We start from the raw sequence: 1153433 nt of genomic DNA, 5'->3' as shown, positions 1-1153433 counted from the left end.
TGTGGTGAAATAGCTATTATAGTGGGCAAGGCGAAGTAGAAGTTTATGAAACTGCCCCTTCCTCTATCCAAGAGAGTGAATCAAAAAGAGTTTTGCATCCTGAGTAGATTGTCAGAGGTTAGTGTTACCCTTAAAGACCTAGAGGGTGGTCACCTTCGCTTCTCCATTGAATTTACCAGTCTGGCCCCTACAAAAAGCAGATGGAGCCCCACTGATGATACTGGACTTCCACTAACTCAACCAAGTATTAGCCCTAACTGTAGATGCTATGTCAGTTGTGGTATTTCTACTCAAACAGATCGACATATCCTCAGGAACATAATTGGGCAGATGACTTCTTTTCCAATCTTATCAAAGAAGGAGGATCAGAAGCAATTCCCATTCATGCAGGAATGACAATATTTAAGATCTTGCCTCAGGGCTCCATCAATTCTCTAACCCTCTGTCATAGTGTGGTATGAAGGGACCAGAACCATCTGGATATTCCACAGAATATCACATTGGTTCACTGTATACATGGCATGTTAACTGGACTTGAAGGCTATTCAAAATACCTTTGTTCCTGAGGGTGGGAGGTAAACTCTATAAAGATTTGAGTTTCCTCTACATCAGTTAAGTTTTTAAGTGTCCAGAGGTCCAGGGCATGATTAGACATTCCTCTAAAGTAAGGGACAGATTGTTGCATCTTGCTTCTTCTGTCACTATGAAGGAAACACAGGTTCTAGAGGCAGCATATTTCACACCTCCAATCCATTTACTAAGTGACACTAAGGCTGAGAGCATTAAGTGGAAAATAAAGTAGCAAATGCAGTCCATGGGATAATCATCCCTGTACCCTGGACCACAAAATCTGGCAGATGCTACGGTACTAGAGGCACTGGTATCAAAAAGAAATATTCTGTGGAGCTTATAGCCAGCCCTTACAGGGAAATCACAATGTAGACCATTACGGTTCTGGAGCAAGGCCCTGCCATCTGAAGTCTAGAACCACATACACCATTCAAAATACAGCTCCTGCTATGCTACCGGGCCCTGGTAAAGACTGAGCTTCTAACCAGACCACGAAGTGACTATGAAGCCACAGCTGTCCATTATAGATAGGTTTTGTTTACCAAGCCATAGATCATGCAGTCTCAAAAGCAATCGTAAGATGGAAATGGTACATCTAGGATCAGAGATGAGCAAGGCCACAGACACAAGTAAGCTGCACAATGAACTGGTCAAGATTGCCACGTCATCAACCACTATTTAACTGGCTTCTTTCTCTCAGCTCACATCTATAACCACATGGGAGTCCTTCAGACCAGCTGAAGGAGGAAGAAAAAGACTGAGATTATTCAGAGATGAGTCAGTTCAAATGTGGGCACACATGAAAATGGACTGTTATTGTAGTACAGTCTTACTCAGGGATGATCCAGGGAAAGGACAGTGAGGAAAAATCCTGCTAGTGGGCAGAGTTTGGGGCAATGCATCTGGTCATCCACTTTGTGTGGAAAGAGAAATGGTTGAGGGAAAAATAGACATGGATACTTGGGCAGTAGTGAATGGTTTCACTGGTGGTTCAGGGGTCGTGAAGGAATAATATTGAAAGATAAAGAAGACAGAGGGCAAAACATGGTGATGGGCACAAAGGGTGAAGACCTTTATTTTGCCTGTCAACATTCCCCAGAGAGCATCCACCCAGGAGAGTGCTTGCCAGGGTTCTAGGCAGAGAATAAGTCCTCAACACAGATGTATTAACTGGGAAATAACAGGTAATGGTAGTTGTTTCCCAGGAGAATGCAATGGATAAAACTAAATGTTTGCATCATATAGAGCAACAAAAACCGAAAAATTCTCGGTTGAGATAGGTTTTTAAATATGCATAACTAGAAGCAAAAATGAGATAACAAAGCAACGTCAAGTGACATTTAAATCTTACATTGTTCTGATGAAGAGGATGTTTTAACTTGGGAGTCAATGAATGGGCCTCAGCATTTCAAGGGAGATTTTTGTGAAGCTGAGTGGATGTTTGTATGTAGGTATATTAAATGAGAAGTATTTCACTACCCTAAACACTGGCTAGTTCAAAGAGCAGTGGTTGAAGAGTCAGGGGACCTGCATTCAAGCCTCCTCTTTTTACAAACAAGCTTTAAGACTTGAATCTTTCTAGACCTTGGTTTCTGCATCTATAAATAAGGGGGGCAGCCTAGATCAGAAGCTTTTTAAATTTTTCCTGCTCTAGCGTGTACGTGTCTTTGTGCAACCCAGGATCGTATGTGATACCTAGACATGTACAGTCAGACTTTGACCATAGGCAGCAGCCCCGATAAACTGACCACTTTAAAATTCCCATGCCTCAACCACTACAAATAGGAGAAATCTTGGTCAATAATGTATTTAAATTACTGTTCAATTATGAAGTTCTATCTTTTCTATATAGCTTCTAGAAATAGAAATTGTTATGTAAGAGGCAAACACTAGGCTTTTTTTTGGGGGGGGTAGTCTCTTTTCTTGAGCTTCTAGAATACTCCAGGACCCACACTTTTTTTTTCAATTGCCAGTCACCTTTCAGTAAGTGCATCTTCATCTTGGCCCAAAAACACAAACAGGAATTAAAAAAAGAAATTTATAATGTTCTAATGCCACTTTTATGCACTCTATGCTTTTCCTGTGAACACATGAAACATTTCCTATGTGACTACAAGTCTACAGAAAAACAAAAAGAGCAAATAAGGAATTTGAAAATATTCATTCCATAGGGAGGGTGTTAAGTAATTAAGAAGATGTCTCAAGTGGCTTAAATACATGATTTAGATTAGAATAAACTGCAAAATATGACCCCATCCCATAAAAGGGCATTTTGGCCCATACAAGTATTTTTCTAAAAAATACTTACTTTTGGATATACTTTAGCAAAATTAAACAGTAATAAAAGATTAGCCATCAGGAAAATGCAAATCAAAATAACAATGTAATACCACTGTATACCTACTGGGATGGCTATAATAAAAAAGATAGATAATAGGTTTTGATGAGGATGTGGAGAAACTGGAAATCTTATACACTGCTGGTGGGATTTTTACATGATATAGCCACTTTGCAAAACAGTGACAGTTCCTTAAAGATTAAACATAGATTTACCCAGACTTAACCATATGCTCCACCAATCCTACTCCTAGGTATATACCCAAGAAAAATGAAAATATATGTTCACACAAAAGCTCGTACATGAATGTTCATAGTAACATTATCCATAATAGGCAAAAAAGTGGAAACAACTCAAATTTCTATCAACCGATGAACGGAAAAATAAAATGTGGCAGATCCATATAATAGGAGATTATATGGCAATAAAAATTATGAAGTATTGATACATGCTACAACATGGATGAACCTTGAAAACATTGTCAAGTGAAAGACACCAGATGCAAAAAGTCACAAAGTGTATGATTCTATTCAAATTAAATATCCAAAATAAGCAAATATAGAGAGACAGAAAATAGATTAGTGGTTACCTAGGGCTGGGGTGGGGGGTGGGTGGGAAGAAATGGGGAATGACTACTAATGGGTATGAAGTTTCTTTTGTGGTGACGAAAATCTTCTAAAATTGATTGTGGTGATGACTGCATAACTATGTGACCATAATAAACATCATTGAATGGGTGAACTGTATGATATGTGAATTATGTATCAATGAAACTGTTGTAAAACATGATAGAAGAAAGACAAACACTCAGAATATAAGATATAGCACAGTGCAATGAAGAAGTGAATGTAAGAAATCCTACTATGACAGCTAGGCAGCTGACTGACAGAAGTTGATACATATTAGAGCAAACAAGGCTACAGGCAGAATATCTTCAATAAGAAAACAAGTGTCATTACACACTTATACAATTTAGAAGTACAATAGAGTAAAAATAAAGTAAAGACATATATGTCTTCTGATAAATAAGAACAAAGAAAGGCAATTAGAAGAAATACACACAAAAAAATCATCACCCAAACACAGCATGATATTTAGCAAATGACGTCCAAGGAAAACTACTGTCTGAAACACTGAGCTACAACCCTGCAGGCTGAGTAATTTAGGAGTGAGGAGATGACCAATGTCACTCAGAATTCATAGGTAATGTACTTGGGCCAATAGCAAAACAGCTAGAATTATTTTCTTGGGATGAATTTGTATTTTTCCTGAAAGTGAGTTGTCACTTTGATAGCATATTTGTTCACAGAACAGTCTTTCCCTTTTAATCATTTATGGAAAATCATTCAAAAATATGTTTGCACCTTAAAATTTTTCTTTTATAAAAATAAAAGGGCTTACATAAAGGATATTTTCAGATTTTTACTTGTGAATATTTTTTAGAAACAACTGACTAAATTTTATCTTCTGGAAAATTTAAACTTATTCCCATATAAGAAACATGTAGCTTAAAAAAATAACCCCAATATCTTAAAGATTTCATAACCTCTTTTTAATTTATAATGAATTTTTAGGAACCAACAGCTCTAGTTTTGCTCTAGCTTTGGAGAACTTTTGGCTGAAGTTTAGCAGCTTTTAAAATTTCAACTCAATTTCTTGTCTTTCTATGTAATTCAAACATAACTATCAGATTATTCCTATTTAAAAAGTGAAATAATTACTTATAGCTTATGTAATTTATAATAATTATAATTTTCTACTTCTTTTGTTTTTTCAAAGTCTTTCTGAAATGGCCATATGTTACTTTTAAAATAAGAAAAGTGTTATTTAAAAATTTAAGCTTGTCTAGTTCTAGTTCTTCCTGGTTCAATCTTGGGAGATTGTACCTTTCTAAGAATTTGTCCATTTCTTCTAGGTTGTCCATTTTATTGGCATATAGTTGCCTGTAGTAGTCTCTTATTATGGTCCTTTGTATTTCTGCGGTGTTGGTTGTAACTTTTTCATTTCTAATTATGTTGATTTGAACCCTCTCCCTTTTATTCTTGATGAGTTTGGCTAAAGGCTTATCAATTTTGTTTATCTTTTCAAAGAACAAGCTTTTAGTTTCATTGATCTTTTCAATTGTTTCCTTAGTCTTTATTTTATTTATTTCTACTCTGATCTTTATGATTTCTTTCCTTCTACTAACTGTGGGTTTTGTTCTTTTTTCTCTAGTTGATTTAGGTGTAATATTACATTGTTTATTTGAGATTTTCCTTGTTTCCTGAGGTAAGCTTGTATCGCTATAAACTTCCCTCTTAGAACTGCTTTTGCTGTTTTGGTTTTGGACTGTTGTGTTTACCTGTTAATTTGTCTCTAGGTATTTTCTGATTTCCTCTTTGATTTCTTCAGTGATCCATTGGTTGATTAGTAGCATACTGTTTAGCCTCCACATGTTTGTGTTTTTTGCAGCTGTTTTCTTGGGTTGATTTCTAATCTCATAGTGTTGTGGTTGGAAAAGATGCTTGATATGATTTCAATTTTCTTTTCTTTTTAAAAAAATTTTATTAAAATTTTTTTAAAGTCTTATTGAATTTGTTACAATATTGCTTCTGTTTTACGTTTTGGTTTTTTGGCTGCAAGGCATGTGGGATCTTAGCTCCCCAACAGGGATCGAACCCACACCCCCCACATTGGAAGGCAAAGTCTTAACCACTGGACCCCCAGGGAAGTCCCGATTTCAATTTTCTTAAATTTACCAAGACTTGCTTTTGGCACTGCATGAGATCTATCCTAGATAGATAGATATTTCATGTGCACTTGAAAAGAATGTGTATTCTGCTGCTTTCAGATGGAATACTCTATAAATAGCAATTAAGTCCATCTGATCTAATGTGTCATTTAAGGCCTGCATTTCCTGATTGATTTTCTGTCTGGATGATCTGTCCATTGATGTAAGTGGAGTGTTAAAGTCCCCCACTATTATTGTGTTACTGTCAATTTCTCCTTTATGTCTGTTAACATTTGCCTTATGTATTGAGGGGCTCCTATGTTGGGTGCATATATATTTACAATTGTTCTATCTTATTCTTGGATTGACTGCTTGATCAGTATATAGTGTCCTTCTTTATCTCTTGTAATAGTCTTTATTTTAAAGTCTATTTTGTCTGATATGAGTATTGCTATTCCAGCTTTCTTTTTATTTCTACATGCATGAAATACCTTGTTGCAGCCCCTTACTTTCAGTCTGTATGTGTCTCTAGATCAGAAGTGGGTCTCTTGTAAACAGCATATATACAGGTCTTGTTTTGGTATCCATTCAGTCAGTCTCTGTATTTTGGTTGGAGCATTTAATCTGTTTACATTTAGGGTAATTATCGATATATATATGTTCTTATTGCCATTTTGTTAATTGTTTTGGATTTGTTTTTGTAGGTCTTTTTTTCCCTTTTTTTTCTTTTGTTCTCTTCTCATGTAATTTGATGACTATTTTTAGTGTTATGTTTAGATTCTTTTTTGTGTGTGTGAATATTTATATAGATATTTGGTTTGCAGTTACCATGACATTTTGATATGGCAGTTTATATAGACAGGTAATTGTTTTAAGTTGATGATCACTTAATTTCAAATACACTTCAAATATTCTTACACTCCTCCTCTTATGATTATTGGTTTAGATGTCATATTTGTGTGTGGATGATTTCTTGCCTTTAAAAAATATGAACAGACTAATTACAAGTACTGAAATTGAATGTGTGATTTAAAAACACCCAACAAACAAAAGTCCAGGACCAGATGGCTTCATAGGTGAATTCTACCAAACATTTAGAGAAGATTTAACACCTATCTTTCTGAAACTATTACAAAAAATTGCAGAGGAAGGAACACTTCCAAATTCATTCTATGAAACCATCATCACCCTGATACCAAAACCGGACAAAGATGCCACAAAAAAGGAAAATTACAGGCCAATATCACTGACAAACATAGATGCAAAAGTCCTCAACAAAATATTAGCAAACCAAATCCAACAATACATTAAAAGGATTATACACCATGATCAAGTGGGATTTATCCCAGGGATAAGGAATTTTCAAATATCCACAAATCAATCAATGTGATACACCACATTAACAAACTGAAGAATAAAAACAATATCATCATCTCAACAGATGCAGGAAAAGCTTTGGATAAAATTCAACATCCATATATGGGAAGAACTCTCTACAAAGTGGGCATATAGGGGACGTACCTCAACATAATAAAGGCCATATATGACAAACCTACAGCTAACATACTCAATGGTGAAAAAAGCTGAAAGCATTTCCTCTAAGATCAGGAACAGGACAAGGATGTCCACTCTTACCACTTTCATACAACATAGTTTTGGAAGTCATAGCCACAGCAATCAGAGAAGAAAAAATAAAAGTTAAAGGGATCCAAATTGGAAAAGAAGAAGTAAAACTGTCACTGTTTGCAGATAACATGATACTATACAAGAAAATCCTAAAGATGCTACCAGAAAACTACTGGAGATCATTAATGAATTTGGTAAAGTTTCAGGATACAAAATTAATACACAGAAATCAGTCGCATTTCTACACACTAACAATGACAGATCAGGAAGAGAAATTAAGGAAGCAATCCCACTTACCATCACATCAAAAAGAATAAAATATCTAGGAGTAAATGTACCTAAGGAGGCAAAAGAACTGTACTCTAAAAACTATAAGAAAGACACTGATGAAAGAAATTAAAGATGATACAAACAGATGGAGAGATATACCATGTTCTTTTATTGGAAGAATCAGTATTGACAAAATGACTATACTACCCAAGGCAATCTGTAGATTCAATGCAATCCCTATCAAACTACCAATGGCATTTTTCACAGTATTAGAACAAAATTTTTAAAAATTTGTATAGAAACACAAAAGACCCTGAATAGCCAAAGCAATCTTGAGAAAGAAAAACAAAGCTGGAGGAGTCATGCTCCCTGACTTCAGACTATATTACAAAGCTACAGTCATCAAAAGAGTACGGTACTGGGCTTCCCTGGTGGCGCAGTGGTTGAGAGTCTGCCTGCTAATGCAGGGGACATGGGTTCAAGCCCTGGTCTGGGAAGATCCCACATGTCGCGGAGCAGCTGGGCCCGTGAGCCACAGCTACTGAGCCTGCGCGTCTGGAGCCTGTGCTCCGCGACAAGAGAGGCCATGACAGTGAGAGGCCCGTGCACCGCGATGAAGAGTGGCCCCCACTTGCCACAACTAGAGAAAGCCCTTGCACAGAAATGAAGACCCAACACAGCCAAAAATAAAAATAAATAAATTAAAAGAAGGCTCAACATTAAAAAAAAAAAAAAGAGTACGGTACTGACACAAAAACAGAAATAAAGATCAATGGAACAGGATAGAAAGCCCAGAAATAAACCCACACTATGGTCAATTAATCTATGACAAAGCAGGCAAGAATATACAATGGAGGAAAAACAGTCTCTTCAATAAGTGGTGCTGGGAAAACTGGACAGCTACATGTAAAAGAGTGAAATTTGAACATTCCCTAACACCACACACAAAAATAAACTCAAAATGTATTAAAGACCTAAATGTAAGACCAGATATCATAAAACTAGAGGAAAACAAAGGCGGAACATTCTTTGACATAAATCGCAGCAATATCTTTTGAGTAATGGAAATAAAAACAAAAATAAACAAATGGGACTTAATTAAGCTTAAAAGCTTTTGCACAGCAAAGGAAACCATAAATCAACATAAAGACAACATACAGAATGGGAGAAAATATTTGCAAATGATGCAACCAACAAGGGATTAATCTCCAAATATATAAACAGCCAATACAGCTCAATATCAAAAAAACAAACAACCCAATCCAAAAATGGGCAGAAGCTCTAAATAGACATATCTCCAAAGAAGACATACAGATGGTCAAAGGCACATAAAAAGATGCTCAACATCGCTAATTATTAGAGAAATGCAAATCAAAACTACAATGAGGTATCACCTCACACCAGTCAGAATGTCCATCATCGAAAAAATCTACAAACAATAAATCCTGGAGAGGGTGTGGAGAAAAAGCGACCCTCTTACACTGCTGGTGGGAATGTAAACTGGTACAGCCACTATAGAGAACAGTATGGAGGTTCCTTAAAAAACTAAAAATAGAGTTACCATATGATCTTGCAATTCTACTGCTAGGCATATATCTGGAGAAAACTATAATTTGAAAAGATACATGCACTCCAATGTTCATTGAAGGATTATTTACAATAGCCAAGACATGGAAACAACCTAAATGTCCATCAACAGATGAATGGTTAAAGATGTGGTATATTTATACAATGGAGTATTAGTTATAAAAAAGAATGAAATAATGTCATTTACAGCAACATGGATGGACCTAGAGATTATCATACTAAGTGAATTAAACTAGTCAGAGAAAGACAAATATCATATGATATTGCTTATATGTGGAACATTTAAAAAAATTAATACAAATGAATTTATATACCACACAAAAATTGACCCACAAACACAGAAAACTTACGGTTACCAAAGGGGAAAGGAGGTGGGTAGAAGGGAAAAATTAGGAGTTGTTTGGGATTAACATAAACACATTACTATATATAAAGTAGATAACCAACAAGAACCTACTATATAGCACAGGGAACTATAATCAATATTTTGTAATAACCTATAAGGGAAAAGAATCTGAAAAATATACATAAGTATGTATAACTGAATCACTTTGCTGTATGCCTGAAACTAACACAACATAGTAAATCGACTACAATTAAAAAAAGAAACAAAAATTAAACTCATCAAAATTATCTTTGAAAATATTAACATGTAATGTTATATTAGTCAATAAATACTATCAGGTTGACTGGCTAATTAAAAAAATAATAATTTTCTCTTCATCATACCATACCTCAAAATATATTAAAGATAGATTAAAAGCATATGTCAAAAAAAACCCTTACAGTACGAAAAAAACAACAACAACAACACTTGTTTATTATATAGTAGTATATACTGGAAGAGGGAAGGTTTTAAAAAGCCTCACATTCAAGGAAAAGCCAAAGAAGGAAAAATAACAGACTGGCCAACATAAAAATTATGTTTGTACATAAAGGCATACCTCAGAGATACTGCAAGCTCAGTTCCAAACCACTGCAGTAAAGCAGATAGGAAAAAGTGAGTCACAGGAATTTTTTGGTTTCATAGTGTATATATAATTTATGTTTACAGTATGCTGTAGTCCATTCTGTGCAATAGCATTCTGTCTTTAAATTGTACATACCTTTATTAAAAAATACTTTCTTTGGGGGCTTCCCTGGTGGCGCAGTGGTTGAGAGTCCACCTGCCGATGCAGGGGACACGGGTTCGTGTCCCGGTCCGGGAAGATCCCATATGCCACGGAGCGGCTAGGCCCGTGAGCCATGGCCACTGAGCCTGCGCATCTGGAGCCTGTGCTCTGCAACGGGAGAGGCCACAGCAGTGAGAGACCCGAGTACCACACACACAAAAAATACTTTCGTGCTAAAACAAATGTTAACCATCATCTGACAACGCAGGGTTGCCACAAACCTTCAATTTGTAAAAAATGCAGTATCTGTGAAGCACGAGAAAGCAAAGTCCAATAAAACAAGGTATGCCTGTACATGCGAAATGACGTTAGGATAAATGAAAGACAAAAAGAAAACAAAAAGGGCATATTTATAACATGTAACATACAATGAAGTTATTTTTTTACTTAAAAAATGAGATGTCGGGCTTCCCTGGTGGCGAAGTGATTAAGAATCCACCTGGCAATGCAGGGGACACGGGTTTGATCCCTGGTCCAGGAAGATCCTACATGTCACGGAACAACTAAGCCCATGCGCCACAACTACTGAGCCTGCACTCTAGAGCCCACGAGCCACAACTACTGAGCCTGCATGCCACAACTACTGAAGCTTGTGCACCTACAGCCTGTGCTCCACAGCAAGAGAAGCCACTGCAGAGAGAAGCCCGCGCACCACAATGAAGAGTAGCCCCCGCTCGCCGTAACTAGAGAAAGCCCGCATGCAGCAACAAAGACCCAATGCAGCCAAAAGAAAAAAAAAAAAAAAGAGATGCCAATAAAAATTAAAGGGCAAAAAAATAAGAAATTCACAAAAGAAGAATTACAAAGGGACAATAAAATATTTACTCTCACTAGTAATCAAGGAATGCAAAGTAAATCACAAACGAGATAATGTTTTTCCTGAGCAAAGGAATGAAGATATTTTATAACAGTAGAAGTTTTATATATAATGTAACAATATATGATATAATGTAAAACTTTGTATATTAGCAGGCTATGAATTTGCTGAAAGAAAAGATTTTTGTATGAAAATAAAGAATGAAAAGTTCTTACCTCTTTTTCTAAATTAAAAATTCTTTTTAGAATATGTTCTGGGGATGTAATGTGCGGCATGATGATTATAGTTAATAATACCATATTACATACTTGAAAGTTGCTAAGAGAATAGATCTTAAATGTTCCCATCACAAAAAAGAAATGATAATTATGTGATGTGATGGTGGTAATCATTTAGCAATATATAAGTGTATCAAATCAACCTGTGTACACCTTAAACTTACACAGTGTTATATATCAATTATAATCTCAATAAAGCTAGAGAATAACTAAACTTTTTAATTAGAGACTTTCTTTCATGAATCATTGAAAAACTATCCATCTTACTGTCACTGAACTTAAAAATCTAACACAGTAGCTGGCAACTAAATAGTTAATATTTATCTGAATGAATTCATAATGATATATCAGTTTAATGAAACAGTTTTCCCAGAGTTATTTTTTCTGCGTGGCTGAGTCTTCACCCACAGAGCCTCATGAGGCTGCTGATCCTGCAGAAGCGGTGGGTGGAGCTCTTTTGACAGCCTACAGGGCCCCAAGGAAATAAGGCTCCATTGTGTCCATTGTGTCCAGTCCAGGAAGAAGCAGCAATTCCATAGGCAGGCAGGTCTCAGCAAGCCCAACCATAGGGGAACCATTCAGGTCAGCTATCTACAGGCTCATCTGTTGAGCATGTCACCCATGAATAATTAAAAAATAATGCTAAAAGATTTTCCATTTTTACATTCTAACAAAAAATAATATTGGAAGCTAAATTTAAGCTCCTATATTATAATTTACTTTTGTCAGTCAGCTTATTTAAAGCCTACAGGTTTCCACTTATTTAGAAATGAGGTTGCATTTGTTTAGGGGCCTGTTCCCCTAAACAGGATTGTCCCAGAGACTGCTACCAAAACATCTAAGAAATTAATATTTAATAAGAGCTAACATTTATTAAGCACATACCAAATTCCAAGTGTCGTTCTAAGTATTCTACATATCTTAATTCATTTAATCCAATGAGAACATTTTACAGTTGAGGAAAATAAGGCTCACACAAAAGATAACTGACTTGCCCAAGGTCACACAACTACAAATGTCAAGGCCAGAATTTAAACTCTGGTGTTAGGGTGCCTGAGACTCTGTTCTTAACGACCAAGATATTTGACAAAGAGAAAAGAGAAAAAAGGACTGACTATGGAAGAATAGTTGGCTATTTTTCTAATTATAAATTGTTCTAGCAAATATAGAGTTGGAAATTTATGATGTGACTAAAGAAACAAAATTACTATCTCAAAATTTAAAGGAGAACAAAAAGGTTTCAAAGGCAGGTAGCGCTGGCTGGGATGGTGGGTTAAACATGGAACTGTGGTTGCCAGTGATTTGCGTCTTTTAACGTGTACCAAGCCAACATATTAAGCCTCATTACCTCAGTCATATTGAATTACATTTTATAGTTTAATAAAATGTGAAGTTAGACCATGAAGTGCAGTCATCAGCTCAAAGTGCTGATGTGTTCTCTGGCAAAGGATCAACTGGACAGACCTGATTCCCAGTCTTCCCCACTGATGCAGGTGATCAGATCATGACACTTCAGCCAAAGCGCCAAATGCTTCTTTTTCTGCATCTTTTCTCAAGGTGGTTATGTTAGAAGTAAAATAGACAAATTATACTTTTATTTTTATCTTTTATCATTATTTCTCTTTTCCTTTTGATAAGAAGGCCATGAGTAGAGAGACTGCTGGAAAAGTGTAGCCCAAGATTGTGAAGACTCTAATACGAGACAGAGCCTTGCTTAGATTGACTCCAATGTCAATAGAGTAGAGACCATTAAGTGTGCTCTTGGGGTTTTTAGAAAGATCCTGGTACTCTGGTAATTAGATCCTATTAGCTGAGCTGCAGGAAGAACTTGCCTCATGCCCAAGTTGTTTTGTTTGTTTTGTTTTTTAATCTTTATTTTTATACAGGAAGAGGAGGGTGTTACAGTGAGGTTTCAGAGCACGTATGTTGAACTGATGCTGTAAAGGTCCCTCAAAGTAAAATAACGATAGAATGTCAGAAGAGAGGAGGAGGTAAGAATGGCTTATGCCCTGGAGTCTCTATTTTCTCTCTAGTCAGTTACTCCATGAATAAACAGAAAGAGTCAGCAGGCTTCTCTTACAGCAGTGGTTCACAGAATGTGGTCCTTGGTCTATCAACATCAGCAACACCTGGAAGTTTGTCAGAACTGCAAATTCTCAGGTCTACTAAATCAGAAACTCTGGGGGTGGGTCTCAGCAATCTGTGGTTCAACAAGCCCTCCAGGTAACTCTGATGCACACGCAAATTTGAGAGCCAGAAGCTCAGGTTACTCCTAAGTGTTTCCCATCTGTTGAAAATTAATAGTCAACAATTAATATTTTGGAAGCAAATAACTGATGTTAACCCAAATGCACAAAAATAGAAGATTTTGTCATTATGAGTTGTCTCCTGATTCATGGAGCTGTGTCAGATCCTCACCTTAAGTCCAATTCAATGACCTAACTCAGGTATCACATCCAGAGTTGGGAGTGATAGGAAATAAAAGCCAATATTTCCTCACCTAAAAAGACCATTTGAAAAATAAATATTCTTACAGATGATATTTGTACCCTTGTCCAATTATTTACTTAAAACACACTCTTAGAAATGGACTTTCTGAGATGAAGACCACAATTATTTACAATTGTAATCTGTTTTGCTAAATCCCCCTTGAGAATATTGTGATAATCTACACCCTCATCTCATGGGTGCAACATCATTGCTTGGTACAATTTGTCCTATTTTTCCCAATTTAATTGGCAAAAAAATAGAGTATTTTAAATTTGTTTCCCTCTGATTATCAGTGAGATTAATTTATCAGATGGATTTACTTGTCACCTGTATTTCTTCTCTGAATAGCTTTTCTTTATTCTTTTTTTGCTTTCTCACTTAGCGTCTTAGAATACACTGATACTGATAGATTTCCTATTGTATCCCAGGGATAAATACCAGCTAGGCATGATACATATGCACACGAACACACACATTCACACACTCACATGCACACACTGGATTCAATTGACTAGTGTTTTTAGTATTTTTTATCTACCTTCATAAGAGTAATGGGACTAGGTATTTTTTTCTTAAATTTGTCTCATCTGATTTTGATAGCAAGATTATACTACCCTTACAAAATAAGTTGGGCATTTTTCCTTTTTTTTATGCTCTTAACAACTTATATAGTATATGGATTATCTATTTACGTTTTGTAAAAGTTGCCTAAAAATTTGTCTGGGTAGGTGGGTGTTTTTTGTGAGAAAACGATTTTTGCTATAATTTCAAACTTTGATAGTTACTGTTCTACTGAGATTGTCTAATTATTCTTGAGTCAATTTTGATAATTCATATTTTCTAGAAGAACATTTTATAAATATAGATGCAAAAACATGAATAAAATCTGATTAACCAATTACAATAGAGAAATTCAAAGGCTACTGAGGTCTCCACAACTTAACAGTCTGATTTTTTAAAAATCTTTTTATTTTGAAATAATTTTAGACTTATAGAATTGTTGCAAAAATAGTACAGAATTCCCATCTTTCTCTAGTGTTAACATCCTATGTAACCATAGTAACATTACAAAAACCAGGAAATTAACATTGCTGTAATACTATTAACTAAACTATAGACTTCATTCAGATTTCACCAGTTTTTTCACTAATCCTGTTCCAGGATCCAATTCAGGATCCTGATCATTATACTTAATTGTCATGTTTCTTCCAGTTTGTGATAGTTCCTTGGTTTCTCCTTGTCTTGTATGAACTTGACACTTTTGCAGAATACTGATCAGGTATCTTGTAGAATATCCTTCAGTTTGGCTTTGTCTGACATTTTCTCAGAATGGATTAAGGTTATGTATTGGGTTGGCCAAAAAGGTCGTTTGGGTTTATCATAAGATGTTACGGAAAAACCCGAATGACCTTTTTGGGCAACCCAACATATTGGGAAGAACACCCGAGAGATTTGCATATAGTAAGTAGTTTAGTCTTACTGCTATATACTATTTTGTTGTGTGAATATAAAACTTATTTATACATTATCCTGTTAATAGGCATTTGAATAGTTTCCAGTCTTGGGCTACTTCTGCTGCCTTTGCATGAACATGTACAGAAGTCTGAAACCTGCATGGTTTTTTCTCCCATTTTAGGTGATCTGTGACTTCTGTCTCAATCCTTTTAGAACTATTTGCCTTTGAATTTCAAAATGTCATAAGAAATTGTTGACAGCATTCCAATAATTTCACCTAGTGGAGTAATTATTTTTACTCTGCACAGTTTCTTTTAATTCAATTACAGTTTTTTCTTTTGTATTTTTAACTTTTTTTTAAGTACTTCATTCACACTCATTATTCATATGCAGGATCTCTGTTTTTGCATTTTATGTCTATTACTTTCTCTTTTATTATTTCCAGCTTTCTGCCCTTCCCTTCTGCATGCTTTAGAATTTCCTCCTATTCATTTTTCAGGCTATGGATTTGCCTTTCTGCATTTTTGATTCTTTTCTCTATATCTGTATCTCTCTTTGACTTACACTACCATTAAAAATTTGAAATAACTTATTTGTTTTTATAACAAAGCTGGTACTTTTAAATTTGCAGTTTTTTATTTCATCTCTTCCCTTTTTTTTCTTAGTTTGTGTTTCTCTCTTTTTTCTATATTTCCTTTAAAATGAAAATATTTATTATCTACTTTTTTTCAGTTTCCCAGAATAAATATTTTCTAAAACGATGTTCTTTCTTGGAATGTAGTATTTATTTTCCTTTTTTATTACAGATTTTTTTCAGAAGTCTCATTTATCCCTTTGCTTGAGTTAAAGAGACAAGGCTATGTATAACTGTCATTTTTAAATAAACAAACAATAAATAGTATAGATGGAGTCTTGTATTTCCTCTCATTGTACTTGGGTGAATTTCCTGTCTCTCCTTTGAATCTAGGCTGAATGCCTGACTGGACAAACTAATGTCATCTGTTCAGCCATTTAAGTCATTCAGAAGTCTTTTGTTGAGCAGATAGTTGGGATTATGAATGCTTACGATTAAAAAAATGTTTAATTATAAGCTTTTCCTACATATGTTTGAAACTAGTTCATCAAGTTCCAGTTCCACTGAGTTGGGAGAATATTCTGTTTTATTCAGTAGGCTCTAGTTACTAGCCATACTGGTTCAAATTCAACATCAAGAAATTCCCACTATGTCCTTTTTGTTTGGTGAAAGGGCATATATTTTTTTCTTCATCACCAGTTTCTTCCCTTCACATACTACCATCCACTTTATATGTACAGCAGAAATAGGTCCAAGTGAGGTGAGTTCCATCTCTTCAATGATCCATATTCTAGACACTACTTCTCCAGATTACCACTGCTAATAAACTTCTGAGTCAAAGAAGCCCCAGGGAAAACATCCCTTGCTTTCCTCAAGGGATCTATGACTTCTAAACACAGCACACAGATGGTTTCCAACTTCAGTGGTTTCTCCCAACTCTTTCAGTCTTTGTCCTTTCAAACTAAGGGATATTTAGAAGAATGTTCCAGGAAGATCTATTCTTATTTGTCAGAATTCATACTCCCCCATCATTCTCTCAGTTGTGTGGTAGCTCACTGAATCATTTTCTGCTACGTTTCAAAGGTCATTTTTTTCTGTGAGAAATTTTAGAGTTCCAGATTGACACTATTACAAAGATTAAATGCTGGTATAATTTTTTCTATTTTCCTCTTTGTAGTCTTTGAGTCGGTTTTGATGATTAGAAGGGAAGCACTGTTAAAATTGCTTTCACTTCCATCTTCTACTAAACCCTTGTATTTTCAGTATTAGATGTTGTATATCTTTTCTGTTTTTCTTAATGAATCCTGTATGGACCTAAGCCTTACAGGGTATAATATCTTGGGACAATTTACCATTTTCTTTATCTGTTTAATAAGTGTGGCTTTTCATAAATTAGGTTTAATACATATGGAGCTTAACTGTGGTTATGGCAACATACTTCCCAATTTGCTCACTTTTTTCTTTCTCTCTTTGATTTTTAATGAGGCAATTATACTCTTTTTCACATATGCAGAATTCTTCTGCTGGGAATAATATTGCGACTTACTTTGCCAATAAAATTTCTGTTGCAGCAATATGGCAGGAAGTAAAGTGTTTTTTCCATAAGAATTCAGTTTTAGTTCATTTCTTGAAGGTTTCCACTGCATAAATCGAATACACTGTAATCTATACATGAATAAGAAAGCTTCTGAAATCCAATCACAAAAGATGATGAGAGATACTTTAACAGCGCTTTCATACAGTCACTTTGTTTTAAAAATTCCTTTGCACTGTAGAGTGGTATGGGGCTAGGGGAAATGCACATATAAAGTAAGTTATTAAAAATAGCATTTGTGATCTCTAAACCTCTTGTTTCCACCCCTTTCACTTTCTTTTAAGATCAGATATGAATTGACGGCTCTCAGTGCTCAACATCATAAAAAAAAGAAAAGAATACAGAAGCAGTGGGGCTGCTCTACAGTATGTCCTTCTGCAAGGGTATCATCTCTTTGAATTATTAGATCTCTTATAAGAGTTTGTGAATATGGTCTGATAAAAGAATCTATGGTGTAGTAAGTCAAGACTGGATTAGGAATCAGGTGATATGGGTCTAGTACTGCCCTTGCCCTAAACCAGTTGTGTGACCTTGGGTGAGTCGCTTTACTTCTCCAAGCATCTGCTTTTCAATCTGTAAAATAACGGGGTAACATTAGAGGTCCCCAAGCTTCCTTCCTGTTCTCAGACTCTGAAACACAAAGAGCCTCAGGTGTGCAATTACAAATGAGGGGTCTGCTGAAGCTCCTGAGCACGAACAAAAGCAGTCAAGCAGGCAGGGAGATAGAAATAGTTTCAGTAGCCCCTAGGGTATGCTTAGATATTGTCCAACTAAATATTGTGGGAAAACACTTTGATCACTATGCAAATCACTAGAAACTCATTTAGTCAAATACGAGAATAGGCTTGACAATTTAAAACCAATTGTGATGCCAGTACTGTTGCCTCAGACACATGGCAGATATCACTCATCATGTCTGAGCGTCGGCACTGAGCCCGTTCCTCCCACTCCCCCTCTCAACAGAGCATTCTAGAAACTGCCCCTGTCAGTGAGGGTCGGCATGTAAGATGTCACTGCTCTGCCATCCTAAACCCTAAAGAGTTACTCAATATCCACAGTAAGTTCCATTTTCAGAAACCTGAGGGAACTTGCAGTGCCCTACACTGCTCACCAATTATTTACTGAGAAATGCCCTGCCATCTTCCTTGAAGAAACTTTGCAACTTCAAATACTTGGAGAAAACTTTGAGAAGAAATTTCTATGAAATATTCTTGGCTTATGGAATTTAGTTTATCTCTACTTTAGTTTTAGTTATAATTGATCCATTGTAAGAACACGATATTAATTCCTTCTTATGCGGATAAAGCTTGAAAAAAGTGAGCAAAGAGCTTTAGAATCTTGCCCTCTGGTAGAAGCCCTGCTAGAAACTTTCTACAGAAGTTTCCTGACCTGGAGCATCTTATTACAGTGAGAATATACAGAATGACCTAATTTCAGGACTCACTAGCATACTCCCAGCAAAAGTACACTACTAGATCCTTGGAGAAAGAGTGCATTCTTAATTGCCATTTTCCACTTATATAACAAACAAATATTCAATGTCAAAAACTAAGAGAGGGAGGGAGGGAGGAAGGGAGGGAGAGAGAGAGAAAGCTAAAGAGAAAGTTAAAATTGCCTATTATCCCACTATTTTTGAAAAACTGCCATTAAAAGTATTGATATGTAGATATTTTTTAAACAAATCAATTATCAGAACATTTACCTGCTAAAAAGGCCCATTTTTTTTTTTTTTTTTTTAGCATTTCTCTGTTCTCAAGCACATTTCATGTGTTGGCTAAAGTTTTTTGACGTAGAGAAGATTCTTCCTCACCTAATTGAATCCCTCAAACCATAAAACTGAGACACGGCTTTTAACATTCAGGTTTGTGTCCTTTGAATTGTCCATTAGAAACAATGATATATTTTTATTGGGAATGGGACCCGGAAACTCGAATTGAACTAAGGAAACGTCCAGATTCATCAGTCTCCAGTTTCCTTTTTAAGCATTGCCATCTGATTCTCTCCCTTCTCCACCCATCGCTTTGTATAGGATGAGCACTGTTTCAGTATTTCTCGGAAGCAGAATGATGCCATTGCCTGGAGCCCAGTGACAGCGACCTGATGTTTAAATCAGCATTGTTATAACAGTGAGCATGGAAGTGGAGGAGAATGAAGAAATAGACTGCACTTTACTACGTTTTCTAGTACTTTTTAGCCTATTGGCCCACCTGCAGGAAGGATGGGACTTGAGGAATTATGCTTGTTTACGTGAAGCAACTGTTCTAACTCATCAGTGGAGGGACATCTGGAAAGGTTCTCCTTTCCTTTGGAATGTTGGCCAGTCCTGCATCCTTCCCTCCACATGGTACGAAATGTGAACTGCTCACTAACTAGGATTTTTAGTATCCATGTGTTTTCTGAGGAGTGGCAATGTTCTTCTTACCTGTCAGGGAACTAAAGCCATGTGACTGATATCCAAAGAGAACCAGAGGAAATTCCTCTTTTAGGAAAACACAACTGTCAGTGAGATAGTTAAAGAAGAAGGAACAGGGTGAATAACGTCCACTAATGGATGACCACAGGCAGCCAGGACACATGTCCCATGTGAATGGGCAGAAGACGGCAGCAAGGTGCTTCTTTTCTCGCTTAAAACCCAATGACAAGGGCTTCCCTGGTGGCGCAGTGGTTGAGAATCTGCCTGCCAATGCAGGGGACACGGGTTCAAGCCCTGGTCTGGGAAGATCCCACATGCCGTGGAGCAACTAGCCCCATGAGCCACAATTACTGAGCCTGCGCGTCTGGAGCCTGTGCTCCACAACAGGAGAGGCCGCGATAGTGAGAGGCCCGCGCACCGCGATGAGGAGTGGCCCCCACTTGCTGCAACTAGAGAAAGCCCTCGCACAGAAACGAAGAGCCAACACAGCCATAAATAAATAAATAAATAAATAATTAAAAAAAAAAAAAAAAACCCAATGACAAGGATGATGGGAGGACAGTTCTGGCAATATTTCTACAAGAGCACGTGAAACCCCGAAACACCAGACCCAAATAAAAGAACTGCCAAACCCTAGAAAAAACCATAAGCACAGGGACTCCTAAAGCTTTCAGCAGGGCCAAAAAAAAAAGACTAAATCCACCAACTTGATTAAATGAGCTATTCATCTTATGGACTGTGGTTCCTAATTGTCATCCTATTACTTGGGAATCAAGGATGGATCCTGGTAGTGACCCAGTTAAAATTGAGGGGATAGAAAATTAAATTGTTGTGTCTGGTTTATCTTTTTTTTAAGTGAACAATGAAACAACTGCAAGGCCTATACTGCATACTTCATGTCTTGGATCAACAAGGGAGCTATGCCAGATGTCAGATTAAATATTCCACAGCTGAAGTGTTTGCATAACTTTTTGGTGGCTACCATTTAAAGAAAGAAAAACAGTGATGGGCCTTTAAGAAAAATATTCCCTTAACTTGACATGCTCACGGTGTCCTGCCAGCAATTGCTCTCAACTTGGAAGGCGAGGCCATGCATATCTTGTCCCTCGAGGGACAGTGCCAGCTGGCAAGTGTGTCCCTGTGTTTCCATTTGCCCCAGGAGCATGAAGCCCCACTGTGCGCCCTGAAGGCCACAGCTGCACTGCTGTACTGTTTAACCATCTATGTTTTGGCTAAGAAGCAAGGCATTTCCAGAAGGAATCTCCTGGTTCCTGAAGTGTCTGTCATGTTTCAACAATGCGTTTGCAATGGCCACGTGCGTTTTCAGTCTGGGCTGGCTCTGTGGACCTGCCCAGGAAAGTGGAGGCAGGTCTCCTATTGAAACAAAATAATAAGTCTGGACAAATCAGCTTTATTGTCATTGGCTCTGGCATGGCCTGGATTAATTTTAGCTTTAAGTTTCTAAAGGATCGCTCAAGAGGTGACACTCTTCAATCTCAGGTTATTTGAGGGAAGAGAGGGAACTGACATATTTTAAGTGCCTACTAAGTGTCAAGGGCTTTGCATGTATGATCTCAATGACCTTTACTAACCATCTAAGGAAGTAGTTGTTCCTCTATTCATTTTACCAATGAGGAAATGGAGGCACTGAGAGGGTCATTCCCTTGGCCAAGGTCACGTAGTTAAGAGCACAGGCTGTGAAGTCCAATTGCTTTGTTTTATCCCAGATCTGCCACTTACTCTCTGTGACCTGGGGCAAGTCACTTCACCTCTATTCTCCAACTTTCTCCTCTGGAAAATGAGAATACTCATAGGAATCCTCCATCGAGGACTAAATAATGTGTGTAAAGTGATCAATACCTAAGCTGGTCAATACATTCAGCCCTTGTTACATGACAGTGCAGAGATTTTAACTCATTGCAGCTCCCTTCCATGCTGGTGCTAATGCCACCTGCTCACCAGTTTTGCTGACCAATGCCACTCTTCTCCATGGGGAAGGCTTAAGTCAACACTGATATTCAAGACCCAAAGCTGAAGGCAGATTTAACGTCCTTGTTTTAAAATTATTTTCTCTATTGAGGCAAACAAGGTCTGCAGCTCTGGCTCAGGCTCTGCAGCTCTGGCTCAGGCTCCTATAAGAGAAGCTCTTTCTGAAAAGGAACCAGAAAGAGAGGAGAAATCGTGGGAAGTATAGAGGCTGGAGGGCTCTATTGTCTCATCATCCAGGCCAGGGGCTTGGATTCAGAACTAAAAGCTGAAAAATTACCATGTGATATGTTTTCTCATGACAGCTGATGTCTAGTGTATTCACTGCAGCCAAAATCAGAGTTAAACTGGTGATGCTAACTGATATCAACCATCACAGGGCCTGTCAGCCTGGTCCTCAAGCCCTGCCTGGGAGCTTCCTGGGTGCCAGGCTCTTTGCTGGGCCTTGGGATGCAAAGATGGGTAAGACATGGTCCCTGTCCTTGCAAAGCTCAGACAAGTGATGAAACGAGCCTAAACAACACAGGGACCTTGCTTTCCAGCAAGGCTGTTTAAAATCTAGATCCTCTGAAATCCATTCAGAAAGAAACACATACTTCATTAGCTGCCTGTAACCAGAAATTTCTTGAGCTTTGTGAAGAGGCTTAGGTAACTTTCTTTAATAATCCTCAATGAGAAATCAAAATCCACAAGTAGGAGGGAGGCCCATAATGCAACCAACTCAGTTAATCACTTGGAAGTTTTTCCAGTCTTGCAAGAATTTCTTGGGCACCAATTGCCCCAATAACTACTCCCAGGGACTTGGAATCAGAAGACCTGAATATAAGTTCCGGTCTCACCACTTACAAGCTGTATGATTTTAGCCAAAATCACTCAACCTATCTGAGTCATATTTTTTTATCTGTAAAATGGGGAAGATAAATAATATTCAGACTACAGGTTTATTATCAGAGAGTAAATAGATTAATGTTTTTGAAAGCCTTCTTATGCAGTAAAAACTTGTAAATACTTGTTCTTGTTACTTCCATTCATACTTTCTCTTGCATTCATCTTGGAATCATTTGTATTGTATGACTTTTAGATTCTAAGTTTCTTGATTTATAGTTTGATGTTTGTGACTATTTCAATAAAGAATGGGTGGGAAAGAATAGCATCAGTGAACAATTTTTCAATACCACCTCCATGAAGGACAATAGGTAAAAAGAGGGCATCTCCCACTATTTTATTTTTAAACAATTATTTGTGAATTATTTACTTTATGTCAGGTATTGTGCTAAATACTGTGTGTGTGTATATGTGTGTAAAATCCCACAACATTCTCATTCTCACAACAAACTCCTCAGGATATCATCATTTCCATTTTACAAATAAAGAAACTATGGTTTCAAAAGCCTAAGCAATATCCTCAAGGTCAGAAATCTAGAACCAATTGAACTGGGATGTGAATTTCTATCTGCCTAACTCCAAAGTATGGGTTCTAAACTATCCTATATCTGAAGTGATGATAATAATAATCTGAAATGGGAAAGGGGTGACTAATAATGATGTCTACTTATTATGTTTATAGGAAACTGAAATGTGATCATTTACGACTAACTTTGTGGGTTGGATAATAATTATAAATATGTACCTGTGGATAGAAATTTATGAGTTATGATCTAAGCAAAAGATGAGTGAAAAATATAAAAGACGATGTAAATATGTGGGGCTTTTATACAAGCCTCTTCTTTAGCAGGACCTCTATTTTCCCTGAACTGATCTTGAGGGTCTTATATCATTATCGACTCTCTTAGCTAGAAATAATCTCATCAACTCTGAATTCCCAGAGCCTGTTAGAAGAATATTTTTTATGACTAACATTCCTGCCTCTGGACATTTGCACTTGCTGTTTTCCCTGCCTGCAACATTATCCTCCAAGAAACCTGTTCAGCTCATCTGCTCACTTCATGGAAGTGTCTGTTCAAATGTCCCTTATCAGACTGACCCTCCAGTCACATGACTTGACTAGGTCTTTTCTCATCACACTGTACAAAATAGCCAAGGCCCCCTCACCACGATTTTTCCATTGCCTTACTTTATTTTTCTTCAAAGCACTTCCTACCACTGAATATATTATTTAATATTTATGTATTTGTTTATTGACTGCTTCCATGACCCACATAGAAGTTCTGTAAGAACAGGGAATTTTTTGTTTGTTTGTTTATTGCTGCCCCAAATCTAGCACTTGGCACATAGTAGATGCTGAATACATGTCTGTTAAACAAATGAATGAATGAATGAAGAATGAATGAATATGGCCCTTTCTCTTTTGTATCATAGTTGGTTATACACGAGTCTTACCTCACCTAGGAAACTGAGCTTTTTGAGGTCAAGGTCTGTACCTGGCTCATTTTTACATCTCTCTAGTTCCTAACACAGTACTCATAATTTGTTTAGTGATTGAAAATTTGCAGAGATTTTACATATGTCTCATTTGTGATCTAAGGACTCTATAATATAGGTTGGTATTTTTATCCCCATCTGTTTTAGTCAGCTTGGCCTGCTATAACAAAATACCACAGACTAGGTGGCTTAAAAAATATACATTTATATCTCACAGTTCTGGAGGCTGGGAAGTCCAAGAATAAGATGGCAGCTGATTTGGTTTCTGCTTAGACCCCTTTTCCTGGCTTGCAGACAGCCACCTTCTCACTGAGTTCTTACATGGTGGGGCGGGGGGAGGGGGAGGGAGAGGGAGAGGGAGAGGGAGAGGGAGAGAGGGAGAGAGGGAGAGAGGAAGAGAGGGAGAGAGGGAGAGAGGGAGAGAGGGAGAGAGGGAGAGAGGGGGGAGAGAGAGAGAGAGAGAGCGCTCTAGTCTCTTCTTCTTATAAGGGCACTAATCCCATTCATGAGGGCTCCACCTTTATCACCTCATCTAAACTTACCTACCAAATCCCCACCTCCAAATATCATCATATTGGGGTTAGAGCTTCAACATACAAATTTTGGGAGGACACCAACATTTGGTCTAAAACACCGTCTTACAGATGAGAAACCATAAGTCAGAGAAATGTAATGATTTTTCCAAGGTCTGAGATAATGGATAAGTCAGATCTCAAGCCCAGTTCTTTTCTCTACAAGTCTAGGACTCTCTCTTTGAAGGGTCACTGCCTCTCCCTGTGTTAGGCTCATAAACAACTACTGAACCAGGAAAGAATAAATGGATACTGAAGCAGTGGTCCCTTAGAGGTACAGAGGAGACAGGAACTGTAAAAACCTTTCATACAGTCAATGTAAATGTAGATTTCTACTTTCAGGTTTTCTTGAATATTATTTTTTAATCAAACATGGTTTCAAATTTTTATTTTGTGATAGGAAATCTATCCTCACACTGTTACCCCCTCTGCCTTCAGGTTGAAGGAATAGAGGCTCTGTGAGGTAGAATAATTTGAATAGGCCACATAGCAACTAAGTTGAGAGAGACAGGATTTGAACTCAAGCCAGGCTGTCTCTTTTTATACCTGCAAGGGAGCTCAGTTCTTAATATGGCCATTGAGAAAATACTGTGTGTCCTATTTGGCTTGCTTGCTCTGGTAGGCATGGTTTAGAATAGAGTTCTCTTCTCCCAGAAGTAGAAAAGACATAAGCCTCTGAAAACTTGAAGCTTTGGTTATTAATTCTTCCCTAAGTGTGTGCGTGTGTGTGTGTGTGTGTGTGTGTGTGTATACACAAACATATATATTTGGGGGGACATCCTTAAAGGACATGCATTTTTTTCCTGGATTTGATGAGCTCTTTAATCTCCAAATACTTGTGTAATCTGTCACTAAGCCCCAGAATTCCTGGAACCCTTATATAAAGTCAACCCAGATTCCAAACTTAATGAGATTTATCCACCACTAATCTCCATATCTATTTTTAACAGAAATATCTTACTTATTTTCAAGACAGAACATGTCTCTATAACATGCCATTGCAGCGAATTCTACATCCTTGTAGATCAGAGTATAAGACAGAGTACAGGGTGAGATCTCAACCCAGAGAATGCTTTATCTTTTATGTTTTAGGTTAGACTACAGATAGAAGGAAGAACTGTGGGGTTTAGACATTAAGCAGACTAATTCAAACTCAAAGCTACATTTAAATTTGTTTGCCTGGGAATGCCTGATTATGTAATTCCATTCTCTGTTCTACCCTACCATGGGCCAAAACAAACCAAAACAAAATCCTGCCTTGTTTGATGCCAATAATAAATTCACATGAAAAGCTGCCTTTCCCCGGTACCCACTATACATAAAAAATTGCATGTACCGAGTGTGACCTAAGCCAAGAATCTTCAGAGGAGCCACTTCAGAAGGTCTTCACCTCTGAAGCCAACAATGTCAATCCTTCTTCGGAACTGTTCATTGGAAGTGGATCCATCTTTAAAGGTTAGCTTGGGAAGAGAAACAGAAATGCTTGGAAGACAAAACAAAGATGCTCATTCTACTTTTTGCACCTACAATATGAAGGATTTTGCCTGATTAAGAGGGTGCTAAGTACCATTAAAGCTCCAATATTCTCTGATGATCTGATTTTCCCCATATAACACGCTGTTTTGCCAATCCCAATCTTATTTTCTTCCTTCACAGAAATCCAAACAACTTGACATGGAGTACGCAGTTTAATATGATTTCCCTGTGAGTAAAATAAAATGAATTTTCTGAGGATGGAAATTGATTCACAGCAAATCAGTGCTGGAACAATCATTTTCTTCTTTGGCCTCTTATTCTGGATTCACAAGCCACACAGCACATGACACAGACAATTAGCTGTTTATCCTACTTCTGGCTGGCTTCAGAAAGTGTCCAAGTCTGTGCTAGAATAATGAAGAGAACACAGGTGTGAAGCATTTCCAGCAAATCCAGAGTTCCTGGGAAATAAATGTTTTCAAACTTTAAAAGGTACTAAAACAGCTTCTTATTTAAAGTGTTGACACGGTAAAGGACACTTTTCTTCAGCAATCACTTTGCCAGCTTTTCTATTTGGCAAGTCTAAATTTTTTTATAAGTTGGATTTATTTAAAGTGAGCACACCTGTGAGTAAACAGAGAGCATTAACCTCAGGAGAGTGACATAATTCCTGGTGGACGGGCTGGAACTGGTGTTTGGAGCCTGTGGCAGCCAGGCCATAAGGGTTCCTCACTGTCATTGCATTTAGAAGCTAAGAATCTTGGACATGACATTTCTTAAAAGCACATATTTATTGCCCCCATCTGTATATGACTACTTCCAGAGTACTTTCATCATGACACCTAAGCAAGGTAAGTAGAAAACATTTTTTAAATGAAGTCTTCGGAAGAGTCATTCTTGAATGTAAGTAAAAATAAAGCGTCAAAATAGCAATTCAAAAAAAGAGGATGGCTGCAAACTGTTAAGATGTAGGCATGTACTCCGAATATTTTCTTTTTTTTCTTTTTTCTTTTTTTATTTTTTAATTTTTATTTATTTATTTATTTATTTATTTTTAATTAGTTTCTGCTTTATAACAAAGTGAATCAGTCATACATATACATCTGTTCCCACATCCCTTCCCTCATGCATCTCCCTCCCTCTCACCCTCCCCATCCCACCCCTCCAGGCGGTCACAAAGCACCGAGCTGATCTCCCTGTGCTCTGCGGCTGCTTCCCACTATCTATCTACCTTACGTTTGGTAGTGTATATATGTCCATGCCTCTCTTTCGCTTTGTCACAGCTTACCCTTCCCCCTCCTCATATCCTCAAGTCCATTCTCAAGTAGGTCTGTGTCTTTATTCCCATTTTGCCCCTAGGTTCTTAATGACATTTTTTTTTTTAAATTCCGTATATATGTGTTAGCATACGGTATTTGTCTTTCTCTTTCTGACTTACTTCACTCTGTATGACAGACTCTAGGTCTATCCACCTCATTACAAATAGCTCAGTTTCGTTTCTTTTTATGGCTGAGTAGTATTCCATTGTATATATGTGCCACATCTTCTTTATCCATTCATCCGATGATGGACACTTAGGTTGTTTCCAGCTCCGGGCTATTGTGAATAGAGCTGCAATGAACATTTTGGTACATGTCTCTTTTGGAATTATGGTTTTCTCAGGGTATATGCCCAGTAGTGGGATTGCTGGGTCATATGGTAGTTCTATTTGTAGTTTTTTAAGGAACCTCCATACTGTTCTCCATAGCGGCTGGACCAATTCACATTCCCACCAGCAGTGCAAGAGTGTTCCCTTTTCTCCACACCCTCTCCAGCATTTATTGTTTCTAGATTTCTTGATGATGGCCATTCTGACTGGTGTGAGATGATATCTCATTGTAGTTTTGATTTGCATTTCTCTAATGATTAATGATGTTGAGCATTCTTTCATGTGTTTGTTGGCAGTCTGTATATCTTCTTTGGAGAAATGCCTATTTAAGTCTTCTGCCCATTTTTGGATTGGGTTGTTTGTTTTTTTGCTATTGAGCTGCATGAGCTGTTTATAAATTTTGGAGATTAATCCTTTGTCAGTTGCTTCATTTGCAAATATTTTCTCCCATTCTGAGGGTTGTCTTTTGGTCTTGTTTATGGTTTCCTTTGCTGTGCAAAAGCTTTGAAGTTTCATTAGGTCCCATTTGTTTATCTTTGTTTTTATTTCCATTTCTCTAGGAGGTGGGTCCAAAAGGATCTTGCTGTGATTTATGTCATAGAGTGTTCTACCTATGTTTTCCTCTAAGAGTTGGATAGTTTCTGGCCTTACATTTAAGTCTTTAATCCATTTTGAGCTTATTTTTGTGTATGGTGCTAGGGAATGATCTAATCTCAAACTTTTACATGTCCCTGTCCAGTTTTCCCAGCACCACTTATTGAAGAGGCTGTCCTTTCTCCACTGCCGAATATTTTCTGAAGTAGACACAGAGACCTTTCTCTCTTCTCCATGTGCCCTCTGTATTTCCAAGCCTTCATTTAACTAAGCAGGGAATGGTTGAAATAAGCGGCTTTGAATATGAAACTAATTTGGGGAGGCTACAAAAGAGTCATTTTATAATAGCACTGGATCTGATAAAAGTTTAACCTCCAAGTTTTCCTGAGGGACACTGTGAGGAAGATTTTTATTAAAATCCCCAGTTTCCAAGGCTTCAAGAGACACCACTGGCAGTGTAGGGCAGTCATCAGCATCACTCTTCACTTGATTTGATGTGCGGGGTGCTTTCTGAGCCTATGCAGAACTATAATGTTAGAGACTGAATGTTTGTCCCCCCAGAATTCACATGTTAGAAAACCTAACCCCCAATTTGACAGTATTAGGAGGTGGAGCCTTCCGGAGGTGATTTCACGAGGGTAGAGCCCTCATGAATGGGACTAGTGCCTTTATGAAAGAGACCCAGAGAGCTCTGTTGTCCCTTCTACCATGTGAGGACACAACGAAAAGACAGCCATCTATGAACCAGGAAGCAGGCTCCAACCAGACAACAAATCTGCTGGAGCCCTGAATTTGGACTTCAGCCTCCAGAACTGTGAGAAATAAATGTCTGTTGTTTAAGCACCGCCCCCCCCACCGTCTATTACAGCATTTTGTTACAGCAGCCTGCACAGAGACACATAGTAAGCCCTGATACTGCCTGACTGCACTGCTAAGAAGCAAACTTTATAAACTTCCCCTTCCTTCTTATAAACTCCAGCATTTTACCCGCAGCACCTTGTAAGCCCATACAAATCCCTGTCACATGTTGCTTAGTTTCTTTAAAGCTATTTATACCTCAGGTTATATCCTGCTTTGACTCCTTTTTTTTTCTCCTCATTTCATAAATTGAGTGTCATGTTTCAACTTGTGAGGCTTGTTTTAATTGTTCCCTCCATCATTCCCCATGTTAGGGATAATTTGCAGTGGTTAGAGAAAAAAATGTATGCATCTGCCTAACATTCAGTGAACATCTACATGCAAAACATTGTGGAGCATCCAAAGTTGAATCAGGGTCAGAACCAACTCTCACATAGTTTCAATTTATAGGAAAGATAAAACATAAAAAAGTATGTTACAAGAAAAGGATGGAAGAAACTGTTAGATGTTAGTAGCAAGTTCCAAGGAAAATGACATTTGGTCTCCCCTGGAGATCAGGAAGAGTCTCATAGAAGTCATTTTTGGACTGAGCCTTGAAATATTCTTTTTAATTTTATATGAAGCAATATATTTAATTTTTCTGACATCACAGCCCCAGCAAGTGGTTTTGTACTGAATTTAATGGAGTTCCGTAGAACACTTTGTGTGTGGGAGCAGGAAGAGAGGGAAGTAACCACAAAATTTCAAAAAACAAAAACAAAATCCTGGATAACTGTTAGCATCTGTTCCATCCCACATTAATAAAATTCACCTGGAAATACCACATAAAAGGAGACCAGAAAACAAGAGTGGAGGCAAAAGAGGGCATATTGGCAAAGAAAAAGTCAGCCGGGAGGAGAAAGCCACAGAGCATTCCAGGGACAGACCTCACTCTCCCTCCCAAAACCAGGAGGATGCTCAGCAGGGATGCTGAGGCTTTACTAGATCTATCTCCCCCAAATAATGCTGAGAACTCAGCACCCAAGGGAAAAGAGGGGAGGGAGGCAGGGCGTGAGCAGGCTGGGGGTGGACATGAGGGAAAGAAGCACATTTAATGAAGGAGATGGTGAAGGGTGAAAGAGGTGGATGTGTATATCGAGAGAGACAGACAGAGATGAGGTGCACTTAAACTGAAAAGCAATGTCCTAAGTTTCATTATTAAACAAAAAATAGATTTCCTTATTATTCCTACCCTACACTGAACTTAGTAACAGTTAGTTTTTTAAAAAATTGTGTGTCTGTGTGTGTGTGTTTCATTAATATTTTGCTCTTGCCTGAGAGAGGCCAGTGATCGTATTGGGTTGAGGCTTGGCATGGTTACACCTGTACCTGGAAGGATGCCCAGAGTTTCCACAAACCCCAGACCTCCCAAGCCAGGCAAAGCTAGTACATTCTGGGGGCTGGTTTGCCCATCATCCCCTGTGCAAAAACCCAGGTCTAGGACCCCAGGGCTGTTTATGGCCTGGGACTTCCCCTCATGGAACCATTTCAGTGTCTGGCTGGGCTTCTCAGGTGGAATGTAGAGGACAGGTCCAACTCAGGTAGGACTTCCTGCAGATCTGGGTCCGAAAAGACTGAAGACAGGCCACTCCCCAGCACAGTGATGGAGTCAGGACCCCTCAGGCCTCCAGGCTTTTAAAGTGCTGAATTCTCAATTGGGTGTTAGAATGGCCAAAGGTGCCTTCTCCTGGGACCCCATGGCGCCAGGAAGTTGCTCTGCCTCCACTGGGGCCATGGCAAGAAAATGATACCTGCTGTGGAAGAGACTCATCTTGGAGGGAACTCCTGCGCAAACCCATCTGTCCTTGAGATGCCATCTCAGGCTCCTGGGACCCAAGACCCACAATAGGTTTGTGTGACATCAAATCAGACCCCACTGAAACACCATGAGGAAGCATGTTGGTTCCCATGGTAACCAAGGAGGGCATCTGGTTATAGTGAGGAGCGGCTGGGTCATTCCCATGGGGTTGAGTGTTGGCATCAGAACCTGAAATTCGAGGATTTTTATGTATTAATGCCCATTCCGGGCAGGTTATTCATTGATGAGAAGTTAAGTGAAGGAGCTGGACGGGAGCTTGTCATCTGAGTCGACTGCCGTCTTGATGGTATGATGGAATAATCAGGTAGAACTGGACATTGCAAACTTGAACATTTAAGACACCACAATGGAGAGCAGGCTTGGGGAAGGATAGGCTCTGGAGGCGAGTTGTACTAGAGAGAAGACATCTGGATATTCACAGAAGCAGATCATCCACAGAGCAGCAGCAAACCCTAAGAAGGCTGTTTAATGAAGGCAGCAGCGTCTGGGCCTGCCATCAGGCCTACCATGTACAATGGAATCTGGAGGCACTTGAGGTTTCCTGAGGGTGAGCCCAGCATTGATGACTGGACAGTACATGGTGGGAGATTGCAGAGGGTTCAGACCAGGAGAATGCACAGGGCTGCTTGCCACAGATTTATTCAAGGGCTTTTGCCCCAGGCCATTTCAAACTGGAGGAGCTGTGTTGAGGCTAATGGGGTTTCTAGAGGGTTGAGATGTATTGGTGGCTATGACAGAGCTGGTCATTAGTCCTTCTGGTGGGTCCGACTGTTTCTCTGAGATTCTGCAAACCACCGTTGCTTCCTGGACCTTGAGACATGGAAAGTGTGGCCTAAAGCCCAGGACATACTCCTGCTGAGGGTGCTCAGCAGATGGCAGGGGAGCCATCTTCTGCTCAGCAGGCAGCATCTCGGAGCCACCTGAGTGCAAGTCATCATCTCCCCAGGGCACACTGAGCCCCTCATCTTTTTTTTTTTTTTTTTTTTTTTTGCAGCACGTGGGCCTCTCACTGTTGTGGCCTCTCCCATTGCAGAGCACAGGCTCCAGACGCGCAGGCTCAGTGGCCATGGCTCATGGGCCCAGCCGCTCGGCGACATGTGGGATCTTCCCGGACCGGGGCACGAACCCGTGTCCCCTGCATCGGCAGGCGGACTCCCAACCACTGAGCCACCAGGGAAGCCCGCCTCTCATCTTTTGAGGTATCATCTGAAAGTTGGATCCCTTGTTGACATTTAAATTGACACTTCCTTTCATGACATTAAGGACCATCCCAAACTCAAATTCCCAACCAGGGCTCATTGGTGGGGAATAGTTTTTGGAAAGTTATCCTGGCAGGACTACAGGAAAATGGGAATGCTCACTGAGAGCCTGGGATCCTGCTAGTCATCTCCATGTTGGACCTTATTCCTGTTATGCTTATCCCAGGGAGACCACCTTGAAATTTCTCTGCAAGCTGCTGTTGAAGCATCTCTGCAGACAATCTTTGGGGATTTTGGAAGCAATCCCATCAATCAAAAAGACCCCCTGGCCAGGAAAGAAGTTTCAATTATTTGGAATTTTTGACATGTTGTCTGGCCAACTGACTCCAGAAAGACATGGTCTGGATGCAGGGTTGGTGACATTTGCCCTTCCATTTCAGATGATCATTCCTGCAAATCCAGGAAGGCATATCTGATCCCTGGTATGTTAGAGTCGAGGGCCATGTCCCTAAGAGCAGAGAACATGGTGTAGTCATACTATCAGAAGATGGTTCTGCTTGCCCAGGTGCCCAGCCTTCACTAGGGGTCATCTGGTGTCTAGGGAGAGGCCCTTAGAGAAATTCTAAGGTCCGTGCAGATAAACCTTTGTAACCTGGAGGGAGCACTAGGGTACAGCCACTTTTCCCTGATACCTCTTCTTCTGTTTATTAAAAACTCCTGGTATAATTTCAGCCAAACTATCTGCTCAGGAGTTATATGATCTGGGTGGTTGGGTCTTAGGGGCCCAGACTGGGAGTTCATGGAAGGTGGAATCACTTCATCTGGACAAAAGGGCACATCTCTGTATCCTGGAAGGACAAGTGGAGCCTCCACAGCTGTCTAGGACCCAGGTGCCTTACCTAAGCTTTGTTATTAAGCCACTCTGGCCTGTATCAACCCTTCTGGTTTCTTTGGAGGTTCATTTAACACTCCAGCATTCTGCATCCCTTGTGCTGCTATGAATGTCTTTTCATCAGGGGAAAGCATGTGTTAGATTTCAGAGTTTGTAAGGAGTGCTCCCGATGCTGCTCATGATGTAGTCTATCTGGGGTTTCTCCCAGGGTGGGGGGATCTCCACTGGACACTAGTGGAGGGAGGTGGGGAAGGAGTACCTCGGGATCTGCCAGAGCCATTGTCCCTGTAGGAGACAGAGGTAACTGCTTGGTTTGGGGGCATCAGGCCTGGCGCAGTACCATGTCGGAGCAGTGCATTAGGGCTGGCAGGGCTGCCTGCAGAAGGAATCAGTTTGTTTTCTACCCCAGGCTTATCGCAGGGGACATATGGGAGCAGCAGGTGTGGGTGCTGGTGCCAGAATGCACAGAGTTGGCTGCGGTGTGGTATTCAGGGAAGAATTCCAACCCTGGTTGGCTGGAACTGGGAGAGGTTTCAGGTCATTCCAAAGGCACATATCTGCCTGTTCACAGAGGTTTGCTTCTCTCTGTCTTGCTTCTAGGGATGTCACGGATGTGAAAAGGGGCAGCAGTTTCAACTTGACACAGTGCAGAATCTGCAGCTTGAAAACATACACACTATTTGGTCTAATGTCTTTGAAGCAGGTGTGGGCTTTGGATAATAGTCTGGCTGTGGAAAGGCCTGGAAGAGCTGTGGGTCGCATAACATGATGGGGTCATCAGTGGGTTGTGCACTGGGAATACTGGGACTTTAGTGCTCAGCAGAATTCCATTCTTCAGTCCCAGGAGCTCTGACCAAAGCAGTGAGGTGGCAGGGGACGGGGAATACCTTGCTCCCTTGGCACCATTTGCAGCCCCCATTCTTCAGGTCCAGGCTCCCACCAGGCCGAAGCAGTGCTTACAGTGTATGGCTCCCACTCTTGGAGTCATTAAGAGGGGGGACTAGGATTGACTGGCCAGCCCCCTTGTTTTCTCTGCCTGGAGAATTTGAAAGGCAGGTGGGGATTCCCAGATGGGGTCATCACTGTAAGGGAAGGCCATCATCTCCTGCTTTGACTTGGACTTTGACTCTTTTTTTTTTTTAACATCTTTATCGGAGTACAATTGCTTCACAATGGTGAGCTAGTTCCTGCTCTATAACAAAGTGAATCAGCTATACATATACATATATCCCCATATCTCATCCCTCTAAAGTCTCCCTCCCACCCTCCCTATCCCACCCCTCTAGGTGGTCACAAAGCACCGAGCTGATCTCTCTGTGCTATGCAGCTGCTTCCCACTAGCTATCTAGTTTACATTTGGTAGTGTATATATATGTCCACGCCACTCTCTCACTTTGTCCCAGCTTACCCTTCCCCCTCCCCATGTCCTCAAGTCCATTCTCTATGTCTGCATCTTTATTCTTGTCCTGCTCCTAGGTTCTCCAGAACCATTTGTTTGTTTGTTTGTTTTAGATTCCATATATATGTGTTAGCATACAGTATTTGTTTTTCTCTTTCTGACTTACTTCACTCTGTATGACAGACTCTAGGTCCATCCACCTCACTACAAGTAACTCATTTTTGTTTCTTCTTATGGCTGAGAATATTCCATTGTATATATGTGCCACATCTTCTTTATCCATTCATCTGTCAATGGACATTTAGGTTGGTTTCATGTCCTGGCTATTGTAAAAAGAGCTGCAATGAAAAGACACTTGATACGATTTCTATTTTCTTAAATTTACCAAGGCTTGATTTGTGAACCAAGATATGATCTATCCTGGAGAATGTTCCATGAGCACTTGAGAAGAAAGCGTATTCTGTTGTTTTTGGATGGAATGTCCTATAAATATCAATTAAGTCCATCTTGTTTAATGTATCATTTAGTTTGTGTTTCCTTATTTATTTTCATTTTGGATGGTTTGTCCATTGGTGAAAATAGGGTGTTAAAGTCCCCTATGATTGTGTTACTGTTGATTTCCCCTTTTATGGTTGTTAGCATTTCCCTTATGTATTCAGGTGCTCCTATGTTGGGTGCATAAATATTTACAGATGTTATATATTCTTCTTGGATCGATCCCTTGATCATTATGTAGTGTCCTTCTTTGTCTCTTGTAATAGTCTTTATTTTAAAGTCTATGTTGTCTGATATGAGAATTGCTACTCCAGCTTTCTTTTGGTTTCCATTTGCATGGAATATCTTTTTCCATCCCCTCACTTTCAGTCTGTATGTGTCCCTAGGTCTGAAGTGGGTCTCTTGTAGACAGCATATATACGGGTCTTATTTTTGTATCCATTTAGCCAGGCTATGTCTTTTCCTTGGAGCATTTAATTCATTTACATTTAAGGTAATTATCAATATGTATGTTCCTATTACCATTTTCTTCATTGTTTTGGGTTTGTTATTGTAGGTCTTTTCCTTCTCTTGTGTTTCCTGCCTAGAGAAGTTCCTTTAGCATTTGTTGTAAAGCTGGTTCGGTGGTGCTGAATTCTCTTAGCTTTTGCTTGCCTGTAAAGGTTTTAATTTCTCCATCGAATCTGAACGAGATCCTTGCCAGGTAGTGTAATCTTGGTTGTAGGTTTTTCTCTTTCATCACTTTAAATATGTACTGCCGCTCCCTTCTGGCTTGTAGAGTTTCTGCTGAAAGATCAGCTGTTAACCTTATGGGGATTCCCTTGTATGTTATTTGTTGTTTTTCCCTTGTTGCTTTTAATATTTTTTCTTTGTATTTAATTTTTGATAGTTTGATTAATATGTGTCTTGGCACGTTTCTCCTTGGATTTATCCTGTATGGGACTCTGAGCTTCCTGGACTTGATTAACTATTTCCTTTCCCATATTAGGGAAGTTTTCAACTATAATCTCTTCAAATATTTTCTCAGTCCCTTTCTTTTTCTCTTTTTCTTCTGGGACCCCTATAATTTGAATGTTGGTGCGTTTAATGTTGTCCCAGAGGTCTCTGAGACTGTCCTCAGTTCTTTTCATTCTTTATTCTTCTCAGTGGTAGTTATTTCCACTATTTTATCTTCCAGGTCACTTATCCGTTCTTCTGCCTCAGTCATTCTGCTATTGATTCTTTCTAGAGAATTTTTAATTTCATTTATTGTTCATCATTGTTTGTTGGACTTTGACTCTTTCGTGGTGGAGTTCCTCCCTTTAGGGTTACTGGACTGCACTGGTTGAACGACTGAGCCTGCAGTCATAGACAGGGACAGGCTCTCTGAGTTCTTCTTGGACCACAGCAGAAACCATTGCTGAGTCAGTGACAGTGGCTTGCTGCTTGCTGGGTGCGTTCCTTCATGTTGGCTGCCAGTATAGCTTGTTCCTCTTTGTTCTTCTGTGCTCTGGAAGTGGGTCTTGCAGCTTCAGCATTCTCAGAGTGTGCTTCCTGCTGCCAGAGGAGAACCTTGCATGTTGAGGGCACACAATACACAAGGGCCACCATGCTGCCATGCTGATCCTGGAGCTCTGGGGGTCTAGGAGCCATGTTCTCAAAGGCAACCCCCACCTTCTGGGAGTTCAATTTGCTCTTTAATTTACATTGGGACACAAAAGAACTTTCCAATGATGATCGCTGCCGCCTAAAGTGAAATGCCTTTCTAGGTGAAAATTGGGCTGACACCGGCTAGTTCCACATTTAGTCCCTGGAGGCAGGGTGGTGGCAGGGAATGGGGAGTGGGCTTGGGTCCAGGTCCCAGCCAACTGTTTAGCTGGGTGGCAGCCTCCCTTCTTCTGTCTCCCCACTGCAGCTCTTAGCGTGTTTTAACCACTGGAAGGACCAGGTCAAGAAAGCATATAATAAATAAGCTTGGAAAGGTTAGTTGGCACAGATTTTAGGAAAGTCTTAAATGCTAGATAATAAATTTGGAGGGCTTCTTTGGTAGGGAGTGGGGAACTACTGAAGATTTCTGGACGTGGGAGCAACATGATCTTGACGTGGCTTTAGAATGATTCACTCTCCCATTACTGTTTAGAGGGAAAAGTATCAAGATACTTCCAGATGCAAGTAAGAGAATACCAAACCAAGATGGTTTGGATGATAGAGATTTATTACCTCATATAATAAGAAGTCCCGTAACTGTAAAGAGAGATGCAGTTGTTTTTCACAGAGCAATGATGATATTTGAAACCAAGAGACTGACTGAGGGTGTCAAGAAAGGTCACAGAAACAACAGCAACAAAAATTGACCAATAACAGAAATCTGTAGAATGTCAAGGAGGAAAACTGGGAAGCAGAAAAACAAAAACATAAATTCCTTATTATCTAATTTTTGCTACTTCTAGTTTAGTATGAGAGCTCACCTCTACCCCCTCAATGATTAGTTTTAAATGAAAATAGTTCAATATGAATACTCATTCTCTCAGGAATATTACATTCTCATTTCAGAAAACCAATTTAGTCAAGCATTAGGATAACTGAAAGGGTCCTTTCTCTATAGACAAGACCTCTGATCCATTTCAAAATAATTTTATTTACCTTCACCAAAAGTAATTAGAGCACTCATCCCTAGTGGCCACTGGTCATCTTATGAGAAGTTTCCACATTCATACAGGGAGCACCCCTGAAATCTGTGAAGAAACTCAGGCACACACAGAGCACTGTTTCCTCCCTGGAAACAGGAGAAGGCAGCTGCTATAGCTGTCAGTAACCAGGCAAGGTGCTCATCAAGAATTTCAGAATGCCCAGGTCAGGGGCACCTCTTCACATGTCTTGGCAGAGTGTCCTCCAAGACCTTACTGTGATCACCATGAGATCCTATTTTGTACAGCAGGATAAAGGGATGTAGATTTGAAACTGAAAAATGAAAACACTATTCTCCATCTTTTACTTTTTTTTTTTTTTGCAGTACGCAGGCCTCTCACTGTTGTGGCCTCTCCCGTTGCGGAGCACAGGCTCTGGACGTGCAGGCTCAGCGGCCATGGCTCACAGGCCCAGCTGCTCCGCGGCATGTGGGATCTTCCCGGACCGGGGCACAAACCCGTGTCCCCTGCATTGGCAGGCGGACTCTCAACCACTGTGCCACCAGGGAAGCCCCATCTTTTACTTTTGACTGAGCATAGTTAACACATCAGCTCTATCATTCTTCTGAGCACTCCGGGTGCGAGTGGCAATACCCAGCCAAGGCAGGTGTCACTCAGTGCTCTGTCCCATAATTGTTTTTTTCGCCAATAGACCAAAATGACACAGTCATAAGAAATGGGCACTAATGATTCTGCGAGGAGACCAAAGGGGATGTTGAACCTTTGTAGATGATGAAGTTGATGCCAGACAACCTGCCCTTGCAGATTGATTCTACTGCCCACACCTAAGGACTCAACTCCTTGCCCTTGGGGTGATGTGCTTTTGCCACAGACAATAATGGTAAGGTCTAAATGGAAACTAACAGTGCTACATTCTGTAAAATTATACCAGAGCTTTTAATTTAAAAAGCTCAATTGTATAATTTTTAGGTTGATCCCTCAGATACCATGTAGTTCTTCAGTGGATTTGAATGAATGAAAAAATAAGTAAATATCTATAGATGTATAGATACAGGTATAGACAGTTAATATTTACTGAGCACTTAGTATGTACCAATATGTTTACATGTATTAAATTATTTAAACCTTATGAGGAAGATACTGTTATCATTATATTCTTTTCATAGATGAGAAACAACAGGAATAGAAAAAGACGTTGATAGATGGGTTGCAATGAGTTCCAAAATGAAAGTAACAAATAGAATGTCAACAATGACATTTGCATATCCCCAATTTATACATACTTATTTTGTCTTTTTTTTTTTTCCCTTTCTCCCAGCTTCATCACACAAAACAGTTTTGAACCTGGATAGGCTGAGCAACCATCTTCAGGACTGTAAGGGAAAGCTGCTGTTAATTAGCAGCTCTTAATTAGCAGCTTTCCAGAAGACAATGTTCCATTCTCCTCTGGAACAATGTGTCCATGGACATTTGCCTCCAAGAGGTAGCTGGTAAAGAGCTCGTGGTGGCTCTTCTAATCCAGTCTTCATATTTTGCAGTTAAAACATGCACTCAATTCAATGCGTTAAGTAATTAGTTCTCAGTTCTCTTGTGAACTGAGGACCTATTTCCAGAATGATTTAGTGCAGTTTCCTCTGAAGTCCCTGATAACAGAGGAAATAATTAGGCTCAGAAGGGTTTTACTTAAAACCTTGTATCTCTACTTTTATAAAATGACTGTGCTAATTAAGCCTCTCATAAATTTCCCTGCCATGCTTCACTCTGAGGACTTGTGTCTTCACCTCAGGTTTTCCCTCAGGGTCTGGCATAGTGCTGGGAACACCCTGAGGTGGAAGCCGCTCAGATTGGAATCCCTAGAGACATGTAATTCACTTTGGGACACAGGCTCTTCTCTTGTACTGCCGGCCGTACATTCAAATGTGTTTTTTGTTTTTTTCTGTAATCATATTTAAGTCAGTCGGCTTGAGGTTAAAAAAAATACTGGTCTAATCAGGGCTATATCAAGTGTGGTCTACAGACCAGCTGATGGTCTGTGGATTGTTACTGGCCATTTCATGGAAATGAAACTAAGTATAAAACATGGGAGCAAGCATGTAGAAACTTCTATAGCAATTTGACAGAATAATTTCTTTTATGTTCATTAAATTTAATAATTTTTAAAAAATGGGTCTTATATTTTTATGTAATTTTTTGTTTCATTTTTATATAATTCATCTTCTAACAGTTGAGTTTTTTCTCTTCGTAAGGATCATATTTCCTGCTTTTTTGCATACCAGGTAATTTTTTTTTTAATTGGATTGGGGACTGTGTACATTTTCACTACTGGGTACTGAATTTTGCTGTATTCCTTTATGTAGCTGTGGTGGTCTTCGTTCTGGCATGCAGTTATGTTACCAGGGCTCAGTTTGATCCTCTCAAGTGTGCTTGTGGGCTGCCTCTAAGCAATAAGCTGAGGTGACAGGTCTCACCTTGTTTGTTTCTTTTCTCTGAAGGGATCACACTCCTAATGTGACTTTTGTTCAATATCTGAAAACCATTGTTTCATATATTATTCTGGTTTCTTAAATGTTTAAGGTAGAAGAGTGAATGAATCCCTTTTACTTCATTATGGCTAGAAACAGATGTACTAGGACTTCATCTTAACAACCTTCATCTTGATATCCAGTAATTCACTGGTGGTAATTTTACTGTATTTTATGAAAGTATCAATCTATAATGGAAGAGAAGTTAAACAACAAAATAAAGCAAAAAAGAACAACAAAAAAGGGCTTCCCTAGTGGCACAGTGGTTGAGAGTCCACCTGCCAATGCAGGGGACACGGGTTCGTGCCCCGGTCTGGGAAGATCCCACATGCCACGGAGCGGCTAGGCCCGTGAGCCATGGCCGCTGAGCCTGTGCATCCGGAGCCTGTGCTCCGCAACGGGAGAGGCCACAACAGTGAGAGGCCCACGTACAGCAAAAAAAAAAAAAAAAAAAAAAGAACAACAAAAAAACCAAACAACTCAATTAAAAAATGAACATACAATTTGAAAAGACATTTCACCAAATAAAATTTACAAATGGCCAATAAGCACATGAAAAGATACTCAAAATCACTAATCATTAGGGAAATGCAAATCAAAACCACAATAAGATACCACATTATACCCATTAGAATGGCTATTTTAAACAACAACAATAAGCTCCAGAAAACAAGTCTTGGTGAGGGAGAAATTGAAACGCTTGTCCATCACTAATGGAAATATAAAATGGTGCAGCCTCTGTAGCAAACAATATGGCAGTTCCTCAGAAGATTAAAAATAGAATTACCCTATGATCTAGCAATTTCACTTCAGGATATACACTCAAAAGAACTGAAAGCAGAGACACAAACAGATATATGTACACCATATTCATAGCAGTCTTATTCACAATAGCCAAAAGGTGAAAGCAACTCAAGTATTTATAGGATGAATAGATTTTTTAAATGTGGTATATCCATACAATAGAATATTATTCAGGCCTAAAAATGAAGGAAATCATGACATATTCTACAACATGAACGAACCTTGAAGACATTGTAAGTGAAATAAGCCAGACAGCAAAGGACAAATACTGTATGATTTCACTTACATGAGGTACCTGGAATAGTCATATTGATAGAGTCAAAAAGTAGAAGAGTGGTTGCCAGGGGCTGGGGAGAGATCGGAATGGGGAGTTATTGTTCAATGGGTACAGAGTTTCAGTCTGGGAAAATGAAAAGTTTTAGAGATGGGCACTGGTGGTTGCACAACAACATGAATGTACTTAATGCCCATGAACTGCATGCTTACAAATGGCAAAATGGTAAACTTTATGTTGTATGTATTTTACCACAGAAAAAGAATACTTAAAACAAACAAGTAACTTCATCTCCCCTCCAGATAGCTTGAGAATCACTGAATTTCAGAGGCTGAAGGTAGGAAAAGGCCTAAGTGAGGGGGAGTTTGATAAACTTTCTACCAGGGTTAAAAGATGACAAACAATACCCTTTCAGGCCACCCAGGCACTTCTGGCCAGGGAACCAGGAAGGCCTGTCGAATCTTACAGAACATGCCACAATGGCTATTTTTGTATTATCTGCTTTCCTACTCAATTACCAGTGAAATCTTTAGCAATGGTCTGTGTGGTGGGCTTCATGGACAGTGAGGAAAGCAGAATCTGGGGTTGTTGTATTGTCTTCCACAGTACGTATTAGGGAGACACCTCAAGAAATTGGTGAGGTGATGGCTGCTCAGAAAAGGAAAAAAAGCAATTAAGTCCCTGTGGCCTGAAGGGAGGAAGAGAGACAATACCATCCCAGGGCATACTGTTTATCATGAAAAAAGAGAATGCTATTAAGTAATATGTATAACATGATGCCATTCCCAAATACTTGGAAAGTAAATATATATTTCTGTGTATTTATGCATAGAAGAAAAGCCCCTGGAAGAATATAAGCCAAAATAACACTATAGTAATATCTTATGCATGCCCATATGTGTGTATATGTTGGCTTATATGTGTATGTATATATATAGAGATATATATGTATAGTCAATTTGTAAATTAAAATATCTCTGGAATACAACAACAACAAACAGATATAACATGGTTATATCTGTGTGGTCAAATCATAGGTGGTTTTTATTTTCTCTTTGTAAGTATTTTTTAATTATCTGTTGTTTTCACAATGGGTAGGTAAAACTTTTATATCAGGGCAAGAAAGCAATTTTTATGTAAAAATTAGGAAAGGATTGTTAGGAGATGTTATGTGGTCCAGGCTTGAAATACCTTTAATTGTTTTTGGAGATTTATGCATAAATTAGTCTATGTTGCATTATCTCTCATTCCGTTTTTGTTTTTAACATTAGAGATCAGACCAGCAGCTTACACATTATGAGGTAACAATGCCTACCATTTTACGTGGAAATGCATTTCATTCATTTAGGTCAGATAAGATTAGAGTAATTAAGGTCACTGGACTTGGCCATTTAACAAATCCTTAAATCCAATTCTAATCTCATTCATTAATGCCACAAACAAAAGGGTTAATTGCTAACATATACAGTTTCAGACCCACCCTGGCACAAATGTTATAATATTAGATGGTATTAATGCCTTGCTGTGTAACTTCAGAGAAGGGCTGATGTATTCAGTATTCAAAGAGTTACAGATTTATTGGTTCTGAAGAGGTTATCCCTAGGGTAACTCATTATCGCTTGTACAATCATGGAATGTTCTGTGACAGGAGAATGTCTAAAATGAAACAAGCCAATTAATCAAGATGGGGCAAGCATGTGGTGACTCTGCAGTACGAGCAGATGCTGTCAGCTCCTGAATTGTCACTATGCAGCCTCGTGGCTGAGGCAAGGCCCCAGCCAGAACAGGTTGGCCGCTGATGTGGGGATCCCAATAGTCTGTTGCCACATCAGACTTAAGCTCAATTGCCTCACTTCAGCTCTGACCCAGCTGGAAAGGACAATCCTGTTGTCTTATGATTCTCCCACACCAAACCTTTCACCACTTCAAAAAGGAGAGAAACTGATTTGAATTTTAATCTCTCTCCTTTCTTCTTTTTCCAATTCTGACAAAGGTATTAAGGGGAAGTGAAAATTCCTAAAGGTGTTCTTGAAAGATCAGTCTCCAACCAAATGTGTTATCTCAATGTCTGGAAGCCTCAGCAGCCATTAAAAATGATGTTGCTAAAGGTTCTTAAAGACATGGGTGGGGGGGGCCAGGGCCTGGGGTCTTGCCCTAAGGCAGCAGGTTTTGTCTTGTTAGCATTTCCCGGCCAAAGCCCGCCTGACAATGAGAGCATCTCTGGAGCTCAAGTTTATGTTGAAAATACTTCAAGTTCTACCTGTCCTCACTTACCTGTGGATTTCTGTGTGACCAGGTATAAGGAAACCTTTCTCTCAAACTAATTATGACTTACAGTAATTTGCTAAATTATACCTTTGTATGCAGAATTGAAACATTTATTTTGGGGGGGGACCTTCAAGATGGTGGAGGAGTAAGATGTGGAGATTACCTTCCTCCCCACAAATACATCAGAAATACATCTACATGTGGAACAACTCCTACAGAACACCTATTGAGCGCTTCCAGAAGACTTCAGACTTCCCCAAAGGCAAGAAACTCCCCACGTACCAGGGTAGGGCAAAAGAAAAAAGAATAAACAGAGACAAAAGGATAGCGATGGGACCTGCTCCTCTGGGAGGGAGCCGTGAAGGAGGAAAGGTTTCCACACACTAGGAAGCCCCTTCACTGGCAGAGATGGAGGGTGGGCAGTGGGGGAAGCTTCTGAGCCACAGAGGAGAGCACAGAAACAGGGGTGCAGAGGGCAAAGCGGACAGATTCCCGCATAGAGGATCGGTGACGACCAGCACTCACCAGCCTGAGCAGCACCAGTCTGCTCACCCGCTGGGACGGGTGGGGGCTGGGAGCTGAGGCTTGGATTTCGGAGGTCAGATCCCAGGGAGAGGACTGGGGTTGGCTGCATGAACACAGCCTGAAGGGGGCTAGTGCACCACAGCTGGCCAAGAGGGAGTCCAGGAAAAACTCTGAAACTGCCTAAGAGGCAGGAGACAGTTGTTTCAGGGTACACGAGGAGAGGGGATGGAGAACACCGCCTAAACGAGCTCCAGAGAAGGGCACAAGCCGCGGCTATCAGCATGGACCCCAGAGACAGGCATGAAACGCTAAGGCTGCAGCTGCAGCCACCAAGAAGCCTGTGTGCAAGCACAGGTCACTACCCACACCTCCCCTCCTGGGAGCCTGTGCAGCCACCATTGCCAGGGTCCCATGATCCAGGGACAACTTCCCCAGGAGAACACACGGCGCACCGCAGGCTGGTGCAATGTCACACCGGCCTCTGCCATTGCAGGCTCGTCCTGCATTCCAATTATAACTACTGTACACCTCCCTCCTCCTGGCCTGAGTGAGCCAGAGTCCCCTAATCAGCCACTGCTTTAAGCTCGTCCTGTCTGGGCGGGAACAGAAGCCTGAAGGCAACATACATACAGAGGCGGGCCCAAATCCAAAGGTCCCAGGAGCTGTGCGAACAAAGAAGAGAAAGGGAAATCTCTCCCAGCAGCCTCAGGAGCAGTGGATTAAATCTCCACAATCAACTTGATGTACCCTGCATCTGTGGAATACCTGAACAGATGATGCATCAACCCAAAATTGAGGCAGCGGATTTTGGGAGCAACTGTAGACTTGGGATTTGCTGTCTGCAACTGACTTGTTTCTGATTTTTATGTTTACCTTAGTATAGTTTTTAGCACTTGTTATCATTGGTGAATTTCTTTATTGGTTTTGTTGCTCTCTTCTTTTTTTATTACATTTTAATTTTTTTATTTTAATAGCTTTAAAAAATTATTTTATTTTATTTATTTAATTTTAATTTTTTTTCTTTCTTTTTTTCCTCCCTTTTATTCTGAGCCGGGTGGCTGACAGGGTATTGGTGCTCCAGCCTGGAATCAGGCCTGAGCCTCTGAGGTGGGAGAGCTGAGTTCAGGACATTGGACCACCAGAAACCTCCCAGCCCCATGTAATATCAATTGGTGAGAGCTCTCCCAGAGAGCGCCATCTCAGTCCTAAGACCCAGCTCCAGCCAGTGGCCAGCAAGCTCCAGTGCTGGATGCCCCATGCCAAATAACTAGTAAGATAGGAACACAACCCCACCCATTAGCAGAGAGGCTGCCTAAAATCATACTAAGTTCACAGACACCCCAAAACACACCACTGATGTAGCCCTGCCCACCAGAAAGAAAAGATCAAGCCTCACCCACCAGAACACAGGCACCAATCCCCTCCACCAGGAAACCTACACAAGCCACTGAACCAACCTTACCCACCGGGAGCAGATGCCAAACACAATGGGAACTACAAACCTGCAGCCTGCAAAAAGGAGACCCCAAACACAGTAAGTAAGCAAAATGAGAAGACAGAAAAACACACAGCAGATAAAGGAGCAAGGTAAAAAGCCACTAGACCAAAAAAATGAAGTGAAAATAGGCAGTCTACCTGAAAAAGAATTCAGAGTAATGATAGTAAAGATGACCCAAAATCTTGGAAATAGAAAGGAGAAAATACAAGAAATATTTAACAAGGACCTAGAAAAAATAAAGAGCAAGCAAATAATGATGAACAGCACAACAAATGAAATTAAAAATTCTCTAGAAGAAATCAACAGCCAAATAACTGAGGCAGAAGAAAGGATAAGTGACCTGGAAGATAAAATAGTGGAAATAACTACCATAGAGCAGAATAAAGAAAAAAGAATTAAAAGAATGGAGGACAGTCTCAGAGACCTCTGGGACAACATTAAACTCACCAATGTTTGAATTATAGGGGTTCCAGAAGAAGAAGACAAAAAGAAAGGGTCTGATAAAATATGTGAAGAGAGTATAGTTGAAAATTTCCCTAACATGGGAAAGGATATAGTCAATTAAGTCCAGGAAGTGCAGAGTCCCATACAGGATAAATCCAAGGAGAAGCATGCCAAGACACATATTAATCAAACTATCAAAAGTTAAATACAAAGAAAAAATATTAAAAGCAGCAAGGGAAAAACAGCAAATAATGTACAAGGGAATCCCCATAAGGTTAACAGCTGATCTTTCAGCAGAAACTCTGTAAGCCAGAAGGGTGTGGCAGGACATATTTAAAGTGATGAAAGGGAAAAACCTACAACCAAGATTACTCTACCCAGCAAGGATCTCATTTAGATTCAACGGAGAAATTAAAATCTTTACAGATAAGCAAAAGCTAAGAGAATTCAGCACCGCAAAACCAGCTTTACAACAAATGCTAAAGGAACTTCTCTAGGCAGGAAACACAAGAGAAGGAAAAGACATACAATAACAAAACTAAACTAATTAAGAAAATGGGAATATGAACATACATACTGATAATTACCTTAAATGAAAATGGATTAAATGCCCCGACTAAAAGACATAAACTGGCTGAATGGATACAAAGACAAGACCCGTATATACACTGTCTACGAGAGACGCACTTCAGACCTAGGGACACATACAGACTGAAAGTGAGGGGATGGAAAAAGATATTGCATGCAAATGGAAACCAAAAGAAAGCTGGAGTAGCAATTCTCATATCAAACAAAATAGGCTTTAAAATAAAGACTATTACAAGAGACAAAGAAGGACGCTACATAATGATCAAGGGATCGATCCAAGAAGAAGATATAACAATTGTAAATATTTATGCACCCAACATAGGAGCACCTCAATATATAAGGGAAATGCTAACAACCATAAAAGGGGAAATCAACAGTAACACAATCATAGGGGACTTTAACACCCCATTTTCACCAATCGACAAACCATCCAAAATGAAAATAAATAAGGAAACACAAACTTTAAATGATACATTAAACGAGATGGACTTAACTGATATTTAGAGGACATTCCATCCAAAAACAACAGAATACGATTTCTTTTCAAGTGCTCATGGAACATTCTCCAGGATAGATCATATCTTGGTTCACAAATCAAGCCTTGGTAAATTTAAGAAAACTGAAATCGTATCAAGTATCTTTTTTCACCACAGTGCTATGAGACTAGATATAAATTACAGGAAAAAATCTGTAAAAAATACAAACACATGCAGGCTAAATAATACACCGCTAAATAACCAAGAATTCACTGAAGAAATCAAAGAGGAAATCAAAAAATACCTAGAAATAAATGACAATGAAAACACAATGACACAAAACCTATGGGATGCAGCAAAAGTAGTTCTGAGAGGGATTTTATAGCAATAAAATCCTACCTCAAGAAACAAGAAACATCTCAAATAAATAACCTAAGCTTACACTAAAGCAATTAGAGAAAGAAGAACAAAACACCCCAAAAAGTTAGCAGAAGGAAAGAAATCATAAAGATCAGATCAAACACAAATGAAAATGAAATGAAGGAAACAATAGCAAAGATCAATAAAACTAAAAGCTGGTTCTTTGAGAAGATAAACAAAATTGATAAACCATTAGCCAGACTCATTAAGAAAAAAAGAGAGAAGACTCAAATCAATAGAATAAGAAATGAAAAAGGAGAAGTAACAACTGACACTACAGAAATACAAAGGACCATGAGAGATTACTACAAGCAATTCTATGCCAGTAAAATTGACAATCTGGAAGAAATGGACAAATTCTTAGAAAAGCACAACCTTCTGAGACTGAACCAGGAAGAAACAGAAAATATAAACAGACCAACCACAAGCCCTGAAATTGATACTGCGATAAAAAATCTTCCAACAAACAAAAGCCCAGGACCAGATGGCTTCACAGGCGAATTCTATCAAACATTTAGAGAAGAGCTAACACCCATCCTTCTCAAACTCTTCCAAGATAAAGCAGAGGGAGGAACACTCCCAAACTCATTCTACGAGGTTACCATCACCCTGATAATGAAACCAGACAAAGATGTCACAAAGAAAGAAAACTACAGGCCAATATCACTGATGAAAATAGATGTAAAAATCCTCAACAAAATACTAGCAAACAGAATCCAACAGCACATTAAAAGGATCATACACCATGATCAAGTGGGGTTTATTCCAGGAATGCAAGGATTCTTCAATATATGCAAATCAATCAATGTGATAAACCATATTAACAAATTGAAGAATAAAAACCATATGATCATCTCAGTAGATGCAGAAAAAGCTTTTGACAAAATTCAACACCCATGTATGATAAAAACCTTCCAGAAAGTAGGCACAGAGGGAACTTACCTCAACATAATAAGGGCCATATATGAGAAACCCACAGCCAACACCGTTCTCAATGGTGTGAAACTGAAACCATTTCCTCTAAGATCAGGAGCAAGACAAGGTTGTCCACTCTCACCACTATTATTCAACATAGTTTTGAAAGTTTTAGCCACAGCAATCAGAGTAGAAAAAGAAATAAAAGGAATCCAAATTGGAAAAGAAGAAGTAAAGCTGTTACTGTTTATAGATGACAGGATACTATACATAGAGAATCCTGAAGATGCTACCAGAAAACTACTAGAGCTAATCAATGAATTTGGTAAAGTAGCAGGATACAAAATTAATGCTCAGAAATCTCTTCCATTCCTAAACACTAATGATGAAAAATCTGAAAGAGAAATTAAGGAAACACCCCCATTTACTACTGCAAAAAAAAAGAATAAAATACCTAGGAATAAACCTACCTAAGGAGACAAAAGACCTATATGCAGAAGACACTGATGAAAGAAATTAAAGATGATCCCAACAGATGGAGAGATATATCATGTTCTTGGATTGGAAGAATCAACATTGTGAAAATGCCTATACTACCCAAAGCAATCTACAGATTCAATGCAATCCCAATCAAACTACTAAAGGCATTTTTTCACAGAACTAGAACAAAAAATTTCATAATTTGTTTGGAAACACAAAAGATCCCGAATAGCCAAAGCAATCTTGAGAAAGAAAAACAGAGCTGGAGGAATCAGGCTCCCGGACTTTCGACTATACTACAAAGCTACAGTAATCAAGACTGTATGGTACTGACACAAAAACAGAAATACAGATCAATGGAACAGGATAGAAAGTTGAGAGATAAACCCACACACATATGGTCACCTTATTTATTTATTTATTTATCTGTGGTACATGGGCCTCTCACTGTTGTGGCCTCTCCCATTGTGGAGCACAGGCTCTAGACGTGCAGGCCCAGCAGCCATGGCTCACGGGCCCAGCTGCTCTGTGGCATGTGGGATCTTCCCGGACTGGGGCACGAACCCGTGTCCCCTGCATCGGCAGGCAGACTCCCAACCACTGCAGCACCAGGGAAGCCCTGGTCACCTTATTTTTGATAAAGGAGGCAATAACACACAACGCAGAAAAGACAGCCTCCTCAATAAGTGGTGTTGGGAAAACTGGACAGCTACATGTAAAAGAATGAAATTAGAATACTCCCTAACACTATACACAAAAATAAACTCAAAATGGATTAAAGACCTAAATGTATTGCTAGACACTATAAAATTCTTAGAGGAAAACATAGGCAGAACACTCTCTGACATAAATCACAGCAAGATCCTTTTTCACACATCTCCTAGAGAAATGGAAATAAAAAGAAAAATAAACAAATGGGACCTAATGAAACTTAAAAGCTTTTGCGCAAGAGAAACCATAAACAAGACGAAAAGACTACTCTCAGAATGGGAGGAAATATTTGCAAACAAAGCAACTGACAGAGGATTAATCTCCAAAGTATAAAAGTGGCTCATGCAGCTCAATATCAAAAAAACAAACAACCAATCTAAAAATGGGCAGAAGATCTAAACACACATTTCTCCAAAGAAAATATACAGATTGCCAACAAACACATGAAAGGATGCTCAACATCACTAATCATTAGAGAAATGCAAATCAAAACTACAATGAGGTATCACCTCACACAAGTCAGAATGTCAATCATTAAAATATCTACAAACAATAAATGCTGGAGAGGGTATGGAGAAAAGGGAACCCTCTTGCACTGTTGGTGGGAATGTAAATTGATACAGCCACTATGGAGAACAGTATGGAGGTTCCTTGAAAAACTAAAAATAGAATTACCATATGATCCAGCAATCCCACTACCAGGCATGTACCCTGAGAAAACCATAATTCAAAAAGAGACATGTACCAAAATGTTCATTGCAGCACTATTTACAACAGCCAGGTCATGGAAGCAACCTAGATGTCCATTGACCGAAGAATGGATAAAGAAGATGTGGCACAGTTATATACAATGGAATATTACTCAGCCATGAAAAGAAACGAAATTGACTTATTTGTAGTGAGGTGGATGGACCTAGAGTCTGTCATACAGAGTGAAGGAAACCAGAAAGAGAAAAACAAATACCGTATGCTAACACATGTATATGGAATCTAAGAAAAAAAAAGAAAAAATGGTTCTGATGAACCTAGGGGCAAGACAGGAATAAAGACGCAGACATAGAGAATGGACTTGAGGCCATGGGGAAGGGGAAGGGTAAGCTGGGACAAAGTGAGAGAGTGGCATGGACATATATACCCTACCAAGTGTAAACTAGATAGCTAGTGGGAAGAAGCTCCATAGCACAGGGAGATCAGCTCAGTGCTTTGTGTTCACTTAAAGGGGTGGGATAGGGAGGGTGGGAAGGAGATGCAAGAGGGAGGGGATTATGGAGATATATATATACATCTAGCTGATTCACTTTGTTATACAGCAGAAACTAACACAACATTGTAAAGCAATTATACTCCAATAAAGATGTTAAAAAAAATAAAGACATGGGAATGTGTTCGCTTCATGCTATTGTTATGAAAAGAGCAGCTTACAAATGTAACCCTATGAATATAGGGTATGATTACAATCTTGCAAACTAAAAAGATATAAAAGATGAGAAGAAGTAAAAGACCTAACGTCAACATTAGAAGGGGAGATTAAAGGTTAGTTGGGTTTTTTGTTTTTCTAAGGTTTTTTTTGTCTATATACTTTCCTACATTTTCCAAATTTTCTTGAATAGAAATATATTACTTCTAAAAAATAAAGACTCCCAATAAATGTTATTTTTAAGGTTATTCTCTAAACCAATGAGAGGGTAGCTTCTATTTCCTAATATCAATTCGATAGCAACAGATACTTTTCTATAAATCTCCTTCATTTTGACATGTTGAGATGAGGCCTAAACAGAAATAGTTCGACCATGCCACACTTTTCTCAAACTAAAATCTTACATGTACCCTCATCTTCTTTATCACAAATTTAGAAAACTTATCCAGAAGGGGGAAAAGACACTGCCTAATCAGCTCTGCTTTTTCTCAAAGGTTCTACAGGAAGCTTTAATAAAGAGGCTGCCTTGGTCCAAGGGGTCACTTCCTTTGAGAATGCTTTTCTCTCTCCTTGCCCTGACACCAGGATGGAAATAAATAACAATTGGCATTCATACTCAGAGCCTTAGAAGTACTTTCGCAAGTAATAAAAAGAATGCAAAGAGAAACTCTCCAAAATAGTCTGATGCCCTGGTGAAAAACACACCCCCTTACCTAAGCACATTCTAACTTGGTTTACAAGTGGCAGCGAAGGGGATCCCAGAGGCACTGAATAGGGGAACTCACCAAGTCATAGAGCTGACTTTAGGCCGGGCACTGTTCTCATCACTTGACGTACAGTATGAAGTCCTTATGACAACACTGGTGAGACTGGAAGGAAGGGGACAGGGCACAACCATTAAAAGAATGACACTACCATTAAGAAGAACATGATACAGTAAGTCCCCTACATACGAACTTTCAAGTTGCAAACTTTCAAAGATGCGAACATGTGTTCTCATGTCCAATCATATAAGTTAGTTCATGTGTCTGGCGTACACTGTCACATGCCTGCATCCTCTACAAGTGGTCTTGCTATTGTGTACTTTACTGTACAATACTGTATAGAGTACGGTAGTACGGTAGCTTTACTTCAAGCCCAGGATGTCTGGAAGCAAGCTTAAAAGCAACGTTGATGTAGCTGGTACTGCTACACTTTTCAAGCTACTGTACTGTAAGATTTAAATGTTTTCTTTATTTTTTGTGTTTGTTTTTTATGTATTATTTGTGTGTAAAGTACTATAAACCTATTACAGTACAGTACTATATAGCCGATTGTGTTAGCTGGGTACCTAGGCTAACTTTGTTGGACTTACAAGCCAACTGGACTTACGAATGTGCTCTCAGAACTCGTTCGTATGTAGGGGGCTTACTGTACAACAAAAACTGATTAGAACCTACTAGGCCCAAGATGGAGGAAGATTCAACTTCCAGTAGACCTTGAGCCTCATTATACGCTCATTGTAATACATCAACTAAGTGACACATCCACAGGTGCCATGACAGTTCCAACGCTGACCACAAAAGGCCAAAAAGTGGGCGGTAGCCCAATTCCTGGAAATCCCTGCCCCTTCTCTAAGACAGAATATTCCTCCCACTCATTAGCCTATGAAATTACCCAGCCCATAAAAACTAACCACCCCTGCACTCCAGGGCCTCTCACCTTCTGAGACAGCCCACGCTCTGTCTACAAAGTGTGTATCTCTCTAAATAAACTTGCTTTCACTTTACTATGGCTCACTCTTGAATTACTTCCTGCACAAAGGCAAGGACCCTCACTTGGAAGCCTGTACCAGGGACTCACCTGAGACCTGGGACATGACTATCCCCTCACGTCCCATCTTTCCTACAACACTGGGAGGAAAGTATTGTTATCCATAACAGGGGTCAGCTAACTATAGTGCATAGGCCAAATCGAGCCTATGGCTTGTTTTTGTAAATGAAATTGTATTGGAACACAGCCACTCCCATTTGTTTTTTGTCTATGACTGTTTTCCTACTATAATTGCAGAATTGAGTATTTACAACAGAGATCATTTTTCCTGCAAAGACTAAAATATTTATTATTTGGTCCTTAACAGAAAATGTTTGCCAACCCCTGATCTACATGATACCTATGAGGAAAATGAGGCTCAAGGAAGTTCAATAATACCTCAGTGTCACTCAGCTAATTACTGCCAGGACCAAGATACAAATACATATCTACCTTACTTTTAGCCCATGTTCTTTTCATTTCTCCAAATCAGAACTCAAAGAGTAAGACCCCAACCTCCAACAAAGTATATCATATGTGTGACACATTACAAGCTGAGAAAGATGAAACATGAAAAGCTATGCTATTATTTTTAAGACACATTATGAGACATAACTATTGGATTCCTTAAACTAAAGAACATTCTACTGTAAGTTACCTTTTTCCCTCAACTTCTAGTTCAACTGTACAGTTAAAATTATGAGACAGACCATTAAAAAAAAACTTGTGGAATTTCACATGCAAAATTGCCATTAGGTTTCACTGTAGAACTTTCACATTAAAACATTCTAAACTATTTGATGTGTGATATGGTACCACCTCTCTGAACTTGCTAGCTTCCTCCATCCTAGAGAGAGGGGAAAGAAAACATCTGCTTAAAATAAAAGCCTAACCTATTCTTCATTTTTAGCATGACTTTTGTTTTAAATGTCAGTTTCTCTTTCAAATTCTCTTTTGCTTAACTCCTTAACCACTTGATCAGCTGAGGCAGGGGGCTTCAAAGGGATGTTTTATAGGTGCCTAATGGAAGAAACTGCTCTGGAAGAAATGCTCTCACTGCCCACACCACGTCACCCATTGGTGACGTGAAGGTATGAGGTGTTAAAGATGAAGACCAGAACAGGGTGGCAGGCTGGCTCAAGCCACATCAGGGGCAGCAAAGGCAGCATCTTCCCAAGACCCCATTCTTTCCTGGACAGAGTCCAGCAGTTTTATGGAGGAAAAGTAAGGGAAAACCTAGAGGATTTGTCCTTGGTATGCTCAGTGGCAAGGAGGATCTGGTTCATTGTTTCTTCCTGTGAATCCCCAAGGAACATGTCTGACTCTGTGGAAAGACAACTGCTCTAATGTTTACAAAAAGGCCTGGAGATTCAACCGTCTTCTGGAAGGAGTCAGCAGAGGCAGAATGAATATAGAGAGCGTTTTAAAGTGATATCCCTACCATGGAAAGAGAAAGGAGGGAGATTAAACCAATGTGGTGGAAGTTAAGAACGGTGAAGTAATTTGAAGCCTGTGAAATCTTAAATAAGAGTTCACAGAGGGGGACTTCCCTGGTGGTGCAGTGGTTAAGAATCCACCGGCCAATGAAGGGGACACGGGTTCGAGCCCTGGTCTGGGAAGATCCCACATGCTGTGGAGCAACTAAGCCCGTGCACCACAACTACTGAGCCTGTGCTCTAGAGCCCGCGAGCCACAACTACTGAGCCCGCATGCCACAACCAGTGAAGCCCACGCACCTAGAGCCCATGCTCCGCAACAAGAGAAGCCACCGTAATGACATGCCTGTGCACAGCAACGAAGACCCAAAGCAGCCATAAATAAATAAATAAATAAATAAATTTTAAAAATTGAAAAGAAAAAACAAAAAAGAGTTCACAGAGGAAGCTACTAACATAAAAGGAAAGTAAGAGCCTCAGTTGCCACTCTAATAATACATTAAGAAGAGTTAGCAAGAGACTGAAAATGGAAAGAAATTTCCCCTTAATGTCATTTATTTTTAAACAGTTTAATTGAAGTATAATTGACATACAATAAACTTTACATATTTAAAGCATACCTTTTGAGAAGTCCTGACATATGTATACATCTTTGAAACCATCACTGCAATCAAGTAATGAATATACCCATCACTGTCAAAAGTTTCTTCATGCCCTTCTATAATTCCCTCCTCCCAATACTACCCCTTCTACCTCCAGGCAACCATTGATCTGTCATATAAATTAGTTTGTGTTTCCTTGAAATTTATATAAATGGAACACAGTTTTTGTCTGCTTTCTTTCCCTCAGCACAATTATTTTGAGATTCATCTATATTATAGCTCATAATGTAGCTTTATGCCTCTTTTTGGCTGAGTAATGTTTCATTGTATGGATATACCACGGTTTGTTTATCCTTTCACCTATTAATGGACATTTCAGTCATATCCAGTTTGGGGTTATGACCATTCATGCTCAAATCTTTGTAGGACATGTGCTTTTATTTCTCTTGGTAAACAACTACGAATCAAGTAGCTGGATCACATGGTGCACGTTTGTTTAAATTTTAAAGAAACCATTAAATTTTTCCAAAGTAGTTGTACCATTTTACATTCCCACCAGTATGGGGATTCCAGTGGCTCTCCACCCTCACCAACATTTGGTATGGTTCATCTTTTTAATTTTACTCATCCAAATAGATGTGTAGTGGTATTTCTTTGTATTTTTAATTACATTTCCTAATGACAAATGATGCTGGATATATTTTCATGTGCTTATTTGCCCTCTGCAAATCTTCTTTGGTCAAGTGTCTGTTCATGTCTTTCACCCATCCTTTAGCTGGGTTGTGTTCATTTTAATGAAATCCAACTTATCAAGTTATTCTTTTGTGGATTGCATTTTGGTATCAAAGCTAACAAATCTTTGGCTAACCCGAAGTCACAAAGGTTTTTACTTATGTTTTCTTTTAGAAGATTTATAGTTAGGTCTATGATCCATTTTCATGATTGTATACAGTGTGAGTTGTGGATTTAATTTTTTTGTTTTCCATATAAATATCCAATTGTTTAAAAGGCTGTTCTTTTTACACTGAATTCCTGTTACACCTTGTCAAAAGTCAGTTGACCATATATATGTGGGTATACTCCCATCCTCTCTGTTCTGGCCCATTGATCTATTTGTCAATCTTATATCAACAGCACAGAGCCTTGATTACTGTAGCTTTATAATGAATCTTGAAATTAGGTTGTGTTAGTTCTCCAACTTGGTTCTTTTTGTGAAAGTTGTTTTGTCTATATTATATCCTTTGCATTTGCATGTAATTTTAGAATTACCTTGCTAACTGCTTAGGTTTTGACTGAGATTGTTAAATCTATAGATCAATCTGGAAAGAACTGAACAATACTAAGTAGTTTACTCATGAATATATCTCTTCATTTACCTGGGTGTTCTTTAATTTCTCCCAGCACAGTATTATAGTTTTCAGTATATAGATCTTTCTCATCTTGCATCAGGTTTGTCCCTAAATATTTAATTTTTTGATGCTATTTGAGATCTTTTTATTTCTACTTCTGGTTGTCCCTTGCTAGTATACAGAAATACAACAGAATGTTTTTATTGATCTTGTATCCTGCAAACTTTCTAAACTTACTTGTTAGTTCTTGTGGGGGTTTTTTTGTGGATTCTGTCAGATTTTCTAAATAGTTGATCATGTTGTCTGTAATAAAGGTTTTACTTATTCCTTTCCAATCTAGATGCTTTCTTTATTCATTCATTCATTTATTTTTATTCTTATTGTACTGTCTAGAAGCTCTGATACAATGTTTAATAGAATGGTGAGAGCAGAATCTTTGATGTCTTCCTGATCTTATTCCTATAGATCATTTTAAAAGTAGATTTTAAAGTAGAAAGAAGAAAAATGCAAGAAGCAGGACAATATCATTCAAGTAAAAAGTTTTAATAAAGGAGGAAAAAGGACTAGGGCAAGGGAAAAACTAGCAGGTAGGGGCAGGATTTAGATCAATTCTGTGGAAAATTCAAGCACTGTTCCAGCATTTGGAGGAAAGTGATGTAGGTAAACAGTATTTGTAATGTCCATAGCTGGGCACCAGTGCAGACGAGCTATAGAAAGATGCCCACAACCTGACCCCTCTAGTGATCATGGATGTGTCTTTCCAACACAATCTTGCATCATAATGGTGGAGACTCCATTTTGACACTCACAGTAATAATTTATTTACCAGCCAGCGAGATTAAAAGTATGCCTCAAATCCTTAGTTGCAATCTCTAGGTTGCTAGGACCTGACCCAACTTTTGGACATTACTGAGAAATAAAAGCACACATGGATAAAGTAACCCAAAATGAAGTGAATATATCCACACCCTAGATCCAGCATGAACTTATTTCTTACCCAGCAGAGCTTGATTATTGATTTTTCCCCCAGTGTTTTATATGATAGTACCCTATGAAAAACAAGTTAAGTTTAAGTTAAAATAATTCTTCTTGGAACTGAATCATCAATCAAAACACAGGCAAATTCTCCTGCTCTTTGCAGGGATTTTGCTGTATGCATCTCTTTGTATTATGACATGTGACATCAAACATCATCAATTCGTGTTCATGTAGGCAAGTCAACCTGGTGCCACAAAAAGAGCTCTCAACCAGGAATCAGAAGATTTGGACTCTAAGTTCATAAGACTCAAAAAAAAGAAAAAACAAAAAAACACAGAAAAAATACAGAGAGGCACACCTGAGCAGTGGTAAAGGACACTGAAATCCCCAGAGTCAGAGGGGGAAGGGAAGGGGGAAGGAGACTGAGAATGATGACAGAAGGGGTCATGAATACTTAGAAGATTCACATAAGTGAGATCTGAGAGGTAGAATGGGTGAGGGACTTGGGCTCTGCGGTGGGAGAGACATGGGTTTCAATTTCTACCACTTCCTGGTCGTGTTAAATTAGGCTTTTTACCTCTCTTGCCTTTGTTTCTCATTCCTTAAATTGGGATGATAATAATGCCTGCCACATAGGGGTTTTGTGTGGCTTAAGTGGTGCCACACAAATGTGCAAATGCCTTACAAATATGTCTGGATTATGAAGGTAAAATCTGATAACATTATAGCAGAGGTGATCTCATTCACTGAATAAATACTTATTGAGCACCTACCATGTGCTAACACTGTTCCAGGCACTTAGGGTACATTAGAGAACAAAAGAGGAAAATCTCTGCCTTCATGGTGCTTACAGTCTATTAGGGGTGATGAACAGGGAGCATAATAAACAAATAAATGCTACAGCATGATAAAAAGTAGTAAGTATTCAGAAGGAAAGAAATGGAGCAAGTAAGGTGTCAAGGGGGATTAAGAGCATCATGGTGGCTCAGTTATCATAATAAATGGGATGGTCAGGGCAGGCTTCATTGAGAAGGTAACATTTAAGAAATGGTGAAGTGAGAAAGGCAGTCAGCTCCATGGGAAGAGCATTCCAGGTAGAGGCAACAGCAGTGCAAGGCACTAAGGCAGCAGAACAACAAGGAGTCCAGTGGAGGGGAGACTTGTAAGGGAAGAGGTTAGAGGCCAGGTCATTAGAGGTCTACGAACCCTGATGATGACCCGGGCTTCGACTCTATGTGAAATGGGGAGCCATTGGAGGGTTTGGCATAGAGAAGCAACTTGATCCAATTTATGTGTGAAAGGCTCCTCTGGCTGAGAATAAACTCTAGAGTTACATGCGTGTCAGTAGTAGTGTGGCTACTGCAGTGATAAGGAGTGGGGCGTGGGGTGGGTAACATCAGCTCAGATCCAGGGTAGTAACAGTGAAGTCATGAAAAGTATTTTGAGGGTAACACTTCTGAGGAATTTTGGGAAGAACTGGATGTAGAATGTAAGAGCAAGTGAAGAATCACGATGACATGGAGGTCTTTGGCCTGAGTAATGGGAAGGCTGGACTTGCCATCAGTGAGACAGGATACAGACTTTAGGAGTTCAATCTGAGGCAGGATAGGCTTGGGATGTCTTTTAGTCATGTCTATTCATTTCCTTGATGCTCAAAGGAACTAAAGTATGTAATCTGGATGAATCCTTAAGCTGTACCTATGTAAGGAGGAAGCAGATGGAGTAGGTTGTGCAGGGAGCATGTGCCTGCAAGGAACCCAGCTGAGGGCAGAAAATGTGAGGTCACTGCTTCAATCCCATTGCCTATCACCTGCTTCCTCTCTTCATGGTCACTGTTTATACTTCAAAGTATTTAAACAGGTATATGAAGTCTCAAGACTTCCAGATTTTCTTTCCAGATTTTCTTTTTCTGTTACATTTCATTTAAAATGTTCATTCCGACCTTATTTCCAAATGTGAAAGGTGCAAGAGTAAGGTTTGGCTGTCCCGTGGCAGACAGTGGGAGTCTTGGACCACTTGACAGCTCACCCCCAAGTCATCACTACAAATACCATAGCATGGTTGCCTTCCACAGGGACTGAAGCAGGCACTGTATAAAAGACCATTTCCTTTCTTTTGCCCGCCCCCCATGCCTGAAGCACCTACATATGCTCTGCTGGGTCTATCATGGGGCAGCATCCCACTTCAGCAATCTTGTGGAGAGGCCCTGCCCTAGGTAATAGTCCAGGGATGTGTAGCACATGCTCCTATCTGCAAGAAGCACATTAGATGAGACAACCCCATATTCTATCAGCCACACAGATTATTTGAGAAGAGGACCAATCATCTGGAGTTTCCTGACTACCACTGAGGTCTTGAAATGTGAGCAAGGGAAACAGTAACAATGGCATTTATGGTGTTTCCCACAGCAGTGCTGATAGCAAGTTACTGCTGAGCCTTGTTCTCCTGAGGGCTGCAGATGTGTACCTTTAGGATTCATAACATCAAGAACCAAGGCAATGCCTTCCTGTCTCTCTATTCTCTTTTAATGTCCTCCTCCTGTAAACCAGGTCTCTGGAGGGCAGATAACAGGCTCTGGGGAACTACCCAGGGAAGCTATGATGCCATTGCTTTATTTCCCCTTCCCTGTGCACTCATTTAAAGACACCTCGTCCCCTGAAAAGCCAATTTCTGACTCATTTTTTTGCATATCCACCAAAAAATGTTTTTAACATTGTTCATAACATATTTACACTCAAGAAAAGTGATAAAAGTCAGAACAAAGTTTGTCCTGAGATTCAAAAGAAATGGGGAAATATAACTTCCAGCTTAAAAACCAAGCTGTTCTTTTGAAATCCATTTGGGCGGGGGGGACATCAATATTCTGCATCAATGCCTTAGTACTTAAAAGGGATATATTGGGCTCTATAATTTAACTGCCAAATCTGACATTCATATCCATCTGGACATTTTTAAAAGGATCCTTGAGCTAGTCAGAATTGGCAGTTGGCTGTGTTATCACACCTGCATATGGCATAGGAGTTTTTTTTTAATGGGCAAGAGTTAGAGCATGAAAGTATTGCATGATATGCCTTTGCTGAGAACCCACACTTAAACATGTTTGCACATGTGAATAATTATATTTTAAAGCTCTCTGTTAACAAGCCTTTGTTCTTTATTTCCTACAAATCAAATTAGTTGGGGATCCAGTTTATTTTGAAATTATTTGGAAAATGTTTTGGTGTTCTCAAATTTCCTTTGCACCAAAGTTTTGCAAAGTTAAAAGGCAAGCCACAAACCTCCACAACCAGTGAAAAGAAAAATGCATAAAACCTACAACAAATTAAATATGATAAACACCCACATAATAGGAGAGTGTAAGTAAATCTTGGGTCTCTAAGTACATGTCAACCTCCATGTGGGATTTGGCTTCCACTCACTGCAGATGAAGAAAATCTTTAATGCTTATATTGATATATCCAGAAAGCGTGACTTCAGAAAGTCCAATTCAGGCTGCCAGGTTTCTCTTTTTACCTTCCCTGAGAGCGCAAGTCTAACTGCACATACCCCAGCACCATCTGGGAGTGAAGCTGTTGTACGATGGGGGATACTCTTTAAGACAATTTTCAGAGAAAGATCAAAGGCAATGAGAAAGGGAGGCTTCTTACTTGGGAGAGCCCAAGAAATTATCTTCAACTACCTATGTTGCTTCCTTTACCGGAGCTCAGTTTGGGAAAGGCAATGAGATAACCTACAAAAAGCACTTGGGATAGTCTTAATAAGGGTGGACCACTGAGTCTGGCCACTCTACTTCTTGAGAATAATGGTCACTGTGTGAAAAGTCTATACAGAATGTCCACTCATCCCTATGCAGGAGATTCCATATAAACAGCTTTTGGGGAATGCTTTAATAACTTCCAACCACCAATGTGCAAGAGGACATCCAAAAACACATGGAAGATTAAAAACTGTATTTAAAATGGAGGGTGGGGGCCTATAGGCAACTTTTAACTCACATGTGCAGGGTATCTGTGGCTATTTTGTTGTGCTGGGAATTTCCTCTTCCTCAGTCTCCCCTTCACCCACCCCTTTTCTGCTTTCCATCTTCCTATTCGTCCCCTGAATGGACCAAACATTTCGGACACCAAAAGCCACTTTCACCCTTTTTTTTTTTTTGCGGTACACGGGCCTCTCACTGTTGTGGCCTCTCCCGTTGCGGAGCACAGGCTCTGGACGCGCAGGCTCAGCAGCCACAGCTCACGGGCCCAGCCGTTCCACGGCATGTGGGATCCTCCTGGACCGGGGCACGAACCCGCGTCCCCTGCATCGGCAGGCGGACTCCCAACCACTGCGCCACCAGGGAAGCCCCACTTTCACCCTTTTTGTGTAGAAAACTCTTGAAAAATCAGAGCTGCCTAATGTAAAAGACTATAGTCATCACAAACATCATTTGAAAATAAAATTGTTTCTTAACTAAATTTGGTTCTTTTGGGTAGATATAAAGCAGATATATGAATTTATAGGATAAAACTCATGCTTGATTCGAACTCCCGAAATAAGTCCAAAAAAATCATTTTACATTTCTTAGCCAGGAGTGAAAACTTGGATGGGACAAGTGGCAGTACAGAAGATTTTATAATCACCACAAATATGACTTGAACTCTCACGTCTGGGAGGGAAGCATCCTGGTGGGAATGGTGGGGATAACATTTAGGAAAAGAGTCATTCTTACCTAGGATCATAAGTTTGGATTGCATAGTTGTTTTCCTATGACTAGTTTTTGTTTCTGGTGACAAAAATCCAATTTTTAAATGGAAAGAAAAGCACTCATATTAACATAACATGGCTCAATTCAGCCACTTTATGAACAATCAATGATTGACATGGACATGAATTTATATCTCACACAAATGATCAGTCAGAATTCAGATAACAAAACCACTTTAGATGTTTTAAGTGGAAGAGGATTTAAAAGGAATTAAATGCTTACAAAATGGATCAAAGGGCTCTAGGCTGATTTCTGCATAAGTGACTCACAGAACAACACTGCAGAACCTGCTCACCAGGGACACTGTTCTCCATCATCATCAGGCACCCAGGAAATCAGGGAGTTTCTGTTCCAACTTCAGGCTCTCGTTCCACTGCACCTCTGCTGAGGTTCAGCTCAGAAAAATGGTTACCTTACCTTTTGACATGCAGGAAACCAGAGATAAACACTGGGGCCCCTGAACTGCTTCTACAGGAAAACCACGACTGTGTACCAACGTATGCCTCCACACATATGCCTCCCAACTAGTGCTCAGATACATTTACTTGGAGGAAGTCAGGTCATTTGAAGACATAGATCAGTAGAAAATAAAATATTTAGTTTCCCCAGTTACTATCATGACATAAGGTGGTGGGTCTCAAACTTTGCTGCTTATAGAACTACCTGGGAAGCTTTGAGAATCCAAATACCCAGGCTACACCTCATAACAAGTCAATTTAAATCTATGGGGCTTCATGTGTTATCTAATAAAAAGCATCACAGTTGATTGCAATGTGTAGCTAGCAGAGACACAAAGCATGGCTTCTCAAACTTCACTGTACACGTGAATAATCTGGGTATTTTGTGAAAATGCAGAATCTGATTCAGTTGGTCTGAGTTGGGGCCCAATATTTTACATTTCTAATAAGCTCTCAGGTGATGCTAAGGCTGAGGCAGATGAGGCTTTTAGTAGTAGAGATGCACTGCAGTGGTTCTCAAATTTTAGTGTGCCTCAGAGTCACCTGGAGGGTTTGCTAAAACACAGATTGCTAAGGCCCACTTCCAGAATTTTTGATTCAGTAGGTCTGCAGTAGGGCCTGAGAATTTGAATCTCCAACACGTTCTTAGGTGATGCTGAAGCTGCCTGTCCTGGAGACCACAGCACCACTGAGGCAAAGCATGCTACAAGGGGGTTGGAATGATGTTGTGCAAGCCAATTGCTCTATCTGCAACAGATGGCCACCATGTGGAGTTTCTAATAAATTCGAAGATTTTATATTCCACTTGGATCTAACAGATAGAGAGGAACTCAGAGGAGCAAGTGAAATGCAATTAGTTGTGCCAAATCCAGTTACCTTTATCTATCTTCCTTCCATACATGGAATTACTGGTGAGTTAGCTGGGGAGACTTACCTCACAGGAACATAGCTAGATGGCAGAAGCAAGGAAAAGGAAAGAGAATATTAGTTTTCTATCTCAGTAAACAGACAGGACTGTTTATCTCCACATTTTACTCTTTGGATAATCAAGGGAAAATATCTGAATGTTAGATGGATGTCAGAGGTAATCTATCTGGGGCCCATTTGGTTCTCATGGGAAGAAATTCCAAGTGACATCCAACTTACTGCTAGTTCATTAGACACACATCAGATGTTGGGTATTTATCTTCACTGCAGTGCACTCTGTGGGGAAATTTTCCTGAATGCATCAACCAATAGCTTTTAGAAAGAGTTTTATCGTAAGCTAGGCAAATAAAATTGGTATAAGGCAGTAAGAGTCTTCAAACAATATGCTTTATTGTAATTTACTATATCAGATAGGGTTTCACTCAAAATTATGGTTTGGGATCATTACTTACAGTTTATTAGGGTACCTCCTACCTCCCCATTTTCACCACTTCTACTTCACATTCACAGGTTACTGGACTCCCAAAATGGAAGTCCAACATTTCACTCATGGTTACAACATAAGCCAAATGAACCTGAGAATACTATGATGATCTGAGGCTCCATGACCTCCATTTAAGCACCTGAACAACAGCCTTCATTAATAGAGGATGAAAGAACCCCATGTGAGAAGAAAGTTTGACTAGTTGCCCCTGATTCTTTTCTTGAGTTTCAACTTGAAATGTCCACAATATTGCCCCCTAACTTGCCCCCAGTGGTTTCAAAGCATTTTCTCTGACACTAGTAGAGGGTCTATCAAAACCACGGAAATGCAGGGCTTGGGAATGCAAAGACATATACGACAGTGAGGTGTTTTTACTCATAACACTTCTGACACCAGACAAGAGGGTGTGTGTGTGTGTGTTTCCCTCATAGCAACCAATTCTAATTCCAGACACCAACTGGGTGTCCAGCAATTCAACTCAGTGCTGACACTAACTGCCCAGAGTTAGCACAGCCCCACAGGTTAAGGGCTCAGTCCCACAAGACCCCTCCCCCACACTTAAGATGCCTGTCTCAAGTCCCAGGACTTCCATCCTTCTGACTGAATGACTCTGCATTGGGATTTCCCAAGACCCCCTCTCCTCAGGTTTGATAATTGCTAGAATGGCTCACAGAACTCAGGAGCACACAACTTACATTGACTGGCTTATTATAAAGGGTACAACTCAGGAACGACAAAATGGAAGAGATTTATAGGCAAGGTGTTGGGTGTGTATGTGGGGGGGGGGGCTTCCATGCTCTCTTCAGGTGTGCTACCCTCCAGCACATGAATGTGTTCACCAGCTGGAAGCTCCCTGATTCTTATCATTTAGGGGGGCTTTTAAGGAGGTTCCCTTACATAGACATAACTGATTAAATTATTGGCCATTGGCGATTAACTTAATCTCCAGCTCCTTTCTCCTCCCTGTAGATTGGGGACTGAGGCTAAATCTTCCAAACTTCAATTGAAAATTAAAGGCTTGGGCTTTCTGGCAACCAACTCCCATACTGAAACTAGGGGTCCGCCAAGAGTCACCTCCTTAGGACAAAACACATTCCCATCACCCTTATCACTTAGAAATTCCAAAAGTTTTAGGAGTTCTGAACCAGGAACTGAGGACAAAGACCAAATACCTATTATACCACATACAGGGTCAACAGCCCTTGAATGTTTTGTAACCAAGTTGTGGAGGCAGGACATGGACATAACAGTATAATGAACAATAAAAAATATGTATCATCATTGAGTACTACTGACTCACTACAGTGTTACAAGCCTTCAGAGAGGAGAGGATTTGATCACCAAGGACTGGGATAACCTGGACCAACCCAACCTCCAAGGTGAGTGTGGAGGTTATTGTACTTTCTCTGTCCCAGGCTGGGCGTAGACACACAAAAAGAAAATCCTTGAAGCTCACTTCTTCTTTTTTTTTTTTTTTTTTTTTTTTTTTTTGCTGTACGCGGGCCTCTCACTGCTGTGGCCTCTCCCGTTGCGGAGCACAGGCTCCGGACACACAGGCTCCGCGGCCATGGCTCGCGGGCCCAGCCGCTGCGCGGCATGTGGGATCTTCCGGGATAGGGGCACGAACCCGTGTCCCCTGCATCGGCAGGCGGACTCTCAACCACTGCGCCACCAGGGAAGCCCAAGCTCACTTCTTCTGATCTGAGGGACAGTAGGGAAAAGGAGAGAGTGAAATCAGGAATGAAACCCCACGCCTGGATTTTATTATCCCCATTCTCAGTCTGTGCTCCAACCTTGGGGGGTGGGGGAGGAGAGAGGTGACAGGAAGACAGGAAGAAAGACACTTTAGAAACATTAGATGAGTGACATTGGGAGGTACTGGCCTGCCTTGCTAGTCACAATGAAGAGTAACCTGTAACCCCCTGGAGGAACCCCAGCCTACAATTTGACGCTAACAGAAATGTAACACAGAAATGTCTGTGTGGGAGAAGGCAGCAAGGAGGAAAGATGTTGCAAGAGCATTTCAGTTCACCACACTTTGCACAGGATGTCAAGGAGCCGAGAAGTCCTTGGGGGGGTTCATGAGGAAATGCAGAGGTTCTGAGAGAACCTGCTGAGTGGCAAAGGCACAGGGAGGGATGGAAGATGTCTCTGTGGGCAGGAAATTCAAGATGGCGGCAAATGAACAGGACCTTGATTGTTGGAAGAATATTCCAAAGAGCCAGACAGGACCAGTCATACTTCAGCAGGAACTCATCAAATGGGCAGACCATTCTGGCCTCTCACTGCAAAGGCCAGCCAAATCCAAAGATCACACACACATGTTTAGTTAGGAAAATAACTTCAAGAAGTTCAGAGAAAAAATAATGGGAGCATTCCATGATTCTAAGAGAAAATGTAGTTGGGTATGTGGATAAGGGGTTCATCCCTATAAAAGTAACAACTGAAGCCATGCTGATGAATGAAATCTCTGAGGGGCAGTGTAACATGTGCCAATCATATGGGAAGAAGGAGTGTGACTCTCAAAGACAGAGGGGTGACCACAGTGAACTTTCACCTCTCCATTTTGTGGTAGAAAGTGAGGATCAAAGGCAGGGACAGAAGTTTGGGATTTATAAAAATGTGATTGAAAGAGATTTCTAACACTACCCAAAACCTGCTGCCAATTCACTATTCACACATCAGATGCTAGAAGCTGTGTTATCGACACCATGTGGCAAAAAAATTCAGCTAAAAAAAAAACTTCTGAATTTTAGCAGTGCTTCATCAGTTAATGATTATTAAACTGAGATAACACAGCAGCTTTGGAGGTAGGTGAATGCACACATAGCAGGCAAGGAAGAAGACAGCTTTATGAAAAAGTGTGTGGTCAACGATGATGCTGAATGTCCAGTGAAGCCTGAAGTCTAAGCTAAGGCTTGTAAGGGTTAGATTAGAAGAAACCAGAATTAGAAAAATGGGGGTGGGGAAGGACAGAGGGAAGAAGACATTTTTACTCGTATATGAGAAATGTTGCAGTAAAAAAGAAAGAGGGTGTATTTCAAATGGTTGAGAGAAGAGTTTTTGAGTCACCAATCATTTAATATCTATTTGGGGGAGGCCTACTAAGTTAGAAAGATCTGGTCTATATTTATAGACCAAGGGGGAAAGAGGAATTACAAGAGGAATAATGATGGATGAAAGAGAAGGAGGGGGATGGGTGATGGAGTAAAGACGCGGAGGAAGAAGAAGGAAGGGTAGGGGGTGGAGGGAACCTCCTGTTCTGAAACAGCAGAAGTGGAGGACAGCACGATGGAATTCCAGACCATGAGCTGTGGACAAGGTGAGGTGCGGCCATTGCTTACAGCATCGTTTCTCAGCCTCAGCACTGTTAACACGTTGGGCTAGATAACTCTTTGTTGTGAGGGGCTACTCTGTGTGTGGTGTTTAGCAGCATCCCTGACCTCGACCCATTGGATGCCAATAGCAAGCCTCCAGGTGTGAGAATCAGAAGGTCTCCAGATACTTCCAAATGTCTCCTGGGGGAGGCAGGGGCAAAAATCACCCTTGGTCGAGAGCCACTGGGTTAGAGAGACTGCTGGGAGGCACCAAGGCAAGAAGGCTGCTCCCATATTAGAGGACCTCGAACCTCCAAGAGGTGAGACCTTCTGGGAGAAAGAGGAATGTGTGTGCAGGACCCTGGCCTAAACCTGAGGTGGGGCTTATAAACAATGGAAAAGGGGCTAAATCCCACTAGAAAAATCTCCCTCCCTCTTCAGTGCTCTCTTAAAGCAGCAAGGTCACATGGCCTGGTTAGAACCATTCACTACCTTTCCCGAAAGGCAGCCATGAATCTTGCAAAATCCTTGTCACTGTTACAGATTCTGCAGTAGCTGAGGTTTATAGCTGACACATCTCTGCCTTTGTAAAATTATGTAACCTATTTCTTAGGTTCAAAATCCTTGTGGGATGTTTACAGCAAATTATTGCAGCCGCTGACTTTCAAAACGGCTTGTGAAGGGGTGGAGGAGGTCACACCCTGCTGCACGGTGGGTCCTCACAGCCTCTTCAAAACCCCAAGGCCACCTGCCATGTGCCGTGGGAGAGGAAGTGTGGTCACGAGGCCAAGTGGGTAAGTGTGGCTAGTCTCCGTGTTCTCAAGGAAGTTCTGAGGGATAGAGATGGGTAGATTAAATAAACTAGAGATTTTAGAACCCCTCGCTTCTGAATCAAACTGGAATGGATAAGCTTACCATCTGTAGGTGTAAGCTTAGGGATACAAACCACTCTGGCAAGGAGGTAGCTCCCTCGAATCTCTCCTAAGCTCTGGTCTATGCTGCCACAGAGTGATCGGTGGCAGTGACAACTAGGCACTCATTTCTTCACATATCGGGCATCTCCAGTAGCAAAGCTACAATACAAGTAGTTCCCCCACTTGAGTATTACATAAAATAAGACTAGGAACCTTTCCCTGGCCCTGGACAAAGCCATACTTGCTGTTGTTTAGTTAGACACACGGTTACACAGTGCTCATCAAGCCAATGGCACAAGATGGGGAACATGTATTGACAAAGTTGAGAAGAAGAACAAAAGCTTCCCTTTCCTCATGATTCTGGTCAAGGGGAGTTTTCCTGTCAACTTGTATGAAGAAAAAGAGCTCCAAGAAAATGAAATAGAATTCCAGAGAAAACAATGGCTCTTGCCTTTCATCAAGCTTAGGAAAAGAATTTATATTTTTGCCACTTAGGAAAAGAATTTATATTTCCAGGATCCTCATTTCATTATCCTTTTCACAACTTGAAAAGAGCAACAGATGGCCATCATCATCTTCTGATGATATGGGGAAGAGTGCTACAGGGGAAACAACACTGGATTCATTCATTTGTTCACTCGTTTGACCTATACTGATTAAGCCCTGGCACTGTATTCAGCTCTGTGGATAAATAACGAATAAAAACTGGAAAGTTCCTGCCCTCCTGGATTGTGAAGGGAAGGTGTAGTGTTACTTATCACTCTGCTTCAAGAAGGTATTCGTCTTTAGGCTTCTTTTATCCATAAAACAAAGGGCAACGACTTCAGTCTCAAAGCCTATTCTATTTTAACATTCACATTTAGTGAGTTGGTCTATAGCAGAGGACCAAAACAATTGGTCTATGCTATGAACTGAATTGTGCCCTCCCCCGCCCCCCAAAGATTCATGTTTAAGTCCTATCCCTCAGTACATCAGAATGCAACAATATTTGGAAATAGGGTTTTACAGAAGTGATTAAGTAAAATGAGGTTATTAGGTTAGACTGTATACCAATAAGACCGGCATCCTCAGAAGAATTTGGAAACACTCAAGTACACAGAGAAGACCATTTAAAGATACAGGGAGAAGGTGGCCATCTGCAAGCCAAGGAGAGAGGCCTCAAAAGGAACCAACCCTGTCCACACCTTGATCTCAAATTTCTAGCATCCAGAACTGTGGGAAAATAAATTTCTATAGTTTAAGCCACCCAGTCTGTAGTATTTTGTTATGGCAGACCTAGCAAATTAATATAGTCTCTATTAAGACTCGCTCAGAAACACTTATTTAAAGATCCACAGGCCTGGTTTTAACCCACCAATGAGAATGTCCAGGTATTAGGGCCCCAACATGTAAAAAATTTGAAAGAGATACATATGATGTCACAAAAACAGAGATCCACTGGTCTACAGAGTTTAGTGACGCATCACTCTACTCACCCTATGGATATCCTTAACCTTTTAGGAGGAGTTACTTACTTTCACTGAGACATTTACTGAACCTTCACTTTATGTCAGATGCTTCGTGAAACACAGAAACAAAGAGGCTAGCTTTCCTGAGACATCCACTATCATGAACTCCGTGCTACCTAGGGATGTTGTGAAATTTAATTACTAAATGCTTGTTAAAGCTCTCCATGAAGCCTTTTGATGAAACAAACTTTCTAACTACAAAGTGTTGTTTAATATGGAGGTCCAGCCTCGAGAAAGTGCAGTCTCCAGCAAGGCCTAGCTGCTTTTTTATGCAAATTAAGCACCATCTCAATCCACCTGGCAAATTACTGGGCCAGCAGAAAGCTTAGGTCAGGGGCTCTATGGGTGTCCTTGCTACTTCCTCCCAATTCCTCTCTACTTTTTCACCTCAATTGTTTCAGTGTGCTCCCCGTCAGAAAATCCCACTAGTATCATTCACATTAATGACCTTCTTGACACCCATGTGTTGTTATTCTGGTGGGGTGATACTGTGTTGACTTAAACATAAGTGTGACAGAACTAACTGGCTTTATGGATGTTGTACTCACTGTCCTCTTCTTGGAGTAGAGCCCTGAGGGAATGAATGTGCACAGAGGGCTGGCTGTGTAGAGTTGAAAGGAGGTAGAGAAAGTTCTCTAGAAGCCACAGGAGAAGACCAGGCAGAGAGAGATGGGTAGTAGGAACTGCTCTGGCAGTTTAGCCAAAGGTCTTCCTTATCACTGAGGTCATTTGCATTTCACATTGATTTCTTACAAGAGAGAATGTAAGCACCAGAGATAGGACTGAATCAGAGCTTTCAGAAGCTCTGATGTGCAGAAAAAAGCTTACAGGTGTGCCGAAATGCCTAGATTAGTGATTCTCTTCAGCCCTTGGAGTAGTCTACTTGCCTGGGAGAACTGGTCCCCAGGCCTGTCCCCTCCAAGAGCTGAAAACTTAAATCAGAGGATTTAAATTCCTTTCAATTTAACCAATATAGAAATATTGGTAGAGAAAAACATCAACCTTTTTCCACATGTTCCATGATGGGAAAAAAATCAGGAATGACAGGATTAATGACCTTCCACAGCATCCTCTACTTTCACTGCTTCCTCTCTCCCCTCTCCAGTTTAACTGCCACACACATCAAGGTGGAGCCTGCTAAAATACCCTGCCTTGGTTCAACTCCTTCCAAAATTGCCCATTGTTCTTAGCCACATTAAGGGATTTATCCTAACAAGGTCCTTCATGATCTGCCTCTATATAGTATATAGTAGGCCACGTATCTCTGTTTCCCACCTCATTCTCTGCTCTGATCAAGCTGCTTTCAGTTCCACCAAGTCATGCAGACTCTTAATTCCAGGTTTTTACACATGATATTTCCTCTGTCTGGAACACCACTGTCCACTTACACACACACACACACACACACACCTGGGCAACTCCTACTTGTTCATGTGGGAAGAAATCATATCTGCTTTGTTCACCATTGGTCCCCAGTGCCTAGTAGACTGTTTCACACATAGTAGTACTTATTGGATGGGTGGATGGATGAATGCATGAGTTTCTTTCATACTGCAGAATCAAGAGTTTTCTTGCTTTTAACTTTTTTGTTTTAGTTTGTTTTGTGTGCTTTTAATTCTGTATCTGCACTGGAAATAAGGTAACTGTCTTCTCATCGAATATCCTCAAAAGGGTTCCACCATCTCTTGACGCATTATAGACATAAACTTTCACAAAATCAGGGCTCTGTTAGCAAAGAAGAAGACCGGGAAATAAATATTGGGTAAGAAACTACTCATGTTTTCTGCAGTGTTCAGGAGAGGAAATAAAGAAGAGGGAGGAAGTAATGAAGAAAGGACTGAAATTCAACAATACTGAGTCCCTCTTATGCCCTGGACATAGTGCTAAGAATTAGGGATAGGATGGTTTACCAGACATAACGTCTCTCCACAGAGATCTTAGCCTCTGGATGGGAATCCATACACTGAAGTAATTTCATTCTGAAGAAGGTATTAAGAAGAGAAGCATAGTTGCCATGGGCAAGTTTAGTGAGACCATTTAATCTAATCTAGTGGCAAAGTTAATGCTTCCTTGAGGAAGGGACATCTTAGCTGAGATTTGAAAGATGACTAGGGAAGATGAACAAGCAAAGTGTGAAGAAAAGGAGTGTTCTAGGCTGTATGCCAAAGGTCTGGCTTCCAGAGATAGAATGATGGGCTCAAAAAGCTGACAGGATATCAGAGTGATGGAAGCATAGACAGTGAGGGGTGTGTTCTGAAGTGAGTGTAGAGAAACAGACGGTTCATGCCACCCGGAACCTTGTGGACCATGTTACAGATTTGAAACTTTACCCCAAGAGCAAGTGAAAAAAAATGCTTTAAGCTGAGGAATGACACGATTGGATTTCTGTTTTATAAGATCACCTTGCACACAGTGTGGAGAATGTTCAAGAAGGACAAGTGGGAATGTAGGACTCCACACAGAAGGTCCCTATGAAACATTTGATGAGGGTGCCTAAGCCAAAGGGGCAGCAGTGGGAGTGAAGAATGGTAGGTAGATTGAAGACAGACTTAGTAAGCAGAAGCAACAGGGCTTGATGATTTAACTAGTGAGGGCAGGAGGAGTGAAAGAAGTGAAGAGGAAGACTTTGAGGCTTCTTACTAGAAAAACTAGGTGAAACATGCTGCCAGTTCCTAAGATGGGGAAATATAGGGAGTGTGGCAGGTATAGGGACTGAGTAATGAGTTCAGTACTGCATACTTGGGCTTGAGGTGAATCAGAAATAACCACATTGAAAAGTCACAATATTAGCCAGAACGGTGGTTCTCAAAGTGTGGTTGCACAGCCAGCAGTTTCAGCATCACCTGGGTCCCTGTTAGAAATACACTCTTTGACATAGATCACAGCAAGATCCTTTTTGACCCACCTCCTAGAGAAATGGAAATAAAAACAAAAATAAACAAATGGGACCTAATGAAACTTCAAAGCTTTTCCACAGCGAAGGAAACCACAAACAAGACCAAAAGACAACCCTCAGAATGGGAGAAAATATTTGCAAACAAAGCAACTGACAGAGGATTAATCTCCAAAATATACAAACAGCTCATGCAGCTCAATATCAAAAAAACAAACAACCCAATCCAAAAATGGGCAGAAGACCTACATAGACATTTCTCCAAAGAAGATATACAGATTGCCAACAAACACATGAAAGGATGCTCAACATCACTAATCATTAGAGAAATGCAAATCAAAACTACAATGAGGTATCACCTCACACCAGTCAGAGTGGCCATTGTCAAAAAATCTACAAACAATAAATGCTGGAGAGGGTGTGGAGAAAAGGGAACCCTCTTGTACTGTTGGTGGGAATGTAAATTGATACAGCCACTATGGAGAACAGTATGGAGGTTCCTTAGAAAACTAACAATAGAACTACCATATGACCCAGCAATCCCACTACTGGGCATATACTCTGAGAAAACCATAATTCAAAAAGAGTCATGTACCACAATGTTTATTGCAGCTCTATTAACAATAGCCAGGACATGGAAGCAACCTAGGTGTCCATCGACAGATGAATGGATAAAGAAAATGTGGCACATATATACGATGGAATATTACTCAGCCATAAAAAGAAACGAAATTGAGTTATTTGTAGTGAGGTGGATGGATCTAGAGTCTGTCATACAGAATGAAGTAAGTCAGAAAGAGAAAAACTAATACACTATGCTTACACATATATATGGAATCAAAAAAAGAAATGCTTCTGATAAACCTAGGAGCAGGACAGGAATAAAGACACAGATGTAGAGAATGGACTTGAGGTCAAGGGGAGGGGGAAGGGTAAGCTGGGATGAAGTGAGAGAGTGGCATGGACATGTATACACTACCAAGTATAAAATAGATAGCTAGTGGGAAGCAGCCACATAGCACAGGGAGATCAGCTCGGTGCTTTGTGACCACATAGAGGTGTGGGATAGGGAGGGTGGGAGGGAGACACAAGAGGGAGGGCATATGGGGATATATGTATACGTATAGCTGATTCACTCTGTTATAAAGCAGAAACTAACACTACATTGTAAAACAATTATACTCCAATAAAGATGTTAGATAAAAAAATATATATATACACATTTTCAGCCCTCTCCCCAGATCTATCTATTAAAGCAAAACCTCTGGGGCCCCTGATCTATAGCTCATTGTTTCTCTACTTAAAATTCACTATTTATCAAGAACTGCTTTTTATGAATATTAGGATGCAGTGACATGTCATGTATATAATAACACTTGGAACCCAGAAATGCAGATTCAAGTCACAAGGCCCACCTTTAACAAGGCTTCCCGGTGATTCTGATGAACTCCCAAATTTGAGACCCACTGGACTATAGCCAATCTATGATGAATAGGAATAAAAAAGCGTTGGAAGAAAGGAAAGAAAGTAGGACAAAGAATATGCAAGATCTGCACTGCTCTGGGTGGGAAATTATTCTACTTTCTCCTACTTTGTCGACCAAAATGGAATGATTTATCAACTCTCGTTGGTCTGTTTTGTATTTCAAAGATGGCTCTTCCTTTCAACAGGTCTCCCTTCTTTCAATTTCTCTTGAGCCAATTTCAGATGGCTGCTAGAGACATCTTAAAATACAGCCCCAGAACTGTCCTCAGGTTTAAAAGCTTCAGAGGCCACAGGGGCCTACTTCACAAATCCCAAGCTCCTTAGCTGGCAGTAAGTCTGTCTGTACTCTAGACCTGGTGTGACAGCTCATCCACCTGCCTTTACCCTCTACTCACACCCCATGCTCAAGCCCAACTGAGCTGGCCATCAATCCCAGAACATGCTTGGCACTTGCCCACTCTTATGATGTGCCTCTTGCTCTTTCTCCTCCATCCATATACTCTATCTTCAACTCTTGATTTCCTACACTGAGCCCAGAAGTCTTCAGTGATACTCTCAAGCAGTAATACACTGGGGCTGGTCTATACATTCCTCTTCCCAACTCCTCATTTAGTGACTTCATGCCTATAGCTTGAAATCAAAGATGGAGGTAGTATTTACACCACAGAAATGGGCAACCATTACAAATCAGGTTCCCCCCTCCCACCCGCAGATACCCAGTTGTTAAATATTTACTAGTACACCACTGCCAAGAAGGAATGAGCCTGTCCCCCTATAGCAAAGACAAACTATGGGACAAATTTGGACTGCTGCATGTTTTTGTATATAAAGTATTATCGGCACATATATTAGATATTACTGGCACACAGTCACACCCATTTGTTGATGTGCTGTCTACAGCTTCTTCAACACTACAATGACAGAGTAGAGTAGTTGCAACAGAGATCCTACAGCCTGCAAAGCCTAAAATACCACCTGGACCTTTCTAAAAATGTTTGCCAACCCCTACTCTTTAACACAATATTGTATATTCACTACCTATCACATACTGCTTTCATGAATACTAGGATGCAGTGAGATGTCCTGGAAATAACACTTGGAACTTAGAAGATATGGTTCAAGATTCTACTTGCTAGCTATGAGTCTTGGTCAATTTACTTAACTTTGCTGAATTTGAATTTTCTCATCTAAAATAGAATGGCCTACCTGAGAGCAATGTTCTGAAATCAAACATCTCTGAAAACGCCTTGTATATTATAAGGCACCCATGAAAATACAATATAATACAATTGCAACTTATGTGCAGATTTTCTTTCCCCACTAGACTCGCCCAGGGCAACTTCCACACCTCCTCCATGTTTGCCTCCATCACAAGTAGCATCTTGCATGCAGGGGGTGTTCATTACATTGCTGTGGAATGGAGGATGAATGGTGGGGATTCTCTTTTTCAAGCCCTAAGAACTAATTAGTTTCCTAGCAATGACAGCAAGATTAGCCTAAACAAAAACACTGTGAGGTGAGCCCACTGCCTTCTTGCTTCCCTGATTGCCCCATTCTCTATTTTACCATTGCTGCTGCAATTCTTCCTATCTGAACCTCCTTCCTTCTGGGAATCACCTGTGCCCATTAAATGCAGGTGTCAACTGAACTGTGTGTGCTGATAAAAGTAGGCAAACTGTTTTTTGAACAGCCAACTCCTTGGGATATAAACATGAGACAACTTTTTTTTCCAAGAAAAAAAACAACTGCCCACAAGATTGGCTTTGTTGAGTCTTTTTCCCCATTGATGGTGGTTCCTTTAAGGATATCTTTCCCAGGTTTTATAATTTTCGTATCATTTTCAGTATTAACCTTGTGTCAGTCTCCTTTGAATCTTTTACTTTGTTCATTAATAATTTTATACAGCTAGAGCAATACCGGCATATAGTAGGTAATCAATAAATATTTGTGGAATGAATGAATGGCTTTCAGTATTTAATATTGAGTCCTCTGCATTTTAAAACTAAAGTGTCAAACTCAATGCAGGTGCATTCTTCCTCTCTGCTGCACTGGCCAGGACTGTCTGGGGGAAGGGGAGCAGGTATGCTGTTTCCACACTTCCTCTTGCTCTTCCCAGCTCTTTCCCTTAGGTGTAGGAGCCGGGAGAAGAAATGGGTAAGGCGATTTTCCCTGGGGGACTGCTATAGTAAGGCTGAAGTCTCCTCCTAGGTTGACTGCTGTGGTGTCTCTCACCAGCACCAGTGTGCTCACATGGCAGTCGTTCACTTTCTGCCTGTCTCCTAAGCCAAACCTACGTGTTCCTCAGGGGGAACAGCTAGGGTCTCCTCAGTGCATGGTTTCTGATGAGAAGATTCAGTTGTGACTTAACCTTTCTCCTCAACCCCTCCTTCAGCTCTCACCTTGGTGGTCCACCACCCACAGGCGATCTCTTCCTGCCACTTAGGCTGCTCCCCTTGGTAGGACACCCGCTGCTAAACTGTCGTTTGGTGGTCCACTCGATCTGAAAACTATTCACACATTCTTGCAGCGCTAAGCGGTAGGAGTTCAGGCTGCCTGGCCTTTACCTCTTCTCATGGCCCCATAGTCACTCTCCAGTTCTTCCTCTACTTCTGCTGGTTACACAGTTACCTATCAGGGTAATGAAATGGCAGCACCTCCAGTTTGACTGGTGAGTCTCTGGAGACTTTCCTGAGTTGGTTTCAGGGGAGCCAAAGCCCCACCTTACTGCTACAATGCGAAAATAAATGAGAGCTTCTCTCCAAAAACACTATGCTTCCTACAAGTGACCAGGCTCTCTCCACCAGTGCACTTGCTATAATCATCAGGTGGGAAGAAGGATGGGTGATTGGATTAATGGAGCTGATTCTGGGGCTCCCTTTTATGCTGAGAGGACAGCTCTACATACTGGCAGCTCTCTTGACTTTGCAAACTGGATTCTTGATAATTTGGGTATCCACTTTTGGCCTTGGCCACAATTCTGGGACTTTTTCAGCTCTTCAAGATGTAAAAGCTAAAGTAATTATTGATGATAGAGGGGAAGGTGGTTGGATCGAGGGTTAGGAGATCCCATGAGAAACAGCCATCTTCACCTTCATAAAAGTGGCCTCTACTGCAACAACACGAAAGAAGAAGATTCTGTCTCTAAAGTTCGAAGGTCATCTCAGACTGTGCTTCCAACCTAGTCTACTGTTGGCCGTGAAGGACTAAACTTACTGTACCAGGGAACTGCAATCCAGGAAGACTGTGGAAGGGGCAATGAATAGGGAGCAGATAAAAGTGAAGCAATGCCAACTAATGTCCAAGATTACTGTGATGGATTTGGAGGAGCAAAACAATGGATTTCTTGGAAAAAGACTAGATGGCGTCTGAATCATGAAACCTAGTAACCCAGTGTCTTAGTAAAATGAAGTCAAGTAATCATTTGAAACTTTTGATGAGTACTGGAAATTCTTTAAATTTGAGAAATTGTCATTTTTTCATTGTCTTTCTTATTTTCCTTCCAATTAAAGACATCTTGAACAATGTGTAATAGCTGTTTTTTGATAGAATATTTCTTTCTCACAAAAAGCCTCTGCCACAGAAATCAGTGAATAATCTGTAAGTGCTCTCAAATGATAAAAGGGATGGAAATGGAAAAGTAATTGTCTTGCACCTGCCTCCTGATATTCATTAGCAGCTTATGGTACTCTGAAATCCTCTTTGAGGATGTTAAAAACAATCACACGATTTTCTCCCTCATCCTGTGTTTTATGATTCCAGCACTTAAGTGGCCCCGACACAGAGGAAGGTTTTAGATACCTAGCCTGTTTTCAGACACAGAATAGATCTCCACATGCCCTTAATGCTGAATTCTCACCACTTCTCAAAGGCACCTGTTTTTGCTTTGTGGCGCCATATCAACTTGAAACTAACAAATAAGTAACACATGAGGCAAAGAGAAGTCTGAAAACTGATTGTACTTTTAAAGTAACTTCACAAGCAGAAATCTTGAATCGGTAGCTTCGGCAGTGCTGTAATTTATTTAGAAGAAGCACTTCATTTCCTTACATAGAAATGCCAAACAAATTGAGAGGTTTAGGTGCACAAATAGGAGAATCTTTCTCCTTTCCGTATCTCACGCAACTGATGTTCCTCAAATAGTGCACTATGGGCACCACCCCCGACGGCATCCATGCCTCCTCTTGCCTTGTACTGTTTTGATAGAGCTTCTGCAGGGTGCCTCATCCAATTTATGCCCCACAGTCATCCTGCAAAGTTTTCATAGCACCATTTTCACCAAAGAGGAATCTCACTTCTCCACTTACTGCCTCCATGTCCTTTTTGTTATAGCTGTTTGTGAATAACTGTCTCTAGAAGAGGAAATGGTAATCGTCACTACCCTTCATTAAGCATCTACTATGTAGTGCTGTGCTACATTATTGATATTTTTTCACACCAGTCCAGAAAAAAATGTGTATTTTTAGCCCATTAGATAGTGGGGAGCTAAGGCTCAGAGAGATTGTGACTAGCCAAAGATCTCCTATCTCTTTCTGTAAGAGGTTTTGTCTCAACAAAAATGGTAAAAAGGCCATAACTTGGGCCCACATATCTGAGGGGTGAGACTAGATTATTATTTCAAGAATTCAAGTAAATCTGATCAATTTATCAGAAGTTAGTTTGAAACCCCAATGTCCCGGGTGCTGAGAGGGACAAAGAGCAAGTGCATGACATCATCCTCCTGCCCTCAGGAATATATCAATACATTTCACCTACTAGCCAAGATTAGCCTGGGAATAAGAGAATCAGATACAACAGGTACAAGACTGTATATTCAGGAAGTGAAAAGTTGAGCTGCAGATAAAACGTGTTAAAGAGGCCAGAGCAATGGCCTCAATTTCAGGAAGAGGGAACTGAGATGGGTCTGCAAAACTCCTTGTTATTTCAACAAAGGGGGAAGAGGGCAAAAGGATTTTCAGACCAAAAGTCAACTGGTTGCTGCTTAATCAAATGCTGGCCTTCCCCCCGACACTCTCCATTTCTGCTCAAAGGAGTAAACATTACCTTGCTTTCACGTAGTGCCCGGAGTACGGGGTCCTTTCCTACAGAGTGTGAACTTGAGAAGCTGACCCAGGCTGCTTTAGCCAGCGTCCAAACCCAAAAAGCCAGCTGAGACTGTGGACTCCCTTGGGCCGCTGCTAATTGAGCTCAGCTCTAATTAATTGACTAGATATTTGGTGCTAAGTTGCTATCAGAACTACCTGGCACGAACTTTATTGACAAGTTTTATTTGCCTTTCTTGATCAAAACAGAAAATAGGCAGATATCAGGCTACTTAACTATTCACAGCCCCTGTACAACCTAGCATCGGTCATCTATGCATCAGGAAAAGGGAACCACACTTTTTTCTCTGGGAGCCACACTTGTCACCATCTCCACACGCAAGAAGTCTCCTTTGAAACAGCTGTTTTGTATGATGCTTTCAAAAGTTCAGTTACAGTACATTTATTAACTATTCTAGAATTTTCTAAACTTGTACATTTCATTAAAGTTCTGCCTTTTTTGCCTTTATTTATTTAGAAATTACAGTATTATTAAAAAATGTTTATCTTACTCCCTAGTATATAGTGGGTACCAAATCACCATTAATCACTCTTCTTCCTCCTGTCTCTTTCTCTTTCTCTCATGATTTGCAGATGAAGAAACAAGTTCATAGAGATGAAGAATCTTACCAAAGTCCCAGTTCTGAATGTATTGGTCCTAGGACTTAGAGCTGTGGGAAGCCTAATTTGCTTTCTCTATTAGAAATACCCTCTATTCCTAATTTGCTGAGAGGTGTTTGTTTGTTGGTTTACCAAGAATGGGTGTTGGATTTTGTCAAATGGTTTTTCTGCATCTATTGACATGATCATATAATTTTTTTCTTTAGCCTATTAATGTGATCGATTACATTAACTGTTTTTTGGACATGAAACAGCCTTGCATATCTGGAATAAATTCCACTTGGTCATGGTGCATAATTATTTTTATACGTTGTTTTGGTTTGCTAATATTTTATTGAGAATTTTGGCATTTATGTTCATGATATCTGTTTGATATCAGATTAATGCTGGTCTCATAGAATGAGTTAGGAACTATTCTCTTTGTTTCTATTTTCTGAGAGATATTGTAGAGAACCGGCATAATTTCTTCCTTAAAATTTTTGATTCTAGTGAACCCATCTGATCTGGCTACTTTCTGTATTGAAAAGTTATTAATTATTGATTCAACTTCTTTAATAGATATAGGTGTACTCAAAGACTAAGGTCTTTCCATAGGTTGAACAATAAAGGTGAAGGCTAAAAATATTCATCCTGACTATGAATTTGGGAAATGGGAGAACCACCAGGTGGATATACGGATTCAGTGGGCTTACTATAAGACAGACCTAGGTAAAGATTGGACTTAGCATCTCCCAATTGCCTCTGCCTCATTGCAGTTACTGGGTCTAGTGGACTACCTCCTATTACCACTGTGTATGTTCATGAAATAGAAGAGATAGTTTTATATTATAAACTCATAATGCTATCATGACTGAAGGTTTAGAGGTCCCAATGTTTTGGTCTTTATAATATATCCTTTGATCCATCAGAGATTAGCAGTTACCACATACACATATTTGATTAGGGTGAATTTTTTTTTTTTTTACTTATCTCCCCTACTAAATTATTGGTTCCTTGACACTGTTCTATGTGCTGTTTGATGTTCCTACAAAGCCTAAATACTAATAATTAGTCAATAAATACTTGCTAAAAGAACCATACCCTTTATAGGTTTTCTATATTTATGACTCTATAAATGACTCACAATAGTTTTACAACAGTAGTAAGTGAAAGTTATTTTAAAATACATGTATGGGATCTGACACTCCATAACTGTAAGATATTAGCCCCCAAATTTGGATATCATGTGATTTGCCCATGTACAATTCAAAACATACTGCTCCCAATGCAAAGTACTGGCTCAGCCTGTCATCACATGTTGGCTCCAATCTCTTACCAGAGCCCATTTTTCAGCAAAGGGCAGGAGACATGGCCATCAACTGCACCCAAATTGTATAGTTTATAACCTCCATGCCCTGACAGGAGCTGACCCATGCTCACTCTCAAGTTGGAGAAATCCTGATGATGTTTCTGGTTTACCAGTTTCAGATAGATGCACTAAGGCAGGTAATTTAACCTCACAAGCCTCAAGGCTCTGAGAGCAGAGGGGTGGATTCATGTCAAAATATGGAAGCTCTTTCTGAACCACTAATTGGAGTATGAAGAAGAGGCCTTTCTAGAAATAGTGACAATCCTGAGATGACTAAAAAACAGGTGTCCATCATCTCCAGTAATAAATGAAAAAAAAAGAGAAGATAATTGTATCCTTTTCTCTTAACAAAAATCAAATAGCTTGAAAATGAAAAGTCAGCACCTTTGGGATACTGTATTATTCTACCTTCACATATTAAAAAATTCATGTTTTCACAAATGGCTTTTAATGAAGAAATTAAAATACTTTCCTTCCTTTTTTGTATTTTTAGGCAACAAAGTCACTGGTTCACTGACAATCCAAGGCAGTTGCCTCTTCATACACTTAGACATTGCAGTAGTTATAGCTTTTTGACAGCAGAATCAGGGTGAGATAAGTTGACTTTAACATTTTTGTTAAAAATAAAACGCCCCACAAACCTGGCCCATCATCTCCAACTGGCAAGAATATAAATAGCTGATGCACTTTACTATGTATAAAGCCAAACAAAGGCCAAAAAGATGTTGTCTAAAGGTGATTAGAATGTGTGTGTTTATGGGATCAAGACATGACCACCCTCTGGCTTAGGGTCCATCTGATTTGGTCTGTTTATAAACAGAATTCCAAAGTGAATGAACCTACTTCCTGTTAGTCTCTCTCAATCTCATATTTTTTCCTCTAAAGTATAAGTTTGATGTCTTGCACTATTTGGAAGGAGAAAATGCTATTTGTCATTTATCAAAATCTAAACAGCTGCAATCAAACGATGTTCATCCAATTTTAATAGTAGGTAAATAAATGTGAGCAATGACTATATTACAGAAACGTGGATCTAGGGTTCTAATTCAATGAATTTTACTTCCAATCCAGTTTCACAAGGTTTCAGATTTTCTTAAGCTCTCTTAAGGTTCTCCAACTTTGCTAGATTAGTATGGACAGCATATTCTGTAGAAATAGTCTCCTAACTCACTCCCAATCCATAGTGCTAAGCCTGTTTAGATTTGAAGATATTTTTTTCTCTTGAAAATTCAAAACAATTTACTTTGAGAGGAAGTGTGAGTGATTTGAAAATATGCTGGCTTGAAAACCATGGAGCAATAAAATGCATCATTATGCTTTCCAGATCAGGTGTAAAATGGACAGGAAAAACATATGCATTTCTCTATAATTCCATCCATGTGACTCGTCCATAGTAATTGTGTACCTAAGACTTGCTTCACTCTTCAGCCAGCCATTTCAATGTACTTGTACTTTGGATCAAACTTTGGGTTATTTCAGAGTTTTATAGAATCAAGGTGATTAAGGCTATCAGTCCACAGCATTTATTATGAACCCACTGTATGCCATTTCTAATTTACATACTTCAAAAAGGAAAGACGGTGTGCCTTTGGACACTTGCAGGGGGTTTGCAGTAAACCAATACATGGTGAGACAGCTTGGATTAAATAATGGTCTTTTAGAACCAAGCCAACATTTAACTCTATTGAAAGGCTAATTTGAAAATTAAAGTTCTGTTTTTCTGTTGAAGCATATGTAAATATAAAACATAATTTGGAGAGACCCCTATGTTAACATAAAATGTGCTCCGGATAAATAAATTCTTTTCCCCCAGCTAAGAGTATTTTAATCAAAGGATTTTCTAAAGTTGACTAAGACAGCTATATAATAACAAGTGGGTCATTATTAACTTCTTATTAATTTCCTAGAACACTCACCATAGCAGCTGGTCTAAACCTTCTTTAGTTTTCTCAAGGCCAAAGTCTCTGATGCTATGCCTCTATTCTCAGGAGATAAGAAGGGAGTAAAACTTTCTCTTTTAGCTTATTCGTTGTTAGACCATGAGAAATTGTATCAAGATATGATAGAGAGAATGGTCTACCACCTAGAGAGAGTGAACTTCAAGCTAGATGCAGTAACTGCATGAGATTTGGGGGGGGGGTCATCACCCCTGGGAGGGGTTTAGTGCATTCCATGAAAAACATAGGTATGGGAGTACTTCTCTTTATGGTCATGTGAACTAACAGGCTTACCTTTCTGCCTTAAATAACTAGAACACTGGATCAGCTTTCTAACATTGGACAACAGGCCTCACAGGACTATGATGCCTAGGAGGAAGGAAACAAAGAAAGTGTGCTCTAGGAGTGCCCCACATCACAATTTTAAGAAAATTTCCAGACTGCAAAACATGGAGGAAGAATCCAATCAGAGCCAGGTTTTCCTGTGTTGAGGAAACAGAATTTGGAATTCAGTAGGTGTCTAGAATATGCAAGGCAAAGTACCAGAGAGGAAAGAGGTGCACAGAGGAAAAAAGAGCCTCAGAGACCTACAGAAGGTAAAGTTCAAGTCTGTGCCTGAATACTGACTTGTGCATGCATGTGAGGAAACTAAGGGGAAGTCACCAGAAAGAAGTAGATGAAATAATCCCCACAGCTGACACAAAGCTGGGACCAGTTTATTTTTCCAACACTCAGAGACTAAGGACCTTCTAACACACAGGACACTGAGCAGGGTCCTAACATAGGTATTACCTCAGAAGTTAGGGATAATCAGTCTTGGAGTAAAGTCTGTTCTGGACCCACCCTAACAAAGCTCAAAACCAAGAATCAAACTGATTCCAAGTAACTTAATTTCATCTCAGAACACAGCGCTTAAATATTTAATAAAACACAAAAATTTTAAAAAGAGAGAAAGATAAAATATAGTACCTCACAATGTAAAATTACAACTATTATAAATATATTTCACATGTCAGTGAAGGCAGAAGAAAGTGTGAGCATGATGAGAAGAGAAATGTTAGAAATAAAAAAGACCCAAATCAAACTTCTAGAGATGGAAGATACACTATCTGAGATAAAAATTCACTGACTGGGATTAACAAGAGATTAGATTTTCTAGAAGAAATATCACTAAATGTGAAGACAGAACAATAGAAACTACCAAAATGTAATACAGAGAGGAAAAACGTTAACAAACATCAATGAGCTGTGGGGTGACATCAAGTGACCTCCCCAGAAGGAGAGGAGAAGGGTGGAGGGGCAGAAAAAGTATTTGAAAATATAATGGTTGCTGATTTTCCAAATGTACTGTAATCTGTACACCACAGATCCAAGAAAAGCAACAAATTCCAAGCAGAAGAAACATTAAGAAAAGCACACCTAGGCATATCATAATCCATTGCTGAAAAACTAATGAAAAGGAAAAAATCTTAAAAGCAACCAAAGGAAAATAAGAAACACTATGGAAGAACAAAAATAAGAATAAAAGCAGACTTCTAATCAGAAACAGGGCAGACCAGAAGATAGTGGAGCAACATCCTTAGAAAGAAGAAGTCTCACAAAGTAAAAGCCTTTTGTCTTGAGCCTTCCTTTCTCTCTTAAGAAAGCATGAGGATGTGATGTCTACAACACAAACTGCCAACCTGACACCACGAGGCAATAGCTTGGGGACCAGAAAAAAAAAAAACAAAAACAGAAAATCACTCCGAGGATGGCAGAGTAGAAAGATACGGCTTGGTCTGATCCATTTTTGAGTTGCCAAATCAATATTGAAACCCCTTCACTCTGGATTATATATTAACTAATTAAGAAACATATTTATGTTTTAAGCCACAGGTCATCAAGTTCCTATTACATGCAGCCAAATGAAGACTATGGTCTTGGGGCTTTCTTCTCCACTAGGAAGATAAAGGTCATTTAGCATAAGTTCCCTCACACAGCCTCCTCTCTGTCATGATGTTCTAGTACATAGCTTTGCCACTAGTCTTAGAGGGAAAATACCTCCTTTTTTTTTTTTTTTAAACTAAGGCAAAGGTGTCCATTTGGGCTCTGTGTCTCTCTTTTCTTTCATTTCCTCCAGGAACTTGTGTCTTCTAGTATTTCCAACAACTGTCTTTCCATTGTTTTTATTACTGTTTCCTCTCTGCTTAATTCAGTTGACTCCTCATTGGGTAGAATTAATCATTTTCTCTTTGGCACCTCAAATTAGTGGTCAGTGCTTGTTGTTCTATATCCCCCCCCCATCAACTTGTTCCTCACCCTGTGGTATTCTATTTCTTCCCCTTATTCTAATTCCTTATAAAACCTCCCAATATTTACTTGCCATATTTGATTTTTTTTCCTCCATGTTCATTCTCTTTGACTCCTACAATATGCAACTTTTCACCCAAAACTCTTCAACATTGACTTTCATGACATATATTATTCTGAATCTTCCCCATGTCTTTAACTGCTTTCCACTGTTGTCAAGAACATAACATTCTCCTCTTCTCTGGCTATGGCTATGACCCAACATTGAATTCCTGGTATTCTAGCTCTTTCTCCTTTCCTATAAAAAACTGATCCCTCATGGTTTTAATCATTATACAAATGCAGGTAATTTCCAGATCTATATCTACAGCCCCCTAATCTCTCATAAATTTTCAGTGTCTTATCTCCAATTGCATTCTAGACAATCATTAGTCTAGTCAACATATCTAGAATCTAACTCATCCTTAGCTCCAATCCAGGTCCCCTTCATTATTTTGCTACACCTATTGATGGTACTACTATTGTACCAGTCACCAAACTTGAAATTTTAAGTTCACCTTCAACTATTCCTTTTCTATCCTTTATTTAAAAGCATTCATAAATTATGATCAAATCTTTTTGTGGACATTATCACCCTACTTTAGATCTTTTTCATCTTCCAGTTATAAAAATTCAGTAGATTTAGCTCTCCAACCTTCAAATCCCTCACCCGCTAATGAATATACAACTATACTCCACTAGAAGCATATGGCTAAAGCATTCTTGTCAACAGATTACATTTAAAATGGCTTCTAATTCCTGCTGGATTTCTGAATCCAAAAGCAGCTTTCAAGGAGTTAAAACCTGGCACAACAGGAAGCTTTTAGAACCCCATTAGAGCAGAGGCCTAAGATTGTAAAGTATTTCATGTACAACACCTTCAGAGACCCAAGAGATAGCAGCAATTAATTACAGTCTAGTGTGACTAGACTGTTAGCCATGAGTAACAAAGGTGAAACTTGATTTTCTGAACTTTATGTAGTTATTTAAAAAAAAAAGGGTTTCTTGATTTCTGGCAAGTATGTTATCAACAGACTTGATCTTAGTAGTAAACATGCAAGTAACCTTCCTTCCTAGGCAGAACCATAACTGCTAAATCAAGCTCTATATATTTGAACGAAATTGATATTTCAAAGCCCACATTCAGGTACAACTTACCTTTCACCACTTTCAGTTCTGTGTTTTGATCCCCTATTTCTTCCTAATGTACAATAATATGTGTAAAATCTAATTTTTCTTCATTTTTCCCTTCAGTTTCCATGATATTATCTCCACAGACCATATAAGCTGTTAAAAATTAGTAAAGAACACTTTTAATTGTGCACATATAAAAAGATTTGGGCTTAATTAACAAAATACTAACCAAAGTCCTTTAGTCCAGTTGCATCAGGTACACTCTAAAATGATGAGAAGTGTGTTAATATGTCTGACATGAACATGTATGCAAGGCATGTCTTTTTCCACTTTGGACTGAGGTTTCAGCCTTTGACTAGACCAGATCAAAGAGACATGCTCCCTATGTTCCACGGTCAAGGATGGAAAGGATTGTTCCAAGATTTTCTAAGTTTGTCATCAAGATAATATTCATGGGCTCTGATCCTGGGGTTCATCCTGATTTTATTAACTTTGTTCATATTTTCCAAACCATTCTTTTGTACTTTATAAATAGTAACAATTTTTTACTAGTAACAATTTAATTTCTAGGGCTGTTTCTAAGATTAGAAGTTATTAATAGCTTGTAGGGGTGGTAACAGATTTATTTCACGGATAGGCAATTTAGAATAATAGGAATAATGGATTAGAAGTTTAGAGTCCGGGGTCTTCCTCAGAGCTCTGTAAGTAATCAGCACTCTGATGTAGACCAATGTTTTTTCAGTATGCACAGAATTACTTGTAATAGGTGATAAAATGCAGCTTATGGGACTCTATTTCTAAAGATTTTTTTTGTTAGTAGCTCTAGATTGGGGACCAGAGATTTGCATATTAAGCAAGTTCCCCAGGAATTGAGACAAGTATTCTTCTAACTACACAGTGAGAATCACTGCCTTAGGCAAGTCAACTCCTCTGGGCTTCAGTTTCCACATCTGTAAAATGACAGAGCTGGATGAGATGACAGTTGGGGATATTGTCAGCTCTTAACATTTTATGACTCAATTAAAGTGTTTCCTATTTCTAGGAATACAATCTTGATCAATTCAACATAGGTGGCATTCAAGTGACTGGACCTCTCTTCTTTCATTAGTGTACTGCCTAAAGGAATATTTTTTTCTCTTTCTATACCTACTGTTATCTTTTTTGTATCCATATTACCTCAAAGGTAGCCTTTCATGACTAATCCCAACAGCTGCCCATCACAGAACTTGACAACTGGAAAAGGCAATAGAGACTATCAAATACGGGTATCATCCCCCAACAAAATCCCAAATAGATGGTCATCCAGCCTGTGCTTATTTACTTCCATTACTAGGAACTCATTATCTTAAAACATGGAAATATCTTCCTTCTCGTAAATGAAAATCTTTCTCATTAGAGGTTCTATCCATATGTCCTGGCTCTGATCTATGGTTCTATATAGAATAAGTATAATTCCTCACCCATGTGACAACTATTTGAATATTACAGTCTTTTGTCCATACTCAGTTTCAACTCTTTTTACACACAGTTTATGTTTAGTTGCCCTTCAGTGGATCTCTCCTAAGGTATGTGCCCAGCTGTTGTCTGTGTAGGACCATGTAAAACTAAGGGACACACTTGAAACTCATATCACAGAAAAAAGGGAATATCTCCCTAATATATTGTTCGAGATTAGTTATACTCTTATGCAGATCCATATAGTTATCCGCTTCCCTCCTGGAAGCCCTAGAAAAAGCTCATATTACTCCTAAGGTCATGTGAGTTTTCACCATCTCTGCAGACCAAAGGGCTCAGTGCAGCTGCTGCTTCAGGTTTCTCTTGCTGCTCATAGGAATTCCCACCACAGCCTTACCCCTGCCCATACCCACAGCTCTTCCTTCCTTCCCAGGGGCTTCCTTCTTGAGACAATTGAGACTGCTGAACCTAATCAGTGGCTTTTTTGCCCCCCAAGAGGAAATAAATGTTGACTGATAAATTTTTCTTATTCCCTTCATCACAATGACCACCCCCACCAGATAGCCAAAAATGAAGAAATATTATCTTCAGGGGAACAAGAAAGATTAGAGCTGTTGTTTTAACATAAACAATGGGAGACAGAAGGCAATGGAATGGCAGTTTTAGGGTGTTGAAAGGGGAAAAAAAACTGTCATACAGGAATTATATATCTAGCAAAAATATTCTTTAATGGCTAAAGAAAGACATTTTCAGATAAGAAAAAATGAGAATAACTGTTGCCAACAGAAATACAAGAAATACTAAATGAATGTCTTCAGGGTAAAAGGAATCCCAGATGGAAGCATGGAATTGCAGAAAGAGACAAACAGAACTAGAAAGAGTAAATGCAAAGGTAAGTATGAAATAAAAAGTTTTACTTTGTAAAAAAGAGTGTTTAAAGCAAAAATAATAATGATTTGTGGAATTTATAGTATATATAAAATTAAACTATATGAGAACAATAGCAAAAAGAGCAGGTGGGGCTGAAAGCTTCTTACATTATTTGTGAAGTGGTAAAATCTTAATTCAAGATTTTATTAAATTAAGGATACATACTGATATATATAGCATAAACACTAAAATGAAATACAAAACTTGTTAAAAAGCCAACAAAACATATAAAATAGAATAATAAACACACTTGAATAATCCAAAAGAAGACATGAAAGAAGTAACAATGCAATCAAACAAGATGAGGAAAATAGAAAACAAAACAGTAGCCTTAAATCCAAACATACCCAGTAATTACATTAAATATCAAACAAGTTTAAATACTCTAATTAAGAGATGGAGGTTATAGGAATGGATATATATTTTTTAAATCCATGATTCGGTATGTGCCATAAAAAGGACACATTCTCATATAAGGATACAGATAGAAGGAAAGTAGAAGGATGGAAAAAGTTATAGCACAAAGGCATGAATACTAAAGAGGGATATTTTACAATGATAACAGGATCTCAGGAAGATGTGACAAGCCTAAATGTATATGCAGCAAATACCATAGCTTAACACATGATGCAAAACTGACAGATCTAAAAGGAAAAATAGACTAATCTACAATCACAATTGGAGATTTTCACACACCTCCCTCAATCAGAGATAAAGAAAGCTATTTAAAATAGCAATATATAATAAGTTGAAAATCTATTAACCAACTTGACATAATTAATATTCATATAATACAACAGCTAACAAATGGAGAATACACATACCTTTCAAATATACATAAAATAATAACAGTGTAAATTGAGTATGTGTCCTTTAGGTAATTCTTGTACATTTCAAATGATTGACTCATTCAGACTGTTTCCTAACCACAGTGAAAATTAACTGGAACTGAGTAACAAAAAGTTAACTAGAAAGTCCTCAACATTTGGAGATTAACAACATAATTTTAAAAAGCTCATGAGTCACAGAAGAAATCACAATGACCATTAGAAAATATTAGGAAGTAAAAATAATGATAATACATAAGACTATACATTAAAAGGGTGAATTCTACTGTACGTAAATTATATCTCAATAAACCTGACTTAAATTTTTTAAAAATGATGAAAATACAACATATCAAATTTTGTGAGATGATGCTAAAGCAGTACTTAAAGGAAAAACATACTGGCTTTAAATGCTCATATTAGAAAAGAATAAAGGCTTATTTGCAGAGATGTGGGTGGACCTAGAGTATCTGGTCTCATACAGTAAGTCAGACTCATACAGTAAGTCAGAAAGAGAAAAACAAATATCATATAATATTGCTTATATGTGGAATCTAGAAAAATGGTACAGATGACCTACTGGCAAAGTAGAAATAGAGTCAGAGATGTAGAGAACAAACTTATGGTTACCAAGGCGGGGAAAGAGGGGTGGGATGAATCGAGAGATTGGGATTCACACACATACACTACTATGTATAAAACAGATAATGAATGAGAACCTACTGTTTAGCACAGGGAACCCTCCTCAATGATCTGCGGTGACCTAAATGGGAAGGAAATCTAAAAAAGAGTGGATACATGTATACGTATAACTGATTCACTTTGCTGTACAGAAGAAACTAACACAACATTGTAAAGCAACTATACTCCAATAAAATTGGCTTGGCCATCTGCAAGCCAATTAAAAAAAAAGAACAAAGTCTTAAAAATAATGATCTAAGTGATTACCTCAACTGTAATAAAAGAAAAAAGTATTATCAAAGAAAGAAGGAAGGAAATTGTGGTGAACCCAGAGGCATGCCACTCAGATCCCCCATCAATATTAATGAAGACAGATTGTCCCAGCTATCAGCAGATAGACTCTGGCTGTCAACTCCTTCACGTTTTACCTCAGTTGCAGAGAACCTCCTCACCCAAGGGCATGCCCTTCTTGGGCAGCCAGATCCAGTGACTGATTGTAGTGGAAGTATATAACATTCAGACATTTCTGACCAAGGCAGGACACCGCTGAAAGCCTAAATACACCTCAAGATCTCCATAGGGTTTGTCTGACATTTTCCAGACACCATCACAGTTAGATTTCTCCCTCTGACCAATGAGGTTTCACTCTCCTCCCTTCCATGGGAGCTAATCTCTAATAAATACCCTGCATGCAAAAATCCATCACAGAGTTTTTCCTCAGAGACAGACTTTCAACAGAATAATCAAAATGAAAGCAGAAATCAATGAAAAAGAAAATAGGCCAAAAAAAAAATAGAGAAAAATCAACAAAACTAAAAATTGGTTCTTTGAAAGATCAAAAACATTAATAAACTCCTAGCAAGACTCATTAAGAAAAAAAGAGCAAAACAAAATAAACACTCAGCAAAAACTGTGTGATATTGGTACAATCAAGATACACACTTCCAACACCACAAGAATCACTCGTGTTGCCCTTTTATAGCCACAAACACCTCCCTCTCCCCACCCTCACCCCAATTCCTAATCCCTGGAAGTCACTAGTCTCCATTCTATGATTTTATCTTTTAAAGAATATTATATACATAAAATCATACGGTATAATTGGTATTGGATTTTTTTTCTCTCAACATAATTCCCTGGAGATTCTTCCACATTGTATGTATGTCAATAATTCATTCCTTTTTATTGCTGAGTCATATTCCATGGTAATGGAAGTACTAGTTTGTTTAACCATTTACCTGTTGAAGGACATCTGGATTGTTTCTAGTTTTTAGCATTAGGAATATACCTACTATGAACATTCATGTACAGATTTTTAAAAACACAGATCTTACTTTTTCTGGGATAAATGGTTGAGTACAATTGCTAGGTTATATAGTAGTTGCATGGTACTATGGACTGACTTGTGTCTTTCCAAAAGTCATATGTTGAAGCCCTAACCCCCACTACCTCAGAATGTGACTTTGGAAATAGGGAATTTAAGGAGGTAATTAAGGTAAAATGAAGTCACATGGATGGGCCTTAATCCATTATGACTGATGTCCTTATAAGAGGAGATTAGTATACAGACAACACACAGACTGAAGAGCGATCATCTGAGGACACATCAAGAAGGTGGCCATCTGTAAGGCAAGGAGACAGGCCTCCAAAGAAGGCCTGCTAACACCTTGATCTTGGATTTCAAATCTCCAGAACTACTAGAAAATAAATTTCTGTTTATTTCTAAGCCACTTAGTCTGTGGTATTTTGTTATGGCAGCCCAAACAAACTAATAAATGTGGCCAGTTTTATAAGAAACTGCCAAACAGTTTTCCAAAGTTGCTGTACCATTCCCACCAGCAATGTATGAGTGAGTGATCAGATTCTCTGAACCCCTTCCAGCATCTGGTGTTGTCTTTACTTTTTATTATAGCCATTCTGACAGATGTGGTGATATCTCACTGCTGTTTTAATTTGCATTTCTTAAATAAGTAATTATGTTACAGCTATTTTCATGCACTTATTTTTCATCTGTATATCCTCTTCATAAAATATCTCTTCATGTGGAAGCCCATTTTCTAATTAGATTTTTTTGTTTGTTTTTCACTGTTAAGCATTGAGAGCTCTTTACATATTCTAGATACTGGTCCTTTGTCAGAGATGTGATCTGCAAATATTGTTTCCTTGTTTGTCGCTTATCTTCTCATTCTCTTAACAGAATCTTCTGCAGAGTAAATTTTTTAAAATTTTGATGAGCTCCAATTTATCCATTTTTCCTTTTATAGATCATGCTTTTGGTGTCAAGTTTATGAACTCTTCATGCAACCCCAGATCCCAAAGACTTTTCTCCCATTTTTTTCTACAAATTTTATAGTTTTATTTTCCTTTTAACCATATGAACCATTTTGAGTTAATTTTTGTACAAAGTATGAGGTTCAGATCAAGATTCATTTATTGAAAAGGCAAGCCTTCCTCTATTGAATTCTATTATCCGATTCTGAATGGAGTATGTGACCCAAAAGGTCTAAGAATAATTGTTTTACATAAAAGAGCCTCCATAAAAATTCCTAGACTTTATTAAGGCAAAGCAAACACACTGTGAGTCTCTGTTTTATGTTCTTGCCTCCAAACAATGTACATGAGCCCTCTTTTATCCTCCTTAGCTGAAGAGATAAAAGAACAAATGAGCATGCTCTGAGATCCAAAGTTTTATTTGGTGATACTTATAGGTTCATGACACTTATTCTGCTCTAATTCATTATTATGTTTGTGAGGGATCAATGCTTATTCTGTCTGAATTCCTGTATTAAATCTCTGGCCTATCTAAACCCAAAGAACCAGCCCAGTGATTTAAGACCAGGCTGCCTCTTTGGAATTCAGTCCACTGAACCATCAGACTCTCTCAAACTGAATTTCAGTCTCCCCTGGCCACTCTGCACTTGGTCCATCTACACTGTTTTGTAAAGTTATGAGTACTTCCATGGTTGGTCTTTCTTTCCCCCGGAAATGGTACCATTAAGTCACTTGGAAGAGGGAAGGAAATTGAGCTGAATTTTTGATCACAGACTACGGCCCGGGAGAGTTGTTAGGTCTGTAGACCAAATACTTCTCTTTCTGGGCGCATGAATTGTGCTACCCTACCCTACTCTTTGAAGTTTAGAAAACCATGTGACTTGCTGTGAACAATAAAATATAAGCTGAAGTAATATGTTCTGTTTCATTGAAGTTTTAAGAACTCACGTGCTTCACCATTGCCTCCTTGTATGGATTAGCAATGTTCAGATGGTAGAGACTCAATCAGCCTGCAGAACTAAGTGAAAAACAATATGAAACCAAGGCCTAGCAACCCAAATGGACATGCAGCATGAATAAGAAATAAACACTTTTGTTTTAAGCCACTAAATTTTTCTTTGATTTTTTGATTTTTGTTTTTTATCACTGCATAATTGCATCCATCCTTATGGATATAGTCCCAGTGGCTTTACATGTATTTATTTAGTTGTGAAAATTCATTAAATGAAAATCAAAATTTGAATTAATCTTGATATCCCTGTAAGTCTATATATAGAAATAAATTTGCTAATTGAAAAAAACTTACAGTCACACCATGTTCCTAAATTAGAGTTTTGAAAACACAGTTTCTACGTGTAGATTAGTAACAGCATTCCATGGGCTAAGACACAAGCAGACTAAAATTTATTACTGGCACTGAGTCAATACTTAATATTTTTTGAATAACTACAATCCACAAGAGGGAGATAAGCAATTAAACAGCAAAATGCTGAGCAGAAATAGCTAAGTAAATATTTCAACTGTTTGACAGTAGCTTAACAACAAATAATTTAACCAAATTTTGGATCCTCTGAGCAAAGTGCTAGATAGATTAAAAACAAAGTAAAAACAAAAAAGAAGCCCCTTGCACTTTAGTTTGTGAGTGAGGCAGATACTAAAAAGATATGACAGCAGAGATGTGCCCCCCGGTTCTATGGGAGCACAAAGAAGGGGTAACGTTATGGTATCCAAGTTTATACATCATGGCAAAAATCCATTTTCAGCTCATACCCACAATGGAAAATTATGTTCTTGATTAACCAGAGCAAAATTTAATCCAGAATGCATGAAGGCAGAACCCAGGAGAACCCAGCCAGAGAACACAGTGTACTCAGAGTACAGAGCCAGAGAAGTGCAGGGTGCCCCAGCAGAGACAAGTCACTCCTCACTGAAAAACAGAGACAGGCAGTTCAGGAGCTCACTGAGAGCAGCAAAATCTCCCCAGCAATGGAACTGATGGTGCCTAAACATGCTTAAAGTAAACTTTGAGAGTTGTATAGGTCCTGTGTGAACCTCACACAATTTTCTCCCTTGAGGTCCTCAGGGCACTCAGACTGGGAATATAACTGAGATCACTTATTTTAAGAGGCACCAGACTGGGGTTTTTCAGCAATTCTTTAGTGAGGATGGAATGTATATTCATAGCAGTCTTTGCTCTGTGTGTGTGTGTCCGTGTGTGTATGTATGTATGTGTGTGTGTGTGTATATATATATATATATATATATATATATTTGTAAATTGCAAACTATCCTGAATAGTTATGCTTAAATTTATAGTCAGGTCTAGAGTTTTCATTAGATTGTGGGTTTATTTATCATCAACTAATCCTACTTCCATCTTCATAAAATTCTGGATTGAAGGACCATTCTAGGAAATGTAGAGGAGGTTTGGGTTGAACTGCCCTGAATATTACCCAGAGTGGTCAAAATGCATTACACAGCATCCTATACAAAGTAGTATCTTGACAAGGCTGTGTCCACATACTGCACTTAAGGGGAAAATGATGCAATAGGGAGATTAAGTTAAAAAAAACAAGGAGAAAGGATTTGGGGGTAAAAATCTACAATAATAAAGCCATAATATTCCTCATCCTCGCCATCATATGCCAAATCATGATTTTCTTTCTGTTTTTCAAAACATGAACTTTAAGCAGGTCTATGTGCTCTGACCCAGAAATCCCACCTCTAGAATCTAACCCTATGAAATGATTTAAGACATACATGGAGATTTATAAGCAAAACATCTTAATTGCAGAATGAATAATATTGAGGTGATATTAATATTTTAAATGATTATAAATATTAATAAGAAATTAAATTATTTTTTTCTAAATTGGAAAGAAAAGAACGCTATATAAATCTGAGTAGTGACTCTACGTGAAGAAACGCAAAATTATGATCAGCTTGGCTCAAATGCCAAGGAAACTTCTGACCTCTGGCTAGTTCTTAGAATGCACAGTGTTGAAACTATTTTAATCCTGGACCTCAAAGTGCAAGCCTGGATTCCCTTAGAGTTCACCTCTTACCTTCTTCCTCCTCCTAAAAATGAACACTTCTCAAGCTGAAAATTTCAGAAGTTGAGTCATTTTCATGTTTTTTTCTCTGTGCCTGTTTCAAAGAATGGGACACAAAATGCACTTTGTGAAGTCAGACTTTGAACCAGAACTTAATTATCATGCTGGCAACGAATCTTAGTGGGTGATTTCCCTGTCATTAACCAAATCATCAATTATCTATTTTATTAAGTCAAGAGTATGGGCTTAACACTATACTGGGCTACAAGGATACAGAAACTGTGTATGTAAGAGCTGGGCTTTGGCCTCAGGGTACTTGCTCTCCAGCTGACAAGTTACCACCCATAAAAAATGAACCAGGAGTAAATGGCACAGGATGAAAGGGAAGAAAGAGCTAAGTCAGCATGTAGAGGCTAGATGCCAGTAACACTAGTAGAAACTCAATAAGGACCACAGTGACCAGGGGGAACTTGATAGGAGAAGTGAACATGCACTAGCCCTTGAAGGATAAATAGGATTTGTGTAAGGAGATGTTAGGGAATTCCAGGAGTTTAGCACAATATGAATGAAAGAATGGTACCAGGGATAACCCGGTTTTAGATTTAAGGGACTTGACATAGAAAGAAGCAATGGAAAATGAAGGTGGGAGAGTGCTTGGGAAGAAAATAGAGTCCCTTTGGAAAAAACAAAAAAGAAAGAAAGAAAGGAAGGAAGGGATGGTTGGAGGGAGGGAGAAAAGAAAGGAAAAAAGGTGTATTTTGGTTTTTGTGTGTATGTATGTATGAGATATTTTTCCTGAAACTTGAAAGGTAAAATTGCTTTAAATGTTAACTACCGTCTTGATAAATCTAGACTTAAATGTGTTTTGTGAATAATTTTATACTTGATTCAATATAACGAGAAGTAACAACAAATAGGATTTTCTCCATCAAAAGAGGGTGATAGCTAGAGCTCAAGTACCCAAGTCATAATTTCTAGATACTTTCTGAATGCTCCTCAGTTATCCCCAAATAATAATGGTGACCAAGCCAACTACCCACACCCTCCGCCAGCCTCAGCATTCAGAATATTCAGCCCAGGTCACATTAAAAAAAAATAATACTAATAAAGTACTTTCACCTTTGCTTATATAGCACCCTATCCACTGCTCAGCTCCTCCAGGGCATCTCTTTCCTTTGTACCAAGAAGATTTATTCTATATGTATTTACTACTACATATCAGTTACCATATTTTGAAATCACCTGAGGTATTCATGGAGAAGGAGAGGACAGATAAATAGAACAGGCAGATGAATATGGATAGACAGAAAGCCAGGTTGATTGTGAACACATGGAAATTCAATCTCTGCCCTCAAGGAGTTTACAATCCATCAGGAACCAGGTATGCAAATCAGTATAATACACAACAGCTTCAATGCAGAGATACACAATGCACATTTACATAGGGCCAAAGGAGCACCCAAGTCTGCCAGGGGAAGATGGGAAAAAGCTTCACAGAAGTATTTGAGATAAACTTAAAAGAATAGGTGGGAATTCTTGGAACAGCCTCAGGGAAGGTGTTCCAGACAGAATGACCACGTATAGAAAGACACAGATGCATTAGAAAGTTTAACATATGTGAGAATCAATCTCTAGAGAATTGAATATTGCTGAGAGAATGGTTAAGGGGAGACAGGTGGGAGATGAAGCCTGATAGGTAAGCAGCAGCCACCTCATGAGTGATCAGGATAAGTCATAACGGTAGGATATGCCATAGAGAAAACTAAAAAGTATTCCGTTCAGTCATAAAGGTAAAGCATGCTTCATTTTTGTTCTTTTTAAAGAGTCTGTTTTATTTATTATTTATATTTATATATTTTTAATTTGGTTTTAATGTGTAGTAAGTAGTGACTATATAACAAGGATATGGAAAACATAGGTAAGGTGTAAATAATAATAGAAATAAGGCCCATTTATCTGCTTTAACCAAAGGAATGTTACTATCATCTCTAAAGCCCCTCCTAGGGCCTTGCCCTGCCTTCGTGCTCAGAAATAACCATTAAAGAGCTAAGCCCAAGCTAGGCCACTTTCCTTTCACTCCCTGCCTCCACATGGATATTTAATTGACTCTTTCCTTCCCATCTTAATCCCACTCCCTGGACATGAAAATAAATGTTTTTGGTTTTTTTTTTTAACAGGAAGGGATGTCCCACGTTTTCTATTCTAACACCTTTATTTTCCACCAGAAAGCTGAAGCACAGGCAAGTAATATCCTCTTGTTAACTAGTGCTAAATTTAGCACTAGCACCTAGAGCTCTAAATGCCAATTCTAGTTTGAGTCAGAAAACCAAGCCTGATTTTGCCTCTAGTTGAGTTACTGTCCCATCTTGCACGAAGCAGTCATCCCTTTATGACACCCTCACTTCCTTGAAACTTCTTTAGTTTGAATCATAGGGAGGCTAAGGATAAAGAGCCAGAAGGAGATAATAGTGAGGACAGCATTGCTATCCTTGTATTTGTGTAACTTTAGGAGAGTTATTATAATAACTTATATCTTCTCCATCTCTGCTTTAATATTTTTTTGAGGGCTTGAGGGTGTATAGTTCCCTCATGTGAAATGGACTAATTATTAATTGCCTCAGCCAAGAGGTGTGTCCAATTAAAGTCTGAGTCACTAGGAGCTTCGATTTAAAATTCAAGAATCCTGTTGGCTATAGATCAAAGATACCATTTCAAGGAATACTAAAATGAGAAAAACTAAAACTTATTTTTTGTCCTTGCTAAAGAACCAAAAAATTACTACAAGAATTAAAGCATCATAGCTGACAGGAGAAGATGGCGGAAAAGTAGGACAGGGAGATCACCTTCCTCCCCACAGATACATCAGAAATACATCTACACGTGGAACAACTCCTACAGAACACCCACTGAACGCTGCCATAATACCTCAGACCTCCCAAAAGGCAAGAAACTCCCCATGTACCTGGGTAGGGCAAAAGAAAAAAGAATAAACAAAGACACAAGAATAGGGACAGGACCTGCACCAGTGGGATGGAGCTGTGAAGGAGGAAAGGTTTCCACACACTAGAAGCCCCTTCGTGGGCGGAGACTGCGGGTGGCGGAAGGGGAAAGCTTCGGGGCCGCGGAGGAGAGCGCAGCAACAGGGGTGCAGAGGGCAAAGCGGAGAGATTTCCGCACAGAGGATCGGTGCTGACCGGCACTCACCAGTCTGAGAGGCTGAGAGGCTTGTCTGCTCACCCGCCAGGGCCAGCGGGGACTGGGAACTGAGGCTCAGGCTTCGGTCGGATCCCAGGGAGAAGACTGGTGTTGGCGGCCCAGGGAGAGGACTGGGGTTGGCGGTGTGAACACAGCCTGCAGGGGGTTAGTGCGCCACAGCTGGCTGGGAGGGAGTCCAGGAAAAAGTCTGGACCTGCCAAAGAGGCAAGAGACTTTTTCTTGCCTCTTTGTTTCCTGCTGCATGAGGAGAGGGGCCGCTTAAAGGAGCTCCAGAGACAGGTGTGAGCCGCGGCTATCAGCGCGGACCCCAGAGATGGGCATCAGACGCTAAGGCTGCTGCTGCCGCCACCAAGAACCCTGTATGCGAGCACAGGTCACTCTCCACACCTCCCCTCCCGGGAGCCTGTGCAGCCCGCCATGGCCAGGGTCCCGTGAGCCAGGGACAGCTTCCCCGGGAGAACGCACGACGCGCCTCAGGTTGGTGCAACGTCACGCTGGACTCTGCCGACGCAGGTTCACCCCGCAACCGTACCCCTCCCTCCCCCCGGCCTGAGTGAGCCAGAGCCCCCGAATCAGCTGCTCCTTTAACCTCGTCCTGTCTGAGTGAAGAACAGACACCCTCAGGCGACATACACGCAGAGGCGGGGCCAAATCCAAAGCTGAACCTCAGGAGCTGTGCGAACAAAGAAGAGAAAGGGAAATCTCTACCAGCAGCCTAAGGAGGAGTGGATTAAATCTCCATAATCAACTTGATGTACCCTGAATCTGTGGAATACCTGAACAGACAACATATAATCCCAAATTAAGCAGGTGGGCTTTGGGAACAATGATATATATATTTGTTTCCCTTTTTCTCTTTTTTGTGAGTGTGTATGTGTATGCTTCTGTGTGTGATTTTGTCTGTATAGCTTTGCTTTTACCATTTGTCTTACGGTTCTGTCCGTCCTTATTTTTTAACTTAAAAATTTGTTTTTCTTAATAATTATTTTTTATTTTAATAACTTTATTTTATTTTATCTTACTTTATTTTATCCTCTTTCTTTCTTTCTATTTTTTCTCCCTTTTATTCTGAACCGTGTGGATGAAAGGCTATTGGTGCTCCAGCCAGGAGTCAGTGCTGTGCCTCTCAGGTGGGAGAGCCAACTTCAGGACACGGGTCCACAAGAGACCTCCCAGATCCATGCAATATCAAACAGTGAAAATCTCCCAGAGATCTCCATCTCGACACCAAGACCCAGCTCCACTCAACGACCAGCAAGTTACAGTGCTGGACACCCTATGCCAAACAACAAGCAAGACAGGAACACAGCCCCATCGATTAGCAGAGAGGCTGCCTAAAATCATAATAAGGCCACAGACACCCCAAAACACACCACCAGACATGGACCTGCCCACCAGAAAGACAAGATCCAGACTCATCCACCAGAACACAGGCACTAGTCCCCTCCACCAGGAAACCTACACAAACCACTGAACCAACCTTCGCCACTGGGGACATACACCAAAAACAATAGGAACTACGAACCTGTAGCCTGTGAAAAGCAGCCCCCAAACACAGTAAGATAAGCAAAATGAAAAGACAGAAAAACACACAGCAGATGAAGGAGCGAGGTAAAAACCCACCAGACCTAACAAATAAAGAGGAAATAGGCAGTCTACCTGAAAAAGAATTCAGACTAATGATAGTAAAGATGATCCAAAATCTTGGAAATAGAATAGACAAAATGCAAGAAACATTTAACAAGGACCTAGAAGAAATAAAGATGAAACAAGCAATTATGAACAACACAATAAATGAAATTAAAAATATTCTAAAAGGGATCAAAAGCAGAATAATTGAGGCAGAAGAATGGATAAGTGACCTGGAAGGTAAAATAGTGGAAATAATAACTGCAGAGCAGAATAAAGAAAAAAGATTGAAAAGAACTGAGGACAGTCTCATAGACCTCTGGGACAACATTAAATGCACCAACATTTGAATTATAGGGGTCCCAGAAGAAGAAGAGAAAAAGAAAGGGACTGAGAAAATATTTGAAGAGATTATAGTTGAAAACTTCCCTAATATGGGAAAGGAAATAGTTAATCAAGTCCAGGAAGCACAGAGAGTCCCATACAGGATAAATCCAAGGAGAAACACGCCAAGACACACATTAATCAAACTTTCAAAAATTAAATACAAAGAAAACATATTAAAAGCAGCAAGGGAAAAACAAAAAATAACATACAAGGGAATCGCCATAAGGTTAATAGCTGATCTTTCAGCAGAAATTCTGCAAGCCAGAAGATAGTGGCAGGACATATTTAAAGTGATGAAGGAGAAAAACCTACAACCAAGATTACTCTACCCAGCAAGGATCTCATTCAGATTTGATGGAGAAATTAAAACGTTTACAGACAAGCAAAAGCTGAGAGAGTTCAGCACCAACAAAACAGCTTTACAACAAATGCTAAAGGAACTTCTCTAGGCAAGAAACACAAGGGAAGGAAAAGACCTACAATAACAAACCCAAAACAATTAATAAAATGGGAATAGGAACATACATATCAATAATTACCCTAAATGTAAATGGATTAAATGCTCCCACCAAAAGACACAGACTGGCTAAATGGATACAAATAAAAGACCCATATATATGCTGTCTACAAGAGACCCACTTCAGACCTAGGGACACATACAGACTGAAAGTGAGGGGATGGAAAAAGATATTCCATGCAAATGGACTTCAGAAGAAAGCTGGAGTAGCAATTCTCATATCAGACAAAATAGACTTTAAAATAAAGACTATTAGAAGAGACAAAGGAGGACACTACATAATGATCAAGGGATCGATCCAAGAAGAAGATATAACAATTGTAAATACTTATGTACCCAACATAGGAGCACCTCAATACATAAGGCAAATACTAACAGCCATAAAAGGGGAAATCGACAGTAACACAATCATAGTAGGGGACTTTAACACCCCACTTTCACCAATGGACAGATCATCCAAAATGAAAATAAATAAGGAAACACAAGCTTTAAATGATACATTAAAAGAGATGGACTTAATTGATATTTATAGGACATTCCATCCAAAAACAAAAGAATACACATTTTTCTCAAGTGCTCATGGAACATTCTCCAGGATAGATCATATCTTGGGTCACAAATCAAGCCTTGGTAAATTTAAGAAAATTGAAATCGTATCAAGTATCTTTTCTCACCACAACGCTATGAGACTAGATATCAATGAAAGGAAAAGATCTGTAAAAAATACAAACACATGAGGCTAAACAATATACTACTTAATAGCCAAGGGATCACCAAAGAAATCAAAGAGGAATTCAAAAAATACCTAGAAACAAATGACAATGGAGACACGACGACCCAAAACCTATGGGATGCAGCAAAAGCAGTTCTAAGAGGGAAGTTTATAGCAATACAATCCTACCTTAAGAAATAGGAAACATCTCAAATAAACAACCTAACCTTGCACCTAAAGCAATTAGAGAAAGAAGAACAAAAAAACCCCAAAGTTAGCAGGAGGAAAGAAATCATAAAGATCAGATCAGAAATAAATGAAAAAGAACTAAAGGAAACTATAGCAAAGATCAATAAAACTAAAAGCTGGTTCTTTGAGAAAATAAACAAACTTCATAAACCATTAGCCAGACTCAACAAGAAAAAAAGGGAGAAGACTCAAATCAATAGAATTAGAAATGAAAAAGGGGAAGTGACAACTGACACTGCAGAAATACAAAGGATCATGAGAGATTACTACAAGCAACTCTATGCCAATAAAATGGACAACCTGGAAGAAATGGACAAATTCTTAGAAATGCACAAGCTGCCGAGACTGAACCAGGAAGAAATAGAAAATATGAACAGACCAATCACAAGCACTTAAATTGAAACTGTGATTAAAAATCTTCCAACAAACAAAAGCCCAGGACCAGACGGCTTCACAGGCGAATTCTATCAAACATTTAGAGAAGAGCTAATACCTATCCTTCTCAAACTCCTCCAAAATATAGCAGAGGGAGGAACACTCCCAAACTCATTCTACAATGCACCCATCACCCTGATACCAAAACCAGACAAGGATGTCACAAAGAAAGAAAACTACAGGCCAATATCACTCATGAACACAGATGCAAATATCCTCAACAAAATACTAGCAAACAGAATCCAACAGCACATTAAAAGGATCATACACCATGATCAAGTGGGGTTTATTGCAGGAATGCAAGGATTCTTCAGTATATGCAAATCAATCAATGTGATACAACATATTAACAAGTTGAAGGAGAAAAACCATATGATCATCTCAACAGACGCAGAGAAAGCTTTCAACAAAATTCAACACCCATTTATGATAAAAACCCTGCAGAAAGTAGGCATAGAGAGAACTTTCCTCAACATAATAAAGGCCATATATGACAAACCCACAGCCAACGTCATCCTCAGTGGTGAAAAAATGAAACCATTCCCACTAAGATCAGGAACAAGACAAGGCTGCCCACTCTCACAACTCCTATTCAACATAGTTTTGTAAGTTTTAGCCACAGCAATCAGAGAAGAAAAAGAAATAAAAGGAATCCAAATCAGAAAAGAATAAGTAAAGCTGTCACTGTTTGCTGATGACATGATACTATACATAGAGAATCCTAAAGATGCTACCAGAAAACTATTAGAGCTAATCAATGAATTTGGTAAAGTAGCAGGATACAACATTAATGCACAGAAATCTCTGGCATTCCTATATACTAATGATGAAAAATCTGAAAGAAAACAAGAAAACACTCCCATTTACCACTGCAACAAAAAGAATAAACTATCTAGGCATAAACCTACCTAAGGAGACAAAAGACCTGTATGCAGAAAATTATAAGACACTGATGAAAGAAATTAAAGATGATACAAATAGATGGAGAGATATATCATGTTCTTGGATTGGAAGAATCAACATTGTGAAAATGACTCTACTACCCAAAGCAATCTACAGATGCAATGCAATCCCTATCAAACTACCAATGGCATTTTTCACAGAACTAGAACCAAAAATTTCACAATTTGTATGGAAACACAAAAGACCCCGAGTAGCCAAAGCAATATTGAGAACAGAAAATGGAGCTGGAGGAATCAGGGTCCCTGACTTCAGACTATACTACAAAGCTACAGTAATCAAGACAGTATGGTACTGGCACAAAAACAGAAATACAGATCAATGGAACAGGATAGAAAGCCCAGAGATAAACCCACACACATATGGTCACCTTATCTTTGATAAAGGAGGTAAGAATATACAGTGTAGAAAAGACAGCCTCTTCAATAAGTGGTGCTGGGAAAACTGGACAGGTACATATAAATGTATGTAATTAGAACACTCCCTAACACCATACACAAAAATAAACTCAAAATGGATTAAAGACCTAAATGTAAGGCCAGACACTATCAAATCTTAGAGGAAAATATAGGCAGAACTTTCTATGACATAAATCACGGCAAGATCCTTTTTGACCCACCTCCTAGAGAAATGGAAATAAAAACAAAAATAAACAAATGGGACCTAATGAAACCTAAAAGCTTTTCCACAGCGAAGGAAACCATAAACAAGACCAACAGAGAACCCTCAGTATGGGAGAAAATATTTGCAAATGAAGCAACTGACAAAGGATCAATCTCCAAAATTTATAAGCAGCTCATGCAGCTCAGTAACAAAAAAACAAACCACCCAATCCAAAAATGGGCAGAAGACCTAAATAGACATTTCTCCAAAGAAGATATAAAGATTGCCAACAAACACATGAAAGAATGCTCAACATCATTAATCATTAGGGAAATGCAAATCAAAACTACAATGAGATATCATCTCATACTGGTCAGAATGGCCATCATCAAAAAATGTAGAAACAATAAATGCTGGAGAGGGTGGGGAGAAAAGGGAACACTGTTGCACTGTTGGTGGGAATGTAAATTGATACAGCCACTGTGGAGAACAGTATGGCGGTTCCTTAGAAAACTACAAATAGAACTACCATAAGACCCAGCAATCCCACTACTGGGCATATACCCTGCAAAAACCATAATTCAAAAAGTGTCATGTACCAAAATGTTCATTGCAGCTCTATTTACAATAGCCAGGACATGGAAGCAACCTAGGTGTCCATCAACAGATGAATGTATAAAGAAGATGTGGCACATATATACTATGGAATATTACTCAGCCATAAAAAGAAATGAAATTGAATTATTTGTGGTGAGGTGGATGGACCTAGAGTCTGTCATACAGAGTGAAGTAAGTCAGAAAGAGAAAAACAAATACCATATCCTAACACATATATATGGAATCTAAGAAAAAAAAAAAAGGTCATGAAGAACTTAGGGGTTAGATGGGAATAAAGACACAGACCTACTAGAGAATGGACTTGAGGATATGGGGAGGGGGAAGGGTAAACTGGGACGAAGTGAGACAGTGTCATGGACATATATACACTACCAAACGTAAAATAGATAGCTAGTGGGAAGCAGCCGCATAGCACAGGACAATCAGTTTGGTGCTTTGTGACCACCTACAGGGGTGGGATAGGGAGGGTGGGAGGGAGACGCAAGAGGGAGGAGATATGGGGATATATGTATATGTATAACTGATTCACTTTGTTATAAAGCATAAACTAACACACCATTGTAAAGCAATTATACTCCAATAAAGATGTTAAAAAAAAAAGAATTAAAGCATCATAAACAAGTACCACAGGGCTCTGCTCTCACATGCTGGACACAAACCTCAGAGGTGTTTGCATGTGGTCTGCAGATGTCTATTTACAGACTCATTAGGGAAGATGGCTTTTGAAAGGTTTTGCCTCCTAGGTACGAAAATCATTATTTAGCAGGTAACTTCCAAGCTTCAAATCATTAGCTATTCTTCCCTCATCTGGGTCTTACCTTTTTGTCCTTTAGACTAAAACAACAATAAGGCTGGAACAGACATCCAAAGGCCATTTAATTGTTGAGTGTTAGAGTAGGAAGGGACGCCAAAGACTGATTAACTAACCCCCTCTGTTTACAAGAAGGAAACTGAGGCCCAGAAAAGTAACAGTATCAGTTGAAAGTCATGGAGAGGTGGGACTCAGAATATAGTTCACTATTCTTTTTACTAAATCAGTCATTTTAGCAGGCAACAATATAGACAGCACTTCTTGTACAAAATGCCTTCCCTTGCCCAGAGACACGGCTGGCGGAGTCTGCCCATGAACAGAGCCATAGCCCTTGACTTTTCTCTTTAACTCCATGCCTTTGCTCAGAAAGAGCCAACAACCTATGTTTCATCCCAGGAAAGCCATCTAGGAGAGTTCCCCGGCAGCCCACAGGGATACATCAAGGCTTCCAAATTAAGCCTGCCTGATCATTAGTCCTGTCAGATCCTAGGGTGTGGAGCAGGCCGGATGGAGATTCTGTCATGAAATACACTAGGGAAAAACTAGCATATTAGCCTATCAGTACTTTACAATAGGCTGCCTGACTTTGTTGAACCTAGGATATCTCCAACTAGTTTGACCACTGTTCCCTCTCTCCTTTATTTTTTCTTTTTATATACCTATTTTTTAAATTTTACTTATTTTTTATACAGTAGGTTCTTATTAGTTATCCATTTTATACATATTAGTGTATACATGTCAATCCCAATCTCCCAACTCATCACACTCCCCCCACTGCCTCCCCCTGCTTTCCCCCCTTGGTGTCCCTACATTTGTTCTCTACCTATTATTAACCCACAGAGTTACATCCTGTGGAATGCACCTCGTGAATCCTGCTCCAGGGAGTGTCTTCTGCCCACCCTGTTGCCTTGATTCAGCTTTCCAAAAAAAGGCTTGTGTTCTACTTAGGCACACAGGGAAGCACAGCTTCATTGCTGGGGGTGTGTCCATTTCATCACTTTGTACAGATCCAGAATATCGGTTACTGTGACCCATGACAAGTCAGTGATGCTTGTCATGGGATGTGCTGTTAAGTGTCTTCCACAGGCTTTGACAGGATAAAAACGTCAGATCCTTATTCCCATCCCTTAAAAAAAATTGCCACAAACTCCGTGCCAACGTTTTTGTTTTTTCAGGCAACAAGTACACATTTTTCACACTGAATCACAATAAACATAATTCAACTGATCCTTACAAATAACAATATTTATAGGTAAATTGAAATCCCTTTTTCACCATCTAACTCCTACCTGAAGGCCAGTTCTTTCATTCATGTAAGCAGAAGTGAGTCGATTTAAAGAAAATATTTAATAAATCGCAGTGCAATAATTTAGATGTTGCAGAAATTGTACAGTTGGAAAACAAGTGACTGGAGTTAGAAAAACATTATCGTTGCTTCACAAAAGTCGATGGCAAACTTCATGACTTCCCTCTTGCTATTAGATTCATGTACCACTAGACAGTGGGTTGCTCAAAAAGCCATAGTTACTGGTGATTTTTATCTCTGTATTATATATGGAAATTCCTGCCTGTGTCTAAATACCTTCCTGATGATAATAGTATCCTGTCAATAAGCAATATGTGATTTCAGTCCTCTTTGAATCTGCCCTAAATCCTTTGAAAATCTTTTTGCTTGTGGGTTTGGAAAAAAACAAGCAGCAATCATGTCACATTGTATCTCCCCAATGACCTGACAATTGTTTCAAGGATTTCTGATGACACTTGTAATTGGAGTGCAAAGAGCCTCCATGGTGACTGGAAGATGTTACTGCGATTTTTCATTTGACTAAATGATTAGAATTGTTATAAAAATCCTGACATCTGTCATTAGTATCCTGGAAGGAGTTGAAAATTTACCTCAAAGCAAGGTTATTTCAACTGGGTCAATTGTGTCAACTGAGCCAGTCACTCTAAGTATCCATCCAGCCCTCCTGTCTCATATTTATAGATGAGACACAAGATGTACTGGTGTTGCAATGGTGTTAAAAATAAAATATCTCCCCATAAGCTTAAACATGATCAAAAGTAACACTCATGTAACACCTGGACCTTTCTATCCACCCAACATGTTCCTCCCTGCCAACCTGACTGCTGATAGTGGGGCTGGATGGCCTGAAAAATATATTTTTAGCACAAATCATCTTGTTATAAATCAGTCAGCATATCAAGAGAACAAACATTTTATTCCTCCTCTGTTCCCTCTCTCTCTCTCCCCCGCCCTATCTCTCCCTCTCTCTTTCTCTCTCTCTCACACACCCTTTGCTTTTTCTAGAATGTGAGTCCACATGTGAATTTATCTTATCCTTCAAAGTTCTTGCATTTTGTATTATCTTAAAACTTTGGGTTATTTCCTTCCAAGAAGCCAGTGAATCCAAACAATCTTTACCCTACTCTTCAGTTTGTTCCTCAAAACACAGAACTTAAAATTCAGTTTTGTGCAATCTTCCCATCCTCTGAAAGTAGCTTCTTACACTTGTTAGTTTTTATTAAAGTCATTTCAACAAAACTCACTTCAGAAATTGGCTTTCTATAGATAATCAATAATGGTACTTTAAATAGTTCTAGATGAAAGCTAGGCAAAATTGGTTGAGTCTATGAACCTTTCTAATACATTCCCAATAAAAACACGCTGGGTTAAATTTCCTATGCAAGCACAATAAATCCATTGAAGGAGTGGGTTATAAACTGATATCTGAGAAGCAGGGAATGAGTTATTCCACGATCACTATATCCTCTGCCTTCTGCCCACAGTGAGGCCAAGCAGAGTACAGAGTGATGCACAACAAGGCCAATGTGGCTGCAAAAACTCATGTTGCTTTTTGCTTCTGAGCACACATAGGCTGGGGTTGGCTTACTTTTAATTTGTGTGTGTGCGTGCTTGCAATTGTAGCTCATTCCCAAGACATAATCCAAACAGAAAAACTATAAGGTCTTCAGACTGGCTCCACATGGAGTGTCTACAAAGGCCTGCAGTGCACGTTGGATGACTTTCAAGTTTTTTCAAAGCCATCTGGAGTCTTTTAAAGTTGTCATTGTTTAAAGAACCTGCAGAGAGGGGAGAGAGCATTTGGATTCTCAGGAGAAAAGGAAGAAATAAGATGTAAGGTAGCCAACAGATGTGGTAGAAAATCAGGTACTGTTTCCTCCACGTGCTTTGGCTATTATCTGCCTTCCTCCTGCTGACTCAGCTATCCTCTCCTAAGGTAGTTCTTCCTCCATAAATACCACCTGCCTCAACACAGGGAGAGTGGCAGTCTGCTTTGCCTGAAAGACCTGGGGTCTTCGCATTCTCTATCATTCTATCTTGTCATTGAAATCTACACAATAGCTGTTTCTCCTTCATTTTTCTCCCACTGTCCTGGGCATACATTGCCAAACCTAGTTCTGAATCTGCAACCAGATAATTTTGATTCTTCCAAGTCTCTTTATCAAATTCTGGCACATCAGTATTTTACTAATGGTAACTTCTCTACTTTTCATTTCTGGTACATTTAGGCTTTTGATCCCTTCCCTATAAGAAGATCTCCCTCTGCTGCCATGCCCTTCCAGTTCCCATCTCTACAAAACTCTTGATTTGAATCTAACCATGACTCTCCTTTCAGCTCACTCTTCTACATCCTCCTGCCATATTCACTATTTTTCACTCCCTGCATCTGATCTGCTTCCATCAGGATGCTGATTTCCACTTTACTAACTTAGGTTTTAATTTCCTGTTTTTCTCTTTTTAGCGTTAACTAACTTTCTCCTCTACCCCACTATTACTACTTGAATAAATATCAAAGATCCATGTGAGCAAAATGAAATTTTTATGACACAAGACTTTATTTTAACTGAATTTCCCTTGAAAAGCAAAAAATAAAAGCACAAATCAAAGTTGACCCAGCTTGACCCAACAATGTTCTTCAGTGAACGCAAATAAAGGTGATTTACTGTCCACACGTCCATTCAAAAACATTCCCCATTGGTATCATAGAAACCCCATAATCACTGTTCGGGAGTAAAAGGTACACTCAGTTCACATTCTTCCTATTTAGATAATGTGGTCTTAATCAGCAGAGGCTAAAAATAGAGATCCCTGGTTCCTGGAAAAGACTGACTCCAATTTCTCTTTCCAAGGAATTGGAAATGAGATGTCGAAGGGTCTTTGCCTCCTGGGAACATCCAAAAAAAAAAAAAAATTCAAAACACATTTCCTCTACCAGTATTTTCCAAATGAAAGAAGGTTGATGAGTATATTTAGGCTTTGAAAAAACTTTTCCTATGCAATGTGTAACCTAGAGGAATACACAGTTCCTGTTACAGAATTGAATATATTTCTGAGCCTTGAACTCTTGCAGACAAAGTCAGTCCTAAGTCTAGGAAATGCAGTCTTTGGAAATGTAAAATTTTACTGCAAAAGGCTGATTTTCTTATCCTTTTTGTCTTGAGAGTTACTAGAAGTAGTGGACATATACATACAGTAGTTATCCCTTATCCACTGGGATACATTCAAACCCCCAATGCATGCCTAAAACCACAGATGGTACCCAACCTTATATACACTATGTTTTTTCCCATACATACATAGCTATGATAAAGTTTAATTTATAAATTAGACATATCAAGAGATTAACAATAACTAATAATAAAATAGCACAATTACAACAATACTCTGTAATAAAAATTATGTGAATGTGGTCTCTCTCTCAAAATATCTTGTACAAATGTAATCCATTTTCCATCTCAGCTAACCACTTATCACACACTATGGTGGTAACTTTTGCAGTTTGAGGCTCTACAGCAAAACTAGCTCAAATTTCTTTTTCTTTCTTCACAATTTCACAGAGAGAAGATTTGTTCTTACTGTAGATCTTAGCAACCTCAGCATCTGATTTTTCTTCTTTCCTTATTAAACTTTAAAACTTGAAAACTTATTAAACTTGAAAACTTTCACCTTTTCACTTAGAGGAAGCACTTTACAGCTTCTCTTTGGCATATCTAAATTGCCAGCATCTCTACTCTTTCACTGGGGCCATTATCAAGTAAAATAAGGGTTACTTGAACACTAGCACTGTGATACCTTGACAGGGGGTCTGATAATTGAGTTGGCTACCAAGTGACTAATAGGTGGGATACACTGGACAAAGGAATGATTCACATCCCGGGTGGGACAGAGGGGCACAGCACAAGATTTCATCACACTACTCAGAATATCACACAATTTAAAACTTAAGAATTGTTTATTTCTAGAATTTTCTGTTTAATATTTTTGAACTTTCATGGAAAGTAAAACCCTGCATAAGGGGGGACTACTGTAGGTATGTATTTATCTACTTATCTATCTATCTATCTACTTATGTATCTGCAGTGGGTTTTTTGGTATTTGGGGGATGGTCAATCTGTCCACTAGATCATAAATTGATGATTTCAAACATGGTCATAGGCATGAGTAGATCAATAGCAAACAACATATAATGTTATGTTCCTTAATCCTGAACTGATTTCAATTATCATGTGTTATTCCTCTCTGTTTGGACTTATAAAGTTAAGAAAATTGAAGTTCTGAATATTCCTGTGTTATGTGGAGAGGTGAGTTCAGGGTAGTGTTAGAAGTCATTTCAGGTAATCTGGCATAGTGATAACTGGAGATGAAGAAAGCTCAGTAAATACTGATTATGCTCATTCCCTCCCATCCCAGGCCTGAATGAATCATCCGGAATGACCACCCACAAGGGCCTGTTTCTACTTAATGATTACTCTGTGCTATTGTGACGATATATACTTTGATTACAGTATTTCAGAACACTCAAGAGTTCTAACTGAGCACAATATTTTTATTCTTCCCTGTTCTATACAATATCCTTATGGAGAAGAATGCATCTTCACTATTATCAAAGCTGAAAAACAAAAAATACCTATGATCACAAGGTTCAACAAATTTCCCTGAGAATGGGGGGAGGTATTTTATATTTTGTTATACTGATATGTCATTGAGTCATTTTTATGCTGAGGGCTAAGTTCCTTCCTGGAAGTAAATTTAGAGCAATGAAAAAATGGATTTAAATCTTCTGGGCTTCCTAGGGCTAGATTATTGTTAAATTACAAGACTCCTCTAGGGAACCAATTTGTCTTTTCTATCAATTAACAGCATTTATTCATAAGCTCAAAATACAAATTGAGTTTTAAATCTATCTAAGAATAAAATTGGGAGAGTAACAAGTGAATTATGTTTACCTGTAAGGGAAAAAAGAGGGATAAAGAAGTTTAAGTTATCTAATATACTATTTAGAAAAGACGAGAGTAAAATAGAACACTGCTGGCACAAAGAATCACATCTTACATCTTCTCTGCTTCTCTGCTAAGTGATAAAAGATCACATGATTTGAACAGGGAAAAGTGAGATGACGCCTTTGGCTGCGTTTTTCAAGGACAAAAGAGGTAATACTGGGTTGTTAAATGTGCAATCACCTTTTTTATAATACTGTTGTGCAAATGTCAACATCTTCATATAAATGGCAGGTCACTAAAAAGCTAATAATTAAGTCCCAAGTTTTTGGCTAAAAATCAAAAAGGTAAAACATATCTAACATATAAAAATCATTGCAATTTAACAATAGGGATGAAAATGGCTACTTCTAGAAATACATCAGTTGCAAACTTCTGTCCTTTGCACACACTATTTCCATACCCAAAAGAGTCTTCTCTCACTATTCACTTGAACTCTGACATCCTTCAGATCTCATGCTAAAAATTTATTTCCTCAGAAAAAAATTCTGATCTCCTTCAGACTAGGTCAGTTTCCCTGGTATATGCTTTTTTTTTTTTAATGAAAAAATTTATTTTACTCTTTTGGCTAGCCAATAATTTTAAAATTTTCTATAACAATTTTCACCAAAGTGGGGCATATTTTTTAAAACCCTTAGATACACGATGCAGTAAAGCAATCGTCAATAATTCATATGATATTTAAACTTAGCCCAAGCACAGCAATACATAGAGTTTTGTAGCATAACTGAAAAAAAGAATGAATTTCATCTCAGTTTGGGGATCAGGGTATCAAATCATAAAATTATGAACTTGCTTTTTATTTGATGAGAAATATAATAGAATTATACCTCAATTTTGGGGGGAATTTTTAAAAAGTCCTTATAAAATTATGTTTTCTTCCACGTAAAGTTATTTTTTTGGAGTCACGAATCTGCATAATTTCAGAAATCCTCTTGTGACCTATGCTTATTGTATTTATCATCCAACAAATGTGTTGGGTACTTAACATTGCCAACAAATATGGTATTCTGTGATTTAAAATTCTTTAGTTATTATCATAATGTTGTTTACCTTGAATTACAGTGGTCTATACCAAATGTTTACTGTTACTTTATGTTTGCCTTATCTCTTCTCTATGTGCTTTTTATTGTGAAATTGAATCAAATTATTTTAGAAACTATTTTAGTCATCTTAAAAAAATTGCAAGTCAAGCATGCCAAAGGTTTCCTTCTGGGCATACTTTTGAATATATAAGTGTGAATTATGTCTAATCTTAAAATTTCTATTAAAAATTGGTTGTTACGAAATTGGCCTAGTGCTGAGGTGATTACTGAAACCATTCCCTTGTGAATGGTTTATAATTTTCATGCTGGTTTCTCATTCTTCCACAACCTTTAAATGTCTGACTTTAAAACATTCCTTTTCTCTCCCTCATTTCTAAGTTTTTGTAGAGTCTCAGACCAGTTTGTTTTCCATGTTTTCTGCATGTAGACAATAAACTTTAAAGCTTATTCATTTTACCATTTTTCACATAAAAAGCAAGTCATCAGTGAATATTATGGTCAGAACTCACTTCTGGTAGCGAATGATTATGACTGGATGCAGGAGACACTTTCTCTAAGACAATGTCCTCCTCAAAAGTATGTGGGGTATGAGGCAGTGATGAGAAAGATAAGTGTTTTTATAGGCACTGTATTAGACAAACCACAGATTATATGATATTAGGAACCATATATACTAGCAGGTGCTTAATACGTGTTTGTTAAATAAGTTAGTTAATTCTCTGCTGTGAGAGACATCATTCAAGATACATCTGATATACAACTTTGTTAATTATTCAGTCCCTCTATCTCTTTTCATTTTGTTTGATTTTTGGCTATGTAATCAAAGACTGAGTTAAAAAATCTTTCACTACAGTTGTGTTCCATTGTGTTTGGCCACTTCTTCTTAATCTCTAGCAATATTCCTGTTCTTGTGAAGCTTACATTCCAGTAAAGCAGTCTGTCAGTAAAACAAGCAAGCAAATTCACAAAAATGTATTTGATAGTGGTAAGTGCTATATTTTCATCATAAATTTTATCCTCAATCAATACAAAAATATAATGCTCTTATTTTTTTTGTAGTAATTTCTACTTAAATTTTATTTTTATATTAGCATGGCAATTCCTAATTCTGATTTATTAGCATTTGCCTAATACAACTCTGTCCTTTTTATTTTTAATGTTTTTATTATATTTTATCTTGAGAGTCTGTGTCTTTTAATAGCAGAGTATTAACATTTATTATTACAAATGATATTTGAACTTATGTCATAAAGTATACAGGATTTGTTATATTACTGATTTATTTGGGGAGAACTAGAACATTTAAGGAATACATAGATGAAAATAGCCTGAAAAGGAGATTACAAATGAAGAAACAGGATATGAAGGAACCAAGGGAAAGAAAGGTATTTGATCAAAAGATGAAAGATGGTCAACAGATTCAAAAAGCTACAGAGAAATCTAGTAAAGTGATAATTGACTTTGACAGCTCATCAGCTACAGCAGCCTTCCATTTTCAGCAAGTTGAGGAAAGAATGGGAGGTAAAATCAAGGGCAAATAATGCAAATTGTCTTCTTTAAGAGGTCTTCTCCTCTCTCTCTCTCTCACTTCATAGTTCTACTCTGTTTCCTTTTTCTTTCTCTCTACCCAAACTTCTCCCTATACACACACAATTACCAACAGTTGCATTAAGAGGAACCCAGTCATACAACCAACATTCATTCGCAATAAGACATCTATGGCTTAACTGATCGTCCAAGCTAATCCTCTAGAACAGCACTTACTAAACACACCACTGTCCTTCAACCAGAAAACATCCATCGCTGAGTTACAGTCCTGTGTAGTTGTGCCACCTACTCTCAGGAGCTGATTTTCCAAACTCAGATGTATTTATTTCAGGTTTTACACGCTGCATCCCAGGACTGTAAAATTTTTTTTTAGAGCCATGGACTCCTCTCTGTTCTTTGTTTGCTTCTTCACTACAGGAACATAGCTTTTGAAGGAAGTTAGAGGGGTGGGATAGGGAGGGTGGGAGGGAGGGAGATGCAAGAGGGAAGAGATATGGGGACATATGTATATGTATAACTGATTCACTTTGTTATAAAGCAGAAACTAACACACCATTGTAAAGCAATTATACTCCAATAAAGATGTTAAAAAAAAAAGGAAGTCTTCTTAAACATACACTTGCTGTGCTTCTTTGACTAGAACCAAAAACTGAACTAAACTTAAATTCCACTGACTGCAAAGTGAAGAAACAGGTCAGTAGTACTTATTTGCTAAGGGGTTTCTCCTTTTAATATTTTTGATCATTTTTGAAGGAACAGAAACATTTACTACTTGGAAATTGCATTCATATCTAATATTTCCTGCCGATTTGCAAACTTGTGGCCAAGCTGAGGTTGTATGGTGAAAGCGACATGGATAAGGATGCAGAGGACTTAAATTCAGTCCAAACTGTGCCTCTTTCTAACTGAGTAAACTCGGGCACATCACTCAGTTCTCTGGATTTTTGTTTCTTAATTCCTCAACTTTAAAGCAGAAATAGCCTCTGCAAGGTTATTATTGAATTAACCAAGATCGTGTGATGTACTTGTTTACTGTAAACAGATAAACAGTATTATATATTATTAGGAGAGGCAGTACAGCATTGTAGAGTGAGAATCAATCAGATCTCTAATCAAATCCCCACTTTACCACTTACCAGCTGTATTAACCTGAGCAAAGTATTTAACCTCTCTGAGCCTCTGTTTCTCAAGTCTATAAAATAGAGAAAATACTAGCTAATCTAATATTTGTTGTGAGGATTCATAACCATGTATGTAAAACATTTAATAATAATATCTAGTATATAGAAGATGATCAATACATATTATATATTATTGATTTAATTATTATTGCACAACTGGGAATATCCAATTTTTTTGAGTGAGAAAAACCATTTGTACAAGAAAAAACTTTTTGTCTACAAACTAGCTGAAGAATGAGAGGAATAAAAATAAAGATGAGATATTTTAGGAACAGAAAGCATCCACATCCAGTCTAATGTCCTGGCTCATTTTCTAGAACATTTCATTTAATTTAGTTTTCCTGAATTTTTCACCAGACTCCTCATAGCTCATTGAAAAGAACAAGGTTATGTAACCAGGACACACATTTTATTAACTCCAAGGAGCCCAAAGACCCTTTTCTCCTCCAGTTTTTGTTTCGTTATATGCAAATCACAGAAGATGTGGGCTTAAAATTTACACTGAGGTCATTTGTTATTTTGCTTTGGAATTTTTCTTATTATAAACCTAGATATAGTGAAATTCCCAAATGAAGCTATTTTATAGTCTTATTATATTCCAAGAGTCATTCTTCTTTACTGATATGTAGCTTGGTATATTCCATCCACCTAGATTGGTTTTAGGAGAGAAAGGCAGAAAGAGTAGATTTTCAAAGTGCTTAGAACAAACTGCACAAATCAACACAGCAGCCATGGAATATGCACTCTCATTCAGTGTGAATAAAACCCATCCTTAATTTTAATCCATCACATCTGCTTGTATCAAAACATCTCAAGTCAAGATCTTCCTCTACGTCCTTTGAAACACCTTATCTCCAAAATCCACAAAAGCGATTGAATCATGTCTCTTTTTAATTCTAAAATTATAATCACATGTTTGATTCTAAATGTTAGTCTGGATCTCTCATTCCAAATTAAATGAACTCTCAGAAGCAAACCTAAATCAGAGATAACCATATGCTCTCATCTCAAACACAGGCGCACAAAGCTATTTCTAGGATGTTATTTAGTTATGCAATCATCAGTCATTTCATTTTTAGGGTTTTCTCTTATATTATACTGTCCACAGGAAAATTAGGTTAGTAAGCATGATATCATATGTAACTCCTGGAAAAATTATATCAGTAACACCTGCAGATCATATATAAAAACACCAGGACAGAAGCCAGAAAATGGCATTGGAGCACAACCAAATGCCAGTCTCAGAGGCCACATCTAGCACTAGTGAAGCAGCACTGAACTGAGTTTGCATGTGATAGATGGGCCCCGGAAGACATTGCCATATCATCAGTCATCATCATTGTTATTTGGAGGTGCCTCCTGGCATCACAACAAGCTACTATAAAGCTATTAGTGTCTCTTCTCATTAAACTAGCTTACTTTCTTCTTTTTTAATGTTAAACCATGCACTACAAATATCACAGCTGCTTCTGTATAGACATGAGGAAATCCTCTATCAAGTAGAGGGAAGAAACACACAGGAGCCCTTTGTGAAAAGGCAAAGTACACATAGACAGCTAACACTGAGAAGCCAAACCATGCAGCCAGGAGGCCAGGCAGTGCTCAGAAAGAGATGTCTTTATTTAAAGAAAAATACGACAGCACTGGAAGTGATTACCTGGCTAGATTCTAATAAGAAATACCATCCTCAGATAGGCCAAAGATTTATCCAGCTCGGCGCTGTCTTACACAGCAGCCCTAAGCACTTTTTTCTGGAAGGGTCTGACTGCTGTCATTATTGGCAACTTTAATGAAAAAAACCCCAAAAAAACCTAGGTGTGTACCTAGACCTCCTATCCTTTTATAACGTGTAGAGTTATCCTAGAAAAGTTTAATGAGTTCCCACAGGGAATTGTAGCTGGTGGGATGGTTCTTTTACTGCCTGTGTTTCATCCCAGTTGAAAGGAACTTATATCCTGGAAAGAAGAGATTCAATGTTTTAGCTGATAGTTGGCCAGAAAATGGAATATGGAGCATATCATTCACAGGAAGAAAAAGAAAGTATTGGATTGGCAAAAAAGTTCGTTTGGGTTTTTCTGTATGATGTTACGAACTTTTTGGCCAACCCAATAGAAGCCCAGAGTGCCTTTCATTTATCATTATTAGAGAATATCAGAAACCCACAGATTAAGATTAGAATAATCTTAAATTTTATCATCATCTCTATGTGTTATTCTGACTTTACTCTGACTCTCAATACAAATCTAAAAGGATACAGGGGAACTTCTTGGCCAATTTTTGGTTGAAAGTCTATAATCAAAGGATAAGGAGAATGCTGAAGTTTCAAATGCTACTTTTGTCTGGAAATCAAGCCTTTGAACTCTGCTTCCAGCTGGGCCAGAGAGATAGAGTTCAGAAGCCCAAGCTCTGTCCAGAGTAGGGATACCTGTAAGAGAACTTCTCTCCATGGAGATGGATCACAAGAACCTATTTCCTCAGGTTTACAGTAAAGACCTAGATATGACTCAATGTCCTATTTAATAGTGAAAAATTGGAAGTTTTTCTTTTGGTACTAGGAATATGACAAGGTATCCTGCTGCCTTGACTTCTATGCAACATTGATCCTACCCAGTGAATCAAGAAATTTTAAGAGAACATAAGAATTTGAAGGAAGAAAAACTGTCACTATTTGCCAATGATAGGATCAAGCATATAGAAAATCCAAAATCATCCTATGTAAATCTTCAAATAATAGGCTAATTTAGCAAGGTAACTGGATACAAAATTCAATATACAAAAGTCAACTGTTTTTTTGTATACCAGCAGCAATTAGAAAACAAAAATTTTTTAAAGAATTAATTTACCCATAGCATCAAAAATGTCAATTGGGAACCAAGGAGTAAATCTTATCAAAGGTGTGTAAGACCTCTAGATAAGAAATTATAAAACTTTACTGGGAAATATTAAGACCTAAATAAACAAGAGACCTATCATGTAAATAATTTGGAAGATTTTGAAAAGATGTCAATTCTCCCCAAATTGACTTATAAATGCATTGCAATCGTAGTAAAAATCCTAGTGCACTTACGTGTGTGTGTGTGTGTATGTGTATGTGCTTGATTTTAACTTGACAACTTCTTAAATTTATTTAGAAATGCATATAATACGAAAACACTAAGAATAACAGTGACACCCTTTAAGAAAAAAGAACAATGTGGAAGAACATGTTTTACGGGATGTCGAAAAATATTATAAAGTTGTAACAATAATTGGCAGAGTAATAGGCAAATAGATGATGGAACAAAATAGAGAGCTCAGAAAAAGACCCATGAAATAAATGTATGCTAGATTTATGAGAGAACTGGCACCAAGAATCAGTGGGGAAAGATGAACTTCATAATAAATAGTTCCAGGACAAATATCTGTTTGAAAAGGTATTTAAATGAACACCTACCTCATACCATATACAAAGATCAATTTCAGCTGGATGAAAAAGCTAAATATGAAAGTCAAATATATAAAACTATTAGAAGAAACTATATGAGAATTGTTTTTCAACCCTGAGTTTTAAAAAGATTCTCTTCTTACATAACAACTTTATTAAGTTATAAATAACATACCCTAAAAATCATTCCTTTAAAGTGTACAAGTCAGTGACTTTTAGTATATTCACAGAGTTGTGCAACCACCACCACTAACCAATTTTAGAATATTTTCAACTCCTAACCCTTAAAATCCCCTTCACCCTTTACCCATTACTCTTCCTCCCAGCCCCTGGTAGCCAATAGTCTACTTTCTGTCTCTGTGAATTTGACTATTCTGAACATCTCATTTAAAAGGAATCATACAATATTTGGTCTTTTGTGACTGTCTTCTTTCACTTAGCATAATGTTTTTAAGGTTCATCCACATTGCAGTCAGCATGTATCAGTAATTAATGCCTTGTTACGAATGAATAATATTCCATTGTTTGGATATACCACATTTTGTTTATTCATTCATCAGGTCATGGAGATTTGGGTTGTTTCCATTTTTTGGCTATAATGAATAATACTTCAATGAACATTCATGTGCAAATTTTTTGTGGACATATTTTCATTTCTCTTGTGTATTCATTACCTAGGAGTGAAATTGTTGTGCTATATGATATTACTATGTTTAACATCTGGAAGAACTGCCCAACTGTTTTCCATGGTGGCTACATCATTTTACATCCCCACCAACAATATATGAGGGTTTCATTTTCTCCACAAATCTGTCAACACTTGATACTGTCTATCTTTTTATTTTAGCCATCTTAGTGATTGTGGAGTGCTTTCCCATTATGGTTTTGATTTGCATTTTTCTAATGACTAATGATGTTGAATATATTTTCATGTGCTTATTGGCTATTTTTATATCTTCTTTGGACAAATGTCTTATTCAAATTCCTTGTCCATATTTTTAATTGGCTTGTCTTTATTATTGACTTGTAAGAGTCTTTTATGCATTCTGGATATAAGTTTTTTGTCAAATATATGATTTTCAAATATTTGCTCCCATTCTGTGGGTTGTCTTCCACTTTCACAATGTCTTCCTCTGAAGCATGAAAGTTTATAATTTAGATGAAGTTTAATTTATACATTTTTTTCTTTTGTCATTTGTGCTCTTGGTGTTGTATCTAAGAACCACTGCCTAACCGAAGGTCATAAAGATGTACTCTAAGGCTTTCTTCTGAGAGTTTTATAGTTTTAGTTCTTTCACTTAGAACTGTGATCTATTTTTAGTTCATTTTTGTGTGTGGTGTGAGATATAGACTCAAATTCATTCTTTTGAATGTGGATATCCAGTTTCCTGGCACCGTTTGTTGAAAAGACTGTTCTTTCCCCAATAACTGGTCTTGACGCCCTTGCTGAAACTCAATTGACCATAAATGTAAGGATCTATTTCTGCACTCAATTCTATTACAGTGATCTATATATCTATTCTTATGACAATACTACACTGTCTCAATCATTATAGCTTTATAGCAAGTGTTGAAATTGAGAAGTGTGATATCTCCAGCTGTGTTCTTCTTTTTCAAGATTGTTTGGAATTTTTGGTTTCTTGTAATTCCATATGAATTTTAGGATAAGTTTGTCAATGACTGCAAAAAATGCAACTTAAATTTTGACAGGGATTACAATGAATGTGTAGATCAGTTTAGAAAGTAATGCTATCTTAACAGTATTAAGTCTTTCAATCCATGAACATGGAATATCTTTCCACTTATTTATCTCTTTTTAATTTCTTTTAATAAAGTTTTGTAGGTGTGCAACTTGTCCTTCTTTTGTTAAATCTATTCTTAAGAACTTTATTTTTATATTTTGGTAGTATTGCTCATAAAATTGTTTTATTAACATAATGTTCAGATTTTTCATTGATAGTGTTAGAAAAAAATTCTTTTACTATATTGATCATATCCTGCAATCTTGCTGAACTCATTTATTAGTTCTGTTAGTTTTCAGAGTATTCTTTAGGATTTTCTATATATAAGATCCTTTGTGAATAGAGACAATTTTACTTCTTTCTTTACAATCTAGATGTTTTCACTTCTTTTTCTTGCCTAATTTCCCTAGTTAGAACCTCCAATGTTGAATAGAAATGGCAAGAAGAGACATCCTTGTCTTATTCCTGGTCTTAAGGAGAAAGCATTCAGTCTTTAAGTATGATGTTAGCTATGGGTTTTTATAGGTGTCCTGTATCAGGTTGAGGAATTATTCTTTTATCTTTAGTTTACTGGGGATCTATGGAAAAAAATTTAAAGTAGACACAAATTTTAGTAGAGTGGAAGATTGATCAATTTGGCCAAGTTAAAATTAAAACTTCTGTTCATTGAAATACATCACAAAAAAAGTGAAAAGAAGAATCATGGAGTTGAAGAACTCTGAAACATATATTAACTAGAACATAGCTATTTTTTTTTAGAATATATAAGGAACACCTATAATTCAATCAGAAAAGTGTAGACAACTCAATAGAAAAATGGTCAAATGACTTAAATAGGCACTTCAATAAAGAAGTCCAAATAGCCAGTAACCCAATGAAAAGGTGCCAAACATTAGGAAAATAAAAATTTAAGTCATGATAAGATACTCCTACTCACCCATTAAATTGGGAAAAAGTAAAAGTCTGACAATACTTAACATGGGCAACCATATAAGCAACAGGAACTATTCTACTGGTAGGAGTGTAAATTATTAAAGCAACATTAGAAAACTGTCATTATCCGGTGAAACTGAATGTATGTAAACACTATGATTTAGCAATTTCACTCATACATTTATACTTTAAAGATATGTTTGCTTATGTATACCAGGATTCACATTATAAAATGCCCACAGAGTACACTGAAAACTCTAAAACATTAATGAAAGAAATTGAAGAAGACACAAATAAATGGAAAGATATTCCATGCTCATGGATTGAAAGAGTTAATATTGTTAAAAATTTCCATACTACCCAAAGAAATCTACAGATTCAATGCAATCCCTATCAAAATTGCAATAATATTTTTCACAGAAATAGAACAAACAATCCTAAAATTTGTATGGAACCCCAAAAGAACACACTAGCCAAAGCAATCTTGAGAAAGTGAAGCTGGAGGCACCTGCTGCCTGATTTTGAACTATATTACAAAGCTATAGTAATCAAAACAGAAAAGTATTGGCATAAAAACAGACACATAAATCAATGAAACAGAATAGAGAGCTCAAAAATAAACCCACCCATATATGGTCAGTTAATCTGACAAAGAAACTTAAGAATATACAATGGGGAAAAAACAGTCTCTTCGATAAATGGTGTTGGAAAAAACTGACAGCCACATGCAAAAGAATGAAACTGGACTACTATCTTACACCATACACAAAAGTTAACTCAAAATGGAGGAAGGACATAAGACCTAAAACCATAAAACTCCTAGAAGAAAACATAGGTGGTAAGCTACTTGACATAGGTCTTGGTGATAATTTTTTTTAATTTGATACCAAAAGCAACAAAAGCAAAAATAAACAAGTGAAACTATATAAAACTAAAAAGATTCTGCAGAGCAAAGGTAACCATTCACAAAATGAAAAGGCAACCTACAGAATGACAGAAAAACATTTGTAAATCATATATATGATAAGGGGTTAATATTCAAAATACAAAGAAATCATACAATTTAATAGCAAAAAAGCCCAACCTGATTTAAAAAATGGGCAGAAAATCAGAATAGACAGTTTTCCAAAGAAGACATACAAATGGCTAACAAGTACATGAAAAGATGCTCAACACCACTAATCATCAGGGAAATGCAAATCCAAACTAAAATGAGCTATCACCTCACAACTGTTAGTATGACTATGATCAAAAAGACAATAAATAACAAGTGTTGGTGAGGATGTGAAGAAAAGGGAACCCTAGTGCACTGTAGGTGAGAATGTAAACTGGTGCAGCCACTATGGAAAACAGTATGGAGTTTCCTTAAGAAATTAAAAATACAGCTACCATATGCTCCAGCACTTCTACTTCTGGGTATTCATTTTATCTGAAGAAAACAAAAACAATAATTTGAAAAGATATATGCCCCCCCCCATCATGTTCACTGCAGCATTAATTACAAGATCAAAGATATGGAAATAACCTAAGTGTCCATCAATGGATAAATGGATAAAGAAAATGTGGTATACATACAATAGAATATTATTCAGACATTAAAAGAAAAATCACAGTTTGGGACAACATGGATAGACTTTGAGGGCATTATGTTAAGTAAAATGGCAGACAGAGAAAGACAAATACTATACACCTTAAAAGTTCCCATCACAAGAAAAAAAAATTTCTGACTGTATTAGGTTGTGGACATTAACTAGACTTAATTGCCATGATCACTTCAAAATGTATACAAATAGTGAATCATTATATTGTACACCTGAAACTAATTAATGATATATGTCAACTATACCTCAATAAAAATATGCTTATAATAATATTGCTTATAATTACCAACTCTCTGACACCATTAGCAGAGTAGATACATAAAACGTTTATGTTCTCACAATGGGATACTACATCAAAACAGATTTGAATACACTACAGATGTGTATAAAAAATTTACAATGTAGGTGTAGGAAAAAGCAAGTCATAAAATAGTAATTACGGTATTATTCTATTCACATATAGTTCAAGAACAGGCAGCACTAATCTAATTTTTAAGGATGTATACACAGGTGGTAAAAAAAATGCAGAGAAAGAAAAAGTACTACAGAGGTCAGGGTCATAGTTACCTTAAGATGCCATAAGGCACCTTATGAGGACAAAGTGAAGTCAGAGTGGTAAAGGATGTAAGGGAAATTTTGTGGTTTCAGCAGTTGACTTGATGAAGTTATATGGTTATTTGTTTTATAGACAAATGTTAAAAAATGTTTTACAGACAAAAGTACCTATAATTTTACACAATCTTCTGCATACCATATTTTATAATAAAGCTGTTTAAGCCAATAAACAAACACACTGCTTTTGCTTGATTAGCTAATCCTGTCTTTTATCAGAGATAGATGTTTGCAAAAACTAAAGTTTATTAAAATGATAATCTTACACTGAAACTCAACATGGAAAACAAATCAAACCTAGCTGTTCTATTTGAAGTGGGGAATGGGAGGCCTGGATCATGGTTCACTCAAATCTCTCCCTTGGACATCTCTTCCCTCAACCCAGTAACTCCTTCATGAAATCCTAGATCTCCAGGGCATGAACAGTTTGGAAACCACTATTAAAGACTCTTGGGGCAGGAAAAAACCTTGGATGTCATCTAACTTAAGCTCCTCATTTTACAGAGAAGGCTTTATGACATGCCCAAGGTCATCCAGCTAGTTAATGGCAGAACTGGCTTAAAACCCAGATTTGATTTTTAGTAGTGTATTTATTTTCACGGCTTAGTTTTTCAATGAAGTTCCATTAAGAATCACTCATCTAGGGGCTTCCCTGGTGGTGCAGTGGTTGAGAATCTGCCTGCTGATGCAGGGGACACGGGTTCGAGCCCTGGTCTGGGAAGATCCCACATGCCGTGGAGCAACTAGGCCCGTGAGCCACAACTACTGAGCCTGTGCGTCTGGAGCCTGTGCGCCACAACAAGAGAGGCCACGATAGTGAGAAGCCCGTGCACCGCGATGAAGAGTGGCCCCCGCTTGCCGCAACTGGAGAAAGCCCTTGCACAGAAACGAAGACCCCACACAGCCAAAAATAAATAAATAATTAAAATGAATATGTGTTTATTAAAAAAAAAAGAATCACTCATCTATAGTTTCTTATACGTCTTTCAGAATTTTTCTTACGACAACTAGTTCTATTAGCAAAGCATTAGCAATAAACCAAAGCACAGGCTACAATTCTATGGGGATGTGTGTGTGTGTGTGTGTGTGTGTGTTATATTAATAAATACAAATCTACACTATATATCGTATATGTACTAATAAATGTATGTTATAATGCATATTTATGTATATATATATTCTAAAAAATAAGGCCACTGTATAAAGTTAAATCAGTTGGGCCACTTTAACTTAAATGAGAAAAGCAAGCAAGGGGAATTATTTGTTACAGGGCAGGTGAAAATCAGCTGTGTTTCTTCTCCACTAAGTCAAGCCAAGATGAAGTGGGTTTAACAGAGCAGGATGAGAGATTTAAAACATTATCACAAGAATTTCCTTGTACTGTGAGTGTTAAATGTGTAAGTAAAATGTATGAATTCTCTTATGGAGAAGATTCTAAAATTCTTTTTTCTGATAGTATATAGAATAGGAGAGCCTTTCTATGGGACTTTCATAGTAACTGGAAAGACTAAACGTTTTCTTCAGTGGCATTTTATGCATAACAATACAAGATTCAGGCTGTCATGAGGATATGGCCACAGGGCCACCAACCGCACCCTATTTCCAGCCTTGTGTGGCAGCCAAGGAAATGCACTGTCCATATCTGCCTTCAAGAAAGAACTTGCCAGTCAGTTGTGATCAGTAACATTGGAGCCAAGACATGCTCTTCCTGGGCAGTCTCTAGCTAATGTCTCAGCACAGCAGAGGTACCAGGGCACCATTTCTGACAATGTGGGATGGCTCCATGGTACTTCTTGTGCCACAGCCCCCAGTGGACTGGCCAGGGCTCCGTAGAGCTGCAGTGCGGTCTGAAGTTCCTCCTGTCTAACTCTCCTTCTCTCCCCTTCTCCTTTTATAGGTAGCAGACCTACACCATGATCTAAAGGTTTTCCTTGTTTAATATTTCTCCTTTCTTTTATCTTTCATGAGCATTACCCCCAATAAATCTCTGTACTTGGAATTCTATCCCAGGGGACTCAGGTGACATAGAGGGGCAGAGAAGCTTTGATTACTTCAGCCTCTACTCTTTTCTTTCCTAAGGACACTGGAACATGTAGGCACAGAAAAGAAGAAAGCTGTTTTGCTTCATCACCATTATATGAGGCTTAGAAAAAAACAAAAATATATTTTTTTCATACCAGTCTAGGAAAAATTATGCCTAGAAAATGGTTCCTTCCCAGAGAGTTTTTAAAAGGGCTCCTTTCCACATCACCCCACCCATACTTTCCCTTTATAAAATTTAGAGAAAAAAGAAGGAAGGAAAGGAGAAAGAGAATTTGGGGAAGAAGAAACAATAGGGTGGGATGGAGTGGAGTGGCTCCTGTGGAAGGGTGTTGAAGACTTCTGGATTTGCTCCTGCTGGCCTCCTGGCCCTGGCACTCCCATTGTATCCAGTTGTCACTACCTGTACAATTCCATCAGCATATTTTTTTCTTCCTGAGATATCCTTTACCCTAGAGAAACAGCAGAGAAGTCCCATTGCAGAGGTAATCAAGACTCATTGATGCTTTTTTTTTTTTTTTCTGAGGGATGGGACCACATTCCTCTTCCTCCTCATGCTGCCTTTGACAATGGTTACATCTTAGTTAGACTCACCTTATGCAGAGCTTCCACCTAACAAGCATGTTTCTGGTTCCTTGTCTGTTTCCTTGCCTCTGCACTATCCCTGGAAATGTGCTTGTCCTTCTGGTCCACTGTTTTGGTAGCTTTAATATGGGCCACACCCCCCTGCCTGTGGGATGATGTTGAGAGGCAGCCTCTAAGGTTAGAATTTGACAAATGAATAGTCATTCACCTCTGTGTGCTTGCCTAGACAATCATCAGGTTAGGATGAGCATTGAAAAATCATCACAATTGACAAGGTCCAATTCAAACCCCACCAATAATCACCCTAAAAATGATTATGTTTCACATAGAAGGCAGAAAACACTATAAGTGACTATTTGTTTGCCAGTTAGTCAAAAGACTATTCATTTGTCAATTATTCCTTCCAATAACTCAATTCTGGCTCCATTGATCCCACTCTGTCTTGAATATGAATAGTCTATTTTGGGCCCCACTCACTTGCCTGTCTCAACTTCCTGACTTGTATTGTTCACTTCTTTGTATAGGAAACCCTTGAGCATTAAGCTTTATGATCCTAGGAGCTGCGGATTTGAATGCTCATGACCTACTTACCCATGGCTACCCTTAGCTCTACTTGCAGATATCTTAACTGAGAATTAGCCCCAGCTGTGGCTTTTTCCCTGGTGCCAAAGGATTGGTAAAAGGGAGCCCATGCAGAAAAACAATACAACAGTTATATCTTATTTTGCTTGCAAAAAATATTTAAAATTTTTCTATTCCTGTGGATCTTTGAAACGCCTCACACTCCTGTCCCCCAGCATATGACACATGCACTCGCACACACACACACACCTCGGGCACTCTACTCTCAAAGCTCCCCATACCCACACCTCTATGAATCATAGTGTTTTTTCTCTTCTGTGTGAAACATAATCACTTTTAGGGTGATCATTCTGGTCTCGTTGTCTTATGCATCATTGTACCCAAGTGCCTATCTTAACAGAAGAATCATAGTAGACATCAAATAATTCAAGGAGAAAGGAAGAGAGGGAGAGACTAAATGAATCTAGGGTGCATTTAAGTTTAAGATATACCTATACAAGTAAACTTGGTCATGTAATTTGTTTCGAAACATCAATTTTCTCAAGTGTAAAAGGGCAATATAATGCATTTAGAATATTTCTTTTCTAGTGCATATAACTCTACATGAAATCTAAATTTAGAATTGCTAAGTCAGTAACCAATTTGTGTTCACCCAAAACAAGCTAACCCTTTCACATTTTTTAAAACTAAATATTAAATATCAATTTGTGTTAAAACCAATTTAGTTTTAAAGGTTCACACTGTGAGATTAATGTTCTACAATGAAATTTCATTTAATTCTCACCCTTACCCTTGAGCTACTTTTTTCAGCTGCACAGTTTTATCTATATATGTTTTCACTTATGTTCACCATGACAGCCTGAGTTTTCTCATCTACTTATTCAGGTTGACTTAAAATACATCCAGATATTTTGTGGGTGAAGCAATTGTATTGACATTATAAAGTAAAATCTTCCAGAAAGAAATTGTTTAGACTTGCATATGTGTGACCTATTTGTTGAATTCTCCCACAAGGCTTTATGCCAGGCAGAATCATTTCTTCTCCCTGTAGATTTAATGGAATATATATTGCCAGCACACAGACACACTAAGCCACCATCCAGTAGATTGACTCACTTGAATTTATAGTTATAATAAAGTCATTTGGAAAAACAAACTCAAGCTGTTAACCAGTGAGAACTAATTCCAGATTCAAAACCTAGTCCATGAATGGGGCTGTGCCACTGTGGCTGTTGAACATTCGGTCATGTAAATGTTCCCCTGAAGGCTCTGCATGACAATGCTGATGAAAAGGAAGGGGGAATATCAGGCCTCCAACATTGCTCACCAAATGTGGTGACTAAATCGAACAAGCAATTCTGTACAGGACCCAGAGTCTTTGGCAGCCCTCAGGGCAGCTTCTGCCTTTGGTGGCAAAACAAAGTTTGGGTGGTTTTTATGCATTGTTTTTGAAGGGGGATGAGTATAATCATTTTTTAGCATTGGCTCCTTTGTGTTACAGTCTGTTAGCACACATTTTCAGATCCACTTCAAAAAGGAAACAAAATAGAAGTGTGGATGCATGTTAATTACCCAAAAACATGGCACACCAGATGGCCACCAAGGTCTGCTTCTATCTAGTAGGTAAATAAGGCTTCCCAATCCCTTTGTCCCCTCTGAAAACCAAATTTTGAATTATTTTCCCTCCAATTACTGTTAACACAGGATGGAACCAAGGGGAACAAGAAAGCCACATTTATGAGTGGACCAGAGGGGTAAAGGCAAACATTTTTTTCACTCTTGCTAAATTCTGCAGAATTCATCGGGTCCAGAAGAAGTCAAGAGAAATTCTTACAATGCCAAAAAGCACGGAGTTGGACTTTCAGTCAAAGCTCAAACACCAGAGAAAATGAGTTTATTTTTCCAAGCTTGCATAATGTTTCAGGCCTTGTGTGCCTCTTTGATATAGGTGTGATGATTTTGACTTCAAGGTTCCCCTCACGGGCTGTGTGATAAGCCCTCTTGTACTACTTATGGAAGATTTTAAAATTCACCAAGTCGGTATATACAGTCATGGTCCATTCTAAGAAAAACAAAACCTGAACTTTTAAAATGTCTTTTTGCTGAGCTGGGTATATGTCATAAATTCTGCATGACACTTCATTTCCTACATATCACCTCAGTGTGCTCTATGGTAGAAAGCATTACCTTCCATAATATGTCTGTAAACTTGAGGGGCAGGCAATAGATTTGTGATACTGACCTTTTGTCCTTCCCTCTCTGGTAGTCCCTTCCTTTTTCCCTCATCAAGTAGGTAATTAGCTTTGCATTCATTGCTACAAATGAGGGATGTGTTAGGTGGAAGAGTGGAAATAATGTGCAAGTCTTTGGTTTTTATAAAATTTTAAAAACTGAAGATCATAGAAGAACTTAGTGGCTCAGGATACAGACCAAATCAATAGGAGAATCTGGGAAGAAAGCACAGCTTCCCTAACTTAGGGAAGGAGTCCTATGTTCTAGCACACATGCAACTAGAGGAGACATCAGATGAGATGGGACCGTGCACATAAGAACCACACCCTCCCAGTGAGACTAGTGATGATGGATGATCAGGACCAGGCCAGAGCATGAACACTGTGACCTCTCCTTGCACATGTAAGGATAAATGCCCCTTCTTCCCAAGCTTTGGCATTATGTATGTTTCACATACTTACACATAATCCCAGGAGAAGGAGAGGGAAAAGGGGGGAGAGAGATCTCAAGTTGATGGAGAGTGTTTTTACCCTTCCTAGCAGAATAAAAATCAGGTTGAGTTTGAGGAACATAAAAAATTTATTTTGTATCACTGAGTTTGCTGATTGGGGATCATACCTGTAACCTTTATAAAGACAACCTTGAAGTTTGGGAGAAGGCAATGAAGGAGAGCAGAAAGACATTTAATAAATGAACTTGGGAAAGATGAAAATAAACAGATTATTAATTCTACTGAGGGAATTCTCATGTTTAAGAATGTTGGTCATGCCACATATAAGAGTTTCCTGTATGCCATGAGCTTTGCCTGTGTTAACTTATCCAGTCTTCCTAACAACCTTATGAGGATAGCAGCACTGTTATCTCCAATTCACAGATTAGGAGAGTGATGTTCATAGAAGGAAATGACTTGCTTGGGATTCAAAACTGCACTAGAAGGAAGTTAAAAGTGCCGAACACAGGATGTTAACCTCAGTGCTCTGCTGCACCCTGAACAAGCAGAACTGATGCAAAGTGGGAGGCGCTATTTAAAGCATCCTCCTCTTAGTCCCTCAACTGCCTTGGCTCAGAATCCAAGCAGAAGTTGGAGCTAGGACTCTTGCCTTCAGAATGCTACCTAAAACCACAAATTTATCGTGACCCATTTATTTCTTCCAGATCCCATTCTCTCTATGGTGTGATTAGGGTTAATTACTTCCCAATAAAACTAGCATTTTTAGTGTCTTAAAGTAAAATGCTATACAATTGAAAAACAGGGCATAGAAGTAAACCTATCCTTCACTTTGGAAATTTTCCACTTATCTGAAATGAAGCGGTATATATATATATATATATATATATATATATATATATATATATATATATATAAAACAATAGTATATGTGTGTGTATATATATACATATATATAAATAGTATAATGTATATATATACATATATATATGTATATGTGTGTATATATATATATATATATATATATATATATATATATATATATATAGTATAATGAAGACTCAGCTCTTTTTTGTAAGGTCAGACAATCATCATTTTTTCCTAAATATAAGGAGGAAATTTTACAAAAAGGAAAATTAGGAAGAGGGATGGCTGTCTATTAAGTTATAAGTCAAGGAAACAAAATAATTTTTGTTGAAAAAAATGAAAGGTTATACATTGGCCAAAACTATGAGGGAACAGAATGAAACTTCCTTTCTTTGTACCTTTTTGCTTTCCTCTCTGACATCAGTGATATTTTTTCATTTTGTATAAATTGACTCAGCTTTAAGTAGCACCTCCCTATAGATGGAGAGTCTCATAAGAAATACAGATTCAACTTCCAGATGACCAACTGGTTGGCCCAGTTTCCAGGACAGAAGCCAAGATTTGATTTAAAATAAAGAAGCAGATAGTTTCTCAACAAAGCTTGTTGCCTGATTATCCAAAAAGTCTGCTCAAGCCTCCAGTTTAATTTATCCAAGGCACACTTTGTAGTTTTCCACTCATTATAGCTTGTAACAACATGCCATATGATTTATGTCTTCCTTCAAAGGTAAGCTCACCTTGCCCACATGGGCAGAATTTTCCTCCTGTTTTGCTAGCTGCTGCCCCTAAGGCTCCTTTGCTGTTCGCTCTCCTCTAAGTACTTGGTCTTTAACAGTGGACTTCCTCAAAGTTTAACCCTTGGTTCTCTTTTACCCAGCATTCTCTCTCCAGATGATTTCATCAACTCTCATGGCTTTTGTTACTGTCAGAATGTCAAGGACTACAAAAGGTACATACACCTCTACACCAGACACCTCCCTCTGAGCTCCAGGTCCCGATGTCTGCAGAAAGCTAACATTTATTGACTGTTCACCAAGTGCTCTGCCAAGTGCCGTAATGCGCGTTTTTAATTTAGTTTCTTATATGTTATCACATTTTATTATTTTCTTCGTTTCTAAGTACACATACATTAATAAGATATACATTCTATAAAAACTAAAATGATAAAAAAGATGAGTCATATCAGCCGACCTACTGTTCCCCTTTCTACACCACCTAATCTCCCACCCACGCTCAAGTATCTACCATTAGTTTGATGTGTGTTCTCATTTAATCTTCACGATAACTCAGTGGAGGTACTGTTATAGTTGTCTCCATTTTACAGATGGGGAAACTGATATATAAGATTATTTCAAAACTTGTCCAAGATCTCATGGATCGTAAGTGGCAGAATAGGTATTACAAATTCAGTTTCGTCTCACTTCAGCACCTCCACTCTTCCATTTTTATTTTGTCCCCTCTCCTGGATGTTTCTCAGAGACACACCAAATTCAACTGTCTGACCTTAAACGTATAATTTTCCTGCACTGTACCCACTCACCAAGCCTGGTCCTTCTCTTGGGTCTTCATGTCAGCAAATGACTCAATCAAATACACATGTGTTCTCTGAGAAAACTTAATACCCTCTTCTTCTTTCATAATTCACACCTAATCATCCACCAAACCTTGCTGACGTGATTCTGAAATCTTTCTTGGACCTGTGAGATTCTTTCTATCATCACTGCCACCACCACCTCTTGACTAAATCTGCTTTCATGCTTGCCACCTTCCAAATCAACCTATGCACAATCGCCAAATGGACCTTTTAAAAATGCTCACATTGGAGTGTCACTCCCCTCCTTAAAACCTTTGGCTTCCCATTGTCTGTAGAATGCAGCGTAAAATCATTAGTGTGGCTTAGGAGGCTCTCTGAGTCCAGTCCCTGCCTACTTCCCTGGCCTCCTGTCAGCCTCTGTCCTCCAGTCACACTGGTCTTCTCTCAGTTCCTCAAACGAGCCAATCCCGTTTCAGCTACAGAGCCTTCAGACACGCTGTTCCCTCTATTTGGAGCTCTTCTGCCCTCTTGCTCAACTTGCGTAACTCTGTTCAGTAAGCAAGCCTTGCGTTGCCCAGGAGAGCCTTTGCTGCCCCCCAGTCTATTTCTAGTTCCACTCTTAGATGCTCTCATATAACCCTTTACTTTGGATTTATTCCATTTATAATCATATAATTAATTCATTAGTCCCAAGTATGTTTTCCTCACTAGACCACAAGCTCCAGGAAGGCAAGAACAGTGTGTGTCTCCTCTCACTCACCCCTGTGCCTGGAACATAGCAGGCTCCTAATATCTTATGAAATGAAATTCAGTCTGACTCTTAGTAAGTAGCTTATTTAGTTGGCTCTCAAGTTTCCATTCCTGGAAAATAGGGATGGCAGCACTAGCTTAGAGTCACATTACCTCTTTCAGGCAAGTTGGATTCACCCCCAGAAGCCCTGGCCTCTGGTAAGGGTATTTAGAGTTTAAACAGTTCAAGGAGTTAAAGATGTTCTCCAATGGACGTCCCTTGGGAAGAGAAATGGGGCACTTCAAATCTTGGCCTTCTCCCTTTCCTCTTCTCTCCAACCCAAGAGTCATCAGAGGAAGTCTAAACATCACAAAGCAAGATTACTGGAAAACCTTTTGCAAACTCACTTCTCTGTATATTTCCAAACAGTACTGCTTTAATTGATTCAAGTTTGCAGGATTGGATTCTAATTTCAAGACAACTCCCCAAACAATTCACCACAGAACAGAACATTAGAATTATGGTAGGTATAATTAAAATGCCACTGCATTCTAATATTGTCTCTTCCTCCATTGCTCCCACCCACAATTGGTTTTCTGTACCAACAAAGAAACAGCTGTATGGTCAGTGGGCATCCATCTGTGTGCTTCCATCTGTGGCTTCTTTTGCACTTGTACCAAGTGGATCTGGAAAAGCAAAATGTGTTCCATTCTTGATTTTACTCTTTTCCATTATTTCACATGTGCAAAAACAAGAGCTGAAAGAGGCTTCAGGGCTCTCCCTAAAATTAGTACTTCCAAGAATTTCAAGGGTAGTTAATAATATTTCTTTGGTCTTCTGATTAATGCCATTGTCAAGAACTCAGAAGCAGTTAAGGAGGGGTGAAGGACAGAAGGACCAATCTTTATCACATTACCTGGGAGTGAACTGTAATGTTCAGGCTAATGGCACTGTTATGACAGTGCCTCATTCAACACAGAAAGAAATAGAATCTGAAAAAATGAAAATGATGAGGCTCCTAGCACTTCAGAAGTTGTCAAACTTCTGCATTCCCAATACTTCCTTCCTTCTCCACCATCAAATTCCCATCATATATTCATGAAGCAGGTTCATTTCAAGCTTGTTGTCTCAGCAGACTTGAAAGCCCGAGGAACGGGGAATGTCCTGGAAGCTAGACTATCATTTTTATCAGCTTTCTAGATGTTTATTCTCTAGAGCAGTTTTTTGGGCCACTGTTGCCATAGGCTCTGTACATTTTTTAACATGCTTGTAAGGAATCAACTGGAAGGCTCTTACTCATCCTTCAATTCTCAGTTCAAGTGTCACCTCTTCAAAAGGTCTTCCCCAATTTCTCCCAGAAGAGTTAAGGGCTTAAGAGGTCATTCTATTTTTCTCTTATTGTTCATATCAATTATACATATGATTACAATGTTATAATTTTTATATATATGTCTAAATCCTTAATTCACCGATTCTAGTGTTTCCTATTTTTCTTGTCTCCAGACTCTAAAATATGGATAAAAAAATGAATGAATGAATAAAATTCATTTCTTGATATTTATTAATTTCTCAATGGTACAGCAAAATGCACCAGACAAGTAAAAACTGTGACGTACAGTAGGACAACCATTGTCCAGAATATTCTCTGTAATCCATGGACAGGAAAAAGTTTCTTTGAAGAAATCAACTATAAACTCAAATTCCCAATTTAGCCCCTCACTTCTATCTTCTCTCCAATCATATTTTTGCCACTTTTAAATATAAAGAATGAGAAACCAGCTCTAATTATGTAACTGTGACAGCTTACTTTATCTTGCCAAAGTTTAATTTCCCAAACTAAGATTTATAGGGTTGGTGTAGGCTAATACACAGTGCACGTAACAGCACAGATTATAGTGTCTGACAGATAGTGAGTGGTGAACAGTACTTAACTCTCATTTTTATGAATATGAGGAACTTAACATCACATTTTTGATTTCCCCCTATTCTCCCTGTAATTGTGCTCTTACAAAGCTGTTAGCCATAAAGAAATGATCAAAAGACAGGAAATGAGAGGGAAAATGTGAAATAAAAATGGCCTAAAACCCAGAAAATCCATCTTTGAAGAGTAACGATATATTTTATTTATATCAGATCCACATGCAATCTAGCCAAAGGAATTTTCGCTACCCACATGTCATGTCTTCTTTGATAACTAATGGTCTGACATATCTTTTGGCTCAAAAACTTAGCACGCTATAGTGCAAGGGATGTGTTTACTGGGGACAGCTGGCACTAAAGCCGCTCTGCAGATGACCTTTATTTAACTAGCTGCTTTCAGACATCAGCAAACTGGCTGATATATATATATATGGAGAGAAAGAGAGAGAGAGAGGCTAAAGCATTGGTCTCATAACTATAGTATTCTAGTTAAAACTAATAGACAAAAGACTATAATATATCAAAGGGTAACCACATTTATATCTGCAAAAGTTCTATCAGTGACTCCAAAGGGTTTTTTTGTTTGTTTGTTTTGCCTTACCAGAAAAAGAATAAACTGAATATCAATTAAAGACTACATTTTGGACATTAAAATATATATATATATATTCCTAAGATTTTCATCATGTGTACCAGGATCTCTCATTTGCCACCCAAGTAGGCTCAAGCACTCAATCATCAATCAACAGACACATACTGAGGTCCTGGGAGATGCCAGGTTCTCTGCTGTTTGTTGAGGATTCTTAGTTAAATAAAACACAGTCCCTGTTTTCAAGAAACTTATGTTCTAATAGATAAGACAGGCTAATAAATTAAAATTGTCCTACTTGGTACAAGTATTATTATAACAATAGAGGCACTTGTGGAGCCCTGAGGGGGGAAAGCATCCTAAAAGAAGTGGCATAAGCTAAATTGTAAAGCATAATCAGGAGATATTGGTCACAGAAAGAGAGGGGTAACCAGAGTGGGGGAACCACATGTGCAAAGGTGTGAAGGCCAACAGTACAATTTGTTCAGTGAGCTGCAAATAGATCACCATGGTGCCAATGGGGTAATCTGGAGGCCACAGACAAGAGTCAAGGCTAGAAAATAGTTTAAGATCTCCAAGGGCCTTGTGTGTAAGGAACTTAATTTTTTCCATGAAACCTATTGAGAGATTTAAAGAATAAGTCAGAAGGTGACATAACCAGATTTGCACGGCAGATCACTCCAGCTGACTTAGAGAGAATGGACCATATACAGAGATACATCAAACTTTGTCACCCAGAGGAACTGCTCTTACATAGCAACCTGATACACTCAAACAGGGAAAGAGAACTAAAGAATAGTTTCATAAAGCAAAATAGAGTTGCACAGCATGTGATGCACTGATATTTTCTATTCGGTTTCATTGTTTAAAATTCTGGTCTCGGCCTATTCAATTGATTTCATAACCTTCTAATGGGATGTGAGCCATGGTTTGAAAAAGCCTTGATAAGGAGAAACAGACTGGAGTCAGGAAGATCAGATAGGAGCTTATTGTGGTAATTCAAGCAATAAGAGATGTGGACCTCAGCTAAGGCAACATAATGAAAAGGATCTGGTAACTTTTGTCTTATTATTAAAGCTCTATTTATTTCAGTTGCTATAACCTAGTTAAGTAAACTTGGCAGCATTAGTGCACTTATGAGATAATCATCATTTGAGTGCCTGCCATGTTTCACACTGTGCAAAGAGCTTTACACATATATTAACTCTAATTCTGACTGCAACACTGCAGGGTAGATATTATCTCCATTTTACTGATAGGAACACCAGAAGTCCAGGGAAATTAAGTAGATTTGCAAAGTCGTATTGATAGAAACTAGCAGATAGCAGCACAGCCAATCTATTTAGTGCTAGTTAATTCATATTAACTACTGAGCAGTAATGTGTTCAATGAATACATTGTAGTACTTTGATGCTTATTTAGCTTATTTCCAGCTTTATGCTACAACACTATCATAGACATTTGGGTGCCTATGTGCCAGAGTTCCTTGAAAGGAAAATTCCTGCATTATAAGGTAGGGTTATCTTTAGATATATTTTATCCTTATTAAGGATGCATCTATGCTCTACTGAGTGCTTTGAACATGTAGTTGCTGGATTTTTCTGTAGGCCTTTTCTGCATCTGTGGAAATGATCATATGATTTTGTAATGTAGTTCTATTGGTGTGATAGATTTTTAATGTTTTTTCTAATATTAAACAGTCTTGCATTACTAGAATGAACCCCACTTGTTCATACTTTTTTTAAAAAATGTACCAATAGATTTTGTTTATTATTGAACACACTAATATTTAAATTTATTTGAGATGTTTATATCAGTATTCATAAGCAAGATTAGTCTATTATTTCTTTTCTGATGCAATCTTGTGTTAGCTTTGGGGATATAATACCTACTTCATAAAAATAAACTTGAATTTTTTTCTTCTTTTTTACATTCCTGGAATAATTTAAGTAGCGTTATAATCATGTCATCATTAAAGGCGTAGTTGAATTCTCCCATGAAACTATTGGGAGATGGTGCTCTTTCATGGGGGTGTCTTTAGCTACTTTTCCTATTTTTTTAAGGTAATTTGTCTGTGTAGACTATCTCTCCTAGGGTCAATTTTGGTAATTTTCATTAAAAAAAATTATCTACTTAGTTTAGGCTTTCAAAGTATTTCCATAGAGTTCCAAAGTATTTCCAAAGAGTCTTAAAATTATTTAAAATTTTCCTCTTTTCATGGTTATTTATTATTTATTTTTTCTAATTGTGTATAATATGCTTTCTCCCCTTCTTGATCAGATCAGTGGCTTTCTATTTTTTTTTTAAATACAGCTGTTGGTTTCACAGTATGTCTGTTTCCTAACTTGTTAATATATGCTTTTTATTAATTCATTTCTTGGCTTATTCTGGTTTATTTTCTGCTTTAATTTTTAACATTTTTAATTGAGTTTTTCAATTCTTTATTTTCCTTTTTTTTTTAGTCTTACAGATGTAGGATTTAATGGCATAAGTTTCCATGTATTACAATGTTTTGTGAGTTTTTTAGGTCATTAATTCCTGGTTTTATTGCATTATGGTAAGAAAATGCTCCTGTAATATATCTAATATTTGGAATTTGTGAATTTTTCTATGGCCTACATTAGGCTCAATTTTTGTGCATGTTCCTCACACACTAGAAAAATATATATGTAATTAGATAGCTATATATAATCTATTTAATTACATAGAAAGATATATTCATATACATATATTTGATGATATTTTTTAGTTTTCTATATCAGAGGCTAGTTAGCAAACTACAGTCTGGCCCAAGCTGCTTTTGTAAATAAAGTTTTCTTGGAAAAGAGCCACACCTATTTATTCATGTATTATCTTTGGCTGCTTCAGCACTACAATGTCAGAGTTGAGTACTTGCAACAGGACACTATGGCCCAAAAATGTAAGATATTTACTAGCTCGCCCTTTCCAGAATATATTTGCTGGCTTTGTCCTATATCATCATTAATTTCCAGTCTAATTCATCTGTTCTGCATTTTAAAAGTGTTAAATTTTTAAAATATTATTAAATTTGGACTATTTCCATTCAATCTCCTGTAGAATGAAAGATGTTTCTGTGAGTATATAAATGTAGGTAACTTTAATATTTTCATTGTGAATTTTAGCCTTTAGCTTTACAAAGTATCTTTATCTCTTTTTAAATTATTTTTGGTTTAAATTCTACCTTGTCAGACATCAATATTTTGACCATTGCTTTATTTGTATGTGCTTGATATATCTCTGACAATTATTTTCTTTTCAACCATTCTGAATCTCTGTGCTTTGGGTGTGTCTCATATATAACATAGCATTAGATGTTATTTGTTTGCCAATCAGAAAAAATTTATGTCTATTAACCTTTCTTATATTTTTTGATATGATCAATATTTTGGCTTCAATTCTGCAATATTATTGTTTTTTAATACAGCAGGTTCTATTAGTTATCTATTTTATACATATATTAGTGTAACTAGGTCAACCCCAATCTCCCAATTCATCCCACCACCACACACCAACCCTGCCACTTTCCCCCCATGGTGTCCATATGTTTGTTCTCTACACCTGTGTCTCTATTTCTGCCCTGAAAACCGGTTTATCTGCACCATTTTTCTAGATTCCACATATATGTGTTAATATACAATATTTGTTTTTCTCTTTCTGACTTACTTCACTCTGTATGACAGTCTTTAAGTCCATTACGTCTCTACAAATAACCCAGTTTCATTCCTTTTTATGGCTGAGTAATATTCCATTGTATATATATACCACACTTCTTTATCCATTCATTTGTCGATGGGCATTTAGGTTGCTTCCAAGATCTGGCTATTGTAAATACTGCTGCAATGAACATTGGGATGCATGTGTCTTTTTGAATTATGGTTTTCTCTGGGTATATACCCAGTAGTGGCATTACTGGGTCATAGGGTTAATTCTATTTTTCATTTTTTAAAGGACCTCCATACTGTTCTCCATAGTGGCTGTATCAATTTACATTCCCACCAACAATGCAGGAGGGTTCCCTTTTCTCCACACCCTCTCCAGCATTTGTTGTTTGTAGATTTTCTGATGATGCCATTCTAACTGGTGTGAGGTGATACCTTACTGTAGTTTTGATTTGCATTTCTCTAATAATTAGTGATGTTGAGCAGCTTTTCATGTGCTCCTTGGCCATCTGTATGTCTTCATTGGAGAAATGTCTGTTTAGGTCTTCTGCCCATTTATTGATTGGGTTGTTTGTTTTTTTAATATTGAGTGGCATGAGCTGATTTTATATTTTGGAGATTAATCCTTTGTCCGTTGATTCGTTTGCAAATATTTTCTCCCATTCTGAGGGTTGTCTTTTCGTCTTGTTTATAGTTTCCTTTGCTGTGCAAAAGCTTTTTTTTTTTAATTTTATTTAGTTTTGTCTGCATTGGGTCTTTATTACTGCGCGGGCATTCTCTAGTTGTGGCGAGCGGGGGCTACTCTTCATTGCAGTGCACGGGCTTCTCATTGTGGTGGCTTCTCTTGTTGTGGAGCATGGGCTCTAGGCACACGGGCTCAGTAGTTGTGGTACACGGGCTTAGTTGCTCCGCAGCATGTGGGATCTTCCCAGACCAGGGCTCGAACCCGTGTCCCTTGCATCGGCAGGAGGATTCTTAACCACAGTGACACGAGGGAAGTCCCTGTGCAAAAGTCTTTAAGTTTCATTAAGTCCCATTTGTTTATTTTTGTTTTTATTTCCATTTCTCTAGGAGGGGGGTCAAAAAAGATCCTCCTGTGATTATGACAAAGAGTGTTCTGCCTATGTTTTTCCTCTAAGAGTTTTACAGTGTCCAGTCTTACATTTAGGTTTTTAATCCATTTTGAGTTTTCCTGTGTATGATGTTAGGGAGTGTTCTAATTTCCTTCTTTTACATGTAGCTGTCTGGTTCTCCTGCACACTTATTGAAGAGACTGTCTTTTCTCCATTGTATATCCTTGCCTCCTTTGTCATAGATTAGTTGACCATAGGTGCGTGGGTTTATCTCTGGGCTTTCTATCCTGTTTCATTGATCTATATTTCTGTTTTTGTGCCAGTACCATATTGTCTGGATTACTGTAGCTTTGTAGTATAGTCTGAAATCAGGGAGTCTGATTCCTCCAGCTCCATTTTTTTCCCCTCAAGACCGCTTTGGCTATTCGGGGTCTTTGGTGTCTCCGTACAAATTTTAAGATTTTCTGTTCTAGTTCTGTAAAAAATGCCATTGGTAATTTGATAGGAATTGCATTGAATCTGTAGATTGATTTGGGTAGTATAGTCATTTTCACAACATTGATTCTTCCAATCCAAGAAGATGGTACATCTCTCTATCTTTTGTGTCATCTTTGATTTCTTTCATCAGTGTCTTATATTTTTCTGAGTACAGGTATTTTACCTCCTTAGGTAGGTCTATTCCTAGGTATTTTATTCTTTTTCTTGTGATGGTGAATGGGATTTTTCCTTAATTTCTCTTTCTGATCTTTTGTTGTTAATGTATAGGAATGCAAGAGATTTCTGTGCATTATATTTGTATCCTGTAACTTTACCATATTCATTGATTAGTTCTAGTAGTTTTCTGGTGGCATCTTTAGGATTCTCTATGTATAGTTTCATGTCTTCTGCCAACGGTGACAGTTTTACTTCTTTTCCAATTTGTATTCCTTTTATTTCTTTTTCTTCTCTGATTGCCGTGACTATACCTTCTAAAACTATGTTGAATAATAATGGCGAGAGTGGACATCCTTGTCTTGTTCCTGATCTTAGAGGAAATGCTTTCAGTTTTTCACCATTGAGAATGATGTTTGCTGTGGGGTTGTCATATATGGCCTTTAACATGTTAAGTTTCCCTCTATGCCACTTTGTGGAGAGTTTTTATCATAAATGGGTGTTGAGTTTTGTCAAAAGCTTTTTCTGCATCTATTTAGGTGATCATATGGTTTTTATTCTTCCATTTGTTAATATGGTGTATCACACTGACTGATTTGCATATATTGATGAATCCTTGCTTCCCTGAGATAAACCCCAATTGATCATGGTTTATGATCCTTTTAATGTGTTGTTGGATTCTGTTTGCTAGTATTTTGTTGAGGATTTTTGCATCTATAATCATCAGTGATACTGATCTGCAATTTTCTTTTCTTGTAGTATCTTTGTTTGGTTTTGGTATCTGGATGATGGTGACTCATAGAATGAGTTTGGGAGTGTTCCTTCCTCTGCAGTTTTATTGGAAGAGTTTTAGAAGGATGGGTGTTACCTCTTCTCTAAATGTTTGATTTAATTCACCTGTGAAGCCATCTGGTCCTGGACTTTTGTTTGTTGGAAGAGTTTTAATCACAGTTTCAATTTCATTACTTGTGATTGGTCTGCTCATATTTTCTATTTCTTCCTGGTTCAGTCTTGGAAGGTTATACCTTTCTAAGAATTTGTCCATTTCTTCCAGGTTGTCTATTTTATTGGCATAGAGTTGCTTGTAGTAATCTCTCATGATGTTTTCTATTTCTGCGGTGTCCATTGTAAATTCTCCTTTTTCATTTCTAATTTTATTGTTTTGAGTCCTCTCCTCATTTTTCTTGATGAGTCTGGCTAAAGGTTTATCAATTTTGTTTATCTTCTCAAAGAACCAGCTTTTAGTTTTATTGATCTCTGCTAATGTTTTCTTTGCTTCTGTTTATTTCTGCTCTGATCTTTATGACTGCTTTCCTTCTACTAAATTTCGGTTTTGTTTGTTCTTGTCTAGTTCCTTTAGGTGTACGGTTAGATTGTTTATTTGAGATTTTTCTAGTTTCTTGATGTAGGATGTATTGCTATAAACTTCCCTCTTAGAACTGCTTTTGCTGTATCCCATAGGTTTTGGATGTTTTCATTGTCATTTGTCGCTAAGTATTTTTTGATTTCCTTTTTGATTTCTTCAGTGATCTCTTGGTTATTTAGTAATGTATTGTTTAGCCTCCATGTGTTTGTTTGTTTTTTTACATTTTTTTCCATGTAATTTATTTCTAATCTCATAGCGTTGTGCTCGGAAAAGATGTTTGATATGATTTTAATTTTCTTAAATTTACTGAGGCTTGATTTGTGACCCAAGATGTGATTTGTCCTGGAAAATGTTCTGTGTGCACTTGTGAAGAAAGTGTAATCTGCTGTTTTCAGATGGAATGTCCTATGAATATCAATTAAATGTATCTGGTCTATTGTGTCATTTAAAGCTTGTGTTTCCTTATTAATTTTCTGTCTTGATGATCTGTCCAAGTGAGGTATTAAAGTCCCCCATTATTACTGTGTTACTGTTGATTTTCTCTTTTATAGCTGTTAGCATTTTCCTGTGTATTGAGGTGTTCCTCTGTTGGGTGCATATATATTTATAATTGTTATATCTTCTTCTTGGATTGATCCCTTGATCATTATGTAGTGTCCTTCCTTGTCTCTTGTAACACTCTTTATTTTAAAGTCTATTTTATCTGATATGAGTATTGCTGCTACAGCTTTCTTTTGATTTCCATTTGCAAGGAATATCTTTTTCCATCCCTTCACTTTGAGTCTGTATGTGTCCCTAGGTCTGCAGTGGGTCTCTTGTAGACAGCATATATATGGGTCTTATTTTTGTATCCATTCAGTGAGCCGCTGTCTTTTGGTTGGAGCATTTAATCCATTCACATTTAAGGTAATTATAAATATGTATGTTCGTATCACCATTTTCTTAATTGCTTTGGGTTTGTTTTTTAGGTCCTTTTCTTCTCTTGTGTTTACTACTTAGAGAAGATTCTTTAGCATTTGTTGTAGGGCTGGTTTGATGGTGCTGAATTTTCTTAGCTTTTCCTTGTTTGTTTAGCTTTCGATTTCTCCATCGAATATGAATGAGATCCTTGCCGGGTAATCTTGGTTGTAGGTTCTTCTCTTTCATCACTTTAAATATGTCATGCCACTCCCTTCTGGCTTGTGGAGCTTCTGCTGAGAAATCAGCTGTTAACCTTATGGGAGTTTCCTTGTATATTACTTGTCATTTTTCCCTTGCTGTGTTTGATAATATTTCTTTGCCTTTAATTTTTGCCAGTTTGATTACTATGTGCCTCGCCATGTTTCTCCTTGGGTTTATCCTGTATGGGACTCTCTGTGCTTCCTGGACTTGGGTAGCTATTTCTTTTCCCATGTTAAGGAAGTTTTTGACCATAATCTCTTCAAATATTTTCTCCGGTCCTTTCTCCCTCTCTTCTCCTCTGGGACCCATTTAATGTCAATGTTGGTGCATTAAATGTTGTCCCAGAGGTCTCTTAGGCTGTTTTCATTTCTTTTCATTCTTTTTTCTTTAAACTGTTCTGCAGCAGTGAATTCCACCATTCTGTTTTCCAGGTCACTTATTCATTCTTCTGCCTCAGTTATTCTGCTATTGATTCCTTCTAGTATATTTTTCATTTCAGTTATTGTACTGTTCATCTCTGTTTGTTTGTTCCTTAATTCTTCTAGGTCTTTGTTAAATATTTCTTGCATCTTCTTGATCTTTGCCTCCATTCTTTTTCCAAGGTCCTGGATCATCTTCACTATCATTATTCTGAATTTTTTTTTGTGGAAGGTTGCCTATCTCCACTTCATTTAGTTGTTTTCTGAGGTTTCACCTTGTTCCTTCATCTGGTACATAGCCCTCTGCCTTTTCATCTTGTCTATCTTTCTGTGCATGTGGTTTTTGTTCCATAGGCTGCAGGACTGTAGTTCTTCTTGTTTCTGCTGTCTGCCCTCTGGTGGATGAGGCTATCTAAGAGGCTTGTGCAAGTTTCCTGATGGGAGGGACTGGTGGTGGGTAGAGCTGCCTGTTGCTCTGGTGGGCAGAGCTCAGTCATACTTTAATCCACTTGTCTGCTGATGGGTGGGGCTGGGTTCCCTCCCTGTTGGTTGCTTGGCCTGAGGTGACCCAACACTGGAGCCTACCTGGCTCTTTGGTGGGGCTAATGGTGGACTCTGTGAGGGCTCACACCAAGGAGTACTTCCCAGAACTTCTGCTGCCAGCGTCCTTGTCCTCATGGTGAGCCACAGCCACCCCCCGCCTGTGCAGGAGACCCTCCAACACTGGCAGGTAGGTCTGGTTCAGTCTCCTATGGGGTCACTGCTCCTTCCCCTGGGTCACGATGCACAAACTATTTCGTGTGTGCCCTCCAAGAGTGGAGTCTCTGTTTTCCCCAGTCGTGTCAAAGTCGTGCAGTCAAATCCCGCTAGACTTCAAAGGCTGATTCTCTGGGAATTCATCTTCCCATTACCAGACCCCCAGGTTGGGAAGACTGATGTGGGGCTCAGAACCTTAACTCCAGTGGGTGGACTTCTGTGGTATAACTATTCAACAGTTTGTGAGTCACCTACCCAGTGGTTATGGGATTTGATTTTATTGTGATTGTGTCCCTCCTACTGTCTCATTCTGGCTTCTCCTTCGTCTTTGGATGCGGGGTATCCTTTTGGTGAGTTCCAGTGTCTTCCTGTCTATGATTGTTCAGCGGTTAGCTGTGATTCCAGGGCTCTTGCAAGAGGGAGTGAGCACACATCCTTCTACTCTGCCATCTTGAACCAATTTCTGCCATATTGTTTTATGTTATGTAATATACTTAACCACCTCCACTTTTTGGTTATTTCTTATTTGATCCCCACTATGAGCAATATTACAAGATAATAACCTCTTTTCTTTTCCTTGCATTTCCCCCAGCATCGGGTTTGAAATAATATTAATTTAGTCCTAATAATAACAATAAAGTAATTAGTAAGCTCTTTATACTTTTCATATATTTTTCTTATTTTCCTTACATTTTGATAGTAATGGCATATCATAATTTTCAGACTATGTAGTGACTGCACACTACACTTTCTCTTATATAACTACCATTTGGTATTAGTTCTACATGTAAATATATATTTAGTATTCATCACCAGCACTTTTGTCAATTTTCTTTCATTCTTTATTGTTGCCTGAAGTGCATTCTCTAGTACATACCTCAGGAAAAAATATATTCCCTAAATTATTGCATATTCATAGCAGTTTGGGTGCAACTTTTGTATCAGAGAGTCATTTTGGCTTCAAGAAAATGATTGGCTCACACTTTCCTTTATTGAGTATCTTTAACATGCTTCTCCATTGTTTTCTGGCATAAAGTACTACTATCAAGCAGTTTGATGACATCAGAATTTCTTTTCCTGATAAATGTATTGGTCTTTTTTCTTACTTTTTCTTTTCTTTTTCTTTATAGTCCAGTAATTTTACTATAATATGACTTGCTGTTCTATGCATATTTTAAATGACATAATCCTATGCCAAATTTCAACCGATATATGGTAAGCTCTTTCAGTGTATTGTACTATCTTATTTTTAATTTCAAAAACATTTTCTTGAGTTATAGCTTTTAATGTTTGCTCTTTTCCATTGTTTTGGTTTTCTTATTCAGGGATTCCTAACTATATACATGATGGACCTTCTTTGCCTATCCTCATCTTTCACTTCTTCTTGAATTCTTTTCTCTTCCTGCATTTCTTTTTCTTTTTGCTTACTCTTAATCTTCAGGTATTAACGGTTTTATTCACTTATTCTCCTGTTTGTTCAAGTTTAGTCTTCAATTCTGAAATAATTTATTTTCATTTTCTTTGATTACAGATTATTTCCTGACTTCTATTATTTCACTTTTCATTCATTTTATTCTATTGATGCTGCTCTTTAATATAGTAATTTGTAGCTTGTTTTGAAATGCTAGATTATCATGTTATATTTTGAATTCATTTTGTGGGCATGTCTTTTTAGCTTCAGTTTTCTGTAGGGACATTGTTATACTCCTTATTATCTTTTTTATAACTATTTTACATTGAATCAAATTCATTTTTCCTTAACTTATAGGAGGGGTGGATGGACCATTATAGCTTTTCTAACATCACTTATCTAGAAGTCTACCTTGTAGTTTTAATGAAGTGTTAAAAGACACAGCCCCTTACTTTGTGACAATCTCTTGACACTGTTCCCCTCCTCCACATTTGAAAAAATTTTTTATACATTTTTAAATATTTATTTATTTATTTATTTATTTATTTATTTATTTTAGGCTGTGTTGGGTCTTCGTTGCTGTGCATGGGCTTTTTCTACTCGTGGAGAGTGAGGGCTAAACTTCATTGTGGTGTGCAGGTTTCTCATTGTGGTGGCTACTCTTGTTGCAGAGCATGGGCTCTAAGCACATGGGCTTCAGTAGTTGTGGCATGTGGGCTCAGTAGTTGTGGCTCATAGGCTCTAGAGTGCAGGCTCAGTAGTTATGGCTCACAGGCTTAGTTGCTCCATGGCATGTGGAATCTTCATGGACAAGGGCTCGAACCCATGTCCCCTGCATTGGCAGGCAGATTCTTAACCACTGTGCCACCAGGGAAGTCTCTTCTCCTCCACTTTTATATAAACCTTTTCTTTCTGATCCTACTATCACTGTTCTGCCTAATTTAGATTATCTTTCTGTCAGTTTCTCAAAGATTTGTGTTTAGTTTTGAAAGTCAATAGGGCTGTTCTGGCCTTTTCAGACCTTACTATATCCCTTGCACTCATCCTCAGATTGGTGTGTATAAAACTTTTAGCCATTTCAGCCACTGTTCTCAAATTGGCCTATGGTAATTTCCAGTAAGAATCTGTTTGATTATTTTGAAATACTCCTGTGTTTGGCTTCTTTATGCTTCCTAGTAACAGATTACACAATGTCATATTTTGTCCTTACCTCTTCTCATCTGTGGTTTAAGAGTACCTTGTCTCAAAACAGAAACATAGATCAATGGAACAGGATAGAAAGCCCAGAGATGAACCCATGCACATACGATCACCTTATTTTTGATAAAGGACACAAGAATACACAATGGAGAAAAGACAGGCCTTCAATAAGTGGTGCTGGGAAAACTAGACAGCTACATGTAAAAGGATGAAATTAGAACACCCCCTAACATCATACACAAAAATAAATTCAAAATGGATTAAAGACCTAAATGTAAGGCCAGACACTATCAAACTCTTAGAGGAAAACATCAGCAGAACACCCTATGACATAAATCACAGCAAGATCCTTTTTAACCCACCTCCTGGAGAAATGAAAATAACAACAAAAATAAACAAATGGGACCTAATGAAACTTAAAAGCTTTTGCACAGCAAAGGAAACCATAAACAAGACAGAAAGACAACCCTCAGAATGGGAAACAATATTTGCAAATGAAGCAACTGACAAAGGATTAGGATTAATCTCCCAAATTTACAAGCAGATCATGCAGCTCAATATCAAAAAAATAAACAACCCAATCCAAAAATGGGCAGAAGACCTAAATAGACATTTATCCAAAGAAGATATATAAATTACAAACAAACACATGAAAGGATGCTCAACATCACTAATCATTAGCGAAATGCAAATCAAAACTACAGTGAGGTATCATCTCACACCAGTCAGAATGACTATCATCAAAAAATCTACAAATAATAAATGATGGAGAGGGTGTGGAAAAGAGGGAACTTTATTGCACTGTTGATGGGAATGGAAATTGATACAGTTACTATGGAGAACATTATGGAGGTTCCTTAAAAAACTAACAACAGAACTACCACATGACCCAACAATCCCACTACTGGGCATATACCTTGAGAAAACCATAATTCAAAAAGAGACATGTACCACAATGTTCACTGCATCTTTATTTACAATAGCCAGGACATGGAAGCAACCTAAGTGTCCATTGACAGAAGAATGGATAAAGAACATGTGGCACACATGTACAATGGAATATTACTCAGCCATAAAAAGAAATGAAATTGAGTTATTTGTAGTGAGGTGGAAGGACCTAGAGACTGTCATACAGAGTGAAGTATGTCAGAAAAAGAAAAATAAATACCATATGCTAACACATATATATGGAATCTAAAAAAAAAAAATTGGTTCTGAAGAACGTAGGGGCAGCACAGGAATAAAGACGCAGACATAGAGAATGGACTTGAGGACACGGGGAGGGGGAAGGGTAAGCTGGGACGAAGTGAGAGAGTGGCATGGGCCTATTTATACTAACAAATGTCAAATAGATGGCTTGTGGGAAGCAGCCACATAGCAAAAGGAGATCAGCTCGGTGCTTGGTGACCACCTAGAGGGGTGGGATAGGGAGTATGGGAGGGAGACGCAAGAGGGAGGAGATATGGGGATATATGTGTATGTATAGCTGATTCACTTTGTTATGAAGCAGAAAATAACACACCATTGTAAAGCAATTATACTCCAATGTTAAAAGATGTTAAAAAAAATAATAATGCCTCTGGAAAAAAGAAGAAAAAAAAAGAATAACTTGTCTCCTAGTTGTATTACATATAGTGTCCCTTGTTTTCCAAAGTGAAATTCTAGTTATTTTCTGAATTTGTAAAGAGATTTGGGGGATTTCCCTGGTGGCCCAGTGGTTAAGAATCTGCCTGTCAATGCAGAGGAGACGAGTTTGATCCCTGGTCCAGGAAGATCCTATATACCATGGAGCAATTAAGCCTGTGTGCCACAACTACTGAGCCTGTGCTCTAGAGGCCCCAAGCCACAACTACTGAAGCCCGCACACACAAGTGCCCATGCGCTCCAACTACTAAGCCCGCGTGCCAAGAGCCAGTGCTCCACAAGAGAGTCCACCACAGTGAGAAGTTCGCACACCACAACAAAGAGTGGCTCCTGCTTGCTGCAACTAGAGAAAGCCCATGTGCAGCAACGAAGACCCAATGAAGCCAAAAAAAAGAAAAAAGAGATTCAGGAAGATTCAAAAAGTATACCACTTCTACCATTTCCCCAAAATCCTTATCTAACTTTATAAAGCTATCTTTTAATGGCTTATGTATAAGGACATACTATATTTGCAATTGTGAGCTTTTATACTCCCATTTCCCCAGAAATTATTGCTAAATCTGTATCACTTTCATTTGCCTCTTTAAAAAAATGGAAACTTCTATCAGGTGACCCTTATAGAACAAGGTTCCAAGGTTACAACTCTTGTTTCTAAATGTGTTTTTAAATTATTATTTCCAACTATTTAGTCCTGTGTCTTGGATGGAAATCCTCCCAAGGTCACCATGTCATCATGTCACATATTTACCATTTTGGCTTTTTAAATTTTTTTTCTTTGTTTTTGACTCCTACATATTTTTTCCCAGATATATATTGAAGTTGTTTTAAAATATACATTTTATCCTAAATTGTTTTCTATCTGTAATGAGTGGGGCTCTAAGAAGCTCAGTCTCTCATGTTGCTGGAACCAGACGAGGAACTTACCCTTTTTAACATATAAAAAGTGTGTATTTAAATAAAATGAAATGCACTAAGTGAGCATTTAGATTGTTTTCAATTAAGGCTATGACTTACAGTGTTTTAACAAAATCCTTGAATACTTCTATGAGTATTTTCATAAAATGTATTTTTTCATTCCTAAACATTGAATTGTTCTGTGCAAACTTCAAATTCTGGCATATATTTTCAAATTGCTTTTCAAAGAGGCTAAAAGAAAGATCTAAATTCTTTCAGACTCAGACAAGCACTGCTACTCTTATCTGAGAATTGGAAAGCCCAAGGAGTATACAGTGCTCCCTGTTGCAGAATGAAAGTGAGTCAAAGGTCAACCCATGAACAGGTCCCACATTTTCCTCAAAAATCAGTTTGAGGGTTGCTCCATTCAAGCATAGACAGACAACCTGTCACTTGAACAATGTGAAACGACAAGCCATGGCTACAATAATTTTAACTTGAAAAAATATTAATGTTAACTCCTTTCAACTTTAACATTCCAGTATACTCTATTTTGTATGTAGGTTTTCTCCATGTTTAGAACCCTGTTTTTGGTTTGCAATTTAGAAACTAAGTCATATTTCTTTTAAGAAAAGGCAGTAAAGATAAAGCAACATATAAAGAAAAGGTAGAGGACTAAGAGAATTAAATCTTAAGATGAAGAAAACTTACAAATAACTAACAGGATAAAACATCTTAGAGAGAAAAATAATATAAGGTACCAAAAACATTATTCAAGATATAGGATAAAAACACAACATATTCAAAAACACAAAACCAGAGAGGAGAAAAGGATTACAAGAGGAGTTAATAAAAGCAAGTAAATTAAAAATAAATTTAGAGCAGAAGCAAGAAGAACTACAATCTTGCAACATGTGGAACAAAAACCACATTTGCAGAAAGACAGACAAGATGAAAAGGCAGAGGGCTATGCACCAGATGAAGGAACAAGATAAAACCCCAGAAAAACAATTAAATGAAGTGGAGATAGGCAACCTTCCAGAAAAAGAATTCAGAATAATGATAGTGAAGATCATCCAGGACCTCGGACAAAGAATTCAGACAAAGATTGAGAAGATGCAAGAAGTGCTTAATAAAGATCTAGAAGAATTAAAGAACAAACAAAGAGAGATGAACAATACAATAACTGAAATGAAAAATGCACTAGAAGGAATCAATAGCAGAATAACTGAGGCAGAAGAACGGATAAGAGACCTGGAAGACAGAATGGTGGAATTCACTGCTGTGGAACAGAGTAAAGAAAAAAGAATGAAAAGAAATGAAGACAGCGCAAGAGACCTCTGGGACAACATTAAACGCAACAACATTCACATCAGAGCAGTCCCAGAAGGAGAAGAGAGAGAAAAAGGACCCAAGAAAATATTTGAAGAGATTATAGTCAAAAACTTCCATAACATGGGAAAGGAAATAGCCACCCAAGTCCAGGAAGCGCAGAGAGTCACAGGCAGGTTAAACCCAAGGAGAAACATGCTGAGACACATAGTAATCAAACTGACAAAAATTAAAGACAAAGAAAAATTACTAAAAGTAACAAGGGAAAAATGACAAACAACATACAAGGGAACTCCCATAAGGCTAAGAGCTGATTTCTCAGCAGAAACTCTACAAACCAGAAGGGAGTGGCATAACATATTCAAAGTGACGAAAGGGAAGAACCAAGATTACTCTACCCAGCAAGGACCTCATTCAGATTCGATGGAGAAATCAAAAGCTAAACAAACAAGCAAAAGCTAAGAGAATTCAGCACCACCAAACCAGCTTTACAACAAATGCTAAAGAAACTTCTCTAAGTACGAAACACAAGAAAAGAAAAGGACCTAAAAAACAAACCCAAAACAATTATGAAAATGGTAATAGGAACATACATATCGATAATTACCTTAAACGTGAATGGATTAAATGCTCCAAACAAAAGACACAGGCTCGCTGAATAGATACAAAAACAAGACCCATATATATGCTGTCTACAAGAGACCCACTTCAGACCTAGAGACACATTCAGACTGAAAGTGAGGGGATGGAAAAAGATATTCCATGCAAATGGAAATCAAAAGAAAGCTGGAGCAGCAATACTCATATCAGATAAAATACACTTTAAAATAAAGAATGTTACAAGAGACAAGGAAGGATACTACATAATGATCAAGGGATCAATCCAAGAAGAAGATATAACAATTATAAATATATATGCACCCAACATAGGAGCACCTCAATACATAAGGCAACTGCTAACAGCTCTAAAAGAAGAAAACAACAGCAACACAATAATAGTGGGGGACTTTAACACCTCACTTACAGCAATGAGCAGATCACCCAAACAGAAAATTAATAAGGAAACAGAAGTTTTAAATGACACAATAGAACAGATACATTTAATTGATACCTATAGGACATTCCATCCAAAAACAGCAGATTACACTTTCTTCTCAAGTGTGCATGGAACATTCTCCAGGAGAGATCACATCCTGGGTCACAAATCAAGCCTCAGGAAATTTAAGAAAACTGAAATCATATCAAGCATCTTTTCTGACCACAACATTATGAGAGCAGAAATCAATTACAGGGAAAAAATGTAAAAAACACAAACACATGGAGGCTAAACAATATGTTACTAAATAACTAAGAGATCACTGAAGAAGTCAAAGAGGAAGTCAAAAACTACCTAGAGACAAATGACAATGAAAACACGATGATCCAAAAACTATGGGATGCAGCAAAAGCAGTTTTAAGAGGGAAGCCTATAGCTATATTAGCCTACCTCAAGAAATAAGAAAAATCTCAAAGAGACAATCTAATGTTACACCTAAAGGAACTAGACAAAGAAGAACAAACAAAACCCAAAGTTAGTAGAAGGAAAGAAATCATAAAGATCAAAGCAGAAATAAATGAAATAGAAACAAAGAAAACAATAGCAAAGATCAATAAATCTAAAAGCTGTTCTTTGAGAAGGTAAACAAAATTGATAAATCATTAGCCAGACTCATCAAGAAAATGAGGGAGGGGACTCAAATCAATAAAATTAGAAATGAAGGAGACGTTATAACAGACACTGCAGAAATACAAAGCATCATAAGAGACTACTACAAGCAACTCTATGCCAATAAAGTGGACAACCTGGAAGAAATGGACAAATACTTCCAAAGGTATATAACCTTCCAAGACTGAACCAGGAAGAAATAGAAAATGTGAACAGACCAATCACAAGTAATGAAATTGAAACTGTGATTAAAACTCTTCCAACAAACAAAAGTCCAGGACCAGATGGCTTCACAGGTGAATTGTATCAAACATTTGGAGAAGAGCTAACATCCATCCTTCTCAAACTCCTCCAAAATATTGCCAAGGAAGGAAAACTCCCAAACTCATTCTATGAGGCCACCATTACCCTGATACCAAAACCAGACAAAGATACTATGAAAAAAGAAAATTACAGACCAATATCACTGATGAATATAGATGAAAAAATCCTCAACAAAATACTAGCAAACAGAATCCAACAACACATTAAAAGCATCATACACCCTGATCAAGTGGGATTTATCCCAGAGATGCAAGGATATATCAGTATAGGCAAATCAATCAATGTGATACACCATATTAACAAATTGAAGAAGAAAAACCATATGATCGTCTCAATAGATGCAGAAAAAGCTTTTGAAAAAATTCAACATCCATTTATGATAAAAACTCTCCACAAAGCGGGCATAGAGGGAATATACTTAAACATAATATAGGCCACATACGACAAACCCACAGCAAACATCATTCTCAATGGTGAAAAACTGAACGCTTTTCCTCTAAGATCAGGAACAAGACAAGGATGTCCACTCTCACCATTATTATTCAACACTTTTGGAAGTCCTAGCCATGGCATTCAGAAAAGAAAAAGAAATAAAAGGAATACATATTGGAAAAGAAGAAGTAAAACTGTCACTGTTTGCAGATGACATGATACTATACATAGAGAATCCTAAACATGCCACCAGAAAACTACTAAAGCTAATCAATGAATTTGGTAAAGTAGCAGGATACAAAATTAATGCACAGAAATCTCTTGCATTCCTATACACTAATGATGAATAATCTGAAAGAGAAATTAAGGAAACACTCCCATTTACCACTGAAACAAAAAGAATAAAATACCTAGGAAGAAACCTACCTAGGGAGACAAAAGATCTGTATGCAGAAAACTATAAGACACTGGTGAAAGAAATTAAAGATGATACCAACAGATGGAGAGACATGCCATGTTCTTGGATTGAAAGAATCAACATTGTGTAAATGACTATACTACCCAAAGCAATCTACAGATTCAATGCAATCCCTATCAAATTACCAATGGCATTTTTTACAGAACTAGAACAAAAAATCTTAAAATTTATATGGAGATAGAAAAGACCCCGAATAGCCAAAGCAGTCCTGAGGGAAAAAAACGGAGCTAGAGGAATCAGACTCCCTGATTTCAGACTATACTACAAAGCTACAGTTATCCAGACAATATGGTAATGGCACAAAAACAGAAATATAGATCAATGGAACAGGATAGAAAGCCCAGAGATAAACCCACGCACCTATGGTCAACTAATCTATGACAAAGGAGGCAAGGATATACAATGGAGAAAAGACAGTCTCTTCAATAAGTAGTGCTGGGAAAACTGGACAGCTACTTGTAAAAGAATGAAATTAGAACACTCCCTAACACCATACACAAAAATAAACTCAAAATTGATTAAAGACCTAAATGTAAGGCCAGACACTATCAAACTCTTAGAGGAAAACATAGGCAGAACACTCTATGACATAAATCACAGCAAGATCCTTTTTGACCCACCTTCTAGAGAAATGGAAATAAAAACAAAAATAAATAAATGGGACCTAATGAAACTTAAAAGCTTTTGCATAGCAAAGGAAACCATATCAAGACCAAAAAATAACCCTCAGAATGGGAGTAAATATTTGCAAACGAATCAACGGACAAAGGATTAATCTCCAAAATATAAAAACAGCTCATGCAGCTTAATATTAAAAAAACAAACAACCCTATCAGTAAATGGGCAGAAGACTTATATAGACATTTCTCCAAAGAAGACATACAGATGGCCAAGACGCATATGAAAAGCTGCTCAATGTCACTAATTATTAGAGAAATGCAAATCAAAAGTACAATGAGGTATCACCTCACACCAGTTAGAATGGGCATCATCAGAAATTCTACAAACAACAAATGCTGGAGAGGGTGTGGAGAAAAAGGAACTCTGTTTCACTGTTGGTGGGAATACAAATTGATAAAGCTACTATGGAGAACAGTATGGAGGTTCCTTAAAGAACTAAAAATAAAATTACCCAGCAATCCCACTAATGGGCATATATACAGAGAAAACCATAATTCAAAAAGAAATATGCACCCCAATGTTCATTGCTGCACTATTTACAATAACCAGGTCATGGAAGCAACCTAAATGCCCACCGACAGATGAATGGATAAAGAAGATGTGGTACATATATACAACGGAATATTAGTCAGCCATAAAAAGGAATGAAATTGGGTCATTTGTAGAGACATGGATGCATCTAGAGACTGTCATACAGCATGCAGTATGTCAGAAAGAGAAAAACAAATATAACATATTAACACGTATATGTGGAACCTAGAAAATGGTGCAGATGAACTGGTTTGCAGAGCAGAAATTGAGACACAGATGCAGAGCACAAACGTATGGGCAGCAAGGGGGGAAAGCGGCAAGGGTGTGTGTGTGTGTAATGAATTGGGAGATTGGGGTTGACATGTATACACTGATGTGTGTGAAATGGATGACTATTAAGAAAATAAATAAATAAACATTAAAAAAAAAAAAGAGCCCATTCTGACTCTGCCATTTGTCAGTTGGGTGACCTTGGACCAATTATTTGATCTCTTTGTTCCACAGTTTCGTCATCTATAAGGTGGGGATAATAACAATAACTGCCTCATGAGTTTCTCATGAAGAGTGAATGAGGTAATAAATGTCAAGTTCTTAGAATAGTACGTGATGTAAGTGCTCCCAAAAGATCTAAAAATATATAAAATAATAAAAATAAATAATTAAATAAATTTAAAAGGGAAAAAAGGAAAATTACATGACAATAGGGCTTTAAGGTAATGAGAATAAAACAATGGATAAAAAGAAACAAAATTAGAGAAGCAATTAAAGTAAGTAGAAATTTTAAGGTATTGCACAGCCTATGTCATGGCAAAGATACATATAATATCTAATACTAGCAAAGTATTACTAGTTTCTGAACAATAAAACAGAAGACAGGCTTAAGACATAAGCAAATAGAGCAAAGAAAGTGAAAGAAAAGAAAAAATTCTGAGACCTCATTGAAGGCAGGCTTTCTGCAGCAGGGGATCTCACAGCAGAACTTGGAGACAGAAAGCCTTTAGGAGCTCTTTTCAACTCTTGCCAGTCTACTGATACTGACTATGCTTTAAAACAGTCATCAAAGAAAATTAGCTTCTTTCTAGAGAAAGAGGAACCCTCCTTCTCTGGCTTCAGCTAAAGATAATTACGTGGTAGAAGTCCCCTGATACTGTGATACTCATCCTCATCTCCCCTGCCCTCCACTATTTTTTTTTTTCAAATATAGTGAGTATAAAATTCAATCCACATGCTGAGGCAAGTGGGAAATTGTAACGTTATTGTCTATAACTCAACTGAATTTCTATTTTGTTCCCATTATGTCAGATGACACAAGCTAATTTCCGTCAGTATGCTGTGCCCTCTTCCCCTATCATTTTTAGCACTAAGTTTTAGAGGGCTGACCAAGTATGAAGGCATGGTAGAGTATGCAACATTCTTCTTATTCTTGGAGCTTTTTGTCTACATGGGTATGTATTGAACTATTCATTATCCTGTTGGGCAGGCAGGTTGATCCCTACAGTACTTTAGGCAGCCCTCTCTGCTGTCTCCTTGGTTTTTTTAGGACTGGGTCTTCTCCACTAATTCCAAAGAATCTCTACTCAGGGAAGGACATGGGGACAATTCTGGTGCTTGTGTGCAGAAGAGGCAATCTAGGATCTTACTAGAATGTACCCGTAATGGATTTCAAGCTCTCCTCTGGTGTCTCCTAGGTCTGCTCTCATTACCTTCATAGGACTGTCCAGGAATCAGGGTCCAGAGCCCTCTGTTCTGGACACAGAGTCTCTCTCCTCCTCAGACCAAGGGAACATTTTCTGCTTTCCAAGAAAAGCACCACTCTCTTCAAATCCACACTACCTGTTTCCCTTAAATCTTGGGGCTTTGGAATTTTCAATCTAAAAAGCATCTAGGAAACAATGAGCCCTGGCCAACTATCAAACTGAAAGATAGGATAGAAAAATGGGAAATATTTGGAGAAAACATAGTAGATAATAAATTCATAAATATGTTTCTATCATGTAGTCCTTTTGCTATGTCTTACTCATCTCAAAAATTTTTCAACTAAATTCAAAAGGTTAGTTTTGCTTTTGCTTTTTTATTTTTAAGGTGTTTAGAAACATGTTTTTCCTTTAATTTACAATAATATTCTCTCTGCTTAAAATATGAACAAGGTCATGAGAAAACCATAATTCAAAAAGAGACATGTACCACAATGTTCATTGCAGCACTATTTACAACAGCTAGGACATGGAAGCAACCTAAGTGTCCATCATCGGATGAATGGATAAAGAAGATGTGGCACATATATACAATGGAATATTACTCGGCCATAAAAAGAAATGAAATTGAGTTATTTGTAGTGAGGTGGATGGACCTAGAGTCTGTCATAGAGAGTGAAGTAAGTCAGAAAGAGAAAAACAAATACTGTATGCTAACACATATATATAGAATCTAAGAAAAAAAAAAGGTCATGAAGAACCTAGGGGTAAGATGAGAATAAAGACACAGACCTACTAGAGAATGGACTTGAGGATATGGGGAGGGGCAGGGGCAAGCTGTGACAAAGTGAGAGAGTGGCGTGGACATATATACACTACCAAACCTAAAATAGCTAGTGGGAAGCAGCTGCATAGCACTGGAAGATCAGCTTGGCAGTTTGTGACCACCTAGAGGGGTGGGATAGGGAGGGTGGGAGGGAGGGAGATGCAAGAAGGAAGAGATATGGGAACATATGTATATGTATACCTGATTCACTTTGTTGTAAAACAGAAAGTAACACACCATTGTAAAGCAATTATACTCCAATAAAAAGTTAAAAAAAAAAGATGTGGCACATATATACAATGGAATATTACTCAGCCATAAAAAGAAACAAAATTGAACTATTTGTAGTGAGGTGGATGGACCTAGACTCTGTCATAGAGAGTGAAGTAAGTCAGAAAGAGAAAAACAAATGCGGTATGCTAACACATATATATGGAATCTAAAGAAAAAAAGAAAAGGTTCTGATGTACCAAGGGGCAGGACAGGAATAAGGACTCAGACATAGAGAATGGACTTGAGGACATGGGGAGAGGAAAGGGTAAGCTGGGACGAAGTGAGAGAGTGGCATGGACATATATATACTACCAAATGTAAAACAGATAGCTAGTGGGAAGCAGCTGCATGGCACAGGGAGATCAGCTCAGTGCTTTGTGACCACCTAGAGGGGTGGGATAGGGAGGATGGGAGGGAGACGCAAGAGGGAGGTGATATGCGGATATATGTATACATATAGCTGATTCGCTTTGTTATACAGCAGAAACTAACACAACATTGTAAAGCAATTATACTCCAATAAACATGTTAAAAAATAAATAAATAAAAATAAAAATTTAATTTTGAAATAAAAAACATGAACAGGGTCAGATCGGCACAACACTTATTAACCCTCCTGGCTATATAAACAATGCCCCTAACCTTTGTGAGCTTCTGTGCTAAAATTTGGGGGTTGGCTTTTTAAGCTTAATTTAAAAAGAAAATATAAGCCTACAGTTTTGATGAAAATGCAGTTTTATTGTGTCCCTTTGATAGTAAAATAATCTTAAATTTTAGAACTTTCTTTTTATCTTGAATTGAAACCAGCTTTAGAAAAATGGAGAAAGGAAGGGGAGGAGAATCTTTTTCCTTAGTATCAAATCTACAGATGTGGAATCAAAGCCGGTGTCTATAAGACAATTACACTGTTGAGTATATGCTTCTCTTGTTTCTCCCGCATCTTACAGTAAAAAACCTAGGAGAAGACCTTAGGAAGAGACCTAGGTGTTACTCACTGATAGCCAGTTAAGAAGCCTTTATGTAAAACTCAGAAGAGCTGAACAAGAGGGTTTGAAATATGTCTTCTGATGTAGTTTCAGAGGGTGGTGGCAACTCTACTTAGAAACTAAAGGTATACAATTTGAAACCTTTGTCCCATACATCATTGTCAACATTTTTCTGTATTAACAATCCAGAACTCTGGTTCATGCAAATCTGATGATTCTAATTGAAACATTAAAAAAATCAGTATAAAGAGATATAGTCTATGATATCCACTTTTGTTCGAGGAAAACTATACATAAAATACGCTAGTAGGAGCAATGTAAATATTCTATATTAATAGGTGATGCAAAAAAGAAAAAAACAAAATAAGCATTTGAACTTTCCTACATCATCTTATTTCTACAAATATCTCCCAGCTTCAAATGAAGGTTCACATACAAAACGACTGCTACTTGCTTCACTAAAATGACTTCATCAAATTTTCCCATGCAATTCCTTTAACACAAAATATATACACTAAATGAAGGATTCTAATTATATAGGATAAAGGGTGTGTCTATAATATTTCATAGAGAATATAATCAAGTTAAGTAAACAAGGAAAAAAATCATAAAGACTGAAGAAACATCAGAATTTTTTTTTAAAAAGAGAGAATATGAAAGAAAAAAATAAATAATGAAGCTAACAAACATCTACAGTGTGGGTCTTCTACTATAGGCTTCCCAAAGTGGGTTAAAATACATCCATTCCCATCAAGAATAGCCAATTATGTAAATCTGTAGTCTTAACATAGAACATTAACTGAGGCCGTGAGAAAGAAGGACAGATGGAGAGACCCTTGGGAGAGCTGGTGTAAATAAAAACTCTTGAGGCAGAAAGGATCCTTTCACTCAAGGGAAAAATCCAATCTTTTCCCTGAAACAGTTTTCGCTTTGTGCACTTAGAGTGCAATACAAATGTGCAACAATGAGTTGGGTCCATCAGGATATTCAACCTTCCAGAACAGTGTCCAGCTCCACAGTTAATAATTTAGTATGGTCCATTTCTTGGAGAAAAGAAGATTCTCCTTTTAGAGGGCCATTTTGTACCAATTACATTCATCTCTGAATTCAGAGCTCAAACTCACTTTATAGCTAGTAGGCCAGAGATCTCAGCCACTTTCTCATGGGCCTTACCAACCACAGCAGGTGGTAGTAACACAATGATGATCTTTTGGACATGATCATGATGGTGGTAATGTATTTCACTGCTACTATTCACACCATCATCCTCTATGGAGTAGGAGGAAGAAAAGGAGTTGGGTGGTATTTTATCTTAACATATAATTTTTTTCATGGACAGCTCTTATCCCGCAGTCCTCATTTTTTTTCCCCACTGCCTTCTCTCTGCCCTTTCCATCTTTATCCTTTACTACCTCTCCAGCGCCTCCTCATCTTGCTTCTCATGAACTAAAATAGACAACCTAGTAGGTATTCTCCCCTACATTTATCCCTGGACATTGAAACTATTGAAGGGAGGACTTGCCTTATCAGACACAAAAATATTCTAGAAAGGTACTGCTAATAAAAGACTATGGTCTTGGAACAGACAGATAAGTTAGTGGAATAAAAAACAGTGAAGAGAAATAATTCCTAATATAAACTGGAGTTTAATATGTAACTAAGGTGATATTTCAATAAGTGGGAAGAGGTAGTTCATTTCATAAATGGAGCTTGAACATAAGTCACCCTTTCAAAGCGTACAATTAAGTAAGCCACTTATTTTATATTTATTTTAAACTTTCATGGAAAACTACCAAAGGAAACCTGGAGTGCAGAAAGACTGTTTACTCAAGCAGAGGATAGAAACACAGAAGCATCAGAAGTTTATCCTTGGAGACCCTGGGAAGATGGCGGAAGAGTAAGACGCGGAGATCACCTTCCTCCCCACAGATACATCAGAAATTCATATACACGTGGAACAACTCCTACAGAACACCTACTGAACGCTGACAGAAGACCTCAGACCCCCCCAAAAGGCAAGAAACTCCCCACATACCTGGATAGGGCAAAAGAAAAAAGAAAAAACAGAGACAAAAGGATAGGGACGGGACCTGCACGAGTGGGAGGGAGCCGTGAAGGAGGAAAGGTTTCCACACACTACAAGCCCCTTCGCGGGCGGAGACTGCAGGTGGCGGAGGGGGAAAGCTTCGGAGTAGCGGAGGAGAGCACAGCAACAGGGGTGTGGAGGGCAAAGCGGAGAGATTCCGGCACAGAGGATCGGTGCCCTCAGGCACACACCAGCCCGAGAGGCTTGTCTGCTCGGCCGCCGGGGCGGGCGGGGCTGGGAGCTGAGGCTCGGGTATCGGCTTACAGTCGGAGCGCAGGGAGAGGACTGGGGCTGGCGGCAGGAAGAGAGCCTGAGGGGGTTAGTGCACCACGGCTAGCCCGGAGGGAGTCCGGGGAAAGGGTCTGGAGCTGCCGAAGAGGCAAGAGGCTTTTTCTTCCCTTTTGTTTCCTGGTGCGCGAGGAGAGGGCATTAAGAGGGCTGCTTTGGGAAGCGCCGGAGACGGGCGCGAGCCGCGGCTAAAGGCGTGGACCCCGGAGACGGGCGTGGGACGCTGGGGCTGCTGCTGCTGCTGCCGCCGCCGTGGGGCCTGTGTGCGAGCGCGGGTCACTGTCCGCCCCGCCTTCCGGGGGGCCTGTGCACCCCGCCACTGCCGGGGTCCCGGAACCCGGGGACGGCTTTCCCGGGAAAGCGCACGGAGCGCCACGGGCTGCTGCAACGTCACGCCGGCCTCTGCCGCCACAGGCCCGCCCCACACTGCGCGCCCCTCCCTCCCCTCTGCCTGAGTGAGCCAGAGCCCCCGCATCAGCGGCTCCTTTAAACCCGTCCTGTCTGAGCGAAGAACGGACGCCCTCCGGCAACCTACGTGCAGAGGCGGGGCCGGTCCAAGGCTGAGACCCGGGAGCTGGAGAGCAGAGAAGAGACAGGGAAATCTCTCTGTGCAGCCTCGGAGGCAGCGGATTAAAGCTCCACGGTCCACTTGATGGGGCCTGCGTCTGTGGAGTGCATGAATAGACAGCGAATCATCCCAAATTGAGGAAGTGGACTTTGAGGACAAGATTTAAGACTTTCGCCCTTTTTCCTCTTTTTACAACGAATTATCCCAAATTAAGGAGGTGGACTTAGCAAGATTTCAGACTTCTCGCCCTTATCCTCTTTTTACAACGAAGTAACCCAAATTGAGGAGGTGGACTTGGAGAGCAAGATTTTTGATTTTTCCCCCTGCTCTCTTTTTGTGAATGTGTATGTGTATTCTTCTGTGTAAGATTCTCTCTGTATAGCTTTGCTTCCACCATATGTCCCAGGGTTCTATCGGTCCGTTTTTTTTTTCAATAATTACTTTTAAATTTTAATAACGCTACTATATTTCATACTTTATTCTATTTTACTTTACCTGCTCTTTCTTTTTTTCCTACCTTCCCTCCCTCCCTCCCTCCCTCCGCCCCTCCTTTCCTTCTTTCTCTCTTTCTTTCCTTCCTCCCTCCCTCCCTCCTGTCTCTCTTTCCTTCCTCCCTCCCTCCCACCCCTCTTCCTTTCACTTTCTTTTTCTTTCCTTCCTCCCTCCCTCCCTGCTTCCTTTCACTTTCTTCTTTCCTTCCTCCCTCCCTCCCTCCTATCTTTCTTTCCTTCCGCCCTCCCTCCCACCCCTCTTCCTTTCACTTTCCTTTTCTTTCCTTCCTCCCTCCCTCCCTCCCTGCTTCCTTTCACTCTTTCTTTTTCTTTCCTTCCTCCCTCCCTCCCTCCCTCCTGTCTTTATTTCCTTCCTCCCTCCCTCCCACCCCTCTTCCTTTCACTTTTTCTTTCCTTCCTCCCTCCCTCCTGTCTTTTTCTTTCTTTCCTTCCTCCCTCCCTCCCTCCCTTCTTCCATTCACTCTTCCTTTTGCTTTCATTCCTCCCTCTCTCCCTTTCTTTCTTTCTTTCCATCCTTCCTCCCTCCCTCCCTCCTTTAGTCCTTTCTTCCTTCCTTCCTTCCTTCCTTTCTTTCCTTCTTCCTTTCTTTCTCTCTCTCTTTCTTTCTTCTACTAATTCTTTCTTTCTACTTTTTCTCCCTTTTATTCTGAGCCGGGTAGATGAAAGGCTCTTGGTGCTGCAGCCAGGAGTCAGTGCTGTGCCTCTGAAGTGGGAGAGCCAACTTCAGGACACGGGTCCACAAGAGACCTCCCAGCTCCACATAATATCAAGCAGCGAAAATCTCCCAGAGATCTCCATCTCAACACCAGCACCCAGCTTCAGTCAACGACCAGCAAACTACAGTGCTGGTCACCCTATGCCAAGCAACTAGCAAGGCAGGAACACAACCCCACCCATTAACAGAGAGGCTGCCTAAAAACATAATAAGGCCACAGGCACCCCAAAACACACCACCAGACGTGGACCTGTCCACCAGAAAGACAAGATCGAGCCTCAACCACCAGAACACAGGCTCTAGTCCCCCCCACCAGGAAGCCTACACAACCTACTGAAACAACCTTGGCCACTGGGGACAGACACCAAAAACAACAGGAACTACGAATCTGCAGCCTGCAAAAAGGAGACACCAAACACAGTAACATAAGCAAAATGAGAAGACAGAAAAACACACAGCAGGTGAAGGAGCAAGATCAAAACCTACCAGACCTAACAAATGAAGAGGTAATAGGCAGTCTACCTGAAAAAGAATTCAGAATAATGATAGTAAAGATGATCCAAGATTCTATTTCCAAGATCCAAAATCTTGGAAATAGAATAGACAAAATGCAAGAAACAGTTAACAAGGACCTAGAAGAACTAAAGATGAATCAAGCATCGATTAAAAACACAATAAATGAAATGAAAAATACTCTAGATGGGATCAATAGCAGAATAACTGAGGCAGAAGAACAGATAAGTGAGGTGGAAGATAAAATAGTGGAAATAACTGATGCAGAGCAAAATAAAGAAAAGAGAATGAAAAGAACAGAGGACAGTCTCAGAGACCTCTGGGACAACATTAAACGCACCAACATTCGAATTATAGGGGTTCCAGAAGAAGAAGAGAAAAAGAAAGGGACTAAGAAAATATTTGAAGAGATTATAGTTGAAAACTTCCCTAATATGGGAAAGGAAATAGTTAATCAAGTCCAGGAGGCACACAGAGTCCCATACAGAATAAATCCAAGGAGAAATACACCAAGACACATATTAATCAAACTGTCAAAAATTAAACACAAAGAAATCATATTAAAAATAGCAAGGGAAAAAAAACAAATAGCACACAAGGGAATCCCCATCAGGTTAACAGTTGATCTCTCAGCAGAAACTCTACAAGCCAGAAGGGAGTGGCAGGACATAATTAAAGTGATGAAGGAGAGAAACCTGCAACCAAGATTACTCTACCCAGCAAGGATCTCATTCAGATTTGATGGAGAAATTAAAACCTTTACAGACAATTAAAAGCTGAGACAGTTCAGCACCACCAAACCAGCTTTACAACAAATGCTAAAGGAACTTCTCTAGGCAAGAAACACAACAGAAGGAATATACCTACAATAACGAACCCAAAGCAATTAAGGAAACGGGAATAGGAACATACATATCAATAATTACCTTAAATGTAAGTGGACTAAATACTCCCACCAAAAGACACAGATTGGCTGAATGGATACAAAAACAAGACCCATATATATGCTGTCTACAAGAGACCCACTTCAGACCTAGAGACACATACAGATTGAAAGTAAGGGGATGGAAAAAGATATTCCATGCAAATGGAAATCAAAAGAAAGCTGGAGTAGCAATTCTTATATCAGACAAAATAGACTTTAAAATAAAGACTATTAGAAGAGACAAAGAAGGACACTACATAATGATCAAGGGATCAATCCAAGAAGAAGATATAACAATTGTAAATATTTATGCACCCAACATAGGAGCACCTCAATACATAAGGCATATACTAACAGCCATAAAAGGGGAAATCGACAGTAACACACTCATAGTAGGGGACTTTAACACCCCACTTTCACCAATGGACAGATCATCCAAAATGAAAATAAATAAGGAAACACAAGCTTTAAATGATACATTAAACAAGATGGACTTAATTGATATTTATAGGACATTCCATCCAAAAACAACAGAATACACATTTTTCTCAAGTGCTCATGGAACATTCTCCAGGATAGATCATATCTTGGGTCACAAATCAAGCCTTGGTAAATTTAAGAAAATTGAAATTGTATCAAGTATCTTTTCCGACCACAATGCTATGAGACTAGACATCAATTACAGGAAAAGATCTGTAAAAAATACAAACACATGGAGGCTAAACAATACACTACTCAATAACGAAGTGATCACTGGAGAAATCAAAGAGGAAATTTAAAAATACCTAGAAACAAATGACAATGGAGACACGACGACCCAAAACCTATGGGATGCAGCAAAAGCAGTTCTAAGGGGGAAGTTTATAGCAATACAATCCCACCTTAAGAAACAGGAAACATCTCGAGCAAACAACCTGACCCTGCACCTAAAGCAATTAGAGAAAGAAGAACAAAAAACCCCCAAAGCTAGCAGAAGGAAAGAAATCATAAAGATCAGATCAGAAATAAATAAAAAAGAAATGAAGGAAACAGTAGCAAAGATCAATAAAACTAAAAGCTGGTTCTTTGAGAAGATAAACAAAATAGACGAACCATTAGCCAGACTCATCAAGAAAAAAAGGGAGAAGACTCAAATCAATAGAATTAGAAACGAAAAAGGAGAAGTAACAACTGACACTGCAGAAATACAAAAGATCATGAGAGATTACTACAAGCAACTCTATGCCAATAAAATGGACAACCTGGAAGAAATGGACAAATTCTTAGAAATGCACAACCTGCCAAGACTGAATCAGGAAGAAATAGAAAATATGAATAGACCAATCACAAGCACTGAAATTGAAACTGTGATTAAAAATCTTCCAACAAACAAAAGCCCAGGACCAGATGGCTTCACAGGCGGAATCTATCAAACATTTAGAGAAGAGCTAACACCCATCCTTCTCAAACTCTTCCAAACAATTTCAGAGGAAGGAACACTCCCAAACTCATTCTATGAGGCCACCATCTCCTTGATACCAAAACCAGGCAAGGATGTCACAAAGAAAGAAAACTACAGGCCAATATCACTGATGAACATAGATGCAAAAATCCTCAACAAAATACTAGCAAACAGAATCCAACAGCACATTAAAAGGATCATACACCATGATCAAGTGGGGTTTATTCCAGGAATGCAAGGATTCTTCAATATACGCAAATCAATCAATGTGATACACCATATTAACAAGTTGAAGGAGAAAAACCATATGATCATCTCAATAGATGCAGAGAAAGCTTTCGACAAAATTCAACACCCATTTATGATAAAAACCCTGCAGAAAGTAGGCATAGAGGGAACTTTCCTCAACATAATAAAGGCCATATATGACAAACCCACAGGCAACATTGTCCTCAATGGTGAAAAACTGAAACCATTTCCACTAAGATCAGGAACAAGACAAGGCTGCCCACTCTCACCACTCTTATTCAACCTAGTTTTGGAAGTTTTAGCCACAGCAATCAGAGAAGAAAAGGAAATAAAAGGAATCCAAATTGGAAAAGAAGAAGTAAAGCTGTCACTGTTTGCAGATGACATGTTACTATACATAGAGTATCCTAAAGATGCTACCGAAAAACTACCAGAGCTAATCAATGAATCTGGTAAAGTAGCAGGATACAAAATTAATGCACAGAAATCTCTGGCATTCCTGTACACTAATGATGAAAAATCTGAAAATGAAATCAAGAAAACACTCCCATTTACCATTGCAACAAAAAGAATAAAATATCTAGGAATAAACCTACCTAAGGAGACAAAAGACCTGTATGCAGAAAATTATAAGACACTGATGAAAGAAATTAAAGATGATACAAATAGATGGAGACATATACCATGCTCCTGGATTGGAAGAATCAGTATTGTGAAAATGACTCTACTACCCAAAGCAATCTACAGATTCAATGCAATCCCTATCAAACTACCACTGGCATTTTTCACAGAACTAGAACAAAAAATTTCAAAATTTGTTTGGAAAAACAAAAGACCCCGAATAGCCAAAGCAATCTTGAGAACGAAAAACGGAGCTGGAGGAATCAGGCTCCCTGACTTCAGACTATACTACAAAGCTACAGTAATCAAGACAGTGTGGTACTGGCACAAAAACAGAAAGATAGATCAATGGAACAGGATAGAAAGCCCAGAGATAAACCCACGCACATATGGCCAACTTATCTTTGATAAAGGAGGCAGGAACGTACAGTGGAGAAAGGACAGCCTCTTCAATAAGTGGTGCTGGGAAAACTGGACAGGGACATGTAAAAGTATGAGTTTAGATCATTCCCTAACACCATACACAAAAATAAGCTCAAAATGGATTAAAGACCTAAATGTAAGGCCAGAAACTATCAAACTCTTAGAGGAAAACATAGGCAGAACACTCTATGACATAAATCACAGCAAGATCCTTTTGGACCCCCCTCCTAGAGAAATGGAAATAAAAACAATGATAAACAAATGGGACCTAATGAAACTTCAAAGCTTTTGCACAGCAAAGGAAACCATAAACAAGACCAAAAGACAACCCTCAGAATGGGAAAAAATATTTGCAAATGAAGCAACGGACAAAGGATTAATCTCCAAAATTTATAAACAGCTCATGCAGCTCAATAGCAAAAAACAAACAACCCAATCCAAAAATGGGCAGAAGACTTAAATAGGCATTTCTCCAAAGAAGATATACAGACTGCCAACAAACACATGAAAGAATGCTCAACATCATTAATCATTAGAGAAATGCAAATCAAAACTACAATGAGATATCATCTCACACCAGTCAGAATGGCCATCATCAAGAAATCTAGAAACAATAAATGCTGGAGAGGGTGTGGAGAAAAGGGAACACTCTTGCACTGCTGGTGGGAATGTGAATTGGTCCAGCCGCTATGGAGAACAGTATGGAGGTTCCTTAAAAAACTAAAAATAGAACTACCATATGATCCAGCAATCCCACTACTAGGCATATACCCTGAGAAAACCATAATTCAAAAAGAGACATGTACCAAAATGTTCATTGCAGCTCTATTCACAATAGCCCGGAGCTGGAAACAACCTAAGTGTCCATCATCGGATGAATGGATAAAGAAGATGTGGCACATATATACAATGGAATATTACTCAGCCATAAAAAGAAACAAAACTGAGCTATTTGTTATGAGGTGGATAGACCTAGAGTCTGTCATACAGAGTGAAGTAAGTCAGAAAGAGAAAGACAAATACCGTATGCTAACACATATATATGGAATTTTAAAAAAAATGTCATGAAGAACCTAGGGGTAAAACGGGAATAAAGACACAGACCTAATTGAGAATGGACCTGCGGATATGGGGAGGGGGAAGGGTAAGCTGTGACAAAGCGAAAGAGAGGCATGGACATATATACACTACCAAACGTAAGGTAGATAGATAGTGGGAAGCAGCCGCAGAGCACAGGGAGATCAGCTCGGTGCTTTGTGACCGCCTGGAGGGGTGGGATGGGGAGGGTGGGAGGGAGGGAGATGCATGAGGGAAGGGATGTGGGAACAGATGTATATGTATGACTGATTCACTTTGTTATAAAGCAGAAACTAATAAAAAAAAAAGAAAAAGAAAACAAAGCTGCAACCAAAAAAAAAAAAAAAGAAGTTTATCCTTAAAGTAAAGGCACAGTTGAAAGATGAAACACTAAACATCTGTGGTTACTGGTGCCATGTAGAAACATTCTTGGTGAATAAGGTCAAACAACAGGATAGTCAAAATATATTTCACCTGGAGCTTCTTGTCATTTAACCTAAATGAAACTCTCCTTTTCCTGATTACTCCCCCATTGCAGGAGCAAACAATATTAGAAGACCATGGCTACGAATTTGATTGACATCTCATTCTAGAAAGATTTTCTACCTCCAGGAATCCTCTCTTTTCAATGGCTCTGAACTAGATGTTCCAGAGACCACCAATCTCATCCCCCTAGAGGTGTGCATTGTGGCAATCCTGGCCACATGAGGTTTAAATACTGAAAATGAAAATCAGCAAATATTAAACTGATGATTTTTACCTTTTCCTTTAATTCATCTTTCACTGCAGTTTTTCATCCTGGAGGTCAAGCTATGAAAACTATTATCCCATAGCAGGAGAGGGTGAAATTTCACTTCTTAGGGAGATTTTAGGCTTAAAAACCAGGTTTTGTGGAAAGAGAAGCTTTGCTAAATTCCTTTGTCTCCTTCTTCAGCATATCGAGAGCAATCCTGGAGGGCCCAGGTAATGGCCTTCTGTAGTATAGAGATGATATCCCCAGTACCCTTGTTTAAGGCTTAGGTAGATTCAAGAGGAAGAAATGGGTAAAGGAAAATCCTATTCCTTCATCTCCTTCCTGAGGAAGACAAAGGGAAACCTAGGTGGAAGAAAGTAGCAATGGAACACGTGTTTCCTGACTGCCCCTCTAGGCTTTGTTCCCAAGGGTGGGAGGCACGTGAGGTAACACAGAAGTCAAGTTGCTCCTCTTAGGCTGCCAGACAGCCACCTGAGCTGGATCCCAAAAGGACAGGGCATCGAGGTGATATAACAGAGAAGCCCTGGGCTTTACTCCTGAGCTGATCTCAGCCTCCAGGTGGCCCACACACTTAGCTGGGAGAGTGGGCTGCCAGGGACCTTATGGGACATGGCTAGGTGACCTTGCAAAGGCAGAGGAGGGTAGGGCAGGAGGGTGATGTTTCACAGCCTGTGAGAGCTATGGGAAGGCCAAGTCAGCAAGAAGAAGGTGGCCCAGGCTCCGTGGGGACATTCTAAGCCAAAAGAAGCCATGCACTTTCCAGCTGCAGATATGAAGCCAGTAAGGAAAGAGTACCCAGGGGGCCAAAGGACAGTGCCAAGGAGCTGGCTGCTACAAGCCGCTGCACAAGTGAGCCAGAGGCCAGGGCCATTTCCTCCCAATGACCCACAAAGCCAGACGCCATTGAAAGGAGAGAAACCTGGGGAGGAAGAGACTTCCCAAAGACTGAGCATTTTTGTTTAAAAGTCTTTGTTCTACCTGAAAAGAGTAAGTAAATGATTGGGACAAAAGTAAAACTTTAAACCGCTTTAGGCCCTCAGTTAATTTTTGTTTTCCTGATAAACAGCCAGTGAGGGCACAGGGAAATGCCAGCTAAATCACAAAGTAGTTAATTTTCACTGCAAAACCACGTCGCAGTGCAGGTTCAACCTCTGCCTGGGCAGCTCAGCTCCCTGGCCTGTTTCTGGATTTTCAGAGAAGCAGCTCCAGGGCTCACTAAGAATCACCTTCAGGGGTTTGAAGAAGAACCCAAAGGAGACAATGCTAACTACCATCAGAATGTATATTCTTCTTAACCCGCTCCCAGAGAAATTCAGGTACAGAAAAAAATACTTCTCAACAATTTTATTATCAACAAGTAACGAGCTGTGCAGCATGAAAGAGCACGTGCACAAACCTCTTCTCCCCACCCCTCTATTTGCTGTTTCCAACCTCTTTCCACTTCTCCTTGGTTAGGCATTGAATCTTGGCTAAAGAAGATATTGATTTTTTTTTTCCTTTTTCTTCTCAAACCACAGTAACACACAGGAGCCAAACCCCTTAACTAAAGAATAATTTATGGCACAGCTGCTAGTGTTTTAAACAAAATCATTTGGGGGATGGGGGATGGGAGCCAGGAGGTCAGAAGTTGATTTCTGAGTAATGTATGCGGGGGCCTCCTCCCCAGGCTGGCCTGCTGGGTTATCACATTACCCCAAGGCCTGTGCCAAGGCTAGGGACAATGCTGCCTGGACCCTATTCGTCCCCTCCACGGACTCAGCAGAGCCCGCAGAGGACACTTGCCCTGCGGAAGGGCTCGTGTTTCAGTGGTGGAAGGGTTACTGAAATGTAAGAGGTCCTGTGACCTCAGTGAAGAGAGGCCATGTTGCTTGGATAAGCGATCCTTAAGCACATCATGTGGATCAGTTGAAGGCAACCGGGTTCCCCAACAAAAGCTCTAAGTGGCGCTTAGCAAGGCAAGGTCCAAGCAGCACAATACAGAAGGATGACTCATGAAAGACTTTGTGCTCACACGCTTGGCCTGTCCTCTCTGCTTATAGATCCCACACATGACACTGAATTCCCCTCCTAGGTTACCTTGTCAGCTAGGCAGGCTCTAGGCCGAGGCATCGAACCCAGGTGTGAATGATTAAGAGCTGGCCTGCCACTGCAGAGAGCGGGACCAAAACAACGCCAGCTAGGAATGGCTTCTGCAGTAGGACTTCCAGATCTATGTGCTGGGTGTCACTGGAGGCAAAGTGGAGCCCAGACTGGCAAAAACCCTGTTTCTCCTTTTCCTGTTACAGAGAAAGTTTCAGATGCTCTATAGAAAATGAGACAGTCAGGAGAATGCCCCCCCAGGAGACTGGCAGTGAGTGTCTGGAACATAGTGTCCGGGTGCTGGCTTGAGGGCAAGTGCTTTAGGTGGAGAGAGCTGCCGCTGTCTCATGGGTTGGAGAACCCATGTCCTAGTGATGGCCCTTCCTCCTCCTGCCTTGCTGGGTGTGTGGACCAGAGCAAGCTGTCCATGTCAGTATGCATGGGGTCAGTGGCTGGTGCTGCCTTGCAAAGAATTGTGCCCACTCCCTCCAGCGTTCTGTGTGTCTGTGGGAAGCCTGGGATCTGTGAGCTGAGGGAGCCTCTGTGGTCTACCCATGGGCCTCCTTGGGGATACACTGCACTGGCAGAGTGAACAGGCTCGTGAAAACTTCTGTGGTGTGGTAAACTGTGGTCGACTTGGCAAGGCTTCTTTGCATATGAATCAACAACATAAGTGTCACTCCACTCAATTCAAAAAATACTTGCAGCAGAATTTCCCAAATGGTTTATAACAGTACATGCTCAATATTTTGCATTTCAAGAGTCAGCTGTCTCTTGGAAGACTATAAGGTATACCAATAACCATACAAAATCCCCCATATCATATATGCTTTTTATTATGGCTCTAACTATACAACATCTAATAACTTTTCTCCTAGATAAAGAAAATTAATTTAATCCACTCATCTTCCATCTACTATCTTTTCAGTTTCAATGGGGAAAGAAAAGCAAAAGTGGAAAACAAATTATTTTTGTTTTAAGAGAATTAATATAGTTAAGAAACTATGCCCTTCTAGACCAGTCATGATACACTGCTGCCTGGCTTCGACAGTGGATACTGTATCAAACATTATAGTACGTTATAGCATTTTGCTGATGAACACGCCCCACTGAATTTCTAAACATTCATTTGCGAAATTGTACTTTTTAAAACTTTACAAGACTTGCTTGGTTACTGAATTATACCCTCTTCTGAATTTCTTCCTTCTGAAAGGTTTTTTTCCTTTCTTAAAGGGATATTATCCTTGCTTTGCACAGCTTTCTTAATAGTCAGATGTTCTCAATATACTTCACAGCTCCATCTATCCCTACTGGTTAATTTTCACATCTGAATGGTATATGGTAAAGGCCAATTTTGCAATCAGAAGGTGTTGCCTTAATAACAATTTACTAGAGAAGGAAAGGGAATCTGATGTCAGAGCAGGTCTGACCGAGGCTCTGCATTTTAGTTGGAGGCTTTTACCCCCTTGGTTTTTCTTAAAAGGGTCAAATGAGATACAAACCCAAGGGCCACCGGTCCATCCTCCTGAGACGTGATTGTTTATGCCCAGCAGACAGAAAGGACTTCATGAAACAATGCTTGTTGCATGCCACTCCTTGTTGGTCTACACAGAAATTTAAATATAGAAACCATCTTCCAGGGCCAGGAAGGGAAATAGGTTTTTGTTGTTGTTGTTGTTGTTTAATATAGAACTATCTGGCCAACATTTAGGGTATATGTCATTTTTATTGTCATATTCCGTATACCCACAAATCCCAAAGTGTGTTCCATACTGAGATTTTGGCTGCTATTAAACCACAACTTTGGAACAGAAAGGCCTGCCTCCTTTCGTAGAAGTAGGAGAGAGAAAGAACAGAGGCCTCAAATGTATCTATTTATACTGATCTTACTAATCATTACCACTGATCTTTAATATTGAGCTTCAATTATTTTTTCACCTATTTCTTATTATGGGAAGTTGTTATGCCATAAACAATCACTTAATTCTCTTTGCTTCTACCTCGGATATTAATTGCTTTTTTTTTTTTTTTGCTAAAAATCAGTAGTTTTCAAAGTTCATGACCCTTCAGTCACATTACCCTCCTAGGATTCTTAACTTGGCGTTTACTTGGATGGGGGAAAAAATTTGTAGCGGTATCAGTGACTTTAACAGTATAAATTACAGATTTTTATGTCATTAAAAACTGTACATACAGAGGAATTATTTATGCTCATTGCTGTGTTCAAATCAGGTAGTTTTTATAAAAACTCACTGGTAGCTATTGTTTTTAGCTCATTTATAAAAGGGCAAATCTATCATCGTATTACAGATTTTTAAAAACTTTGGTAATTGCATGTCACAATAATCCTAAGCATTTTACTTTATGCATTTAATTTTTTTCTGAAAAGTAAAACAAATTAGCATTATTCTGAGAGAGAGAGTCCACAGGCATTGCCAGACTGCTGAAGGAGATGGTGGCACACAGACACACGAAAGCTAAGAAATCACATACCAAGCCTACATGATTGGTGGTGCAGCCCTGGTGATATATGAAGAAGGATGTGAAGGAGCTAGGGAAAGAGGGCCTCCTTAGTTATCAATGTTGGCCATGCATGGGGGAAAAATACAGGGATGTGTGCTATGTATATGCTATTCCCAACTCCAACACCAATGGGCAATATTTACATATTTGTCAGGGGGGGAAATAATGAGCTACATTATGGTTCAATCATCATAAAAAAATGCTAATTTCTTTTAAGTCCACTAACTATTGCCAAACATTCTATAAGCAAAATTCAGGCAGCTAATTCCATTGTAAGCATTTCTACAAAATGCTTCTTTATTTTGAGGCCAATCCAGGAACAACAATGTGAAACAATTTCTCATTTTCCATAGAAATGTTTATCATTAAAAAAAAAAAATCTCATCTAAGGCCTTAAATTGAGACTGCCTTGTTTTTGCATAAACTGCTCCCAATCTTGTCACATATTTTTGTGGCCTTGTGCTGCCAGTGATAGAAGTCTCATAGTCATTTCAACTATAAAACCTTCTCACGAAGTTCGTTTCAAAATCCTTGTAGTGGAGAAGTCACCTATTAAATCACCCCCTCAGCAGATAGGGTGTCGGCCATGTGGTCTGGAATGGAGTACTTAGCAAGGAGTAGCTAACGAGAAGGCAGGTAATTGAAGTAATTAGTGGCACTTGCACATTTGAAAGCATTTTACTACATTTCCTGAGCAAGCAGAGGTTTAAATCTTGCTGATTTAAAAGAAAAAACAAAGTTGGGCATTTGAAAATGTAATACATAGAAAAATGGAAAGGTACAGTTAGGGAGTGTTCGATACTAGAAGAACTGTCGGGAATTGGGACCTGGGGCTTCCAGACACTTGAGGCCCAAAGAAAAATTACTTGTGAAATTTATAGCATTCACTTTCTCCATCTTATTATATCCTTCACTATCCTTTTTCTTTTTTTAACATCTTTATTGGAGTATAATTGCTTTATAATGGTGTGTTAGTTTCTGCTTTATAATAAAGTGAATCAGCTATACATATACATATATCCCCATATCTTCCCCCTCTTGCATCTCCCTCCCACCCTCCCTATCCCACCCCTCTAGGTGGTCACAAAGCACTGAGCTGATCTCCCTGTGCTATGCGGCTGCCTCCCACTAGCTATTTTACATTTGGTAGTGTATATATGTCCATGCCACTCTCTCACTTCGTCCCAGTTTACCCTTCCCCCTCCCCATGTCCTCAAGTCCATTCTCTATGTCTGCGTCTTTATTCTTGTCCTGCCCCTAGGTTCTTCAGAACCTTTTTTTTTTTTAGATTCCATATATATGTGTTAGCATACGGTATTTGTTTTTCTCTTTCTGACTTACTTCACTCTGTATGACAGACTCTAGGTAAATCCACCTCACTATAAATAAATCGGTTTTGTTTCTTTTTATGGCTGAGTAATATTCCACTGTCCTTCACTATTCTTTTCTACCTCCTATTCCTTTCCCTTCTCCTGTCTCCATTATTTTCTCCTCTAAATTTGCAAACCCTCTCTCTCTCTCTTCCATCTTCTCTATTTTTTGTTCTCTCCTCTCCCTCTCTTCCTACAAGAAAATCCCAATTTGGTAAAGGAAGTAGTCAAAAAATCTCTGAGGTTGTAGTGTTTGCATGACATATCATTTCCCATTCTTTTGCTTTCAAACAACCTATGTCTTTATATTTGAAGTGTGTCTCTTGTTAACAGTATATATTTGGGTCATGCATGTGTGAACACAGGTGTGTTTTTTTTTTTTTTTTTTTTTCTTTTTGCGGTATGCGGGCCTCTCACTGTTGTGGCCTCTCCCGTTGCGGAGCACAGGCTCCGGATGCGCAGGCCCAGCGGCCATGGCTCACGGGCCCAGCCGCTCCGCGGCATATGGGATCCTCCCAGACCGGGGCACGAACCCGTATCCCCTGCATCGGCAGGCGGACTCTCAACCACTGCGCCACCAGGGAGGCCCACAGGTGTGTTTTAATCTATTCTAATCATCTCTTTTAATTGGAATGTTTAGACCACTTACAGCAAATGTAATTATTGATAAAGTTGGGATTAGCTCTACAATTTTGTTATCTGTTTTCAAATTATCTAATCTGTCCTTTGGTCTTTTATTCTTCTCTTCCTTACTAAGCAAATATTTTATTATTCATTATATTTCTTCAATTGGCTTTTTAGCTATTTTTTTGTTATTTTTAATGATTACACTGGAGGTTAGAATATGCACACCTAACTGATTATAATTTACCTTGGATATTTTATGATATCACAAATGTTCTTACCACCTGCTCTGCCTTTTGGTGTTGTTGTCATATATATTACTTCTACATGTTATAAACATCATAAAGCATTGTTATTTTGTTGTATATCTTTTTTTTAACTGACTTTTATGTTCACCCACATATGTATCCTTTCTGATACTTTACCTTTCTTGTTAATATAGTTTCAAAATACACAAAGCAAAACCTGATAGATGGCCAAGATAAACAGACAAATCCACAAATGAAATTAGATATTTCAATACCCTCCTTCTCAGTAAATAATACAAGTAGACAGAAAATCAGTAAGAATATAAAAGATTCAACACTATCAACCTGATGAATACTTATAGAACACTCCATTCAACATAAGCAAATATAGTCTTTTCAAGTGTACACAACACATTTAACATTATATACATTATTCTGTGCCACAAAACAACCCTAAATAAATTGAAAAGGATTCAAGATGTACATAATATGTACTTTGGCCACAAAGGAAGTGAATTAGAGATCAATAACAGAAAGCTACCCAGAATACCCAAATATGTACCAACTAAATAACACATTTCTAAATAACCCATGGGTCAAATGAAAAATTAAAAGGGAAGCTAGAAAGTATTTTGAATGGAAAAGAAGGGAGTATATTAAACACAAATAAAGTAGAGAAAATGACATAATATAGATCAGAGCAGAAATCAATGAAATGGAAGAAAAATACTATATCGATTAACTCAAAAGCTGATTCTTTAAAAAAAATCAATAAAATTGCTAACCCTCTAGACTACTAAGCAAGAAAAAAATAAGAGAAAACACATAAACTGCCAATATCAGGAATGAGAAAGTGACATCATTACAAATTCTGCAGATATTAAAAGAATAATAAGGGACAATTATAAAAACTACTTTATGCCAATAAATTTGACAACTATATGAAATGATCAAATTCCCTGAAAGATGCTAAATATCAAGGCACACTCAAAAAGAAATCAAGAATATCAATAGCTATATATCATCTAAAGAAACTTTGTAGGAACTTTCCCACAAAGAAAATTCCTGGCTTATATGGATTCATTAGTGAATTCTACCAAACACTTGAGGAATAAATAACATAAATTTCCATTAACTCTTCCAGAAAAGTGAAGAGAAGTAAATAATTCCAAACTCATTCTATGAAGCCAGAATTACCTGATATCAAAACATGATAGACATTACAAGAAAACAAAACTAGAGATCCGTTCAAGATGGAGGAGTAGAAGGACGTGTGCTCACTCCCTCTTGCGAGAGCCCTGGAATCACAACTAACTGCTAAACAATCATCAACAGGAAGACACTGGAACCCACCAAAAAAGATACCCCACATACAAAGACAAAGGAGAAGCCACAATGAGACGGTAGGAGGGGCGCAATCACAATAAAATCAAATCCCATAACTGCTGGGTGGGTGACTCACAAACTGGAGAACACTTATACCACAGAAGTCCACCCACTGGAGTGAAGGTTCTGAGCCCCAAGTCAGGCTTCTCAACCTGAGGGTCCAGCAATGGGAGGAGAAATTCCTAGAGAATCAGACTTTGAAGGCTAGCGGGATTTGATTGCAGGATTTCAACAGGACTGGGGGAAACAGAGACTCCACTCTTGGAGGGCACACACAAACTAGTGTGTGCATCAGGACCCAGGGGAAGGAGCAGTGACCCCATAGGAGACTGAACCAGACCTACCTGCCAGTGTTGGAGGGTCTCCTGCAGAGGTGGGGGGTGGTTGTGTCTCACGATGAGGACAAGGACACTGGCAGCAAAAGTTCTGGGAAGTACTCTTTGGCATGAGACTTCCCAGAGTCTGCCATTAGCCCCACCAAGGAGCCCCGGTAGGCTCCAGTGCTGGGTTGCCTCAGGCCAAAAAACCAACAGGAAGGGAACCGAGCCCCACCCATCAGCAGACAAGATGATTAAAGTTTGACTGAGCTCTGCCAACCATAGCAACAGGTAGCTCTACCCACCACCAGTCCCTTCCATCAGGAAACATGCACAAGCCTCTTAGATAGCCTCATCCAACAGAGTGGAGACAGCAGAAGAAAGAAGAACTACAATCCTGCAGCCTGTGGAACAAAAACCACATTCACATAAAGATAGACAAGATGAAAAGGCAGAGGGCTATGTACCAGATGAAGGAAAAAGATAAAACCCCAGAAAAACAACTAAATGAAGTGGAGATAGGCAACCTTCCACAAAAAATAATTCAGAATAATGATAGTGAAGATGACCCAGGACCTCAGAAAAAGAATGGAGGCAAAGATCGAGAAGGTGCAAGAAATGTTTAACAAAGACCTAGAAGAATTAAAGAACAAACAAAGAGAGATGAACAATACAATAACTGAAATGAAAAATACACTAGAAGGAATCAATAGCAGAATAACTGAGGCAGAAGAACAGATAATTGACCTGGAAGACAGAATGGTGGAACTCACTACTGGGGAACAGTATAAAGAGAAAAGAATGAAAAGAAATGAAGACAGCCTAAGAGACCTCTGGGACAACATTAAATGCAACAACATTCGCATTACAGGGGTCCCAGAAGGAGAAGAGCAAGAGAAAGGACCAGAGAAAATATTTGAGGAGATTATAGTCAAAAACTTCCTTAAAATGGGAAAGGAATTAGCCACCCAAGTCCAGGAAGTGTCCCATACAGGATAAACCCAAGGAGAAACATGCCAAGACACACAGTAATCAAATTGGCAAAAATTAAGGACAAACAAAAATTATTGAAAGCAGCAAGGGAAAAATGACAAATAACATACAAGGGAACTCCCATAAGGTTAACAGCTGATTTCTCAGCAGAAACTCTACAAGCCAGAAGGGAGTGGCATAACATATTTAAAGTGATGAAAGGGAAGAATGTACAACCAAGATTACTCTACCCAGCAAGGATCTCATTCAGATTCAATGGAGAAATCAAAAGCTTTACAGACAAGCAAAAGCTAAGAGAATTCAGCACCACCAAACCAGCTTTACAACAAATGCTAAAGGAACTTCTCTAAGTGGGAAACACAAGAGAAGTAAAGGACCTACAAAAACAAACCCAAAACAATTAAGAAAATGCTCATACGATCATACATATCAAAAATTTCCTTCAACGTGAATGGATTAAATGCTCCAACCAAGGAAAACAGGCTCGCTGAATGGATACTAAAGCAAGACCCATATATATGCTGTCTACAAGAGACCCACTTCAGACCTAGGGACACACACAGACTGAAAGTGAGGGGATGGAAAAAATATTCCATGCCAATGGAAATCAAAAGAAAGCTGGAGTAGCAATTCTCGTATTAGATAGACTTTAAAATAAGGAGTGTTACAAGTGACAAGGAAGGACACTACATAATGATCAAAGGATCGATCCAAGAAGAAAATATAAAAATTATAAATATATATTCACCTCAATACATAAGGAGCACCTCAATATATAAGGAGCACCTTAATAGATAAGGCAAATGCTAACAGCTATAAAAGCAGAAAATGACAGTAACACACTAATAGTGGGGGACTTTAACACCTCACTTACATCGAAGGACAGATCATCCAAACAGAAAATTAATAAGGCAACACAAGCTTTAAATGACACAATAGGCCAGACAAATTTAATTGATATTTATAGGACATTTCATCCAAAAACAGCAGATTACACTTTCTTCTCAAGTGTGCATGGAACACTCTCCAGTATAGATCACATCTTGGGTCACAAATCAAGCCTCAGTAAATTTAAGAAAATTGAAATCCTATCAAGCATCTTTGCTGACCACAGTGCTATGAGATTAGAAATCAATTACAGGGAAAAAAAAACATAAAAAACACAAACACATGGAGGCAAAACAATATGTTACTAAATAACCAAGAGATCAGTGAAGAAATCAAAGAAGAAATCAAAAAATACCTAGAGAAAAATGACAATGAAAACACGACAATCAGGGCTTCCATGGTGGCGCAGTGGTTGAGAGTCCGCCTGCTGATGCAAGGGACACGGGTTCATGCCCTGGTCTGGGAAGATCCCCAATGCCATGGAGCGCTGGGCCCATGAGCCATGGCCGCTGAGCCTGTGCATCCACAGCCTATGTTCCACAACGGGAGAGGCCACAACAGTGAGAGGCCCGCATACCAAACAAAAAACAAACAAACAAAATAAACCCAAAAAAACCCATGACAATCAAAAATGTATGAAGGCAGCAAAAGCAGTTCTAAGAGGGAAGTTTATAGCAATTCAAGCATACCTCAAGAAACAAGAAACATCTCAAATAAACAATCTAACCTTACACCTAAAGGAACTGGAGAAAGAAGAAAAAACAAAACCCAAAGTTAGTAGAAGGAAAGAAATCATAAAGATCAGAGCAGAAATAAATGAAAGAGAAAAAAAGTAAACAATAGCAAAGATCAATAACACTAAAAGCTGGTTCTTTGAGAAGATAAACAAAATTGATAAACCATTAGCCAGACTCATCAAGAAAATGAGGGAGAAGACTCAAATAAATAAAATTAGAAATGAAAAAGGAGACATTATGACACCACAGAAATACAAAGCATCCTAAGAAACTACTACAAGCAACTCTATGCCAATAAAATGGACAACCTGGAAGAAATGGACAAATTCTTAGAAAGGTATAACCTTCCAAGACTGAACCAGGAAGAAATAGAAAATATGAACAGACCAAACACAAGTAATGAAATTGAAACTGTGATTAAAACTCTTCCAACAAACAAAAGTCCAGGACCAAATGGCTTCACAGGTGAATTCTATCAAACATTTAGAGAGGCTCTAACACCCATCCTTCTCCAACTCTTCCAAAAAATTGCAGAGGAAAGAACACTCCCAAACTCATTCTATGAAGCCACCATCACCCTGATACCAAAACCAGACAAAGACACTACAAAAAAAGAAAATTACAGACCAATATCACTGATGAATATAGATGCAAAAATCCTCAACAAAATACTAGCAAACAGAATCCAACAACACATTAAAAGGATCATACACCATGATCAAGTGGGATTGATTCCAGTGATGCAAGGATTCATCAGTATACATAAATCAATTGACGTGATACACCATATTAACAAATTGAAGAAGAAAAACCATATGATCATCTCAGTAGATGCAGAAAAAGCCTTGACAAAATTCAACACCCATTTATGATAAAAAAACTCTCCACAAAATGGGCATAGAGGGAACCTACCGCAACATAATAAAGGCCATATACAACAAACCCACAGCAAACATCATTTTCAATGGTAAAAAACTGAAGGCGTTTCCTCTAAAATCAGGAACAAGACAAGAATGTCCACTCTCAACATTATTATTCAACACTTTTGGAAGTCTTGGCATGGCATTCAGAAAAGAAAAAGAAATAAAAGGAATACATATTGGAAAAGAAGAAGTAAAACTGTCACTGTTTGCAGATGACATGATACTATACATAGAGAATCCTAAACATGCCACCAGAAAACTACTAAAGCTAATCAATGAATTTGGTAAAGTAGCAGGATACAAAATTAATGCACAGAAATCTCTTGCATTCCTATACACTAATGATGAATAATCTGAAAGAGAAATTAAGGAAACACTCCCATTTACCACTGCAACAAAAAGAACAACAAAAAGAATAAAATACCTAGGAAGAAACCTACCTAGGGAGACAAAAGACCTGTATGCAGAAAACTATAAGACACTGGTGAAAGAAATTAAAGATGATACCAACAGATGGATTGGAAGAATCAATATTGTGAAAATGACTCTACTACCCAAAGCAATCTACAGATTCAATGCAATCCCTATCAAATTACCAATGGCATTTTTCACAGAACTAGAAAAAAATTTTTCAAAATTTGTATGGAGACACAAAAGACCCCGAATAGACAAAGCTGTCTTGAGGGAGAAAATGGAGCTAGAGGAATCAGACTCCCTGACTTCAGACTATACTACAAAGCTACAGTAATCAAGACAATATGGTACTGGCACAAAAACAGAAATATCAATCAATGGAACAGGATAGAAAGTCCAGAGATAAACCCACACACCTATGGTCAACTAATCTATGACAAAGGAGGCAAGGATATACAATGTAGAAAAGACAGTCTCTTCAATGAGTGGTGTTGGGAAAACTGGACAGCTACATATAAAAGAATGAAATTAGAACACTCCGTAACACCATACATAACAATAAACTAAAAATGGATTAGAGACCTAAATGTAAGACTGGGCACTATAAAACTCTTAGAGGAAAACATAGGAAGAACACTCTTTGACATAAATCACAGCAAGATCTTTTTTGATCCACCTCCTAGAGTAATGGAAATAAAAACAAAAAAAAATAAATGGGGCCTAATGAAACTTAAAAGCTTTTGCACAGCAAAGGAAACTCCAAACAAGATGAAAAGACAACCCTCAGAATGGGTGAAAATATTTGCAAATGAATCAACAGACAAAGGTTTAATCTCCAGAATATATAGTATTTATATATTATAAATATAATATGTAAAATATAAATAATATATATTTATATTAAAACATATAAACAGCTCATGAATCTCAATATTAAAAAAACCAACAACCCAATCAATATATGGGCAGAAGACCTAAATAGACATTTCTCCAAAGAAGACATACTGATGGCCAAGAAGCACATGAAAAGCTGCTCAACATCACTAATAATTAGAGAAATGCAAATCAAAACTACAATGAGGTATCATCTCACATCAGTTAGAATGGGCATCATCAGAAAATCTACAAACAACAAATGCTGGTGAGGGTGTGGAGAAAAGGGGACCCTCTTGCACTGTTGGTGGGAATATAAACTGATACAGCCACTATGGAGAACAGTATGGAGGTTCCTTAAAAAACTAAAAATAGAATTACCATATGACCCAGCAATCCCACTACTGGGCATATACGCAGAGAAAACCATAATTCAAAAAGACACATCACCCCAAGTTCATTGCAGCACTATTTAAATAACCAAGACATGGAAGCAACCTAAATGCCCATCAATAGACTAATGGATAAAGAAGATGTGGTACATATATACAATGAAATATTACCCAGCCATATGAAAGAATGAAACAGGGTCATTTGTAGAGATGTGGATGATCTAGAGACTGTCTACAGAGTAAAGTAAGTCAGAAAGAGAAAAACAAATATCGTATAATAACGCATATATGTGGAACCTAGAAAAATGGTACAGATGAACCGGTTTTCAGGGCAGAAATTGAGACACAGATGTAGAGAACAAATGTATGGACACCAAGGGGTAAAAGTGGCATTGGGGAACTGGTGGTGGTGTGATGAATAGGGAGATTGGGATTGATATATATACACTAATATGTATGAAATGGATAACTAATAAGAACCTGCTATATAAAAAAATAAATAAAATTAAATTTTAAAATTAAAACAAGAAAGAAGATAAAACTATAGACCAATATCCCTAATGAGCATAGATGGAAAAATTCTTAAGAAAATTTTAGGTAATTGAATCTAACCATATATAAAAAGGATAATACATAATGACCAAGAAGGGTTGACTCCAGGAATGCAAAGGTAGTTAACATTCAAAAATCAATCAGTTAAACTTCCATTTATAAAATAAGTCATGAAAAGGTAAGGTACAGCAGCGTGACTATAGTTAGTAATACTGTATTGCATGTTTGAAAGTTGCTAAGACAATATATCGTAAATGCCCTCATCACAAGGAAAAAAATTTTTTGTGACTATGTATGGTGACAGATGTTAACTAGACTTGTGGTGATCATTTTGCAATACATACAAGTATCAAATCATTGTTTTATACACCTGAAACTAATGTAATATGTCAATTATACCTCAGTAAAATTTTTTAATCAAGAAAAGTAGTTTATTGTTATAGAAAATCAGAGTCTGGCTATCTTTGTGAGTGAGGAGATGCCTCAGTGGAAGCACAGAGATGATTCTAGGAGAGGCTGATATATGTCTTGACCCAGATGATTATTGAAATACATGAACAAAAGGAAAAAAATGGTTTCATTAATACTATTAATAATAAAAAATATTATTTTTTATTATTGATAGTAGGTATTATTCACTGGTGAGAAACAGTAACAAATATCTTCTGGCTGTTTTCAGAGACCATAAATTTTAAAAAAAGTTTGTATTTGATTTCATAAAAACTTAAACTTCTATATAGAAAAAAATACTCTGAATAATTGAAATGGCAAATGATACACTAGTTTTAAAAATTGCAACATATCTTTAATATATAATGATTTTCCTACAAATAAATACAAAGATGAACATAATAATAGAAAAAATAGACATCAACTATATCTAGACAATTCAGAAAATTAAAAAATACAGTCACTCAACCTATGAAAATTGTTTATTAAAAAAAAGGAAATCATCACAAAACATAACAAGGTGCCATTTTGGCCTATTAAAATGCTAAAGATTTTTAAAATATTTAAGAGTGATAGTATTTAGGAGTGAGAATATAAAATTCTCTTGAGACTCAGATGTCCAAGGCATCTAGATCAGAGCTAGTTTGGTCTTTGAGCTCCCAGGAATAACTGAATTTTTCTACTGCATCATTTATTACTGAAGTATTTGAGACAGAACACTGGCTATCTTATAATGAAACTGGCAAAACTAATCAAATTCTCTGGTTGTGCATTGGTGAGAAAAGCTTGCAATAACTTTCTCATGACACATCCTCAGTTTTAGAACTCATTTGGAACTTGATGACATTCAGATTGAAAGAACCAATTTATTTCTTCTCTAACATTACCCCAATATGTGATGAAATGTGGCTAAGAGAAATGGCTTATCTAACCCATGGATAAATGAAAACAACTTTGTCATGTGATGACTTGAAAGCTGTCTTAAATTTACAGTAGTATTTCAGAGAATAGTGGTTAGAAAAAGATCTACACACACAATAACCCTTTATCTTCTTTCTGTAGATCAGTAGTTTTCAAAATGTGGTCCCTGGAGCAGCAGCACTGTTAGAAATGTAAATTCTTGGGCTGCCCTCTACTACTAAATATGAAACTCTGGGGTTGGAGCACTGAAATCAGTTATTTAACAAACTCTCTAGATGATTCCAATGAATATAAAGTTTGAGAATGACTGTTCCAGGTGGTCTTTGATACAGATCCTTAAAGATCTACTTAAGAGAATAGAATAACACAATAGCTAAAATCTATAGGAAATTTTTTCTTCTATGATGTATTTGTGGAAATTTTACAGCATTTTTTTCATTTATGTCTGAAAGGTAAATATTCCACATTTATCAGAATTCTTGTCATGAATAAACAATATAGTGACATTTCAGAAGAAAAAACCATATGTCAATGTGTTTCTGTTTAACATGGAACATGGGGAAGACAGCAAAATCCTACTAAAAGAACCTTGGTCTTGTTTATCTTCCATTACACATTGTCATGTAATTTTTCTATGTACCCTATGCATGTTCATTAAATTGGACTCATGCTAACACCAAAGCCCTACAATCTTGGCATCCACCAATGCTAATGTAATAAGAATGTTCTGCTATTATTACCATACAGCTCAAAAATTAGAGTTTAATATTACCTCATTTAGCATCTCAGAAATAAGAGGATAGAGGTAAAGAATTTCGGGGTACACATTGCCAAAGATAAAAGAAATCTGCAAATTACCAATTTAGCTCAGTTGAGTCTGCATTCTACAGCAAGGATGTTTTCTAGAAAAGAAAATCACAATATATGCTTTGGTAGAAGGGAGTGAAATTTGACAAGAGCCTCATGCCCATTTCTAACTAGACAGGAAATATATTTCAGCAGGGATGATTAATAAAGCCATTTTTGTTCCATAGTAATCTCTGGGATCTTCAGAAAAATTTTAATACATCCTCTCTCTAATCTTTAAAGCATAATGTTTCAGTTATCTATTGCAGTTATCTATTCTTCTTATAAATCTGCAATGTTTACCAGACCTTGTGGGGATAGCTTGTCTCTGTTCTGCATGGCATCAGCTGGCATGGCTTGAAATCTGGGGGTTGGACTGAGTGAAGTCTCATTTACTCACATGTCTGATGAGTGATCCTAGTTGCTAGTTGAGGATTTTGCCGGGATTGTTAACCAAACACTTACCCATGTCTTCTTTATGTGGACTGGGCTTCTAAGGGTAAGCATTCTGAGAGAGAGCCAGGTGGAAAACCATATTACCTCTTCCAGCCCAGTCTCTAAAGTCAAGGCTGGCAAGACTTCTGCCACACTCGAATAGTCAGAGCGTCCCCCATCCTTCCCAGGATCGAGGGGAAAGAATACAAACCCCACTTCTTGACGAGTAAGTGCCAAGGTCCTGGCATGTAGGACCAGAAATAAAACTATGGCCACTTTTTCAAAATACAATGTAGCCACAGTCCACTGTCCACAACAATTCACATTTCTTCTCTGGACATGAGAGTGAGCAAGCCTGCAGATAATTCCAACCTCTAGCCTTAGCACCAACCCAGCTGATTGTGAGTGGAGGAAAAGAAAGCTATTCCCACTGAGCCCTGCCCAAGTTGCAAACTCATGAGCAAAAAAAATATATTGTTTTGTTTTAAGCCTTTACCTATGGATTGGAATGTTATGTAGCAATAGATAAGCGTAAGACAGATTCTCAACTTTTTTCCCTCATTAAACACAGATAAGAGACACAATGGCACAGGAGGCACTGTTCAACTCAACCGGACTTGAAAAATAAGATAGGCTGGCTCTCAAGCTCTCCCTCATTCTGTTTCTCCAGAAAGCATTTTGGAATATCTAAGGGTTATATCATTATAGTGATAATGCTGAATTCATCTGAATTTATACATAAAAAGTATGTTACAAATTTTGGTGCCTTACCTATCATTTATGATACACCTCTGATTACACTCTGATGTGTTACAACAAGATGCAGGTTGAAAACCACTGTCCTAGATACGCGTGGGGGTAAAAATTTCTTCAAAAAAATTTAACAAATAACTCCAAAATTAACAAATGAATGAAAAACCCTGAGTTCAGTTATGTCTGTCTTTCAGAAAGGTCTGCCTAGGGTAGCTTGTTGCTGGCTAGACAGGAGCATGTACAAATGGAATGAGAAATGAAAAGAATATCAATAAGCAATTTGTTCTGTTCACATTGAGAGATGGTAGAGGAACCATCGGTCACTCTCTCCGTCATTGGGCGAGTTCTTCTTAAGTACAGTGACCACAATTCTCATTGTGCCCTGTAGAGTCTCAACATTCTACCTGATTTTACATTCTCCCCAAATAAAATTCTGAATAATAATTTATGTGGTCATTTTATTCATAAGTCAAGTATTTACAAAAACAACTTGCGGTTTTGTGAGATGTCTTCTGATGTCTCTGGACAAATCTTTGGAACAACTTCTAAGAGAATGGATCTGGATAATGTACTTTACATCCCAATGGATAGTCCCAATCTGGAATCAAGACGTGGGAATCATGTTTGCCATGGATTCATCATGTTACACTCTGTTAGCTGTCCTCCACTTAACAATCTGACTCCCTGGCAGCTATACCACCACATCTGTTGGTTACAACTGAGCAGTAAGTAGAATTTTCACTAAAAGCACTCAACATATTTTTCCAATGGTCTCCATTGGCATTTTAAATTCAGCTTTTAAGTGCTTTGCAAAATTAATTTGCTTGGTCAGGATTTCATACTTCCTTTATCACAGTATGTAAGGAAACTGCGGGAAGAAAGTCTTTGCCCAAGTTTCTGTTGATGGAGGAACTTTGCTTTCTATCCAGCCCAGTCGCCTTGCAAAAGAGCCCTAACCATACCACTTCCATTAAAACACTTTAACTGATTGCCTATTAAGTCATCCCCATAATCAAAGCATTTTGTTGAGTTTTCTAACAGATATTGACACATGGGTTTTGATAATTGTTATCAGACTTGAAGCTCTAAGATCAATCATTAAAATTTTTCTTGGTCTAAAAATAAAGCCCCAAATAGTTTATAATTACTATAAAATGGAAAATCTGAAACATTAAACCAAGTGGCCTAGTACATGCTGTTCTCAAAATGAAGCCAAGGTCTTGGTTTTCACCTGTGAGGAGCACATCATTGCACATATGGGAAAGCACTGGGTCCTCAGTGCTCTGGGCTAGGCTATAAATAAAGGGCTTATCACATGACAGACAGAAGCAGAACCTGATTTCCCTGTCCGTCCTCAAACCCAAAAGATCAGAAGGTCAATTCTTATCTCTGAAGTCCAAAACCATCAATTATGAAAAGTCTTTCACTTAGAGATGACTTTTATTTTCATCAGTCACCATAAACTTGGAAGCACTGAATGTCCAAGTTCATAAGATATACAGTAAGTGCCCTACATACGAACTTTCAGGTTGAGGACTTTCAAAGATGGGAACGTGTGTTCGCATGTCCAATCATGTAAGTTAGTTCACGTGTCTGGCATACATTATCACGTGTGTGCATCCTCTACAAGTGGTTGTGCTTTTGCGTACTTTACTGTACAGTACTGTATAGAGTACAGTAGTACAGTATCTTTATTTCAAGCCCAGGATGTCCAGAAGCAAGTGTAAAGCTATGGAGATACAGCTGGTACTGTTAAGAAGCACCAAGCAATAACGATGGAAGCAAAAGTAAAAATAATTGAAAGAGCGGAGTGAGGTGAAAAGATGCTAGATGTCGCTCGTTCTTATAACATGAATCGTTCAACCATCAGCATTATTCTAAAGAACAAGGACAACTTCATGGAACACATGAAGTCTGCTGTGCCAAGGATGTCGACAATAATATTGAAGAAGTGTGGAAAAGTGATGGAGATGGAGAAACTTCTCAGTGTGTGAATGAAGGATCAGCATCAGCATCAAGTCCTGCTCAGCTTAATGCTGATTCAAGAGAAAGCTAAAAGCCTTTATGAAGACTTGAAAAAGAAACACAGTGAAGAATCAGAAGGTGTGTCTTTTAGTGCCAGCCATGGCTAGTTTTATGCATTCAAGGCTGAGCCAACCTTCACAATGTAAAAGTAAGTGGCGAGGCAGCGAGTGCAGATATGGTAGCAACCCGGAGATTTCCTGAAACACTTCAAGAAATTATTGATGAAAGCATGTATTTACCCGGGCAGGTTTTTAATGTGGATGAGGCAGGACTGTACTGGAAGAGGATGCCAGACCAAAGTTACATCAGTAAAGAGAAAAACTTCATGCCAGGCTATAAAGCAGCAAAGGACAGGCTAATTCTGTTGTCTGGTGGCAATGTTTCCGGCAATATGAAGCTGAAGCCTCTCTTAGTTTATCATTCAGAGAACTCAAGAGCCCTTAAAAACATAGTCAAGGGCTCTCTTCTGGTTGTGTGGAAGAGTAACCCCAAAGCCTGGGTTACACAGGCCATTTTCCAGGACTGTTTTTTTTTTTTCCTAACTACAAATTTTATTTATTTATTTTAACATCTTTATTGGAGTATAATTGCTTTAAAATGGTGTATCAGTTTCTGCCTTATAACAAAGTGAATCAGCTGTACATATACATATATCCCCATATCTCCTCCCTCTTGTGTCTCCCTCCCTCCCTTCCTATCCTATACCTCTAGGTGGTCACAAAGCACCGAACTGATCTCCCTGTGCTATGTGGCTACTTCCCCCAAGCTATCTATTTTACATCTGGTAGTGTAGATATGTCCATGCCACTCTCACACTTCATCCCAGCTTACCCTTCCCCCTCCCCGTATCCTCAAGTCCATTCTCTATGTCTGCGTCTTTATTCCTGTCCTGCCCCTAGGTTCATCCCGGAGGTAGAGAAATATTTCTTGTAGAAGGCCATCCCATTCAACATTCTTTTGCTGCTCGACAGTGCTCCAGGCCACCCCCCATTCATGCACAACTTTCATCCCATTGTCAAAGTAGTGTATCTGCCATCAAATACTACATCGCTCATCCAACTTATGGACCAGGGAATTATAGCAACTTTCAAGAAATATTATTTATGTCACACTTTTTGTCAAGCAGTAAAGGCATGTAACAAATCAGGAATAACCTTGTGACAATTTTGGAAGGGCTATAACATCTATAAGTCCATAAAAAACACTGACTTTGCTTGGCATGAGGTTACAGCCGTCACCATGAATGGGGTTTGCAAGAACCTTTGCCTGCAGTTTGTTCACAATTTTTGTGGATTTGAGAAGGTGAATGAGGAGTCCAAAGAAGTCTTCAGCAATTTAGTGACCCTCAGCAAGAAGCTGGAGCTAGATATGCAAGAGGACGACTTTAGTGAACTCCTTGCTGTGAAACACGAGGAGCTTACTAATGAAGACCTGATGGAATTGGAGGCCCAGAGAAGGGACGAAAAGAGACAAGAGGAAGAAGTAACTGAACCGAAGAGATTCACAATGCAGTAAATAGCAAGGGGATTTCTTTATTTGAGGAGGCATTGTTAGTTTTTTGAGGCACAGGACCTGAATGAAGAACTGTAGATGAAGGTTGCAACAGACGTTCAGAATGCAATCTAGTGCTACTGTGTCATCTATGACGAGAAAAAAAGAACTCCTACCCAGACATCACTGGATCATTTTTTAAAGAGGGTAGATAGAATTGAATCCAGCAAGGGAGCAGAAACTGTGCCATCAACATTAGGCGTGAGTGAAATTTCAGCTTGCCCTCCGTCTCCTATTGCTGACGATCCTTCAGCTCTACCATCTCCCACCTCCTCTCCCTCCTCTAGTCAGTAACTCTTCTTGCCTGTTCACTTGATGCCAGCCCCTGTATGCAAGCTGTTGTACTGTACTACTGTACTTTTCAAGGTACTATACTGTAAGATTAAAAATGCTTTCTTTATTTTTTGTTTTTTATGTATTATTTGTGTGAAAAGTATTATAAACCTATTACAGTACAGTACTATATAGCCGATTGTGATAGTTGGGTACCTAGGCTAACTTTGTTGGACTTACGAACAAATTGGACTTACAAACGCGCCCTTGGAATGGAACTCGTTCGTATGTAGGGGACTTACTGTATGTGTACTGAATATCCAAGTTCGTAAGATATATATCTCTGATTTGCTCACAAATATACAGAGTAGACTAGTATGTGCATTTGTATATGCATAGATATTTGACAATAGCTAATACCACCTCTCAATATTTTGTGAAATAAAAGCAAGCCATCATTTGTATTTATAAAGGAGGCCCTCTCTCTTTTTCACAAAAACAAGGCTTTTAAAATAAAGGTGCAAAATTCTGTGAGGCAGGCCCCTGTTAATCGCCTGCTACATTGGTCATTTTAAGTGTACTTTCAACTGAGGAAGCTGACCGAGTGTTAGTGGGCTAGTCTACAGGCTTCATCATCTATTTGCCCAAATCAAAAGGACTGTAGCTCTGGGGACTGTTGACCATAACTGGTCTCTTCCTCATTACCTAGCATTAATGAAGAGATATAAATTCAGAACATCTAATTTGGTCTAAAAGCCAAAGATGAAAGTTTACAAAAGTTAACTGGGGAAAAGCCTTTTGGGGCTGGGCCACAGGCATCCAGGAAGCTACTATGGCTAGTGTGGCCTGCCTTGTGTACCCCTGACCCCGTGTTCTGTGCTGGGTAGATTCAAACCCGAATAAACTCTCCCTGCCATGTGGGCTGGCCCATGGATTTAACAACAGGTTGCCGGGGATGCTGAGCCTCTTCCCTGGCACCATGACTCTTCCTGGCTCAGCGTGGGGTGTCAACCAGGCAAAGTACATGAGTGTGAGGAAGTTCATAGTGCTGAGGTTCTTCTATGTGTGTCTCTGCAAGAAATCTTGTTCAAGGAGTTCAAGTTCGGGTAGCTTTAAGATGAAATACAAGAATCATAAACTGGCTTTGTTAAGCTGTCAAAAATAGCTATCATGTAGGTGGGCAGGCAGAAAGTAAATGAGACCATATTGAATGGTCCTTTCATGTCTCTTATCAATGAGATATCAACCGCCTGTGTTTAAACATATCTATGTTCTGAGTTTAAACAGTGGCTATTTCTCAAAGGTTTGGAGCTTTGGCAATGAGTCTCCTTTGGGGTCAGAGACTATATTTAATTCACTATTATATCCCTAGAAGTTAGTAGAGTACCTAGCAAAGGTTTTCTGTAAATATTAAGAGAATAAGGCACTATAGGCTCAGTTTAGTGTATATACATGCTTTAAGCCCATTCTAACATTCTAGAGCCTGTTCCTTAAATTTATGTATATGATTCACTAAAGTTCTTTTACATGCTAACTGTTCAACCAATGTTTTTATTGTCATCTGCAGGAAAAAATTACAGTGTGTCAGCACTCCCCTCCCTACTCCTCAATAATCTCTTCTGCTTAGCTTGTACTTAGTACAATAATAAAAACATAGAAAAAAGCTTTTCTCCTGGGATAGCAGGATTAAAATATAAGTTACAGCTCTTGCCTAGCAGCTGTGCAGATTTAGGAAAGATGCTGTTAAAGAGAAAATAGCACAAACACAATGTTAGGTAGATCTGCTGTTCCTAGAGAGAAGTCTTTTTAGAAGCATTTTACAACAGTCCTTCCTCTCTCAAATCACAGTAAGAAATAAATGTCAGTTCCCAGAAGGATCATGAAGACCTTAGAGTCAAGAAAACAGTCCATGAGGTAACATGCAATACAGCATTTCTTCCGCCTTCAATCTCTGCACCTTCTCATGGTACAAATACACACAAGAAATGCTCAGGGACACAGCCATTTCACAGGTTTTCCATTTACACTGCCTTGGAAATTGCATAGTACTGATTTTTGCTCAAGACTCAGGTGCCTTGCTTTGGCCTAAGTTCCTCTCAGGCCCATTTATCCACTTCTATTAGGTTGTGAGCACAACTGGAAGGTAGATCAGGGAATGGCAAAAAAACACTTTCAGTATATTCAAATCAAGTATATTTTATTTAATTAGATCCCTCTATGCATTCCATAAGAATGTTAGGAATACTCTCTAGTCTCAAACACACCTCTTAATCCACTTATTCTCTGAAAGAACTAAATTTACTACCAAAGAATAACTTGAGTCAATGATTCCCAGGGTTTTAAATTTCACAATACTGTAAAAATTAGAAAAAATAATCAGGGAAGCTACATAAATTATTGATTTATTTTTCTAGGTAAGCACATTAAAAATTTTCCAACTATTATCCCCATTTTACTATTTTTCAAAATGATATTTTAAACCCCAAAAAGAATAATATAATTTGAACATTCAAACAAGGAAAAAGTTAATTTAGAATTATCAAAACTTACTACATTTTAATTTACTTAATTTGTTATGTTAGTAAATTTAACTCATGTTGAGACTCACTGGTGTAAACTGAAGTGAGGAGGCTTCCCTCACCAGTAGAGGACAAAAGCACATATCTAGGAAGACACTGGTGTGGGTAAACTATACTATTTCCCTGAAGATTTTGATGAAAAACATATTAGAATGAGAAACAAACATCAACCAGCCTGGACAATTGAGAATCATTACAGAGCTGTGCCTTGTCTTTTCTGCTATTTTGTTTACCAGCATTTACACTGGTCTTTAAAACAAGCACAAACAGAGCGCCTATCTTACCCTGCATGTACTAATTGGACCCAGAAATACTCTCATGAAAGTATGTACACAAGATACTAATATTGGAAAACTAAACCCCTCCCAGATCTGTTTCCATGTTTAAAATGAGACTCTTATTTAGTAAATAAGCTTTTCAGCTCATTAGTAGTTGCCCCAATTTCACATACCCTGTTGCATGTTAGAAGAGAACACTGCATTCTTCACAAGATAGTTTCAGTGAAGCACACACTGAGATGGAGTAATCATGCTGATTTGATTTACTTCTGCAACTCCTGCATCAATCATGCCAAAAGGGTATAATTAGAAGGTAGATGTTCTTAAATGTTAAAAGCATAATCACTGCAAACCAGGTTGAGGAGCAATGACTACCAAGGTTGAACAGCTTCTATCAAGCAGGCATCAGGGTGAATTCCCAAGATGCCAAACCATGAAGCAGACTTTTAGAGAGACCACAACCATTTACTTTCTATACTTCCTGAGAAAAGTACAAAAGGCATAGGTCCCTAAAATGATATCACATTGTCTTCTGAGGTAAGTTACTCCTGGTTATAATAAATTTGTTTTCTCTACTGATACATTTGCTTACTTCAAATAAGCTAATCTGTGTTTGTTTCCAGTTTGTATTAGCCTTGATTTTTGAAAAAAAAAACTTTTTGTGACATGGTTAGCTAGAGTTTTTCCTTTACTTGAGGTCACTGGTTTTCCCCATTTTTATTCAAGAAGAAAATTTACTGGCTACATTCTGTCAGCCACACTTTACAAATCAATCCCCACAAATCTTCAGGAAAGTCCTGGCTCTACTAACCCAGTGCATGAAGATGTAGGGTAAACTCTGTTTAACCATATCACGAGACTGTACAGTGGCCTAGGCTCACAGGGATCAGTAAAATGGAATACCATCACTCTGACCTTTACTTCCAGCTCCTATCTAAAGCCCACAAGAGGACTTCTAGCCAAGATGGGCAGAAAGTCAGTCCCCTGATGCAAACTTTCTGCTCCTAACATATAGCAACAATAGGAGAAATATACAAAGAAAAACCCCCAAGAAAGATATAGGCAGATTAAAATGCCTCTAAATTCTGCTTATAAAAGGCATTCAGAAATGCTGAAAGAAAAGGTATGGAAAAGTTCCATTGGACAAATAGCTGCTGTGGAAAAATAATAGGAGATAAAGTAGAATTTAAGGCAAAACTGATATTCTACCAAAGAGTTCTAACAAGTATGAATGTATTTGCTACAAGTAACAGAATCTCAATATAAATTGAATAAAAACTGATAGAATGATAAGGAGGAATTACTCAATCTACAATATCAGAATAGGATATTTTAACAGTCCTCTATCAGAAAAAAAAAATCCAAAACCTTGAACTACATAAAAATAAGAAGACATATACATATTTATCTTTAGAACAATATACCCAATAAACACAATATTTTTTCCAGTTCATGTGTAAACTTTATAAAAAATGATCACATACTAGGCCACAAAGCAAGTCTCCAAAATGTCAAATAATTTATATAATAAAGACTACACTGCACAATGCAATTTAAATGAAAATCAATAATTAAAAGATAATTTATAAGCATATTTGAAAACCCAAAACACAGTCCTAAATAACTCTTTGGTTAAAGAGGAAACTAAAATGAAAGAGAATGACAATAAACATCTCACTAAAAATGGCAGCTGAAGTAGTATGTAGAAAGAAATTACAGACTTCTTTCTAAGGACAAGGCTTTCATGAGGTAGAATCAATGAAAAAAGAGTTACAAAAATCCACAGATTCTAGGCAATTCTAGTTTTTGTTTTAACCATTTTTAAAAATTGAAGTATAGGTAATTTACAATGTTGTGTTAGTTTCAGGTGTGCAGCAAAGTGATTCAGTTATACATATGTATATGTATAATATATTTATATTCTTTTTCAGATTCTTTTCCATTATAGGTCATTACAATATATTGAATATAGTTCCTTGTGCTATACAGTAGGTCCTTGTTGGTTATCTATTTTATATATAGCAGCTTGTATATGTTAATACCAAACTCCTAATTTATTCCCCCCTCACTATCCCCTTTGGTAACCATAAGTTTGTTTTCTATATCTGTGAGTCTATTTCTGTTTTGTAAATAAGTTCATTTGTATCATTTTTTTTAGATTCCACATATAAGTGATATCACATGATATACATCTTTCTCTATCTGACTTACTTCACTTAATATGATATCTCTAGGTCCATCCATGTTGCTGCAAATGGCCTTATTTCATTCTTTTTTATGGCTGAGTAATATTCTTTATCCGTTCATCAATTGATGAACATTTAGGTTGCTTCCATGTCTTGGCTAGGGTAAATAGTGCTGCTATGCTGCCCATCAATAAAAAGTCTACTAATAATAAATGCTGGAGAGGGTGTGAAGAAAAAGGAACCCTCCTAAACTGCTGGTGGGAATGTAAATTGGTGTAGACATATGGAGAACAGTATGGAAGTTCCTTAAAAAAACTAAAAAATAGAGTTACCATATGATCCTGCAGTCCCACTCCTGAGCATATATCCATCCAGAGAAAACTCTAATTCAAAATGATACATGCACCCCAATGTTTTAGCAACACTATTTACAAAAGGAGACGGTTAATGACAACATCCACTTTGTGGTGTTTCATTAAGCATTTATGTGTTGTACTTTTAGACCATAGCAGGTTTGATGGTTCCAAGGTTTATGCTTAAGGAGTCATTCATGAACACAGAAGTCAGATGGCATGGGGCTAAATTTCTGCTCTTCTAGTTGAATGACTAATGGCAAGATTTTAGCATCTTAAGCCTCAGATTCTTCATCAAACAAAATGTACATAGTAATAATATCTACCATGTAAATTCCTTATGATGTTAAATGATTTAAAACAGCTGAAACATATTATTGGGTTGGCCAAAAGATTTGTTCGGGTTTCTCCACAATATGTTATGGAAAAACCCAAACAAATCTTTTGGCCAACACAATATAACACTGAACAAGTAGTAGCAGTTCAATAACTGTGAACTAGTATTTTGACATGTACAATACACACTTGGTTTCTTGTTCCATCACTCCTACATGATTATATGCTCCTTGAAGAGAGAAATAATGCTTTGTTCATCTTTGACCAATGAAGAGCACATACTAGTGTCAACTACACAGTTGGTTCTAAGTATATTTGTTGTATTAATGAATGAAGTTTAGCTAAACTTATCCAGGCTACTTTGGTGTTAGATATCAAAATTATCTAGCAAAATAAAGCAATAAATATGAAGATATTGCTAGTGATTTGTAATTATGTTTGTCCTATATTTAATTACCACTCCTCATTGAGTATTAACTTGACACTCGAAATAGTTAAATCAGTTTTGCTCCATCAAGTCTGACATTTTCAAATATTCACTAAGAATCAAAACTGTTCAATAGGAAGATATTATTATTGAGTGAGGGTGGAGTTGGAGCCTGGTTTGTTTTTCTAATTTTAGACATATGACGGTGATGGAAAACATCCACTCACAGATGAGACACACAAAGACAAGGGTATAACTGTAAAGGGCACAGAATACATAAAATGTGTTATTAGATAGGAAAAAATACATTTATGTAAAGCAAGGTAAGATCCTTTGTATTCCAGAAGAAAAATTTAAACTCTATAATTTCCAGAATCGACTGTTTCTACAAAATTTGTTAAAATTAAAATGCTAATTTCATCCCAATTGTAGCACATTTCTTTTCTTTTAATCCATTAATTATATCTAGTAATGTTCTGCAAGGCTTGTTTTTTTTTTTAGTCACTTACTTTTTATTAAATTTCATAGTAACTTAATGTGAGATATGGTTGGCTGAGTCCAATAAAAGGCCACAATAGATAACTGGGGGTTAATTTACTTTGCTGCTAGTGCAAACACCTCTGGCATACTTTTCACAAAGCTATTGTTGGGACAGAATGAACATCTCTTTTCTTCTTTTACTAAGTAGATCTTCAAAGACTAGAATGCATCACTCAGGAATGAAAGTTTCTTCTGGAGATTGTTTAAAGGAAAGGAAAGGAAAGGAAAAGGAAAAGGAGAGGGGAGGGGAGGGGAGGGAAGGAGAAGGGGAGGTAGGCAGGAGGGCAATTTCAGCGCAAAAATCAGGTGTCCTGACCTACTGGGAGCTGGGGTAAGAAATTAAATGGAATGACAATGTCTTTCCAGTTCTTGGATTTAATTTTTTTCAGATTGTTGTGGCTTGAATTAAAAGTAAAAATCACGTAAACACTCACACACACACACACACACACACACACACACAGAGATGACCTGAAATGAAAAACTAAATATAGCATTAGTTTCCATGACAGCACATTCCAAGAATGGGGATTCATCACTCACCATGCAATACAAATGTATCCTGGAATCTCATATGCATCAGCTTCAACCCTACCAAGCCTTCTTTCTATCTTCCTGAATCCTGACTTTTTAAATGCAATAGTGTCAGTATGTTTAATTTAGTTCTCAGTGACTGCCTGTTGTGGACCCATTTTCCCCCTTGTAAGTAGTATACGCTTCTTCTTTATTGCTTACTCTTTATGCTACATGAGGTGAAAATAACTCAGTATTTCTTGTTAGAAGTATAGAACATACCCAGTGTTCTATGGAAGCACCTCTTCAACAAGTGAATTAACTAATGAATATTTTGGAAAGGGGGAGGAGCTAGGATACATCTTTAGCTTAGGAGCTACACATGACAACTGGATTTTCAACTCTTCTTAACAATTATGACATCTCTCAGAAAAGCATTTATTTCACTTATAAAATTGCCCCAAGATTTTAATAGTGTGAGCATGTGTGGAAGGGAAAGATTTATATCCACGTCTTCTGAGGAAAATTTTCAAAGACATAAATTCCTCTTTTCTGAAACATCACTACATCCAGATTTATCTATTCAACCCATCTTTATCAAACCTTTGTGTCTCCCAAATGAAAAACATATACTTACATGCTACATATAAAGAGTCTCAGTCACCTAAGTGATCCAACCTGCCTCAATTATCTGCTTTTTGCCCCCCTAAGATCATTTTTTGGTTCCTTATAAATTATTTTCTCATACAAATTAATGCTGTACTCTAGGATACTAAAATAGGTGTAATATTATTAAATTAAATCCTTTTATGGAAAAAAAAGAGAGAATAGAACAGTTAACATATTATAAAGACCTGGGAAAAGAAGCTATGGAAATCTGGAGGGTAAGCTGGGACCACTTGGACTCTTCTTGAGCTAAACTCCCTTTATTAATGGAATGGCGAATTTACTCTAAGAATCAAGTTCAAGCCCATACTTTTGGACAAAGGAAAAGGAAAAACAATTTTACACAGTTCCAATGTTTGCATGTAGAAATGACTATTTTGATAACTAAATGCCATTTAATAGGGAAAAAAAGGAAGGAAAGACATGAAAATTGGGGAAAGAGCATTCACTGCTTAGAAAACCCTCCTATCAGATTTCCAATCTTTGGTTTCTAAAGAACACTCAGTGAGATTTCTCCACTGAGGGCTTGAACTCTTCGGAACAAATTCCCTTTTTGCTTCTTTTCTGGGAACATCCTTCTAGGCTGATTCATGAAATCCCTTTAAAAATCTCTCATGTAGACCAAAAGTAAGTTTACAAGGTTGCAGAATGTGAGGTCAACACACAAAAATCAACTGTATTTCCATATAGAAGTGGTAAAAAATTGGAAACCAAAATTTATATACATTATCATTTGCAATAAAAACAAATATGAAACACAAGTATAAATAATAAAAACATGCACAGGGTCTATATTTAAAACCACAAAATGTTGAGGAAAGAAATCATCAAAGAAGACCTAAGTAAATGGAAAGGCATACCAAGTTTAAGGACTAGAAATCTTAACACAGTAAAACATTGTTTCCAGAATGATCTATCGATTTAATGCAATTCCTACCAAAATCTCAGCAGGATATTATGTAGATATAGACAAGCTGATTCTAAAAAGTGTATGGAAAAGCTAAGAAACAAGAATAATTAAAACAATTTTTAAAAATAAGAACAAAGATGTAGAAATTGCACTATTCAATAGTAAGGCTTATTTTAAAGCAACAATAATCAAGGGAATGTAGTTTTGGTGAAGGAATAGACACATATCAATAGAATAGAATAACAGACAGTCTAGGATTAGATCTACATAAATATGGCCATTTGATTTTGACAAAGGTATAAAACAATTCAATGGAGAAATAATAGTTTTTTCAACAAACGTTAGAACAACTGGTTATCTGTATGCAAAAATTGGACCTAGACCTAAACTTTATACATTATAGACAGATTAACTCAAAATGCACATAAATCTAAGTGTGAAACCATAACACTCATAGACAAAAAATAGGAAAAAAATCTTCCTGACCTGTGATTAGGCAAAGAGTTCTTAAAAGTGACACCCAAAGCACAATCCATAAAAATGGAAGTTGATAAATTGGTCTTCATCACAATTAAAAACTGTTACTCTGCCAAAAATACTGTTGAGAGAATGAAGAGACAAGCTACAGACTGGGATAAAATATTTGCAAATTACATAATTGACAAAGGACTTTTATCCAGAATATAAAGAATTTTCAAAATCCAACATTAAGAAAGCAAACAACCCAATTTAAAAATGGCAAATGACCAAAGAAGACATAAAGATGGCAATTAAGCACACAGAAAAAGATGCAACATCATTGGACATAAGGAGATGCAAATTAAAATTACAAGGTGTCTACATGCTACATATTTATTAGAATGGCTAAAATAAAAGGTACTGATAATACCAAGTGCTAGCAAGGATTCAGGACAACTGGAACTCTCATACATTGCTCATATATATTGGTATACCCACTCTAGAAAAGAGTTTGTCAGTGAAACATACACTTAGTGTATTACATAGCATTCCCACTCCTGGATGTTTACCTAGAAAAATAAAAACTACGTTCACACAAAAACCTGCACGTGATTGTTCATAGCAGCCTTATATGTAAAAGCCCAAACTAAACAACTCAAATGTCCTTGTATAAGAGAATGGATACAAAATGTAGTACATCCGTACAAGAGAATACTACTCACAATTAAAAGGAATGAACTACTGATACATGCAATAAAATGGATGAATCTCCAACACATTATTCTGAGTGAAGAAATCAGTTTCAAAAGATTATATACTGTTTGGTTTTATTTATATAACATTCTAGAAAAAACAAAACTATACTGATGGAAATTAGTGGCTGCCAGAGATCATGGGTGGAGGGAGGTGTGATGACAAAGAAATAGGATTGGGGGCATTCTGGGGAGGTTGATGGAACTATTCTGTATCCTCCTTGTTTTAGTGGTGACAGTGCAAACATACACATGTGTTAAAATTCACAACAATGTACACCAAAAAGGTCAATTTTACTGTATGATAAGTTGAAAAATAAAATTGAAAAGCCCTGCATTTGACATTGAAAACTCAGAAAATGTTTCAGCAATGCCTGGATTTAACAGTGTGCCCTATTATTCAAAATCTAAGTTTTAATCTGTAACTCAGGAGGGAGCCAGCTCCACTATACACCCTCAGAGAATGGGGGGAGTTCTCCAGCACCACGCCCCTGGCAGTTAGCAGTCACTCTAGCTACAGCTACTGTGCAAGATATTTTCTGGTATTGCTTCATTCTCTTCTTGGGCAGTCCCTGGACCAGTAGTCACACTGGCTACACCAGTGATAACAGAAGAGAGGACTGCTACTATTGCCATTATCAAGACTGGAAGAAGAGAGAAGATGCCATTGTATAGACCATGATAACATTGCTTAAGGCAAGAGTTAGGGGAGGGTGTCCATGGTTGTAAAGTATTGGATTGGCCAAAAAGTTTGTTCAGGTTTTCCATGCTATTAGGCCAACCTAATGGTGTAAGTTAAGAGAGAAGGAAGAAACAGGACCTTCTCTAGTTCTCACGTCTTCATAAAACCTTATATACACACAATCCTCGCTGAGTCCTTCTAGTTTTTGTTTCTTATGTTCTTTTCTTTCCTTTTGTATATATTCTGCATTCTACTGCTATAAAAAAAAGAGACAAGTGAATAGCTAATATCAGAGATTAATTTTTAAATAATTGCTAGGGATGTATCCTAGGCTTAGTATAGGCTCAGCACCACTTCCCAGAGCTTCCACATATGTAGTCCTGCATAATAATTTCTGGGTTGATCCTAGCAGTTTTTGTTCCTGTGTTTTAGTTTGGAAATTCCTAAACTAACTACAGATACAAATCAGATTAAATCATTTCGGGATAGTGTTATTACTAAGCGTACTGTATTAAATTCAATTTCATATATCAAAATGCTCGGTTAATCAGAATATTCATTTAACTGAAAGTAAGACCCACTAAAAATAAACAATCTTTTGCAAAATGAGCAAAGTCCACTAGTTCTAAACCATAAAGAATAGGCTATGAAGTCATCATTACCTTGTCAGCACATGATTGAAAAATATTTAATTGGTATTTATGAACCACAAAGGAGTAAGGCTGATAGTTGCAACTCTGAAAGTCCTACACTTAGTTTCATTCCTCAAAGGACATTTTTAAACCTTCTAGGAAAAAAGACTCAAATAGCTAGTGCTCCCAATGACCTAACTACAATTTATCATCCACATTCCCTAGAAGGTCCTACATAATGAATATTCTTTATATTTTATCTTCCCAAATATAACTAACTGTCTTGACCCTTTGGACAGTGACTATGACTTTTTTTAAAATATGATTTATTTTCCAGCATTTTGTGTGTAGAAATTAATTATCAAATAATTGTTGAGTGAATTAATTAATGAAGGAATGAATGCAAGAACAAAGCACTGTGGGGGAAAAAAGAAGGAGTAAAACAATTCTATCCAGTTATGCCAACAAAGATGCTAATCACAGGTAGCATGCCACAGCACTAAGGGTGTGTACGCTGCACCTTTCTTCTGGGATGAATAGATGGGTCTGTGGTCACTAAGCCCTCTCACAGACCCATTATCTTGCACTGTACCCCGTTTCTCTGCCTAATTAAAGTATTCTTTCCAGAAGGCATGACTAAGTCAAAGATGCTTCAAACCAGATGTGTGTGGCATGCGGAAACATTCTGGCCCGAGCAAACTGCAGTCTTCTCATCTGGGTGACATAAGCACTGGCCTGGGCTGTACCCAATTTTGACATCAGAAACTTGTCCATTTGTTCTATGCTGTTTACCCATTATACTCATTCAATTTTCCCACATACCTTGCCCAATTATCTACCAATTTAATCCATTTAGTCTATCTCTACCACAGTAAATATGTTCCCCTTTAGCATTTACTAGCACTTGGGCTGGACTTTCAAGGGCCTCTAACAGGCCTTGTGATTCATTTATTTTTCCTCTTTCTGTTCAATTTTATACTTCTGACTCATCACTAGAGTGGATGCTGCTGCTACAGACAAATGCACCGGCAAGAACCTAACTACACAATGGATCATTTAGTCCTGAAACTAAATGAAACAGAATAGTGGCTGCAAAATTGATCTGGGCCATGGGGCAGAAGCTATGCTTAAACTTCATTCAGCATAGCACCTGCCACACAGCTGATGCAGTGAAAATTGTATCATGATGAGATGCCCTAGGTCTGGGTGCCATTTGCTGTCTTTTCCATTATTGTTGATAATAGCAGTGCTTGCAAATGGAACAACATTCCTCCTGCTGCAGATCAAAAGGATTTAGAAAAATATCCTATCATCTTATTTGAGAGACCAATAAAGTAATCATTCAATTTTCTCGGTTTTGGGCAGCTAATATTCATTATTATCTCTAGCCATTGGGCACCAGTGAAACTAGTACTTATAAATTAAAATAAAGTGCATTTGTCTATTTTTGTTTTGTAGGAGAATTAGCCCATTCTGACTTTTCGAAAGAAAAAAGTTCGGCTCACCTGACACTTGGGTACTTCAAAGCACCCCTAAGTTTCTCCTTCAACACTGACCACTTGGCATAAAGATCTGGAAGGCTAATTTGTCATCAGTTTACCTTTGCATCACCCATAATATCCCACATGCCATCTCTTTATTAAGAAGGCTTCTCTGTCTTCATATGTTTCTTTGCTCTTCATGAAAGCTACTTCTCCTACGTGCCAAGAAAAATACCTCAACATTATGAAAGAAAAGTACACGCACAACCCCAAGAACCATGAGGATGAATCAACAATTTCCCCCACTGGAATTAGAAAAACAGAAAAATATAACCACCTAGTTGGCAGTAGCCACATTACCCTTCACAAGCTTGAGATTACTGAAAAATAGATCATGGCAAGGATGGCTGTTAGACCACCTGGTTTGCATTTTCCCCTTCTTCCTCACCTACAGAATCTGATCTTATTCAAGGAGGTGATATGCCCAGCTGAAAGTTTATATTTCCTAGTCTTTCTACAACTGGTCATGAAGAGTGAAACGTAAGTGGAAGTAATTGGGTGGGGATTCTGGGGAAGCTCTTTAAAGGGAGCAGATTCCCCAGGGGGTGTGCATATATAGCCCTCTCCACCTCTACAAACCACTTCTTTCTGACTGGCACACAAACATGATGGACAGCAGCACTCTAGCAGTCATTTTGGACCATTTTAAAGATGAATATGAGGCACAAAGGGTGATGAAGCAGAAAGAAGAGGAACCTGGGTTCCTGATAACTGTGGCCCTGATCTGCCAGCCCCAGACCTCCTACCTCTTATAGAAGAGAGAAAAGAAAACCTGTGTCATTTTAATGTCGCAGATTCCTGGGTTTTCCATTTAGGGGATTCTGCAAAGCCTAATACTAACTAACAAACTGATCAAGTAATCATCTAAGTTGATGGAGTTCCATGTTCTTAACATTGGGTTAGTGCTTCCATTAATATAGCAGACATTCAAGAGGTTGTACTTGGCCTCTTACTTCAAACTTAAGGAAATTAAACCAACATCGAGCACAATGAAGTGTCAACAACACTTCTGTCAGTAATACACATGAATTCACATAGCACTCTATACTTCTGTTAGGATGCCACTTCCCATATGATTTTTCCTTCTTAATAAGACCAGATTAATCTTGAAAGAGAAGCTGAGTCTAACTCATAAACTGAGTAATCAGTAAGAATAATACAACTATGACACAACAATAATGACAGTATATGAGTTCTCCTGGCCTTCTTCTTACCTCTTACAGGTAGAGATAATGCCAGCTTGGTCTACCCTGTGTCTTGCCCACTCCTTGCATGTAAGAAGCTCCTGCTTAACCATGTAAGTGCTTGGACTTATTTAATTAAACAAGGAGGCCATTAGACTGAGGGGGCTCTACTGCCAATGGCTGCCTGCATAAGCAAATCAAAATCTAAGCCAGTAAATGTCTCAAGATTAAGAGACTGAAACCTAAGGACAACCAATCACAAAGAGCCAACTAGGCTTTAAGCTACAGCGAATCAATAATTTCCTTATTTTTCTTCCACCTTTTCTCTATAAAAGTCTTTCCCCAGCTCCTGTCCCCACAGTACTTCTAACCACATTCGGTTTGGCGCTGCTCAATTTGAATCAGTTTTTGCTCGGATAAAGTCTGAAAATTTTAATTATACCTTACTTTATATTTTAACAGACTTTTGCAACTTAGATTCAGGAAGAAATGGGAGAATAGGGGTTCCTTTAGGCAAGGGACACACAGTGGCAAAGGCTGAAGGAATATTTTCTTCTTAATATTCAATACCTTTTTTTAAAAGTTTAAGATCTACTTCTCTCAGTCATCCGGTAAGTGTATTTTAATCTTTTCAGAAACTGCCAGACTATTTTCCAAAGTGGCTATTCCATTTTATAGAACGAGCAGCGATGAATGAGAACTCCAGTTATTCCATTCTCAGACACACTTGTTACTGTCAGCTTGTTTATTTTAGCCATTCTGATGATATACAGTGGTCTCTCACTGTGGTTTTAATTTACATTTTTCTGATGACTAACCATAGTATCTTTTCATGTCTAATTGGCCATTTGTAGATCTTCCTTTGTGAAATGTCTGTTCAAATTTTTGCTCATTTTTAATTGGTTCGCTTAACTATTAGGGAATTATGAGTTATTTCTATATTCTGGGTGCAAGTGCTTCACTCAAAAGTTCCACACGGTTCTTTTTTATATATCTTCCATTCCTGCGTTATGTTTATGTTTTATTTTAAATTGTGGAATATTTAAAGTTTCTTTTGAAGTCTTTGTCTTCTAATGCCATCACCTCTCTCATTGCTGGGTCTATTTATAATGCCTGAATTTTCTCTTGGTTATTGGTTACATGTTTTTGCTTCCTTTGATCTCTGGCACTTTTTGATTAGATGCTGCATTATGAATGCTATGTTGTTGTTTATCTAAATTGCATTGTCCTCCTTTAAAAAATGTTGCATTTCAATTTGTTAGGCAGTTAAATTGAAAGGATCAATTTGATACTTTTAAGGTTTGTTTCTAGGCTTTGTTAGGCCAGGTTTAATTTGGCCATATTTATGAAGTTTGACCTTTCAGGAGTCTCTATTGAATGCCTTAGGTGTCCACTGAGTCTCTTCATTCTGGCTGATTAAAACTAGAATGTTGTTCTTCCCAATATGACCTTGTCTGGCTTACAGCCCCTTGGTCATTCTTTGTCCTCCTAGAGTTTCACCCTGTATATACAGTTTGGTTTTATTTCAAAAACTCAAGAGCCACCCACCCATGAAGAGCCCTGAAGCTCTTTCTCTGAGAAGCTTCCCCTCTTCTGGTACTTTGCCCCGCCACTTCTAGCTGCCTCTGTTTCCATGAACTCTGGTATCTGTCACCTCAATTTGGTGAAGCCACCAATACTTTCCTTGAGTTTCCTCTCTTCGGGCCAGGGTCCATTGAACATCTACAGGCAGAAATTTGGGTCAGTCTAGGGCTCACCTTGTTTGCTTCTCTTCTCTCATGGGACACAGTCTTGTCTGTCTATATTCTGATGTCTGAAACCTGTTGCTGTGTATTTCTTCCAAATCCCTAGTTGTTTACAGTGGAAGGGAAAGTTCATTGCTAGCTACTCTGGCATGACTGGAAGCACACTTATCCTAGATGAATATTTCTCTGTGTGGATGTGTAATGGAGGGTTATTGAGAAAAGAGATTGGAGTAACTGTGGTGTGTGAGGGCAGTAGATGCAAGAAAACAGAGAATTTGAAGGAGCTGATGAGTATACGCTCCTTTCAAATAAAGGACTTTTATGAACTACACATTTGCCTGTGACATCCCTCTGGAACGGGCCATGTGAATCATGACTTTATAAGCATTATATATATTGGCAATATAAATGTAAGTGTAAAAGTAATGAGATACTGACTACAAATGCTTTAGAAGACCAAAAATGAGAGAAATGAATGGACTGGAAAAAAACAGGGATATCTGTTTAGAGATGGTTAGGCTTGAACTGAACCCTGAAAGAGTAATAGGATTGAGAATAAAAGTGAAAACAGGCTTTTGAAGAAAGCGTCTCAAGTCTTCCAGCTGCTTCCAATAAAGAGAAGAATTACATATCCACCCAGTTTATGGGATATCTGTTAAAGTCCTTTGAAACCAATAGTACAAATAGCTATCAATATCATTATTAATCCATTTATGCGGGATGGAGGTCCAGTAGTATTCCTCCCCAAATACTCAACAGCTGTTATCAGAATAACTCTGCTATGGAATTGAGGAGAATCCAACCTTCAAAGGCAGTGAGTGTCACATGTTTCCAACATAACCTTTACCCAATTATACTTTCCTGACCAGCCCAAGGGTGATGTTCAATGATACCACTTTATACTTAGATCTGCTATTTTAATAATAAGACACCAACAGGCTTAGCAGATGTTGCAATGAAGAAGTAAATACGTTCCAGGCAATAAATCTGCAAATAGACATTCTCAGGATAGCACTAAAAATGTGCTTCATTCTTTCCAATGTAATCACAACAAGTAATATTTTATGACTAATTACAGATGTATACAAATATTCATGATCTATTGAAAGTAGAATCTCCATGTGGTATGATTTGCAAAGACCCTACACATTTCATGCATTATTATATAATTGAGAGAACATTTCAGCATTGTGAATATTCTTTATTTCACATATCAGATGGTTATGTGACTTGGTGAAAAAAATCACTACCTATTCTGGTCACATCTGGGTTACGAATTGAATATCATAGCTTGAGAATATCATTTTATACCTCTCTATGCCTGAGTTTCTCCATTTCTAAATTGAAATAATTAGCTAAACTGCCAAACAACTTGGTGGAATGAAGAAAGGACAGAAAGTTGTTCTGACAAAGAAAACATTCTATTTACATTAAAAAATTATAATATAATATGGAATTATTGCTGCACAAATTTCCCCCTTGGACGCTAGAATGAAAAATTAAGGCTGAAGACAGAAGCAAATATGGCATTAAATTATTTCAATGCTTAAGATAAATAGGAGTCATCAATCATTCTCACTTTTATCCTTTCCTCTAACAAAATAAAATCTTATGGCTTATAAGATAGCAATAAAATTATGTAGAGAAACTGTACTTAGTGAGATAATTGCGTCTAATATTAAAGATCAGGATTATTAAAAAAACACAGCTAAAGAAAGATATTTATTGCAAAATTTTAAAAAAGATTCATTCTTTGGACCCAGAAAAATTTTGGACAAATGTTTTCCACATTTTTAGTTCACCAAATAACTACTATTTGGCTTTATTTCTTCATAGCGGTTAAGCCAATCCATCTAATGAGACTATTTGCCTAATAGTTATAAGGTAAAGCAGTAATTAATTGGATATCAAAGAAAAGTTAACATGTTATATAATACTTTTAGTTTTTATTTTGAGCAATATCATCATTGTTTCCGTAGACCTCCTACGCAGTGGTGGCACATAATAGGTACTCAAGAAATAGTGGATGAATAAATAAATGCACAGTAGTGGGAAATTCTTGTAAGAGTATAGAAAAATAAGAAAATCCAAGAAATTTTTAACCCACATTGGCAAAACATATAACTTGGTAAAAAACTTATTTTCAGGTACTCCAACATAATCACAGTTTTAGCCCTATATAGTAATGTTCTTTGTCCCCAGCTACCAAAAACCAAAAAAGGAAAGTAAGGCTTTCCTTTGTAGGGTTCAATTTAATTCAAAAACTGAGGAAACAATTTATATAATGAGACCAAGGGTTCCAAGATTATTTTTTTTGTGGTCCTATAGGTAGTTACTGTATATACCATCCCGTATTTCACACACTAGCAATGTTAGGCAGAGTTAGTATGTGAAGTAACCTGCTTCTTCTTCTCCATACATTTTCATTACTCCCAGCCCTGAGCACTACTATTCTAAGGTATAGCCAATCTGCTTGAGTATTCAGTTTCACATCTGTCCTTAAAACAATGCCCTAAAACAATCTAGATTAATCTTAAAACGTCTAAATAATCTTTAGCCTATATTGGCAAGGTTATTCTCAGATCATACTGGAAATGTTTTCTCTGATGCCAAGTGGAACCATGAAGCAGCACTGGGCTCATCTACTTATGGGTTGGCATCCATTTAAAGAGAGGTTGGGGCAGTTATTCAGCTGCTTAACTGTGTGCACTATCCTCTTTCATCACCACAAATCAGCCACTTCTCTTGGTGCTGTAGTCTCCATGGCGGCAAGATAGAATCAATAATAATGAGTTCAGCATAAGAATTATTCACAATAAAGAAAAAAATAGTCTACCAAGTGCTTTGAGTTCCTGGGAAACTGCATAAACACAGTTCATCATTTGTCTTCTGAGACCCTGTCCTTGTTGGAATCATGTGACTCCCAGCGCCATGTTCTTGTGCATTCTTTCCACATGGGTTACTTTTTCTGTTTGATGTTTGGACATGCCAGTGCAAGGCTTCACAATTTCCACCCACACCTTTTTTTTTGGTTTAAGAGAAAATTTTCCTATGCCCATAATCATGCATTTATTTTCCTTTTTAAAAAAGTGAGGTTCTTGGTTGTCATTTCAATACTAAGTGTTAATTTGAAAGTCAGGAGACAACTTCCAGACACTGTGTGATTTTTAGATGGCATTTAATCACTGGTCTGGGTTCGGTGTCCATTACCATCAAAATGAAGATGGCAGACTATGCAATCTTGGGGCACATTTCTCCAAATGTAGCCTATGGGCAAGACCATCTGCAACAGAAAACTTAGAGGGCTCAGTGAGAATGAAGTAGATACCATCCCAGGCCTCATTAAATAGAAATATTTAGTTTGAGACATTTTTAATATACACCTTTGCCACAGTTATCCGTGATAAAATTTGAGAGCCACAGCTCCAAGATCAGCAATTGATGACCTCCAGGATTCAGGGACTTCAAAGAAGAGATTCGAGCTTTGTCACTTTTCTTAACTAATAACTCTGAGGGAGACGTCCTTAGTGGGGCCAGCTCTACCTTATATAACACTTTCCCTCTGAATATATTAGGTAGAGCCAGGACAAGCATCCCTCTGCAGTGCAGTGTGGCACAGTGTAGGGAGGCATCCACGATGGCAAGTAGGGTCTCATCTACCAAACTCTAATCCTGAAGAAACAAGGCTTGGGTGTCTTCCTAGTCTATCCTTGTAATGGTTTTCCCCAGGTGCAGACTACAAGAAGCATAACAAGAATGCGTGGTCTCAGATAGACCCAAACCCTATCAACTGGAAGCTAATATACTTAATTATTAGGATACAGTGATTTGTTCTTATATCTTGGGAGTTTAAAGAAGCATTTCTGATGGCAACTCAACACAAAGGTTTTTATTAAATCCCTGCTCTAAAGACCATCTGCTTTTTAACTTTTAAGCTTCAGGTAAAAAACTTCCAAAAATGTCTTTTTCTTTTGTCTTGAAAGAAGAATGCACCTTTAAGACACTTTTCAGTCTATCCAAGATATCAATACACAGTAAGAAGGGTAGAATGTTAGAACATCAATTCCAATTCTATAAACAGGAAAAAGATTGCATGATTTGGTCAAAATCCTCATTCAATAAGGCCAGAAAGAGCAGCTTCCACTAAATTTGACAACGTATCTTTTCATTCCATTACAAACCTATCATTCACATCTGTAAACAGTGGGGCTTTATACCTGTCGAAGAGTTTCTTTGACATTGTTCAAGAACTATATTAGGGATTTGAACCGTATTTTATATACACACACATATATATATGTATATCACCTATGTAATATAATTTTATAGAACATTTCATCTCAATTTTTTACAATATTCATTAAAAACAAAAGAATTCTTATAATTTTCCCCAGAAGAAAAATGTTTCCCATCTAATGAAGAACAATTAAGAAAAAGGGCTGTATGAAACATTCAGTCATATATAAAGTCAATGGAAAGTAACTACAGAGGAGCAGTATGAAGGAGTTCCACCGTAGTGACAGAACAGTTCTGTATCTTGGTTGTGATAGTGGTTACACGAATCTATACACAGGATAAAATTTCTTAGAAGTACACACATACAAAATGCGTACTTGTTAAATACTGGTGAAATTTTGAATAAGATTTGTAGTCTACTTAACTGTATTATGCTAATATAAATGTCCTGATTTTGATAATGGACTAGAGTTATATAAGATGTTACTGTAAGGCGGGTGGCAGGTGGAAGGTAGCTGAGTGAAGAGCACATGAGACCTCTCTGCATTATTTTTTGCAACTTCTTATGCATCTATAACTAGTTTAAAATAAAAAGTTAATGGAAAGGTTGAGAGTTCATCCCATTGTTTATTCCTCTTCAAATATACTGATGGCTGACACTTTACCTACACACACATTATCTGTGCAAAATACAATTTATTTAATTTGAAAAATTCAATAGGGATCAGGGTCAGCTTCACTAATCACTCATCACCCTTTAAAATTCAAGCTAAATTCTACAGAACATAAGCAACCCAAAAGTGAAATTCAAGCAGGTGTTTTAGCTGACTTCTAAACACAGATTTCTCAGACTTTGAAAAACTGTCGAGAGATTTATTGCCCCGACCTCAGCCATTTGGTCACTTGAGGGAGTTGCCTCTCTTTTAACCCTTCTCTATACACACTTGTTCTTTCTTCTCTACATCTTCCTATCTCCTCTCACCTCTTTACTTGCTAAAAACAATCTAATTCTTCTTGGAAGTTCCTGGATTTTTCCCCAGAATTTGGATCTTGGACAGCCTTCATTGAGCACCATGGATGGTCTCATGGATTTGAGACGTAATTTCTTGTAAATCTGCCCTCCTATGCTCGCGGGAGCTTGAGGAGCACGTGCTTGGTCTGTTCCCTCTCTTCTGAAATAACTGCAGAGAAACTGATTTGAGTTTTAATTGCTTAATCACTACTTAAGGATACTCCAGGAACCCCAGCTTTACACTCAGCCTACTACTGCCAGTGAACCCTGAACAAAACCAGAGTTGGTAACATGGAAGTGTTTGGAGGACAGGGAGTAGGCAAGGGATGTGAATGTGTGTTAAAAAGAATAAGGCATCAGTGGGAAAGAAGAAAGCCTGTATATTAAGAAAAGAAGATCTATTTCTCTTGGCCTCAGTGTCTTCATCTATAAAATGGGAGTTTTGACTGGAAAGCCCAATACTATAATATTCTGTTATTTGGACCACTCTAATAAATTAAGCAAATAATCCAAAAAGCAGAGAAAATCACTTCTCCACATGTAGCTCATTTTGTAGATCAAAAATCAACATTTTCTTGTATTTTATCTTAGAGAATTCAAATACAGGGAGCAAGGAGGGATTTCAGAAATAACTTTCTCCCTGGTTCTGTTCATAATTAAACTGTACTCATCAGATCATGTGTGATTCTATTCCTATCCACAGTCTCCAATCTGTTTCCTAGAGCTTGTTCTGAGTGAGAATTGGAATAAAGAGAAATGGTCTGCTGCTCTTGGTCCTTCCTTGTGAACAATCCACACAGGGAATTGAAAAAAAACATTAAAAACCATACTGCAGGCTCCAGAACTGCCTTGTCCATTGAGCTGGGGAAAAAATGTTTTCCTATCTCGGTCTGCCTTTGCCCTGCAGGATTTATTGCCTGTGGAGGCCTCTGGATCACCCCAGCTCATATAAACAGGAAACACAATTCCAAGCAGAGAAGAAAAGGAAGAGAAAGCTGGAGCAAAGTAAGCACTATAAGTACAATGCACAATGAAAAATTAGCATATTGCTAAATTTCCTTCCCTCAAGATTACACGATTCTGGACTTCCAAAGAGCTTGAGATTGTATATAGTTGATGCAAATCAGGTGCCTCAGAGTCTCAGATGGGAAGTTCATAAGTCCAAAGTTAAACATGGTGGAGGTGCCCTGTTGCAGACACTAGAAACAAAATTTCAATCTGCCTGGGTCACATCCTCCCATGATAGGTAGGCCCTGTAAATACTGAAGTGCTGGGGAAATGGAAGTATCATCTGACACCAGCCAAAATGCATTTAGGAAGTGAGAAATGGAACAGAATTTAATGATACGGTAAATTGTGATACTGCTAGAGTTTGTACAGTAATTGTGCAGAAAGTCAAGCTAAGCTTCCATAGAGAAAAATTTCCAAAATAATAAAAACTTGTGGTTAAGTACGACATTATATCTCTCTATATGTACTGTTACATTTTATATTTCTACATATAATGCATAACTAAAATTTTAATTTACATACTTTTAGTATTCTCAAACTTCAATTTACCTGCTGTTGTAAATAGATACATCAAAGGGTCATAAATCATACAGGTATTCTAATAGTGCGTTGGTGGCAAAAGCTACACAGATGTGGCCCTTTCACACTCTGGGGCTTCCTGTGTACATTTATGAATAGTAGCAGTGACACACTATTGTCTTAAAATTGTGGGGTGGGTTTATTTTTCCTTTTTGGGATACAATTTAGGCTGGTCTCTGGAATTGATTTACTGAGTAGAAAATGTTATTTATGAAAACTCTGATAAGTGGGGACAGGAGGTAGGGATGGCACAGCGATAACAAATAAGAGAGAAGTAATTCCTACTTGAGGTGCCACAGTTTTGTAGTGGACAGAGAAATAAGCAGAATCTAAAGATATGTGCTTAAGGTGCTATGGGGCCTGACATGTTAGGCAGAGCTTAGGAAAAGCTGCCTGGAAAGAGTGATCTGAGTCACAGAGTAGGTTGGGCAGAGGAGCAGTTTATACCAGATCATAAAGTAAAGAGCATGGGGCACCCTGAGGGAAACAGCCAGTGCATAATATTGCTATGGTTGAGTGATGATGCTACAAAGTGGGTAGTGGTCACATCAACATGGGCCTTGTGTGCCCTATTAAGAATTTGATCCTGAAAGTTATAGGAGACATGGAAGGATTTTAAGCAAGGGAATAATGTGTTCAAATATTCCTTTTAGAAAAATCATTCTGCCAATTATATGACAGATGAATTTAAGTGCCAGTGAGACCAGTTAGGAACCTGTTGCAGGGAAGTGATGAGAGCCTGAACTAAGACAATGACAAAAGAAATGGAAGAGCGAGCATGAAATTGTCAGATAATGAGGAAGCAGAGTCAACAGAACTTGGAGATGGACTAGATGCAGCGAGGAGAGAGAAAAGAGGGACTTGGGTGTTCCCAGGCTTAAAGAGAAGATGGACAGTGGCATCAAATACAAATAATAAATACGAGAAGGATTTAGAGGGTGATGAGTTAGCTTAAGACATGTTTGATTGGGAGGTATCCATGGATCGTGCAAAAATGAATAATTTGTAGCAATCAGGGACTCCAATAAAGAAGTCTTAATTAGAGACGCAGCCTTGGAATCATCACAATGTCCATGATCAAAGCTATGAGTATAGCTGAGATCACCAAAGGACAGGGTATAGTGTGAGGAAGCAGAGGAAAGACAATTTAACTCTGCGAAACACATTCATTAGAAGAGTGGATAAATGGGGGGAGGTATCCATAAAGGCATCTGAGAAGAAGCAGCAAGACACAGGATCAAAGTGTCATACAACCCAAGGCAGGATAGCATTGAGAAGGAGGGAATCATCAACAGAGAAGATGGAGGCAACGCTATGGAAGAGTTCCCATTAAATTCAACAACTTTGGTATATTGGCAAGAGTAATTTCAAAAGGTAACAAAGAGAGGGAGTTTAGGTTGAAACTATGAAAGCCTTGGAGAAACTTATATACTGAGAGTGAAGATCATTAGAAATGAAATAACTGAAGATCTAAAAGAGAGAAGGGACCACTTATAGAGTTCACAGAATGAGTGTGCATTGGGGGGAGTTGGGGAGGATAGTCAGCAAAGGGGTTGAGAACACAGTTGAAGAGATAGGTCCTGAACAAAGGAATGAAAACCTCTTTCACTGAGTTAGTGATGAAGAAGAGGAGAGTTACAGAAGTTTGAGACATATATCCTTAGGATGGCTTCTATTTTCTCCCATAAAAAAAAAAAAGGCAAGGTTATCAGTTGCCAGTGAGTAGGAAGGAGGTGAGATGAGGAAAAGGAGGCTAGTATGAAGGTTTCATTCATTCAATGAACATTTATTCAATACCAATGTTCCAGTCAGGACCAGATACTGAATTCAAGTTGCTCGCAAGTGAATGGCAGGAGAAAAATCTAGAACAGTCAGCAGAAGCAACCTAAGCAAGAGCTGGCTGGTTACAGACTGAAGGATCACCCCAACCAGACTGGAGACTGTGCAGTGCTAACAGCATCAATGTGAACACTTCAATGGGGTGAGACTTTCTCTAGCAGTGCCAAGAAGTCTAAGTATAGGAGTAAAATGCATATGCTTACATAGATCCAGAGTTGGAGATTGTGAGGAGAGTGTAGCAGAGAGAAAAAGGGAGAGTGTTGGTAGGAGAATTAGAGAGTGAGGTATTGGTAAGATGGGGAGATATTTAAATAGAGGAGGAAACAGCCCCTAAAATGCTAATAGACCTGGATACAACAGAGCAGTCAAAACACTGAAGGTCTCAGTGAGCTTAAAGGGAAGGTTTGGGGAGGCAAAGAGATAAGACTGATGGATAAATATAAGGTTTTTCCAGAGCATATGGCAGCTATGAATTCAAAAGATATATTCTTCTGAAACATGGCCATGGGAGCGAGTTGCTTCGGTTCCTTAGCCTCCAAATTTCTAACCTCCTAATCGTCTCTGCCTCCACTTGAGCAACTCACTCCCATACATTTGGAGTAATAACTATATCCCAGGTTTCATCCTACTTTTACTAACCTTATTAGTTTTCCTCACTTAATTTTTTTCTTGTTAGGCCTATTTTTATAAGACAGCTCTACTCTGTTTAAAATGAGAAGGGGTATAAATACTAGGCATTTTAGTCTGTGATTAATTCAAGCTTTGCACATAGGACATAATTAAATACTCAGCTATTAGACACCTAAGAGAGAACATTTATTACCACAGAACTTTTAAGAACAGTATTGATTCTGCAAGTCACACTTGTTGCTAGGTTTACATCTTGCATATATACACTAATATTGATATTAAGATTTCATAGGCAGAGCTCAGGCTCCTAATTCCCATGAGCCTCACTATTAGAGTGACTGAAAAATTACTGTCCAAACCCAGGCAATTTTGAGAGTCATAAAAAGCACTACTAACAATTCTGCCATTACAATAAGTATATACTGAGACATGAAGATGTGGTATGTATGTGTGTGTGTGTGTGTGTGTGTACGTACACATACACACACAATGGAGTACTACTTAGCCATAGAAAAGAACGAAATTTTGCCATTTACAGCAACGTGGATGGGCTTGGAGGGCATTATGCTAAGTGAAATAAGTCAGAGAAAGATAAATACTGTATGTTATTGCTTATATGTGGAATCTAAAAAATACAATAAACTGGTGAATATAACATAAAAGAAGCTGACTCACAGATATAGAGAACAAATTAGTGGTTACCAGTGGGGGGGGGCACTATAGGAGTGGGGAGTAGAAGGTCCAAACGATTGGGTGTAAGATAGCTCAAGGATGTATTGTACAACACAAGGAATATAACCAATATTTTGTAATAGCTGTAAATGGAAAGGAACCTTTAAAAATTATATAAGAAGAAAAAAATTAAAAATAAAAATAAAATAAAATATGGAGTTATGTTCAAAATTACCCTCATTCTTTAAGAAAAATCCTTAATTTTGTTATATTACTCTAGTCATTTTCTACAAGAAAACAGCTTTGTATATGAGTTTGTTCAGTTCCAGAGATATTTGGAGTGGCCACCGGGCTCTGCTGACTTTTGACAAAGGATTATAGAGCTATCAGTCATGATGGGTAGGAACTTTCCAGCCAGTCAGTCAAACAACTGGTTAGCCCATTATGCTCATGGTGAAAACGTCCAGGAGGATGGAAATGGGGGAGGGTGATGGAATTTAGACAGCAGTTCTGTTACCTTCACTGTACCACTGAAATTTGTTTCATTTGATTACACCTATTCAATGTGAAAATAAGTCCCATGCATTTGAAATGCACAATGAAAAATATCACATGTACCCTGTGGACCAAATATGAATTGAAATCATTTGTGTTGGATCACGGTTCCATGTGAGCTGTCAGACAATGATAATCATGGCCATTTTGGTAGATACGTTTTTAAAAAGTTCTTAAAAGATTTATCCTTTTTTTTTTTTTTTTAACAGTAAACGTTAGTAAACCCATGTCCACATCTCAGATGGCCCTTTGGTCTCAGGCCTGTCTTCTCACTGAAATGTCAGAGAGAAAAATGCAGGGCACAGTTCCAAGCAGATGAGAGTGAGGAAACAGAAGGAAATTTCTGATGGAAATATGGACTGATAATTTCCCATCCTAGAGTGGAACCCCCAAGACCACCCACATGGCAGGGTTTTTCCAACTCTGCAAGAAGGGCCCACCCTGAATCTGAACATTTATGTTAAGTATCTAAAAATAACATGTAGGGGCTGAGTTATTTAACCTTCCTACTCTGATAGCTTCTTTTTCAGATCATTATTAAGCAATGCACCCTTTAGGAGGAGATGGTTCCAGAGACTCTGAATGCTTTAGCTGTTTCTGACCATAATTGTGATCTCCCGTCTCCTGGCAAGGCAGGTACCTCAAGGTTACAGTGGTCCAAGGGGAGAAAACCTCTTACTCCAGCTGCAAGTTTTGAAAACTGAAGGGCATTCAGTCCCAGAGAGGTTCTGAGGGTGAGTCCAGGTCTAGGCCTCCAAGAGTGAAATAAAACCCCAGCTAAAGTCTGGAGCTGAAGCAGAGAGAAAGGCATTGAGAAGTACCACAGCAAAGCAAAGCACACAGGAGCCGGCCTGGAGAGATTCCGAAGAGGCTGGCCCTACTCACAGGTTCTTTTTATCTACTCCCAGCCCTCTTCCTCCTTGGACATTAGTTCACTTTGGCATCCCATTATAACCTGAGAACCTTTTGGATGAGACACTATACCATACCGTACACAGTTCAGATTCCATCAGTTTGGTGTTGCTTCCCTTCATAAAGAATGGTCTAGGGCTTCCCTGGTGGCGCAGTGGTTGAGAGTCCGCCTGCCGATGCAGGGGACACGGGTTCGTGCCCCTATCCCGGAAGATCCCACATGCCGCGCAGCGGCTGGGCCCGCGAGCCATGGCCGCGGAGCCTGTGTGTCCGGAGCCTGTGCTCCGCAACGGGAGAGGCCACAGCAGTGAGAGGCCCGCGTACAGCAAAAAAAAAAAAAAAAAAAAAAAAGAATGGTCTAATTCTCTGTACACAGCTGAAAGTATAACATATCTTAGGCCAATATTTATATAATAAAAATTAAACTTCCAACAGAATGGATCAATGCTGATAAAAGAAGATGTGCTATCTTTATTTTATTCTATTTTATTTATTTATTTTTTATATTTTCTTGGCCACACCATGTGGCATGTGGGATCCTAGTTCCCCGATCTGTGCCCCTGGCATTGGAAGCACAGAGTCTTAACCACTGGACCGTCAGGGAAGTTGCGCTATCTTTTTTTTAAAAAGTACCGGTTCCTACATATGCAACTTGTGTGCATTAGCTTGTAACTTCCACAGCTATCCTGTGAGGGAAATTCTGCTATTCAGTCCATTACACAGATAAGAAAAACTGAAGACAGATAAGTGAAAAAGTAAGTTAAGCAATTTGCTTAAAAACATATGACTTATGACAAAGCTACAATTTAAACCAGGTACTTTTGACTCCAAAATCTTAAACCTTCTAAATTTATTAATGAAATTTCCAAAGGGGATCAATACAAAAACTTCTAATTGTACAGCACATGTAGGCTAGATTAGTGATACAGAGGCGCCCACTGAGTATCTTTCCACCTTATTTACACATTTCCAAAAATGGTCTAATCAACATGTGGTTAGTTTTGAGCACCCAAACCTTTTGCCATGACGTTTACCAGCAAGAAATTTTCAACACTTTGTGCTTATGGTTTGTGGGTACGTTAATGCCCTCTATTCTAGGAGTATTCAGAGAAACAAAATAGATTCCAAATGTTTCTACATGGGAAAAGGATGGCATGGTACATTAAAAGAAGGCAAAGTAACACCATGTTTTTTACATATGGTAGATAATGTGACAAAGCACTGGCTTATTCTCCCATGGTTTTACAAGTCATTTACTGAGCCTGTTCAGAAAATGTGTAAATTACCAGAATTTTTGCAAAGAAAAACTCTTTTCTTTGTTAGTGTGTAAATAATCTCAGTAGATATTTACTAAGGATAGAATGAAATGACATTAGGCAATTAATCAGAAAAACTCTCCTAATGTGGAACTTTTTTGCTATAATCAATCAAATGGATATCTTGCCCCGAACTGAATCAATCTGAAATCATTAGTCAATGTGGCCTCCATAATTCTCTCACCTTCTTTCCCACTTAAAGATCCCATTGTTCTCCTCCAGTGCCACCAGACTCTATCCTAGTAGTCCCGTAAAACTCCATATGAGAATTAAACATGATTTTCAAAATTTTATAGCACAAAAATCTGGCTTTTTAGAGCTATTACATTATAGACTGCAGCTACCCCACTGACAACATAAGCAGAGTGCTCAACCAAAATCTTGGCTTTCCTTAAGCCCCAAGTGTTGAAATAAACAGAATGTTGAAACAGCACTGCTGTTTCACCACTCTACATTTATATCATCACATTTGGTACTCTCAGCTATCTCACACTAACTGCTATCCCAAACTGGAGATTTCTGCCTGTCTTCTACTTTCATCTTAGTGAGGGGGGAAATTTGATTGGGTCTCACTGGGATATAAAGTAAAAACAGTTTAATCATTTAAGAATCTATAATAAAAGAAAGTGGTAAATTCCAGTTTGTTCAAGAAAAAGAAATGTATTTAAGACAGGTTTACAAAGAACACTTCATCCTTCCTGAAAGAGCCGGGCTTAGTTAATGGCTTTGCCAGGAAAGGAAGCAAGGAAGAGAAACCTATGTCCCACAGGTTAAGACGGCACCCACTATGGGAAGCTCTCAGCTTCTTCAAAGGTGAGTTTTCCTCCAGGTGAGCAATATGCTTGAGGGCAGGATCTATAGTCTGAAAGAAATGTACTCAAATTCTGGCTTTATCTAGAGCGTAACTTAAGCAAGTTACCTTATTTCCCTAACCAGAGCCCCAAATATGTAAATGAGGATGATAATAGTAATATCTATTGCACTAAGTTGTCCGCAGAATAAAGTGAGGTAACACAGGTAGGTGTTTAAGATGGTACCAGGCGTGCAGTAAGCATTATTTATAAAGCATTATTACTTTATTATTATTTTCCACACAAAGCCCTAAGGCTAAGAAATGTTTCTAAAGCCTAGTAAATGTGGAATGCTTACAGGTAGAACTAATGGCAAGGCCATCCCAAGGTACTCAGACAAATGTATTTACATTTTATGTAAATACGGGGTTTTATTACTCTCTGTCACATCTTCTCTAGTTCTGCCAACCTTTTTTTTTGTTAATTTTCTTCACTGAAGTAAAATTATACACCCTTCCTATTACATCTGAATGAATATGATGTTCTGTGAAACATATTTGCCAAGGTCTTTGCTTAAATGAGAAATTTCAAATCCTACCGTTTAACTTACATATCATCAGTAAAAAAAACATAATTTCCACTTGTTGAAAAGTGAGCAGAGAAGAAATTCATGAATTTGAATAAAAGATTCCATACCTCATTACAGTCATGAATACTACAGAAGTTCTACAGAGCATGTGATAGAAAACAACATGGGACTGTATCAAACATTTAGGGGATTTTTTTTTTTTTTTTTTTTTTTTTGCGGTACGTGGGCCTCTCACTGTCGTGGCCTCTCCCGTTGCAGAGTACAGGCTCTGGACGCACAGGCTCAGCGGCCATGGCTCACGGGCCCAGCCACTCCACGGCATGTGGGATCCTCCCGGACCGGGGCACGAACCCGTGTCCCCTGCATCGGCAGGCGGACTCTCAACCACTGAGCCACCAGGGAAGCCCTTTAGGGGATTTTTGATAGTTCAGACTGTAGCACTGGTGGGTCAAGAATCACTTAAATTTACCAGAACAGTCATGTCAAAAACACAGTTTCATTCATCACAGCCATATGCTGTATTGACTCTCCATTAATGGTTTGTGCTTACAAAGTTCAAATACTTAGCCATTTTCCATTTATGATGTGCAAGATGTTGAAGGTTATAAACACTCGAGAGGGAGAAATTATTCTAGGTGGTCTTGGTAAGGGGGAAGAGGACATAATTAGGAATAACATAATTAAGGGGAAGAAAGGCTTTAATCCGAGCAAACAACTTTTCTAACTACACCAAAAGCTAAAATGATATTATCCAAAGAAAAGTGAAGGAAACCAATGACACAAAATGATTTGATGAGGTCAAATGAAGAATTTTTATTCCTTAAAAATCATTAATGCAATTTTCAGCAGAAAGCAAAAGCACTGTGAAATAAATAATAGCGTGTTTACTTTACCGTGAATGTGAAAGGAACAGAATAACCAAAAGGGAGCATGTGTATTTGAGATCATGTCTTTCATGGCAGGCTTGGAGACCTCAGTTAACATGACAGCCCACGAGGGAACCAGGGCAAGGGCCTGCAAGAATCTCAAATTTTCTCCTGCCCATTCATTCTCTGGCTTGGGACAGTGAACACCTCAGCCAAATGAGACCGGGAAACCAGGAAGATCTTCTTCTAGAACTAATATTTTGAACGCAGAAATCATGAATCATTCCCAAACTGGCAGCAGAAGTGTGAAGAATTTGGAAAGGCACAAGGAGAGTCGAGAAGTCAGCACAGACACCTCAAAGAGAAGGGAACAGAGAAAGCTGAAGGACGGCCAGAGGACAGCCAGAAACCTATGGGGGATGGGGAAGCCAGAATTGCTCTGAGAGAAAAGCGCAGGGCAAGGCATGATGAGAAAGAGTTCTTCCCAAGCGGTCAAGAGCAGACAGCCTGCCCTTATTTAAAAGAGAAAATTGTTTATTCTAACAAAATGGTAGAACTCTGATATTAGGCTCATCCCTCCCTCCCCATGTCCGCCAACCTCTATCTTCCCCAGATAAAGCTTGCTTGGTGCTGGAAGAAAAGAAGGTAGAATTAGAGTTGCTGATCTTAATTCTCAATGCTTTTGGATGTGCATAATTAAAACTCAGCAAATGAGGAAGAGGAGGGAGGACTTGGGAGATGGGGGCAGGGAGAATGTGAGCAAGAATACTGAATAAGAGAAAGAGATGGTTGGGAGCCTGGAGGAGCTTTAAAGAGAAGGGGCAGATGAGAGTGAACTTCAAGAGTATAAGGGGAATCTCTGCCAGCGAGGACACAGTGAGAAGGTGGCTATCTGCAAGCCAGGAAGAAGGCCTTCACCAAGAACCAAATCACTGTCCCTCTAACCCTGGAATGCCCAGCCTCCAGAACTGGGAGAAATAACGTGTGTTATTTAAGCCACCTAGTCTATGGTACTTTGCTATAGCAGCCTGAGCAGACCAAAAGCCACTGTGGCCAGTGCACCATCCCTTCTCAACCACAGCCTGTCAGCTATAGAAATGCTTTGTTTACAAGGAGTTTCAACTGATCTCTTGTTTAAGTATCTACCTCCCTCTTTACTCACTTTGTATTTGGTAAGATACAAACTTCCTTCTTATCATTTTGTCCTCTTCAAACCCCTCATAAATTCCATCCTTTCCCAAAACCTAATGCTGACCAGAAAGGCTACACTCCCTCTCCATCTTCTGTGGTTCCCTATTGCCTAATGGATGGAACTAAGAGATCATTCTCAACCTGGCTCCCTTCCCCACCCCTATCATGGGAGAATCAGCATGAAGGAGCAATGGACAGCACAGGGTTCCAGACCAGAAGAAGCCATGTCTCCCCAGAACCTAGCAGAGAGCCTGGCACCCAGCTGGTTGGCCATCAATACTATGCATTGAATTAATGAATTAAGGAATCCTTACTCTACCACTCACTTCCTGATTGACCCTGAACTATTTATTGGTCTCTCTTCATTAGAATTTGATCATTTGCAAAAGAGAGTATTAACATCTACTACATAGCTGTTCTAATTGAATGGAATAAAGTATAACCTGTTGTCTGAAAAAAAAAAAAATAGAGTATAAGGGGAAGGGGTCAGGATGACCCGCTGAGCTTGAGGATCTTGGGACATTTCCAGACACAAAACATATGGATGAGGAAATAAACAATACCAATTCCTATGGCTAAAATGAAAAAGAGTTCTCCATTTCCTGTGAAAAATTGGAGTCTGCTCAAAACACTGGGGGTGATTGTGTTTGGTTTTCTTTGCAAATGCTCTACTATCAAATGCTAGTACTAAATAATCTTGAAGTTTTAATTTGTAGGCTCAGTTAAGCTCCAGAACTTCCCCTGTTTTAATTTTCGAATTCTAAATTCTTACAGTTGGGACCATGGAGGTCAACTAGGCCAGCTCTTATCAGCTTCATAGAAACCATGTCTCTCAATGAGCCAACACCTCCCATAGGAATCAGTTAAGCAATGTGGTCTAAGCTCCATGTATTTCCAATGGGGTGATATCTTAAATGATTGGTCAAGGTCTGGGATTGAGAAATGTGGATTTCATATCCCAGCTCTCTTGGCACGTTAATGAACAATCACATGAAATCCTGGAACTCTCTTGACACTAACGATGACCTTTGCATATATATAGCATTTGCAAGTTTGCCAAAAACCATTTTCATCAATGTTCTCATCTTATTCTCACTGTAGACACACGAGGGATTATATTTCCTACTTTTCAGGTTCAAACACTAGCAGGACTCAAAGAATTTATGTGACTTGCCTAAAATCACACAATTAATAAGGTCTTCTAACACCAATTTACTTCTGCAAATGTACAAAAGCACTTACTAATTTTATTTCAAATCATTAAATTATATAGTACTTAAGAAACTTCCAATAAAATGGATAATTAAGAGTATGCTGATTCAAGTATAGTATGGGAAATTAATCTGATCAAATACATTTTGCTTCTCTCAGTTTGTGTTTGTAAGTATTTGAAAATCTGTGAACTTACTGCATCTTATTACTTCACAAAAATTATGTTATTAATAAGCCATTATTTTAGGGAAAAAAAGTTTCTGCAAGAAGTTTCTGCAGAAATCAAGGTATCCTGCATGTGAGAAAGGAATATATGTTCCATAAATCCAAACCAAAACCTTGTATTCCTTAATAGAAAAGACCCTTCCTGTTGAGAGATAGGTTGGTGTGATAGCTAAGCACATAGAATTTGGTATCAGTCTGCCCTAAATTTTTTTTTTTTTTTTTTTTTTTTTTTTTTTTTTTTTTTATTTTGCTGTACGCGGGCCTCTCACTACTGTGGCCTCTCCCGTTGCGGAGCACAGGCTCCGGACACACAGGCTCCGCGGCCATGGCTCGCGGGCCCAGCCGCTGCGCGGCATGTGGGATCTTCCGGGATAGGGGCACGAACCCGTGTCCCCTGCATCGGCAGGCGGACTCTCAACCACTGCGCCACCAGGGAAGCCCCTAGTCTGCCCTAAATTTAAAACTTGGTTCCAACACAGAGTAGATGTCTGATGCTGAGCAAGTTACTTGATCTCCTGTGCCTCTGTTTTCTCATCTGTAAAATGGGAATAACATATTACTGACCCATTGAGATATTGTGAGAATCCAGTGGGTTAATATCTTTAAGGTGTTTAGAACTATGCCTGATATATAGTAAGTCCTGTGTGTATAAGTTATTCCTACTTCTATCTGTCAAGGACTATTATGCTAGGTGCACTGGGGTCTCATCCAATCTACAAAATAACTGTGAGATGGGTATTACTACACTGTCTAGAAGAGGGGGGAAAGAGCCTCAGAGAAGTCCAGGAATTAGCACCATGTCATACAGACCATTTGCCTTTGAAGCCCCGCGGGGCTTGATCTCAGGAACTCCGTAGGACTGGGGAAAATAGAAACTCTCCTCTTGGAGAGTGCACACAAGGTCTCGTGGGCACCAGGACCCAGGGAAAAAGCAGTGACTTCATAGAAGCCTGGACTAGACCTACCTGCTAGTCTTGCAGGGTCTCGGGGGAGGCAGGGAGCAGCTGTGGCTCACTATGGGGATAAGGACGCTGGAGGTAGAGGTATCGGAGAATATTCATGAAGAGACTTTTTTAAAATAAGCTTTCTTCTGTGTGACTAAAAATTGCACTTCTCCACCTATAGCCACTAAAAATGTGGTCATGTTCCACCCTGACTCAAACTGAAAAAGGTGGTAGGAAATGAATGCATATAAAGTGTTTTTCAAGGTCTTCATATAAAAACTTTCAGGAACATCAATGTGGAATTAGGGTGTTTTGATATTTATCTGGCAAAGGGATTGTGCAACCAGCCATGTTTTTCCCTTCTGATCACCCTATTCCAGGAAAAAGATCCAAAGGAGCTTCTCTGAAATTTTACTTTGACAAAATTTCAAAAGTACCCTCTCTAAAATTGCTACTCAGCAGAAAGAAATCCCTAGTTTCAGTCCACTTGGGAGCTATAAACTCAGAAATCAGGAGAAAAAGCTTTGCTTACACTGTTTTGAGTTGGTTGGTGCAATTAAACAATTTCATTGGAATATTTCAGAGCTGCAGTTCTAAGTAGAAGGTGAAAAATAAATAAGATACCATGGTATTTATCACTTCTCTAAGAATTTTAGACCCTCTGTCAGATTTTTATACCCTCTGGGGAACAAATGTCTATTTTGGAGCTCATTCCAATATCTTCTAAGAACAAAGTGTTTCCGGGACTAACTTCAAAGGGAATCATGTAATCAGGGCTTTTAATGCTTTATACCAAAAACATTTCAAATCAGTAGGTATCTTAAATCAGTTATTCCAACCAATATCACTAGCTAGGCAATGAAAGTGAAAATAATCCAGTTTTTTCAGGTCCATTATTCTTCCTTTCACAAACTGGAAAACATTATATTACTAACTGTGACTCTAACTATTGAGATTGGAACCCTCAGAAGTATTCAATAAGATTTAAATTGTGTGTATTTTACATGGGCCAAAATGGGAGCAGTGCGGGGGAAGGGTTCTCTTGAGCTGAGTCCATTCAAGTTACTCACTTTAGCGTTTAATTAATGACCTGGTGACATGTTTTGAAAACAGCAATGCTTCTAAGTCCCTTAGCAATGTTAAGTCCAGGACTTCCTTCTCACTGCAGCCAAGGTTGAGCTTAACCTCCAGCTCCATGGATAATAAGGAAACAAGCTTTCTGTTATGGTGGCTAAAAAATGTATGTCCACCCCAGTGACTATGTCATGAAACAAAGAAACAAAATATAGGAAAGGTGGGATAGGAAGAGGGCTAAGCCTGAATAAGTAGGCAAGCTTATCTCAGCCACAATAAGCAGATTATTTGAAACCATTCTTGCAAGGCTTCTTACATCCCTCATAAGAGGGAATAACTAGACATAAAAGAAGAGGCCCTGCAGAGGTACATTAACAGTGCCATGAAAAATAGAGAATATATATATATATATATTTATATATATATATATATATATATATACACACACAGTACATTCACTTTTGTGTTCTAAGAACACAAGATTTCTAAAGTCATTTTCTCAAAAGCATGCCTAATCCATTTTCAACCTAAAAGAATACACTTTACATCAGAGAAATACAAAGTATTTGTTAAATTACAAACGTTCTTTGGTAGCATGAGCTCCTAGCTGGTTGCAGTTTCCTCCTCCATCCATTATGTTGGTTTGAGTCAATGATGCTACTGTTGACTGACAGAAGGAAATACATCACTCAAAATCTTTTCCTCACAATCATTTTCCCACTTGGAAGACATGTACATACACTGCCAACTGTACGTCTATTCTTTAAACTAATTGCAGCTCAAATGATCTCTATTTACAAAACTAGTATGTATATTCTCTGTAACTCTTTTCCCTCCTCTTTTCTAACTCTTGCCTAATTACTTCAGCAAAATCTCTCATCTTCTCTTGGTTATATATGCAAACAACAAGTTCTTGTTGGTTTGGAGTCTGAGAAGTATAAAAACACAACTACTAGACAACCGTATCAAATAAAAAGAAAGCCTTTAGATATTAAATGAAATTAGATATAATAAATATTTATCTCCAAAACCCTTAAAAGTACTCACATATCTAAAATCATCCCCAAAGTTTCTATCTACTTCCTCATCCTCCTTTCCCTTAAGCACAACTATCTAAGAGTGAAATATAACAACTTTGACCTTCTCTTTTTACTAATATTGTAACAGCGCTGCTCTTTTTATCTTATTTTATTGCAAATGAGCGTATTTAGCTATTCATGGCTTAACTAGATTATAGATTTGTCTGGAAGTTTAACTTCTTATAAAAGTGTTCCTATGGAGAAATATGTTAGTATTCCAGATTCTTCAATTTCAAAATAATTGCCAAACAGAACCCATTCAAAAGATGCAAAATACGGAATTCTGAAGAATCTGACAGATTACACTATGTATTAAGGACTAGCAAAAATAGAAGCCCCCAAATGGGCTTGCTCTTTCATTCATTGTCATCAAAGGCAGGGTGGCATAGTGGTAAATAATGTGGGCTTTGGAGCCAGATGGCCCAGGTCCAAACCTTACCTCTGCCACATACTAGTTGGGAAAACTTAAGCAAGTCATTTAGTCTTAGTGCCTAAGCTTCTTCATCCTTAAAGTAGGGATAATTATAATATCTATGTCATAGAGAAGCTATGAGACTTTAATAAATTAATTCATATAAAGTTCATAGAACAATTCTTGGCAGAGAGTGAAACTTCAATAAATGTTTGGGACGATTATCGCGATTATTATTATGTCAGACACCAGAATCTCCTCCTCTCTTGTATCTTCTTACCAAAACTCACATGGAAACAGACACACATCAGAAGAGATGTGATGACATCCTGCCATCGAAACATGCATTGTGCATGGTAATAGCTAAGTTGTGAGGAGGGGAGGCCTATAGAGTGGCTACTGCTATCACCCAGAGCTAAGGAGGGCTTGAATTAGCCCAGCTGCAGTGGGAATAAAGATGGGTAAATAGGATCTAAAAATCAAAATGGGAATGTTACTATCTTTCTCACACTCATGCAAATACTCCTGGTATAGCACAGAAGCCAATCAATAATAAAAAAAAAACAAGTATTTTTGGGTGACCAACTCTGCTGTGTTCCCAGAACCCTGCCTGCTTTCTAGAACCTTTAGGACTCAGCTTCAAAGGAGTTTGGAGTATAGGATCCCTGAGTTCCCATGCAGTTCTTATGTAACACTACTTTTGACACGGCAAATATCAATATTACTGAACTATTTTCCTTAGCAAACATCAAGATGCCAGAGGCAAGATGGGGGTAGGCACTGACAGTCTCTGTAACATTTTATTTCTTCAAAAATGAGAACGATCTGGAGCTAATAGGGTAAAATATTAACATTTATTAAAGATGGAAGATGGAAATATGGGTGTCAATTCATTTCCTGAATTGTCTGTATGTTTCAAATATTTGATAATTAAATTAATAACTTAAAAATGTAAATACAATCCAGAATGGGCAGACTCAACATACAGTAAAGATGAATAAAAATACACCAATGTTTCTGATAAAATTTCTGTTTTAGTTTCTAGTTATTGACTTTCACTTGAAGGGACTGGATCTAGATAGACAGAAGCAGAAGTAAGGAGGCAGGTCAGGATGGGGTGGAGTGAGGTGAGGGAGGCCGTTGCTGTCACTGTCCATGGAATGGAATCCTGGTCAGACGGGGGCTGATGAGCTGTTCACTGAATGGTTGTAATGTCTTCCAAAATAAACCTCTTTATGTTCAGGCTCTATAATGCACCACTTAGATTTGGGTCCAAATAAGGACCCTACATGTAATGGCTTCTGTCTAAAGGTCACCTGGTCTGAGAAATCTTCTTTCACTCCCCATGCCTAGCTAGCTGCCTCCCCTCTGGGCTCACCATGCTACAACAGCATGACTAACACATGGAAGGTGTTGAGAAGGTTCCAATCATGCAACACTGGGGAGCTATTCAATATACTTTGCTTAAGCATAGGGGTTTAAGAGTAAACCTGCCCTAGATCCTGATTCTTCCATTTTACCCTCCAGGATTAGGCTGTTAAAGAACCTTATTGCCTTATCTAATGAACATAAACATTCAGTGATGATTCACTGTCCTTTTTCCCTAGAATATTTTACTTTCCCCATGCTCTAGTTTAGGGATTACCAAACCTGGGGAGAGTGTCAGAATTCCTTGGGGAAAATTTTTAAATATATAGTTACAAGGTTCCATACCTGACCCACTGGATCAGAATCTCCTCCCTTGTGGCCAGGTATCTGTAGCTGAACTGGAAATCAAACCAAAGTTTCCCTGCTCCCACATGGGCATTCTTTTACAAATTGTTGCTTTACTGGTCATCCCCAAAGTTCGGAGCCATTACACCTGCCTAAAGTTAGACTTGTTTCTAAATCTCTACCCACAGTCCCAGCAAATATTTGATTAGGAGGAAGATGACTCTATGTGGCAGGAAAGCATGGAGATAGCAGGCTGAGACCGCTGGTACGGGGAACAGAAAGTGAGGAACGTACATTATCCAGAAGGCCTGGCTGGCTCTTGACTCATGTCTAGATCCTGCACAGATGGCTGAACATTGACGAGCAGAGAGGCAATAGTCAGCTGGTTATGAGCCAGGGCTTTAGAGTCAGACTTTTCTGAGTTCAAATTCTAACTCTGCCACTTAGCAGTCATGTGACCTTGGGCAAGTTACTCATCCTCTGTTTCCTCCTCAGATGGAGACAACAATGGCACCTTGGCTCATAAGGTTGTTATGAGGATTAAATAAGTTAAAACCTTTAAAATTTTTAGAAAAATGTCTAGAATATAGGAAGTGCTCACTAAGTATCAGCCACTATTATCATCATCATTAACATTATTATTTGTCCTGCTATCTACCCCCTGGACTGGAGTATAAACTGCAGGGAACCATCTTTCTTACAGATACACAAACCAAGTCATTCTGAAATTCCATTCATCCTTTTGCTTCATGGTTTATAATAACTTCTGTACTTTTAATAGGTGAAAATCCATCTATATCAGCAGTGATGAAACCGACTGAACAAATAAAACAAAGAGAGTAAGCCTCAAAAGTCTAAAAGGATTTCATCAAGGTTGTACCAGGATGTTCTTTCAACCATGTTAGGAAAGTCACTATTTGCTTGGATTATGAGTTAAGAACACATCCTCCAGCAACAAGACTCTTCCTGTGTAATCCCAGCCAATGTTACCCTGGAAGCAGCAGTACCACTGTTTCCATTCATGGCCAATCATTTTGTAGGTGGACGAAAAAAGGATTTATTTAAAAACACATTGCTGAACTTTAAAATATCTTTGGTTCTCAGAGTTGGAAAAACAGAAGTAGAGTGGTGTTATATGCAGGGGAAAAAAATACAGTTATACTACAGAGTCACAAATGTCACAAAATCTCACTCTCATGTGTAATGTTGCTTATGTTAAAATTCTTTTTTCTCATGTGCTGCTAGACTCCCTGAGGATACAGTGTCTAAAACCACTGCCACTACATCCTTTTACAGAAGAGAGAGGCAGAGAGACACCAGGGAAGGTACACAGCCAGAAAAGATATTGCAAGAGTATTTTAGAGGCATAAAGTGCCAGACTGCATCGGTTGGCCCAAACTTTTCAGTATCATGGGTAGGCAAACTGAAGCAGAGGGAGGAACCTGTGTCACTCAAGGTCACCTAGATGGCTGGGGGCAAGTGTGGAACTGAGGTTTCAGTTGCCTGACTCTAGTCTAATACTGTGCTCCATGGTGCTTTATACAAAAGAAAGAGTGGTGAAATTACATTTTATACCTAGCATTTTAATTAAATATATATATATTTTTTCAAATTAAAGTAACTAAAAAGCAAGGAATGTTGCTTATAAACTCCCTTTATTTAAATTTATTTATTTATTTTTGGCTGTGTTGGGTCTTCGTTTCTGTGCGAGGGCTCTCTCTAGTTGCGGCGAGCGGGGGCCACTCTTCATCGCGGTGCGTGGGCCTCTCACTATCGCGGCCTCTCTTGTTGCGGAGCACAGGCTCCAGACGCGCAGGCTCAGTAGTTGTGGCTCACGGGCCCAGTTGCTCCGCGGCATGTGGGATCCTCCCAGACCAGGGCTCGAACCCGTGCCCCCTGCATCAGCAGGCAGACTCTCAACCACTGCGCCACCAGGGAAGCCCCTAAACTCCCTTTTTGATCTATATTAGCTTTTTTTTTACAACCCAAGTCCTTAATAAAAAGGAAAAGAAGGAACACCATTTTAGTGAAGTATGTTGTACATATTCTATTCTAAAACTGAAACACATGCATTTGAGCAAAATTAGACGATATCCGGCTAGAAACAACAATATCAAAATAAGCCTTAGACCCACCATCCAAACGCAATCACTCTTAATTGGTTGGTATATTTCCTTCCAGTTTTATTTCTCTGCCATAATTTTTATATATTTGTAGCTAGATTGTATACATAATACTGAATTTTCATTTTCACTTAGTATAACGTAAGCATTTTTTTCTGTTTTAAAAATGCATGCTCTGGGGCTTCCCTGGTGGCGCAGTGGTTGAGAATCTGCCTGCTAATGCAGGGGACACGGGTTCGAGCCCTGGTCTGGGAGGATCCCACATGCCGCGGAGCAACTAGGCCCGTGAGCCACAACTACTGAGCCTGCGCGTCTGGAGCCTGTGCTCCACAACAAGAGAAGCCGCAATAGTGAGAGGCCCGCGCACCGCGAGGAAGAGTGGCCCCCGCTCGCCACAACTAGAGGAAGCCCTCGCAAGAAACGAAGACGCAGCACAGCCAAAAAATAATAATAATAAATTAATTAATTAATTAATTTAAAAAAAATGCATGCTCTGAGGAAAAACTGGAAAATAGAAAAATAAAATTTATTTTCACTAAATTTAACAATTAAAATTAATATTAGTTTAAATAATTAAATACAATTTAATACACCTATATCACACCACTGGTATATGATCTTTCCTATCATTGTTAAGTATAGTTTCCTGTCCCCTCCATTTTCCCTGCAGGAGCACCTACTCTGCTCTGCGTAAGTTCCAGGGACTGGCTTTGGAGCCTCAGAATACATCATGTAAACAGAGGAGAGAAGAGGAATTAGCAAGAGAGGCTGACCCCATGAGCTCTTCATTGTGTCCTGCTCAAGGCCCACCCAGGCCTAAACTCTCTTCATTTAGGACTGTATCATTCTCGTGTTCAGCTAGAGGAGATTCTGAGAGGATAAGGAGGGAACAGAATGATCCAAGGAGGGGCAGACAGTCAAAGGTGAGGCTCTGACCACCAGTGGGTAGTAAGTCTCAAAGAGAAAGCCTCCAAGGACTCTGGGACCAAGCTGGTGAAATCCGAAGTGGGAGATGGAAGAAAGAATAATGGGAAAAAAGAGAGAAAAACTAAGAAATAGAAAAGAAAAAAAAGAGATTGACAGAGAGAAACTGCTATTCCCTTCTTTTCTACCAGCTTTTCTGTAACCTAGACTCATAATAACATGACTGTCCAAAGCACATGGTGGATCTGGTGATAAATTTTCTTCCCCTGATGTTCAGCTTAGCTCTCCATGTTATTTTCCTTTTGATTTATGACTTGACCTCTGCCCAACACCCCTCAAATGGTGGAGAACTGTGATAACTTACTTCTCTTACTCATTCTCCTGCCAGTTGGAACAAAAACTTGAGAGAGCCCATGGTTGAAACAATGGCATATTTATAGATATATGTGAGAGAAGCTTCTGAGGTTTCATATCCCTCAGTTTTTACAACGATGTTTTTACCTTCTTCCATAAAATGGGTTTTGAATTAAGGAAAGATTACCCATCATGTCAACTGATTGGCCATAGTAGAATTTATTCAGTTAGGATTTGCACTATTGTCCTTGATATCTTTCCTATGGTGGAGTACACAATTTGTTTACTCTTCCAATGGGTGTTTGTGGACATAACTATTGAGTTTAGAGTTCTATATTTAAAATATTTCTCTATGCAAGAAAAGATACAAAAAAAGGGGGATTAGTAATTTACAACTATTAAAACAACAGTTCCTCAGTAATGTTTTCTAGTGTGACTTTAATAGATTTATAAGAACTTTTATAATTGGATCATTTATATAAAATAATTGCCCATGTGTTTAGTCTATATATTTCTAATATGATTGCCTTTATTTGTAAGTGAGCTACCCAAGATACCATGAGAAGCAAAGGTAAGCTCATTCGGCTCCCTCATTCCACCTGGCAGCTGGCTACTCCACAGCTTCAAAGAGTAACCCCACCATCCTGAACTAGTATGAAAAGTATAAATTATTCTAAACTGGACAAGTGTCTAGTAACTTCTGCAGAATTCCTAACCTAGGTTTGGGCCAGGTCTCTCACCTTTTCTGAACCCTTACAGGTTCATTCACGGTGCAGTCTGACGCTTGAAGAACAAGTAAACCTCTTCCCTCTAGCTTATCTTTAACCATTTCCTATCCCTCATACAAGCACCTAGGCCAGTATTATACTGATAGAGCACATACACAGTTAAGTATCGATGTTCTGTCTTTGCAATACAACCCTGTGTGTGTACGCACATGTAAATAGATACATACTTCCAGTCAGGAAATAATTGCAACTGTACTGTCACATATCACTGGAAGGGTTCTTTGAAAATGAACAAAGAGAACAGAATCTAGTTGAGGGATCAATCACGGCCAAATATGTCAGGCTACAGACTTCATGACTTGGGTGCTTGTGAAGCACCAGACTGTACTGATGTATTTCCACCTATATAAAATGGGAAAAGAGCATAAAAAATCAGCCAAAAAAAGAGTAGGAATATACTGTTTTTTGAAAATAAGTAAACCTATGTGGGAAAGAATATACACACATTTTCTTACATACAAGTAAACAAACATTAAAAGTCAAAATGTCCCTTTAGCTTTGCTTGCCTCTTGTTCTACTTTGGATCTGTAGTGTTTTCTTATTTCTAAGAAATTATCCCTTTATTGACTCTAGCCTTCAATTCTTACATTTCCAATAGAAACATTAAACAACCCACCATACCCCCATTTTCCTATGTGGAAATGGCTTAAGTAGCAGATCAGACCAAGCAAAGAGGGTATCTACTAAATTTTCACACCAAATCTTCTTTCCAAAGTTGAATGAAAGAAAGAGAAGGCCCATTGAGCCAGGGCCAGAATGCCACAAAAGCATATTTTATATTAAAGCGAGCTTGGCCAAGAATCTATTCTTTCGGAGTTTCCAGGCAGATGCCAGCACACGGCCTAATCATTGGACTAGCAGCTTAGCTGGTCCCTGGGCCCAAGACGCCACCAGTGGAACCTGCCAATGTGCCTGAGATTCCATTAAAAACACATTCCCTCAGGTTAAGACACTGCCTATTCCTAGATAAACTCTTTACAAATTAATCCTCTTTTAAATTAAATTCCTAATGTTAGGAAGGATAATATATTAATATATTATTTATCCACAAGGGCATTTTGTAAATACTGTCCTGGCTCTTTTCTATCCTGACTAGAAAAGCTTACTGGGGTCTGTATTTGTTTCCACCTTTTAGTAGCTGTGTGAGTGTTCACAAATTACTTTATCTTTCTGAGCACTGTTGACTTCATCCATAAAATAAAATATTTACCTTCCCAGATTATTGTACAGTTTCATTCATTCATTTCAAAACATTTATTGAGAGTACCTTTGTGTCAGGTACTCTTCCAGGAACTGGGGACACAGCAGTGCACAAAACAGATAATATCCATGCCCTCTTATCCATGTGTGGGTGTGATGCGGGAGCAGGGTTCAAGTAAATAGATAGACAAACAGTTGCCTGGTGGTAAGTGCTATAGACAGTTCCATTTTTATATAAGATGATTAGCAATTGCCCCCAGCTGGCAATGCAGATATTTGATGGAACAGTCGTTCTGGCAGAGGTCATAGCAGGTGCAAAGGCTTTGATGCAGGAATGTGATGCAGGAACTGTGAAGACACCGGGGTGGCTGGAGCAGAGCCAGTGAGGTAAGGAGTGGCAGGGGATGAGGTCAGAGAAACAGGAGGGCTGAGGATCATGTAGGGCTTTCTGTTATGGATCTTCATCACAAAGGCTGTGTGTGGTGGATGATACACAATGATTCCACTAACTAGAAACTGGCAATGGTCTATGACATAGGCTGGAGGGTTCTGTCAGTTTTACTAAAAACAAACAAAATGAGAAAGCATACTAGAGAGATTCAGAGAAGGAGTTTTTCTTAACAGTCGGTGAAACTATACCAGAGAAGAACAAACCTGACTCCATATTGGATCTACATTTGTGCTCCTTTGCCTGTGCCTTGTCTCCTCAATCAGTAAAATAATGTTGCCTATACCCTGAAATATACATAAAAGCCCTTTCTTAAGGCTCTGGCTCCCACGTTTGACCTTTAAAGGTATAATACTTTTCATTCATATAAAGATAAAAAGTTTCAGAAGAGAATAACACTTGTCTTGTTGGAGGTTTACAGGAACTTGGTGACCAGCCTGACAAGGATTATCACATACCCTCTGGGGTCTGGCTGGCACCAAGAAGTTTGTAACAACCAGTTACACTCCCTTCCCTTTTAGTACAAAAGGAGTCTGAATTCTAACTCGGGTAAGATGGTTCTTTGGGACACTAGCCCACCGTCTTCCTGGTCTGCTGGCTTTCTGAATCAAGTCACTACACCATGCTCCACCACCTCATCTCCCCACTTACTGGGCTGTCATGAGGCAAGCAATACAAGCTTGGACTCAGTAACAACATGAGCAGACACTTACATGACATCTTCTTAGCCCTAAAAAAACAGGTGCATCCTGAATTGCTCCTCAAGTAACATTGTCATTACACCTTGGATATTGTGGGTTAGTCAGAAATGAAAAGTCCTAATGGGGTGGTAGTTTTCAAAGCAAGGTGAGAAGGGCTCCTCTCTGGGACAGCTTCTTGCCTGTCAGCGAGGATTTCTAGGTGGTCTACTGCACGCAGTGGGCTGGACCAAAGGACTCGAGTTATTTTCTGCTCTATCTCTATAGACAGGAAAAATAGCAAAATCCCCTATAACCTAAATGACACATTTTATCAGTTGGGCTTCACAGGTAGTTTCAAGTACAGTGACCTGGAACAGAGATTCTCACCCGTGATATTTTGGAAGTTCAAAGTTCCCAAGTGTTTTCAATACATGTCATGTAACTCTCAAACCAAAATCATTTTTAACTCACTTTAAGTTTTTAATGTCAAAAAATATATGCACCATGCAGTTTTTTTAGGAGGTTGTGCGTCTGCATATGTGTGAATAGACTATGTGTCAATTCACACCCAGGTGTATGAGCATGCATGCACACACACACACACATGCACACACACATACACAGGAGTTGCTGAACATAGTAGTAGGCATTTCATCACCATCTGAGGCAGATTCTATAAGAACCTACTAACATTTAAGCTTCAAGAAGCTTCCCTTGGGCTTCCCTGGTGGCGCAGTGATTGAGAGTCCGCCTGCCGGTGCAGGGGATGTGGTTTCGTGCCCCGGTCCGGGAGGATCCCACATGCCACGGAGCAGCTGGGCCCGTGAGCCATGGCTGCTGAGCCTGTGCGTCTGGAGCCTGTGCTCCGCAACGGGAGAGGCCACAGCAGTGAGAGGCCCGTGTACCGCAAAAAAAAAAAAAAAAAAGAAGAAGCTTCCCTTGTATAGATCCCTTCCAAGGCCTTGAGTTGTCCTAGTAATCTGATCAACTGACCATATGTTTTAATAAAATGTGTAAAAGAAGATGTTTCATTTTTCTACACAAAGAGGTGGTCCAATGTTGTGCAAGCTTTTGGCCTCACAAACCTGGATGTATCACTGAGTAGCATTAATAAGGTCAGTATATGGCTGGAAGGAGAGGAGCCAGGAAGAGGGAATGATACATATAGCATTTATTGAGTGCTTAATATGTCCTAGGCCCAGTGAAAGGTATTTTGTGCAAACTAAAGCTTCAACAGGATTCTAGAGCTTTGATTTCCTGCTTTGGAAACTTCCCTTCACTTCCTGGCTCAGCGTGAAGTCAGTTCCGCTGAATTGTGAGGGCCTACAAAGGCAGTTGGTCCACAGCTACCCCCATAGGGATGAGTGTAATGGGAAAGAGAAGGGGGATGTTTATCCCTGCCTCAAGTCTTCACTGTCTGTCACTTCTCTTCTTTCCTTGTTTGATAACATTGCATTTTATTTATAATCACTCTGGTTTTAAAGTGCTTTTTATCATATTTTATCTGACCCTTCAACCACCCTAGAAGTTAGGCAGGTGTTATTAAAGCCATTTTACAGACCCAAAAAACTAAAATTTAGAGATGTTGGAGAGTTTGGTGAAGGTCATAGGCAAATAACAGAATGATCACCAGTGAGCTCCCACTACTCCATCCCTTGAAGAAGTGTAAGAAGTAAATGGTAAACAGGCCAACCTTCCTCAACAAAATAACAGTTTCTAAATACAAAAAACGCCCCCGGGCCCATCCCAGGCTAAATGAGAGACACACACAGCCACAGGAACTCAGAAGGAGCAAAACCACTAACACAATAATCTTCTCTCATGACTTTCATTGTGAGAGCATCCACAAATGAGCCCATCCATCTAGCCCAAGGCCAACACCAAACACTGAACCCTTGAATCTCTGCCTCTAAAATAAATGCTTTGCCCTCGGCCTCCACCACCACATTCCCCCAATATTAGTCTTCTCAACTGTCTTCCACTAGCTTCCTCCTCTCCATCCCTCCCCACTGTCACTTTGATATTTCAACAAATTTGCCCTTTTAGGAACTCAGATCTCATTTTATTGCATGTGGAAACCATGAAAGTAGTTCTAATGTCAAAACAGAACGACTCATCATTATCCAATGTTATTAAACTAGAGAAAGAAGTTGAATGTGAAGATGGCCAAAGAGGTGACCTTGCCAATTCTGCCCAAATTCTGCAGCTACAGGAAATTCTTTTCCCTTCCTGACTCAAATGAAAAGTTTTTATAACTCAAAATAAGCCAACAGAATGGAAAAGTAAAGGTAACAGACATGAAAACTGATGTCCAGAGAACATGGCCACGTTTCTAGAATGAGCAGGTTATTGTCATTGCTTCCATTTTTTCACCACTTGTATCTTATTACCTCTTTGCAATCAGCTTCCCTCCTTACCATTCTACTGAAATGGCACACTTTGGGGTCTCCCAACAGCCCCTTCATGACAAGTCAAATTCCTTCTTTATTCATTCCTTGTTTTCTGCATTCTCTAGGTGGCCCTTTACTCTGTTAATGAAACCAAGCAGGGCCCTATGGGGCCTTCCCTGTGGGGCACACCCTTCCCTCATATCCTCTGCTTTAGCTCTTCTATGAAGTACCTAGGTAACAGTGTCTGATGCACATCCCCTGAGTTGTTTTACAGTTGCCAAAACCCCCACCAATGGAAGATGTTAACTACTTGATGATCACATGCACATAGTCCTCAATCCTCCTGGAGCCTGAGGATTGATCATGTTAACCCCTGTGACATTGCCCTGTTACCTCACCATCAACCAATCAAAGAAGTGTGCATGAGCTGATAACATACCCTGAGACTCCCCTCCCTCACCTGGTCTTTAAAAATGCTTTCTGGGAGTTTGGGCTTTTTGAGCAGTAGGTGTCCAGAACTCCTTATAGGGTGCCTTACAATAAATGCTGCACTTTCCTTCACTGCAACGAGGTGTCAGTAGATTGGCTTTACTGTGCATGGGCAAGTGACCCAAGGTTGGTTCGGTAACATTAACTTCCCCTTCTTGAAACTCTCCATGCCTTTGGCCATTGGGGCATCCCAGGGTTCAGATTCTTCCCTGTTTCTCCACTTGCTACTTTTCTCTTGTGTTCTCTGGGTCTACCTATAGAACATCCTGCTAATCTCTGTCCCCAGGTCTGTTTTGCTATTTTTCCCATTCCCATTCCCACAATAAAAAGGATTCAAAATCTATGGGTCACCCTCTCAGTCTATCTGATAGCACTGGTTCCTACTTGCAAATATAAAGTGTTTTCAGAGTTTAGCTTAGAAAAGACTATGGAGGAAGGCAAGGGACACTGCATTTTCCTTAGGTTGAGACATTCATAATCTCATGCTGAATGAAGTTATCTAAAGATTCAGAGACCTCTCTGCCAAAGTCTTCCCCAAGCTGGTAGCAAACAGTGAACCTTTTTAGCTCCATCATTATAGGCCAGTTGCCAAGGATTCAAAGTTTATAGCACAAGGGCCACACACTTAATTTGATTCTCTAATAACCAGAATTTTGCTGCTGATCAGTCACAAGCTAAACTGATATATAATTAAAAGGCTCTTTTGCCTGTAAGCACTCCGTGAGAATCAGCACGTTTGTCTAATAAGAAGGCAATGTAATTAAAGAAGTTCTGCATAATGGAATTAGGAACTCACAAAGGGATGCACTTGCCCACAGTGTCTCCTACTTAAACAAGGAATCCTCCAGAGCCTCTACCAGTCACATGCCCAGGGAAAAAAGCACTGGTCACTGACTAAAAGCTTGATTGATCTGATACAAATAGAGGTAAAATTCCTTGCTGTCCCAATAAAATAGTCATTGAATGTTAATATCACTTTAAGTTTTACAGGGCTCCTTGTAATTCAGTAATTCGACTAGTCACCTAATTGACTGCTGGGCATGTGTAGGCACTGTAGGAAATAGTTCCTCTGGACAAGAAATTGACAATCTAGTAGTATGACTAAATATGCATTTAAATAACTACAATATAAGCGGAAAATAAGTGATGTAAGAATTGTCCAGTAAAAATACTACATGTTTAGCTTTTTTAATATCAGGACAGAGAGATTACTTTTAAGTAGTATTTGATCCGTATTGCATATTCCAATTCATTCATTCAACAACTACTTATCACTTGCCCACAAAGTGTAAGGGTGTGGGGGGATACAGAGTGACAAGATACAGTGACCCAATCACTATGTAGCTCAGTCACATAAGGAAAGCATACATTTTATATACATATGTGTATATATATATAATATATATATGTATATATAATTGCAATAACATATATATAATATATATGTATATGTAATTGCATGTATATATAATATATATATTATAGTATAAATATAATATATATATGTATATGTAATTGCAATAACACTGAGAATCACCAAACTAATATGCTGGGTCTTATAACTTGGCAATATCCAGGCAGTCTTGCCTCCTCCTCCCCACCCCCCATAAGATATCCTTGTACTTTCCATTTCCCAGTCAGGAAGCCCTAAAATGTGGTCATGGGGTTGAAAATGTCCACCTATGGTACAAAAGGTCCATTTATGAGTAACAGACAATATTGCTGTTTTATCTCCCAAGAACCCCATTTCTGCTGAGAAATAAAATTAGGGCAGTCAAACATATGTTGGCTATTGAGCTGACCATGAATGTAGCCTGACTAAATACTAGGTAATGTTCCTCAATTAGACATGATAATCTTCACAAAAGCCAGATAAGCATATTATGCGTTTATACCAAATCCCTCAGCTTGTTGGTGAAAATGACCTTATGTTAGGCAGCTGAGACAACTCAGCTGGGACACAGACCCAAGACAGCAAGTGAAAAAAGGTGACTCCTTTTACGCCACATAAGCAAAAGTACTCATATCCATCCTTGGTAATTCATTCACTACAGATATAAAAAACTGATTAATAGATAGTTCTAAATATACTATGGCTCTGTGTAAAATGGAGGTTCCTTTATAAAATGCTCATGGTGTATTTTCTTAAAAAACAAAACAAAACAATTCTTATCTTTTTCTGAAAGCTAAATGAACTTTAAGAAGTTACAAGCTTATTTCATTTATTTACTGATTTATTATTTTACTTGCTCGTGTACTCAGCTCACATTTAGCATGGTGTACTAGACACTACACTTGGAATTAAAGACAAATAAAGTACAGCCCCGGCCCTCAAAGTGCCCACAGTCCAGTTATCAAAGCGCAGAAGAAGGAGCGATCAACACTCAAAGCTTAACCAGGGCTTTAACGGAGGTGGGTCTTAAAAGAATAACACAGCCATTATTCACAAAATGTGGTCATGGGCATGCCAGGCCAAGACAACAGTTGATGGGGAAAAGCCCAGAGGCTTAAGAGAGAGCAGTGAAGAAACTTTTATATTTAGAGCTTGGTTTAATTAAATATTAAGTTAATATTTAAATATAAATTTTTATCCTGAGAGTCTTGGAAGTATCTAAAATTTTTTAAAAACACATTGACTATGGACTTTAAGTGTTTCTCTCTAAATAAAACCCTCCTAGAAGTCCCATTTCAATCTGAGCTTCAAGTTTTATGTAAGTTCTGTTTATTAAAAGCATGTCTTCTCCAGAAGGGAAGATAAACTCTAAGTCCTGAGAACAAATATGGAGTAAAAGTCAGAGTATATTGAGTGCTTTAACAGTTACATAGTTACTTGAGCAAATGCACCCAGAATTGCCAACAAAACAGATATTTACATTAGGGCAAACAATATGAATCAGTTACTTTAACAGCCCAGTTTCACTGAGAGAGAACACTTTCACAGCCATGAAATAAAGACTAGTATTTTCCTCACCAGTTTTTCATTCCTACTTCCTAACGTTCCTGACAAGTATCATCTGATGGAATTTATATTATTCCACGGCTGAAGTCTACAGGGGTTAAGAATTTGACACAAATACATTAACTCAGGATAGCAGAGATGATGCTCGATTTCAGGCCCAGAGCTCAATCTACCATTCTACTTCCAAAATAATTCTGGACAACACTTTCAAAAATGAGCTATAAATCAGAAAGGAAATGAACTCTGAGTCACCTCGTAACTGATCCAAAACACCTCAATTCAGAGCCACCACACCCTCCAACTTAGAGTGACCAAGGGCCAAGAAATCTCATAGATCTTTCATCTTTCATGCTGAAACAGTGAATTTCTGCTTGGAACTGCAGAGTATTTCCCCACCCCTCTCTTCTCATCCCTCAAAATACAGGAAGTGCCCTTTTCTTCTGCTATACTCTCCAGGGAGAGAGTAAACTCTTCTTTTGTGTCCATTACTTTTTTTCTATTACTTGCTCATATTAATTTATTTTTTATTTTAATTGTACAGCTTGATAAATTTTGACAAATGTATAATTTGGTATGACCACTACCCCTGTCAAGATATACAACATTTTCATCACCTAAGAACTTTCCCTAATGCCTTTCCCAGTCAATTCCTGTCTATCCCCAAAAGAGGCAACAACAGCACTGATTTCTATCTCCATAGAATAGTTTTGCCTGTACTAAAATTTCATAAAAATGTTATGTTATGCAATATGAACTTTTTTTGTGTCTGGCTCCTTTCACGCAGCATGTTTTTGAGATTCATACATGTTATTGGGTGTATCAGTACTTTGTTCCTTTTCACTGCTGAGTAGTATTATGTCACATGAACATACCACAATTATTTGTCCATTATCCTATTGATGGACATTTGGATTATTTTCATTAATAGGCTGTTATAATAAATCTGCCATATATATACCTTAAGAAGTCTTTTTGGGAACAGCTGCTTTCATTCTTCTTGGATAAATACTAAAAAGAATCATAGATCAGGTATATGTTTAACTTTGTAAAAAAACAATTTTTGTTAACCTGAAAAACCTTTTTTCTTTGGGGTTTGCAATATTTTACCCTCCCACCAGTAATGGACTGTTGTTCCACAACCTCAGCAAAAGTTGTTGTAATCAGTCTTTTTCATTTTAGCCAATTTAGTAGGTATGTAGTGGTATCTCATTGTGATTTTACTCTGCATTTCTCTAATTGCATTGATCACTTTTTCATATTTATGTAGGCTATTAATAAATTTTCCTTTGTGAAGTGTCTGTTCAAGTCTTTTGTCCAATTTTCAATTGGGATATTTGTCTTTTTTATCAAGTCATAGGAATTCTTTATAGATTCTTAATACAAGAACTTGTCATATTTATGTTTTGTGCCTATTTTCTGCCAGCCTATTTATTTTTTATTGATATCTTCTGTTTATGATGTGAGATAGGAGTTTGGTTTCTCTATTTTTTTCCATAGAGGTATCTAATTGTTCTAGCACCATTTGTTGAGACCTTTCCTTTCTTCACTGAATTGCTTTGGAACATTTGTCAAAAATCAATTGTATACCTCTGAGTCTATTTCTGGACTCTGATTTGTACCATTCGTCCATTTGTCTAACCCTACTTCAGCCCACACTGTCTTATTTACTGTAGCTTTATGGTCCATTTTGAAATCTGGTAATGTAAGTTCTTCAACTTTGTTCTATTCTAGATACTCTACTTTCCCCATAAACATTAGAATTAGCTTGTCAATTTCAACAACAACAACAAAAACCTGCTGGGATTTTTATTGGGATTGCATTGAATCTACACCTCAATTTGAGGAAAGTTGACATTTTTAACAATATGGATGTTTTTATCCTACATTTTTGCTTTCTGTATTGAAGGTTATTTACCTCATTGTGATTATTGGGAATACCGATCAGCCAAAGAAGAAAAGGAAGGAAAGATCATGAAGGGACTAAAATAAATAGTCTGTTAAAGGGATCAGCTTTATCATGGTCTGTGAAAAAATATTCTATCCATATCCTTTTTTAAAAGCTTTGCAGTATAAAGCATTCTCAGCCCTCTTCTGTTTAGTCCCTTGATTCTACTTACCAGTCGTTCCAAACATTTTACAGCTTGGTTTCCATTGATTTCTTTAACTGTGCTCAGAAAATATGACCACAGAATGTTCTCATGCCATTGGGGTATTAAGAAGAAAGTATAAAAATGTTCCTACAAAAATAAAAACTGTGTCCTATAGTCATGGTCAGATAGAAAGCATTTTTAAAAGAGAAATGAACAAACATCTTCTCTAATGTTTCTTCTTGATTAAACGGATGTGAAATAGGTAATATTCTTGGGATGGGTAATCGAAGTAAATGACGATGTATAATTGGCAGATTTCTCACAGTGGCTTGATTGTTCTGATGTCATCCATGCATAAGTGAGCAGGAGATACTTAAATTGGAAAAAAAAAACCTGCTGATGCAGGGAAGCATTTAATACAGCAACATTGATGCACTGCAATGATAAGAAGAGGCAGTCCTCTAAAATTTCCAGAGTTCTGCAGCAGACATTTGTTGGCAGTGCAGATATTAGTGAGCTGCATCTCCTTAAATTCTGTACTATATGGATGCATGAATACTAATCAAAACATAAATCATCATAGCTTTATTAAGACAGATTATGAGGATTCTGAACTTAAAATGTGAACTTTCAGCAATTAAAAAGTGATAAAAAAATTTTCTTCAGTAAGTCTAATAATCATGATATGAGAAGCTTGTTCATTTGATATAAAGCAGATACAAACTGCTTTAGAAGAAGCTTGAGGACTGCTCAGAACCAGGAGATGAAAGAGGAAAGACAATCAAGACTAGGATCAGTACCTGCCTAGGATCAGTACCTGCCTTAGCCCCTTCTAGATAAATTTTCAACTGTACCTTGTTGCAGAGAATTGGTATGAAATACAAATTATCATCACAGGTGATGGCAACGTCATCCTTCTAATTGACTGGGCCAAAAACCATGGAATCATCATTGACTCTTTCATCTTATATCCAATCCACCAGGAAATCCTGTTTGCTCTACCTTCAAATATATGAAGAATCTGAACAATTCTTACTACCACCACTGTTACTATCCTACCCAAGCTACCGCCATTTCTCAACTACATTACTGCAATAGCCTCCTAAGTGATCTTTCTGTTTCCAATCCTCACTTTCCTACAGTCTAGTTTCAAACCAATAGCCAGAGCAATCATTTTACAACGAAGATACACCTTGTCAGTAATTTGCTCAGAACTCTGACATGGCTCCTCATTTCATTGAAAAACAAACAAACATCAATGACCACAAAACACTAAAGGTCTTTATGTGGTCTACACATACTGGTGCAGAACCATCAGCAACAATCAGTCAATAATGCTACCATATGGTCCAGTAACCAGGTCCATATTTATGTACAAGGCAGAATAGACCACTTCCAACATCTCATGATATGACTTTATGGAGCCAGAAAGTCTGCCTCACTTAAAAACCCTCCTCTTGCTGATGAAAATTAGAAATTCAAGCAAGGGGATCTTTATGTCTGATCTTATGACTTTGATCTTTGTTGAATAACAAATATATATTCAAGGGCAAAAATGTATGCGCTTAGAAATTATTTATATTTAAGAGTATATGCATTTCTCATACTCTTCTAGGCAGTAAATTTTGATAAAAAAATAACATGGGTGCTGCAATAGGAGAGACGGAAATGGAATCAAATCTTATAGAATAAGGAGGCAGAAGTTACAGACCACAAACTTTAACTGCATAATAATTTTACCAAGGGTCAAAACTGAAAGTAATTTACTAAAAATGTAATTTCCTTTGAAAAATTCACTATTAAAAATAATAGTACATGCTTGTTGCAGCAATTCAAGTAATATAAAAATACATATAGAAAAGTCTCTACTGCTGTCTCTAATGCTATACCCAACACAATCAAGATACATTATTTTAAGAGTTTAGTATATATCTATATTTAAAGTATACCTCTAATGCTGAGCTTAAATTTTTACAATTAGTTCCATTATAGTTTCCTTGGATTAAGCTTATTTTTCAAAAAATTATCTTAGGTTTCTCTAGAATATTTGAAGGTAATTATTTTATTAAAAAGAAAGAAAAGATTATCCAAATGTAAAAGAACTTTTATTACATCTCTCACTAAGTCTGGCAAACTAGCACATTAAGCAATTTTTTGCTTAAGTTTGAGATCTTTGTCAAAGGTCATGCATTCTTTCAGAAGAAGGAAATGAGATGCTATTTTCCCAGTGGAAAATTTACAGAATTACTGTCCTTGTTTTTTACATTGAAAATACATTTGGATAAATTAATAATTTCTGTGATTGAATCCCTATTCAGTGACAGTCTCTGTTCAGTGAGCACTCTCCATTAATTATCTTAAGTCCTCATAACAAGCAGAGAGGTTTATTCTGGTTTTACAGATCACACAGTTAAGGACTAGAAATTACTCAAGGATTTTCCAAAATCCAGAAACAGAATATGTTCAAACTAGGGTTTCTCTGATTTATAGAGAGGTGTCTATCTAATATTACATTCAATTCTAATTTTTTTTCAGTCTGGTCTTCGAACTTTCAAAAAATATGTTCTAGACTAAAATCTTTCATATTTTTTGCTAAAATAAATGGGAAATACATTTTTCTTTTGATAAAGTATAATAATAACCAAAGTAACAAAGTATTACAATCAACTCAGGATAGTATAACTGTATATCCAAGCCCTAGTAAACCATACCTTTGGCTTCTTGGAACCATTTTAGAATACAGGAAAAGAAACAGAAATCAAGGGAGAATATGTGTAGAACCTGTTCTAAAACAAGTCAGAAGGCAAAGTGCTAGACTGAGATGGGGTGGGAACTAAGCAGACAGATGTAGCTGAACCATATATAGAAATGGAAAAAAATCATCTCTCATTTATCCACCACAAGATGACAAATAACTCTTATCTCATGTGTGAATTTTATCTGATTGATAGTAGCAGCCTGGAGTGAGGGCTGAAAGGGATTCTAAGGCTCTCCTTGGGCTCAGCCAGAACGTAGTAGGAAGATTTTGACATGTCTAATTTGGGCATAAAATAGGGAATGGCAACATATATTCTATGTATCTGCTATCTCTAGGATAGGGGACAAAGAAGAGATGGGGACTCATAGTAACTAAGTACTTGCTTTGCATCAGGTGCTTCACACACATTCTGTAAATTTTCCTGGATCCAATGAGTTTAACATTATAATCTACATTTTACAGATGAGGAAAATCATCCTCTGAGTGAAATTTGAAGAAAGAGGGGGGCTTCCCTGGTGGCGCAGTGGCTGGGAGTCCACCTGCCACGGGTTCGTGCCCTGGTCTGGGAGGATCCCATATGCCGCAGAGCGGCTGGGCCCGTGAGCCATGGCCGCTGGGCCTGAGCGTCCGGAGCCTGTGCTCCGCAGCAGGAGAGGCCGCAGCAGTGAGAGGTCCACATGCTGCAGAAAAAAAAAAAAACAACAAAAGAAAGAGGGAAAAAACCAATCACTTTGTAATAGAGGGAAGGAAAGGCAATGTGCAAATGACCAGTCCTACATAAAAAGTTTATGAGCCAGCTATTGTCATCACAAATAACCTATGTACACTAATGTCTTCCTATTCCATTCCTTCTAGTGTTTCCAATGTTTCTTATATTTAAGTATCACAAATATTCAGCAGTCTAAATTGTCTCATTCGTCAAGATGTGCCATTATGCTAATTATAACCTCTTCATAAATGATGAATAATTTTTCCATTTGGAAATTATTTTAGAGTCTGAAAGAAACTTTATTTGAACTCTCTGATTACTACTCCTAGACCACAAAGAGATTATTTTAGAATGATCAAAAAGAAAACATGCTAGTCCAAGAGTACAGAAATTAATAGCAGTCTCAGCTACAGAGATACTTAGCTACTTACAACTTGGTCTGCATCTGGATTAGTCACTGTCTTCCTCTGGGCCTTAGTTTTCCCATAGGGGGTTGGACCCCTCCCTCTAAGCTTAATGTTGACTCCCACATGCTATGGTTTCTATAAGTTCAAATGCAACTCTTACTAGAAAGAGTCAGAGAGCCTTTACCACGAATAATAAATAATGTTGGCTGGGAATAAAAAAATAAATCTTTTCTTTCTTTCTTTTTTCAAGTCACGTAAGATATTTTTAAAATATATTGAGCATCTACTAGCCCACAGGCCCAGGGACTGGGTACTAACCAGTGGCTATAAGTAAAGCACTGTGTAGATGTGAGAGGAATTTAAAGTTGTATCAAGTATAAATTTGCTTTGAACTTATGAATAATAAAGGTAAGTAACTAAAATATATAGCAGAAAGTTAAAAAGAATTATCAGAGTTACATGGATAAGTTTCTATGGAAGGTAAAAGGGGGGCATATTACCTCCTGTGGGACCATGGACGTGGTAAAAGAAGTCTCACGGATAGAGTCTTCTGAGCAGGCCTTCAAAGATAAGGAAGACTTGGCCACATACGGAAGAGTGTGAAGAGGAAGGTGATCCAGCAGATGGTCCACCATGAGCAAAGGCAAGGTGGTGGGCAAGTGCAAAACATAAACAGAGAAAAGTAAAACTTTCATCATGGCTGGGCTGAAAGGCCCCTACAAGAGAGTAGTGGTAACTAACAGTGGAAAATAGTAGGGAATCTGCAATGCCAAGCAAAGGAGTTAAAGACTTTATTTTCTAAATTAAATCTTTTTGAGCAGGAGAATAAAAATGTTTGCCATCTCTCAGATTAATCTGGTGAATAGAAGCAGAATGTAAGGTGAATTGGACTGAGAAGATCCTGGGGATGAGGTCAATTAAGAACTACTTCAGTGCCCAAACAAGAACCAAAAGTGCCTCGATTAGCATTGTTACAGGAAGAGGAGAGGGAGAGGGTGAGACACATGCAAAAACTAGTAATAATCATAACAGCTCATATCTATTGGGTATTTACTGTGTACCCTGCACTGTTCTGAGAATAAGTAAATAACTCATTTAATCCTCACAACAGGGCTATGAGGTAAGTTCTATTCTTTCACTTTTATAGATGCAGAAACTGAAGCACAGAAAGGTTCAAATTTGCCTATGGTCACTCATTAAGGGATTCAGTTTCTGGTTCCAGAACCCTGTTTCATAACCAATCTGGTACACTGCTTCCCTGAAGAATAAGAATGAAATAACATGGTCATTGATTGATGATGAGAGGCAAGGAAGAAGGAAAACTCAGAGCTGATGGAGAGTTTCCAAGCCTGGTTGCCAGGAAGATGGAGAAGCAACTGTCAAAAGATGGAGGAAGAAAGAGGCAGGGCAGTTTCGGAAGAAAGAGTATGAGTTTAGGGCTTGTTACTTTCAAATGGAAGCCATGAATTAAGGTATTGTTTGTAATAACAAACAAACAGAGGCAAGGAATTTGAGGGAGAGTTGAGGTCAGTGACACTGACTCACAGAGGTGAAAGTCGGTGCCATGACATTCCCCAAGTGGAGAGTGTGATAGTTCAGGTCCTGGTGGAACATTTAAATGGAAAAGAAGAGGAATTGAACAAGAGAATGGGTTAAAAACCAACACTGCCCATAGACAAAGGGAAAAAGCCTGGAGACCACATGCTATGAAATCTAAAGAAAAAGTGGCTCCAGGAAAGAAAAAAGGAAGATGTCAATGGAATTAGGGAGAACAGATCAATGTGTGAAGCCAGCTAGGAAGGCCCTTTCCAGTGAGTTTGATATTTCATAGTGATCCCAAAAGGCAACCTCCTTTCTACAGGGACTTAACCTATGATCAAGGACACGGAGAGAGTCTGATTTGTCACTGAATGTAACTCATTCTAAAAAGCGGAAATGTACAAATTGTTACCTAGATTCTGATTCTTTCAGGAAGCCACTGCTTGTACATATAAAAAAGTAGATAAATAAAATATGTAATAAGTAAAATAAACATTCCCAACTTACCTATAGCATTTGCTCAACTCTTCAAAAATACGTACATTACTGAATGATCAAATCCACCATCAAATGGTAATTCCATGACCTCACTAACTGAAACAGGCTGTGGACCTCTCAGCCCTGCCTGCCACTGCATGCACTCTTGGCTCCCCAGATGAAATATGTGTGAAATTAACTTTTGAATTTAGTAAGGGAAAAGAGTTCCCAACCCCAGCCCCATTGTGTGACAGCTAATTTTGTCATGGGAAGGTGTGTGGCTTTATGCCAGGTGAGCCAAGGGTGTGGACTCAATAACTGACTCTTCCCCAGTTTCCCTGACCAGTTAAGCTGACTCAGCCCTAGTCCTCTCAGCTTTCTGCCGCAAGACCCGACTCAAGCTGAACCAGTGATTAGGAATGATGTATCCTCAGAGAAGGACGCAGGACTGGAGTCTATTTTAAAGGAATGTATAACAATATTTACAACTCCAATTTTCCCTAATTCTCAGCGGTAATCCTAATATTTGCTAGAACAGGCAGTGACACCCCATAACAACCTATCCGCAGTCTGTATTTATGCGGCTACCACACCATTTTTGCTTATTTTATTGCTTTTTGTTTGGGTGTCAATAAAAATGCTTAGGAAGACAATGACATAAGTGACATAAAATCCTGGAAGGAAGGAGAAATGTCAGTGATTAAAAGTCAAAGAGATTCATATTTAGAAGCCGAAACAACTGCCAGTTACATAATTCCAAAGAATGCGCCCTTGCTTTGGAGGCAGCCCACTTCACGTTCAGTGCTTCTATTCCCCTGCAGCCCTCTTGTGTCGGTCTTCTAGCTGGCAGAATTCAGTGCAGGGAAGAGCATAGTTACCATTTGACAAAACATATTTAATTTCCAGTGGGGAAAATTAACAGTCTTTACAACACTGCTCTTGATGTAAATATGTTGTATATTTAATACCAAACCATGTACTAATTTGCTTTAAATTTGCCTAATAATAATTATTGCTTAAACTTACAGCAGTGAAACAGCTTCTGCTTTTTGAAAAGCTAATTTTGACAGCAGGTGCTTTTCATGCCACTGTAATTTTTCCTATAAAGATCATTATCACTTAATTGTAAATGGCAGCTGTTTTGAGGGTATTTCATGGTTTGATTGATGGATGGAACTCCAATTTCACCATGATACCTTCTCTAGTCTGTTGGATTTTCGAAAGGCATCATCAAAATTCTTAATACCAGTTCACACTGGTTCACTCTGTCACAAACTGTCAGCCATGAGGTAATGAGTTTACTTTGTAAAACACAAAGACAATTATCTTTTCCTGGTCAAGAAATTTAAAAAATAAATAAAACACTTGTGTGTGGCTTAAAATAATATGTTTCTTTAGCTTCTAACTCAACTAGATATGCTTTGAAGAAAACTAATTTAGATAAAGTGTTTTGTTTGAAGGACATTATTATATTTAAAGAGGAACAGGAGTTCTCTAGATTTTAAGGAAACACATATGATGAAGGCAATGCCTAAGACTTTTCATGTTTTAAAAATACCTATCTTCTTAGAAACCCAATTTTGTTATTTTCTCCAAACTGTATGATAAACATAAAAGTGAGCCAATGTGGTTACTTATCCTTGAAACTCATGCAAACCTTAGGCGAAGATTCTGTAAATATGTGTCAATCTACATTTGTCTTCCATCAGAGAGAGGGATGTTGAATATGTCAATCTCCGGGACACTCTCTCTTCTTTTGGAGCCTAACCCAACAGAGGAAGAACATATACAATTGCCTCTGTCCCAGTCCTACTTCTTTTCTAATTTCTTAAAGACATGCAGCTGCATGATCTTTGGCAAGTCCCTCAGCATCTCCATGCCATGACTGTCTCATCAGTAAAATGGTGCTGACAATATGATCTGGTTTTGTGCAAACCAAATGATAGAAACTACGTTAAATTCGTAGGAGAGTTACTGTCACGTACGAAGCATTAAAATATTATAGGATATTTTATGTTCATTATTAAAGAGCTGCACATTTTTACTGAGCTCCTTCTCAGGGTCAGGCACTCTTCTGAGTGACAGAATGAAATATAATCTCCCTCCTCTAAGGCTGACGTCAGCAGCCTGCAGCCTGCAGCAGCATGTTTTTGCTTGGCCTCCAACCCAAGAATCAATTTTATATTTTCAAAGGGTTAAAAAGAAAAACAAATAATAATATGCAACAAAGACTTGTAAGGCCCTTGAATTCTAAAATATTTGTTACCTGGCCCTTTAGAGAATAAATTTGCCAAGTGCTGCTCTGGAAGGGCTCTCAGTCTAATGAGGGTGAATACTATTCTAGTGAATACTATGGTAAGAGTCCCACAAGGAATAGAAAGGTGCTGGTGAGGAAACACCAGGGTATTAATCTTGCCAGGGATAATGGAGAGAACAACACAGAAGGCTTTACAGAAGAGATTATATATGAACCAGGACGTATGGACTTGCAGAGTAGGTAAGATCTCATCAGCCTGAGAAGGGAAAGGATTATGCACAAAAACATGATCAAAACACTAGGATTGTGTATTCAGGAATTGTGGCTAATTGAGTGTGGTTAATTATAGGGTGTCTATATGTGTAGAAGGTGGGGTGGGGAAAGGAAGAATTAACAGCAAAAAATGATTGTGGAAAGAGTTATAATATGAAGGGCCTTAGATGCTCTACTAAAGGTTAGAACTTTGATTTGAAGGTAAAAAGTTATCACCAAAGGTTTTTTTTGTTTGTTTTTTTAGCGGTATGCGGGCCTCTCACTGTTGTGGCCTCTCCCATTGTGGAGCACAGGCTCCGGACGTGCAGGCTCAGCGTCCATGGCTCACGGGCCTAGCCGCTCGGCGGCATGTGGGATCTTCCCAGACCAGGGCGCGAACCCGTGTCCCCTGCATCGGCAGGCGGACTCTCAACCACTGCGCCACCAGGGAAGCCCTCACCAAAGGTTTTTAAGCAGGAGAATGACAAAAATTAGACCAGAGATTCAGAACAATAATTCATGCAATAGTTTACAAAATTAATTATAAAGAAACTCTGGCTTTGGGCCCAGATGAAATAACAGGAACCAGATTTAACCTTCTGCCTGAAACAACTGAAAAAACTAGACAAGATATATGAAACAAGGTTTTCAGACATTGGCAACAAGTAGTGCCAGACACTGACTCTTGAGAAGGGGGAGAAATTAACAGCCCTATGATTTCCCAGATTCCTGTGTGGAGAGAGGTTTTTGGCTTCAGCATCGGAGCGGGAAAATATAGTCCATAATGAATAGAAAAAACAATCAACAGAAACAAAGTGAGAAATGACAAAGATTAAAGAATTGGCACACAAGTACATTAAAATTTATAACTATATTCCAAATGTACAAATGTCAAACTAATGTTTGAGCATGTTAAGTAGAGACTTAAAAGATATTTTTAAAACATCAAAATTGAACTCTAGAGACAAAACAAGTCTAAGATGAAAAATAAACTGGATAGGATTAACAGAAGATTAGATACTACGGAAAAAAGTATCAATGAACCTGAAACATAGTAATAGAAACTATCCAAAATAACAGAAAGAAAAAAAAGCACCCCCATGCCCAAACTTAAGTGAGTATTAGTGAGCCGTGGAGAACTCCAAGCTTCCTAATATGCGTGCATTGAGTCCCTGAAGGAAAGAAAAAAGAAGTTGTACAGAAAAAAATTTTTGAAGAAATAATGGACCAAATTTCCCCAAATGGAAATAAACTATAAACCCACAGATTCAAGGAGATAAATGAACCCCAAGAATAAGAAACATGAATGTAATAACACCAAGGCTCACCATAGTCCAGTTGGTTAAAAAACAGTGATAAATAGAAAATCATAAATGAAGTTGGGGTTGAGGGGAGACATTACATACAGAGAAATAAAGATAACAACAAAAGCAGGGTTTTTATTGGAGGTAATGTAAGGCAGAAGTCATTGAGCAACATCTTTAAAACACTAAAAGAGAGTGTTCTAATTTCACACTTTTACATGTACCTGTCCAGTTTTCCCAACACCACTTATTGAAGAGGTTGTCTATTCTCCACTGTATATTCTTGCCTCCTTTATCAAAGATAAGGTGACCATATGTGCGTGGGTTTATCTCTGGGCTTTCTATCCTGTTCCATTGATCTATATTTCTGTTTTTGTGCCAGTACCATACTGTCTTGATTACTGTAGCTTTGTAGTATAGTCTGAAGTCAGGGAGCCTGATTCCTCCAGCTCCATTTTTCGTTCTCAATATTGCTTTGGCTATTCGGGATCTTTTGTGTTTCCATACAAATTGTGAAATGTTTTGTTCTAGTTCTATGAAAAATGCCAGTGGTAGTTTGATAGGGATTGCATTGAATCTGTAGATTGCTTTGGGTAGTAGAGTCATTTTCACAATGTTGATTCTTCCAATCCAAGAACACGGTATATCTCTCCATCTATTTGTATCATCTTTAATTTCTTTCATCAGTGTCTTATAATTTTCTGCATACAGGTCTTTTGTCTCCTTGGGTAGGTTTATTCCTAGACATTTTATTCATTTTTTTGTTGCAATGGTAAATGGGAGTGTTTTCTTAATTTCACTTTCAGATTTTTCATCATTAGTGTTTAGGAATGCCAGAGATTTCTGTGCATTAATTTTGTATCCTGCTACTTTACCAAATTCATTGATTAGCTCTAGTAGTTTTCTGGTAGCATCTTTAGGATTCTCTATGTATAGTATCATGTCATCTGCAAACAGTGACAGCTTTACTTCTTCTTTTCCGATTTGGATTCCTTTTATTTCTTTTTCTTCTCTGATTGCTGTGGCTAAAACTTCCAAAACTATGTTGAATAATAGAAAAGACAAGCTGTCAACTTAGAATTTTATACCCAGATGAAATTTCTTTTCAAAACCAGATTAAATACAGACTTATTTATAACAGAAAAGCTGAAGGATTCATAGACCTGTACTACAAAAAAAAAAAAAAAATTAAAAGAAGGTCCTTTGGGCAGAAGAAAAGTAATACCAGATGGAAATCTGGATCTACCAAAAGAATGAAGAGCACTAGAAATATTTTTTTTTCAATTTTAAAAATGTATTTAGGGACTTCCCTGGTGGTGCAGTGGTTAAAAATCTGCCTGTGTCAGAAAGAGAAAGACAAATATGGTATGCTAACACATATATATGGAATTTAAGAAGAAAAAAATGTCATGAAGAACCTAGGGGTAAGACAGGAATAAAGACACAGACCTACTAGAGAATGGATTTGCGGATATGGGGAGGGGGAAGGGTAAGCTGTGACAAAGCGAAAGAGAGGCATGGACATATATACACGACCAAACGTAAGGTAGAGAGCTAGTGGGAAGTAGCCGCATAGCACAGGGAGATCAGCTCGGTGCTTTGTGACCGCCTGGAGGGGTGGGATAGGGAAGGTGGGAAGGAGACGCAAGAGGGAGGGGATATGGGAACATATGTATATGTATAACTGATTCACTTTGTTATAAATCAGAAACTAACACACCATTGTTAAGCAATTATACTCCAATAAAGATGTAAAAAAAAAATTAAGATCAAAATTTCCCAAATCTTCTTTCACCACATCTGTCTACCTATAGCATCAGTACCACATACTCTGCCTTGACGAACTGTCTATGCTCTAGCTAAGGCCAGCCTCCACTTGTGAACCAGATTACTTCCTCTGGCATTCTCAAGGATAGCAGTTTTTCCCTTCTAGTGAAATGTTCCCCTCAGCATATAACCATGCCATCACTTTCCCATCTTCAAAACTCCCTCTTTTGATCCCATTCCCGGTATTAACATTATTTCTGTGCTAAAAAAAAAAAAAAAGAATCTGCCTGCCAATGCAGGGGACATGGGTTCGAGCCCTGGTCTGGGAAGATCCCACATGCCACGGAGCAACTAAGCCCATGCACCACAACTACTGAGCCTGCACTCTAGAGCCCATGAGCCACAACTACTGAGCCTGCATGCTGCAACTACTGAAGCCCGCGAGCCTAGAGCCCATGTTCCACAACAAGAGAAGCCACCACAGGGAGAAGCCAGCACACCGCAATGAAGAGTAGTCCCAGCTAGCCACAACCAGAGAAAGCCTCTGCGCACCAATGGAGACCCAATGCAGCCAAAAATAAAATAAATAAATTTATTTCAAAAAAAATGTGTTTAAAAGAAAATTGACTAAGGCAAAAGCAATGACAATGTATTGTAGGGTTTACAACATACACAGAAATAAAATGTATGAAAACAATAGCAAATTAGAAATAGAGAATTCTTTGACCTGAATAAAGACAGCTATGCAAAACCTACAGCTAACATTGTATTTTTTTTAACATCTTTATTGGAGTATAATTGCTTTACAATGGTGTGCTAACATTGAATTTAACAATCAAAGACTGGCATCAAGAACAAGGCAAAGATGTCCTTTCTCACCCCTTGTATTCAACACTGTACTGGAACTTCTAGCAAGGGCAATAAAGCAAGATAAAGAAACAAAAGGCCCACTACTGGGCATATACCCAGAGAAAACCATAATTCAAAAAGACACATGCACCCCAATGTTCATTGCAGCAGTATTTATAATAGCCAGGTCATGGAAGCAACCTAAATGCCCATCCACAAACGAATGGATAAAGAAGATGTGGTACATATATACAATGGAATATTACTCAGCCATAAAAAGGAACGAAATTGGGTCATTTGTTGAGACGTGGATGAATCTAGAGACTGTCACACAGAGTGAAGTAAGTCAGAAAGAGAAAAACAAATATCGTATATTAACCCATATATGTGGAACCTAGAAAAATGGTACAGGTGAACCTGTTTGCGGGGCAGAAATAGAGACACAGATGCAGAGAACAAACGTATGGACACCAAGAGGGAAAGTGGCAGGGGGGTGGTGGGATGAATTGGGAGATTCGGATTGACATGTATACACTGATGTGTATAAAATGGATGACTAATAAGAACCTGCTGTATAAAAAAATAAATAAAATAAAATTCAAAATAAAATCTGTGGGGGGAAAAGAAAAGAAACAAAAGGAATCCTAATTAGAACGGAAGAAATAATTATGCTGAGTGAAAGAAGTTAGAAAAAGAGGACATTCCACTTATATCAAACTCTAGGAAATGTAAACATCTATAATAACAGAAAGCAGATCAATGACTTACTGGAAATATATTTATGTGGGGAGGGGAGGGAGGGGTAGATTACAGGGAAACACATGGAATGTTTTGAGGATGAATGTATGTTCATTATCTTTAAGCAGTGGTGGTTTCAAAAGTCCTCAAATTGTATATTTTATTTTATTTATTTATTTATTTGCAGTACGCAGGCCTCTCACTGCTGTGGCCTCTCCCATTGCAGAGCACAGGCTCTGGACGCGCAGGCCCAGCGGCTATGGCTCACGGGCCCAGCCGCTCCGCGGCATGTGGGATCTTCCCAGACTGGGGCACGAACCTGTGTCCCCTGCATCAGCAGGCGGACTCTCAACCACTGCGCCACCAGGGAAGCCCTGTATATTTTAAATATGTGCATATATTGTCTGTCAATAATATCTCAGTAAATCTGAAAAAAAAATAATAATGAGATACAGAGGCAAGGATTTATCTAGGAGATAATGACAATAGACAAGGGGAGAAATGACTAAGCTCAGAGCTAGAGAGGTGACTTTGGGAGGGAAGAGAATAAATGAATATGAGGTATCCTTCTGAGGTTGAATGGACAATTGAGTAACTTGGTGTATGGTGTAACTATAAACAGCATTAAGGAAGACAGAAGGAGCATCTGGTTTAAAGGCAAAGGTAATGATTTGAGTCCTAAACATCTCCTATGGGGGATCGAATTACAAACTGAAGAAACAGTTGCATATATAGTACTTGGTTTCAGGAAAGAGGTCTTGGTTAGAGATATAGATTTGGGAATCATAAGCATATACAGTAGAAAATTGAGGCCATGGGAGTGGGTGAGAATGCCCAAGGAGAGTCCTTAGGTTAAGAAAGAAGTGACAGGGCTTCCCTGGTGGCGCAGTGGTTGGGAGTCTGCCTGCCGATGCAGGGGACACGGGTTCGTGCCCCGGTCCGGGAAGATCCCATATGCCTCGGAGCGGCTGGGCCCGTGAGCCATGGCCGCTGAGCCTGCGCGCCCGGAGCCTGTGCTCCGCAATGGGAGAGGCCACAACAGTGAGAGGCCCGCGTACCGCAAAAAAAAAAAAAAAAAGAAAAGAAAAAAGAAAGAAGTGACAAAGTGGAGCCTTGTGGAATACCAATATTAAGGGAGGAATACAGGCTTTGTTCTCTGAGAGTCTCAGTCCTCTTTGTATTATCTTATACTCTAGAGTGAATTTATTAATCAGGTCAGTTGAAAATAAACCATCATCTTCAGCAATGAGAGATGCATTTCTCTCCAGGAACTAAGATGTTTGCTTACGATTTCAACTCAATCTTAGGTCAAATCAAAAACTGTTTCTTCAGGTTTTCAAGTGCCATACAAAATACATCCCTAACTCTTCTCAGGGTACACATCATACTTATATTTTTCTATGCTTGGTAAGAGACAGTAGAGAACTGGGATATGCAGGAATGAAAAAAAGACGAGAGTCTTAGAAGACAGTCTTCCTCTTCCTGGCAAGTATATTTCTAATTCCCATCTCAGGTACTGAAATAAGATTTCAACAAATATGAAAAAAAATATTATGCTTCATTCTCCTTAAGATAAAGAAAAAGAAAATTCCACTCTAAATTCCTCTGTGATTACCAGGAAGAAAATAAAAGGGGTTGAATTGAAAGGTGCTCTTTATTGACCAAGCAGATAGAGATTATCTCCCTTCCCATAAAATACAAGCTTTGGACTACCACCACTTCCTTCCCCTTCCCATCCCAACCTCAGCTGTTGTACGTGCTTAGGGAAGACAACACTGTTCACATAACCACCACCTCTAATAACAAAAATTCATATTTTGATTTCCAAGAAAAAATTTCAAAGAGCCAAAGCCTCTTTATTCTTTGCTCAGTTCAATTAAAACCATTCAGCCCTGTACACATCAAAAATGAAATGTCCATAGCAGCACTATTTACAACTGCCAAGATATGGAAGCAACCTAAGTGTCCACCAACAGGTGAATGGATAAAGATATGGTACACGTACACACACACACACACACACACACACACACAAAGGAATGCTACTCAGTCATAAAAACGAACAAAATTTTGCCATTTGCCACAATGTAGATGGACTTGGAGGGCATTATGCTAAGTGAAATAAGTCAGAGAAAGACAAATACTGTATGATATCACTTATATGTGGAATCTAAAAAATACAACTAGTGAATATAACAAAAAAAGAGGTAGGGCTTCCCTGGTGGCGCAGTGGTTGCAAGTCTGCCTGCCGATGCAGGGGACACGGGTTCGTGCCCCGGTCCAGGAAGATCCCATATGCCTCGGAGCGGCTGGGCCCGTGAGCCATGGCCGCTGAGCCTGCGCATCCGGAGCCTGTGCTCCGCAACAGGAGAGGCCACAACAGTGAGAGGCCCGCGTACCGCAAAAAAAAAAAAAAAAAAAGGTAGACTTACAGATATAGAGAACAACCTTGTGGTTACCAATGGTGGGGGTGGGAGCAAATAAGCGTGAGGGAGTAGAAGGTATAAACTGCTAGGCATAAGAGAGGTTACAAGGATGTATTGTATGACGTGGAATATAGCCAATATTTTGTAATAACTGTAAATGGAGTATAACCTTTAAAAATTGTAAAAAAAAATTGTTTTTAAGAGTAAATTAGGACACAGAGCCACACGCACAAGAAGAATGAGATGTGAAGATGAAGGCAGAGATCAGGGAACACCAAGGATTGCCAGCAAACTACCAGAAGCTAGGAGAAAGCCCTGGAACAGATCCCTCTTACAGCACTCAGAGGAAACCAGCACCACTGACACCTTGATCTCAGACTCCCAGTCTCCAGGACTGTGAGACAATAAATTTCTGTTATTTAAGCCAACAAACAAACAAAGACAATTGGGGGCTTCCCTGGTGGTGCAGTGGTTGAGAGTCCGCCTGCCGGTGCAGGGGATGCAGGTTCGTGCCCCGGTCTGGGAGGATCCCACATGCCGCGGAGCGGCTGGGCCTGTGAGCCATGGCCGCTGAGCCTGCACGTCCGGAGCCTGTGCTCCTCAACGGGAGAGGCCACAACAGTGAGAGGCCTGCATACCACAAAACAAAACAAAAACAATTGGAACACAACAAAGGAGCTACAGCAGAAGCATTCTTTCTTGAATATCCTTACAAGCTAGGGAGCATTTAGGCAGTGATTTTACTTTGAAAGAGAAAAAAGATTGTAAGCAGAGAAGGCTACCTCTTGCTCTCTGACATTTAACTTGGTGCTCTTTCTTTTTTTCTACCTTCCATATGCAGGCCAAATTCAAACTCATTAAACTCTCAATTCATCAGACTCCTGTGTAGATTTAAGTATGGAGTCAGGTATTGGATAACACTTGAAGTTTTATTTTTGTGTTTGTATTCTTGATTCATACCCTGGACTGCAAATTATCCTTTCTATCAGGTCAACTCAGAAATCTAAGTGTTTCTAGAGTGGATATAAGCAGAGTTGACAAGAAGAAAGCTTCAGATATATAAAATAGAAAAAAAAATCCAAATTTCACTGCATGGGACTCCCACTAGGACTTCCTTCCATCGGAAGATAAGCTAGTGATTCTCAAGGAATTCCTCCTGTGTTTGCTGTGGCTGGTCTTACAGTAACTGTTGACTGTCACAGTTTACAGGTCACAGACAGAAGACATGGCATGGTAAAATCATCATCCTCAGAAAAGGATATGTTACTTGCTAACACAAGCAGATACCAATAGCATTTACTTTGTTTTTAATCATCTGAGATACACTGTATCTGAGAAAAACAACTTAACTGATTATCTTGGTAACAAAGGTAGATGAAAAGAGCAGAACAAGGGCAATTAAAGCCCCGGGTTGAACCCTGAGTGCAGAAGGAATAAGTGAGTTAACCTCAAGTCTCTTAAAGATTTGTTGGTGAAGCTCTTAACTTAATATGTTCATCAGACCTTTCATTCAAGCAGGTTTTTTTGAGTTTTGAAAGTTTTAATAGCTTTTCTTTCACTGTCTCTAGCATCAAGTTTTCTTTCTTATGTGTTGTCTTTCATTACTTCTAGTCTTTTATCTACTTCAAAAGAACTAAAAGTACTTGGATCTCCTACACAATAATCCTCAAACAGATTCTGCACACAGTTTGGTTAAAAATACAATATGAAGGGCGAGAAATGTAATTGTTGAATAACTACTATTTTATATATGTTTATAAAATATTATTTGTATATTTATATATATATATATATATATTTCAACATGTAATCCAAAAAATGGAAATATCTAAAGACACAGTCCCTTGAGGAAATAAATGATAATAACCCATAAAGAGTAAATAGAACATTCCTGGTGTACTCCAAAGTGGCCAGAGAACTTAATTACAAACTTCATAGTTACATTATGAAGATTTACACCAAGGCTAGAAACAAGAGCATCTTAGTCATGTTCCTCTCAGATTACCAATGGTCTCCTCTCTCACAGAAACATTTTTCACCATTTCTGAATAGCATTTACATAAACTTTTTCAAATGCCCTGTAAAGCTCACCAGTCACACGATGGGGAATGGTAAAGATGTCATATTTATATCTTTCCTGAGAAAAGGTGATAGGAGCAGCCACATCCAGAATGGTCAGCAGTCATCACAATACCATTCAAAGTGTACATCCAGCAAAACACACTCTACCTGGTTCCATGAGCAAGGCAGGTAACTTTGAACATAATAACATATAGGAGTCTCCATAAGGCCTCATTTGACCTAGAATAACTAACCTCCTACCAACTTAGAGCTCTGCTTACCTCTGATCAAGCCTAAGACTTGAGTCATTAGAAATAAGAATAGATTAGACAACAAAGACAATGATATTGTTTCCAGAAGGCTTCTTTTGCAGTACAGATACTACTTAGGAGCAGAGATGGGTCTTATCCTATAATCCAAGGTCAAGATTCTGAGGCTGCTTTTGGCCACAAGTAACAAAAAAGCACAGATACAACTGCCTTAATCAACTGGAAAATTTATGGTCTCACATACAAAGAAGTACAAACATAGGGGAGATCTAGACACATATTGTGATATAATAAGAAATATATTTGGTCTTTGTCCCTAGTTCCTGACACAGAGCCCCTAAAACTCTGAGAATTTCCTGACTGATAGGAGTATCTGTTGCTGTTCATAAGAAGCCCCTTTCTATCACACTTGAGTTAATGAGGTGACTGATAGTAGGGCCCCTAGATAAGCTCATGATGGCACTGGTCACCAGAAAGACCAAGTGGCTAGAAGGTTGGAAGTTTCAGCCCTAGCCACCAACCTCCAGAACAGGATGTGGGGCTGGACACCAAGCTCCATAAGAACTCCTGAATGATGAGATTTGATGAACTTCTGAGTTGGTGAATACAGCAAGGGGCTGGAAGGGTAGTATGCCCAGAAGGGGAAGGAAGCTCTGTGAACCTCTCCTACCATACCTTGACCTATGTTTCTCTTCTACTTGTCTGTTCCTGAATTGTACCCTTTATAACCAACCCATAAAAGTAAGTAAATCACTTTCCAGAGTTCTGTTAGCCATTTTAGCAGATTATTGAACCTGAGGAGAGGGTTGTGGGAACCCCGATTTATAGCCATTTGGTCAAGGGCTTGCCCTTGCCACCTAAAGTAGAGGCAGTCCTGTGGTACTGAGCCTTTAACCTGTGCGGGGCGTCTGTGCTAAACCCCAGTAGTTTGTGTCAGAATTGAGCTGAATTGTAAGACGCCCAGCTGGCATCTGGGGCTTTGGAGAATTCTTTGGTTTCAGGAAAGAACCCCCCCACACGTTTGGTATCAGCGGTGTTGTGAGTAGAAACAGATCATGATACACACCAAGCTAGATCCTCCGTCAGGGCTTGGCAACTACAGCCCGAAGGCCAAATCTGGTCTATGGCATTTTTGTTGTTGTTGCTGTTAAATTAAGCTGTATTGGAATATAGCTTTGAGCAATCACGTATGTATTGTCAATAGCTGTTTTTGTTCTGCAACAGTAGAGGTGAGTACTTGCGGCAAAGATCATATGGCCATAAATCCTAAAATATTTATCATCTGGCCCGTTACATAAAAAAGTGTTTCTGATCCTGCTCTACCTTTGTCTTCCTATAACTCTCTAGGTTTTGCTCTCTTCCATGTATTGACTCCATGCTCAGACCCTGACTCTTGGACCTGGGGGTCAAAAGGTAGATATTCCAGGTATCACATCCAAGTCTGACAATATTCTCAGGCAGAAAGAAAGCCATAGTTTTCTTATATCTTTATTATGAACAAGGAAGCTTTTCCTGGAAGTCCATAGAATACGATTATTCATGTGGTATTGCCCTAAAACATATCACAAGCCAATATCTGAATCAATCACTGGTAAGCAGACTAGAACTGCCACCATTGGATTAGACCAATCAGAATCCACTCTCTGGGACTGGGGATGGGTCAGCATATGACTATAGAGAAGAGGGTGAATGTCTAAACTAAATCAGGACTCATTTAGGACAGAGGATGGCAAGGAGAATGACTGTTGGCTACTGCCAAGGGGATGAGTAATAGGCAAAGTAAAGGAACTGAGCTTGATCTGGGTATCCACAGGGGGAAATACTAACAAGAAAGATATAGGAGCACATGAAGAAGATTCCAGAGAGGAACTAGTGAGGGAACACATGCCACCCGTTTTGAGTTTTCTACAACTAGCCCTGCCAATATCCAAAGCAATAAATGCCTTATTGTTCGATGGCTCTACTATTAAAAAAAAAAAGTAAGTTATATATTTTGTTGAAGAAGGAAAGAAGAAAAAAACCAAGAATGCAGTTCTTCTGAGGAACACTCTCTGGAGTAAGTCTGACAATTTGATCTTAATAACTATGTGACACATATTTAATGCAGTCATCAATGCAGATCCAAATGACTTCTGAAGACTATTGTTAGAAAAGGATTCATAAGGTATGCTTCCCAACCACCACTAATCAATAAATAATTGTTACATACAATACATTAAAACATGAAATTATAATAGCACAAACAATTAAGATATGTAGCTCATGCTTTCACTTCCACAGGAAGACTTTTCATCATTTTAATATAGGAAGATAGTTTTTAAACATTTCCTATGTATAGCTCCTCTCTGATACATGAGAGTACATGGCAAGTGGTTTAAGTCAGGGGTCCCCAACATTTTTGGCACCAGGGACTGGTTTCATGCAAGACAATTTTTCCATGGACCAGGAGTGGGGTGAGGGGTTGGTTTCCGGATGACTCAAACGCATTACATTTATTGTGCATTTCTTTCTATTATTGTTACATTGTAATAGATAATGAAAGAATTCTACAACTCACCATAACGCTGACAGGAGGCGGAGCTCAGGCGGTAATGCGAGCGATGCGGAGCAGCTATAAATACAGATGAAGCTTCACTCGCTCGCCCACCACCTACCTCCTGCTGTGCGGCCCGGCTCCTAACAGGCCACGGATCGGTACCCGTCCCTGGCCCAGGGATTGGGGACTCCTGGTTTAAGTAAAGGCAAGTAGGGACAGACTGCAGTATATTCTTTCAGCTGAACAATTTTATGGGTTCTGACTTTCAATAACATGTACATTTCATACGACCCATTAAGCACTCAAACATACATTGTTATATCTTATAAATGGTTTCACTAAATTACAAGTTTCATTACAAAATGTATCGCCTCACCGCCCCTTGCCCAGGATAGCTATTTTATTTCCTCCTGATAAACCTTGCCAATAATCGGTGCTCAGCATAAAGCAGTCTACTTTTTCAGTAATCCACAGTTTTTAAAATATTTGCATTCAAAAATTTCATTTGTAAACTTGAACTTGAAAGTCGAGTCAACTTTTTCCCCTTAAAGAAATGTGAAAAATAGTAGTTAGGTATCTAGAGTAGTCCATGAAAGATTATTTAACAAATAATGCAGCTAATACCATTTAGCTTTACAACGAAAAGCAGTAGAAAACCACACTAATAGAAGGCTGCAATGATTGCTTCAGAAGATCATGATTTCAAATCATAAAGAGTGCCCTTGAAAAGTAAAAGTATTCAGTAGTCATCATGGCAGGGACTACCTCCACAATTAAAAGCATTACAACTAGAAAACATTGACCCCAGCCCAAAATGCCACCCCATTTCACAGTCACTAGCGTCCAAAAACTTCTTTATCTGTTTTTTTTGTGTGTCAGCACATGCTAAAAAATTACACCAACACACCAGCAGTTTTCTAAAAAACAGTGATACAGTAATACCAGTTTAAATAAACAATATTTTCATTCTGTTTGACTCATTTGCCACCAAAAAAAAAAAAACAAACTTCACATGCCAGTTGCATTGGAGAAAGGGAAAGACGGCATGGTGGGGAATGGAGCAAGATTCAGAACATCATACAATTCATCAGTCAGTGAGGACAATATTTTTCAAAGTATTGGTACACCACTTAAAATATTCTAGTATAAATACTTGAGTTTACACTGGTCTTATTTCTAAAATCTTTTGTTAAAAGGAATTTCTCTAAAACTTAGGATCCAGCCCCATAACCATCCAAATAATTTTTCTCTTCTCTTTGCATAGATACCTATTACAGTTACAGAAATGGTTTTAATAGTCCATCCTGTGCCTCTGTTTAGCAACTCAAACCTAATTCTTAGAGTAAAATTCAAGTCATCATGCTTGCTGGCTCCCTACAGCTTGTTTTATAATTAGCGTAATTAGTCAAAGGTAGCTAAGTGGGGAAATCATATCATTTGTTTCCCAGGAACATAACCTGGGATGCCTCACCAATGTTTTTCATTAATGGAGAGAGCAGAGATTGTGCAAATGATAAGCAATGTTTCTTTTGCAGGCCTATCTTTACCAAGTTATTCTCTCAACTGTATAAAAATATTTAATATTTATTAAGTGCCAAACATGCTGCACATACACTACATGTGATGAGAATCTGGCAATTCCAAAGTTATTTGGAAAATAACTAAAATGAGGATAAAATAATATCTACAATGTAATTATTATATTAAGTGAGAAAAATCTTAAAAGAGGAAGCTGACTAACACAAGTGGTCAGTAAAAATTACATGTATGTATACATGTGTGCAGTAGGTTGGTGATAAACGTTTAACAACTAGCTGGGGAGAGGGCCGCCTGATTTGTAACATGTGCTCATTTCCACGGTGTACATACTCTCTCATCACAGCTGATTTCAAGCTACCAACATGATTTCACTAACCAGGGAGCTTGGAAGAGATGGGCACAACCAGAGCACCATTGTGTTTATGTGGACATTAGGAAAAGAGAAAACAAAAACTAGAGTGAGTGAAAGAAAAAATGTCAGGGCTTCAAGTTTCCTAAGAAGTGTGGTATGAGAGAGGTAACCTCTCAAATAAATGTAGGATAAGTCCTATGAGTGAAAAATAAAGGGATTAACAAGAGACTGTAACAGGGAGACCTGGTTAAAGAAAAATTTTGAAGTGGTGACTTTTAGGCTGATTACTAAAGAATTAGTAGGTATTGCCAGGCAAAGTTGGGGAATGGTGCTCCAGGAAATGGAATTCAAGGTCAATGAGATGGGGAAAGCCTGTTTCAAGAACTAGGAAGGGATTTTCCTGTGATATTCACTGTGGGAATCTGGTCGAGATCCCGGAGCCACATGGGTGAATGCTGACAGCCAGAGCCTTTTCAGCTGTCTATGGGCCCTGGATCTGTCCTTGACTCCTGTCACTGGCCTGCCCTGCTGGGCTTAACTGCAGCTAGCTCCTCCAGCTGTGCACCTGCACCTGGCTGGCCTAACTCTCCTCACCAGCCTTCAGTGCTGTGCAAACAACAGTGGTGAGACCTACAGCCACAGAAGTGCACACTGACAACTAGGGCTCCTGCAGCTGCGAGTCCACCTGGAGTTGGCCCCAGCCCTTGCTGCTGGCCCTGGCCCTCGCCACCATATGTATATCTGCAACTGGCCCCTGCCACTACTCAGGCACTGTTTTCCCTCTAAGATCAGGAACAGGAGAAGAGAGCCCAATCTCAACACTCCTTTTCAATACAGTCCTGGAAGTCCTAGCCAGAGCAATCAGAAACAGAAATAAAAGGCTTCCAAATTGGAAAGGAAGAAGTAAAATTGTGTCTGTTTGCTGATGATGTTGCATATAGAAAATTATAAAGATCCACAAAAAATGTTAGAAATAATAAACAAATTCAGTGAAGTTTCAGGATACAAAATTAACATACAAAAATCAGTTGTGTTTCTATACACTAACAATGAACTATCCGAAAAAGAAATTTAAAAACCAATACTATTTACAATAGCATCAAAAACAATAAAATAATTAGGAATAAATTTAACCAAGAAAATTAATGATATATATAACAAATCTATAAGACACTGATGAAAGAAACTAAAGAAGACACAAATAAATGGAAAGATATGCAGTGTTAATGGATAGGAGTTAGTATTGTTAAAATTGCCACACTACCCGAAGTCATCAATGCAGTCTCTATTAAAATTCCATTGACATTTTTTGCAGAAATACAAAAAACAATCCTAAAATTTGTATGGACCACAAAAGACCCCAAATAGTCAAAGCAATCTTGAAAAAGAAGAACAAAACTGGAGGCATCACATTTCCTGATCTCAAACTGTATTATGAAGATATAGTATGGCACTGGCATAAAAACAGACACATAGATCAATGGAACAGAATTGAGAGCCCAGAAATAAACTTATGCATATATGATCAACTAATATTTGACAAGGGAGCCAAGAATACTCAATGGGGAAAAGATAGTCTCTTCAATAAATGGTGCTGAGAAAATGGATATTCAACATGCAAAAGAATGAAAATGAACCACTATCTTACACCATTCACAAAAATAATCTCAAAATGGATTATGGACCTACACATAAGACCTGAAACCATAAAGCTCCTAGAAGAAAACATACAGGGAAAGCTCCCAGACATTGGTATTGACAATGATTTTTTGGTTATGATACCAAAAGCACAAGCAGCAAAACCAAAAATCAACAAATGGGATGAAGAAAACCAGAAAGCTCTGCTCAGCAAAAAAACAATCAACAAAATGAAAAAGCAACTTAGGGAATGGTAGTAAATATCTGAAAACCATATAGCTGATAAGGTGTTAATATCCAAAATATATAAAGAACTCATACAATTCAATAGGAAAAAAAAATCTGATTTAAAAATGGACAAAGGACATTTTTCCAAAGAAGACATACAGATGGTCAACAAGTACATGGAAAGGTACTCAACATCACTAATGATCAGGGAAATGCACAAAACCACAATGATATGTCACCTCACAGCTGTAAGAATGGCCATCCTCAAAAATACAAGAAAAATGACTATTGTCATTATTTGCCATTAAATAAAATTATCTTTTAAATATTCACAAATGCTGGTGAGAATGTGGAGAAAAGGGAAACCTAATGCACTGCTGGTGGGAATGTAAATTTGTACAGCCACTATGGAAAACAGTATGTAGGTTCCTCAGTTAAAAATAGGACTATCATAAAACAGCAAACCCACTTCTGGGTATATAACCAATGGAAATTAAATCATTATCTCAAAAAGATATCTGCTCTCCAGTGTTCATTGCAGCATTATTCACAACAGCCAAGGCAAACTTAAGTATCCATAGACAGAAGAATGGATAAAGAAAATGTGAGAGATATATATCTCACTTTTATGTTTGTATGTATACAATACATATTATTCAGCCATAAAAAAAGGAAATCCTACCATTTGTATCAACATGAATGGACCTTGAAGGCATTATGCTAAGTAAAGTAAGTCAAACAGAGGAAAACAAATACTGCACAATCTCATTTAAATGTGGAATCTTAAAACATTAAATTCATAGAAACAGAAAGTAGATTGAGAGTTACCAGGGACTGGGGGGGTGGGCGGGGAATATGGGGAGATGTTAGTCATAGGGTACAGACTTTCAGTTATAAGATGAATAAGTCCCAGGGATTTATTTAATGTATAGCATGGTGACTATAGTTAACAATACTGTATTGTATACTTCAAAGCTGCTGTGAGGGAAGATCTTAAGTGTTCTAACTATAACAACCAACAAAAAAAAATAATAATTACATGATGTGAAGGATGTGTTAACTAACCTTATTGTGGAAAACATTTCACAATATATATAATTACCAAATCACCACATTGTACAACTTAAATGTACACATTATATGTCAATTATATCTCAAGTAAGCTGGGGGGAAACTTTAACAACAATAACAAAAAAAGAAAAAGAACTTATTCTGAACAAAGAAGAAGCACAACATGAGGCCAGAGAAGTGGGCAGGGGTCAGATCACACACTTCCCTGTGCACCAGTCATGTTGAAGAATTGGTGTTTTATTCTAAGTTTAACAAAAAGTCATTGCAAGCTTCAAACAAGGGAGTAAAATGCAATTTAAAGTGTAAAACGTCAATCTGGATGCAGTATGGAAAAAGGATTGTAAGAGGACAAAAGTATGAAAGTTGAAGAGCTATTAGGAAGATGAAGAAAAATTAGGAAGTTCAACGCAGGAAGCTGTGAATGTACTTTCAGGAGAAATATGACTTTGAGTTGATACAGGATAGGGAAGGCAAAGATGGAGAGTTAGAGATTCAAAACACACTGGAAGAAGAAGTCATCAAGATGTGTGGGTAGTGAAACAGACGCAGAAGTCAAAGATGACTTCTAGTTTCTAGTTCATACTAGTGGGTTGATAGAAGCACCATACACTGAGAGGAGAAAAACTGAGGAAGAACACGTTTGGGAAAAAGACTGTTTGAGATGTCAATGGTATATCAAAGTGAACTGTAGAATATCCTTTCGAATATGGGGTTCTGGTCTTCATGTGAGTTTGAGATTGAAATTTTGGCTTTGTCTGTATATAGCTGGAATTTAAACCCACAGATGAAGATGCCTAGAAGAAGAGGGTAGAGTAAGACCAGGAAAAAGCCCAGGACAATTACTGGCTGGTAAGGGAAAGAGACATCTTCAAAGGAATCTGAGAAAGAGCCATCAGAGGAGAAGGAAAAATTTAAAAGAACATGGTGTCATGAAAACCAAGAGAGAAAATTTTTCAAAGAGAGGGAATAGTTAACCACTAAGAGGTCATATAAGATGAGTAAAATATGAGTCCATTGGATTTAGCAATTTGGGAAGTCATTGGTAATGTTAATGAAAATTATTTCTGGGGAGGGACTGAGGTAAAATCCAGGCATCAGTGGCTCAGGCAGAAAATGATTCTACCACATGATTCCTCTGATTTTGAATGTAAATTTATGCCACTACGATGGCCTGGATTGCTTAAGGATTTACTCAGTTACATGATTCAAAGGCCCGTGTGTGATATCCATTATAAAGACATAGGAATTCACCTTCTTGGAGCAAGCTGAAAAATTCACAAATTCTGCAGAGAAGAAGCAACTAAAAATTTCCACAGAGTGCAAAAGTAAATAATGAATGATTTTTGAAAGCATGTCCTGTAGCCTTCTCAGGGCTCCTTTCACAATGGGCGATACGTGCATGTAAGAGTTCGATGGAGGAAAGAAGTCAGCTAAAAAATAAGACGGAATTGACTTCCCTGTCAAGTGCAGCAGTGCTAGAAAACACTGGATCTAAATTAGTGTAAGAAAGATACAGGGTTTCTTGTTGGCGGGATTGGGGGTGGTGATGATGGGTTTTGATGTTTTGTTATTATTCTCATTATTCGCTATTAAATAAAATGATGTTTGAGACTAAGTCCATCTATAACTGTGGCATAGAAACATGTACTGTTTTCATTTCAAAGCATAAGTGTCAAAGTTCTAGGCAAACATTTTAAAAGAGACATGTGCTATATTCCCAAATTCTTCACTCTGAAAAGAGAAAAGTTAAATAAATCGTGATTCTTTCCTCAGAGTAAATGATTTGAATTCTACCATGAGTAAGAACCACGATTGGTCAACTTCAGGCATTCCTGCTCTGGTTTCTTTAAAAGACCATTTGGCACACTGAATTATTTCTTCTTGAGTTTAAATATTTGCTTAAAATAGATATTTCATAAGTTTATTCTCTTTACAGCTGAATGTACAACTGTAAATTAAAAATCTTTAAGCAACTAGGAAGATAAAAGATTCTCTTATTCAATTTAAATAAACCTTTTTCAAATGAAAAAGTGTATTAGCAGCCCAAATTATACATTTTTTCACATTGTGCAGTACGTGTAGAACCTACTTATACTACCATTATCAGGGAAATTTAGAGTTGAAATTTAGAAGTTGAGAAAAAACTTAAGAGTCCTTCTTAGTCAACTAATAATCACAGAAGATGAACACATCTGCATAACATTTTTAATGAAATCTGCACAATGTTGAATTTCATATTTCTAACCAGACACATATGACAAATATCAGAAATGACCTTTTGTCATTTTGGAAAAAAAACAGAATTTGAATGTTGCATTGTGGAAATTTCTCTTCTGGGAATACAAGAGTTCTAAGGTATAGTCCCATCTTTAATGTACATATTAACCAGATGTGAAAAGAGAATAGGTAAGTGAGTGGGGGCAAAAGGGAAGATCAGTCAAGCAATCTTTGCTACAATCCAGGCATGAGGGGAGTAGGGTTAAGTTCTGGGGTACTGGTGGTGGGAAATAACAAATGAGAAGCGGGGAAGGATGTAGAGTGAAAGAGCCAATGGGATAGTCCCAGGTGACTGCTACATATGTTAGGGATGGGAGGGAAAGGAAGACATAAAGGCAGACTGAAGTTTTCAGCTGCAGTGAGAATAGGGGTGCACTGAAAGAAACATGGAAACCTAGAGTGGGACGTAAGAGAAAGTAGAGCTTTCTCTTAAGCAGAGCTCAGTTTTATAGGTACTGACTGAAGTAAGGGTAGGACCACCACATTATCAGGGAGAGAGAGAAATGGGACTGGAGCTCAGGAGAGAAGTCAGGCACAGAGAAGCAGATTTGTAAGTCATCTACGTAAACGTGATGGTCACATCAGAAATAGGTGAGCAGTGTGAGGGCAGGAATGAAGAGGAAGGAGAGCAAAGGTGTCCTCCCGATGCTCCTGAGGAAACCCTAATTTAATGGGCAGCAAGCGGAAGTCAGTTGGACATATGTACCCCTTGTCAAAGGAGTATAGTTTCACTTATTCTTTTCAATACAGATTAAAATATTTAAATCTCATAACTCTATATTAAAAAGTAGCTACAAGCAGACTCTACTAGTAGAACTTTAAAAATAAAGGAGAAAAAGTGAAAATAAATGAGATAAATTTTATTTAATTGCAAAATAAAATTTGAAAGTAATATCAGTAAATAAAAAAGTAAATTTTATAAAAATTTAAAGTTTTGAAATAAGTGGGGAAAACAGGGATCTTTTTTTAAAGAGTTCTCACTGTCTTTTGATTTCTATTATCCAGAATATAATTTGTTGAATCTGAATATGAGACTCTCTATGCTGACCATTTTCTCTTTCTAGAAATATTAGTTTTCCCATTTAAGAAAACATTTAAGAGATTCTAAAATTAATTCCATATTTTAAAAGGCTTACTAAGCAGTATGGCCTGGGTATGTGTGTGTGCATGTGTGTGTGTGTGTAAAGTACTGTAACCTCTTGAGACTGTTAGGTCAGCCACAGGAAAGACTGAGAATCATTCATGGAGTAATTTCCCATGTGGCTCACAGTGGGAGAAGCAGTAAGGGTAAAAGCCACAGCCTTCCTCCCACCGCTTTCCCTAACCTAAACTAAGTTTACTTTATCCTCAAGACTATCTATAATTAAAAGAACTAAAATTGAATAAATATCTCATTTTCCTTTTGCAAAGTGAAGATAGAAAATTCACCAGTTGTTAGCATTTCTTCTTCTGATTTCAAAAATCAAAAAATGTGATGCAGCAAAACAAAGGTAGAATGTTTACTAAAATGAGGTAGAAAAGAAGCAGAATGAGTAAACTTAAATACAGCTGGCAACCTTGGATTACTTCTTCAAGGAGGTAGGATATATGCTCACAATGCCAGAAAGAGTTTATAGGCTATTTCTCTCCCACCATCTATCTAAATGCAAAATGTTCAAGTGCCCCATCCAAACAGATGTGCCAGGGCCTTCTGGAGCAGGCAAGTCCAACAAGCTGGGAGAAAGGAAACTCAAACTGTTTGGAAGGAAGAAGTGCAGATTAAAAAAAAAGAAAAAGAATTCTTTCTAGGTGGTTGAAATTTTCAGCATTTGCTGGCTGAGCTGTGGCACACTCAATCCCACTCTCTAGCGCTGTCCAGTTCTGGCTGCCTGCCACTGCTGGGAGTTATAGATATGTAACCTCAGGAGGTATTCTGTCATCTCCCCCTTGTTGGTCATTCATCCCAGCTAACTCACATTCACATGGTATTAATATATGGGGAAACAGAGCTGACATTGAGTATTTCAGAGCATCCAAAATACACTGTGGGTGTTGTTTATCTTAACACAGAGCAAAAGCTGTATCTCTAACAACTCACATGATGAGCTTATCAGTGTGCAAATGTCATACCTCAAAGTAGCCCTCTCTGGGACTCCATTTAAAATGTCAATCCTGATTGGTCTACTCTAGCTGTGCTCTCCCCTTCTCCCCTTCTTTCTCTCTCTCCCTCTATCTACCTACCTATCTACACAACACACATATGTATGTATTTACTAGCTTCTGTGTGGGTGTCATGTCAACTAGAATGTGAGTTCTTCCTGTAAGTACAGGTATTTCTGTCCATGTTGTTTACTGCTATACCCCCAAAACCTACAACCGTGCCTGTCACATAGAGGCACTAGTAGATATTTGTTAAATTAATGTATAATTTTAGATAACTAGATGTGTATATTTAGTTGATGGCCATAAATGAATATTCTATGAGCTGAAAGAAACCACGGTCTTCTTTTTTCTTACCAACTAACTGCTTGTTAGTTTGAAGATACATGCTTTCTTGCTAAATAAAAATTTGTCAAACACTTATACAATTGTCAAGATTCAAAATGTATAATGAAACTGTAGGTATTTGGGGGAGGGTTTTGGACAAAGCGATTATAGAAATAAGCTCAGGAGGCATCTGATTCTAAGTTCCCTGCAAAAGAATAAAAGGCATAACTTACATCTTCCAAATATACCCGATGTAGACATAAAGCCTCTCAATCAGTGCTTTACAAATTGCTAACTTTAATAAACACAGCCAGTGACAGACTCTGCTCAGTAAGAAGCAGAGAGTCCCCCGCCTTTAGATGTAGACCTCATCTGAGATAGTGGTGATGACAGTGCTAGGAACTACAAAAATCACACCCATAATTGGCAGCTACTAGCATTTCCCACCCCCCTTCCCAACAATCTATTTCTATGAAGTTGCTCCTATTGGTAATAATTAAATGAAGCAATCTGTGAAAGGGACTTACAGCCATATCTCACACCTAGTAATTGCTCTAAAACTGTTAGATGTTACTTAGATCATCATTTCAAAGATGAGGAAATTCAGTTAAACAGCCATCCCCCAAATCACAGAGATGGTAAGTGGTAGAACTGGGATCTGAATCTAGAAATAAATTCTATCCTCAGAACTGAGCCCTTAGTCTGGACAATTGTGTCTCCCCCTGGCTCTGTGCCTCCAGCCCTAATCTCAGTCCTTTATGTTCCAAAACCTGCACCTGTATATAACTTAAAAGGCTAAGTCTGAATAATATAATCAGTAAATACTGTTGATCAAAATTACTTACTCAAAGAAAATTCAAATACTTCTGAATTCACTGATTTTGTAAGGTGAGCATTAATTTGCAAACGCTCGTATATTGACATTTTTCATACTCACTGTCACTGGTCACAGACCTGACTGGATCGTTGAATGAAACTGTCACCAATTCAACTGGAAGTGAGAAAAATCCATCTCTTCCATATTAGACAACGAGCTATGTTTTGATTGCATATGGTAAAGCGAGTAGTCTCAACCTAATACCATGAACACAACTCTGAAAAACTTTAAACCCAATTTCCATCACAGAAGTTCTTTCTTCTTATTGGATTTTATACAAATTACATTTTGTCTTCTACTGCGAAAAAAAATGGGTTTCTAAACGAAATAATGTCATGTGCAAACAAAACACATGTTGTAAAATCACATGAGGATGATAATATTTATAAAAAGCTACCTATTTCAATTAGAAGGGACAACTAAATAAGTCCATCCTCCAAATAAGTCATGACATGAGTAAACCATGCTGGCAGTGCAGCATCTTAAGATGCAGGCTGTCTGGCCCACTGTCTGCCTAATCTGCTTTGTGCACAGCAGGAATTTGAGTTAAGCAGTATTTCTGTCCTTTTCTATTTCCCTTACGGAATCTTCAAATAATAGCACAAAGATATAATAAATAATTCATTTATTTATACATTTCCTACCAAGTATTTTTCTCCCTAATCTACTTTAATGAACAGCTCTTCTAGAGAAAAGAAAGCTGACCATCTGGCAGACACAACCCAAATACTTATTTTAGTCAGAGTAATTGAATAGGAGGATGTGATGAGGAGAATGAGATTTTGTTGAACAGAGCTGGTCCTAGTCAGCAATTCCTAGCTAATCAGTGGCTAATCCCACTTCGGCTGCATGAAACCTGAAGCTAGGAAAAACTCTAAGCTTCTTTCAAGCACCCAAGAGTCACCTTCTAGAAATAACGACTTCAGCTAAGAGGCAATCTGTGCTCTTTCGCACCTTCCACCCCTTCTGGGTATGTAAGTTTAGTCCAAGTTTGGCTTCCCACCCTGTGACCCCAGCCCTCTTTGCAATGCCCCAGTACTTACCCTGTATTTACCTTCAAGCAGCCTATCTCCCACATTCCTACAAACAACACTACTTTCTAACAGGCACCAATGATTTTTAAGTCTTATTTCTACAACAAGAGCATACGTTCTTTGAGAACATTGGCTGCATTTAATTCTTGTAAATGCTTTCAGAGCAAATGCATGCTTGATTGACTTAAATATACAGTTGACTCTTGAACAACGTGGGAGTTAGGGATGCTGACCCTTTGTACATTTGAAAATCTACATATAACTTACAGTCAGCCCTCCGAATACGCAATTCTTCCGTATCCATGGTTCCAACCAACATCGATCATGTAGTACTGTAGTATTTACTACTGAAAAAAAACTGTGTATATAAGTGGACCCACGCAGTTCAAGCCCATGTCGCTCAAAGGTCAACTGTAATTGTTTATATGGGGTACTTACTCTGAGCTAGCACCGTGCTGCAGAAATCAACTACCTGTTAAGCCATTTCTCTAGTCTGGTTTGAAAAAGTGTTTTAAATTTAATCTAGAATTGAGAAATTACTAGAATCTTCTCTCTTTCTTTTTTAATAGGAAGAACTGATGCAGAACTAAAAAACAATGCTATTTCCTTCTTGTTTTTCATGATGAGGACCAAGTCCTGTTATCTATTTCCAGGCTTAAATCCTTGCTATTGAAAGTGTGTTCCATGGATTGGTCCATGGCACTGACATCACCTTGGACCTTCTAAAAACTGCAGCAACAGAAGCTCCACCCCAGACCTAGTGAATCAAAATGTGCAGTTTAACAAGATCCACAGGTGAATTATATGCACATTAAATCTTAAGCACTGATTTAGTTTATAAATTTTTCTTTATAACACTATATTTTATCTTTTGTTTCATTTGATTGAATTTTTTAAAACTATTATGTACCTGATGTAACAAGTTAAACATAAAATTGTATGTGTAAAAAGTTAATAAATACTCCCATCCTAGCTACCTGTGATAATCAATGTTAAATGTTGACTGTGTATCCTACATCTTAGTCTACGTTCATATATACTCAAACAAAAAATACATGTGCACATATGAGATAAGTTTTTTTTTTTTTTTAACTTTTTGGCTGCATCGCACAGCACGCAGGATCTTAGTTCCCTGACAAGGGATCAAACCCGTGCCCCCTACATTGGAAGAGCGGAGTCTTAGCCACTGGACCACCAGGGAAGTCCCAAGAGATAAGTTCTGAGTGATGGAACAAACTTATTTCCAATTAGCTCCAGAACATAGATGTTAACACAAAGGGGCTGTTAACCCAAATCAACATCAGCTGCCTAAGCCATTTCTCAGATTCCCTAGGTGCTAATGGGCATTTTCACAGTAATCTATTCACAATTGCCAACCTCCAAGTAGTAAAACAAAGATGAATAAAGTGGACAAACAGAATAAATCCTCAGGTTATGAAGGCCTAAGCCTTTGTATATGATATACTTCATATGATGGCATGCACATCATGTCGACAGAAAAAAATGTTTATGTTATCAAGTCAGCACAGTGTGGTATTTTCTTTCTCCATTTACAGTTGGGCAGCAGTGACAGTGATGAAAATTATATGGCTTGATTCAGAGGACAAAAGACATTGGTAAGCACAATTTGCCCCTAAAGTCAAATGGCAATGTTACAAAGCCAGAAAATGGCTCTGTTATATATTCACAAGTTTTTTCTATGAAAACAGCACAGATTACTTAGGCATTTATCAGGTAGACTATATAAGTAAAAAGGAATAACTATTGCCAGATATTGTACATGAAATAAAGTTATAGATTATCCTAGGACAACCGGTAGCTGAAATCATCAAAATAAGATAAAGCTGAAGAAAAATGAAGAATAATGTTAACATTAATGAAAGGCAGGGTATGAATCAAATTATGAACTCACCAACTCTACTGACAGAGTACTTCCTTAGTGTGGGACAAGTCTAACTCTAGAGCCACTATATAGTGTTTGTCCATGCCCTGAAAACTGGTTGTACCTTTTTTTTCTACAGATGGAAGTTTGATGGGTCCATCTAGGGCCCTACCAAGGGGTGGGTCAATGAAGGGTCAAAAGCCCTTCCTGATGGAGCAGCTCTCTCTGACGACACAACCCCTGGCATAGGGCACACAGTCTATCATCAGCAGGGGAGTCAGTCTTTTTAAGTTACCCTTGAGATCTCATTCCATAGCTTAGTTCTCCAAATATCCAAATCCTAATACTACAGGGTTTTCACCTTTGACCCAAGCCTTCTGGTCGGGTCTGCAAAAAAAAGTGGAACAAAAAAATCCTCAAGTTAATGAACAGTGACTAGGTAAGCTCAAATGGTAATATAATACAAGACCATTAACCAAGTCCCAGTGCCCTGCAGTTAGTGGATACTCATCAGGGTCCAACCAGCCTGGATATCAAGAATCAGCTTTATTTCTCTTGTGAAACCTTCCTTGTGTATAATAGAACTCTATTACAGGAGAAGGTTCAGTAAAACATAAGGAGGTTTGAAACATATTCAAAAAGGGTAGTATTTTAAAAAATTATTCCCCATGAGTTACGCTCCCAAGAACATCCAAAGGCCTGACTTAAAACAGGAAACACAATCACACAGCTAGAAATCAGTACTACTGAACAAGAGCCAGCTATGTACCAGGCAACATGCTGAATGTTTTACCTCACGGAATCACTAAAACAACACAGTATGTTGAAAATTATCACCATGTTACAGAGAAGGAAATAGAGACTTAGAGAGATTAAATAGCTTCCAAGGGTCACACAACTATAGTAGCCACAGAGATGCCTTTCGATTGCTGGTTTTTCTGCTGCCAGAGCCCATGGTCTTTTACACTTATCAATAGATAAATACATTAACATATGGGGGGAATAAAGCACTAGATTTGGAGTTACAATATGTAAGTGTAAAAGCTGGTTCTGCCACCTGCTGCAGGCAAGTTACTTAATATCACTGAGTGGTAGGATCCTCATTTTAACATAGGCTGTTTTAAGAATTAAATAGGTTTACAAAGAAAATAGAGTGCCTGGTGTATAGTAAAACTTTACAAATAATAAGTCCCTCAAAGTGATCTTCATCCTTGGCTATTTAGAAGCACTGTAGCTACTTATCCTTGACATATATTTTAAAGCTCTTGCTGCATGTTAGACAAAGAACAAACAAGGGCCATCAAGGTCTAAATGATCTTGTTGAAAGAAAGATGACATCATCCATACTTATATTGAAAAACAGAGTTGGAGAAAATGCCTGTGGTGTTTTACCTTTCCCATTAATGTATGGCTTGAAACATAAATTCACAAAGCTTATTACCCTCCTAATATCAATCCAATTAATTCAAACAGAATTTGAAATTAACATAGATTTCAATTCAGGGGCATTGTTACTTTTTAACTGGTGGTATACATCTAGGCTAATATTTATGAAACAGTACAAATCTTATTTAGCAAAAAGACTGCTTCTAAGCTGGGCAAGTGCAGGGCTCACTAAATCTCATCAACACAAAAGCCAAAAAAGGTTAATCCTGATTTAGCCGCCTAGACATTAAAAGCTGATCATCTGTTTCTGTCCTTTTGTTCTACCCCACCTGCACAAATCCTCAAGGCTTTATCTAACTCTGCTCCAACGTGCTGGGTGTCAGGAGGGCCCCAAGCTGGTGACATAAAGGGAATTTACTGAGAATGTTCCACCACCATCTCCACCCTGCACACACGTGCCACAGCCAAAGGACGCACACATGGTGTTCAGAAACTCAGATGAGAAAATCACGTCTGTCCCAGTTTTGTATCATGTAGGGTCTTACAAGAGTTTATATATTCTCTTTATTTTTGTTTAAAAACAAGAGCGAGAAAGAGAAAACAATCAGATTTTTGCAGTATCAGAGGTTATAGGTTGGGGCTGGTACATCTGCAAACTGAGAATGTCCAGGAGCTGTGGTGCTCTAGGTGCCAACCCAAAAAGGTCCGAGAGTAGACAAGATGAGAAAAACTAAGAGTCAGGAGAATTCTGCACTCAGTAGGTCTTTTGCTATCATCACACAATCAAGAAAATAATAAGAAATAAACAGGAAATCACTGGGTCCAACACATGCTTTTTGCCAATTTAAAAAAAAAAAGTCCAAAAATGGGAAGGAAGGAACTCAAGTCTGTTTGATTAAATAAAAAACAAAAACAAAAAGCAAAGTAGGCCTTCCTTTGACCCAATCTCCTCCTCTAATTATTATCTCCTTGCTCTCTGCCTCATATTGGCTTTGTTCAAATCTTGCTTCTGGCTGCAGGTTCATGACCAAGTTATTTAAATGACCTGTACCTTATTTCCTCATCTGTAACAAGAGGATACTAAGGCTCCATACCTCGTTGAACTGTTGTAAGGATTGACTGAATACCTGGAAAGAGTCCTAAACTTATGAGGATGCTTCGAGACCATGGCAAGTCTGGGTTTGCACGCATCTGCAAGACAGGAGTGACCGCTACACTTGTGAGGATGTCCCTGAGTGACGTGGAGTCACTGAGAAGCAGAGTACTACAGCGGGCACTTCACGTAAGGAGACGAGGTAGCATGTAGTCTTCTGAGGAGCATTTATAGACTTTAACTCAAGGTTTGGGACATAAAAATCTGAGCAGATGGAGCAGGTGGTGGTAGAAAATAAGGAGAAACAAAAGGGCCTTTGTGATGTGTCCACTCCCTGGGGAGGAAACTTAAGGTTGGGAGAATTGACAAAAGTTGTTGGGAGGGAAGGAGGAAGATGAAGGCCAGAAGGTAGCCCTCACCCAGTGTAAGTGACCAGGAACTCGGAGAGAAGGTAAGGATCACCACTGTGTTAGGTCAGGGCTTCTGAGAAGCAGAAACCAAGACATGATTAGATGGGTAGGGATTTATTGGAGGAAATGCCTGGGAAGGGAACAGGGAAGGGAGCCACAGAAGGGTAGGGAGAACCTGGAGACTGTGATGCAGGTCTGAGTTCTGTGAAGGAGAGGGGGAAGAAAGGAGGTTGGGCAGGAAGAGTCCCAAACTGCAGTGCAGTTCCACCAAAGTCTTGGCCAGCCCAGTGGGATGTCCTCAAGCCAAAGTTGTCCATCAGAGACAAGGAAGGACCTGCTTTAGTCCCCCTCTGTGCCCAGTCATTGGCCAAGAGAAGCCTGTGGGAAGTGAGGCTCCAGTGGGAAATGGTGGTGGATCCAGGACAGTAGCTGGGGCCATAGACCAACTATACTCCTGCAGGAGAAGATCTGAGCGTGCACTTCATGGCCACCACACACTACTCGTGCTGCGCACATTTCTTCTGTAAGCAGAGTTAGGGGCAGTTCCCCCACGGCTCCTGGTTGGCCTCTCTTACTGAAGGTGGTTAGTGGGTCTTAGGACCACTGCTTCTTATCCTTTCCCTACTCCACTGTCCATTCCAAATTCCCTCACGCCATGCAATCACCTCCGCAGATCTTGGTGGCTTATCTGGTAGTAGGACCCACACTTCCATTCCTTCTGGGATATCACACCTTTCTGCACCTGAGGTTGCTACACATATTCATTCTCAGCTCCATAGGGGTAGGGAGTGCTGGCAGATGCCAAAGTGGATCAGAAAGTTTCCACACACATTCCTCCACACCCCATTGTGCAAACGTAGCTCTATTGCCCCTGCTAGTTGGGATGAGTTACCCCTGACAGGATGGTAACTTTTCTTCTTGCCTGCTGGGCTCTGGACATGAGTTGTCCAAAGTGCTTTGGCAGTAGGGGTAACTTGGACTTCAACAGGACCTAACTGTGTCCTCTTCAACCCTGTGAGCACAGGATTTCAGGGAGAGGAAAATCTCGAGTAGGTCACTGGGAGTGAAGGTAAATGGAGCCACTCCTGATTCCACCCTTCACTTCCCAGACTTGTAGATTTTTCCTATTGGGAACACTGTGTCATAGAGACGTCTCTGATGTAATGCATATACTGCATCTTGAAGGATGGTACTCCATACTTTCATAAACTTGCCTCTAAGCTAGTGTTTCAGGCTTGCCTTCAGATGGTCATTCCAGGGCTTTCTGAGGTCAGTTCTTTCTGGATGGTGGGCAGCGCAGTATGTGATAAGATCGGTGGATTCATGGTCATGTCCCACTCCCACTCCTCCTGTGCTGCAAAGTCGGATCTCTGGTTGGATGCATGTGTGTGGATCAGGCATTCTGTGAGTCCCTGGATAGTGGTAGTGGCTGAGATTCTGCAGACACAAAAGGCAAGCACATACCCAGAGGAGGTATCTATCTCTGTGAGGATGAACCACTCGACCTTCCGGGACAGGCCCAGTGTAGCCACTTTACCACCAAGTGGGCAGTTGGACTCCTCAAGGAATACACTATATCAGGGGCTCAAATCTGCCTCTCTTGCAGACAGGTAGGGCATTGTGAGGCAGCAGGGAATACATCTGAGTGGCGCACAGTTCATGGCCACCACTCTATCTACACTGCCCAAGGTACTGGGCAACCTTGAGCAAATCGCATGGCCTCTCTGCACCTTAGTTTCCTTTTATGAATAGTAAGGAAGGTTGGACTAAATGTTCCCTGAAATTTCTTCCATGACCAACACTATGAAATACTATGATATGAAGATAAGATATTAATGAACTGGGATGGGGATGTCCCTCTAATCCCTAAATCCATGCATAGTAAGCCCTTCCTTGAATTGCTTGAATTACTACTTTTTTTAAACGTCTTTATTGAAGTATAATTGCTTTACAATGGTGTGTTTGTTTCTGCTTTATAACAAAGTGAATCAGTTATACATATACATATGTTCCCATATCTCTTCCCTCTTGAATCTCCCTCCCTCCCCCCCTCCCTATCCCACCACTCTAGGTGGTCACAAAGCACCGAGCTCATCTCCCTGTGCAATGTGGCTGCTTCCCACTAGCTATCTACCTTACGTTTGGTAGTGTATATATGTCCATGCCACTCTCTCACTCTGTCACAGCTTACCCTTCCCCCTCCCCACATCCTCAAGTCCATTCTCTAGTAGGTCTGTGTCTTTATTCCTATCTTGCCCCTAGGTTCTTCATGACCATTTTTTTCCTTAGATTCCATATATGAATGTTAGCATACAGTATTTGTTTTTCTCTTTCTGACTTACTTCACTCTGTATGACAGACTCTAGGTCCATCCACCTCACTACAAATAACTCAATTTCGTTCCTTTTTATGGCTGAGTAATATTCCATTGTATATATGTGTCACATCTTCTTTATCCATTCATCTGTTGATGGACACTTAGCATTTTTCACAGAACTAGAACAAAAAAATTCACAATTTGTATGGAAACACAAAAGACCCCAAATAGCCAAAGCAATCTTGAGAAAGAAAAATGGACCAGGAGGAATCAGGCTCCCTGACTTCAGACTATACTACAAACCCAGTAATCAAGACAGTATGGTACTGGCACAAAAACAGAAAGATAGATCAATGGAACAGGATAGAAAGCCCAGAGATAAACCCACACACATATGGTCACCTTATCTTTGATAAAGGAGGCAAGAATATACAGTGGAGAAAAGACAGCATCTTCAATAAGTGGTGCTGGGGAAACTGGACAGGTATATGTAAATGTATGAAATTAGAACACTCCCTAACACCATACACAAACATAAACTCAAAATAGATTAAAGACCTAAATGTAAGGCCAGACACTATCAGACTCTTAGAGGAAAACATAGGCAGAACACTCTATGACGTAAATCACAGCAAGATCACTTTTGACCCACCTCCTGGAGAAATGGAAATAAAAACAAAAATAAACAAATGGGACCTAATGAAACTTAAAAGCTTTGGCACAGCAAAGGAAACCATAAACAAGACCAAAAGACAACCCTCAGAATGGGAGAAAATATTTGCAAATGAAGCAACTGACAAAGGATTAGTCTCCAAAATTTACAAGCAGCTCATGCAGCTCAATATCAAAAAAACAAACAACCCAATCCAAAAATGGGCAGAAGACCTACATAGACATTTCTCCAAAGAAGATACACAGATTGCCAACAAACACATGAAAGAATGCTCAACATCATTAATCATTAGAGAAATGCAAATCAAAACTACAATGAGGTATCACCCCACACCAGTTAGAATGGCCATCATCAAAAAATCTAGAAACAATAAATGCTGGAGAGGGTGGGGAGAAAAGGGAACCCTCTTGCACTGTTGGTGGGAATGTAAATTGATACAGCCACTATGGGGAACAGTATGGAGGTTCCTTAAAAAACTAAAAATAGAACTACCATACGACCCAGCAATCCCACTACTGGGCAAATACCCTGAGAAAACCATAATTCAAAAAGAGACATGTACCAAAATGTTCATTGCAGCTCTATTTACAATAGCCAGGACATGGAAGCAACCTCAGTGTCTATCAACAGTTGAATTACTATTTTCTGTAGAGAAATATATTGGCAGAAATTCACAACAATCTGGATTGTAAAATACTTGAGGTTTTGTTACTTTCAAGTACAGTAGGCTAATGCTTAGTAAAGACCTTACCTTAATGAAAACACTACATAGTTTTTATTTTCATTTCACTAATTCGCACGTGAGTGGATTGTTAAAAACAAAAAAAATAGCAAAAAAAAAAAAAAAAAACAACCCTGTCTCCTCCTCATTCCTCAAATTCACTACTCAATCAGGTCTGTAATCACCACCAGCAGGGCCCTTCATTAAAACCACTTAGGATTAGGGTATCACCAGGGTGACAGCTTAAAAATCCAGATGTTTCATTATCAAGACTGAGGTTTCAGGGCTTCAGCCAGTTATCTGTTTTCCTGCCTATTTTGTCCCTGCTTCTTTTCTTCCTGAGAAGTTCCTGGTTACTCTCGTCCAGGCTGACCTTCTACAAGTTACTTAACTTCTCTGTGAGCTTACTCAGTTTCTTCACCCATAAAATGGAGATCATTCCATCTACCTCACAATGCAGTTGTGAAGATTCAATGAGATAATGTACATAAAGTGGTTAGCCAAGATCTGGAGTGTGGTTGCATACATGATCATTTTCATTATTATGACTTGATAATATACTTGCCCCAGTCTGCTCTCACCCCACACTCCCCTTGCCAATTGATAACCTCTGCACTATTTGGTAGGGTTTGGGTCTCCCCTCATCTTTCTCAGTTCTCAGAAGGAAGTTAATTTAAATTTCCACTGTTCCCCTGTCCCAGACACTGTCGTTTCACATGTGTCTCAGCCTTAATAATTTTACAACACCCAGGACCCTGTGTCACCGTGAAACTTCCAAAATGTGGGAGCTTAAAAGGAGTCTGATTTCAATTTTTTTTTTTTTTTTTTTTTTTTTTGCGGTACGCAGGCCTCTCACTGTTGTGGCCTCTCCCGTTGCGGAGCACAGGCTCCGGATGCGCAGGCTCAGCGGCCATGGCTCACGGGCTCAGCTGCTTCACGGCATGTGGGATCCTCCCAGACCGGGGCACGAACCCGTGTCCCCTGCATCGGCAGGCGGACTCTCAACCATTGCGCCACCAGGGAAGCCCTCAAATATTTTAAATAGTTTCCCCTTCCTACACTCAGAAACACAGTCATCTTTTTGTTCATAATAACTGGCACAATCTGGGAAGGAAGATTTCATGTACTCAACAAAGATAAGCTAGAGCTCACACTTGGTCCAAAGTACCAAGGTATGATTTGGGAGCAATGTGCAACATGTGCTCAAAGGAAATAATTTGATGAAATGTGTTGTCCCCCAAACAAAGTTGCCACAAAATAAGTCCATCATTTTCCCTCTCCCAATTTAAAAGCACTCATTTTTCAATGGAAAGAGGCCACAAGTTTTGGATGATTCTGTTTACTAATGTCTAGTTGCAGGTGATGGTTTTCAAACTTTCCCCCCATTTTCTTTTATTTGTGAGGCTGTCAGGTTTAATCATCCCAAAGTCACAGACAAGGGAGCAGGCTCAGAGAAGACATGCCATTTGCCAGGGATCACAGAGATGATGGAATAGCTCTAGATCCTTTCTTACTTAGACTATATTGGAGTCAGCAAACTCTTACTGAAAAGAGAAAGATAGTAAATTTTTCAGGCTTTGTGGGCCACATTTGGCTTATGTTGCATATTCTTCTTTGTTATATTTTTACAGCCCTTTAAGAATGTAAAAATCTTAGTTCACATGCTATATTAAAACAGGTGGTGGGGCTTCCCTGGTGGCGCAGTGGTTGAGAGTCCGCCTGCCGATGCAGGGGACACGCGTTCGTGCCCCGGTCCAGGAAGATCCCACATGCCGCGGAGCGGCTGGGCCCGTGAGCCATGGCTGCTGGGCCTGCGTGTCCAGAGCCTGTGCTCCGCAACGGGAGAGGCCACAACAGTGAGAGGTCTGCATATCGCAAAAAAAAAAAAAAAAAAAACAGGTGGTGGACTGATTTGGCCTACAGGCCATAGTTTGTCAACCTCTGTACTAGAACAATTTTATTGACGTATTATTTGCTTTTTATTTTACACCCTGTCCCATGAACCAGATAAAATTTTAAACACCTTTTACACCAGTTTTTGTTTTTGTTTGGGGGAGACAGTAGTGTGCATTTGTTTGTTCAACAGCAATTGTAGGACCTTTGATTCTTTTTTCATAGTTAATTCTCTTCCCAAAGTTTTTAAAATTAAATTTAGAATTTATAGGTCTCTAAACTAAGTGATTTTTCTGCCAAAAAGAGCTAAATAATTTGACTATATTTCTATGAAGAGTAAAAAAATGTCAGCCTAAACCCTTTGATTTTAAAATATCGTATGTAGCCTAAACTTGCAAGGATTTTGCATGGTGTCTTTTATTTCTAAAAATTCCTGGATATAAAAGGAGGAGAAAATGGGACTTCTGAGCTTGGGCTAAACTTTACTACTTGTCAGCACTTTGAACTTAACCAGAGCATTTCAGAGTCTCTGAAAAATCCATCAACCCATATGAATAGCACACAAAGAAGTCAAAATGAATATAAGGAATTAAGTTCTTTCATCAACATTCACTTGTTTGACTATTTAGTCCTCATAACTTTTTTAGGGGTTAAAGATCATTTGCCATGTTGACTCAGAAAAAGCAACCAGGAAATCAATACCATGTTAATAAATATAAGGGTCACCCCGGGTGAAAATAAGTCATTCTTCAAATGTTATTGGCCTTAATCTGTTATGGGAATTGCTCTTCTTATGACCTAGAGTTATAGGAAATGTGGAGTTTCAGTAAGCCAGATGCTAAGGTGACCCTTTTCATAATCTTTTCCATATGCTAATTGTTTCCCAAGCCCACTCATCTCTACAATCAGGTGGGTCAAAATCTTTTTGGCATAATGTTGACAAAACACATATCCCATATGTTATGCATTACGAGATTGGCATCTACACAATAGAGACAGGGTCCATCCTTCTCCAACTTTCCCCAACCTTCCTTCAGGGAATTAGGGACTGGCTACAGCCAGAAGCTGGATACTGCATGTGCTCTGTCAATTCCTGTGGGAACATTTCTAAACCAAGCCCCAGTCGGTCTCTGCCTGCTCTATATAACCACATGTTTCTTCTTCATGGGCCTCAGTGTCACCTCCCATCCTCTTTTGCATCTACGTACATTTCCTTAGTATTTTCCTCATTTCCCTTTAAATAAAATAATTACACTATGGGGCTTTTTCTGTGATGTTTTAAACTTGAATCTATCATATAATTCCATCCAATGACAATAACTAGATCCTATTTAAAAGAAATATATAACCCATCCATAATTCATATTTAAAAGAAAATGTATAATCCATATAGCATTTATCATCTATCGTTTTCCCCACTGGTGAATCCTTCTTCAGTTGCTAGTTTTGGCCTCAGTTATAATAGTCTCCTCTTCAGCAATTTCACTCTCCAGGAAAAATCAAAAATGAATACCATAGAAATCAGTGGTTCTCAAACTTTTATGTGCAAGAGAATCAGAAGAACTAGTTAAAAATACAGATCACCAAGTCTCACCCACAGAGATTCTGATTCAATATGTCTGAGTTGAAGCCTGGAAATCTGAATTTTAGCAAGCTTCCCAAGTGACTCTGATATAAATGTTTCATTGGACAGGTACATAGTTTAACAGGTTAGGACTCTTTGGGAAATGTTCTGAAAATCATTGGGTAAAAGTTGGTCTGAGTTTGCTTAATGACGCCACAAGAGAAAAGTAATATACTAATAATTCATAAAATTACAGGTCTTACAGGTCAGTATATCCATCAGGGTTCCCCAGAGAAACAGACCATTCATATTTCATATATATATATATATATATATATATATATATATATATATATATATAATATATATATCTATGTGTGTGTGTGTGTATACTCTTGCCTATTTATATATATAAAGAGATTTAATTTAAGGAATTGCCTCATGAGGTTGTGGAAGCTTGTTGTTTCCAAAATCTGTTGGGGGATTCTAGCAGGATGGAGACTCAAGAAAGAGTTGCAGTTCAAGTCCAAAATAGTCTGCTATAGAACCAGGAAGAGCTGATGTTACAGATGAAGTCTAAAGGCAGTCTGCTAGAGAACTCATTCTTGCTCAGGAAAGGTCATCCTTTTGTTCTATTCAACCCTTCAGCTGATTTGATGAGGCCCATCCACATTAGGGAGGGCCATCTGGTTTACTCAAAGTCCACCAATTTAAATGCAAATCTCATCCATAAACATTCTCAGAGAAACATCCAGAATAATGTTTGGCCAAATATCTGGGCACTGAGGTCCAGCCAAGTTAATACAAAATTAAACATCACAGGGAATCCAGTACAAGGGGTTGAGATTTGGGAGTCATGGGTTATAATCCTATAACCCTCTGATTATAAGATTCATCCATTTTCCAGCTTTAGTGTCATCTCTAGGATATAACTTCTAACATAAAAGTCCCACCTTTAATAGGCAAACATACCTATTGACTGTAATGGTTTTGGGGCTGATCATACTCATCCTCCTTCCCTCACCTGCTCTCTCTCACCAAGAGAGTGATAGCAAAGATTACTAAATAATTCTTTGTGTCTAAGAATACTGTCAGTGACTTTGGGAACTTCTTCATTTAGGAATCAAAGGCCTCAACTTTTTTAGTATCAGGCTGTAACCAATTGCATAACCTGATTATAAAAAAAAAGATAGGTTTTCGAAACGGATGTGAGGTTTTCTCATTACTTTAAATGTGTAGGCTGTAAGCTGAGGATTCAGGAGGCAGTTTTACTTTCTCTGATATTTCACCATTTATTCATTCAATCACTTAACCTTTGTTAAGCTACTACCCTGATCTAGGGTTTTGATGTGCTGGGCATGTTAATGTAGGTAAGACAGTCTCTAACCTCAAGTAGGTCAAAATACAATGAGAAACAAACATACATACAGCAAAAATAATCATAACCATTTACTAAGGGTCTACTATATGATAGGAACCATGCTGTATATATATTTTTTAGACCTCACAAACTTGCTCAAGTGTAGTTAATCCCACTTTGAGAAAACTGAGTCTGAGTGGTTAAATAACTTGTCTAATCTCATAGCCAGTTTCTAAGAGACTGAGCTATAAATCCATTACTGCATATTTCTGACTCCATAATCCACAACTTCACTCTGCTATAGAATTACCTCACAACAGAAGCCCAATAATTGTCAATAATTGTGATGCCATAGTCACCATGGCATGAAGAAAGAAACACAAGAATGACTGATTCGGAGAACATGACACTCAAACTGGCCCAAGTGAGCAACATTTTGCCCCACTGAAATGATAAGAAAGGGTAGTCTAAATAAACGCATCACCACACACACACACAAAAATAGCATGGTAAAATAAAAGTGCCTAAATTTAAGTATCAAGGGGTAGCCTGTTATAGCAGAATATAGGGATATAAAAAATAAAAATTCAGAGATAAGGCTCAGGATGTATAAAATCTTAAATACTAACTTTTCCTTGCAGGTATGGGGTGTTTTAAATTCAGAGTTTGCCATCACCATGTGGATGGCTATCCTGTCATAACATCATAATACAAACAGCAGGAATTCAACTGTAGTTAGTATTCAACTGAGCTATTAACCTTTTTTTTTCCATTCAAACAGTATTTACAAGGGAATAGAAAGCTCTTAATTTTAAAAAATATAATAACATTAAAATCAACCTTTTTGTTAGTAACACGGTACTTCTAATTTTAAAAACATCAGGCTATCATAAAATGTCTAAAATAATACCAGTTTCAATGTAGGAAAATCTATCAAAAACAAGAGAAATTTACATTCACAAATTAAAGTGGTTTTTTTTTAAGGGTTCTAATAATGAAAGCAGTTTTATTGTGTAGGTACTTTTTTTTATTGTAAGCTAAAAATAAGTTGGTTGAACAAAGGCAAATCCTTTCTTATTAGCCCTTCAGTCCTCACGCTCAGAGGACTCCTCATCTCCTCTGTCATCTTTGCCCTAAACAATATTGCTGACAATTCCATCACAAACACCAACAAGAAGTAGAAAGGCCAAAGGCCAGCTATTCAAACAAAGCCCTTCAACTTATTCTGTAGAGCTTTGATTTACTTTTGGGGTGCTAATTACAAATTCCAAACATATTCCAAACAACAGTTCACATCATTCAACTTGTGTTCTGTAGTTAATTGACATTATATTTGATTTCAGTTTAATAACTGGCATTATAGAAACTCAAGCTTTAAGAGAAATGCCTGTATAACACATTATAAAATATTTCTAAAGCAAGGTTTAAAATAACTATCTTTATTCAATTCAAAAGCTTACTTGCTTCTCTGTAATCTTTAAGTCTTTAAGGTGAGAAACCATTAGTTCTTTTCCATCATTTACTTAATTGAGATTCAAAACACCCAGACTTCTGGAGGTTAGAGTTCTACAGAACTCATTTATAGGTACACCCTTTGTCTCAACTTCCTTCGTAACTATGATTTTAAAATTCTACCAGATGATTGTTATATGTTTCCTTAATTGATTATCAGAGGAAGCATAGGTCATTGATATTTCCTTTCAAAAGATATTTTCATAAATTAAAACTCTAATTTTTCAAGTCAACGCCAATCAAATTGGGTTCCAAGGACCTCCAAGGGAATATGGGGAATTTTCTTTTGCTTTTAAAACGAACCTATATGGCCTAAACAGAAACGCTGTTTTTTAAAGGTGATACCTAGCAAAATAAATGTCCTTGGTGTTTTGGGGGGCAATAAAGTGGAAAATGCATGCTCTGTACAGATATTCCAAATTTTCCTGGTATTTACATGTACTTTCTAATAATAAAACTTCTGCAAGGATAGAAGGAGGAGGATATCCAAATGCCAACAAAAACAACTCTTATCAAAGCCTACACAGTTTTAGGAAGCATTGCCTACAAAAGAAGTTACTCCACACCAGAGCATTAACAGTCTAAAAACGCTTACAAGACAATTATATTACAAGTCAAAAACCAGAATGACAAGCTCCAAGATGTGGTCCACGTTCTTCATTTGCCCAGGAATTTTGCTGTATCAAACACTGATACACATAATTTAGCCATTACCTAGGGTTGAGAGGTGCATTTATTTGTTTAGCTGGCATCAGACATCATCAGGTATTAGTGAGTAAACTGTATGCATGTGCCGCCACAGATATATACATGGATCTACAGGTTTAGAAACCAGGTGTGACATAAAACAAGTATATAGAGCTCTATTTGGATATGCAAATTGAATCAATAGAAGTTATTCACTCAACGAATTTTTTTTTCATAGAATGTTGCAGGAGCTTGCCACTCTATGAGGTTCCTTCCTGAAAGAATTTAGTTCTGTCCAAATCTTGGTTCTGTGCGTTTCCTCTTCTCTCCAGCATAGAGCAAACTTACCGCAGAATCATCACAAACTTTGGTGGGCCTCTCAAATTTTTGTGTGAGTGTGATTTTGTTCATGTGTACATTTTCTTTCTTCCAAAATGCTACGAGATTCAGTTTGCTCTCTTGAAAGCCTAAATAAATTCTTGGATTAAGTCAGTCAGATCATATTGCCAGTTCCAAGTGTTGGCTACAGCACCAGAACAAACACATTTGTGCTTGTGGAAAGTGTCCTGGGGGTTACTGATTAGACCTGCTTTGGGTGTTGGCTTGGTTCCTCCCATAGCACCTTGAGAAAGGTCCATACTTCTTAGGGAAAAAAAATCCTCTTCAAAACCATCTGTTCTTGAAAAAGTTAGGAGTTTCACTTATATTCTGAAAATGACTGACTGGTTTACCTGTACTAAGGGTACTAAGGGTACAAAGCATAAAGCTAAAGCATTTGTCCATCCAAATCTTCCTTGAGCATCTGTGCTAAGTCATGAGGATAAACAGATGAAATGGATATCTTTTCTCTCCTCTAACTGCTAAGATCTACTGGAAGAGACAGATACATAAACAGATAATTATACTAAGTGCTATAAGGATATGTGAATACAGTAATGCGAAACCCAAAGGAGGGGAGGGTGTGTGCGTGTGTGTGTGTGTGGTTATTTTTCCCCATCACTGGCATCTCTTTCACGAAGCCTCATGAGTCGGCAGCCAAACAAAGACGTTCTGAATATGCATCTGGAAGCATCACACAGGGCTGAGGGCTTCATTGTACTAGGATTGAATAAGGTGCCGATTATATAAGTATCATTACCTGCCTGTGTTGAGCTCTATTTCTGGCACATTGCTAAGAATGAAGGCTTCTCAGTGGCAGTGTCAAGGAAACGGTTGGAGGTTGCCAGTCATTTTAGAGAAATGCCACAGAACACTGCGTGCCAGATGGCTACTGATGAAAGTGATGAAGGTTCATGCTTGGAAATGAAGTCCAACTCCATATTTGGTGCTTCTTTCCTCCTTCTTTTTTTGAATACATAAGAGAGCACAAACTCAGTCTTATTCTACTCTTGCCACACAAAATCCCCATTATCCTTTCTTCTTTTAACAAGGTCCTGGAGAGATGGAGTCAAGTGAAATCCGCTTTATTCCCAAAGCCTCAGAGGCCCCAGAATCCTGTCTCTCCCTCAGCCAGGCCTTTTCTCTTTTACCTCTTCTTATTCATGACTGCCAGAAATGACTGTCAATGGAACCCACTCAGGGTCGGCCTGCCAGGGACTAAAGTTTCTGTGAGGTAGGTTTTTTCCATCTCAACACCTCATGGAAGGGGAAAAAAAGAAATGCCCCACTGGAAATGTTTTCTAATGGTTCTGCTTTGGGGAAGAAGTTCACCTTGTCTCTACTGAGGACATTCCCCACAACCAGAGCCCTGGCCACCTTGTCTTTTTCTGACCAGTGCATAACATTAGGAATAACTGTTTCTTCCTAACTTCCAATGTCTCACATGGAAGGGGCTCCACCAGAATAACAATCCTAGTCTATGTCCCCAACTTTTTTCATTCGACCCCAGGAAAGTGAAGTGGTAAAGGGAAAAATAAACTGAGCCTGCTTCTCCCCAAATCTTCCAAGTTGGGGGCCAAGTCACCACTGTTCCTCCATGCTGGGGCTTAGGTGGGTGAGTCTGCTTGGTTGGGGCTCAGTATCAGTAGGCTGTCTTGCCTTGAGTCATACAACCACTGTCCAAACTAAAGTTTTATCATAGTAAAGGTGACATTTTGGTTCTTTATCTGTTTTTAGGTCCTCCAGGAGACCTCCTGCAGGTGAGAAACAGTGATACGAATTCTAAGAAGACCGACTTCACTCTGAGTAGATTTTTTTTTTTTTTTTTTTTTGCAGTACGCAGTCCTCTCACTGTTGTGGCCTCTCCCGCTGCAGAGCACAGGCTCCGGATGCGCAGGCTCAGCGGCCATGGCTCACAGGCCCAGCCGCTCCGCGGCATGTGGGATCTTCCTGGACCAGGGCACGAACCCGTGTCCCCTGCGTCGGCAGGCGGACTCTCAACCACTGCACCACCACGGAAGCCCTGAGTAGATTTTTAATGGACAAAAGCATTATGCTGCTTTCTGTTCCTCGGCTTGGAGGTAGAGGAGGGCTCACTAGGAGAAAGGGAAATGGCAACAGATTTCTCAGTCCATCTTGAGGGCTATAAGAAAGCCCTGAGATAGGGCAGAACAAGTTAGGAAAACTACTTTTTGATGGCTTTAACTTGATTCTTGTCCTTTAGGGGAGGTAAAAAAAAACATTCTGACATTCACATATTCTGGGCACATAACTGCCTTAGGTCTCTCCCTTCCTCCTACCTACCATGTTCTCATAGCTACATCTACAAAAATGCCTCCTAAAACTTTCTAAGTGTTCTCTAGTCTCTCTCTCTTCTAATTTTCCACTGTGCTTGCTCTAATCACATTTGAATGAATGAAGGGTAATTTTTTTTTAAATGGAATATCCCTTGCTTGTCCATCTGTATAAGAGATGATCTTCTTTAGGGTTACTTTTCCTCTGCCACATTGAAATGTCTTGGGGAGAACAGAAGCTCAAAAGCTCTTCATGCAATAGCTTAATAAAAAGTGTGAAGATCAAAGCAGCTCAGAGATCAGCAACTTGATTTTCATTGCACTGGACTTTGCTTTGCATTGCCTTGGACTTTGGGGTCAGCATGAGGTCTGTAACACTTAGGCTTGAAGTCTTTTCATTTGGGCCAGAGAGCTGGACCGCCCAGCCTGAGACCAGGTCTCCACCAACACGGGATGGTGAGGCAGAGGGCAGCGTTCCAGACAATTTGGAAGAACAGAGACTGAGCTTGGCTAGAAAAGACCTGAGAAAAGCAATTTTGATGCCTGGATAATCGCCCCCGTTGCTTGCAAAGCATGCCAGTGGAAGCCTGTCCCAGGGGTTCCAAGCTTAGAAAGTAAAGTGATTGAAGCTCAATCCAGAATGGGGGTTAGTGAGGCAATTAAGCAGGGGAGCAAGTGGGGCCTTTGCCTGGAGCAACTTCTGTTCCATCAATTGAGAGAATTTACTTGCCCTCAAAGGAAGTTTATTTCAGCACCTGACACCAGAATTCTCAACATATGAGCTATGCAGTCTCCTTTGATCTGCACTTACTAGTTCCTGGATTATCAGGCAGTAACCAAGGGAATAAACATGTTCTCCAGCTGCACTTGGCCTATGGGCTGTGATCAGCTCTGAAGGCTGAAGCTCCCGCATGGTTAGCCTACTTTGTATATAGATTTACTCATCAGGGTTCTTTTCCAAACACCCAGTTGAACAGAATTCAGTCACCTCTAAGGTCAGCTTACATCTATACCTATGCTGTAGGTTACTTTTAGCTTATCACCTTTTCATTTCCTAGCCCTACAATGATGACTCCAGTGATAGGATGCCATCCACAGAGATTCAGGTACTACTTTTTTTTTTGTTTTTTGAGAGAGAGGAACTTGTGTTCACTCAATCCTGCATTCAAATCTCAGTTCTGTGACTCAGAAAAGGAAACACTGACTTCTCAATTTCCTTACCTTAAAAAAATAGCAAGATATAATCTCGTAGATTTGTTATGAGGACCAGATGAAACATTTTATGCCAAGGACCAAAACAGTGACTGGCACACAGTAATTATAAAATAAGTGATCACTCCCTTCCTTAATCCTCTTCCCCAAGCAGGCCCTGGAGAGCTGTTTTAGACCAGCAGTTCCACTCCCATGGTGTGCTCATGAGAGCCGACTGTTACATTTTTAGGAGTTTGGTGAGCCAGTTGATATCATGCCAAGAGCTTGAAATTGGCCATGGTGGGAGTATTCACATCAGAGAGATCAGCAGACACTTTAATCGGGCCTTCCACCCACCAACCCAGAGATCTGATTTATCAGCACACTACCAGTGGTTCTCCAGGTGCCAGTCCTGCAACACCAGCAAGGAGGTCACCTGGAACCTCTTAAAAATGCAAATTAACCAATCACATCCCAGCCCTGATGAATCACAAATTCTGGGGGCGGGGATCAGAAATCCATATTTAATTCTCTTAGTGAGAGTTGTGCCTGGCATGTTCAGTGACTAGCAGGGAAATAAATCAGTGTGGCTGGAGGAAGTGAGCCGGAGGGAGAGTAACAAGAGGATATGGGGGGGGGTGCGGGTGGGAAGCAAGTGGCAGGGAGCATTACAGACCACCATAAGCATTTTGATGTGTGTTGCAAGGGATAAGGAAACCACTGGAGGGGTTTGAGCAGAAGAACATAATGTCCTTAAATCTCATTTAGGAGGATTCCTCTGACTGCTGTGTTAGGAATAAATGGTAGGGAAAAGGGTGGTAAGAGAAGACAGTGGTTTGAACCAGGGGGACAGAGATACATGAGGTAAGAAGTGGCTGGCTTCCAGATATATTTTGGAGATAGAGCCAAGGGCATTTGTTGTTGATGGTTTAGATGTAGAGAGTGAGAGAGAGGAGTCAAGGATGACTCAAAAGTTCTTTAGCCTGATCAACTGGGAAGATGGATTTTCACTAAGATACAGAAAAGTTGGGCTGATGGAAGATAGAAGGCTGAGTTTAGGAAGTCTATTAGACATCAAGAGTAAGTGTCAAGGAGATCATTAGCCATAAACCTGGAGTTTGGGGGAGAGGTTGGGCTGAGGATTTAACTTTGGAAGTCGTCACCTTCCAGGTGCTATTTGATGAGTTGGGATAATATAGTGAACACACTTAGAGAAAAGTAGGACCTGGCCGTGGAAGGTGTAGAGGTCTGGAAGAGGCAAAGGACACAGGGAAGGGGCCATCAATGAATATGAGTGCTACACAAGTTATGGAAGCACTCAGAGAGTTGAAGTAATACATTGCAAGTAGCTATACAACTTTAGCTGGTGTAACATAGTCTTCATCCATGGCCTCCTAACTTAAGACACTAGACTCTGAAGGCAGTGTGAGCTACACATGAAGGGTGACCCTACTAAGCCAGTCTGCTCTTTCTTCACCCCCTACCATTGATGGGGCTGGCTTCACCCTAGGGAGGAGAGGAGTCGTTACCACAAGCTAATCACAGCTGGCAATAGGCTCAGCAAGACCAGTCTGAAACTACATCTGTGTTTGTGAACATTTTTGCTTTATCAAAAGGAACATGTAATTATCTTAAAAATATAATTTTCCATCTTTAACATAAGCTGGAATAGTCAAACCTCCTTAAGCCCAGAGCGCTTTTACAAGGACAGTTTATTCAATTACCTTTTCAAGCTTTTAAAAGTCTCCGACTCATTTGAGCAAGTGGGGGGAAAAGACAAAACATCAGTATCTTGCTGGAAAAATACTGTGGTTATTGGCACTGAAACAAAAATAACGCTATGATAAGGGCATTGTGTTCCCAAATCAAGTGTACACCTCATCTTTTTCTTAAGAAATCTTCCTGCACTGGGGATTTCACGAACCGTAAATGTTTACAACCTACATGATGTACCCTTCGACAAGTTCATCTCTCTGAACATTAGTTCCTTTCTGGGTAAAATGGGGATAGTAGTACCTATACAATAATATATGCATGGGAAGCAACCAGCACAATGCCTGATACTCAGTAACTCCCTTTCCATTGGCCTTAAAACAAACATGACACATGTAGCTGGAACAATCATTCCATATTGAAAGAACTGCTGCTGCTGTCTGTCTATCCCATGCCTACCTCAGAGTCCCTCACCAATCTCTACAGCAATACAAGATGTACTTGGGATCGTTTTGCCAAAGATGGGCACTCTGTCTTTGTTGTTTATTTGTACAGAATATCAGGACACAGCCTCATCAAAACAACTGTGAACAAAATGTGAAATGGCTTTTTAAAAAATTACAGTGATGTGCAAAACAGATATCACTGATCTACTTTGGCCATGGCCTTCGCCTTAACTGAAGCCCATCTTCAAGAGAGAGGTTAGGGATGTCTATTTCCCACATTGAGTCTTTCTGAACTAAAAATTTAGTGCTTATTTTTGTAACCTACTCAAAACGTATGGGTCAAAAGGCATCTTGCTATGGACACATGCTAATATCATTACACATTTACCCAAACCTATAAGATGTATAACACCAAGAGTGAACCCTAACGTAAACCATGAATTTGGGTGATAAACGATGTGTCGGTGTTCATCAACTGTAACAAATGTACCACTCTGGTGGGGGAGGTTGATGATGGGCGAGACTATGCATGTGTGGGGTATATGGGGGACCTCTGTAGCTTCCTCTTAATTGTGTTGAGAACCCAAAACTGCTTGAAAAAATAAAATCTATTTAAAAAATTTTAAAGCAAAACTAAATTATATTTAATAAACAAATTTTTAAAAAGTCATCCTGAAGTAGCACATACCCACCTTTGTGGTCAATAAGAAGGCTCAGTGATATCCAAGGAAATAGTTCTCAAATACTGAGTCGAGTTAATGTAAACAGCCTTGCTCAAGGTAGAAAGCCATGGGATGGCCTCCTCAGGGCTGAGGGTCTGAGTAAGGGCTGGCTGAGCCTCCCGACCACAGGTAGGACTTGGTATGTGAATCACTATAAATGCAGTTTCTCAAAGTAGTTATTTCTCCCATATATTAGACTTCCCCAAGGGAAACCTTTCATCTCACTTCATTCTGGATCCTTCTAGAAACTTTGTTAAAAATGAAAAAATATGATAGCAAGCAACAAGAAATAGGGCAATTACAGTCACTATCTTCTGGGAGAATGTATCCAAGGCGACCTGGATTCTACCAGCACTAAAGAAAATTCAGACAAGTTGTTTCTCAACCCCTCTCTTCCTTGAACCTCTCCTGACTTAATTTCTGTGACTAGTGTTCTCCTGGAGTCCCTCCCGCTTTTCTGACAGGCAAGTGAGTCCCCAGTGAGGTCCTCTGTCTCCACCTACCTCTGAAATGTGGAGACACCTCCACTTTTCCCATGCTTCACATTCTTACTCTCATGTTCCCCCTCCCAGACACAGTCACCTGGGTTTCTCTCGGGTTACTGGGGTTTCAGGAAATGGTGCTGGACCCAAGAAAGGGGAAGACCTGTTGTGGAAATTTGTATTGATAGTAAAGGGTAGTAAAGGCTTGAATGGGGGAGCCTTGCCTGAACTATAAGTGCAGAGAAAATTAAGAGCTAATTCTTTGTGTTGCACTGATTTCAGTTACTATTTATATGCTGAGGAATTCTCCAAATCTATATCTCTAGCATAAGCTTCATAGCCTTATACCTCTACCTGGATATCTCACAGGGAACTCAAACTAAAAATGTCTAAAATCACAATATTCATCTTCTACCTTCATACCTATTTCTCATTCCATTTTCTAGACTTTCTGTGGGACTACCATCCATCTAGTTACCCAAGGCAGAAACCTATTTCCAATCTCTCTCACTCCCATTCCCCAAATCCAATTCCCCAACTCCCATTCCCCAAATCCAGAAATCTTATAAATTCACATTCCAAATGTTTTGTGGCTCCATCACACATCTGCACTGTTAAGTCAAAGCCTCAAGGAGTTCTAGAAGCTGCCCTGATCTGGCCCCAGGCGAGCCCTAGTGATTAAATCCAGAATACATAGGTGTCTTGTAAGGAGCGCTCAAGAGACTCATCACCCTTCTAGCCACATACATTTTCTCCTTCCAGTAATTAGTTTTTACTCCTATAGTAAAGTCCTGGGCATTTTTAATTTTCTTTGGCATTTTATATTCTTCTAACCCTCCCAGTTTCTCTTTTGGCATGTAATCAACTCTTAAGAATTCCAGAATTCAGGTCTTTGCTAGGCAAATAACATCATCATCTGTTAGCTGCAGCCTCATGACTATCATAAGTTGCAATGTAGAGGTTCCCAATGCCAAGACCAGACACAGCCTTGGGCTCTCTGAGCCCTGGGAGGACACCATCACAGACGACATATGCATAAAACTAGGGCAAATGCTGAAAAAAGTTATTAGGCATTTTCTAATTCTACAAAGACTCTAGGAGTCCAGCTCCTACTTGAGAAATAAAAAGATAAACAATTTGGAGATAAGCAGAGGTTGGGAGAAAGGAAGGACACAGCACAGGGGCATCTTCATCCCAATCAACAGAAAGAAAATCAGGAAAGGACTGTCAATTGTCATGAAGTTAAGGCATCATTTCATGGTATTGTCCCTCTGGCTAGGCAATAGGGACAGATAGAGCTGCAAATAAGAAGACCATGACTGTTGTTTCAGCAAGTCTACAGTACAGAGGGAGATGAAAACAAGGAAACAAGCACTTACAAAGCAGTGTTATTAGAACTGTAATGAGTGTGATGGGGATAGTCTCTACTAGCTACATGAAGAAATTTAGACTTTGTCATGTTTTGTGTCTTAGAAATATCACTGTTTGGTGGAGAGAATAGATTACAGTGAGAGAAAACTATAGGAAAGGTTATTTATTAAGAAGCTTATTGCAATAATTTAGATGAGAAATTATGGTGGTTTATACAAGAAGACTAGCAATGGGATGTAAATAAGTGATTGTGTTAAAAAAATATTTAGGAGTTAGAATCAATAAGACTTGATGATTACATGTGAAGGTAGAGGATACAGAAATGACGAACGACTCCAGGTGTCTGACACTGGCAATTTGTTGGGTGGGAACAGCATTCACTATGATCAGAAACTAGAGAGAAGAAGCAGGTTTGGGGAATGGGAACAGAGAAGAAGCATAAGCTGGGTTCCTGATACATTAAATTCCACATTTTTGCAGTGTATTCAAGAGGAAGTATGCAGTAGGCAATTAATTATGGAGGTTAGAAAAGTGGTCTGGACAGGAGGTAAAACTTAGAGTCAAGAGCATATAATAGTGAATGGAAATAGATGGTATCTGCCATGGAGAGGGTGGGAGCTAAGACTCTGAGACTATTGAACAGGACACAGGAACTGGTCCTTGTAGAGGAGACTAGAAGATGCCTACAGAGGGAAGGAGGAGCACTGCTGTGGCCTGGCAAGCAGGATCTTCTCAGAAGGAGGGAGTTTACAACAATGCGCTGCTAACTGAAGATGTTCAAAACACATTACACGAAAAGAGCACGTTGAAGAACAATATGTGTGGCATGACCTCCTTGTATTTTTTTCATATTGAATCTGAATTGAATATTTCCAGAAGGACATACAAGAGACTGTCAAAAAAGGTCCTTAAGAAAGTAAGGCTGGAGAGTCATAGAAAAGAAAAGGGGACTGTAAATTAACACTTAGTGTACCTCCAGTATTGATGGAATATTTTACCTTGAGTGTGTATTACATTTTATATATTTTCAGTTAATTTAAAAAGATGAGACTGATCAACAGTATCAATGGTGCAGAGAAATAAAGTAAAATCAAAATGAAAAATATTCATTAGCTTTGCAACAAGGAGGTCATTAGTAAGTTGATGGAAGGCTTTTCAGGGGAGTGATGGGGCTGCATTTGTGGATGGTTGTTTTGAAATGGGAGATAAATAGGAGAAAATCTGTATAGATAACTCATTCTGGAAGATTGGTTATAAAGAGAAAGGAAAAGATAGGGCAATTACAGGAGGGGGCATAGAGTTCAGGAAGGGGATTTGTTTAATATGTTGAGTTTAGAATACTCTGACATCTTGATAGGACTCACCTCATGATTAAGGGGCGCGGGGACTTGAGATAGTCATCTCAGAGGGCTAGGAAGGGATGGGACTTGGAGAAAAGGTTTAGGAATCAACCTTGGACAAGAAGAGAGATACCCCTCTCACTGCTACAAAAAGAAAAAGTGAGAAGGAAAGAGTAAAGGCAATGCAGATAAGTCTGTAGGGTTGCTAGCAGTAACACTCACCAGTATCTTAGGCTTTTAAAATTTCCCTCAGTGCAATAAAAATATAATCAAATTCCATGCTGCAGGCCTATAGCAGAGTAATTCAGACTTTAAATATTGATATCTATGATAAAAACATATTATCTCTTTAATATCTTCACCATGCAAAGCAAGCACATGTTAATAAAAGATCTTATGTACAATTAGTGGTTTTGAAGGATTATCATTATTTATATCTGAATAAGTTGTGTGAATTATAAGTTGTCTAATCATTCATTATTTACACCCAAGAAGTCACATAATGAACATGGGAACATTAATTTTACGAGTAATGCTGTGAGTTTCTTGAGGGCAGAGTTTATGTCTGCTTTGTCTTTATGTCCTTGTATTTAGCCAGGGCCCAGCACAGAGTCACTGCTCAATTAATGTTTAATGAATAAATAAATGTAATTCTGGGGGAAAAGTTGCTGCTTCATTCTGACTGATATCACCAACAAAAAATTTTAATGTATATATGTACCTATATAAAATTGCCATATAGGGGACTTCCAGGGAAGATGGCGGAAGAGTAAGACACGGAGATCACCTTCCTCCCCACAGATACACCAGAAATACATCTACACGTGGAACAACTCCTACAGAACACCCACTGAATGCTGGCAGAAGACCTCAGACCTCCCAAAAGGCAAGAAACTCCCCACGTACCTGGGTAGGGCAAAGCGGAGAGATTCCCGCACAGAGGATCTGTGCCGACCGGCACTCACCAGCCCGAGAGGCTTGTCTGCTTGCCACCGGGGCGGGCGGGGCTGGGAGCTGAGGCTCGGGCTTCGGGCTTCGGTCGGAGCGCAGGGAGAGGACTGGGGTTGGCGGCATGAACACAGCCTGCAGGGGGTTAGTGTGCCATGGCTAGCCGGGAGGGAGTCCGGGGGAAAGTCTGGAGCTGCCGAAGAGGCAAGAGACTTTCTCTTCCCTCTTTGTTTCCTGGTGCGTGAGGAGAGGGGATTAAGAGCGCTACTTAAAGGAGCTCCAGAGACGGGCGCGAGCCGGGGCTAAAAGCGCGGACCCCAGAGACGGGCGTGGGACGCTGGGGCTGCTGCTGCTGCCGCTGCCAAGAGGCCTGTGTCCGAGAGCAAGGTCACTGTCCACGCCCCGCTTCCGGGGAGCCTGTGCAGCCCGCCACTGCCAGGGTCCGGAGATCCAGGGACGGCTTCCCCGGGAGAACGCACTGCGCGCCTCGGGCTGGTGCAACGTCTCGCCAGACTCTGCCGCGGCAGGCTCACCACGCACTCTGTACCCCTCCCTCCCCCGGGCCTGAGTGAGCCAGAGTCCCCTAAGCAGCTGCTCCTTTAACTCCGTCCTGTCTGAGCGAGGAACAGACGCCCTCCAGCGACCTACACGCAGAGGCGGGGCCAAATCCAAAGCTGAGACCCGGGAGCTGTGAGAACAAAGAAGAGAAAGGGAAATCTATCCCAGCAGCCTCAGAAGCAGCGGATTAAAGCTCCACAATCAACTTGATGTACCCTGCATCTGTGGAATACATGAATAGACAACGAATCATCCCAAATTGAGGAGGGGAACTTGGAGAGCAAGATTTATGATTTTTTCCCCTTTTCCTCTTTTTGTGAGTGTGTATGTGTATACTTCTGTGCGAGATTTTGTCTGTATAGCTTTGCTTCCACCATTGGTCCCAGGGTTCTATCCATCCATTTTTTTGTTTGTTTGTTTTTTCTTAATAATTATTTTTTATTTTAATAACTTTATTATATTTTATCATACTTTATTTTATTTTACTTTATCTTCTTTCTTTTTGTCTTTCCTTACCTCCTTCCTCCCTCCCTCCCTCTTTTCTTTCTTTCTTTCTTTCTACTTCTACTAATTCTTTCCTTCTACTTTTTCTCCCTTTTATTCTGAGCCGTGTGGATGAAAGGCTCTTTGTGCTGCACCCAGGAGTCAGTGCTGTGCCTCTGAAGTGGGAGAGCCAACTTCAGGACACGGGTCCACAAGAGACCTCCCAGCTCCACATAATATCAAACGGTGAAAATCTCCCAGAGATCTCCATCTCAACACCAGCACCCAGCTTCACTCAACGACCAGCAAGCTACAGTGCTGGACACCCTATGCCAAACAACTAGCAAGACAGGCACACAACGCCACCCATTAGCAGAGAGGCTGCCTAAAATCATAATAAGTCCACAGACACCGCAAAACACACCACCAGACGTGGACCTGCCCACCAGAAAGACAAGATCCAGCCTCATCCACCAGAACACAGGCACTAGCCCCCTCCACCAGGAAGCCTACACAACCAACTGAACCAACCTTAGCCACTGGGGACATACACCAAAAACAACGGGAACTACAAACCTGCAGCCTGCAAAAAGGAGACCCCAAAAACAGTAAGATAAGCAAAATGAGAAGACAGAAAAACACACAGCAGATGAGGCAGCAAGATAAAAACCCACCAGACCTAACAAATGAAGAAGAAATAGGCAGTCTACCTGAAAAAGAATTCAGAATAATGATAGTAAAGATGATCCAAAATCTTGGAAATAGAATAGACAAAATGCAAGAAATATTTAACAAGGACCTAGAAGAACTAAAGATGAAACAAGCAATGATGAACAACACAATAAATAAAATAAAAAATACTCTAGATGGGATCAATAGCAGAATAACTGAGGCAGAAGAACGGATAAGTGACGTGGAAGATAAAATAGTGGAAATAACTACTGCAGAGAAGAATAAAGAAAAAGGAATGAAAAGATCTGAGGACAGTCTCAGAGACCTCTGGGACAACATTAAATGCACCAACATTCGAATTATACGGGTTCCAGAAGAAGAGGAGAAAAAGAAAGGGACTGAGAAAATATTTGAAGAGATTATAGTTGAAAACTTCCCTACTGTGGGAAAGGAAATAGTTAATCAAGTCCAGGAGGCACAGAGAGTCCCATATAGAATAAATCCAAGGAGAAATACGCCAAGACACATATTAATCAAACTGTCAAGACTTAAATACAAAGAAAACATATTAAAAGCAGCAAGGCAAAAACAACAAATAACACACAAGGGAATCCCATTAAGGTTAACAGCTGATCTTTCAGCAGAAATGCTGCAAGCCAGAAGGGACTGGCAGGACCTATTTAAAGTGATGAAGGAGAAAATCCTGCAACCAAGATTACTCTACCCAGCAAGGATCTCATTCAGATTTGATGGAGAAATTAAAACGTTTACAGACAAGCAAAAGCTGAGAGAGGTCAGCACCACCAAACCAGCTTTACAACAAATGCTAAAGGAACTTCCCTAGGCAAGAAACACAAGAGAAGGAAAAGACCTACAATAACGAACCCAAAACAATTAAGAAAATGGGAATAGGAACATACATATCGATAATTACCTTAAATGTAAATGGACTAAATGCTCCCACCAAAAGACACAGATTGGCTGAATGGATACAAAAACAAGACCCATATATGTGCTGTCTATAAGAGACCCACTTCAGACCTAGAGACACATACAGACTGAAAGTACGGGATGGAAAAAGATATTCCATGCAAATGGAAACCAAAAGAAAGCAGGAGTAGCAATTCTCATATCAGACCAAATAGACTTTAAAATAAAGACTATTAGAAGAGACAAAGAAGGACACTACATAATGATCAAGGGATCAATCCAAGAAGAAGACAGAACAATTGTAAATATTTATGCAAACAACATAGGAGCATCTCAATACATAATGCAAATGGTAAGAGCCATAAAAGGGGAAATCGACAGTAACACATTCATAGTAGGGGACTTTAACACCCCACTTTCACCAATGGACAGATCATCCAAAATGAAAATAAATAAGGAAACACAAGCTTTAAATGATACATTAAACAAGATGGACTTAAAGGATATTTATAGGACATTCCATCCAAAAACAAAAGAATACACATTTTTCTCAAGTGCTCATGGAACATTCTCCAGGATAGATCATATCTTGGGTCACAAATCAAGCCTTGGTAAATTTAAGAAAACTGAAATTGTATCAAGTATCTTTTCCGACCACAACACTATGAGTCTAGATATCAATTACAGGAAAAGAGCTGTAAAAAATACAAACACATGGAGGCTAAACAATACACTACTTAATAATGAAGTGATCACTGAAGAAATCAAAGAGGAAATAAAAAAAATACCTAGAAACAAATGACAATGGAGACATGACGACCCAAAACCTATGGAATGCAGCAAAAGCAGTTCTAAGAGGGAAGTTTATAGCACTACAATCCCACCTTAAGAAACAGGAAACACCTCGAATAAATAACCTGACCTTGCACCTAAAGCAATTAGAGAAAGAAGAACAAAAAATACCCAAAGTTAGCAGGAGGAAAGAAATCATAAAAATCAGATCAGAAATAAATGAAAAAGAAATGAAGGAAATGATAGCAAAGATCAATAAAACTAAAAGCTGATTCTTTGAGAAGATAAACAAAATTGATAAACCATTAGCAAGACTCATCAAGAAAAAAACGGAGAAGACTCAAATCAATAGAATTAGAAATGAAAAAGGAGAAGTAACAACTGACACTGCAGAAATACAAAAGATCATGAGAGATTACTACAAGCAACTCTATGCCAATAAAATGGACAACCTGGAAGAAATGGACAAATTCTTAGAAGAGCACAACCTTCCAAGACTGAACCAGGAAGAAATAGAAAATATGAACAAACCAATCACAAGCACTGAAATTGAAACTGTGATTTAAAATCTTCCAACAACCAAAAGCCCAGGACCAGATGGCTTCACAGGTGAATTCTATCAAACATTTAGAGAAGAGCTAAGACCTATCCGTCTCAAACTCTTCCAAAATATAGCAGAGGGGGGAACACTCCCAAACTCATTCTACGAGGCCACCATCACCTTGACACCAAAGCCAGACAAGGATGTCACAAAGAAAGAAAACTACAGGCCAATATCACTGATGAACATAGATGCAAAAATCCTCAACAAAATACTAGCAAACAGAATCCAACAGCACATTAAAAGGATCATACACCATGATCAAGTGGGGTTTATTCCAGGAGTGCAAGGATTCTTCAATATACGCAAATCAATCAACGTGATACACCATATTAACAAATTGAAGGAGAAAAACCATATGATCATCTCAATAGATGCAGAGAAAGCTGTCGACAAAATTCAACACCCATTTATGATAAAAACCCTGCAGAAAGTAGGCCTAGAGGGAACTTTCCTCAACATAATAAAGGCCATATATGACAAACCCACAGGCAACATCGTCCTCAATGGTGAAAAACTGAAACCATTTCCACTAAGATCAGGAACAAGACAAGGTTGCCCACTCTCACCACTCTTATTCAACATAGTTTTGGAAGTTTTAGCCACAGCAATCACAGAAGAAAAAGAAATAAAAGGAATCCAAATCAGAAAAGAAGAAGTAAAGCTGTCACTGTTTGCAGATGACATATACTATACATAGAGTATCCTAAAGATGCTACCAGAAAACTACCAGAGCTAATCAATGAATCTGGTAAAGTAGCAGGATACAAAATTAATGCACAGAAATCTCTGGCATTCCTATACAGTAATGATGAAAAATCTGAAAGTGAAATTAAGAAAACACTCCCATTTACCATTGCAACAAAAAAGAATAAAATATCTAGGCATAAACCTACCTAAGGAGACAAAAGACCTGTATGGAGACAAAAGACCTGTATGCAGAAAATTATAAGACTGATGAAAGAAATTAAAGATGATACAAATAGATGGAGCGATATACCATGTTCCTGAATTGGAAGAAACAATATTGTGAAAATGACTCTACTACCCAAATCAATCTACAGATTCAATGCAATCCCTATCAAACTACCACTGGCATTTTTCACAGAACTAGAACAAAAAATTTCAAAATTTGTTTGGAAACACAAAAGACCACGAATAGCCAAAGCAATCTTGAGAACGAAAAACGGAGCTGGAGGAATCAGGCTCCCTGACTTTAGACTATACTACAAAGCTACAGTAATCAAGACAGTGTGGTACTGGCACAAAAACAGAAAGATAGATCAATGGAACAGGATAGAAAGCCCAGAGATAAACCCACGCACATATGGTCAACTTATCTTTGATAAAGGAGGCAGGAATGTACAGTGGAGAAAGGACAGCCTCTTCAATAAGTGGTGCTGGGAAAACTGGACAGGGACATGTAAAAGTATGAGTTTAGATCATTCCCTAACACCATACACAAAAATAACCTCAAAATGGATTAAAGACCTAAATGTAAGGCCAGAAACTATCAAACTCTTAGAGGAAAACATAGGCAGAACACTCTATGACATAAATCACAGCAAGATCCTTTTTGACCCACCTCCTAGAGAAATGGAAATAAAGACAACGATAAACAAGTGGGACCTAATGAAACTTCAAAGATTTTGTACAGCAAAGGAAACCATAAACAAGACCAAAAGACAACCCTCAGAATGGGAGGAAATATTTGCAAATGAAGCAACTGACAAAGGATTAATCTCCTAAATATATAAGCAGCTCATGCAGCTCAATAGCAAAAAAACAAACCACCCAATCCAAAAATGGGCAGAAGACCTAAATAGACATTTCTCCAAAGAAGATATACAGATTGCCAACAAACACATGAAAGGATGCTCCACATCACTAATCATTAGAGAAATGCAAATCAAAACTACCATGAGATATCATCTCACACCGGTCAGAATGGCCATCGTCAAAAAATCTAGAAATAATAAATGCTGCAGAGGGTGTGGAGAAAAGGGAACACTCTTGCACTGTTGATGGGAATGTGAATTTGTACAGCCACTATGCAGAACAGTATGGAGGTTCCTTAAAAAACTAAAAATAGAACTACCATATGACCCAGCAATCCCTCTACTGGGCATATACCCTGAGCAAACCATAATTCAAAAAGAGTCATGTATCAAATTGTTCATTTCAGCTCTATTTACAATATCCCAGAGATGGAAACAACCTAAGTGTCCATCATCGGATGAATGGATAAAGAAGATGTGACACATATATACAATGGAATATTACTCAGCCATAAAAAGAAACGAAACTGAGCTATTTGTAATGAGGTGGATAGACCTAGAGTCTGTCATACAGAGTGAAGTAAGTCAGAAAGAGAAAGACAAATACCGTATGCTAACACATGTATATGGAATTTAAGAAAAAAAAAATGTCATGAAGAACCTAGGGGTAAAACAGGAATAAAGACACAGACCTACTTGAGAATGGAGTTGAGGATATGGGGAGGGGGAAGGGTAAGCTGTGACAAAGCGAAAGAGAAGCATGGACATATATACACTACCAAACGTAAGGTAGATAGCTAGTGGGAAGCAGCCGCATAGCACAGGGAGATCAGATCGGTGCTATGTGACCGCCTGGAGGGGTGGGATAGGGAGGGTGGGAGGGAGGGAGACGCAAGAGGGAAGGGATATGGGAACAGATGTATATGTATAACTGATTCACTTTGTTATAAAGCAGAAACTAATACACCATTGTGAAGCAATTATACTCCAATAAAGTTGTAAAAAAAAAAAGTGCCATATAGATTTTATTCTTACAGCCTAAAAAGGTGTTTTTTGTTTTTTGTTTTTAGCAATTGCAATGGTGCTCTCAGGAATGGAGAGGAGAGAAAGTGTTACAAAAGCTCTTAACAGTGCAGGCTCGCCTGTGTATATTTATTCCATATTGCTCACTCCAGCTTTGGTCATGACTTCAAAATGATAGCGCGAGTTAATGCATTTTCACACCTCAAAGAAAGGTTACACTCTTCATGCCAGCCTGCTGTGCACAATTATAAGAGAGAAATCACAGGGAGTAACCGGCTGCTAACAAGCGTCCTCCAGAACATCCGAGGATTTTCACCAACACATCCTCTCACCCAAACTGCCCAGCACAAATTCAATCAGACCTTTCATTTGGAAATCACGATTCCAATGGCAGACTCTTCTGAAGGACCATTGTTCCAAGGGATTTCAGGGAGTGGAGCTTTGCATTATTTTTTTCTCCTCCTTGGCTACAATTAGAATTCATTACCATCTGAGGGCTATTTACCAGGCTGTATAAAAGGAGTTAAATGTTGAGCTAACAGATTGGAAATATGTCCTCATAACACAATTTGTTCTCCCCACTGGCACTCATAATGGAAGCCTAGAAAAAGGGCCAAGAATGTAAAACACATCACATCTACTTAGCCACATCCCTAGGTGAGTCTTCTCCAATAGGGTTAAGGAAGACTGACCAGAAGGCCATTAGCAATCTGCGCTCTGATTTTACTCAATAGGAAGCCCTTTCAGGAGTACTAAATTTTTTTTTAAGTAAATTGAAAGGCTGGCCTTCCACACAGAGCACTCCCCATACAAACTGTAGAGACTGCTCATCACACACTAAGATGAGCGATGTTTGACTGAGGCTTCCCTTCTGATACCTCACTTCTTTCTGCTCTCATTCTCACTGCATAAGCTAGAACTTTGACAAGCTAACCTCCAGCAAGTTTCTTTCTTCTGCCAGGCTCAAAAGATTTGAGAGGCAAAAAAAAAAAAAAAGGGAGAGAGAGAGAGAGAGAGAAGGAAGAGAGTGGGACAATGATGCAGAATTAAAGGACAAGCAGACAAGATGGAGGTCTCCATGTGGGTGTATGTGACATCTTTCTTCTGAGCAGTTTAAGGCCAAATCACACAAACTCAAGCGAAGACTCCAGAGTATGTTCACGGCGTAAGTATTCATCATCTTATAAAAGCAAAGAAATAACCATCTGATAATCTGTCCCAACCTTTAAGCCTCAACCTCTTCAGCTGCTAAATGGGAATAATGCATATACTCAGGGAAGTCATGAGGATTAAAGAGATTACATAGCAACGTGCTTAGCACTGATTGAGTACTGTGAAAGCACTCAATCCATTATGACCATAATTATGATTAAGCAGAGTAAGAATCTTACCTTTGGATGACAAGATAAACTGCCAAATTATCCCTGTTTCCTTGTTTCTTTCTGAGGTTGTATCTTGTTCTTTTGTTTGGAACATAGTCCTATTTCCTCATTTTGCTTGACCCTCCGTGTTGGTTTCTGTATATTAGATGAAACAATCCGCTCTCCCAGTCTTGAAGGAGAGCTTGTACAGAAGTGAAACTTATTGTTCAGTCCTGCCCTAGCTGTTGGTTGTCTCTCAAACCTTTGTGAGTGTCCAAGCAGCCTATTTCATTTTTAATCTCTCCCAGTGGTTGACGGTGTGCCAAGACCTGTCGCTGGCCCAAGGCAAGGAGGGGGATCTCAGACAGCACCTAGATTCAGGCTGATTGGAAGCCAGACCCTCAGGAAGCAGGGTTTAAAATATGCAAATATGCAAATATATACCATCCTGTGGGAATGCATGCATAAGTCCCTCTGGCCAGATGATCTGGAGGTGTCCCCAGGGTGAAAGGCACAAAACTCAGGGCTCCAGACAAGTGTATGAGCTCCTTTCTGGGTGAAACCAGTGAGTGGGAGCCAGGCAGAGGGAGGGCACAAAGATGGCATCCCCCTGCCTCCACTTCCGAGAGCCCCTCTGTGGGCCCCTAGGGGTGTGCAAGCCCAGAAGCCTGCCTTCCAGCCAAAGCTCCAGAGCAAGCAATAGGCCTCTTTCTTGGAACGACTGTGGGCGTCTCAGTCTGCCATCTGTGCAGTGCCCTGGGGGTGGTATGTTACCATCCCGGGGAACCCAGGAACGTAAGTCCCCTGCCTCCAGAGTCAGATCATCAAGGGGCATCCCCTGGGCAGCAGCTGCAGAAACCAGGCGCGAATGCTCCCCAGTGGGAGCTGCAGCTCTGTGGAGCGTGGCAGTGGGAGAATGTGAAGATGGTGCCCACCAAGTGTGTTAAAAAAAAGTCTAGAATTTTTTTTAAAAATGGAGCCTACCGCTTTAGCGAGCATGAAAATGGCGTCCACCCGAGGCTTTAAGATCAGCAGGTGAAGCTCTTTGACAGAAAGTCCCGGTGATTTTCAAACAGCTGCTTCTACACATGCCCTTGGCCGGTGAAGTCTGAGCACCAGCCCTTCCCCAGTTCATTACAACACTTTGGGTCCAGAGGACACAAGCCCTGTTGGTTTTCAAAGCCAGGTGTTTTGGGGGCTTTCTCCCAGGTGAGGTCTTAAAAGCTGGGGCACCTGATGTGGGGTCCGAGCCCTTAATTCCTTAGGGAGGAGTTCCAGGTTGTGAGTTCCCTCCCAATGTGGGTTGCCATGCCAGGTGTGGGGTTTATGGAAAGACTGTGTCTCAGCCTCTCCTTCCTTCTTCTTCCCGATGGATGTGAAGGGGTTGCTCAGCTAGTTTTCAGATCTTTTTCAGAGGAAATGGTTCCATATGTAGCTGTAGATCCGATGTGTCCACGGGAGAAGGTGACTGCAGGATCCTCCTATGTCACCATCTGGAACCACCTTCTGCCAGATTATATTGACCCATGAAGTACAAGGTCACTCACCACATCAACCTTCATTTTAGGAAAAATAAAAGTCCTTGGGCATTGATTCACAGCAGTTACCAAAGGGATCTTGGTGTTATTAAACATGGCAAATGACTGAATTACCCTCAAATGCACAGAGTGGAAGCATAGCTATAAAATGAGTGTGGGCATCCTCCTCCCGCTTTACAGGCTTCACCCCCAGACCACAGGGGGAAGGTCTGTGCCCTGGGTGAGGCCACCCAGTGTAGCAGAAGCCATCCTGTGCATGCCTCACCTCTATCCCCTCAGCACTAGCCAAACCAATGGCTTCCACCTGCATGCACCTATGGTTCTTTGCTGGGTGGTTTTCTTTGGCCCACTGAGCTGGAAGGGGCAGCAGGCAGAGTACCAGGGAGTTAATATCCCCTGGAGCCAACCTCTACCGATAACTGGTGGAAGCTGGCGGATCACTAGCTCCTCGGGTGGGACAACCTGAGATATTTCTACGCGGTCTCCAGAACTCCCCAGCAGATTGAGTCCCGGTTGCACACAGCAATAACCTGTTCAGTGAGGTCGGTTTCCTTCCCTTCTCTCACTTCTCCACTTTCCTACCAGTGTTTCCTGGACCACCTCCCATTTCCTTCTCTTCAAGGTCTCCTTCTAGAAACATCCAACCTAACACACCCAAAAGAGTCCTTCCTTTAGGCTCCCTGCAGCTCCTCATCACAGAGTTCTCATCCCCACCCCCATTCTATCACGGGCATTATAGCAATTGCCATTTCTGTTTGTGGATTTCTAATTTAGGGACATCCAATACAGTTCCCAAAACAGCTTTTACCCTGTGGGAACCTACACTGCCCAACGTTTCTTGAGAGCTCAACTTGTACCAACAATCATTAAGAATCAATTCTCGTTCACTATCTCTAACCATCACCGTAAAGATGGTATTATTATCCCCGCTTAATAGATGTGGAAATCCAAGTTCAGGGAAGTTAACTCACTTGCCAAAGTCTAACAGCAAGTGAGATGGAGAGCTGGGTTGGAACGCATGTCGGTTTAGCGTAAATGACCATGAAGTTTAATTCCTTTTGCTCCCTGTAAGACCTGCTGAGGGTCAGTTCTGGAGTCTGTATATTTATAGGGCATGATTGGGTGACAAACATATTTGGACTTACTGGTACAGTTTAACACTTTTTCCTTCTTCTTTCCCATTAGCAACTTATAGCCTAGTCGGCTTTACCGTAATCCTCAATCACTTTTCAACATGTAATTTAACAGCATGAGTGATATTGGTCCCCTCGCATCATTCTCCACTTTCTCCATTTGACAATAGAACCCTTTAGTTTTAACTGAACACTTGGCTACCATCTAGAGACTTCCTCCCCCAGTGTGTCTTGCAGCTATGATGCCAAAAGATGTAGCCAAAAGGATGTGAGTGAAAGTGCTGAGAACAAGTTCCAGGACCTACCAGGCGGTGCTGTACTGCCACATCTTCCTTCTCCCTCCATTTGGGAGTGAATGCAGATGTGAGGGTAACAGAGGGTCGACACCGACCAGGAGCACCAGGGCACCACCCCTACAAGGTGGCAGGACAAGCTAGAAGGAGCCTGGGTCCCTCTGATCACTGGCCAGCACATACTGTGGTGGGAGAGACAAACTCTTACTTGTTTGAGCCACTGTTATTTGTTCTGCTCTGAAGCAGCAAACCCAAATCCTAACTAATACAAAGAGAGAAAAGAGAAGGAAAAACGGAGAAGCAAGTCAGCAGGAAAATGGTGTAGGACTGTGGGGATAGGCGTTGAGGGAGGGAAGACCAGGAAGGAGAGCAAGGCTCAGAGGGGGCTGAGCTATATTTTGTTTGTTTGCTTGTTTTACCATTTTCCAAAACATAAAGGAGGAAGAGAAAATCAAAGCCAGAGAAGAAAGGAAAAGCAATGACATTCTCTTTCATCCTGCCTCTCGGAGACTGCGGGTGGCAGGAAAACAGAGGGGGAGAGGAGTCCCCAGCTGTTAGCAGGGCCCATCCGAAGTTCAAACTCAACTCTCTGCTGAGGAGCAGAAGATGTCATCCACTCCGAAGCACAGGGGGTTCTCGGGATTAACTAGGTGTCCACAGGGGCCTTTGCACGGGCAGAGACCTCAAGACACCCTGGGTCTCCCACCCTGTAACAGAGCAAACCTTCTCACGTGAAGGGGTGGGGAGTTCAGGACAGTCACCAGGCTTTTACTTAACTCACAAGTATGCTAATCATGCAATGCAAATGTGTGCAAATTTCCAGTCATCTTCTAAGAGGACACATGCTTTGAAACATTCATTTCCAGAGTCCACCCAATAGGACACTGTCAGTTATTGACACAAAAGCAAACACAGCTACTCTGAATTAAGGGACACTTTAAAAATCACATGCTAATTATTCTCCCATGCAAGCCTTGTCGCAGCCTGCAGTTTTGTGAGTGAACCTCACTGCCAGCCTTTCGGGACTCGGCCAAGCCCCCATCCCACATGGGCCCCACACACAGCGTTGCTCAGAGTGGCTGCCAGGCCTCAGCAGCTCAACCACACTTCGCCAGGGCAGTGGTTGCGATGTGGCACTTTATAAGCAACACGCAGATCAACTGGAGAAGCAAAACTTGCCATGGTCACTAAACAACAATAAGAGAAAAATTGCAACGACAGCAGACAATTTGAATCAGGCTATATCACGAGTCAAAAGCCAGCAACCCTGGACGAATATGAATTAGAATGTGCAATCCAGGCTTCCCATCTCTTTAACTGTCACGAGTCAACGAGTCAGTCTTGCCGTTAACACCCAGTAGCCTGAGAACCCATTCTGCAGAACTTCAAGAAGCCCAGTCTGGGGGAAATTTTCCTTCCTCAACTATTTCTGAACCTTTCTGGAGATACCTGCACATCACACAAGTTTGTCCTTCTTGTCACCCACCACCTCAATCTGCCTCCTGGTTCTCAGCATCTCAACTTATCACTTGCATGGATCATTACTCACCAGCTCACAACTAGCTGTCCGGGCTGTTGTCTTCTTCTCTGAACAAATACTCCCTGAGCTGAGTGTTAATGCCCTCAGGAATGGCTGAGACCAGGATATAATATCTAACAATAGACAGGCTAGGGGATACTCAAGGGAATAACCATGCAGAAAGAAAATCTTAATCAGGCTAGTGGACATCACCCATACAAGGATCCACAGACCAAGGCATTGCTTATGTGGTGGCCAGCTTGCGCCTCAGTGCTCCCAAGCCTGCCAAGATGTTATGGGAGAAGGGAAGGAGATTATACTTTACTCTGACTAGACTTCAAGTAGCTCAGCACCACCGGCATCTCCACTGGAACATATCTTCCTCTTTGCCCTTGGTCATTGGTTGACCTAGAAAGGTCAACATCCCTCAGAGATGCAATTCTGGCTCAAGAAAGGTGGCTTCCATATCATCAGGCAGGGCCTCTTGATTCCTCAGTGTCCTGAACCTGATTTGGGCTTTAGCTTGCATGAACCAAGTTACGGATGTGAGGAATCTACTTAAGCCTCTAACTAAACAGGAACTGCCAACAGCTTAGAAAGAGCAGCTATCACTCCTGCCCCTCACTTTATTCTGATTGAGGTTTCAGAAATATTGGGGTTCCATAAGGGTTGGATTAAACCATTGGAGAGCACTGAGAACATTCTAGTGCCCCCAGCCAGTATGAAATACAAATTGAAACCTACACCATCATATAACGAAAGCCCACCACATTCTCATTTTTCTCATTATGATGATTCTGGTACTTTTTCAAAACATTTTTTTAAATTCAAATACTTCCTCGAGATGCTCTCATTTTCTTTGGAATATTTCCCTGCTGGTGCCCCAAGGCCATTCAGCCTCCTGGGAAGCACAGCACTGGGTCCAGTGTCAGAACCCCCTATTACACATGTAGAGCTTAGTCTCAGAGCACCGCTAACGTCACAAGAGCCCCTGCCGGGAAATCCACCAACCTTCTATAGTAAAAAAACGGTGTTTCCTCTCCATTGTCTTTCTACTGGAGTGTTCCTGAGAACAATGGGCTTTTGTACTCAGCAGATAAGGTTGAGCTGTCCTCTAGATTATTTAGAATCAAAGGTATCCCCTCCCTTTCTTTTTGTCCTCTCTTTCCACTGGGGCTTAAACCTGAAGGTCAAAGGAAACCTCCTATGACTCATTTATTCACTAATGTTTGTTGAGCACCTGTAGAGGGCTGAATAGTGTCCCTCAAAAATTCATGTCTACACAGAACCTCAGAATGTATTTGGAAAGAGGGTCTTTGAGAATGTAATTAGTGAGGATGCAGTCATATTGGAGTATGAGAGACCCTAAATCCAATGACTGATGCCCTTATAAGAAGGGGAGAGGACCCAGAGAGATCCAGCTGGGAAGGAAGGCCACGTGATGATGGAGGTAGGCTTTGGAGTGATGCAGCTACGAGCCAAGGAACTAACTCCAAGGACTGCCAGCAACCACCAGAGGCCAGAAGACAGGCAGGGAACAAGTTGTGCCTTACTTAGAGCCTCCAGAAGGAACCAACACTGCTAACACCTTGATTTCCAACTTCTGGCCTCCTGAACTGGGAGAGAGTAAGTTTTTGCTATTTGAAACCACCCAGGTTGTGGTAACTTAGAGCAGCCACAGGAAACATACAGCTCGTAATAGTTTCTCATCACAGTACCAAGCACTAAGAGCATAGCAATGACTAAGACAAGTAAGATCCCTGTTCTCGGGCTTCCCTGGTGGCACAGTGGTTGAGAGTCCGCCTGCCGATGCAGGGGACGTGGGTTCGTGCCCCAGTCCAGGAAGGTCCCACATGCCGCGGAGCGGCTGGGCCCGTGAGCCATGGCCGCTGAGCCTGCGGGTCCGGAGCCTGTGCTCCGCAACAGGAGAGGCCACAACAGTGAGAGGCCCGTGTACTGCAAAAAAAAAAAAAAAAAAAAAAAAAAAGATCCCTGTTCTCACGTGGCAAAAATCCTACTGGAGAAGACAAATAGGAAGTAACCAAATAAATAAATAGGGTTCTTTCAGAATGGATCAATTTCATGAAAAAACAAACCAGAGTTATGTGATAGAGCAGGACCAGGGTGGAAGGCAGGGCAATATTGCCTTTTAGAGCGGGCTATCTCTGGGACATCCACCCAGGGCGGACTCACTCTCCAGTCCGGCCAGGACACTCCGGGGAGTGTGCTCCCTTCCACTTCTGCATGCTTCTCTCATCCCGTCCACAGATATCTGGCCTCTCCTCTCCTCTCTTCTGAACCCAACGCCTCGGAGTTCCATCAGCAGTTCTGCTTCTGACATAGCCTTCTGTTTTCATTCCACAGAAATTTTTCTTCCTTCACATGCTCCCGAGCTTGAACATGTACATAACTGACAAGAATTGTTTTTGTTCCCCGCATCCAGCCTGTACATGATGGATGTCAGTATATTTCCTCACCATACTAAGAGAGCAGATCCAATTTGACTTAATTACTGCTGGAGCTCTGTAAACAGCCACAAGTTACTGCCGAGCCCTGTGGTTTATGAAGAGAACACCACAAATGACAGGAAGCTGCAGGGAGAAAAATAGTCTGAGCTGACTTTGGCGTGTTCATTTCCGAGTACAGATACTTCCATTCATCAGTGGGGACATTTATGAAATCTGGGCTAAGATGATATTCTAGAAAGGAGCAACAGAGACCCAAAGTGTTGTAATTATGAGGCCATCTCTGAGCAGAAGCCCTGTGACTAGAATGCAAGCTGCTCCACGGGAACCAGAATCAGTCAGACACGGAGAACCTATCCACCTGAGGGTAATTTCAGTGTTACCCGCCCCTGCTCCCCATTCCCACCAAAGCGAGCCTGGCATTCGGGAATCAGCGAAGACCCAAAAGGAAACTCATTTAACCAGAACTTGACTTCTTAAGATTTCCACCCCACAAGAAGCTGCACCACCATCTGACAGACTGAAAAGTACACAATGGGCACAGAGGGGAAGAGCCGGAGAAAGGAAAGCAGACGCCTCCATTCTCCCCAGTGACACATGGGAGCCCTGAGCTGAGGCCTCACGGCTCACAGAGAGGGGGAGACAAAGGCGGTACTCAGAGGGGGCCGTGCTCAAGTGTGCAAGTAGGGATCCTGTTAAAATGCAGGTTCTGGTTCCGTAGGTCTGGAACAAGGGCCTAGAATTCTGCAACCAGAACAAGCTCCCGGTGATTCCAACAGGCTGTCTAGAACCTAGGGAAGCAGCTGCAGCGTGAGGATGGACTGGGAAGGGAGTCCTCTTAGGAGGCTGATGTGATGCCCCAGGAGTCCAGGTAACAAGCAATGCTGCTCTCCTTCTCATCCAAATTTAGGCAAAGACAAACTCTGTTACATAATAGATGGAGTTTATCATCAACAAAAATCATTAATTTAATTGCATATAGTAATTCCATGTGTTGAATTAAGACAATTTCAATAAGTAGTTTTTAAAAGACGATAATTCAGCGTCTTTCAAATCCATCTGCATGTTACAGTCATCTGGGGAGCCAATCATCTGGTTAAAAATACCAGTACCCAGGCCCCAATCCAAGGCAACTGAATCAGGATCTCTTGCCCTAGTGTGTATACAGGCAGATGGGGGGGGAGGGAAGGGAAGAGGTAAAGAGCCCTGAAGGGAGAAAAGAGAAGAATCCAAGACAAGAGGGACTGGAGAGAAATATTAAATCCACACATTTCTTACTTCTATTCCCACTTCTTTCAATTTCACTTCTCCCTCTCCAGCAGTCTTCTAATCAAAGAATGTTCCATGGATCAGCAGTATCAGCGTCACCTGGGAGCTTATTAGAAACAGAATCCTAAGCCCCTCCCCAAACCTACTGAATCAGAATCTGTATTTTAAGAAGATCCCCGGGTAATCAGTGGGCATGGTAAGTCTGAAAGCACCGCTCTACATAGACTTGAGCCCAAGCTTCCTGCGCCGAAGTATGCTACGTACAAAGGCAATCAGTAAGCTGCTCGGGCATTGCAAATGGGGATCAGCTGCTGCTTGTACCCCGCCAGGCGACTGTAGGAGAGGGTGCCTGCGAATGTGTAATTGATTTACAACATCATCTGGCTGTAACCCAGCAAAAGCCAAGTTCTCTCTTTCTCTGTATTGATATAATTACTGACATGAGGGGAAGCAGGTTCTTTCTTCAGATCAAGTAAGCTTGTTATTTATCAGCCTGTGCTAGCTTCGCTTCTGATTAGCAATTTATTCTGGGTGGTTATTGACTGGCCCCACTTGGGTCTCCTTATTCATTCTGTTCCCACCAGCAACAATGATTTAGCTCTCAGGGTGATGGCAACATAGATGCAGGTATATATATTTGCATTTTCTGTACATTTTCCTATTTTCTTGCCTGCTTTAATAGAGAGAATATTACTTAAGGACCATGATTGCTTTTTTAACTCCTCACAATACCTAGCAAAGCAGCACTTATTGAAAAATGTAATGGATGCTGCTGGGTGGTGCCAGGAACCATTCTTAACACTGTTGTTCTCAATTCTCCACCTCATGAGCCAGAAAAGAAACTGTTTTAAAGCCACCTTGGAACACCTGCACTTCGACAAAACTCACCGCCTGCCTCTGTTCACCGACTCTGTGCTGTCAGTCATAAAAAGCAGACGCTGTCACCAGCTCAGAGGCTGCTTCCCCAGAGTTCATTTCAAAGTCATTTATTGGAACTTCGAGTGTATTATTCCCAAACAATTCCTTCAGTTCCCACTGTTGCCAGGCTGGACTTCAAGAGTGGGAAGCCTTACTCTTACAATACTACTAATCAACAGCAACAATGTTAAATTAAGTCCAAATGGGTTTTTATTCAACTTGATGTTGTGTGCTTAAGGAATAGTTTGCATCAGAAGACAATTAAGAGGTAGGAACAGATAATATTACAGATTCTGACTTCTGTGTATTTCTAAGAGCTTTAAAGCTGGATAGCATTAATTCTTCATAATAGTTTATTAAAACTTCTGATTTTCCTTTTTATTACAAAACATGTAGGCGTGCCTTCATTTTTACATTTATTTTCCACATGTATCACCATTCTGTGGCTCACAGGTGAAGTCAGAAGAGGGAGAAAAAAGAAAGGAAAAAATAAAGAAAAATGAAAGTGATCACCAGTTTAGCAAGCCTAGCACACTAGAAGGAATTTAAAAGGCTCAGTATACGAATGTCTGCGTAAAGTAGATATAATTGAATAATTGAATCACTGAACTTTAGAACTGGGAGGGGCCACAGTCAGAATTACCACATTGTCCCTTAGGGCAGTGTTTTATAAAATGGGGGATTTGGGGGTGATTTTCCCCGTGGGGGCGGACATCGGGCAATGTCTGGAGACATTTTTGGTTTTCATACCTGGTGGAGAAGTACTACTGGCATCTAGTGGGTAAGGACCAGGGATGGTGTTTAACATTCTACAATGCACAAGGCAGCCCCTCACGACAGAAACTCAAAATGCGGCCCCCAATGTTGATAGTACTGAGATTGAGAAACTGCCTGGGAGGAAAGGAGCAACAGGTAAGATGGCCGCGGGCTGGTTGACTAGAGAGAAGCATTTCAGGTTGTTCTACAGCAAGGTAATGAGGTGGAGAACTGGAATGGCTGATCTGACAACCCAAGGCTTAATGCAATTGAGAAGATGATACTGTCCATCAAATACTAAGAGTAAGACAAAGCAGAAAAAGAGCCAGTTGTTGGGAGAGTTATGAGTAGGGAAAAGCAAGGGGCAAAGAACGGATCAAGGAGGACAGTTCCAGATTGAGCACCCCTGATACTGTGGAAGTAGACAGGATAGCGTAAAAGAGTTGCCTTGGGCAAGTCGAAAAAGTCCCTCCTGTGGAGTCTGACACCTGGGCTGAGCCTCAGCGTTGGTAGAAGCAGAGACTGGGCCAGCTTCTGTACAACAGTTCACTACTATGAACATGAGATGTCTGTAAGGAAGATCCCTGAAACTTGGAGGGCATCAGTATATAAAATGGTCTCTGACCTCCAGGAACTAACAATCTCATTAAGATAAAATTTACATATATATGCTGATGGCTCCCCAATTTTTATCTCTAGCCAGACCTCCTCCCCTGGACTCCTAAATCAGGTATCAAATGCCAATTCACCTTCTCGCCTTAAATATCCAATAGACATCTCAAATTAGCATGTCTAAAAATAAACTGTTAATAATCCCCCAAACCTGTACCTCTTACAGTTCTCCCCATCTCAGTTGCTCAAATAAAAACATTGGCATCATTCTTCATTCCCTCTTTCTCACACCAAATATACAATTAGTCAGCAAATTCTCTCAATGCTACCTTCAAAATATACCCAGATTGAAAACATTTTGTTAAGTGAAAGAAGCAAGCCATAACAAAGGACTACATATTGTTTGATTCCATTTATATGAAATGTGCAGAACGGGCAAATCTATAGAGATAGAACATGATTGGGGTTGCTTAGGGCTGAGGGGAGATTGAGGAATGATGGCTAAGGGGTGCAGGATTTCTTTTGGGAATGATGAAAATGTTCTAAAACTGATTGTGGTGATGGTGGCACAAATCTGTGACTATACTAAAAGCCACTGAGTTGTACACTTTAAATGGGTGAACTGCATGGTATATCTCAATAAACTGGTTATTAAGAAGTATACATATACACACATATATAATTATATCTCTCTAGAATCCACCCTCTTCTCACCATCTGCATCATGACCTCACTGGCCCGAGTCCCCATCGCCCCTCACCTGATTACTGCAGCATCTTCCTGACCTGACTGGCCGTTGGCTTCTCTTCCTGCTCTACCTGGACCCTTCTGCATAAGCACCATAGTGACCCTTTGAAAGCACAAGTCAGATCTTATCATTCTTCTTCTCAAACCCTTCTGGTAGCTCCCATCTCACTAGAGAGAAAGCCAAAGCAGGCCCCACATGAATTGGCCCCCCTGGCACCCCAGCCTCCTCTTCCCTGACTCCCTCTCACTCACTGCTGTAACCACTAGCTTCCTCCCTGCTTCTCAAACACACCAGGCCTGCTCCCTCAGGGACTTTGAACTTGCTGTTTCCTATGCCTCTTCTCTCAGATCCAAGTGCCTTGTTCCCTCACCTCTAGCAATCTTTGCTCAAATATCACCTTTGCTGTAAGGGCTTTTTGATCATCCTATTTAAACCACAAATCCCCATCCCCTGCTCCAACACTTTGTAACCCTGTGTCCCGTTTTATTTTTCTCTGTAACACTTTTCACTATCTAACAGAGTGTGTATTTCACTTATTTCCTTTTATAGTCTGAGTTCCCCAAAATGGAAGCTTCATGAGAGCAATAATTTTTGTCTGTGTTCACTGCTTTACCCTTAGCACCTAGAACACAGCCTAACATAGTAGATGCTTAATACAGTTTTGTTGAATGAATGAATGAAACAAAGAATAGTGCAAGACAGAATATAGCTAAGTGTTAAACTACATAAAATTGAAAATATATGCTATAGAAGTTTATGATGAAATCATTTCATGTCTCTGTTTTAAAACCTTGATGCCTTTTATGCTATTTTAGGTATATTCTATTATTTTCAAAAGCAATGATTAGTAAACACAGAAGAGGACTATATGGTCTTTAGAGAAGCACAACTGTAAAAAAAAAATTCAGTAAGAATAATATACCTTTAATAATGTACAGTGTCAGGAGCCAAAAAGGAGGACAAGTTCCTTCCAAACTGGACATCATTCTCTGTTTAACCTGTCTTATGTGGATTTTGGCTTCACCCCAACAATGAAAAGGCAGTCCTTTTATAGGTACTTAAAAAAAAAAAAACAGAGATTATAAGAAAGAGGAGAGCTGAGGTGCCACGCATGGTTGGAAAAGAAAAGTAACCATTGAGAGCCAATAAGTCTCTTTGATTAGATTCTAACTACAGGGTCTGGCACCTCCTAGGGTTACTGGAAATCCTAGAGCTTCTCATCTTTCCCCCAAAGGGCTTTTGAATCAAATAAGTTATTGCAGATGAATTACAGAAAATATTCTAATAAACCTAGGAGAAAATCATGATTTGATTAAAGAATCAATAATGATTAGAGAATAACCATCTATTTGTACTTATTCATAAGCATTTCTCTCAGCCCTGCTCTAATATATATCTTATTTAAACAGACTTTAAAATAGAATGTACTTAGCACATTGAGTGTAAAACCATGCTGAGTTCTGTTCACTGTGCGCTGGGTTGATCCTAGAGTTGGGGGCATGCAGACCCCTAGTCCAGGAGCCACTATTTATACCTGGCGGCCTCATGTTACAACTACATTCAAAGTACCCAGAGGAAAAGGGCAGTGACCTGTGGAAACCCACAGCTACAAAGGAGTAACAATATCATATTTCTGAAGAAGGGATTTGTGGAATCAAGGAAAACTTCATGGAAAGAGTAGAATTTCAGATAACAGAGTGTTGGATAGGTGAAGAAGAGTGAGAGTGAGATTTTGGTTGATAAAGGGGATTCTAGGTAGATGAAAGCAAAGACAAGCCCTCTACGATGACAGCAGAGAAGGCCCTCCACTCATGCCTCCTAAGGAATTCAAACTGTGTGTCCCAGGACTTCCCTGGTGGTGCAGTGGTTAAGAATCCACCTGCCAATGCAGGGGTCACGGGCTCGAGCCCTGGTCTGGGAAGATCCCACATGCTGTGCTGTGCATCACAACTACTGAGCCTGTGCTCTAGAGACCGCGAGCCACAGCTACTGAGCCCACGCACCGCAACTACTAAAGCCCACGCACCTAGAGCCTGTGCTCCGCAACAAGAGAAGCCACCGCAATGAGAAGCCCGTGCACCACAATGAAGAGTAGTCCCTGCTCGCTGCAACTAGAGGAATCCCACATGCAGCAATGAAGACCCAACACAGCCAAAAATAAAATAAATAAAAATAAATAATAAAATAATAAATTTTAAAAAACCTGTGTCCCAAGGGAAGTCCCCAGAGGCATAGTACTAGACGTCGTCTGGAGGTCATGGTATTCCAGAGTGCTGGAGTTGGGGAGCAGATTATGGCCAAGAGCCCCGAAATTTTCTCATATGCAACTCTGTGCATAAACAGGTCTGCTTCAAATATTTTCAGAGCCTAGGGCAAGAGTATAAATGGAGGCCCACATACTCAAAATTTGTACTGGAACATGACATCAGAGGATGGCATCTAGGGGAGAACCAACCCCAGCCTCTGACTTGAGGACTGCCCCCTTGTCTTCCCAAACCCAGCTCTATCCTGCACCTCTTTCCACACATATGTGGACACCCAGGTTACATATCCAGACTCCATCCACAGCAGTCATTTGACCATTCTTCAGACCTGGAAGTGTCCACATCAGTGGCCCAGGATGCCTTCTGGAGACAGACCTGGAGAAGAGGACTATGGAGGGCCATTTGAGCCGAAAAGTCCAGGGTCCTGGGTAACAGGGGCATGATCTTAAAGGAGTAGTGTAGGTTCTGGGGGGGTGGGGGGTGGATATGGGGAAAACCTGCTTGGGAAAATGCCAGAGAGGATCTAAAGCATGTGGTCCTATTGTCTGTGTGATGAAGAAATAACTGCCTCGACTTCCGGGTAAGATGGCGGAAGAGTAAGACGCGGAGATCACCTTCCTCCCCACAGATACACCAGAAATACAGCTACACGTGGAACAACTCCTACAGAACACCTACTGAACGCTGGCAGAAGACCCCAGACCTCCCAAAAGGCAAGAAACTCCCCACATACCTGGGTAGGGCAAAGTGGAGAGATCCCCACACAGAGGATCGGTGCCGAGGGGCGCTCGCCGGCCCGAGAGGCTTGTCTGCTCGCCCGCCGGGGCGTGCAGCGCTGGAAGCTGAGGCTCCGGCTTCGGTCGGAGCGCGGGGAGAGGACTGGGGCTGGCGGCGAGAACTCAGCCTGAAGGGGGCTAATGTGCCACAGCTAGCCGGGAGGGAGTCCGGGAGAACTCTGGAGCTGCCGAAGAGGCAAGAGACTTTTTCTTCCCTCTTGGTTTCCTGGTGCGCGAGGAGAGGGGATTAACAGCGCTGCTTGAAGGGGCTCCACAGACGGGCGCGAGTCGCGACTGAAAGCGCGGAGCCCAGTGACGGGCGTGGGACGCTGGGGCTGCTGCTGCCGCCGCCAAGAAGCCTGTGTGCGAGCGCAGGTCACTGCCCACACCGCCCTTCCGGGAGCCTGTGCAGCCCGCCACTGCCGGGGTCCCGGGATCCAGGGGCGGCTTCCCTGGGAGAACGCACGGCGCGCCTCGGGCTGGTGCAACGTCACGCCGACTTCTGCCGCTGCGGGCTCGCCCCGCACTCCGTGCCCCTCCCTCCCGCCCGGCCTGAGTGAGCCAGAGTCCCCGAAGAGGCTGCTCCTTCAACCCTGTCCTGTCTGAGCGAAGAACAGACGCCCTCCGGCGACCTACACGCAGAGGCGGGGCCAAATCCAAAGCTGAGACCCAGGAGCTGTGAGAACAAAGAAGAGAAAGGGAAACCTCTCCCAGCAGCCTCAGAAGCAGCGGATTAAAGCTCCACAATCAACTTGATGTACCCTGCATCTGTGGAATACATGAATAGACAACACATCATCCCAAATTGAGGAGCCAGGAGTCAGTGCTGTGCCTCTGAGGTGGGAGAGCCAACTTCAGGACACTGGTCCACAAGAGACCTCCCAGCTCCACATAATATCAAACGGCGAAAATCTTCCAGAGATCTCCATCTCAACACCAACACCCAGCTTCACTCAACGACCAGCAAGCTACAGTGCTGGACACCCTAAGCCAAACAACTAGCAAGACAGGAACACAACGCCACCCATTAGCAGAGAGGTGGCCTAAAATCATAAAAAGTCCGCAGACACCCCAAAACACACCACCAGACGTGGACCTGCCCACCAGACAGACAAGATCCAGCCTCATCCACCAGAACACAGGCACAGGTCCCCTCCACCAGGAAGCCTACACAACCCACTAAACCAACCTTAGCCACTGGGGACAGACACCAAAAACAACGGGAACTACGAACCTGCAGCCTGCAAAAAGGAGACCCCAAACACAGTAACATAAGCAAAATGAGAAGACAGAAAAACACACAGCAGGAGAAGGAGCAAGATAAAAACCCACCAGATCTAACAAATGAAGAGGTAATAGGCAGTCTACCTGAAAAAGAATTCAGAATAATGATGGTAAAGATGATCCAAGATTCTATTTCCCAGATCCAAAATCTTGGAAATAGAATAGACAAAATGCAAGAAACAGTTAACAAGGACCTAGAAGAACTAAAGATGAATCAAGCATCGATTAAAAACACAATACATGAAATAAAAAATACTCTAGATGGGATCAATAGCAGAATAACTGAGGCAGAAGAACGGATAAGTGAGGTGGAAGATAAAATAGTGGAAATAACTGCTGCAGAGCAAAATAAAGAAAAAAGAATGAAAAGAACAGAGGACAGTCTCAGAGACCTCTGGGACAACATTAAACGCACCAACATTCGAATTATAGGGGTTCCAGAAGAAGAAGAGAAAAAGAAAGGGACTGAGAAAATATTTGAAGAGATTATAGTTGAAAACTTCCCTAATATGGGAAAGGAAATAGTTAATCAAGTCCAGGAGGCACAGAGAGTCCCATACAGAATAAATCCAAGGAGAAATACGCCAAGACACATATTAATCAAACTGTCAAAAATTAAACACAAAGAAATCATATTAAAAGCAGCAAGGCAAAAACAACAAATAACACACAAGGGAATCCCCATCAGGATAACAGCTGATCTCTCAGCAGAAACTCTACAAGCCAGAAGGGAGTGGCAGGACATAATTAAAGTGATGAAGGAGAAAAACCTGCAACCAAGATTACTCTACCCAGCAAGGATCTCATTCAGATTTGATGGAGAAATTAAAACGTTTACAGACAAGCAAAAGCTGAGAGAGTTCAGCACCACCAAACCAGCTTTACAACAAATGCTAAAGGAAACTTCTCTAGGCAAGAAACACAACAGAAGTAAAAGACCTACAATAACGAACCCAAAACAATTAAGAAAATGGGAACAGGAACATACATATCGATAATTACCTTAAATGTAAATGGACTAAATGCTCCCACCAAAAGACACAGATTGGCTGAATGGATACAAAAACAAGACCCATATATATGCTGTCTACAAGAGACCCACTTCAGACCTAGAGACACATACAGACTGAAAGTAAGGGGATGGAAAAAGATATTGCATGCAAATGGAAACCAAAAGAAAGCTGGAGTAGCAATTCTCATATCAGACAAAATAGACTTTAAAATAAAGACTACTAGAAGAGACAAAGAAGGACACTACATAATGATCAAGGGATCCATCCAAGAAGAAGATATAACAATTGTAAATATTTATGCACCCAACATAGGAGCACCTCAATACATAAGGCAAATACTAAAAGCCATAAAAGGAGAAATCGACAGTAACACACTCATAGTAGGGGACTTTAACACCCCACTTTCACCAATGGACAGATCATCCAAAATGAAAATAAATAAGGAAACACAAGCTTTAAATGATACATTAAACAAGATGGACTTAATTGATATTTATAGGACATTCCATCCAAAAACAACAGAATACACATTTTTCTCAAGTGCTCATGGAACATTCTCCAGGATAGATCATATCTTGGGTCACAAATCAAGCCTTGGTAAATTTAAGAAAATTGAAATTGTATCAAGTATCTTTTCCGACCACAATGCTATGAGACTAGATATCAATCACAGGAAAAGAGCTGTTAAAAATACAAACACATGGAGGCTAAACAATACACTACTTAATAACGAAGTGATCACTGAAGAAATCAAAGAGGAAATTAAAAAATACCTAGAAACAAATGACAATGGAGACACGACGACCCAAAACCTATGGGATGCAGCAAAAGCAGTTCTAAGAGGGAAGTTTATAGCAATACAATCCCACCTTAAGAAACAGGAAACATCACGAATAAACAACCTAACCTTGCACCTAAAGCAATTAGAGAAAGAAGAACAAAAACATCCCAAAGTTAGCAGAAGGAAAGAAATCATAAAAATCAGATCAGAAATAAATGAAAAAGAAATGAAGGAAACGATAGCAAAGATCAATAAAACTAAAAGCTGGTTCTTTGAGAAGATAAACAAAATTGATAAACCATTAGCCAGACTCATCAAGAAAAAAAGGGAGAAGACTCAAATCAATAGAATTAGAAATGAAAAAGGAGAAGTAACAACTGACACTGCAGAAATACAAAAGATCATGAGAGATTACTATAAGCAACTCTATGCCAATAAAATGGACAACCTGGAAGAAATGGACAAATTCTTAGAAATGCACAACCTGCCAAGACTGAATCAGGAAGAAATAGAAAATAGGAACAGACCAATCACAAGCACTGAAATTGAAACTGTGATAAAAAATCTTCCAACAAACAAAAGCCCAGGACCAGATGGCTTCACAGGCGAATTCTATCAAGCATTTAGAGAAGAGCTAACACCTATCCTTCTCAAACTCTTCCAAAATATAGCAGAGGGAGGAACACTCCCAAACTCATTCTACGAGGCCACCATCACCTTGATACCAAAACCAGACAAGGATGTCACAAAGAAAGAAAACTACAGGCCAATATCACTGATGAACATAGATGCAAAAATCCTCAACAAAATACTAGCAAACAGAATCCAACAGCACATTAAAAGGATCATACACCATGATCAAGTGGGGTTTATTCCAGGAATGCAAGGATTCTTCAATATACGCAAATCAATCAACGTGATACACCATATTAACAAATTGAAGGAGAAAAACCATATGGTCATCTCAATAGATGCAGAGAAAGCTGTCGACAAAATTCAACACCCATTTATGATAAAAACCCTGCAGAAAGTAGGCCTAGAGGGAACTTTCCTCAACATAATAAAGGCCATATATGACAAACCCACAGGCAACATCGTCCTCAATGGTGAAAAACTGAAACCATTTCCACTAAGATCAGGAACAAGACAAGGCTGCCCACTCTCACCACTCTTATTTAACCTAGTTTTGGAAGTTTTAGCCACAGCAATCAGAGAAGAAAAGGAAATAAAAGGAATCCAAATTGGAAAAGAAGAAGTAAAGCTGTCACTGTTTGCAGATGACAAGATACTATACATAGAGAATCCTAAAGATGCTACCAGAAAACTACTAGAGTTAATCAATGAATTTGGTAAAGTTGCAGGATACAAAATTAATGCACAGAAATCTCTGGCATTCCTATATACTAATGATGAAAAATCTGAAAGTGAAATCAAGGAAACACTCCCATTTACCATTGCAACAAAAAGAATAAAATATCTAGGAATAAGCCTACCTAAGGAGACAAAAGACCTGTATGCAGAAAATTATAAGACACTGATGAAAGAAATTAAAGATGATACAAATAGATGGAGAGATGTACCATGTCCTTGGATTGGAAGAATCAACATTGTGAAAATGACTCTACTACCCAAAGCAATCTACAGATTCAATGCAATCCCTATCAAACTACCACTGGCTTTTTTCACAGAACTAGAACAAAAAATTTCACAATTTGTATGGAAACACAAAAGACCCCGAATAGCCAAAGCAATCTTGAGAACGAAAAATGGAGCTGGAGGAATCAGGCTCCCTGACTTCAGACTATACTACAAAGCTACAGTAATCAAGACAGTGTGGTACTGGCACAAAAACAGAAAGATAGATCAATGGAACAGGATAGAAAGCCCAGAGTTAAACCCACGGACATATGGTCACCTTATCTTTGATAAAGGAGGCAGGAATGTACAGTGGAGAAAGGACAGTCTCTTCAATAAGTGGTGCTGGGAAAACTGGATAGGGACATGTAAAAGTATGAGATTAGATCACTCCCTAACACCATACACAAAAATAAGCTCAAAATGGATTAAAGACCTAAATGTAAGGCCAGACACTATCAAACTCTTAGAGGAAAACATAGACAGAACACTCTATGACATAAATCACAGCAAGATCCTTTTTGACCCACCTCCTAGAGAAATGGAAATAAAGAGAAAAATAAACACATGGGACCTAATGAAACTTCAAAGCTTTTGCACAGCAAAGGAAACCATAAACAAGACCAAAAGACAACCCTCAGAATGGGAGAAAATATTTGCCAATGAAGCAACTGACAAAGGATTAATCTCCAAAATTTATAAGCAGCTCATGCAGCTCAATAACAAAAAAACAAACAACCCAATCCAAAAATGGGCAGAAGACCTAAATAGACATTTCTCCACAGAAGATATACAGACTGCCAACAAACACATGAAAGGATGCTCAACATCTTTACTCATTAGAGAAATGCAAATCAAAACTACAATGAGATATCATCTCACACCAGTCAGAATGGCCATCATCAAAAAATCTAGAAACAATAAATGCTGGAGAGGGTGTGGAGAAAAGGGAACACTCTTGCACTGCTGGTGGGAATGTGAATTGGTACAGCCGCTATGGAGAACGGTATGGAGGTTCCTTAAAAAACTACAAATAGAACTACCATATGACCCAGCAATCCCACTACTGGGCATATACCCTGAGAAAACCATAATTCAAAAAGAGACATGTACCAAAATGTTCATAGCAGCCCTATTTACAATAGCCTGGAGATGGAAACAACCTAAGTGTCCATCATCGGATGAATGGATAAAGAAGATGTGGCACATATATACAATGGAATATTACTCAGCCATAAAAAGAAATGAAATTGAGCTATTTGTAATGAGGTGGATAGACCTAGAGTCTGTCATACAGAGTGAAGTAAGTCAGAAAGAGAAAGACAAATACTGTATGCTAACACATATATATGGAATTTAAGAAAAAAACATGTCATGAAGAACATAGGGGTAAGACAGGAATAAAGACACAGACCTACTAGAGAATGGACTTGAGGATATGGGGAGGGGGAAGGGTAAGCTGTGACAAAGTGAAAGAGCGGCATGGACATATATACACTACCAAACGTAAGGTAGATAGCTAGTGGGAAGCAGCCGCATAGCACAGGGAGATCAGCTCGGTGCTTTGTGACCGCCTGGAGGGGTGGGATAGGGAGGGTGGGAGGGAGACGCAAAAGGGAGGGGATATGGAAACATATGTATATGTATAACTGATTAAATTTGTTATTAAAAAAAAAAAAAAAAGAAATAACTGCCTCAGAAAATTTCTCACGTCTCCAAATGTTCCCAAGGAAACAGGTGGGAAAATCAAAATTTATACTTCTCCCAAACAAACAGCACTAGATTTTTTACTGCTTCAGAAGATTTTCATTACACTGACATCTCAAAAAATCATTCAGGAGAGAGGGGACAGATCTTTATTACAGAAGAATTCCAACAACTATAAGTAGATATCCTCCCTCCAGAAACTGGAGCTTCAACCCCTCCTGCCTTGAGCATGGGCTGGACTTAGTGATTTGCATCTGAAGAATAGAGTTTAGAGTATAGAAAAGGAAAAATAAAAACTTTGCAGTAGAGCAACTTGGCTAACGCTACCTCACCCAAACGATCAGGGTTAACCTCATCAGTGAAAGGTCATGTTGATAACGTGTACCCCCAATAACATGCATGTTGATGATGCATGTTCTCTGTGGTTTTCTTTCCAAAAATCCCATAACCCCAGTCTAACCAATAAGAAAAACATCAGACATGTCCAAAATGAGAGACACTGGTAAAATACCTGGCCAGATCTCTTCAAAAGACTGTCAAGGTCCTAAAAACCAAAGAGAGACTGAGAAGTTCCACAAACCAATAACTAAGGAGACACGAAAACTGAATGCAGTGTGGTGCCCTGGATTGGATCCTGGCACAGAACAAGGACATTAATGTGGAAACTTGTGAAATACAAATAAAATCTGGAGTTTACTTAATAGCACTATAACAATGTTGGTTTGTTAATTTTGACAAATGTACTATGGTAATGTAAGATGTTAACATTAGGAAAAACTGGGTGAGCAGTGTATGGAAACTCTGTATTATCTTGGCAACTTCTCTGTAAACCTAACATTATTCCCAAATAAAAAGTTATTCAAAAAAATGTTCATCCACAGCATCAAAGAATCACAGAATATCCAACATTCTGTCTCACTGTGGCCCACATTCACTTGATGGGGCAATGGGATGGCATTTCCCAGGTCTGGAATGTTGATGTGGAGCCCTTTCTCATGAGATCTCAAAGATGCCAATTCTCACGGTCAAAGACAGTCTGATCCCAGAGGGACACGTAAGTGACAGCTCCTCGGAACATCAAGATGTGTCTGTAAGCATTCCAAAGAAAATAAATAAGGTTTGGAAGAAGAAGAAAAAGGGAAATTACTTGTGGCATGTTTACAATTTGGAACAGCATAAAATAGGAAATGAATGACATATATAAAACTCTGGTAATAAACTTAAGGAGGAATCCTAAAACCGACCACAGAGACAATAACGCTCTGGGATAGAACTTCAAGCTGTAAAACCTCCCTCTAGCAAGCACACAATAGGCGGTCCACAGATTTAACTCAAACGGAAATGAACTGTACACATATGCCGTCACTTGCACCTACTGATTATGGAGGGGACATTGGGAATTTGCATTAAACTCGATAGATCAACTACCTTTAAGCAAAGCATTTGGTTTTCCATGGGCAAACAGCATAGGACCTAGATCTTGCCAGGTCCCATTCACTCAAACGTCCAGAAGAAAACGTGTTGTTTCATATACATAAATGTGTAGGATTTTATAGTGAAAAAAATAGAACTTTGGGCCTCCCTGGTGGCGCAGTGGTTGAGAGTCCGCCTGCCGATGCAGGGGATGCGGGTTCGTGCCCCGGTCTGGGAGGATCCCATATGCCGCGGAGCGGCTGGGCCCGTGAGCCATGGCCGCTGGGCCTGCGCATCCGGAGCCTGTGCTCCGCAATGGGAGAGGCCACAACAGTGAGAGGCCCGCATACCGCAAAAAGAAAAAAAAAAAAAAAAAAAAAAAAAAAAAATAGAACTTCAAGTATCTTCTGTATTTTCTCATCAAAAATAATAATTTCTTTCCTAATTAATTTAGTTATCCTTCAATCAGCCCCACCAAGTTTTAGGGGAGCAAAATCATGTAACTGTACCATAACTGTTCTAATTAAAAAGAGAATGTCAGGAAATTCATCAGTACCTCTTTCAAAAGACACATTTTGCTCTCTTGTTGGGATCCTTATTGTTGAGAAGTTGTTTTCAAAGTGATTAATTAATTATACAAAACTCTAGGCCTTACAAAATTTAGTAGCAACATCATTTACATTATTTACATTAGAAACATCATTTGCATTTATATAGATTTAGTTACTTTTGAATAGATGTTTCAACATCCATCTATGACTTGTTAAGCCTTCCTTTGTCAGATCACCACAGCAAGAGAAAGAGATTTATGTGTACTGAGTACAGACTGTGTGCTATGAATTACATGTGCTATTTCACTCATTCCTCCCCCATCTCTGTGAAGCAGGTATTATACTTCTTTTACACACAAGGTAATCAGGTGTGTGAGGGCTTAAGTCCTAGGTAAGGCCACACTCCTGGAAGTGCTAGAAAATGGATATGAAGTTAGCATTGTTTCCTATCAAAGTGAAAGATGTTGCCATATGCCCACAATGACCCTAGAAATACTTTGGAAGACAGAAGAGATAGAGTTGGGATCAAGATCTGCTGTAGGCAAATTCTGAAGAAAAGCAAGTTTCTCTTTGTCTGGCCATGCTCTGATTGCTTGTCTTCCCTTCTTCCTTTCCTCCACTCATCCAAACTTTCCTGTCTTGGAAATCATCCTTGCAGGTTTATAATCACTTCCGTTGCAATGAACAGAAATTCCAACTCAAAAAGGCTTGAATAGTAGAGGAAAAATTTTAGATCAATTACTAGAAAATCCAGAAACAGGGCAAGTTTCAAATCATCTCTATCCTAGGCTCTCACAGTGGGGCTGGGACCTATTTGGTCTCTCACTTCCTTTTTCCACACCTCAGAATTACCTCCATTCATAGAGTGGCCTTCCCCAATATAGCTCCCAAGAACTGCTTTCTCATTTGCATCCAAAGAGAGACATGTTAGAAATTGAGGTAAGAGAGTGGCATGGCAACACAGAGTAATACAGGAAGGCCCGAATTCCGCCTTGGCTTTAGTAAGCACTGCCCCTCATCTTCCTCACCACTGACCCCATCCCTCACCTCCAGCTCTGTGGTTTCCTGTGGGATGTGTATACATAGGACAAAGGGAACTGGGAAATAAAACCCCACCTTACCACTTGCCAGGTACACATTACCCACAAAGCAGAGTTCCCTGGTAAATTTGACAAGAGTCCTTGATGAAGGCTTTTTAAGACTTCAGGATGGTCTTTCTTTTCCAGTCACCAAGTTCAAAGTAAGGAGAACGCCCCAATACTTAAATGTTTCTTTGCGAAGAGGAGAGAGCCTACCTAGCTGAGAGCATGGTGACGGAAGAGAAAACAAATCCAGGGCCAATTTCTTGTTCTAAACATTATTCAGATGAAGGAAGCAGCACACAGCCATGCCCATGTGTAGGACTTCTCCCACTAGAAAATGTGGCTCCATCAGTGTGTCCTGAAATCTGACCAAGTCATTTCAGTATTACTTCCTCTTAGAAAGGGAAATACATTATTATTAGGGGTTGCCTCCAAGGCTCAGAAGATATTTCTTCCTATAAGGAACTTTCTAGCTTCTTAGGTGGGATGAGTGATGTTTTTCATGATACAGCTAGGACAGGAAAAGTAATCCAAGGACCAGCTGGGCACATTGCTTTGCATCACCATCCTAGGAAAATGTGACCTTAAGCAGCAGTCAACTTTACTTGACTTTTCCAACATGAAGTGACAAACTCCATATGGATTTGTGGTACAGAAATTTGTTGAAAAATGTCTGCAAGATAAGACATTGGTCTTATCTTGGTCTTCACACCCAAGTTTTTCAGCACTTAGTTACCTATTGGGTAACTCTAAGCAAATCACTTTCCTTCCCTCTGCTTTAGTTTCCTCATTTGCACGTTGGGAGAAGGCAGGGGTTGACTAAACCCTCAGATTTCTTCCAGAAGTCTCAAATATTGAAAAAAAAAAGGTATTTATATGTAAATGTGGATTCTAGTGTTGTTTGCTCAGAAGTAACACTTATTTGTATACTATCTTGTTTTACAATAGATGTAAGGCTGTTATCATTTTTTAAGCTCAACAGAGAAGACATTGTGCCTTAAAAATGTATACAGCGCCTCGTGTTCAGAAGATCCTGGGTAAACTTTCAGTAACTGTACCAATGAGGGTGAAGTCACTCTCACTCAAGGGTCCAGTAAAGAAATAAGATCTCGGTCACCAACTCAGGTATGTAAACTATTCCTATACTGGTGTGAAATAATAGGCCCAAATAAAAGTAGGTTATAAAAATTAATGTATTTGAGTCTACAGAAATATTCTAATAATGTTATGCCCAGCTTAGCTTTCAGCTTACTATGTAGGCGAAAATGTTCCTTCTTACTAATTTTCTCTTTCCTCAAAGAGGATATTATTCTACTACTCCTCAGCAAAAGCTAAGTATTGAATATGTCCTTGATTCTAGTGCTTTTTTCTCCATTATTAGTATTTTTTAAAATAAGCCATGTGGTGTAAGTAAAACAAGCATGAGATCAAAAGAACCAAGTTCAGGGTTCAATTCTTCTTCTTCATAAGCAAGTCACCTAAGCAAGTGACTTCTCTAATATAAAATAAAGAGAATGATTACATTTACCTTACAGGATTATTGTGAAAATCATTTTTACTTATTTATACCTTATGCTCTTTCAGAAAAGAGTTAAGACAGTCTCCATGAATATATTGATATAAGAATATAAGATGGCCCCCCAAAATGGGACTAAGACAAGAAAAAACAAGACTTGAGATATAAAATGGAATTGGGGGGCTTCCCTGGTGGCACAGTGGTTGAGAGTCCGCCTGCCGATGCAGGGGATACGGATTCGTGCCCCGGTCCAGGAAGATCCCACATGCCACGGAGCGGCTGGGCCCGTGAGCCATGGCTGCTGAGCCTGCGCGTCCAGAGCCTGTGCTCCGCAACGGGAGAGGCCACAACAGTGAGAGGCCTGCGTACGGCACAAAAAAAAAAAAAAAAAAAAAAATGGAATTGGGAATAAAATTTAAATAGTTCATTACGTAAAGACGTAAATATTTGCTACAGGTAAGCCGTAAATTGGACAGCTGTGGACAGTGAGTGACATCATGGACAGAAGAGGGCCGAGGAAGGTCTCAAGTGCTACGTGATTGTTACTTGTTTTTGTGGGAAAAGTCCAGGCTTTGATATCATGCCAGTCTCAGTGTGACCACTGGCTCTGTGTGCTTCTTTTACAGCCTTTTAGGACCTCAAATTTTCTCATCTATACAATGAGGAGAATAAATCATACTTTGCAGGGTTGTGGAGCTATGAAGTGCCTTGTGTGTGGTGGCAGCCAGCATATGTCAGCTCCCTGCACCTTCTCCCCCCCACCCCACTTCAACCTCTCCTTTCCACTTACTTCAAGTAGTAAACAGTCCTGTGAGAAAGTTTTTGTAGTTCACTAACCCTCTGTTTACCATCATTTTATTTATAAAAATTATTAACAGCAATACAATACCAATATCTGCCTCAGAGGGTTGCATACATCCATATTTGATAGAAAATTGTTTCCTCTCAAGGTGTCGACAACAAGAACAAAACAGCAAAGTACCTTTAAGAACTTGCCCTGCAACACACAGAGCCATTAATGTCACATGCAATATAGCAGATGATTTCTTCACAGAAGGTTAATTAGTTCTCTCCCATAGGATGGCATCACCATAATTAAACCAATAACAACAAGGAAAAAATACACCCCTGGGCAACTGAAGACATTCTGACAGTAATGAGAAATGGCAACGGGCATTGAGTACCAAGGCTATTTTCTAGTTGCTGTTGTTTAATCATCATTGGCACAAAAAGCCAGTCGTCCCATGCAAGATAACATCTGTTCCTGAGAGAGCCTTGTTTAAAAAAGAAGGCAAGTATTTCAGCTTTATATTAGCTTTATACAATCTCTTGGTAAATGTAAGCAGGAGGCTCCAAATGAGGGTAAAACCCTGTACCTGTGGTTACGTGGTGCCATATATCATTTCCCCTGGTAGTGACATGATTTATAGCAGCTGCTCTGCGACCTAATTATAGCCAAATTCATGCATATTCTTGATGGGGAGGGGAGGAGTGGAGGCTACCTGCATAGGCAGGTTTCCCTAAAGGAGGGTCCTAAATAAGACCCCTGCAGAGACTGCTGTTCTGAGGGCTCACTGACACCCGCTGGCAGGGCTAGAGGGCGCATTTTCCTCTCCTCCATTCAGCCGTGCTGGACGTCCACAGTTTCCCTGTGACACCCTTCTCAAACCCTGGAGAGAGTCCAGGGAAGTGGTATTCAGCAGCTTGGACGCACTGGGATGCCCTTCACAAAGGTTTGAGGGGTTCCAAATTCAAAAGAAGAAAAGCAGTACCTTGTGTTCATACATATCCCTACACCCCACCACCTAAAGGTTGGGTATGTTGGGGATAATGCAGCCTCCCACCCCTGTACATTCAAGACTTCAGTGGGCTGAGAGGTGACCATCAGTGTCCAGTCTGACCTTGATTCAAACACACACCACCTTCAAGGCTCAGCTGAGCACCTGGTGGGGGGCTCATGACTCAAAGCAACCAGGAAAAATAGAACCAAACAAAGATGACTGCTAAGAATACATAAAAACTGCTCCAAAAGCCTTCAGTCTGAATCCCAGAGCACTGTCTGTCTTCTAAGCCTTGTCCCTTGGCATGATATTGGAAGATCACGGGCATTAAAAATTCCTAGGACCTTTACTGTGATCCGCCAAGAGAAACTCCAGTGCAGAATATGCAGGATCAAATGAACAGCAGTACTTCTCAATCTAAAATTTGGCTCCATGGGAATTTGGATACCCTGGTTTTCTATCCAGAAGCACTTCTGCATCCTCTCTGTCCATTTTCTGGGCTCAGGGTAGCCCATAAACCAATGTTTGCCAAGCAAATAAAGGAGTCTGCTCCAAGGAAGCAGGTATGCAGGTGTTTATTATTTCCTCAAAGATCTAGGACATTAGCAGACATAATCAATGTGCACTGTAATCAGGTATCCTCGGAATATATTTTCAGTGTCACCGAGAAGTCATAAGTTGATGCTACTTACTCCCAGATGGTTCCTAACACATGACAATCAAAAAAGTTCACCTGCTTGGAAATAATTTATAAGAATCTTTATTGAGATGTGATTCAAGGCAAGGTGTCACAATACTTCTAAAAAGCTGCAAAGTTCTGCAGAAATCAAAACTTTAGCTAATTTTGGATAATTTATGAGAAATTTCAGTCCATATATCAAGACACATGAATTATTAAATTAAAACCTGATGAGGGACCAGAGACCTTCAAGGCGGCAGAGGGGTAAGACATGGAGATCACCTTCCTCCCCACAAATACATCAGAAATACATCTGCATGTGGAACAACTCCTACAGAACACCTACTGAATGCTGGCAAAGACCTCAGACTTCCCAAAAGGCAAAAAACTCCCCACATACCAGGGTAGGGCAAAAGAAAAAAAAAAAAAAAACAGAGACAAAAGAATAGGGATGGGACCTGCACCTCTAGGAGGGAGCCGTGAAGGAGGAAAATTTTCCACACACTAGGAAGCCCCTTCACTGATGCAGACCTGTGGGGTGGGCAGGGGGGAAGCATCAGAGCCACAGAGGAGAGCACAGCAACAGGGGTTCAGAGGGCAAAGCAGAAAGATTCCCAAGCAGAGGATCGGTGCTGACAAGCCCTCACCAGCCCGAGAGGCTTGTCTGCTCACCTGCTGGGACGGGTTGGGGCTGGGAGCTGAGGCTCCAGCTTCGGAGGTCGGATCCCAGGGAGAGGACTGGGGTTGGCTGCGTGAACACAGCCTGAAGGGGGCTAGTGCGCCACAGCTAGCCAGGAGGAAGCCTGGGAAAAAGTCTGGACCTGCCTAACAGGCAAGAGACCATTGTTTCAGGGTGTGCGAGGAGAGGGGATTCAGAGCACCGCCTAAACGAGCTCCAGAGACGGGCATGAGCCGCAGCTATCAGCGCGGACCCCAGAGACGGGCATGAGATGCTAAAGCTGCTGCTGCCGCCACCAAGAAGCCTGTGTGCAAGCACAGGTCACTATCCCCAACTCCCCTCCTGGGAGCCTGTGCAGCCCGCCACTGCCAGGGTCCCGTGATCCAGGGACAACCTCCCCGGGAGAACACACGGAGCGCCTCAGGCTGTTTCAACGTCACACTGGCCTCTGCTGCTGCAGGCTCACCCTGCATTCCGTACCCCTCCCTCCCCCCGGCCTGCGTGAGCCAGAGCCCCCTAATCAGCTGCTCCTTTAACCCCGTCCTGTCCGAGCGAAGAACAGACACCCTCAGGCGACCTACACGCAGAGGCGGGGCCTATCCAAAGCTGAACCCCAAGAGCTGTGAGAACAAAGAAGCGAAAGGGAAATTTCTCCCAGCAGCCTCAGAAGCAGTGGATTAAATCTCCACAATCAACTTGATGTATCTGTGGAATACCTGAATAGACAATGAATCATCCCAAAATTGAGGCAGTGGATTTTGGGAGCAACTGTAGACTTGGGGTTTGCTCTTTGCAACTGACTGGTTTCTGTTTTTATGTTTATCTTAGTTTAGGATTTAGAGTTTATTATCATTGGTACATTTGTTTACTGATGTGGTTGCTCTCTTCCTTCCTTTTTTATATATAGATATATATATTTTTTTCCTTTTTCTCTTTTTGTGAGTGTGTACGTGTATGCTTCTTTGTGTGATTTTGTCCATATAGCTTTGCTTTTACCATTTGTTCTAGGGTTCTGTCTGACCGTTTTGGTTTTTTTTTTTTTTTTTTTAGTATAGTTGTTAGCACTTGTTATCATTGGTGGATTCGTGTTTTGGTTTGGTTGCTCTCTTCTTTCTTTCTTCTTTCTTTTTTTTATTAGTTTAAAATATTTTTATTTTTTATTTTAATAACTTTATTTCTTTTTATTTTTATTTTTTCATTCTTTCTTTCTTTCTCCCTTTTACTCTGAGCCGTGTGCCTGACAGGATCTAGATGCTCCAGCTGGGTGTCAGGCCTGTGCCTCTGAAGTGGTAGAGCCAAGTTCAGGACATTAGTCCACCAGAGACCTCCTGGCTCCATGTAATATCAAAAGGCAAAAGCTCTCCCAGAGATCTCATCTCAATACTAAGACCCAGCTCCACTCAACAACCAGCAAGCTACAGTGCTGGACACACTATGCCAAACAATTAGCAAGACAGGAACACAACCACACCCATTAGCAGAGAGGCTGCCTAAAATCATAATAAGGTCACAGACACCCCAAAACACACCACAAGACATGGTCCTGCCCGCCAGAAAGACAACATCCAACCTCATCCACCAGAACACAGGCACTAGTCCCCTCCACCAGGAAGCCTACACAACTCACTGAACCAACCTTAGCCACTGGAGGCAGACACCAAAAACAACGGGAACTATGAACCTGCAGCCTGCGAAAAGGAGACCCCAAAAACAGTAAGTTAAGCAAAATGAGAAGACAGAGAAACACACAGCAGTTGAAGGAGCAAGGCAAAAACCCACCAGACCAAAAAAATGGACAGGAAATAGGCAGTCTACCTGAAAAAGAATTCAGAGTAATGATAGTAAAGATGATCCAACATCTTGGATATAGAATGGAGAAAATACAAGAAACGTTTAACAAGGACCTAGAAGAATTAAAGAGCAAACAAACAATGATGAACAACACAATAAATGAAATTAAAAATTCTCTAGAAGGAATCAATAGCAGAAAAACCGAGGCAGAAGAATGGATACGCTACCTGGAAGATAAAATAGTGCAAATAACTACTGCAGAGCAGAATAAAGAAAAAAGAATGAAAAGAATTGAGGACAGTCTTAGAGACCTCTGGGACAACATTAAAGGCACCAACATTCGAACTACAGGGGTCCCAGAAGAAGAAGAGAAAAAGAAAGGGACTGAGAAAATATTTGAAGACATTATAGTTGAAAACTTCTCTAATATGGAAAAGGAAATAGTCAATCAGGTCCAGGAAGCAAAGAGCGTCTCATACAGGATAAATCCAAGGAGAAACATGGCAAGACACATAATAATCAAACTATCAAAAATTAAACACAAAGAAAAAATATCAAAAGCAGCAAGGGAAAAACAACAAATAACATACAAGGGAACCCCCATAAGGTTAACAGCTGATCTTTAGCAGAAACTCTGCAAGCCAGAAGGGAGTGGCAGGACATATTTAAAGTGATGAAAGGGAAAAACCTACAACCAAGATTATTCTACCCTGCATGGATCTCATTCAGATTTGAAGAAGAAATTTAAATCTTTACAGACAAGCAAAAGCTAAGAGAATTCAGTACCACCAAACCAGCTTTACAACAAATGCTAAAGGAACTTCTCTAGGCGGGAAACACAAGAGAAGGAAAAGACCTACAATAACAAACGCAAAACAATTAAGAAAATGGTAATAGGAACATGCATATCGATAATTACCTTAAATGTAAATGGATTAAATGCTCCCACCAAAAGACATAGACTGGCTGAATGGATACAAAAACAAGAGGCATATATATGCTGTCTACAAGAGACCCACTTCAGACCTAGGGACACATACAGATTGAAAGTTAGGGGATGGAAAAAAATATTCCATGCAAATGGAAATCAAAAGAAAGCTGGAGTAGCAATTCTCACATCAGACAAAATAGACTTTAAAATAAAGAGTATTACAAGAGACAAAGAAGGACACTACATAATGATCAAGGGATCAATCCAAGAAGAAGACAGAACAATTGTAAATATTTATGCAAACAACATAGGAGCATCTCAATACATAATGCAAATGGTAAGAGCCATAAAAGGGGAAATCGACAGTAACACAGTAGTAGTAGGGGACTTTAACACCCCACTTTCACCAATGGACAGATCATCCAAAATGAAAATAAGTAAGGAAACACAAGCTTTAAATGATACATTAAACAAGATGGACTTAATTGATATTTATAGGACATTCCATCCAAAAACAACAGAATACACATTTTTCTCAAGTGCTCATGGAACATTCTCCAGGATAGATCATATCTGGGTCACAAATTTAGCCTTCGTAATTTAAGAAAACTGAAATTGAATCAAGTATCTTTTCCGACCACAATGCTATGAGACTAGATATCAATTACAGGAAAAAAATCTGTAAAAAATACAAACACATGGAGGCTAAACAATACACGACTAAATAACCAAGAGATCACTGTAGAAATCAAAGAGGAAATCAAAAAATACCTAGAAACTAATGACAATGAAAACACTATGACCCAAAACCCATGGGATGCAGCAAAAGCAGTTCTTTTTTTTAATAATTTTTAATTGACATATAAATCACATAACAATATGTTAGCTTCAGGTGTACAACATAATGCTTATATATTTGTACATATTGGGACATGATCATAATAAGTCTAGTAGTATATCCATCACCACATATAGTTACAATTTTTTTCTTATGATGAGAACTTTTAAGATGTATTTTCTTATCAACATTCAAATATATAATCCAGTATTAACTGTAGTCACCATGCTGCACATTACATCCTCATGACACTCATTTTAGAACTGGAAGTTTGTAACTTTTGACTACCTTCACCCATTTTGCACACACCAACCCACCTCTGGCAACCACAAAACTGTTCTCTGCATCTCTGAACTCGTTTTTTGTATTTAAGATTCCACATATAAATGAGATCGTATGGTATTTTTCTTTGATTTACTTCACTTAGCCTAATGCCCTCAAGGTCCATTCATAGGGTTGCAAATGGCAAGATTTTCTTCTTTTTTTTGTGGCTGGATATATGTATATATCACATTTTCTTCATCCATTCATCCATCAAAGAAGACTTACGGGGCTTCCCTGGTGGCACAGTGGTTGCGAGTCCGCCTGCCGATGCAGGGGACGTGGGTTCTTGCCCCGGTCCAGGAAGATCCCACATGCTGCGGAGTGGCTGGGCCTGTGAGCCATGGCCGCTGAGCCTGCGCATCCAGAGCCTGTGCTCCGCAACGGGAGAGGCCGCAGCAGTGAGAGGCCCGTGTACCGCAAAAAAAAAAAAAAAAAAAAAAAGAAGACTTACGTTGTTCGGCTATTGTAAATAATTCTGCAATGAACACTGGCTCACACAAATGTTTTCAAGTTAGTGTTTTCATTTCCTTCAGATAAATACCCAAAAGTGAAAGTGCTAAATCATACAGCAGTTCTACTTTTAATTTTTGAGGAACTTCAATACTGTTTTCCATAGGAGCTGCACCAACTTAACTTCCCCCTAACTGTGCACAATCTTTCACTTCTATCCACATTCTCACCAACTCTTGTTACTTCTTGTCTTTTTTTTTTTTTTAAGATTTTTTGATGTGGACCATTTTTTAGAGTCTTTGGAATTTGTTACAATATTGCTTCTGTTTTATGTTTTGGTTTTTTGGCCATGAGGCATGCGGGATCTTAGCTCCCCGACTAGGTATTGAATAGCAATACAATCCTACCTCAAGAGAGAAGAAAAATCTCAAATAAACAACCTAACCTTACACCTAAAGCAATTAGAGAAAGAAGAACAAAAAACCCCAAAGTTAGCAGAAGGAAAGAAATCATAAAGGTCACAGCAGAAATAAATGAAAAAGAAATGAAGGAGACAATAGCAAAGATCAATAAAACTAAAAGCTGGTTCTATGAGAAGATAAACAAAATTGATAAATCATTAGCCAGACTCAACAAGAAAAAAAGGGAGAAGACTCAAATCAATAGAATTAGAAATGAAAAAGGAGAAGTAACAACTGACACTGCAGAAATACAAAGGATCATGAGCGATTACTACAAGCAACTATATGCCAATAAAACGGACAACCTGGAAGAAAAGGACAAATTCTTAGAAAAGCACAACTTTCTGAAACTGAACCAGAAAGAAACAGAAAATATAAACAGACCAATCACAAGCACTAAAATTGAGACTGTGATTAAAAATCTTACAACAAACAAAAGCCCAGGACCAGATGGCTTCACAGGTGAATTCTATCAAACGTTTAGAGAAGAGCTACCACCTACCCTTCTCAAACTTTTCCAAAATTTAGCAGAGGGAGGAAAACTCCCAAACTCATTCCACGAGGCCACCATCACCCTGATATCGAAATCAGACAAAGATGTCACAAGAAAAGAAAACTACAGGCCAATATTACTGATGAACATAGATGGAAAAATCCTCAACAAAATACTAGCAAACAGAATCCAGCAGCACATTAAAAGGATCATACACCATGATCAAGTGGGGTTTATCCCAGGAATGCAAGGATTCCTCAATATACGCAAATCAATCAATGTGATAAACCATATTAACAAACTGAAGGACAAAAACCACATGATCATCTCCATAGATGCAGAAAAAGCTTTTGAAAAAATTCAACACCCATTCATGATAAAAACCCTGCAGAAAGTAGGCGTAGAGGGAACTTACCTCAACATAATAAAGCCCATATATGACAAATCCACAACCAAAATCATTCTCAATGGTCAAAAACTGAAACCATTTCCTCTAAGATCAGGAGCAAGACAAGGTTGTCCACTCCCACCACTATTATACAACATAGTTTTGGAAGTTTCAGCCACAGCAATCAGAGAAGAAAAAGAAATAAAAGGAATCCAAATTGGAAAAGAAGAAGTAAAGCTGTCACTGTTTGCAGATGACATGACACTATACATAGAGAATCCTAAAGACTCTACCAGAAAACTACTAGAGCTAATCAATGAATTTGGTAAAGTAGCAGGATACAAAATTAATGCACAGAAATCTCTTGCATTCCTATACACTAATGATGAAAAATCTGAAAGAGAAATTAAGGACACACTCTCATTTACCACTGCAACAAAAAGAATAAAATATGTAGGAATAAACCTACATAGGGAGACAAACAATCTGTATGCAGAAAACTATAAGACACTGATGAAAGAAAAAAAGATGATACAAACAGATGGAGAGATATACCATGTTCTTGGATTGGAAGAATCAACATTGTGAAAATGACTCTACTACCCAAAGCAATCTACAGATTCAGTGCAATCCCTATCAAACTACCAATGGCATTTTTCACAGAATTAGAACAAAGAATCTTAAAATTTGTTTGGAGACACAAAAGACCCCAAATAGCCAAAGCAGTCCTGAGAAAGAAAAATGGACCAGGAGGAATCAGGCTCCTGGACTTCAGACTATACTACAAAGCTACAGTACTCAAGACAGTATGGTACTGGCACAAAAACAGAAATATAGATCAATGGAACAGGATAGAAAGCCCAGAGATAAACCCATGCACATATGGTCACTTTATTTTTGACAAAGGAGGCAAGAATATACAATGGAGAAAAGACAGCCACTTCAATAAGTGGTATTGGGAAAACTGGACAACTACATGTAAAAGAATGAAATTAGAACACTCCCTAATACCATACACAAAAATAAACTCAAAATGGACTGAAGACCTAAATGTAAGGCCAGACACTATCAAACTCTTAGAGGAAAACATAGGCAGAACACTCTATGACATAAATCACAGCAAGATCCTTTTTGACCCAACTCCTAGAGAAATGGAAATAAAAACAAAATAAACAAATGGAACCTAATGAAACTTAAAAGCTTTTGCACAGCAAAGGAAACCATAAACAAGATGAAAAGACAACCCTCAGAATGGGAGAAAATATTTGCAAATGAAGCAACTGACAAAGGATTAATCTCCAAAATTTACAAGCAGCTCATACAGCTCAATATCAAAAAAAAGAACAATCCAAAAATGGGCAGAAGACCTAAATAGACATTTCTCCAAAGAATATATACAGATTGCCAACAAACACATGAAAGGATGCTCAACATCACTAATCATTAGAGAAATGCAAATCAAAACTACAATGAGGTATCACCTCACACCAATCAGAATGGCCATCATCAAAATATCTAGAAACAATAAATGCTGGAGAGGGTGTGAAGAAAAGGGAACCCTCTTGCACTGTTGGTGGGAATGTAAACTGATACAGCCACTATGGAGAACAGTATGGAGGTGCCTTAAAAAACTACAAATAGAACTACCATATGACCCAGCAATCCCACTACTGGGCATATACCCTGAGAAAACCATAATTCAAAAAGAGTCATGTACCAAAATGTTCATTGCAGCTGTATTTACAATAGCCAGGACATGGAAGCAACCTAAGTGTCCATCAACAGATGAATGGATAAAGAAGATGTGGCACATATATACAATGGAATATTACTCAGCCATAAAAAGAAACGAAATTGAGTTATTTGTAGTGAGGTGGATAGACCTAGAGTCTGTCATACAGAGTGAAGTAAGTCAGAAGGAGAAAAACAAATACCGTATGTTAATACATATATATGGAATGTAAGAAAAAAAAAGAAAATGTCATGAAGAACCTAGGGGTAAGACAGGAGTAAAGACACAGACCTACTAGAGCAGGGACTTGAGGATATGGGGAGAGGGAAGTGTAAGCTGGGACAAAGTGAGAGAGTGACATGGACATATACACACTACCAAATGTAAAAGAGATAGCTAGTGGGAAGCAGCAGCAAAGCACAGGGAGATCAGCTCGGTGTTTTGTGACCATCTAGAGGGGTGGGATATGGAGGGTGGGAGGGAGACACAAGAGGGAGGAGATATGGGGATATATGTAAACATATAGCTGAATCACTTTGTTGTAAAGCAGAATCTAACACACCATTGTAAAGTAATTATACTCCAATAGAGATGTTAAAAAATAAATAAGTAAATACCGTATAAGTTATGTGATAGAAATTAAGATATAGCCAGTGAGCACCAGGAGCTTATAACCTAGGTGAAAAAGTGAATGATGTAAAAGAATAGCTTTAAGATGAAGGAGGATGTGAAAAATGTTATTGGATACCAACGAAAAATAGATACTAATCTTGTCCAGGCATAGAAAAACAGGAAATCAAACCAAACCCAGAGACTATTATTCCATCTCCAAATAATGTGAAACTCCTTCTACATACACAAAAACGTAAATTTTTTATCCTTCATTGATTAGGTCCTAATTGATACGCATGTCAAATCAATTATTCATTTTGTGGCCTAACGTTATTACCTTCTCAAGTAGCCACAGCTCTAAATTCACCAAGATGATGAGGCCAGTTAAACAGATTACGAATGAGATGTTCTGGTGGCATCATAAACCCAGAAGGCAAACCAAGTCTTCAAGATGGAAAGCGTTTGATGTATTAGAATTTAATCTTGCTATCTTAAACAGATGGTGCTCCTGGGAGAAACGCCAAACACTCAAAATGGAAAGTTCATTGATTGAATCTAACCTCAAAGTTTAAAAATACATAACATCAAGACAAAACCCCTAGTTTGGGCCTAAACCAAACAGCATTTAAAACTCAATTTAGTACTCAGTAAATATTTATTGGTGATTGACTGAAAGAATACAATTGCCATTCATATCGTATGATATTTTATCATTCAGCTTTTCCACAGCCAATTATTATTTACTCCCCAGAATAGCGGGGCACATATGAACTAAGACATTAAGATGGAAGGGTATGGATCCCAGTGCTCTTGACACAGGTGTATTTCACGTGCTGTTAAAAGCTGAATAATTGGAATGAATGTGTTTCAGTACACATGCTGAGCCCTCCCAACTTAAAACATCCATTTGTACTGACTTAAGCAAAATACTATCAAGGAAGTATTAAATAATAAGTCTCCTTTTCTTTATTCTTCTACCTTCAGCATTCTCTCTTTTTACCTTGACAAAGGAATTCATTCGTAACTAGGAATTTGATCAAGTGGTGTGGATGATTATAGACCTTGCACAGATCCCTTTTCACTAAGTTGGGATGTAAAAATTAGATCACTTATCTTTAAATGCTCTAATTAAATGACTTCTAGCTCCCTTACGTCTTCCCTTGCTGTGATAAGTCCGAGACCCCAAGAATGCTGGTTCAGCAGGGAATCAGCAGGCACTGACTGTTCCGGCTGTTTCCCAGAATGACCAGCTGCTCAACCCAGAAGTGCGGGGTTGGGGGGAGGGTTCTGAGATGCCTCTTCAGAAGGCCTCTTTGAAGGCATCCCACATGACTGAGCAGGAAGCTGCGGTCTGCTCTGTAACACACCCCCTTGTATTTCCTCTCCCTCCCTCCCTGCCTCACATCTTTCCCCTCCCCCCCACCCCCTGCCTTTTGCTTCCCTGGAATGATACCCTCTCCATAAAGCACAGCGAAGCATATAAGCTTTTCCCTGAAGCTATTTGCTAGTAAATCTGGGATAAGACTCTACCTCTGCTGATTAAACTGAAACATCTCAGGTTCCCAGCAAACAGAGAAAATCTGTGTCCATATATGTTACGTGCAGCTCTATTTACTCTACATCATTGTAGCCTGGGCTCCTAATGCTGCTGTAGTTAGAAGCAGTGTACTTTTAGTACACACACATACACACACACACACACACACTCTCTCTCTCTTTCTCTCTCTCTCTCTCTCTCTCTCACTTTATCTCCAAGAAAATATCACACCTCCACCCCAGGGCCAGGGTAGCTAGGACAGAAGGGGCTTCAATCCTTAACTATACTGTGTCCAGGAACCCATTCCCCTCCACCCCCAGCCCCATGACGTTGGTGCCTCCTTTGAGAGTAGACGAGAAAATATCTCCCTCTACTCGTCTTGAGAGCCACCTTATTTCTTGCTTTAAAAGAATGGATTTTTTTTTTCAGAAAAAATTTCAGCTTACTATAAGAGGTTATGAGAACATCATGATCATTCAGAAGGCTGTTTCAGTGAGACCCCTTGTGTGGCTCTCTATTCCCCTGTGGGTTGCAGAAGGACATCACAAGGCTGACCATGACAAGAAGAATCCATTCTCCCCTCATTATTGTTTAGCTAGGACAAGGCCTACAGGCAGACATTTATTCAGCTACCTTCACTGTATAGTTTGAATGGAAAATAAAGGACTTTCTCACCAAAACCAGTTAGTCCCTTCTTCCCTTCCTGACATGTTGTTTTTAATTCCTGGCATTGAATTTCTTTCTTAATAACCCTCTGGATACATGTGAATCTCACCTGGATAAAACCATTAAGGGGCAAGGCAGGGAGGAGAATGGTTTGATATTAGCTAGTCAATATACTTGCATAGATTAAGTGGCAGAGGGTCTGGTCCTAATGCAATTGGAATTCATTCAACAACTTGTAGCCAGTGTACAGAGAGCCCTTACTACATGCCAGGCATTGTGTCAGGTGCTAAGGGAAAAGAGAAGCAAAACTCCCTATCTCCATCCCGAAGAGACACACTGGGAAATGGTTGGGACTTGTTTTGTTTCCTTTGTTATCATCAATTTTATTATAAAACTTCACGTTTTACAATAAATAAATATTGAAAAAAATCCACATCTTCGTCCATCACTCCGAGTGCATTTTGGAGAGTCATACAGACATATAAATGCTTTTTTACACAAAATCATTATTCACAGAATACTTTTCAATAAATATTATGTCACACATATCATATCCCTGCATAAACCTAAATGTTAACATTTCAACAATTGTATATATGACAGTAATTTTATTCTTCTTTCTGTTCCAATATACCTTATAAAGGCGATAACCTCCTACCAGTGACAATGACGTGTTAGAATAGTGGTCAAGGAGACCCCTCACTCCTATCCCCTATTCTGATCCTCATCAATATGTATATAACATTTCATGGTGATGAGGAACCAGAGTTTACTTAAACATTACTCTACTGATCATCATTTGAGTGACTGTTTTCTTTCGTATATATTAATTGGTACATTTCACTGCTCTGGACATTTTTTAATAAATCATTCTTTCTTTCCTTTGGGGGTATATTCTTCAAAGTAAGTGTGTAACTTTTATTATACCATGCCAGGTCACTGCTCAGAAAGGCTAGAACAATAGAGAGCCACTAACAAACAATTAGTGTGCATGTGTGCCCTTAGCCCACTAGGCTGGATCAGTTACAGTTATTTCTTCTAACTCAAGTTGTTGTCATTTTCATTTTCTCAGTTATTTTCAAAGCTATGTATTTTATTCTATGTGATGTTTCACTTACTCTGTTTTCTTCTATGTAAACCGTCTGTTCAAATTCTTTGACACTTAGAAGTGAATTTTTATGTGAAACAGGAGTTTCTAGAGAATTGGGGCAAAGTCGGGCTTATGGGCTTTGACTGCCAGGGGTAGAGTCCTAACCATGGGGCCCAGATCCTGAGAGTTAGGAGATGGCATCAGGGGAATTCGATGCCAGGCCAGCCCTACCTTCTACACAGAAAGCCACAGACCTCCACCCAAGAAAGGGACGTTCCCCCAGTGTCTGTGCCAGTTCCCAAACCATAGATACAGCCAATCATTCTACAGGAGCTGAGATTTTCAAAGGCCTTTCCAACATGCCTCACAGCTTTCGAATTAATCTGACCAACCCCACTTTACAAAGAAAGGAGCTGAGTCACAGAGGGTTTGGCTGACTGACTTGGAGGGCCAGGAGGACCAGGCCCCATTAGTGGGAGAGCTGGAGGCAAGAGGCAAAGCTCCTGAATTCTTGTCCTGGGCTAGGGGAAAGAGGCCACTCTGCCTCTTTATTGTGTCCATCAAGAAACAGACAACCAATTGTGATTATCCCAATGCCCACAAAAGAGCAATTTGCTGCTTTGCCAATAGTGGGACCTGAATAAACTGGCTTTGTGCTGAGAGTCTGCTGAGCCCAGCTCTCTGCCCCAAGCCAAGAACAGCCCCAGCTTGCTCCCCAGCTGTATCATCTGCAGGCCAAATCCCTGGGGTGATGGGAAGACCTCTTGTGCAGATACAGTTCATTTGGGTATGAAAGAGGGAATCATTCCTTCCATTTTCTGGAAGAAGAAAATGAAAAATGCATAATACATAAAAGTCAAATTTTTTCTAAAAAGGTAAATTAATCCTAATTTCTGAGTTAGACATTCAGATTCATTGACTCTCCAGAGGTTTAAAGGCAGTATCAAAACACTGGGTCAATTTAATTGATTCCCCCTGACCCCCCACCACCATGCCAAGTTGCTTAACCAGCTTTTTGCCCAACATCCATGTAGGTTGTAGAACCACACTGCTGGTACCTAATGGACCAGATGTTTGGCAATGAATAAACATTTTCTGAAAAAGTCTGGGACTCCAAATACCAGTTTTTCAACGTTCTGACTTTTATATTTTGTATCACTTGGAAGTGACAGAGGAAGCAGACTTGTCTACTTCTAAATTAGCCCTTTCAGACTTCACTGGCGGCGCAGTGGTTAAGAACCCGCCTGCCAATGTAGGGGACATGGGTTCAAGCCCTGATCCAGGAAGATCCCAAATGCCGTGGAGTAACTAAGCCAGTGCACCACAACTACTGAGCCTGCACGCCACAACTCCTGAGCCCATGTGCCACAACTACTGAAGCCCGTGTGCCCTAGAGCCTGTGCTCTGCAACAAGAGAAGCCACCACAACAAGAAGCCCGCGCACTGTAACTAGAGAAAGCCCGCACACAGCAACGAAGACCAACGCAGCCAAAAAATAATAAATAAATAACTAAATAAGCTCTTTCCACCTCATTGAAAGGCAATTCAGATGCTCCTTAAAGAGCTAGTCTCATCTCCCATATAAAACCACATGAGATTCTGTTGTCAGGGTTTTATTTCACTTTCTGGCTATTACTGAATAGGTATATCTATTTTTTTTTATTGTGGTAAAAGTCACATAAAATAAAACATACTATTTTAACCATGTTTAACTGTAAAGTTCAGTGGCACTAAGTACATTCACATTGTTATGCAACTCTCACCATCGTCCATCTCCTGAATTTTTCACCTTCCTAAACTGAAACTCTGTCCCTTTAAACATTAACTCCCCATTCCCCCTCCCCACCCCCCCACCCCCTGGCCCCTGGCATCTACCAATGTACTTTCTGACTCTATGAATTTGACTATTCTGGGTACCTCGTATAAGCTGAATAGATATTTATTTTTTAAGGGATGATGGATCATGTAAAAGAAAACCAAGGTTTTATAAAACCAGTGTTCATGCACCCCCTTGGAAATTCACTACCAAGTGCATATAGTGGGAGTCTCAAGAATGGAGACATCTCTTTACAAAGCCTTTCTTTCAAAGTGTTGTAATCATTCTAAGCAAATAAATAAAGCAGCACTCACTCCTGGGTTCATTTGCAGCCGGAGACAGAGAACTATCAATACCAAGGCTGCCAGTGATCCTTCGGTCCTAGGCCAGCTCTTCCTGTCTCCTATTTGCTGCCCTGTTCCTCAGAGGCAGACAGACTGCATCGGTTGTGGGCCAATCCCCAGACTTTACCTTGACAGTAATGCATTCCATGAGTTTCACTCTCCAGTTGTAGGGGAAATGCCTCTGTTTTGATTAGGCTCCCAACCAACCAGCTCTTGTGTGCAAACTCTGCCCAGAAGGGCAGGTACATGGGGGCAGCTTGCTTACTGTGAAACCAGGGGCTGCTCACATATGGCTTGGTCCTCTATTCCCTTTTGCTTCCACAGTCCCTAGCATAGGAGGCCATAATTCAACCAGTAGTAACTTAGGACCTCGTGTACGAGGCTGTTTTAGGCTCAGGGGGATACAGGAATGAACGAAAAAGACAAGGTCCTTGCCTCAGAGCAGTTTCCTTTCTAGAAAGGGAAACAGGGAATAAACAATAATTTGTTTGAATATTAATAATAAATAGATGTGACCATTGCAAGCACTGTTAGCATCTTGGTGAAAATGAAATTGGGTGACATGACAGTGACTTGTGTTACTCTGGGTTTCAAGGGAGTCCTCTCTGGGGAGATGACAACTGAGCTCCTTGTGGCTGAGTGACAAAGGCAGAAGGAATAGAACATGCAAAGATCCTGGAGACAGAATGGGCAGAAGCATTTGTGGCCTCAGAAAAAGATCCATGAACTCCAAGCTCATCTCAGGCTGTTAGCCTAACCCGTATAGGTGCCAAGGAGACCAATCTACCACTGAGATACACAGCAGAGAGCCAACTGTGGCCCTGGAGGTCATCTCATCCAACCCCTTACTTTAAAGCTAGAGAATAAAGGCTCAAAAAGACAAAGAGTGATTTGCCGTAAGTCACATGGCTTCAGGTGTTGCAAGCTCAGGGTCAGGGTGGGGGGTATGAGGAGGTGGTGATATTCTAAGGTAGAATAGCCTTTCTAGAACCTCTAAATCACAGCAGACTACTCCACAACAGGGAAAGAAGACCCTGAATTCTCATCGGACCTGCTTAAAAATCGATCAGGATAGGCCAGGTGATGTTGCCATAACAAGTAACTCCAAAATCTTAGTGACTTAAAAGCAACACAAGTTGTTATCATGGGTCAGCAGAAAGGGTCTCTTTATCATAGTCAAGTCAACATCCTGAGCATTCCCCAGAGGGAAGGGAGAGTTCTGGAGGGTGTTACATAGGCAAAGAGATAGTCCAACTCAGAGGTGATGACTGTCACTCTGCTCACAACTCATTTGCCAGGTCTACTCAAATGGTCCCTCCCAACCAACAGGCAGCTAGGATATGCAGCCTACACATGTACCCAGGAGACAGAAGAGCTAGATATATTTGGCAAATTGTACTTATGGCTCTACACCTTGTTCTTCTAAACTCTACAGGCTGCACCAGCAAATAGAAAAATCCTCCACAGGACCAAACAACAGGCCTTTCATTTTCCATCCTAGAAAAGCTGAGGCACTACCAGGAATAAAGTAAGCAGAGAATGTGATGAAGAGAGAAATACCCAACAAGCAATCACTGATTCTTACCGTCAACAGTAGGAGAATGGGGAGAGGATGGTTGGCTGAGGAGGAAGAATGGCATGCTAAAAGCTGACAGTTGGGCTTCCCCAGTGGCACAGTGGTTAAAGAATCCACCTGCTAATGCAGGGGACACGGGTTCAATCCCTGGCTCAGGAAGATCCCACATGCCGCGGAGCAACTAAGCCCATGTGCCACAACTACTGAGCCTGTGCTCTAGAGCCCACGAGCCATAACTACTGAAGTCCACATGCCACAACTACTGAAGCCCATGCACCTAGAGCACATGCTCCACAAGAGAAGTCACCACACCGCAATGAAGAGTAGCACCTGTTCGCCACAACTAGAGAAAGCCCACGCACAGCAACGAAGACCCAACGCAGCCAAAAATAAATAAATGTATTATTAAAAAAAAAAAGGAAGAAAGAAAGAAAGATGACGGTCAGCTCCCTGGGCAATCTGGGCTTTGGACCCTGGATCTAAGAGGTCCTATCCTATCAGGAATAGGAACCCTAAAGTATATCTTAATACCTAGTTAGTAGGAAGTCAATGTTATTTCAGAAGACAGCTTCAATGGTGAACTGGCTCCAGAAAGAGTCTTGGCTCTGACACAGAATCTGCTCATTTCAAACCTTGTAGAGCTGTTCTCTAAGGCCATCTAAACAGGTAAGCTCAGTCCTACATATCCCCTAGGACAGTTAATACCAAAATAAGACCCACCCATATGCTCAGACCAACTAGATCTTGCCTTCGAACTAGGTGTATACAGATTTACTGCCTGCCTGGACCTCAGGCATCTGCAGCCCAACTAAAGTTTTCATCTGTTGCCTCTCCGGGCCTTAGTGAGCTCGTGCATCCTGGTGACTCTTGTACTATTGCTGCAACTGGCGTAAGACACAGAAAACCACCACCAACATACACACACCCCCACATGCTCTCAAGTGAGAGCTCACATTATCCAATCGAAACACAGTGTGAACACTGAGGAACAGACTTATCTTCTGTTCTCTTTTGCCCCAGCATAAACCATGGCAGGGGTTTAGCGCTCTGTTCCCAAAGCCCACAGTGAGAGATGAGTTTGAAAATTCAGTCAAAGGACTCAGCACTTCAAAGAAACCACACAATAGAGCTCTAGTCACATGAACCCCAAGAATGCGTTTGTTATTTTTAAATCTTCAAAATCTGCCTGCTTTTTCCACATACATCACTCTTTTAGAATCCTCTTTACCAAAGCCCCCGTGCCAAAAGGAGAAGCATTCCAAAATCACATAGACTTAATGGCTACAGAATTCTTCACCACTTTTCCATGGAAATTGTGCAAAAAGCTGGCTTTACAGCAGGATGTCAAAATGGCCTCAGCCTGCCGACCTCTCTGTATGAAACACTGGAATCCTTCTTAAGGAAATTCCATCCAATGACCTTTTTCAGCACATAATTAGAGTGTGAGGTTTCCTTAAGCCCTGTGCTAAGATGTTCCTGATATAAATCCACTGGCGATCTGAAATCTCTTGTGATTACTGGAGATTGCTGTGCCACTTCTCAGAGTTCAAAAGCCAAGCAGACAAATACCACTGGGCTTTGGGGACACACAGCACTGATGTGTTTGCCAAACTAAAATGCTTTCTCATTAGAACTACATGAAATCTGCAATTACTGGTCTGCTGAGGCTTTTGAGAGAATTCCTATACATATTCTTCACCTCACAATGAATCTGCAGGAGTTCACAGACCCCCCCACACCCCCCAGCCCCATCTGGCTCAACTTTGTCAAGGCTTGTTTTAATCATATTAAAATGTCACATCTGGGGAATAAACTTTTTCATGGGGCCGCACATATGGCCTTTACGAGGGACTTTTAATGCTGATTCATGAGCTGTCTCCTGTTTGAGTTGAGGTTCTGGTTCGGTTCGTAGCCAATGGTTATCTCTCCCACCACCCCTTTCCTTCTCCCTCCCTCCACCTCGCCTCTTCATCATCATCACCTTCACCATTGGTACTTGGTCTGAACTTTCACCAGTTCCACAGCTGGGGAGGAAATTCTCCCTCATCATCTACTGTGCAGCTCACCTCCTCCACTGAGTCATCCAAGAGCACTGGTTTCACCAGCTGAGAAGTCATTTTTCAGGGGTGGTATGCCCTCCCTCCTGCAGGCAGCCGACCAACACTCTCTCTTTATAAGGTCAACCGCCCCCAAAATATCCCTATTCAGTGTCACCTTCCCAGGTTAGGCTGAGAAATGTGAAAGTGGGCAGCAGTGGGTTACTGGTAACGACTATGAGGACATTATCACCATTGTGGTCACGGCTAACATTTCTGAGGGCTTACTCTATGTCAGGCACTAACCTATTCCTCTTCCTATATCATCTCATTCAATCCTAAAAACAAATGCATGAGGGGGCAACCCATTAGCTCATTTTAGAGCCTCAAGGAAAGTAAATAACTCGCCCAAGGCCCTGTGTCCACTTAGTGATACAGCCAGGATAAATCTTGGACATTCTGACTCTGGAACTCATTCTCTTATCAGGAGTCTTTCTAAGTGATACATAGAAAAACACAAAAGGTTCCCCAGAAAAGGATGCTCTCATCACCTGTGACCTACCAATTTTCTGCTCTCTCCTTCTTTCCTGCTGAGAAACAAAAGAACCCATCCGCCCTGCAGAACCGTAGAGATCTTGGTGAGGGAGAAGGCAGCCCAGCCTCGTGCCCAGCACAGGCCTCACTTCCACTCACAGCCTGGTCATCGGCCAGGCTATGTGAAAAGGAGGCAGACACAGCCCCAGCTTTCACAGTCTTGGGCTCCTCTGGGACCTGCAGGGTCTCCATTTACATCTATGTAATGGATGTAACTGAAGGAAAGACCAGCCAACGGTTCCTGTTAGACCAGGATGAAAACCAAAGTTTCCTCTCCGAGGCCAGCTCCACCTCAATTCCCAGACGGCCACTAAATGGATCCACGACCAAGTCCTCGCTCCAACACTGGCAGAGTGAAGATGTGTGATCTGGTGTTAGTAACCCGACCTCTCTGAGACAGTTCCATTGCAATGGGGCTGCTGTAGGCCTGCAATGAGCCTAGGGGTGTGAAGCATGGAGCCCGCTTCACAGGCCCAGCACATGTTGTTTCTCTCTCTGGAGATCGGTGGTCTGCCCTCCTGTCCGGGCTTTAGTGAGTTACACTTAAGGATCTCCAAATCCCACAAGCTCCTCCACTCCTGACTGATCCTGAGTCTGTGGCCTCTGACTTCCTCTCTGCTCCCAGTTTTGTTTATAACCTCACCCCTGCCTGACCTCTACTTTACCTCTCTCATTCCTGGCACTGTGTCCTCACTCCCTGATTGCCTCCTGCCCTTGGCTCAGCCTTGCCAGCCCCCCACGTGGGTATGGGGCTCCTCTGGAGACAAGGGTGAGGACCACCAAGTATTTGAGAAGCACACACATGGAAGGTCCAAGGCAAAATTACTAAGTAGATGATCTGTTTCAACACACCCACCAAATGTGCCTGGTCTGTTCCACTCCTGGTTTATCTACTGGACAAATCCTGGTGCTGGTTCCTTCACTCTCAGACTCAGATTTTGAGTACTATTTTATGGCCCACATAATTGAGCACAAATTCTTGCTGAGGTAGTCCAAACTCACTGCCATCCTTTCCTTCGGCCTGTTTTTGGCTTTATTCTCATTAGACCTCTCCACAGGACCTGTTCCTGCCAAGCAGAAGCATTGTCAGCCCCTGTACAGCCACTGGCCTTCAGCAAGTTCCTTCATCTCTCAGGACGTCAGGTTCAACTACAAATTTCAGAGGCTCTCTAAATCCCTTTCCCTAAAATACTCAGCTTTCAGACATGAGAAGACGAAGGCTCACTTGACAGCAGCAGGGCCAGGCAGCCACAACATTTTTTTTAAACTTGGCAGGAGTTATTTTTGAGTCCACAGTACCTTAAAAAAAAAAAACTGCCACTTCATTTCATATAGAATCACCTTGACCTGTGCTTCAGGATGACTGTCTATCTCTGGTCCCTGGAGTAGCCCCTGCAGTGTGGAATAACAAGTGTCCTCACATCCCTCCAGACCATGCCAAAGGCTCATCAGGATCCGGAATGATGCAGTGATAAAAACTTGTGAAAGCTAAAGTTGCTACAAGTGAGAGAACATTTATGAATGAGATTTTTCTCACTGTACTAACATCAGGAAGTGAATCATTCAACCTCCCACTCACCAGAAATTCCTCTCTTTAGATCTGCAGGATTCACCATCCAACAGCTTTTACATCCAGTTGGGGAAGAGGAAAGCGGGTCCTCCTATGGTGGGTGTTAAAATAAACAGGCTCTGGCAGCATGAAGAACCTCCTGTTTCTTAAGAAGGATCTGAGACAGAGGAGGAAGTGCATGGACATGACATGCAGGTTTTTATACACTGCCCTAGTGTATAAGTCAAACTCAATTTATAAACGATGACACAAATGCTAATATCCATTTCCATATAAAGCCTCAAACCCCTTTTTTGTTTTTTAAGAGTTTATGCCGCTAATCACTACAGGCAAGAGGACAGGAACTGAGAAAAATAAAACATCATGAGGGGCTTCCCTGGTGGTGCAGTGGTTGAGAATCCACCTGCCAATGCAGGGGACACAAGTTCAAGCCCTGATCCGGGAAGAGCCCACATGCCGCGGAGCAACTAAGCCCATGGGCCACAACTACTGAGCCCATATGCCACAACTACTGAAGCCCACACACCTAGAGCCCATTCTCCACAAGAGAAGCCACCGCAATGAGAAGACCGCACACCACAACGAAGAGTAGCCCCCACTCGCCGCAACTAGAGGAAGTCCGTGCACAGCAATGAAGACCCAACACAGCCAAAAATAAATAAATAAAATAAATTTTTTTAAAAAATCATGAAAGTTACAGATGCTTTAGGAACCTCCCAAGTCCTGTTTGTAAGAGTTACATGTATTCTTTGCTCAAAGGCAAATAGGTCTTGGCCCCCACCTAGCCACTTCCAGGAATTGCTTTCCTTCATGTTTTACTCTTCATTCCTGGCAGTGGACCTCAAAGGACACATGAACCCCCTAAAACAGTATCCACATCCTCGCATTTATGTTTGTACGTGCACTCCTTTAGGAAGGAAACTCGTAAATTTCATTAAACACCAAAGGATTTTGAAACTCAATGAAGGTCAAGGACACAATTTGAATAAGAGGTCCTCAACCATCTTTCAGGGCGAAGAAGTAGATCAAATGGAGCCCACATGGATGTCTCTAGATTCTATGGACTATTTACACCAGGAAGAACTTGAAACAGATGTCTGCAATTTGTATCCTCCATGCTCAATCAGGACCCTAACTATGTTATATTCAAATTATCTGGTTACAACTCAAAAAAAGTATTTATTGGACAACTACTGTGCCATGATTGTTCTAAGCATTAGTGATAGAATTGGCTTGCACCACTACAACCGTGTGGGCAGTTAAACTATTTAAGTTCTTCTGTACTGCCCCAGCCAATGTCCCCTCCATCTGGAAACCCTGGAGTTCTCCCAAATCCCTCAGCTAAAGGGTGAACACCTGGAAGTGCAGAGGGCCTCCAGGACCCTACTCAGCCCTACAGTCAGTGTCCTTATAGATTGGCTGGTCCCAGGGTCATGGCATCTATTAACGTTTTGGATACCACCCCTGGATATAATCATGAGCAAAAATTAGACTGGTCTTTACTCTCTTTTTGCTTACGGTCTGTATTAATCAGAGTAGTTAATAGAAGCTGCTCTGAGAAACAACCTTCAAATCTCAATTACTTAATACAACAAAGTCTAGTTCTCACAGTCACATACAGGCTGGCAGTATACCTGTCAGGACCCAGGCTTTGACATGGATTACGTCACTTCAATGATATTCCAATGGCCAAAACCCAATCACATAGCCAATCTAACTGCAAGGAAAGCTAGGCCCTTTGCCACCTGTTAGAAGGGAAATTTAGTTACCATCTTGTTTCTCCTGAGGGCATTCTGCAAATAAATAGGAAAGAGGATTAAATTCTTTGAGGTCCTTGAAAAGGAGTATTCTATAAATTCAAACCTATGATTATATAAACCTACAGTATCAGTAAGTGAACTAAATAGACTATTTGATGCAAACTTGTTTCTCTAGATGAAAGATTTGTCTCCCAAGAAGGGATTATCTACAAATAATACCCACTGAGAATTGAAGTTGGAGGTTGGGTTTTGTTTTTTTTGGGGTTGCTTGTTTTAACTGATTTATGCCCACATGAGCCTGAACATGAAAGTTTTAACCTGAGATCCAATACCTAAATATTTAGAAAGGTGTTATAGCAAATTGAGGATTAAACATCAATACATCATTTAGGAGAAAGCAGACGTCACTATTTTAACCCAGGGCTGAGTTAGCATAATCTCCTCTCTTTCTCCATACAGCATATCGAGCACCTGGACCACTTAGCACGTGTTCCAACAGCCTCCAGAATCTGGAAATATCCAAAAGCAATGCTGCTGCAGAAAGGAAATTAGGAGAGCTGATGCCATCCATCAGGAAATTGAGTATTTAGGATAATGTGCTTTTCCAACTTAAAGAACTCTGTGAACTACATCTTTCTCACTCTGTTAATGACAGGAAATGAATCATTCCCTGCTTCAGTAAGGCAGCGAAGTTCCATTTTCCAATGTTAGGGAGTTAGCCTGCAGCAGGATTTCTCTCTCCTGAGGGCAGCACTGGAAAGGCCCCCTAACACTCAGAATTTCATAACAGGCCTGGACCAGATAGGGAAGGTTGGTACAACTCAGCACATGAGGAACACATGTCCACTGGGCTGGGAATTCAAAAATGCAGTGTCCCTTCCCTGTCATGCTCCACCGAACAGTAAACCATCAGAGATTTGTGCATGTGTGGTTTTTGTTTGCCCCCTTGCACAGACAGAATGAGCTTAAATATACCAACATCAATAAAGATGCCTAGTAAAATGATAGCTTGCCAGCCTAAACTCCAGCAAACAATATTACAATATTAAAAGTGGATTCTAATGAGTATGCGTCAACACATTTTGTAATCTATCTTTTTCCCTGCGGCACCCCAAAGCACCCCTTTCACCAGGGAAGTCTGAGCAGGTCTTAAATGTTTGGGAAGAAAAATGTTAGGGAGCAATTAAAAGAAGGGAAAGATCATTGGTTAGCACCTAAATATGCCGAAGTCTCTTCTAAGTGCTCCATGGAGTTCATCTCATGTAATCTGAACAAATAAGGCCCAGGGTTGGCCCAGCCCTACACATTCATGATTTCTTTCCTCCCAGTGCCTTCTGCTTCTCAGAAGCAGCCCTCACTTGGTGTCACTGATTTTAAGCAGGGATACTTAATTACAGGCAAAAATGCAAACCCACAAAACAGGAAAGGGCATGGTCACCCCTGTATAGAGAAAGAACCTTGGAGGGCTGACCTGGGAAAACAGGACTTCCTCATCCACAGAGAAAGCCTGTCCCCAAGCCAGTGCTCAGCACACATTTCAGATGGAACACTGCATCCTAAATGGGTAGTGTGGAGAGAAAAACAAGGAGGACAAGATGAAGGGCAGGTCTTCTAGGTGAGGAGAAACTGCACAAAAGCACACAATCATCCAGAACAAATGCAAAGGAACAGCAAACTGATTCTTCAATAGTACTGACTAGGAAAGAACAGTGGGCCAATTACATATAAACAGAGGGAAGGAGGGAGGGAGGGAGAAGAGAGAGGAGAGAAAGGGAACAGAGAGAAAGTGGAAGGGTAAGAAAGACCCCCAGGGCAGCTTCTGCTGTATTTGGAGTGACAGGATCCTTATTCTTCTCTCCAAAGTATAAGCACTTTGATGGCTAAGCCTGAAGTTGAAAGTGGATTTTATTCTTTTCCTTTACACCAACTACCTGCCCCCACCCTCACCCACATACACACACACAGAACAGAAAGTTTGGTAATTTTCAGCCTAAGGGTTTGAAATGCTCAGACTCCCTCGAACCACAGGTTCAAATTCTAGCAGAATACTTACAGCCCTCCTCCTTCAATGGTTGATGATTTGGGGGGGGGGGAGGGGGTTATTGAGTTTCCTCTTCAAGGTCCAAGTCAACAAATTTCCAGTGTGTACCAAGATTCTCTATTATTTATCAGGGTTGGTAGGACAAAGATGGGTGTGTTATCACAAGGGTAAAAGAGGAAAAGATCTAAAGTGCTCAATGGGGAAAACATTTTAGCAAATTAATAACTCAGATCTCTTATTACCCATCTTTGTGAGGAATAATCATCTGTTAACTTAGGCGAGTATTAGATGAACACCTTGATTCCAAGCACCAGGAGAAGAATATGTTGATTAGAAATGAGTCCCAACTTAGAGACACCAGAAGCAGGAAAATCAAACTTATTCATATTTGCTCCTGACCATTCATGATTTTAATCGAAGTGTTATATCTCTGGTAAAACAAATGATTAACTGTGACTGTAAGATGGAAACGGGTCATTGTTAGTGGTTCCAGAGCCCATTAGTGCTCCAGACCATTGGCTCTGGAACAAGACAGCCTGGGTCCTCTTCCTGCTTGATCACTGATTAAATGGTGTGATCTTGGGCAAGTTACTTAACCTCTCTGTGCTTCAGCATTCTTGTCTGTAAATTGGGGAAACAACAGTACCAAGATCATTGAGTTGTTGAAATAATTCAAAGAAATTACTTAATACATGTACGGCAATGAGGAACAAGGCCTGGCACAAAGTATAAACTTGAAACTTATAACTTTCATGATGTCGAACATACCTGTAATGGGATAGAGCAGTGGTTTTTGAGGAACAGAGAGGACAAAGGGGCACCATCATCTACCCCATTGTTTAAGAGTGAGGGTCACTACCCAAAGTAAGAGTCAGGACAAGGGGTATGTGTTGCCTACGGAAATGGTATGAAGGTTTAAAAAAAAAAAAGTTAACTGAAACATAGGCATTGGTTAGTTTAGTATTTAACCACAAATGTTCACCATATGTAGACATATAGCTGAAAGATGTTATTTCATTTTCAACAAAACTTATCTTGCAGGCCCTACTAGCTAAATGAGAGCTGCAAATATAAAGAAAACCATGATCCTCATGGTTTAGGGGTGCACAGCCTAGAAAGAAAAGCTGTATTACAATGTAATGCTACAGTACTGTGTCAAGGCATGTACAAAGTGCTAAAGGGGCACAGAAGACAAAATTATTGATCCTCTCTGGGGAACTCAGGAGGAATATGTGTGCTGAGTTTCGAAAGATATACGTTAGTTCTTTACGGGGTAGAAAGTCCTCTAGGGACAAATTGGTTCAAGACTATGAAAAGCCTTATATGATATTCTGAAGAGAATGGATTTTATCCCGTAGTAAACTCATCAAGAGATTACTCAGTGAAGTGGTGTGACGTGTGTCTGTGTTTCAGAAAGATACCCCCAGTGGCAGTGTGAAGGATCGGTCTGAGGCAGGAGAGAGACAGAGGAAGAAAAGGCAGACTACTGAAACAGCCGAAGCATGAAAGGATGAAAGCCTGAACCAGGACAGAGTCATTAAGGATGGAGAGCTGGAGACAGCTGGACAGGAGAAGTAGAAATAGCAGGACGTGTTATCCTGAGATGTTAGGAGTCAAAAGTCAAAATAATCCCAGGGATTCCATCTTGCACTATTGGCTGGATGGTGGTGTCAGATTCGAAAGACTGTAGAATAGAAACAAATGTCTGTATTTTGGCTTTGGTGGGCATGGGGCAGATACAAAGGTATTGGGACATACTGAGTTTGAGAAGCCTCTAAGTGATTAAATGAAGGTGTCCATAGGTAGTTGAGATCAAGTCCTGGAGTTTAGGCAAAAGACAAAACACAGACCTAAACATCAATGACATTCAGACTATCTTTAAAGGCAGAGTCAAGGAGAGCATGTAAATTGAGGGGAAGGTCAAGGTCAAGGACGGAATCCATGGGCACACAAAGGGAAGGGCAGCTGACGGAGCAGTCAGAGAGATAGGAATGTGGTTGGGGCCCCTGGTCGTGGAAGAACTCAGGTTTTAACTTTGGGACCTCCGGTGAAATTTCGACTCCCCAAGATTCTCTTTCTCACCATATACATCGATTAGGAGGGTGTTTGCCTCTGATCTCACGATGAACAGCTAAGTAAACATCTGTGAAGAATACAGAGCCTGGGAGCTGGCATTGGAAACATCATGGATGTATGATGGGGATACCACTTTCTGTCTCGCTACCCTTTTGACAGCGTGGACTCTGGCACAAGACTACACATGTTCTTTGTACGACCTGTCACTGCTGAAGGATTAGCCTTTTCACCTCTACTGTTTCTCGAGAGGCGCCACCCCACTTCTGGCTCTGTGCCAGATCACGCTGGCTCCACAGAGCATTCTCAGCATTCCACATTGCTAAGTATGAGGCTTCAGTTGCTCCACGAGCTTTTACAATCTCCTAAAAGAATCTTACTTCAAATGCTCCCTCATGGTCTGAGTATTTGCAAAAGATGCAGGACAGCTATATATTTACCTTTTTAGAGATGTGTAATCACTGGAGTCAAATGAACATGGATTATCATTTTATCTCTGCCCCTTGCTAGCCACAGGACATCACACACTTTACTTAAGCTTTAGGCTTACCAGTTTCCTCATCTGAAAAATAGGGATGATCTTTTAATTGGATGCTATTGGGTACCAATCCTATATCTATTCTTCCTTCTTAACAAGACCCCGATTTTGCCAGGTGTCCACCTCTTCTCTTGCAGGCATGAACTTTGGGGCAGCTAATCCCACCCGTAACTCCAGGATTGGACTTGATTGATCTAAGAATAATTATATTCGCTTTTCCAATGACTGATTCAGAAATGCAAAATTCTGAACACTAAAGTGTAATAGAAAATCTGCAGCAGACATGTGGGGACATTGTTCTCACTTTTAAGAGACAGCCAAGTGCAGAGATGATCTCACTCTGGACTTTGCTGTGTTTGGCTGGGATGTGTGAAACTACTGCCACCATCTTGCTTCTAGCTTGAGAGTGAGGCCAATGTAGGGATGGCAGATGACAGAGAAAGAATACGGTTGCACTTGACATTTTCGATCACTGACTCAACCAACTCTGCAGACGGCTCTAATTCTGGACTTCCTGTCGTGAGAGAGAATGCATTTTCTCATCGTTTAAGCTGGCTTGCTTTGGGATTTCAAATACTGTAATGGACAACATAGTGGTATCCACTTCCTAGGACTGTAGTGAAAATTAAATGAAACCTGTGAAGTGCTTGGAATGTAGGAAGTACTCAAGTAGCTATTGCTACTACTGTATTGCTCCATTACTTCCATTTCAACACACCTTCCACATCAGTTACTCTTTGCAGGAAAGTTTCACCTTGTATGGTTCACCCTGGGAAAATGTCACTTGGGTTCTACATATTACTTTGTTCTATAGTCTTGCAGCTGGTGAACCATTATATCCATAAATTGAGGACTCCCCATATCATGAGCAATTGGGCTGAGTGCATTTCCTGAGTTATCTCATTGAATCCTTAGAATAATCCTGGGTCAAGTGCTCACTTTTAATACCCCATTTTGCAGATGATAAAACTATGTCTAGAGAAATGGACCTGAATCTAGGCTTATACCTCCAAGCCTAATATTACACTGCTTTGCTCTTGAATGCTGAAAAGATCTATTTCATAGACACCTGTGAAGGAACAGATGTCTCCTGTAGCTCAGCCATGTCTAAAATCTTTTGCAAACGGGTACATCTGTCTGTGATGTTCCAGGTGGGGCCAGCCGAGGTACAGGGAATTGAAGCTACTTAGATTTAACCAAAGGGTCAAGAAAGCATTCTACAAAAGGGTGAGGAGAAATGCAAATGCTGAGATGTATGTGACTGAGCTGAGCAGATTAAACTGAATTGTGAGCTCACTGGAAAGGAGCATAAGCTCTGAGAACACTGTGAAGATCAGAGAAGGCCAGGGAGTAAGTTCCCCGCGTCAGGCAAAAAACATACTTATTCTAATTTAGCCTAAATAGAGTTATCAATAATGAGCAGACATGTGGTCATTTCTAATCTAAAATATATGTTATACATGAAGCATGTGTGTAGTCATACAAAGACAACTGGAAAGAAACATAGCAATGTTTTGCAGAGATTTCTCTGGAAGGTGAAATTATGGATAATTTTATTTATCTCCTTTGGGTTTTTTCCATATTTTCCAAATTCCCTAACCAAAATTATTATATATGTATTAATTATATAATTAGAAAAATAATTTCATAAATATTTATATGTGTATGTATGCACACTCACACATATACACTTTATATTAACCAGACTTAACCATACTTCTACTGGGTCAGCCCACAGAGCCAGGACGGGAGATGGCACTCTGGGAGCAGCAGAGGAGACAACGTGCTCTCAGACAACAGCTCCCCAGGGGCTCTTCACTCGGTCTGTGAGAGAGCTAGGAAGTGAGCGTGACCAACGAACTACTGCTCAGTGGGAGAAAAAGGAAGGATTCTCTGAAAATTCAATAGCATTGGAAAGGGACAAAATAACGTTCAAGACACACATTGTTCTTGATATTAGAAAATACCTAACCAGTGAATTCAGTCCTTTTCTTATGTTTAGGAACAGGGAAGTAAGGCAGGCATGGAGGAAGGAAGGCAGGCAGGGAGGGAAGGAGAAAAGAAGAAGACCACCACCAACAACAAAAAAGGCTTCTCGTCCTTAAAATCAGTGTCAGAGTGAAAAAAGAAATTACCTTAACAGCCAGCTCCAGAATTCTCTTTAGGAAACTGTTTCATAATGAAAACATCTTAATAAGGTAGAGCATAAGGCTGTGAGAACAGGAATTAGCAGGAGACAAGGCTATAACAGCTATGACATGAACAATGTGGACTTTTAAGAAAAAGCACATCCAATGTTGAACTGAGAATATATGTTTTTCTGAGACGTGAAGACACAAATTCCCCTCTGAATCCCTCAGAGCCCTTGGTAAAACTTACTAAACATACACACAGGGGCCCAGAGAAATAGGGGTAGTTTTATGGAAATCAGAAGGACTAAATTCTACATTGGGGTTGCCGTGGGAGTAGAACCCAGGCAGCCAAGGATGAGACCCTCCATGGACTGAATTTATTTAGCTTAAGTAGGAGCCCAAGTCCAGAAGTAACATCCATGGTAATCATTAGGCCCCGAGTCTTACTGTGTTCTGGCACGGGTGAACTAGTTTAATCATCATCACAACCACCCAGTGAAGTGGGAACCATTCTTATCTCTACGTTCGGCTGAGGAAGGTGAGGCACAGACGTTATGTCCTCCACAGCCCATGCTCCTAATCAAGACGCTGAACTACCCCTCCCAAAAAAAGGATACGTTGTCCCCAAGAACTCACAAGATGCTGTTGGACTTTCCTCACATTTTTGGATGGTGGTGAGTTTCTTGTTTATTCATATCTGAAGTGGCAGGAGGGGCCCAACAGACATTTGGGTCAAAGGGATATAACGTAATAATGCTTCGTAATCAGACACCCCAGTTTTGCTTTCTAATTTCTATCTCTGTGACCTTGGAAAAGTTATTTATCTTCTCCGACCTTCGATTTTCTCTTCAATAAAGTAGTGGGCTGCTAAGAAGACCCACCTCATAAGATCGCCTAAGTAATAAATCAACTAATGAACCTGCAGCACGGAGCACAGGGCCCAGCACGTAAGTGCCCAATAAATGGAGCCTTTTATTTGTTCTCTGCAGTTAAAATATATACTGATGCTGAGAATACGAGCTAACAGCTGGCAACCAGCAAACCTGCTAAGGCTCTATCAGGTGCACCTTCTGTAAATGGAAAACATCTGGTTCACTTCATATACGCCACTAGGGTTTCAGTCAAATAAAATAAATATAGGCCTGAAGAAAATTTAGGGAAAATATGCATTTAAAAGGTCACTTTAATGCATGATTGTGTGAATTGAATATTAAAATGGGAAATAAAATGTTCCTGCCACTGTCTGAATATACTGTGATTAGTTGCAATCTGCAATTGACACGATACTGTTTTTCCAAGGATTAAAGTTTCTCATTGCAAGTTCAACACATATGTTGAAGCTTTGCTTTCTTTCTCCCACCAGGATTTTTATAGAGGAGCCTGAATTAAGATTAAATAAACATATAACAAACCCATATCACATTTTTAGTTGGAAAAAAAAAATGAAAGCCTGAATCAGTCAACCCACCTCTCTCCTTCCAGCTGGGCCATAAATGTCAGTTGTTCTACTTAAACAGAAACAGAGGCCCTGCCTCATGTCTCTATGGGAGCCAAGTAAGATGAGAAACCAGAGAAAAGAGACGATTGTTTCAAAAACTGCAATGCTGGGTGTACTTGGAGTTCTCAAACAGCAATAATTGCTGAACATCAAATTTTGTGCTATCAAAGGGCTCCTGTTCAAGAGTTAAACCTCATCCCATCCCACAACAGGGCTTTGATGACATGTGATTTGAATAGAAAAGTTTCTATACAATTTCTTTCTTAAAATGTTCTAGGGAAAATACCAAAGCTGGTAAAAGAGAATCACTTAGTGAAAGGGGAATGATGAACTGTTCCAGCTTTCAAAAATCATTGAAATGCATCCCGCATAGTGAGCTGAGTTGTGGAGTCACATGCATTCATGCTGATATGCACCTGAAACACTAAGGATAACAAGTGTAAAACTGAATCCATAAATTTATATCCAGAAAATAATTTTCCTTTAAAAAAATTTGTGTATTTAATACGTCTTAAATGAAGAAGAGCTTTTGTTTAAAAAAAGAAGAAAGAAAAGAAATTCCATGATTTTCAGAATTCTTAAATGGCTTAAATTGAAATTTTTATCCTCTGGAAACAAAATCAGAGCACTCATATGAGACATAAGAAGGTCTCACTCATGCTTTCCCAACTTGTCCAGAGCAGATACAAGCTAACCTTTCATAGCAGTGCCCTAGCAACTTCTTTGTCAGCTTACTTCAGCCTGTGCCTTAGAACTGGACAATCTCAGGTGCCACTTCAAGGGAAGAGTTTTCCCACAATTGAAGGAAAACAAAGCTGCTAATGATGTCTGATAAACTCCTCACCCCAACACCCCCATGCCCCCTACTCCTATTAAGAAGCCCATGCCCTGTCTGTGACCGTCCCTTTGTCACGCATCACACTGAGAAGGTCACACTCAGGACAGGAGACACAGTTCTCAGAATATTCCGTAATCCCCTGCTGGGCGAGGCAAAATCCTTGGAACAAGAACTCTAAAGGAACAAAAATCACGTTGAAAGTGTTTTGAAACAGTGAATTTTGTGTATGTCAAACAGAGGATCATTTGATTTCATTTTGTTTTATAAAATGCCTGTGGGCAGAATGGTCTGATGTGCCACTTCTGTGGGTGTTCCCAGCAAGTTCACCCAGTACGAAATTCTACCCCAGGAACTCTTCCCCTTCAAAAAGAACACACTGTCCATCTCTACCTCCTTTTGCATGTGCAGAGGTTAATAATTCAGCAGCAGATGTTCCTTCACCAGAGGGAGAGGGTATCCTGAGGGTATGAAAAGATTCACCTGCCCAAAGATCACTTCCCATCAAGCTTTTCAATTAGAATCAATTGTTTGAAGACAGGGATGGGATGTCAAATGGGTATATCTGGGTGGACGGCTGGGGCCAGGGTGAAAGGGACCCAGCTGCAAAGATGTAGAGCAGAAACCTGCTTGGGCTTCACAATGGGGCTGTCCAAGACCCTCAGGCATGGGATGAAGAGGCACGCTCAGGAACTGGGATGATTAGAGAACCTAAAGACTCATATTTCTTACTTCTGAATTATTTTTCTCCAGAAAGCCCAACCAAGACCAGGACACAAGAGTGGACCGGAGCATGTACCTGCAACTGTTCTCACGTTACAATGAAAATGTAATAGATTTAGGGAATCACAGCCCCCTCACAGAATACACCAGAATAATCTTAGAATCACAGATGTGCAACAGCATATTCAAAGACTGTTAGGATATTTAAGGATCCAGTTCAGGAGTTCTTAACATTCGGGAAGCCATGGACCATTTTAGGGAATATGACCAAAGTAATGAGCCTTCCCCAGAAAAATGCCCATCTGCACAAAGACATAACACACTGCAAACTATTTTGGAGGGTTCACAAGATCTCTAAGGCCCTCTGGATCATGAGCAAAAAACATCTAACCCAGCCACTTCTCACTTTTCCTACCCCATTATAAAATGAGAAAGCAGGGGGCCCAATGGGTAAAATAATATCTCTAGTTTTGAAGAGCCGAAGTTGCAGCCGAGCCAAAGTTAGTTCCATTTCCCTCAACCCTTAAAGCAAAATTTTTTCCACTGCTTTGTAAATCATTTTAAGAATTTTTTATCCTTTTTATCTATATCTCAGTTCCAAGATACATAAAAATCAGTGTCTTCTGCTGCCACTCAACTCTAAAGGGGCCACAGGAAATGTAAAAGGTCTAGACAATTAAACAAGAGCATCCTTGTTTTATATACAGATTGATTTCTTTTTAATTTTTTTGATTCTGGGAAAAGAACATTCTGATTAGAGCTACCTGGATACTCTTAAAGTGAGTGTCCCACGTATCCCTGTCCAGCCCCTCCTGGGTGCGACCTTCCATACTCAAACCATCCACCACATGCCCTACTGGCTGGACATCTTCCTGAAGCAGTTTCATCTCATTCTCAGCAGTGTTCAGCTGAGAACTCTGTCCCCTTTTCCCTCTCTCGATTCAGAACATGGGCTGTCGTTCTTTCCAAATCAATGGCAAATGTTCCAAGTTGTCATGGGGCCAAACTCCCCACTTGCCCCTGACTAATAAATCTTCTTGAAATCCAGGCCCGAAGCGTAAGCTATTTTATTGTGAAGGGCCTCTTTACACAGTGAAGCAGGGATTTGGGTGGGCTCTCATAGAACTTCAGAGCATGTCATAATATATCTTATCACTTGGCTAGGGGTGCTAGTTGAAAATTACTGTGGACCAATAGTTTTTGGATCCCTTTCTTCCTTCACTCTGCAAGAGCAAGGACTAGTCCTCAGAGAGGCGAAGATTCTAGGAAAAAGGAGAACACCGGTTGCATAAAAAAATTTTTAACCAAGTATGTAGAATGCTAATCTTTCCAAGATTGGTCATTATCTGGGGGTGATATAGTCATTGCTTAATGGGAGAGGCAACATGGAACAAAAATGCAGGTCCTTGGGGCACTGGCTGGGCCCGTCCCAAGGAGGGGAGGCCCTGATGCCAGGTCAGATCATTCCAGGCCATCAAAGGTGACCATCCTAAGCCTTTGCTGTGACTTCCAAGCTATGTGCCTATTTCATCTGCCCTCTCCCCCAAAGGCTTTTCACAGCCCAGAGGGTACACACAGCAGAGCCACCTTTGGGGGGCTCCTTAAGAACCATGTGTTAAACCCCAAAGTCTGATTTGGCTTCCAAGGGTCATTTGAATGCAGGAAGCTGCAGGAAATGCACCTATCCTTACTACCCCAGAGCAGCCTGAAGCCCAGAACACTGGCTTCATCCCACTTCTCACATAGAAGAGCCAGCAGACATCTTGGTGCTGAACCATCACTGGCCATGGGGCAGAGCTGCCCCATGGCAGGGCCTCACGAGCAGAGAGAGCGGAGAAGAGCTGGCCTGGTTCCCCTGCATGCACTCCCAATGGTGTATACTGGAATGGCTCCTAGAGGTGCTGGCCCTGACTTAGCTTTACAGAGCTCCCTCTAAGCTAGCTGCAGCCTCACCAGGGAGAATCTCAAGATCTAATCCTCAACTCGCCAATAGCTCAACCTTCTTTAAGACCAAGCCCACCCCTCTCGGTTTCTCCAGCCTGCCTGGGTGACTGTATCCATCAATCCCACTAGATTCAAAGTCCTGGATCATCTATGCCCCTTCTTTTCCAGTGTGTTCATAGTATAAATTGTATGACCTACTCCCCTCAGGATCTTTCCTTTCCATTTTTATGAGTCCATTTTTGGAAATTCCAGATATGTACCCAAAAGAACTGAAAGCAGGGACTAGAACACCCATGTTCAAAGCAGCATTATTCACAAGAGCCAAAAGCTAGAGGCAATCCCAGTTTGTCAACAGATGAATGGATAAACAAAATGTGATATATACCTACAATGGAGTGTTATTTAGTTATAAAAATGAATGAAATCCTGACACATGCTATGGATGTGGATGGATATGGATGACCCCTGAAGACATTATGCTAAGTGAAATAAGCCAGTCAGAAAAGGACAAATATTGTATGCTTCCACTTATGTGAGTTACCTAGAGTATAAAAATTCATAGAGATAAAAAGTAGAATGGTGGTTGTCAGGGGCTGGGAGGATGGGGAAGGGGGAGTTATTGTACAATATAATGGGTATGAAGTTTCAGTTTGGAAAGATGAAAAAGTTCTGGAGACGGATGGTGGTGATGGTTGCAGAACATTGTAAATGTACTGAATGTCTTTGAATTATACACTTAAATATTAAGAGTCTATATTTGGAAGCAAAATAAAACTAACAAAAAATAAACCAAAGTGTCACCTCTTTGGAGCATACGTGCTGAATGCTATGCTACTGAAATTGAAGACAGAAGTCACTTCCTGGGCTTCCCTTCCCGTTTTCACTCCTCTGTTGTGCCTCAGCAGCTGCCCTCAAGTTGCCCGTGGCTCTTGGAGGCCTGGGAGGCATGACATGGCTCTGGGAGACAGAGCATCCCTGCAGGCCCCAGAAGATGCCATCGTCCCCATGTGTTTCTGCTGAGATGATAAGTATTCACAGCGTGACATTCTGAGAAAGAATTACATAAATGCAATTTTCCTCAGTACTATTTCTGGACCGTGTATGAGTCACTCTCTGCCTTCTGAAGTGCTTGCATTGCTAATGAAGGCTTTCGATGCACAATACAGCAAGAATCCTTCAAAATTCTATTGAGATGGAGAACAAAAAATTTGCTGTTTCATTCTTATGTTCATCCTGAAGGGTTAGAGACAACTTGATGGAAGGATCAAACACTTATTCACTAGGTGCTTTATCTACAAAGCCAACCACCTGGGAAGTACTAGCTCAATGTATCCAAAACCTCCCAGTAATATTTAATGCTTCCAAGAGCTTGTTGTGCCAGTAATGAGAAACAGAGTGACACGTTCCTTAGATGTAGGTCCAGCTCACGTTTTTGTGTAGAATTGAAAACTTGCATTGAGTATGACTAATGACATTTATAATGACCACCTTCATAACTGTTGTAAGTTTGAAGGACCTCAAGGTTGAAGGTCTCCTAAGACATCAATTCAAAGGACACCTTAGACAGACTAGGGCCCTAGGCCAAAAGCTTCTCTTAGATGGACTGTTCACAGGACAGTCCATTACCAAAGGACTTGTGCAAATTAATACTTGCCTTCCTTTCTCTCTACCTCCCTGACGGAATGAAATAAGCATGCATATGAGGTTACTTTGAAAAGTATAACTCATTACCCAAACGTGAAGAATTCTATCAGCCTCCTTTGTAAAAATGAGGAAACAGAGACACACCAAGACAGCAAAGAGTATGACACAAGGCAGCTTTCAGTGACTTAAAGACCTTCGCTTTTCCTCCTCAACTCCTCTCACAATGTAAATCCCCAAAACTCAAGGGGCACCCACTTACTGACAGGGACTTAGACCCCTCAGTCTATTCAATGAGGGGACACAAGACCAAGGCAACCAGCCAAACAGAACTTCTTCCTCCTCCCCCTTCCACAAACGACCCATGTGGCAGGAGAGCTCCTTATTTGGAAGGGAGCAATGATCCCTTTTTGAAGGGGACTTTGACGTCTAGTGAACTCCCCTGACAATGGGCTGCTTCCACCTCGTGTCCAGGTGGAGTTACTGTTTTCTTATTCTTCCCTCTGGACAGTACTGTAACCAAACAGAACATCCTTTCAGAAGTCCTTTCTGCCACTGACACCTAACCTAGCCATCCCTCTCCCTCCCCCACTTCTGTTGACTTCTTAGACTATCAGAGAGAGCAAGTAATAGAGATGCAGTCCAGTCCCAGAGAAGTTTAGTGACCTGCCGAAGGTCACACAGCTAGTTAGTGACATACCTAGTTAGTAGCATAGTGTTTTTCTTCTCGTCATTCTCTCCTTTATTTCTAGCTCAGTGCCTGGCATACAGTTACCATTCAACCTATATCTGATACAATAAGTGAATGCTTTTCATATCTTCTATGGAACCAATCATTCTGTTTCTTGATGGGAGGTGGGATAGGGAACAGAAATGCAAACCACCTTTATTATTATTCCTATGGCCAGCAGATAAGAGGACCAGGAACCTGGAGCTGAAGGATCTGAGGGTGTACTCAATCTTCTGAGTACTGAAGGTCACCTTTCCTGTCACCTGCACATCTAGATGTGGTCATGCTTTTGTGTAGCTTGTGAATGAGTCCCATGTCTTGCCCTTGGTCTTACGTGGGAAATTGTGAAATTGTGTGTGTGTGCATGTGTTGGGGAGAGATAGGGCAGAGGCCAAAACATAACGACTGCCTCTCACAGGTTGGGACAGCAGGTGGTGAGAAAGACCAGGGGTGCAGGCCTAGGGCTGCAGTTCCTGTGCCACCAGGTCCCTCTGCGGCAGTCCATGTTGCCGGAGGCATCCTGCCACGTTTGCAGGTGAAAATGAAATTGAAGAAGAGCAAATTCTTACTTCCTGCTATGAAATCCCAAACCCCATCAATACTCCCTCCCCTCGGGCTGGGAAAATTGTGTTGCCCTCCAGCACAGTGTTTCCCGGCCCTGAGGGAGGGCTCCACCTATGAGCAGAGCACAGAAAAGCTGCTTCCCTTGTGTTGAGAATGAGCCTTACCACCATTAACAGTAAGGATGGCTCAGGGCAGGAACCTCTTTGGGGCCCGCTGACTGCTCCCTGGCCCTCGGGCAGCTCTGCTCCACCGTGGGCTCTGCTTCGTGTCTGAACTTGACAGACTGAGGGATAAGGACTTGGTTGCTTGCTGAAGTTTTGTAGGAGGCTGGCAACGCTTTTGAGCATTTTAGAGGCCATGTGCCATTTGAATGAAGAATGACACTGTGATTTTCGATCTGACTTACTATAAACTGTACTCCAAAATCCTTTCCAAACCTTAGTGCATTAAAAAGGATAAAATTATTGCCTTCTGTCTTCCTTTGCCAAGGAAAATCAGGGAGGGGCCAGTGCTGGTGCAGTCCTATTCTCTGCCAAAAGGATGACAAAGTGTTGCAAGCTCATCTCCCAGCTCTTTTATAAGAACAGAATCAATGCAGACAAAGGGAAAAGGGGACCCTTTGTGACCCACTGTCACTTTTCTTATCCCTATATATTGGCCTTTTATTTGAGGTCAGGGGGTCTGAAATCCTCTGAGAAGAGGTAGTAAAATTAAAAGTACGGTAAAGTTTGTTCAGACCTAAAGAAAACAAAGATTACGAGTTGTGGTTAAATTCTTACAAGGAATGTTATCCAAAGAGCTTATTATATTTTCAAGATGGAGTCAAGCCTGACACAGAGATGTTCAAAAGTATTTCTTTCGTTTAAAGCTTCACAAAAGCAATATATCATAGTAAAAATGAAAAGACATCTGAGGAAAGGTTTTCTTCTACTCAGAGAAATGGACAAGACAAAGCTTTTAAGTGGGCTCCACTGGGCACTCAGCCTGGCTGAAATAGCAACAGCAGAGCCTCCAATGGCCCCATCAGCATGTTGACATTCAGTGACTTTTCACACTTCAAAATCTAAGTGACAAGCTTATCTCATTGAAACTATTACCAGCCTCAAAACCAAAAGATTCTCAGCACAGGTCTCTAAGAAGGAAGAAAATGTTTTAAAACCACAATGAACATGAGAAAAATGGAAGTCAAAATAAAAAGGATGTTTGAACTTGAATTCATATTGCTTTGAGGGCTTTTCTATCATTCATTCATTCCTACATCAGGCTGCTAGGGGATTAAGAGCAGTGCCAGAGAGCGGATGAGAAAACCAAGGCGGAGGTACCGCAGGCCAGGTCTAGGGCTTCTGACCAAATGCCAGACCTTAAGGCTGGAAGGAGCACCAAAGCTGCCTCCTTTTCCAAATTCCAAGTAGCATCTGGAGATGCTCTAAGACAAGATTCAACAGCTACAGCCCTGGGCCAAATCCAACCTGCTGCCTATTTTAGTATGGCCTATAAGCTAAGAATGGTTTTTACATATTTAAATCAAAAGAAGAATATTTTACCACACGTAAGAATTACATGAAAATCAAAATGCTTCTGTGTCCATAAATAAAGTTTTACTGGAACATGGCCCCACTTGTTCCTTTACATGTTGTCTGTGGCTGAGTTTTAAAACTACAACAGCAGAGTTGAGTAGTTGCAACAGAGACCTTACGGCCCACAGAGTCTAAGATATTTACTATCTGGCCCCTTACAGAAAAGTTGCCCATCTCTCTCTAAGATCACAGAGGGAAAGAGTAAAGAACAGGGAACATTCTGTGTGCTTCTGCATTGGACCAGGAGGAAAGAGGGTTGTTTTCCCCATTAAAGATTCCTTCACCATGGAGGAGAACCTTGAGGCCAAGTTGCTCTTGGATGCTGAGGCCTGAGATAAGCAACTCTGTCATGGGATTCTGACCCCTCTGGTGTGCAGCCATTAAAGTAAATGATCTATGCATTTCAGCTCCTGCACTCAAGTTGCTTGGGGCCCCATGTTATCTTATGGTAAATAATAGACTGTAATCACACAAGTGTGTAATTATATCAGCTAAACACTGAGGAGGGAAAAAGAGGCAAATGGGTCTCCAGTTTGTGGCACTGGGCTCTGTAACCTGTCAGACATTCCAAACTCATACCCAGGGGCAGAACTCTGGACTTGCCTTGTTGATAACAGGATGTTCTCAAGATGAAAATTACTTGGATTGAAGGTTTTAATGCTATCCTGTTCTTACAATGCTCAGGTTGAGCGTCAAGCAATTCTGGATCTTGGGGTAGTTGGCATTTATCCATTGAGTGTCCCACAGAGCTTCGCACCCAAGCATGCAGTGCTTCCCAGAGCTCGGAGGATGTTGCCCCACTTGGGGGAGAGAAAGGGAAGACAATGTAGGACTGTTTGCCAACAGCAAGTTTGATTCATCCCTTTGTTAAAATGAATCTAAAAAGCTGCTGCATCTGTGTATACTGTGGAGTCAGCACAGTTGGCACTGTTTACAGCCCCATTTGTTGTGGCTGCTTCATGTGCACGGATTTGGCCAAGGGGAGAGATTTCCATATTAAAGTCATTCTTCTGAGCACTTGGTGGTTGGTTCTCCAGTTACACAGTTCTTTGCCTACCATGCTCCTGGACTTGACAGAGCAGCCTGGAATAATTTGGGGATGGGGTAGCATACAGGGCAGCCAGTGCCTTGAGTCTGAGGATGAACAGGCATCTTGAGATGGAGGGAAAAGGCCAAAGAAGGATTCTGACACAGAGGACACATGCTGACACAGTTCTAACTTATAGCATGAATTTTTCCAACAAAAAGCATTCTAAAAATCCAATCTGCACCTTGGAAATCTGCTTGAATTCCAAATCCTAAAGAAAAAGAGTTCTGGAACTCTTTAGGAAGGAAGGAAGAGACAGAGGGAAGGAGGGAGGGAGGGAGGGAGGGAAGGGTGTGATGGGTTTTGCTATGGCAAATTGACTAGGGTAAACTATAAGGACAGAAGGGAGGGCAGCAGCCATTTTGCAGCAAACACGCACCTTCTCCCAGTTATTCCATCGAACACTAATCTAGGCACTGCTATAAAGGGATTTTGCAGATGAAATTAAAGTCCTTCATCAATCGACTTAAAATAAAATTGCTGGTAGGCCTAACTTAACCAGTGGATGCCTTTTAAAGAGGGCGTGGGCATTCCCTGCGCCACACACCAATAGCATCTTGGTGTTCGGCTGCTCTCCCCTCACAGGCACTTCCACTCCTGCCTGCCCGCAACAGCTTCAGCCTATGCCTGTGGGGTTCAGATTGCTCTTGATCTTCCCTCCTAGAGCTGTCTGCCCCTGGATTCCAGCTTCTACAATCATGTAAGCCAATCCCTTGTAATATCTACTGGTTCTGGTTCTGCTTCTCTGGTCGAACCTGACTCATACAGAAGACAGGTTACTCTAGCCTTGCAAATCAGGACACGACACAGGCCCATGGTGTTATAAAGTCCGCCAGCAAAGTTGTTCTCGATTCTCTTCCATCCCCACCTAAGGGATGTGACAGTTTTATACCTAAACCACGGCTCGGTTGGGCCACGATCTGCGATAGGGGCGTTAGTAGAGGGGACTACAGCAGATGCTCCAGAGTGTGTCGCTCACAAAGCCTCCGGAGGTTCTGCTACTCTCCTCCCATACCCAGGCTGAGAACCTCTGCAGCCAAGAGCCTCTGTGAGGCGGGCAAGGGAACTCTGGTTTCTTTTCTTCCATTGACAATATGTTCACCCAAAGGTATATCCAGGTGGGAGAATGCTAGAACTTGGCAATGATGGGGCAGTCACACCACCACATGTAGATTCAACACAAGCTTTTCTCTGTTCTCCCCACTTCCAGCACCAGAGCAGGAATGATTCGGCCCAACCAGCATATTTTTTGTTAGTGTGCATACTCCTTTTCTACTCAGTAAATCATCAAGTAAGAAAACTTTTTTCCTGTATTTAGCCACCACTGCCACCTGGCCTTAGGGCAGAATCAGAAGAGAGTACAGGTTTGCATGGCGGGGAAGGGGGCTTTGTGGCCTTCAACACTGGCCCATCCTGGGATGCTCCGTTTCCCTAGGGAAGGATGCAGAGGGCCCCTCAGTGGTGGAAGAGGATAAAGGAAGGGGAGGGTGGGCAGGGATGGGAAAGAGCCCGATTTCTTTCAGCTTCCCCATCCAATTTCCAGACTCTTCACCCAGGGAGGCCTCAGAATCCAGGTGGGAGTCCCTGAGGCTAGAAACTCCTGTGTTTGATTTTATGTTTATGTCAGGCACAGACAGATCAACAGGCCCTTGGAAACACAACTAAGGAGGTTTCTGCTTGTTGATTACCTCACAAATGACCAAGAAGAAGTTGACACACAAGTAGTATGTTTTCAATGATGCACTAATTTAAAATCTTATGTATGAGAAGACATGGTACACACGGTTCCTATCAAAATCAATTTACCCTGTGGTTTTGCATCAGAGCCAGCAGACGCCCTCAGCTGAAGTGGGCATCATTGAAAAGAGCGTCTGTTCCTCTCTCAGTATCCCTGCTCATGTGGACCTCGATGGGCTGCACTTGCTGCCCAACTCAGTAATATTGCAGAAGCAATATTTCCATGTTTTTTTTATGAAGATGCTTTCTTTTCTGAAGAAAAAGAAGATAATAGTTCTTGCTGAAGATAAAGATCTTATAAAGGTTCTTTATCTTCAGCAAGAACTATTTCTGTTGGAATTAGACTATAGGATAATATCAATTCGGGAACAAACTTGGCTAAGACTGAAGATTCTCCCTTGGCTGGATCAAGTTTTTGGAAAGTGAAAAAAATTTTTTAAACAAAAAAGAAAGAAAACAATTCAGACAAGGCATTCCTTTGTGTTTAGTTGATTCAAAATCAACTTTATATCGAATAAAGGAAAAATAAAACTGATCATGTGAATACTATTTCTAAAAGGAGAGAGAACCTTTTTACCAATTAAAAATACAATGGTAAACATATATTTAAACACACACACACACACACACACACATACACGTTTCAGGCGTACCAAAAGCAAAATAAGTAATACATTCACACAACTAGCCTTTTGCCTCTTTCAAAACTAAAACAATTAAAATTATTAAAGAATCCCGTTAGCCTCAATGAGGTTTGTGAACTTTCCTGTAAAACAGGCTTTATGTCTGTGATTAATATATTTCTGAACCAAAAATTGAGACACAATGTCTGACACAGAATTTGCAGGGGGAGAGAGGATAGTTCCAGGAAATCCTAGACACATGGTTGCTGTAATGACACCACATGTAGAATAGCACCAATTTTTAAAGTTCTTCAGTTATAAGAATTATATTCTATATATTCCTTACATCCCTCCTCCCCCAAGGGCCTAGAAGATTACTGGTCATGCAGCAGGGCTCAATATGCTTGGATTCTACTTTATGGCTTATAAAATATTTTTACCTTTTTTATTTCATTTAATCATCAAAAATAGCTTGACATGAAACAAAGAAGCAATTATGACTGTACCCATTTTATTGAAAGTACTATTATAAGGACCTACTATATAGCACAGGGAACTCTTCTCAATACTCTGTAATGACCTATACGGGAAAAGAATCTAAAAAGGGTGGATATATGTATATGTATAACTGATACACTTTGCTGTACAGCAGAAACTAATGCAACATTGTAAATCAACTATAATAAAAAAATTTTTTTAAGGAAAGTACTATTAAATTCCCCATTCTGCTTTTACAGACAAAGGGGCAAAATGCCAAAGGTCATATAAACAGTAAATGGCAGAGCTGAGACTCATAAACACTCACTGATTAATGAACTGATTGATTCAAGGAATTGCTCTTTATTACCTGTGTAATTGGCAAAGACAAGAATAGAACTGAAGGCTCAGCTGACGTGGGTAGCTGTGCATTCCCACGTAGCTCTGCAATGAGCACAATAAGCTTGAATATATCAAAATTAAAAGTTTCTGCAGCATAAAAGACAGTTGTAAAAATGAAAAGAAAAGCTGCATACTGTGAGAAAATATGCACAAAATGCATATCTGACAATGGACTGGTACCCAGAATACATAAAAAACTCAAACCTTAATAATAAGAAAACACACAATCTTAATTAAAAATGGGCAAAAGATTTGAAGGAACACTTTGTCAAAGAAATATGGATGGCAAATAGGCACATAAAAAGACTCTCGAAACCATTAGTCATTAGGGAAAGGTACATTAAAATCACACTGAGATACCACAACACACCTATTAGAATGTAAACAAACAAAAAAAACTGGCATTCCCTAGGGTTGGTGTGAATGCAGAGCACCGGGAACTCTCATACACTGCCAGGGGGCATAAAAAGCGGTAGACCCACTTGGGAAAACTTCAGCAATTTCTTAGAAAGTTAAACTTACATTTCCCACACAACCCGGCAATACCCATTCCTAGGTATCTATCCAAGGAAATTAAAATTTATGTTCACATAAAAAACTATAAAAATGTTTATAGCATCTTCAGTCATAATTGTCAAAAACTGGAAACAACCCAAGTAGGAGACAGATAAATTGCAGTACATCTATACATTGGGATACTACTCAGCAGTAAAAAGGAACAAACTACTGATACATGCAACAACATGGATGAATCTCAAAAATAGTATTTTAAGTGAAAGAAGTGAGATACAAAAGGATAAATACTGTATGATTCCACTTTTATGACATTGTTGAGAAGAAAAAGATCTGTAGGAGTGAAATCTGATCAGTGGTTTCCAGGGAGTATGGTGGAGGGACAGAATTAATTATAAAGGGCCATGATGGAACTTTTTCTGGAGGTTGTGGAAATATTCTATAACTTTAGTTTGGTGCAGTTACATGACTGTATATGTTTTTCAAAACTTATAGAACTATACACTTAAAATGGGTGAATTTTATTGTATGTAGATGATACCTCAATAAACCTTACTTTTTAAAACAGTGAGAAAGAAAATAGACTTGCACCAAAAAAACAAACAAATATAAAGAAACCCAAAATACAAAGTCATATGAGGTGACAAGTCAGTTTAATACTAGTTGATGTCTATAAGATACAAGGAAGGTAAATATCTGGTTCTTTGCATGATTTTGATCATATTTATATAATAAATTTTCATATATTTGGAAGAAAACCAACTGTGCTTAACTGGGTTGTCAACAAGAAAAATACTTATACAGATGCCAGAGAAGGCAATTTAGGATACAAACTATTCCCCATATATAGTGGGCTGAATGGAGGCCCAAAAAGATAAGTCCACGTCCTAATCCTCGGAACCTATGAATGTTACCTTATATGGCAAAAGTATGAATATTACCTTACATGGTAGAAGGTGTCATTAAGTTAAGGATCTTGAGAGGAGGATTATTTGGGTCTGCCTTAAGCACAATCCCATGTACCTTTATAAGGAGGGAACTGTGAGACACACAGAGGAGAAGGCCATGTGAAGATAGAGGCAGAGGTTGGAGTGATGCATCACAAGCCCAAAACTGCTGGCAACCACCAGAAGCTGGAAGAGGCAAGGAAGGGGTTCTCCCCTAGAGCCCCTAGAAGGAGCACAGCCCTGTCACCTTGATTTCAGCTCAGTGAAACTGATCTTCGACTCTGGCCTCCAGAATTACAAGAGAATAAATTTCTGTTGCTTCAAGTCACCAAGTTTACTGGTAAATTTGTTACAGCAGCTATAGGAAATGAATGTTTGTACATTATATGTATGTTTGTATATATGTATATATACACATATATGTATATACATATACATATATGTATAATGTTTGTACATTATAATGATATGGCAATATACGGACATGAGTATACATGCCTAATTCGACCACAGGAAGTAGGCCCTGTGTGAATTTTTCTTGGATTGTACTGACCAAGGTATCATGTTGCTTGGATTGTTTCCCTACCTCTCAACATCATACCTGGTGGTGGGCCTGCCCAGAGGAAGAAGCAGAACCACAGCCACTGCAGTAGAGGCTGCTCCTTGCCGACCCAGTGGCTACTCTCCCTTCTTCCTTAGTAACAGGCACCTACACAGTTAGACTCTGCAATGTGCTCAGCAGACAATCTACATTTCCAAACACCCCTTTTAGATACAGGTGCCCAATGAGATTTAAGTAGAAGTTACTGGGGAAAGCTGCAGAGAAAGGTCTCCAAAAGAAGTTGATTCAAACGGGATGCAATTGACTTTACTCACCTCCTTTCCTTCTTCCTGATGTCTACAAGGCAGAAGTGATGGATAGAGCTCCAGCAGCCATCTCGCGACAGTGAGGTGACCTTAAACACAGAAGGCATGCACTAAGGATAGAGTAGCAAGAAAGACAGAAGGAGCCTGGGTTCCTAAGGACCGTGGAGCTGCTGTACTAGTTCTGAGCTGCTTGCTTCTGTTCCACATGAAAGGAAACACAAAAGGGCTTTATTTTGTTAAAGCCATTGTTATTTTGAGTCTCTATTAACAGAAGTCAAAAGGAATTCCTAACTGATTTCAGGATCTAATTAACTTTATTAAAGAATACTGAAAACTAGAAAGTTAAAAATGAAAAGTTGTGAATATCTGGATTTCTCCTCTGCTTTAGTTTTCTTGAGAACAAATATGCCAATCTCATAGAAGATTCCTATTCTTTTAATGCTCATCTTAGCTTTTTTTCTTTTTCAGTTAAACTGAAAATGAATAGAAATGTACAAGTTAGTTATAAGTCACATCACTCTATGTCCTCAAAACTGCATAAAAAGAGTACCCAGCCCTGTTACTTGTTCCAAATCAGGAAAAAGATACCTTAGCAGCCAAATTACTAATTCCCCCCATCTTCTTATATTAGTACCCAGTGTACTCAAAGAGCATCAAAATACTTCCTTACTAAAGTATGTAATTTTGCATTTTCTAGGGGCTGGCTAACTTATTTGGATTCTAAAGAATTCAGAAAATTTTCTCCTGATCACCAAAAACACAATTAAATCTACAGAACAGGTATAAAGATGCAAATTCTAAAATCTTTAAAAAAAAAAAAGTAAACTCTCAGATGAGGGGAATGAATAGGGACAATTGCTGAGTGAAGTGCTTAAAAGCAGATTTATAAAAGAATACCTAGAATCAATGATAAAAATGAGAATAAGAATAAAAGAACTTCCTGAGGTTATAAAATATATGAGGACCAGCAGCCGGTGGGACTGACTGCCTGTGGGCTTGAACCTTCTCAGCCTCACTTCTGTTTACAAGAGCCCCATTCACACCACCTTACAAATCCTCCATTCATACCACCTCACAGGCTGTCCTGGGGGAGCAGTTTGGGGAAAGCAAGGAATATAAACAGAAGGCATAATAAACAAGATCACAAGTCCTGCCAGGTACAGGATATAAGGCAAAACAGTTCGTCTACACTGGGCTCCTAATCTAATTTTACCCTCGTTTGCATTTCCTTCACCCCCATGTTTCCTAAAAGGGAGGTTTAAACCAGTTCAGGACAAATCAAAACTGAGACGTTGTTGTTGGGCGCACTTCCTGTTGAAAGGAAGCCACTGTACACACACAGGGCGACACTCCATGGAGCACTGTCCAGGAAGCCGCCCTAAGGACACTTCCCAAACAATTGTAACCATAAATGTGTCTGTTCAGCTTATGCCACTGGGTAACAGAATTGAGAGGAATGGGGAGTTACTTCAACTACACTTTAATTTCTGCTGGGGAACATTATTATAGACATCTGAATCTGCCAAATCTGCTAGCAATCACACAGGGTCCACTCAAACCACCATCTTTTCTTCCCTCTACCACAGCACATGTTACAATACTGAAGTTAAACATGCCATTTTGGCTAATTCTACCATGATGGAGCAAAAGACTGAAAGTGAAATTGAAAGTTTAGTCAACAATTTACATGAAATCAAGTTATGGGGGAGGGAGGTTGAGAAGACACATACAGACACATACAAACAGACACACACACACACAGACACACACACACACACACACACACACACGGGTTGAGTAACTAATGATTGATTGACTATATTCATCTGTTTCCCTTTGTGAATTCAGTGAAATGAGTTTATGGGAATAAACAAAGTATAAATCATGCATTTTAATTCTACAAATGTTAATTAATGTTTAAATGTATAACCTTATTCTAATTTGAGTCAGCTTACACTTACATATATAATCAAATATTAAATTAACTTAATTATCAAAAAAAGATAATTAGAACAAACTGTTAAGAGACCACGGAGGAAGAGGCACTCATATTGCAGATGGGAGTATGAAATGTTACAATCCCTACAAAGGGGAATTTGGAATTCGAGATGAATTTACCATTTAGACCTGAAAAAATCCACTTCTAGGAATATATCTTGAAAATACACCTGCATCCATGAGAAATAGCATATGCATAAGTGTATTAATTATCTATTGCTGCATCACAAATACACTTACCAATCATCTCGGTTTGTCTAGGGCTGTGGATTTTCTGAACCTCATAACTTTCAGTGCTCAAACTAGAACAGCCCCAGGCAAACACAGACTGTTAGTCATTCTAATAACAAATTGTCCTAAAATTTAGAAAATATATTCAGTAAGCTTGACAGAGGTCTTGGCAATGATTTTTTTTCTGACACCAAAATCAAAAACAAACAAGTGGAAGTACATCAAACTAAAAAGCTTCTGCACAGCAAAGGAAATCAACAAAATGAAAAGACAATATACTGAATAGGAGAAAATATTTGCAAATTATATATCTGATAAGGGGTTAAAATTCAGAATATATAAGGAATTCATACAACGCAACAGCAAAAAAAGCAAGCAATCCAATTTTTAAAATAGGCAGAAGATCCAAATAGATATTCTTCCGAAGAAGACATACAGATGACCAACAGGTACACGAAAAGATGCTCAACATCACTAATCATCAGGGAAATGCAAATCAGAACCACAATGAGATACCTATCACCGCACACCTGTTAAAATGGCTATTATCAAAAGGACAAGAAATAACAAGTAGAAAAAAGGGAGGATGTAGAAAAAAGGGAACCCTTTTGCACTGTTTGTGGGAATATAAATTGGTGCAGCCACTATGGAGAACAGTATGGAGATTCCTCAAAAAATTAACCTAGCAATTCCACTTCTGGGTATTTATCCTAAGAAACCAAAAACACTAACTTGAAAAGATATATGCACCCCCATGTTCACTGCAGCATTATTTAAAATAGCCAAGATACAGGAAACAACTTAAGTGTCCACCAGTGGATGAATGGGTAAAGAAAATGTGATACACACACAGACACACACACACACACAGAGGAATATTTTTCAGCCATAAAAAAGAATAAATTTTTGTTATTTGCAACAATATGGATGGACCTCAAGGGCATTATGCTATTTCTATGTGAAATAAGTCAGACAGAGAAAGACAAATACTATACGATCTCACTTACACATAGAATCTAAAAAACAAACAAAAACCAAGCTCATAGATACAGAAAACAGTTTGGTGGTTGCCAGAGGTGGAAGACTGGGGGGAGGGGAGAAATGGGTGAAGGGGGCTAAAATATACGAACTTCCAGTTATAAAAATATGTGATGGGGATGTAATGTTCAGCATGGTAACTATAGTCAATAACACTGTATTGCATATTTGAAAGGTGCCAAGAGAATAGTTCTCATTACAAGAACAAAACTTGTAACTATGTGTGGTGATGGATATTAACTAGACTTATTGTGGTTATTATTTGGCAACGTATACAAATACCAAATCATTATGTTGTACACCTGAAACTAATATAACGTTATATGTGAATTATATTTCAATTCTAAAAAAAAGTTTAAAAAAACAAAACTTAAGGCTTCCCTGGTGGCACAGTGGTTGAGAGTCCACCTGCCGATGCAGGGGACACGGGTTCGTGCCCCAGTCCAGGAAGATTCCACATGCCGCGGAGAGGCTGGGCCCGTGAGCCATGGTGGCTGGGCCTGCGCGTCCGGAGCCTGTGCTCCGCAACGGGAGAAGCCACAACAATGAGAGGCCCGTGTACCGCAAAAAAAAAAAAAAAAAAAGCAGAACTTAAAATGCTAAAACTAGAACAGTCCCAGGCAAACCGGGACTGTCTGTCATCCTAGTAACAAAATGCACTAAAATTTAGCAGCTTAAAACAATACACGTTTATTTATCTCACAACTTCTGTGAGTCAGGAATCCAGGCAAGGCTCAGCTGAACTTGTGTTCACAGCCTCTGACAGGGCTGCATTCAAGCGTCAAAGAGGGCTAGGGCCTCCTCTGAAGGCTCAACCATGAGAGGATCTGTGTCCAAGCTTACTTACGTGATTGTTGGCAGCACTCAGTTCCGTTGGGCTGTTGGAATGCAGGCTTCGGTTATTTGGTGGCTGCAGACGGGAGGTCACCCTTAGTCCCTTGCCATGTGGGCCTCTCCAACATAGCAACTTGCTTCATTAAAGCCAAAAGAGAGAATTTTCTAGCAAGGCAGAAGTCACATTTCTGGTAACCTAGTCACAGAAGTGATGGCCGTTCAATATTGCTGTCTTCTTTGGTTAGAGGTAAGTTATGCAAGGGGAGTGGCTCACACAACGCCAGGAGATAGGACTCACCTGGGGCCAGCAAAGACTGAGCCTCGGCCTAGACGCATCAGAACACATCTGTGTTCTATTTCAAATCCTCTCAACTCCCATGTGTTACTCGAGCTACCAGTGCAACAAAGCCCCAAGTCTTGATTAGCTTTACACAGGTGCAACCTGACAGTGCTTTGCTTCGAGCCTGTGCTGATGTCTGATACAGATCATAGTATTGAGGGGTAACATAGATGGACAGAAGTACAGTGTTTCTTGACTTTTATTTAAAAGAAGAAAAAAAAACTACAGAGCAGAAAGCTGAAGTTGGATGCTACAATGGAAAAATCATGGCCCTCCACCTGGGTTCCCAGGTAAGTTTGTTCATAGACTCAGAGCCCACTGATTGAAGGGGAGACTGGGTCTCCTTGAAAAGAGTCCTGCAAGTCCATTACAAGTATAAACAATAAACTTTCCCTCAGGGCTTCCCTGGTGGCGCAGTGGTTGAGAGACCGCCTGCCGATGCAGGGAACACGGGTTCATGCCCTGGTCCGGGAAGATCCCACATGCCGCGGAGCGGCTGGGCCCATGAGCCATGGCCGCTGAGCCTGCGCATCCGGAGCCTGTGCTCCACAACGGGAGAGGCTGCAGTAGTTTGAGGCCTACATACCACCAAAAAAAAAAAAAAAAAATGGTGTCCTTAGCAGGAATGTATGGTCCTTGATAGCTCCTCCCAGCCCAAATACAACTGACCAGACAGGGGTTATTTCATTGCCAGCAATGTTGCTTGGAAATACAGTTTGCATTTTACCTTTAAGAGAGTGCCAGAATAACAGAGCTGTACAGTTACCCAAAGGTCAAGTCCTCGTGCAGAAGAGAAAGGCTTATTTACCGTCAGCCACCCTGGGGAAAGAGCAGAGCCTACAAATTCTGCTCTTCTTTAGGAAGGAGCTACTAGAGCTGCAGGAGTGTTCCGGCATCTTTGGGGAGCTGCACGGAAAGACATAGGTGGAAGGAGGGGAATTCCTGAACCAGCTTTATCTCCTCCCTTTGTTTTTCTGAAACAAGCCCTACTTGAAGTATGAGGCTGACATGTTTGCTTGTTTGTTTGTTTGTTTCAAATAGGGATGCTATGGTGGCAAAAACCCAGACAAATCTTAGGGCTTCATCTGACAACAGAGACTGAGGTGCTTGGGACTATTAAAGCAAAATATTAACTTAATAGGTGTCCTACAAACAGAAAATTCAGGAGACGGATGATGGTGAGAGTTGCACAACAATGTGAATGTACTTAGTGTCACCGAACTGTACAGTTAAATACGGTTAAAGTTTTTAAAAAATAAAAATAAAAAAAGCAGAACATAAATGCCACCCACTCTCCTCCACTGCACCCTTCAGATCATGCAGGACAGTCTTACCCAGGGTCCAGAAAGTCCCCTATTAGCGGCTATCTATGAGGCTCGCCCTAGGGGGTTACTCAGAAGCAGCTCTCCTGAGCCCCTGAAAGCTATACTGCCTCCCAGGTAAGTCTGCAGTCCTTCAACACAGGTCCTGGGTTGGCAGGGACCCCTCACCTAAAAGCTTTCCTCTCTCAGGCCCCTGAGCCCTTAGGCCCCTTCAACTCTCTGCTCCCTTCCATAGGGCACCCTCTTTTCCTCTCCTAGATTTGGTCATTTGGCTCCATTCCACATCCCCTGGGATGGAGCTGAAGAGAGTTTAGGGTCCACATGGATGAAGGGAAGAATGAAGGTCAAGCGTTCATTTCCACAGTGATCGAACTGTTTTCCTAGTGAGGGTGGATGCCTCAGTAACGATCTTCTGTTCTACTTTGCTGAAGGGATCTCTGATTCTTTTCTCCCCCTGAGTTACGTTAAGAACAGGTCTTCTTCTCTCCTCTTAGTCTGATGGGTGCCATCCCCCAGGAGATGAGACGCAAGGAACTCATTCTGCATATAAATACTTCCAATTTTACAGAAGCCTGCCTTGTTTATTCCAAGAAACTGAATGTCCGTGGAAAATGGTTTGCCCTGAAAGACCTCACCTCTTCCCAAGCATGCGCGGCAGGCGAACTCTTCAGGGCCTGCCCTGTCCTGATGGCCAAACTCTCCCCTTGCAGCCTGTGGACGGGCACCAGCCCAACGGAGAAAACTCGGTTCTTTTCTCCCTCAGCAAGTCCAATACGCTCCTTTAATGACTCTAGTGGTGCTACGGTCAGCTGTCCAGAGAGCCAAGAACAGGCTTCGTGGGGGCAGGGAGGGTGGGTGAGGACTGATGAGCCGGCATCTGTGAGTCAAGGTGAGCTATGCAATGATTCTTTAATGAATTTGTTTAAGGGGAGGAGATGAAATATGGGGCAGTCTGAGAGGACAGAGGGGGAGAACTAGGGAAAGAGAGCAGATGTTGTAAAAGATACTCTTTCATGTTTCCTGTGCACTAGAAATCTGCAGATGTATGTTGGCAGGGCTACACTCAGAGAACAGAGGGAGGCTGGAGTTTACACATCTGGAAATCATTTGGCAGGGGGCAGAGTTCAAACACTTTCTGCTTCAGCCGCTCACAGACCTTCCTTGCTGCGCAGGCTGTGGCTGAGTGAGGGGCTGCCATTCAAAGACTCCCCCCGGCCTCACTCCAGGGGAAGCCCTACCTAAGCCGGTGGGTTTGCCTCTGTATCGGTTCAGTCACGTAGAAAAGTTGAAAGGCTGACAAAGAGAGAGAACGGGATGGGGGAAGGACAGGAGCGAAGCAGAGAATTCACCACAACTGAGAGAAGGCTGGCTGGAAATCAAGAAACAAAATGTACTTGGACCAAATCCAGCGCATGAGTTAACTTGAGAGCAAAGAACACCATTCAGTGGAGGAAAAAAAGAAAAGGCCTCCTCTGCTGCATAGTAACACCCAGGGATCATGCTCACACCACAGCTACTTTTCTCAGAAATCCCTGTACATTTTGCCTTCATTGATTTCAGGAATGTGGAGGGCCCTCTTGATCCTGAGGGAATTACTCCCTTTGGAAGGATTTATGGGGTTCTGCAAAGAGAGAGAACAAGGTCTCTGAGGGCCCGGTCATCACCCCACTGACCCGCAGCCTCTGCTGCCACTGTGAGATGGGGTCCCTCCCAGAAGGGGGCAAGGTCAGCTCGGGTGTTTAACTTCCCTCTGAGGGGAAGCACATCTCGGGTGAACTTGTGTCCCAGCTCAAAGTTCCTGCCATGCTCAACCGTGTAGACATATTGGCTGCAGCTGCTGGCAGGCTAGGCTTCGGGCTCCATGTGGCCTGTGCAGGAGGTGAACTCACAGGGAGTGTCTTGAGTTAAAGGCACTGGGCTCACTCAGGCGGGTTAATATGGCCCAGGACCTCAGAAGGATCAGAGTCCACTTGGGGAGAGAACAGAGCACATGAAAAGATGAGTAACAAAATACAGCCAAATGGAATAAATGTCAAGTGTGAGATAAAACATGCTCAGATGGATCTCCTCATAATCCCCATCCCCAAAACCTGTTTAACTTCCTGTCCCCTCTACCTTAATGGATGTCTCTGCCATCCTGTGGTTGCCCAAGGAGAAATATTCATTTCTCCCCCTCAACTTATGTCCAATTTGGCCACAGGTCCCATTGATCTTATGCCTTCACATCTATTGAATGTCTGTCACCCTCAGCATCTCTAGCCTGAGTCGCTGCAGCAGCCTCTGCATCAGTCTCCCTGGTGCCTCTTGAGTCCATTCTCTGAGTTTTCTTTCTGAAAAGTAAATCTGAGTGTGTCATTGCTCTAAATGGTTCAATGGTTCTCCACAACTTTCAGGATAAGCTCAACCTCCTAAGCATGACACACAAAATCTTCACCATCTGGCTTTTGTCCACTTTCCGAACCTCATCTTCAGTGGTGTGCTGGTAAATGTTTAACAACAAGGCCTCCAGACACACCATGTATCATCTTATACGACACACTCCCCCTGAACAATGAACTTCTTCCAGCTTCCTGGCCACGCCCGAATCTCTCCCTCACCCCAGCCTCTGCACATCTTCCTCTCTCTGCCCAGAAAGACCTTCTTTCTGCCTCCCCCACCAACCAAGTCATCTTTCCAGATCTAGCTCCACCAGATAGCCCTTAGCAAGCATAGTGGCCATCAAATGCTGCCTTGTAATTGTGTGATGGCAGGGCTGCTGCTGTAGCCAGGCACATTTGAGAACAGGCATCATTTTTATCTTTGTATCCACACTGCCTGCCGTACTTCCTAGCACATGTGTAGGTTTTCAGTAATCATTGAATTAAAGAACAAACAGTGCTGGTTTTTAATTTACTACTTACATTCTACCCTCTTGTAAAAAGATTCAAGCTTGTAAATGAGTGCTATAAGCCTTTCCACACACAGCTCTGGGAAGTACTGAAGTCAGAGTAGCCAGAGAAGACTTCTTGGAGTAGATTTGCCAAAATTAGCAAATTAAAATACAGGATGCCCAGTAAAATTTGAATTTTAGATAAGCAATGATTTTTTTTATTATAAGTATGTCCCAAGCAATATTTGAGAAATACTTATAGTAAACAAGTATTCGTTTATCTGAAAAGCATATTGAACTGGGCATCCTGCATTTTATCTGGCAAGCCTATCTTTGAGGAGGCTGCATTTGAGCAAAAGCCTGATGGATGAGTCAGATTCAGAGAAGGCAAGAGAAGGGGGACTGGTTTTTCTCACTGGAGACTGGTGGGAGGGGCAATAAGCAAAGTGCATGGAGAATGGGACCTGCAAGGAATTTTCAGATTGGTCTTGTTAGAGCCCGAGGTTTGTGCTCACCAAGGATGAGAGGCTGAAAAGGAGGAGAACGTTGAAATTGAAATCGAAATGGAAGTGATCAGAGAGAAGAGTACGGCCATTATTCAGACATTTGTTCGGTTTACAAGTCCTGAACTGGCCCAGAGGCGATTGGAAGAAAGGACAAGAAGAAAGGGCAGATTTCTAAATGTGTTGGAGGATGGGAAGGTGATCTAAGAAATCCACAAAGATTTAAGACTCAAGAGGAGAGGCCGGATTAGAAGGGGCAGGCAGAGGAGGATGAGCTTCATTTAGACCAAATGACATTGATATGAAAGTAGGACCCTCCAAGGAAAAATGAACAGCCACGTAGGAGATGGGGTGCTAGAGCCTGGGCATGACAGTGATCGTGGAGTGTCACTACATACGTGACAGGAATGGTTTGCAAGGGCTCTCAGTCGCTTACATGGTCTACATACATGACAGAGGAATGGGACTGTCCTCACACATATCCGAGGCAGTGTGACAGATCACTAACATGCTCATGTGTTCAATGACTCATCCTCATTCCAGGGATTCTCAAGAGTCCACCAGGCCACTGGGGAGATGTCTCACTCTTCCGTTTCTTGAAGGAACAATGGATGCAGTTCACTATAAGACACTCATAAGATGGAAAAGGGCATTTTCCCAGTAAGTTACCTAAATGTATTGTAAAGTCCAAGTTTAATATACTTCAAATATGTGCCTCATCGGAGCAAATTTGCTTATCTATGTGAAATTGGCAGAGGTACAGTCTGTGGATAGGAAAATACTTTGAGAATTATACTGCACTATACAAATTTAATATTATTTATACAAACTGCATACCTAAGAGATAAATGAAAATAATCACCCAGATATCCAAAATTATGTTTGTGTATTGCCAGATGTCTATTTCAGGAAAATCGAATTCAGACTTATGCCCCTTCACTCCCTATGCTCCTCTTGTCTTCCCTTTTTCATAGCACTTATCACTATCTATCACACCCTATGAGGAATACCTTATTTCGTGTTTTCCCTGACTACCCACAAGACTGTATGAGCCTTGAGGGCAAGAATTTAGATCTGTTTTGTTCGTGGCTATACCTCATGCTCCAAGCAAAGCTTATTTCTGATTGAGTGAATTAACTTTAGTTTTCAAAGGGATGACTGAGCTTGCATAAATATATCTTGGTAGCTAGGAAATATCCTGAAAGACAAATATGAAGAAATCTCCAAATCACAATATCCATTGTCCTATAACTGGGCATCAAACGGTCATGCAGGCCCATTAGGAGACACTGACCATGTAAACTTGATTGTCCTAAAAATAAGACATGTGTAGGCCAAGGCCTGAATTATTTCTGGTAGAGGACACTATAGGCATCTCAGGTGACCCGTGAAAGTTAATTTCCCTCCCTGAGTATGGACCTTGCTAAGCTCAACTGTTTGATAGCTCTTATGTCCCTAGAGGCCTCAGGTCCTCACCCCACCCCTGCTGAGGATTGACTCAACAGAGGCACCATGCAGGCTTTGCTTTTCCCATCTTCCTAGGATATTGTGTTTGTCTCAAGCATGAGAGCCACATTTGAGTTCCAATTCCAGAGCTCAGCATGTATATTTGAGCCTATGGTTCTTTTTGCACAGTTCATTCCCCTGTCGTCTGTAGCAATCCGAATGGTCTTAGAGTGATGACTGGACACCGCCTTGCACATGGTGTTCCGCAGAGCAAATGCAAGAAAAAGGATCCCTGCTCAGCTTCCCAGTGTGAACTGGCATCCCTGATGTAGGCAAAAAAAAAAAAAAATACACTGCAGCTAAGGCTCAGATGAGCCTTGAAAGGTATCCAGCTGCACTCTTAAACCCAGCTGGTATGTGTTCTGGTCAAATAATGGAACAGACTGGCAAGTCTCAGAGAACCCAGTGCTGAAGTCCGGAAGGCTGTCATGTCTGTGTGTGCTTGGCCTCCCGGGGAGGCAGGAGGACAAGGGGGAGAAAGACTCAGTAGCAAGATGCTAAGGGAGATGGAGCTGTCCCAAATAAGAAAGACCCTACTAAATAGCTGAATCCTTCTTGGAGTCTAGTTTCAAGGAGATGGACAGAAATTGGCCACAAGGCCCATAGAGGGCAAACTGGAGAAACTGAAAAAGTCACGGACGGTGGTGCCTGAATCCCAACAGGTCATTGTGAGGAAGCCTCATGTACCTCTCACCACTCCCTCCATCTCCTCCTCTGTCTCCTCTCATTGTGTCAATCACCTGGCCCCCCACAAAGAGCCAGAGAGGAGGCTCCCCTGCTGTCTCTTTCTACCTTGGGGGACTGTCTCCTGCAAGCCCTCCTCTTCCTCTGTAAAGCCACCCAGCTCCACAGAGCCAATCAACCCTTTCTCTTTTCCACTCCTGTCCTCAAGTCAATTCATCACAGTGTTCCTCTGGCCTCCTAATTACTGCCAGACGTGAAGCTGATGGGTCGGCCTTTATAGACACTATAACGCCAGATCCTCTTCCCTTCACTGTCTGCAAGCCTGTCTCTATTTAAGCCCTAATCCTTTTTGCCATTTTTGACCTAGTTCCCATTATTTTATATTTTTCCATATTAAGTTAAATAAGCCACTTGTCAGCCTGCATATATCTTATTGGATCCAGCTCTCCTTTTGTGACTTAAATGAATGCCTAATGGGAAAAAAATTGCACCGGCCAGTTCCAGGGATTTATTCACTTTCTTAACTTCCAGCTTAAAGGACTAGATGGAAAGTCCCTTTAAAAATGCTGGTTAGGGGCTTCCCTGGTGGCACAGTGGTTGAGAATCTGCCTGCCAATGCAGGGGACACGGGTTTGAGCCCTGGTCTGGGGGGATCCCACATGCCGCGGAGCAGCTGGGCCCGTGAGCCACAGCTACTGAGCCTGCACGTCTGGAGCTTGTGCTCCGCAACGAGAGGCCGCAATAGTGAGAGGCCCACGCACCGTGATGAAGAGTATCCCCCACTTGCCGGAGCTAGAGAAAGCCCTCGCACAGAAACGAAGACCCAACACAGCCATAAACAAACAAACAAACAAACAAATAAATAAATATATTTTTTTTAAATGCTGGTTACCACCTAGAGGGGTGGAATAGGGAGGGTGGGAGGGAGACACAGGAGGGAGGAGATATGGGGATATGTGTATATGTGTAGCTGATTCACTTTGTTATAAAGCAGAAACTAACACACCATTGTAAAGCAATTAAACTCCAATAAAGATGTTAAATAAATAAACAAAAATGTTGGAGATATTCCTTAACTAGGCAAAGAAGGGCTGTAACTCATTACCATCCTACTTTCTGCAATCTTCAGATGGACGAATATGTTTAAATATATCAAAAATATATAACAAGTGTGGACGAAGCACTCAACACTGGGAAATCTACCCATTCCTGGATGAAAAACTGACAGTAGTTGATGAATGTGTTTCACAGATAAGGAGAAAGAAGAAGAAACTGAGCCAGAGAAAAAAAGGAGAGCGAGGAATCAAGAGTTCAACAACAGACACTCCGCTGAGGCAGAATTAATCCTCCCTCCTCATCTTAAGCCCCAGATAACTGTATGTGTAACCGAACAAAAGCCAAAGAGGCACCACTTTCGAAAATATTATTTCTTGAAACATGCATGACATTACCAGGGGTCTGAACAAAGACACCGTTCATGATAAAGAACCCACAGACTGGCACCTCACCTTCTTCCTGACAAATTTCAGAAGGAATTACATGCACTGTGTTTGTACCACAAACTCTTCGCACCAAACCAAACTTTTCAAGGCTCTCTTTATTGCTTGAATATGCTCTATCTTGCTTGTCCATCACTTAGGGAAACATAAAGACTACTCAGTGGTGTTTTCATGTGCTATTCTTAATCTGTTTTTCTCCTCCAAAATCAAGTAGTTTCACAGCTAACCAACTGAAACTGTAGAGCATGTGGAATTCTCAGGGACTGTACCCAGAAATAGTAATGTCCAGGTGGTTTTATAATCTTGGCAAGGAGTGGTGACTGCCTTGCCCTGGCTGGTGGCAACCTGCATTGCAAAATACAGAGACGATGACAGGGACAGGTGAAAAATAAGAAATAAAATTTATTGGTTTTGACCCTCCAAGAAGAGGAGCTGATGCTTACTTTTTCAACTCTCATTGAATTGTAGAATCAATCTTTTCTTATTTTGAAAGAGTAGTTTTCATTACTGATAAAATATCAGCAGTAAAAAATAAAGAAATAACATTAACTCTGACAAATCACGTGCTCAACAAGGTCCTCCCTGTCCATTCAGTTTAAAGTAGACTCCGTCACTCTCCTATCACATCCTCCTGTTTTATTTTTCTAAAATCATTATCATGAAATGTTAACTTCTCTGTGTAGTGTGTATCTTCTCCCCTCAATTTGTCTCCCCACATCCCCACCTTGAAGGCAAAGTTTCAGAAGAGTCATAATTTCTGTCTTGAACATTACTGAATCTCTAAGGACTAGATGAGTACCTGACACAGAGCAGGTGCTCAATAAAAATCTGTGAAATGAATGAATAAATGAACAAACTCAGGCTTCATGAGTCGTGGTGAACAGTTTGGTGCAAACAGCAGGCATTTTATAACCAGGCAGACCTATGTTTGATTCTCAGTCTCAGTCCTTATTTAATTTAAGCCCTTGGGAAAAATACTCAAAGTCTTAGAATATTGCTTTCTTTAGTCATAAAAATGGGGTGATTAGTTACTACCTCATAGGATTGGTTTGAGAATTAAATGAGAAAACATGCATAAAGCACTAGCATAATTTCTGGTACACAAAACTCAAGATATGTTAGCTCTTTGCCTATTCCTGAGCTATATTCACTCACCAACTAGTACCTTTACCTATGTTACAACTGGGGAGCTATGGAATTTAGTGCTCAGAGGGCCTCAATGTTAAACAAAACTTTCAAATTCAGTAAAACAAACACACAAAACAAAGAAAGAAAGAAAGTGCTACCATCTGGGATGGGTCTTTGTTTCCATTAGTTTTCTGAAATTCAGAAGGAATACAGAGTTCAGCAAATTATTCCCTGACCTAAATTGGAACATAGAGTCAAAGACAAGCACAGTTGACCAAGTCAACAAAAAATTTAATTTTGCTACAAATCAACATGATTTGGGTCTCTAATCTTAACGACACATTAGGGGGAAATACTCACTACTCAGATGTCACATAGCACATTGGAATTATAAAAGGAGGTATTAAACATAATCCCCAATGGAGGATCCAAAATTCAAATAAATCGATGATTACGGTTTCCTAGAGCAAGTTCACTGAGTTTCCAAGAGCCTCCCAACATCAAGGGAGTACATAAATTATACAAGGCTATAAAGTCTGACACAGTAAAAGTAGCTCATTCTGAAAAAGGAAATGAATTCTTTAACCTTGACTATCAAAACACCACCACTGATTTTTCTATACTTTCCTTTGGAGTTCACAACTGAGAAGCCACTTCATTTTGTTTCTCTTTTATTTATATTTTGGGGGTTTAAGCACTTGGATACAAGTTTCCTAAATCTCAGGAAGGGTCACCAGAAAGGAAAACAATCCCAGTTTGGGGCACCCTCCGAATCGTGAGCAGCCCTACTTAGGATCAGGGCTCACTCTACTTGAAATACTACCTGGAAAGTAGTAGACACAAAATTACAGGTCATCTGCTATTACGAAGAGATTTGTATGAGCCTGTTGTTTTATAGTTTCTTTGTTTTCTTTTTTGTTTTTAAACAAACATGCAGCATACGTTTTCCCAAGAGAAGAGCCAGCCAGCACCAGACAAGAGTACAAGCGAAGCTCAGGGACTCAGAACATGGACTTTGGAGCATACTACTGGGTTTGAATCCCTGTTCCACATCTTACTAGCTGTGAGACCTCAGGCAAGCTACTTTACCTTTCTGTGCTTCAGTGTTCTTGTCTGTAAAATGGAATGATAATGATAATAACAGTATCTACATTGTAGGGTTGTAATGAGGAACCAATGAGAATTTGTGAGGAACTCAATAAAGCTTGTTAAAGCCTTTATGTAAGTCAATCCTAACTCACAGGAGATTTTCAGTGTTTTTGTTCTGTGAATGTGTGTCCTCAGTGGGAAGGGTAAGGATAACCACCCCACCCTTAGTGGGGTAATGAACAGGGACTCTCTTCACCTTTTCCCCCCTCGTCCGAGAAGGTGGAAGAGGTAAACATGAGTTGCCACACTTTTATTAAGTGAAATACTGACAGAAGTGAAATGAATAAAAAAGCCAATCCCATTCACCTTAAAAATCAAAGGAGGATGCAGAAATTGAACCCTAGTTCTTGGGTTTCCAGGCCTCCCTGTCACTTTCTACAGGCATCATTATAAATCATGATCTCTTCCCAGGGCACAGATCCTGAAGATAAGTATTGTCAAAGTAAGAATGTCAAAATCTCCACCTTCTGAGGGCCACCATGGAGTCAAAAGAAGTAAAATAAGACAACATCATTCTAATACTCCTGAGAATATAATGCTTCAGCATGAAAAGAACGCTTCAAATTCTTCAGTGTCAATCTGACTGTGCCCTGTTCCTTATCGCTCACTGCCTTGCTATGTCTTACCTTCGCCCACTAAGTACTGGGTGGTCTCTTTGAAATCTGATAATAATTTTCAGTACACTCCATGAGAGCAGCCCATCTGCTAAGAGAAAATTTAAATGAAACTTCTGAATAGCTTTCTTTACCATGAGATGGGGATGGTTTTAAAACTAAAGTTTCTGAGGGGAAAGAGGAAGTGTAATTTGTGAACCCAACCTGGGTACCCACCAGAGAGGGCTGTTCACAGATTTTGGGCCAGTCCAGATGAGCTATGGATCTCCAGAACCCAGGGCAGACTCTCCTAACCAGAGGATAATTCTAGAAAGTGAGAACAGAGACAACATACCCCACTCATCACTACTGTAATAATGAAGAACAATAATGACAATGGCAGGAGAAAGCAGAGAAAATAAAATGTTACAAGACAGAGAGGCAGTTAGGAAAACTGCATACCGATCATTTTTCTTCAGGACACACCACTGAGAAAAATTAAGTCTTTAACCCCTGATGGCTTCCTGTGGCGAAGCCATAGAAATCTAATTGAGAGACTCAGGTCCACAGAAATCTGCTGTCTGCTCTGGCTGCAGAATCATATTATGATAAGCCTTTGACTTGATTACTGTAAGAAACAACGAATTGTTGCTAAGACATCATTATGTAGACTGCACACCCAAACGATGCTTTTCTAATCTTTGTTCACTGGTCTCTCCCCCCATTATCTCTAGCAAACAGATGAAGGAGAAACCTCAGGGGACACTGTATTCTGTTTGATTCTGGGGGGTTTCCAAATGCATTTTGTATTTCCATTGAAAAGACACAATTGAGTGGTGTATAAAAGACAGAAGGGCAATTACTTCTGGCATAGCATTGTAATATTACTGATATTACAATACACTTTCTATTTGTGGAGTTAGTAAAGATGTTGGAACCACAAAGCCTTCTCACAATTATGTGCTTGCTGCTCATTATATCTGCCCATTGCACATTCTGAGACAGTAGAAGTATATCTTTCCGTTTGCCCACAAAATTTAACTCCAATAGTATCTGCACAGAATAAACCAAGGGGGGTGGGGTCTCAGCACACTTTTATACTTTTTCTTTCTCTGGCTACTAGCAGGTGTAAACAACTTGACAAGGCCTGTGGGCTTTCAGAGGAACAAGAGGTGCCTGAAATTTTGTCTCAAGTCTCCTTCCCTGTTCTCCATTAGAGTAACTTCATTCACTGTTGCCGTAAACCTCCACCTCTTCTTCATCCAGAAATTCCCATATGAAAAATGAGCTGCTCTGGCCTTCCCCAACTCTCCCAGAACACAGAGCACAGCCCTCGCCCTCCTGACCAAACAGAGCTTTTCTCAGAAGCATCACTTCCTGTTACAGTGATCTCTCTACAAGTCTGTCTCCCCGACTTGGCATTTGAAACCCTAGAGCCAAGCTTAGTTCCCAGCTCTTGGGAAATGTTCTCTGAATAAATGAATGGATGAAAAAATTAATCAACTAAAGATTGCAACTGAACAGTTAGGAAGCCTAGGAACACAGGATGTTCACACCTCCTAGGAGTACAATTCTCTCATTAAGTATGAAGTTGAGGTTGCAACTGCAAATAGAGTACCCCCAAAGTAGCACGATAATTTTTGATCGACCAAAAGTATCCAGTATTGGTTGTATTACCTTAATCTTCTATGACATGAAACCAATAAAGGGCAATACAGGTTAATTTACCATAAGGACTAACAGTATGAATAGATGTTATTTTCAGTGATGTCCTTGTTCTGCAAATGGGCAGTGGGTTCCTAGGCATTCATTATCCTATTAAAAATATTGAACCACACAGGTCTTAAACCCAAGATTGTGATCAATGATCAATTAAATTCTACACAGCTAGGGGTTTAAAAAAATTAAAAAGAGCAAAGCTTCCTGTAATGTATAATCCTCAATCTTTTATTATAATTATCTGTCTTTGTATAGCTCTTCAACTTAACTAGTACTCAGTGTTCTATCTTACTTAATGATTTAGATTTTTTGTCTAAAGCTTAAAAAAATCCTTTGTTAATACTGAAAATGGTAGACAGACAGTGCTCAATATCCATAAGTGAGCTGAACAGTGATATGAGCCTTTGATTTTAAGCAGATGTTCTGTTTAGGGGACATTATGGACTCATGACCTATTTGAATCTACACAATAAACTATGTTAATATAAAAAAAAGAAAACAAAGACAATAGGTTCTGCTATATTCAGGCACAAAGCTTAAACGAAAGACTTGTGAAAAACCAATTCAGTCCTTACTTTCCCTCATTCATGAGCAGTGTCCTTTGCTGTCATAAAAACTAATCCTGGTTAAAGTTCAATTCAGAGGACAGAACTGAATTAATTAATGTTCCAACAACAATAACAACAATAAAAAGAATAATAACTGAGCGATGACTTTCCACTTGTATAAGGCTTTGCCGTTTCCATGACATTAGAACCCATATTTGTTACCCACGCTAGGATTCACCCAGCACACAGCCAGCGGAGCAGAGAGCCCAGTCTGAGCTGAATAAATAATCATTTGTGACGGTGACTGCGTTGACGAGACTATCCACAGCATTCTGCATCAATCGTTCAGGAGTTAGGATGAAATCTGATCATAAACACTTCATTTTATGGCTTGCTTAGTACTTACCTAGAGAGAGCAACACGAGTAACAGGAATGAGATTAGAATTTAAGCAGAGGGAGCATTTTACTATGAAAGGCTATAACGGCGCCTAAAACAAGTCAATTAGCTGCAGGTTGAGAGCTCACCCTAAACACAAGAGGATTTCCAATCATGAAGAAAATGCCATTTTGCTTTATGTTATTGGAAGGATCTCTGAGTTACCATTTAAACCTGGGCTTTAAGAGACTATCACTCCTGAGGCCTTCATAACAATTGTTCTAAATGTGGATCTCATGGATGGCAACCTATCTGCAAGGACCTTAGAGGGAAGTGCAATGTCACAGAATATGGGTTAAGGAAAGGGTTTTGCTGAGGAAAGTTTGCACAGCTAGGCTCAGGCAACAGTAGAGGAGGTGAGGGCACCGACTGTATCCATAGAGAGGGGGGCCAGGGCACCCTTCTGGACAAGCAGTGTGGCTTATGTCCCAGTAGGGGAACCCGAGCCCCTTTCTCTATGCCTTTGTTAAGGACACACAGGAGAAGGTGGCTTTGTTATACGAAGGGCAGATAGACTCCTGCTGCTAAGTGGGCTGGCTTTAGATGCCAGCTGTTTATTAGAATTGTCCAGGAAAGCCAGGCACCCAGCAACCAGAGATCTTGAGGCCCATGAGGGATTGCAGGCCATCCTGCTAGGGAGAAAAGCCACCCTTCATGTGAGAAGCTGAGCTTGGACACAACACCTCTCCCTGTCAGGGGGAAACCCCCAGGGCCAGCTGAATCACTGTCAAGGCAACACAGAGAGGGCACCTAAGGTCATCCACAGATATCTATTCCTTACATCACAATATGACCCATGAAAGTGTGCAGAAGACTGTGAAATGAAATCATGCTAACCTAAATTCTTTGCTTCCCTGTGTCTTGATGTGGCTTTATTAGAATGATCCTGTTCTAACTAATGTTCAACAAAGTATTCTGTGAAAAGAGGGCATCCCAAGGGCCAGGTTTCTTTCTTTTCTTAGAACTAACTGTACATATTTCTCTACCAAGCAATTATAAATCCTTTGCCTCCTTTTACACTAGGACCAACGCTAGGAAAAAAAAAAACAAACTGTGATGTAGATCACATTTGTCATCAGAGCTCCCCACCTGCACACTGCTGTCTCCCTCCCCAGGTACAAGGTCCTTGCATTGCCCACTTGGGCCTCAGCCTCAGGGCACTAACCTCCCAACCTGACCTGCTTTCACCAACAAGACTGCCTGCTTTGTGCCTGATTCCGTAACAATAAACGGTGATTTCATATACAGGTAAATTAACTCTATTAAATTGTTTCACTTTCTAGTGTGCAGTGAACTGAGTGGTGATGAATATTCTAAGCACTCAGGGAGGATATTTTTGTGAGGGAAGGCTTCTTAGTTCCTTACTTTGTGTCTGTGGTCCTTTTGCACTTGGATTCAGCTTGGCTTGCTGCCACAGAGGAGGCTGGACTGGAACAGCTGATGAGCCCTCACATAACACACTTGAAGTCCTTTGGTTAAGTTCACATCAGCCTCTTGTCCCGATCTGGATCTTCCAGCTCCTCCAATTTACTTTTTACCATCATTTATTGTATGTGTCATTGTTGCAGACCACTTCATTCCTTTTATGGAATGAGGTTGTGTATAAATCAACTAGTGATAAACGTGCCCTTGGGCATTGCTCCCTAACAGTTAGTTTCTGGTGTATATGAATCTCAAAAATGAAGCCACAGCCTCATGTTCTTGTTGATCAGCTATTAAATACTTGGTTGACTATGAATAATGTCAAAACAGTGTACTGAACTTGGAACCCAAAAATCTCAGTTTGATTCCTGACCCTGAATTTCCTTATTTACCCTAAATTTCCCTTTCTCCTTTGTTGTTTCTCCATACTGAGGAGGGGTGGGGCATAATAAAAAAAAGAAAAGCAAAAGGCATATTCCACAGGAAATCACCAAAGACTACATTCTTGGCAACGCTTTACTGTCAGGGACAAACTTTTTTTTAAGAAAAAAGGAAATATCATATTGAAAATAATTTATCAACTGATTAACTAGCATGACAAGATATGATTCTTAAGTCTCATTAAAAAACCAACTGCTAGCCAACACTCTAAACCTCCTTTATGAGACCTTTTAATATTCCTTAAGCTAAGTTTCCAAAGGTCTAAAACAGATTGCTTGACTTTGAGCCCATATAAACAAAGTTCTCCCAAGTATCCCCCAAGCCCTCCAGTGAGGGCCTGATGGCTGGATATGTGATGGCACAGGAAGTTCAGTATGTACTGCACGATGCATGCTGAGGAATGTCTGCAGCCTTGGAGAATCAAGCAGGTACCTGTCTGTGTTTCTTGTGATCTCAGGACCTGGGAACCAGACCAAGTCACACCATGTTTCAACTGCAGCAAATCATTAGCAAAACAGGCAAATGGCAACAGTGCAATTGCAACAACAAGCAGGTGGCACTTTTACCAAAGATGTTATCCTGAAAACACAACTAATAGGCTAGAATGTAAACAGCACACCTTTCTCAGAAACAAAGAAGTCTTACAGCTGTCAGTGGATCCAAGTCTCCTGATTCACTTCTCTACAGTGGGCATTTGAGGTCCCTTCATAATATATACGAGTGAACAACTGAGCAAAGAAACAATGAAATAAATGTCACTCCTGTCAATGTTTCAGAACCACCAGAGGACACATCAAAAACTTCAACATAAACCCCAGGGCTTCTGCTTCCGTCAAAATGTTTCTTAGTTGCTCTTACTTCAATATTAATCAGCCTCCAGCTGGTTCAAGATTTGTCATCATAGAGTGAGATTCTTTCCTTTTTATTATGTAAAATTAGGAATTCAATTCCTTTGTGGTGCATCTTTTTAAATCTATAATGATTTTTTCTTCTCAAATATTATGTCACATTCAATTTTGATAGCCATAGGACAAAGTGGATATTCTCTCATTGTCTTAAAAACATCAAAATACCTGAATATTTTAAGTATGACTGAGTGATGAATTGTCCTAAATAAATCTCTTAGACCCTTGATGTATTATGGGATTTGACATCAAAATCGAATATTCCACAAGTACAAAAGCACTATATGTGTCAGAAATAGCCCAGCTGCTCCAGAATAAGCTGGAGTGGATGACCAAAGCCCACCTGTCCCATTACACTCCCGCCACACACACCATCACCACCCTCACACACAATATTTCCCTACACACAACTTCCCAGATGGACACAGAGGCACCTCTGAAAAAGATATGCTAAACACTACTACCCTAAATACAGTTCAATCATAAAGTCTAGTAAGAGATATATAGTTCTTTCAGATACTTCAAAACAATAAAAAGCATTTTTTAAATATTTCTATAGGCTTAAGATTCTAACAGTACGTTGAGTATCTATTATATATCACCCTGTCCTTGGAGTTATATATTCTCATTAACATATTTTTCCCGAAGCAGGAACCAGTTGATTTCTATATGATGAACTGAACTTCCAGCTGTGTCAATGCCTCTGTAGTATGAATTATCTGGGAGATATCACAGCTACAATTTTCATGATCAACTTGCACTGTTTTCCCCAGCTACGGCAAAAATCCAGCAGTTTTTCCAGGCCTCCTGCTTTGTGGATGGTAGAAAATGTTAGAGTTACGCTGAGATAGAAGTTGATGAAAATTTATATAAAAGCAAAAAAAAATGTGTGTGCATGTGTGTGTGTATTATGATATATACATCCCTCATCTGGTTGTACAGGAAGCAGGCATTAGTACAGAGCAGGTCTGTTTCTTTCAAAGAGACCCATGTCATTTTCCCAGGTTTTATCCAAATACAAATTGCAGGAACAACCTAGACCTTTTTCCTTTTCACATCCTTGCACTGTACTCCCATGAATAATTTCTGGGCTTAACTCCTGAGTCTGCCACACAGTGGCTTTGTGACAGTTGACAGGTTACTTAACTTCTTAGAGCCTCTCCTTGAAAATGGAGATATTAACATCATCTGTCGGAGAGTTGCTATGGTGATGAAATAAAGGAGCATCAGTGTAAACTTCTGGGCGCTTCTACTCACTTACATTAGATCATTTGCCACTCCTGCCTTTCTTCAAGAGTAAGATTATCTGCACCATTATATCAATACCCCACCTTCAGGGTACAAACTTGCAAAATATCAGCTTTTCATCTCTCTGTCCATCAGTAAATGGATACCCTATGCACACACATAATGCACAAACATGAAAATGTTTGCTTTTAATGACAATGGTACCAGCATCAAGGGAGTCGCATAACAGACAACATGTTTTAAAGTAAGGAATTATTTTCCGAGTATTAATTTACCAATTTTCCACACACCAAGTTCCCAAAGCAGTCAAGAAAATCTGAGACCCTGCAGGCTTCATGTTTCCCCTAATGGGGCACTAATTGTTTTCAAATAAATGCCCTTAGTGTGCAAGCTCTCTGTGTAGAATGAAAATGGATTAAGGAATGGTAAGCATAACCCATCATTCTGGTGTCTACAATGTCACACTTCAGAAGATTCCCAGAAATATCTGGTTGGCATTAAATATACTTAATATCCAATAAAAATATTTAATATTTGAACTATAAGAGTATCAACTGTAAAACACCTCCCTCAAAAACAAACACAATTCTATCACTGCTTCCTATAACATTTACTCTTCCTAAAATGATTTTATCTTTAATACACACACACACACACACACACACACCACTCCTTTGATACAAAGTATTTTCTATGTGAAAGGCTCTTTAATTTTGTGTTCATTTGCAACCTTTTTAGGACTTTAAAATGAGGTGTTTTAACAGCGCCACCTTGTGGTGATGAGCCATTTCAAATTCATCCACCCACCATCACTTCTCTTCCCCCACCTTTTCTCGCTTCTGTTTTGTGAGCTGTTTTTTCATTTGTACTCATTTCATTCCTCAGCGTTAGTGTTACTGAGGATGATAAAGATTTCATCAAAACAAAGTAGGTCATTAAAGAAACTAACAAAAAAGCAATCGTGTGAGCAGAACAGTAGAACCTGTACACTTAAGAATATGCCTCTCTTCAGGGGAAAGAAGTGTAACTAAAAATCAACCAGAGATTTATTAAGAATTTCCAAGTGGGTTTTAAAGGAAAAGCTAATCTGATTTAAAGCACTTGGGCTGGAGTTTTCCTTTCATCTCCACCACATTTTCTTCCCTGTTGCCAGTCTGAGAGCCAGACAGTTCAGAACAGTAAGCAAATGTTTCCCAGAAACAAACAATGGAATATCAAAGCCATTTATATTCTTCTCACAGCAGCAGGAACCATAGCCAGGTGCTCAAGGAATTGGTTCTTTATGAAGAAATAATCAAATATTCCTTCCTTTCTTCCTTCCTCCTCATTTCTGCTTCCTCTCACATTAACTACCAGCATCCCTTTCCCCAGGGGCCAGAGTGCTACTTGGGGAACTAATAATAATGTACATTTTTTCCTAAATCACTTCAGCTCCAAGGATTTAGACATTCATTAGGAGCTTATGCCCAGTAGCAGGTCTGACCAGTTGATCATCAAAACAGGTAATGCATGTACTCTTTTGAGGATTAGATCATTAAATCCATTGGAAACATCATCCGGCCTTTAAAAGTCCTTGACTCTTTCAACTTTGAAAAAGACCATTACGTGGATTTGCATGGTGAAAAATGAGAGGGAAGGAGGGAAGAATTGAGAATGGTGGCTGGAGAACAACTGCTCATGAGTCTAAGAGCAAGAGCACCCAGGCTACTAAAAGACCTTCCCTGTGCAGAGAGGCCCAAAGGGAAGGTGACCTCCTGGTTTAAAGGTCAAACTCAGATACACACAGATATGTACACAAAGGCACACACATGAACACATACACACACGTGCACACATATTAACACACACGTACTGAAACAGTCATCCAGTTCATTGGCATAAGCATAGGGTTGAACCCAAACTTTTTGCACTGACCTTCTATGGAAAGACATTTGTCTTAGAGGGCCTCAGACCTGGGACTCAAAAGTCAAGTTGCCAAGTTTTGTGGAAGATGAAATTGAGAGAAGACAATATTTGCCTATAGAAGATTTTGATTAACAGGAACAAAAGCTTAGCATTGGCAGATGATAAATGAGGTGAGGGGTGAAACAGTGGGGGGAATAGTATACCTGGCTGTGAGGAGGAAAGGATGACTGGAGCAGCCAAAGGAAGCTCTGAGTGGGCCACAGAAATCACCAAAGCCCAGTGTATCATCCTGTGAGTATAGAGTCCTGCAGGCCTGCCAAAATCAGACACGCATCCTCGCTGACCTTTCCAGGTCTGAGTGACTCCCAACCAGACTGAAGACTGTGACCAAGGAGTGAATTCCTTTTCCTTCCTGATGACCCTGCATTACTTTCCAGTAATTCTCCTGTGGTACAATTGTTTCTGTATCTGCACAGGAAGGGAATTTGTGATTCCTTCTGGAAACTGGAGTGCTGTGGGTGCCAGGCTCACTCTCTTGGCTGCTGGCTCAGAGTCCGATTATACACAGACCTGGAAGGAAGCCCAATCATGTGTGGGTTGTGATGCAACAGCCTGGCTCACCAGCAGGCTGGGTGGTGGCTTTAACTCTCTAGGACTCAGTAGCCTTTTGGTGACCATCAAGCAGAAATTGCCATGACTCCAATGGTGTAAAACTGGGGACAAATCAGGCCTACCACTGGTGTTTGTAAATAAAGCTTCACTGGAACCCAGCCATGCTCATTTATGGAACTATCCTCTATGGCTGCTTTCACATAAAAGTGGCAGAGTTGAGCAGCTGTGACAACAACCATTGGCCTGAAAAGCCTAAATTATTTACTATCTGGCCCTTGACAGAAAAACATTGCCAACCTCTGATTTAAAAGAAGGATCATCAAGAGAAGGAAGTGTGGTATAACAGAAGGACCATGAGAAGGGGGCTCCCAAGGCTTGGGTTCTAGCCCTGGTTCTGTTACTAACCATCTGGGTCTCCAGCTCTGAGTGACCGTGAATGTTTCTTCTAGCTGCAAAAGATTAAAAAAATTCTGTGATTTAAGTGTTTGGTAATGCACAGGTTTCAAATGCCAATTTTACTGCCCAATACTTACCATTTTCAAAAAATGTCATTTTTCTATTTGTAATCCAAGGATTATGATATTTAAAATCATTAGATTGGATTCCATACATTGTGTTTTAAAAAGAAACATACAAATATACATACATGCACACACGCACACACACACACATAATCAGAGCAAGCCATCCAGCCCACTGGTATGCATATAGGGTTTCACACCCAAGACCCTTGCACTAACCCTCTATGGGAAAGACATGTGTCTTCTAGGGCCTCACCACTTGCTCAGTGAAAGCTGCTGTGTCTAGGGCCTCGCCATCTGTAAAGCTATGATCAAAACATCACTATTCAGTTTCACCTAAGACACAGCTGTAGAATTATGGAGAAGTATTCTTACAAAACTGAGCAATTGTCTGAGTCTGTCTCCTGACTGAGGGAATTAAAATGCCTAATTCACAAAACATTTCATATTCTGTAGTACATTTATATAGTGGATGTTATCCTATTTACTTGTATTCTGTACCATCTTTGTTTAGTGGTTACTTTTGAGACTTGCAAACAGTTTCCAAACATCTCTCAATCCGAGAAAAATATAGCATAGTGAAGCTGGTTTTAAATGAGGGCTTCTGTCTTAGTCTAGGTTCTCCCCAAAAGCAGAGCCTGAGACAAGACCATTTATTCTGGGAAGTGATTCCAAGGAACAGGAGTAGAGGACTGGGCAGATTTAAAGAGGGAAGGAGGGGAAGCTGAGCCAAGGACACTTCACTGGACTAGGAAGTAGGATGGGCAACTGCAGCTCCATACCCCTGAGATGCTTTGAATTGCCTTGTAGAATGAGGCCCTGATGTCTTCCTGAATAATATGGGGTGGGGGGGAATATTTATCCCCCAACTCCCATCACTGCCCCAAGGGGTTTTAGTTCACTCCCACTTCCAGTGTACGCGTGGGGCAGAATGGCTAACCTGGTCTCTGCAAGCAATAGCCTCAGGGAAGCCCCAGGTCAGAAAGCAAGAGTTATGTGGTGCGATTGAGGCAAGGACCTGATGGGTCACAACTGCATAGAGTTGTCATAGCAATGGCTGGAGTCAAAAGGCAGGCAAAGAGGATATAAGGAAGGGCACAAGAAGTGTCCCAGACAGTGTGTAATGCTTAAGTTTTACTACCCCATTCTCCCAACACACCATCAACTAGGTTATTAGCATGATGACAGCACTCCTTCACCCAACATCAGATGAGCATCTGCCTCATGCTAGAACCATGGAAGAAAGAGATGAAGATTCTGTCCTTGTGTCCAAGGAGAATTCCACTTTTAAAAAGGACACAATTCTGTAAATAAACCATGTCAATGCATTCCGATCAACACTATCAGTTAATATGTGAACACAGACAGATTATCCTACTCTGTTGGAAGGATAGCAACGAATGGAGGTCAATGTAAAGGAAGTCTTCAGAAAGAGGGTGATGCCTGAGAGGTTTCAAAGGACCAATAGCAGTTTTCCAGGAAGTAAAGCAGGATAGAAGAATAAGTCACCTATGAAAGTCATGGAAGTTGGACAAGTCAGAATGTGTGCAGGAAAATGCAAGGATTTCAGAAAGGTTAAAATAGAGATAATGTGAGGGGAAACGGTCAACCACAAAGAGGGAGCAGAGTCCAAACCATGAAACACTGGATCCCATCCTAAGTACCCTGAACTCCTTCTACGGACAATAAAGGAACATGGAAAGACTGTTAAAAAAAAATAAAGGGCTTCCCTGGTGGCGCAGTGCTTAAGAATCCGCCTGCCCACGCAGGGTACACAGGTTCGAGCCCTGGTGCGGGAAGATCCCACATGCCGCGGAGCAACTAAGCCTGTGCACCACAACTACTGAGCCTGCGCTCTAGAGCCTGCAAGCCACAACTACTGAGCCTGAGTGCCACAAATACTGAGGCCCGCGTGCCTAGAGCCTGTGCTCTGCAACAAGAGAAGCCACCACAATGAGAAGCCTGCACACTGCAACGAAGAGTAGCCCCCGCTCCCAATGAGAAAGCCCGTGCACAGCAACAAAGACCAAACGCAGCCAAAACTAAATAAATAAATAAATAAATATTTTAAATAAATAAAATAAAGAAGGGAGTTATTCAATTTACTTTGAAGAACAATAACTCCGATAACATCATGGAAGGGAATTTATATCATCTCAAAGGAATTTCAGAGGTAAATTAAAGTGTGTATATCTAATGATCCCAAGATTAAAATAATTCAAGTCTGTCAAACATTTCAATTCATAGAATACACAATAACCTATTTTTCTGTAAATATACAGAACATCATAACTAAATTTAACACAAGACTAAATGAAAACCATTGCAAGGTTTCATCAGAGACTTTTGTGAGAGCGCAGGTCTGTTATTTATTATTTAGTGTTCACAGCACTACAATGTAGGTTTAGAAATAACTGAAACCACTGGTCACTTCCCTAGCCCTTTACCTCTGTGAAGCAGTGTGATAATTCAGAAAGACTACTGCCAGGACTCAGTCTAGAAGTGTAGATTTTCCCCACCATATTGAGAAGAAAATCAGTCATTTAGGTTTTTTATTGAGATAATGAACAATGGGCATCCAATAAACAAAGTTGCTTTTCTCAACTTAAATTTGCCAAAACAGTAATTCTAAGGCTCCTTACATGAATTTGTGTGCCAAATACAAGAGGCAGGGTCACGTCAATGGAGGAAGAAGGCACAGATGTGACACTAAACATGGAAGGACAGACACAGTGACAAAAGAAAGACTTAAAGGAGCAACAAGCTTGCTGTGCCTGTTTCCACATTATCTAGAATGAGAGAGTACCCAATTTCTCCCTTTGCTAGACCATCCACAATACTTGATGTTGATTCTGGGTAGCTAGACATATGACCCATTTCTAGAGAGGCAATCCAGAGCCCCTCAGCTTGTGTTCAAGCCCCTCCCGGTCATGGAGCCAAGGCTGCCATCTATTTTGGAGTCATCGTCCACTTTGGCAGTCTGGTGAGACCTGGATACCCCTTTCCTATTTCTATTTTCTAAATAATAATGAATTTAAATGTATAAAATAAAACTATATTGAAATATAATTACCAAACTATTACAGAACAAATTTTGTGATATACTAATGCATGTGCTCCTTTATCAGTACACTACACATCAAGATCTAATGGTGACTCTGATAACTAGCATAATTTCAATGACATGATGAGCATGAATGATATTTTGAAATATCTGTAACACTGTGAGATGATATGAAAATATCAGTAATTTCTATTGGTGACAAATGCATGCTGCTAATACTACTATGGTTTATTGCCTACTAATAATTGAAACATATGTTAAAGTTCAATTAGAGGTCAGTGAAACTAAAGATTTAATTCACGAATCCATGGTTAAGCCTGCTAACCGCACTTCTGAAGGTGTGGCCTCCAAGTTTCAATCCATTTCCTGGGAAAAAGCAACTCCAATTTCAAGGAATTCCTCAGATTTCCATAAAATGGAAGTGGTAATTTTCAAATCAATTGATTAAAAACATAAATAATAACTAAAAGCTACCATGAATTTAGAGTTACTTAGAAATATTTGAATTTCATAAATCACAATCCCATCCACATGGATTAGACCTAGAACAGTGCCCATATAGCCATATGTGTAAGACCTTGTATTATTCAGGTCACAAACAATGCATTAAGCATATAAGAATTGAAAAGCTGTTTTTAACAGAAATGGTATCTGTTTAAAAACGGAATATAGGAAGGGGACTTTCATGATGGCAGAGGAATAAGACGTGGAGATCACCTTTCTCCCCACAAATACGTCAGAAATACATCTACAGATGGAACAACTCCTACAGAACACCTACTGAACGCTGGCAGAAGACCTCACACTTCCCAAAAGGCAAGAAATTCCCTACATACCAGGGTAGGGCAAAAGAAAAAACAGAGACAAAGAATAGGGATGGGACCTGCACCTCTGGGAGGGAGCCATAAAGGAGGAAAAGTTTCCACACACTAGGAAGCCCCTTCACTGGCAGAGACAGGGGGTGGGTGGGGGGGAAGCTTTGGAGCCATGGAAGAGATCACAGTAACAGGGGTGCAGAGGGCAAAAAGGAGAGATTCCCGCACAGAAGATTGGTGCTGACCAGCACTCACCAGCCTGAGAGGCTTATCTGCTCACCCACCGGGGCAGGGTGGGGCTGGGAGCTGAGGCTCGGGCTACAGCAGTTAGATGCCAGGGAGAGGACTGGGGTTGACTGCGTGAACACAGCCTGAAGGGGGCTAGAGCACTATAGCTGGCCGGGAGGGAGTCCAGGAAAAAGTCTGGAACTGCTTAAGAGTCAAGAGACCATTGTTTCGGGGTGCGCAAGGAGAGGGGATTCAGAGCACCGCCTAAATGAGCTCCAGAGATGGGCGTGAGCCATGGTTATGAGCACAGACACCAGAGATGGGCATGAAATGCTAAGGCTGCTGCTACAGCCACCAAAAATCTTGTGTGCAAGCACAGGTCACTATCCACACCTCACCTCCCAGAAGCCTGTGCAGCCCACCACTGCAAGGGTCCCGTGATCCAGGGACAACTTCCCCAGGAGAACACACGATGCACCTCAGGCTGTTGAAAAGTCACGCCAACCTCTGCCTCCTCAGCCTCGTCCCGCATTCTGTACCCTCCCTCCCCGTGGCCTGAGTGAGCCAGAGCCCCCGAATCAGCCGTTCCTTTAACGCCCTCCTGTCTGGGCAAAGAACAGATGCCAGAGGGCGACCGACATGCAGAGGCGGGGCCAAACCCAAAGCTGAACTCCAGGAGCTGTGTGAACAAAGAAGAGAAAGGGAAATTTCTCCCAGCAGCCTCAGGAGCAGCATATTAAATCTCCACAAACAACATGATGGACCCTGAATCTGTGGAATACCTGAATAGACAACGAATCATCCCAAAAATGAGGTGGTGGACTTTGGGAGCAACTGTAGAGCTGGGGTTTGCTTTCTGCATCTAATTTGTTTCCAGTTTTATATTTATCTTAGATTAGTATTTAGAGCTTATTACCATTGGTAGATTTGTTTACTGATTTGGTTGCTCTCTTCCTTTTTTATATACATATTTTTCCTTTTTCCTTTTTGTGTGTATGTGTATGCTTCTTTGTGTGAATTTGTCTTTAAAGGTTTGCTTTTACCATTTGTCCTAGGGTACTGTCTGTCCATATTTTTTGAGTATAGTTTTGAGCACTTCTTATGATAGGTGGATATGTTTATTGGTTTGTTTGCTCTTTTTTTAATTACTTTTTAATTTTTTAACTTTAATAATTTTTTTATTTTAATAACTTTATTATTTTTTTCTTTCTTTCATTTATCTTCTTTTCTCCCTTTTCTTCTGAGCCATGTGGCTGACAGGGTCTTGGTGCTCCAGCCATGTGTCAGGCCTGAGCCTCTGAGGTGGGAGAGCCAAGTTCAGGACATTAGTCCACCAGAGACCTCCAAGCCCCTTCTAATATCAATCAGTGAGAGCTCTCCCAGAGATCTCCACCTCAACGCTAAGACCCAGGTCCACTCAACGCCCAGCAAGCTACAGTGCTGGACACCCTATACCAAAAAACTAGCAAGACAGGAACACAACCCCACCCATTAGCAGAGAGGCTGCATAAAATCATAATAAGGCTACAGATACCCCAAAACACACCACCGGACATGGTCCTGCCCACCAGAAGGACAAGATCCAGCCTCATTCACCAGAACACAGGCACCAGTCCCCTCCACAACCCACTGAACCAACCTTACCCACTGGGGGAAGACACCAAAAACAATGGGAACTATGAACCTGCAGCCTGTGAAAAGGAGACTCCAACACAGTAAGTTAAGCAAAATGAGAAGACAGAGAAATACACAGCAGATGAAGAAGCAAGGTAAAAACCCACCAGACCAGACAAATGAAGAGAAAATAGGCAGTCTACCTGAAAAAGAATTCAGAGTGATGATAGCAAAGATGATCCAAAATCATGGAAATAGAATGGAGAAAATACAAGAAATGTTTAACAACGACGAGAAGAACTAAAGAGCAAACAAACAATGATCAGTAATGAACAACACAATAAATGAAATTGAAAATTCTCTAGAAGGAATCATAACAGAATAACTGAGGCAGAAGAACGGATATGTGACCTGGAAGATAAAAGAGTGGAAATGACTGCTGCAGAGCAGAATAAAGAAAAAAGAATGAAAAGAATTGAAGACAGTCGCAGAGACCTCAGGGACAACATTAAACACACCAACATTCGAATTATAGAGGTCCCAGAAGAAGAAGAGAAAAAGAAAGGGACTGAGAAAATATTTGAAGAGATTATAGTTGAAAACTTCCCTAATATGAAAAAGGAAATAGTCAATCAAGTCCAGGAAGCACAGAGAGTCTCATACAGGATACATCTAAAGAGAAACACACCAAGACACATATTAATCAAATTAACAAAAATTAAATACAAAGAAAAATATTAAAAGCAGCAAGGGAAAAGCAACAAATAACATATACGGGAATCCCCATAAGGTTAACAGCTGATCTTTTAGCTGAAACTCTGCAACCCAGAAGGGAAAGGCAGGACATATTTAAAGTGATGAAAGGGAAAAACCTATAACCAAGATTACTCTACCCAGCAAGAATCTCATTCAGACTCGACAGAGAAATTAAAGCTGTTACAGACAAGCAAAAGCTAAGAAAATTCAGCACCACCAAACCAGGTTTACAACAAATGCTGAAGGAACTTCTCTAGGCAGGAAACACAAGAGAAGGAAAAGACCTACAAAAACAAACCCAAAACAAGAAAATGGTAATAGGAAAATACATATCGATAATTACCTTAAATGTAAATGGATTAAATGCTCCAACCAAAAGACAAGGACTGGCTGAATGGATACCAAAAAAAGACCCATATATATGCTGTCTACAAGAGACCCACTACAGACCTAGGGACACAAACAGACTGAAAGTGAGGGGATGGAAAATGGAAATCAAAAGAAACCTGGAGTAGCCAATTCTCATAAAAGACAAAACAGACTTTAAAATAAAGACTATTACAAGAGTCAAAGAAGGACACTACATAATGATCAAGGGATCAATCCAAGAAGAAGACATAACAATTGCAAATATTTATGCACCCAACAAAGGAGCACCTCAATACATAAGGCAAAGGCTAACAGCCATAAAAGGGGAAACCAACAGTAACACAATAGTAGTAGGGGACTTTAACACCCCACTTTCACCAATGGACAGATCATCCAAAATGAAAATAAATACGGAGACACAGGCTTTAAATAACACATTAAATAAGATGGACTTATTGATATTTACAGGACATTCCATCCAAAAAAACCAGAATACACTTTCTTCTCACATGTTCATGGAACATTCTCCAGGATAGACCATATCTTGGGTCACAAATCAATCCTTGGTAAATTTAAGAAAACTGAAATCAAATCAAGTATCATTTCCAAACACAATGCTATAAGACTAGATATCAATTACAGGAAAAAAACTGTAAAACCTACAAACACATGGAGGCTAAATAATACATTACTAAATAACCATGATATCACTGAAGAAATCAAAGATGAAATAAAAAATAACTAGAAACAAATGACAATGAAAACACGACAACTCAAAACCTCTGGGATGCAGCAAACCAGTTCTAAGAAGGAAGTTTATAGTAATACAATCCGACCTCAAGAAACAAGAAACATCTCAAATAAACAACCTAACCTTACACCTAAAGCAATTAGAGAAAGAAGAACAAAAAAACCTCAAAGTTAGCAGAAGGAAAGAAATCATAAAGATCAGATCAGAAATAAAAGGAAGGAAACAAGAGCAAAGATCAATAAAACTAAAAGCTGGTTTTTTGAGAGGATAAACAAAATTGATAAACCATTAGTCAGACTCATCAAGAAAAAAAGGGAGAAGACTCAAATCAATAGAATTAGAAATAAAAAAGGGGAAGTGACAACTGACACTGCAGAAATACAAAGGATCAGGAGAGATTACTGTAAGCAACTGTATGCCAATAAAATGGAAAACCTGGAAGAAATGGACAAATTCTTAGAAAAGCACAACCTTCCAAGACTGAACCAGGAAGAAATAGAAAATATAAACAGACCAATCGCAAGCACTAAAATTGAGACTGTGATTAAAAATCTTCCAACAAACAAAAGCCCAGGGCCAGGTGGCTTCACAGTCGAATTCAATCAAACATTTGAGAAGAGCTAACACCTATCCTTCTTAAATTCTTCCAAAATATAGCAGAGGGAGGAATACTCCCAAACTCATTCTACAAGGCCACCATCACCCTGACACCAAAACCAGACAAACATGTCACAAAGAAAGAATACTACAGGCCAATATCACTGATGAACACAGATGCAAAAAATCCTCAACAAAATACTAGCAAAGAGGGCCTCCCTGGTGGCACAGTGGTTGAGAGTCCGCCTGCCGATGCAGGGGATACGGGTTCGTGCCCCGGTCTGGGAGGATCCCATATGCCGCGGAGCGGCTGGGCCCGTGAGCCATGGCCGCTGGGCCTGCGCATCCGGAGCCTGTGCTCCGCAACGGGAGAGGCCACAACAGTGAGAGGCCCGCATACCGCAAAAAAAAAAAAAAAAAAAAAAAAAATACTAGCAAAGAGAATCCAAAAGCACATTAAAAGGATCATACACCATGATCGAATGCAGTTTATCCCAGAAATGCAAAGATTCTTCAACATATGCAAATCAATCGATGTGATACACAATATTAACAAACTGAAGAATAAAAATCATATGATGATCTCAATACATGCAGAAAAAGCTTTTGACAAAATTCAACACATTAATGATAAAAACTCTCCAGAAAGTAGGCATAGAGGGATCTTACTTCAACATAATAAAGGCCATATATGACAAACCCACAGGCAACATCATTCTCAATGGTGAAAAACTGAAACCATTTCCACTAAGATCAGGAACAAGACAACATTGCCCACTCTCACCACTATTATTCAACCTAGTTTTCAAAGTTCTAGCCATAGCAATCAGAGAAGAAAAACAAATAAAAGGAATACAAATTGGAAAAGAAGTATAACTGTCACTGTTTGTAGATGACATGATACCACACATAGAGAATCCTACAGATGCTACCAGAATACTACTAGAGCTAACCAAGGAATCTGGTAAAGTAGCAGGATAAAAAATTAATGCACAGAAATCTCTTGCAATCCTATACACTAATGATGAAAACCTGAAAGAGAAATTAAGGAAACAATCCCATTTACCATTGCAACAAACAGAATAAAATACCTAGGAATAAACCTATGTAGGGAGACAAAAGACCTGTATGAAGAAAACTATGACACTGATGAAAGAAATTAAAGATGATACCAACAGATGGAGAGATATACCATGTTCTTGGATTGGAAGGATCAACATTGTGAAAATGACTATACTACCCAAAGCAATCTACAGATTCAGTGCAATCCCTATCAAACTACCTATGGCATTTTTCACAGAACTAGAATAAAAAATTTCAAAATTTGTATGGAAACACAAAAGACCCCAAATAGCCAAAACAATCTTGAGAAAGAATGGAGCTCGAGGAATCAGGCTCCAGGACTTCAGACTGTACTACAAAGCTACAGTAACCAAGAAACTATGGTACTGGCACAAAAACAGAAATATAGATCAATGGAACAAAATAGAAAGCCCAGAGATAAATCCACGCACATATGGTCACCTTATCTTTGATAAAGGAGGGAAGAATATACAATGGAGAAAAGAGAGCCTCTTTAATAAGTGATGCAGGGGAAATTGGACAGCTATATGTAAAAGAATGAAATTAGAACACTCCCTAACACCATACACAAAAATAAACTCAAAATGAATTAAACACCTAAATGTAAGTCCAGACACTATCAAACTCTTAGAGGAAAACATCGGCAGAGCACTCTATGACATATATCACAGCAAGATCCTTTTTGACCCACCTCCTAGTGAAATGGAAACAAAAACAAAAATAAACAAATGGGACCTAATGAAACTTAAAAGCTTTGGCACAGCAAAGGAAACCATAAACAAGACCAAAAGACAACCCACGGAATGGGAGACAATATTTGCAAATGAAGCAATTGACAAAGGATTAATTTCCAAAATATACAAGGAGCTCATGCAGCTCAATATCAAAAAACAATCAACCCAATCAAAAAAATGGGCAGAAGACCAAAACAGACATTTCTCCAAAGAAGATATAGACTGCCAACAAACGCATGAAAGGATGCTCAACATCACAAATCATTAGAGAAATGCAAATTAAAACTGCAATAAGGTATCACCTCACACCAGTCAGAATGGCCATCAACAAAAAATCTACAAACTATAAATGCTGGAGAGTGTATGGAGAAAAGGGAACCCTCTTTCACTGTTGGTGGGAATGTAAATTGATACAGCCACTATGGAGAACAGTATGGAGGTTCCTTAAAAAAACAAAAATAGAACTACCATATGACCCAGCAATCCCACTACTGGGCATATACCCTGAAAAACAATTCAAAAACAGTAATGTATCATAATGTTCACTGCAACACTATTTCCAATAGCCAAGAAGCAACATAAGTGTCCATTGACAGATAAATAGATAAAGAAGATGTGGCACATATATACAATGGAATATTACTCAGCCATAAAAAGAAATGAAATTGAGTTATTTGTAGTGAGGTGGATGGACCTAGAGACTGTCATACAGAGTGAAGTAAGTCAGAAAGAGAAAAACAAATACTGTATGCTAACACATATATATGGAATTTAAAAAAAATGGTTCTGAAGAACCTAGAGGCAGGACAGGAATAAAGATGCAGACATAGAAAATGGACTTGAGGACATGGGGAGGGGGAAGGAGGGTAAGCTGGGACAAAGTAAGAGAGTGGCATGGACATGTATACACTACCAAATGTAAAATAGATAGCTAGTGGGAAGCAGCCACATAGCACAGGGAGATCAGCTCAGTGCTTTGTGACCACCTACAGGTGTGGGATAGGGAGGATGGGAGAGAGATGCAAGAGGGAGAGGATATGGGGATATATGTATATGTATAGCTGACTCACTTTGTTATACAGCAGAAACACACCATTGTAAAGCAAGTTTACTCCAATAAAGATGTTAAACAAAATAAAAAAACGGAATATAATCCCAAGTGCAAGCCATAGACCTTGGTTTGTGTGACCTTGACTTTGAACAAATGAACTCAATTTTCTCATCTGTAAAATGGGTATTAAAATCATGTTGATTTCAGGACTTCCCTGGTGGTCCAGTGACTAAGACTCTGAACTCCCAATGCAGGGGGCCTAGTTTCAATCCCTAGTCATGGATATAGATCCCACATGCCACAACTAAAGATCCCACATGCTGCAACTAAAGATCCCGTGTGCCACAACTAAGACCTGGAGCAGCCAAATAAATATTTTTTTAAAAAATTATATTGCTCATAAAATTACTGTGAAAACTGAAATGAGCTAGTGTTTTTCTTTTTTATTTTCATTTTTGAATTTTATTATTTTACACAGCAGATTCTTATTAATTATCCATCTTATACATATTACTGTATATATGTCAATCCCAATCTCCCAATTCATCACACCACCACCACCACCCCCGCCACTTTTGTCCTTGGTGTCCATACGTTTGTTCTCTGTATCTGTGTCTCTATTTCTTCCTTGCAAACTGGGTCATCTGTAACATTATTCTAGGTTCCACATATATGCATTAATATACAATATTTGTTTTTATCTTTCTGACTTACTCTGTATGACAGTCTCTAGATCCATCCATGTCTCTACAAATGACCCAATTTTGTTCCGTTTTATGGCTGAGTAATATTCAATTGTATACATGTACCACATCTTCTTTATCCATTCGTCTGTCGATGGGCATTTAGGTTGATTCCATGACCTATCTATTGTAAACAGTGCTGCAATGAACATTGGAGTGCATGTGTCTTTTTGAATTATGGTTTTCTCTGGGTATATACCAGTAGTGGGATAGTGGGATCATATGGTAATTCTATTTTTAGTTTTTTAAGGAACCTCCATACTGTTGTATCAATAGTGGCTGTATCAATTTATATTCCCACAAACAGTGCAAGAGGGTTCCCTTTTCTCCACACCTGCTCCAGCATTTGTTTGTTGTTTGTAGATTTTCTGATGATGCCCATTCTAACTGGTGTGAGGTGATACCTCATTGTAGTTTTGATATGCATTTCTCTAATAGTTAGTGATGCTGAGCAGCTTTTCATGTGCTTCTTGGCCATCTGTATGTCTTCTTTGGAGAAATGTCTATTTAGGTCTTCTGCCCATTTTTGGATTGGGCTGTTTGCTCTTTTAATATTGAGCTGCAAGAGCTGTTTATATATCTTGGAGATTAATCCTTTGTCCATTGATTCGTTTGTAAATATCTTCTCCCATTCTGAGGGTTATCTTTTCATCTTGTTTATGGCTTCCTTTGCTGTGCAAAAGCTTTTAAGTTTCATTAGGTCCCGTTTGTTTATTTTTGTTTTTAATTCCATTACTCTAGGAGGTGGATCAAAAAAGATCTTGCTGTGATTTATGTCAAAGAGTGTTCTTCCTATGTTTTCCTGTAAGAGTCTTATAGTGTCCAGTCTTACATTTCGGTCAGTAATCCATTTTGAGTTTATTTTTGTGTATGGTGTTAGGGATTGTTCTAATTTCATTCTTTTACATCTAGCTGTCCAGTTTCCCCAGCACCACATATTGAAGAGACTGTCTTTTCTCCATTGTATATCCCTGCCTCCTTTGTCATAGATTAGTTGACCATAGGTGCGTGGGTTTATCTCTGGGCTTTCTATCCTGTTCCATTGATTGATATTTCTGTTTTTGTGCCAGTACCATATTTTCTTGATTACTGTAGCTTTGCAATATAGTCTGAAGTCAGGGAGTCTGATACCTCCAGCTCCGTTTTTTTCCCTAAAGACCACTTTGGCTGTTCAGGGTCTTTGGTGTCTCCATACAAATTTAAAATTTTTTGTTCTAGTTCTGTAAAAAATACCACTGGTAATTTTATAGGGATTGCACTGAATCTGTAGATTGCTTTGGGTAGTAGAGTCATTTTCACAATGTTGATCCTTCTAATCCAAGAACATGGTATATCTCTCCATCTGTTTGTATCATCTTTAATTTCTTTCATCAGTGTCTTATAGTTTTCTGTATACAGGTCTTTTGTCTCCCTAGGTAGGTTTATTCCTAGGTATTTTATTCTTTTTGCTGCAATGGTAAATGGGAGTGTGTCCATAATTTCTCTTTCAGATTTTTCATCATTAGCATGTAGTAATGTGAGAGATTTCTGTGCATTAATTTTGTATCCTGCTACTTTACCAAATTCATTGATTAGCTCTAGTAGCTTTCTGGTGGCACCTTTAGGATTCTCTATGTATAGTATCATGTCATCTGCAAACAGTGACAGTTTTACTTCTTTTCCAATTTGTATTCCTTTTATTTCTTTTTCTTCTGATTGCTGTGGCTAGGACTTCCAAAACTATGTTGAATCATAGTGGCGAGAGTGGACATCCTTGTCTTGTTCCTGATCTTACAGGAAATGCTTTTGGTTTTTCACCATTGAAGATGATGTTTGCTGTGGGTTTGTCATATATGGCCTTTATTATGTTGAGGTAGGTTCCCTCTATGCCCACTTTCTGGAGAGTTTTTATCATAAATGGGTGTTGAATTTTGTCAAAAGCTTTTTCTGCATCTATTGAGACGATCATATGCTTTTTATTCTTCAATTTGTTAATTTGGTGTATCACATTGATTGATTTGCATATATTGAAGAATCCTTGCATTCCTGGGATAAATCCCACTTGATCATGGTGAATGATCCTTTTAATATGTTGTTGGATTCTCTTTGCTAGTATTTTGTTGAGGATTTTTGCATCTATATTCATCAGTGATATCAGTCTGTAATTTTCCTTTTTGTACTATCTTTGTCTGGTTTTGATATCAGGGTGATGGTGGCCTCATAGAATGAGTTTGGGAGTGTTCCTTCCTCTGGAATTTTTTGGAAGAGTTCGAGAAGGATGGGGGTTAGCTCTTCCCTAAATGTTTGATAGAATTTACCTGTGAAGTGATCTGGTCCTACACTTTTGTTTGTTGAAAGACTTTTTGTTTTGTTTTTGTTTTTTCTGGTTGTTTTTTTTTTTTTTTTTTTGCGGTATGTGGGCCTCTCACTGCCGTGGCCTCTTCCGTTGCGGAGCACAGGCTCCAGATGCGCAGGCTCAGCGGCCATGGCTCACGGGCCCAGCCACTCCACGGCATGTGGGATCTTCCCGGACTGGGGCACGAACCTGCGTCCCCTGCATCGGCAGGCGGACTCTCAGCCACTGCGCCACCAGGGAAGCCCCTGTTGGAAGATTTTTAATCACAGTTTAAATTTCATTATTTGTGATTGGTCTGTTCATATTTTCTATTTCTTCCTGGTTCAGTCTATTTGTTTGTTTGTTTTTAGTTTCTGCTTTATAACAAAGGGAATCAGTCATACATATACATCTGTTCCCAGATCCCTTCCCTCTTGCGTCTCCCTCCCTCCCACCCTCCCTATCCCACCCCTCCAGGCGGTCACAAAGCACCGAGCTGATCTCCCTGTGCTATGCGGCTGCTTCCCACTAGCTATCTACCTTACGTTTGGTAGTGTATATATGTCCATGCCTCTCTTTCGCTTTGTCACAGCTTACCCTTCCCCCTCCCCATATTCTCAAGTCCATTCTCAGGTAGGTGTCTTTATTCCTGTTTTACCTCTAGGTTCTTCATGACTTTTTTTTTCTTAAATTCCATATATATGTGTTAGCATATGGTATTTGTCTTTCTCTTTCTGACTTACTTCACTCTGTATGACAGACTCTAGGTCTATCCACCTCATTACAAATAGCTCAGTTTCGTTTCTTTTTATGGCTGAGTAATATTCCATTGTATATATGTGCCACATCTTCTTTATCCATTCATCCGATGATGGACACTTAGGTTGTTTCCAGCTCCGGGCTATTGTGAATAGAGCTGCAATGAACATTTTGGTGCATGTCTCTTTTTGAATTATGGTTTTCTCAGGGTATATGCCTAGTAGTGGGATTGCTGGGTCATATGGTAGTTCTATTTTTAGTTTTTTAAGGAACCTCCATACTGTTCTCCATAGTGGCTGTACCAATTCACATTCCCACCAGCACTGCAAGAATGTTCCCTTTTCTCCACACCCTCTCCAGCATTTATTGTTTCTAGATTTCCTGATGATGGCCATTCTGACTGGTATGAGATGATATCTCATTGTAGTTTTGATTTGCATTTCTCAAATGATTAATGATGTTGAGCATTCTTTCATGTGTTTGTTGGCAGTCTGTATATCTTCTGTGGAGAAATGCCTATTTAAGTCTTCTGCCCACTTTTGGATTGGGTTGTTTGTTTTTTTGCTATTGAGCTGCATGAGCTGTCTGTAAATTTTGGAGATTAATCCTTAGTCAGTTACTTCATCTGCAAATATTTTCTCCCATTCTGAGGGTTGTCTTTTGGTCTTGTTTATGGTCTCCTTTGCTGTGCAAAAGCTTTGAAGTTTCATTAGGTCCCATTTGTTTATCTTCGTTTTTATTTCCATTTCTCTAGGACGTGGGTCCAAAAGGATCTTGCTGTGATTTATGTTATAGAGTGTTCTGCCTATGTTTTCCTCTAAGAGTTTGATAGTTTCTGGCCTTACATTTAGGTCTTTAATCCATTTTGAGCTTATTTTTGTGTATGGTGCTAGGGAATGATCTAATCTCATACTTTTACATGTCCCTGTCCAGTTTTCCCAGCACCACTTATTGAAGAGGCCATCCTTTCTCCACTGTACATTCCTGCCTCCTTTATCAAAGATAAGCTGACCATGTGTGTGTGGGTTTATCTCTGGGCTTTCTATCCTGTTCCATTGATCTATCTTTCTGTTTTTGTGACAGTACCACACTGTCTTGATTACTGTAGCTTTGTAGTATAGTCTGAAGTCAGGGAGCCTGATTCCTCCAGCTCCGTTTTTCGTTCTCAAGATTGCTTTGGCTATTCGGGGTCTTTTGTTTTTCCAAAGAAATTTTGAAATTTTTTGTTCTAGTTCTGTGAAAAATGCCAGTGGTAGTTTGATAGGGATTGCATTGCATCTGTAGATTGCTTTGGGTAGTAGAGTCATTTTCACAATATTGATTCTTCCAATCCAGGAGCATGGTATATCTCTCCATCTATTTGTATCATCTTTAATTTCTTTCATCAGTGTCTTATAATTTTCTGCATACAGGTCTTTTGTCTCCTTAGGTAGGTTTATTCCTAGATATTTTATTCTTTTTGTTGCAATGGTAAATGGGAGTGTTTTCTTGATTTCATTTTCAGATAGTTCATCATTAGTGTACAGGAATGCGAGAGATTTCTGTGCATTAATTTTGTATCCTGCTACTTTACCAAATTCATTGATTAGCCCTAGTAGTTTTCTGGTAGCATCTTTAGGATTCTCTATGTATAGTATCATGTCATCTGCAAACAGTGACAGCTTTACTTCTTCTTTTGCAATTTGGATTCCTTTTATTTCCTTTTATTTCCTTTTCTTCCCTGATTGCCGTGGCTAAAAATTCCAAAACTAAGTTGAATAAGAGTGGTGAGAGTGGGCAGCCTTGTCTTGTTCCTGATCTTAGTGGAAATGGTTTCAGTTTTTCACCATTGAGGACGATGTTGGCTGTGGGTTTGTCATATATGGCCTTTATTATGTTGAGGTAAGTTCCCTCTATGCCTTTCTGCAGGGTTTTTATCATAAATGGGTGTTGAATTTTGTCGAAAGCTTTCTCTGCATCTATTGAGATGATCATATGGTTTTTCTGCTTCAATTTGTTAATATGGTGTATCACATTGATTGATTTGCATATATTGAAGAATCCCTGCATTCCTGGAATAAACCCCACTTGATCATGGTGTATGATCCTTTTAATGTGCTGTTGGATTCTGTTTGCTAGTGTTTTGTTGAGGATTTTTGCATCTATGTTCATCAGTGATATTGGCCTGTAGTTTTCTTTCCTTGTGACATCCTTGCCTGGTTTTGGTATCAAGGTGATGGTGGCCTCATAGAATGAGTTTGGGAGTGCACCTCCCTCTGCTATATTTTGGACAAGTTTGAGAAGGATAGGTGTTAGCTCTTCTCTAAGTGTTTGATAGAATTTGCCTGTGAAGCCATCTGGTCCTGGGCTTTTGTTTGTTGGAAGATTTTTAATCACAGTTTCAATTTCAGTGCTTGTCTGGTTCAGTCTTAAAAGGTTATACCTTTCTAAGAATTTGTGCATTTCTTCCAGGTTGACCATTTTATTGGCCTAGAGTTGCCTGTAGTAGTCTCACAGGATGTTGTGTATTTCTCTGGTGTCTGTTGTAACTTCTCCTTTTTCATTTCTAATTTTAATGATTTGAGTCCTCTCCCTCTTTTTCTTGATGAGTCTGGCTAATGGTTTATCAATTTTGTTTATCTTCTCAAAGAACCAGCTTTTGGTTTTATTGACCTTTGCTATTGTTTTCTTTGTATCTATTTATTTCTGCTCTGACCTTTATGATTCCTTTCCTTCTACTAACTTTGGGTTTTGTTTGTTCTACTTTCTCTACTTCCTTTAGGTGTAAGGTTAGATTGTTTATTTGAGATTTTTCTTGTTTCTTGAGGTAGGATTGTATTGCTATAAACTTCCCTCTTAGAACTGCTTTTGCTGCATCCCATATATTCTGGATAATCGTGTTTTCATTGTCATTTGTCTCTAGGTATTTTTTGATCTCCCTTTGATTTCTTCAGTGATCTTATGGTTATTTAGTAACGTATTGTTTAGCCTCCATGTGTTTTTGTTTTTTACTTTTTTCCCCTGTAACTGACTTCTAATCTCATAGTGTTGTGGTGAGAAAAGATGCCTGATATGATTTCAATTTTCTTAAATTTACTGAGGCTTGATTTGTGACCCTAGATGTAATCTATCCTGGAAAATATTCCATGTGCACTTGAGAAGAAAGTGTAATCTGCTCTTTTTGGATGGACTATCCTATATATATCAATCAAATCTATCTGCTCTATTCTGTAATTTAAAGCTTGTGTTTCTTTATTAATTTTCTGTTTGGATGATCTGTCCATTGGTGTAAGTGAAGTGTTAAAAATCCCCCACTATTATTGTGTTACTGTTGATTTCCTTTTATAGCTGTTAGCAGTTGCCTTATGTATTGAGGTGCTCCTATGTTAGCTGCATATATAATTGTTACATCTTCTTCTTGGATTGATCCCTTGATCATTATGCAGTGTCCTTCCTTGTCTCTTGTAACATTCTTTATTTTGAAGTCTATTTTATCTCTTATGAGCATTGCTACTTCAGCTTTCTTTTGATTTCCATTTGCATGGAATATCTTTTTCCATCCCCTCACTTTCAGTCTGTATGTGTCCCGAGGTCTGAAGTGGGTCTCTTGTAGACAGCATATATATGGGTCTTATTTCTGTATCCATTCAGCCAGCCTGTGTCTTTTGGTTGGAGCATTTAATCCATTCACATTTAAGGTAATTATTGATATGTATGTTCCTATTGCCATTTTCTTAATTGCTATGGGTTTGTTTTTGTAGGTCGTTTCTTCTCTTGTGTTTCCCACTTACAGAAGTTCCTTTATCATTTGTTGTAGAGCTGGTTTGGTGGTGCTGAATTCTCTTAGCTTTTGCTTGTCTATAAAGCTTTTGATTTCTCCGTCGAATCTGAATGAGATCCTTGCTGGGAAGAGTAATCTTGGTTGTAGGTTCTTCCCTTTCATCACTTTAAATATATCATGCCACTCCCTTCTGGCTTGTAGAGTTTCTGCTGAGAAATCAGCTGTTAACCTTATGGGAGTTCCCTTGGATGTTATTTGTTGTCTTCCCTTGTTGCTTTCAATAATTTTTCTTCGCCTTTAATTTTTGACAATTTGATTACTTTGTGTCTCAGTGTGTTTCTCCTTGGGTTTATCATGCCTGCTACTCTCTGCACTTCCTGGACTGGGGTGGCTATTTCCTTTCCCATGTTAGGGAAGTTTTCGACTATAATCTCTTCAAATATTTTCTTGGGTCCTTTCTCTCTCTCTTCTCCTTCTGGCATCCCTATAAAGCGAATGTTGCTGTGTTTAATGTTGTCCCAGAGGTCTCTTGGGCTGTCTTCATTTCTTTTCATTCTTTTTTCTTTATTCTGTTCTGTGACAGTGAATTTCATGATTCTGTCTTCCAGGTCACTTATCCGTTCTTCTGCCTCAGTTATTCTGCTATTGATTCTTTCTAGTGTATTTTTCATTTCAGTTATTGTATTGTTCATCTCTGTTTGTTTGTTCTTTAATTCTTCTAGGTCTTTGTTAAACATTTCTTGGATCTTCTCGACCTTGGCCTCCATTCTTTTTCCAAGTTCCTGGATGATCTTCACTATCATTATTCTGAATTCCTTTTCTGAAAGGTTGCCTATCTCCACTTCATTTAGTTGTTTTTCTGGGGTTTTATCTTGTTCCTTCATCTGGTACATAGCCCTCTGCCTTTTCATCTTGTCTATCTTCCTGTGAATGTGGTTTTTGTTCCACAGGCTGCAGGACTGTAGTTCTTCTTGTTTCTGCTGTCTGCCCTCTGGTGGATGAGGCTATCTAAGAGGCTTGTGCAATTTTCCTAATGGGAGGGACTGGTGTTAGGTAGAGTTGGCTGTTGCTCTGGTGGGCAGAGTTCAGTAAAATTTCAATCCACTTGTCTGCTGATGGGTGGGGCTGGGTTCCCTCCTTGTTGGTTGTTTGGCCTGAGGCGACCCAGCACTGGAGCCTACCTGGGCTCTTTTGTGGGGTTAATGGCAGACTCTGGGAGGGCTCACGCCAAGGAGTACTTCCCAGAACTTCTATTGCCAGTGTCCTTGTTCCCACGGCCAGCCACAGCCACCCCCGCCTCTGCAGGATACATTCCAGCACTAGCAGGTAAGTCTGGTTCAGTCTCCTATGGGGTCACTGCTCCTTCCCCTGGTTCCCGATGAGCACACTACTTTGTGTGTGCCTTCCAAGAGTGGAGTCTCTGTTTCCCCCAGTCCTGTCGAAGTCCTGCAGTCAAGTCCCGCTAGACTTCAAAGTCTGGTTCTCTAGTAATTCCTCCTCCCGTTGCTGGATCCCCAGATTGGGAAGCCTGATGTGGGGTTCTGACCCTTTACTCCAGTGGGTGGGCTTCTGTGGTATAAGTGTTCTCCAGTTTGTGAGTCACCTACCCAGCAGTTATGGGATTTTACTTTATTGTGATTGTGCCCCTCCTACTGTCTCATTTCGGCCTCTCCTTTGTCTTTGGATGTGGGGTATCTTTTTTGGTGAGTTCCAGTGTCTTCCTGTTGATGACTGTTCAGCAGTTAGTTGTGATTCCGGTGCTCTTGCAAGAAGGAGTGAGCACACATCCTTCTACTCCGCCATCTTGAACCAATCTCTCCAGTTCTTGAACTCTGGGATATAGTAGCATTTGTTCCCCAACTGGTCTGTGCCCATTTGCTCCTTCACTTCCTTTGACAGCACTCTCCACAAGACGTGGAACAAATTCTGAGACCAACCCTTGCCTTCCCACCAGCTCCAGCCGAGCTAGTGTTTTACTAAACAATGGGTTATAAACCATTTAGCAGGATATAAAATGAGACATGAAACAACCAGCATTCTTTAAAGGAAACAGAATAAAATGGAAAGTAGCAAAGTGTATCACAAATAGTAAATGTAAGTGTTGTTTCGTGAAATTTTTTCTGAATTTATAAACGTATAACTTAGTCCTGCTTTACAACACTATTGTTTTTAACTATGAGTCAAATTTTTTAACAATACTGAAATAAAACATGTGAAGTATATAGCAGAAGGCATGGCCCATAGCAAGCTATTGTTAGTGACAACAGGAAATCACTGGTACCCCAAGATCTAGAGTCACAAATTGGGGACCACTCCTGTAAAGACCTGGCTTGCTAGGAATGTAGTGGGCCATCATTTTCAATATGTCCTCCAGAGGAACCAGAACAAGGCTTACCACAGAGAAAGGAGAAAATAAAAATATGCCTCTAGAAAATAGGATAGAGTTTTATTTAGCTTGCCTCAAGAGACAGCTTGAATACCATCTATGTTAATTGCTGATCATTTGACTTCATACAAGTTATTTAATTTCTCTGGGCCTCAGCTCCCTAAAATGAAGATAATAATAGTAGCTACCACATAGGTTTGTCACAAGAATTAAATTAGTTGAATTTTAAAAGTGCTCACTATGCCTGGCACATAGTAAGCGCTCAAAAATCATCAACTGTTGCTATAGTTGCTATTATTATTATTACTATACTGAGAATAGACCAAGCTACAAATAGTGACCATTTTTCTACTTCCTCCCTTAGTTTCAAATGATTTTTATCTCTTATTGTTATTCCTGCAGCAAAACAAAAGACTTTTTTTTAAACCAAATAAAAGACTGTGAACAACTTTTTCTTTAGGAAGTCCTTTATATATTACCACCTACATTCATCTTTTCTCTGAGCTCTAAGTTATTTTTAATAATAATAAAGGGTTATTTAATTTTTGTCTTGGGTGCCTGGCAGAGGCTGTATGTATATAAATGCTCACATCCTATCTGTATGCTGAAATTTCATCAGGAGATCCAAAGGTGCTAAGCTCAGCTTTCTGGATATGCTATTTCTTGCTTCCACGTGGAAAATACCATATGGAATTGATGAGACCCATGCAAAGGGGAGTTGAACTTTCTAATATTCACAGACATATTGGTCCCTGGATTAAATTTGAGATTTAATACACCGAAACCCAATCCCCTGACAGAGCCTGGTAACCACCAGACTGGCAATAGACTTTCTGGATGACCACTGAGTTTCTAAATCACATTAGCCTTTTGTCAAGTCACACAGCAGGTAAATAGTGGAATAATTTAGGTTGTTGACATCAGGGAAAAAGCACACACTCCAGCGAGGAATTAACCTCTCCAAGGTTAATTAACCTCTCCATTACTTCTTTGCCTTCCTCTTGCCCTACAAGTGTCTCTTAAAATCATAAGGCATCTACCTACCATGCTTTGACTCATGGTCCTGTTCTATTGGGGCCTGCCAGCCCAACGGGGTTTTGATGCCACCCATCTCACATCCCACCTGAATCCCTATGCTCTGTGTCTCTTTTAAGTCTCCAGAGACAAACATTTCTGACCCAAAGTAAATAAACTGCCTAGGGGGCCAGGCAGAATCTCATGAGAATAAATAACAGCAACCAAAGGCAGAGCCAAAAGAAATGGATCGTAACGAGGGAATTTTTCCCAACATTTTAATGTGAAAATTTTCTAAAATGAAAGGTGATAGGCTAGTATAGCCAGTATCTACATACCCACCACCAAGATGGAACAGCTGTTCATATTTTGGCATTATGTATTTATGTATGTATGTATGTATGCATGTATCCATTTGATCCTGCTTATGTGTGTGTATGCTGAACCATGTGAAAGTAAGTTGTTGGTACCAGGACACTGCACCCCTTAATATTTCGGCATATGTCTTCTCAGAATGAAGACATTCTCCTTCGTAACCTTAGTAGAATAACCACACCTAAGCAAATTAAGGGGAACTAATATCATCTAATATTAGCCCACATTCCAATCACCCTCCTTATCCTAAGAATTAAATAAAACATGGTGCTTGATTACTATAGCTCTTCAGGCCCTTTAAAATAGAGCAGTCCTCCTACCTCTTACTTCAATGGCACTGACTTCTGCATGTCTGGGCCAGCTGTGTATGAAGTGTGCACTGGTAGGTTGTAATCGTGATCGGAAGGAGCAGGAGAGGAGAACGGGGCACAGCTCAGGATAGCAGGGAGAATAAACTGGACTTTGCATCTCACTCAGAGTAGAGGACAATGGCTCCCCAGCCCGACACACCCCTGCCCTCACTCCACTTCTCCACCTCACAGACCTCACTGCAGCCAGGCTGGCTTCCTTGCTGCTCCCCAACAAGCTAACAACACACCCAGCTCAACACGTTGGCTCTCTTTCCCTTCCTTGGAAGGCTCTTCTCCCCCATAGCCAAATGGGTGCCCCCATCCCCCCTCCCCTGCCGCCTCCAGGTCTTCACTCATCCTATTTAAAATTGCAAACCACACTCCCCACCTTATTGTGTCCTCACAGCATATTTCACCATCTAGCTTTTTATGCATTTTGTTTCTTTTGCTGACTGCTTCTCTCACCACCTGGAATATATGCTCCTCCAGAACAGGGTTTTCGTATGATAGTGCTCATGGCTGCATCCCCAGCTCCTATATTAGTACCGGGCCCTGTTCACTCAACAAATATTTATCAAGACCCTCTGCTATGCTCCAGACACTGGCAGAGCAGCAGGACATCAGATGTGCCCCTCAGAGTTGACACATGCCCTAGGCCAGAAGTGAGGCTACTGCTCAGCATTAAGAATGGCTCCCGGAAGCCAGGTGAGACCCTGGACCTGCCCAGGGCTATTCCCAAGCCTTGGCATTTGCTTGGAGCTAGAGCTGACCATACAGCTCACTCCTGCTATCCCACTGTCCCCCTCATGAATCCCACAGTTGCCTGTGCAGGTCTCTGACAATTCACCTGGGCCTGACAACTCCTCAGTGTGTCCACTACAAAGTTGCCCTCCCCTTCCCTCAGGACCACATCATCCCTCCAGTCACCCCCTCCCACCTGTCCTCCTCAAGGCCAACACACTGACCTTTCTAAGAAGCAACTGTGGCCAAGCCACTACCGCAGCTCAAAATTTCACTGGCATCCTCCCCCACATAGGAAAAACATCAGCACCTAGTCTCACATACGCATAAGACCCTTCTTGACCAGACAGCCACCTTCCCCACCCCTTCTCCTGCCACTCTTCACCTCACATTTGACAACACTGAATTATTTTTAGAAGTTTCTGGAATAATCCAGGCTCCTCATGCCTTGCACTTATTTAAACTGCTCTCCAGCATGCACCTCAGCTCCTACCCCATCACCTCCAGTTTGTGGTCCTGGGAAACTTGTACTCTTCCTGCCAGTTTCAACTCAAATGCTATCTCTCTGGGCGCCTTTTCTGACTAGTAGGTGAACTTGGCCTCTCCCTTCTGTTATTCTTACACAGGGAATTTTGTCTAAAATGAAACTCACTTTAACAGTGCCACCTCACCATTATTTGTTTCTCTATCTACCAGCTAGACATCAGCATCGTCCTGGGAGGCATGACCTATGAAGGGGCAAGGGTCTTTCATCTTCCTATCCTAAGAGTCTTTGGCAAAATACTAGGTGTTTAATAAATTTGGACGACTTGGTCTAAGGAGCTATTTTGTCCTGGGCAGAGCTGTTTGTTGAGAGCCTTAAGGATCAGAATTAGTGACCCTCATCTTCCCTCATTCTGATTTTATGGCTCAGGCCTTGAGTTAATGGTAAACGTCCTCATTGTTTCGGTTTGCTGAAACATTATGTAAACCCAACGTCAGGCAGCTGTTTGACTAGCGACAAACAATTCTGCATTCCAGAGCATGCTGACCCCATGGCCAGTTTGTTTTGTTTGCTTTTCACTAACAAAGAGCCTCTCATTTAAACTTCTGAAAGTTAAACCACATTCTATGTTCCATCTTGTGCTCCCTCATACAAATGTCAGTGTGTGTGTATGTGTGTGTGTGTCTGTCTGTGTGTCTGTCTGTGTGTGTGTGTGTGTGTGTGTGTGTGTAAGACAGGGACAGAAATAGGGGGATACAGAGACAGAGAGAGAGAAAGAAGCCATGGGATTGGCTGGCTGCTATGCTTCAAACTAACTCTAATGCCCTGACCCAAAAGAGGACTGCATAATGCACAAGGGACTGGACACCAGGTCCAAAGGGTCATGGTGAGGTGCCACTAGCCTTAGCAGACCACCTGCTTCCAAAGTATTTTTTTTTAATTGGAGTATAGTTGTTTTACAATGTTGTGCTAGTTTCTGCTGTACAACGAAGTGAATCAGCTACATATAGATACATATGTCCCCTCCCTCTTGGACCTCCCTCCCACCAGCCCCATCCCACCCATCTAGGTCATCACAGAGCACTGAGCTGAGCTCCCTGTGCTATATAGAAGGTTCCCACTAGCTATCTGTTTTACACACGGTAGTGTATATATGTCAATCCTAATCTCCCAGTTCGTCCCACCCTCCCCTTCCTCTGCTCCCCCATGTCCACATGTCCATTCTCTACTTCTGTGTCTCTATTCCTGCCCTGCAAATAGGTTCATCTGTACAGTTTTTCTAGATTCCACATATATGCATTAACATGGACAACATCCTTGCCAATTCTCCACTCCATTTTATTTCCCTCTAAGAGACAGTATCTTTTCCACCCAACTGAGTCCAGACAATTATATGGGTCTAATGTTCTGGTCACAGTCAACCCTCAGTAAACAGCAGCATTAAGAGTTCTCCAAGGAGTTAGGCTAATTTTCTACAACTAAGAATCTTCTACTTTGTGAATAAGCTTTTGTTGTTTCTACCCATGATATGTTGACATGGCTGCAATATCACTTAGTGTTATTACTGAAAATTTTTCAACCGTTATCTTTTCCCATTGAAGACCTTCATCCATGGTTCTGTGCAGGGTGGCAGTGCAGAAGGACACTTGGACTGCTAGAAGGCTCATGCTAAGAGTCTACAGTCTTCAGGCTGAAGGTGAAGAAGCATTTCTTGCAGGGTCTAGAATCCTTCCCCTGACTGTTGACATTGTTTTAGTCTGTCTGGTTTGAACCAAAGCCAGCTGAATCTCCTCCAAGTTCCAGTCTTGGTCAGATCTCAGGAGACAGCCTGTCTGGTTGTTCAAAAAAAAATATCTGCCTGAATAGCCACCCCAACCTGGAGTCACAGCAGATCACTGATGCCTTGTGACCCCAACAAGTGTTCCTATTCATGGTGGAGGGGAGGGGCAACAACATTAAATCCTGAAATCTCCACATCTTAGGTTACTGAAGCCTGAATAAGAAGCCCTATGAGCAGACAGTGAGGCTTCAGGGCCAGTTTCCATCTTGCACAATCAGCCTCTCCTGCCAGGCATCTATGTCATCTTCATTTTTTCCCCTCTTTACTCATGGGCATCTCCTCTCAGGGCCTCAAAGCACTTTTGATTGTCCACCACTATTTAGTAAGCATATACAGGGCCTGACCATGATCAGTTCCCTGAAAAGATAGGAGAGAACTAGAAAAGAGGTCTCCACTCACAAGGAGCTTATAATCCAGAGATGGAGATAAAAATGAAAACATTAAAAATGAATATGGGAGTTCCCTCCCTGTTGGTTGTTTGGCCTGAGATGACCCAGCTGGAGCCTGCAGTCCCTTTGGTGGGGTTAATGATGGACTCCAGGAGTCACAACAAGGAGTACTAACCAGAACTTCTGCTGCAGGTGTCCTTGTCCCTGCGGTGAGCCACAGCCATCCGCTCCCTCTGCAGGAGACCCTCCAACACTAGCAACCGTGTGGCTGACAGGGTCTTGATGCTCTGGCCGGGTGTCAGGCCTGAGTCTCGGAGGTGGGAGAGCCAAGTTCAGGACATTGGACCACCAGAGACCTCCCGGACCCACGTAATATCAATCGGCGAGAGCTTTCCCAGAGATCTCCACCTCAATGCTAAGACCTAGCTCCACTCAATGACCAGAAAGCTCCAGTGCTGGACATCCCATGCTAAACAACTAGCAAGACAAGAACACAACACCACCCATTAGCAGAGAAGTTGCCTAAAATCATAGTAAGTTCACAGACACCCCAAAACACACCACCGGACATGGTCCTGCACACGAGAAAGATAACATCCAACCTCATCCACCATAACACAGGCACCAGTCCCTCCACCAGGAAGCCTATGCAACCCACTGAACCAACCTCACCCATTGCAGGCAGACACCAAAAATAACGGGAACTACGAACCTGCAGCCTGCGAAAAGGAGACTCCAAACACAGTAAGTTAAGCAAAATGAGACGACAGAGAAACACACAGCAGTTGAAGGAGCAAGGCAAAAACCCACCAGACCAAACAAATGAAGAGGAAATAGGCAGTCTACCTGAAAAAGAATTCAGAGTAATGATAGTAAAGATGACCCAAAATCTTGGAAATAGAATGGAGAAAATACAAGAGACGTTTAACAAGGACCTAGAAGAACTAAAGAGCAAACAAACAATGATGAACAACACAATAAGTGAAATTAAAAATTCTCTAGAAGGAATCAATAGCAGAATAGCTGAGGCAGAAGAACGGATAAGTGACCTGTAAGATAAAATAGTGGAAATAACTACCACAGAGCAAAATAAAGAAAAAAGAATGAAAAGAAGAGAGGACAGTCTCAGAGACCTCTGGGACAACATTAAACACACCAACATTCGAATTATAGGGGTCCCAGAAGAAGAAAAGAAAAAGAAAGGGACTGAGAAAATAATTGAAGAGATTATAGTTGAAAACTTCCCTAATATGGGAAAGGAAATAGTCAATCAAGTCCAGGAAGCACAGAGGGTCCCATTCAGGATAAATCCAAGGAGAAATACGCCAAGGCACATATTAATCAAACTGTCAAAAATTAAACACAAAGAACACATATTAAAGGCAGCAAGGGAAAAGCAGCAAATAACATACAAGGGAATCCCCATAAGGTTAAAAGCTGATCTTTCACCAGAAACTCTACAGGCCAGAAGGGAGTGGTAAGATATACTTAAGAGTGATGAAAAGGAAAAACCTAAAACCAAGATTACTGTACCCAGCAAGGATCTCATTCAGATTCGATGGAGAAATCAAAAGCTTTACAGACAAGCAAAAGCTACCAGAATTCAGCACCACCATACCAGCTTTACAACAAATGCTAAAGGAACTTCTCTAGGCAGGAAACACAAGAGAAGGAAAACAACTACAAAAACAAACCCAAAACAATTTAAAAAATGGTAGTAGGAAGATACATATCGATAATTACCTTAAATGTAAATGGATTAAATGCCCTGACCAAAAGACACAGACTGCTGAATGCATACAAAAACAAGACCCGTATATAAGCTGTCTACAAGAGACCCACTTCAGAGCTAGGGACACATATAGACTGAAAGTAAGGGGATAGAAAAAGATATTCCATGCCAATGGAAATCAAAAGAAAGCTGGAGTAGCAGTACTCGTATCAGGTAAAATAGACTTTAAAATAAAGACTATTACAAGAGACAACGAAGAACACTACATAATGATCAAGGGATCAATCCAAGAAAAAGATATAACAATTGTAATTATCTATGCACCCAACATAGGAGCACCTCAATACATAAGGCAAATGCTAACAGCCATAAAAGGAGAAATCGACAGTATCACAATAACAGTAGGCGACTTTAATATCTCACTTACACCAATGGACAGATCATCCAAACAGAAAATAAATAAGGAAACAAAAGCATTAAATGACACATTAGACCAGAAGGGCTTAATTGATATTTATAGGACATTCCATCCAAAAACAACAAAATACACTTTCTTCTCAAGTGTACATGGAAAATTCTCCAAGATAGATCACATCTTGGGTCAAAGCAAACCTCGGTAAATTTAAGAAAATTGAAATCGCATTGAGCATTTTTTCTGACCACGATGCTATGAGACTAGATATCAACTACAGGAAAAACAACTGTAAAAAATACAAACACATGGAGGTTAAACAGCATGCTACTAAACAACCAGGAGATCACTGAAGAAATCAAAGAGGAAATCAAAAAATACCTAGAAACAAATGACAATGAAAATATGACGACCCAAAACCTGTGCAATGTAGAGAAAGCAATTCTCAGATGGAAGTTTACAGCAACACTATCCCACCTCAAGAAACAAGAAAAATCTCAAATAAACCACCTAAACTTACACCTGAAGCAATTAGAGAAAGAAGAACAAAAAAAACAAAGGTTAGCAGAAGGAAAGAAATAACAAAGATCAGATCAGAAATAAATGAAAAAGAAAGGAAGGAAACAATAGCAAAGATCATTAACACTAAAAGCTGGTTCTTTGTAAAGATAAACAAAACTGACAAACCATTAACCAGACTCATCAAGAAAAAAAAGAAGACTCAAATCCACAGAATTAGAAATGAAAAAGGAGAAGTAACAACTGACACCTCAGTAACACAAAGAATCATGAGAGACTACTACAAGCAACTGTATGCCAATAGAATGGACAACCCGGAAGAAATGGACAAATTCTTAGAAGAGCACAACCTTCCGAGACTGAACCAGGAAGAAATAGAAAATATAAACAGACAACCACAAGCCCTGAAATTGAGACTGTGATTAAAAATCTTCCAACAAACAAAAGCCCAGGGCCAGGTGGCTTCACAGGCGAATTCTATCACGCATTTAGAGAAGAGTTAACACCTATCCTTCTCAAACTCTACCAAAATATAGCAGACGGAGGAACACTCCCAAACTCATTCTACAAGGCCACCATCACCCTGATACCAAAACCAGACAAAGATGTCACAAAGAAAGAAAACTACAGGCCAATATCACTGATGAACATAGATGCAAAAATCCTCAACAAAATACTAGCAAAGAGAATCTGACAGCACATTAAAAGGATCATACACCATGATCAAGTGGGGTTTATCCCAGGAATGGAAGGATTCTTCAATATATGCAAATCAATCAATGTGATATACTGTATTAACAAACTGAAGGAGAAAAACCATATGATGATCTCAACAGATGCAGAAAAAGCTTTTGACAAAATTCAACACACATTAACGATAAGAACTCTCCAGAAAGTAGGCATAGAGGGAACATACCTCATCATAATAAAAGCCATATATGACAAACCCATAGCCAACATCATTCTCAAAGGTGACAAACTGAAAGCATTTCCTCTAAGATCAGGAACAAGATAAGGCTGCCCACTCTCACCACTATTATTCAACATAGTTTTGGAAGTTTTAGCCACAGCAATCACAGAAGAAAAAGAAATAAAAGGAATCCAAATCGGAAAAGAAGAAGTAAAACTGTCACTGTTTGCAGATGACATGATACTATACATAGAGAATCCTAAAGACGCTACCAGAAAACTACTAAGGCTAATCAATGAATTTGGTAAAGTAGCAGGATACAAAAGTAATGCACAGAAATCTCTTGCATTCCTCTACACTAACGATGAAAAATCTGGAAGAGAAATTAAGGAAACAAATCTGAAAGAGAAATAATGAAAAGCTGCTCAACATCACTAATTATTAAAGCAATGCAAATCAAAACCACAATGAGGTATCACCTCACACCAGTTAGAATAGGCATCATCAGAAAATCTACAAACAACAAATGCTGGAGAGGGTGTGGAGAAAAAGGAACCCTCTTGCACTGCTGCTGGGAATGTAAATTGATACAGCCACTATGGAGAACAGTATGGAGGTTCCTTAAAAAGCTAAAAATAGAACTACCATATGACCCAGCAATCCCACTACTGGACACATACCCAGAGAAAACCATAATTCAAAAAGACACATGCACCCCAATTTTCACTGCAGCACTAGTTAAATAGCCAGGACATGGAAGCAACCTATATGCCCATCGACAGATGAATGGATAAAGAAGATGTGGTACATACATACAATGGAATATTACTTAGCCATAAAAAGGAACGAAATTCGGTCATTTGTAGAGACGTGGATGGACCTAGAGATTGTCATACAGAGTGAAGTAAGTCAGAAAGAGAAAAACAAATATCGTATATTCCACATATATGTGGAACCTAGAAAAATGGTACAGATGAACCGGTTTGCAGGGCAGAAATAGAGGCACAGATGTAGATAACAAATGTATGGACACCAAGGGGGGAAATTGGTGGGGGCGGGTGGTGGTGGTGTGATGAATTGGGAGATTGGGATTGACATGTATACAATGATGTGTATAAAATGGATGACTAATAAGAACCTGCTGCATAAAAAATTAAATAAAATTAAATTTTTAAAAAAAGAATATACAATGGAGAAAAGACAGCCTCTTTAATAAGTCATGCTGGGAAAACTGGACAGCTACATGTAAAAGAATGAAATCAGAACAATTCCTAAGACCATACACAAAAATAAACTCAAAATGGATTAAAGACCTAAATGTAAGGCCAGACACTATCAAACTCTTAGAGGAAAACATAGGCAGAACACTCTATGACATAAATCACAGCAAGATCACTTTTGACCCACCTCCTAGAGAAATGGAAATAAAAACAAAAATGAATAAATGGGACCTAATGAAACTTCAAAGCTTTTGCAACAGCAAAGGAAACCATAAACAAGATGAAAAGACAACCCTCAGAATGGGAGAAAATATTTGCAAATGAAGCAACTGACAAAGGATTAACCTCCAAAATATACAAGCAGCTCATGCAGCTCAATATCAAAAAAACAAACAACCCAACCCCAAAATGGGCAGAAGACCTAAACAGACATTTCTCCAAAGAAGACATGCAGATGGCCAAGAGGCACATGAAAAGATGCTCAACACATCACTAATCATTAGAGGAATGCAAATTGAAACCACAATGAGGTATCACCTCACACCGGTCAGAATGGCCATCATCAAAAAATCTACAAACAATAAATGCTGGAGAGGGTGTGGAGAAAAGGGAACCCTCTTGCACTGTTGGTGGGAATGTAAACTGATACAGCCACTATGGAGAACAGTATGGAGGTTCCTCAAAAAACTAAAAATAGGGCTTCCCTGATGGCACAGTGGTTGGGAGTCCACCTGCCGATGCAGGGGACACGGGTTCGTGCCCCAGTCCGGGAAGATCCCACATGCCGTGGAGCAGCTGGGCCCGTGAGCCATGGCCGCTGAGCCTGCGCATCCGGAGCCTGTGCTCCGCAACGGAGAGGCCACAACAGTGAGAGGCCCATGTACCACAAAAAAAAAAAAAAAAAAACTAAAAATAGAATTACCATATGACCCAGCAATCGCACTACTGGGGATACACCCAGAGAAAACCATAATTCAAAAAAGACACATGCACCCCAATGTTCATTGCAGCACTATTAACAATAGCCAGGACATGGAAGCAACCTAAGTGTCCATCGACAGATGAATGGTTAAAGAAGATGTGGCACATATATACAATGGGATATTACTCAGCCATAAAAAGGAACAAAATTGAGTTATTTGTAATGAAGTGGATGGACCCAGAGTCTGTCATACAGAGTGAAGTAAGTCAGAAAGGGAAAAACAAATACCATATGCTAACGTTCATATATGGAATCTAAAAAAACGGTACTGATGAACCTAGGAATAGGGCAGCAATAAAGACGCAGACGTAGACAACGGATGTGAGGACACAGGTGGGGAAGGGGAAGCTGGGACAAAGTGAGAGAGTAGTATTGACATATATACACTACCAAATGTAAAATAGCTAGTGAGAAGCAGCCGCATAGCACAGGGAAATCAGCTTGGTGCTTTGTGACCACCTAGAGGGGTGGGATAGGGAAGGTGAGAGAGAGATGCAAGAGGGAGGGGATATGGGGATATATGTATACATATCCCTGACTCACTTTGTTGTACAGCAGAAACTAACACAACATTGTAAACCAATTATACTCCAATAAAGATATTTTTTAAATTATTATACTGTATACACATATTTGGAGCCTTTTGATCAGTAAGTTTTTCTACAAATGGCTGAGATCATCTTCAGATTGTCATTTAAGACCTGTCCATGAAGGGGGCAGAGGTGGGGTGGGATATGATTCAGTACTTTAAATAATCTACTTTTAAGACATTTTAAAACACTATGGAATTGAATTATAGTAACTTCAAATATTTTTCATTTAATTACAATCTAACTTTTAAATTTACTGAAAAACTCCTCATCAAATTTACCATTTCAAATTTATGTTTAAATGTGCAAAAATATACACATTTTATTAACACAGGCTTTTCTCTTCTCTTTCTCTCCCTACTGCTATCTATTATCTATCTATATACATGCATATGTGTGTGTGTGTGTGTGTGTGTGTGTCTATATGTTTCTCATTTCTACCAGGAAAACGTAGAGAAAATTTTAATGCTAATCTCCAAACACTAATATAACTGAGATATCTGGTAATTAATATTACAAACAACTTAGTAAAGAGACAGATAAGTGTGGTAGAAAGAGCTTAGGCACTGGAGAAAGGAAGCATGAATTTAACCTGCTCCTTTCTCATTATATGGACTTGGAAAAGAATAATAATCCTTATCTCACAAGGTTTTTTATGAGGGAAAAGGATTAATGTACATAAAGTATCTAGCACAGTATTAAATATGCTGTTTTAAGCCGCCTTGTATACCTTTGGGAATTGGGTATAAATCATTAAAGTCCACGATAACTTAACTCTCTTTTTAGAAGTTAATAAGCATTTATTAATTAACTGTATTATCTTCAATAATGAAATCACGCTTTCAAGCCTTATCTGGAAATGTGTGATAACCAGGACCCCTGCAAGTGGACGATTTAATCAAAGTCAGGTAAGGTTTACCTAGCAATAGGAGTTGTGTGTTTACTGGAGGTTCAATTAGAAGGTATACATTCTGACAAAGGGAACGGAGAGGAGATTGTGCATGAGGAGCACATGAGTGAGAAAGGAAGAACAGAAAAAAGCTGGAGACAAGAGAAATCAAATCCATCAACTGAGACAGAAACTCTGGAGTCCCTGTGGAGTGACAGCGGGATCTAGTGGAATGCTCACAGGCTTGGCAATCAGCTGGTTCCAAATTCCTGGTCAGCCACTGGTAGTTGGGTGACCCTGGGCAAGGCATGTGACCTTTCCGAACCTCCACCTCATCGTGGCAAAATAGGTAAGATATTCCCTACCTGGCATGGAAGATTAGAGGCGATCTACACAGAACGCATGACACAATGCCTGTCCATAGAGACATCTAATTAATAGCTCATTATTACCTCCTAGTTATCACCTGCTATTGTCATCGCCTAATGCCAGTGTGAAGCAGATCCATAACATAGCAAACTAACACTAGTCAACTATCCAGCTAAAATAAGAGCAGATACTGATGAGCTAGAAAACAAACAACAGACAACAAACAAAAAATCTTTTTGTAGCACTAGCAAGATTAACCAAGAAAAAAAAATAGAAGGGATAATAATAGTATGAAAAAAATGTTTTGATGTGCCTACAAGGAATGAGGTTTTAGAAGAACTGGTAGCTAAATATCAAGAAACCAGAGTTCACCAGCTATACGTTATCACCTTCAGTAAATGCAGCCATGTTCCAGTGCAGAGTTGCCCAGGTAGAACCAGAAAGAAAGAAAGCTTGGCTAACAAACTAGAATTGCAGACATCAGATCAAGAAATTCAGTATGTACCTGATGCAGTAGAACTGGATGATACCCCTTCTGTGGAGAAGATTAACATGCTGATTCGGGAAGTGGGATTCTGGCCCTTGGAAGGGGGAGGTGGAGTCAGGGAGGTTTTCCTTCTCCCAGAGTTCCCCAACGATGGCTTACAGTACAACAGTGATCAACAGTAGAAGGACAGTGCTTAGAGGCCGACCGCTCCAAAAAGACAAGGGAAATAGGTAAAATCACAACAACGGGGACCCACAACATTCCTTAAGAATTTCCCTGCAAAAATTTCAGTTCCTGCAGGGGCCAAAGAGTGGGATCATTTTAGGAAAGACACATCCTGCTCGTGGGTCCTGGATGCCAGATCCTGAACAGCAGCAGCGGCACCCCAAAACACAGGAAAACAAAGAAGCAAAAACCATAGGCTCCAGAATCATTCAAAGTAGTAACACCATATCCTAAATCCTATAAAATAAGAATAAATATATTGTATGCACTAATTATACAAGGCCTCCCTGTGTTCTCTAAACAGCTCTACCGTGTAGCCTAAAAATGTATAGTTTGGTTACAAGGGGCTTTAAACATGTAACTGACAATAACTGTCTTCTTGGAATTCAGAAGAGTCTTTGAGGTGATGCTACAAATGGCCTAGCTCTCCTAACAAAACTAAACAAGTACAAACTCCAAGCCAAGAAGTCTGTGCTGCCGCCTTCTTATTCTCATCACATTCATTAAATTAATTAAACAAGGAGGCCATTAGACCAAGGTGACTCAAATGCTCTAATGCAGCTCTAATGCTTGGCACCTACATAAGCAAACCAAAATCTAAGCCTGTAAATGCCTCAGAGTTAAGAAATCGAAACCTAAGTAGAACCAATCACAAACAGCCGACTAGGCTTTCCCGAATGAGGCAATGGCTCAAGCTACAGACAATCATATAATTTCCTTGCTTTGCTTCTAAGTCTTCTCTATGAAAGTCCTGCCTCTAGCCCCTAACTACCTCTGGTTTGTCTCTGCCTGATTAGAGTCCATATTTGCTCAGGTAAACGCTTAAACATTTTAATATGCCTCAGTTTATCGTTCAGCACATTGAAACTCAGTCCTAACTACCATCATGGCTTATTGTCATGTTCTCTGACATTTAAAAGAGATCACCTGGCCCACCTCACCCCCACTCTCACCCCGCCACAGTTTAAAATAAGGGAAGTAAGACTCAGGGAGGTTGAGGGACGGTCACAATCATAATGATGCTAGTGTTTATCCCTCCATGAATGCTAACCAAATCATTTTAATGACACCTAACTATTATATCCACACAGGTTGCCAGTCCTCAGCACATATGAGTGACTAGTGTAACTCAGTTATGACTGATAGAAAAACTGAAATGAAAATTAAGGTGAGGTATCATGTTCAGTCACATGAGAAATCTATTATTTTGAAGGTTGCCACAAATGCACTGCAATTCGGATGTTCATATCAGACCAAAGACAATTTGGAGTGTTCTTAGTCATGTGAAGCTTATAGTGACAGTCAGACCTCCAAGCAATTCACACATCGCAGAAGTGCATTTTTCATCATAATTTTATAGGGCTGTATTTTTAAAAGCAACTTTAAAGATATTTCATTGAAAGGAATATGTCACTAAGATGACTAAAATTCTGAAATCCAATCACAGCTTCCTTCACTTCCTCTCCTTCCCCACTCCCTCCAAGCCACCATCAGTCCACACTCGATTCTGACCCCACTTGCCTGACATAAGGCCACAAGAACCATCACTGCAACACCCTGCTGGCCTCCTGAGAAAAGCATTCTGGTCTCTCCCTTTGTCTCTCCACCACAAATCTGCAAGTCCCTCCCTAAGTCTTGGTGGTCCCTTTGTTTGCCTTGAATAGACCTACTTTCACATCCACTATAATACCAGCAGCAAACTGATTCCATATTGCAGCCTAAATCCTACCCAAATCCACAATAAGGACTGGGCCATCCAAGCACCCATTACAGATACCAATTTATCAGGAACGTGCACTAAGCCAACACAGGAATGGCGGCAACTTGTTGCCAGTGAACTCAGCTGTCCACATGCAACTTTTCACATAAGTGGCCAGACATAAGCCCACTCCTGGCTCCCACCAACATATATATTAAAGCATCCTGCAAGGCACAGCCTTTTCTCTACAGTGCACTTTAGCAAGTTAGATGGTTTGCCCACAGAGTTACAGATCTTGAGATCAGCTGATAGAACAGCTGAGGCCAGCACCAAGGGACCAATGACACGCTGAAACTGCAGGATGCAGATTGTAGTATTTATCAGTAACAAGTGGTTCACATCATTATCTCAATTTGAAGCACTGACCTAAGACTTCCATGAAGTTGTCTGGTTCAGAAATAAAAAAGAAACTCAAAAAAAAAGAGAGAGAGAGAGAGAACTAAAGAAAAATGAGATCTGTTTTGCTATCATGTAAGTCAGGAAAAGAAACTTTTAAATACATATTGAACTACACTTTACTACTATTCATGTATTCAATACATGAATAGTACACTTCCCCTATACTTAGTAAATAGGAGTACTCATCACTACAGAAAATATGTGATGTGTGAGACAATTTCAACTAAGTGTAAATGTTATGCTACATCTGGGTCTGTAATAAACCTCAATTTCTAAATATAAACATAGGCATGCAATTTTTTAAAGAGAAAATCAGCTTCTCTTTGCCATAAAAAAATGACTACTAGATAAATATTTAAGGAATACCACTTCAAGACTGCCAAACTACTGCCCTGCCCCGAGAATTACCCCACCGCCCCATAACATGCTGGTCTGGCCCTGACCTCGGCGCCATTTTATTAGCCCACCCACACGTAACATGAATCCCAGCTCTTCTCCTGCAATTCCTCCTCTCCCCCGCAAAGTTATCCCCCTTGTTATTTCTGTCTGTGGCTTCTATTTCAAAAGCCAAGAGGTTCCTTTTCTTTCTAATCTTGCTTCTTACTCAGTTCCCACATATAATTTGGGTTTTATCAATCCCTTCCACCCCCACCTCTTTAGTCTCCTCCTCTTTACTTCAATCCTTCCTCTTCGGTAACACCAAAGGGAGCACGAGTCTCCATTACCCTAACACACCCATTCTTCTCCTCCCTGCTGCCCTAACCATCCCATTCTCTTCTGCACGTCATCTCCAAACTTTCAAAGGAGCTTTCTACTTGAGAGAGTAAGTGACCTCTATTTCCTCACCAGTTCCACATGCCTTAACCAAGTACAAACACACTGACAGCAGAACTGTAACAAGGAGGCTGGAGGCAGCTGCGGCAACCTGGAGGGGGCAATCCTCCCCCCCAACCTCTCACACTCCCTCCACTACACCGCCGACACAGGGCCTCCAGCCAACATCCAACCCAAGAGGAATGAGGGCTAGGGGTGGTTTGAAATTTGGGATTTTTATGTGAAATCTAGCAATTTCTAAATATTAGCTATTAATCTGATTTTTTTAAACACTGAGGATGAAATGAATTACCTTCTTATGGTTGGATTCAGCCTACAGCCCTGAAATCTGCAAACTGTGCTTTAAATCTAGAAACAGTTTTAAAAGTCATCAGTGACCACTTAGCTGCCATAACCAATAGCCTTTCTCACCTCACTTTTCTCACCCTTCCGTGTGTGTTGGGGGGGGGGGCGTTTTATCACCAACTCCTGTGTAGCCAAGATTCTGTGACTCCATTCCTTCCTTACTGTTCTGTCGTCACCTCTTTCCTTAGCTTATATTGCTTGATCATTTTCTTTTTTCTCTTTCAAAAACCCCTAACTGCAAAATCATCTAATATCTGGGATTCAACTATTCCCACTACAGAGCTCACTCTCCCCGAAAAACTCCAGCTTCTCCCCCAAGCTCCAGTCTCAAACTTCTGTGTATAGGGTATAAGAACCCCCCAAATACCCCCTAATTCTCTTCCTTAGCACTGTTGCCACCAAATCCACTTATTCTATCCCTTTCCTTTTAGCCAACCAGCCTCCAAACTCCACCAACTGCTCCCTCACTCCTGACACCCAATCAGTCATCACTTCCCTTCTGTGCCCTTTGCAAAATCTGTCATGAATGTCTCCACCTTTTCTTTCTTCCTCCTTGACTCTCATTAGCTCTCAGCTGGAGGACTAATCCCAGAGCCTACAAATCCACCTCCCCAGTCCAGGTCCTTCATCTCTTCACCGCCACCCTGCTGCAAGATTCACCTTCCTGAAGGACTCAAGTCCTGGCACGCCTGTGCTCAGAACAATTAAACTGGTCCCTGTTGCTTACCCAGAATGGAACTCTTCACCCCACCTCATATTTTCAGACTGCTCCTCCTCCATTTCTTTCAAACCCCGTGCATTTCAACCAAACTCACTCACCTATTCTGCAAACACACCTCACCTTCTTTACTTAAGCCACTCTCCTGCATGAAATATCCTCCCTTCCTTCTATCAAAATCCTAAGTGGCAAGCAAAGTCCTTTTTTTTTTTTTTTTTTTTTCCCCGTACGTGGGCCTCTCACTGTTGTGGCCTCTCCCATTGCGGAGCACAGGCTCCAGACGCACAGGCTCAGCGGCCATGGCTCACGGGCCCAGCCACTCCACGGCATGTGGGATCTTCCCGGACCGGGGCACGAACCTGTGTCCCCTGCATCGGCAGGCAGACTCTCAACCACTGCGCCACCAGGGAAGCCCGCAAAGTCCTTTTTATAACTGTTTGGACTGCCTCCTGACTAATGTAATCCTCTTCTCTGAAACCCCATAACTCTGGATCTATTCCTCTGGTGGACTTAACACAGTGAAGCCTCCATTAAGAGCTCATGATTCGTGTGTTATCTCTGTAAGATGATGGGTTCCTTGGAGTGGCAGGTTTGGGGTCCCATTTGTCTTGGACCACTCACAATGCTAGCAGTGACTTCCATCTCCGTATTTGAGGACCAGATGACTGGGCCAGTTTCCTGACTGCCTGCAACAGTAATAATAATCAGAGTATAGGTTTTCATAGGCTGGGGTGGAGGCTAGCAGTATGAGAGAGTTGAGGACCACCTGTCTTTCTGGCTGAGGCAATTCTGGGATTAGAATGATATATAGTGGCATAGTGGGCCAGTTACAGGTGCAATCTCAAATTTCTTACTTTAGCTTGACATTGGTTCCTGTCAAGTGAACTTTAACTGCTATTTCCAATTCTCCTTCCAGTTTGAGATTAGAGCTGGTGTTTAGTCACCAAGATAGCAAGCTCCTCTGTGGCAAACTAGATCTCCTCAAAGATCCCCCCTCCATCCTGTCCCCTGGTTCTCTATCCACTGTATTACCTTGGACTTGTCCTTCTCCAGGATTCAGCCCACAGCGCCTGATCCACAAAGTTGCCTTGGACTACAGGGTTTTCATTTCCTTCTCCTAATAAATAAATGTAACATTTTTTATTGAAACATCCCACATGGTTAAAAGAATTCAAACAGAACACAAGTGTACTCAATGAAAAATCTCCCTCCCACACCACAGTTCTCCAGTTGAGGAGTCTCTCAGTCTCCTAAGGACAACCGCTAAACCATTTCTTTGGGTACCCTTCCAGAAGTTTTCCCTCACCTGCAAATATATATAACATATAATCACTTTTGTATAGGAACAAAAGAACACAACGCACACTAGTGTGCTACTTGGTTTTCGTTCTTAGCAATATTCAGCAATTGTTAATATTCAGTAACTTGTAAATCTAAGTTAATACACAGAGAGCCCTTGGAAGAGTACCTGGCCCACAGTCAATGCTCAAGGACCCTTCACATGGAACCTAGCAGAGGACATTCCAAGATTGTAAAGTTCATACCAGTTAGACCCTAGGAGCACACAAAAAACCACTGCAGTTCTGCTGCACGAGGGCTCAGAGGTGCTTCTTCCCACTCACATTCCAGAGACAGGCTCCTGCAGACTTGGCTGTCACCTCTCACACTGCCACCAGAGCTCATCCTCTCAACGAAGACGCACCTCCCTTCCTCTGAGGCCACCAAGTCTAAACAATCCATGCAGGAATAAAGGCCTCATAATGGGTTTTGCTGCAACCCCTTTCAGAAAACTGAGAAAAAGCTGCTTCTTGCCCTTTCATTTGATTATATGACAACGAAAGATAAATTCACCCGTATTACTATGCGCTGTGTGAAATCAGCACCCCCGGTTTTGCCCAAGCTGTTTCAGCCCCGCACGCCGTCACAGTAACGTGGAGTGTCTCCGGCCTTCGGCTCCTGCCCCAAACCTCTCCTACCAAGTCCTCTGATGAGAGCGGAGCTCCCAGGAGGTGTAAATTAAGAAGTTAACCAGGACCAGGGCACAGCTGCGGGTTGGAGCACCCTTGGGAGACCACCAGAGAAGTCTTTACTCCCCTCGAAAGCAGTTTTCAGTTTAAAGCTCTGAAAAACTTCTCCTCACCCTCCCATCCCTGCCGTTTTCGCCATTTTCTGTTCTTCCTCCCGCCCCGCGGAGGCCTGCAGAACTTCCGGTTGTTCGGTTCACACACCTGAGGAGACTCTCACTTCCGCTGCTGCTTACAGCCAGCCTACCCAGAATGCATCGCGGCAGACCGGGCACCACCCCGACCCCGGGGGCGGAGGGGAGGGCCGGGCCAGAGCGTTTGGCTCTTGAGGTTTTTGGGGTGTCTGTAGAATTTGGGAGAGCTTGCATTTAGGGAGAAGCTGGTGACCACTGCTCCTGAACAACAAGTTAAAAGTCCTTTTTTTTTTTTTTTTTTTTTTTTGCGGTACGCGGGCCTCTCACTGTTGTGGCCTCTCCCGCTGCGGAGCACAGGCTCCAGACACGCCGGCCCAGCGGCCATGGCTCACGGGCCCAGCCGCTCCGCGGCATATGGGAATTTCCCGGACCAGGGCACGATCCCGTGTCCCCTGCATCGGCAGGCGAACTCTCAACCACTGCGCCACCAGGGAAACCCTGAAAGCCCTTTTAAATTCCATCCCCCGTAGAGACTTTTCTTTCCAAGTACACGCGGGTTTGTGGGCTGGAGGACACAATGTGCACGCACAAACGGGGTCCCCCAGAAACTGAAAGTGGGGAGAAATGCCATCACAGTGGCACCCTGATCCTCATTAGGGGAAGAAACATGAGATGCTTGACCCTTTCATGTTACTTGCTGAGAGGCTTATGTAGGGTGAGAGACGGGGTCAAAACAGGCCAGCCGTAGACAACTGTTTCGCCACTGACTTTGCAGACATTTCCCAAAGCCCTGTAGCACCCGATACCCGTACCGGCATAACTGCACACACACAGGGAGAGTGAGCCTTCTTTCATAACAGCTGCAGCTTCTTAACGGAATGGCCTTTCCACTGAACCTGTCACAGAGACTAGCCCAAAGCCCCTGTCAACAAGAATATTAAAAATTCAGGAAGAAGTTGAGTACACAGGGCACTGTTACTTAAAGTGGCACTTGGTCAGGCCACCCCGGCCAACAGAGATCCAGGGGCTACTGAATGACCTCAACTGTTCTGGACCAGAACGAATAAGGAGAAACTTCTGTGAGCAAGAATAATAACCAGGCCAACCTCCTAGAGCCCTGGCTGTGAACAAAAGGCTAGGGTCAGAAGGGTACCCCAAGCAGTGTGTCAAGGCTCACACCAACCTCGAGAGGAACACCCAAGGATGCACTGGGATTGTGTCACGGATGGAATGTGGGCTGCAGGCAAAGTGACAGAGTCCCTGTGCACGGGTGTGAGAGAAGAGCGGGGCACACGTTTAGGGGAGAGATCAGACACTCTCCAGGGGAGGACAGATGACAACTCCGAGCAGCTGTCTGCAAAGTTCAGGACTGCAGAGCCGTTCCAGTGACTTTAGGGAATTAAGATGTTTGGGGCAGGAGTTCCAGACAAAACTCTGAATTTAGTCTAGCTTCCAGTTGCTTCCAGCCAAAAACCTGGGCGGCATTCTTGGCATCTCTCTCTCTCTCTCTCTCTCTCTCTCTCTCTCTCTCTCTCACCCCCACCCCACGCCCAGTCTATCAGGGAATCCTATTGGCCCTATTTTCAAAATATATCTCAATTCTGCCCAGTTCCCACCACCTCTGCTGCTATCTATCACCTCTCACCTCAATTACTGAAATAACTTCTCCAGGGTTCTTATTTCCACCTTTGCTCCCCTGCAGTCCACACAGCAGCCAGAGGGATACAGTGAAAATGTGAGTCAGATGGTGTCCCTTCTCTGCTGGAAACCCTCCAATGGCTCCCCATCTTACTCAGAGGAAAGGCCAGATCCTTCCACTGTCTTACAAGGTCCTGCACAGACTGTCCCCATGGTCCCTTGGTCCTCATCTCCTCCTGATCTCAGACTCACCCCCTCACTCCAGCTGTACTGGCATCCTCATCCTCCTTGAACTGACCATGTCCACTCCTGCCTCAGGGACTTCCTCAACTATACTTCCCCCGGCCTGGGAAGCTCCTTCCCAGGATATATTCATGACTCACCCCTCAGCTCATTCATTCTTTTCTCAAATATGAAATTCTCAGGAAGATCTACCCCATCCAAAATTACAAGTGCATCCCTTTTGAACTGCTCTATTATTTTCATATCATTTATCACTTTCTAATGTGATATATAAGCACTATATATAGAATGCATTTATTATACATTGTCCTTCCTCACACTAAAATGCAAAGTTCCATGAGAGCAAGGAGTTTTATGTTGTTTGTCAATTGGTGGATTTTTTGAGGCTACTAGAACGTCTGGCTTACAGATGGCTCTCAGTACAAATAGTTTAAATGAATAAGTAAAGTAATTTAGAGTGGAAGCCACCGGATGGCCCCTTCACCAGACTAGTAGCTCCTCTATGGCAGGAAAGGTACCATCCATCCATTCATACATGTGATACATATTTATTGAGCACCTCACCTATACAAAGCACTTTGCTGGGGTCTAAAATATAATGGTGAAAAAAACATATACGGTCCTACCTTCAAGGAGCTTACAACTTAGTGACTGGAGACAGATATTCAACAAATAACCCTGCAAATAAGGAGATAATTACAATTGACATAAGTGTACTATTAAAACAGTCCAGGAAAGACATTCTGTTTTGAGTTAGGTTGGTAGCAGAGGAAATGGAAAGAGCTGAACGGATTCAAGATTACTTAGAAGATGGAAAATGCAGTCAATGGATTAGATGGGGTTACGGAGAATTTTATGACAAAGGGGAGTCCTGAATTTCTGGTTTAAGAAACTGGGTGGATTAAAGTGCCCTTTGCATGGGTTAGTGTAGGAGGCTTGATAATGGACCCTCAAAAAATATCCATGTCCTCAACTCTGGAACCTGTGAATGCTACCTTATCTGGAAAAAGAGTATTTACAGATATGATTAATTTAAGGGTCTTGAGAATGAGAGATTATTCTGGATTAACTGGATGGGCCCTAAATGCAATCTTCCTTATAAGAGGGAAGCAAAGGGAGATTTAAACACACACATACAAGAAGGCAATGTGAAGATGGAACAAAAAGAGATTTAAAGATGCTGCCCTTGAAAATTGGAGTGATGTGGCCACAAGCCAAGTCTGATAATTAATTTTCTGTGTCACCTTGACTGGGCCATGGGATGTCCAGACATTTGGTCGAACATCATTCTGGGTGTGTTTGTCAGGGTGTTTCCTGACGAGATTTTGTTTGACTCAGTAGACTGAGTAAAGCAGGTTGTCCTCCCTAATGTGGGTGGTCCTCATCCAATAAATTGGAGACCTGAATAGAACAAAAAGTCTGAGAAAGAGGAAACTTCTCCTGCCTAACTGCTTGAATCAAGACAGTCCTCTTCTCCTGCCCTCAGACCGGAATTTACAGCATGGACTCTCCTGAGTCTCTAGCTTGACGACTGCAGATCTTTTCACCCTCCATAGTTACATGAGCCAGTTCCTTGTAATAAAACTATACATACACACACACAAACATACACACACACACTACTGGTTCTGTTTTTCTGGGAAACCCTCACTAACACACCAAGAAATGTTGGCAACCACCAGAAACTGGAAGAATCAAGGAACAGATTTATCCCTGAAGCCCCCAGCGAAAGTGTAGTCCTGCTGACATTCTGATTCAGCCCAGAGGAACTAATTTTAGATTTCTGGCCTCCAGACTGGGAGTATAAGTGTGTGCTGTTTTAAGCCAATCCATTTGTAGTAATTCATTGCAGAAGTCACAGGAAACTAATGCAACGGGAAGCAGTGTAAGAGGATCATCTAAGGGTAGGGGGACATCAAGATTCAGATGGGAAAGCAGAGAGAGCCTGTGTGGGCAACTTATTCTTGAATTTTGTTTGACTTGGAACGTACATAAAGAGAGCAGATAGTTGCTATGGACAATGGATCCAGGGAGGATTTTTCATTCTTATTTTCAGATAAAAGAGTTTCAGGCTTTGTGTATGACTTGGAAATGACCCAATCGAATGGAAACAAATAGAAATTCAAGTGAGGGTGAGGTTACCTGCTGAAGCCTGAGAAGGGGAGCATACAGAGATCAGGTGTCAATCCTGGCTGTAGTTTAGGTGTCCCTGAAGACATTTTAAAAATTCCGATTCCCAGCCTGCACTCAAGACCAAAGATATCAGATTTTCTGAGTTGGGAGCCAGACATCAGTCACTGTTAAAGCTTCCCAGGTGATTCCTATGAGTGGTCCGTGGGATTCAGAGCACATCTGGAAGGAGTGGCATAGGGTCCAAGGAGGATCAGGTGCCGGTGCAAGTAAGTTTGGAGGTTTGCTGGGTGTAAATTAGAGACGTCCCAACTCCACCTTTATATTTCCAAAATTCAAGACAAGGTCAAGTGCTAAGCACATGCTGAATGTATAAGGGAATAAGGAGAAGACTGAGAGCTGAAGAAAAAACCAACATTGTTCATACTGAGAGTGAGAAGGGGAAGATGCCTCAACTGGAAAAACGTGGGAAGAGTGTGGAAAGGGCTGTGAATTTATAGCTATACCTTCCATCCCTTCATTCAACTAGTATTCGTCAGACAGACACCAAACCAGGCTGTGGGGATAAAACATAAGCAAGACATTGTCCCCAACCTCACAGCTTTCACAATTCAATGGAGGAGAGGGACATACAAAGAAACAGAACATTCAAGAGCTGTAATAGAATCAAGCACAAGGGATAGTGGAGACTTAGACCTTTGTAGGGACCGAAGTCACCTCCTCCCATAACAGTACTTGGCACATGCTCTTGAGACATATTCATTGTACTCCAAGCACCTTATCAATTCTGAGGAAACAGAGGAGGAAATGACAGCTCAGCTCTTATTCTGCAGGTATGACTAAAACAGCCCTAAAACTGTAATGACATGTCAGCTGGTCAGTGCCCCATGGGGTCTCTAAGCAGGAGAAAGTCTCAGCTGTCAGGCAGGGTGGTGGCAATGCTGAGGTCAAGATGGGATGTTCTACATCAGGGGTCCCCAACCCTCGGGGACGAGGACCAGCCCTCAGCCTGTTAGGAACGGGGCCACACAGCAGGAGGTGAGCGGTGGACTGACGAGCGAGGGAAGCTTCCTCTGTCGCTCCCCATGGCTCGCATTACCTCCTGAGCCATCCCTCCTCCCCCACCATTCCCCCGGCCCCGTCCACGGAAAAATTGTCTTCCAGGAAACTGGTCCCTGGTCCCAAAAAGGTTGGGGACCACTGTTCTACATGGTAATCTTCCAGGTGACATTCAGAAAGTGGTCACTAGGTGGCAGGGTTAACATTTGCAAAATAGCTGCCAGTAACAGTCACTACTAGCTTGATACTCGCTGGAAACATTTTTTGTTTCCATCCCAAAAGGGAAAGTGGAGCCAAGTCCTAGGGACATAGGATGATTGGGTAGAGTTTCTCGAATTTCACCCAGAGCTCCCTCCATATGCAATCCCTCGCTTCTAAAGCTGGACCCCTCTCTGCTTTAGGGACACCAGCCTCAGTACACACCCGGTCCTAAGAAGCAGTTGCAGAGTGGGGTTTGCAGTGGGGAGGAGGAGGACAGGCTGCAAAGTTTTCTTCAAAACACTGGGGGAAACAAGTGGCTCTGATGGTTTCTTTCCCTTCTTCAGATTTCCCTGTCACCGTCTTTCTCCTGTTTTATCTGGTGCCAGGCTCCCTAGGTTCAAGCCCTACCTCAGCCACAGAGCCAAATGACCTTGAGCAATTTACTTAGCTTCCTTGTGTTTCTTTACCCAGAAATGACAGAGTGTAGTCATAAAGATTAAGTGAGTTAAAATCTCTAACTTACTTAGAACAGTACCTGGCAATAAACAGTAAGCACTATGTACTAAATGTTATTATTTTCTCAATGAAAAAAAAAAGAACTTTTTTTCTAAATTCCTTATGAAGATGGTAAATAGTTGGCACTCTAAGTTGTAATTTAAAAACATAAACAACTTCCAATCCCAATTTTTCAGATGAAAGTATAAAGAAAAAAGTGACAACACAACAAAAGGTACATCTATGCTGGAATGGTGAACCATGGTCAGGTTCTTTTCCTGGTAGAATTCTGGACTAGAAATGGGCCACCTCCTGCCAAGGAAGCATCTAACCCTCTAGGTATCCAGATTCCCACTCCCTTCCCTACAGAAAAACAAAGCCTGAGACCCCAGTGTCAGCAGGTGCTTTACAACCTGTCCTAGGTCTTGATTGTGGTCGTGGTTCTCTCATTCCCCGTATGAGCACAAAATTCTGGCATCACAGCCAGCAGCCTCTCCAGATACTCCAAAACTGCATTGCCCCACCAAGGCTATACTTTTTTTTTTTCTGAAAAAAAAAAAACCAAACACACACAGCTTGGGATAGCTCAATTTCAACCTTGGTTATGACCTTATCAATTCATACAAAGCGAAGTTTTTTGTCATTTGTTTAGTTTCTAATTGGCTCTTGAACAGTGACTGCGCCTGTGTTTAAAAGCTACAAGTCAGCCTCATTTTTCACAGCAGATAGACATGCAGTTAAGTTTTGAAAAATCTGGTCATAAAAACTGCACGAGATTTGGTTACAGGAATTCTACAATACAGTGTAGTCACAAATAAACTGAGTTCTTTGATAAAATGAATGCTTGTATTTTATCAATCCTGCAATTTTAAATTTTTATGTTTGATTTGTTTAAAGCAAATTCAACTCTATTTAGAAAGTAGAAAGTTTTAGAATTTCTTCTTTCTTTCTTTGTTTTGTTTGTTTATTAATAACAGACTACAACAGGAACAGACTGTGTTCCAAAGAGGAAGACTATGCTAGAATTGAGGCTACAATCTTATAATTTTCCCATACTTGGCCACTGCTGATTGCCACTGTCTCTCCAAATAGAGACTTTTTCTCTTAACTTGATGTTAATTTATGGAGAGTCTTATCACAATATATGTTTATTCACAATACAAAATGGATTTTTCTCTCTCTTGTTGAAAATCCCAAGATGCCCCAGTGCTTGGCTTCCTGTTGTCTTCCCCCAAAGACTCCACATACTTGCATCTCATATGAAAATTAAAAAAAGGCCAAAACTAGATTGGTACCATCTCAGAGGTGAACTGCCTACTGGGTTGGTCAATGTCAGGGCTGTGGGCTATGACACACCCCAGGTGTTTAGGGCTTCCCACTCCATGACTTACCTTCAACCAGGCACATCCCATCGACCAGGCTCAACTGACCACTGGGTCCCAGTCCCAGAAGTGAAGGTAGCTCAGAGCTAAGATCTCCAACCATCCCGGCTGCTGACTTGATAGGCACCTGGGCAACCCCACAAGGACTTGGAATAACTGGCACCCACAAAACAAAGTTCTAAGAGGAAAGAACAAATGCATGCTGTCTGGGCCCTCCAGAGACCAAGAAACACGATGATCCTACAGAAAACAAGTTTTGACAAGTAAGGGACAAAGGGGGGTGGGTAGGATGATGAACAGCCATTGCTAAAGGTGAGGTTCAAAAATAAAATATGAAAATCAGAAGGAAGAAATGTTAGAGAGAGACACAATTGAAGCAAGAACCAAATGCTAACAAAACAGTGCGCCCTGACAAGAAAAAGATTTTCAGAAAGGAAATGCAATAGAAGTGAAATGGGAGATAGATAGTCAAGGAAACAAACGCAGCCTATAACAAAGCCAAGGAAAAGAAAGAAGAGGCCTTTTCCTGAGCACAGAGGCCAGGGAGATTATAAGGTATGGACCAGCTCTCCAGCTATCTCCATCTGAACAGATATATTCCTACCACTGGGGTTGGTTTGGTTTGGTTTTTAAGTCAGAAACAATAGTAACTTGGTAAACACTTATAGACACAATTTTTTCATGATTATTAAATTAAAAACTCTCAAATATCAATTGCTCCAGACTAGCAAATCTTCCCTCCAAACCCCAAAGTCTTCAATATGTTCCAACTATGCAGGAGCTAAAAGAAAAGTATTAGGAGTAGGTTTTATTACTGCCATTTACGGGCATTGGGAGTTCAGGAGTTTACCTGGGGCAAATAGCACCTCTGTCAGGGGGAGGTAGAGGGAGAAGAATTTGGTTCCAGCTGTGCAAAATTCTGTGGCTTATTGGAGGGAACTTCTCTGCTTTAAAACAGACAGAAGCTGGTATGTGAAATTCAAGCCATCTCTAGAAATGTGTTTAGAAAACATGTTCTGATGTTGCCACATTATAAAGGCCCTGTGTGCAGAATCTTAACCTTTTTCTTCTAATTCCTCTGCTCTTCCCCAAACCCCTTCGTCCTCCACCCAGGGGTGGTTCAAGAACTCCTGTGACTTGAGGGACCCTCCGTCGCAGGAGGAAGCAGCAGCACTAAGCACAGATTGAGTATGCAAACCCAGTGAGCCACCTTAATCATCTTCTTCGTATGTACAAATATTTCCTCTTATCCCTACTTAACAATCAGCAGTCGTGATGGGCTCTAATTACAACGATAAATTGGGCCTCGGACAGCCACCTCCTGCTCCATCATTAAAGGGGACTATTTACCGGGGCCTTTGCAATCAGTCCATCTCCTCAGTACTGGAAAGACACCACGGCTCACAGTGGTCACTGGTTCTGAGCAGGGAAGCACTCCGTGGCCCCAGCAGCAGCTCATAGCCATGGATTCTGAACAATTAAGAAAACACATCTGCATGAAATGAGGAGTGGACCAGGGGCCTGGGGACCAAGTCAGTGTGTCCTTGGCATTTACTAAGTCCAGATGTCTTTATCTTCTGGGCAGGAAGTCAGAGTCTGTCCAGATGGCATCTTGATTGCTTTCGGCTCAGCTGATTAAATTTCTAAGGCTGACATCTCTTCCAAATACCCTCTCCATTCTATGAAAATGTGGTTGTCAAATAGTGCCAGGAAGAGTCATCTGAAGATCGCAGACTGAGAGGGCCCAACTGAGAACCTGAGTGCCTGGGACATAGAGCCAGGCAAATTTCCTGCCACATGTCTGGGACTTTGGGATTCTTTCTGCTACAAACAAGGGAATTTCTGGAGAGGCAGTGCTGAGGGGCAAGATCGTGACTGGATCAGAGATCCAGTTAGGAGTCCTGGCTCCTCCACTTTCTGACCTGTGACCTTGTGCATATTCCTAAGCCACTCTGGCCTCAGTTTACTCACCTATAAATCTGGGATAGCAAAAGGAATCACTTCAACAAGCTGTTCTGAAGATTTATGAGATCATGCACATCAAGTGCTTATGAGAGAACCAGGCACATGGTAAGGGTTCCCTGCATACATTTTATTAGTACATTTGGCCTTCTGTATCCACAGGTTCTGCATCGACAGATTCATCCAACCATGGATAGAAAATATTTGGGAAAAAAATTCTAGAAAGTTCCAAAAAGCAAAACTTGAATTTGTCACAAACTAGCAGTTATTTACACAGTATTTACATTGTATTAGGTATTATAAGTAATTTAGAGATGATTTAAAGTATAGGGAAGGACAAAGTGAGAGAGTGGCATGGACATATATACACTACCAAACGTAAGGTAGATAGCTAGTGGGAAGCAGCCGCATAGCACAGGGAGATCAGCTCGGTGCTTTGTGACCACCTAGAGGGGTGGGATAGGGAGGGTGGGAGGGAGGGAGACGCAAGAGGGAAGAGATATGGGAACATATGTATATGTAGAACTGATTCACTTTGTTATAAAGCAGAAACTAACACACCATTGTAAAGCAATTATACTCCAATAAAGATGTAAAATAATAAAAATAATAAAAATAATAAAGTATAGGGGAGGATGTGTGTAGATTCTTTGAAAACACTATGCCATTTTATATGAGACTTGAGCATCTGTGGATGTTGGTATCCATTGGGGTCCTGGGATCAATACCCCAGAGATACTTGGGATGACTGAAGTCTTGTTAATTTTTGTTCCTGGCTTTACTTTGCCATCTGAAGAGGTGCTCCTTAAAAACACAAACCAGCATGAGGGCAAGGGACCAGCCTGGTCACTTGCACATGCTTTATACCAGAAATAATAAATAATTCTTTATAGTCCTTTATGGGTTACCTTTCTTTCATAAGCACTCTTGAGAGGTAAGCAAGGCAGACAGTATTTCTCTTTTACTGAAGTTGAGACTCTAAGAGGGTAATGACTTGTCCAAGGTCACATCGGTAGCTGTGTCTGAAGATGGAAACCCATAAAAGCTGTGGAACTCCTATCTGCTACAGATCCTACTCATACAAGGAAGTCAAAGCTGCAAATAGAGCAGAGGAATGAACATGCTCCCCTCTGACCACCACCATCCCACCCCCAACAAACACTTCTGGTCATGCCAATGGGACACACGGAGCATCACCAGGATGAAGGAGGCCATAGCGGTATTTACAGAAATTGCTGCCTACCTCTGCTACTTTAGAAACTCCTTTCCTCCTATGCTTCACTCTAAAGGGCTGTGGGAACTTAATCTAATACTATGCTCACAGGAAGAAGCCTGACAAGAGACAGGATGTGGAAAATGTTCCAGAAGGCCTAAAAGTCAATGGCTTAATAATAATGTGAATAATCTCAACTCTTAGGATGTTAGACTCACGTTATTCGTTTACATTCTTAAAGGAAAAAAGATGGCAGGGTTGGATTAGGTTATTTTAAAGCTTATTTTTAGCTTTAAAATTTTTGACGTTAATGGACTACTATTACTAGGACCCCTTTATTTCAGAGTGGAGAGTTTATCTGAGAATCCCAATTCCCAGTCCTGTGCCCCCATATCTCACTGCCTGTTAATATCATTAACTTAAAGGTTGAGAGAAAAGCCTTAAGGATGCTTTTAAAATTTCTGCCTTTATAAAATACACCAGGTGAAAGAGAAGTTAGTAGATGGCACTTACCGTATGGTTAATTAGAAGTTAAAGCTGGACAAATATTTCATTTTTTAAAATAAATTTATTTATTTATTTTTGGCTGTGTTGGGTCTTCGTTGCTGTGCGCGGGGCTTTCTCTAGTTAAGGCGAACGGGGGCTACTCTTCGTTGCGGTGCGCAGGCTTCTCATTGCGGTGGCTTCTCTTGTTGTGGAGCACGGGCTCTAGGCGCACAGGCTTCAGTAGTTGTGGCACTCGGGCTCAGCAGTTGTGGCTCGCGAGCTCTAGAGCGCAGGCTCAGTAGTTGTGGTGCATGGGCTTAGTTGCTCCATGGCATGTGGGATCTTCCCAGACCAGGGCTCAAACCAGTGTCTCCTGCATTGGCAGGTGGATTCTTAACCACTGCACCACCAGGGAAGCCCCAAATATTCTATTATGTTACGCATATTTCCAGAACCATTTATGTGTAACTGGATGACCACGGAATAGTGAAACCTAGTTTTGGGAATATCCCAAATCAGAGAGATTTAAAATTGTTATAACATGGGCCCCAGGGAATGGATATTTCCAGTATCGATCATCTCGGGAAGAGGGTAAATCCTGGGGCAGGAAATGCAAGGAGGAACCCCCCCCCCACCGTTTCCCTGGGTACAAAGCCAAGAAGGCTTGGACTCTGAGATGTGAAAAGGGCCGTAGTATTTTTTGTGATGGAGAGGAGCTGGTGATGCCATGGGAAGACACTGTGTCTGCTTTGATGGTGGCAGTGGCATCAGTGCCATCAATTACAGGGCAGAGAAAGAGCCAGTTCTGGAGCAGCAGGATCAAGGCTGGCATCTTGAAGCCATCAACACAACTGAGTTTGAACTCAAGCATGACATGAGAAGAACCATGTCCCCTCTCCAGGTGGAAGAGGCCCGTTAGCATCGCTTGCTGTGTCTAGCCTGGGGACCTCACAAGAGCCATCAACTGCAAGGCAGCAGTTAAACAGCACGGTAAGCAGGCTTGAGGGCTGTGTTTACGTGTGCCCACAAGGTAGCACACCCTCAGATAGAAGTGGGGACAACTTCTGGCCTTTATGGCTCTGAATCTTGTGTCATAATAATTTGGTAAAATAAATAAACAAATATGGAGAAATATAACAATAAAGAGTAAAACTGACTGTAAAATGCATTTGAATATTCAAGTTAAAGTAGCATTTTATATGCAAGTAGATTTAACCATCTGAAGACAGTGGGGAAAGCAGGCGTGACCCAAAAAGCAGAACAAAAACTAAATTGTACGAGAAGAAAAAAAAAAAAGGACAGTTTAATACCAACTGGTGCCCATAAGCTAGAACAGAGATTAAACATCTAGTTCTTTGCTAAAGTTGGATCACAAAAGCATATTTTGCTTTGCACACTCTTGGAAGAAAACAAACTAGCTGTTGGGTCATTGCTAAGAAAAGGCATAAATAGCCAGACAAGGTATCCAAGGACCTCACATCGCTCCCCAGACTGTAATCACCTTGAAACACAGAAAAGTGAGTTCACAGGTCTCCCAGACATGAAATTGGGGGTTCTATGGAGTCACCCATGGGTGGCAGCTGACCCTAGGGATGAACTGCATGGAAACCTGGTGCAGAACAAGACAGAATACAACAACAACAAAGAATGGTTTGGGGTTTGTATGTAAATATGTAATATAAGGGTCCTTGAACTTTATGAAAACTTCTGGGGTCCACAGATCTGTTGTTTCCCCACTGACATGGGTACCAGTCTGTAGAAATAAATGAGTTACCAGTGCCTTTTCTCATCTTCTCCTTTCCCTCTCTGTATCTCTGCAAGACCTAGTCCTTGTAACAGGTAACAGCAGTCCATCCCTAAATGGCACTGTGAATGAATTAAGATTGCAGCAGTCATGATATGATGCCCATAGCTCCAGCCAAACCTCTCTACATTTTATATTTGTGGAAGGGGTAAGACCACCTCCATTAGTAAAGAAAGAGTGATTGTCAACAAAGAGCCAAGGTAACTCTATTTTATTGGCTCAAGCCAATGACTGTTAGATAAGTAAAATGGAAGTCATTGCTTTGAAATAGAATCATGGGATTTTTTTTTTTTTTTTTTTTTTTTTTGCAGTACGCAGGCCTCTCACTGTTGCAGAGCACAGGCTCCAGACACACAGGCTCAGCGGCCATGGCTCACGGGCCCAGCCGCTCCGCAGCATGTGGGATCTTCCCAGACCGGAGCATGAACCCATGTCCCCTGCATCAGCAGGCGGACTCTCAACCACTGCACCACGAGGGAAGCCCCAATAATGGGATTTTTAGATGAAGAAGTGCCTTATAAATAGTTCAACTCCATCATTTTGCAGATGAGGAAATTTCGCAGCCACACACAACTAGTTAATGGCAAAGCTAGGAACAGAATTCAACTCAGGGCCTTTCTTGGGAGATTTGGAAAATATTCAGATAAAGAGACTGGGAGTATAATGCATGAACTTGTGACACAGCTGAAGGAACTAGAGATTTTTAACCTAGAAAGGGGATAGTTCAGGTACATAGTAACCATTTTCAAATACCTTAAGGACTGTCAAGTAGTAAAAGGTCTTGAACTTGTCCTGCTGGCCTGAGGAAACAAGGACAATTGTGGGGAAGTTAGAGAAAGACTTTAGCAGTTGAGCAGAATATAAAACCTTTTAAACGGTCAAAATTTGCCAAAATAATTCATTGGGAGATAGTAAGCTTTCTGTCACCTGAGGCAGTTCAGGAAAGACAGGAAGATAATGTAGTGTGTATGTTTTGTCCACGAAATGGGTGGGGCAAGAGGTGTGGAGGAGAAAATTCAGGCATGAAAACCATTTGGATGGGGTGACCTTTAAGAGTATGTGATTCTTTACAACCTGGGATCAAATAAGAGTTTCATTCTTGCCTCCAAACTCGACAACTTATCTTGCCATCTGTTTGCAATAGTTTAAATTTTAATCTATTTGATATTTCAGGGTATTATGCCCTGAATATTTGATTTGAATGCTGTGGCAGAAGGTCACTCATATTCATTTATTTTCTTTTACTCTTATACACTTGCAGTGAGTCTTTAGAAGCCATTATGCAAACATACGCAAATCATATGCAGATAGTGTATCCTCAGAAAAATGACAAAATCTTATGGCCTTAACTGAGCCATCAAACCTGTCTTTAAGAGGGAAAGTAATATGCCTTTTGAATGTCTCTGGGGCAGGAGACAATTTCCTGAGAGTGATATTTACATGAGGTTGGAATTGGTTACTCAGAGGAGTCTTTGCCTCACATTCTTCACATTTATGTAGGACTTTGAGGTTAAGAAAGTATTTTCACGTAAATGATCCCACTGGATCCTCATAATTACCCTGTGATGTTGGCAAAACAGGAATTGGAATTCCTGTTTTATTACTCAGATGGGAAATAGACTCAGAAAAGTCAAATGACTTGCCCAGGTTTGCTCTGTTGGTAAATGATGGGTCTGAGGCTTCAAAGTAGATCTCTTTTCAGTCCAAGAACTCTTCCATGACACTGTGATACGTGTCTTGTTCAAAGCAAGGTGGCTGTCATCAGTCTGGGTTTGCTTGGACAGCGTTTCGCCAAAAGCATCTTTGAAGGTGTTTTGTTGATGATGATGATGGCATTTTAAGGGTGACCAGAAAAGTCTAATTATTTGTAGTAGCCCTAGTACAGTGCCAACTACATAGTTTCTCTAACCACCTCCTGCTTTTTCGCATCTGCTCTGAAATCTCCAGATGAAGAACTTTCTTCACACTGTACACTCTTCAGCTTTTTCAGGAGGCAAAATTCTTTCTTAAACTATCGGGAGTAATAGCACAGTCTCTGCAGTGAGACTGGATCTGAAGCCCTAATCTACCACTTTCTACTTGTGTGGTCTTGGAGAGGTCATTTATTCCTCTAAGCATCAGTTTCTACATCTATAAAATGGGGGAAATAATAGCACCTCTTTGATAGAGTATATGATAAGGAGATATCTATAAAACAAAAGAAAACCTACTTAGACACATAATATGTGCTCAATAAATGGTAGCTACTATAATTATCCTATTAGTAGTTGTAACACAGTAGTGGTAGTAGTATTATTTTCTCAAGGTATTGTGAACTCTGATGCTAAGAATTGGCTCTTGGAAATGGAATGGGAGGACAGTAATACCAAATAGCTCCTATATGTCAAAGAGAACAGACAATGTCTGAGGTAGCCAAATTCAGCCCAGTGAGGAATACATGAACTTTAACTTTCTTTAGTCACTACTATACCTTGCATCATAATGAGGGTAGCTGCAATCCTGTTTCGAAGGTATTTCTAAGAAAAAATAGAACCAAGGCTGGCACCCATAACTCTTCTCTCTCTTAGTCAGACTGCTCTGTATATGGCAGTGGCCTCTACGTCCCTGGGTCACCTTGGGAGGGAACAAGAGGGGATTCCACTCCAGCTGCTTTAGCAGGCCTGAATCACGGGGTCAAGGGATGGATTTGTCCTACTCCTGTACCAAGACCAGAAGTGGGTACTGTGAAGGCGGCCAAGGCAGCAGCTCCACTCCCTTTCTGGGATGACCCTGCTCCCTCTTGCCCTAGTTCCCAGCTCCAGCAGGTGCCACTGCAGGGCACCTTCCCTCTGCCCCCCGCAGAGGGCTCTGCCCTTCCAGTGTGCCCCAGCACCTCTCCCGGTCACTCACCTAGGCCAGCTAACAAGGTGGCCTCCTCCGTGAGGACAGACTTCTGCTCCCACAACCTCTCCGATGGAAAGGGACCAGAAGCTGTTGGAGCTGGCCAAACCGCTGAAGCTCGCCTAGGGTCACTAGGAACCATGACCCTGAGAGTCCATGTGACCAGCAAAAAGGAACTGCACAACTGATTCATGTTGGCCAGGAAATGCACTGGGCCATTCTGAGGCTGGGTGCTCAGCTATTTTTGGCAAGAATGGGTACTATGCAGAAAGGACTTCCCCTTTTTTGCAGCAAAAAGCCACCAAATGCTGAGCAGTCAACAGTATTTCTTGTTCTCAGATTACCCTTCTGAGCACTCTCTGGCTGCCAGATTATCGAGGCCATCATAGCTTGATTCGATTTCTCAGCTCCAGGCATTAGCTAACCCTACCAAGCTTGGTTGCCTCGGTCCTGTGATGGCTCCCCGTGTCGGCTGCTTCCTGTTGGCGGTGCTGATTTCGGCCAGCTGTAAAGTCATCACCTCCTCAAATCCAATGTGCACTGAGGTGAGTCCAAACTATTTATCTTTGTCCAGATTAAACCACCTGGAAATGTTGAGATTCAGCATGCAGTCCTATCTGAGCCTTAAAAGGGCAACGAGGTGTGTAGGAGTTTTTCTTTACAGTGAAAAAGGAACCAAAGAGCTCAGCCGGGGAGATGATCTCACAGGTCCATAGTAGGAAGAAGTGAGAGTTGTTTTTCTCTGCAAACAATTTCTCCCAAATAATCCCAGTTGGGACATAAGATGTCAACAGGGTCCCAGTGCAAAGAGCAGACCTCCAAACCTGCTCCCTAGCATGGCAGAGCATTTGTCCAACCTCCCAGCACATGGCCACTTCCCCAAAGAGTCCTTCAGTTTCCTGGCATTCAGGACAGAGACTAGTAAAGACCACCTGTGCCAGGCTTTAGAGCATATAAAGATCACTCTGAATGAGTCTGGCTTTCTCCTCGAGTTGGACAGCCCTCCATCTGTTTCACTAACCCCCAGGAGAAACATCTGAGCATAGAGCCAAGTTGCACCTTCTGTTTTGGACCACAACAGTATTTATCAACCTGTGGGAAGTTCTTGGGGAGGGTGGTGAGAGAGAGAAAGGAGAAGGGCTCATTCTCTTGCCATCCTCCTCCCATTACCTCTGATTCCAGCAGGTATCCAGCACCATGTGGCCTGTCGGACAAGTGCTGTAAACAGGAAGGACCATCAGTCTTGGTGGCTGAGTGGGCTGCTTTCCTAGGTTGGGGCTGAATGATGAAAAAGAGGCAGGAGTAGCAGGATGGAGAAAAGCAGTGCATAGGAGCCAGGGTTAGGAGAATAAGGAGAGCGGGGCAAGGACCCACCAGACAAGAGCAAGAATCAAAGCTAGGACTGGAATAACGGAACCTTGTTAGTCTGGTATTGGGATGGAATTAGGATGCACGCTCAGACCAAAAGGAGGTACGATGCCCAGGGGAAATTTCTCAGTCTGCTATAACAAAGTACCACAGACCAGGGGACTCCAACAACAGAAACTTACTTTTGTACAATTCTGGAGTCTGGAAGTCCAAGATCAAGGTGTTGGCAAGGTTGGCTTCTTCTGAGGCCACTCTCCTTGGCTAGTTGATGGCCTTCCTCTCCCTATGTCTTCACATCATTTCCCCTTTCTATGCATCTGTGTCCAAATTTATTGTTCTTATAAAGACACCAGTCATATTGGATTGGATTAGGGCCTACCCTAATGACCTCACTTTAACTTAATTACCTCTTTGAAGAGTCTATCTCCAAATAAAGTCTCATTCTGAGGTACCGATGTTAAGACTTCAGCATATGAATTTGGGGGAGACACAATTCAGCCCACAACAGAAGGGGGCAAGTAAAAGGTTTTTATCAGCTCCAGAAGGCTGTATCCTCATAATTCAGGTTGAAAAATCAACTGCACAGAGGCCTGTAGGTAACATGTAAGAGGGTAGGAGTGGAGACACCATCTCCTCAGTAATCAGGCAGGGCATGCCATCCACCTTCTAGCAACATCCTCAGATGGGATAATATTACCATTAAATTCCAGCTCATTGGGAACCAGTCCATGTTAAACATCCTACTCTTAAGTCTACCAGTTCACTTTTTAAATCCCCACATTGCAGCAAAGTCTGTGCAGCCTTTCTGAAGCCCACAAGGGCCCTCACTGCTGGGAGATTTTGGAAATCCCTGAAAATATTGGACCAGTCTAGATTCCTATTGAAGACATCAGGCCCTAGAGTCACCAGTTGCTTTTTGCAAATGGTACCTGCTTTAGCAGAGGGAAGGAGAAAGAGGCAGGAAGAGCTAGTCCTTTTGTTGCCTATTCAGAGGACTTCCATGCCATTCAGGTGGCAGGAGTGATACTGAGCATCCCAGGACCTCCAGGCCTGGCCTATGCTACAGTGAGAGATTTCCTTTTTGGAGAAGTCAGGTGAGACTGAAACCTTCCAATATCACATCCTCCCTGCAGCCATCCCTCTGAAAGGACTCTGATTTTAAATGCCTTGGGACCTATTCAATTAATACTGGGTCTATATTTTCCTTTACCTCTTCTATCATGTTTGAGTTCATGATAGCAGGATTCTAAGACTATTTATAGAGCCCTCACTTCTATGTCAATACTGGGGAGGGAACTGGGAGATACGACTTTTTCCTGAAGGTAAGGACCATCTAGGCTTCAGAAAAGTGAGATAAAGTAGAAGTGGTAGGAGAGGAAGCTTTTGATTTAACGGTTTGGCCCTTTTTCAGGTGAAATTCACTCCAGCTTGCCCACTCCTTTCTCTTGTTTTCCTTTCCTCATTCATTCTTCCTCTTCAGTTTCAGCAAAATTAACACATACTGTATATATGTTCATGTGACCACCATGAATTTATCAGGCCCTATCCTGAAAACAAGGGTTTGGTTTTGTTTTGAGTTCAGTAAATTTTTTATTGAGGTAAAATATACATACAGAAAAGCTCACCAATCCTAAGTGTAGAGCTCAATGAGTTCTCACCAAGTGAACACATCCATGTGAGCAGCACAGAGATCAAGAAACAGAACTTTCTCAGCACCTCAGGAGCCCTCTCATGTCTCCTCCCGGTCACTAGCCCCCAAGACCATCCAGTACTCTCACTTATATCACCAAAAATTGACTTTGCCTCTTTTTGAATCTTGTGTACATGAGACCATACAGTGTGTACTCTTCTGTGTCTGGCTGCTTCCACTCAATATCAAACACGTGATATTTATATATGATGTTGTGTGCAGCCATCATGTGCTCCATTAATCACTGAATGGTATTCTGTTTTATTAGTGAAACTATTTATTTATACATTCTACTGTTAGTGGACATTTGCACTGTTTTCAATTTTTTGCCTATTATGAATGTTGCTGCTTTGGATATCCTTACCTAGGTCTTTAGTAAACAAATGTTTATTAGGTGTATAATAGGGAGTAGATGTATTTAGTCACAGGGTACACATATGTTTAACTTCAGTAAATATTGCCAGACAGTTTTTCAATGGGTTGGTACCCATTTATCCTCACCAGCAAAGGATATGAGTTCTGATTGCCCTACAGCCTCACTAACATTTGCTATGTTTGTTTAAGAACATTAGCTCTTCTGATGGATGGGGTATTTCACTGGGATTTTTAATTTTCCTGATAAATAATTAAATTGAGTATATTTATGTATCCTTGTGTATGTTTGTGTGTGTGTGTGTGTGTAAGTGCCTATTTCAAGTCTTTGGCCCCTTTTCTCTTACGTTGTCTGTATTTTGTTTTTTGTTTTTTGTTTTTGTAGTGGTTCTTCATGTATTCTGGATACAGGTTCTTTATCACATTACAAATATATTCTCCCACTCTGTGGCTTGCCTTTTTACTCTCCTGACATTTTTTGATGAACAGAAACCTTTTATTTTAATATTGCTTGATTTATCATTGTTCCTTTATTTATTTTCAGTGCATATCTGTTCTGTTTAAGAAATTTTTGCCGGGACTTCCCTGGTGGCACAGTGGTTGGGGGTCCACCTGCCAATGCAGGGGATGCGGGTTCGATCCCTGGTTCAGGAGGGTCCCACATGCCGCGGAGCGGCTGGGCCCTCATACCGCAGCTACTGAGCCTGTGCTCTAGAGCCCGCGAGCCACAACTACTGAGCCCATGCGCGGCAACTGATGGGGCCCGCCCTCCTGGAGCCCGTGCTCCACAACGGGAGAGACCGCAGCAGTGAGAGGCCCACACACAGCAGTGGAGACTCAGTGCAGCCTAAATAAATAGACAGATAGATAGATGATAGATAAATAACTTAAAAAGAAAGAAATTTTTGCCAACGCAAGGCCATGGAGATATTAACCTATGTTTTCTTCTGGAAGTTTTATCATTTGGTATTTATTTCTAAGTTTCACATGTAAATTTACAGTCCATCTGGAATTGCTTTTTGCCTATGATGTGAGGTAGGAGTCAGGATGAATTTTTTAATAAAACTTTTTGTTTGAATAAAATGTCAAACCTTGACAAATTCTAAAATATTCTAAAAATATTATAACGAACACTCGTAAATACTCCACATAGAACCTTCCATGATTAAATGCTCTGTGTGTGTACTCATGTAGGTATGTGTATCATAAGTAACAAAATTAGATCTATGACCAGGTTTTTGGAGGCTGACCAATATGCAAAGAGTAGCTGGAATTCAGTGTTCTGTGATTTAGACTCAGGTAACATTTTAGATGTGCCCTTGAATAATTGCTTGGGAGTGTAGGCATGCCTCCTCATTTCAAATGGGCTCATCTTGACTATTCTGTCCCCTTAAAACCACGGTAGGAGAGAGTCTTTTGGGTCTAGGTATGGGGAGAGTGTTTAAGTAGAGCTCCGTTTTAAGAGAACTCCAAATTCATGGATACAAGGGCTTCCCAATAGCTCTAGACGATGACAATGATGTTTTGATGATCCAGGGGAATGCTAACTTTTCTTGTGAGAGTGACGTACATTACCTCATTAATCCTCAGAGTTGGTCTGCCAACAGGGGTTATTATCCTCGATCTACAGCTGGGCAAAAAAGGAGGCTCAGAGAACACAGCTTGGTAGTTGAGAGCTGAGATTTGAACCTGGGCAGTCTGCCTCAAGACACACAGAAAAAGAACCACTTATAATTGGAGTGCCCTTTGCCTGGAGGAGTTAGACTGACAACAAAGTTTTAGGGCTGTGACCTCTTGGGAGTGTTTTGTTTTATTTTCAGAGAGTAATTATTACTCTGTGATTTGGCTCAGTCAAATTGCTATCTCTGGATAGAGGAGTGATCACCGAGGGAGGGCTGAGGTGCAGTGTCCCAGACTCCTTGTGCCTGGTGGAGCTGGCTGCTGTGGGTACCAAGTGCAGAGGAGACATCCCAACAAGTGGGATCAGCACGTGCGTGAAACTCAGAGAATTTGAAATCAGAAAATGATCTCCGCACTTGTGAGGAGAGAAAATATTGTGGAATGGCAGGGGGTTAGAGATGCAGCAGAAAGAAGCAAAATAAGATCCTGATTGAAAAAATGCAAATGAATACCTGGAGGGAAAAGGGATTGCAGACACAGATGTAGCACTTGGGAGTCCTGCTCTGTGTAAAGGCACAGCTCTGAGGCGGAGCTGGAGATGAACTGACCGGCACAGGTCTCAGTGCAAATGCCCATGATATGGATTAGGGACGGGCATGGGGCAGTTGTCCTGAATACCAGCTGGCTTTGTCTCAGCCCTGCTGGCTGCCTAAGTTCACATCCAGAAGGGTCCTGTCTACGATGGAATGGCCAAAGCAGAGGAATGAGAAAGGGACTTTGGAAACTGACCCTAGACTGAGGTCTAGCGATGAATCTGGGTCTATAAGAAGTGGTCATGTGGGGCTCAGAGAAACCACAGGAGCTGCAAAAGCGGTGGTGGGTGTCTGCCTATAAAAGCAACTGAACCCGTGGTCCTCACAGCTGGCCCAGCCCTGGGCAAAATGGCAGTGGCTACACAGTCAGGACCCAGCAATCCTCTTTTACACCCTGTCCTTTCCTGATCTGTTGTATTATCATTCTGCTGCCTGGGAACCCTGTGCTATGCTATCAGAACTCACCCCTAGAAAGTTTTGCTGTGAAAACTGACAGTGATTAAGATACAATCTCACTGACATAGTTCTATGAACAATGTATAACCTGAATCAAATCATGAGGACACGTACAAACCCCAAAGGAGTAACATTCTGCAAACTATGAGCCTGGATTCTTAAAAAAATTAATCAATGCCAGGAGAGACCAGGAAAGGCTGAAGAATCATTTCAGATTACGGGAGACAAAAGAGATGTGGAAATGAGATGCAGTGATTGTACGGGAGTCTGGCTGTGAAAGCCCTGGCAGAAGAGCCCAGAACAGTCTCTGAAATGTGTTTGGTTTTCAAATTTTCTTAGGAGCTGCAGTTCTTGTCATTTGCGTCTTTCTTTAGGAATGAAGGGCAGATAGTTCATTGCAGTTTATGTAACTAGAGATTATTGAGTGTTACGACCCAGGCTCGTGGTGGTGGACTTCTCAGTACTCCTGGGAAGTGTTATGCACTGGTTCTTGGGTTTTCACTAGGTTGAAACTGAGCTATTCCTTTCCATTTGCTAGGCGCTCCCTCAGGCCACTGGCTCAGGAGAGCTAGTGCTCCATTCCAACTTTGGGAATCACATTAATGCAGTGAAGTGCTTAGTAAAGCATACAATTTAGTTGTCACGGGCACATTATATTCTGGAAAAGGAGGGAATTGCCAACGTCGAGCCTTTTGCTAAAGGACCAGAATAGAGAGAGATGAGTTGAGAAAAGGCCCCCTTTCTCCACGTATATATGACATCAGCTATGCCAGTGGAGACCAGAAAAGAGAAATGTCTCCTCAAAGCTAATCCAGACCTTAGCAGCTGCACATACATCTTCTCTCTAGGTCTTCCATGTTCAGGGGGACCAAAGAGGGGTCTAGCAGCATGTGTTTTCCCCCACCAGTCAATCAAGTATGTTTTAAATGCAAAGTGTGCATTTCAAGGGCATTATGTAGATTTGTGGCCGTGCCTGAAGGGCTTTGGGTCTATGAAACAATTATGGATTACAAGAAAATATAAATATGGCAATTTCATCAGTGACTTTCTTAATACTGTCACAATATAGAAGAAAACCAGTGATTTCCTGTAAATGAGCATGCTCACTGTACCTACAAAAAAGCGCCCAACTAAGCAGAAGTTGGAGTGAATAAAGGAAAAAGCAGTTAAATTAGCAACACCTCTAAAATGTCACACTTCAGAGCAAAGGTGGATGTGTGCCATCTTCTGTTTCTAACTAAGCAGACCTGTTTGCAACTCAGGATGAGGACAGCTGCTGATTTAGACTTCCATGGGGCAGGTCTTTCCCAGTCCAGGGCAGTCTCAATGGGGCGTCTAGTGAGACCACTCTAGTGAGACCACAGAGAAAGCAGGGCCTGAAAGGTTGGATGAAATCACATGGAGCCTGAGATGAGCTGAGAGATGGCCTATGGTTCTGGGATGTCTTTCTTCTTTGTATCCCCAAGTGTACTTTTTCTTGGAGATCATTTCTTTCTTTCCCTGGAGGCTCCCCATGCAAAATATACCCCAACAGACCTTCATACCTGCCCCACTATCCTTTATCCTAAGGCATCATCCAGATAAATTATGAGCCCACAATTCTATAGGCTTCTAACTAACCCCTTCCCATTTTTACCTAGTTAGTCCAAGATCTATAACTTGAGTTTGCACTTCTAGCAAGCAGTAAACAACCGACGTCAGAACACTTGACTCTCCTGGGGACCCAGAATGAGGAAGTCCTCTGAATTTATGTGCAGGGCTGTGCCCAAATGTTAGGTCTGGTATCAGCAGCCTACAGTTCCAGAGATTTAAAACTCAGGCATTCTTCAAGATTACAAGACCTATGACCTAAGATCTGTGCCATGCTACTAGTTCTTTTTTAAAAAGATTGTATTAAGAAAATTTCTAAATATGTACAAAAGCACTTAGTTACGGGGAACTTTGCGTGCATCACTCCACATTCAACAACCATCAACGTTTTGCCTACTAATTTCTGCTATCGACTCCTTCCTTTCTTGCCAAAGTATTTTAAAGCAAATCCCAAGCATCATGTCATTTTGCCTCTAAATCCTTCAAAATGCAACTCAAAATAAGAACATTTCTCCTACATAACGGCAAGGTCATTATCATTAACAAAATTCACAGTTTCTTAGTATTCTCTAATATCCTGTCCTCACTCAACGTTCCCTGATTAAATGTCTTTTCCCAAATGCTTTATTTGAATCGGCATCTAAAGAAGGGCTACTCTATGTCATATGATCCAGAAATCCCACTCCTGGGCATATATACAGACAAAACTATAATTCGAAAAGACACCTGCACTCCAATATTCATCGCAGCACTATTTATAATAGCCAAGACATGGAAGCAACATAAATGTCCATCAACAGATGAATGGATAAAGAAGATGTAGTACATATATATACAATGAAATACTACTCAGCCATAAAAAAGAACGAAATAATTCCATTTGCAGAAACATGGATGGACCCTAGAGGTTATCATACTAAGTAGGTCATAAAGAAGAAGACGAATACCATTGATTTCACTTATACATGGAATCTAGAATACATCACAAATGAACTTATTTACAAAACAGAAACAGACTCACAGACATAGAGAATAGACTTGTGGTTGCCAAGAGAGTGGCGGTGAGGGAGGATTAGAGTGGGAGTTTGAGATTAGCCAATGCAAACTATTATATATAAAACAGATAAACAACAAGGTCCTACTGTATAGCACAGGGAACTATATTCCATACCCTGTGATAAACCATAATGGAAAAGAATATGAAAAAGAATATATATATAAAATATATATACACACATACATATATGTATAACTGAATCACTTTGATGTACACCAGAAACTAACATGACATTGTAAGTCAACTATACTTCAATAAAAAATTTAGAAAAGAAGGGCTCTTCTATTATCTGTTGGTTATGTCTCTGAAGTAGCTTTTGTATGTGTCTCTTTTTATAAGAGCAGCCTCCTCTCTCATCTCACCCCCTTGCTCTCCACTTCTGCCAAACATCATTCACATTTTGATAAAACGAAGTCAGTCATGCTATGGAATGCTCCACCTTCTGCCTTTGGCTGACTGCTACCTTGTGGTGCTGTTTACCTGAAATCCCCCAAATCACTTATAGACTGAAAGTTAGGCCTAAAGTCTTGATTGGATTTAAGCTTAAACTTTTTTTTTTTTTTTTTTTTTTTTTGCGGTACGCAGGCCCCTCACTGTTGTGGCCTCTCCCGTTGCGGAGCACAGGCTCAGGACGCGCAGGCTCAGCGCCCATGGCTCATGGGCCCAGTCGTTCCGCGGCACGTGGGGTCCTCCCGGACCGGGGCACAAATCCGTGTCCCCTGCATCGGCAGGCGGACTCTCAACCACGGCGCCACCAGGGAAGCCCAAGGTTAAACTTTTTTTGGCAATACTTCATAGGTGGTCCTGTGTACTTCATACTGCATCACATCACAAAGTATGTAATATCTGATCATATTCTTTTGTCGAAGCTAATCTAGAGTTGATTTGTTTGTTCCAAAGTGAAAGAAAACATTTCCATGCATCCAAAATCAAAACTATAAAATTGCGCTCAGAGAAGGCTTGTTTTCATCCCCACTCCTCCATCTGGTTCCTTCCTTTCCCTTAAATATAACCAGTTTGCTGTTTTCCCCCATGGTTTCTTCTTGTAAATGTAAGAAAATACACACATACCTTCCTTACACAAAAGGTAGCATACTGTATACCATATACCATATACAATATATACTAATAGACGTTCTGCACCTTATTTTTTTCACCTTACAATAAACCTGTATATCACTCCATCATCAGTTTATGGAGATCATGCTTATCCTTTTTTCAGCTACACAGGGTTCTATTCAGTGAATATACCATATTTTGTTCAAGTGGTCCTATATGGATGGATAATCTGATTATTGCCAATCTTTTGCTATTGTAAAAAATACTAAAATGAATAATGTTATGCATAAGTCATTTTGTGTTTTTCCAAGTATTATATTTGGTGAAGATTCCTAGAAGTAAGACTGCTGCTCAAAGGATAAAACATGTAATTCTGCTAGATAGTCAACCATATACCATATACTGTCTGATATTAATTTACATTGTTTCTCTCATCAGAAAGAAGACAATAAGACATATAACTGTGAAAATTTAGGTCTCAGAGAAATTCCTGACACTCTACCAAATACAACAGAATTTTTGGAATTCGGCTTTAACTTCTTGCCTACAATTCAAAATATAACCTTCAGCAGGCTCATAAATCTTATCTTTTTGGATCTGACCAGGTATGTATCTGAGTTCTTTGCATGTGCTTGATGTTTTACTTAGGTCAAAACACAACTTGCATTCAAATTGTTTCCATGACCTTCTTTTGGGGCACGGGGACAACATGCTTATTCTGCATGTTTACCCTTTCCCATGAAATATTTTTATACAGGTAAAATATAATTTAAATAAGCACCCATCAATGGAGAGGAAAGTGGCTTGTTCTCAAACTAGATTGTGTCAGCAGTGCTGTTTATGAAGTTCTAAGGAATATCAATAACAAAACTGAAAATAAATCTACTACATCAGATGCCACATCATACTATATTTTAGCATAGTTGACTATTAATGGGTGTGACATTTTAAGAAAAAAATTAGAGGAGAAATACATGCCATCTACTAATTTTTTCCTGCAACTTGGTAAAAAAAAGAGTTCCATTATTTGGTTTCAGAGGCAGAATTAGGATTCTAAATGCTGAACCGGTGCTTGTGAACCAGCAGGCAGAAGTATCATAAGAAAATAAGGGAAGAGAGTGAAAGGGAAATGCAGCTGGGGTGTGTGTGTGTGTGTGTGCGTGTGTGTGTGTGTGTAATGGGGGGAAGGGCTCCGTATGTGGATGGGGTCTGCACCCCTTGCAGCAGCTCTACTTCTTCTACTTTGGTCCTTCAACTTAAGCTTCTACAGAGCAGGAGAGTATTCACATACATAGAACTGTACGTTCACATCTGCATAACCACCACTGGGAGGTAGGTATGGAACATACTGCCATCCCACTCATGTTAGATAGGAAAACAGAGGTTAAGGAGATTTTATGAGCTTGCTTAAGGTCACACGGGAAGGAAACTGGGACTCTGCTCTCCTGACTCCCAGTCCAGAGTCCCCCAAATAACCCTAGGCTACCTCCCAGCCAAGACTCCATTAGATACAATTGAGAGAAAGCCTTGCCCTTTCAGATCTTTCTGTTACCTACCTAGTTTTGCCACAAAGAAATTTACTTTCCCTCTCCTTTATCATTTCTCGTTTTCAGATGAGATGAGTTGGATCACATTTTTAAGAAGTGTTGGGCCAGGATAGCTTTTGTAGCTGAAGGACTTTTAGTTTCCTCTACTGCTATTTTGAAAGAGTGATAACAATAGGACCTCATACTTTCTAAAATCCTCCTCTTCTGCTCCCCTCCCCAGCTGTTATCTGGCTACCAATGAGGCACTGTTTTTATTACTTAACACAGTCGTGGTTTCTTTAGCTTTACCAACTTGCTTTCTATCCCCTTTTCTCATTCCTCTGTCTTGCTTTTCAGACCTTCCTCTCTGGAATGATTTTCCTTTCTCCTAAAGCACCTCCTTAGACATTGCTTTAGTGAGTGTCTGTTAGCAGTCAACTCCCTCAGTTTTTGTTTTTCTGAAGATATCTTTATTTCACTCTGATTCTTGAAAGATAGCATTTTCTGGCATATGATTCTAGGTGGACAGTTGTTTTTTTCTCGGCCCTTTGAGGCTATCATTCCAGTATCCTACTGTTGCTTTTGGGAGATCATCCATCTGTCTAGCTGTTGTTTGCATGTTGGCAATCTGTCTTTTCTTCTCTGGACATTTCCAATAGCTTCGCTTTGTCCTTGGAATTTTGTAATATCACAATGATGCACTGTGTAGATCGTCAGGCTCCTTGAATCTCAGATTGGCGTCTTTCATCAATTCTAAAATATTCTAGCCACTATCAATTTGAACTCCGGTTTGCCCCCATTCACTCCTGTATCTCCTTTGGATCTCTGATGAGACTTATATTGCATCCTCTTATCTGCCCTTTATATATCTTAGTCTCTCTTTCTTGTTTTCCAACTCTTTGTGTTTTGGACTACATTCTAGGTAATTTTCTCATATTTACTCCTAGTCCATTAATATCCTCTTCAGCTGTGTTTAATCTCCTGTATAAACTATCCATTGGCTTACAATTTCAATTATTAACTTCTCCCATTTCAATAAGTTTCACTGATTTTTCATTTTACAAATATATGAGATCAGTTTTAATATTTTTTCCTTCATCATACTTTTGGTTCTTGGCGTTACCTTTAAACATATCAAACATATGTTTGACAAAAGCATATTTATTATATGTTCTGATAATATTCAATACATATCAGCTATATAATATATTCTTTATATATCATATATACATATATATGATATATATATATACATACACATTATCAGCTATATCTGATAACTCTGGCATCTGCTACCTTTTTTAATCTGATTCTGTAGAACTTTTTTTTTTGGCTGACTTAAGCTAATGTGTTTTCCTTATGTGTTTAGTGAATTTTATTTTGAGCTCATTTATCATGTGGAACTTTGTGCAAATCTTTGTTTAAAATGTTTTCCCGGAACTAGATAACACCAATGAATTATTAATATTTTCATGTGTGACAATGGCATCATGGCTATAGAAAATAAGCCTATTTTTTTGGAGATGCATACTGAAATATGTATGGACACCTAGGATTTGACATAAAATAATTTAGGAGAGAGAAGTAGGTATAGATGAAGAAAAGAAGCATATATGGCAAAATTGTGAGAACTGTTGCATTTGTGTGAAAGATAAATGGAAGTTCATCGTACTATTCTCTTTACTTTTATGTAAATTTGAAAGTTCTTCTTATAAAAAATTAGTTAAGTACATGACTCCAGAAAAGGTTTCTCTTTACTTCTGCTAGTTACCTGAAGTCACTACCATCCTGGAACTGCTTTAAGCTAACTTTTCCACTTGGGTTTCTTTGGGGAAGTCCACAGAGGTAGCATAAATTCAGGCTACAGTTCTCATAGGTGGAAGCTTCTGGTTAAAGGATCTCAGAGGAGACTTTTCTTGTTGTTCTTGTTGTTGCTGTTCTACCCAGAGCCAAGGCCAAGACAAAAGCATATCCTAAAGGTCTCCCTCTGTGAGTTTTCTTTTTTAAGGTCACCCATTGAAAGGATCCTTTGAGGGTCTTGGTAGTTTGCAGGTTTTGATAAGACCTCCTATCCTGTCCCCAAGTTTGTCTCCTGACACTGGTCCATGTGGCTCATTAACACCCAGGCTCTAGGCCACTAGGGATTGGCAAATATTGACAGACATGACAAAACTAGCTACAGAAATCCCTTGGTTCTATGGATTCAAGCTTCCCTTTGAAAATGCATTTCTAAGTAATTCCTTTACTGACCTTCAGGGGAGCTGTGTGTGTGTGTGTGTGTGTGTGTGTGTGTATAATCCAATATTTTTAGGTGTAATATCAGGATGGGTTTCTCTGAACCTCTAGTGTTCCATATTTCTATGGGGCATTTTCATGTATACCATTTGAATCACAACCATTCTACAAAGTAATCGTTGTTGCTATAATTTAGAGAAGAAAAAACTGAGGTTGAAAAAAGTTGTGACTTGCCCAGGATGACACAGATTCATACTTTACATAGCATATGTTATATATTATGCAGTATATAAGACATATTTTATATCACTTATAATAGTAAATAATAGTTTGATTTTGCCTACAATCAAACCACTAAACTGTTCCAAACACAAACCTCTGAGAGTTCAATCTAAAATATCTGGAAAAAAATTCTAAATCAGAGTGTTCAGATCTGAAGCTAGTCATTAACTCAACAGGCCATCTGTGGGTACTGAAGAAAGTTTATTATGTTTTACTTTGAATAATAATGTACACTGTTTTTACTATACACAAAAGATGGCTTTGTTACTATAGGTCACTGTGACAGCATTTTTTTCTTTTCCCTAATTAATTCTTATTAAATACTATTATCTTTTTAAGGTGCCAGATTAACTGGGTACATGAAGATACTTTTCAAAACCATCATCAACTGAATAGCATTGTGTTAACTGGAAATCCCCTGATATTCATGGCAGAAACATCACTTACCGGGCCCAAGTTGCTGAAGCATCTTTTCTTAACCCAAACAGGAATATCCAATCTTGAGTTTATCCCAGTGCACAACCTGGAAAACCTGGAAAGTTTGTATCTTGGAGGCAACCATATTTCCTCCATTAATCTCCCAGAAAACTTCCCAACACGGAATCTGAAAGTCCTGGATTTTCAGAATAATGCTATACACTACATCTCTAGTAAAGACATAAACGCTCTGGAACAGGCCACGAACCTAAGCCTTAACTTCAATGGCAATGACATTAAAGGCATTGAGCCTGGGGCTTTCAATTCAAAAATCTTTCAAAGTTTGAAATTTGGAGGGTCTCTCAACTTATCTGTTATACTGAAAGGTCTACAGAACTCTACTATTCAGTCTCTTTGGCTGGGGACATTTGAGGACACTGATGACCAACACCTCACTTCAGCCACATTTGAGGGACTTTGTGACATGGCTGTTGAAAGCATCAACCTACAAAAGCACCATTTTGATGGCTTCTCACCTTCTACATTTCGGTGCTTCACTCGACTCCAGGAGTTGGATCTGACGGCAGCTCACTTGAAAGGATTACCCTCTGGGATTGAGGGTATGAACTCTCTCAAGAAATTAGTTCTCAATGCAAATAGTTTTGACCAATTGTGTCAAATCAATGCTGCCAGTTTCCCATCCCTTACAGACCTCTCTGTCAAAGGCAACATGAAGAAACTTGACCTCGGTGCCAGGTGTTTGGAAAAACTAGCAAATCTTCAGAAACTTGATTTAAGTCACAGTGATATTGAGGCTTCTGACTGTTGCAATCTGCAACTCAAAAACCTGCCCCACTTGCAATACTTAAACCTGAGCTACAATGAGCCCCTTGGTCTCGAGGATCAGGCGTTCAAAGAATGTCCTCGGCTAGAACTACTGGATTTGGCATTTACCCACCTGCTTGTTAAGGCTTCACAAAGTCCTTTCCAAAACCTCCATCTCCTGCGGGTTCTGAATCTCTCTCACTGCCTCCTTGATACCAGCAATCGGCACCTTCTAGAAGGCCTGCTGGATCTCCGGCATCTGAATGTACAAGGGAATCACTTTCAGGATGGGAGTATCTCAAAGACCAACCTACTTCAGACAGTGAGCAGCTTGGAGATTCTGACTTTATCCTCTTGTGATCTCCTCTCCATAGACCAGCAAGCATTCCACGGCCTTGGGAAAATGAGCCACTTAGACTTAAGCCACAACAGCCTGACAGGCGATAGCATGGATGCTCTTAGGCCTCTTAAGGGGATCTACCTCAATCTGGCCGCCAATAACATTCGCATCATCCCATCCCATCTCCTCCCCACCTTGTCTCAGCAGAGCACCATTAATTTAAGTCACAATCCCCTGGACTGCACTTGCTCAAATATCCATTTCATAACATGGTACAAAGAAAACCTGCATAAACTCGAGGGCTCGGAGGAGACCGTGTGTGCAAATCCCCCACCTTTAAGGGGAGTTAAGCTGTCTGATGTCAAACTGTCTTGTGGGATGACGGGTATGGGCATTTTCTTTCTTGTAGTATTTGTATTCTTGCTCGTCATTCTGCTCATTTATTCAGTTAAATTTCTTCTTAGGTGGAAATACCAGCACATTTAGTGCTGAAGATTTCTAGAGATAGAAAATAAATATGTTTAGCAAAATTGCCCTCAGTAAAGGAACTGTTGTTTGTTAGTGACCAGACTTTTCAGATGGGTTCCTGGAGCCGGGTAGGGATTCACTGGGCTTTTCTGAGTCCCAGAACTAATAAGTCTCCTGTGAAGGTAAACTGACTAGGGCCAGAGGGCCAGGTGCAGCTGTGAGAGACACAGAGCCTTTTCCTCACGTGGAAGGTGGCTAGAAGTTGAGGAGAACCCATGGCAGGGAAAGGCCAGGAGAGTGACCTAGTAGGATGCCATCACTTCCATTCATGAGCATCCTTTGAAGCACCTCCCACCTTGACCCGAAAAGGAGGTCATCAACTGCCACAGCTTGGCAGTGCCAAGGACCCCAGCTCCCCAGCTCTCTACCCCACAGCTCGGGCACTGTGCTTGGCTCTGAGTTCACAGTAATGTAGCCATTTGGGAAACAAGTTGGAGATAAAGTCTCAAAGCTTATTTTAAATGACAAAGAGAAAACAAAGAATTTAAAAGAAGAGGCTGAAAAATGTATCTTGCCATCAAATTGACTTTGTTAACCTCCTTAATCCTTACTTCTCTAAGGATTCTACAATGCCTCTGCAGTGCAAATAGCTCCAAGAAAAAAAAAAAAAAGACACCCCTTCCAGGATGCCCCTCCCCCAGGGTTTAGGAGTTTTGCACATTGGCCACCCTCACTTCAGAACCAAGGAGACTTTTTCTACCTACCTGGTGTTCTCGCTCTTATTATGTTACAGATCCTAACTTACAGGTGGGCTGTGGTCCAAATGCTCTTCTCACTTGAATGTCTGATCCTTAGAAGCTTCTTTCTCACAGGAACCGTGAAATAAATGGTGGTTTGGTTCCCAGGCCAGCTCTCAAAAGCCTATTCACCGGGGATAGCAACTGAGATAACACATTTACAATGAAAAACTAGTGGAAGAAAGAAAGCATCCTGGCACAGTCACCACTGGGAACACAGTAAGCTGCCTTAGTGAGCAGTAGTTTCTGTTGAGGCTGGGGGGATTGCAAAGATTATACCAGCAACAGAGAGGGGACAAAATCATTAAATGCAGATAGAGAACAGGGAAGCTGGCAGTGTAATGACTTAGGCCTTCTTCTCAAGGTCCAAAGGGTGACACCCATGCAGGGCTTGATCTTCTGAAATCTGCATTGGCAGACAAGAGAATTGAGCTCTTGTACTCAGGTGTTGCATTTATAAGGCCTGGATTAAGCTGAATAACCCATTTTAGGCTAGAGGTAGTAGCTTATAGTTATAAAATTCTGATTGGATAACAAAGTAAAAATTGATTAACATCCAATGAGAATTGATTAGCCCTTAGGTTGAGGGCATATTAGTGGAACAGAGTAGAAACTTGGGGACCAGCTCTTTACCTCTGTACCCCCAGGAAAAGCAGGAAAGACAAAGGAATAGTGAAGGAAAGCCATAAACCTTCACTGCAAATGCTTTGCCAGTCTTAGGGGATTTTTTCGTGTAATACTACGCAGGAGCCTAAGTTTTCCCAGATGTTCTTGGTCAAGGACACAAGACGAGGGCTGGGGTAAGGGGAGTGAGGCACTTGATTTGGGTGCAAAATTTAAGGGGGAACCAAAACACTCAGTAATCAGGCAAAAACATTACTTTTAAAACTTTAAATCAATGCAAAAAAATATCCGTGATAAATATCAAAAGTTTTTAAACATAGCCAGGATCCACAACAGCACCATGAGGAATCATATTAGAACCTGAGGCAAAAGGAAACTCACTAGTAGCCGTCCCACCTTTGTTTAAAATTTTGGTATTTTTGTTCATTGTGGATATTTTACATTAGTTTTGATATCTTAATGTTGCATTAAAATACTATTCTTCTTTGTTACTGAGTTCTTGGTGTCCCCTTAAGTTTGGCGTCCAAGGTGGGTGCCTCACTCACCTCACCCTGTCCCTGCCTTGAGGACCGGTAAGAAGTGGGGCTTCCCAGCTAACCCAGGCCGCAGTTTACTGAGGGCCCGTTTGCAGGCACATTACCTCAGTTTTACTCCAAAATGTCCCATCTCCTTCCCCTTTAGTTTCTGGAAACAGGAAGAAGTATTCAAGATTTTACACCTTGTTCCCTCATGCTCACCTAACTCCCAACTCCTGGGCTCCAAGGCATCCTTCCTTCAAAGCCAAGAGAGGTGGCAGAGATGAATGGGTACTAAAGCCCTCTGAGCGCTAGGCGGCCTGGGCCTGGTGAGAGAGGGCAAGCAGAGCACACTCTACTAATGAAACGAAACATCACACAATTAACTGTTTTAATTATCTTGAATACCAGCATTTGGGAAAATAGGTGGCTGGGAAGGGAGTTTTCTTCGGCTTTCCTGAGGGAGACTTAGTAAGGCAGTCATTTAAGGATGTGTATTAAAGGGAGAAAGAAAGTGCCTGGAAATATGAGGATATCATGACACACCCCTTCAGCCACCTTCGTTCCTTCCCTAGGCCTAGGATGGCATCACTTTGAGAAGGCCAGTCTGAGCCACTGCTGGGTTGTTATTGGCTCTGAGTCTAGCAGTGACCAAGGCCTTTTCCCCTGAGTTTTGGGCTCAGAAGGGACCTAACGCAGAAGTGGGCACAGTTGCCTTGGCCTGTGCCGAGCAGGTGCTCTTCTAGGAAGCTTCCTAACTGATGCTACAGGAAAGGCACCTCATTTTAGGGACCCTTCTGAAGGCAGGCAGCCAACCCTCCCAAGTCAGAGAGCATACCTCCCTCTGACTCAATGCCACCCATGTGGCCCACTCTCGTGGTGCAGGAAGCATTCACCTTTGGGAACTCAGGCAGGAATGTAGCAGGACACACAGTTACTTGTTGATTTTGTTCATTTGCTTGTCGCAAATTCGATGATCAGCTCTGGAAACTTTGGGAGATATTCCTGGTGGTGACCTGAAGATCCCAAGACCACGCTCACTGGTCCCTCCTTCCCTTTTCTTTTTCTCTTTCCTTTTTCTTTCTTTGCTGTTTCTTCCCTTCCTTCATTCCTTAACTCTTTCTCTCCCTCTTTACTTCCCTCCTTTCTTCCTTCCTTCAATCCTATCAGAGAGTATGGAAGTCCACACTCTTAAGGGAATCCAGTCTGGGACTTCCCTGGTGGCGCATTGGTTAAGAATCCGCCTGCCAATGCTAGGGGACATGGGTTCGAGCCCTGATCTGGGAAGATCTCACATGCCATGGAGCAACGAAGCCCGTGTGCCACAACTACTGAGCCTGTGCTCTAGAGCCTGTGAGCCACAACTACTGAAGCCCATGTGCCACAACTACTGAAGCCCGTGCGCTTAGAGCCCGTGCTCCGCAACAAGAGAAGCCACCGCAATGAGAAGCCCGCACACCGCAATGAAGAGTAGCCCCTGCTGGCTGCAACTAGAGAAAGTCCACATGCAGCATAAGTAAATAAATAAATTTATTTATTAAAAAAGAAAAAAAAAGAATCCAGTCTGATAGCACCAACCCACTGAGTTCCCTGTGCCTTCTAACAAACTTAAGCTCCTTTCTGCCTTAAGGATTTAAGCTGCAGATAGGAAATACTAATTGCTGACCTACCACTCCCTACCCACACTGTCCTCCATAATATTTAATGTGTAACTTGGAAAAACAAAAACTTCCTGTAGAGCATCTCTGATGAGGATTGCATTGCACTAAAGACCGTAGGGACCCAAGCCCTTACAATATGTAATTGTCCATCTTGCTTTCATTTATCAGGCCCCTTCCATGCGATGCCATGTGCTACTCCATAACTGAGCACTGATCTATCTAGGGCTTTGTGACAGCTCCTCTGTTTTAAGCAACAGTGAATTCACCCTACAAAGTCAGAAAGGGAGTTTTTGATGGCTGCTGTCAGTTTTATTGCTTTCTCCTGGTTACTAGGATAGACTCTGCAGACATGGTGTGTTCATTGGTTTTATGTATCCCATGTTGTGGCTGCTATGACAAGCTACTCCTATAAAAACATGTTATTATTGCATATTGTAGCTCAGTGAGCTGACCCTGCATTTCAAACTGTACTGAAGCAAATAGCGTTGAGGTCCATAAAAACTGACTTGGCCTCCATCACAGGGGACTCTCTGCGTGAGCTGCAACTCCCACCGTCTGGGAGCACGTTTTACATTTCCCCCGTGCCAGCAGCCATCACTGTTAACTGAACGCAACACAGACCCAAACACAGCCGTTATCTATGTATCTATGTAAAATTTCAGGGCAGGAGACTTTCATTTTATTTCTACCCATCTAATTCCCCAGTAAGTGCCGCTTACAATTTTGAAGTTTACAAAAGCATGAAATAAATGACTATAATGAAAAAAAAATGACTATAATGTTTTCATATATTAGTGTAGCAGGCAAGAGGGGTGGCTAACATTGCTTTCTATCTGCCCTGAATATTAAAGAGAAAATTAACTTGAATTACAGCAATAGAGGATGCAGTTAGTTCTACGCAAGTCACGACGGGGTGGTCCTGGGTGGTGAGTTCGAAGCAATTGCCCGATACATCAAGAGCTAGGATGCCTGGTGTGGCAGGAGTTAGTCTGAAGGCTGCAGAGGAATCAGCAGCCCAGTGTTTCTCCCAGAGCTCCCGGATACTGGTTTATCAGCAGAATCATCTGGGGAATTCTTTACCAAACAGATTCCTGTGCCCCACCTCTGGATACTGGGATTCTGTTAGACTAGGGTTGGCCTTGGGCTCCCAGCCAAATGATTTCATGTGAAGTCCTTCCCTTTTCTTAACTTTATCAAACAGTAACAGAAACCTGTGTTAGGCTCCATGAGTCAGATGAACTGAAAAACTACGCCGCATCCTGTAAGAGGAAATTTCCAAACAAAATGGGAAAAAAGTGTTAAGGAGCCTTCCAATCCATGGGTGAGACATCTGGGGAAGCAGCTCCTTAGTCTCTTCTGCCATCACTGCCAGGCCACAAGCCTCTGCCCCTCAACTACCCGGCTCTCCCACCTACCCCCACTCCATCCCAGCTGTTGACAACTTGAAATCATGTATGGAATACTGTAGGTCTTGAAAAAGGAAAGGACTAATCTATTATTCTTTAATTTGGTTTTTAAAAGCCATTATTGCTCATGAAAGATTAAACAGTGAACTGCACTGAACATTCACCTCTCGCCACCCCTCCCCCCATCTTTAGATAATATTCTCTAAACATTTGGCTGTTCGAGACATGGTCCTAGATCCTACAAAGGTAAGTAGAGGACAGCGGGTCACCTGAGCATTCATCTGTCTTCCCCTTCTCCATTTATGTCGGTTCATGGGCTTTCTAAACAGCTTGGGAGCCCTTTTTCTCTTTCTCCTGTCTTTGGAAACAACCTAAATATCCAAAAAGAGATAAATGATTAAAGACATTCTAGTTCTTGGGTGGGATAACCACATAAACATGCTGATACTACTAGGAATTAAAGAAAAACAAGTTAAAATGAGATAAAGTTTTATATCAGTCTGGCAAAAAGAGGAAGCTGGATAATAATGTAAGTGGGATGTAGGGTTATAGGAACTGCAATGCACTGCTTATGGGTGTAGACTGGTGCAGCTATTCTAGGACTGTGAGGCAAGAATTCATCAAATTAAATATGTGACCCACCAATCCCGAGCTGGGTGTGTATCACAAAATTTCACAATTCCACAACAATATGCAGTACAGCGTTATTTATGGAGGGGGAAGTTCAAAGCAATTTGAGAGCTCATCACTAGGAAGATGGGCAGGTAAAACGTATGAGACACACACCATGGGGTATCATACAGTAGCCAGAAGCAATGGATTAGATACAGCTACAGCAAGGTAGTTGAATCTTAAGCATATAGTGTTGGAGGAGGTCATGGAGAGGACATGATCGCCAGTTGAACCGAAAGCTGGACCCGGGCAACTGGAGTCTCCTCATCTCCTCCCCTGGCCTTGTAAAGCATGTGTGGTGTTCCCACAGTGGGAGCCATTTTCCAGGATGCAGCCTTGAGAGAGCCAGGTGTTGCTGAGACCATCTGCATGGTATACACAACTGAACCCTGGTAAGGTTTCTATATCAACGTTTAAGATCCCGGCAGGTGGGTGCGGAGATCTCCTCGTCTTGTGGCAGCCCAAGATAAGCCTCATATGTAAGTTCCCTCGCTTATTAAACCTGCCACCTACCACTCTGGAGTGACTGTCTCTTTCTTTGGTCTCTCCTTGTCCTCTATGTATGAGAGTCATTTTGTGAACCAACAGATAGAGCTTGATGGAAAAAAAAAAAAACCCAAATGACATATTAACATGATTTTTATCAATTAAAAATACATGTATACAGAACAATGATACCTATGTGTTTTAAGAACACAAAACCAAACCATTAACAAAGTTGCCTGTGGGGTAGGAGAGGAGGCTGGATAGGAGAGTAGGGATAAGTTTCATGAACCTTGGTGCCAAGGTTGATGAGCCAAGCACTGAAGAGTAGGATGACCTCAAACATCTGCATCTGAGCTTCTCTACTTGTGCACGTGCGCGTGAGAGAAAATAATGCAGCATGTCCTTAACATGAAATGCCATGTGGTCATTATAAATAATATTGCAGAAGTATATTTATAGACATTGAAATATATTTTTGATTTCATACTAAGCAAAAGAGGTTACCAAACATCATGCCCACTATTATTTTTTTTTTTTTGGTAACATAAAAATCCATATAGATTGAAGAATGAAAGTGGCTGGGGAATTGTAGTGATTCAAACATGTTTTTTTTGCTTTTCTGTATTTTTAATTTGCCTTCAATGGATCATGTATTGTGCAATAAAGAAAAAAAGCAGAATTTTTCTTTTTTTTTTTTTTTTGCGTTACGCGGGCCTCTCACTGTTGTGGCCTCTCCCCTTGCGGAGCGCAGGCTCCGGACGCACAGGCTCAGCGGCCATGGCTCACGGGCCTAGCCGCTCCGCGGCATGTGGGATCCTCCCGGACCGGGGCACGAACCCGTGTCCCCTGCATCTGCAGGCGGACTCTCAAGGACTGCGCCACCAGGGAAGCCCCAGAATTTTTCTTTTTAAAGATTTTTTTGTTTTCACAAAGGCACAAGAATAAAGAGGTAGTGAGAATTTACAGATAGTACTGAGAAAGGAGCAGCCTTTTCCTAAGGCTTTGTGGTTTCAAATGCAGATGCTCAAGCCCAAGCTTCCTGGGATGCTCTTTCCTTTTCCTTGAGGACAGAGGGGGCCATAGTTGTTCTAAGGATCTCCACTTGAAAGGGGCAATAGGCTGAGGAGCTAGGACTTGCATTACTGGGTAGCACTGAACTGGTGGGCGTGGGAGGCCTTCCACAGGAAATACCCTCTGTCTCTACAAAGGACTGCCTCCAGCCGAGGATCTCTACAAAGGACTGCCTCCAGCCGAGGAAAGTCACATCAGCCCAGTACTGTTTCACACAGCATATGTACGCCAAAGGGACAGAACTTTCAGGCAAAAGATTTTTATTTAGACAGGTTAGGGCTGGAGGATATGGAGACGCCAGCTGACATACGAAGGCTCAGTAGCTGCAACATGCTTGCTTTAGGCCTTGTAAATAGCTTCATCCTTCACCTCCAGGTTCTGACAGCCCTCTCCGGGCAGTACTTCAGTGAAACATCAGATGACTTTGTTAGAGTCTGTCAGCTTTACAATATTAAGAGACTTTCTGTAAAGCTGTGTGGAGCAATTCCTAGTAGCCATATGCAACAGATCTTCCTTTTCCCCACATCTGAAGAGACTCGATGTTCAGTCCGTCTCGGTAGAAGATTCTCTTTTATTGCCTGCATCCAAGTTTTGGGCTGGACAGTCCCACTGGCAGCCTGTGATAAGAGACGGTGACCTTGTCTTTTGGATTCCCAGGAATCCAGGCGATGCTGCTGCATGTTTTTTATGACGAATGGTGCTAATGCTTCCAGTACAGGGTCTGAGGTGTCTGAACTGCCACACACCTCAGGCCCTGAACCTGGGCCAAGTGACTGACGTTTAGTATACAGAAAGTAATAAAACCAAGGTTCAACAAAGCTGTGGTCATTTCCAGCTTTCCTAGATATATGAGACGCATACAATACTAACTGGGGTAGGAGGTAGGAAGAAAGAGGAATAACACAAAATGATGACTTTGCGGAAAGTGTTAAAAACATACTGGCAGGAAGGAAATTAAATTGAGTGAACTGCCCTATCACTGAATTCCTTAATGTCTGGCCTGTACTGAAGTAAGCAAATTTCCGCAGTTAACAGAGCTACACTTTTTCATGTAATATTTGTGTTGTGAATCAAAAATCTAGAAGGGAAATTGCCTACTGACTAATTAGTAATTAATTAGGACTAATAAAGGGGTCCTATTACAGAGAACGATTAGCTTGCTTGGCTTTGTAATTTTGCACCATATGATTTTTTTGCATGTAAGCTTAGAAAATGAGATGGCTTAGATCATTCACAGAGGGCCCTGGGTCTTGAATTCAATTGCATGATACCTGGTAATGTTTAGAAAGGTCAAGAGCTTTAGAACCAGAAAAATCCACGCTCTAATCTAAGCTCTCTTTACAGGGTATATGTTAAGTAAGTCACATAGCCTGTCTGGGCCTATTTGCTCATCAGTAAAATGGGGATGTCACCACCATCTGGTTTGAGGATTGTGTTGGGGCTCAAATAAGATGGCAGATAAAAAGCATCTTGCCCAGTACTAAGGGTGCACATATAGTAGGCAGACAATTAAAAAATTAGCAAACCATTCCCCTCACCAAAAGGAATCTGCAGACAACCATCCTTTCCATAAGAGAGAGTTACATTCAGTAATGTTTTAGAGATGCTATGTATGTGGGTATATGGGAAAAAACTTAATAGTCATTATCTTTTCATGCTAAATTTTTATTTCAATGTTATGCAACTGCATAAGTATAAATATTTGTTCAATATACAACAATTATGACATCCATAGGGAATTCCTTAGAGAAAATAAGACCGCAAACACTTTATTGCACAGATCCTAACAAACTTTAAGCTGGTAAATCTACAGCTGGGAATACTACCGAGGAGCACATCTTACAATCACAGGAGACCGACCAAATAGAACACAGGAGAATTTCTACCAGCTGAGAAGAGGTTTACAACAACAAACAGGTATTACATGAATGTAACCTTAGGTACTCTGTAGCCATCCAAAATGCAAAAACATATTTGGCAAAAATGATAATACACTATACAAAATATACATTAAAAAATATCATTTGTAAACAAGCAGCTAGTTGTGCTTTAAAGGAAAGTGGACAGTTAAAAAGCAAAGGCTGTAAACCATAAACTACCTCCCCGATAGGCCTGTCTAGATGTCTGGGTGCAGAAGGATCAGGTTATGACAACCACCAAGTGCACGTATGAATTATAAATGTTGAGACCATTCAAGATCTTTCAACATATTTGTTTCTTCTACAATTCACAACATAGTGATGGGGAATGGCTAAAACCTCATGGGAAAATAATTCAGAGCAAGGAGGAGACTTTTTTCTTTTTTTTTTTTTGCCATTGTCAACTCATTTTACAATGAAGGACAACCAAGCAGTTTAAGTTACGCCTTTGTTTTTGGAGCGGAGTTTACAGCCTCACTGAATGATTTATAATCCACAGGGCTGTAAGATGAAGCTGTGCTTAGGTGAACAATTTTATAGCCTGAAGATACTAAGACATCCCCGAGGGGGGTTGGGTGCTGGATTAGTATTTCTTCTTGGTAATTTTTTTTTTTTCTCTTACAAAACAAAAAATCCTGCTACGGATCCCAAGCATCTTATAAATACTTATCTGTGTGTATTTTCTCTTAGTGCCTTAGTACTTATGTCAGCAAGTGCTGTCTTACAATAGAAAACAATCCACCAGGAAGGAAAACTGCAACAAAAAACAAACAAAAAGATCCCCGCAGCACTAAAATGATCGGACAAATTCTACATATTCCATGGTATACAAAATTTAAATAAGGCTTAGCAAAAGTAAAAAGGACAGTCACATTCAAGCACCAAATAGCTCCAACAAGTCTTTTTGTTACAAAAATGCTGCTCTTTATTAATACAGTATTTTTTTTTGCATACAAATAAAGAGATCATGTTATGAAATGTATGGAGCTACTTGATGCATCAGAAATGAATGTGAAACCCAGGAACTTGCTAAAAACAGCAAGCTTCATCTACAACATAAGGCCCCAGCTATGTATTAAAATGTATCTGATGTCCTGATTATTCCTTAAAATATATGCTATGATGCCAAAATCCACAACCCCACCCGGTCCCCCGACTTTTCCTCAAAAAAGCAAATTTAAAACCTCTTCCAATGCCTGATGCTTATTACTCAACCTAAGTACTAGCAGATTTGTGTGCGGCCAGCAACTTTCCTTTATGTTCAACAGCAGAGCTGGTGCAGAACTACTACTATAAAATGTGTGCTTCTTAGACTAGTGACTCATAGCATAAAGGCCTGAGTTTAAGAGCATGAAAAGGAAAAGCGAGAGAACAGAAAGGGAAAGCAAAGAACAGAAATAAGTCGACATGTGTTTATAGCCCCCGCTCTTCCTATGATGAGGAGCTGACATACACACCCACAGACAAGGACAACTGGCCTTTCAGACAGCTGGGCCCAGGATCAAAATGGCTATTAGGATGACCGTGAAATGAAAATGGCTAGCTCCATCTGTTGTGGCCATTTCTGATGGAGGAGGATTCCAAATGCAGCGATTCGAGTAGTTCTTTAGATCTGGAAGTATAGGTAGCCAGATACAGTACTATCAAAATCACTCGTTAAAAATACCCATGAAAGCTTACAATCTAGTGTATTTTGGGCTTTCTTTCACCTTCAACTCGACTTAGAATGTTTTAATGTAGAAAAATGTAGCCTTGAAATGTTCTTTTCAACCACAGACCAAAACACGTGGGTGGATGTGTACATACACGAATATGGGTGTATCTATACTTTTACATATACCCAGGTTTAACCCTTTTGCTTCATTACTGCATTATGATCAATGGTAGAGCAAAAATCTTATTAAAAAAAAAAGTTGTAGTAAATGACGCCATCAGCAGCAAAGTATCGACTCTATATCCCCCAAATCAAACACATTGCTAGGTATTTACAGAGAAAATCGTTTTCCTCAACAACCGTCAACCTCAACCAAAAAGATTTTTTGTTTTTTTATTTTTATTTTTTTGTACAAACACTATCTGGTAACAGTTTACCGGTTCCAATCGGGAAGGCATTTGGAAGAAGGTCCCTCCTTTTCCTGTTTCTTCTCTCCCCCTTCTTCGGTGAGGCTCCAGGCTCTGCCTGGGGGGGTTCCCACAGTGCTGGTTTCCAAGGTAGTCAAGATGCAGTTACACATGCAGGCTGGGTCCCCCAGTCCCGCCGGGGGCCTGCCCCATCACAAGGCCTTTTTGTGTGGGCTGCCGCGCAAACTCTCTTTCCCCCGCCTCTGTCGCACCCCGGAGTCCTTCTCAGAAGGAAGGGCGATGGGGCGCTCCGTGCTTGGAGCGGGGAACGGCTTGGTCACCTCTCTGCCCACACTCTGCTTCCTAGTCTGAGCTGGCTGGACGGGGGCCGGCTCTTTCCCTTTGGTTTCTGCCGCGGTGGCTGCTCCTGAGAGGGCCCTGTCCCGGTGGCTGGCGCTCTCCCCCACGCCTGGGTTGGGGTGATAGGACTCCAGAGTGATGGCTGAGCTGCGGAAGGACGGCAAGGAGTCGCTCTTTGTCATCTGGGTTCTGCCATCCCCCCCAGGCAGGGGCTTCCGATGGTCCCTGCTGCTGGAGGCTGGGGGCTCAGCCGTGGCCCTGCCGGCCTTGACAGAGAAGGTGTCGCTGCAGGTGGTAGAAGTCTCTGGAACTACTGATCTGGCCTCGGGAAAGCCAGAGGAGTAGCTCAGAGACTTCTCGGGGAGGGCAGCGCAGCGGAAAGAGCTCTGCGCCGTGGCCGAGGGCGACCGTTTCATGCCGCTGGGCTTGCCCGCCTCCGTCAGTGGCTTCTGGGAACTGGGCCCTTTCCCCTTGGCCTCCGGCCAGCCCTTCCCGGCGGCTGCTGCCAGCCTCTCCGTGCCCTTGGGCCCAGCCTCACCTTGTGCCGGGGAAAGGCTGGCCCCCGGCTTCCCGCTGTCCACAGGGGAGTAAAGTGCTTCGGTGCATTTCTTGCCTTCAGACTTCCCGGCGTCAGCGCTGGCAGCCAGCGGACTCAGGCTCCTGTCTGTCTGTTTGCACAGAGGGGGATAATCTTTCACAGTGGATGGTTTGGGGGCCTTTGGAGATAGGTTTTGCCTTTCCCCAACAGTGGGAAGTTTCTGGTCCACCGACTCACTGGCCCCTGGGGGTCCTTGCCGTGGTGGATGTGCGGGCTTCTCCAGTGCCTCTGAGGGAGGCCCACTGCTGGTGGGTCTCAGCTTGGTGTCTAGAGGACCCCATTCCATGTGTAGGGGGACTGAGGGCCCACTTGCTCCCTGGCCAGTCCCATCGCGGGCTGTGTTCTGGGGACCTAGGAGGGCAGGGAACGCCTCTGACACGCCCTTACCGCTGCCCTTCCCCTCTTTGCCGGGGGGCTGAGCACCAGGCTCTTGGCCCACTGCAGCCTCAACGCTCAGCTTCTGGGAGGAGGGGGGCCGGTCTGGGTGCATAGACTTTGGAGGGTCTGTGTCGGGGCCAGACCTGGGCTTGTGGCTGCTGCTTTCACAGAGCACAGCAGCGGGCTTGGGAGGGCCCTGGAGGCCCAGGCTTGAGCCTGTAGCGCAGGGCTTGCTCCCAGACAGAGAGCCAGCAGGGTAGCTTTGTTGAATGTAATGCTGCTGAGCGGCCAGGCCAGGGAGCTCTTTGGTGGTAGGTAGGGGCTGAGAGCTACTGGTGAGATGATGCTTCTGCAGGGGCTGTTCTTTCCTTTCTGGTTCCTTGGGACCATCTTTCTGCACAGATCGGAAACCGGAGAGCTTTGCACTCTTCTCACTCCCTGTCCCGGGTGGCTCCAGAGACCACCTGGCAGGAGCGGATGCCAGCTTAGATTCCGGGTCACTCCTTCCCTTGCCCAGCTCCCTCTCACAAGGAGCCGCTGCAGAGTGCAAAGAGGGGTCTTCTCTGGCCAGTGGCCTCACCTCATCTCGGCTGTCTTTGGGGTTTGCTTTCCCACAAGGCCCATATGCTTTCTCCAAGGCCTGGGTCTGGGTGGAGACATCTGGGCGGGTCCTCCCCACAGCGGGGAGGGTTTTGGAGTTGTCACTGGTTTTAGCAGCTTCTAGTGGATACAGCTCCTTGGAGGGGTCTCTGCGGATGTCGGCCCTCAAAGCCAACTGCTCACTTCTGGCTGTGGAAGGGCCCCTTTCGGACGACTCCCTCCCGCTCGGCTTCTCCCTCAAGGAGGCACCTTCAGGTGGGAGCGGGCTGCGCAATCTAGACGGGTCAGCACCTTGGAGGTTCTGCCCCAGGAGGGGAAGGAGCTTAACATCGGGGCTGTGGTCTTGGTGCTGGCTGGGGCTGCCCTCTCCCCGCTGGGGATGGCTTTCCACGATGGTCGCCGGGGTCCTGGCTGCGTGGGAAACCTTCCTGTCCAACTTCAGCTCTGGGTCAGGCAGGGGTGCTGCCGGTGAGCCCTGCAGACCCCGGCTGGGTGGTGGGAACCGAGGCTCGAGCAGGTAGGATTTGTTCACCTTGAAGGTGGCAGGGGAGGACTCCCTCTGACCTGCAGTTTCACACTTCCTCCCCACGCTGCCGGCGGGAGCCTGTGGCACAGGGGGCCCTACGTCACTGCCTGGGCTGGGGCTCTGGGCAGGCTCTGGTGAAGGCAGCTCCGTCTTGGAGGCCTGTGGTCCAGACAGAAGAGCAATGTCCAAAGTGCCCTCAATGGGCTTCAGGCATGACACAGACCGCCCTTCCAGCTTATACTCGGAGGGGCTTTTCCGGACAGGTGACTCCGGAGCAGCCAAGCCCGGCTTCTCCGCTCCGCTGTCCACCCGGCCAGAAAGGGCCTTGAGAGGGACAAAGGAGACGGTGCTGAGCTGAGCCACGTGGCTGCTGATGAATGGCGTGCGGCTCTCGGAGGCCGGCTGGGCCTCCTGCTGACCCCCGGCCGGTCGGCCCGCGTTCCCCGGCAGGCACTCCTGGGCACCAGGTGTCATCTTGGGCTTGAGCACAGGGCAGGGGCCATCATCTTTGTCTTCAAGGGACATCTTCTTTCGGAGGTAATCGATGTTGGCCAGCTTGCTGTCTAACTTCTCACACCGGGGACCCTCCTTGGCCTGCGGGGCCTTCTCCGTGTACTCACCCTTCCCGGAGATGGGCCTGTGGGTGGCATGACAGAGACCGTCTTGGAGGGTGCTGTGAGCCGAGGCTCGTTTGAGGTCACCGGGGCCCTGGCTGTGGTCCCCGGGAGCCGCCGCCCCCTCCGAGGTGACAGTCTCGCTGGCCCGCACACTGGCCTGGTTGTGGAGAGCATCTTTCAGCAGGCTGCCCGGGGCCTGGGCCTCCTGCGCGGCTGCTTTGTTTTCAAAATGATTTGACCTTTCCGAAGCCTTGGGATAGATTTTCTTCTCTCTTTCTTCTAGCCTAAAAGCAGAGAGGTTTTCCACATCATTGCCAAGTCCATGGGGTTTCTGGCGGGATTCCTGTTTCTCTGGGAGCCCGTCGGGTTTCTTCACCACCACCTTGGCCTTCAGCTTCTCTCGGTCCAGCTCATCCACAGACTCCTGTCGGCCCACTTTCCGGGACACAGGGCGTTTCAGGCAGCCTTGCTCCACGGGCCTGGCCCGGCTGAGGGCAGGCGCGTCGCACACGTTCTCCTCCAGGCTCTGCAAGGTCACCTCCCGCTGGGACTGCTCCCGTGGCACCTCCTCCTGGGTGACCTCCAGGCTGTGCTTGCGGGAACACAGGTGCTTCTTGTCACTGCTGTAGGAGGGAGAGAGCTTCTCCTCCGACTGCACGCGCTTGAGCAGCGGGGACCGCGGGGGCTCTGCGCTCTTGGGCCTCACGATGTGTCTGACGATGGTCGGGGGGGAGTGCATTTTGCTGGGAAAGGCTTGAGAGATCTTGGAGTTGCCAAGTGAATGTCCTAACAGAGGGGACGGTGACCGCTGAGGGGAGGTGGGCTGTGGAGTTGGAGAAGGCGTCCGGGCCAGTGGGGAGAGCGGGATGCTGCCTGCTGACTTACGTCTTCCTGACCGGTATCGCTGCCCACTGAGTTTGGGGGCCAGGCCGTGGAGAGTGCTGGGCCGGATGTGTCCTGATCCCGCTGGGGAGTTGGGGGCACTAGAGCTTGGGGAGCTGCTCTGGGAGGAGTTAGTACCTGTGGGTGGAAAACAGGATGCTGTGAGCAACGGCCACTTTCCCTTTTCTTTCCATGCTTCCAGACCTAGCTGTTTTAGATAAGGTCAGGTAAAGGTCAGCAAACTGTCTCAGTATCTAAGTCTAGTGAATAAATGCTTCTCAGATAAACCTCCCCACACCATGGGTTAACCCAGTACTTCCTGTCTTTTTTAATGGACCAAACAGCTGTATCTTCTGACCTTCCTATAAATCCTGTTCTCTGTCCATTACATCCTCAACCTTCTTTCCTTAAGCAGGAATAAGCCTCTCTTCCAGGATCTCAGATGGTGACCCCTCATCTCTTGAGAGGCAAGGAGACTCACTCACCGGATGGGAAGTCAGGGGTGGAGCGGTAACTGGGAGTAGGGGATCGGGGAGACAAGCTGTGAGTGGGGGACCCCGGGAGGCTCTCCCCTGATGACAGGGATCTGTTCAAGCAGGAGAAACTTCGGCTGGTGTGAAGTAAAGGAGAAGGCTGCTTGGCTAGTTTTTTGAAAAGGGATCTTCTCCTAGAGTGAAAACAGGAGAAAACAGATCAGATTCTACATTCAAAACCACTCCTCCTCCCCATAGCACCAGTGCATTCAGTACACGCCTCTGTGCCAGAGACGGTGATGGGATGGTGGCAGATCCTTTTAAAGAGAAGGATCCCACTTTTATATTCAAAACTTTTTTATGACTTAGAAAGGAAGAGGTTTTGATACTACACAATGGAAGCTCTCTTCTCTTAATTTCAAGCACTTTAAGAAGAGCTGTGAAAATAGGAAAAATATATAATAAATATACATTCATTTATTTATAGGTCAGGTTTTTGAGGACATGGTTTTTTGCCTGAAAGCTTCTGAGTACACAGCCCCAAACACACTGACATAAGTTAATTAATTAAGAGGTAATACAAAGTAAATCCCTGGAAGAAAAGTCATCATCTTGGATATAGAATTCTTTGATGGTGATACACTGGGGAGAGGCTTTATCTCTGAGGGGCTGTTTGCTGTGCTTATTCCATTGTGAGCTCTTGAATATTCCTAATGACTGTGCATGCTGGACATTTACATAGAAAAACCGAGCAAGGTGAAATGAAGCTTATCATATCAGCAGGGCAGGAGACACTATGCTGCAGCACAAGCAAATGTGTAGTTAGTGTCCAACGAGCACATCTGAAAGCTAAAAGCACAGCTTCAGGTGGCTTCGAAGTGCAGGTGGCTGTACAGAGTTCCTTCATCCCAGGTAGTTTACACTCTGCTACCCACTGAAGCAAGTGTGTTCTATATGACCTAAACCACAATTAAAATATAAAGCTCACATTAAAAAAAAAAGGAGAATCTCAAAATGTGTATATGTGTGTGTGTGTGTGTGTGTGTGTGTGTGTATAATTTTAATCACAGTAATACATGTACTTGGGTTAAAAAGTGAAATAGTTTGTAATGAAAAAGCGCAACTTCCTGCTCTGCCTTTTTCCCAATCCCCAGAGAAACCACTTTCTAGTCTTTTAGCTGTTTCTTCTCCTATTTGTCTGCATATTGCTATGAAATGTGCTTATGCTGTTTTTTTAGTTTTTCGATTTCAGAAATTATCTGTTGATTTCCTACCACAAAAAATGAGAATTAAGCTCGTATACAACCACTTCCACCTTCTAACTGAAAACACTTCCCTGTTTCTATTCCTCCTAGTAGAGCTAAATTTTTTTGGTTAGAAACAAAAGGCTGGTGTTTTCTTTATTTTACATGATAAATACTGTTAACAGCTTGGCCATAATTCATTTTCCTTCCTTGTATAACTCTATCTTTCCTGGAGTCAATAATCATTCCTTTTTCATTTGTTTATTTTTCTTTTCTATCATCAAAAACCCTCATAATGTTATCCAACACACCAAATCCAAGTGGGCAAAGTAGGGCTGCTGTGGCATCGTGCAGGGAGCACATCTAGACAACTGCCTGGCAAGAGATATCCTCACCAGAAACACACACACATACACACACACCTTGCCAGTGCCTGCACGAGGCACAAAATGATACTCACGGTGCCTCTCACAGTGCAAACGTGTAGCCAAGTTAGGCTTTCAGTCAGTAAAACAAAGCCTTTTTATTTCTAGCTTATTTGGATGCTTTAAAGATCTAGTTATCTTCAAATATCTGGCATTAAAAAATAGCAACTGGAGCTTCCCTGGTGGCGCAGTGGTTGAGAGTCTGCCTGCCGATGCAGGGGACACGGGTTCGTGCCCCGGTCCGGAGATATCCCACGTGCCGCAGAGCGGCTGGGCCTGTGAGCCATGGCCGCTGAGCCTGCGCGTCCGGAGCCTGTGCTCCGCAACGGGAGAGGCTGCAACAGTGAGAGGCCCGTGTACCGCAAAAAAAAAAAAAAAAAGCAACTGTTTGTTTTTAGATAATGTAAAGGACGTTATTAAATACAGATATAATGCTAAAAACTGCCTGAAGTTTCAGTTCCTCAAATCCAACTCAACTGAAATGAAGTCTAGAGGCTTAAGAAAAGGCAAAGGGCTTTTCATGGTTCTCACACATGAGAAGAAGCAATATAAATTCTTCTACAGTGTAACTATCTAAGTCTTTTCACTATGAAAAAGAATGCTGTTACGAAGGAATATAAACTCTAATGTATAAATACATGTGAACCACGGGGCAACATTTCTCACAGAGAAATGGATCCTTCTCATATGCAAGCATTTAAATTAAGCAAGGAGTAAATGTCCCTCAGTGTGGGAATACACCAAACCCATGAAGAGGATGGCTCTAACTCACCTTTCCAGAGTTTCCTTCTTCTTGGATTTCTTGCTCCGCCTTACCATCCGGCTCTTATAGCTGTTTCTCCTGGCTGGCCCCGTCTTGATTGATGTGTTCTCAAATGGGGTGGTCGTGATCGACACCTTATTTCCACTCTATAAAAAAATGACGTGGTATTAAAGCAAAATGCTGTGATGAAACAAGACCAGAACAGAGATAGGAGAGCCTAAGACAAAGAAAGATCCATAAGGACAGACATACAAAAGGCTTCCATGTGTCAATGACCCTCCAAGCAGTGAAGTCCTGACAAACTCGGTGGAAAAAAAATGTGAGGTTTCCTTAAGAGGGTGGGATCTGGAACTCCACAGAGCTGAGTTCAAATCTGTGCCTGTGACCTGAGCACTTGCTTTCCATCTAACAGAAGAGTCATACCTATCTCATAGGACTCCTCTGAAGATCAAGGAGATAGAGTCTGAAAAGCCTTTAGCACTGAGGGTGACACATGGAAAGGACTCTATAAATCACAGTTATCCTCATCCATATGTATTAAGTATAAAGATGCCCAGGGGCTCTCTAGAAATCATAAAAAAACATCATAAAGCAGCAAAACTGAATGAGACTTCTATTTTAAATTATTTTTAAAGGTTCCTTTTCTACCACCAGAAAACCTGTCAGCAGGCAGAGCTGGAAAGTTCATGCCAGCAGGTATGAAACAGCCTCTGTTTTGCCAGATCAGTCATGGTGAGGTCATTCCTGGTGGGTTTCTGTGCCCTTCCACTTGAACCTGGGACAGGGTCTGGCTGGGCAGGCCCTGGGGATGGATTTGAGAGCAGAGTCAGAGGGCAGGCTGAGGTGTGCCCTGGGCAAGTGGGCAGGACCCTCCCCCTTCACTCCCATATCAATGACCTCTTCTTGAATTTCTTAATAACCAGGAGGGAAACATGTCCTTTCGGAGTCACAGATGGCCCGGATTACCTTAAGAAGACAAGAAGCATACGGAGAAGGGCCTTTTAAAAGGCCTATGCCTGGAAGATGCCTAGCAGCTCAGCTCTAAGTGGTATTAAGAGATGGGGAGTTGAGTATGATGGGGGCTGGGGACTGGAAAAACAGAGATTGCTTTAATATCAACATCCACCTTCCCTCCCAACTTGGGAAGTAATACGTGCCATTATAAGAAGAAAAGGGTAAAGCATATATATATTAAAAAAATCACTGAGGAGCTTACCACCCAGCTAACATTGGTAACATTTCTGTATATTTCCTGCTGGTCTCTTATCAGGCATATAGAAAGTATGTATATATATAGACACACTTTATAAATAATTTAAATCTTAATTAATCTCATATTTAGTTTTCTGTTTTTTGTTCACTTCACATTTCCTAACTTTGAAAAACTTGCCCTTTGTCATTGAATATTCCTTAAGAACATGATTTTTACTGGCTATTTAAAAATATTCCATGAGATGGGTGACTCACAATTTAACTATTTCCCTACAGCTATTGTTTTCTATCTTGAAATTCTTGTAAGGGTTGAAATAAACACCTTTATCTCTAAATCGCTGTCTGAGCCTCTGACATTTCTCTTAGATTACCTAATTAGACCCAATACACATAGCAAAGGGTCTAGGTGGACTTTTTAGCGACTCTTGGTGCCTGGTGATACACTAATTTCCAGAAGGGTTATGTCACCTCATGCTTTTGCCAGCAGCGCACGAGCAGTAGCCATAGAACAGGCTTGTCAGAACTGAATATTAACATTAAACAGATTACTGATTTTACAGGAAAAAGTTATAACAAGTTTTAATCTTTGTTCTTTGGCTATTAACAAAGCTGGACTTTGACTCATTTATTTTCGATCATTTCTATTTCTTTAGAGAACGATTTGTTCATGTCTTACATCCAATTTTGTATCAGAGAGTCTTAGTATTATTGATTTTAGAGTTCTTTATATATTTAAGAACATATAATCCCATACTTAATGTCATAATTGTAAAATAGTATTTTAGGGAAATGAGATTTGAACTTGAACAAGAGAAAAAATTTGTCTTCATCCTGAAAGAATAAAGTACCTGTTTTATACGTAAATGCCAAAACTTTAAAAATAAACCTTAACCTGATAGTAGAGACTGACACTCAATTTATTCTTTAAACTGAAAATTCAGTTTTTAAGCATGAAAGGCCTACCATTGAAGGTTGTTTGGTGTGGGATTTTCTCTTTACAAATTGAGTGAGGCCAGGCTAACTGAGTGAGGCCAGGCTAAAGTTTTAGTTTTTCCTGCGTGTCTTAGGGGAAGGAAAGGAGCAACAAACATGATGGGAGTTCATCTTTCATTGAAGTTCCTCCCGTCCTTTTCTACATCATATACAGAGTGGACACAGAGCCACAATGATCACCGGGGCTGCTAGAGCCCATGAGCCATCTAAGCTGGAATCCACTTCCACCCCTTCTAACACAATTCAGCACTGACTTTTATATCTTTACCTGTAAGAGACTCACAATGCCACTGAGCATTTTAAAAGCACACTGTGAATATTAAAGCATTTTCCACATATATTCTCTTACTTTATTTTCACAACCAAGTCATGAGGGTTTTTTTTATTTAAACCCTATGAGGTAGGAAGGGATTATTATTCTTTGACTAGAGGTAAGGAAAACAGATTCAGAGACACTGAGATTCTTTTTTCCCAAGGTCACAGAGCCCAGTGGGAGAGCCCAAACCTGGCTCTCCCACCCCTCACCCCACACTGCCCACTCCTCATGGGCAGGGCATGCCCTGATCCCTTCCACCTCTTGCTCCCAGCAGAGTGCACAGCTTGTACTTAATGAGTGGTGGTGAGGGAACGAGGCACTGGATCCACATAAGGAATGATCAATGTATCAGACTGTCAAGAAGAAATTTTAAAAATATAAAAATATCATCACTTCTGGGTAAGATGGCGGAAGAGTAAGACGCGGAGATCACCTTCCTCCCCACGGATACACCAGAAATACAGCTACACGTGGAACAACTCCTACAGAACACCTACTGAACGCTGGCAGAAGACCCCAGACCTCCCAAAAGGCAAGAAACACCCCACATACCTGGGTAGGGCAAAGCGGAGAGATCCCCACACAGAGGATTGGTGCCGAGCGGCACTCACCAGCCCGAGAGGCTTGTCTGCTCGCCCGCCGGCCGGGGCGTGCAGCGCTGGAAGCTGAGGCTCGGGCTTCGGTCAGAGCGCAGGGAGAGGACTGGGGCTGGCGGCGAGAACTCAGCCTGAAGGGGGCTAATGTGCCACAGCTAGCCGGGAGGGAGTCCGGGAAAACTCTGGAGCTGCCGAAGAGGCAAGAGACTTTTTCTTCCCTCTTGGTTTCCTGGTGCGCGAGGAGAGGGGATTAAGAGCGCTGCTTAAAGGGGCTCCACAGACGGGCGCGAGTCGCGACTGAAAGCGCGGAGCCCAGTGACGGGCGTGGGACGCTGGGGCTGCTGCTGCCGCCGCCAAGAAGCCTGTGTGCGAGCGCAGGTCACTGCCCACACCGCCCTTCCGGGAGCCTGTGCAGCCCGCCACTGCCGGGGTCCCGGGATCCAGGGGCGGCTTCCCTGGGAGAACGCACGGCGCGCCTCGGGCTGGTGCAACGTCACGCCGACCTCTGCCGCTGCAGGCTCGCCCCGCACTCCGTGCCCCTCCCTCCCGCCCGGCCTGAGTGAGCCAGAGTCCCCGAAGAGGCTGCTCCTTTAACCCTGTCCTGTCTGAGCGAAGAACAGACGCCCTCCGGCGACCTACACGCAGAGGCGGGGCCAAATCCAAAGCTGAGACCCAGGAGCTGTGAGAACAAAGAAGAGAAAGGGAAACCTCTCCCAGCAGCCTCAGAAGCAGCGGATTAAAGCTCCACAATCAACTTGATGTACCCTGCATCTGTGGAATACATGAATGGACAACAAATCATCCCAAATTGAGGAGCCCGGAGTCAGTGCTGTGCCTCTGAGGTGGGAGAGCCAACTTCAGGACACTGGTCCACAAGAGACCTCCCAGCTCCACATAATATCAAACGGCGAAAATCTTCCAGAGATCTCCATCTCAACACCAGCACCCAGCTTCACTCAACGACCAGCAAGCTACAGTGCTGGACACCCTAAGCCAAACAACTAGCAAGACAGGAACACAACGCCACCCATTAGCAGAGAGGTGGCCTAAAATCATAAAAAGTCCGCAGACACCCCAAAACACACCACCAGACGTGGACCTGCCCACCAAAAAGACAAGATCCAGCCTCATCCACCAGAACACAGGCACTAGTCCCCTCCACCAGGAAGCCTACACAACCCACTAAACCAACCTTAGCCACTGGGGACAGACACCAAAAACAATGGGAACTACGAACCTGCAGCCTGCAAAAAGGAGACCCCAAACACAGTAACATAAGCAAAATGAGAAGACAGAAAAACACACAGCAGGAGAAGGAGCAAGATAAAAACCCACCAGATCTAACAAATGAAGAGGTAATAGGCAGTCTACCTGAAAAAGAATTCAGAATAATGATGGTAAAGATGATCCAAGATTCTATTTCCCAGATCCAAAATCTTGGAAATAGAATAGACAAAATGCAAGAAACAGTTAACAAGGACCTAGAAGAACTAAAGATGAATCAAGCATCGATTAAAAACACAATACATGAATAAAAAATACTCTAGATGGGATCAATAGCAGAATAACTGAGGCAGAAGAAAGGATAAGTGAGGTGGAAGATAAAATAGTGGAAATACTGCTGCAGAGCAAAATAAAGAAAAAAGAATGAAAAGAACAGAGGACAGTCTCAGAGACCTCTGGGACAACTTTAAATGCACCAACATTCGAATTATAGGGGTTCCAGAAGAAGAAGAGAAAAAGAAAGGGACTGAGAAAATATTTGAAGAGATTATAGTTGAAAACTTCCCTAATATGGGAAAGGAAATAGTTAATCAAGTCCAGGAGGCACAGACAGTCCCATACAGAATAAATCCAAGGAGAAATATGCCAAGACACATATTAATCAAACTGTCAAAAATTAAACACAAAGAAATCATATTAAAAGCAGCAAGGCAAAAACAACAAATAACACACAAGGGAATCCCCATCAGGATAACAGCTGATCTCTCAGCAGAAACTCTACAAGCCAGAAGGGAGTGGCAGGACATAATTAAAGTGATGAAGGAGAAAAACCTGCAACCAAGATTACTCTACCCAGCAAGGATCTCATTCAGATTTGATGGAGAAATTAAAACGTTTACAGACAAGCAAAAGCTGAGAGAGTTCAGCACCACCAAACCAGCTTTACAACAAATGCTAAAGGAACTTCTCTAGGCAAGAAACACAACAGAAGTAAAAGACCTACAATAACGAACCCAAAACAATTAAGAAAATGGGAATAGGAACATACATATCGATAATTACCTTAAATGTAAATGGACTAAATGATCCCACCAAAAGATACAGATTGGCTGAATGGATACAAAAACAAGACCCATATATATGCTGTCTACAAGAGACCCACTTCAGACCTAGAGACACATACAGACTGAAAGTACGGGATGGAAAAAGATATTCCATGCAAATGGAAACCAAAAGAAAGCTGGAGTAGCAATTCTCATATCAGACAAAATAGACTTTAAAAGAAAGACTACTAGAAGAGACAAAGAAGGACACTACATAATGATCAAGGGATCGATCCAAGAAGAAGATATAACAATTGTAAATATTTATGCACCCAACATAGGAGCACCTCAATACATAAGGCAAATACTAACTAACAGCCATAAAAGGAGAAATCGAGGGCTTCCCTGGTGGCGCAGTGGTTGAGAGTCCGCCTGCCGATGCAGGGGACGCGGGTTCGTGCCCCGGTCTGGGAAGATCCCACATGCCGCGGAGCGGCTGGGCCCGTGAGCCATGGCCGCTGAGCCTGCACGTCCAGAGCCTGTGCTCCGCAACGGGAGAGGCCACAACAGTGAGAGGCCCACGTACCGCAAAAAAAAAAAAAAAAAAGGAGAAATCGACAGTAACACACTCATAGTAGGGGACTTTAACACCCCACTTTCACCAATGGACAGATCTTCCAAAATGAAAATAAATAAGGAAACACAAACTTTAAATGATACATTAAACAAGATGGACTTACTTGATATTTATAGGACATTCCATCCAAAAACAACAGAATACATTTTTCTCAAGTGCTCATGGAACATTCTCCAGGATAGATCATATCTTGGGTCACAAATCAAGCCTTGGTAAATTTAAGAAAATTGAAATTGTATCAAGTATCTTTTCCGACCACAATGCTATGAGACTAGACATCAATTACAGGAAAAGAGCTGTAAAAAATACAAACACATGGAGGCTAAACAATACACTACTTAATAACAAAGTGATCACTGAAGAAATCAAAGAGGAAATTAAAAAATACCTAGAAACAAATGACAGTGGAGACACGACGACCCAAAACCTATGGGATGCAGCAAAAGCAGTTCTAAGAGGGAAGTTTATAGCAATATAATCCCACCTTAAGAAACAGGAAACATCTCGAATAAACAACCTAACCTGGCACCTAAAGCAATTAGAGAAAGAAGAACAAAAACATCCCAAAGTTAGCAGAAGGAAAGAAATCATAAAAATCAGATCAGAAATAAATGAAAAAGAAATGAAGGAAACGATAGCAAAGATCAATAAAACTAAAAGCTGGTTCTTTGAGAAGATAAACAAAATTGATAAACCATTAGCCAGACTCATCAAGAAAAAAAGGGAGAAGACTCAAATCAATAGAATTAGAAATGAAAAAGGAGAAGTAACAACTGACACTGCAGAAATACAAAAGATCATGAGAGATTACTATAAGCAACTCTATGCCAATAAAATGGACAACCTGGAAGAAATGGACCAATTCTTAGAAATGCACAACCTGCCAAGACTGAATCAGGAAGAAATAGAAAATATGAACAGACCAATCACAAGCACTGAAATTGAAACTGTGATAAAAAATCTTCCAACAAACAAAAGCCCAGGACCAGATGGCTTCACAGGCGAATTCTATCAAGCATTTAGAGAAGAGCTAACACCTATCCTTCTGAAACTCTTCCAAAATATAGCAGAGGGAGGAACACTCCCAAACTCATTCTACGAGGCCACCATCACCTTGATACCAAAACCAGACAAGGATGTCACAAAGAAAGAAAACTACAGGCCAATATCACTGATGAACATAGATGCAAAAATCCTCAACAAAATACTAGCAAACAGAATCCAGCAGCACATTAAAAGGATCATACACCATGATCAAGTGGGGTTTATTCCAGGAATGCAAGGATTCTTCAAGATACGCAAATCAATCAACGTGATACACCATATTAACAAATTGAAGGAGAAAAACCATATGATCATCTCAATAGATGCAGAGAAAGCTGTCGACAAAATTCAACACCCATTTATGATAAAAACCCTGCAGAAAGCAGGCATAGAGGGAACTTTCCTCAACATAATAAAGGCCATATATGACAAACCCACAGCCAGCATCGTCCTCAATGGTGAAAAACTGAAACCATTTCCACTAAGATCAGGAACAAGACAAGGTTGCCCACTCTCACCACTCTTATTCAACCTAGTTTTGGAAGTTTTAGCCACAGCAATCAGAGAAGAAAAGGAAATAAAAGGAATCCAAATTGGAAAAGAAGAAGTAAAGCTGTCACTGTTTGCAGATGACATGATACTATACATAGAGAATCCTAAAGATGCTACCAGAAAACTACTAGAGTTAATCAATGAATTTGGTAAAGTTGCAGGATACAAAATTAATGCACAGAAATCTCTGGCATTCCTATATACTAATGATGAAAAATCTGAAAGTGAAACACTCCCATTTACCATTGCAACAAAAAGAATAAAATATCTAGGAATAAACCTACCTAAGGAGACAAAAGACCTGTATGCAGAAAATTATAAGACACTGATGAAAGAAATTAAAGATGATACAAATAGATGGAGAGATATACCATGCTCCTGGATTGGAAGAATCAATATTGTGAAAATGACTCTACTACCCAAAGCAATCTACAGATTCAATGCAATCCCTATCAAACTACCACTGGCATTTTTCACAGAACTAGAACAAAAAATTTCACAATTTGTATGGAAACACAAAAGACCCCGAATAGCCAAAGCAATCTTGAGAACGAAAAACGGAGCTGGAGGAATCAGGCTCCCTGACTTCAGACTATACTACAAAGCTACAGTAATGAAGACAGTATGGTACTGGCACAAAAACAGAAAGATAGATCAATGGAACAGGATAGAAAGCCCAGAGTTAAACCCACGGACATATGGTCACCTTATCTTTGATAAAGGAGGCAGGAATGTACAGTGGAGAAAGGACAGTCTCTTCAATAAGTGGTGCTGGGAAAACTGGATAGGGACATGTAAAAGTATGAGATTCGATCTCTCCCTAACACCATACACAAAAATAAGCTCAAAATGGATTAAAGACCTAAATGTAAGGCCAGACACTATCAAACTATTAGAGGAAAACATAGACAGAACACTCTATGACATAAATCACAGCAAGATCCTTTTTGACCCACCTCCTAGAGAAATGGAAATAAAGAGAAAAATAAACACATGGGACCTAATGAAACTTAAAAGCTTTTGCACAGCCAAGGAAACCATAAACAAGACCAAAAGACAACCCTCAGAATGGGAGAAAATATTTGCAAATGAAGCAACTGACAAAGGATTAGTCTCCAAAATTTATAAGCAGCTCATGCAGCTCAATAACAAAAAAACAAACAACCCAATCCAAAAATGGGCAGAAGACCTAAATAGACATTTCTCCACAGAAGATATACAGACTGCCAACAAACACATGAAAGGATGCTCAACATCTTTACTCATTAGAGAAATGCAAATCAAAACTACAATGAGATATCATCTCACACCAGTCAGAATGGCCATCATCAAAAAATCTAGAAACAATAAATGCTGGAGAGGGTGTGGAAAAAAGGGAACACTCTTGCACTGCTGGTGGGAATGTGAATTGGTACAGCCGCTATGGAGAACGGTATGGAGGTTCCTTAAAAAACTACAAATAGAACTACCATATGACCCAGCAATCCCACTACTGGGCATATACCCTGAGAAAACCATAATTCAAAAAGAGACATGTACCAAAATGTTCATAGCAGCCCTATTTACAATAGCCCGGAGATGGAAACAACCTAACTGGCCATCATCGGATGAATGGATAAAGAAGATGTGGCACATATATACAATGGAATATTACTCAGCCATAAAAAGAAATGAAACTGAGCTATTTGTAATGAGGTGTATAGACCTAGAGTCTGTCATACAGAGTGAAGTAAGTCAGAAAGAGAAAGACAAATACTGTATGCTAACACATATATATGGAATTTAAGAAAAAAAATGTCATGAAGAACATAGGGGTAAGACAGGAATAAAGACACAGACCTACTAGAGAATGGACTTGAGGATATGGGGAGGGGGAAGGGTAAGCTGTGACAAAGTGAAAGAGCGGCATGGACATATATACACTACCAAACGTAAGGTAGATAGCTAGTGGGAAGCAGCTGCAGAGCACAGGGAGATCAGCTCGGTGCTTTGTGACCGCCTGGAGGGGTGGGATAGGGAGGGTGGGAGGGAGATGAAAAAGGGAGGGGATATGGAAACATATGTATATGTATAACTGATTAAATTTGTTATAAAGCAAAAAATTAAAAAAAAATCATCAACATTATATGAAAAAAATATAATATACTGGGGCTTCCCTGGTGGCGCAGTGGTTGAGAGTCCGCCTGCCAATGCAGGGGACATGGGTTCGTGTCCCGGTCCGGGAAGATCCCACATGCCGCGGAGCGGCTGGGCCCGTGAGCCATGGCCGCTGAGCCTGCGTGTCCAGAGCCTGTGCTCCGCAACAGGAGAGGCCACAACAGTGAGAGGCCCATGTACCAGAAAAAAAAAAAAAAAAAAAAAATATATATATATATATATATATATATGTATAGTATAAATACTGAACATTCCTCACCAGAAAAGTTATGACCAGGGTTTGCTGAATCAGAGCACGTCATTAAGTTCTGTACTAAAGTCCCTTTCCACTATAAAACCAAACCCAGTTTTCTTTTTTTGTTTCTACATATGGCTGTTCCAGATGACAGTTCACTTGACTTATGGAAATACACAAAAAGATAACTTCCCCAAGGGGAAATACAGACACAAAAAATGCAGAGTGCAAACATTTGGTTGGAAACGTTAATGATTACAAAAATGGTAAGTAAATGACTGAAAAATATTATAATTTTATGGAGAATAGGTGAGAATTGTGAAGACTGCCATCTGGTGGATCCATCGGCTATAGCAAGTGCTGCCAGAACTCGGCACACTGTATTTTACTGGGTCCGCTGACCTCAACAAATTCTTTTGAAAGAAGCAGTCTCTTATCAGGGAAATTCTGCAGCACTGTTTTAAAAAATAACAACGAAATGGGGCCAGAAGACTGTTAAATGTTCTATTAGTTAAGTTTTACTTTAAACTACTTGTGTGATTAGTGCACTGTGGGAGGGAAATTATTTTAAGCTGGCTGAACTGAATACAAAAGCAGAAGTCAGGCTATTCAGTCTCTTCTCTCAGTCTGACTCCACATTAGTTTATCAGTTGGCCTTGGGTACTTCACTGAGCTAGACTGTTTTTACATTTCTTTCTCTGCAAGACGCACATGGGGAACAGCACTCTTCCTGCATACGTGTGTCCTTGCCCTGACTCAACCCTCCATGATCCAGCCCCAGCCACCTTGCACACTTCATCCCAGATGCTATGAACTCAGGCTCCAGCCACACTGGTTTACTCATGCACCTCAAGCACTCGGAGCTTCCTGTCCTTGTGTTTTTAAGCATCTTCTTTATTTTGCCTAGACCGTCCTGCACTCCCTTCCCATACACTAAATGTCCACCCATCCTTCACAGCCCTGCACAGAGAACCCCTAACTCTTCACCCCTGCCCACCCTGGTGGAAAGCTCTCTCTCCTTTAGAACCTGGGCCATATTTACAGTTTGTTCCTTTTGTCTGACACTCTGATTATAGCCTAGTATTGCCACTGTTTCCCCTGTGAACGTTGGACTGTATTAAGTTACTGGCAATCAGAAGACTTCACGTACAGAGCACAGTGGCGTGCTGGTTGAAAGCACAGGCTCTCGAGCTGCATTGCCGAGATGCAAATCCTCTTCTGCTCTTTCCTAGCAGATAACCTTGGCTGCTTTGTTAACTTCTCCCTGCTTTAATTTCTTTATCTGTAAAATGGGGACATTTATATTTATAGCACCTATGCACAAGGTATGAGGATTACCTGAGTTTATTCATGTAAAGGCTCTCGATTACCTATTATTCATAGGTGTCATTTGCTGTGTGACTCTTCGGTACCTCGCACACTTCACATTTTGGGGGCCCAGCTAATATGTGAAGACGGTAATAACGATGCTATTTGATGGTCCCCATTTTAGTTTCCAGAGGTTCTCCAGAGTTCAGGGAAAGGAAATTTTGAGGCAGGCGCTGGTGATATTTTAGGGCTTCTCTTACGATTGGGGATTTAAACTAATGCTGTACTAAAAAAGCAACCTGGTTGAATAGAGAGTTTTCTGGATTAGGGAGGCTACACTGTGCAGGTAATTATGGGAGCAGGGGATATGACTGGGTTCATGTGGCCTCCACCCCTCACTGCAGTGGCTGGAGAGAGATTTCAGTGCTTTGACAAAGTTCTTTTTTAACAAGCTACTTGCAAGCTGGATGGAGGTGATTAACTCCTTGGGGCAGGAGAGGTTTAAGGCGACGCTGAAGGAGCACATTTACAGGGATTCACAGAGCTGTGGGGAACTGAACCGGATGACCGTGACTTTCTAGTTCCTTGTGCATGTAAGTTAGTGCTTCCATAGCAGGCTCGTTTTGAAGTTGTGAGGGTAAGTGTGACCAAAGCTGCAGCCATGAAACACGCAATACGCTTATTAGGTTCACAATCCGAAAGATAAATAAGTATTGCACATGTATCTCTAAATATACATACAGCCCTATGTAATGGCTCTTCCACCTTTTTCTAAGGATGCCATGAGATTTTGTGAAGTAGTTTGCAAGTATAAAACATCGTGTAAAAAGCATCTGGAATACCAAAATACAGCTACTACCCTGATGGTTCACCAATGACAAAGCCATCAGGGAGCCCAATAGTATAGTATGCATTTGTGAGAAAGTTGAGTAGAGTTAGGGGAACCACCTGTAGGTATGGAGGATAGCAAAGCCCAGCCTCAACTCCAATGGGGACTGAGGTCAAGACCAAAGTTTCATTAATGCTGTGAACTGATCAACAGCAATAACTTTCCTACAATCTGCCACTTCACAATGGACCTTTGAATATGCATGCTATTACTCTTCCTGGAACCTAGGCCAGACACTGAATCATTTGAAGAATACACTTGTGTTGGCTGGGGGATGAGAGAAGGAAGAAGAAAAGTCATTTAACTGTACTTACTTTTCAAAGGCTTTGTACACCCACCTACCTGCACTACCTTCCAAATCCTAATTTTCTTTCAAGTCCCAGTTCAGTGTCACTTCTCTGTGATGACTCTCCTCATTCACAGAATCTTCTCTCCAAAAGTATGGGACTCCTCCCCCTGCTATGGCCCTGGCTAATCAAGCTGAACTTTATCTACCTGCATACCTCTTCTATATCTCCCATAGTCCTCGAGGGCAAGGACCATACCTGAATTCCTATGTTGCCAACATCTACCATGGCACCTGCCTCAGAGCGAGTGCTCTAGAAACAGTCTGAATGTCCCTTGTTTAAATGACACATATGTGTTTATGTTGTGCCTCTCAATAGGCTGCAGGTTATCTGAGGTCATGGCTCACGCCTCTCTGATAGCCCCTTAGAGCCCAGCCCTCCCAGTGCTCACAACAGCAAGAGGTCATCCGTAAACATCTGTGTACTTGTAAAACAATCCTACAATTAAAGACTGTATTTTTGATCACAGATAGTCGTCTTTCCTTGAAAAAACTTAAAATCAAACTCAAATTTATCTTTGTTTTAACCAGATCCATATTTGGAGCTATAACTTTATATTCTGTAGTCAGCAGGTGGCTGAGCAAATAACCCAAAAGAAAGCAGAGGATCAGTATAGACTGTCTCTCTCTATCATACTCATGCGTCTTGTGATCTTCGTACTCCATTGGCTTGAATCAGCTTACATTCCAAGTAGAGATTGATCTACATTCAAATTCATTTGTACGTATGAATGGGAAAAGGCCTACTAATGATCGCTAGAATCCCTTCTTCCATTACCACCTATTTCTATCATTTATAGTGTACGTTATATATTCACAGTTCTACCTTTCAAAAGGAAACCCAACTCTCAGACTCAACCTTCAGATCTGACCTCACAGTTTAATACTACTTTGTCTTCTGCTATATAGAATAAAATTTACTGAAGAAAATCGCCTTTAGGATGGACGATTTCCAAACAGATTTTACTATGTGTGGTACATAAACAAAGAGAACTCTATTTGTAATTTAGGATAAGAAGCAAAATTAAATTAAGACGTGATTGTGCAGATATATGAACGTGTATTTCATGATATAAAACCAAAAAATTCATGTTATTTTTGCCTTTACATTAAACAGACTACCGCATATTCTCTCAGCAACGAGACTGAGTGTATGGATGTGCCATATAGAAGTACTCTAGACCTTGAGTAAAGAACTCTTGGTACTAGTTCTTTCTGGCTACCTCCTTCATCTGGATGGCCATGACATCAAAAAGATAGTACCTTTAGCAGGAGCTCTATAACTTCTGTGTGGACAAGTCCATGCACTGGTTCTCCATTGACGTGTGTGATCAGATCCCCAGCCTTCAGTCCTGCCTGACAAGCTGGACTTCCTTCTTCTACATTCTAAAGTCCAAGAGGAGAGCATATATTAGTAAGCAAACAAATGACAACCCTGACACCTACTGTTTCTTGTGGCTCAGTGTTCTGAGTTAATCAGCAAATGATCCTGAGCTCCTAAGAGGAAACCAGTAAGACATGTTTTGCTATTCTTTTTCTGTCATCATCCTAAAATAGGGTAATTCCTATGGTTCCTTAAACAATTTCAGGTGATCTGAGAAAGTACTTAAAAAAAAGGATGGCCAGGGAAAAAAACTAAGAAAAGAGGAATGAAAGAAGGATAAAAACAGGACTATCTTTGACTATTTCTACCAGCTTGGTATGCAGGGTGGATAATCAGATATGAAGACTAACAGAATTATGAGAAAGAATTAACTTTTGCTAAATTCAATCCCACCACAGAGATAAAGGGCAAGAGTATGAAACAGGTCCCAAATGCCAGCTTAACAGAAAAATCATTTGCTGTTAACTACGCCTCAGCTGACATATTTATTCTCCAGTTTGGCTGGGAACAAAAACTAACCAGAAAGAGAGAGTGTCGGTCTTACCCAAACGATATGATGCACTGTGTAAATGTCGCTGTCTCCCACATACACCCGGATGGCTCGGATGGTGAAACCATAGTTCTTCCCTGAACTGTGGATCACAACGGGCTGGTGTGGACTGGCAGAAGCTCCTGAGGAGTCTCGGCTGGGAGAGGAATCCCTTGAGGAAGAAGGGTCCGAGGACAGAGAATGGGGAGACATTGGACTTCCCAGTGGAGAAACAGCAAACATATCTGCAACAAAGAAGCCAGTCATCACAGCTCATCCTGGTCCCACAAACTGGTCTCAGGTAGCCCTCACTAGGTAGCCCTGCTGGGATTGGGAGCACAGTCACAAAACAAATCCATTCCTTTCTAATAAAGAAGAAATAATATAAAAATATTTATACTGGTAACTAGCATGGTAACAGGTAACTTGACAGAAGCCTGTCAAGAAAATTTCAGAAGTGTCTCTTTTTAAACTAACTTTTAAACTCACATTCTGAAGTTACAACTTCTTAGTTCTCTACACAAATTAAAAAACACACAAAACTTCACTTCTATCTGACCGTGATCTTTTAATACACTTTCTTTTAATTAAAGAAACAGGAACTTCCCTGGTGGTGCAATGGTTAAGAATCCGCCTGCCAATGCAGGGGACAAGGGTTTGATCCCTGGTTCGGGAAGATCTCACGTGCCGCGGAGCAACTAAGCCCATGCGCCACAACTACTGAGCCCGCATGCTGCAACTACTGAAGCCCACATGCCTAGAAGCTCGTGCTCCGCAATGAGAAAAGCCACTGCAATGAGAAGCCCATGCACCACAATTAAGAGTAGCCCCTACTCACTGCAACTAGAGAAGGCTCACATGCAGCAGTGAAGACCCAACGCAGCCCCCAAAATAAATACATAAATTAGTAAGTAAACAAACCATAGGTGCACAAATTTCAGGCATACCCTCACACAGGGAAGGCTGTATGGACTATAGTAAAAGACACTCAGGCTCCAAATCTTGCCCTAAATAACTTTAACATGGTTCTTTTAGAAAAAACCTGGCCTGGAAAGCAATTCATCAATTTACCTCTGCTTTTTTGTAATATTACTGAACTAGTACTGATTAAACAATTTTGATCAAGAAAACATTGTAATGTTAACTTCTCTATAAAAGAATCATTCCTTATTACTACGATTAGAACTGATTCTCTTCATGTATTACCTGTAATTCTAGCAAGGTTTCTGAGAGGATAATGCAGGTGGATAGAGAAATTTTAAGAAAAACTCACTTCATATTCTTCAACACCAATACTATTCTGTTTTCCTTGTTTTCTGAACAAACACACTTTTAACTTATAGTTCTTATCACTGTTTCATCTATGTGAATCTAAACAGATCCTAACTGGTCATGTGAAATTGCGTGTCTCTGTGTGTGTGTGTGTGTGTGTGTGTGTGTGTGTGAAAAAGAATAACCTACAAAAAGATGCTGAGGTTTAAATGTGAGCTCAGTCAGGGCCAGGCTACAAAGGGCCAGCACAGCTGAAGGCTCCCGGGGTGCAGTGGGTAACATCGTGGCCACAGCAAACTGAAAGTATCCAGACTATCTTTTGCTCTAATTCTTATATCTGTCCAAAGGAAAACAATTAGCTAAATGTATCACTATCCAAGCTCCTTCACTTTCTGACTTCATGCGGCATCCTGACCCTTTTTTCCTGGCTACCTCTGTCTCATCCAAAGGCCAGGTGAACAGATGCACACTGGTGGGCAGGGAACTTCAACACATGCAAAGGCAGGAAGAAGACAGAGCGGATACACAGATCCAAACTGCTAAAAGAGCCAGGCCCCCGACCCTTTACCTCAGTACATTTTATCTTATCTCCTCAGATTGAATAACTGACCTACATTCACCAAGATGTGGGCTTTCTCATCAGCTCTCAAAGTGGACTGGATCACATCCCACTTACCTTCCTGACTGCAGCTGCACTGGGGCCATTGCCTTCTGGTTATGAATAGTCACTCAAACTAGGGAGATAGGTGTTTGTTTTATGGTGTTACACAGACATTTCCCAGAAATGAGAATATGCTACCGTGAGCATTACCCCCCAGGGAGCTTTTGTTTTTACCCAATTTCTTTCTGCACGAATTTGAAATTTCAACAATGTAAACAATCCCTTTTATACATGGTCTGTATTCTTCCAACTGCAAGCCATCTGCAATATAATTCGACTGCCACTTCCACTCTCTTACTGTTATTTGAGTGATAAGTCATAACCACCAGGGTATATATTTTCATCTCAGCCAGTGAAACTACTGTAGACTTTGTGATTAGTAGAGGCAAAACTAGGTTGTGGAAACATACTGCAATTGAACAAAACCATAATTAAGCCCAGTTTTTTAATATAGGGTAGAAAATAATACCAGTAGGAGGAAGCATAACCCAACAGACAGGGCTGGTAATCCTTGTAATTTCAGTGCTGTCTGTGACTCTGCATCCCCAGAAATGAAAAACTTATGTTCTCTGTGTCAATTTCCTTGTTAATTAGATGAGAAAAACTATACTTAGCTTTCCAACACAGATGCTGTAAATAGCTCTGTAAAGGATACAAATGATGCATAGTCTAGGGAAGAAAAATTATTCAGAAGAGGGAAATTTATCACTTAACTTGGGGGGCGTGGGAGAAAAGGAAAGAAAACAAATAAAAGAAATAAGCCTTTGTGGGAAGGGAGCCTGCCTCATCTCCTGCTGTACAAAGAAGTGAGAAGGAATAAACCACATATGCCCCTGGGAGCTCTGGAGGTCTTCCAGGGAGACACTCTGGAGGGCTGCGCCAGGACACCACCCGCTACTGTTTCAAGCCATCTTGTATGTCAATCGGCATTGCAAACTGGGGGCGGGGGGTGAGCATGCACAAATCACACGATGTCATGCAAGTAGATGTCTCTCTACCTCCTGGGATCACGAGGGACAGAGCACTGGCAGAAAGGGACTTTGTGACTTTCCCCGAGGTTTTCTTTTTCTCGGTGCTTTCTAATCGCTGCCGAGCCACGTGAGAAGTGGGTTCACTGGAGGGCTTTGAGGAATTATCTGTACTGTCCACACACTCGCTTCGTCCATTTATCTGATCCAAGTGCTCTGAAAAACTGCCAACTGTACAAAGAAGAAGGGATAAACATGTTCAGGAAAATCTGGGATAGGAGAGGTGGAGAGAGGGGGAGAGAGAGAGAGAGAGAGAGAGAAGGAAGGACAAACGCTGGGAAACAGACGCCCATGTGGGTTCATGAGTCCATGTGGTGTCAGGCAAACAGGAAAATCATGGGACCGGTTTGAGAAAAGTGGCGCGGAGGAGGAAGAATGAAAGAGGTGTCCATGCAGATTTCGTTCTACTTGTACACAAGTCCACTAACTCTCAGTTGACTCCATTTAACTAGGAGAATAATTACTTTTTAGAATCTGTCTTTTACAACCCTAGTAGAGACAACTCTTCCCCCTGACCCCGCCACGAAAGGCCATGACCCAAACGTCAGCTTATGAACCACGGGATGCCCACCGTAGAGTATGATCATCCTGTGACACAAATGATCATCATTAGCAATGCTGTTAATACTGGTTTTTGCTATGTGGACATCATGTAGTCACTTCATGGACATTTATGCCCATATCGTCTCCTACCATCTTTCTGGGACACACCTCACACTTAGGCTCAGGTTTGTAACTTACGGAAAAGTGCCTAAAGTGTCGCCTTTGACCTCCCACGCCTGCTTTCACGCTGAGCTCCTTGTACATTTCACAGGACAAGACAAAGGGTATGCTTCACCATGGTACCCAATGGTTCCCTACATCTTCTTGCCTTTAGACTAGACAGTGCCAAATGCTGATCTGCCCTGAAGTTACTGGGAGTGAAAAGATCCATCCCCCTCTAAGCCAGCCATCACACCTTCTTTATTTTTAATTTTATTAATCCTCAGTATACACTGGAGAGTTGTTTTTTTTTTTTTAGTTAAAAAATTAGGACTTCTCAGCAGAGGAACATAAGAGAACATGTAACCACACAGAAGGATGCAGAAATGGAAAATCACTGATACCAGTCTGGTAACTGCACACACCCAGAGTAAAGAAAGTTCCTTACTCTTGTCAGAAGTGACATGTTGAAAAAAGTCAAGTGACCATCCCTTTTGATTTCTCCTATTCTTTCTTTCACAGGCTATCAGTTTTCTGGGTCTTTTTTCTTTCTTTTTTAAATCACTGATAATACATCTTTGTCCAGGAAAAAACAATGCTTATCTTCTTTTTCCTTCTAAATGCTATATTATAAGGCCCCTGTGCTTTAAAAATCATCAACACTATCACCACATTAAGATATACCATCCACACAGAGAATTTAATACCATTATAAATGATCCTTTGAAAGATCAACCAGCACATTTTAAAGTGCTGACCATGACATTCTTTGCCTAGAGAAGAGGCTTAATCAGACTTAACTAACATTTCTGTTACAGTGCTATATACACATCACTCGACTGCACGGCAGGTTTGGTCCTAGTTCACAGAGGTGGCACAGACCCACAGGTGGGGTCCGAGCTAAGGGAAGCCTGGGACTTGGGACAGTGGGCTTGGGCATAGCACAGCTCATGGCCACCTACTGTGCTATAGGTACAGGGTAAGATTCACAAACTTCCACGTGACACCCATCCGACCTACTAAGGAAGACGACCTTAAGGCAAATATCAACAACCTTTCGACTTCTATATGCCAAACTCAGTCCCACATGACAGCATATCTATTCTATTCACTCTAAATGAAGAAATCGACTGCTGAGGGACTGGACAAAAACTGCTTCACAAATCAAAAAAATCTTATCTCAAAAACGTTCAGTTTGGGCTTCCCTGGTGGCGCAGTGGTTGAGAGTCCGCCTGCCGATGCAGGGGACACGGGTTCGTGCCCCGGTCTGGGAAGATCCCACATGCCGCAGAGCGGCTGGGCCCGTGAGCCATGGCTGCTGAGCCTGCGCGTCCGGAGCCTGTGCTCTGCAGGGGGAGAGGCCACAACAGTGAGAGGCCCGCCTACCGCAAAAAAAAAAAAAAAAAAAAAAAAAAAAAACGTTCAGTTTACTTTGGGGTAAGTTACACACTCCCTTCTCCTTTCTAATTTGGCTTGGATGGGATCACTGACAAGCATAAACTGAAAAGCTGAATCTTTTCACAATGAATAATTTGTTGGATGCATTCAAGCACTACACCTAAAACTTCAAGACTTACTTTTCACTGATTCAAGTACATTGCAGTCATGAAAAAAGAAACAGGTATAAAGCTGCACTTCCCTAAATGCCAGAGTGTGAATATCCAATGTTCTCTTTTATCATCCCTCCCTCTTGCCTCCGCCATTTCATCCCGCCATCTCATTTCACAGCACTGTATATAAACGTGTGTTTCTTTTCTGCCAGTGGTAGATAATGTCACCTTAATGTTCTGTAAATGTCAAGGATTCTTTCTTTTTGATGGTGGAGCAATATAAAAATCAACAAATTTAATTTTACCACAGTCACGGTTTTCAGATTCCCTAATTACCCTTGGCTGTGAGCAAATCAGCTCATCTCTCTATTCTGTACGGCCCCCGAGGTCTTTGATTATTTTTAGTGTGTGTATGGGGGAGACAGAGAGAAAGGTGGTTTGAATCTATTAATCATAATGCACAGCAGGATATAGACAGATTTTTTTTTAAATTGTGAAAGTAATCAATCAAATGCTTAGACACCATTCCCCTCCCTTTACCTCCTACCTTTCTGATAGTGAGTAGGCAGAAGAGACCAAGAGATCATAAACAATTCATCATATTCAGAATAAATGTGAAGCAGAGGTAACTCTATTCAGAGTAAATAATAACTAAGAAACAGATGAGAACTTAGTAACCAGAAATATAAAACACTGGACATATCTACATTTGACCTGATTACCAAGATGAACTAAACATGGTCAGGCATCTTAGACTACCAGCTTGTTTCTACACCACTTCTTCATTGCTGTTCTCTTGGCTCTCTAGATTTAGGACACGTGGAATTATCCTACATGGAAACAGAACTGAGGTGAAGAGAGAGAGGGAAAAAACCCAACAGCATTCTTCCCCATGATCAACTGTAAGCTCATGGGAAGCCCCACAGGACCAGACTTTTTAGTGAGGCGGAAATAAACCCAGCCTGTAAAATTTGTAATTTTGCAATGATTCAAAACAAGATGAAAACATTACACCACGAATATTCAGTTAGTTAAAAAAATGTGCATGAAAATTCTTGGAATCACTCATGGTTATCAATATAGCATATTGGATATGGCTTAATGAAAACATTTATCATAGCAACCTTAATCCATATCCATGTTTTTATTTTTTAAGCATAAATACACATTGCTCTGTAGAAGGACATGCTGTGCATAAAACTTTTATACACCGAATAATATTTGAAATGCACTTCAAGGACTTGCTATGAGGGATGCACAAGGCAGATCATCTAATGAGGACACCTCCGTGATTAAAGGCCCCAAGTATCCATGATACAGTAAGCATTCTAAAAACCTGTGGAGATACTGCTCCTGGTGTCAGGAAGGTTTACTTCACACAAAAGTGACACCATAAAGCGCCCCCTAGGAAACGCCCAAGCCCCGCTGTTTCTCACACACCCAAAGATGTCTTAGGGTTATTTGCGTCAGTTATCCAGGGGCTGGGAAGGCAGCTTGTGTGCAGTGGAGTTGTTTCATAGGCGCACGAGACACCGATTTGAACTGTGTCCGTATTTCTGACTCCCCTCTCCCCATTCCATCCGTGAGCCTCACAGAATAAGCATCTTTTTATTCCCCCTTAAAGAAACTTTATATCTAAGTTACTTTTGAAGTAAAACACTTCAAAAGTATAGATCAAGGTATGAGGTATTTTTTTTTTTACCATCAAATATACAAGATGTTTGCCCACCTAATTCCTTGCTTGTCTTCTTTCTTATATGTCCCTGAGATTCTCATCAGCCTCTGTTTCTAGCCAGCTATGCAAACAGAATAAGCATCTTGCTGCACTGACTGAGGGTCTCACGTGCACACTGCTTGGTTATTGGGTATAAGTGGTCCCATAACAAAACCCAACTCCTCCAAAGAAACAACCACCCGTCTCAACAGTAGAAGGAAAACTGGCTTACACGGTACCTTATGGGTGGTGATTTAAGACATCGTTGAGGGTAAGTTTGACCATCTGACTATTTAATAGGGTCGCTTACTTGTAACTTTGAGTTAGATGCAACTCCACAAGGCATGCCTTTGTACCCACAACAGAGAACATGCTCCCTTACAGTGTTCTGACAGCCATCAAAGGACGCCACCGAAACCCAGCAGAGGATGTGAAGGCTACAGGTGAAGCAAGCAGGATGTGCTGTACAGCCATGCACTAAGGAGGGGTCTGAGACATCTGATCTCAGTTCTGAGGAGCCCATCGCCCAAGCTCAAGGAGTGGGGCCATGGAGAGAGTCTAGTGGCACAAAATGCCCATCATCGCTGCCTGGCTGGGCCAGGCCTGGGACTCCAAGCACCAGCAGTCACTTCTCAATGTGGTGGGTGATGCCTGGACGGCAGGGCCACGCCCAGGGCCTTACCTGACAAGGTGGAGCTGCTGATGGTGCTGGCCGGAGTGCTGACCTCGGGCTCCTCCTGAGCACTCTCTGCAGGGGGGGCGGCTGGCTTTTCCCGCTGCTCATGCAGCTCTCTGGGGTGGGGAGCAGGCTCATCTTGTTCTGCCTCTGCTGAAATAGCCAGTTTGGGAAGCAGGCCAGAACCGACTTTATGTCTGTTGCTTTCAGTATCCGAAGAGTTGGATGTGGATAACTGTTGCCTTAATTAAAAATAAAAAACAAAGTCATGCATCTATACATACTATGAAACTGTGTTCAAGGTGAATTTTGGAAGAAACCAGGTGAAAATGGAACTGAGGTAGCCTAACCAAGACATGTCGAGGGCAGTGATTCTTACAGTGTGGTGCCCAGACCGATAAAATCAGCATCCCAGGGAACTTGTTAGAAATGCACATTCTCAGCCCCTATCCCAGATCTCCTGGGTCAGCAATCTGCTTGTACAGGCCCTCCAGAAGATTCGGATGCACACTCACATTTAAGAGCCACTGTCTTAGTAGCTGCTGTTTATGATATTTGTTAACAAGAATTTCACATACATTTCAGAATACTCTGAACTCCAGCTTAATGTTTCCGTGGATGGCAAAGTTGTGCTTTTGGTTTTGTCCCCAGGGTCTTCCTTCTCTTCTCCTGGATTCTGAGTACCTCGATCTATACTGCTGAAAACCTGAAAGACAAATAGTCAGCACTTATTAATATCTTCTTGAAAGGAATTGTCAGAATAAAAAACCAAACAAATCCTGGCAGAACAACCTGAGACTATGACTGAAGTTTGAATTGGGACCGTGTATTCAAAAGGTACTTTCCAATGCTGTTTACTTGAGTCCTGAGGTGAGTGGTCAATGTACAATTTTTTCCTTTTGGAGTGGGGAGCTATGAATTCATCACCCTCTCACCGTATCTCACTATGGACTTTGTATCTGCAAACAAAATCCATAGATGCATTGCGCTTTCTAGGCCTGGGATCAATGCACATGTTAGATTACTTTTTAACCATGAAGTCAATCAGAAAAAGAAAATCACAGAGAAAAAGATTTAATGGCCCCCAGTCAGGGGCGGGAAGGAGAAAAATGAATTGGAATTGAGGGCGAAGAGAAGAATAAATTACCTGTTTCAAGACATGTTGGGGGGAGATGCAGTGCATATTTGGTTAGGAGTCAGAGGTACTTACTTGTTTGGCTTATAAATCTCACATACAGACAGGCAGTTTCATATGTTGGTACCAGGATTTCTGAAGGGGATCATAGCTTAGGCAAACTGAGAGCTCTGCTGTACCACAAGGAAGATGGAAGCTAAAATAGGGAGCTGAGAGCCCAGCCCAGGAAGCGCTCACTATTGCCCAACCCAGCCACTTGCTGCTCTCATGGGAATGGACCTTAGACCTCCTATAATCTCCTGGGATTTGGAGGAAGGTGGGTAAAGAACAGGAGACAGTGGGCAGGGAACAGTTTAGGGGCTGGCTTTGATGGGCCAGAGAACAAGTACTGGGAAAGCCCACACTCTGTGTTATCAAAGCTTCTGTCCCGGCTCTGGGCCAGACCTGCACCTCCCCTCCAGGGAAATCCCTACCTCTCCATGTCCTTCCTGTAAATGGGGAGGGCAGTGCCAGCCAATTTGCAGACGCACCCTGGGCAGTTACTCAGAAAAAGATACGGAACACTTTAAAATCACTCAGTGCTGTAGAAAAGCTACACAATAATCATGCAAACTGCCATGGCAACAGAAAATACATCGCTACTGAAAATAGCAAAAGGAAGGTAGGATGCCCTCTAGGTTCATTTCTATCTTCCTAGGGCCCTGCCCCCATCTCAGGACTATCAGGTGTGTCTTCGTTTTGTTTGTCTTTTAAATCTTACCACTACCAGTGAAAAAGCATCTTTCTCCGATGTCGATTTTATCTTCTACCATTTCCAAAATTCTAGCTTGGCTTCCTAGTGCCCCTTTAATATAATAACTTATACTTTCTATCATCGGTTAAGAGACTTTCTCATTCCGCAATCAACTGTCCCCAAGTGTCTGGGCTTATGTCAAGGACCAAGCTTTCTCCTTTGTGTTGTGTTCCATGGGATACTAGAAGAGGGCTCTGCACACAATGAGCTCAACATTCTTCACTATAAGATGAAAGAAATGGAAGGATGCCTCCAAGGCCCAGCAGCACTGAGCTAGACCAGGGTCAGCATGTAAATGGTATCAGGTACTCCAATAATGACTATGAATGCAAGTCTCTGCCTCCATGAAAAAAGATACTAATCTTTGGATCATGAAACAGAGAAATATACCCCTGCAGGGCGGTAGGGACTCTGGATTATCAAGATGGGGTCATTACCCACCCCCGCAAAAATCTCAAGCCCCAAAACACTGCATGGGGTCTTTACAATTCTGTGCAGCTGTTTAAGGCACCAACTATCTGACCAGTAGGAGATTCTCCCAGAGACCTTCTATGTTTATGCCATATTTTACTTACTTTAGAAAACCTATGTGAACATGAGGAAAACTGCCTTATTTCCACACTAAAGTCTTCGTCATTTGTGTCATCTTCTTCCTCAGTCTCCATATGATGGTACTTCTCTGACCGCGCTGCAGGAAATGTTTGGAAACAGTTCCAATTATTCAGAATTTCAGTTTTTAATTTAGATATTTTAATTATGAGTTTTAATATCAAAGCAGCATTATGTTTCAGAAGCCATGCGTTCAAGACTGGAAGGTACTATCAAAAGTAGAGCTGAGGGCTTCCCTGATGGCACAGTGGTTGAGAGTCCGCCTGCCAATGCAGGGGACACAGGTTCGTGCCCCAGTCTGGGAGGATCCCACATGCCACGGAGCAGCTGGGCCCGTGAGCCATGGCCGCTGAGCCTGCGCGTCCGGAGCCTGTGCTCCGCAACGGGAGAGGCCGCAACGGTGAGAGGCCCGTGTACCGCAAAAAAAAAAAAAAAAAAAAAAAAAAAAGTAGAGCTGATTTTCTACAAAGTAAAGGCCAAATAATGTTTTATGTCAGATAATGCACGTACTATCAAAATAACTTGTGTCATCTTCGGATTCCAGTTGGGGAATGAATTCTGCCTTCTGTCTCAGCAAACTGTTCCAGTCTAAGGAACGGAAGAATCGATGCTGTTTGACTTCATACGCACCACCTTGGGGAAGGGAGAGGAGGGGAAGGACAGAGGGAAACGTGTTAAATGATCCTCCCAGCAAAGGTAAGAACCAGTTTCAAAGAACAACCAAAAAAAAAAGAAATCCAAAAAAGAGTTCTATCAAGAGAGAACTAAAGAAGTCAGAGAAATCTTTTTCATTCTACAACCAAAACCTCCAAAAATTCTTCCATAATTTATCAGCAGGAGATTTGATTTTGCTAACAGCAGTTGCTACGGTACAGTTTTTCTTTGTTAATTCTTCCATGACTTCCTCCATTTTTCAAAGGTTAATGATGTGGCCACTTAAAATCCCATTGTGATGAACCTGGGGACGTGGACACACACTGGCCCAAAGCAGACTTGCTCATTACAAACCCCAAAAAACCTAAGAAGGTGCAAAATGTGTTCACAGCAATATTTCCTCTGGAGGTAAGGTTTTAATAAAGATGAATTTTCCCTAAATAGTATATAATGGTTAACATTTTATTGGATTGCTCATTAGCATTGGTAGGAATTATATTCTGTGGATTACAGATTCTTAAGTAAGAATATTACTCAGCCATAATAAGAAATGAAATTGAGTTATTTGTAGTGAGGTGTATGGACCTAGAGACTGTCATACAGAGTGAAGTAAGTCAGAAAGAGAAAAACAAATACTGTATGCTAACACATATATATGGAATTTAAAAAAAAAATGGTTCTGAAGAACCTAGGAGCAGGACAGGAATAAAGACGCAGATGTAGAGAATGGACTGGAGGACACGGGGAGGGGGAAGGGTAAGCTGGGACAAAGTGAGAGAGTGGCATGGACATATACACACTACCAAATGTAAACTAGATAGCTAGTGGGAAGCAGCTGCATAGCACAGGGAGGTCAGCTCGGTGCTTAGCGACCACCTAGAGGGGTGGGATAGGGAGGGTGGGAGGAAAACACAAGAGGGAGGAGATATGGGGATATACGTGTATGTATAGCTGATTCACTTTGTTATATAGCAGAAACTAACACAACGTCGTAAAAGCAATTATACTCCAGTAAAGATGTTAAAAATAAATAAATTAAAATAAATTCAAGAAAGGAGGAAAAAAAAGAAACTGGCAAACCTGTTTGATAGATTTATAATGCATGTGATGAACATCAATCACAATCCCTAAGTTTTAGGCTTCTTTTTGCCAAGTTAGCATTACAGCACAGTTCAGTGAAACAATATTTTTAATTCACTTCATGATTTTAAAGAGAGATTTTGGAAGGGCAGGCCCCATCAAAATATTACACTATCCCTCATGTAAAGAGAAGAAGGTACACATTTTATTAAATCCCAGCATGAAAATCAGACCCCCGCCCTGCCACCAACATGCACACTATTGATGGGGGAGATAAGGAAGAATCAATCTTCAAACAATTCCAGAAAGAGAGATTTCTTGCAAGACTGGTGCCAGGGTCTAATCAGCCTCCCTACCAGGAGATGCCCCTCGATGTGTGTTGCAAATGCCTCTTTAATACAGTTGTCACTCATGCTTCTCATCCTGTCCTCAGTGGGGTACGAAAGGAATAGGATGAGAAATTGCATCTGAATGAAAAATGGGCTTGGATCTTGGGGCTGGGGAACTGTCTGTAAGGTTCAAAGACGTGGCTCTGTCCCCACTGGGCCCCTTGAGCATAAGGGGCAGGCTGGCTAGAGCTCTAAACCCAGCCAGGGGAAACCAGTGTTCTGAAGACAATGGAACAGAGAGAAAAAAAACAAAGTGGAAAAATCATCCTCCAAAAGGGAGAATGGGTTCTTTACAAAGCATTTGATTAGAATCTTCATATAGAATTCCAGCCAGGCTTTTTCCGTGTTTATAGCACAATACTCAAGTCTGATGTTGATCCCAACAGCAATAGCATTAGCAGCTATTTGAGGGCCAACTTTGACTAGTATTACCCTAGATGCTAGAGGAAATTGCTTCTTTTAATTAAACCACTGAAAGTAACCCCACGAAGTAGGTATTGTCAACTCCATTTCTGGATGGGGAAAGTAAATAAGCAGTAAAGCACACTGGACCAAGATTACTATGTGAGTAAGGGTTAGAGGGGCTGAGCTGAGGTCTGTCTAAAAACACTCAATGCCACAGCGCCACAGGCCACATAAGGGGGAGGCATATTTCAGTTTGGATTCTACCCTGCCATCTTTCTCGCATCAGTTTACAAATGGATTCTCGACTGCCGATCCTGGGGAACACAGCCAAACAGCCAATTCCCCAGCACCTCTGCCCAGTCCAACCCCAGTCCTCCATGTATCCTGGTTCTCTTCTATCCCAATCAACATCCTCAAACACAGCTGCCAGGGACATTTTCTTCCAGTGATCTTTTCTTGGAGAAGTTAAAAGGGCTTAAATATTTATCTATCCAACTCCCTCACTGTGCCAGTGACACTGAGGTCCAAAGAGTCAAGCCCTACTTAGTGGCCCACCATGCACTATCCAGCGATGACTATGACTCCAGCTGCCACAGCAAAGGACAGCTCTGACACGCCCAGGTTGCTCAACTTTACCCAGAAAAGCATAGTTCTCTAGACCCAAAAGCTCGAAAGACACTTCCAGACAATATCCCGAGTTTTTGCTCCCCGACCTGCTAACCTTTGGGACCCACCCACATCGGTGAGAGCGTTTGCTTCCTCTCTGTGATGAGTACCAAATGGGTCCTCCCCAAGGAGCCCCAGCCCACTGCCGACCCAGTGCACAGTTCTCATCCTTTGGCCTCTGTGCCCCACTGAGAAGCAGGTGCTTCTCACTGGGTCATGTTTCTCATGCACTTTTGGAGAGATGGGGAGCAAAAGAATGAAATGGACACACTGGGGAAAAATGAACTCTGGGCTAAACCGTTGGTATAATATAGATGATGGCTTTACAAGCCAAATGCAAATCATCAGACACAGGAGCTCATGCAAATGTCAGCTCTCACTGTAAGAATTCACCAGGAAGGGAAGGGAAAGCAACAATTTCTTGAGCTCCTATTATGCACTAGGTTAACGTACCAGATACCTTCATAAACATGCCTGCACTCAATCCTCACAATAATCCCTCGAGGTGTGTAACATGCCCATTTCCATAGATTAGGAAACTGAGACTCCGGGCAATAAAGAAAGGACTCACGACCTCCCAGCTGGCTCATGGGTGGGAGTCAGTCACATCTGAGCAGCTCTCAAGGCCAGTGAGCCTGGCTGCCCCTCAATACTCTGCAAGTTCAACAGTAGAGTTCAAGTACAACAAGGTCCCAAATTGCAAGTTATGCTTTGGCACTAATGTTCTCCTTTGAGTTTTCCTCTCCCTTCATAGAAGCTTCTTAAACATCCATTATGTTCTTCACACTCCTTTTCTCAGTCTCTCTAGTCTCTCGGGCAAATGCGCACTTGCACATTTTCACGGTGCATTATTTTGCCCGCTAAATATGCATTAAATCCAAAATGCTGTCATTGGAAGCAGCATGGCAAGCCTGCGAGATTCTCAGCCTCATTCTCCGGGCCCTACTGGGACCTGTCACGTTGGATCTGCCTGTTTGACAAGCTCTCCTTGACAATGCTAAGAGCTTGGGCAGGGTCTTTTAAATGTCTCTTTTGAGCTTCTGCTAGAAGATTTGTTTCTCAATCTGTCAAACCCTGGAAAGACCAAAAGTAGCAGTCAAGCAGAAAATGTGCAGAGAAAACTTGCAGTGTATAATATATAAACATGGATGTACTGACCACCATCATAGCCCTGTCTTGTTAAGTAAAGCCGAATCAAGTGTCCACATATTCTTAAAGAGGACAGAAATGGGCAAGATACTAAGGAGGAAAACCCTCGAAAGCGACACACGAACACTGAAGGGAACTCTTTAGGGGGTGTGCTGATTCCAATATATTTTTAGCCCTACCTTAGGACAACACTCTCCTGGGACAGCTGATTAGGATATACAAATAGATACTTGTATTGTTGTAGGACAATCTTAAAATGCCACTGTTTCTCATATCTGGCTCAAGTGAGTAAAATCACCCCGCAAAACTCTGCCCCACACAGAGCCTTGACACCCATTCTTGGACAGCTACTCTTATCGCTTGAACTATAAAGCAAATCTAACCGCAGGTCACAGATGGTGGGAAATAACCAGTTTGCTAGTCACTTCAGACAGAAGGAAAACCAAATAGGGCGACAAGCAATATAAAGGATTCTGTCCAAAGAGTTCAGTCAGCCCAGAAGTAGGGGCACCACCACAATTTCTAAATCTCATATGTCCAAAGGGGAAAGCAAGAGATTATATATGCAGAAAAATAAAAATGCTAATACTGCAGCAGTGTCACATCTGGTCCTAAGAGCCAGAGTTGATGATCTTTTATCCTCACAAAAATCCTGGGATATAGTGCTACTGTAGCTCCATTTTATAGATGAGGAAGTAAGGCACACAAGCAAAAACAACCTGCTCATGGTCACACAGCTGAGATTTAAACTCAGGCAATCTGCCTCTGGAGTTTATCCCTTTAAGTCCCATTATATTGCCTTTCCTAGTTAAAGGCCCACTCGTCCATTGAAAAAGGCAAAAAACACATGGTATTCCAGTATGAAACTCAAAGCAGTTTTGCCAACTGAGTCCTGATTTTAAAAATTCTTGGGAATTCCCTAGCGGTCCAGTGGTTAGGATATGAGCTTTCACTGTTGTGGACCTGGGTCCGATCCCTCACTGGGGAACTAACAGACCAGAAGCTGCATGGCACGGCCAAAAAAAAAAACACCCCAAAACTTCTTGGATTCTCTAATGCAGGGTCTTCAAGAGTTTTCTGTCAAGAGCCAGAAAGTAAATGTTTTAGGCCTTGTGGGCCATGCAGTTGTTCATGACTATTCGAATCTGCCAGAGTAGCATGAAGGCAGCCATAGATAGTATGTGACTGAACAGCATAACTGTGTTTCAATAAAACTTTATTTACAGAATAAAGGTTGGGCCCAGGGGTTTTAATGCATCATCATAACCTCTAGGTAGCACAGCATTCCATACTTAAGCAAGAACTGAGCTCTCCAACTGGGGAAGCTGTGAGTAAAAGTGGAGAACAATGTAAGATAAATATTTGGAGCAGTTGCAGATGATTTTGGCCTTGGAAAAACTGGGTGAGAGAATGATCTCCTCAGTATTTTCTGATCTTTCTAGCAAAACAAGGTAGAATGAAATAGCTCAGAGTAAACAACCCATGAAGTCAACAATTTTCACTGATGAAAATTTTTATCGATACAGTGTACGTGTGTGGTGTGTGTTGTATGTGTGTGTGCAAGTGTGTATGTTATATGTGTTTATTATTTAGTCTCATCTAGATAAATTCATATATTGAGGTTGGCTAGAACTCTGTATTGGGATCTCTAAGTCTGTCTATTAAGAATACAAGGAAGAAAAGGAAAAAGAGCTGGCAAAACCAAAAAACTGGTAGCAGAACAGTCTGGAAAAATAATCAGCAAGAAATAAATCTACTATCTCCTTAATCTTGAAAGTCAATGTTTTTTAATCCTCTTTCTTGGGCCATGGTGCTGATCAACCCCAGGCACTCATTTCCAATAATTAGTTCAAGTACTGATAACCTGTTTCAAAGCCTGCAGATAGTAACTGCTGGGTCAAATCCTTCTAGGAATATATATATTTTACAACCCCAAACAAACAAACAAAAAACCCTCCACATCCCTAATCCTCTGTTTCAAATTGTAAAGATCCATGCTTTTCAGGACAGAAGAGTTACATGTGCCCTTGAGGTTTTCTTCCAGAGAAATTTTATTTACTGAAACAAATTAAGAATAATTTCTGCTTTGCAAAAAAGAAGAAAAACAACAACAAAAAAAGACAAACAACAGCCACCAACCCTCTTAGCGTACATACTATTCTGAATCAGGAAAAAAAAATCCAAAATATTATTGTTATAACATATTGTAGTCATATTCTACATCAACCAACAGATGTTTCCTATTTAAAAAAAACACACAAACACAAACCTCTGAGTGCTCCACATTGACATTATTTCCTGCATCTTAGCAAAATTAAAACGTATGTGCTCTAACCTGTTCCCAGTCTCTCCAGGGGATTCTGCCTGAGAAGCAAGGTAATCAGATCCTGGGCATCGGGTGGTGGCGCCTCATCCTTTTCAGGCCAGTTGATCTCATCTAAAAGGAAGAAAAGTAGTTTACGACTTCACTGCTGAAAGGCTGGTCCACATCCCAACAGCATGGACATCACCCGGGAGTTTGTTAGAAATGCAGAATTTCAGGCCCCACCCCAGACCTGCTGACTCAGAATCTGCATTTTTAACAAGACCTTCAGTCGATTCCTAGGCCCAGTCAAGTCTGAGAAGCACTGCTGCACAAGATATGAATAGCACAGCTGTCAACAAGGCAGGGAGAGAACACTTCAATGAGCAGTACCTCTCATCTGCCTTTTTGATTCGCTTTTCTTTGGTAGAATTGGGTCACTACTAATTGGTCCTCTAGTTATTAAGAGGGCTCAATATAGTGGAGACTCTGAAATTCTGTGTTTTAGGCGATCACCCATCCAGGGATCATGGGGAGTCAGGGTTTCTCTTCTACCATCATCCTCAACTGAGAACCTGGCCACAGCCCCAGGGTTCTTCAGCTCCAAGAAGCAAAAAATAATTTTGTAAAAATAACCATTTCCAGAGACAAAGGAAAGGTCAAAATGCTAAGACTGAAGAAGAAGAAGAAGAAGAAGAAGAAGAAGAAGAAGAAGAAGAAGAAGAAGAAGAAGAAGAAAAAAAAAAAAAAAGCCAAGGAACTGTAGTCATGGAAGTACTTAAAATCTGTCATAAATATTAGAATATGTTCTACATTCTAAAGGAGTTTGCCTGAAGATAGGTGTGCATGCTTGTGTGCATGGGCATGCAATAAAAACATGAGTTATTTCTGCATGTGCTTGCCTCTAGCTTCCTCTGCTGCAGTTTAAATCTGATTTGGAAAATAAAACATGAATATGCATCTGAGCCATAAGGCATCGACAGAACACAGCCAGCATTTGCTGCTTGTATTAATTAAACAGTTGATTCCTTTTGCCATTCATCCTTGGTGTATTAGAAAACAGCCTAGTTATAAATCCATAAAGAGTTTAGATATTGTATAAAAGGGTTATACACTGCAGGCAACTCACAAATCTACTTTGTTAAAGTTTACAAATATGCCTGGCTTGCAAAGTCAATGGTGGAAAATAATGCTGTGATTAAGAGGCTCCTCACACCAAAAGGAATTGTCCCCCTATTTCCACTGTTGGACACTCTAAGCACAGTCCAGAATGGACCAGAGGTAGGTGATGAAGATGTGAGTGATGACTGACAAACTTTGAGGAAGAGAGGCCTTTTCAATCTCTGCTCCGGGGAAATTTATAAAAACAGCAGGTAGGGTAGTAATAAAGCCTATTTAATTATCATTTAGTTTTGCCAAAAGCCACACAACAATAGTTAGGGTCAGCTTGCAGGTTAAGATCTAAAGGTTATTGAATTTAAATGAAAGATGAACAGCTGTTAAGAAATAACATTACACCATAACAACTACCAATGAAATCATTAACAATCTGTGGATTAAATTCGCTTCCTCCCCATTCTCATTATTTATTATTTGGTAGACATTTGTTTTAGGGTTTATTACATTTCTGTTAATTTCTTCACTGTGCCAATAGCCATTTTTCCCATTTGTGTAAATGTTACCCACGTTAACCTTTTCTTCCCTGGTGCAACTTTCCTACTATGGAAAGGAAGACTGGACGGCAGTGAAATCATTTGCAAATCCCACACCAATTTCTTTTGCAGAAAAAGTACACCATAAAAATTGGTCACATTGCTAGTACATTTCCAAATTCCATGTTAACAAAACTTCCTCAGATCAATTCCCAACACAAATTGCTCTCCTGAGATTGTGAAAGTCAGTTATGTGCTATGATGAGTGAGTTCTTTTAATCTGTTGGCTAAACCATTTGATATAGGTTAACATTTTAGTAAAAACAGTGATACTCCCCAGAATTACATTAAATAGCTGCTTCCCAATAGTGGCTTAGAGATAACTGCTGACAATATTTACCACTGATGACTTGTCCAAATAGCTCCTCTGGAGTGTCCCCAAAGAACGGCACGCATCCAACCAGAAATTCATAGAGGATGATCCCCATGGCCCACCAGTCTACGGGCTTCCCATAGCCCTGCCTCAGAATCACTTCTGGTGCAATGTATTCAGGTGTGCCACAGACCTAAAAGATGATTGCAATATTAGAATAATTAGAATATTAGACATGAAGTAAAATGAGCAAGATGGCTAAATATCAATTATTTTGCCTAGAGTGCACCTGCTCAACCACATGGAACCACATGGACAAAGAACTTAAGAACAGTGATTCTAAGTCGGTATTTATCATACCAAAAGCAATGAATTACTTAAAATACCAAAAAAAGCAAAGTTTAAAATGCTGCTCTAATGTGAAACTGTGTGTAATGTCTAATTTCAAATTTGAGTAGTTTTACTTACTTTACAAAGACATTTGTAATCCTTGGATTTAAAATAATACTGCATTTTTTCGTCTGACACTATCAGAGAGAGTTTTAGTATTTATATGACTGAAATAGATTCACATCCTGGTTACTTCATAAAAGCCTGACAGTTGAGATGTGTTCACCTTAAGTAACTGTACAATGAACAGATTGTGGGCACATGGTAATGAGGCATGCTTAAAGGGAAATGGGCCATGGCTCGGAGTTTGGTACCTGTGATTGTACAACGCATCATGAGTTTCATGAGGGCTCTCCTGAGACTCCCGAATTCCTTATGAAAACAGTTTTTCCATTTGTCTCTCTCACACTCTCACTTGTGTACAGTTAGATCATTTGTCTTACTAATAGACCATAATGTCGGGGGAGGAATGTGGAGGGACCGACATTTCAAAGAGGCCCAGGGAGAAAAATGGAAGCAATTTGCGCTTTATTAAACGTAAGGCTTATATAGACATCTAAAGCCCCAGCACTAATGTCAAGATGGCCTAGGCGAGCTGATTCTGAATTCCACTGTCAACACTGCACTTTGTATTTCTCTCTGGAACCAAACAGCACGCGAGCTTACCTGTTTGTCCAGGAATTCTCGAGCATCCTTCTCAATATGACCCTCATAAAGATTGGTAGTCATGCTCATTAGTCCCACCTTGGATAATCCAAAATCTGTCAGCTTTATGTGCCCCATGGAGGTGACCAACAAACTGTGAAGCAGAAGGACATATATTACAACACTCACTTTGAACCTCTTTTTTTGTTTTTACTTTTCTCCCTCCCACTGTGAATTGATAAGACTATGTAATACATAGGTATCAATCGTATCACAAAACCCAGCCTGCAAAGAGATGAAGTCACACAAAGATGTTAAATATGTGTATCTGGCGGCTGAGAGTAATCCACAAGGGAAGGCCAGAGACCGGGCTCAGCCCATCCCCCTTGGAGCAGTCACATACAGCATCATTTACAACTTGAAGCTCTCAGAAAAATTCAAGTATGGAACTCTGACACCTTTCCCTTTCCAGAATAAGAAAAGAGTTGAGAAAGGGCTACTGATAATCCCATGTCACACATCAGCAACTAACATAAGCAACCAATCTGTGATTCAAATGAGACAAAAGATAAAGAACTTGGAAGAAAAATGTAGCATTGTTTCAGATTTCAACTTCTGGCTCGAACTTAAGTGTCTGCTCACTAAGCACAAGACCTACGTGTCTTATACATGCAAAGAATTCACATTTGAAAGCTTTATGAATTTACAGTTAATTTTTTTTCACTTTAAGTGGCAAAGAACATTTTAATTATTTAAAACATTAAAGGAGTAGAGGAGTTAAAAAACATAAAGCTATTGGAAGGGTACAGGCCAAATTCTAACGGCTCTCTTCATTGGGAAGGTTGTGAATGAAGTTTTTTCTTTATGTACTTCCCAAATTTTCCGTAATGAGCATAAGTTAATTTTATAAAATTTTGGCACACTTAAAATCGTTACATATTAATAAGAAATACTTCTAGGGGCTCCCCTGGTGGTGCAGTGGTTGAGAGTCCGCCTGCTGATGCAGGGGACACGGGTTCGTGCCCCGCTCCGGGAGGATCCCACGTGCCGCGGGGCGGCTGAGCCCGTGAGCCATGGCCGCTGAGCCTGTGCGTCTGGAGCCTGTGCTCCGCAACGGGAGAGGCCACAACAGTGAGAGGCCCGCATACCGCAAAAAAAAAAAAAAAAAAAAAAAGAAATACTTCTAGAGGTGTCTCAGATTAGTGGAGAAGGCATGGAACATTTAATAAATGGTGTCAAGGTGAATACCTAGCCATTTGGGTAAAAATAGTCTATCTGTATCTCAAATCAGACACCAAAATGAACTCCGCATAGACTAAAAATTAAATAAAAAATTAAATTGTGAATAAAATAGAATAGAATATCAAGGATATCATCTTGGGGGAGAAAAAATTATCTAAGTATCATTCTAAATGCAGAAACTATCCAGAAAACAACTCATAGCATTCTATGTACCTATTATTTACATAATAAAAAAACTAAAAAAAAATTAACTAACCCTGGCTTAATACTCTTTTTTTGTTTCTTTGTTTCTTATAAGCTGCTATTGTAAACAGCGTAGCCTTTAAAAAGATTATACAAAAATCATCATGTATACTGCTAAAAACAACTCATTTGGGAACATTACGGGAGAATTTTAAAATGTACAAAGCAGCATTAAAAGAAAACATCTTTATAGACAAACATTTTTGTATTGTGTGAAAAAAAAGACATATTTCATCAGTGTACATACTTGTCTGGTTTCAAATCCCTATGTACAATTCCATAATTATGTAGATATTCCAAGGCCAGGACTGTCTCAGCAAAGTACATCCTGGCCATATCAACAGGGAGAGGACCCATGTTCTTCATTAAGGTAGCACAGTCACCTCCTATAAAACACACAAAAAAAGACTTAGCAGGTATAGTATCAGCTGGGATTAAAGATCGCCAGTTTAGGGCTTCCCTGGTGGCGCAGTGGTTGAGAGTCCGCCTGCCGATGCAGGGGGCACGGGTTCGTGCCCCGGTCCGGGAGGGTCCCGCGTGCTGCGGGGCGGCTGGGCCCGTGAGCCATGGCCGCTGGGCCTGCGCGTCCGGAGCCTGTGCTCCGCAGCGGGAGAGGCCGCAGCGGTGAGAGGCCCACGTACCGCCAAAAAAAAAAAAAAAAAAAAAAAAAAAAAGATCGCCAGTTTAGATTGCAGAATTTCAAAGTAGAATGGTCTCTATCCATAGACATAGTCGATCATGTTCATAAGTGGAGACTGTGTTAGGTAATCATGTTTCTACTTATGATGTGGTGTGGAGAAAATATAGACTTTTATTTAAGAAGCACTGCTCATGAGAGAGCAGATTTGGCCTGAAGTGAAACTAAATGATGAAGAACTGATGATGTGTTTTAGGAACAGTGTTACAATTTAAAATAAACCATTTTAAAACATGGATTCTGGAATCAGGCTGCCTGAGTTCAAATTCCAGCTCTGACTCTTACAGGTGGGGACATCTTAAGCAAGCTGGTCTTGGTTCTTTCAGCTGTAATATCAGAATATGAATAGTGTCATCCCTTTTATTGTGAGGATTAAATGAGGTAATCTGTGTAAAGAACTCAGGATGCTGTCAACACATATTAAACATGTGATAAACGTTAATTATTGTTGTTAAAATAACCATAACAAAAGTTAATAAAGCAAAGTACTGGTGTGGTGAAAAGAACAATGGGTGGAAATCAGGCAAGTTATGTTTTTGTGTTGTATCTACCACTAAATATCTAGTGAAACCCCTTCTCAGGTTTTAGTTCACTCATCTGCAAAATGAAAACGATATTTAACGGTTCTTCAAGTTATGTTTGCGGATTCTGTTCAAACAATCACAAGGGCTTAAATTAGATGCTTTGAAAATTGTTTTAGAGACTGGGATTGACGTATATACACTAATATGTATAAAAGAGATAACTAATAAGAACCTGCTGTATAAAAAATAAATAAATTAAATTAAATTTAAAAAAAAAGAAAATTGTTTTGGCCCTTCCTTATCTATTCATTTTATTAGCTTTATTTATGTCAGTAAGTCATGGCTATGGAAACACTCAAAAATTTCATGTAAAATTGATGGAAATAAGATTACTTGGAGCATTTAAAAGGTAGACCACAAACTTCCAAAAGAAAAAAAAAGTTAGTTTTTTAAAATTAAACTATAGTTGATTTATAATATTGTGTTAGTTTCAGGTATACAGTTTCAGACTCTTTCCCATTATAGGTTATTACAAGATACTGAATATAGTTCCATGTGCTGTACACTAAATCCTTGTTGTTTATCTATTTTATACATAGTGGTATCTATCTGTTAATCCCATAGTCCTAATTTATCCCCCCCTTTCCCCTTTATAACCATAAATTTGGTTTCTATGTCTGTGAATCTATTTCTCTTTTGTAAATAAGTTGATTTACATTATTTTTTTAGATTGGAAGTTAGATTTTCTTGAATGTACCTTTCTCCTAAGTCACCTTTAATTTCATACCATATACCAAAAAGGATATATTTTTAATACTTTCCTTAAGAAAATCCATTGTAATGAATGTTTTTATGATATGTGATAAAAATAAGTAGGAAAAATCCCATCACCTATATTCTAACTTTAATGACCAATTGAGAGGAGGTACTTAGGATGAAAAGCTATTAAAAAGGGAAAACAACCTTTTTCCAAATAGCACTAATTTTCCCTTTGTTATAGTAGAGCTGGCACTTTACAAGCAATTATGAGAAGATAATGACTGGGAATACGGCCATCTAATTGCCTGGCCTTGGTTCCTACGTGGACACAACCGTTGTATGGCACAAGTACAGAAAGCGTCAGCTGCACAAATGAGCCAGTGGTTTCTGGGTACAGGTGTCATGTTCTCTGTGTCAGAGTGACTCACCTTCGACATATTCCATGACCATGCACAAGTGGCGCCTGGTCTCAAAGGAGCAATACATGCTGACAACAAAAGGGTTTTCTGCAAAAGTCAGGATATCCCGTTCCACAAAGGCCTGCTGGATCTGGTTTCGGAGGATGAGGTTCTGTTTATTAATCTTCTTCATGGCAAACCTCTGCCGCGATTCCTTATGCCGAACAAAATAGACTGCCCTGAAAAGGAGCACAAGAGTTGGGGTTCAAAGGAAGAGGGGATGTTTCTGGGTACAGTACACCACTTTTTTTTTTATGGTCACATGATAGCCAGGATTCAGCCCACATAAGCTATGCTGGCAACTACAAACATTCCATTCCAGGCCAAAGTCCTTTGGCTAATTGATTTTTTAAAAAATTCTTTCAATAAAAGTTACAGGTCTCACATAAGGCAAATTCATTTCACTGCTTCATTTCACTGAAGAAAATGGACAGTCTCCAGAGTGAGCTACTTTCCAATAGCTAGCTGTTGTTTTCAGTTTTTCTATAACAGAACAAAATCTGATCTATAAGTTAAAACAGGAAAACAATGAACAAAAGTACATACATATTCTGAGCTAGATCCTTTCTAGCATTAGGTATCTATTAGGCATTTTTTCACAACTGACTAAAGCAGTAATTTTCTGTATGGTAACTCATGGGATCTACAAAAAGGGACCATAGACTATAGCTTCTTAAAGTAGCTGACTTCCAACTTGAGAGTAATTTACTTCCCATGAACTTTCTAGATAAATAAGAAGTATGTAATCGGTCATATGAGGCTGCCCTCCCTGCTACAAAGAGTAGCATATTTCTTCACTACAGACCTCAGCATGAGTTACGCCTATGCCTGTTTCAACAGGAAATGCATTTCCCAACCTAAAAGGGGGTCCGGAGTACACTGCATTTCTGGTCCATGTGACCCACAGCTGAGGTGTCTGGCAACTTTACTGTAAAATGAGCAGGCTGCATGGAATTTCTGCCAGAAGCCTCATCCAAATACTCTACAGAACCAATTCTGTCTGGTAAAGACAATGGACTCCCTAAAGCTTCAAATGATGTAGAGAAAAGAAGTAATTCGGAGGAGGATCCTTCAAACCCCACCTGGAAATGATGAGCAACAAGGAAAATGTCTTGGACGGGCTCCTTTTCTCATAAGTTACTCCTCACTTATCTCATTATTAAGGGACAACAGGTTTGAACTCTCAGGTTAGGCAATTCTCAAATAATTAATAATTTACCTAAAGAGCTGTCATCATTAGAAGTGTGTAATAGGTTGTATGAGGCTGTCCTGAAACAAACGCAACGATCAACTAAGTAATAATTTACCTGAAAAGCTATCAATCATAGTAAAGTACATCCAGTAGTCTGTTTCCTAAATAAGGGGTTATCTGAGTGCATTTTTCACTAGGGATTTTCATTGCCTCCAAAAAATGAACTCAAAGGGAACTAGGACACCCTATATTCCTGTTGGACCAATATGTCAGAGTGATCCACTTACATAAATCTTAAGTATATTCAATCTCAGTTTAACCAATATTCACATTTTCCTCTTAAGCGTTCAACTAGGAATTCATCTTTCTTTGAAGTGTGTATGTCTTTCTCTTCTCATTGTATCCATCTTTTCCCTTCACTCACAAAATCACACATTTGTGGGGTCTCTGTTTAAACATTCTTTTTTTAAAAAATCTTTACTCCTTTTTCTCTCTCGTCTTTTCTCTGGCCTTCTAGTTCTTCCTTCCCTGTATAGTAAAAAGCTGTCTTAGCCACACTCCACATAACCAACTCGAGGAATAAGCTGGTACTCTTATTCCCACTGTACAACAAACTGACAAGGGAGCTGGCTGGCTGGATGCCTACTGCTTTCCACAGAGGCTAGGCATCCTCTTCAGGATTCCCAAACACTTGGGCTCCCACCAGCTGGGTTAATTTCTACACCTGTTCTTCTGGCTAGGCTTGATATCATGACTGACTAATTTAAACAAATATTTAAACTGATGAAACACGAGTGTGAAAAGAGAAAGCACTGTTGTCTATAAGAAAACTGAGTGGAATGCTTGGGAAAGCACCGATAAATGTGAGTTACTAAATAAAATTCCTATTGATTTAGTATGAGTGAGAAGATTCCAAACGCTGAGAAAATAATAAAAATCTAGACAGACTGCTTCCAGTTCTTGCTTCACCTGTAAAAAAGCTAAAAGTGGGAAACAACACAGTACACTCAGCCCTACATAGCCACGGCTGCTGCACCCTCAGATTCAATCAACTGAGGACTGAAAAATATTAAAAACAAACAAAAAAATCCAGAAAATTGCATGAAGCAAAACTCAAATTCGCCACACTGGCAACTACTGATATTTACGCAGCATTTACATTGTATTAGATATTATAAGTAATCTAGAGATGATTTAAAATACATGAGAGGATGCCATTTTATATAAGGGACATGAGTATCTGTGGATTTCGGTATCTGAGGGGGGTCCTGGAACCAATACCCCTCAGATACCAAGGAATGACTGTATAAGTATTGTTTATACTGGCTGTCTTATAAAGGGCTTACATCGAAAGGCTAGTCAATTTACAATATTTAGGTTAAATTAAATTTATAAATATTTAGGTTTACAAATACTTAGGTTAAATTAAAATGTTTAAAGTACATATCATTTTTTGGTGATTTCCTACTTCAACTTTTTCATTTACCAACTACTCATTCTTTCTGAATCAGATTAAAGGCTGTGACAATTTTTTTCTTTTTCCAATTACTGATTGGATAAAATCAAGATCCAAAGACACTTGAGCTTCTCCTAATCAGAAGCTGATAGCAGGACAGAGAGATTCAAAGGGAGCACAGAAAAGAACTTGGCCTCCCCTTACATATATGAGACAAGCATTGGCAGATATTGTCATGAAGAGGGATTCTTGAGATACAGAATCTGCTTTGTTTTGTTTTGTTTTTTTGTGGTACGCGGGCCTCTCACTGTCGTGGCCTCTCCCGTTGCGGAGCACAGGCTCCAGACGCGCAGGCTCAGCGGCCATGGCTCAAGGGCCCAACCGCTCCGCGGCATATGGGATCTTCCCGGACCAGGACACGAACCCGTGTCCCCTGCATCGGCAGGCGGACTCTCAACCACTGCGCCACCAGGGAAGCCCCAGAATCTGTTTTTTAAAATGAACTTTAGAATTGAAAATGTTAAAAGGAAAAAGCCAGTATCTTTATATGAGCACTTGCCTATTCTTGAGAGTCAACTGGAATACAGGTCACTTTCTATCACTTCTTTCAATATTTAATATTGAGTAAGTTTAGGGCTGAGGACCTCCAGACATATGATACTGTGAACTTCACTTTTAGACGATCAGTAGGCTGCCATTTTGATTTTCAACCAAGCTTCACCATTTCTTACATAAATAACTGTTCCTCAATATGTTTGAGAACAACAGGAAGTGAAGGAAAAAGAATAGGGTTGTACATGATTTTATGAAAGAACAAAAGAGAAAGATACCTCAGACCCAATTTGACCAGTACCTGCACTAGGTACTGTGTAAAAAGGCCTTCAATCTTTATTCTTAGATTTTCAATTCATAAAATTTGATTTGACTTTCTGTCTTCCCTTGCTATTGTACTTAAAATAATCAGGTAATCCTTAGGGAAATTTACCTAAACCAGTTGAAATTCATCCTATAGGTAGCTTGAGATACCATTTCCTCAGGAGAAACATATCTCGATCAAGTTGCAAAAGTCAACTAGACTTAATTAGAATTCCTTGTAGCTGCATTTTTGTTTGTTTTGTTTATGTTATGTTTTTACATTTCTGTACTGCTTTGGAAATATTATTTCTAATGCTGAAATGTGTTTATTTCGTAATAGGTGTTGTCTCTCACATACTCCTTTCCTCCATTCTTACAAATTGCTGTTCTAAATCTACTCAAGTCAGCAGAGAGTGAGGCAGAGGGAGACAGAGAGGGGGAGGGAGAGGCTGAAAAAGAGAGAGACAAACAGGGAAACAGCGGGACAGACAGACATCTAACACTGCTAAGCAGAGCTGCAAACTGCCCAGGGTTATAAAACTAGACCGAACTGATTTGGCCCCCATTTCTCTGTTTTCTGGCCTCAAGGGTTGCTTTCTCTGAAAAGGCTTCTGTGTCTCTTTTCCTACACTGACCCGCCCTGTGAAATAGGAAGACCCAAGGGTGGGAGGTGATGCATGGGGAGGGTCAGCCAGCGGAGCGAAGCATCACTCCACTCATGCAGAACTCAGGCAGGGGGAAGGGAGAAATGGAGTCGGAAGCAGGCAGGATCTAGAGCAGAATGAATCAGTCCTACTGGGAGTGTGAACATCTCATGCATATAAAATTGTGCATGAATCTGAGAGCCTGATACATGAATCCCGGTGAGCAGATCCGCATGTGGGAAGGAGAGTGCAAGTGTTAGGGGGAAGCTGAGGGGAAAGGCTACCAAGAGGGAGCATCGTCAACTTGCACACCTTGTCTCTCAGGTACATGACCCTGTCCTTTGAGGGTTAAAAAAAGCAGAAGGGGCAGCAAGGCTAGAAAGCAATGTGAAGTGGGGAAGAAGCGTTGCGCCTCTCAAATTTAGCTTTCTTACTTTAGAACATTTTAGGTCAATCTTATTCTTCTATTTCGAAAACATTCGAAATTGTTATTTAAAAATCTAGGTGGAAGCGCTCAACGGAAGAAGGATTTCTATACCCCAATTAAGATGGCTAAAAGTTATAAACGATATTCAAAGGGAGAAAAGAGCTCTGCTTGCAGTCAGAGTATGTGTGACCAGAATGGGGAGCCTCTTTCTCCACATCTAAGTGGAAGTAACACCAACACCTCACAAGGGCTTGTGAGAAGACAACAAATAAAGAGAATAAAGAGACTAGTCCAGCGCCTGGCACACAGGAGCTGTTCGCTTTCTACAAAGTGCTAAGTTGGCATGAAGGGAGGTGCAACGTCCAGTCAGGATCTGAAACCTGTTAAACAGAGAAGGAAATTGAGTGCTTCTCAAATTGGCAAATTGGCTTTATATCATGAATTGTCACCAAGTAGGATGTTGAGAAAACCAGGACGTGTTATAGCTCTCTCGAATGAAAGGGTTAGTTTCCACTATAACCAGTATTTGAAAAGTCACAGAACGGGTGTCACTCTAAGTCACTGATGTGAGCGAGGGACTCGGTTACAGGGATGCCTAAGAAAGCCTCGAACGGCTCCAATTCATGGACCTACGTGATCCATCTGTTCAGCCAATTCACAGAAGCCCACTATCAGCATCCTGATCAGGTGGGCCAATGGGTGTAGCTCCATTCAAATTTTAAGTTAAAAATAATTAAATCGTAGAGGAAGTCTGTCAGAAATGTAATGAGAGATTAACTTGCAGAAGAGCAAAAGAGAAAAAAAAAGTTTTGGCTGATCGGCAGAGGCTCCCACAGGCAGCTTGTAAGCCCATTAATGACTTGGCCTGCGTCCTGGGTGTTTACTGATTCACAGCTTGTTTAACTTCTTGTATATTCCCAACCATTCCCCAAAGTGTGATATACCTCATCTACTATACAGTGGTTTAATTTGCACTACAAATGAGTTTACTCAACCAATTAGAACTCCAAATACTGCTAAGATATATGCCCAAATTTTATAAAAGTGGTGCTTCATAGACAATCCTATGCCAGAATTCCACCGGCAATAAAATTCAGCACTGCTCTCTCCCTCCCTCCCTCCCCCCTCCCTCCCTCTCTCTTTCTCTCTTACTCCTCTTCCTCTTCCTCTTTCTCTTTCTCTGCTATGTGAGGACACAACAAGAAAGCAACCATCTGCAAGCCAAGAAGAGAGCTCTCAACAGAGCCCAACCACGCTGGCACCTTGACCCCAGACTTCCAGCCTCTAGAACTTACGCGGGCCTCTCACCACCGTGGCCTCTCCCGCTGCGGAGCGCGGGCTCTGGATGCGCAGGCCCAGCGGCCATGGCTCACGGGCCCAGCCGCTCCACGGCACGTGGGACCCTCCCGGACCGGGGCGCGGGCCCGTGCCCCCCGCATCGGCAGGCGGACTATCAACCATTGCGCCACCAGGGAAGCCCTGAATGTGGATTTTGATGTTTGAATATGTTTTAACCTTGCACGATGTCTATACTAACAATGTATGGGTTGTTTGATAAATAAATATTTTTTTTAAAAATTAAAAAAAAAATTCAGCAGTGCTCAAACCCACAGATCCCTTAAATCAAAGTTCAGTCTCTTCCCTAATCAAACAAGAAATCCTCAGATGATCTCCAGAACTAAAAAGGACTAAAAGCCAATAATATATAAACAAAACCCACTAACAAACTGCATGCTAAAACAATCTTCTTAGGTAGAAGAGTTTCAGTGAAGTCCTCAAAAGAAATAAAATATTGCAAAAATAAAACATCAGAAAGCATTTATAAGCCACATCAGGAAATATGCCATTTGACATAATCCTGAAAACAAATCAGTGAAGCATAGAAAGCACTCACAAATATTTAAGTTCTTCACTAAGTTAATGGTGTGGAAAATATTAGAGGTGAAAAAAACACCATAAGGAGAAACATCCCTTGTGGCCTAACAAAAATCGATTCTATCTCATCTGCTGTGTGTGTTATAAATGGCAATAAATGTCTGCGGGATTGTTTATTGCTGTCCACCTACAGATGGAATTGGGATTAATACTTAATTAAACTAGAGTTCTCGGCTGTCTAAAATGGATCAGGACATAGTTTGTGTATTAATTACTCTTCCAAACTATTAGTAACTCAGAGGGATCTTGTCAGTATTGACCTTATGCCCTGAGAGGGAAACCGTGTATCTATAAAAATGAATCAAGGAAGGGGCACCACTAATGTGGTCGGACTATAGCACAGAGTTCAATTGAAAAAAAAAAAAATCCTGGTGTTATATAAAGACTAAAAGCAGTGTGTTGCTTTAAATTTTCAATCAGCCTTCTTATTAAAGTACTACTCTCCCAAGGTTGACTGCTGGTCAGATAGGAAGTACTGGCTAATTCTCAAGTAGAAATGCTACAAATGAATTTATGTATATTCAGATATATATATCCAGATGTGTATGTGTATCTACATAAAAACAGGCATAAGCAAAACTTTTCCCTTACTTTAGAAATTTTTACTTTCTAAAGTCTTCCTCTCCCATGCTCTAAAATGACCCCCAGGTCACTTGAAATGTTTTCTGATTGGGTATCCAATGAAAAATGATTTGGGCTTCACCTGTTACCCATCAATGAAGGAGCAGTGATCTGAAAACTCAAGTCCCCAACAACATCTATTTGGCATAAGATCAATGTGAAGAATATATTTCTCAGGTGTGTTAAAATATAATAGAGAGTTTTCCTGAATTACTCACCCATAGGCTCCATTGCTAATCAATTTAATCGTCTCAAAATCACTTTCCCGAGGTTTCCTTCGAAGTTTCAGGGAAGCATTAGAGCTCTTGGAGACAAAATATGGATGTTAAAAAATAGCTCAGAATTTAAGAAAATGATTTTAGCAGTAAAATAACTAATATTTGAATTGCATGCTTTATTGTTTAATATGTTCAAGTGCAGTATTCTAGCCAAAGGAACCTGGGGGATGGCTTTAAAGCTCAATTTTCCACAGCAGTGCTGACAAACTACTCCTCATGACTGGCTCAGTTTCATTTAAGTTAACATCATTTCCAGGAGATAGAGGCACCACGTTTTTGAAAATTCCTGATTTTTAATTTACCTCTGTAAACCATTCAGGTGAGCCTCACCCTAGTCTTTTAAAGTTTTAAGATTTAAGTCCAAAATGCCAAAGCTTAATTCCAGTTTCAGTCAATCAGAAAAGAATGGGCTGGAGTGGCCCTCTACGGGTTGGTGGATCACATGGCTTCTCTGCCACTGACCAGAGCATGTCCATTTCATTCCTGTGGCAACCTTTCCTGTTTGGAAAAGGTAGTTGGCAACAAATGAGACAGCCAGGGAGAGCATGCCTGTCTTTCTTTACTTCCATCCACCGTAAGTCTTACTTACCATGGTTTAGACACCAATTTTCAAAAAGATAGCTCTTTAAAAAGTTTAGTTCAAGGGACACGAGTAAACAAAGTTGTTTTTTTTTTTTACAAAATTTTCTCACGCCCCATGTATCTTAGCACTGAGAGGGGGTTAACAGTCATTCTGCTCCCTCTGCAGAGACCAGAATCCCCTTCCCATAATTTTGGAAGAAACCCATGACTCTGAGGTATGTGCCATCCTCCCCCACTCAGCGCTGGCACCCGCCCACTCGGCTGCCCCACCACCTCTGGAATATTCAGACCGAGCTTCCCACTGTCCTCAGTGCCTGCATTCTCTCACCATCCTGAGTGACTTCCGTATCTACACAGATAACTCAGCCAACAACCTGGCCTCTGGGCTACCTGACCTCCTCAATTCAACCAGCTCCTTTCTCTGTTTCTCCTTGGCCTCTGGCCATAGGACCTGGGTCTACTCATCACCTGTCAACACCCCACCTCAGAAAACATCATCCAAGACTGGGACCCCTTACTTGGTCAGCCACCCCACTCCGACTGCTCTCCACAGCTCCAGCTACAAGGCCCTGAACCAGCCCTCTTGTCTCATTAACTCTTCCTCACCTGAGTGACCTCACCCTTGCCTATGGATGACTCCTAAGTCACCTAGACCATCCACCAAAAACTCTCCCTCTGAGGGCCAGAAGATCCCACACCTTATATACAATTGACTGCTTGACGGCTCTCCTTGGCTGTCTCAAAGGAACTTCAGCTTAAGCTCACTCAAAATTACGGCAGTTATGATGAAACTAACAAAAACAGCTATCATTTATTTAGCATATGTGAAGCTGTCCTAATCATTTTACACAGACTACCTTATTTAATCTTTTTTTTTTTTTCTGCGGTACGCGGGCCTCTCGCTGTTGTGGCCTCTCCCATTAAGGAGCACAGGCTCCGGATGTGCAGGCTCAGCGGCCATGGCTCACGGGCCCAGCCGCTCCGCAGCATGTGGGATCTTCCCGGACCGGGGCATGAACCCGTGTCCCCTGCATCAGCAGGCGGACTCTCAACCACTGCGCCACCAGGGAAGCCCCTTATTTAATCTTTTATATCTATTTTACAGTTGAGGAAACTGAGGCACAGAGAGATTTTTTTTTTACCCAAGCTAGTAAGAAGTGAAGCCAGCTTTGAAGTCTGGAAACCTGACTCCAGAGCCTGGATTTTTAAGCCCCCAGGCACAGCTGCCCCTCTTTCCTGACCAACCCCCGATGCTGGGGGTGGTCCATCCTGGTTCCTCTTCTGCTATTCACAATTAGGAAGAATGGCACCAGCATCCAGGACCTCTCATCTGTGTCACTGCTGCAGACTTTCAAATGGCCTCCCCAGGGTCACTCCAGCTGGCTTTCCTCACCCCATCTACTTCCTACACTGCAATCAGTGTGATTTTTTTTTCACGTCGTTACTCTGTTTGGGTCATCTCCCTATCTACGCCTCCTCATCCTCCACACATATACATTTCCTCCACAGTTCAACAGCTTCCCACTGTTCTTTGAAAGAAACAATTTGACAACGATGAACAGCAAGCATGTCTGTGTCCAGTTTTTACCCGAGCTCTCTAGGCTGCACGGTCTCCCTCACTCTTAAGCCTTCAGATATACTCGCTCCCTTGTGTCACATGATGGCCCCTTGGCCTGGAATGTTCCCTCTGCCCTTTCTCATCCTAGTCACTTCTCACATCTCGAGTGTCCTTTCCTTAGGAGATCTTTCTGGACTGGTAAATCTCTTTATGTTATGAAGGTAAATCTCTTTAATGTTATGTTCCAGGAGCACATGGCCCTTTTTCTTTATAGATCTTATTCAAGTTTCTCATTTTGATTTTTTGTGCATGATTTCTCTTTATTAATTTGTTTCTCTTCGAAGAGAGGGGCTAAAACTGTATGCCTGGTGCCTTGCATATAGAAGCACAATAAATATGTGTTGAACAAATAAAGTAATTAACACAGCCAAAATCTCCAGATGCTAATAAACAGAAAAGCCAACATCATATTTCATCAAGAAAGATACTTACTTTCACTGATTCATCTGTTTCTGGTGTTTCTGCTGTCCCACTATCATAGTTTCCCAGCTGAGCCATTTCTAAATTAAAAAAAAAAAAAAAAAGCTAAGTTTAAGAGAAATAGGACAATTGTAACTAGACAAGAGTACTATGCTAAAACAAAAGAAGCACAATTTCTCCAATATTAAAAAAAGAAGAATTTACTCTATACTCCAATGTACACATGAGAAAATCTTAATTCCAAAATGGCAAGAACCAACAACTGATACTGATATTTTGAAATTGTTCATTTCATGCCCTTTTTCCTAGAACTCCATTTCTTATGAACACATAGACACAGCTACTTAGAGCTGGGCCTCTGCTCATGTTAGCAGGATTCACTGGCTGACACAATCACCACAGCTTGGAAAGGGTTTGGGGGCTCAATGATTATGCTTGTAATCAGATATTCAAGAGAGGCAAGTTCCCCAGGCATCAGAGATGCACTGACTACAGCTCAGAGATGAGTCTCAAGTTCTCATGAGCATCCCTTGCTCCATTCCTTCACGTCCACTGAGAGCTGGCCCTCCTAGTACATAAGAATCCACAACTTGTCAGAAAGGAAGCAATAGTAGTTGTTAAGAGGAGTTTGGAGTTGAAAAGACTAAAGTTGCCACCACTAAGAGCACTTACTAGTGGCTTTTTTTTTTTTTTTTTTGCAGTACGCGGGCCTCTCACTGTTGTGGCCTCTCCCGTTGCAGAGCACAGGCTCCGGACGTGCAGGGTCAGTGGCCATGGCTCACGGGCCCAGCCGCTCCGCGGCATGTGGGATCTTCCCGGACAGGGGCATGAACCTGCGTCCCCTGCATCGGCAGGCGGACTCTCAACCACTGCGCCACCAGGGAAGCCCTTACTAGTGGCTTTTTAACCTTGGGTTCTTCCTCTGTAAGATGGGAACAATATTGTTTATCTCTTGGATATTTTTATGAGTATCACATGTGATAATGCATGTAAAGCTCTTAGCATGCTGACTAACAAAAATTAAGTGCTCGCTGAATGTTGATTGTTATTTATTACCATTAATTATATCATGTAAAGTAGTCAGTACTAGGCTGGATGCCACATGCTTGACACCAGCCTAAATTCTACCCTAGTGGTCTAGTTAAGAGACAAAGCATTTCATTGCTCAACCTACATTGGAATGCATCCTTAAGTCTATATAAGTGAATGAGAAAACCTAATTTATTTTATCGTTCATTTTGATTTTTATCAAACAATGCACACTTAAGAAAAAACAAAACTTGTTTTATTAAAAAAAAGAACATGAAAAAATTTTCTCCAAAACTTTAAAGGGGCTTATCGCTAAGTGGTAGGACCACAGGTAATTTGAATTTTCTAATTTTTGAAAATCGAACGTGTATGATAAAAAGTTAGAGGTTTTAGTTACATATTTTTGTGTGCATCTAATATTATTTCTTAGGCTCTCAGAATTTTATGTATTCATGTTCTTATAAATATAATCATCTTTTTTTGGGAGAGATTACACATAAAACACATGAAGCAAAGTAACAATGGAGTGCTGTCTTTAGAGAAGAATTAACTCCAGAAACTAAAATAACTGGAGATTGACACTATCCCAGTTTACTTACAGAGGAAGTTCAGGAATTAAAAATGAGCTCAGTACAAACTGTGTGCTTTCTTGGTGTCATTCAAATGACCTCAACGTCCTATGTGACTAGCACTTTAGATTTATAGACTAGGAGGTAGACTATAATGTATTCAGTTGGAGGGGCTCAAAGGGGCAATTTTACTATTATTTATTTATTAAGCATTATTACATCTTAGGTGCAGAGGTTAACTCATATAATCCTAAAAACAACCCTGTGAATAGGTACCATTATCCAGTTTTTATGGAAAACACTGAGGCACAACAAAGAAGCTCATCATAGTGTGATCAAGGTCACACAGTCTGCACGGACACTCTGGGTAGTCCCATTCCAGACTCTCACTCTTAACCTTCAAATGTCAGGATTTAGGTCTGCTGGTGTCCGTGATGACAAGAAGGGAAACAAATGTAGATCAGAGTTTGCAATAATCACATTTTAAGTGATTAGAGCAAACAGATTAAAAATTACCCTCACATCTGAATTAAGAAAATTAAGTGTTAAAAGTTAAAAACAACTCCCAGTGATAGATTTGTATAATTAAATATGAAACTTGTCAAAAATCACTATTAAAATGTTTTAAAGACAATAAAGGCATATAAATGGGCCTCACGTTATTCACCTACCAAAGGTTCAGCCTACAGTGATATTTACTACCAGCTAAGAAAACTGTGAAGAGCTCACTCAGTCTACAATTCAAAGGCTGACACAACTAACTCTGCCGGCGTGAAGAGTCACCGTAATATACTTTGACAGTCTCCCACACTCCAATTACTTTCATAAAAAAACAAATTAAAAGATGGTTCTGGGCTTCCCTGGTGGCACAGTGGTTGAGAGTCTGCCTGCCGATGCAGGGGACACGGGTTCGTGCCCCGGTCCGGGAAGATCCCACATGCCGTGGAGTGGCTGGGCCTGTGAGCCATGGCCACTGAGCCTGCGTGTCCGGAGCCTGTGCTCCGCAACAGGAGAGGCCACAGCAGTGAGAGGCCCATGTACCGCAAAAAAAAAAAAAAAAAAAAAAAAAAAAAAAAGATGGTTCTGTTTTAAATAGAGTTTCTGCTAAATAACTATTATCTGGGAAATACATATTATTTGTAAGCAGTGGGTAGTAATGGAATGGAACCAAGAGTCAGCTTTTGAAGCAGGAAGCTAAGGCATCATTTTGTAATGCCTGAAGAGATTTTTAAAACTCATCTAAATACCATTAAACATCTGCCCTTTTTATTTCAGTGATTTAAACCATTTCTGAAGACTCATGATTCAAAAAGGTAAAGATGGTAATTTAAAAGCTATGGGGAAAAATCTCTCCCCAGGGAACTTTTCACAAAAGCAGCCACCAGACTCTGATAAGTGATGAATCTGTTGTGGTACTGCTTTCAGTACAGTATAAATTTATCTGGCATTATCTCCCGGTAATGCATGCATCATTTCACTGGAAGCAAAGATTCGATGGCCATAAGAGCAAATAAAGCAGGGGAAATAGGAGAGCAGGCAGAGAGCGGCAGGTTCCCTGGCTGGAGATGGGAAAATATCTGCCAACTGTTAGCATCATCACAAACAATTTAGCATGTAACACTTTGCAAATTCAACTTAATGACCCAGGAAGACAATTTTGAATAAAGGAGTCTATGATTGTTTTTGAGTCTTTTCAGGCAGTATATAACCTAAGTGTTTTAAATGACAATCCCAAACAATAATGAACAGGAAAAGGTGGTGGAAGGAGTGGTTTCCCAATATCAGATTTGAAAAAAAATCACTAACAGGGTGCTTCCTCTTCTCTGCATTTAATAGCATTAGACCTATTTTTTTTTTATTTGAATCAACCAGGAATCCTTGTATAAGTTCTAAAAAACATTTCCCCCCGACTGGCTCTCCAATATATTACTATTTTTCATACCTTTTTGAGACAAGTAAGTAAAAATAGATTTACGAACACTGAACCTGATTTAAAGCTAATCATCAGTTATCAGTCACCTGACTCCCAAATTACATTTAAAAGTCACTTTTAAATTAAATGTAATTAATTCCTTTACCAACATTTTCAAAATGTGCACCCTTGAGAAGAATCCAAAGGAGCTCTGCAAGAGAAAAAATAACCCCAGAGAAGATGGAAATCTAAACCCTTCTTGGATGCTCTGGAATTGTTAGGCTGATAAGACTCTAGGATTTCAAGGTCTCTTCCCTACTCTAGTTAAACACAAAATCCAACATATAGTTCTTTCCTTTAAATCACAATTGGTCCCCAAATTTGGCCTTTTCAATAGATAGAGCCAAAACATGAGGAAAAAATAAAGACTTGCCACTAAGTTTTTCCATGAGACCACGGTGCCTAAGCAAGTACAAGTTTAGTCCAATCAGGGTACTCACCTTCCAGAGGATCCTTATTGAGACCCAGCTGGCTAATGATGTACCTGGGAATGTCAGTTTTAATACCCTGTCCTTCTTTTGCATGGCCTTCTGCTGCTTCCAATAGGTAGTAAAATTCTTCAGGATCAAATTCCTAGCAGAAGACAAACAGAGATGGATACTTCTTCGAGCCAAAATTGTCTGCGGTTTTATTACATAAACCACATTCACAGTAAAATTGCTGGATATACATGGTAATAAGTTATTTACACAGAAAGAAGGCAGATGGATTACTTCATTTAAAAAGCATATAATTTTCAGTTCATATTCAAAGCCTAATCATATTCTAAGACAATACATTTCAGTACTTGGTAACCCAAAGAGAATTTCCATTTCCAACTTCCTTGTAATGTGACTTTGAAGGTACTAGGTTCCACTTAAGATATCTATCTTATTGAAAATGAACAGGTCGGAATTTTTAATTGAGCCTTTTTAGTAAAGTTTTAAAAGTCTGTGAATCTCATCCAGAAGATTCAGTTTCTCTCTCTATACAAATAGCCACAAAAGAAATAATGTTAGGATGCATTTTTCTCAAAGGCTTTGTAGGAAACTCCCTTGTCCAAAAATATTAGAAAGAAAAATCCCCAAATTTTATCACCAAGCTCTAAAATTAAGTTATTAAAATTCACATAATGTGAACATTAAGAAAGAAAAATATGAAATTAGTACTTCCAGTTACCTCTGTCTTCAGTAAAAATTTGGGAACACGTTTTTCCTAAGTATTTTACTTTATTTTGCTGTCTGTTGCTTCCAGTATGTAATAAAAATCTTAGGATCACATCACTATAGATGGATGCCACGGATTTATGTGTTGTAAACAATTATAGATTTAAAGCACAGTTACTGTTTTCAGTTAGATTTCCTAGATCCTCCCACTCCCAGAATTTTTCTCATTTTGATTAGTGCCCCATATAGGCAACTGTGGAATCTCCGTATTTCACCTGAGAATTACTCAAGTATTTCTAAAGGCCATACGAAAAAGCATGCTACAAATGGAGTAAAGCCAAACCAATGTCCACGCTCAGTACCCTTTACATAAACCTACAACCAGAGACAAGGCAAGCCTGGGACTACAGGCCTAAGACGACTGGTTGGGGGAAACATTCCCTAAAACTCTCAAACTCCAGTTTTATTTGAGCTTTAAACATCATGGAAAGCAGCAACATCTTCAAATCTACTTCTAAGCTCACTTGTTTCTATCTTTGATAGGCTACATGTACTTTTACTGTTTCTCTTCTGATTAAGAGTGATTACTGTCAAAAAAGTCATTTCCCCTTTTAAGGCAACATCTCTCTTAGCATGTCTGCTGCCATCCAGAGAAGCAAGTTTTGATGCTAAATGGTATTTTCCCCCAAATTGAGCAACTGCAGGGAAGTACAAGCCTGTGGTGCATAATTCAAAAGGTACAACAGGAAGAGCAGGAAAAACGCAGTCTTCTGCCTGTATCTGCCAGTCATACAGTTCTCCTCCCCAGAGGCATCCTGAGTATTTTTCTTTCCCTTTATCTTTCCAGAGACACTCACTGCTGAATGATGCTTTTGATTCTGTGATTCCAAGGGTCCCGGCCATTGATGGAAAGCCTTCCTCCACCACACACCTACCTTTCTCCTCCAGACTCACCTTCCACCACATCTCACTATGCACAGGTATATGTTTACGGGGCTGTAAACATTTCACTGTTATAGAAAACTATGAATCTTAATTAAAATAAGAGCAAAACCAAAGCGATATCACCATGTCTGTACATATGTGTACGTAAAATTCTGAAAAGCTGTATTGTACTCAGTGTTATAAATAACTATTAGCGAAACTTAAAAGTGAGTTTTGACACTACATTAAGCCCCATAAAACTATTCTTATGTTCGAAGTTTCGTCTTTGTTCAGTGTTGACTGAAATCTCAATCAAAATTACATAAAATAAAGCAAAGATTTTAAAACAGGAAAATGGTCACTGACTACAGAAAGTATAATTGATAAAACAAACTAATCTTGGAAAGTCTCATTCCTTTAGGTCTGGATAAGGCCATACTGTATTCTCCAAATGGACTGCTGACTAGCACTTATTTTGAACATGCCACATTTAAAAAGTAACAATTATAACCACAGGTCACCGTATATCGTATCTCTGATTTCCCTCTCTCTTCATCTTGGCACCTCCAAAAAAGCGGGGTACAGAGAGTGTTCTAAATGAGCTACAACATAGAAATTATGCTGAGATAAAGTCAAGCACATTATTTCATGATTATTTTTTAGGTTTGACCAGACTGTGATATAACTATCTCTTAACACAAGTCCTAGAAATTTCACTGAAAACCAGACAAGAAAAAGCACACACGGCTGTTGTCATCAACATTCACGTGTTGCTGTTTCTCTTGACTCTTTCTATTTAACTCTTTGAAGCCAAATACAATTGGAGCTTTCTGGTGGTCCCTGCTTTCCCACAGTTGACAATAGATAACAAAATCACCTCGAGGGGCAACTCACCAGGCACTCTAATAACCGAGCAGGACGGGCAATAACAATTAGGATCTTTCGAACTAGCTGTTTAATAAATGCCAATTCTCCACTTTCTGAACGATCATGAGCCTATGAGGAAGCAATGAAAAGAATGATGAGACAGAGTTGCTCCACTAAATGGGAAAGAAAATCAGCAAAGCATGCTAATCAGATAATGCAAATATCCAAAAATTAAGCGACTTAGAAAATACTTTCAAAAGATTGAGAAGCAGACATTATCCCTACATAAATGGACACTATTAAACGTCTATATCTACAAAATGGCTCTATCAGCTAAATTTTAATTGCAAAACTTTGATTTATTCTCTGTGTTAAAAATCAAATATTAGGGCTCTCAATGTGAACCATGAGTGAAGTAGACATTAAAAGTTTATGACACATTGAGTACATGGTCCAAGTAGAATGGACAGCTGATGAGGAACCTTGATTTTCCAGATGTAACTTCTTAAAAGTATGAAATGGCTAACATAGTGAAGGACTGATTTTGTTAACCTGGGCATTTAACACATTCATGAAATATGTTTTATATAAACAACACTATTAGCCTGTAAGTTAGCTATTTCATAATATGTAAGAAGTTGTACACTGCTTATTTCAAATGTTAGGTGAATACTGTTTATACTTGGATACATACATGTGAATTTGATTTCACATAATGAATAAATAATACCTAGATACTCAACTCAGTAAAATTTAACTGACTCAAAATCTTCTAAAATTTTATTTTACATGTTGCCTAACGTGAAATCTAAGCACAAAAGATATCCTGAGGACAGAACTTAGTTCATTAACAGTCATTTTAATTTTCAATATTTTTTGAAGAAATGAGGTAAATCTGTATCAAGGCAGATATAAAACCAAAGTTTTAAAAGTTTAAATATAAACTTCTACACATGCTCACTTTCAGCCTTTCTTAATTTTTATGATTTGCTTTCCTTCAAGAATTAAAAAAAAGTATCAGGGTGATGTTGGTGCAATAGAATATAATTTCATAGATATGGTAATAAACATTTAAAATCATTCTTGAAGGTGCTTTATTCTGACAAGAACTAGCCTGCCAATAAAAAGAAGTGTCAGACCAAATCTATGAAAAATGATTATACTTAGAAGTAGTATGTTTACTAAATTTAAGTCATTAAATCAATGGCAACTTTCCAAAATGTAGGTAGAGAAACCATATACAGGAAAAGCCAAAAAGCTAACATTTAAAAGAAAAAACACGGTGAAAATGACCACTGGTGAATAACTGTAGATTAGAATGTGTTTAAAGACAACCAACTGTTAACTATAACTACAGGTTCTAGTAACCAGTAAGGATGTCAGGACACATACGAGAAGACATACATAATATTTAAACTGTCTTTAAGTTTTCTTTTCATGTTTTGTTTTGTAACAAAAACGGATTTAGGAAGATACAGTGAATGCCAAGAAATAAGGTTATATGTCTTCTTTATAGTTTATCCTTAATCAAAACTAAACAGAGGGCTTCCCTGGTGGCGCAGTGGTTGAGAGTCCACCTGCCGATGCAGGGGATACGGGTTCGTGCCCCAGTCTGGGAGGATCCCACATACCGCGGAGCGGCTGGGCCGTGAGCCATGGCTGCTCGGCCTGCGCGTCCGGAGCCTGTGCTCCGCGACGGGAGGGGCCACAACAGTGGGAGGCCCGCGTACCATAAAAAAAAAAAAAAACTAAACAGAAAACCTTAAAGATGAAGCAAAAAAACCCCACCTAACTTCTGGATTGATAATCCTCTTACTATAATAATTACTGCTTTATAAATTAAGGAATATAAAGAAAATCTAAAAAGCCTAAACATGTTTTGGTGGTCTCTTCAAGGAGAAACAAGAACTTTATATCTTAAAAAATTAAAAATAGCTCAGCTTATACAAATTCCATTTCAAAAATTGTAAAAATAATCAGTTCATTCCAACTTCTTACTTCTGAGAATTATCAGCCCCAACCAAGGCCAAAACATACAATGAGTTATACTAACACAAATAATATTTTGTTTACTATCAATAGGGGAGATGGGAACTTTGTTAAAACAACACCAAACAAAACCACACACTCAGCATGAGAAGAGAAATAGTTTAGTAGCTGCCGGCAGCAAGCTCCAGCATTCCTGGATTCCCTGTGTTTGTACTGTAAGTGTTGGCCAGTATAAAAAATATGGAGACTAAGATTTGTGAGTGGGTTATAGCTTCCTGTGTATTTTATTTTCTTTGGCTAAATACACCTAAGTGAAAAAAAGAATGGAGACATAAAAGCTTTCCTCTGGAATGGACCTAGACCTCAGGACTTTAAAAAGGCATCAGTTAAATCAAGCTACTCAACCTCAGGGGGACTTGGCCTGAGTGTGCAAAGGACTGGCAATGGGAACAGTGGCGGGGAGACAGGCTAGGCGGGCACACAATGTCATGGCTGGGAACTGACAATAATTGCATCGACGGGAAGGCAAAGCCAGGCCTCACAATGTGATTCTATCCAAAGGAGCAAGTTCCCCTGCGACCTGTTAGCTCCAAACTCTGGAAGGACATTGTGAATGTGATTCTGAAGACAGTTTTAATTTTCACAAAAGGACTGAAGGAAAATGTTTATCTGTGAAAATAAACAAGAAAACATCCTTATTCAAACCTGACAATACTCTTTATGTTACACATGTATACATGCTTCTTTGCCCAAGAGAGAAATTTCTCTAAAAGTCAACAATGTTAATCTATTACATGGTGCATTCAGATGATTTTTGAAACCCTAAGATTTTTTTAGTTGCCATGAAACAACCTGCCAAGTCTATCATACAGAAACGAAATTAAGTGGGGGATTTCAATGTAAATAGCTTCAGCTTTGGGTTCTACCCTTTTCAGGGAATGCCTATGAAGGAATGAACCACAGAACTTAACCAGTAATTATGGTAATAGCCTGGGACTGAACTATGGAATTAAGGAAGAAATATCTCACAGAGGTAAATTAATTTTCATCATAATTTATAGTAGAATTGGTCCACGACAAATTGGAAATTGACAACAAAACCTGAAGACAATGTGTTCATCCAAAGACAGTCTGAGAAACATTCCCTTAGTGAGCTGCAAGAGGTTGAAATGTGAGAAATAGGAACGGAGCATAGAAAACTCTGTTGGGAGGTTTAGAATGGGAAAGGGAGGAAAAATGGTGGCTGCTAGTCAGAGAGGGATCATCTCATCTTGCCACAACTAAATTCAGTATGAGCAAGGACAGATGGATTTCTAGAAAATTAGGATGCCAATATTTTCCTTCAGTTCCATGCAATTATTTACACAATCATGCTTGGAGAAAACCACCTACGATTTTATTTACATGGGCATAATGTATGCCGATGGGATACAGAAATACAATATATCCAAACATATCGGCTAAATACGTTTTACTTGTAGGCTGTGGCTGATCAATTTCAGTCAGGACAGCACTATTATGCATTAACTGCATTCCACTATACACACTCCCTTCCTGTCCTGGGTGTTATCAGGAGCTAGGACTGCAAGTGTTAGGCCTGGAAGGGGCCTGTGTTTATCTGTCATTTTAGAAATTGGATATTTTGTTAGAAGAAAAACTGACACTAATGAAAATATAAGTTGCCATTTACTACCCAACACCACCTGCAGGTTAATTAATAGGACACATGGCCTGGAAGAAGCCAGCAATTTGCCATTTAGCTTTTCCAGATATTAGAACTAGATAGCATCATCAAATAATGTACATACACTCAGGCAATTTCTAACTTTATGGTTAAGGAGGGGAAAAAAAATCACTGCTTCAAAATCCTTCACAATCCACTTATCCTAGAGCCATAGATTGTTGGGACCCAAGGTTCCTGTAAAGGTTATTAACATTAACTTTCTATTACTCTAAATGTTGACCAGAATCAATTCACAGCAAGTAGCAATCAATCTGTTTTCTTCTTCTTCCTCTTCGTTTCCCTGGAATATGAACTCTGTCTCATGGCTAAAACTTGCTGAGCAAATGCTCTCATAAAATTTTTCTTGTTTCAGGGAAAAAGCAAAACAAATCAGAAAACTTTATTAGGTGTAGGGTCTATACCTCATGCAGCAACTTATCTAACTTGTGCTGTAATTCAAGGAAGTATCGTGAGGTGATGAGACCCTGGTGGGATTTATCCAAGCAATCACGAGCCAGTTCAATAATCTGATGGTGAGTGAAACTAAGCACTCCATCTGCGAGGGGGAGGACGTGGTCCGGGGAGTAGCTGGTGATTATTTCCTTTAGGCGCTCTTCCATCTGAGCTGTAGCCTGTTTAGAGATGACAGGCACACACGGATGTAATACAAGGAAACATATATGTAAACAACTCAATAGTCACATTTATTTAGCATTTACAGAGACCTCCACAAGTTATTAAGTAGAATTCTAGAAATTAAATTTAAAAGAAGCCTCCCTTCTGTAAATTTAAAAGAAGCCTCCCTTCTGTAAGATACTATAATGGTACATATATATATTTATACACTTGTCAAAACCCACAGAATATACCACACAACAGAGAACCCTAATGCAAACGATGGACTTTGGGTGATTACGATGTGTCAGTATAGGTTCATCGACTATAACAAATAGACCACTCTTGGGCTGGGGCGGGGGGATGTTGATGGGAGGGGGCTGTGCCTGCGTAGGGTCAGGAAGCATTTGGGAACTCTGTACTTTCTGTTCAATTTTGCCATGAACCTAAAAACTAAAGTCTACTTGGAAAAAAAAAAGAAAGAAGGAGCAGCAGCAGCAGCAGCAGCCTCACCATGTGGGAAAAAGATCTGAGGTATATAGGAGAAACTGAATCTCCCAGGGTGATAATTACTTTTTTCCTCTGCCCTATCAAATGTAAAGTGGTACACGTAAGCTTCTCCAAATAACTCAGTATCTGTGAATCGCTGTGCTCTCATTTCAGATCTTGGGCTCTTTCAGACAGACTGCCAAAAATTTCAAATATTGTAGCTCTGTTTTTACCTATTCAAAAATCAGGATCGTTGCTGGAGTTCCACAGCGTGGGCCAAGAGTTTGTTCCTTTGGCTGTGTTTTAATGTACTAGGAACAAGCATCCTATACCATCTTTACTTATACCTCAAAAAGCTACATCATGGGCAAATGGCCAAGGGGATTCCCTTGGTAACATAAATCTAAAATTTCCTTCCCAACTTTTATTTCATTCTCTGGGATCCCTGACTGCCTAATCAATGTTCCTTGCCTGCATTAATTGCATATGCTGGGAGACTCCCTCTGCCTCCTGTTCCCTTCTAAAATCCTAACCAGTTTTAACTAGTATAGTCAGGATCTATTTCCCTGGTGAACAAGTGACATGTGATAAATGGTTAAAATGGCTGTAATCAATAACATCAATGTTGGGTTCATTACAAATAATAAGTACTCCACTCCTGATTTGTGAAGCCAAAGATTTCCTTTTGCTCTATTGCCTAGGGTTACAAAGGTGATGGGGGAGGGACAGGAACAGAATGGAGAAATTGCTTCTCCCAAATGTGTAGGAACACGCTGGTGGAAAAGTTGTGGAGACGAGGTGACCGGAGCTCCTTGCAGCCAGGGCATCCGGCAACAACCCTTCGCCAAGGCCTCTCTGGCTCAGTCCAAATTGCTGGTTTAACAGGGAACACTGCAACTGGACCTTTCCTTCTAAGAGGGTTAGACGTATGATTGCTAAAGAGATTGGAAGCCACAGAAAAGAAAAATCGGGTGAAAAAAGTAAAAGACTTTCGTGACACATACCAATTTACAGGCTTCTGAGGAAGGAAAACAATTTCTGCTTGACCATACAGCAGCAGGCCCAGAACACGGGCAGAAGGAGCACCAGGGCCCAGAGGCCTTTCAAAGCTGACGCTCTCTGGAGTACCTCACCAGGCTCACCCAGTGGGTAGGACAACCAGTGGGACTCACGTTACAGCCAGTTCAGCCCACGGAATGTGTGGCTAGTTCTCGGCAGCTTTTAAAAATGTTTAGTGATTTTATCTTTCTAAAGAAGGCTATGGTGCTATTTTATAAAGAGAGTCATCAATGGACTGGACCATTACTTCCCACGACAAACACCTTACAGACACTAAACCTAGGTTGCCCGTTTGTTTAGGTGCTAGGCATCTTCAATTCAACTCATTACCTTTGGGAATCTTTCCTTGTAGACATGGTTCATCATGATTATTTCATGGTCACAGCAGGCGGGAGAGCGTCCAGGGCTGCAAGCAAAGCAAATTACCCTTTTAAACTTGCCACAGCATGAAATGAAAATAAGCTTTTCATTTATAAACAATTGGTTGCATCAAAAGTACTATGCAGTCTTTGTAAGAAAAGTATATTAGGTAATAAACTACAAAATCAGTCATTAGCACACACGCACGCATACATACTCACAAACACACAGAAACCCCGAATAGTGTTCATAAAGAAAGCTCCAGAAGTGGAATGCTGCAAATTAATTATAGCTACAATATAAAGGTTCAGAAAACGCTCTTAAATTGTGATTATATTTTGTATGTAGCATGCGTTTGCATGGTTCTAGAAACCAATTAATGAACTGCAATATCAAAGAAGACAGGGTAGCTACAAACAGCAACATCTAGGGCACGCTGAACTGTATAATTTCACACTTTCCTCATACACCTGCGCTCTGCCACGAACCACTGAAGAGGTTTAAGAGTTTTCCACGGCACACGTGTCACCACTGAAATCCATTTTCTGGCCTGGCACATATTTATTTGGGATGCTGAGGAAGGCATTGTGTACAGTACTAAACACAGGCATACAACTCTGTGTTTTCTCTATTTCAACAGTAGGTGCTTGCTCCTTCCTAGTGGTATACAGTCAGGCAATTTCAGTGTGAGTTTATATATTCCTCAGAGGACATGGCTGCTTGTAGTAGATATCCTAGGAACTCCTTTCATAAAACCAAAAATGGCACCCATGTGGTAAAATACGATGAATGAATATGTATTGAATGAATACAGCTCTAAATGAATTCGTAAAATTGGTCTTTTATTCCATATCTCAAAATAATCTAACACAATTATGCCATGTAGCTGCATTTACTATATGACACTAAATAAGAAGGGTACAAAGGGAAAACCCTTCTCAGAAAACTTTGATGTTCAACTGAACACCTGACAAACTATGTTTTACAATAAACCTTAATATATCAAAGCGGACCAGTTCTACAGCATGAAGATCTCATACTGTGGAGAACCTGAAAAAGGACTACCCTGCTCCCCTTGCAGAGAAGGACCTGTTGTCCAGCTGCTGGGATTGCAGAAGGCTTCAGCTGCCAGTCCCTTCAGGGATGGCCTCAGCTACAGAGCCCCCTCATCCAAGGCCATGTCCTTCCCAGGGTACCACGTCCCAGGACTGAGGCAGGGATATAAAGGAAGGGCCATTTGGCCCAGAGGGACAGCTCTGATGGGTCGTGTCATCCCTAGAGCTCCCTGTGGGGTTGGCTGCAGCTGTCAGGTCTGCACTGCAGCTACATTTCTCCCTCTGCCCAATCCTGCTTCCTCCCCACCCACAGATGTACTTCCCAAGCACTCCCTAATAAACATCCTGGTCTCTGTGTTAGAGTCTGCTTCCTGAAGAGCCAAACTGTGATATACGTAATTTTTTGAGACAAGGCCAAAACAAAACTGGCTCTACTCAATGTCAAATGGACTACATATGGTACCCACAAAATACAAGGGAAACAAACTCCTAACAATTTGCTCATAATCCTGGAGAAAGTAAGACTTGTGATGGGAAGAAAGAATGAAAGATCTGGGTGGCTTTTCGTAAGGTGGAATCTGAATTCCACATGTGAACCCAAACGTGCTGTCCTTCCTTTTCAGCCAAGCCTCTTCCTCGTAAAATATTAATTGATGTAGCACCATAATTAGATGGTCTTGAAATTTCCAATGGCTCGAAGTTTCTCTAGGTGGTCCCTGTAGTCCATCACGGTTACTGCTACCGCGGCAATTAGCAAATTGTAAGGATTTAAAAGAAAAATACTAAGATGCCTTTCAATGGTAATTCACAATATCACGTGTAGATGGAAAACCATATATAGTAGTTCATAAATTAATTAACATATATATGAATTACAGGACCAAAAGTCTTCCCTTGAAATGGTTGAAAAGAGATTATCCAACTCATTGAAAATTTTCAATCAGGGCTACAAACCTCAGACTTCGGGAACGGGGGCGCATGGGTGTATTCCTGCATCTGTTCTCTGTGGCGATGCTTTCGGTGGTACAAAAATGTTTTGATAAGAAGTGTAATTCATCTGGTGTTGGTTGATAAGGTAACTGGTGCAACTTCTCCTGGGAGGAGCAGGATGACTAAAACAAACCAAAGTGAGGTTTTATGACTATCTCAAAAAGAAATTCTTTAAATGAATATGAGATCACAGCATTAAATTTTGTTATATCACCATTTTATACTACATCCTTTCCATGTTATAATTACAATAGCTAGTGCCTCAATGTATACCTTGATGTTGTCTCTGGGAGGTCAAAATGGCTTCCAAATTTCATCTCATTTGTCTATAAGATAATTTCCCAATACAAAGCTTACCCTCTGGAGAAAACCCAGGCTCTGAAAATGGATAGGACCCAGTCAAAGCCACAGCAGGAAAGTGACAATTGGAGTAAGAATTTAGGTTCATTAAATGACAGATTAGTTCACATTGGTACCCTTGCTTCTACCACTCACCACAAACACTGTGACTTTTAGCTAAGTAACATAAAATGAATTCTGTGATGTATGGTCATAAATGGGTAATGGGATCTCTCTTTACAAATCATGCTATCCTTTGATGCAATTTCCATCAATATGTGTCCTGGGTAAAAAGGGGAGGGGATAAAGAAGATACTTGTCTTACTAATGCCATTGTTTTAAAAATTGGAATTTTCTATTTCTGTCTTCTTTGGCTTAGGTTTCTTTTTAAAAAAAAAAAAAACTTCAATGGTGGTGAGTTTTTTGTCCCTTGAATATAGATTTGCTCTTTGAAAATTCTCACTCACCACTTGGAGCAAAGTAAGGTAGAAAAGGTGAATGGCTAAATAACGCTGCTTTTAATCAATGTGAGAAATATAACTATAAAGCAAAGTGATTGCTTTTTTTGTTTGTTTTTATTGAGAGGTGAACTCTTTAAGCATTCTAACAAAAGAGATGAGAAATGTCTGAGTAATGGAAACACAGGTGGAATAAGCATATTTTGAAAGATACCCCTCATCTGAATATTCCATTCTAGCAGGGGTTTTTTTATTAAAAAAAAAAAAAACCTGCCACACTAAGACCACACTTCATAAACACTGCAGCGTCACAATGCAGTAACTAGAAATTAATGACTAAAGCTTAAAAGTATCCTTATACCTTGAAATTAGAAAACACCTTCTAAGTAGATACTGAGATAAGCAGGACTTTTTACACTGTAATGAGATTATTTTATAAATTATAAAAATGAGAACACTACTAGAAAGACTTATGAGGTAAACCAAGGCTCTATTCACAAAGTACAGGTATAGTCTTAAATACTGTCACTACAAAGAAAGAAATAAAACACACATAAACTAAGTCAACTCAAGAGATCAGTAAAAGAATAAGAAAATCAATGTCAGCAGGAGAGAAGCAGCAGCGATAAAAGCAAAGATGATGAAATGAGCAAATAGAAAAACAGAATTAAGGATCTGTACATATGTCTCAAAGGTAAAGCAATGTCCACAATTCTGAATCCAAGAATTCAAAACCCCAAAACCCAGAAGTTTGTTCATAAGTATACAGTAATCCTTTTTGGTGGCAAAGCATTAATTGAACTGATGGAAAGCTATTTAAAATATGTATTTAATCCACTTAGTATGAATGTTGATTCAGGTTGCTGTAGAAATATTAATGTAGTTGATTCTGAGCTGCTGACCCAGTTGCTGCTGAGCTGTTATGTACAGTACAGGGAGGATCATGTTACCTTTCAAAAATGTGAAAGTTAATTCCAAAAGCACACCAGGCTCAAGAGTTTCACATAAGGTACTACGGACCCGTGCTTGCATGGCAAGGACACAAGCTACTTCAGGAGGGTGATTCCCTCTGTGGAGTGAGGGAAGAGAAAGGGAATGGGTGCGAGGGACTTTAGTTGTATTTTAATGTTTACTTTATTTTAAAAGTTTATTTAACAAAAAGCTGTAGCAAATATAACAAAATATTAACATGTGCTAACTCTAAGTTGAAAATTTTGTGGTTATGCCATATACATAACCATATAACTGAACTCCATAGGGCATATGCTCTGGGCTTACTGATGGGGATGTGTTAAAATGAATGAGGAGGTGGGATAAGTAAGTATTAGAGAAGTGAGAGGCAAGGGGCTTCTCTGAGGAGGGAGCTTCTCTCCTCTCAGTTGGAACAAACAAGGTGTAAATGGGAAAAGGGTGACACCAAACCCAAGCAATGCCGAGATGAGTTTACGGAAGTGGGAACAACTGTAGGCTCTCCAAATAGCCCAGGGATTCAAAAGGTACCAAACAGGGCCCCAAAAGTGAGTCAATAATGGACAGCAGAGAAGTCCAGGGGTCAGTTTCAGCAGAGGTCAGGAACTCAAGGGAGAACTCGTGAGTCCAGCAGAGGCTGCAGGTGTCATCCTCAGGACCTCGTATACTTACTGAAAAGACACTTCCGCTGGTCAACGCATCCTTGGAACAGCACTTTTACTAGAGTTTCAAGAATGAGTTTGGGAATTTCCCAATAAACTGAGTCCCATGACTTTATATTTCTAGTATGTTCTCTAAGTGTGGTGCCCGTGAGTCTCATCACCCAACTAGTTTGCATATGACTTCTGACTACATGAAAAATCAAATCCACTTTCAAAGAGTGAAGATTTACAGAAAAAAACTGTGCTTCTAGTTCTCAAGGCAATAAGAAGAGTTCCCCCAAAACGTTCTGAGTAATGGTATCATTCAACTAAACATTTAGTCTCTCAAGATAACCATTTTGCAAGGGACAGTATCCATATACATGTGTAATTTTCCACTTGTTATTTATTAAAAGTAATATTATTTTATAGTCATACCTCATATTTATAGGTACTTATTTTCATATTTCCATTCTTTCCCTCAGCAGAAAATAATTCATCTGGTAAGAAATACATGGGAGATGTCCTCCCACTGCTTCAATTCCATACTACTTATATCCAAATTAAAAATTATGTTCTGAATATTATCTTGGAAAAGCTCTGCAAATTAATTTTAACTACAAAATTTGAAGTTAAGAGAAGCTGCAACAGTAAATATTCTGTGGAAGGACTGATTAACTTCACATGGCCAAATCTTTCCAATTTCAGAATAGAGCATTTTAACACTTGCGAATTTTGCAGTTTACATAATATCCAAAGGATCAAGACGTGGCATTTACCTTTCAGTGTTAGCAATTCTGGAATTCAGCTAACAACAATTATCTGTAAAACTTAAGCTGCATTTTCAAAGTGTTTGTAACTTATTTGTACATATTCTGTGTTTTCATCTTAAGAATAAACTAAAAATGCATTTCTAATTAGCTACATCACAGCCGGTTAACCCAAAAAGTGAGACTCTAAGAGTGATTCAGGTTAGATTTAGAAAAGAAGAAAATGCAACTCCTAAGCAGTTTTGCACAATGTTCGCCCTAATATATGAAGGGCAAGAACATAAAGAAACTGGGGGAAATGAGAAGCAGCATTTTAGATTTTCAATTAGCATTTTTATCAATAACCAATAAGGAGAAAAAATAGCCAAACTTCTGGGCAATAGAACCTACACTCCACAAATTTAACAGTGCCTTTGGTCTTCTGGTAAAAAGGTTAATTTTGAAAGTTAAAATTTGATTTTGAAGGGAAAAATAGGAACAAGAGATCAACAATTATACGATACTACCTTCTTCAATAAAATAAACACTTAAGAGAAAAGCTGCCCTACCTCTGGGCAGAAGCTGTTAGAAACACAGAATACATGTGTGTGGCTAAAAATTGTCTCAGGAAGCTTTCTCTTTAGGCATATATGCAAGTCAGGGACAGCAGTGATTCCATTAAGACAGATGGCCAGGTCAGATTTACTATCAAGTTTGTTTTAAGAAATACCTTGTAAATTCCTTTAAAAAAAAAAAGCCAAGCGCCTAGAACCCTTACTTGTATTCTTATTGCTACGACAAGGGGGTTAGTAGATAGCCCATCGGTTCATTCTCTGTGCCTCAGAGTTTTGATCCACAAAATGATGACAATAATGACAACCGCATTATGAGGTATGTTTCTACAATTAAGCCAATGCGTTCTAATTAGTGAGACTAGTACCTAACACATAATAAGTATTTATAAAAATATAATTTCCAAAGTAATTTGTACCAAATGGGGTCCAATTCTATGTAGCTCACCTTTGCTTTTTAGATTCACTTTTTAAAATAACGTATGATTTACTAGAGATGGAAAGGAGAAAGATCCTGTGTTCTCCCCTATTTTTCTTGCAAAAGAGAAATTTCTGTATCCAAACTATAATAAAACTTGACTGAAGGGCAAAGCAAGGTGATATAGTAAAAATAAAAAGGATTTAGAGTCAAGGAACATGATACACATTTGGGGCATGGGGAGGATTCAATGAGAGTATGTATGAGTAAGCCACAGGGGACAAGTACTCTGTTTACTGGTGGTTGGGTTCTAATCGGAGACACTTAGGAGTCTAGGGAAGAACACCACTTAAAATTTGAAAATTATTCTTTTTGCTTTTTGGTCAATCAATTTCAGCATTCATTTTCACACTGTGGTGGCCCATACTTCCAACATCTAAAATATGTGTCTTACTGAGTCACTTTGCTGTACAGCAGAAATTGACACAACATTGTAAATCAACTATACTTCAATTTAAAAAAGTAAAATAAATAAATAAATAAATAAAGCTCTGTGGAGACAAATATCCCACAACATCACTAATTTAAACTGAGAAAGCATGTATCTGACCCACTGAATCACTTCTAGTAATTGCTAGGCCTCCTGTTGAAATGTTGTAGTTTGTGGCAAGAGTATCCCTTCTTCCTCTACTCTATTTTCACTGTTTCATCTTGTCTCTTTATTGATCTTAATCTACTACTAAGTTCTTTTAATCTCTCCTTAAAAGAAAGTTCTTATCCAGAAGGCACAGATTTAAGGCTTGCCCTTTTTTTTCCTTTGAATGAGAAAAACTAAAAAAAAACCCCCAAAACTCTGAATATAAGCCACACAAGAAAAAAACGACCCAGGCCATCAAAGTTTAACGGCATTTTCAGTACTAATATCACTGGCATGGAACCACAGCAATGAAACCAGATTGTGTTTCCTCCTCCCACCCAAAACACCAAATGGTATGAAAAAGAAAGCTCCCAGTCTCCTCCCAACTGGTGATCCGGGGACTCACTCAACTTGTGTATCATAGTTTAAAAGCTTGCAGCAAAAAGTATGTCCTTTTAATGTTTGTCAGCTCATCATTTGATGTGTTGCCTACTCGGAGGGGCAGACATGCAGAATTTATCCTCTCCTTCCTATCAGGAAGCACCCAGAGAAAGCACTGCCTGTGTAAGAGCTCTGGGGTGTGAGAGAGGGAAAGTTGGGCACTTACAGAGACCGTGGAGCTGGGCGTGTTTGTCCCATAGCCAGAGGAGGGGAGAGAAGCCAAGGACCAGCGTCGTCCATCAGTCCTGGTGAGAAAGTGAGATTAGCTTAGGCCAACACTGGAGTACGGTTACATGGGAACCCCAGGGAAACCGAGTATTTTTAGTTGAACAAATGACACAAACACAGTCAGTGAGGATGTGGAAATGTTCAGCAAGGGCCAGAGTAAACAAACATTATACAGCAGGTTGACTTTTATTTAAAGTGAATCAATACACCCAAACAAGTAGAAAGTGAATGGGGTGATCCATACTATTGATCTCTCGCTAATACACTTTGACAAAATGAATACCAGGGATAATTACATCAGTCAGACTCAGCAGATTCAGATGAATAAAAACAGAAAGGGAGGAGGAAAAACACGCTTATCTGGAAACTGATAACAGGGGCCATGATCTTTGGAAGGGCCTGAATTCCAGCATGGTACAAGAGCCTGTGGGGACTTCCATTGCATCCTCAAGACTTTCTGCTTATTATTTTCAAGGGAGCAGTCTTAATCATCACACCGAGGGGAGAAGGGATCAGGGGGCTCAAGACTGGCTCAAGCCTTAAGTGGCAAATAATTTTAGCACTAAGAAAGTGACTGTGACCTTGTGCACAGAATCTCTTAAGAGTTATTATACCTTCTGACACGACCTGGCTTTATAAAGTGTTCCAGCAAAAGCCTCTTGCAGGGTTTATGAGTATGCAGCCCAGCTCTAGCCAGTGAGAGGGAGTGAAGAATGAAAATTCCCCACTAGTGATAGAACCTAATGCAAAGAGTAGGGTTACCTGCCCTAATCATAGAGGCAAAGCTGTCAGGAGTCTTAACAGAGTATGGTTTTTGTCTCCAAGTCGTAACAGGATGGATAGCTTCTGGGTTGAACTCTGGCTATGAATTATAGTCATTACAAGGGTCTAGGATGAGTTGCTGAAGTAGTAAAGACAACACCGTTGCTAAGGCAAGGGGACACCAGAAAGTCAATTTTCTGAAATCTCTGGCATTCCAGAACCATTAATTTACTAGCAATTTTGAGTGGACTATGCCTTCAAAATCACATAACAGTGTGAAAACAAATATACACACATTTGCCACGAGGAATATAGGAAACACATACTTTTCTAAACAGCTATACTGTTTTCTTAGATGCAGGATTATATGTAGACTTTTTGTAACTCATGATTAGATTAATTTACCAAATGAGAGACAAGAGTAGACCAAATTTACCACAGACACATTCACAATAAGTTGAAGTCAGGGAATTCATCAGCATTCGACTTGAATTTGAGAAATGTCACAATCAGATGTTTATGTAAAAAACTGACATTTTAGCCAAAATTATAGTCAAGGGAGAATATAATCATAGGCCACCAGGGATGTTGCCTCCAATAAATGCAAATGGTCCACAAAGACAAAATGGAGAAATTCAGGTGGACAAATCACAGAAGCAGTACAATGTTAAGATTTTAGTAAAATTTACCTGTCGTTTCTGTGACCACGATTGGAGTACAATTGAATCAAGTATGTTTTTTTTTAAAAAAAGAAGCAAAATAAGATGTTTGTAAATATACCAGATAAAAGGAATGAAAAGAAATAAATCACATGTTCTCTAGAAATAATTTTATACTATTGAAAATGTTAAAAGAAAATAATTCTAAAAACATGCTTATAAAGACATCTGACCATCAATTAAATGGACACAGGTTGGTTCTAGTTTATTTGCCTAATTATTAAAGACTTAACCCGTTCCTGGACTTTCTATTTTAAACACCTCCAATTTTTAAATGAACTTGTTCAGTCCATTTAATAGCAATTATCAGAATCTAGTCTCTGGAAAGAGTGAGGGACACAACTTCCCCCACCATGATTTTGCTTTGTGATTCCTTAACTCTCCTTTCCCTCAGGTATCAATGAACATATTTCAGATGAATGAACAACTCCAAGAGGAGACATGTTCTTATTAGTTCTGAAGCATAAATTACATTTGCTTACTCTGGAAAACACACAACTAGAAAGATGTTTAAACAAGAATATGCTCAGTACTCTGTGCAGCCACGGACCAGAAATAAGTTATGTCTCATAAAGTTCCCTAAGTTGTCCGTGTCTATTTACTCAAATGGAGCACAAAGGACCACTGCATTTTCATTACCATGACAACTGCACGTCAGAAATTCCTATATATGCTATATACAGTGCTTAAGGGAGAGCATGCCCTTTTTTTTGAAGAAAGCTATCACACAAGTATAATTTGGATCCTACTAACAATGTTCTGTTTTCTTTGCAGCAGCTACCAGTAAAGTGTCACCTGAAAACAAGCGTACATTCTTGCCAAAGCAACAAGGCTTTTTGAAAAGAGTGCTTTCTCTGTGGGTGGAAATTTTAATGTTACACTAAATGAAAAAGGGAAAAACACCTGATGGGAACACAGGATACAAAGAGACTGGCAAACAAAACACAAAACCAAAACCCCAAAAAAACCAAAAAACCCACATCATTTCAACACTAACCACAAAAAGTTAGATTAATACGGTATACAACAAAGGAGGAAAGAAAAGTCCCTATTACAACTGTATGAAGAGGAAGATTTCTTTGTTTGTTTGTTACAGTCATCTGGTGTGAAACATTTTATGGTCTAGCTGATATTGGAACAAGATCAACTATGCCAATACAATGCAACCAGAGTAACTCTGCCCACCAGTGCTCAACAAGTGTCTCATGACCTGACCTCTCAGCAGGCAGGTCTGTTCCAGTAATTTGCTCACGGAAATATATTCTGAGATTTAACCTGATAAATAACAGCTAGACAGCTAGGAGACATCCACAACAATTATTCAGGGCTCTATTTTCTTTTTTTTATTAAAAAAAGTTTTTTAAATTAATTTATTTATTTGTGGCTGCATTGGGTCTTTGTTACTGTGCGCAGGCTTCTCATTGCGGTGGCTTCTCTTGTTGCGGAGCACGGGCTCTAGGAGCATGGGCTTCAGTAATTGTGGCACGTGGGCTCAGTAGCTGTGGCTCACGGGCTCTAGAGTGCAGGCTCCGTAGTTGTGGCGCACGTGCTTAGCTGCTATGCAGCGTATGGGATCTTCCAGGACCAGGTCTCGAACCCGTGTCCCCTAAATTGGCAGGCAGATTCTTATCAACTGCGCCACCAGGGAAGTGCCTCTCTCTATATTTCTAATGAAAGTGAAAGCAACTTATGTTACCTAAACCTCTACAACTTCTGGGGAAGGCAGAACAATGTCATTACCTCCATTTTACCACCACCAAGGAATAAAACATTAAGTAACTCCACAATCAGATGGATTGTAAACCAGCTTCAGCACAGTGATTAGCAAATTACAAAATATGTTTCCTTGCTCCAGACAAAATCTACTACACTATGATGTTCATTTTCATCCTTTTATTTTAACTCAATACTAAAAAATTAACTTGATAATTTTGCTCTCAAACACCTATTAGATAATATGGAAAGCAAGTGTGTGTCATCCTATTTACTAGTCTGAAATTCAACGTTACAGGGGATGTCTACTGGGGGGTAAATTATCACGTTATAAGTAAGATCAGAAAAGATTAATATGTCTGACCTTTATCCCGTCACCCAAGAATAATTTTTAAAATAGGACAATCTCTCCCCTCTGTTGGACTGAATATACAAAATGATAAAATGTGGGACTCCCCAAACAGCATTACTTCCTAAAGGCTCAGAAATGCATGCCAAATGGTAGGGAATGGAGACCCATGGAATTTCCATGTTTCTTGAATGAAAAATCAACTTTAAAATGGAAGAGAAAGATGACTGATGTCAAATAAAAATAGGCCAATTTGAGTTCGCATAGCAAACACAGGGTTCTATTTACTTGAATAAAAGTTCAAAAAGATGATCACTCATGTCCTAATCTAAATTAATGCTTTTTGAAGAGTGTGGAGGGAGTTCCATCTGGAAATTCCTGCAAAATGAACCAGAGGTCTCCTATGATAATCTTCTGTTACGGTTTATGGTTTATTTATCGAAAATTAACATGCCTAGGGGTTTGTGTGTGTTTTTTTATAGCATAGAAACCAGATTCATCTGTCCTCCAGTCAGCCACTTAATTATTAGATTCTCTTCATTTTTATAAATCTGGCAGGATTAAAAGACTGATTTCAGTCACGTTTAAATGTGGGCTATAATGAGATTTGCATTTTCTTTCTACTTAAAGTAATTAAAGGCATTCCCTTTTTAAGGGAAATGTATTTTCAAGACTATGGTATGTTCTCTTTTTTTAATCAGTTTTTATAAGATTTCCCTTTTTACTTAGAATGGTACCACCACAGTGAACTAATATTCATTGGGCAAACAAACACAGGCTCTGTGAGACCAGTTAATTGTCACATTTTCTTTATGGTGCTTAAAATGAACACTGAAAGTATCAACGTTGGAATTGGGGAAAATTGGGGTATCGGCCTCAGGAAGTTCCTTGGAGATCACATCTTAATTACTCGTGTGTTCTCCCTGTGGTGGAGGCCTGGTACACACAGGCATTTACCATATGGTGGGGAATGTGTGACTTTACAAGAGACTCTTAATTATCAGGAACTCCGAAAACGCTGCAAGCGGATCCTTTTCTCTGGATTTAGTTATATAAAATGCAGTGAACGCTGACAGATGACAGTGAAGACGTTGCAGGTTTTGCTCGTTAGTAACGTGTTAAATCTATTTTTTTAACCTACCTATGTGTCTTAATTAAATGCTACTTAAATTCATTTCAAGGTATGATTAGGTCTCTGAAGAAAATTTGACAAATATCTAGGACAGGGACTTCCGTGGTGGCGCAGTGGTTAAGAATCTACCTGCCAGTGCAGGAGACACGGGTTCGATCCCTGGCCAGGAAGATCCCACATGCCACGGAGCAACTAAGCCCGTGTGCCACAACTACTGAGCCTGAGCTCTAGAGCCCGAGCCACAACTACTGAGCCCGCATGCCACAACTACTGAAGCCTGCGTGCCTAGAGCTCGTGCTCCACAACAAGAGAAGCCACCACAATGAGAAGCCCGCACACTGCAATGAAGAGTAGCCCCCGCTCGCCACAACTAGAGAAAAGCTCACGTGCAGCAACAAAGACCCAACGCCCAACGCAGGGAAAAAAAGAAAAAAAATATGTGTGTGTGTGTGTGTGTGTGTGTGTGTGTGTGTATATATATGTATATATATATACATACACACATATATATAAACAAATTTCTAGGACATTCAGACCATAAAATGAATTCATTCTGAATATGCAGAAACCTAGCTAAAGGGGCAATTTTGTTTTCCATGTGTTTTTCCTGGGTAGAAGAAGGCAGGGTATACACATGTTGAGAGGGATGACGGAACCCAGGAAGGTGAAGATTTGAATGTGACAGGGTGAAGTACACTAATTCCACACACAGAACACAGAAGAGGTGGCTGTGTAGACTCCTCTGACTGGGAGAAATCACGGTAGAAGATCCAGAACTGAAAAGGTTTGATAATAGATCATATGCCCACTGTCCTCTGAGCAACAATACTTTCTCATGACTCACTGACCCAGATATGAGACATATAACTTTGATATTTGGTGTCCAATTCTAACTAAGATAGGAAGAGAAAACATAAAACATCCTCATGGCTTTATTTCAGAGAGATCACTAAATTGCTGGTGCCCTCAAGGAAAAGCATCTTAGAGTTTATACCTTGTGATCCCGAGTAAGATCATTTTTATTAAGGGGGAAAAAAAAACGTATTTCAAGAACAACAAAAACAATTGCACCAAGACATATAGGTGAATCAAGTCCTTATAATATAAGCTCAGATAATTCAGTAAAAATCTGTTGATCATCAAAAGCATGTATGAGACACTGCACTGGGGATGGGAGAAAAGGTGGAAATGGTTTTCTCCTGCCCTCAGTGAGAGCCCACCATCTAGGAAGGACCAAGAGAGGTACATATAGCTCTAAAGGGTAGTGGAGGGAGTGGGGTGGGGGGATGGGATTCTCCATGTAACACTTCATTATTCTACTCACAAGAAGTCCTTACCTCCGTGCAAATGAAAAATGGGCAGAGGCACTGGGGGAGAAGTTTCTTGGACTATCTTGAGGGCTATTTCCTGTGGAGAGAAAGAAGAAAAAAACTTGACATCATGACTATGTTTTTGTATCTTTATCTACATCCAAAACCTTCTTCTCTTTAGTAGTAAGTTTCTGTACACTTTGGTAAAATGTCCATCTCCTCAAAAAATGTTTTACTTTTACTTGGAGAAGAGACAGGGGGTCGGCTTGAGTTCCAGCACAGCTTTCCAAGTGTGTAATATATGAATAAACAAACCTACATCACCAACCAGCAGTTTTCCATATATTTAACAACCTAAATATTTCTGTCCTACAGAATAATGAATATACAAATGTCCTGGTTCCTACTCTTCCAGATGTTAACATTTCCAACAGCAGGATGGATGGAGAAGTATATGCTTCAATTGGGAGGGTGAGGCTTTCTATTTTAAGGAGGCAGTCTTGATATTTTTATTTATAGAAACCGAAATAAAATTCTGAGTTCTCAAAAATGAATCCTCATATTTCAAAGTAAATATTTTAAAGGGAGAAATGTCAGAACAAGTCATAAAATACTGGGGAGAACCCAACAGTTCAGACCTATTCCTCAAATGATCCAGCTCTATCTCAGCATGGCCTAGTGGCCCAGCAGGACTAACCCATATCAGTATTTTCTTCAATAGTCTCTCTGCTCCTAAGCAGCTGGGTGGTGACTGGCCAGGCAGCCTTTAAAAGCCACAGTCACGGGCTTCCCTGGTGGCGCAGTGGTTGAGAGTCCGCCTGCCGATGCAGGGGGCACGGGTTCGTGCCCCGGTCCGGGACGATCCCACATGCCGTGGAGCGGCTGGGCCCGTGAGCCATAGCTGCTGAGCCTGCGCGTCCGGAGCCTGTGCTCCGCAATGGGAGAGGCCACAGTAGTGAGAGGCCCGTGTACCGCAAAAAAAAAAAAAAAAAAAAAAAAAAAAAAAAAAAAAAGCCACAGTCATACAGAGGCTGGCAGAGGGTGTCTTCCCCAAGTCCTCTGGAGGCAGGTGGAGCACGGGTTGCTCACTGTAAGGTGGAAGCTCCTGGGGGACTTGCTACTTTCCCCATCAGAACATGTAACCTGCTACTGATCACTGAGAAAGCTTGGCAGGCAGCAGGTGAGGGGAGGTTCAGGGCACTCCAGACCACCCTGCTTCCCTCTGCATGTTTAATTAGGTTGGCAGAATTTCCTGAGGACCGAATGGGACTGTAGCTGGTGTAAATAAGGAGGTTAGGAAAGGCAGCAAACTAATCCTGTATGTTCTTGAAACACAGAAAATAAATCAAGAAGACATGTTGAATCCTTAACAACAAGCCAGTTGCCACATTACTGATTTCTTACCGGAAGTGACAATTGTAATTATGGGTAAGGAATACAAGGCGGCACCTTCAAGTCAGTACCTAGCTATAAAGGTAAACAATGTATTATTACCTGTGTGCAAAAAGAATAGATTAATGCATTAAAGTGGATAATTTCAGGACTTCTGGACTGGCTACACCTTTACCGAAATTTTTCAATTAAAGTTGCAGATTTTATAGTGATGGCATCAACAGATGCCATTAAGTTTATGACAGACAGCACAAGTAAAGCCATTTAACTGGGAAGCGCTGAAAAGCCCATTTCTTTATGGATAGAGAATCAAGAAGCATTTTCCCCCTGCAGCAATGAAATTTATCAGGCCTTTGCATCTATTGTTCCTTGGCACCCTGGAGAAATGGATTCTGCATTTGCCATCCAGTAATCCAGGACTCTTTTTGTCCATTTATCTACACAGCTAAATTAAGTTCTTTGAACTTTTCCCAACAGCCTTCATTCCCCCTGCCCCCCCCCAATTTAGTTTGTGCATCACTCTTCATATTCCTTAAAAGGTCTTGATTTCAAGATGGCTAGAAATCTTGTTTCTAAAGGGAAACAAATCAAATGCCAGAAATCTCCATGTCGATTTTGTTTTTATTTGGGAAAAAAAGTTCGCTCTGCTCACACCCCACACAGAGCAAACTACCAGTAAATTATGAGGAGAAACAAAACAATTGATTGAAGCCAAGGCATTCTGAGAACAATCCCTGCTACCCTATTCACTGAGAATAAATAATAAGGCCAGTGAAACTTGGCACCAAATTCTTAGCCCTGTGTTCTTTGTAAAGAGAACACTATATCTGGAGGTTATATGAGATCAACCAGAACAACTAGAGAGAGCTTATTAAATGTTTTTAAGACTCTGAAGGAGGGAGAGACAAGGAATTATCTTAAAAACCTTTTCACTTTTAGAGATTTTAAGGAGTGGTCCCCCAGGAAGCTATGTAACATCTTATAATACATGGCGGACCATCACTTTGAGGATGAATGGGCAGAGATGGAGATACAGAGGTAGGTTAATTTAACTCTGCCCTTAAACAAACAAACAAACAAACAAAGAATCCAGGGCTACCATTAACCATTTCTCATCTTCGGGTTTTGCCTTCCTATTCCATGCTGCCTTTCCAGGCACTTCCACTGACAATGTTCCTCAACTCCAAGCTATAGAGCCATTCCTATTATCTTACTAACCACAGATCGTTCTTCTTGTTTCATGTCCGACTGAAGAGCTAGTTGAAATGCAAATATGCGCCCAGGCATTATCACAAAGGCTCTTAAGTGCAACGGGATATTGGAGAAAATGAAGGTGGCATGAACTAGACTGATAATTCCTCAAGGACGAGAGACTATAGCTTAACTTGAGGTCAGTTCAGCAAGGTAGAGATAAAGAGAAGGAATGGAAGGACTTCAGGAAGGGGACAGAATCAACCCAAACACAGCGGGGCAATGCAGTGGAGACGGGCTGTCTACAAGCAGGGAATTCAGACTGGTAAAGCCAATGAGCTGTGAACTACCTGTATTGGTACTACCTGGTGGAAGGCCTTAGATGTTTGGATGCAAGAGAGATGCTAAGAGATTTTAAGCTGGCATGAGTATGCCGAGTGGACAGATGTGCTGCCGAGGAGAAGGAGCTAGATTAGGACGTGGAAAGCCAATAGAAAGGATATTCTGGTGAGCAAACCAAGGGTAATTGGTGATGGATTAGAAATAAGTCATGAAAAAGATTACAGACTAAAAGTGACTGAGGCTTCCAATATGAGTAGACTGTCCCATTAACAGGGAACTTTTAGAGAGAAATGGGGCGGTAGTAATAGTAGAAGAAAAGGGTAGATGAGTATTCTAGACATTTTTGTCATTTGTTACAGAAAATTCCTCTATTTTCCTTAGGGAGAAATTAGAAGATTAGCAGATTAAATAGGCAGAAGTCAATCTTTGAGGTCTTTGTTCTTATTTGAAATAAAAATTGATTTTTATGTTGTCTCTTAAGTCTTAGGGGTACTATTTTTTTTTTTTTTTTGCGGTACGCGGGCCTCTCACTGCTGTGGCCTCTCCCGTTGCGGATCACAGGCTCCGGACGCGCAGGCTCAGAGGCCATGGATCACAGGCCCAGCCGCTCTGCAGCATGTGGGATCTTCCCAGACCGGGGCACGAACACGCGTCCCCTGCATCGGCAGGCGGACCCTCAACCACTGCGCCACCAGGGAAGCCCAGGGGTACTATTTTGTTATACAAAACAACACTAATTTAGAACAGATTGAATTATAAAGCACACCTTATATAGTCTTAACTTAGAGATGAGGACCAGACTGTTGTGGACACGCACAGCACTTCCCCAGGACAAGAAAGTAAGATGGATTGAAACCAGAGTCCTATACTTGACCTTCACTGCTCACAGCACTGCTCTCTGAATTCATCCACCCATCTGCAAAGCAATACCTGAGAGACTCTCAAACGAAAACTGGTGCCAGTTAATTCTCTGCCCATATGTGCAACACTTGCTTATAACACAAATCCAGCTGTTCCCGGGGATTTGCTGGCTCTTGGATGTTTGAGTGCCATGACACTTTATAGACTACTGTTTCTGACCTGGTAAAGGAAACCTTAGTAGTGGTCAGGCATTGAATAGGTAATTAACTCCAGGATCCCCAGGGGCAACTGGCGTTGCTAATACACAGGCAACACATCAAAATAGTACTTTACCTAACGGAGCTACACAGGGTGCCTCATATTAGAGGCAGTTATTGTTAAGAAAGTGATTTCCAGATTAATTAAATTGTTTGATTGCTCTGTAATTAGGTTGGAGAAGTCCTGTGTCTTTACCACAGAGAAACAAGCTGCAAATCTTTTTGGAAGGCATATGCTATACCCACTATAGATTATTAATGTGCTTTTAATAGCTGTCTGTTCACAAAATGATAGTTTCTGGTTGCCTTGATTTTCTATCAGGACTTGAGGGATCCAAGAATTAATGCTAATTGCCATTTGAAACTCCTGGTAGATCAAAAGAGTAAGCCCTCACTTGAATCCTTGTCATTACTTGGTGATCGGCTTAAATTCCTTGTGACTTTTTTACACCATAATAACCAGCGCTGTGTTTCTTAATTGTTCTGCAGGAGATTCTCAGCGACGAATTGACACTGCTGAAAAACCTTAAGTCCAAACTTCACAGGACCAAACCTAGGACCCCCTCACAAGATGTTATGGCAGCAGATAAAGCGGGCAATGGAACAGTTATGCAGGGACCTCAAGCTGAGTGGACTTTGAAAAAGAACATGTCAATTTCATGTGAGAACTTTAAGTCTATGCTACCAGATCCAGCGGACGCCAGAGAAGAGTTAGAAATCCTCCTTTCATTAGCTGTCTCAGAAACTGGCTCCTCTCCAGGTAAAACTGCAGAATATTAATTAAACCTGGGCAGCTGTTTAGACTCTGAGTGGACAGAGAGAAACCCTGATTGGCCTTCGGTGGCATTCTCTCAGGGTAAGCTGTGAAGTGTTCACAGCAGGCCAATAAATAGAGTTTTATGCCTGGGTTTTCAAGTAAAGAGAATTATGCACAATAAATCAAGCCTTTCTTAAAATCTGGCCCCTCTGAACCTCTTTTGGTTTTCTCATCCCTGCCATATTGATCCTTCTTACCCAATACCACTACTCACTGTCATCTGATTAATTCATTCAACAAATATTTATCAATATATAAATGGTGTGATTTGATTTGCATTTTAGAAAGAGCCCTCTAGCTGTTCTGTGGCCAATGGGCTCTAAGCAGGCACACATGGAGGAAGCAGGGAGATCAGTCAGGAGGCTACCAGCATAGACAAGGTATGAGACGATGGTGGTTTGGACAGGATGGGAGTAGATCTCAGGTATGTTCTGGTTGTAGAGCCAACAGGATGTACTGAAAAACTGGACTGAGTGGAAGTATGGGGGAAAGAACAAAATATTGCCATTTGCAACAACATGGATGGACCTGGAGGGTATTATGCTGAGTGAAGTAAGTCAGACAAATACTATATGATACTTTTTAGAATCCACATATAAGTGGTAATACAAATGAATCTATATACGAAACAAAACAGACTCACAGATATACAAGACAAACTTATGGTTACCAAAGGGGAGAGGTAGGGGAGGAGGGACAAATTTGGTGTATGCGATTAACAGATACAAACTACTATATGTAAAATAGATAAGTAACAAAGGATTTACTGTATAACAGAGAATTATACCCAGTATCTTGTAATAACCTATAATGGAATACAATCTGTAAAAACAAACAAGCAAACAAACAAAAAACCCAAAGCACTATGCCATATGCCTGAAACACAATCTTGTAAATCAACTATACTTAATTAAAAAAATGCAAAAAGCCCCTGAAAATCTGGGTGGGATTTATGCTCTTTTATTTACGGAGGCACCACCTCAAATAATTTTAAATATATTAAAATGTTCCATATTATATGCAATCACATGTAACAATGTTACACTTCTTAGATGTAGCATTTATATTACTCAATTAAACACTGAAAGTTCTATTATAGTTTTTTATTGTACTTGAGAGCAAATAACATTTTTCCAGCTCACATTATTCAGTACCTAACAGATTTAATAGCCCTGATCTGTTTGATATAGCCAAACTAGAAAACAGTGCTAGTTAAAAGTTTGCAGAGAAGGAAAATTCTATAGGCTAACTAGTGAAGTTTGAGGAATGATAATTTCAATCATTCTATATCATGTCATCATTGGTAAAACAGAATGAAGTGTAATGACAGGTATACTGTAATTCATTTCTCTCTTCTTCTCACTAACATAATTCTAAATGCTAGTGAGGGATACATTTTGGTTATACGTGTAGACACACAAAAAGCGTATTTTGAATTCTCAGTGCCTAAGCTAGTCCCTGTAACACAGTAAACTAGAAATGTATTTTTTTCTAATTCATCAATTATGTATTAAGTTCTTTTTATATACAGAGCTTTGAGTTACCTGCTAGAATAGATTAAATAGGTAAACAAGACCCAAAGAGCTAAAAATCTACTGATAGAAGATCTGTACTTTACCAACTCTAGACTTCTCTTGTGAAACCAATTCTGGATCCTTATTCATGTGAAAAAGAAATTTTCTTAGATCAAAGCCCTTAAATGTGTCAAAATACTCACTAAAAACAAACTCTCAATGATGATACCACACAGAGAATGTACTAAGTCACAACAGACACTTAAAAAATGGATACACCCTGCTTTCTAAGGAATGACTGATAAGCTTATAGGGTGGAAAACATGTAGGGAGTGAGAGAGATACCCAATAACAGGTCAATTTCTAAGTCATAAGACTCTCACAGATGCCTATTGCCTCCATTTCATGAAGCCATTCCTCTGAAATTTGTGTAGTATATTTGAAATGCTGTGTCATTGACACAAATCTCTTGGAGATGTGTTATAATGGGTTCTCGGGAATGTTTTAGCTTTTCATTGACCCCTCCTTATTACTCTGAATTGATGTCATATCTCAAGGTGATCTCAAGTAAGGACTGGTGAACGTCAAGAGTGATGAAGAAAGTTGATTTTTAGTTGTATGTTTTCCTCCCATCTACAGTAATTCATCTTCCCAGCAATAGAGAAGAGATTACTTTTAGCCTTTGTCTAAAGTTACTGAGAAGCATCTGTAAAGTCAAGGTAGGGGAGGTAAGAACATAGCTACTGTAACAGATATTCCTAAGTTTCATGCAGTTTTATGAAATGTGATGCATTCTATTAATCTTAGATAATTAATTAGTCTCTGAATGTGGATAAAAGACTGAGTTAAAAAATGTAATCTAAGGTGTGCATATTCTTTTTCTATCTTACATGAAGGGATTTCAATTCTTTAACGTAATTAGATACAAAGAATTTCCATTTTTACCTAGAAGAGGGGTGGACAATATCAGGAAATTGGTTCCTCTCAGACTGTTTGCTTCAGTTGCTGAGTAATTTCTAGTCAAAGAGGCAGTATTTAAATGAAATGTTGCACATCCATATAACTTGCTAAAAGTAATCTGAATGTATTCTCTTTTATAAATCTCCTCCTTTCAGCTCCCCTTAAAAATATAACTACTAAATTTAAGGTGGTCCTACTTAAGAAAATGGTAAATGTTCCTTTGGCTTTTGATACAAAGGCATTCATTCCATCTGAAAGAAGCAAAATACGTGTTACGTATTTTTTTAACAGTTAATTATGTTCGGTTTCTAACTCCAGAAATATCTTGAGAGTTAAAGAATTGAAGACAGTCAGTTCTATTGTTTCGTAATAAAATAATATGTAATGTGCCAAGTATCTAATAAATCAGAATGCTGACTTTCAGTTCCCATAAACCATTCTATACAAGATCTTAGAAATTCCCTGGCCCCGAGACTCTCCTCTAATATTTTTCTCCCACTCTCCTCTTCCATACCCTTAGATCAATAAACAGTTCTCAATATGAGGTGCACAGGTGGATTACTTGGGAAGCTTTAAAAATGCTGATGCCAGGCCCTAGTCTACCCCTTTTAAATGAAGTGACTCTAGTCAGCTGCCAGGGCTGAGAACTACGGCCTTAGAATTTCCTTGTACTCCATAAATCATGCCCAAGACTTCATTAGCCATTTAGAGTTCTCAACCAGGAAGTTTTGGATTTTTTACACTCCCCCCCTTTCCTTCTATAACTCAACTTCCCTGCCTTCTTGTCTCAGCTATACTAATTCAATCTCCCTTTTATACATTTACTTCACTCTGACCTCCAAATAGTCTCAAAACAGGACTAAGACTGGAAATTCCTTCTCCATCAACCCAAACAAATAGTATCCCACCATGTCAACACTCCAGTAATCCCACCTGCCTGCAGGTGTCCTCTTAGGTTAATCAAGTAAGTTAATTACACTTCTTCTACCGGAGTCCTATTGCTATTCTCCTCTAAACTCAATTACTTCCACAATTTCTCCTTTCCTCTAAAACAGGAACATCCCCCAAGCTAAGCTGTGTATCATTCCTATGTTCCTGGGTTAAGATTAGAAGTCTCTGTATAAGGAAATCATAGGGAAGAAAACACTCATAAACCATAACCCTGTTTATACTTTTACTATCAACTTTAATCATTTGATTGCTCAAAGCTGAAACACCAGCTATCGTTATAATCAGTATCTAACAGTATATGAACGAGATATTTGCCTTAAAACTGTACATCTCATTCTTTCATTTTTTAAATAAGCAGACGCCTAATATTTGGCCCAGGTAATATCAGAACATGTAAAATTATTAGAAACGTTAAAATCAAGGCATGGGGAGCTCAATTCAGCCAGTGATTATCAGAAGCAAAACTAAAATCATTTTAATTATCCTAATCATTCCTCCTTGCAGAAAGCATGATTTGCCCTTATCCATGATAGGGATGTGTCCATTCAGGGCCTTATTCTATTTATAGTCTACACATGTATCCATATTTTAGCATACAATCCTAAGTAACTGATGGGTGGGGTGAGGGGAGCTTGTTTCAAACCACATGCAACCCTGAGATGCTGGATACACAAATATCAACCTTCAGAGAATCACTACCCTAAGGAGCCACAGATATTAATTATAACGTGTTGAACACTTCAGGTATGTTGGGGTGTATTGAGGCAGGGAAACAAGTTGTAATTACTCTCTTAGAAAGCACAATAGGGTCCTCAAGGTCCTCTGAATGAAAAATTAGGTACATAGCAGGTACATAATTTGGCATATTAAATCATTTAATAAATATTTATTTATCTTACTCAATATAAGACCTGATACTATAAAACTACTAGAAGGAAACAGAGAAAAGACTTCTTGGGCTTCCCTGGTGGTACAGTGGTTAAGAATCCACCTGCCAATGCAGGGCACACACGTTCAAACCCTGGTTGAGGAAGATCCCACATGCCACAGAGCAACTAAGCTCATGCATCACAACTACTGAAGCCTGCGCGCCTAGAGCCCATGCTCCGTAACAAGAGAAGCCACTGCAATGAGAAGCCCAGGCACTGCAACGAAGAGAAGCTCATGCACCCCAACGAAGAGTAGCCTCCGCTTGCCGCAACTAGAGAAAGCCTGCGCTCAGCAATGAAGACCCAATGCAGCCAAAAATAAATAAATAAAATAAATACATTTATATATATATGTAAAAACTTAAAAAAAAAACTCCTTGACATTGGTTTTGGAAACAATTTTTTGGATATGACAGCAAAAGGGCAAACAACAAAAGCAAAAATAAACAAATGGGACTACATCAAATTAAAAAGCTTCTATGCAGCAAAAGAAACAATCAGGGTTTCCCTGGTGGCACAGTGGTTAAGAATCAGCCTGCCAATGCAGGAGACACGGGTTTGATCCATGGTCCGGGAAGATCCCACATGTGGTGGAGCAACTAAGCCCTGTGTGCCACAACTATTCGCCTGTGCTCTAGAACCCGTGAGCCACAACTACTGAGCCCATGTGCTGCAACTACTGAAGCCTGTGCCCCTAGAGCCTGTGTTCCGCAACAAGAGAAGCCACTGCAATGAGAAGCCCACGCACCACAGAGAAGAGTAGCCCCCACTCGCCACAACTAGAGAACGTCCCCGCACAGCAACGAAGACCCAACGCAGCCAAAAATAAATAAAACAAATTTAAAAAAAAAAAGAAACAATCAGTGAAATGAAAACGCAACCTACTGAACAAGAGAAAATATATGCAAACCATGTCTCTGACAAGGGACTGATATCCAAAAAAATAATACAATTCAATAGCAAAAAACCAAACAATCTGATTAAAAATGGGCAAATAGGGGCTTCCTGGTGGTGCAGTGGTTGAGAGTCCGCCTGCCAATGCAGGGGACACGGGTTCGAGCCCTGGTCTGGGAAGATCCCACATGCCACGGAGCAACTAGGCCCGTGAGCCACAACTACTGAGCCTGCGTGTCTGGAGCCTGTGCTCCGCAACAAAAGAGGCCGCGATAGTGAGAGGCCTGCGCACCGCGATGAAGAGTGGCCCCCACTTGCCGCAACCAGAGAAAGCCCTCGCACAGAAACAAAGACCCAACACAGCCATAAATAAATTAATTAATTAATAATTTTTAAAAAAAATGGGCAAATAGGGCCTCCCTGGTGGCGCAGTGGTTGAGAGTCCGCCTGCTGATGCAGGGGATACGGGTTCGTGCCCCAGTCTGGGAGGATCCCATATGCCGCGGAGCGGCTGGGCCCGTGAGCCATGGCCGCTGGGCCTGCGCATCCGGAGCCTGTGCTCCGCAACGGGAGAGGCCACAACAGTGAGAGGCCCACATACCGCAAAAAGAAAAAAAAAAAAAAAAAAAAAAAAAAATGGGCAAATAACTCGAATAGACACTTTCTCAAAGAAGATATACAAATGGCCAACGGGTACATGAAAAGGTGCTCACCATCACTAGGCATCAGGGAAATGCAAATCAAAACCACAATGAGATTTCACGTCACAACTGTCAGAATGGCTATTATCAAAAAAACAAGAGATAACAAACAGTGAAGATATGGAGAAAAGAGAACCTGGTTCACTGTTGTTGGGAATGTAAACTGGTGCAGACACTATAGAGCCTCCTCAAAAAATTAACAATGAAACTACTATGGTCCAGCAATTCCACTTCTGCGCATTTATCTGAAGAAAATGGCATCACTATCTCAAAAAGACATCTGCACTCCCACGTTCACTGCAACATTATTTATAACAGCCAAGACATGGTAATCACCTAAGTGTCCCTTGACGGATGAAAGGGTACACACACACACACACACACACACACACAGTGGAATGTTATTTGTTCATTAAAAAAAGATCTTGCCTATTGTGACAACATGGATGGACCTTAATGGCATTATGCTTAGTGAAATAAGACAGAGAAAGACAAATACTGTATGTTCTCACTTATATGTGGAGTCTAAAAATCTCAAACTCAGAAATAGAGAGTAGAAATCTGGTTGCCAGTTACTTGGGGTGGGAGAAATGGGGAGATTGTTAAAGGGTACAAATTTCTAGTTATTAGATGAATAAGTTCTGGGGATTTAACATATAGCATAGGGACTATAATTAACAGTACTGTATTATATATTAAAAGTTGTTAAGAGAGTCAATGTTTAATGTTAACACCATACACACAAAAATCATAATTATGTGAGGGGATGTAGAAGTTAACTAACCTTATTGTGGTAATGATTTCATAACACATACATGTATCAAATCAACATGTCATATTCCTTAAACTTATATGTTATATGTCATTAATATCTCAATAAAGCTTGGGGGAGAGTCGATATATGCTGGGTACCTTGCTAGACCTATTAAGTCAAAGGTAATTGATATGGGGGGGTTTCCTTCAAGTGATGTTGGCAGTGATGCTGGATGAAATGGAATACTGTCATTCTGGAGACTGTTTAAGCTAGAGCTCTGTATCCTGAGAACACTCAAAGGGTCAAAAATAAACAATCACTTTGGGTGTCAGGTCAGTGTGAATGTAATGCAGACCAGTGCTTAGCAGTTGGACAGGAAAGCCCTGCCGTATTTCCCTCCTTTTTGGCTACAATGTGGCAGACCCTTAGTAGCCTTTGGAGGAAGTTAGATGAATCACACCATCTCTGACAATGCTCTCACCCACCAGGCAGGAAAGAAAGATCCAACAGAACATAATGGGATACTGCACTCATGGTGATATGTATACATAAAGTGAGGAAGCCACAAATTCAGAAGACAGAAGAATGGATGGCTGCAGAGAGGCAACTTTTCATCTGAACCCTGAAGGAAGGTGGTAACTGAAAGGAAAGGAGCCCTTTGAAGCAGAGGAAACTGAAAAAACAAAGGGACAGAGTCTCAAAAGAGAACAGCACAATTTTACGTCTTAATTTTATTACAAAAGCAATTATATACGTTGAAAAAAAAATTCAAATAGTTCAAGGAGGTATAAAATAAAGACTGAAAATCTCTCCTAGCCTCTGACTCTCATTCACTGATTCATTCAAATACTTAATATGAACTCATTATGGGCCAGGCACCACAACAAGTTATGGGCCACATGCTGCTTCCCCACCCCGAGTTCTACTCTTCAGATGTATGGATTTATCTAGAAATACATGTAGATATATAAGTATATATTAGGTATATTTTATTTTATTTTATTTATTTTTTTTTTTTTTATTTTTTTTTTTTTGCGTTATGCGGGCCTCTCACTGTTGTGGCCTCTCCCCTTGCGGAGCGCAGGCTCCGGACGCACAGGCTCAGCGGCCATGGCTCACGGGCCTAGCCGCTCTGCGGCATGTGGGATCTTCCCGGACCGGGGCACGAACCCGTGTCCCCTGCATCGGCAGGCGGACTCTCAACCACTGTGCCACCAGGGAAGCCCCTAGGTATATTTTAAAATTCCCCAAATAATACCATGCTATATATATATATATATTTATACATACACACACACTTACATATACAGTTGACCCTTGAACAACACAGATTTGAAGTGTGCGGGTCCACATATATGCAGATTTTTTCAATAGTAAATCCTACAGTACCACATGTGTTCAGAGTTGACTGAATGTGCGGATATGGACTGTGAATACAGAGGAATTGTGAATCAGAGGAACCTCAGGTACAGAGGGACGACTCAAAGTTATACTGAGATTTTCAACTGTGCAGAGGGCGGGTACCTGTAACCCCTGTCAACTATTTATATATATATTCTATAATTGCTGTTTTTTGTTAATAATCTAGCTACAACTTTCTATATCAGTTCATCTAAATAAACCTCTGTCATCTTTAGAATCAAATAAAATTCCAATATGTCTTGTACCATAATTTACTCAGGCTTCTGTTAATGGATATTTAGACTGATTTCAGTGCTTTGATTATCCAATGAATATCTTCTGAATATTTAAGTGATTATATCCAAGAGCTAAATTCCTGGAAGCAGAACTACTGGCCCCAAAAGTGAGTTCAGAAATCTCTTGCATTCCTATACACTAATGATGAAAAATATGAAAGAAAAATTAAGGAAACACTCCTATTTACCACTGCCACAAAAAGAATAAAATACCTAGGAATAAACTTACCTAAGGAGACAAAAGACCTGTATGTAGAAAACTATAAGACACTGATGAAGGAAGGAAATTAAAGATGATACAAACAGATGGAGAGATATTCCAAGTTCTTGGATTGGAAGAATCAGCATTGTGAAAATGACTATACTACCCAAAGCAATCTACAGATTCAATGCAATCCCTATCAAACTACCAACAGCATTTTCACAGAACTAGAACAAAAAATTTCAAAATTTGTATGGAAACACAAAAGACCCCAAATAGCCAAAGCAATCTTGAGAAAGAAAAAAGGAGCTGGAGGAATCAAACTCCCGGACTTCAGACTATACTACAAAGCTACAGTAATCAAGACAGTATGGTACTGGCACAAAAACAGAAATATACATCAATGGAACAGGATAGAAAGCCCAGAGATAAGCCCACACAAATATGGTCACATTATTTTTGATAAAGGAGGCAAGAATATACAATGAAGAAAAGACAGCCTCTTCAATAAGTGGTGCTGGGAAAACTGGACAGCTACATGTAAAAGAATGAAATTAGACCACTCCCTAACACCATACACAAAAATAAGCTCAAAATGGATTAAAGATCTAAATGTAAGGCCAGACACTATAAAACTCTTAGAGGAAAACATAGGCAGAACACTCTATGACATAAATCACAGCAAGATTCTTTTTGACCCACCTGCTAGAGAAATGGAAATAAAAACAAAAATAAACAAATGGGACCTAATGAAACTTAAAAGCTTTTGCACAGCAAAGGAAACCATAAACAAGACAAAAAGACAGCCCTCAGAATGGGAGAAAATATTTGCAAATGAAGCAACTGACAAAGGATTAATCTCCAAAATTTATAAACAGCTCATGTAGCTCAATATCAAAAAAACAACCCACTCCTAAAATGGGCAGAAGACCTAAATAGATATTTCACCAAAGAAGATATACAGATTTCCAACAAACACATGAAAGGATGCTCAACATCACTAATCATTAGAGAAATGCAAATCAAAACTACAATGAGGTATCACCTCACACCAGTCAGAATGGCCATCATCAAAAAATCTACAAACAATAAATGCTGGAGAGGGTGTGAAGAAAAGGGAATCCTCTTGCACTGTTGGTGGGAATGTAAACTGATACAGCCACTATGGAGAACAGTATGGAGGTTCCTTAAAAAACTAAAAATAGAACTACCATATGACCCAGCAATCCCACTACTGGGCATATACCCTGAGAAAACCATAATTAAAAAAGAGTCATGTACCATAATGTTCATTGCAGCCCTATTTACAATAGCCAGGACATGGAAGCAACCTAAGTGTCCATCAACAGATGAATGGATAGAGATGATGTGGCACATATATAGAATGGAATATTACTCAGCCATAAAAAATGAAATTGAGTTATTTGTAGTGAGGTGGATGGACCTAGAGTCTGTCATACAGAGTGAAGTAAGTCAGAAAGAGAAAAACAAATACCATATGCTAACACACATATATGGAATCTAAAAATAAATAAAAATAAATAAAAATGGTTATGAAGAACCTAGGGGCAGGACAGGAATAAAGACGCAGGTGTAGAGAATGGACTTGAGGACATAGGGAGGGGGAAGGGTAAGCTGGGACGAAGTGAGAGAGTGGCATGGATTAATAACATATACTACCAAATGTAAAACAGATAGCTAGTGGGAAGCAGCCGCATAGCACAGGGAGATCAGCTCAGTGCTTTGTGACCACCTAGAGGGGTGGGATAGGGAGGGTGGGAGGTAGACACAAGAGGGAAGAGATATGGGAACATATGTATATGTATAGCTGATTCACTTTGTTATAAAGCAGAAACTAACATACCATTGTAAAGCAATTATACTCCAATAAAGATGTTTAAGAAGAAAAAAAAGGGAGTTCACTTTTCACTTTGGTGCATATAACTAAATTGCTCTCCAAAGACACTGCCCTAATTTACACTGTCACTAGTGGCATATGGAACACCATCTCCCCTTATTCTTGCCAACACAGAATTTTTTCATATTTGGTGGTATCATATTGTTTTTCTTTTAATTATATTGTTTTGATATGCATTTCTTTAGGATGAGTGAAACTGAGCCTCTTTTAAAATGTTAACTGACCATTTGTTCTTTTTTGTACTAACCACCTGCTTCATACTTTACTCCTCTGAATGTTAGTCTTTTTTTGAAATTAATTTGTTTTTTGTTTTTTTCTACAATGAGGCAATTCTGTCAATACATTGAAGATGTTTCTCCCATTTGTGCTTATCTTTTTTTTTTTTTTTTTTTTTTGTGTGTGTGTGGTATACGGGCCTCACACTGTTGTGGCCTCTCCCATTGCGGAGCACAGGCTCCAGACGCGCAGGCTCAGCGGCCATGGCTCACGGGCCCAGCTGCTCCGCGGCATGTGGGATCTTCCCGGACCGGGGCACGAACCCGTGTCCCCTGCATCGGCAGGCAGACTCTCAACCACTGCGCCACCAGGGAAGCCCTGTGCTTATCTTTTAATGTTGCTTATGGTAACTCATCTGCAGAGAAAATTTTATGTAATCAAATTTATCAACCATTTTCCTTTATGGCTTACAAGGTTTTGTACCTTGTTTGGAAAGACCTTCCCCACTCCCAAATTATTTTCTAAATGCAACCATATTTTCTTCTAGTAGTTTTATGGGTTTTTTAAATTAAAATATTTTTCTGTATCTACATGGGATTTATATGGTTTAAGGAGTAAGATATAGCAGTCCAGTTTACTTCTTTTCCAAATGGCTAATCAACTGATTCAAGACCATTTATTGGGTTAATAATCTACATTTTCCCCAACGATTTCAGTAAGGCATACTTAAGGAATGCCAACTAACATGATGCCATAGAGGGGGAGCTGTAGGAAGTTAGGACAGAGCAGTAAATGATGGGGAGCATAGAGAATAGATGAGAATCAAACTAGAGAAATCTGAAGACCAGTTGGAAATATCCTTTAGGGCAGTATTCCAGGTGACTTTTGACCTGGATGGGACCGTGGAATCCCTATTTGTATGAAGTATTCCAGGTGATTCTTAGGCACACTAGAGTTTCAGGATGGCTTTAGAACAGTCATTCTTTACATTGGTTTCACATACAAACAGCCTAGGGAACTTTAAAAAATCCAATGACCAAGTCACACTTCAGTCCAATTAAATCAAAATGGGGGTTGGGGTGAGGGAAGTATCAGTCATTTGTAAAGCTTCCCAGGTGATTCCAATGTGCACTCAAGTTGGAGAAACACTGCTTTAGATTCTGCTAAAGAAAGTGAATTTTATAGATTAAGTTGTTCTCTAACCTAACTATGTATCAAAATCCCCTGGGGAGCTTTTAAAAAGATATACACTGATGCCAGGCCAGACAGATGAAGTTTCTGATTTAATTGGTCTGGGACCTGGGTATTTTTTTAAGCTCCACAGGTGATTGTAATGTGCAGCAAGGCTTTAGGACCTACAGTACAATCATTCTCAAACTGCAGAGTGTGTCAGAATCACCTTGAGGATTTACTGGGCACCACCCCCATAGTTACTTAATTAGTGAGTATGGGTTGGAGTCTGATAGTTTGTATTTTTAACTAGTCTCCTGGTGCTGCTCGTCAGTGGATCACACTTTGGGAACCACTACACTCATGCACGTCATGACAAACCATGGGATGTTTTTCTTCAGTTAAAAGACATAATTAAGTTCCTGTCTTAAAAAATAATAGCTTCAGGGCTTCCCTGGTGGTGCAGTGGTTGAGAGTCCACCTGCCGATGCACGGGACACGGGTTCGTGCCCCGGTCCGGGAAGATCCCACATGCCGCGGAGCAGCTGGGCCCGTGAGCCATGGCCGCTGAGCCTGCGCGTCCAGAGCCTGTGCTCCACAACGGGAGAGGCCACAACAGTGAGAGGCCCACGTACCGCAAAAAAAAAAAAAAAAGAAAAAATAGCTTCAACGTAGAAGAAAGATTTGAGAGGCAGTGAGAGTATGCAGGAAGATGGAGCCCAGTTCTCATTCCACTGCAAAATCCCCGAGCAACTGGCTCGGGAAAGGAGCCAGGTGTAAAACACATTTCAGGGGAGACTTAGCAGGGAGGGTTTAACAAAAGATGATGCTGAAGTTGCTAGCTTGGGTGACCATGTGGATGATGTTGCCAATAACTGAGAATAAACAGCATTGGTGACAAGATACTTGGTATTGAATAAGTGCCAGTAAGTACAAACAGGCATCTACATTCAGGAGAAAGGCCCAAGATAAAACTGGAGGAAAAATCAGCACATGCATCAATCAGAGAACCTTGGTCAAGAAGTGACTGTCACAAGTAAAAGGGTGACAAAGGATTTAACCCAAGGGATCCCAAGAGTTAAAATGGATGAGAAAACAAAAAGGAATCATAGGAAGCAAGGGAAGAGATATAGTCAAGACGTAGAAAATGGTTCCTGACATCAAATCCTGCAAGGGTGCTCACAATGAGTAATATTATTTTACAAAGAAGTCATTGCATTCGACCACTGGAAGACCATGGTTTTCATGGAGCAGTAGGACAGGTGTGGTGTTGTGCCTGGGTACATCATCGGTGAATCCTGGCCAATGTTGGACCTGAACGACTTTCCCAAGGGAACTAGAGTAGGAATATTGGGCTTTGTTTTACTGAGACATTAAATGAAGATAACAACATCTACATTTGGTTATTAATTTAATCAAGTTATAAGTTTTAAAAGACATTTCAAATGTTATAATAGCTCATAATTTCATAGAATGATTTAAAACCTAATATTAAAAATGTGCTATCAGGTGGAAAATCAAGGAGGTAATACCTAAGTGAGGGGTTGGCTTTCACATTTTCTGATAGGAAGCTACAGCAAACCAAAATGCTTCCTCTATAGTCTAGAATATCTAATTGTCAAACCTTAGTACAGAACAATTTTACTCAGGATATTTTTAATTAACAACATCTCTTTTACTAGAAAATATAGGAAAAAGTTCTGCTCAATAGTTTTGTAATGTTTTCCAACAGCAATTAACTCAGATCAAAAAAAAAAAAGAAAGAAAAAAGACATTTTTATTCAGCAATGTACATCATAAAAAAACAATCTTCATCCAGAATCTACACTACCCTTCAGCAGACACATGATTTTCTAAGTGATGTTAGGGTAGAATATAGTAGCATATGCCCATCACCCCCATGGGGCTGACTAAGGATAAATTAGACTGAGGGGATAACTTTAGTAGTACTACTAATATTAGAAAATGCTAAACATAAAACTGTTTAAACTGGAGGCAGATGGTGAGGGCGGAAGCAATATGCACATAGGATCTTGCTGGTGAAACGTTTAAAATCCGTAGAAAAGGAACTGCTCACTTTTAAAATAACCTTAAAAGCCTGAGTCTAAAGCTAACACACACTCATGGTTGAGGACTTGAAAATACCTAAAATTATAGAAATGAAATTGGTAATTCTACTAATGTAATGTGGGGTTTTTCTTTGGTCTGTTTTTATAGTGTGTACATGTATACACAAACATACTTTTAAATAGGATCATAAACCATATTCAGTTTTTGTATCCTGGTCTTTATAATTAGGTTGTGATTATAATTTTCCTATCCATTAAATATTTTTTAAAATGTGATGACTTTTTAATGGCTACACATTATTTATTATACAGATGGCCTATCATTTAAGCATCACTCTTCTTACTATTTAATGTTTAGGCTGTTTCTATTTTTGTGCTATATAATGCTGCAATTAACATTCTGAAATATGTATTTCTGAATACTTTTCTGATTATTTCCTTAAATTAAATTTCATGAAAAGCAAATAACAGTTCAAGTGATATGAACTATTTTTAGGGTTCTTGACATAATATATCACTCTGCTTTCTAAAAAGACTGTAAATTTACATCAATGTACTGAGAATACCCATCTCACTGTACCATTACCAGAAAATGATTATTACCATGTATGCTTTTAATATTTGCAATCAGGTGAAAACTGGTATTTCATTATTTAGATTTGCATTTATTTGATTAGTGAGAGATTGAACTTTTCATTTGTTTACTTGTCATTTCCATTTCTTCCTTTGTGAGCTGTCTGTTCATGTACTTTGCCTATTTATTTAGTGGGATATTAGATTTTTTTCTTACATTATTTACAAGAGCTCTTTATGACTTAATAATACTAAACTTCTGCCCATTATATTTGTTGCAGATATTTTCGGTTATTTCTTAGTGTTTTCATTTTGTTTATGATATTTAACTTACAGAATTTCAAACTCTTAATATACTCATATTATCAATCTTTTTTCCTTAGTGAATTCTTCCACTTTTTTATGCTCAGAAATTATTTCCCCATCCTAAACATATAAATACTCAACTGCATATTAATTTTGCTTTTTAGGGCTTAATTTTTTGCAGGTAAATTAAAATACATACAAAAACCATTTTAGTATATAGTATGGAGGAAGCTCACCTCACATATTTTCATACAGAGAGCGAATTTTTCCAATATCATTTGCTGATTAAACTTTTTCTTTCTCAGTGGTGTGTGATGTTTCCCTCATCATATTGTCTTCAAACTCTGCCAATTTTTATTTCATGTGTAAAGGGCTGCTTGCATTTGTATCATTTTATGATATGTGTTAATCTCAGGTAGTCAGGTCTGACTCACTGAATTCACTTAGCCAACTGTATTGACCCAGTCTTCCATGTGCTCTAGAGTCATCATGCCATATTACCACAGTGAGCACTTGTCATCTTTATGGTCACCCAGTATCTTCTGAACAGCCTCCCTACAGGAGAGAAATTTCCCATATCATGAGACCTGCCTCCCCAAGCTTGGTACTCCCATCCACTTTTCCAGCTTTCCTTGTATCTAGAGCAGGGGTCCCCAGCCCCCGGTCTGCGGCCTGTTAGGAATCAGGTTGCACAGCAGGAGGTGAGCTTCATCTGCCGCTCTCCATCACTCTTATTACTGCCCGAACCACACACGCCCCCACCCCCGCCCTGGGTCTGTGGAAGAACTGTCTTCCACAAAACCAGTCCCTGGTGCCACAAAGGTTGGGGACCGCTAATCTAGAGCACAGGTGAGGCTTTGCCAATTAAGTCTAACTCAACTTTAGCTTGAAAGAAGGCAGTATGAGGAAGAAGCTGCCAGAGGAATCAATTTTGGTGGCAAAGGTGGTGATGAAAGCATCCCTCTTGGGTGGCAACAGTGTCAGAGTTTCTGGAATCCAGATATCAGGGGGAGCAGCAGCCATGGCTTGCAGTGGTACAATGCCAAATTATGGTTGGGCACTGTGGCCTTCAGGCTATGTGGCCTTCAGTGTTCACTCTCTGGCCCTTCTGACAATTCTGTGAGCTATGTAATACACCCTAATAAATTCCTCTGCTTAAACTAGATAGAGTGAATGTGATGCTTGTAATGAAGGAAACAGTTACGCACCACACACACACACACACACACACACACACACACACACACACACACACGTACGCAAGGATTCTGATGGGAACTACCCAAGTACTGTAATATAATTTGGGGAAATTATAATATTTAGGCTTTTTTAACCTTTTCTCCAACGAATATGGCGTGTCTTTTCATCACGCAAAAACAGTTTAGATTTCAAATAAAGTTTTGTTGTTTCTTTATAGCAATCTCTTTCAAGTCTCTTTCTAGTTACTTCAGAGGCATGATATTTTATGACCTTTTTTGCAGGGGAAAGGGAGCGTGGGAAAAGAGAGTAGAATGCTATCATGAATTGGTGCCTTTCTTTCATTACCGTTTATAACTGGTTAAAATTGATAATATACAGTAAGATTAATTTCTATATATTCATCTTATATACAACGTATTTAATGAATGCTTTTGTTAATTTTAATGCACACTTTATTCTGTTGGATATTCTAGGTTATTTATATCATCTAAATTAAAAAAAATTTTACCACCTTTGAGTTACAGATTTTGTTTCAGTTTTAAGTATTGCTTGACTGCAAAGAACCTCTAGAATAAAGTTAAATATTAATGGGGAGAGATTTTCAAAGAATTCCTCTAGTATTTTACTTTAGTAAAGTAAGATATTGACCATTAATCTAAACTAGATATGTCTCTTACTACATTATGGAATTCTTTGTTCATTCTCAGTCTCTAAAGAGTTTTTAGCAGAAATGGATGTTAATTTTATAGTGTTCTTTCAACATCTGTTCTGCTGAACATCTGACCCATTGCTATGATGTATTAGTAGTGTTCATACTATTAAACCAATCGGCATTCTTGGGATAAACCTCAGGAGTTTATTGTAAATAATTCTTACAGTATTCTATTAAATTTTAACATTTATATTTCAAAAGTGAAGTGGGTTGGTGGTTTTCTTATTTTGTGCTATATGAGTATTTTCTTTTCATTTTCTTCTGTGAGGTACAAGGAAATCACTGTTTTTCATGCTAGTATGTTATTACCTTTAAGTCTTTAAAACACACACCTGAATGCATATTTTACTAATTAATAAATTCAAAAGGAATGCAGTATAACTCTTGTTTCCTGCCCCACTCCCCAAAATCAGTCAAGGAACTTAGTGTATGTGTACTTCTGCCACACCTCCATCTCTCATCTTAGTTGATATGAGTTCCAGACCTATATTGCTAATGGTGAGTCATTATTTATACTACTACATTTTTAAAAAACCTTTTCAAGCTTTCATTTTTCTATTAATGCTCACCACTGTACTTTTATACTTCATTTTTCCAGTTCTTTAATTATTCATTTTAATTTAACTCTCAGTCATGTTCTATTTATCTTTAAGTGAGTTTCTCAGGAAAGATATGGAAAGTACATTTTATGTGACCTTGAACATATGAACATACACATATATATGTATAATATCTTAGCAAATAGAGTTATTTGACTACAACGTCATTACACAGCAATTTGTGGAAGGAAAGTCTGAGGTCAGTATGAATTTTATTCCTTTGTAAGCAGTTAGTTTTTTTTTTTTTTCCTGTTCAGATATTTTTTCTTCATTACTCAAAAATTTAAAAGTCATGGGACTACATTTAGGGCAGAGTTTTATTTCTCTGTTTCTTTCTTTCTTTCTTTTCTTTATTTCTTTCTTTCTTCCTTCCTTCCTTCCTTCCTTCTTTCCTTTCTTTCTTTCTTTCTTTCTTTTTTGTTACTCAATTTTTCTTCCAACTTGGGAAAGTCTTCACTAATCGTATCTTTCATTATTGTTTTTGTTCCATTTATCTGGTCCTGCACCAAAAGGATATATTGCTATAAATTAATTAATGAATTCCCAATTTATCTGGTATGGATGTTTAATACCAGAAAGTATAGTTTCTTAAATCTAACACAGAAAGATGAGGCTGTTGCAGGGAGGTGGGCAGCTGATGTCTCTGGTCAGCTCAAAAAGCAGCTTTCCTATTTCCGGAAGTGACTGCCAGATGTTTTGGTATAGGAACTAAGTCTCCTCTGTTTGGGTAAGTAGTGTAGGAGGGTGAAATCCACCTTTGTCTTCTGCCTATTGAGTTGTCATACTGTTTCTGAGATCTAGCCATGAGTTGACTGGGTTTGAATCATGAGATTTAGTGTTGTACACAGGGGTAGTTCTTCCTAAAGACATAACCAATCATTGGTGTATTCTTAATCTCCAGTATTGCTGCAGTTTTGCAAATTGGGGATGGTGGGATATTACAAATATTTCAATGAAAAGCATGATTAACTACCAAACACTCAAGGGTTGACCCATAAGTTAACCATTCACTCTGAGGTATGTTAATGTCAGTGACTAAAACTAGGTTTTGTAACTTCTATCTTGCTAGTTCAGATAACAACTTCTATCTTGGCATTTCAGGAAACAAAATGGTAAGTAGGAGCAGGTTAGATAGAACATATTCATGACAGAAATGGTTAAGGCCTCACATCACCAGACGAAATAAATATCCATCATTTATGTCAACAATAAGAACAGGAGGGGTGAAATAGAACAGCTTCACAGAACAACTGACAAAGCAGACCGCTTACTGGTTATGTGAAATTTGTTGCAGGGGAGGTATCTACATCTCTTGTGTTAAAAGTCTGCCTGGGTCTCCCGAGGAGGGAGAAGAATTTGCATTTGGCCTTTCTCTTTTGAAAATCAAAACTGTCAAATGAAATGACTAGTGATAAGCTTAAAACCCACATTTCCTGAATTCCACTGAAATAATGGCACAAAAGAAATAAATGTGAACTAAGTCAATGTATTTTTTTTTCTTTCAATTTCAAGGATGCTAGAATGTGTCCATTCCCCAGCCAAATTACTGATCCCACAAGGAAGCAGGTTTTTTTTTTTTTTTAACCAATTAAGGAACTTGCTTCATTTCCTGCATTTGGCCTATTTAAAATGATTTGCATCTCTTAACATTGAAGTGGGGCATGTTCTTTGCCTGAGGATCTCACATACACTCTCTCTCTCTCTCTCTCTCTCTCTCTCTCACTCCCTCTTTCAAAACCTTCAAAACTAAATTCATTCCTTTAATGACTGGTTGGTCACTCCGGTAACTATTGTAGAGTTCTGGAACATTTCCACATGTGCAAAAGGAGGCTTTCAGGCCTAAAAGTTCCAGTTTATAGATATACCTACCACTAACTGAGATGTAATGTTACACCAAATAATCAAAGGGGATAGCCTTCAAAGTGTGCCTGGGAGGCCCAGGCAACAGGACAACCAATTTTCCCATCGAAAGTCCAAATGGAACATCCATCCTCATATGATGATAAAATGAAAAAAGTGACCATATCTAGAACATGCTTGTGGGTCATTCAGGCATGTCTCCCTCCCTCCATTTAGGTCTGTAGAGTCCAACCTGCTGTCCCACCCAACTCTTTTCCTTAATATTTTAGATGCTGACAGACCATTTTCCTTCAGACCCTAAAGCATGATCCCAATGAAGAACACAAGGCCAATCTGAATTAACACTGAAAACACAGGGTGAAAACAATTCCTTTAAAACAAACCAAAAAAAAAAAAAAAAAATCTGGGAATATGGAGTTATAGCCTTAGAAAAAATATTTCAAAAGATTATTAGAAAAAATACATGTAATTCAATCTCCTCCTTTAACAGAAAAGGAAATGAAAGCCAAATAAAGAGACTTGACTGACAGCAGACCACCATAAAACTTTAAGAATATTAACCTGAAATATCACTTCTTTTTATCTAAGGAAAAAAGATGAACACAGTGCATGTAATCAAATGCTGGGTTTTAGTTCACACCTGATACCTTAAGTGATGGACCACTTTGGAACAGTTTTCATAAAAATGGGTAGGGATTTCCTCTCAGCCCACTTGTTTACTAGGTAAGTGCCATTTCCTGCTGACCATCCTTGATCTGATTTAGTCACATTGAGGGTTGCTAATACACTATTGTCCTGCTCATCTCCTGACCAGCAGTTACTCTTTTCATGTATCAGAGCAATAGTTCATTCCTAAAATAATCTGGGATTTTTCTCTATCCTCAAAACACACCATGAATGATAACTGTAACAACAAAATGCCTGTAAACCTATGTGTTTCTTTTTGTAAAAAGTGAGCTCCCCCCTCCACTTTGGGGGAGAGGGAGGCCAAGTTCTTTGACAGAGTAGAAGAGAAGAAACAGAAATGAAGAAAAACATTGATCTAGACACTGTGTCTCGCCCAGGAGAAAAGAGTGAATCAAAGCTCACTCTGGAAGGCAGCTATGCTCACCACAACTTGGGATTAACATATACACACTACTATATATAAAACAGATAAGCAACAAGGACCTACTGTATAGCACAGGGAACTCTATACTCTGTAATAACCTATATAGGAAAAGAATCTGAAAAAAGAATAGATAGTGTATGTATAACTAAATCACTTTGCTGTACACCTGAAACTAACACAACATTGTAAATCAAATAAACTCCAATACAAAAAAAAAAAAACATAAGATGTGAGGTTAAATAAAATAAAATAAATAAAAAATAAATAATACTGAAACCGGTGGCGGGTGGGGGGCAAGCTCACTCTGAGGATGTCCCAGGTCTTCCCTGATCCCTCCAGAAGGCATTTTTGGGGCCAGATTCCAGAGCCTCTTCTGGAAGGGGTGCAAGAGGCAGTGACTGGGAAGCAGCGTTCCAGACCTAGCTCTGACACCAACAAGCCATGTGATCCTCAACACTTGGCTGCACTGGGTCTCAGTGTCCTTAAAACAGTTTTTATTTTATTTTTTTTCTGTTTTCTTTTTGCGGTACATGGGCCTCTCACTGCTGTGGCCTCTCCCGTTGCGGAGCACAGGCTCTGGATGCACAGGCTCAGCGGCCATGGCCTACAGGTCCAGCCACTCCGCGGCATGCGGGATCCTCCCGGACCGGGGCACGAACCCGTGTCCCCTGCATCGGCAGGCGGACTCTCAACCACTGCGCCACCAGGGAAGCCCCTTAAAACAGTTTTCAAACCTGAATGTGTATGTGTGCGCATGTACATACTAAATCTTTAACTCAAGCAAAAGACTACTTTCTATCCCCAAATGTGACAAAGTTTGAGCTTCTCTGGCTGAAGCAAAGGTGGAGTGGGGGCTGCAAACCCCACTTCCACATCACCCTAACCCTGAGGCAGCTCCTCTATAACTGCTGTGGTTCTGACCCACTGGAGTTGGCTTGGTTGAAAAAATGCTGTTCATTTCCCAAGTCAGCTCTAAACCAGAGGAAGTACACAGCAGAGGGACCTCCAAAGGCTGGTGTGCCAAAATGAAAATATCACAGACTACTACAAATGGACCCCAGCAGAGACTGCTACAAGGAGGCCACATTCCATTGCCAGAATCCCACCTGCAGACTGCGACAAGCCTGTGCTCTACTTTGTTTTGTATTTACACATTGTATTATCTTATCATTTTAACTACATTATGAATTCAAATTGGTCATAATAATACTTTGATAGTTTCTTCAAACCTCACACTGTGTGGCACTTTATAATATTGCAAATACTATCACATTCATGCAATCATATGAGACTACAAGAGGAAAGTTCTATTATTTCCATTTTATAGATAAGGAAGTTGAGATCTAAAGAGTGATTTGCCCAAATTAACACTGCTGAAACATGGAGAGCTGAGGTCCAATGTTTATTACATATACCATTTAGTACTTTTATCAATTGTTCGAGATCTCAAAATTAAAAGGATTCGGGGAGCATGATTACTGAGTTACAGAGTTGCTGGAGGTTTCTACACTAGAATCTAGTCCTCAATGCCTGGGAAAGCAGGAACACAGTGTGAAGTGGTAACAACTCCGCAGCTTTGTGTAATAGTTCCTTCTCCATTTACCTCACTAACTTCACCAGGTCACCATGATGTTAGTGGGTGCAAAGTTCCTGGAAGTTTATAGTGCTAGCCATTGTTTCACCTAGAGAGAACATGCTTGAGATGTACTTGGAAACGTGTAAAGTTATTCTGGTGCCTACATAACACATTCTTGATCCTTATTAAATGTCATCTGCAGCAAGCATTAAAGAGCATTTCCTGTGGACCCAATCTTTGACTCTTAAGGACTCAAAAATCTCAGTCAGACAACAATGGATGACCCAACGACACAAATACCAGACAATAGAAGGCCAGCACTTTAAAGAATACCTTCCCAGATTAGGCTGAGAAACTAATCAAAGTTGATCACAAAGATTTATGTACAATGTTATTCACCACAATATTACTTATAAGAACAAAAAACTGGAGAGAGCCAAAATACTCATTAGGGAGAGGTAACTATGGCACATTCATGAAATGGAATATATCTACTCATTAAAACCAAGTATTTGAAACAACAACAAAAAGGTATTTAATGGTATGTAAAAATCTCAAAATCATACCAGAAGAAAATGATCTAGATACAAACTTATATCTGTGTACATGTATAACTGATTTACTTTGTTATAAAGCAGAAACTAATACACCATTGTGAAGCAATTATACTCCAATAAAGTTGTAAAAAAAAAAACTTATATCTGATCTCATACTTACATATATATATATACAGAGCTATGTGTGCATATGTAATTTGATGTTGGTATGTACAAATTTATAGATACATAAATGTTATAAACATTATAATAGATGTAGATGTGTAAAATCTACATATTTAGACAAATACCCAATTGTTAAGTAGTCAATTCTGAGTGGTGAATAAGAATATAAATGATGTTTATATTCTTCTTTATACTTTCCTGTATTTTCCAAACTTTCTATAATAAACGTGTACAGCTTTTGTGAACAGGAAAAAAAAGGTTTTTAAAGACATTTTTTAAAAACCTAAAATTTCATTTTCTAAACAAAAATGATCTCTTCTTCCTAAAACTATATGACTTTTCTTATAGTTTCTTATATGACTTTTCTTAAGTTTTTCTTATAGTATGTATGTTCTCCTAAATGTTCTCCACCTCTCTCTTCCCTAGTTTACAGAAACCAGATCTGCTACGAACTCTAATGTAGGAGTGTGGGTGGGCTCCTCTTCCCACAGCTGAACCCTCTAAATTGGTGATACTTAACAGATTGTATGTACACCTTAACATCCCATGACAAGCTCTGCAATTACCCACTGTTACTCCTAACATCAAAGCTTAGAACTTGAAAAGCCTGCAATTTGCACGGCTTTGTGGAGAAGTACTCACACATTACCACAGTAAATACAACAACCTGCATTAAAGCATCATTAAAGCTGAAATTGTAATTATGCCAGGGTGAGTAAGTTCAAAGATAGAGATGGCATTGCTAGACGTGATATTTAAGAAAATGCTCTTTAGTGCAGGTACTTGAATTTAAAACACAGACTTTTAATCCTCCCTTACAGGTTGCCCAAGGGGGAGCATCTAGCCTTCTACCAAGGGCGCGGGGCTCTTAATGAAGCCAGCTGGCTGATCCCCAGGCTAACAGGACCCTTACCTCAAGTTCTTTTATCTCTGTGGAACAGTTAGTTTTCCTGTGATACAGATCCACACACTCTCACCAGCCTAATGGGCTGAAGAAGACAGTCTGTATTTACATATAGCTGAGAATTTTTCACTCTAGTTCGGAGATAACTTGGGAGTAAGCTAGTGAAGAGGGCGCCAGAGCATCACAGTACCAGAAAAACCGAAGTCACCGTGACAGCCACCAAAGCAGACTGTCCAGTCTGAGACCATCAGGTAGTGAAAACCTCAAGGGTGAGGAGAGAAGTGATTCAGCAAGGATTTTAAATGTACCTTTTTACTTTCTAGGTCATCATTTACTTATCATATATTTTAGAATAAAAGCAACCCTAAATGTTAGGCAATCCCTTATTTTTCAACTAGCATATAAAAAAGGTTTTTTGGGTGGCCAATATGACTTTATAAACTTCCCAGAGATTTAGAAGACATAATAATATGTGTCATTTATATATTTTAAATCAGTGAAATACATAATTATCATACTTAAGAGATTTAAATCTGAAAATGTCTAATCTCAAAGACAAAGTTGATAAACCAATTATTTTAATATTCATTTGTAATATTTTATAGAATTTGAAATTAAAAAGATTCTATATCTCACTAACTTTAGAGAAAACTGGCTATTTGAGACCTGAGTTTCTTAAGTATTCTTATCCATCTAAAATTTATAAGAATCTCTTTTCTTGGGCTTCCCTGGTGGCGCAGTGGTTGAGAGTCCGCCTGCCGATGCAGGGGACACGGGTTCGTGCCCCGGTTCGGGAAGATGCCACATGCCGCGGAGCGGCTGGGCCCGTGAGCCATGGCCGCTGAGCCTGCGCGTCCGGAGCCTGTGCTCCGCAATGGAAGAGGCCACAACAGTGAGAGACCCGCGTACAGCCAAAAAAAAAAAAAAGAATCTCTTTTCTCATAGAAAAAAATAACTTCAAGAATTCCCAATGTCTTTTCTCTATCAGAAAGAGAACATTTCAGATTTCCTTAATTTCAGTGAAATGCTGCCTTGTTTGACTGCTCTGTGGACTTGGGAGGGGGTAAAGCACCTTAGCAACCAAACTAATAAAAAGTATAAAAGGCAACAGCTCCCTCTCAGCTTTTAGCAATGGTTGAAACAGACTATATTATGGACAAGGCAAATGAAAGATTTGCTAAAATGACTTTCAAAATAAAGTTATTAAGATAATGCACTATAATGTGTGGGGCTTTGTAAGTACTCAGACAGATATTTCAGAGGACTTTCTCTTTGCGGGGAAAACAAACCTTGCCTTCGATCAGAAGTTCAGTGCAGTTTTGGTCAACAGAGTAAAAATGACCTCTGTGCATTTCTTTATAAACAGTTATTTACTCTTTCAACAAATATTTGTTATGTGCCCCATAGAGATTACTGACTTGATGCTAAAATTCACCAGTCCCTCTCTGGGAGCCCTGTCTTCTTTTGGTATCTGTGACACTACCTTCTCCTCTTTCCCTCCTGCCTCTCAGCTTGCTGCTTCTCAGTTTCTTGTCGGCTACTTGTCTTCTCAGAATGTCTAAATGTTGGCCTTGTAGACTTAGTTCAAAGTTATGTCTTCAGAACCTCCAAATCTCTTTCCCTCAATGATTTTATCCCTTCCCCACGTTTTAAATGCTGTCTATAAATGCATGGTCCAGACTGTTATCACCAGCACAGACTCTTGAGTTTCAGGCCCATGGAACAACTGTCTATTTACATCACTTACAAGTCTCTTAGGTATCTTAAATCCAATCAGCAGCAAAGTGAACTCTTAAGTGTTACCTCAGATCTCTTCTTGTCTCCTGTATCTTGGGAAGCACCCCTTCCACTGACCCATGTTCTCAGCAAGGTCTCTGGAAGCCACCCTTGATCAACTCTCTCTCACCCCACAAATCCATCAGTAAATATTGTCAATTCTAACTTGAAAAATATGTAATGAAGATCCAATTGGCACTTAAGAAACCAAACCAAGCCAAAGAAAATCCACAGTTGATGCATAAACACAAAAAAAGTTGCCAAATTTTGATTTTAAAAAATAAATAAATAAAAAGGAAGAGCACTTCCCAAAGGATGGAAGAGCAAAATCTTCCTGAGTGGCTGCCCAGGGGACCCATGTTCACAAACAAAAACAAAAACAATACCACTTTTGTTAACACAGGGGTGCATTAAGATTAAATTTAGCAGTAAGCTTCCAAAAGCTTTAATTTATAATAAAGGAGAAACCAAAAAGCTAAATCAAAGACCATTCAGGTTAAATTCTACATTTAGATTTAGGGGACTATCTAGAGATTAGGGGAAAGATGCCAGTCATTAAATTATCATTAGGAATATACTACATGTAAACATTACACTCTTCTCAAAGAACCAAAATGATAAATGCAGGTCACAGGACAGATGGAGCTGCATGAAGGAATTAACAACTATTAATGATGTTGGTATATACCCCTGATTAGTGACTCAACACAAAGCCATACCCAAAACTAAAAAAACACAATGACTGACGTCAGTTCATCTGATTTTATCATCCTTTTCCTTAAGCAGGAAGGGCAAGATGTGTCATTACTCAAGCCAACAATTGGCAATTACACAAAGGCTAAGGATTAAAAAAAACCAAAAAAACAAAATACTGTGGGTACAACGTGAAATAAGAAAGATGTATTCTCCGTAATTCAGAGAAAACTGATTTATGAAATACCTGAAATCACAGAACAGATACATTGCAAAACCATACACCGTGGACACACACACTAGATTAAGAACTCTGGTCTTGAGCCCATTTAAGGTTTTAATAAAAGCAGATGATTCCAAGGTAATGTTCCACCCAAGGGTGACTATGTTCAGACAGATGATTTGCCAAGTTTACCTACATAAAATGAAACTCCATGAGGAGGACGTCAAGGTGCTCTCACCTGAACACAATGTTTTACAAGTTTAAGTTGATTTTGTTGAGATCTGCTTATAAGTAGAAAAAAATAACGAGTGACTATATCGGAGATTGCTCTTGAGTAAAACAAGAAAGTTTCTATCACTTTAAAGAAAGAGTGGTTACATGGGACATCTGCAAACTTAATTTGCATTAAGGCTAGTCACCAATTTGCTATGACTCTGGAAGCACACAATCTTGCTTTTTCCTCTTCCTTAAATATAAAGAAGCAAAGCAACCATCTGTCTTGTACCATCATGTCTGTGTAGCCAAAGGAGGTCACTGCCCTGCTGATAGAACATTTTTATTAAAGATCTACATATCATATTTAAACAGTCTGGCAAACAATATTTCAAGCACAGAAAACCTACTGAAAGCTTGAATGAAAGTCACAAAACAAAATAGATGAAACAAAGGCACTCTTACGCTCAGGGCTATGTCCCTAGTCTCACCTTATCTAAGGAGAAATCTTTCACTTATACCTAAAGATCATTCATCTCTATTGACTAGGTTGTTCCCACCAGCAAACTAAAATTCACAGTAGTGGCTTCCCCTCTGTGTGCTGCATGCAAACCTGATGGGGCCACAAATATCTGAGCAGAAATATGTAAGTGTACCTCTCCCCCTAGTCATCTAGGGGGGTGAGAGAAACTGTCTTAATGCCTTTTTTTTTTTTTTAATACTGCTATCTTCCTCCCTTTGTAGGCTAGCCTATAAGGTTTAGGAAGAATTTAAAAAAAAACCCCTTGTTCCTCAAAAATTCACTCACTGCTTGGGAAAACCATCACCCTAAATGGCAGACTAAGAACACGAGGAGGTAAGGAAACACTTCACTGATATTAAGCTTGTCAAAAATTAAGAGGCAGGGGAAACAGTGAGGTCAGAGCAGCAATTCTTAGAGGAAGACCAGCCTTGTTTTTTTTTTTAAAAAGAAACTCTACAACAACTAGATAAGACAAAAACAAAAATGGAAGAAATCAGAAAGAAAAAGACAAACTTGACAACAAAATTAAAAATAAAAACTTGCATTCATCGAAAAACAGCATTAAAACATAGCAAATCAGAAAAGAGTATCAGTGAGATGACAAAAGATAACTAAAACATGCACAAGTTACTCAGCTCACACCTGCTAGAATAGCTATTATCAAAATGACAAGAGATAACAGGCCTTGGTGAAGATGTGGAGAAAAGGGAATCCTTGTACACTATTGGTGGGAATGTAAATTGGAGTAGCCATTGTGGAAAATACTATGGAGGTTCCTTAAAAAATTAAAAAGAGAACTACCATATGATCCAGCAATCCCACTTCAGGGTACATATTGGAAGCAAATGCAATCAGTATCTTAAAAAGATACCTGCACTCCCATGTTCACTGCAGTATTATTTACAGTAGCCAAGACGTGGAAACAACCTAAGTGTCCTTCAACAGATGAATGGATAAAGAAGATGTGGTGTGTATGTACAACAGAATACTCTCCAGCTATAAAAAAGAAAGAAATCCTGCCATTTGCAACAACACAATGAATCTTGAGGGCATTATGCTAAATGAAATAAGCCAAAGAAAAATACTGCATGATCTCAGTAATATGTAAAATCTAAAAACAAAACAAAAACAAAGAAACCAAACTCATAGATAGAACAACAAAATGGAAGAAATTAAAAACCACAAGACTTGTGGCTGCCAGAGTTGGGCGGTGGGTGAAATGGGTGAAGGTGATCAAAAGGCACAAACTTCCAGTTCTAAGATAATTAAGTTCTGGGGATGTAATGTACAGCATGGTGACTATAGTTAGCAAAACTGTATTGTATATTTGAAAGCTGCTGAAAGAGTAAATCTTAGAAGTTCTCCTCCTAACACATATATATGGAATCTAAAAAAAAAAAAAAAAAAAAAGGTTCTAATTAACCTAGGGGTAAGACAGGAATAAAGACACAGACGTAGAGAATGGACTTGAGGACACAGAGAGGGTTGGAAGGGTAAGCTAGGACGAAGTGAGAGAGTGGCATGGACACATATATACTACCAAATGTAAAACAGATAGCTAGTGGGAAGCAGCCGCATAACACAGGGAGATCAGCTTGGTGCTTTGTGACCACCTAGAGGGGTGGGATAGGGAGGGTGGGAGGGAGACGCAAGAGGGAAGGGATATGGGGATATACGTATGCGTATCGCTGATTCACTTTGTTATACAGCAGAAACTAACACAAAACTGTAAAGCAATTATACTCTAATAAAGATGTTAAAAAAAAAGTTCTCACAAAGAAAAAAAAGGTGTAACTATGTGAGGTGATGGACATTAACTAGACTTACTGTGGCAGTCTTTAAAATAAAAAAAAAAGATATATAATCATTGTGTTGTACATCTTATACAATGTTACATGTCAATTATATCCCAATAAAACTGGAAAAGGTACTATGATATTATGTTGGCCTCTGTCAACAGAACCTGAAAAACTTTAACATTAGTGTTGGCAAGCGTGGAGTAAAGAAAAAGTTGCAGCATATGCATTTCAGTCACATGTACAGATGTACAGACACATACACACACAATACGTACAGGAAAAAAGACAAGAGATATAATAAAATGTCAGCAGGGTTATCTTTGGATAGTGGGTTTAAAGGGGATTTATATTTCCATATAATTTCTCATGTTTTCTACAAACTCTCAGCTTACTGTTACAATCAGAATATCACATTTTATTTTTTAACCGTATCAGCCTTGAAGATCAGAGTCATGGGAACAGAGGATGCAAAATATCTTGTGAGATTTTATCATACCTTAAAAATGGCTCAGGGTCATGTGGATATTGGTGAGTGGATTAAGGACTTGGTTGGCACAAAGTGCCAACATTTCAGGTTTTACTAAATCTCTTACCACCCAGCTACATATCTTCCAAGCTTATGGTCACATTCTTGGGGCAGTGGGTTATAATGAAGTCCCTCGCCAACATCAGGGATGCTCTCACGTATGTCTCTGTCACCCTGGAACGTTGACTAATCCTGTTCTATCCCAGACTCTCTTCCTTGAATTTATTATTCCACCTTGTGTATTTCTTCTCTATCTCCACTTCACTGCTAGACTACTGACTTTCAATTCTTTGTGTCAGCATGCCTGTCTGCAAAACCACTGCCTTTCACCCCCATCCTATTCAGTGTCACATCTGAATAAGTACAACTGATATAGCAGAAATGCAAGGAGAGCAAGTTGTGAAGTGGTGAGACCAATGAGTGGCTCCAAAAGAGATGCCAACACAAGTTGAAAAGAGGAAGGGCCTCACAGTTTTCTGAAACAATAAAAACGTTATTGAAAAAATGTACATGATGTATCATAGTTTCTATTTGGTAACCACCTTAATTTATACTCTCGGTTGTGTTTTGTTAAGCCAAGGCCCCAAGGGTAGAGGTGGGGAGAAGGGAAAATAATGAAGACATGCACATAGAAATGTTCTCAGCGTATTTTGAAGAGTGGGATTCGGGGTGTTTCATTGCCTAACCCCATGTGCTACCCCAATACTTTTCTGAGTTTTGCAAGTTTCCACTTGGAGTTGTATTGTTCATACAATCACTCCAGTTCTCTGCTTATTTTCACCTGGATGGGCCTCCTTTAGCTCAGTTGTATCTTTGAAGAGAGACTTGGTGAAGAGAGCAGCAAACACAGTGGCAACTAATCCTTCAGAAATGAGGTCCCTATATATGACAGATAGATAGATAGATGGATAGATAGATAGATAGATAGACAGACAGACAGTAGCTAGATAGACAGATACATAGATAGACAATAACTTATACAAGTTTTCCCAAGTAGATACTAACCTAATAGGTTATGTGTACTTAGTGGTTTAAGAATACTTCCTGTCTTTAATAATTCCTAGAGTTGTCCAATAGGAAAGTGAGACTTTTTTCCACCTTTCCTTTCAGAAACCCTTGTATAAATGAATCTAAGTAGCCAGCTGCAAATTCCCAGTAAAACAATTTTTGAAGACACCAAAGGTTAGGTATTTTGACCAATGGGACAACATTTGATTCTAGGCCTCTAGAAGTTTGGAGTCAGTGGGTCTCAGTCATTTGACTACTGGCTCATCCTCTATAAGTATCACTCTTAGAATTCAGACTTTAACCATTTGAATCAAAATATAATATTGAAGTGATATTGTGGTAGGCAGAATTCTAAAAATGGTCTCCTCACGATTCCTGTCTCCTAGTTATCCTAACCCTCATCTAGGTACTACTATGAAGGGATTTTGCAGACGTAATTAAAGTTCCACAACACCTGACTTTAATATACAGAGACCGAGTAACCCTGACCCAATCAGATAAGCCCCTTAAAATAAAAAATTTTCTTTGACTGATAGCAGGATAAGTTAGAGATATGAAGCATGAGAATCACTAGATGTGCCAGTGCAGGCTTGAAGATGGAGGAGGGCAGCTTCCTGCTCACAGTCAGGATAAAATGTGGATCTCAGTCCTACAGCCGCAGGGATCTGAATCTGTCCACAATCTGCATAAGCTTGGAAGTAGATTCTTTCCCAGTCTCTAGATAAGAGTCCAGCCCATAGTGAAAATAAAGAAAGCCTCATTTTACATGGAATGGGGAAGCCCTGAAAGGGGAGCTCTCACACACTACCACTCAGACCCCAGCAGGGGGAAGTAAGAATTTCTCCCAGTCCAGCAACAGCTCAGCCACTGAGAAGCCACGACCACCCTGGACTCTCCTCCCAACTTCCTCTTTTCTTCTGTAAAAATGAAAGCCTCTCATCTGCTTTTTGGACTTACCTATGGTTTGCTGTAATTCTCTGCTATTCCCAAATAAACTCACTTTGCTGGTAAAATACCTAGCTCCTTTTCGTTTCTTTTTTTTTTAAGGTCAATAACTGACACTGACTCTGGCCTTATGATACCATGAGCAGAAAAAGCAGGTGAGGGTTCCTACAGAAGTAGGAGCTTATCCTTTTTACCTTTCTTTGATTTTGGCCTTGAGGTAACTTGAGAGCTCCCCTGAAGTCAAACAAGTCAAGCCTACCTAGACTTGTATAGACCTGTAAGATCAATAAATGGATATTGTTTTAAGCCACTAAATTTTTGGTAATTTATTTCGTAGTAAGCAGGTATTATTTTGTTTCCTTTACCGGTTTTATTTTTAGAGCCTTATTTTACTATAAAACCACTACACGCTAATTTCCCTACTTTCCTATTCTCCAAAGATAAACACTGCTAACTTTCTTTCTCTTTCCAAAAACTCCTTATGAATATGCATGAATATACAAGTATTTATGCATGTCTATATGCACTCAAACACACACACACATATATAAAATTACACAACGTATTTTTTCCCTGAACAGTCTATCTTGGGCAGCTTTCTAAATCAGAACATAAAAGCCTACCTCATTCTTTGTAACAAACATGCAGTCTTGGATTATATACCTGAATTATTTTCTACTAAACCAGCTGCTTAATGAAGGGCATGTTAAATAATAAAGTGGTAACAACTTAATTTTCCATTTGCTAGTTACAAGCAATGTTAGATTTATTATTTTCTGTTTTTTATTATTTATTATTTTCTGAGATATCAGTAAGATAAATTACTAGAGATGGATTTGCTGGGTGAAAGGGTAAATGCAGTCGAAATTTTAACTGATACTGCAAACTAACCAAAAGCGTTGTACCAATTCACATCAACACTTATGTGATGTGAGAGGGACTGTTTCTCTACAACCTTGATATCATTGGATTCTATCACTTTTACAAAATTTTTGACAATATGCTAGGTGAACAATAGTGTCTCATTATTCTGGTTCATATTTCTCTTATGATTGCAATGAATCATCATTTCAAACATTTTTGTTGGCCAATTTAATTTTTTTCTATGATACGGCTTTTACATCCTTTCCCCATTTTTCTCCTGGTGCATTCACCATTTTCATATCAATTTACACAAGCATTTTGTATATTAAGGCAATCAGATGTCTGTCAGTTATGGGCATAAAAATATTTTTCACACTTTGTTTTCTTTTGATTTTGTTTATTACACAGAATTTTTCATTTTAGGAGAGAGATACTAGTCTTTTCCTTTGGGGCTTCTGGATTAAATTTCATGCTTAGAACTAGGAGCCTGTGATTTTTACCTTTCTTTTTTTTTTTTTTTAATGGGACTGACTTGTTCATGGTTCGTTTAGGAATGCCTGGCTGTCAACAAACACTATTTTGTCTGTGGAGATAAGCTCCAGAACATAATGCCAGTATCTCTTCTTCCTCAGGGTACCACTGACATATCTACACAAATAAATTAATGTTCTCATGCCTACCGATTCATTCAATGGGTATAAATTCATGTCAGTGATGCGTGGCCTGACTCACATAATCCCTACCTAAGAAAAATAGAAAGTGTATCTACTGGGTGACTAAGCACTGAGAGATGGCACTTATACTTTCTCTTATTTTTCATGGGGACACCAAGGGACTGTCCCCCTGGCCTCTGTGTACCATACGCAGTAGAGAATGTAGCAATAGGAAGAGGTAAGAGATGCAGTGAGTGAGAAATCGTTTTACATTATCAAGATGTGAGGACAGGTCCTTTATTTAATTTACATTTTATTCTTCTTGTATATAGAAACAGGAACCTACCAGACTGTGATAAATGCCATTTCTCACAAAAAGTCAACAGACTTTTCTACAGCTTCTGGGTGAATAACAACCTGTTATGTTCCTCCATAACATTAAGGGAAAATACTCTCGGAACCTGAAAGACAGGCTTCTGTTTGCCCATTCCTCTGATTAAATACAAAATTATGTTTTGAAGGAAAAAGAATTCTCCATAGAGAAACAAATAATAATTAAAAGGATCATTAAAGTCTTAACTACACTTTCTTTAATCCCAATATTAGAACTGAAGAAAATAATGGCAGTAAAAGACTAATCAACAGGCACATCAAGTATGATGCAATTACTACAGAACACTACAAAGAGGAGTAGGATTAAATTTTTTTAATCACAACTGAATGATATGTAAGAAATAAAATTTATCATATACTTAGCACCTTGTATATACTGCTGGGCACTCTGACAGAGGAATGAAAAGATAAGACAAAGATATAATTCTAGCCGCTGAGTAAAGTATTTGGCCTTGCTTGACCCTATGGTCAGCTTTCACTACCATGACAATGATATAATAAAAATCTCCAAAGTATAAAGGTAATAATATAAATAGTTGTGTATTCACCATTCAGCTTTGGAAATATAACATTGCCAACTGCTTACCCCTCTCCACAATTATACCCCCTGACACCTTCTCAGACGTAACTACTAACACAAAATGGGTCTTTAAAATGACCGTATTTTCCTTCAGACTCTTACTATAAATGTACATACAGAGATACATATTTATATGTGTATGTGCGTGTATTCCTAAACAAAACATTGCACGTAGCATCACATTAACCTTATATGTATGGTTTAAGTAAGATTCTTTTGCAACTTGCTTCTGTTGCCCAGAACTATCTTTCTAGGCGCACGGTGTTCCGTAGATAATTATGCCACAATTCATTTATCTACTTTCCAACTGATAGACATTTGGGCCACACTGCTTCAAACGTTTAGCTATTACAAATGATGCCACTATGAGCAGTCTAGAGCACACCTTCTTGCATATATGTGTAGGAGTTTCTCTAAAGTTTTCCCTCAGAGTGGCATTTCTGGACTTTAGTGGTCTTACTACATACAGTATCATAATTTTATGAATTTGTCCTTTGCCTTTTTAACTTTTACCATCTTTTATTTATTACTATGAGGAAAATAAAATTTATTCCAAAGGGGCAACTACGTCTCTCTCTCTCTCTGTCCCATCTTGTCCCCAAACATGTTTAGATAACTTCCACTCTCAGCTGGAGAGCCCCCCTAAGCAAAAGGACTGCTTTCCGGGGGCCAGTCATAGCCTAGTTCATAAGTCAACACCACCTGAAAGCCTATCGTGTGACAGTTTCTACAAGAGTATAACAGAGGTAGGGCTTAAACACTCATCATTTCACCCCATCACCTTCCATATCTCGAACACATCTTCCTACAGATGCTCCTCAAAATCTGTGAAAGCACTCAAAGTCAAAATTCATTTTACTTTCTGACTTTCATCTCTCTTTTCACCTTTACATTCTTGTACAATCAAGCATGTACATCCCACACTCTAGCCACACACTAGAAATTCCCCCATCTCTCACCCCTGTCAAAGTCTTGCTCATCTTTCAACATCATGAGCAAGTGGCTCCTTCAATATCTCCCAAACTTTCCTGATTGGAATTAACCCTTCTCTTCTTTGTACCATCTTAGATAGAATTCAAACAAACAAGCAAAAAACACACAAAGCGGTCTTCATTGCATAGTTTTTGTAATATGGTTCTACCATCCTTCTAAGTAGTTCTTGAGGCCAAGAGTCTCATCTCTTGAATCTTCTTTGTCCCTACAATGGTTCTGGATGTAAAGATAAGTTATATATACACCACTGTCAGGTAAAACTTTAGATAAACTCTTGCCCACATTACAAGAGGAGACATGTTCTAGACTGCTCAGAGCAGCATTGTTTGTGCTAGCCAATATATACAATAGGTAAGTTCAACTTTAGGGAGAAAAATGCTGAATAGTTTTGATGCACTTTAGGACATGAGACCCCAAAATACGGCGCACTGGCACATTGACTATTTGAAGGTGAAGGGATTTGAGAAACAGCATGTGCAGGAAGGGCTTTCTGACCTGCCCCGTAAGCAGGTCATAAAACCTTCTTGTGAGAGGCACCCTCCCTACACCTGGAGGAAAGGAGCCTTCTTATCTCTGAAGACAAGGGACACAGAAGAATCTGAACAAACAGTCCTTGCTAACTTTCCCCCAGTTTACTACAATTAGCTCACCTTTGTCCTATACGTCTTTGCACAACTCCCTTCTCTTCACCAAACGACTGTAAAAAACAATCCGATTTAACCGTTCCTTTGGGTTTTCATTTCCTCATGAATGCTCCCATGTCCCGTAAAACGTATGTTAAATAAATGTGTATGCTTTTCCTTTGTTAATCTTTCTCTGGTTACTGGGTCCCCAGTGGAGAAGTTAGAAGGGGAGAGGGAAAAGATATTTTTCCTCACTTACAGTTCTTGACACTAATCCTCTTCATGTGAACTGTCATGGCCACGTTTCCCAAAGGAAATTCTAACATGGGAGCGTGACTTGCATCATCCACAAATTCAGATTTGTGGAGGAAAAAAAATAACTGGAATAGGACCCCATATAAAAAGGATTTCTCCCTTTCAGATCCAAGAGCTCAAAGAGAGGATAAGGTTTGGGCTGACGGATGAGAAACAACAACTTAGTGACAAAGCTACAGGGAAACCAAGATAACAAGGTGGGGAGACGCATCTAAATATCAAAATGCCTGTATTTTAAAAACTAGCAAGACGAAGTAAAACAGAACTCAAGAAAAGGTATTTCATTACCTGCATGAGCAGAGAGAGGCGAGTGAGGCCGAGGCAGTGCTGGGGGCTGCCCATTACCTATCAAGCTCTTCCGGTTGCTGGTTCGGCAACTGTCCAAAGGAAAGGAAAACCAGTTTTAAAAGCAATAATAATAATAACGTTCAAGTATGTTCAAAGTAGACACAGCTTAGGTTGAACAATCTATCCGCACATGTTATTTCTAAAATTTTTGCAAGTCAATATGCACTCACTAATATTTGAAGGGTGGCTGTTTCCTGAATATTAGAAAATATAATGTATTCATATCATATATAACACCATCAATATTCCTCACCACAAAGTTATCATCAAATGCCTTTCTTTTGGCTCTTGACTGCCAATATGTGATATGCCATACACACAAGTGATAAATTAAGGATTCAAATCAGCAAACCCCAGGTAGCATCTTTGCTGACATGAAATTTCTAATACAAAATTACATGCAATGAAGAACAATGACATTAATCTTACAATGATGCACTAATTAAAAATCTAATTATTTAGACAAATTTCATAGCTGTGCCTTTTGTCAACAGAACAGTCAAGGCCTAAGATAAATGTATTTCACTACTCATTCATTTTTCATCTTCATACTGCATTCAAACTCCTTATGAAGGTAAATATTTTGGAATCACAAAAACAGATTCCAGTTTGTATTAAAATAACAATGAAGGCCTTTTCTCACAGGCACACTACCTACTGTTTTTTATCCTGGTACCCAGTGAGTAGAAATAAATTGCTACATATGAGCACAGGGTAACTATTTTTTCCTGTTTCTGCTACTAGAAAGTTAAAAAAATAGCTAACTTGATTCCAAAGTAACTTTCACAAGCCTCGAAGAATAACACAAATGCAAAACTGGTTGATGATGAAGTGGATGTTATCTTACTTTCATTTGCTTTTCTTCAGTACAGACTGGTACTTCACAATCAGTATACTGGTTAGAAAAGGATAATACAAACCAGCAGGTTACCTCATTGAATTCACCCGTAATAAGGTTCAGGGCACTATGATTCCATCCTCCTACACCTGGTGCCCTTATCCACCAGTAAAGATTTATTGTAATGTCTTCTTAATTCAGAATACACCTGTTACAGCATTCTTGAAACAGGAATTTTCACCTAACTTCTAAATAACATATAGTGGACATAATTGAGAATTTGTATAAAATATTTGAAAGGGGGTTTCTCTGGTGGCGCAGTGATTTGAGAGTCCGCCTGCCGATGCAGGGGACACGGGCTCGTGCCCCGGTCCGGGAAGATCCTACATGCCGCAGAGCGGCTAGGCCCGTGAGCCATGGCTGCTGAGCTTGCGTGTCCGGAGCCTGTGCTCCGCAACGGGAGAGGCCACAACAGTGAGAGGCTCGCGTACCGCAAAAAAAAAAAAAAAAAAAAAAATTGAAAGGAACATTTCTAAATACTGTTTAAACAACACATTTCAAAACCAAAGCAAATTTCCTTCTCCAATATTGACTTGGGAACCAATCCTCTCTCTTAGATGTTTGCTGCTTATTATCATTTGTCAACATTCCCATATTTATGATTTCTTAAGGTCAGGCTGCATCATTCTTTTTTCCTTACTGGAGCAATCAACACCCCCTAGCACTATCTGTGAGTTTAATTAAGATCATGTTTACTCAGCCTTAAAGAAGTTGTTGAATAAGAATAGGCCCTTGATAATTATGAAGGTGGAATGTGGTATTATCAACTCATCTATCAAGAACCATTATTTGGCCTATTAAATTCATAACCATTAAGTCAGATCGTGTGATTGTTTTTTTAAAAATATTGTACAATGTATTTAGTGTTAATTCAAATTAATGTCTCCTTTAATTTTAATATAGGAATATTAAATATATCAACTTGCTGATGTTAATAAGAGAAATTATAAATGACAGATTTAGATCCTGGAACTCTCAGCAAAGTTATTTGCTAATTTGAGCAAGTTAATTGTAATACAGGTTAACTTACACAAAAATGGCTATTTGTATTATTTTTTACATTTAGTATTTGATCTAAATCATTTATGAAAATTTCCTATTGACATTCATTTATTAATTTTTATATATGTAAATCAAATAAATAAGAAATATATATCAATAGAAACAGTAGCCTAATGAATATCTTACATAAGAATATCAGTGAAATACGCTGACAAAGGTAAAATTTAGAAAATATTTCTTAAAAACATTTTAATTGAATTTTCCTAGGAAACATATAGAATGACTAGTACATTACCACAACAAGCTAAATAAGTAGCCAATAATTTGTATTTAAAACAAAGAAAAACACAAACAAAAAATTCTCACAACTGTATCAGTTATTTAAAGCCTACCAAAGCCTACTAAAGTGGAAAAGTACTGATGTGATTTTAAAAATGTGATTAAAAAAAAAAACTCAAAAAGAAACATCGGAATAAAACTTGATGGAATCTGTCTGGCCAATACAAAAATATAACAATGTGGAACATAAAAATAAGAACAAAGTTTATATTACATTCATCCCATGTTTGCCCACCGTCTAAAAAGATTTGTAAACTTTACAAACTGATGATTATGAATGTAATTAATGGTGCAAGAAAACATAGGATTCTTTATCTAATAATACAAAAGCAGGTTAGAAGAAGTTAAAAACAAGTTGCCTCAGAATTTGAACAGTTCACCATAATTAAGGTACTGGTATTATGTTACACAAATCCTTAAATAATCGGAGGGATATCTTGTTGACAAATGTGATGAACAATCAAAACTGAAAGTGTCTTCTCTAACTTCTATATGGCTCTTTAGCCTGAAGCTAGTGAGTGTAGTAAAATTTTTGAATCTCTCAAAGTCAAACAGGAAGTTTTTAAACATGAAATGTTCCTCAGCATGGCAAAATCAGACTTTACAAAATACAGACCAAGAGAGAGATTTACATATGTACACAAATCTCTACACTCCGAAGTAGGGTCTTGGCCTCTCAAAGGAACTTATTTGTTGCTCACATTCTTAAGGGTAAAGGGGCATTTTTTTTTTTTTTTTTACTGTATTTAACCTTAAAATACCTAGATCTTGATATATATATATTAATACTTTAAAAATACTGGGACCCTATTGAGATATTCTGTATATAACTTTTCAAAGTTGGAGGGGAGGGGTGGCCATCCAATCTCACTATCACCTACTTCTGGTATCCCTGACAGTCACTTAATCTTATTGTTCTAGGTACCTGATTCCCAATAAATGAATTAAAATCTGCATTTAACCCCACAGCAAGAGAACTCCTAGTGGGCAGGACCTATGAGTATTTACCACCTAGACTGCCACAGCACCTGGCACTGCCGGCGTTAATAATGACACTGGTGTAAAATGCTGAGCTGACCTCTGTTGTCATTATTTGCTCATCCAGGTAGCACACTCTCTTCTGCTGATGAAAGGAGAAGCTCATGGCTAGCAAGTGTGAGGCAGGCTCCTGAGGTGCTGGTGACCACACCATACTCATTTAACCCATAAAGTGATAAAATAGCAGAAACATCACCACCTGAGCAAACTCAAGGTCCCTTTTCTTTCACCAGCATAACTAAGTTGAATCACCCTTGCTTTTTCTCAAGCCATGTCACCCAAGGGAAAAAACAAGTGCCATCCTACCAGGTAAAATAGGAACGTCATTTCTACTTTAGCAAGAATCTCTTGTTGAAAACTTACCCTCTTCTAACCATTTGAGCTTGTAAAGAGTTATCTCTAGTTCAGCCTTAGGAACCTTAAAGGTATTTGATTGCAAAAGTGAAACTAAAGAACAGTTATGAATTCAAGTTCCAGCTATCCATCCCCAGGATGCAATCTTTCTGCTTCACTCTTTAAGAAGAAATGGAAGCCATCCACCCTGCCTGTGCTTGATTCTGAAAGCTGAACCCGGGAACAACCACTGCCCACAAAGCACCTGCTCCTCTTCATGCCACCCAGCTGAGAAAACACATGGGGACACAGCCTATGAGGACATGCTCAGTTTGTTCTCTCAGTTGACAAGGTGACACAATGGCACAGATTCTTTACTTGCAAAATCTGAATTCAGCCCAAGAAGATAGCCACATATAACTTGAGACAAAGGCAAAGGTAAACGATGGATTAGAACAGGGGCTGATGGTAGTGAGCTTTCCCTGTTACCTCATTCCTTTGGTTCCTGCCTAGAAAGATCCATCTACCAACAGAACACACACACACACACACACACACACACACACACACAGAGTACAATAAGTACTGCTGACTATGGACCTGGGATCTGAGAAGAATGGGAGGGTGAAAGGCAATGACAGTACTTCTGAGTCAGTAGGACGGTCTGGCCCCTGTGGGCTGGGAGGCGAGGCAGGTCGGGACAGAACCCTCTGTGAGAAGAGCGTCACAGTTGGATGGGCACTTGGTTGGAGACGCTTTAGCATGACAGGAAACCACCACCGGGAAGTATTTTATTTGTTGGCATGGTGTTTTGGCTCAGGCAGGTGACCTGAGATCACACAGGGTGCCACTCTGTTCCCTGAGTTCACTGTTCCCGCTCACCAAAGCAGTTTCACAAGGAGCTTCCCCATCTCCTAACGATTGCCAATAGCACCTTCCATTTGTCAGGAGGATAAAGAGATAGATCACGCATTTCATCGTGTAAGTCAGGCCTGATCAGAGTGAGGGACAAAGGAACGTGGGCTACTAGCTGAGGGAGGGGAGGGGAAGGAGGTGTATGGATTTTTGGTCCAAAGCACCCATATTCTATTCCTGCCTAGACTGTCCTTATGCTCAGAGCTCCATGTGAAGGGCGTGGTGGGACCTGCAAAAGTCTCACACCTCTATCTGTCACATCTCTCCTGGCAGAAGAACCTGTTAATTATCCTCTACCAGGTCTGTAAAAGCTGTGAGGCCCACCAGGCTGTGGCTTTTTGCAACTGTTCTGAGTAGCTGAAATGCAGCTTAATTTTAAATTACAATCATTTGGGGACATGAATACTGATCACGTCTGATCGTGGTAGGACAAGCTGAGAAAGAGAAACCCAAACAGGCAGTAATTTCTAACAGTCACAGCCGACTTGAAAGGTCAACACTCAGTACGACATATGACTGACCACAATTGAGGGGCAGTGAGTTGCCTAAGAAGAGCTCCCGGAATTCTGAAAAGCTAGCCTATAATTTATTAATTCATCTTGATGAAAACTTTGATAAATTTGCACAGGAGGCCAATTATAGACCATAGCTTTACTGAATGTGAACATCTGCTAACGATTTCCTGATACCTTAATGGAATCTGAACACTGAATACTCCTTGAACAAAGAGGAAGACAGAAGTGGAAGAAACCAGGCACGAACAGGAGGCAGAAATTGTCTCGCTAATGTGGTATTGCTGAAAACATGTTATAAAACAGGCAGGCTTCTGTTTCCTTATCTTTGCAATGAAGGGGTTAGACCAGATTAGAGGAGTCATTATTTTTGTTTGGTTTATGAAATTTTAAAAATATAGAAAATATAGAAAAATCATCAAACAATTCCCACCACCTGAAATGAACAATGGTATCATTTTCTGATGTTTATTCCCAATCTTCAGTATATATATGTCCTTTCAGTGGCTGGGAAGGCTTTGTGCAGTGAACCTCCTGGGGATTATCTGGTTCTATAAGGGTGTACGCCTTTCACTGTCTTTCTAGTGACTAGGCTACTTTAGACGCTGTAGGGGTTGCAGTTAACTTGGAGAAAACTAGTAGTAATACAAGTGATTCTTGTCCATAATAATGTAAATGAATTTTGTCTTGTGCAAATACAGTTAATATCCACCCACAGAGAGATGACCCCAAACATTTAATATCATTGTCCTATGAGATATTAACTGGTTTTGTATCTATTAGCAAATTTTATTTCATCATTTCTGCTTATATGAATATAATATATACATTTATAAATATTTTAATATATATATTTTATGTATATATATGATTTTCAAAATCTCTTACTGTTGTCCTCATTAATAAGTTAAATAAAATCTCTCACACATGTTTATTTTATATTTGTATGACAGTCATGTTTTTGACTTTTTGGATAAATTGCACTTTAGCACACACTATATATTATAGATATTCTGTAACTTACTTTTTTTTTCACTCAACATTATATTTTTGAGATTTAACCATGGCAACATAAATATGGGTTTAATTCATGCCTTTTTTAGATTATTCATGTGAAGTAAATTTTAGGATTATTAAATGCACTAAAATTATGTATATCATGGATATTTCTTTTTTCTTTGTGCAACATTAAATATCTAGGCCTCTGTGTATTTGCAAATCTAATTGTAAAAGCCTGGAAAAGTATCTTCGAGACTGAATTTGGAAGAAAAATTATATCATGCAACATAAAGCAAGCCTTCCTTACAATTTTCTTGGGATACTTCTCCCCCAAATCCTTAATTCCTTCAGATGCTGCCTTGCCCCTCTCTCCATATCTGTCTTCATACTATTGTCTTCTCCAGAAATAACGTTTTTGTCTTTCATATGTAAATCAATCTACCCTTCTTCTGGGCCTCTTGTCTACAGCTCTACCCCTTTTCCTGTAGAGTACTATGAGGCCACAGCTGGTAGCTGGCTGGATAAGCTTTAGTGCCCCTTAGAAGGCAACAGGAAGCAAAGCATTAATATTCCTGTCCGTGACATACTCTGTTATTTAGGTGAAGTTACGACACTGCCGATGTCTTCCCTATGGCCCATGAAACCAGGGCTCCCCCCAAGGTTTCACTGATTCATTCAACAAATTACTTTTCGAGTTCCTAATACAAGCTAGGTACTACTCTAAACAAATATCCCTACTGTCCTCTAGAGACCTGTATTCTAGAGAAGGAAGCAGATAATAAACATAATAAACTAGTAAGATAGTATGGGAGATGGTGATGACGTTTGTAGTACGAGGGATGGCAATGGAGAACAATGACGCAGAGGATAGGACACGGAGCACGGATGTAGGAAATCACAATTTTAAACAGATGGTTAGGGAAAGCCACACGGTGCGGGGGGAGGGGTGGGGGGCGGGGCGGGGGGGCGGTGTCTGAGTAAGACGGGAGGATGAGGGAGTGAACATTTGGGGAGAGCAAAGGCCCTGGTCAGGAGTGCTCCAGGACCAGCAGGCAGGCCAGCGTGCGGGAGGGGAGCTGGCCAGAGGCGAACAGCCAGGATGACAGTGGACAGGGCCCGGGGCCACCTCTGGGGCAGGCGCAGGCCACAGCACGGAGACTGGTTTTACTCTGGGTGAAAAGGGAAGCTGTTGGAAGGTTTAAACACCATCTGAGTTTTGTTTTAAGAGAATCATTCTGGCTGCTAGATTGCAATAACCAAAGGAGGAGGGAGAAAGGCCAGTTAGGGAGCTAAGTGGACGGGCACGCCTAGTACACCCCATCTCCTGTGACTCAACTTCAAAATACAGCAGTTTATTTTAAAAACTCAGGCCAAAATCGTCCCCAAGATTCAGTGCAGGTATGAGAGCAGTCCATGCTCTTTTGTACAGCCTCTGAAACACTGGAGAAAGAGCAGGTAGCTAGAACTGCAGTGACTGCCAAGCAGAGAGCTTCAGCCCTCTGCACATGGGCATCAATGCAATGACCTAGTTTATCGTCATCCGGGGTATATTATTGTGAATGCTTAGTATTGATACTATCGGCTTGATACTTGAACTTAACTTTTCCGTTAGTAGAAAAACTCCTTTTAAAAGGCATTAATTATCATGGAAATGAATGACTGCTCATACTGCTTTCACCTAGGAGCCAAAAAATTAGGCTAGTTACATGCCTAGAGGAAGGTACAGGTCTCCAAGCTTTCAAAAATTCTAAAGAAAATATATAGATTACTGTATACAGTACTTCTTGTAAATATACCTAATCCATTAAGATAAGCCCTTGGTGAGGTCTAGCCCAATTTTCTGTCTTTGTAGAGGAAGAGAGAGATGGCTGAACATACAGATATTGGCAAGATGCTATTCAATGTAAAAAACATTTATGGGCAAGTACGATGGGCAATAAGAAAATAAAGAAAACACTCTCTAAGTGTTTAAAGTATAAATGAAGAGCTAAGAATGATTCACAGATAACTGTATTCTAAGGCAGAAGCTGGCAGAGTTGTACAAACAAAAATGTGTTGCTGTCTAAAGTGTGAGATAAAATCCCAATCAGCTTTGAAACGTATTTTCATAACTAATAAGCACTGGAATTTTATAGTATACACTAAGTATGACAAATTGTCCCTCCATTTCATAGGTCTTCCCTAAATAACCCCTTAATCTTGGTGATCTGCCTGACACAGAAACTTTTTTTAAACCTATTTCATCTCAGTTCTTCCATTTGTGGCTATTTCAAAGTGAGATACATGAACACAGCTATCTCTATGTGGTTGACATGGTGAGCCCTGATGTCGTATGTGAGCATGTGACTGATGGGGGGCTGACGTGCACCATGTTGCACCAGAGTGACCCTGGCAAGCAGAGCATCCACTCTGTGGTCACTCATTCATTCAATAAACATAACCAGGGATTCCACCTGGAGCTTACCATCTAGGATAGGGGATAAGATCCTTGAAGTCAAAGATTATATTTTTTATCATAGTGAATCTCTTTGGATACCCAGAAAAATACAGAAAATAAAAATGACTTGAATAGAGATTCAGTAGATATTTTTGAATAACTAACTAAATATGGTTCCTACCATTAAGGACTTTCTAATTTAACTTGGAGGACAAACATAGTCTAATCTGTAAGACTAAACTGATCTAAGACGATATTATAGTCTAATTCTACTAGCTTGATCAAGGCAGTGTATAACTGAGAAAACACAAAGAGCTGACAGGTTTATATGATGTGAAGCATCTTACTGAGAAAACCTACATACACGTCATTCTGAATAAAATTACAATGGGAAATCAGAGGAGTGAAAAGAGGGGCATATCACAGTGGTCAAAGTCAAGCAGGAGCTGGTAATAATATGGGATTTATAGCAGCAGAGTTAAGTCCAACTGCTGAAAATGTTAGAAGTAAGAAGTAATTAAAGTGAGAAGGCTCTCAATACCTGTTAATTTTTTTTAGTGCAATTTATCTGCAACATGCATTATGGGACATACCTAGCCTGCACGTCCCCCAAGAATCCTAAGACATCAGGGCAGGTCATCTATTTGAATGAGGACACTTAAGGGCTGGAACAGTCAATGATGAGATGAATTCTGGACTTCTGGACTAGTCACGCAGATCATAATAGCTCAAACCTCACACCAAAGACACGTAATAAAGGTTGTTTGTACTTGAGATGAGGGTGTGCAGAAAGTGCTGCAAAGGTAAGGTCATTAACTCTGATCCAAGAGTTGAAGGGCATGTACTGTATCTTGGCAAACTGCTTCAAAGGCTGATTTGGCCAAACATTGCGTGGAGTCATTCAAAAATATGGTCTAATCTGTCCCGCAAGGCTAAAGAGCTGCTATCACCTGGCTGGGCTGACCTCCGGCTGGGCTATCAAAGTGGCAATGAGTCAGCTGAGGGAGGGACCAAGGTGGTGGCCCCAATTTTATAACTGGCTAAAGGGTTTTAAAAACAAACACCTATGAGACTGACACACAGCCTTTGGTTGTTCTCAGGGCAGCTGTGGACAGTGACCAAAGATAAGTCTACAGACATGTTTGAGAGTTAAGGAAAAATAAACAAAATACAAACTAATGTTCGTCTAAACCTCTACTTTACAAGTGTGTTTGTGTTTTGGGGGTTGGGGGATGAGTGTGACATTTCTTTTTTAAACTTCCATGTTTCAAAGTCAGTATGGAGAAAAGTCACAACTTGATACATTTTTTTGTTGAGCAGTAGAAAACCAAGTTCAAAGTCCAGCTACAAAAACTACCTTTAATGAATTTACTTTAACAGCGTTGGATTTTCCTCGGTTGGCCAGCGCAAAGACATCTTTCCAAGAAAACTAAGACAGTGGTAGCAGCATCAAACCAGAGCAAACGTAACAGCTTAAACCTAATGTTCCGCTCGGCCTTTCTAGAAACACTATAATAAAACTGTACGATTAGCGTCTTTCCCCTGTACCTAGTACCTTCTGCTTTATTGCTTTAAAGAAATGGTCATCAGCTTTATAAAGCTGCATTGGAAGATTTTCTTATATTCACATCTTATTTGAACATACATACGTAACAGCTGAACTGATATAATATTGTTTTACCCACTCTGGGCTTCTCCATACAGAAATTAAATCTCAGTTTAACGTGCTACACCTAGAAACATTTAATTTGGTGGATACGTTTTACTCTAGTAGGGTAACTCATCTATAAAGCTAAACACGACCCATACGAATCAAAAGCTTTGCTCCCTCTTTCTGGTTCAGAGGATTCTGGGGCCGCTCCAAGCTGACCCACAAAAAGGGAGGGGGAGCTGACTTCCAAAATCACCGGATCTCCTTTTATGACGCTCAACAGAAATGTATGTCAAGCCCGGAATGAACAGCATGACTATGTAACGCCCTCCCAACTCGAAAGCATTTTGCATTCACAGCAATTTGGCATAATGCTTTGCCCACAAGTGAACTGTCTCTGATTCCTGGGCCTCCACAGTCAGAAGACAAACAGACACACATGGAAAACCCACATCCGAGCTTCACTTCGTGCTTTTCTGTGAGGAAAATTCACGTGGCAAAAAGCCATCCTCTTTCTGGTCAGTATGTTTTGTTGCTAGCTGCGCCCAATTCAGAATCTTGCAAAATGACATTCTGCTAATGACAGGAATGTCAAAGCTGGGATAATGGGCACAAGTAGAAGAAAATGTTTCCTAAATGGAGAAATAACAGGAAAACTGCCAAATGGATATTAAAATGAGTTGTGTGTTCCTCCCATGCTTAAGCACTTAGTCCCCTACTATTTGTGTCCAGCGTGAAAGGGAAGCAGACCTCTAAGGAGGGAAGAATAGCCCACCTAGGTGAAAAGCACAGAAGAAACAAGACGTCAAAGGACTGTTTTCCCTTAATTAACTGACAGATGTCTTTTCTCTTCCTCATTTGCATCCACTGATGTTTTCTTAGTCAGTCTCTCATTTTGCAACGATGAAATTGGCCACAAGGAACCAATTCTGTTTCTGAAGACAGGAGGACTGGGGTGATACCAGGAGATGCTGGTCTTTAAATTGCTCAGTATTCAGTCTGGGTAATGAATGCTCTTTGCTCTCGCCATTTGTGGGCTGAGCCACAGAATTTCAGCTCGGGAAGATGAAGTAATGACTGCCAAGGCAGCACCACCAGCTAGTGGCAAATAGGGCTTAGGAAGGGAGGTCATGTGGGCTCCCACAGCCAGGGCGCATTCGAAGAATATCTGCATTAGACACAGAAATACATTTAACTACATCTTACGTGAATGTATTATACATTCCACGAAGGAAAAGGTAGTTCTGTTTTAGATTTCACTGACTGGCTAATATTTCTTAGGAGAGTACAGTTACAAAATACAAGGACTTGCCATTGGCACACCTGGCTTCAAATTCCAACCCCCTTAAGCCTCAATTTACTGATCTGTAGAATAGGAATAAGAATATGAACTACCTTGGAGGGCGAAGTACAGATGAAATGAGATAATGCATGGGAAGAAATGATCACAGTGCTTGGCACGGTAAGTGCTTCATAAATATTAGCTGTCAGAAGAAAACATTTTGGTCTTTCTTTCTTGCATACATTCTTTCACGCACATATGTTTTCCTATTTAGAATGTTACACTAAGGCTTTCCCTCAAGGATCCTGGAACAAGAAGCACAAGATTGCCCATAGAATTAACTTCTAAAATCAATACAATGAATTATGCAAGAGCTAAAGAGGCTGGTTCTAAGGCAGCAGACTTGACAGTAAATGTAAATATTAACACAGTTATAGAAGGAGTGTAACAATGAGAAGGGCAACTGGTTGGCTTCAGAAACATAGAAAAACAAATGCTGCAGAACCACAAGTTCAAGTGTTCATCCAAGGGCTTCAAATTGGCATCCTCAAGGTGAAGGACATGCAAGGGACTGCACCCAACACAGACATCAAAGTTTCAGATCAGCTGTCAAAACCAGGTGCATCTGTCCACCTTTGCCCAATGCTGTGGATCATTTAAGCCATCTAACAAGTCTTGCTCTGCTACCATATTCCCTAAGCCACCTTCTGACTACTTCATGGAGAGGCCTGCCCAAATGTGAATAACAAGAACAACAATAATGACAACTGCTAACGTTGACTGTTTTTTAATACACGCCAAGCAAGGGTTTAATTTGCATGAGAATCCCAAGGCAAGAGTTATTTTTATCCACATCTTATAGATGTGAAAACTGAAGACCTGAGAAATTCAGAAACCTAAGATCACACAGCTAGTAAGTTGTAGAACTGGAATCCAAACACAGGCAGCATGCCTTCAGAGCTTGTGCTTCTAACCATTTTGTAAAATGTTTATAAGGCAGAGAATAAGAACTTTGAAGAGCCTAAGTCCCATACTGATTATTTTTCCTCCCTGTAAATTAATGTCTCAGCATTCTGGCCCTGTACGTAAATCAGTGAGCTTGCTAACTACAGACCTGTGCCTAAGAGAAGGGGCTGCTCTTCGGATACCAACCGAACTGGATTTCTGAGTCTGTAGCCTGGCAGTCAGATACAGGAGGTAGGTCAAGTTAACAAGCTTCACACTCAGACTGTGAGGTTTTTCTAGAAGCAGCAAGCCTGACCCAGGTAGACAGACACTACAGTGTCACCAAGTAGGGCATGCTTTTTCATCCTGTGATATGCTTGTACACACAGTTATCAGGCTTACAGACAGACAGGTAAGATGTCACGATTTGGACATTCCTTCCTCCACAGTGTATTCTTGAGGATCCAAAGGCAGATGACCCAGCACTTGGATCATCCATTTCAAGCAGGCACTTCCTCCTTATCCAGCTGCCCAAACCAGCTGGTCTAGTCAGACACAAGTAGGAAAGAGACTTGTGTTTAAGCATGTGTGATTCAGATTCTTTTAGTCCACTGTTTCTTAATAAGATTTTAAAATAAATCCATATCTCTGGATCATATCCCCCTTAACGTGGCTTTTTTTTTTTTTTTTTTGCTTTTTGATATCTAGATATCTGACTTAGAGAACACAGAAATCAGATATGTGGTGTGAAGCCTCTTTGTATATTCTACTGGTTTTAGAGAAAAGGAGGACACTGTAATATGCATTAGGAAGTGAATTTGGCCAGCAGAAAATGTAAAACATATATATTGACCGTATTGAGACAAGCTTTTTTTTAAAAGAAGTATTTACAAATGATATATCTCAAAATACAACAAACTCAACATTATAAAATCTATGTATTTACAACTTCTATAAACTTGTGACCCCAAGATTCTTCTCTTGTACTTATTCTTTCAGGATGTCAATCTTTTAGTCTGGTATCTCCCCCCATTTTTTTTTTTAATTGAAGTATAGTTGATTTACAATGCTGTGTTAGTTTCAGGTGTACAGCAAAGTGATTCATATATATATATATATATATATTCTTTTTCAGATTCTTTTCCCTTATAGGTTATTAAGATATTGACTACAGTTCCCTGTGCTATACAATAGGTCCTTGTTGTTTATCTGTTTTATATATAGTACTGTGTATCTGTTAAGCCCAAACTCCTAATTGCATCTTCCCGCATTCTTGCCTCCCAAAGACCTCCCAGACTCTAAGAGGGCATGTATGGGAAGAACTATGGCAGGAGTTCAGACAAGGCAGAGTGCCAGGAAAGCGTCAGTTCCTAAGGAAAAGTTTAATGCTGGCTTCACTCACCTTCAAATCACCAGCCTGCCTCTTATGGGCATGGCCACCTATTTCTCACAGGGCCAGCCCTGTGTTCAGAGAGGTGACCTCATTCGTCCTAGCCTGGAATCTGGCCCTTAATGAGTAAGTACCCTGAGCCCAGGAACAACACAGGCACTCCACCTCTTCACCATATTCATCAGGCATCCCACCTCAACTCATACTGCATTCCCTGCAGCTACTCAGAGAGCTCCTCTTCATTGTGGTCCTGGATTCCTGTTTATTAAAGTTATGGAATCCCTGACCTTCACAAGAAAACATTTCTAAGTAGAAATTCAAAGGTATAGAAAGATGGCACCCTACTGTGTAAAATTTCTATATCGAAAAGGATCCAGAGTAACTCGCCCCATGAAACTAAATTGCACATCATGACTAGAATTAAGACACAACTTACTGAAAACAAATCAATTGACATTAGGAAAGAAATGAATGTGAACTCTTCCACTGGCAACTTTTGCTTTTCTTTTTTCTAAACAGACCCTAAATCCTATTGAAAGAGCAAAATACATATGAAAACAACAATGCAGCTAAACCATCATGAAAATAAAATCTGTCAGTAGCTACCAAGTGAGTCATTCCTTTGGCTTTGTGCTCACATTATATTTTCATTCACAGTATAATCATAAAATTGTAGGGTTTGCTTATATAACAAAGAGTGTTTTCTGCCTGGGTCTTCAGATATTAGCTACACTGACTATTTAGTACCGGAGGCCCCAAAGTTTCTGAACTCACACAGTTATATGGTAAAAAGCAAAAACACTTTGTGCTATTAGCCAATCTGCCTCAAGGACAGTACATCAAAACTGTGATGCTATGTTCTTCAAATGACAAAAATTGTTTTTCATTTTACTTAAAAAACACACACACACACAAACATTTTAGTTATGCATTTTGCATCTGAAAGCATAAATATTCTAAAATAATGCATAAGACAGCCGATGAGTGGTAAGCAATAGGTCGTATCATCTTTCTACAAACTGGGGACTAGCACCTGGTGATCAACAATTTCACAAGACAAAGTCACCTCCTTCCCCTCCTCCAACAATACCATCATGAACTTGGTTTTCTTGTTTTAACTCAACTTGTTTTTCTGATGTGCAGCTTGATTACCCCACCAAAACCCCCCAGCAGTTTTTAAAGAGTGTCTCTGTCCCAGGCAGAGGGAGGACAGTTACCAGGACCCCAAAGAAGATGTGCTTATGAGTTTGCAATCAGGAAATCTGGGGAGGGAGACATTTCCCTAAGTTTTTAAATAGCTCCATTGTTTAGTTAGGCGACACTGTATATTTGAGAGGGGAAAAAAAGGCCTACCCAAGGTTTGACAGAAACTAGGCAGTCATGTTTAAAAAAATAAAAAAGAGTGAAGACCAAAATGAAATAAACATATAATCCCCTAAATTAGAAATGCAACTGTCAAAGCTTTCAATATCCAGGTAGGCAAATTGTTCCTATCTTAGGCAGGTGAAGGCATTTTTCTCAAGTAAGTACTATAGAGAGTAAAGATTATTAATGTGGGAATATTTTTATCCTTGAGAAATAGGAAATAGGAAGTAACTGGGTAGGGGAGGTCCCAGGAAGATTATGTAATGTGTCCATAATACATTGTTAAACTAAAACATATAATTCCATTCATTAAAAAATTTTAGATTATTTTATTACAGTAAATACCAGCAGAACCAATAATTAATATTTGTGTTCTAGTTGGAAAAAAAAATACTGGTAATGAGTCTGGCCCCAAAGTTAGGAAGAATTAATGGTATATTACTTATAAATAACTCTATCTCCCAAATCCTCCTGGCCCTCATCGTCACAGCCTTGCTTCAGAGATTAGTCATTTTTCAACTGTTAAAACTTCCTTTCAGAAACAGAACTTTGATTCGTTTTTTCACCTCTTCCTGTAACATGATTTTTACCTCAACAAGATTAACCTCTAACCCAACTACGTGAAAGAGTTAATCAATTTGTATAGAAATGAAGAGAACTACTTCCCTACTCTGTTAAAAATGTTTTTTAAAAATTGATAAGACTCAGGAATAGAAATAGGGTTGGCCGCTTTTCTTAGGACAGTTCATTTTTGGGTCATTCTGTCTTCCAAATGCTTTTTATGTACCCAATGAAATATGTATTTTAAAAGATCTATCCCACAATAAGGACCCACTTCTGCCTGGGTCACACTAGCCTGACATCGAACGACAAAAAAGTCCAGAACTGAGGGAAGAAAAGGTGGCCCAAAGAGGCCCAAGGACTGAGGCGGACAGAAAACTGTCTTTTTGCCTGAGAACCGCAGAGCTTGAACCTGTGACAAAGGCTCTCCGCTCACCCACCCACTTCTGTCTTCTCTTAAGATCACTAACCACCACCTAAAATTAACTGCCTCCTCTCTGTGGAAGTTTTTTTGTTTCTAATCAAGCCAATGGACCGCCACCCCTCCCCACCCCATACACACATCCCTTTTTTTTTTTTTTTACCTTTATCTGAGACGGCAGAGAACAAAGGATGATGTAGAACAAATAAATGATCAGTCTTGCTCTCCTAAAAACCCTGAATGAAGTAGTTACATAAGCTATGCTACAATCACAAGATGGGATATTTTTCCCAAAATACTTACTTACAATGGTGAAAAGCGTAGAGTCCAAAGCTTGATATCAAACATGCTTGAAAATATATAGAATGCAAAGAAACTGGACTGGAAGGAAATGTACATAAACAATAACAATGATTACTTCTCAGTGGCAGGAATATGGGGAAATGTGTGTATGCTTGTGCTTTAGTTTACAAAAAAATTAACTATGAATCCTGCAACCTCTTAATCTGGAATAAGGTGTGTGTGTTATAAAGAAAAACAGAAGCCTTCTAAAAATACTGCTGGGGGGCTTCCCTGGTGGCACAGTGGTTAAGAATCCGCCTGTCAGTGCAGGGGACACGGGTTCGAGCCCTGGTCTGGAAAGATCCCACATGCTGCAGAGCAACTAAGCCCGTGCACCACAACTACTGAGCCCGCACTCTAGAGCCCGTGAGCCACAACTACTGAGCCCGCATGCTGCAACTAATGAAGCCCACGCGTCTAGAGCCCGTGCTCCACAACAAGAGAAGCCACCACAATGAGAAGCCTGAGCACCGCAACAAAGAGTAGCCCCTGCTTGCTGCAACTAGAGAAAGCCCGCACAGCAATGAAGACCCAATGGCAGCCAAAAATAAATAAATACTAGAGGAGAATGAAAGGAATGTTTCCTTCCCTCATTCCAAGAAGTCTTTGTGTTCAGAGTATGGGCTCCTGGGCCTTAGAAGGTCTTTAATAGGTTTTGGTTTCAGGAATGGAAGCAGCAATTAGGAGGAGCCAGACGGTAAGTCTCACCCAGGCCCTTCCTCCTAAGAACACAAGAGCCTGTGAGTGATGCTCCTAAAGGAAATGGGCAGCAAGGAGCTGCCTGAACCTAGAAGACAGGGGTGAGTTTCCCTGAGACCAGGTGGGGAATGGGAGAAGGCACAGGTGTCTGGTGCTGTGAACGGCTAGGACCTGTGTCCATTCCTTTCCAAGGCAGGGCTCCAAGAGGTACACGGTGATAGAGTTAAGAATAGGAGCCATGCTTGCTTTGTCAGTGCCAGTTAGAGATGTTCTTACCCACTACAGTACAGGCATCCCGAGTACCCACATCCCAGCTCAGAACAAGCCTCCTCATTTCACGTGGGCTTCAACTAGAAGTAATGCAGATGAATAGGAAGCCATTGCTGGTTTCCACGTCACTTGACCATATCAGAAAGGCCACATCAAGCAATGTGGTGGCATTGACTGTGGTGATGGTTTCATTGGTGTATACTTAGCTCCAAACTCACCAAGTTTATATGATATAAAAATATGATATAAAATTAAAATTTTATATCTAAATATAACATACATAATATACATCAAATATGTACAGCTTATTGTATGTCAACTCTACCTCAATAAAGTGATTAAATACAAAACAAAACAGTTATAGTAGAAAAAACAACACACCAGATCCCCTTTGACTGGGATGTAGCAGCCAGTCCTAAGTCACAGCAACCCAAAGTATCGACTAACTGTCTTTCTCAGGAAACCATCAATAAATGCCATTTTATTATTTTAGCAAAAGCTCAGCCCTCTTCAGAACCTGATTTAAAACATGAAAACAGAAACAAAGCATGGAATGTTGACCATACAGTTTGCTAATGACAGGAATTGTTTGCACCCCTTTAATTACAATCCAGTGGCTGCTGGTTGTATAGTCACAGAGGTACTAATCAAAGCTGGGCCAGGCCCAATTCTAATAGTTATTAATGATGTGGGGAAGACACAGCTAGACTTTGGCAGCCTTGGTCAGCTCGACAAATAGCAAAGCCCAAAGGAGTAAGGTCTCCTTAACTTAAAATGCCAATAAAAGCCCTACGTATAACCCTAGAGTTGCAGAGGTTTGAGAGTGAATGCAGGTCATCTCAATGGTTCCCTCTGAACTAGCAGTCCTTCAGAGGAACCTTTCTTTTGTTTATAAATTCAACCCCTGGAGTTAGAGGAACACACTCATAAATGAAGATTATCCTTTTATTTTATTTTTATTTATTTATTTATTTTTTGCTGTATGTGGGCCTCTCACTGTTGTGGCTTCTCCCGTTGCAGAGCACAGGCTCTGGATGCACAGGCTCAGCGGCCATGGCTCACGGGCCCAGCCACTCTGTGGCATGTGGGATCTTCCCGGACCGGGGCACGAACCCGTGTCCCCTGCATCGGCAGGCGGACTCTCAACCACTGCGCCACCAGGGAAGCCCAAGATTATCCTTTTAGAATATCCACACAGAGCACACAATTTCTGTAGTGGTAGACATAATCAGCTACTCTAAAACAACAAAGAACTCTATAGACATCATCTTTCCCCAGCATTTATTGTTAAATATATTCACTCCTCGTAGAGCTTTAATTACTGAATTTATATTCCGGTGGTGGTTACCATATTGCATTGGAATATTAAGTGTCCCACATTCAATTTGCAGAAAATCTGCAAAGTTGAACCTGCTATGCAAAACTAACTAGAATCATACTGTCACATGTTAAGAAAGCATAAAGCTCCCAGTATTGGGGTTAGTGATATGGAACGAATCATCTGTTATTACATAGCCTGAGATTTTAGGAAGGTCACCTAGTCTCACTACAGAACTTGTGGCCACAGAACCGATGAGGGAAAAAATGTAAATTAGGAATCCAGCACCATGGGGAGAAAAGAGGGACCTGTGGTTCTGCCATCACTGTTACGTAACCCTCAAGCTCCACCCAAAAGCCCACAAGTATCACTGGGCATGGACCCCATCCATTTCCCTCCTGAGCCTTCTCCAAAGGTTGCAGAAATGCCATACTTCTGCGGTGACAGGGAGCATTTCAGTCAGGTTAGGAGTTCAGGGCCCAGAAAGGATATGTTGCTTTCCAACATCTTACATAAAGCAGCTTGGCAGAAAACATCTGAATAAGCTGGAAGGAACAATTCTAAATTCTCAGGTGTGGCTTCTGATGACACCACAACAAAAGATATAAGCCTTTTAGGTAAGTGGTTTTAAATGAAGAGATTACACGAAGCCAGATAAGGCACTGTATACTTAAGTCACTGGCCAACTGAGGCTTACGCTCTAATCTCTGGCTGGAAATGCGGTCTGGTGTGAAGAGTAAACTACCGTGAAGGAACTCTTCAATTGAGAACCAAATAAACAGGGTACACCTATAATGAATGGCAATATAGTGTAAAAACCTATTCTTAGACTTCATTGTTTATATGCATCTCCAGATGAACATATATGTAGATGAGGATTCATGTCATATTATTTGACAATAATTTGATACTTTCCTTTGAAACAAACTTATTTTGCTTATCACAGAAAATGGCTGCAAAAGCAAAGATAAAGGTGACAACTGTAAGGAAAAACGAAAGCAGGCAGCCTGTCTTCCCACAGTAGAGTCAAAGTTAATCAGTTCATCATATAGTAAAATCTAGATCATTCTAACATGACAAAATTCACAGGGCACCACTCATCTTTGCTGCGGCATTACAACTTGGCTTAAACTATGCTCATTTATTTTAGAATTGGTTGCTTCGCTTATGACTTTGACCAGCAGCTTCTGTTTCTTGGTGGAAAAGCACAGAGTGTTTTCTAGAATATAACACCACGTCTATGTTGCAATGTATCACAGCAAACTAGCTCAGTCTGATCCTGAGTTTTTTCTCTATGTGTTCTCCCCAAAAAGGAGAGGTATCTGCAACAATCTGAAAAAAGCACAAAGAAATTAAGACCCAAATAAAGTAACGCTCACAACTCCAACAGTTAGCAGAGAACAAAGTTCCACTTTGTTATTTTAATGTTAATAGCTGCCACTTTTTAAAAAGTCCTATCAAGTCAGCATGAGTTTCTTTTTTTAAGGGTGAGTTCACAGCAAAAACTAATTAACTGCCAAGAATGAGACAGGTTTCAAAAATACAATTCTACTCATCAAATGCTGGTTTCCGTTTACTTCCTCTATACGTTAACTTTAAGACTGTTCATTCCTAGTCTGAGAATCTGTAAGTATGGTTAGAACAGGGCAAAGAATATTTAGGTATTATTTTAAGACATACAATGATTATCTTGAATAGTGCTGTACTGAAGTTTATCTTGTTTAAATTGTAAATATGGTCTATCACTTCTAATACTTTGAGGTCTGTGCAATACTAGACATGAAAAAAACAGCAATGACTCTGAGCTACTATATGGTGTTTGTCGTTGCTACACATATGTGTGTTTCTGTATCTGTGCTTAATAAAATATATACTACATTGCTTTCTTTTTCTGCAGTTTGGAATTGTATTATTCTCAATAAATTCTCTCACCATCTGCATGAAGTTCTACGGTAAATACCCATTTCACATACTGACATACACGAGTGTGGAGTGAGTAAACCCTCTGGACGGGAACGACAAGACTAAAGCTGAAAGCAACAAAGTCAGGTAAGAAGTAACCCTAATTTTGGTGTTGGTGTGGAATGTTCTACACTACCCCACAGTTAAAATGATGTTTAAACTGGGTTACTCTAAAATGACTCCATGTAGCTCTTCTACTAGGGATTGTAAGCTCCCTGGAGCAAGCACTGTATTCTTTTTGTGACCCTAGTACAATACCTGGCAGAAGGGCACACTTGGTTTTTTTTTTTTTTTTTTTGGAGGAAATATCTGTAAATCATGTATCTGTTAAGGGTTCAGTATTCAGAACAGATAGAGAACACTTATAACCCAACAATAAAAAGACAAATAGCCCACTTTAAAAATGGGCAAAGTATTTGAATAGACATTTCCCAAAGAAGATACACAAATGAAAAGATGCTCAACATGATTAGCCATTAAGGAAATGCAAACCAAACCCACATTGATACACCACTTCACATCCATTTGATTTTTTTGGGGTCTTCATTGCTGCGCGTGGGCTTTCTCTAGTTGCCTCGAGCAGGGGCTACTCTTTTTTTGTGTGTGTGTGTGGTACGCGGGCCTCTCACTGTTGTGGCCTCTCCCATTGCGGAGCACAGGCTCCAGACTCGCAGGCCCAGCGGCCATGGCTTGCCGGCCTAGCTGCTCCGCGGCATGTGGGATCTTCCCAGACCGGGGCACGAACCCGTGTCCCCTGCATCGGCAGGTGGACTCTCAACCACTGTGCCACCAGGGAAGCCCATGGGCTACTCTTCACTGTGGTGCAAGGGCTTCTCATTGCGGTGGCTTTTAAACCTTGTTGGATAAACGAATAATCTCTAAGAATAAGCTAATAAAAAATGAGAAAAGGAAAGTTTTGCTGAAAATGGAAGAGTAAGGAGTTTGAACGCAGCAAACCCTGGCGTAACAAACCTTCCTTTCTTAAATCAGTAAAAATTCCCATTTTACAGTTTCTCCTCACAAGTCAAGAATCTTCATTAGAAAGCAGAGATCGTGGGTCAGGACATACTGAGAGCTATACAAAGTCAGATTCTATCCCTGACCTCCAGGGCTGAATCGAAAATGAACTGCATGTACAACAGAATAATTGACAGATTTAGGTAACTGTAAATATTATAATAGAACCTATAGGCTAAGGGGTTAAAGTGGCAATGGAGCAAGAGTTTCTGGAAGGGGGACAGATCGCTTTGGACAAATAAGCACACTTTCAATGAAAGCAACCGAAGTAGGTCACAATGAGTAAGTGAATTTTCCACTGACTCATTTCCACATGTATCATGGGGCAGCAAAGGATACCAGTGATCTAATTCTCCAACCGGGAAGAGCTGTACAAATCAGTACTCTAACAAAAGAAGTTGGAATTAATACTGCCTCGGCAGGGAGAACCGCCATCCTGACCTAGGAACAGGTTAGTAGGCAGGCAGGTCAATAGGCCTGACCAATAATATGCACTTAATAAAAATCCTCATGTATTCAGAAAATCTAACAACTTAGATTGTAAGCACAGGCGAGTAAGGTGACTCCTGTGCTTTCTCCAGCTAAGGATCGATTCAATCAGGTTTAAGGGGATTCCACCAGTTAACATATTCAGTAAATCTTCACTAAGTCTGCATGCAGTTTTTCAGTTTTGAACTTTGAATGCAAAAAGCCTCTATTTTAGGTTTGATAGGAACCCACACTGGCCAATTATTTTTAAATACAAATTCATTTATTTTAGTGCAAATGGAGCATACCATTATAAATGTCAAATAGTCACCATCCATTATGATAATAGGGCCCAGCCAATCTTACCAACTTATTCAAAGTTCACTGCATGAATGATCAGAGCTCTCAGTCCCCAGACAGACCTTAAAATATGTCCTTATTAAAAAATTCAAAAGCAATAAATCAGGTTAAAGAGGTGACAAGAGATGACCCTCGTCTGTCATCTCTTCCAGGAGATGTCCAGTGCTTTCTGCTGGACCAGCCAGAAAGCTGACAGCTTCTCTGCCCGTGCAGAGGACACCAGGATGGGATACAAGTACCATGGAGACTGAAGGTCTCCATCTACCAGGAACTTACATTGAATTGAAATAATGTGTATATTTTACTCTAGTGGGAGATCACCCACAGACAAAAGTAAATGCTTTTCTTCACACAGGAAAAACCACTATCCCCATTTGGTAAGAGGCCACCCAATGAACATCAGTTTTATCTTTTTCCAGTACAGTTAATGAGTTAGGTAGCCTCATCCATACTTTGAACAAAAGTAGTCAAGTATTATCAGCCAGTTCTGAAGCACCAGTTGAAGCTATAGGAAAAATAATTTTCACTGTAAAAGCTGATTGGCTTGGGATCCACACTCATGACCTTGGCCTCTTGAGCACAATGCTCTACTGAACCAAGATACCAAGTTAAAATACAGCTATTGAGACACACAAGGCTCTACAAAATGAGACCCTGTAAGTGAGTGACACAAACACCAAAGACAGGAAAGGGCTGAGGCAGAGAACATTTACACACTAGGTGCTCCAAATATATAAAGACCATATGGTTTTAATGTTGCAAACTAAAGCCACTTGAAACTACAAAACAGAATGGAGGGGTTTAAAACCACAATCTCATTACCATACACAAAACAGGTCTTATTCCAAATACCATCCCTGGGACTCTGATGACACTACTCTGGAACGCAGATTTACAGTAATGAAAACGTATCTTTTCTGAAGTAAAATGTCAATCAGATGATGTGCTTCTGCCCCCAAGGCTATGATTATCCCATCAAGAAGCAAACGGATGAACCCATCATTTTATAATGGCTACCCAATAACCATCAGGGGGTCATCTCAGGGCTTTCAATCACTACTAGCCTGGGTCAAGCAGAAGTTCAAAAGGAAAAAACCTAAACCATCAAATATTGCCTCTGAGACTATAAAACAAAAGAGATATGGAATAGAGGTATCATGTCATGAAACTACTAAGTTAATTGGGCTTTAATATTGTATTGCCCTGGAAAATTATGTGTTAAATGAAGACCTACAAGTATGTGAATGAACGATATTTATCCACACATATACAAAACATTTAGATAAAAATATACAGTTGACCCTTGAACAACATGGGTTTGAACTGCACAGGTCCACTCACATGTGGATTTTTTTCAATAGTAAATACAACGGCACCACACGATCCCAGTTGGTTGAATCCAGAGATGCAGAACCTTGGATCCAGATGGTTGACTGTAAGTTACAGGTGGATTTTCAACTACTTGGAGTGACGGGGCCCCTACCCCCCACCCCTGCATTGTTCAAGGGTCAGCTGTATACTTAATTTGGAATTTGGGCTTACAATTCTCTAACTGTTCCTAAACATACACAGTATTTCACAATGAATTGTGAAATCGTAGTAAAATTCCACTTTAAACATGTCTGCATTAAAAAATTTTAAATGTAGTACAAAAAATTTCAAAATGTATAAAAACAATGTATGGCTTATTTTCGGATTAATTAGGAACTTTGCACAGACCTGTACACAGCACAAACTTTAAGACCATTTCAACGATGTGGTTAACAGCAGATTCTAAACTTAACAAGAATAAATGTGGGCTTCCCTGGTGGTGCAGTGGTTGAGAGTCCGCCTGCTGATGCAGGGGATGCGGGTTCGTGCCCCGGGCTGGGAAGATCCCACATGCTGCGGAGCGGCTAGGCCCGTGAGCCATGGCCGCTGAGCCTGCGCGTCCAAGGCCACAGCAGTGAGAGGCCCATGTACCGCAAAAAAAAAAAAAAAGAACAAACATACTTTTCTTACTCCTACCCTTTTCCGCATATGAGGAAACATACTTTCCTTCTAAAACTTCCACCATTCTGTCCACCTCATTCTTCCTCTATGTGGACCTAGAAATCATACTGCCAACAGAGCACTTTTAAATGGAAAATGCTTTTTGTTTCTGTCAAGAAAAATAGAACAAAAAAGCAAAGCAAAACCGAACAATCAAAAAACACTATCATTATGCCACAGAATTTTGCAACTTCAATTTTCTACTCAACTCCTATTGTCTCTTTCCATCCTTATTTCTTTTGTCTTAGAGACAGAATACACAGGATGGTGAGGTTCCCCAAAATACTTTTTTTCTTCTGGTTTTATTGAGATATAACTGACACACAGCACTGTGTAAGCTTAATGTGTACAGCATAAAGATCTGACTTACACACATCATGAAGTGATTATCATAATAAGCTAAGTGAACATCCATCATCTCACATAGATACAAAATTAAAGAAATAAAAAAAAATTTTTCTTGTGAAGAGAACTCTTAGGCTTTACTCTCTTAACCTCTTTCATATATAACATACAGCAGTGTTCATTACATGTATCACGTTGTACATTATGTCCTTAATACTTATTTACCTTATAACAGGAATTACGTACAATACACTTTGACTGCCTTCATCCAATTCACCCTCCCCCTACTCCCCACCTCTGGTAACCAGAAATCCCATCTCTTTTTCTGAGTCTGTCTGTTTTTGAAGTATAATTGACCTATGTTAGTTCCTGTTACACAACATAGTGATTAGATATTTCTATACATTTCAAACTGATCACCATGATAAGTCTACTTACGATGTGTCAACATATAAAGATCTTACATTGTTATTGATATTTCCCACACTGGATATTTTATACCCGTGACTCATTTATTTTGCAACTGGAAGTTTGTACCTCTTAATCTCCCTCACCTATTTCTTTCCTCATCCCAGTCCCCTCCCCTCTGGCAACCACTTGTTTGTTCTCTGCTATCTATAACTGTTTCTTTTTTGTTCATTTCTTTTGTTTTTTAGATTCAACACATAAGTGAAATCATACAGTATTTGTCTTTCTTAGCATAGGAAACTATCAATAAAACAAAAAGGCCACCTACTGAATGGGAGAAGATATTTGCAAATGATATATCCGATAAGGGGTTTATACCCAAAATACAGAAAGAACTCAACATCAAAAAAATAAACAGCTTGATTGAAAAATGGACAGAGGATCTGAATAGATATTTTTCCAAGGAAGACATACAGATGGTCAACAGGCAAATGAAAAGATGCTCACCGTCACTAACCATGAGGCAAATGCAAATCAAAACCACAATGAGATACCCCCTTGCACCTGTAAGAATGGCCATCATCAAAAAGACAACAAATAAGAGTTGGTGAGGATGTGGAGAAAAGGGAACCCTCGTGCACTGTTGGTAGGATGTAAATTGGTGCAACCACTATGGAAAACAGTATGGAGATTCTTCAAAAATTTTTAAAAGAACTATCATATGATCCAGCAATTCCACTCCTGGCTATTAATCCAAAGAAAACAAAAACACTAATTAAAAAAAAATAGCATTTCTATGTTCATTGCAGCATTATTTACAATAGTCAAGATACGGACTGTATACAACACAGGGAACTATACCTTTAAGTTTTCAGGAAAGAATCTGAAAAAGAATATATATAACTGAATCACTGTGCTGCACACCTGAGACTAACATAACATTGTAAATCAACTATACTTCGATGAAAATAAAAAAATATGGAAACGACCCAACCTCAGTGCCCATCAATAGATGATAAAGAAGATGTGATTACATATATATATATGCACCATAAAAAAGAATGAAATCTTTCCATTTGTGACAACATAGATGGTCCCCAATATACTTTTTAAAAAAAATTTATTTATTTATTTATTTATTTTTGGCTGTGTTGGGTCTTCGTTGCTGCATGCGGGCTTCCTCTGGTTGCAGCGGGTGGGGGCTACTCTTTGTTGCGGTGCGCGGGCTTATCATTACAGTGGCTTCTCTTTGGTGCGGAGCATGGGCTCTAGGCACGCGGGCTGCAGTAGTTGTGGCACGTGGGCTCAGTAGTTGTGGCTCGCGGTCTTAGTTGCTCTGAGGCATATGGGATCTTCCTGGACAAGGGCTTGAACCCATGTCCCCTGCATTGGCAGGTGGATTCTTAACCCCTGTGCCACCAGAGAAGTCCCCTATACTTTTAACTATAAGGAAAATTCCAGAATTACCATGAAACTTCAGTAGTTATGGCTTCTCCTATGACCAAATAAACTTAGATCTCAAACACTATTCCAAAGTAAAAGAAAACACACATGTCTATGGAAGAGATAAATACATGGTTCTGTGGCTTGTCCTGCGTAGAAAACACTACCTAAACCATCTACAAATCATCTCCATTTTGCTTGGGAAAAGACAGGGCCCAAAAGATTAGATTCAGTCCCTGGGTCTAGGCAGCTCTAAATACTTGAGACTCCCGGAAGAGAAGTACTCAACATTAAGTAACTTTGGCGCTTGTCATTAACCTTTCTGTGGATGACTCTCAATCCCCAACCTGGAACTCCTTCCTAGTTCCAGACTCTTGTATCCAACAGTCAGCTGCACATCTCCAAGTGGGTGTCTACAGAAGCTCCAATTCAGTGAGTCCCCAACTGAAATGATCATCATTACCCAACCTGCCCTGCTTCCTGTGTCTCCAATTTCAGGGACTGGTACCATTACCCAACAGCCTAAAGCAGAAATAAGGGCACAAACCCTTTGGCCTTCCTCACTCTAATCACTCAACTGGTCATCTGGTCCTGTGGGTTTCATCTCCCTTCACTCTCACAGCCCCCAACCTGGTCATGGTATCATCACCATCTCTGACCTGGAAGCTTGCTGAAGCATGCTCTAACTGAACTCCCAGCCACCTCCTTGTCCAATTCCAACTCATCCTCCACTGCCAGAAATCTTCCCAATGGGCAAAGGTGATCTTATCACTGCTCTGTGTAAAACCCTTCAGTGGTTCCTCCGGCTCGCAGAGTAAATTCCAGCCTTCTAATTATCACTCTCATCAAATTTTTCAACTCTCACTCCAAGGTCTCTTTGTACAGGTATGTGTCTCTTTGCCTGGAATATTCTCTTCCATCTTTCACTAACTAACCAACCTGCTTAACTTTCCTGAAAGCCCACTCTCTGTTACATGTCCCTGAGATTCTCTCAAAACTCTTTGTATTCCCACCACCACAACATGGCTAAGAGTGGGTAAGCACAGACATATAATCACACACAGGGTTGTAAATTCTTCTTAATCCTTTGTGTCTTCCTCTCCCTCTACCCACCCCACTGCATTCCCCATGAAACTGCAAGCTTTCAAGAGGGCTGGAACCACCTGCCTCCTTCACCATTGCCTCCCCAGCACAATGCCTGACATAAAGAAGGTGCTCAGCTAATATTTACTGAATTCATGAACAAAGAGATGCAGAGGATGGAGAGCAGACTGCACTCAGCTCCACAGTCCAAGCCTCATCTCCCAAGGGAAATCTCCCCTGCTTTCAGCACATCTTAAACTCAGAAGTCACCACGACAATAGATCTGACACTAAGGGGTGGCTTCCATGAAGTAAGGATGTTTCATACCTGAATTGCTTAAAACAAACTGGGAATCAAACAACTCCTTCATCCAACTCTCTATTCACTGACAATCCATAAACTTCTTTGGCCCAAAAACTCTCATGCAGAAAAGGCTTATCATTCTTAGGGAGTGTAGAGCTTCTACTTTCCATGCTGATAGGTCAAGGTTTTATTTGGAATGATCTAAAGAAAAATAGAAAGAGGTTCCCTCATCTTTCATGCAGGTCTATGGGTAGAGGCAACTATGCATTCAGGCACCATATCTAAGACCCCATTACTAAATAGGGTTTCCTTTTGGAGTTATACCATTAGCCCATACAGACTCTGTGATGTACACGACACATATGCATTCAACTGTGGGTGTGTACAGGGATATGCATACAGCTAGAGTTAACTCTGCTTCCATGACACAGTTGGGACTCTGATGAGAATAAAGCATACATGTATGAGCTACTGGTCAAGAAAGCTATATTTTACTTTGTTTTTGTTAATAACTATACATTTCAATGAGTTCTGTACTACAAATAAATGTGAACAGTAGTCAAACCATCTATCTTAGTATAACATTAAAGTAAAAAAATGCTATATTCTATACTAATTATCTGAATTATATCATTAAATATGTAGATAAATATCCTTACATTTCCTCGGGCAATAACTCTGATGATTTACAATAATTACATAAACATGCCTTCCTGATGAAGATAACTTTTAATAATCTTATGTACCAACATTAAAATAGGATATATTATAGTTATTCTACTTTTCATATTTAACATGATCTATTTGCATTTTCACAAATAAAGGTAACTGGCTAATTTAAACCCAATTTCTTTTCACAGGGAGTTCATTTGCATTTGCATTCAGAATTAAAATATAAGGTGACGTCCAAAGGTAAGGAGGGAAGGAGTCCTTACCATCCACATCTGTGTCAACTCCATGAGTCACTGAAAAATGATGGATTGTTTTTCTCATCTCTTTTGAACATAATTCTGTGGTCTCAAGTATTACAGGAGGGAAACATGTGCCTAAGGGGCTATGATTTACAATTATTCTGTTTCATGCTGATTAGCATAAACGACCATGATAGAAAATTGCATGCAAACCCTAGAAGTCAATAAAAGATATTGATCCATAGCAACACCTGAAGGAGGAAAAATTGCTTACTGCCTATGCTTCAAGCTTCCTATCTAATTTGGTAGAGGATCTTTTAACCTGAAAATGAGTCCACGTTTACAAAGCATTTTTATGGTCACATGAATTACCTTTCACACAAGTAAATGGACAAATCAAATCACAACACTTTGCTGCAACTCCTAGGTCTATTAGACTAAGAGTTTGAACCCAGATTAATGCAGAGGCATTTATAATGCAACTGCAAAGCCAAAAAGAATATCCCTTTCCATTTACAACCAATATTGTGAAATGATGCTGAATTAGGCAAGTGGTGTGACATGTAAAAGCATTTATAGTTCTCTTCCCCCACCAAAAAATAATTTTCTCTCCAAAATGCAAAGTTGAAGGGGGTAGGTAGGTAATGAGAAGAAATGGCTTCCATTTTCCGAAAGAATCAGGATGAATTTTGCTTGCCACTCCTCTTATGTAGAACATACTTAGACCTTCATGATTTAAACACTTAGAAAGTCTACGAAAGAAAACAACTTCAAGACAAGTAAATGAGAAGTGTTTTATCACTACTATTCCTTAACTTCTTTTTATTTCAAAGATCTTACTTTCCAGCTGGGCAATACAATTCCAGCCTGGTAAGTAGATAGGTGCAGCACACGATTTCTGTGTGTTCATGCCCTACTTAATTAGGGGAAGACGTGTGTTTATGACACAGAGATGGCGATGCTCTGATGGCAAGATGCTGGAAGATACAGGTTCCTCTAATGTAAGTAAAGGACACAACTTAATACACACAGAACAGGGATACAGTCACATTCCCACAAGCCCTGGTTTTGGGGTCCCTCCAAAGGGAAACGACCAGGGTGACAACTGTTTCTTCCATGTTATTGTTTCCTGAACGTCCTAGCTACATGCTAAATAAAAGCAACATATGAAACACAGGGAATTTCTCACTGTTTACTTGTCAGGTAATCACTAGGTGAATCAAAGGTTACTTTTCTGGTATAACATCCCCTTAATTATGCCAGCGCCCCAAATCAGTGTTCTGATAAACTCAAGAGGCCATCTGGGTCAGCCTTTCTCTGTACTACTAGAGTCTAAACTGCCAGGGATGGCAGTGAGCTTCTGGATCTAGCTATTCCTGACCTCCACAGAATCCATGGACATCTAAGAGATCTATGAATAGAATTTAATGGGTCTACAAACTTGGACTGTTTTGTGGTTTTTCACTAACCACAGGCTGAAATGTATCATTTCCTTTCATGTACAGTCACAGCATTAGCATCGCTTTTGATTTTGTCGCCAATAGAAATCACATATGTTTTCATATCATGGTACAGTTGCTGCAGATACATTAAAAAATCAGTTATACTCATTACCACTTCAAAATTATGGTAGTTAGTAGACCCACCTCTAGATCTTGATATCTGATGTGCTAGTAAAGAATCACAAAAATCCCCAATTTTTAATGTTTTCATGATGATTTCCATATAACTGGCTTCCTTTATGATTCTATACATTTTATTTTATGCACTTAAAAACATTATTCAGAAAAGTGGTTCAAAGGCTTCACCATACTGCCAACGGAATCCAGGATTTTAAAAACAAGTAAGCAGTAGAAGGCCCAGGAAATCTTGCTAACATCTCACAGCTTGTTGGTGGCAGAAATGTGACTAGAAACAAGATCCCATGACTTCATGGCTCGTAGAGTCCTTTACAGCTGTGGCTTGAAATGACCCAAGTGTGGTCACGTGCCACCATGTAATTGTTGGCTTCTCAAAGATCCTCCTACAAATGTCTAACTAGATCAAGGCCCAGAGACTGTAGTTTGCTGGGAAAGATGAGGGATATTAGCTGAAAGCCAGATCTATCATATAGAAGTTTTTCTAAGACTTTTATCTCACTCTTTTTCCAGAGACTGAAGTCACAGCTCTGAGTATGGATTGAAGTTGAGCTGTAAGAAAATATACATGCAATGGAATATGGAACACAGAACACTCATAAATCCTTTAGAATATCTGCTGAACCTCTGTATTCATGAGAATCCCTAATCTCCACACAGGACATTTCTAATTGAACGATGCCCTTGCTCTATTCAGCCTAGTCCTCACAAACTTTGTACGCCATCTATGAGGTGGCATTTAGGTGATTCCAGGTGTTCATCAATAGCATACTTTGTACCAAAGGGTAGATACGGCTATTTATCAGTGGTCATTTACGAGCCCACCAAGTGCTAGCTGAGGGAGGGGAAATTATCAAACTCAAAAAAAGCTAGTGCTGCCCAAGGTCACAGTCTGGAGACTCAATCTTATTTCACACACAAATCAGATCAATTGAAGATGGAAATGCATAATACATTAGACAAACAGTTTCAAACCTTGATAAAAGTAGACCTTGGAATGTGCATTAACAGCAGTTTGCAATAAGTAATGTTTCACATTTGAACATTAAATGTGTTGAAGAGAGAAAACAAATAAAAAAATATCCAATTGCTTTCCTGAAATATTGATGACAGCACTGTAAAAGTTCAGAGCTGTAATAAAACTCCAGGAGTTATTTGCTCCTATAACAGTGTTTTTTACCCTATACCTCGCCCCTGCTGCCTGCCTCCCTCTAATTCCCAAGTTCCACAGAAGGAATTTTGATTCTTTTAGAAGCTTTTCATCCTAATGCATATGCAGTGTTCATTCCAGACCTGAATCTGGCGATGATAACCCTCCTGTCATTTCTTTTTTTTTTTTTGGCTAGAGAAAATATGGAACACCAGACCGCCAATCTAGCAATAATGTACCATGCGATATGAGAGTCACAAACTTGGAAGGAACCTCAAGTAGACATAAAAGCTACTTGGCACTATGTATCAAAATTCATAAACGTGTTCACGTCACTTTGGCCTAGAAATCTCTATTGTGGGAATTTATCCTAAGGAAATAGCTCCAAAAGACAGAAAAAGCTGTATGCTCGGATATGCTCACTGTGGAGTACTTTCATTCAATAAACCTTTATTAAGTGCCTATTATGTGCCAGGCACTGGGCTGGCACAAAGTCTGTGCTTCAACGCATTCACAATCAGCTGGGAATTCAGAGAAGTATACACAGAATTATGACATGTTGGGATAACGGGCCCGTACAGAAGCACTAGAAACACTAAAATGTGCTGGAATAGGAAGGCAAAGAGTCAAGGAGGACTTTACAAAATTTTAGATAATGCTTTTAAAATTTATTCCCAATGTTATTTTTAAAGACACAGGGAATGTTAAAATGTTTTAAAAATCTCTTTACTATTCTGAAAAAAATTCCTCAATACATTTTTTTTTTTTTTTTTTTTTTTTTGCGATACGTGGGCCTCTCACTGCTGTGGCCTCTCCGTTGCGGAGCACAGGCTCCGGACGTGCAGGCCCAGTGGCCATGGCTCATGGGCCCAGCTGCTCCGTGGCATGTGGTATCTTCCCGGGCTGGGGCACGAACCCGTGTCCCCTGCATCGGCAGGTGGACTGTCAACCACTGCACCACCAGGGAAGCCCCTCAATACATTTTTAAAAATAAAAAATAACAAGAAAGCCTAACAGCCCTTAAGAGCTTTTAGAGGCCCTCAATCTTTCTCTCAACCACATGTGGGAGGTGGGGTGTAGCCATCGATTGCTAAGTCCTCACTGGGCACATGCCACCAGTCTATTCCCCGTCTTAGTCTTCTATCACACACCAGGGTGTCCCTCATCAAAACTGTGGAAGAACCCTGAGTTCATTTGGCTTAAAACACAAAACAAAATAAACCCCAAATTTTATCACTCCTGTGAGAACTTTCTCTTTCAAACAGCCCAGGGTCGCTACAGAAAACTCCTGCTGTAGGAATCCAGAAGGTCTTTTGCTATAAAGACAGCATTTATAATGTGTTATGATTTTTAGTGTATTTAGAAATGAAAACAATTCCACAGTTTGAGGGGCTGTGTTGGGAGGCTTTTGAAGAAGTATAGGTTGGACACACCTACTAATTCATTGGGAGAAATAATCCAAACTAAATTGGACATGCTACAATCTAAAGAGCAATGACCTTATTTACACTTGGATTAGAGAAATCTCTATTCCTGTAACATGCACGACACCCAATGCAAGTCCAGGCACGCTATATCCACATCAGGGTGTGGGAGCCATGGAGATGCCTCTCTCAGCATGTTCTGGCCTGAGTCATGGCTCAAGGTTTGGCCATACTCCAGAAGTGGGCAGGGGCTTTAGAAGAATCACTAGAGAAGGCCACCCCAGAACCGCCTTTCTTTAAAGAGTGCCTACAGGAAAAGACTGCACTTGAAATAATCCATGGGAAGAAGGTGAAATGAACATTTATTGAGTGCCTATGGCTGCGAGGCATTGCCCTAGGTCCTGGCTTGGCAAAGATTTTCTGTAGAGGGCCAGATAGTACAGTACATGTTTTTAGCTTTGCAGGCCAGAGTCTCATGTTACAACTACTGAATTATACTGTTGTCGTACCAGCAGCCATAGATAAAATCTAACTGAACTGGTGTGGCCGAGTTCTAATAAAGCTTTATGTATAAAAACAAGTAATAGGCTGGATTTGGCCTATAGAATGTATCTTGTCTATCCCTGATCTAAATGTTTTACAATTTATCTTATTTAAGGCACAAAAAAAGATTTGTTGGCTATTCTTCCTACTTAAAGATGAGGAAACCAAGTATTAGAGGTAAGTTTACCTGCCGAAATCACACGTCTAGTTTGTCACAGAGTCAGAATTCCAACCAAGGTCTCCCTGCTCCAAAGTCTGAACTCTTTCTAATATAGGAACAGGGTCTGTTAGGATAAATACAGGTAAGGAAGAACAGCCAATGTGAAGGAAAGAGAAAAAAAAGTCAAGTCTAAATCCTTTCTTTCATTTAACATTAACCAATCTATGTCCAACTATGACAGCAAAAATGCTGGTAAACAGAGTTACAGGTAAAACATTCCTCCCAAGAGAAGCTTCTGGAATATTCAGTACTGAACTCCTTCATAACCATAAGGGAAAGGAAGCAAATTCTGTATTATAATGTGTCAGATTATGGCAAAGCTATAAGGTGGTCACACTCCTAGAATTCCATACTGTCCTGAGAAGATTTTGTAAAATAACCTCACTGATATTCACATATTCAGCAATTCATTCATTCCATGCCCAGACAGCACACTTTATAAGTGCTTAAAAAAAGGACATGGTACTTGGTACTTCAGGAACTTTGAGTTGGAGGCAACACAGGGCACTAACTAGTTAATTACCTGTTGATATCAATTGCCACTGAGTATGAAAAGAAACTATAGGGGTGATGCACACAGCTCAGTGCCTGAAAATCATGAGGAAACAGGCAATAAATATGAGTGTGCTTCTTCTCCTGGTTGAACCTCCCTCCTTTTATTCCCCTTGAGAAATGAAAGATTCTGTTTTTAACACCGTTATCCTAATTTGGAACCTGGAGGCCAGGTTCCAAGTTGCTTACTAGCTTGAAACTTTGGTACCTAAGCATCAACTTCCTCATCTTACAATGAGGGGGGTTGACTAGATGTTTCTGAAGCCTCTTCCAAGTTAAGGCTTCTATGAATCAGTTTCTTAAAATATGATTCTGTAATGTCCAACTTAAAAAAAAGGACCCTGGATGAAACTTAGATGTCCAGATATTTTAATCCATGACATAGGGTTTTTACATCCTTTGAGTAAGAAAAAGTTTCAATTTGTAAAACCACCTCCCTTAAAAAGCAGAAAGTGTCACTTAGAGAGCTGCACAATTTATTTCTGAAAATTAAATGATGATTTTCCCCAAATGACAGAGGGGAAAGGAAGATGTGGAGCAGATGGATTCATTGTTCCCCTATGGAGAAAAAATATTTCTACACCTTGAAAAAATATATTAATTGGCCTGCCATCTGGCAAGCCTGCTCACACACATAAGGGATAAAGTTTAGATCTTGAGGTTTAACATTTAAGCCTGTGGGGAGATGTTAATTGGAATCTGAGTTAGCAGGAATATTTTTAAAGGGAACATTTCAAAAGAGATCTGAATATAGGGGGAAAAAAACAGAACCTAAAATGTGAGACCATCCAAGGTGACATCACAGGTGTCCATGGCCTCACTCCCACTCTGCACACCAGTGAGCCAGTGTGGACACTCCCACAATTAGGTGAGGCTGTGCATTAGCAGGGCAGCTTTCACAGCATGATTTTGAATGCTTCCCCACAACTTTACAAATAACCCCCCACCCATACCTTCTTGTACATTACAAATATTTTTCAAAATTTCTGGAAATCTTACCATTGTAAAGGTGGGTGTTTAAAAGAACCTCTTTAAGGGAAAAAGAAAGCTCATCAAACAGGAGGTTCAATAAAATATGAGTTTTGTGGTATGTACATGCACATGTGTGCACACATACGCCCAGAAAAAAACACGTGGAAGGATAACCCCATATTTTTCATAGTGGTTATATTTGAGCACTAGAATTTGGGGTGGTTTTTTTTACGGCTATTCATATTTTCTCCATTCTTTGTCTTAGGCATAAGTTTAAATTTTCTTCTCAAAGCTATATACATTCCACTGAAATTAAAATATAATGAAAATCATGAAAAGACATGATAACTTATTTTACAAAGCAAATGAAGTATCTTGAATTTATTTTTTGTAAAATGCATATGTTGGTCTGTCTTCACTTGCACTGAAAAACTGCATGCTTCCTTCTGGATCTCTATATTTTCCAACAACCATAATCAATGTCTTAAATTACACAGCTTCCAAATCTTCCACCTCATGGCTCTGTTTCCTTCCCCAATAAACACCCCCAAATTATTTATAACCATTTCCTGCTAGTAGAATTTGTTTATCTGGTTTCTTAAAACTTCTTCACCTATGTAGCATCAAAGGGGCTATTATACACTAAGACTGGACCACGCAATTTAGGTAGTTTAAGCTTCTCTTTCGAGTATCTCATTCTGATGCCTTTTCCTGGTACCTACTTGACATTACCAACCACGTAATCAAACTATGTGTTAACCATCTTCCTCATCAAAATGATTTTTTTTTTTTTTTTTTTTTTTTTTTTGCTGTACGCGGGCCTCTCACTGTTGTGGCCTCTCCCGTTGCGGAGCACGGGCTCCGGACACGCAGGCTCAGCAGCCATGGCTCACGGGCCCAGCCGCTCCACGGCATGTGGGATCTTCCCGGACCGGGGCATGAACCCATGTCCCCTGCATCGGCAGGTGGACTCTCAACCACTGCGCCACCAGGGAAGCCCCAAAATGATTTTTTAAAAGGATGACACAATGTAACACCGTATCCTGGCTGGCATCCTGGAATAGAAAAAGGACACTGGGGCACAACTAGGCAAAACATAATAAAATATGGAGCTAATTTTTAAAAGGCAGGGGGTGGACAAGGGAAAGCAAAACAAAACTTATTCTAATCCTTTATTAGCATTATCAAACAATCAAAAAGTACCTAAAACTTTCTAAGGTTTCTAAGTTTCTAAGCTTTCTAAGTTTCTAAAACTTTCTATATCCTAATTGTGGTGATAATTTGTCAAAATTCACAGAACTGCACACCTATAAAGGATAGTTTTACTGTATGTGAACCGTATCTCCATAAACCGTGCCAAAAACAAAACAAAACAAAACAAAGCACATCTAGCTGCCTGGACTTTTTCTAGAGTGAGTAAATTAAAGTGGTAAACCCTGTGTCAGTACGAATCTGGATTAGTGGCCGTGAAAAACACCTTCAATATTTTAAAAATAGCACCTGAAGGAAAGACTTTTGTTATTCCATCCTTAGTAAGGAGCAGCCATTTCTCAAAAGCAGCTCACATACTGCACCACTGAGAGCTAAGACATGGCCAGTGAAGGATTTTTGTGGTTTAGAGAATTCTGGATGCAATGTTTATGCCTTTTGCATGTTGTAGATGGTTCATACTTTATTCTCATACAATTGTTTTAAGCATAGCAAAGCAGTCTTAGTTCTCTAAATACAATGATCTTCACAGAGTCTTAAATACTTAAATATGTATTTAACTCTCATCAAACATCTCTCTAAAAATGTAGTTAGCATTAGCATATTTGTAGTTAGTATTAGCATATTCAAGAGAAATTATTGTAGTTTTAAAACGTGAAGAAGAAGCCTGTAAGCAATTCATCTCTAAAATCCCAACAGCTCTTTCCTGGCATTCACACTGTACTGCCATGTAAGATGCAAGAACTTTTGTCCCTTCTATAAATGAACTATATGCTCTACTACAAGATCGGTAAGGATTTTGAGATGAGTGCATAATAAATACACTCATGTGAATGCACAGGATTTCATAATACGTAGAGAGAAATCTCAGCAAAATAAGCATGGGTGCAGTGTAGTGTTATTCATTCAAAAGGCCTGTAAGATAGCAGCTATTCAGAGATACACCATAAGTGAAACCTCAATTTCAAAAGCACAAGCCCACTCAAATACCATTATAAACTGTGATACTTTACGATGGGGAAATTACAGGAGAATACATACACAATTTCCACTAATGGGAAAGAGAATCAGCAGGGGGGCATTTTAAAACAAAGTAAAACCTACTTCTGTTTTTCACTCTCTTCCCTCAGACAGCAGGTGGCATTTCTATAGCCAAGATCAAGATTATCAGGGCTCAATATTCCACAAATACCTTTCAATTGCCAGGAGGCTGCTGTATGATAAAAATTAAGTGACTAAAATCTTACTTTACAAATATTATTTTCAATAATTAGAATATTGTTGGAGCTGTATTTCCTTTGAAGGTAGGAGAGTGCAGTTACATCTTTATCTGGATTTACCATGTACTACTGGTAATTTGGGGACAATTAATTAACTTCTCTAAGCCTCAATTTTTTCATCTGTATAACAGGTATTACATATACCATTAAATGAGACAACATACACCAAACTACCTCAACAGATATTCTTCCTCTCCCTCCTCCTGTGCTGATGTTGGGAGATCTCCTACTGGTTATTACACGTTACCGTAATTATCTGTCAGCAACACTTTCTAACCCCACTAGATTGAGCTACTTGAACAAAAGGACCATGTCATATATATCTTTGTTTCCCAGGTGATAATCATAGTCCTGGTCACATAAAAGGTACTCAATAAATATGTGGTACATAAATGAATAAATAAGGCAATGCGATAAATCCACAGGCTTTGCCCACAGAAGTCAGACAGAGTCAAACTAGGTTATTAGGTTATCAGGTTTCAGAAGGTGATTCAGCCTCATCCATGAGCCACAAAGCAGGAAAAAGGATCACACAAAGATACATAACTCATAAATAAGCCCCTCCAATTATTTTTAAATGTAATCAACTTCCCATGTTTCAGAGGTTAATCCCTCTGGGCTTCTGGTTTCTCTATTTTTTGGCCCAGTTTATAAACATTTGACTTCTCTTTAGTGCTTTTAAGGCAGCCAAAGACAAGGAATTGAAAGAGAAGCTGCATGGCCTTCAGGACTGGGGGCTGCCCCCTCTCAATCCAATCCCTAATACATCTTATGACTAGAAGGCAAAAACAAAACAAAGCAAAGCAAACCAAAATCATTCCAGTCTAGCATGCCTTAACATAGAGTTTAAGATATATATACACACCTGGAACTTCCCAACAAAATCCATAAATGTTGGGCCATGAATCCCCTCCAAACATGTTAGCTTCTTATTAAATAGATTTGAAATCAAACCTGTTAAGTGGCTGAAGGAGCAGCTACAAGCCACTGCTTGTGGGACACACCTAAAAGAATGGAAGGTTTGAAAAGCGAAGCTTGTTTCCTCGGCTCCAGGCTGGGCATTTCACTTACATGGGAACTAGAAAACTGGCTTAAAATGAGAACTATAATCTTTCTGGAACAATAGGTCATGACGAGCTTCCTTAACGCCAAAATAAGTGTTCAGAAGTGACTTCTGCTAACTGAAAGTGTAAAGGGCATATATATTTACTCTGGCTTGAGTACAACATTTCTGAATATGTCTATCAGTGCCAAGAGTCAGAACACTTTTCTTTATGGATTTCAAACCTGGGACCCATTAAATGGAATGTTTGTATTCCTCCTGAGGAATGCCATCAGAAAGCTGCATCATATTAATATCTAACCAGTGCAAGTATTTATACCTTTTGATCCCAAGATCACCCTAGGTCTTACATGAAAAGGTAGAATAATTTTAAGGTTAGGTCTCAGAAGGTAAAATAAACCACAATTTCTCTTGTTTAAAGAGTTTTTTTTTTTTAAAGAAGCCATCAAATGATAAGTAATCAATAACAATTTCAGAGAAAACTGAAGTCTGCCTGCCAAGAGGGCATCTTGGCAGTAGCGATGCTGGTAAAAATGACATCAAAATCACTAAGATCCAAGAACTGCACTGAAGGAAGCAGAGCTCTGATCTTGAGCCTGGATTCCTATGTTAAGGAGGCTTATAGAAACCACTATTGATTTTTCACCTTAAAAATCCTAGCTTTCCATGGCTAACTTATCTAAAATTGACAGGAGTCACCTATTGAGAAAGAACAGTACATACAAAGTTCACAGGTCATATAGTAAAAATGAGGTAACTTTTATCCCTTACTAATTCTGTGGTCCAAACATCTAACCCCAGACATCAAATCCTAAAACATACAGGAAATTATAATTCAGAAACATACTGGCTCATTTTGCAGAATCCTCATCAACAACTATGACCTAAAGCACCCCTGAACTATCCCATACTCTCTACCTGTCCCACCATGGCCATTTGAATCAAAAATTAAAAATTACTTTGCTTGGGGACCTATCGTTTATGAAAAATGCAAATTCACAGTCATCCATTCAACCTGCCAAGTCAGGTGAGTGTGCCTATCAGCTGTCTTGCCACCTGTCTGCCCTTTGGAGCAGTTAAGCAAGGGTAGGCTAATTTTACAGTGAACTAATTTTTGGATTAGCAAATAATTTGTGTTTATATACGTGGGTCTAGAATGGAGAATACCAAGAGGATAAAATTAACCTTTACCTAGAAAAATAAACTATCTGACGTGGCTTCTATATCTCCAATGCTCAGTGTCTGACGTAGGTAATCTACTGGGAAAAGTCTTCAATTTTTGTATCAGAAATCTTGACATTAGCCAAGTGAAAGTAATATTTGTACAGGAATTATATCTCAAGTTCCAAGATCAACAAGCCACTCCAGATCAGACTTAAGAAATAACATTACATAATAGTCACTTAATGGCCATTGTTTTACAGTAACAAAGGTTTCATTTACCGTATTTCCTAGAGTGCTTTATTCAGCTAGCAGCTTTTCCCATGACAAACATACTTTTTCCCCTTAACCCCTTCATCTACCTGTAAAAGTAAAACATTTAATAACTATAATTTCTAATTAAAAGATACCCATCATAAAGCACTTTAAAAGATAGGAATATTAAAGGGACATCGGTGATTTTTACGCAAGCCACAGGTTCAGTGATACTCTTCAGATCTAGTGGTTAAGAAATCTGGCAGTGGCTAGATGATGCAATAGTGACTCTCAAGAGAGATGTCATAAGGTCCAAGTCAGGGTCCTGAGACATTAACATGCAGTGTAATGTTTAAAATTAGACAGAATAAAGCACGGCAAGAACAGCTTCAGAAAACACTCACAGGGCAAAATGGGCCTGGTGGATCCATCAGTTTTCCTCCCTTTCTGATTCTACCACCCTAGGAGACTTCACCAAGTTTCACCGGTTCCTCATTCCCTCCACCCAGGTGATTCACTCAGAACCTAAAACATTACCTCCAAAAGCTATCTCCTATATGAATTTCCATGTCAGGTTAGAAAGTTTCCAAAGACATGGAGCTCCATATATATATAGATAGATAGAGAGATAGAGAGATAGATAGTTATAGATATAGATAGATATATATACGGATTTTGCCTGCAATTAGTTTCCCAAGAAACCCCAAACTGTAACAAAATCAGAGTCACTGATAAATGTAAATTCCAAAGTCAGCAGATTGTAGAAAGTCCCCAGGTTCTATAATAAAGCAAGTGATGGAGGAGCTTAAGATAAGATAAACATTAATGACTGTCTATTCTTCTTACCAACCTACTTTACCTTCAAATGCTGATCAAAGCCTAAATCCTCTGCTTGGGCCTTTTTTCTTTAAAACAAAATAACATGATGTTTCAGTTTGATATTGCTATAATTACCTCTCTAACAAACATATCCAATAACCATTAGTATAGCTAAAACTCCCACTGGTCTTCTCATGCTATTAATAAGATTTAAGGTCAATATTTTCAGAATTTAAAGCCAAGTTCACAAGGGAACTTTCCTAACTACCAAGATAGAGGAAAGAAAATAAAGTATCAGAACAAGTATTAATAACCACGTGAACTTTTTATTTAGAGATATTCCTCTAGTTACAAAATGTGCCAAGGGTCACAAAAACCAAGTGTGCTGCTCGATATCCAAGGCTTCTACCAATAGAGGTTGACTTTGCTTTTTAAAAATGCTTTTACACACACCCTGTGCCTACTTTCATTCAGGTAGCCCCAGGACCATTTTATTATCTTGGATCTCCTATTAACTTTCAAAGGGATTACTCAGTTACCATGATGTCACTCCCAAATGACTAGGTTACACTAGTGAAGACAGCTCAGATTAAAAATAGCTTTGTGCGGGCTACTCACACTGAGAGCTGGGTCCATCTCAACCGACACAAGGAGGACTCTCCCAAAGTCTTCCGAATAAAGCCCTACCCCAAGCCTTCTCCATGAGCTGTCTCCACACAGGGGAGATTTCTCAATCCCAGCATCTGTCAGTTTTTAGCCCAGAAGGTAGACGGTCTCTATCTTGAAGCTTACGATTCCCCTGTTTTAAAAGTATCACTTGGGGGCTTCCCTGGTGGCGCAGTGGTTGGGAGTCCTCCTGCCGATGCAGGGGACACGGGTTCGTGCCCCGGTCCGGGAGGATCCCACATGCCGCGGAGCGGCTGGGCCCGTGAACCATGGCCGCTGAGCCTGCGCGTCCGGGTCCGGAGCCTGTGCTCCGCAACGGGAGAGGCCACAACAGTGAGAGGCCCGCGTAACGCAAAAAAAAAAAAAAAAAAAAAAAAAAGTATCACTTGGGCTTCTGATAACAGGATATATGCGTAAAGAGAAGCAAACAGAGCCATAAAAGCATATAACGTTCACCCCCCTCACTGTGAACTTACTGACACACATATACCCCTTCCAGTGTCGACCAGGTAGAGCAACGAATAGCCCATGCGTCCCCAGGGAGCATATGCTCCCCATTCTAAAGCTTTGTTTTTAATGGACCTCTTTTGAAATCTACTTTTTAAGGTCTCACACATTTTTCTCTCTCATTCCTTTCCTCCTCCCTCTTTCTGCTTCTCTCCCCCCCTCGCAAAAGACCTACAATTCAAGGGGCAAGATAAATGATCTGTCATCTCCTGTTGTAAACCTCCCTCTAGAAGCTTAAAGCAATATTTCTGAGATGTGCATATTCCGGCTCACATCCTTTGCGTCTGGCCAGCCTGAAGACCCGCAGAACACGCTGCTCTGGTGTGGGGCAGCCAGGCTCTGCACACAAGTCACTCAGAGAGCTGCTGGGAGCTCCTACCCTGGGGTCTCGGTGTTCTCCTCTCCCCCAGGGGTCTCCCTTATTAGGCTGGGGGAGGGGTGCAGGAGTGAGGGCCTTAGGCACCAGTGCCGATGTCCGAGCTAACTAGAGACAAGATGAGAGGATGACAAGATGAGAGGATGGAAGGGCGAGCCCCGCAGCGATGGGCAGGCCTGTCCCACCTGCGGAAGATGCAGTCCAGAGCAGGAAGAAAGGAGAAGGATGAAATGAAGCAGTTATGAAACAGGCCTGGGCAAAGCAAGGAGTGGGAGGAAAACGGGTGCAAAGACTCGGGGAGGGGCAGAGCCTGCAGGTCAGGCGTAGAGAGGATGAGAGCGCGGATGTGAGCACCAGGTTCCAGCCACTTGTGGAATAGGCTGGAGGGGCGGGGCGGACAGCGTACCCTCCCTCCATCTGTACTTGGCTCAGATTCAGGCTCAGGCAGAGTCACCGAGGGGGCACGTAGGGGCTAGAGACCCTCAGCGGAGCAGCTCCAACTGTAAACATGTCAGAAAGGAGATACTCAGGAGACTGGGGAAAGCACTTGAGCTTCCAGAGGGGAGGGGAAAGGAAGCTGTCATTGCCTGTTTGGGTGATGAAGCGGACAATAAAGTAAGCCACACTGAGTAAGGGGATATGATTCAGGGAGGAGGGCTGACAGGCCAGCTGCGAATGTGCAGAGGCTGGTACACAAGGATGTGTGGCTGCTGTGCTTTACTACCCACGGCGGGGGCGGGGGGGCACCCATGGTCTCCAATGCCTCGCTTGCTTCACTCCTGCTTTCCTGGCTCCTCCCGCCGCCCTGAGCCCACCCCTCTGCTGCCGGGGTTCACGCTGAAGTCACCAGGACCCCCCAGTCGTCAGACACAACGCACACCACGGTTCACCTCTGTGGAGCGGCAGTTGATCATTCTGTTGGGATCTCTGTGAGAATACTCTGCCAGCTTCCCTCCCTCTTACGGGCCTCTCCTCCACGTCTCCCTTCCGGTTCCTGTCTGCATCTCTGCCCACTCCTTAAATGGGGCGTCTTCAGCTCTCCCACAGATTAATCTAACATATTTCTCATGGTCCTAATGAGGACTCCCAAGCCTCTTATCTCTGGTCCAGCCTCCTCGAGTGCCCCGGACCTACCATCCAACTGCCTGCCTTGAGGCTCTTTCTTTCTTGCCCCAGAGCCTTCCTTGGCTGTTCCCAGATGCCTGCTCCCAAAGTCTTCCCGCCGATGGCTCTTTCTCATCCTTTAGATCTTCTCTTGAATATTCCCTCTTCAAAGACCTTCCCCGACCACATGATCTAAAGTAGCCCCCGCACTGTCACTCTCTTCTCAGCTCTTGCTTACAGCCTTCAGAACACAGTGACCACCACTTGACTTATTTAGATGTTGGTTTATTTGTGAGGCCCAAGCATTGTCTGGTTTACCTCTGTATCCCTGGCCCAGCACAGGACACTGGTGCTGTGGGTACCAGCTGAATGAAGGGATGGATGCTCCATGGTACTCAGCACACAACAGGTGCTCAATAAATGTGGATGAAGGAGCCTCTGGGGACACAAGGGGCAAGTACAAGTACTTGTGTCTTATATGTACAGGTGATTCTCCATTTCCCTGCTTCCCCAAGTAAAAACCCCCAGGGCCATTGTGGTATCTTTCTTCATCCCTCAGAGCCAATAGCTCATCACCTTCTCCCAGTTTTATATCCTTAATATCTCTCAAGGCGTAATCTCACCACAGTCTTTGCTCAGGCCTGCAAAACCCTTTAGAAAGGCTACCGCAATAACTTATTCATTGGTTTCGAGGTCCCACCCTCTCTTCTCAGACCTAACCTCCCCAAGTGCTGCTAGACATGTCTCTCTCCCACTGGATAAATGCCAAGCTCACACAAATACCAAGTGTCTCAACGTTCACTCCTCAGTCACTACCCACTACTCATCCCCTTGTTGTAATGACAGTAACCGTATTAATAGTTAGGGTTTATTAAGGCTTTTTGATGTGAGTCATTGCATTAAGCATTTTATACATATGAACATATTTTAATCTTTATACCAATCCTACGAGACAAGTAATTTACTTGTCCCTACTTTATAGACAGAGCAACTGAAGTCCAAAGAAGTTAACTTACTCAGTATACAATATCACAGAGTTAAGATTCGAACTCAAGTAAACTGGCTTCAGATCAACCCTCTTAACCATTGTGCTCTATTATATAGCCTCTTTAAACTTTATGCTTCAGCAGTACCGAGTTATGCTTCTGGTTCTTTATGCTCCAGCAATACTGAGCTATGTATAATCCCTTGAGCTCTGTTGTTGCCAAGGCCTCCATGCCTCCGTACACACCATTTCTTTTGCTTCCTGGGAAGGCCTTGTCTTCCTGTCTGATAAATACCAACGTACCCTTCAAAACCTCCCCAAGGTTTTCTATCTGGTGCATCTCCCGGCTCCTTTGTACCTGGTAAATACTTCTTGATTGCCCTGGTTTGCAATGATTCATCCGCATGTCTTCACTGAAGGCATGCTTATGGCTTTCAGCTTTGGTGCGCAGGCAAACTATAGATGCTCAATAAATGTGGATTTAACTGGGCTTTCTGTAAAAGGGGTAAGTATGGGTTAACCAATACCTAACATGCCAGGGCAGGAGAGAGGCATATTCCATGCTTTTTAAAGACATATATTCATGCTCAAAACAAAAGAAAAACTCACCGAACACTACAGATGTTTCTGAAGAGAAGATGCAGTGTGCATAAAAATTCAATGCATTCTGACAACTACAGCAGTTAAAGATCCCTTGAATGTACCTGATGTTCATTGCAACTGCTGAGTCATGTGAATTTAGCAAAAAACAAAGCAAAACCAAAATAACCTTTTATCCCAAGGTTCTCAGAAAAATACATTTGGAACCTCTCTCAAAGTGATGAACTGAGTCACAAACTACCCAATGGCCTGGGTAGGACTGTATTGACTTAGGTGTCACTGAGGTTTGGATATTATCACTTAAGCCCAAAGAAAACACGACAGATTTCTGACCACTGAGGTTAAAAATCAAGCATCTTCTAGAGTCTCTAGACTTCAACAAAACTAAAAGCGCACTTCAAAACTAAGCAGCAGCAAAAAAACCAAAAAACAAACAAACAAACAAAAACAACTAAGCAGCAACATTTAAAAATCAATGGTAGTCCTTTCTTTACAGTGAGACATAGAGGAGATATAAGTCAAAGAGAAGTTTGATCCCTTCTGCCTCGAAATTTTTAATCCAATGGGAAAGGAAAAGATGTTACAAACAAATAGTAACATAAAGCAGGCAAACTAATTCCCATCCTCCCTTGCAAGGGGATCCTGAAGTGAATGGAGAATCCACAGGTCTATGAAACTCACAGCCTCTAAAACATGCAATTCTTATTTCAGTTTAAAACAACACATTTTCGTTTAAATACCCTGTTTATTCAGCCTAGATTTCTGTCCCTCAAAGCAGCAGGTGAATGGCTGTATTGAGACTACCTTGAGGAAATGAAGGAGGGGGACAGGTAGGCAAAGCCCATCATAAAAAAGGAACCATTACCAATGGCAATGTGAGCTTTACAGCAAAACAGCGGACAAAGTCAGTGTGCATCCAGACAACCCAGTGTCTGCTGCAGTCCAGGCAAAAAGGAATGAAGGGAACAACATTATCATCGTTGGGATGCAGCACAAGTAAGCCAGGCTTCCGATGCATCAGGACCTGTTTAAGAGTCTAGGCCTGAGAGTCAGTCTGTAGGTGCCTTTCCCCAAGAACTCAGGGAGTTATGGGCCCATGCAGGGCTTTGAGTTGGAAGAGAAACCTTAAAAGTGTTCCCATGAAACTGATTCACTTTGTTATAAAGCAGAAACTAAAAAAAAAAAAAAAAAAATCTTGGGTTTTCTAATGCACGTAACAATAAAAAAAAAAAAAAAGTGTTCCCGTGAGAGGCAAACCAACAAACCAGAGCCACGCTAAACTGGCAAGGCAGATGCGATGCAGCAAAAACCCAAAGTCCTCTGTGTTGACAATTTCTACCATGACATAGATTTAAGGGAAGAGTCTGAAACCATTCAGCCTCTCTTTTGTCAAACATCCTATCCCTAGGAACTCCAAGATGCTCATTCACAGGCTCAAAGGTGGATTTTACTCTTTGATAGACGCAAGAAGCTGATACAAAGGAAAGGTTATGAGGAAGTCCTCTGGATTACAATGTAATCAGAACAAGCAGCTGGGATAAAATATGCAAAACGAATGATCTGTCGAACCAACTCAGCAAATGTGCAGAGAAGCAGCCAGGCTTGGGCAGGAGAGCTGTTCCAAGGGCTCAGGCACGTCCAGCTGAGGATGAGGGCAAGGCACCCTCACCTGGACAGTGGGCACACCCTCAGTGAGGCTGGCAAAAGGATCGGGCTACTTGGGAAAGTAGAGGTCCTTTTAAAAGGGCAGATTTAGGGAAACTGATCAGTGCAGTAAGAAACAGGGTTAATGTGGCACTTAGAGGGGGAAAAGGATGTAGAGCAGTTAAGGGAGCTCACAGAAGGGGAAGAGTCATACTATAAGCAAACACTTCATGTCCTTATGAAAGGACACAGAGCCAGAACCGATCACTGTATAATAAGAGAAAGCAGTGGCCACGTACACTGACCCGGAGAGAGGGACCTTCACCTTCCTGAATCTACCTAATAAACAGAAAGCAGTTCCAGCCCTGTGAGACCTGTAAGGAGATGTATCTAGAGATGATCTTCAGGATATATATTTCCAAACTCCATGAATCCAGGAAATCCCAAATAACAAACAGGCTGTGACAACCTCTACTCTGAGAAGGGAGGGAAGAAATTCCACCTCCCTCTCTAAACTGAAGATACGGGCCCATGACTTGGGGAATGGACGCAGCCCTCCCACACCCTCATTTGGTTGGGAAGAATCCAAGTTCCTTCAGAACCTAGGCTCTCTGCCAGTGTGAGCTGTCTAAAATGGAGTGTTCTGGGCTGGATAGATATTACCCAAAGGCCATGGTCAGACCAGCCTGAGAATTCTTTATGCATTTGACTCAATAATAAATACTATCAAACAGGTAGGTGCAGGGAAGAAAGATTCCAGATGCTTTTCAGTTTCAGACACACAGGTGTGATGCCAGAGCAGACTTATCTCCCCAAGAAGTGGTTCCAGGTGAGAGTAGCAGCTGCATCACCACCAGGGCTACATCACTTAGACATATTTAAGGGCTCCTGACAAACAAGTTATAGGATTTACTGCCATGAGGAGTAGGGGCCTGGTTCAGGAACAGTAGGTATCTCTTCAACTGATTCGTTGTTTGGGGGGTTTGGTGCACGGATGACACAGCCTGTTAAAAAATGACCAATACCAAAAGAGTGTCTCTGAACATTATAGCAGAAAAGCACAGCCACCTTATTTAAAAGGCACAACTTTAGAATCATATGGTTTAGGGACACCGATATTGTTGAAGTTGCATTAAAAGGTAAGCATAACTTAAAAATCGACGCAATCATGCTCTCTCTCTCTCTCTCTCTCTGAGACACATACACACAAACACACACACACGTTTGTTTGTGTATGTATAAACAGCACATGTCAGGGTATTCCAGGACGTTTCTGAAAATTAAGAAATACCATGAGAAATGTCAAAAGCAAAAACTACTAAGTTTTCCAAAGTATTATGTATTTGCACTTATGCTACAAAAAGTTACTGGTATAACCAAACAGAATGAACCGTCTTCCTGTGTTCTTTAAACACTGGAGCATAGAGATGAATCTCCCAATCTGATAGCCAAGCATCCTGTTTATTTGACTGCACCCTTGCCCTCGTGCATGTTCACGTGTATGTTCAAGGCAAGTTTTGAAGAAAAACAAAGAATCTATATTTACACAACTCAAAGGGTGTGCCCCTCTAAAACCAAAATCACGCCACCTGTCTGTGCTGGACACAAATGTGGAGAGAGGAGAAACACCTGCTTTAAAATCATTTTCTCTCACCCAAGTGTCAGCAACTAACTCTCAACTGTCTTTCACTTGTGGCATGAGCTTCACCTTGATTTTAAAAGTCTGTCTTCTTTTCACCTATTCTAACAAATATATGTTACAAAATGAAAAGGCCAGTCTATTTTTAGAAATAAATGTCAGCAAATCAATTTAAAAAAATGCAAAGTTATGCAGACTTTTCTCTTTAAGCAGACAATATGAAACAGACAAACTTGAGCTATCTTTGAATCATACATTTGCATCGTATAAAGGTTAAATATTTCATAGAGGGAAGCATCTGAAAGGCTCTACACAGAGTAGCAGAAGCTCCAACGCCTGAGTGAATGAAATGGATAAATGATCAGATCAAAGAGAGGGAAAAAGTATCTCCTCCCCCTTCCCTTCTCTGCCCACCACTCACAACTCGAGGTCTGATTCTCCACATTTCTGAAGAACTCCGAAAAGCACATTCATCAGCATGACCCAGGAAAACACGCAGAGGAGGGAACACCTGAACCAGGGCCCCCCAGCAGAGTATAAACTTTTCAAACTGTAACCCAATCAACAAAACCCCAGTTGCTAAGGGGGCCCAGGCAGCCGGGCAGCCTCCTAAGCCAAAGCATTCATTCCCTCTCCAGGCTAAAAGGACCCCCAAGTTTTTTACCTTTGTGTTCGCCGAAGCCTGTTCCCACTCCTCAAATGAGGCAAAGTAAAGTTTGAGAGCACAGTCCAAAAATTTGGGTCAGACATATCCATTTCTTTCTCGCTTCAATTCACTGTGGGTTCAAGGCCATAAGACCAAAACGGAGGGAGGAGGGGGGAAAAAAAGACAAAAAAGATCCCAATTATCTACTCACTGCCTCCAGAGGAAACGTGCTGCGAACTGTGATCTCAAGAACAACTTGGAGCGTGAGTGAGAAGTACCCGTCCTAGCCTTTAATCAACACACAGCTATTTCTCCAAGGTTCAGGAAACTTGTTTCCTCCTGGGTTTGCCCTCTCCTGGTCAGCCTTGGCCAGCTATAAACAGTTAATTACAAGAGTTGGGCCGTGCGTTCGGCTCAAAATGTTGTCTGTGTGTGATTCAGTCCAAGGTACTTTGTCATCTGTTTGGCAGATACCATTTGCAGCTCCTGCGGGGGGGTGGGGATGGGCAGGGGAGAGGACTAGTTTAAGTCTTTGGTTCCGGGAGGCTGGTGCTTATCAGCAAAACCATTCAACATCCGAACATGCCCAGTGCTGAGTTTCCTCTCGGTATCTACATACAAGGAAAGGAATGTAAATGGAAAAAGCTCCTCTTCTTCGCCCCTCCTCGAAAAACGGAAACTTAAAAGCACTTATAGAAAGCTGGCCTGTAGGCGGACTCCAGCCGGACACCTTTGTGCAGCCTCAGCGGGAAGGGGCCAGGCGGCGGGACCGGTCCCCACCGCAGACACTCCCCACAGGAGCGGGGCCTCATGGGAAAGGGAGCAGGCGGGACCTGTGCGTGAGCCCAGGAGGACCGGGACACCCTAGCATCTCCCGCCGCCGCGCCCCCAGCGCGGAGCCCCTGGTGGATCGGTCCCTCCAAAGAAATAAACCCAGCGCGATCCGGAACCCGGTGGAGAGTGCACAGCGCACACCTGGAGGCTGATGCGTGATTCACTGAAGACTGGATCACCAGGAAAACACTCTAAGAAAGTCGGTAATGGCTCTGCCGAGGGACGCTGTTTGTCGTGTAGGAAAGGCACGCCGAGGGAGTGCCACACTCACCTAAAACCTCAGTAAGCTGAATTTATGAGTTTACATCCATTTGATGAATTGCTACAGCGCACACCTGTCTGGCTTCACCCTATCTAGGGACTGGTCAGCCACTACCTGTGCAGATACGACCTGGCACTTAGTTAACCAATGCTAGCATCATTTTCCTGCCATGAGTATGAAGACTTTGAAAGGAAGGAATGAAGGGGAGGTTGAGCCAATGTTACTGTTATTCATTTTGAAGAAAGCCACAGGACTCCAATAACTCCCCAAACCCACCAATGCTTATGATTAAGTCTATAAAGAAAACACTAGAATTTAAATTAGCTACTTTAATCTGGTGTAATATGGCAAGAGATAATAAATTTTTAAAAAATGTTTAAGCAAAAATAACGTTTAAAAAATGGTTTAGTTCAATCAGTAAATACTGGGAACAAACTTGCTTATAGAAATATAACGGTGAGGAAAAAGGGGATGGGGGGGTCAGCTGACAAGGGATGGGGCTAAACAAAGAACAGGAGTCTACTTTGAGATGCTCTTTAATTCTGGGGACCCCCAGAAATATTTTCACCCCAAGCACTCTAAGAATTTCTGATGGGCCTCCTCAGATCCTTGAAATCTACAAAGGGAGACAAAGAAGACAATATTTTCTCAATTTTACATGGCAAAATACACTTCACCAGATACTTAGGGACTTGGTCCAATATTTTTTGCCCCATACTAAGCCATGTCTTCTCTTAACAAAATGCTTTTAAATATCCAAAAAAGTATTTTTTAAAGGCTGACACAAAGATAGTACCACACTCCAGAGCAGAGCTTCCCAACCTCAGCACTGTTGACATTTTAGGCTGGGTAAGTTTTTGTTTGGAGGACTGTCTTGTGCATTGCAGGATGTTTAGCAGCCTCCATGATCACTGCCCACTAGATGCCAGCTGTGATCATCAATAATGTCTACAGACATTGCCAAATGTTCCTTGGGGGGTGCAAAATTGCTCCTGGTTGAGAACCACCACTCTAGATAAAGGCTTTCTCTGAGATAGGTAGTATAGAGCATTGCTTAAGAGCAAAAATCTTGGGTTTGAATTCTGCATCCAACACTTACTGTGACCTTAAGCAAGTCACTTCATGTCTGCCCATTTTCCCTATTTTTATGGGGTCCATGATAGGACCAGCCTCTAAGAGGTTCACACACATATATGAGATGACATACATAAAGCCCTTCATGCAGTGTCTAGAGCAAAATGCACATATATGTTGGCAATATGCAGAAGCTAAAAGAATACCATGCAGAGAGATGCAAGACGGGAGCAGAGGGCACCCTACATCATACTCTCTACTTTCATGGCACTCTGAAGATGCCTCTACAGGGGTGCTGGTCACACTGTATTACAATTGACTGTTTACTGCTGCCTTTCCTGTTAGCCTATGAGCTTCCTCAAGGCTAAAGTCATGTTTTATTGATCTCTGTACTTCTACAATCTGACAGTCCCTGATTTATGTAAGCGTTCAAGACATGCTTTTTGAATGGAGATACTTCAGATGCTCAGGTATCTATTCTTTCTTTTAAGATGCCCTGAAATTTATCAGTTTTAGCAGGTCAATTGAGTTTCTCAAAGAATCCTACATTTTTAAGAATCCCAGGAGGATATTTTTAAATTCTAAAGACTTTCTCTTATTGATTCATTTTTATCTATATTCTGTAACTGGAAACAGAAGTGTTAGGCTAACATTCTTCAGGTCTTAACATGGCTTTAAGAAATGTCACAACCAAATCCAGGGGAAACTCTCTTTGAATCCTACCCCCTACCCCATCCCCAAAGATAAGCCCAGGGAAAAATTTTTGTGCTCACTTTTTAGGTATCCAGATAATTACATATCAGAGGCTGCTCAGAGCAGAACAATGAAGCTGGTGAAAGGGGACTTGAAAGTGTGCTATATAAATTGTGGGTTGAAGGAACTCTGGTGAATGTGGAAAAGATTTAGGGAACAAGCAACAGCTGTCCTTGAATACTGAAATAACTACCATGTGGAAGGACCTTCAAATGCAAAGATGAAAAAGGCTGAAACAACAAGGAAGGACTTCCTGTGTGGGTGTTTGAGGAGAGGTAAACGGTAGTGATACAGTGGGTGAGAGTCAAGTTCTGGATGATTTAACTCTGGGGCAACTCTGCACCACCAACTCTCATATTCTCCATGGTCCTTCCAGAAAAGCCTACATATGTGGGCAACACCCATAAAAATGATAGCAATAAAATGGATAACTCAATAAAACATTAATTTCTTCTCTTGACTGAATAATACATATTTTGGTCTGTGGGAAGCAGATGTCATAACTCTCTCTACCCTGTACATTTTGGGGAATCCACCGTGCAGATTCTCAAAGTGCTGGGTAAAGACCTGAGTATTTTAAACTACTTTAATGTTTACTTTAAACATTTAATGTTTACTTTAATGTTTTTTGCACTTCAAAGGCTTCAAGAATTGGGGTTGTATCCAAAATGAAAAATAAAAATTGGTAAAGTGAGTGAAGAGCCGGAAATGAATTAGTTAATATAGTGAAAGTGGCTGATATATTCCCACACTTCTTTAAGAGTAGGAGTAGGTGTGACACTGAAGTGTAACTTGTCTTCTAACCTGTTTGACTTGATTTGGGAACTTATGATTCAGAAGGTAATGCAGTCAGCAAATACAAGAATTAAAATTGTCAGAACTGCTGACATTTTTCTACAGACAAAATAATTATATGAGCAGAAACTAAAGCATATTTTAGTTGCAAATGCAGTAAAACTCTGGCTACGGAACTAAGAAGAAATTGAGATTATTGGAAATTCTTAAGACTACAGCTGATCTAGGTCACTATACAAATATCCAGTCAGATTTTCTACTTATTGCACAACAACTAAGCCTATACAGCAGTGGACAAGTTTTGTGATCCAGAATGCTCACTCATTTAATCAGGTTGATGTTATCAGTCATTGTTTTCATGAGAAAGGTGAAGGAGATTGAAAAATAAGCTTGTCAAGCTCTTGAAATGCTAGCTTAAGATGAGCTAAGTATTTAATGAAGGGTCAAATTCTTCTCTCCTACATATACAAAATTCCAGGTTCTTTTCACTGACTTGAATTCTCCTGTCTATGTTCCATCCGCTGACCCATGCTTATTCAGTAGGGTTTCCTTCACCCTACACAGAACAGCATTAAGGTTAATATCCCTGGAGCCTCGCCTTGAACTTAGACACTATAGGAGATTAAGTCTTCTAGTGTAAGCCTGAGGCCTGGGAAGCTGTCAGCTCCCTGGACTGACACGCTTGCCATGAGGCCGTGTCCAATGAAAAGATACGAGGGCAAGTGGAGTTAATACTGAGTTTCAAAATGTATTCTGATCATGGCCTGGTCTGGGGATTCTGCTATAAATTTACTTTGATCTCTGTCCACTCTTGTTATCAGAGTACCCAGAAGTGACTACATCCCCAAGGCTGTCCATACCTACAAGTGTACTTTGGTCATCTTCTAAATGCTGTCTTGAGAGCTTGAGTATAGGAGTGTGAAGAGCACATTGCCCATCCTGAATGAGCAATGCTTGTAATCACTGTATACCTTAAGAAATAAAGCTTAAAAGCTGGGCTAGAAATGTAAAGAAAGTTGCATCAATGGGAACGGGTTGTAAGAAAGCTCTTCTAGAATTACCAAGCAAACTTTTTTGCTTACATTGCTAAAATGTGAAGGAAGATTAAAAAAAGATCAATGAAAATTAACTTGTAGGGATAGATCTGAATGCTGAAAAACTAAAAGATGGATAATAAGTAGGGTTACATAGTGCTGGGAATATTAACAAAACATTTTAAACAATATCATAAGGCAAGAGAGATTCAGATTTCTAAAGGGAATAGATAAAACAAAGGAAACCAAATAAAACTGATTTCTCTTTCCTGATAGGTTAAGTAGAGAAGTACATAATCCACAAGGGCAGGTTGAAGGACAAGGTCCGAGAGGGGAAAGGACAGACTAAATACGAGCCAGAATGGGAAGAGGATGTGATACTTTCCTCAGGTGTTCCCTGGATCCCAGGAGAATCAGAGGCTCAGAAAATGTAGCAAATAACCAATAACTTCACAAAATTAAAGAGGAGAGAACAGACAGACATAGGAAATGAAGCACTTTTCTCCCAAATTAGTGATTCCTTGATTTGTACAAAAGATAAGTAGATTAGAACATATGATGGTGCCATTTGCAACGAAATGGATGCACCTAGAGATTGTCATGCTGAGTGAAGTCAAACAGAGAAAGACAAATATATGATTATCGCTATATGTGGAATCTAAAAAAATGGTACAAATGAACCTATTTACAAAACAGAAATAGAGTCCCAGATGTAGAAAATAAACTTATGGTTACCAAGGGGGAAAAGGGAGGGAGGGATAAACTGAGAGATTGGGACTGACATATACACACTGCTATATATAAAACAGCTGTATAGCACAGGGAACTCTACTCAATACTCTGTAATGACCTATATGGGAATAGAATCTAAAAAAGAGTGGGTACATGTATATGTATAACTGATTCACTTTGCTGTACAGCAGAAACTAACACAACGTTGTAAATCAACTATACTCCAACAAAAATTAATTTAAAAAAAAAGAATATGCATGGTGGCAGCCCAGCTCACAGGACCAGGGAGGGTTTCAGACTCACTGATTGTAAGCATATTACCCTAGCGCTCTATCTACCCTATCACTGACTCTCAAGCAGGGTCCTGGGGGAAGTCCCATAGCCTAATCTCCCCTGGGAGAGGAGTTAGGCTGCTAGAAAATGTGTCATACTTACAGGGCTGGAGGGGGTCATCCTGCAGGAAGGAGACTACTGGGAGAGAAACAGAGAAGAGTGTGTCTCTCCATTCAAAAGCAGCCGTCTGCAAGATCCATCAATAAACCAAGCACAGCACTGGCCTCTAACAGAGCTAAGCAATCCAATTACGGAGCAGAGCGCCATGCTTCGAGACCATCGCCAACACCTGACAAATAGGAAGGCTAACTTCTAGACTGCGTTAAGACCAAACTTCCTTGCCACTTACTGTAGACAGCCTTGCTGTGAGCCGCCTTACCCCTACTGGGTTAGGCATCCCTCTATTGAGCTCTGCACCTGAGAGGTCCTGCATGAAAAGTGTTCCCCCACCATATCAGAATCTGTATGTTTGCAGATCACTCCCGCTTAGAGTAAGAGCTCCGTGAGGGCAGGAGCTGTATCTCCATCTTTTAATCCTCAATACACCATTAGGATGAATGTTAAGACAAGGGATAAAGGGAGGAAGAATTTGCTCAGGATTAGAAGGATACTTGAAAGCAAGTATTTTTAAGACGGACCCCTTACCTGTTTTAAAAAGCCCTTTCTGTCTATTCCTCTTGGAATTTCTTGAGCCCGTACCATTATTCATATACACTGTACCTGTTAGACAGGTCTACTGCCTCAGATTTCAAAATCTCAGCAAAGACACCACGCACATGTAGCTGTGTATCTGCAGACACATGTAAATATGTGTCTAACTAGTTTGTATGAAATCCAAAATGCTTTTTGAGTAACAGTGAACCTCAGACACTAATCATTACATTAGACTCTCAATCTGGAGTTAACTTCAAGGACATGGTGTTTCTTGATCCAGAAGCTTGGTCTAAGGTACATCATTTCTCATCCAGCTCCTGAGCATGAATTACAGTGCAATTATAAGAAGTGTCAATTAAGTGGGTCAGTGTGGTTATATTTAGCCCTTTAGTAGCTGACACTAAGACCTTTCTGTAATATAAGATTAAGGCTAATTTATCAGTTCTTCTTTTCTTGAATATTTTTCCAGGTCAGGCATCTAAAGTTATTGAAAATTATCCCATTAAAATAAGAGGTAAAAATTTCCATTGAAATACCACATAGGGAACATACACAGACAGAGGTAGAAACCATGTGCTTCTGTAGAAATCAGAATTTTATTCCATTCTTAAAGTTGACTCAAATTATTCCACAAATCAGAGGATAATGTGTCAGTGAAGACACAAAATTTTTTAGCCAAGGATTTCTCAAGCAAGCTTCAATCATTGGATTTATTAATTTATATCATTTTTATAACAACAAAAAATTTTTTCTGAACGTTAACCTTTCATTTTGTTTCAATTTAGGTGTGTTTAAACTTTTTTCTTTTTACATCTTTATTGGAGTATAATTGCTTTACAATGTTGTGTTAGTTTCTGCTTTATAACAAAGTGAATCAGCTATATGTATACATATATCCCCATATCTCCTCCCTCTTGAGTCTCCCTCCCACCCTCCCTATCCTACCCCTCTAGGTGGTCACAAAGCACGGAGCTGATCTCCCTGTGCTATGCAGCAGCTTCCCACTAGCTATCTATTTTACATTTGGTAGTATATATATGTCCATGCCACTCTCTCACTTCGTCCCAGCTTACCCTGCCCCCCAGTGTCCTCAAGTCCGTTCTCAGTACCCTTTTTTTAGATTCCTTATATATGCATTAGCATATGTTATTTGAACAACAAAATTTTTAAAGAAATATTAACTCATAGGAGAATAAATATGATGTTAAGCATAAAAAGTGATAATATTTTCACTTTTCATAAATCATAGAAATGCAATTAAAACATCAATCAGATATTTTTTACCTGTTTAACTGGCAAAGACTAAAAAAAAGGTAATACTCAATGCTAGTGAGAGCACAAGGAGATAAATACGCTTTACCAACTTTCTGGAAAGTAATCTGGAGAATGAAAACACACACACTACACATATGCACATGCATATAGACGTATGTGTACATATACACAGATACTTACATATAAATGTATATGTGTGCATATATACATATAAATAATATACACACACATATATATTTGAACTAAGTCCGCATTCTAGAAATTACACAAATCTAATTGAGTAAATGCACAAAAATCTATGCATATGAAAATTAATCTTAGAATTCCTTATAATAGTATAACATTGGGAAAAACCCAAAGGTACAAGACAAGGGCAACTGTTAATAAATATTGAAACAGCCATAAAATGAAATATCATAAAACCAATAAAGACCATTGTGGCAGAAAGAGTAATGCATTCCAAACATACGAGGTTCTAATTCCTTGAACCTGTAAATATGTTACCTTAATAGGAATTTTGCAGATGTGATTAAATTAAGGATATCGCAACAAGGAGATTATCCTGTATTATCCAGGTGGGCCCTAAATGTAATCACAAATGTCTTATAAGAGGGAGGCAGAAGGAGATTTGATTATAGAAGAATGTAATATGACACTGAAGCAAGATGCTATGCTGATGGTTTTGAATATGGAGGAAAGATCCAGAGTCAAAGAATACAAGGAAGGCAGCTCTAGTAACTGGAAAAGGCAAGGAAACAGATTCTACCTAGTGTTTCTAGAGGGACCTCAGCCCTGCTGACACCATGATTTCAGCCTAGTGAAACTGACTTTAGACCCTACAGAATTTTAGAGAATAAATAGATGTTGTTCTAAGCCACTTCATTTGTTGGTATTTGTTACAGTAGCCATAAGAAACTAAAATAATGTTTTTTAAAAATATGTAATAAGTGGTAAATGCTCCTGAAATATTTTTTTTAAAAAGGAAAAAATGGAGTTCTATGATCTAAATTATTTACAATGTCATAAATATGAATGTACATGAATAAAAGAGATGGAAGTAAACAAAGCATTTTTAGTGGACATTTATGAGTATGGTGATTTTATTCCTCTTTATACTTTTAAATAATAAGTCTATATTATTTTTAATTAGGAAAAATCCCTTAGTTTCCATTTGACAGTCTTATCAGGACCTGAAAGTTCAAGTGCCTGAGAACTTACGAATACTTAGAAGCATTTACAAACTTAAGACACACACCTTAACCCCAAAATTTGATAAAATTTGATCGCTGCTTTTTGACAAACAAAATTAATGCATTAGTGTAAAAGCTCTACAAGCCTTAGAAATATATACTAAAATTGCTTTTAGTATATAGAGTCTTCCATATACTAAGAAGTCTTCTCTACTCTCGGGAATTTTATAAATAAAAATGAAAAATATCTCTTTTCCAGACATAAAACCTTACCTGTCTCTGGCAACTGGGCAAATGGGTATTTGCAAAGCTGACTGGGCTATAAATCCATACTGAGCTTTGTTTTGGGTTGAATATATATGTTATTACTTGCAGATTGGTCAGGCTGTGCATTTTATGTGAGCAGTTTTGAATTCCAGACCTGCTTCCCTCCACTGAGCCGCAAATGAAAAGCTGTCTTCTTTCATTGCTCAGAAAAATGATATACTCTTTAAAGCAAGCTCAGTTTTAATATTAGCCAAATATGGGTGCAGTCAAAAGTGATGTTCTTAATTTCCAAGAATTATATTAGCTATAATTTGGGATCACCTCCCCCCAACACATAGAAACATTACTCTGTATGAGGCTAGATAATTCAGATTTTACTGTCTTTACTTAGCTAGACTCTGAGGACTGAAAGGCTGCGACCAAGTTTCTGGTACCAACAATGGAAATATTCTTTGAACCAATGTATTGTCATACATGTCATAGAAGACAACCATATTAATCTTCAAAGGGATCAACAAACTTTCAAAAATAAGTTATTCCAGTTAATAAGAGCTACAACAACAGCCAATCATGTCATTCATTATACTGATAGATGGGAGATGGATGAACATCTATCAACATGAAACAAGAATGATCCCTACCAGTGGCTCTTAGGACACAGAATTCTAAAGAATGCTAATATATCAAGGTTCAAGAAGAACAAGGGCAGATGACATGTACACGGCAGAAACAGAAAACTGAAGAGAAAAGAGAAAACCCCACTCCAAAGTGGCAGAAAAGGGGCTTCCCTGGTGGCGCATTGGTTGAGAGTCCGCCTGCCGATGCAGGGGACACGGGTTCGTGCCCCAGTCCGGGAGGATCCCACATGCCACGGAGCAGCTGGGCCTGTGAGCCATGGCCGCTGGGCCTGCACGTCCGGAGCCTGTGCTCCGCAACGGGAGAGGCCACAACAGTGAGAGGCCCGCGTACCGCAAAAAAAAAAAAAAAAAAAAAGTGGCAGAAAAATACACTAGTTTGGAAAATTAGAAAATGGGAGAAAAGTAAATTGGGAAAGCGTTTACTGTATATCAAGCGATAAAAGAACAACGGTTGTTCCGGTTTTCTCCCTGCTGGCCTCACCCTGGTCGTGGCCTCCATTACCTCCTGCCTGGGTTAATTCCATTCTCTCCCTGCTCCTCACTCCAAATTATTCTTCCAGAGCTGCCCGGCTCTATCGTATGCATATAATCATTTCACTCTCCTGTGAAACAAGATTCAGTAGCTCCCCACGGCTGCAGCAACATTTCTTCAAGGATGGTTTCTGTCCTACTATCCTTGAATTACCTGGATTCCATGGTAGAAATGCAGATTTGGGGAGGCTTCTCCAAACCCCCTGATTTAGGATTTCAGAACGTTAAGCCCAGGAATGTGCATTCTACCAAAGTGCTTAGGGGATTCTTATCGACATTAAGAGAGATTAATACATTAATCTCTCTTAATTAATTAATATGATTAATGTAGATACATTATCTACATTAAGGTTTTAGAGGTTTTTCATAGGAAAATCAAAATCTCTTTAAATGGAATACTTGATAGTGCGGTCCCTTGTTATCTCTCCTGCCTCGTCCTTTGACATGTGCCCCTTCGTGGTTTATGCTCCAATAAGAGTAAAATATGTACTTGTCAGAAATATTGAATCACTGGAAGCTCCCCAGACACAGTAGCTCTGCCATACCTCATTGCCTTTGTGCATCCTGTTCCCTGTTTCTAGAATTTCTACCTCCTCTGCCTGGAAAACTTCTGCTCATCTTTCAAGTGTGAACTGAAAGGTCACCTCTCAAGCACAGTTTGCCTAACTTTCTCTCGCATGCCTGAGTGTTTTTTCTCCTGGATCGCCAAAGCATTTTATGCATATACATTCCTCTTTTATAGCATTCATTCTACTGCGCACGATGACGTGTTTATAGGTCCAACTCTCCACTAGGCTTTAAGCTCTCCAAGTACAAGGTCAGTTTTTATTCATCTGTGTATGCCTCAGAGTACACAGTATATACTCAGCAGAATGCATGGAGGCACATACATTATTTTCTAAAGTTAGTTAAAAAAAAAAAAACTAAACCGATTATTTTTCTATTTCCCTAATAGAAAGCTTGTGGGCTTCTACCCACAAGCCCTAGGGGGATGCTTCCAAAACCATGTTGGCTTTTGTCAACTGGTTGGATGATCTTTCTTTTAAAGCACTGCCATTATTGACAGGCTTCATGATGATTAATAAAAAGAACAATAGAAATTTAAGTCTCTGATTTTTAGGCAGATTTTAATAACTCACTAAGAAATGAATCAAAAAACACTATCAGCTTTTTACTTTTCCTTCACAACAAGTATGCCTGAAGTAAAGTGTTACTTTGTCTTCCTTGAAAAAAGTGACTAAAAATTGGAACTCAGGCAGGGTGACCTTTATCTGAGGCTGGAAACTCAGTCCTACTGGGGACATGATCAGCACAAACAACTCACTGCTGTGATCAGAGGAGAACCGAGAGCACCAGAGCGGTAGCGCTCAAGGTGGGCAACCTGCTGACGACCTCCTCGCAGCCCGGGGCCCCCGGCTCAGCTATGTCAGCTTCCACAGCAAAACCTTCCATCCTATTTAAGAGGAGCTGCAAAGGTGAACAGACACACCCGATCCGAGCAACACTGGACAATCAGCCTCCTCTGTCCATCCCCTGTCCTAGCACCTCTATTCCTCTTTGGCAAATGCCCATTCCTACATCTCAGTCCTGCTCTTATTCCACAGTCAACCAAACCCATCTGAGGGTTTAGCTAAGAATTAATGTTTCAGTTGATAATACTGAAGATGCGACTATTTAGCTGGGTTTATATTTTCCTTTTATTTTAATTGAAGTATAGTTGATTTATAATGTTTCAGGTGTACAATAAAGTGATTCAGTTCTACATACATACATACATACACACACACACACACACACACACACACACACATATACTTTTTCAGATTCTTTTCCATTATAGGTTATCACAAGATATTGAGTATAGTTCCCTGTGTGATGCAGTAGGTCCTTGCTGTTTATCTAGTTTATATATAGTAGTGTGTATCTGTTAACCCCAGATTCTTAATTTATCCCTCCCCCCCTTCCCCTTTGGTAACCATAAGTTGGTTTTCTGTGTCTGTGAGTCTATTTCTGGTTTTAATTTGTATCATTTTTTTTAGATTTCACATTTGATTGATATCATATGATATTTGTCTTTCTCTGACTTACTTCACTTAGCATGATAATCTCTAGGTCCATCCATGTTGCTGCAAATAGCATTATTTCATTCTTTTTTATGACTGAGTAATATTCCATTATGTGTATATACATACATATATATGTCACATCTTCTTTATCCATTCATCTGCTGATGGACATTTAAGTTGCTTCCATGTCTTGGCTATTGTAAATAGTGCCTCTATGAACACTGGAGTGCATATATCTTTTCGAATTAGAGTTTTCACCTTTTCTGGATATATGCCCAGGAGTGGGATTGCTGGATCATATGGAAACTCTATTTTTAGTTTTTTAAGGAAACTCCATACCATTTTGCATAGTGGCTTCACCGATTTACATTCCCATCAACAGTGTAGGAGGGTTCCCTTTTCTCCACATAGCTGGGTTTACATTTTCAAGAGGATTGAAAGTTTTAGAGAAAGGTACAAGGAGTAGGTGTGGGGAAGAGCCCAGCCCTGACTGCAGGAGTCTGAGTTCAGTGGATGAGGGTACCAATCAGAATCTGGAGACAAGCTTCCCAACGAGAGGTGTGGCCATCATGCCATCTCCCCACTGCTTTTCATTAGAGAAAACCAGAAGTGAAGATGCAAAACCTTGCCCTGATATAGATTCTACCGACTCTTAGTTTCCACACAAGCATCAAGGGTAGAAGACTTATTTAATAATTATACAGCCACCAAAAGTGATCATTATAGATTATATAAAAGCATGGTTATTTGTAACTTGAAAAAGACAAGAGAAAAAGTTTAACTACAGTATGATTATAATCATATGAAATCACGTATGCACACAGAAAAGGATTTGTAGGCATCATAGAAAACTGAACACAGTTCCTCCTAAGTGATTTATTTCAGTCTTTTATTTCTGCCATTGTTGTTTTAATATATATGAAAGAACACTGTACATTTTAACAGTTACTTCCTGGTCTTTAGCAACTTGCTCCACGATTATATCAATTTGCCTTGCTGCCAACTCATCTTCCCCGAAACAACTCTAACTACCTTCAAAATAACACTGCCTGATGCAAAACACACAGAAAAAGCAGGAAGGCTTGGGTTATCTCTGGTGGAGGTTCGGGGAAGGATAACCCTCAGTTGTTCACAAACACTAAACTATAAATTGCCAGGGGCTAAAACTGAACATCTGAACATCTTGAGTGACATTTGATACTATCAAAGTCCTTTCTCTCCCCTTCAAAATAATCTTTTCCTTCTATTTATCCTGTATTAGAGTCTAGTACCACAGCTTTAAAAACATAACTGCAGAATTCATGGCTCTCATAGATCCATCTACTGACTCTGTCCCAGAAATGGGATCAGATATAGCCAGCTCTCCGTAACCGCTGTTTCCCCATCCATGGATACAGAGGGCCCACCATCCTACACCACTTTATAAAAGGGACATGAGCATCCACAGATTGTGGTGCCCATGGTGGGTCCTGGAACTAATCTCCTGTGGGTACCGAGGGATGACTATATGTAATTCAGTGAGTTGCCAGGTATCCATAGAGTATGTAAAACATGAGGTATTGTTTGTTACTTTCAGCTTTTCTGGGGAGCAAAGCCTGCTGCATATAATTTTCATAAATGGAAAGCTCTGGCCCAGTCCCACAAATCACAAAGGTCTTTTTAGTCTGTGTTTTAAAAATATTGATGTAAGTCAAGGAATGGAAGTTCTGGGTGGATCTAATACCCACCTGTCAACAGGTGGTCAATGGGCTGAGCCCACTGGTTAGCATAAGTAGGCAAACAAGGACCATTTTGGAAACGAAGGAGGAAAGAAGTCTTTGCGATGTCTCATAAGTGCCACGCCATAAATTATTGAATTTTTCAATGTGCTACTTCCAAGGGAAGCAAATGAAAGAACAAGTGGGGAAACAATGAACAGATGAACAGACCAGAGTATGTAAACCAGACAGCCAGGTTTTATAAATGCATACTAAGTACCACAAAAATAGGGCTTCCCTGGTGGCGCAGTGGTTGAGAGTCCACCTGCCGATGCAGGGGACACGGGTTCGTGCCCTGGTCCAGGAAGATCCCACACGCCCCAGAGCAGCTGGGCCTGTGAGCCATGGCCATTGAGCCTGCGTGTCCGGAGCCTGTGCTCCGTAACGGGAGAGGCCACAAAAAAAAAAAAAAAAAAAAAAGTGTCATGCCTGCAGTCTGTAACATCCCTTCTCCTATGCCATTGGCTACCTCAGAGGAGATTAAGGCATAACTGCTTCTTTGAGTGATACAGGAATTTAAGGTCCTACATTTCAGAGTCATCATGTCTTGAGAAGCTTTCACTGCAACAATTCTGGACCTTGTTTATTTTTACTTTTCATCCAAAGACTCGGCATTTCCAGAGGGAATAACTAAAATCTATGCTATTTTCCTACAAATAGCCCAGTAAATAAAACAATAACAACATCTCCTTTGCCAGTGAAATCATATCTAATCTACCTGTCAGATTCCTGGAAACTCTAGAATAGATTCATGTCTCAAAGTTTCCAAGAGTAGTTAAGTAACTTAAAAAAAAATCTCATAGAGAAATATGACCACATAAATGTATCATCACCTGAGAGATGAAGGAATATAGAATAGTTGTGGTCACATGGTTCTTTAAATTTGGGTGTGAAAACTGACTTCATAAATAGAATATACTTCTAATTAAAATTTATTATTGATTTCAAAACAAAACTCATAGTATTTCCAAGTCCATATAAACATTTATTTTTCTTTCTTTGGTTAAAGAGAATAAGCAAAGCATGAGTAACAAATTCACTGACGATCCATAAATTTCATCTTATGAAATTATCCTAACTTCTTGTCACAATGAACCTTCCACAGAGCTGTCAGCAACTGGCAGACTCTAAGTCTGAATTTCACTTCTTATGCTTCTCCCTACGAAACCTGTGTGGACTTGCCAGATAGCAGAGAAATGTCCTAAGGTAGAAATCTAGAGAAAAGCGACAAAAGCAAAATTCTCAGCTTGTGTGTGTGTGTGTGTGTGTGTGTGTGAGCCTGTGTGTGTGTGTGTGTGCGTGTGTGTGTGTATGTGAGAGAGAAAGAGAGAGCCAGCCTGACTTTTCTGGCACTGACTACAGATTAAAAAAAAATTAATGAAAATGAGACATGGAATAGAAATATCATTTAAAACATATTAAAGATAAACAGTATAAAAATTCTTTTATGTTTTAAGTAAAAATATTGATCATATTTTACTTATTCTAGAAAAAATTTCCTTCTTTCTTGGTTGAAAATGCTTTTACTTAGTGTGAATGTGTTTAATTGCAGACTCTTGTGAACTCTCTTAAAAAGTTTCTGTGAAACTGTATTCCTTTCCTTAAAGGAGCTGGTTTCAACATGTCAGTGGGGGAAAACAAATAACACTTCACCATATAAGACAGCATTTTCACAGGGCTATGCTTGTGTGCCAATATGAGTTTTAACCAAACCCACACACCTGCATTGCCGTTGTGTATCTATTTCCAAATATTAAAGACTCTGCCCCGTTTGCTTGAATAATTCTGGGCTGACACCTACTTTAGTGACACAGTGAGAACCTCAACTGATCAATGACTGGGCAAAATCACTCTGAAGACAAACAGCTTTCCCCAGATATTCCATACTGCTGCTATTTTTAAAGACTTGATGAGCTTATCTGGCTTCCTAAAGGGAAAATAAGTAGCCTTAACCAGATAATGTATAAATAGGGGTGGAGGAGAGAGACATGGTTAAAAAGTGCTTCTGAGAATCCAAGAAGAGAATTCAGGGCCATTTAAAAAACATCAAGGTCCTAAGAACTCTTACCTTTGGAAGTCACAACTGAGATACTATCAAATGTATTAAAATACACCCAAATCACATATTAAATCTTTTTTCCCCACTGTGAGATATGTTTTAAGTATTTCACATTTTTGCTTTATAGCTAAACAGTCATCACACACACATGAGAATTCTCATGAAGTGCGAAGATCTAAAATAGAAGTTGTTTTCAAAGATTACAATTTTATGAATGTTAAATTTAACAATTAATAAAGTGGATATGTTATGTTGACAGACAAATATTCCTCTAATAAAGCTCTAAGCACAACCTGACTTCAGACATGGAGTCAGGTTAAAATGTGGGAAAAAATGTATGTTTTCATGGATAAAATATGGTATAAATTTTGATTCTGCAGTTTTCTTTTTGTGTTTTTTGAACAAAAACACCTTTCCCCTTTGCATTTAAAATGTGGGGAAAATGTATGTTTTCATGGATAACATATGGTATAAATTTTGATTCTGCAGTTTTCTTTTTGTGTTTTTTGAACAAAAACACCTTTCCCCTTTGCATCAAACTTGGCATAATTCTACAAATGTCTCTTTGTGCTCGGGAAACTAGGTATGTACGGAGAAGTGATCTCCCATAGGGGTGAGAACACGGATTCTGGAGCCACTGCCTGGGTTTGTAATTACAGCATTGATCCTTATTAGTTCTGTGATCTTGGATAAGTACCTTAATTTTCTATTCTATAAAATGAGAACACGAGTACTTACTTCCCAGGACTGTTGCTAGGATTATGTTAGTATTTTTCGAGTGTTGAGAACAGTGCCTGATATTCTAGAAATATTAGTCTTGTTACTGTTACTTCAGACCTAATGCATGAAATGGTTCTGGAGGAATCACTCAGTTTCCCCAACAAAGCTGCTCATCTAATGGGAGCTATGGTGAAGGAAGCAGATGGACCCCAATTTTCAGGCAGATATATCCAGATGCCAAGTCCTGGACCAGTGTCCTTATCTTCCTTTTCCTTCCCAGAGATTGTTCTCTATGCTAGGAGCAGGAGTGATCCCAATGCTAAGGATAGGTCCTTCCAGGTTAAGGGTCAAGGAATAGGCACAGGATCAGAGAAATTAAACACCTGCTCTCCCCAGAATAAATACTAGAGTCACCTCCCTCTAGTGGCTGAGATGTCAATTACAACTCCCCCAGCCAACTGTAACTTTTTTTTTTTTTTAACGTCTTTATTGGAGTATAATTGCTTTACAATGGTGTGTTAGTTTCTGCTTTATAACAAAGTGAATCAGCTTATCTGTTGTAAAGAAAATAGAGACCATGGTAAACTTAAGTGAAAAGTCCATTCTAAGCCAGTGGAGAGCAAGGCACAAAATAATAAACCAATTACGTTTTTTCATAAAGAAATATTAAACATTTGCACAGTGTCATAATTATTAACCGTAGCATCACAAAAAGAGCAACTTTAATTAAATGTAACCCCATTGTAGGTATTTAATACCTACTTCATTGTCCTCTAAGTGCAGTCAGTGTAATCCACATGATAAATAGCTTTTTCTTTCCCTAAGTTTTTCTAATGGATTGGGCTCATTAGTTTACATAATCATCCCTAAAACTAGGACAGTGCTCCCACTGTCGCTGTGTAGTAAAATATTAATCCTACCAAACCAAATATTTGACATGATCTGTTAGGCTTGGAGTGTTTTCCTTAAACCATTAACTTCTCAGGGATATGAGGAGACAGGGAAAAAAAGAAAAATACCACATCTTTCACTACAGTTGTGTTACATAAGGAATATATAACAAAGAGAAATGGATTTTGTTTAAAAGTAATGAAATTATTTTTTAGCAGTTTATGTCCTTAAACCATTGCAGCCACTCCGACATGCAGCTCTTCTGAAAGGTTCTGATTTTAAAAACACAATGCACATGGTGCATCAGCATATACTATGTGCTGTATACTGATGAAAGAAGGTTACAGCAAATAAAATGTAAAAGTGTGACTACTTTTTCATTTATAAATTCATTTAAGAAGGCTAAACAATGTCAACCTACCAGATAAAGAAGATCTTCCTGAAACAAAGCTCTCCGTTTTTTTTCACATAAACTTTATACACACACTTGACTTAAAAAAACTTTTTAGAAAATACACCCAATTAAAGAGTGTATTTCATTTTTATTTTTGTTTGTTTCCTCCCACTCCTAAAGAGTGTATTTTTTTCTCTCATGCTGTTAAATACACCAACATCAAGAAATTTTTTTTAGCACATAAAGTACCATGAAGAATCTAGTAAATCTACATAATTTCATACTCACTTAAGATAACTGAGAGGTGTGTAAGAATACATACATGTGCATGCATATTTGCATGAAGCAAAATATTGTGTTGGAGAAGGAAGAATATGAGTTTTAGAAATTTTTATTTGATGTGGTGTCAGTTCATCTAAGGAGCGATATTCTCTCAGCATTTGCACCCACAGGGCTAGAAATAAGCCGTGGAAAAGAAAAACTGATATGCACATTTACAGATTCTCTTTCTACACTAAAGATCAATTATTTCTCTGTTTAAAAACCAATGAACCAGACAAACCTAAGAGTATGCTCTTACCATACAATCCCCAGCAATTGCACTCCTTGGAATTTATTCAAAGGAGTTGAAAACTTGTGTGTCCACAGAAACCTGCACATAGATGTTTACAGCAGCTTTATTCATAATTATCACAACTTTAAAGTGATCAACATGTCCTTTAGTAGGTGAATGGATAAACTGTGGTATATACAGCAATGGGATATCATTCAATGCTAAAAAGAAATGAGCTATCAAGTCTGAAGAGACATAGAGCAATCTTAAATGCATATTACTCCGTGAAAGAGCCAATCTGAAAAGGCTACATACTGTATGATTCCAACTGAATGACATTCTGGAAAAGACAAAACTATGGAGACAGTAGTGGTTGCCAAGGGTTGGAGGCTGGAGGGAGGGGTGAAGAGAGGCAGAACACAGGATTTTTAGGGCAGTGAAAATACTCTGTATGATACCATAATGATGGATACACGTCATTACACGCTTGTTCAAATCCATAGAATGTACAACACCAAGAATCAACCATGATGTTAACTATTATGGACTGAGGTGATAATGATGTGTCAATGTGGATTCATCGATCTTAAAATTGCACCACTTTGGTGAGGAAGTCAGTAACAGGGGAGGCTGTGCATGTGTGGAGGAGGGTGTATATGCTGTATGGGAAATCTCTGTACTTTCTCCTCAACTTTGCTGTGAACCTAAAACTGTTCTGCTTTAAAAGAATAAAGTCAATTAAAATGTTTTGAAAAAATTTGGCCTATAGTTTAGGCCAAAGGATATCTATGACGATCGATAAATTATTCTTTTTAAAAAGACACACAAAACCCCCTATAATCCCTACAGCCCACAAAAATAAAGCCCAGCTTGGTCCAGTCTCCTGCTCCTGTCTCAGCACTTAACACGTTCTCCCTTCCGTTCAGTTCCCCACACTGAGCTCACCAGGAACCGTGCTCCCTGTGCTGTAACCATAACACGGGCTCTCAGCCTGCCCCATCTGCCCCTGCTGTGCCCCCTGCCCAGGAGGGGCTCCTCTGCGAGCTCTCCTTCTCTTCCTGACTGACATCTTTTCATCCTTCTACAGCCAAAGAGCACCTCCTCTGGGACCTTCCCGCTGAAACCGAATCAGACAGAATTAATCCTCTCTCCCCTTGTCTGTTAGCTGTTTTCAGTTAACTGTTTAATATGACAGTTAACTGTTTTTATGTTGGTCTTCCCTGAGGGAAGGTCATGGATCGTCCATCTTGGTAGCCCAGCCTCTGTTGTGAGGTCATTACTGGCAATCAATACGTGTTTGTAGGATGCATGACGGGTTCTACAACGTGTGTCTACACGAAGGTGGCTTCAAATCTCTTGGAGCAGTAGGAGGTACGTGAGTAAAAAGTGAGGCCCAGGCTCCCCGTGTTGCTGTACTACTTACTGGAGTTTTCACTACCATGTTAATACAGTGCTGATTTTTTTCCTAACTGGATTGTTTCTGCTCCCCTCCCCATACACTACACCCTTATTCCATCCACCCAAACCTTATCCTTCCTTCAAGCCTGGCCTCCTATCTCACCCACCCTGAAGGCCTTTTTCAGTTACACAGACATGCCCAGGCAGGCTCCAGGTTGAAGGAAAAGAAATAGGTTCAGTCGTAAAATCACTCCAGGCCTACTGCTCACATTAAGGCTGTGGCACTAAAGAGAAACCTGATTTGGTAACAGGGAAGGGAAAGGCCTCAAAACCGATAGTTCTCAGGGATCTTGCCTTGACCAAGAGCTTGATTCTTCCAGGAGAATCTAGTGCCCTTCAAGCTGTTGGAATCATAAAGGCCTTTGTCCTTTTTTTTTTTTTTTTTTATGCGGTACGCGGGCCTCTCACTGTTGTGGCCTCTCCCGTTGCGGAGCCCAGGCTCCGGACGCGCAGGCTCAGCGGCCATGGCTCACGGGCCCAGCCGCTCCGCGGCATGTGGGATCTTCCCGGACCGGGGCACGAACCCGTGTCCCCTGCATCGGCAGGCGGACTCTCAACCACTGCGCCACCAGGGAAGCCCTGACTTTTCTATTATATAGATGAAGAAACTGGGGCTCAGAGATACTATATAACTAGAATCAAGTCCCTTAAAGCAAGTGAAAAAGCCACATAAGCCTTGAAAATGGTAGGTTAAAACATCTCAGAGGGAGGTCTAGATATAGTAAATGAAATAACTAACTAATCACCTTTATATCAGCGTCCCAAACTCCAGCTCCTGTCAAAATCATGAAAAAGATCAGATCCAGAGTCACACATTCAGATTTCTGGAACAAAGCTAAGTGGCAGCCATCTGTGATCATGGAGAAGCAGCACTGCCACAACAAGTGACATTAACATTAGTGTCTCCAGAACTAAACCTATACATTGGCTTAACTTAGGGTCTCACTCACAGATGTTGCCATTTGTGACAGCACTAGTGACATTTCACATCCTCCTAGTGAAGACGCAGCATAGAGGTTTCGAGAGCACAGGAAAGGCTCACTGAAGGCTCGAACTTTAAACTGTGTCTCTACTGCTCCTGTGAAATGAAGTGGGCTACACAGCCACAGCAATGCTCGCCACCAAGCTCCGTAAATAAGAATGCTAAATTAAAGCTATAACTTTTTGATGAATGGGGGAGCATTCCTCGATACATATTTTAGTGTACTGCAGATTGATAGTAAAACTAAATCTAACTAGGCAATGAACCCTGTGTAGTTGGGGAAATTAATCACCAGCCAAAGGGCGCCGCAGCACAACGGTGGTTGCAGGCTGGCAACCTCCTTCGAGCAAATTGAAGACAGGCACTTGAATGAGGGAGAAAATATGAGCTAACAGAACTGTAGTCAAATCAGTTCCTACAGGAGGGAGAGCACATTAACTGATGTGCTGATACCGGCCGCCAAAAGATCAGCTAGAGAGAACAAAAGGCTGTCAAAGCAAGATGCCATCACGAAGCCAAGACAGCCCAGGGTGTGGGCTTAAGCTGCAATATGACATTCTCAAGGGGAACATGAGTTTTGTTCCTCATGTCAGCTCTTTAAGTGATTTTTAATATTTTATTTTATTTTATTTTTGCGGTATGCGGGCCTCTCACTGTTGTGGCCTCTCCCGTTGCAGAGCACAGGCTCCGGACGCGCGGGCTCAGCAGCCATGGCTCACGGGCCCAGCCGCTCCGCGGCACGTGGGATCCTCCCGGACCGGGGCACGAACCCGCGTCCCCTGCATCGGCAGGCAGACTCTCAACCACTGCGCCACCAGGGAAGCCCTAAGTGATTTTTTATTGATGCCCTTTTTTTCGGACCTGCTAGTTCTCCCGGCCTACCAACAGGAGATTCCAATAGATTGTCATGATGTCTTCAGATATACACACTTTGATAAATAATAAAAATTTCCTGTCATCCTTAAAGACTCCTTTTTGGACCTAATTTTCCTACCTATGCAGGTAATGGTGTCCAGACACATTCGTATCACTCGACTGCATCTCTGAGCAACCCTCACACCAAGAGAGGTGCTTTACCAAACCCTGATTAGAATCAACTTCAGCCCCCTTAAGACAAATGGAGATTCTTAAGGTGAGTGTGCACACATACACATGCACACATACACAGTGACGTCCTGGTACAGGATGGGATAAAGATGATGCTGCTAAGGGAAAAAGAACATTTCACCTGCAGAAAGGTGAGATGTACTAGATGATCATACAAGGAGAAACTAGGTCCTGGCCTTGCCATTTTCTAGTTTGAGACACTCTGAATGGTAACTTAACCCCTGTAAATCCTGATTTCCTCACCTATAGAATGGGAATAACACTGCTGAATAACCCCACCTGTTCTACCTATTCTCACGAAGTGGCGGCCTCAAATTATGTGAGGCTGGCCTCAAACATTACAAAGAAATAAGTGATGGGATAAAGTTCAAACAAATAAACAGTAAGAATGACCTCACTGGGCTTTTATGAGGAACCAAGTAGAGTTTGTATGTGAGAAGTGTCCTTAAATTGGAGAGCTCTGTACAATTACTGAGCCAAATTGATCTTGGCAGAGACACGGAGTTTTTAATGCTTCTCCAGAAGCAATATCACTGCACAGCCCTCAGAACCAAAGTGGGTCAGAGAGTCTCTTGAAAAATGAAATCCCCAAATTAGCTGGGGCAAAAATGAGGCTGGCCCTAGACTCCCTTATCTTTCAAAAACCCAAATCAATTTATAGGGTGACAGAATGCATGCTCTCCAAATACAAGTCAGGAATTTTTTTTTTTTTAAGAAGCATCTAAAGCTTCTAGCCAGTTTCTATCAAAATGAACCCAATGCTACTAAGCCAATTTCACAACACAATTTCCATCGGCAAATCTATGGCATAGGTGCTGTTGCCACCCCTATCCTATCCTCATTCCTATTATTACCACAGTAAGTACTGCTGACTGATTACATAGTTTTTAGGCACTAAGCCTCCAGTTGAGCCTCAGAATCCTTCTTAACACGGAGTTCTGAGTGCCTCTTACACAAGAGTAGTTGAAAAGAAGCATTCATTATTAGCCATCTCTAGAATAGAGAAATGAGCAAATGACATAGTCAAATGGTTTTCCAAAATGAAAATTTCTACGTTGGGCTGATAACTTCCAACAAATAAAAGTATCAATATTAAATAATTTCCTGCATCAAATCAATATATTCAGCTATTCTAGGTAACATTTTGCAAGTCCCTCACACTAGAAGGCTTAAAAATAAGCCATGCTCCTCAAAGTTGCACATTCTGTTAGATTATGTAGAAAAGGCAGCAGGTTACAAAATTTTCCCTTTAAAGTTTCTCGGCCCCAATGATCTCTTCCTTACTCAACTGCACAGAGCTTGGGGTCTCATCCCAGGGCTATTTTTTCTTTAGTATAGTCCTTGTTCTTTCTTGAGAAAAGAACAGTAGCCTGGCCAACAGCTGCCCCTGCAGTCTAACTCCACAGGTGAGAGGGAGAGACACTTCTGTCACTGTTAGAACTCAGGTCCTCACTGGCATCATAAAAGATGGAACTTCTCCACGGGCTCCTGGGGGCATCTCTAAGGGGTCTAGAGGCTGGGGATCCAAACTGGAACTTCAGGCTATTCAGGTGTTTCTCCACTTGGAGCATTAGGCTCACTGTCGGTTAGCTGGACTCAAGAAATCTCGGTTGCAGGTTGCAGCCGGAACATGTCTCCTCAAGGTCAGTCCTTGTTTTCCTAATTGCCAACTGCTCGCTGTTCTTCCTTCGTTGAGACCCAAACCACAGGGACACGAACCAAGGCAGATTCTGCAGAGCATCTACCTCCCACCAGCAGCCCAACAGAGGCCTTGGTGACTCAGCCGATGTATCCCACACCGCCATGCCCATCACAAATCCCAGCTCCAGCTCCAGGATGCTGCTCCTCCAGTAGCACGCAGGGTGTTTCCATCAGCCGTGATGTCCTCATTTTCAGATTCGACGTAACTACACACACCTAAAAGTGAAATTGTTAACTCCCCAGTTGATTTTTCTCCTAATTCCCTATTTCTCTCTGAGCTACCACAATTCCTTTGGTCCACAACCCAGCTGGTCCTGTTGACTCTTCTTCCATAATGCCCGTCACATTCTTCCTTCCCTTCTCAATGCTGTCTTTCTAGATCTGTTTTTTTTTTAAATTTATTTATTAATTTATTTTAATTATTTTTTGGCTGCGTTGAGGCTTCGTTGCTTCAAGTAGGTTTTCTCTAGCTATGGTGAGCGGGGGCTACTCTTTGTTGTGGTGCGTGGGCTTCTCATTGCGGTGGCTTCTCTTGTTGCGCAGCACAGGCTCTAGGCGCTTGGGCTTCAGTAGTTGTGGCTCGCTGGCTCGAGAGCGCAGGCTCAGTAGTTGTGGTGCACGGGCTTAGTTACTCCACAGCACGTGGGATCTTCCTGGACCAGGGCTCGAACCTGTGTCCCCTGCATTGGAAGGTGGATTCTTAACCACTGCACCATCAGGGAAGTCCCTCTAGATCTGTTCTTGATTTTTCCTTTTTCTGTGCTTTGCTTCCTCTCCTATATTCATACTATGCTTCTCCAGAGCAGAAATATTACTAAAGTCCCATTTTCCCGGCTAAAAACCTCAGACGTGCCCCACATTGAGAAAAATAAAACCTAGGTCTCGTAGACTGGCATGTGAGACACTCTACAGTCTGTGCCCAACCCTTCTTTTCCATGAAATTCCTTCTATCCACACTCTAGGTAATTCAAGCTCAAAGACAAGCTGGCTTATTCCCCATTCCTGATCACATCTCCATCATCCCTGTCACTCCTATTCTTGGCTCATCCCTGATGACTTTCTCTCCTTTCACTTACTTTGCTCCTCATCGACTTTCTTGGTCCAGTTCAAACTCTGCTCCTGAATTCCTAAATCCTCTGGCTGTACCACTTATGTGACCTTCGTAACATAACCCTTTACATTTACAGGTGTCTAGGCTGAACTAAGTTGTTATTCAAAACCAAAATAAGTTCCGAGAAAATCAGAACACCTCTTCTTGATATCTCCCATGGCATTAGCAGAGCAAACCAACCAGAGTTGGTTCCATTCGCTGATTGACTGGTATGCTGCAACTTATAAATAATTTTAAGATGACTTCCTAAGGACTGATTTTAGAATACAGAATAAACTAGAAATGGGTGCACTTTAGGTCTTGCCTTCCTTTAATAAACCTTATTCTCATTACCATAACTCACCCAAGGGCTATCCAACCTCAGACGAAACTCTTAAGAAACTACCATTTTTGAAGGGAAGAGGAGAACAGGTAAGTTCATTTTACATAAAATAAATGGAAAAACGATTTGATTTTAATACGATGTTACACTGATCACAGTAACTGCAAAGTATATTCTCTCTCATGTTCATTCATAACCACACTTACAAACGTGTACATATCATATAATAACATAGTGTCTCAGAATAAGCAAGCAATATAAAAATGTGTGTTTTTACAGGAACCTACACAATGGATTCTATAGTGAAAAATAAGATCCACTTGGAAGCTCCAACGAAGCAGAGAATAGAAGTGAAAATGCCTTTGGAGACAGGACAACCATAGAGTTCAAGTGCTGAGTTCAAATCCTCTGTAGTCACTGCCATTTTACTGGAACACACAAAATTAAGCAAACACCAACAAAACAATACAATACATTTTCTGTCAAACTCTTTCAGTTCTGTTTTCACAAAAGAATGTAACACCAAATGGAATCTCACTTATTTCAATAGCTGTCGTAATTTATCATCTTTTTTCCTTCTGGAAAGAGACAATGCCCATTGTAAGCTGGGAGTATAACCTGATGGATCATTAAGGTGGGGGACAGTGACTCATACCTGTGAAGCTATAATGAGGGGTCTGTGAGTCCAAACACTGCCAACAGCCTGAATAAACAAAGCCACACACAGAGGCACTAGTATTTTTTTTTCTCAAATGTCTGTAGCTGTTGTCATGATCAATAAATTAGAAAATATTAAATGTCCTGAAATTCACAGTCGCTTTCTGCTTTCTATCTCTTCTTAATCAAGAGATACGTTCAATCAAGGGATTGTATGGGATGTTCTACAAAAAGCCTGACATTAAAAAGGATCCCCAGAGGGCTTCCCTGGTGGCGCAGTGGTTGAGAGTCCGCCTGCCAATGCAGGGGACACGGGTTTGTGCCCTGGTCCGGGAAGATCCCACATGCCGTGGAGTGGCTAGGCCCGTGAGCCATGGCCGCTGAGCCTGCACGTCCGGAGCCTGTGCTCCACAACGGGAGAGGCCACAACAGTGAGAGGCCCGCATACCGCAAAAAAAAAAAAAAAAAAAAAAAAAGGATCCCCAGAGCAATAAAGGCGAGACCATCTATACCAGATCCCTGATGCTGATCCCGTAAGTCATCCAATGCCACACAGATCTGGGGCTTTTCAAGCTTTCTGGCTGCTGCTGGGCTCTGTGCAAAGTCTATAAAAGTGAGCTCCTTTTATAACTCCCATCATGATAGAAGACTATAGATGCAAATGAGTTGAGGATGGTGGTCAGTGGCTACTAAAAGAATAAATAGGGTGCTCATGTATCCATACTCCATTTATCTCACACTGAGCTCAACGGAAAGCCCATACAATCGAGGTTCCTAGGTAGAGCTCTAAGGTAACAGGTAAAGGATGGATAAACCAAAACACATTATAATCATCATACACAAAATATCTGGATCTACACTGTGGGGATGCTAACCATCCAGATCCCCCTGCCGGATGCCACGGTCTAGGGACTCCACACCTGGTTCCTGAGCGAGCCTGCAGGATCCTCTTCATTAAACATGTGGCTTCGTTCTCCTACTGTCTCTGCGCAGGGAGTAGCATGGGATTATCATCGCCCTATTACTGTTATCACACTTCAGTCAAGCTCTTTCCTTGTTTGCTTCCCATACACAGCTGAAAGCTCGCTGAGGGGAGGGATGGAATCCCATTTATTGTCATCTTCTCCCGACCGCACCTGGCTCTCAGAAGCAAAATGACTGCTGAATAAATGAAGGCACATAAAGCCCCATCATCGGGGTAAGTAGCAGAAGCAGCAGTGCAGGCCAAGACTCCTAGAGCACAGATACGTAGCATGGCGTCCAACAGGAGAATTTTAGTGGATGCCAGGGAGAAAAAGCGAGCCAAAGAAAGCACTTTGCAGTGGGCTGGAACTGCAGATCCTTCTGTGGTTTTTATCTGGAGCCTTGTGCAGGCTTACCCAGATCCCATTGCCTGTAACATGTCAGGAAGCCACCACATACATGAAAACTGAAGAGGGAAAGATCCATGAGATGGGACTAAAATGCACCGTCAACCAGACAGCAAGGGATTCTCTCCTCCATGCAAATACAAACACATGGACACACATGCTCAAAGGCATCCACAGTCTGGAAGGCTAAAACAGCACTGGAAAGAGGGAATAAGTCCCCTGGGCTGTGGGAAATAGGCTGGTCATCTTCCAACTCTTTAAGAATCTTTACCCTTTAAGGATGCCCTTGGGGTTGCACCTCTCTCACATCTGTCCCCGATCTCTCCGGCCACGGTGGTCTGTCTCTTTTATGAACTATCTTTATGAGCAGTCTGTGTTGTTCGCTGGTCATTAAGTGAGGCGGGTGTCAGAGTGAAAGGAGCCCTGGACTAAGAATCAGAAAAGCTGGTTCGAGTTACATGACTCCCTCAGCTCCTGGTCCTTCTTCAATGAAACGGAGATAGAGGGCTCTGATACATGGCTCTCACAGGGTCATTTGAGGGTGAGAGAATATACAGTTTACCATTATATTTGGTTTCTAGGGCTGCAGTAACATTACCACAGACTTGGTAGTTTTAAACAATGGAAATGTATTCTCTCATAGTATCAGTATCTCTCAGTATCAATAGGCCCAAATCAAGGTATTAGCAGGCCATGCTCCCTCGGGAGGCACCAGGGGAGAGTCTGTTCCTTGTCTCTTCCAGCTTCTCGGGGAGTGATATCTCCCTCTGCCTCTGTCTTAGGATACTTGGGTTTGGATTTATGACCCACAGGACAATCCAGCATAATCTCTTCATCTCAAAATCCTTAAATGAATCACAACTGCAAAGGCTCTTTTTCCAAATAAGATAATATTTACTGGTTCCAGGGATTAGGATCTGATATGTTTGGGGTCACCATTCAGGTCACTACACCCATCAACTATATTAAGTGTTAAAGTACAATTCTTGCCCCGTATTCTTTTCTTAATTCTCATTATCAAAGCTAGGACAGAAATTCTTTGAGGATAAGAACAACTCATACTTTGCAAGTCCCACGAAGGTTTTTAAGGTATTATTTGTTCATATAGAAAATAAAGCCCTTATTCTACTTTTTAGTTCCCAGCATTAGATCCCATGTAAGAATTCTAACATTGTGTCAAGTGTCTCATTTTTTATTTCTAAAATAGCCAGACCTTCTGTTCAGAGAAGCTGGGGAAAAAGGAATTGCATTGTAGATGCTTCCACTGTTACTGCCAAGTGCCTTGCATTGAGTGTCATTTGTGATGCGCTGTTAAGTGAAAATCGTTCTGAATTATCACCAGAATCCAAAGGCAGGAGAGCTACTAGAAGTAAAATTGTCATAAACCCCAGACGAATGAGTGTGAACTCCACGCAGCCTGATCCATCTCAGTGTCAAGAGGAGAAAAGCAGCAGCTTCCAATCTGGAAGAGCTTGATGCAGGCTCAAGATGGGGGTAAATCCGTTCACTCATTTTTTTCAACAAATATTTGTTGAGGACGCACTATGTACGAACACTAGGGACCCAGTGGTGAGCAAAATAGGCAAATCGTTGTCAATTTAAAAGTTTTGTTCTAGTTGGGTAAAATAAACAAGAAACAAACAAACGTTACATATTGAGTGGGGATACACACCAAAGGAAACATCATGAAGCAGGGTTGGGGGAGCAGGGCTGGGGCTCTCCACGAGGGGTGGGAAAGGCCTCTCTGTTGCACTGACATTTAGTTCAGACATTAAGTGAAGGAGAGATCAGGTGATTGGGGACCAGGAGGGACAGTGTTCCTCTAGCTGTTCCGATCAGCTAGAATAGCTTGTTGTACCAGAAAATGCACTGCTCAAAGACCAAGAGGATAATGTCAAAAGGACCCAGGAGTCAGGTTGAAAGGCTTCCCTCTGATTGATTTGGGGACAACATGACCAACAAAAGGAGGAATGGTGGTCACGGATCATTACACACCAAATATATGTTATCTATTTTATTCTTTAAAAAAATGCATGAATTAATAATAACATTCCTAAAAATGGGGGGAGAGAAAGGAGGAAAATTTCTTCTGTAACAGAAAAACACCAGCTAATAACAGAATTAGAAAACTGCCATTTGGCAAACAGCAATATAATAACTGAGTCAAGCAAGGTCACTGATAAATGTAAAAACCATTGGGTAAAATTTTGTTGAGAAAAGGATATTCATGTGAACTCAAAATGCTGCTCCAGAGATTACTTAATAAAGCAAAAGGCGTAAAACCGCAAGGGAAAGGTCTGGCAGGCACCAGATTTTGGGCTTCGTAATATGATGCTAGGGGTAAGACATCTTCACCTGATCTTTTCAAGTATGTTTAACCTGAATCTAATGATGAAGAAACCATCAGATAAACTGAGATTGTGGGACAGTCAACAAAGTAGTTGTCCTGTATTCTTGAAAAATGTCAATATTATGAAAAGATTTTTAAAAAAACCCTAAAAGTGTTCTAAATTAAAGGAAATTAAAGAGATAAGACAACTAAATGGAATATATAATCTTTTTTTTTTTTTTTTGCTGTACGCGGGCCTCTCACTGTTGTGGCCTCTCCCGTTGCGGAGCACAGGCTCCGGACGCGCAGGCTCAGCGGCCATGGCTCATGGGTCCAGCCACTCTGCGGCACGTGGGATCTTCCCGGACCGGGGCACGAACCTGTGTCCCCTGCATTGGCAGGCGGACTCTCAACCACTGCGCCACCAGGGAAGCCCCTAAAAAAAATACAACTCTAAAGAACTTTTAAGGGGATAATTGGAGAAATTTGATATGGACTGCATATCAGATAATATTGTAATCACTTTCAATTTGGGAGTATAATAATGATATAATGTTTTGATTTGCATTTCTCTAATGATTAGTGATGGTGCTTTGTAACCACCTAGAGGGGTGGGATAGGGAGGGTGGGAGGGAGACGCAAGGAGGAGGAGATATGGGGATGTATGTATATGTATAGCTGAGTCACTTTGTTATAAAGCAGAAACTAACACACCAGTGTAAAGCAATTATACTCCAATAAAGATGTTAAAAAAATAATGATATAATGATGTTATGGTTATTAAGGAGAATTAATTGTTCTCAGGAGATAAATATTGGAGTACTTAGGGGTGAAATGTCTGAATGTCTGCAAATGACTCTCAAATGGTTCAGCAAAAACAAACAAACCAACAAACAAAACCCCATTTCTTTTAATATCTATATGGGCGAAAAGGGAAGGAGGCAGGAAGATAAAGCAAATGTGGCAAGAGTTAACTGATGAATCAAGGTGAACATGGGTGTTGACTGTACCATTCTTCCAACTTTTTTCATAGGTTTGGAATTTTTTTAAAAGGGTAGGGGAGAAAACTCTAGGAACAGGAGACAAAAAGGCCGTGACACAAACATGCTTGGAGTGGTCAAGAAAAAGCAGAGTCCACTGCAGCCAGCAGGACATGAGTGAGAGGCAGCAGGAAGTGGGTCCTGGAAGACAGGAGGGGCCACTGGAAGGCTCTGGGCAGAGAAGTGACCGGCACGACAAAGACCAGTCTGACAGCTTGATGGAGAATGAGCCTAGGAGGACAAAAGTTCAACTGAAGCCGGGGGGACACGATAGGAGGCTGCTACAGAAATCCAGGGACAGGACTTTTTAACTCAGAACGTAAGATTGAGCCAAGTTCATATTTTACATAAAGAGGAAAAGAAAAACAATTCCAATACCATTTTAGGAAAATAAATGTTCTCTCACTTTGGAGTATCCCCATATTGTTTTACTAACTGGACCCAGTAATACTTCACATTGAATAGTAACAGTTCATATTGTCATGGAAAAAGTAGTAGAATAGCATAAGAATCCATGAAATCGAGCTCATCTCCTTTTCACCTGGGATCATGAGTACAGCTGTCCCATTTTCATAATATCTCATCATTGTCATGTTCCATTAGCAGATGCAACATCCTCAATACAAAGGTCAGGTTTTGCAGTTCATTTTTCTTGCGGTACGCGGGCCTCTCACTGCTGTGGCCTCTCCCGTTGCGGAGCACAGGCTCCGGACGCGCAGGCTCAGCGGCCATGGCTCACGGGCCCAGCCGCTCCGCGGCATGTGGGATCCTCCCGGACCGGGGCACGAACCTGCGTCCCCTGCATCGGCAGGTGGACCCCCAACCACTGCGCCACCAGGGAAGCCCACAGTTCATTTTGAATGCTGGGTTTCTAAGAACAATATGAAGATAATAATAATAAAACAGAATGCTCAGGTTGGAACTTTTCACAAACGTGATCTAATTAATTCTTATAACACCTCCAAGAGGTATTATTATCCCCATTTACTGCTGGAGAAACTTGAGAAATTGTTTTCTTAATTCAGCATTTGTATCACTCCTCTTACTGAGACACCTCTGAGCTTCACATTGTCATCACCATCTTTTGCTTTCAAAGAATATCACAACTTAATTCTCTTATCAACAGAGTGGGTGTTAATGGTTGTAGCCACATTTTAAGAGTAGGAAATAAGTTTTGAAAAATGACGTGAAATGTCTTTTTCCTAGTCTCAAAGCAATGCAGTAACAAAATGGAACATACAGCAGCACCCCCCATACACAGACACACACACACACACACACACTCACACACACACAGCAAAGTACTTTTTTCATTTGTTTCAAGATGATCTAGTAATTGAAAGATAACTGCTATAATTTCAATGTATTCTAAAACCCAAATTCGAAATTTAGTTAAGTAAAGAAGTCACAATATTTGGTCCTGGAAAACTATGTAATAACGAATACTCCTGAGTGATGAAGGCCGAATGAGTCTCTAATGGTGGGTGGTACAAAGGAAGTTTCCAGGTTCCTTGTACTTGGGGTGGGGCTGAAGAGGCACATCTCCTATTAGGGCTCAAAGGGTCTGAGGCCATCACAGCAATGGTGAGACACTGTCTCCCCAGGGCAGAAGCAGGCCGGCCCTGGCTGAGGGAACTGGGCAGAGACTGCTCTGGATAGAGCAGCAGTAGATACCAGTGCCTTGGGGGCCCATGGCCTGATTTCCAAATGAAATCAATTTCACCTTCATTGCATCACTTAAGCTCTGTCTAAAATAAAACTTTTTAAAAAAGAGAAATATAGGGCGCCACAATTCAAAACAGGCTCCCCAGTCCCATAACCACACTCTCAACAGAGGACTGAAAAATTTACTTGTATGGTGAACCAAGCAGATGAACTCCAGTCAGAGTAACAGAATCACCTTCCCTGTAAATAGCATATTCTACTTGGAATGCAAATTTAAAATGACTGCAAACTGGAATGCGTTCAAGTAAAGTGTAGACAGTGCAACCTTATGCTGTAGAATAAAAGTGAGGGCTCTTCCCCCAGAGGCCTGAATTTGAACCAGATCTAGCCTCTTTCTAGACACTGGCAAGTGGGTACATTTTATTGTTCAAACATGGAGGGCTTGAAAGTGAAAGGGGACACTTTCGATAATCACACTGGGCTAGGAGGCATCAACTGAACTGAACCTGGGCAAACAGAGATGTGTGGTCACTACAGATAAGTCTGTTTCTCTGAACCTCAGTTTTCACATCTGCCAAATGTGAAATCGTCTTCCTGGACTCACGGGCCTGGTGTGAGGACTATAGGAGTTAATGTATGGGAAACACTAAGAACAGCACCGGGCAGGTAGCAGAAACCAAGGCCCCTGAAAGGCTCTCAGGGCCTGGCCATGGAGGCACCTACATCTGCAGAAGCGAAGGCTTTGAAAGGACTAACGAGTCCCAGGGACCCAGCAGAATGTGAAAGCTCTGTTTGCCATCTGACCTCACAAAACCTCATCCCCTAGGCTTGATAACTTTATAACAGGTAAGTTTGTATTATCAGTTCAGAAAATAATAAATTTCAGGAAAAAAAATCAAAGCAAAGCACCTAAATGTCTCCTGCAATAAGTTTATTATATTCAACCTTCCGCATTACTGCACATCAGTCTACTCCCTGCCCCCTCACCTATTCCCCACTTGGAGTACCACAGAAGCATCATCTCATTCTCCCTTCTTCGGATTCTTCCAAGAAACAGAAGCCTCCAGCTGGTGGCACCTGCAGAAACCACGGTAGCCGAGAGGAGCACTAACTGGCCTGTCCACGCCTCCCCTGCCACCCCTCCAGTGACACCTGAGGCCCCAGTTTTCCCACTTGTGCCCAGCCCACGCCCACAGGACCAGCAAAGTGTTCACAGTTGTGCTCATCTCTGCTTTGCAGAGCCATTCCGTGGAGTGCCTACACCAAACAGACCCGGTCCTACACAACAATTCAAAAATAAAACTCACGGATGCACAAGGCAGTTCATTAAACCATCACATTCACAAAAGCACCGGAACTGGTGTCTGCAGACTATGAAAAAATTGCCATCTGGTACCAGCTTCTGCAGATTTTTTTCAATACTCTTCACAAAGTGAAGTGGCGAAAACAGAGAATAAAAAAGACAAATGGTCCTGCTCATCCTACAAAGTCAATGAAACTAAAAGGGTTTAGTAGTCAGCTGACTTTCCTGCACTTACAGGAATCCCATGAAAAGGAGACGCAAATAAGTTCATTTGTATCCTTTCTAGATTTCACAAATAAGTTATATATGATATTTGTCTTTCTCTGTCTGACTTACTTCACTTAGCATGATAATCTCTAGGTCCATCCATGTTGCTGCAAATAGCATTATTTCATTCATTTTTATAGCTGAGTGATATTCCATTGTATATATGTACCACATCTTCCTTATCCATTCATCTGTAGGTGGACACTTAGGTTGCTTCCATGTCCTGGTTATCGTAAATAGTGCTGCAGTGAACATTGGGGTGCATGTGTCTTTTTGAATTATGGTTTTCTCTGAGTATATGCCCAGTAGTGGGATTGCTGGGTCATATGGTAGTTCTATTTTTAGTTTTTTAAGGAACCTTCATACTGTTCTCCATAGTGGCTGCACCAATTTACGTTCCCACCAACAGTGCAGGAGGGTTCCCTTTTCTCCACAGACATAGAAAACACACTTATGGTTACCAAAGGGGAGCAGTGGAGAGGGATAAAATAGGAATCTGGGATTAAAGTATACATACTACTATATATAAAATAGAGAATCAACAAGGACCTACTGTATAGCACAGGGAACTATACTCCATATCTTGTAATAATCTATAACAGACGAGAAAGTAAAAAAAGAATATATATATATATATAACTGAATCATTTAACTGTACACCTGAAACTAACACAACATTGTAAACCAACTATATTTCAATAAAAATTTAAAAAAGGAAGACATTAAACAAAGGAGGCACAAAATCACAGCATATTGCCATGTATTTGGTAAATGCTTATTATGTCTGCCCCTCACCATGGCAACAAGTGGAGTGAGGGGGATTCAGGCAGCTGTGGACACCCAGTAACCTTTCTAGCAGCAGCAGGACAAATGGACAAGCTCTTGGCAAAAGTTGGGCTAGGTGACCACCATCCCCAATGCCCTCCTCTGCTAAAGTATCCTCTACCTGTCCTTCCTACCGACTTTAGGACCACCACAGGTCCCATTCTTGCTAACAGAAATTTATCCCACTCAATGCCTATAAGCTATTATTCTTATTCTTGGGCAAGGTAGGTGAAGACAGTGAAGGTCCATGACGTTCATGACTTGCCCAAGGTCTCAAAGCTTGTATGTGCTGGGGGCAGTGATCAAGATTCAGGCACCATACTGCTAGTATTTTGGGGTCCCATACTCAACTCCTCCAGGGCCGGTCAGGTAACAGGAATGAAAGGAGCCAGCCAGGTGGGGTTTTCAGTACGCTGGGGAACAGAAGCCCCACAGAAAAAAGGCAGCAGTGGCCCAGCTCTAGGCAAGACTAGAATCACACCATGAGAGATTATAGACTCATGGAAGGGCTTCTGCTTTTACAAAGCAGCCCCCAAAGTCCCCAATTAAAACTCTCTTGCTGCTTCAAAGCACCTTCAACGACAATAGTTCATTGATTTTATGAAGTATCTGCTATATACCAAGTGCCGTTATAGGTGTCAGGGAGATGGAAGTAGCAAAATAGACAGGCCTCCATTACGTGGGGCTTACATTTAACTCTCTTTCATTGAAGAGACTTAGCCTGTTCAGCATGTCATCTGCCATGACTTCGAGATTATTTTCTCTGTCCCTCACCATAGCCAGGTACAGTTGCTAATATACTCTGAGGTTTACCTTTCTATAATAATGCCTTTCTACTCTCTCCTTGAACTTTTATTTATAATTAATACCTGGTCAGTTTTTACATTTTGAAGGTTATAATTTAATACTTACGGCAGCATCAAAATGCATGCCCTGCCTCTCAAGGTGTCAGCACCAATCCCAAAGCATACATCCTATGTAAGAGTGTGCCATGTTGTGAGCACAGGGAAAAACATCAGACCAGGCTGGAGGCCCAGGGAATCACATTCATTCCATCCATACACACTTGTGAAGCCTCTACTATGTGTGTCAGGCACTGTTTTAGGCTTTGTGGATACATCTGTGAAAAAAGAAAAAAAGAAATCCTTGTCCTCGTGAAGTTTATGGCACAATGGCAATTAGTCTTCTCTGAAACTAGTACTGAATCCTACCAGCTGTGTGGTGTGTGTGATTTCAGTCCCAGCTGAAACAGGGAGATGGGGATTTGGGAGGGGAAAGGAGAAGAAATGGAATAGCCACTCCATTGTTACCTCTGGCCTAGCTGTGAGTCCACCATCTCGAGACTCCAGAAACCAAATGGGGAGGTGAACAAAAGGATGGATTAAGTAAAATGGAAGGAGTGCAGGAAGTGCAGCAGATGCTCTAATGGTTGCCATCCACTCAGAAGTGGGGGCATGTGATGAAAATGCAAAAGAACTTTGCTCTATCAACAGCAATGTGGTCCCTGAGGAATGGTAGCCAGACTCCAGCTACTTACTGGTCCCTACTGAGGGCGAGGCCTGCCAGGTGCCAAGAAAGATCCTGAGAATGTAAAATGAGGGAGCTTCCTTTGGAATCTTTCTACCTAATAATCACAGTCCAGATTATGAGCTGGCCTGGGTCACATCCACATTACTCATGAAGCACTGATGTCATCATTATATGAAACAGCCACTAAATTGAAGTAAATTTATTAAGTACTGGGGATTGTGGAAATTCTGAGTGGCTATGGTTGCTTCAGAAGGGAGAAAGGGAAGGCATATATAAATTCCACTCAAGGTTTTTAAGATGTTTTCTATCACATTGATATGGATCAATGGATATTCGGGCCATGTTTTTTTAAGCTTGTGGACAAACTGTGTTTTGCCTTTCTCTCTCCAGCCCTGCTGCAAGACAAGAATGTCAGAATTTCAGGATGAAAGGGCATTTGGGAATAATGTGGTTGAATTCTCTGTTCTACAAATTTCCACGTAAGTGGGAACTTGGCCTTCCTGGGAGATTTCCAGTGGTGTGAAACTGAGGGTCTGATGATCCGGCCCATTCTACACTCTGAAAGCTTTCTTAGAAAATTCTTCCCCTCATACGGAGCCAAAGTGTGCCTTGCTGTAGCCTCCCTGTAGCAGTGTAAGGTTACACTCCTGAGACATACTCAACTAAATTTACATTTCATTTAGCAGCTGAGCTGCCCCAGAAGCTACAGATCTCTCATTTCAGGGCAACTCTTAGGAAGCCCATGGAGTCGGAGGGTAGGAGGGTAACTCCCATGCCAGCACAGCCTGCCTCCAGGGCTTCACCATGAAAGGAACAGAATATTCCACTACCGCATTTAGAAACTCTGTGTGTCAGCACCTCAAAAGGGCACAGACACTGTCAATGCTCACCACCATCACTCTCCCCGGACCTTCAACCCCCGCTCATAAAAAAGGAACAAGAAGAAATCTGATCCATCACAATCAATGGAAGAAAAAAAGTTCTATGCAGGGATGCAATAAATGCTTTTCTGTGGTAATAGCATGAACCTATTTGGAATCTCTACTGTGCGCATTAGACCGTCATCTGGGGGCACACTGTTAGAGACACCCAACTCCAGGCGGCCAACCAGCTATCTCTACCTAGAGATGTCTCTACCTAGAGATGTCAAGACCAAACTCATCATTTCTGTAATTTTCCTCCCTCTCCAATTCTCTCTCTTGGGTTCTGCTCAGTTAATGCTAGAAATCTGAGTGTCAATCATTCATTCAAAACTATCCACTGAACACCTACTCTGTGCACCTTTCTTTCAATCTCTGTAACAAAGACTGTTATCTATTTACCAAACTCATTTCCTCTGTTTTCTGGACACAGGGAAGCTGTATTTTCCAGCCTTCCTTGTCCTTAGGTGTAGTAGAATACTAAATTCTAGGCAATGGAATGGGAGTGAAAGTAATGCATGCCACTCTCAGGTCTGGCAATGCACCATCTCTCATGCTCTTTCCCTTTTCCACCAGCTGCAATGATGGCCAGGGCAACCTTAAAGGCCATGTGTTGAAGACCCCCTTACCCCAGATCCCTAAATGATTGTGTGGAGTGGATTCTCTTCTCCACACTCTTGTTCTGTGAGTGAGAAATACAATTCCATTGTATCTGAGCCAACTGTACGGTGGCTGATTTGTAACCAGCACTGTAATCAATACATCTTCTATTTCCAATTCACTCATTCATTCATTGTTTAATAAACATTTTGCAAACACTTAACTACATTTCAGGCATTGAGAAAGGCACTGGGGAAATAAACATGACTAAAGGAGGTCACAAAGTCTACCTAAACTGGATAATTTAAACCCCATATAAATGATCCCATGGCAATGTGTCTGTCTTAAGTTAGTCACAGTGGAAAGATCTGAGACTTCATTTTGAATCCTAGGCTAGTTTAAGCCACTTAAATATCTAAATGTGTTAGCATCTTCATCTATAAACAGAAGCAATATTCCGTCCTGCCTAGTGTCAGGTGGATTAAATTGAAAGAGATAGAAAGCCTTCTGTCAACTATCAAGTTCTCTGCCATTTTTAATTTAATTCACTGCAATTGTCCTAATCCAGGACCTGTTATTCATGAAATATCATACCAGCATCCTCATTGGAGTTTCTACCTAAAATCCTATCTATTCCTAAAGAATAGATTGGCAAAGGTAAATTTTCCCAGTCTGAGCTTGGATCGGTCATTTCCTTTTTTTGAAAAAAATCTTCCAATACTCTGGAATGCTTACAAAATGAAAGTCAAACTTTTTAGCTCGGTATTCAAGGCCCTACATAGCATGGTCCCAAATTAATGTATAAGTCCTTATCAAACTATACAAGTCCATGCTTTTCTTCTACCTCACCCACCCTATCTTCTAGCCATACGCACCATCTCTACAATGTGCCACGCTCTCTCACCTCCTTGCCTTTGTGTTATTCTTTGTCCAGTTTTGTTCTTTACAACCATCTCTCCCCATTGAAACCCCCCACTTTTCATGGTTCAGCTCCAAAATCACCAGTTCTAAAAACATCTCTCTCCAAAAACAGTTTTCAGACCCTCATCCTCCTCTGCACTGCCACATCATTTACTCTGAGTCTCTCTTCTCCACTACTGATACACCTTTATTTCGAATAACCTATTGTCTTTGGGAAGGAAAAAGAAGAGGAAATGTGAGCACTTAAAAAAGTCACGTTACACTGAAGAAAAAAGTTCAGAAGACAGTCCAATGACCTGTGGTTGGATTACCAAAAATAGACTAGTTACAAGAGTGATGGAACTCTCTGGATTATCAGAAAACTCTTCCTATGCTTTAGGATCGATTATATTCAGGGGATGCTTTACAAAAGCTATTAGTGGAACCTTCATGTTGAAAGTCACTTTTGAAATAATAAACATAATCCCATCGGCAGAAGAGTAGAACCAATGTTCAAAGTCGTTCGTTCATTTCCCTAGTCAATTCTTCAGATTTTGGCTCAGTCTTATTTTAGAAAAATGAGAGAAACAAATGTGTTAAACTGTCCCACTGATACGTAAGCATAAAGCTTGTAAGTTAGCATTTTTAAGGAACTGGTCATGCATGGCACGTTTTTCATTCATTTGCATATATGAAATAAAAAGTATTCATTAATTAAAAAGTCACTTAAATCATTCTTTCCATCAACTGAGAGTTTGCTTCTACTTTCTCCCTTAGGATTAAAAAAGGGTGAGGGGAAGCTGGATACTCTGTATTTTTTCTGATTAGATACAGGGAGACCAACTCTACCCACAGACACTAAATTCACAAAAATCCTAATAGAGCGTATGTACTATACATACAATACTAACAGCATTTTCTCTTATGTACTCTTGTAACAAACTAGGCTAAAATGCAAGTATAGTTCCTTGAAGATATTTCTCTAGAGAACAGAGAAGAATTAATTTATATCAGCCTATGAGTGAGAGGGTGGGGTATGTAACTGGAAATTCTAAAAAAGATTTAAAAATACTAATGGTTTTAGACAATTCAAGTACTTTGTCCTGTAAATAACAGGATATAAAATACTTTGTGGCAAAACAGATATGATACTCTAATGTGAATTAGAAAATGTTTCTTAGAAATTGTCATAAACGGTATCATTATAAAAAATGGATCAAAATTCATGAAATTCAGTGTAGACCATTTCCTAAGGAAAGCCACATGTAATACACACACAGGAATCAAACAAACAACTAATCAATCACTGGACACTAAGTGAAACATTAGTAAGATATGCTCAATGGGACAAGCATAGCACATTTTCTCAGTGTTCCTGTAAGTCATCAAGTAAACAGCTCAACAAGTTTCCTTACTTTATGTTAACACTAAGAAAACAGTTAAGAAAAAATTGTTTATTGCGTATTGTGGTCCAAAGTGTTCAAATACTCGGGGTGCAATCTGGGGGAAGGGAAGGGAAGACAAAGCAGCCCCGGGCAGGCACTGGAGCGCGCTTACCTCCAGAAGTGAAAAGCGAAGAGAGGACTACAGGGACTGCCTGGGCTGGATGGGGTTGGACTCAGGCTCCTTGGAGTGAGACTGAAAGTTAAAATAATGTCATTCCAAGTGGGAGAAATGATGGCAGTAAAAATAGCACAGCTCATTGAAGGGACTGTGTTCCCTTTAGGCGAGAATGATCACGGCATGCCTATCGGTACCACTAGGTAATCATCTAATCACGCGCCCCTTTTTAGCTCTAAACCAGAGAACAAGCACAATGCTTCCTGCTGAAATTTACATTCTCAAAACTACTGCTGCCATTTTTATTTGTGCCTTTTCTTTGTCACAGAGCAACTTGGCAGATATGTTCGACACGTGATTTTTTGCAAAGTCAATTCAGTGCTGTTCTTTATATTGAGTATATTCTATTTCTGATTAAGAACCAATGGTGAATCTGTAGCAGAACTAGAGGGAAGTAGTTATCAGAAAAGAAATGAAACTTCAGGTTAAATACTGTCGTTTTAAAAAAGCAAAGCAACAAACATTTCCATATTTTTAAATGCTTTGCAGGGAAAAATATCCAACAACATTTTGTCTAATTCTCATGGTACAAAGTGTTCTTATGCTTATATTCATAATAAGTAACTTCAAAATTTCTCACATATGGTTGTAAAGTGTTTTACTCTCCAAAGAGGTTTTTTCAAGTTCATCTATCAACGGACCATTATAATTCCTACTCCCAACAACCCATCCAAACCACCAAGCATATTCACCAGCCAACTCTCAAATATTCAGCATGGGGTGGTGAGCTTACAGTCCTTTTATCTTTTTTCCTTTTGGCCTCATGGCTCTTCTCTTTTAGGGACGAAAGGAAACAAATTTGTCAGATATCTTACTTGCAACAATTTTGCCAACAGATCTATCAAAATATGAAGTTAATACTAGTCCATTTTAATTATTTTCACATGGCAAAGTCAAAATAAGAATTAGCTAAGTGTTCTAGTACCAACTCTTAGGCTGAAGTGAGCCCTGGAAACTCCTGCTATATTGCAATGAGTTTCTTAACATTCTTCTGCCTCTCCTTTGGTCCATGACTCTACATCGTAACCACATTTTCCTACCTTAGGCAAAGAGGTCTTGGAACTGAGCTGCATGTTGGCTAATTCAAGCTGGTTGTGCCCTTCACTGAACAGAGAAGTGGCGACAGTGGCTAGAATCAGATTTAGGCTTCCCCAATTCTTAATGCCATCCTTGTTTCCCATGATGTGGATAATTGAGACTTGGCTGTATTTGTTTTAAACCGAAATGTAAGTCATTGCTCACAATGCTCCAATTTGTTTAATAAAATGTTTTAATAGAGTAACATTTTATATCTGTTTTATATCTTCTAAAACCATTCTCTGGTTTGGTACCAGTACTCGGCAAACTAAGGAATTAGTTTCCTTATACATTCAGAGCACGTTCAAAAAGCTGCTGCTCTTAAGCATACTGTACTCTAACTTAGCAGCTCATTGGAAAGCTCTCCTGAATGCCCACTGATACAGCCATCATTTAGTCCAAGTACAGTCTTATCTGTTCCTTCTGGTCCTAAAATAGGCATGCAAAGGCACTGAAGCCACTCCATGCCTCCAAGCTGAGATACATTATCATGTGTGCTATGAAGTGTCTGTGAACCTAATTCTATACTAAAATTGAAAAAAGGAAGAAAAAAAAAAAGACCCAGTTTCTCAGAAATCAGAAATCCATGCATAGGCTATCTACATGTCAGAAATTTCTGAATAAATTAATAATCCATTAATTTCTGAAATACTTATATATTTGCTGTCTCACATGCAGGATTCCACTTTCTGAAACAGGAATCAGAAACTGCCTCATGTTATTGATAAATCAGATGGAAAATTCTGAATTGCCTCCATATAAAATATGCTAGTGTAAGAGTCTGTGCTGCAGTACCTATGGAATAAACTCTCCTGAAGAAAAACAGAAACATCTCATGAGAGAACATACAGAAGCTGTTTTGCAGAGTTAGTCTGTTAAAAGGTCCCCAAATAAATAAAATTATATACACTAAATGTGCTCTTAATAAAATCAATGATAAGACTTTCCATTATAGCCATTCTCTGCAGTGTCAAGAAACTGGATTTACTCAGACTGCAGAATTAACTTTCTCCATGAATGAATGTAAAATCCGCTATGTCTACCTAAGAGTAGTTTTACATTTCAAGGTAAACAAAACGTTCAACGTGAATTTCATGCTAACACGACAATGACATTGAAGAGTGATACTCTAATTCTATCTACTGTCTCAAGCTCCTCAGGTAAAGGATAAACTATTTCAGATGCACAGTAACGTGTACCAGGGTAGAGCCTAGACTGAGGGGGTGTGGCCTGGGATGAAAACAAAATGCACAGAACCCCCTGTGTTGAGCTGACCTGTATGTCCTGCATCATCATAAAATTTGTGGCATACCTCAGTCTTTCAAATTATAGATGGAATAATGAATACAACTGAGTTTGTATGTTACAGAGTAACTTTGAAGCATCTCCTGTTAACGTGGACGAGATACCAAACACGAAAGAAAGAAAAGGTGTAATGTGAAATGGTATATACCAAGGCCAAAGAAGACAACAAGGAAGCAGCACAATCAGAAATAGAGGTCAAAGTGAAGCTGGGGGTTAAAGCTAAGTTCCTGAGCCTGGCACACAGAGTCATGGGCATCTGAGCTGTGCATTTCCAGAATGCTAGAGAGATGAGGGTTAAGTAGAAAAATCCACGCATGCCACTACAATATTCCACATAGATGAGGAGGGCTGAATGCCAGGGTGGAGATGGGGACAAAACAGTAGGCAATGGGTAAATACTCTTTGTACCTCTTTATTATATAAAAAGCCACATCTAGCAAGACGGTTGTAGGAGCCCTCTAACTTTTATAAGTGAGCACTTGTCAGTAAAAAATCAGTGTATAATTTTAGAGCAAGAACTGATTAAGAAAGTGCTCACATCACTTCAGAAATGTCATGTTTTTATTCACTTATTAACCAAGGAAACAGTTTCCCTTGTATGACGCATCTACAGGGTCCAAGAGGAAGAGTTACCCCTCAGAACTGGGTACAGGTCTCCCCTGCAGTCTCCTCCTGGAAGGAGTCCAGTATGAGATGATTTGGGTTGCACAGAATTCAATGGAAATGCAATTTTATATCTGTACTGCAAGTTAGAAGACATATTTATATTTTTCTACCAGATTTCTATTGTACTGTTAATTATTTTAAGTGTGCCAGCACAGACTAACTCATAGCTGCTGCATCTTTGACAAACAGATTTAAAATAAAAATTTGCTGACACTTCCTTCATCACAGATGTTTAACTTCGCCACAAATTAGATGTGGGCATTTTACGTGGCTGCATCAAATCAGAAGGCAGTCAGATGCGTTAATGGGTTAAAAAACAAAAAACAAAGAAAACCCCCCAGCTAAGCAAACACAGAGCTCAACTAGGTAAACACACTGCATGCGGTGGATGGAGACTCTGCAGAGAGGATGCAAAATGTACTACAGTTCATTACTATTCTGTTGCACAGATAAAACATGGATCACAGCTAATGAGTGTCACAAATAACCCTTCTTTTGCACTCTTATCCATTGTAATGTCTTCTGTTATTCAAGACAGACAGAGGCCCTTCTTTAGAACAAGGCAGCATGGGGATAAACAAACAGTAAGAGAGAAGAAAAAAAGAAAGACAGACACACCACAGGCCTGCTGATACATTCTTCCACAATGAGCTGTTAAGATGTTTCCAGCACTGAGGTTTAGTAACTTTAAATATGCAGCAGCTCTTTCCCTCTGACTGCAACACAAAATGCTGGGTCTGGGCTTCCACATCAGCTGAAATCAAATGCCATACATTTAAGACATGTTCCTTCCAGCTCACACTGCAGTGCTCTGAGGCTGTCAGTACAAACAAATGCTAAATAGCTACTGGTCGCAGGAAAGCGAGTGCCATGCAGAAAGCATTAAAATATTAAAGAGAGACAATACTTACTCCAAGGTCAGCCCCGGAATCTGTAGCCTTTCCCGCTGGGCTTTCATGGTTGTTATATGTTACCACACTCTATTGTAACCATGACACATATTCCCTGCTAGCGTCCCGGTGATGACAGAGAGCCGAAACGAACCTCTAGAAAGGGCTGGACTAACAATCTCTCGAGGGGGAGGGGAATCCTGCAAGTTTGGGTCTTTCCACCTCCAGTCATAATCAAGGGATGGCAGCCGCTTTCCTCAGGTTAACGGCAGTGCACACTGCACTGATTTCGTTAAGGGAATGAGGCTTTCGGCTCTGCATATCAAGTAATTGGTTTCTGGTTTTTTTTTTTTTTTTTTTTTTTTTTTTAAGAAAGTCGCTCCTCTCACAGACCCAGTTTTCACTTCAGTGAAATGAAAAGTCCTTTTCACCATGCAGACTGGAAAAAATAATAACAAAGCAACAGTATCATACTTGTCAAAGAGTTTATCTCAGCAAACCTCAACTATTCCCCACCTCCCGGGGATGCTCCTGAATAGAGCGTGGCCACCCTGAGGAAGTTCTACTTATTCTTTCCTTGGTGGAGTTAACAAAATCAGTCATGTTCCACAAGAAAGACACGGCGATCGGTGCCCAATGAAAATAAATAGATTTTTTTTCTATATATGGCAATCATCAGAAAGAGGAATAAACTAACTGCTTTAATTTGGGGGAAGCTGAACTCTGCTGTGAGGCAAAGACTTGTGTGAACAGGCAAAACCCTACAATGGGAAAGTACCAACTGGACACACAAGAGATTGGAGCTTGTATTTTTATTTTGGAAAGCTGATTTTTAAGAAGGTCACAGTGATACATACATACGTTAACGAGCAATCAAATACAAATAAGGAAAGGGAGAACATATATTCTGGAAGACTGAAAGTTTCATCCTGTATTTATTCAACGAACACAATTTTTCACAGTATTCATAACTTGGAACTCAGTGTACTTCCACTGTCGTGTATGAAGAACGTATCTGACTCACTTCCTCTAATGCATTTTAAAATGTTTTAAAATTTGGCAACCACCGGTTTGTTGAGAAGAAATACTAGAACAAATTAGGATTGTATTTTAGCAAGATTTCTCATTTTCAAGCACTGCAAGTCTACCCACGCATAGCCAAGCTGTGGTGAAAAAACTGTGTTCAAGTGGTTACATTTAAAAGGCCATGAAGCCAAACTCCATCTTTTCACAGATGACGAAGCTGAGGGCGCACAGTTGGTGGCAGTGCCGGAATTAGATTCGGGTGTGTTTACTCCTGTCCCAGGGGCTGTCATAGGCAGGGATGCCATGGGCAGTTGTTCAGGTTGTGCCCTGCACAAGGGGGCTGGGCAGGGAGGGAAGTCAGGGCTGAAATCCAGCCTGCTTCCCACGTAGCCAAGCTTGAACCAATGCTCTGTGCTGCTTCCACCCTATTATTTCTCATTTTCACAAAGTCACCCTCAGCTCTGCACTATCTAGAGGGTACCTGTTTCTAAACCTACAAAGGTGCATGTGGGCCAGAGGAGGTGCACGTGATCTTCCCATACCCTTTCTCTATATCCTAACCTGCCAATATGCTCTGGGGCATTTGTTAATGTTACTTCTCCTTCTGTGTGAGCTCACAAAACTAACCAACCTTCCTCCCTGTTAGAGGTAACAAATCCACACCAGGAACACAGTCATTGGTTGGTGACCATAGGGAGGCAGACAGAATGTAAACAAATATCTGTAATTAGCATAAAATCATAACAATAAGAAATAATAAAGATACAAGGGAATACAAAAGAGGAGGGATCATCTTTGCTCCCCATTCTACCCTTCCCCCCAAATAAGCTTCTTTGCTAAAATACCCAGAATCTCACCATTCTTTCCACCCAAATCACAGTGAACGTCCTGACTAGATTACTGTAATTTCCTTCTAACTGGACTCTCTACTTCTTCCCTGCTACCCTCCTACCCTTTGTTGGCCACACAAACTCCAAAATGATCAGTTCCACAATAAATCACTCCTCCGCTCAAAATCTTCCACTAGCTTCCCTCTTATTCCAAATAAAAGCCAAAAATCTAGCAAACTTGGCCAAAAAAATGGGACAACTGAGCATCAATAGGATTGACAATAGCAATATATTAAAATGTATCCAAAGTTTGAAATCATGAGTTCAAGAAGATGAGAAAGGGAGGAAAAAAGAAGGAAGGAAGCCAGCCAGCCAGCCAGGGTCACCTTTGGAGGATGCTGGAAAACTACCCAATTAATTTTGAAAACTGGCAAAGGAAAAAAAGCAAGCACTTATCCTGCTTTCCCTATAAATTCCACCTCATAGATGGGAAATGATTCTCTTCATAGACATATTCCAAGTGGTAAACAAAGAAGGGGTGACAAAATGAGATTATCACCATTTTTCAAACCCTAAGCAATCAACAGATCTCGGCCATAACCAACAATGACTGCTGGCATCACAAAGAGACAGCTGGGTATTATATGCTGCTTGATGCAACACCTATGAAGTAGTTTCACCAAAAAAAGCCACATCACCCCAGACACAACCAAGCCTCTACATCAAAATATCATTTTATAGGAAATATAGTGACAAAGGAACATGTTAATACCACAGAAACACGATCAGCAAAAGCTAGACTGTGAAAGCCAGAACAAATGATCTGATTTCTTAAACATTTTCAAAGCAGGAGGGAAAAAAAAAAAAAAAGATGGAAAGAGAACCTCAACATTAAAAAAGACTTAAGAGATATATTGACTAATTACAACATAAAAACTTTTTTTGGAGTCCTGATATCAAACACATAATCAAACATTTAGAAAATAATCAGTATAATAGACATATACACACAAACACACAAATACATACACACACACTGGGTATTTGTTAATAGCAATCAATTATTTTTAAGAATAACATTGGGATCAGGATTATTTTTAATTCCTTACCTTCCAGATATACACCCCAAAATATTCACAGATAAAATAACATGTCTAGGCTTTGCTTCAAATCAATCTGGAGAGGGATTATAAGATATATTGCGTTGGCCAAAAAGTTCGGGTTTTTCCACAGGTTTTTTTCCTGAACTTTTTGGCCAACCCAATAATATATATAAAAGAAAACTATCCCTGAGTTACTATTTAGTAAGCCTGGGTAATAGGTAGATAGGGGGTTCATTATACTCTTCTGTCTAGTACATGTTCGAAATTTTCTGTAATAAAAAATTGAAGAAGAGTTCTTACCAGGCCTGAAAAGCTCCATGTGACATGTACAGGCCCACCTCCCTGGCCTCTTCCCCTACAACTCCCGCTCTCACTCCTGGCTGTTCTTCACATACACCAAGCACACTCCTACCCCAGGGCTTTTGCATTTACTGCTTCCTCTGCCTGAAACTCTTCTCCCCTGAGGCATCCAAACGTCCTCCCTAGGTGAAATTGCAAGCCTTCCCCACACCTAGTGTTTCCTTATCATCCTAATGTCTTTCTCCTCTCAGCACTTACCATCACTGGACATATTTTATATTCATTTTTTGATCGTCTGTCTTTCCCTATGAGAGGAGGCTCCAAGAAGGTAACTGGGTCGTTTGTATCTCCAGTGCCGAGGACGGCTCACACAGGTATCCAATACCTATCGGCTGAAATGTGAATAAATGTCCCTCCCTCTGCTGCAACCACCAACCAAAGAGACTTACCCTCCTTTTTCTTATAATTATAGATCTCCACAGCGTTAGATAACTTAAGTGCCAGAGCCATGACCTCAGAGAGTGGCCTCCAGGAAACTGGAAGATCAGGACATGTTCAGATACCACATGAAGACCCAGAAAGGCCCCCACTGGCTGGAAGGCACACACCAAGGCCCAGCTGCTCACATGTGCGTGCAGAGAAAACCAAGGTCACACTAGACTAGGGGGCTGCATTTTGACGGGAGATGAGTATTTGGGGAAGACACTGGTTTAAACTACTTTGGCATCACTAAGAAGACATGCACACTGGCTGGAGTTAAGCAGCCTTCTCTTCTTACGTACGGGAAAGGAAACCACGCAGCCACATTAATGGTGGCAATACATATGGGTTTTGAACAAATCCAGTGGCATGGCTTAAGGCAGGGTTCTTCTATGTATTCCCTAGAGTAGTAGTTCTCAACTAGGGCTGGCAATGTTTGGAGACATTTTTGGTTGTCACACCTGGGCAGAGGCCAGGGACGTTGCTGAGCACCCTGCAATGCATGAGACAGCCCCACAACGAAGAATTACCCAATTCCAAATCAACAGTGCTGCTCTATGGACTTCCCTGGTGGCGCAGTAGTTATGAATCCGCCTGCCAATGCAGGGGACACAGGTTCGATCCCTGGTCCTGGAAGATCCCACGTGCCGCGGAGCAACTAAACCCGTGCGCCACAGCTACTGAGCCTGTGTTCTAGAGCCCGTGAGCCACAACTACTGAAGCCCATGCACCTAGAGCCCATGCTCCGCAACAATAGAAGCCTCCGCAATGAGAAGCCACAGCAATGAAGAGTAGCCCCCGTTTGCCACAACTAGAAAAAGCCTACGTGCAGCAACGAAGACCCAACACAGCCAAAAATAAATAAATAAAATAAATAAACTTATAAAAAACTAATGAAAATTCGTAAAACCTCTATTAAAAAAAAAACGGTGCTGCTCTAGGAATCCTGCTGTAAAGGCAAGCGTCAATTTCTGCAGGACCCTCAGCATCATTAACCAGTTTCAAACATTTTGGTTCTCATTTCACTGTACTCAGCTTAGGGGAAAAAAAAAAAGAGCAATCTTATTGTTTCACTTCTCAGTTGATATTTCCTCTCTCAGCAATATTACTAACCTAAGCGTAGGCAATGTTCTGGCCTGCTTTCAGGGGGAAGGGCTCTGCCCTGTTTTCAGGGGGAAGGGCTTTTTACAACCAGAGCCCCAGAAGTATCTGTAATCACAGAAACCTAATTACCAGGGTCTCCAGGCCACACCCAAGCAGTAACCTAGATATGGAAATCTGCAAAGCAAGACATCCCAAACTACAGCCAAATGAGCTCTACCGTGATTCCAAGGCCGTGGATAAAAGGGTGTCTCACACGTCTGGCTGGGTACCATGACCTGAGGTACATAGGCAGACAGGATTTACACATAAGGGTTTGACTTCTTAGACGAAATTCAAGGGGCAGATGTCCCCAATCCAATATTTTCTGATATTTTGTCTCTCTAGATTCAAGACAGATACAAAACCTTAAGGCAAGAGTGAAAATGAGTATCACCCTGCCTGAATGTTCAATTATTTATATATTCTTAAAAGGTGAGCATGGTTGAGGAAAACGTTCAAAAAAGATGTGTATGTGTGTGTGTGTGCGTGTCTGCTCTCTTCTTTTACAACTCACATAACTCGATAATAGTTAGACCATATTATTAACATTTTCACTCTCTCAATAGCTGATATAATTCATAATCATTTTACTGTATACCTGAAACATTGCAAATCAACTACAAAAAATATTTTTTTAATAAAAACAAAATTTTATTTAGCAGTCCCTGTTCTAGGTATGAGAGATACAGCAGTGAATGAGATGGAAAGATCCATCTGTGGAGTCCATTGGAGTTGGGGAAACTAAATAAAGACAGAACTAAGATCATTTCTGATAAGGACAGGTATTGTGTAGGGGCCACCACAGGTAATATGACAATCAGTGACTCAGGGAGTAGACAGTGCTTTTAGATCGGGACCAGGAGGACTCAATGATGTGCAAGCTTCATTTGCAGAATGAAAAGGAACCAGCTCATGAAGAGTCGGGAAAAAAGTACCACAGACAGAGGGAACAGCCATTGCAAAGTCTCTGAAGCTGGGACAGGCTGGCTCATTTAATGGCCTTAAAGAAAGTCATGTGTCTGATTGTAGTAACGCAACAAACATTTGTTAAGCATTTATGTAATGCATGGTATGGTGTGGGATGTAAGGATGAATCATATAAAAGTTTGATTCTTAAGGATTTTATCATTTAGCAAAACAGGAAGAAGGATAGAATAAAAGTTAAAGGAAGAATCAGTTTTATGTTCTATCTGCCATGGAGATAAAGAACCAGGTTTCGATTGTAGTGATACCTTTAATAATGGGTATTGGTTGTTCAAGCAGGCCTTTTTGAGAAGCCAGTTAATGACCTCTAAGGATTGTCCATCACTTCATAAAGCAGGTATCATAAGGCTGTCCATGTGTGTTCATTCACTGAAGGACATATCTCAACTGCTTCCTATGGGCAAGACATTAGAGAAGCAAGATGACTAGGATAGGGCCCCTCCTAGGGGGGCAAGATGAGGAAAGATCAGGGCAGAAGCATCTTCTACTCTTTCTCCCCTCCCTGTCTCCTGCTCTCTCCTGTTCCTCTTCCTTCCCCAAACAAAATGAGATCCTTTCTCGACAGAGAAGGCTTATCACCATCATCTACATAGTTTGCTAAAGATAGCTTAAGACATATAAGGTACCAAATTAACCACTGGTACACCTTTTCTCAAGAAAGTACTGGGGGATACGCTAAACAATGAAGTAAACCATTTAAGAGAAATGCATAAGATCAAGGCAAGGACAGTGCATGGAGAGAAGTGAAGGGAATTACCAGGATGAGCACAGTGATGGTAAAAGGAAATCCCAAGAAAACAGCCATGCAGCAGACCTACAGAGCACACAGACCAGTCTGCAACAGAAAGATGGAGGTGTCTATCGATGGATGAACAGATAAACCAAATATGATATACACATGAAATGGAATGTTACTCAGCCTGAAAAGGGAAGGACATTTTGACATATGCTGTAACATGGGTGAACCTTGAAGGTATGTTAAGTGACATAAGCCAGCCTCAAAAGGATAAATATTATATAATTCCACTTATATGAGGTACCTAGAATAGTCAGATTCCTAGAGACAGAAAGGAGAATGGTGGTTGCCAGGGCTTGGGGGAGGGGAGAATGGGGAGTTAGTGTTTAATGGGTATGGAATTTCAGTCTGGAAAGATGAAAAGGTTCTGTGGAGGGAAGGTGGTGATAGTTGCACAGCAATGTGAAGGCACTTAATGCCACAGGACAGTACACTTAAAAACACGGTAAATTTTGTTATGTGTATTTTACAATTAAAAAAACAAAAGAAAAGAAAAAAAAATGTATACCTATCCTATGACTCTACTTATAGGAAGTTCAAAATCAGGCCAAACCAATCTATACTTTTAGAAGTCAAGATAGCAGTTATGGAGGTAGTGACAGGAAGTATGAAGGGGGCTCCTGAGGGACAAATAATGTTCTGTTTCTTGACCTAAGCGCTGGTTATATCTATATACACAGTTTGTGAAAATTCCTCAAACTTGTGAATCTGGGGATTCCTCTAAGTCTCAAGCTGCATTTCTCATAAAAGCAAAGAATCTATTTTAGAGGTTTTACAGCTTTCTCACACGCTTCTCAAATATACTCCCTCTTGTTAAAAACTTATTTATGCTCTACATCATTCCATGCAGGATTTGGGGCAACATGTAAGAATACACACATACACTACTCACTATTTGTTAAATTAATACATGAAGCAAAGTAAAAAAGCAAAAGTACACACACATACACAAAGGTACAAGTACATTAGGTCAGAACCAAAGAAAATAGAAAACTAGAAGATGGAATAAAGGGACAAATCCACAGGAAAATACAAACCCAAATATTGAGAAAATACAGAATGCTAAAGTAAAGGGGCAAATTTTATGGGGGTATCTGGGACCAAAATAATTAATTATTCACTCAGCATTATATAGTTAGTAAGTCAGATTTTTCTGACTCCAACCACTTTGTTCTTTTTATTAAAGTACACTACACTTTTCCAGATCATAAAGTATAAGCATTGACATTTACTTGACAAAATGATTCCAGGAGCATTTTTCTAGGTAAGATATTCAACATACTTAATTCACCAAAAATTGATTTTCAGTAGCATTTTGGAAAACATATTGCATGAAATCAGATATATTCTGGATACGTAACCCAAAAGGTAAGTTAGTAAACTCTATTTTTGGACAGGTAAACTGTCAAAAATGGCCAACAAACAAAAATTAAATTAAATGACACAGGGCTTGGGAAAAAGCTTCACAAACTACAAAGCATTTTCTAGAGGTGATAACTGATAACAGACCTCTTCTATCTCCACACTCAGCAACACCACAGTTATCTCCTGTTTGGATAGATTATCAGGGTCAAAGACTATATAGCACCATCCTTACTATTTTCTATTTTTGTTATCTGCTGACCCATTAACAGCCACACCATCATCTTTCAAGAGCTCAACCCACATTAGCAGAGTTCCTCATTAGAGAAAGGCCCTCTTCAATAGGTTATCCTAATGATGTCTAATTTTTTAATATACTTAAAATTTTTTTCGCACTGTGAATTACACAATTAAGGCATTTTCCACAGTTGAAGCTATGTGAAAATTTTTATAAATAATAGATGCAACATCTAAAGAGACCTAAAATGGTAACGTGAAGATTGACAAATGAAAGAAAAACATTATCTTTTAAATAAGAGGGGGAGAATGGTAAATTCAAACCAGTTAAAAGAAAGAAGGAAAAATTCAGATCATCAGTGAATTTTAAACATAAAGGGCCATATGCAGTAGTTAAGCTCTTTTAGGGAAATGTCATCAACATGTATGGACACACCAGGTTTTGAAACCTGGGGAAGACAATGTGTAATGAAGAGGCACAAATGTTTGCATCATCACTGAAGATCTATAGCCTTCTTTTAAAAATGCTCATCTTTCTGAAATTTCTGGCCCCAACATATCTTGCATAATTCCAAGTCAAGCATATCATTTAGTTATTATGAAATGCGATAATGATCTGACAACCCATAACAGATGACCCGTATGTGTGTGTTGCCCTGCTGTTTGAAGTCATAGTAACAAAAACACCAAAATTACATGACTAGGTGCAATGCACTCGATGGAGACCAGCAGAGCAATGAAAAAACACATGCCTTTTCTTTATATTCCATGTTTGATAGCTGCCATTCCTTCAGTGAACATTCATTTACTGAATAACTATTATGTGCACCTTCCTGGAAATAATAAAGAAAATCAGTATTTCCTAGTTTTAATATAAAATGTTTACTTGGCTTAAAAATAGGATTTTATGGAAAAGGTTTCATTGGCTATATTCTGGGGGAGGAAGCAGGGGAAAGAAGGACAAGTTAGCCCAAACTTGTTTGCCTTAACAACAGACTTTATATTGATTTCAACCCTGATATTCCAAGTTCTACAAAACAATACAAAAGGTGAAATTAAAGTCTGGAAAGACTAATGTTGGCTTTGTGGTCATATCTGCTCAGACTTCAAGCATCTTGTTTGAGCAAAAGAGAAAATGAGGGCTCATGCCTGTCTATTTCAATTAGCCAAGCAACACAAAGACAACTACATGTTGTTAATGTTGTATTTTCCATCTTCATCAATGTGGTTTTTTTTTTTTTTTTTTTTTTTTGCGGTACGCGGGCCTCTCACTGTTGTGGCCTCTCCCATTGCGGAGCACAGGCTCTGGACGTGCAGGCTCAGCGGCCATGGCTCACGGGCCCAGCCACTCCGCGGCATATGGGATCCTCCCGGACCGGGGCACGAACCCATATCCCCAGCATCGGCAGGCGGACTCTCAACCACTGCACTACCAGGGAGGCCCAATGTGTATTTTTAAAAGTTTTTTTAAAAGAGTGTATCCTATCTCATCTCCCTCACAGTCAACTTTTTTTTTTTTTTTAGCTTGTAAGAGTTGTCCCCCAAGTACAAATAAGCTGGGCCTAGGTGGCATCATGAATCCAAAGAAGAAAACCAAAAAGAGAATGCAGTCTGAAATACAAATATCCCTTTTTTATAATCTGAAAATCCTTCTCCAATTCCCATTTCTTCCGTTGAAAATTACAGTCTTTCGATGCAAATATAGGACCTTTTCAGGACACCAGGAATTGCTGAAATAAGCATCTTATAAAATCAAAGATCAATGAATTTTGCAACATGGAGATGGGTCACCTGAAAACACAAAACGCTTTCTATATGCTGAAAAACACATTTGAAACTATTTTCTCCTGAGCAGAACTCGAATTTTAAAATTTGTAATATTTTGGTTGATCATTATTATCCTTTAAAGAATTTCTAATTATAATTGTTATGCTTTTCTTTTAGTCAAATTTCATTTAGGAGAACATTCCCAAAATTTTTGAAAAATCTTGTTAATTTCTAGTACTATACTATAAAGGTATCTAACTTGTAGCATTTGTGTCAATTTCATATACTTGAACCTATAGGCATTCTTACCCCATTTTACAAATGAGGAAAGGAGGCAGAGAAGTGGTAATTAACTTGTCCAAGGTCACCCAGCTAGGAAGAGAAGAGAACCCGTAATAGTCTGCTTTGGATAATTTATTGAGATTGCTTTCTGTAGCCTAATGAAGGATCAATTTGATGAATGTTCCTTAAGTATTGCTAAGTGCAGTGGGAAGACATAGTCTACATTTATAGCATATAACATTCAACAGGGATCCATTTAAAGCCTAATTAACTTTACTTTTATTTTCTTGACCTAATATTGACAACATTATGTTAAAACATCTGCTCCCTCCCCAAAAGCAAGTGCCTCTTAGACCAGTGTACTGAACATTTTTGGTTTTTAGGATTACTGAAGGACATCATCTGTTTCTGAACTAAATGGCACACCTGTGGCGGCTGACACGGCATCTTATCTCCTAGTACACACTGACACATCGTAGTTACTCAAATTTGTTGTCTGAACTCAGACCTTTCCTGTTGCCAAAATAAGTAATTATCTTCATTCACAACCCTCATTATTTCCATATTCAACCATTTTACCATAATATTTATTCTTTGTCCCCAATATTCTTCCCCTTAATATGGATTATTATTTATAAACATTTTATACCTTTTGAATTTTTTTACTTTTTCAGGGTTTTTTGTAACATCTAAAGTTTAATACTTAGTTAGCACTGTAAGATTAAATATATATGAAGGATCTATGACTTCAACTGCTTTAAGAACCCTATGATAAAACAACTCAAATTTATCTTACAAAAAATGCCTTTCTTCTACTTTACTAAATTAAAATATTTACCTCAACTTAAATGTCACTTGCTCAAAGGGGTCTCCCCTGACCTCCTGATCTAAATTAGACCTATAATTATCTTCACCTAGAACATTCTGCTCTTTTCCTTTGGAGCACTTATCACAAACAGGGTAAATTTTAATTAATATATAGTAATATAAACCCCATAAGGGCAGGGGTCATGCCTTTTCTGTTCACCATTTTATACTACATGTTTATTTAGCACAGTGCTCACACATAGAAGGCACTCAATAAATATTTGACAAAGAACAGTTAACAAAGATAACTAGAAGTATAGCCACAGGGGTGAAGGCATCAAATTCAACTTCTAGAGATTATTTCTAGAAGGCTTAGTTACCATTCTTTTTTTTTTTGCGGTGCGCGGGCCTCTCACCGTTGTGGCCTCTCCCATTGTGGAGCACAGGCTCCGGACGTGCAGGCCCAGCGGCCATGGCTCACGGGCCCAGCCACTCCGCGGCACGTGGGATCTTCCCAGACCGGGGCACGAACCCGTGTCCCCTGCATCGGCAGGTGGACTCTCAACCACTGCGCCACCAGGGAAGCCCTTAGTTACCATTCTTGACTAGAGAAATCAGAATCACTCTGGGTTACCTTGGGAAGTCCAGCGTGCCATGTTTTATTCAAGTCCATGCAAGCCATTGATACAGATGGCATCATCTGTGAACAGCAATAATAGCCATATAGCTTGCAAAGTGCACTGGAGAGCTACCTGGAGAGAGAGGGGCTGAGGTGGCTGGCCCTGGACCAGCAGCAGAGATGGGCAGAGCCAACAAAAAGGCGCTGAGTATCAGAGGGTGAGAAAGGAGAAGTGTAAGGCCACAAATTTTGATAATTCTGTCATGCCAAACAGCAGAGAACCACTCAAGAGGAATCTCTGATGACATGACACAGTTTTTATGTGAATATCAGCAATGCCTTACCCCCTCCCAGATAACCTAAAACTTGGAATCAGATTATACATCTCTCTTATCATGCCCACATTCTAACAGAACTCAGTCTTTGGTTCCAGGACAAATAATCCAAATCAGAAAATGACATGGGTTTTCACCTTCCCCTTTCCTTTTCTATCTGCTCAGCCAACTTGGGAGCTCAGTCTTTGAGCAGGTTTAAGTCCTATAAGCCACCAGTCCTCTTCATCACCCTACCCCCTTCTTTACAAATGTGGGATTCAGAATGGATGGGACCTGTGACATCTGCCTTGTGGATGAGAGGGACAGTCACTTCATATGAGAAGCCTGTCATTTAGATACTCTTATTTTCCTTCATATTTTGCATGGGAGAGGAATTTTTTTAAAAAAGTCTCCAGATAGCACAAGATAATTAAATAAATGTTAATGTATCTTTACCAAGTTCAGTCCCAAGCTTCCTCCTCACATCATAGGCTGTTGCCTCTAAAAGAATCAAATTCTTGAGAACCAATATTAAGACACAAAATGTCTGATAATCTCAAATGATCTCAAATCCAAATTAAAATTCAACTTTCCTTTCCTGTGGGACCTGAGCCTGGATGGTACAAGCTTTAAGGGTTATTCTGTCTCCTGCCAGAGAAAATGCTTTGAAGGATGGATAAGCATTACAGCAGGGAAGAGACCGTCCTATGGAAATTTCACTATAATAATTCTTCTAGAAAGAAAAGACTGCAGTGAAATTGGTACTGAGAATAAAGTGAGCGGGAGGTTGGCTTCCAATATCTAGATGGCAAAGTGGAAAACTTAAAATACTTGAAATCCCTAAGTAATCAGAAAACAATGTTAACCCATTCCCTCATGATTTCCATAAAAGTATAGACTGAAATTTGATGTGCTTTATGAGAAAATGCAGAAGAAAGAAATGTTCATACATTTTTTTCCTCGTGTGGAGATGGATACGGTATAGAAATTTTTTTAAAAAAAGCTGTGTTCCTTTATTTTAAGGTTCCTTTGACAGGTCAGGATCAGGCTGAAACTCACGTCTGGTCCAAACCCTACAGGGACCATAAAAGTCATCCAGAAAAAAAATATGTCCGTTTTCCAGGGTCCTACTTCTTCTAAGGCAGAAACAACAATAAAGAATTCAGAGGTGAAAAGAATTAGTGCATCATAAAAAATAGGAAAGAAAAATAAAATACTCTCACATTGACGACCCCTAAGAGAATTTACTCACATACTTAAATTTATGCAGCAAGTTACCAGGAGCCTCATAAATACTGGACCCATAATCAAGCTGTAATCATTCATTTTATTTACATTTCATTAGGGGGCACTAAGGTAATGATCTTCGAAAGATTTCACTGCAGCCAATGCAAAAGGAAGTAGACACCTTAAAGGGAGAGGGTATAAAAAGGGAATGTCATTTGTCCCAAGGGCACAGAACTGTTAAAAACAGTCTGTTTGGGCTTCCCTGGTGGTGCAGTGGTTGAGAGTCCGCCTGCCGATGCAGGGGACGCGGGTTCGTGCCCCGGTCCGGGAAGATCCCACATGCCGTGGAGCGGCTGGGCCCGTGAGCCATGGCCACTGAGCCTGCGCGTCCGGAGCCTGTGCTCCACAACGGGAGAGGCCACAACAGTGAGAGGCCCGCGTACTAAAAAAAAAACACAAAAAAACAACCAAAAAAAAAAACCCCAAAAACAACAAAAAAATCTGTTTACAAAGTTACTATGCGCTTTTAAAAAGTTACTTGTTTCCCACTTGTGACTGCATTCTAAATTATTTTTACTCCACACATTGCATGTGAGATAAGACCCAAATTTATCTGACAAAGAATTTAGACTGAACTTTGAGTATTACATGGGAAACAAACAAACTTCCATGAATTAGGGGCTGCGACGGTAATTTCCAATACACCTACAACATTTGCCGTATATATTACGACTTGTCATTTACTGCTGGCAAAATCCATGACAACCTTTCAGGCACTTTGGTAGCAATTTGAATAGCTGCAGCAAAGGGCAGAGCAGCAATACACTGAATAAAACATCCAAGGCCTGTATTATTCCTTTGAAGGCTGTCAGCCATACATTTTGAATAACCTGAAATGAAGATCAAAAGGGAATAGAATTCATTTATTTATTTATTTTACCTGAGGCAGTGAATGAAAAGAAAGTAAAATTTAGGATTAAAAAAAAAAGTTTAAATGTAGGCAAACATCAGTACTTTGTTCCTAAGATCCATAAAGTTCAATAATCTCCTCAAAGTCACAAAGCATGACACTGAGCTATAAAACTGAAGGCAAAGCAACAAAAGGAGTTAAAGAAAAATAAAACCAGATATTCCTTCCTCTCACTTCTCTTCTCAGTCACCTTCCATCTGACCTTCACCGACACAGTTCCCCCTGTATTACGGTCATGGGCACCACCTCGGTTCTCTTCAATAATTTCAGCCTGACAGTGGTTCCTTCTGTCTGTGGGGATTCCCTGGGAATCATTCACGTTTCTCTCTCTTTCCTCAAGCACGTTTTAAAGACAGGAAGAACGTGATAGAACTCAAGATGGGAAGGAGAGAGAAAGAGAGGCTGTGCTATTCTGAAACGATTCTAGCTAACATGTAGATATTAGCTTGATATAAGCTTTCTAAGCCATTTTTAAAATATATATCCAAAAGAATATGGTTACAGAAAAGTGAAGAGTAGAAATGATTGTCGAATAGTTTCACACACAAGCTACGGCACAAATTTAATGGCCCCATTTAAAAACCTGACATCACTTGCCAAATGATTCTGTACACAAGATAATTCAACTAACAAGATTCTGTATATAGAGTATAACATAATTACCTAATTGATAAACTAAATATGATCCCAATACTCAATGCTGGAAGCTTCTTCCATGACAACAGAAGCAGATATTACTGTTGTCCCCATCTACCTGCCAGCAGGCACAAAGATAGCTGAGGGCAGCATCTCCTCTTGCCCTCCCTGAGTGGCCCGGGCCTCGGCAACTTCCATCACACAAGGCAGCCACACCAGCTGCACAGTGCCAGGACCTTTGATGGTCTCCATGGGGCTCAGGGATGAGGACCTGAGGGGTTCTGGACTACTCAGACAATTTGCCTGAGAGTATGTGTTCAGTTGGATTCTGTGGGGCAGCCTGGGAACTCACCCATCATTTCTGGCATAGCTTCCCTGGGGAAATGAGTTCAGAGGTCTCAAATAAGCATCAGAACATGAACTGTTCAAAAAGAGCTCATTTGAAAACCTGTGTCTGTTTAAGAAAAAGCAACTAAAAATGAGGCTCTCCCTCAATTGGAGATTCTGCCTCTAAGGATTTTTGTTTGGCCCTTTAAGTCAGTGAGACCTTGAGCCAGTGATTTTTTTTCTGAGTCTAAGTTTCACTCGTTTGTAAAATGGAGGTCATAACACTACCTCGCCACCAGGAAGTAGTCATGTTCATGTATTTCTTTCCTCAGAGAAAAAGTTTAAAAGCCCAGGATATGACAGGCAGAATTCTAAGAAGACCCCAATAACTTACACTCATGTATACTCCCCAGGGCTCCGTCCACTGTGGCCAGACCTGTCAAGATGATGGAATATCACACCAATGACTTGATTACTCATCAGCTGGTGCTGAGTTAATCAAAAGGAAATTATCTTGTCTGGGCCTGACCTAATCAGGCAAATACTTCAAGAAGGTGAAGCATCAGAGAATGGCTTCACTGGACCAAAGAAGGTGGAAGATACTGTGAACTCAGCAATTGTAAGGAGCTGAATTCTGCTGACCATGTGAGCTGGGAAGAGAACAGAGCTGAGCCCTGCCCAGACTTCTGATGTCCAGAACTAGGAGATGATAAACGGGTGTTGTTTTAAGCCATTAAGCTTATGGTAATTAGTTACACAGCAATAGAACACTGGTCCAGAACACAGCTATAAATTCATGTGTCTATAACTACTGGGAAAAGAGGCATCAGAAGTAACATAGTATATACATACCACAAAGAAAAAGGTAGAGGGAGGGGAGAGATTTGAGATGTATTGGGCCAGACACTCTCATAGGTGCTTTACAAATGTTGTCTCTTGTAAAGAAACAGTTTTATTTAGAAAGAAGTTCCAGTGTCTTCTATTACTCTAAAATACAGTTTCAAATTAAAGCCAAATTACCACCAACTTAAAGGTTTATCATGATAGAAATCTTTTAACTAGTAAAAGGATATAATCCAAGGATGGCTTTGAAGATTTTTATTTTAAAAACTCTCAGAGCAACCAATGGGTAGGTGATTGTAACCTTTAAAACAACTATACAAAATAAGGTTACTGCTTATCATATAGGTCATTCAGAACCAATATTCTCTATTAATGGGAAAACTAACCCATTATTTTAGAAATAGATGCAACATAACATACATGGCAATGCAAAAAGCAATTAACTGCACCAAAACCATTCAGAATAAAATATAAATTGCAAACTTTTTTCTTAAATAGCAAAATCAGAAAATACCCCATAATGCTTTGAAAAAGGAATCATACTCATCCACAGAGCAGAAAGTGAGAAGAGGGTTACCTGTACCTTAAAAAAAACTCAACATTTATGTAAGATATGTAATGTTAATGTCACCAGAACCCTTGGGGTTCCTTGAAAACTGAAACTGACTTATCAGAGAAGACCAGTGAATGCAAAGCATATCTTTGCTACTTAAGAACCATTTTGAAATTTCTACCATTCTTCATGCGCTAACTTTGATTCTTTAAAAAAAGAAGAAAAGCATATGTGTTCAGCATAGCCTCCGAATATTTCAGAATGCTACTATAAGGAAAAGACGGCACTGTTCTGTAAGCACACAGCTCTCCTTATTGTAATTGATAGCTTGGCATTCCAGGAGAAAGAATGGAAATATTCAAATAAATACTAAAAAGTCTTAAGTACTATTAGCAGTAATTTTGGCTTAAAGACAGAATTTGACAAAGTGATTTCACCATGCAACGCTATTAAACAAATATGCCTCTTGGAATTTGTTACTATCTTAATTTTATGTAAATATATTTCAGCTGCTGTGCTACAGCTTCCATGAGATAATGACATCAAGATCTATTTGGGCACGTGAAACTTCCCTGCAGTCACTGCTCACTTTTTAAAAGCAGTACAACTTTAGAACACAGGGAAGAATCTTTAAATACTCTTTAATCTCAGAGTCTGACCTCTGTATTTCAACCAAAATGTGAACAGGCAGGTTTTACCAGAAATGCTAACTACAGTTTCTATTCATAAGTGCTTGCTCTGGGTGAGCACTTGACATGAGTTATCACATTTAATTCTATGAGGTGATACTATCATCAACCTCATTTCACTGGTAATGAAATTAAGACCTAGAAAGGTTATTTAACTTGTCTAAGGTTAAGTGGGGTGGTAAGTGGTGCAACTGGGATGGCCAGTCTTCAAAGCCAAAATAAGCAAGAAATCCTCAGATGAACTATCTTTCATGACAGAATTACCCTTAATGAAACATTTGAGGTATGACATCTATCATGGCTACTTTACCATGACAGGGAGAAATCAATGGAAAATCTTTGTATGTATGTAAGCCAATAATCCAACAATTCTGGATCTACAAGGAAGCAGCATACGTGCACCCTCCCACCTTCACACAGAGACACACTTTCATGTTGGTATCAGTAACAGAGTGTTACCTTGAACCGCAAGTAAGCTACTAGCTATTTAATTATACCTAAATAAATGTGTAATGTGAAAATTAGACAATAGTTATATTAATTTCTAAACATAAAGTAAAATGACATAATTAATCCAAGACCAAAAAGAAAATCATTAAGAAAGTTAACTGAGAACGTAAAGTTATCTCCAACAGCTTTTGTCATACAAGCTAAATTACAAGCGTAATTATGAAATATGTGCACACACAAACTTGTATATGTGACAGTCTGGAATATAGAAAATAATTACTCTATTCTTATCAATGTAACTTAGAATCAATTGTGAAAGCTATTTTTTTTTTATTAAAGTACAGTTGATTTACAATGTCATGTTAGTTTCCAGTGTATAGCAAAGTGATTCAGATATATACATATACATATATGTATATATATTCTTTTTCAGATTCTTTTCCATTATAGGTTATTACAAGATACTCCTGGAAATCCCCACCCCTTCTCCAAAATAGTGGGAATAATCCTCCCACTTGCTAGCCTATGGAATTACCCAGCCCATACAAACTAACCACCCTATATTTCAGGGCCTCTCGCCTTCCGAGACTGCCTGCCCTCTGTCTGTGGAGGGTGTCTCCCTAAAAAAACCTGCTTTCTCACTTAGTTCTGGGGATAGGGCCCCTCACCTGCTGCTCGTATCCCTCGCAAGCATCCTATATTAATAAATCTACTTCTTGCCTAAAAAAAAAAAAAGATAGTGAGTATAGTTCCCTGTGCTATACAGTACGTCCTTGTTGTTTACCTATTTTATATATAGTAGTGTGTATAAATTAATCTCAAACTCCTAATTTATCCCTCCCCCACCCTCCACTATCCTCTTTGGTAACCATAAGAGTGTTTCCTATGTCTGTGAGTCTATTTCTGTTTTGTAAATAAGTTCATTTGTATCATATTTTTAGATTCCACATATATGTGATATCATATGATATTTGTCTTTCTCTGTCTGACTTACTTCACTTAAAGTTAATTTGTATCATTTTATATACACTTCCAGTATAATTGTCAGTATACAAATCCAGATTTTTTTGCTGAAAATTAAAATAGCATATTAATCAACTATTTTACGTATAGATCTAGAAAATGCTTGTAATGGAGACAACATAAGGTTATATCTCATATACAAGAAAATATACAAATTGATAAGACAAGTATACACTCCTAGAGACATAATGGTAAATATATGAATAAATATTTCTCAGAAAATAATACCTAAACAGGAAAATAAAACATAAAATGTTTTGTTAGTGAAATGCAAATTAAAGTAACAATGAAATATCACTTTATACATAAAGTGGCAAAATATAAACAGTATTAAAATACCTATTCCTTGTAGGGATATGGAAAAATATGGTTCTTTTCAAATCATTAGCTAGTGGAAATACACACATATATTATTTCTTCTCTCTGGTTCAGTTTGGATATTTTCTATTAACCTGTCTTCTAATTTATGAATACTGTTTTCTGCTGTGTCTAATCTGCTATTAAACCTATTCAAAAAGTTCTTAATTTCAGTATTTTTCAGTCATAAAATTTTCTATTTGCCTCTTTTTCCACAAATTTCAATTCCTTGGTGAAACTTTCCAATTCTTTCTTTTTTTTTTTAACATATTAGTCATGTTATTTTTAAGTCCCTACATTCTATTCAATCTTTGGGGCAAAATTCCAACTATAAATTATGTTCTCTTTCTTTTCTCATGTATTTTGGTCATATGGACTTGTCTCTTAGGATACTTATAGCTTTTTTTTTTTTTTTTTTTTTTTTTTTTGCGGTATGCGGGCCTCTCACTGTTGTGGCCTCTCCCATTGAGGAGCACAGGCTCCGGACGTGCAGGCTCAGCGGCCATGGCTTACAGGCCTAGCCGCTCCGCAGCATGTGGGATCCTCCCGGACCGGGGCACAAACCCGTATCCCCTGCATCAGCAGGCAGACTCTCAACCAATGCGCCACCAGGGAAGCCTAGGATACTTATAACTTTTGATTATCAGGTGTTGTGTAAAAAAAAAACTGAAGAATCTAAGTTAATGTTTCCTCCATCCCACCCACAGCATTTTAATAACACAGATATACTGTATATCTCTTTATGTGTTGTGACCTTTAAAAAACAGAAACCACTGTAATAGTCAATATTTTTTCACCACTTAAGAACCAAGGTTTACCCTCTCGGGAGAGATATTACCCACCTTGAGAACATATGCTCTAAATAACGTCATCTTCTACCAAAAAGGGTTACTCTTCCTCTTCTAGACAGAGAATGAATCACATTTAATCCAATCATAGCCTGAGCTGATTCAAGGTTATTGCACTTTTGGAATGATTTAGCCTACTTCTGACTGGCCTCTGTTCCTACACTGCAGGCCCTCTAGGGCATTCACCTGATGGTTTGGTGGGTTTTGACCCAATTCCTCTCTAAACTCATGACTAGAGCATAGAAATTAGCATCCTCACTGTAGAACCGATCAAGAAAGAGTTCTTCTGATTAAAAGGGATCAGTCCACTAAATTCAGGCAATTTACTCATTTCTTGAAGATATTTCTCTTTCTGGATGGCAAGCAATTCTTCATTAAATATGAACAGAACACTATGTGACAAAATTACTATGTAACATAAGAAAAATGTTCAGTTTTATGTCCCTTTTAATTGTAGTATTTCTTACACTAGAGAGTGTATTTTGCACTAACAGTCTTTCACTTCACAAGGCACTAGAAGCATTCCAGGAGCAAACCATCTACCATGATTGTTATGTAATGCTTACTTGAGAATAGGGTTCAATGTGATACGACAGTTAAAAAAGAGATAAAGATACTGAAGAATAAAAACTGTTATTTGTACATGATGTAATTTTATGTCAAGAAAGCCGAACAGAATCAATTGAAAACCTATCAGAGTTAATAAAAGAGTTAAGTAGCCTGGACAGATCCCATATAAATATATAAAATCTAACCCTTTTGTTACCAATAATGAAAATGAAACATGATTTTAAAAATTCTATTTATATATAAAAAAAGTTAAAAATACTTCAAGGTATCTTAATGAGAAAACTGTGATCTGTAAGAAAAAGGGGAAAAAAAACACTTTACAAAAAGAAGCTATTATCAGTATGGTTAAGCTGAGTATAATAAACATTTCTAGACTGAAAAAAAAAGATACCATAAGATGACACGTCCCTCTGAATGAAATGTATATTTTTAATATTCCATTTAGAGAAATGTGGCATGGTGAGTGAACCTCAAATACAATTCTAACATTTACCTAGAACAAAATGAATAGGTTAAAAAAAAAAAAGAAGAGATGAGCCTATCACATAAAAACCTGAAGAAGAATAAACATAAAAATATATGTCTACAGTTGCTAAAAAGAGTGTGGTACTGGTTAAAGAAAACACAGAGCACAGAAAGAAACAAGATATTACGGGACATATATTAAATATGATGAGGTATAACGAATCAGCAGGGAGAGAATTATTTAGTAATGGGAGAAGGGAGTAACTGGATAGCAAAATGGGAAGAAAATGTTATCCTATGTACAGAATGGATTACAAATCCATTTAGACAAGGAACATTTTGTGCCTGTTGGTGCAATACACTTAGGTATTGGAGATTCAAAAGTGAAAAGACAGTCTAGTAGTATAATAAATGAGGTAGCACATGTGAAAGTGCACTGAGGTCCCCCTGATCCCTTCTAGTGGGAAATATTTTGCTATGCTAATTTGAGTAAGCACTGGTGAAACTTACAAGGTGCTACGTGTGTCCTATTACTGCATCTCCCAATGCCTTCACACCCAAACACACAGTGCCTGACACACAGTAGATGCTCAAGTATTTACAGAATAACAAATTACAGTAAGTATTTTAAAATAATATGAGTACTCTTCTCTGTGTGTTTCTCTTAGAAAAGCCTGGGCTCTCATCCTTCCACTTCCAATGAGGGAAAGTCTACTGCGATTTGTCACTGGTAGAATGATTAGAGGGAAAGAAAGCAAGGGAGGAGATTTCATTAAAGAAAGACATTTTTCATGTTTTTCACTTTATGCCAAGCACTGTACTCAGAAGGAGAGAGAGGGTCCAAGCAAAAGGGACAGAGTAAGTAAGAAATGGAAGAAAGTATTTCCGAGTAGCAAAGAAGATATTGCTAAAGATTGCGAGCATAAGACCAAAGACCCAAACACTTCAGTTTTGTGACTTTCTAAAAGGAAAGACAGGCAACATAAGAGCTCAGAGATGAAGATTACCTACGAAAAAGACATTTCGGGGAAAAGAAAAAACACTTTTTCATTTGCTTATGTTATGAAGTCATTTTATTTTATTTGTTTAACACACCTACATCATGTTTCATAGACACAAGGAACTCTTCCAGGTGTTTTTACAAATATTATTTCATTTCATGTTTCTCTAAAAGGCACTGATGAAAGACACTGAAGACATTAACAAATGGAAAGATACACTGTGCTCACAGATTGGAAGAATCAATATTGTTAAAATGACCATTCTACCCAAGGCAATCTATAGATTCACTGAAATCCCTATCAAAATACCAATGGAATTTTTCACAGAACTAGAAAAAATAATTCTAAATTTTTTTATGGAAACATGAAAGACCCTGAATAGCCAAAAACAATCTGAAGAAAGAACAAAGCTAGAGGTATCACACGCCTTGATTTCAAACGATACTACAAAGCTATAGTAATTAAAGCAGTATGGTACTGGCACCAAAAAAAGACACATAGATCAACAGAACATAAAGAAGAGACAGCCCAGGATGAACCTACTTATGCGGTCAATTAATCTACAACAAAGGAGGCAAGAATATACAATGGAGAAAAGACAGCCTCTTTAATAAACAGTGTTGGGAAAACTGGACAGCTGCATGCAAAAGAAGCAAACTGGACTGCTTTCTAACACCATATAAAAAAATAAACTCAAAATGGATTAAATAATTAAATGCAAGACCTGAAACCATAAAACTGCTAAAAGAAAACATAGGCAGTATGCTTTTTTACATGGGTCTTAGCAATATATTTTTGAACATGTCTCCTCAGGCAAGGGAAACAAAAGCAAAAGTAAACAAATGGAACTGCTCAAACTAAAAAGCTTTTGCACAGCAAAGGAAACCATCAGCAAAACAAAAAGGCTGCCTACTGAATGGGAGTCAACATTTGCAAACAATATATGAATAAGGGGTTAATATCCAAAAATATATAAAGAATTCATAAAACTCAACATCAAAAAAGCCCCAAACAATCAGATTAAAAACTGGGCAGAAGACTTTAATCAACATTTTCCAAATAAGACATACAGATGGCTAACAGGCACTTAAAAATATGCTCGCCATCACTAATCATCAGAGGAATGCAAAGCAAACTACAATGAGATATTACCTCACAGCTGTCAGAATGGCTATTATCAAAAAGACAACAAGGGACTTCCCTGGCGGTCCAGTGGTTACGACTTTGCCTTCCAATGCAGGGGGTGTGGGTTCCATCCCTGGTCAGGGAGTTAAGATCCCACATGCCTTGCAGCCAAAAAACCAAAACATAAAACAGAAACAACATTGTAACAAAATTCAATAAAGACTTTAAAAATGGTCCACATCAAACAAATCTTTAAAAAAAAATGACAACAAATAATGTGTTGGCAAGGAAGTGGAGAAAAGGGAACCCTCATGCATGGTTGGTGGGAACGTAAATTGGCACAGCTGTATGGAAAACAGTATGAAGATTCCTCAAAAAAATTAAAACCAGAACTACCACGTGATCCAGCAAATCCACTCCTGGGTATTTATCCAGAGAAAATGAAAACATTAATTTGAAAAAATATATGCACCCATATGTCCATTGCAGCATTATTTACAATAGCTAAGATATGAAAGTAACCTAAGTTTCTAATGGTAGGTGAATGGATAAAGAAGATGTGGTATATATACACAATGGAATACTATTTAGCAATAGAAAAGAATGAAATCTTGCCATTGGCGAAAACATGGATGGACCTAGAGAGTATTATGCTAAGTAAAATAAGTCAGAGAAAGAGAAATACTCTATGAGTTCACTATATGTGGAATCTAAAAACCAGATGAACAGACATAACAAAACAGAAACAGAGTCATAGATACAGAGAATAAACAGGTGGTTGCTGCAGTGAGGGTGAGGAGAAATAGGTGAGGGAGATTAAAAGGTACAACCTTCTAGTTACAAAATAAATAAATCACAGGTATGAAATGTACAGTGTGGGGAATATAGTTAATAATAATATCATATCTTCATAGGGTGACAGATGTTGACTAGACTTATTGTGGTGATCATTTTGAAATGTACTGAAATGTATAGAAATACTGACTCACTATGTTGAACACCAGGAATTAACATACTGCTGTAGGTCAATTATACTTCAGAGACAAGCAAACAAAGTCATAGGAAAAACAGATTAGATATGTGGTTACCAGAGGTGGGGGGGTGGGAGAGGGGGAATTGGAGGAAAGTAGCCAAAAGGTACAGACTTCCAGTTATAAAATAACGAATGTTCACTAAACGTATCGTGGTAATCATTTCCTGATGTATATCATGCAAATCATTATGCTGTACACCTTAAATTTATACAGTGCTGTTTGTCAATTATTTCTTAATGAAATTGGAAGGGAAAAATACATCTCTCATAAAGAAAAAAAAGACTTCTAGAGGAACAAAATAAAAAGGTTCACAAAAATGTAAGCTCATTAAGATGAATTTAATTAAAGGACATGACAATGTAATGAAATAAAAGTAAATTTCATTTATGCAGCACAAAAAAATCACTAAATATTATTTAATTTAATCTTTATAGTAACCCATGATTTGGATGCCATTATGACCACGTCCACTTGACCAAGACCATGGACCTATTAATTGGTAAAGACAGGATTTGAATTCAGGCTGTTATAAATAAGTTCTCATTGATAAAATTTATCCCAAGTGCACAACCCCCAAAATGAACACTTTCTCCCTTGAAGATGAGAATAACAGAACAACAAGAAATAAAGGGAGTAGTCAAAGGAGAGATGAAGACCAGAGTTTTAATCTTCTTTTTATCAATTACCAACTATGAGACCCTGGGCAAGTTAAATAAACTTTCTGGGCCTTGGTTTTCACATCAGTTAAATGGAGATAATACAATTTAGCCTCAGAATTAAAGGCTGAGAAAAAAATGTCTATGGAGAAGCACCTGGGAACTAAGGAGCACAAAGCTGGGACAAGGGCAACAAATGTAGCTACGGCTGCATTAGTATTGAGCATCACACTAAGTCCTGAGCAGGCAAGGCATGCTGCAGGGTCCCCCAGGACAGAGAGGAAAGAAAGGACAGAACTGGAAAGATGACTCAGAGAACTTAGAGGAGTTGAGGGATAACTAGGTTGGAAAAGGGTAAAAGGGCAGATTCAGAGGGCAGCAAGGAGGTTACAATATAATTGACTCCACAGGCACCTTGGAAGATGGTACTTCCCCTCGTAAAAGAAATAATAATAAGAGTACACCAACTTCGGGACTTCCCTGGTGGCGAAGTGGTTACGAATCTGCCTGCCAATGCAAGGGACACAGGTTCGAACCCTGGCCTGGGAAGATCCCACATGCCTCGGAACAGCTGAGCCCGTGCACCACAACTACTGAGCCTGCGCTCTAGAGCCCACAAGCCACAACTACTAAACCCACGTGTCACAACTACTGAAGCCCGCGCGTCTAGAGCCCGTGCTCCGCAACAAGAGAAGCCACCACCATGAGAAGCCCGCACACCGCAACGAAGAGTAGCCCCCGCTCGCCACAACTAGAGAAAGCCCGCACCCAGCCAACAATAAATAAATAAATAAATTTATTTAAAAAAAATAAAAGAGTACACCAACTTCTACACCAAAAACACTGCAGAGTATCAAAATCTAAGGACTAAGTTGAAAAATGGGGAAGCCTCTTCTCAGACCTTTACCTGTGTACTCTGTATGTAAACTGAGTAAAAAATTAGATCGTTTGAACACTTTTCTTCTCATACTAGTATTCTATTAGATGTCAGCAAAAACTCACTGGTGCCTAGCATATGCCACACTCCATGCAGAGCATTTTTGATGCACCATCTCACTGAATCCTCATAACAGTCCTATTTCCATCATTCCCATTTTAACAGAGGCAAAGTCACATAGCTGTGGGGCGGCAGAACTAGACTGGAAGATACACGTAATTCCTGAAAAAAAGCATATGATCTTAACTAAGTATTATTGTTACTGTTTTCAAACACAGACGTCTGGGGGAAAATCTTTAGAGAAAACCGGGAATCACCAAGTCAGGCGTGCCATGTTTCCACTCACTACCGAAGTCCACCACATGAGTTAATGAGTTAACTCATTAACTCCTGGTCTGCAGACATTTTTCCCTATCCCGCCCTTGGGACCCCTCCTGGGCTGCCGGCTTAGTTTACCTGCAGTAGGTGAGACAGATCAAAGCAAGGCTGGATTTTAAATAAGAGATGACCAAAGCCAAATACAAAACAACAGCAGCAGCAGCAGCAACAAAACCCCACAAAGCTTAGGTCCAAATAATTATTTCAGTAAAGTCATTATGAAGACAAGGATTAATTAAGCCCAGGCTCACTCATTTTAAGTATAAATATTAAATTAGACTAGTTATAAATCAAGTTATATCCATTAATGAGTTAAAAGTACTTTGCACCAACTCTGGCCCTTCATATATTCTATGCCAGTGTTCCTCAAAGCGGAATCTAAAAATGATTCTTAGGGAAATATGAATATTTAATACATTAAACATTTTTTATTGACATTTCATTGATGCTATGTAATGACTATCCTTTAATTTCAGACTGCTCGATGGTTTCAGTGCCATATTTCCATTTGTGTTAATGATCAAGTTGGCCAAGTAGTACTATTTCAACTGCCCTGAGCTAATGAGAAAAGATCAGAGGCCCAAGTACACATGTAAACTGAGGCTAAATGGTATCACGGAGCAACATGGAACCATCACTAAAGGCTTTTTATCAGAAAAGTCATAGACCTGAGCTTCACACTGCATATGCTTAACATGCTAACTCAAAGCACAAGCAAATGAAGGAAGCAGCTACCAGAGCAGTATGTAATCTTGATACTGTCATTTTAAATGTTACTCTGCAGTTTTGTAATATTTGTTTTAATTTGTTTTAGTTGTAGTGATAAAACTGTTAAATACAAGTTTGTACCTGACTTTTCCTTTCATTCATAATTATCATTAAAATAAATATATTTAAGTCAACAATGTGGGTGTGAAAATTTTTCTCTTTTAAAAGAAGTTTACACATCATTCAATTTAGAGGAACACTTCTAAATGCATGGTCACAAACTACATTGCTTTGGGAAGCACTGAATCTGTCAGCATTTTCCATAAGCTGCCACTGTGCTACCTGTACTCCTTATAGAACAAGCGTGAGGCCAAGTGCCTTACCACAGGGAGCTCAAATTTTAGGTAGAGAGAAAAGGTCCCTTTGAGAAAAACAAACTAAGCCATCTTTTTTTTTGGCCATGCTGCGCAGCACGCGGGATCTTAGTTCCCCGACCAGGGATCGGACCTGTGCCCCCTGCAGTGGAAGCTCGGAGTCCTAACCACTGGATCACCAGGCAATTCCCCAAAAAAGCCTTCTTAATGAGGCTTTTGAGAATCAGATGAAAGCTATTAGAAAACGCACACACGCACACACATTTACATATAACTCCAGGGAGTTCATACATTCCAGAAAGCTGTTCACAGCTCCTAGGATGAGAACACCTAAATAATCAGAGAATAAGAATAATTTACAAAAGGCAAATTATTCTATTTAATTAGTAAGTGGAAATGAGGCGATGACATGCAACCAGGATAGAAATAAGTGGGGACCAAAAAAATTGAAAATAACTTACTAGATCAGTAAAAGAGTTAGGAACAACTGTTATTAATAGGTTTGGCTGGGGAAATTTTGCTCAAATACAAGTCTATACAATTCCAAATCTCATGATCGCACCTTCAAGGAGTCAAAATACAAAAATCTCATCATCACTGAAATATTTTTATTCATCAGAAATTTAACTACATAAGAGGGGCATATAAGTACAATATAGGCAGAAGGAGTTACCAGAAATATAAGTACTTGGTTTACTCCAACTAAAGAGATATAGACAGAATCTACAGATGGTTAAATGTAGTAATAAATGATAATAAACTTGAGATATGCAAAGGATTGGTCATATTAAGCTCTGAAAGGCCAAAGAAATCTCTGGCTTCCCAATGTATTTGACTCATTTTTATATGAGAATTAAAGGATGAAACTACCAGATTAGAAATAATTATGAAGAGATATGTCTACTGGTTGTAAACTAACCACTAAATAATACTTTGAAAACCCCAACACAATGTTTTGTTGAAATTTATTTTAACCAAGTGCAGACTTTGAATAAATAAAAGGATTTAATTACTAAATTTCATGGTTTGTCATAGAGAAAATATCAAATTTTACTCTATCAAAGATTAACAGAAAAATCATAATAAAAACTGTGCAGATTACTTACATAGCTTAAGTAGATATCAAAGATTGCAGACATGCTCTGAGGAACAGAACTAATTGTCAACCCATGACCCGTGCATAGCTAATTATCAACCCCAAAATGGAAAAAAACCTTCATTGCCTATTCAGTTTGTACTGCAGCTTTCAGATCAAGGTTTCATCATTTCTGGTCATAAATAAGAACCAGCCATGCAGGGAATTTAATTCAAAGTGCAAGCACAATTTCAACACAAGTTTATTTCATCTCTTTTTTCTCCACATTTTCCTTTTTATTTTCACGAGAAAACAAACTACATTATTTCTTGAAATGCACAACCTGCAGGGTGGCCTAGAGTTCTCAGTCACCTCCAGTTCTGAAATCACACTATCCAGCTACGAGAATAAAGTCTTCTATGGAAAATGCATCTTATGAAATTACTATCTGAGTGAGCAAACTAGAGGTTAAAACAAGACATTCATTTTTAGGCTTGAACCCATCTTCCCGGTCCCAAGAATTCCCGGCGCAAAGGCCAATCTCTTAAAAAACTGATAAGGTTTTGTCATCTTTCCCAGTAAATGTGACAGAGCTTTTCCTGATGAAGACTTCTTACCTACTCATCTCCAGAAACCTCTCAGGTAATTGAAGTGTGACAAACAGACCCAGCTATAAAAAGCTCTCATTGATTAAGATTTTATGTACAGCAATTCAGAAGGGATAGTTAATGGAAGGCAGTCAGTGTGTTCTATTTCTCACCAGCTAGGTTATTATTTGAAGATAGTCTCCGTACCATCACCACCCCTGAAAAAAACAAAGAAGAATGCTGGATACAACCTCATTTTATAGTGTTTCCATAATTTTCTGAAGATAACATGGACTCAGGGCTCCTTCCAAGATGTCTTCTTTTTTTTTTTTTTTTGTGGCACGTGGGCCTCTCACTGTTGTGGCCTCTCCCATTGTGGAGCACAGGCTCTGGACGCGCAGGCTCAGCGGCCATGGCTCACGGGCCCAACCGCTCCACAGCATGTGGAATCTTCCTGGACTGGGGCACGAACCCGTGTCCCCTGCATCAGCAGGTGGACTCTCAACCACTGCGCCACCAGGGAAGCCCCAAGATGTCTTTTAAACACCTGTGATACCATCTGACAGGATCACCATGTGTCGGTATTCCCATAATGGCTGGAATTTCAGTGGGAAGTCACTAGACTCCTGCATTTGAGAAACTGGATGCTGTCCCTTTTTTACAGTATCTTAATATACACATGCCTTCCTGGCAGCAACATTGCCTTCAATATAATCTGAATATTTCTGGTGATGGAGGCCAGGGAAAATATGGATAAATAAAACACAAATAATTTTCAAACTTTCTAGATTGCTTCAGATTAACAGCTAGAAGTTAATAAATGAAATCCAGTGTAATGTCATGCCCAATCCTATTTTATCTACAAGTGACATTTATCACTTCATCAGGAATGTGGTAAGAAAACTGTTTGAATCAGAGTTAGCAGGGCTCCTTTCACGAACTTCACCATCCCCCCATCCTCGCTAGCTAGCTAAAGAAATAATACTTATCCAAAAACAATGCAGAAATTCCTCTCCCACCTCAAGAATTAGGATCCTGATAAACACCAAGAAAACTGATGAAATCAACAGTTTGGGGGCAAAAATACAGTAAGGGGAACTGAGGCTAGGAGTGAACCTTTAAAAGCCTTGGTAAATATTTGAACCCCCTTAAAAATAAAATAAGGAAAAGCATACTCCATGAGAAAATACATTTCATACACTTTTAAGTAAGTATAAATGGATGGCATTAATTGCCTTCTAAGTTCCTCAAGCAGTAGATACCTTTTAGGATCTCACACCATTGTGACGTTAAATGAGACACTTAGAAAATGACGTCCGCTTGTCATAGATAAAATAAATCCTAAGAAGCTATATTTCCCTTAAATCTGGACCTCCATGAAAATGTTTATCTCTAGGGGCTAGCTGTGAATCTGGAAATGCAGAGAAACAAAAGTAGCTCAAGACAGATAAAGAAAGCTTTGGGGGGCTTCCCTGGTGGCGCAGTGGTTGAGAGTCCGCCTGCCAATGCAGGGGACACGGGTTCGTGCCCCGGTCCGGGAAGATCCCACATGCCACGGAGTGGCTGGGCCCGTGAGCCATGGCCGCTGAGCCTGCGCGTCCGGAGCCTGTGCTCTGCAATGGGAGAGGCCACAACAGTGAGAGGCCCGCGTACTGAAAAAAAAAAAAAAAAAAGAAAGCTTTGGGACTTTTCCTTATCCTACACAGCTGTGTGGAGTGGGTCCCCAGCTCAACACCAAGTACATAAGCTCAGTCCTGCCCAGCAGTTTTATAAACCTTAGCTTCTCCTTCCTTCAGGTCCACAAGCGCAGTCCTAAAGCAGCCTCACTCATCCTCCTTTCCTCCCAATTCCCTACATTACGTCACAGAATCAGACGCTAAACAGAGAGTGAATCCCCATATAAAGGACTTTTCTACCTTCCTGCTTCACACACCCCTGAAAACATGTTAAAGAGTCAAATATATAATCAGGACGTTTTTAATCCAAATTTCCTAATTATTCTTCATTGCTATATGTCAAATCTATGTCCATCTGTGACACATCACTATGTGTCAAATCCACATCCTTTAATTCTGTTCTTTTCACTCACAGTCAAATACATACACCACTGGCCTAAGAACAATGAATGTCTGATTGAAGCTAAGTATTAGTCCTTTTTTGGAAAGACAAATAAGTTCCCTCTGGTGTCAGCTGCATTAAGTTCATGAGCACTACACATCTTATCACCGATAGCAGCATGTTCCTTGCTCTGTTTTCTAGTCAACTTTCTGAAACAATGGTAAAAAGCAATGAAGTACTCAAAACAGTGTTTTGCTACCAAGATGGCGTTGCTGCTGAAACTACATGTTAGCAGGCAGAAAATGGTAACGACTAACACCACCTATGGTATCAGGAAAGAGAGTTGTGAATAAATAAGGGAGCAGTTAAAGGGGGCACAGTTTCAGAGTCTTCAGCTCACAGAAAACATGCTTTGGGGAAAAGATGTCAGGGGCACAGCAGACTAGTTCTTCTGTAGGTCTTAGAAGGAAATTCTCTTTTCTTCATTATCCTTGGACCAACCTTTCCTTTCTGATACACTTTAAAGAGCAGTGATGGGGGGGTTCCTGTGGAGAGGGTCTCTGCATCACTTAGGATACTGTGTAGCTACAGCTGCACCCAAATGTGTGGCTTGAGCAAAACAGTGTATTGCTTGCTCACGTAAAAAAAGGTTCAGAAGTAGGAAATCCACAGCTGATGTGATGACTACCAAATCATCAGATTAAACTACTTCTACCTTTCAGTTTCCTCATCCTTAACAGGTAGCCTACCCTCACATTCTACCTCACGGACCAATATGGCTGCTGGAACTCTGACCAACACAAACGCATTCCACACAGAAAGAAAGAAGTAGAAGAAAAGAAAAAGGATCCTCACCAGCCGTCTATCTCCCAAGTAACGTCTGCTTAGATCTCACTGGCCAAAGCATAATAGCCTATTAGGGAAGGTGTGAGGGAAGGTGGCTCGTAAGTATATTCTTTTAATTGAGTGCTTTACCACCCCAACAAAAATTACTTTTATCAGTAAAGCAGAAGGGGGATCAAGGATACTGGGGATACAACTGGATGTCTCTGCTGGTGCCCTAGCTGTTGTTAGTTCTGGGCATGAGTCCAGTTCCCATAAGAATCCTTGAGGCACATGAAGGTCCAGCCTTGTTTACCAAAGGGACACCACTGCCAAGTGGGGCGACAGCCTTCCAGCAAGGAAGAGCACCCTTGCTCAGAGTGCCCCTCTGCATCGCCCCCCAAGCACCCTGACGTGGGAGGGAGAAAGCTGCCATGACCTCTAGTCATGGGCAGCTCCATTTCCCCAGCTCATCTCAACAACACTCTAGGCTGTGCTCTGAAGGGGCATCTGTAAGGTTGAGACACCAGACCCCATCTCAAAGAAACAACGTTATAAACAGTGCGGGAGGTTTCCAGGCTTCACCACAAAGGCCTATTTCACAGGTAATGTAGTAGAAACAGTATTCATTGGCCATCAACCAAAGTGGAATTGATTGGATTTCGACAGATTAGTCTTTGCTCTAATGAGGTGTGCAGAAGAGCCTGAATAGAAGGAAAAAGAAAACAGTAGCAAGAAGCAACCCCTATATCTTCCTGGCTTTGTTCTCTGGCAAATGCTCCTTTCAACTGCTCTCTCCCTCACAAGTTACTTGTCTTATCCCTGTGTTTTTCCCCAGTCCCTTCTCTCTAGCAGCAGGGCTATGGAGCCCATTCAGAGGAATTAGTGAGAAAACGAGGAGACATTGAACAGACCACAACAAGCTTAAGATGACAGGTAGAATCTACCTTCCAGATGTGAGCAGTGAGGATGAGAATGGAGGGGCACTATGCATTAAACTGTGTCCCCCCTAGAGATGCTGAAGTCCTAACCACCAGCCCCTCTGAATGTGACCTGATTTGGAAATAGAATCTTTGCCAATGATCAAGTTAAGATGAGGTCATTAGGGAGGGTTCTAATTCAATGGGACGGTGTCCTTATAGAATGGGGACACAGGAAGTCATGCGCACAGGGGGAAATGCCAATGTGAGGGTTCAGGCAGACATGGGAGCCATGCATGTACAAGCCAAGGAGCGCTAAAGCATCAGAAACCACTAGAAGCTAAGACAAAGGTCTGGGATGGATTCTCCCTCACAGCTCTCATTAGAAACCAACCCTGTCAACGCCTTGATCTGGGACTCCTAGCTTCCGCAACTAAAAGTTTCTGTTGTTTAAGCCACCCAGTTTGTGGCACTTTGTTAGGGCAGCCCTAGCAGACTCAGTACGTGGTGTGGCTGAAGCATCTTCACCCACCTTGCTGGCCCAGGCACAATGCTTCCTTTCTCTCAAGCATCCACCTCCTGTGTGGGCCTCAGGTGGCCTCTCAAGGCCCTTAGTTTTCAGCCACCATCATTTACATACTTGGGGCTCCAGCCCTGCGGGTTCCAGGAATATTCACTGACGGCTGGGCTAAGAGTGAGTATCCCCCCCCCCCAAATAGGGCCTCCCCATTCCCAACAAGGATCATTCACCACTATGCAAGATAATGTGAAGTCAGGCGCTGCTAAACAGAGTACCTGTGTTTCAAAGGCTGTGCCCATGACAGAACTGCCTGGAGATGCAACTGCCTCTGGCTTAACGTAGAAACAACTGTCTGAGCCAAAGCAGAGTGACGGTAAAGGATCAAGCAGCAAGAGGCATTGCAGTCACTCACTTCTGAGGATTCAACCAAGTCAGCCTACTCTGCTTGTCAAGATCTCTCAAACACGTTTCTCTGCTTCCGTAACACCTGTCTTCTCTTTCCCTCTCCTGGCCTTTTCACCACAGGATCTGTCTGGAAGACACTGGGAATGACAGAGGCTGAAAAAGCTGTGAAGAAAGCTAAATCTTTCAATGATACAAGTGACCTGGGGGAAATCTCCCTTCTATGCATAGCCACTCTCTATCTTTCACTGTTTTTAATAAAAAAATCTATGAAGGGGATAACAGAATGAACATCTACATCACCTGAATATCACCTAATCAACTTGATAAATCAAACACCATTGAAACCCCCAGCACTCCTTCCTGATCTCAGTTCCCCTCTCTCTTCCCAGAGGTAACCACCAACATGAACTTGGTGTTTCTTATTCTCATGCAAGCCTTTATACTGTTACTAGAAAAACAACCCTCCTAAAATCAGAGTGCTCCTTGGTCACAGTCCCACTGGTTACTTTTTTTTTTTTTTTAACTCTGTCTCTTTCCTTTCTTTCCCTCGTCTAGAAAAAGACTAATTATCAGATAAATGTACTCAAACCATGGGGATCACAATTGTCGATAGCTTAATCTGATTCCTGCCAACAAGTATCTATTTTATTTACTGCATTACCTCCCCTCTCCCCTCAATAAAGCTGTGATGTAGGGAATTCAAGCCAGACCAAGAGGAAATACACTTTGAATAGTTATCTATTTCTGGCACTCCTCAGTTCGAATTGGTAAACGGAAGCCTGTTTCACCTACGCTCAAAATTCTCTAACAAACCAAAACAAACAAATTAGAATTTAGGAGAAGAATAACTGCACTCCTTTATACAGAGAACTGGAAAAACATGAAAACATTGATCAATAATGAACCCATCACTCTTACCTGTTTTCATAAAAGACAAACGCAAACAATAAAATAAAACTGCACTAGACTCGGGCTTCCCTGGAGGCACAGTGGTTGAGAGTCCGCCTGCTGATGCAGGGGACACAGGTTCGTGCCCCGGTCCGGGAAGGTCCCACATGCCGTGGAGCGGCTGGGCCCGTGAGCCATGGCCGCTGAGCCTGCACGTCTGGAGCCTGTGCTCTGCAACGGGAGACGCCACAACAGTGAGAGACCCGCGTACCGCAAAAAAAAAAAAAAAAAAAAAAAAAAAAAAAAAAAAATTGCACTAGACTCAAATACATTAAGTGGAGGACCCAACATCTACCACCATATTTGGAGCCTGGCATAGTCTTATTGGAAGTTGGAACAACTTAATGTAGGAATACAATAATTGCTCAGTCAACTAACTAATGGGTTAGTCCATGAGTATTAAACAGTAAGGGAGGTACATGATTTTAAAACACACATAAAAATATTTATGAAACAACTGTTACATGCCAGGCATGGTTCTAGGCATGGAGGAGATAGCAGGGAACAAAACTCCCTGGCCCTAGGGAACCTCCACCCCAGCAGGACAGCACGTGCAAAGTTACACTAATGACATATTCTGAGGAACTCTGGGAAACCCTCCCTGATCAATAAATCACTCTACAAATCACAACTTGGATAAGAATGGCCACAGTGCTGGTTTCTGAGGAAATCTTATAAAACCCCAAGTGTTAAAGTCAAGCAAAGAAAATCTGTTCTATTCCCTAAAGGAATATAGCATCTCTTTGTTGACTAGTGGAACCTATGAAAATGTGTTGTTCAGAGTGATTTCCCACACATAACAAGTAAGAACTTTTCTGAACTTAACCAAATATCGCCAACAGCTGTAGAAAAAACGTTAATATTTGGAATTTTATAAAACGAATTACTGAAAGTAAGGAAGTGGGTCAGGAACCTAAACAATGATACATGACCATTAGAAACAGCCCAGCACTTAGTTCTCCCGGCTGTTTCTGTTGGAAGACACAGCAAATTTTGTGGGCAAGCAGGGCACTCGGCTCACATATGACTGGTCTGCTCCAGAAGTGCTTCCTAGCTGGAAAGAAAATGGACTCCAAGAATCAATAAGCATCAAAGAATGAGGATTTAGAAGAAAGCCTAAAATACACTAAAATGCTGATGGGGACTCTCTCTACAAGGTGAGATTATGGATGAAAACTTTTCTTCTTCATACTTCTCTATTTTTCTACAATGGAAATAATCAGGAAAAATGATCAATGCTTTATGATCTAAGAATTCTCACAGTAAAATAAAATGCTATCCCATTTCTTAAATGCTACAAGACTACAACACTGAAAATACCCGAAGGAAAAATTATTGAATGCATCAAAAGACACAAGTGAAAGCTAAATGCTCTGCTTTTTTAAAGTGTCTTTTCTCTAAGTGATAAGATATAGGGAAATTTTGAATGCATTTTTTTTCCTGTGTTTACTAGTTCTTCCACAATGATTCCCTGTGTGATTGATAGAAGTATTGCTTAAATTATTATTTTCTACAAAGGCCAATTAGCCCTAACTTAATAAGATACTATAAATCCTACATTATTACTCAAAAAATAGACCACAATAATAGACCACATATCAGTTCATTCTCCAACAACAAGTCTCAGAAATGCCTCCTAGACTGAATTATTTCCCTCTTTGAAAGGATCCATATAAGTTCAGAGAGGTCAGAATGTACAAACTCTTCTGAAATTAGCTATTTCAGCAGAACACAGGTCCCTGGTTCTCCACTGCTGCTACTCTGTGAGCAGATCAGCGCCAGGTCTGATGAGTCAATGAAAGGATGTGGTAACAGGTAGAAAATGGAGAGCAAGGTGGTTTGGTTTTTAAATCTCTTTCATATGACTTACACTGCAGGAGTAAAGTATTTCCTGATGATAGAAACACAACTGAACTCAGGACCAGCTATCTGTTTTACGACAGGTTTTTAAGGCTTATTTTAAGATGCGCTTTTCCTTCCTTCGGCTCTGAACCCCATTTCCCAACAATCAAATGGTAGGTTATGAAGCCAGAGAACAATTTGTTACGTCTATGAATCCCTCTGCCTGCAAGGCCAAGTTTCATCAGCACCCCCCTCCCGCTGCTGCAAGCAACTTGAAATATATGACTGTGTTCTTAGGTTAAGGTCAGTGCTCTGGGTTACAAACACGGGCAGAATGATTTCTATATGGGCAACAAAAAAAGCAAGAGCTTGGGCATCCTCAACAGAGTCATTTACACTCTACAGAGAAGACAGATGAGTGGGAGTCGCCCCCAGGTGTGAGGCGATGGAAGCTTTGGGGCTCTCAGGAGGTTGCAGTTCTAGGACCACAACCAAAAGAAGCCAAGAATGAGAGGAAAATTTGAAATATGTGAGCCACAACCTTTGAAAGTACCTACAACCCTCAAGCACCTACTTCCCTCACTGGTCAGCTTCATTTCTTTTGGAGGCAGTCCTACCAGTGGCTGGCTAGAGAGATTATTTTCAGCCTTCATTTTGAAGGCTCCTGCTGCCAACACCTGTCTCGATTGTCACTGGCTGACCCCTGAAGACGGAGAGTGCGATTCCCCAATATTAATGGACCCCAAGAGGACAATTCTTTCTGCCAGGCTCACAATGGGTAGGAAAGCCTTCAACTACCTGGCATTTCTTTTAATCAGTTATACTGCTTTGGGGCTCATTTTACAAAGCCATCTGGCTTTGCAGACATCAATGCAAGGACTATGAAAAACCCTCACTTTTTACTGCGGCCCCAGAAAGGGGAGAAAATCCACTTCAAAGTATGTTAAGCTCCCAGGGTTCTGGTGTAGAAATGTCTTGCTCCGATTCTTCATTGTTCAGACATCCAAGGAGCCTAGCCATCTAGGACATAAAAGAATTCTTCTGAAAGCACCATGTAAAATAAAGTGTTTGTTCAGTCACAGTGTCCCTACAAATGTGATCTTATGCTCCATGGCGGGGTGTCTAAGAAGATGAAAATGAAGGGGTCTCAACAGAGCTAGTGGAAACCTGGTCAGATAAATGGGAGGTTGGGAGACATGAGCCGTCCTAAATTGGAGAACGCTGAGGTGCCCACCTTCCTATGAATATTCTACTCATTCTCACAAAATGTTCCACACCTCAGTTTGGCATTAAGGAGAAATGCTTTGACTTTTTTTCTCACTACTGAATACAACTGCAATTGTATTTAAAATATCTTTACTTTCTATTGCTTTGACAGGTTCACTTTTGAAGTTGTCTATTCATACATTTCAATAGTCCTATCCCTTTTTAAGAGACAGTGAGCTGGCTTTTAACAAATCCAATACTAGGAGAAGGGGCCAATGGTATTTTCTTTTTTTCTTTTTTTCGTTTTTTTTTTTTTTTTACAAAGAGTTATTTCATTCATCAGAATTTAAATGCTAGCAGAAACTACAAAACTCTAGGAGACTGACACATCAACATTTAGATGTATAAAAATACTATGAGGATTAATAACTAGCACCCAATTTTAATGTACCATTTTAAAAAGTTATCCTCTGACATAACTAACCTGGCAGTTAAATGCAGCTGGAGGTTCATGTCACCAGCTCACAATAGGTTTCTCAAAAGAGGCAGTTATTTCTCTTTTAAGGAATTAGGGTCATTGACTACTGACCCAGTGGCTTCATGCAAATAAATGGAGCAGTCTCAACACATTTCTTAATGGCCAGAAGACCTGACAGCAGAAAGGACAAGTGCTTAGGTCACAACTACAGTTGATTTATAATTTCTGCAATGAGCCCAGGGACAGGGTGGGTCTTCATTCCAAAGGAACCTTATCTTCTCTGGTGATAATATATCTGACTTCCAACAGACCTGTTCAAGGTGAAGCAATATAGAAGTCTCATCCTTGCATTTGATCTGCTGCAGCAATATTTTGTTCTACCTCTTACATGTCGGAGGCTTAACATATTCTAACAGTGAATTAAGGCAAAATATAGGAAACTGGTGATATTGTATTTTGAGACAATTTAAGATAGTATCACGCATACGAAGGTAGTATTTAACAAGGGTAACATTTTAACAAGAACAAGAGAATCGTATTAAATTAGAACAGTATTAAGTGAAGTTACATTTTACTGTGGCCATTTGTAACATTTACAAATCTTAAATTGATAATTAATGTGTGCAAAATATTTACCTTGATTCAGTTTTAATTTTTAGTTGTAAGACTTTTTTCATCTTTTAAAAGTACAATGTCACATAAGGTTATTTTACTTCAGTTTGATCTAGATTAAGAACACCTATGAATTAAGGTGGGTTCTGGCCCTAAGGAATACTGCTTTGAACATAATACCTGAAATATTTTTGGAGGTACATCATTGCTCTTTGGCCAACACAGTAATACCATCACTTGCTTAGTATCTTCACGTAAGGTGGAGAGGCTGAATATAACTTTAGTTGATTCACTTAAATCCACACATACGATTATTTTTACCCAATGCTTCAGTTGTGGGGTATTTCCTTCCTCATTCCTTAAGTCCCGTGAACACTATTTTAATTATTCTAGTGCTTATATCTTCCCAGTTTATCACTTCAAGTCCTTGAAATCACAGTGACTTTTTGGCTATGATGGCACACTGGCGGCAACTAGAGTTCTTCTAGCTTCAAAAACAAAAAACTCTGTTTAGTGCCTGTGGACTCTACTACAGCCACTCCAACCCCTGGTCACAAATGGTTATGTTTGTTTTACAAAAAAGGAGAAGCTCTCCATTCTAATTTAAACAATTCTATCTTCCAGAGTCTAAGCTTGGGCAGCCCTGGATCAAGTTAAAGGCTTAAATATTTGGCATATTATAAAAGAAACATTCCTTTATTATTAATCTTATGACATCCTTATTCCTTGTTTATTTACTGTGATTTTAAGTTCCTGTGAGAGCCTACATATACTTAAAAACAACTTTATAATTAACAATACAGAATTTACACACATGCAGAATTATAGTTAAAATATACTCTATATCTTTTTTTAAAATTAAAGTACAGTTGATTAACAATATTGTGTTAGTTTCAGGTGTACAGCAAAGTGATTCAGTTTATATATATATGCATATATATGTGAACATATACTCAGATTCTTTTCCATTATAGGTTATTACAAGATATATTCAATAAGCTTAATGGTAATTATAAGCTTGTTCAAAGGCTCATAATTAGCATTTCCTCTGTCACTTAAATTTCCACTATTGGCCAGCAAAAATTCCTTCAGTTCTGTTCATCTCTTTATAGCTCCACACACTATTGAAAGCATCCCTTCTCTTTAGCAAAAACAAAACAAAACCAACCAAAAACCAAAAAAAAAACTGTTTTGAAACCAACAAAATGTTCCCTTATCCCAACTGTAGCAGCCAGTTATGCTCCCTGTGCTATACAGTAAATCTTTGTTAATTTACATATTGTAGTGTATATCTGTTAATCCCACTCTCCTACTTTATCCCTCCCCCCTTTCCCCTTTGGTAACCATAATTTTGTTTTCTATGTCTGTGAGTCTATTTGTTTTGTAAGTAAGTTCATTTGTGTTATTGTTTAGATTCCACATGTAAGTGATATCATATAATATTTGATAAATATAAAAATATACTTATGTTACCATCTTTGTCTATTTTGATGATGATTAAAACTTAAGTGCAGGAAACACAATTTGAGTTGGTCAAAATACAGCTTATTAGGAAACATGAGAAATGTGATATGCCTTTTATGTAGTACAGTTTATATCATGTGTCAAACTTTGATAAAACATGATTGACTCATTTTTAAAAACATAATTATATTTTTCAAGTATATCACTCAATAATCATCACAATATATTATTTCACCATTTCCTTTTTGGCTATAGAACAAATTAATGGCTTTTTTTCTAATTAACCAAGTAAACATGGGTAGAAGAACCTACATGGGGATGTCCCTTTACTTTCATAAGCAAAATACAGACCTCATGTGTAAATGCATATGTGTTCATTTGTGAGACAATATTACCATTATTTTTAATCACAAACAGTTTTAGAGTTTAGCTCCAATATTTCAAATGCCTTTAGGGAAATGTAAAGGTATTTATTACCTTAATACTATAACTAAAGTTTCCAAAAAAGCTATTAAGAATGTCAGGGAAAACAATTAAGTTAATATCACATTAATATAAACTTAATGTTAAGAATTGTCAAAAACATAAAGTATTAGACAACTTTACCTCAAATTCCAAATGTGACAATTTCTTAAGTCAACATTTAAATTTTAGAAAAACCAAATCATAAAAGATTACAAAACGCATAGTTACAGTTCTTTGTTCACATTATCATACTTACACACCCCTCAACCAATACAGGTATGGGTATACTTTATAGTTCGTTACATAAGCAGAAGTACAAATTATTTATAAGTTCACTTTAGCTTTATTACAATCTAATTTTTAGACAGATTAAAATATGTCATGCCTGAATCCCCATTTTCACATCTTAGGGTAATTGTACAATTATCACAAAGTAAAGTCACATTTAAAGAATTAAAGTTCACAGAAAAACCTTCAGGTAATCAATAAATATTTTCCAATTAGTAACATCAAGTAAAGAGATCCCCAAACTGAGAAATAATTTTTGGCTTTATTTACATGTATTATTATATATTATCTTCAAAATATTTAAGATAAAACTCTGCATGTTTAACTTTTAAAATTTAACTTAACCAGATCAATGTGAAACAAAAAATAAATGGCTAAAAACACCTATGAAAAGTGTGAAAAGCAGACCAGTGAGGGAGAACTTACCAGACATTACAACTCACTAGAAAGCCACTGCATTCAAAACAAAATGGTGTTGGCACAGAAATAGACAGAGATCAGAACAGAGAGGCCAGAAATAGATACAAATGTATATGGCATCTTTATATGTGACAAGGGTAACATTTCAATCCCATGAAAAATAAAGTTTCTCATAGTAACTAGGACTTAAGTAACTGGTTATCTAGGGGGAGAAAAAAGAAAGAAAGATAGAATCCTACCTCATATCATGTGCAAAACTTAAAACTGGAGTAAGATTTCAATGCTTTTAAAAATGGGGAAGAATATTTACAAGAATACTTGTATGACCACGGGATGGACAATACCGTCCTAAGCAAAACAGATAATAGAAGCAATAAAGAAAAAGACAGACATAAATAATTACAAAACATAATAATAAGTAAGGATTTTCTTTTGGTAAAAGACATCATACACAGAGACAAGAACTATAAAGAACAATAAAGCTATATTTGCACATATGTAACGATAAAACACAATAAATACCTCCCAGAAATTGTGACGGGAAAACACCATCAAGTAGAAAAATGGGCAGTGAAAATAAATAGGAAATGAAGAAAAGGGAAATTCAAATGAACAATAAACATATGAAAATATATTTAACATCAGAGGTAGTCAGTGAAGAAAATGTAAATTAATGATCAGAGATAATAAGATTGGCAAGAATTGAAAGGAACAGTGGCATCCAATGCTGGTGAGAATGCTGGAAATGGGCATTCTTATGTGCAAATGTGATACGCTATTCCTTTGGGGGAAAAAAGCTAGAAATATATATTAAAATTAAAAATACACATACCGTTTGACCAAGCAATTCCACTTCTGGGAATCTATCCTATAGGGAAAAAAAAAGGACCAGTATGTAAGGACATAGGTACAAAGATGTTTACTGCAGCATTGTTTGTCGTGGGGCAGAGGAAGAGGGGGGACTGGGAACAACATGACTGCCCATTAATGAGGAAATGTTTAAATGAAATGTGGAATATCTATAATATAGAATATTATGTATTATTAAAAAGAATGAGATAAATCTGTACATAGTGACTTGGAAGGCTGATAAGGTGAGAAAAGCAAATTGAAGAGCTATACTTCCATTATGAGAACGGCAACAACCACCAGAAAACAATGGACGTGCAGACACTCACATGTACATGGAGTAAGGAATGGAAGAAACACAGACCAGGCTAACAATGGCCACCCAGGATTGGGAATGGGAACAGGGAATGGAAGGGATGGGGATTATTTACTTCCTCCTAGTGTTTCTCTGTGCTGTTTCACTAGTTACTATGAACCCTATATTAATTTTACAACTTTCAGAATACATTTAAGAAAAAAATATTAGCTTTTATTAGTGGTAGTAGAGCAGAAGTACTTCCAGACATTCATCTGTAGTAAAATAATAGCCATTAAATAAATATTCCCTTCTTTGCTTATGCCAGTCACGGCAGAGTTCTTTTTTTTTTTTTTTTTTTTGCGGTATGCGGGCCTCTCACTGTTGTGGCCTCTCCCGTTGCGGAGCACAGGCTCCGGACATGCAGGCTCAGCGGCCATGGCTCACGGGCCCAGCCACTCTGCGGCATGTGGGATCTTCCCGGACCGGGGCACAAACCCATGTCCCCTGCATTGGCAGGCGGACTCTCAACCACTGCGCCACCAGGGAAGCTCCCCACTGCAGTGTTCATTTTTGATGGCTTGCCCAATATCCATTCTGTCTCTCTCCCATATGTGTATCAGCCATGTGGTTTGGGTGGGGTTGACTCCACCCCATTCCCAGAAATCCCTGAATGGTCTAAGCCAGTTCTGTCCACCAGAAATACAATTTGGAGTCACACAATTTTAAATTTTCTAGTAGTCACAGTAACCATGAAAACTGCTGGCAGCCATCTATGAGCTAGTAAGGAAGCCTGCCCTGGGATGAGGGAGAGACTGGGTCCTTGTGTCAACACTGAACCTCTGAATCAACCCTTGCAAGAAGCCTGGACTTTTTAGTTACATTAGCTGGTAAATTTCCTTTATTTTTTTCAGCCACTTTGAGGTAGGTTTTCTATTACTTGCAATCAAATGTATTTCAGATGATAAACTCATCTATGGACTAAACAAATACTTCCTTCTTAAGAAAAATAACTCAAATGTTCAACATTTCTTCATTTGTAGTCGAGGCATGCTTTTGTTAAACTAGCCTTACTTGATAACACCTTTAGGCAGCTTCTGAAAACATGCCCAGAGAAGATTTCCAAAGACGAATTCCTGATCATGCAGGGTAACTTTGCATGGTTACAACTCAGAGTATTTCTCCTTAAGACAATATAGACATGACGCGTCAGAGCAATCAATTAGCTCCACTCTCATTCCACTCTCTTTGTTGACCCTCCGTTTCTAGACCAGTGTGTCCCACCTTTGGCACTATTAACATATTGGGTAGATAAGTCTTTGTTGGGGGGGTGGTGTGTGGTTTCCTGTACACTGTAGGATGGCTAGCAGTATCCCTGGCCTCTCTCTACCCACTAAATGATAGGAGAAATCCCACCCCCCCAAGTAGTTGTAACAATCAAAAATGTCTCTAGACACTGTCAAATGTCTCCTTAGGGGATAAAATCACCTCTGGTTGAGAACCACTGTTCTAGACCAATAATTAGTTCTAATGTAGAACTGACCTTCATTGTTTTACCACATGATGGCCTCCCCCCGCCCCCCACCCCGCAAGTGTCCCCTGCATCACAATCTTTCCAGGCATTATGGCCTTCTCCTCGACTAGACATGAATATGTGAACCTTGTCTGGCCATGCTCTTCCTCCTCTAATCCCCGCTTATGCTGAGCCTGAGCTCTCCACTGCAGGTCTTCTTTCTGGAAGAAATGTAGCTAGTCCCCTCTGACTTCAGCTTGACATCATTACCTGACCTGCTCCCTGAATCACCCACCCAACCATTTCTTTGCGCTTCTCTGAGGGGATATTTGCTCATTTGTGGTCACTCATTCCTCAATTCAGCCTTCCCTGGCTGGGTCAGCCACCTCCTCCATCAGTATATCGTGGGGGACAATTCCATCCCAGTCTCTCCACATTGAATCAACTCACACATTATTCTCCCTAATTCATCCCTAAGACTAAAGATAGGTTATAACCACTGGAAAATTCTTCATAGCTTCTCAAATTGATTGACAGATTTAATGCAATTCCAATAAAAATCTCAACAGGCTTTTTTGGATGGAAATTGACAAACTGATTCCAAAATTAAAGAACCTAGAATAGTCCAAACAATTTTGAAAAAAAAAAAAAGAACAAAGTTGGAAGATCAACACTATCTGATATCTGAACTTATTATAAAGCTACAATGACCAAATCAGTGGGGTACTGATATACAACAAACAGGCCATGAACCAGAATAGAAAGTCTGTAGACAGACACCCATACATGGACGACCAATTTTCATCAAAACTACAAAGAAATTCAGCAGAGAAAGAACAGTCTGTTCAACAAACGGTGCTGGAACAATTAGATACCTGTATGCAAGAACATAAACGTTGATCCATATTTTACCCATATACAAAATTAACTCAAAATAGATCATAGATGTAAAAATCTAAAATTTTAAATCTAAAATTATAAATCTTATGGAAAGAAAAAGGAGAAAACTTTTGTGACCCTGAGTCAGGCAAAGATGGCTTAGACGCAACACCAAAACCATGAGCACGTACAGAACAAATTGATTATTTATACTTCATCAAAACTAAAAACTTTTGCTCTTTAATAGATGCTGTAAAGAGATTGAAAACACAAGCCACAAGCTGGGAGAAAACTTACCAGTCATGTATAACAGCTTTATTTATAATGGTCCCAAACTATAAACAACCAAAATGTTCATCACTAAGTGGATGGATAATCAAACTATGGTGTATCCATCAATAGGATATTACTTAGAAATAAAAGTAAGGAACTATTAACATATGCTACAATAGAGCTGAATCTCAAAATAATTATGCCAAGTGAAATAAACCAGACAAAAAAGGGTACGAACGGTATTGTTCCAGTTATTTAAAATTTTAGGAAATGCAAACTAATCTTTAGGGTTGGAAAATATTAGTAACTGTCTGATTGGGCATGTGAGGGTGAGGAGGAGGTAGCAATTACAAATCGGTAAGAGGAAACTTCTGGAGGAGATGGATATTTCAATACCTTCACTATGGAGTCTGTTTCGCAGGTGTGAATATATATATATATGTCAATTTATGAAATTGTGTATTTTAAGTGCAATTTATGGTATGCCAATTATAGGTCAATCAAGCTTTTTTTTTTTTTTTTTTTTTTTAAAGGGGAGAGGGGAGCACTGTTACCTGTTGGGGAAAACATTAAGTGTTAGACCATGTAGGGTTATGCTGCTGTTGGGACACCCTAAATTGGTTCATGCTACATGGGATTTCATGAGAGGAAGTGGTTTTGTTGTTTTAATTTCTTTTGTGGTTTAATACAAATAGAATGCACAATTCCTGGGTACTTAACATAATACAGCCTAGGTGATGTTAAACAGTAGATAAAAGGTCCATGGGTGGGAAGAGACTACACAGAGCCTTGAGAAATACCAATCTGAACTATGTTTGCTTTAATTCTCCTTTTAAGTATCTCCCCATATAACCACCACCATCACCACCCCCTGCTGTGGTCTTAAGGATGTGTCCAACCAACATCTTCCAGCAAAAAAAAAAAATTAGAATAGAGCCAAGTGGCCTGAATTCTCAAAGATAATAATTAAGTAACATGCTTTTTAACAGATGTTTGATGACACTATTTTTCCCCATGATTCTACCAGAATCAGCTGCATTTACATACAAATTGGTAATACCTTAGAATCCCAGCTAAAAAAAGCCACCGTTGTTCCCCTAAGACATGAAACCATGTACTGATCTATTAATTTCATTTCAGTGTATGATGTCAAGTGCATTTTAAAAATATACTCCACGGCTTCCAAGGGCTTCCTTAATCCACAAGGACTGGTTTTAGAGTTTAAACGAATTTATCATAGACATTAAAAAACCTTCTGCTTATTCTCCCAGGTAATTGATTCTTGATTTGTTAAAATACTAAACACTATGCTTTACACCCTGAAATACCAAACTCCTGGTGAACTCACTCATATGCCCCATGCAGAGCAAATCCTCTCAGCCAAGAGGCCAAGGGAAGCCCGGGAAAGCAGACCACTCCCTCCCTTGGACCCACTGCCAGCCCAGGGGGACGTCCCCCCCCTGCCCCTGCAGTAAACATCATTTGTTCCACAGCAGTGACATGGGGATGTCAGAGGGTGCCAACTTCCCCAAGAAAATGCCCTCCTCGGTTTTTGAAAAATACAAATAAATCCAAAAGACAACCTCTGCCTCAAAGCCGACCTTCCTAAGTAAAAGCACACACCTCCACCACCAATAACAGTAGAATCAGCATTGGAAAATCGGGGTTTAGTAAGAGCTCAGCAACCAGGGCTAATGTCACCACGAGGTTAATCTCACTGATCTCTAGGACACGACAAAAGTTAGAAATCATCTTTCCTGCACAATGAAAAGCACAACGCCTAGTACAAATTAATATTTTCTAATAGGGAAGAACAATTTCACCTAAGCATCTACAAAATAGGCAAATATTTCTTGAAAGATTACTTTATAGTTCTAGAAAAGAGGCATTTAAAAATCCTTTCCCTCGATATATTATGCCTGTTTAAATTTATTATCATTAGAATTTTCATTCTTTAAAAAAAAATTTTAATTTACCCTTCCATGCTAGGCACCCGTTTCCACATGCCTCTAAAATTCATAGAATATACTTAATAAAACTTTTTCCTCTCATGAAGTTGTATTTATGGAACTATCTGCATACAATTTCCTTATGCTATGAGTCAAAAGATACCTGGGTGATGTCTGAGGTGAAGCAGAGTCCAGAAGGCCACTGGGAAGAGAGGTGTACGGGCACTGGCATATTCTATGGGCACGTCTTATGTTCCAACACAGAAGCATGGAAAAGTCCTAATCCTCATCCTCATCCCAGAAGAGGTGACTTTATATAACAACATGTTCAAAGACAAGGCATGTGTATTCAGATGAAAGAAATGACCTGCCAGAATTCTTAGAAGTTGAGGTCTCTACTGCAGAAAAACAGAGAAGGAAACCCTAGGATATTTTTCCCCCAGTCACTTACGTTTGACAGTCAGCTGCCACAAAGAGTCAAAGAGCAGGGGTTCTAATTCTCAGGAGTCAGAATGGCAGAGGCAAAAGTAGAGATTCTAAGGAGGAACACCAAGACATAAGCAAAATCTTCTAGCCACCACCCACCTCTCGACGGTTCCCCTCAGAGAGCCCGACTTACTATACAATGGGGTCAGGAGAACAATACAGAATTCAGCTGCCCTGCTCACATGTCTCACTGGACGATGGACTCATTTGGGGACTGCCAGTTACCACAGTGGGGACTGCCATACCCACCAGTGCAGCCATCACTAGTCTCATTGCTAGTCTGAGTAAACTCAGTATCCTGGTAGTGCTGGTATGTGACAAGGTTTTCCCTCTGGTTGCAGTTTTAAGTGTAAACTCTTAAGAAGAGTTTGAGGCCATGCTTTCCAAAATGTTCAAAGAAACCATGACGAGCAGGGTGAAGTCAAGTGTACTCTGTGAGGTCTAACCCTTTACATGACCCATACTGTGGATGTCGATGCTGTAATTCATGTCTTTATAGAACAAAACGCTACCACACCCTTGCTCATTATCTTTTTCTAACTCAAATGTATTGCCCTGAAGAAGGAAAGTTTGCTTTCCAGTCGCTGGTGGGTGGGACCCCTAAATTGTGGCCACAGTTCACAGTGAAGAAACAGTCTGAGCGCAAGCAAATCTCAAGTCCTCCGAGTTGTTGGTTCTTCACTTACCAAACAAAGGTATTTAAAAGTTGTTTTCTGTTAAGGTTTCTTCCAGCTCTGAAATCCCATGATTAAACTTTTCTAAGTGGACATCTATAATATCCCACTTCATTTTCTTCAATACCTGTCTGTCCCAAAACACAGTTTCGAGAAGTAACCTATATACTATGCTGAGAAGGATGGGCAGGTTTCTAGTGATGGATTATTCTAGAAGAGGGGCCACTGAGCACAGGGAGTTCCCTCTCAGCTTCATGATACAGAACATGGGTGGGGTCTGTCTCCCTCACACACCTAGAAACCTCCTGATACCAGTTTTGACTGTGGAGGGACACAGGAAAGATTTACCCAAGGATACGGGGTCAGACACCCTATGTAACACCTCTCCCCTGATGGAAGGGCTGGTAAACAAAGTTGTCCCCCCACCCCAGAAAATGCTACTCAAATAATCTGGCTTTAAGGGAGCTTCCTCAGCCTACTGGCAGTCTTTTGCCTAACATTATCGGACAAAAATAAGTCGGAGGGGGGCCTTAATTCCCATTGTGTTTTATTTAATAAAACACTTATATAGAGCTTACTGCATGTCAGGCACAGTTATAAACATTTTACAGATATTAACTAATTTAATCCTCAAAACATTCCAAGATAGAATAGTATACATACTTTTTTTTTTTTTTTTTTTTTGCAGTACGTGGGCCCCTCACCGCTGTGGCCTTTCCCGCTGCGGAGCACAGGCTCCAAACGCACAGGCCCAGCGGCCATGGCTCACGGGCCCAGCCGCTCCGCAGCATGTGGGATCCTTCCGGACCGGGGCACGAACCCATGTCCCCTGCATCGGCAGGCGGACTCTCAACCACTGCACCACCAGGGAAGCCCTGCATACATACTTTTATGGATGAGGAAACAAAGACACATAGAGGTTAAGTAACCTTCTGAAGGTCACAGGCTGGTTAAACAGCAGAGGTAGGATTGAACCCAGGCAGTGTGGCTCTGAAATGCCTACTGAATAACAGACCTGAGAAGGTGGCTTTTAGTGAGAAAGTGCAGGCACCCACCTGCTGCAGTGGGCCACACTCCACAAGGCTTGCTGAAAAGATGCTCCCTGAAAAGTTCTCCAAATTCCTGTCTGACTCACGCTTGCTAAAAAGTCATTCTAAGACAAATGAAATAGAGAATTTACCCTCATGCCTTTGGACATCCAGAAGCCCACTTTGCCATTACACACACCCTGAAGCTCTCCTAAGAACAGCAGTTGCCATCTAGGGGTGGCATTTTAGATTCACCCTGAGAATGGGCTGAAAGTCCACAAGCCTCGGTGCTCCCGCTGCCTCTGCCCCCAACGCACATAAGTGCAGATTCTGATTTGTACTCCCAAGTGTGTTTGGAAATGCATGCACACACACACACACACACGTATTTTGATAAACCTCCCTAGGTGACCCAATTCTCCCTCCCACGGAGCAAAACTAAGGTCTTCCTAATAATTTTCAAAGGTGAGAAGATCAATCCTACATTGTTTCTATCTCCCAGGTCTCCTCCCCCAGCCCCCTCACAGAAGATGAATGCAGGCGTGATACAGGATGCTGCAAATACATACCAAATACCAAACTGGCTTTTCGATGAATATATAAATGTAATTGACATTCTTTCACAGTCTGAAATCCTCTCTTTACTCTCAGGATATATTACACCATTCTGTTTTTATATAAACATGCCACTTTAAATGCTAATTCAGATGCAACACTCAATTTTTTCTTCATTTTGTTTCTGGGTTTCTAACATTCAAAATGACACTGGACTTCCATTTGGCTTCGACGATAGGCATTTTGAATTCTTGTTGTTTCAATATTTGGGGGGGTAGGAGAGAAGAAAGTACTAAGAAGAAAACTAAATTTATTTTAAAACTTATCCAAATACAGTTTACATGCTCTTTATTTTGCTTGAATTAAGCCCTTTCCCTCTCTTTCAGAAAATGTTACCTTCACCTTACTGAAAATCTCGTAAATCTAATTTGACTCCGTTGTAAAACCAAGGTGATTCCCTCCCCTTGCATTCTAGAAATAACCTCATTTTACTCAAACTACTTTTCTAAACAGCCCATCAAGGCAGCATGTTCTGGCTGAAATACAACTGGCATGAACATATGTTTTCTTTTTGAAAAATACACACACCTACAGATGCCAATGACATCCACATGAGCCTCTCCAATTACATAGAAAGTCACTTCCTATCTTGTCTCAAAATGAGGAATTTCAACCTAAGAAATATCCTAATCCAGTGCACCCAGTTCAATCTAATTACAGTGAGACAAACTGTCTTCTGAGTCCAGCAGGCCCCGCTCCACCCAGAAGCTTCCAGTAACCCTCAGGGTCCTCTGCCTCTGTCATCCTAAGCACTGTGACAACACTCTCTCCCTCTGTGGCTCACTCCAGTCTTCCATCCCATCCAAACACCCTTTCGTGCTCCTGCCCAAGAGAGACAATATGGGAAAGACGTGAGACAAGTTTATCACCTTTTTCATATACTTGTTAACCTATCCATGTGGCAAAATGGTTCTTGACAGCAGCTCTCCTTGCCTGTCGCCAGACCCCCAGAAGCATCCCATTAATGACTCGTGTTCTGCTGTGCTAAATGAAGCTCAGGGATACTGTGCCCAAAGGTATGTACATTTCAATGAGACCCCGAGGAGAAAATACCTTTAATATCCAACTGAATGAATTTCAGTTCTTTCAGATCCAACTGAATGGATGTCTGGCACCGTGGTAAGTGTGTTTTAAGATGCCTGTTTTCTTTGTGGAGAGGAAGATGGACCTCCTAGCAGACCTGAAATCATTGTATGCCAGCAGCACCTCACGCTACTTAGTCCGTGGCCAGCCCTACTAGACCCCAACCATTTCAGAATAATGATAAAAGGAAAAGGGGAACGGAGAAGGGACAAAACTCTATGGAGAGAAATAGTTGCTAAACACTAGTATTGTTGCTAGGTTGAGAAATTGAAATTAAGCTGAGAAGACTCCTAAATTACTTTTAATACTTTCAATACTCCCAGAAATTCCTCAGCATGCAGAAACATACTTCTCCAGGCCTTCTGTGCACAGGAGGAGCTGCTTTCTGCTTTGGGTTTCTGCTGCTAGATGTGTGTGGCCAAACAACATAAAGCCAAGAAACTGACCAAGTGTCAGTCACTGTTCTACTAAAATAAAGTGATAACTGCAGATAGTCCCACGGATCCCTGAACTACAGGGCTCCATGAAACAATGCACTCATGCTCACAATTAAAAGACGTAGAAGAAAGGCTATTTTAATTTTGGGTAGCAAGGAGAATTTACTTGCTAAGAAGAGATAGTGCAGTTTCTTTCTCTGTGCGGGGGGAGGGGAGGGCTTAGGGGGGTCTTAAAGATCTAAAAATCAACGTAGGAGGAGGCAAGGGAGCTGGCCCCAGCCAATTTCCTGCCCCTCTCTCCAGGGAATTTGGAGAAGAAAAGAAGCTCCCTCTGTACTAGAGAGCTGTTTATTTGAGCAATTAACAAAACATGAGGGGGTCCTTTAAAATTAAAGGGGACCTTGGTTTTGCTCCAAACCATCCATTAGCTCACACCTTGGGCTTTTACTCTTTTTCCACTTTCCCTGTCTGAAAACAAACACCACCCAGAGAGCTTTGCCACTTCGAAATGTCATTTTAGGGCCCAAGTTCAAAAGACTAGTTAAGGGACCCACAACACTAGGAACTTTTTAATAAATATGAACAGTTTAGATTAGCTGTTAGTAGAAACTTTACAACATAAATGCTGTCTTGTATCTGGAATTTGCTTTTAGCTTTTGCTCAGCATTGTTTGTTTTTTATAATTATACTTGTTGATGCATCTTCTTTAGTTCAATTATCCTACCCGCTGTAGAGTATTTCATTGTATGACTATATCATGATTTATTCAAAGGATATACAGATTTTGACAGGTAGCTGAGAGGAAAGGCAGCAGAGAGTATGGCAACTTTTGTTCCAAGGAGAAAGACAAGAACATGCTAGAAGAATCTGGGAAAATGGCTACTCTTTGTAAGGAGAAGACAGCTAGCTAAAATCCACCCATACAGGGAGCTAGAGTAGAAACGGGATTTGGGACCTTGACGTTGGTAAAGGGCTGGAAGAGCCTCTGGAAAACTGATCGGGGGTCACTTGGTTTTTTAGTAACATCAGGTCTAGAAAGAAATTCCCTTGGCCTCTCTTGTCTGCTGACCTTTGCACCATTAAAAAAAGAAAAGTCACATCATTGTCTTTGAAACCTTTTAAAACACATGTGAAACACAGACTTCAAGTTAGTCCTTGAGAAAAATGATCGTAAATTACAAATTAGTGGGGATCTGGATTACTTTTTTTCTAGAAAGAATATAGGTTGCTTTTTTATACTTTTCAATTAGTAATAAAAAGAAAAGCCTATTTTCTGTTCTTTTATTTGTAAAAGCTTTAATTGTTATATAATATATACATGCTTTATATAACAAATATGTTTTTATCACGATTCCAGACAAACATTGTGTATAAGCTTACTTAAAATTTTTTATAGACAATACTAAAATTTTTTAAAAATCTGATAAATCTATATGTCTAAATGATGAAAGTGCATTTTTAAAATATTATCTTTCAAGGCATACACATTAAAAGTGGCAGATATAACAAAATCAGGTGCCTTCTTCCAAGAGCATAGCTTTTCTGAAGGTACACCCCCTCTAACAAGTTCAACCGCATTGCCGGGTACCATAGACAATGAGGAATACATCACATTGCACAGTTGCTTGCTGTTGACATGGAAAGACAACTCAACAGAAGAGCAGGATCAAATCATCAATCTTTCTGGGAGAAGGTAATAAAAGACTTGAAAGCATTTATGCAGTAAATAAACAGAGGAAGTGTTAACAGGTTTAATGATCAGGTACCATGATGCGGGCTAGCACCCATACCTAATAAAAACACACCTGTGCTCTTCTTCATCAGATTTGTATTAAAATCACTTGAGCATTTATCTTATAAGTATTTTCTTTTTCTCAAAGTCATAAAAGAACCTTGCATGAGGAAAGTAATGACTGGCATCCTGTGTGGTGGTCACTGAAAACTCAGAGTGGCATTACATCCCAGAACATCTATGTCATAAGTCATTAATTCTTTTGGGAATACTTGTATTTAATAGAAAATTTAAAAATAGCATGTTTATTTCTTGTTTGCTTTACTTGCAATTATTAAGTTTTCCAAAATTCACTTAAAAAGGTAGATTTATGTTGACATATATATATGATTTTTATTCCCATCATCTGATTGATAGAGCAACTGATTTTTATTAGGAGGGGATTTTAATTGGTTTAAATGTAATTCTATCTTACTAAGTATTCAAAGCATGTGCTCCAAACAAACTGATGCCATCATCATTTTTTTTTTATTAAAGAGTCCATGCTCTCAAACAGAGAAATTTAAATATTTTCCTTATCATGTATTTCCCCCATCAACTCGTGGCTATCAGCTAACATGAACAGAATTGAAACTTACACAAGTGCAAAAGGAGATATGGCCCTTCAGTGGGTATAAGGAATCTACTTTGCTAACTAACATTATTGTAATAATAATTTATAGGAAACATAGTAACTTAAACAGGAAAAAAAAAGCACCATTTATTACAAAGGCTAAAAGGAAGCTCTGACTAAAGTTCTAAAGTTTTTAAATAAAGTATACAAGACAAGCCTAAGATGCTTTAAGCATACAAAATTATAAAGGAAAAGAGATTTTTGTCTACAAAGGTATTTTATGTAGATATTTCTGTTTTTCTTGTTTCTGATTTCTCATCATGTTGGGAAATATCAAAAAGTTCAAACTTTTACAAGTCTAGGCAAAAGAGTCCTAATCATAATGCAGGAGAATGGAAGTTTTTGATTCTAAGGATATTTCCTATGGTAAACTATTAGGCCGTTAACCTGTAGTGCCCAGAGATGTAAGCTGGGAGCGAGAGAGAATTTATTTAGGTACATTCTCCAAGAATAATGATCCAGTGTCCTCCTGTCAACTAAAAAAGTACAGACCAAAATGGAGAGTAATAAAATGTTCATGGTTCACGAAGTTTTGGTTCCTAGACGCAAAGACTGAAACTTCCCAAAATTGAGTCAAAAGAATGAATTCTTACAACAGTCACCACATACGTTTCTAATCCTCCAAGTTGAGATTTGTATGAACTTATCTTAAATATTATACTTATTTTTTTTAAAAGGACATTGCCCCATCCACTAAATTCAGCATAAATCAGATACCAAATCCAAATATGTCTAGACCAGCCCTTACACAGTACTAGTTGATAGTAAATCTACCTTAGTAGAATATTAAAGGCAATTAACTTCATTCTGCAACTTGCTGATGCAAAAAACTATGATTTATGCAAATATATTATTAGCCTTAAAAATAAAAGGTGGAAACATACTATAAAGAAATCAAGTCAATGTTCACAAATTTGCTATTTTAATATAAGAGCATTATTACATGAATCAGTGCAGTAAGGTCTAGATCTAATAGACAGTTTAGCTGATGCAAAGTCTTCATCAATTCAAAGGCAAAAGTATATCATTTACTCTGCGTAAAATTCATAGTATAAAGATCATAGAATTCCAGATCATGTAGATAAGCACTAATTCTTTAGTCAGATCATTTTAAACTATCTGCAGACCAAATAATGTTTTTGCTTGATTACATAATAGAATTTTTAAATTTAAGATTCTCCCAGGAATAACCTGCTGTATAAAAATAAATAAATAAATAAAGTAAAAAAAAAAAAAGATTATCCCAGGAATAAATATGCATTTTGGCTTACAATGTCCATAAGGAACCCTGGAAACTTTCTTCAACTTATCTTGAAATTATTAATATTTGACATTTATAAATAAATGCAAAGCTTTGTGTTTTCTTAATTCAGTTGATTATCATTAATCTTCTGATTGCCATTGAAAAGCTAACAAGTCAGAGAATAATGACATTACAAACTGTATGCCAGAATACAAATGAATCAATAAAGAAGTTATTCTACTTACAGACTTCCTCTTCTGGGGAGACTCAGCTCCTTCTGCAAAAGAAAAAACGAAACATGTATATGAGATGCTACACTAACCTTAGACTACTAGGATACCAAACAGGTAACATAAAATGTATCATCCTTATTATGCTTGATTTGGCATCTTCTACACTGAAAAGATTTTAGTGTTATTATTTTATGCTGGATCCCTTCTTACATTGTTCCCTTTATACACTGTATTTAACATACAAACCCTGTTTACCTAAATTCCAGAGCAGAAAAGACATCAATCCTCCCAAAGCAATGACAGCCAAATACTGAGTTGAGCTACGTGACCCTATAATTAAGGGTAAGGGAAATCTGAGCAACCAAAGAACTTATCCAAAAAGGAAACAGAAGGAGGAGGAGAAATTTTGCAGAATTATAATTAAGTGAAAGGTGAAATGAAAAGGGTAGTGAAATCAGACTATTTGCCTCCAACAGAAATAAACTCATGCAAAACACTATCTACCAAAGATTATAATTTTAAAAAGAAATAGAGCAAAAGTTTTCCTTCTGGTATTATTTCTTAAAACAAATGTGACTTATGATTAAGAATATTTAAAAGTAGGTTAACGAACTTCTAAAAAGGTAACCAGACAGCAATAACAATTAACATAGTGCTTTATAGTTTCAAAGGATGCTCTCACACTTATCTCAAATTAAGATCATTATCTACCTTTCTAGGGAGAGTCTATGGGAAAATAAAACGAAATAACCCAGCAAACAAACAAACAAAAAGGTATACAGAAATACCTCCACCCACTAAAGGAGCTTTCAGAAGCCTGGGCACTCGAGAATGATTACTTGATGACAATAATTAAAGAATAGGAAGTAATGAGTCTCAACTGGCTATTTTAACTCAAAATTTGAAAGCCTTGACTAAATTTGGGCTTTCCTTCCCATAATTATCATTTTTTTTTTTTTGCCTGCCAGGAGCTCAAGCATCATTTTTTGAAAGGTGCTTCCTCTTCAGCTTCAAACTCACCTTTCCTGTTCCCTATTTTTATTGGATCCTTACATGTTTGTCATGGCCTGTGGCCTCACATCTTACTTCTAAACCATGCAATTTGCTCCATCACAGCTTACAAAAAATGGACTTAAGAGCCACAGCCCAGAGGAGGATCCTGCCTTAAATAGAACCTATCCAAAGTTATTACTTTACTCACTTATTAACTGGAAAATATATTTTGATTCAGAGTTATAATAATCAGATCACTGTTTAATTGCAAGAAAAAAAAAAACAATTTTAGGGGCAGAGTATTTTCTTCCTTCTCCCAATAGCTAACCATTTTCTTTTCACGGACTGCAGGGTTCAATGGTGAAATGCTTTTGTTTTGTTTTGTTCCGAGTTTTTCTTTAATCCTTCATTAGCCCCAAGAAATTATAGCGTTTGCTGAAGTTGGCTCCCTGATTCTGAAACATAAATATACCTTTATTTACTAAAGCCTCTAATGAGAAGAGTAAAGTCTTTGACCAAGACAGTTTTCCTTGGGAACTGAAATGTAAATAGAACACCAATGAGTAATTGTCTCTATGTGTGTCTTGGGTTATGACAAGCACTGAGAAATCTGTTTGTATTCAGGTTAAAAAAAGAAAAAAAGAAAAAAGGAGAACTGCCTACAAGGAATCATTCACCAGAGGGTTTCTGTTAAAAAGAAATTACTGATCTGAAAAGGAATACATATATATAACTGAATCCCTGTGCTGTACACCTAAAACTAACACACCATTATAAATCAAATAAACTTCAATAAAAAAAAGAAATTAGTGAGACCCACTACATAGCAAAAGGCCTAGAGCTTAATTAAATAAGTAAATACTGCTGTTTAGTAAGTTCATCTGACAGCATTAAAAGAAAAGGAGGCATACCTGAGGTGCTATCATTAAAAACAGAAAAAAATAAGTCAGATGTTGTTTCAGTTCTGTACGCAAACAGATCACTCAGAAGATATAAAAGGAGAAGGGCCAAATAAATGATCCCCAAATAGTTCAGTCAATCATATTCCACCAAATGACCTGACTGTGAGCTGGTTGCTTTGCTATGAGAAGAAACTGCTGAAACGGCAAGATAAGGGATGAAAACCGACTCTGTTTTTAATCAGAAAGCCCTTCCAACAGGTCTAGAATTATGAGTTCTAAACAAGAAGAAAGGTCACAGTGGGTAACCCCGCACTGCTGCTCCCCGGGACGGTGGCCGAGGTTCCAGGACATTTAATAGGCTACTGTCAATGACCTGCAGGGTCTGTGCTAACCAGGCTGAGGAGCTAATCCACCTGACGGCTTGAATGTCAGGCTTGGAACTGGAAACTCAATTTGCTAGCAAATTGGAATCAGATGCGATGGTAATAAAGTGAGAGAAATGAATGTGCTGTGGCCAAGACCTTGTGAACAGTGGCTGCAAAAGCCTGCAAATACCAAGAGGGCTAAGCGATTGCAGACAGAGCCAGGAGGGGCTGCTGTCCTGCTGCGTGGGGAGGGACCATCCACTGATCACACTGCACCGGCTGGACGCAGAGGAGCAATATCAAGGCACTTACTGCCCCAATCCTAGTGGTACTGTGCGTGTGTGTCCTTATTCTCTTAATGTCAGGATAAGGTCACTAAACCATACTTACATAATTAGATAAGACATGTAGTATTGGTTCCAGTCATAAACCAAAGCTTGTGCTTAGTATATTTGGAACATGTGTAAAAAATTAGCATCAGATTAAGAATAGAGAAGGGAAGGGGGCAGAGAGAGAAAAAAGGGCAAGTAGTGTCCATCTGAACTAAAAAATATGTGATTATTAATCATCACAGGTTAAAGAAATGCATGAGTGTATTTAAGAATATTAAAATTTTAAAATTATTTTCATTGATATTGATTTTTCAGTGACATCTAATATTTTTTAGAATTGCTGTGTATCATTACTTGCTTGACAATATGACCTCCTTTGCCCCCCTTTCTAAAAATGTTGACTAGCAAATACGTGCATTTGAAAATAAAGACAAAGTTAATCTAAGAACTCTGTTTACCTTCTTGTGATCTCTTGATAAGACTGAGAACACAGTCTCAGTCTAATTCCTCAAATACTGAAAGAGAATTTCTGTGAGTCTGGGAAGAAAAGAAAGCATAACAAATGATCCTGCCCCTTTCCTCGGCCAGCCTTGGCTTCAAAAGGAGAAGATAACTTGTCTCGTTCATAAAGGCAATTGAGAAATAGCTGCAACGTTTAATATGTACAAGCAATTTCCACAATGGCAATTTTAAAAAGATACACTATTTAATACGTATTTAATAGTTATACATACACAAATGAAACAACCTGGCAACACATGCCACATGTATTTAAGAAATCTTTGAACTATTCTTTTTAACTGATGGGCCACTTTATGATTTAGAAGAGAAAGGAGATTTTATATCATATTACAAATATTATATTACAAATAAAATATCCCCTCCTTCAAGAGGTGGGGCTTAATTCTCTTCCTCTGGAGAGTGGGCTGGACTTAGTGACTCCCTTCCAAAGTCAGAGGAGGGAAAAGGAAAAGTAGCAACTTTTCAGTGGAGAAACCTGACAGACACCGTCTGAACCAACCAACATTAATGATACCAACAATAATCATAGATACCATGTGCCCCTGATACGATGTCATGAGGAGAGACTTCACCTCTGTGGCATTCTCCCTAAAAATCCTTAACTCCAGTCTCATCCTGGGAAAGTACCAGGGAAAACCAAACTGAGGATCATTCTACAGAACATCTTTAAAACTGTCAGGGTTGTGAAAAACAAGGAACAACTGAGAAACTGTCACAGGCCAGAGAAGACTCAGGAGAACGATGACAAAATGCAATGTAGGATCATAGACTGGATTCTGAACCATAAAAAGGACAGTAGTGGAAAACCTGGTGATATCCAAATAAAGTGTTTAGTTAATAGTAATGTACTAATGTCAATTTCATAATTTTGACAAATGTATTAAGGTTACATAAGATGTTAACATTAGAGGAAATTGGTGGAAGGGTATGCAGAGATTCAACTGTCTTCAACTTTTCTATAAATCTAAAATGATTTCAATTTTTTTTCAAAGTTCTCTAAAAAGAAAGAGAGGGCTAAGGAGAAAGAAAGACGTGTGTGTGTGTGTGTGTGTGTGTGTGTAGGCTAGGGCATGGAATCTATGGATAAATATTGAAATATTCTAAGCTTATTTTAAGGCCATATTTAACCCAGTATTTTAGAAGTTTATAGAAATAATCTGAGAGAAGCTTGTGACTAGGACCATCAGTGAAGATGGTGAGAAGCAGTCAGGTTTGAGATATGTTTTTACAGAATATACAAAAGAACTGGATGTGGAAGATGGAAGAGAAAGCCAGAAAGACTAAAAGTTCTTGGCCTGTGCAAGGAGAGTTAGAAGGAAGAATGGTTCTATCTGGATACATCAGATCCAAGATGTCTGTAAGAAATCCAAAGAAAAATTTCCAAGCAGGTGGTTGGACAAACGAACCTGGGTTCAGGAGAGAGGTTGGGGCTGAAAATAGACTTTGAAGTCATTATTGTATAAGATGGTACATAAAATCGTGTGCTGGAAGTGACAGGAGAAGAGAGAACAGAAAAAGAAGGGGCACATATACCTATATGTATATACACAGGACCACTTAAATCTACAAGTGGGGAGAATTTTGCTCCACACTACACCCTGTTAAATGATGCGCTGAACTATGCAGACCCTGGGTTCTTCAAACAACACAAACTGAATGAGGCTAGCAAGTAAAAATACTACTGGGTAGACACCAGCTCTCACACAGGTGACGGGATTGTTGCACAGACAAGGTCAGAAAATGGGCGGGAACTAGGAAATTAACCCCCAGAGAACATGACCACATCTGGGGAACAGCCCATTAGGACACCTCTGCTGCTCAAGGCTCAACTGGAGCTCAGCCTCCAGGAAGGACCTCTCCACTGTCCCAGCACCTTCTCCTCAGCACTCTGGCAGGTCCCCACTCCCCGTGAGTGTCCCATTACTGCTGGGTGTCAGCCAGTGTGATCACGCCTGAGTTTCTGCCCTAGCTGCCCAGGGAGCAGGAACAAGGAACACTGGCTCCCTTCATGAGCACAGCGGGAGATGGGGCCAGGCCACCATGCCTCCCATACTCTGGGAGGTCCTCCAAAGAAAGGGGAGAGGATTTGGAATTCAGTAACCAGCCCTTCCTCCCCCACCTCCAAAAACAAAACGAAAACAACATCCTGCAAACAAATAGAACAGTGATGGCCAGCACCTACCATCCCCTCACTATTTTCCAGAAAACGATCTGATTTAACGTTCGTGCATTTCCCCGTGATCACTGTCCCTTAATTAGTCCTTGGTGTCCTCACCCTACCATCAAGGGTGACTACAACTACTCTGCATTGACAGACAAACCATTAATTTAGGGAGAGAGTTCAAAGAGCCGAGATGCGGGAAGCGGTGTATCAGGCACTGTTAGGGACACGTAAGGAGGAAATAAGACAGATTTAAAAGCTACTTGGGGAAACACACATGGCAAAAGAGATATCACCAGGTGCAGGATTATGCAGTATAATTTGAATGAATAAATGTTAACAGGGGAGAGAAAATAAAAGGGGATGAGATAATTCAGCTCAAGCAGTGGCTCTGAATGCAGTCCGGCTACACATCAGTGTCACCCAGGGAGCTTTTACAAATACTGATGTCTGAACACCACTCTGGAGATGGAGAGGGAGTTGTGTGTATATACGTTGTTTCATGGCGGCTGGTACTTTTAAGTACCCTTAAGGCCTATTAGTTTGCCTTTGGATTTTTTTCTTTATGGAATACTACTTTTCTAGCTGTCATCACAGTAGTGAAGTTTTAGGGTTTTTTGTTATTTCCTTTCCAAGTGGGAAGCACTGTAGGGCAAGGAAGGGTACCCCAAATGAAAGTCTCCCTACCTGATGGGGTGTAAATTTAGCTAGGGGTATAGGCTCAGCAAGGGATTGGCTCTTTTAAAGGGATGTTTTTGGCCCCATTTTTCTGGCCTCCATTTCTGAGTTACTTGTGAAGGCAGAAGCAGAGGACAGAAAAGTTCACACCACAGAACCAGATCTTACAGAACCAGGCTTGGTTCTGAAATACAGCTGCACACAAAAGGGGCTTATGTTCAAACCTCTTGAAAAATCCAGTGAATTGCCCATACAGTACATAGCTCTGTGCATAAAAGTCTGTAGAATGAAGCTGGAGAAGCAGTAGGTAGACCTCTACAGAGATGCTTGGACATTCAAACCGTTCATCCTGTAAAACACCACTCAGTGGGAATGTGAGATGGGTGGAGAACCCTAAAGGACCTCTCCTTTCTTGCAGGTTTTATTTCATTCTGTTTCTGTGTCTATAACCACAGTGCACTTTAACATATTTACCTGTGGTAGTAAAGTTCAACAAAATAAACCGTGAAACGTACACACACAAAATCCTTGTTGCGTTTTCATGTAAATTTTACTCTATCACAACCACACACTCACTTTCTCCAAAAAAACAGAAGTAGTTACTGCCTTCCTTTCTTTCTGGGTTGGCTTTTTCTGCCATGAGTTCAAATCAACGGCCATCGTCCCCAAGACTAGGCATTCGCCTCACAGGTCCTTTCCATACACAGAGTTTCTCAGTCACAATATGGGTGTCTGGCTCTTTGAGTTTTATAAAATCCTATCTGAAATGGAGTCTAAGAAATTTTTAACAAACTCACCTGGCTGTTTGGCAGGACACGCCAGCCTTCCCATGGAAAGCCCAGAGATAAGCAATTGCCCAGGATCGCAAAGCCAGGAGATGGTGGAAGCAAAATGTGAACCTATGACACCCAGCCCCAATTTTCCCCCTACACTCCAATGCGAAAGTGCTGGAGAGCAGGCCAGAGTGGTGGTGTGAACCACAGGGAGGGGAGTCTGAATGAGGACATGAGCACAGAGGGTTGGCTTTAATTAAAAAAAAAAAAAAAAAAAAAAAAGGAGGGCAGCTTTTCCTCTAAAGAGGAAGAAAAGTACAAGTAAAAACAGGTACCTTTTAAAGAAGAACAAAGGAAAACTGAAGCAATTTACTTGGGGTTCTGTAATTTCAGAAACAGAGAAGACAAGATCTTCTGCCAAAGGTGAAAACAAGGGGCACACATGGGGATTAAAGCAAGCAAAATGGGGTTCTTTTATCCAATTGCACACTTTTTAGTAAAGGCTGCTGAGGCAAGTGCTATGCCACGCACTGGGGATAAAGGACTTGGCTTGCTTTAGAATATAGTGTGGAAAGGCCTGGAATAGCGGTTTTTTCAATAGTACCAAGGGGGGGGCGGTGATCAGTTTTCTTTAAGGAAAGTCAGGATTGTTTCTTGCCCAGTGATATTCCCCATTATTCACGATAACAAAATCTGGTGGAACTGAGCTATTCTCAACCTCCAGGCTTAGCTCAGGTTAAGTTAAGCTAATGACAAAGTTCATTGTCTGAGCCAGAGTAATTTGGTTCAAAGATGGCATCTGATTCAATCTGGGAAAACAAGATGCAAAACAATGTTTGCTCCAGGCTCCTGGGAAAGAATGCCTTCCTTTTTCCAAGAGAGTTAACAGGAAAGGAGGATCATTAACCCCAAGAAGCTAATGACAGCCGCAGGGTAGAAGCTGACAGAAAAGAAAGACAGGTAGAAACTGGGTCTTGGGTGATGTCTTTGAAACAATGGATCTAGTCTTGCTTATACCTGGATTTCTCAGTTACGTGAGTCAATCGAGTCCCTTTATTGTTCAAACCAGTTTAACCTGTGGTTTCTGTTCCTTACAATTCAAATATTCCCAAGTGATGCAATACTTAAGCCTGGTCTTTCTTCCACGGGCTCTGGGAGTTGGCTAGGCAGCCTCAGGAGTGGGTGAGGAAAGGGGCATTCCAGAAGAGGGAACAGATGCTGCAAAGTACAGCGGAGTGAAACAGTACACAACTCTTAGTAAACTTGGAATGGCCGGAACTGAGGGTAGAAAGAAAAAACCAACAGGACATGAGAACAGAAGCAGGGACAAGGCAAATCATAGAAGGGTTTTGGAAGAGTCTGTCTTTATCCTATAGGCAATGGGGAGCTCATGGAACATTTTAAGTAGGAGAATAAGATGGTCAAACTTACATGTCAAAAAGGATCACTCTGGTATCAAGGTGTCAAATGGCTTATGGAAGACAGACAAAATTAACTCAGAGGCTTATTCAATTGTCCCGGAAGCATAGCCCAGTGCCAGGACTAAGAAAGAGGAAGTGGGGAAAGAGGGGAGGGGCAAATTCAAGAGAGAAGTGTGTGTATGGGATCTACTGGAGTTGAAAAGAAATGCTTAACTCCTGGGAAGGTTTAGAACATTAGGAGCTAAGGGCAGGGCTCCATCCAGAGATTAGGGAAGAGGCCCATCAAAAGTTAAATAATGGACATCTGAATGTGGATAAGGGGATGGCAAAACCATTTAATTTAGACCAGAGAGTCCCAGATGGGAGGGAATGTGGGATAGATTTGCAAAGTAAGATAAGAGCAAAGGTGGGCATCACAGGTCTTTCTTGCATGAAAGTTAAATATCATTCATCACAAACCCCTCCTCCACTTTAAAATTTTTACACAATTGGTGGGAATGTTTTTCTTTACTAAGACCATCTGCCTTCACCCATCTAGTAACAGTCCCTAATGTTTACTGCAATGGTGATGTACATTACCTTAATTTTCACTATTATTTCCGTTTGACAGAACTGAGGCACAGACCAGTTAAGTAGCAACACAAGGTCACAGAGATGGTAAATGGCTTAGCTTGTTTTTGAATCTGCAGCAGTCTGAGTGCAGAGCAGTTTAATTATTTTTCATCACCTAGTAAGATTTGGTGTATCTGTACCACAGACTCCCCTCATGTAGGCTATCAAGTTGCATTCATAGCTGATAACACACTGGCAATTACTCTTAGAAAGGAATGTTACACCGCAGCTTTGCAGCTCTTTCTAAGCAAATTTCACACTTAAGTTATTTTTATAGACTCTGGTTTTATTTGAAGCAAAGCCTTGCAAACACATTACTTTTAACACAGACCTTTTTAAGTAGAAAAAGCAATAACAAGTCAAATCATCACTTAACCCCAAGTCAATGAACAAATGAAACAAGCTTCCTTTCCAGCCAATTACTAGGGGTTTTGGTGCTTCCTAACTACACCCTTGACATCAAAAAATCAAGCTTGGGAATCTCACATTTATATATATGTATATATATATACTGCCTTCCAATTCAGTATTATACAAGGGAAAACTGCCTCCTAAGTCTCCATGTTTCTCTGCAGGGTTTGCTGAGTAATAACTAGTATTTAATGTTAATAAGATCTCCAGTTTATTGAGTGCTTACTATATACTAAATGAGGTGCATTTATTTCCTCAAGATTAGGAGCTTCCAGCCCACAGTCATACGGTATTTTATGTCTTCAGTTTCTTCTTAAAGAACAAAATACTGTCTCTTTCAAGCAAAAGTGTGTCACTTTTGATCAAATGAGAGGAGGGAGATGCAAAAGGGAGGGGATATGGGAACATATGTATATGTATAACTGATTAAATAAAAAATAAAAAATAAAAAAAATCAAATGAGAGGAGCCATAGACCTTTGCAACAAAGGAAGCAAAACAAGAAAATGTATATTAGATCAGCCAAACTTTATGCTAAACAAAAATACTTATTTAAGCCCATTGTATACTTCATAGTGATGAAGTGAGTAGGATCTAGAGTCAGATATACCTATATTCTAATGTAAGTCAACGCTGGAAAATGTCCTTGAAAAATCTCTTTAACTTCTCTAAGACTTAGTCTTCTAAGTTATAAAATGAGGATATTACAATTGATACCATAAGGTGTTGAGAAGACTACTGAGAACGCACATCCTGCATGTAGCACAGTTCCTGAACACACCAGCACCCTAGATGTCAGCCATTACTATTGAAGTGTGATACTCGCATCAGATGTGCCACCTGGGGCACAAATGAAGAGCTGGAATGGGTAAAATCAAAGAGCAAGTGCCCAGGTCGCCTACCTTGTCCTCTCTGAATGCAGAACCTGGGCACGGTTCTGTCGAACAATTGGAAGATTCCAAGCAAATCAGGCTTCAGTGAAATCACACACCCTGTTACTAATCAGCAGAAAAAATTCCTTTAGCAGAAGGAGATCAAACACAAATGCTGGATATTTAAAATTTTAATTGCCCTTAAGACTGCACATTTAGAGGTCCTTCAGGACTATAAAATTAAGGTCACCGTGGACAAGTTTTGTGATTCTCTTTTTTCCCTTAGAAGAGACTTATGAAGGCTCTTGATAAATACGCGTATCAGCCCTGCCACTTAACTATGTTTCTTGTTACTTGGGAAAGCCTGTGACCTATGGTGAGCTTAGATAAAAAGGCAACACCGCACAGCTGTGCCCTGCAAGGCTTCACAATTTTTTCAGGTCTTCCATCCGTTACCAGCAAATTACAGTAAATTCAAAATATTGATCTGCACACTCCTATATGGGAAGAAAGTTACTATGGACTTTTATTGCTTACTGTTGGGTACAATTCCCTGGAATCAATAAAAGCTACAATGTTCATAAGCTTCTAAAAGGATAGTTAATATAGTGGATATGAGACACCTCTTAGGATCACTACAAATCTATAGGATTCTTCAACAGAACAGTGGCAAACATCTTCACTGTTCAAAAGCCTTATTTGATTTTAGAATCTTCTCATTACCCAGGAAAATGCCCTGGGAAAGAAATGAATATCAATGACTGGCAAAACTAGAAAAGACCCTGCTTAACAGATTTTCTGTTTTACCTGTTGGTTCCCCTGCATTTCCACACCAACGTTACTGTCCAATCCAGAGTCAGTCATTAAGAGTTGTGATTGTTTGGGTTTTTTTTAAGAGTATCGTAGCACAGATTTAAGATAAGTTTTCTTGACCGAGGTTTCCAGGGTCCATCAAAGGAGACTGCTGGCCCATAAACAATATTTCAACCACCCCTAATTTAAAGAATCAATATCCTTTTATGAACCAATTTTCAAAAATCAGATAATAATTCAAAGGTTCTATTAAAATTACAGACAACCTTAATACAAAAAGAAAAAGGCTTTTTATAGAACCAGGAAACAGAACTGGATGAGACTATTTGACCAGTGATAGTGAATTCATCCAGCTGATTAATCATTTTTATTTACTAAAGATACTCTATAGTTTATCTAGCAGTCACTATTCTGAAAGCCCATTTTAGTGTAGAAATTTACAGGCAAATCAGCTCAAGGGAGCTCTTGAAGTGCTATATGAAGCTTATACACACAAGTCTGCTTTCTTCTGAAACCACTCTTCTCCATCTAAATGCAAAAGACGATGTTTAAAATGTACATATAAAATGTATGAGGGTGATGGAAGATTAATGACACACATATTCAAATAATCAATAATGTGTCTTAAGCCTTTAATGGTACTGAAATTTACTGTAAAGAGGTCACAGAATAAAATAAACAATTGCCTTACAAAGGATATATTTTACTTAGTAAGTAATAGGTTCTATTTGTCAAAGGGTACGATATTGGACTTTTTTGGAAGTTATTTTCTCCAATGTGCTATTTCAAATAGCTGAAAGTACACTGGAATTGGGAACCCTGAGATTGAAGAACACAGAGTAAGGTAGGATTCCCTATTTCTTGCTTCACACCTTCCCCCCATCCCCCATGAAAATTGGTGCTGCTGGGCTGCTCCTGTGATGCAAGAAATCTAGTGGGTGCCAGGCCCTGTGCTACTCATTTTCTCCTACAGGGTTTCATTTAAGCCTTACCCCTACCCTGCAATTATAGGAAGGGTGACCACCATTTTTTTCTGATGGGGAAATTGAACCTTGGAAAAGTTACATTGTGATTTGCCCAAGGTCAGTGGTCTCACATTAAGGATAGTATAGCAAAGACAAAGTAGCCTTGATGACCCTTTCTCATACTGCACCAGCCCTGGACACTCAACCAAAAAACATTTTTATGTGAGAAATAATAAGTCCTTATTTACTTAAGCTGCTGTTAGTTGCATTTGCAGTTAGTTGCAGCTAAATACATTCCTGATACTCTCCAAAAATAGTAGTGAAGTTTGCATGCTCCAAAGTCAGCTTTGGAGCAGTGTATCCAAAGGTACACCTGGCATTAAGACAACCTTGACACCCTCAACTCTGAGCATTAGGAGTGCTGGTGCTTGTTACCCAGAGAAAAAGACCAAATGTTCCTTAAATTAGGATTAGATTGTATGAGAAACAAAATCCTTGGAAACACTGATTACAGATCTCTCAATGTGGTTCCTTTTTCCAAAATCAATTGGGAGGGCCGCACAGTGTGTGTTAATGACTTTGAAGTTAACCAAAGAGACTCCAAACTTAATGGTATCGCATTTGTGACAGTTAATTAGCAGAAAATATTAAAGTAGAGTGGAGTTTTTGCCTTTTTTTTTTTTTTAAGCATCAAAAGCAATAAAAGGCTTTGGGGTTTTAATTGCTTCTTCCCTAAGACTGAATTCTATTCTCACTGCAAAGACAGAATCCTCTCTCTCAAAGTCAAAATGATCCCTTGTGTGATGTTTTTGGATTAGAAGGACTACAACAAGAGTGGACATTTAAACTGAAGACCCAGGAGAGTTTTCATAAGGTGGCCTCTTATTTTTACTAACTGAAAAATTAAGTATTTTCCGAGCAGGAAGCTCTCCCCCTTATCATATGTGAACGCTGCCATTTTAATTCAGGGGTGAGCTTAGGGGATTTCCACTATGGTTTCTATGATACTAACTAGGTTCTTCCTTTTAAAAATAAAAAGCATACTAGACCTTATTGTACTGACATGATTGCTGTATTATAGAGAAGCTACATGTTACTGGATTACACTATCACCTTGGAAACCTGAAATTCATAGTCAAGTCTGGATGCACTGTCTATAGAAGTTAAAAAAAAAAACCCAACAGTCTAAACTGACTATACTATAACATAGTATGAACAAAGGGGGAAAATCAACTCTCAAACACTGAAGAATACAAAATTACAGGCGGCCTAAACTATCTTTCAAAGTCACACAATTTAGACAAGCTGATGAATTGGCACTAATGCTTTTAAATGGTCCTATCACTTTAAATGCTAATAAAAAAAGAAAAGAGAAAGTAAACTAAATTACACTGAATACAATTATGTATCAATTAGGAAAAAAGTAGCTAAGTAAAATAGACTGTTAAAGAATTACATGTCTCTTTTTTTTATTGAGATATAATTGACATAGCATTGTATGAGTTTAAGGTGTACAACATACTGATTTGATGCATTTGTATTGCAACAGAATTGCCATTGTAGTGTCAGCTAACACCTCTATCATGTCACATAATTATCATTTCTTCTAGTGATGGGAAAAAATTAAGATCTAGTCTCTTAGCAAGCTTAATGTTTATAATACAGTTTGTGGTCTATAATCACTTACTGTGTGTTAGCTCTCCAGGACTTATTTACGTGTTAGTTGCAAGTATGTCTCCTTAAACAACATCTCTCCCATTCCCCCAGCCCCAGCCCCTGGTAACCACCATTACTCTCATTTTTCTAGTTCAGTTATTTTAGATTCCACATATAAGAGATTATATGTATCTTTTAAAGATAGAACCTAAATATAAAAACCCTAAGTGCTAAATGCTATACGCTAATTGAATTAAGTTGCTAACCCACGTGTCCTTAGGCTCACCAGGAGGAAAGTGCTGAGATGGCAGAGCCGTAAGAAGGCAGACAGGCAGGGAGGCTCAGGAACCTGGCTTAGGACGATGGCCTTGGGCAAGTGACTTTCCCTCTCTGTGGCTTCCTTCCCTCACTGGAGCCGATCAATCATAAGAGCTGATAGTGTCATTGTGAGGATTAAATGAAAGAATACACATAAAGTACCTAGAAAAGTGACTGGCACACATCGAGCATGCTAATATTAGGTTATTATTCTACCTTAAATATTCAGTCACAAATCTGACATTGCAACCCTAAGGTTTTGCAATTCGAAAGTGTAAAGTGTTCATCTACACAATAGGTAGTTATGCTGATATATCGTCTGTGCACCAAAGCACAGATGAAAACTAGTAATACATTCAAATATTCTACTTGAATGAAAGCTCAGAGAATCTATCCTTGAATTTCTTATTGATACTCTCAGGTGCTTTCCAAATGAATTCTGCTGCGTTAAAACTAAGCCAAAATAGATTACCTGGGCCATTGTAACTGCCCTTTGTCAAGCACAAAGTCCATCTCAATGAAAAACAAACTTCTTGGGCTTCCCTGGTGGTGCAGTGGTTAAGAATCTGCCTGCCAATGCAGGGGACACAGGTTCAAGCCCTGGTCCGGGAAGATCCCACATGCCACGGAGCAACTAGGCCCGTGAGCCACAACTACTGAGCCTGCGCATCTGGAGCCTGTGCTCCACGACAAGAGAGGCCATGATAGTGAGAGGCCTGCGCACCGCGATGAAGAGAGGCCCCCGCTTGCCACAACTAGAGAAAGCCCCCGCACAGAAACGAAGACCCAACACAGCCAAAAATAAATAAGTAAATAAATTTAAAAAAAGAAAAAACTTCTTTAAAAGCCTGATTCCATTTTTACCCCCACACATGCTAAAAACAAGTTGGCATATGTTCCAAGCATTCCATAGTGTATCTTTTAAGCAGACGCTTTTTATCTCGTGTAGCTTTCATTAAATTACAAGAGAAAAAGTATTTCTCACTAGGACAGGAATAATGCTATATTTGTCATCTACTCTGTTTTCATTCTATATTTCTCTCAGTCTACCTTTCATCAATAAATAACAGTGTTGCTTTAACTAAAAAGTGTGGAAAATTCTGATTGAATTTTCCACTTCAGAGTACACAAAATCATTCCATCTAACATGCTGTGTTAGAAAATCTATGCCCTATTCTGACCTCCTGTTGCAGCCTATTTCAAGTATTGGTGATGCACCGTATCACACTGCATGGCTGGTGAAGGAGAGTAAAATATTGACTGAGAAATGTTTTGAAAAAAAAACCTCTATTCCACCTAGATCCTGGCTACTGTCAAAAATCACAAACATGTTTGCATTCTGTCTGTGCAGGAGCATGACAAAGTTCTCACAGAAATTCCCACAATAAGTGACACCAGCTACTTGCCTAATTCTCCATCTAAGCAGGACCATGCAAGGCGGGGGCTGGGGAAGGGGGAGCAAGAGTCAGCCCAAATAATATACTCAGAGGTGTAGGAGAGAAGATGTCATTAACTGTGCCCTTCCTTTCACCTATTTGCAAGGTTAAAACAGAATTTAGTGGAAGAGATTACCACCGCAGTGAGAAGGCACAACTCAGCCAGCAGGCAAGGGACACATGGAAGGAAAGGAAATATACTGATTGGCCTTTCCTTCTAATTTCAGTCTAGGCAGCTTGCTGTCTTTTGTCACTGGGGGGGATGTGACAGCTGACCTAGCCTAATTTTCCTGGACTAGCAAACTGGGACAGTCCTTGGACAAGTGAGGCTGAGACCAGTACACACCTATAATGGCAGAGGACAACATTAGCTCTGTCCTAAGTAGCAGGCCCTAAGTATAATGCTGTAACCTTCTGGATTAGAGCTCTTCCTCCCTCCAAAAATGCTAGTTTCCTTACCAGAAAACAGTGGGGAAGACATTTCCCAGGTGTAGAGAGTGGCAGCCAATATGAATTATTCATATTCCTTGAAATAAAGAGCAACAGGTCCATTTAACTCAACATTTCCCAAAGAACTTTGCTAATGGGTATTGACAAGAAAAACTTAAAAGTTCCTTTGTAAAAGTTCTGTATTCAAGCAAGTTTGAGAAACACCTAATACAGCTCAGAGAACTTACTTACTGCAAGATTTTCCCAAGATTTTTTAAATTATTGGCATTTTATTTAACAAGATCAAGGGCCGTGGTCTGCAGGGTTCCCCAAATTGATGGAACCATGGAACACTTTGGGGAAAACATCACTGAGGCACATACACAGAACAAGCTTTGAGAAATGTAAGTTTAACTGAGCCTTTACTTTAGTACAATGATAGGATGACCATAAGAAAACCAGAGACCAAATCACTGCCATGGGATACACCAGTGACTGCATTTAGTAACTGAATTTCAGTCTGGTATTGCACTCTGATGAAAAGAGGTAGGCGCTCTACACTGTAATTCAATCAAGTGTCCCCTAGTACACCTTGAAAGACTGCACAACAATTCCAAGAGAAGACTGAAAACAACAGCTACATAAACAAATCCCTCGTGCACAACAGTGATCAAATCGCTAAAGAAATAAACCCAAGGCATAAAAACACATAACTACCATGCCATAGGTCTACAGTTCATGTGAAAGATACACCCAGGAAATAAGGACTATTATCTCAGTCATGTGTGTCTAACAGTGATGGAATAACACAACTAAGCCCCTATTTATGAATTGTTAGGCTTTTCTTTGTTCCCTTTTCCCTTATTGGCAAATTCCCTGATCTCCTTGGACAAATCTCCTATTTCTGAGACTTCTGCTTCCATTCAGGAAGTAGACAATCACAAGAGACCATTACTCTCAATTACACGTGTGAAGATGCGAAGAAAAGCTAGAAATGAAAAGTATGTTATCACTTTGTCTGGTTCCTCTCTTACCCATCCATGGCAGATTCCTCCTCCTCCTGACATTCCACCATGATAAGCCATGGGCCTTTTCCTTCAAGAGTTTATCACTCTGGAGTTCCCTTTTAGGTTTACTTATACCCTTAGCTTTTTAAATTATTTTTTAAAATATGATTTTGTAGCTTACACACCTTGTTTTAATTGTGAGGATAACAACAATGGTCTCTTGTCATTGTCCACATTCTAAGTGGAAGAGGAAGCCTCAGAAATAGCTGTTGCTTTTTCATGCGTTTATAATTCTGAGTAGGTGCCAAACATTTTGAATGAAAGAACAGTAGAAATTGAGGTAAATAATATTTAGCTCCAGGAAAAGGTGTGTCTCTTCTATGCCACACCACTTGAGTCAGGGTGATGACTCATTCTGCTCACTACCTGAACTGTGCAGGTACTGTTGAGATCCATGGTCAAGAAAAGAAACCGGCAATACAAACAGATGCGGAGATAGCCAAGATCTTGATGTTACCAGACAAAGACTCAAAAATAACTATGCAAAAGGATACAGTGGCAAAGATGTGTGACAACATGAATGAAGACATGGCAAATTTCACTAGAGAGATAGAATCTATAATAATAATAAAGAACAAGAGGAAAAGCTGAACTGAAAGATACCAGAGTGAAATGGATTACCAGCTGACTGAGCAAAGCAAAAGAAGGGATAAATAAAGTTTAAGTCAAAATGATAGAAATTATCCAAAATGAATCACCAATAAAGCATAAAGCGAAAACAAAAACGAGTGTCTAAGATCTGTGTGACAATATCCAACTGCCTAACATAGGTACAAATGGAGCCCCAGAAGGAGAGGAGAGATAATGAAGTAGAAGATATATTTGAATAGATAATGGCCAAAGACTTTTCCAAAAAATTGATGAAAGGCATCAATCCACATATCCGAGAGGCTCAGTGAATTCCAAGCAGAATAAATACAAAGAAAATCATACTTGGGCACATCTTAGTCAAATCTCTTTTTCAGACAAGAAGCAGATAAATATGTGTGAGATAGTGGAAAGGGAGAACTTATTAAAAAACATTAACTTGAAAAAATGTTAAAACAGGCAATGGTGTTATCAAGATAATCAAGCCAGTTACAAAAGGATACCATGGTCTCCAAGCATTGGCCAGCAAGTGTGTTTGAGGTGCTCAGGCTGCTCTTCTCAGTACTGTCAGCAAAGAAACTCCTTCCAAAACCCTATCAGAATCCATAGAACCCCCCCAGGCAAAATAAGCGTTGCCTAGCTAAATGTTTAAATTACTTTTTTAGAGTTGCTGGTTATGTTTTGGTTTGTTTTCCTTTTTGCCTCGGGGTAGAGGGGTATAAGGGGCAAACAGGATACAGAAATCCTTGAAGGCAAAGAAACAATTTCAGTCATTCTTCATAAAGCTAGAGCTAAATTGGATAGCCTGTACTTAACCCATCTGATGATCTCTTCACCTCTAAATTAAAAAGATTTCCTACACCCTTCCTCGAATAAATCGCTAATCTCATCTTGGCCAGTTGCCTGTTACACAAGTCTTTGGTAAGCACTACTCTGATGACTCTGAGAAAAGTCAACAAATGTAATTCACCAGTTTTTTAAAGCCCTTGAAAAAAAGAATCCACCTAAGGACAAGAGAGGTTGGGCTGTAACAATTCACCTATGCCTACTTAATCTTTGCCAGCTGAAACAAAAAAAAAAAAAGAGAGAGAGAGAGAGAAAGAAAACTGCTACAAAGATCTGTGTTAGGAAAGAGAAACAGGCCAAATTAAACAGTTCTTTCCCCGCAATATTTTCAGTCACAACATTTAACTGGCCTTAAAATAGAAATTCCAGCAACTAAAATATTAAAAGCCAATGATATGGTTTTTACACTTGTTCTTTACCTCTATTTTGAAGCCCAATCTCACCCTTTTCTTAAAAACAAATATTTACTGGATAATGAATTAGGATGTTGGCAAGTAGTATCAGGAAAGAAATGCAACTTTGAAAACAAAAATAGAAATTTTAAACATTCTGAAAACTGCTACAAGGGTAACACAGGGGTCTGCTGGGGTGGTGGTAATACTCTGTGTTTTAAATCTTGGTGTTGTTACCTGGGTATAGTCAGTGTGTGAAAGTTCATTGATATCTGCATTTTTTGGATATCTGTTACTCTTACAGAAAAAAAAATCACTCAGATCTTTGGGATAATATCAGACTTAAAATATCTGTACTTTTCTGTATATATGTTATACCTCAATAACAAGATTTTTTTTTTTAAGATTAGGGAGTGATTCTTCAAAAGGCAGCAGGCTATACTCACCTTCAAGCTTAAGCACTAAATCCTGTAAATGCCTGGCCACAAAATGGCCAAATCGTTCAGTATGAGTTACCGGAACTGAATTCCAAAGGCATGTTTTCGCCCTGTAATTTTGACTGCTTCAATACTGTGTTTACATGATACATTATACACAGAATCATGGGAAATAAATAAGTGGAATCCACTTTCTGTAGAATTACTTGCATGTATCTGAGTAGAGAGATGTTAGGCTGAAAAAATTGGGGTGCCCTTTGCCCAGTTTTCAACTGAATTGTTAGGGCTCTAGAATTCTGTTAAAGCCAACAGAGAAATACATCCTTGTAAACTGGGAGGGACACACAAAGGAACGGTAAGGAGAATGAATGCTTTTCAGATAGTTTTGCAGCATTATGTAGGACCCTAGTGCTGTGGAGTCAGGTGGCAGAAGAGTGGGATATAGATCAAAGGAGGTCTCTGGCACAGGAGGCAGAAGAACATCACCACGGGTACTGTGGTTACCTTCCTTTTGAACCCTGAGAAATGCCACTCAGTACAGGGTGTCGCCCGGGAAAGGGCGGAGCCCCTCCTAGATGGTGGTGCAAAGGGCACGGTGTGGTGGCTAAGCGCAGGGACTAATTGGGCTTCACCATGTACTAGCTCTGGACCTCCTGCAAGTGATTTAACTTCTCTGTGCTGTCTGCCAAAGGCAATGAACTGTGCACAGGTGTGCCAGGTAGACAGATCATGTTGTAAGTGTAGCCCCAAAATGCAACCTCAGACTCAGCCTGAACCTGAAGGGAACTGATCGTTTGGAATATGGGAAAACATTACCCTTTGAGTGTGATGTACAATGTCATAGCTTTGTCCTGTAAGCTGACAAGTGCAGTCCATAGGAGTTTAGATTGAACATCAAAGACAGGGAGTTAAACAATGACCAGAGGAGAGGTGAAAATTCATTTACCTGTCCATTCAAGGCCTTCCTGATGATCCGCACCATGTAGGTGTTTATCTATTTATGTCTAAGGCCTGCAGCTCAATCTGTTTTACCCTTTGATAAGGTGAGTTTGCCTTGAACTCACTGAGAGATTTTCTGCTTTCCTTCACGAGTGGTCTGTGCCCTCCACTACCAGTAACAGAAGCAACTAACTGTGGTAAAAATTGAAAAAAGGTAGAGGGTTTTTTCCTACACCTTAGAAACATCCAAAACCTGTAGCAATTTTTAGAATCTTTGACTTTTCTATTGTTTTCACTTTTAAAGGCTTATGTTTTTCATGATGTTGCTTTCCAGCAATCCTAACTTCATGCCCAGTAAAAGTGACAGAAGTTTTGGCTTTTCAGGCTTACCCACTGTGTTCTGTTCCTGAATCTGGGTGCTGGTCACACAGGATTGTCCAGTTTTGGAAATTCATCAAGCTATACGCTTGTGAATGTATGCTGTATTTCAATAAAAAGTTTTATACACACGCGTACACACACAAGTACATGCAATTTTTTTTTAAATTGGCAGCCTCCACAAAAAGGAAGTAGTTACAACTGCCAGGCATGGTCCAAGGGCACCACAGGTGGAAAGGGTCTGGTCCTCCTTCACCACTTCCGCTATGTCCATCACAGGCAGCCAGGCAGGATAGTTAAGAACAGGGATCCCAAGAGCCAGACTGACTGGGTTTGAATCCCAGCTCCCATTTTACTCTAGCCGTGCGATCCCGTGCACGTTTCAGTGGCCTCACCTGCCAAACGGCCATCAACAGTACCACCCTCCTGAGGATGCTGTGAGGAGTAAAGTTGTTAGTCCTGTGTGTACAGAACCTAGAACCAGGCGGACATGCATCAGGGCTGCATAAGTGTCAGCTGCACCATGATTTGTAGGAGCACAGCTTCCATTCCTAGAGACTTCTTTAAGTCTCCCTTATACCATATTTCTTGGCCTATCTACCTACTTTCATGTGGGGAGATTCAAGTATACAGGAGAGGGTAGGGTTAATCATACTCCTCAGACAGAGAATATTATTCCCACCTATCGGTTTACTTACTTGCACACCTAACTTTCGACACCCCTTTCCTGTCTCCAGCCCACCTTTCTAATGTGCCTGATGGATATTCAGCTATTTGTACGAGCTCCCAGAAAATGCAAGTTGTATGATGTGCATGTATTTTTAATCGACATTACAAGCATGGCAGTAAAGAACTGAATTTGTGGGCTTCCCTGGTGGCGCAGTGGTTGAGAATCTGCCTGCCAATGCAGGGGACACGGGTTCAAGCCCTGGTCTGGGAAGATCCCACATGCCGTGGAGCAACTGGGCCCGTGAGCTATAATTACTGAGCCTGCACGTCTGGAGCCTGTGCTCCACAAGAAGAGAGGGCGCAATAGTGAGAGGCCCACACACCGCGATGAAGAGTGGCCCCGCTTGCCACAACTAGAGAAAGCCCTCGCACAGAAATGAAGACCCAACACAGCCATAAATAAATAAATAAATAAAAATAATTTAAAAAAAAAAGAACTGAATTTGTTTAAGCTTTGTTTTTTCACATGGTAATATGTTTTAGGCTCCATCCACATTGTTGCTTGTCCCTTCAAGGCTGCTGCTTCTAACTGCTAGATGTTATGTGATGTACCCTGTTTTTCCAATCACTCTCTCAGCTGTCTACACCCACAACATCCCCAAACTTTCTGGGGTAACAACAATGCTGCAAGAAGCATCTGTGTCCTCCAACAGAGGCCAGTTCTTTTGGATCGGGATTGCTGGTTCGTAGGGCAGACTGTGTCTAGTTTAACTAAGAACTGTCATTTTACTACCCAAAACAGCCCGATCACTCTATGGAATGTCTGCACCAGACCATTTCATTATAAGAACAATCTTAATGAGGTTATTCCCCCGCTGTATGGATGAGGAAACAAGAGACTTTCCCTCGGCCACACAACTAATACATAGAACTTGAGAACAGTCTGCGTGATGGCAAAGCCTGCCTGCATCCCACCAGGGACAGCCATACAGAAGCATCCCTTCCATGTCACCTATTCCCTCCATTCCGGTCTGGCCCATCACATTACCTTGTGCATTCTCCTAATGTTCACGCCCATACTCAAGGTTTAAAAAGCCCTTTCTGGGACTTCCGTGGTGGCCCAGTGGGTGGCACTCTGAGCTCCCGATACAGGGGGCCCGGGTTCAATCCCTGGTCAGAGAACTAGATCCCACATGCATGCCGCAACTAAGAGTTTGCATGCTGCAACTAAGAAGTCTGCATGCCACAACTAAGACCAGGCGCGGCCAAAATGAATAAATAATAAATAAAAATTTTTTAAAGCCTTTTCCTTCCTTCAGGGCCCTGATGAAAACCCACCGGCTCCAGGAAGCCTTTTCTGAGTGTGGCTCACAGATGTCTTTTGGTTCAAAATCAACGCCCCTTTGATACTGTTTACCGAACAATTGATTACTGTCTCTGCATTATTTCTTTGCCAATTACATTACATTCTTGAAGGTAAGAACTAAATCCTACAAGTTATATTCCTCCATGCCTACCACACAGCTGAGTATATGACAAACATTCAAAAATAAGTATAACTGTACAGACTTTTAACAATGCAGACATTCTACCTCAAGGATCATCTGGTCCTAAGCCCTTATCTTACAAGACGGGAAAAAAAAAATCCTTGAAAAGTTAGATAATGATTACCTGATAACCATAAGAGTAATCATAATTTAAAGGATAGCTACAATTTTTCTGGCACTCATTAAGTGCCTATCTATGTGGTAAAAACTCTTCATACATTCTCTCATTTACTCCTCAAAACAATCTCATGAGGTGGATATTATTTTGCTCTCAGATGAAGAAACTGAGGCTTTCTCAGGGTGATTAAGTAACTGCCCCAAAGTCATAGCTATTAAGTTGCAGATATAAGATTCACACCTACTTTAGCTGGGACCAAAGGCAATTTATAGATGGCTGATGTAAAACAAACAAACAAAAACTATAAGCTGCCTCAAAAATTTCTGTCATCAATGTATCACCCCTAAAAGCCTTTGTAAAAAAAAAGTTTACATAGTACAACATTTTATATGACTAAAATATTCCCAGAATAATTATGGCAACCAATCTTCCCAGTTCCTTCCTCATCTTTCTACCTCCTTAAATATAGTAACAAGTATTACATCCTCCAAAAGAGAAGAAATTATTCTTTAACACTTGAAATTCCTGGGACTAGGAGGGTATTAATTACCATCCAGAAACTCAAAGCATAATAAGGCTCAAATTGTAGATATTTTAAAGCCTATCCCCTTAGTACTTGAAAAATCAACCTATTTTCTTTTGCTATTATAGAGAGAAACACAATTCCATGATTTCCATGGCTTTTATTCTACATCATCTTTGCAACTCTGAACTCTGGTCAATGCAGCCTCTTGCCCCCTCTGAACAGTGGGTTTCTACGGTCTCAGAGACATTTACTCTTCAGAGAGATAAAAATGAAAAAAGGATCAATCCTAAAAGGTTTATAGTAGTGAGAAAAGAAGACCATCTGAGATAGCTCTGGGCTGATTTTCCCAGCAGGGGAGCCCAGGTTTTATAAACCTTATTCTCATTAGAAAAAGGTAGAGAAATCGCTGAGAATTAGTATAAAGGATTTTCAAGCCCTAAGGCATACTGAAACAATGTATTTTAGAATTATATGCAGGGTTTTAGTTAGCTGGAATACCTGTCCATTTGGGGAGTTCGGTTTGTTTTTTAAGAGGATAGAATGTTACAGCACTTTCTGGTTTTGAAAGGTATTAGATGCTATGCCCACCGCTACTTGCTGTCACATGCTCAAAATTTCAATACAGTCTCTATGAACCTATTTATTCTGGATCAGCAAAGCTTCCAATGAAAAGTGACAGTTCATCTAGAATAAATCTTCATTATTCTTTTGTGCTGAAATGCCAGGAGGTTTGAAAACTAATCCTCTGTACACTCTCGTGTTATCTTCTGTCCACCTCCTGTCTCCCCAGATCGTGTCCCCGACACTCCCATATCACATTGATTTTTATTTAACAGAAGCCTTTACGAGCTCCACAAATAACTGCTCCGTGGTCTTTGAACTATTATTCCTATTGCCCGTTTTCTTCATTCTTTGTTCATTTAATGTGTTACAGCATTCATACTGGGGGATAGACAGGTGAGCATATTCTCCAAACAAAAGACATTTTAGAAATTCCCAGTGGACAAGCTTAGCCAATCAGAGGTACATTACTTACCTTTAATTTCTCCCTAACTCTTTAACTCTTATTCAAATAAAACAGATTTAAAGGCTTGTTTTCCTATATTCAAAGCACTTTTGAATGCTTTCGAAGACTAAGATTAAAAAAATTCAGGCTAAAAAAAAAAACAAGCCAACTCCTTGAGCAGAAAATGAGCACCTTACTTCTGGTCCATATTTTCCCCCATAGCTTTAAAGTAAGTAATTCTATTTTAAAAATTAACATCCATTGAAGACACTGATAGAAGACCACCCAAAAATAATGCCTTGCAAGTCATGAGAAAGGATGCCCTTTGTAGAGGGATTTTAGGATTGAGAAATGCTATTCAAAAATCTCAGACTAAATGGTGAAGTATCTAGTTATAAATAGCCTTGATGGAAAAGAAACATAATTCCATAATTTGATTAAGGGAACATTTAATAAACTCTCATTTAATAGAAGAGAAAACCTTGAGCAATGGGGGTTCAGTGATAAGTGGCTGTCCACGGCCATAGAGCTGGTTTATGACGAAGCCCAATGTACAACCCAGTCAAGGATATTCTTCCCGCCCCTCTGTATTGCTAATGGGAAACTAAGTATCTCTACTTGATCACACTTCTTCCCAGATTACAATGCCGACTCAACAAAATCAGTGTTCTCAAAAGATTTGGCAGCTGGTTTACTGTAAATTGTTACCGACCCAGGGTTTTTTTTTTACTACAACTCAGATTATTGAGTTGAAGAAAATACAGTGCAGATTCTAAGCACCAATGTACTGATAACAAAAGGGCACTGGCTACACTGATGCATATTTCCATTTGCTATTTGTTGTCCAAGTAACCTATCCACACAAGAAATGTAGTTTCCCCCATCAGTTCCTAATATTAGGGAAAAAATTTAGGCCTTTCTCAAATTCTTAGTCCTGCAGTATTTGGGGGAGGAAAGGATTTGACATTTAAAGCCTATTTGTTAACACTGGCTGAACCTATTCACACAGCACATTAAGGCACCAGACATTTTCTTTATAGCAGTTTAATGAGTTCCTCTAAGAGTGTGTCTAGAAAAAGAAGCCATGATTCTCACTCAAGACAAAATGGAACAACAAAAAGACTCAACAGAAGGAATGCAGCTAATTTGCAGTGTAATATACAGCTCTTTGCACGGGGGAGGCACAATATTTCTGAAAATGCCAAGCAGAATGAAATGAACACAGGAAAAAAGAAAGAGGAGGAACAAAAGCACACGCTGAGTTGAGTCCTTAAAACACCACTGACCAGGGGTACATGCTGGGTATAATAGTGGATTAACCACTCCATAAGCAGTTAAACACATTAACAGTGTGCTTAACCACAGGATGTTTTAGTGCCTCATTAATGAAAACTCTTAGGTGGGGTCTGAGAAGGACCTGGTGTACTCTGAGCTGTGCTCTACTTTAGCAAGATTCACATGATGAATCCATTCACCTTATTCAGAGCTAGTTTATTTTTTTCCCTCACATACTAACAGAACTTTCGTAACTTCATCACAAGGATCCTGAGCCAAAATGAGGTGTCTGGAGCTTGGGGGTGGGGGCACCCCAGGTACTTAATAAAGGTAACAAAAGGCTATGACATTTGGAGTCCACTTTCAAATACTACCACACAGGCAGTGTGATATTATGTATTGGTTAAAATTATATCCTATACCCAGTCAGTAGCCCTGATCAGGATTGACTCCCCCTGCCCCAGGGTGGTCAACTAGCATTACATCAGAGGTATCTGTATCTCAGTCACACCCGAGATGTTGCTAATTGGCATACTGGAATGGGTTTTCATTGCCGAAATCAAAATCAGTGTTCTCAGGATGTTAGAAACAGGATTTCATTGTTGAAACTAGCGGTCTTTAAGGTAAGTGAATCGGCAAAGTCAATTTAGAGATATTCTCTGCCCTTGCATGAGCAGCGCATAAGAATCTATGAAGGTCTGTAACTTGGACCCTTAGGACTGGCACCCGAGGCCCAACTATTCAATGGCCTTATGTCCAGCAGCTGGGGCACAGAAGCCCCATTGCATGACGCCCACCATAAAAATGAGAGAATCCTGCCTCCAGAAAGTTGCCAGGTCAACCTTAAGTGGAACCTTCCAACGAGATTTGGCTGGAGCACTTAAAAGGCCTGAGAGCAGGGACTTCACTGAGTTTATAGGACAGGCTGCAGGAACGCTTTGTGCCTGTTTGCCAGGAAATGTCTGTTTAATAGAAGTCTGTGTGCAGCACAACTGGCCTGCAACTTACTTGAGCTGTGTGGGAACAGCAAATCCTTGCTCAAAACCTCAGCCACTTTTCTGTAGACCCTAAAAGTTGGGCATGACCAAAATGACTTAAGACTATTCTCAACGAATACATCACACGTGGAACTGATGTGCTGGAGCCCACCCACACCAGCTTGGTAAATTTCCAGGAATTTTACAAGCCAGTTGTTAAATACAGTCATTAATTGATTAAAACTATCCAAACTTCCAATGAAATTCATTATATTGAAAACAAAGGTAAGAGATACTCCAAATTGGTTCACTTCCTAATTTTCTGCTCTATTTTGACTAGGATTTGGGTCAATTGGATCTGTATATGTTAGAGCTCCACTGGGCATCTCTCCTCAGCTCTGAAGTTGCTTCTGTCAAACTGCTGTTTGAAATTGGCTGCGGTGGGAGTATTTACACCACAGAAACCAGCAGGTGCTACTTGTCAGGGTTTTGCTTGTTTTCAGGTCTGGTGATTCAACGCCAGAACTCCCTTGGTGTGAATGGCCTTTGATTAATAGAGGAGACTTTGCCTCCTTTAAAGCCTTCAAACATACCAGCGTAAATAAAAACCCACAACACCCTTTTCCTCACAAGGGCCACACCGCCATGCATCATGCGACAGGACACGACACACTCACTTTTGAAGCAGCTGGGTCCACTAGTCTCTGGCGATGTCGGGCTGAGTTGAAATGGCTCTTCGGAGGTTGCCCTTCCTGACAGGGAATGGAAGATGGGGATGAACGAGGTGGGAGAGGAGAAGGTGGGGCGTGGGATGATGGGAAAATGGTCGGAAAAGGGAGAGGGACAGCATTTAACGGCACTGTACTTGTCTGTTTCAGCTAAAATCCAACAACAAAAAGACATGACACGATTTTCCCCCACAAAACCACATGCCACGTGCAAGTCATTTTATTAAAAATAGCCTTGTATATGCATGTGTGTGATAAAGTCATGAACACAGCCCAGTATCACATTTCCCATCAAATCTGCACTTTCCTGTTACCTGACATTGCCTCTAATTATATTTCAAGAATACTAAGGAAAACTAGAGCACAATTTCCCTGAACATGAAGTCAATCTTCCTAGAATAGCAGAAGGCAGTAAGGGGCATTCTTAGTCGTGCCGCCCATTTGGATATCACCAAAAAGACACGGAAATCACCGTCTTCCCCCAAACCAAGAAAACTCTCTTGCCTCAGAAGCTCCTCTCTTCTTCATCCTGGCAGAATTCCTGGTGTCTGGCAGCCACCAAAAACTCTGCCCCTGAATGCAGTTAAATTTTATTGGATGGAACAGAGATCGAGCATTAAGTTTATAACCTAACCTGTGTAGAAGGGTGGTCGTTTCCTTAGACAAACCATTGTATATATATTGGACAAATGGATCATGTAGGAAGACTTAACACCTGCCATCACTCATTCCATGTCAAACACACACACACACACACACACAAACCCAAGCAACTGTATTTTAAAGGAAAAGTTTGGAATAGGGGCCCCCATGAATGGTATAGAGTTTCACTTCTCCATCTTTCAAAGTTGGATAACAGTAAACAAGAATCTAAGAAGCAAGCACAATCCACTGTGAGCACTGACTTCAGGGATGGGGAGATGAAAGCAACAGAGAGACGGTCTCAGAAAACCCCTGGGCATAAAGCCCCGGGTCCAAGTGAGCATCTACCTAGGGAGTGAAATATCTGTCAGATGAGTATTAGCATCTGCTCACAGAGGAGAGTGAAAAGACCTCTACTTAGGTAAAAATGCAATGTCTATATTATAATACTTGAGAATTCTTTTCTTTTTTTCTTCTAAGAATAACAGCTCTGTTACTTTTAAGACATGGATCAATCACACCCACTTGAATTACCAACAATTACTGCTTCGGTATCCAAAGTATAACGCTTACCTTCCAAAAAGGAAATGTTATAAGTAGCAGATTGCACATCAGGATTATGTTTTTCCTACTAACTGCCCTGCCAACACGCATTCTTTCCTTACCCTCTTCTGAAAAAATGCAAGGCAATAGTTTTAAATCTCGGTTGACCTAGAAAACGTACCAAAGCTTTGACAGCAGAAATTGTTCTCATTAATTCACTGAATATTTGGCAAAACAAAACAAACAAAATTGACTATGATTTCCCATTCAACAGAATCAATAGATTTTACATGAGAAATAGTTTTTTAAAATCAGATTATTTATTTAGTTTGATTTGAAGCCTCCTTTAAATTTAATGGTTTATCAGAAAGTGGTTTAATGCTTTTTCTCCTAAAAAAAAGTTATCAGATGGAAATAAATACTTATCCTCATTAATATATCCAGAGAACTATCTGCCCTTATCAACCTCCCTATGGAATGATTACAACCAATTTAAGAGTTCCAGTGCACAGTGCCAGGCTCCCACTCATCAGGAAAAAAATTAATCTTGGCGTTAAATACACAATTACAGTCAATGTGCAAATTAACTAAATCCTGAGCCTGTGGTTTATTGCTTTTCTTCTGACTTCAAGGTGAAAAATGTTATACATTTTTAAATTAGCTAATTGCACCATGAACTCAGCAGGGGGCAGATGTTGATATTAAACTGTGACTCTCAGTCTTAAACCCCCATTTTGTGAAAGGCTGGTTTAAAGAGAGCAAGCACATCCTTCAAGGGGAATGGAGGGGGCAGGTGGGTTTTTAAAACCTGGTCCACTTTGTCTCATTTATTATGAAGTACAATGACTCTGTAATAATAGTCTGCTTGTGGTGAACAAATAGGTCTATGAGATAATCAATATATTTACACAGATTCCAGTAATACATCTTAATAGAAGCCAAAGAACAGCCTGGAGGATTAATGTCATTTTAATGAATTGCTTATGGAATAGAAATAAAGGGATTCTGAACAGCTCAGAGCAAGTTTTTCTCCATATGACTCATGTCTTAAATTCATCTTCATTTTCAAAAATAGTCACACTGTATTCTGTTGTTGACAAAAAAAGTTGGTGGTGGTCGGTGGCTTGTGTGTTCTAGAGTTACTGAGGCTTTGTAGAAAGGTGGACATAGCTATGTCCTAGATAGGAACCTTTGAGAAGTATTTAATTCATTAGAAACTGGACTTCTTCACTTTAGGGAGACCTTCGTTTAAAAGCTTTCCTTTCTTATTACAGGCCAGATTCCCTCATACAGCCAGGGAAGGTATCTGACCATAGCCAGCTCTATGAGTTCAATTGTGAAATATTTGACATTCTTTAAAAAGCAAACAGGGCCCTCAAAAATGGTATGGTAGGAAAGCAACATCCTTATATAACAAATCTGTATGTATAGCTTTCCATGTTCAAGAAAAACATTAAATTATATCTCTCAGGCCAACATTAAAGGTAAAATTTGTGCCTTCATTTTCTTCCAAAATTCTTAGTCCCAAGAATCCATTTCTCCTCCTAAATGACAGCCTTCAGCCTCTGGTATCCGTCATTCCAGTCTGAGACATCAGTCTCCTGGTACCATTTACCTCCTGGCTAATGCCGTCAACATCAGCAAAATAACAGATCGGACCTGGGTGGGCCCCACGGGGCTCTCAACTGAATGGCTTATTTACATATGTAAATAGGGGCTCTTTACTACCAGGGGAGGGGGCAGAAGGAGGAGGGTTGGATTCCTCACCATTAGTTTTGTGGAAACAGAAGCACATAATGTTGCTTAGGTTAACTTATCAAAATCATTTGCTGTGATCACCACTAATAAAAGTAGCAGCCCTCAGTTATGTAACTGAACTACCGAAAGATGACACAAGAAGTGTTGACATGTACATAACCTGGAAACTTAATGAGGCATATTTCATCTCCATGCTAAATGCTTTCATCAAGACTTCTGTTAAGTAAGTCATTTTGGAAATTATAAACTTCCCTTAACACTGCAGGTCATACTTTTTAAAGAAATTATTGTTCCTTAAACATTACAGATCTGATAGCGTAGTACTTCAGCCTAATCTGCATCACATATACATATTTACAAGGATGTTTTGTGGAAAACAATGTATCAGGTGTGAAATGATGGGTGCCCAATGAATTTAGTGGCTGACATCAGATTATTTAAATGCCTAACTCTTTAAATCAGGTATAAGTTACTCTATGTCAAAATTCAAGGAAAATTTAAAACTAAGTGTATCTATAATTTTGGCATTCGTTCCATTATTTTTTTAAGAAATATATCATTAGACATTTCCAGCTAGATATTTTAATATAAGAAAAAAAATAGAAGAATCACATAATTGTTTCAAGGGCTCCTAGAAGACTTCTTAAAAATCCATTCAAAGGAGTTTTAATTCTGAAAAGAATCACATGCATTCTTGGATAAGAATAAGCATTTTTACCCAACTCTGAGACATCCTTTTGTCTGAATAAATATATTTCACCCCCAGTCAAAGCTCTTACTTAACACTATACTTAAGGACCTACAACAAAGCTACTGCAAACAGGCCCTGGTAAAGGCACCCCTGCACATCAATAAAGCAATTTAGGATCACACAAAGGCAAAATACTCCATGAAAATAAATCAACTGGAAGAATTCACAAGCTGGGGAGACCTAGCAATTACCAGGTGTATCAAAATAGGGATCAGACACCCAAATGAACATGGAAGAAATGTGCTAGAATACATTTTCGACGATGATATTATAGGCTTCTAAAACTATGGAACAAATACCACAATAATTTATGAAAACCTTCATAATTCATAACCTTGTAAAGATAAAAGTACATCATGTTTTTCTTGCCTCTTTTCAGACCCAGGTTTTTCAACTTGGCTCAAGAGGAGAGTCATCAAAATAGGATAGGGGAAGGGATACTCCCACCTATGAAAGCAAACCCAGTGACTTTCTAACTTCTCACTGTGATGCTCATTGAGAAATACATTTTGCGTCATGAAACAATGCCTCCCAGTACTACCAGCAGTGCGCTCTATTTTCTGATCTAGTTTAGTTCCTTTTTAAACAAACGCTGGTCTCTACTACTAAATTGATGATTTGACCTGCAGTTAAAAAACAGACCAAGGAAGTGTGCTTCAAGGGTCATGAGGGGACTTCCCTGGAGGTCCAGTAGTTAAGACTCTGTGCTTCCACTGTAGGGGGTGTGGGTTCTACTAAGATCCTGAAAGCCGAGGGGCATGGCCCCCCAAACAAAAGAAACTTTCATGAGATAGGACTCACCTAGTAACTCCTTACAAATGCTTTAGGCTGTGTCCTAAACTTCGGTCCTTTATTTTTTCCCCATATCCATGTACTATGTGTACTATTACATCCACTGCATATACTATTCATTTCTTAATTGCTTTCTTTAAAAAGGTGACTCTGGTTTTTAAAAACTTCTGTACTTCAATTTTTAATGATGGTTTAAGTAATAACATCTTGAAATCATAACTTGGTTGTGCTAGTTATGTTGTTTTCTACTATATATTAAGGAAAATACATGAAACATTATATAAAAACATCTGTGTACTGACTAGAATCATCTGTGTGCAACCTGTAGTGTCCACGGCACCTCGGGGGACAGCTGATAGGCATGAACAGCCCAGGCTCTGCAGTGTTTGTGGTGGGAAGAGGGGTGGTCACCATTTATGACTCTGCTGTAACATCTCCCCCCTCAACGCCAACTGCCTACTCTGAGATGACAAACAGGGACTGTAAACTCACATGTCCCTGACCCAATTCTGGACGTTTGTCCCCCAGGTCTGCCCGCCTCGGTGTTCCTCATCTCCAGCAAAGGGCACCACCACTCACCCAATGACCTAGGAGTCACTGACCGTCTTGTCCTTAAATTCAGTTCCCATGGGCCAAATATCAACCCCATGACCCCTATCCAACCCATCAGCAAGTCCTCCTGGTATTAACTTCAGAATGTATTTCAAAATTCAACCTTTCTTACTTTTACCATTGTCAGTCTCATCCCAGCCATTTACCTGTATTTGGTTCCTAGGGCTGCTGGGACAAAATACCACAAATGGGGTGGCTGAGAAAACAGAAGTGTACTGTCTCCCAGTTCTGGAGGCTAGAAATCTCAAGTCAAAGTGTCAGCAAGGCTGGTTTCTCCTGAGGACTGTGAGGGAAGGCTCTGCTCCAGGCCTCTCTCCTTGGCCTCTAGACGGCCACCCTCTTCCCACGTCTCTTAACATCACCTTTCTTCTCTGCGTGTCTGTCTCTGCATCCAAATGTCTCCTTAATTATAAGGACATCAGTTATATTGGATTAGGGACCACCTGAAAAACTTCCTTGTAACTTGATCACCTACTGTAAAGACCCAATGTCCAAATAAGGACACATTCTCAAGTAGAGGGGTTAGGACTTCAACATATTTGAGGGGAGACACGATTCAACCGATAACACCATCCCAGCCATCCAGACACCAGCAATAGGCTCCCATCCCCGTTTGCTACTTTTGTCCTCCGTAGAGGCTGTCTTTCCAACAGCAGACAAAGCCACCCTAATAAAATATATATGATATCACTTTTCTCCAAACTCTCCATACCTTTGCCTTCCACTCACACCAAGTCCTTCCAGGTCATGTAAAGCAGGGGTCCCCAACCCCCGGGCTGCGGACCGATACTGGCCCGAGACCTGTTAGGAACTGGGCCGCAGAGCAGGAGGTGAGTGAGCGAAGCTTCATCTGCTGCTCCCCACCGCTCCCCATCGCTCCCCATCACTCCCATCGCTCCCCACCGCTCCAACCACTCCCCACCGCTCCCACCGCTCCCCACTGCTCCCCACCGCTCCCATCGCTCCCCACTGCTCCCACCGCTCCCCACCGCTCCAACCACTCCCCACCGCTCCCACCGCTCCCCACTGCTCCCCACCGCTCCCATCGCTCCCCACTGCTCCCACCGCTCCCCACCGCTCCCATCGCTCCCCATCGCTCCCCACCGGTCCCGTTGCTCACATCGCTCCCCACCGCTCCCATTCCTCCCCACCACTCCCATCGCTCCCCATCGCTCCCCACCAGTCCCATCACTCACATCGCTCCCCACCGCTCCCATCGCTCCCCATCGCTCCCATCGCTCCCCACCGCTCCCATCACTCCCCACCGCTCCCCACCGCTCCCATCGCTCCCCAACGCTCCCATCGCTCCCATCGCTCCCCAACGCTCCCCACCACTCCCCACCGCTCCCATCACTCCCCACCACTCCCATCGCTCCCCATCGCTCCCCAACGCTCCCATCGCTCCCACCGCTCCCCATCGCTCCCACCGCTCCCCAACGCTCCCATCGCTCCCACCGCTCCCCAACGCTCCCACCGCTCCCATCACTCCCCACTGCTCCCCACCGCTCTCCAACGCTCCCACCACTCCCATCGCTCCCCACCGCTCCCATCGCTCCCCAACGCTCCCACCGCTCCCCACCGCTCCCACCGCTCCCATCGCTCCCCACCGCTCCCATCGCTCCCCAACGCTCCCACCGCTCCCCTACGCTCCCATCGCTCCCCAACGCTCCCATCGCTCCCCAAAGCTCCCATCGCTCCCCAAAGCTCCCACCGCTCCCACCGCTCCCCACCGCTCCCGTCGCTCCCCACCGCTCCCACCGCTCCCCACCGCTCCCCACCGCTCCCCAACGCTCCCACCGCTCCCCAACGCTCCCACCGCTCCCATCGCTCCCCAACGCTCCCACCGCTCCCCAAAGCTCCCATCGCTCCCCAACGCTCCCACCGCTCCCATCGCTCCCCACCGCTCCCATCACTCCCCACCGCTCCCATCGCTCCCATTGCTCCCCACCGCTCCCCACCGCTCCCACCGCTCCCCACCGCTCCCACCGCTCCCACCGCTCCCACCGCTCCCCACCGCTCCCCAACGCTCCCACCGCTCCCCAACGCTCCCATCGCTCCCCAACGCTCCCACTGCTCCTCATCACTTGCATTACCGCCTGAACCCTAACCCCCACCCCGACCATGGAAAAACTGTCTTCCATGAAAGTGGTCCCTCGTGCCAAAAAGTTGGGGACCGCTGCTGTAAAGCCTCAGGCAACCTAGCCCTGTGCCTTTTCTGGATGCCGACGGCTCCCCCCAACCCCTCACTCACCCTGGCCACACTGGTCTTTGTGCTGTTCCTAGAGCCCTCCAAGCACCTTCCCAGGGTCCCCGGGAGTCCCTTCACTGGAAAACACTTTTTTTTTTTTTGTATTTTTGCAAAGTATGCCTATTCGCTCCACTCAGGAAACCTCACCTGTCCCCTCTTCAAAGAGGACTCCCCCCCATCACTCCATTTCCCCCTTGTCCTCCTTCACTTCCTAACAGTAATTACTGCCTGACAGTACATTGTATGTGTTTATCTTTTTTTCTATAAGCTCTATGAAGCCAGGAGCTTTGTCTCAATGGTTCTGGCACTTGGTGGATGCTGGATAAATAATTTTAAATAATTATGAAACCAATAAATGAAACATATGTATTTATATGATGCACCAGCTCATCCACAGGGTTCCTGCAGGAAACAGAGGGCACCCTCAGACCAGGTAGTTTGAGAAAATTCTGATAAGGGAATCACTTAGGAGTAGGGCTCCTTCACCTTCTTTAGGCCAGAAGAGGCAAAAGGGAGGGAGCTGCTTCTAGAACCTGAATCAGAGAGCTGGGTACAGAGGGTCACCTTCAGAAGAGCATTCAGCCAGCCTGGACTGATGCTGGGGAAGGGAGACAGAGAAAAATGACTTCCATAACTTTCTTTATTTCTCTCTCCTTTCCTCCAATCGCCTGCTCCCCCACTGGTCCAAACCCCACCAGACACCCGGAGGACAGAAGGGGGATGCAGGTCCCCAGAGGAGAGGAGTAGAGGGAGAGAGAAAGGGAGAAAGGAGGAGGGAGGGTGGAGAGGAAGGAAGAGAAAGGATGAGGAGTGGGGAAAGGGAGAGGGGGAGAGAGTGGGGAGAAGGGAGGGGACAGAGTTAGGGGAGGCGGAGAGTGGGGAGAAGAGGAGAGCAGGGGGAGGGGGAGAGTGGAGGGGGGCGGGGGAGAGTGGAGGGGGGCGGGGGAGAGAAAGGTGCGAAGTGATTTGGACATCAAAGAAAAGATAAGTGGGCTTCCTTGGTGGCGCAGTGGTTGGGAGTCCGCCTGCCGAGATGCAGGGGACACGGGTTCGTGCCCCGGTCTGGGAAGATCCCACATGCCGCGGAGCGGCTGGGCCCGTGAGCCATGGCCGCTGAGCCTGTGCGTCTGGAGCCTGTGCTCCGCAACGGGAGAGGCCACAACAGTGAGAGGCCCGCGTACTGCAAAAAAAAAAAAAAAAGAAGAAAAAAAGAAAAGATAAGAGGTACCCACTCCATCACTGAGCACAAGTTAACAGCGGCAACCACAGTGGCTGCTTCCCTTCTAGCTCCTCTTCCAAGTCCCAGTTTCTTCCACAGCATGTGCTGTTCCACCTTCAAAATGGCCCTTGCTGTATTGAATCTGGGATGTGCATTAGCACTGAGCCCTGTGGACACACCTCCGGGAAGCCACACAGTACTTTTCTTATCTGGCTCTCACTTCCCAGAAATGCTGAAAGGGTGAACTAGATATTATCTGTGAAGCACCACATATTTAATGACGGGGATTTTTCTTTCGTCAGGGTTTCACATTAATGTAATTTTGGTAGGTCTGCAGTCTCAAGTCAAAAGAAAACCCTGGGATTGGATTCCTGATGAAATTCTTGCTTTGAACTCAAATTTGCTTCCCAACCCTGGCACATTTCAATTTGCCTTTTAAAGTTATTCAACATTAGGAAAGTAAAAAAGCTAGTCTGCATCTAATCCGCTAAGATTCCATGGAGAAGGGAGCTCTAGCAGTCTCTGAGGGGCGTCTGGAAAAGATCACCTGGGGGCCAGTCTCCTCCCCACCACTCACTCAGCTTCTCTGGACCTCAGCATCCACATGGTAATGGGGCACGATGCATTTGAGGGTTTGAAATTCCAAGACCCTCTCTGAAAGTTAGCTGCATGTTGTAAAGATCAAAAATATCCAGGATACTGTTTTGTTTTGTTTTCTTAACATCTTTATTGGAGTATAATTGCTTTACAATGGTGTGTTAGTTTCTGCTGTATAACAAAGTGAATCAGCTATACATATACATATATCCCCATATCTCCTCCCTCTTGCATCTCCCTCCCACCCTCCCTATCCCACCCCTCTAGGTGGTCACAAAGCACCAAGCTGATCTCCCTGTGCTATGCAGCTGCTTCCCACTAGCTATCTATTTTACGTTTGGTAGTGTATATATGTCCATGCCACTCTCTCACTTCGTCCCAGCTTACCCTTCCCCCTCCCCGTGTCCTCCAGTCCATTCTGTACATCTGTGTCTTTATTCTTGTCCTGCCCCTAGGTTCTTCAGAACCATTTTTTTTTTTTAGATTCCATATATATGTGTTAGCATATGGTATTTGTTTTTCTCTTTCTGACTTACTTCACTCTGTATGACAGTCTCTAGGTCCATCCACATCACTACAAATAACTCAATCTCATTTCTTTTTATGGCTGAGGAATATCCTTTGTGTATATGTGCCACATCTTATTTACAGGATACCCTGTTTTAAAGACATTCAATTACTGGAATCATGTCATAGTTCAAATTTCTTGCAGGCTTCGTAACGTGTGCGTTTTGGGAATCACAGTATTGACTTGCTATTTAGAAAATGTTTACATTTACTGCCGTTCATAGAGAAATGTTTGGGTCTTCGACTGTATTATACCCGTCAGTCAATGATTCTTTGTTAGAGCATTTCAGAACATTACATATTGATTCAAATTAATGAATTTTGTGTCGATGACTGGTTAACATATTTTACCATAGACAGTAAGTTTATGGATGTAATTACTGACTTGAGCTCCAAAAACACAGCACAATTATACTGCAGCACATATGTCAACCCACTTAAGTCACTTCAATTTAGAAAAAAAATGTAATGATATCACATGCCACACTTTTTTTAATGAGAAAAATTATAAGATACCGAAATTAAGAGGACCAATTTTCCACAGGGAAATCTGGGAGAAAAATTTAAAGGTAAACCAATTTTCTGAAGGCAAAATAAAATTTTCAACATAGCTCTGAGTTGTACCCAAAGCAAATTATTGCTGGCAAGTAATATGGCTCTGATAATTAGGCTTGATTGGGGTTTAAATTAAGCAGAGGGATGAACTAGACTCCTCAAAGCCATTCTGATTTGTTTTATCTGTTCTAGCAGCCATGGGGAGAATGGTCAGGGACCCAGGAAGGGGAAAGCAGCCTGGCTTTGCAGATGAGGGTAGTATACTGTTTAACTGATCTCTCTCCCTCATCTTGTAGCTGCTTATCAGAGATTCCTACGTGAAAGAGATGAAGTGCCTACACACGTAGCCAATCATTATTACAACACTGAATACCTGATACAACACAGCTAAACCATAACACAATGACAACCATGTGTTTTTTATTTTTAACCACAAGGCAGATCACTATAAATTCTTGGTGGGGGGGGGTATATGGGTGAAAGGTCATCTTGTCACTCCTTCTCTTTAATAAGGCCCTGGATGCTTAGAAGACATAAACTTTTTAAACAGGTACAAAAAAAGAAAGAGCCTCATGTTCAGGTCACATTGCTATAATTCCATTTGCCACTCTTGAAACAAAGCCCACTTTTATCTGGAGAATGTAAAACATCGAATTTTGACTTCTCCACTAGTGTTTCCACTTGCTAGGCTTTGCCCTGTGGGGTGCATAGCATGTGTGGAAGGCACTTGATCATAGTGGAAAAGGTCCCAAAGACCCACAGATGTTTGCATCTGTAAAATGGGCAAAACAGCTGCCTCCACGGGAGTCCTTAGACTATGCAACAATTTTCCAAGGGGTATCTTTATCTTACCATCTATTTTTTATCAAATTCAAAGATAATTAGAAAGCAGTGATACTAAAGAGTGCAGCCACTGGTTTTGGGGAAGCCGGGTGAAAGCTCGTCACTGAGTGCAATGTCACATGAAATGAACGATTTAAGTACAAGTGGAAAAATATCTAATGGGGACAGCATGGTCCTTGAGCATCTCACACTCTTCAAAGTGAATGACAGCAATGGTGTTAGGGAGAAGGCTGTGCTACGTAAGGGCTCTTTCTCCTGGAAACCAGGACATGAATGAGACTAAGTCACATGCTTATGGCTCCCTTAGAATTGTACTTTTAATACAGCAGTAAGGTTTTGGGTTTAGCAGATATTTGCTCGTCCTTTACCAAATATCTCAGCATACTTGAGGTCACTGAATTTAAAAAGCCAAACTGATAAATCAGTGCTACCCTCAAGATGTAGTTCAATATATCTTATTGACGGATTATGACCAGTGAGAGATCCTTTGGGGTAGTGATTAAAAGCACAGACAGTGTGGCCACTCTTCCTGGATTTGAATTCCAGCTTCACTTCTTACCACCTCTGTGATATCAGCTACATTTCAAATCTCTTTATACCTTTATTTTCTCATTTGTAAAATGGGGACAGTAAAAATGCCCATCTCATAAAGCTGTAAGGAGGATTTAAGTAGTTAATACATGTAATATACAATAGAGTTGGGTCACAGGAAGTGCTATGTATAACTGTTAACTATTTAAAAATGTATATTCACAAAAAGATTTATTCTCCTCTAAGGACCTTGCAATTTGATTTAGACAGTAAAATATGCTACCCTAGTTTTGTTTTTTTGTTTGTTTTTTTTGCGGTATGCGGGCCTCTCACTGTTGTGGCCTCTCCCGTTGCGGAGCACAGGCTCCGGATGCTCAGGCCCAGCGGCCATGGCTCACGGGCCCAGCCGCTCCGCGGCATATGGGATCCTCCCAGACCGGGGCACGAACCCGTTTCCCCTGCATCGGCAGGCGGACTCTCAACCACTGCGCCACCAGGGAAGCCCTACCCTAGTTTTTTTTTGTTGTTGCCCAAGAAGAAAGGTTCACACTTAGATAAGTGTTGCTCCTTACTGGAAATCACGGAATACCCCGATTCCTCTAGGAGTGCTTTAGGGTTAAGTATTTTTTCAAGATTAAGTATTGTATTAAGGAGTTAAAGACAAAAGTCTTACAATGTTTCTTTAAATATCTGTTTCAGCGGCATAAGATTAGCACGTTTTTCTTGGCAAGGAACGCCTTTTCCTTTTTCTGCTGGAGTATTTTTTTTTGTCAGCAGCCTTTCTTGTTTTTCTTCCCAAACGCTTCCTCTGCTTCTGTCTTTCTGTCGTCTGCCCTCATTCTAGTCCCCATGCTTCAGCACTTCCCTCCCACCACTTCCCATCCTCTCACTTTGAAAAAACAACTTTGTTCATTGATTGTTTAGCATGTTTCCTTCCTATTTTGCATCCCCCCAGGGGGCTGGGACAATCAGAGTGGAAGTGCACTGACAGCATGGGAAAGTCACTGTGTCACCATGGGTGGACGGCGCTTTTATAACGCAGTCAGGATACACGACAGAAGGGGCAACTAAACACAGGGCCAGGTCTGTTCTGAGGCCGGCTATGAGGCCATCTGCTTCTGGTCTGTACTCACTGCTCAGTTACTTTCACAGAGGTTAGCCCAGAATTTGCCTTGTAATGGGGTAACTGGAGGTACCTATTGTATGCTTCTGCTATGTGTGATTTCTTTCTGTGCAACAGGGGATCTGAGTCATCAGTGATCCCACAAAGCCTGGAACTCCCGGGTCTAGGCTCCATTGCTGTGTTCATTCACAAATGCAGAAAATGCTCAAAATTCTCACACAATTAATTATATAGAGTTTATAACTAGAAGTGAAGTGGGTCAATGTTAGAGGTGCAAGAAATAAGCAGTTCCTGAGAGCCACCTGGATACGATTAATAACTAACCTTTATTAAGTGTTTCCCCATTCCAGTCATATGCTGGATTTGAGGAAGGATTTCTGCACCTGCATGTTCATTGCAGCATTATTTACAACAGCTAAGACATGGAAACAACCTCAGTGTCCACTGATGGATAAATGGATAAAGAAGATATGGTATATATCTGCAATGGAATACTATTCAGCCGTAAAAAAAGAAAGAAACCTTACCATCTGCAATAGCATGGATGGACTTGGAAGGCATTATGCTCACTGAAATAAGTCAGACAGAGAAAGACGAATACTATATAACCTCACTTATATGTGGAATCTAAAAAACTGAACTCAAAGAAACAGAACAGATGGGCGGTTGCCAGGGGCAGAGCGTGAGTGGTGGGCAAAATGGTTGCAGGTGGTCAGACGTACAAACTTCCAGTTGTAAGTCAGTCCTGGGGATATGATGCACAGCATGGTGACTACAGTTAATAACACTATATTGTATATTTGAAAGTGGCTAAGAGATTACATCTTAAAAGTTCTCATTACAGGAAATAAATCTATAACTATGTGAGGAGATGAATGTTAACGGAAGGAACTTTTCATGGTAATCATTTCACAACATATACATGTATCAAACCAGTATGTTGTACACTTAAACTAATGCAATGTATATGCTAATTAAAAAGAGAATAAATTGACAGAAAACACGGTTTTAAAAAAAAGGATGAACAAGATCTATATAGTGAAAATTGTAAAATACTTCAATGGGCACAAATGCATACCAGAATTATAGGAGACATCTACTGTACATAGATGGGAAGACTCAAATACTTCCCAAATTAATCTGAAGAGTCATTAGAATTCTAATCGAAATTCTAAGTATATTTGTTTTGGTGCACTTAGACAAATGATTTCTAAAATTCATTGAGAAGTCTAAATAGCCAAAAATATACAAATCAACTCTGAATAAAAGAAGAACAAGAAGAGGGGACTTGCCCTACAGAAGTCAAGATTTATTATAAAACTGCAGTATTTAAATCATGTGGTGTTCACAAGAGAATAAAGAGACTGGGGCAATTAGAGAACCCCAAAACAGATCCTTACACAGACGGGAAGGTAGCAAAAAATAGAGATAGAATAACAAACAGGAAGAAAAGATATACTAATTCAGTACGGTGAAAAATCACTTTCCACCTGGAAAAATAAACTTAATCCACACCACACACCACACTAAGAAAAAAAAATAAGAAGAAAAATGAGAAACTAAATGTCAAAACACAACTTTAAAAATTTTAGAAGAAAAAATGAAATCTAAGATATTTTTATGACCTATGAACAGGAACATATTTTTGAAACAGGTATGAAAAGCAAAACTCTTGTAAAAAGATTGATAAACTGGACTGTATCAAAACTTAAGCCTTCTGAATGATGTCATAAATTTTAAAGGAAGGGACAGACAGAAATAAGATATTCCTAATACATAAAATATATAAATTAATAAAAAAAGGAAATAAAATAAAAACGATGGGCAAAAGATGTGACCCAACAAATTAGGGAAGATGAAACCAAATGGCCACTAGCCATAAAAAGATACACAACCTCTTTAGTATAATGCAAAATAAAAGAGCAAAATAATCACTTTACACCCATCAGAATAGCAAAAATTTTTAAAGTCTTAAAATACCAGGTCCTGGAGAGTATGAGGGAAAGCAGCAGTCTGCTGTAGAAATGTTCAAGTGTAGAAGTTCAAGTGTAGAAGTTCAAAAGCTTTAGCAAAATGTTAGCAATATCTAATACACTGAAAATGTATTTCAATGTATTACATTGAAAATGTATTGTTGTATACAATATAACCCAGGAATTCTGCTTCTTGGCACTTACCCTAAAATCCTTACACACAGGCAGCAAGAAATCCATACATGAATTTCCACTGAAGCACTCTTATAATAGAAAAACAAAAAAAAACAAAAAAACCTCAAAACAGCTAACATAGCTAACATGTCTATTATTAAGGGAAAAGATAAAAGAAATTGTGGCATATCCATAAGATGAAATACTAGCCAGGATTTGAAATGAATGAATTAAATCTATTTGAATAAACATAAATATATTTAAAAAACAATTCTGAGTATGGGGGGTGAAAGCTGTAAAATATTTATGAGAGAAAGAAAACACAGACTGGAAATATTCATACTGAAATTATGATGGGGGTTGCTTCTGGGAGGGAGTGTGGGATAAGGAAACAAAGGCCTGGAGAGAAGTTTTCAGTCATACTTCTTTTATGTTTTAAGTTTTTTGTTTTTGCTTATTAAAATGTTCAATTGCTTTCATTAAAAACACTATTGGAAGGAAAATGACAAAATGTAAACATTTCTTAATTCTAGATGTCAGCTACAGAAGTGTTTGTTACGTCAGTCTCTATATTTTTGGTATTTTATGAACTTTTCAAATTTTTGAAAAGACCACATTTAACAGCTGGTCATGTAACCATGTAACCACAACTCTTGTCTCGGTCAGTACTTCAAACAAGGACATTCCAGTTTCATAAAAAGCACAATCAAAAGATCTTCCTCCAATAATATGTGCATAAGGGCTCCCCTTGTGCAAACACACAGTACTAGATTCAAAATTAGATTAAAAGTAAATCAGATTTAACACCAGGAAGGCAATCAGTCAATATGTGTCTTCCTGATAAAGACAACACACAGGGAACTTCTAATCTCTTTCTCCGGATAGCACTGACATTGACTGGCACATGTGAGGGCAATTAATAACTTCAAAACTGAGGTCAGCATCTCACTTTTCCTTCTGTTCAAGTGGAAACAGTAAAGTGAAATAGCATAAATCTTCCAGAAACTACTGTACAAAAGGATTTATCCATTTACATCCCAGGGAGGGACCAATAGGTCTTTGATCTCCCTCATTTTCCCACTTTGACCATCAAGGTCTAAGGTTCCACATGTGATCAGGCCGCAGTCCCCCTCTGCCAATGTAGCAGACACCACGGGTGGCCTGCATCTCCTTCCTGAGGGCCCACCCCATTCTCCCTCCAACATCAGCCTCAGCTGCAGTGGGGACGCAGAGCAAGCTCAGACCAACCTGTTACTAATGGGGTCGCATCTTAAACACACCCATTAGGCATTTTTCTACTTCTGCCCCAGGTGTTCTCCAAGACCATGGGAGCCTGCCAAGCCCAGAGTGAGGAGGGGTTAATTCCTCTGGGACAACCTTCAACCTAAGGGACTGGAGCCAGTGGTACAGATGCTCCAGCTTCCTGTAGGAGTCCTTCCAATGGATGACTCTGGGGTGGTGCTCTTTCCATGCATGTCTCAGGAGATCCCAGTGGAGTGACACCCCAGTGCCCACTGCAGGGAGATCTCATATAGACTTTCCTTTCTCATCCCACCTTTTCCCTCATTCCTGCTTCCTGAGATCACCTCTCAAACAACTTGCCTTCCAACCCATATTTCCAGCTCTGCTTTCAGGAACACCCAAATTAAGAGAACAAATACCACCTAGTCCAGCTCTGAATGCAACTTTTCTAATTCATGGGTCCCATTATTTTTAAAATATTTACGTGCCAAACAGCTCATTTACTGCAATCACAAAATTAAACAGGACAAGGTCCCTGTCATTAAGGAACTCAATCTCATAAGGGAGAATTCACACAAACACACTTGGAATAAATGTGACATGAGCCAACGTCTACGTAAGAGGTAACCATGTTGTGAAGTAGGGGTGCCCACTTCTGCCTGTGGAGGTGCTCCCAGGACACCATCTGTTCCCACTTCTGACTCTGTGGGCAGCATCTAAAATGACTTCCAACCATTCTCAGCTCCTGGTATTCATTCATCCCTTTTGCCATCTCCTCCCCTTCAGTGTGGGGCTCAGTGATTCAATTCGCAAGACTAGAATACGACCAAAGTGATGAGGTGTCACTTCCAAGATTAGGTCTCAGAAGACTACGACTTCTGTCTTGCTCTCACTTGCTCCCTCTGATGGAAGTGAGTTGCCATGTTGTGAGCTGCCTTACAGTGAGGCCAATGTAACAGGGAACAGAAGAGAGTCTCCGGACAATACCCAGTGAGGAACAGAGGCCCTGGTTCCATGACATGCAAGGAGCTAAATCTTACCAACAACCACTTGAGTGAACTTGGAAGCAGCTGCTCCCCCAATCCAGCCTTGAGATGACGGCAGCTCCAGCCAATACCCTAGCAGCCTGATTTCAACCTTGTCAGAGATCAAGAGCCAGATCAAGAGCCAGATCACCCTGCCAAGCTGCTCCTGGACTCCTGACCCACAAAAACTGATACAATAAATGTTTGTTGTTTGAAAAAGCTACATTTGGAGCTATTTGTTCTGCAGCCATGACCTACCAATGCATACACTAACCATGATTAAAGATCACCACCAGGGGCTTCCCTGGTGGCGCAGTGGTTGAGAGTCTGCCTGCCGATGCAGGGGACACGGGTTCATGCCCCAGTCCGGGAAGATCCCACATGCCACGGAGCGGCTGGGCCCGTGAGCCATGGCCGCTGAGCCTGCGCGTCCCTGTGCTCCGCAACGGGAGAGGCCACAACGGTGAGAGGCCCGTGTACCGCAAAAAAAAAAAAACGAAAAAAAAACCCACCACCAGTATGGATATAGTCTTGACAGACCATATCTGATGCCTAATTGTTGTTCTTTTATATATTCATTCAATAAGCAAATACGATGTGCTGGGCAGTGTGGACACAAAAGTTAACTTAAAAAAGACACTGTCAATGCGTTCTTGGAAAAGGCAAGCTTGCAAAATTTGTAGCAAACCTCTTTATGCAACTTCACTAACCTAAACTATGACTTTTTATAAATGTTTAATTTCTGCTGACTGTATAATTTACTAAATCTACAATTAAATGTCTTTGCTATGTTAATACACTTCGTGTTCAATGCAAGATACTAAAGGTATGTTCCATCTGCTCAAAACATGTTATATATTTAGAAAAGAATTCTGATTTTCTTTTGCACAAAAATCCTTAACAGGAATTATGCCTTTTCCTTCCATTCATTCAAAAAAAAAAACTACTCCCACAGGCAGAAAACTCACTAAGCAGTGAGCGGGAAACATTTATATCCAAACATTCTGTTATATTTTCCAAATCAACTACTCGGAAGGCTACATTCTCCTCTTACTCTCTGATGAGACTCAGTAACCACTGTGCAAACCCAGAAGAAACGTTTAAACATTACTGAACAATATTACTTACATGAGACTTCCATCTTTTGTGACAGAACTTTTCCTTTTCACGTGATACTAACTAGAAAAAAACAAACTGATAAAAAAATAAGAGCATCCTCTCGCTCATTCATAAAATATTTCTTTAGTCCTATTTGTTTTAAAAAATACCGTCGGCTTTCCCACAACATCACAAACAGCTCTGGGAATAAGCAGAAAAAGAGGAAGTGATTTTTCAGTGAAGAATTTAAACATACACAGACACACTTGGATCTATCAAACATATACAACTAAAATAATTAAAAATTCCAGGTAGGTCTTTTAGTGTGTTAACTGAATTATCACACTGGTTGTGCCCCCTTTTTCAACATGCTCTATTCTCTTCCCATTCGTACAATCCTCTTTAGCCAGCCATGGCCTGAGCAAAGGTTAACTTTCATCAGAAGCAATTCCTTGACTCTCCACCAGTGGCATAGGGCCATGAATGAAAGAATTTAAAAACCAGAAAAGAGTCAGGGTGGTGGGGGGAAGTCACAAAAGAACTTGAGATTTATTAAGCACCCTCTCTCTTAGACTAGCTTTGGGCTTCAACAGGGGCTGCCCCCACTATGACATTCTTAAGAAGAGTATGTCATCCAAGTTCGTTTTCCAGTTTCAAATGAGGTGATACTGTAATCTTCATCTCATCACGTTTTCCACACACCCCTTTCTTTACTGATCAAAAGGAATACAAATGGGATGTCTATTTAGGCAGGGAAAATAGTTTACATTATGTTAGGGTATCCTTTGAAAAGGATAGTTAACCTGTATCTCTGAGACTTGTAAACCTGCTGCACATAATTGAGCATTGCAGATTTGCACTGAGATATTTTCAATACAAAAGATTTTCCTGTGTTTCTAATTTTGGGGGGAAAAGGTAGCAAAATTCATGAATTTCAGCTATGCAAAATGTCTTTCAGACCAACCCCTCCCCGCAAATCACTTTGAAGTAAAAAAGAACCAGACCATGGTATAGGGGAAAAGTATAAATTATGAAGCAAAGAAACACAGGTTTGTATCCACATAAACAAGCCCTATGATGATGTCACTGCAATTTGTTGAACATCTGAGCCTCAATTTTCTCTTCTATAAGATAGGGTTAATAATGCCTTGACAGGTCATTTCGAGAATCACAGCTAATACACATCAAATGTCTAGCACAGCATCTAATACTTAGTAGGCATCCACTATACTGTGAAAGGTTATTATTATGTATTTTCAAAATATTTTACCACATTGAGGCTATTACTGGAACTGCTAATGGAAATTATTATTGGTTAAAAATAAGAGAAGTTGGGCTTCCCTGGTGGCGCAGTGGTTGAGAGTCCGCCTGCCGATGCAGGGGACACGGCTTCGTGCCCTGGTCTGGGAAGATCCCACATGCCGCAGAGCGGCTGGGCCCGTGAGCCATGGCCGCTGGGCCTGCTCGTCCAGAGCCTGTGCTCCTCAACGGGAGAGGCCACAACAGTGAGAGGCCCGCGTACCGCAAAAAAAATAAATAAATAAGAGAAGTTTAGCTAGTGTCAGATAACCTCACCTGGCTACACAATAAGAGAATAAGAATAGGTGGTCCTCCAGAACCTCTACAGCCCTAAAATAAATAATGCAATGAAATGAAGTACCACTTAGCAAGTTTGAAAACAGTCAAAAGGAAGGGTATAGATAGAAACTTATTCTTAAAAAGAATTATTCCACAATTAATTAATGCTCACCTTCAGAAGGAAATCTACACCAAAGTAATGTTGATACAAATAGACACAACAGAGAGAGAAAGAGCAGACACACTATAATAATCCAGTGATATGTGGAGCTAATAAAAACTAAAAAGGTTTTAGAGATGTAGCACAGGTTTTTGTTTGTTTGTTTTTTGCGGTACGCGGGCCTCTCACTGTTGTGGCCTCTCCCGTTGCGGAGCACAGGCTCCGGGAGCCCAGGCTCAGCGGCCATGGCTCACGGGCCCAGCCGCTCCGAGTGGGATCTTCCCAGACCGGGGCACGAACCCGTGTCCCCTGCATCGGCAGGCGGACTCTCAACCACTGCGCCACCAGGGAAGCCATAGCACAGGTTTTTAAAACATTAAGAAAATGGTGACTCTAAAGAGTCATTTCCCAAGGAATGAAAGAGACAGCCAGTTGGAACAGTATCTCACACAAATTAACCTGTCCTTTAAGAGCAAAGGCCAGCACAAAAGGAATGCATCTGAGGCTACTTGCAGCCTCCTTATGGCTCTGGCCACCCGGTGTTAAATTTTGCATAACAAAAAATTGTAACTAACGGGTTGGCTCACATTTCCTGGCAGCCTAATCAATTAGACTGCTGCCCCTGCCCCCTTTCCTATTAAACCCTAGTTAGGGAGGTGCTTTACTGGAGTCTTTTTCTCTTCTCCAAGCCTTTCTGCCAAGTCTTTACATAGATACATATAAATAGATAGATAAATAAGTAGATAAGATTATGGTTCTTACACACAAAAAAGCAAGGCCAAGATGGAATACTGTGCTAAAATTCCATTTGTTTTTAGAATGATTTTACATCATTCTAATTATAAAAGACTGAGGATACCATCTACGGGGAAATGTTCAGCATGCTCTGAGTATAAATACTGCCTAAGCAGCCTCTACTGGCAAGAGAAGATTCTTCTCACTTGGATGTAATTTTGTAATGTGTTTTCAAAAAAAAAAAAAAAGGCTTAAATTGGGTTCTTTGTAATTTTTTTTTTTTTGAGGGCCTAGATTTGATAGAAATCACAAACAAAAGATTCTAACGTTTGTTCTGGCCTATGGATAGGCTCTGTTTAGGGTTTTTAAATAAAAATAGAATCTGAATGCCTTTCAGCAAGGGATAAGCTCTGCAGTTTGATCACAGGCCCCCATCACTCCCTATTTTTCCCCTAGTGTCCTTTACACATGTACCTTATGTGTCTAGTCCCTGAGGGCATTTTAGTTTGCCTTCACTCTCCTAAAATATAAAGTTAAATGGTTAAGAAATCATATATATTCAAAGTCTGGAAAAAGAGGGGTGGCAACAACTTGGGACAGACTTTCACTATTAAGTTAAATCAGAAGCCTCACTCAAAGGGTATTAATAAGCTTTCTGAAATGGCATCATTTCTGTTAGGCAAGGACTAGTTATTTAAAAAGTTATTATTCAGTCCATCAACAGAAGAATGGATAAAGAAGATGTGGTATATACATACAATGGAATATTCCTCAGCCATATAAAATAATGAAGTGATGCCACTTGCAGCAACATGGATGGACCTAGAGATTATCATGCTAAGTGAAGTAAGTCAGATAAAGACAAATATCATGATATCACTTATATGTGGAATCTACAAAGATGATACAAATGAACTTATTTACAAAATAGAAATAGACCCACAGATATAGAAAACAAACATGGTTACCAAAGGGGAAGGGGGGGGATAAATTAGGAGTTTGGGATTAACATATACAGGCTACTATATATATAATAGGTAACAACAAGGAGCCACTGTAGAGCACAGGGAAGTATAGTCAATATTTTGTAATAACCTATAAGGGAAAAGAATCTGAAAAAGAATATATCACTTTGCTGTGTACCTAAAACTAACACAACATTGTAAATCAACTATACTTCAAAAAAAAAGTTATTATTTAAAAGTCCAAAAAGGACACAAAAGAACTCAACCATCTGCTATGCAAAGGATGCCAGAGTGAACAGACTATACATGAAAACATCTTGAGTCTGATATTTACTATTTTGGTAACGTTGGTTCAGTCACTTTACTTCTTTGAAACTCAGTATTCTTAGCCAGAAGATGAAGAAATCAAGCCAGACTAAATCTAAGGTTTCGCTCTTGGACTTGAAATTCTATGATCCTCTAATTCTAAGCACCTCAGGCATTAGCTGTTAAAGAAAAAGGAATTTTTTTTTCTTTTTTTAAACAGAAAAGCTCTAAAACTGGACCTTGGTGAAATGTTAAAGGCAGTGAAAGGCAAATCAGGCAAATTCTTTACTTGGAACCCTGCAGTGAGTGCAGGGACAGGAATCTAGAATTTATCATTTTTATTCTGGCTGATGTAACCACTATAAATAATTGCCTCATGCCTGTGAGGTAATATGCTTTCTGCCAAGGACCCAATTAACATCGGAACGGACCTTGAAAGATTCTCCTTTATTTCACATATAGTTTTATCAAATTATACTGATATTTCTTTTTTTAAACTTTCCATTCTGATTGTAAAAATAATAGATAAAATAGATTCACAAAAGAGTGACTCGGGCTTCCCTGGTGGCGCAGAGGTTGAGAGTCCGCCTGCCGATGCAGGGGACACGGGTTCGTGCCCCGGTCCGGGAAGATCCCACATGCCACGGAGCGGCTGGGCCCGTGAGCCATGGCCGCTGAGCCTGCGCGTCCGGAGCCTGTGCTCCGCAACGGGAGAGGCCACAACAGTGAGAGGCCCGCGTACCGCCAAAAAAAAAAAGAGTGACTCAAAAACACCAAGAATTAAAATCATGTGGGCTTCCCTGGTGGTGCAGTGGTTGAGAGTCCGCCTGCCGATGCAGGGGACATGGGTTCGTGCCCCGGTCTGGGAGGATCCCACATGTCACGGAGCGGCTAGGCCCGTGAGCCATGGCCGCTGAGTCCGCAACGGGAGAGGCCACAACAGTGAGAGGTCCAGGTACCGCAAAAAAAGAAAATCATGTGTAACCTCGCCCCTGGAGATAACAAACTTGATTGATCATTTACCACGTCTGACTATGTATTGGGGATCTAAGGGGGACAGGACAATTTTCTTAATCTCAAGAAGTTTACAGACACTGGTGGTGGAGAGAGACAAGGAGAACGGGGAATTATGATGAGGTCTGACAAGAGCTTAGGTAGGTGATGGGGACCTGCAGAGGCACACGTACCCCGGGCTTGGGGGTTTAGAATGGAGAGTTACTGCTCTGGGAAAAAAAAAAAAGTCCAAATAAACTAGAAAAAGGGAGAGGTGGATCGAATGAAAAAAATGGGAAGAGTAAAGGGAGATGGGGCAGGGAAGAGGAGAACAGGGAAGGGAAGCGGGGGAGGGAAGCGGGGGAGGGAAGCGGGGTGGAGGAGGAGAGAGGGGCAGCCAAGGTAAGGGCAGGGAGAGACAGTCTGCTCCAGGCAGAGTGCAGAGGTGCTTCCCTGCTGAAAATCTGATAAGAGGTTTGGGTTTCTGCTGCTTCCTCAGCCTCCCACTGGGGTAGGAAGCAGAATGGAGTAAATTGGGCAAAGTTAGACAGAACCCTCAAGATCTCCATCAACTCTGCTTTATGGTCAACCTCTAGACCACAGAGGCCCAGTTTGGCTACATCACAATTCAAAGCTGCCCAAAAGAACCAAAAGGGAACCCAGAACAAGGACACTCCTATTTATCCCAATTACTTTTCACTGAGTCACAGAGGTTTCCTATTTTGCAGAGGCTACCCACCCTCACCAAAATCTCACCACATCAACTCATGATGTGAAAAGAACATGAAGCTGGGGTGGGCAGCATGAACTTCAACTGCCGCTACTCTAGGTGTCTGATGCAGCTTTCCGGTATGAGCACGCCAGCCACCCCAGCTGCCTGCACCATGTGCATAAATGCTGCAGCCACAGACATATGTGTGGCTTGGCAAGAGCATCTGTGGAATTGGATGTTCCATCGTGAGCACAAATCTGAGAATATCTCATAAAGTCTGTGCACTAAAGAGAAGAGGAAAACTGGGAAGAAAAGATGGAAAAGAAATGGAGAATAAAAAATAATCATTAGCCAGGATTTCCTGATCCACACATCCTAATCCTCCCATAACTGCATCTAATAGCCAACAGATGTGAACAATTATTTAGAGCATTTTTTATGATAAAAGGCAATAAAGATATAAAGCTTTATGCTGACTTGCCACATCAGCTATCTAACACTGTCAAATCATTTAGTATAAAAATTATACTAGGGCTTCCCGGGTGGCGCAGTGGTTGAGAGTCCACCTGCCGATGCAGGGGACACGGGTTCGTGCCCCGGTCCGGGAAGATCCCACATGCCACGGAGCAGCTAGGCCTGTGAGCCACAACTACTGAGCCTGTGCGTCTGGAGCCTGTGCTCCGCAACGGGAGAGGCCACAACAGTGAGAGGCCTGCGCACTGCGATGAACAGTGGCCCCCGCTCGCGGCAACTGGAGAAAGCCCTCACACAGAAGTGAAGACCCAACACATCCAAAAATAAATATAAAAAAATAAATAAATAAATTATAATAACTTAGGCTAACTGATCATTGGGGAAGTCATGCCTAATAATTCTTTACTTGTTAAACAAACAAACACCTGCCTGCTTTTAAGAGGTTCTCACAGTAAGAACACAAACATACTGATCCTTCAAAGATGAAAATATTTCATTTTTATTGTAAACGTCACTGAAATAAATTTTCATTTCTTAAGTATCATCTTCCTTGTGCATCTTCAAATCTCTTCATAAGCAAATTATATATTAAATCACATTTATATTGTAAAATGTCGAAAGTAAGACATCTTTGTAGAAGGAAAAAAAGCAAGATATTTCAGGGGAGAAACACACTAAATTTACTTTGTCATCAAAATAAAAATTTCTAAATACTGACAAGGAAAAATTGCTAACTTAAGCAAATGATAACTAAATAAAACCCACCAAATAATGAGGATGTTTTTCGTTCCAAGTAACAAACTACCCAATTCAAAGCAGCTTAAATAATATAAAAGAGTTACGCACTGGTGTGACTGAAAAGTCCAGTGAGAAGTTTTGTTTCAGACAATGTTTAATTCAGCAGCCTGAATCGAACGGTTAAGGACGTGGTTTCTTTGCATATTTTGGTCCTACTTTTCATGGTGCAGCCAATTTCCTAAAGCACACTTTCTTCATACACCCCAAGTAGTATTAAGCTACCCCTGTGGCTATGTATTTCCTAATTAATGCTCAGCAAGAAAGAGCATCTTTGCCTCACCATTCCCAGAAGTTCACTCTGCTGGACTCAGTTTAGGTCTCATGCCATACCTGCAATCACTATGGTCCATGAGATGGAATATGCTGATTGGCCCAATCTACGTAACATTCTCCCAACATAGGGACCTGAGTCAGCTTTTCCAAAACCCAGTGCAAATCAGGGGCTGCTAAGAAGGAGCAAGGGAGGAATGGATGTCAGGGAGGTATTCAGCATGAGGGTACCACATCTTCTAACTCAATAAGACCTCAATTTGGTTGTCATGCAAAACTATAGGATCCAACTCAAAATTATTTTCCCTAATAATATTAATAACTGTTCCTAGACACCCCTTTATCTCCATGAGCTCACTGGATGTCTTTCACCCCATGTTCCAAACAACTAAAATTACCTAACAACTACAATTTAAAATCTTCCATCTTTTTTGCCTTATTCACTTCTCCCCGTTTACAAACAGGCTCTCCATACGTCAACTAGTTTATGAAATCCTTCCAGGATTCAAAAGAATGTTCCAGGGATTTTAAACCAGAATATACCTTTCTGATACAATTATGTATATAATTTACAACTTACAATTATGGATTAGCTCTATTTTCTTTAGGAAGCAATTCATTAATCCCTAGCAACAAACCAGCAACACTTCCATAGACCAGGACAGCCTACCTCTTAGAACACTGTACATTATTTCACCCAGCCTGCCATGAATAAAATGCCCAGAACTGCTATCTAAGCCTATAGTTGCAAAAATACTATACAATATAGCATTAGTCCCTCACAGCCACTGGAGAAGTATGGATGAATGCAACTCATTACTATTTCGATCCAGGTAAACACCTTAACATGGACACCCTACCACATGCATCTCTCGCCTTCCATGTTATCCTGGATACAACGTCTACTGAAGTTGTCAGAGTAGATGAAAACTATACTTAGGCTGTCTTGCCCACCTCAGGGAAGCAAAAAAAAAAAAAAAATCGTAAGACAATTGAGTGTGGTCAAACCACCTAGATTCAGTCTTGGCATCTTAGATTTGAAGCCAAGTTCCTCCACTTACTAACTTTAAGACCCAGAAACATTAGTTAACTGCCCAGTTTTCCCCTCTGAGAACTGAGGATAACAGTATCTTTTTCAAGGGGGTGATGTAGAAGTGGAATGAACTGATACATGTAAAGCACTTAGAATGGTACCTGGTACTTAGAAACTGGTAATGTGTATGACAATTACCATACCTCTTCTAAGAGCACCCTTGAAGTCCCAGCACAGAGTAGGACCCAACAAATACTGTGGACTGAATAAATCTCTTTTTTATTTATTAATTTGGTCCTTACAGTGTTCCTAAGGATGAAAGACCATAATGGATCAAGGTTATTTTCTAGACTCTCCTTTTTTCTCACACCCCGTACTCTCACTGGGTGATTTCATCCATGGCTTCAGTGAACACCCATATGATAATGCCACATAGATCTCTATCTCCAGGCCATTTTTGTCCTTATCTCTCCAAGCTCTTACATAACCTTCTTGTCTACTAGACATCTCCCCTTGAGTCTCCTGAAACTTAACATGAGCAGAACAGAAATCACTGGCCAACAGCCATCACTGATGTCATGCCTCTGATAACCCCATTGCTGGGTGTCTTGTTATGTGCTCCCATGGCATCCTACAGACTCACCCTCTTCGTCCAGCCAGCCAGCCAGCCAGCCAGCACCTACTATGTCAGGGGTTAACCATCATAACAGTTATCCCTCTGCATTTAATTGTCTAGTTGTTAGTCTGCCGTCTCTACTTCTGGGTCATAAACTCCCAGAAGATAACAGGAATTAGATCTTGTTTGTCCTTGTAGCCCCAGCTTTGCACAAATTAAAAACACATGGTAAATATCTGTTGGGTAAGTGACTGAATGTTCCCATGATACTGGTGCAATTATGAAGAGTTAAAACACATCCTTAAGATTGTAAGTGAACTGCAGGAAGAGAAAAAGGTGTTAGAAGAATGTAGCCAATCACTGTTTACAGTGAAGAAATATAAAATTCAAAGATACTTTCTCAAATCAAATCAATATTCTTATACTATGTCCAAAGCAAGGCTGTTTTTCATTTTAAAAAAGGAAAGAAGATTAAGACAGACACACACACACACACACACACACACACCCCACACACACACCCCTCTGACTGGGAGGCAGCTGTTAAAGATGAATGCCAGACTTCACACCAGTTTTCAGTTTAGAACAACTTAAGGAAAGCATCTGACAATGACGGGAAGGACTATTATAATGAAAGACACCCTACTGGTGCAGAGGCAGGAAATGATGCAGCCACAGCTCACCACCACCACTGCCCACCCCAGCATATCCACTGAAATGAATCTGAGGGCCTGGGGGGAAAAGGCTGAAAACTGAGATAACTCATCAAAGAAGGAAAGAGTGTCCAATCATAATAATGTGTGCAACTCTTTTCTGCACTAAGCATGGACACTGATACATACCCAGGCTCAATTTTGTGTCAAAATTCCCATGAACATTTGTTATTTTCCCGGAACAACTGACCCTCCTTGGAAATTACAGAACCTTCGAGAGCGCTAAGAGAACTAATAAAGTCCATTTTCCTATGGCTCCCAGAAGGTGACGGAAAGCTAAATTCTAACTATCACCAAAATTCCTCTATGAGGACACAGGCTTAACAAGGGACAGCACGTAAGCCTGTGTTCCTTCTTCCAGACACAGTGCTGGACGGTCAGCCTCTCAGGCTTTGAAGGCTTTATCAGAAAAAGCTGGTGCCAGCACCCAGAGGCACTAGGCAGGAAGTTGGGTGGGAGGGCTCTGGATCTGGCTAGGAGAATCATTCTCTCCTGTGTCATCGGTAAAGTGACCACAACTGAGGAAAAAAGGGATTCTTGAAGTTATTAACTGTTCGAGGAAGATGGAGCGCAGATCAAATGACAGAGTAACTGCCTTGCTGACACATAATATTCTTTTAAAGTACTTGAAAGATGAAAAGTAGTGGATGACTGCTTTGACAATACAGGCGAATGGACAGCACAGAAGAGAGTCTCCCGTTTCAGGACCACCAGTGTGACAACTATCAAACAAAGAAAAAATGCTTTGACATCAGTGCTGTGTCTCATGGAAGCCGTATTAGCAGCAGGTACTCAAGATTCAGGTTTTTCTGGGGAAAACACCATAAGGAGGTTTTGAGTTCTTACCCATTTATACAGAGTAGAGTTGAATAAAAACAGCTGTAGATAAGGCAATGACATAGGCGTATACATAAATGCATATACACAGACACACATAAGAACTCATTTTAGGTGTTGCATTTCAAATTATTTTGATTGGGTCAAGTTGTCTAGGCTAATGTGGCACTAGAGACACAAAGTTTCATTCATGAAATTTTAAATAATGGTGATAAGATTTATCTCGGGATACAAGCAGAACCTAAATGTATAGCACATGAATAATATAGAACGTGCAGGAATTTTGAATGTTTATTTTTCAGAAGAAAACAAAGAATTGCATGTGTGAATTCTTAGAGACTCTAAGTGTAGCCTGTATTTGCATTTCAATAGGTTGCAAGGAAAGCTCTGTGCAATTGGTCAGATGTATAGCCTCTCATCCCTCCCCCACCCCAAATCAGTCAATTAGCTTCTGGAGAAAGGAGCATACAGAAGCTAATACCCAGCAGCTCAAAACTTATTCTAGCTGATACAGATCAAAATAGATTCAAAGCAAGTATGTTGAGGACACAGGTTTTCTATGGAACAAATTCTGGGTAAGAAGCATACAACACCAGGAGCTAATGCTGTTGTGGTCAGAGAACACACACATGGAAATGAAATAGACACTGCAGTACACAGCAGGAGGAAAAAACAGGCAAATATCAGAAAACTGAGAGCCAACACATCAGAACGGTTTCCAGCAGGCAAAAAGTTAAGTTTAGCAAATTTCGTCCATTTAAAACAAAGGCATTTTGGATGCCAGTTCTGCTACACTGATTAATATAAACATGCTATAAACGAACCCCCCTGTCATTCCACATTCCACCCCAATCCATGCACTCTAATGCTGTCTCTTCTAATTAGCATTTTTCAGTCCTCCCATCAAAAGCCTTTACTGACTCCACATTAGCTACTCCTTGCCCTTTATAAATCTCCTTATTTCAAAGGAGTTATTTTTTAATGCCCACAAGAGTAAAAGTATAATACACAGGTATTACATATGTGAATGATGTTATCAATATATGTCTTTCGAATTACAGCACTTCGGTTCCTTTATTTTCTGAAAAGCTACTTTTACTAAGTACTGACTCGCCTAGCCATGGTTCCTGCTATGGGCTGATTGTTTGTGTCCCTCAACCCACACCCCACACAAATTCATATGTTGAATGCTGAAGCCCTAATATGATTGTATTTGGAGGTGGATATTTGGGAAATAATTAGGGTGAGACTAGGTCATGATGGTGGGGCCCTCATGATGGGATTAATGCCTTTATAAAAAGAGGAAGAGACATGGGATCTCTCCACCAGGATGAGGGCTCTCTCATCAGGTATGGAATCCATGACAGCCTGACCTTGGACTCCCAGCTTCCAGAGCTATGAGAAACACATGTCCACTGTTTAAGCCTCCCCGTCTGTTGCTTTGTTAGAGCAGCCTCAACTGACTAAGATATTTGCCTACCTTTGCTGTAGTCCTCATAATAATCCTGCCAGGTAAGTGTTAGTATGTGCATGTGATAGAAAAGGAAACTAAGCCTCAGAAAAACTTTAACCTGCCCCAGAGTCACACAGCTAGGATGTGGCAAAGCCACATGGAGCAAGGCAAACAGAGGAGAAGGAAGGCTCCATTGTCTATAAACACAGTAACTACTATGTGCTTGACAATGTTCAAAGTAATTGACATGCATACATCTTATTTCTATAATATTCCTGGGAGGTAAGTGATATTCTCATTTTACTGATGACAAACCTAAAATGCAGAACAGAGCCCAGGAGAGTAAAGCCAGCAGGTGGTGGATCAACATTCAAACAGAACTAAAAGCTTCAATGCCTCTGCTCTTAACGACACAACACAAGCTTGCCCTCTGTAAGAGTCATCTTGTCACTGCAGTGCTCGGTAACAACCCACTGCACAACTAGTGACTAACAACAATAACCATTTGCAGGTCTGCAGGTAGACTATGGGTCTGTTGGGCTTGGCTTCTGGCTGCAGGATTATATAGGTCAGCTCCACCAGAGTTTATTCTGGGACCCAGGCTAAATGGGCAGGGACTACCCAGGGCATGCTCCTCTCACGGTAGATCACCAAAGGGCAGGATGGCAAGGCCAACCACACAAGCATATTTCAAAAGCCTCTGCTTGTGACACATTCACTAACAGCTCAGTAAGACACATAGCGGAGCCCAAAGTCAAGTGGGGGAAAGTATCCCTGCCAGCCATGAGGCCACTCCCTGGGCAAGGGAGTAAATGTATCCTTCTATTCCAGAAAAGTGAAAAATTAAGAGCATAATTGAATCTATCACACTATCCAAATGCAATTTGTATTTATCATAATGCCTTTTGGTTTGGATTGCTAAACAGTTAATGGAAAATGAATCTATGAGCCCAATAATTTATATTTGGAATAAAGTTTTAATGGAAAAGTGTAAATAGTCAAATCAATGTATTATTCCATCTTCACCTTCATGACAATGCTAAAATTGAGACAAGAGGCAGTTAGAAAATATAAAACTATCAGTATCTCATAATGAAAAATATCACTATAATGAAGATCTTATAAAATGAAATATTTCTAGACCTAGCTGTTATCTCACTAACTTTGAGCACTAAGCTAAAAAAAAAAAAAAAAAAAAAATCCATTAGAAAATACTTAACGTTTTCTACAATCATTTCTAGCTCATTGTAATACATTATATTCTACCTCTAACTCCCCACCACTTTCCTGAGAGTTTCCATGTCCTCAACATACTAAATTACTAGGCAGGAACTCATAAAATGCTGCAGCTAATAAAAATAAGCTTGGATCTTCATTTGTTGCCAAAAAAAAAAAGTTCAGTAATCAATGTGATTTAATGCCTTTGTGTATACATACACAAATTGAAACCACTGTATCAGAAAATTGATAAAATTGTACATATGCCATGTGTCTTTCTTGGTCGAACCCCCTATCTTCAATTACAGATATTCCACTCAAATGGAACAAAAATCTTGCCTGGATTTGATGTAATCTCACTCAGGTTTTAAATTCACTCACTGTTTCAAGCCATATGGCACCAACCTCATCATCTTCATTTAAGAATGAATTCCTTTTTCCATTACAGCTTCTAGTTTGAGATATTTCATTTTGCCTTTTCAAAACTGTATTGGAATGAAACTTGTAGGCAAGTTGTCAAAGTTGGAAGCAATTTGCAGAAATACACACACACATCCCTTCAAAATTGAATACATTATTTTCAAGGTCTGACACTAAACCATAAAACTACTTTGCTCTCTATGTAATTTTAACCAGTCCTGCAAAATAAGTGTTAAAATACACATTATGGTAATTCTTTTGTTTTTATGTTATTTTTTAACATCATTATGGGAGTATAATTGCTTTTAGGACGTTGTGTTAGTTTCTGCTGTATAACAAAGTGAATCAGCTATATGTATACATATATCCCCATATCCCCTCCCTCTTGCGTCTCCCTCCCACCCTCCCTATCCCACCCCTCTAGGTGGTCACAAAGCACCGAGCTGATCTCCCTGTGCTATGCAGCTGCTTCCCACTAGCTATCTATTTTACATTTGGTAGTGTATATATGTCAGTGTTACTCTCTCACTTTGTCCCAGCTTACCCTTCCCCCTCCCTGTGTCCTCAAGTCCATTCTCTACATCTGCATCTTTATTCCTGTCCTGCCCCTAGGTTCTTCAGAACCTTTTTTTTTTTTTTTAGATTCCATATATATGTGTTAGCATACGGTATTTGTTTTTCTCTTTCTGACTTACTTCACTCTGTATGACAGACTCAAGGTCCATCAGTAATTCTTGAAAACTATTCTAATGGAAATCTATTACTTTGAGAGAAATTGTGTTCTCTCTTTATTCACAGTCTAGTTCAATTAATTATTTAAAGGGGATGAATTCAGAATCTATATCCAGACTTGACCTCTCTTCGGAAGTTTCAGCCCATACATCCAGCTACTTATTGAGCATCTCTAGCTGAAAGCTTCCACAGGTGCGGCAAACTCAAGATGCACAGGACCAACTAATCACCTCGCCATCCACGTTATTTTTATTTCTTGCTCTCATTTGTTTCTTGTTATGCCTGAAACCTGGGAGTCACCTCCAGCTCCTTCCATTTCTTTTCTCAACCATCCCAACACGTCATCAAGTCCTATTAATGGTACCTACAGTTGCCTTTTCTCTTCTTCCACTGCCAACATCTCAGTCCAGCAGCAGCATCTCTTACCTCCCCATTTCTAACCTCCTAGCTGTTCCCAGGCATTATTATGAGGCTTCTTCCCAGGCATTATTCATTAACGGCTGACAGTCAGTAAAGTATTTCTGTGCCCTAAGTGAAATCTTTTAGTGGCTTCCTACTGTTTAAAGTCCAAACCCTTCAATATGGCGGTATTCTTGGGACTCTGCTCATCACTTTCTGCTTCTCACATGCACTGTTTGCAGCACCTTGAAAAGGACACACCCTGTGTGGCCACCACACCTCTGCACACGCAGCTGTGTCCCCACCCATCTCGCCTAGTCAGTACCTGTTCATCCAGCATCATCTGGCAGAAATAGCCCCATCTCCACAAAGCCTTCCCAGCCTCCTACAGCACAGCGGGGCACCAGCCACCTCCAGTGCCCATGCACTGTGACCGACATACTATAAACCCCTCACAGGTCAGTACCAGACTCCACTCATTTCTGGACTGCTAGAGCCTGGGATAAAAGTGCAAGAGTGTAGATTTAAGACACAACACTCAGTCCTCTGACACAAACCTGTTCAATATATACTGCTGCTGCTATTATTTATTATTATTATTATACATTAATTGAAAGAAAGGCAGAGAATGGTTTTTTTTTTCTTGACTGCCTGAATCAAAACACAATCTAAGTAAAATTGCAAGTGTTTTGAGAACTCAAGCATGTACCTTACTGAAGAGTATCTATGATAAGGGTTCCAAATCACAGGCGTTTGTTGTCTTTAACATTAGAACGTTTCAAGGTGCAAAGCAACTGTCTTACCACGCCCTAGAGGTAGTTTCGTAAGGCAAACCATGTGTGCCAGCGATTTAAAAAATGTAAAACGGCACCTGGACACTGCCAGTGCCCTGGGTCCTTTCGGGGTAAAGGTCTAGGGCTCCCTCCAGCCACACCACTGTAAGAACAGTTCCCCAAGGTGGGTTAGTTAATGGTTTGAGCTCTCACATTACTACCTTTGCCATTATTTGGGAAGTCAAGAAACAAATGCAATGGGTATACATCCCCTTCATGCACCTCTCCATAAAACTAAAACCCAGTCTCAATGGAAGAAAGAAGGCAAAGCTGTTTAACACACCTGTTAAAGGTTGTCAAACCTTACATTTGGGGATACAGAAGTGGTATGTGCCATAACTCAGGTGTTCCTTGGACACGTGATCCCCCTAGGAGCAGTGGGTCTCAAGCCTGGCTACACACCACCAAGAGACTGACGTGGATTGCTTCGAGGCCCTAGGCTTTAGAGAGCTCTCCAGGTGATTCAAAAGGGCAGCCGCATTGAACTGCTGGCCTAAGGTTCGGAGTGAGGCATCCCATGGAACTGATTTACCTTCCTCAATGCCAAAAGGATGCACAAGATAAAAAACAGCTTTACGAGCCTTTCATTGATGGTACTGAGTGGTATAAAGTTTTTTTTTCTTAGACAATGGAACAAAAAAATTAAAAATTGGCCACCGGGGCTTCCCTGGTGGCACAGTGGTTGAGAGTCCACCTGCCGATGCAGGGGACACGGATTCGTGCCCCGGTCCGGGAAGATCCCACATGCCGCGGAGCAGCTGGGCCCGTGAGCCATGGCTGCTGAGCCTGCGCGTCCGGAGCCTGTGCTCCGCAACGGGAGAGGTCACAACAGTGAGAGGCCCGCGTACAGCAAAAAAAAAAAAATTGGCCACCAAAACCACTTTATAAACTGATTATAAAAGTAATAGATGCTTACTATAGAAGAGTTCAAGGAAAAAATTCGTATGGTACCACCATCAAGATATAATAAATTTTAAAAAAACGATATAATAAATTAACATTTTATGGTGCCACCATTAAGATATACTAACTTAAATTTTTTTTTTTTTTTTTTGCGGTACGCGGGCCTCTCACTGTTGTGGCCTCTCCCGTTGCGGAGCACAGGCTCCGGAGGCGCAGGCCCAGAGGCCATGGCTCACGGGCCTAGCCGCTCCGCGGCATGTGGGATCTTCCCGGACCAGGTCACAAACCTGTGTCCCCTGCATCGGCAGGCGGACTCTCAACCACTGCGCCACCGGGGAGGCCCTAAATTAACATTTTAGTGCAGTTTCTTGCTATTAGTTTAGATGATGATAATGAAGAAAGAGAAAATAGGTCCTTAATAAATGTTAGATATGATGGATATTTTTTAGCCTTTTTATACCTCACTTTAATTCATTCTCAATAATTCTGCAAATAAGTGTATTTTACCAGTGAGGAATTAACCAGCCTGGGCAACCCCATACAGATTAGTGGCAAAGATGGTCTTAAATACTCTAAAACCCACACAGGCTCTTTCCTTCCATCCCACAGGGCTATCCTACACGCACGCGCAAGCACACACACACACACACACACACATTTTTATAGAATTGTACATACATTATGTACACAGATTAGTAACCTGTTCTTTTCCTTGTCATTACTGTCAAGCTTTTGCCCATATCATCAAATATTTGTCAAAAGCATCATTTTATTGGCAATAGTGTCTTCTAACACGTGTGTTTCACAAGTTGGATGCCAATCTCCATGCTTTTGGTTGCTTCCAAGACAAATATATGATTTCTAGGACACTTTAAAAATCTATCATGGGACTTCCCCAGTGGTCCAGTGGTTAAGACTCCACATTTCCACTCCACAGGGTGAGGGTTTGATCTCTGGTCAGAGAACTAAGATCCCACATGCCGCACCATGCAGCCAAAAATTTTTTTAAAAATTTAAAAACATAGATGATTTTATAAAAAAAAATAATAAAAATCTATCGTTACTCATAATTTATTTAAAATGTAAGTTTCAAATAAATTCCAACACCTTATTTGATTTCATTAGACTCTGGTGCCAACAATAAAATTATTGATCCCTGCTTGTATATTGATCTTTGTAAGTTCATGTAATTCTTGATTTTTATATTTTATCTAGTTTATTGATTATTTGGTCTTTCGGTCTGTTTTTCTTGTCTTCTGACATTATTCATTATTCACTGTGTTTCAAATGCAGCATTATTAAATTTTTAGGTCTTACCTACTTGAGAAATCTATTCAGGCAACTTAAGACTTTCAAAAGCTATGATAAATGAAACCACACAATTCTTAAAAAGAAGGAACTAAGAGCTAAACAGTGAAGAAGTGGTGGCTCATTTTATCTACAAACTATTGCAACTGAGTATGAAACCCTGTCCTGATGGGCTAAGACAAAAATGAAGACCAAACCAGCTCTCATTATCTGATTGAAAGAAGCAAACTTGTTTACCTAGAGAGGAAGAAACTTTTTGAGTACTAAACTCGAAGCAAATTTATCATGTGGGTGTAATACAGAATAAGAGACAATGCACAACATAATGGATAAGGCTTCAAGGGGAGTTTTACAAAAAGTGCCAAGATGTTCACTCAGAGCCATTTCTTTTAGAACCCTCAATAAAGGCCAAGGACATAATGTGAAGTTGTAATTCAGATGGACAGTCTACGTGTGATAGGACCTGCCGGAGGGCAGAGCTCAGGGAATCCTGGAGATGAATGATGAATGGTAAGAGGTCTCTTGGGCTATTGCTCTCAGCCGTCACTTCTCAGCCAGGGTCTGCAGAGCATAGAGATTCAAAATTGAGATTGTTTGCAGGACCGGAAGTGCAGGCATGCTGCATGACTGATTCAAAGGAGACCCACGTGCTTCAGTGGAAGGGGAAGGACTAATATTTTCCCAGGAGGATTAAGAGCCTGGTTGGAAAGACATCATTACACAAAAGTCGGAAATGGTTGGGAGCCATGACTTCTCCAAAAAAGCAGCTCTGAATCTGTTCAAATGCTTGAACTCAGTTCAGGCCCCAGAGATCTGTGCCTATGAAAGTTGAAAGTTTGGCTGGCAACTGCTAAGAACAAGGGGCAGTAAAACACATGCTTGCTATAAGCATGCTGCATGTACTTCCACGGCCCATCCAGATCTACTCTCCACCCTATACTGGGCCTTGGTGTTTGGATGCATGGACCACGCACGGCTGGGGGCTCCTGTGCCCCTCTGGTTTCTGTTGGGTTTCACTAATAGGGAGCACCAGAAAGAGTGCAGAAGGAAGGAGAAAAATAAGGCTGAGATGTCCCTGTCCACCTCCCTGCAGAGTCACTTCGGTCTGTGTCCCTCACCTACGGTACCTGTCACCTACCTTCTCCATCTCCAGGTTCTGTAACAGCTCCCTCCCTCGCTCCTTCAGGCCTAGTGAAGGTAATGGCTCCCTGTGGCTTCCAGCCCCTTAAACTTTCCCTATACCCTGCCCACACCTTTTAAAGCATCCCTTTTATAAACTCCCCTCAAATTATCCAATTCATGCTCACCATCTTTTTACTGCCTAAGCCCCACCTGATACCCACATTTTTTTTTTTTTGGCGGTACGCGGGCCTCTCATTGTTGTGGCCTCTCCCGTTGCGGAGCACAGGCTCAGCGGCCATGGCTCACGGGGCCCAGCCGCTCCGTGGCATGTGACATCTTCCCGGACCAGGGCACGAACCCGTGTCCCCTGCATCGGCAGGCGGACTCTCAACCACTGCGCCACCAGGGAAGCCCCCCACATTTAATTATTTAAAATCACACTATGCAAGGCTCTGTGCCAATCCAGAGGGCAGTGAACTAAGGTTAACTGAATAAGTACTACATGCCAGAGGCTGTGCTAAAGGTTTACAACTGCCTTCAATCTTTAAGCATGTATTATCTCCATTTTACAGCTGTGGACACAGAGATCAGAGTGGTTAAGAAACTCGTCTAAAGTTACAGAGCTACTCATTGTCACTGGACACTGATCCTCAATGCATCTGCAGTTTCATTATAAGACACTCAAATCAAATAATTTTAAAATAATGTATGACAATGCAATAGGATTAGGTGTGCAAGTAAGTAAAATAGACAATAACTATTATAAAATTCAGAATGGAACATAGTAATTATGGAAAATTTCAGGGAAGAATTATAGTTTACTTTGGTCCCTAATGAGCAGGGAGAATTGGAGAAAATAAGGAAAGGATATTGTAGGTAAAGGGGATACATCAAGTTTGGAGAGGGGGTGATGGAATGGGGTTTTGGAAGGCAAAGAGTTGGAAATGAGACCAGAAAAGTAGACTGAGCTAAATCAGAGAGAGTCAGGTACGTTTTTACTCTATCCTCGAGCAGATGATGCAAAGTCATGTGGGGATTTTAAACCAGGGGCTGATGTGGGGATCTACAGCGACAAGCAGGATGGAATGGAGAAGGACCTGGACCCAGGGGTACCAGACAATACAGAAATTTAGGTGTGAAAGAGGCTGCCTAGACTCTAGAAGTATTTTTTTTTTTGCGGTACGTGGGCCTCTCACTGTTGTGGCCTCTCCCGTTGCGGAGCACAGGCTCCGGACGCGCAGGCTCAGCAGCCATGGCTCACGGGCCTAGACGCTCCGCGGCATGTGGGATCTTCACGGACCGGGGCACGAACCCGTATCCCCTGAATCGGCAGGCAGACTCTCAAGCACTGCGCCACCAGGGAAGCCCTAGAAGTATTTTTAATGTAGAACTGACAGGGGTTGGTGACTGCAGGCATGAGACGGAGAAGTCAAAGGTGGGAAAAGGGATGACCTGGAGAATAGGTATTGCCTTGACAGAAATACAGAGATGACAATTTTCTGGTTTATTAACAGCTGTACCAGAGAATGAGAAGGTGCAAAAGAAGAGCTAGTATGCAAACTTGTTTATTTGACGTTGTTTTTAAAAAGAAGTTTGTTATGAAAACAATTCTTAGAGTACAAAATAGAAATTTGAGCGAACATAAGATTTTAAGGGCACCCCATCCTTACCCCTTTGTGGATCAGAAAACTAAAACTACAGTACTCTATCTCTATTTCAGAGGCAGAAATTCAACTCCTTCAATGGATAAGAAACACCACTTGGATATGACCACAACTGGTCTCATTGATTAGGTACTCATCACTACCAAAAGTTCATGTACCATTTTGATTCTTTCTGTCCCAAAGTCATCTCTGTGCCTTTCTGGAACCTCTGGAGATCAAAAGTACCTTATCCCAAAGTGTAATTATCATAAGTATTTCTATTATAATCCTCTAACTAGACTTCTTTCCTGTAACCACCCAGAGTCCTCAAATGATAGGAACCAGGGTAACACTCCCACGTAATGATCCTGCTCTTAAGTTCAGGTGAGTATAAACACATCCACAAGCATACTAAAGTTAACACAGAAGAAACACTGAGACACTGTGACTGAAATAACCTACATCCAAGCACTGCTGACACCCAGTCAGAATGTAAGAGTCCACCTGCTTCTCTGTTTTCTAAAACTGAATTCCAGACCAAGGCCAGGGGAAAATCAGAGCCTAGGCCAAGGTAAGAATGTTACGTTTTTGTTGTTGTTTTAAGAAGGTTGGGGGATGAGATCAGGTATAGGGGAAAGAGAAGCAAACAAAACAAAAACCTAAACAGAAATCTAGAAATCTAAATTATAAATATTTAGTTGGTAACCTCATCATATCTGAAAAAAAATTTTTTTAACATTCCAGCTGCATGTGACAGTGGACTAAAATGGTAATATTTAATTGGAGAGTGGAGAAATCAACAGAAGATGCTACCAAGCAAAGGAAAGCACAAGAGAATGGCAGGAAAGGAATCATAGGAGGCCTCTCTGAGATACCCCTCCCTCTTTTAGTGCCTTCTTCCTGCTTTAATGATGCCTGTTGTTCATTTTTCTCCAGCCTTGGGATCTATCACATTAGGGATAGGGACACTTTCATTAAAACAAATAAAAGGGAAACACATAACGGAAATCACTGAAACAATTAATTTCCCTGACAGTTAAAAAATATGACCCCTGTTTAAGGGATATTAGGCCCGAAAGGAGCCAGTTATCCTTTGACGAGTTAGACCTGTCTAGAAATTCAAATGGCCCCAAGTCCAAAGGCTGCCCAAGCCCCTGCATCCGTCAGAATTTTCCACGTTTGGAGATGCAACCTGAAAAGTTTTCCAGATTCTAACAGGGGAAGCCATTGGGACCTCTTTCTCTCATTCTCATTTCAAAGGCAGTGACTGAAGTGCTATCAGTAGTACTGGAAATATTAATACAGTCCACAGAAAAGATGGAAACGTGCAGTCACTTAAGATGAACGACTAAGTTGTGCTGCCATTTTATGAGGTAGTCATGCCTTGAGAAATTATATGTTCTGACTAAAAATCATTTTTCAAAGTCCAAATTTTAAAAACACCACTAGTAGGCCTGTGTTTTAAGAGCTAGAGGTACTGAAATTCTAAAAATAAGTTCTAAACACACACTGCAGTATTCTATACTAAACACATTCTGAATTATTGCAAAATTAAATTTTAGAGAATTATAATATTCATATGCTCCATATTTTGACACAAGGCTTTAAGTTATTTAAAAAACGGATCTGTTCCAATTCTAAGCAGCTAACACTAAGCATCTATTCAGTGTAACAGGCCAATAGACTCTTATTATTAGATAACATATTCTGTCATAATGACCCCTGTAAATAATGCTAACTGTCTTTACTGGTGATTCTTCTAACTTAAAAATAAATTCAAACAACAAATATGGAATAAAAACATAACTATTTCATCTGACTAGTAATGATATGGAATGTTATAAAGAATAGAAATCATCTTTGATTTCAACAATGTAATACTTATTGAGGACCTTCTATAGTCTAGTGTATTTATTACATGGTCTTTAACTTAAAAAAATTCAGTTATGCCTATCTCCCATGACTCAAAAGTCATGTTACAGCATGCATTTTACAGAAGAATAAACAGACACCAAGAGGGTATGTGACTTGCTCAAGATTACCTAGCAACACAGTCAGAATCAGTCATACAAAAGTGTAAGTTTCAGCCTAGGTTCACTACAGGTATACCTCATTTACTTGAAATGTTTCATATACAGTAGTATGTATTTGTAAGCTAACTTAATTCACTAGGTGGCGTTGCTCTTAAGAACTCTACAGTGACATCATTTATAATACAAATGTATACTTACATCTTGTATTTTGTAAGTAGTTTCCTAACATTGGAATTTCTTAAAACAGCTACTCTGTATGTGCAATGTCTTTTAAAAAAAAATATTGGATATAATGGGAGTAAAAGAATAACAGGCTTTGTTTAAGCCAAAATAAAGTAACTATGAGGTGGCAGAACTTTTATGCACTATTATGTTGCTCTTTCTCACAATGTGGAGAGCTTTATTTCATTTACAGTAGAAAGCAGACATTCTTTATCTATTATATAGTAGAATATGGCAGGTATAGTAAAAGTAGGTTAAGAACAACGAAGATCTAACAGTCTAAGTACTATATTAACTAGCAATGTTTCCTTTGTTTTGTTGCAAATCTTAGAAAATAGCTTCATTATTTTAAATAGCCACAATAATGATTTCTTTATTTCTAAAATTAAAAGTTCTATGAAATCTATACCCCTCAAAAGCACCATATATCTCAATCATACCCTCTGAAGTTGTGATCATATGTATTACAGAAATAAACCACAAAAAAGAGTTTCTTAACAAAAACACATTTTAAATTATCTAAAATGAATGAAAGGAAAGAGAAAACTCTCAGCAGAATTGCCATCAACATAGTAATAATCTGAACCATTAGGAGTTTAATAGAGTTTATCATCTTTTTAACAAAGAGCCTTTCCATATTTAACCAGAGACCCCAGAGAGGACGTGGACCCACACAAACAGCTGTGCATTACCAGAACTTCATAGATGTGATGAAAACAAAGAAAAGGAAATCCACAGCAGTGACTAACCACACTGTACATTCAAAACAATGACCACACTGAAAATCATTAGAGTCAGTCTGTTTACTTAGGTTTGGAACAATAGATGACATTTAACCCCAACTTTTTTAATCCCTCTTTTGTTTACCTACAAATAATCCTTTAGTTTATCTATAATATTATTATAATATTAGAGTAATATGAATAATATTAGAATTAGTAATTGACATTTAAAACAAAAAGCAGACAGCTAGCCCAGCTGTGAGTCAAAGACAATTAAGGAATATCTGAAACATTTCTACATGTGCCGTATATTCGGTCTTCCCAAGCACTGTTTTTTTAATCTCAAAAATAATGAATGAGAGTTTAACAATGGCTAACGATTAGCTTCTTTCACAGAGAAAACTACCACTTACACACAGGAAAAAAGAGTTATCAAGGAGTTAAACATACTAATTTTGAACATACTCATATTTTGGCTTCCTGAAACTTACAAACGGCCAAGCAGATGTTTCTTCCAAGTTTTCTGATCTGCCAAGTTTTAACTTGGAATACATTTGTATACTAAAGTCAGAGTAATTAAATTAGAGAAATTTGGGCACAAAAAGCAAGGCAGAAAGACACATATCTTTCCTCATCTCAACATAAACAAATTACAGGGAACTTTGATTGAGCTGCCAGCAGAAACTTTCATCTCACTGACAGGAGGAAACCTCCCAGCAGCTGCACACATCTGCAAGGCGATCGGATAGATGCTGCTGCTGTACGGGCTGATCCCGACACAAAACTGAGTCCCGTGTTCCCAGAACTGAACAGAGTTGCTTCCCTCGACAGACTTCCCAGACTTCTGACAGAATGCCCAACCGGCTCATCAGATGTCACTGCCAGCCACGATTTAACTATTCTTGAACAACCAGCAGAAAAAAATAAACCACCAACAAAGTCTCAAACTAAAAGTCCTATCTATTGTCTCTGACAAAAGAGCCTTTCTCGTTGAACCCTGTGATGGGTCACTTAGAGACTTAGCGTATTCACGTTGCTAAGAACTGTGCACATATTTGTGCCCAGTAAAGGAATGAAAAGGGAACTCTGAAATCCTCCACGGCTGGCCACTGGTAACCCTACATTTCAAGAATGGAAGGATCTCCTACCTGGAGCCCTCTTCGTCTTAGAATGCTGGACTCATCCATCTCCCCCTCCGCTTTCTCTGAGCCTCTCACAACAGTCTAGCCATGCTGTACTACCTCTACTTCAGCACGCTAATTCAGAGCCCAGCAGCTGCTAAACACTTACATCACGCTCTAGCTGATTGGAGCCCGGGGTCAGCTGGTCCCGCTTAGTTATTCACTCCAGCAACTTCGGGGATCACGGATGCTTGCAGTTCGGTGGGAGAGCGCAGCAAGTGGGCTCACACGCCTAATGCATCCATCCAGGCGGAGGAGCCTCTTGCTCGTAGATAGGAAATTGTGGGAGCCCTGTTTTTTCTTCTCCTTCAAAATACTGGCCCTGGCATTCCAGGTGACCAGAAGATGGCTTTCGGCAGTGGCCTCGGGTCAAGCCCCTTCGGAAGCAACTATAAGGTCAAAGTGGCTAAGTAAATCAGCGGTGACAGAAACCTCTGTAAAAGGCAGCTGCTGATTGGGATGGTGAGAAACTAGGGCACAGCTGGCCAGCCAAGCAGCACCACCATGCCTGGCGCTCATCTGTTCTGATGGCATCAAAGAAAAGGAAATGTTGCAGAACACACACGCTGCCGGAAAACCTGAAAACGGAGGGCTCAGGGCGGCTGCTCTGCAGCCACAGCGGGTGGAACACCTTACCCCTCCCAGTGTGAAAGCCAGTTCATTTACATAAATACCTTGCCGGTCGATTCCTAGCCCCAAAGATACAGTTTAGATTTTAATTTCCCTTGTGATAACAACTTCGTTCTCTTGATACTGGACCAAAATATAAAAAGGGAGAAGAAATTCTAAGAGCCATCATTAGTTGGAATAGTAACCTATTTCTAGTCCAGAAGCAACTAAAAAAAAAAAAAAAAAAAAAGATTCCCATCATGTGCAATTTCACAGTCTGTTTCAGCTTGTTTACTCCGCTCATCCTCATCTTATTTCAATTCAAAGCAACCAAGAGATGAATATTAAGTTTGCATTACTGGCCTAGCACAGGAGTAACAATATACAATGCTACCAATTTATAATAAATTATTCCCCCTTGATTTCTCTTCTAAAGATACTTAAATTGAGAGCATAGTATGGTCCTGAGAAGCAGACACTAGGGCTACCTGTAGTTTGTCTCAGAACTACCTCCTCCTTCACTTTATCCCTTAGACAGTCTTTTTTTCTTGAAAGAAAGGTAGTTAGGAAGGCAGGCATAAATTTTTTTTTTAAATCGGTAATTTCTGCTTTTTACCTAATCCAGATAACTAGCGATTTCTAAACACGGGGGGTGGGGAAGGAAGAGAAAAATGGTTCCTTACCCAGCCACCTGCTATTACACTAGCTTTCTGTCTCTTTCTGGCTGTCAACACACTATTAGGCTTGCCATCAATTGATTAGATTATGTCATTAAAAATAGCTCAGGGATTTATGAATCTAACCACGGAGGAAAATTGATTGCATTTTATGTTCCCAAACCATCTTTGCCTACATCTCCAGACATACAAAGAGAAACCCTGTCAAGAAATGTCACCCCTCCCTCACAGAAGCAACCTCGGAGAAGGGTATCAGGGTATTTTTTCCACTTAGGCGTGCTCATTTGATACCACTTAAAGGAAGAAAACCCCGGAGAGTTTTTGTTCTTGTTCTCAGGTGGAGGAGTAATGCCATCTCTAAAAGCAAAGAAAAAGCACAAACCTGGTTGTTGCTCAAACCAAAATGTACCCCCAAATTCTAGCACAAACGATTTTTAAGATTTTTTAAAACTACATACTTTTGTTTAAATTCAAGGACAAAAAAAGGAAAAAAAGAAAATCTAGGGGTGGAAGGGAAGAATCAGCGTGCTATCTGTGGGAGAATCTGCAAAGCTGGTGGAAACAGATCCCATCCTTGACAGGCCCACCTGTACTTTAACCTTTTCCTGCAAAAGGAAGGCCGGTCTCTTCAATGAAAAGAAAAGGAATGACAGTTGTTGCCCTTTCTCCCTCAATTCACCCTCCTGAGAGAAGAGCTTAAACAGCTCCTTGAATGTGAAGTGCCATCTTCAACAAAGTGCCTTGGCAGGGGGTCAGAATATATTTACCAACTTAGATGTCACTGTTATCTGCCCACAGAGGCATAAGAAAGTCCTAACTGAATTTAGGAAGAACAAATCATGACCCAAGAAGCTGAACTTTTAAAAAGCAAAAGCCGAGCATGGTGTCCTTAGACATGCTTGTGATCTGAGGGCTGTGATCTTCATTGCTCTGGTCCTTCTAGAAAAAGTGGGGTCTGATGGAGGACATCAAGTTCCCACTAGAGAAAAGGAAGGGAAAAGACTTTTCCCCTTCAAATAAAGATCATAGGATGCCAGGAGGAAAAAAAAAGTAGAGCCCAGAAGTATCTTTTCTGTGGCCAACTAAGTAAGCTGGTTGGAAGTGCTATCAGAAGACATTTCCAGGATAGAGTGACAAAAAGTCAGGTGATGTGTATCCCAGATAAGTGGGTTCTGTGCATCTTAGGCACTTGGCACCTAGACCTGTTTGGTGGCTGGGAGTGATAAAAAGGAACTTGGCTAAGGGTGAAAAGTATGTTTCTTAACAAAGGAATATTCTGAGATAAAAATCTAGGTTAGTATTCAACCATTAACTAAGTCTAAGATGAGGATTAGGACCATTGCACCATCAAATCTAGTACGAAAAAATATCGATTACCTGTCAAAATGTATCACTTTGAGAAGTGATACACATACATTTTAAAGAAATAAAACCAGCCAGAGGCAAAAACATTTGGGACAAAAATGAAAGGCTGCTGAAAAATAACATCAAGCAATAATGGCTTAGCAGAGGGAATAGTAAAACGAAAATTGCTACATTTACCCTTTGCTATATATTTTCTCATCAAGATAAGCCATGTGTTAAAATGCAATAAAAACTTCAAATGATGACACTATTCACAGGTAATAATTAGGAGTTAGTCTAATTTCCATTAATAAACTCAGTTTTCCTGCAATTTTATACCTTCATGTAGTATTTTCACAATACCGTGAGTCAGTTCACAAAGTACCAACCTCAACATGTATAGCTTTTACGTGTGTATTCAAACAAAATCTGGTAGGCTTTGTCATTAATTGTAATCTAAATCCAGGAGCTTCACAGTACTTGATTTTAAAAAAAAATTATTTGTATGGATACACCTCATGCACACTCTACCGTAGGCATAATTTACTTCATAGAATACTCAGCATCTGTGGACACTCTAATAAGGGCCAAATTTATATTTTATTAATTGTAAAAATTACTTAATAAATGGCTCACAGAAACAAAAACAAGACCAAATCCAGAGTGAGAAAAATCAGGGGAGGGATGGGAAGCGTTTGGTTGTTAAATATTTTCACAAAGGGAAAGGATAAGATTTTGTGATCACTGACGTCCACGTAATGTCATTTGGTGGCAGGATACAGGTTTGTCACCTGATTTACACAGTCACATATTTCTCACAAATTTAAGAACCAGTTACAGCTCCACTCTAGATCCACATTGGTTACACTACAGTAAATGCACCGCCTGATTTTACCTACTCTTCAGCGACTGAATGTGCACTGGGAAACGGCGGTGAGGAACACCGTGAGGAATTTTTTAAGCACCACAGATGGGGGACATTTCCACACGTAACCTTACCTACTACACTCCACTGGCTAAATCCACTCCCTGCCAGCAGCTCTCAGCCTGTGGCTCCTGGACCACTTATCCAAAAGCCACGGAGGTGACGTGTGAGGGGTGTGAGAGGGTAAGTTCCTGGTGGAGGCGGAGGCTTCCCTCTCTAGTCTGCCAGAGGGAGGAGAGTCATAAGAGCACGGCTGTGACCCTATCCCTCATCTCCCCAGAGTTCTCAGTGTGCTCGGAATGTGATTTCCAGTACCATGACCACAATCTGTGCTGCGATTTCCCCTTAAGGTCGCTTTGTGTATTTGTGGCAGCGATTACTACTTAGCAAGATAGACAAGTACCCACAAAATGCATTAACTACCATATCCTGTCTGTTACTTTTAGACAACGGACCAAGGATTTGTACATCTCTGTTCATTCATGAGGGAAACCAATATGGCCAAGTGGATAAATCCCTTCATTCATTCATTGATTATGTTGTCCACTCACAGATAAATGCCAGTGGCCAATGAGTATGTTGGGTTTTTTTTGTTTTTTGGGTTGTTTTTTTTTTTGCGTTACGCGGGCCTCTCACTGTTGTGGCCTCTCCCGTTGCGGAGCACAGGCTCCGGACACGCAGGCTCAGCGGCCATGGCTCACGGGCCCAGCCGCTCTGCGGCATGTGGGATCCTCCCGGACTGGGGCACGAACCCATGTCCCCTGCATCGGCAGGCGGACTCTCAACCACTGCACCACCAGGGAAGCCCGAGTATGTTGTATTTTTAAAAAGGTAATCTAAAGGTCATAAAAAGTTACAAATAAGAAACAGGTCATTCATGAAAATGTATATAAAGCATCCATTATTGTGAATATTATTATTCCTGTGTCAATTTAAGTGGTAAAGAGAACCCTGAATGCCAGTGACCAATGTAACTGTGAGATTTGCTCAAAATACATATAAATATTTCAGTGCTTATATTTAAAATCCTTTTTAATTTTAGCACTTTATTTTCCTCCATGTTTTATTTCTAAATAACAATAGCCAACATATATTGAGCACACAGTATATGCCAATCACTGCTCTAAGTACTTTGTACAAGTCATCTCAGCGAATTCTTGCAACAGCTCCATGAATTAGCTATATTATCATCCCCATTATACAGATAAGGAAGCTGACATCAGAGAGGTTAAGTATCTCCCTAAGATTACACAGCTAAGGAAAGGCAGAACTGGGATAAGAACCCTGACCGGCTGACTCTTGAGTTGGGATTCCTAACAGCCCTATTGCCTCTTAGCGCTTAAACAAAGAAGGAAAACGTGCTTTCAAGGTGAAAGGAACGCATGAAAGGTGTCATATTTTTTAGCTTTAAAAGGCACATTACCACATTCTAAGCTGCCAATGGTCAGAACACACCAGAAAAGAGCATTTGGAATCTCAGATTCCATGGCCATGTGTCTCTAAAAGACAAAAGGAGGAGGGTCTCAGCTGCTTTGGGGCCCCAAGGGAGAAAGGTGCCCCTGGGCAGGAGTGGGTAGAGGAAGGGGGCGGCCAGAGAAGAGTTCTGGGGTGTGGCTCTACTTCTTAAATGCATCTGGGCCTCCAGAGGCTCCACTCTTGGAACAACTCTTCACCCTTCTGGGTCCAAAATTATACAGTTCTAAATATAACATGTACTTACTTACAATCAAGTGAATTCCACAGAACTAAGGCCCCCCCCTTTCAGTTGTTGAGCCAGCGTACTACCCATCCCCATTAATTTGTGGGCTTTCGGCAGCTCTTCAATCTCTAGTCTGATACTCGTCCGTTTTCTGGAATTTACCACTGAAGGCACTCCATAAATCACTCTTTCCTTTCAGGTGAAATGACTCAGGGCAAAGCTGTCCTGGGCAGTGCTGAGAAGCTGAAAGGGAGGGGAAATCCCAACCCTGACTTTTCCTTCCATTTTCCAGAAGTCATGACTCCCCAGAATCCTTAGAAGAAAGTATCCTGCCCTGAGAGCCAGTGCCCAGGGCAGGCTCTACCAGCCAGACACTCAGGTAGCTGGGGGAACGTCCCTTCACTTCCTTGAGCTTCAGTTTCTTGTTTGTGAAATTAAGATATTACTATGGGCTTAGCAGTGGGAAGCTGGGAAGAGCAGGAGGCCACCTGCTGGGAAATTGCAAAACTGGTCCCAGTGTCCTCAAGGTAGGAGCAGCCCATGCCCCTCACTCTGGACACCTGGTCCCTCCCCTACTGACTCCACAATCAGGACTCCAAACTCCCCTCCCTCCTCCAGGCTATTAGCATCTCATCAAGCATCTCCTTCACGTGCCACTCAGCTACCTGCCTGGTTTCAAGCCTCCTTCGCCCTGCCGGGAACATGCGAGAGGCTGAGGGCGAAGCTCAGCTTCCTCATCACTATGCTCCCAAGTGAGAAAGCAGTGCTCTGACACCAGGGATGTGCTGAAGCATGGGGGCTGAAAAGCATGCTGCAGACTTCAGTGTTAACTCTGGGAGCAGGTTAAATGTCTGGCTACAGTTGACACTTACCTTCATCCCTGCCTAACACAGTGATATTACAGCATTAGTCTAATCCTCAGAAACATTATTTATTAAAGTAACATACAAGTGAACCAGAGATGGATCACCAGTGTCATCAGTGCCCAAAAGTATAAAGACACCCAGAAATAAGTTCCATTCCATTTAAAGTCCCAGGAGATATTATGCTCAGGAACAAACACTGAAACTACAAATTACCTTGTTCTATATTTTAAAATGGTCATTTAAAATTGTACAATAAAGTTCAATCTTTATTGAACTTTATTGTAAGGTAAAAAAAAAAATGCAGTTCATATTGCATGTGTCTTTTTCTCCCCAAAGAAAAAATTTTAAACCTGTCAAGGAGACTAAAACAAAGGGCTTGATGCCTTCTAGGGAGAGGAGGAATTTTCCCACTCAAAAGAAAAGAGGGGATCTAACGTCTTCCCACTGATAATACACCAAAGTCTGAATTTATCCAAAAAGTAGCATTTTCTAAAACACGTTTCATTTAGCAAAAATTGCAGGTGGTGTCAGTAGCAAGGATATGCCTCTGAAATATGCTGCATCCCAGGCTTCCTGCATGTAGCTGCATTTTCCATCCTGCCTGTAATCCTGAAAACTGTTACAATGCATGCAATTGGGGATTTGCACAATGTAACATGCATGATCTCGCTTAAGCCTTTTCACAAGAAAGCTATATTGTCTTGACATCTGCATCATCTTTTTAAATCTAATTATTTCTGGCATATTAGCCATCAAATCACCACTGACAATATGACAGGAATCATGGTATTGAAAAAATTACATCCTAGGAGGAAATAATAAAATATAAATCACATACGTAATTTTCTTTTGAACATTTTAACAATGACACCCTCATATACATATGAAATATAGCAGACTATCCTCATAAATGCCCCAACATCAATCACAGTAGGAAAATATTCTCTATTTTGTGAACACACGGATCCAACAAAATATAGCATTTCTAATAAAACTGGGTAATACAACTTCATTTTTTTCATCGAGGGCATTTATGAAGATCTGACAATGGAAAATAGCTCCAATATTTTTTTTTCAATTATGTCCCTTCATCTCCAAATGACACACCCAACACTGGGACCGTAAACTAATATTTAGCAAACTCCTGTATTTCATATTGATATAGATGGAGATGGGAGTAGATAAGTGAAGTGACATTGGCCGTACTGCCAGCATAGGGTACGTGCCCATTGTATGAGCTTCAGACATGAGTATGTCAATCTGTTTATATGCCTGGTAACACTCCTGGCATCAACTAAGTATTGATATTTTATGAGCTTCTGAAACAGGAGATATTCCTAAAATTATTCCTAAAGTGATAAGACCTACCTAGAGATAAAAGATGAAGATTATTTTCAAATTTTGAACTCTATTGTCTATACTCTGAGTTTAACTACAGAATCAGAGATTATAAAAGCACTTTCAGGCTACGCATGTATTAAACTCTTCTTTTTTAATCCTACAGTGACAAGAAACTAAGTTCTAGGTTAAATGTACTGTTACCTATCTAAACTTCTCAAAAAAAAGTAAACACAAGGGGAGAAAAGATAAGGAAAATCTTCTAAGAAGAAAAATCAAGCTAGTCACCTTGGAATTTGAAAGCTGATTGACCAAAGACAGCATGCTAAATAAAATTAGCAAGGGATTTCATACATGAAGTAACCAAGCATTCTTTCTATGTCTCTGTGTTTGCATCGACATGAATTATGATATAGATCTGAAGAGACTTGAGCAAGCTGTTGTAAACCTGATGATCACGTCTAGAACCTTATTCTACCTTGAGGCTCCAGGTTAGATTAATTCTGAACTTTTGCTGGGAACCTCATTCTGATCTTGTTTGGATTACATACAGAGAGCCAAGCACTTTTGGAGAGATACATATAAAAATGATTTTAAAAATAAGTGTCTTTCTTTCAGGCAAGCAGGTGGCAGTCAGGTGTTCCCCCTGAATCCTGTCATTCTACTGCTCCTCACATTTGGTTTGCCTTTCTTTCCATCATCCTGCACTAACATGTCATCCAACTTAGAAGTGAGTAGAAACGGGGCTGTGCCCGCAATTCATTTTCAGTTGACGGACAGTAAGTATTCCTTGGAACTCTATCATCTAACATGGTAAGCAATGTGATTCCACTTCTCTATGATGATATTAACTGTCTTCTACCTTCCCTGAAATGTACTCTTCAGAGAAGGTACAAAATGTACCCCAGATTCCACTTCATTAATCCTTACCAGCTTCTTTCGAAGGAGAAAAGGAAGAGACTGTTTCAATTTACCAACAAGGAAAGTGAGGTGATGAGGTTAAAAGAAGAGCCCAAGTTCAAGGAAACAGTAAAAAGGCAGAGCAAACAAAGGAATTCAGACTTCTCAGGCTGGGTCCCAGTGCCCAAACAGTAGCCACATTCCAAAAATACCTCCCCTCCCTCCTTCACTTTTGTGGTTCTTCCCACCACTACTTCAACAGCAATTTATGGGCAAAGGCTGCCCTGCAAAACTTTCAAACAGACAAATAAGAAAACCAAACCTGTGTGTTCCCACACATGCGCATGCATAGGGGAGAAACAGAAGCATTAACTGAAGGTCAGACCAAGGAGACAAACTTACGAAGTCATATTAAGCACTACCTGATGACACAGTGCCTCTCTCTCTCTAGTTCAATAAGAGGATGCTGCAAACACAGTGCTTAAATTAGAAGTACACATGGCGCTTCCCTGGTGGCACAGTGGTTGAGAGTCCGCCTGCCGATGCAGGGGACACGGGTTCGTGTCCCGGTCCAGGAAGATCCCACATGCAAAAAAATTACAAGTACACGCACCACAGATAAATTGCGTTTTTTGTTTTTGTTTTGTAGTGGCAGAGTTTCTCTCTACACTACAAGAACATATAGTCATGCATCATTACTCAAAATACCATGATTCTTGGGGTCACATTATACATTTAGTCCATGACTCTCATCTAAGACCTTGACGAGCAGCCTCTCCCAGTTTTTCCTTTCTCCATCTCTTAGCCCAAGAAAAATACTTACTTGCCTAGCTTTCTTAATAATATTTTAAATTATAAATGTAATAGATATCTATTGTGGAACATCTGGAATAGACACCACCATGTCATCTCTAATTTACTGAACAATGATTTAGTACCCTGATTTTTTTTTAAAAAACACCAAAATATACATGTACTCTCATATATACAGGACATGGAAATTTCTAAAAAGTGGTCTTGAAAATAATTCTTAAAGTAAAACTAATAAGTGGCTTTCACAGACTGAAATCAGTATACAACAGTCTTCCTAAGGTAGCTGATTTAATTTCTCTCTAGTCTATGTGAAAATACAGCAGGGGCTCTGGCGCATTCTCCTTAAAAAATCAAGGAAATCTATCTCAAGTTTTACAGACTGATATAAAGTCACTATGTGCTATTTGAAATCCCCAGCTCATTCATTTATATTCATTAATCTTAATGATATCATTAAGGCACAATGTGTTTCACAGAAACTAATTGTATTTTGCCAGAATCAAACATTAACAATTATGCCTCCCATTATCACCTAATAAAATAATATAAAATTTTAAAAGTCTTAGGCATGTCACTGAATATTTGGCATGGTAACTGATTTGCATTTTTAATGCTACAACAAATTTACCAGATTATCATCAGTTAGATAAATTAATATTCTTTAAGTAAGGCAGGCAATAGGGAATTCCTCCACTAGAAATCAACAACACTCTACACTTCCTTCCTTGAGCTTTACTGAATACAGGCTTAGTCCTCCTTTGTCCCCTTATCTAAAGCTGGCTTTTGTGACACAAGCTAATACCACACAAGAGAACATATTCCTCTTTAATTTTATATACTTATCGTCGCTTTAAGAAAAGATAGGAGACTAGGAAATCTAGGCTCTTCAAGTAAAGGAGAAATATCTACCTGGGCAGTAAAAATGCCCTGAGTCAGAAGTGCATGAATCAACTTGTTTAAATCATTGTATTACTATATATATATATATATATATATATATATATATATATATTATGCCCTTGATTCAGAAACCAATCACTAAGCAGCTGCTATGGGTTAGGCATTAAGATGAATATTGAGAATAGAAAGAAGAAAAAGACTCAGTTCCGTTGGAACATAGTCATGGGATCCTAAGACACATGAAAAAAACAGACAAAATACAAGGGGATCAGTGGAGTCACATGGACAAACATACACTCAAGGTGCTGGTGCTGCAAAAGTACCAAGGAAGGATGGACTCAGAAGGGTAGGTGGAGAATAAGGGAGGTTTGGGGAGAGGAAGTAAATGGTGGTTCCCAAATTTATCTGCACATTAGAATCACTGGAAGACCTTTTATAATTTCCAAAACCTAAAGCCACACCCAGACCAATTAAATCACAATCTTGGGGGTGGGGGCAGGCATCAGTAGTTTCTGAATCTCCCGAGGTGCTTCCACTGTGCAGACAAGCTAGGGAACCACTGGTCTAAAGGGAGTGGGACTACTAAGTGGGGGACATAGGGAAGATGACAGGAGCTCAGTGGTAAGAAGGTCTCCACTACTTACCACTAAGCTCCCTATCATCTTCCCTATAAGTGATTATTCAACTTGAGAAAAGGGCAAGAGGAGAGAGGTGATGGGAAAGAGCAAGGAAAAGGAAGGATGGATTCCTGTAGCCATGAAAGAACACCACTTTAATCTCTTTTCACCAAAGACTAGTATTTCCACGGAAACACAAGGCACTTTTTGTACAACCTTCCTCTAAAACTGAAGTTCAGTGAACTGGATAAGTCCTGTCTTGGTCTTACTAAACACATTACTATGACTCAATTATTAAAAGCAAACAGGATCCTTCATCTTTTCCTTCTTGAGGTTTCCCCAATGCCACCAGAACTCCGGTGATGATTTTATACCTCACCTGACAACCTTGGATGCCTGTCACCACTCTCCTCCGAGACAGATAGGAAAGGACATTTGTGAGGAGCCTGTTAATTGTGTTCTTTAACTGTCCTCTAAAGAAAACTAAACACAATAGGACGTGTGTATCCTGACTGTTTTATCTATAGAAAATATTAATAGATTAACTCTGATTCCATTTTGTCAAACAATACACAGAGATTCCTTACCTTAAGCCATCAGGAAAGATATAGACTTCTTTAGGGAAAAATGTGTAATGCAATTCTAGTACTTTGTTGGAAAGCAGGAATTTTTTTTAAAAATCCTTACTTGCCTTCTGAAGTGCATGATTTAGAATACGTTACCAATTTCACTACTCAGTTTTCAGAGGGGACACCTGTATTTAAGGAGTGAAAATGCTGCTTCCTTTGCATGCTTCTGAAGAAGTATCTTTAACTATCTTTGAGTATAAAAACCATAACACATTCTTAGCATGGAGTTGCTGTTTTAGCGCGTGTTTAATCACACGTACATTAAGTTTCTAACGATGCATTCCAGGAACATGCAGTCTATTCCTTCAAGAAGTTACACCTAACATGTTGCACTAAAATGGTTTTTTTTAAGTTACTGGAAGGAATTTCTCCAGCTCAAGTATTCAGCATTTTCTGAACATAATTCAAACATACAAATCTGATACCAAAACACCTACCATACATTATTCTCTAAAGCTCAAAATGCTATCAAGATTAACAGCATTCTCTTACTTGTAGCAGTAATCTGCAGCCCAAATGCTGTGGAAAAAATCTCCATGTGACGTGATAAAGGATTTTAATTTCAACCAGACATTAGCTTTTCATAAGTTCTTCCCAACAATTTTCTTACAATGAGAGAGTTAGTTTTACATAGTCCAACTGTTTTTTTTTTCCAGTTGACTTCATGAACCACCCTGCACACAGGCCATACCTTTTGCTCACATGCATTACGAATGCATCTTTTAAAAAATCTTCCACGTGTTTACTTCTACCAGCTACAAATGAGATTTGCTGAGGCGCCACCTACTGGACAAAACACCATTAGCAACAGTGCACTTCGCCTTGATTCATTCTTCCAGCTTTTAAAACTCTTGATTTTCTCTGAGTTAATGCAGATGAAGATAGGTGAAAATATGTGTCAGAGGAGGGTGATCTAACAAAAAACACAGAGTATGACCCGTCAAGGGTGCTCTAGGTGACGATGTTTTGAATGCTCCTGATGCTTAATGAGGCACAAGGGAAGCAACTAAAGGTCACGAGAGACCCACGAGAGGACGATGCTTGCTTCAGACCAGGATGAAAGTGATCACCTCCCTCCCAAGCTGATGATCCACCCAGAGCTCACCCAAGTAACCATTCTAGCTTTCTATAAATGCCATCATGTCAGTGAGGTGCGCACCCATCATACACAGATATTTTGATTTCACGGTTTGTTACTAGGTCAGGTAACAACATAAACCTCGGAAAACTATCCAGAGACCCTCCTTCCCTGAAGTTCCAGAAGGAGAGAGTTATAAGATGGGGAAAGGCGCCAGGCAAATACCACTGTCTGTTCATGTAAAGCTGCCCCTGGAGACCCACCTCTCCTTCCTCTAAACCCAATACGGGCCTGGGCTCAGGCAGAGCCTGGCGCGTGTTCAACATCTCTCTCCTAAATTACCACAAGCTAGACAAAGAGGATGAGGACCTTTTCAGAGTCTACTGGTCACAATGCCCTTCCAAGGACAACAATGGAAGAATACACCGTGCAATTCTGACTTTGTCTCCCCTTCTATCAGGTTGGCACCTAACATGCCTTCCTTCACTACCAAATACTGCTGACCACGGACTCCTTTTCTGTTTCAAGCTGTCAGACATGAAAATCCTATTTTCCGAATTAGAACCACCCATTTCTTCTCAATGGGTGAACTATATACCTAATGCCATTCATTGAGCACCTTGATAAAGCTGACAGGTCCCTATCTCCTGCTTTGCCCATTCGGATAATTTGTAAGTGGAAATACACAGCAATGTTGCCAGGCTCAGAAACATTTTGTTCAGAAGCAGTAGGCTAGAGGAAACTCCTTACATCTGGCTTTCCTTTGGGGAGGAGATACGGCCTGAGAAGCACTAGAATGGCAACTGAGCCACTGAAATCTACTGCAGGTCCTCCCACTTAACTCTTGATTGCCCTTGAGAAAGTCATTTAATAAACTGCTTCATCTGATTTGTCTCAGTTTCCCTAAGGGACGAGAAAATACACTTGCCCATTTTTACCCTCCAATATTTTATTTTGAAATTTTTCAAGCCTACAGAAAAGTTAAAAGAATACAACATTCCTTATAGTCTTCACCTTGATTCACCAATTGTGAACATTTCCCCTAATGTTTTTTTTTTTTTGCTGTCAATATTTGTGGAAATACAATGCAGACAAAAACTTTTTTTCAACTTAATAGGACAATCTTGAGATGAAAAGCTCCACAAGCAGGTGATCAGTGATCATTAACTATATACTGAGCAAGCCTTCCCAAGTATAATGTTTATCAGGAATTAGACTTCTTTAAAAAATTAGAACTGCAGAAGAGTTCTCATTAATGTTGTCCAGGAAATGCTTCAATAAGGACAGCCAGTCAGAGGTGAACCCCAGAATCATTCCACTGGAGAGATGGAAGTCATCCATTCCAAATCCTTCCTTTTAGAGACAGGAAAACTGAGACCCAGTGAGGCTGCTTCTTATCACTATCCACCTTTTATCCACTATAAATAATACACTCACAAGAGTGGTGGGAACGTGAGAAGGAAGACAAGAGAGCCAGGAAGGTGGGACGAAGGGAGTACGAGGGGGAAGCCAGGCGTGGTCAAGGGCAGCAGCTCCCCAAACCCACTGACATTCACCCACGGCAGCGCTGTCCTCCCAGGGCGATGCAGGACAGCCTTCTCTCCCAAACGTCAGAATTCCCCTCCCAGCACCACAGCCTTACATCCCCCTCCTTCAAAGGTCTAACCCTGCGTCACACACTCCAAGCATTTCTATTTTTCCTCTTTGTCGTTATGCTGTTAATGTCTCTTCTAACTCATTATTAAACACAGGTTCTATGGGAGCAAAGATTCAACCGCGGCCAGTGAAGCTTTACCACGGGCAGCTTTGCAAGGCAACCACCTCTCTAAGCCCACCTAGGCAGGGGCCTCTGGAGGACACGCAATGCAAGTGTTACGTTTACTGAGCCAGGTTTCTGGGTTTTATGTCCGAGATGGGATTTCCTCTGTGACTCTGGTCTTCTGCTCAAGAAATATAAATGCCTTTGCTTCTTAAAATTATCTATGGCCACTTTCAGAATCCCCTGAGTCAATAAGATTAATTCGGCAGCAGAATATGAATTTTCAGGAATACATCTATCAATTGTTTCTTGGCATCCTTCTTGGTCCAGCATGGCCCTGTGGTCAGCTTGGCACCCACTGGCTGTGCCGCAATGATGCTTATCGACAGCACGCTCATGCAAAAGATCACACCATTGTCCAGTGGGCTGTCTCCAGCCTTTTATTCTGTTATTTGCTGTTCTCTGCCTCCGGGCTCAAACGCAGACCTAGGCTGTGGATAGGTTTATGGTCAGCCATCAATGGCTTCATTTGTAAAATTAGAGCACTCCTGAACCCTTCCATAAAATACTTCTAGGAGCTTTGATAAATTATAGCTCATGTACACAATTACAATATCAATCCCTAAAGTCACCAGGTTTTCTGTCAGTCCCTGTTGCATTCACACCTATCTTTTTAATATCTTTTCTCCTTTCTTAGAAAAAGTGTCCAAAAACCTGACAGGCACCATTATTTAAGGAGTGTGCAATGCCTTCATCTTCTGAGAGAAAAAGGTCTTTCTATTCCTTATAACGTATCCATTTGGCTTCTTTACAAGCTACTGCACTGGGACCAAACACGTAACTAAATCAAGATGCTGACCAGATTATACTTTCTTGACACGACTGACTAGTAAGACACTAGCATTCTCACAGCAGACGTCATATAGGTCAGAGCTGCAGGGCTTTTGAGAGTTGACCTAGGGACTGCTCGGGTAATTTATAGGATGATGTCTCCCAGCCTCTTGTGCACTTGAGTGTGTTCCAGACAATGGACGATGGGGCAAGACTTCCCAAGTATAATTTTTTATACTTGGGAGTTCCAGACAATGGTCGATGGAGTAGATGTGTGCCACTCTTTAAGATCTGTCCATGAACACTTCCCATGCAATTCCTGCCCACATACTATTACTATCTGGGTGTTAACACCCAGGGTGACCTTGGAAAGGATATAAAGATGTCAGAATGTCTGTCAGCCCGAGTCCCTGAATGACTGCATGGAACAGAGCACATCTCTGCCAAAATGGACTGCAGGTGAGGAAGAAAAACTATTGTTTATAGAAACAAACAATAACAATAGTAAATAAACTTCTAAGCCATTTCTTCTATACAACGCAATGCACTCTATGTCACTCTGATTAAACACTGGGAGAAAACTTACCTCACCAACTACAAATCATCCTAAAATAATGTGTGCAAGCATTCTCACAGCAGATGTCATACAGGTCAGAGCTGCAGTGCTTTTCAACTTGTTTGAGAGTTGACCTAGGAACTGCTCGGGTAATTTATATGATGATGTAGCCATGTGATGAAATACTGTAGCACAATTAAAATGGACTCAGTAAAGCTGTATGTGCTAATATGAGAGATCTTCATATTAAATCAAAAAGCAAGGTTCCAACAGTGTATGAAGTGTTTCAATTGTTTTATGTATGGAGATATACACATAATTTTTTTTCTGCAAAAAGTAACAAGAAACGATTACCAATGAGTTACCTTTGGGGAAAGGGACAAGGAGGAGAAGTGAATCGTTTTTTTTATTTTATACCTTTTCTAATATTGTATATGTATTACTTTTTATAAAAATGTCAACAGGGATAGCAAAACAGTGGGGTTTTTTTTCTTTTTCATACATTTTTGTACAATATTAACAAAAGGTTACTGCTAAAATGTCAATCAGAGCACTGAAGGAAGGATTTTATCAATGGAATTGAATGAGCATTTTTCCCTCCTCCAAGGCAGATTATCCCCCAAATGAGGACACTGTGAGGTGACTGCCCATCGTAACCATATAGTACTGAATTTGTATTGTTGTCATGGATGACTGTAAGGCCTTCCTATCTGTTTATTTGGAACTCAGGGGCCCCTATTTGTTTCTTAGAAAAGTGACATACGGCAAGAGCATTTCCAATTAGTGATCACCGAGGAAATGCCTCAAGAGCCAGCCCCTTATAAATTCTCTCCCAGATGCATTAATACACCTTTCCCTCGGAGTCCAATGCTATTTGTCTAAATGTCACATTCTGTGGGGAGAAAAAGCACTTTAGTTTCAAATTCTGGAGAAAGGCACCAGGAAAGGAAAATGCAGGGTGAAAGCAGCATCGGCTGGCACACGAGCGGTCTCTGGTGGGTCTGGTGTTAGGAATGCTCTCTCCTAACCCTGGGGGAAATCCTGGGTCTCATTTTAAAAATATGCTCAGAAGAAGAGGATGTCATCAACCTGCTCATTTCCCAATAAAGTACAAAAATGCAGCTTTATGACTCTGGGCTCATCTCTTTTGCCTGGGTTCAATTTCCACAGCAGCGGAGAAAACGCTCACCCGGGACACAGGCTCCACATCCAATATAATGCAGGCTCTCACTGAGCTGTTTGAGATTTCGTTTATAACAGCCGAATGCAATTCCACCGGAACACAGAAGTTAAGGCAGAGAGAATGTGTGTTTAAATATTCTGAGATACAAGGGTTATGCTAGAGCCTCAGGTACCACGACCCAATGGAGGGCAGAGAGGATGCTGTTAGTGTAAGGGAGGATTCCGGGGCACCTTGCACGTGCTGGCCCTGACTCAGGACAACAGAGGACACAAAGACACAGGCTCCTGAGAATCTGAAATTCACAGCGGGGACAGGTGGGTTAAAAAAATTACAACCAGGGCTTCCCTGGTGGCGCAGTGGTTGAGAGTCCGCCTGCCGATTCAGGGGACACAGGTTCGTGCCCCGGTCCGGGAAGATCCCACATGCCGCGGAGCGGCTGGGCCCGTGAGCCATGGCCGCTGGGCCTGCACGTCCGGAGCCTGTGCTCCGCAACGGGAGAGGCCACAACAGTGAGAGGCCCGTGTACCGCAAAAAAAAAAAAAAAAAAAAAAAAAATTACAACCAGCCAAACATTCCAACATAATACTTATTTTTAAAAATAGCTGAACACTCTCCTGAATTTGATTTCAACTCTGCATGATCTTCATCTTTAAAGTATTCTGGACCAGGAAACATGATTTATTTGATTTGGGGCTGTATATTCGACGTTATGTCAAACTGAATTGCTCAAACACAAATTGAGCTTCACAAGCCAGAGGGCCTGCCGAGAACTAGGAGAACAGGGCCCAGCATCTAGCATTTTAGTTCCCGCGCCATGCTTGCAGCACCAGCCCTTCTGAGTGTTCCTTTGAAAAATTACTAACAGAAAACCTCCGGCAACATTTTGAAGCAGTGCTCCTCAAAACAAAATTACCGACAAAATATGACTGAGTAATTCGATTCCTGTCTCTGGCTTCGTGAGGTGGAGACCGTTGACGAGCCCAGAATAAGGATGTATCAGATATTCCCACTTCATGACTGTCTGCAGAGTTGAAAAAGCACTTGACACAGGAGAAAGGGCAAGGGGAGGCAGGGGTCGTAAAGACCAGGGTGACACGCTAAACATCATCCTTGGGGCTACAGTCAACTGTTCTTTTCTAGTCTAGCCTCAAGGCAGAGGGAGGTAGACACTGCCATCTAGAGGCACCTAGGGATATCGGCTTAGCAGCGCAGTCAACACGAAAGGGCAGTGGAAGTCTTAAGAAAGCAGCTGCCTGAGGGACACACTCGTTCAGGGACAGGTCCCCTGCTTGTGTGAGGAGAGGGCGTGCAAGGAGGAAATGCCCAACCAGACAGAGCAGCTTCAGCTCCACAATTCCCATGAGAGTAAGAATGGAAATTCCTCTGTGAGGGGGAAAGTGGGCACGAGGAATGAGGAGAATTGGAAGGGATCACCTGAATAAAAGATGGGTCAGACGTGGCACCCAGGACAGAGGTCTAGCGCCTTCTGAGACACAGAAACCTCTAGAGTTCCACTGCCAGAGTTATGAACCACAGACAAGGAAAACGAGCAGAAAGAAAGCCAGAGGGAGAACTTAAAATCCGACAGGTAATCAGTCCAAGACTGGCATCTTGGAAAGAAACAAGAGATGTGAGCAATGAAAAGTACATATGTGTTGTCATAAGATACTGAGATGCACATAAAGAAAATCTACGTTTAGAGAAACGATGTTAAGATTGGTTGTATATTATACATGATTTCTGTCCCAACCTCTTAAGAATATTTTCTAAATTTCCTATGGGAATTTATCATCCTATGACAGAAAAATAAACCTTATTATTATTATTATTTTTTTTGCAGTACACGGGCCTCTCACTGTTGTGGCCTCTCCCATTGCGGAGCACAGGCTCCGGACGCGCAGGCTCAGCGCCCATGGCTCACGGGCCCAGCCACTCCGCGGCATGTGGGATCTTCCTGGACCGGGGCACGAACCCACGTCCCCTGCATCAGCAGGCGGACTCTCAACCACTGCGCCACCAGGGAACCCCTAAACCTTACTTTTTTAAATTAAAGAACACAGAAGTTATCAAATCCTGAATTTCCCAGTTGATTGACTGGATCTAAGATTCCCGGAATAGAAAGCTAAATAAAGTTCTACCTGATCAAAGCTGTGGTTTCATTTGCCCTGGTATCAGATTCCCAATCTTTCCCTCTTAATGAAGAACTTTCTGCACTGACAGGCTCAGATGATGGTCATTATTCAGATGTGAGTTTGTCACATCCTTTAGCCTTGTGGGACAGGTTATGAGCTTCAAACGTTAGTGAGAACTGTTGGCCACCAGCAACTTCAGCTGCATCTAATTTCATATCAAATTGAGATTTGTTTAAAATGCCAGACGAGGGCCTCCCTGGTGGTGCAGTGGTTGAGAGTCCGCCTGCCGATGCAGGGGATGCGGGTTCGTGCCCCGGTCCGGGAGGATCCCATATGCCGCGGAGCGGCTGGGCCCGTGAGCCATGGCTGCTGAGCCTGCGCGTCCGGAGCCTGTGCTCCGCAACGGGAGAGGCCACAGTGGTGAGAGGCCCGCGTACCGCACAAAAAAAAAAAAAAAAAAAAGCCAGACGAGTGGGGACCATTCAATCCTGTTCAAGCCTCTCCCTGCTTCAACAGGACGAGGAATCCAAGGGTTGTCAGGCTGCATGGATGAAAGGAATTAGTCCTGTGCGCTGTCAGTGCCCATCCCCTTTTGAGCACATCCTTCTCATCAGCACAAAAGGCAGAGGATGTTCTGAATAACTCAGGATAAAGGCAGTATGGGAAAAGAGCTCATGCCAGCAAACTGGTGGGGTAGTTAACTTTTCACTTCTTTTGTGGGCTCTAGTGACACTGCCACCAAAAAAAGTTTCTACAGCAGAGCACATCTCTAGAGCTAGCATGGCAGTTGGTGGCACTTTTGATTTCACAGCTGCAAGTTATAAGGAAGCTTGGTCACTCTCTTCAGGAAATCAAAGAAGCAGCCTCTGAGATTGGCAATGGAGTCTAATCTCCACATGGAGAGGGGGTGTTGAATCGCATACTCCCGACTCCTGTCTCTGAAAGCATTCCCACAGAACTTGGAGATCCGCTATCAGCAAGCTCCAGTTTCTTAGGCTGGTGGTGGCAACAATCCATGAGTCCAGCTCCAGGGAGCAGCCAGGTCCAGGGTTGTGTTGCACAACTTCGCGAAAACAATCCACATTAAAGCCGGGGTGAGTGGTGCCCTGACACCGTGCAGTGCACAGGCCAGGAGGCTGAACATGGAACCCCGACAAAAGATGAAACAGTTCTCCCCCCATGACAACCCAAAACAACTATGATTTTATAAAAGTAGCAGATGTTTACTGTTTTCACATCAGGGGGACTTCCCTGGTGGTACAGTGGTTAAGAATCCACCTGCCATTGCAGGGGACATGGGTTCCAGCCCTGGTCCGGGAAGATCCCACATGCCATAGAGCAACAAAGCCCGTGAGCCACAACGACTGAAGCCCGCATGCCTAGAGCCCGTGCTCTGCAACAAGAGAGGCCACCGCAATGAGAAGCCCATGCACCGCAATGAGGAGTAGCCCCCGCTCGCCGCAACTAGAGACAGCCCGTGTGCTGCAACGAAGACCCAACGCAGCCAAAAATTAAAAATAAATAAATAAATAAAAATAATGTTTTCACATAGGATGATTTTTCCCCCTCACTGGTTTTCAAAGAAATAAGAAAGTTATTTCCAGAGATAATAAAAATATATATATATTTTTTTTTTGGTGGTACGCGAGCCTCTCACTGTTGTGGCCTCTCCCGCTGCGGAGCACAGGCTCCGGACGCGCAGGCTCAGCCGCTCCGCGGCATGTGGGATCTTCCCGGACCGGGGCACGAACCCGTGTCCCCTGCATCGGCAGGCGGACTCTCAACCACTGCACCACCAGGGAAGCCCCAGAGATAATAAAAATATTAAAGCAAGGGGCAGTCTTTTAAATGTAACTGAAAATAAATTTAACTGCAAGAGTTATGAGGTTCCCCTACCAGCCCACTAGATGTTAGAAATAGCATGAAACTATAGGAGTTAGATTATATGATATAAATACAGGAAGACAAATCAAAGGAATAGGACAGAGTCAAGGAATAGACCCCTAATATACTCAGGAATTTCGTATATCCTAAAAGTGGTATTAGAGATTGAAGGAAAGAGAAGTTGTTTGGTAACAGTATTGGAATAATTGGCTACTTGGAAAAAAGAATAAGCTAAACTGCTCTTTTACTCCTTAATAAAAATAAGTTCCAAGTAGATTACAGATTTAAATATTAAAAACTAATGCATAAAGATATAAGAAAATGTGAAATACTAGTGTTCGAAACTGAGAAGAAAAAATACTTTTCTAAGCATGACATGAAATCCAGAAGCCACTCAAAATTAATAAAATAGACGAGCCTCTGGAAAAATTAATCAAGAAAAAAAAAAAAGAATGACGGGGAGAAAACACAACTAAACATTAAGAACAGGAAAGGAGTCAAAACTGGAGATGCCACACAGAATGAACATAATTTTCAAACTTAGTTTAGTTAAACAAATTCACACAAAATTACAAAATACCAAACTGACTCAAGAAGAAATAATCTGAATATTCATATAAATATTAAAAAATTAGGTCAAAAATGTCCCCACAAAGAAATTATCAGGTGCAGACGACTTTACAGGCCACATACAGAAAAGCCAAGAAAGAGATCCATCCATTCTTACACAGACTCTTCCAGAAATTAGAAAAGGAAGGAACTTTTCCTGTGGTAGTAAAATTATTGTTTAGCAGATACTCCTTCCCTCGCACTCCCCACCTCACTGATGCTGGATTTAACTACCCAGCTTTCGCCAATGGGCATAAGTGATACTGGGTCAGTTCCAAGCCTGATCCTTAAGAAACAGTCAGTGTTTCAGCTCCCCCTTATAGGACTTTCCAACCTCCACCATGGGACAACCACACCCCAGATAAGTGCTGCTCTTCACCCTGGGGCCCAGAGTAAGACACATAGCGTACATGACTCTGACCTGCAGACTGGATGGAAGCCAAGCCAACTCACAGATATGTGGCCCAAAGCAGCCATGCCAAGCCAACCCACAGACCCACAGGAAGAAATAAATATTACTGATGACTGCAACTGAGGAATTGTGCTTTATCATGCAGCATTATTGTAGTACTGTAGGAGTAACTGATACATTCCTATTCATTTTGTTGAGCTACCATAACCTAACAAATGCAATACAAGAAAGGAAAACTACAAGCTAATACCATTTATAAACACAGATGGCAAAACCCTAACAAAAATACTAGTAAGCTGGATGCAGAATAATATGAAATGTTCAAAATATTCTCTTTACGTTTAAGAACAACATAATATACGGTATCACCACTTTACTCAACATAATCCTAGAAGTTATGGTAAATGAAGTAAGATTTTTAAAAAAGAAAGAAAAGCTATAAAGATTAGAAAAGGAAGAAAGCTATAATTATTTGCAGTTCATCACTGTCTACATTGTCTACAAAAAACTCCCATTCCCCCAAATCTAAAGATGAGTAAGAGTCTGTAAGAATTAGCAAGGTTGATGAATTTAAAACTTAATATACAAGAGCCAATTCAATTTCCATACATTAGCAAATAGGTATACGTGTTTATTTTTAAAAGATGTTATTTAAAATTCCTAAGAATAAATCTAACAAAGGATATATAAATTCTTTCAATAGAAAACAATAAAACTTTATTTAAAAACATTAAGGAAGTCCTAAGTAAATGGAGCAATATACTATATGTTCTAGAATAGTAAAACTCAACATCATAAAAATGTCAATTTCCGAAACTGGGCTCTAGATTTAACATAATTCTAATCAAAATCTTAATAAGCTTGCAGAACTTTACAAGTGATTTTATACAAAAGATAAACATGCCCAAAATAGCCAATACTCAAAGAACAATGAAATAAGGGAGCTTTCTTGACCAGTTACTAATAAGACTTATTACAGTAATTAAGAAAATGTGATATAGGCACAGGAATAGACAAATTGACCAATTACAGGGTAGAGAGTCCAGAAAGAGAGAAACACACAAAGAATGCCTAATACTTAGCAGTTACCTGTGATATGTATTATGTTCTTTACCTAAACAACAATGCTGTCAGCATTAACCATTCCCGTTTTACTAATGAAGATACCAGGGCTCAACAAGGTTAAGTGACCACTCTCCAAAATTACTGAGCCAAGAAATGTCAGTCCTAGAATTCAATCCTAAATTTCCCAAGCCCAAACATGCCGGTCACTTTCATCATCTGTTATGTGTCGAAAAACAGTTAGCAAATAAAGCAAGGCAAAGTGCCTGTGTTCTAAGGATGATGGGAGCCCCACAAATGTGGAACAAAAATCTTAGCAGAAAAATAGGCAGCACACAGCACCTGCCAGCAGAATTACGCAGTGACTGCGGTAAGAGGGGTTAAGAAGAAATGCTCTGCCCTTCTGAGCACATCACTCTGGAGTCAGACCATGAGTCCACTTAATTGAGAAAGGTATATTGCAAGTCCTAGAGAATTAAGGTCATGGCACTGAAAGAGCTGGGCTGATTTCTGTGTGTCACAATTGGGGAAAAAAAACCCTAAACGCACTCAAATTAAAAGATGGGCATTCACCCTCAACAGAAAAAAATATACTCAAAACTCTAAAAGAAACTACAGAGAACAAAACTCTGTCTTCATACAATATGGCCCCCAAATCATCAGGCAGAGGCATATTTAACACTCTACATACATAAGAAGTGGTGAGGATTTAAAATCAACAAATAGAAACACTATTTTTAAAGAACTGTAACAGAGGGTAAATTAGGAACGCCAAGTCCCATAAAGTTTGTTTGCAAAGAGCCATAATTCTTTGGTTGGGCTCTCAAATACTTATTTAGTTACTCCTTTTGAAATTCCTATTAAAATGTTTTATGTTCTCAGTTCACTTAAAAGCTTGATTTTTCTAGGAGTTTGTTTATGCCTAACTTCCATGAAAACAGACAGAATCATGCTTTAAATAAAAATGAAATACAAGAAAAATGGCATTTTAAAGAATGAAAATTAAAATCTAAATTGCAAATCATCTAACATGTATAAGAAAGCTAAATTAGAACTCCAAGAAATGCTGAAAGGGAATATATTTTTAAGGGTCATAAACAAAGCTATAATATTAACTGCAATAAGAAACCTTATTTAAATGAAAAGCCCAAAACTAAGGATTTCATAAGCAATGTTTCTAATTTATATGCTTAACATGTTAACATTTGTTTCTGTCTTTAAGTAGCTAACCAATTAAAGCATATTTCTAAAGAACGAACTTTATTTGCTGACAATTATTTGCTATCTTAGCTGTAATTCTGTAGCTTTTCAAACAACAAATAAATGAATATCTTACATCTGGAGGAGAAAACACAAAAAGTGATGGTATAATGTTTGAATACATGCAATTACTGGTATGTTACATTCTGATGAACATAATCAGCTTTGAAACAGTTCTCACAATAACTGTTAACATTTGTGTCAATTTAGTGGCAGTTAATGACATGTGTAGCAAAGAACTGCCATTCCTCCCATTTATAAGTAAAATATAAAAAACCTTTCCAAAAAAGAAAAGGCAACCTCACTGAATATTCAAAACTCTTTTTAATCAATAAAACTCTACTCTGGCAGGCTTAGAGGAGAGACCTTATAGTTTATTCCAAGGATCTACAAACTGGAATATGGGCACCCCAGGGGGTACACAATATAACCAAATGGGGTTTAGGAAAAAATTAGAATACCAGCTCCCATTTTCTACGTCTCCTCTTTTTTTGTTGGTTTTAGTACATAAGTTAGTATTCAGGCTGACAGTCAGCTGATATGTACCAGTTCTGGTGGCTAAAATACTTCCTTACAGGTTATCAAATAGCCATTGCCTCAAGCACTCCGAGTACATTCCACCTCTCCCATCACCTACCCCAGGACACCCTGGACCTCTTCACGATGAGGCAGCTAAATGATTAACCCCTGGCAAAACCCTACAGTAAATGCTCTCTTTAATGGTTTCCTAGTGGAGATGCACAGGTCTATTAAAATATTTTTGAATAACCCCTCTAACTGCATGTAAATCATTTAAAAATATAGTCACACATTAGGGGATGCATACTCAAAATGTTTTACTGATGGTGTGAGCCAGCAAAAATATTAGAGACCCAACAGACATCCTCTAACTTTGTTACACCTGGACAAACAACAGCTAAATTTGGCAATGACAAATAAATCATGGCAAGATTAGTAACATTTTCAGTAAAATTGACAGTATCCTAAAGGTCCAACTATATAGGCACTGTGATACATGGTACACAAAATGCCAATCCGAAAGGAAGCAAATTATATTTGATACGAAAAGAAGACTCATGAGGCCTTTGTGTAATCCGATGAGAGGAGTGAAAGGAAAGGAGTTGGGGTTTCTTTTTTTCTGGTTGCTTTTTTATTGTTTAGTGACTTCATCCCTAAAAGTGTACTTCAGGTTGAAAACACCACATTATCCTTTCCCCATAACTTTTAATTTCAGACAAGCTTCATGCCTTACAAATTACCCTGCAGTTATAGTAGACCTGCAGTTATCTGAAAACAATCAGAGAAACTTACCTTTATGAAGCCAGCTTCATCAATTCCTTAAACCATAAACTTCAGATATGCGTTTAATGAAACTCAAATTCCTGGTTTAATAAACACATCAGCTTTCTGCTCTTGGACAAGTTGATAACAACAGTTAACGTTATTGTGCTCTTCCTATGTGTTCCATGGGCCTTAACATGTACCATCTCACTTGATTCCAGCAACAACCGCATAAGATAGGTACCACTAATATTCCCATTTTTCAGAGGCACAGAAAGGTTGCATTCCTTGGCCAAGGTCACACATCTACTAAGTGGTAAAGCCCAGATGCCAATCCAGGCAGCCTGGCTCTGGAGCCCACACTCTTAAACATAACTCTAAACTGCCTAGAGTAATTAAATTCTAAGTCAAGTGCTTGTAAAAAATGATCACAATTTAGAAAAGGCCACTGAAGTGCACTGTCTCTCCAGGCAAGGAGAAAGGGCTGACCCAAGGTCTGTTCCATCCATAAAATTCTCCAGTTTCAGGATTCATTTTCAGAAGCAAGGCTCTCAAAGGTCAATTAAAATGTAAAGAGGTCCTATGGACGTGACCTAATATAAACCCATGATATTTCACCTAGTGTCATTTCTAAAAGCCCATCCAATGAAATATTTAGGCTCACACCTTCACCAGCTACAGACCACTTCCCTGGGCTCTTTAGGCAACCAGACCATTTGGAGATGAGGAGGGGAGCGGGAGAAGGCAAGCAGAGAAACCCTTACAGTTTTATGTGATAAATGTTTTGGTTCAGACACGTATAATTCAAAGGAGAATTGGCATGAGGATGGGGAGAGACATCAGGGAAGGCTTCCTGGAAGAGGAAGTGCACATGTTAAAATACAGACAGGTACTGGCCAGGAAGAAAGGGGGTGCATAGAGAGGTGTTTTCTTTCCAGAAAAAGGTAGGACATGAGACTAGGAATCTAATGCCCTTTGGGGAATGGTAGGTAGTTCACTACTGCCCAAGTTATTTTGCCGAACTTTAGAAGCACTTTAAGATGAGAAACCCCTTGACTCTCCATCAAGTGAATCTGTCAAGGGCACAGATGTTCCAGCAAATGGGGAAAACACAGACATTTCTTAACAACATTTTGATCAGAGCTATGTAAAAAGGGGGACAAAATGATATGACTGGTTCATATTATTTATCAGGCTAAAACTTATCACTGCTTGTGTCTAGGAACCAAAGAAGAAAAAGAAAAAAAAAAGAGCAAATAACTTACACTTATACAAACAAGCAAGGAAAGAAACATACTTAACTAAGCACCTATATAAGCTAAGCAGGGGGGGCATCTATAATGAAAGAAAAACAAATAGGTCTCATGCAATGAAGAGATTTCACAGGAGTTCTAGAAGAAGCATCCATTCTTGCAAAGAAAATGATAAATGTATACCCCTGTTTCCTTGAGGATGTATACATCTATGGCATACTGAAGCCCAGTTATTACTTAGTGAATGCAGAATTCTACAGTGCAAACAGTAATGTAGTATCTAGGATTCTTAGATGGTTAGGATATACACCATCAGGAGAACAATTCAAGTTTTAGTGGTGGATCATCTTGGATAGGAAGGTAGAGAGACAAAGAAAAACAAGGAAAAGAAAGAAGAAACAGAAATTAGGGCTCTAAGGAAGCCAACTTGAAGACGAAATAGGGCTTAGAATGATATCAGTCCTACTATGAGGTGAGGATTACCAAAACTTAAGTGAGAGCTTTATGCCTTTTCATACATTTGTAAAAACGCCCTCTGCTACTCAGCACCCGTTCTTTAAGTGTTTTCTTTAAATGGAGGTGGACGTGCCATGAACAACAAAACAAAGTATTTAGTATATCACAAATAACTACGGTGGACCTGCCACGTGGTTCTACTCTTAAAAGAGAGAAAATAGCAGTGTCAAATCACAAAGAAAAGATCTCATAATCCCTTGAGCCATTATTACCATCTAGTCAATGAATCTAACAAATATAAAGACTTATTTCCTTATGGCTAAAATACCTGAAGGTTAGAGGCTTTCTACCTGAGAGACTTCCTAAGTAAAAAGGCATCACTTGATGGGGTCTTTGAAGGCTCCCCATCTACCTCATGCAGACATTCTTCTCACTAAAAGATAGATGGTGGCAATCCTGGTGATCTTCTAGGGTTCAAATTAAGTCAGAAATCATTCTGTCACTTATACCCATGAGCTTCCAGGTCTTCATGTGGTCCTTTGCCTCCCTGACTATTCTAGAAACATCATGTTAAGAAGAAACATCACTGTCCAAGTCACATTGTTCACTTTGTCTACCACGCCCCACCCCATTCCAAGATGGACATAATTCCACTACACGTTGAAGCTTGCCCAACCAAATCCTTCCAGAACCTGCAGCCCATATCATTCCTCTAAGTCTAGGAATACACTGCAAACTATCCAGCCCATAATCATCTTCTACTTTGCTCTCTAATTTCTCAGAAGCCTTATTTCAACTATCTTGGAAGTTCCTTAAAAAAAACAAGAGCATGTGTGACATCTTTTCTATATAGGTTTTAACACCAGCTGTGTAATAGGGACTCCATTAATAATCAATTAGCTGCTTAATGAGCATAATGAAGAATACACTGATTCAGAATCCAGTACCACAGATTGATACTGTGGGTATCAATGAACAAGGAATAAGTATAATTACCAATACTGCTCATTCTTAACTAAACACCCAAGTATTCTAGAAAAATAAGGTAAGAAAGACATTGAAGTATGTTAGCTTTCCTGGAGCCACAATAACCAGGAATTTCCTGGTTAAATAATAATTTTTCGTTTCTCCCAAGAAAGGAAATGTTACATCCGAATACCTTCCCTCCCACAAACCACTGTCTAGTTACTACGGGTTTCTTGGTTTTGGAACTGCAGAATTCTTTTGACACATTAAGATAGCAAATAGGCAAGTGCTGTAATTTTACCACGGGGGCAAAAGGACACCAGAAAAGACAAGCTGTGTCACACCAGGAGTCCACCCGAGCGGCACACCAAGGGACAATTCCATGATGACATCTGTGACTGCTTCACCACCTTTATCTCCACCATGTCCCCAGACACACAACCCGATCAAATCCTTGACGGCCCAACCGTTCAACTAGCCTGGGCTCCAGGAAGCAGAACAGGAGCTTCAGAAACTATCAAAGCTTGGAATTAAGACCGCGTCAAGAGAGTTCCCTGATGGCCTAGTGCCTAGGATTCTGGGCTTTCACTGCCGTGGCCCGAGTTCAATCCCTGGTCGGAGAACTGAGATCCTGCAAGCCGCTCAGCGTGGCCAAAAAAAAAAGACCTCCACAACATTTCTTAATAAAGCACCATGACCTAAGTACAAAACAGTACATACCAGGCACTGCCCTTGGTGCTAAAGATACAGGGAGGATAAGACAGCTGAAGTACCAGCACTCTCCACGCTCTGGATCATTTCATAACGCTTGGTAAACAGGTCGGCCAGGTCCGAAATATTAATAGGTATACCAGTTGGGTAAGTGGGTAGTAAGTGAAACCTAATTTCTCTCTCTCTCCCTCTTTCACACACACACACACACACAGTATTGCTATTATACATCTCTTTTGCTCCCCTCTATGATGGTAAGCAATTAAAAGTGAGCCTGCATTTCCTCTCTGTAAACCCATAGAATATTTATGGATGCCATTCATCTCACTGACTCTCAAATGCCTTTGGTAACAAGAAGTCCACACTTGAGCAGTCTGTCCAGGCACACCCACACAGATAGCCGCAGGCACCCCGTCCTTCCCAGGAAGGACAACACATACATATGGTAATGAATTTTTTTTTAACCTCTGCAAAATGTAAAGAAGAGCAAACTGGGACTGAAAGTTTTAAGCAACTACTTCTGGGTGGAATTCCATCTTAGAAAAAAACTCTCCCCCCCTCCCCAAATAAGTAGTAGTACTTCATTCATTCATAGTCGGAATCACAAGGTACTTCACCGGTTTTCTGCTAACAATTCTCATGGCACCCAGGCACGTGTATAGTAAGGATGCACATTTAGAGTTCCTTTTCACAGAAGCAGTGGTTGGATTATAGCAAGGGTTTTACAGAACATTCTTAAGCTGAGTTTTGATTAACAGACTCCCACTAAACCAGCTACCCTGCGGATGGGCCCAGGTGAGCCTATAATGAGATTTATCTTCATGGATTAGGCCTGGCCTATAATAATCTGCTCAGGGGTCCCTACGGCTATTTCAGCCCTGAGTTATGAAAAGTCATCCCTTTACTATCAGTAGAACCTAGCTCAGAGGGTAATAACTAGACATATTATTCCTGGAATACAAGCACTCCTGAGACTGTGATTATAATGTCCACAGCTGAAGGCACTATTTCACTATTGAGATTACTACTTTCCAGATGAAAAAAGTTCTGATCTGTGGAATAATGCCTTCAGCTACATACACTGTAATCACACTGAGCAGTTCTAGCATCCCAAGAGCAATACAGGTTACCAATAGTTGGTATGGTAAGCTGATTTAGGGAATGGAAGGAAGAAGTTATAGGAGAAAGCACAGATAACCCTAATTTCATATTTGCTTTATCTGGGGGCTTTGCTGTAAGAGTTTGACATGTCTAAAAGCCATATCAACTTCACTAAAAATAAAAACTACATTAAAAAAGAGTAATTACTTTTCACCTAACAAACCAGCAAACTTGGTTTTTCGGTCAGGGGGCGGGGGGCGGTGGTTTGGAATACTGACTGCTGGCCAGAGTGTAGTGAGATGTGATTTCTCAGTATATGGAAGCACAAATTTGTACAGTATTCCTAGAAACAATTTAGCAAGAGTATGGAAAAACCTATATAATGCTCATATCCTTTGTCACAGTAATCCCCTCTGAGAATCTACCCTCAAAAACCAGTCAGAGGTGAACACAGACTTATTAAAAGCCTGCTCATTACCATTATTTTCAACAGGAAAAACTTGGAAATAACCTAAAAGGGGAAATAGTGTAATAAATTGTGAGAAATCCATACATTGGAGTATTATGCAGCCTTTAAACTGAGCCATGATGGCTAAGGAGAAAAGCTAATTCACAGTTGTATCCTACAACTTTTGTTACGCAATTTATCCAAGGACATTCAAATTGTTCCTACATCAATATTTAACACTCACTCACTCAGAATTAACTAATTGGACTTCGGCACAGGTTTTTGTTTCTGAGCTATAAGGCTAATGAAGTATTGATATAATATTAAATGACTGCAAATAAAGTCTGCACCCTAAATAAATGCTGACATTATGTCGGTACATTCTGCATGAATTAAAAAGGGAAAATGCACCTTTGCATACATTTAGTGAATTTTCCCTTACTCTTCATCATGCACTTTTGCAAATGGAAAACATGAATATTCATCAAGGCTCTCTGAATATATTACAGTTTAAATAGTTTGGTTTTAATATTTATAGTACATCATGAAACATAATTTTTCCATTACAAGAAATGGATATGATGTCGAAAGAGAGCCACTGACGAAACATAAAATTATACCACTTAACTTAATATTAAAAATTGAAAAACAATATCTGAAAGCACTTCCCCCCTTCAAAATAGTTAACTGCTCTAGAAAAATAACTTTCAGTTTGTTGGGTTGGTGAATTTAGAGTGAAAGTGAGAAAGAAACTATAAGGTGGTCCACCATCATGCAAAAAGCTAAGGACAAAAAGGTTAAACTTCTACTCAAATCAAAGATCTGATTTCCTCCCTTCTGAGAATACCACTCCAGCTAAGCCTAGCTGACAACCCCCAAGAAACAATTTTTCTACCAACCCCAGGAACACCGATGTCAGGCACTCCTTGAGTCACAGGCACTATGCAAAGTAGTGCACAAGAGTTTGCTCATTTATTCCTCACAATAAACTTACGAGGTGGCTACAACCATTAGCCCCACTTCACAGATGAACAAACTGAGGCTCACACAGCTAATAAGTGGTAGAAACTGGAGGTGATCTCTTAAACACTCTACTTTTTCCCCCTCATTCTCATTGTCCAACTGAATAATTACAGTTTAACTCCTGAACACAGTTTCCAAAGTTAACTACTCTTTGGCTTGAAAAACATCTTCTTGATTAGGCTAAATTAAAAAAACCTAAAAGGTGAAATGCAGATTAAAAACAAAAAGATAGGGCTTCCCTGGTGGCGCAGTGGTTGAGAGTCCGCCTGCCGATGCAGGGGACACGGGTTTGTGCCCCGGTCCAGGAGGATCCCACATGCCGCGGAGCGGCTCGGCCCGTGAGCCATGGCCGCTGAGCCTGCACTTCCGGAGCCTGTGCTCCGCAGCGGGAGAGGCCACGGCGGTGAGAGGCCCGCGTACCACAAAAAAAAACAAAAAAACAAAAACAAAAAAAAGATAAACAAGAGTCTGTTCTAGGGCACTTAAAAGGTACGGAAAGGAAATATATTCACTTACACATTCAACAAGCCTTTACTGAGCACCTACTATGTGCCAAGCACTGTTCTAGCTCCCAGGGAAATAGCTGGTAAAACAGAAAAAAAAACCTCTGCTGTCAAGAATTTTTCATCAGAATAATAGGAGATATATAACAAGCAAATTATGTGGTGTATTGGAAGGAGACAAAGCTATTGAGAAAAGTGGGTGAAATGGCGTGTGTGGCATGCAGTGTGGGAAAGACTTTCAAACAGGACGGTCAAGGAAGCCCTCAATAAGAAAGAATGTGAGAGGGATGCTGACAAAAATCAAAACAAATGAGGCTCATGATTCAAATCAAACAGAAAACTGGAGAAAAATACTGGAAACGAATGTTCACTGTGCTTCTGCCATCCATCTATTACTCCAAAGTACAAAAGAAGTGAATATTTCTTATAATGGCCACATATACCATTTCTAAACTTTAATCATCAAGGCTTACAACCTTATTTTCCTACAGAAAAATAAGTTACCCCTGGTCCTGTTTTGCCTCCTGAAATTTCCATCTTTCTTGCCAGAAAGCAGCATCTATATAAATCCCCTGCTTTTGACGACTATGACTTATTTGATAAACTACCCACGTGTGTGGGGAGGGACAGAAAGATGGAGGAAGCAAATGGGGAAATGAGTTTTCCCCTCTTCAGATGAATGTATACAAAGTATACACCTGACACTTCATCAGCACCCGCCGCTGGGTCCCCAGCAGGCGGACACTGGCTGAGCATGTATTCTGCCAGCTACCAGGCTACTTCGGATGAATTGGCAACGTGCCATTTATCAGAAATGCCCAGTGTGTCTGGGAGACAGAATACAACTACATTTGCCATTGCCAAGGAAAACTAGATACTTCCTCCTAGGAATTAATCTCTTCCTCGAGAAGGTAGTTAGCATTACTTTGAAGCTTGCCTATGGCATTCAAATCACAATAGGTCATGCATTTACTGAAATTCATACCTCCCCAACCACAGGCCTTCATTTATATCTTCCTAACACATGACTACCACTCAGGTGGACGGTCTATACTTTTCTGACATGTTCTGTTGCTGTGCTGAACGTAAAACTGTGCTATGAAGTGTAATCTTGTCCTTTGGACATAAACCACCTTGATTCTGATTTTACCAATTTTTCCACACTTGAACACATACGTCCCTCTTCAAATAATCAACAAAATACTTAAACCAGTGTGGCTGCATGCCTGCTTACAAGCAGGTTAAGGAAATTTCCTTGAAGGTGGACACTGATCATTTCTTCAGAATTTTGCCACTGTATCTTTTGAGCAGCTGATATGGAACTAAACGGCATTCGGCCCACTACATGGACTTTGAGGCTAATCACGATTGTAAGATGCACACTGGAGAGCAAAACCAAAAAGGCTTTAGATGGATGGTCTTATTAGATGGTCCATTACAGCATACAGAATCACATCATCACTCTCGCCTTGCAAGTAAAGCAATCTGTCACTTTTCACTAATGATTATCCATTCTGTCAACGTTATCTACTGAATGCCTCCTACATATAAGGTGTGGTGTTAGGAAGAGCCAGGAGTAGAAAGTCAGATCAGACAGGAATTCTGCCCTCAAGGAGCTTGAAGTCTAGCAGGGGGATATTAGGCATACACACAAAGAACTAAAACAAAGGTGGGGGCTTCCCTGGTGGCTCAGTGGTTGAGAGTCCACCTGCCGATGCAGGGGGCGCGGGTTCGTGCCTCGGTCTGGGAAGATCCCACATGCCACGGAGCGGCTGGGCCCGTGAGCCATGGCCGCTAAGCCTGCGCGTCCGGAGCCTGTGCTCCGCAACGGGAGAGGCCACAACAGTGAGAGGCCCGCGTACCGCAAAAAAAACAAAACAAAACAAAACAAAAACAAAGGCGGACCTTGATAAATGCTAAGAAGAGTCAGGAGGAAGGTCAGCTTACAGCTCTAAGATGGGGGCAACAAGGATGAGGATAGTGGCCAGGAGAGAAGATTAGAGTGAAGCCTATTCTACCATACAGTGCACCTCCAGAAACATCACACTTATTTAGAAGACAAGAAAAAGGCGGGGGGGGAGGGAAGAAAAGGAAAACATTCTAATAGGTGTACATTAACACCCCTTCAGCACCATTCTCTGTCAAATCTGTTAGTTGTAATCGGCAGGGATAATTTACATGTAATCCAATCCAAGAAACATAGATTAACTTGAATGGTTCTGCAAAGGATACCAAAAGCAGGCAAAGTCATGAAAGTGTACAGAGTGACATATTGACATAAGTGATATGGCAGAGAAACCTGAGCAGATTGCTGCCGAACAATGAGGAAGTCAAGACGGTGCTCTGTCTGGCAGCTCTCCTACGGCTTCTGCTGCGCATAGTACGACAGAAGGCTGGGGACAGAAGACATGGTCAGACAGCCCGCAAATAAGTGTTCTTTAGAAGTGTTCTTTAGGAAGTAAGGAAACCTCTGAAGAAGAGATATGATGAGGGTTATACTTTAAACCTTCACTGTCTAGTAGTAAATGGTTAGTCACAGTCTGGTTTCTGTGCCCAAGCTTACCCATAGTATGTTAATAACAGAAGTACTAATATTGCTAACATTTGAGACTTGTTAGGTACCAGGTACTATTTTAAGTTTGCTCTCTGCGGTATTTTAGCATTTTCTCTAGTTTTTCTCCTAAACTCTCTAAAAACTCACACGGTAAATAAACTGGTAAGTTAAGTGACTCTTTGATGTCACTGGACCGATCTTAGGGGGGTACTCTCATGTTTTCTATTAGTAGTTCTCCTTATTTTTGTATCGTATTCCCAAATATCTTAGGTCACCTGACACGTGTTTTATCAGTGAATCAATCAGTTTCTACATCTGAGTACATAACTACCAGTATGAGGTACATTACTTTGTAACAATGTTGTTTTATTTAGAATGATTTACCTGGCAATAAACATACAGGATTACTATTTACGTGTTAAGAATAACATTGCAGTGGCCCCCAAAGCACTTCTGTTTAAAAAAAAAAAATCACTGATTGTGAGGAATTTTCCTCTTTCCTTAAAAAGTAAATGCTTACAGTAAAATAAACTTCTAATAAAATTTCCCAAGAAGAAAAAGTAACTTTGAACTTGGGGATGGGATGGAGGAAAATGCTAAAATGCATCACTTTAACTGTACCTTTAAAAATAAGTCCCAACATTTTCATGGGAAGGAAAAGATAAATTTTAGTTTAAAGATCATAGTCAATTTTGAAGGCATAAAATATCCTCAAAGGAACTTTTTTAGGGATAATTACTCAGTATCAGAATCTTTATAATTCTGAAACTAGAAACAGGGAATTCCAAAGTTGAATTCCAGAGACTGGAACAGGTCTTTTCATCTTGCAGTTTGCAGATGAGCTGATAAAATCTGAGAAACTAAGCAACTGCTCAAGCTTATACAGCTACTTAATGACAAAAGCAGGATTAGAGGTTAGACCTAAATCAAATCTCTCTATATTATTGAATGGTTCCCAAATATCCCACATAATTTACTACCAATGCATAAAATCATAAGGCACCATAATGCACTGACATATATTATTTGTATCATCATCAGTAAAAGACATTTAAAAATCTATTCCATTACCATACAACCCTACCACTGATGCAAAAGTAACCTCTATAGGGGCTTCCCTGGTGGCGCAGTGGTTAAGAATCAGCCTGCCAATGCAGGGGACACAGGTTTGATCCCTGGTCCGGGAAGATCCCACATGCTGCAGAGCAACTAAGCCCGTCCACCACAATTACTGAGCCCGCGAGCCACAACTACTGAAGGCTGCATGCCTAGAGCTTGTGCTCTGCAACAAGAGAAGCCACTACAATGAGAAGCCCACGCACTGCAACAAAGAGTAGCCCCGGCTCGCCACAACTAGAGAAAGCCTGCATGCAGCAACGAAGACCTAACGCAGCCAAAAATAAATTAAATAAATAAATTTATTTTTTAAAAAAAAAGTAACCTGTATATAGACTTCTAGGCTCTGCCAAAGGTTAAAGCTGAAAAGTGATGGGCCCACTGGAAAACAAAATTCTAGTAAGCATCATGCTTAAAAATAAAAGTCTACGTTACTTTTTTTAAAAAAAAGGAATGTAGGAGTCCATGCTGCTAATACATGCACAAATATTTATGCCATGTGCCAACTTGTAGATGTGGAGAGAGTGCTGGAGATGGAATAATGACCATTTTCAATGATTCTAGAAAAGAAGGACCCAGGCAAGAATCACCAATGAATATGAAATCTAAAGGAAATTTTTGAGGAGGAGAAACATGTTTGCATGGCCTCAAAGTATCTCCCCCACCCCCAAAGGCTTATCGATTGTAAGAGAAAAGTTCTAACTACAGTGGAGAAACCAGCCAACCCCTTGACTGGGTGAAAAAATTTCGCATCATAATGAGGGGCAGATGGACATACATCATGCACCTGCCCATGGCATGACCTGAAAGGACACGACATCACCAATGTCACGTTCTGGCCTGGAATGCAAAACCCGCAGCCGACCATGAGAAAACATCAGACATACCAGACACTGTAATATGAGAAATATTCCATTAAAAAATGAGGTGGCAGTGTTGTATAGTCTTCAAAAATGACGATGTCATAAAAGGCAAAGAAAAACTGTGGAGCAGTTCCAGAGTAGAGGATAATTAAATGGCATCCATGACCCTAGACTGGATCCTCTACTGGAGGAGGAAAAATACTATAAGGGACATTATTGGGCCAAATGATAAAAATAAAATACAGATGGCAGAGTAGATAAAAGACTTCTTTCATGCATAAATTTAATGAAGTTGATAACTGTGATAACAAAAGGCCATGATATAGATAACCTACTCTCAAAGAGTTCAAAAAAATTATATGTGTGTATACGTGTGTGTGCATACATATATATACATATATATGTATATGTATACACACACACACACACACAGAGAAAGCAAACAGTACAGCAAATAGGGCAGGAGGTTAATACTTGAACACAGGCAAAGGATCAACTGGAGTTGTATGTATTTGTCTTATTCTTGCAAATTCCTATAAGTTTGAAATTATTTTCAAATAAGAAGTTAAAAAAAAAAGCTTAGAAACATTTTCATTTCTTTTGAGGGAAAACTTGAGACAGCATTAAATTTACAGAAATATTCCAACTTTGGCTGGGGGGACTTGGAAAAAATTACCAAGCTGAAAGCAAGGAATTTCATGTTGCCAAATCTGTGCTTAACGTTAATGGTAGCTTTAACTTCCTATCTAGAACAATAAACTCACAACAGTCCCTAGGTTGGTGGTGAGATGGAGCAAATCCAACCCACCGCAGACAGAGTCCGAGGACACTCACCAGGCTGGCCGTGAGCAAGGGCGCCGACTGGCCCAGGACCTGGCTGCGCATGCGCACGAGGTTGGACGTCTCTGCAGAGGTTGCCCAGGCCTGCCCCGCCACCGGGTTTGGAAGGAGGTACCTCCCTGTTGGAGTTAAAGAGAAGACAGTATGAGTAGCAGGCAGAATGGCAGTGCTTCCCTAGAAATGGCATCCTTCTTCTATACCACTTCTGCCATACGTTGCAATTACATTGATTTATAGCAACTGGAAGCAAATTGTTTTAATTAAGTTGGGAGATCTAGTTGCAAGTTCTGACCCCTATTTTCCAAATAAACCCAGGTAAACCTCTTCACCTCCAGCATCTGTAGCTTCTTGTTACTGTGCTGAGGATATATATAAGTATACAAAGCATTCTTACCATCGTAGATATAAACATGTGCATTTACAAATGTACTTTTAAAATATCTAATACAGAAAGTGATCTAGCAATCAGCTAGAAAAGTGTCTACAAAGATCATGACCAACAAAAGGAAGAGCTGTAAGTCTTTCAAGTTGAAATGGGGCTGGTGCCCCTTTCTCCCAGCTTCTCTCTCTGAAGAACTGGTGTATATCCAACCATGTCCACAGGACAGGTGGTGGTACCCATTTGCATAAATCAGGACATTAATGTTAGTGTAGGTTCACTGAGCAATTTCTATCAACCTTGAACTCTCACATATATGTGTATATCTTTAAAAGTCAAACAGCTGAACCAACTCACACTGTATTACTTCTTTAGTACATGGATTAGACTAGTTATCCACACATAAGATATAAGCCTTTAAGTTAGGAGGGACATGAATATTCACATAGTAATGAAGCTCAGTAAAAGCAAAGACCATGTTTGATTTTTATCTGTAGCACAATGACTGGTCATGCTCATTAAATATTTGTTGAATGATGAAAGAACAAATGGGTACGTCTCTCCCAATAAACACGCGAAGACAATGAAAAGACGGCAGGCCACCCATAGAATCTCATCTACGGGCTGCACGTGTGGGGACTCCAGCTTTGTACCTCCCAGAATTGTGAGGGACTGCAGCATGTGTGGCTGGTGGCCCTGCAGCAGAAGTAACATTCGTGCCCTGGATTCTCCCCAGCAGATCTGTTCCTTGTAAAAGAACCCCCCCTGTCTTTCCTCAAGCATGCACTTAACAAGCACCCACTGGTTAATAACTGCTGAAATACATTAACTAGTGTGAAAATTCATATTTTATGGCAAGACAAGAAAAACATAAACATAAAAAATTTTCTCTGCCCTTTGGCCTCCTCTCCCCCCTCTACTGTGCATTGTACATCTGCATTACGCGTCAATCAAACCTCTCCATCAGCAGGAATACCTGCTCAACCATAAACAGCAACATTCTCCTAGCAACAAGACAACTCCTTAAAAGATAACATTCCTTCTGAATCCTGTAAGGGGCTGCAATGACCCATGACCCACTACTCACCTTGTTCTTGCTGATCTGGATTATGCAAACTATCTATATCATTTAATGTACAGACCTCTGTCTCTAGAAATCTACATAACTGTGCTTTGACCTCTAACGGGTAGAACAGTTCTCAGAACTTTCTGAGAGGCTGTTCCCCGGTTATACTCCTTAATTTGGCTTGAATAAAGTTTTCCATTTCTTTCTTAGATCAACTGATTAATTTTTTCATTGACACTAGTTTGCTATTAGTCCATAGGCTAACTGGCAGTACAGGAGCTAGGGTCAGCTCCCATCAACTGTCCATGTTAAGTCGTCTAATGCTGGGACTTCCCTGGTGGCACAGTGGTTAAGACTCCATGCTCCCAATGCAGGGGGCCCAGGTTCCATCCCTGGTCAGGGAACTAGATCTCACATGCAACTAAGGAGGCTGAGTGCCGCAACTAAGGAGCCCACAAGCTGCAACTAAGACCTGGCACAACCAAATAAACAAATAAATATTTTTTTTAAAAAAAGAGGTCTAGCGCTCTAAGTGCTTTCGAAAATTTGTATTTTAATTGCAAAGGAAAAATATGTCTTATTTTGCCAAAATTGTTCCTTTACTCTCTTATTATATAGCAAAAGCACAGACTCTAGAGAAAGCTAGATCTACTTTTGAGATCTTGACCTGTAGCTCAGTGATATGGGGAACAAAGTGAGTCAACCTCTCTTGGCCTTGGTTTTTCCATCTCTAAAATGGAGAGCATAGGGCTTCCCTGGTGGCGCAGTGGTTGAGAGTCCGCCTGCCAATGCAGGGGACACGGGTTCATGCCCCGGTCCGGGAGGATCCCACATGCCGCGGAGCAGCTGGGCCCATGAGCCATGGCCACTGGGCCTGCGCGCCCGGAGCCTGTGCTCCACAATGGGAGAGGCCACAACAGTGACAGGCCCGCGTACTGCAAAAAAAAAAAAAAGGAGAGCACAGGATTGACTATGTCAAGTTGTTGAGGAGATTAGCGGGTTTTTTAAGTGAAGCACTCAGTACATGTTAGCTATTTAGCCGTAACAGCAGTAAAAATGACAAGTATCTTTTTTGCTTGGGTTTGGTTTCTCTTCACTCTCAAGTAGTAAATGTAAATATATATATATATATTTAAAGATCACCTATAATCATACCAGGGAAAGCCACTATCAACATTTCAGTAATTTTTCTGCCAGACTTTCTTTCTGTAACCTGTATTTTCTTGCAAAAATGGGATCATACTTATTTTTGTCACCTGCCCGCCACAACCCCACATAATAGATTGTGATATTTTCCTAGCAAATAAATACAGCAAATACCAATTAATTGAAGCATAAATGCTATCACTGAAACTTCAAATATAATGATCCTCTGTGGTTCCAGTCACCATCTTGAACCACTCATATATATTTTTATGTGCAGGATGTATTACATTTAAAGTCTAGAATTTTAAAAATTATTTTCTTTGCCTTATTTTGAAACATTAACTAAAAGCTGGACTAACAGGGGTTTTGGTAAATTGGCCCCCTTTAGACCCCAAAGCAGGACATTAATAAAGAAGGGCAGGAAGACCACAGACTGCATTTAGGAATGCCAACATTAGTAGTACAAGAATAAATGATTTCTTTAACATAGCAATAACTCCTACTATCTGAAAAACATAACTTGTTAAAAATATACCAACTTCCAGTCATCAGAATCAATAGGGTTTCCCCCACCTCCACCCCGGTACCTCCTGTGTCTTTCCCTATATTTTATATTTTATATATTTTTTGGTTCATGTTTCAGAAGAGGCCTGATAGGAGGTATAGAAGCTACATGATGTCAAGGTTTACATGATGGAATGAATCTACTCTGGCCTCACCAATGCTCTGCCCCAGATGCTTCGTTTTAAAGAAAACTTGGGGTAGAAACAAAAACACTAGAATTTAATATAATCATGGAAAAATTTGAAGGGCTAACATTTTAATTCATTAAAGAATTCTGTAAGTCACTTTTTTTATTCTTTTAGTAGAAAATAGTTATTAGACTATAACCCTATAATCCCCCAGAGATGAAAAAATAGGTATTTATTTCTGTATCCCTAGGACCTGGCATAGTGCCTGGAACTTAGCAAGTGCTCAGAAAATGTTTGTTGACTGACATGCAGTTAAAGAACACTATTTGATTAATACCTGATCAAGTCTAAACAGGAACAATAAAACTGAACAGATGATTTTCTTAAATTTCATTTGTAGTATACTATAATAGCTAAAATACATTGAGGACTTACTATATGCCAGGCACTGCAACATCTTAACCACCCTTTTGGGTGCTAAGTAATATTACCTCCATGTTAAAGCCCAGAGAGGTTACATAATTAGACAAGGGCACACAGCTAATAAGTGGGCAAAACCAGGATTCTTACTCTGAAACCCAGATCCCACCACAGGAAAATATTCATCAAATATGCTTAGGTGAAAAAACAAGTTATAAGACAGGATAATTCTATATTTTAAAGTAAATAATATGCATTTTTCATACTATTTGAAAAATAATTTTTCAAATAAAAATTATTTTCAGAAAATTGTCTGAAAAGATAGGAAACAGTAGCAGATAGCATTAAATGAGATAATGCACGTAAGGCACTCAACCTGGGACATGGAAAGTAGTCATTACACTATAACTCTTCACGTTATCCTGAGAACTTTACAGTTCCATCGACGCATCCCGACCACCACCACCACCACCACAGCAACGATATAAAACATGGTAATGGGTTCTTAGACCAGATCACAAAAGAAAGAAAAAAATAATGACTAGGATTAAAATAAAGACTAGTATTTCTTTGTGGAAAGGAAGTAGCAAATTCAGAATTGACGTTATCTCTAGCAGGGAAAATGGGGAATAGGTCCAGGGAGGAGTATTGCTGTAATATTTTATTGTTTAAAAAGTTACCTACAGGAAATAATGGGATCTATTAGTTGAAATTAAAAGTTTAAAGTATTATGTTTTCACTTGTAGTTTTTTAAAAATTTTAATTAATTAATTAATTAATTTTTGGCTGTGTTGGGTCTTTGTTGTTTTCTCTAGTTGCGGTGAGCGGGGGCTACTCTTCATTGCGGTGGGCGGGCTTCTCATTGCGGTGGCTTCTCTTGTTGCAGAGCATGGGCTCTAGGCATGCGGGCTTCAGTAGTTGTGGCACACGGGCTTCAGTAGTTGTGGCTCGCGGGCTCTAGAGCGCAGGCTCAGTAGTTGTGGCACACAGGCTTCGTTGCTCCACAGCATGTGGGATCTTCGCGGACCAGGGCTCGAACCCATGTCCCATGCATTGGCAGGTGGATTCTTAACCACTGCGCCACCAGGGAAGTCCCTTCACTTGTAGTTTTAATAAATTCAGTATTAATTTTTTTAATATATCTGAAGGATGTGGCAAATATTAAGCTTTGATAAAACTGGCTGTCGGGTATGTGAGGTTGGGACTAAATTATTCTGCATTAATTTCTGTATGTGATATTATATAATATTGCTTTTAATGATTCCTATCAAAAAAATGTGCTGCATAATCTAACAGGGCAAACTAGCCAGGAGCACATTCCCTCCACTCCTCAACATGGTAGCTCCTCAGGCCGCATCAGGGAGGGGTCTGGGCTGGGGAAGCACGGAACCAGGGACGAGGTTCCACGGAGAATGGGAGCAAAAGGGAACCATGAGAACCCTCATCCTGGTCCCAACATAAAAGTCACAACAGCTGTGACTGGTAGATGCCCCCTTTCTGAAGCCAGTGGGAGGGCAGAGCAAAAGCAGGGACAGCCCTGAATAAATCCTCAGTGCAGGCGACCCCTGCGTATGCTAGCATTGCTGCTCCATGAGCCAGGGCATGCTTCAAATGGGAAGCCAGACTCTGGACAGAACCAGAACAAGCACTGGGGGAGGGGACTCAAGGAACCAGAGCCACGTCCCTTCTCTTCTCTCCATACGCACCAAACCACACTTTGAACCTTTCCGTTTTGTTAGATCTCCCAGAGCACTTTCAAGCAAGCCGAGACCATGGTCAATGGGACAAGTATGCTGTCTTCTCTGAAATCACTCAGTCTAACTTGGCCACATACGTCTTTGGGTTTTTTTAAACATCTTTACTGGAGTATAATTGCTTTACAATGTTGTGTTAGTTTCTGCTTTATAATAAAGTGAATCAGCTATACGTATACATATATCCCCATATCCCCTCCCTCTTGCGTCTCCCTCCCTCCCACCCTCCCTATCCTACCCCTCTAGGTGGTCACAAAGCACCGAGCTGATCTCCCTGTGCTCTGTGGCTGCTTCCCACTTGCTATCTATTTTACATTTGGTAGTGTATATAAGTCCGTGCTACTCTCTGGAGGCCACATACGTTTTATTTGTTGCTATCTCATGTGTAAGTCTAATCTCCGTAACAAGACCATAGGTGTGCCTGGTCGAAGATAAACAAAGTCAGACACTACTTAAAGTGGTAAGGACAGATTTTAATCAGTAATAACCACTGAATAGGGAGAAAGAGTCCAGCATGGACTCTACTCGTCTTCGATTGGTACAGAAGTAACTGGGTGTTGTAACAGGAGAATGAGGCAGTCGGGCAGGCAGCAAGCGAGGGCTGGGTGGAGCCAGGGAAGGGAACAACAGGAAGGGTTAGTCAGTGTAACTGCGATCAGGCCAGCTCTGTCTGCTAGCTGGCAAGGACCGAAGGCTGGATTCTACCTTTCCACAGACACTGGGAGACAGAGGCCTTATCTGTTGGCAAGAACAAACAGTAAAATTTTTTTGGTAGCCTGGAGTTTTCTGAGGCAGGCACTTTAAGGGGATTAGGGTGAACCTAAGGATGTGGCCTTGAGCTGTTAGAGACTGTTAAGTGTTTTTCGAGTCTTTGTAGGCCAAGGCTGGGGGGCCTAATTGAGAGAGAGGGCCCTGAGGAGCCTGGTGAGGGTTTGGTCAAGGAGAGACTTGGTCAGTCTTCCATTTTTTTGTTACTTCAATAGACCCTAACTCATGTTCATTAATAGATCAGTTGTTTTTTTTTTTTTTTTTTTTTGCAGTACGCGGGCCTCTCACTGCCGTGGCCTCTCCCGTTGCGGAGCACAGGCTCCGGACGCGCAGGCTCAGCGGCCATGGCTCACGGGCCCAGCCGCTCCGCGGCATGTGGGATCCTCCCGGACCGGGGCACAAACCCGCGTCCCCTTCATCGGCAGGCGGACTCTCAACCACTGCGCCACCAGGGAAGCCCAACAGATCAGTTTTTGAACTCAGTCTGAACTAACGTTTGAACTTAGCCCATATACTTATCTTATATGTCTTCAAACCTTCATACAAGACATAAAGCTCCTTGCCAATAATGGTAAAAATAATTGCTCTAGTTAGGGGTGACACAGAGTCATATTGCTGAGTGCCTATTCTGACCCCCCAAACTGATTCCATCACTTATTCATGAACTTCAAGCCTCGTGTTCCTCAGCTGTAAAATAGGGGTAAACTTATGGAGAGGTTCTAAGATTAAAAAAGAAAATACATCATACAATGGGCATTCAATACATATAAACTTAAAAAAATAAGAAACACAAAGAGATATGCAACACATGAGAGACGACAAGGTGAGCAAGAAATAAAATTCTGTTAATTATTTGGAACAAATAATAAAATTAGGGAGCATTTATATACATATGTAATGAAATGTTTATTGTCCTGTCATGGGTTAGATTTTAGATATCATTATTCTTGCACAAGTCTCGTCTGTAGGAATCATATGAATGTTACAAATTAGAGGGTCTGTTAGCACAACACATGGGATGTTTTATTCCTGCCTGGACCCCCATTAGTGTTAATAGGGAAAAGAGGACAACAGATGGATTTAAGGCAGTCATTAGAAGGCATTAGCATTGTGCCATAGTTGGTAGTGATTACATCAAACTTTACACAAATTCACTTTCTGATGACTACCAAGAGCCTCTAAAAAGTGTGTTGCTGCTATATTCATGCATCATTTGCTGCCTACAATTTGAGAAAATTAGCATCTGTCAACTGCATTATTCAGCTGCACAGGGTGGAAATTAATGGACAATACCATTCCCTCTTTGTTGTAGGAGAGGTAAGCTTGCCTAGCAATCTGGCTGCTCTATTTTAATACCACATTGAGCTTTTTGTTACAACTGGAACTTTGATCAGTTCTGTGTTCTTTGGAAACACATTGCTAAAACTCCAATAAGCTTATTAAAACATTTATTAGATACTGTCTACTGACATAACTAGAAATTTAAAGGCAATAAATAGAGGTCCATATGAAAGCTGAAATCTGTTGGCCAGAGTGAAACAAGAATTTGTCAAGCTTCAACCACAGAGCTATGGGTTATTGGAATGGGTTTTTTATACTGGTTATTGTTTCTCCTTTGGTCACAGGGCCTCTACTTAACAGAATAAGTAGAAATATCTCCAGCCATTTATGTATGACAATAAGTAGATTACTAAGACTCAGATTGTGACTTGGTCTGCCGAGGGTACATATGGTCTTTTTCCTGGAATGGGTTTTCCTTTGTTTTCACCCTGAATTTCAAAATAACAAGAAGCAAGACCTCCATAAAGAGGTCTTCAAATGTGAGATACATGCTTTCAACGCACCCAGAAGCTTAAGTATCCCTCTGAAGTACAAAAATATCAGGTCAGAAATAATTTCAGCAGAAATTAAATATAGCCTCTGGAGACCTACTTTGTCATTGAAGAATAATGGTTCCTACCTAGATTTAAAAGCTTCCAGTAAAAAAGTTCCTTATCACCTGAAATGAAATATAGATTGAGCAGTCAGTCCATGGTCTTACATATTGGGTTACCTCTCTTTTTTTTTTTTTTTTTTTTTACTGTTTTTCCACTTAACATTTTTACTTCTTTATTTATTTATTTTATTATTTATGGCCGTGTTGGGTCTTCGTTTCTGTGGGAGGGCTTTCTCTAGTTGTGGCAAGCAGGGGCCACTCTACATCACGGTGTGCGGGCCTCTCACTATCATGGCCTCTCTTGTTGTGGAGCACAGGATCCAGACGCGCAGGCTCAGTAGTTGTGGCTCACGGACCTAGTTGCTCCGCGGCATGTGGGATCCTCCCAGTCCAGGGCTCGAACCCGTGTCCCCTGCACTGGCAGGCAGATTCTCAACCACTGCGCCACCAGGGAAGCCCTGGGTTACCTCTCTTGACTACAAACAGGACATCAACGACAACAGAAGACCCAGGAACTACATAACAAAGCAGTCTTGAGAAAGGGTTTCTGGTGCTCAGTTATACATAAGAACTCTGGGAAAGCTTGTTTATCCCTCTAAGGTCGCCACCAGGAAGAAAGGGTAGCTGAGGTGGTCCACGTGTTGCCCTCAAGGGTTTTGGCGAGGGAGGGGGGCCCACAGGAGGGAGGGAAATAGAATGGTGCCAGCATCACAGAGGCAAGGGGCTAGGGACAGAAAGAACAATGGGCAGCTGGCACCGTGCTGGTGCCATGAGCAAGCAGATGGGGCCACATGCTCACATCTCTCATCTGTTAGCTTTACCTTTGGGCTACCAGGCTGCTGCTGACCTGAGCATCTACTTGAAGCTCTCACAGCAGCCCCCAGAAAGTTCACATCCACCACTAAAGTGGGAGGAGGGCCATTCCCACCACTTTACCTTCTCCACTGCCTACTAAAACCCCCCTTGCTTAATTCCACTTTTGGGTATATACACAAAAGAAGTGAAAGCAGGGACTCGAACAGATATGTGTACACCCGTGTTCATAGCAGCATTATTCACAATAGTCCAAAGGTGAAAACAACCCTAATGTCCACTGATGGATGAATACATAAACAAAATGCAGTGTATACAAACCAATGGAATATGATTCAGCCTTTGAAAGGAAGGAAATTGACACACGGATGAGCCTTGAAGAAGTACTAAGTGAAATAAGCCAGATGCAAAAGCACACATGTCATATGATTCCACTTATATGAGGTTCCTGGAATAGTCAAATTCATTGAGATAGAGAGTTTAACAGTGGTTACTGGAGGGCTGGGGAGAGGGGGGGATGAGGCATTATTGTTTAATGGGTACAGAGTTTCAGTGTGAGATGATGAAAAAGTTCTGGAGGTGGATAATCGTGATGGTTGCACAACAATACGAATGTACTTAATGCCACTGAATTGTATACTTAAAATACAATAAAGTACAAATGGTTAAAATAGTAAATTTTGTTATGTATATTTTCACACACACACACACACACACACACACACACCCTCCCTTGCTTAGCCCAAACCACCATACCTTCTATAGGAAAAAATGAGGGAGTCCTTTTTGTTGTCCAAAGGAGGTATCCACAGTGAACTACATCAGCACCTGCTTTCACAAATTATACTTAAGCTCTCCAAATCATTCACAAGTCAGAGGAACTGAGTTTTTCAAGACCCCTCCAAACTTTCAAAGTGGAGAAAGCTTAAAGACCGTGATAAGTCACTGGCAGAATCCAGGCAGAATCCATGAGTCAGCAGCCATCACCCTACAGTGTACTCCATCATCATGAAGATATTCCTCTTTCATGCCCCATTGCTCAACTCTAAACATCGGTTCCCGCATCATAGTGGCTGTCGTGCTCACAGGCAATTACAGCCTCCCTTTATTCATCTTCAGCTGTGCTACTACAACACAGAGACATGGTCCCTTTCATCTTCCCTCTCACATGGGTGACTGACTTCCAATTTCTTGTCCCCACTGCAAAAGAATAACTATACCTAGACAGCATCAACAATGCTGCTAAATCAGTCTTCTTAATGGCATAAATAAATATAGTTTTGGAAACCGACAGATTTGTGACCAGGGAGAGCTGAAGTTCACTGACTCCTATATTGAGCTGCTATTCTAGCCTTAAAAGAAAAAGTGCTGTGTGTTGACTCACACAAAAAAAGTCCAAAGCGTAGGCTTGACCCCATGTCCTTGAAGGCATCACTGCCTACTAGCCAGGGATCTCCAACTGACAAGGAAACTGAAAGATGAATGGAGAGAGGACACATGCCTTTAGGGAGGTTGGTTGTCAGAGCACAGTGACACCAATGGGGTATCAAGTTCGGAATCAAATTAATCGCCCAATGCAGCAGTCTCTAAACTGTTTTGCTGCTAGACTCAACTCCACCAGAGATACCCAACATCACTTCTTAGAATATTATCAGCAGCACTGTATATTTAACATAGAATGGCAAGGCAATATTACTAACCACAAGGGCCTGAGGACAAAGTTAGGAAGATGCTTGAAAAGGTGGGACAAAGTTAGGGGGATGCTTCAAAAGGAAGCTTGTAGCAAGCAGAGCAAACAGCAGATGCTAACAGTTTCGGGAAATCCCAGACTGACTGGGTCCATGACAATTATTTCACGAAGTCTCTAAAGCCCAATTCCATACCGTGAGAGAGCTAGGGACTGCGGAAAAATACCAGAACAAACATGTCTACCGTGCAGAAATCAAAGCCGCTGGACACACCGCAAGGCTATGGAGCAGCATCTCAAGCTGCCGCTGCCACTGTCAACTGCAGCTTTAAATCAAAAGTAACATTCAGAGTGAAATGCGCCAAGATGATTCAACGGGATAGTGGTCTCTTTACCCTGAATTACAGAGAGCCACCCTGTTACCCTTGCCATCTAAGGTCAAAAGGGCAAAAAATGCCAACACGCAGTCTATTTTTTAATGGAAACAATTCAAATCTACACTTACAGAGAAATATATTTGGCCTCTCTTTTCTTTTCCCTTAACTTTTTTTTTTTTTTTTTTTTTTGGCGGTACATGGGCCTCTCACTGTTGTGGCCTCTCCTGTTGTGGAGCACAGGCTCCGGATGCGCAGGCTCAGCGGCCATGGCTCAGGGGCCCAGCCGCTGCACGGCATGTGGGATCTTCCCGGACCGGGGCACGAGCCCGTGTCCCCTGCATCGGCAGGCGGACTCTCAACCACTGCGCCACCAGGGAAGCCCCCTCTTTTCCCTTAACTTGCTCTTAAAGAAGAAATATTTCTTCTCACCTACCAAGATTACCAAATTCTAATAAGGGAAGATATTAGGATCATATGAGTTAATACACGAAACAGAGCTTAGTAAGCTTCAGTGTTCCTATTATATTTAGTACGTGCACTGCTGCCTTTCGGTATACCAACACCCAGCCACTTCTCCCATTCTGCTATGAGACCCAGCCCTCGCCAGCAAGTCCCTCTTGCACCAAGACCACCAAGGTAGTCTCCCTTCAAGGGGTGATTGTATGGATTTAAAATTCTTATCAAAAAGTACAGAATGGTTTGGCTCTAAGCTCTAGCTGTACAGACCAAAGGCTAATGTGACAACTGAAAATTGATTTTTAAGGAAGTATTAAGTAGAGCTACTCTAATGAGAACATGGTAGCAAGAATCTGACACCAAGCAGCATTGCCTAGAATGTGTGAGTGAGGGCACCCGGGAGCTGGGTGGGGACGGTGTCTAAGCGACACCAGGCACAGGTCAGAGCGAACATCTGCAATCTCGCCTCCCTCCATCCTTGTATTGAAATATAATTCAGCAGAAAGAATTGCTAGATATGTCTAAAGCCCCTGGGAAATGACAGATATTGATGAATGCTGTTGGGAAGATATATGGAAGGAAACAGCAGATAAATAGAACCATTTTTTCTCAGTCATTTTGCGGATATGTGGAGCAGCTGTTAAACGACCTGTCAGCTCCCCGCGCTCTCTTCCTCTGTCTCCTTCCTCACCCCCATCTGCATTCTCTACACCTTTCTAAACCCTCCCGGAGGACCACTATCTTGCCCTCTTCAAAATAATCATCAAGCGAGTAGGAGTCATCTCCTCCTCCCCTGTCATAATCTGGCTGCTGAACCCAGTTAGTCCAACCCTTTCCAAAATGTCATTCTATCCTAACATGTTGGCTGCCCCCTATGGATCCTGGAAAGACAGCTGACCCTTGAACAACACAGGCTTGAACTGCACAGGTCCACTTATGTGTGGATTTTTTTCAATGGTCAACATGCCAGTACTACACGACGCAGAAGGGTTGAACCCGCAGATATGGAACCACGGATGTGGAGGAACCATTGATAGGGAGGGCAGGCCTTAAGTTGTTTGTGGATTTTTTTGTGTGTGTGTGGTACGCGGGCCTCTCACTGTTGTGGCCTCTCCCGTTGCGGAGCACAGGCTCTGGACGCGCAGGCTCAGCGGCCATGGTTCATGGGCCCAGCCGCTCTGCGGCATGTGGGATCTTCCCGGACCAGGGCATGAACCCATGTCCCCTGCATCGGCAGGCGGACTCTCAACCACTGCGCCACCAGGGAAGCCCTGTTCGCGGATTTTTGACTTCACAGAGGGTTGGCCTCCCCAACCACCTTGTTCAAGGGTTGTTCAAGGGTCAACCGTACGTTCAATTTTTAAACTCCTGAAGTGAAACTACTGAATTCAAATCCATTACCATTTGGCCCCAGTCACGAGACTCAAATCTAAAATTCAAAGCCTGACTACCACCATGTAGTGGCTTTGTGACCTTGTTTACCTCTTAAGCCTCAGTCTCCCATAAATGCTCTGTACAAATGGACATGATTGGGCTTCCCTGGTGGCGCAGTGGTTGAGAGTCCACCTGCCGATGCAGGGGACACGGGTTCGTGCCCTGGTCCGGGAGGATCCCACATGCCGTGGAGCGGCTGGGCCCGTGAGCCATGGCCGCTGGGCCTGCGCGTCCGGAGCCTGTGCTCCGCAACGGGAGAAGCCACAACAGTGAGAGGCCCACGTACCAAAAAAAAATAGAAAAAAGAAAAAAAAATGGACATGATTGACCAACCTCCTGGGGCGATGGTGAGGACAATTGAGGATGTACACAGACAGCTTGTCATACCATCTGGCAAATAGAAGGCCCACAATAAACAATGACTTATTATCCCCTCTACTTTCCATTGCTAAACAACTCTTCCTGGCAAGAGCACTCCTCCTCCATATCGTTCTCAGGCTGGATCAAATACTCTCCAGCTCAGGGCCCTTCGGGGTAAGAGGCTCTCATTCCCTTCACCAAGTGGACACAAGAGCACAGAGTGGGAAACCAGTCAGACAGGGATTTGCACCCTGGTTTCACCATCTATTAGCTGCGAAACCCTTGATAAATTACTTTCCCTCTCTGAGCTTCTATGTCTAGACCTCTAGTGATGACGATCATAGGTAACACACACCAAGTGCCCAGCACAGTGCTGAACACACAGTGTGTGTTCCATGGTGGCTCAGGTCCCTTCCAGGATGCTTTACCCATTTTGGCATCATTGGCATTGAATCTACAACCAGGGACCTTACTAGCCTTACCTTCCCCCTCATTAATCACCTGCTTCTATGGGGCTGCCTGCGTATAGGGTGCCATCTATTTCTGTACATAATATGCTTTCCTACATTGCAAACTCAGTGTCAGCTGGGACCGTATCTCATCTGTCTTCGTAGCCCCACATCACAGCCCACACACAGAAGCTACTGACAGTTTACAGGATCACGTACTTATGCCTGTGCATATTAACTCTCCACTCTGTCTCTCATTTATATTTCTCCCAGGGTTCGGATTTTTTCATTTTTGTTTAGTTCCCCATTGCCTAGAATGTTCAAATGTGGTTCAGTTGTTTGTTTTGTAACCATAGCAATAGTGAAAAAAGGCTCAGCGGCCTTAAACTTGATACAAGAACATGGTATCACTTCTCCTGGCTTTTCTCCTGGATTTTCTCTTCTAAAACCCATCTCCAAAAGAGTCTGACACAGCCACAAAACTGTGTATATCCAAGGCCAACTGTTTAACCTGAGTACATGTGAGGACAATTTGTACTTAATATCTTACTTTTTGAAGAAATTATGAATCCTACTCAGTAACATTCTTTAGCCCACTAAGACGCTTTGATTGACACACCCAAATGTCATTGGCATCCTGTGATGCTAAACACTTCTGACAACTGCCCTACATCTAAACAGTTAGGACAGAGGCCAAGGAAGAATTAGGGATCAGGAGCTTTCCAAGAAAAACAAAAAGAATAAAGGCAGCCACAGGGGCATAAAATAGACTCCATATGACAGTCGAAGCAGAAATTTCCAGACAAGTCCAAACTTCCTAACAAGTTCTCTAGCTTTATTACAAGGAAACGTCTATGTACAATCTAATTCACTTAATGGTATATTTCCATATATATTTCTTTGGAATAGTTCCTAGTTTCATGTAAGCTTTTGTTCCAAACAGATTCCAAATTCTTCTTCCATAATGTCTATGTGTGCCCCCTAAAGAACATATTATTTTTGTCTTAAGAAATCTTTGTTGATACTGATTAATGAATAAACAGGAAATCTAGAACAAAACTATACAATTTTTTTTCCCCAAAAGACTGCATAGTAGATCTGCTCCAGCACCTCCAAATGGCAATCTATTAAAATGCCCTATTTCCGGGGTGGGAGATCTCAATCAAGGACTGTATAATCCTTACTAGGAAAGTTAATGTCCACTCTACCTGGTTTAAAAGCAACAGGATCTAGGAACCACTGTTATCCAAACTATAACCCTGTGCCTTGAATTAAGTTCTAACAAATCACTAAATGCCTTGCAAAACATAACATTGCCCTTGTTTTTAAGAAGAGAAAATTTTAAGCCAAGATTAGCATCATGATTGCCTCAAGCACTGCTTGGAAATTAATGACCAGTGTAGGGATGGAATTCAACCTTTCCATTTCTGGTCTCTTATGTAGCCCCTGACTTCTGAAAGTTCAGATGACATTAAGTAGCCTTGAACTCCAAGATCAGTGCCTCATATCTTAAAGTAACAGTATCACTAGGCTACTTAACATTTCTTTTTAGGGAATTCAGTCATGCTTATGAGGAAATCAGTGTGCTCTGGCACTCAGGTAGGGGGCAGGTAGCTATTGGGTTGTTCGAATCATCCTCCAAATAGTCATCTCTCAAGATTGAGAGCCTGATCATTTTCTTCTAGCCATTCATTAAATGCATTTAATCTCCTACTATTTGAATCCACCGAGAGCACTGTAACACAGACTTACACACACCAAAGAGTATCATACGTCATATCTGCTTATAGTTGTCCACAAAGCTGGTCCTGTCTCCAAGGTGACTGCAGGTAAAGGGGTGGAGGGCGGGGAGCATGAGAAAGGATAGTGCACTAATGTCTGTGTGTAAGACCCCTAGCATCTTGCCCCTCATGCCATGCATGTATTTATGAGACAACATGTCTGATAAAGCCTCAGTACAGAACCCTCCCTGTAGTTACTGATAGAGTTGCCAGTTTTCACAGAACTACAGGATGCCTAAGTAAACTGGCATGCAAATAAACAGGATTATGTATACCACAAATATTACACTGTATGCGTCAATGCTAAAAATATTATTACGAGTCTCTCTGAAATTAACATTTAACTTAGTGTTATGTATTTTATCTGGCGACCCAATTCACTGAGCACTTAGGATTGGCAATGCAGGAGGCTTTGCTTTGAGGGTTCAAGGAAAAGGTCCTCAAGGAATTTATAAAGTAGTAAAAGGGATGACAGGTCCACAAATAATAGGAAGTTAAAAGTGATCCATCCTGGAAGAGGACAATGTAAGATGGTAGCAGGAAGGAGAGAGTGAAAGTATAGCTGCCGAAGTGATGTGAAGGGGTTTGAGATGGATCATGAGCTTCATCTCGTTGTTTTGTACACCGAACATGGGGGTCTCATTGCTCTGGGTTTGTGCATGTATCACCTACCACCATTTTTATATTATTTATATATACCAGTGCAGCCAAAAGCTAGTAAAATGGAGTAGAAACAAAACAACAACAAAAATGCTTTGCACTGAGACTCCTAGCAAACAAAGCAAAGACAGAAACACAGTGGGATACCCAGCTCTCATTACTTAATAAAAGAAAGAATTCAAATTTGTCAGACCACACAACCTCTTTTTCCTCATTTTGAGCTCAGAGAAATTTGTTTCGGAGGTTTTAATAAAAGGGCAATAACATACATAATTCTCACTGTCGTCCAGAGTAATTTAGGGCAAAACTGCGGGCAACTCCTACATTATGGAACACTAAATAAAAACTGAGGGTGCAATGCTGTGTGTGCACGCATACATGTGAACACATAATCAAAGTCCATGTATACACTTTACATACATACATGCCTCTCCTTTACAGGGACTTGGAAACTGGGAACTAAGGTACCTTAAGCAAAATTCTTACTCAAGTCTAACTTGGTGCAGTGTTAATAATTTACACAGTGGTCATGACTCCACCTGTATTCTTATTTAGAAAAAGGGAAACAGATATTTAAATGGTACCATTCTCTCTTTTCAAAGGTTTTACCCACCAGGGATCAAGTCAACAAGGAGTTAAAAAGCAAGGAGGTGGGGGGGCTTCCCTGGTGGCGCAGTGGTTGAGAGTCCGCCTGCCGATGCAGGGGACACGGGTTCGTGCCCCGGTCCGGGAGGATCCCACATGCCCCGGAGCGGCTGGGCCCGTGAGCCATGGCCGCTGAGCCTGTACGTCCGGAGCCTGTGCTCCACAACGAGAGAGGCCACAACAGTGAGAGGCCCGCGTACCGCCAAAAAAAAAAAAAAAAAAAAAAAAGCAAGGAAGGGACTTACTTTCAGCTCTCCCTTCAGGCCCTGTTGGGATGCAGGGGACTGAGACAGTACTGTCAAAAAACAGAGAAATGATCTGGCTAGGCAGACACAAGAAAATAAATTTAGCCCCGACAATATGCATTGATTAAGTACTTGAATGACAATGGAACATGACAATGACAAATGCAGGCTACCGCCACCAGAGTCATTAATACATCAGAAACACTAATTTTTACCAATCTTTAAACATCCCGGTTGGTGGCATTTGCATTTCCTTGCCTACTCTTTTTTCCTGCGGAGATGACAAAAAGTCAGCTCCATTTTCAGTTTCCATCCAGGAAGTTAAAAAAAAAAGGTCTACATTCCTGATCTTTGATTAGCCCCTGAAAATGAGTTTTTTTATTTTTTTTAATGTATGCTTTTTTAAAAAAAATTTATTTATTTTTGGCTGCGTTGGGTCCTCATTGCTGCGTGTGGACTTTTCTCTAGTTGCTGTTGTCTTCATTGTGGTGCTCGGGCTTCTCATTGCGGTGGCCTCTCTTGTAGCGGAGCATGGGCTCCAGGCACACGGGCCTCAGCAGTTGTGGCACACGGGCTCAGTTGCTCCATGGCATGTGGGATCCTCCCAGACCAGGGCTCGAACCCATGTACCCTGCATTGGCAGACAGACTCTCAACCACCGTGCTGCCAGGGAAGCCCTGAAAATGAGTTTTAAATAAGAGATGGATGGCCTGGTGTGCTCAGTTTCAGAGGACAGGACGTCACTGCCAGGCTCCTCCAGGGGAGAAGGTGGGCTTCCTTGCTCAACAGTGAAGAAAGGATGTAAGTGTAAGGGGAAAAAAGGAAGGAAAACCAGCCTCTGCAAAGACTCCCCCATCCCTCATCTTGGTAGCTAAAAGTATTCACTATGCAAGGTCAAAGGGACCTTGAGAGTATCTGGTCCAACGCACTCATTTTACAGATGAGGAAACTGAGAACCAGAAATGAAGGCATAGCTACTTAGCGATTGACTTGGGACAAGAATCTGGGCCTCAGATCCCCACTTCAGGCCCTTCTCATTACACCTCGAAAAATCAGTACAGGAGTTGTCGTGACGCTATCCCCACCCAGACAAGTCACTTGCTTTCCCATCTTTAAACCCCATTCAGTGTGACTCAGTTATTCCATTCTCCTTCGGATCTGCATCCCCCCCAATCACTGTTTTCCGGAGGACTTATGTGTGGTCCAATGTACTGATTCCAGTACGTGCGCAGTTAGCACCCACGTGCACCTCTGTGCAGCTGCACTGCAGTTGGATTGTATATAAGAAAATGTCACCACGAGAGCCGGCTACCTATGTCCAACTTCCTACATGGGTTCCAGTGTGGCAGGAAATGGCAGCACCCACCTTGCCTTCCCCGACCTTACCTCCCCTTCCTCAATAACTCAAAGAGTGCTATAGGTGGGATTTAATAAATAGTTGATACTAATTTCCAATTATTTAAATTCATGTTTCATATTCTTAACTGTAATACCATCAATTCAACTTTCGTGGCTTTCTCATTTATGCTGAAGAGTCACAGGGATCTAAAACCACATCATCTCTTAAAGACAATACATATACAAAACTGAGAAGACAAGCTTGGAATCAGCATGCTTTTCAGAACCTACAAGTACACAACGCATGAAGGAGAGGAAAACCATGTCCTGCCATACCCAGGCCTCGGTCTATCCTATCAGCATTAAACAGATCTTCAGGGAAGTACTAGGAAAAAACTGGGGAGAAAAGAAGGAAAATGATTATACTCCTTAAAAAAATTTAACCCCTTGATAAAATGCTTTAAAAAAAAACCCTGAAATCAGTTTTCTATTCTAAATAAAATTTTAAGAACAAACAAATTTTTGAGATATGGATTCAAAACTCATTTTTTTCAGTCAGGAATAACAGAAGTCCATTATTTATAGAATCACCCTAGAACACAAGAAATAAGGGGGAGAGACAGAGAGAAAGAGAAACAGAGAGAGAAAACTGGGAGAGAGAAAAACTGTTTGGGGGATCCTAATATTCATACATCTTTGGTTTGTTTCTATTAAGTGTCTTCTTTAGCCTAATCGGTGTAGAGAACTTCCTTATATATTTGGATACATACAACCTTTAAAATAATGCTAGCAAAAACTTTAAATGACCACTAGACACTCTCTTCTTTGGAGTACTTGGAAGAATTTCAGTCACTTGGTTTGATCACATCCAACATACCCAGCCTAAGGTCAAGAAGGCCAACTTATTTTGCAGGTGATAATGGTTTAGCTGTATCTCAGTATGCAACTGATGTTCCTACCCTAGCCATCTTGAAATTCTGTATCACAATGATTTAAGGCCCAAGTTACCTTTTGCCTTGCAGAAGGCGCTTCAAGAAACTTAAATCAGGTCTTCCAGCAACAACACCTTCTTAATGAACACTCAGGACTAATTTTAAGTCCTTCAAATTCTATCTGGTACAGAACTAAAAAACGGATTTCTGACGAGCCGGACTCGCTGATGTAGCACGGCTCCGAGCACTCTCTGGAGCTCATGCACACATCAAAGCAAACAGCCCAGTCTCTCATCTGACTCTCAGTATAAGAGCAGCACATTCGAGTCCTCATGTCTTCATTTAGACTCTTTGCTTGATTCCCCTCTCATGCCTGACATCACCTCCTGGGATGCTTTCATTGGTGCCAAATGTCTGAAGGAGCGATTTGAGCTTCAAATAGGACTCTGCAGCCCAGCTCTGAACAAGGTGGCCACTTGGCAATTCCCAAGCAGCAGGTGACCAGGGGCCTGGGAACCACCAAGTGATGCTTCCCCGTCAGTGGGAGCAATGACTCATGGGTAAGCCATCTGCATGGGCGATGAGCTACAGCAGAGGGCCCCCCGGACAGACAGCCACTGGGAGGCAGCGTCTGCCAAAGAAGCTGGCTAGCAGCTGCATGCCCCATTAAGGCGGAGTCTCAGGAGATCTTCCTACCCTGACAAGGAGATACTACATACACAAAATACATCTACATTGCCATCTTCTAATTAGAACACCTAGATAGCAAACAAAATATCCAGACTTAAGCTGACATAGGAACAGAGAAGACAGCAAGTGGTTTTAAAGGCTAATTAAAATCATGCACCCTCACCAGAAAGAAGATGCTAATGGATTTGCCTCTTGATTGCTTGGTGACTCAGAAAAAATAGGTAGAGACACTCTCCAGACTCATAAACCACTGTGGAGGAAGTACACAATGTTACAAGTTCTAAAACAGAACACTAAAGCCACGTAAAAGAATTTCTGCCCCCAGTTATATGCTCTCAGAGTAGAAAATTTGTAAGTATTGAGAAATAGTAAAACAAATAGAAGCCAGATGTTTTTAAGCCAGTAAAACCCTAAGTGCGAATTATCTAGGTTCTTTTTCCGGTTGGCCAAAAGCCAAAAATCCAAACTGAGAGCATCATTGTCTTTACAACAACTGTAAAGACCTTTACCCTTTAAAAGTTTTAAAACTTGCCAGATTTCAAAATATGAACATATCGGCCATCCTTCATGGGCTGGTTAAGTCAAACAGCCCACCCACTGCTCGGTCCACAGTCCCACCACACTTCCAGGCTCCCATGGGCTTTGGCCCTACCCCTGGAGAATCCCACACTGGGCACCAAAACCCCCTGACTCTTACACAGCTCAGCTCCACCCTCCCCATGGCTCTCCTGAGTGACCCTGGACCAGGTCCCTCTGCTATATTCTGTGGAACTGATGTTCCCAGTTCACAAATTTCCCTGGTGTCTTAATATTTCCCTCAAACATGTACACTGACTTCACTTTCAATTCATGATCACAGACCTTGAATGGGCTGTCAGTGCTTCCAAGAAACCCTACTACATTTATAGCCTGCCTTCCTATTCTCTAAGAACATTTCAGACTTCCTTCTCTAGTCAATTCCCATAGAACCCTCCCGAAGCCCACAAAGATATCTCATAATGCAGAGACGTGAAGCCACTAAATCAATTAAACTACCTGCTTTTTTATGCAAAGAAAATTATTAAAATCACTGATCTGGAAAGGGAATATTTTAAAATTAAACTTATTTTGAAGTAACTGTGGGTTCGCATGCAGTTGTAAGAAATAATGCAGAGAGCTCCAGGTATCCTTTACCCAGGGTCCCTCAATGGTAACATCTTACAAAACTATGGTGTACAGTCACAACCCCGATGATGACATTGCTACAGTCAAGATATAGAACATTTCCACCACTGCAGAATCCCTCATGTTGCCCGCTCATAGCCACACCTACTTCCTTCCCATGTCTTCCTCCTTAAGTCCTGACAACCACTAATCAGTTCTCTACCTCTATAATTTTGTCATTTCAAGAATATGATACAGAAATGGAATTATACAACATGTAACCTCTTGGGGTATTTTTGTTTTGTTTTTGTTTTTTAACTCAGCCTAATTCTTTGGAGATTCACCCAGGTTGTCACGTGCATCACCTGCCATATCAGTAAACAAAGGATGGTGCAGCCATCAAGCCAGCAGCCACTGCAGCTGCCACCCAACTGTGTACCCTGAGGGAATTCAGGGTGGAGAAAAGCAGGATTCTGGCCCTAGATAGTGAAGGTACATATCAAAGGAATGATTTCAGAGTCCAGACTCTTGCACCTTCCCATACACCGAAAAGAAAAGCGCTAAATTCATTAACTTGAGATGTGTGTTTTTCTTTAACTAACAGTAATCTTTGGATGTCCCTACTACCTGTTTTTGTTGTTGCTGTTTCCGAAAACTGTTAAATATCCTGGCTTCTTCCTTACCTCCTCGCAGCAGTTCCTCAGATCTGACAGGCTGCCTCTCAGGTTTAACTCCTCAGCAAGTCCACCGAATAAAACATAGTTCTCAACTTTTAGGTTGTGCTTTTTTTTTTTCAGTAGACAATTGGTAGTTTGTTCCTTTTTATTGCTGAGTAGTATTTCATGGTATAGATGTACCTAAACTACCTGCTTTTTTTTTTTTTTTTTTTTTTGCGGTACGTGGGCCTCTCACTGTTGTGGCCTCTCCTGTTGCGGAGCACAGGCTCCGGACGCACAGTCTCAGCGGCCATGGCTCACGGGCCAAGCCACTCCGCAGCATGTGGGATCTTCCCGGACCAGGGCACAAACCCTCATCCCCTGCATCGGCAGGCGGACTCTCAACCACTGCGCCACCAGGGAAGCCCTAAACTACCTGCTTTTGCATCCATTTTCTCCTCCTTCCTCCTGTTACAATGAAGGAAGTACCTCTCTCCCTACAAAGGCCAACAATTTGACATGTGCTCCGGATACCCTGCCAGCTGCTTCCACAGCACTTGACTTCTCTGGTTATCATCTCTTTCTTCTGAACCATCCTCAACACCTTACAAACATGCTTGCCTGGTTCCCACATTACAATGGTCCCCTCTGACCCCTCATGCCCTTCCAGCTCACATTCGTTTCCTCTAGTCTCTTATAACTGTACAACTTCTCAAAAGAGCTATCTACACTCTCATCAACACATCAGCTACCTTGAAGTCCTTCATTACTGTTTGCTCCTAAGCCAGTTCACTCTAGCTGCCATCCACACTTCAGCACCCTCCTCCTCAAGGTTTCCAGTGACTTACACTGTTGAATCCAATGACAACTTCTTGTCCTCATCTTATTCTCTTAGATGAAGCCCATCCTTTCCTTCTCAAAATATGACTCTTGCTTCTGTTACTGCACAGTCCTACCTAGACATTCTGACTTAACATGCCCCACAGGCATTTCAGACCTAACATACTGAAAACTAATCACACCCAATTTCTTTATTAAAGAAATTAATAAATCTATTAAAACCTATTTAATAAACCATAAATCTATTAATAAACCATATTAAAACCTATTTCTCAGTCTTCTCTGATTTTGTAAATGCCATGTTTCCCTTGCCTCTTGTGTAGCTGGACTCAGAGGCCACAGTCCAGCAGGGACCATACTTCTTAGCCCTCCCCCAACAGCAGCACCAGCCTTGAATTTGGCTCTGACCATGTGAGAGGATCTTGCCAAACAAATGCGAATGGAAATAAAGTGTGTCTCTTCCAGGATGGGACTTTTAGGAAGTCAGAAAAGTTTTTCTTCTCTTTCCACTTCTACCAGCTGGAAGCAGAGTGTGGAGGCCATAAAGAAGAGCCAGAGCAGAAGGTGGAAGGAATGCGGGTCCCTAACTCACCAGGAGGGAGAGAGCTGCCTGATAACCCAAAACACTTACATGAGCTAGAAATATGTGACAACTGTGTTAAGCCCCAGAAATTTTTTAGTTTGCTTGCTCTAGCACATGGTATCATCCTAATACACACCATCTTTACATAGGCATTCTTTTGATGGTATTACAAACATGAAGAAATCCAGAGCATATACGAGAGTATTCAGGTGCAATATTTACTGAATACCAAGGCTACCTATAACATAGTTATGTTTCATGTAAATTTGCTTTCATCTAAATTCTGTCAGACTTGCCCACTAAGCTAAGGAGGCCTTTAGGATGAGAAACCCATTAAACTCTACACAGCACTTAAACAGAATAGCCTTCAAGTTTTTTAAAGAAAAGAACGTTTTCTGGCATTGTGTGGTTTGTTTTCCCTTTCCCTCTTGAAGTAAAATTCATTCTGAAATGTGCTTTTTTTGAATTTTCAGATGTTATCCCCAACAAGTAGGAAAAATCTCTCAAGATTTTCCCCCAGATAGAATACAACGACGCTAACGGTTTTAGAAGTTCTAATTTGCACTGTCTAGAAAGTTGATTTCCTATTATTGTGTGCAAGTGACACACATACAAAGATTCCTCTTTGTTTTACATTCCAAACAACCCAAATATGTTTTGAAAGACACAATTCTCTGCATAAGAAAAAGAAGTCTTCCTTCATTTTCTGCGTGTTAGGACTACAACACACAAACATCACAGCTGTGGAATGCAGGAGTAGGATTCAGGGCAATCTTTTTTTTAACATCTTTATTGGAGTATAATTGCTTTACAATGGTGTGTTAGTTTCTGCTTTACAGCAAAGTGAATCAGCTGTACGTATACATACATCCCCATATCTCCGAGGGCAATCATTTGCATATCAAGAAGCCAGGAGTCAAGATCCCGAGGCTCTGCCCTTCATTCTGCAGCTTCCTTGCTGTGAACTGTCAGGCACATTACCACTTAGTCAGGCCCAGATTTAAGAATCCCTATGATTTGAATAATGCTTCTATTTCTCATCAGGGGGCTCCAAAGCTCAGTCAATGTTTACACGATGCTTCTGGGTGTCTATTTAGCAAACTGCGGGCCATGAAGATATAAAACATCAGCTTCAAAAAAGAAAAAAAAAAATCCAGGCAGGGATGGGCATGGAGAACACTAGGTCTGTTGTTTAAATGCCAGCCCTGCGTAAAAGGTACTGGTTGTTTGTTCCTCTGATCTAATACTCTTAGTCATTCAAAATTCTAGTTGAGGAAGAAAATGTCAAAAGTTCCATCAAGGGTTTCTGCATGGTAGAATTATGGGCTTATGGCTTTTTCCTTTATGGTGCTCTGGATTTTCTAAACTGTCCACATTGAACACATACCACTTTCTTTTTTTTTTTTTTTTTTGGCGGTACGCGGGCCTCTCACTGTTGTGGCCTCTCCCGTTGCGGAGCGCAGGCTCAGCGGCCATGGCTCACGGGCCTAGCCGCTCCGTGGCATGTGGGATCTTCCCGGACCGGGGCACGAACCCATGTCCCCTGCATCGGCAGGCAGACTCTCAACCACTGCGCCACCAGGGAAGCCCCATATTACTTTCTTAATTGAAAAATTGGTAAATGTAAATATTTTCACTCTGTAAGACTGTTTTTAAAGAGAGACGAAAGCTAACTATGTCAGACTGAATTATTGGTGCCAATTCTTTGCTTCCCCCGGGGAGTGTTATAGATCTGCATCTTTGCCAAGGTATCATGGTGGGTGGAGCATGCCTCTGCCCGTTGATGCTGGGCTTGGCCATGTGACTTGCTTTGGCCAATGGAAAGTTAGCAGACATGGTGCCCGCAGAGGCTTGAAACCTGCCTGTGCAGGTGGAGGTGCACACGCTTGCTCCTGTCTCTTACCAGGAGAACATAATACCTTGGGTAGCTTCTGGCTCAAGGAAGAGGAGAGACACGTGGAGCAGATCTAGACCCAGACTGCATCCTAGAACCAATCACAGCAGAGCCCAGGCTAAATAACCCAAAACCCAGGTGACCTGCAGCCACAGGAGAAAGAAGGGAATATGTACTGTTGTCTGATAGTGAAATTCTGTGGTTATGTAGCATTATTGTCGTCAACTGGTACACCACCTAATACCACAAAAAAACTCAGGGGCAAAAGTAACTCATGGATTGAATTGCAGGGTATAAAAAGGGCCATGTAGCAACCTTCACTTGCCCAATTATAAAGGGGACCAAGTCAACCATAATCCCAGTTTGAGAAAACTTTTTTTTTTTAAAAGCATTGACTAATTTAATCCTCACATCCACGGTGGCATTGGTACTTTTCTTTTTAATTAATTAATTTATTTTTGTTGTGTTGGGTCTCTGTTTCTGTGCGAAGGCTTTCTCTAGTTGTGGCAAGCAGGGGCCACTCTTCATCGCGGTGCGCGGGCCTCTCACTATCACGGGCTCTCGTTGCAGAGCACAGGCTCCAGACGCGCAGGCTCAGTAGTTGTGGCTCACGGGCCTAGTTGCTCCGCGGCATGTGGGATCCTCCCAGACCAGGGCTCGAACCCGTGTCCCCTGCATTAGCAGGCAGATTCTCAACCACTGCGCCACCAGGGAAGCCCGGAAAAAACTCTTTAGTAGACAGGAATTGTTTTCCTTCCTCTCATTAAATATTTAATTATTTAATTACAATTATATTAAGTCCTATGAAAAGATGAGTCCATTCAACAATGAGATTTCACATTAAAAATATATTGTGAGTTTTTCAATGTTAAAATGTATTTTTTCACAACATGATTTAATGTTTATAATTGTTTTCCACTTTACGCGTATAACATATTATGTTTCACCAGTATTCTTTTGCCGGATATCTAGATTTTAGATAATATGTGATTTTAATTATTATAAGTGGTGCTGCTCTAAACATAACTAAAGTTAATTCTCTACACATATTCACGACTATTTCCTTGTGATGAAATCTGAGGAACAGAATGGCTGGATTAAGGAATATGTAAATTTTAAAGTTTTTAATATGTCTTAATTGTCTAGTTTTAATTTACTTTTGTAATTAATGGACCAGGATCCATACAGATTGACTCAGCCCCAGATATTAACTGAGCACAAATTTTCCAATTAATTGAAAAAAAAATTATTCGAACTAATCCTGCTGAAATATATTGCAAACCCATTGGGTACCAGCTGTGCTAGGCACAGTGTAGTGGCCACAAGTACAGACTGTGGAGCCACAACACCTGGGTTCAAATCTTGGCTCTGCTGTTTCTGAGCATCGTGTTGATCTTGTGATCAACCTGCCTGTGCCTCAGTGTTCTCATCTGTTAAATGGGTATAAGTGTGCCTCCCTCATAAATGCACAGAGATGTTGTAAGGATTAAATAAGTAAATAAATGTAATTCCCTAAAAGCTGTGCCTGCCATATAGTAAAGTCTTCGTGTCAGCTGTCATTAGGGATGAATAGATGACAAGGTCACAGACCTTCCTCTCAAAGACCTAAGAGTTTAGTGAAACTTATAAAGGCTAATTGGGTGGCAAAATTTTCAAAATATAAATTAAGCCTCCACATAGTCTTTGTTTCAAAGAAAACAGGAGAAAACTGCTAAAGGAAAACAAACCTTGGAATAAAACAAAGTTAAACAATAGGAAGGCAGCTGGTCTTTAAGTTACAGAAACTATCAAGCACAAACTTATGCCGTCAAAACCAGTTTGACATAAGTTTAGCAACAAGGTCTATTCCAAGGGAAGATCATATGTGATTATTTACAGTTGCCTAAAACCAGTGGAAACCATGTTTCTTAATGATCAGAAATGATGCTTTCTTCTCTCTGCTCTAATACCTGATACTAGCAAAGTGCCTGACACAAAGCAGAAACTCAATTGATAAGGGTTTCAAATTGATGTTCACAAGACCAAGTTATCCATAAACTGCAAATATCCTAAATTCAATTTGTTATGCACCAATACTAATAGCCACCATTACTGGGCTAACTGCTTTGTATGTGTTACTTCATTAAATCCTCAGCTAAGCTATGTAGAAGACCAACTAAGAATGTTTTCTTCATATTCCAAAATCACTTTCAAGCTACTGTTCTTTAAAACAGACTGATGTTCAAGAGATTTTTTTTAAAAGCTCTCCTAAGGACTATTAAACATTTTTGAAAATTATGTGACCAAAAATTAATTAACTAAAATAATTTTATATCAAGCTAAATTGCAAAAGGTAGCTAGAATTGCTAGAGCTGTTGAGATTTTGAAATGGGAATCAAGTTCAGCTTTTTGTTGTTGTTGTTTTTTAAAGGTAAAGGCCAAATTTCATGTTTCTGGTCATATATCTGCATCAAGAGCTATACCTTTGCATTATTTTAAACTTTTAAGTAAACTGATTTAGCAAAAATTGGAGCAACCATTACTCCCCCCCTCCCATTGGTCAAAAATAGTTTAACCAAAGTAAGTAAATTCCCTAAGTGAAATTAGTAAGTAAGGGGTGAGCCTTTTAACCGTTAAGATTTAATCTCCCCTGCTAAAAAACTAAGGGTTAGACTAAATCTTTAGGATCTCCTACTTAAAAAAGCAAATATTCTGCATTTATAGAAATGAAAGCAAAGGAAAATGTCCTAACAAGCATTAAAAGAACATCAGTAAAACTCAAGTGTGAACATTTGCCCTAATTTTAATGAAGTGCAGCAATTTTTTAATGAATTTTTTCCCCTTGGCCTGAAGTCAGCTTCACCTTACACCTCAGCAGTGTGCCACAGTGAGTCACATGTTCTAGACTCTGCACTGATCATGGTACAGAAGCATTTCTGCTCCCAGAAATTTCATCTCCAAAAAGTCAAAATCCATAATTCTCCAAAAAAATGAAGAACTCAACTTGTTTTCCAGGTCATTTATGAACTGACAGACAAGACTGTCATATGTAGAGAAAGTTTCTTTAAAATATTTATATTTAGAGGAAAAAGCTCTCAGAATGAAAAAATAGAAATCTAACCTTTAGTGATTTAAAATTAAGTTTAATAACATGAAAATTTATATGGGAAATTATTTTTTTAAAAACATGCTTGAACTTATTTTAATTTGGCTATCTTTCAAGCCAATAAAAGTTATTTGTAGATTTTCTAGATTTTAATTTTTTAATTAATTAAATTTTAACAACACAATTTAAAAATGGATGAAAGGGAAAAAATGGGTGAAAAATTTAAACAAGCACTTCACAAAAGGAGAAATATGAATGTCCAACGAGCACATGAAAAGATGTTTGACATCATTTAGTCATCAAGAAAATACAAATTAAAAACAGAAAGTGATACGACTACTAACCCATTTAAATGGCTAGAATAAAAAAAAACTGGCAATACCACAGATGGGCAAGGATGCAGAGCCATTAGTTCACTCACCTGTTGCTGGTGGGAATGTAAAATGGTACCATTTTGGAAACAGTTTGGTGGTTTCTTATGAGGTTCAACATACACTACTGATACACCTAACAACATAGATGCATCTTAAAAATATACTGAGCAAAAGAAGCCAGACACAAAAAAGCATGCAATGTACGATTCCACTAGTATAAAATTCTTAAGATAAATCTAATCTATAGTGACGAAAAGCAGCTCTGGGGTTGCCTGGGCCCAAAGAAGGGGCAAGGGAACATGTTATATCTTGACTTTGGTGGTAATTACACTGGTGTGTAAATTCGCTAAAACCCATCCACAGGTACACTTAGTATGGATACATTTTATTTTATGTAAATTATACTTCAGTAAAGTTTACTAATATAATCCTCAATTTAATGGCTCTCTGAATTGGATTAAGTTGTACCAAATGGTCTGTGGAGGGGCAGGTACATTCTAAGGGGCTGATTTTCACACAGGGAACTCCACTGTCATTGGGGACACACTACAGTTGTCCCCACCTATCCACAGGGATTGGTTTCAGGACTCTCACAGATGTTCAAGTCCCTTATATAAAATGGCACCGTATTTGTTTATCAACTATGCATATACTCCCGGATACTTTAAAAGTCATCTTTAGATTACTCATAATACCTAATACAACGTAAATGCTGTGTAGATAGTTGCCAGCAGATGGCAAATTCAACTTTTGCTTTAGGGAACTTTATGGAATTTTTTTTTTTTTTAAATACTTTCCATCTGTAGTTGGTTGAATCTGTGGATTTGGAACCCGTGGATACGGAGGGCCAACTGTACTGTATAAACGTAACCCCCTCTCTTAAACAAGTCACCCCTGCGACTCACCAGTCAGAGCACCCCCCAGGCTTCCCCGCCGCAGCTGTCTTCCATCCTCACTCAGCTGTCTTTTAAACTTCAGCGACTTTCCAGGGCCAGAAGCCACATCTGGGTTGCTGCATTTCCGAAATGGCATGGGCGGAGGGGATAGTATGTGGTCAAGCTGCAGAGAGAAGCACAGCGGCATCACTTCCTGGGGATGCTCTCAATCAGAATGTAAGACACCACACCCCTCCCCACCAGGCATACTTTCTTCCCTCTTTTCCTTCTCTAAATCGCTCTCTCCTAACACTGTTTTGAATTTGGCTGGTTTAGAGACTTCAGGGTTCCACTGTTGAGTCTTCCATCTGAAAAAGCATCTGGCTTGCTGCAAAACCTCTACTGCAGTGTTTTTCAAGCGAATTAGTGGGTCATGGCGTATTAGTAGGTCATGAAATCAAGCTTAGTAGATGGTGACCAGCAGAACAGAAATTATCAGAGTCCAATGAAGAAAGGAAAAGAATCATTTCATGAAATGGTTAAGTTATACATGTATGTGTGTGTATTAAGAGTCATTATGTAAAATATATCTTTCTGTGTGCCATGATCCTCCTAAAAAAATGAAGAATATCGCTCTTTAGATTCTACAGAGAATCCATAGATCACTTTAGTTGTTCACAAAAGAAAATTCACAAGCTTTTGGTGCTCACAAATATATGTAGGGAAGGGAACTTTCTAAGTACCACAGCCCTTAGTGGAAATCAATACGTCCTCATACCACTTCATAGCTTTTTAAAAGAAAACCTGTCATAAGAGTCATAGAAACCAAAGTCACTTCAAAAGACAGCTTTGTACAAAAGAATCCCTTGTGTCACAACACTTATTTCAAGATCTGTCCTGCTTTCAGAAGAAAACCTCTCATACCTGAATAGGGCCCCATGTTTTAAAATGTTCTCCTTCAAGTAAGTATATATGCATGTATATGTGTTTAGATAGTTATTAAAGACAAAAATATTAATGTACACATGCATATACCCAGATAGTTATTAAGAATAAAATGAAGTACAAAAAATATTCATGGATATTCCAACTGCCACAGAAAAGAGCCAACTTCATAGAAATTTAAAAACAAACAAGAGTTGGGTAACACTGCTCAAAGCCAGGCATTTTTAGGGATACTTCACTGAGATTTGTTTTGTTTTCCTGGGTAGGAAGAAGGTCATCTGCTTATACCTGTCAGAATTTTTTCAGATTAAGACTCTCATGGGGGCTTCCCTGGTGGCACAGTGGTTGAGAGTCCGCCTGCCGATGCAGGGGACACGGGTTCGTGCCCCGGTCCGGGAGGATCCCACATGCCGCAGAGCGGCTGGGCCCGTGAGCCATGGCCGCTGAGCCTGCGCTCCGCAACGGGAGAGGCCACAACAGTGAGAGACCCGCGTAGCGCCAAAAAAAAAAAGACTCTCATGGGTGTATTTACAGGAAAAAGAAATTCAGGGATGAAGTCATCTATGTGTCTGTCTATGCCATGCAGCATATTCAAAACCATGGCACAAAAAGAAATTTGACCTTGCCTATGAGTAACTCCTCTCAAGCCAGTTGAAGTGAAATAGACTATACTCACTCAGCTGTTACATGATGTCAACCCTCCCCTAAGCTCAGCTGTATTCATTAGTAACACAGAACAGCTGGATTTCAAGCACTTGTCAATCAGTACCATCTGAAATTCATTGCCAGTCAGTATTTTACTGTGTTTCATTGCCACTTAGTAGTTTAGTGAGAGGTCCTCAAGAAACTAGAGGTGCATCCACTCCAGGATCTGCCCTCATCAGCAGGGAAAAGGAATTGCAGATTGTACTCTTGGAAGTATTTGTTGGGGTTGCTGTTCATTACATCAGCGTCCTACTTAGAACGGCCTCCAAGAGCGAATTTCTGTCTAGTGTCAGACACTTTGCCCTTAAACCTTACAGACAATGAAATGTAGCAAGGGCACCTTGGACAGTAACACACCAGCTACTAGAAAGCGCAGAACCCAGCCAGGGGTCCAAATGCAGTCAGTCCATTACACAATGCAGAGGTTAATTTTGCCTCCTTCTTAGCTCTATTTTATGCTCTTACCCCAGTTTTTTTTTTCTTTTTTTCTGCCAATATTTTGGGGAAATTTTAAGAAAATTTGAAACAACAGAGAAGTTGTAAGATTAGTACAATAAAAACCATGTTCCCTTGACCAGTGGTGAATTGTTAACTTCCGCCCATGGCTTTTACTCCTTCTCTCTCTCTCTCTGTCTCTCTCTCTCCGCCCCCCTTTCTCTTTGCCCTACCACCCCTACAGTGAGAGTTAGTTGCAGACATTGTGGATTTTTACCCCTCAATACTTTGGCCTGCCTCTTCAAATAACAAGGACACTATCTTAAATTCTCCTGCCCTGTATTAAATGTATTGTTCTAAGATGTCTCAAATCTTCTGTTATCAAGGGAAGTATAAATACTAGGGAAAAAATAAAATATGTGGACTTAATTTTAAAAGTTTGCTTTTACAGTGAAAGAAAAACATGCAGCCACAAGGTGGCAATGTGTCATAGACATTCAACAAAATGCCCCATAATCGCTACTACTCGCATAAATGCACCAAGAACCCCTCAGAATAACCAAGTGAGTTAGGGTTCATTTCAGTTAGTCATTTTCTCTTAATTACTAGTGGCAGCTGCATTAAATACAAATGTTTATTGTTTAAGGTTCATCAACTTCTGCTACTTATTTTTCACCTGAAGTTAAATTTTTCAGCTTGTATTATAATTAATTTCTCTGGGGAAGTTTGTTATATTGCCAATTAACAGAGGGTGAAAAAAATAAGCAGAGGAAAGAAGATAATTCCTAAGGAGGAATTATGTGATTTCCTTACGTATTTCCAACAAAGCCATAAAAGACATGAAACAAGTGTAAGAAGAAAGAGAAGGAAATCAAGGAGAAAGTGTAGGCAAATAAAAAAGAAAATCCATTTCATCACATATAGAGTCATAAGGTATTAGTCCATAAGCCAGTTTTTTCATCAGAATCACAACCCCAAGAGAGGAGTATTATTTTAAATCTGGCAAAATCGAGGCAGTGAACTGTGAGGGCTGCAAATGTTCCCAACACAATATAAGCAGAAAACCCCATAAGCATTGTGCCATGTTCCAGGATCCCATTTCCTTCCTCACATCAAAATCACACTCTCAACAGCGCTCTCTCTAAATATATCATTTTTCCAAATTTGCTGTGTTGTCAGTCGCTCTACTTTTCTTTCTACGGTTAGTCAGAGCTTCTCAAAATGGTCCACTACAGCCTTGCAATTTAGTTTTCATTTTTTATCCTGATTCAAACACTCATGATCCTTTTAAAAACATTTCATCAGACCCTGGAGCTTAAGGCAGACAGTCAACATATCACTTTGGACACTGCCCTCTGAATGATTTCAGTTTAATGTTTTCCAACCTTTCCAAACTTCCAAAGTCTCCACACTACAAGGAATCCAACTAAAGACAGAGGTTGTCTTTACAACTTTCACTCATGTTCAAGGGCATCTAAGCCTGCATGTGTCATACTTGCTCTGAACACTTCTAATTTCCCTCACCAAGCAGTCAGTGGACTCCTGGAGAGCCAGACCCTACCTACTCCCTTGTCACATACTCACCTAGCACGCCACTAGCCACAAAGTATCCTGGACTGAAACACATTCTCTGTACTTCATTCGCTGATGGCAAGCGTTGATTCGTGGTAGACTAGCTTTCCTCAAAACTACCTACCTTTAGTTTTCTTAACCGCTTTTAGTTCCAATAACCACCAAACAGTTTGAAAAGGTGCATTTGCATGTTACTGAATTTGGAAGTCAGACAGACAGGGACCAAACTTACCTCTTACAGGTAAGCAACCTCTCTTGCTAGCAGTTTTTATTTTTTTAATTGAAGTATAGCTGATTTACAATGTTTCAGGTATAACAAAGTGATTCAGTTAAACACACACACATACATATACACACACACATGTATATGTATATATACACACAATCTTTATCAGATTCTGTCCCATTATGTTATTACAAGATATTGAATATAGTTCTCTGTGCTATACAGTATGTCCTTGTTGTTTACCTATTTTATATATAGTAGTATGTATTTGTTAATCCCAAATTCCTAATTTATCCCTCCTACCTCCTTTCTCCTTTGGTAAGTTTGTTTTCTATGTCAGTGAGTCTGTTTCTGTTTTGTAAGTAACTTCATTTGTATCATTTTTTAGGTTCCATATGTAAGTGATATCATATGATAAATTGCCTTTATCTGACTTACTGACTTACTTCACTTAGTATGATAATCTCTAGGTCGATCCATGTTGCAGCAAATGGCATTATTTCATTCTTTTTTATGGCTGAGTAGCACTATTCCATTGTATATATACCACATATTCTTTATCCTTTCATCCGTCAATGGACACTTAGGTTGCTTTCATGTCTCGGCTATTGTAAATAGTGCTGCTGTGGACACTGGGGTGCGTGTATCTTTTCAAGTTAGAGTTTTTGTCTTTTCCGTATATATGCCCAGGAGTGGGACTGCTGGATCATGATAACTCTATTTCTGTTTCTGTAAGGAACCTCCATACTGTTCTCTATAGTGGCTACACTGACTTACATTCCCACGAACAGTGTAGGAGGGTTCCCTTTCCTCCACACCCCCTACAGCATTTATTATTTATAGACATTTTGATGATGGCCATTCTGACTGGTATGAGATGATACCTCATTGTAGTTTTGATTTGCATTTCAGTAATAATTTTGCTAGCAGTTTATCAAAGGAAACATGTAAGCATCCTAGAGAACAAAAGGCGTACACAACTACTGTAAGTCTGATCCAGACTTGGGGAAAAGTTTCCAAAATTACCAGCCCTACAGAAATGCTCATCACCAGAAATCTATATCTATCTTCTATATTGATCATCTCCAACCATTGTGTGCTGTTTTACAACTATCAGGATGCGTAAAACAGAAGAGTCCACCACAACTACACTGTGGCTTTTGCCATCCGTGAATATGAATTAAAGCCAAATGATTTACAAGACTGGGTCTTATTTTGTTTAGTGTCTCTGCCATCACCACCACAACCACTACCACTGTCTCCAAACATGGACCATGTGTTTCTTCTATGGCTATATCCCACAGTTTCATCCATCTCTTTCTAAAAAGGCATATTATAGCTTTCGATGAACACTGAACGTGCAGCCTTCTTAACTGACAGTTTTCTCCAGCCTCATCTCCAGACACTTTCCGGCCCAAGCACACAAGTTCTCTCATTTACATGTTCACATAACCATTGTTATTTGGAAACTAAAGAGATTTTTCCAACTTCAGTAAATGGCAACTCCTTTTGTCTAGCTTCTCAAATCACAAACCTGACACTTATTCTAAACTTCTCTTTCTTATTCTATAGCTGATCGATCAGCAAATCCCCTAACTCAACCTCTAAAATATATCCAGAACCCAATCACTTCGCCACTTTTACTGCCACCACTCCTGTCTCTGCCTTCGGATCTCTCTTGAAATAGCCTCCCAATAGATCTCTTCCATCCATCTGCTTCCATCCTACTCTCAGCACAGCAGCCAGTGACCCTTCTGAAACATAAGCCAGATGCTCCAGATCCTCTGCTTGGAGTCCTCGCATGACTTCCTCTTCACCCAGAACAAAATCCGAAGTCTTGACAATGCCCTGCAAGGTCCTACCACCTCTACCCCCATCTCTCTGAACCCAGGTCCTACTACTCCACTCACTCCACTTCCGTCTGTTGCTGGACCTCAAAAGCCCCAGGCATCTCCCCACCACCCAGGACCTTTACACTGATTACTTCCTCTACCTGGGATACACTCCAGATATTAGCTACCATGCTTCCCCCATCCTAAAGGTCTCTATTAAAAGGTTACTCTTTCGGGGGGGCTTTCTCTAATGGCCCTATGTAAAAGTGTTACTGAACACAAGTTTGTGTGCCCCATGTACAGTGAAGTCAAATAAACTGAAACATTGGCATTTGGAGCAGAGAAAGGTTTACTGCACGGCCAAGCAAGGAAAATGGGTGGCTCATGCTCAAAAAACCCAAACTCCCTGAAGGGTTTCAGCAAAGCATTTTTAAAGGCAAGGTGAGGGAGGGGTATCCCAGGGTTTGTCATCAGCCCATGCACAATTCTCTGATTCGTTGATGGTAATCAATCCTTAGGTGCCAGAAGGCCTGGGGGCTATGAGCTCATGATCATCAAGCAGTTAATTTCTTCCATTTGGTGGTGGTTTTAGCATCTGAAAAACTCAGGAAATACACATCAGATACTACCATCTAGGTACTTCAGAGAGGAGCTAAAGCAGAGGATATAGGGGAGAATTCTGTCCTGGGAAGGTCCCATAGGGACCTGCTTGGTTACAAAGGGTAGGCCCATCACTTTTTTCCCTTTTCAATGTTTCTCCTTAGCATCTATCACTACAAACATGTTAGACCTTTTATATTTGTTTATCGTCCTTCTTCTCCGGCTAGAATGTAAGTTACATGAAATTACATACTACTCTGTTCTGTCCACCATTTGTCCACTGCTCTACTTAAAAGGCACCTTATAAATATTTGTTGAGAGAACAAATTGCAAATCTCTGGTATTTAGATTAAACAAAAAATTTAAAAACATATGCAATAAAGGATTTTGATTACTGGAAAAAACAGGATCAACTTATAATATTAAATGTTCCTCAAGGTAAAAATGCTAAAGGGAGTCTAGCATTTTGACAAAGTTGAACACTTCATATATGAAAAAGATCCTTAGGTTGGAGCAAATGGCATCTTTTCAAAGAATCTTTTCTATATACAAACTAATATGCTAATTTTCGAACACTGCTACCTCTGAAGGTGATTCCTAAGAATTATTCGACCTTTAAAATCTATCCTAAGTAGCATAATCACTGTGTCTATCAGCTCCTCCTTTCAGTAATTCCTTATTCATTCCCAAGATGTGGCACCTGCATTTTAAAGACCCATCCAGAATGCACGTTCCCTAAGGCCAAAGTTCATTAGTTCAGCGGGATCACTGCATACATAATAGGGTCTGACAGTAAAGTCTTTTCTATGCTAAAAAAGAGAGAGAAAGAGATTGACTAGTAACATAGGGTTATGAAGACACTGTTCACTTATTCTGTTTCTTGATTTTAAATATTCTAAGAAACCGAAGATATGAAAATAAATGAATAATTGTAACACTGCATAGACTATGCTTGTAATCTTAATTAATTGCTCTATTGCCTCCATCCGGAAAGGAATCAAATTGGCAACCTGAAATGAGTTTATTGCAAAATTGGATTTTATTTACATTTAAACCAAGTCCTATAAACAACATTTTGAAATTGGATAGGATTCTATAGTTAAGACGGTCATTATTGTTTTCATACTAATTCCTCAGAGGCCAGGAATGCCAACACTTCCTATCCTAATTAGGACATTTAACTTTCTATTCCTGTTTCCTCACCTGCAAAATGTCAGTAAGAATACTACCTATCTCTTGAGGTGGCTGTGAAGTTTAAAAGAATTCATATATGCGCTTAAAACAATACATAGAATGCAGTATGTGTGCAATAAATATTAGCTGTGGTGGCTATTAACATCCCCATGTAGAAGTTACTTCATTCAGAAACATCTCTGTATGTGTACTTCATCATAAATGGTTTGCAAGGAAATTAAACTGATTATAGTTTTACTGAGTTGTCTTTATTTTTTCTTTATGGCTCAAATGAGAACTTGGTTTGAATGAACTGCTTTAAAATTATTTCAGGCCAAAACGAGAAATAACTAAAACATAAAAATAAATAAATAAATAAAATTATTTCAGGCTGTAATTCTTGTGCTGTGCTCTAGAGCACAGACTCCTGGGTCTTGATCATGGGGCTCTCAGCACGCATGAGGTGAGGGGCCTGCTCCCAGTTTGAATTCCCAGGCACAGAATCCTACTGTCATGCAACTTAACTCCTCTCGGAAGTACGGGCCTCAGAGGTGGTGAGGACGCAGAGGGAGGGTGGATGAAAAGGGCCTGACACAGGGCTTGGCACATACAAGCACTAAGTAATAATGTTGATGGTAACTGTCATCACAGCTCGAGTCTCCCCTTGCCTTAGCCTGTTGACTCGTAAAGCATATGGCTCTTTATTTGCCTGGCCCTTCCCAGTGGTACCTCTCCAGCATTCTTATCTCTACGGTGACTCCAAAGAATAGAGAGAAGAGAAAATATTTAACATTCTCACCACTGCCTGAAGAATATACAACCTCCCTTCCCCCAGCGTCCTAAGATCCTATTATAGATCAAATCAGACACTGAGAGAGCTACAAGCTTGGACCACATTTTACTGGGGCCCATTTAACTGAATTTGCCGACATTCATATTGGACTATGCCACCCAGAATGCATGTTTCCATTTAATGATGTTGTAAGAAGCAGCCCTCTGTAAGTCCTGCCACTCTGTTCTATAAACAGAAGGGCCTATATTGAACAGCCTCCTCCTTGTCAAGACTCTTCTCTATACAAATATTAAGCAGCTGGGAACCAGGTGGTCCTCTGGACACAACAGTGGACAGAACAGACAAAAAGCCTTGTCCACTAGGAGCTTCATTCCAGCTGGAGAGACAGAACCCTGGAGAAAATGCTGTCAGTTCTCTGCACTAGAAACAGCTCTGCTTCTGCTGGGTTATGGTCTTATTGTAACCTGGGAAGCCCATGAACCATATAACTAATCATGTTCCTCTAATTCAGCCACTTGAAATCATAGGACAAAGCTTGCAGTCCATCACCACCAAGTGTGGCCTGTCCAGTCTCCATCAAGACTTCATGGATCTGGTTGTAACCTGCAGTAACCTCACTGGATTTCACCTTACCCTCTGCTAGACTGAAGGTTTGTGTCCCCACCACAAATTTATATGTTGACCCTTAACCCCCCCCCAAATGATGGTATTTGGAGGTAAGACCTCTGGGAGGTGACTAGGTCATGGGGGCAGAGCCGTCACGAATGGGAAATCCCATAGAGCTCCTTTGCCCCTTCCACCATGTGAGAACATAGCTAGAAAAAAATCTGGCTATGAACCAGGAAACAGGCTCTCACCAGACACTGTATCTGCCAACGGCTTGATCTTGGACTTCCCAGCCTCCAGAACTACGAGAGATAAACTGTGCTTATAAGGCACCCACTCTACGGTATTTTGTTATAGTGGTCTCAAGTAGTGGTAATCTTGTTGCCTGGGGGACATCTGGCAATGTCTAGAACCATTTTTGGTTTGTCCAACATAAAGGGGGCAGGGCATGTGCTGGGATCTACTGGCTAGAGACCAAGGGTGCTACTAAACATTCTGCAAAGCCCAGGACAGCCCCCAGCAGCAAAGAATTATCCAGCATACAATATCCATAATGTCACTGTTAAGAAACTCTGCTCTATACTTGCTTTTCTTTTGTCTATCTGCACCTATTTTTAAGTTATTCATCTTGCTGAGTTCTGTGTAACTGTAGGTCACCTTAAAACCTTTTGAGAACAAGAAGTGGGGGGCAAACGGAGAGCATCGATAGAATCTAAGCAAGAATTGTTCATGTCAACAAGATTTGTTAAGCAAACCATTTCCTGAGCCACATTAATTTACCCAACCTATTTAGCTGTTTATTGCATTTCACTGTCTCAATGAACATCCATGTTTTGAAAACTACATCAATAGAACATATTTAAACTGAAAGATGTACTAGATACCAATATCATTTTCCATCTTCAGTTTTGTAATTAATGCTTTGAATCACAAACTTCAATTAGAAATACAAAAAGTGTTTCAGAAACATCCTAACATACATTAGTAGATCAAACTACAATGGCATTCACCTAAACAGAGCTGCACCACTAGTTTCATCTCTTAAGAGAATTGATTTTCTTTCTTCCTTCCTGAGAGAAATATGTAAATTAGCACTTTGATACCACAATCTACTTTTGTCTGTCAACTCAGCTTCAAGAAAGTTAATCCCTTTGCTTATGAACATCCCCCCACCAACACACACACCGCCGGCCGTACCACCATAGTCCCAATGACAAAGCGCCACACAGCAGGCGTTTAAGTGTGATGTGTCCATTAAGCATTAAATTCAATTGTCTGCAGATGAAAAAACAGAGCTAATATTATATTACAGTATTTCAAAACATAGCACTTCTTAATTTAGAAACAGTGACACTGGGGAAGCACAGGGAATATACTGATTTGACTTTGCATACATATCACCTATTTTCCTGTCACTTTAATAGTCTAGATGTGTCTCTGACCTTTAGTTAGGGATCTGATCTATGCCTGAAGTTGTTTACTTATCCGAAGACATTAAATTCCCCTGGCACCATCATGTCCCCATCAGCAACATAACTAAAGTTTCTGACCGCGGTTAACAAAGCAGGCAGAGAATATACTCCTTACCAGTCACTGTCCCTGCACTTAAAGTCAGAGGGGAAAATCTCAACGATGCCACAAAACTTGACATTCTGTGCCAGCTTCCCCCTCTGGTGGGGAGAGTAGACCCCCAGGCAGGTAGTAGTAGTATTCCCATTTTACCAATGGGCAAACACATTGGGAAACATTAACCCCTCCAAAGTTATCAGCTCCACAGGAGGTACAAAAGAATCAAGCTCAAGATTCCTAACTCCAAAGCCGATGGTCCTTGCACTGTTCCAAACCGTGAGAGGGGCTCACAGCAGCAAAGCACATGAAGCCCCGGAAAGCTGATTTTAATTCCTTCTTTCATCCTCGGTCCTAGAAGGCTCCCCAGAGGAGACTGAGTCTTACACTCTGGTGTCAACCAATCTGAATGATCTAGTTCAATCCTAATTGGCAGTCTACAGAAGCGGTTTCTAGGACTTCTTAGCTGAAATCCTCAAGTTAGCTGAAATCCTCAAGTCAGAATTACAGAATCACAAAATCAAATCACCTGTAGTCTAATTTCCTGCTTTTCAGAAGACAGAGGCCCAGCCAAGTCAATCGCCCAGGTTTGCAAAGATAACAGCCTAGGTTTCTGGTGTGTGAATCCTGACCAGAACCCGGATTTCCAGACCTACAATCTGTTACCTTGCTCCCCTTACCTACTCCTGCTGGTGTCCACCACTCTATTATAATTGACTTGTAGGATTTTCTATGGGTTTTTTTCATACATGCTTTATCAACCCAGAGTTGTTTTAACAACTAGACATTGTGCTAAGGGCTGAAGATAAAAAACAGAATGCACAGGCTTCCCTGGTGGCGCAGTGGTTGAGAGTCCGCCTGCCGATGCAGGGGACACGGGTTCGTGCCCCGGTCCGGGAAGATCCCACATGCCGTGGAGAGGCTGGGCCCGTGAGCCATGGCCTCTGAGCCTGTGCATCCGGAGCCTATGCTCCGCAACGGGAGAGGCCACAACAGTGAGAGGCCCGCGTACCGCAAAAAAAAACACAAAAAAACAGAATGCACATAGTCATCTTCCTTAGGACATTTCTACCAGAGTGCAGGAGACAGACACAAAAGCACAACCATGAAACAACAGGGCAAATGTAACAATAGAGTAAGGTATGAGGGATTGTAGCGGCTTTGAGCAGAGTTGTGGTCCAGCACCTAATTAATTTCCGGTCCTTACTGTATTGGCTAAGCCATGCGGTTTCACTTAATGCCTGAAACGCAGAAAGGAGTTAACTATCATTTACTCACATAGATTATGGTCTTCTCGGGGACCCTGAAGCCAGTGCCTGAAGGAACACAGAGTGGTGTGTAAACACTTGGTAATTTTCCTTCTACCTTGGGCTTTTCAAGCTTTTCTTTAATGGGGTACAGAAAAACCATTATTTTCTAAACAAGTTGGTCTAAGAAGGATGCATGAGGAGAATCCTCTCTTTGTTGAGAAGCTGCTGTGCTAAGTACCGTAGAGGGGAAATACCTGAGTCCACAGGGTCTGAGGCTGAGGAGAACTATTTTGTGTTACGGCAGGAGGAAGGATTTGCTGTTGCTCCAGAGACGGAAAGAGAAGGCACGTGAAAAATGCAAAATAAGCACCGAAAGACAAGTGTTTTTTTCAACTAAATGAAAATCAACCAAGGAGAATAACTGGCAGCTAAACGTTCTCTGAGAGGAGGTGTAGGAGGAAGAGCAGAGTTTCTCCCACCATCGGCGCCACACTGCCTGACCCTAAACATCCGTCCTTCTTAAGGCACCAACCGCCCCACCATGGCGGGTGGTCTAAGAGCAGCGCGAGCATCACATCCCATTTCCTGAGGGGACCAGACAACAGGCGAGAGGCGGAGGCAGGGCTGTGAGGCAAGCCTACAGCCGGGACAGCACTCAGACACTTACAGGGGGCGAATGATAACTTCACCTATAAAATAAGGAAAATTACTTCCTCCTCCCAGGATTCTTGTGGATTAAGTTAATTGATCAGTATCAAGTTCCTAGGAAGAGAAAACGCTCAAATGTTGCTCCTTTCCATTTCCTCTCTTCGCTGTCTTCATTTTGCCAGAACTATAAAAGAAAAATAATCAAGCACTAGAACTTCTGATCAGTAACATCTACTGACCCTAAAAATAAACTCTCCACAAGTGTCTGGGAAAAACTTCAAAATATGCTCTTCTTGTGAAATAATGTGTAAGCTCTTTAACTGGACAAACGTATAAATTAATATTCATTTCAAGATTTTACATTAAGAGGAAGAAAGGTTTGTTTGAAGAAGTCTGCCATGGGTAGTGGTAGCAAACCAAACCCTGACCCAAGAGACAAAATAAACTCTCTTCAGAGAAACATTCCTAAGAAGCATGAGTCACATGCTCTCAGCAGCTCAGGGGCCTCACCTGGTTAAAATGGAAACATTTTAGAAGGACAGGAAAAACAGTCACTGAGAAATTGGCAAACGGTAAGAGAACTCAAAGGAGGGCTCTGGGGATGGGGGGGGTGCAGTCCCATGCAAACTATTTTTATCAGCTTCATTTCTTCTTCAAGAGGGAAAACATAACCAGAGAGTGTGCAGAGAATGGAGAAAAAAAAGAGAAAGAAAGGACTGAGGGAGAAAGGACAGGGAGATGGGAAGAGGAGAAAGTGATCCAACAAGACCTGTTCAAGGACGCTAATGCCCTGTCAGCTCCCATGCTCCATGTCACCTCACGCTTCCATTCTGGATGTGTCCCGCTCTCACCACAGAGCCTAACAATCTTCTCTCTTAGCAAAAATAACCCATAATAAATAAATAATTATATAACATTAAATGTATTAAATACTTATAAATGAATATAGTCCACAATTCTAAATAAAGAAATCCCAAGACCTTTAGTCAGTAGCTCCCTGGCTCAGCACCAAATCGCACTTACTCCTGGATCTCTATCTGAACAGGGTCCGCCCAGCTGTCTACCCTGTATCCCTGGGCTGAGTCTCTGCTTCTCAGTTACTATTCTCCCTGGCCTGGGCCCCCAGAATTCAAGGTCTGGGGGCTGCCTTGTGCCCAGGGTCTGGCACTGACTGACTCTTGACTCTGAAACGCAGCCTGCTGGGGACCAGATCCCAACACAGTGCCTGACCTCAATGCCTCCTGCCTGTCGGCCCAGTGAACGGCCGCACGTCTGCCCCACCTCTGCTGGGAGCCACAGCCAGGCTTCGGGGCTTGCTTTAGAGCTTTTAGGTCATGGTGCTAACAGCCCAGCTCTCCTTTGTCTGGTCCCACCATCCCAGGGCTGAATCCCAAGTCGTCATCCACCACGTGGACTCCCAGCCCCCAAGAGTAGGCCAGGTCTAACCTACCAGGCCCCCAGGGGAACATGAGCTAGAGAAACATAGGAAGGAGAAAATGACTCAGAAGGGCATGTAAGAGGAGGAAGGGAGAGGGTGGGAAATGTAATGAGGGAGACAGAAGAAAAAGGAGAAAGAAGGAGCAATGAAGAGCTTGATAGACTCTCAGAAAGGAATCCGTCTTAACTTCATAGTCTACTATTCACTTGGGTCATGAGTGCATAAGTAACTTGATCACTTTGATCTTCTGATTACTGATTGTACTGTCCTTGAAAAGTCTGATTGGCTGACCAACCATTACTGGAAACTCACATATTTTTTATCTATTCTCTACAAAAGGATCTGGCTCCAAACAGGAGCTCTCTGTTCAGACCCCGCAACCCCACACTTGCTGGGAAGAAAACTCTTCTCCAGGTTCCAGGAGTGAAGGACAAATCAAGACGTTCCCAACCACCACCTGAAATCAGGAGAGGAAAAGATCCTGCCTTTGGGTACAGGTTCATAGCTCTGCTAAAAGAAGTATTCAACAGAAGCCACAGTGTAGTAAAAACAGACAAGATAATTCACGGCCAAGAATCCTTTGAGTTCTCAAATCAGCCCCCAAGGATTGGGTAGAGTTGCATAAATAAGACCAACACAGCAACAAGAAGAGCTGAAGAGGACTGAGAGTTCTGTCATCTTTTTTTAATCATGTCTATAAACAAGAATCCTAAAACTACTATTAAAAATATACTTACTTTAGGGCTTCCCTGGTGGCGCAGTAGTTAAGAATCCATCTGCCAATGCAGGGGACACGGGTTTGAGCCCTGGTCCAGGAAGATCCCACATGCCGGGGAGCAACTAGGCCCATGCGCCAGAACTACTGAGCCTGCGCTCTAGAGCCCACGAGCCACGACTACTGAGCCTGCGTGCCACAACTACTGAAGCCGCTCGCCTAGAGCCCGTGCTCCACAACAAGAGAAGCCACCGCAATGAGAGGCCCACGCACCGCAACAAAGAGTGGCCCCCGCTCGCCACAACTAGAGAAAGCCCGTGTGCAGCAACGAAGACTCAACGCAGCCAAAAATAAGTAAACAAAATCTCAAAAAATGAATAAAATCTATCTTCAAAGAAAATATATACTTACTTTAGCCAATAAGAAGAAACAATTCTGTTTCCCTGCCACTAAAGAACAAAAACAAAACCAACCCAATAAACAAGAACACCAGTGAAACCCCTGACAAGGTAGAGAGCCAATCAGTCCCTACCTTCGGAAAGCATGAACACACTGACATCTGACCATGTCTGAAACAGACTTGAGCAGGTGGACCCAGAGAGCAATTCAGCAGTCAGCATCTGACCCAGCTCTGGCTCCCATGCCCCAGGTCTTTATTTTTCCACTCTTGCCTGAGACTTGCCTGTGGATCTAAAGGCTGGAATCAAGAGACATGCTAAATTAGGGAAAGTTTCAAGTTTGAGCTTGAAATCAGCCAAGAACAGAACACTCCACTCTGTGCATATAGTCTTCCTTTCAATAAATCTAGGGTTCTCATATATAAAACTTAAAGGTAGATAGATTACTTTCCTTCTCCTTATATGGGGATTTTAAACAATGAATTTCTCTGCCATTTAAATGTTTATTCAAAGATGAACAAACACCAGTTCACAAAATGTGAAAGCATAGCTCTCTTCTACAAGGCCATGCCCATTGGACTGGTCTGGCTGGTGAAGTACACCATCCCCATCCATTTGTATCATCATGGCTAACAGAAGCCAGACTGCCTCCCCATCAGGGCTATGGGTTTTCTTTGTCCTCCAGTTCCTGTAATGGTTATGGTCATCCCCTACTGCTGAGAGGCCCCATTGCCACCAAGCCCAAACCCACCACAGCCACTAAATGTTCATTCCTAACATTCACCACTCCTTGATGTTGCAGGGATCAGCCAACTGCAGCCCACACGACAAATAAAAATTTACTGGACCACAGCCATACCCATTCGTTTACATACCATCCATGCTCTGCCCACATCAGCAGGGCTGATCAGCTGTCCCAGAGACCATATGGCTCATGAAGTCCAAAATACTTACTATCTGGCCCCCTTGACTGAACAAGTTTGCCAGTGCCTGATTTCTCCAATAAATTCACTGAGCATCTAGTATGTGCCAAGTGCTGTCTGGGCAGTGTAGAGAGAGCAGCGAGCAAAGCCAAGCCCCTTTCTTCAGGTAGAATTAAGGGCTGTGAAGCAGCAGCAGCAGCAGCAGGATATGCCACTCTATTATATGGGTGGTTAGAGATCATCTCTCTGGCAGGTAGCCATTTGAGCAGAGACCTGGAGGGAGGGGTGCAGGGAGAAGAAGCTTCCAAGCCAAGGGAAGGGCAAGTGTGAGGGCCCAGAAGTGACAGTGAGTTCAGCATGTGAGAAACAGCAAGTAAGGCAGCTGGGCAACACCCACTTTCCCTGGTCTCAATCCCCCAGTCCCTCTCTTCCTTGCTAGGCACAGCCCTCACCACACACCAGGCACCATCCTAAGTGCTTTAGGCAGGTTATCTCATTTCATCTTTAAAAGCACCCTCTGACATGGTATTATCATCATCCCCATTTTACAGATAAGGAAACTGAGGTTTAGGGAGTTTAAGTGACTTGCCCTAGGTATCAAAGCTGGTGACCAATAAAGACTGAGCCCCACGGCTAGTAATCAGACCCATCCTCTTCCTCTATGCCATCTTTGTGCAGGCAGCACCAGCCCCATCACCCAGTTACAGACCAACAGCTTTATGTTACTGTTGTACCTGGTGCAAGGTGTGGGCCACCTGGACCGGTGAAAGAGGCTTCCCTGAGCCTGCTTCCTTTCCCACTCTCTGTTTTTGGACCAGATGCTCCCTGAACTCCTCTCCTTCCTCCTTCCCTAACGTTACATAAGCCTCCTAAGACTACTTCCAAAACAAACTCGCCAGGCTACGGAAGCCTCACTGATGCAGGGAAATGACTTGCAAAAGAAGAAAGGAGGAAGGGAACTAATATTTACAGAAGGCCTTCTGTGGGCCAGGCACCGATATAAACACTGTGGTCTTTATTTCTGGGAGATGATGCTTAGTGAGAAGATCGAAGTAGAAAAACACAACATCTTCCATTTAGATTTCTGCATTCCACAGTGCAGGAGCTGCTAGAGGAGGCTCCAGCACAGACATGCTGTGACTTGTGTACTTCTGTACTGTATGTACTACTGTACTGTGTGCCTCAAGATCACTCATCGTCCAGTGTCCTGAGACAAGATGTGCAGCAACTTCCTATTCTTTCCTACCTCAGCCCATGTTCTCCGATGCCCTCACTCTGCACCCCCCCCTCCTTTAAGAGCTTACATCAGCCTCTATGCTTTGCTCACAAGTGTTACAATGGTGTCCTGGGCACAACTGATTGGTTCTAAAGCAACCATCTACCCATACACACACTTACCTCTTCCTAGAGGTGCAGGAGCCCACAGGCAGTTAGGACCCTTGGTGATTTACCACCACGATTTCCCAAGCCTTCCCAAGACAGGTATGTGGACCAATGTCCCAGTGTAGCCTTTAATTTAGAATAAGACTAAGAAACCTAAGAGTCATTCACAGCACAGTTCCAAAGCAACATGGACTAGGAGAGCGAGGAACACACCTCAGTAAATGCTACCCATAAGAAATGGAATGGAAAAGTGTTCAGAATGGTGAAAAATAACCTTCCCTGCTCAGTGGAAAAAAATTAGAAACACGCTTTGCCCATTCCTCTATTTTAGCATAATACACAGGAAAACACAATCTTCTTCTTGGTTAGTATGTCTGCTGCCCCCATGAATCCTAATCACTTATCTGTGCTTCCCACAACTTAGCAAAAGCCCTGACAGAGTCAACACTCTGCATATGCATCACATGGATAAATGTCTACTTTGGACTTGGGAGCATTATTATATGACAAATACCCCGAGGAGTTAAGAGATGCACCACTGAGAAGGAATGAAAAGAAGACTGAAAGAAGGTTACAATGCCTCCATACGTGTAAAAGGAGAGGAGGATTCACTATGCAAAAAAATCCCCTGAAGCTGGGTTAGGAATGGGCCGTTATTCCTTACAGCTGACTACTATTCCTTTCTGATTGAGGCAAACCAGTCTTACCCATCTCCTCTTTTTTCTCCCCAGAATTCCTGCCATGGTTGGGGCGGGGGAGAAAGAGCAAGGAAAATAAATAAGAATGACCTCTCCTGCAACAACTAGAGAAAGATGTGGCTAAACAGGTGGGTGTCCTCTGTCTGGGGAGGGAGTCAGTAACAGCAGGATTATCTGCAAGTGTAAAATTATTTTACTTTTTATGTTCCACAAATAAATACTAAAAAATGGGGAACTATGCACCATTTCTCTATTTCCCAAATGAACACGAATAAAGGAGAAAGCTGGGGCTTCCCTGGTGGCGCAGTGGTTGAGAGTCTGCCTGCCGATGCAGGGGACACGGGTTCGTGCCCCTGTCCGGGAAGATCCCACATGCCGCGGAGTGGCTAGGCCCGTGAGCCATGGCCGCTGAGCCTGTGTGTCCAGAGCCTGTGCTCCGCAAAGGGAGAGGTCACAACAGCGAGAGGCCCAGGTACCGCAAAAAAAAAAAAAAAAAGGAGAAAGCTGGAAAGTCAACTCTGAGAAATATTTTTGAAAACATAGAAATGACTTTACACAAATCACACAAACATAATTAAGTAAGGGCATTTTTCTTACTTAACAAATCACACTTCATCACCGTAGCTAATTAAACCAAGAAAAAAGAAAATCTACAGGAAAATGACAATGAAGGTATCAATAACTCAAGACTTTAATAACTGCTCTAAGAGGGAAACAATCTACCTAAAATCTTTAAAGAATTCTTACGTTTCAGAATCTTATACAGTCACAATATCTCATAACAAAAATTTATTCATCAACAATGGACATAATCAAGTTGAAGTAAAAGGTCAGAGAAGTTAGATGAAATCTATCTGTAAGCAGCCTAAGAATATGGTACGTTCACAGTTCCACAGGCCTGGCAGCAGCTATAAGTTCACCACAATCGAAAAAAGTAAGAAGGCAGACCTGTCACAGCATCTTCAAACTGAAGGAGAATGTCGTGACCATCTACTCTGGCCTCCCCAAAATACCTTTAGAATCTAGAACTGCCCCCTGCACCCGCCCGGCCACGGACACACATAAACTCTTTACCCTCTCCCTGTTTTATTCTCCTCCACAGCACCTATCGACACTTCCTTGTTTGCTTATTGTTGCCCATTAGAACATAAGCTTCAGGAAGGTAGAGATTAGGATCTGTTTCTTTCCCTGGTGAATGCCCAGAGGCTAGAAGAGTGCCTGGCATGTAGGTACAGTGGCCATTAGTGCTGCATGGACCATCTTGAGCCCTCCACCTTCCGGCACACGACAGTATTGCACTTCCTGCCCCTTGGGGTTGGATAGAGCCACGTGACAAGATATGACCAGCGAGAGTAAGGAAAAGCGGTATGTGTCACGCGCAAGCTTAAGCGCTTACCTGGGGGTGTGAGACCCTCCAGAGCACTCATCTAACTGTGCTTCAGTGACCACCTGCTCCAGACGAGGCTGCTCTGTCAGCCTATCCCAGACAATACAAGCCGAGCCCCAGAAAACCCCCAATGGTTATAAAGCATGAGCAAGAAATAAACCTTTGTGCTATAAGCCACTGAGGCTTAACTGATAGGGTAGGTGCTCAATAAAAATGTGTGGGTGTCAGCTTCCCTCACAGAGCCCACACAGCATAATGAGCTCTGAGAGGAACTATGTACTCACAATGCAGCCCATTCTAAGTTGGAACAAGTCACAGGTGCTTCCTGGTACTAAGTCCAAAACTGTTCCTAAAGAAAAGGATGTTGTGATGCTCATTTTATATGTCAATTTGACTGGGCCCTGTTTCTTTGGAGAACCCTTATTCAGATACATATGGCAGGACAGGGTAAATGGCAGGAAAGGGTTGTTATCCGCTCACTACCTGCTTTTCACATCTGCTTCAAGCTTTCCTGAAGGGTCCTTTGACTGAACAAGGTCAAGAGAGAGTGACTCAGAAGCTAGGTTGTGAGAAGTGATCAGTATTGGTAAGAGAAAGGTTTGTCTTATAGATGTTTCACTCAGAAGCCTCTGAAGAAATTAAGCCTCCTCCTAGCAAAGCAGACCTCCAGGATGAAATAGCCCCTTCAGGATGGATCTTAGACTTGAGAGGAGTTTAGAAGTAGAAGCAGGTCTAAGGAATCAAAGTATACGGATGAACACTAGGCCAAGAAGGGACTCTCAGCTGCTCAGATGTGGTAGCTTTATTACACGCCCAGGAAGGAATTCTTTGGTACTCCTCCCTCTAAGAGATAGACCTTGACAACACTCCCTGCTTCAGTGTAGGCTATACTTAATGACTTGCTTCTAAGCATTCTAACAGGGCAGAAATGATGGTGTGTAACATCTAAAACTTGGCTATAAAAGGCATTGTGAGTTTCTCCTTGTTCTCTCCTTCTCCTCCCATCTCCCCCACTGGTCCATCAATCCGTTCCTCCCCTCCCATGCATTGAATACTTCATCTGGGAGAAGCCAGCTGCCATGTCAAGAGGACATTCAAGCATCCCTATGGAGAAGCCTGTGTGGTAAGGAACTGAGGCTTCCTGACTACAGACAGCACCAATGGGCCAGCAGGTTGAGGGAAACATCTTGGAAGTGGGTCTCCCTTTATTTTTATTATTTTTTTGGCAGCACTGGGTCTTAGTTGCAGCACGTGGGGTCTTCAGTTGAGGCGTGCGGGATCTTTCACATGGCACGGGCTCTTTGTTGTGGCACACAGGCTTCTCTCTAGTTGCAGCATGCGGGTTCTCTCTCTAGTTGTGGTGCATGGGCTCCAGCGCATGTGGGCTCTGCAGTTTGTGGCATGTGGGCTCTCTCACTGATGTGTGCAGGGTCAGTAGTTGTGGCACACAGGCTTAGTTGCGCGGTGGTATGTGGGATCTTAGTTCCCGGAGCAGGGATCGAACCCTTGTCGCCTGCATTGGAAGGCAGATTCTTTACAATTGGACCACCAGGGAAGTCCCAGAAGTGGGTCTTCCTGCCACAGTCAAGTCTTCAGATGACTGTAGCCCTAGCTGTAATGAATGTGCCCAAGCCAGAATCACCCAGCTAAGCTGCTCCTGAATTACTAACTGAAAAAACTTTGGGGGTAATAACTCATCGGGTTTGGTTTTGTGCTGTTTTGTTTTTTAGGCAGCTAAGTTTGGGGGTTAAAAAAAAAATTAAGTACAATTGATTTACAGTGCTGTGTTTCTGGTGTAAGGCAAAGTGATTCAGTTGTACATATATATACTTTTTCAGATGCTTTTCTATTAGAGTTTTTTTTTTTTTTTTTTTTTTTGTGGTACGCGGGCCTTTCACTGTTGTGGCCTCTCCTGTTGCGGAGCACAGGCTCCAGACGCGCAGGCTCAGCGGCCATGGCTCACGGGCCTAGCCGCTCCACAGCATGTGGGATCTTCCCGGACCGGGACATGAACCCGTGTCCCCTGCATCGGCAGGCGGACTCTCAACCACTGCGTCACCAGGGAAGCCCTATTAGAGATTATTATGAGATACTGAATATAGTTCCCTGTGCTATACAGTAGGATCTTGTTATCTATTTTATATATAGTAGTGTGTATCTATTAATCCCAAGCTTCTAATTTATCCCTCTTCCCTTTTCCCATTGGGAGGAAAACCAACCATAAGTTTGTCTTCTATGTTGTGAGTCTGTTTCTGCTTTGTAAATAATTTCCTTTGTATCATTTTTTTTAGATTCCACATACAAGTGATATCATATGATATTTGCCTTTCTCTGACTTACTTAACTTAGTATGATAATCTCTAGGTCCATCCATGTTGCCACAAATGGCATTATTTCATTCTTTTTAATGGCTGAGTAATATTCCAACCACAACTTCCTTATCCAGTCATCTGTCAATGGACACTTAGGTTGCTTCCATATCTTGGCTATCATAAATAGTGCTGCTGTGAACATTGGGATGGATGTATCTTTTCGAATTAGAGTTTTCTCTGGATATATGCCTAGGAGTGGGACTGCAGGTTCATATGGCAACTTCTATTTTTAGTTTTTTGAGGAACCTCCATACTGTTTTTCCATGGTGGCTGAACAAATTTACATTCTCTTTTGGAAGGGAAGGTTCATTTTCTCCACACCTTCTCCAGCATTTGTTATTTGTTGGCTTTTTAATGATGGCCATTCTGACCAGTGTGAGGTGGTTCCTCATTGTAGTTTTGCCTATTTGCATTTCTCTAATAATTAGCAATACTGAGCATCTTTTCATATGCCTGTTGGCCATCTGTATGTCTTCTTTGGAGAAATGTCTACTTTCCAGGTATGTCTGGAAATGTCTATTTTCCAAGAAGAAAGGTCTTCTGCCCATTTTTTGATTGGGTTGTTTATTTATTTATTTTGATATGGAGCTGTATGAGCTGTTTGTATATTTTGGAAATCAATCCCTTGTCTGTTGCATCGTTGGCAAATACTTTCTCCCATTCTGTAGGTTGTCTTTTTGTTTTGTTTATGGTTTCCTTTGCTGTGCCTAAGAGTCTAAGTTTGATTAGGTCACATTGGTTTATTTTTGCTTTAATTTCTTTTACCTTGGGAGACTGACCTAAGAAAACATTGCTACGATTTACATCAGACAATGTTTTGCCTATATTCTCTTCTAGGAGTTTTATGGTGTCATGTCTTATATTTAAGTCTTTAAGCCACTTTGAGTTTATTTTTGTGTATGGTGTGTGACAGTGTTCTAACTTCAATGATTAACATGCACTGTCCAACTTTCCAAACACCACTTGCTGAAGAAACTGTCTTTTCTCCTTTATATATTATTGCCTCCTTTGTTGAAAATTAATTTATCATAGGTGTGTGGGTTTATTTCTGGGCTCTCTATTCTGTTCCATTGATCCATACATCTGTTTTTGTGCCAGTACTGCACCATTTTCATTACTGTAGCTTCATAGTATTGTCTGAAGTCTGGGAGGGTTATGCCTCCAGCTTTGTTCTTTTTCCTCAGGATTGCTTTGACAATTCTGAGTCTTCTGTGGTTCCACATAAATTTTAGGATTATTTTTTCTAGTTCTGTGAAAAACATCACAGGTAATTTGACAGGGACTGCATTAAGTCTGTAGATTGATTTGGATAATATGGCCATTTTAACAATATTAATCCTTCCAATCCAAGAGCATAGGATATCTTTCCATTTCTTTGAATCATCTTCCATTTCTTTTATCAATGTTATACAGTTCTCAGCATATAAGTCTTTCACCTCCTTGGTCAGATTTATTCCTAAGTGTTTTTTTTAAGCAATTTTTAAAGGATTATTTTTCACTTTCTCTGATATTTCATTGTTAGTATAAAGAAATGCAACACATTTCTGTATGTTAATCTTGTATTCTGCTGCCTTGCTGAATTCGTTTATCAGTTCTAATTGTTTTTGTATGGAGTCTTTAGGGTTTTCCATATACAGTACCATGCCATCTGCATATAATGACAATTTTACCTCTTTCCTTCCAATTTGGATACCTTTTATTTCTTTCTCTTGTCTGATTGCTGTGGCTAGGCCTTTCAATACTATGTTGAGTAGGCTGTACAGCAGAAATTAACATAATATTGTAAATCAACTATAGGTCAATAAAAAAAATACTATATTGAATAGAAGTGGTGAGAGTGGGCATCCTTGTCTTGTTCCAGATTTTAACAGAAAGGCTTTCAGCTTTTCACCATTGAGTACTATGTTGGCTGTGGGTTTGACAAAAGTAGCTTTTATTATGCTGATATATGTTCCTTCTACACCCACTTTGGTAAGAGGTTTTTTTTTTTTATCATTAATAGACATTGAATTTATTCAAATGCCTTTTCTGAATCTATTGAGATGGTTGTGTGGTTTTGTCTTTTCTTTTGTTGATGTGGTGTATCACATTGATTGATTTGCATATGATGAACCATCCTTGTGACCCTGGGATGAATCCAGCTTGATCATGGTGTATGAGCCTTCTTATGCTTTGTTGGATTCAGTTTGCAGGGGATAATTTCTTACACAGCAAAAGATAAGTAATATATCAAGTGTCCTCTGGCTTGGATGTGTGCCTGTGTATGTATTTTGTAACAATGACATGTTCACAGTGACTTTATGGAATGGACTACACATTGACCCTGATAGCCCAGATATAACTGAGGGGATGAAAACATGTTCAACCAAGGATAGTACTCCCTGGGGTCCCTAAGCCTAGGTTTCTTCTTTGTCATATTTAAGCATAGAATAGTACTTTCCTTCATTGCTATCAAGATCTTTTGAAAATATATAAATCACACCATCTATCATCATGATGGGCCATTCACTTCAGCATGACTCAGAAAACTATTGAAGAACACAGAGAAAAAAAAAGGAATGGACCACTGCTGATATTACCTGAATGTAAGACTATGAAACAACTACTCATATCTTTCTTTTTTCATACTCTAACTTTTTCCAAAAAAGGCTTAAAAGAATTTGGTAGAATAACTCCAGGAGGAATCCCTTCCTTTGACACTAACCCATTGCCATCTTCAGTAGTTAAATAGTTGTTATTGCCTTCCTAACTCTCCTGAGAAACTGCATTTGATTCTCCAAGTCATTTAGTATCTTATTAACCAGTAATTCAGTGAGTGATGCAGAGTAATAATATGGCTAAAATCATGGGCGTGTCAGTAGGCTGGGAAGTACACATAGACCAAGGCACACACACACTAAAGGACAGAAAGAAACAAGGGCTTCCCTGGTGGCGCAGTGGTTGAGAGTCCGCCTGCCAATGCAGGGGACACGGGTTCGTGCCCCGGTCCGGGAGGATCCTACATGCCACAGAGCGGCTGGGCCCGTGAGCCATGGCCGCTGAGCCTGCGTGTCCAGAGCCTGTGCTCCGCAACGGGAGAGACCACAACAGTGAGAGGCCCGCATAATGCAAAAAAAAAAAAAAAAAAAAGAAAGAAAAGAAACAAAACACATGGTTACCAAAGTATTCTTCATCTCCTGGCATTTTGCATCTTCTGCCTCTGTCCTACTTGCAGGTGTCAGTGATAGCAGGGACATGTTCATTAAACAGTCTAAGGTTTAACTTCTGAAAAAAAAAGTCAACCGAGTCACTAACCCTCTCTGGATGAAGACAGGAAAGAAAGAGACAATGGTATGAGGGTATGGAAGGTTAAAACAGGATGGTGCTAAGGTTTGCAGTGGAATCAGTCAGCTTCAACAGAAAGCAAGCAGTGGAAATGGGAAAATTAACTTCTCCAGATCCTCCCAGAGCTATTTCCTCTAGGATTAAGTGTTCCACATCACCATATCAGGTAGAAGAGTGGAAACCTTATACCAGAAGCATTGAAAAAATAAAAGTTATTATAGATTCATTTTACTTGGATAAAAAGAAAGGCAGTACATCAACTTCAAAAGAAATGATTTCCAATTACATCCCCAAAATATTGATTGGATGTTTACTCTCTGTTAAGGCACTATAACAGGAATGGTAGGACAAAGGGGTAAGTCAACATAGCCCCTGCAATCAGGAATCTCTTAATCGAATAAGTGACTCTTGACCTTTGAAGTTCTCAGATTCTATAAAAATAATAGCTCTTTTCCCCAAATAAACACAGAGGCAGAATAAATACAACAATTTGCTAACAATTTCAGGCTATCTGTAAATCCTCAAAGTCTATGGATCCTGTAGTAAGTACTTCTTCATCTACTGGGAAGAAAAACAATTTAATAAATGTATTACATAATATATAACATTAGATATTAACCTAGCCTCTCTTCCAAGCAGCTGACAACACCACCTTCATTCTTATCAAACACCAGATATTGTAGAGGACCACACACATACAGTCATGTAAAAGTAACATTTACTAATATGTCTGGCATCACTTTTTACAGGTAATAGTAATTAATCTGAAACGAAATTTGTGTCAAACCTAAATTTGTAACATCTGCATTTTTGAACTGCATCCTTACACTGGGTGTAGTTATTCTGTATGATTAATTCTGAATATAAAACATGTTCTGTAGCTCCAAGATAGCAAGCTGAGCACTTCAATTGTTTCAATGGTTTAAATAATTTTTTTGCTGTATTATTGGTACAAAAAAATTCACTTGAATATTTCAGTTTTTAGAAAAGCTCAGTTTCTCTACATCAGTTGTATTTACACTGTCAAAAAAAAAAGAATGACAGACAAGTGATTTAGGCACCAGAGATCTTTTTTTTTAATTTTTCTCATCATTTCTGCAGTGTCTTCCAAGAAACATTCTCAGATACAAAGCAGATGATGTCCTTTAGGATAGAACAGGGAATGCTAACAGGTTGTGCAGATGGAAGGAAAGAGGAGTAACTAGCACTGAGAGAAACAAAGAACAACTAGAAAACAGGAAAGAAACATAAATTGTTTTCAAGCTTCAGTAACCCTCAACCACATATGGCTATTTAAATTCAGTCTACATGAAAAATTCAGTTCCTCAGTCGCATTGGCCTCATTTCAAGAGCTTAAAAGCCACGTGCGGCTAACGGCTACCATATTGGACACTGCAGAGTATAGAACATTTCTGTCATCTCAGAAAGGTCTATTGGACATCACCATTCTGGAAAGTGAAACCTCAGAAAACACTAAGAACCTAATTAGTCTTGAACATAAAGTACATAGATTCAGAGACGAACTATTTTCAGCTAAGTTCTTTTATTTCTATAGGAACAAGGAAGTAGAAAACAGTTAAGAATTTTGAGAGCAATGGAAAAATGGTCCCACATTACATAGTAAGCACAAAGTACCCTGGACTCCATCTGAGATTCAAGTGGCTCTGGGGCTACCAGCCAGTGGAAGATCTGTGGATTATTCCTCCTTACCAGCCAACAACATTTACTGAGTTCCTCATATCTATATATGCTCTGCAGAGAAACAGAGTGCTAAAATAACAGGACATGTTTTAACTCAGGAACGTAGTGGAGAGGGACAGAAAAAAAAATTATATATACATAAAACTTATTTATTTCTACATATATTTTAGAAATGAGCAGATATAACTTAACTCAACAGTAACAGACGGGAAAGCTGTTAAAGGAAGAGAAATGATAGGATGCCATCTCACCGGATGCTCTTGAACCAGGAATCAAGCAAACTCCCAAGAAAGGTGATGTAATTAAACTATTATGACACATTAACTGAAACACCTTGTTCTATATGCAAATGTCTGACAGATACACTCCAGTGGCTCTGCAGATAACAGCTGTTCTGATCTTTGGATATTGCTAAGCTGCATCCAATGCTGCTTTATCATTAAGCATGTCATGATGAAACTGAAGTGTTATTATGTACTTGTGCATCTCTTTGGGAGCTCCAAAATGCCTCTAAACAACCATTTCTCACCTGGGGCACATCCATGATGTTTTTCCATAAATGAAAACATAACCACTCCAATAACTGTCAGAGGTGGACTAATGTCTATTTTAAGGAGTATGTGTAACAGGTCACACTGCTCAAGACACAGTTGATTAACATTCCAAAACCTATTTAGATTAGAATTTGATGTGTTTCTACTGCCAATATCTTGAAAATCTTGAAAGTCAATATTCCGTCCTAGTCCCAGCTTTCATTTTCTAAAATGTGTTCAAAAGTACTTTTTTTCCTTTTTGAGACTATATGGGTACATAAAGTAAAATGGCAAGTTGTTAACCCATGTCTTCTTTCATGAGAATTTAATTAAGTTGGGGAGAAACACAGTAGATAAGCATAAGATGTACGTACATGCACCTGATAACCAGCTTCCAAAACCTACATTTTACTTAGAGACTTTGACAGATATTTGTAATTTAGGCTATCCTGATCGTAGCTGATTAATGCGAGAAAAATGTTCTACCTTAACTACTGCTCAGAATCCCTTTAAATTACCACTGATTGGCAATCCATCATCAGCAAATATGCTTATGTCAAATGCCCTTATAATGAGCCATCACATTTTCAAATATTTTCCTCCATTACCTAGCCAGGAGATTAACACAATGCATACCACCTACAAAGAGGAGAGGAAATGAAATATTGGCTCTTGGTTTAAATGAGCAAACCCCATCCTGAACAGTAGGGGGGAAAGGAATGTATAAATTGAGAAAAGAATTACCTATTCATCTTCATCAATAGTTGACACCATCATCATGTGGCCTCTAGAAAAAAAGGATGTTTTAATTTGCTGGGAAGAATACATCTCTTCAGGGAGGAGATTTGGGGATCTGACCATGAATAATAATGAAGTGAGCAGAGTTTTCTTCCTGTGTAAAATCTAGCTCTAGTCTTTCAATCCAAATGAGATTCTAAAAGTTACAGGTGGAGGGCAAGGGATTCGATTTATTTATTCAAGTCCATGCAGGCGTTCTTCATCCATACCAACCTGATCTATATTTCTTCTCACTCAAATTAACATTAAGACAAAAAAAATAAAATAAAATATTCCCATTTGTATTGGGCAGCTTGTAGCAACAACCCGAGGTTCAAAGAACCACCGCTGTTCACAGGGCTGCTCACGGCCCTGCCTAGAATGGTCCCCTGGCAGGGAATCCAGGCACCACTGACAGTCCTCTTGTCATTACCCCACCCCTTCGGTAAATGCAAAACATCCTCTTGGCAACAGCATTTTGCAATAAATCACTCAGGCTCATGCCAAAGCTGGAAACTCAGCATTTATTAATTTTAAGTAAGTTCTGATACCCATTATCAGTTATGGACAATGACAACATTTCTCTAAGCCCATTATTTGTTCTCTGCACTTCAGAAAGCTGAGAAAAAGCAACAGTACGGCTGACCTTTTGGGGCTTCCTTATCATGACTGCTCCCCACAGGAAAAAAAAAATTTAACAGGGTCCCAAAGCATTATGCAAGTCAGGTAGAGAGAATGAGAATCTGAGTAAAGCAGAACAAGAGACCCTCAATATGCAGCATTGAAGCGATGTATAAATCAATAGAGAATGATTAGAACACTGCTCTATGAAGGGTCTGCATAGTTAATGTACATTTCATTATGAAAAAGAACGCTGTCTTCAGACGAAATGCTTGGGCATGCAGTAGACAGGAAAAGTGTGTACTATACTGCTTAAATACCCAGAATTCCAAGGAATAGAGCTAATAGCTAATCAACACCATCATTTCTTTAATTTCACTTAAACAAAGCCCCTTCAAATATTTCATTTGTAATTTAAATGTCCCCATTAACACACACAAACCCCAAAAGACCTGATTTCTAATGTACTCTATCATTTACCAGACACTCCCCCTTCAAAGCCCAGCATCAATAAAAACCACACTCTTCTTACTCAGATTACAGCCCAAAATCCATAGCTATATATCCCTGACTGCACGATCACTGTATTCACTTAAGTAAAACAAACATTTACCTCATCCTTCCTATTAAATGGGTCAATTAAGTGCTGCTCCAGTATTTTCCCTTTTCGAAAAAGCAAATCTAACAGCTAAATATGTTTTTGCTTCAATTAACTTTGCTGTACATGTAGTATCGTGTTTACAAAGCAGAGCAAAAACTATCAAAAAGCAAATGGTACTCAAAGAGAGCCAGGAACCACAGAGAACTCGGCAAGCCCCTCTTGCTACTCCCCTCTTAGCTTACACCACCGATACCTCCACTGGACCCAAATACTGGGGACTGACCTCTGGGTGATAAGTATATTTAGTACCTACTGGTGTAAAAATAGCCATGATGACTATTGTTAAAGAGCATTTTGCCAACCCCTTCCAAAAGAAAATGAGGTCCCTTCATCCTGTTTTCTACATTTTACTTAAAGGGAAAGTGAAAATTGGTCCCAGAGGTGTTCTCTGTTGCCTATTTCCATAGACTTCTACCAATGACCTCTTTGAGCTAAACTTGTTCACTATACAATAGAAATCAAGTCTCTTAGTCACAACTTTTCCATCATTCAAAGAAATTTCATATTCAAAAATTTAAACTTAGTTATCTGAAATGCACTGGAAACCTACCATGCAGAAGACTAGAGTGAAGATATTAAAATATTCAAGATCATACACATTTATATGTAATTTAGGGGGCATAAAGCCAGTATTGTTTAAAAGCTTTGTTCACTCCAGGAAAATTCAGGGTGTGCTATTCCAAAGAACCAAGGTCCTTCAGAAGCCACCTATAGAACTATCTCAACTTGGATGTATCTTTCCTTCCTGAATTCAAATGCATTTTTTTCATGGAAATTTATACTCTGTTAAAAATTTCAGCACAGACCAACAGAAAAATTTTGATTTTAGCTTATTCTATACATGAAACTCAGAAAGGTTCCAGATCTTTCCTAGTGCTAATTAAAATGGTCAAAGTAGTCTAAAGCCAGTAATACTTTAGTTACATGAAGAAAATAACAGTGGTCTTTTATTTTAAATGTTTCCTATACTTCACTGTAGTTTCTACATGTTAGTTACCTCAATCTTCATGAAAAAAAAAACCAGCCAGGTAGGTGGTATTATCCCCCATTTTATAGGTGAAAAGCCTGAGTTATTTGGTCAAAGAAAACCAACAATGGTGTCCAACTTGGGCCCACCCAGACTCCCACAAAGAAGCACAAGTGCAGCACCCAAAATTCTGCCGTTCTGTATCTAATGAAGACAGGCATGTTAGCAAAGAGAATAAAAAAGGAAAGATGACATCTTTCTCCCTTTCCAGTCCCCCCATGAAATAAAAACCCACATAAAAAATGTTTCCAGGGGCTTCCCTGGTGGCACAGTGGTTGGGAGTCTGACTGCCGATGCAGGGGACACGGGTTCGTGCCCCGGTCCGGGAGGATCCCACATGCCGCGGAGCGGCTGGGCCCGTGGGCCATGGCCACTGAGCCGGCCCGTCCGGAACCTGCGAGTTCGGAGCCTGTGCTCCACAACATGAGAGGCCACAGCGGTGAGAGGCCCGTCTACCGCAAAAAAAAAAAAAAAAAAAAAATTTCCAGCACAACTAACCACCTTCTCAGCAGAGATACATTACTTAGGTAATTGGCAGTGACATACTGTGTGTGGCTCTTTAACTGTCCTACTGAGAGGTCATCAGCTGCCTCAGCACCTTACTTCCTCAATGGAAATGTTTCCATAGTGTACGGCACTTGGAAATAATACCTTTTACTGCCTTCTCCCTCTCCCCCCTGCCCTGAGTGGAAGGTGTCTGGAGACAAGAGACCACAAAGAACTCAGAGAGGGGGACGTCCTGTCTATTAGAAGATAACCTAGAGAAACCTGTGCAGTTGTTTTCCACTCTGCAGGTCATGACCCCTCAGCAGAATCCATTTAACAAGTCAAGGTCAGCATTTTAAAGAAATCAAAATCAAATGGAATAGAAAATATCAGAATATTGCTACAGACAATAGGGTAAACTGTTCTATGTTAACTCTGCTTCAGCAACATATTCCATAATCAGTTAGCTGTGTATTTACAGCATGTGTACTGGGTTAAGATATAAAATGTATTTCTTACTGCAGGTTAGAAAGGTTACTGGACTCCTCTCACCTACACCCCTCATGTGGAAGTACCAAATTCTGCTGAGATTACTTCCTAAGTATATCCTGACCTCCACACCCCTCCCAAGTCCCTACTTCCTGCACACCACTTCCGAGGTTAAGTCAATATCTCTCACCAGAACCTTTAGAATAGCTTCCAAAGCCATCTCTGTTATACTGTCATGTCCCCTTAAGTCAACCTCCACCCCTTTTCCCAGAATGATCTGTTCCAAATGAAGACCTGACCCTGCCAATCTCCTACTTAAAGCCCTTCAGTGCCTACAGAATCGAACCAAGGCTCCCTAGAACCACCCAAAAGCAGCAATCGTGTCCTGTATAACGTAGCCGTCTCTCACCCCATGCCTCTGCTTACGCTCTCCCTCTGAGACCCGCTCAAAGAGTCTTCCTGGAACCTTGGAATATGGGTAGGGGAATCTGCTGTGGGCTCCCAGCATAACCTGAATGTACATCTGTCTGATTCTTACCTCATAAAAATCAGATTTCCTATGTGCCTATCTCTTCCACTAGGCAAGAAGGTTTTTTATCTACTTCCTTCAGGTCTTTACTCAAATGTTACCTTCTTAGTGAGACCTTCCCTGCCTTTCCTGACCACATTAAATAAAATTCTAGCTTATGATTGCCTTCCCATCCCTATCCTAGCTCCCTTCACTGGCTTCTTTTCTCTTTATCACTTACCACTAACCTGTGTGTACATGTGTGTGTTAGGTATGTGTATACATGTTACATATATGCATACCCATACAATATTAGTACATGTATACATATTTTTAACTTAATAGCTTGTTTAATGTCTGTTTCCCCAATTAGGAATGCCAACTTCAATTTTACCTATCTTATTACTGCTACATTCCAGTGCCTGACACATAATATGTTCTCAATAAATTCATATTTAAGGAATAAATAAGCGAATACCATCAAGATCAGATATCACAACGAGGTCAATTTTGAGTCTCCAGCATATACCATGGTGCCTACTGCAGAGTCGGTACATAATAAATGCCTGCATTTTAAAAAGTGAAAATGAAAAGTCACGTATGATGCTTTCTCATTTTTTGCTTCATACTCTTCTCCTTTTAGTAGACACAAGGACACAAAAAAACATAAGGCTAGACAGGCCAGCTAGCAGACCAAAAGGGAAGAATAAATTTAGGAATATCATCATACCTGGATAATGGGCAAGCCATCTAAGAAATGTTTAGGGATCTTTCAAGTCAGCACTATAAAAAGAGACATTCCCTAATGTGGCATGAAGATATAAGAGCTTTTAAGATCCATATTTTCAGCATTCTTATTTGTTGATATTAAAACCATTAAAGCTCTGAAGGCATTTGAAGCAAATGAATCATCAGGCATCTTATTCTTTTGGGGGAAGGAGGATCTTACTTGGTAATAAGTCACAGGCACATCCAATATTTATAATCATTTTGAAAATCATATTAAGAATGTAAGGAGAATGATAAAATATGCATATGTTCTTGGAGCTTAAAACTAAATCTCACGCGTACTATAACAATTTCTGTTAAAGCACAAATTCGTGAACAATACCTGAAACTAAAAAAGAAATATGAAGCCATTTTTAAAACATTCCTTCAGAACAAATAAAAGATTAATACACTTTTCTTACTAGGACATCTGTATCACTTCATCCCTAAGACATAAATTAAACACAACTGGCAGAAGTTTAAAATGAAAAAAAGTGAAATCATAACAACCAGAAAAATAGTGGCATTTCTTAAAAATGACATAATATTTCATTAAGAGCAAGGCGGATGTAGGTAGAAAATAAGGAACAAACCACTTTTGAGTGTTTTCAAAAAGAAAAAAAAAATGGGACATTTAAAGAGAAAAAACAAAAGGACGGTTACAGCCTATAGAAGGACCATTTAAGATAATACTGCTTGAAAGGGTTCGGCATTTCAACCCTTTATAACATATAAATATACTCTCCAGTTACTCAGGGCAAGAATGACCCAAAACCCAGTCTCTAACTCATCACTAGCAGTCAAAATTCCACCTGGTTGAGGAGTTTATGGTATCTGAGTTTAGAACTTGCTCTGACTGTGAAATCTTGGTTAACCAGGGAGACAGCAATACACAAAACCCTGCCACACCTTTTAAGTGTATTTTAAAATCAACAACTTACAACCAAAATCTCAAGAATAATGATATAACTCTTGTTAAAGCAAAGAAAAGGGAATGAACAAGAACTCTTTCCTCTGCCAAGAGGAAAATTAATACCCTGCTTAGTAAGGTGGGCCAATGGGCAATCATCGTATTTGCTTGGAAATGAGAGTAATCCCACTAAAAGTGACAATTTCACATTTTATATCCTCGAGTCAAACTTTCAAAATCTCTCCCTTGTTTCCCTTCAGCTCACGATCCCCAGAAACATCCTGGCCACGTATTGGCAAAGGGAGAGGCGGGGAGGTGTTCCAGAGACTGCTGAGGGGAAAATGTGCCTGGTGTCAATTTCACCAATACCAAATGTTCTGCCTAAAGTATTTTGTTTAAAACAGGAGACAAACTAAGAGAAGTCAGTTTCATAAACCATCATGTTTTAATAAAAATGTGATTTAGTTTAAAGTAATTTGGTCTCTCCTCGTAAATGACCTAGTTAAGTGAGAAAAATATTATGTAATAATATGATTTAAAAAGGAAAAAAGGGGCTTCCCTGGTGGCACAGTGGTTGAGAGTCCGCCTGCCAATGCAGGGGACACGGGTTCGTGCCCTGGTCCGGGAAGATCCCACATGCCGCGGAGCGGCTGGGCCCGTGAGCCGTGGCCGCTGAGCCTGCGCGTCCGGAGCCTGTGCTCCACAACGGGAGAGGCCACAACAGTGAGAGGCCCGCGTAACGCAAAAAACAAACAAACAAACAAAAAAAAAACAATGAAAAGGAAAAAAGAATCAATTTGAGATCATTCCTGGGAAAAGCACTCAAGTACCATCTCTGAAGATTCCCATTTTCCTAGACAGCCACAAAGAAAGCTCAAATTTTTCACAAGGGAATAAACAATTTCTCTTAAAGTATCAAATTATTTACACCTCTATGAGATATCAAAAATGAAAAATAATTAGCAATTTTCTTATCGCTAAGGTTCTATGTGATTTTCAAGAGTTCTAGAAGGAAGTCCTCTGAAAGGACAGTCAGCAATGCCATAGTTAAAGCTCTTTTTAGCAATGCTACTCCACAGCACTGCCATTTGTATAGCAGGGAAACAAACTTGGTTCTGGGCTATTTCTCAGGCCACTTAATAAACTAGTCTTAATAGGAGAGCTAAAGTCAAGAATTCTAAAATAGATTTCATTGTGTTTAAAAAGGATCATTTCAATAACCAAAAGAAAGAGCCATCTTTCAGGAACTGGATATGGTCAGTCAATATTCTGGACAAAGGCTTCTATAAACACATCTTAAAAGAAAAGATTTCTTATTAAAAACAGTGTCCATCTAAGTTCCTGGTGCTGCCTCTCCCAACTTCTCACCAAAATGGCACTGAAGATTCAGAAAGGAGTGAATATTCATAGCACCTCCAAAAACCAAGCTTGCTGAAAAGACAAACGACTGCCAGAATCTGGCAAGTACCCACTGTAATGATACGACAGAAGTACCCCAATGCTTCTGCTCACAGCACACCCTCATTTCACTTCATTAATAGATTTTCTTTCAAAGGTGGGAAGTTGCTTTATAACTTTTCTACCACTTCCCTGACTCAAGCACATACCTTTCAATGAAAGGTGGAGCTATAATACGCTGCCTCATTCTCCCCTTCAGACAGTGACGTGGGAAGTAAGGAGGGCATTGCTTCCCACATGCCTCTGCCTTGTTACTGCAACTATGACTGCCTCCCTCCTTCAGTGGTTACCTCTCTCTATCCAGAGAGAGGCTGCAAGTCCCAGAAAACTATTGAGAAACTAAGGACAATGAGTATACTGAACATCAAAATTTATGAGCTGCAGCCAGGATTTCTCACAGCCAAATCACAGCCTTCACTCACCATTCATCTGACATAGACTCACTGAGTTCCCTCTATGTGCCCAGCACTGTTCTATGTGCTTTGGACACACGCGTGGAAAAAGAAAGGACAAAGGTCCCTGCCCTCCTAGAATTTACCTTCTAATGAGGAGGCAGATAATAAACAGGTACAATAAGTTATATAATTTGGTAGATAATTAAAAGCACTATGTAAACCAAAAAATTAGAACATGGTCAACGGAGTTGGAAGTGGATGTGAGGGGCTACAGTTTTAAATAGAGTGGCCAGTGTGAGCCTCAAGGAGATGATGACATTTGGTAAAGACTCAAAGGGGTTGAGGGAATTCACCTCCTGGATATCTAGGGGAAGAATTTCTAGACAGAGGCTTGAAACAGCCATAGCAGAGGCCCTGAGGCAACAGCAGATCTGGCACATCCAAACAACAGCAAGGAAGCCACATGGTTGGAGAGCAGCAAGGGAGGGGAAAAGCAGGAGTTGGGAAAGTCTGAGAAGTAACGGGCCAAGTCACGTTGTAAGGACTTTGGCTTTTATCCTAAGTACAATGTGGAGTAAGGGCAGAGTTTTGAGCAGAATAGTGGGTTGATCTGCCTAGCATTTTGAAAGGATCATTCTGGCTGCTCTTTTGGGCACAGACCATAGTGGGGCAGTGATGGAAACAGGGAGACCATTTAGGAGACTCCAGAAGTACTTACAATGAGAGAAAGCGGTAGTAGCAAGAGAGAAGGTGAGAAGTGACCAGATCCTGGCTATGTTTGAAGGTAAAGCCAAGAGAATTGTTCTGGATATGGCATGAGAGAGAATCAGAAGTTAAGAATAATTTCAACATAGCCTGGGCAACTGGAAAGATGAAGACGTCATTTACTGAGATGGGGAAGATTTGTCGAACAGGATTGGGAAGCAGATGAAAAAGCTCAGATTGAGACATGTTAAGTTTGAGATGCCTATACATCATTCAAGTAGAGCTACATATCAAGTAGGCAGTTGGATATGCTCATCTGGAGTTTGGGAGAAAGATTAGGGCTACAGATATAAAGTTGGAGGCCATAAGTATATGGATGGTAGCCATTGTACCAAGTAAGATCACGAATATCCTTCACGAATATCCTTAGAGTAAAAAGAGATAAGAGAGAGACTAAGAATACACTCTGGGCCAGGGGAAAAAAGAGGAACCAGCAAAGGAGAGTGAGAAGGAGCAACCAGTGACATAGAAAGATAACCAAGAGTCTGAGGTGCCCTGGAGGCCAAATGAGAACCATATGTGACAAAAGAGGAAGGACTAACCATATGACATGAGGTCTGAGACCTGACCACTGTAGTTCAGTGACCAATGGAGGCCACCAATAACCCTGATAAGAATAGTCTCTATGGAGTGAGGGGATGAAAGTCTAATAGACTGAGTTCAAGAGAGACTAAGGAAAGATCAATTTGAGACAGTGCATAGAAATAACTCTTTGCAGAAGTTTGTCCAGTAGAACAATGAAACTGTGGGCACCTGGTGGGAAAGCAAGGGCAAGAGAATGTTTATGAAAGATGGAGCTATAACACGCAAGATCCAGGAAAGGGAATATCTGAGGTGTAAGAGAGAAGGAAGAATTGCTGGAGTGGTTTCTTCCTTTTCTTCTTGAGATATAATTGACACGTAACTTTGTGTACATTTAAGGTATACACTGCATTGACTTAATACACTTATATATTGCAGTATGATTACCACAGTAGCATTAGCGAACACCTCTCTCATGACACATAATTATCATCTCTTTTTTTGCAAGGACAATTAAGGTGCAGTCTGTTAGCAACTTTGAAGTTTATAATACAGTACTGTTGACTATATTCACTATGCTGTGCATTACATCTCCAGACTTACTTATCCACGAGTTAAAAGTTTGTATCCTCAAACAACATCTCCCCACCCTCCATGGGGTGGTTTCTTTTGACTAGGCAAGAGGAGATAGGATGGGGGCACTTGCAGAGAGATTGCCTTTACACAGGAGCTTGAACAGTTAATTATGACTACTCTAGGACTCGTAATGGATTGTTACCTATGCAACAAGCAGAAAGAGAACTTAGCAGTGGAGATGCTGGGTGGGGAGATGGGTAGGGAAGTCTCTGGAACCTCTCTTCTGACTGTTTCAATTTTCTCACCAATGAAGGAATCAAGTTCATCAGCCTTAAGTGAAGATGGAAGGAGAGTTGTTTAAAGTTTGAGGAGAGATTTGTTTAAAGTTTGAGGTCAGAAAATAACAGCTTAAAAAAAAGGCATTGTCATTATTAAACAAGAAAAAAAATTTTAATTAAATTATTCAACTCAAGCTTTTAAAAAAATCAAACCTAAGGGAACCAAAAGAATCATTAAATAGATAAAAGCAGAAATTAAGGGATTAGAATATAAACAGTAGAACAGCTGGTTCTTTGAAAAGATTAATAAAATATACAAAACTCTTGCAAAGCTCATCTAGGAAGAGAAAAAATACAATTACACGACCTTGGAAATAAGAAAATGGATATAGCCAAAGAGACAAAGGAGATTCAATACAAGTAGAAGGGAATATATACAATTTTAAGCTGAAAATAGGAAACACTAGGTGAAAAAGATAATTCCTAAGAAAATATAAATTATCAAAATTAACTCAAGAAGTACACTCCAAGCAATTCAATAACTATACAGAAATAAACAATGTTGACAATGATTTTACAGGGGAGCAATATCAAACCTTTAAGAGACAGAATTGTTTTACTATTTAAAACATTACATGGTACAGAAAAAAAATCAAGTTTCACATTTCATTTTCTAAAACTCAGCATAACCTTGACATCAAAACTTCAAAAACTTGTATAAGAAATATAAATCCATCTAATTTATAAATATGTCAAAAATTCTAAAATAATTACAAGTCACATACAGCTATAATGTGGTCATACTGTTAGATGCCAAAACTGCATTTGAAAAAAATCCAAAAATAATTCCTGACAAAAAATTTTATTAAACTCATAATATCACTAACCAACGTTTGAGATCCTATTTCATGATGAACTACCAAAGGCCTTTGCATTAACCTCAGAAACACAAGATAAGGGCTCAGTAAACATTAGCTGCTATAGTAGTAGCAGAGTTAGTAGATTAAAACAAGAATATCTGTTCCTACCACTGATATTTAACATCTCTATACAAGGTAACTCTTCCCAGCCCTCAGTGGAGGTAACGGTCCAATGATGATGGCCAAGGCTTAAAAACACTTGAGCATAAAATCATGTGACCAACAAGGGTTTAATTTCCAAAATATACAAAGAGCTCATACAACTCAATAACAAAAATAAATAAATAAACAACCCAATCAAAAAATGGGCAGAAGACCTAAACAGACATTTCTCCAAAGAAGACATACAGATGGCCAACAGGCACATGAAAAGATGTTCAATATCACTACTTATTAGAGAAATGCAAAGCAAAACTACAGTGAGTTACCACCTGACACTGGTCAGAATGGCCATCATTAAAAAGCCAACAAATAACAAATGCTGGAGAAGGTGTAGAGAAAAAGGAACCCTTCTACACTGTTGGTGGGAATGTAAATTGGTGCAGCCACTATGGAAAATAGTACAGAGGTTCCTCAAAAAACTAAAAATAGAGTTGCCATATGATCCTGCAGTCCCACTCCTGGGCATGTATCTAGACAAAACCCTAATTCGAAAAATACATGCACCCCAATGTTCACAGCAGCACTATTTACAATAGGCAAGACATGGAAACAACCTAAATGTCCACTGACAGATTAATGGATAAAGAAGATATGTTATTCAATACATATATACAATGGAATACTACTCAGCCATAAAAAATAATGAAAAATGCCATTTGCAGCAACATGGATGAACCTAGAGATTATCATATTAATTGAAGTCAGAAACACAAATACCATATGATATCACTTACATGTGGAATCTAAAATATGACACAAATGAACTTATCTATGAAACAGACTCACACACAGTGAGCAGACTTGTGGTTGCCAAGGGGGAAGGTGGGGGGAGAGATGGATTGGGAGTCTGGGATTAGCAGATGCAAACCAGTATATATAGAATGGATGAACAACAAGGTCCTACTGTATAGCACAGGGAGCTATATTCAGTATCCTGTGATAAACCATAATGGAAAAGAATGTGAACAAGAATGTATGTATACATATAACTGAGTCACTCTGCTGTACAGTAGGAATTAATGCAACATTGTAAATCAACTATACTTCAATAAAATAAATTTTTAAAAAGCACTTGAGCATAAATCAGGCAGGCCGACCACAAACCTTTCTGAAACATAACACAAAACACAAACACTTTAAGGAAAAAAAAAGTGTTTTAATTGCATTTTTTTCTTAACAATGTAGTAGATATTGGTGTTTGACCAAATTTCAGTGAATTAAGAAAAGCAAATCTGTGAAACACTGAACAGTGAAGCAAGAATATTTTATTTCATCTCACTTTATAAATAATTCAGGATAATGCATAACCCACTAAACATTTGGTCGTAATGTTTACTCAGCTGAGAGTTTACAAATAGGACATTCTCAGCTTAAGGAGGAAAAGAAAACTTTAAAAACTCTTGTTTCTCTTTTCCAGCTTTAATTCACTGTGATTTCCAGTTGGAAAGAAGGCTCATTAGGAATCAAATTAGTTTATATTTCTTCCAGAAAGGATTAGTTACATACTCACTTGCAACTTGCACTTGAGGTTTGAGAAAGCTTTTTAAATCATCATGCAAAAGGAAGTAAGCAAGGTGGTGCCTTCTTGGTAGTAGTTGGCCAGACTGCAAAGCAACTTCAGGCCATCCACTGTAGCTGGCTACTTAGCTTCCTAAAAGAAGATAATTTCCAAACACATGCACTTGACTTCTGTTGTCTCACTTCAACCCTTTTGTACTTGAAAGATCTACTGCTTCTCCTCCAAAGAATTCAGGAAATTTGATGTTTCTTGGAAAATGCCAGGATATAACTGCACTTGGTGTTAAAGACCAAAAGAAAGGGACTTCAGAGCCAGACAGTTAAACGTGTGAATATACAAAGGTATAACTAAGAATAACGCAAGGTTACTCTTGCAAAATGCAAAGTTTTTATTGAAGGGCTCAACTGGAAGCCAAGTAAGAAGCAAAGAAGAGAAATTGAATAGTGAATAGTGTAGAAAATAACCAAGAGGGAACAAGATCTCAAATGTAGGATACACATGAGAAGGAAGATGAAAGTAGGAAAACAAAGCATTGTAGTAACAGGACACAATCCTGGTAAATTTGGGGAGATTGAGAATTAGTGAAAACCTCAAACACTGTATTTCTTGAAGCAATTAAACTGTATCACTTTCAAACACACACAACCTTGTAATAGATATCTTCAAGGTTGACCAGAAAGCCCGTAGCTCCCTTCTCTGGTAACAGCCACCTGGGAGACACGGCAGCTATGTTTGTACCCTGTGACCTTGCCAGAGCCTGTGGCCCTGAGGCAGGCACCTGCGCACACTGAGACCATCAGGCTCACTATGGCCAGCCTCTGCCTGACACTTGAACCGGATCCAGACCCTCATGGTGCCCTCAGGTTCAGTAGATACCAAAAGAACCTTCACTAAGTAAAGCCCCTATAAAGTAACAAAATACCAGCAGGAAGAAGAGGCCAGATGTCTGATTTCATGAGCAAGAAGATGTTATATTTTAATAACCTGTACTTAAAGGCAAGCTTTAAGGGTGCTTTTTAAAAAATACCTTCCAATATGGCCCCTTTCATTTTGCTTATGCTTTATTTCCTCAGCAAAGCTAACAAAATACTGGTTTCAAATTATATATGTGTGTGTGTCTCACACCATATAAACCCCATAGATACTGAAAAGAGTCTTTGAAAAAAGGACATTTTTTTAAAGCACACAGGATGTAAGCTGCTGTGCAATGGCCAAGAGCAACAAAACACGGTCACAGCTGAAATGAAGTCCCTCACGTCCCAGGGAGAGTCAGGGTGGAGGAAGGCTGACATCTGTGCAGAGGTGGTGGGAACCAGGCCCCGACTCAGCCCTCACATGGCCTCCTCCTTTTCTTCAGTCAGTTAATTGGGCTTTGCCTAACTGGAAATGACTAAGACAGCTAATACCTGAGGACTATCCCAATGACAACAGGTAGAGATAACCCAGAGAGATTTAATACATATGAAAATAAAGGCAGTTAGATGCAGCCTCCACCACATAAAACTGAGGCCAAGGGAGAAAAAAAACACCTAAGACTGAAATGCTAGGAAGAATTTTCTGAACATGGAGATCTATTAAATGCCTAGCAACCTCCCCAGGGAAACTGTAGCGAAGTCACTCAGAGTGGAGCGAGAAATTCATTTCTGAAAGCCTCTTTTCCAACTTGGGATATTTAACTCTATGTCTTTGTAATCCCCAGAAACAGCTTGGCTGAGGCCATGCTGGGTGTAACCATATGTCAGAACTAATACATTGGATATGGCACTTATTCACGATTTGCAAGGAAACAGTCAAAACTAAAAGTGCCAGAGGAATCTTTTCTCTACAGATAGGAGCATAAGCTATGACTTTGTATTATTAAAAATATTTTGTCCTTTGCCTAGATCATTATTTAAAGAGAAAATGTTTAAAAGACATTGGGGGGAGGAGGAGAAGAGCAGGAATGTTGGCCATCTTTCTGTCTTAATAGCAGCATTTTTACTAGAAGTACGTCCTTCCTTTCCGTCCTTCCTCGCCTGACTAAACAGTCTTGGTCCACTCCTGGGTCCTCATTCTCCAGGACTCAACTTAGGACGAAGACCTAGCTCTGCTAAAACACCTTCCTCTTAACAACCAAAGCACCATGGAAACCTTTGCTTTGCTCTAGCTTAGTGCCCCTCACCTTAGATTAGATGGCCAGTCTCCCTCAACAGACCTGAGCTCCTTGAGGAAGAACTCTTGTCCTCCCCAGCTGTGAGACACACTGGAGGCATGTGACTATTGAGTGAACGTTGACTTACCAGGGATTGAGTCAAAACAGAAGAAAAGATATAATCGATAAAGGCAACATTAGTTCTGGCCATGGGACTCCACTAGAGTGATTAAATGTGATCAAGGTGATGGGCCAGAAAAACAGAACAGGGAAGTCATGAGTCCTATTTGTCCAGGTCAAGTTTCTTGGAGAAGTGGTCTGCAAATGTTTTGGTCTTCCAAGCTCATCCAGAGAAATTTGAAAAACTATATAAGTCCTAACACAATTTAAAGTTGACATCTAAGCTTGTTTAACCTAGGTTTAAATAGTGGCACAGAATCTAATTTCTAGCATTTTGTAAATATTGACATTTTTAAATGAAACTGCTTTTATTCAAGCTTTTCAATGTGTCCATTGTTATCTAAATACCACAGGGATTTGATACCAAAGATCTATATTAAAAATACATGAACAACCTTTTCTTTTGCTTTCTTCTATTTTTTATAGTTTTTTTTCTTTGAACTTGTACTTCCATTCCATTTCTCCCACATTACATTTTGTCCTAATGTAATACTTCTTTGCTTTAAGGTTTTTTATTGATCACATTATCATACTTCTCTGCAACAAAAAGTAATAAAAATTAAAATTTTTTATTTCCTGTGACCAAATGGTTCTAATTTTTTAAAACTTCATCTGGATTCACTTATTATTACAACTATTAACTGATGCAATTTAACAAAACAAATGTCTAATTGTAATAGTTAAAAATTAAAGCAAGCATAAGTCACTTTTTATTGGAAATGCATTTGTTAATGAGATGAATGGTGATGGTTTATTTTTTTCAAAGTAGCTCATTTGTCCATGAATAAATATTCTTTATTGCCAGAATAAAAACTATTTCAACAGCAATTCTATTCCTTTTCTTTGTATTAGAAATACAAAGTAAAAAACCTTGTTCATGTAAATAATTTTAGAGAATGAAACTTTATTATACCAGTGGTACTTACTTCTTTGATCTCCTTCTGAGATTTATGCCCCCCAAATCATGGATAATTCAACATAATTTTATATGATAATTGGTATTCCCTGACAAACCGTTTTGGGTCATCTTCAATTTTGTTTCCAAAAAAAAATCAGAAGCCACTAGATTTGCAAAAGGATTAATTTCCAAGTCATTAGATTCATTTCCCTTTCTCAACAACACACCAATACTGACTGTCTCTTTGTCTGGCACCCCAAAGTAATGGAGGTTATTTCCTGTGACAACACACCATGATGAGATTTGGGAGAGGTAAAGTCAGGCAACCCATTCATACAGGTATGTTCCTGTACTATCCACTTTAGGAAAGAGTACATAGGGAAGGGACAGGTCTGAATAGTTTCCTCACAACTTTGCAGGGGCCTGAGACACACCCAAGTTTGTTGACTTCAAGGGCCAGAGTACCAGAGGCATGTCCCTCAGTAGAGAAAACAGATCCAAATACCAGCAGAAGGTGAGAATGAAGAACAGAGAAGCTGACTCTCTAGTGAAGCAGAAGACAAAACAAGCCCAGCAGAGACACAGGTAGGACAGCCCCCCCGCCACAAAGTACAGCAAGCAAACCCCAGTGCTTCTCCACTGGCCACACTTGAGCAGGGGCTCCCACTCAATGTGTGGCAAAGCAAGAATATGCCACCTGAAGAGTTAAATTTAAAGAAGGGAGGAGTGGGGGGAAAGAGCAGCATAAACATAAACACAGGGAGAAATGGCAAAAAACTTAGGGCATTATATTTAGATTCTGGATTTAAGAAAACACAGAGGGAAAGGGAGACATCACCTTCACTGGAAATATAGGATTTGACGGCAAAAGGCAATGCCCTGAGTGCCAAGGACAAGCAAGGACCAAGACGACACAAAGTAGAAGAGATATGAGATAGTACTCTAATCGCTGTGCCACAGGATTAACCCAGGCCTGGGCTAGACTCTAACACATCAAGAGAGAGGTCCTCAGTGTTCTCTTCTTAAGTGAGAGGTCTGTTCTTCTCAGTTCTTGGGTTTGGTTTGGTTTTGTTCTGTTTTTGAAGTATAGTTGATTTACTATATTGTGTTAGTTTCAGGTGTACAGCATAGTGATTCAGTATTTTTGCAGATTATATTCCATTACAGGTTATTACAAGATATTGGGTATAATTCCCTGTGCTATACAGTATATCCTTGTTCCTTATTTATTTTATATAGAGTAGTGCATATCTGTTTATCCCATACCCCTTATTTGTCCCTCCCCACCTCCCTTTCCCCTTTTTGATAACCAAAAGTTTGTTTTATCTATGAGTCTATTTCTATTCTATAAATAAATTCACTTGTATTATTATTTTAGATTCCACATATAAGTGATATCATATAGTAATTTGTCCTTCTCTGTCTGACTTAACTTCACTAGGCATAATATCCTCTAGGTCCATTCACATTGCTGAAAATGTCAGAATTTCATTCTTTTTTATGGCTGAGTAATATTCCAGTGTGTGTGTGTGTGTGTGTGTATATATGTATATATATATATATGTATATATATATGTATATATATATGTATATATATATATGTATATATATATATATGTATATATATATATATATACACATCACCATCTTCTTTATCCATTCATCTGTTGATGGGTACTTGGGTTGTTTCCATGTCTTGGCTATTGTAAATAGTGCTGTTATGAACAATGGGGTGCATGTATCTTTTCAAATTGTAGTTTTCTCCAGATATATGCCGAGGAGTGGAATGGCTGGATCATATGGTAACTATTATTAGTTTTTTAAAGAACCTCCATACTTATCAAAAGAAAGCTGGAGCAGCTATACTCGTATCAGATAAAATAGACTTTAAAAAAAAGAATGTTACAAGAGACAAGGAAGGACACTACATAATGATCAAGGGATCAATCCAAGAAGAAGATATAACAATTATAAATATATATGCACCCAACATAGGAGGATCTCAATACATAAGGCAACTGCTAACAGCTATAAAAGAGGAAATCAACACTAACACAATAATAGTGGGGGACTTTAACACCTCACTTACACCAATGGGCAGATCATCCAAAATGATAATAAATAAGGAAACAGAAGCTTTAAATGACACAATAGACCAGATAGATTTAATTGACATTTATAGGACATACCATCCAAAAACAGCAGACTACACTTTCTTCTCAAGTGCGCACAGAACATTCTCCAGGATAGATCACATCTTGGGTCACAAATCAAGCCACAGTAAATTTAAGAAAATTGAAATAATATCAAGCATCTTTTCTGACCACAACCCTATGAGATTAGAAATGAATTACAGGGGAAAAAACGTAAAAAACACAAACACATGGAGGCTAAACAATATGTTACTAAATAACCAAGAGATCACCGAAGAAATCAAAGATGAAATCAAAAAACACCTAGAGACAAATGACAATGAAAAAACAGGATGATCCAAAAGCTACGGGATTCAGCAAAAACAGTTCGAAGAGAGAAGATTACAGCTATACAAGACTACTTCAAGAAACAAGATAAACCTCAAATAAACAATCTAACCTTACACCTAAAGGAACTAGAGAAAGAAGAACAAAACCCAAACTTAGCAGAAAGAAAGAAATCATAAAGATCAGAGCAGAAATAAATGAAATAGAAACAAAGAAAACAATAGCAAAGATCAATAAAACTAACAGCAGGTTCTTTGAGAAGATAAACAAAATTGATAAACCTTTAGCCAAACTCATCAAGAAAAAGAGGGAGAGGACTCAACTCAATAAAAATAGAAATGAAAAAGGAGAAGTTGCAACAGAAACCGCAGAAATACAAAGCATCCTAAGAGACTACTACAAGCAACTCTATGCCAATAAAATGGACAACCTGGAAGAAATGGACAAATTCTTAGAAAGGTATAACCTTCCAAGACTGAACCAGGAAGAAACAGAAAATATGAACAGACCAATCACAAGTAATGAAATTGAAACTGTGATTAAAAATCTTCCAACAAACAAAAGTCCAGGACCACATGGCTTCACAGGTGAATTCTATCAAACATTTAGAGAAGAGCTAACACCCATCCTTCTCAAGTTCTTCCAAAAAATTGCAGGGGAAGGAACACTCCCAAACTCATTCTATGAGGCCACCATCACCCTGATACCAAAACCAGACAAAGATACTACAAAAAAAGAAAATTACAGACCAATATCACTGATGAATATAGATGCAAAAATCCTCAACAAAATACTAGCAAACAGAATCCAACAACACATTAAAAGGATCATACACCATGATCAAGTGGGATTTATCCCAGGGATGCAAGGAATCTTCAAATTGAAGAATAAAAACCATATGATCATCTCAATAGATGCAGAAAAAGCTTTTGACAAAATTCAACACCCATTTATGATAAAAACTCTCCAGAAAGTGGGCATAGAGCGAACTTACCTCAACATAATAAAGGCCATATATGACAAACCCACAGCAAACATCATTCTCAATGGTAAAAAGCTGAAAGCATTTCCTCTAAGATCAGGAATGAGACAAGGATGTGCACTCTCACCACTATTATTCAACATAGTTTTGGAAGTCCTAGCCATGGCAATCAGAGAAGAAAAAGAAATAAAAGGAATACAAACTGGAAAAGAAGAAGTAAAACTGTCACTGTTTGCAGATGACATGATACTATACATAGAGAATCCTAAAAATGCCACCAGAAAACTACTAGAGCTAATCAATGAATCTGGTAAAGTTGCAGGATACAAAATTAATGCACAGAAATCTCTTGCATTCCTATACACTAAGGATGAAAAATCTGAAAGAGAAATTATGGAAACACTCCCATTTACTATTGCAACAAAAAGAATAAAATACTTAGGAATAAACCTACCTTGGGAAACAAAAGACCTGTATGCAGAAAACTATAAGACACTGAAGAAAGAAATTAAAGATGATACCAACAGGTGGAGAGATATACCATGTTCTTGGATTGGAAGAATCAATATTGTGAAAATGACTATACTACCCAAAGCAATCTACAGATTCAATGCAATCCCTATCAAATTACCAATGGCATTTTTTACAGAACTAGAACAAATCAACTCAAAATTTGTATGGAGACACAAAAGACCCCAAATACCCAAAGCAGTCTTGAGGGAAAAAAATGGAGCTGGAGGAATCAGACTCCCTGACTTCAGACTATACACCAAAGCTATAGTAATCAAGACAATATGGTACTGGCACAAAAACAGAAACATAGATCAATGGAACAAGATAGAAAGCCCAGAAATAAACCCACGCACCTATGGTCTACTGATCTATGACAAAGGAGGCAAAGATATACAATGGAGAAAAGACAGTCTCTTCAATAAGTGGTGCTGGGAAAACTGGACAGCTACATGTAAAAGAATGAAATTAGAACACTCCGTAACACCATACACAAAAATAAACTCAAAATGGATTTGAGACCTAAATGTAAGACCAGACACTATATAACTCTTAGAGTTATATAGTTCACTCTTTGACATAAATCACATAAAAAAATCACATAAAAAAAATCACATTAAAAAATCACATAAAAAAACTCTCTGACATAAATCACAGCAAGATCTTTTTTGATCCATCTCTTAGAATAATGGAAATAAAAACAAAAATAAACAAATGGGACCTAATGAAACTTCAAAGCTTTTGCACAGCAAGGGAAACCATAAACAAGACAAAAAGACAACCCTCAGAATGGGAGCAAATATTCACAAACGAATCAACGGACAAAGGATTAATCTCCAAAATATATAAACAGCTTATGCAGCTCAATATTAAAGAAACAAACAACCCAATCCAAAAATGGGCATAAGACCTAAATAGACATTTATCCAAAGAAGACATACAGATGGCCAAGAAGCAGATGAAAAGCTGCTCAACGTCACTAATTATTAGAGAAATGCAAATCAAAACTACAATGAGGTATCACCTCACACCAGTTAGAATGGGCATCATCAGAAAATCTACAAACAACAAATGCTGGAGATGGTGTGTAGAAAAGGGAACCCTCTTGCACTGTTGGTGGGAATGTAAATTGATACAGCCACTATGGAGAACAGTATGGAGGTTCCTTAAAAAACTAAAAATAGAATTACCATATGATCCAGTAATCTCACTACTGGGCATATACCCTGAGAAAACTACAATTCAAAAAGACACATGCACCCCAATGTTCACTATTTACAATAGCCAGGTCATGGAAGCAACCTAAATGCCCGTCGACAGACGAATGGATAAAGAAGATGTGGTACATATATAAAATGGAATATTACTCAGCCATAAAAAGGAACAAAATTGAGTCATTTCTTGAGACGTGGATGGATCTAGGGACTGTCATACAGAATGAAATAAGTAAGAAAGAAAAAAACAAATATCGTATATTAACACATGTATGTGGAACCTAGAAAAATGGTACAGACGAACCGGTTTGCAGGGCAGAAGTTGAGACACAGATGTAGAGAATAAACATATGGACACCAAGGGGGGAAAACCGCGGTGGGGTGGGGATGGTGGTGTGCTGAATTGGGCGATTGGGACTGACACGTATACACTGATGTGTATAAAATTGATGACTAATAAGAACCTGCAGTATAAAAAAACAAACAAAAAAACTAATACTAAACTTTCTTTGGGTTATTTGTATGGAAATATGGTAATATAAATGTTTCAGACATTACATGAAATTTCTAAAAATCTTATATGTTCTGGTATAATGTTATAAGTCATAATTCTAGTTATTACTTTAAAATGTATATCTCAGAAATAACTAAATTTCCTTGTCAATTGCATCAAATCTTTAACCGTGGTCATTTTTAAGTCTTTTGTCATTTACAGACAGTTCTGGGTGTACTTTGATGCTTTTGCAAAAATGTTCCTATAAAAGGGTTTCATCTTCAAGGAATTCATGGAAAAGACTCTGAAAAGTACAGGTTTCTGGTAACTGACTATACTGATGAACTGAATGAATAAGCATTTTCAGAACTCTAATGGAAAACTGATGAATTCATAAAAGTGCTAACAAAAGATCAAGATGAAGAAAAAATTAATTACATGGGAATGAGTGAACTGATGATGATAATTATAATTTTTGTGACTTTCTGTTTGAATAAAAAAAAATCCCACAAGGACTCAGAGGCAAAAAATATACAAATTAATTTTCACTGCAAAGTAAAGGAGCTGTTACAGTGGAGGATTCCTAGACTGAATGTCAATATTATGACATAGTATGAGTGGGTTTCGTGTTTGGTAATTGCAATTATTGTTGCTTTTGTTGTGGTCATCCATTTATAATGCTTGGTGTCAGTTTATTTAACTCTTGTAAAAATAAAATACCGTGTGTGTGAAAAAAAAAGAACCTCCATACTGTTTTCTATAGTGGCTTCACCTATTTGCTTTCTCACCAACAGTGTACGAGGGTTCCCTTCTCTCCACATCCTCTCCAGCATTTATTATTTGTAGACTTTTTTGATGATGGCCATACTGACTGGTGTGAGGTGATAAGTTCCTGGATTTTTAAAGTCAGAGAACTTCATTCTTGTGTTCTATAAGGAAAAAACATTAAAACCTGGCCGACAGTCCCAATCATTTTGTCCACGTGGTACACAGTCAGCAAACGGCTGGTCATGGAATCTCCTAGGCCACTGGGGACAAACCAGCCTGCAACAAGCCCTGGGCCCAATTTTTGAATCCACTGTTGATGCAAGCCTCCCCCCTTGTAGATGATCTGAGTAGCTGAGAAAGACTGGAGACCACAATGAAGGACAACTTGGACTGGTTAGTTGTGTAGTCAGAGAGAGGTCATCTACCAGAGGATTGAGAACATGGACTCTGGGGCTAGACTGCCTGAGTGTGAATCCTGGCTCCTCTATTTACCAGCTTGCTGAGTAATCTTAGGGCTCTGTGCCTCAATTTTCCTATCTGTAAAGTGGGAGTATCAAAAGTATCTACCCTATGGGATTATCATGAGGATCAATCAATATATATATTTTTATAATATATGGCATTTATAAGAGTAGCAAGCACATAGAAATAAATTTTAGCTATCATGATTACCATCATCTCCAAGAGAGAATAAGGCCACATCAAAAAGTGACTTAAATCATTAAACTGTAACCCTGAACTTATACAGTGTTGTATGTCAATTATATCTCAATAAAACTGGGGAAAAGGGCTTCCCTGGTGGCGCAGAGGTTGAGAGTCCACCTGCCGATGCAGGGGACACAGGTTCGTGCCCCGGTCCAGGAAGATCCCACATGCCACGGAGCGGCTGGGCCCATGAGCCATGGCTGCTGAGCCTGCGCATCCGGAGCCTGTGCTCCGCAACAGGAGAGGCCACAACAGTGAGAGGCCCGCATACCCCCCCCAAAAAAAAAACCTGGGGAAAAAATTAAAAGATCTTCAAAAAAGAAAAACATAACAAGAGGCCATGTGGTCCAAGCCCCATTTCTAAGTATTCAAATCTAAAATGAGATGACCAATCTCAGATTAAAACCTCAGTTCTAATTTTCCACTGGCCTCACCAGCCTCTGTGGGGAGAGGTAAATATTCACAATTGATCCACTAATAAAAGCATCACAACATTCCCTCGAAAGAGTCATTTCTCCCATAATTGTGAAAAAGTTGCAATAAAAAATACAAAACTAAAACATAAAAAATTCTATTGAAGATCTTTATCCAAGTGAATAAGAAATGCAGAAGAAATTAAAGAGGATAAGCAATTACTGCCAAACTTAATAGCCTAAAATATTATTTGATCATGGCATTCTGTATCATGTCTAGTTTGGCACTCAGCATTTCCCAAGGCAGGAGGATGAAGTAATTATGGAGAGAATGCTCAACACACACTGGTTATTTTCAATTCCAAACTAACTATTACCCACTGTGAGTGGCTTCTCCTACTCATATTCCATGGCCCTATCAGTCCCTGCCCCTCCTTCTCCACCAGACCAACACCAGCAAGACATTAATACGTAATCAAGAAAGGAAAAGGGCTGTTTGAAGCAGGAGAGCTGAGTGGCTTCTAGGTAGGCTGTGTCCCAAGAGCAGGAAGGAGTCTTATCTTTTGTGATGATACAAGTAGGATGCTCAGGTGATGCAAACAAGGAAAAAAACCTAGAGCCAGACCAGGAGAAAGAACAAACAAGAAGCAAGGAGTTCCCTCTATTGTAGAATGGTTCAGAGAAGTAAAAAAGGTAGAAGAGGGACAATGTGTGGAAAGATCCAGATGGAGAAAAAGTACACCAGGGGCAAATACTTTTGGATGAATCCCACCAATTCTGGGATTTCCAAATTCTGTTTCCAGTCAGAAATTATTTTTTATACTGGGCTCCCTGGTTCAAAATTTAGCATCACAATAATGCAAAACAATTTTCCTAAAAGTACTGTACAGGCCTCACTAAAGGAAAACAAAATAGAAGCAAATTCAACCCATTTTCTGATGGGTTTTACTTCTCTATAGATACATTATGTAGAAAATACTCAAAGACATAGCTAGTCTATGTTTCTAAAACATAACTGTAACAACTTCTCATTACTTTTTCAGCAAAAATCATCCTGACAATATTATCAAGATGTTAGTTCTTCTGAGCTCAATCTATAGATTCAGTTTGATCCCAATCAAAATCCCAACAAGTTATTTTGTGTAATTGATAAATTGATTCTAAAGTTTATATGGAGAAGCAAAAGACTTAGAATAGCCAACACAATTGAAAGAGAAGAACAAAGTCAGATGACTGACATTAACCCGACTTCAAGACTTACTACAAATTAGTATGGAATTGACAATAAAATAGACAAATAGATCAATTGAACAGAACAGAGAACCCAGAAATAGACCCACATAAATAAAGTCAATTTATCTTCAACAATGGCACAAAGGCAATATCATGGGACAAAGACAGTCTTTTCAACAAATGGCACTGGAACAACTGGATATCAACATGCAAGAAAATGAATCTGACCCAGATCTTACACACTTTACAAAAATTAACTCACATTGGACCACAGAACTAAATGTAAAACACAAAAATCTAAAACTACAACATAGGAGAAAACCTAGATGAGCTTGGGTATGGTGATCACTTTTAAAAACAGTACAGAAAGTACAGTCCATTAAAGAAATAATTGATAAGCTGGATTTCATTAAAATTAAAAACTTGTCTGCAGAAGACAATGTCAAGAGAATGAGAAGATAAGCAACAGACTGGGAGTAAATATTTGCAAAATGTAACAAATATTGTTCTGATGAAGAAATGTTATCCAAAACATACAAAGAATTCTTAAGACTCTACAATAACAAAATAACCCAATTAAAAAAAAAATTGGGGCCAAAGATGTGAACCTGGCAAGATATGTAAATGGTAAATCAGCATATGCAAAGATGCTCCACCTCATATGTCATCAGGGAAATGCAACTTAAAACAAGAATAAGATGCCACTACACACCTATTAGAATGGCCAAAATGTAAAACACTGACAACACCAAATGTTGACAAAGGATATGGAGCAACAGGAATTCTCATTCACCATGAGTAGGAATGCAAAAATGGTACAGCCACTGTAGAAGACAGTTTGGAAATTTCTTAGAAAACTAAGCACACTCTTACTATATGATCCACCAATCATGCTACTTGGTATTATAAATATAACAAAGGAGTTGAAAATTTACATCCACACAGAGACGCATACACAGGTGTTTATAGCAGCCTTATTCATAATTGCCAAACTTGGAAGCACTAAGCTGTCCTTCAGTAGGTGAATGGATAAATAAACTATGGTACATCCAGATAATGGAATATTTTTCAGTGCTAAAAGGAAATGCACTACTAAGTCATGAAAACGCATGGAGGAACTTGAAATGCCTATTACCAAGTAAAAGAAGTCAATCTGAAGATATTATGTACTGTATGATTCCAACTATCTGATATTTGAGAAAAGGCAAAACTATGGAGACGGTAAAAAGATCCGTGGTCACCACAGGTTAGGGGAGAGGAATGAATAGGCAGAGGACAGAGGAATTTTAGGGCAATGAAAATGCTCTGTATGATACTATAATGATGAATACATGTCATTACGGGCATACCTTGAAGATACTGCCAGTTTGGTTTCAGACCACTGCAATAAAGCAAATATTGCAATAAAATGAGCCACATGAATTTTTTGGTTTCCCAGTACATATAAAAGTTATGTCTACTCTATACTGTAGTCTATGAAGTGTGCAATAGAATTATGTCTAAAAAACAACGTACATACCTTAATTTGCAAAATACTTTATTGCTAAAAGTGCTAACCATCATCTGAGCCTTTAATGAGATGTCATCTTTTTGCTGGCAGAGGGTCTTGCCCCAGTGTTGATGGCTGCTGGCTGATCAGGGTGGTAGGTGATGAAAGCTGGGGTGACTGTGACCATTTCTTAAAATAGACAGCAGTGAAGTTTGCTGCATCAATGGACTCTTCCTTTTAAGAAGGATTTCGCTGCAGCATGCAATGCTGTTTGACAGCATTCTGCAAACAGAATTGAAATTGCAGTCAATCCTGTCAAACCCTTCCACTGCTTTATCAACTAAGTTCATGTAATATTCTAAAGAAATTGCTTTTTTTAGCAACAAAATGTTTTAATACTACAAATCTTCAATTTGTAAAAAACGCAGTACGTGTGAAGCACAAGAAAACAAGATGTCCCTGTATACATTTGTCTAAACCCATAGACTATATAGTGCTAAGAGTGAATCCTAAGGTAAACTATGGATTTTGAGTGATTATGACGTATCAGTGCAGGTTCATCAGTTGTGACAAAGGCACCACTCTGGTGGGAGATGTTGACAGAGGGGAGGCTGTGCATGTATAGGGGCAGGGGGCATATGGGAAACCTCTGTATCTTCCTCTCAATTTTTCTGTGAACCTAAAACTATCCTTAAAAAAAATAAAGTCTTTAAAAAGAAACCATCCTAAATTTGGTTTATTCCCAAATTTTTGAAGGGTATTCCTTGGAACTCTTTTTCTTTGAGATGTCAATAGAGGGAAACTGAGTCAAAGTTAAATCCATTTGGAAGACTTAAGTCAAACAAAGGTAAAACTAAACAGGCTTAAAACATTTCACATGTTCATCCGCAAAGTAAATCTCCCAGCAGGATCCACTATTTCACCAATTCATTTGATAAAAGAAACCTTTTCTCCTACAGGGGTATCTCTCAGGACTCTGTTCCCATAAACACACTTTGGAAAATCCTCAATTACAAATAAAGGTCTAAAATGGGGATCTAGCAATGAGTTAACTTCTGAAGCAAAGCTGCCAGGTTCAAACTATGCTCTATTCTTTATGAAAGATATATGGCATTCTATTACACTTCTAGGAGGGGTCTAAGTTGGTGTAGCAACTTTGGAAAACTGTTTGGCATTATTAACTCTAAGGGTTGAACTTACACTTACCAAATGACTGACTCCCAGAATACACAAGGGAAATGTATTTGTGAGGCGTGTGTGTGCGTGCGTATGAGGCAGAGGGAGATATGATGACACAAGAGGTGATGTGAAGAGTAAGCAGATATTGGAGTGATGTACTTTGAAGGTTGAAGAAGTGGCCCAAAGCCAAAGAATACAGACGGCCACTGGAGCTGGAAAAGACGGGGAAATGGATTCTCCCTCAGAGCCCGCAAAAGGAAGGAGCCCTACCAACACCTTGACATGAGCCCAGAGAAAATGATTTCATGTTCTCACCAGCAGATCTGTGAAAGAACTAAGGCATGTCATTTTAAGGCACTAGCTTTGTGATACTTTGTCTCAAGAATAACAGGAAACTAATGCAATGGGATACCATACAGAAATGAGGAAGAATAAACTATGTTACATACAACAATAAACACCATTCTCACAGAAACAGCGTTTGGTAAGTGAAGCAAGACACAATGGCACATACTCCATGATAACATTTACATAAAGTTCAAAAACAGCCCTAACTAATGCACAGGGTTAGAGGTCAGGACAGCAGTGATTGATGGGAAGTGGCACCGACCTGAAAGGAGCTGAGTGGGCTTCTGAAGTTAAGAGTCTCAATATGGGTGCTGGTTACACAGGCATATGTACTCTAAGAAAATTCAAAGTGTGCACATATAATATGTATACTCTTGTCTCCAAACATTATACATAAACAAAAGGGTTGGTTTTTTTTAATCATTAGACCCAAATGACTCACAAAATAAGTGCCTCTTGGGGAAGTACTGTCTGGGAGCAACCCCAGAGCTTGGCTGTTCTCACACAGTGAGGGAAAGGAACCAAGATAAAGAGGCCACCGACTAGACCCAAACAGTCAATACGGAAACAGGAAGAATGAGGTCTCTGGCAAACAAAAATAAACCAGTGCTTCTAGCAGAAGGAAAATGATATGCTTCTGCAAATAGAAAGACTCCATACCTAGAATTCTTTTTTTCCAAAAACTCGATCTATTACTTTATATTAACCAAAATAAAGTAAGAATTTAGTAGAGAAGTTCCAGTGGACGCACTGGGCTCAGGAAGATGCACAAGGGACTGTAGATTCATGCCTAAGGAAGAAAAATAAAGGGGAACGAAAATGATCAGTGAGAACAGCCCTGACCACCTAACAAGGTCAAGACGCAGCTACAGGGTCCTTCTCTTTTGTTCTTAGCAAGTGAAAGAAGAATAAAAGTATTACTACATTGACCTTGACATGGTATATATTATAAAACATAACAACACCCTATACCACAGTAGAGTTTAAAACAAACATATAGTATTCCTGTCTGAAAAAAAAAACAACCGCCATTGCTTCCTCTAGCAAATCAGATGAGAATGAATCTGAATGGAAAGCCACATCGTTTCTATAATTAAAATTAACAGATCCAGAGAGAGGTAGAAGAAACTAAACTAGAAGCACTATGAGCAGGGCGAAAGCAGAGATGAATCACACCAACTCCACGAGGCCTGACTTCAGAAAAGGAGAGAGGCTGCAGAAACCAGCGCTTTTCCTTTCTGTTACATTTTTGGAGCCAAGGGTATCAAGCTACATGGTGGGCAACTAGAAAAAGCCAGCTCAAAAAGGTAAGTCACTAGATTGAAATAGTCCACAGTCCACATGCCTGTATGGCACCAACTTTGGTGGAACACTTCATTTTCTAAAGCTTAAAATTGCTTTACTGCAACACCCAGAGAGTGGAAGGAGTCTCAAAGAGGTCAGGAATCACTAAGCTAGTAAGTCACCAAGTGGGGATTTTCAAACACTCTGGTGATTCTTCTTTTCCACATTCAGCCTCTGGTGAAGGAGTGCCAGCATTCAATAATTGATACGACACTTAATATCGCACTCAAACATCAAATTCAGATGTAAAATGAACATTGCACACCGGGATCTCACTGAACTCATTTGAACTTCATTGAGTTTTCATTGAATTCATATAACTGAATATAAGTTTAATAATTAAACCTAAAAGAGAAATATAGACATAAATAGCCAAAATGTCATCCTTTTTGCCTTTAAAAATGCATTTTGAAGCTTCAATATCCCTGAAGGTAACACAGTCAAGTCCAAAACATACATTCTCTGAAACTTATAAGGTGGCACAGTTAAAGATTTTTAAGCTTCAGAAAACTGAGATTTTTTTTTAATCTAAGTAAAATCAAGATGTCAAAAACAGCTAAATCTGGGTAGTATCTGTGACATTCTTGGTGCTTTTCTGGAAGTGTGGAATGTTTCATAATTTTAACAGAAAAAGGAAAAAAAGAATCTTACAGAAAATTTCTATTAAAACAGCCACCTGCAAAAAAATGTTTTGGGTGCCTTTGGAGAAAAGTAACAGATATAAAAGAAGGGGAACCCTAAGTTTGAAAGTCAAAGTCCTAATTAAGAAAATGATATGCTTTCCATCTGCACAACCTATAATTATCTCTTAATGTACATTCTTATTAATATCTACCCATTTTCTCATTATTTTTAAATGTCAGCATTTTTTAATGTTGTGTTTCCCTCCTGATCATTTATATTTTTTGAAATACTACCACACCAGGAAATAAATTTGCCTGTGGTCAAAGGAAATGCATGGAAACTGAAACTCAGCTTTTGGGGATGCTATTGTTGTTTTAAATGATTAATTGCTAATAAATGGGGTTGCAACAGACAGCCCATCTAAAACCTTAATGATGGCAAAACGTGCAGCTCACTATCACCAGGGGAAAATGAATATTTTCCACTCACCATCAGAAGGCCAAGTTTACACAAAGCAGAAAGCCAAGAGTAAGCAGGATCCTGATAAGAAATTTGGAACACGCTACAATGGCTATCACTCGCCAGCCACTACTTTTTTTCCTTTATAGAAAAGGAACTAAAGCTCAGAGTTCAAGTAGCTTGCTAGAGTCAGTTAGTTAAATGGGTTCCAATACCAGATTCTTTGTGTAATTATGCAATTCTGCCTTTACCAACAAAATTCAACATGCCTGAGAGCTTACTGAGATTGTGAGAGGCCTATTCACACTCTCATTTCATCCTTAAGCCATCTGGTGCTAGAGATATTAACCCCCATACCACTTCACCAATCAGGAAACTGAAGGTCAAACAGAGCTGTTTGACCCAAGCTGGTCAGACTTTGGTGGTTAAGCCAAGACACCAATCTTGTCTTCCATCTTCCACACTCTTTCGACAAATAATAAAGGCAAGCATGCTGCAGAGACCACACAGTGTAATAAAACTAAGACAGGCTTTGCAGAACTGGGTTTGAATCCCACTTAGTAGCTGTATGACCAGAAAAGTCATTCAATTTCTTTGCATTTCAGTCTTCTCATCTGTAAAATGGGCCTATCAGCACCATCCTCTTCCCTCGGAGACCTAGAATCAATGTGTAAAGGATCTGGTACATACGGGCACTCAAGTGGTAGCTGTTGCTATTGTCAATAACCCAGATTCTGTCCTCATAGTAACTCTTCCATAAAGCACACTACAAAAAGGAATCAACCTTAGGAAATCAACACAAAAGAGTTCCACTGATTAAAAGAGTTTGAAAGGCACTATTCTTTATCACACTGTATGCCCTTGGTCTCCATAACTCCAGGGTCTAACAGTTTTTCCACTGACAGGGACTGAATTACGTCTCCCACAAATTCATGTGTTGAAGTCCCAACCCCCAGTATCGGATGTGACCATATTGGGAGACAGGGTCTTTAAAGAGGCAATTAAAGGTTAAATCCAATATGACTGGTGTCCTTAAAAGAAGAGGAGATTAAGACACAGGCACAGAAGAAAGGCCATGTGAAGACAAAGGAAGAAGATGGCCATCGACAAGACAAGGCGAGAGGCCTCAGAAGAGACCAAACCTGCTAACACCTTGATCTTGGACTTGCAGCCACCAGAAGTGTGATAAAATAAATGTCTGCTGTTTAAGCCACCCACTCCTTGATACTTTGTTAAGGCAGCCCTAGCAGACCAATACACCCACCCACAGCCATCCTCTCCCCACTTGCAGCTCAGCTCAAGAGGAGGAATACCCAGCTGTGCCTCCACCATCACCACATAAGGTGCCAGGAGATTCGCTGGGCTCACAAATGAGTGGCAAGATGGAACCTGTTATGTACTAGCCATTCCAACATTTACAGCCCACGAAAGGACAAACTTTTTCTAGCACTTTCAACATTACTGGCTGCTTCCAGCAGTCCATGAGGAGGGACTGGTATTCAGGCGCAGAAGAGCCCTGGTCTCTCACTGGTAGCTTAAAAGAGACAGGGTCTCTTTAGGTTTCCCTGGAGGGAAACAAGTTAAGGCACAAAAAATGGAGCCTCACTGTCTGAATGACCAGGAGCACCACAATGCTTTCAGAGCTATGGTTGGTGTAATTACAAGGAAAATTCACAGTGGCATTGAAAGGCTAACACTGCATTTGTCGTTTCCTGACTTTTACCAGATTATGATGAAATTGTATTGTTATTACTACAATTATTAGACATTCAAATGAGGCCTTAGAGCAAAGTTTCTTGTGGCCAAAACATTCATTAGACAAGGAGTAATTCAGCTGTGGTTCTTCATAAATCTAAGTCAAACTGCTGGATCATCCCCAGAGAACTAAATCCCTTTTTCACATAATGGCAATTATTCAAAATGCCTGGTTTGAAGAATGAAATGGACTACCCGAAGATGAAAAATGTGTATGAATCATTAGTTTGAGGGTTTTATCTGATCATTTTAAAGAACAAAAAAATTACTATTTCTTTCTTCCATCATTACTCGGATAGAACACACATTTCCCTAGAAAATTCTACACTTTTGCAGAGTATCATTCAGTGAAAGAAGTTATGAACAACGTTCACTATGACAAGTCATAAACATTCCTTAAAAGAACACGTAGGATAACATGTCTTATTGAGCTCAAATGCTGCTCCCCTTTTACAACGAATTTAAGTTAAATTTCGAGTTACAAACTGCACTGCCATTTCACATGGCATTAGAAATAAGAGGTAGGTTTGGGCTTGGCCCTGTCCTCCAACTCACCTTGTGATCTTGAGTTCTCTCTGCCCTGGGCACGGGTTACAGTCATCATCACAGACAGAGATTAGACCATGAAGGTCTCTGTGTTCCCCTAACATCCTCTGTACTGGTGAAGTTGGAAAGAACTCTGGGGAACAGTAGAGCAGTATTTCTCAGAGAAGTCCCCTAAAAGACTCCACCAGAGTCACAGCGGGAGTCTCGTTGAAAATGCAGATTCCTGGGCTACACCTAGATTTATTAATTTTAGGGTCTCACCCAGGAATTTTCACATTCATCATGCTCCCCAGTTGACTGTTATACAGAGTACAGTTTAAGACCCAAAGCAGCATAGAGTATCTGCCAAGGCCAAGGGGCTGTGAAATTGGACACAGCCATTTATAGCACGTGTGACCATGGGTAAGTTACTTCACTGTACTCAGCCTTGACCCCCGCTTCCTGTATTGTAGAGACAACAACAGTACCTACCTCGGAGAGGGGTTGGAGGATGACACAAAATAATCTATAGAAAGCTTTCCACACACTACCCAACCCACTGCAAATATTCAAAAATGTTAGCAATTATTATTATGATATGCAAAAGGACTTTGAATTTATTAATTTTGATTGAGTGACCAATTAACCCTTCATTACAGCAAAGTGAATATTCTAAGGGAACCATGGAAACATGTCTTCTGATTAAAACTCTGAGAGCTTTGAGCACTCAGAGTTTAAATAATATTTAATGGTAAATGCCAGGCATATGGCTGTAAGAACACATTCTGAAAATGCAGTTCTGTAGTCAGCTAGGTTTTCATTTCACAGCATCACAAACGGGGGTGTCACAGCAGACTCAGGGGAACCTGAAACTGTTTCTGTGAAACATTATTTGTCTTGGCTGCCCAATATCACACCACAGCATTCGACTGTATAATTATGTATTTGGCTCAGATTTTTTTTTTATCATTTATATCTTTTGTTTCTATTTTTAAAAAAAAAGATCCCTATATACTAGTAAAGCAGAGATTAGAAACCCACCTGGGACTTCTGTAGAACTGAAGCAGCATACGTATTTAATTACCGAGAAGCTTCTGGCATTATCATTCTAAACATGCTCATGCTATTCCCCATTAAGAACCGAAAAATGGAAGCTACAGGGAAATGCAGACAGCACACTGTAAGTTTAATCTTCAGATGATCTCAAATGAATTTGTGCAAACAGAATTACAAATTACTGCACGTAAATAAAAAGCAGGAAATCTGCCCCTCCAATATCCTCTCTCCAGAGTTGGCTTCAGGAGCATTTCTGAAATGGGTCCTCATCCAAAAACTAGGTCCCCAGAAGAACCATGGTGACGGTGGCAGGGCAGTTTCTATGCCTTGGTGGGCACCAAACAGTCAGGGCTTGACCCTATACCAGAAAGATCCAGAACCCTCATGCTGGGCTGAGTGACCCCTCCTCCAGGGCACCCAGCACACTGAAATACATGAAATTTCCATTTCCCTGGAAGATGGGAGATTCTTACATATAGGAAGAGAAGACAAGACACAAAAGAAGAAAACAGAGGAGTAGTAGGTATACACAGTCCAGGCCTGTAGGCCAAAACTGGGGCATAATACTATAGACGGGAGTGATGCTTATTAATGGCTACCTACTGGTGAAAAGTTCTTTCTTTACTGCCATGACTAAGTGCTTTGCATACACTACTTAACAGCCTTTGTAACAACCCTTGAGGTAGTTGTTAAGAGCCCTGTTTCACAGATGAGGAAACAGAGGCTATACACTTGGCACTTAGTAAGCACGCAATACACTGTCAAATGAGTTGGGCCAACAAAGTAGACTTTTAGAAGGATGACTTTGGCACTCTAAACAGACATGGCATAATAAAATGAGATATAAATGGTTATACGAAAAAAAATCAGGTATTCAAGAAGTCTGTATCTTAATCATAAACTCTGGAACACACTAGCCCAGGAACAAAACCATAGTGTTGATGAAAATTAGTCCATTTGAGCCTTCTGGCCTTTTCCACCATAATTAATCACTAAAAACACAACAACCAACCTCATCCACCCACAGCATTCCTGCACTTTATATAAAATATGGACAAGCTGATGGTGTTTGCATGTGTTCATGCTTCAGGTTCCTATAAAAGTTTGTGACTAAAAATACTACAGTCTATGTGTTTCAAGAAAGCTCGTATTTTCTGATTGCCTAAGGAGTTCAAACTAGAGCATAGATAAACACAATTTTCCCCTGATTTGATCTTTTCTATACAAAATGATGGCTATTTCTGAACTTTGGACATTTCTAAGAGTAACAAAACCACTCCCTTGGATGCATGAAACAGGGAATGATTGCAAATAGGCATGAAGGATCTTTGAGAAATGATCTAAAATTAGATTATGGTGATGGTTGCACAACTCTATATTTATTAAAAACCACTGAACTGTACACTAAAAATGGGTGAATTTTATGGTATACGAAGTACACCCCAATATAGCTGGTAAAACAACTCTCCCTTGCTACATGACTGTAGAATTCACCCTGAGAGAGCAGAATTACTGAATGTAAAAAAAAGTTCTGATTCCCTACCCCACTTCCCCACTCCCACCGGGGATCCAACTTATTAAACCTTCACATTACTCAAAAGGTAAAGGGATTTTTTATGAGAATGACTGTACTTCTTTCAGAGACTATATAATACTTTCAAGATGAGAATGATTATACTTCCTTTAGGTACTATGTAATACCTTCAAGATTATCCTGACTTTTTTTTAATAACTTTTTTTAAGGTGTCATTTCTAAGGTTGCTTATGCCATAAATGCTGTGCAAAATGAGCTTAAAATTAAGAACATTTGTCACGTCAGTCTTCGTTCTGAAGATGTTTGCTGGAAATCGAGCCTTCCTCAAGACACCAAAGGAATCCTCGATGGCTAGGAACTTACCCACCTTTCCTTCACCTCACATGACCACCTATGAGAAGATACTCATGAAGGGTGGGAGAAATGAGGTGATGAGCACTATGCCAGCCACCCTGGGGAAACCACAAGGCTGTGCATCTAATCCATAGTGCTTTCTGGTAGATCTACCCTCTACATGTGTCCAGATTCTGGTCACATGTCACATGTCTTAGTTGAAGCCATAGCTCTCTCCTTTCTCGACTCTCGAAATAGCCTCTTCACTGATCTCCCTGCTTCCATACATCTTCCCTGTTGTCTACTCTCAACACACCAGCCAGCGAGATCCTCCAAAACTTCAAGTTGTGTCCTGGGTCACTCCTCTCTGATCAAAACTCTCCAGTTGCTTCCCATCTATTCAGTATAAAAGTCCAGATCCCGACAACAGCCTCAAAGCTATGCCTCATTCAGTCCCTGATACCTCTGATTTCCTTTCCTAATGTTCTGTCCCTCACTCCACTTGATCCACACTAATCTCTTTCTTCACACACACACAGTCCTACCTCAGGGCCTTTGCACTTGCAGTTCCTCTGCCTGGAGGACTCCTGCCACAGATGCCCTACAAGTTGGACTGTTTACTTCATTCTGCCCTCCCACAAGCGTCACCCTACATGAAAGGCCTTCCCTGACCAACTTACCTAAAATACAATCTCCCCACCACACAACCCTCCTACCCTGCTTTATCTTAGCACTTAACACCATCTGACCATATGTAATTATTTGTGTGTTGCCCATCTCTACATTCCCGATACCTGAAGGTCAGTCTATGAGAGGAAAGGGGCTTGTAGACCCATAGAAGGTTCTTTATAAATTCTTGGTCGTAGTGAGTGAATATTTTTTTAAAGTTAACTCTATGTCAGAAAGGTGAGAGTCCACTTGGGATTAAGATGCTCTGCTTTGTACAAGGGTAGCTACATATTCCCAGCAGCCAGATGCTCCCATCTCCTTATGGAAGAAGAGAGGAGAGAGCCAAGAAGAAAATCAACATTAGGGTCTTCTTCAATCATGAAAATTTCTAATTCTGCTCCTGGAGATGGCACTCACTGAGGACCCACAATTATCTGGGCAAAAACCACCATCCTTCAAAAAAACTTCCATGTAAGAAATATATTTCAGTGATAGAAGAAACAGATAAAATTAAATTGCATACAAAAGTGAATGAAAATAAAAATAAGTCAATACAACAGTCTGGTATATTCTCAACTGTATGTGAATTTAATTTTTTAATTGTTTTCAACTTGAAAAGTCAATTTTTTGGTACAGCAGAGTCCTCTGAGAGCTGAAAACTATTATTTTAGGGTATATTTCACTTTTTTTTTTTCCAACAACCACCCTATGAGGTAGGTATGATCACCATTTCCATTTGGTAAAAGAGCAAACAGAAAGTTTAGGAAAGGTTAAGTGACTTGCTCAAGGCTGTGAAATTCTAGCATCAGGACTTGTCCTTAGTCCTTCCATTTCAAATCCACTATTTTCCCGATTATTTATATGTTGTTTTTACTGAAAACCAAGTTCTAAAAAAGGAAAAACGGTCTTTGAAGTGAAGCCCTAACTGAAGAAATATCTAAATTTAAATAGCGGTGGCCTTATGCCCTTGAGAAACTCAGTGGTGCCAGATCATAAAATCAAGGTCTAATGTACCACAAGAAACTGGAGAGGCAAAGACACAGTGACTTGTCTATCATAAGATACAGGTGCAGGAAAATCATTAAATGAAACAGAAAATTAGATCTAAGAGGTACACACCACCGTAAGGAGATACATAGTGAGGCACCTTGCTAATTATAAAATGGAACAGAGGCAAAACAACACAAAAGAAAACACAGCCAGGTACCACAAGATATTGGGCATCAATGCCATCATCTCTCAAAATACATTTAAAATAAATTTAGAGAAAAGCAAGTTGTATAATTAATCTCAAAGGTCATGTGAATTATTGCATACATATCAAACCTAGGCAGAAATAGCCAAGTCTTAGTCACTGAAATTCAAACTTAAATTAACCAACATTTGTTGAAATATGTTTAAAATATGCACTAGTAGTGATTTCAATAGAATAGTCATTAGTAGTGATAATCAATAATTCTTTTAATAATTATTATATTAATTATATCTATGTTAATAATAAATGTACATTATAGTATAAATAGTAATATAAATAGCATTTACAATGCAACACCAAAAATTAAAAATATATTTGCTAATAAGTCTTAAATCATACCCAAGTTCTATTTGTGACTATTTAAAGACCTAAAAGGCCATAAATTAACAAATCTGCTTTGGAAAATAAAAATATTTGAACTTATTATCTAGAAATTCTATGCAGTGTGTGTGTGTATGTATCTGTGTATAGGTATGTGTGTGTGTATGTGTGTATATGTGTATATGTATGTGTGTATGCATGTGTGTATAAATATGCATGTATGTATGTGTGTATATACATATTGTGTGTATGCACGTGTGTATGTGTATGTGTGTATATATTGTGTGTATATATGTATTGTGTGTCTGTGTGTGTCTGTATGTGTCTATATGTATGTGTGTATATGTGTATGTGTGTATGTACGTGTACGTACGTATGTATGTGTATATATGCATGTGTGTGTATATGTATGCATGTGTGTATATGCATGTGTGTGCGTGTATGTGTGCATGTGTGTATATGTGTGTGTGTACGTGTGTCTCTGTGTATGTATGTATGTGTGTATATACGTATGTGTGTATGTATGTGTGTGCATATGTATGTGTGTGCATGTGTGTATATGTATGTGTGTATGCATGTGTGCATGTGTGTATATATATGTGTGTGTACATATGTGTGTATACGTATGTATGTCTGTGTGTATGTGTGTGCATGTGTGTATACGTATGTATGTGTGTATGTATGTGTATGTATATATGTGTGTATATGTATGTGTGTATGCATGTATGTATGTGTATGTCTGTGTATGTGTATGCATGTGTGTATATGTGTGTGCATGCATGTATGTGTGTATGTATATGCACGTGTGCGTGTGTGTATGTGTGTGTATGTGTATGTGTGTGTATACATATGTATGTGTGTATACGTATGTATGTGTGTATGTGTGTATGCGTGTATGTGTGTATATATGTATGTGTGTGTATATGTGTGTATATGTATGTGTGTATGCATGTATGTATGTGTGTATGTATGTATGTGTATGTGTGTGTATGTGTGTGTATCTGTAATTTTTCCCCCCACAGCCTCATTTCCATACAGGGAAAGCACTTGCTCACAGTTTTGCTTCACATCACAACAGATGAATATTCAAAGGCAAAAGGCCAATGAAGAAGACTGAATTTCATGCAGGAGAATCTTTAATCCAGGACAAATTGACTAGAAACCACACTTCTTAATGTCCTAAATCACTAAATGGTCTACATAAGAATTGCACTGAGAAGTTTAAGAAGACAAGAAATATCTTAACTATTGACAAGCTTTCCAATAAGCAATTTTTTTCAGCTTCTGTGTGACTTTTTGGCTTATAAAATTCCGATAGGCTATCCGATTTTAACAAGTTCTAGCAAGATTAACACAAGACATTTACGTACATCATATCATAATCTAAGGCTTAGAGGATTTTACCAAGATTACAGACAACTTGAACACTAAAGGAGAAACAGAACAAAAATTTGTATGGGGTTAGGATGGAAACAGAAACTATTAGAATTGCCCATTATAAAACAACAACAGACAAATTTCTGTTAAATATCTTGGTGTTAAGAAACACAAAGGTAATATAATTCTGCTTTTCAAAGTACAATTTATATTCTCTCTGCTCCCAATAGAGCAAACACAGAAAAATCAGTTTCCATTTGAGTCCCAACACCCTAATGCTACATGGAAAGAAGGGAGGGAAATAGCTATAAGGCCGACAAGTTCGAAAAGAAACCAGGCTACAGGTAAGACCAAAAATAACTGCAACAGCATCTATGCAGCCTCTATAATATTCCAGTTTCACAATCACAGCTGCACCACTAATTGATTCTTCATACAAAAATATGTGTTGAACTCCTACCATGAAACAAGCACTGTTGATGGAGTGGTGACCAAGACAAAGTGCCTTCAGAACTTCTGCTCAAATAGAGATGGATGACCATCAGCAAAAACATCTGTATCTCAGAGGACATGGGTTCTCTGAAGACAATACAGTAGGATAATACACTCGGGAATGCCGGGGCCTGGGGGTGGGGGTGGGGGGATGTCCTGCTTCAGGTAGAGCCGTCAGGACATTTCCATGAGGAAGTCAATATTTGACTGAGAATTAAAGGAGGAGAAGACGCAACCACAACATCTATGGCAGACAGCATTTAAGGAAGAAATAACAGCAAATTCAGAGACTGAGGTGACAGCTTGGTATTAATGAGGGAAGAATCATGGCCAATGTGGCTGAAGAGACCTTGCTGGGTTGGGGGAGGGAGGGCAGAGTGAGAGAAGGGGGCTGGATCACACAGGGCTGCCTGGAGGTGGCAAAAAGAAGTTAGGTTTTATCCTGACTGCACTGAGAGCCATCGTAGCAGATTTTAAGCAGAGAAGTGATGTGACTGAAGCTTGACACAAGCATATGTTTTAAACAAGATGCAAGCTAATGAATGAATGGAAGATGGACTACAGGAAGGAAGAAGCCAAAGGAGAAACATCAGTAATGTGCAAGAATTCAAGTGAGACAGGTGGTCTCACTTGGTCACGGTCATGGTCAAGGGTTGTGACAGTGGAGATGGTGACAAGGTGGCAGCTTAAAGGTAGGGACCACAGAATGTGCAGAGCTTGGGTTGCAGATTTAAAGAGCACAGGGGAATGAAGAAGCCATTCACAATTTGGGGGGCTGGAGGTACACGGTGATGCTACTTTTGAGATGAGAAACCAAGAACTCTGTCTTGTGCTTATTTAGTTTACCTATTAGATAGCCAAGTGGAGATGCCAGGCAGATGGTTGGACCATGAATCTGGAGCTCATGGGACAGGAAACACCACCTCACAGGTATGTTCATAGTCAAGGGACTAACTAGATCACTTCAAGCAAATGTCTATATGGAGAAGAGATCCAGGGACCAAGTCCTGAACTAGTTCAACTCTTGTTGATGGAGCAAAGGAGGAGGTCCCTGTAAAATGGAGAAGAAAAACCAGGAGTACGTGGGGTTCCAGTAGCAGAAAGAAGAGAGGTGGGTGGGTAGGGATGGACAATGCAGTGGAGAATAGAAGGTTTGAGGAGATAAGGGCAGGTGATGTGACACCATCATCTCAGGAAATGGGAACAGCAGAGAGAGGACTAGCAGAGCTGAGATTAGCCAGTGAGCTTGGCTGTGTGGTTGTCTCCAGAATACTCAGCTGCAGGTACTGAGGGGGAAGATGCTTGAATTTTGCAAAGTCAGAGCTGTGTTAAGGCCAGTTCACTGGGGAAGGGAGAGAGATAGGCAAGGGATTAGTTGAGAGTCCAGATTACATACTCTTGAGTTAGGAGGGAAGCCAGGCCATAAGAGGGCTGATAGATTGCAAAACAGAGGCAGAGCCAGTGGACTGGAGGCTGCCAAGCAAAAGTGAGGGTGTACGTATGTTGAAGGATAGGAAGTGGTGGTGGTCAGATAATGGAATATTGGAAGTTCAGATTTTGGAAGTGGCGCATTATTGGGGTTGACTTGGCCTAGGATGCAGTTCTTAAACACTTTTGTCTCAGGATCCTTTTGTATTCTTGAAAGCTACTGAGTGTCATATCTATTATACATTATTATGGTTATATCTGTTAATAGTTACCACATTAGAAATTAAAGCAGACATTTAAAAATACTAATTCATGGGACTTCCCTGGCAGTCCAGTGGTTAGGACTCGGTGCTTCCACTGCCGGGGGATCTGACTTCAATCCCTGGTCCGGGAACTAAGATCCCACAAGCCGTGAGACACAGCCAAAAAATAAATTAAAATAAAATAAAAATACTAATTCATTTTAAAATAAATCTAATACATGTAAACATAAATAATATTCTTATGAGCAAATAATTGTTTTTTCAAAAAACAATGGAAGAGTACCATCCTTTTACCTCTTTGCAGATCTCTTTGATAAAAGAAGAAAGCTGTATTCCCATATCTGATTCTTCATTCAATCTACTGCAGTATATTGTCTTGGTCAAAGTATATAAAGAAAATTTGGCCTTGTACAGATATATGCAGTTGAAAAAGGGAGGAGTATTATAATAGCCTTTCAGATAATTGTGGATATTATTCCTCAATATTACACTAAACCTCAGCTAGTTTCTTAAAGGTTAGTTGCAATAGGAATATGAAACCATATCTATGAACAGTTCAGACTCTGTAATACTATATCCATTGGTTTTTCTTTCACGTCAAATGGATGGATCTTTTATCCATGAAGAATTTTGTTAAATCATGTTTCAGTCATTTGGAAAATACTGCTTCTTTACATTATACAGATTTTCCAAAAATTTACATGTCAGAAGAGTCTTTAAGTTTCTGGGAAGTTTTCAAGCTCAGGGTAGTAGATGTAAGTTTTCCAAAATCCTAATTTTCACTTGGAGGCTTAAATTTATCACTGGTAACAAATACAATCAATTATTTTCCTGAAGTGGCAAGTTGACTTCTTTCAAGAAAATATCTGCCAACTAACCAAGTCTGATAACCACAGTTCTTCTGCTAGTCATGCTTTCAAGCAAAAATGGTGTTCCATAGAGGGGAAAAAATGGCTAGTTCAGCCCCCAATTCAAACAATCACACAGGTACTTTTCCTTGAGACAACCACCATATTTCACTCTGCAGAGATGCTTTGCGCATACTTCCCATTTCAGCACACAGAATAATAAAGTGCTCTCAAGGGTTGAGATGTAATAAAATCAATACTATTTTACTGTTCCATCAGTAACATTCTTAAGTGCAACTGGCATGATTTACTGCAAGTGAGAGTGAAGAAAACAGTAACAGCTCGTACCATTTGGTGCTAAGGTGCTAGAAGTTTCACTCACCACTGCTTTTGCCCATCGGTGCAAACGTCAACACGGTAAAAATAATGTCTTAGTATTATTATGAAAACAACTGTGGCCTTGCAGACCTCTGAAAGGGTCCAGTGGATCCCAAGATGTCCACAGACCACACTTCAAGAACTATTAGCCCATGGCATGTCCATGAACGTGTGTGTGTGGCCGAACTCAGAAGGAGAAGAGTTTGTTGGATTGAGGAAGCCTAAGACTTGAGAGGCCCAAATGTTGACATGACCATCATGTGGGTGCTAATGTTACTGAGAACGACAGGAGTATTAAGGGAAAGGGAAAAATAAATAAATGAGGAGATGACATTAATGAATGACTGGTTGAGACTAAGAAGACTCTAAAACCTGTAAGGGGTACTAAAGCCTGATGATGTGCTTCAAAGAACTGCAGATTTTCTAAGGAGAAAGAAGGAACAATAGCTTGCAAGTGGCAATAACAGCGGTGAGAATACCTTCCCCGCTTCCAAGCTCTGACAAATGTGAGGTAAGGGAGAGGGACCACTGGCTGGCAGAAACCAGTGAGGGGTGGGCTTCTGGCACACCTTCACTGGCTTCTCTTACCTATGGCATGGTACTCAGAGCCACACCTTACAGTCACCTGGGGAGCTCTTTAAAAACAACCAAGCTTGGGGCTCCACACCAAGAAATTCAAATTCAAAGAAGTCTGGGGTGGGCCCTGGGCAACTTATTCTTTCAATAGATCTCCTTGATGATTCTGATGCATAGTCCATACTGAAAACCACTGGCAGGTGGTAGAAATGCCATTTGAAACTTATTTCCACCTCTGAAAAGCCTCCACTCCAGCCAACTTAAAGAGTGTGAGCTTTCCCCCAAGTATGCGCACATACCATCTACCTCACCTAAAATATTCTATCTCTACCTATGTAAGCCTTATCCATGCCTTCAAGGTTGGAGCAAATCCTTCCCTTGTTTAAAGCCTTTTTGTAAGCATCACAACCTTGGTGAAGGCCTCCTGACCTCCACTGAACGTGCCAGCTTCTCTTTCCACAGTTACACACCCTTGTGTTATTGTGCTATCTCTAAATGTACTATGGCCCTACCTGGACTGAAAGCTCCTGGTGAGTTGGGGCTGTATCTTAGGGGATTTCATAGCATCTAGCACTGTGTTTTCAACAGTGGGCATTTAAAATATGTGATCTAAAAATCACATTTTGCTCATATTGTTAGTGACATTTCTTTCATATTCTTGTGATGGAGTGAAAATAAAACACACATTTGGTAGTTCAGATATTTCATTCCCAAATCAGGGTCTTTCTCAAAGGGTTTCACTTATTAAAAGAATATGAAAATGAATAATAAAGTATTTTATAGCTTTCATTTCCCTGTAGAACACATTCACACATTTTAAAATATTTTAATCTCGGATTGTTTTAAAATGTATTACAATTGTAAAATTATATTATAGGCATCAACATTTGTAAAACTTTTATACTTCACATGATTGCAATACTCATCTTTAAAGACTGTTGAGAGTGAGGCAAAGCACAGGACACGAAACATTAGTAAGAAGTCCCAAGGGAGGCTAGCTGCTAACTCCACAACAGAGGACCTTCAAACTTTCAGTCCCAAGAACATGTTCAACAGAGCAAGAGACCCACTAGTCCCTAGTAAAAATACTTGTGAAATGTTGTAACCTTTGCACTGTTGTGGATAGTTCATTTGGGAGCTTCTTAATTCAGTGAAAAACAATACAAACTTTACAGTCAAAAAAATACATTTCTGCATTCACGCGAGCTAAAGATTTTCACTATTCAGTTTTGTTGTTGTTGTTGTTGTTTTTTGCAGTACGCGGGCCTCTCACTGTTGTGGCCTCTCCCGTTGCGGAGCACAGGCTCCGGACGCGCAGGCTCAGCGGCCATGGCTCACGGGCCCAGCCACTCCGCGGCATGTCAGATCTTCCCGGACCGGGGCACGAACCCGTGTTCCCTGCATCAGCAGGTGGACTCTCAACCACTGCGCCACCAGGGAAGCCCACACTATTCAGTTTTTAAACAAGACTCTCTAACCCCATCCCTTTCCCTTTTCTTCTTACCTCTCTGACAGCTACCATTGGCCTATTTCAAAGCGCATTGGGAAACTTACTGCAGAATAGTTGGGGAATCAAAAAATAAGGAATGAAATGCAAACGAGTTGACTAATTATCAGAATCTCTAGCAAAATGGTTTAATGAGTCCACTTCGTAGAAGCAGTCAGTAAAAGACCCACTTGAGTGTTCTGGTGGTGGACAGCTATTGCCTCTAATATATTTTTAAAAACACCTACCAGGGATGGAAGATGAACATGAGCTGTTCTGCAAGCTGGGTCTAGCCTATGTGATTCAGGACAGCCCTAAAGTAAGGCCAAGCAAGACCCATCCAAAGAGAAGTGGGCTTGAACAAAGAGTGAATATAAGCATAAGCACAAAAGTGTTTATACAGGGAAAAAGAGGATGTGGAAAAGTAATGAGAGGAAGAAGTGTGCCTGAATCTCTGAACCAATCAGAGTTAAGTTAGAACTAAGGCTGAATTTTCCTTCAACTCCTTGCAAAGTTTTCCTTATGTGGAATTGAGTTCTCAACAATGAGAGAGGGAAAATCACCTTTTATATAACTTACCTGAGGGAGTAGTCTAACATTTAGTATCTTTCAAGGCTACACAGAAGAAGACTCTTGTTAGGAATATCCTACGTATGTCCTTGGACTCCTACGATTATTTACACACACACACACACACACACACAATTCTCCCCTTGATGTAAGTCAAAATAAAATTAGGTACCACTAATTGTACATTACTAATGAAGCCTCAATCTTGGACATGAACAATCATTACCATAAACAACTAAGAGATTGCTGTTATCAAGATCATTTTCTATGTAGCCTTTTGTTATTGTAACCCACCTATTCTGAAAAATGTTTTACTCAATTTGATCTTCGCACATTAAAAATGGACTTAATATTATATGAGATATTTCTTTGGCTTTGGCAAGAAGTCTAGGAGAATTAAGGCACTTGGAAAAAGCAGTAATTTAGAATTAAACCATCATAACCAATAGTACAAAAAGGTAATGATTTCTCAAAAAAGAATTCTCCAGCAAAGGGATCCGAAATTCCCTACTTTCGTGCCAAGAAAATTTCTTACATATTCAAAATTTCTTAGTATATACAATTTGTGGGAAAGGAAATCAATCCAATTTTAATACTTGACAACAATAACAATTGCAGTTCCACCATTTACCAGGTTTTGGAAACTTAGTAATTTAGGTTAGCAACTTGCCTAAGTTACTGTCACTCTAAATGAGTTATTTGGAGAATAAATAAAATCCAACAGGGCAATATTATATAAGTCACTTAGTAAAGTGCACTCAATAACAGTCACACAATAAGTATGTTGAAATGAAAATGCCCGATTCTTATTTACCAACCTAAATTGAAAGCAGCTATCAATATTCTACTTCAAGATGCCCTACAGGCTTCATAATGCTGGAGAGAGTAGCCATCCTACAATAAGGTATCATCAGCAGGATGGACACATTCACACTTCCAGAACTACAGGAATAAGGTTATTAAAGTAGAGACAACAACTTCACCAGAAGTTCCATGGTTCTGGCGCTCTTAAAATCCACCTCTTCAAATTGTCAACAGTACTAGATAAAAAGTTCTTTGTTTTCTTCTCTCAGAACTCACACAAGTACACAAAGAAGGCTCATAAAGGGTCAACTGCTTGAATGAAGTGATCATAATCGAGGTAAGAAAAGGGAATAACCAGGTATCTTTCAGAACATTCTAGTGTTTCAAGAAAAGGGAGTTTGAAAATTTACTGACAATTGACAGCTAATGACCCATGAAGTGTTAGCACAAGGCTAGGAAGCAATAACTAGAAGAAAACTATAGCAAATATTTTCAACCCTAGACAATGAAAACAAACACACAATTCCTCAGTAAAGGTTATGGGGTTACCAAAATACAAAAACCATAAAAACGAATCTCCTTCCCAGATTTCAGTCCTATACGTTCTTATGAAATAGCAGCCCTAAATATATTACACTGACAAAATATTCCAAAGGTTTTCAAATGCTCCTTTATTCATTACTTAACCCTCAGATTAGCAATCCTGTGAGGTAGACAAGGAGGGTATCATGGTTCTCATTTTAAAAATGGGGAAATTGAGACATTAAAAGTTAAATGATTTGTCCAAGGTCACAAGCCCAGTAAGTGGGGGAACAGAGTTTCCCTAAATCAGAGCTATTCCATCACCCCAGGCAGATTAATTATTCCGCAGGATGATTAATGTGACTGCAAGGACTAAAAAGTTTCATATCACGCGCCTGCAATACACTTAAAGCTTTCCAACAGAGGAGGCCAATACCAGGTGTACCCAAGACACGTGAAAAAACTAAAACCCAAATGATTTATGTTACTACTCAGTAGGATGTACAGAATATAATTTGAGATCCTATTACCCTCTTGTAATACTTATGCTTTCCAGGCAGACAGTGTTCTACACTGTACTATATTACCAGGTACTGTCCATTTAAATGAGGGTTAGAATAAAAAGTAAACCATTTAATCAGAAACAGAGCTCAGGTTACCTAGTCACTGGAGGTGTTATCCATCAACTTCAAGGACAAACAAACACCCAAAGGTAACCAGCAAACGTTGGACAAGGCTTAGAATTCCCAACGATTTGGAAGCCATTAGATTGTAACATCAAGGTGGGTCCAATAAATAATAAGGTACTGGGCTAAACCTTCTCAGGGAAGATGGGACAGTGGTAGATTTAGGAAGGACAGCAAAGAGAAAGAGAAGCCTCTGAGAAGGGAAATCAACTAAAAAGGAGAAGAGTCAGTATCCAGGAAGTGGAAGAGTAGACAGTCTAAAAGCCCAGAGTCATCACTGGGGGTTCAGGAGACGTGAGTACTCCAAGGAGACCCATCTCCCCCTCTCCTTGGGATTGAAGAAACCCTGATTAGGGTACAGTACAGATTAAATCTGACCCTGGTCTCTCTTCTAAGAGCTCACAAGATGTTTCAGGGGAGACCTAAGATAAATGATAAAACAGCACGGGATCAGATAGCCTGAAGAAAAGAATACTAAGTAGCAATGAATGGTCTCTACCAACATGAAGAATTTTTATAAAGATCAAAGTAACCAACTGTTTTCATTTTCGCTAAAGCTTAAATTGCCAAAAGAGAAACTGTTTAAGCAGAGCAGTTACTGACTCTTAAAACACTGTTACTGGGAGACCCTCAGATCCTCCTTTAACTTTTTTTTCCCAAGGATAGAATAAAATGCCTGAAATAAAGTGCCTGAAGTGCCTGGGAGAAGTCTTTTGTGGTTCTGTTGTGATGAGGAGAGCATCATTTTAGGGGCATAAATTTACACGGAAGCCTTTTAAACCAAATTTTTACCAAACACTCCTCTTCAGTTAAGTATATCCCTGGTCCCCACACACTAGAAGGGCTGCCTGGCCTTAGTGGCCAGTCTTGGTCCAGGAAAGGTCCTTCCCCATCTCTTCCCACCTCTCTGCTAGCCTAGCCAAGAGTTCAGAACATCACCCTAGTTCTCAGTCCCTGAAATCACAGAACACTGAATGGGAATCATTTTCCCAGAAGTTAATCTTGTATAATACAGCAATCATGCTTTCCTCTTTGTCTCATTCCAGAAGTACTAGAAAAGATACCACTCTACTCAATACCCATCTAAGAGAGTCTGTGGAAAGACTGGTTCTTTTCTTGCCCAAGGAAATAGAGTAAGGTGTTAAGAACCAGCCCCTTTTCGTCTTACCCTCACCAGAGCACAGCGTCCCGGTCACCCCTGTAGGTTCGACCTCTGCAGAATTCAGCTTTACAAAAGGGCAATCGTGGGAATTAGCCTGCCTAATAAGGCTTGGCACATCCAAATTTGGTCTGAAACCATGAACAGAACTGATTCCAGATAGTGTTTCAGGAGTTATGATTGCCAGAACATTCCTAAGGTTACTTCATACCTATTTGAGTGGGCATGTCAAAGCTGCAGGCACCCTTACCAATGTGCCCAGGGACACCGGTGTTGTAGGACGGTCTCGGCATGGATGTGCTCTGAGGCAGAAGCACCTGAGCCTAGTGGGAACTGTGCTAAAAAAGAAAAAAAAAAATCTGAAGGTACCATGACCTTACATAAATAGTGAATCATACTGTATGATGTCCAAACCAAGCCAAAGGTTTACCCAACAGTGGAAAAGTTTGACAATTCTCATGGGTATAAGATTTGGACATAAGACCAGTTCAGCTACTTATGCAGCATCATCACAAGTGAATGTTTTGTGCCACATGCATGCACCTGGAGAACTGCAGTATAATCTTCAAATATGACAGAAAACACCAACTGAATTTAGGATCACTGGCTTTTTTAAAATCAACTTTGTCCTTTAAAAAAAAAAGCTGCTGGAAAACAAAAAAGTTATGAAACCAAACAATTTTAGGTAGGCAATTGAAGTTAGGATTTCCACCCATCCACTAAATTAAAAAAAATTTTTTTTTAATAAAAACATTCTTCGCACACTGACTTTCAGTCTTCCAAATGACAACCAAATCAAAACCCCTTGAAATAAAAGGAAAAGTTTACCTAAATAAGGCTTAAATATGATGGCTATACTTTTACATTGTAAATGTTGTATAAATACTTTCCATATATAAGGTACCAAATTAGGTATTTGACAATACCAAAAATATACATGCTGTAATCCCTGCCCAGAGCTCACACACTCTTACAGGAGGCAAGGGGGAGAGAGGGGTAGAGGGGAAGGGGGAGGATTTGAAAAAGAGGAAAAACTGGAACCTAGAAAGCAAATTTTTTTTTCAAGAGCATAAAATGTAAGGGTTAGAGTAGGGAAGAAGCACAGGGAAAGAGGTGATTATGGGCTAATGAGGAAGCAATCCAACTTGAAGCATACAACTGGAATTTTGATACTGTGAAATGTGCTGCTGTTAGGTTCCATTCAGGCAGTGGAGCTAACGGAGGGAAAGCTTGTCCTAGTAGGGGACAGCTGAGAAAGACAAACAGGAGCCCTTCCTTTAAATCTTATTAAAATAACTTTACTCCCATGACAGATTTTTATCTAATTTTTAAATCTCCAAATTAGGAAATTCAAATCTTCGGTTTGCTTCCTCAGAAAAAGACATTTCTATAAAACTGTCATATACTTTTGAAAGTGTATACAGCTATAATAAAAACATAATAATAGGGCTTCCCTGGTGGCACAGTGGTTGAGAGTCCACCTGCCGATGCAGGGGACACGGGTTCGTGCCCCAGTCCGGGAAGATCCCACATGCCGCGGAGCGGCTGGGCCCGTGAGCCATGGCCGCTGAGCCTGCGCATCCGGAGCCTGTGCTCCGCAACGGGAGAGGCCACAACAGTGAGAGGCCCACGTACCGCAAAAAAAAAAAAAACCATAATAATAACAATAATAAGAGTAGCAGTAACTATAATGGCTATCATTTATTGAATGCAGATTATTGTGCCAGATCCTGTTTAAATACTTAAAGATATTAACTCAGTTAATCCTATAACCACCCTCTGAGGTTAAGGAATCTTATTATTCCCATTTTACTGGTAAAGAAACTAAGGCATAGAGAGGTTACTACTACCCTCAAGTCACAAAACTATTGTCAAGGCCTAAAGACTTTAACCTAGGTGGTCTGACTCTAGTGCCCACGTTTTTAACCCCCATGCTCTGATGGAATCAAATGTCACTCCTTCCTCTAAAGCAAACTTCAATAGGAAATACATCCTCTTTCTGTAGTAATGGACACAGTGAGAAGATCTCTCTCCTACACATGGTTCCTGAAACAAAGGACAAAATTATGGTGAATCTACTTATTTCTATGAAACACATAATTAACTCAACCACTACCATTCTGGAGGAACTTTTTCTTCCATACCTACTCTCTTATTTTATCAATGATTTCTTTAAAAAAAATTCTCTAGAGAGTAAGAAAAGCAAAATGGCTAACTATGTTTGCCTCTATTGAAACAACTATGCAAATACTTTACTTCCTGATTTCTAATTCCTAGGAAATATTTTGCTTCCTAATTTCCTAATACCTAAAATAATTATTTCCTAATTCCTAATAACGTTCCTAATTTCTATTTCTCTGATCCTTTAGAACTCACCAGATTACCTCTGGAGAACTCATTTGACTATGTGTGTAGCTCTTATTTTCCTAAGTGTACAAGCCCAAGCCTTTGCCCATCTGTTCCTGTTCTTACACTCTAAGAACCACTAGAATCCTAGAGGCCAACAGCAAGCCCTCCATCTCCCACGAGAGCACAGAGGTGCTGACTTAGCACCAGCAAACGCTGGTTCCCTGCAGCATTTCCAATCCGTCAAGGTGACCCCCCTTCATAATCCTTCCTCTAGCCTACTATAGGCCCTCAAAACTGACTAGTCCTTACTCTTTCCAGGAACAGTGGGATGAAAATGAAAACCTCTCTGCTTGTAACTGACAAAGCAATTATTATACTGTCTAGGCCTGACTAATTAGACATGTGACTGGCAACCAGCCCTTCAGGCAATTTTTCATCCCTGACTTTTAGCCAAGTATGTGTATAAGACAGGCACATGTACCTACACCCATGTTCATAGATATACATATGAATATATATGAATGAATATATTTATGTATTTATGTATATGTATGTATATATGTATATTTATGTATATGTATATTTATGTGCATATATATATATACACACACACACATATATATATACACACACACACATATATATATATACACACACACATATAAAACAAATTCCTTTCAGAGCAATTTATGCACCTGGTTTCCAAATACATTTAACTGAACCTACTGTTGCTTCAAATGAAGTTTCTACTTAATTGTTAACTGTGTGTGAATTATTAACTAGTGCCCTTGCAGAACAGAACATAAAAAAGAAAAGAGAAAAAGAGCTCCTAGTATAGCTAGAAGATTCAAGAAATGACTACACGTTCCCTCAATGGTTATACGATAGACTTCTTCCCTTTCCTTGGGGTTTGCAGTCAGCTTTCAAGTGCTGTAGGCAGGCTGGCCTGAACTGCCATACAGGAAGAGGGCCATTCATATCTGTGCCCTACTTGGAAGAAAAGATGTTGAAACAGGCTCTGCAGAGCAAGCACTACCTCAGCTTTCATCTTAAGTGTGGAACAGAACACACTGATCTCCCTTAAATATCCACTCACCCTAACTGTGCCTTTTAAAATAAGCTGCCAGGGCTTCCCTGGTGGCGCAGTGGTTGAGAGTCCGCCTCCCGATGCAGGGGACACGGGTTTGTGCCCCGGTCCGGGAAGATCGCACGTGCCGTGGAGCGGCTGGGCCCGTGAGCCATGGCCCCTGAGCCTGTGCGTCCAGAGCCTATGCTCCGCAACGGGAAAGGCCACAACAGTGAGAGGCCCGTGTACCGCAAAAAATAAATAAATAAATAAATAAATAAATAAAATAAGCTGCCATATTAGTACTTAAAGCAGTGAAGCCTTTCTCCAGAATCTAAGAGATTAGGGTGAAAAACACAGAAGGTTTGTATGCTGATACTGTAATTCCTAAGGTATACTACCTATCTTCCCAGCACAAACCCCTGCGCTCCACTCACTCATCATGAACAGCATGCTTGGATTCCAGGTCCATGTGAATACCAGTTTCTACATCATATATCAGCCCACGTCACATTGCCAAAGGGAACACTGGTGTTTAACCTTGACCCACTTGTTATCTCAAAGCTAAAAAAGGGAGCTGGATGATGTGCCCAGGGGTCTAGCTCACCTGGGGCAAACCAAATCCCACTCTTAGGTCATCTTCTGGGGACACACAACATTTATTGACCCCAAGGCATGCCTTGGAACGTGGTTGTTAGGTATGCACAGCTGACTAGGGAAATCTGCTCCAGAGGTGCTGGGGTGCCAGCTAAGCTTTGGGACATTCTTCTTTCATTCCTTTAGGTGGCCCATCAGCCCTGATCCTAGCTGGAAGACTTGAAGGCTGGTCAACTAAGAGAACAGGATAGTACAGGTAAGAACAGCAGTTTGAAGACAGATGTCTACTCCATCAGGTCAGGCACTAGCTCTGGGTTACTTTGGAAAACACTACTACATGTACCTTTTAAACACAGGTGGTCAACAGCCAGCAGAAAGCATCTGATGGTCCAAAGTATCAGAATAGAATAACTGCAGTAAAAGGGCATCCCGATGTTAGTTCTTGATGGTACTCCTGCTTCAATCTACATGATGCCAAAGGGTTAACGTCCAAAAGTAGAGCTGGGGGCGAATTAAGGTATTTAATCTTTTTTTTTTTTTTTTTTTTTTTTTCTTTTTGTGGTATGCGGGCCTCTCACTGTTGTGGCCTCTCCCGCTGCGGAGCACAGGCTCCGGACGCGCAGGCCCAGCGGCCACGGCTCACGGGCCCAGCCGCTCCGCGGCATATGGGATCCCCCCAGACCGGGGCACGAACCCGTATCCCCTGCATCGGCAGGCGGACCCTCAACCACTGCGCCACCAGGGAGGCCCTTTAATCTTTTAAATGGCAGCCACAATAATGCTGACAGGCTCTGGAGAAAAATGAGCTTGTGTCGTAGGGCAGTGAGGTAGCTGCTCAGCAATCAGAAGGAAGCGAATACCCATTTCTAAAACTCAGGGTCTTATTTTCTAGCCAAGGTGAGTCCTGGGGGCTGGGTCTCCTCTATCGGGTCCTTCTTTCCTCCAAAGGCCCCACCATTCCTTCCCCATCTTTCATTCCATCCACAGCTCCCTATCACCACCAGCCAAGGGGACAGCCAAAGAACAATGTAGAATACAGCGAACAACCTCTTCAAAGGTCAGCCTTTGTGGAAGAAACAACCAGATGCTTTTCTAGCTTACTTATACAATTATTTGTCCCCCACCCCCTTCACCTCTTCAGATAAGCAGGTTCTTACCAATGGCACTCTCCCTCTCACGCAGTAGGAACAATACATAACATTTCTTCCCTCCTTACTCTGTGCCAGGCACTATACTAAATGCTTTTATGTATTATCTAATTTAACAATTCCAGAAGACAGGCCCCACTATTGCCCTCTTTTCCCAGTTACAATGTTGTCAAACAGTAGTTCTAGAATTCAAACCAGGCATGACTCTTGAGCCCTAACTAAACTGAACCCACCTTTACTTTTAGCTTATCTCCTGACAATTCACTGTTCTCAGCATCAGTACGGACAGAGCATCTTTCATGTGTGAAAACTTTTAGTGTCTAGGTGATTCCTCACGTGGCCCTTTCGGTACTCACAAGCTTATGAAGGCAGTTTAGGAACTATAACTTAGATTAATGACAATGCTAATGAGATTAACCTCAATGGCCCCATATTTTAGGCACCAGGTGTGCCTGACACATCCTCATGCATTTCTGGGGTGCGAGTCCATCCATGACTGTTCGTGGCTCTGATTTAAGGGGCAGCCTTGTAACTTCGGTCCACATAGACAGTTCACCACAGGAAGGGGCAGCAGACCTATCCAACCCAGACGCTTTCATATGGGTCAGGAAGCAAGTATGTTTACGATCGGAAATAAAGCGTGGACACCTGTTTATACATTAAAGCAGTTAAAATACACACAAACAGACATACACACTAGCCTGTCCAGCGTCCCATCCTCCTGCCTACTCCTGAGTTACCCGTCACCTTAACTGATGCTCCAGTTGTCTTTACCCCTCCCCCCATACGATCCTATACTGAGGAGTTAATGATGGTAAAGCTATTTGGGGGTATGGGGGCTGGAGGAGAATGTCAGTGAGAGAAGAGGTGTGCAAGAAAGCAGTGACAACTGAAGGCAAGTTTGCTGTTGTGGCTTCATGAAGAGGCGGTTTGGGAGAAAACAGAAAGTGACATACGTACAGGAGGGTCGGGGTTCAGCAGCTGCACTGTTACCACCACAGGCCATTCCTGAAACACCCAGACCTTCCCTGCAATTTCCTCTTGTCAGCCAAGCTGAGCCCTTTAGCATGAGAAGCACAAATACAAAGCAATTAGGGCTAAGGAAGCATGTTCAGAATTCAGTTTGTGGTTGAACAGAGAAGGGCAGAGCCAAAGTTAAATCCAGAGGATCTCTGCCACCTGTTTTCACGTATCTGTGTGGTGAGTCACCCAGGGAAGTCTGTTCCAAATGCAGGTTGCTGAGACCTATCCCTCCTGGATGCTGAGTCAGTCCTTCTGGAGTGGGGCCCTGGAATCTGCCTTCTCGATGGGCCTCAGGTGATGTGATGCAGGTGCTTCTGGCCACAATGGACCAAATGCTGACTCAGCCGTCCCCGCCCGGCAGCTGGGCAAGAACTTCTGGATGAAGAGCTGGAGGCCTGGGCTCAAGTCCTGCCTCTTGTTGCTCAAAAGTGTCAGGACCTGGGCCAAGTCATCCGATGTCTCTGGATGTCCTTTTTCTGTTAAATGAGGAGACTGGAAATGATCTCTCAGGGTCCCTTCTAGCTCTGAAATACTGTGACTGTGAAAAGTGCTTATGATAGTAAGCCTGGTAGCCCAATACATTTTTGCTTCATGAACTCTCAAAGTTAGCACCTTTGGTATGCACATGGATGTGGCTGGGCGTGAGGGGTGACGTCAGACTGGATTTGGGAGCATCACGTTGTTAAAACCTCATGGAACTGGACACATCCTCTGTCACGGTCCCCCCTGTGGCCAAAGGCACATGCTCCGTGACAGGGAGGTCAGAGGTGCAGGTGACACAGAAGGGGCTCAACAACCAACACAGATGCCAGGAAGGCCCGTCCTTGCCCTTGGGCTGCTCAGACTGAGCATCTTGCTCCCATGTGCACATGTGCTCCAAGTCAAGGGGACTCCTGCTCTAAAGAAGGCTCCTCCAATAACTGCCCAGGGAAAAGACCATCAATGCAGTCTTGATTCTTTTCTACTTCAGATTTGCCTTTTGAGAGGACTGGGGGGAAGAGTGGGCACCCCAAGGAATAGAGGGAGACCTCCCTTCCACTTCAGCACGAGCATAACTGCACCAAGAGCTTCCCCCTGCCCAGAAGTATAGCACTTGTTCACTCTTCTCTGCGAAATCACAGCTCGTTTGTTCAGTAAATAAAGCATCTGAACTAACAGGGGATTTAAAGAAGGTGGAGGGAAAAGGCCTTGCTCTAAAATAAGATCTGTGGGCACCGCGGACGCTGAGCAGCGAGAAGCTGAGCTGACATCCTCATTCCCTCTTTAATTACTAAGGGAGGGGGTGCCAGCAGCAGACGCAGAGGGGACTGTCAATGAGGTTAGGAGGTACCCTGAAGGGCGATGAATGACAACACAGATACAGGCTTAGCAACTGCTGCCTGGCTCTTCCCTTATTTCCTTCTAAGACAACCAAATAAATTAGATTACCAACCAGTGAATCCTATAAAGAAAAAAAAGTCCACAGAACTCTGCCTCAATGTAATGTCTCTTTCCAGAATGAAAGGAGCCAGAAACTAGTAAGTTGAAAGGGACCCAGGTTCACAGAGCATATTCCCAGCCTTTCCCCGGCTCAACCTTCCATCTGGGTGCAGCATTTCAGATGGAGGCCATAGGCCTGATCCAAACAATGAAACTGGGCTCTCTGATATGGATGTAAGATTCTCCTTCCTTCCTCAAGGTGTGCAAGATCAGCCTTTACCCATAGGGGAAGGGAGGACCTAGTTTATACTCAAGGAGTTTGTAAATTTATGCATAAAAGCACAATAATATTTGAGTAATAGCAACTGTAACAGGAAGAAAAAAGTCTACACTGAGCTTAGTGATTCAGAATATGGGCTTTGCAGGATGACAATTCCACCATCAGCCCAAGGGCATTGGTCAAGGTCAGAGCCACGTGAGAGTCCTGCACAGAGCACAGCAGAGAGCGTGCATGCTCGAAAGTAGAGAGTTTATGCCTCCCCGACACTAGAAAAAGCCCACAACCCTACCGAGAAGCCCACAGCTTCCATCTCATTAGAACTGCTGTAAGGGTGTAGCTCTGTGTGCTTTGCACACAGCATGTTTGCTCTAGGATTGCCAAGTTTATCAAGTTTAAAGAGTGGGCAAGGAAGACGGTTAAGAGGTTATGGCAACTGGGAAGAAAACACCTCACCGGGCTCCCTCTTCCGTGAGGCCTACACACAGGGTTTCTAACTGGCCTCTCTCCTCTGTTAGGAAGCCAGAGATGGCAAACATCACACACGGAAGCCGCTCGGGGGCCCACGTCTGCCACCAGCGCGGGTGCCACCCTGGTGCTGCTGAAGCAGCTTTCTGAACATAAAGCGCCCTTGAGTTCTGCCGGAAATGGAGGAGTTGGCCGTATCCAATCATCACTACATCTGTTCAATTCTACCTCCTAAATACGATTGGGATCGGCCCCCTCCTCGCTGACCACCACGACAGCTTTAATCCCCGCCCTCATCTCTCCCTCCCCCGAACTATCACCATATTCCGTCTACCTCGAGTCTCACATCATTGTCCTCTGTCTCCACTGCCGAGAGGAATCCTTCTAAAATCCAATCTGATAAAGCACTCGCTAGCTCTCTATTTTTCAAATGCCCCCAATCCTCACAAAAGAAGGTTCTCAAACTCTGTCAGACGTCACAGTCGCGTAAACCTGACCCCACCCCCAGACAGTCCTACCTGACGGCGGGGCAGAGGGGTCGGGCCCAGAACCCGCATTCAACACATTCATCAGGTGATGGAGCGCTGGCGGTGTTTACCTTCGGAGGGTCTTTCATTATCCCAGAATAAGACACAAGGAGAGAGGTTAGAGAGTGGAAAGGAGAAATGCCCAAGGAGTAAAATGAGTCCAGGGATCAGCACAGACTTTCACAACGCAGTTTCTGGTGACTGCACATGTCCAACGTGGGGATCCTTTACAAGGCTGTAACTTTCAAATCGCGCCGCGAGCTAACTGCTTTTATGCTAATCTCTCTCCATAAATACCATTGCTGGAGAAGACGCATGCACTGGTTGGCATCGTAAAGGCCAAAAACCCTGAAAACACCGCTTTTTCAACTTTTAACTTCCATGCTGCGTCCAGGCCCCAGAACTTTGCTCACGTGCGATAACGGATGCAAGAGGCGCTCAATAAATGTCCACCGAGGAGCGTGGCCAATGCAGCCTACAAAGTACACGAAGCCCGAAAAGCCGCTCCTCCACTAAATGACCTTCCGAAAGATGATATTCTATGAACGAACTCTTTAGCCCAATTCCCAATACTGGATGATGAATCAATATGTAATTTTCTTGACAGAACCATTATTTTGCAACTTGTTTATATTTTTTTAAAGTATGAAAGAGGCTGCTCGACGTCTCTGGCAAGTTAAACTCCCATAACAATTACCTTTAGAATTTAACTCATCAGTCAGGCAATTCTAACATACTGACATCTGAAGGATGAAAATCAGTTTAAAGGAAAATGCCTTTAATGTGAAAACCATGAGCCTCTTAAACAGTGGCCACTTGGGTAATGGCAGCCTGGTGCCAATTAAGAAAAACCTCCTTCTCAGCAAGTGCTCTAGCTGATTGGTTTATGAGCCCATCTTTTCAAATCAAATATTGACTGTCTCATGTAGCTCCTTTTTATAAGACCTTCCCTTCCAGCTTTATGATAAATTAACATTCCCAGGTCTGAAAGCTATTCTGAGTCTTTCACTAGCCTTGTACAGATTATTAAAAAATTTCAATAGCCTTGTCAGGGGAGCTTTGGGGGGACTTCAACCTTCAGGGAACCTTAAGGCCTATGAGAGCAGTGTGGGCAAATATGCTGGTGAAATGTTTGAAATTGCCCTATGGCCTAGCTGGTCACAATTAGTGGTCACAAGCAATGTGCGACTTACTAGGCTTCCCTTCCAGGTGGGCTCAGCTTTTGGGGTTAGAAATTCCCATCTTCACAACTGACATCTGCTGGCTTCAGCTCTGCCTCTGTGGTCACACCACCCACCCTCGCTTCCAGACACCTGCCTAGATTTGTGGACAGAAGCCACATCTCTCAGGTCTCCAGGGGAACAACTCACCCCTTTAACTGCCCCTCACATGCCATGATTTTATAGCCCCTTGCATTTTGGTCACTCTCTGCCCCCCAAAAAAGCATTCTTGAGTGTAGCCAGAATCAATGAATACTTCATATGTCATGTGACCCCAGAAAAATAGAGGGGAAATCCCTCCCTTGCGATGAACACTTTATTTCCAGCAACACACTATAAGATCACCTTAGGAGTTTTGTATTTTTAAAAAAAGACGTCAAACTACTGACTCATATACTGTGTCCATTCAACTGAAATTGAAATGTTCAAGGCATTTCCACTTGTGATGCTGTAAAGTAAGTTACTGTAAAGTAACTTCTTTATTCATCACACATATGCAGCTGGTTTTCCGAACATCAGAACAAGATGTTCTGATGTAGTATTTATTCCCTATGAAACTTCATCCTATTAGATTCAGCTCTTTGTTCCAGTGCACTCACTGTATCCCTTCCCGCTTAACTTCAAAAGCAGATTTGATGAGCATCCCCTGATGTTCTTGGACAAATCATTAAGGAGCCCAGGCTCTCCCGCCTTGAGATGCCTCAAGGCATCACTCGCATTACCCAATGGTCTTTGAGATCAGATGTTCCATCAGTTATGACTTGTACATGAGACTTTGGGTTGGTGGGAGAGTTTAGCAAAGGTTTTTCTAAAATTCAGAATAACCATCTTTGTGCCACTGTAACCAAAGAATCCCAACAAAAAGGATGAGTTTCATCTGTTATGAATGGCCCACAGTTAACCACACTGGTTCTCAATGGCAATCTCTTTCCTATGACTGCTTTAGTGAGCATTCACCGTGCCTGATGGCGCTCCAATTTCTGGACACTTTTCTTATGTTTGAGGGTTCGGCCAGTGAGGGAGACTTGGTGGGGATGAGGGAGCCTCACTTTCTTCTAAAGAAGGTAAAAAGGAAGCTAAATATATGCATAGTCCCCCAGAACACAGGCAGCTCGAGTATGGACAACTTACCTAAGCTCAGCAAACACCTGTGCCTACCTAGGACTCTGAGTTTGCACTGAATAGCACAGAAAAGCCAGGGCAATTCATAATGCATATTGGTGTCAGAGTCTAGAGGCCAGCAGGCAGCAGTGAACGTCTAAGAGCAGGGGCCCCAGTGGCAGCTTTCTAACAATTCCTTTACCTCAGCATAGGCTGGCTGTGTTAATTCTCTGGCCTCGCCTGGTGTCTGTCATTCCCTGAGACTGGCTCTCTTGTGTTCCCATCAAGATATCCAATATCCTTCTAATAAGACCCATTTCTATCAAGTTAATCAGAGTTGGATTCTGTTGTTCACACCCAAGGACTGATAACAGCCTCACAATCAATTAAACAGTCTAGAATTCTGCCCAGAGTCCATATCAACATGGACCCACCTCTCATCCCTTTTAAAAAGTAGACAACACTATCTCCACTTCTGGCTCCATTCTCACTCCCCAAGAGTTCTGAAAGATGGATTAGCTATAAGTTCGGCAATTCCATCTACACATTTTCTCAGTACACTGGGATGCAATTCATCCAAAACAGAGAATCTGAGCTCATTTAAAGCAAAAGGTGTTTTGTCCAATCTTTTCATTCATCTTAGGTTTCCAATCCCTCTTACCAAGGTTTGTCCTTACCCTTTCCGATCAGCTTATCATTTTCTTTAATAAGAAAGCAAAACAGAAACTTAGTATTTTTTTATTCTCTGTCATCTATCCAGAACTCCAAGAAATAGTCTCGTTATCTCTGTGTTTTTTTCTTTGAATAGCTAAGTGGGCTTTGCCCACAAGGTCCAGAAACTCTCTCACAGCAAAGCAAGCAGGGGATTGAGCTCTGGATGTAGTATTCAAAAGGAAGCCATTTACTCTCCCAAGACCTATTACCTTTCCCCTCCCCTCAAAAAATTAGCCATTACACTTTGTCCCAGAACAAGTTAATAAAACATTTTATTCCCAAGTCACACTTCCCAAGTTTAGACTCTAAAAATTCCCACATAATATATTCATTCTTATTTTTAAGGGAACATCAGATGCTATGAATCAATGACTAGGCACATTCTTGTGAGGGTTTGACTTTCACATTATGTACCTAAAGTTCTTCTCTGGGGAAACAAAGCTGAAATAAATAGATTTTCCATAACATGACTTTCCAAATTTTGTGTAATCTAGAAAGCCTTATACTACATAATGCTGATTTTTACCTAAATATAAAAATGCAAGGTACAATTTCATGTAGATGACCAGTTTGCTATGTTAATGAAAGATGAAGGCTCAAAAGCCATGAAAGAAGATAAACCTTTCAACTTCTATTTCAATTAAGTTGAAACTGGTCTGTCTACAGAGTAGTTTAAAAATCTAGACTATTAAGAGTTCCAATAGATAAAAATATAACCGTTTATAATATGTCTCAGAAAGGTACAGTGATTTCATAAGATGCTAAGTAAAAATGGTTTCCTCAAAATTAAGATATAACAACTACTTTTAGAAAAATATAACACCAAAAAAAGAAATGAGGTTAGTGGCCTAGGAATCTATAAACAACAAAACACTGACTATGATATCATCAAAATTTAGAGTATCTGTCTAAAGGCTACATGAACAAAGTCAATAAATAGCTGAGAAAATGTAGGTAGATACTATTTTAAATGTATACAACTATAGAAATAATTCATTTCTACAATGGGGTATACAAGAAACTCTACAAATCAACAAAAGAAAGATAACTTCAGTAGAAAAACAAGGATGTGAGCAAGCAATTTGCTGAGAAGAAAACCACACATTAAAACATATGTAGTTGATGGCACACTCAAACACACTGGTAATCAGAGAAAAGCTATGAGAACAAGGAGTTATTACTTTACACCACTCAGATTGGCAAATATCAGCAGGGTGGAAGATACCAAGTGCAGGCAGGTATATGGGGAAAGGGAAAACCTCATGGAACTGTACATGGTGTGACCACTAGACAGAGGGCTCAGGCACTGTTGAAGTAAAACAATGTATCTGAGTATCCCATGACCCAACAGTTCTGCTCCTGCGTGTATGTCCACTGAAGTGCTCTCACAAATCCAGAAGGCAACATCAACAGGAATGCTCACTGGAGTGTTATTTGTGTCATCCCTTGCCTGGAGTCTGGGAGAGGCTGCCCTCTGATAAAAGTGGCCCCTAACAGGGCTCGCCTTGCTAACGAATGCACCTCTCCCAAGGTGAGATGAGCAAGAAAGTTACTAGGTGTGAAGGTATGTCTGTGGCCCATGAAGTGAGACCTGGGAAAAGACTGCCACGCCATTGTGGGGTTACAAGGGCTGGACGGTCAGGAGGCAACCTAAGTGCCAATCAATGACAAAGTGGAGAAGTAAATGTGGGAGATGTAGCCCAGGTGACAGTTGGATACATGGACTCCATGTCTGCATAGCAACACGGAACTGATCTGAGAAACACTGCGTGAGGCACAAAAAAGCAGAAATACTTTATAATACTACTTGCATTTAAGATATTAGGGATCCTTTCTCTTTCTTCCATTATCCTTGGGAGTATACAATATTTTAAGATGCAAATAATATAAAGAGAAGCAACATAAAATATAGTATAATAAAACAAAATATAAATGCATCCAAATAATACTCACTTTGCAATAGCTCAAATAAAAAGATGCACTTCAATTGACTGCTTATAAGGGATGGAAAAATTGAGAATTGACTATGGGATAAAAGGAGGAGGAAGAAAAAAAGGAAGGACATGAAACTTTCAACTGTAACTTTCAACTTTTAAACTTTCTTTTGTAAAAAAGAAGATAATATTTCCAGGTGTCAATGGTTAGGGGCAATTTTTCTTTGGGACGGGGAAAAGGAGCTACGGAAGGTTAGGTAGGTACGCATACCTGGGTAAGCCGAGCTAAAGCCCAGGTATAAATGTGTAATTCAGTTACATTTTGTTACCTGTAACCAACACTGACATAACATGGTTTGTATTCATAGCAGCACCAGATATCATAAAATACACTGTATATTTAAATTAAACAAAATTAAGGCACTTGCAAGGATTTGAAAGAATTAGAATATTCATGCACATCTTTGGTGAGTTTCTAGCTCAGCTAAAAATGGGAAAAATTAAAGTTGGTTTGCCAATGTAATACATTTGACATTACAAGATGCTTTTAAAAATTAAACAGCATTTTTTCCCAAAGTTTTAATGACATTAAGTACCTTGTAGAGTTGGTCATGCTTAACACAATCTAAGCTAATGAAGCAGTCTTGACACAGCTGGTGAATCTGTTAGATTTTCAGAATTAAATGAGGAAAAAAATTAAGTTGGACCTTGTGTAAGATCCACTGCACCTCAATTGAAGGAGCTCAGTTTAACCTCTCACAATTCTTGCTCAGTCATGGATGTTACAGGGGTTTGTAGTGATGCGTGGCTAACACTTAGAAGGAATTATTCCAGGGCTTCCCTAGTGGCGCAGTGGTTGAGAGTCTGCCTGCCGATGCAGGGGGGACACGGGTTTGTGCACCGGTCCGGGAAGATCCCACATGCCGCGGAGCGGCTGGGCCCGTGAGCCATGGCCGCTGAGCCTGCGCATCCAGAGCCTGTGCTCCGCAACGGGAGAGGCCACAGCAGTGAGAGGCCCGCGTACCACAAAAAAAAAAAAAAAAGGAATTATTCCAAAAATCATGACTTCTACATCAAACAAAAGAACATTTTACATCTGTGGCAGATGCTGTGGACTGGTGACCATTCACAGACAGTTCTTCCTAGTCATCCTCTAACACAGAACTTGAAATTTCCCAGAAACACTTGCAGCTAAGGGTAAGCATGGGACCCACTTCTGACCAACATGACATTCACAGAAGTTGCTAGGTCACTCTTAGGGAAAATTTCTACCAAGGGACAGATCTAGCTGGCAGGGCCTCTTCTGCTCTTAGCCATTCCCTCCACCCTCACCCCCACTGGATAGAGAAACAATGCCTAAAGTGAGGCAGGGGTTAAAAGCCATACCCTCAAGATGGCAGAATGCAAAGACTGGGTCTCCATTCTTGATAACATCCTTGAACAGCCCTAGACCATCTATTTCCAGATTGCTTGTTAAGTTAAACAAATGAAATCCATATCAGGAAGCCACTATTAGTTGAGTTTCAGCTAAATGCATTCCTAACTGACACAGCAGCAATGAAAGAAACATGGAAACTGTGCAGCAATGCAGTACATGAGTAATGTTTTTAGTTTGTTCAAAAACATTCAAATAACATCTTTATCTCACCCTTTCAATTACAAAAGAGCAAAAAATTCATGCTTACCTCTCTAACCGACCTCCCAACCACAGCCCTTTATCTCCTTTGGAATGGATTCTGTGCTTGTCCTTATAAAGATGTCAGTGCAAAATAGTTGTGAGACACAGCCCGCAATCCTCAGTGAAAAGAAAATCGCTTGCTTAATATTCTTCTATATACCTTCAATTAAAAGTCATTTTTCTGAGAATCTCTCCAGCTAAAACTTCCTTGTAAATTAATATACTTTATACAAAATACAACTCATGTTCATCAGGTAACATAATTAAGTAGCTTCCAGAATCTGATTTATAACAAATCTGGAAGAATTGATCAACCCAGAAGAAAAGTAAATCAAAGATGAGGGGCTGGTAAATTATTTCAAATGAGTATGACTTTTTTGAAAGTTAAAATATTTTAGTTATATGTTTCTTAATACTGAGACCCACACACAACCAAGCAGACACAATGGAGCAGAAGCTACAGAGCTATGACTAATTCAAAGTAACAGTAACTCCAAGAGGCATTTATATTTGACCTTGGAGCATTTGTTCTTAACTTCCTTCTGAATAAGATCAGGACACACAGTACCGTCAGCTCCTGTAATAGCCTCACAAAAATTATCACCACCTAGTGAAGAAGGTTAATTGCCACACCTTCACTGGGAATCACCCCAATTCTGCAGTAACCTGGCTTAAATCACCAAATCCTAGCAAGGCATTACAAAGCCCTGCACGTCCCAGCAGTAACTTGGCTTCTCAGTCTCATCTCCTGTCACTTTCCCCTACTCACTGGGCAGATGTTCAACTTCATGCTTAGGAGATAAGCTTTGTCCTCTGGCTCTGCCTTTGCCCCCTTTTCTGCTGGCAAACGTCTATTCATTCAAAATGCAACATAAAGGTCACCCTCTTTCAAATGCTGAGGCCAAGCGACCCAGGCCAAAAGTATAATTCCTTCCTCCATGCTCCCCACTGAACTAGCTCACTCATTCCAGAAACAATTCTCCTAGGTGCTGGCAGAGCTCTCCAGGCCCTCAACAATCTGCTTTTCTCCAGTTCGGGTGCTGTGGAGAATCACTTCAAACACCCTCTGCAGCCAGTACGGTCAAGTCCCCACTCCCCTCGCCTGTCTGTCTCCTAGGCCCAGTGCACTACCAGCCCTGGCTCTGTCCTGCTTTCCTTGTCTTTGCTCCCACCCCCAGCCTCACTGCTGCTGAGTCCAGGGAAGAAAATCTCCAAAGGGCGGCAACACTCCATAATCCTTTGTTTGTATCTTCAACAACTCCTTCCCACAGCCATCATTCCCAACTCCGATCTCACCCCAAAAAGCCCCAGATGGCTTAAGCCCTGCAAGTCTCACAAAGAAACAAAGAGTTATCTGAAATTGGAGACTCATCACTACACCAATCCATCTCTGCTCATTTTAACTAAAAAAGAACTGGTACCCCCGCCTCTCCCCACCCCAGCAGCACCTTTTCTATAGAGACGTAGCACATTTCTAGATTGTCAGGATGCAGGCAGTATCCCAGCCCCAGAGTACCCTGAGCTAGAGATTATTTGAGAAGACCACGCTTGTATCTCTTTACAGCTAGCCTCTCTGAGACCAAAGCCTGGGATGTAATAGATGCTGGAAGAGAGGAAAATTCTCTCATGCTGGTTCTACAGTTTTCCTTGAATTGAACTCTTACACAGGCACTAGACTGAGATTTAAGGAAAGGAACCTGTAACCATGGATGGCTCGTTCTCTCTATAGCCACTAAGCTGTTATTCTTAGAGCTTTGGACACTTCCCGACTTTTTTTTACCCTTCAGCAAGAACAGGGTAGCTTTCAGATTTCTCGCCCACTGGATTCCTTCTCTCCCTGCAACAACAGCTCTGCTAACTTCCACTGTGCCTGGTCTCCGAGCAACCAGCAGCTAGAGACCAAATTCAGCCAAGGCCACGTTTCCTCCTACCCCCTAGCTTCTCTCTTCTACTACCTCCAATCATTAAGCAAATCATATCTTACAAGCATGGACAATTTTCTTGAGACATTAAGTCTGATGTCCCAAAGATTCTCTGAAACAAAATTAGACTAAACCAGTAACAGTGAACACTTCTGCACTTCCTATGTGCCAGGCACTCTTCTAGCCACTTTACATGAATTCACATTTAGACCTCACAATCACCAGTGAGTACTATTACCGTCCCATTTTACAGAGGAGACTGGTCCTCTTGGGGGACCTCACTAGGACAGGTAGTAAAGCTGCATAGCTCCCCTTAAGATTACCCCTCACCCTCAGCATCTCCCACAACTGGCTCTAGTCCTTTCTTAAATAGGTACAAATTACCAACCTAAGCAGAAAAGCCATCTTTCAAACCCTTTCTAAAAAGGTGGGAACAAAGCTTGGAGCCTGGATTTCAAACATCTCCTGCATTTGCTACAAGCAAAAGAACTAAGATGTCAAAGCAAGTAATTAAGTAGAGGTGATGCTAATACTCAAAAGGGCTATAAAGGAGACTTTGTGAGGATAAAAACTATATACAAAATTGACTTAAAAATCAGAGTTAACTACTTAAGCTTCCTGACCATGGGTATTAATATCTAATTACAGAATACAAAAAAAAGATAAAAATTATAACTCTAGTTCTTCCTTTGCATCTCAAATTGTGATTGTTACAAAATCAAATTGTTCCAAATTAGCCCAACTTTGATTGCACTCTGAGTGGTCTGGCATTTGGTGCAAAGCCATGGGCCAACTCACTAATCCCATAGAATTACTTCCTCCTTGTTGGAATTCAAGTGGAAGATTTTCCTTAATATAGAGTGAATAGGAAGTGATTCAGTAAATTAGTCAATCTAAAGTTCAATGCATGAGGAAAAAATTAAGTCATCAACTGTAAAGCAAACTCTAAAATGCAATCCTTTTAAAAGCCAGTCTCACCGTTGACAGATAGTGAAGCTGGTCCTTAACGTTTTTTTCTTTCCTTCTTTTTTTTTTTTTTAAAGATTTTTTTGATGAGGACCATTTTTAAAGTCTTTGTTGAATTTGTTACAATATTGCTTCTGTTTTATGTTTTGGATTTTTGGCCACAAGACATATGGGATCTTAGCTCCCCAACCAGGGATCAAACCCACACCCCCTGCATTGGAGGGTGACATCTTAACCACTGGACTGCCAGGGAAGTCCCCCTTAACATTTTCAAATTGCGATGAATAGGTGAAAACGAATTGCTATTTGACAATGTGAATACCAAATTCAATCACCATTTACTGGAGAACAAAAACTCAATCATTTCTTGGAGATGCCCATGAGCAGCAGCAGACCCATTCCACAGACCAAAAGTATCAAGCAAACAAGTAGTGTTTCCAAGATTTCTGTCTGTGGGCAGTAAAATGAGGAACAGGACAAAACTCATTTATAATGATGAGTGGCGGACTGCGAACTCAGCATCAACAAGGACTGAGAATAACTAGGTGACAATCTGAGATAAACCATGAATTGGGGGCTGTTAACTGGGGGGGGGCGTGGTCATTGGATAATGCTGCCAGCAGCATTTGGGGGTCTAGTCCAGGCCACAGATGATAAAAGAAAAGAAGGTACAAGGGCCAACAAAAACATGGTAAGATTATTATATATCCTAAAATGGGACTGGATTTCATGAAAAAGAACAAAAGGAAAACAAAATAAAACAAGAAATGTCCCCCCTACCCCAAGGAACAAGACATTGGTAGTAATTTTACAGTAGTATATTTAGAACAATCCACTATTTCTACAAGGACTAATTATCTAGGTATGAATGATAAGCCATTTGAAAGGAGAGCATCTAATGAGTTAAACTCCTCTACCTTTATTTGTATCATTCCTTTGTGTAAATCTTAACCATGGGTAGGGGAACTATATATGTAACTTGTTGTCCAAATCAGTTCTTTTTTGTGAGTACAAGGGATGCTATTAATTATTATACACAATAGGCATAAATATCCCAGAAGCCACACCATTTCATAACCCACCCCCCTTCTCATCTGGCTTCCTACTCATTCTGCAGCTCTCAGTGTAGACTCTGCCTTTTTCCCTGGGTTGCTGTCCTCCACCCCAAAAGACGTTGGTGAATTGCCCAGCTAAGTGCCTGCTTCCACCCCAGCATCTATTCTTACCCCAGCATTTGCTGCACTGCACTATAAATATCTGTTGACTCATCTGACCCCTCTACTAGCTATGCCCAAAATTTATTCCTAAATTTCATTTGCATGCTGTGATTTTAAAATGGCCTCGCATTTCTCAATCCTATTAAGTTATGGGGAAATAAACTTTAAAATTATAAAGTTACAGCCACAAGAGTTGTAGGGGCTTTAGTATCAATCTGCGGGCTTGTAAATTTTATGGAAAAACAGCAGTCCTTGAAAAGAGACGCTAAAGTGGTTTCATGTTTATCTCTATTAGAGAAGACACTCCAGCCAATTTCTCCACTGAATTAGCTTTCTTTGCCATAATGGAGTCGATGTGATAACAACTGTCCCAAAGGCTGTACATTCTAAGTCACATAAAAAGCAAATATGCAGGAATGAATATTCCACTTTATTTTTGGCATGTCACACAATCCGTTTGGTGTGATTTGTGCAATTTCTCCCAGACTACAAAGTTCCATACAAGGGAAGCATACAGCAGAATATAGATTACCAGATACAACATGGGGAACAAGAAGGATACATACCTTTTCTAGCTGGTTAGGGGTCTGTAGAGGTAAATATCACTACCCTCAGAGACATTTCCAAGTCATCCAGAATAAAAATATGAGTCAGATTTTGAAGGCTCAACCCAAAGCACATTTGTAAACATGGTCTTGGCAAACTTAAGCCTAGTACAAAGCTTCTTGAGGGCAGGGGATGCTGAATGACTGAATCAATCACATAGGGCAAGTGCAACCCTGGCTACAAATTAGAATAATTGAAATGTTTCTGTTTTTATCAAAGTACTAATGGTCTACAAAGAACTAATGGTCTAGGGACCTGACACTAGATCAATTAAATTAGAACTTCAAGGGATAAAACCCAGGCATTGGTTTGTTTTTTTTTTAAGTCCCCATAAGCCTCTTATAGCCAAAGAGAACCATTCTTCCACTTCCAATAAGTTTTCCCAGAGCCAGAGATAGTAGCAAGCAACATCTACTGTTTCCTATGTGCTAGTAGTCACTGTTCTAGGAATGTGTATGTACTAACTCATTCGAAACTCATAATAACCATCCCACTACATTTTACCAACAAGGAAACTGAGGCTCCAACAGGTTACATAACTTGCCCAATTCTCCCCATCTAATAAGTGAAGAAAATAGAACTCAGACCTGTCCTCTGCCACCCAAGTCAGCTCTCTTAAGGACTCTGTAGTTCAAATATTACCACTAAAGAACACTCCCAGAGGTCCCAAGTAGGTGCCTCCATATCTAATAGGACTTGGGGAGTGGGAGTTTAGGTGGATTGCAGAGTGAGACACGAGAAGGATTTTGCTTAAAGATGCTATTAACACCCAACAAGCCAATGACAGTGAGAATTATACAATGTAAAACACTTCTCTGCTTTCTAAAAAATAATATTCTTATAGCAGATCTACTTTCCCTATCTATATCATTTAAAGCCAAATAGAGACTTGGGGGCAGTTATGCAGAAATGTTGGTAATGCCCTTGGCCACTGGATCCTAGTCAATGTTACCTACTGAAGGACATAGTACAAGCGGTGGTCCCCACTCTCCTGTACCCACAGTCTCTCTCCTGGATCATTCCTATCAGCATATAAACATATTCCAAAATCTAAAATGAAACAGAAAACCTTGCTTGTCCCATGCCCCATTAGCCATCCCCTCATTTCTCTGTTCCCCTTGACACAAAACTCTTCAAAAGAATTCATCAAATGCTTATTTATTCCATGAAATAATGGAATTATTTATTCCATCAAATGCTTCTCCCATTCTGCTTTCATCAGTTTTGAAAAATTCTCAGCCACAATCTCTTCAAATATTGCTGTGTTCTATTTTCCCATTTCTTTTTTTGGACTCCGGTGACATGTATGTTAAACCTTTCTACCATATCTTGTGTAGCTCTTCAGCTCTTTCCTCTGCTTCAGTCTGAAGATTTTCACATGATTTACCTTCCAGTTAACTTCTTAAAAATTCTGCATAGGGCTGGCCCTACCTTTGCTTTTAGGAGCAGTTTTAGGTTCACAGGAAAATTGAGAGGAAGGTACAGGGATTTCCCACGTACCCCTGCCCCTGCATTATCAACATCCACAACTGGAATGGTACATTTGTTACAATCAATGAACCTACACTGATGCATCATAATCACCCAAAGTCCATAGTTTACACTATGGTTAGGTCTTGGTGTTATACCTTCTATGGGTTTAGACAAATGTATATTTAATGACATGTATCCATTGTATCATACAGAGTATTTTCACTGCCCTAAAAATCCTGTGCTTTGCCTATTCATCCCTCTCTCCACTGATCTTTTTACTGTCTCCAAAGTTTTGTCTTTTCCAGAATGTCATATAGTTGGAATCATACAGTATGTAACATTTTAAGACTGGCTTCTTTCAGTTAGTAATATGCATTTCAGTCTCCTCCATGTCATTTCATGGATTGATAGCTCATTTCTTTTTAGCACTGAATAATATTCCACAGTCTGAATGTACTATAGCTTATTTATCCATCATGCACTAAAGTACATTTTGGTTGCTTCCAAGTTTGGGAAATTATGAATAAGGCTGCTATAAACATCTATATACAGGTTTTTGTGAGGATGTAAGATTTCAGCTCCTTTCTATAAATACCAAGGGGTGTAATTGCTTGATCGTATAAGAATAAAACATAAGAATATGTTTTAAAAGTTAGTTAACCAATGGAGTTTAATCTCCCATTAAACCCTTAACGTCCATTAAGTTCTTTATTTTGATTATTTTCTGGTTACACCATTTCCACTTGTTTTTCTAATTTCTAGTTCTGACAAGATTCTCAATCTCATCTTTTAATTCCTTGGACATACTGACAGTTATTTTAAAGTCTGTATTCATTTTCTCAATTTCCCATGCACCAGTTTCTATTTTTTTTCTTGGTTTTTGGACAAGTCTTATCTTTTCCTTCTTCTTCTTCTCTCCCCTATGTACACTGACTGCCTTTATGACCTCATCCAGCCCCCTGTGTTTAAATGCTTCCTATATGGTGATTACTCGAAATTGTTATTTTTAGCCCTGATCTCTCCCTGTAAGTTCAAATTCTTATCTTCTGCTGCCTGCTGGATATCTATACTTGACTGTCTCATAAGCATATCATCAAAGTTAATATGTCCAAAACCGAACTCTTAATTTTTATCACCTCCTCTAGCAATCCTCCACCTCTTGGTAAATGGCAATTCTATTTTCACTCCCTGGACCAGAAACTTTGGAGGTATCATTACCTCCTTTCTTCCTTACACCCCACATACAAGTCCATCAGCCAATCTTTGGATCTACCTGCAAAACGTACCCGGGATACAACCACCTCTCACCACCTTTGCTTCTGCCACCAGCCTGGCCTGAGCACCAACCCCTCTCACCTGCATTACTGACTTAACTTCCCAGCTGGACGCTTCCTGCTCTTACCTTGGTTTCCCACAGTCTATCAACATAGTAGCCAGCGTGATCTTGGCTTGAAGACTTAGGAGGTATCATTCACTCCTTTGTTCAAAACCTTCGATTGGCCTTTCTTCCCAATTAGGATAAAAAGCAGAGCTCTCCAAATGGTGCTTAAGGTCCTCTGTGGTATTCCCCGTTAATTCTCTGAGCACCTCTGCTTCCTGTCACTTGCTCACTCCTCTCCGGCCACAGTGGCTTCCTTACTGCACCTTGAACGGGTCAGAAGGCAGACATCCTCTCCTTCAGGACTTGGTGCTTTCTGTTCCCTCCATCTTCAACATCCTAGCCCCTGACAGTCATGGGACCATTCCCTCTCTTCCCTTAGGTCTTTATTCAAATAAATAAGTCACCCTCTCAAGCAGACTTCACACAACTGACCAATAGAAAAAAATATATAACAACCCCTCCCATCACTTCTTATTCCCCTTACCCTAATTTTATTTTTCTCCATAGACGTTTTCACCATTTGGCATTAACTGTGTGTTTTATTAATTTCAACTGTCTCCCTCTTCTAGATTTCAAGCTCTGTGAAAACAGGAATTTCATGTGTTTTGTTCACTGCTGTGAAATCAGGGTCTGACATGTGGTAGGTACTCAAATCACCAGTGAAAAGAAGAATGAATAATGAAAAACCAAGTTAACGGATCACTTTGTACCTGCCTGACTTACATGAACAGATGCAGACCATTCCTAAAGAGGTGTATCTTTCTAAGGATTTATGACTTACTATGTTCAGTACTAAAAAATGCATAACATCCAAAGCAGCATACAACAGAAGTACACAATACTGAGGTCAGCAACGAAATATCCAAATTATCAAAGAATCCGTAACTGCATAAATATCTTGAAGAGACCAAATATTTCCTTCTAAAAAGCACATTCTACAGCTAATGATCTATAGTCTCCTAGAAGATATTTTTCCAGTTTCTTTTTTTCATTATCTTTAAATAGATGGAAGCAATAAAAGGCACCCAGCATGCTCAGCATGCTATGTGACTATAGCGCTTTTAAAATGCCACTGTCCCTTTAATTTTAAAATAAATTGTTTACACGCTCCAAGTTCAGAATAGTAAGTGTTCCTGAACACACTAAGAAGTGCCTAAAGAACTAAAAATCCTTGACTGTATTACAATATTTAATTAGGAAAAGAAAAGAATTCTATAATTAAGGTATTTACATGATGGAAATGTGAAATGAAGAGCTTAAAATGAAATGATTTGACAGACTCCAAAGAAGTCTTTCTGCTCACAGCTTTTGACTGCCTGTGTTTTGTCTCTCTGAAATGGAAAACTGTAACTTAATTAATCAACCATTACATTCCAGTCAAAAAAGTTTCAAAGATAGAAAAGCAAACTGGAAGGGCAATAATAGTCCAAAGACTGTTTTTTAATAACCCCAATTATTAAATTATAAGAGCTCACTCAACACACTAGATTGTAAGTTCTATGCGGGTCGAGATTTTTTTCTCTGTTCTTCACAGCTATATCCCAGGAGCCTAGAATAGGTCTTGATACATGTCAGACACTCATTAAAAAAATGTGAAGGGTTAAGTAGTACCCTGAATACTGGACACAGTATAGGGCAAAGCTACTTGTTTTGATTACTGCCACCAGTGACAAAACATCACCTATGATGCATGGCTCCCTTTTGGTTTGGTTAGCATCTGGAAAGTGTATTTTAGAGGGGAAAAAAAGCAAGCTTATAACAGATTACTATTACATCCTGCTGCTTCTTTCAAAATAAAAACTTAGGCGGACCTAAAATTGACTATAGCTCTTGGAATTCCATCTTGTATTTGAGAATACATCATTCAGTTAAAAATATTAAGAAATTCTTTGTGTAGCCTATGTTATTTCTCAATTTATTAGGGGCCAATACAGGTGTCTACTTTGGCTTTTTTTGAATTTTCTTTTTCAGTCCACCCTCTAGCTGGAGTGAATATTAATTCCATTTCCAGGGTGATGGGGCAAATGCATGAAACATCCAGGCTCTAACCAGGCATATTTGAAGATCCTTAGATTGGGTATGGTGACATACACTATAGTTGTCTGCCAAATATCCTTTTCTCCTTCTTTTTCACTAGCAGAGTCCAGATTTGTTTCCAAACAGCAATATGCCCACCCAAAGGAAAAAAAAAAAAAAAAAAAACCTATGTTTGCTGGACTCTTTTGCGACTAGAAATGGCCACACAACAGTTCTGGCCAGCGACATGAATTTAAAAAGTGGTTAGGTGGGATACTAGTCAGGCAGACAGCAGGAGCATGTGTTTTACCTATTCCCTTCATCCTACTGGAATGTAGATGCAATACTAGAAGCACAGCAGCCATCTTAAGACCATAAGGGGACACGCACACACCAAGCACAGCTGACAATAAGGAGAGAAAGGTCTAGATCCCTGAAGGAACACAGGAGCCACCACACCAGCTGTGCACCGCCTACCTTATTTTTTTCCTTCAGTGAGAACAGAACCTCTCACTGGGTCAAAGCCACAGTTTTCAGGTTGTATTTCGTGATACAGATTTGAATCCTAACTGATACAGATATTAGTGGGGATGAGAAAATCAGAGGAAATGACAGCTTTTGGTACTGCTTTCCTAAACTTAACTTGGCACATTTATAAAAATGAAAACAAACTACATGCTAATATCTGATTTTTCACATTTTAAGCAAGGCAACAGCATTGAGAGACTAATTGTTGTCTGTTGCTAAGAGAAATTAACTTTAAGAAGGCACATTCTTTTATTAAATAAAATTAGCTTAAATTCATACAGAGGTTGGGAAAATTAAGCACCACTAATGAACGTCTGAATTACAGAATTTAATTGTATCCCTTTATCATGGTAATTAAGATAATTATTTGTATATAAATAATGTTTCCAAAATATTTGCTACCATCAAAAAACAGCTGAATCTCAAAAATTAAAACCCCTCCCAAAGCATACCAAAAACCATTGACTTGCAACATAAAGACAGTGTTTCCTACACCACGGTCAGCAAGTCGGACCAGCCTTACTGAATTTATCACAAATTGAGTTACTGCAGACAACACAATGCAGTTTTACTAAACACTCACAGATGTTCTTTAAATAAGTCCTGGTCATTGTCAGGCTAGAGATGATGTGAGGCTTGACTTCTACAATCCCATAGCCTCTGGTTTTGGAGAAAAGAGAGGCTACTGCTCACGTACATCACATTCCACAGTGACTCCCAAACCCTGGGCAATGCACAGTGGTGAACTGCATCCCTGTCCTCACCAGCACTCTGCCATATGCTAAGAAGTCCTTCCACCGCCTTCCCACCCAGCAAACTCCTACTGACCCTCGAAGACCCAGAACCAACGCCTCATTCTCTCTGTAATGGTTATACCCTCAGCACCTTACATTCACACCTTTACTACAGCATGCTCCACACAGTACTATAACAGTCTCTTTGGATATCTGGTACTTCTTATTTGGCTATAAACTGCTCACCAAGACTACACTTTCTTCATCTTTGCATCCCTAGAGTCCCCAAAATTCATGTAAAAATAATCAAAGTTTGCTGAATGACTGAAAGAATGATTCAGTGAATACATGATGGCATTTACTATTGCCGGTATCATCGGAAAATGCATCAAAATTTAAGATATGACTTTAGATGGAATCTTTAAAGGAGAACAAAGGGTTGTTTTGTTCACCATTTGGCCTAGAAATCTTCTAAACCCGGATATCAAAGGCCACCTTACATTTGAAGAGCACTTGAGTATTTGTTCCTACAGACGCTGTCTGACGAAGCTACAGCATCCAGATGAGGTAGAGACTGTGTGGCAATGGGGTGTATCAGAGATAACACTGGAAATCGGACGACTCGAGCTCAAGTCCCAGCCTGGCTACTTCCAGCTACCAGACGGTAATTGCTTTCCCTCCTACCTTGCAGGCTGCTGTGAGGATAAAATTTCTTATTTGCTGCTGCTGCTCCCCTGCCCCAAGCCAGAGCACACTGTCTGGCACCTAAGGGGCATGTACATGTCACCGAAGCAATGACACGGAGAAGACACAGTGTCTGGCCTCAAAGACCAGGCCTTTGCCCACCATGCCCTGCAGGCTCACAATGCTTCTTTACAAAATCCCACTTCACTTTTTCTACAAGTTGAAAATATCGGGTACTGGTCCTCACTGTTTTCCTGAAAGACTATATGCCAGTTGTTGCCTTGACAATTCCGCTTGCCTAGGTTTAATTTGATATTGATTTAAAAGGAAAGAGGGGAAAAAAACCATAACCGTTCTACAATTAACGGTTAAGCTTACATAAAACTTAGTTGGAAACTGGTTGTTCTCTGCGACACTTTGTTTTCTCTAGAACAAAACTGCATTCCTTTTCAGGCTAAACAGGCCAAACTAAATGTTCAGCTGGAGAATCAAGGGCATGTTCACAATTATGCCTGAAAACCAACTACTTCATCTGTGTATTTTTATGATGCAAATTTAAAAAGTGGAATAATGTAGCCTGTGTTCATCTATTCCTAGGCTCCCTTTACACAGTGTACACATTCCATTGAAGGCTTCTCTTCAGAGGTGGTCAGCTGGCTCTGAAGCAGCAGCAGCTTGCATTGGAAAAGGCAAACTGATAATACAAAGCTTACTAGTATCCATAAAATAAATGTTTACACACAGACACTAAATTTGTATACAGTCGTTCTTTGGTCGGTTCAACACACACATATTTCCCCATATAGGAACACTAGAGAGAATTTTAAGAAAGTATGTGTCACTTTTTACCTTCCTCCTTCATTTTCAGTTGTGCCATCTCCTGCATGGGTGGGTTCCATTTTTAACTGTTTCCATGGTTTATCACACTGGCCTACAGCTAAATACTCCCACATACCCATCAGTAACCAAAGCACACTTTCAGTCATCTTCGTGGTTAACAAGGAAGATGACAGGCAGCAAAGTAGGAAGAGAGAGCATATAGAAAGAAGCAGAACTCAAACTGAATGGAAATTAAACTTCCCTTGCTGATGGTACTCACACACGCATCTTTCATTCAGGATGATACATTTACAAAAGCAAAATGCTATTAACTGGAAACGTATATGGGAAATTATATTACAGATACTGATTTCACTTTTATAAAATGCTGAAGAAAACTACTGCTACGGAATTGGGGGGATGGAATATCAGCACATTAATACAGAATATGCAATTTCTTCTCCACGCAATATTAGGGTAGCATTATTTCATGAGGATACAATTGGAATTTTAAAGGGTCTCTGGGTGTTGCCCAATTGTCATGAGATTGCAGATTGCTCATCTACTAGAAACTCTGAAGATATTCTCCTTGGTGATAAGACAGTGCCCTCTGTTAAAACAATGATAATTTTTATCTGTGCTTGTCACCCAGTAAACTAGATAGGCTATTGATTTAGCCTGGACACCCAAATACCCAAACAACAGTGAACGGTGAATAAATTCAGTCATTAATAGAAGACAAAGACAGATCTGTTTCATGGAGCTGGTCAGCAGTCCGTCTATAAAGCAGAAATAATTTATAAAACCTCTGGAATGAACATTTTTCTTGTAAGTTTCTTACCTCTACGGAATCTTCCCAGAAACATGGGGAACAACATTTACTCTACAATTGCAAAAATAAATAAATATATGAAAGAAAGAGATATTGGATACTACTGGGCAAAGTAAGATACATGGGCTCTCGAAACTCAATTTTGCTTGGGAAAAATGAAACTGATATACCCACAATTTGAACCTACCTGCATTACATACCCAAGAATTATGTCTCACAGGTATAAAAAGGCATTTTGCCTTTCCAAGGCACTAGAGAAGGAGAACATTTCATTTAGCAATTTATAAAACATATGTGAGCCTAACACTTCAGAGTACTTTAAAACTGGGGGGTATTCTTTTTTCATAAAGTCAAGTCACATAAGCAAAAAGATACACTTGCAACGCAAAAAGCATTCTTTTAGCCAATAAAGCAAGCTATCTTAGATTTGTCTCTCCATTACATGGAAAACCCAGTGAATCTAATCAACTGAGGTTATCAGAGTTTCTTTAATCAATCGAGAGTCCCACCCACACTGTCTTCTCATCAATATTCCTCACCACTTCCTCTTCCCCAATTACAAAAGGCCAGATAACTCTGTGACTGATGGGAGATACGCACAAGCTTATTTTCCACTGTTAAACAGAGTTAACATACCCAGGGAAGCTATTTCAATTACTGAATAAATGGAAAAGGGTTAAATTGGAATTTAATGGAACAGGATTTAACAATGTTCCCAACCTCATCAAGCAGGCAAACAGGCAATTTCTGAGGAAAATATGCTAGAGAAGATAAATCTCATGAAAGGTAATGTAGAGACAGCATTCACATTTCAAGGTTATTTCAAAACAACAACAAAAACCTGAGCAGTATTTGATACGTAGTGGCCCACTAAGACAAACCAGAAAGTTCTCTGCCATCATAGAGCCCCACTGCAGAGTTCCCACCTCCGTGCATTTGTCCCACATGTGGCCACCTCCACCAAGCCTGCCTTTCCTGCCTCCTCTGCTATGTCACATGTGCCACTTTCCTCATTGCCAAGTTCTTGGTTCACCTCCTTCAAGATGCCATTCCCAACTTTCACACACCACTCTTGAGCTTGTAAAGCCATCAAATTTCTAAGGGCTTTAATTTTCAACAAATATTCTCCAGGTTCAAAAAGAGGACTGACGGGGGCTACCCTGGTGGTGCAGTGGTTAAGAATATGCCTGCCAATGCAGGGGATACAGGTTCGAGTCCTGGTCCAGGAAGATCCCACATGCCGCCCGCGCGCAGCAATCAAGACCCAACGCAGTCAAAAATAATAAAATAAATAAATTTTTTTAAAAAAGGACTGGCGGCTAATGGTTTGTGGTTCTTTTTTAAAAACACACAGTAAAAGTTTTGAATCATGCCACTCATTTGCACTCAGAACAGGTACTACCACGCTTCATCTGGGTTGGCCTGTTTGTTAATGAGCCCATTTCCACCTTGCGAACGATAAAAAAAAAAAAAAGAGGCACTTTACACTGCATTTTGACACATGAGTAAGTGTAGCATCATCGAGAAGTGATGCATCATGTTTCCCAAACTGGGGTGTAAACTCCTTGAAAGGGAAACTTCTCAGGGCACGTTCTTTACATTCTCTCAGAGCTTCTAGGTTTGAGCATTTGCTGCAGAGCAGCCTGGACCCACCTAGACTTCTGTCCTGAAGAAGAAACTTGGGACAAAATGCTGCCCCACACCATTGAGATTACTAGTCTTCGGCCAATTCACCCTTAGAACTGAAATCTCTTAACATCCAGATTACAGTTCTTTCCGTTAAAGTCCAGTTTCTAAAGTGGGCTCTTTGCCTTCTTTTATCACTGACTGGGAGGCAAATACTTGGGTTGTGGCTCCAGCTCTGCTGGCACACTTCTACTTCTCTCCCTCAGCTACAAAATGCTGAAGCCCATTCCTCCATGAAAGTTCCATGATTCTAAATTTAAAACAGTTCTTTAAAGTGTAGCAATCTTCTAACAAAAGCAGTAATACCCTGACACTCAAGTCAGTCTGGAAGCATTTAACACCAAAATTCTAGGCTCCAACCCCTGCGCCACATGTCTGAGCTGATTCAACGGGCTAAGAGCAGTGTCTGCCTCCCAGTGCTGCTGTCTGTGGTGAAAGTTCAACCAAGTAATGAATGCAAGGCATTCAGCTCAATGCCTGGCATTCCGTAAAACACTCAGTAATTATCAGCTGTTACTAATATTAAAACAAATACAATTGGAACTAGTTCTACAGATTTCATCAAAACTCATAATTTCAATGTAAGTTGACAGAACTGAGTCTGTTTAGAAACTTCTTTTAAAAAAAAGGGGAATAATGATGTATTCACTTGAACGCTACGCATCATATAATCAAGAGAAAGCACATCCCAGTAATGCAGAATTTCCGTATTTAATTTTGTGTTTCTCTTTCTCTCAGATGAATCTTGTTTCCTGCTAAAAAATAACCTGAACATAATTCTAAATAAAGCCATCTATCAATAAAGTGAAATTTTCTTTACTTGTTCTACTAAAAAGGTGTACCAATATCTTTTTAATATATCCAGAAAAGACAAGAACTCTAATTAGAAAAGATACATGTACCCCAATGTTCATAGCAACACTAGTCACAATAGCCAGGACAGGGAAGCAACCTAAGTGTCCACTGACAGATGAATGGATAAAGAAGATGTGGCATACATACACACACACACACACACACACACACACACACACACACTGGAATACTACTCAGGCATAAAAAAGAATGAAATAATGCCATTTGCAGCAACATGGACGGACCTAGAGATTATTATACTGACTGAAGTAAGTCAGACAGAGAACGACAAATATCATGATATCACTTATATGTGGAACCTAAAAAATGATACAAACTAACTTATCTGCAAAACAGAAACAGATTCACAGACACAGAAAGCAACCAAAGGGGAAGGGGAAAGGAGGGATAAATTAGGAGTTTGGGATTAACAGATACACACTACTGTATATAAAACAGATAAAAAACAAGGACCTACTGTATAGCACAGGGAACTATATTCAATACCCTGTAATAACCTATAATGGAAAAGAATCTGAAGAATGTATATATATATATGTATGTGTAACTGAATCACTCTGCTGTACACCTGAAACTAACATAACACAACATAGCAAAACAACTACACTTCAATGAAAAGAAAATAAAGGTATATTGACAGTGATTATTGTTCCCTCTACACCTCCTTTCCACCTTTGTTAATTTCCAAAAAAAAAAAAGGCTTCAACAACAGTTAAATGTTCCATTTTCTCCTATCTACCCTGTTCATCTGAACTTTTCCCTCACCACTTCATCTCTTCTCCGAATCAGTAATTGCATGGCCCCAACTGCTGCAGCATTGTCATTGTCCTCAAGCTCCCTCCAGCCTCTTCTCTGACCACTCATCACCATCTCTGGGCCCCCAGTTCTTTCATGAAGCTCCTGGAGAGCTTTATCTACTCCACAGCAACCACAGTCTTTCAGAACCTAACCACCTCTGATTGCCTTATGAAAAGATCAAGAGTGTAGGACGCTTGGTGGACACCACTCTCCTTCTGGATGCTTAGTGGAGATGAGCCTGTACTACTTTCTCTCTGTGAGACACAAATCAGTACTTTATCAAACATTATCTCCCAGTGAGGTTTCCCTGACTGACCCACCTGAAGCCCCCTATTCCTCTTTATCACAGCACAGTTTCCCTCACAACAGCTGGCACAGCATTACTAGTTGATGTCTGCCTCCTTCACGAGTCTGCAAGCCCATGAGGATGGGACTTTATTTATTCATTCATCAATGGATGCCAGATGTCTAGTACAGTGTCTCATAAAACAAAGTATTTAATGTATGTGTTGAATAAATCAATGAAATTTGGGATACTTATGTGGTTCAGCACTGTGTCAGGTGCTATGGGGAAAAAAGGCAATAGAGGTGGTCTTCCATTACGGAACTGACAATTTAACAGCAACAAATTTATTCGAGAAACTTAGAATTTTACGGGACTTACCATTTATTTGGGAAACAAGACACACCAACTAAAGAAAAATATACAGAAGGCATGGTACAGATTACAAGTACCCGACAGTAAAGAAGTCAGTGTTGAAAGAGATGAATGACTGACCACAGTCATCAGAGAAAGTTACGTGGATGAAGTAGGACTCATGTTGGTCCTTTAGCAGATGGAGTAAATCAGGGCTGGAGAAGAGTCCAGATGGCACTCCTCAATAAGAGGACGCTGGCAGAGCATATGCCAAGGAAGGAGATGTATATAAGCCTGACCCACATGGAAATGAAACATTTAAGACTCACACTGAAGAGAGAGCCAGCTGGGCAGCCTGGAAACAGATTAGGAAGAGCCAGATTAGGAAGAAGCTTGAAGAAGCACGAAGAAGCCTGAAGAAGAAGCCTTTGCAGAGGAGGCAAGAAAACCTCCCCAAGTTCAGTGGGGAACATCATGCCCGCACTGGGAGAGGATTGGCCCGGTGGTTACAATCAACCAGCTAACAAAAGACTGGAGGCAAGGAGACCAACAAAGATGTGGTGGTCACTAGGGTAACGACAGTGAGAACAGAGAAGTAACAAATACCCAAGATTATTCAAGTTTCTACAACTGCTACCTCTATGTTAGAAAAGGAGAAGAAAAGCAAAAAGGGAGAAATGATGTGGTTTCAGTGGGAATAAGAATTAACATGCATTCTTTGCCTCAGATGAATGTACACTACATGCCTGGGAGATGAGAACAATATAGTTACTATCCGTGACAAAGGCTAAGTCCTTATGCCCCCTGGTTACACATAAGATGAGCTAAGTGGGGTTGATCCCAAGAATGAACCGTTGAAACTCTATCAGGGACCCAGCACAGCTATGCACCTGTGAACCACCAAAGACCACTATATGAACTGCTCCCTGAAGATGTGCAAAACGACGACGCCACGTGGCCGGCATTTCATGGCACCAGCATCCACATTAACAAGGCAAAGCTCAAAGTCACACTAATTCAAATGTTCAAGGCTGGTACTTAGAGAAGTGAGCAATGGAGTACGTGCCTCAAATAAAACAGATAATTTGTTTTCCTTAACTAAAAACAAAGAAGTTAAAGGTAATGTTATGTTATGCCCAAATCCCCAAAGCCACATATGTTTCTAAGACTCTTAAGACCTACTATGACCAAAGAACTGTTAAAAAAAAATAGGAAACTATATTATTATCCCTCAGCTTGCATTCAAGATTGAATTCTATTTCTTAGGCAACATGGGTATTGAGGTAACAGCTATTGGTAGATAGTTATATTGCTCTTTATACCTCATTCTGAAATAAAGGCAAAATTATCATTGTAACTGCTGTGCTGATAAATTAGTTACATTATTTTAGTGGAGAGCAATGATTTTTAAACAGGTTGGAGCAATATGAATAGTCCAAGCTGAAGGATTATTTTTTTCAAGCTTGAAAAGTATTTAAATGTGCTTGTTATATGGTACTATACCTTTGTAGTTAAGGAAATAAACACAAAGAAAACCAGAGCAATAGGAAGAGCTAAGAAAGTCGCACTATCACGATCATTTCATCATTCACCCGTACAAGTGTTTACGGAATCCTGACTACATTTCCGGCACATCAAGGGCAATACTGTACAACGAACACCTCCTTCACGAAGTTCACGTCCTAGCATTTGCTTTGACTTCAATGTTCCAAATGGTCTTCTGGGTTGGAGAAGATTCCAATCTGAAGAAACAGTTACACTGTGCGCCGGCATCTGAGCCTTGAAACAAATAATTTAACCTCTCCAACCCCTCATTTCCTAATCTAAAAGATAGGAACTTGATAGGGCACCAGATACAACAATGTAACTGTGGCAGGCAACCGCTAGAATAGCTCCAACAATTGCCGCCTCCTCAAACTCATGCCCTTGTGTAATCCCTCCCCTTAAACGTGGGCTGAACCTAGTGACTTGCTTCTAATGCACAGAACACGGCAAAGGTTACAGGTATCAATTCCAGTATCAGGTGATACTGTTACTTTGTTTTGCTCACCCTATGGAGAAGTCCCATGTAGCAAGGAGTTCTCTGGCCAATAGCCAGCACAGAACTGAGGCCCTCAGTCCAACAGCCACCAGGAAATGAATCCTGCCAAGTCCATGGGTGAGTTAGGAAGTGGCTCCTCTCCTAACTGAGGACTCAGATGAGACTGCAGGCCTGGCGGACACTTTATAGTTTATGACAAACCTTGAGGCCAAGGCACCTAGCTAAGCCACACCCAGATTCCTGATCACCAGAAGCTGAGAGAGAATAAATATTTGTGGTTTTAAACTGCTAATTTTGGAGGAATTTGTTACACAGCAAGAGATAATATAAATGCAATTTATAAAATAAGTACAATATATAAGGTTTTAAAAAATTACATCTGGGATAATAGTAAACAGGATTTTTAAAAGTCCTCTTACGGCCTTCCTTGTCTTGAATAAAAGTAATCTATTTCTTAACCATTATCATCTAATACACGTAATCTAATTAATTCATCAATGGTACTATCCCAAATTAGAGGCGAATCAACTATCAAAAGAAGAATTTTGACAAAATTTATGAAGATACCAGTGCTGCTTGGGGACACACAGGGCCAAAACATAAACGGAGAGTAAGAATGAACATTACTATCAGACAAAAGTCTTTAGAGGGGAAAAAAATCAGCATCAAAGAATACACTGAAAAAAAAAAAAAAAGAATATACTGAATGATAAAGGAGCAGCCTGCTAGGAAATAACCCCATATCTGTGGTTGCCTGACACTGCCTCACAACATACACAGCAGAAATTCAGACTTCATTTTTTTACCCCTAAATCTTCGCTGAAGAACAGCTATTACACTGTATGAGACATACTTTAAAAAAGAAAAGGATTACTACTTTAACCAAATCTGCTAACAGAATTTATATCCAAGGCTACTTCCATAAGAAATACGATTTAAGCATTTCAAAGACAGGATTAAATGAAATTAACATAATACAGATATGTTGTTTCAGTGGTCACGGGCATGTAGTTTGTTTCAATGGCATGGACAGTAGACATCATGGGTGAGACAGTGAATCACTGGCCCCAATCCTTCACCCTCCACTTAGCCATACCCTTTGCCACCTGACCCTGCAACTCCTCCCACTAGAGGCAAAGTGTACTTCCCCATCCATTTACTTTCAAACTCTGCCTCAAGACTTGCTTTGACCAATAGGATATGAACAGAAGGGACAGCATGGTGGCTCTGAGCCTAGGCGTTCCTGCACTTCATGTATTTGGGTTCGCCCAGTGAAGCACTGTAGCCAGCTTGTACCAGCTCAGGAAAACCAGCTGTTACATTTTCAGCAATTTACAGGCCAGTAAATACAACATACCCATTAGTAAAAATTAAATTACATAAATTTAAAAATATTTTAAAAGGTACTCAAAATTCACAACTGCCTAATTATTTTACTACATTTTACTATCGCATGTGCTTTTGAGGTTGTCTACTGCATCCGTATGATGAAAAATACTGTATAATCATGGTACTGTGCAGTTCTTCCCAGTGATGTCATATTGGTGGCTTGAAATCAGCCATTGTAAGAGTATATACACCACAGAAATGGGCAAATACTACAAATCAGGGCTCGTCTTTTCCAGAGAGTTGGTTAGGCTTTTATCACCATGAAAAATGCTTCCTGGTAGTGTCTACCCTTTCAGCCTGTTCCAGAAGGAACACATATGCAGCAGACCTGAGCCCAACCGGACCACAGCTGGAAGCAGAGCCACTGGCCAAGCCCAGCCTAGGTCAGCCAATCCACAGTCAACCAGGAGGACCCAGAGTCTGCGAACAAACGCTGACTGAATAAGCTGTTTTAGGAGAGAGTTAGTTACTGAACATTATTGTGGGAATGGCCAAACAAAACACATGGTAAAGTGCAGTTTGGTCCATTAGTTTAACTGAAGAGGTAAGACTGGCATTAAAGAAAAAAAGTGAACAGGTAGAGGCCCGGAAGGTGAGAAGTTGAAGGGCAACCACTGAGAGATGGACAGAAATGCCATGCTCCAAAGAGCAAAGTGGGAACAGCTGTGCTGAGGACTCATGGTGATGTTAGAGGAGGGTGGCCTGAAGAGGGAATTCAGCAGGGATTTACTTAGCCCTCCCACACACCAGGCACAATACCAGACACCATGGACTCAACAATGAAAATGAGAGGCGGTCAACCTGCTTCCAGACTAGTGGGAGAAACAGGTAAGCACAGAGGCCATTATAATCCGAGTGCTGAGGGGCAGGTGACAGGACCAGGGTGGGGTGTTCTGGAAGCACAGAGGAGAGGCATCTGGGCCAGTTCATGGCACCCCGGAAGGTTTCCCAGGGGAAGTGACCTGGGAGCTGAGAATACTCCAACAGTTCAATTAGAGATAACTAAAGGCTAAGTAATGAAGAAGCCTGCTGGAATGAAAAGGGAAAGATTCTGCAGGGAAAATGGGCAGGATTTGACAAGTGATTAGATCGAATATGCATCATAGCTGGCCCTGGAACACCTCTGAACACTGCTCAGAGGAAGAGGCCCTATTCTTCTACACAACCCCAGGGATAAGCACAGCACCTAGCCCAACCCTTGCGCTCAGACACTGATTACTGCAACTGTCCTCACTTCTCAGTTGATGCTTTATCCATTCACCTGCCAGACAATCCTAAACATGTCCCAGAAACAAAACTCAATAGCACAAATTCGGTCAGCATTTCATAGGAGCATATATGCACAAGTACTCTATATAAATGGTACAACATCCAAGTGGATCAATTCAGTGTTTGGGCCAGGGCTTCCAGGAAACATGGCATCACAAAAGCGGGAATGCCCTGTGCTCCCAACAAGGGGGAGAACACACACATGTGGAAACCACCACATTCTTGATACACTTATTCTAAATCCAAATTATACACACCTATTACTTACACTTATGAAGGTATTTCCAAACTACCCAGCTAAAACAGGCAATTTTCAGTAGAAAAGTAAAATGTAAAGGTATCCTGAAACTTAATCTTTTTTTTTAACATCTTTATTGGAGTATAATTACTTTACAACGGTGTGTTAGCTTCTGCTTTATTTGAACAGTCCCAATTCATACTCAATGGTCATGATGACAAACCATCAAGTCTTACTTTAAGATTTTTACTTTAAGAATTAATTCTGCAAGTATGACTACCCTGCAAATAATGTAAAAACCAACTTCATTTTAGCCAGGCTGGTAAATCAAGCATACTAAAGCCATTCCACTAGATGACAATTCAAATATTGAAAGGAAAATAAAATATTTGACAAGGCTTTCATTTAGAAATATCTCAGGGTACAGTTCAATCAACCTTCAATCTCTTCTTCTGAGATTGTTAGCCTGCAATCAAGTATTAAAATTAATAATGCCATTTTCCTCAGAGAGTTGGATAAAAAACTCAGTAGGAATGCCACAGAAAGGATAGAATCATTTAATTTAAGAAAAAAATAAGTTAAATCATCAATCCATTACTGTCTCTCTCTGCTACCATTTAAATATACACCCAAGGCATTTCCGGTATAAAAACCAAAATATAAACTGTGGAAGAGACAGTCACCCTGTTTTATTTTCCTGCTTCTGCTGGACTTTACTCTTAAGCATCCTGTACATCCTTTTTTCACCAAGTATTTTTTCTGCTCAGCTTGAATCTCTGCCATGCCAAGTTAAACTTTCCCCAATCTTCTTGTTCTAATCATAGCACGGCAAACTCTGGTAAAAATAACTAAGTAAAGCTCCCTTAAAACAACTAGGATCTATAACAAAAAGTAGCTTCAGAATTAAGATTTTTTTAAAATATTATGGCCAAAGTCACCATGTTACCACAAAGTCTGAAACGTCATGTAAATACTAAGTGCAATTCACTCACACACACACACAGAGGCTACATTAACTACTCAAACTTAAGAATTTCCCTCAAACTGTATATGCACAGTATGCAAGTGACTTATCAGATATAAAGTACAGGTTATTAGAATTAGGTCTCATTCCTGTCGTGACCCCTATATTTCTAAAGTTCAACTCAAAAACTCAGTATTTTCCCCCTTATGTTTAAGGCAGCAGAGATCAAGGCATGAAAACTGAATGGTCCAGTCAGTTCAAGAAGCAATGATGGTCCATCAGTGGCAAAAGACACAGGAGTTTACCCTGTGTGAGTATATAATGGGCTTTACTTCTTGTACCACATTGCGGCAGCCCAAAACCCACCAACCCCGTGCCATAGGAATTTTGTTTGGTTATGCAGACACTAAGTCTTCAATCAAACTACAAACCACCTAAACCAGAGTTAGATTAGACTTAGGACATTGTAACTTCTCAATGTTTCCCCTTAATGAAACACTGCAAATAATTCTAGGTAATGTTTTTAAGAACTGGTTGATCTATGCAAAACATTAGATAACTTCCCACCTTCAGGATACAGTAAACACGTAGTTTTTGCTCCTATTTATTTTTTTACTCAGTATCTAAGTCATTTGGTGGAGAAAAGAAGTCTATTAGATATTTTGAAGCTAATTATTTAGCTGTTGGACTCAAGGGTAACAGGGCAGCCACTTGGGAGTGGGAGGAGAGAGAGTAGAGGTCTGAAAAACTAGTTTTGAAGAGGGATCTTCCGACTCACTCTTTCTTTAAAGATTAAAAAATTGGTTATGGAGATACGAAATACTTAAATGATGTCCCGGTCAGTGATTCTGGAGCCAAAGTTTTGAAAACTCAAGTTTTTCAGTAGAGAATGAGGAAACAGGTTATGAGCAACAGCTTACTTGGCCACAGATTCAGTATATGAAGGCCATTTAGAAGTTTGTTTATGAAGCACTGACATTCATAGTCCCAAGTCTTAGTACTACAACAGCAGTGACATGCCCTGGGAAAAAAAATCGATGTTCTATTACATTTGGAGGCAGAAGGCAAATCTCCAAGTTTGAAATTAACAGGAATGACTTAGACAAATAGCAAAGTAGGACTACCTTATTTAAAGGCTATTTTAAAAGTTATTTAAATGTTCAATCACATTGATGACGATAAGCTTTTAGAAGTTACAGGCTTTAAGCCTAGGCATTGCAAAGAGACATGAGTCAGTCTCGAGTCTGACATTGGCTTCTGTCAGCTAGGGTAGCTGCTTGGGGCTAGAGCATTCTTGAGTTATTTGGCCTGTTGTTTGGTTGTGATAAATGGTTTCATAAAGCCCTCATGGCACATCTGACATCATCCACTGAAGCTTAGGAATAAGTGAAACCCGTCTTGGAATTAAATGGAAGATAAAGGGTACATGATTTTCTAATACTTGGTGTTAAAACAGATTAATAAAGAAATTAATAATATCTCTATGAACATGGATAATGAACGTTGTATTCTTCCAAAAATAATACTAGCTTTCTGGAAAAATTGTGTTAGATTTATACTTTATCACCATGTTTTTGTTATTCCTACATAAGCTAAAGTGACAAGTTAAGCAGCAAGAGAATGTTACTTTTTTAAAGGTAGCAACTGAAGAGAATTTTTAGCACTGAGAGAAGATCAAGTTTTCAGCAAGAAGGATTAAAATAAGAGTCTATAATTGAGATTTAAAATATATGTTGCTGTCATAGTTCAATTTCTGATGTCTGCCTATAACTAGTGGCATACCTTATAAATCTGGGGCTCTAAAAACAGTCAAGATGATTGATCACAAAACATTTTCTATAAGTATACCCTTTATCAATGATTAATGACTAAAAAGTTCTCTCACCCAGATATCTGATTGAATAGCAAAAGGGTGGGTTTATAGCGTTTACCCACTGCATGTTGTCGAGGGCATGAATATGAAGCAATGGTGGGCGGGGGAGTGAAATGTACAAGGCACATTGTCTCAGTCCTTAGCAAATGCCTTATAATTTCTCACGCTATCAGTCTCAATTCCAGGACATTTTAACCTGTTACTGTAAAATCAGAGCATTAGCATTATATGGAACAAAAGATACAACTATCTTATACCTTATTGAATAAAGAAAATATTTCTCTGCAAAATGTTTTAAAACTAAAAAGGTGGGGAAAAAATTCAAATCTGGGAAGAATGTACCACTAGGAGAAGGGGGAAAGGGGAGGAAAGATGGAATGCACTGCAATTTGAAGGACAAAATAAGAAGGTTAACATAGGAAAAATTAAAATTCAAAGTAAAATGGCAAACACTGCCAGAGAATTCCAAGCAGTTCAAAATGGTTTATTATTATAAAAGCACATAACTTTAGACCCAATTTACCTTTTTTTAAAACAAAAAATAATAAAGGGGCAGCTAATTAAATATTCTAAGAGTGCTTTGAAGACATTTAACTACTTGGGAGGAAAAAAAAACTTTGTCCAAGTCTCTCTTTACACGTAGACAGTAAGTTAGTTAAGGCATAAAATCACCTTCCCTAACCGTGTTCCACTGGCTGGGAATGATGTACATATGCAGTTGAAAATCATAAAGCTGAGATAAATATTCTTTAACTCCAGACCACCCAACACCACTACCAGCTCCCGGAAGCCCCAGCTCTATTGTTACATTATTAAAATAGCATTGACCTGGACATGGTCTTTGCCCATCATTTTGAGAAACTAACTGGAATAATTTTTTCCCTTCCACTTCATAGTCTGAAAGACTTAAATTTAGGATGTCACGCTTTAGGCAATGGTCTATGAAGTCAGTGCACCTATAAAAGCAATAGATAATGCGTAACAGAAACTTAGGTCTTAATCCAGATTTTTCTGACTCAGAAGAGTGATTTAAAGTACAGCTCTTCATCTCTCTGGGCCTTAGTTTCCTCATCAGTAACATGAAAGACCTGGGTTTATAGTGGTTCTAAGCTTTCCTGGTCACAGGGCCTCCTGTGATATTTGTAGTAAAATCCCCAGGATATCCCCCTGCAAAAAAATGGACACATGCTCACCACTTGATATGTGACTATGGGGAGGTAGACCACCACCATCTCCCTGAAGCCCACCCATCAACCCCACCTCTAATCACTATACTGCAGGACTTCTCAGGCCCCACCTAGCTCTCACACTCTGACCCTGTTATCAGGGTATACAACCCCTTGATAAATTACCTCCCCAAATGAAAATATTGGGCCATGCCCACCTAATGATAAAAGGTTAGAGCCTGGCTATGACACGGTCACGTACATTTCAGAGAGCTAAGAAAAGTCCTGTATGTGAAAGCCTCTTCAATTTCAATTAAAAAGAAAAACAGGGGCTTCCCTGGTGGCGCAGTGGTTGAGAGTCCGCCTGCCAATGCAGGGGACACGGGTTCGTGCCCCAGTCTGGGAAGATCCCACATGCTGCGGAGCGGCTGGGCCCGTGAGCCACGGCCGCTGAGCCTGCGCGTCCGGAGCCTGTGCTCCGCAATGGGAGAGGCCACAACAGTGAGAGGCCCACATACTGGAAAAAAAAAAAAAAAAAAAAAAAAGAAAAACAACTACTTCAAATGTAGCTCTCCAAAACAAAGAACCCTAACTCATTAGAACTGTGCCTTTGTGGTCATCTCTTCTAGATCCTTATTTGGGAAATTATGTAATGTCTGTTTGGATCCCAGCTTCTGTAGGCTTGACCATCCCCACCTGTAGCCCTTGGTAAGCCAACCCTACCAGATGGAATGCCCCCATTCTGGAATAGTAATAATTCCAAAGCCATGCATACCTCTCTCAGGGAGACTCAATCCATAAACTGAGCTGAGCCTATGAGCTCTCTCTCTCAATAATGAGAATTAAGAAACAAAGCAACTAGAGTAAGATGGTAGGAAACTATGAACAAAGATTACCCAGAATACAGATTTTGATGGACACAATAAATGTGCAATAACCATGTTCATGCTTTCCTCTGCCTAAATGAAAACTGGCAGAAATGCTAATAATCTCCTTAATCCCTGGAGAAATGAAGGTCTGATCAGTAGATCCTTACTACATAAAGAATTTAAGAGCTATTGATATTGTTCACACATATATCTAATGGAATCTTAATATTTCCTTTTTTTAAATATTTCCTTTTAAATCTGAAAAAAAGAGGAAAAACTAAGTCAAACTGAAGTTTTCCCCAACATTTTATTAACTACCAAAATCAAAGGATGTAGTTCAAAAAAAAAAGGCTTGTAAATGAACACTTATTTATATAAAGGACTCTATAATACAGAGCACAGTAACTCATATTGCAAACACTATTACAACTCTTCATCAAAATCCATTTTCCCCTTCTGAAAGCTATTTGGATTCCTTGAATATGATAAAAAAAAAAAATCAAGCCACGCTCTTCTTTCCCTCCCAACAAATCCTTTAGAAACATCAGCAACAATTCAGGAATGTAAATGGATTTTCCATATGCAATTATACTTAATGATGACAAACAGAAGGAATACAGCTTAATTTTTTGGAAGGAGATTGAACCCAGAGGAATATGTTGTTTGGGGGAAAAAAAAAAAAAGGAAAAACTCATCTGGACCAGCAAAATAGAAAGAATGTCAAAAGAAAAAGCCTGGTATTAAAAAAGCAGCTGAAGCCAAAGAGAAATTTAAAAATACAGCGCTCTGATGCCTTGTCTAACGGTGATGGAATAGGGGATGCCCATCCTCTTCACAACATTAAATACTGAAGAACACCTCACACTAAAAGCCTACAAATACCCATTTTAATTCATTTCAGTTTTACATTCTCACTTCTTTTAATTCCTTTTGCTACCTTGGACTTTACATGCAACTGTAACTAATGTTGAAAATCAAACTTTGATTTTAGAAGATATGTGTGGCTATCATAATATGAGACACCATCCCATTCAGAGTACATTAATAGCTTCAAAAGATATTACCTCAATAATATGGGAATTTCCACACAGATTTCCTTAAGTCAGCACTCCTGGGAAGTCCCTTCCAAATGGTCCCTTCTTCTGAAAAAATATGCTTCCCCTGACACTTCACAGGAAGCAGAAACTTAAAGTGGATTTTGCTGAAGTCTACACTGCAAGTACTTTTCGTATTTAATTCTTTAATGTCAGACAAATGACCCAACCAAAACCCATTTCTCTCCTAAAATACACATCTGAGCATAAGCTTATGTCAACTTATTAATATATATATTAACAGTCATTCAGGGACTTCCCTGGCAGTCCATTTGTTAAGACTCCGCACTTCCACTGCAAGGGGCACGGGTTCGATCCCTGGTTGGGAACTAAGATGCCACATGCCACACCGCACAGCCAAAAAAATTACAAAAATTAAATTAAAATTAAAAAAAAAAGCCTCAGAGCAATGATCAGCTGCCCGTTAACTCAAAAAAAAAAAAAATTCAGTCCATTGACAGAGAATTCGTTCAGAAATTCATATTTACAGGATGGTTTATGTCCAAAAGCTACAGGTTCAATTTTAGATTAGAGCATGAGCAATAACATAAAAACTACAGCAAATCATAATCCATGGTCTTATTAATGTCATGTCCACCCCAGATAAAACAACACTAGACAGCGTAAGAGACAGCGCCATACAGTTCAGAACCAGTATGTGACAAAGTGCTCGGCTACTGATTTTGAGTACTGTCAGAACTGAGTATTCTCAGCATGTATAATTATGGGTAATAACACCGTAATTATACCTAGTGATTCTTGATGGGGATAAGATTAAGAGTCATTTTAAAAAGAAAAATTTCAAACCTAGACAAAAGGAGAGTATAACGATCCAGCTCCTACGACCAAGTCATGGTCATTCTTTTTTTTTTTTTTTTTTGCGGTACGCGGGCCTCTCACTGTTGTGGCCTCTCCCGTTGCGGAGCACAGGCTCCGGACGCGCAGGCTCAGCAGCCATGGCTCACGGGCCCAGCCACTCCGTGGCATGTGGGATCTTCCCAGACCGGGGCACGAACCCGTGTCCCCTGCATCGGCAGGCGGACTCTCAACCACTGCGCCACCAGGGAAGCCCAAGTCATGGTCATTCTTGTTTCCTCTGTCCCTGCCCACTTCCCCACCCTCCTAGGCATCATTTCATTACATCCGTAAAAACTTCTGTCTCTATCTTTAAAAGATAACTCATTTTAAACATAACCATGAAATCACACCTAAAAAACTGAACAGTTAATTCCTTACTACCAAATATCTAGTCACTGCTCAATTTCCCCAGTTGTCTCAAAATGTTTTTGGTTTGTTTGAACTGAGGTGCGAATAGCGTTCATACATTGCGATTGATTGATACCTTTTTAAAGTATTTTTAAATCTTTAGGTTCCTATTCCATGTTCTTACCCATTTCAATTTATTTGTTGGCAAAACCATATAGTTTGTCCTATATATTGTTTTCCATGGTTCAGATTTTGCTGATTGCAACCCCATTTAACGGGTGTCTCTTTTCCCAGTATTTCTTGTAAACTGGCAGATCCAGAGACTTGAACAAAATCAGTTTGGGTTTTTTTTGGTTTTGTTTTTTTGCTAGAATACATCCTAGGTGGTGTTGCCTACTTCCATGTTAGTTGCTGCTAATGATCATTACCTGAATCCATTACAGTTGACCCTCAAACAACACAGGGGTTCAAGTGCCAACCACCATGCAGTTGAAAATCTGCGGATAACTTTGCAGTTGGCCCTCCATATCCACAGTTCCATATCCACAGATTCAATCAACCATGGATTTTTACAGTACCATAGTATTTGCTGAAAAATATCCACATATAAGTAGACTTGCACAGTCCAACCCTGGCTTGTTCAAGGGTTAACTGTATTTTATTAGTGTTTGCAAAATGGTAACATTCTACATCAATTCTTCTTCATATATTAGCAAAAAAAAAAAAAAAAAAAGGAAAACACTTCTGTAAAGAGAAAGATCAATTATTTGGTTATCCTGAGGAACAATTCCAACTGGAGAAGCAGGATAAATGATTTTTTTTCTCTTTTGATTTTTAAGGATTTTAGCTGTCGTTTATGATGGTAAGGACATTAAAGGTGAGATTTACTCTCTTAACAAAGCTTTAAGTGCACAATACATAATTATTAACTATAGGCACAATTTTTTAATTTTAATTTTTAATTATGTAAAACCACTGCCATAAGATAGAGACCGTTTAGTCAGAAGAAGCACTACAGATTTCTGATGCTATTCCCAGACAGGAATTCTTTCTAAGGGTAACAGATTCTCCCCTCACTTATGGTAGACACGATGATGAATTTCATAGGCATGTTTATTACAACACTCTACGATACAGGCTGATGGAATTCCACGGATGCTAACTCAGTAGAAAAAAGTCTACTGAGTTAGACTTGTTAACTTGATACTTGTTAAGCATCATGTATATGCTAATGACTACAAATTTATATCTCTAGCCTGAAGCTCTCCTCTGAGCTCCAGATTCAGGTACCCAACTATCTATAAAACTTTGATATTTGGTTGTCTAATAAGCACCTCAAGCACATACAAAGCAGAACCCTAGGGCTTCCCTGGTGGCGCAGTGGTTGAGAGTCCGCCGGCCGATGCAGGGGACACGGGTTTGTGCCCCGGTCTGGGAAGATCCCACATGCCGCGGAGTGGCTGGGCCCGTGAGCCATGGCTGCTGAGCCTGCGCGTCCGGAGCCTGTGCTCCGCAACGGGAGAGGCCACAACAGTGAGAGGCCCACGTACCACAAAAAAATAATAATAATAATAAGCAGAACCCTAAACCACTACTGTTCCCGCACACGTGCCCCTCCTGTCCTCCTCCATCTCAGTAAATGGCAGCTGATTACTCAAACTGAAAACCCAAGCATCATCCTTGATTTCTGCCTCTGCCTCATACTTCTTAGCCAATCCTGTTGTAAGTTTTGTTTTTTTCTACTTCCTGTCCTCTCTTCTCCATCTCCTGTGCCACCGCCTTCCTCCCCTTAGGAACCTCTATGTCCTCCTCTCAGTCCTCCAAGCTTCAGGCCTCTCTCCGCACTAGGCATCACCCAACATCCAGAGTGGTCCTTTTCAAGACTAATTTGAACATACCACCCTGAAGTGTAAAATGGACCAATGCCTTTCTTTCATACTTTAATTCTATAGTCCCTCTCAAGGCCTACAAGGTCCTGCATGATCAGCCCTGCCTTCCTCTCCAACCCTCTTTGGTTAAGTTCTCCCGCTCTCTTGCCCCCACGCTGAACCACAGTGGCTTCCTCTCAATCCTCAAATGTGCCAAACTCTTCTCTCTGCCTCGCAACCTTAGCACAGGTGGTTCCCTTGGCCTGCGAGCTCTGCACTGCACTCTTCTTCCGTTTTTACATGGCTGGCTCCTCCTCATCCTTTTAGCTCTCTGCTTAAATGTCACCTCTTCTAAGAAGCCCTCCCTGACAATCCCTACGCCCATCACTTCAACTTACATATAATTATGTATCACCCAGCATATTAACTTCTCATGGAGGGAGGGTCTGCACCCTGCTCCCTGCACTGGCTCACAGAATGCACTATATATACATTGTGCGCTACTGATTGGGTATTGGCAGGTTTCATCCCAGCCTCCCCAAGTATTCCTTGTCTATTTCTGACTCACTTGGTAACTGAGTCCTTCTACTTCTTCTCTACTCAAGAACTTCAGAACATCTAGCCCATCTCTTAGTTTTATCTCACTGGACTAGGCAGTAGATTCACAGACCTTAAAATGAAGGCTACAGTGACCATTCCACCTAGAAAAGAGTCCTTTGGTACACAGATCCCCAAGCAATCCAAAAAGATAGAATTCAGAGGGCCATGAACTTGGATGAGAAAACAATTCCATGTTTTGTTCAAACTCTTAAATTTAGCATTTCTATTCATTATGAAGGTTGGCTACAAACTACAGTACTAGTTGCAACACCTGTGACTGTCACCAATGGAAATCTTCAGATGTTTTCATATCTCATAAATTAGACATCTCGAAATATCATTTATCCTCATTACTACTTTGAAATCACAATTATTAAACCTACTACTAGATCTTGTCAGTCAATGCTTTAATAAAGGAGCAAATATTTTTCTGTATTATACATTTTAATATTTTGATAACTGTATTTCAATAAAATTGGTTTCCTTTGTAACCCTTCTGTTTTATTTTATATATTTAAAGTTTTGCCTGGGTCCACATACTAGTGATATAATGAAGGGGTAAGAGGTAAAAGAAATCCATCCTAGTGGGGACAAGCATTCACTTATCAACTTGCCCAGAATTGCCAGCACATGGTGACAATGAAAAGGAGACTGGCTTTTTGTCAGTTTTAGTATTGTTTTTAAGTTCTCTCCAGGCCATGCATCCCCATTTTGCCTGCACCCAGAGTGTATCACTCCCATCACCCTTTCCTTGGAACACCGCTGCCTGGACCACCACAGACCTCCCCAGTCTTCCAACAGGGCTCAGGACACACAAATGGTTAAAGAATTCCTGAGCGGGAACTTCCATATACTGTAAGAATAAGGAATCCTTGAAGATTCATAAAAGTGACTAGGTAGCTAATTTTAAAATCCCTGATACAGAAATGAAAATCAACAAAAATTTAATCAAGAAAACAGAAAACATGTCAACTGATACAGAAGAAAGTTTTACAATTAGAGAAATTGAAACTTTTAAGCTACAATAAAATGGATAATTTCACCCATTCATATACCACTAAAATTTATAGGAAGCAATCAGTACTCTAAGAACATACAGAACTCTTACAAATCAGAAAGAAAAAGACCCAATAAAAAATGTTAAAGGACACAAATTAGCAAGTTAGAGGAAAAAAATAAACTGTCCACAAACATGACAATTTTCTACTTCACTAGTGATCAAAGAACTGCAAATTGAAATAGGATAATATTTCATCTATGATAGATGAAAATATTATCTAGATGATAATATTTTCATCTATCAGATTAACAAATTTTAACATATAAATAATGCCACTTAATACAAACAAAAGGATAAGAGAAATACTCATATACATTACATTGTTCTTCTAAAGGACAACATGGCATACACATTCAACATCTTAAAAACTTATCGACTCTCTGTCCCAGCAATTCAACTTCCAGGAATTTATCCTAAGAGGAAGATCACACAACTGTGTAAAGATTCATGTGAAAGTGTGTGATCAAAGCACGATTTACAACTACAATTTTTTTTAAACAAATGAGAATAGTACACATATCCAAAAAGAAATTAAATTATGGTAAATCCATATAACGTGCAATCATTTAAAACAAAAGTCCAGTTTTTCTGATATGGAAAAATACTTAAGCTATATTACGTGGAAAAGCTAGATTATGAATTTATATGTCCCTTATGAGCCACATCTTGGTTTTATTTTTAAGTTCATACATGGACATAAAACCCTGAAGGCTATCAATATTTCCAGAGTAGTGCCACCTATAGGTCATATACAAATGACTTTTTATAATTTAATTTTCTGATATTTTTAACAAAATAACATATTACTTTTGTGATTAAAAAGTATTTACCTTTTAAAAATGAAATTACCATGTTTAAAATATTCTGGGTCATAGAGTAAGATGAAAAGTAAGCATCCTCTTAAACAAGATGACTTCTAAAGACAATCTTGGTACGTCTCCCAAACATACTTTCCGGTATCTCCAAGTCAAGGTGGCTTGCCCTTCTCTTTAGTATATATCCTGGCCACATATGCCATACTAAACACTCAACACAGGAAAGCTATACCCCAGGTACTATTAGTAATTATCATCTCAATGTCAGTACCACCAAATACTTATCAAAAGCTGGGTGAAGGGAAACAAGGTTGAGGGATCATGACTTGAAGGATATGGAACCCACCTTTCTTCTCTACTCTACATCTAGAGCAAGCCAGAATCAGCTGAGAAGCAGTTCTGGCCTCATAATTTGTTCCAAACACCACCTCTGAGTATTAAACCTACCACTCCCCATCCCTTATAGACTTGTTTCTACTGAGTTAGCATCCGTGGAATTCCATCAGCCTATGTTGTGGAGTGTCGTATAAACATGCCTATGAAATTCATCATCGTGTCTACCATAAGTGAGGGGAGAATCTGTTACCCCTGGGAAGAATTCCTGTCTGGGATTTGCCTCAGAAATCTGTAGTGCTTCTTCTGACCAAACGGTCTCTATCTTATGGCAATCAGGTGGGGATATGGTCATACATGCCCCTGAGAATCTGATGAAAGTTGTGATTCCTCTCTCCATATGCACACACTACACTTTGCAAACAATTTCAGAGAGTGCAGAGACATCGCCCCCGTCTCCAGGTTAAGAATCCACATCTTACGGACCAAGCTTCCTTCTCACAAGTTATTTTCTCACATGGACTGCTAGAAAGTCTCATTTCCAATTTAATTCCCACCTTCAGCAAATACACAGTTCATCTTGGAATACATTTGCAATAGCTGCATACCAGTCCACATCTCTGTACTAACCAACCTTTAACTTACTGTTTTGTTGAAGTTCATATATCCTAGCAAACTGATTTTGGGGGAACAAAGGTAGCAAGAGGAGTATCAACAGCAAAACGTCACGCTAATTCCAAAACCTAGTCTGAGTCATTGGTGTGATCAAACTTGTATTTCTAGTCCTCTCCTTTTCCAGGCACATGACAGCATTGCCCTTACCTGGTTGCTGACCACGTAACAAGTTCCAGCAAATGAGTTGCAAGCAGAAGTAACAAATGTTATTTCCAGACCAGCACACTTAACTGCTGATGGAAAACCCTCAGAGCTCTTTTCCTCTGGCACCATTCCCAGCAAGGTTAGAAACAGAGGCTGCTCAGGGAGTCTGAGTCCCCAGGTGACCACAATGCCCCTGTGGACCTGTGATGGGCCTGATGCTGCTCTAGGCTAGAGAGATTTGGTGGTGTTTTTATCTGCTTAAGCGGACTGATGGGACTGATGTGCAAAAACAAGAAGCCATACACCTCTCTCTCTCGGGAACCTAGACCCTAAGATTTTCAAAGGAAACACAGGATGGCAAGGGTCACATCCTGGAGGCAGGCTCAGGTTTTCAGCAGGGCTGGTCACATTTGGAGCATTGATGTCACCAGGTTCCTGCTGACAGGGAGCACTGAAGAGGACTATCCTAGGACAGGAAGCAGAGGGGTCCGTTTTGGGTTTCAGCAGAGTGGGCTGGTCTGGCTTGATTGGGGTAACTAGGCAGAGGCTTGTTCCATCACTCAGGCCATCCCCTGGACCCATGCCAGGGCACTCACACCCAGGATGCGAGAGCTACAACAAAGGGGCAACACCTTCCATCGAGCTCTGCTGACCTTTGCTGAGAAGATTTTAGTGAATGTTCTTCCACAGTCACTGAGGGCCTCTTAGGGTTATTTTGTCCCAGGTTGGGTCCCAAAAAGCACTTAAAGTGGTTCACCAAGTGTGTGCATTTTTCTACAAGGGGAGAAATAAGAGTTCAACGGAAAAAGATAAGAATTTCTTTTATTTTAAAAAGATGAGTTTAATTTTTTAAAAATCAAATCAAAGCAGAAAAGACACATGATTTGCAGCTCTTGAGCACTATAAATAGCTAGGCCACAAATTAGAATTATGTTGGTAGGCAGCATGAGAAAAAACCAGAATCAGTTACATGAAAAACAAGGTCCCTAAGAACAAACAAACTGGTTGCTCTAGAGCAGCCCAACTCTCAGGACCGAGGCCAGGGAGGAACTTGTCCCCTGTGGCTTCATAATGAGGTGACTGTGTAACACGACCCTTAAGGGAAATGAGGGTTTCAAGGGATTTTTCTCAGGAGCTGTCTCAGCATAAGCTGACAGCCTCCAACCAAGAGCCATTCAGAAGAACCAATTCCGAGGGTCTAACGCTAGGCTTTCAGGAACTCAGCTGTGTGGTGAGCTGAACTGATCCAGCAACAAATTTTAGAATATCTAGAAGAATTAGATGATATGCATGTATTAAAAAATTAATTGAAGAACAAAGGCAGAAACCGTGGTTAGAAAAAAAACAAACCAATAAACATTTTTCAGCACTTTTGAATTCTCTGAAACTATAAAGATCCTAATTACTAAAATAATAACCTTTTCAGCTTCAGAATCCAATAGGATGCCAGAGTGATCTTTGGAAATATCTGAGACCGATATGCAACTGGTTATATAATAAACTGGCCCAGATGAAGGGCAAATAAAGCATGGTGATAATAAAATATTTTAATTAAAAGAATACTGGATTCACAGCATATCCTTCAGGCAATTCTCCATAACTATTATGCTCCCGATCTATCATTAGATAAGTGAATGGCAATGGGTTCTTTTTTTTTTTTTTTTTATTGCGGTACGCGGGCCTCTCACTGTTGTGGCCCCTCCCGCTGTGGAGCACAGGCTCCGGACGCGCAGGCTCAGCGGCCATGGCTCACGGGCCCAGCCGCTCCACGGCACGTGGGATCTTCCCGGACCGGGGCACGAACCCGTGTCCCCTGCATCGGCAGGTGGACTCTCAACCACTGTGCCACCAGGGAAGCCCTGGCAATGGGTTCTTGCTTGTACTCCCCACAAACTACCTGGCGGAGAACGGACACTTCAGCTGCCTCCAGTGCAAATCTAAATATGTTACACGTTAACGAAGCTGGAGATGGTAGCTCGGAGGAACCTATCCCTGAACAGAAGGCATTCTCACATTTCTTTTCAGAGAAGTCAGTGGAGGAAATAGCAACAGGCATGGCCAGATTTCCCTCAAAAAATAACTTTGGGGCCTTTTTCCACACAAGGACAAATGGTTAAGCCAGGCTCCAGAACCAGGCTTCTCAAACTGAGGCACCTGTACCCCAAAGAGTACGTGATAGGTGAGGTGTACACGTAAGCCACAGCATGGACACGGGACATCTGTCTAATGCATCCCTTTTACAGTGGTAAGTAGTCACTTTAAAGAACTTAACATGTTATATATATGGTAGAATGCAAAATGTACATGATTCTTAAAGTAAAAATAGAAGACTTAAAAAGTCTGCTGCTATGAGGTATGTTGCCAAACACCCAGGAACTAGCACTTATTACTAATTCAAGAAGTCTGAAGAGACACAAAGAAAATTAAGTCAACAGAAAGAAAAAAATTCAAACTCATTTATACTAAGACATATATTTAGTTATTTATAAAAAATGTTTTTTATATAGAACATATATAACATTCATGTACATATATTTAATACAATTGATTTTTCCACTTACCAACAATACCTGAATTGTGTAAGATACTTTTCTACATCTCAAGGCCAGAATAATTTTTAGCCGGGAAAATATTTTATACTGAGTATGATCAAGTACCTATCTCAGCCATTAACACACACACCCCACCTCACCAAGGTAAGTTAGGCAATACAACTTTTTAACAAACTCCCTGGAAAAACTGTTTGGAAAAGAGTGCTAGGTTGCAGACAATGTGCACAGGGATGCTAGGTAGACATGAGACAGATGCAGGGGAGGGTAATGGCTAATAACCTCTGTCTACCAAACACACACCATGCAAGACCGACATTCCCATCCCTGCCTCAGAGTTAGGGATTTCAGCCCAGGTCTGCTGCTCCCAAGCTCCTGCTCAGCCACCACGCTGCCCCCTAATAATACTACCATTCTTGTATTCACAATATTAATGGCATCATTAGGACTGGTATTTAAAAATACTCCTCAGGGGCTTCCCTGGTGGCGCAGTGGTTGGGAATCCGCCTGCCGATGCAGGGGACATGGGTTTGTGCCCCGGTCCGGGAGGATCCCACATGCCGTGGAGCGGCTGGGCCCGTGGGCCATGGCCGCTGAGCCTGCACGTCCGGAGCCTGTGCTCCACAATGGGAGAGGCCACAACAGTGCGAGGCCCGCGTACCGCAAAAAAAAAAAATTAAAAAACAAAAATAAAAATACTCCTCAGATCTCTACCACTCCAGCAGAGCTACTTTACAGAAGAATAAATTAAAAACACTAAAGAAATAAATCTACATTCCTTCTAACAGCCTTCTTCAGAAGGCAATCAACAGCAGCAGAATTATCAACAGCAGCGTAGCTGTGCCTCAAACCTACCCACAGCTTACTATGAGTCCAGGAAGCCCAAGTGTTTTAAGCCCAGCTTAAAAATATGGCAACTGTCACACCTTCCAGTGGTAAAATAAGAAAACTCTAAAGCATGGGAGAACAAGGCAGTAAATCTCCCCAAGGCAGAGGGCGGCAACCGACTGCTGGTCACGTTTGGCTCTGTCTATGTGGGTTCTGTGTGAGGAATGCAGGATAAAAATCAAAAATCAAACTAAGAAACATATCCAATCAAAGCATGACACCTTTCTAGAAGGCATTTAACTGTTTCAGAAATCACATCCACCCCCAGAGTCAGATTTTAAAGACTAAGGGTACGGATGTTTATTTTGAAGATGCTCTCCAGGTGTGTTCCACCTCTGCAAAAACAGTGTGTCCACTGGAGATTCAAAACCAGCCAGTTGCTCCCAAGGCCAAGTTTTGGGGAACAGTCCCAAGCCAGAACTGCTTTCCTACTTCTTTCCTGATTTGCATAATGCCACTGGCCTGGTAGACTCCCAGCCCTACGATGATGGAAATAGAGACCACAGGTTCTTAAATATGCAATTCCTCATATAAAACAACCAGAAGTTATGTGTGCCCTCTGGATAGAAATTATAATTATTGCCTTGGGAGAAGGAATTCTGTTGATCTTCCAAGTCAAATCCACAATTTTGCAAGATAACGACAAAGCTATTAAAATATAAATGGTTACTAGGCTACCAAGAAAGTTGATGTAAATTATTGGTTAGCAAATACAAAGAAAAAAAAATCAAATCGTACTAAAATAAATATTATACTGAAAAAAAATCACTTCATTTTACACTTAAGATTACCAACAATTTTTTTAAATTACATTACTCATTGTTGGTAAGTTACAGTAAAATAGTTATGCTCAAAGTTTGTAGGATGGATTGATACATCCCTTTTAGAAAAATCAGTTTGGCAATACCCGTCAGAGCCCTAAGAATGTCGAGGGCAGCACAACTAAAGACAAGTCTGTCAATATAATTCTAAGAGGACCAATATGGTGGATCCAGACACAAAGCTCTCCAGAGACTAGGTTCAATTCAGGGATAGGTTTTGGAGGTTACAAAGGGACATATACACCATCAACCCTTCCAGCAGCCTTCTACACAGCACTCCCCTATTTCAGTCAGGGTTCATTTGGTTATTAGAATCGAAACTCACAAGGAATTTAATAAAAGTGAATAGAGGTAACTCCCCAAGTCCAACTGCAATAAAAACAACGGGGCATCAAGACAAAGTCAACCCCCAAATTGTACAACATTAAGAATCAAGACATCAGCTCTAAAATTCTCTTGTACTCTGGAGCCATTGGTCTCTGTATTTGTCCCACTTCTGCTTCCTTCTCCCCTGTTGCTGAGTCCAGCTTCTCTGTTCATACATCTGCTGACAACCCTTCCAAGGCTTCCCCCGAATGTTCTCAGGACCTTTATTTATTTATTTATTTATTTATATTGAAGTACAGGTGATTTACAATGTTGTGTTAGTTACTGCTGTACAGCAAAGTGACTCAGTTATACATATATACCCCCATGACCTTTAAACTCAGCTCCCTAACAACTCTCTGTATCTCAATTCCAGATAATCTGAAAAGCCAATCTGATTGTTCTTCCTGGGGTCAGGTGCCCAGCTTGGGCCAATCAGCAGTGGAGCAAGATCACAGTGAAGAAAGCAACACCTGGCAGATGGATAGGGACAGTTATCTAGAAAAGACAGAGGCCAGGAAGAAACGATAGGCATGTTTGCTATGGTTTTTCAGAGTTTCTGAGAGTTACTGAATAGTAGTGAGTTTAAGATTACCCTTTGACCTAGGAGAATTTTTTTTCCAGGAACCTATGTTAGTTTCCTACGGCTGATGTAACAAAGTACCACAAAATAGCAGCTCAAACAAGAGACATTTACCATCTCACAGGTCTGGAGGCTAGAAGTCTGAGGTTAAGGTGTCAGCAGAGCCAGGCTCCCTCTGAAGAAGGCACCAGGGAAGGATCTGTTCCAGGCTTCTCTCCTAGCTTCTAGTAGTAACTCCTTCCCTTGTGGCAGCATAACTCCTATCTTCACATGCCACACTCTGTGTGTGCATGTCTGCGTCCAAATTTCCCCTTTTAAGAAGGATGCCAGTCATAATGGATGAGGGGCCCACCCTACCTCAGTATGACCTCATCTTAACTAGTTATATCAGCAGTGACTATTTCCAAATAAGGTCACATTCTGAGGCATGGGGGTTGAGGGGGTAGGACTTCAACATTTGAATTTTTTTAACGTCTTTATTGGAGTATAATTGCTTTACAATGGTGTGTTAGTTTCTGCTGTATAACAAAGTGAATCGGCTCTACATGTTCATATATCCCCATATCTCCTCCCGTTCACATCTCCCTCCCACCCTCCCTAACCCACCCCTCTAGGTGGTCACAAAGCACCGAGCCAATCTCCCTGTGCTATGCAGCTGCTTACCACTAGCTATCTATTTTACATGTGGTAGGGTATATATGTCGATGCCACTCTCTCACTTCACCCCAGCTTACCCTTCCCCCTCCCCGTGTCCTGAAATCCATTCTCTATGTCTGAATCTTTATTCGTGTCCTGACCCTAGGTTCTTCAGAACCATTTTTTTTAATTTTTTTAGATTCCATATATATGTGTTAGCATACGGTATTTGTTTTTCTCCTTCTGACTTACTTCACTCCATATGACAGTCTCTAGGTCCATCCACCTCATTACAAATAACTCAATTTCATTTCTTTTTATGACTGAGTAATATTCCATTGCATATATGTGCCACATCTTCTTTATCCATTCATCTGTCGATGGACACTTACGTTGCTTCCATGTCCTGACTATTGTAAATAGAGCTGCAATGAACATTGTGGTACATGACTCATTTTGAATTATGGTTTTCTCAGGGTATATGCCCAGTCGTGGGATTGCTGGATCGTACGGTAGTTCTATTTTAGTTTTTTAAGGAACCTCCATACTGTTCTCCATAGTGGTTGTATCAATTCCCACCAACAGTGCAAGAGGGTTCCCTTTTCTCCCCACCCACTCCAGCATTTATTGTTTGTAGACTTCTTGATGATGGCCATTCTGACCAGTATGAGGTGATACCTCATTGTAGTTTTGATTTGCATTTCTCTAACAACATATGAATTTTAAGCAGATATAATTCAACCCATAACACCTAGGATTCTGCTTATGGGATTTTTCTCCCAGGCAACTAATTCAAAGAGAGAATTTTATGTATGGAAATGTTCAGTACTAGTTGTTTGTAATGAAAAAAATCAGAACTGAGTTCCTAATAGTTAGGACACACTCAAGCATCTCCCAAGGCAGTAGAGCACAGCTTGTGAGGACGTGGGGGCACGAGTCAGACTGCCAAGGTTCAGCTCAAATCCAGAGTCTGGCAGTTATTAGCTGAGCAACTCTGGGAGAGTTACTTAAATTCGCTTTGCTTCAGTTTCCCCATCTATAAAATGGAGATGGTGGTTATACCTCACAGAAGAATTAATACAACAAAACCTCAACACCATTAGAAGGATCCAAAATATTAAATCATGCAAAATACAAAATCTTGCTATTGCAAAGTTATGCATAAGGCAGGCTTTTGTCATTAGCCTGACTCCATAAATGTCCAACAGTCACCAATAGCTTTATATCCAAAGTTATATTATTTTAGAGCACATTATTGAGGGGTTTGTTACACATGTAAATCACTTACAGCACTGCCTACCACATAAAAGGCATTAAATAAATCCTCATATACACTCTCCTAACTCTGGTCTCCCATGGCTCACTGTGACATGTGGTCCTATTGTGGCTTCTCTCCTTCACATATACATGTGTGTCTCATCTCCTCAACAAGATCACATACTGAAATACCGGATTCAGATTTAGAGGTGAATGTGTACATGAAACATAGGAACTTAAGATTCCAGAATGTTTTAAATTTAAGGCCCCACTTCACTGCTTCTTTTCATATAGTAACTCCTTATCCCCCATTTAGAAACTACCCATTAAGCTCACCTTTCTAGAGCATAGCTAAAGGACCAGAAGTAAACCAAAAGCAAGGTTATTCACTGCAATTTACAGATTTTGTTCTTTAAAAAGGTCCTTAGGTCTTTACTGACAGCTTATTTATTCTTTATTTGACCCACAATTCTAACTAATTTGATCATGTGGTTTCTAGGTCTATGGCAGAGTAGAAGCAACAAATTAAAAGGGAAAAAATGGGAACTACTATAGAAAAACTATAGAAATAAGACGGAATACAAAGTACAGCAGTCTGAGGTCATTTAATAAAAGGACAAATAGCCTTACATACCTTCCTGTTTGCTCCTGAATGCAGCACCTCTACAACCCAGCATGGTTACTATGTGTGTAAGGCTAGATCTGAGTCAGTATGAAATAGTTTATTTATCCTCAGAAATCTGTAAGGCAGCAGAGATTCAGAGAGACTACTCTCTGGAATGACTTTTTCCTTTTTTTTTTTTTAAGTTTTGATGCTGTCTACTAGAGTAAACTCTGAACTATATGAGAAAACTGAGATACTAGAATAATCTTAAACAGTTCCAGTCATCCAAGTTTAACTATACATACACTGTGATTAAAAAGACAGTGATTAGGTTTGTCAGGTAGAGTCTTAAAGAACCTTTAGAGAAATGACATATAATTAATATACAAATAGTTTCAATTTCAGTATGTGCTCTAAAGTACTCATTAATTTGCTTTATCAACTAAATTAAGCTTCCTTAAAACCTAGTTTATTCTGTTTATAACAAAGTCTTTTTCAAGGCAGAACAGAGATAAACTTCAGTCCAGATACCACCCAAACCAACTCTCAAAATAAAATCTAAATTATTACTATTACCCACAACACTTGTAGAGTTGTTTTACTTTCCTTAAGTACACTCATACAAATGGCATGCAGATTTAGCATAATAATGCTGGACCAAAAACAGCATCATTTCAGAGGCTCTACCAACTCTTTACAGTTGTGGTTTAATATCACTGCAACCTGATGGCCAAAGTTTGCAATCTCTTTGAACTGAAGTTCTCAGCCCAGGCTGCACCTCAGAATCACCTAGGAACTTAAGTAATAGCGAGGCTTCATCCCAGAGAGTCACACTTAATTGGTCTGGGGGTGCGAGTCAGAGATTGTTTTTCCCCCCAAACTCAAGCGACAACCAGGATGAGAACCACTGCCCTAAAATGGTCCTTTCTCATCAATAAAGATCAAACCTTATGAGCTAAAAACGGTGTTCAACCCTGCACTCCGTTCTGAAAAAGCACCTCATTCCATCTTTATTTACAAGTCAATAGTTTTAACTCAAATATTTCAAAGTTTCAAAACAAAAATTCCTACCCAAATGTGCATGTTAACAACTCACAGGCACTCTTTACCACTTATTAAAGTTAGTAAGCACTAGCTTTTTAATAAGTTGTTTTAATGTTAGTCCACACATTTTCAGTCATTCCTGCACCAGCATCCAAGGCAAGTGAGCAGACAATCAGTGGTCTGACAATATCTGAGTGTTCCACTAAATATTGAGTTACAACAAAGAAAACCAACTAGAGACAGGGAAACAGCAGCTGCTATATATGCTGTAAAACACTCTGAGGCTTTACTTGAAATTCTTTCACTGAGACAAATGGAGACATATATGGGCCCAGGTGGAAATTGTTCATAATGTTTAATATGAAATGCTCTAAAGTAATTTGCTAAAACTTGAACAGAGTAAGACAGCTGGGATTGTAAAGAAAAAGACTTCCAAAGGGAAAGGCCGGTCCACAAGTGGATCAGAGCTTGGCCAGGCTCATCATACAGCTGAGCTCGCGGGTATGAGATGAAGGGCCTCCCTGGAAATGTGTTTCTTCCAAACCTCCTCACCTTTTCTAGCTTTCACTAAAGCCATCAGCATCAAAACCAGAATTATACTGGGCCTTCTAAAGGAGTCTGAGGACAGGAAGAACATGTTTTTAACTGCCAAGTATGTTTTTCTTTAGCTAAAGAGATTTCAGTAAGACAGAACCACAGCCCTCTCTTGCCTCCCCCTCCCCAGGGCTGGTCATCCATGCAGTCACACAGCCCCATGAGGCTTAACATCCAAAGTCAGTCCCCAGCTTGCAGTCCATTCTCTCAACTGTTAAAAAAACAGAGATGACTTAAACTGACAGCATCAATTATCAGTAGAGCAAGTTTTCCCTAAGAAACAATAGCATTCTGTAAAAAATGCCATTGGTAATTTGATAGGGATTGCATTGAATCTGTAGATTGCCTTGGGTAGTACAGTCATTTTGACAATATTGATTCTTCCAATCTAAGCACATGGTATATCTTTCCATCTGTTTGTGTCATCTTCGATTTCTTTCATCAGCATCTTATAGTTTTCAGAGTACAGGTCTTTTACCTCCTTAGAATAAAATACCTAGGGATAGACCTATTTTTTGATGCGATGGGAAATGGGATTGTTTCTTTAATTTCTGTTTCTGATCTTCTGTTGTTAGTGTATAGAAATGCAAGAGATTTCTGTGTATTAATTCTGTATCCTGCAACTTTATCGAATTCATTGATGGAGACACAAATGGCACCGAATAGCCAAAGTAATCTTGAGAACGAAAAACAGAGCTGGAGGAATCAGGCTCCCTCACTTCAGACTATAATACAAAGCTACAGTAATCAAAACAGTACTGGTACAAAAACAGACACAGAGATCAACAGAAGAGAACAGAAAGCCCAGAAATAAACCCACATTCCTATGGTAAATCAATCTACAACAAAGGAGGCAAGACTATACAATGGAGAAAAGACAGTCTCTTCAACAAATGGTGCTGGGAAAACTGGACAGCTACATGTAAAAAAATGAAATTAGAAAACTCCCTAACACCATACACAAAAATAAAGTCAAAATGCATTAAAGACCTAAATGTAAGACTGGATGTAAAATTCTTAGAGGAAAACATAGGCAGAACACCCTTTGACATAAATCACAGCAATATTTTTTCCAATCCATCTCCTAGAGTAATGGAAATCAAAACAAAAATAAACAAATGGGACCTAATTAAACTCAAAAGCTTTTGCACAGCAAAGGAAACCATAAACAAAACGAAAAGACAATCCACAGAATGGGAGAAAATATTTGCAAATGATGCAACTGACAAGGAATTAACCTCCAAAATTTACAAACAGCTTATGCAGCTCAATATCAACAAAACAACCCAATCAAAAAATGGGCAGAAGACCTAAAGAGACATTTCTCCAAAGAAGACATACAGATTGCCAAGAGGCACATGAAAAGATGCTCAACATCGCTAATTATTAGAGAAATACAAATCAAAACTACAATGAGATATCATCTCACAGCAGTCAGAATGGCCATCATCAAAAACTCTGCAAATGATAAATGCTGGAGAGGGTGTGGAGAAAAGGAAACCCTTCTACACTGTTAGTGGGAATGTAAATTGATACAACCACTATGGAAAACAGTATGGAGGTTCCTTTAAAAACTACAAATAGAGCTACCATATGATCCAGCAATCCCACTCCTGGGCATATATCCAGAGAAAAATATGGTTCGAAAGGATACATGCACCCCAATGTTCACTGCAGCACTGTTTACAATAGCCAAGACATGGAAGCAACCTAAATGTCCATTGACAGAAGAATGGATAAAGAAGATGTGGTATATATATATACGACGGAATATTACTCAGCCATTAAAAAGAATGAAAAATGCCATTTGCAGCAACATGGATGGACCTGGAGATTATCATACTAGGTGAAGTAAGTCAGACAGAGAAAGACAAATACCATATGATATCACTTATATGGGGAATCTTTCAAAAAATGATACAAATGAGCTTATTTACAAAACAGAAACATACTCACAGACTTAGAGAATGAATTTATGGTTACCAAAGGGGAAAGGTGGGGGAGATGGATAAATTGGGAGTTTGGGATTGACATGTACACACTACTATCTTTAAAACAGATAACCAACAAGGACCTACTGTATAGCACAGGGAACTCTGATCAAAATTCTGTAACAACCTAAATGGGAAAACAATTTGAAAAAGAATAGATATATGTATATATATAACTGAATCACTTTGCTGTACACCTGAAACTAACACAACACTGTAAATCAACTGTAATCCAATATAAAATAAAAATTTTTTAAAAAGAAAATCGCATTGTTTGGATCCTTAATATAATCATGCTTCTAGCATTATCCCTCAATGTAAGATGCAATTCTAGGTAACTCTGGAATATCTATTGAGGGGATGCTGTTGAGGACATTGCACACTCATCATTCACCATTCCCCGTGTTGTGGGAAAATTTCTCAGACCTCAAGACCAACAAAAGCTCTCCTTCGCCTGAGTAACCAGTTTGTTTTTGCCTTCCTAACACTGAATCACGTAACAATCATGTTTCCTTTTTGGTCTAGACTGCTATAATTCTATCAAATTCAGACTCAAGTTTTGGCCCTTTCCCAGCAACTATATAGGATCTGCTCTCGTACATTCTTGTGCACTATCCTCTTTTTTTTTCCCTCTACCTTTAATTTTCCCTTTGCTCCAATTTTCCGATTAATTTTATCCTCTAAGCACAAGGAAAAAAATTTCCTCTAAGATCTACAGGAAGAAATTCAACCTGACCATGTTAGATGAAGTAATTATACATAATCAACATGCGATTTTGGCTAAATAGACAGGCTATAATTTTCCTTATACCTTTGATCTACTGACAAGAACCCTCCTTGTCCCTTGTTTCACAGTTCTGCGATCTAAGAAAAAAAAGGAAGCACTGATAGCATTGTGCCCAAGAGGAGTTAAAGGGTATTTAATAAATCTGTACACATTTTTAGCAAATCTGAAAGAACACGATGTGAAACTGCAGTGACAACAAACAAGACCCCAAAATCACGTAGCTTAACTGAGAAAGACCAGTGAGTGTTTTGTAAAAGAATTTTACTATAGAGTTGTTTTTTCTTTACCTAGTACTATTAAAATATTAATATTGATGAATGTTAAATGGTTAGAAGAAAAATGGCAATGATTAATACAGGCCACAGCTGCCCAAATTGTATACACTGCGCTTAATTATTTGCAGTCACGGATCTAAAAAGTTCCCTCATAAACACACCACTCTATCCATACTGCTCTAAGGTCACCGATGTCTTGTACCCTGGTAGACTCACTTCTCAGTCCAGCCCTCCTTGTTCTTTCAACAGCATTCGACATGGTTAATCACATTCTCCTCAAAACATCGTCCTTACTCGGCTTCCAGGACACCACTGGTCTTCCTCTCACATCTCCCCTTTGGCCATTCCTCCTAGTCTCCTTGCTTACTGCCACTCATCTCCCTGACCTCTAAGCTCCAAGTACCTTAGGATTTGGTTCTCTTCTATCTATGCCAACTCCCCCAGTTATCCCACTGGTCCCACAGCTTTATCTACTACCAATGACTCCCCAGATCTCTCTCTCTCTAGCCTGGATGTCTTTCCTCACCCCCAGATTCATTTATACTACCTTCTTCACATCTCCACTTGGATGTCCAATAGAAATCTCAACCCCTGCCACTTCAAAGGATTTAATACCTTCTTTGCATTGCATCTTAAGCACTGACACACAACTCCCTAATAGGATCAAGGTAAGACAAAAGCATCTGTCTTCTTAGAAACAAGAACCACCACTTGGAGTCTTCAAATCATTACAGAACTTTAACTGTCATAGATTTGGCAGTGGATTTGAGAAAGAGTCTAGAGATGTTTTAGCAGACAAATTACAGAACCCTCTAAACAGACATGACTGTCCTGAATTGCTTTTTGGCACTGAATTCTACGTGTTATTTATATGCACATTAACAATGGAGCAGGAGAGTATTGCACCTTCTCCAAGAGGCACAGAGAACCATCAACAGTATGTAGAATTGATGATTCATTTAAGACCCTGGCTCTTGTAGCCACCAGATATCAGCCTACATATCTCCTTGTGTTTGAGGGCCTATGTGGTGATCTACTGGGTAATGGGATTTCTTTCAATAACTTCATGAATTAAAATGGATTCACTCAAAGAATGTGTGTGTGGAACCTTCACCTGCCCCTTAAGAGTTCAGAAATCTCAGGAACCTGTACTAGCACAAGACATGAACCACAGCAAGAGCCTGAAGTCTGCAACAAACCCCAGCCAGCATGGACGCAACAGACCTCAGCCTGGACACTCACGGCCATCAAGGCACACACGAATCCAAGAGGTGACAGATTTGCCTTGAATCTCAGGCTGTACGCTCTATCAGGCCAGGGGCTCTGTGTAGTTGAGACTGCTGGCTGTCCTCCTCCTATCTTCCCCACTCAGTAAATGGCACCACACTCTCCCAGTTTACTTTTAAGTCATCTTTGACTCCTCCAGTCCTCGTACCCCATTTCTATGTTGAACAATTCCTGTCGAGCCTATGGCCAATGCACATCCTGAACACGGTTGCTTCTCACCACCTCCACCACCATGAGTCTGTCCAAGCACCATCATCTCTGACCCGATTACCTTAATCACCTCTTAGTTGGTTCTCTGGGTTTCCACCCCAGCTCCCCTACAGTCTATAATCCATACAGAAGCCAGGGAGCCTGTTAAAAGTTAGATCCTCTCACCCTTCTACTCAAACTCCTCCAGTGACTACCCAACTGACTTGCAAATTAAAAAAAAAAAAAAAAAAAACAAGCCTTACAAGGTGACAGGATGTGACCTCATCCTTCATCCCCAGCCTTTGCCTCTGATCTCAACTTCTACCAATCTCCCCGTCACTCACTCTGCTCCAAAAAAACACCCTGATCTTCGTCCCATTCCTTGAATTGTCCACCTATGTCCTGCCTCAGGACCTTTGCACATCCTGTTCTCTCTGTATGGATCATTCTTTCCCCCACATATACACAGAGCTGAACCCATTTTATTCAAATTTTTACATAAGTCACCTTCTCAGTGAGGTCTTCCCTGACCACCTGTCAAAAATTGCGGCATCCCTTGCCCCTACAGCTCAATACTCCACATTTCCTTTCATTCTATTTTCTCCTTAGGACATACTACCACCTAACATAGGGGTCTGCAAACTACGGGCTGCAGGCCAAATCTAGCCCACCACCTGGTTCTGTAAGTAGCATTTTGTTGAAACGGAGCCATACCCACTCATGTACATACTGTCTGTGGCTGCTTTCACACTCCAAGGGCAGAGTTGAGTAGGTAGGACAGAAGGTCCCTGGCCCACAAAGCCTAAAGTGTTGACTATCTGGCCCCTTACAGAAAAAGGTTGCTCACACCCCACTCTAACACATTGCTTAACATATTGTCTGTCCCTCTCTAAATGATGAGATCAGGCACTTTTACTTGTTTTGTTCATTACTGTATTCCCAGAGCCACTAACAGGCCCTGGTGCATCGTAGGGGCTCAATAAATGTGTGTTAAGTAGAGGGAGGAATGAATAATGCAGTCATAGGGTTGAGCTGGAAAATATAAAAGATACATTGATGACTTTTCCATAAACGATCTTTAAATGTACAGAAGAATACCTAAAAGTACAGTGTAATAAATTATAAACACTCATGTAACCACCATCCAAGGAGGGAAATATGGCTAATGCCTTTTCAGTGAAAACACTGCGTTTCCCTAAAATCCTCAGTTAACGAAAACGCAAAGTAGAATTATACCTGACGTGAAAATGTTCATGGCACAGAAGAGCCCTGGTTCACTCCACACCCCCTGGTTCTTAGACACTTCTCAAGTTTCTTCTCACTCCTTCTCAGACAACAGCACACTTCAAGACAAAGGAAGAACAGGTAAAATTCTGGACCCTCACTATGAAACCACCCTGTTATGGCTCATGTTAAGTTTCCTCCCAGTAGGACTTAGGGCATTTTAATACAACCATCCCCTCTTATCTGGGGTCCCCAAATCCAATTCTACCCTCAAATGACCATGTACCACTGAGGCTCCCACATATTTATGTGATCCTCCGACTTCATTTTCCTTAAGCATTTGTGATCCCTCAGAGCAAAAAATTAAGACAGTAACCCTCAACTTCTCTTCCTCTATATTTCTCTTCCATTTATTAACAAGACACTGTTGCTGGTGCCCAGAGAATTCAGAAAAAAAAATAAAAACAATCTATTTAGAAACAATTCCGGCTTAACCACTGTGTCAATTCCTATCCACATCTCCCTTCCTCTGAATTAGGGGGGACGTTTGCATTAAAACAGTATCTCTCTAACTTAGAATGCACCTGCTCAGGCTGATGAAGCCCCAACTGGAGTCATAATCCTCCACTTTTGAGATCAATACCATTCTAACAAAATGAATTAACACTTCTGGTGAGACATAAGGAAAAAAAAAAATCGGGACCTATAAAACCAGAATTGTCCTCATGTGAAGTGGGAGAAAAGGATGGACAGAGAGGCAGGGAAAAAATTAAATATTAGCAAATATTCTATTATAAAACTCATAAAAATGTTCAGTCACAATTATAATTAACATTCCATAAATGAGACTACTGCCCACAGAGCTCAATCCTTCTCTACTACCAGAAATGCTACATACTGTTTTGTTTTACAAAAGGCCACGTTTTATTATTTCTAAAGTCCATCAAGGTTGACTGCTGTAACAGTATCACAGATGATCTGCCCATTCTAATTTCACATGGTAACTTCTTTATTTATAATAAACAGTAAGTCCCACATAACTTTATACAAAATTCACAATTGTACTGAGCATTTAAAACATAGTTACAGGCATAATTCCATATGGGTTTTTTGTTTTGTTTTGCGGTACGCGGGGCTCTCACTGCTGTGGCCTCTCCCGTTGCGGAGCACAGGCTCTGCACACGCAGTCTCAGCGGCCCTGGCTCACGGGCCCAACCGCTCCGCGGCACATGGGATCTTCCCGGACAGGGACACGAACCCGTGTCCCCTGCATCGGCAGGCGGACTCTCAACCACTGCGCCACCAGGGAAGCCCCCATATGGTTTTAAGGTGGAAAAGGGCAGTCCTGTAGTTCCATGTACCTTTCCACTCACAGATACACATACACACCATACAGTATCATCACTTGCTAATAAAAGTGCTGGAGAAAAGGACAAGCTATACCTTTTATCTTGTAACAAGGTTTCATCTTACATAGTCAAGCATAATGAAATATGATTTTCCCTAGAGAATATTTTGGAAACGATGCACTATCATTACTGGGTAACAGTTATTTTTAAATATTGCCCCTTTCTTCACTTTATCAAAAGGAAAAGTGACCTCAATCTCAAACTCAATTTAAAGACCTATATTTAAAATATCATAATTCTGGTATAATGTATTAGGCTAACATTATACTTCCTTTTTAAGGGCACAATAATATACACAGTGTCGGTAAGGATTTACAAATCTGTTGTTTCCAACACAAAAGGTGACCTCGCTAAAAACGTTTATTGTAAAAAAAAAAAATTAAATCCACTAATTTTCTTTCCAGATACACAAGAAAGCAAAGCATCATCATGGTAATAAAATAAATAGATATGCTGAAAACGTATCTGGTAAAATATATGCAAGGTTAATGAAATTTAAAATAGTCGTCAGAATGGAGTCTTTTAAGAATATGCATAAAAATATCTTAGTCACACTGAACCAGTGTGGGGAAAATTAGTTTATTTCCCTCAGCAAACCCACTTTGGCATATACACGGGCCTCCTATACAGATTCACAAGCACACATCTGTATCTGTGTGCATGAGGAGAATGATGTATCTATTAGGAGAAAGGGGCATCAGCAGCTCAACAAAATGTTACAGGATCTTGCAGGCATTGATATTACAACATGAATTTTTATGAGTTTTCAGGGAGAAAAAAACATTCTTACGAAAGGTTGATAAGAACTGACAGCTCCGAGTGAGTGAAATACATACACCCTCAGGCTCTAGCTCTCCAAGCTGCTGCTTTGCAGGTGTCGCGGCCATAACTCGGCATCCAGCGAGCCCTCACTGTGTTCAGGGATCCAAGGTTCAGGACAGAAACCCCACCAAGTCCCAAGTGTAAACCATCTTCTCTAGCTACTCCAGTAGAAGTAATTCTCACCTAATGGCCATACTTCTATTTGAGGATCTAAACCCTAACAAATGATGACCAAAATCTATTAGACGAGGGTTAGTCTCCTCTCTGCCACTGTTTTCACCATCCACATCATACTCCACATGGGTTATAGGCCTGACCTGGGGTGACAGGCTGGCACGTAGAATGTTGCCATGAAAAGAATACTGTCTTCCTAAATGGTACTTCGGTTGGACAACCTCCTTTTGCTGGCTTAACGACCACAGACAGACACTGGCACCCTAGAAAGGGAGAGAGGTAGGCTTCCTTCTGCATTTCCTCTCTCCTCACATCCCCAAATATCCATTAGTTCAGCAAAATTAAGTCAGAAAAAAAAAAAAAAAAAACTTTCTCTTTTTGTAAAAATGTGTACTAGCAATCCTCAGACTACTAAAGGAAATGAAAAGCACGATACTCATAATAGGAATGACACTCTTTAATAGCTGCCTTGCTATTTGAGGATCCACTCAAAGATGATCAGGGTAAACATCCAAAGTTGCATCCAGTTAATGTGAGGCCTTTTAAACTAGCATGTTTGTTGTTCCTCAATATAGAAAAAAGTGTTTCGTTATGTAATGAGACATTAACTTTGTCCAAAAGTTAGGTTGTGGTGAGGATATAAACGTGCAAGGAGTTATGCCTTCAAACACACACACACACACATACACACACAACCTTAAGGTCTTCTGCAGGTTACAAAATACTCATCAACAATGCAGTAAGTACAGCCAAGTATGCAAAATCCTTTGCTACTCTGAGGACACGGGTCCGTGTCCTTTACATAAAGCCCTCAGGTCAACGCTGAAGGTCAGGAAAAATCTGAGTGTAAAAACTTAGACAGTTGAAAGGCAAAGAGATGAGCTCCAATCCTATCCCTGTCACTAACTAGAAGACCGGGTACCAATGACACACCTGTTTCCTCAACTGTCAAATGGGGATTCTCCTCTCTACCTAGTGGGCCTGCAGTGAGGACTGAAAGGATGGGTGGAGAGTAACCAGTACGGCTCCGGTTCATAAGATGCTGGGTGAATGGCACCCACAGTAAACATGAACTTCCTCCACAAGCCAGCGGGAGCCAGGCCAATGCTTCTACACCCCTGGCCACTCACAGAACCCACCTGGCAGCCTTTACTAGACGGGCAGGCAGAGTCACGATCTCCCAGTTGGAACCTGGCGTGTCAAAGCTCCAAAGGGACTTTGAATACAGTCAAAGCTGAAACCAAAAACACTGCTGTACCACCCTATTCAACCCTGGCTGCCGGAAAGACAGGCTAAATATTGCACTTATTGTGCTCCTAGCTTTCTCAGGCATTGTCTGTCCCCCTTTATTAGTTTGCTTTGGTGATTTATTTTCTTAATTGTCATTGGCCCTTCCACATTTGTGCTTCTACAATAAGCTCTCCTCAAGGTGGTACCGTTGCGGGGAGAGGGCTTATTATGGGAAGAGTAAACAGCTTCAGCAAGAGAAACAAAGAATCAGGCCATGGGAGCCGGTTATCTATCATGTGTTACCTTCTACCCCAAAACTTAGTGGCTTAAAACAATCACTGCTTCATCTTCCTTCACAAATTTGTGAGCCAGGAATTCAGACCAGGTTCAGTAATTCTGCTCCACCTATTTTTTACTATGTTTTTTATTTTAAAGCAACTGTTACAAAAAATTGATCAATCTGTTCATGAACAATTTTAAAAAATCAGCTCCTCTCTGCTTCTACTGACCCACTCTGGGAAAAGCACTGGTTTTACACCAAATCCGTGAGCAAGTTATTTAAGTTCTGTGAGTTTCACTTTCCTTAACTGAGAAATGGAGATAGTTCCACCTTCCCTGTAAGATCACAAGTAGGATTGAAAAATATAATGTATGTAAGCACGAGTAAAGTGCCTAGCACACAGTAGGCCTTCAATAAGGCCTATTTAGAAATGCTTTGTGTTAACACTTTCAAAAACTAGGGAGCCACAGTCAATTCTAATAAGCAGCGTCAGAAAACCCAAATATATTAATGAGATACCGCTTCTGCTTGTACTTGAAGGTAACTTAAGTGCCTCATGCTCAACTTTACTGTTTTCTTTTACATTTTAGAAAGAAATTCAGTCCATTAAATCATTAATGACAGATCCAATGGTCTCCTTTCAATCCAGATGTGAATGCACAGGTGTCTGTTTTCAAGGTTCAGCCACTTTGGTTGCAACCATTTTTTCCCTGGCTTTATATGTTTTTTTGTTTTGTTTTGTTTTGTTTTGTTTTTGCGGTATGCGGGCCTCTTGCTGTTGTGGCCTATCCCGTTGCGGAGCACAGGCTCTGGACGCGCAGGCTCAGCGGCATGTGGGATCTTCCCGGACCGGGGCACAAACCCGTGTCCCCTGCATCGGCAGGCGGACTCTCAACCACTGCGCCACCAGGGAAGCCCTAGATGTTTTTATAGCATGTTATTACACAGAAAATTGAGCTTTGCAATTCAGCAACCAATTGTGGCGAAGAGCCGCCAGCAAGGCTGTCAGGGAAATTAATTAGTAAAAGGAAAGAAAGGAGCAGGACTTACCAACTATTTACAGGGGGGAGTCTTGGACTTCTTTCTAGAATTTGCTTTTCCAAGCACTTTTAAATGTTTGCCCTTTCAGACGATGGAGCCCCCACGCCCACTCACACAGAGGCCCCTGCCAGCTGCTCATCCTGGAAGCTTGAGAAAGCAAAAAAACCCTGGCTTCCCCGGGGCTTCACGGAACTTGTCAATCCAGAACAGAAGCCCCTCATTTCCAAGGAGGCCGGCCTTGGGCTTCACCCACTCCTTGCCCAGCACTCTCAGCAGTTACAGGAAGAGGATCAGGAGCCCTGAGCTATCCACTCGGATGTCCAGCCAGGCTGAACTGGTCTCATTCCAGGTATAGTTCTGCCTAACTGGTGACATGTGGCCAGCCAGCAGTGCCAGCCTTCTAGAAACTGATTCGTACTTATAACTTGAACATATACTACTAAAAATGCTTTTAAAACTTAAAATCTTCTTTGAAGCCCACTCTGAATTGCTCCCTTAGACAAGGGTACAAGGAACAAATGTGAAAAATGGATGCTCCGCACCCACCCACAATCCTTGAGGTGAAGTGAGGGGACTCTATCCTGGAGTTCTCGGACCGGTCTTTCAGGGCCAGCGCTTGTTTCAGTCAGCGCTTCCCTTAAGCTGCAGAGCCAAGTTTCCTCCGTGCATTTATTTACTCAAAGATTTATTGAACACGGGGAGGCAGCCGCTGCGGCCACGAAGATGAGTAAGACGGCGTCTCTGCTCTCATGGAGCTTGCAGTGTGGCGAGGGGAGAAGACATCCAAACGCGATGAGGACAGTGCAGGCCCACGGCTGACACCCAGTGCCAGAAGCCACTCGTGCTGGGCGGGCAAAGGGGACGGATGAAGGGAGCTCTCGGTGCCTTCTTCGGATCTGTCCAGATCACCACACATTTTTTAGTAAAAATCACACAGAAGGGCAGGACCGAGCTTTTAAGTATATGGGGTTGTAGCATTTCATCCAAGCATTTTCAGGAACCCATGTTTGGATCGTGGGTACAGCAGGTGTGAAACCTCAAATCACAAAGTTAGATGTACCAAACAAAAAAACCCACCCTTCTCGTGAAGTCCAATTAATTCTGATTCCAAGGCCCATGGTAAGAAACGGATCCCTCCGAGTTGTTCCTGTGATGTGACACCAAGGGAAGCCTACCATGCTTGCTGCGCATGGTCAGCCAGCACTCAAGGGCCCCAGAAATCCAGCACGTCTGTGTTACCGTGCCCACAGGTGCCCCAGAATCTTTGCCAAGGCAGGAAGCTCAGGTGTCTAAGTTTTAGCCTTCCCAGGCCCACCCAGGGGCCAGTGGCCCCCTCCCTTACTTCATGCTGCCACGAGAGGATCATGAATCCCAACCCCTGTATCCCAGGGCCAACCAACCCTGACCCCCTCCCCAGTCCAGGCAATCTGCTTTCTCTCTCCCTGCCCTCACAGGGACACCACACCTCCAGCCCGGGACACACAGTGTTCTCTATTTCTTAGCTGTAGACTGAGAAGAACCTGTTCTTCAAACTGCTTCCACTTTCTGCCAGGCAAGTATCCCCGAGGCAATGAATTACTGCCGTTCCAGTTTCTACTTAAAATGTCAGAGAAGAGAAAAAGCAAAGAGCAAGACACAGGTTTAAAAGCTTTAAAAAAAAGATTTCTCTGCCATGTGTGTTCCCCTCAAACAGAGCATCACAAAGGACACCATGTCTTTAGCTGCAGATATGCACATCCCCAGTAGAAGCACCACCACCACCTCCCACCAGGACATGTCCCCGGTGCTCTCCCTATCTGTGGGCCATGAGGTTCCCCTCTCCCCAAACCACTGTCCCAGCAGCCCCTTCATGTTGGGAGGTGCGCAAGGTACCACGTCTTTTCGGCACAAAAGACAGCTCAAAGAACAGGAGGAACTCACTCTCCAAAGAATGGGAAAGTTGGGGTCCCTTGAATGGTCTTCCATTCCGCAACATGGGAAACCTCCAATGAGATGTTTCAAAGCTTAATTTAAGATTGGGATCTCACTGCCCTCCTCAAGACGGAAAGAAATCTAGAGACCCCAAATGCCTTTCAATAAGGGTAAACCAACTCCCTGACTTCACAGGCCAGACGACTCAAGGCTTACAGGAATAGTACCCTCTCAATCATTTCATGCATTAACCAGTTCTGCAAGCTCTGGGTGAAGAGTGAATAGTTAGTTTTCAGAGTTAAGATTAATAGCACAGTTGTAAGTGTAAATTTCAAAAATCCAGAGTACAAACTGTGGTTAGAATAAAAATAACTGGGACAGAGAATCTTTGAACAAGTCATGGAACTAGCCCAGCACACACATGGGGCTCACAGACGCCTTTCTTCGTTATTTTTCCCAAGGGAAGAGTGAAGGTAAGATGTGTTGGGCCAGGGAAGAGGGGGTAAGGCTAAAAGTCAGTTCACTTGGGAGCTTAATGTTAATTCTAAGAGCAGAACTACCCTAACTGCCCACCTTGGCTTGGTCACTGTAAGTAACACCATCTCCTCTGAGTTTTCCCCACACCCGCTATACACTCACTCTCTCCAGACCCCCAGCTGCCTTGTTTTGTAGTTTTGTGCTGCTTTTGCCAGCAGTCCCATATCACACATGCCCCCCACCAGGAGCCCATGACTGGTAATCCTTAACTCTTAGGTGAAGGAACTCTCCCCAGGCCTGCAGATCCTGAAGGAGACAGACACAGTCCCAAGGGTTTTTCAGAAAGTCGGTTTTATCCTCAGTAGGCTCACTTCCCTCCCCACCTGCAAGCACTGGGAACCAGCTACCCTGACAGGTTTGAGGCCTGGAGAGAGTACCTTTCATAAAAATCACAGGCGCTGCCTCGTAAGACCAGTTGGTCTGTGGATGCTGAGGATATCAAGCAAGTCCACACTGCTCAGAGGTCTCGGAAAGCTGCCGGGGCAGGGGCTGCCATGGCCACAGGGCAAGTCCTCCGCCGTGTAGGCAGCTCTGCTCTGATAGAGCCATGGTTCCTGCCAAAGACCCAGAGGGTAAGAGCTTCTCCTTCGATTTTTTCAAGCACACTTGAGGAGAAGGGGAAGAAAGAAAGAAGACTGAAAGAGTGTTTGCAATTCCAGCTGGGCCAAAAAAAATCATTGCTCAAAACTTGACAGATTTCATCTAACGAGTAACCAAAAGATATCCCAAAGCAAGAAAAGCAAGTGCTATCTTCATGAGATAGCACCGTGGGATAGGTAGGGTAGGAGGGAGACGCAAGAGGGGAGGGATATGGGAACATATGTATATGTATAACTGATTCATTTTGTTATAAAGCAGAAACTAACACACCATTGTTAAGCAATTATACTCCAATTAAAAAAAAAAGAGAGAGATAGCACCAATAACGGCTTACCTGGTAAATTCTCACCAATCATGCTTTCTCCCTCAACTCTGCCCACACAACAAACAAGTTTGTTAAAACAGTTATTTAAAAAAGTATTAGGTGAGGGGCTTCTCTGGTGGCGCAGTGGTTGAGAGTCCGCCTGCCGATGCAGGGGACATGGGTTCGTGCCCCGGTCCGGGAGGATCCCACATGCCGCAGAGCGGCTGGTCCCGTGAGCCATGGCCATTGAGCCTGCGCGTCTGGAGCCTGTGCTCCACAACGGGAGAGGCCACAACAGTGAGAGGCCCGTGTACCGCAAAAAAAAAAAAAAAAAAAAAAAAAGTATTAGGTGAAAATATTGCTTAGTTATGTAGGGAAATATTAAGCTTAAAAAAAGTACTCTTGATTAGAAAGTTATGAAGCCATAAATAAGCTGGTATTACAGAAAAATACTACAATCCTAGTCATATATTTTTACTAGTAATTTTAAATTACGCAAAGAGTAAACCATAAACAAATGGAAAAAAGTCAACTGCCAATTACTATTCCTTCTAAATATTACTACTTTTAAAGAGAAAAAAAAGACTTTCCTACGACTACAACCGTATCTAATGAACATACCTGATGGGGCAAAACATTTAATCTAGTACAAGCGCTTTTGCTTTCCAATGCTTACATCTTCAAGGAACTAGGAAAACCCGCTCCCAGATAAATCCCATCAGGTTGAGGATTCTGTAGTGGGTTCCCTCCTCACTCCCACCTTCAGCCTGAATCACATTTTCACTTGTTGAAATGTGCACTGTGCATATTCGGGTCAACTCACTCTGTGTGCACTGGGTCTCCTAACCCGACTGTCTGTTGCTTTAGGTGCTGACCAGATTTCTTAGTGCTTTTACATCTCCCATCCCTCCTACGGATCTTCATGAGCAGCAAGGCTCCATAAATACCTCTTGATTCGAGCAAGAAAAACGTGCACTTTCACACCAGCTCTACCCCACAGCAGGAAGGGTTAGTGGCAGCCTGTGTACCAGGGAGGAGTCTTGTGCCTCACTTCCAACAAGGGCATCTCCACCAGCACCTACTGTTGCAACAGCATACTAACATAACACCCTTACTTTCTAGGACCTACGTCCACCCATCCAGCCCTCTAACACGTCCTCCTTCTCTGCCCTTCACAAGTGCAGGCCAACAGGCAAGGGGAATAAAGAGAGACACTGAAAAAAAAAAAAGGAGAGAGACCCAAGAAGAAGTGGACTTGGCTCAGCTCCCTTGCCACCCTGGACTTTAATAATACCAGATATATAGCTCCACTGCAAGTTTAGATTTAAAGGAGCCCCCCTCCCAACAAAACCCACTGTATTCAAAATCTAGTTTTCTAGAATATCCTAAGTGAGCAGCAGTTTTAACCACACCAAACTGAAAGCTACCCGCCTCCAAAAGTCAAATGAGTGTGACTGCCCAAGACTTTTTGATAATGCTGTAAAAGTCATCCATCCATATTGCAAGTTTAGAAACAAAATTTTGAACAACCATGAAACTTAACTTTAAAAAAAACTCTACCTTAATGGCAATTTCGTTACATAATCTGCCACTCTTCATTCAAGCCCACAGAGAAAGCAGCAGCAGTAATTAAATTTACATCCTTAGATGTCCTTAAGTGTCAAAATAAATTTCTAAAATCTGCAGGTAATGGGATCTGAACAATTTCACAACAGTGCCCATCTGATTACAGGCTTCTCAAGAGTACAAAGTGAGTACCCGTGATGCTTCTCAGCAGGGCTTCCATCTAGCATCATGAAATCACTTGGTAAACCTATATGTATCATTTTTCAAAAATCTGTGTTTTACTTTCCTTTTAATTACCACAAATGATCTCTAAAGGGACATTTAGAGAGGCTCTGAGGAAATCATCCTTGTTGCTGGAACACAGCTATAAACCATTTGGATGGGGCCTTCACCATCTCTGTTAAAAAAAATTGCACTAATTCCACAACTCAGCCTTAACCCTCCCCATGAGGGGAGGGGAGAGAGATAGGGGATAGAGAACAAAGAAAAACAGCAGCTCACAGCACAGTGAAGAAACACCATCCTCCAGGTGCAGTGATGCAGCCACCCTTCCTCAACTCTGGATTCAGGTTCAGGAAAAAAGGCCTTAAAAATACACATTTGGGCTTTCCTGGTGGCGCAGAGGTTGAGAGTCCGCCTGCCGATGCAGGGGACGCGGGTTCGTGCCCCGGTCCGGGGGGATCCCACGTGCCGCGGAACGGCTGGGCCCGTGGGCCGTGGCCGCTGAGCCTGCGTGTCCGGAGCCTGTGCTCCGCAATGGGAGAGGCCACAACAGTGAGAGGCCCAAGTACCGCAAAAAAAAAAAAAATACACATTTAAGTGTAAAGCCCCAATGGAACAAGGATATGTGGCAATTATTTACAGCCTCATCTACAGGATCTATCACTCCTCTCAGCTGAGTTAAACTAAAAGAACAAGCATGGGAGAATTTAACGTCTGCTAGTGAGAAAGAGACAGACTATGCAAATTGAAACAGAATTTGCTCTGCAAAGACATGTTATTATACAAAGAAACACTGTCTTGGAGAATTAACCCCTAGTTACTTCTCTTAATAGTACTTGGTTTATTTAAAAGGCACTCTGATGGGTTTTCAAAGGTAACCACCTTCCACCATTTTTTTAATTGAGATATAATTAATAAAATTATATTAGTCTCAGTTGTACATGATTAATATTTGTACATATTAGAAAATGATCACCACAGTTAAGTCTAGTTAACTAGTTATCCGTCATCATAGTCACTAATTTTTTTCTTGTGATGAAAACTTGAGACCTACTCTTAGCAACTTCCAAATATGCAATAGAGTATTATTAACTATAGTCACCAGGCTGTACATTACATCCCCAGAACTTATTTTATAACTGGAAGTTTGTACCTTTTAACCCCCTTCACCCATTTTGCCCATAGCCCCGCACCCCTGCCGCCACTGGCAACCACCAATCTATTCTACGAGTTTGTTTTTTTTTTTTTAAGATTACACATATAAGTGAGATTATAAAGTATTTGTCCTTCTCTGACTTATTTAACCTAGCATAATGCCTTAGGGATCCATCCATGTTGTCACAAATGGCAGTATTTCATTTCTTATGGCTGAGTAACATTCCATTAGGTATATACAGAACACACACACTCCAAGTCTTCATCCATTCATCCATCGATGGACACTTGTTTCCATATCTCGGCTATTGTAATATGCTGCAATGAACATGGGTGTGCATATACGAGTTAGTGTTTTCATTTTCTTTGGATAAATACCCAGAAGTGGAATTGCTGGATCATATAGTAGTTCTATTTTTTGAAGACCCTCCATACTGTTTTCCATAGTGGCTGCACCAATTTACATTCCCACCAACAGTGCACAAGGGTTCATTTTTCTCCACACCTTTGCCCATACTTGTTGTGTTTCTGATAACAGCCATTCTAACAGGTGTAAGGTGGTATCTCCTACCTTCTACCTTAAATTCTGAGTCTTTGCAGGTTTCCTCCATTAGAACTGAACTGAAAAGGGCAGGAGACAATGTTTTGGGTTAAAATAATTTGCCCCAATATGTGAAGGCGTCTTGGGCACCCATGTAGGTGCCCTAAAGACAAAGAAAGGTCATTGCCACACCTCCAGGAGGATACCCAGAGCCACCATGTGGATGGAGTGGAGGCTCCCCAAGCTCACCTGTTCACTAACTCAGAACACCTGGGAGGGCAGGGCCCTGCTCATTCAGGTGTTCAGATGTTGAGAACAGCCAAGGTTTACTTGTGCCACAGTTATCCACCTCAAGAAGATGTTATACTGCCCCTCAGTACCCCCAAAAGAACTTCATGTTAGATACAGAAAGCTAGAGGTGACGCTGCTCCAGCTGGCAGGAACAGATACAGATCAGAAGGCCTGGGCTCAGGTACCTGCTCTGGCCAAGGTATACTTATCTCTCTAGATAAAACAGGATGCTAAGCAGCCTTTGACCTTTCAAATCCAAAATTCTACTTCCTTCACCATTTCTAGCATTATTATCCCATTTCTCGGACTTTACATTCCATTCTAAGGGTCCATCAGTCTTTTGTAGGCTGATCTGGAAACCAAATCACCATTTAAAATGTCTCTATGGGACTTCACACTCTGCAAACAACTGACTTTCAAACGAACTTATAAAACAATCCCAAAAGCTTAAGCTAACAGCTTAGGCTGGAGCTGCCAGCCTCTGGTTTAAAAAAAAAAAAAAAAAAAAAAAAAATCACCACACTGGTAAAAAGTAATTTCTCCTGACAGATTCTGGTTTAACTTTGCAAACAAACTTTAGTCCACTACAAGGGCTGGGTGGCTAAGATCCAGAACAGTACAGGAGGGCCCTGGCTGCCCAGGGTAGCAGAGATCATACACATCTTTTAAAGGAAAGAATGATTTTAAAAATCAAAACGTTTCTGGTCTAGAACATGGGATTGACAGACTTGTGACAAGACATGTGCCCCAGAGTAATTCCAGGCAGCAAGCAAATTCCAAACCCAAGTTGCTCTTTGGAGGCTATTGTGAATAAGCAAATTCTGCTACTGATCTAAGGATCTGCAGATGCTCTCAGGGGAAAAGATCCCACTCTGCAGTCAGTCTCTGCGAACTAGCACCAAAAAACCATCTTTTATCATTTCACCTACAACAGTAATTTCTGGTACACACAACAGTGTGCTACTTCATCAAGAAAAATGCAAAAATGACCTTGTTATCCAGAGTTCAACTCCTTTGCAGGTTTGGGAGGTAAGAGCACACTCAACATGTATTCATGATGACTGACAGAAACATACCAAATAATTTTAAAAGATGAACAAAAGCAGAACATATACGTAAACTCTGTCTTCTGTACGTTTAAGCATGTGCCTATTCAAAAATTCAAATTCATCAAAAGACAAATGTGAATGACAGATCTGTAACAAATTATATACTGATGACAACTTTAAATGTTTAAATCAATGTTTCTATAGTAAGAGGAAACAAAAAACTGGAGCTGGAAAGGACCGCCTTTCATCACACAGGAAGACGGTGGAGGATAATTCCTTGCCCAGCAAGGAGCCAAGGCACAGTTCAACTCCCACCTCCTACATCACTACTTACCCAGCCCTGACAAAGCTGCCAGAATTCCCGACATTTCCACTGACAGCAGTTTATCCTGAGCACTAATGAATACAGCCCAGGATCACTGTTAAAATTTTAAGTCTAGTTGTCAATATTTCATCAGCAATTAAAATAATTCCTTTAAGCATGTGGCCAAAAATGGCTTAGAGCTACAAGTGTGATGGTAGTGAACAATTTAACAGAATACAGTTTCCCAACGCTAACAGAAAAATAAGAATTGGTTTATAGTCAAAACTTCATTTGTAGAAACCCACTCAGACCATTAAACCTAGGATCCTGGGTTCCCCCCGACCTTAAAAGTTCTGCAGATACTTAACTCAAACTCTTAATGCCAAATGGACAGGACATATAGTGGATAATAATAAGTATTGCCCCAAATTGCCATTGAGGCATATTTGTGTCAAGACACCATTCTGAGTGTTTTACATGCATTTACTCAACTTTTACAAAAGTCTTTTTAAGCTTAATTGGTAATTCAATTGGCCCACACTACCATACTGTGGCTAAGTGACCCTCTCAACGTTATACAATCTAGTGGGGTGGAGGAGAGAGAAACTATTAACTATACTACAAAAAGAAGTGTGTACAAAACGAGAATAAGAGAACAGTTGAAATAGTATCAGGAAATCCTGTGCAAACTGGTAAGTACTGTACAAATTTTAACAATATATACAAGATCTGGCATATCCCAGGAACAAAGATAATGCAGCACAACCCTCAGAAAAAAAGTACTTTGCTAACTTCAACTTTAAAGTTAAAGAAATAAAGACTATTTGTTAATAGCACATGCAATTTTATACTTCTTACGCACTTTTCCATCTTCAATAGTTTTCGAAGGTGATTGATACCCAAAGTGAGAGCCCTAAAGCATTACAATATGTCCAATAATTTTTTTTAAAAAAAAGCTAAATTGTTCAGCACAAAATAAGGCAGGAAAACCACACCTCGAAATTATAAGAAAAAAAGGTAAACAACAAAGTGAGAACAAAAGAGCTTTCAAGTTAATTTTCAGTGAATCATAAAACTGAATAACCAAAAAAAAGTCTCTCCCCCAAACATTCTGTTTAACAAAGGTTTTACTACACTCTTCCAACCAAAGTGATTTGTGATGTTCTTTTTAAAATTCTGATGACCAAGCTATCTATAAAAAGGGGATGAAAGAAACAGGAATGATTTAGAACACAGAATGACAGGCAACCTAACACACAGAAAGTGATGACTCAGAAATAATTTTTAAAAAATTTAAAACAGTATGATCGTAGCAGGTTACACAACTGTCACATTGCTACTCTATCAGTCTAACTCTTCCCAACAGGTTTTATTCTATAATTTTAAAACCGTTGTCCTCAGCTTTTTCCAAGTAGAAACGTTTTAATTTCAAAAGCAGAAGTCTTGAAAAGTCAAAGTGATATTGACATTATAATAAAGAAAACCAAGAGACTTCACAGTGAGAATATGCCCATATTATCTCTTGTCCCCCTAAGAGACTCTGCATCAGGGCTAGGACCCGCCATCACCACGGATTAAAGCGAGTCCTGAAAAGTCTCAGAGGCACATTTTGGACCATCCTCCTCTTCCCAAACAACAGTGAACTGCGGTAGCTTACTAGGGAAACAGTGTCTATAGAACAAAAAAAACAAGAAATCCCAAAGAAATAAAGTGGTACATGAAGTAAAATTTACAAAGGTAAGATCTCAACAACACATAAATAAAGTACCAAAACGTAGGGGAAAGAGAAGATAGTCTTTCCTTACCTGACAAGCTGTTTTTCTCTCGTTCTTCTTCACTCTCTCGTGCTCACACATGCTCACTCAGTGTTTAAACTAAGGCTACACTGGCTTAATCTGGCGATTCAACTTACTACTCTCATAAGAGCCACAAGAACAGGAAGGTCAGCATTTTCTTGGGTCTTTCTGATTTGTACTCTACTCATTTGAGATGAGTCTGAAGTTCTCCTTAAGTAAAACTTTCTGATGGTCCTTTCTCTCCAAACAAACATTTGGGAGTGCCCTTTTCTCTGGAGCAACTCTCCCCATCTCTTCTTGGCTGCATCTAAGTGAGTAGCCTCAGAGCTGCCCTGGGCTGACGATGATTGCAATTAAGCCTCAGGTGCTTTCAATTAAGCACTCTAGCTAAAACTAAGGGAGTGACAAAGCAAATTCTGTGAGTTTGAGTGTATAGGAGCCAGACACATTCCTATGGAATCAATTTATTCATAAAGAACCTCTTTGTGAAAATAATCACTTAACCTTTATGCACAAAATGGATTTCATCACAACTGCATTCTATATCAATACCTTAATGCAGTTTACCTAGCAATGATTGCCCTAAGAAGCAATTTTAAATTTGTAATTTCTGAGAATATAAGTCTCAAGGACAGTGTACAGGGACATAACATTTTAACCACCAATTTTAACCCAATTTTACTTTATTTCCCAACCACTGGTGAGGCACTGGGACCCTTCCTGCACTGCAGAAGGTACATCCATCTCTGTATAAAGAAATGCCAGTTATGACACACATTAACACCAGAACCCCAAGATATGATGATATTATTTTTAAAACAAACTTGGAAAGGCACAAAATCATCAACCAGGAGGGAACTACATACCTAACTTCTCAGCTTACTAAAAAAGTAGCTGACCAAGTTCTAAGGCAGAGGCCAAAAGACACACACCTGATGTGAGTTTGTGAATGTATATTCAGCTACCCGCACTAAACCGGGTGCACCTGTGAGCTTGTTGGCCACGGAAAACACCTCAAAAATACAAAGTCAAGAAAGTTAAAATTAAATTTTCGTTTTCCACACCATAGCCTATGAAATTAGTTATGAAAAGAAAGCCAATTTGTCAGTATTTCCACCCTCCCCTCCACCTCCCCCTGCCCCCAATATCAATACAAAGCATTTGGGCTGAAAGGTTCAGTGGAAGTAAACACCATAATCAAAAAATATATGGACTGTGTCTAAGAGGAGAATTGATGGGCTAGCAAAAGCGTACAGGCCTAGGGTACAAATTTATAAGCTGTCTCACAGACACATGTGCCTCGTTATGAATTCAAATTACTAAATAAGCAGTGACTGCTTTTCATTAAGAGAAGTTGGAGAAGCAACCAGAAATTTCACACAAGTTCTATACATTTAAATGTGACTTGAATGTTTGTGTACCGCTGACCACGGTCCTGAACTGACATTTCACATTTAGGGGTTTTCTCTCCTAAGCCTGGAAACACACATGACTACTGTCCAATCCTTTCCAGGAATTCTGAACCAGCTGAGAGAGAAGAACAAAGACAGGGAAAGAAACAAGTGCACACAAGCTGCTGGAGAAAGAGACTTCTGCTTAATCATATTTGATCTTATGCTCTAGCCCGAAATAATAGGACCAGATAAGAAACCGGACTAAGTATCAGAGACATAAAAGGACACAATCATCCTTGAACTAAATGATGCAAAGCTGTGTAAATGTCAACCTAAACAGGTACATAGGGCAGAGCGCCAGGCTGCTGGAAGGGAAAACGACCTGCAGTCACTGCACCAGCATTTATCTGAGTTATATCAAAAGCACTCCTAGGTTTTTGCACTTTTGCCTCAAAAAATTGAAATGTTTACATTTCCCCAAAGGGACATAACAGACTTTTTGTTGGACAATTCACATACATGAGTTCTTGCATTTTTAATAGTTCTATCACATGTCTAACGGATTTCCCCTCTGTGAAGTTGGGGTGGCCCCTGGACCACCTGCCTCCCCACCCTATGTTTATAGGAACCAAAGTTGGCTTCCAGAAAATCATCTGATTTCCTTGTTACTCCCTTCTCAGCCCCCAAATCATCATGGAGTACCTGGTCATGTCACCAGCCTCACCACAGGGGTGACATGCTGTCTTCTTACTAAATCCCTGGGCACAGCTAGTAATTTGCATGTTCACAGAGTCTTTTAGGATATCAGTTAATACAGGATCACTAAGAGTAGGTTCCATGAGCAAAAGAGAGATCATGTCTACAGAAGAGTTAACGAACCATAAGGCTTTGCTATTAGTACATCGTAAGAAATGCTGCATCCATGAATTTAAAAGTGATCGCTGTGTTACATATCTACCTACTCATGAATGAAAGGGCCTCCCAGAACCACCAGCAAACCATGCGGGTAGCAAAATCCGTCAGGGAAGGGACGTCTAGGCTTCCGATTATTCCTGGCTATGGAGCTGATATTTTGCATCAATCAGCTTTTCCATACTCAGTCATATTAGCAAACACCATCATGGAATGCATACTACATGCCAGGAATCATGCTGGGTCCTCAATATAAAACACCTCATTAATTCTCATAACGACCCTCTGCAATAAATACTGGCATGTCCATTTTACAGATAAGGAAACAGTCTCAGTATTAGTAACCTTTCCAAAGGCACACGGCCTATAAGTGGCTGAACTGGGATCACTGGTCTGTACCCTTAGGCAATACAGACCCTGACCCCAGAGTAGGGAACACTGGCTGCTGGTCTGAAGGGATGGAGGAGGGGGGCACAAGTCCTTTCCAGGCAACACTACAGAATGTGCGACCATGCTTTAACATGGCCTGGGGTGTCTTCCATCTAAAACGGACAATTATCTCTTCTTAGATATACACGTGCATGCGTACCTGTATACACACACACACACACACACACACACACCGCACTCAGTTTTCTCTAACACCAGGTTATGGACCCTTCCCATCGTGAGAACTTTTCTACCAGGACTCTTCCCGCAGTTTACCATCTTCACAGCCCGCACTCTAATGTGCTTCCACACCCTTCCTTGCAGGGGCAAAATGAAAAACAGCTGGACTCATACACTGTATCCACTAAGTCTGAGGGAACAGAGAGTCAGCCTTTGTCACTGGCTCCAAAACACTGGTGAAATATAAACATTTGACATTTCCTAGAATACCGCAGACCCGGGGTGGAAAGGGTACAAGCCTCAGCCCTTCCCTGACTCTGACCCTACGTTCTTGAGGAACATCCAAGCAGATAAGCCAGACTCTCATAATGCGTGTTAGCTCACAAACACCACACTTCCCACCACCAGAGGATGTCACACCGCCTCCAGGCAATTTCTCTTCCTTTCACCTCAGGTCAACGTCCCCTGCAACTGACTATGGACATGAGCATTCCCAAGGCCCTTTTCTCTGTCTCCATTCATCATTAAAGGTTTTCCTTCAAGAAAATACTAGGCTTAAGGCAACATAGCAGTGAAAAGCAGCATTAATTTATTTATTTATTTTTGCTGTGTTGGGTCTTCGTTTCTGTGCGAGGGCTTTCTCTAGTTGCAGCAAGTGGGGACCACTCTTCATCGCGTTGCACGGGCCTCTCACTATCGTGGCCTCTCTTTTTGTGGAGCACAGGCTCCGGACGCGCAGGCTCAGCGGCCATGGCGCACGGGCCTAGTTGCTCCGCGGCACGTGGGATCCTCCCAGACCAGGGCTCGAACCCGTGTCCCCTGCATTAGCAGGCAGATTCTCAACCACTGGGCCACCAGGGAAGCCCGAAAAGCAGCATTAATAGCCACATGAAGGTGTTCTCTCGATCCTGTTCCATTTCCTGGATGCCTGAGCCGCCAGGAATGAGCCCCCAGTTCCGCTGACACACCGCTTATTAAGATGGCTTCTTCTCAGGTCATCAGCTCCACGATAACCTGGAACATTTCAACGAGCTACACCTGCAGTTCCCCCCAGGTGGGCTCCAGGCTGCCTGGCTTCCCAAAACGCCAGTCTGATGGAGTCACTTCCTCGCTTCAAACCTTCGGTGGTTCCCGGTGCCTTAGAATAAAGTCCAAAAGGTGTGCATGACCCAGCTGCTACTTCTCTCTCCAGCGTCCCCCGAGGTCATGCCTTCCTCGGCTCCACACGCGTGACCCAGAGTCCTCAGCCCCCAGACCCACACAGCTCTCTCTGCTACCTGCATTACTCTTGTCCCTCCCCTTCCCCAATAACTCCTCAGTGAGGCAGTTCCCACCTCCCAGGGGAGATGAGGTGCACACTCCCTCAGAGCCTGTTCCCCATCTACCACGTTGGAAGCCAATTAATGAAAACTCATGTGGCTAGGGACTATAGCTAGGGACTATCTCCCCCCCCTACACTAGAAGCTCTGTAAGGTCAAAACTATCTCTGTCTTGTCCACCCTCGTGTTTTCAGTGCCCAAGGTGATGCTTCCTGAGAGTTAATATACACTGGCTGACTGACGTTCTAAACCTGTGGCTCTTATTGAAACAGAGAGTCAAAAGCAGGCTAAATAATAAACATGCCAAGATTTACACACTACTCTTCTTTTCAAATTATGTAGCTGCTATGATTCATAAAATACCAATTCAGTGAAAACTTTTACTGACTTCATGTTTGCTCTTTGCTATTTATTCTCTTCACCGGTGAAGACTAGACATTCATCTACACATCTATGCATAACATTAAGAGCAGTCTTCAAACTTACATCATTAGTAGAACAGTTAAAAGACATGCCCACAAAAAAGAACTACAATCCTGCAGCACGTGGAATGAAAACCACATTCACAGAAACATAGACAAGATAAAAAGAGAGAGGGCGGGCTTCCCTGGTGGCGCAGTGGTTGAGAGTCCGCCTGCCGATGCAGGGGACACGGGTTCGTGCCCCGGTCTGGGAGGATCCCACGTGCCGCGGAGCGGCTGGGCCCGTGAGCCATGGCTGCTGGGCCTGCGCGTCCGGAGCCTGTGCTCTGCAAGGGGAGAGGCCACAACAGTGAGAGGCCCGCCTACCGCAAAAAAAAAAAAAAAAAAAAAAAAAAAAAAAAAGAGAGAGGGCTATGCACCAGATGAAGCAACAAGATAAACCCCCCCCCAAAAAAAACTAAATGAAGTGGAGATAGGCAACCTTCCAGAAAAAGAATTCAGAATGATAGTGAAGATGATCCAGGACCTCGGAAAAAGAATAGAAGCAAAGATCGAGAAGATGCAAGAAATGTTTAACAAAGACCTAGAAAAATTAAAGAACAAACAAACAGAGGTGAACAATACAATAACTGAAATGAAAACAACACTAGAAGGAAACAATAGCAGAATAACTGAGGCAGAAGAACGGATAAGTGACCTGGAAGACAGAATGGTGGAATTCACTGCTGTGGAACAGAATAAAGAAAGAATAATGAAAAGAAATGAAGACAGCCTAAGAGACCTCTGGGATAACTTGAAACACAACAACATTCGCATTATAGGGGTCCCAGAAGGAGAAGAGAGAAAGGACCCGAGAAAATATTTGAAGAGATTATAGTCGAAAACTTCCCTAACATGGGAAAGGAAATAGCCACCCAAGTCCAGGAAGTGCAGAGAGTCCCATACAGGATAAACCCAAGGAGAAACGCCGAGACACACAGTAATCAAATTGGCAAAAATTAAAGACAAAGAAAAATTACTGAAAGCAGCAAGGGAAAAACGACAAATAACATACAAGGGAACTCCCATAAGGTTAACAGCTAATTTCTCAGCAGAAACTCTACAAGCCAGAAGGGAGTGGCATGATATACTTAAAGTGATGAAAGGGAAGAACCTACAACCAAGATTACTCTACCCAGCAAGGATCTCATTCAGATTCGATGGAGAAATCAAAACCTTTACAGACAAGCAAAAGCTAAGAGAATTGAGCACCACCAAACCAGCTCTACAACAAATGCTTAAGGAACTTCTCTAAGCGGGAAACACAAGAGAAGAAAAGGACCTACAAAAACAAACCCAAAACAATTAAGAAAATGGTCATAGGAACATACATATCGATAATTACCTTAAACTTGAATGGATTAAATGCTCCAACCAAAAGACACAGGCTCGCTGAATGGATACAAAAACAAGACCCATATATATGCTGTCTGCAAGAGACCCACTTCAGACCTAGGGACATATACAGACTGAAAGTGAGGGGATGGAAAAAGATATTCCATGCAAGTGGAAATCAAAAGAAAGCTGGAGTAGCAATACTCATATCAGATAAAATAGACTTTAAAATAAAGAACGTTACAAGAGACAAGGAAGGACACTATGCAATGATCAAGGGATCAATCCAAGAAGAAGATACAACAATTATAAATATATATGCACCCAACGTAGGAGCACCTCAATACATGAGGCAACTGGTAACAGCTATAAAAGAGGAAATCAACAGTAACACAATAATAGTGGGGGACTTACACCTCACTTTCACCAATGGACAGATCATCCAAACAGAAAATTAATAAGGAAACAAAGCTTTAAATGATACAAGAGACCAGACAGATTTGATATTTATAGGACATTCCATCCAAAAACATCAGATAACACTTACTTCTCAAGTGTGCATGAACATTCTCCTGGATAGATCACATTTTGGGTCACAAATCAAGCCTCAGAAAATTTAAGAAAATTGAAATCATATCAAGCATCTTTTCCACAACGCTATGAGATTAGAAATGAATTACAGGGAAAAAAGTAAAAAACACAGACACATGGAGGCTAAACAATACACTACTAAATAACCAAGAGATCACTGAAGAAATCAATGAGAAAATTTAAAAAAACCTAGAGACAAATGACAATGAAAACACGACGATCCAAAACCTATGGGAGGCAGCAAAAGCAGTTCTAAGAGGGCAGTTTATAGCTATACAAGCCTACCTCAAGAAACAAGAAAAATCTCAAACAAACAATCTAACCTTACACCTAAAGGAACTAGAGGAAGAAGGACAAACAAAACCCAAAGTTAGCAGAAGGAAAGAAATCATAAAGATCAGAGCAGAAATAAATGAAATAGAAACAAAGAAAACAATAGCAAAGATCAATAAAACTAAAAGCTGGTTCTTTAAGAAGATAAACAAAATTGATAAACCATTAGCCAGACTCATCAAGAAACAGAGGGAGAGGACTCAAATCAATAAAATTAGAAATGAAAAAGGAGAAGTTACAACAGACACTGCAGAAATACAATGCATCCTTAGAGACTACCACAAGCAACTCTATGCCAATAAAATGGACAACCGGGAAGAAATGGACAAATTCTTAGAAAGGTATAACCATCCACAACTGAACCAGGAAGAAACAGAAAATATGAACAGACCAATCACAAGTAATGAAATTGAAACTGTGATTAAAAATCTTCCAACAAAAGAAGTCCAGGACCAGACGGCTTTACAGGTGAATTCTATCAAACATTTAGAGAAGAGCTAACACCCATCCTTCTCAAACTCTTCCAAAAATTTGTGGAGGAAGGAACACTCCCAATCTCATTCTATGAGGCCACCACCACCCTGATATCAGAACTAGACAAAGATACTACGAAAAAAGAAAATTACACACCAATATCACTGATGAATATAGATGCAAAAATCCTCAACAAAATATTAGCAAACAGAATCCAACAACCCATTAAGAGGATCACACACCATGATCAAGTGGGATTTATCCCAGGGATGCAAGGATTCTTCAATATATGCAAATCAATCAATGTGATATACCGTATTAACAAATTAGAAGAATAAAAACCATATGATCATCTCAGTAGATGCAGAAAAAGCTTTTGACAAAATTCAACACCCATTTATGACAAAAACTCTCCAGAAAGTGGGCACAGAGGGAACCTACCTCAACATAATAAAGGCCATATATGACAAACCCACAGCAAACATCATTCTCAATGGTGAAAAACTGAAAGCATTTCCTCTAAAATCAGGAACAAGACAAGGATGTCCATTCTCACCACTATTATTCAACATAGTTGTGGAAGTCCTAGCCATGGCAATCAGAGAAGAAAAAGAAACAAAAGGAATACAAATCGGAAAAGAAGAAGTAAAACTGTCACTGTTTGCAGATGACATGATCCTATACATAGAGAATCCTAAAGGCGTCACCAGAAAACTACTAGAGCTAATCAATGAATTTGGTAAAGTTGCAGGATACAAAATTAATGCAGAGAAATCTCTTGCATTCTTCTATACTAATGATGAAAAATCTGAAAGAGAAATTAAGGAAACACTCCCATTTACCATTGCAACAAAAAGACTAAAATACCTAGGAATAAACCTACCTAGGGAGACAAAAGACCTGTATGCATAAAACTATAAGACACTGATGAAAGAAATTAAAGATGATACCAACAGATGGAGAGATATACCATGTTCTTGGATTGGAAGAATCGATACTGTGAAAATGACTATACTACCCAAAGCAATCTACAGATTCAATGCAATCCCTATCAAGTTACCAATGGCATTTTTTACAGCACTAGAACAAAAAATCTTAAAATTTGTATGGAGACACAAAAGACCCCGAATAGCCAAAGCAGTCTTGAGGGAAAAAAGCAGAGCTGGAGGAATCAGGCTCCCTGACTTCAGACTTTACTACAAAGCTACAGTAATCAAGACAATATGGTACTGGCACAAAAACAGAAATATAGATCAATGGAACAAGATAGAAAGCCCAGAGATAAACCCACACACCTATGGTCAACTAATCTATGACAAAGGAGGCAAAGATATACAATGGAGAAAAGACAGGCTCTTCAATAAGTGGTGCTGGGAAAACTGGACAGCTACATGTAAAAGAATGAAATTAGAACACTCCCTAACACCATACACAAAAAGAAACTCAAAATGGATTAGAGACCTAAAGGTAAGACGAGACACTATAAAACTCCTAGAGGAACACATAGGAAGAACACTCTTTGACATAAATCACAGCAAGATCTTTTTTGATCCACCTCCTAGAGTAATGGAAATAAAAACAAAAATAAACAAATGGGACCTAATGAAACTTAAATGCTTTTGCACAGCAAAGGAAACCATAAACAAGACGAAAAGACAACCCTCAGAATGGGAGAAAATATTTGCAAACGAATCAACGGACAAAGGATTAATCTCCAAAATATATAAACAGTTCAGGCAGCTCAATATTAAAAAAACAAACAACCCAATCCAAAAATGGGCAGAAGACCTAAATAGACATTTCTCCAAAGAAGACATACAGATGGCCAAGTAGCACATGGAAAGCTGCTCAACAGCACTAATTATGGAGAAATGCAAATCAAAACCACAATGAGGTATCACCTCACACCAGTTAGAATAGGCATCATCAGAAAATCTACAAACAACAAATGCTGGAGAGGGTGTGGAGAAAAGGGAACCCTCTTGCACTGTTGGTGGGAATGTAAATTGATACAGCCACTATGGAGAACAGTATGGAGGTTCCTTAAAAAACTAAAAATAGAGCTACCATATGATCCAGCAATCCCACTACTGGGCATATACCCAGACAACACCATAATTCAAAAAGATACATGCACCCCAATGTTCATTGCAGCACTATTTACAATAGCCAGGTCATGGAAGCAACCTAAATGCCCATCGACAGATGAATGGATAAAGAAGATGCGGTATATATATATACACTGGAATTTTACTCAGCCATAAAAAGGAACGAAATTGGGTAATTTGTGGAGACGTGGATGGATCTAGAGACTGTCATACAGAGTGAAGTAAGTCAGAAAGAGAAAAACAAATATCGTATATTAACGCATGTATGTGGAACCTAGAAAAATGGTACAGATGAACCAGTTTGCAGGTCAGAAATTGAGACACAGATCTAGAGAACAAACGTATGGTCACCAAGGGGGGACAACCGCGGTGGGGTGGGGGTGGGGGTGTGATGAATTGGGCGATTGCTATTGACATGTATACACTGATGTGGATAAAATGGATGACTAGGGCTTCCCTGGTGGCGCAGTGGTTGAGAGTCCGCCTGCCGATGCAGGGGACACGGGTTCGTGCCCCGGTCTGGGAAGATCCCACATGCCGCGGAGTGGCTGGGCCCGTGAGCCATGGCCACTGAGCCTGCGCATCCAGAGCCTGTGTTCCGCAACGGGAGAGGCCACAACAGTGAGAGGCCCACGTACAGAAAAAAAAAAAAAAAAAAAAAAAAAGATGACTAATAAGAACCTGCTGTATAAAAAAATAAATAAAATTAAATTAAAAAATAAAAAAAAGACATCCCCTAATTGTGCCTATTGTTAATAAGGGAAATTGTTTCCCACTCATGCCAGTAAAGTAAATCCTTTAGGGTAGCAAAGTGTAAATTAGACGCTTTATATTGAGTTGAAAATCCTTTTAGCTAATAAGCCTTTTTTCTGCCGTTCTAAGAATCCCTGAAAGTTTCAAGTTCTGACACACACAGTAAACAGCAGAGTAAATACGTGAGTCCTGCACAGGCATTGTGAGTGGATCCTCACTGATTTGACCTTCTTCAAAATTTACCTGGAAAAACTGCTCATAATATTTTCACTGTGATTCAGGAGGCTTTTTTGATAAGAGATCTAGAGGTTTAAGCGTAATTCACAACAGACAAAACAATACACACATGGTCACCCTTCAGTCAAATGTGCAACCGTTTTCAAAGATGTATTTTTCCTCTTTCATTCAACATATATGTACTGAGCCCCTACTAATATATTAGAAGCACTGTGCTAAACACCCAGACAAAATTCCTGCCCTTATGAGTTCATCGACACGCAGCAAACGGCACTGAGTACTTTATGAGAGTTACCAGAAGGTGCTTTGAGCAGGGACAGGGCAGAGCGCCTAAGAGCAAATCTCAGAAATGTTAGAGGGACACTCCTCCAACCCAGATCATCATGACTGTCCGAAACACGGTCCACTACCCTCAACTTGCAGAGACCCCCAAATCCACAGGCTTGAGTTATCAGGGGTTAAGTGAGATGCACTTTTTTTTTTTTTTTTTTTTTTTTTTTTGCGGTACGCGGGCCTCTCACTGTTGGGGCCTCTCCCGTTGCGGAGCACAGGCTCCGGACGCGCAGGCTCAGGGGCCATGGCTCACGGGCCCAGCCGCTCCGCGGCATGTGGGATCTTCCCAGACCGGGGCACGAACCCGTGTCCCCTGCATCGGCAGGCGGACTCTCAACCACTGCACCACCAGGGAAGCCCGAGATGCACTTTATTTAAACAAAAAACCATGCACTATCTCTCTCGTGTGTCTGATTATTAAGTACATAAAAACTACAATCATTGCCATGGTAAAGTATTGTTTTTAAGACACCAAGAGCTTAAAGGGCTGATGTAAGTCTATGGGACTTTGTAAGTTTACACAAATATTGACAGGAAGATAAAATATGAAATAGGTCAAACACTGTTGACATTAATAGTATATGCAAGCAGCTTCAACAAGGGTGCCCAAAAAATTAGCACTGCAATAATACACTAGGAAATTGAATTTTGCTGCTTTTTTAAAAATTGATGCAGTAACTTAACTGAAAAAAAAATTGGAAGACAATGAGTCTCCCAAGCCAGACCTAACAATTTTTAAATCTAAATGAACCTCCTTCCATTTTATGGGTTTCCCTTAAGCCTTTTAAGGCTTTCTACTCAGTGCCTTGCTACCGTATAACTAACACTATGCTAAAAGTGCCTTCCCATAATGCAACCTGATCCAGATAAAAACTGTTTCCCAGCTAATACTAAAAAAGTGGTAATAAACAGTATAGACAAGGCCTCAGGTTCTCTGAAAGTAGGGAGCAGATTAATTATGCATAAATAAAATAAGCCAGCCCAAACTTGTACCACCTTTCACAACATTTTTAATCACAAATGAACTTGAAAAATTAATATTTACTTAGCACTCCATGCTAAATGTTAGATACTATACTAGGATTAAACTAGGTGGCGTGTATAGAATGCCTAATGACCCTATTGCTATTATTCCCATTTAAGAGGGGAAAAGTCAGGCCTTACATCAGCTGAGTGGTCCACATCTCACATCTAGTTGAGGTGTGGCAGAGGCGGGAATCAAACCCAGGTCTTTCCACCAAACTGAGAGTGTGTAACCCAGTGTTCCTCACTGAACCTGCTAGAATGGTATTTATAGTGGTGCCCATTTTCTGAGGAGAGGAGGGAGAGCATTCATTAGGTTCTCAAAGAGACCCAAAACACCCTCTCAAAGGCTAAGAACCCCTGCACCATACTGGCACCAGTGTAAGAGCCAGAAAATGTGCACTGGACTTCAACCCCTCTCACCAAGACTATAACTTCTCTACTCCACAGTTTTAGTTTCTCTTTAAAATTCTCAGAGCAAGTCAAGATTTCCACCCCTGGACAATTTCCAGCATCCCCTGCCACAGGTTAAGTTACACAATAAATTGCAATACTGTATCACTTTACATCCAATTCTGAGATTTCACAAATACTGACCAATGTTATTTAGTCATTCCACTTTCCAAAATGTGTTTCAATCAACCATTCCTCAGTGCAGTGCCTGTGAAATAAGCTATCGTTACATCCACTTCCAAGAAAATAAAACACTGTCACCCTGAGGCCAGGCAATAAATCAGCTACAGGATTGGGATCAAAAGTGAGAAGTTCCTGACTTCCCCCACCTGGGATCTGCAAGACCATGTTATGTATCATGAATTACCCTCCTAGCTACGCAGAGAACATGGGGCAACTAACTCTATCATCATCTCTACCGATGGCAACACTATATTAGAATCTAGTGGTAAACCATTACGTTGGGTCATACTCCCTACTGCCCAGTGACCAGTGTGCTCATCTCGGGAAGTACGCCAGCACATGCCTCACATCTTTCAAAGGGAGACGCAACCACTGAGAGCACTGGTTTAGTCTGGGGGTTTTGTCAGGTAACTCTGTGGTGGGTGTGATGCTCAGCTTAAGCCCTGGCACCCTGTCCCTATGATCAACCTGCACTTTGGATCCATCCTAAATTCCTGATCAGAAAAGGGGAGTGTTCGTGTGAGAATAAACTTTACCTTGAAGTTCACTGGTCATACCCCTCATTTTACAGATTATTAAACTGACCTCAGAGGAATCAGCTCATCCAAGATCTCACAATTCAGAAGCAGAGACAGTTCTAGAAAGCAAATCTCCAGGCACCTGTCCAGGATCCTCGCATTCCTCCAGGCACTGGGGAATAGGTTCTGGTTACTGCCAGAGGCTTGGCCCACCACTAGGGTTTGCTCCATCTCTGCCAGGTTAGGACTTGACTCCCCTCACTTTGTGCCAGATCCAGTCTATGCCTCCAGGCTGGGGTCCCAGGGGGCTACTGTCAGAGCACTGGCCTCAGCTTGCATCTTCCGACGGACAGAGACAATTACTTACTGAAACTAACCCCATCAGAGAGGAAGAAAATACCACACTGGCACTGAGGAATTAACTTCACAAGGAGGCCCTGTTCGGGTGATGTTTTATTTATGGCCTTTCCCTGATCGAGATGACTTCCCCTCAAGAAATGTCCAAAGCAACCAATCAAAGACACCAAGAACCTTATGCTTCCTTAACTGTCCTCCAAAAGCAGGAAAAAAAGCCAGAGAAAACAGGCGAGAGGACACCAAGTCATAGTTTCAGTGTGTCAGGACGCGACCCACAAGTTTCGCACGAATATTCTTCCAAGAAACCAGGATGGACGCAGTCCCCCGAAGAAGGGGGCACGTTCCCCATTCAGTCTGGCGACCAGCACGCATCTGGACACCCCGGGACAAGTCCAAATGGGAGATGCAGAAGCGCAGGTCAGCGCCGCCGGCCGAGGGCCGGAGGACCGACGCCGCGGGACCAGCCAAAACCACCCGCGGGGTACCCCGGAGCCAATGCAACCGAAACTCCGCCGCGCAACTTCGCGGATACCGCTGCCAGCCGTCCCCCACCTCCAACACACCCACTCTCCTCTCACACCCGTCCCTTCACCACACTCCTCCTTCTGCCCAAGCGCTACCGTGGGAAGCAACGCCCACTTCGGAGAACGAGGTCTCAGTTGTGGGGACAAGCCAGGCGTCCAGCTCACGTCCATTCACAGACCCAAAGGAGCAGATCCTGACCGACGGAGTTTGCTGCTTTGACACTGGAGAAGCACACTATCAGGCAGCACATGTACACGCACGCGCGCGCGCGCACACACACACACACACACAGGTAACAGCCATGGGGAAACCGGTGACCCCCAGGGAAGCTCCTGTCATTACCCAGGGCTCGAGGCACAACATCTGGGGTCCCTCCCCCTCTCCAGGCCCCAGCGCGCGATGCCCACCACCCGCGTGCGGGATGGAGAACTGGGGTCGCCTGGCAGCCTGGACCAGAGGGGCGGGGGGTGGGGGGGAAGGCGGACCCACCTCCTCATCCTGCTCTTCCTGGGACGCGCTGCTGCCCCGGGGCGCGGGGGGCGCGGCTCCTCCTGGCAGCGGCGGCGGCGGCGCGGGGACTCCACGCTCGGGCACCAAGCGCGCGGGAGCCCACGCGGCGGGCGGCCGAGCGCCGCCCGGCGGCGGCGGCGGCGGGTGCTCGCGAGAGAAGCTGGGCTCCCCTTCCTCCGACAGAGTTTCTGAGCCCGATGAGGACTCGGCCGAGGAAGCTCCCGGGGAGGACGCGGCAGCCGCCGCAGGGGCGGGAGTCCGGGCACCGTGGCCGCTGCAGCAGCGGAGCACTGGCTCCAGCACCTCCGAAACTTTCTCCCCCATTTCCCTCTCAGGCCCAAAGTGCGGCCTGAGGACCGGCGAGGGCGCGGCACGCACTCAACGCCTCCAGGGAAAGCCTCGAATTGCTGGGCTCCTGCTCGCTCTCGCTGCCGCTCCCGGGCTGCAGAGAGCTCCGCCGGCAACTACATGGCCGCGGCCGGGCCGCCGGAGCCTGCAGCCAAGTTAGCAGCCGCCCGGGCCCGGCGGCCGACTGGGGCTCCCGCGCGCGGGGACATGCCAGCGCGAGTCCGCGCTCTGCGCTCCACAACCGTCCCGTGCAGGGCCCGAGCCGCCGGGACTGCGGCTTCTCCAGCAAAACCTACCCCTCCGGGACCGAGCGGGGCCGGCGAAAGAGACGGGCAGCCGGGGGAACCAATGGCAGAGCAAGCACGCCGGTGGGCGGAGGCTACGGCGCCCCAGGCGCACCTGCGTCAGGTAGGGGAGGCGGGGCCGAGGCGCCGGCTGCTGGGTCGGGGTCCGGGGGACTGGAACGAGGCACGTGCACTGGGAGGGTGGGAATGGAGCCCGGAATCGGAGCCTAAGCCTGGTACTCTGAATTTAGCCAAGGAGTGGCTGGCGGTCCTGGGAACGCCAGGGGGAGATGGCCGAGAGGGCAGTGAGACCTTGGACAAGAAATGGACTTCGTTTCCAAAAAGTGGAATCCAGGAAACTGACCAGAAGGAGAAGTAGCTGGGCTTTAAGGATAAAAGGCTTTAAGGGTAAAACAGTCACACACATGCACGCACCCACCAGCGTGCTGGAGGAGAAAGGGGAAAACTTCATGGTACAGTGAGTGCATCCAAACCGAGCTGATCTCCGATCCCGGATTCTCCACTTAAGCTCCCTGGGCTTCAGTGTTCTCAACTGGAAATGGAGACAGTCATATCTGTCTTGTCTCCGTATGAGCAGAATTAGAACAAATATATTTAAAGCTTCAGCAGACTGCCTGGCTTAGACACATGGAGAGTTTTCAAAAGACTATTTTCTGTCTTTATTTCTGTTTGTAAATTAAAAAGTTAAGTCAAAGACGTGTACCTTTTGAAAGGGAGGAAAAGGACAAATTATGCCCCTGTATTTAATTAGGACCAAGAATATGCCCAGCACTGTGCCAGATACTAGACAAAACTGAATTAGAGAGGGCTGCTGGCCCACCATTGCCTGTCTTTCCACATCAGCTAAGCAGAGGATGAAGAGAGATCACATTTCCACTTTACTTTCTCCTAGCCCTGGCTTGTAAACCAACAAGATGCAGGACTGGTTGCTTCATTTTCCTTACCTCTAAGAACTAGGAGAAAGAACTTTCACCAAGGGCACCAATAGAATCACCTTAAGGCCCTCTCTGGGTGGCCTTCAGCATGATGGGGTGACTTGAATATCTCAGAAGCCAACAGTCAGCTCAGCGGTGGGAAATAAATGATTCCTCACTTGCCTTCAGCTCCAGTCCTACTGTGAGCTCTGGCACTGCGACCTGGGATCTAAATTCAACCAGATTCAATTCCACAGACATTGACTGAGATGTGTGCCTGGTGCTTGCAGGGGATACAAAGATGAGTAAGTCAGGTCCCCTGCCCTGGAGGAGCCTATGGTCAAGCAAGAGATTGATGCTGCATAATATATTTCCATTATTAATTTTCAAAAGCTATGGTAGTGCTACACTAATAATGTGCCATAGGAGAAGAGGAAAGAGTCATAGGAAAACAATTAGGTCCTCAAGCTCAGGAGTGCTCAAGAATCTTAGATTTCTCCTTGTCAGAACAGCCTTGCCAAAGATCCTTAAGAAGTGGAGGACTCGAGTTGAAAGCCCCTTCAGCTAATGAGCCCTTTTATGCTATCACCATATCTACAGATAAGTGATACATCATACAAAGTGCTTCATCATATTGGACAGAAAGCTTTGTCCTGATCAGTTTCCCTCCCCAAGATGAGGGGGAAGGAAATATAATGTGACCCCATTGCCATAGACAGCCATACTGCAAAACAGCTCTGGCTGTCAGGCTTCCATTGTGATGCTTCAGAATTATCTGAGGGGCTGTGAAGACCTGCTGAGGCAAAAGAACAGTTCTAGTAAACTGACTAGTTATGAGAGCAAGGCTATAGAGAGAGCACAGTGGGGCAGTCTGAATCCGATCTTGGGCTGCACAATTGCTTTTCTAGTCAGGAGTATTGGTCTTTATCTGAGCCCCTATGTGGTTGATTCACCACAGCTGAAGTAAAATGATGACCTAAGCAAGCCATTCACATGAAAGAGGAGGAGTGGTACTTTTCAGTACATCAGAAAAGAAGCAAGACATGATCTGAATTGCTAACAGGAAGAATGATAATAGCTATTATTGCTTCCTCCATAAGCATCTATGGGTATTCTCATTTAATCCTGGCAACAGCCTTATGAGATAGAGTCTATTAGCCCCACTTTATAGATTAAGAAACTGAGGATCTGCAAGGTCAAATAACTTGCCAAAGGTCACACAGCAAGTGAGTGGTAGAACTGTGATTTGAACACAGCAGTCTGGTCCAAGGCACTTTCTTAAACATTCCAATATATTGCCACTCAGAACAGACAACTTTTTCAAGTACATATATATATTAGACTACAAATATCCATAGGGTAGGGACTTTGTTGTCTTGATTTAATATGTAAAAGGATATAAAAGGATACTTGCAGAACTGATATTTTTCCCCACAAACATTTATAAGGCACTTAGTGTATGCCAGGCAAGGTTTTAAACACTTGACAAATATTAATTTTCTTAATCCCATATCAACCCTATAAGGTAGCCACCATTATTATTCTCATATTACATATGCGAAATGTGTGAAATGGCACAGAGAAGTCAGGTAACTTTCCTAAAGTCACACAGCTAGCAAGTGATAGTTGAGCAATTTGGCCCCAGCATTCATGCTCCTAACCCCTACAGATCAAAGTCAAGTAATAGATCAGTATTTCCTGAACTTTTTAAACCTTACCCTCAAATAAGAGATATATTTTACATTGCAACTCATGACACATGTACATACATACAAATATAAATAAAATTCCATGAAATAGTACTTACCCTTCCTATAAGACTAGAATTTTTTATTATATTTTAGTGAAAATAAAAATACTAGTTGTGATCAGCTAAATGAATTTCACACTCCATTTTGACACATGTAGTTGAAAGCAATGTACTTAATCGTCTCCTTACCTGACCCATGAGGAAAATATGACTATGGTTCAGGCTGAGAGTTTCCAGACCAGAACTGTGCAAACTCAAAGGATGACTCTGTAAATAGAAGATGATCAGAAGGTCAGGATAGTTCCCCAAAGGTATCCCAATTAGACCTATGGACAAATGCTGGGGTATGGCCAAACCACTAGGCCAGTTTTGATTGAAACCCTACAGTGCACGTTTCTTATCTTATTAATTAAATTATAAATACCATCCTCAGTGGCCAGAAAGCACCACTCCAAGGGAACTTCTCATAAATATCCCTAATGTTGGAGACTTTGGGACCAGAGATAGGCATAAAAGCATGGCTTTTTTCCTGCTGTGTCACTGTAGGCAAGAGCCAGAAAAATAAAAACAACTTAGTCATTACTCCTGGGAAGCCAATACTGTAGCTTCACATGACAGAACCAGATTAGCCTATAGACTGGGAAGGATAAGGTCAGCCTATTCCAGGGTAACCAGTGTCCACACGTTCTACTAGATGTGCTCTCAAGTGTTTGGTTCAGGGACAAACACCCCAGGCACTGCATGTTCATTTTGTCTTGTGATTGGACACTGGCATCAGTTCTCTGTGCTCTCCCAAGTGATGGGAGACACTGCCTCTGGGAATGCCTGTTGTCTCTGCCAGTCTCTGCTGTGTGGGTGAGGCCAAGTGTGAATGTCAGTGTCAAGCCCTGTCTCTATGAGATGGAGGATTTTTGAGGACAAGTCACCACACATTTAGTCTATTCCCAGTGTCATGACCTTTCTCCCAAGTTAGCACTTGATAAACTTGAAGTCAATTGTCCTTCTTTCTTACATATGTAAAATTAGAACATTATAAATTCAGAATGAAGATTTTTGTAAAATTACAAGTGAATATGTTCATATTCAATACCCCCCAAAATCCTAAATATCATATGCTCTTTGGATTACAAAGATATTATTCACCTTTGGTAGGTTTTAAATTTTTCATTATTAATAATAGGCTTGCCTGATGCCCCGTGACCAATAAAGTACAATTTTGTGACAAAGTAAGCATCAATAAAAATGTGGTCATTGAGGTGGCCTCGACTGGGGTTTTTGATTTATACCAGAGGGTGTAGCATGATATAGACCATGACAGTTTCTGACTATCCAGCTGGAAGGAAAAGCCCTCGTAGCATCTCAACCTCCTGTTTGTGTTTGAGACTCTAGGAAAGGAAAGGTTACAGTACAAGGTTTCAGAAGGAAGTAGAAGAATTTCTTCAGTGATAGTTGAAAAGGACAGGTGAGGAAGAATAATATCCTGATTTGCTTCTGTTGGAGTCTCTAACCTACATGTTGAGAAGGATGGGAAACTAAGTTATATTAACAAGTTAAAATAAGCCTGTAATGGACCAAACAAGAGGATGCTGCTGATCTGAGCTCTCAGGTGAATATTTCTCTACGTGCCGTATGTAGAGCCCTTGTTTCATATTGCCAGGATACAGGCAGGGGAACAAGGTGTTTGTTCCCTGGCCTCAGCCAAAAGTTTCGGGATCTGCATTTTTAAGGAATACCCCAATCGTGTATCAAGTGTATGAAAGCTTGAGGATTACTGAAGATGATCCTAATTTGAAGATCCGAGAGCTGTTTTGTGGGGCAAATGTGCGTGCGTGGCTCTGTAGAAAGTGACTAGAAAGAGCTTGATGGATTGCAGCCTGTGTCTCTCTGGGCCTCTTTGTTCTTAGAGAACAACTACCTTGGGGAGACCAAGGCAGCTTAGCAGATGGACAGGAATATGCATGTGCTGAAAACAGCTGGAAAAACTGAGCTAATACACAAAAAGAACTCAGAATAACGTTCCCTGGAGGATTCTGTTTAAACAACATTCAAAATGGTGACCCATTTCCCACAGAAGACTCCAATCTTTTGCATTTGCCTTTCCAAGATAGATAAGATAGATATTCACATCTGGGATTTTTTTGTTATGCTTTCAGCATGAAATGTTCTTTTATTATCATTCTTCATTTTTCAAAAAGATTTATTCAGGTCTCTTTGCCTGTTTAGGAAATAGAAGACATGCAAACACATTTACTCATTTTTATTCATTATAGCGGTTTACTTTCAGAATCAATCGGTTCCACTTTCCACTTTAAATTCATAGAGCAACCTCCTTGACTCTGTCTACACTGCATGGCAAGTAGTTCCTTCTACCACTCACTCCAACTAATTAGAAAATAAAATGATGCTGAATAGTAACCTAGCAAGTAGCAACTCTTTCCACAATCATAAGCCAGCTTGCAGCCCTAGAGGTAATGTTTAAGGATTTTTGTACTTGAGGAGACAGTCTTCCAGTCCCTTTCCCCTCAAAGTGTGTTTTGCCACTAAGCTGACCTAGGAACTTGTTAGAAATGCAGAGTCTCAGTCCCCGCCCCAGACCCACTCTATCAGAATTTTAACAAGATTCCCGGGGACTTCATATCCACATTACAGTTAGAAAAGCACTGCTTTAGTTTGGTTCTCACATGTGGCTGTATATTAGAATCACCTGTGGAACTTTAAAAATTATTGACCCTTTGGTCCCACCCTCAAGATTTTCTGATTTAACTGGTTTGGGTTGGGGTCTGAACACCAGGATTTAACAAGTTCCCTAGGTGGGAAGTGGTCGATCTTTGGGCCAAGTTGGGGAAATACAAGATAAGCCTGGAACAATTCATGGTGCCACAAACTAAGGAATTGCTCAAAAAAAGATAGGACCTTGTTGGCAGAACACAGGTTCCAGGCTAAAGCAACAAAATAAATCATGATAATGTTGGTTTTAAACCATAGAATAAAATCAATAATCGTGAATCCAAACTCATATAAATATTGAAATAAGAAAGTAAATGGAGGAGCAGAGATAACTCTTCTTCTCAATAGAATTCTAGTTAACAGATGTAGAAAGAAAGAGGGAAATAAGAATCACCATTAGGCAAACACCACAAAAATAAATGTAGCAGACAAGATCCAAAAATGTGTGCTCACATTAGCCAGCAAAAGTTTGAGGAATAGGATTTTCGTAGTTCGAAGTACTTCCACCACGATACTTACCAATATGAAACCAACCAGTATAAAGTGAAAGATAGTCACTTTACAGTACAGAAACCCAACAGACACCAACCTAACCATATAAATAACACTGGTAATAAGACATATCAATATCCTGAACCCCATGCTATGAAGTACATCATTATTTTTATGACATTCTTTTTTAAAAAATTTTATTGGAGTATAGTTGATTTACAATGTTGTGTTTTGTGATGTTCTTGACCCCCCAAAAAATGCATAACATAACACCAATCACAAGAAAACATGACAAATCCAAATTGAGGGATACTGTTCAGAATTACTGATCAGGGCTCTTCAAACATATCAAGGTGATGAAAGATAAGGAAAGTGTGATGAAACATTACAGAAACTAAGAAGTGACAACTAAATAAAATGTGGGATCTTGGGTAGGATCCTGGAACCACAAAAAGGACATTAGTGGGGGGAAAATGGTGAAATTTGAATCAAGTCTGCAGTTTGGTTAATAATATTGGACCAATGTTAATACCTACACTTGACAATTATACTATGGTTATATAAGATCTTATCATTAGAGGAAGCAGGGTAAGGGATAGTAAGGAAATCTTTGTACTACTGTTGCAACTTTTCCGTAAATTTAAAATTAGTTCAAAATAAAATGTTAAAAAGCAAAAGTCCCTAGGTGAATATAATGGTAGCCAAAGTTGAGAAAAATAATTGGGCCACCCTCAATGGCCCAATTCCTCCCTGCCTCCTTTCTCCTTACTCAAGGAAAATAATTTTTTCCTGTCTTGCCCTCATCAGGTGGACTAGCTTGGGGTGGTTGGGACAGGGTACAACACTAAGTAACAACATCAATGCTACAACCAGAGAAATGTCCACAGTGCGTGCCATGGGACCATACACTTGGAGCATAAGCATAGTGGTAAACACATATGGTACTTGGCTGCCCTGATTCCATTCTGCCTCCTTTTGATACGAGCATCCCAATTTATTCTTAAGGAATTGCCAATCTCCTTTTGATGGTCTTGTCATTCCAGGAGTGGGCTATCCTTGGATTTTAAATCTTGAGAAGAGTAATACAAGGACAGCAATGTCTGGACAAAGCTATCAATTAGCTCCCGTTAACTAGACCTAGAGTTGCTGTGGTTCCAGTACTTTTCCAAGTCTTAATCTCTGGCTTTTACTTTGCTTCTCTGAGTTACCAATAACACTTCCTTCTTATTGAATTAGCTAAAATCAGTGATTCCTTGACACCAAGAAACTCTAAGAAATACAGGTGTGCTGACCTAAATCCACTGGTCACCCAATCCAGGTGGGAAGCAGACATCTGAATGCCATCCAAGAGCTATTAGTGATACTAAACTTAAACAGGTATTCCTGACCTCAATAAGGGTCAAATTTAAGGAAATTGTTAATGTTTCAGGCAGAAGAAGGGGTCTCCCTTACTGGAGGGTCAAATACTTGAGAAAAAAGAGCACACTTACAGAAAAAAAAGACATTTCAAGTTATGGCAGAAAGAGATCTCAGCACAGACTATGTTAGAATTGTCTGTCTTCCTACTAGGTTACGAGAGGCTTGAGGGCAAAAGCAAACCAAACATTTATCTAGCACCTTATTTGTGCTAACACCTAGCACAATGTCTGACATAGAGTAGCTCATGATAAATAATTATTGAATGAATGGATAAAACGATTGCCACCACATGACTTTAAACCAGCTTTATTAAAACTCTATGTTAATCTAAAGTTTGCTCAGTCCAAGACTTGTGTAGGTTGACAAAAGAACCCAAAAAAAGTCTAGGAGGAAAAAAATCTGTTTATGTAATAATGTGGCCTCATTCCTGGAGAGACCTTCATTTTAATAAAAACAATAATTGCATAAAAATCTTTAGCTCAAACTACCACTATTACTGTCCTGCTCACCGAAGTTCTTTACCAACTATTTGGCTTCCTAAAACAGCCAAACTAATAAGAACTGCCTGCATGTGATGTGAATAAGGTAGAAGGAACACTTGAGGAACATTTATGACTACTTGCTGGTCCAGGCTGCTGGCAAGGCAGGAAAGGCTACAAGAACCTCCCTGCTGGCAACCCAAGGATACCACTCAGGACCCTACACAGGGTGGGAAGAGTCTGTACCCTTATTTATAGAAAGTCTTATTCTTACGGAAACTCCATTCTTATGTAAGAATGTTAGGGCCCTTTATTACACTTAACCATGTTGCATAATTAATGCAAGGGAATCGTGGTGGCAGGGAGGAAGATGACGTGAGATAATGGGATGTTTCAGCATCTTACGACTCAGGGTTCTTCGTTGCCAACCACAGAATCAATTCTATGTGGTTAAAGTAGGAAGTGATTTTTTTTTTTTTTTTTTTTTTTTTTTTTTTTTTTTTTCTTTTTTTTGTGGTATGCGGGCCTCTCACTGTTGTGGCCTCTCCCGTTGCGGAGCACAGGCTCCGGACGCGCAGGCCCAGCGGCCACGGCTCACGGGCCCAGCCGCTCCGCGGCATATGGGATCCTCCCAGACCGGGGCACGAACCCGTATCCCCTGCATCGGCAGGCGGACTCTCAACCACTGCGCCACCAGGGAGGCCCAGGAAGTGATTTATTAAAAGATATTAGAATCCTCACAGAGTCTTTGGAAGAACTAAAGAAACAGGCTGTGGAGTGAGCTTCCAGAAACAATCCCCAGAACCCCAATGTAGAACTGGCTGGGGAGGGAATTGCTGTTCCTGGTGATTCCAGAACTACACCGCCACTCCCACCATCTGTGCATGCAAAATAGATGCCCTGCACCCCACCTGCTTCCTCACATAAATCACTCCTGTATCCATATCTCCATATGTGCATCTGATTAGCAGAACCTAAGTCACATGCTCCCTGGAGGCAAAGGAAACTGAGAAACATTGGGGCTTTGCATTCTATCCCGGGAAGATGGGATTCACACCATGGGGAACCAACATAATGTAGAAGGAGTGTCAAAAGATTTGGCTAACAGGGTAAACTAGAATGATTTAGACTTTGAAAGTCTCCAGCCCTTGATTAATTATGTTAATCTGCCCCCTGGCGTAATGTTCTCAGCCATCAGGTTGAAGTGGGCCTGAGTATCATCTTCAGGATGCTTGCTCCCAACATCAGTCATTTCCCTGCTAAATATCTCATAAGGGGAAAGAATTATCACATACTGAACACATTCTATGTGCCAGACACTGTGCCAAATGCTTTATATGCATTATGTATTTAATCTCCTCCATAACCCAATTCAATGGTACTGTCTCCATTTATAGATAAAAATTTGGTGTTGAGGAATTAAATAGTTTTTCTCAAAGTCACTCAGTAAGGTGGGGCTAGGATTTAATCCAAAGTCTCTCTCTTGAGTTATGACAGATGGTCCTCAACTTATGATGGTTCGACTTACAATTTTTCAGCTTCACGATGGTGCAAAAGTGATACGCTTTCAGTAGAAACCATATGTCAAATTTTGAATTTTGATCTTTTCCCAGGCTATACTCTCTGGTGGTCCTGGGCCCCTCCCTCCCAATCAGCCATGCAATCACAAGGGGAAACAACCGATGCACTCACAGCCATTCTGTACCCATATAAACGTTCTGTTTTTCACTTTCTGTACAATATTCAAGAAATTACATGAGATAGTCAATACTTTATTATAAGATAGGGTTAGTGTTAGATGATTTTGCCCAACTGTAGGCTAACGTAAGTGTTCTGAGCATGTTTAAAGAAGGCTAGGCTAAGCTCTGATGTTTGTAGTTTAGGTGTATTAAATGCATTTCCAACTTAGGATATTTTCAACTTATGATGGGTTTATCAGGACATAACCCCATCGTAAGTAAAGGAAGATCTGTACATTGGATTCTTACGTAGACCATTCATGAACCCACTGAAGAAGGTAGTGGTTTCAGGAGACCTTGTAAATGTGGCTGTGCATCTTTCTCGGGGGTCATCTAAAGCTTTTATCAGATTTCCAAAGGTGCATGTGATCCTCAAACAGTAATGAACTACTATACTACCCAAACATATAGTCCATTTGTTTATGATCATAAAGCTGTTTTGGGGAAGGGGGGTACACTCCAGCTAATTTTTTTTTTGATCTTAGCACTTATTGACTATGATATCATGTTGTAGTATGAGATTCAAATTTAAAATCTGAGTCAAGAGCCCTATCTTTTGGGGGGGAGGGGAATATATGTCTGTGGAGGAATGAGGAAGGGTTAAAACTGACAAGAAAGGTTCTCTCTGCAAGATGAGAAAGGGCTGAGCAAAACAGAAACATATTTTTCATTTAACTACTGAAGTCCTAGCTGTACATCAGAAAGCCTAGCGTCTATTTGTGACTTTGTCACCAACTCCATTTATCAGGGCTTCCATCACCTGTATGATGGGGGTGATATAAAACCTGCCATCGTTTCCTCCATCACAGTGTTATGAGATTGTTCTGAAAGTACTTTCATTTCCCCAACAGAAAGGCATTATAGATCTATTTATATACCTGTTATGACTTCTTTGGGGGAAAGAAAATCACCTCGGAGAAGACTTGGCTTACAACTTCTAGGACTGAACGATTTCCGAGCCTCACAGGCATACGTCGCGGGAAGTTCTTTGTGAAGAACGACTTGTTTATTTCTTAGTTTTTCATTTCTAGTAGTTGCCTCTTCTCCTCTTTCCATTTGTCGTGTTTAAAAAAAAATCCAATATAAATAATCCTCTCAAATTGTGTTAGCTAGATGGAATGTTGCTTTAGATGGTTCATTATTTATGTCTTGCTGTCAACATGTATATTATTTTCACAGAACACAAAAGCTTTACTCTAGAAACAAGATAACAATTGTTTTAAATCAGAAAGATGCAAAGGAGCCCAGGAGAGTTAGCCTGGCCCACTTGTAGACATAGCAGTAAACCCATAAATATAGGATCCTGTCTAAATGTAGCATTTTATGAACAGGGTCAACCATCTAAGTGTGAAGTGTCCCCTTCTTTGCCATCTAGTCCCCAAGCAATCAGTTTTTTAAATGGCATTTTAGAAAGGTAATGAATATCTACTAACACCAGATGTAAACTTAATTTCAAAGCTGTGGACTAGGCCATAAATAAAAACATTGAGTGATTTCCATAGCTCAGCCTGTTCATGCCCATGGAAATATGGATGATCAACAAGGAAAGTCAAGACGTCTTCTCAAATAGAGTAAAATGGCAGATAGTATGAAGCGCAATTGGGGTTTCTTGTTGTTCTTGCTGTTATTGTTGTACTGTTTTTTCCCTTGAGTGGTTTTCATAAAGAAAAAAACATAAATAGATTAACAATTATGGTGGTACCTAATATAAGGATTCAGCCTATGATGTTCATGAAGCAGGTGGCAGAGAAGAGAGACAAAGGAGAAATTTTTTTTTTTTTTTTTTTTTTGTGGTACGCGGGCCTCTCACTGTTGTGGCCTCTCCCGTTGCGGAGCACAGGCTCCGGACGCGCAGGCTCAGCGGCCATGGCTCACGGGCCCAGCCGCTCCGCGGCATGCGGGATCTTCCCGGACCGGGGCACGAACCCGCGTCCCCTGCATCGGCAGGCGGACTCTCAACCACTGCGCCACCAGGGAAGCCCCAAAGGAGAAATTTTTAAAACAGTGTCCCCTTGATGTTTTCTTCCAACTATTGTAGTTCATAATTTCAAACCACAATATTACATTAATTGTACTTATTCCATTAGATGCCTAATGCAGGAGCAGGCGGTAAGGAATTCTTCAGATCACCACTGGCAAAGGAAGCCTGAGCCACATTGTTTTGTGTTCGTAGGAAGCAGACAATGCTCCAGCTCTCAGAATTCCCTCCATAGCCAGTCAGTCATCAAGTCTTGTTGATTTTTCCTTCATGTAACTTTCCCATTCACTGCTTCTTTTCCATGTTAATTTCTGCTCCCCTGCCTCTGGTCCCGATCACCAATAAGATTATGGCAATAGCCCTCTAAATGATTTCCTAGCTTAAAGTCCAGCCCTTCCAATTTATCTTGTATCCCCATACCAGATCAATCTTCCAGAAATACTGCTTTGATCATGCTACTCTCTAACAAATCAGTAAGATAAAGGCCAACATTCTTAGCCTGGCATGCAAGGCTCCATATCTTTCCAGGTTCACCTTCCAAGTCTCACTCCACAGATCTTACACTCATGCCAAACTGGATTATTCATCGTTTGTGACTCAGACGCTAGGTCAGTCTTCTCCGCTGTAAGTTTCAATGCACCTAGGAGCCTATTTAGCCCTTCTTGCCACCCATTCAAGTTTTACAACTACTCAAATTCTATGTATTTGCCAAAACTCAACTAAAATCCAGACCCCTTGGTGGCAATTGTAAAACATGTCCTCCAATTCTTTGATACTTCTCCCACTGAGAGGTGGGGTCCCCTTCTTAAAATGTAGGTTGACCTTTAGGGATTCTCTTTTAACCAATGGAATGCAGCAGAGGGGATGCTGCATAATTTCCAAGACTCTGCCAGAAATGGTCATGTACCTTCCACCTGCTTGTCTTGGAATGCTTGCTCTGGGGGCAACCAGGAACCAAGTAAAAAGTTCACATAATCTGAGACTACCACAATGGAGAGACCACATCTAGATACTCCGGTCTACAGCCCAGCTGAGCTCTAGCATAACTGCCCATCAAGGAAGGAGACATCTTGGATATCCAGCCCATAGAGCCTTCAGATGACTGCCTCAGTCCACTTCCTAGGAAAGAATTGTTCCACCAAAGCCTGCCTGAATTCCTGACCCCTAAATCAGGAGCAAAATAAACATTATATTAAGCCACTAATTTTGGGGGGTAATTTGTTAAGCAACAGTAGTAATTAGAACATTCCCACAAGTTCCCCCCCGACCTCCCTAGAATCAACTCTCTTTTAAATTCCAAAGCAATTATTCTCTATTCTCATCATTCCAGCAGTATTAATTGAAGCATCTACTAAGTCATATAGACCCTGTGTTGGATGCTGGGGAAGCAGCAGATTTTGAGGAAGACACGAATTCCTGCTCATAGATATTTATAGTCTGATGGAAAAAGATGAAAAAACAGGCAATTATAATATATTGTGTCTACAATAAATATTTGAGCATCTATTTTGTGCAGGGCAGTGTGACACAAAGAGATGAATTTGAAAATGCTAGTCTTATAGCCTGTGGGATATCGATGCAGAATTATCCTGGAGATAACTGAGTATGTAAATCTGAGGTTCTGTAAAGAGAAGTGGGCCGCAGAGTTAGATCTGGGAGTCATCAGCACTTGATGATAGTGAAAGCCATGAGCAGGGATGAGATTCCCCAGAAACTGGAGTGGGAAGGGCAGGGAGCCTAGGCAAGAAACCTAAGGCAAAGGAAGAGTGTCCTTCAAAGGAAAAGAAGGATCAGAGAAAAGGCAAGGGAACTGAAGTCTGTAAGTCCCCCAAATCAAGGTCAGTGGCTGTTTCAAGCATCAGGGGGGAATCAACTGTGCCTAATGATGTGGGGGCCAGATAAATCAGGCCTAAAAAGCATAATGTTGATGTAGACAATCAGAATATCTCTGACATCCATTTAATTGTGGTCTAGGGCAATTATTTGAAAACTAAGGTCTCTCTAAAGCTTCCAGTTCTTTGCGGATAGTGATTGCTTATGTTGCAAATTTCACATAGTTACAAGACTCAGATATGTAAAATGAAAACTATTTTTTGTTAACTGAAAGGAACTATCTGGTTCCCATTCCTGCTGATGGCAGATTTAATCTTACCATCATTCATGTAATGTAGTTCTTTCTATTTTAAAACACATTCCTTTTTTTTTTTTAGTACATGCTCAAATCCAATATTATATGGGTTCCCAGGGGTGCTGATGTATGGTGCTGGCAGGGAATCTGTTTCCCATTAGTGTCCACTGCATGTGCTGAATTCTGCTTGGGTAGAGTTCATTCCTCCAGATCTTGAGCATCAACCTGCGTCTTCATTGTATCTACTGCTAACATCTGAGGCCCCATCATAGCCTGCAGTTGTTGATCTACACAACCTGAATCATCTCTGTTCTCTCTCAGGTCTGCTAGTCACTCCCTCCTTGCTACTTACCTTATCCTCCACCATGGTGGCCAGAATTCTGGGAACCCTAGACACCTCCCTCAGTCATTCCTCCTCTACCACCCAAGAACCACAGTGGACATGGAGCTTCCCAAGAGTTCATGGTAGAAATTCTCTAATTTTATACTAAAAAGAAAAAACACTGTTATATATTTCTTATTATGTCTTGTTATATATTTCTTATTATACCAGAAAGAAATAATACTGTTCTATATTTCTTACTCAATACCATTTCAGATCAAAGAATTTCATACATGAAGCCAAGTTTTCAAAATCTCTCCCCAAACCTATTCTCTCTTAAGAGCCTTAAGATCTCTTGAAAATCAAAAATGTTTTAGGCTTTCAGACTACTGTCTCTGCTCTGTACTTTAATAACCTTCTTGAAAGTGAACATTGCTTTATTCTAGACTGTATCATTCACCATTCCTTGACCAATAAATGCCATTGATACAATAGAGAGAAAACAGGACAACTAAGATTTTTCCAGGAAAAAAAATTACATCAGATAATATTTTTTAAGTATTATCTAATTCTATTTGTTATGTATGTAGCAAATAATTGAGTTATATAATTTAAAATATTTGCTGATGGTTATTTGTTATGAGAAAGGCAACTGAGTTGACCTAACATTTGCTATCTTTTTGTAAATTTGGGTTTCCAAGGTCAATCTTTAAAGGACCTTATTCCATTACTAGGACTTAAACTATAAACATTTAAACTATAAATAGTATCAACCATCATAGTGTTATTGGTGGTTATGGCTTTGCTGTCCCCAAAAATCATGTCCCTTAGGCATTATTAAATGAGAAATAAAGATTAGTGTGTTTTTCCCTGTAATTATCATTCTTTACATGAAAGTAAAATTCTTTATTAAATCAGACAAGCACAAATACTTATTAATATTACTACATAATTGCTGTTTAAATGGGACACATAATTAGGATGTAATTTAAAGAAGTATAAGATTAAATAAATATAAAACTACATCCTCCTTTCTCATAATCTTTGTTGTTAATCATTGCTTAATTTAACCCTGGGTTTATTCTGAGTTTAAACTGCATTAACACACCCTTTACCTTCCCAAAAATCAAACCTCAAATTTCTGGACCACTTTCCCCAACTGACACACCTTGACTATTTCTGATTAAGGAATATTCCTGTATCTGCTGATTTTTCCAGGGTACTGTTAAAACAATTTCCCACAAATTCTAACTCTCTTCTTTTTAGAGCATATCCTTGTTCTTTTTCTCTTCTTTTTCCAGAAATCTTAGCAGAAATTGAGAGAGAAATAGAGAGAGATGTGGAGTATATCAGCAGCTACAGCATAAATGCCCTAAAAAACCTCTTCTCTAGACTAAGAGAAAGTTCTCCATATTACCACCTTGCCAACCCTCTCTACTGAGGAAACATCTTTCATCTAGCAATCAATCCTGAATCATGACTTCGTATGTAAAACTGCTTTCAAAATGGGCTAGGTATACAAAGCAAAGCTTATCAAAATTACCTTTTCTAGTTAGAGCCTTGGATTTTTAAAAAAGAGATATAAAATCATGTCACCCTAGTTGGGCTAACTTTCCTCTAGCAGAAAAGCAAGGCAATAATTTTAAGGGTGAATACATGCCCTTGACAGTGTTTTTGTTTTGTCTTTTCACAAGGAAGAGAAGATAGGAGGTAAGAGCCAATCAAATCTTAGATAGCGAACTACAAATATGGCAAAGTTGGGCAAATAAAGTTATTGAAAATAAAAGAAAGGTGGGAGAAAATAATAAGAAAACAAAATGCTACTAAAGAAAACAAGGGAAGAAAAAAGCTGAATCAGACTGCTTCAAAGAGAGATCGAAGTGTTTAAAGTCAGTGAGGGAAAAGGAGGAAGCATATAGATGATTTCGAAACCAGAACTAAGGAAATGTTTGTCCTACGGTTGGAAAAAATATTTTTGTTGTAACATTTATGGTGAGTGAAACAATTTACAAGCAGTGCCTACTACCTCCCCTGTGAATTATTAATACGTATTTGTTGACTAACAAAAGCTAGGGAAAGGGCCTCTTGGAGGACACTGGAGTGTGTGCATGAGGAAGTGGCTGACAATGTTCTGTGTAGGGAAGATTCAGCTGGCTTACCAAAAGGGGGAACGTCTGCAGCTGACACCTGATCTATGACATACTTAAATATTTCAGGGATGTATTTATTGCCATGGTCTCCCTCCCATGGCTCATAGTGGGTGGGTACGTGGCACACCACACTCTAAAAGGCCTCTTTACTGACTTTAGAGGATCACGCTGAAAAATCCGTCTCCTCATATGAACCATTCCTTCACTCTTTTTCTTTCTAGCTTCAGTGCTAAAAGCACAAAATGAAGTTATGGAAAATTGTATATCATTTATAAAGTAAATACGTCTTCTAGTTACTTTCAACATTTTCTGTCTTTACAATTTGTGGAGATTAGAGGTGACATTTGTTTATCTAGGAAGCACACTTACTTCCTCTATTTCAGACAGTCTTTGACTGGAAAGTACCAGTGATGACTCCTTGTCCTCAGACAATCAGGCATAACCTAAATTTTACTTAATTTTAATTAATTTACTTAAAATTAAGAACAGTGTGTTTATTTGAGAACCACATTTTCAACAATGTTCTTTTCTACTTCTGGTGAGTCTTCTAACACTTTTTCTAGTAAATTACTGAATTAAAAATGTCAGATATATTCAACAAAAAGACAATGAAATGTTATCTGCCTCATATGATCATTTTCCTATTGTGCCTTATAAGACAAAAATGTTCTGGGCTATTTGCTTTAAAATAATCCTCTGGGGCATGGGGATTTGGAGGTTACAAGCAAAACAAGATTGGCATCTGTTGATAGTTGTTGAAGCTGGATAATAGGATGAGAACATTCATTATTCTATTCTGTTTTTGTAATTAAATAAAATGTATATACAAAGATGTTCACAGTAACAATATTTATAACACCACAAAAGTAGAAATAACTGGATTATTTTAAAATAGAGAATGGCTAAAAAATAATAAATGATGATACATTTTTTAAAAATTAAATTATCATAAAACTAAATTATCATATGGCCACTAAATAAAAATCATATTTTCAATGAATATTTAATGATATGGAATAATGCTCACAATCTGCTAAGTGAAAAATCTGGGTAGAAATCAATATGTACAGTATGATATCCATTTTAAAATATAAATGTTTGGGATAAAATTCCCCAGGCTGGCCCAATTCTCATTTTCACCCTAAGAAGATAATAAGAAATGCATTAAAAAGAGTTATGTATACAGGTGTTCATTAGAGAGTTTATTATAGTTTTTTAAATAGTTGATAATTTAGAAATTGGTCAATTTAATGTGATATGCCTATTTAGTGGAAAACTATACAATCATTAAAAGACATATTTTTGAAGATATTTAATGAAATTGGAAAATGATGTCAAGTTAAATAGCACAATACCAAACTCTATATAGATAGTGTTGTTCATATTTATTGAAAAAGGAAACAAATCAATTTATAGCTTGGTAATAAGGAATTTTAAAATTTCAAGTATAGGGCCAACAATTGAAGCAGAAGGTAATTTTCTGGGTTAGAGTTATCCTTAGGTTAGGACTAAGTCACAGATAAAAACTTAACAGCACTCCTACAGATTTCTAGTTCTTTTCTAAAACTCACGAGGCCAATCAAATTAGGTTCTCTGATCCAGGCTTTAAAACAAAATCTCTCTTGGGCAATATGGTAGATGAAGAATTCCCCATATATGTTCCTTGGTCCCTAGGCTGAAGCTTCTAGGCTTGTGATATTTTGATGACTGACTAAACATCCACTTCTTTCTTAAGCCCCACAATGGCTTCTACCAGGTGAGATACCTTCACAAACTTCCATCTCCAGGATTGATAAGAGACCTACAGACTTGGCCCTGGGGCTTAACACCCACGACTTGTCCTCCACTGGAGATGGGTGCTACTCTCAGGTGGGCATTTTCTTTTCCTGACTTTGTGTAGTTAGGAAATGGACCTAAGTGAATCAGTAAATAAAGGGTCACTTCATCTTAAATCCCTACCTGCCTTCATATTTGTCCAGCATGAGACTTCTGACATTCTTTTTAGAGGGCTTCCCACGCGATTCATTTGGAATAGGAGAATCTAAAGCAAGATTATGGTCTGATTGCTTACCCTTTTACCAACATTACTCAGCATCCATGCTCATTCAATAACCTTCCATTCTTGTTCGTAGCGAGGTATGATGACAGGAAACCATACCTCCAAATGATCCAAGTAATGTGATACTTTTGGAGGGCAAATCATTCCTAAAACCACACAGACACACACACAACATACACACACACATCAAATAATCCCTAATATAAAAATAGCTCTTAAAAATCAACCCACAAAAAAAAAAACTCCTTAACCTCCAATAGAAAATTAGGTAAAAGGCATAAAGAGATAATTACACTAAAGAAGAACCCAAAAGACCAATACATGTGAAAAAGAATATTTAGTCTCTCTGATAATTAAAGAAAGATCAATTAAACCACAGTTAAATATATTGTTTGCCTATCAATTTGGTGTTTTTTATTATATGATAATATTCAATAGCAGCAAGAGAATAGCTTCATGGGTACCATCATGTCTTCAGGTGTGGGTGTAGAGAAGTGTAACCTTTCTTGAAAGCAATTCAGCAGTATGTATTAAGAAATATCAAGAGATTTGTTTTCTTTCACCTAATAGTTTAATTTCTAGGAATCTGATACAAGTATCAGCAATGTTAACAAAGATTTAATTATAAGCTTTTTCATTACAGTAGTATTTATAATGATAAGGAATCAGATACACCCTACCTGCCCAATAATAAGAGACTAGTTAAATTGGGGCATGTTTATACTGTGAAATATTATGAAGCCATAAAAGCAATCATATTTATAGGCTAGCCACTACTAATCCTTTAGCTATCTTCTCACTTCTAGAAAGTCTTACCAGGTAGGTGCTACTCTCATATTTTCTATTCCATGTTATGCTACTACCTCATTCCATTATAGTTGCTTTTTAATTGCATGTCTTCTCATTCGACTACAAACTCCAAGAGGGCAAGGGCTATGTCTATTTTTTAATTAGATATATCCCAAGTGCCTGGAAAAATACCTGACACATTGTAAGCACTTAAAAAATAGTTGCTAAGTAAATATTAAATAATTTGAGGAAATTGTCATGATAAAATTTTCCATAAAGAAAACAAGATACAAAAAAATGTGTAAAATCTGATCCAAACTCAGAAGATAAAGTGGAGATATTATGTGTGTATATAGTCATATATATATGTATATATACTGAAGAAGAAACAAAACTGCTTGTATTTGTGTGGTATCTGGATGATAGGAATGTAAGTTATTGTTATTCTCCTTTTCAAACTTTTATACATACATTTTCTGCAATAGGCATATATGTATTACTTTTGTAAACAAAGAAAAAAAGTTTACTAATTCCCAATGCAAAACTGAGTGAAAAATCTCCAGAACTAAATTTCAGTACATTTCTAACTTCTCCATCATTCGGAGTTTTTTTCCTACCCTTAAAGTCTTTTTCTTTTTGTAAGAAAAAAAAAATTCTACTATTAACAACATTTTAAAAAACAAATGGCATATGAAAATTGTACTTTTTTCTAGTCTCATGGGAGATTGTGTGTGTGTGTGTGAGTGTGTGTGTGTTTGCCACTAGGATTTTCTAGGTCTGAAACTAAACTCAGTTATCACTGATAATGACTGCTCAGGCCACCTACTCAGACAGGGTGTGTTTGGAAACTCGCCCTGTGAATTGGGTGAGCTAACAGTCTTCCATCATGCCTTCTGGCTCACTGTGCATTCCAGTGTGCAGAGGTAGTTGTCCTATTTGCTCTGGTTACCAATTTTTAAAATGCAGCAACACAACAAAAATTATAGGAAGAATGAAACCTTTGAAGCAGGAATCATTAAATATTCATGCTATTACTTGAAAATTAAACAAAGACAACTTTTCCCCCTAAAATGTGTAGGTATAGATTACTTGAAGTTTAGTTTCCTACTTTTTATAGATACTATTGACTACAATTTATGATAATATTAACTGTGATTTATTTATTCCAGTATTTATGCACAACACCGAACACTTGTTCAAGTGCCACAAATGACAAAGGGGACATTTTGAAGGTCAAAAAGTACTTCAAGGACAAAGAAAACGATGGTAAAGGATGAGAGAGAAGAGTCTCATGGTGAATAGAGAAAGGGCACTTAGGTAAAAGAGCACTGCCTTGACCCATTAAAGGTTGAGTCTTCCCTGAAGGAGGTCACTAACTCAAAACTCCTCATCACATTCACTCTGAGGAGAGGCACTCTGCCTTGCCCCTCATCTGGGGAACTGCAGCCTCGTCCTCCTCCAGACTTCACCAGCCCTCTATTTCCCAGCCTCCCAAACTCTGCAGGCCTGCAGGTAACCGCAGAGATGTATCAGCACAATGCAACTGAGGGCCTGCAGAATCTGTCCACATGAGCCCAGCATGTTCTAGGAAGTACAGGAAAGAATGCTTGGTCCCTCCCGAGAGCTCAGCAGTGTCAGGACAGCTGGAGCCATGGAGCATTTGGTCTGTAGAATAAAGCAACCCCCTGTGATCATATCTGGCTCCACTCCATAGGCCCCAAGTGCCTACTTCTAAATTGGATGCTGCAGTTTTGAATTATAATGGTCTCTACAATCAAGATACATAATATTTATCAGTTAGGAAAAGAGACTGTGTGAGTGGGGGGTACGGAGTACTTCAGGCTTTCACTCAGAGTAGTGATCCTAACAACTTATTGTGCTTTCTATGTCACTCTCTTTAAGATTTATGAAGTATATTGTTAACACCTTTTGGAAGACATTATCAAAACTCTTAAAATGAAAATAAAAATTTATAAATTTGTCCCAGCAAATATTCTTCTAAAAAATTACTCTAAGGAAATAATCAGTAAACAAATCCTTATGCACAAGGTTATTTATCAAAGTGTTGCTGTAATACCAAACTATGAGAAACAATCTATGAAGTGAGATTAAATAAATGATGGTACATACACACAATAAAATATTATTGACCCATTAGATACTAAAATGCAGTCATCTTTATTATTAACTTAGAAAGAGGTCTAGACTTCATCAAATGAAAAATTTAGGCTAAAAATAGAATGCATGGTATGATCCCATTAAACTTAAACATATACATAGAAAAGAGTCTAGAAGCTTCTCAACCAAATTATTAGCAATATTTATCTCTGGAAATATTGTGGGTAAATATCACTATCTTCTTTATATATTTCTATTCTGACTGAACAAAGCATTAAATAAAGCAAGTGAAAAAGAATCCAACCCTGCCTTCTGAGACACAGAAAGTTTATTATTAGAATGATCATTTGAATAGCCTAATATCCCATTTTTCTGTGTAACATGCTGTTTGTGTCTGCACTGGGAAGCATTATGATCCTGGCTTGAGTTTGAACCAAGCAGTAGGCATACAGATATGACATATTTTATTCTCCAACTTACTAGCTCTGGAGTGTCAGGAAATCATACTGACTACAAGTTGAATAAAATCAGTCCAAATAGCATTAGCATCTTATCTCCATGCTGTCAGAATATGCCCATAATCTTCCAACTGCAATCTGGCAACCTCATGGATGAATAGTTCTAATCATCAGAAGATTCTTATTCAGGGATTAAAAATACATGGCATGGCTACCACCACCACCTCCTCTCACAACCTTGGCAGACATCATTAATCACACTTTGTCCTGTGAACCCAGATGTGGCCTCAAAATCTTTTCCAACACAGCTGTGCTCCAGGCAGCCCCTATCAATCATTTATTTCAACTCAAGTTGAAACCTATTAGCCATATCTGCTCTGATTACTCTGGCTGCAACATTATTATTCCTTTGACTGGTTCCCAGACTACAGAGTTGAGAAGCATGACCACTTTCCTTCTCTAATGATCTCTCTTCCCTTAAAATGTCTAGGACTTATAAAGGTGTCACTGACATAAGGTTAATTCTCCAAGCAGCCTGTTTTAAAAGGCCCTCTACCTCCAGCCCTGAACCACATACAAGAACTATCTCTTTTCAAGAATTACAGGACAAAAATTTGAACCCTATTTTCCCTATGATGGCTGCATTTATATTCCATATAGAATAATAGAATATTAAGAACTGTCACAAATATTAATAGAAAGTAGAACCTTAAAAGGAACATGACAAACTAGAATGGCCAAGGTTGACTTATATGGAACCAGAGCAATAAAGGAATAATTTTTGTATTCCACATCCACAAAAAAATACTTCTTCCAAAAGTTTGTCTGAAGAAAGTATGGTGAAGTCCCAAACGGGGAACCTCCAAGTGTAGGACAGGCAGGATCCAGCTTCATAGAAATGATCACTTGATAACCTGGATCAATACGGCAGATTCATCACATATTTCTAACTCCCAGCCTCAAATCCCAATAAACAAACTAAAATACACACACACACACACACACACACACACAGATGCAATATCAGCCCTAGAAAAGTAGAATTGTGTCTTACCAGAAATCCAGAAATTTTGAAGAAACCCTGAAAAAACAAAGACGATGTGATCACACTGATAGAGGAAACCACTCCCAAAGTCACGTAGAAAAAATACAACTAAGGTAGTGGGAATGGTTTAATAGGAACTCCAGAATGGGAGAATACTAAAACTGGCAGAATAAAAAATTTTTAAAAATCAAAGAAATAATATAAGAAAATTTCCCAAAACTGAACAGTGACACAAGTTTTCAGATTTAAAGGCCCCACAGAATGCTAAGCAGATTGAAATAGACACATCTTGATGAAATTTCAGAATACTAAAGATAAAGAGAATGTTTCCATAGAGAAACAGAGAAAGAAAAGATTACTTAGAATTAAAAACAATATGGCGGGCTTCCCTGGTGGTGCAGTGGTTAAGAGTCCGCCTGCCGATGCAGGGGACACGGGTTCGTGCCCCGGTCTGGGAAGATCCCACATGCCGCGGAGCGGCTGGGCCCGTGAGCCATGGCTGCTGAGCCTGCGCGTCTGGAGCCTATGCTCCACAACGGGAAAGGCCACAACAGTGAGAGGCCCGTGTACCGAAAAAAAAAAAAAAAAATCAATATGGCATCAGACTTCTCAGCAGAAACACTGGTTGCTAACTGACACTAGGAAACCTCCTCAAATTTTTAAGGGAAAGGTATTTTGAACAGAGTATTTTGTTCCTAGAAAAACTAACACTCAAGTTAAAGAGCAACGACAAAAGACAATTTTAAGAGTGAGGAACTTGTTGCATTAAAGAATTTATAAGGGGATTAAAGTTCTAAAATGATAAGACAGTTGGGAAATTGTATTTTAGTTTGAGAGGAAGCAGGATTTCGATAGCTTTTAAAATAGTTCTCAAGAATATTCAGCAAATTTGCTAAAGATATACATTTAAAAAAGAAAAAGAATGGAGCAAAGATAGTCTTCTCAACAAATGGTGCTAGAACAACTGGACATCCACATGCAAGAAAATAAATCTAAAAAAAAAGAAAAAGAAAATGAGTCTAGACACAGACCTTATACCCTTCACAAAGATTAACTCAAGTTAACTCTTAATGGAGTTAACTTAATTAACTCCATTAAGAATGGATCACAGACCTAAATGTAAAATTTAAAACTATAAAACTAGAACATAGGAGAAAACCTATGATGACCTTGGGTATGGTGATGACTTTTTAGATATGACATCGAAGACATTATCCATGAAAGAAAATTGATAGGCTAGACTTCATTAAAATTAAATTTTGCTGCTCTGCAAAACACAGTATCAAGAAAATTAGAAGACAAGCCACAGACTGGGGGAAAAAGACACATCTAATAAAGGACTATTATCCAAAACATACACGTAACTCTTAACACTCAACAATACGAAAACAAACAACCAGATAAAAAACTGGGCCAAAAACCTGAACAGACACCTCACTAGAGACGATGTGCAGATGACAAATAAGCATTTGAAAAGATGCTCCATCTCATATGTCATCAAGAAAGTACACATTAAAATGAGATACCACTAGGCACCTATTAGAAGGGCCCAAATCTGGAGCACTGACAGCACCAAATGCTGGTGGGGATGTGGAGTTACGGGAACTCGCATTCACTGCTGGTGGGAGTGCACCTTGGAAGACAGTTTGGAAGTTTCTTACAGAACTAAACTTACTCCTACCAGATGATCCAGTTATCATGCTCCTTGATATTTATCCAAAGGAGCTGAAAACTTATGTCCAGATAAAAACCTACACGTGGATGTTTAGAACAGCTTTATTCATAGTTGCCAAAACCTGGAAACAACCAACATGTCCTTCTGCATCCAAGCGAATGGATACATAAACTTTGGTACACTCAGGCAATGGAATATTATTCAGTGCTAAAAAGAAATGAGCTATCAACCCATGAAGAGACATGGAAGAAACTTAAATACATACGACTAAGTGAAAGAAGCCAATCTAAAAAGGCTACATATATTATGGTTCCAACTATACGACATTCTGGAAAAGGCAAAACTATGGAGACAGTAAAAAGATCAGAGGGAATGAATAAGCAGAGCACAGAAGATCTTTAGGGAATTGAAAATGCTGTGTATGATAACACAAAAATGATCCATGTCAGGATACATTTGTCCAAACCTATAGAATGTACAACACCACGAGTAATGTCAGCTGTGGACTTTGGGTAATAATGATGCGCCAACATATGTTCATAAGTTATCCAAAATACCACTCTGGGGGAGGTGGTGTTGATAATGGGGGAGGCTATGCATGAGTGGGGACAGGGGGTATACGGGAACTCTCTGAACCTTCCTTTTAATCTTGCTGTGAACCTAAAACTGCTCTTAAAAAATTGTCTTAAAAAAAGATTATTGCAAATGAAAGGAAGAAAGGGGGAGAGGGGAGAAAGAAAGAAAGAGGGGGCTTCCCTGGTGGCGCAGTGGTTGAGAGTCCGCCTGCCAATGCAGGGGACACGGGTTCGTGCCCCGGTCTGGGAAGATCCCACGTGCCACGGAGCGGCTGGGCCCGTGAGCCATGGTCGCTGAGCCTGCGCGTCCGGAGCTTGTGCTCTGCAACGGGAGAGGCCACAACAGTGAGAGGCCCGCGTACCGAAGAAGAAGAAAAAAGAAAGAAAGAAAGAAAGAAAGAAAGAAAGAAAGAAAGAGGGAGGGAGGGAGAGAGGGAGGGAGGGAGGAAACAACTTCCTTCAGAAGCTTAGTTAAGGAGCAGTGAAAAGTCATTACCCTCAGACAACCATGTAGTGACTTACGTGAAATGAGCCTGTTCTGAAGTCCAGTTTCCTATATTTGGAACTTTGAGTTTTATGTTCTCAGCAGATATGGCAAGTGCTCTGTTCTTGTCCCCTTTTCCATGGCGAGGGCAAAGGGCACACAAAAAGATCTACTTCCCTACAGATTCCTCATCGTCACCAAAAGAATAGCTGGTTTCCTGTGAAGTTGTATGAGACCCTCTTTCACCTGTGGAATTAGGTGACAGGAAAGGGCATTGTTTGCCCTACACAGCAGTAGAGCACTGGCTTCCTCAAATAACCACATAGATAAAAGGGTTGTTTGTGTGCTGTCTCCCTTACCATGGTGTATATGAAGTGTCATTCATTTACAGTATTTTCCTGATCCCACAATATGTAAACAGGAAGATGGTCCAAGGGAATCATGAGGTAACCTTCTGGTAAAATAATAACAGCTAGATTTGTGTCCAAAGTGCTTTCACATAATTCTGATTCAACCCTCACAAACAGCCCTGTGAGTTGGGAAGGACAGATATAATTATTATCTATTATTTTACAGAAAGATAATTTTCATCCCAGAACATTTAATAAACGTCAAAGAACATTCAGCAAGTCAGTCAGGCTGGCTTCATAAGCACCTCCTGTGTGTCAGTAATTACTGTTCTGAACACGGTCCAAAAGCTGGGAAGTCCCTCAACAGGGGGACTAGCAGGGAGAGACAGGTGACAAACACACGTCTTAGTCCTTTCGGGCTTCTATAACAAAATGCCACAGACTGGGTGGCTTATAAACAACAGAAATGTATTTCTCACAGCTCTGGAGGCGGGAAGTCTGAGATCAGGGTGCCAGCATGGACGGGTGAGGGAACCTATTCCAGGCCGCTGACTTCCCTCTGTGTTCTCATGTGGTGGAAGGGGTGAGAGATCTCTCTGGAACATCTTTTGTAAAGGCACGAATACCACCCACTTCCCTAAGTCACCACTTCTTAATACCATCAGCTTTGGGGTTAAGATTTTAATATATAAATTTGGGATGGGGGCACACATTCAGACCATAGCAGCACATACAGATAATTTCAGGCACTGGTAATTGCCACGAGGAGAATAAATAAGTCGCAGATGATGACCTGAGCTGTGGTAGGTGGGGGGTCTCTGCTTTGGCTCTGGTGCAGCTGGGGAAGTTCTTTGAATTGAGTCCCGGATGTTGAGAAGGAGGCAGGTGTGTGAAGATCTGAGAGAACAGCATCCCTAGCAGAGGAACAAATAGCTTAACTTGGCATGTTAGACAGGTAGAATCAGGACCAATGGAGCTGGGATACAGTGAGCAAAGAGGAGGTCAGGAACAACTGAGGTCTGAGAGTTAGGTAGGGGTGTAAAGCTTTGTGAACGATGGTAAGGAGTTTGGGTTTTATTCTAACTGTAATGGGCAGTTATTTTTAAAAAACGTTGTTATTAAGATATATTTTACATATCTAAGAATTCACCTATTTCAGGTGTGCAATTCAATGATTTTTTAAATAATTCAACTAAGGGGTGCAACCATCACCATAAATCTGTTTTAGGACACTTTTAACATTATCATGATTTATTTTGTTGTTTTAGCCTGGATCCTGTGTTCTGCCGACAAGGTCCTATCTTTTTTTGAGCAATTCCTTAGTTTGTGGCACCATGAATTGTTCCAGGCTTATCTTGTATTTCCCCACCTTGGCCCAAAGATCGACCAACAAGATCCCTCATGCCCACTTACAGTTATTCCCTGTTCCCACCTATCCCCCTGCAACTGCTAATCTAACTTCTGCCTTTTAGAATTTGCCTTTTGTAACATTTCACATAAATGAAATCATAGCGTATATGGTCTCTTGTGTCTGGCTTCTTTCACTTGGCATAATGTTTTTAAGTTTCCATAGCATGTGTCAATAGTTTGTGCCTTTTTATTGCCGAACGTGTTCCACTATATGGATATACCAGCATTTGTTTATCCATTTACCTGTTGAGGAACATGCAGGTTGTTCCAGTTTACAGCTGCTATGAATGATATTGCTATGAACAGTTGCATGCAAGTCTTTGTGTGGACAGATGTTTTCATTCCTCTTGGGTAGCTACCTAGAAGTGGAATTGCTGGTTGGAATGGTGGGTTTATGCTTAACATTTTGAGAAACTGCCAAACTGTTTTCCAAAGTGGCTGCACTATTGTACATTCCCACCAGCAATGTATGAGGTTCCCATTTCTCAGCATACACACCAACATTTGTTGCTGTCTTATTTATGATAGTCCTTTCTAAGTGAGTATGAAATGGTATCTCATTGTGGACTTAATTTGCATTTCCTTAGTGACTAATGAAGCTGAGAATTTTTTCTGTCCTTATTACCAGTGGACAAGTTGTAAGCAAGGGAGAGATATATCTTATGCTTTAAAGCTCAATCTTGTTGCTAAATGGCAGCTCGACTAATGACAGGAGACTAGTTAGGAGACAGCTGCAGTAATCCAGAGGGAGGTGATGGTGTCTTGGACTCAGGTTATCATAGTAGAAGTGAAGAGGAATTGGAATGAAGATACATTATGGGGGCAGAGCCAACAGAGTTGGCTGATGAATTGGATGTGGGGTGTGAGTGTGTGGGAAAGAGAAGTATTTAGCTGAACCACTGTGTAGGTAGTGGTACCATTTATAGCCTTGAGAAAGGTTTATAGGGCGTAAATATGGTGATTACACTGGGGGCTGGTAATCAGTACTTATTTTAGTCACATTACATTTTTGGTTTTTATTACACATCCAAGAGGAAATGTTGAGTATGTAGTTAAATATGAGGGTCTGGAGCTCAGAGGAGAGGTATGGGCTGGAGATATAAATTTGAGAGTCATCAGCATATGGCTAGTATTTAAAGCCTCAGGACCTAAGGAGAAAATGTAGAGAAAAGGAGAATAGGGTGGAAAATGAAACCTCAGGGGCATTTCGAAAGAGTTGCTTACAGAGATAAGAGGGTAAGCCTGACAATTTGAAAGCTGGGATTGGGGTGAAGACAGGCTAAGGGAAGCATCTAGAAATATGTTCAGTGGATTAGTGAGTCTATACCTGTCTTGTCCTGTCCTGTAGTCACTAGCCACCTGTGGCTGGTTGAGCACTTGAAATACGGCTCATCGAATTGAGATGTGGGTAAATATATAATGCACAGTGGATTTCAAAGATTTAATACAAGGAAGAATGTAAATTCTCCTTCATAATTTTTTGTTTCTATTTTTACTTTTTGGCCGCGCTGCACGGCACGTGGGATCTTTGTTCCCCGACCAGGGATGGGAACCTGCACCTCCTGCATTGGAAGGATGGGGTCTTCACCACGGGACAACCAGGGAAGTCCTCTTTCATAATTTTTACATTGATGACATGTTGAACTAATACTTGGATATACTGGGTTAAATAAAATTATCATTAAAATTAATTTCACCTGTTTGTGTGGTTTTTTTTTAATGTGGCTTCTACATTTTTAAATTGTATATGTGGCTCACATTCCATTCCTATTTCTATTGGGCTGGTCTATAATGTTCTGCATACAGTCTCATCCTGGTTTTCCTGAAATGTCATTGTGGCATATCTGTGTACCTTTGAATTTGTAAGAGAATTCCATAGGTATTTGCTACAAGTCTTTCTAAAGACATAGACCACGTCCACAACTTAAAAGTGCCAGTGTCTTGGGTATTTTGGATATGTGCTTACATTGTACAGGTAGACCTATATTTTAGTAAGGACAGTGCCACATGGGTCATTTGATCCTTGATGAATTGAGAAAGTGTTAAAATTCAGGTATCATATCCTTGATAATTGTAAGACTTAAGATGCTCTTGCTGACTATGAAAACAGTTCAATTAAATAAATCCCTTCTTCCATCTGGGGAAATGCAACTTGATTAAATGAAGAGAAACTTAATTATTTAATCAGGTCACAATATGAGTTAGAAATTACTTGATTTTTTTCTTTACCATCTCTGAGATTCTTAACATACCACAAAAATCAGTTATATCAAATTCTGTTCCCATTGGTATTATGATAAGAGTTTGCCTTTAGAAATAGAAAAAGTTCCCTTTGATGTGAGATCATAGAGATAAACTGTGTGGATGCAATGTGGTAAAACTCCCCCACTTTTTTCCCTGCCCCCAGTGAGTAAGGTCATTTGAACAAGGTAATACCCCCAAAGGAGTAGAACTACGTAGTTTTTTATGTTTTATAAGACAGATAACTGGGCAGATTTTACATAGGCCTCTGTGAGAACTTTTGCGATCTCAATATAGAGTTTTCCCTAATGCTTATGATTAAAATAACCAATCCAGAGGTATAGTAATAGCTTATTCCTCTAGGTCATTGAAGGGTTGGTTGGCTGTTCCACAGAGATGAATTTTCTTTGTACGTGTTACTAAGCTTTGTACATGTTACTAAGTGGCTAAGCTTTGTACATGTTACTTCTTATAACACTAAATTTTCCTTTCTAAGTACACGACCCATTGCTGGCATGGCTGCACTGGCAGAAAGTGCTAACCACTTTCATCCTTACTGAATACCTCAGAGAAGCTACTTGTTGTATAAAGACAGGTGAAATTGTCTAGAGACTAGGGAGTCTGATCCTGCTCTGCCATTAGCTTCTGATTTACCTGTTTTAGGGATTTAGGGAATGAAACCCAACCTCTCGGGCTTCAGCATCCTCACCTGCAGAAAAAAGACATCACCCTAGATCAGTAGCTCTGAAATAAACTTCAGCATGCATCAGAGGGCTTGTTAAAACACAAATTGCCCAGCCCTACCCCCAGAGTTTCGGATTGAATAGGGTCTGAGATGGGCCCTAAGAAACTGCATTTCTGATCATTTCCAAAGGGATGTTGATACTGCTGTTTTGAGGACCACTCTAAGAACCGCTGATCATCTCTGCTGTGTCCCTGTGTCCCTTGTAGCTCAGCTGGCTATGATTTTGCACATGTTAAGTGGAAGTTTGTTTGTTGGTTGTCTTACTTAATGCAGAAATTCCCTAAAGATCTCAGACAGTCCGATAACTCTAAAATAGGATTTCATAAAGCAAACCAGTCATCAGAAATTTAGACATCTCTAATTTTGATAAATGGAAACTAGATTATTAGCATTCTAAGATTGTATATAAAAATACACTTTGCAGTTTGGAGAAAAGATAATTCAGTATTAATTTCTTGTCTCAATGTACCAATTACTGTTTCTCCACCAAAGCATTACATTTCAGCTGAAATATAAATCTGGGAAAACATGCAGCACAGACTGCCTAATCACTCCCTACACAACATCCTCTGGCGTGAGAGCTCTTCTTCTTGGGTCATTTCCATTAGACAATCGTGTTTTATTTTTCATTTCTATTACAGTAAATCTGAGAATCAAAAAGATTATTTAAAATAGTGTGTCATAAAACTATCCTTATTAATTCAAATCTTTGCAATGGGAATTAACCAGTGTTTTAGTGTTTTAGCACTGCATCGAACATCATTCCTTTCCTATGTCTGATGCACAATCTAGTTTCTGGTGCAATAACTACAATACTTTGAAATGTCTTAAATCATGAGAACTTTAGGAAAGTAAATGCTAACTGTGACTCTGCTAGAGACTTGCCAGCTGTAGTTGAAGCCACTTGCTTCATTTTATTTCTGCTTCTTTATTTGTGAAACAAGAATGGCGGTTTCCCTTGTACACCGTGTTTACTGAGGACATATTTCACTTTAAGCAATATATTCCCCCAAGTTACTGACTGAGAAATGCTGGATTCCCTCTCAGAGCAGGTCCCCTTTCCCATGAGTGCAGCTTCTGAAGGTACAAACTCCACGGAGGGAAGGGAAGAAGGTGTCTCCAGCCCAATCAGCCAGCTGGACGTGAGTGGTGCAGCCCGCTAACCTCACGTCCAAGTCTCAAGCAATAATGATCATCAGCATCAGAAAAGGCCAAGAAATGCCTCACTGAAAGGACTGAAAATATAGTATTCAGTGTGGGCCAGGGCCCGGTGTTAGTAGGAATGAAAGCTGATACATCACTTCTGGAAAGCAGCTTGTCAGGAAGCATCACGATCTGTAGAAATCTACTTCCTTTAACTCAGTAGTCCTCTTGCTAGGAATCCATTTCCAAGAAAGGTCAGAGATACTGACAAAGAGTTCTATGCACAGAGAGTTACTGCAGTGCCCTTTGTAATACAGAGAAACAGAAAACATTCTAAGTTCCCAGTAATAGAGGGGTGGTGAAATAAATAATGGTTTATCAGAATTTCTTCCAAATTAGTTTAGAGGAATATTCAACGATACAGGAAAATGCTCTTGCTATGTTACATGGCGGGGACAGGGGAGGGGGGAAGCCAGATGAAAACCTATAAAACTGTATGATCATGGGTTGGAATAGGCTGTGTAGACTTAGTTAAATTGGGGATCATGGGTCCCAGAGCTCTGAATTCAGTTCCCTACATGGGTTAGAGCTGGCCCAAAGAGAAACTTGTGTGAGATTTAGAAGGCCAAAGTGACAAAGCCACCACTGTTTTCTGAAGGCATCTGTGGCCAGCTATAGTGAAGGACAGATCGAAAGGTGACTAAGAGGCTTCCAGCTCTTCTCTGCTCTGTGTCCAGCATTTCTTGCTCTGGCCTTGCTGATCACCCAACAGCGGTCTTGGGCCCAGCACCAGATGCATCTGCAGGTCCACAGAGGACACAGCTACACAGAGGCGATAGCTTTCAATAGCTTTCTTCAGACACATTCCCTTAGTGACCTCACTTTGTGATTGAATGTATGCATTTGTTTCCTCCTGCTCCTGTCATGAACTCCAAACTTAGTGGCTTAAGATGACACAGATTTACTCTTTCACAATTCTGGAGGCCAGATGTCCAAAATCCATTTCAGTAAGCTAAAGGCAATGTGTCAGCAGGGCTGGTTCCTTCTGGAAGCTCTAGGAGAGAATCTGTTTCCTTGCCTTTTTTAGCTTCTGGAGGCCACCTGCATTCCTTGGCTCAGGACCCATTCCTCCCATGGCTCCAGCTGTCATCACATTTCCTACTGCTACGGTCAAATCTCCTGCTTCCTTTTTATAAGGACACATTATACTGGGCCCACCTGCATAGTCACGATACTGTGCTTGGCTTCTTAGTTTTCTGGTTAACGACTCCCCTGCTCCACCAACATCCCCATCACGCACCTTTACGCTCCTCCTTACAACTGTGGAAGGTCCAACTCATATAGTAAATCCCATAGCATGGTGACTCTGCTCCCCGGTTTGAACCCTAACAGATAGAAATCCCAATGATGTGTGAAATGTATGTTTATGTACGTATAAAAAAGACTAAAAGGAAATATAGCAATATGTGAACAGTGCAATCTCTGGGTGGTAGGAATATAACTGCAGAGAGGACGAGGTTGAGAGGAGATGGGAGAAGCCCTGCGGAACGAGATCCAGAGCATCTGAGAAGACACTGGCTTAGCAAGGAGGAGAGACAATGTAACAGAAGGAAATGGGCATGAAAACAGGTGCATCTGTAGGTTTCTTGTGGCTCCTATTTTATCTGTGAAGTGGAAAGTGAGTTCACGTGTTAAGATGTGGGGGAAGAGGCTGGATCTGAAGTTTGAGGAGAACATCTGGGATGGTCCTTGCACAGAATGAGAGAGTGAGCTGGCTGGAAGGGCACCGTGGTATCTGTCGTGTTGAGAGCTTGGTTGAGTACCATCAGTCAGCCTGCATCTGTGATTTTCTCTAGTCACCCTCAGTAGCCGGGGTACAGGGAAGAGAAGGCAGACAGTAGGGCCATCAGAGCTGGGGTTTTCCAGGCAGCTGAGAAGGAAAGAAAATGGGGCAGGGAGTTTAAGCTCTCTAGTGCAATTTCTCTCTGTTCGCATGTGCTTTAGGGGAGGAAAGAGAAGCACAGGGTGTTAGATTGACTTATCTGAAGCCCTGGACTACTAGAAGGTGGAGCTGAAACTAACACTGCCCCCGCCTTCCTCCTTCCCCCACCCCCCCACGAACAGCACAGGGTTGTTCAAAGGGTTGTCTCCTCACCAAGTCAGAATCACCGGGGATGGGAGATGGAGGCTGCTGGTCAAAATGCAGATTCCCAGGCCCAGATCGCCTGAGTCAGAAACACAGAACAAGTGGCCCAGGAATATAACAAGCACCCCCAGGGATTCTGAAGCACAACAGGGTTTAAGGACTGTTGGGAAAGGGAAGAGTCCCTGTCTTGCAGAATTATGGCGGGGAGAGCAAGGGAGGGAGGAAGTAGTCACAGTTCAATGTTGAGAGGCAAGATACATATCTTGTGAACATCTGGGGCAGGCAGTTTGGGCATAATGGAGGTCGATGGATACCAGATGCCAGGTGGGTCTGCAGGGGTGGGTGCGGTTATGTTACAAATGCAGGAAAACCCAAGACACCGCACTCTGTTACCACACTGTTTTCTTTTTTCTCCTGCTGAAGGCTCAAGGGTATCCATAGTCCAAGCAGTATCTCTGCTTCTAAGTAAGACTTAGAGAAATTTTAATCTCCTCTCAACTCTCCTACTGACTAAATCTCAAATGCAAATGGAACTACCACAGACTCAGCAGGCTTTACCTGCAGACCTGCAGGTAGAATAGGCAGGGCTCCCTGACTCCAAGAGTGCCAGAAAGGAAATATTGTGTGCCCCAGCTGGCAGGGGCGCTGTAAGTGTTTCACAAGATGTCAACGTCCAACACCCATGCTAATGGATAGAAAGAATAGATATACTTCCATGGGTAGTAAGCCTCCTGGGATTTGCATTGTCAGTTCTAAACTAGAAATAGGTTTCATGCAGCAGAGATGTAAAGGGAGAAGCTGTCTTGTTTCTACTTCAAATTTAGCTAAAATGTGTAATCGGACACATTTATCTTAAACTCATTTTACCTATAAAACATCCCAGGTCCAGGAAAAACTTCTGTTAGTTTGATTCTGTTTTGATCAATACGTGGTTTTAACAATACCAGCATAGGCAGTCTTGAGATATTGACCATGTAATAAATGTATCTCCTCTTGCCTGCCCATGACCTGCTAGCGTCAGGGACCTGTCATCTCTTAGAAAGATGACTGTTTTAAGAAATAGGAGGAGAGGGCTTCCCTGGTGGCGCAGTGGTTGAGAGTCCGCCTGCCAATGCAGGGGACACGGGTTCGTGCCCCGGTCCGGGAGGATCCCACATGCTGCGGAGCGGCTGGGCCCGTGAGCTGTGGCCGCTAAGCCTGCACGTCCGGAGCCTGTGCTCCATGATGGGAGAGGCCACAGCAGTGAGAGGCCCACGTACTGAAAAAAAAAAAAAAAAGAAAGAAATAGGAGGAGAAACATCATTAAATGATTACTTAAATTTCCTGTTTACTGTTACTAAAATTTAGAATCTCAGTGGCTCCAAGTCCTGTTTTTGTGGTGCTCTGGATATCCTAAGTTACCTTCCCAGGTATCACAAAAATATCAACTTAATATAGCACACATGTCATTTTAAGGGTTAATAAAATTAAAAATAATACGATGCTACCAGGTCAAACTAGTTCATATATATATATATATATAAAAATACAAAGTATCTTGAAGAAAATTTCCTCAGTAAATTAGAGTGATCATCTTTTAAAACATACTGCTATATCTCAAATTTATAAATGCTTTTCCCTTTGATATGTCAAATCCATTTTGACAGATACACATGCCCATATACAAAATGATGAAGATAAAAGATGTCTATCTGAAGCATTTTTTTATAATAGCAACAGACTGGAAACAATCTAAGTGTCCACAGTGAGGAACTGGTTTAACAAACTCTGATACATCCACACCATGGAATACTATGCAGCTGTAAACAGAAAAGAAGGAAGCCAATCTCTGTATTGATATGGAAAGTTAGGAGGATATACTATTAGGTTTAAAAAAAATCAAAATAAAGCAAAGCAAAACAAAGATCAAGGTAAAGATCACAGTATAAAGCAGGCTGCTGCCTTTTGTGGAAGAAAGGGGTAATAGGTATTTGTATTTGCTGGTATCTGCACAAAGACCCTGGAAAGACACACAAGAAACAAGTAGATGAGAGGGAGGGAGACTGCTTGGTGTTTACCTTGCTAAGGTCTTTCGAATTTTGAACCATATGAATGTACTACTTGTTCAAAACAAATAATAAAATTTTAAAAGACAGAGAATGATGTAAAAATATTTGAAATGTCGTATTGATGTTAAAGGAAGGGAACATATCTGTTTATTTGATTTGTTATAGTTTCTTTCCTTCCACTGAGCACATACGATTGGTCGGGACAGATTCAGTACCCACTGGCTGATGCCAAGGCTGAGTAGGATTTTCCCCCTCCCTTATCCCTTCCTTGGCCAGTCACCAAATCTAGTCCAAGTAATTACCTGTGTAGCCCATCATTTTTTTTTTTTTTTTTTTTTTTTTTTTGCCGTACGCGGGCCTCTCACCACTGTGGCCTCTCCCGTTGCAGAGCACAGGCTCCGGACGTGCAGGCTCAGCAGCCATGGCTCACGGGCCCAGCCGCTCCGCAGCATGTGGGATCTTCCCAGACCGGGGCACGAACCTGTGTCCCCTGCATCGGCAGGTGGACTCCCAACCACTGCGCCACCAGGGAAGCCCCATCATTTCTTTTTATCCTTCACTCTCGTTGCCTAAGTTCAGGCCACCAGCTTCCCTTCCCTAGTTTATTGCCTCAGCCTTCCATGGGTCTTCCGGTCTCCAGTCTCATCCCTCCAATTCATCCTCCAGGTAGAGCCAGAGTGTTCTATTTAAAATAAAATCTGATCTTGTCCCATTCCTGTTCAAAGGCTTTGGTTATCTCCCCTTCATCTACTGCCTTCAAGATAAACTCTAACTCGTTATTCAGCACAGAAGGTTCTCCATGATCACACCCCTGATGACCTTTCCAGCCTCATTCCTTCCTGGTCCTACACTCCCCTCCCCACTGCCATATGGAAGGCATAGATGCAGCTTTCCCAACCCACCACCTCTTGTCTCCAGACCTTTCTGAGTGCTATTTCCTCTGCAAGGAACACTCCTTCTCCCATTCTTGGTTTTCTCTGGCATACTGTCATTTTTTCTTAAACTCTAGCTTTGGTAGGATCTTTGTGGGAAATCTCCCCTGACCACATCAATATATCTCACATTTTAAGAGTTAATGAAATTGAGTGATAACAGGATGCTACCTGGATAAACATAGTACAGGATTTACCAGTTTATATTTTCATATAGAACTACAGAATTTTGGAGAAAGTTCCCAGGTTATTTTGGAGTGATCAGCTTTAAACATTGTGTTATTTAGCAAAGTTGTAGATGCTTTTAGCCTTTCTGGGTTAAGCCACCTTTCTCTATGATCCTATAGCACGTTCCCCGTCCCTGCCCCCGCCCCACACACCTGCACTCCTCACATATCATAGCACTCATCACACCATTTTATAATGGTCTGAGTCCCTCACCAGACTATAAGCTCCTTGGGGACAGGGACACTGCTCTTTAATTGTTGCATCTCCAGTGCCAAGCAGTGTAACCTACATGATGTTAAGCAAGAAGTGATTAAAGGGCAACACCTCTGAGCTACTCCCTACCTACTTCTACCAGGGAGGGTGTCAAATAGTGTTGCACAGCAATTGTCATGGACTCCCTAATTCTGAGCTATGACAAAGGTCTTTACAGACCTCCAAACAGGAAATGACTCTTTTGCTTCAAAGGGCTTTAAATGCCCCCAAAGGGCTTTAAATGCATTGGAATAACCCAAAGCCATAGGGCTGAGAAACAAAATTCCACAGAGAGAACACTTGGAGAGCTTTCATAAACAAGACCTAGAGTAGTCCTTCCCAATGTTAAGAAACAGAGGGCTTCCCTGGTGGTGCAGTGGTTGACAGTCCCCCTGCCGATGCAGGGGACACGGGTTCGTACCCCGGTCCGGGAAGATCCCACATGCCGCGGAGCGGCTGGGCCCGTGAGCCATGGCCGCTGAGCCTGCGCATCCGGAGCCTGGGAGAGGCCACAACAGTGAGAGGCCCGTGTACCGGAAAAGAAAGAAAAAGAAACAAAGTCTAATCCCTCTCTGGAGCTAGTAATAAGAGACCTGCGGCAAGGAAGTCATCTCCAAACCCATCACAGGAGGACGTCACATAGATACACAACTACACTGGAAGAAAACAACCCAGTCTGGACCCAGAACTTTTCTCTTTGTTATAATAGTTAAAGAAGGATTACCAGTTTCTCTGGTGAGGAGAAATTAGAGGCTTATATCAGACTCACTGTTGGAGCCTTTATTATTTGTATACTGCAAGATGAATGAGTAAATATACAGTTTTCATTTATAGATTCAGTTATTCTTAACAAAGCTTTGTCTTAAACAACCTCTAGTTATCAATTTTATAAACACCTAGACCCAGGGACTCCTGCCAGATAATTAGAATCAAAATTCTAGTCTTCAGAATGGGCAACACTGGGTAAGTAGCTCCCCCATTTCCCTACCCCCTGTGCATTCTTCTTGCCCCACATCCCTTTCAGATTAGATCTTATTAGGGTTTATTTTTATCTCAGTGCATGACATACATACATAATTGATGCTTAAGGTTTGTTGAATGAATAAGCAAATGAATGAATGAAATATACATGCCACCTGCCAACATTTCATTTTCTACAGCTTAACATTTTATACCTTGTACCACCTTCTCCATTACAAGCGTAAAACTAATAAATGGATTTCATGTAATTCTGCTATGTTATATTAACAGCTAGTTGTAGCTCTCATGCCAAAGACTGTATTTTCTTTTACCATTAATCTTTCTCCAGCTCGTGAGCTGGAAAAGTCATAATGATGGGAGTTGTCATAATAAACCCAAACAGTAATTGAAATAAGAAAACGGAGGAAGAAAATTGAAAAAGAAAATGTCTCTCTCACAGCACCACAGATAAATGACCCTATTCTCTCCCGATTCCAAATCCACAAGGTTATATTTGTTCTTATCAAGATCATTAGGTACCAAAAGACCATATGACATTAGTGGGAATGATATTTTTAATAGGAGTAATATATTTATAAATAAAAGAGCATACCTCTTATTTCTGCAGGTTCTTGTCTAATTTGCAAAACTTTAAAAGTTAAAATGCATTTAAGATACTTAATATAAAGTTTGTATGAATGAGACATTAAAGTAACCTGCCTTAGTCAATTTTCTTAAATCGAGATAAATAATTACTTCTAATAAAGCAATCAAGGACTTGAATGAGAACAGGTTTAATGCTAACTTAGTTCAATATTAACTTGGGGATTTAAAAGATTCTTTCCATAGCTCTTTTCTCCTCTTTTTTAAAAACAAGATGTTTTCAAAGTCATTTTGATAAGTTACATCCTTCTGTCATTCCAAAGCATTTAGCATACAATGAGAATTACTAGAGAATATAGAGAAATTTATAAGACTGCTAAATCATTCTGACACCTTCTGGGTCCTGATGGATTTAGTAATGAGCTCCACAATGAGATCCCAGACAAATTAAGTAATGAAGCGCTTGATCCAGAGGAAAAAGTGTGGCCTTATTCCGAAGTGCCAAGAACTTACTTTGGAAAGATGGCCCTAACCACTCTGGCCATTTAGCAGTGACGCCCTAAGAAGGCATTACTTACGTTAAACTGATATTAATTTCATACTGTCTCCTTCCACAACTTCCTTGTTCTTGCCCTGATGCTTACCTCCCTCCAAGTAAGTTAATAACAGAGAACGATGATCTTGTCCCAACATTTATGCTTTAATTTAGGGGAGTGGAACACACATTCTTAAAATAGAGAAATTATTTCTTCTCCAATCTCTTTATTTTTCTCTAGCTTCCTGAAAGTGACTACTTTACATTCAGCCCAACTCTTAGACAAAAATAAGAAATCAGAGAAGTAGTGGGTTAACTCCAGATTCTCAATCCTGGCTGCACACTGGAATCATCAGGGAGCTCTTAAAATTGTCCCATGCTCAGACACCATCCCAGGCCAATGATGTCAGAAGATCTGGGGCTGTGGAGGCTGGATCCAGAGATCTGCTTCTAAAGTTCTCCGAGAGATTCCAGTGTGTCACCAGTGTTGAGAATCTTTAGGAGAGCTGAATCAAGTTGATGGGGTGTGCTTTGAATGACCAAAAACTCAGTTCATTCAGCACTCCGCCCACAGGTACCATTGGGCCTTCAGATGCTCTAGCAACCTATGGCATACAAGAACCTGAAGGATGATCTATATCTAAGAAAATATCCATGAAAAGACTTTTACTTGGTTTAATTTAAAAGACTTCAAATTCATGCACCACGCTAGTGTAGGGACTCTCAGTCACCTACCATAACAGGAGGAATCAGATAAAAAAGTAAAGCGTTGCTATGAACCCAAGGTTCCCAACACCAACTTTTTCATCAAGTTAGTTTCTCTCTGCAGAGAGATCTGCCAAGACCTCATGGACCTCTAAAGGGTCAATGCAAAAGACATAAAAACCTACTGGGAAAATTAAGCCAATCTCTTCTTTAAGAGGAAATAAGGGAAGAAAAGTTCTATCCAACTTGAAGGAGATGATGCTGCACTGCTATATCACCCAAGGCTGTAGCCCGCACCCAGGGTAACTTTCTGACACCTTAAAATTTCAGGGTTAGAGGACTGGTGATGTGGCAGATGACCAGGAGCAAGATGGCACTTTCAGGGAGCTGCAACTGATTTCATGGAGGGATTCCTAGATGGCTTTTTCAAGGACTCTCCCTCACACTGAAGTGAGACCATTAAACTCATAAGCCCAGTGCCCAGTGGGCCAGATGTATGATCATCATGGTGGGTAAAGCTACACTGTATGGTTGGGTTGTATCTGCTCCTACAGCAATGCCTGCAGTACTGTCTCCATTATTAAGGCCAGTTTGACTCTTTTGGATTCCTACTTCAAGAATGTTTGCTGTGTAGACCTGTCCTAAGCCCAATTCACAGGAATGAGCAAGATTTTCTCCACATTTATTTATCTTTCTTTTTAACTGTAAAATATAAGCTTTTTGAGGATAGGGCCTTTGCTTTGAAGTCCTCGGCAAGCATTAAAGAGCAAAATTTCTTTGGGGGTCTCTGTTTCTCTATTAATTTAACAATATCTGGTATAGGTTCTAAATTTTATAGTTTTGCTATTAACCAACACATTTGGCCAGGATTTTATTTTATTTATTATTTTTTTAATTTAATTTTTAAAATATCTTTATTGGAGTACTATTGCTTTACAATGGTGTGTTGGTTTCTGCTTTACAACAAAGTGAATCAGCTATACATATACATACATCCCCATATCTCCTCCCTCTTGCTTCTCCCTCCCACCCTCCCTATCCCACCCCTCTAGGTGGACACAAAGCACCGAGCTGATCTCCCTGTGCTATGCGGCTGCTTCCCACTAGCTATCTATTTTACATTTGGTAGTGTATATATGTCCATGGCCAGGATTTTATTTTTAATGAAAATACCCAGGGTTAGAAGGTTAATCTGTACAGACTTCCTGAAAGACAACTTTTGTGATATTGATTTTTTAAAAAAAAAAAACCTCTTAAAATATGCATACCCATTCACTCAGAATTTCTGCTTCTAAAAAAAGTGTCCAAAGGAAATAAATATATATATAAATAAGCATATGTGCCAAGATTAACTATAAAGGAGTTCACTGCAGTGTTGTTTATAATAGGAAGTGTTTGGAAATAACCTAAATGAAGATAGATTGGTTAAAAATATTATGGCACATCTGTAATGACCCTTGGGTCCACAGGTTTCCTTGGTGGTACCTTAGGGGCCACAGGTAGGTAGGGAAGGAATAAAGTCAGTGGGAGCTTAAGTGAGTGGGACCCTGTATCTCCCATTCCTGCTTCAACTTCAAAAGCTTGAATTTTATGTTTCATGTAGGGTGGCTCCTTTTTCAAAATTAGTTCTGCTGCCAAAAATAGCTGGAAACTGTCTGAACATGATTGAAATAGATGTCTACAATACCTTGTAAAGTGGAATAAAGCAGACTGTAAAACTACCTCAGTTTCACCTCATTTTTGTTTCTATGCATGTATATGTATATAGACATAAAAGATACACACACACCAGGGATTTATACAGCAACGATCATGTTATTCTTTTGAGTAATAGGAAAAATGTTATTTTTAACTTTAAAAATGTTTTCTACATGATCCTCAACATTTCAAGTTTTTCAACCATTATGATCCCTAAATCAAGTCAATAGTTAACTATCAACTCTTCATCTTAAGACTATAACTTTAAAAAAAATCTTGAAACTAATTGTTGTCTATCGCTTTCAGAGGTAGAGAAACTGAGGAATGAAATGATACTGTGAATTACTGCAAAACTGAAAAACCACCACAGATCCCACAGATAGTTTCCTTTTCAAGTTATGTTTCAAGTGTTACCACAGAACCGTTCAGTTTTTCAAAGTTGGATAAATTAGTTGGTAGGCAGAGGAAAACCATATGTTTCCACAGTAAAAACAAAATTCTAACATGTTTTGTACTCATTGAAATTATAAGAGCAAAGAGATGTTAATGAAAAGTTCATATAACCAGAGGCAGATGGCAAGGTAAGAGGAAACCAGTGGGAAGGATGATGTGTGGCCATTATGAACAGCTGAGGATGGCAGAGAGCAGCATCTTCATCTGGGCATCACAGGCACTGGAGGCATGTAATTCAACTCTAAATGATGGCAGTGGTGATGACGATGATGATGGTGATAGTGATGGTAACACTAACATTTACTGGGAGAGTACAATGTGCCAGGGACTGTACTAAGTACTTTACAGGTATTAGCTCTTAATTCTCACCACACCCTTATGGGGTAGGAACTATTATTAGTACCAGTTTCCTAAAGTAGAGACTGAGGAACAGAAAGACTACACAATGAGCACTGATGCCAGGATTTGAAATGCTTCTTTCATTTTTTCTTTGTAAGATCTTTATTGGAGTATAATTGCTTAACAATGGTGTGTTAGTTGCTGCTGTATAACAAAGTGAATCAGCTACACATATACATATATCCCCATATCTCCTCCCTCTTGCATCTTCCTCCCACCCTCCCTATCTCACCCCTCTAGGTGGTCACAAAGCACCGAGCTGATCTCCCTGTGCTATGCGGCTGCTTCCCACTAGCTATCTATTTTACATTAGGTAGTGTATATATATCCATGCCACTCTCTTACATTGTCCCACCTTCCCCTTCCCCCTCCCTGTGTCCTCAAGTCCATTCTCTACATCTGCATCTCTATTCCTGTCCTGACCCTAGGTTCTTCAGAACCACTTTTTTCTTTTTTTTTAGATTCCATATATATGTGTTAGCATATGGTATTTGATTTTCTCTTTCTGACTTACTTCACTCCACATGACAGACTCTAGGTCTATCCACCTCACTACAAATAACTCAATTTCCTTTCTTTTTATGGCTGAGTAATATTCCATTGTATATATGTGCCACATCTTCTTTATCCATTCATCTGTCGATGGACACTTAGGTTGCGTCCATTTCCTGGCTATTGTAAATAGGAAATGCTTCTTTCATTTTATTATCAGCACACTAAATCTAAAAATACAAATGAGATTATTGTCATTGGAACACATGGAGGCATAATGACAAAAGATCTTTGATGCCAACAGACTTAGGTTCTGATCTGGATCTGATTTTCCTCTCTGAGGCTCAGTATCCTCATCTGTAATGGGGGCTAATACTACTCATCCTGTAAAGATGCTGTGAATAAGATTTCATGTGTAAAACCTTGGCCCAGAGTGTGCTGCAAGTGGGTATAGAATAAATGGAAGCTAATAAGGTTATTAAAGCAAGAAAATGAAGCAAGTGAAGGGACTTAACTGGATAGTATTTTAAGTTATTTTACTACTTTAAAAAGTAAATGAATAAATGAACCCAGGAAAAAGTATGCTTTTATGGTGACTACATAATTTACTATATAAACCAGGAGACTTTAGAGAAGAAAGGGGTTCTATTAATAATTATTCTGAGATAACAGGTATAAGCAGACTTTGTCCTGGGCAAACCAGGTTGTGCAGCCATCTACTGGTGAGCAGTCTTTCTGAGCCCACAGCTGTGGGACCTTTCCTGGGCCTTCACCTGGCCCACCAGCCCCTACTTCAGGATGGTCATGAGCCCAGGGAGGGAGGGGCACCAAAGAGGAAACTTTCTAGCCTGTACATAAGCAAATGCAGGAGACTGTGAGTTTATATTGCCTTCTGCTTAGATGAACTCTGTTCTTAAGAATTATCTTAATTATTAATTATTGAAAAAACCAATTCTCATCCAGAATGCATGTTCCAGTATGACATCTTGTCATACGATCACCCATCCCTCTGTGGTCTTTGAAAAGAAAGACTATACAAGCTCCTAGGTAGAAATTTAAAATCAAACCTCACATACACATCCTCCTTCAGGAGCCTCTGTTGCCCCAACAGCTGTGATTTCGCTGCATGTGCAATGTGCTTTCTGAACTTATGTAGCTCTTGCAATGACACGGTACTTGGCTTGCAAATAGCACTTCCCATTCACAGGATCATAGTATAGCAGAGCTTGCAGGCATTCCTTAGTCCAATCCCTTCATTTCAGGCTGAGAGATCTCAAGTGACTTAACTTAGCTAAAGCCACACACCTAGCTAACTTCAGAAGAAGATCCAGAACCCGAACCCAGGATGGAGCTCAGAACACACTATTTTTTTCATTGCTTTACACTTGCTTCCCTGAAAAATAGCCCTACCAGCTCAAAGAGCAATATAGTAATTCCAAAAATAACACATGATTTCAGACATTTCAAGGTTATTAGTAGGAATTGAATATTTCTCCCATTGTAGTGTGTAGCATTCTTATAATTAGACATATTTTTCAGTTTTTACTGGGAGAAAATTAAAATTAGATTTATGTTTAAATTCTCTGTATTGGCCAGGTAATAAGGAGGCTAAATAAAACATGTGCAGCAAAGGCCAGATGATAAACATAGCCTCTAAGTTGGGACATTTATTTCCAACATTGACATAGATGGGAATATTTTTTTAAAAATCAGATATCCCAATCCAGAGTAAGGAAACCAGGAAAGAAAGACTGATAGTCATTAATCTGGTGGCGTGGGGATGCCAGTCCAGGTATAAAAATGAAAAGTAACCTAAGTCGGTTATTTGTTTGGTTTCTATTGTTTAGAATTTTCATTTTCCCAACCTTTGTATTCAGTATGGTGGGATAAGATAAGACAGGAGGCTGGGGTGAAAGAGAACTGGATGAATGCTGCTTGCTGGGACACTGGGTAATGTCAATGAACAGTTTTTTAAACAACAAAAAAAAGTATTCTGCCTCAAATACATATTCCTTCCTAAATAGGAGAAGAGAGATGGCTTAATTGGGAATAAAAAAAAAGAACACCAACAAATGGATTTATTTGCAAGATACTGGATTCCTAGACATACTTGGCCTAGCCCTACTGAACTTTTTCTCCTCTGACAAAACAAATTCCAAATTCTCTGGACTCTTCTTAAATTGGATTTAAAATACTCAATGAGCCAGGGAAATCAGTCAATACAAAGAAATAAAAGGCATCTAGATTGGAAAGAAAGAAGCAAATCTATTTCTATTTGCAGATGACACGATCTTATATACAGAAAATCCTAAAAAATCCACCAAAAACACTATTAGAACTAATAAACAAGTTCAGCAAGGTTTCAGTGTTAAACATTGATATTCAAAAATCAATTGTATTTCTATACATTAGCAGTGAACAATCCAAAAATGAAATTAAAGTCACAATTACAGTTATACAGCATCAAAATGACTAAAATACTTAGAAATAAACTTAACAATAGAAGTACAACATTTGTACACTAAAAAGTACAAAACAATGTTGAAAGACTTAAAGAAGACCTAAAAAAATGGAAAGGTATCCCATTTCATGAAACTAAGGACTTAATATTATTATTATATTAATATATTAATATTATTAAGAGGGCAAATCTACAAATTGAGTGCAATCCTTGTCAAAAATCTCAGGTGGCTTTTTTGCAGAAACTGACATGCTGATGATAAAATTCATGTGTAAATGCAAGGCCCTAGAAAAACAAAATCGATCTTGAAAAAGAAGGACAAAGTAGGAAGACTCATGCTTCCCAATTTCAAAACTTACTAGAGCTGCAGTAATTAACATAGTGTGGTACTGGCATAAGGACAGACATATAGATAAATGGAATAGATGTAAAAGTCCAATTAATTTTTTGTAATGTGCCAGACAATTCAACAGGGGAAAAGAGTCTTTTCAACAAATGGTGTTGGGACAAATGGACATTCACGTGGAAGAATGAAGATGGATCCCAATTTCACACCATATACAAAAATTAATGGAAAATCAGAGACTAGATGACCCAAAACCTATGGGATGCAGCAAAAGCAGTTCTAAGAAGGAAGTTTATACCAATAAAATCTCACCTCAAGAAACAAGAAAAAACTCAAATAAACAACCTAACCTTACAACTAAAGCAACTAGAGAAAGAAGAACAAACAAAACCCAAAGTTAGTAGAAGGAAGGAAATCATAAGGCTCAGAACAGACATGAATGAAATAGAAACAAAGAAAACAATAGCAAAGATCAATGAAACTAAAAGCAGATTCTTTGAGAAGATAAACAAAATTGATAAACCTTTAGCCAGACTCATCAAGAAAAAAAGGTGGAGGACTCAAATCAATAAAATTAGAAATGAAAAAGGAGAAGTTGCAACTGACACTGCAGAAATACAAAGGATCATAAGAGAATACTACATGCAACTATATGCCAATAAAATGGACAACATGGAAGAAATGGACAAATTCTTAGAAATGCACAACCTTCTGAGACTGAACCAGGAAGAAATAGAAAATATGAACAGACCAATCACAACTAATGAAATTGAAACTGTGATTAAAAATCTTCTGACAAACAAAAGCCCAGGACCAGACGGTTTCACAGGTAAATTCTATCAAACATTTAGAGAAGAGCTAACACCCATCCTTCTCAAACTCTTCCAAAAAATCACAGAGGAAGGAGTACTCCAAAGCTCATGCTATGAGGCCACCATCACCCTGATACCAAAACCAGACAAAGATATCACAAAGAGAAAATTACAGGCCAATATCAGTGATGAACATAGATGCAAAAATTCTCAACAAAATACTAGCAAACAGAATCCAACAGCACATTAAAAGGATCATACACCATGATCAAGTAGGATTTATCCCAGGAATGCAAGGATTCTTCAATATATGCAAATCAATCGATGTGATACACCATATTAACAAATTGAAGGAGAAAAACCATATGATCATCTCAATAGATGCAGAAAAAGCTTTCAACAAAATTCAACATCCATTTATGATAAAAACCCTCCAGAAAGTAGGCATAGAGGGAACTTACCTCAACATAATAAAGGCCATATATGACAAACCCACAGCCAACATCATTCTCAGTGGTGCAAAACGGAAACCATTTCCACTAAGATCAGGAACAAGACAAGATTGCCCACTCTCACCACTATTATTCAACATAGTTTTGGAAGTTTTAGCCACAGCAATCAGAGAAGAAAACGAAATAAAAGGGGGCTTCCCTGGTGGGTGGTGCAGTGGTTGAGAGCCTGCCTGCTGATGCAGGGGACACGGGTTCCTGCCCCGGTCCGGAAAGATCCCATATGCCACAGAGCGGCTAGGCCTGTGAGTCATGGCCTCTGAGCCTGCGTGTCCGGAGCCTGTGCTCTGCAACAGGGGAGGCCACAACAGTGAGAGACCAATGTACCGCAAAAAAAAGAACAAAGAAAAGAAAGAAAAGAAAAAAAAAAAGAAAGAAAAGGAATCCAAATCAGAAAAGAAGTAAAGCTGTCACTGTGTGCAGATGACATGATACTATACAAAGAAAATCCTAAAGATGCTACCAGAAAACTACTAGAGCTCATCACTGAATTGGGTAAAGTTGCAGGATACAAAATTAAGGCACAAAAATCTCTTGCACTCCTATACACTAACAATGAAATATCAGAAAGAAAAATTAAGGAAACAATCCCATTTACTATCGCCACAAAAAAGAATAAAATACCTAGGAATGAACCTACCTAAGGAGGCAAAAGACCTGTATGCAGAAAACTATAAGATATTGATGAAAGAAATCAAAGATGACACAAACAGGTGGAGAGATATACCATGTTCTTGGATCGGAAGAATCAATATTGTGAAAATGACTATACGACCCAAAGCAATCTACAGATTCAATACAATCTGTATAAAATTACGAATGGCATTTTTCACAGAATTACAACAAAAAATTTTACAATTTGTATGGAAATACAAAAGACCTTGAATAGCAGAAACAATCTTGAGAAAGAAAAATGAAGCTGGAGGAATCAGGCTTCCTGATTTCTGACTATACTACAAAGCTACAGTAATCAAGACAGTATGGTACTGGCACAAAAACAGAAATATAGATCTATGGAACAGGATAGAAGGCCCAGAGATAAACCCATGTACCTATGGTAACCCAATCAATGACAAAGGAGGCAAGGATGAACAACGGAGAACAGACAGTCTCTTCAGTAAAAAGCGCTGGGAAAACTGGACAGCTACATGTAAAAGAATGAAATAAGAACACTCCCTAACACCATACACAAAAATAAACTCAAGATGGATTAAAGACCTAAAAGTAAGGCTGGACACTATAAAACTCTTAGAGGAAAACATAAGCAGAACACTTTTTTTTTTTTTTTTGCGGTACGCGGGCCTCTCACTGTTGTGGCCTCTCCCGTCGCGGAGCACAGGCTCCGGATGCACAGGCCCAGCGGCCATGGCTCACGGGCCCAGCCGCTCCCCGGCATGTGGGATCTTCCCAGACTGGGGCACGAACCCGTGTCCCCTGCATCGGCAAGCGGACTCCCAACCACTGCGCCACCAGGGAAGCCTGCAGAACACTCTTTGACAGAAATCATAGCATGTTCTTCTTTGATCCACCTCCTAGAGTAATGAAAATAAAAACAAAAATATACAAACGGGATCTAATTAAACCTAAAAGCTTTTGCACAGCAAAAGGAAACCATAAACAAAACAAAAAGACAATCGTTAGAATGGGAGAAAATATTTGCAAGCGAAGCACCTGACAAGAGATTAATCTCCAAAATATACAAACAGCTCATATAGCTCGATATCAAAAAATACAAATAACCCAATCAAAAAAAGGGCAATACGGGATTTCTCTGGTGGCACAGTGGATAAGAATCTGCCTGCCAATGCAGGGGACAAGGGTTAGAGCCCTGGACAGGGAAGAACTCACATGCCGCAGAGCAACTAAGCCCATGAGTCACAACTATTGAGCCAGCACTATAGAGCCTGTGAGCCACAACTACTGAGCCCATGTGCCACAACTACTGAAGCCTGACTGCCTAGAGACTGTGCTCTGCAACAAGAGAAGCCACCTCAATGAGAAGCCCGCGTACTGCAATGAAGAGTAGTCCCTGCTCGCCTCAACTAGAAAAAGCACACATGCAGCAGCAAAGACCCAACACAGCCAAAAATAAATAAAATTAAATTTAAAAAATGGGTAGAAGATCTAAATAGACATTTCTCCAAAGAAGACATATAGATGGCCAAAAAGCATATGAAAAGATGCTCACCGTCACTAATTGTTAGAGAAATGCAAATCAAAACTACAATGAGGTATCACCTCACACTGGTCAGAATGACCATCATCAAAAAATCTACAAATGGGCTTCCCTGGTGGTGCAGTGGTTGAGAGTCCGCCTGCCGATGCAGGGGACATGGGTTCATGCCCTGGTCTGGGAAGATCCCACATGCCGCAGAGCGGCTGGGCCCGTGAGCAACGGCCACTGAGCCTGCGCGTCCGGAGCCTGTGCTCCACAACGGAAGAGGCCACAACAGTGAGAGGCCCGTGTGCTGCAAAAAAAAAAAAAAAAAAAATCTACAAACAATAAATGCTGGAGAGGTTGTGGAGAAAAGGGAACCCTCCTACACTGTTGATAGGAATATAAATTGGTACAGCCACTATGGAGAACAGTATGGAGGTTTCTTAAAATACTAAAAATAGAATTACCATGTGACCCTACAATTCCACTACTGGCCATACACCCTGAGAAAACCATAATTCAAAAAGAGTCATGTACCACAATGTTCATTGCAGCTCTATTTACAATAGCCAGGACATGGAAGCAACCTATGTGTCCATTAACAGATGAATGGAAGATGTGGCACATATATACAATGGAATATTATTATGCCATAAAAAGAAACAAAATTGAGTTATCTGTAGTGATGTGGATGGACCCAGATTCTGTCATACAGAATGAAGTAAGTCAGAAAGAGAAGAACAAATACCGTATGCTAACACATATATACAAAATCTAAAAAAAAAAAAAAAGGTTCTGAAGAACCTAGGGTCAGGACAGGAATAAAGATGCTGATGTAGACAATGGACTTGAGGACACAGGGAGGGGGAAGGGTAAACTACGAAGAAGTGAGAGAGTGACATTGATATATATATACTACCAAGTGTAAAATAGATAGCTAGTGGGAGGCAGCCACATAGCACAGGTAGATCAGCTCAGTGCTTTGTGACCACCTAGAGGAGTGGGATAGGGAGGGTGGGAGGGAGACACAAGAGGGAGGGGACATGGGGATTTATGTAAATGTATGGTTGATTCACTTTGTTATTCAGAAGAAACTAACACAACAGTGTAAAGCAATTATACTCCAATTAAGATGTTAACAAAAAAACTAAAGATAGAGCTAATATATGACCCACCAATCCCACTCCAAGGCATATATCTTGAGAAAACCATAATTCAAAGGCATGCATGCACCCCAGTGTTCTTTGCAGCACTATTTACAATAGCCAGGACGTGGAAGCAACCCAAATGTCCATCGACAGAGGAACGGATAAAGAAGATGTGGTACATAAATACAATGCAATATTACTCAGACATAACAGGGAATGAAATAATGCCATTTGCAGAGATGTGGATGGACCTAGAGCCTGTCATACAGAGTGAAGTAAGTCAGAACGAGAAAAACAAATATCATATAATATTGCTTCTATGTGGAATCTAGAAAAATGGTACAGATGAACTTACTGGCTATGCAGAAATAGAGTCACAGATGTAGAGAACAGTCTTATGGTTACTAAGCGGGTAAGGGGGACAAGAATTGGGAGACTGGGATTGATATATATATACTACTATGTATAAACTTAATAACTAATTAGAACCTACTGTTTAGCACAGGGAACTCTATTCAATGATCTGTTGTGATCTACACTGGAAGGAAATCTAAAAAAGGGTGGATATATGTATACATATCTGATTCACTTTGCTGTACAGCAGAAACTAACAACAGTGTAAGGCAACTATACTCAGTAAAAATTTTAAAAATGAAGAAAAACAAAAGAAAAAGAAAATCAGAGTCTAAATGTAAGAACTAAAACTATAGAATAATTAGAGGAAAATATAGGGACAAGTCTTTGTGACCTTGGATTAAGCAATGGTTTCTTAGATATGACAGCAAAAGCACAAGCAACAGAAGAAAAAATAGGTAAATGAGACTTCATCAAAATTTAAAACTTTTGTGCATTCTTCACCAAGAAAGCAAAAGACAACACACAGAATCAGAGAAAATATTTGCAAATCATCTATGTGATAGTGGACTTGTATCCAGGAAACACAAAGAGCTCTTATAACTCAAAAATACAAAGACAACCCAATTTAAAAATGGGCAATGACTTGAGCAGACATATTTTCAAAGAAGACATACAAATGGCCAATAAGCATATGAAAAGGTGCTCAACCATTAGTAAAAATATTAGCCATGGGGAAACCTTCAAGATGGTGGAGGAGTAAGATGTGGTGATCACCTTCCTCCCCACAAATGCATCAGAAATACATCTACATGTGGATCAGCTCCTACAGAACACCTACTGAATGCTGGCAGAAGACCTCACACCTCCCAAAAGGCAAGAAACTCCCCACGTACCTGGGTAGGGCAAAAGAAAAAAGGAAAAACAGAGACAAAAGAATAGGGACTGGACCTGCACCAGTGGGAGGGAGCCGTGAAGGGGGAAAGGTTTCCACACACTGGGAAGCCCCTTCGCGGGCGGAGACTGCGGGTGGCAGAGGGGGAAGCTTCGGAGCCACAGAGGAGAGCACAGCAACAGGGGTGTGGAGGGCAAAGCGGAAAGATTCCCGCACAGAGGATTAGTGCCAACCAGCACTCACCAGCCTTAGAGGCTTGTCTGCTCACCTGCCAGGGCGGGCGGGGCTGGAAGCTGAGGCTCGGGCTTCGGAGGTCGGATCCCAGGGAGAGGACTGGGGTTGGCTGCGTGAACACAGCCTGAAGGGGGCTAGTGCATCACGGCTAGCCAGGAGGGAGTCCAGGAAGAAGTGTAGACCTGCCTAAGAGGCAAGAGAACATTGTTTCAGGGTGTGCGAGGAGAGGGGATTCAGAGCACCGCCTAAATGAGCTCCAGAGATGGGCACGAGCCACGGCTATCAGTGAGGACACCAGAGACGGGAATGAGACGCTAAGGCTGCTGCTGCAGCCACCAAGAAGCCTGCCAGCACAGGTCACTATCCACACTTCCTCTCCCAGGAGGCTGCGCAGGTCACCACTGCCAAGGTCCTGTGATCCAGGGACAACTTCCCCGGGAGAACACACGGCACACCTCATGCTGTTGCAATGTCACACTGGCCTCTGCCGCCACAGGCTCGCTCCTCATTCTGTACCCCTCCCTCCCCCCGGCCTGAGTGAGCCAGAGCCCCCGAATCAGCTGCTCCTTTAACCCCATCCCGTCTGGGTGGGAAGAGACGCCCTCAGGCGACCTACATGCAGAGCCGGGGCCAAATCCAAAGCTGAAACCCAGGAGCTGTGCCAACAAAGAAGAGAAAGGGAAATCTCTCCCAGCAGCCTCAGGAGCAGCGGATTAAATCATCTCCACAATCAACTTGATGTACCCTGCATCTCTGGTATACATGAAAAGACAACGAATCATCCCAAAATGGAGGTAGTGGATGTAGGGAGCAACTATAGACTTGGGGTTTGCTTTCTGCATGTAATTGCTTTCTGATTTTATGTTTATCTTAGTTTAGTATTTAGAGTTTATTATCATTGGTAGATTTGTTTATTGATTTGGTTACTCTGTTTCTGTTTATATATATATATACAGATATATATTTTTCTCCTTTTTCTTTTTTTGTGAGTGTGTAGGTGTATGTTTCTTTGTGTGATTTTGTCTGTATAGGTTTGCTTTTACCATCTGTCCTAGGATTCGGTCTGGTTTTTTCTTGTTTGTTTTTGGGGTTTCTTAGTATAGTTTTTACCGCTTGTTATCATTGGTGGATTTGTTTTTTGGTTTGGCTGCTCTTTCTTTCTTTTCTTTTTTTTAATAATTTTTAAATTTTTAATATTTTTTAATATTTTTATTTTAAAAACCTTATTTTATTTTATTCTTTCCTTCTTTCTTTTTTTCTTCCTTTTATTCTGAGCCATGTGGCTGACAGGGCCTTGGTGCTCCAGCCAGGTGTCAGGCCTGTGCTTCTGAGGTGTCAGAGCTGAGTTCAGGACATTGAGCCACCAGAGACCTCCTGGTTCCACTTAATATCAAACAGTGAAAGCCCACCCAGAGATCTCCATCACAACGCTAAGACCCAGCTCCACTCAACGACCAGCAAGCTACAGTGCTGGACACCCTATGCCAAAAAACTAGCAAGACAGGAACACAACCCCACCCATTAGCAGAGAGGCTGCCTAAAATTATAATACGGTCACACAGCCCAAAACACACCAGCGGACACAGCCCTGCCCACCGGAAAGACAAGATCCAGCCTCATCCACCAGAACATGGGCACTAGTCCCCTCCACCAGGAAGCCTACACAACCCACTGAACCAACCTTAGCCACTGGGGGCAGACACCAAAAACAATGGGAACTACGAACCTGCAGCCTGCAAAAGGAGACCCCAAACACAGTAAGTTAAGCAAAATGAGGAAACAGACAAACACACAGCAGATAAAGGAGCAAGATAAAAACCCATCAGTCCTCATAAATGAAGAGTAAATAGGCAGCCTACCTGAAAAAGAATTCAGAATAATGGCAGTAAAGATGATCCAAAATCTTGGAAATAGAATGGAGAAAATACAAGAAACATTTAACAAGGATCTAGAAGACATAAAGAGCAAACAAACAATGATGAACAGCACAATAAATGAAATTAATACTTCTCTAGAAGGAATCGATAGGAGAATAACTGAGGCAGAAGAACGGATAAGTGACCTGGAGGATAAAATAGTGGATATAACTGCCACACAGCAGAATAAAGAAAAAAGAATGAAAAGAATTGAGGACAGCCTCAGAGACTTCTGGGACAACATTAAACACACCAATATTCGAACTATAGGGGTCGCAGAAGAAGAAGAGAAAAAGAAAGGGACTGAGAAAATATTTGAAGAGATTACAGTTGAAAACTTCCCTAATATGGGAAACTAAATAGTCAATCAAGGGCAGGAAGCGCAGAGTCCCATACAGGATTAATCCAAGGGGAAACACGTGAAGACACATATTAACCAAACTATCAAAAGTTAAATACAAAGAAAAAATATTAAAAGCAGCAAGGGAAAAACAACAAATAACAGACAAGGGAATCCCCATAAGTTAATCCCCATAAGGTCAACAGCTGATCCTTCAGCAGAAACTCTGCAAGCTAGAAGGGAGTGGCAAGACATATTTAAAGTGATGAAAGAGAAAAACCTACAACCAAGATTACTCTACCCAGCAAGGATCTCATTCAGATTTGACGGAGAAATTAAAAGCTTTACAGACAAGCAAAAGTGAAGAGAATTCAGCACCACCAAACCAGCTTTACAACAAATGCTAAAGGAACTTCTCTAGGCAAGAAACACAAGAGAAGGAAAAGACCTACAATAACAAACCCAAAACAATTAAGAAAATGGGAATAGGAACATACATATCGATAATTACCTTAAATGTAAATGGATTAAATGCTCCCACCAAAAGACATAGACTGGCTGAATGGATACAAAAACAAGAACTGTATATATGCTGTCTAAAAGAGACCCACTTCAGAATTAGAGACACATACAGACTGAAAGTGACGGGATGGAAAAGATATTGCATGCAAATGGAAATCAAAAGAAAGCTGGAGTAGCAATTCTTATATCAGACAAGATAGACTTTAAAATGAAGACTATTACAAGAGACAAAGAAGGACACTACATAATGATCAAGGGATCAATCCAAGAATATATAACAATTGTGAATATTTATGCACCCAACATAGGCGAACATCAATACATAAGGCAAATGCTAACAGCCATAAAAGGGGAAATCAACAGTAACACAATCATAGTAGGGGACTTTAACACCCCACTTTCACCAATGGACAGATCATCTAAAATGAAAATAAATAAGGACATACAAGCTTTAAATGATAAATTAAACAAGATGGACTTAATTGATATTTATAGGACATTCTATCAAAAAACAACAGTATACACTTTCTTCACAAGTGCTCATGGAACATTCTCCAGGATAGATCATATCTTGGGTCACAAATCAAGCCTTGATAAATTTAAGAAAACTGAAATCATATCAAGTATCTTTTCCGACCACAATGATATGAGACTAGATATCAATTACAGGAAAAAAATCTGTAGAAAACACAAGTGCACGGGGCTTTCCTGGTGGCGCAGTGGTTGAGAGTCCACCTGCTGATGCGGGGGACACAGGTTCATGCCCCGGTCCCAGAAGATCCCACATGCCGCAGAGCGGCTGGACCCGTGAGCCATAGCCGCTGAGTCTGCACGTCCGGAACCTGTGCTCCGCAACGGGAGAGGCCACAACAGTGAGAGGCCCACGTACCAAAAACAAAAAAACCCCAAACAAACATGGAGGCTAAACAATACACTACTTAATAACCAAGAGATCACTGAAGAAATCAAAGAGGAAATAAAAAAATACCTAGAAACAAATGACAATGAAAACACGATGACCCAAAACCTGTGGGATACAGCAAAAGCCGTTCTAAGAGGGAAGTTTATAGGAATACAATCCTACCTTAAGAAACAAGAAACATCTCAAATAAACAACCTAACCTTACACCTAAAGCAATTAGAGAAAGAAGAACAACAAACCCCCAAAATTAGCAGAAGGAAAGAACTCATAGAGATCAGATCAGAAATAAATGAAAAAAAATGAAGGAAACGATAGCAAAGATCAATAAAACTAAAAGCTGGTTCTTTGAGAAGATAAACAATATTGATAAAATATTAGCCAGACTTATCAAAAAAACAAAAGGGAGAAAACTCAAATCAATAGAATTAGAAATGAAAGAGGAGAAGTAACAACTGACACTGCAGAAATACAAAGGATCATGAGAGGTTACTACAAGAAACTATATGCCAATAAAGTGGACAACCTTGAAGAAATGGACAAATTCTTAGAAAAACACCTCTGAGACTGAACAAGGAAGAAATAGAAAATATAAACAGACCAATTACAAGCACTAAAAATGAGACTGTGATTAAAAATCTTCAATCAAACAAAAGTCCAGGACCAGATGGCTTCACAGGCAAATTCTATCAAACATTTAGAGAAGAGCTAACACTTACACTTCTCAAACTCTTTCAAAATATAGCAGAGGGAGGAACACTCCCAAACTCATTCTACAAGGCCACCATCACCCTGATAGTGAAACCAGACAAAGATGTCACAAAGAAAGAAAACTACAGGCCAATATCACTGATGAACATAGGTGCAAAAGTCCTCAACAAAATACTAGCAAACAGAATCCAACAGCACATTAAAAGGATCATACACCATGATCAAGTGGGGTTTATCCCAGGAATGCAAGGATTCTTCAGTACACACAAATCAATCAATGTGATAAACCATATAAACAAATTGAAGGAGAAAAACCATGTGATCATCTGCATAGATGCAGAAAAATTTTCAACAAAATTCAACACTCATTTATGATAAAAACCCTCCAGAAAGTAGGCATAGAGGAACTTACCTCAACATAATAAAGGCCATATATGACAAACCCACAGCCAACATCATCCTCAATGGTGAAAAACTGAAACCATTTCCTCTAATATCAGGAACAGGACAAGGTTGTCCACTCTCACCATTATTATTCAACATAGTTTTGGAAGTTTTAGCCACAGCAATCAGAGAAGAAAAAGAAATAAAAGGAATCCAAATTGGCAAAGAAGAAGTAAAGCTGTCACTGTTTGCACATGGCATAATACTATACATAGAGAATCCTAAAGATGCTATGAGAAAACTACTAGAGCTAATCAATGAATTTGGTAAAGTAGCAGGATACAAAATTAATGCACAGAAATCTCTTGCATTCCTATATACTAACAACGCAAAATCAGAAAAAGAAATAAAGGAAACACTCCCGTTTACCATTGCAACAAAAAGAATAAAATACCTAGGTATAAACCTACCTAAGGAGACAAAAGACCTGTATGCAGAAAACTATAAGACACTGATGAAAGAAATTAGAGATGATACAAACAGTTGGAGAGATATACCATTGTGTTGGATTGGAAGCATCAACACTGTGAAAATGACTCTACTACCCAAAGCAATCTACAGATTCAGTGCAATCCCTACCAAACTACCAATGGCATTTTTCACAGAACTAGAACAAAAAATCTCACAATTTGTATGGAAACACAAAAGACCCAGAATAGCCAAAGCAATCTTGAGAATGAAAAATGGAGCTGGAGGAATCAGGCTCCAGTACTTCAGACTATACCACAAAGCTACAGTAATCAAGACAGTATGGTACTGGCACAAAAACAGAAATATAGATCAATGGAACAGGATACAAAGTCCAGAGATAAACCCGCACACGTAGGGTCACCTTATTTTTGATAAAGGAGGCAAGAATATACAATGGAGAAAAGACAGCCTCTTCAATAAGTGGTACTGGGAAAACTGGACAGCTACATGTAAAAGAATGAAATTAGAACACTCCTTAACACCATACACAAAAATAAACTCAAAATAGATTAAAGACCTAAATGTAAGGCCAGTCACTATAAAATTCTTAGAGGAAAACACAGGCAGAAGACTCTATGATATAAATCACAGCAAGATCCTTTTAGACCCACCTCCTAGAGAAATGGAAATAAAAACAAAAATAAACAAATGGGACCTAATGAAACTTAAAAGCTTTTGACCATCAAAGGAAACCATAAACAAGTCGAAAAGACAACCCTGAAAATGGGAGAAAATGTTTGCCAATGAAGCGACTGACAAAGGATTAATCTCCAAAATTTACAAGCAGTTCAATATCAAAAAAACCAACAATCCAATCCAAAAATGGGCAGAAAACCTAAATAGACATTTCTCCAAAGAAGATATACAAATTGCCAACAAGCACATGAAAGGATGCTCAACATCACTAATCATTAGAGAAATGCAAATCAAAGCCACATTGAGGTATCACTTCATATTTGTCAGAATGGCCACCATCAAAAAATCTACAAACATAAATGCTGGAAAGGGTGTGGAGAAAAGGGAACCCTCTTGCACTGTTGGTGGGAATGTCAATTGATAGAGCCACTGTGGAGAACAATATGGAGGCTCCTTAAAAACTAAACATAGAATTACCATATGATCCAGCAATCCCACTACTGGGCATATACCATGAGAAAACCATAATTCAAAAAGAGTCATGTACCAAAATGTTCATTGCAGCTCTACTTACAATAGCCAGGACATGGAAGCAACCTATGTGTCCATTTACAGATGAATGGATAAAAAAGATGTGGCACATATATACAATGGAATATTACTCAGCCATAAAAAGAAACGAAATTGAGTTATTTGTAGTGAGGTGGATGGACCTAGAGTCTGTCATACAGAGTGAAGTAAGTCAGAAAGAGAAAAACAAATACCGTATGCTAACACGTATATATGGAATCTAAAAAAAAAAAAAAGGTTATGAAGAACCTAGGGGCAGGACAACAATAAAGATGCAGAGGTAGAGAATGGACTTGATGACACAGGTTGGGGAAGGGTAAGCTGGGACGAAGTGAGAAAGTGGCATGGACTTATATATACTACCAAATATAAAACAGATATCTAGTGGGAAGCACCTGCATAGCACAGGGAGATCAGCTTGGTGCTTTGTGACCACCTAGAGGGGTGGGACAGGGAGGGTGGGAGGGAGATGCAAGAGGGAGGAGATAGGGGGATATATGTATAGCTGTTTCACTTTGTTACAAAGCAGAAACTAACACACCATTTTAAAGCAATTATACTCTGATAAAGATGTTAAAAAAAAAAACAGCAAACATTAGCCATTAGAAAAACACAAATTCAACCCACAAAGGGAGGGGAGTGGTGAGTTATTGTTTAATAGGTAGTTTCTGTTTGGGATGATAAAAAACTTCCAGAAGTGGATGGTGATGATGGTTGCCCAACATGCATATGTACTCAATGTCACCAAATTGTACACTTAAAGTGATTAAAATGGTAAGTTTTGTTATGTATATTTTACCATGATAAAATTAAAAACCATAATGAGGTTCATACCCACTGGATAGCTATAATCAAAATGACAATAAGTGTTGGTGAGGATGTGGAGAAGTCAGAATGCTCATATACTGTTGGTAGGAGTGTAAAACGGTGCAGCCACTTTGAAAAACAGGTAGTAATTTTTCAAACAGCTAAACATAGTGTTACCATATGATCCAAAAATACCACTCCAGGGTATATACCCAATAGAGTTTAAAACCCATTTCCACACAAAACCTGTAGGTGAACATTCAATGACTATTTTTCCAAAAAGTGGAAACAATTCAGGTGTTTACCAACTGATGAATGGATAAACAAAATGTGGTAAACTCAGATAATGGAATATTATTCAGCTATGAAAAGTAATGCAGTACTGATACATGCTACATGGACAAACCTTGAAAACATTATGCTATGTAAAATAATACAGACACAGAAGGCCACATATTGTATGATTCCATTTGTATGGAATGTCCAGATTAGGCAAATCCATAGAGACAAAAAGTAGATTAATGTTTGCCAGGGGCTGGAGGAGGGAGGAATAAAAAACAACAGCTAATGGGTACACAGTCTCTTTTTGGGTATGAAAATATTCTGAAATTAGATATTGGTGATGGTGGTAGCATACTTTGTGAATGTGTAAATTATATTTCAATAAAGCCGTTATTTTTTTTTAATGATCAAGTGGAGTGCTGAGTAGGCACGGCACTTCAAAGAGTTTAACATCCTATAATTATAACACTGCTAAGTGCACTGAAAGCAAATATTTTAGGGTTGGAAAAACCACACACATCACATACCCCTTTCTCTGCCTGAGGCCATTGTTTCTCATTTCCAGGTGATTCACATCCCTTTGCTATGACGTCTTGCTCTACATAAGAAGGATCAGCTGAAAGAATGGAAACCTACAAGTGTCTGTGGGTTCCCTTGTGAAATACCGAGAAAAACAGTGACGATCATGCATGTGACTCACTGCTTCACTTGTCCCTGGCTTTGGTGAGGGCAGAGAGCCACATTCTCAATGAAGCCAAGAAGACATAGTTATAGGTAAGCCCATGTTGGTCAGAGAGTAGCAGTACACACTCATACTTGAGACAGAGCTTGTGCTCTCAGCATCCCCAGAGCCAACTGCAGAGAACCCCATGTAATGGATCCTCGCAAAAAAAAATGTAAACAGTTCTAGAGAGACTTTAAGCATAAGCAACATGGTGCTTGGGAAAAGCCTCCACCACACACCAAGATGTAACTGTGGTCTGCTATGTGTCCAAAAGACTAAAACCTTAGCTTATTACACTAAACAAAATTTGGTGCAAAATGAAGTAAAAAGAGTAAATGAAGACTCTCACTTTGGTAGAAATTGTGATATCTTTAAGCATTAAATACCATTTTAGGCATCTTTTCTTAGTAATATCTTGAAATAAATAGAACCTAAAAGTGGTTTTAGGTTATTGGAGAGAGACAATATAATGTACTGGTCAAGTTCAAGAGTTTAAACAACTCTAGCACCTCTTCTTCCTAGCTATAACTTTGGGGAAATTACTTAAACCCTCTGAGCCTCTGTTTCCTTATTTGTAACATAAGGATAACAGTAGCATTGACATCATAGGGTTGTTGAGAAAACTAAAGAAGGTACAGTGCAGGTAAAGTGCTTCAAATGGAACCTGACATACGATAAGCCCTTAACTGATGAATCAACTCTTTTGAGCAACAATTCTCTTTCACCGGAGTAGGGAACATAAAGGTCTGGGAAGTGCCTCCTCCTAATATTACTTGTGTACCAGGAACTCCAGTCTCCCTCCCATCTTGGCCTCCATCTCCTAGGGGGTACGTTGTGCTCAACTGGAACCTCCTTCTGTTCTTCCTACAAATCGCCTTCTCCTTCAAATCTCACCGTTTCTCTCAATGGCAACCTTATTTGAAATCCTGAAGATAATTTTGACTCTCTCTCCATTCCCTATACCCCCCAAAATATTTTAATCCTTGTCAACTCTTCCCTTCAATCTATCTTGGCTCTCTGACTTTCACTGTATGTATTGCTGTTGTCATCCCTGTAATTTATGCCCATTCTTGTCCCTGATGGATCGCCTTACCTGCAGGTCTTTGTAAGGCAAAATACTGTTACATATTGGATCAAAGCTAAATATCAATTCTGACTAAAGGCCCAATCATTTTGCCTGTTCAGTTTCATCTACCACCATTTCCCAATATGAAATGTCTGCTTTATTTTATTTTTTAAATTATATTATGCAAATAAAAAGTTTTACCTCTTATTTTCATCAAATTAATCTCCTTATCACCTGTCAAAAATACCAAACATTTTTTCTGGTCCTAGTTGTTTACATAAATGTTACTTTTAAAATTATCCTACAGTAAAATTTACCTTTTTCTTCTGATGTGCAGATATATACTACATGTTAATACATGTGTGGATTCATGTAACCACAACCATAATCAAGATACAGAACAATCAAAAATAAAGTATGGATGAAAAAGACAGGCCAAACACGGGAGTCACAAGACTGAGACTCAAGAGTTATGGTCCCATTGCTGTCGATAAAAGAAAAAGTTATAGAACAGTTCCATTATCCCCCAAACCCCCTTTATAGTGCTCTCCCTTGAGAGTCACCCCCTTCCTTCCACCATAACCCCTGACAGCCTGACATACCTTTTGCTTATGCTAATCTCACTCCCTAGAATGTCTCCAGCCCTCTGCTCTTCCAAGTCTATAGAACTCATCTGTCGAGATATCACACAAGGGCTTCCCTGGCTTCCCTGGTGGTGCAGTGGTTAAGAATCCACCTGCCAATGCAGGGGACACGGGTTCGATCCCTGGCCCGGGAAGATCCCACATGCCACGGAGCAAACAAACCTGTGCACCACAACTACTGAGCCTGTACTCTAGAGCCCACATGCCACAACTACCAAAGCCTGTGTGCCTAGAGCCTGTGCTCCACAACAAGAGAAGCCACAGCAATAAGAAGCCCTCACGCCACAACGAAGAGTATCCCCTGCTCGCTGCAACTAGAGAAAGCCCATGCACAGCAACGAAGACCAAACACAGCCAAAAATAAAAATTAATTAATTAATTAATTTTAAAAAAAGATATCACGCAAACTCCATGTCTCTGTGAATCTCTGATTATAAACCATGTGCTGGTCTATCCAGATATTCACCCATTTATTTATTCATTCTTGATTCAAGAAGGATTTATGAAACACTATATGACAGACACAGTGTGAGGCACAGGGAATACAAAGATAGATCAGAGCAGCCTCCTGCCCTGAGGAAGCCCACAGAGGGAGGTAATAGTGAGTATTGATCACTGCACTACATGCAGCAGGAAGGATACCTGCATGATATACAGTGACAGTCCAGGAAAGGGGAGGTCAGTTCTGTCAGAGGGAACATTTATACCATGTCTTTAGAGGAAATGAACATCCCATGAACGTCTTCATGTGCTGCTGGGACAGATTCAGTTTATGAGGCCTGAAGAAAATGCCATTTGCGGCTTCTGATTAAAAAAGAATGCAATGTTACAAATATGAAGATAGGTAAAATTACAAATTTTCTAAACCTGATAAATTTCATGAGCGTCAAGAATTCCACAAAAACAACACATTATTGTTATTGTTTTCGGTTTTTTGTTTTGTTTTGTTTTAGTGAATTAACTCTCCGAAACACTTGTATGATATTTTCCCTCAGCACTTTGGCCTCCTCCTCTGATTGATTTTATATTATCCTTTTCAACAGAGAGACTGGGAAGACAATTCAGTCTTTCCTCTGTCATGGGTGTGAGAAGTCTGATTTTTGTGACTGATGATTTTAGAAGTTCCTTTTGGTTTTACAATTTTGTTATCAGCCATGCCTCATCTGTAACTTGCTCTGCAGCATCTTTCTGGGGCAGAGGAAAGCCTGAGAGGTTCCCCATCCTCTGATGCCACCCCTGGGATGGAGGTGGGGGTGTGAGGTGGTTGTGGAACCCGAGGCATAGTGGCCCCCAAGCAGGGGCACAAGCAGCTTCTAGCTCAGATCTTCCTGTGGGGATCAAAGACAGGCAGATGCTCAATGAGACAGTCAGAGGCAGGCTACCACTGAGGTCTGGGCAGGTGGGGAGGCAGCATGGGCAGTACACTGGCGCTGCCTGTAGTCCCAGGACTACCACCCCAAGGTGTGACAGTGCTCCTTGGCTCAGGTCCCTAGCTGGGCTGTTGTTTCCTCCCTGAGTCCCAAGAATATGCCAAGCCTTGGAAGGTGCACCTGTCAATGATGGGCCCTAAAGCATAAGGTTCATAGCATCATCATAAATCTGCTTCTGTGCAAAGCAAGAGTGTTTAAAACAACAGGGCATATTCAGAGAACTGCCCATTGTCTAGTATTGCTGGGGGACTGCTGGGAAGTTTGGACTTGATTCTTCAGGCAAAGGGAAGCCAAAGAAGGTTTCAAAGCATGTAAAAGAAGTGGTCAACTTTGTCCTGTGGGAAAGGCAATGAGGTGAAAGCTGCAGGATGGATTAGGGGAAGAAGTCTCGAGAAGGTGATTGCAGTGGTCCAGGAAAGAAATGACAACGGCTGGAATGAAAGCAGGAGGAGCAGAGTTGGAAATGTAATGACAAGAATGAAATTAGGAACCTCGGTAGAAACTATTGAGTGTGGTGCCAAGTTCTTGTAAGTGTCTTAACTTATTTAATCTTCAGAGATCCTCAGAAAACAGATGAAGAAACTGAGACTTTCAGAGGTTAAGTAACTCGTACACGATCAGTAGGTAACAGGGATTAGGACTCAGTGCATCTGTTTCCAGCGCCATGGAAAATGACACCAGATTAGATTTGGGGGTAGAGGGAGACAAAAAGAAATGTTGGAAAGGGGAGAATTTAAGGTGAATAAGATACTGTAAACTGAATCAGGAAATACTTTTCCCTCCTCTTGATTCTTATAGCAAAAAATTTATATTATTGTCTAGGTGTTTCACAGGTGAGTGTGCTATTTCTACAACCAGACCATAAACTACCTGAGTACAGCATTACTTATGCTATGTATCATATACTCAATCAACAATGAGTGGGTGTCCACTTAGAGCCAGAGCCTGGGCTAGTCACCAGGGATACAAAGAGGAAGATGACAAAGTGCCTTCCCTGAACTTCAAGAGTTATAGCCCAGTGTGAGTGACAAAGGATTTTGATGTGATATTACAGGACAACCCTAGAGTTATAAACACTGTAATCTTAAGAGCACAGGGGTGAGAGCTCATCTAGACCCACCTGAGCAGGCCATGAAAGTATTCAACAGCAATAATACTTAAACTAGGGATCAGCATATATAGAGGAGTTCATTAGATAAATATATTGTATTGAATAGAAGGGCCTTCCAGCCTGATGAAACTAAATGCATAGCAGCTAGAGATGCTAGGTGTATTTGGTAAGAGACAAGAGTGATTTAGATGGAACAGAAACCTAGAGGCGACTGGTTGGAGACTGACAGTAAGTAATTCTGAAAATTACCATAAACGACCAGTCTGTACTTACTTGACTACCTGGAATAACTGATGCATGGGATGATTTAACCAGGGTGTTGAGAGCAGGTGAAGCAAGATGTGGCTGCCCATGGTAGATTGCCGTTCCTTATGTGCACACCCTTTTCAATGTGACTTCGCTACTCTTCCCATCAAAAGGTGGGTCTATTTCCTCATTCCTTGAATTTGGGCTTGGCCATGTAACTAGCTTGGACAAATGGGTCACTAACAACTGTGATGTAAGCAAAAGCTTGAAAAGTGCTTACACATTGGGGTTTACCATCTCTTGCTGTTCTCTGGGAATTCTTCTACCACTGTGTGAACAAACCCAGGCTTGCCTCCTGGAGGATAAGAGGCCTAATGGATAGAGGCTCTATCCCAGCCATTTCTAAATCATCTAGACATCTGAGTGACACCAACCTAAATGATCCAGCCTCAGCTAAGCTGGCCTAGATAAGAAATGACCATTAAGCCCACAGAATAGCAAGAAAGTATAAATATTTATTGCTTTAAGCCACTAGATTTTGGAGTGGTATGTTACATAGCAAAAGTAACAGACACACTGCTCTACTGACTCTCTTCATTTTGACCACAATCAGGATTATGAACATCAAAAGCAGTTATTCACTTGGGTTCTTTCCTTAGACTTCGGGAGGGTGAACCAGTGAGTCCTTACGATTAGAAAACAAAAACTTCCAAACCTGGATGCCATTACTATTTGATTCTAGGATTCCAATGCCATTATAATCTGTGAGTTAGAACAAGGACTTTGCTGGACTACTTACCAGCTCTCTCGTCTCTCTAACCACATCTTTTCTGGAGATGCTAAGTTGGGTTTAGGCTCAGGGGTAATAACAGCAAAGCGGACTCCTGTTTTGTGAGGAGGATGGAATCTTTCTCCCCTTTGAGCTTTATTGAAAAATTGTGGAGAGATATTATGGGGCTGATTTTTCTACCTCAAGGGGAAAAACTCTGGGTTATTGTCTTTCCATAAGCCTATATTGTACCAGCTGTTCTACAAAAGAAACAGCCTCTTACTTACGATCCCGATGGCATAAAGCTTAAGATTTTCTGCTTTGTTTTCTACATAGTTAAGTTCGTCGGTTACTTTCCTTAGTTAATCTGAAATATCTTGGAAGAGTGTTGAAAGGGGTTTCACCACAACAAATAATTCTCCTAGAGGGAAATGTCAGGAACTCAGCTACAGATGAAATAAATGTGAAACATGCCATGCAGATGCTCCACTCCCCATTCCATCCTCTGAGAAATGAGCAAAGATAAAGATGAAAGATAGTAAGTTCTGATACTTGAAACTTTTCCATAGTAAGACTTGAGGCAAAAAATCAAAAGATATTTCTTAAGTGCATTTGCTTACACATAGAAGTTGAAGACAGTGAGAGCTACAGAAGAAGGAACTAAATCTGTATACCTATCTCAGGGTTCTGAGACTTCAGGGCAGACCACCAGGGGTCCAATTTGCATGAGAGCAAGAGACACCAAGATTAAGACTCTTAGGGAATGAGAGCAAGCAGAGGTAATATTTCAGTATTCACTCGCTCAGAAAGCAGCTCTCCAATTTACAGAGTGGAGAAGCCATTCATATCTCCTAACTCAACTCCAACATCACCTCTTCTAGAAGCATTCCTGACTACTGCACCCTAGAAGGGAGTTCATAATTATTTTGTGTTTCTATCTTTGCACTTACCAGCCTGCTTTATAATGTACTTTCTCACATATCTGCTTCTTCCACTAAACTGATAACGGCTTCAGATGGCAGGGGATGGAGGGGCTGTGTCTCATTCATCTAGCAAAGGAGTTATCATACAAGAAATAGAAAATAAGTAAATGTTGAATTAATAAATTAGATACCAGTTAATGGAGAGTGAATAAGATAGAGGGTAGAGCTACTCAAATATTCTTTGGTAAAGACACTAAGGAACTTATTCCAGGTTCCTCAATAAATGTCACAGACAGAAGGCATGCAGTAATCTAGGTCCTTGTTATTCAAAGGGTAGTCCACCAACCAGCGGCATCAGCATGATCTGAGAGCTTGTTGCAAATGCAGAATCCCAGGTCCCACTCTAGACCTACTGAATCAGAATCTTGATTTTAACGAGATCCTTAGGTGATTCACATGCACATTAATGGCTGAGAATCACTGATCTAAGACAGTGGCTTTCATAGTTGCCTGTACATTGGAATCACCAGGAAAGTTTTACAAAATATTGATCTCTCGGTCCTACCTCCATAGATTCTACTTTGAATGGTCAGTGACTTCTTTCTAGCCAAGACTGAGTTGCAGAGACCTAATTTATCCTTCCTGCCTTAAATGAAAGAACAAAAATAGCATATATGACACCGTGATTTTCAGACTGCATTAGTTATCTATTGCTGAGTAACAAGTTACCCCCAAATTCAGCAGCTTAAAACAACACGCGTTTATTACTTCACAGTTTTTGTGGTTCAGGAAACCAGGCATGGTTTAACTATTATGAAATTGCCACAAATAATCAATATCAAGAAGGACCCAAGGTCTCTCCCAAAGCTGCAGTTGAAGTGTTGGCCAGTGCCATGGTCTCATCTGAATGATTGACTGAAAAAGAATCCACTTCTAAGCTCACTCATGTAGTCATTGTCAGTTCCTCATGGGCAGTTGGACTGAGAGCCTCCATTACTCTCTGGCTGTTGGCCAGAGACTGCTCTCAGTTCCTTGTGCTTCATCAAGCAAGCGAGAGAGAGAGTGTTCTAGCAGGATGGAGGTTAGAGTATTCTGTAACCTTCTGTAATCTTAGAAGTGACATCCTACCACACATGCCATATATTTGTTAGTTACTGGATCTAGCACCCACTCAAAGCATGAATACCAGAACGTGGGGATCATTGGGGGCCACCTTAAAAGCTGCCTACCACACAGATATTGAATAACAGATATCAAGGCACTGTGATTTCTAACAAAAGGGTAACAAACAAAGCCAGTTGAACCACTGTACCAGCTTATTGTCAGAAGGCAGTTCTGGGCTGCAGTGCATGAAAGGGGAAATCAACAGAGTTCTCTATGAAGTGATCCCTATGAAGTGAAGATACAGAGAGGCCAAGGATGTAAGAATTTATGAGTCAGAGTACTATTTGCAGAGAGAAAGCTCAGGAAATCTACTGAGGTGTCCCCTTGAGTCTCTGGCTGTGCTAATATGTGCATGTCTGAAAAGAAACTACCTGAATACAGGGAAATGACCATGAGAAAGAAGTAAAGAGAACAATTTCCAGAGTTCACACACAGGGCAAGAATGGAAGTGATCATAATCCACAAGACATAGATAGAATCCTCAGATATTCTTTAGCTTATACTAAAGGCTGCACTGACTTGTCCTAACAAAATTTAAAAGGAAGTCTGTAATGTTTCAACTAATTCCAAGTAAATTAATTGAGTGCGAGAGCAAAATCCACCACTATTTGAAAAAATACCACAAAATCCAACAATCAATAATGTAAAAGTCACAAAGTCTAACATCCAATAAGAAATTAGCAGGCATGCAAAGAAGTAGGAAATAGGCCTAAAACCAGGAGAGAACTCAATCAATAGAAACAGATCCAGAAGACAGAGAGAATGGAACTAGCAGATAAGAATCTAAAAAAAAAAAATGTTAGAACAGCTATTGTAAATATGCTCCAGATGTTTAAGAATGTGAAGAAAAATAAGACCATGATGTCGAGAAAAATGGAAGATATAAAAAAGAACCAAATGAATGACAAAAAAACCAAAATAAAACAATCCAACATGTGAAATGAAAAATACACTGTTTGGGATTAAGAGAAGACTAGACACTGAAAATTTCAATGTTTTTGAAGACACAATCATAAAAATATCCAAAATGAAGCAGAAAAACACTGAAAAAATGTGAAGAGAGCAGCCGTGATCTGTGGGACACCATCAGGCTAATATACTTCCAGTTGAAATTAGGATCTAGGAAGGAAGATTTTAAAAGGGTTGGAGGGGCTTCCCTGGTGGCTCAGTCCACCTGCCAATGCAGGGGACACGGGTTCGAGCCCTGGTCTGGGAAGATCCCACATGCCACAGAGCAGCTAAGCCCATGTGCCACAACTACTGAGCCTGCGCTCTAGAGCCTGAGAGCCACAACTACTGAGCCCAAGTGCCACAACTACTGAAGCCCATGTGCCTAGTGCTCCGCAACAAGAGAAGCCACTGCAATGAGAAGCCCACGCACCACAAAGAAGAGTAGCCCCTGATGGCCGAAACTAGAGAGAGCCCCCAGAGCACAGCAACGAAGACCCAACGCAGCCAAAAATAAATAAATTAATTAATTTTAAAAAATAAATAAATAAAAAGTGTTGGAGGTAATTTTTCATGGAAAAGATAAAGAGTGACTAGCTGTTTTCAAATAAATTAAGAGTAATTACCAATAGATAACTAACAGTATTGCTCATTCCTACTATACAAGATAGAAACAAGAAGAAATAATTTTAAATTTCAACAGTGAAACTTGGTCACTGAAAGTAGAACTTATTGACCAGAGAAAGCTCTAGGTTTGCAAAACATTTCAAGTGAAGCTATGCTCTCCTGACAGCAAAACATCTGGTGATACTGAAAAGTTCATCCAGCTGACCTTTTAAAGTCATGTGGATAAAACATCTGTAAGATAACTGGATTTTTTAATGGATTAATTGAACCGAGAAAATGTTTTGTGGCTTTGGGGAAATTTTACCTAAATAATGAAAAGCAAAGGAGTCATATTCTGTTTGACCTTTTGGGGGGAATAATTTATATTACATAATTAGAATAACAATCTCCATCTGGCAGTGGACCCATTCCTATGGGCTCATACATACAGCAGAGCTCCACCTAATTAGTCGTATTTTCAGTGAGATTACAGTAAGATTTACTTAAATTACTCAATGTCCTGACTCCCAGTGATTCACTGCTGTCTGCCACATATAAACCAAAAGCTTATAAAAACCCTAAACAAACCGATAATTTTTTTTTAGAACAGAGAATGAAGGTATTGAGAATTCTCATCATGTTCCAAACTTGTTATCTTCTTGGATTCAGGCAAGAAAGGTCTTTATTGACTAATGTTTTAGAGCAAGTAAAAACTAAGATGAAGTGAAGTTGGAGGACTGTCATGCATCCATAAGCTCTTTTTCCAGAAAGCTAATCACCAAATGATCAAGGCAGTGGTTCTCCAAGTGTGTTTTCAGCATCAGCATCACCTGGGAACTTGTCAGAAATGCAAATTCTTGGGTCCCACCCAAGACCTACTAAATCAGAAACTTTGTAGGTGGATCCCAGCAATCTGTGTTTAATAAGCCTTCCAGGTGATTCTGATACACACTGAGGTCTGACAACCTGTGGGTTAAAAGAATGATTATTCCCAGCTGAGCTGAAGCTGGGTTTCAGTGTCTGGCTCCTTGTATAATCGGTGATCCTTATGGGTCTCTCTCCATGAACTGGGATGCACAGGAGTTTCAGGTTTTCTAGATGAAGGAAAGGGACATGGAAGATGGGAGTACAGCAAGATGCCTGGACATTAAACAGTATAGCATATATTAAGTCTACTTAATTTTAAAATTAATTCTACTCACTTAAAATCTACTCATTTTAAAAAATAGAACTTTTACACATAATAGAGTCCATAATTATTTGTTGATTATCTAATTCAGCTTAGTCCTTCTGCCTAATGAACTGGTTTTGATCCCCAAAGGAGTGGGGAGGGCCAGAAACTTAAAGATTGATGCTCATTGAAACAAATAAAAACAAAAGCAAAACCCATAATGGGACTCAGAGTATAAGCGACTTGCTTCGGGGCCCAGGAAGAAAAGAAGAGGTCAGCCCTGGACCACTTTGGAGCCTGGGCCCTTTGGGGGCTTGAAGCAGCTCCAAGGAAAAGCCAGCTGTTCCTGGTTCTAGAGTGTTCTCTTACAAGACAGCAGCAGTAGAAACAATGGTAAGAACACCAGAGAAGCCTAGAGAGGGGCTGAAGTACTACAGCTGCTGTGATCTGAATATCAATATGACCATATCTCTTTATCCTCAGGTTGGTAAGGCCTGGCACAGTCAAATTACAAATATAATATAAAACAACACTAAACTCAACTGGGAGAAGTGAAAAAGCATGTTACCCAAGTTCCCTTCCTGGTGTTACAGAGATGGTCATTTGAAGCTCTGGCAAGCATGGTCTAGGTGCTTTCAGATTCAAAGCAGTACAGTGATCGTCAGGCTCAATAGCTAGCTATCTGCTGATATCAATAGTTTGGGAATTATGCACTCCTCAAAAAATCAATCCCTATAAAGTCTTTTATATGGAGTAAGCTACAGTAGCTTCTATATATGATCAGTAGAACAGAGAATAGTGAAGCCATGAGGCTTCAGGTCTACCTTGAACCAGGGGTCGACACACATTTATTGCTTTTATAATGTGTGCCATTCATTCATTCTAGAAATATTTGTTGAGTGCCTCTTATGTGTCAGGAACAGTGCTGGACTCTGTGACCCACTGGAATCAGAGAGACTGTGGTCAGGTGCTCTAGAGCTGCTCTCTTCAATACAGTAGCCACTAGTCACATGTGACTACTGCAATTCAATTCCTTTGTCACCTTTGCCACATTTCAAGTATCAATACTTAACAGCCACGTGTGGCTAGTGGCTGACATGTTGGAGAGCACAGATACAAGACAGAAGGTAACAGAGAGGAGTTTCCCATTGTCTGTCTTCCCAATTCCTAGTGTTGGGCTTTTCCTTGCCCACTTCCATCTCCTCCAGGGTCTCAAAGCCCTCCTCCTTTTGTCCAGGCTGATGTTGTCATGAGCATCCTGGACCAGGGCATTGGCAGAAGGTGTCTATGGGAAATATTTTGACTAAGTCTCAGAAAAATCTCGAGGCAGATGCAGGCCTCCATTGGCTAAGCGGACCACGGGCAGTATGCCACATTCTCTTTCCAATTCCATCGTTATGGCATAAACCCTGGGTATGGTATAAAGCCCTCAGACTTCCCCATTTGATTCTCAAAAACTCTGTTTTGAAAGTTAAGGAAAAAAAGAAATCTGAAACATTAACAGTTTCCTGCTTTTCTCTTACACCTGTTTTTGTTTCTCCCGAGACAGTGTAGATGCCTCTGCCTGAGAGGGGGAAAGTCACTTGCAAGGACAAGAGGAAAACAGAAGCACAAAGATTAATATTTCAAGATACCTTGCAACATCAAAATAGTAGAAAACATGATTCTTGCCTCCAAGCTGCCTATATAACCGAGGAAGCATGAAAAATGGGGAAATTCATGAAAAGTTAATAACTGTAAAGAGTAAAGGAACAATATTAAACAGAAAGGAAAGAGATGTCACCCAGATCTACATGATTCATAGCTCAGGGCTGGTACAGACCCTAAGTGTGGCTTTTCACCAAAAGGTGAGGTCTGAGCTGCACAGATTTAGATGAAGAGAGGGGAGAGGGGGCAGAATTTCAGGTGGGGCCACACAATAAGCAGATGTGTGAATGTGCAGTGCAAGTGTTGTTTAAGGTACAAGGAAGGTAGGAGTTTGTCATGCAGGGCGAGAGGAACTAAGACTCCAAAAGTAGGCTGAGGAAATACCATGGGAGACCTTGACTGTCAGGCTGAAGGATTTGGTCCTTATCCCATAGCGGGATGGGGATGTCATTGACGATTTGAATAGGGAAGTGATGTAGTTAAAGCAGCATTGTGTTGATGAATCCAACATTGAACCCTAGCAATGATACTTGGATCTACTGAAGCCGAGGCAGTCTGAGCACAGAGGGTGGTCAGGAGGCTACTGCAGAGGTGTAGGCATGAAATGCCATGGGCCTGGAACAAGATGGGTAGCAGTGGAATGACAAGGGTGCAGGGAGTGAGCAGCATGTTGAAGGAAAATCAACAGGGCTTTGATTTTTGGAGCTGAGGGAGAGAAAGAAGTCAAATATACTATTAACTTGGGCAAATTACTTAGCATCTATAAATAGCGATAATGGCTATGTTTTACAGGTTTGCCATGTGAATTAATAAAAAGACCTTTGTAAAATGTAAGAAGTCTCTGGCATACAAATGCAATTGAGATCCACTGTTTGGAACTCAGATGGCCCAGAGCTGTCCTCCCCATTCCAGCAGTCAGGGCCCCAGGCAAGCAGATCCTGCTTCAAGGGCAAGACTAATGTGCCCTCTTTTCTTATGGCCCTGGAGTCATTGAGCCTGCGTGCAGACCCACATTCTGAACACTCCTGCTCACACAGGGTTTATATCTCTTAGTCCAACACTCAGTGATGGTCTCAGGCCAGAACTCACTGGCATATGATAGAAGTTGCCAGAATATACTGGGTCCCTCTGTTCTATTTCCAAGCACATGCCAGGTTCCAGGTCTCTCTTAAAGATTTCTGAGGCCCCTCCCCTAACAAATAAAAGATGCAACTCAAAACCTGAGGTGCTTTTGCCTTTTATTGTCTCAGACATTTAGTCCCCTTCTATAAGCCACCTCACCACCTGCTTTCCCTTGGTTTCTAATCATTCCTAAGAAAATGGTGCTTATATTTCCACATAGTCCAGAAAACCTTGTTCAACACACGATATTGCTGCATATGCCTTATATTTACGATGAAAACTAGAAAGGGGTGCTGTTATAATGTTAGCTATCATTTTTAAAAAGTAAAAAAAAAAGAAAAGAAAAAATGGGTAGGAAATTATTTTCTTCTGTTTATGTTGAATACTAGTACTTGAGGAAAGCTGGCTAAATTAGTGAACAATAAAGGGGCAGATAGATATTTTTGTAAGAAGTTTTTAACATCTTTATTGGAGTATAATTGCTTTACAGTGGTGTGTTAGTTTCTGCTTTATAACAAAGTGAATCAGCTATACATATACATATATCCCCATATCTCTTCCCTCTTGCATCTCCCTCCCACCCTCCCTATCCCACCCCTCTAGGTGGACACAAAGCACCGAGTTGATCTCCCTGTGCTATGCAGCTGCTTCTCACTAGCTATCTATTTTACATTTGGTAGTATATGTTATTAGTCCATGCCACTCTCTCACTTCGTCCCAGCTTACCCTTCCCCCTCCCCGTGTCCTCAAGTCCATTCTCTGTCTGCGTCTTTATTCCTGTCCTGTAAGAATTTTAAAGGAAATCTTCTGAGCACTTTCAAGTGGTCTAGAAATTGAAGGTCCTGAGTCTTCATTATGTTTAATGTAAAATCTCTGACCATACTTTTTACTTCAAACAGGTATATATCAGCAATCTGTGAGGATATAGATATATGGGGGTGTGTGTGTGTGTGCGTGCATGCACACAGGTGTACACACACAGACACACACATATGAGTGTATATACCCATAAAAGGAACACAGGAAGGGAAAGAGAGGATAATATGTCAGAAGAAAGATTTTCCTGCGGTACCTCTAAATAAGGGCAAAGGGGGAAAGAAGTTAAAAAAAGAGCATGTGTGTATAGAAAAAGGAATGAATTGATCTGTGAAAAAGCAAGAGCGGAAGGGAAAAAGAGAAGAAGATAAAGACATAAGTCCAGCACCAGGAGGTGTTTGGCGGTAGTCTAGTGAATGAGACCCAGATGCAGAGGCAGTGCAGCTGTACAGTGCCAAGAGGAAAATCAGTGTCTGACTAATCATATGAACGTTCAAGGTCTGAGGTGGTAACTTGGAGAGTGTCTCCGTTCTGGAAACTAAATAGAAGTAGCACAAATCAAAAGTTGGATTATAAATAATTGGTACTCTCTTCCAAAGGACACCGTGCCTCTTCCTTCTCTGGTTAGACAGGAAGTGCCACCAAGGCACTAACTAGAGCACCACTGCCAGATTTCCTTATTGCCCTGGTCCTCTCAAAATATTCCAATCTGCTGTCCTCTAATTTCAGAACACTGTTCTAAGGGATGGTTTGCTAAACTTACCCATACACATCTGAATGGGAATATTAATGAGTTAATCTGCAGTAGCGCTTATGATTTTCTAGATGATTCTAGATTTTCTAGATGATTTTAGATGGTTTTCTAGAAATATCTATTTAGGCTCCAAAGATGTTGGAGTTGACAAGTTGACAGGTCAGTAGGAAAGACAAGTTTGGATAGGGGAGTTCCTATTGGCACAACTTGTTAGGTCACAACGTGTAGAACTTTGATTCAGCCCGAACAGGGGAGGCCGGGCTTCCTTCCATAGGTCATTGCCAAGGGGCAGGGCCAAAAAACAGAGAGAGGTCCTGTGAGCTGGGGCTATTTTGCCCTTTTTCAATTAATTCTCAGAGGCTCCAATCAAGACTGCTTGCAGCTCTTGGATGAAGGGGGGCAACTATCCCAGTGAGTCTGGAACTGAGCAGCTCCAGGGACATGGAACTCTCAGTATTAAAGCCAGGAGAATTCTAGGCAAACTCACTCTGTTGGTCACTCTAATATTCCTTCTCACCTAGGTCAGGCCTTGACTTGAGTGAGGAATACCAGAAAAGAATAGCAATCTTCATCTGCACCTCAGCTAGCTCTTTAGTAAAGACGTGGTAGAGCTCAATATATATCCTATCAAGTCTTTTCTATTTCCCAATGTCCTCCCCACCTCCATCCCCACTCCCCAGACATTTGCTGTTCTGTAGTAACAGCAAAGGCCAGGTCTGTTGTTTGGTAGCGTCAGTGCAAGTTAAAAGGGCAAGTCTGAAATTACAGAAGGTCACAAAGCATCCCATGCAATAGTCTGAGTTTATAAAGCCCAAGGCTGGCCCTGGAGAAAATTGCAATGGTCCTATTTTAGGTGCCTCAAGTCCATTACTATCTTCTCTCAAGCAGGATTGGAGTGCTTCATGCCCTTTCTTCCTCGTAGTAAAACCTGTGCCCAGGGAACTATCTAATACCAGCAATTTACTCATTAGTGTGAATGAAGTAGTATCTCCTCCAGGCTGAATTAAATTGTTAAGTCTTATCTTTATATTCTTTCATTCCTTCTCCTAAGAAATATTCACCAAGAGCTTTCCATGACTAAGTTGGAATACCGTAAGTGAAAGCAACGCAGAGTCTGCTCCCAGGGAACTTAGAAATTTAGCATACATTAATTGCAGGCATCAGCTTGCCAGCAAGAAAGGAGCAGTTCAGGGCAGGGATGGATTTCCTAACCGCCCGTGAAACGGGAGCTCTCAGGCTGGCACTGAGAGAGGTTGTTGTGTCAGGGTGAGAGGGTTACGAACTCACTGGAGGAATTAATATGGATATTAAAGCTTAAAATCTCAGAGTCTTGTCTTACTTCTCTCTGTATTATATTTGTTCTGAATTGAAAGATGATGTGAAGAGCAAAGGGGATGGAGATTGGAGAAGTGGCCCCACAAAAGTCTAGACAAGGAAGACAATTTTTAATAGAGAAACATAAACTCTTGATTGTGGTCCAAAAAGTCATTTGATTTCAGGATTATCGTAAAATCCCGCCCAAAGAAACCATTTTACATGCAATGATAGAACCACCTCAAGGTCTGAGACAAAGAGGGGGTGAGTAAATATGGTATATCTTACTGTGGAACTTAATGCAGCTATTTTAAAGTATAATTATAAAAAGTAATACAGTAGCTTGGGAAAATGTTCATATGTAAGCCTTCAAAGTCAGGATATGAAAAATTGTCTAGGCTGTGCTGAAAACTATATAAAATTTGTATAAGCCTATGAGCAAGGACTAGAGAGGAACTTGGACAATTAAAAATTGCTGATGTGGGCCTAGTAAGATTCTAGGTCACTTATTTCATTTTTAGCAGTCTTTTCATGATATTACCTGTACAACAAATATTATAATGAATCAATTGGGCAGGTAAGGATGGGGGAAAACAAAGGCTTGTTTGCAAAGCATCTGGTGATTGGACTGACTGCCAACTCAGAATAAGCCAAATGACAGTATTATGATACTACTTTTTTTAAAAAATGGATGAAATCAGACTTCACTAATGGAAATATAATGCAGATCCAACAGAAAATATAAGCTTCAGCATTCTGTGCACTAATATGACCACATCTGGAATATTCTGTTTAGCTTTGGTGACTTATTTTAGGGGAGATGCTGATAAATTAGAGTACAGTAAAAGAAGACAACCAGAAGATCTGGAAAGACCCAAAAAGAATAGTAAGGGACAAATGGCTTTAGAAACTTTGGGATTCTAACTTGGAAAAGAAAAAACTCAGAGAGGGTGCATCTGTTGGATTGTTATTGTGAAAATTGTATCAGGTTTTTGTAAGTTTAGAGGGCAGAATTAGAATCAAAAGATAGAACCTTTAGGGAAGCAGTTTCCTGGCTAAAAATAAAGAGGAACTTTCTAATAAGAACTAGCCAATATTGCAATGAGCTATTTCAAAAGTGGCCTTCCCAGGGTGGAAAGTGTTTAAGTAAAGACAAAGTGCTGACATTTGTTGGGAGGTTGTTCTGGATGGTACCTAAAGACCCATTGAATCCTTATATGGTATGTTTCTGTCAAATTTGAGAATGAGAGAAATTCGCTTATGTTTCTACAATTCTTTAGGTATAGACATGAGACAGGTCAAGTTTTCCCTTCCATATCCTCATTCAATTTAGAGACATAAAATGTAATTAGACTGAAGCCAGATGAGAAGAAACAGATTTTTGCCAGTTCCCACTGGATTGTGTGGGTGTCTCCTCTGACTTTATTTTAAAATTCCATTGCCTATTATCCATTTGATTACATCTCAGCCTAATTACTTTTGGCCATATTGTAATTACATTCTTGACATTTAGTCTAATCACTGAGGAAAGAGTTAAAAGAAATAACTTTTATGAAGCATCCTCTATGTGCCAGCCACCATATTATGTATATTACATACATAACTTAACCTAGTTCTCCAACCACATGGGGGAAGAATTATCATCCCCATTTTATAGTTAAGCAAACGCACCTAAGTTCCCATAGCAAGTGCCAGAGCTGGACTTCAAACCCTGAGTCCAGTTTATTCCAAAACTCTGCTGCCTATGCTACTGCTTCAGCTTTCCCCAAGTCAAACCACTGTGAGGCTGAAATGCATCCAGAAGCAACTACAGCCCTATCTCTGGGTAAGTCTCTGCCTATGTGTCTTTTTTAAAAATTTGTTTATTTATATATATTTTTGGCCACTCCATGTGGCATGCGGGATCTTAGTTCCCCTACCAGAGGTTGAACTCATGCCCCCTGCAGTGGAAGCTTGGAGTCCTAGCCACTGGACAGCCAGGGAATTCCCTGCCTATGTGTTTTATTTGTTTTGTTTTTGGAAACTGAGCTCATTCCCACAAAAGGACCTAAAGCTGTTTGTTCTTTGAATGAGAATGTTCAAGCCAGTAACTTGCTTCTGGGGTTACTGGCTTCAGAGCTGTAGTAAAACAAAAACAATAATAATAATATAATAATATCCCCAAAGAAGTCCATGTGGCATGTAAAAGGGACTTTTCAGATGTGATTAAAAGTTTTGAGATGGATTATCCTGGATTGTCCTAGTAGACCCAATATAATCACAAAGGTCCTTATAAGAAGAAGGAAAGAGGGTCAGAGAAGGACAAGTGATGATGGAAGCAGAGGAGGGGGAGGGAGGGAGATAGGGGGAGGTGAGGAGAGGAAGAGAGAGAGAGATTTGAAGATGCTATATTACTGGCCTTGAAGGGACCATGAGCCAAGGAATGTTGGTGGCCTCTAGAAGCTGGAAAAGGCAAAGTTACAGATTGTCCAGAAGAACTCAGCCCTGCTGTTACCTTGATTTTTAGAACTGCTTTACTTCCAGAAATAAGATAATAAATTTGCATTGTTTTAAGCCACTGGATATGTGGTAATTTGTTACAGCAGCACAGGAAACCTCGGCCTTAAATATTCTATTTGAATAGAGAGAAATTACCATATTGAAGAACATCTTGACAAATGTGGAGGGGCTGGGAACCTCTGTCTCTTTTCAGTTCTGTCTGCTGATGAGAGAAGTAGGTTGGCTGTGAAGGTCCCTGGCAGGCCTAAGACCCAGGTGGGAGAAAAGGGAAAGGGGGAAATAAAGGGAGAGAGGGAGAAGGCCAGGAGGAAGGTGGGATCAAGAGAAAAGGATGGATGAAAGAGTGAGGGTAGAGGAGAAAGAAAGAGCAACGTACAGGTGGTAACGAGCAGTACCTCATCACTAACTTTTGTCTCACTAAGCATGATGTATATCTAAGTAGTCTATTCCTGAGTGAGCTTACAATGTCAAAGTTAATATTTCTGTAATACAGGTATGTATTAATACAAAGAGCATCAACTTGCTTCAAATTGTTGGGAGGGTTTTGTTTCTAAACTGCTTGGATTCACTCCAGCATTACTCTGTCCACACACACACAACCAAGGAGGAGAGGCAGTTAGAAAGCCATGCTACAGGCAGGGATCACCGCGAGCTCTGAGTAGAGAAGGCATGCATTACCCCTAGTTTCGAGCCCACGCGGGCAAAGTGCACTGCAGTCCAGCCCTGCTCCGTGTGAAGAAGCAGCACTCAAGCTGTCAGCCCAGTAGCAAGTCCCTGATTCTAACCCTTCTCAGCTTTTCAAAAGACAGCCACAAAGTGCAGGCCCTGAAGCACCCCCTCCACTCCCTCCTCTGCCAGGGTGATGATTTGCATACTCACAGGGCTGTAGGCAATCCTAATTCTACTGAAGCAGGTGGATTTGTCCTTAGGTTCTCTGTAATATTAGGAACTTTTGTCTTCCTATAAGGTTTGCCTCATTTATCTCAACCAAGCCATAACCTGACTTGAACTGATATAACCAGAATCTGTACAAAATGCCGCAGTTGATTCTACATGATCGCTGACTGTAAAACTAGTTGAGGAACTTCTGGGATTCCAAGGAACTTTGGAAACTTACTAGCTGTGGGGTCCCGGTAGATTTATGTTTAAGTAAATACTGCTTCAAGAGTATTTAGTATACTGCACTGACAAAAGTCAGCTCAGACATTATTTCACTGTGTGACTTTGAGTAAATTACTTCATCTCTTTGTACCCCTGTTTCCTCATCTAGGGTTCAGCTTGTGCTGGGATTCTCTGAGTCTAAGGAAATGCAAAGTGCTTTATTCCTATTTGCATTTCAGTGACACTCTCCCTGGACCCTGTATTAGATGGTACATTTTTCTAAGTTGTTTGGTATGAAACGCTCTCTTCAGTGCCAGGAAATATATCTTCTCTCAATATGAAATTCAGCTGTTCCCCTGCTCTCCATCTAGTCTCCATTTAAAACGCTCTCATCATCTCTGTAAATACAAAAGTCATCGATTGTGATCTTTTGCTTGGTCACTTTGAATGCGGGGAAAAAAAAGATTCAGAGCAGAGTAAGTGGAGAGCCAGCTCCCAACAATCAATAATAACAAAAATATAGGGCTTCCCTGGTGGCTCAGTGGTTGAGAGTCCGCCTGCCGATGCAGGGGACACGGGTTCGTGCCCTGGTCTGGGAAGATCCCACATGGCGCGGAGCAGCTGGGCCCGTGAGCCATGGCCACTGAGCCTGCACGTCCGGAGCCTGTGCTCCGCAACAGGAGAGGCCACAGCAGTGAGAGGCCCGCGTTCCGAAGAAGAAAAAAAAAAAAAAAAAATATATATATATATATAACCATGCGTTTACTGAGCTCCTCCCATAAATATTAGTTCTTTCCTTCAATGAATACTTATTGAGGGCCTCCTATGTGCCAGGCACTTGGGATGCAGCAATGAACAACACAGAAAAAGTTCCTGTCTTTCAGGAAGTTACATTGTAGTGGGGGAAAACACACACTAAGCAATAAGCAGAAATCAGAAAAAGAATGCTGGGTGAAAGGATAGAGAGGGATGAGGTAGGCAGAGGTGGGCGGGCCTTGCACTGTGCTAGGCAGGCGCTGTGAGTAATGGCAGGAATCATAAAATATCAGCCACGTGATGAAAACTTTACAATTTGGATAAAGAGATCGAACACCACAGGTTGACATTTAGGGGACCAAATAAGATAGCTTACGTATTTTGAGCTAAATTCGAAAATCCTTTGGGATACGCTGAGGAATTAAAGAAACTGGGAGGGAAAAGAAAGACAAAGACTAGAACTCCCCCCAGAAGGTCCCTTGGATCCACTGCATGGATCAGAAACAGGGGGTGTGCTGAATTAGTGGAGCTACTCCCCTGCTGGTTCCCAGGTGTAGGAGCCCCGCCATGGACTCAGGAGCCCACGTCGCTTTCTCAACTGGGATCCACACCTCAGAGTCGCGTTCCTGAAAGAAAAGCCTGATTTCTGCTTTCTCTTCCCTAGCACACCTGACCTCTTCTCTCCCAAAGGACCACATGGGAGGATTGATGAGGTAATGTCTCCAAATGTGTGAGTTAGGGCTCTGCTGACTCTCTCAGTAAAATGCAAATTATAACCAGGTGAAGTCACACAGTCTAAAATGGAAATCCTGAAGTTCAAATATTCTAAACATAACACCGAATAATCTCTCCCTAATCAGACAGTTGAGAGTACATAAGATGTGGCAGGTTTTCCTATCTTTCCTTACCATTTAGAACCCTCTAACCTTTGGCAGTAGTGTGTGGGTTTTGGGATGCAATGTGGAAAAAGTACAACTGACTTTTTGTGAGCCATGGAACGGCGTTCCAAAGTAAATCAGGACACACATATATCAGGCATGTTCATTTCCTTGGCTCTGTGTTTGGCCAGATGATGTCAATACTTAGTTTGCCATAACTCTAGTTCCAGCTGGCAAGCTGTGTCTGCACAAGTTATAGGATTTTAAGGACTGAGAGATGCAGCGTGACCCAGAAGATGAAGTACAGGACGGTGAGATAGAGAAGCTTTCACTTTCAACAGAAACTCCACAAATCAGCTTATCCTAAAACTTCAATTCATCATCTAAGTGAAAGCCTCTTGTAGAGCTGTGAGGCGTCTGATTAGTAGATGCTTTCAAAATACATCTCAGATATGAAATTCTATGGCAATACTGAAGGACAGTCAAATTACATCCTTTAACTCTCCCTTCTGAAGGTGTTGCCTTATGAATTGGAGGTCTTAACGGGGCTGTTGAAAGTGGTAGGCTTAAACATGAAAAACTGACCAAAAATATGTGTTATTCTTTTCTGATAATATGTTTTTTAAAAATTTAGGATATGTAAAAATACATATAAAAGTAAATTTGCATCATCCATAATCCCACTGCTCTGAGATAATCATAGAAATTATTTGGAAAATAGCTTCCTGTATTTTCGAAGGCGCATATGTTTTTAGTAAACTTAGGATCATATTTTCTATGTTTTGTAACTGGCTTTTTAAAATAATTTTGAATCAGAATAGAAATTATATGTGATGTGACTGGTTCCTTGAAAGGCAGCTCAAAGTTCGACCTTCTCAAGTACGTTTTCCAGTGTTCACTTAACTAATGCCTAGGAGGAACAATAAAAGCCCCAGGCTAACCATAGAACAGACATCACACAGGGAGTGCTATAATATAGGACTTTCTTCTGTATGACTCAGAACTGTACCAATGAAGAGAAATATTGTTGGAGTGACGGACATCAGTCACTGTGATGGTTCAGTGAGGTTTTCCATAGCATCTGCTTCTTTCATATATTTACTAGACTTTCTAACTGGGTTGTGTAGGAATTGAACTGACCCTAAAAAAAACCATAGGTTTCCCACTGCAGCTAACAATAACCTACACATAGGCATTTCTTTCTTAATCAAAGTAGTTCACAGATATTTACTAACCTCTATTTCAACCTAATTTATTATCTCAGCATGCTGTGGAACTTGTGAGGTGAGGTGGGTGAAAGTTATTTTAATTCTAATTTCACAAGTTATCAAAGTGTGGGAAAAATATACAGAATTTGTCTAGAGCCATTAAATAAGCTGATTAGTAGTCTCTTAATAGGAGCTCAGCTCCCCAATTACTGCACTGATTCCTCTGTGCTCCTAGGTAACACTAAAGACTTACTAATTCTTTAATGAAAGTGTTTTTGTTCGAAATAATATATATTTTCTCTACTTTTTTTTCCCCTGACTTTAATTTCTATGAATACTTAAAATGATAT

The 1153433-nt window shown here is 40.3% G+C and overlaps 2 protein-coding genes across 9 annotated transcripts; one reads left to right on the top strand and one right to left on the bottom strand.

Annotated features, from left to right (window-relative positions):
- Nucleotides 1-465123: 465123 nt before the first annotated feature.
- Nucleotides 465124-480584, top strand: CD180 (CD180 molecule; the record flags this gene model as incomplete). The annotated part of the gene is made up of 3 exons (XM_081230811.1): nt 465124-465213; nt 474912-475078; nt 478856-480584. The coding sequence occupies 3 exons, from the start codon at nt 465124-465126 to the stop codon at nt 480582-480584; spliced, it is 1986 nt and encodes a 661-aa protein (XP_081086937.1).
- An 8858-nt stretch (nt 480585-489442) lies between these two features.
- On the bottom strand, nt 489443-1070843 carry MAST4 (microtubule associated serine/threonine kinase family member 4; the record flags this gene model as incomplete). 8 transcript variants are annotated; one of them, XM_081231058.1, is made up of 30 exons in its annotated part: nt 489443-495877; nt 496225-496406; nt 498654-498790; nt 512460-512582; nt 513125-513354; nt 516041-516241; nt 520719-520954; nt 521291-521418; nt 523216-523328; nt 523760-523882; nt 529928-530029; nt 531947-532112; nt 532976-533108; nt 534687-534825; nt 536848-537056; nt 544226-544311; nt 546918-546985; nt 550916-551048; nt 553439-553540; nt 557546-557755; nt 559617-559692; nt 561656-561813; nt 567082-567160; nt 573156-573225; nt 613942-614030; nt 750122-750157; nt 763264-763295; nt 870267-870391; nt 899781-899934; nt 1070337-1070843. In XM_081231058.1, 30 exons carry the CDS (start codon nt 1070679-1070681, stop codon nt 491991-491993), a joined length of 7872 nt encoding a protein of 2623 aa, XP_081087184.1. In that variant the 3' UTR covers nt 489443-491990. The 8 variants fall into 8 exon arrangements, with proteins under 8 accessions (XP_081087184.1, XP_081087185.1, XP_081087187.1 ...); XM_081231059.1 differs by lacking the exon at nt 1070337-1070843 and adding an exon at nt 790352-790426 and having other exon boundaries at nt 899781-899907; XM_081231061.1 differs by lacking the exons at nt 870267-870391; nt 899781-899934; nt 1070337-1070843 and adding an exon at nt 833042-833108.
- Between the last annotated feature and the right edge of the window lie 82590 nt (nt 1070844-1153433).

Source organism: Mesoplodon bidens (assembly GCF_964165515.1).
Source record: "Mesoplodon bidens genome assembly, chromosome: 4".
In the NCBI taxonomy this organism is placed as follows: domain Eukaryota; kingdom Metazoa; phylum Chordata; class Mammalia; order Artiodactyla; family Ziphiidae; genus Mesoplodon; species Mesoplodon bidens.
The sequence above is the reverse complement of the archived record's forward strand: the minus strand, read 5'-3'. Positions and strand labels throughout refer to the sequence as shown.